The 1,094,906-nt window shown below is 42.5% G+C and overlaps 4 protein-coding genes, 3 non-coding genes and 4 pseudogenes across 7 annotated transcripts; 7 read left to right on the top strand and 4 right to left on the bottom strand.

Annotated features, from left to right (window-relative positions):
• The first annotated feature begins 22,261 nt into the window (after window positions 1-22,261).
• Window positions 22,262-22,977, top strand: LOC114099288 (protein dpy-30 homolog pseudogene; annotated as a pseudogene).
• Window positions 22,978-26,217: 3,240 nt separating this feature from the next.
• Window positions 26,218-45,511, top strand: Glo1 (glyoxalase I). Its single transcript, XM_027943720.2, has 6 exons — window positions 26,218-26,407; window positions 33,599-33,681; window positions 36,399-36,539; window positions 38,028-38,095; window positions 38,776-38,865; window positions 43,246-45,511. The coding sequence occupies exons 1-6, from the start codon at window positions 26,327-26,329 to the stop codon at window positions 43,338-43,340; spliced, it is 558 nt and encodes a 185-aa protein (XP_027799521.1). The 5' UTR covers window positions 26,218-26,326; the 3' UTR covers window positions 43,341-45,511.
• LOC114099432 (U6 spliceosomal RNA) lies at window positions 42,458-42,560 on the bottom strand. Its single transcript, XR_003583893.2, has one exon. It is a non-coding gene; the product is annotated as a U6 spliceosomal RNA (small nuclear RNA).
• A 30,943-nt stretch (window positions 45,512-76,454) lies between the features above and the next one.
• On the top strand, window positions 76,455-479,193 carry Btbd9 (BTB domain containing 9). Its single transcript, XM_027943588.2, has 11 exons — window positions 76,455-76,624; window positions 119,180-119,391; window positions 122,700-123,063; window positions 124,313-124,577; window positions 133,410-133,629; window positions 136,052-136,171; window positions 339,189-339,298; window positions 378,138-378,327; window positions 403,910-404,017; window positions 462,133-462,211; window positions 478,329-479,193. The coding sequence occupies exons 2-11, from the start codon at window positions 119,207-119,209 to the stop codon at window positions 478,524-478,526; spliced, it is 1,839 nt and encodes a 612-aa protein (XP_027799389.2). The 5' UTR covers window positions 76,455-76,624; window positions 119,180-119,206; the 3' UTR covers window positions 478,527-479,193.
• On the bottom strand, window positions 306,345-306,446 carry LOC114099431 (small nucleolar RNA U3; annotated as a pseudogene).
• A 13,383-nt stretch (window positions 479,194-492,576) lies between the features above and the next one.
• Window positions 492,577-806,111, bottom strand: Zfand3 (zinc finger AN1-type containing 3). The gene is made up of 6 exons (XM_027943576.2): window positions 805,943-806,111; window positions 713,633-713,673; window positions 582,430-582,612; window positions 557,786-557,851; window positions 525,660-525,827; window positions 492,577-494,930 (listed from the first exon to the last, which is right to left on the bottom strand). The coding sequence occupies exons 1-6, from the start codon at window positions 806,011-806,013 to the stop codon at window positions 494,776-494,778; spliced, it is 684 nt and encodes a 227-aa protein (XP_027799377.1). The 5' UTR covers window positions 806,014-806,111; the 3' UTR covers window positions 492,577-494,775.
• On the top strand, window positions 564,764-564,834 carry Trnav-cac (transfer RNA valine (anticodon CAC)). Its single transcript has one exon. It is a non-coding gene; the product is annotated as a tRNA-Val (tRNA).
• LOC114099434 (U6 spliceosomal RNA) lies at window positions 663,746-663,850 on the bottom strand. The gene has a single exon (XR_003583895.1). It is a non-coding gene; the product is annotated as a U6 spliceosomal RNA (small nuclear RNA).
• On the top strand, window positions 689,211-689,311 carry LOC114099438 (U6 spliceosomal RNA; annotated as a pseudogene).
• Window positions 774,315-775,888, top strand: LOC114099321 (dual specificity protein phosphatase 10 pseudogene; annotated as a pseudogene).
• A 106,194-nt stretch (window positions 806,112-912,305) lies between the features above and the next one.
• Window positions 912,306-964,560, top strand: Mdga1 (MAM domain containing glycosylphosphatidylinositol anchor 1). The gene is made up of 17 exons (XM_027943731.2): window positions 912,306-912,378; window positions 940,385-940,524; window positions 944,805-944,979; window positions 946,250-946,446; window positions 947,207-947,339; window positions 947,550-947,819; window positions 950,178-950,507; window positions 953,610-953,906; window positions 954,662-954,946; window positions 956,420-956,571; window positions 957,382-957,559; window positions 957,807-957,830; window positions 958,743-958,895; window positions 959,223-959,357; window positions 963,337-963,467; window positions 963,672-963,780; window positions 964,420-964,560. Exons 1-17 carry the CDS (start codon window positions 912,312-912,314, stop codon window positions 964,509-964,511), a joined length of 2,868 nt encoding a protein of 955 aa, XP_027799532.1. The 5' UTR covers window positions 912,306-912,311; the 3' UTR covers window positions 964,512-964,560.
• Window positions 964,561-1,094,906: the final 130,346 nt, after the last annotated feature.

The raw sequence follows: 1,094,906 nt of genomic DNA on the forward strand, positions 1-1,094,906 counted from the left end.
TCTCTCTCCCTCTCTCTTTTTTTTTTTTTGTATCAAGGATTGAACCCATGGGCATTTAACCACTGAGCCACATCCCCAGCCTTTTTTAAGTTTTTTTAGAGACAGGGCATTGCTAAGTTGCTAAGGCCTTGCTAAATTGCTAAGGCTGGTGTTGAACTTGAGATCCTCCTGCCTGAGCCTGCTGAGCTGCTTGATTACAAGCATGTGCTCATATACTAGGTTTTTTACACCACACCACAGAAAACCATGACACTCCTTGTTCCTTCTTCCATCTTCTTATTCATTTCTTATTCACCTTGATGCCAATTTATCATATGTCCCCACCTCATCCCTTCAACTAAATAACCACTCGGATCTCAGAGTTTGACTTCTACCCTTGCTTTGCTAACTTCTCTCTACCATGGCTTTGTACACTCACAAACAACTCTTAAGGGAAACACATTTTCTAGCTGGTTCTTCTCTTAATGCCTATATTTCCCTTTCCTTGGACCCAAAGTTCAAGACATAGTCCAAAATGGCAGATGGAAGGGTTTGCAAGCACATGACATGTCTACTTCCTGACTATCCTCCTACTTAGTGAGAAAGACTTCCTCTAAATAGAGAACACCAGCCCAGAAAGCCAGATGGCAAATATTTAAGGTAGGAGTACCAGACCTGCAGGTACCTTCCTCCTCCACTTAGATCTGGCAGTTGTCTTCTTTTGAAGGCAATGGCCAGGCCCCAGTATCTATGCCTATACCATTTGCAGAGCTGCTGGGATTCCATTGTGGATGTAGCCAAGTGTATGGCCTAGCAATTTTCTGGCTTGATTACCCATCTAGTTTTCTCCCTAAACAGATGCAGAATGGTCCTCAGGACAGGAAGCCTATTGAGAAACACTTTTTGAGAAATCAGTTTCTCCTTCATCTCATTTCCATTATCTCAGGGATGTGTATAAAATTGTTTTGCACTGATCATTTCTACTTAAAGATCAAGCAGACAAAAGAACTAAAATAATCATCAGAGAAGGGGAGCCATTAAAACAAACAAACACAACTTGAGAATAGCAAAGAAAATCCTCTTACTACATTCTGGTATCATCCACAGTCTGGACCAGCTACAGGATGTGTAGTCCCAGTGCAAAATGAAAGGCAGGACCACCTGTTTTAGAATTTAAAGATGACCGGGCACAAGCCTGTAATCCCAGTGGCTCACATGGCTGAGGCAGGGATTGCAAGTTCAAAGCCATCCTCAGCAAAAGCAAGGCACTAAGCAACTCAGTGAGAACCTGTCTCTAAATAAAATGCCAAATGGTCTGGAGATATGGCTCAGTGATTTAGAACCCCTGGGTTCAATCCCTAGTAACAAAAAAAAATTTTTTTTTTTTTAAAGATGAGCCAGGCCCCTTGGCCCACACCTGTAATTCCAGTGACTCAGGAGGCTGAGGCAGGAGGATCACAGTTCAAAGCCAGCATCAGCAACTTAGTGATACCCTAAGTAACTTAGTGAGAACCTGTCTCTAAATAAAATATTAAAAGGGCTGGGGATGTGGCTCAGTGGTTAAGTGCCCCTGGGTTCAATTCCCAGTACAAAAAAAAAAAAACATTCAAAATGGCAGCAAAAGATTGTTAAACCAAGCACAGGGTTCTGTGTGACTACACAGACCACATGCCCACGAAGATAGCCTTGACTACAGTGGCACATTCTAGTGGGGAATTTTGGTGATCTAGGAAACCATACCCTGTTTCCAATCGCTTGCTAGGGTACTTCTTGTGTTATGTATATATCTCCATGGATTCTCTGTCCTTGGTCATTATAGCTTAGAGCTATTGATGTCTTTGCATCAATCATATCACCATCTTACTGTTAGAACCACACACTAAGGGAGCAGGAAAATGAGCAATCCCATTCATACTGTCAGGGGACTGCCAGAAATAAGCTTTCATAAAGGTTCAAGAAGAGATAAAGAACAAACAAGATAGTAGAACACACACATCACTAAAGGAAGAAGCTCTTTCAAGCACCATTCCACAAAATCTTGGCTCCACAGGAAGCTAATGAGTTTTGCCCAAGTTTGCTAACCACTGTAAAAACAGAGGATGTGGTCCCTATGTGACAACTCACCATAACCCCACCGCACCTCAACTCTTTCACTAGTGTGCTCAGTGGGACAATCAGATCACCACAGTCTGTATCTGCTCATCAGTATGACTATGATTCCCGCCTCCTAGAGTTGAGAAAAGCCCAAGCAGCTCAGTTATATTGAAAATTGAATATGGAGCTAGCAGGACGGAAAGTATGACACAGGTTTATTGTACATTATAATAATTAGGATGACCATATAAATTTATCTTCTACAACTGGGACATTTCTAGGAGTGAAAGGAGGTACTGCTAATAATTATTCCGGGAAACCAGACACCATCCAGACATGATAACTGATCTGTCATCACCGCATCTTTTCTACTATCTTCATACCATAGGCACTGTGCCCTAGCTCATTTTGGTAGTTTGTTTTTCTATACAATTGACTTGCATATATAGTTCATATAACTTCACTTATAAAATGCTCTACTGGTGCTTATAATATAGAAAAGTTACATGAAGTCATTCTGAAGTCATTTTGAGTTACAGTTTTAGCCCAAACCAAGGTAGAATTTTAGCCTCAATTCTTGTTGCTGGCTTCTTTTTTCTTCCTCCACAGTAGCAGGCCTGACTAGAAATATCACGCAACGTAAAACAAAACTTTCTTCTCTAGTCCATAAAATTCCAACCTAATTTTATGTTTTATGGTGCATGTTGATGCTTTCAGTTTTTTTTTAAATCAACCGCTTCTCAAAGAGCAACTAGAAAATAATGAAGGCGGATGTGGCTCAGGGTTGGAGAACCAGCTTAGAATGCGGGAGGCCCTGGGGTTCCATCCCAAGTCCCAAAAATAACAAGGATCCCAAAGAATGAGAAGACTTCAACTTACCGACGGGCAGTCCAAAATTAGTTCTTCAACAGTTACTAGGTCCAGGCCAAGTTTTGCTGACAGAATTTCAAATATATATCTGTAGGTTGGATCAACTTTTGATTTTCGGTTTTCCCTGGCATCTCTAAACCTTGCCTAAAGAAGGACAAACACTGAATAAGAGCTGTGGTCATCAAGAAGACCCACCAAAATGTGTCATTTAAAGTAAAAGCATTATCCATGAAAAAAAATCTCCTTGGAAGCCAACCTGTTTCTCTTTCAGCGTTTCCTGCAGGTTCGGAATGCCGCTCATACTTCGGCGGTACTTGGACGAACGCGGGGAAGACTGGGGGAGCGCCTCGGAAATCCCCGACTGGGCGGGTCGCGGGGCAGCCCGGGGCCGAACCCGCTGCTGCTGGTGCTCCTCATCCTCTTCGTCGGAAGGAATGAGGTCCCGATAGTCGCTCACCTTGCTCACCGAGGGAGCAACGCCCTCCGCCATCAGGTCAAAGTCGTCTTCGGGATTCTCCTCCGTCGGAGGGGGCGGGGCCTCATCTCCCGAGGGCGGGGCAGTGCCCTCTGAAGAAGGGGCGCCTGGCTCTCCCACGGGGAGGCTACCTTCTTCTTCACTGCTCATGGTGTCTGTCCTGGCCGCCAGCCGAATATCTAGAATCAGAAAACGTTTTCGTCTAAAATTGTACCATAAATTGAGTGGTCTGTATTTCTATGACTCCTCTTGAAGCTAGCTAGGTAGCAAGATCATCTATTCTTCCCCCACCACATTATCAGAAGAAGCTAAGATTACGAGGCTAGAGAGGTGATTCTTTTTTTTTTCCTTAAAAAGGGAACTGTATGTGAGCGAGAACGCGCATGCGCATGCACACCCCCTCCAACACCTGGTGTTTTCAAGTTGTACTTCTAGTGATTATGATATGACCATAAGAAACTGTCCCTTTGCACATATCTCATCCCTGAGATGGTAACCACCCCAGCTGATGGGAAGGCACCTATCTGTCCTTGAGTGTCTTAGGGCTGAAAAAAAACTGAAAGCCGGACTCGACTGTAGGTCAATGCCAGCATGCTAACCAGGCAAGAGACCAAGCAAAGAATTACAGGGACTTGAAATGTGACTTGCTTCAAGAAACTCTGTGATATAATACAGTTCCTCAGACAGACACCCAACTGTCCAGCCATCGCATTTATAGAAGCATAACCAAAACTCAAAAACATAAAACATCCTCTTAGCACTCAGAATCCCAAGTCCAAACACAAAGTTCATGGTGAAAGGTGACTGTGACTTTTTAGTGACACAATGGTAACTATATATAAAGAATAAATCCAACCTACCCAATCACAAAAGCTCTAATTACAAAAGTGTGTAGAAGTTAATCAGGAACATATAACCATGAAAATAGGGCATACCAGTAGAGTGGGAGAAAATGTCAAACAAAAAATCATACTGTAGTACAGTAATGAAGCCTCCATCAAAATAAGTTTTCAGGATATGGTTAAAACCTAGAAACCAGAATAACAGTAAATGCTTGGAGAACAAAAAGATAAGTTCCTAAGCAGACAAGACAGAGAAAGATGCTTTCTAGTGAGAAATTCTGAGGAGGACACAGTGCAGACCTGGCCTAAATAAGCCAAAGCATCTAATGGCAGGACACCAGGGCATGACACAGAGTCAGCCTGTTAGCTATGTCCCACAACCTTCCCAAATTTTCCAGAGAACTTATAAGCAGCTGAAATTGTTTTCTTGGATACCCTTGGTTAGCTTACTCAAGGACAGAAATACCCAAACCAATCCAACTTTCAGTTTTTATTGTTACATACTCATACATGCACACAATATAACAATATAATTTGGCCAATATCATTCCCCAGTGTTTCTCCTTTCCCTCCCTTCCCTCCTCCTCCTTGTCCCTTTCCTCTGCTCTACTGATCTCTCTCTGATTTTCATGAGACTCCCCCTCCCCCACCTTTCTTTTCCTTTTTCCCCTCTCGCTTCCAACATATGAGAGAAAACATATGACCCTTGAGCTTCTGAGTTCAGCTTATTTATCTTAATATAATGTTCTCAAGTCCCATCCATTTTCCTAAGTGTATGTTTTTTAATCTTGCAAAACAGTTCACTTGAATCATTAAGAAAATCTTTTTATCTTTTCTCAAAGGATACTGATAGGCATAATTGTCAAGTTTTTGGTAACCAGTGCAACATTTAATTTAAGTATAGTGATAAACATATGTGCTGGTTGAATGTTTTTTGATTGGTTGGTTATCTATCTATCTATCTATCTATTTATTTATTTATTTATTTTTGGTACCAGGGATTGAACCGAGGGGTGCTTTACCACTGAGCCACATCCCCAGTCCTTTTTGTATTTTAATTAGAGACAGGGTGTGGGAGACCAACCTTACAGGTGACTGGGTTACACTCCCTAGCTGGGTGCTGAGGCACTCAGTTGCAGAAATGTGGCAGAGCTTTCCCCACCCTTCTTGGGTGCGAGGGTTGCTGTCTCGTGCATGGGTGTGTCTTGCTATAGCCCCATGGGTGAAGCTACGCTCACCTGTTCCTTTGTAATATAACCCCTTGCCCTGTTTAGGATAGAATCTTCCATGGAAGTACCTTGTGTGTGTCCTCTTCTCTTACTGTGCCCTTGGGTGTGGCCTACCCAGATGTCAGTCAACCTGCTGACAGTGGACATCATGAAGATACTCAGCCCCCTGAAACCTGACCCCTTGTCTCATTTGAATAGCTTCCCTCAATAAAAGGGGTCAGCGCATGCTCTCTATCTCTTTCTGCGGACCCTTAAGGTCAGAGGAGCCGTCACAGCGACCCCAAAGAAAAAGGTATTTGTGTCTCTTGCGTAGTTATTTCATGCAGCCCAGTTAGCCCAGTTTAACTGGAGTGACCCCTGAGCCTTTTAGTCAAGAGATCAGAAACCAGGCAACAGGGTCTCTCTAAGTTGCTTAGGACCTCCGTAAATTGCTGAGGCTGGCTTTGAACTCACAATCCTCCTGCCTCAGTCTCTTGAGTCACTGGAATTACAGGTATGCACCACTGGTCCTGGTTGAGTTTTATAGGGCTATGGTGCTTCCCTATAGGTAACTGGTGCTTCTTACAGAGCCACACAACTTTTAAATAATAGTGACCACTGTTAGTTAAGCCATCAAAGAAAGGTTAACATTGAATCATAATACTTTGATTCAATCAGGGAAGTATGCAATAACTCTCAACTTTGCATCTTAAAAGGGGTACTGTAATTTTTATAAGTAAAGGTACGCAGTAAATGTCATTACCCATCATTTATGGTATAGATATGAGGTGTCCCCCCAAAGTTCCTGTGTCAATGCAAGAATGTTTGCAGGTGAAATGATTGGATTGTGAGAGCTGTAACCTAATCATTCCATCCTACTTTAAATGGATATTCCATCCTACTTTAAATGGCAGTAACTGTAAGCAGATGGGGATGTGACTAGAGGAGACAGGTCACTGAGGGCACTGGAAGGATTCATCATCCCTGTGGCCCCCTTTACCCTGGCTCCAATGAACGGAGCAGCAGTCCTCTACCATGCCCTTCCTCCATGATATTCTACCTTACCCTGAGCCCAAGCAATGGAGTCAGCCCACCATTGACTAAACCTCTGAACTGTGAGTGAAAATAAACTTCTTCTCTTCTAGGTTGTTCTTGTCTGGTATTGTGGTCTCAGCAATGCAAACATGACTAACTCACTAACACAATGTATTCCCTAATGATTCCAGGTAGTTAAGACTCATGGGCATATAATTTCAGAAATAGGGGGAAAGAACTTAGGAATCATCTAGTTTACATCTCTCACTTTAATGGTAGTGAAATTTCAGAGAAATCACAGGTCTTTTCCTATTGGGTACATGGATAATAATCATCTTTCTAAACTTCAGACTAATCATTTCACTTCCCTATTTAAAATTCTATGCCCATCAACTATAAATTCTTGTGTCCTCCAGGACATTCCTGATTGATCCCATTTCTCTCTTCCCCTTCTCTATCTCACCCACCCTAATCTCAGAGGAAGCAAGATTAACATTCTTCTCTTCCTAGGTCAAATTATGGGGTTTTCAGCTCACTGACCACAGGAATGAAGAAATCCAGACTTGGGAGCTGGTACCTGGGGATCAAAGAAATAGCTAGCTATCCCTCAAGGCTACCACTTGGATGTGAATTTTGACTCCTGCTAGGCACAGGAACATGTTCCCTCTTTAAGAGCCTATGGCAGTTAGAATCACAGTCTCTGAAACTGGAGTCTCTTGAGTGTTGTCATTTGCTTAAAAAAAACAATAAAAAAAAAAAAACACTTCTTTTTCTCCAAAATTTCGTTCTCATTGTTGGGTCAGCAACAGAGACAAAGACCAAGTTTCAGTATCAATCCTTAGTCACACCTAGGAATGTGAGCAAGGTGTATACTAGTGTGCTACATCTTTTCTCTGATACCATTCTCTGTAGCCCTATCCCTTCCAGTATTAGTTCATTACTGATTTTTGTGCTTGGCTGTGTAGCTAGCATTAGATTAAGGAGCCTTTCCGAAGCAGAATGTCCAAAGTGGGAATACAGTCTGTTAAATACAGCACAGGGTGGTTGATGTCAATAAAAGGTGAATTAACAAAGGGATGATTAGAACTTCTGAAGGGGAAAGTGACACAGAGCTGTCAAGAGAGAATGGGAAAATGGGAGGGCTGGGATTGTGGCTCAGGGGCAAAGGCTTGCCTCGCATGAATCAAACCTCAGGGTTTGATTCTCAGCACCGCTTATAAATAAATAAAATAAAGATAAAAAATCCATTGACAACTTAAAAATAAAAATAAAAGGGAAAATAAAAAAAGGAAGGGAACAGGAAAGGAGACTTCAGGGCTCTAGAGGGGTGTGGAAGGTAAAGGAACAGAAAATAAGTCTGGATGGACTGATATTTTGCCGATTTACCGGGGGACGCAACCCAGGCCTGTGCATCTGTGCCTGCCAAGCAGGTGCTCTACCCCTGGAGCCTCACCACCCGCCCCTTATTTTTTAATTTTCAAACAGGAAATAGGGCGTGAGGTCACTTTCATACCCAAGGAAGAGGCTGGGAATTAGAGGGCACAGTGACTTGGCTGGGGTTTTGTAGCAGGGTGTCCCCTGGCTCCCACCAATAGGTTTAAGGTACTGGATTTTAGCATGAATTCCAATCCCCAAAAAGGGAACCCAGGGTGGGGCTGGAGGCTGCCTGGGGCTGGGCGCTGCGCCCAGCGCCCGCAGACCACGCACTCACCGCCGTGCCCCCGGCTCCCAACGCTGCCAGCACCCGCAGACCTCGAAGTCAAGCCCGGGAAGGCTGCGCTGCCCGAGGGAAGCTGCTCCCGGTCCCCTGGGCCACCGCGGCTCGGCGGTTGGGAGTCGAGAGTGGCTCGCGCAAGGCGCTGCTGCCCGCGGGTTGCCCGACTGCGGGGCGCGACTGGAGCCCCAGCATCCCAGGCGCTGCCCAGGGAAGAATCCACCTCCCCAGACTGAGAAGTGAAACACTGTTCAGGAGGTCCTGGGCAGGTAGGGCAGCTCCCTAGGACAGAAATTGGGAGCTGGACCACCGTGCTAGGACCTTGGCTGGATTCCAAGGTACGGTTTGAGGACATTGGCATGGAATGTGTAAATATATAAAATAACGTTTCCTATGGCCTTGCCAGTTTCTGAAGTTACTTGGTGTTTCACTTTAATATGAAATGTTTCCTGTTGAGTTTGTTCAAAAACCTATGGAAAGACTGAAGGAACCAAATTCTCAAAATCAACCTCTCGTTGGGCTGGGGTTGTGGCTCAGCGGTAGAGTGCTCGCCTCGCATGTGCGAGACCCTGGGTTCCATCCTCAGCACCACATAAAAATAAATAAGTGAAATAAAGGTGTTGTGTCCAACTACAACTAAAAAATAAATATATATATTTTTAAATCGACCTCTTCTTTTCTGTGCGTTTCTGCTTTTCCTGTCATTCCCCGACCCTGTCTGAGTAGGGTCAAACTTGGAATGCAGAACGAGGACTGTGAGGTTCACCTTTAAAAATAAATAAATAAAAAACAAAAAAAGAGACAAAGAAAATGAAAAAAAAAAAAAAAAACACACAATGAATATAAGACTTATAAGCCAGGGGCACCCTTCATGGAGAGATCCTCTACAGTGATGGGCAGGGGCAGTTCCATCCTCTACAGTGAACATACGATGTGATTTGATGGGCAGGGGCGGTTCCAGCGCATTCTTGTCAGTGCTGCCTCTATATATTCTGATATAGTAAGACACAAATTACAGGGCTGGGGGTGTGGCTCAGTGGTAGAGAGCTTATCTAGCACCTGGGAGGCCCTGGGATCCGATCCTCAGCACCACATAAAAATAAATAAATAAATAAAGGTGTTGTGTCCAACTACTTCTAAAAAAAAGAAAAAAAGAAACATGGGCTGGGGATGTGGCTCAAGCGGTAGCACACTCTCCTGGCATGCGTGCGGCCCAGGTTCCATCCTCAGCACCACATACAAACAAAGATGCTGTGTCCACCAAGAACTAAAAAATAAATATTAAAATTCTCTCTCTCAAAAAAAAAAAAAAAAAAGAAAAGAAAAAGAAAAAAGAAACAAATTACAGAATATCATATCCCTTAAAGAGCCTTAAATATATTCTTATGCCTTAACTGACAAATTCCTCTTTTGAAAATAGATTATAAAGAAATAAGGCTACATAGAAACAGAGCTTTAGTTTTAAAGATGTGTAAAGCTGAATTATGTTTGTAGCACCATGATCCACTCAATAGTTTCATTAAGTCTGGCAGAAGACTCAGTTCATGGAACACTGCCAAAAGGTAGCACTCCTGAGAAATACTGAGATATTGGAAAACTATACCTTCCACAGAGTTCTCTTGAGGCTTAAAGAAGATAAACACCATGTAGCACATATGTGACATTAAGTGCCCAAGACTTTGAGAATGAAATGTCCCTGAAAATACAAGGGGATATATGTAAAAACACTTAATACAGTAGCAGATGGAAATGGCTTAGTCAATACTAGCTGATATTAGTAGTGTTTAGTATGAACATATGTAGTGAAAGAAATCACTGAACAGGTAATCAGGAAACTGAGATTTAGTGCTACCCAGTAAATAACTAATTAGTTGAATAATCCTTAGGTTGTAAAATTGCTCTAGTCTTGGGTGTCCCCCTCTGATAGAATTAAAAGAAGAAAATGAAATAATTTCTAAGTTCCCTTCCAGTTCAAAAAATCTATAGCTCCATGATGAGTTTGGTTTTAAGCCTCATCAATTGAGTAAAAGATAATAAAATAAAAAATGTCAAAACAACCAAGTGAAAATGTCTAGATGTTATAGGGAATACACAGATTATTAGTATTTGTTATAATTGTCCTAACATAGCCAGCCACATGATCATATTATCAGATAACAATTTAAGTAATCAGCCATTGAAATATAATATATGTAAATATTGAATAACTATCCACAACTCATTCCTTTGAGCTTTTCTTCCAAGATTATCAGTTTATGGCTGTTACAGCACATTTAAAGCCTGTTTAGTTGTCCATTCTGCTAAAAAAGAAAAAGAAAACGTGTCAATGCAGAAATCCAAACACCTAACAAAACAGGTGGTAGTATAACAACCTCAAACACCTAAAAGAAGATGATGTTCATTAAGGAAAATAATTGTAATCATAAAAGCATTTTATTCATACACAGATTAGATCTCCTAAACTTGACTTTTGCTAACAAAAAAGAAAAACCATGGGTATGCCCCTTGTAATGGGTTGAATTGTATCCCCCACCCCACCCCACCCCCCAAAATTATGTCCAAGTCTTAACCCCAGTGCCTGTGAACATGACCTAACTTGAAAATAGTGTCTTGGCAGATGTAATTAAGTTAAAAATCTCAAAGTAAGATGATCCCAATAAAGGGCAAATGCTAAATTCTATGACTTATGCTCTTTAAGAGAAATAGGAGGGGGATTACAGACACAGAGACATGAAGAAGCTCATGTGAAAACAGAAGCAGAAATTGGTGTAATGTTTGAAACTCTAGGACCCACCAAAGCTGGAAGGAACAAGGAAAGATTTCCTCATAGTGCTTTTGGAGGGAGCATAATTTCACTTCAGTGAAACCTTCGGGGTTGTGATGATTTGTCATGTCAGCCCTAGGAAAACTAGCACAACCTTTACAATACCAAAAACTTGGTTCTTATTCCCACTGCCAATCCAATAACAGACAAGAGGTTGTAAATCTAATTGCCAGGGGGAGCAGTGGGGTCTTAAAGAGGGGATACAAAAACTACCACATATGCCTACCAGGAGTCATAATCCACGTCCACATGACAGCCCTTTCTTAGCTCCCAAGTCTGGATTTCTTCATTCCTGTTGTCAGTAGTCAGTGATTGGAAGGACAGATAACTTAGCCTAGGAAGGGAAGAAAATTTTTCTTATGCTGAGGTTAGGGAGGGTGAGAGAGAGAAGGAGAAGGGGCAAATGCTAGTTTTAAAATAAGCCACCCATGGTTGAGCAGCGGTTTATATTTAAAGCCTGAAGTGGGCCCCTGTTACACTTCTATCAAAAATGGAAACTCTATCTAAACTTTTTGGTATTAATCTTCTCAAATAGGGACCATTTCTAAACTACTTCTTCCCTGCAATTGCTGTCTTCCCCGGTCCCGCCCTTTTAAAACAATTTGGTCTTTATTATTTTTTAATTTTAAAAATATATATAAAATCTTTAAGATATACAGAGAGGTATAAAGAATAATACAATGAGCATTGATTTGCCCACCAGCCACCTAAAAATATGAAACACTATTGACAATTAAACCCCGGAAGTTCCCTCCCCTATTCCTTCCTCTACTGCCCCTTAGAGGAAATCATGTTCTTGAATTTGGAGTTGTTTATTCCTAGGCACTTCCTGATAACCTTACTAGATGTACATTTAGCTATAAACAGTGCATTATATCATTTTGCATGTTTTAAAACTGCAAAATGATATAATGCCATGTGTATTTTTCTACAACTCATAATTACTTAATTTCTATTGTGAGATTTTATCCATGTTGGAATAAGTGCCTCTGGTTCATTCATTATTACTTATGTATAGTTATTCACTTAATGAAAATAACAGCTTCACTGGATACTGTCAAATTATTTTCCAAAGTGTTTTTTAAGCCAGGCACAATGGCACATGCATGTAGTCCCAGGTACTCAAGAGGCTGAGGCGAGAGGATCACTTTAGCCCAGGAATTCAAGGCCAGCCTGGGCAACAAAGTGGGACCCTGTCTCAAAACAATCAAACAACAATAGGAGAGAGAGAAATGAACACAAGTGTTTCTAAAAATTTAGGTTTCCATAGGCAAATGCCTATGAATTTCAGTTGCTACACACTGATACTTGATACTGAAAGATTTTTTTTTTTTCAGTTGTAGATGGACACAATGTGTTTATTTATTTATTTTGATGTGATGCTGGGAATCGAACCCAGTGCCTCATGGGTGCCAGGCAAGCACTCTACTACTGAGCCACACCCCAGCCCGATACTGAAAGATTTTTAACTTCTCAATTTTTGTCAATCTGAAAGGCAATTCCCTATTAACATAGGTTTTTCACATGCAGTTTGTGATCCCTCTTTTGTAAACTGCCTGTTCTCCTCTTTTACCATTTTTATTGTTATCTTTTGTTGTTGTTGTTGATTGGTAGGAGATTTTACATATTCTGTATGCTGAACTTTTGTTGGCTATGTGTATTTGCATATTTACCCATACCTTCTCCCAGACTGTGGTTTATCTTTTTATGGTATGTTTTAGTTTTCTTTATAATTTGTGCTTTTGCATATCACTAAGTGTAATTAAAAACAACCAAAATGAGGGCTGGGGTTGTAGCTCAGTGGTAGACTGCTTGCCTCACATGTGTGAAGCACTGGGTTCAATTCTCAGCACCGCATATAAATAAACGAATAAAATAAAGGTCCATCAACATTAAGAAATATTTTATTTATTTTTTAATTTTTATTGTTGGTTGTTCAAAACATTACATAGTTCTTGATATATCATATTTCACACATTTGATTCAAGTGGGTTATGAACTCCCATTTTTACCCCGTATACAGATTGCAGAATCACATCGGTTACACATCCACTGTTTTACATATTGCCATACTAGTGTCTGTTGTATTCTGCTGCCTTTCCTATCCTCTACTATCCCCCCTCCCGTCCCCTCCCCTCCCATCTTCTCTCTCTACCCCATCTACTATAATTCATTTCTCCCCCTTGTTTTTTTCCCTTTCCCCTCACTTCCTCTTGTATGTAATTTTGTATAACAATGAGGTTCTCCTTCCATTTCCATGCAATTACCCTTCTCTCTCCCTTTCCCTCCCACCTCTCATCCCTGTTTAATGTTAATCTTCTTCTCATGCTCTTCCTCCCTACTCTGTTTTTAGTTGCTCTCCTTATATCAAAAAAGACATTTGGCATTTGTTTTTTAGGGATTGTCTAGCTTCACTTAGCATAATCTGCTCTAATGCCATCCATTTCCCTGCAAATTCCATGATTTTGTCATTTTTTAATGCAGAGTAATATTCCATTGTATATAAATGCCACATTTTTTTATCCATTCATCTATTGAAGGGCATCTAGGTTGGTTCCACAGTCTAGCTATTGTGAAATGTGCTGCTATGAACATCAATGTAGCAGTGTCCCTGTAGTATGCTCTTTTTAGGTCTTTAGGGAATAGACCGAGAAGGGGAATAGCTGGGTCAAATGGTGGTTCCATTCCCAGCTTTCCAAGAAATCTCCATACTGCTTTCCAAATTGGCTGCACCAATTTGCAGTCCCACCAGCAATGTACAAGTGTACCCTTTTCCCCACATCCTCGCCAGCACTTCTTGTTGTTTGACTTCATAATGGCTGCCAATCTTACTGGAGTGAGATGGTATCTTAGGGTGGTTTTGATTTGCATTTCTCTGACTGCTAGAGATGGTGAGCATTTTTTCATGTACTTGTTGATTGATTGTATGTCCTCCTCTGAGAAGTGTCTGTTCAGGTCCTTGGCCCATTTGTTGATTGGGTTGTTTGTTATCTTATTGTCTAATTTTTGGAGTTCTTTGTATACTCTGGATATTAGGGCTCTATCTGAAGTGTGAGGAGTAAAGATTTGTTCCCAGGATGTAGGCTCTCTATTTACCTCTCTTATTGTTTCTTTAGCTGAGAAAAAACTTTTTAGTTTGAGTAAGTCCCATTTGTTGATTCTAGTTATTAACTCTTGTGCTATGGGTGTCCTATTAAGGAATTTGGAGCCCAACCCCACAATATGTAGATCGGAGCCAACTTTTTCTTCTATCAGGCGCAGTGTCTCTAATTTGATATCAAGCTCCTAGATCCATTTTGAGTTAACTTTTGTGCATGGCGAGAGAAAGGGATTCAGTTTCATTTTGTTGCATATGGATTTCCAGTTTTCCCAGCAGCATTTGTTGAAGATGCTATCCTTCCTCCATTGCATGCTTTTAGCCCCTTTATCAAATATAAGATAGTTGTAATTTTGTGGATTGATCTCCGTGTCCTCTATTCTGTACCATTGGTCCACCCGCCTGTTTTGGTACCAGTACCATGCTGTTTTTGTTACTATTGCTCTGTAGTATTGTTTGAAGTCTGGTATCGCTATACCGCCTGATTCACACTTCCTGCTTAAAATTGTTTTTGCTATTCTGGGTCTTTTATTTTTCCATATGAATTTCATGATTGCTTTCTCTATTTCTACAAGAAATGCCGTTGGGATTTTGATTGGCATTGCATTAAACCTATAGAGAACTTTTGGTAATATCGCCATTTTGATGATGTTAGTTCTGCCTATCCATGAACAGGGTATATTTTTACATCTTCTAAGATCTTCTTCTATTTCTCTCTTTAAGGTTCTGTAGTTTTCATTGTATAAGTCTTTCACCTCTTTTGTTAGGTTGATTCCCAAGTATTTTATTCTTTTTGAGGATATTGTGAATGGAGTGGTTGTCCTCATTTCCATTTCAGAAGATTTGTCGCTGATATACAGGAATGCCTTTGATTTATGCGTGTTGATTTTATATCCTGCCACTTTGCTGAATTCATTTATTAGCTCTAGTAGTTTCTTTGTAGACCCTTTTGGGTCTGCTAGGTATAGAATCATGTCATCTGCAAATAGTGATAATTTAAGTTCTTCTTTTCCTATTTTTATGCCTTTAATTTCTTTCATCTGTCTAATTGCTCTGGCCAGTGTTTCGAGAACTATGTTGAACAGAAGTGGTGAGAGAGGGCATCCCTGTCTTGTTCCATATTTTAGAGGGAATGCCTTCAATTTTTCTCCATTCAGAATGATGCTATCCTGAGGCTTAGCATAGATAGCTTTTACAATATTGAGGTATGTTCCTGTTATCCCTAGTTTTCTAGAGTTTTGAACATAAAGGGATGCTGTACTTTGTCTAATGGTTTTTCTGCATCTATCGAGATGATCATATGGTTCTTATCTTTAAGTCTATTGATGTGGTGAATAACATTTATTGATTTCAGTATATTGAACCAGCCTTGCATCCCAGGGATGAATCCTACTTGATCATGGTGCACAATTTTTTTGATATGTTTTTGTATCCGATTTGCCAGAATTTTATTGAGGATTTTTGCATCTAGGTTCATTAGAGATATTGGTCTGTAGTTTTCTTTCTTTGAAGTGTCTTTGTCTGGTTTAGGAATCAGGGTGATGTTGGCCTCATAGAATGAATTTGGAAGTTCTCCCTCTTTTTCTATTTCCTGAAATAGCTTGAAAAGTATTGGTATTAGTTTTTCTTTAAAGGTTTTGTAAAACTCTGCTGTATACCCATCTGGTCCTGGGCTTTTCATAGTTGGTAGTCTTTTGATGGCTTCTTCTATTTCCTCAATTGATATTGGTCTGTTTAGGTTGTCTATATCCTCCTGACTCAATCTGGGCAGATCATATGACTTAAGAAATTTATCGATGCCTTCACTATCTTCTATTTTATTGGAGTATAAGGATTCAAAATAATTTCTAATTATCTTCTGTATTTCTGAAGTGTCTGTTGTGATATTGCCTTTTTCATCCCGTATGCTAGTAATTTGAGTTCTCTCTCTTCTTCTCTTCGTTAGCATGGCTAAGGGTCTGTCGATCTTATTTATTTTTTCAAAGAACCAACTTTTAGTTTTGTCAATTTTTTCAATTGTTTCTTTTGTTTCGATTTCATTGATTTCAGCTCTGATTTTAATTATTTCTTGCCTTCTACTTCTTTTGCTGTTGTTTTGCTCTTCTTTTTCAAGGATTTTGAGATGAAGTGTGAGACAATTTATTTGTTGGTTTTTTCTTTTTTTAAGGAATGAACTCCAGGCAATGAATTTTCCTCTTAGAACTGCTTTCATTGTGTCCCATAGATTCCGATATGTTGTGTCTGTGTTTTCATTTATCTCTAAGAATTTTTTAATTTCCTCCTTGATGTCTTCTATAACCCATTGATCATTCAGTAACCTATTGTTCATTCTCCAAGTGATGCATGATTTTTCCTTCCTTCTTTTATCATTGATTTCCAGTTTCATTCCATTATGATCAGATAAGATGCATGGTATTATCTCTACTCCTTTATAATGTCTAAGAGTTGCCCTGTGACATAATATATGATCTATTTTTGAGAAGGATCCATGTGCTGCTGAGAAAAAAGTGTAACTGCTTGATGTTGGGTGGTATATTCTATATATGTCAATTAAGTCTAGGTTATTAATTGTATTATTGAGATCTATAGATTCTTTATTCAACTTTTGTTTGGAAGATCTGTCCAGTGGTGAGAGAGGTGTGTTAAAGTCTCCCATAATTATTGTATGGTGGTCTATTAGACTCTTGAACTTGAGAAGAGTTTGTTTGATGAACATAGCTGCACCATTGTTTGGGGCATATATATTTATGATTGTTATGTCTTATTGGTGTATGGTTTCCTTGAGCAGTATGTAGTATCCCTCTTTATCCCTTTTGATTAACTTTGGCTTGAAATCTATTTTATTTGATATGAGTATGGACACTCCTGCTTGTTTCCGAAGTCCATATAAGTGATATGATTTTTCCCAACCTTTCACCTTCAGTCTATGTATGTCTTTTCCTATCAAGTGCGTCTCCTGTAGGCAGCATATTGTTGGATCTTTTTTTTTTTTAATCCATTCTACTAGCCTGTGTCTCTTAATTGGTGAGTTTAAGCCATTAACATTTAGGGTTATTATTGAGATATGGGTTGTTCTTCCAGCCATATTTGTTTATTTATGTTACTAAACATGGTTTGTTTTTCCTCTTTGATTATTTTTTCCCTTTACTGTCCTACCTCCCACTGTTGGTTTTCATTGTTATTTTCCATTTCCTCTTCCTGTAATGTTTTGCCGAAGATGTTTTGAAGAGATGGTTTTCTAGTTGCAAATTCTTTTAACTTTTGTTTATTGTGGAAGATTTTAATTTCATCTTCCATCCTGAAGCTTAGTTTCGCTGGACACACAATTCTTGGTTGGAACCCATTTTCTTTAAATGTTTGAAATATGTTGTTCCAGGATCTTCTAGCTTTCAGAGTCTGTGTTGAAAGATCAGCTGTTATCCTGATTGGTTTACCCCTAAATGTAATCTGCTTCCTTTCTCTTGTAGCTTTTAAAATTCTCTCCCTATTCTGTATGTTGGGCATCTTCATTATAATGTGTCTAGGTGTGGATCTCTTATGATTTTGCACATTCGGCGTCCTGTAGGCTTCTAGGATTTGGGATTCTGTCTCATTCTTCAAGTCTGGGAAGTTTTCTCGTATTATTTTATTGAACAGATTGCTCATTCCTTTGGTTTGGACCTCTATACCTTCCTGTATCCCAATGACTCTTAAGTTTGGTCTCTTTATGTTATCCCATATTTCTAGGATGTTCTGCTCATGGTTTTTTAACAGTCTCGCTGAGCTGTCTATGTTCTTTTCAAGTTGAAATACTTTGTACTCATTGTCTGATGTTCTATCTTCTAAGTGTTCTACTCTGCTGGTAGTACTCTCATTTGAGTTTTTAATTTGGTTTATTGTTTCCTGCATTTCTCGGATTTCTGTTTGTTTGTTTGTTTTTTATAACCTCTATCTCCCTGTATAGTTGATCTTTTGCTTCTTGGATTTGTTTATGTAATTCATTGTCGAAGTGATCTTTCATTGTCTGATTTTGCTGTCTAATGTCTTCCTTGAGACTCCAGATCATCTGAAGCATGTATATCCTGAATTCTTTATCTGACATTCCATCTGCTGCAGATATTACCTCTTCTAAAGTTGAATTGACCTGCATTGCTTGTGGTCCTTTCTTTCCTTGTCTTTTCATACTGCTCGAGTTTCTTTCTGCTTGGTGAAACTGTTGTGTTATTGAATTTTCCCCCTATATATTTATATTGCTCTTGTATAATTGCAAAGTCTCCCTTTTGTGGAGAAAGACAATGTTAACAGATCTCAATATCAATAGTACATCATCTAAGCACATGTTTTCCTTATTACTACATTTATAGCTAGACTTTATGTCTACAAATGTTGGTTTCGATTATCGTTTACAAATATAGTCATTAGTTTCATGAAAGGCATACCGTTTCTGGTAGCTTGAAGAAAACTGAATTTCAGGTGTAGGATGTTATGTTTATGGGGAAAGGAGTGAGTGTATGGGGTTAATCTAACTTAGTAACTTTGGAGAGCTCTAACCAATAGATGGGTAATTTATGGAAGAATGTATAGATTCAAATTCCTATCTGTATTTATAAGATTACCCTACTTATGAATAGTAAAATTTAGGGGGTTGCAAGTGGGATAGAGGGAGTAAGAGGGAGGAAAACAAATAACTAGGAAAGGAAGAGAAAAAAGAGAGTGGGAAAAAGAAAATACGAGAAAAAAGAAAAGAAATAAAAAGAGAGAAGGGAGGTGGGGCATATGCAATTCCTCTATAGTATATTATTCTGGTGATTCAGTCGTTAAAGACCTTTTTCGTGCACTTTTTGGTTTCACATATGTTGAGGTTGCGAAGACCTGAGGGGGAAGGGTAGAGGAGACTGGGTGAATGGCTGAAAAGAGAGAGAGAAGAGAGAAAAAGAAAGAAAAAAAGAAAAAAACAATGTCTCTCAGAACTCTGTTTTCATTTCTTCCAGTTGGTGGCGTTGTCTATTCCTAGCTTGAGTCTCTGGGTTCAGGATGGTGGTGGTAGTCAGTGTGAGAGGACTTGAGCTTCCACCTGTGGCATCTCTACTCTTATTTTCTGAGATGTAAACCAGGTGCCTGATGCACTGCAGAACCGCACTGGTAGCCACACCAGCCAACCGGTTGGTGGGTTTTAAGGGTTGGTGGGATTTTCCAAGATGAGTTCCATCAGTTTTTCTCATAAGGTGTTTGATGAGGTGGGGGTCTTGGGGAAACCTTATGTTTGTCAAGAGCTCGGTCAGATGACTGCACGGGCGGGTGGCAGGGCCCCTCCTCCAGTTGGAATGGTCTGTCTACCTCACAGGCGGGAGGCTGGGCTCCTCCAACTGGGGAGGTCTGTCTACTGCGCAGGCGAACCGCTGGGCCTGTTCTCCAGGTCGCAGGTTTCCCTACCGTGCAGGCGCGGGCGGCGGCTGGGCCATTCCTCCAATTGGGGTTATCTGTCTACCACGCCGGCAGGCCGCTGGGCCCCTTCTCCAGGACGTGCGGTCTGCCTACCTTGCAGGCGGCGGCTGGGCCCCTCTTCCAATAGGGGTGATCTGTCTACCACAGTGGCGGGCCGCTGGGCCTGTTCTCCAGGTCACAGGTCTCTAAGAAATATTTTTTTAAAAAATGAGCAGGAGTAGTAGTGCACGCCTGTAATCCCTGTGGCTCTAGAGGCTGAGGCAGGAGGATCGCAAGTTCAAAGCCAGCCTCAGTAACAGCAAGGCACTAAGCAACTCAGTGAGAGTCTGTCTCTAAAAAAAAAAATGACCAAATTGGTTTTGGCACCGTTATAGAAGCACAAATAATTGGAACGGAAGCAGACCTCAAATCGATTAGCATGCTTTCCTTTATTCTGCAGTAGAGTCAATCAATCAGGCACTGAAGGGCTCACTTTCTGGGTAGAAAATGGCCGCCAGTTATAGATGGACTAGTGAAGCCGGATGTGTCGGTTTGGACAGTCAAGAAAAAAGGCCTAAAATGTTCAAAACTTGGGGCTGGGGTTGTGGCTCAGTGGCAGAGCGCTTGCCTGGCATGCACAAGGCACTGGATTCGATCCTCAGCACTACATAAATGTAAAATAACGATATTGTGTCCACCTAAAACTAAAAAAATAAATACTAAAAAAAAGTTCAAAACTTATTGTTACTGGGAAGGGATGAAAGTTCAGAACTCAACCAAAGTTCACTGTTTATCTTCTTCCTCTGGGACCCAGAGCTTCACTGTTTGTTTTTCTCCTTCCAGGACTTACCAGCAATGGGAAAGGGTAAAAGTCCAGGACCCAACATTTCAGTATCTACCACTTCAGGGCCCATTGTTGTTGGGAAGGGATGAATGTTTGCTTTTGATGGAGATGCTGGGGATCAAATGCAGAAAAGAATGAAAGTTTGCTTTTTTTCTCCTCAGGGCCCATTGTTACTGGGAAAGGATTAATGTTTGACTTCCTCCTCTCTCTTCCTTCAGGTCAGATGGTTTTGGGAGGTTGTCATTTCCCTGTCCTAGGGGTTGTCATTTTCATGTCCTTCACTAAGAAATCACTATCATACATTCATTCATAAAGATATTGGCATTTAATTCTTCAGTGTTTTTATGTTTCTTATTTTTTGTTATTTTTGTTGCTCTTGTTTGTTTTTATTTTATTGAACCCAGGGCCTCACACATGCTAGGCAAGTGCTCTACCACTGAGATACATCCCCAGCTCTTTTTAAAATTTAATTTTGAAACAGACTCTCCCTAAATTGTCCAGGTTGGCCTTGAACTTTTGATTCTTTTGTCTCCAGAGTAGCTGGCACCACAGGCATGTGCCACTGTACCCAGTTCATTCTCTAGGCTTTGGGGGCTGGGGATATAGCTCAGTTGGTAGAGTGCTTGCCTCACATGCACAAGGCCCTGGGTTCAATCTTTAGTACTACCAAAAAAATATGATTACAAATGAGCATTCTCTAGGCTTTTAAGTTTTGCCTTTTGACATTTATATCTTTAATCCACTTGCTCTTCTGTTTTCCTTTAAAGCATGCAATAGAAAACCACCCTTACTTTTGCATATAGATGACCATTGTCCTGGCACTATTTATTGAAAAATTCATCTCTTCTCCCACTATCTGCAGTGCTCCCTCTGACATATATCAAGTTTTGTATGTTGTCTATTGCTGCACAACAAATTACCCCAAAATTTAGTAGCTGAAAATAACACACATTATTTCACAGACCAGATAGAAAGGTCTAGCTGGGGTGTCTTTCAAGGCCAAAATTAAGGGGCCAACAGAAGCAACAGTCTTCTCGAAGCTCTCTTGGGGAGGACCCACTTCCATGTTCACTGGTGGCTGCTGGCAGGACGGTCCTCACTGGCCATTGACTAGAGACATCAGTCCCTGCCACAGGATCTCTCCACAGCATTGCTCACAAAGTGGTCACTTGCTTATCCTTTGGGTGATATAACAGAAAAACAAAGAGAGCACCTAACACAAGAATCACAGCCTTTTAAAATCTCAGAAGTGGCATACCATCTCTTCTGTCATATTATTCTATATAAGAAGTGAGTCACTAAATCCCATTCATACTCAAGCTGAGGGAATTAAACAAAAGCCTGAATATCAAGAGGTGAAGATTCTCAGCTGTCTACTACAATTTCCATGTATTTGGCTATAACAGTGTCCTTACCATACTGTCTTAATTACTATAGCTTTATACTAACTCTTGTTATCTGGTACTGTGTGTTTCCCTACTTAATTATTCTTCAGTACTCCTTGCCTAGTTTGAACTTTAAAAATAGAATCTAGACCAGATTATTTCAGTTTAATGAAAAATTCTTTCAGGATGTTTATTGGAATTGTATTACATTAATGGATTAATTTGTAAATTGATATTTATGATATGGAGTCTTCCTATCCATTTATATGTGTTATCCCTCACATATTCTGAGAAGGTCACTAAAGGAGTTAGAGGGGAAAAAATTTGAGGTGTTTTTACAATAATTGGGTGGTAATGCACAGTGTATGGAGGGTTTGTGTATTGCCTCAATTCCTGAGACTAATAGATTCCAGACCTATCTCCATGTTGAAGTTCTTTAGTCCTGCTCCACTGAGTTTTGATGAAATATACTCAGTAATTTAATAGTAGGCATGCACCGAATTTCTGTTGAAGTTCTTATCCTGCCCATCTTTTTGCCATGGACGGTTTCTGAGCCAGTCAGTCCTAATCCAGGTTGCCAATAACAGTTCCTTCATCACAGAAGTAATCACAGGGCCTCGGCCAGATCAATCCTGCTCCTTCTTGGATGTTATTAAACTGGAATTCAGGGAAGAGGTTCACTTGCTCTCCCACTGAGAGGCTGCGAGTTGCCTGATTTGTGGAGATAGTGTGTCTTGAAAAAAATCAAGTTGAGAGTCATGCGACATTCGACATTTGTCACTTACGGCTGGAGTGGTTCATGCTGGTAGTTGGTGGTGCAGTGCAGACCTTTTAGGAACCAACAGCTTGAGCTCTTTGCAGGGTCCACCACAGAGCCAGAGCAGATGCTGGAAGGACAGATGCAGGTTGCAGAAAACCCTCACTCTGTGTATGGTCTGACCGACAATGTTGAGATGATAGTAGGAAACGAGAAGATGAAGGCAGAAGTCATCAAAACAGAAGGTGGATTTACAGTCTTTGCCAACTCGTGCCTACCTGGATCAGAAGGTTGTGCCTATCTTATTACAGGGACTTGCTGTGCTTGCAAAGACCACCAAATCCCATTGAATTTCTAGCATCCTATCTTTTAAAAAACAAGGCATAATTTGAAGAACTGACTTATTGGGAAAAGCAGAAAAATATGGTTGCTACTGTAGATTTTACATGATTAAGAGGCAGCTTTAATTGCCATGATTTCTCCCTTTTGTGGAAGTATAAGAATCTTCAGGACAACAGAATTTATTTCCAGAGTTATGGAAGAAAACATATGTCCCTTATTTTGATTTAATCACCATACTTATTTAATGAGTGTATTCTGTGCAATGTTTTCTCAGATTGTCTTTAACTTTGTTTAAAAAATGACCTTCAAAATAAACTGTCATAATGCAAAAAAAGAAAGAAAGAAAAAAATGAAGTTGAGAAGCAGAAAGAAGATGAGAAATGAAAATATGTTGGTGGCGGTCAGGTGACTAGTGTCATATGCATCACTGCCCTTCTTAACTTTGGTTATGTAAGCAAATAAATTCCCATTTTGCCCAGCGCTTTGCAACCAAAATCTTGACATCCATCTATATTCTTACATATTTACATAGATCCTCTTATTCATATAAAATCTGTCAAAGCTTATTCTTCATTCACCTATTGCTATAAAGCCCTTTTTCTGCATTACATTTATACCAATTGTTACCATTTAGTCTTTTAGCAAGTAGAAATACTTATTGAACATCTATTATGAGCCAAAGTGTGGAAGACAAGGAGAAGACTAAGGCTTCCAGTGAGCACAATCAATATATATGTCTTAGCTGGGAGTGATGGCTAGCAGATGTAACTCCAACTGCTTGGGAGGCTAAGGAGAGAGGATTCCTTGAGCCCAGGATTTGGAGGCAAGCCTGGGCAACATGGAGAGACTTGTCTCAAAAAAGAAGAAAAAAATACATTATATAATGTGTGTTAGCAAAATTAATGTAAAAAGCATTGCAGGTTATGGAAATTTGGATTAAAAGAAGGTGTGGGGAAGTTTAAAACTTATTCTTTTTTTCTAAAGTTTCTATCATTGAAATATATGAAATAAATTGACAATAGATTAATAGGAAAAAGAACATGTATGTTTATTAATGTTCACAGAAAAATCTTAGCATGGGAGTCACACACAAAATATGAGTCTCCAAGAAGAGCTTGGAAATGTAAGTTTCTAAGATAAAAACAAAGAAATGGGGAATAGGGACATGGGTTCTGGTGGGAAGTAAAGAGGTGACAAAGTATGAAAAGTGGAGGGGAGGAGATACACAGGGAACAAGAGCTGTTTTGTTATGTAGAAGTCTGCCAGCAATAGCCACCTATTAGAAATTTGTATCTGGGCTGATGTCAGACTCCAGTCTCTGACTGTGAAAAGATCTTTCTATGGAGAAAAGGGGGTATCAGATAGACAATCGTGTTCGTCTGCTGACAGTTTGTCATTAATTTAGATTTTCTTTACTGACATAATTTCTCCTATGAAAGGGGAGCCTTTCAAAGCCATGCCTGTATTCCAGAAGTATACAGTTTCTCTGACATACTCAAAATATGCCAAACAAATATATTTCAGGGTCCTGTTGTACCTGGATGAGGTAGGGCACCAAAGATAGCAGGAAACAGTTTTATTTGGCTGCAGCCAGGTTCAGAGGGTACAGCTTTTGCTGTAACCATTTAATCCCTGAATCTGGAGTTCAGGTAGTTTCAAAATTTTATACCCAGCATTGAGGGGAGGGGCTCAGAAGTTCACAGACTGCAGAAGTTCACATAAAAGCAGCTTTCTTTCACTGTTCTGGGCAAGTGGTTAGATGCAGGGCAGGCTGAACGAATATTAGCTGCAGGATAACCCGGGCACTCAAACCCTCCTCTGTCTTGTTCTCAAGGCTGAACACTCAAACCTGCCCCCCCCCAAAGGCTGAACACTTAGCCCCCCTTATGCCAACAAGGCAGCTTGTAAACCCATAGACCCTATTAGATTTAGGCAGCACAGCAGAAGGACTATAAAAACTTTCTCCTGCTGGGCTCTTTCTCTCTCTCTCTCCTCTTCTTTCTCACTGCTGCAATAAAGATCTCTTGGTCCCTCCAAGAGTGTTGTGGTCACTTTCCTTTCACAAGGTAACCCTTCAAGGACAACACCTGAGGAGGGGACAGCTTCTTCTCCCTTTTCTCTCCTCCCCCTGCCAGCTACTACCATGGAGCCGAACTGGAAACTTCTTGAAATGTAGATAGCTCTGTGAAGCTCCAGCTCAAGGCCAGAGGCCTCGTAAAAATAGAGCAACAGGAAAATAGGAATACATTGAACTCTTTTGTACAGACTCTTTTGCTGGTAGTCTTAAAATCAATTATGGTAAAGATTTCTGGAGAAGCTTAAATAAGATTTTTCTTTGGAGGAGGGGGTGCCACTGCAGTCCCACATAGTCAAATCATGACTCCTCTATCTCATTTAATTCTCATCAAATCCTTCAGGATATAACAGGAGTCTAATAATACTTAAAATATAAATCTTGCTGTTCAACCACTGACAGCTTATTTTAAAAAACTGACACCCCAATACACACCTTTTCTCCTCCCTTTCCCCTCCCTAGCCTCTGGGGAAGATAGACATTCTTTTCTTCAGCCAAGTTACAGCTTACTGTCCACAGGAATGAAGAAATCCTGAGTTGGGAGTTGGCACCAACAAATCTATAAAACTGCTTTCTCACATACTTTATATATATAAAGATATGAAAAATTGTGCACTGTATGTGTAATAAGAATTGTAATGCATTCCGCTGTCGTGTATTCAAAAAAATAAAATCAATTAAAAAAAAAAAAACTGCTCTCTCAAAGCTACCACTTGGATGTGAATTGACTCCTGGCACAAGTGGAGTTTGGCATTTGTACCCCCTATTTAAAAGCTCATGGCTTTCAGTATCAGGAGGCTCAGGGAGGATCAATAATTATTACAAGCTTCTAGAACTAAAATAGAATGGGACCAAAACTTGAACATGGGTTTTTCCACTAAACCAGAGTGGTTTTACTTATCCTGGTCTGCTTAAATTGAGAAAATAAACTTCTGATCTTTACAATTTAAAAAGAATAACTCCCAATTCTCACTTTACATCAGATCCCTATTTTCTATAAAATTGCCGCCCTGACGTAGAGAGGGTTACCCAACTTTCTTAACTAAACAGAAGCAAAATTAGGTCATTGGTAATACAATCGCTGCCTCCCAGCAGTAGATTTCCCTCCAACCCCCGCCTTAAGAGAGGGCCTTCGTCCTGCGCACTGCACCTTGGGAGTTGTAGTCTCTAGGCACAGAGCCCTGTGGTCGGAGGCGCTGACTCACAGAGACCCAATCAGAAGATAGCCCACAGCTCTCCGCGTGGCGATTGGCTGAAGTCTGCGACCACCTCCCAGCGGCGCCGTCGCGCTGTCTCTAGCGGAGGCTGCATAGAGGCTGGGTAAGAGGGTGCTGGTGGCCCTCGGTTCCTGGGTTTCATCGTCGGTGATATTGCAGCGCAGCCATGGCAGAACCGCAGCCCGCGACCGGCCTCACTGACGAGGTCGCCCTCAGTTGCTGTTCCGACCCGGATCCTAGCACCAAGGTGGGCACTGGGCCTCCTCGCGCGTCCGGGCCCGGGGGAGCGGATCCCGGGACTCCGCAAGGCATTTGAACCCCTTTCGGCCGGCCCTGCGCGGACGAGGCGTGTGCTGGGAAGAGGGATAATGGAGTCCAATCCCAGGGACCCTGAGATCGGCTAAGAATGGAGGGGATCCCTTACATCAGTTTGTTTCAAAAACCTGCGACCCTGCTTCATTAACTTGTTTATTTTGGGACGGCATTTAGAAGCCAAGCCAAACGAGGGTCAGGTTCCTTGTCCATGGGTGTGACTGTTCCCCAAGTCAGTCGCCATGGCTGATAGAGGAGCAGTTTCAAACTTGTAGTCATAGGTTCAAAGGTGTGTCTATGCTGGGACCTTGTGGCTGCGATCATTTTCTGTATTCACTCCCAACTCCAGCTTCACTCTTGTTTTACAGTTGTGACCCAGTGAGAAAAATGACCTGTTGCAGATTTAGGCTTTCACTTACTTAACATACTATTCTGAGTCAGTGTAACTCACTCAGGTGTGGTGCCTCCTGCATTGCCAAGCTAGACACGTCATCTGCTTGGGAAAATTTTTTCCTGTGGTTATCAATGTCAGTAAATGTCTATGTGTTCATTTAATTGCATCACTTAAAAGTTTCTTGAAGAGTGAATATGGGGGGGCTGGGGTTATGGCTCAGTGGTAGAACACTTGCCTCGCACATGTGAGGCACTGGGTTTGCTCCTAAGCACCACATAAATAAAGATATTGTGTCCATCTACAACTAAAAAAAAAAAAAAAATTGAGAGGCTGGGATTGTGTCTCAGTGGTAAAGAGCTCACCTAGCACGGGAGGAACCCGGGTTGGATCCTCAGCACCACATAAAAATAAAGGCATTGTGTTGTGTCCATCTATACCTAAAAAATAAATATTAAAAAAAAGAAAAGAAAAAAATTGAAAAAAAAGTTAGTAAAAGAAGAATGAATATGGGCATTACGCAGATCTCTAAGAGAGGCCCATAGATTGCCAATGACTTGGGTCCCTACTTGTCCTTTGCCTTCAGGGCAGTCACATACCTCTGATTACTAAAGCCTTTAACTAACTTTTGGTCCCCACATAGGAAAAAAGTGTTAATCACTGCAAAATTAAGGGGGAAGGAAAAAAAGTGTGTGTGTGTGTGTGTGTGTGTGTGTACCCTCTCACACCCCTCTCACTTATGTATCACTTAATACCTAGTTATTTTATAATATAGATCGAGTTATTCCCAGATAACTGAGCATTTTATGTGCTGGGTTATTACAAATAAACACACACCAACAAACAGATTTAAGGGATGGTTTAGTACTGGGCTATTTAAAACAAAAAAATATTCCAGTGGCTGCAAGTCTAGCTCAGTGGTAGAGAGCATTCTAAGCATGCATGAGGCCTTGTGTGCAATCCTTGGCATAAATAAATAAATTCTGGGGAGTCTTTATAAATATATTAAATATGCTTCCTTGCATCTTAAGTTACATTCCTTATTAGCTAAATTTCTCTTGATGATTTGGAGTAATCGTTTTTTTTTTTTTTGATCAGTAACTTTTGGCCTTTGAAGTACCATGGACATAAAATGGAATACATTATACTAATACTAAAGTACTATAAGAAAAAATGGAATACATAATATTTTTTAAATATTTTTTTTAGTCATAGACAGACACAATACCTTTATTTTATTTATTTGTTTTTATGTTGTGCTAAGGATTGAACCCAGTGCCTCACACATGCAAGACAAATGCTCTACCAACTGAGCCACTACCCCAGCCCTGGAATACATAATATTAATACTATTTGTATGTATTAAGTGTGTGAAGCCTTGGATTGGTGGCTTAAGTACATTACTTAATTTAGTCCTCATAACAGCCTTTATAGGAATGCATAATTATCTCCATTTTAAAAATATTTTTTAGTTGTAAACACATCTTTAATTTGTTTATTTATATGAGGTGCTGAGGATTGAACCCAGGGCCTCACACATGCCAGGCAAGTGCTATACCACTGAGCCACAATTCCAGCCCCTAATTATCTGCATTTTACAGATGAGGAGACTTAGAGAAGTGTTGAGTGGCTTGCCCAGGAAAGAGCCCACATTCCCAACCCCTACCTTATCTGCTTCTGGAATACTGACTCCAGAAATAATTTTGGAATATTCCATGAAGGAGGGGGGAAAAACCCTTAATAAATGCATTTTGGACAGACTAGGAGGATAGGCAAGGTGAGGTCTCCTCCCTTTACCAAACATACACCAACTCTAAAGTAAGATGGACCTGGGTGGGCATTCTAGGGGAAGGGAGCATTTTGGCAAGAATGTGGTAGGATGACAGATGCAATGAAGAGCATGTCCTAAAGAGTTAATTAAATATTTTTGGTTGAAATTCAGGTTATCCAGGCAACAGTGGAGAAGGCCAGCATGGTAGATTGGAGATAGAACATGAAGAGAACCTTGAATGTCACGCATAAGAGAGTTTGTGTAGGTAGGGAGAATGATCCAGGACTTTGTAGGGTAGGTTAGAAGGATCCAAGAAGTCTGGATGTGATGAGGTCATTTAAGCTCTTCCAGAAGGTGAGGTAAGTGATGCAGGTCTGGTTTGGGAAGCAGAGAGCAGCAAGGGCAGAAAGTCAACTAGTTTACTGAACATTTGCGGCATCTTCATCTTGAGGGCACATCAAAGAATACACAGCAGCACCACATCTTGCTGGTCTTATTTGGCTCAAGAGACCTAATTTCTCTTTGCAAATGGTGATCCCTGATGACCATTTTTTTATTATTTCCATCAGAGTGCTTTGATAGAATACACAATGTCTTCAATGTTGCAATTATGTCTTCAGTTGTACTACCAATGTCAACTTCACATCATTCTGTAGATATATCTCACACGTACATGGCTCTCTCTCTCTCTCTCTCTCTATATATATATATATAATTATTATTATTATTATTTTTAATGTGTCTCATCTGATTGGTAGGGCATGGTATCCAAGGAAATGTTCACTGTTGGTGACACTTGAACTAAGTTTTGTTAATTAAGGAGGTAACCAGGTAGAGTTGGATGCAGAGTAATGAACAGGAAGAAGAAAGAGGGACAATGGCAGGATAGATGGCTGACTGTTCTAGACTCAGTATATATAAAAACACAATGACATCAGTGAACTGAGGCAGAGAATGAAGTTTTAGGTAGTGGGAGTTGAAGTATACAAAATACTCACTTGGGAGATGCAAAGAAAAATTGAGGATTCTTAATATGTTTCCTTGTTTTCTCACCTATAAAAATTTCTACTTGGCAAATAGTGTGTATTATTATATATTTATATTATATATATATATTTATATCTTATATTTATTTATATGCTGTATATTATATATTTTTTTGTTTTTAGGACCTTATGTGTGCTAAGCATATGCTCTGATGCTTATCCACACTCCAACCCAGTGTCATACTGGGATATTCATGTTGGTATATTAGACAAGTATGTAATTAAAATAAATACACATTTATTGGGGGTACACCCATTTTTTAAGTGATAAGGTATGAAATTGTAAATGCTTGAGATAAAAGATGAGGTTAAAGACGTATACAGTAACCATATGTGCTGCTTTTTCCCGAAGTGTTGAAAAACTACTGAAGGATTGATTTATTTGTGGATGGCGGGGTATTGGGTATTGAACACAGGGCTTTACACACTAGGCAAGTACCTATCACAGAGCTAGGTCCCTAGCCTGAAGGATTGTCTTTTTTTAACCCAGAAATGACAGAAATGGGTTTTTCTTGTAGAAGGATCACTCTGAATTACATTTAAGTAAGCCTATAAGAAACAGTTGATTGTCCAGGTAGGAACTTGTAAGTACCTGAGCAAGGTAATGGTCATTAGGGAGCCCAGGAGGAGAAAGATTCCAAGAGAGATTAAGCAGACAGGTAAATAGAGTGCTTGGTTTGGGGAAGGAATGTTGAGGGAGGAATCAGGGAGAATTCAAGTGTCTGACTTGGGCTAACAAGGGGTAGTTGAGACGTTGACTCTTGGCAGTATAGGAAGAAGTGTTTGTTTGGGCTGTAATGAATTTGAAGTTCTAACCCAAGTGGAAATGATGAGTAGGTGCAGGATGTGTAAGTTCATAGCTGAAGATAGAGGTATGGGCTGGAGAATACAGATTTGGGGAATCAATAGCAATAGTCAGTAGTGGATACTCTGCGTGTCTGTTTTATAATAACAGCAGCGGCAAGACACATAGTAAGCAGAGTAGCTAAGTGTTATGCTAAGCACTTTCATGCATTATTCCCTTTACATTTCAGCTCAAACATAACAGCTAGAAACTGTAATGATCCTCATTCTAAAGATGTGGAAGCAGGTTCAAGGAAAGTATTGATTTACTCAAGGTTTCAGTTGTAAAGCCAGCATTTAACCATATTGCCTCTCAAAAATAATTCTTCTCACATTTGTGTATTTTTTTTCCTTTTCTTTGCAAGAGAAATGAAAGAAACCTCATGATACTAAAGAAAAGCCCAATAATATTGGATGCAGCTTGGTGAGAAGTATATTATCTCATAGCTCTGTAGGTTAGAAGTTTGACATGGGTCATACTCGCTTAAACTGAAGGTATTGACAGGGCTGTGTTCCTTATTAGAGGCTCAAAAGAATCTGCTTCCAAACTCAGATTGTTCCCCGGATTCAATTCCTTTTCAGTTGTAGGGTGAGGTCCCGAGTTCCTTGTGGGCTTTCAGTTGTTGGAGTGGGGAGGAAGGAGATCTGTCTTTAATTGCTTCTATCTGTACCCCTGCATCTCACAGCCAGCACCTGTAGGTCAGTGCCTCACCTTGGCATCTCTCTGGCTTCCCCTGCTGCCCGCCTCTCTTCTGCTGCCTTTTCATATGTCTCTTCTGTCTTTTCATACGTCTTGCCTCTCTCCTCTGTTTTTAAGTTCTCATGTGATTACATGGAACCTATCTAGATAATCTAGGCCAATCTCCGTTTTAAAGCCAACTCACTAATAACCTTAATTCCATCTGCAATGCCCTTGACAGTTAATGTTTGATAGAATAATCAGAGACCTCTTTAGGATTTCGTCCTTGCCTGCAACTCCCTGGCCAAGTGCCAAGTCTAGCCGGGGAGGACAGCTTGCCCCTAGGAGGCCTGCCAAATAGACCCTTTGAACTCACCTCTGGTCTGGCCTGAAAAAGCACACAGCTTTTTCTAGAGTTGTCCTCCTCCAGCAAACATTGTAATTGACAGGGAAGCAGCAGTCACTCGCATTACTTGGGAGGGGAGAAGTTTTTGTACTGTTCTCAGTGCCTTGTTTTAATCTATACTTAGACAACCATAAATTCTGTTTTTGTCTCTTCATTGCAGCCACAGAATGACTCTGTAGGTGTTTTTTTGTGGCTGGGTGAGGAGGGAACCAAGGCCTAGCTAGTGCCCAGACACTGGGAGCCATTTTTCTCTTTCTCAACTATACACTAAACATGAGGCCTCTAGGAGGCCAGCTCCTGACTGAGAAAAGCAACTGAATGCTCTGGAAACATGGAACCTCAGAGCCAGCTCACTTGTATGTGATTATATGCTATGAATAAATAATTTAATTCTTATATCAATTTAAGGTTGGTTTTAATAAGATATAGTAGTTTTCAAGCTAGTTTTGTCTTAAATGAGAATTTTTTTAGTTGTAGATGGACACAATATCTTTATTTTATTTATTTATTTATTTTTTATATGGTGCTGAGGATCGAACCCAGGACCTCACACATGCTAGGCAAGCACTCTAACACTGAGCCACAACCTCAACTGTAACACTTACATATATATATATTTTAATTTTGTAGTTGTAGGTGGACAGCATGCCTTTATGGTGCTAAGAATCTAACCCAATGTCACACACATGCTAGGCAAGCGTTCTGCTACTGAACTAAAGCCCCAGCCCCTACATTTGTATTTTATGTAATGAGTTACAGGAGAGAGATGATGGTAACTGCAAAGAGAGTAGTGAGAATTTTCAGACCCGTTTTGTCACATCCATGGGTACAGCAGAATAAAACTATTGGGGAACACTGACAAGGTTGACACATGGGCTTGGAAGGTACCTATGGTAAAAAGAGACCTGAACTTAAAAATCGGGAGGCTGGAACAATTAATTTGATCATTTGGAATCAGCCTTGCATCTATAAAACTGGGACGAGTTTTTACAAAGACAAACCCCTAAGCCAAATGTTACTGTTAATGCTAATAATAATCTTATTTCCATCAGTTTATATGCACTATAATTTTATCAGTCAAGCCTTCTGTTTCCTGATGTGGAAATTATAGTTTCACAAAGGTGTTAGAGACAGTAGCTTTTTACCTTTTAGTTATTTTGGAGTATAGGGTCATGTGACTTTTTGCTAATTTATATAGTTACCTGTAAATGGTTCAGGAAACACATTTCTCATGCATTCACTCAACAAGTATTATAGCAATTGTATTCTTTATTTATAACATCAAATAAAGTCTTGGTTCAGGGGGCTGGGGACGTGGCTCAAGTGGTAGCGTGCTTGCCTGGCATGCGCATGGCACTGGGTTTGATCCTCAGCACCATATACAAATAAAGATGTTGTGTCCGCCAAAAACTAAAAAAATAAATATTAAAAATTCTCTCTCTCTCTCTCTCTCTCTCTTTCTTTAAAAAAAAAGTCTTGGTTCAGCTTGTGGAAAGGTAGCCTAGAATAAAGGTTGTAAGTAGTTTCTTTGGGAGGTGGTCATAGAAAGCTCTGTGGTTTGGGGAAGGGTGGCCTACAGTAAGTAGTGTTTGCTTGTGATCACTGTGGGCACCTGGGATTCCATTCCTCTGAGGAACTGTATGGAGCATGCCTCAGAATTGTCCCACCAAGGAGCAAGAAAGCCACATCTTTGCTATACCCTTGGTTGAGGGTAATCCTGGAGATACAAACTTCTTGGCACTTCAAGGCTGCTACACTGGGACCTGCACAAGAAAGCACTGCTGGGCGGAGCCACAGGAGCTTGTGGGTGATAGGAACTGTTTCCACGCAGTTTTCGTAGTAGGCTGAAGGGACAAAGGTGTTTTCTTTCTTTCTTTCTTTCATTGTATTACAATGGTGGACTGTCTGTATCTTGTTATAAAAAACACAATTAATGTTGGTAATGCATAGTAAAAATTAAAGGTTTTTAGTATATTCTGTTTTTCTTTAGGATTTTCTGTTGCAACAGACCATGCTGCGAATTAAGGATCCTAAGAAGTCATTGGATTTTTATACTAGAGTCCTTGGAATGACGTAAGACCATTTATTGGAACCTTATTGTTTAAATACATAGCTTTGCCAATATAGGTAATGCTTTCAGGCCCATTTAAAAATTGTAGTTTGTTTCAAAAGTAACAAAAGTTCTTTAGGTAAGGAGTCTGTAAGGAGGTCTGAATAAATGGGGTTTAGATTAACTTCCCTTTCTTTATTCCAGCCTGGCTTAGTGGCAACAAAAGGCACAAATACTTTCATTTTCTCCAAATTCTTTTCTCTTTGAGAGCTGCCTGCTAAATCCTTAATAATATTCACACCCTTTTTGATGTTCTGACCACTTTTAGCCTATTGTTAACTTCAGAAAACATATATATAAGGACTTTTTACTCAGAAAACGAATGGTTTTACTTAAAATTGGCCCTCTTCCAATTTTATAGATTACATTCTATTTTACTGAACAGGTAAAAGCCACTCCTCTTTTAATCCTTAAAGCATATTTACTTATTTACACCAACTCTCCAACTTTATTGTGGTATAATTGATAGTTTTATTTTTTTTTCCTTGATTTCTTTTTCCCCTAAGTAACATGAATTTTTTGTTTTTGATACTATAGATACATAAAGAATAAAATTAGGGCTGGGGTTGTAGCTCAGTGGTAGAGCACTTGCCTAGCACATGTGAGGAACTGGGTTCAATCCTTAGCACCACGTAAAAATAAATAAACAACAAAAAAGGTATTGTGTCCATCTACAACTAAAAAAAAAATTATGAAAAGAATAAAATTAAATGATCTTTAATTTACTGCCTAGATGCTCTCTACCAACATTGAGAGAAAAATTTAAGTAATATAGTAGGTTTGTTTAGAAAATCCAACTAGTTTAGAAAAACATAAGATGAAAAATGATAAGTTTCCTTCCCCTGGTCCTCCCTAAAGATAACTGGTCTTACAGTTTCTTTGATTTTGTCCGGCATGTGTTTATGGCATATTTAAAGGGCATAATGAACACAAATTTATTGGATACTTGCTATTTGCCAGGCACTTCTCCCATTATTTCCTCTAGTCTTTACGGTAGGTCTTTGAGCAGCTCATATCCCCATTTTTGCAGGTGAAAAAAGCAAAGCTTAAAGATGGAAGTTGCTGTCCCAAATCCCACAGTTGGCACATGGCAGAGCTGGAAATTGAATCTATGTCCAGTTGACTCCAGTGTTGACCTTATTTTTATTTATTTTTTATTTTTTTTCAGTCCTTGATGGACCTTTATTTTATTTGTTTATTAATATGTGGTGCTGAGAATCGAACCCAGTGCTTCACACATGCTAGGCAGGTGCTCTACCACTGAGCCACAACCCCAGCCCCAGCGTGGACCTTATTTTTAAAAAGCCCCCAAATAGGATGCAACTTGACAATGACCTAAAGATATCCTCCTCTGGGGAAAATCAAGTTGCATCAGGTACATTTGTTTCAATTGCCAACTGATTGGTGGGTAAGGCTTGTGCAATCGACTTTAGGAGGTGCAGAGGTAGTTTATCATGATTAGACCGTTTGAGGTGTCTGATACTTTATTATAAGCATATTGGAGTAAATCTTACTTGTGATAAGTCTGTAATGGATCTGATTGGACCAAAGCATGTACCTAGCAGTGATAATCAAATGAAAGATTTGGAGCAAAACTCTAGCAACTTCCCTTTTGATGTGCTTCAACCATCTGTACTTGTTGATTATGAACCAGGTCATCTTTGAGCATTTAATCCTCAGTAATTGAAAGAAAATGGTATTACATACATTCTCATTCTATTCTGCTCCTTGCAAAATAATCCTACATTCTTTAAACTCACTTTATAAGCTGTAACTTCAGTTATCTTTTTTAAAACCTCAGAATTCGCTCTTTCTCTCATATCAAGTGTCTCCATCCCGACTGACTCTTTCCTTTCATCCTACAAACATGCTTAAGCCTTCTAGAAGGACTGTTGCCCTGCTTTCTTGCCTCATAGAGAGACCATGCTTGCTGCTGTTTTACCTGCTCACCGCCCCTGTCTCTCCCAAGTCCAGTGAGATCTATACTGTTGAAAACTGCTCTCACAGGACCTTGCTGTATTCCTTGACCTTCTCTTAGTCTCACTTCTGTTTCACCCTTTTGCAGTATTTGCTACTGTTAGCTGCTTTATCTTATTGTTGATGTTCACATCTTCTGTGATATTAATTTGTCATTTTTCCTGCTCTCATACCACCTGTCCTCAATTTTATTTCCTAGAAATTCTGGCATAGTAAGAACTCACTAAATGTATATATTTAAATATCTATAGCACATATCTCAAAGAATAGAATAATGCATTGTATCGTTCACTAAAAAGAGACAAAATTATCTCTTTCCATTTATAAACAAGTACTACAATTCCAATTAAATTTCATTAAATTTGAAGATTGATGAATTAGAAAAATTTTCTTTTATTTTTGTATTTCCTTGATATTTACAGACCAAAGGGTGATGGTCCTTTTTTGTTTGTTTTGTTTTTGTGGTGCTGGGGATTGAGCCCAGGGCCTTGCACATGTTAGGCAAGCACTCTACCACTGAGTTCCATCCCCAGCCCCAATTAGGTGTTTTTAAATAAGATTTTTTTTCCCTCTTGCTTTTTCCGTTTAGATAGTTTTCCTATATACATAGCTCTTATTTATAGAACTTGAGTATGGGGTTATGTTGATTTTAGTATGAATCAACCTTTCCTTCATGAATTAGTCTTGTTTTATTTAATTTCAGGCTAATTCAAAAATTAGATTTTCCTACTATGAATTTTTCACTCTATTTCTTGGCTTATGAGGATAAAAATGACTTCCCTAAAGATAAAAATGAAAAAATGGCATGGGTATTCTCCAGAAAAGCTACACTTGAACTGACACAGTGAGTATATTTTTATCTTTTTATGTATTCTAGATTTTAAGTTTTTTTCTTTTTTTTTTTTTGCTTATTTATCAGTTTAATTCAATTTGTAACAACATGTTTGAGTGTTTTTATATGGATCTTCTGGTCTGGTCTTTGTTTTATGGTATAAATAGGGTAAATGTCTTTCAGAGAATTTAAGACCCTGAAATAGTAAGATATTTGCCAAACTGTAATTAACTAATGTTTAGAGACTACAACTAAAATCATCCAACATTCAAAATTTTGTTCTTTTGTAGTTTTGCTATATTTTTGATCCTGAAATATTATATAATATGTTCCCTTAAGAAGTCATCAAACCATTTTTGTAACAATTAACATTAAAATTTTAAGATAGTTTGCCAGGCCCTGTGGCACATGCCTGTAATTCCCACAATGAAGGAGGCTGAGGCAGGAGGATTGCAGGTTCAAGCACAGCCTCAGCAACCTAGTGAGGCCCTAAGCAACATAGCAAGACTTTGTCTCAACATAAAAAATAAAACGGGCTGGAAGGTATTTTTATAATTTTAACACTTAAAAAATGTAGGAAGAAGGGCTGGGGATATAGCTCAGTTGGTAGAGTGCTTGCCTTGCATGCACAAGGCCCTGGGTTCAATCCCCAGCACCATACACATACACACATTAAAGAAAAAAAACACTAGAAAGAAAGAGGTATTCCCCCCTTTTTCCTTATTATTTTTTTAACTTTGTTTTTATGTACTCTTTAACAGAAGAAAAAAAAAAGAGTGTTTGTTTCAAGATGTGTGATTTAATGTCTATCTGATTTAAAACAAAGTTTTTCTATCAGACAGGCCTAGATATGGGTCTTAAGTACTAACACTAATTCTATGACCCTGAAAAATTCCCTAAAGTGGCAGTCTCATTCATAAAATAGAACTATTCAAGTCTGGGCCATGGAGCTGTTTTGAGGGTTAAATGAAATATAAAGTACTGAGGATAATAAATAATAGTTGCTGTTATTATTGTTATTGTTCGTATTCAGATGCCTGATTTTACAATCTTCTTAATCTAATTAAAATCATAAAATCATACTTTAATGATTACTCTCTGCAGTTGAAAATGTGATATTTGTAGTAGCAGGGGATAGGCCAAGTATGTAGAGTAGCATATACACATGGCAAGAGTTTAAAGACAGGATTTCTTCTCAGAATATCAGTTCTATAACCTGGTGCAGTGGTGCACGCATGTAATCCCCTTGGGAAGCTGAGGCAGGAGGATTGTAAGTTCAAGACCAGCCTCAGCAACTTAGTGAGGCCCTAAGCAACTTAGTAAGACCTGTCTCAAAATAAAAAATAAAAAGGGCTGGGGATGTGGTCAAGCACCCCTGGGTTCAATCCCCCATAGGAAAAAAAAAAAAAAAAAAAAAAAAAAAAATATATATATATATATATATATATATATTTTTTTTATAGAACAGAACTATAAGTTATATTTTCCCTTCTTTTGTAGCAATTGGGGTACTGAAAATGATGAGACTCAGAGTTACCACAATGGCAATTCAGACCCTCGGGGATTTGGTATGTTTGTCTGTTTATATGTAACGTGGATTTGTTGATTTTACATGAGATCCATACTTAAAATTATAGTAAACCTAAAACATCACGGCCTAATTAACAAATAAAATCAATTTATTAGAGTTATGTTTTATTTCCACAAATCTTATTAGGAATTATATAATTTCACAGTAAATATACTCACAACAGTTTTACTTTTAAGTCTCCATATTTTATTTTCAGTTGACTTTTTAATTAAAAAAAAACTATGGTTATTAGAATCTCAATTTCTGTTAGTGTGCACTTCTGTCTTGATTTAAAATTTGTCAATTCAAGATGACAGGATAACAGACTTCAGTTGGCTACTGTATAGTTAATGCCAACAACCTACCTACTAAGCATGATTCTTTTTTGTATAGATTATTCTTAACAGAACTATATGTGAGGTAGTAGTGGTTTATTTTAAGTAATGTATCATTTATAGTAACTAATTATTCCATTATACCCAGCTAGTCAGTCTATATTTGTTCTTTATGAGATTTTGAACCTAGTTGACTCAGTTTGCTTTCAAATGTTATGTTTTTGAAATACACAAGTTTCAGAAGCCACCAAGGCACTTGGAAACCCTGGTATAATTATTTCTTCCTTCTCTGTATTTTTCGTTTTTCTTTTTTTGGTGTGTGTGTGTGGGGGTGTCATCTAAGGTCACATTGGAATTGCTGTTCCTGATGTATATGGAGCTTGTAAAAGATTTGAAGAACTGGGAGTTAAATTTGTGAAGAAACCTGATGATGGTGAGTCTAGTACTTACTGATTTTAATGCCTTTCTTTAATTAAATAATATATATAAGCATCCACAGAGGGCACAGTTCCAATAAAATCCTTTTGGCTACAGGTAATAGAGGTTGACATCAGTCAACTTAAGGCAAGACGGAAAATTATTAGAATACCTTGTTATCTTAGGGAAATGGAAGACAGGGTGGCTTCACAAGGGACTAGACACAGGATCTAGAGAGCCATCAAAAACCTAGGCTCTTTTTCCCACCCTATAACCCTATCGCATTCTCTCTTTGGCCACCACCTTTCACTCTCTCAGGGTTTAACTGGTCGTCCAAAAATAAGTTTAAGCTGGGGGCAGTGGTACACACCTGTAATCCCAGCGGCGCAGGAGGCTGAGGCAAGAGGAGAATTGCCAGTTCAAAGTCATCCCCAGCAACTTAGTGAGGCCCTAAGAAAGGCAATGAGACCCTGTCTATAAATAAAATACAAAATAGGGCTGGGGATGTGGTTCAGTGGTTAAGTGCCCCTAGGTTCAATCCCCAGTACCGCCCCCCCAAAAAAACCAAAAATGAGTTTGTTTTATTTGATATTAACATAACAATACCAGGTCTCTTTAGTTAATAATTGTCTAGTATTTCTTTTTTAGTACTTTACAATCTTTGTATGTACTTATATTTTAGGTATGTCTCTTGAAATAGTATATATTTGGATTTTGTTTGATTTGCATGTATTATGATTATTTTATTTGGGATCATTTCTGCCATCCAAATTTATTATTTTAAGTTAAAATGTTCATTATTTTATTTTAACCTTTTTTTAAATTAAAGTATTTAACATACATATCTCTTCCCCAATAAGAAAATAACTTATTCCCCTCAACCCCCATCATGTCACCATTACATAGACTGGGATATTATTGATTCATATTTTCTTTTTCTTTGGTTGTGGTATTTTTAAAAATAGCATTAAATACATTAAGGTATTTTGAAAATCTTTTCTGCATATATCTTTTGTATTGAATTTCTCTGTCCATATATATATATATATGCATATATATTATATCTATATCTATATCCCATATATATACTTTAGTTATAGATGGACACAATACCTTTATTTTATTTATTTATTTTTATGTGGTGCTGAGGATCAAACCCATATGTTAGGCAAGCACAGTACTACTGAGCTACAGCCTCAGCCCCTTTTGTCCCTTTTTATGAGTACCTCAACCAAAACTATTTTCCAAAGGTATTTGAGGCAAAACTTTTGAGACTTTGTATGCCCAAGAATCATATTTTTATATGAATGACAGTTTTGTTGAAAATCCTAGGTTTGTTTTCTTTCAATCTTGAAATACTACTCCATTGCTGGTTTGCATAGTTTTACAGTTCAAAAATATACTGTCAATCTGTTTGGGTTCCTTTATATAGTGTATTCTGTGTTATTCTGGAAGTTTTTATATTCTTCATTACTGTGCCTTCTTTCTAGAGATATTTTCTCAAACTGATATACCAGCTAACTAATTATTCCCCAAATGTATCTGTTCTGCTATTTAATTCAACTGTTGTGTTTTTAATCTATTATTTTTTTGGTCCCTTAGTTTTGCTTGGTTCCTTTAATATTTTCTTGTTCTTGTTTCATGTTGGTGATATTATTTCATATTGTCCATCAATTTTGCATGTTTTAATAATTTTTGGTCCATATTGTCCTAATATTTCATCTTGTTGGGAGACAAGGTTTTGCTGAGTTGCTGAGGGCCTTACTAAATTGCTGAGACTGGCTTTGAACTTGCAATCTTCCTGCCTCATCCTCCTGAGCTGCTGGGATAATAGGCATGTGCCACCATGCTCAGCTATAATTTTATATAAAAATACACACACACACACACATTCAATTGTTATGTTCTTTAAATTCTTGTTATTTTGACCTCTAAACTTACAAACACAGACACACACACACACCTGCAGTTGTTTGCTATTTCAGTCCGTCGTATAGCGTGAATAGAAGAAGTCCTCTCCTTAACAACCAGAATGATGTTAAAAAAATGGGCAGGGTAAGCCAGGGCTGAAATTCCTTGGAACCTGGAAATGAGTCAAACTCTTTACACTCCCCACAACAACTCTTTCCAACTTTGTCCCTAAGGGAAAAGCAGTATTAGTAGGAAACACTTCTGAGATTGTCATTCCCTAGCCCTGGGCATGTGGAAGTGGGTTGGGAGATGAGGTAGTCCCTTTCTCACGTCCTCATAAGCATAAGTTTTCTGTGCCATCCTTATTTAATTCTGAGGACATCTGTTAACCAATGCTTTGAGCCCCCAAGTGTAAGGGCAGGTGCCGATGCCCCCGGTGCTGAGGGGAGCAAAAGCAAAACTCCTGCTTATTCTCCCACAATTGTAATGTACTTCCTTCTGGTCTGACCCACAGAGACTAGGTTAAAATAGCCACTCTACCCGGCTTCCACCTGTTCTTCTCATCCACCCCCCTGAGATCTTCACTTTTCCCCCCAATGTTTTCCATTTGTATCCTTTTGGGTTAGCCTTGGAGAAAGCATCCAGGGAAAGGAGTCAAATCAATTCAGCATCTTGGTCCCAAAATAAATTTCTCAGGTTACATTTTTACATGTAAGCAAACAACTCTGACCTGTTAGCCTTTCCATCCCAGTTATGAATTTCTGGGAGAAAGAATCTGATTGTCAGATTTATGTGACTCAAGTCTGTAGATATTTTGTAGGTAGGACACACTATCTGTTCTCTTAAGCACCTTCCTATTTTCTTCTTTAAAATAATATGGGGCTGGTGCATTTCTGTAATCCCAGCTGCTTAGCAGGCTGAGACAGGAGGATCGTGAGTTCAAAGTCAGCCTCAGCAGCTAAGCAAGGCCTTAAGTACCTCAGCAAGACCCTGTCTCTAAATAAAATACAAAAAAAAAAAGTGCTATGGATGTGGTTCAGTGGTAAACACCCCTGGGTTCACTCCTGGGTACATAAAAATAAAAATAAATGGCACTTGCACAATGGTGCATACCTGTAATCCCAGCATATTGGGAGGCTGAAGCAGGAGGATCACAATTTCAAAGCCAGCCTCAGCAATTTAGCAAGGACCTGAGCAACTTAGCAAGACCCTATCTCAAAACAACAACAACAACAAACAGGCTGGGGATGTGGCTCAGTAGTTAAGCACCTCTTGGTTCAATCCCTGGTACCCCAAAATAATACTAACATTATTATTATTTGTGACTGCTGAATTGGTGTTATGAACTGTATCATGAAGATGAGGTAAACACTTGATACCTAACAGATGTTTCAGTCCCATGGTTTATTTTAGGAGAGCTTGTTTTCAGCTGTGTGTGGAAAATAACATTTTAGTTATTATGAAAAACATAAATTTGGGCAACACTGACAAGATAGAATTTTGTTTTTCTATGCTATTGGGGATTAAACACAGGAGTGCTCTACAAATGAGCTACATTCATAGCCCTTTTAATTTTTTATTTTGAGGCAGGGTCTCACTAAGTTGCCCAGGCTAGCCTCAAACTTGTGATCCTCCTGCCTCAGCCTCCTGAGTTGCTGGGATTACAGGTGGTCCAGCACAATATAGAATTTCTTTTAAAAAATAAATAATAGTTCACAAATTTACATATCAATCCTGTGCAGGGGCTATGCTAATCTCTATCATTCTAATTTTTAGTATATGTACTGCCAAAGTGAGCACACAATATAGAATTTTTTTTTTTTTTTTTTTTTTTGGTGCTGGGGATGGAACCCAGGGCCTTGTACATGTGAGGCAGGCACTCTACCAACTGAGCTGTATCCTCAGCCCCAGAATATAGAATTTTTTAAAAGTATAAAACTACAGGGGCTGGGGCTGTAGCTCGGTGGTAGAATGCTTGCCTTGCAGGTGTGAGGCCCTGGGTTCGATTCTCAGCACCACATAAAAATAAATAAACAAAGATATTGTGTCCATCTACAACTTAAAAAAAAATTAAAACTACAAATATGGTTGTGGTTGTGGTTCAGTGGTAGATTACTTGCCTAGCATGTGTGAGGCACTGGGTTCGATTCTCAGCACCATATATAAATAAATAAAAACAAAGGTCCATTGACAACTAAAAAAAATTTTTTTTAAAACCTACAGACAAAATAGTGTATTTTAAAATGTAAATTAAAATTTGAATTAATAAAACTATTTTAAAAAATTTTTTTTTAGTTGTCAGTGTACCTTTATTTTATTTATATGTGGTGCTGAGAATCTAACCCAGTGCCTCACACATGCTAGGCAAGCTCTCTACCACTGAACCACAACCCCAGTGTGATAAAACTATTTTTAATTTACAAGGCTTTTGTTTGTTTGATTGTTTTTTTGAGTTTTTCCAGTAATGAAAAATTTTAATTTACAGGTAAAATGAAAGGTCTGGCATTTATTCAAGATCCTGATGGTTACTGGATTGAAATTTTGAATCCAAACAAAATAGCAGCAACTATTAGTTCATGAGAATGCTCCTTTTACGATGTCAGTGAAGATGGTGATAAGGAAGGAAACAATATGACTCAAGATATCAGATACCAGAAGCATCTAGAACTGATGGATCATTGTTCCAGTTCAAATTATTCTTTAGTCTATTTCGCTTTCCTTTTTCAGCTGTTTTTTCCACCTAAATGATCATTCTAGTTTTAAAGTAGTGCTTTATCTTATGACCTTGAATGTAGTTCTATAACTTTACTTTTTAGGCAATAATTATAACAATTCCCTTTAGAGGCTGCATTTGCTGCCTTCTGTCTCCTAAATATTACTTTTCTTCAGGTCTGCCTTTGAATCATCATCTTTTGAAAACGAAACATTTATCATTTTTTTGTGGTGGTTATCTTCTGGGGTTTCAATTCCTCAGAAATAACTTTTCACAATGGAAAGTAAAGAACACTGAACAAAAATGAATCTTCATGTGTACTTCAAACAGTATAAAATGTTTATTTTACAAAAGAGAAGTTACTCTTGAGAGCAATTCAGAATCATGCTGACAGGGATACTGATAGAAAAACTAATTTCTTTTTTATTTAAAATACTTTTAAGGTTCAAGGACTAACCTCATTTATTTGGGATTGGGGAGGAGGGAGGGAATAATATTTACTAGGTACCCATGCCTCAGACTAAGCTGTAATATACTGTACATCACTTAATACTCTAGTATTAAGGCTAGACATGTTGTTTTAGTTAACATTCTTGCTGCTATGACTAAAAGACACGACAACAATTTTAGAGGAGGAAAAGTTTTATTTGGTGCTCATGGTTTCAGAGGTCTCAGTCCATAGATGACCAACTTCATTGCCCTGGGCCCAACGTGAGATAGAACATCATGACCAAAAGGTGTGGAAGATGAAAGCAGCTCAGGCCCGCAATCAGGAAGCAGAGAGAGCTCTGCTCACCAGCAACAAAAGACAAACCCCAAAGGAACATCTCCTCCCTCTTCCAGACACATCTTACCTGCCTACAGTTACCACCCACTTAATCTATATCAATGAATTATTAATACGCTGATTAGGTTAAGGCTCTACAGTCATTTCACCTCTAAACTTTCTTGCATTGTCTCACACATGAGCTTTTGGGGGACACCTCATATCTAAACTATAACACATGTAAAATATAATGAATTGAAGGCAATATGAATAGGCTCAAGTACTCAAGATCTCATTATTATTTTTACTATTTAGATTATGCCTCAAAATTCCTCACCATGCCTCCTGCACTAGTATCTTAGTGCAAAACCTTCAGTGAGTTTGCACACTGTGCTCTTAACTCTTGGGCCTGAGTACCGCAATGAGGGTGGAAGCTTAGAAGTCTATAAGACAGGCTACCCTACACACAATTACTCCTGCACCGGTGATACCCAACTCACAAGGAGTCTTCCCTACCCCATGGTCTTTATGCTTCTAGTAATCACATTATACTCACTGGTAGCATAACTTAGTTACTCAGAAATCAGCTTTGCAGTCTTCCCTCCTATGATTGATGGTTTGCTAGATTTCAAAAAATCATGGTGATTTTGAAAATGTCTTATGGCCTGAGAATTAAAAACATCCAGTTTGTGGTTTAGGTTTTTCTGTAGACTGTAGTGGAAGACCTTTGGATAGGCCATGCCAATTATTCTTGCACTGCTAGAAACACTTTACATTTCCTTTTTAGATGAAATGTAATTTGTTTGAGCAATTTAAACAAATAACTGAAATAAAATTTTAGATAAGACCGTTTAATTTGTAAACTTCTTTCAATCAAGTTCTTTCTTCCAAAAGGCTGTCCTTAGTACTGAAAGGATTTGAAATGGCTTGCAAGGTCATTCTGAACTGGGAGTAGTCACAATTGTATACAGCCTGTTAACCAGGTAGTTTGTATAGGCAAAGAAGGTGGGAATTACAAGAATAAGATCATAAAAAAAAGAAGGGTGGGAAGAGGAAAGGATAAGGAATAAAGGATTGTGGCAGGAAAGTACACAGAGAAGAAAAATCAGATATCAAATTGTGAGTCATAGAAACTTAAGAAAACCAGTTTCAGTGTTGAATGCTACAATTGTCAAATGGAAGCCCTCTTAGATCCATAAATTCAATAACTTCAAACCTTATTTCCAGGAAAAGAAGATTTCTCTACTTGCTAAATAAATCTTGCCAAAGACAGTTCTTGTTTATTTCTTAATTTCATTCCTATATGCATTGAAAAAAAATATTGTATAAGCAGGCCTTCCTAGGGATTAGAACAATTCACCTCCAAATTAACTTGCCTGACAAGTGGTGACAGGAAAAAGCAAACCAGAGGACAAGAAGTTTTCTTCTATGATTAGACAGTGGTACTGTGGCTTAAGGTCAGTGTGGAGTCATGGCCCATGAGCCCTACAGGGCTGAGACTGGGACTCCATTATTATACAGGTGGTTTGAATATCGAGCTGATGGTTGAACAGTAATCATTTGTGGTCTCCCCACACAGTATTTTGACTAGTATTTGCTTATCACTGTGTTTTAGGTCATGCTGCTATCACAAAAATACCATGGACTAGAAGGCTTAAACAACAAACATTTATTTCTCACAGTTTAGGAGGCTGAGAGGTCCATGATAAAGCACCAGCAAGCAGACCCAGGGCTAGGTGAGGATCCCTTTCCTGGCTTGTAGATAGGCAACTTCTTGCTGTGTCTTCACACTGCCAAGAGAAATCTCTTATGACTTTTAAAAGAACACTATTCCTGGGCTGGGGTTGTGGCTAGCCTAGACTGCGAGGGCCTGGGTTCGATCCTCAGCACCACATAAAAATAAATAAATAAAATAAAGGTATTGTGTCAACTGCAACCAAAAAATATTTAAAAACAAGAACACTATTCCCTTTGGCTTGGGATGTGGAGGCAAGGGGATTATGAGTTCAAAGCCAGTCTCAGCAACCAGCGAGGCGCTAAGCAACTCAGATCATGTCTCTAAAATAAAATGCAAAATAGGGCTGGGAATGTGGCTCAGTGGTTGAGTGCCCCTGAGTTCAATCCCCAGTAACAAAACACCATTCAGGAAGGCTCTGCCCTCATAGCCTAATTACCTCCCCAAAGCCCCAAAGAATTTGGGGGGAAGTTATGGATGAGGTGATGCTTGTTAAGTTTCTCCAACACATCCATCTCCTTTCTGTACTCTTTGAAAGGAAGCCCACACGTATGGGGGAATTGTACTTCAACTCCTTGAGAAGAAGAAATAGGGTTGTGTTGTTTTCTGTATTCAATGGGACTTCCCAAGACTGTGCAGGCCATTGCTGGATGTCCAAAATCCCTGCTCACAATTCACCAGAAACCAGTAGTGAAATCAACTGAAAATGTCCAAGTTTCCATAATAACCCCTAGGGGTCAGTACTGCCCTATTGAGAACCACTGATAGAAGATTTCCAATTCTGGTCTCTCTCTCTCTCAATATTTTTTAGTTGTAGGTGGACACAACACCTTTATTTTTACCTTTTATATTTTAACCCTTTATTTTTTTGTGGTGCTGAAGATCAAACCCAGTGCCTCATGCATGCTAGGTGAGCGCTTTACCTCTGAGCCACAACCCCAGCCCCCAAATCTGGTTTCTTTAAAGTGGAGCATAAATTTAAAGCATTTACAAAGGATTCTGAGTGCCGAATCCATACTGTTATGCTTTCCTCCTGATTTACATATGATTTTCACATCTAACTCAGCAGCAATTTATATGAGCCATTTGTCTTGGAGAGTTCTGTAAAATGTTCAACTTTCTTTTCATATGAACTTGTTTGAGGACTAGGAGTGTAGCTCAGTAGTAGAGTGCTTACTTAGCATAGGTGGGGCCCTGGATTTGATCCCCAGCCCCGCAAAGCGGGGGGGAACCCTTAAGTTCATTTTTAATGTTTTATATAACATTAAATTGTATACTTAAATTTTTTTTAGTTGTAATTGGACACAATACCTTTATTTAATTTATTTATTCATATGTGGTGCTGAGGATCGAACCCAGGGCCTCTCACATGCTAGGTGAGTGCTCTACTGCTGAGCCCCAATCGCAGCCCCTAAATTATATACTTCTATAATGACAAAGATAACTGGATTGAATATGTTTGTATGGACACAGTTGACAACTCATCCACAAATCAGAGATGGAGCTATCCAGAGAGGACAACCAGTTACATTAACTCAGCCTTTCAATTCTCAGTTCTTTACTGAAGAAATGGTGAAGCAGATTAGTAATTGGATAAGTGGAAATTAATTGATAGAATTTATACTATAAATGCACAGGTTTGAGTCCCACAATATTATAGAAGGTTTTTTTTTTTTTTTTTTATGCCAATACCCAGGTCTGCTGTAGAGGTAATGGAATAGGCACTTTCATAGACTTCAAACTGTTTACACATTTCATTTTGCAGTAGGTTTCAAGAGTTTAAAGACTAAAATGTCCAGATCCTTTTACTGGGTAATATTGTGATATTCTGGGAATTCTGTTTCCTAGAAAATAGTCAGATTTCAATGTCTAAAATATATACAATGTGTTGCTTGTGTTATTTTCTAGCAACAAAAAATTAGAAATAAAAGCCCCAAATGGAGAAATAGTTAACATTCATAGTACCCATAATAATAGAATATCATCTATTCTAACATGACTTAAGCACTTTGTGCTTGATTTAAACACTATTTAAAACTATTTAAACACCTGTGCCTTCAAAGAACACTTAAAAACATAGTAAACTGCACCTGAGACAGTAAATGAAAAAAAAGCAGGATGTACACATTGTACCCTTAATCTCAGCGGCTCAGGAGGCTGAGGCAGGAGAATGGCGAGCTCAAAGCTAGCCTCGGCAATTTAGCGAGACCCTAAGCAACTTAGTGAGACCCTATAAGTAAAATATTTTTTTAAAAGGGCTGGGGGTGTATCTCAGTGATTAAGCATCCCTGGCTTCAATCCCTAGTACCAAAAAAAAAAAAATACTTGGAGGGAAAATACCAAGTTGTTGTGGTTAACCCTGGCTGCTGAGATTACCAAAGATTTCTTTCTTTCCTGGTATTTTTCTGTATTTTCCAAATTCTTTAAAATGGTCAAGTATCATTTTTATAATCTGAAAAATTGATAAGAAATATTGTTTAATATGCTAACATTTATATTATTTACCTTTTAATTTAAATTATATATGTTAACAAATATGCGTTTTGTCTGCCACTCACATGTCTGTTCAGGATGATAATATTAAAAATTGGAAGATACATTTATATTAAGGTATTCAAAAACTCTTACGAGACTTACAATTCTCATGACCAAGTTCAATTGACATTCAAAATTTGTTTAATGATTTAAACAATGTTTAAGTATTACAAAAGTTGAATGAAACATGTAAAACCCATAAAGTTGGCATTATATGTATATAATATTTATTTTTTAACTGTAGTTGGACACAATACCTTTATTTCACTTATATTTATTTTTACGTGGTGCTGAGGATCAAACCCCCTTGCATGCAAGGCGAATGCTCTACCGCTGAGCCACAACTCCAGCCCCAGCATTATATTTTTTCCACATTTCCAGCTCTTAGTTGACTGATTCTGAAGAAACTTTCTTTTGTTACAATTTGGTAGCCACCACCCTACCAAACTATATTTTGTTTAAGAAAATGTAGCTAACATATATCAAAAACCTACATAACATAGTCATCTTACCAGTATTTTAGACAGCCTCCCTACTTCAAGGTAGCTGCTGTACCAGTAGCATCAGCATCACCTTGGAACTGATTGAAAATTAAGAATTTCAGTTTTCACCTCTACCTTACTGAATCAGAAATCTGTATTTTTCATAGAATCTCCAGGTGATAGATATGGACAATAAAGTTTGAGAAGCACTATTTTACAGACTCCTATCACCGGCATCAGCAAAAATGTTTACCTCCAAAAATACAAATTTGTTTCTCCCAGTATTACATAGTGAAACATATTATTTGTAGCAATGAATTACAGGTGGTGTGTCTAATCCACAAACACAAGAGTGTAAGAAGCAGGAATTTTCTTTATTCTAATCATACATAAAGCTCCCTATTTTTTGAGGGTTAAAAACCAAGTTTCAGTAAATACAGGATCTCTCCTGCTACTTTCCTCTGGGGGAAAATCTTAAATTCTTGAAGGTGGAGGAAGGTAAGCATGTAGTCTTCCTAGGTGAACCATCCCACTGGCATTTGCTAAAATGACAGTCAGGGGCTCCATGAAAGACAGGACCTCCTTTAGGAGTGAGGGGTAAAACCTTTCAGGGGAAGTAATACAGCCAAGCTAGCTCTCAGTTTTACAGGGTTAACAGCTGTACCAGAGAATTAGGAGTTAGGGGTGCATCAGTCTCCAAGTTCATGGGAATGATAATGCCAGGAGATGGAAGGCTGGGAGGTTATGTGGTCAGCAGAAATGCCAGGTCTGAATAAAATAATATTAAAAACCTCAGATGAAAAGGTCAATTCAGGTAGTGAGGGGCAAACCCATGTGTAGACTCTCACCAAAGTAACCCAATAACCTTCACCTTATTAGCATAGTAAAATGCACAGCCCTAGGTGGAGATTTAAGATGGTAAGGAGACAGACAACACATGAAGAAGCACGATGAAGAGGTGCGCAGGCGCCACTCAAGTCCCACCTCTACATGTGATGGCATCAAGAGACTAAGTTCCTGCCTACCAGTAGATATGACAGGAAAGCCACTTCCCTTTGCTATTTGCTTGTTTTCTGATTTCTGTCCCCCATATGTGGTTTCCCTCCTGGCTTGATACCATCGTTAACTATTATTACTGACTCCTTATTGCTGGCACCTCCCTTCTGCTTCACTATTTCCATGCCATGTTGGCCTTTAAAGAGATCTTTGTGGCTAAGACTTCTCCACAACCCTTTGCAATTCCATGGGAAATTAATTCTATGAGATTTATATAAGGTCCTATCTCACAGATATTTCTTTAGCCATTGCTTCTCAGGGGTCTTGCTGACTCCAGGAGGTATACCTGGGAGGCCAAATACAAGCCCCCTCTCCTTCTAGATCCCCAGATACCTTTATCTAAGGATTTTGTGGTTTATCTTAATCACTAAGTGAGAGAAAGGTGAGGCCTCTTCACAGGGACTCACTGAAGAGCCCTCTGTCCTGACTCCCCTTCCCACAAGCCAAAGAATATCAAGGTTCAGAGTTTTGAAAGTCAAGAGCCTTTTTTTCTATTATACCATCCCTGGGCCCAGGGTCTAGCTGCCTGATGGGGATGGGGCCATGGGTTACAAAGAAATGCAGGGAGGTAAATTAATATTTTTAAATACCATGTCACATGAGTTATAGGATATAAGGATTTAACACACAGTCATGTTAAATGTCCTTTTAGAACAAGAAGGCTAAAAATATGAGATAGATCCTTTATCAAGAAAAATTAGAATTTTTGGAGGCAAACTGCACAAAACAGCTAGAAAACAAGAAGCAGAATACCTACAGGAGTAAAGTAGGTTTAATAGCACCCTTTTGACAGGGCTCATTGGTGCATACCTGTAATCCCAGCAGCTGGGGAGGCTGAGACAGGAGGATCATGAATTCAAAGTCATCCTCAGCAACAGCGTGTTACTAAGCAACTCAGTGAGACCCTGTCTCTAAATAAAATACAAAATAGGGCTGGGGATGTTGCTCAATGGTTGAGTGCCCCTGAGTTCAATCCCTGGTATTGGACCACCCCCCTAAAAAAGTAAAGCACTCTATTTGGGAGCTATTAGTGGTAAGTCAGAGCATTTGATGGAATAATTTGAAGCATTCACCTCTAAATCTGTGGTTCTCAAAACAGAATATGCCACAGTCTGGCTGGGCACAAATGCCGCAGTCTGGCTGGGCACACAATCACGAGCCACCACACAGCTTGTAGATTCAAACAGCAACTCTTTATTCCTGAACTCACACCAGCCGTCTCTGCCCAAATCCACCTCCACTGGGCTTCTATCTCCAAAATATACTGTCTGAATCCCGTGAGAACTCAAGGCGAACTCAGGCAGCAGGATACGCCCTATTCCCAGCAGGAATAATCTTAAACCTTAAACCTGGAACCTAAACCGGGAACGCCCTAATCCGCCTTGGTCCTTGAGCAAGGTCACCTACATTCAATGTCACTGCAACATGGGGTACGCTGGCAAGGAAATTGTCATACCTACTTGGCTAATGGCTCCCAGCATCTCCCCCCTTCTGATTAATTAAACAACAAGCAGTGTGGCTTAAGGACCGTGCCTGGTAGGTTGTCCAATTCAACATATGGTTCTTACCGTCATCGGAAAACTGACCTTTAGGCGTCAGCCTCCTGTCTTAGGTTGATACCACTGCAATTGGATCATACCCGTCACTGACTACCGGTCCAGCATAAGCCATTGGCCCCCAAATTTTAGACCATCACTAGCAGAAGGGAGGATACAGAAATGCCACGACACCAAGCCAATTGACGGCTCCTTGGGAAAAATTGCATCACTGGTGACACCATCAGCAAAGATATGTCAGCACTACCACAATTAACATGGGGTGCGCTGGCAAGGAAATAAAAATTGCATCACTAGTGACACCATCAGCAAAGATATGCCAGCATTACCACAATTCGCTGCACCAAACGATAGTTACATAGTCCAGGCAAGTTCTGCAAGCAGTTCAAAGCGGAGGAATCTATCAATATGTCCATTTCCTCCCAAAATCCGTTTCCTCCCAAAGTAAGTTAACTCCTTGATTGAGCATTACTTGTTGAGTTATATTCATTGATGCATCAGTTTATACAGTTTACTGTGATAGCTATCATAGAAGCTGTAGTCTGGTTGTATCTTTGTCTTCACTGGCACTGGGATGAAGATAGGAATTCTGGCAATGATGCTAAAGAGACATTATCCTGAAAAGAATTATTAAATATAATGAAAAAGAAAGGTGAAAGTAAACAAACAGATCTGTTAACCTACTTTAAAAACAATCCTTAACAGCTGTTTACCTAATTTAAATTAAACCATTTAAATCACGTGAATAAAAAAAAATAATAATAATTCGGATCCATTTTTTCATGAGCGCTCCTCATATAAGAAATATGGACATACGCACATACAGACATACAACACAAAACACAAGAGTGTACACAAACGTACAACACATAAGAAAATAGTAAAGGCCTTGTAGCTTTACCTAGGTGAAATCTCCATTGCAATGTTTAAAAACTCCACAGTCAAAAAATAAAACTGATCAGAAAAACATTAACCTAGGTTTGTATGAGCTCAAAAAATAAAAATAGAACCTTATGATGTGGAGAAATGCAATAATAAAATAACTATTGAAAAAAGCGTCCTGGTTAATCACTGTCGCAGATGTAAGAATGGCCAAGCTGGAGTTCTGGATATCAGCTGTTATGGATTTGAGTCAAATCATCTTCTTTTCGATCTGTAGAAATTGTTTTAGTTAATCTCTCTGGAATCCAAATCGGCTGCTGTTCTCCCTGTGGAAAAACACAAACAGACCCCCGACTCCAGACAATCACTGTGTCAGGACCTTTCCATTGTCCTGTTAGAATATCTTTCCAAAGTACCTTAGGCTTATGTACATTTTTTGGATACATATGTCTTTCCGCAGCACTAAGTCCTGATGAATCCAAATTTAAAAAGTTTAGAGTAAAAAGCGTTATTTTAAGTTTATCTTTGGGGGATATATACCCCCTTCCAATTCCCTCTTTTTGCTTTAATAAGTATGTTTTAATAGTTTGATGAGCTCTTTCAACTATGCCTTGTCCCTGTGGATTGTATGGGATTCCTGTTATATGAGTAATACCAAATGATGAGCAAAATTGTTTAAAAGAGGTAGAGGTATAGCCAGGACCATTTTCGGTTTTTAACTGTTTAGGAACGCCCACAGTGGCAAAATTTTGTAAGCAATGAGCTATAACATCTTTAGTTTTTTCTCCGGCATGAAGGGAGCCCATCAAAAATCCGGAAGAAGTATCAACTGTAACGTGTAAATATTTTAATTTTCCAAATTCTGGCAAGTGTGTGATGTCCATCTGCCAAATATGGTTAGGTATCAGTCCTCTAGGATTGACTCCAAGATTAACTTGTGGTAAAAATGTCACACAATTTTGACATTGTTTTATTATATGTCTGGCTTGTTCCTTAGTTATTTTAAAACGCTTTTGTAAAGTATTAGCATTAACATGAAACCTTTTATGAAAATTTGTAGCTTCTTCAAATGTAGAGAAAATATGTATGTCATGTGTAGTTTTATCTGCTAAATCATTGCCTAAACTAAGGGCTCCAGGCAATCCTGTATGTGCCCTAATATGTCCTATGAAGAATGGATCTTTTCTGTCCCAGATTAGACTTTGTATAGTGGAAAACAAAGAGAAAACAGTAGAAGAAGGGGAAATCCTACCAGCATCTTCAAGAGATACTATAGCATTAACTACATACTGACTATCAGAAAATAAATTAAATACAGAATCTTTAAACATCAAAAAAGCTTGTAAAACTGCATTAAGCTCTACCTTTTGAGCTGATTGTTTCAGTACTAAAAATGTAAAAGTTTGATCTGGGGTAACTACTGCTGCTGTACCATTATTAGACCCATCAGTGAATATATTTGGAGCATTCATGATAGGTGTTTTTCTTGTCATTTTAGGAAAAACTACAGGATGCTTAGACCAAAAAGACAACAAAGGATTAGATGGTAAATGACTATCAAATGTAACATTAGATTTACACATGATTATTGCCCAAGTATTTAACTCATTAGCTAACTCATCAATTTGATCCATAGTATATGGAGTAATAATTTTATTGGGAGAAATTCCAAACACTCCCTTCGCTGCTTTTATTCCTTTGAGTATTAATTGTCCTACAGCCTCAGGATACCTAGTAAGAATAGTGTTAGGAGAATAAGATAAATGTATCCACAATAATGGACCTTCTTGCCAAAATACTCCTGTAGGAATATTTTTTGTTGGTAGTACAATAAATAATAAAGGCAAACTTATATCAATTCTATCCAAATGTATATTTTCCATATATGTTTCAATAATTTTTAATGCCTTTCTTGCTTTAGGAGTTAACATGCGGGGTGAATTTGGATCTGATGGACCTTTTAGAATATCAAATAAAGGTCCCAACTCTCCTGTTGGTATACCTAGATAAGGCCTTATCCAATTTATGTCTCCCAATAACTTTTGAAGGTTGTTAAGTGATTTGAGTTGATCTACTCGTATTTGAATTTTTGGTGGACGGACCATGGTTGAGGATAATAGAACTCCTAAATAATTAATTGGAAAATTTAATTGTACTTTATCTATTGCTATCTCTAGATTATAATTTTTTAATAAGTTTGTAAGTGTGGCATAACATTCCAGCAATATGTTTTTATCTTTATGTGCCAATAATACATCATCCATATAGTGAAATATTTGTAGTTCAGGATTTTGATTTCTAAGTGGCTGGATTGCTTTGTTAACATATATTTGACACATAGTTGGACTGTTAGCCATGCCTTGAGGGAGTACTTTCCATTCATATCTCTGATCAGGACCTTCATGATTTAATGCAGGGATAGTAAATGCAAAACGTGGACTATCCTCGGGATGAATTGGAATTGAAAAAAAAACAATCTTTAATATCTATAGCTAAAACATGCCAGGTTTTTGGCAAAGCAGACAATTGAGGAATCCCTGATTGAGCAGGTCCCATAATAACCATCTCATTATTAATGGCTCTTAAATCTTGCAATAATCTCCATTTACCAGATTTCTTTTTGATGACAAAAATGGGAGTATTATGGGGAGATATGGAAGGTTGTATATGTCCTTCCGCTAATTGTTGTTTGACCAGATCATGGGCTACTTGTATCTTTTCTTTAGTCAGGGGCCACTGAGGAACCCACACTGGTCTTTCTGATTTCCAAGTAATTTTGATTGTCTCAGTGGCCCTTTCTGAAAATCCAACCCATGTCTGTCTGTTCCTTGATCTATTTGTATTGGTGCTGCTATACCTTACCCTTGTTTTCCTAATCTTTTTTCTTTCCTAAAGCCTTGTCTAGCCCTAGTAGTGGGCGCATTAGGATTGATGTTATTTGTTAACGTCAAACCTAATTGATCTAGGACATCTCGTCCCCATAAATTTATAGGAAGATGATCCAATACATATGGCTGTATAGTTCCTTCACATCCTTCAGGATCCTTCCAATCTAATATCATAGAACTTCTATGGGGATTAGTCGCCACTCCTAGGCCACGAAGCGTTTGAGTGGCTTGTTGTAATGGCCAATGTTTTGGTCATTCTTGACGAGATATGATGCTAAGGTCAGCTCCTGTGTCCAGTAGCCCATTAAACTCATGACCTTGAATATTTAGTTTTAGCATTGGGCGAGAATCTAAATTTAGAGACAACATAGCCCAATCTACACCTGTGGAGCCTAATCCCCTGGAACCTCTTTCTACACTATGACTAGGAAATTTATTATGTAGGCTGGGTATTATTAACAACTGTGCTATTCTATCTCCAGGTGAAATTACTGATATACCTCTTGGAGAACTAGCTATAATTTTTATTTCACCTACATAATCAGGATCAATTACCCCAGGACTTATCATAAGTCCTTTTAATGTAGATGAACTACGTCCCAATAATAAGCCTACTGTTCCTTGGGGAAGAGGTCCTTTTACTCCTGTGGGAATGATTTGAACTCCCATCTCTGGAGTTAATACTGCTCTGGCAGAGGCGCAGAATGTCCAACCCTGCGCTCCCTCGGGTTTGTCTGATGAGGGATTTAATGGACAATGTGTCCTGGGCACTACCCTGATGGTGTTGCTGGGTTCCTCCACTGCCCCGTATATTTGTGGTTGTGGGCCCCGGAGCATTGGGCCCCCCTGTCCGTTTTTTGGCAATGGAGCCTGATGCCTTTCTCCACGATATCGTGGATAAATACCTGGTCTTTGTCCGTTTTTTGATAAGGGAGTACCCTCTATGGTGGTTTGAGAACGTCATTCATTAGCCCAATGTCTCCCTCTACGGCATCGTGGGCAAATACCCGGTATTCTATTCCTTTGATACCTACTTTTGTTAAACCCTCCTCCTATGAGGCAATTCCTTTTAAAATGTCCTGTTTGTTCACAATCATAGCATGTTTTTGGCCTGGCATCTAAAGCCTGTTGTACTGCAGCTGCCAAGACTTGCCCTTGTTCATTAATATCTCTACATAATTTAATATATGTGTTTAAATCTTCATGTCTCCATGGTCTAATAACCTCTCTGCAGCAACGATTTGCTTGGTCATAAGCCAGTTGTTTTATTAATGGCATTGCTTGTTCTGTATCCCCAAAAATTTTGGCAGCCATTTGAATTAGCCTATCTACAAAGTCAGCGTAAGGTTCATTAGCTCTCTGTATTACCTTAGATAGCTGACCTTGTAAATCTCCATGTCCTTGTAAAGTCTTCCATGCCCTAACTGCGTCTGCAGCAATTTGTGCATATATAGCAGGATCATATTCAATTTGTTGCCGTTGACCCTCATAAGGTCCTTTTCCTAACAACATATCTAGATTTCTTTGAGGGTAACCGGCTGCTGCATTTCGCCTAGCTGTCTCCGTGCAAAATTCCTCATTGGCAACCTTCCATAACAAATATTGTCCTCCATTTAGTACAGATTTACACATGCTAGCCCAATCTGCTGGCGTCATGTCCAAGTTAGTAATGGACTCGACCATGCTTACCGTGAAGGGAGCTTGGGGACCATAGGTTGTTACAGCCTCCTTTAACTGCTTCACTGTTTTAAAATCTAAAGCATGGTGAATTCGCTGTCCTCCTGCCTGTTCAAGTACAGGGCATGCTAATCTTTGAGGTCCTGTCTCAGGATCCCATTTATCAACTACGGGGTTTGAGGGCCACTCAGCTGTCTCCATCGGTGGGGCTGTTGGTTGAATTACGCCCTCTTGTGATAAAACGGAGTTAGTAACAGCCTTCTGTTGTGGCCTTTTTCCTAACAACCCCTTTTCCTTTAAATTTTCTTCCTCTGTCTGACTAGCTCGAGAGACCTTCTCTTTTGCTTGATCTAAAATGTCTTTCTCCATGGTCTGAACCTCTAACAATTTACTTAACATCTTTTCGGTTTGTTTTTTACTAATTTCTAATCTACTATAAAGATAACGCAACCCAATAAGATAACACAAAACAAAACCGAAACTGAATGAAACAAAAACGGAATAAAAAATCATTGTATCAGTTTTCTCTTCCTCAGGGCTGACAAACTTCAAACCTTTAGTCAACCATTTTTTCCAGTTTGCCTGAGAAATTTCTAGGGATAGGCAGCTTGAAACAAAAACAAGATAAATCAAAACAATAACACATTGATTTTTGAATTGGTCACCCATTCTTTCGCTCTTCCTCAGGGGCAAGCAATTTCACTTACCTCCAAGCTTTAGACGTTCCCCGTACGGGCCACCAAATGCCACAGTCTGGCTGGGCACAAATGCCACAGTCTGGCTGGGCACACAATCACGAGCCACCACACAGCTTGTAGATTCAAACAGCAACTCTTTATTCCCGAACTCACACCAGCCGTCTCTGCCCAAATCCATCTCCACTGGGCTTCTATCTCCAAAATATACTGTCTGAATCCCGTGAGAACTCAAGGCGAACTCAGGCAGCAGGATACGCCCTATTCCCAGCAGGAATAATCTTAAACCTTAAACCTGGAACCTAAACCGGGAACGCCCTAATCCACCTTGGTCCTTGAGCAAGGTCACCTACATTCAATGTCACTGCAACATGGGGTACGCTGGCAAGGAAATTGTCATACCTACTTGGCTAATGGCTCCCAGCAAGAATATGCATCAGAATCACCTGGAGACACTTGTCAAAACAAGTGTCTGGGCCCTACTCTGATTCAATATGTCTGGGGTAGGTTCTATGGTGAGCATTTCTAACAAGTTCCCTGGTGATGCTATTGCTACCACTGGACCACACTTTGAGAACCACTGTACGAAGTATCAGTGTTCTTCTTGGTTTTGTGTATAAACAGAGCCTGGAGCTGTTGCAACAGGAAGTACCAAAGTCCCAAGTGGGTAACTGGGAGCAGTGTATGGTTACCCTAGCAAGAGAATATCGTCCCTCCAGGGAAGACCTGGAGGAGATCATTACTGATTTGCTTTGCTGTGGTGTCATTCTTCCTGGAAACCCAATCTCAGTGGATTCTGGGTGTGAAAAACAAGTTCAGGTGTGGAAATTGGGCAGAGACTTGTGGTTTTTTAAAAATTATTGGATCAATGGTACTCAGCTTTTTCACTATCCAACTTTGATTTCTTTTGATAGCATAGATTGAGCAGTACGCTTGTTGGCTGCTCATCTACTGACCTTGGGGAGTGCAGGTTTTATTAATCTCCTCTACAGTTCTCTCCAGATGAGCCTCTCCCCTCACTGACTGACACCCCAACCTTACACCCACCTTGTTTCTGAAGGTTAAGGGTATGGCCTCTATTGTGTTGGGCCCTTTCATCCCCGTTACTATCAGGCAGTTTAGTTCTATAACAGCATCTCCTAATGTCAGCTCTAGAGAATACAGAGCTAATGTGGAGATTTCGATGTTCTTATCATTGGCACTCTTTATTGTTTGGGTTGAGTGTCTTAGAGGCCTTCCTGTGGGATGTAGTCAGTTGGTGGGTTTTCTGTAAGATCAGGCAAGGCGGGCAGAGACCAAAGGAGGCAGATTTAAAAAGGCCGCCCAACGAGGCTTTATTGAGATATCACTCCCGGGTGGAACTAGATCAGACCCACAGAGTGGACAGGAGAAGGTTCTGAGGAGAAACCGCGTAGGAGCTCGACGGAGCTTAGAGTCCCTTGTCCCTTTGGAGTTGGTCAGGGGTGCTGGCTGAACTCCAGGATTGGCCAGGGAGTCCTGCTGATTGACAGGTGTTAGTCAGGAGATCCCGCTGATTGACAGGCTTTTCCTTGGCGCCTGATTGATATTTCTTTCCCTCCCTGGCTGCTTTGTTCTAAGTTGCCACCACTGACCTGACATTCTGATCATACATAAGCTGTATATCCACTCTATCATGCTTACTTCTCAAAATAATCAACTATATTAAAAGTCAGGAAAACAGTTATTTGGGGCACAAGGGAAAGATAATAATTGGAGGAAGCATAGGGGGTTTCTGGGATGCTGGCAATGTGTTTTTTGACCTGGGCACATTGTGTGAAAATTCAACAAGCTGTATGCTTATTTGTCTGATAGACTTAAATTAAAAACAGAAAAAAAATTTAAAGTTAACTACAGAAATGGGAAAATAGTGACTAGAGGAACACTTTGTAGGCTAAAACCAAGGCAAAACATGTTTTCCTAGGTTGTTCATGTTGACAGCTCTTTACTGCAAAGTATGGCTGGCAGTAACGCACCCTGCTCATTAAAAGACTGTTTTTCAATTCAAGGGAGCAAGTAAGATTGGCCTCCTTGAAACACTCCTCCCTTTGTTTCCATGAAACTGTTCTCAACTATTTTTTTTGTGTGTGTGGGGGTGGGGGGTTGGGGGAATGGGGGGGTACTTGTGGGGGCAGGTACCAGGGATTGATCCTAGGGCCACTTAACTACTGAGCCACATCCTTAGCCCTTTCCATTTTTTAAGTTTAGAGACAGGGTCTCTCTGAGTTGCTGTGGTTGGCTTTGAACTTGGTATCCTCTGCTTCAGCCTCCCAAGCTGCTGGAATTACAGATGTAGCCACCTTACCTGGCTCCTTACCTTGTTCTAATCCTACATTCCTGACTATTTCTTTTGTCTCCATTTTCTCTTTTATATATAGCTGAGAAAGACTGAGTAAAGAAGAAAAGGAGCTGCCTCAGGGCAGAAGATCAACCTCCAAACCTTGGCTCAAGCACTGAGTGGGCATTAGCACAGTGACACTCACTTTACTTCCTCCCAGGGTTACTGGTGGACTGGGGGGGGGGGGGGGGGAAGAATGTGAACTATTTTGCACACTGTGCTGGAAGGAAAGACCTCCCCCTCTATATTCTGCTCTTTTCTTTCTATAGAGACTCTTCCTCCTTTGGTAATGTCACCTATTTTCATGGCCTTAATTATCATCTCTTCGATAAAATTATTTGAGGAGATAAAAAGATTAAAGCAGAGGCAACATAGAAATATAGAGTACGGTTATACCTGGTTTCAGTGTCAGTCTTCTTAGACTTTGGGAACAAGATTGGTAGCTTACTTCCCCACAAGGAAAAAACTACCTTTCACTGTTTGCTGTTTATGTTCTCCTGGTCTCATTTGTTTTCTCTCATCATCTGGGCATTCTTCTTTATACCCTTGACTTTTCACACTCTTTCTGACTTTGTCTTTTCCATTTCTACCCTAAAGCAGCAGTTTTCAGACATCAGCATATCAGAATCCTCGGAGGAACACATGGTGCTTAGTGAGGGAAGCCGGTCCTAAAGGACTGCATACTGTATGCTTCCATTTCTAGGAACCGTCAGGAAGAGCAAATCCATGGAGGGGAAAGCAGATGAGTTGTTGCCTGGGGCTGGGATGACAGCATGGGGAACGAGGAGTGACTGAGAATGGGAACAGATTTCTTTTCGTTGTGATGAAAATAGAATGTGGTGGTATCTGCATAACTCTGTGGGCACACTAAAACCACTAAACGGTGCACTTTGAATAAGAGACATATCAAATAAAGCAGTTAGGAAACAAAGAAGACTCCCATGGAGGGCTTGTAAAATACAGACTTCTGGGCCTTATCCCCAGAGTTTCTGATTCAGTAGTTCTGATTCAATAGGTATCTGACTTGGAATTTCTGATTTATTAGAAACTTGCATTTCTAACAAATTCCTAAGTGCTGCTGCTGCTAATGGTCCAGGACACTGTGACAACCACTGCACCAGAGTAGTGGTGTCCAACAGAAATAGAATATAAGCCACATGTGTAATTAAACATTTTTATTTTTTAAATATTTATTTTTTAGTTGTAGTTGGACACAATACCTTTATTTTACTTATTTATTTTTATGTGGTACTGAGGATCGAACCCAGGGCCATGCACATGTTAGGCGAGCGCTCTACAGCTGAGCCACAACCCCAGCCCTAATTAAACATCTTTAGAAGCCACATAAATGAGTTAATTTTCATCACATGCCTTAATACCATATATGCAAAATATTCTCAATAGACAATCAATATAGTATACTCATCAATGAGGCGTTTTATATTCCTTTATTTGTATAAAGCCTTTGGCACCTGGCGTGCCCAACACTACATGCACACCACATCTCAAGTGTTTGATGGCCCTAGGTGCCTACTGTAATGGACAGCACAGCCCTGGAATATTCTCTTGTTTTCTTTTTGAAATGGCCTAGGGTTAAGCCTCATCTGTATAAGGATGACAACAGCATTCCATACCTTGTGGGATCTTTGTAAAAATGCTTAGAACACTTTCATCCAGGTAATAAGCAGTCAGTGTTAACTATTATTATTTCTCTAATAATAATCATCAAGTGAAAGAAAAGAATGTCAGGCTCAGTCAATTTTGAACTTTTGAAATGCTAGCCATTTCAAGTTCTAACCTAAATCATTGAAATGAAACAGTGGTAGATTTTAACCTGTTTGTATCAGATAGAATTCTTCTGGTGGGAAGAAAAGAAAATTCAATTTAAGCAGATTTAAATAATGAGGAAATTAAAGTCTCATCTACCTGGGGTACAGAAGCAAATACAGTTCAGTTTCAGTTAATATAATCCAAACAACATCATCAAAGGGTCTCAGCTGCTTTCTGTCTCTTCACTCTGAACTCCAATATTGTTTTTATCCTACAACTGGTATCCCTCTTAGTTTGGGGATGGCTGCTAGTAACAATTTAGGGTTAGATGCTTTTTGATTTATCTCTGGCAGAGAGTGCGACTCCTTCCTAACCACTGAATAAAAGTCTCTTCCCTACAGTATAATCGTGGGGTGGTGGTGTCTGGTGTGCTAGTGACATTCTATTTCTTGACCTGGGTTTGCTTTGTGAAAATCCAAAATGCTGCATAATAGTTATTTGTACACTTTAGGGCTGGGGCTGTAGCTCAGTTGGCAGAGTACTTGCCTAGCCTGTGTGAGGCATGAGGTTTCATCCTTAGCACCATAAAAAATAAACAAATAAAATAAAGGCATTCTGTCCACCTACAACTACTAAAAATTTTAAAAAAGCCAAACCTCTTGCAACATTGATGGGAAAATAAAGGAAATACTTCATATGTGTTAGACCTCAAACAAAAACAAAAGGCTTTTTTTTTTTTTTATACCAAGGAGATGATCTTAAGGTGGAAAAAATAAGTAAGAAAACGCTTTAGGTTCATGTCAAAATGAAGTATATTCTCTTAGCAATATATAGTATTGTTTGGATTTAAAATTCATAATATAAGAATCATATATAGCTTGCTTTTTAATTCAACATTATATTGTAAGGTTAATCCATGTTGACACATATTCCATCTTGTGCAGTGTTTATTCATTTTTCTGTTACTAGATGTTGAAGAGTTTTCCTATTTTTCTTATTAGAGGTTACACTACTATGAATGTTTTGTACACATGTCCATGGGACAGACTTTTCTAGGGTTATATCTAGGTATTACACCTACAAGTAAAATTTCTGGATCTTGGCATATGCCATATTCAGCTCATTATGTAATGCTAAATTATTTCCCAAAGTGATTTTATCTTTTAGAACTGGATTTAGTTGCAAGTGATACTAAGTTCAAAATAACAGTGGCTTAAAAAATAGCAACACAGTTGGGCATGGGGCTACATACCTCTTATCCCAGCTGAAGAGAAGCTGAGGCAGGAGGATTGCAAGTTTGAGGTCAGCCTGGGCAAACATAGTGAGATCCTGTCTCAAAATAAAATTTAAAAACATGGCCCTATGGGCATATATGATTACATGACCTGTGAAACTCTATATCATATACCACCCAGAAGAATGAGAAGTTACACTCCACTTGTGTATGATGTGTCAAAATGCATTCTACTGTCATGTATAACTAATTAGAACAAATAAAAAAATTGAAAATAAAACATGGGCTGCAGCCGTAGCTCAGAGGTGGAGTGCGTGCCTAACATGTGCGAGGCTCTAGGTACTATCCCCAGTACCATGAAAGGGGGAGAAAAAAGAATGAAAAAAAGAATAAAGCAGCACACTTCTTTCTCATATCATTCTGGAGGAAGCAGGCAGGGACCATTCTCAGCAAGGCATCTTTCATCTCCCTTTGCAGTATGGCTTCACCATCATGGACACATTGGCCCGAATGGTATTACATTTAGCTGCAGGAGAATCTTTATTCTGGGTGACAACACAAATCATACCTAGTGAATCCTACTGGGAAGAAAGGGAGAACAGTTCTTGGAAATAATAAGCAGCCTCTGCAAGCGGTTACACTATGCAGTGTACATGTCTACCAACTGTGTTTAAAAGTTCAAGTTCCACAAACGTATCAACAACAGAAAAGATCAAGCTTTACATCTTTGCCATCAGATTGGTATGAACTGGTTTCTTTTTTTATCACATCTTTTTAGTTATGTATAACAGAATCCATTTTGATATAATTATTTATTCACTAATAAGCTTTTAATTAGGGTCTACTATGTGCTGGTTACTCTTAAAAGGGCTGGGGACATGGCAGTGGATAAAATAGTCCCAAATTCACAAATCTTATATTCCAGTGAAGAAGACAATAAATAGGTAAATTAGTGTGTGTATGTGACATATTGACAAGTGCTGCTGTGGAGAAAAATGGAATGCAAGTAGTGTGCTATTGGCTATATGTTGGTGAGACAAGTGACACTGAAGCAGTAACCTGAAGAAAGTGAGGTAGTAAGCCATGGGAATGAATATATTGAGGAAAAGCATTCTGCAGAGGGAGTAATCAAGGGCCAAAATGATTACAGTGGAGAGAGGAGGAGAGTGGTGGGGTTTGATGAGGGCAGGTGTGGCCTGTGCAGAGACGGGATGTGAAACAGGGCTTGTGCTCTGTGCTGATGCCATCACCACCTGAACAACATGCTCCCTGATCCGCTGCCCTTCCTGCCTGGGCTCTAGAATGCACAATGGCCTCTTGTTGCATGCTACTGAGATTTTGTTATGCAGCATTTTGTGGCTATAACTGACTGGTACACTTCTACATTTTCCCTTCCCTCCCAATTTCTTAGTTTATCTTGGTTTTCTTTTTCTTCCTAACTTTTAGTGGAATGATGAATTCAATTATTTATAATATTTATCTCAAAAGTACATGTAAACATTCTTGTCTGAGAACTGTTTTGATCACATAAGACAGTTTCTTTTCTTTGCAGTACTAGGGATTGAATCCAAGGCCTCACACATGCTAGTCAAGTGCTCTACCACTGAGCTATATCCCAAGCCCTTTTCACTTTGAGTCAGGGTCTTGCTAAATTGTCCAGGTTGGCCTTGAACTTTCCATCCTCCTAGCTCAGCTTTCTGTGCCACCATACCTGGCATAAGACAGCTTTTGTATGTAAGGCACCCACGACTCTTCTTTTATAAGTTCAATTTTTATTTCCTCATTAGCTTAAAAAGATGAATTTTATTTTGCTTTTTTGCTTGGTGAGGAGTGGTAGGGATTGAACGCATGCATACTGTTTCTAGTGTACCAATGAGCTATATCCCTCCAGTTCTTGGTAGCTTTTAAACTATTAATTCTAGTTTTATTGCCTTGTGGCTAGAAAACATAAACTGTATCTTTTTTTTTGGACTGAGGATTGAACCCAGAGGTACTTAACCACTGAGCCACATTCCCAGCCCTTCTTTGTATTTTATTTGATGCTGGGAGCCATTAGCCAAGTAGGTATGACAATTTCCTTGCCAGCGTACCCCATGTTGCTGACATGTTGCAGCGACATTGAATGTAGGTGACCTTGCTCAAGGACCAAGGCAGATTAGGGTGTTCCCGGTTTTAAGATAATCCTGTTTAGGGCGTTCCCAGTTTAGGTTCCAGGTTTAAGGTTTAAGATTATTCCTCCCGGGAATAGGGCGTATCCTGCTGTCTGAGTTCCCCTTGAGTTCTCACGGGATTCAGACAGTATATTTTGGAGATAGAAGCCCAGAGAAGGTGGATTTGGGCAGAGAACGTGGATTTGGGCAGAGAACGTGGATTTCCCCAGAACGTGATTGTAGACGGCTGGTGTGAGTTCGGGAATAAAGAGTTGCTGTTTGAATCTACAAGCTGTGTGGTGGCTCGTGATTGTGTGCCCAGCCAGACTGCGGCATTTGTGCCCAGCCAGACTGCGGCATTGTAAGGCTCTGCTATAAACAATGTGAGCTTAATAGTTCTTTGCTGATGTGAATTGAATCTGACCAGGACTACTTGAGCTTAGAGGTAAGTGAAATTTCTCACCCTTGAGGAAGAGAGAAAGAATGGGTGACCAATTCAAAAAACAATGTGTTCTCGTTTTGATTTATTTTGTTTTTATTTCAAGTTGCCTGTTCCTAGAACTTTCTCAGGCAAACTGGGAAAAATTGTTGACTCAAGGTTTGAAGTTGTTCGCCTCTGAGCAAGAGAAATTGTTAGAGGAAGAAGGCACCACAGTGAGACCAAGAACAATTAGGGCATATGTTGATACAATACAAAAATGGGCCAATGGCTTATGCTGGACCGGTAGTCAGTGACGGGTATGATCCAATTGCAGTGGTATCAACCTAAGACAGGAGGCTGACGCCTAAAGGTCAGTTTTCCGATGACGGGTAAGAACCATATGTTGAATTGGACAACCTACCAGGCACGGTCCATAAGCCACATTAAATTTGGGGGCCACTTGTTGTTTAATTAATCAGAAGGGGGGAGATGCCGCAGTCTGGCTGGGCACACAATCACGAGCCACCACACAGCTTGTAGATTCAAACAGCAACTCTTTATTCCCGAACTCACACCAGCCGTCTACAATCACGTTCTGGGGAAATCCACGTTCTCTGCCCAAATCCACCTTCTCTGGGCTTCTATCTCCAAAATATACTGTCTGAATCCCGTGAGAACTCAAGGGGAACTCAGGCAGCAGGATACGCCCTATTCCCGGGAGGAATAATCTTAAACCTTAAACCTGGAACCTAAACTGGGAACGCCCTAAACAGGATTATCTTAAAACCGGGAACACCCTAATCTGCCTTGGTCCTTGAGCAAGGTCACCTACATTCAATGTCGCTGCAACATGTCAGCAACATGGGGTACGCTGGCAAGGAAATTGTCATACCTACTTGGCTAATGGCTCCCAGCAATTTAGAGACATGGTTTTGCTGAGTTGCTTAGGGACTTGCTAAATTGCTGAGGCTGACTTTGAACTCACGATCCTCTCGTCTCAGTCTCCCAAGCTTCTGGGATTACAGGTGTGCACCACCACACTAAGCAAACTGTATTTTTTCTTCTTTTTGAAATTTTCTTTGTGAACAGTATATGACTGATTTTTGTGAATTTTTCTTGAACAAGTATGTTACTTTGTTATTAAATCAAGTTCATTGAAGGTTTAACTAAAATCCACCAACTTGATATTATTATTAGTCTATCTGGCACATCCAATTCTAAGAAACATATGTCATCTTGGATTCCACTATACCTGAAATTAATATTACCACCTTTGCTTCTTTATTTGTATTTACCTGAAAATTTTGCTCTTCTTTTACTTCTACTTTGTTATATCATTTTTGGTGGTGCTGTGTATCAAACACAGAGCCTTCCACATGGTAAGCAAGCACTCTACCAATGAACTACATTTCCAGCCCCAGAAGTTTTTTGTACTAGGGATTGATCCTAGAGGTGCTTAACCACTGAGCCACATCCCCAGCCCATTTTATTTTTTTGCAATAGGGTCTTACTAGTTGTGTAGGACCTTGCTAGGCTGGTTTTGAACTTGGGATTCTCCTGCCTCAGCCTCCTGAGCTGCTGGGCTTACAGGCATGCGCCACCATGTCTCGCCCCACAACTTTATTTTTAATAAATCAAAGTACATACTAAAAAAAAAAGTTAATTTCTTCTCCACCTTAAAGAAACTAATGCTAACAATTTGGTATCCTTTGACATTATTCTTAAGTTTACAAACATGTTGTGGTAGGCTGAAAAATGGTCCCCAAAGACATCCAGATCCTAATGTCTGGAACCTGTGAATGTTGTCTTATATGCATAAAGGATCACTGCTGATGTAACTAATGAGTGTGACATGGGAGATAATCCTGGTGGATACTAATGCAAATCATAAGTGTCCTCTTGTAAGGAAGAGGTAGAGAACAATTTGACACAGAATAGGAAAAGGTGATATGATGACAAATGCAGAGATGAGTGATATGACCACAAGTCAAGGGATGCTGGCAGAAACCAGAAGCTGGAAGAGGCAGGGAATGGATTCTCCCCATAACCTGTGGAGAGAGGGTGGCCTTACTTTGATTTTGGCCCAGCAAATCTGGGACTTTGGGTTTCTAGTCATTTATAACTGCAAGAGAATAAATATGTTTAGTTTTGGGCCATGAAGCACATGGCAGTTTGTTATGGTAATCATAGGAAACAAACATATTTTCCTTTATTTTTTTCTACAAAGATGACATCATGCTTTTCTACTCTTAGTAATTTATCACATTACATCATTACAGGTCAATATTTATAGATGTCATTCTTTCAAATAACTAATATATTACATGTTATGGATGTTTCATAATTCATTCTTCATTCCCCTATTATGTTTCTAATTTTTTACTGCAAATAGTGCTACATTAAATGTCCTTACATGTATGTGTTTTGCATGCTGGGATTTTTTTTTTTTTTTTTTGTGAAGAAAGGAGAATACACTCTTTGGAAGATCTATGAGTAAGTGCATTTTTAATTATAGGAGATGGCAACAGATTACTTTCCAAGAAAGGTGTGAAAACTCACTCCGCCATTTGATTTGGGTTTTCCTCAGGACAAGTAAAACTGTCATATTTTTAAGCAATTTGTATTTTCCAGTTTATGTAAGGCTTGTTTAGTTCCTTGCCCATTTTTTCTTTTGGATTATTTGCCTTACCCCTTTTTCTGTCAAAGGTTTTAGAAACCCTTCTCTAGTCTTTCAGTTGGTCTTTGATTTTACTTTCCTTCCATCAAACTAGAATAGAACTTCTCCTTCCTATTCCCATATAAACAAACCTGAGAACCCAAAATACCTTTCCACTTACCTGACCTTGATTTTTTCAAGTAGCCCACATACCTCCTCCATCAAAATATGGGATGTTTGTTAAAAATATAGACTCCCGTGCCACCCAGGAAATGAGGCTCTCTGGCAGTAGGCATCAACATGCCCAAAGTCATTCTTCTGCACACTTTATACATGATTTTTCTCCATCTGAATTTATTTTGCTCTACCATATGATTCTCACATGGCCTTGGACTAGGGCAATCCAACAGCACTTTTCTGCAATGAGAGAAGTGTTCTATACATGCATTGTTTAACACAGTAGCTATTGTGGCTACTGAGTTCATGAAATGTGTTTAGTATGGCTGAGGAACTGAATTTTTAACTTAATTTTATATAGCCACATGTGGGGGCTAGGGTTGTGACTTAGCAGTAGAGCGTCCGCTTAGCACGAGCAAGGTCCTGGGTTCGATCCTCAGCACCACATAAAAACAAATAAATACATACATAAAATGAAGGTTTTGTGTCCAACTACAACTAAAAATAAATAAATAGATATTTAAATAGCCAAATGTGGACAGAGGCTAACATGGGACAGTGAAGTTCAGACTGTTAGTTCCTTTAGTACAAAAACTGATCTTTATATAATCTCCTCAGTGCCTAGATCAAAGTGACCCAGTAAATGAAAACCGAAATAGGAAACAAGTGTAGGCTATTTCCATTTTTTACGTTCTTGGCATATCACGAAATGAAGAAGTGGGGGCTGGGGATGTGGCTCAAGTGGTAGCGCACTCACCTAGCATGTGTGAGGCACTGGATTTGTTTCTCAGCACCACATAAAAATAAAATAAAGATATTGTGTTCACCTAAAACTAAAAAATATTTAAAAAAAAGGAAAAAAAAAATGAAGAAATGCCCAAACAGGATTACAGGAAATTGTGAAATATTTTAATGTTTACCTTACATTTACAAAGCAGCTTTATTGTCTTATTCTCAAGTAATAACAGAATTAAAATAATAAATCATAGATTGGCATATGATGATGATGTGTAAAAATGGTCATCACATTCAATTAACTTTCAGCCATCAGATACCCAAATATAAAAGATGTATTAAGACAACAATGAACACTGCCTTTAGCCCTTCCATGTACCTTCAGTTAAAGTGTGTATGTGAAAAAAAAAAATAAAGTGTACATGTGGACATATACTAGCAAATACAATGGGATAACTAATATGTGAGGTAGAAAGGAGGTTAAAACAAAGAATATGACTTAAATTATACAGAGGCTAATTCTTTAAATCCAGGCCTACCAGAAGAGAATATTGAAAGAACTGAGAAAATTATATGATTAAAGAACTTGGGACCTGAAGTTTCCAACTTAAGCTTGTCAATCATTATTTCACCCATCCATCTCCCTCCAAAGGGGGAAAAATATCAAAGTTAAAGAATGACATTCTTCAGAGTTGCAACAACATTAAGAATCCTTTGAAAGTAATTCATTGTTCTCTTATTTATCTCTTATAAACCCTGGAGAACTCATAAAGAAACATTTTTGTCAGCATGGAAGAGTGTTTAACTCCTGCCTGAACGGAGGGCAAACAATTAGGCATAAGAAAGTTATAGGCATATTTACCATTCATTTCCCAGCTTTTTCTATAATTTGAGATGACCAGTGCAATTTCACACAGAATTTTAAAATAATAGATAAATCAGAGCAAGAGATACCCCAAATTTAAACAGAAAATTCAGACCAGGGAACAGATTAGAATGCAGATATGTAGGCACAGGTTCTACCCAGGAACTGAAGTTGAGCTACAAATTTAGGTCAGAGTTTTGTGGTAGCCAAGGTGAAAAGGGAAACAAATTCAGTTACACATTCACTTGTCTGTAAGGAATATACATCAGTTACACAAGGATAACCAGGCATTTCATAATACTTGGCTCTGAAAAAAAATTCTCTTGTGGCATTTCTGATAAGCAACATAAAGTGATCAAGTGCAGAGAAACACCTTTACAGGAAAGGTACTAGTGGGTTTTGTGAAACTGTTCCTTCCTTCTACAATTTCTTAATATAAGCAGAAGAAGCCAAGACTCAAACAAGTCAACAGAACACTCTAGAAAGGGGATGAGAAGGTTTCTGAATATGTGAACTCAGGACAATATGGCTAAGTATGCAGTTTTCTGATGGACTGGTTCCTATTGTGTGGCTGAAGGCAGATACATATTGCTCAGACTTCAGTAATGAGATCAGCAGATGGTAGGGTGTTCACTGCCTTTTGTGAAGAGTGAGTCACCTCATTAAGACTGTCCTCTTAATAGGAACATATGGTAGAAGATAGAGGGAGCTAGCTCCTCCTCTCCCAGGTAATCCAGGATTTTCCTTTAAAATCAACTCTTTTTGCAAATAAGAATAAAGCAAATGTTGAAGACCATTAAGTTCTAATCCATAAAGCAGTAAGCCTGCAAACTCAAACTTTTTTTTTCTTTTTTCAAGTTTACATAAGTTACCAATATTTAGAGATCAACTGATTTCAAGTCTGGCATCCATGGGTGCTTCCTCCTCCTCCTCTTCTTTCTCTCCTTCTCCTTCTTCTTTTAGTTGTAGATGGACACAATACCTTTATTTTATTTATTTTTATGTGGTATTTAACCCAGTGCCTCACATGTGTTAGGCAAGTGCTCTACCACTGAGTTACAACTGCAGCAGCTGGAAGCTTCTATTATTATATGACACAGCAACAATGAGTACAGAGCACTTGCCCACCGGCCTGGGCTGCTGGACATTCAAATGCCCTGTTGAAGAATGATGAGAATGTGCACTAAAATATTTTCAAAGAAGAAATTTTTAGTTTCTCATTCCGACTATAGAAAAACCTGAATAGTGCTGTCCTGAAATATATGGCTTTTATCAAAACAACTGCCAGTAAATCTACCTGAAGAATTACTTGCAAAACATACCATTAAGTAAAGAACTTAACCTGGGTTTTAGTTATTGGATCTGAGTCAATTAAATCCAAGGACATGTTAATAGTTTTAGTTTTGGAACAGGTCTTAATTCATTCTTTCTGATAAACAGTAAGCAATAAGATCAACTATATTCATCACAATATTATTCATCATAATAAAATATCACCAGCATATAGAAGATAATGGACCTTCTTATCTCTAAAGTATGTGTACAAATAACCCAAAAGTGGTTTCAAATTATTTAGATATAAGTAAAAAACTAGAAGTGCCACAATTAGGCTATTTTATGCTATTTGAAATACTTTCTGATCTGTCTGGCCAACAATTCAGTTAATCTGGACTTTCAAGGTCATGCAGTAGTCTTGTTTTTTAAGAACTGAGATTTTATATTTAACACATTCAATTTAACCTTAAACTAGTTTTTATTCAGAATCAAAACATGAAAAAATCAAAGTTGCACATATCCTTTTTAAAACAAGGCTTATGTTTGCTACTTTTAAAATAAGAAAAATGTAGGGGCTGGGGAGGTGGCTCAAGCGGTAGCGCGATTGCCTGGCATGCGTGTGGCCCGGGTTCGATGTTGTGTCCACCGATAACTGAAAAATAAATATTAAAAAATTCTATCTCTCTGTTTAAAAAAATAAAAAAATGAAATAAGAAAAGTTTAGATTATTATTTTCAACTATTTATTTTGAGAAATTTCAAACCAATTGCTGTAGTTTGGATCTTGAATGTCCCCTGAAGGCCCATGTACTAAAGTTTTGGTCCCCAGGGTGGCACTTTTGGTAGATGTAGAACCCTTAGGAGGGGGGCTGTGTGGAAAGTCTTTAGGTCACTGAAAGCATGCCTTTGAAGGGCGTTGGGGAACCCTGATGCCTTCCTTGTTCTCTTTTTGCTTCCTGGTCATGAGGCAAGTGGTTTAGCTCCACCACACACCCCTGCCATATATACTGCCTCAGTCTAGGCCCCAAACAATAGCGCCAATTGATCATTGGTTGAAACTGTGAGCCAAAATAAATATTTTCTCTTTATAAGATGATAAGCTCAGATATTTTGTTATAGCAATGGAAGGCTGAGTAATAGAAAAAGAGAACACAGTATGCAGAACAAGCCACTCAGTTACAAACACTGAGTCAACACATTTATGCAGAGCTTCTTAGCAAAGCAAAAAGGGAAGAACAGCCTGTTATATAATCCTATTGCTTATGAAGAGAAAGAACATCTATTACTCAAGAGTAGCCAAATATTTCATGACTTTTTACTCAGAAAAAATTCTCTTGCATTCATAGAAGGACCACAGAGAAATATCACATACAACATCCCTACAGTAAATACATCAGTAAGTTCTGTGAGCTGTTTTCTAGAATCCCTCATGTAAGCAGAGGATACATGGTCTACAGGTAGCAGAATGGAGGTTAAGAGCATAGATTCTAGCATCTAACTATCTAGATCTGAATCTGGCTCCACCACTTATTAATTCTGCAGTGACTCTGAGTGACTATTTAGCCTTTCCTCTTTTTTTTTCTTTTTTTGGTCCTGGTGCTGGGGATCGAACCCAGGGCCTTAAACATGCCAGGCAAGTGCTCTCCCACTGAGCCACATCCTAAGCCCTTCATTTATAAAATACTGTGATAAACAGTAGGGTTGTTGTATATGCTATCACTCTGTGGTCTTTCTATATGGTGCTTCTAAGGGCTGTTATAAAGTTTAAATGAGTGAATGCCCATAGCACATTTAAACTCAGGTAACAGAACAGGTACAGGAATTATGTACTTGGCACACAGCAAGCATCACTGTTACTGAAGTAAATGCCACAGTGAAAATACATTATGCTCATAGTCAGAGGACAGGCACTTAAATCAACTAAGGATTCAAGGGAAGGCTTTCTGGAGAGAGGATACCTGTGCTAGGTCTAAATTTCAGTCTGCTACTTAACAGTTTTGACCTTGGCCAAATAACTTAAATTTTACTTTCCATTTGCTAATACTGAGCTATGTCAATGGCTGATATAATAAGCTAATGCTTGAGAAATTAAATGTGACAATATATAAAGATTAGATAAGCAAAATACCAAAACATGGCATTTATAACCATGAATGTTTCCTCTTGGAGCTTATGAAAAAATAAAGTACTCTTGCATTCAACTCTTATTTGTGGCCATTTTCTCAATTAAAAAAATTAAGTTTAAAATTTTTTTTTTTAAATTAAACATTCAGATTACAACCAAACTACTTGGAAGGAATGTTAAGTGATATCACTGGCTTAGCACAGCTCTCCTGGCTTTTTTCATACTCATGCTTTCATATATTCTTGTCCATTTTTGAGGTGTCCTGTGTCCACCTGACAGTGTAGGAAATTCGTTCAATATCCTGACTTCACTAGGCAGACCGAAATGGTCCCTTTCTGAATCACTTTATACAACCCTCATTTTGCCTTGTCCATATTCTATTATAGCACCTGGTATACTGCATTATAGTTATATTTATACTTGATTTTTAAAAGAAAAATAACTATGGCAACTATTATACATATGTGTTTCTCTCCAAAATCTGAGTTTCTATGACCGTGTGACAGTCATAGAATCTGGACAGAAGTTGGCATATCAATATATTGACTTTCAAGGTTTTTGAAATGATCTGAGAGGGATTTGATGTGTGCTCTTATAAGCAAATGAATCTAATACAATTTTATATTTTCTCCCTGATTCATCTCATCAATGCCTATGGATTAACTGAACAATTATAAGTTCATGTTCTCCACATCTGGTTTACTTTAACCCGAGTTCTTTCATAATTCATAGACCTGAAGAATTTGTTTATTGGACATTTCCCTCTAAAATGTGGAGGTTGCCTCCCTCAGGTCACATTCACACTATTACAGTTCATAGGGGGCCCTTAATAAATTGTACCCTTCTTTTCTAGATGAAACCAATTGCCATCTTCATTACTGCTAGCTTCCCACTGTTTTAACATATGACTACAAACTTAGAGGCTTAAAACCATATAAATTTATTATCTTAAAGTTCTAGAGGTCAGAAGTCCTAAAATCAAAGTGTTGACAGGACTGTACTCCTTCTGGGAACTCCAGGGAAGACTACATTTCCTTGCCTTTTCAGGGGGATGTCTGTATACCTTGGATATCCCTACCCCCCTGCACCTGAGAATCAAAACCAGGTCCTTGCGCTTGGGTGAGGCAAGCACTCTACCACTGAGCTACACTCCTAGCCCTCCTTGGATCTATCTTGGAGGTAGACAGTGAAGCATTTTCAAATCTGTTTCTCTGACCTTTGCTTCCTTCTCCTTTTCTGACATTTCTGCCTGTAGCCCAGCCATTCATTCAGTATAATCTCCCTGTATTTGAAGACTTTTCGCCACACAAGGTGACATATTCACAGGTTCTGGAGATTAGGACGCAGTCACCATTGTGGGCCCATTTTTCTGTATAACAGAATTGACAAAGCAGATATCTGATATCACCTGTGGACAGTTTCCTTATGTTATACTCTGGCTTACTTGCTTTGTAGCTCTGGCCTAGAAAACTTTACCACTAGCCCTTGCCCCTGCAGAAGAGAGAAGAGAACACAAGAACAGTTCCCTGAAGGCAACTCTTTTCTTTAATTTTTGTTTTAGTATAGGTGGACACAATAATCTTAATTTATTTATTTATTTATTTATTTTTATGTGGTGCGGAGGATGAACTCAGTGCCTCACATGTGCTAGGCTAGTGCTCTAGCTGAACCACAACCCCAGCCCAAGACAACTCTCTTTTGAGAGAACTGTTTCTCCTTTTAAGTTCATCAATCAGGAAATCACTTTTCCAGGGAGGAGTGAGTTGGGGATCCAGGCAGGGAGAAGCCAGAAGTATTATACTAATGGATGCTACTCCCTACGGAAGGAGAGTGGAATAAGTGTTTCCAAAACAAACAAATCTACATCTGAACTCATCATCCTATTTCACAGGTCATCTCACTATGTAGTATATTAGACACATGTGGATAATACAGACTCATCTTTCTTCCCATCTTGCTAACTATTACCACTATCTACTCCAGCACCTACACTAGAATTATCCATTTATCCTCTACCCAGTGCTGGCAATTGTACCACCTAAACAGTGTTCCCTTCCTCTGCATTCCCACTGCCAATGCCTTAGTTAAGGTTCTCAACACTTCTTGTCTGAAGGACTGCAATGGCCTCAAACTGGGTATCCCTGGCCCAAGCCTTGGTTTTCCCGACTATTTTCACTTCCTGCATTTACTCCTTTCCCTGGAATTAAGTCTTCCCTAATTAGTCTCCCCAGATCCCTGCACCTCGGCCCCCACCATGCCCAGAAGGAAGTAACTTCCAAGGGGAACTGATTCTCCAATATCAGCCAGGCTCAGATCTAATTTGCTTTCAGATTTCAGTGAATGCAAAGTCCACACTCCCCACTTCTCTTGCGCTACTGTCTTCTCATGAGAAAGTAAAGTGAAGTGGGTTTCATCCTTTACATAGTATCTCTGCATACACTATTCCGTTTTAGCCTCAAAACTTTCTAGTGTGGGCAGGACGGATATTATAATTCCCACTTACAGAACGAGGACTCTGAGGCATGGCAATTCAAGGCTCGGGCCATCACACCCTGCTGCTAAGTTAACGAATGTCACTCAGCCCCTTCGGGTCCCACTCTTGGAGAACTTTCCAGCATCTGGAAGAACTTGCCGATCCGGTCCGCGCCGGTCCGGACGAGGCCACTGCTCCGTCCACAGGTGCCCTGGACCTTCCCCTCCGCAGTGACGCGCACCGGTGACGCTATACAGTGACGTGTGGTGACGTGACTTACCCGGAGCCAGGTGCCCGCAGGGTAGCCACACCCTGGGGGGCCCTGCTCAGCCGGGGCAGCGGGTCTGGGCGGTGGAGGAAAGCCGCAGAGCCCGCCCGAGGCCCCTGGGGGTCTAAACCCCGGCGGTTAGCCCACCCGAGAACGGTCGGTTTCTAAGTGACGCCAGCGCGCAGAGGCGCGTGCGCGGCCACGGCGGTGTGCGTGAAATCGGACGCGCGCCGCGGCGGCGGCGGCGGCAGCGAGGACGGCACCGAGGACGGCAGCGACGGCAGCGACTTAGGGGGCGGTGGCTGCGAGGCGGGCGCGCAGCTAGCGGAAGAGGCGTCTGTGAGGGCGACTAGGTCGCAGAGGAACATCGTTGGGGTGAGTAGCCAGGGCTCCGCAGGGGAGGTGGGGCCTGGCCGCACCTGCTGCGCGGGCCCGGGGCGCGGGAACGCGCGCCCCCACCGTACCCGCGCGCGCCGCTCCCCGCCCTCTGCCGCTTTTTTCCGGGGGCGGGGAAGGAGCGCGGACGGGGGCTGACTAGGGTCAGTTCCGGGACCCCGGCTCCCGGGAAGCGGTAGCAGGAGGTCGGGGGAAACTCCTAGTCCTGGAAGGTGTAGTGGGGAGTAGGTGTCTGGGTTTCAAGGTGGCTCGGTCTGGCTTCCAAACTGAGGAGTTCGAATTAGAAGCCCAGGTTCCCCAGCAGCCTCGCATCCTGCCTTAGGAGCGGTGGCGCGAGACCCTCGGGAGGCGACACCCGAGGCCCCCAGGGTTGGGGCTGGGAAAGTCTGGGACTGCTGGGGCCTGCATCTCCGAGTGGGAGCCGGTTGTTATGGAGAGAGTTGTGAATCAGTGCCTGCGTGAGCGTCAGACACACCCACGACCTGGGGAAGGCGACCTGTCAGTGTAGATACCTAAGGCCAACCTGTTGCCTGCACTTTCCAACCTCACGTGTGTGTCCACGTGCTTCCCTGGCATTTTATCTAGGTGTTGTTACAGATTTTGAGGCCAAGGGGCTGAAACGCATCCTCAGTTGTTACTTCCTTTCCATGGACTCAAATCTGCTGTTACTTTTCCCAGACCCATGTGTGCTTTTGTCATTATTAAGGCCAAGAAAGTATGGAGGCATTATTTTTGTTGTTATTTTTCCTCAAAGAAGTACAGGCTTGCTCAAAGAAGTACCAGGTGGAAAACAGATTCTGTTCAACGTGTGGGCTTGATTGGAGAAGCTGGAGTGTAGAGGTGCAGCGGATCATCAGCCCAGTGCTCTCTTCTCAGTGGGCCTAACACCTTCGTAGGTAGTTGTGTGGTGGATGTAGTTGCCATCCTTAGGAAGAGGGAGCATTGAAGATAGAAAAGAAGTCAGTTTTTTTCTGTAACTAAGGCATTGCCTATAATCTGTAAAAGATAGTCTACTGAAATTTAATCAATATTTGTGCAAGAAATTTGGGGAATATTAAATTTTCACTAAAATTTTGCAATTAAGTTTCATAACACAGGATCTGTAAAGTTATGTTACCCGAGATTCTTACGTCTTGGAACCAGTAAACCTTGTTTGGTAATACTTAAAAGTACTCTGAATTAAAACTTTCCTCTCTGAACTCCAGTACCTTTTAGAACAGGAATTGCCTGTTTTCTTCTTTGCCGTATCTCCAGCACATAGACAAGTACTTGCCACAGAGTAGGCACATATTTGTTATGTATCACACTCTGCCTAAGTGGTTTATCTATACAGAAAACATTTTGTGCAGTCCTTTGTGTCCATGTGCCCTGTCTCTCCAGTGTTATGCTAGCTATGGGAGGAAGATTGTGGGGTTGCAAATAATATGAAGACCTGGCACTTTTCCTTCAAGAGCAAACAGTCCAGCTAGTAAAAGAAAGCAGGTATATAAAAAAGAATTATGAACCCAAACGAGGTACTATGTAAACTGTGATGTGAGAACTATAAGTACAGTGAAGATTTAGAAAAGATAAAACATGTGGTCTGATTTACAGAACTCTTTGGAAGAAGTAAGATTTGAGCTGGTCTTTGTTATTTATTTATTTATTTTTGGTATTGGGGATTGAACCCAGGGGTCTTAGCCACCAAGCCACATCCCCAATCCTTTACATTTTTAAATTTGAGACAGGGTCTCCCTATATTGCTTTGGGTATCACTAAGTTGTTGGGGCTGTTCTGGAACTTGCAATACTCCTGCCTCAGCCTTTCCAGTCACTGGGATTACAGGTGTGCACCACCATACACCAAAGCTGATCTTTGAAAGAAGTGTAAAAATTTGAATTAGAAAAGAGATCCAAAATCATATGCTGAGAAGTTGATGTGAATTTGGTTATTGGGAGAATATATTGAGGAGACTTATATGACTAGAGCAGAAGTTCTCAGGGGACTAATGTAGAGATAAGGTTCAACAGGGTGGGAAGGGAAAGTGTTAAAGATAAGGCAGTCTTATCAATATCCCATTGAATAACAAGATAGAGCCTGCATGCAAGATGGAGTGGGGGTTGTATTAGAGTAAAGTTAAGATAAAAATAAGTGTTATTCTTAAAGGATATTCTACTCAAAGTAGTATCAGGTTGTTATATGTAGTTTAGATTTTGATTACTAATTGGAATAAAGGCTCACTAATGCGCATGTATTTTAGGTAGTCACCAGCACATGTCCCTGTTTCTAAAACCTACCTGATTGTACTTACGCTTCTATTGTAAATTTACTGAAATGATGTACCCAAAGTAGTTATCCAGCCATACTTAGGGACACAGTTTCACTTGGGATTATATCTCACAGTGGCCTGCAAGGCTTGTAGTTACTGCTGATCCTACAAAAACAGACAACAACAACAATAACAACAAATATTATTGGGAAAGGAGTCAATCTGAAGAAGGATACTCAAAAATATTGATAAAAAGATTTGACAATAAAGATGCTTCTGCTGAATATTGAACCTTTAGTTTTTATTTATGCCATTTTTTGTTATTGAAAATTCTTTTGAGTAGTGTGTAAACTTGCAATTGAATTGCTAACCAAGATGTGTAAAGTTTCACAGCAAATGTTGAATTATTTAATGACTCAGCAAATATTTATTGGGTGCTGGGTATGATTCGCCATGCTGTTGGGCATTGGGAAGATATAGATGAATAAGACATAGTATTCCCCCTGACGTGCAAGTGTTCATCAGAGATCCATCACTAGTCATCCATGTTGTGATTAGTTAAACAGTTTTGGAATGAATAAAGTGCTGGGGGAATAGATAGATCATTTGGGGATAATAATTGATAGTCAGGGAAAGCTTTAATAAAGAGAAGAGGATGAAGGTTAAGTAGAATTTTGCCACATGTAAAGGGAAAGACAACATTCCAGGCAGAGGGGTCAGCACAGTGTTGCTGAAGATCAAAATCGAATGGTTTATTTTTTGAAATATCCTGAGTTGTTTCTTGTAGGCTTGATGTATGACAGTAATGATACTACTAAAAGTTATGAAAGAAAGTAAAGATATGTTTTTGCAGTCAAGTTATGGGGGGAATTTTCAACTCCATCCTGAAAGTCTAGGGATTGGCCCCTCTCTCCCATTTAATTGGCACAGAGAGCCATGGAAAGAATAGTAGATCAGAAAGTTAATTGACACTTGGGAGAAGATTGCATTAGAGTCGTCGGGGAGGGCATTTACAGGGTAAGTGAGCTATGTTGGTAGCCCACAGAAGGAGAATGGGAATGGATAGATTGCAGAGATATGTTGGATGTTAAATCTTTAAATTTTATGACATCTAGGGTGAGGCAGAGGGAGAAGTCAAAGATGACATGTCTACTTTGAACAATTGGGTGATTATGATGACATTAAATTAAAAAATACAGGAGAAGAAATAGGTTTACATTGGAGTGAAGAAATGAAGTCATGTTAATTTAAAAGTGTCTGTGAGGAGTTAAGAGAGATCCACTAGGTAATTGGGGGTTCTAGGTAATTGGAGTTTACAAGATTACAAACAGTTGTAATGTAAGTGACAACTGAGGCTGTGGGAGTAGCAACCTTCTAGAAAGCATATTGTGTAGTAGTTAACTTCATGGCTTTTGAAGTTAAGACCTCAGGTCAAATCTCTTAGATCATTCTTGTCTAGATCAGTTGTTAGTCTGTTTTGTATTTCGATCACAGAATACCAGAGACTAGATAATTTATAAAGAACAGACATTTATTTCTTCACATTTCTGGAGGCAGGGTTGGGGAGAGTTTACAATAAGATAGATGAAATGGGAAAAACCCAGTGGAAAGAAACGGGAAGAAGTGTAATTACAGAAATGTGGATGTAGAGGAATCCGAATTTAAGGATTGTCTGCTTGAGTCTTACCCATCACATATACTGAGGACTGCTGGCAAATATTAGCTCTGTTCTCTAATAGAAAGTTGTAAGGGAATTTCACTATAGAAGGAAATCAAATAGTGGTTGTGCAAATTTACAAACACATTTGTAAAGAGATTTTAGGAGTTAAATTGAAGCTTCTTGACAAGCACCACCATGTTTCCTAGGTGCTTGTTCTTTCTCATTTATTTTCTCAGCTAGTATTCATTAAGCATTTACTATTTCCCTAGAAATTGTGTGAAATGCTGAGCACAGAGAAATGATAATTGCTCTGGGCACCTGAGACTACCTTTAGTTGGGAGAAATGTGTGTTCCCATGTATATTTTGTTAGGAGAAGATGCCTCACTTTATAAACTTAAGACTATAATGATATGAATAGATATTGAGGGCTTGAAGTTAAATTCATTCAGTGTTATGTGTACAAGAGGCCATCTTCATGGTGATTATAGTGATATATAGATTTTTTTGCAATCAAATTTATAATTTCATAGAAGAGAAAACATTTGGAGTGCTATAAAGAATATGATAAGTCTATATAAGTGTTGACTAGGTACTTAATACTTGTGGAGTGGCTAGGTGGGTTGTTTTGATTTCAACTTGTAAGCCATTTGATGTTTTAGAAATTATAACAAGTTATAATTCCACTTTAACCTCCTGGCTGCCTTTTGCGTCTGAATATAAGAGGCAAAAATATTCTGATGGTATATGTCCTTGTTTTCTTGATCTGGGAGGTATACTCACCATGCATTTTTTTAGCCAATGTTCTATTACTATAACAGATACCTGAGGTTAATCAACTTAAGAAAAAGTTTGTTTGGGCTAACAGTTTTAGAAGTTCCAAATTGGGTAGACCCATTACTTTTTTTCCAATGGAGGGGGCAGCACATCATGGATAGACAGAGACTAGGGTCCCAAAGTCCCTTTTATAGTAGGCTCCCAGTGACATAAAGCTTCCCATGAGGCTCCACCGCCTCCCAATAGTACCACAGATGGGAAACCAAGCCTTTAACACATGGACCTTTGGGTAATATTTGAAATCCAAACTATAGCATGCATATAGGCAAAAGAGTTGTTATAGTTTGGATTTTAAATATCCAGATATCCCCCCAAAGGCCTATACGCTAAAAGCTTGGTCACCAGCCTGTGGCATTATTAGAAGGTTGTCGAACTTTTAGGAGATGGGGCTACTAGAAGGAAGTATGTCATTCAGGCCATGCCCTCAAAGGGGATATTGGGATCCTGGCCCCTTCCTGTTTGGTCTTAGCTTCCTGGCCACCATGAGGTGTGAGCAGCATTGGTCTACTACTTAATCCCTGCTGTGATATCGGGTCACCACAGCCTGCCATGGACTATAAAAACCACGTGAAACCATGAACCACAGTAAATCTTTCTTGCTTTTAATTTTTTCAGGTATTTTGTCACAGTGATGGAAAGCTGACTGACACAAGAGACATTAATGGCTAGCAGTCACTGAGTATTTCCATTATATGAAGGCTTTTTTTTTTTTTTTTTTAAATAATCCTTTTGTTTTGTTTTTTGGTACAGGGACTGAACCAAGGGGAGTTTTACCACTGAGCTTCATCCCTGGTCCTTTTAATTTTTTTTTTTTTTGAGGCTAGGCTTGAACTTGTGATCCTTTTGCTTTTGCCTCATGAGTAACTGGATTACAGTCAGCACCATGATGCTTGACTATGTATTACTTAATGTTAAATTTACAAGGTTATTATAAGAATTATCTCCATTGTACTGATAAAGCAACTCAGTTCCAGAATGGGGAGAACAGTTTATCTGTAGTTTCTGGCCAGTGAGAGATGGCACTGGGCTGCATCCCCAAACTTGGACTCTGGAGCCAGTTCTCTTTCTACTTCATGTCAATTCTTGGTATCAGCATGGGGTTCTAGCATGCGAATGTCTTGATGGAGAAATATAATCTCATTTCTGCTGATTTATAGAACATTTGTGGAGGAAGTTAGGATTTTAGTAATTGCTCAAATGGTCAAAGATAATAACTAGGGATAGAAGGGAAAGGGAGCTAGACAATTAAAGGCCCCAAAGCTGATTTTCCTGTAAAGAGATGCACAGCATTTTTAGTTGACTGTCAGGCAATTCTAAATAAACTACTTCTTTATAGACAAGTACAAAAGCTTCTAGAGAAGGAACTGTAGTTTTCAAGCTAATGACATTTAAAATAAATGCAGAATTTTTTAATCCCTTAAAACCTCACCCCAAATAATGTAATACTTGAGATTTCCCAGCTAATCTCCCTCTGTCCACACCACTGTTTCTTCCATTAAAATGTTTATTTTTAAATCTATTCATAAAATAAATGTTTTCTATTTATGGTCTACTATAGTTATTCTGGTTTGATTCATTCCTTGCACTTTGATCCTGTTTTCTACATTCCTGGTAATATGGACTGTGATTATCTCATAAATAACAGTCAATTTTATATAATTCTACACCAAATATTTCTACAAAATTATAATTCTGCAAATGGAATATCTCTTAAATACTGTATTTATTATCTTTGCTAACAAGTTATCCTCAGACTTGCTTGTTTACAACCAATAGTTTTTATTTGACAATTTTTATGGGTGAGGAATTCAGAAGCTGTTTATCCAGGTAGTTCTGGCTCAGAGTGATGGATGAGTTATAGTCAAACTTTTGACCAGTGCTGCAGCTGTCATCTGAAAGCTTCATTGGGCTGAAGGATGTGCTCCTGAGAGGGTCTATTTAGATGACTGTTGGCATGAGACCTCAATTCCTTGCTGGCTGTCAACAGTGGCCTCACGTCTTTCTTAGGGTTGCTTAAATGTCCTCACAACATGTCTGCCGTCTTTATACAGAGCAGTGATTTAAGAGAGAGCAGGAGTTTCATATGCTTTTTATGCTCTATTTTGAATACATACATTTTTACTTCTGCTATATTCTCTTTGTTGTGAGTCACTAAGTCTAGTCTATATTCAAGATGAGGCAGTTAGAGACTCCACATTTTTGGAGGATAGATTGAAGAATTTGTGGATTTTAAATAATTATGTGGACATATTTTTAGATAACCATAAATTTTTATTCATATGAAATTATTTTATCAGCTAATATTGTTTCTTATAGCACATGCTTGAATTTTTCTGGAAAAATACAAAATATTGTATCCACAATATTTCCTGGAAATGCTCTTAAGATTATGAGTTAGCCAGGTGTGGTGGTACACACCTGTAATCCCAGTGGCTTGGAAGGCTGAGGCAGAAGGATCTCAAATTCAAAGCTAGCCTGGGAACTTAGTGAGACTTTGTTTGAAAATAAAAAAAAATTTTAAAAAGGGCCGTGGCTGTATTTCAGTGTTCAATCCTCAGTATCTCCCCCTGCCCCAAATTGATGGTTTTTAAAATATAAAGCAAGTTTTCATAAATTTGTTGTGGATTCCTTGAAGTTTTATATCTATAACATTAGCTTTAGTACTGATATAACTAGAATGCTTTCATTTTTATTCTATTGTATAATATTTATAAAATTTTATTTATACTTAATAGTTTTAATAATTAATGTGAAACATAACTAAACATTCTAGGTAAGGTGATCTACCATTCAAACTTCTAGAAAAAAAGTACTTGCACAACCACTGTCTGAAAGCACACATTTCAATTTCACAGTGACTTTGGGTTGTAGGGTTCATTGAATCCGTTTAATTTATATTTAAGTCCTTTGGGTACTTCACAATTTTTTTTCTTGAGTAACATCCTAAGTAAGATGTATCATATTCCAAATCTTGTTTTCCTTAGAAGGTGTATATAGAACATAATTGGTTTCATCAGGAGAGTTGGGTTTATATTTTGATAATTCTTGGATGTTAATCAGATCTTAACTTCACTACCTCTACCCACAGCTAGTATCAGTTGTCTGCTTACTTTTTTAAAAAAAATTTAACCTAATATTATCTATATAGAAAAGTTGCAAGAATAGTAAAAAGAATTTTCTTATAACCTTCACCACATCTCTCCTAATGTTAAATTTTATCACAGTTATTTTATCTTTTTCTGTTTCCCCTGAACTGTTTTAAGTTGCAACTGTAAATATCCAATCCTTCAGTGCGCATTTTCTAAAAACAAGAAGATTCTTTTACCACATTATAATCATCAAATACTACTACTATGTGACCTACAGGCCTTAATCATGTTTCATCAGTTGTCCCAATTGATATATCCATGAATATTATTTGTAGAAACAAAAACAACAGAAACCTGTCATGCAAAACAAACAAGGGGAAAAAGATGCATTCATCTGCTTTCATTTGGTCTCCTTTAGTCTGGGACAGTTCTTTACCTTGAAAATGTCTTTACCTGACATTTTATGTAGGTCCTTTTTTTTTCTTTAATTAAAAAAAATTTTTTTAAAGATTGTTGTAATTTTAAAAATACCTTTACTTTATTTATTTTTTTATGTGTTGCTGAGGATCGAACCCAGCGCCTTGCACATACTAGGCAAACGTTCTACCACTGAGCCGCAGCCCCAGCACCCTGCCCCCTGTTTTGTTTTGTTTTGATACAGTGTCTCTCATTTGAGGTTTGCTGGTCATCCTTGGACCCATATTATGCATTTTTGGCAGGAACACTATAGATGTGAAGTTTTGTGTTTTTCTGTTTCATGTCAAGAGGCTGATGATGTTATTTGTCTCATTAGGGATGTTCACTTGGATCATTTAAGATGGTGTGCCTGATTTCTCCACTGTAATCACTAGTTTTTCCTTTGTTAGTAATATCTTCTGGGGATATACTTGGAGACTATGTAAATCTCCTGTTATTTCTTGAATTTGTACCTGTTAATTTTAGCATCCATTGACTCTTTCCTGAATTATTGTCATGATCGTTGCCAAATTTTCTAATCTCATCATTTCCTTTACATTTATTGATTGGCTTTCCCTGTTAATTAATTGACTAGTTAATTATTAGCTCGTCAGTGTCATAGATGGATTCCCACGTTTTCAGTGGGTTTAATTCTTATGTCTGTTTACTCAAATTACCCCAGGTTTGCCCAATGGGAACCCTTTAAAGGTGGCTTTGTATCTTTGTGACATATTTCCATTATTCTTTTACTATTTTCTTATTTTCTGATACAAGATAGTCTATATTCTTTTTAGTTATTTCTGAAAGGAGTCCTTGGTGGAAAAGTATATGTATTTAGAAACAAGATCTCAGTGTTAGATGTGTCCATAGCTACCCTTATAATTGCTTCTAGGCCCTTTTAACACAGAGCTACTGTGTGTGTGTGTGTGTGTGTGTGTCCATCCCACACATTTCTATATTTTGTAATTGCTAACTATAAAAACCACCAGTTCATGCTGACACCTCCTATTCCAGGCCTACACTATAGGGTTTATTCTGTCCATTCTCCTTTACTTATTTGTAACTCTTTTCTCTAGCAAGGAGAACCTAGCTCCCTTTATCAGCATATTTATTTGCAACTTCTAATGGACCCAGAAATTAGATTCAAAATTGCTAACCCATTCCTCTGTGAAAAAGAAATCCATTAGCTAGAGTTCAGTGTTCTTTTTTAATGTTAGCCTGTAGTTCAGGTGGTGTGTTCCAAGGTTACAGGGATTATTTATCCCCTACCTTCATTCAGTATTGTTGTTATTCATCTGAAATACAATTTGGTTCATATGATTTTGTTTGTATTTCATGTTAGACTTCCCTTCCTCCATTTTTGTTAAAATTTTTTGTTGTCCTTTTTTGGTCTGCGAAATATTAACATGGTTCCACAATCAAAAAGGTTTTTTGCAGAAGCATCACCCCTGTTTCTTCTGTCCTTTCTACTCTCTCCCTATACATTCCCCTGTTGATATATGTATTTATCTACTGAAAATCTCTGGCCTTCTTGTGAGCACACCTTGCTGTAGGTGTGTATGATAGAATTCCTGAGCTATATGGTATGCAGATCTTCAAATTTAGCACATAGTAGTAAAGTATTTTGGAAAGTGTTTTGGAAAGCAGTTAAACCAATTGCATGTTTCTGTTTATTTTGAGTCTTATATTAACAGCCTGAACATCACTTATGTAAGGCCTGCTGATATTTATGCTATAGTTTTGGTACCTTGCCGAAGTTTAAAATTGAAACAATCAGATGGAGAAATTCCCTTTGTAATATCTCATCTACTGTGAACTCATTACCTTTTTTAAAATTACTTTTTAAGGAGGTAATATATGAATACGGTACAAAATTTAAAAATACATAAGAGATACTGCATCTTGCTCTTCTTGATATCATGGAGGCTATTCCATATCAGTACATTACTGCCTACAGAGTACATGGCATGATGTTCTTAATACTAACTTATCCTAAAATAGGCAAATTTGGATTGTGAGAATTTAAATTTGCTAGTGTTTTTTTTTTTTAAACTCCTAATTTGGCTCATCACCTTACTAATGTGCACCAACATTACTCAAGATTTCCTGGCCTGCATTAAAAGCACCACTATGGAGCCATCTCTTCATTTACATACATATTTGGTGGCTTGGGGGAATTTCTCTCTGATAATTGGTTTGGTGTTTTGTAGGAGTAATAATCTCGTGTGCCTTTGCACCGTTTTCACTGATTCCTTGGCTCTCTGTAGTTCTGTCACCCTCAATTCAATGTTTAATTATCTAAATATAAAAATATGTATACTTTGTTAACTATTGAAGTAATTATGTGCCATTTCTTTCAGTGATAATGTAATTCCTTTGACATTGAGAAATCACCCCATGAGAGTTTGTCAGTTCTCCTAAGGCTAGAGAAACTGTTTTTTGCTACCTCTTGTCAGTGTTTCTCTAGGGCCTTCAATTAATTCTTTGTTGCCTGCATTTATTTGTCAGTGATTGAGAAACTTCTGAAATCACTCATGCATTCTGTTTCAGGCTGGATTACATCTAGGAGCACATAGGCATGAAGTGGGCTGCTGAGTAGCTCCCACTCTAACTTCTTTTCTTTTTTTAAAAGTTTTTTTTAGTTGTAGATGGATACATACTTTATTGTAATTTTTTTTTTTAATGTGGTGCTAAGGATTGAACCCAGGCCCATGTGCTGTCCCACCTCAGCCCCACTCTAGCTTCTACTTCCACATAAGTAGTTGTATTAGAGTCTGGTGTGGCTTTAAGGTAAAAAATTAATCTCAGGTGGAATTGGGGAGTAGTGGTCCAGGCAGTTTCTCTTTCATTTAAGATATGTGTGTAGACCTCTTGCTAGGTTATAATAGGTATAGTGGGTACAAAGGAGAATGTTTCATGGTCTGTTCCCTCAAAGAATTTGTAATCTTAGAGGGAGAGACAGTTTTAAAGTTAGATGTTTATAGTGTAAAATGGTAAAAGCTGTGATCGAAATATATCCAGAAGACTATTAGAATTTATGTGCTAAGATACTTAGCTAATGATTTGAGGAGAAAACTTAATAAGCTCTGGTGCTTAGAGAAGGTGTCTTGGTGAAGGTGACACTTCACTAGGCTTACAAAATAAGGTCTTCCCTATTTAGTGGGTGAGGGGAGAATGTTTGTTAGAGAGATGGGGAGGTATGTAAGGCTAAGTAACCATAACTAGCTTCCTGTTTCTGGAGCAGAATGTGAGAGGCAGCGTGTCCTCAGAAGGGGCCTAGAGCAGTGAGCAAGGTTGGTTTAAAGAGGGCCCCTTCTGCCCTGGCAATGAACTTGTGTACTAGCCCAATAATGTGATCATTGTTGACTCTCATTTGTTAAGCAGCTTAATAGTATATGCCAGGAACTGTACTAAGTGCTTTATAGGTATTCTCTCATTCAATCCTGTGGGACATCCACAAGGGAAAATATAGAGGTTGAGAGATATGTTCCAGGCCATGCCTAATGGGTGTAGAGAGTGGTCTAACCTGAGAACTCTTTAGTTGGAGAATCATTAGAAAAGTGTTAAGCAGGGGAGTAGCATGATTACATTTTCATTTTAGATTACTTCTGCAGACAAAGTGGAGGTGGAATTAAGGGGGACAAAATAGGAGGCAGGGAAATAGTTGTGAAGCTCTTGATGTAATTACCCCCAGGTGAGGGGTAATTGAAACTGGATCTAGAAGCTTTTAGGTGTAGGAGTGATGAATTTGAGGAATATCCAGGAGGTGAAATCAGAGCTAATTAGATATGGTGGGGTCCAGGAGAAGGAGTCAAGGGAGACTTTCAGGTCTAGCATGGATTATTGTGTGGTGGTGTCACTTTTAAGACAAAGGACTCTGGAATGAGAGAGAGAGAGAGAGAGAGAGAGAGAGAGAGAGAGAGAGAGAGAGAGAGAGATATGATTAGGCTGTGGAGGCTTCTCCTTTCACACAGCATTTAATTAGCTTTCCCTTGTTCCTCTGCCACAGGGGGACATACTGCTTCTCTCCTCTGGAGGACACACCCGTCACCAGACAACTGAAAGTGCTAACTCCTTGACTTTATACTTCCCAGCCTCCAGAACTATGATCAAGTAAATTTCTGTTCTCCATAAATTACCCGGTCTCAGGTATTTTTTTAAAGCAAACAAATGATAAAGGAGGGCTGGGCTTGAGGCACTAGGTTCGATTCTCAGCACTGCATATAAATAAATAAGAATAAAAGTCCATTGACAACTGAAAAAATTATTAAAGAGAAAAAAACAATAAAGGACAGCGGAGGCAGATATGCACAAAGACACAGGACACCAGGGCATTCAATAGGAAGCAGAGTTTGTTTGTGCTGTCACAGGCTCAGGCGATTCTTATCCGAAGGCTAAGCATTTAGTGTAGGGAGGCTTAGCCTTATGTACTCTTGTTTGCTTTTACACATTGGTACTTTGTTTCCCAAATGAGGTAATACATATCTGATTAGGCATTCTATTTCTATACTACAGAGTGGCAATAATGTTACAACTGAGTTGTGGAAGGTTGATACTGATGGCATTCTGTTACCTTTTTCTGTGCTCTTCAGAAAATCTCTACCAGAGAAGGATAAGTTCGGTAGTTGAGCTGAGGAGCCAGTGGGGACATTCAGTGGCATCATACCTCAGGCATATGAGTCTGAAACTCAGAAGAGAGATTTGGGCTAGAGTTGGAGATTTGGAAATTGTTAAGTGGCAGTTGATATCCAGAGGATTGGTAACTAAACACAGCTGGAAGGCATCACCCTGGAGAATGGAACTCTTCTTAAGGAGGCAGTAGTGAAAGAAGAGACCAAGAGGTAAAAGGAGAACAGTGGAGTGTTACAGAGGCCAGGGGAGTAGAGAGCTTCAAGAAGACCCTGGCGGAAGGTGTCATATGCTACAGAGTGACATAGGAAGGTAAGGATGGAAAAGTGGCTTGATTGTTTTAGTTCAGAAGTCATAGTTAGCCTTGTGAGAGTAGTTTCAGTGGAGTGATGGGCTGGTTGTGGGACTTCCATAGATTCAGGAATGAAGTGGAGTTTGGAAAGAGGAGACCAGGACGATAGATAATCTTGGAGAAAGTTGGAATAAAAACTAGACAGGGGATTAGAGAGTGTATGTGGAACATGAGGTTGAAAAGCTAACTGTAAACTTGGAAGCTGGTTTGGGCTCAGTCCAGTGAGTTGAAAGTTCTTGAAACTTTTGAAGAGTAGAGACTTAACTAATGGGAGTTAGGATCAGGTGCTTGCTTCCTCTGGAGCCTCTCAGGTGAGGGTTTATCTGTTCCTGAATGGAGTCTAATTTACTTTATCTGTTGTGAATGCAGTATACATGTTAGAAAATCATCACCAGAGTGCATCATCCTAAATTATATTTTATAACAACAATAACAAAAGATGGGGATATTGAGGGAGGAAACTCTGGGAAGGAAAATGACTGTTAAATGTCAGGCATTGGGCTGGGGTTGTGGCTCAGTGGTAGAGTGCTCGCATGAGTGAGTGAGGCACTGGGTTCGATCCTCAGCACCACATAAAAATAAATAAATAAAATAAGGGTATTGTGTCCAACTGCAACTAAAAAAAATTTAAAAAAATAAAAATAAAGGCATTGTGTTCACCTACAACTGAAAAAAAAAAAATATCTGACATTATACTCTTTACTTCGGGCATTTTATTTTATCCTCCTTGGCACCCCATAGGGATAGTGAGGACTTTGAGATCCCAGTGCCTTATCTTTCCTTATTTATCCCAGGTTCTACCCCTGAACGGCTGTGGCCTTCAACAAGTCTCTCAGTTTTCTCGTTCGTAAAAAGCCATGGTTATGATTCTTAAGTTCTTCCCATCTCTAGTTTCTAGGTATCTGTGAATATTCACTAACAGTGTTCTTATTTGGGCACGAAGAAAAGGCTAATAAGGGAATTTCCCCCCTCTCAGTGAAGTAATAACTTCATAGTAGCACTGTCAGGTTGTTCAGACTAAATAATTTATTTTCCCATCACAAAGTGAGGACCCATTATGTATGTGGCCTTAGAAGGCTAGTGTAAAATAAATCAAGTAAATAGGCTTGGTGACAGGCCTTCCATCAATTGTTACTGGCCCTGGGCACATGGGCAAATAGCTACCTGCAAGATTGTGTGATAATTTTAAAGTGTGTTATAGGTTAAGTGCTAAATATTTTTATTAATTTAGGAATTACTTTGGCACGTGGTCTTTAAAAATAACGTTATTATATTGTCATAAATCTTGATTAAGGCAACAAAACATATTTACTATGGCCAGCTTCACAGCTGGGGTGAAATATTTTATAGCATGTATAATGAGCCACAAGATGATGATTATTCTCTGTTCATATCTGAAAAATGAGAGTTGGGAAATGAATTAGAAGCTTTAAAGGTCTATTTAATTGTGAAAATTAATTTCAAGGAATGGCATCGTGTGCCCAGTGAGTACTTAATAATTGAGGAGGTCAGTGAAAAGGAAGTTATAAGGCTTTCAGACCTCCTCAAGTCCATTTTGGGAAAGGCTATAATAAAAATACAGTGCTAGTGTGACTATCACAAACTTGCTTTAGAACATGATGTGAAAAGAAACAAAATTAGCAAATACTAAGCATTTTAAGTTGAACCGTTCATCCAAATTGGAGTCCATGTAGTTATTCCAGGTACACTAATGATCTGGTGTGAAAGGAGACGTGGACATCTCAGAACAGCTGTCAGCTGTGCATCCCTGGCTTTTACTGTAGCTCAACAAGTGAGAGGGCCTGGCACTAGCACAATCAGTGCTTATGTTGGATGTTTTTATGGTGTTGGCATTCTGTATAGTCATTCTTGTCCTGTGGTCCTGTTTGGGATGAGGGGAGAAGAATATATAGGTGCAGTGGACTTAGAAAACTTTTAGCCCTTCTTGTTTACAAGTGAGGTTAACAAAAGCCAAAGAGGAGAGCTGACTTGGCTAGTAAGAGAGTCAGGGCCCAGGTCCTACAGAGCCTGGGCTGAGGTTCTTTACCCTGCTGTAGAAACACCAGCCAGGGCCCCTTATCTGTGTATTCCCATGCTTTCTCTAAACATTTTTATCTAGTAAAATGGAGATGTTATTTCATAAGTTTACCCCCAGGGCTTTGAAAAGAGACTTTTCTATGAATTGCCTTGATTCTATGAAACAAAGAAATCTTTCTCCGTCTTTCTACCTACTTATATCTTTGTCTTTTTCTTCATTATGTACTATTAGTGAATAGTAGTAGTAGTTGTTGCTGTAGAAGTGTAGTAATGGTAAATATTTATTGAGTAGTGTTTATGTTAGGCCCCTAGTAATTGCTTTACTTTACCTCATTTAATTTTACCAATAGTTCTCTGAGATGGCATTTTATTATTACCCACATTTTCCAGAAGAGAAAGATGTTAAGTAGTATATCAAAGGTTAGATTTTATAGAAGAGAAAGATGTTAAGTAGTGCATCACAGGTTACATGGTAGTAAGTGGTGGTGCTCAGATTTGAATTCAGGCAGTGTGACTGGATACTTTTTACTGCCCTTCCAAGACAATCTGTAAAGAAGTGCTGTCCACCAGAAGTGTGAGCTACAATATATGTTACATACATAATTAAAAAATTTCCAGTGGGAATGCTGAAGAAAAAAAAGCAAAAAGAATCAGGTAAAATTAATTTGTGCAACCTAATGAATTTTATAGTGCCTAATGTACCTAAAATATGATTTCAGTATGAACTCAGTAAAATAAAATGAAATTTACTAAGTCTCTGAAATATAATGTATATTTTAAACTTACAGCTTATCAATTTTGACTAACCATGTTTTTAAGTGCTTGGTAGCCACATGTGGAAAAGGGCCACTCTTGTGGCCGCTGCTGCTTCAAAGTGACGGGAGAGTTGGTAAAATGTCTGATGCTGTGTTCTACTGAGGAGTGAACCAAGAAAGTGAAACCCCATGGAAAACCAGCAGATGAGACCATTGAAAGGGAAGAAGGCAGAATAGGAATACCTGGTGGGACCCAGTGACTTCCACCCCTCATCCCCTCAGCCCTGACTGGGAGCATGAGGAGGATGGAAAAGAATTTGCTGCCTATTTCCCTGGAGCGGATGCCCTTCTTTTTTCTTCCCAAATAGATCTCATTTCCCCAGGTTGTTACTCATCTGGTTAGTTTCCATAGCACTCATTCCTTAAGGCACCTTGGGAATAAATAGGCATTTGTGGGCTGGCCACCACATATTGCACCATCGTTTCTATGGAAAAGACTTAAGAATGCTAAGACTTATAAATAACTTGGTTTTGCAGTATCTTTTGTTAATTGTGGGGGAAGTAAGACCAGGGAAGAAATGATAGTTGTCATTTGTTTTGTAATCTCTAGGTTAGGGCATAGGTTAAGTAAGAGTGGTGAACTTTTAGTTGGTATTTAGGGGTCATATTTATCACCTCCTCTCTCTTCCTTTGTGATTCTGCTGGGCTGCCCTCCAAGTAAGCCGTCTCCAGTTGTTGACTAGAATATTAGTTGAGAAGAGATCTTCTTGGAACTGAGCAGTGTGAACGGTTTCCTTTCAGAATTTCCATTTTTAAACACATTCTTCCCATAGATTCTCTTGCTTATAGAAAGCAGTAGAGGTTATGCTAATAAGGCAAATAACGCTGAAGTGTCTAAAAAAACGAAGGGTCCTAGGCTTCCTCTGTTCCAAAAATGCAAACCTGTGTATTGTGTAAAAATGCCAGAATAAGAATTTTGTATTTTTCTGAATTAAAAGGTAAAATAGTGAGATTTTTAAATACTGAGTACTCTCAGAATTATACTGTGGTTAAGATTTGTTTACATTCCACTGAAAGTATTTATAAAATTGAAAAGAACCTCAATCACTAGAGACTTTGAGAGAGAACACCAAGAAATGTACTGCATAATAAAGTGATTTTGTAATTTTAAAAATATTTGAAAAGAAATGAGAAATGTGGAAAATGTGATAAGGGAATATAATCTTGGTTAGTAAAGCAGAAATGAGGTAACCAAATACCTGCAGACTATTAGGGGAAGGGAGAACTTAGTGAAAATATTTGATTTAAATAGTCAAGAGATTTTTAAGATGGGCATATATGTTTCTATAACTGATTGCTAAGACTGGCATGGGGTCCCACATTTGTGTCTCTAGCCTAGGCTAAGATTATTTCAGCTCATTGAATTTATTGATGCTTCCTGTGGGACACCAGGAAGAAAGGCCTATTCACTCCCCATCCAAGATTTGCATTTGGGCAGATGTTTAGCTAATTCTTAAAAATTTTGTGTTGAAATTCTGTCTGCTTCAGTGTTCACTCATTTCTCATTGCATCGTTTCTCTGTAAGGTACAAGTCAGAGGTCAAATGCATTTAAACAATGCATCCTTTTAATAAAATTTTTTTTATTAAAAAATTTTTTTGGGGGGCTGAGGTTATGGCTCAGTGGTAGAGCACTTGCCTTGCATGCGTGAGGTACTGTGTTTGATCCTCAGCACCACATATAAATAAATAAAGGTATTATGTCCATCTACAACTTAAAAACAAATAATTTACTTTTTAAAATTGTAGATAGACACAATACCTTTATTTTAATTCATTTTATTATTTTTATGTGGTGCTGTGGATCAAACCTAATACTTCACACATGCCAGGCACAACCCCAGCCCCAACAATGCATCCTTTTGACAAACTTTATCACTTTTCTAATGTTATACTTTAAAATTTTTTGAAATTTCATTTATATGAAAGACTTTATATATTTTTTTTAAAAGAAGGAAATATTTCAGAAGTACACTGAGTTTGAACATAAAACTTTCCATTTATTTTTAATCTTCCCTCACTCCCACCCTCGTCCCTGGGGGTTGCTGTGTTAATAGTGTATGCTTGAAATTCCTTTTTCCTATGTCTACATTTATTTAATTTAGTTCAATAAATATGCAGGTGCCTTCTAAGTGCCAGATGTGTACATATACATATATGTACATAGACACACTTATATACATACATATATTTACATAAATGGATCCTATAGTACTGAGACTTGCTCATGTCACTGTCCTTTGGAATTCAGGTCAAAACTGCAGCTCTACTTTATTCTTTTCAATGGCTACATTGTTTGAATGCATTACAGTTTATTTTCCGCTCACTGTATTGATGGACATTTAGTACCTCCAGCTTTCTGAAATTATAAACAATGCTGTAATCTGCAATACTTTATGTATTTAAAATTTTGATGAGTCAAACTATCCAAAAAGCTGAACCAATTTATACATCCAGTAGTATATGAAGCATCGTTTTCTACATATATTATTTAGTTACAGAACTTGAAGGATCACAGAATACAGCCTAACTCCCTACTCCAACCTTTTCCAAGGTAGAAACTCAGTCTTGGGGGCTTGAAATGATTTGCACAGGTCTTACCCAGCAGAACTATGAACACTTCCCAGTTTCTGATCTTTGTTTCCTTGAAAAACATCTTGATTTAGACACATTTTATATCACAAGGTTCCACCAGTGTTTATCTGTTCCTTTCTTTTCTGTTTTTACTGAAAACAAACATCCTTTTAAGTCTCACATTTTTCGCTTTGTGTTACTAAGTCTCCTGCCCTTGCCATGTTGTCTGCATGGAGCATCCTTCATTCATCTTTAAAAAGCCACCTTATCCACAGGGTGTATGGGTTACTTTAGATTTACTCATGGGTACAGTAAAGAGAATGTTTTTATGAATTTTGTTTTCATCATCATTAGATTCCACCATTCCAAATAAAACATATGCATCTTCGTTTATAAACTCTGAGAATGAAATAGACGACAGGCATTTGTCTATTACAGAATTTTTACTACACTTGATGGTTTTATGTTTGTCAAATAATGTGATGCCATTTCAGTGAAATGAAGTCCAACTTAACATTTAAAAAATTTATTAACCACAGTTTACTTTTTCTTTTAGAAATGACATTCAAAGGAAATTCTGCTTAGACAGTATAAATAGTTGCTCTTCTTCTGTGTCAATATATTTATTCCTAAGGTGCCTTCATTGTAGGCGCTCTTCCAAAGGCATGGCCCTAGTCTTGTCTTTTTTGATGGGCTCTGAGAATCTGTGTCAGTGGCATTCCAACTTGGTGCTGTAGCTGAGCTGGTCACATATCAAGATTATGACTTAAGGTAAAGAATCAACTGATGAAATTCTAAGAAACAGATCAGCCTTGTTGCATATTTTGTTCACAATAAAGGAGATAGAATTCAATATTAGATGTGAATTAAGTTTGGTCCATGAATGTTGTTCAAAATTGAGAGCAGCAGTCTAATCATAAGCTCATCAATTATTCAATAATGTCTTGGGGGGATTAGTGCACAGAATACAGACGACCCATCCCCTATCCTTTAGAGTTTTTGTTCCAAAACAGTAGGAAAAAAAATACATTATTCTTCCCCTTTTTATGGGCTTTATTGTCCCACAGTATTAAGTGAAATATATATATATATATATATATATATATATATATATATATATATATATGCACCAGAAAAGGTGAAAGGAAGATCACGTATTTGCTTATTCATGGGGACTATGGAAGTTTGGGAGTAAGATTAAGTTTGAAACATGAAAGAGTAACAGTTTTATAGAAAAAAACCATTTTGCTAATCTTAAGAGACATGGAGTTTTTGCACGTAAACTTTTTTTAAAAAATATTTTTAGTTGTAGATGGACACAATACCTTTATTTTATGTATTTATGTAGTGCTGAGGATCAAACCCTGTGCCTCAGACTTGCTAGGCAAGTGCTGTACCACTGAGATACAACCCCAGTCCCAGACATGAACTTTTCTAAAATGCAGGTAATTGATTTGAGCTTGTTTGTTCCCTTATTCTTATGAAAGCACTATAGATTTGGATTTGGGAAGAGTTCTTGGTTGACTCAGTGACCCCTTATTTTTTGTTAGTCAGTGGCTGTAGTTTTAAATAATAACTTCTAGACTACCTGGGAATACTTTCTTTCTTTTTTCTTTTCTTTTTTGAGAGAGAGAAATTTTTAATATTTATTTTTTAGTTTTTGGTGGACACAACATCTTTGTATGTGGTGTTGAGGATCGAACCCGGGCCGCACCATGCCAGGTGAGTGCGCTACCGCTTGAGCCACATCTCCAGCCCCCTGGGAATACTTTCTCCTCTGTTTTGTCTATTGTTTTTTTATTGTGGTAGAGAATGGTATGTTAGAATAAAGATAAGCCTCATGAAACTAAAGAGGAAGAGATTATTTAGGAGAAAAAGAACAAAGACTAATATGATTTGTGAATATTTTCTTTGCATTTTGTTCTAGAATGGCACAAATAAACTTATAAATCAAGATTGTAGTTTGAACTAATTTTTCAGAGTTAACTTTTTTTTTTTAGTTTCACAGAAAATAGCCAAGATGTTTAACAAACTGTAGTCAAAGCATGCATAGTAGAAGGTTTTTATAACATTCTACAAATGAAAAGCCAGTTTCCTTTATACAGACAGTAATGCAGATGTTCACAGTAGCTTTGCTACAAAGAAATTAGATTGCTGCAATTGATGATTCCACTGCTTTAATGGGAGTTCATGCTATAATAACATCTATTAATTCAGAAAATATATCATTTAAATCTGGGCAAGAATATTGTAGACCTGTAAGTTGCCACTGAAGAAATCAAATGGAAGTGGCTTGTCCTGTATTTTCAAATATTATTACAACTAATAACCTCTGCACCTATCATGATTTTTCATTGTTGTTTTGGCTCTAAGTGCATATATTTTTTGCTGTCAGCGTACTGTTCATGTAGTTTTCAGCGGACTTGGGACCAGTACAGCTGAGTACAAAAAAGAATAGTTATGTAAAACCGAGATGTATGAATGAGCTACTCATAGAGTTCAGCCTGTGGCTTGCCTTTCACCTTCTGGAGGACTGCCTTATACAAAGTCACACGTGGAGCAAGTGAGAGCTGCAACTTAGGAGGGTTGATGACCGGGTGAGATAGGTCTTGGGTAAGCTTTCAGAACTTGGGTTAGGAAAATCTCTTAAGTCTTTGTACCTGACCCCTTTCTGAAGCATAAATTGAAGAATGTAGTTGGTAGGGAGAAAGAAACAGCAAGCTTCTGTATTTGGGGGAAACTTTAACCCATAATATGTATGTATGACATATCAAAATACATTCTACTGTCATGTATAACTAAAAAGAATAAAAAATTCAAAAAAACCTACAATAGGGTGAAGCTCATTTGGGTCATTTGATATTTACTTTGTTCAGGAATGCCCTATTTGAATGCATTTGTTTGTATGTTTGCAGGTACTTGGGAAAGGTTGCTTTAATTAGAGATTGGGCCCTGAGAGACTGAGGCTTGAATTGAATAGAAAATAAAAATAATACTGTGGATTAGAAATTGGGCCTTTATTTTTCTTTTTTTGCCTTGGGAGTCTTAGATATTTTGTAATTGAATAATAAAGCAGTCCCTTCTCCTAGACACCACAGAATTAGTTACATTGCCAAAGCAAGCCTGGAGCATTGCCTAGTTTAAAAGAACATTTTCCAAAGATGGTCCAAAGCCACTGATGGGCCCTGATAAAAAATATTGGCAAATAACAGGCAAACTCAAAGTCTCTCATTTATATATATCCTTTGGCAGCCTACTAATAACTAATCAAATGAAGCACTAAGGGTATGCAAATTGTGGCATTCATAAACTCACATTAGCATAATACAGAGTTTATGAAGGATACTGATTATTCTAAGTCTGGCTTCCATGCAATGTGTAGCAACACATGTCACGAACATGCGTGGGTTAGAGTTATTTTACATTTCTGGAAAGACATATCATCAGCATATGTCAAATTGAGTTTTCCAGTTGTTTCTATTGTTTTTTTCTTGTAAGTTACTGTTTAGCCTTCTCATCATGAAATTTAGTTTTAGGTTGCTCAGTTAACCCAGTAGTGTATTTTGATGCATATTTGTATCAATAGCATTCTTGTTCTGTAACTTTAAAAAATATATATTTATTTATTTTCATGTGGTGCTGAGGATCAAATCCATGTGAAGCAAGTGCTCTACCACTGAGCTACAGCCCCAGTGCTTGTTCTGTAATTTTTTAGTGACTCTACATTGCACTTTGAATATGAAATATTCTTATATTAGTAAGACAAATAGATATGTAATCCCTCAAAAGAAGGCCTGAAAAATGGCCCTTCATTGTTAGACCAATGGAATGTATTTTACTTGGTTTGAATAGGGTATGTTAAGATTCAAGAACTGCTGCCTGGAGGGTCTGTCAGTGTCAGATCATTTCTTTCCTTCACTATAGCAGACGTCTTGTAAGTTCAGGACTTTGACAGACCTTGGTTTTTGAATTCTCTATTGATTGTGTCCTTGGAGAAGTTAACTTAATCTTGTGTGTAACTCAATTTCCTATCTGTAAAGTGGGAAATTAAAAAGTATCCACTTAATACAGTTCTTTGAATATTAAATAAGATGATATATGAAAAGTGCTTAGGGGGGCTGGGGTTGTGGCTCAGTGGTAGAGTGCTTGCCTCACATGTGTGAGGCACTGGGTTCAATTCTTAACACCACATATAAATAAATGAATAAAATAAAGGTCCATTAACACTAAAAAATATTTTTTTGAAAAAGTGCTTAGGACTGCCTTAACAGATAGAAGCATTCTTTATTATTATTATTATTTTGATATGTGGTGTCACTATGTGCTGTGTGACTCAGACTCACTTTGAACTCTGGTCTCAAGCTATCTACCCACCTCAGTTTCCTAAGTAGCTGGAACTACAGTTTTGTGGTCCTGGGGAGTCCAACCCAGGGCTTTCATGTTTTCACATGCTGGGCAGGTGCTCCACTACAGAGTTACATCCCAGCCCTTAGCCATTTTTATTAAGTGAGAAGTACTTTCTATGTCCCTACTACAAGATGGTTAATTTACTAGCAGATTGTAATTTTGTTTAAGCTTGTTTCAGGTTAAAACAGTCAACAAATAGTTATTCAGCAAATATTTTAATGTCATTTGTTTGCAGGTTCAGGTTCATTGATAATTATAGTTTATGTTTCAAATGATCTTCTTGGTTATTCAAATTTTGGTGTCATTTTGTAAAATCTGATTACTTAGGAGTAGAGTTGTCGTGTTGCTGTTTTCTTATTTACCCGTGATGGGAGTGTTATATTGCCTTCAATCAGTTGTCTTCTTGTAGGAACCCTTTTTTTAAAAAATTATTTTTTAATTGTTGATAGACACAATATCTATATTTTTATGTGGTGCTGAGGATCGAGCTCAGTGTCTCACATATTTGAGGCAAACACTCTACCACTGAGCTACAACCACAGCCCTTATAGGAACTTTCTTAATTCACTTGTCATTTTGTGAGCAGCAATTTAATTAAAACTAGACCACGTTTGGAAAATTCACTGAAGTAGGCACATGTAAACTTAGTACTCCCCATAAACAAGGAAGAGCACTGCCTCAGGCCTGCCTCTTTGTGGAATTCCCATTCTTAAGACACCTGTTTATCTTATGAGACAATCAGCTGTTTTTTTTTTTTTTTTTTAAAGAGTGAGAGAGAGTGAGAAAGAGGGAGAGAGAGAGAGAATTTTTTTAATATTTATTTTTTAGTATTTGGCGGACACAACATCTTTGTCTGTATGTGGTGCTGAGGATCGAACCCCGGCTGCACGCATGCCAGGCGAGCACGCTACCGCTTGAGCCACATCCCTAGCCCCCAATCAGCTGTTTTTTAAAAATATTTTTTAGTTGTTGATGGACCTTTATTTTATTTATTTGATTGTGGTGCTGAGAATCGAACCCAGTGCCTCATGTGTGCTAGGCAAGCACTCTACCACTGAGCCATAACCCCAGCCCCAAACGGCTGTTTTTGACATGTTGATCACAGGAGGGAGGCAGTGTCCACCCACATATTAAATGTTAGTAAAGCTTGATATTTTTGTAGATTAAAAATAAATATCAAGAGAAGTGTTAATATTTTCTTCCCAAATCCTTATGTATTGTGCTGTCCCTGGGAACTGCGCACCCAGTTTTGGAGAACCAGTAGCCAATTATTTGAATATTAATTCTTATTCTGATACAAGAATATGATTTGCTGATATATAACTCATAAATATTGTATTTAGCATCTTTGTGGTTATTTTTGTATGATATTTGTGGAAATAGTTGACTTCTAGCATTGACATTCTTTGTCATCTAATACTGCCTTTCCCAGGGAAACCTCACAGAGGTTTTGTTAATCTTTGTTTTTCTGTCACCTCTCACTGGGCCTGTATTAAAAAGAGAGTTCAATAAATCTTTTTTTTTTTTTTTTTTTTTTGGTGCTGGGGATTGAACCCAGGGCCTTATGCATGTGAGGCAAGCACTCTACCAACTGAGCTGTATTCCCAGCCTTCAATAAATCTCTTATCAAATGACTTACATGCATATTCAGAAACTAGTTTGTCCTTGGCAAAGAAGTAGAGAATCAAGGTAGTAATTGGCACATGGAGTTGCATGTCCTCTCAATAAAATAATTTTGTCATATAGTTTTGTTATGAGGCAGTTTCTTAGTGTTAAAGCTGAACATATCTATAAACACTTACTTACAAGCATATAAAAATCACAGAATGGGGCTGGGTTGTGGCTCAGTGCTAGCACTTGCCTAGCATGTGTGAGGCACATGCTGGGTTCAATCCTCAGCACCACATCAAAAATAAATAAAGGTATGTGTCCATCTATAGCTAAAAAAAATAATAATTAAAAAACAAAAACAGAATGACAAGACTTCGAAGCTGGACTGGATGTGACTTTGTCTTTCCCAGAGAAAAAGTTATCAGGAATCCTGTCATGTGAATCTCAGTCATGCCTCACTGTAGCAATTTACTGCCCTGGTGAGAGTTCTCTTCTCCAAGTTTACAGAATATCAGAATCAAGGTTATGCCTACCAGTATGGTCAGTCTTCACCTCTTTATTTATATGCTTGGATGACAAGCACAGAGTATATATCAAAAGAAGTGGAGTGCCCTTCCCATGAGATAGTGATATGTGATTTTTTTTAAAGAGTGTTTAAAATGCAGACAGGACTTCATTTATCTCCCCAAGCGATATTAATTTAAAGTTTAAGGAATACTACTTCAAATTACACACCACATGGGTACCAAGAGCAGAAAGAAATTGCTAAACCATATGCTTGTAAATGCCATCTCTTCTCTCAAGAGAAAGATCATTTATATTTTGCAATTAAAGAGCAGAAGGTCCTTTCCCCCATAAAGGACTTTCAGTCAGGAAAAGTGCGGGGTGGAGAGGGCTTCCCAGGGGAGATTCAAACAGCAGCATTCAAGGACTCATTGGCATCTCCACCTTGTGGAACTCTGTTCCTCAAGCATTTCCTGATTAAACCCTGGAGAATAAGCTTTAATTCTGAAAAATGTAGTTAGCTCTTGTTATGGTAAAGTTTGTAAATGGTTCTGTTGAAAGTGAGCCTCAAGTAAAGAAATTGATGTTTGAGTCAACTTGGTTTTCTCCTCCCCAGCAGGCAGTTATGACATTGCAGTGTATGAGCTACATATGGTGCTCTCACTTTATCGACGGACATTGTTTATTATTTTGGTTAGAACAAATGGGTATGAGTTTCTAATTGCATAATAAACAGGCAGTAACCCTCAGGATTTAAGTACTGCTTCTTTAGTAATTTTTTAAATGTTTGGTGCATTTGAATCAATTAAAATGAATTAATCAAGAAAAATAATGTAGTTTCTTTATTATTCCTGGTAAATAAAAACATATGAGGTCTTATTGTACCTCCAACTAATAATTGTATGTGATACCATGAAAGGTACCATTTTCTGGTGGTGGATATATTTCTGTCCTCTCTTATACTAAGTCCTTGTTTCCCTGACCTCTTATTCTTTCCACCCACCTTGCAGGGACAGTTTGAAGGGAACATATTACCCTTGCCTTATCTTGTAGCTATAAGCAAGTTTAGACTTCAGGACTGTAACAAGAGTAAATCTCAGAACTCTTTGCTTGTTAGAAAATTCCACCTTAGATCTGGAAAAAGTCAGTTTGAAATCTCTTAGGTGAAAATCTTAAATTGGGATAGATCAGATACTGTCCTTCTTAGAAGGACGTGCTACCTAGGTATCTGTTATACCTGTCTTAGTGTAATGGACCTTTTTGAGGGAGGAGGGGCTGTGTTAGTGTAATGAATTTTTTGTCCTTGCCTTCAAGTTGTAATTAATTTTTATCTGTAATATATAGTCCCTCTGTTTGTCATTTCTGTCTTAGTCACTAAATCAGGTACTACTGGTTGTGGCAAATTAAAACACTTGTTCTCTGTTACATCAGCCAATTTATTTTGTAATTTTAACAGCCAAACTTATTGAAACATTTGTTTCTAGTTTTATTACAAATATAACATAATTATTATAAACTGTTTAAAACATCATGGAAACAAATGGCACACTATATAAAATTTTTCTACAACCTCAATCTATTGAATTACCCCTTATTAACAACTTAATATATATATTTCTGCATTTTCAGTGTCTATATTTTATTTTTTATTTTATGAGACAGGTTTTCCTATGTTGCCTAGGCTGGCCTTGAACTCAGAATCTTTTTGCCTCCATCTCCTGAAATAACTGGGATTACAGGCATGTGCCACCACACTCAATTTATATTGTATTTGATTTGTTTAAATAAAATAAGAGTTTACTATAGTAAAATAATTTCTTAGTATGTTTTTTGCATGTAAATACATATATTTAAGATTTTTTCAAGGTCATATATCTAACTTTATTCTAAATTTATTTTTAATTATTCATAATATTTCACTATATTGATGTATCATTATTTGACCATTTCCTTTAAATGGACATTAAGGGGGTTTTTTCTTTCTTTCTTTTTGTTTACAGAAAGTGCTGATGCTGACATTCATGTTTTTTTAATTTTGCACTCTTGTGTGAATATCCAGGTTATTTTTTGAAGAGAGCCAGTCAACATTTTTAAAAAAATAAATCCATATTTTTCTCCCATTGAATTGAAAAGCTACATTTATATAAATGACAAATTCCTTCATATATGTTTGTTTATTTCAGACTAATATGTTCTCAGGAGCTGTCCTTCTAATGTGACATTGTTTTGCTCTGATTTACAATTTTTTTTTTTTAGTCTAGTAAGCTGGCCCTTTCTTTGCCTTTTTTTTCTTTTTTCAGAATATATTCCAACTCACATATTTGTTCTTTCATTTGAACTCTCTTATGTCAGTTAACTTTAAAAATTCTTTTGTGATTTTGCCCTAGATTATTATTATTATTTTGGACAGAATGTCTTTATTTATTTTTATGTGGTGCTAAGGATTGAACCCCAGTGCCTCACACATGCGAGGCAAGTGCTCCACTACTGAGCTAGAGCTTTAGCCTTAAGATTATTTTTAATTCCTGGATTAATTAGAATTTTGTTTCTCTTCATTTTAGAATACTTCTTGATAAGGGTGGATGTAGCTCAGTGTTACAGCACTTGCTTGCCATTCATGAAGCCCTGTGTTCAGTTTTCCAGCACTACAAACAGAAAAACCTGCAAACTTATTAATAAATACAAAATTCTTAGGGATAGGGTTGTAGCTCAGTGGTAAAGCGCTTGCATAGCATGTGTGAGGCACTGGGCTCAATCCTCAGCACCACATAAAAATAAACAAATAAAGGCATTGTATCCATCCATAACTAAAAGTATTAAAAAAAAATTCTCTTAAGTTTTTAGCTTGAACAGGTATTTTTTAAAACTGTGTATCACGACCAAAGGCATTTTGTTGAATTTCATTTTCTAGAGATTCATTACAATAACATTTCTGTTCACAATATAAAGTATAATAAAACATCAAGTATCCGTTTTTCATGTGGTGATTTAAGAATGATTGATCTCTTTATGATATTGAGTCTTTTTATTCCAAAACAATGTATGTTTCCTTATTTATTTTTCTTAAATTCTTCAGTAGAGCCTGCACCTCCACTTTAGGTTGGTTATTTTTCCCATATTTTTAATTGATACATTATAATCATATGTAATGACAGGATTTGTTGTTATACATTCCTGCATGCACACAATATAACAATATAATTTGGCCAATAGCATTCCCCAGTATTTCCTTTCCCCCGTTCCTCACCCCATTCCTTTTCTTTGACTTTTCATCCTCTACCTGCCTGCCTTTTTCTTTTTCCTCTCTAGCTTCCATATATGAGAGAAAACATGACCCTTGAGATTGGCTTATTTTGCTTAACACAATGGTCTCAAATTCCATCCATTTTCCTGCAAATGACAAAATTTCATTTTTCTTTATGATCAAATAAAACTCCATTATGTGTGCATATCACATTTTCTTTATCCATTCATTTATTGATGGACGCCTAGACTGGTTCCATAATTTGGCTATTATGAATTGTGCTGCTATAAACATGGGTATGTTGAATTATGTAGGATAAATACTGAGGAGTGGTATAACTGGGTCATATGGTGGATGGACAGCATGTCTTTATTTTATTTTGTTTTATGTAGTGCTGAGGATTAAACCCAGTGCCTTACACATGCTAGCCAAGTGCTCTGCCACTAAGCTACAGCCCAGCCCCATTCCTAGTCTTTTGAGGAACCGATTTCCAAAGTGGTTGTACTAATTTCAGTCCTACCAACAGTTTAAAAGTGTTCCTTTTTATCTGCATCCTCTCCAGCATTTATTATTGTTTGTATTCTTTTTTTAAGTGTGCTTTAAAAAAATTCATTTGTTCATTTTTATGTGGTGCTAAGGATTGAACCCAGTGCCTCACACATGCTAGGCAAGCACTTTATCACTGGGCTACAACCCCAGCCCTCTTTCTATTCTTGATGTTTGCCATTCTGGCTAGAGTAAGATGAAATCTCAGTGTAGTTTTGATTTGCATTTCCCTAACTGCTATAATGTTGAACATTTTAAAATATATTTCTTCTTTTGAGAAGTGTCTGTTTAGTTCATTTGCCACTGATTATTATTTTTCTTACGTTTTATCTATTCTGGATATTATTCCTCTGTCAGAAGAGTAGCTAGCAAAGATTTCTCTCCCATTCTATAAGTTCTCTCTTCACATTCTTAATTGTTTCTTTTGCTGCACAGAAGCTTTTAAATTTGATGTCATCTCATTTGTTAACTCTTGGCATTATTTCCTGAGCTTTTGGGGTTTGACTGAGAAAGTCATTGCCTCTGTCTGTGTGCTGGAGTGTTGATCCTATGTTTTCTTTTAGGAGTTGCACAGTTTCTAGTCTAATTCCTAAGTCTTTGATCCCCTTTTGTTCAGCGTGAGAGACAAAGGTCTCGTCTCATTTCTTCTACATATGATAATCAGTTTTCCTTTGTTAAAAAGGCTGTCTTTTTCTGCAAAGTTTCTGGCACCTTTGTCAGGAATCAAATGATTTAATCCGAGTTGGTTTGTCTCTGTCTTTTATTTTGTACTATTGGTGTATGTTTCTGTTTTTATGCCAGTACCATGCAGTTTTTATTACTATAGCTCTGTCGAAAAATTTGAGGTCAGGTATTATGATGCCTCCAGCATTGCTTTTTTGGCTTAGAATTGCTTTGGCTATTCAGGGCTTTTTGTTCAAATGAGTTCATTTTAGCACTGTTTTTTTTCCCCCCCCCAGTTCTGTGAAGAATGTCATTGGTATTTTGATAGGAGTTGCACTGAATCTGTATATGGCTTTTGATAGTATGGTCATTTAAACAATATTCATTCTGCCTATCCATGAACATGGGAGGTCTTTCCATCTTCTAATGTCATCTTTAGTTTCTTTTTTCAGTGTTCTATAGTTTTCACTGTAGAGGGCTTTCATCTCCTTGGTTAGATTTATTCCTAGGTATTTTATTTGAGACCTTTGTGAATAGGATTGTCAGCCTGATTTTTTAGTCAGCAGATTCATTATTGGTATATAGGAAAGCTATTGATTTTTCTATGCTGATTTTGTAACCTGTTACATTGCTGAATTTACTAACTTTACCATTTCGGTGGAGAGCTTTTTTTTTTTTAATATTTATTTTTTAGGTGTTGATGGACACACAAAACACAATGCCTTTATTTTTTTAATATGGTGCTGAGGATCGAACCCAGATCCCGCCTGTGCTAAGTGAGCACTCTACCGCTGAGCCACAATCCCAGCCCCTTGGTGGAGCTTTTTGGTTCTTGTTAAGTATAAGATCATCATATCATTTGAAAACAGTGATGGTTTTACTTCTTTCTTTCCTATTTTTATCCATTTCCTTTTCTTGCTTAATTGCTTTGGCTAGAATTTCTAGTGCTATATTAAACAAATAGGAGTGGTAAGATTGGGCATCCTTGTCTTTTTCCAGATTTTAAAGGAAGTGCTTTCAGTTTTTCCCTGTTCACTTTGTTGTTGGCTTTGGGTTTTTCAGATATGTAGCCTTTGTGATGTTGAGGTAGGTTCCTTCTATCCCTAGTTTCTTCAGTGTTTTTGTCAGGAATGGGTGCTGAAATTTTGTCTGTATCTACTGAGATGACTAGGTGATTTTTGTCTTTAATTCTATTTATGTGATTAATTACATTTATTGATTTGCATATGTTAAATTATCCTTATATCCTCGGGATAAAACTCATTTGATCATAACGTACAATATTCTCTCTCTCTCTCTCTTTTTTTTGGTACTAGGGATTGAACCTAGGACACCTTAACCACTGAGCCACACCCCCAGCCCTTTTAATTCTTTTTATTTGGAGACAGGGTCTCACTAAGTGGCTTAGGGCCTTGCTAAGTTGCTGAGGCTGGCTTTAAACTCTGATCCTCCTGCCTCAACCTCCTGAGTGCTGGCACCACCATGCCCAGTGACAATATTCTTAATATGTTGTTAAACACAAATTGCTATTATTGGATCAAGAATTTTGCATATAAGTTCATCAGGGATATTTATCTGTAGTTTATTTCCTTGATGTATCCTTATCTGGTTTTGGTATGAATGTGAATTTGGAAGTGTTCATTCCCTTTCTATTTCATGGAATAATTTGAGGAGCCTTGACATTAGTTCTTTAAAGGACTGGTAGAACCTGTAGTAGAGTTTTATATTTCCTTTACATGTCCTGTGAATGTATTCCTAGATGTTGCATGTATTTAATAGTTATAAATTATGAATTATTTTACTTATATTTTCTAGCTGGTTTATTTTGCATGGAACAATATTATATATTTTCATATAGTTATTTGATGTGGTCATCTTAGTGAACTTCCCTTATTTTCTTTAATATTTTTTGGTTGATTTCTATGGTTTTTTCATGAGGTAGTTATCATCTACAAATAATGACTCTTTGCCCCTTTGTTTCCTCATCTGTTTATGTTTGATTTGGTTAATTGCATTATCTTTTGTTCCTAAAAAATCTTAATAGTGATAAGAGTAGTCATATCTCAATGTTTCTTGTCTTTTATTAACCTAAAGCTTACATCTTTTAGGCTATATGTATGTGTGTATCAAATTAATGAAGTAAACTTTTATTCCCGGTCAAAACATTTTATAAAGTTGATAATATTTACAAAGGTATTTAAACTTTTACAGATCTAATTATATTTTTTTCTCCTTTAATCTTTTTTTTTTTAAATTTTTTATTGTTGGTTGTTCAAAAACATTACATAGTTCTTGATATATCATATTTCACACTTTGATTCAAGTGGGTTATGAGCTCCCATTTTTACCCCATATCCTTTAATCTTTTTTTTTTTTTTAATTTGTAGTTGTATATGGACAGCATGCCTTGATTTGTTTTATTTAAAAAATGTTTTTTAGTTGTAGATGGATACAATATCTTTATTTTCTTACAGTGCTGAGGATCTCTAACTCGGTGCCTCACATGTGCAAGGCAAGTGCTCTACCACTGAGCTACCGCTCTAGCCTCTATTTGTTTATTTTTATGCTGTGCTAAGGATCAAACACAGTGCCTCACACATCCTAGGCAAACATTCTGCCACTGACCTACACCCCACCCCTCCTTTAAGCTTTTAACCTGAAGATGCTTTAAAGAAGATTGAGTATCCTTTGAGACTTTTTATAGTACCTGAAGTTCTTTTATCACACGAAGTTCAGCTACCTTTCAAACCATACAAATCCCACTCTTAGAAAAAGGGATGAGAAATGTGACATTAAAGAAAAGTGAAGGAATGAGTACTGCTCAGTTTCTCATTGTAGGTTGTGTCTTTGTATGTAAAGTAAAACTTCTATACAGTTTTCAGTCTCATGGGAGATTTTCTCCTGAGCTAGAATACTGCTCTCTGAAGTGGTTATGCTAATTTTCAGTCCTACCAACAGTGTATAAGTATACCTTTTCCCCCACATCCTCACCAGGAATTATTGTTATTTGTGTTCTTGGTGGTTGCTATTCTGATTGGAGTGGGGTGAAATCTCATTATAGTTTTGATTTGCATTTCCCTAATTGCTAAAGTTGTTGAACATTTTTTTTTCATTTATTTTTTTGGCCATGTTTATTTATTTGAGAAATGTCTGATTAGATCATTTTCCAATTTATTGATTGGGTTTTTTTGTGATAAGTTTTTTGAGTTCTTTATATATTCTGGGTATTAATCTCTTGTTGGAAGTAGCTGACAAAGATTCTCTCCCATTCGATAGGCTCTCCCTTCATGCTCTTCTTTCCTTTATAGTTCAGAAGCTTTTCAATTTGATGCCATCTCACTTGTTGATTTTTTTTTTTATTTTATTTTTTGAGCTTCAGGAGTCTTATTAAGGAAGTTGGTACCAGTGCCAATATGCTGGAGTGTCTACTCTGTTTTTCTTCTAGCAGGTATAGTATTTCTGGTCTAATTCCTAGATCTTTGATCCACTTAGAATTGGTTTTTGTGCAGGGTAAGAAATAGGGTTCTAGTTTCATTCTTCTACAATATGGATGTCCAGTTTTCCCAGCACCAATTGTTGGAAAGGTTATCTTTTCTCCAACATGTTTTTTGAGTCTTTCTCATTGCTGTGCCTGTGTGGGTTGTCTCTGTGCCTTCTGTTACGTTGGTCCCTACATCTGTTTTTGTACCAGTACTATGCTCTTTTTGTTTCTATAGCTCTGTAGTATAATTTGAAATCGAGTATTTTTACCTCCAGCATGGCTCCTTTTGCTCAGAGTTGCTTTGATTTTCTGGGTTTTAAATTCTTCCATATGAATTTTAGGACTTTTTTGTAGCTCTATGAAGAGTATCATTGGTATTTTGATGGGGATTGCATGGGATCTGTAGGTCACTTTTGGTAATTTGGACATTTTAGCAATATCAATCCTGCCTATCCAAGAACATGGGAAAGCTTCCCATCTTCTAGTGTCATCTTTAATTTTCTTTCTTCAGCGTTCAATAATTTTTATTATAGAGGTCTTTCACCTCATTGGATAGATTTATTCCTAGGTATTTCATTTTTTGAAACTATTGGAATGGAAGTGTTTTCCTGATTTCTTTTTCAGTGAATTCATTATTGGTTTAAATAAAAGCTATTGATTTTTGTGTGCTGGCTTTGTATCCTGATACTTTGCTGAATGTGTTTATCATTTCTAGATGTCCTATGGTGAATTTTTTTTTTTTTAAGGCAAGAGTAAATAGAGTAGGATTTATTTAAGTGAGAGGAGAAGAGAGAACTCTTACAATGCAGGAGTGGACCTGGCAGCAGGAAAAACCCCTCTGGTGGAGTTTTTTAATCTTCTCGATATAGGATCATAATCTGCAGTGATAGTTTGAATTCTTCCTTTCTTATTTGTATTCCTTTTATTTCCTCCAGTTGCCTAATTGCCCTGCCTAAAATTTCAAGTACTGTATTGAATAGGAGTGTTGAGAGTGGACATTCTTGTCTTGTTTCTGATTTTTGGAGAAAATGCTTTCAGTTTTTACTTATTCAATATGAGATCAGCTTTGGATTTCTTGTATATAGTCTTCATGATGTTGAGTTAAGCTCCTTCTGTCCCTAGTTTCTTCAGTGTTCTTTTTTTTTTTTGGAATTTTGCCAAAGGCTTTTCTGCACCTGTTGATATGATCATGGATATTTTGTTGTTAATTTTATTTATCTTGTGAGTTACATTTGTTCATTTGCACCTGTTGAGCCATCCTTGCATCCTTGGAATGAAACCAACTTGATCTTGATGTACAATCCTGTTAGTGTGCTGTTGAATAGGATTTGCTGTTTTTTTCATTGGTTCTTTTTAATTGTACATGTCAGTAGATTCCATTTTGATATAATTATACAAGCATGGGTGGATTTGCTAATAGTTTTATTAAGGAGTTTTGCATCTGTTCATCTGGGATATTGGTCTGTAGTTTCCTTTTCTTGATATGTTCTTATCTGGTTTTGGTATCGGGTGGTACTCGCTTTATAAAATGAATTTAGAAGTGTCCCCTTTTTCTATTTTATGGAATGATTTGAGGAGCACTTGGCATTAGTTCTTCATTAAAGGTCTGGTGGGGTCCAGCTGCGAATCCATCTGGGTCTGGGCTTTTCTTTGTGGGGAGATTTTATTACTGCTTCAATGTTTTTCCTTGTTATTGGTCTGTTTAGGTTTTCTACATCCTCTTGGTTCAATTTTGATAGGTTGTATGTGTCTAGAAATTTGTTCCAATTTTTTGGAATATGGAATATGTTTTCAAAATAGATACTACTGATCCTCTGGATTTCACTGATGACTGTGATATCTCCTCTTTCATTTTTAGTTTTATTAATTTGGGGTTTCTATTTCTTTTGGTTAGTTTGGCTAAGGGTTTTAGCAGTCTTTATCTTTAAAAAAAAAAATCTCTTTGTTACACTGATCCTTTATATTTTTCATTCTCTATTTCATTTATTTCTGCTCTGATCTTAATTATTTTCTTCCTTCTACTATTTTTTTTAGATTATAAAAACTTCTTCTTTAATCAAGGCTTTTAACATGGAACAGATTTCTCCAATAAAATGGAAAATTTCCAATACATTAAGACATAGTACATCCTAAGTCATAGTACATACAACACCCAGTAGGAAAAAACCAAAAACAGCAAGTTCACACAATCCCTATAACAGCCGTGCTCTGATTCCCAGATGCTCCCTCCATCTGCCAAGTGTGTTCAGCTGGATACAGAGCACCCTGTGGCTCCTGGGGTCACACCCAGCTAAGGCTCTGTGGTCCACAGAGCACTCATTGGCAGGGCGGCAGTGGCTCTATTCCACAGGCAAAGCAGTTACCAGCACATTCAAACAGGGTATTGAAATCCTTTAAATATCAAAGTGGAAAACAAGAAGGCAACATAATCATGTTACTAGAAAGATGTCAGAAAGTAAGGACAGCTGTGTAAAGCTCGAGGCTGAAAAGTGGCTCTCCAGCTTCACTTCTTTGGCTTCTTGGGTAGTGGCCGCGGGAACAGCAAGATGTGAGGTTCTGGTTCATGGATCATATAATGAACCATCCCTGACTGCTGAATGCCAAGATTGCTCCATTCATATTCAGATATCAGTGGGTCTTAGGTACTAGTTTGGCTATGTCCTTGGGCAACATAACTTGCCTGTCCATGACTCGATAGGCCCATGGATTTGTTGGTGTGTGCCTGTGGGCCTGACAGGAGCGAAAGGTTTCTACCACCAGGAGATGGTGGTTTGGAGCCCATTGTGGTGATTAGTGTCTATTTTTAAGGGACCCCTCAGTTCCCCTTCTCTGGGTCTTCCCCTCCCCCTGGGCAAAGCTGTTGTCTGGGCATTAGGTTTTGGTCCCGGTCCTTTTTGCCCTTCCTTCTACTAGTTTTGGAAGTGTGTGTGTGTGGGTGTGTGTGTGTGTGTTTTCCTAGGACCTTGCAGTGTATTATTAGGTTATTTTTTTGGGATCTCTGATTTTTATATGTAGGCACTCACAGCTATAAACATTCCTCTTAGCACCATCTTTATAGTGTCAGAGATTCTGGATGTTATATCTCTAATCTTGTTTGAGTCTTAAGAATTTTAAAATTTCTCCCTTGCTTTCTTTTGTGGCCCATTCATTATTCAACAGTGCATTGTTAAGTCTCTGTGTGTTTCTGTAGTTTTTCTTGTTGAAATATAATTTCATTCCATTATGATTTGGCAACAGTCAAGGAATTCATATATGTACATATATATGAATACAATTGTATATTTTTAATACAAATATAAACATGTATAATTAAAAATATTTTCCAAGACTTCATGTATTTGCTGACTTACTTCATGGTCTGTTTTGGAGAAAATTCCACAAGCAGCTGAGATGAAAGTGATTTTTTTAGTATGAAGTGTCTTTACTTGTTTTATGTCTGGATGACTTATCTATTAGTGAGAGAACTGTTAAAATCACCCAGTATTATTGTACTGGGGTTTGTCTGAGCCTTTATGTTGAGTAGTGTTTGTTTTATGTGGTTAGGTGCTCTGACATTTGGGGCATAGTTATTTACTATTGTTATATTTTCTTACTGAATTATTCCCTTTAGCAGTATAATGTGGCTTTCTTTATCTCTTTCCTTCTCCCATTGAGCCACCATGCTCCTTGCCTGCCACTTTGCATTCCTTTTATTAATTTTCTTCCTATTCTGGCATCCAGTTTGGTTTTTGCTTGGTTGCTAGCTCTCTGAGATGCCTACAGCTGTTTTTTCTACAGCCTTCCTACCTCAATATGCCGCTGCAAACTGTTGTTTTAATTCAGTCTTGGAGATCTGCTATAATATTGTGGATTCCTCTAATTTGCCATTTCTTCCTCCAGATAAAGATTTATGCATCTAGTATAGGTGATAAGATGCCTGCATGTTTGAGAAGAAATCTCAATATTTCACATTGCATAATAATAAAAAAAAAAAAACCATACATCATAGTGGAAGTTCAGAGCCAGTCCCAGTGGCATTATCTACCTCTCTGTAAAGCATGTGTCTTTCTTAATGGTCTCTCAGGTTTCTTCTCTCAATAAATATTTAAAATGAATGAACACAAAAAACTAATTTCAGTTACAAATTATTCTTTGATGATGTACCTTGGAGTTTTGTTTTGTTTTCTTCCCTCTATATAGGTGATAAAGCTGACTCTTAAGCTTCTTGTGTACCAATTTTGAAATTTCTACAATTGCAGTATTCATAAAATAAATGAAATACTTTTCACATAATAATTCTTTAACTATTGCTACGTAATTTAAAGCTTTCTAAAATTAATGGCTTAAGTGGATAATGATTTTATATTTAATACAGTTTTGTGGATCAGGAATTTGAATAGGGCCCAGCTGGGTTGGTGTGTGTCTGTACCACATGATGTCTGCTGAAGGTAGAACATCTTCACGTATCTATGCCCTTGACTAGAGGGGCTCTGATGACAGTGAGCAGGTTGTAATGACTTGACTGGGATCATATGTCTGGAGACTTGGTTTTCATTTCACCCAGGGTTCTTTGGTTCTTCCTTGGGCAGTATCAAGGCCTCTCATTTTCCATCTGACTTCTCCACATGATCAAGGTAACTCAGGATTCTCAATGGGCAAAAGCAGAAGCTGCCCAACTTTCTCAAGGCACAGTCCTGGAACCTCACTTCTGTGATCCCAGGACCATCCAAGATTCAGGGAGAATGGAAATGGAATCCGCTTCTCAGTAGGCAGATGGTATGTTTGTATAGGGAAGGGAAGAGAATTGAAAGCAGCCATTTTGGGGACTATCTATCCCAATAATAATGTATTTGTATGAACTTTTCGAAATTTCCATTCCTCCACATAAATTTTGATTCTCATGTTATATTCTGGTTTTATAGCTTAATTATCCTGATTTTATATCCAAGCTAAAACAAATTAAAAGACAATGTGGCAGAGTTATAAAATGTAACTTAAAAAACTATCTTCTAAATCTATGCCATTACAGGTGTGAAAATAGTCTCATAGAAGTTAAAATGTTTGTCAAAGGTCACATGTATAAGTAATGGCAGAATAACTTATAAAACTGAAGAAGTAAGTCAATACAGTTTCACTTTTTAGACTTTAAAAATATTTTTCCAGGGGCTGGGGCTATAGCTCAGTGGTAGAATGCTTGCCTCACACACGTGAGGCACTAGGTTTAATCCTTAGCACCACATAAGAATAAAATTAAATAAACATAAAAAAAATTTTAAAAAGTTGAAAAAATATTTTTTCCAATTCGAATGCTTATCAAAACAATTTGTGGCTTAAAAATTAACTTTATTCATGTGTGGTTTCAAAAAATATGCATTTAAGAAAGTTCATGTGTAAAAGCAGGTAGACCCCAACTACCAGGTTGTAAATAAGCTAGCCCAACTTTTTCCATTTAAGCCACGAATTGATAACTTTGTTAGCATCATTTACCCCTTTGTAAATAATACAATACATCAATGCCGCAGTCTGGCTGGGCACAATCAGGAGCCACTTGTCAAAAGAAACTAACTTTATTTTTAGAACCACTCAGGCCAAACAAAACAGCCTCTCAGGAAAAATCCTCAGAGCCCCAACTGCCACCACCGGCTTTCCACAAGCCTCTCTCTCCCACACTAGCTTCTCTCCACCTCCCACAATCCTCCTGCTCTTGAGGCCGATTGGCTGGGTCACGTGGGCGGAGCCAAAAAAGTCCCCCAATGAGCAGCTCCGTGGTCTGAAAGGGCAGGGAAACAGCCCAATGAGCATCACTGCAGAGGAGCCAATCAGCTAGATGTTGCTGGGGCCGCTGTGAGCCAATCATCAGCCGGCAGCTGGAAGTTTGCTGGGGCCCCTTGGGCTGTGGCTCTCAACAACCTTTGTAAATAATATTCATAATAGAATTATATCCTAAATGAATTTCTCGGTGGATATTTTGTGAACTTGTGGTCTAAGGGATGTAAACTATAATAGCCACCTTTACATTACTATAATTAAGTATCTGAAGCAGGCTCACTATAAAGGAGAGAGGTTTGTTTAGCTCACAGTTTTAGAGGTTCAAGGGTATAGCACTGGCTTTGGCTGAGGACCTCATGCCAACATTGTTGAGAATGCATGTTGACAAAAGAAATCACATCTTGAAACAGGGAAGCCAGAGAGCTGCTAGGTGATTCCAGGCTTGTTCTTTTTATAGCAGTCCTCTAGAGAGAACTGTCTATTGGTCTCTTCAGAACTACTTTAGTCCTGTCCCAGGGCAATGCCCTCAGTGACCCAAGGACTTCCCACTAGGCCCCACCTCTTAAAGGTTACATATCATTCCCACCACCATCATCCTCAGGACCAACCCTCCAACACATGGGCCCCTGGGGAAAAACAACATCCAAACCATAGTGTGTACCTACAACAACTGTTTAAATCAGTGGCTCTTCTCCAGCCTGCTCATTAGAATCACTTCAGAGTGATGATTCCAATGCCTGGGCTCCATTCCAGACTCATTCAATAAGAATCTCTCAGGGATGGGGCTCGAGCATTTTCCCCCCCTCTTTTTAAGTTCCCCATATAGTTGCTATGTGTGGCAACTCACTGAGAATCACTGGTCTAATTAAAATTATTTCTATTTGCTAATAAAAATTCTGTTTATTCCACACTAAGTGGCTATTTTCCATACCCAGCAATATTCTCTTTATGTCTCCACGTGAAAAAACATAATTAAAATGTAAATTTAGCAAATGAAATTATATGTATTGAGAAATGAAGAGCTGGAGAAACCTATTAAGATAGATATTTACATATGTACTATTAATGTTTATGATATATCAGTTGAAGAATTGTAAATTTCCCTTTTGAGCTAGTTAACCAAAAATCAGTCATTGTTTGGCAAGAGTTATTCTGTCAATAATTTGAGTCTTGGCCATGACCTAGACAAAATGTTAAGAGATTCATACCAGAGTGTGTTCACTAGGACTATGCATTGCATCCTTTCACCCAGACCGTGTTTGTACCTTCATCGGAATAATGGATAGTAATGTGAGCAGTCCTGGTAACAAGAATAGGATTCTGGAGTGAGTTTCTAGTAGCTTTCAGAATTTCCTAGCTAACATAAGAAATGAACATGTTATTTTGAACATCAGTTGGGTAACCCAGCAGAAAAAATGAAAAAAACCTCATCTGATCCTTTGTCTAGAGCATAGTCAGTTCTTGATCACACATTAGGGAGGGAGGGATTGGCAAAATGGCCTGTTGACCAAATCCAGGTCTTTTTTTTTTTTTTTTTTTTGGTATTGGGGATTGAACCCAGGGGCACTCAACCACTGAGCCATATCCTCAGCCCTTTTTTGTCTTTTATTTAGAGACAGGGTCTCACTGAGTTGCTTGGGGCCTCACAAGTTGCTGAGGCTGGCTTTGAACTTTCGATCCTCCTGCCTTAGCCTCCTAAACCACTGGGATTACATGTGTGTGCCGCAGTGCCCAGCTAAAGTTTTTTTTTTTTTTAATTTTAGTTGTAGGTGGACACAATACCTTTATTTTATTTTTATGTGGTGCTGATGATCGAACCCAGTGCCTTCCACAAGTGGGGCGAGCACTTTATCACTGAGCTATGACCCCAGCTCTCCAGTTCTTTTTTTTCTAATAAATAGTTTTTACTGAAACAGCCTTGTTCTGTGAGGCTATTTGTTGTCTATGGCTGCATTTAGGCTCCCATGGCAGAGTCGTATGGTTGTGACAAAGGCTGTATAGTGAACAAAACCTAAAATACTTTCTATCTGATCCTTTGCAGAAAGTTTGCCCTCCTTCTTATTGGGCCGTTGTCTTACACATTAGACTACGGTAGCACACATTACCTGCTATGCTCCTAAACAGAGTCTTTGAAGCTGAATTTGGTCCTTCATACACAAGTGACTTAGAGACATTTCAGTTTTGAGGCTGCACTGGAAGGAGAGGGATTTGTCCTGGCAATAACAGGAGGATGCTGCTAGTCCTCTGACGCTCCTACCTATTATAAGGAGACCAGGAGCTCTCTCACTTACCTGAGTGGATGTCTCTTTGCTAGCTGGTCCTTCCCTGTTCTCCTACATCACAGTCCTTGCTGTTGATTCCTTTGTTGGGGGCAGGCGTGTGATAGTAGGTAGCTTCAGGAACTTGGTCTGTGAAGCTCTTCATTGTAGTTGTAGGACAGAAAGGCTGTTTTTACCTTGCAAATAATGGATCTGGATATGGAAGTTTTAAAGCCTTGATTCTGGTCCAAGTAGAGAGTTCATGAAGGTATAGATGGCCACTGGGGAAAACATCCGGCTCAATTCCCCTAGTGTCTGGTGCAACAGAGGAGTAGCTGAGTCACCTCTGGGCAACCAGATCTCTCTCCACCGGGGGCACTGAATGCTAGTAAAGTCTCCATATAATAATGGAAGAGAAGTACCTGCAAATACATTAGGGGCTTAAAATATAAGTATTTTTAGCTTTCTAAAATCATAAATCCCCTTTCTAACATGTAAAACTATTCATCAACCTATAACCTTTGATTTTCAGTTACTTTGTAGAAAGACATTGCGTATAAAAGCAAGGAAGTGCCTATAAGTGAAATAAAATGTAGTGAGGTTCTGGTAAACACTAGTAACCTAATCATCAGAGCTACAAGATTGAGATGGAAATTAGTCTTTATTTTTTTTAGTTGTAGATGGACACAATACCTTTATTTTATTTATTTACTTACTTTTATGTGGTGCTAGGGATTGAACCCAGGGCCTCACATCTGCAAAGCAAGAGCTCTACCACTGAGCCACAACCCCAGCCCGGAAATTATAGTCTTGAGAAAAATTCTGGAGTTCTTCTTTTTTGGGAGGGGCTTGGATACTACTGTAGACTTTCATTAATGTCAAGTTATTTTTGTGATTTCAGAAGATTACTTTTTGGAGAGTATTTAAGATGGTTTTACACCAAAGTATCTTCTGTGAAATCTGATAATTTTATTTATTCTGTTTGTTAATTGAGGCCTAGATCTATGCCTGGGTGTATCTGGGTATAGTTATGCTAAACCATACAAATAAATGTATGTAAAATAATGTTGATTTTTTTTTCTTTTTCCTGCGGGTACAATAAGGAATGTGGGACCTGTACTTGGCTCAGTTTTCTAGAATGTGATGGTTTTAATTGCCTGAATGTTTGAAGATCCTGGCATTTTGCTTTTCCACTGTGACAAGGCCTGAAAGTAGGTTGAGTGTTTCTCAGAATAAATCAGTTAATAAAGCAACCATTGATGAGTGCTCTCTCATGTTAATTTTTTGAGCACTTTGAACTTTTGCTTAGTTGTGTTATCAGGTGGCTTTCTGAGTGCACTGTCTTCCATGCTAACTCTTACCCCTTCTTTGTGTGCTAGATCAGTGACTACCGTCTGTTCTACAAGATGAGTAACAGCCACCCTCTTCGCCCCTTTACTGCAGTGGGGGAAATTGATCATGTGCACATTTTGTCTGAGCACATCGGTGCCTTGTTGATTGGGGAAGAATATGGTGATGTCACATTTGTCGTGGAAAAGAAACGTTTTCCTGCCCACAGGGTAATTTTAGCAGCCAGATGCCAATATTTTCGGTAAGTGTGTAATGTTTTCTTGAAAATTTAAGTTGTGTGTAGAAAACACTGGTATTTTCTATTCTGAAAAATATGCACCTAAGCAAACTAGCAAATTGTAGCAAACTTTTAATTCAGCCTCTCTAAGAATTTCATCTTGGTAGACTTTTTAAAATTATTATTAGTTTTTAGAATCACCTTTTCCTTTAGGAACCATCTTAGAGTTAAGGAGTTTGAAGGCTTCCCAGGCCAGACAGTACCCATTGACTATTTTTTAAGATCTGAAGAATATTTCTTAGACTGAGTCTTTTCCCCCCACTACATGGGATGACATTTATTGTATTCAAATATGTACATGCATTTTTGCTTTAACATTTGTGACCAATAGTGTATAAGAACAATGCTAGTGGCCTTAGCTTCTCTACTGGGACCTGCACACAGCAGGAGTTAGGTGTTTATATAATTTTTATTTGATTTTCAAATTAATAGAATTATAAAATAATTTAGTGAACCTGAATAATATTCATGCAAAATACAAAAGGATATAGATGATTTCATTGTAGTCTGTATTTCTGCAATTTTATATTCAAAACAGTAAATGAACTTTTTTTTTTAAACAGAATTCCTTTAATTTTGGATTGTATGCCTTTCACATCACTGATTGGCAGATAGACTTCTTGTAATTTAGGTAATACTCAGCTTCCAACCTGCTAATGAACATGTATGCCTCTTGGATTCGGACTGCTGAGGCCTAGGACCTGTAGGTAACTTGAGAGATCTGTAAGATGAGTAAACTTTTAAACTCAGTTAAAAGAAACAAATAGGGATGGAGACTAAGTTTCATAGTTATATTAGAACTAAGACTAAACAAAATATATACTTAATTAATGTAAAAATCCCACATAAATACAGCTATTGTTTTTATTAGATCCTTTATTTTCAGATTATACTGATCTCTTAATTACCCTTCATTTTACTTATATTAGTTATAAGGGAATTGTCTCTGAATTATTGACTGAGTGATAATGTATCTCTGATAATGGACCTTATTTATTTACAAATAACAAATGGTCCATAGAATTATAGATTTTTCCTAAGAAGCTGATCTAAAAATGGAGAGAGGCCCATGCCTCTAAAATTTTAGTTGCCTTCTAGCGAAAATGGCACATTAGCTTTTATAAGATCTGTCTTGACTCTTTCCTGAGGTACAGGAGGTGAGTAAGGAAGGTTCCATATTTACTGTGAAAAGTTCCCTTTTATACAGTTAACTTGTCCTTTACTGGGAATTGACAGACTCTTGTGACAGCAATTGTGAAGGTGCTTAGGCCTCTCCCAACTGCTGAGGGTTAACTGTTTTGCATAAGACAAACTAAGATGGCAAAACAGCAACACCCAGATTCACACATGTTGTAATAAAGTGTGTCTCTTGGAAATATGTGTTCTAGCTAGAACTGCTAGAGTCCCTTATGAACATTTTCAACACTTCCATCTTGTTGAAATAAAATACTACTATAGATGAAATCAGGAGCTTAGAAAAGACGGGAGGAGTTTTGTTACAGATTCCTGTTAACATTCTCCTTTTCAGTTTCCTTGATACCTTAGCCAACTCATCTGACCTTGACCAGGTCATTATTTGTTATCAGCCTCTGACCTCTGCACATTTTTCCTTTTGTGTATCTTTAAGTTTTCTTACTTTTGGTCCACTTACTACTATTAAAGTGTTTTTTTTTTTAAATTTTTTTTTGTAGTTGTAGATGGACAGAATGCCTTTACTTTATTTGTTTATTTTTATATGATGCTGAGGATCGAAACCAGTGCCTCATGCATGCTAGGCCAGCGCTCTACCACTGAGCTATAGCCCCAGTCCCTATTAAAGTGTTTTTTAAGAGTCTCCTCCTGCCGGGCATCATGGCACACACCTATAATCCCAGCAGCTAGGGAGGCTGAGGCAGAAGGATCTCAAGTTTAAAGCCAGCCTCAGCAATTTTGCAAGGACCTGAGCAACTTAGGGAGACCCTGTCTCTAAATAAAATATAAAAAAAAGGTCTGGGAGTGTGGCTCAGTGGTTAAGTGTCTCTGGGTTCAATCCCCAGTGGGGGGAGAAAAAAAGGTCTACTCTTCATTAAGTCAGAATTTTTCAGCTTTATGTTTAATATTTTTGAATATGTATACCTTGCAGTTTACAGTATTCAAAAATAATTGGAACTAACTGTGGGTATCTTTGGGGTTATCAGTATATTCTTAAACTCAAATACTTTTTAAAAATTGGGAGGTCATATTGAGTGAATGCAGTGTACTTCCCTCACTTTTTCTTAATGTCTCTCTGAATATCGAACCTTTGTAATATTTGATGACTCATTGGCTAAACTCAGAGCTGTTACCAAGACTTTCTTGGATAGATTCTCATTGAAAACTATTCTTGTGCAAAATAAACCAAACTATCAGCAGTCAGGAGAGGCCTAACCGCTGTCACAAAAGCCTATCAATTCCCAGGTAAGGACAACCTAACTATACAAGAGTAACTTTTCACAGTAAGCATGGAACCTTCCTTACTTGTCCGCTATATCTTGGGAGAGAACCAAGATAGATCTTTCCAAGACAGTACTTATCAGTCTCCATTGGTCTTTGTAATGGCTGCATAGAATGTTATGTCATCATTTTTCAGCCATATTCAACCATGTTCCTATTGAGGTTTCCCCAGTGTTTCAGTATATATTCTTTTGTATTTACCTTTACTGTGTTATTTCTCTATAGTTGATTCTTGAGAGAGAGATTACTGACTTGAATGGTATACACATTTCAGATTTCAATTACTAAATTACTTTCTGAAAATGGAGGCCCATTTTTATATACTCTCAAAGCAGTGCAGGAAAGAACCTTCTTATTGCTTTCGAAGCTCTGGATATTAACCAGCTTTCTAATTTCTACCAGTCTGACAGGGGAGAATCACATCTGATTGTTGTTTTTAATTTGATCTGGTTACATCTTTTCATATAGAGATTTAGTTTTTAAACTGCCTATTGATTTTTAGCATCTTTATATTGATTTCATTGTTCTTCTTAAAGGATGACTTCCAATTTCCTGTTTAATCTTAAGCTCTCAGGATAACTCATTAGTTCAGTTGTTTATGAAATTAATTCAAATGGTTTTTAAATTCTTCTTCTTCTTGCTTTAACAAATCATTTAAAATATTACTTTTCATTTTTTCACCTGGATCTTTGTGCCATTAAACAAATGTATGTTTGTATAACACTGATAACTATTATTTCACATATTTTGTAGCAAATCTTACTGAGGCTTTCTTCCTGTGTTTCTTCTCTGATGTGTAGAGCGTTGCTGTATGGTGGAATGCGGGAGTCTCAGCCTGAAGCAGAAATCCCTCTTCAAGACACCACTGCAGAAGCATTCACAATGCTACTCAAATACATCTACACTGGGCGGGCGACACTGACAGATGAGAAGGAGGAGGTGCTGCTGGACTTTTTGAGCCTGGCTCATAAATATGGATTTCCAGAGCTGGAGGATTCTACCTCTGAGTATCTCTGCACCATACTTAACATTCAGAATGTCTGTATGACTTTTGATGTCGCCAGTCTCTACTCACTTCCCAAGTTAACTTGTATGTGCTGCATGTTCATGGACAGAAATGCTCAGGAGGTGCTCTCAAGTGAAGGTTTCCTCTCCCTTTCCAAGGTGTGTTGTTGTTTGCAAGTAGTTTGTAGGCATGCATTGTTTTATTTATATGGGTACAGTGGCAATACAATAATGAACTAAAAACAAAAAATATAGAACCTCTTTGATACCAATGATATCTGTCTAGCCACTTGCCTCTGCTTGCTGGGACTGTAGATCAGAGAAGAAGAGAAGCTAATTGATTCTGTTTTCTTTTAAGAGTCTTCTGGCAAGTTTTATGTGCAAAAGAGACTGTGCTGTTGGGTGATTATTTTCAGGATGATGACAGCCAAATAGGGTCCTTTGTGGTACTGCATACTACTTCTTGGTTTTGTATTTCTCTGACGGAGAGTGCAACTAATCATTCTTTGTAAAAAATAATAATAATAATAATATATATATATATATATATATATATATATGTATATATTTTAGTTGTAGTTGGACACAATACTTTTATTTTATTTATTTATTTTTATGTGATGCTGAGGATCGAACCCAGGGCCTCACATGTGCTGGGCAAGCACTCCACAGTTGAGCCATGACCATAGCCCTTAATCATTTTTTTAGCAAGAGGGAAAATTGATGTATTTAAAACACTGCTTTTTTTTTTTGGCTGGCTCAAAATTCACTATCATAGGTAGAGTAAAACTATTTTGCTCAAGTCTTTCTCTGAACCCTCGGTAATGGTTGTCTCTCCTAGGACTTAAATATCTCTAATGAAAAGAAAAAAAAAAACCTTCAAAAAGCTGCATATCTTGGTTTGAGTGTAAACTATGATTTTTATAATCTTACTTAATTTTAAAGGCAGGGATGTTTGAGGGTTACGCCGGTGTTGGTAGAGATTAGTTTGGAGATCCAAGAATCAAAAATATGGTAGTGCAGTGATACTAAGATTAAAAGATTTTAATTTTCAAATGCCAGATGTATCTTATTGATTTACAAGTGTATGTTCTCCTAAAGAACTTGTTATGTTTTGAGAGCTCTTCACTTGGTCACTTTTCTTCCTGCTATTTTAAAAAAGACAGGTACAGATGTATTGGAGAGACCATCTAGTAGTACAAGGTACCTGGGCAGGAAGGAAAGGTGCTACCATCCTTTCTTATTATTAAGGCAGCCATAATAAGCAAGTGGCATAAGGAAAGATGAAGGTCAGAAGGAATTATCTAAATATAAGTGATATCTGCAGTTCTGTAAAGCCTAGGCTGATTGATTGTACACATGGTTGGTCTCTATCATAACTGGATTTTTCCTTTTTTATCATTTTCAGACAGCACTTTTAAACATTGTGTTAAGAGATTCATTTGCGGCTCCTGAAAAAGATATTTTCTTAGCCTTGTTAAACTGGTGTAAGCACAACTCAAAGGAGAATCATGTGGAAATCATGCAGGCTGTGCGTTTACCTTTGATGAGCCTCACTGAACTTCTCAATGTTGTGAGGCCCTCGGGACTGTTGTCTCCGGATGCCATTCTGGATGCTATTAAAGTACGGTCGGAGAGCCGGGATATGGACCTCAATTATAGAGGCATGCTCAGTAAGTACCTGGTTATCCTAAATTCACCAGAAGTTTTATTTGCATCTTTTGCCATTTGTAGCTACTCACTACAAAACCATAGTGCAGGTATAAATGGTATATGTAGGGCTAAACATCTCTAGTTCCTATGGAATATCTTTCCTGTTATTATCTATGAATTCTTCCTGAGATTTATTAGACCCCCACATGAATATTTCTAGTTATTCCTGGACAAATTTCATCTATTCCCCAGAATATTAGAAATCATTTTTCTGAAAAGCTGCTTTGCATCCTAAGACCTTTCTTCACTTCCACCATCAGAGAAGTACTTAGTACATGCTGTGTATATATTTTGGTATTACAGTCATGGAGATTCTAAATAACAGCCCTGATATTTAACATTGATACGGCATTTTCAATACTTATGTGGTAAATTTTTTTATTAGTGAAAATAATAGTAATTAACACTTATCAAATGCTTACTGTGCAGTGAGAACAGGTCCTTCCAACCTGACCATTTAGATTTCATAGCTCTTTGTGAGGTAGTTCTTATGTTTAACTAATTTTACAAATGAGGAAGCACAGAGACATTAGTAACTTGCCCAAGGTCACACAGAAAAACAAGGAGCGAAGAATCAAACCTATGTAGTTTGACTTCAGAGTCTGTGTAAGTAACCACTAAATTATGCTGCATAAGTGTAAAAAAACAGTCTCTACCTTTGATCCTTTTAATTTCATTGTGATATAAGATATAACTTGCAGGGAAACTTAAATACAGTGTCCAAGAGGGTACATGCTATGCCATTTCAGAGAGTGGCTTAGAATGAGGGAGATTTCATGGAGCTTATGAAGCTCAAGTTTGATTTGAATGGCATCAGTTTTGGGTGAATTTCAGGTGGGAATACCAGTGAGGCTAATTAGATAGAGGTTAGAGCATTTGAGGGGCCACATCTAGAAGAGCCTGATTAGAATAGAAGGCTTATGGGGCTAGAGTTGTGGCTCAGTGGGTGGTAGAACACTTGCCTAGCATATGTGAGGCACTGGGTTCTATCCTCAGCACCACATAAAAATAAGTAAATAAAATAAAAGTATTATCTATCTATAACTAAAAAATAATAAAAAAGAATAGAAGGCTTATGTTGATTAATAATAAATTATGTATAGGTCATTTCAAGCCAAATCATGGAAGTCTTTGAAACTGCTTGGAATGTCCTTGTTATGCATGGGGAGCGCAGAGGGACAGCAGCAGGTGCACAGTTGAGGTCTGGGCAGATTGATCTGTGGTGCTGTCCTTGATGATTTGGAATAGGGAGTAACTGAATTTAGGAAGACCAGTGAGGTCTTCCTAATCTTAATCTGTACACAATTGATAACAGTGTTATACCAGGTGATGTCAGAAAAATGGAAGATAATGGATGTATAAGAGGGATATTATGGAAAAAATCAGATTTTAGTGATTCAAGGGATTTAAAGTTGGGTACCAAATTTAGGATAAAGTTAACATATTTTTTCAAATTGAAGAAGCCAGAAATTCTGAGGCATTATTATTTTATGTACCACCAAGAAAGAAAAGAATACTGCCAATTAAATCATGGCACTCTATGATATCCTAATTTCAGAATTGTTGAAATTTGAAAGACATTCCTTAGAGTTAATGAAATATAGGCTGAGCTTGGTTTTTGATTTATTGCATTTGAGGGTTTCTGGGACATTTAAGCTGTAAATTCTGTCTAATGTTAGTCATTTCTCTGAGTGATCTCTTCCTTGACCATGGTGTTAGACATGCTTGAAATACTGATTGATCTTAAACAGGTATCCTTAGCCTGGATTCATCTCCTGACTCATCAGATCTAGATTTCTTTTCACTAGGCATAGACAAAAAGTATTGATTTTTTTGAGGCCAGACAAACTTTATTTCTAATCCTGAATAAGTCATTTACCAGTTATATGATCTGGTAATAGAAGAGTTTTACTTTTGTATCTTCTACTACTGTTACAAGAATTAATTGAAATAAAGTGTACAAATAATGTGCAAAAATAATGTGTGTATAGAAAGCTCAATATAGAAAGCCATTGTTGTAGTATTGATATGTTCTTCCTCATCTCGACATCTGTGTGGGAGTTGTCCCATTGATCACATTATTTTAAACATATTTGTTTACTTGTCTTGATCCTTGAAGGCAGAGATGATCTTTGTAGATCTCATTGATCTTTGTGTCATTACCATTTAACACACTGAATAGCATATAGCAGACTCTTGGTAACTGAATTAAAAAGAAATATCTGATAGGAAGTGGAAACACATTACTGTTGTTTAGGAAGCAGTCAAAGCTGATGATAAAAAGAATTGAAACTGGACTAGAATATAGAGAAAGAAATAAAAATCAAAGTCTGAGACATGGTGAAGACCTATGGCTAGGGGCCATAAGGTAGAGAAGGAAGGGTTGGAGAGATGGAGAGACCACTGAGACAGAGGACTGCCACAGAGACTGAGGGGAGAGCTTTTATATGAAGGGCGTGGTTTATGGCATCTTGTGATGCTAGGAGGTCAAGGCCAGTAAGAATTGAGAGGAGGCTTTGGCTGTAAAGTTGTGAGTTGGTAAGTAGTCTGCACGGAAGCCTGGCTACACAGGGAATTAGGCCATGAATGTTTGAACAGACAGCAGATAGGATGTGTCAGCTATCTGATATGTGGGGTAAAAGGTAGTAGAGAAATACTGTGGTAGTGGCAGAAAACAGGTTGGGAGGGTCCAGGAAGAGGTGCTGGCTGAGGATCAGCCTTGGATGAAGTGTGGGTGGATGGAGGGTGGGGTAGTAGTTAATTTTAGACTTTGTAAATCCTTGTTGTTGTCTTCTTTCTTGTGGAAACTCCCTGCCATCCCTTCTTGTTCTAGATTTGATCTGAGCTGCTGATAGGACCTTGGAAATGGATTTGTTAAGGGGACAGGCTTAGGACATGGCTGCAGGAATGAGGCGGTACTTTGGACATTTCACATAGTTACTGGTAGCTTGGATTTGCTCAGCTGGTACAAATATGTATAAGATCTGGGTTGTAATAAACCCATGAGATTACCTGTGAAAGGCATAATCAGCCAGGAGAGGCACTCGGTTATAGAATGATGCACTTACTATGATTATTGTTCATCAATGTTCAATTCTTCATGTTGGAGTAATTCAGAGAGGGGAGCTCCAGGAACAGATAATGTAAATGTTTGGTAATCTTTTATCTAGCTTCTAAACTTGAATAATGATTAAATAGCAAGCTGTTTTTTTCCCTGACTTTTCAAGTGTTTGAATAGTAAAATCAATAATATAAATACTAAGGAGGCATAGCATAAAGATGTTAATTATTTTCTAAGTCGTTATCCAAAATCCACATCATCGTTGTTGATGTTGTTATTATTATTTAAATTTATTTTTTAGTTATAGGTAGATAAAATATTTATTTTTATGTGGTGCTATGGATCGAATCCAGTGCCTCATGCATGGTAGGTGAGTGCTCTACCTCAGAGCCACAACCCAGCCCTAGCATTATTATTACTTTTTAAAATATTTAGTTTTTAGTTGTAGTTGGACACAATACCTTTATTTATTTTTTATGTGGTGCTAAGGATCAAACCCAGGGCCTCGCACGTGCTAGGTGAGTGCTCAACTGCTGAGCCATAACCCCAGACCCCCTAGCATTATTTTCTATCAAATTTCTTCAATTAGGAGAAAAGTTCTAAAGTTTCAGAATTGTTTCTGATGATTTGAAAAGATAGGTATACTTACTTTGGAATTATTGACAGAATTTATTTGTTTGGTTTGCTCCTCCCTGGCCCTATGTTTTGTGTCTTTAGGGACTTTTTATGAAATGGAAGGAGGTCCTACCTTGGGGACAGGAGCATGGACTCTAATGCTTTTTCTCTGAATTCATTATATTTGATTAGTACAAGGTTTAATTCTTAAAGCTGCATGTCCTGAAGCTTTTATAAAATTAAAGAGATATTTTTTCCTCCTTAAAAAAAGAAGATCCAGGGGATATTTTTAACTTACCAGTGATGACTGGTCTTTCTGGAAAGTAGTTTAGACTAGTTTTATGCATATATAATGATGAGCATTTATCTATACAGCTGGGAGAGAGAAATTAACTTTTTAATGAAATTATTTTTTTTCCTTAGGCTATTTGAAATACTTGTAACATCTCAACATTTGGTTTTATCTTGGCTATGGAGAGATTTCTGTCTTGAAAGTTAGTGCTTTTTCTATTAAGGCTGAGCTACTTTGTTTTGTATATATCAGGCTTTACACTTTGGGAAAGAGAACAGTAATTTCTTGTTTCTGCCTGTTTATAACAGGGAGCTTCATCACAAATTCTATTCTCAAGATTTTTGTATTGGGCAAAAGTCAATTTATTGGTGTGTGTGTGTTTAAATTTGTCCGTTCACCCTGTGCCTGTTTCCATAGTTCTAGTCATCAGATGGGGAGCTTTGCTACTGTGATATTCTAGTTGTTTACTTGCCTAGGCTCCTATTGGACTGAAATTCCTAAGGACTTAATTACGTCTTTTTTTTTTTTTTTTTTTTTGCATTTTTCCAGCACCTAGCATAATCCCTGAATATAGACTTTTAAAATAAATAAATGAATCCTTTCCTGATTTCTAAACTAGAATTTGCATCATCATCACAGAAAGATAGTGCATATTGAACCTTTCATGCTTTTAAAGCTCTTGGACTTTTGTTGCTCTTGTATCTTCCCAGCTGTAGTTTGTTGTGATGCGGAAATCCTGTCAACTAGGGATTCGTGAATTATCTCTAATGAGCCTGTCTCTGCAGAGGTATTTAGTGTGCATAGTTGTGCTCTTGTCTCATGAGATGGTGAGCTCCAGAGGGCTGGGTCCAGGACAGCAGGCACATAGTAGGCAGCTCAGGTCTTGTTGTTTTTTTGTTGTTTAAATAAACAGAATGAAGTTCACATTTAGTTCTAGAATCTTTCTAGGTAACTATCCAAAGTTACCAAGTAAAGTCAGTGCCTAAGCTAAAATAAAAGTGCTGGACTTCTGCCTGCTGAGGCCAGTACTCTTCCTTAGATTCTCCTGCTGGGGGTCTTTTAAATTTCCACTTTGTGGTGTGTTCGAGTACTAGTATTGGTGAATGTGGAAAGGAGGCCTGTAGAGAGTGGGGATAATGGAGAAAACTAAGGTAAGACAGGAGTTGTTAAGAAAGTCATTTGTAATGCTGTGTTTGTTATGGGGAGTATCCAGGGAGGAGGATTTACACATTCTTTAGGGAAATCAGGATGGGGAGTAGAAGATGATTTAGGTGACAGAATTGGGTAAGGAGATTCCAGTGAGTAGAGAACTAAGTCTGGATCCATATAATCTATTTTGAAGCTACATGTAATAGAGAGTCCAATAAAAGATGATGAAGAACAAAAAGATATTAAACACACAGGATACTACTCCAGCACCACTCCGATTTTGGCACTATGTAGCTAGGGACAGGTCCTGCCCCATTTTTCCTTTCTAACAGTTGATTTGTTTCTACTAGTATAGGGTTTCAGTAATTTTTTAAATATTTATAAAATTCATTAAAATTACAAGTATAAAGAAAATCATGACTTCTCTCTACTATCTTATTTGTTCCCTACCAGCTTGTATTTTTTGAGAACTCTTTTCTCTACCAATAGAGGTTACTAAGAAAATTCATGGTTTGGATTTTTTATGATTTGAATTTTTTTCATAATCACTTTTCCTACTGAATTCATTATTTAACTGTAGATTTTTCATAAAATACTGGGAGTTATATTTTTTCCAGAAAGCTACTCAGTCTAGTTACCATGAGAGAATTTCCACTTGTATAAGTGTTCTCCATTTTGAAGCAAAAGATACTGTCAGAGAATGAATCTATCAAGAATGGCTAGAAAAGTTCTCAAGTACTTTTGAAATGAACTTCAAAAAAAGAACTGTACTTGTGAAAGACATTTCATTTCTATTTAGACTTTGAGTTACAGTCATTTGAAACTCTTGTGCCTAGTATATTATTCCTAGCTTGATAAATTTTACTGCTGAAGAACCTTATGTTAAGAGAAAATCAAAGGTGGCAACAGTCTCTAAATCTGAAAGCTTGATGTTCCCCTCTTTGGCTTAAATTTATCTCCTGGTGGTGTCAGAACTAGAGGAGATGGTTCCAGTGGTCAGCAACCACAGATTTTGTGCCTCCACATTTTATTCCCAGCAAGGAGGGACAAAGTGGTTAATGATTGATATATATATATATATAATTTTTTTTAACCAAGTGGTTAATGATATTGAAAAGCACAAATTTGAAGCCTTGTTTGCTTGCTTATAAAGTACTTCATCTCTAGATTGGAGGGGTCAGAAGGACCCATCTTGGTCTGATTCACCAAGTCACTCCCAGTGCTGCTTTTACAGTACCTGGTATCAAATGAGTTCTCATAAATATCTTTTTCTTTTTTCTTTTTTTTTTTTTTAACTTTTTTTAGTTGTAGGTGGACACAATACCTTTATTTATTTTTACTTGGTGCTAAGGATTGAACCCAGTGCCTCACACATACTAGGTAGGTGCTCTACCACTGAGCCACAACCCCAGCCCCTCATAAACTTCTTGACTGAAATGAAGCCTATGTACTTACACAGTACTTTAGCATATGTTGCTTGTAGTATAATTTTGTTTTTACAGCGACCCTAGGAGATGGGTTAGAAAAAGCATTATTTATTATTTTTAGATAAGAAAACACATTTATCTGGGTATGTTGACAAATACCTAGAATCTCAGTGATGGTGGAAGCCAAGACCAGCCTTAGCAACTTAGTGAGACCCTATCTCAAAAATTAAAAAGGATGGGGATGTAGCTCAGTGGTAAAGTAACCCTGGTTCAACCAAGAAAACAGATTTAGAGAGACTAAGAAGCCTCACTGAAGGACAGTGAATAATAGGGCCTGAATCTCAAATCTAGATTTTTTTTTTTCATTTTAAAATTCCACTTCTTGGGCTGGGATCATGGCTCAGTGGTAGAGCACTCGCATAGCATGTGTGAGGCACTGGGTTTGATTCTCAGCACTTCATCTACAACTACAAAAAAATATTTTAAAAAATCCCAATTCCCATTTTTATTTTTTTAAAAATCTGTATCAGATTGTTTCTTTCCTCTGGGTCTTAAGCAATCTTGGAGGGAAGTGGGGGTTAGAAAGAGAAAAGGTGTGGCCATGCCATCAGAAACCTCACAGGGAGGCAGCACAGCACTGTGTTAAATGTGGGGCCCTGCAGACAGAGTGCCTGGATTCTGACCTCAGCTTTGCTACTTGCTGGTTGTATGACCTTGGGCAAGCAAGTGCATCTAACTTTTCTCTGCCTCCATTTCTCATCTGCAAAATGGATGTGTTAGAAGTACTGTTTCTAAGGATTTGGTGTTTGTCAAGTGCTTAGAACAGTGTGTAGCACCTAGTATATGCATTACACGAGGTTTGTTAAATGAACAGGAAGAACGTTCATGATTATTGTAAGCTAACAGACCTTAGAAAGTCATCAGTCTGTGCCACTCAGCTTCTGATGGCAAGCGGCTGAGAGTGACTGCAGTTGTGGTTGCTGAGTCTCCTCAGTCTCTGGCTAGTTGCTTAGATCTTCTCCACCCTCCACTTTTCAGCTGTATTTATTGTCCTCTTCTGGAGCCACTCTTTTTACTGGTCCCCATTCTAAATGTTTTGAAAAACCAATTTTCCAAGAAATGTGCAGTGGTGAATTACTTACCATCTTTCCCCTAACACTTTGATTATAGCTCACACTTTACCTTTCTTCAAATCACACAGCCAAGACATACGCGTGCCATGAGGATTTGGTGTTTACTTACAGTCTATAAACTTGTATAGTTGGCTTATTGTGTGTTTTTATATATATGTTTAATAATAGTAATGGCAGTTTTTGAGAGCATACTATCTGCTTTACAAGCATCACCTCATTCAATCCTTAAACAGACAGGGTAGTATTATCCTCTTAAGAAAGTGAAGTTTGAGAGGGTATCTTCCCTGAAGTGACATACGTGGTTAAAGGTGGAGCCATGTCTAAACTGTGCCTCCTCAGCCTCTTAACGTGCAGCCTCTTTTCTTTTTATGAGAGTGTCAGTTTTAGAATGTTAGTATCTGGGAGACAGGTTCCAGAGCTGTGGAACATAATTTGCATAGTAAACTTTGAAGTCCCAGGCACAATAGATGTTTAATAAATCTGATATTGGAGAAGGGAGAGAGGGATTAATAATAATCATAATACTGATTTTGATGACAGACTGAATTTTCATTTAAAAAATTCTCAAGTGAGGTGAAATATATTTTCTTCTAGACGTAGTCTTGGTTTTTAGCTAGATGAAGTGATCCAACATGTCCATGTGTGTCTCTCAGCTATGCTACATTGGAACCCTTCTTTCTCTCCTCTTATCAGATGTCTGACCTGTTTGCTTTGCGTTTGTATGTTGCTCTTAGTCCAGATGGCAGTACAGGTCATTCTACGTGCTATCTTTGTCCTGTAAATCTTAAATTAAAGCTACTAACAGAATGAATTCAGCAGAGCTGATTGGTTTATCCCAGTACATGCCTTTTCTAATATTATTAACTTTTTCTTAAAAAGATTTAGTTCCAGGCACATCGTGGGTGTGATAGTGACATTTCATTAGAACTTTGGATATTGTCTTAATCCTTACAGATCTTCTGTATCTTCTACCCTCATAGACTTGTCTATGCCATTTTAAAATTAAATGCAGATAAGAGAATCATTTAAAACCTAGAATTTTGTCTTTCCCCCCCAAAATATAGAATTATTTAATAAGTAACCTTTAACCTTGCTTTCTCTATTTTTAATTGAAGTTCCAGAAGAAAACATCGCAACTATGAAGTATGGAGCCCAAGTTGTAAAAGGGGAGCTGAAGTCTGCCTTATTAGATGGTGATACTCAAAATTATGATTTGGATCACGGATTTTCTAGGCACCCAATTGATGATGACTGCCGTTCAGGCATTGAGATTAAGCTAGGCCAACCGTCCATCATCAATCACATACGGATACTCCTGTGGGACCGGGACAGCCGGTGAGTCATTAGAGAGAAACGGATATTTATGTTTGATGGAGGTAACCTAACTTTGTGGCCATCTACTTTGGTTTTACAGATTTTAATGATTCATTTTAGTCATCATTCTGATGTTTATCTTAAAGCTAGTTCTGTGGGAGGAGTTAATGGTTATATTCCTTTAAAAACATGGGTTTTTTTTCCTACTTAAAAAAGTAGTGAATATGTGTTTATTGTGGAAAATATCAAGAAGTACTCAGAAGAAAATAAAAATTGCTAGTAATCTTTTCACCCATTATTCAGTTTTGCATGTATTTAACTAGTGTGTTTAAATCATGCCTAGACACACACACACACACACACACACACACACACACTCATAACACCTGCATATATAGTGTTACAAAATAAAGATAAAGATAGGATTTACAAAAGTTAACTTCACTTTTTAATTAATACATTTTAAACATTCTACCCTTTTGAGGATAGTCCTCTAAAATGTTACTTTCAATGGTAGTCTTATATTGTACCTTTTAGGTTAACATTATTCACTCAATTCCTTACTTTTGGATATTATAACAACATTTTGCATGCATTTTATCCTATGGATGAAGAAATTGTCTTTTAATATGTGGATAAATATCCTCCTCAAAACAAAAGAAATTTGTGAAAAAATTTGTTGTGCTCCAGCCTGGGACCCACGTTCCTCAGTGGTTTCAGGATTCTGCCTTCCAGCCACTGGGATACTTTCACCCACAGTGACTTCTAGGGTCCATCCATGATGGCAGAAGTACCAGAACTGAATTGTCTTGCTGCTACTTATCATTGACCTAAACCCTCCCTCCCAGGAACGGGGCCCTATTTTTGCCTTTTTGGCCTGGTCATGAAGGGCTTAGTATTAATGGTGATGATGCCCTGAAAGCCTCATGGAGCATAGTGCGTTTCTCCTGCGCGGCCACTGCCCTCGCCTCTTGGGCTATTTGAGTCATGTATGAGGGAATCTCTCTGAGATGAGCCGGGATTTCGCAGGTGTGTGGATGGACAAGGTCCCTGGGTTATCACTTTTGGTTTCCTTTTTATTAATATATATCTTGACATGTGTCTTGGTGGATATGATTTGATGTTTAATTGTAAAAGTGGAGCTAGCTTACATCTCATTTCCAAGAGTCTCTGATTAATAATAACAATATAATGATAATATTTATATGAAACTTTTCATTACTTTTATGTGGTAGGCATAGTTCTAAAAGCTTGAACATTTGCTCATCTAATTAATGATGAAATTAGTACAAAAGTGCAAATTAATAAGAGAAATGGTTTGTGTATTTGAAACACAGAGTACTTATCATTGTTTTCATAATATTAAATATAGGCCACTTTGTTTTAATATCTGTGTTATATTCACTGGGGCTTAACTTTACCATGGAACTGTTCTTTTCTCACAAAAATTGTTATCATTATAAGCAGAGGTGAAAAATTCAAAATCTTAAGCCAAAAAGATTTTGACATGTTGTAAAATTATATCCTGGATTACTGATAACCCAGAGAGGTTCAATAAAAGGTTATAACCAGTTTGAGACTGAGTGATAAAATGAATGGGAGGTGAGGGTACAGCAGAAAATCAGGGGATGACACAAAATAAGCTGACCTTTTCTGGTCACAACTGTAGGTTGCAGGCTGACATTTATGGTCACCTAAATCTTCCAAGATTGTTCCTGTTGATATTACAGTACAAGTAATAACTGCACCGCAAATTTAAATTTGGCTTTATGACAAGGAATATAGATTTGTCGAGTATGGGACCAGCATGTAATGGTGCAGGGTAGCTGACTTGGGGAGGATGATGGGCTATTTTCATTACTGCCAGGTTATTAGCTGGCTAGGTTTAAGTTGTATCCAAAGGAAACACTCATTATCTCTTCACCCATATCATTTATTTTTTTGCAGGCTGCTTGTGTGTGCTGGATGGTAGGAGACAGAGAGGCGGCGGATATATACTAGCCTCTGTGGGGAACCATTCCAAGTTGGCTTTCCCCCAAGAGGGGAGGGCTAAGCACTAGGCCAGGGACTTAGTGCTTCTCTGTTTTCTTTTTCCTCCCCTCTCTTCTTCCTATCAGCTCTATTAATCTGCTATTATGGTGTGACCAAGACATCCTGGCCATATTTGAAAAGGAACAAATGTCTTGCTTGCTTTTGATATTTACTGAGCTGTGGTCCTTGTTCTTAAGCAGTTTGTGATTTGATGAGGCAGACAGACGAGCTGAGAGAGAATTCTAATACACTGTGGTAAATGATACAAAAGAGGGATATACGTAATTTTCATTGTTATAAAAATTTGTTGTACAGAAAATATAATTAGTTAATTCTATATTTTTGGTACTTTTTAACATTTAAGTATAGCTTAGTATTGTTGTTTTAATGTCTTTTCCCTTTTGATTCATAGGTCTTATTCCTACTTTATTGAAGTGTCAATGGATGAACTTGATTGGATCAGAGTGATAGATCATTCGCAATATCTATGTCGGTCTTGGCAAAAGTTGTATTTTCCAGCTCGTGTCTGCAGGTTAGTTCTCATGGTTAATAAGTGATTTTGATTTTTATTTAAGGAGATTTGAGCTTTGAGATGGAGACTGCATTTTTCTGTGTTGTGGAAGAAGTTTTTCAGGGTATCAACTACCAAATACAACCCAAGGGAGAAAAAACTTAGGGAAAATATGGAAAATTATGCACCTTAATATTTAGAATGCAATATAGAACTATTCAACATGCCTTTTACCATATTTATGTGCAAAAATGTGAAGAATGAGAAGGGACAGGGAACACTTGAGAAGTGGAGATACCTTTGAAACTCCCTGCTGTACATGGAAAGCAGACTCGGTTAGGGGCGTGTTCTTCCCACGGAAGCCAGGAGAGACTTCTGGAGGTTTTTCTGGCAATGCTTGGGCCAGTAGGAGGTTTTTGGATAGCGGGTGCATGTGTTCTGTCCTCTATGTCCGTGGCTAGATGGGTTTGACAGAACAGGTGTTTTAGGTGGGATTGGGTCTGGGGCCCGGGATACTCGCTGCAGGACTCCATACCCACACCCTCCCTCCCACCATAGCACCTCAGCTTCTGTTATTGTTAAGGTACTGCTGCCTCAGGTGAGATTGTTTTTTAAAATATTCTTTTTAGATGTTGGATGTAGATGGGCCTTTATTTTGCTCATTTATTTATATGTGGTGCTGAGAATTAAACCCAATGCCTCACATATGCAAGGCAAGCGCTCTACCACTGAGCCACAACCCCAGCTCCAAGATTGTTTTTAAAAAGCCACTGTTCTAATATTTTGTATTCTCCCTTTAGGTTTAAATCATTATTTAAAATAACTTTCTGAAATTCTACAAAACTTACAAAATTCAATTGGAAATGGAGAAAGTGCTTAAAGGCCTCTGAAATTCTGTAGTTTTATTCTTTTGTTGTTTTCATGATGAAATTGCTCTCAAACATTTCTTTAAATTTTTTTTATAGTTGTATATGGACAGAATGCCTTTATTTGTTTTATTTTTATGTGGGTGGTAAGGATCAAACCCAGTGCCTCACACATGCTAGCTAGATGCTCTGCCACTGAGCTATAGCCCCAGCCCTCAGATATTCTTCACATTCAAGTAAAAGATCAGAGGCAGAAAACCCTTGATTCATTTAATCAGCTGTGACAGGGAGAGAGGGGAAAGGATATGACTGGAGTAACTAGAGAGAATGTGGAGCTGGTTCTTCCCCTATTCCCTTCCCCAACTCCCCTGCAACCCCAGCTGACTTCCACTGTGACTGAGAGGATGTTCCACAGCACTTCATCTCCTGGTCAGAAGTCGCTGTCATACTTGTTACACTTACAGGCTAATGGCATAAGGCTGAACTCTTCAGCCTGAGAACTCCACAAAACCTTTCAGCCTCTAGTACTGCAAAGAATGTTGCCTACTTTTTTTTTTTTTTTTTAATGGGTAAGACTGGATATAATATTGTTCCTCAGGGACAATATATTGGATATATTGGATATATAATATTGGATATAATATTGTTCTATCCTCTTGTGTGAAAATGAAAAACATCAATTTTATTTCCCCAAAGAGGGACTAAAGTGACTGAGGTCTGGCATTTCTTTTATCACAGAAGTTTTGAATGGATTAAAATAAGAGGGACAAGAAATTGAGTGAAGATGCCATATCTCTGAGCTGTCTAGGCATTTGTGGAAAGTGAAAGAGGGGACCCAACGTGGAGGAGGAGATCAAGTCTACATTGACTTGGCTTATTATGGTCTTATCGGATTAAAAAATAAGCAGGATAACAGTCAAACCATCTGATATATGGAGTGAATTTGATTTGAAATCCTAAGAATATGAATCCCAGAACAAATCATCATGGCTATAATACCAGCCAGGACAGTGTATGTGCTCTACCCACCTCCCAGCCCCAGTTACTAGGAGGGAGCCGTGTGCCTGTAGTCACGATCTCTGCCTTTTAGAAAACATACTTTCCTTTCTGTATTAATGGGTATTATTTATCCTTCTCTTCTTTTGTCTCTCCTGTCTGGCCTTGACTTTGGTAGTATAGTTTTTATGTGTTTAGACCTTGATTGCATTTATGATGCTAGCTTTTGTCTTGGTATAACAGCTCCCTGCTCTGAAAAAAATTGAGCCAAGGTGTTATTCAAGATGGTGGTAATAAGAAAAGGAAGGAGTTTTGATACCCACATTACTGAGAAATATTTTTTAAAAACCTTATCACTCTATTAACAGCTACATATTTCATAAACTAAGCCTTTGGTAATTTTTAGAGTTTTGATAGTATTTTTAAATGAATCTAAGAATAAGTTTCTATTGATTATCTAAGAAGGTCTTGGTGTTTCTAACAATCATTTATGGACTGTCTAAACAGTGATCAACACACACTTCTTTCAGGAGTTTCACTTGGCAAATAAAGACTTTATTTCCTTAGCATGTTAAATGTTCAGTTTACATTATGTTAATTTGTGTGTGTGTGTGTGTGTGCGTGTGCGTGTGTGAGACCTTTTCTCTTCAGTGTCCTTTGCAAGTTTGTCTTCTGATACTAAAATTACAAGCGTTTAGAGGCAAGAAGTATAGATTCTAATCTTTTAGCATTTTGCATAGTACTTAGACTGTTTCCTTGTGTGCAGTAGATATTCTGTAAACCTGTACTTTTCAGTACAGGTTTCATGGTGTCAAGGCACCATGTAAGGAAGAGAAAGTAACATGAATATGTATATATGTTCTTTGGTAGATTTTATCAGTGTATTCACTAAGGCGAGTATGAATCCTGGAAGACTACCTAGAAGAGTAAATGGTTCTATACTGTTTGCAAAGGTCACTTTCCTTCTGTTCTTCAGGAAAGTGAATTTGAGGTTAATCTTGAAGGATATAACTGTAATGTATTGATGAAAGATTTTGTTCATTGCATGCACAGAAGAGATACTCCATGAATTGGGGAAAGGGAGATTACTCAGTCCTCTTTCTAAGTCCAGTAAAAACTGATTAGAAATCATCATTGTAATATAAAAGCTATGGGCTGTGGAGTCAGAACCTCTCTCAGATCCTGATCTCATCTCTTGCTGATATTGTGATGGAGTTGTGTCTCTGAGCCCTGGTATCTGCAAGGAACAGAAGCAACACCCTCTTTAGGGAGAGTTACATGGCAGCATATTTACAAGTACTGAGCACAGTACAGTGCTTGATTAGAAACAGAGGCTCAGTAAGTAACAGTTATTTTTATTATTTTTTCTAATTTCTGAGACTATCAACTGGTGTTTGATCTTCGGAGGAGAATCATCTTGCCATTTTCTTTGGCCATGCTGACTTTCACTCAGAGGACACTGTTCCTTATTTCAGGAGCCATGTCTTTTCGGCATTTAATTTCGTCAGTCTGTATGTAGCAGTCCAAAACAAGTCTTAAAATAGTTCTCTTTATCTTAACAATCTGCCCATTTTTGTGTGTTTCCAGCAGTTTTTATATATTTTGTTTTTGATAAAACATTTTAAAAAGTTTTTGTAAAATACATAGTATAACATAAAATTTGGCATTCATATATCTTGGGCAGTGTAATTCAGTCAGGATTTACCTTGCTAAGATAGTGGATGTTATCTAATAGCAGTAAGGATAATGTCAGGCATCAAAGCTAGTGATTGCTCCAACCATGATAGTGAGTGGAGGGAAATGATTTACTCTTTGTCAGCTCTTTTTAGGGATCTTTGTGGGTTAAGTGGAAGCTGTTCTATGTAGCCCAAAACTTAGACCAATCATCCCCTTTAGTTCCTAGCTGAAGATGAAAGGGGCTTATCAATTCATGTGCAATCTTTTATGTGCTCTCAGAACTGTATTATGTTTTGTCAGCTGTTTCTTTCTCAGGAAGGCAATTTATGCTTTACCCTGATCTGCAAGCTTCATATTGCCATCTTGGTATCTAGTGAGCTCTCTCCTGGTCCTTTCCATAGTGTTTGTACATTGTGGAGACTAGGACTGAAGAGAAAATAACAGTAAGGAGTGGCAAATATTGTGTACCTTGGGGATTTTTTAAAAATAATATCTAGCTGTTTCTCAACTTGCTGTTAATTTATCAGCCAAATAATATTGCTGAAATATAAGAAGACTTGATAACACCGTTGCTGTAACAAAACATCTGAGCCTGGGTACTTTGTAAATAAAAGAGGCATTTGGCTTACAATTCTTGTTGCTAGAAAGTCTGTGCAACCTGGTGCCAGCCATCTAGCAAGGGCCTCCATGACTATGTCAAAACATGGTGGGAAAGTGGAAAGAGAAATGGCCATGTGCAGAAAAGGCCAATCACATGGAGGGCCATTACGTCAGAACAATCCACTCTTGTGAGAATCAGCCTGATCCTGTGAGAACTACATTAATCCCTTCCAGGGTGGTGTCCCATGACCTAATCACCTTCCAGTAGGCCTCACCTCTTAAAACTCCACCCCCTGGAAACTGTTAGACTGGGGACCAAGCTTCTAGCACATAAACCTTTGGGAGACACTCAGAACATGTCCAGACCATAGTAGCTTCTATGACTGGTGGCTGGAATTGCACATGTGATTTTGGGGTAAAACCTGAGAGCTGAGGGAGAAGAATAGTAGAGCTAAAAGCAAAGTTCTCAAAGAGATGAGAATGGATGGCAGAGGTACTTACCTACAAGGGCTGGTCAGAGAGACGAGGAGAATTGGAGGAGGGAAGTTTACTGAAGCCAAGGCAGATGGGCTTGAGAAAGGTACAGCTTGACCACATGGCACGGCAGGGTGAACCTGGTTAACGCAAAACATGGTTTCTTTCTTATGTTTTTAATTGTCAGATGGAAATGTCTTTCATTATAATATTATCATGTAGCATATATTTTAAATATTGATAAAACTTGTCCTGTGGAAAGGCTTTATCCAGTTTTTTTCCAATTGCATGTGAAAATACCTCTTCCTCATCAATGCAGGCATTGTTAACTTTGTGCCAGTGTAATTAATTATGGTTTGTAAGATCTGCCTTTTTGTTTTGTTTTTTTACTTTTTTTTTGACTTTGACAGTGAGTTAAAGTAATTTTGTTACTTATTTAGAAAAAAAATTTTCTTGTGCATATTTTTTATGGATGATTGTCTTTCTTTTTTGCTGTGAGAACTGTGCATAGATACATTGATACATCTATGTGTATATATCATAGGAATTATCTTTTTGCCTATCATGTATGGTGCAATTTTTATTAGTTTTTAGTATTTTATTCATATTTTCTGCCATATTGAACGTTTTAAAAATTTTCACTTTTAAAATTTACTCAAATCTGTCTTTTTAAATGATTTCTTGTTATACAGCATGTTTAGAAAAGTGTTCCTTACTCCATCATTAAAGAATGCTATATATCTCATATATTTCTTCTACCACTTAATTTTTTTTCTCTCTACATTAAATGTATCCAGAATATTTTATGCATGTATTTTCAGGTAAGACCAGTCAGTTGACGAAGACCATTCATTTAATAATGATTTCTTACCACATTTCTTAGTGTGAGTGGCTCTGTTTATCGTGTGCTGAATTCCAGCCTATGTACTTCTGTGTTCCATTGATTTCTTTGACTATCGTAGAATGTTTTAATTATTGTAGTTTCCCTTCACTCCATTTTCCTCTTTTTTTTTACAATGAGAAATTACAATGTGCCAAATGTGTTGTAGAAAAAAGAAAGGGTGTTACAGATGCCAGCCTGTCTTCTGGTCTCGGGGGGTTACATTAGAGGCCGTAGTGATGATAAACATCTCACTGGAATGGTTCTGTTTTCACTTACAACAAGAAATTTAGGCATGCTTCACCAGCCAAGGAAATAGATTTCTCCTCATTTATCCATCTGTTTATTCACTCACTTATTCAACGAATAGGTGCCTACTTTGTGCTGTACTTTGTGCTCAGTACTGAGGTCATAACACTGAAGAAGACCCCTGGGGTTTCTGCACTCATGGAATTTGGGAGAAACAGATATAAACAACATCAGAACACAAGTATTAGGAAGATGGCATTGGATAGTGACAGGGTGAAGGGAGGGAGGTTGTATTTTAGGGAGGGTAGTCAGGGAAGGCCAGAGAGGGGAGTGAGTGTTTTAAGGGAGATGAAGGGAGTGACATTTCTGGTGGTTATTTTGACCCTTAGGCTTTCCCGGGTGTACATGGAATGGTATTTGGAGTGGCTGGTCTACTGTGGGAGGCCTCATTAGATGTGTACTAAAACTGTTCTGTTTTTTGCATAAGGTACTTTCATCTCCTTTATTGTTACCATACATTCCAGGTTTCCCCCTCATCCCTGCCATCATTAGATGCAGCATAACTTTTTTCACCCATTCTGATTAGATTCTAGTACCTACCTATACACTGTTCTGCAGAGCTAGGAGACTTAAACAAATGAGAAAATAAGCATGCTATTTATGGAAGCGTCCTCCCTCTGCCATATTAACAGTGTATCAAATCCTGTCTGTCTTCTTTCTTTTCTCTTTTGTTGCCTGTGGCTCCCTAACTGGGTGTTGATACATTTATTTACTTTTAAAGGTAGGCACCTTCACAGTATTTAGTGGTTCACCAGGAGGGCTTAGAATCCTAGCAAAAGTTATGCTGAGCCTTTACTTTCTTTATGTATTTGGAGAGCTTCACAATTTAAGAAATGCCTTATTCAGATGTAAAAGAAGCAGGAATAGTTTTACCTTGAAAAAATGGTTTGAGTTCAATCCAGTTTCAGTTTTTCCTCTACCAAGAACTTGAATATCATAATTGAACTAGCATAGAGCAACCCTACTTACAGAGGAACATTTTCTTCTAAGAATGCAAAGCAAAATGTAGCCACATGGTGTCGCTAAATTATAACAATTTTACTTACAGCCAAAGAGAATTTGAATTTTTTTTTAATAAAATCATATTTAAATATAAATTGTTCTGAAGCCTATGATTTGTGAAATAACATGTGAAACTATTTGTACTATTTAAGTCTTCCTACTGATGTGGAGCATTAATTATGCCCCGAGTCCGTAAATGTACATTCAGGTGCTGGCTAGCCCTGGAGTCGTCATCTGCAAAGCATAGTCTGTGGGCTTCTGTGGTACCGTTGTTCAGTTCATATAAATACGTTTTTTAACCTTCTTTTGGAATTTTAAAATAAATAGAAGAGTAACTTAAAAGGAAATATATTCACTAAATATTTATGAGGAATCAGAAAAGAGAAGAAAGGAGGAATGAAGATAAGGAGAGACAGGGTTGCAGGACCTCAGGGGTGGGCAAGAGGGGAGCAGTCAAACATTTTTATTGAACATTTGCCACGGGTCAGGCAAATGCCATTCTCCTAATAGCCTTATGAGAGAAAAACCACTATCTTAACGGTACAAATGAAGAAACTGAGCCCTGGAAAAGCTGAATTTATAACCAGATCTCTCTGGCTCCACAGTTGTCCCTTGCCACTGCTGGATGTAAGGTAAAGAAATAGCTGGGCTTGGCTGGGGGTGTGGCTCAGTGACAGCACCTTACCCTGCACCAAGCCCTGGGCTCAGTCCCCAGCACCAAATGAATAAAAGGGAGGGAGGAATAGCTCTGTTTTGGCACAGGAGACCTAGAGCCCAGAAGAAGGCTTGCTGCCTCTTTAGGAGGAGCGGCTTCCAGGAATGCTGGGAGAGAGGGCAGCCGTGACCACACTCTGGTGCTGGTCACAGGCACCCAGACTGTAAGCGCACACATACTAATAATGATGAACAATTGAGGAAGTTTCCTTTTTAAAAATTCTCCAAAGAGAGTGTGGCAATCCTTTATCTAGATGTGTTTTGTCAGTTTGTCAATAGAGCTTTGAATTTTCCTGCCCCTTTGTTCCCCTTAAGATCATTTTAGACTTTGTTATTACAGAGTGAACCTGATGTTCTTTACTCCTGGTTTGTTGTGCTTTGGCTGTTTATAAACAAATTTCATATATTATGATTGAATTGCAGTTTTTTTTTAGTTGAGAAATTATCTGTTATTTTTACCTAGAATCTTCTTATTTTCTTATTAAGAAAAGAAAAAAAAAAACCCACAACAAAAACCCCACTGTGTTTTATATTCAGTAAGACCTTTGAGAAATGGCTGTTTGTGCATAAGTTATTCAATTGAATCCAGGCTTTTTTGTTTTATTTTGTTTAAAGGATAATAACATGTTGAGATCCTTTTGTGTGTAGTGGGGCGATTGGAACAGGAGAAAATAGATCAGGGTTGTCCTTTTCTTTTTGCATTTTGTTTTACAATTTTAGAATATAAATTAGTGTCTTAATAAGCCCATAGCATGAGATGATGTTAATGACACTAATAACCCATTATTATTATCATAAACAGCCGTTGTCTGATTTTCGTTCTAGAAGGATACAAACTATATTTGGTTCTGCGAACAGTTGCTTCCCAAGCAGTTAGGCCCAGGATTAAGTTCAAATTGAACCTCCCTAGTGAATCATTAAACATCCTTTTTTTTTTTTTTATATTGTCCCTCAATACCACTTTATTACTGATAAGAGTTATTTATTCAGACATTCACCTGACAGGCATTTATTGAATACCTGCTGTACTTCAGGGATCTGGTTTAGGTACCAAGACACAGTCCCTCTCAAGAATTTAATAATATAGTGGGGATGACAACTTTCTAAAAACCGATAGAGTAAAATATGATAGGAGTGATAATAGAGATATACAAGGATGCACTGGAGCATAATTATGGGTGGTCCTACTGCAGAGAGGATTTGAACTGAGTTTTAAAGGACCTAGATATCATTCAGGCAAATAAGGGAGAAAGGGTCTTCTGTATTCAGGACAGTTGTCATAGGCAGACCCTGCATTGGATTTGGCCAAATCTAAACCCTTCACTCAGAGCTCGCCACCATTGGGTCCTCTCCTTCCCTACCTTTGTCTTTCTTTCTTATGGAAAATGCCCCCTTTTGTGCCACTTATCAAAATGGGCTATTTACCATTTGCCCACTCATACCTTGTCCCTATGTCCCTAAGCTCAGAGAATATACATGAATAACAGTCTCCTCTGTGTTACCTTTGATAAATGTGTCAGATATCTGGGATTTACTTGGTTTTAGTTAAAGTTATATTTTTAAAATCTTCTTTGAATAAGATTAAGACTCCCTGCAAAGAACTCTTACTTGGGGTATTGTCACAGAGAACAGTGAAAATTCCTAAGAAGGGAAGAAAAGTCCCCTTTTGGAGACATGATTTGAGCTAGTGTCTCTTTTGCTAAGCAAAATAATACATTCTTTAGGTTCTTCACTGTGGGGCATATGCTGCATGTGAGGAAGTGAATATTCATGTATGAGTGTTCATATTCCAGATCTCCTTTTGGAATTTGTTTTGGTACTACTGTTCTCCCAACATTTATTAATGAAACTTAGGAAACAACGATGACATATACTGAACTATTAGGCCTGAGATGGTGGGTCTGTCAGGTAGAACGCAAGGAAAAGAATAGAAAGCAAAGCCACCAAGAACCTTGGGCTCCTAAGTGTAAGCCAGGGCCTCTGGCATAGGGAATAGACACAAGTGAGCCATAGAACTGGGAATAGGACCTAGGAATTAATGAAACCTTGGGGAATAGTTTCTAGGATCTCCCATCCACCTTCTAGAGGGGATAAGAGTGTTCTCAATGAAACAAACTTCATTGACTTCAGTTTTTATGAGACAAAGAAGATAGAAGGACAGCTAGATCTTGGAGGTAAAAAACCAAACTTGGACTCAGATTTAGTGTGAATTACATAGTCATTTTCCAGTCCTGTTTCCTTTGGAAATGGTAATCCAAGGAAGATAATGGTTTCAGTAGTTAATACATTTATTGGTGAAGAGTTGGGCCTAGGTACATTCAGATTTCACCCCACTCTGCCTTGCAGTGATTGCTCTGACCTTTCATAACATTTATAGCTTGAACTATCTAATTTAGCCATTAATTATATATATCTTGTGTACTTCTCTAATGATTTTGTGGTCCATGGACCTTGCTCTTATATTCCTTTGGTAGAAGTTCATCAGATCTCTTTTTGGGTCTCTTTAGATCTCTTAACATCCCTGAATGCAGTTGCCTGGATAGTAATCAATTTTTCTGGAAAAAATCCTTTTAACGCTGCTGTTTTTTTTTTTTTTTCCCTAGTGTTAGAAAGAGATACCAGGAAACAAGATTTTAGAATATTTCACTCCACAGAAATATGTTTAAAGAGAACTGCACGTACAAGTCCCATGGTTAATAAAATCATCAGAGCTTTCTCGGTGATCATTATAAATGGTACAAGTTCCCTAGATCAGGGTGCTCTCTGTGGATAGGAAGTTAGCTCAGGGGAGAGTGGACCAGAAGTAAAACCAGATTGCCTGTCAGCTGCCAGAAATTCTGGGCAGAGTGCCAGGCTTGGTTCACCTTCTAAAAATTCATCTCCCAGTATGAAAATAGAGGGCTCGATCCCTGCAGGGAATGGTGGTAGCATGAACACTTGGACTTCCTTCAGCCAGAGTGCTTTATTGATGCAAAAAAAGGGGTGGGGGAGCTGGACAATGTGGACTGGTGGCTTTGACCTCATTTAGGAGCTGTAATATTTTCTTTAGCAGCCTTACTTCATTATGTTTCAAATTATAATTTTATAAGTTAATAATTGTTCTTCCAAATAATGTGGGTCATATATACCCATGAATATGTGCTGCCTGTTAGGAAGCTATAGGTTTAATTTCTAATAGTCATAGAAATTCTGTGCACATTATAAAGCTATTAGGATGTAACAGCTGTTTTAGTTCATTTCACCCTGCAAAAGAAATGTGATGCAGACTGAAATGATCAGTAATTATGTATTTTGAAAGCTAAACCTCCAGTTATAGAAAGAGCTAATTTACACATTAGATACTGATAAAACTACAGTATGCTGTGAGTTTCAAAGTTACTGTTATCTCCTGCCTAAGACTATGAAAGCGAATCAGTGCCAAAAGACATTTTTCTTTCTTTGAAATCCTCTTTTGCATTGCCCATTGTAATTTTGGAGTTGCAAATCAACAGTAACGAAAAACTGCTTGATATTTTTCTAAAGAAAAAATTAGAAAGACTGTTAGAAGGAGTAGGATTTAGAAGGGTTTTATTTTATGTCTGTTGATCAGTGACTACCATCTGCCTTCCATTTAATGTTGTAGGAGCTTGCATGCGTTTCCCAGTTCTGAACAGATGATGTGCATGGTTTGTTGAGATATATGTGTATTCTAGATGTGTGTGTGTGTATATATACCTACAGTGCTTAAAATCACACTTGAAGTGTAAAACAGATAATGAGTCTCCATTTTGGGCTAATTTGCATATTCATCTCTTGTACATAAAACAAAAGACTACAATGACACTGATTTTCTTCTCTACTTCAGAATCAGCACTAACCAGCTGTCAACAAATATTTTGATTAAACACTTTTCTTTATTGGGGGAACTTTGGGGCATATTCTTTGTGTATAAACATATTGTTTTCTTTGATTTCAAGGGACATATTTTCAGTATGATTCATGAATACATCACACCGGTAAGCTGTCACATACACAAATATATTTTTCTCTGTAAACTTCCATTTGCCATTAATTTCTCTGGGGCAAAAATATGGTTAAGAACAATATTCCAACTCAGGATATTTTCTTGAAATCAAGGTGGTGAATGTATAAACCTGCTTTAAGTGAACTAAAAAAAAATTAAGATATGGATTAGAAAGTTGATTTTTTTCATGAGAGTTTTAAAGAAGAGTTAACAATTCCACTAATGCATTTAAATACAATTTGACAAATATGACATATGTTCACTAGAATATAGGATGCATATTTTAGTGTTTTAAATATAATCATACTTAAACATGTTATTTACAAAAGTAGTTTTCAGATAGTACATGCTATTTTGAAACCTTGCATGTATACCTTTATATTTAGTGTGGCTGTCATTCTTTGTTAGTACATTAAAATATGATTTTTCCTTTTTAAAAATAGCAGGTACTGTTGTTCACAACCATCTCCCCATTGAGGAATCTTTAGGATGATTCCGGCTTGCGGTGTTTGCCTACTTATTTGATTATTTGTAAGCCAGAAGAGTCAAAGGATTACAATCATATTAAATTGTGAAACATCCTGTTTTGGTGGCTAATGCCTATAATCCCAGTTACTTGGGAGGCTGAGACAGGAGGATTGCAAGTTTGAGACCAGCCTCAGCAACTTAACAAGACCCCATCTCAAAATATTACCTTTATATTCAGCGTGGTTGTCATTCTATGTTAGTACATAAAAATATGATTTTTTTTAAAGTAGCAGATTTTACATGTTGATACTGATAAAACTACAGTATGCTGTAGCTGAGGGTATAGCTCAGTGGTAGAGCAAGTCCTCAGTATCACAAACAAAACAAAACAGATGAAACATATTACCACATGCCATCCAAGAGCATTGTACCAGTTTACTCCTACCACTTATTTATCTTCTTCCTTATTAACAATGAGTATTATTAGTTTTAATCTTTGTCACACTGATAAGAGACCAGTTGGGAAACACCCCTTGTAGTGCGAGAGTGGTATTGGTTGTTTGTGTAAAAATGGTAACAGTGGAGTTAGAGGCAAGTGGACTTGGGACATGATCTTCAGCTTGTGAGACTTCTGAGGAGCATTAATAGATATACCACAGACTTGGAGCTGAAAAAGGAGGTGTGGATTCTCGAAGCTATAGAAGTTAATTAGAGAGAGTGAGTGAGAGAGAGAGAGAAATGTAGAGGAAAAAGAAAAGAGCTGGACCTGAGCTCAAGTAGAAGAGGAGAAGTTGTCAAAGAAAATGAGGAAGGGACGGCAGCAAGAGAAGAACAAGTAGGACAGTGTGGTTTCAAGAAGGTGGAAGAGGCCAGGGATGCCCGACGTTGCTGAGGGATCAAATGGATCAGGAATGGCAAGGGTCCGCTGGCCCTGGCAACACAGGCCATGCTGTTTGCCTGGGCAATACCAATTTTACTAATGTAGCAGTGATTAACGAAGTCTACTTTATAGAAAAATCTAACATGGATATGCCCATTGAGCTGCAGCTTCCTGTTGGTAAAATTCAAAGAAAATATCTATGTGAAAATTTCTATAGCAGCATTGTTTGTAGCATCAAAAATTGAAAACTACTAAAATGTATATCAATAAGGGAATTAATTAAAATGGAAATACAGCTGAGCGGTAAAGCATGTCTGGGTTCAATCCCTGGTACAAAAAAAAAGAAAAAAAACAAGAAGTATAGAGATAGTTTAACTAAATTAAAATAACTGTATCCATACGAATTCCTGGAGGAATGTCCATAATATTGTTAGGTGAAAAACACTATCATTATAGATATTGATTATGATGCTGCTTTTGTCAACAGTCTGTGTATAGAAATGTTTAAGTGGATTTATAAAAGCATATTGAACATACTTTAATATCGATAACTTTAGGAAAGTGAAGATGAGGTGAGAAAAGGAAGAAGGCTTTTTTTTATACTTTTTTTTTTTTTTAGCTGAAGAATTTACTTTTATTCTTGCAGTCTTATAGTAGGAAGGAAGTCAACATTTAATAATCCATTGTTCACAATTTATTTATAGAAAATTTTTTAATCCTTAAATTGTACATTAATATCCTATGACTCCAAGTTTTATCACTCTCCTTCAGGTCTGAAGAAAATGATTAATTTATTAAGTTCCACAGACAGCACAGTCCACTGACATAACATATAATCTGATGGTCCTACACTCATGAAAATTAAGAATAGCCAGTTTCAAACTGGCCTGAAACCTGATTGTATTCCTGGCTCAGGATACCTGCAGTAAATCTATAAATCCACATGAAGACACAAAATTAAACTAGGGCACGTATCTTATAAAAAAAAAATTTTTATACTTTTTAAAAAAAATATTTATTTTTTAGTTGTAGATGAACACAATATCTTTACTTCATTTTTATATGGTGCTGAGAATCGAACCCAGTACCTCATGCATGCTAGGCGAGCGCACTCGCTACCACTTGAGCCACATCCCCAGCCCCTTCTTTTAACACTTTCTATGACATCTTTTCTTTTTAGTTTAAAAAAGGGTTGAATTTTTTGAAAGTTCTGGAAGTTGAGGAAATGGAGTAAGAGAGTCAGAACTTTCTGAGAAATTTTGCTGTGAAGGTAAGTCAAGAGATGGGCTTTGTCAAGAGGAAAGGTACTAACATGTGTTCAGATGCTGATTAAAAGGATCAAGGAGGGAGGTTGAAGAGGCAGAGAGTCAGTGGAATGAGAGACACCTTCATTCTGTAGAACAGGAGGAAAGAAAGAAGACAAATATAGTTCCAGACTGTGAGGGCCAGTGAGACAGCTTCTGATTTCTAAGACACGTGAAACAGGGTTGCCAGTTGAGTGATAGAAGGTGGAGGTTTGGTAAAGTTGGGGAATGTAGGAAATAGTTGTTGCAGATAGAGGAAGAGTGAATTGACTAGGGTAATTGTGGAAGGCCGAGCAGGGTTGAGCATCCATTTGAGATTGAATCACTATAGAGCTGTGCTTTCCAATCTGCCCTGTGTGGTTTTTTTTTTTTTTTTTTTTTTCCCATTGAAGTTTAGTTGTTCAGGTTAATGCTCAAAGAAGTAAGTGTTTTGGTTCATCTAGGATGGGAATCAACTAGTTCAGTGCAACACAAGGTGGGAAAGGCAGCAAAGTATCTGCAAAGACTCAAAAAGCAAAGTCTAAGGTGGGTACATTGGCACATGCCTGCAATCCTGGTGACTCGTAAGGCTGAGGAAGAAGGATTGCAGGTTTGAGGCCAGCCTCAATAACTTAACAAGGCCTTAAGCAACTTAGTAAGACCATGTCTCAAAGTAAGAATAATAATAAAGAGGGCTGGAAATACAGCTGAGTGGTAAAGCATGTCTGGGTTCAATCCCTGGTACAAAAAAAAAAAAAAAACAAAAACAAACAAAAAAATGAAGTATAGGGATAGTTTAACTAATTACTGCTTACTGTGACAATAATAATCCCTTCACATCTGGATCCTCTCCTACCTTGTTTTCGTCTTTTCTGTTGACACTGCACTGCTACCAATTCCATTTTCAAATAAACAACTCTAGGGCTGTGGGTGTGGCTCAGGGGTAGAATGCTTGCCTGGCATGTGTGAGGCCCTGAGTTCCATCCCCAGCACCACAAAAAACAAAACCAAAACCCCACAACCAAACAATACACCCATCTCTGAGGACTATTAAGTATGAACAGGCATGGTTATTTCTTGGTTTTCTTATATTTATGGAAACCTATGTGTATGACAACTTACTTTCTGGAAAGAAAGCCAAAAAACAAAATAAAACTCCACAATGACAAGAACAAAAATCCCACCAAAACTAATAGGCTTAGTTGAAACTGAGAATATGGCCCAGATGGTACTCATTGTCACTGTCCACATTACACCTAGAAGAATGACAGGTTTGCAAACTTTTCAATTTCTTGATCAATTGGGAAAGTATTTGGATCATTGCCATTGAATAGTAATCATTATTTGATCATTATAACATTGATTTTATCAGTTTGTCATTTATGTTGTCATCTTAGAAGAGATATGGCCGGGAGATCTCTCATCTTTGGAACAACTTGGGAGCGTATATTATTGCTGTCATAATATGTTTTAAAATATTACCTACAGAATCTAGGTCTGAAGGAGTCAGACTCATCTTGATCTTGAAGGTTTGGGGCTTCTATTTTTTTAACTTAATTTTTTTTTTTTTTTACTACTACTTGTACTTATATAAGTTATCTTTTTTCAATTCTTAAAATGACCCTTGGCATTAGGTTTTATTATTTTCTCTTTACACTGCCTGGAGATAAATATCATTGTCTATTTGTGTATTTCACCAATAAGGAAACTGAGACTTAGCATAATGAATTTATAACCATTCAGCTAGAACACCATAGCTGGGATTGAAACTCAGGTCTGTCGGACTCTAAAGGTCTTTTTAAACACACAATGCTGTCTTTTTCATCTCTGTTTTTCATCCTATGGCATTATCCTTGCTTTTAGTGAGGCTTCAAAGATAAAATTGTTTATCCTGGACTTCAGGATTTTGAAGTAATAACTGTCAGCGCAGAATGGTCAAACTCCCTCCTCTCTTCCTCCCTCTGGCCTCCTGCCCTTATAGGGCAAGTATGATATCCATTGCTATATATCTTTTAATTTTCTAAAAGCATTTCATATCCTCAGTAGGTCTAAATTCTGGCAGTTGCCAGATATGCATTTGGATGTTTAAATTAATAAGTCAAAATTTTAATTTTGCTACTATGATTAGTGAATGGTGCCAGATTAAAATCCTTTCCATTATCAAAGAGTGAGATGTATACTAGGTATCATTTTGTTCAGTGTATTTGTACCATGATGATAAGGCATGCAGACAGGCAATATTAAAATGTAGAATTTGAGGATGTGCTTCTGGGATATGCTTCTAGTCTCCTGAGAAACTTATCTGGTTCAAGAAGACAGAAGCATTTCTGTGATGTCTGTGGCCTTTCATATATGGGTGCCCTTGCTATCTGAATATTCATTATCTCATGCCTTGCAGTCTCCAAGGTTGCACAGGGAGGCAGAAGTCATCATAATATAAAAATGTTCACTAATGAACTGTCCACGTGTAAAATTAGTTCCACTCAAACATTCATCCCTGATGAATACTATCCCTTCCCATCCCATTAGTTATAGTGTTTCACTGATTGTTGGGAAGATGTAAAATTGGTGTACTCAATTGAAAAATTCAATGGCAGATTTTGCAAAAATTCAGGACATAAACATTGCATGAAATCAAGAAAAGTAAGGCTGCAGAAGTGCCAGGCTCATATGCAAAAAGCCATTGGCAAATGAAATTTTGGCAGTGTTGGACCAGTGAACCACTGAAAAGGAGAAAAATCCACCAAGATGGCGACACGGTACATGTTTCAGGAGAGGAATCCGACTATTAAAAATTAACAGAATGTTAGTGTGCTAGATATTTTTGAAGGAATATCCCTCACTATAATTGTGCTGGGAAAGTTAGGAAAGGTTAGAAAAACTATACTGAAAGGTTATCTAATGATCATATCTTACTAGTATTACTGTTTCATTTAACACATAATTGCACTTAATAAATTTTGTTAAATAGACGATAAAATATACCACCTTGATCTCAGTTTTACTTAATGAAACCCTTTTCCTACATTCACTATGAAAGTTTGGTTCCTATTTTAAGTAAGTTCACTTCCAATGTCCTTTTTAAGATATCTATTGTCTTGGAATAATGAGAACCTCCCATAATGAGTTATATTATTGTCTTTATGTATCAGTCTATCTTTCCTCTTTGAGTTTTGCAGGTAATGAACAGCAGCAACAAATACTGGTGTGGTGTGTTTAGAGATGGGGGTGACTCATCCTGAGTAAAATGGTCTTTTCACCAGTGAGGCAAAGAACAGAGCCTTGATGAGCAATAGTCTCTTTTAGAAGAATGGCTAGCCAGCAGATTATACTTTTATCTTGGAGAAAGGACTTCAGGTCACTCATTAAATGAAAAGGCATTACATAAATAAAAATTTCCAGTTTGAGGGTAGTTGAGGGAAATATAGCTGTATTGTTTTTGAAGTCTTTGTTTCTATTCAGTACTGTTGCCCATAGCTTTGATGTTACTCAAGACTCCAAGATGAATACATTTTGGAGCCGACTAATCCATTTGAAAAGAAAAACGTGTTTGTGACTTTACCAGCCTTAATTTGGCCCGATGGTGGACTTGGCAGGCTCAGCTGCAACAGCAAGAGTGGAACTTAATGTACCCTGTTGGCTGCTTTTACTAGAGCCAAGGTTCTGGAAGCCCATTAGTCCTAGAGAGGACATTAGCTTTTGGCTTTTTTTTTTTTTTTTTTCTTTTTTAAGGTCTTAGAGTCTGTGGAATACACCAGGGTTGTAGTGGTGTCAGAGAATTTAATATTTTTGGGGTCTTGAAATATGTGTAAGGAACATACTTTGGTTGAAACTAAAACACATAGTTGATTTTCTGGTATCTTCCAACAACATGTAAGCTGTGTTCTGACAAAATAAAAAAAAAATTTATTAAGACATGAAAAACTAAATGTATACCTTAGCCATTCTCCAAATGGAGTTCATTCATTATAACCCACATTTACATTCATGCTTCCCTTGAACTTGGGCCAGAATATTTGTCTGTACAATTTAAGTGGCAACTATGTTAGTTAAGTGTTTGATTTAAAGTAGCTGGCATTTCAGTTTATTTTTCTTTTATTGGAAAAGTTCATCCCTCTGAAAAGGTTTGAATTAGTCATTGTGTAGTTTAGATAAGTCGCTTGGTCTGGGGACAAAACATTTACAGGATTTGTGGAGCTGTCTATAGCACCTATGTGACAGACACATCATGAATCTCTTAATAGTTGTGAGATTGCTTTTCACTGAAAAGCATGACATGTGACTGACTCCTTTGCCTATATTTTATGGCAAATCATGTAGCTCGTACATCATACTAACCATAAATCTTAATTTATGCTGTCCAAGGAATTTACTCCAAAATTCACCTTCCAAGTAGAAACTGAAAAGGTTCAATACCATATGGTTTCTTCTATTAGTAGGATCAAGAATGTATTTTCATCAAAATATACCATCTGTTTGTTAAGAAAAGTATAAATGCATTAGCATATTTACTTTATTTTTTCCCTTTTTAACCTCCATCTAATTAGCTCCATCTAGTAGATTAGATTAATTAAAAAATAAAAAAAAATATGTGAAGCAATAAGCTCCTTAAGAGCAAGAATGTCACACACATAGGAAAATTTCATAAAACTTGTTGAAATTATCTGTAACTGTGGTGTTTTATGTTACGGTGTAAAACTGCAGAAATGTATTATCTGGTTGGAATTACATTTAGCTAATGCTGTGAAAAAAGAGGCATGACCGTCTTGAGAACATTTAATGGAGAGCTTTGACCTTACTCTCACTTCGGGGTGGAGGTGGGTAAAGATTAAAAGGAATTATCTTGTCAGGGAGGGCGTAGGGGTAAGGGTATGAGAGGCAGAGGCATCTCTAGAATCTTCACAATGCTGCTGTCTATATTTTCCTCTGCGCCCCCGTGTCTCCCAGCACCTGATCCTGTTGGTTGCCTGCATCTCCAGATCTCCCCCTTGGAATGGCCAAGTTCTTCCCTCCTCATTAGGCATAATAGTTCTGCTATCTCTGGTCCTAAACTCAGATAAATTTTTATAAAAAATTCCATGCTCTTGCCAAAATTTCACACCCTGATCAAGGAACCTATTCTAAATCACACATTGACATCATTCATTCATTTTTTTAATTCATTAAACAAATATTTACTTGGCACTTATTTTCTATCATTTGCCTTCTAGGGGGCTAAGGCTTTGACCCTTAAGGAATTTGTAGAAAATACTGGAATTTATGGGTCCAGACCTCACATTTCAACAAAATAAAGTATACTCAGTTAGCCATCTATAGTAGATATTTGAGTTTATGAAGAACAAAACATTCTTTTGTGACATGTGAAACCATTATGTGTGTACCATAGATGCCTCAGAATGAAACACACCAAAAACTGACTTTCAACTAGACAGATCCTTGTTATTTATTTTATTGTAAAAATTAAAAAAATAAGGTTGCATATGGGTTAATTTTATATACCAACCAACAAACTTATTAGGTATAAATCTTTTTTTGCTATATGTATAATTATTTTAAAATAGACTTGCCTAATGGTGGTGGTGGTGACCTGTCATTTTTGCCCAACTGATTTCTAAAGGAAATAATGCCAGCTATGTGGGTGATTTTGTTATAATTGGAAGGATATTTTGCATTTTTCTTTTCTCAGAGTCTATAGTAAATTCAACCCTCCCCTTGCACTTTGGTATTATGTATTTTTTTTAAGACAGGTGGGCTGTATTATAGTCATTTAACTTTCTGTAACTGAAAGACAGGCTTCTTTGATAAGACTAATGAGCTTATCGAGAGGACTCTTTTGATGTGAGAGGTGGGGTGGGGTAGGCAGAAAAGTTGACTTTATGACCAAACCAGTAAGCAGTATATTTTGTTGAATGTCTTCCATGTGCCCAATATTAAAAGCTAGAAATCCACTGGACCTAGAATTTCTTCCCACGGGTTTAGTAATTGGTCTTAGAGCTATTTTCTTTTGTTGTTGTTGTTTGCAGTGCTGGGCATTGAACACATGCTAGGCAAATGCTCTTCCACTGAGATGCACCCCCTAGCCCTGGGCTTAGATCTTTTAAGTTGTATTTAGCTAAATTACTAATGGGAATAATGCCATGATCTCTGATTTTTCTTGAGTAGAAGGATTATTTCTGTTTTTTTTTTTTATGACATACAATATCCTATAGTATTTAGATATTCTCTCTCTCTCTCTCTCTCTCTCTCTCTCTCTCTCTCTCTCTCTCTCTCAGATTCTCCTTAAAAGACTTTGCTCTTGATTTTTTAGAAAGGCCATATGTGTGTCCCAATCCTCACCTGATATTAGGGACTTTGGGTAAGGTCTGTCTAGTTTTTTGTTTTCTAGTATTCAGAATGTGAATGTGAAAGCTGCTGGGATTCAAGTGAAGCTGGCCAAGGTGACAGCTTTGTTCTTGGACCTGTTTCAGTGACAAGCTGCCCCCTCCAAATCCAATCAATATCAAGTGAAAATTACAGTTGCTCACCACTGTCTTGGATTAATTTTACTTTCAGATTGGCCCACCATGGAGTGGTGATCCTGTTTATCTTTTGCCTCCTTCATTTTCTTCAGCCCTTAGTGTCTGGCTTTTTCTAATATAGTAACAATATACTAATCTAATTGGGCAAAGTCCAGGACATTAATCAGGCCATGTTTACCAGAGAGTAAGGTTTTTGGTTATTAAATAATCATGCAGCCATAGAGTCTGCTTTTTGATTTTCTTTATCTTTGGGGTTGGGCCTACTTTGCCATCATGGTTTTCCGCTGAAGTCTCCTGCCTCCAGGATGGCTCTGCCATTCCTTTATCTGTCTGGATTACTTTTATCCTTCCTCCTTCCATATAGTCATGTGACTTCCACCAGAACACCTCATGCTATGTGGGTTCATCCCATCATACTTGTTCTCATTCTTTCTGTTCTTAAGTGTGCTGGACCCACTTTTGGTTCCTGTACTGGGTGCTTGGCTTGAAGATGGAGAAAATCCCAAGCTGTAGAACTGGTCATAAGGAAAGATAGAGGCCCTTAAGTGATTCTAAGTCAAATGCTCGAATCCAGCTTTATTAGATTCCTGCTTTAGGGTATTTGGTTATTGACCCAGTTCATGATGCGGTGATGCTTTTATTTGCTTTCAGTTTATTGTTCTTTCTTTTAAAAAATGTAAATACCTGAAGACAACGGCAAAAGGCAGAACAGAAACTCCTGGGTCTTCAGTCACCACATTATTAAAGCTCTAAAACTTTCCGCTTCCTGTTTTTTTCTCAAAACTGTCCTCCCTTCTTCCTGCTCCTTGCCTTTAACATCTCTAGCTTGGACCTTGGTGGTATCTGCCCCTGATCTGTCCATTCTCTACATTTCTGTCTTCCTAAAATTCAAACTACCATATCATTCCTCAGTGTAAAACCCTTCAGTGGATCTTCTGTATCTGTACCATGAGCCTCGAGATCCTTGGCCCAGAGGCAGTAAAGTATAATGGTTAACAATATGGCTCTAGAGTCAATCCGGGCTTAAATTTGGCTTTTATTTAATGGTTAAGTGATTTTGGCCAAGTCACTTAGCCTCTCTATCCCCAGTTTGCATAGCTGTATAATGGAGATAGCAGTAGTGGCTTCTTAGTAGAAGAAAGGGTACTATAGTGATTAAATAGTTTTAATTCCTTTATGCTGGCTTCATACAATGTCTGGGATACAGTGCTTTGCTATAACGGTCAGACCTCTGCTTTCATTGCTGGTCTCAGTTGCTACTAAAACTTCAGGCTCCAGCCAAACTAAACTGCTTATAAATTCCAGATGCACACTCTACTAGTTCATTATTCTGTATCTGTAAACACAATATAACCTTTGCCCAGAATGAACCTTGCCTGCCTGATGCCTGAGCATTGCCTTTTCTATGAAGATTTTTCAAACTAGTCTGGACAACCTGAGTCACGTAGGCATTGAGGATTCAGCAAAATATAGATTGCACAAAAATGCCTGTTTTTATGGAAATTATGTTCTAATGGGGAGAGACAGACAATAAGCAAAATAAAAAAGTAAAGCAGGGAAGAGGGACTAGGGTATTTATGGCATGGGGTTTGCAATTTCAAATAGGCAAGGCCTCGTTATGAAGGTGACATCTGAGTAAAGAGCTGAAGATTAAGAAACAAGCCAATGTGGCAAAGAAGGTTCCACGCTGAGGGGACGGCAATCAGCCCTGACATAGGAACATCCCTGGTCTGCTCTTGGAATGGAAAGATGGCTGCTCGGGTTGGAGAAGGGAAAGCAGTGTTAGACAATGTCAGAAAGGAAATGGGGCCACATGGTGCAGGGCTGAGGTGAGGGAGCTGGGGATCCAGTGGAGGGTACTGAGCAGGGGAATCCTGTGATTGTTGGAACCGCTGGGTGGAACACATGCTGGATAGGAGCAAGGGTGGACACATCCTAACATGAAGGATTTAGGCAAAAGATGGTGGTGGCTTGGATGAGGGTATAGGCAGTGAAGGTAGAGAAAAGTGCTTTAAGTTCTGATATATTTAGAAGGTAGAGCCAGTGGCATCAGCTGATAGACTTGATATGGAGTGTGAAAGAGAAAGAAATCAAGGCTGAATCCATGGTTTTTGACCTGAACAACTGAAAGAATGGATTGTTGTAGACTGAGATAAGGAGGACTGAGGCAGTTGAATATATAGATCTGAAGTCCAAGGGAGAAGTCTGACCCAAATACATAAATCTAGGAGTGATCAGCTCAAGACGCTTCTTAAAGCTGTGAGACTGGATGAGATCACCAGTGTTGAGAGGTTGCGGAACAGGGGGAGCATTGGTGAGGCAGGGGAAAAGTGGTACTCGGCAAGGTTGGTGTCTTGGAAGCCAAGGAAGGAAGTGTTTCCATAGGACCTAGCGATCAGCTGATTGGGCTGCCCAAAGGTGATGCAAGATGAGAACTGAGAATCAAGAGAATATTTGGCAACCGGGGATCCTCATACCCTTGAGAAGTGGTTGTAAAGAGGTGGGAGAAAAATCTGACTGGAGGAGGTGAGAGGAAGAGAAGGATTGGGAACAGCACATGCACGCAATTCTTTGGGGGAAGCAAACCTATGAAAAACAGGAAGCTTTTGGGTGGTGGTACCCACTGTGGAAGCTTAGCTATACAGTCACTTCTGGAATCAACTGCCTGGGGAAAGTTGGTTTTGCAGAAACTTGGTCATTAACCATTAAGGTTTTCCCTCTACTGACAGCTGTCATTTTGGGTTGCTTTCCTCCTTTACTCTGATTGTGCCCAAGTTAGGACCTACTGAAATCTCACTTTCTTTCTGATTCTCAAACAGGGTGCGAAAATATTGAGCCAACATGTTTGGTTGGAGTCAGAGCCTGCCCTCCAAAGCGGGCTACCAGCACTGTCAGTTTGCAGACATGACATTTCTGTAGACCTGGGGTGATGCCATGTGGCGAGGAGGGAGAGCTGACATTGAGTGCTGCTTCTGTGCCAGCAGTGTTTTGTGTTTTCCATCCATTATCCATTTCACCATTACAGCTACTTGGGGTGACAGAGCTTTATAAAGGGAATGTTACACGTAGAGGTCTGAGATTTGTGACAGCTCTCTTAGCAGGATCCTGCTTCATCTTTTGAACTTCAATAGTTCATTGGCGTGTCCACGGATGTTTCATGACTGTCTCCAAAGTACCAGACACATTAATGGAACTGGTAATTTAAAGGAGTCACACCATAGGTTACTTTTTAAAAACATTAGAAACTCCTGGTTAAGAAGGTAGCTTTCACTTTCATAAACAGAGAGGCTAGATTTGGGGAAAAACATTCCAATCCAATGAAAACCCTCCCCAAAGATCTTAAATCCTTAGAACTACAGGTCCCTTTCTCCATGAGTCCTGTTGTCCCTTTCTGCAGTTATTGATTTTTTCCTGGTGCCTTTTCTATAATATCTGCCTGGCTGTATCCACTTTCTTATGGATTTATTGCTCATCTTTTTACCCTGCTGTCTTTAGAGGAATACTATGTCAAACTTTTATTCCTTCCATCAAGTTACAACAATTTAAAGGTAGATTGTGCTCCTGGCCTAAACATGTTGACAATGACCCTTAACAGTTTATGAATTATAGTGTGGTTTTCAGGTAAACATCTGAGAGCGATGTTTTCTCTTTATGTCTAGATCTCACTTCTTTACTTATTTACATATCTCTAGGGAGAGATGAATGCCTGGAATGGGCAAAAAGGAAATTCTGCTCTGAAATTGCTCTATTCTTTTTTTTAAGGTGGCATCTAGGAATGCACTATTTTAAAATTTTGAACTTTGTAAGCACATTTTTATTTTAAAAGAAGAGGAAAATGACTCTTAAAAATGTGTTGGCAAAATCTGAAAAGAAAGCTCTAAAAAAAGGACTCTAGCCTGACAAGAGAATAGGAAGCAATGATTACTGATGATTTCAATTTCCAGTAAATTACAAAGCATACGTAATAGGCTTCCAAGAGAATGATTCCTATGGCATCCTTCATGCTGCCTTCACAGATAAGTGTGTAAATTAAAGGGAAATGAATTGGTTCAGCCTGGCAAATCTGTACCATTTTGGTAGAGTAAAAATGAGTGAAATTGAAGTAATTCTATCACTCCTTACTGAAAATAAAACATATAAATGTTTTTGATGTGTTTCTAGAGAATAGTGTACGTATAGATTTGCTACAAAGAAACAATTTTGAATCAGAGGTAACTGAGTATAAAAAATAAGGGTATGATAGTGTTTTACATAATTTATACTGCAAAATTTGAAATTTGGAAATACTTTGTGATTAGGATTTTTTTTAAAGAACAATCTAGAACTTAGTTTTTTTATTTATTTATGACAGCGGAATGCATTGCAATTCTTATTACACGTATACAGCACAGTTTTTCATATCTCTGGTTGTATACGAAGTATATTCACACTACTTCATGTCTTCATACCTGTACTTTGGATAATAATGATCATCACATTCCACCATCTTTCTAACCCCATGGCCCCTCCCTTCCCCTCCAACCCCTTTGATATATCTAGAGTTTGTCTATTCCTCCCATGCTTCCTCACCCAATCCCACTATGAATCAGCCTCCTTATATCAAAGAAGATATTCGGCATTTGGTTATTTGGGATTGGCTAGATCACTTAGCATTATCTTCTCTAACTCCATCCATTTACCTGCAAATGCCATGATTTTATTCTTTTTTATTGCTGAGTAATATTCCATTATTTTTCACAATAGGAAAGAACTTCATGTATTTATTTAACACATATTTATTGAAAGCCTACAGTGTCCCATGTAATATTAATAGGATAGACATTTCCTGCCATTCAGGAGCTTGTAAGCTAGAGGAGACAGTGAACAATCACATATCAAATTCCATGATTTCACTTACCGTGTGGTAGGTGCTGCACAGGAGACGTTTGGAATTTTTTTGAGACATCCCTCCTGAGGAAGACAGGAGGTAACCAGCTGAAGGGGAGGGAGGAAGAACAGGTGTGTACAGAGACCTTTTGATGAGTACAGAGGCCTGCAAGCAGGACAGAAGCAGAGCGCTGGGCAGCGAGCAGGGAGCAGATGGGCCGGATCTCCTGGGGCCAGGCGGGTTGTGTTGGGGATCTTGATCTTTATTCTGATAGTAAGGAGAACTATTAAAGGATTTTTAGAGATAAGAAGTGAAGATCTTGAATAGACAGCTCTCCAAAGAAGATATACAAATGGCCAATAAACACAGGAAAAGATGAGCCTTATCATTAGTCATTAGAGACATGCAAATAAACACCACAGTGAGATAGTGCTCCACATGATTAGAATGGCTGTTCTCATTCCACTGTCATTTATTTTTTAAAAAAATAATAAAAAAAAAAACACTGGGTTGCAGTGGTGCACTCCTATCATCCAGCAACTTGGGAAGCTGAGGCAGGAAGATTGAAAGTTCAAGGCCAGCCTCAGCAACTTAGTGAGATTGTTTTAAAATAAAAAATAAGAAGGTCTGGGGATGTAGTTCAGTGGTAAAGCGACCCTGGGTTCAATCCCACTGCCAAAAACGAAAAAGAAAATAACAAGTTTTGTCAAGGATGTGGAGAAATTGGAACCCTTTTGCATTGTCAGTAGGAATATGAAATGGTACATCCCCTGTGGAAAAGAGTTTGCCAGTTCCTAAAAAGGTTAAATGTAGAATTATCAAATGACCCAGCAATTTCACTCCTAAGTTTACCCCAAAGAATTGAGAGCAGGGTCTCAAAACAAAAGCTTGTGTATCAGAGTTTATAGCGGCATTATTCACAGTAGCCAAAATGTGGGAATGTCCATCACCAGATGAATGGATAAACAAATATGGTTTGTACATATAGTGGAATATTATTAAGCCTTAAAAAGGAGTGAAATTCTGTTACATGCTATAACCTAAGTGAGTTTTGAAAACATTATGCCAAGTGAAATAAGCCAGATACAGACAAATATTTTATGATTTCTTTTATATGAGGTCCCTAAAATAGGCAAATTCCTAGAGACTGAAAATATACTCCACGTTACCAGAAGCTGGGGTGGTGGTGCATTGGGAGTTATGTTTAATGGGTATAGATTTTCTGTTTGGGGTGATTAACATGTTCTGGAAGTGGACGTTGGTGAAGATGAATGTACTTATATGCCACTGAATTGTACACTTATGAATGTTAAAATGATGTAAAAACAGTATAAAAATCACCGTTTATATCAGCTGGGAATGCATTTAGTACAAGTCACAGGAAATTTTGGCTTAAATAATTGGGATGCTGATTTTTCTTAGATTAGAAATCTGGAGGTTGGCGGTCTGGAGCTCAGCAGTGCCGTTAGGAGCCAGCTGTTTCTGTCTTTCCACTTTGATATCCTTAGTATGTTGGCATTCGTCCTCATGGTCGTCTCTGTAGGTCACCAAACGTCTGCTCTACCTCTGGGCCCTTGTCAGTACAGTATTCCAGGCAGGAGGGAGGAGGAGGACCAGCAGGGATGACGACATCTGTATCAAGAAAGTAAAAGTTAGGTGCTTAGGTACTTGGTGTAATCCTATGTTCTTTTTTCCCCTCATGTTTCACATCTAATTCGTGAGTGAATTCTGCTGTCCCTACCTCAACATTTATCTGGAATTAGAACCACGTCCCCCGTATCCACTGCTGCTTCTCTGATCTAAGCCATCACTGTCTCTCCCATAGATCATTTTGTGCTCTAATCTTGTGTGCCTGCCTGTTTCTAATCTTGCACTCCTGTGATTTGTTCTCAATCCCTGGAATATTTTGTGTTTTTAAAAATTATTGATATAATTCACATACCATAAAATTCAACTTTTAATAATGTGCAATTTAGTATATTTGAAGGTCTGTGCAACCACCACTAAACCATCTAAACCCACAGATTGTTCCCTTTTAAACACACGTTAAAAGCTCCATAAAACCTGCCAATCATCTTCATTTCACTCAAGGTAAAAAACAAATTTTCTGAATAGTCTGCAAGGCCCTACATGATGTGGCTGCCCCTTACCTCCTGGACTTCATAAAAATACTGTGGGCCAAACAGAATAGCCCTGTAGATAGGGCTACAGGATTGGGGATGGCAGTTTCAAGACTGGGGGGATGGCAGTGGAAATGCAGAAAAGCAGATGAGATTGAGATATATTTTGAAGGTGGTAACAATAAACGTGATGATAAAGTGGGTGTGTGGAATGCAGGAGAGGGGGAGGGCAGGGAGGTCTCATCTTTGACTACTGGATTTCTGACATGGACAACTCAATCAGTGGTAGAACTGTCTACTGAAATAGGGAAATTTGGAAGAAACGCCATCATGGATGTGGGAAGATGGAATATTTAGTATTGGTACTTACCAAGTCTGAGATGTATGTGGGCTACCCAAATGGAGATTTTCAGAGAGAGTTGGATACGTAGGGCTTGATTGGAGGTAAAAATTGGGGTTTACTGTTGTGCAGTTTGGTTGAAGCTTTGGGGGTAAATTAGGTCAACTGTAGAGAGAGTAGAGAAGATGGCCATGTGTCCCTGTAAGGGTTTTAACTGTACTTTCTAGATGGCCGTCTTAGCTCCCTCCTCTCCACAAATTCTTCCTAATTAAACTTATGGGTTAACATGTACTTACATTTATATAAGTTTCCTACATAAGAAAGTAAATACTTAAAAAAAAATTTAATAAGCATGACAACAATCCTGGGTGCCTTGGGGTTCTACTCATATGCAACTAGAAGAAATGACTGGCTTTTTAATTAAGCTTTCTAGAAGCAGAGGAAGAAAGCAGGGCTTTGACTAATTCTTGATAGAGGTTTTAGGGTGTGGTCAATCCCCAAATGAAAATTTTATAATTGGCTTCTGTGTTCATGCTGTGGTTATAAGATTCTTTCTTTTTTGAATTACCCCCTCTTTCCAATGCTCCTCTCTTGCCCTCTTCCTGTCTCCTCACATACAAGTACTTACCATGTGCAAGACATTGTGCAAGCATAGGAAATGTAAGAGACCAAACCAAACCATGAAGCTTATTGTCTGTTTTCAGTAATAGTGTGTGTCCAAATATTCTATTATCTGACATTAATTTTTCATGCTTTTTATATGGGAGAAATGGGAGGCCAAAAAACCCCACAAAAATTAGTATATATATTTCACTTTAGGAGTCTTTCATCTGGGAATATCAGAAACATTGTTCTTAAGTTTCTGTTTACCATTTCTCCTTTGTCTGGCATCAAGACGGCTATTGTGTTCCCTTGACTTGCTGTCCTTTTCAAGCCGTGACTGTGTAGGAGAGAGGCGCCTGCCCAGTACAGAGCGCAGGGAGGTGCTGCTGGGTGGAGAGCGTTGCCACTTTGCTACTTGGCATCACAGAACACGGCATGGGACGCCTCACAGCTCTGCTTTGCTTTGGAGTTAAATTTCGAGTAGTGGTTTTATTTTAGTTTTTACATTTAAACTTAAGCCTTTAGGTATCTTAACACTTGCTTCCAGGGAGGCACCACTGTAGCTCTCCTGCTAGTTGGCTCCGAGTCTTTGGTGTCCATGGATAGCAGCGTTTTCTTGAGGTAGACTTTTCATTTTATAAATCTTTATAAAGTTAGCCCTTTGGGTTGACCTTCAGGTATAAGACGTACTGCTTTTGTTTAGTACTTTAAAAAGAGCAAAAAATAAATCTGAACACAGCCAGGCTTTTCTTTTTGTTAGAATTTTGTATCTGCTTTTATACCCTATGAGTGTCCAGAGGCATCTTAAGATGGACATGATTTTATAAATCTTAAATAAAAAAATAAATGCTTTATAGGTTTGGGATTTGTAAGTGCATATATGCTGGAAGTCAGTGAATCTGTTGTAATACAATAAAGTTTATTGTAACATAAACCTATTTATCAAAAATATGGCTCACGGATTACTAGCCTAATCCATAAAATGGGCCCCACTGTGGAGCATTTCATTTTAATTTATGATACCTCCAATGTGTATTATTACTTAGTATTATTAACCACCAGCAGTTTCTTCGGTACTGAACAAAACCAAGAGATGAAACTTGACCCAGGCCAAAAAGTTGTTTGACACTTGGGCATAGGAGCAAGATGCAGAAAAAAAATTCCTGCTTTTCTCTGTGTCCTTTTCTAGTGTCTGTGCTCTTAGTATACATTTGATTCCTAAACTGTTTCAATCCATCTCAGAATTTGGAGTGCCTATAGAAATGCATCTCTTTCATGTATTATTAATTACAGGTGTGAATGGAGATCTTAACTTTTAAGGAGGAGGCATGAATCACATCAACAGCCCTGCCCTTCATCCTGTGAGAAACCGATTGTTGAGCCAACCACCTAGTGATTTCTAGAAGTATCTCTGAGCTTGTGAATGCTGAGAGCACAGTTTTTCTTTGGTTACATATCTATGAGCCTGTTCCACATAGAGCCTAGTACAGATTCATGTTTCAAAATACCTTATTTTTAATACCTAGAGTCGAATCTCATTTGTCTCTTATAATTGTGCTATGTTCCTTTTTATTTGTGGTGGGTTTTTACAATTAAGTTCAGTTGGTTCAACTACCAGTTTTGCTTCCATAATTTGGTTTGTACCCAGAGAATGCAAGTCATTTCTTATATTACTCTGAGAATAAGGTAATCAAATGAACCTCTTTAAAAATTAATAGACATTTCAAGGCTAACGAAAATGGATTTGTGAGTTGTTCTTGATCTCTGTCTTTGTTTAACATAAATAATCAACAGTTGGCTGTGGCATAACATTCTTGAACAGGGCAGTGGTTATCTAGCTATAAATACTTGAAATACCAGCCATCCACTCAGGCACCGGAGTGTCGGATTCTTTCCTTCACTTTTACTCACTTGAACGTTAGTGTTAAATTTACGTTCCCTAGGTTGGAGGAATAAATATACTTCAATAAGACTGATTTTGGTAGTATTGGATTGAACTGAGATACGAATATTAATCTTAAGTTAGTTGTTGACATTAGTTAAACATGATACAGTGTTTAAAAAGTTATTAAAGGCTATCGATTTAGTAAATTTAGATAAAAACTGATATAGATAATAATTCTGGATATCAAAATTAGTTTATATATAAGAAGTGTTGAAAAAGAAAGTTGTGTAGGTAATACCTATTATGCCTAGAATGTCCTTGGATTTAAAGCACAATGAATACTTTTATCATTTCTCCCACTCCTCCCACTCCCATTTGCCTTTTGTTGCTAGTGTAGAAACCCTTTAATTTCCCCAAAGTAATTTGCAGTTTTGTCTCTTGGGTTTACTATGGACTCAACCATTATTTATTTATTTAATCTTAAGCAGCTAATAAAGTCCTAGGCATCAAGTTCTAGAAATAGATTCATACTGTACTGGGGAAAAATTTTTTTTTCCTGCCAAATTGGTACCTCAGCACTATGAATTTGCAGAGAGTGATGGTGGATTCTAATATGTAATTTTGATGTTTAATTTTATCAGCATCAGTATTAGTAAGGGTGTAGATTAAGCTATTGTGACAGAGAGACTCAATGACTTTGATAAAACAAGAATGGTACTTTTCTCTCGCTGAACGGTGTGGGGCTAGCAGGCAGGCTTTCCTTGATGGTGTTACAGGATGCTGGCTGGTAAGGGGGCCCAGCCATCCTTCAGATGGGACTTCTATGGTTACTCTGATGGATTCTGATAGCAGTGGAGTACAGGCCCCATGATGTAAAGCCAAAGCTTGGAAGCATTGCATCACTCTACTCACATTCCATTGGTGAGAACTTAGCTATTGGCCACACCTACTGGCAAGGGAGGGTGGGTAATGTAGTCTTAAGTTTGGTAGCCATGTGCCAGCTAAAGTTTGCTGTAGAAAAGGGGAGAACAAATTTTGAAGGCCTGCTATTCTATAATATACCTAATGTTTTCTTTGTGTGTAACAGATCCATTGCCATGTTGTCAGTTTTTTGGAGCCAAAGTGAATTACTTTCTGTAACTCTCCCCCATTCTCGCATCTGAAAAATAAAACAAAAACTAAAGAGAGATACTTGCTTATGTGTAAAAATGAAGAATTGATTACCTTGGTACATTAGATCTGCACACTAGGCTGAAATTGACAAATTGTTCCTTGTCCTACAAGGAGTCTTTGATAATCTGTGTGTATTTACATATCCACACAGATATGTCAGTCAGAAAGTTGTGAGTCATTTGTGGAGGATAATAAAGATAAATTTACTGAAGGTAAATTCTAGGAGAGCATGTTCAGGCGCTTCACAGGGGAGTGCTGTTTCCCGTGTCTATAGTAGCCTAGAGCCTTTGTTCCTTTGGATCATCTTAACTGTCTTTTGAAGTACCAACTCATCAGGTATCCTCCTGATTCCTCTGTACACTAAGAATGTTCACCAGTCATAGGCTCTGTAAATATTTTTGAGTTATTTCTCATAAAAAAATAAGTTATCGAGAATCGTAGTGATATATTCTTCTCTAGAAAATCAGTTTCTGGTTATTCTGATTTCTACTGAAGTGGTTTAACTAATAAGAGATAGAATATGCTGATCATGCCAGCATATGTACTTTCACCCATGTGACAAAATATCATTATAAATTAATAAATCATTCTAGTGCCTGTGTCAACCTTAAATGAAGTTTATTGTTTATTATCATCTGTGTGGGCTTGATCACCCAGACACTGTACAGAAAGCCAGATTTAGCTGACTTTCCCTTGTCGGACACGCCTCTCCCACGGATGCAGAGAGTGAGAGAGGGAGGGAATGAGGAAGGGAAGAAAGAAGGGAGGTGATAAATTATTTTGATCTCTGTTAACTCCTTCATCACGAGCCTTAAAAACTTAGCTAGAGGGCAGAGATCAACACTGTGGGTTTATTTTAGAGTGTTTATCTAGCAAGGATGGCTTTACGAAGTAAATGAATTTGTTACCCCAATAGGGCCCAAATGGAAATCGGCTATGCCAAAACTAAAACAAGTTTCTGAATGGACAGAACTAAATTACCCTGTGTTATTTAGTCAAGGTACATTTCCAGAAGACTTTTAATGTTGGACTTTTTGAAATATAGTTCTGCATAAAAATGTGTTCTGCAGGATACAACTTAGATAATTTTTGTGGTCAAGGTAGCTCATTTATTTATTAAACAAACATTGATTTAATTCTTGCGATGTGCTCACTGTCTAATCCTAATCTATTTCTATACTTTCAGGTAAGACTATTCAATTTTTCCTTACAATTTTTTATTTGTAAGTCTCCTAGGGGGAAGAAATTTTCTGAGGTCATCTTATATTTAATATGTAATCATTAAAAGTTTTTTTTTTTTTTCCCAGATACTGTTCTATCATTCAGAAATGGAAACTCAGCAAATGGCCTGCTTTCCTTTAATAAACCTTCTATACTAAAATGGTGGGACGTTACCTCCCAGACTTAAAAATCTTGGCCAATTACTCTGTGTATGTCACTTTCTTATTTTTAAATTTAATATAAAAATATTAATTTTGATATATTTAGTTTAAAAAATTTGAAATAGTTGAAAGTTCAGTCCCTTCTTTTTAAGAAATTAATCTGGTTGGGGGAGAAAACAAGCATGCCAGATACGGTGGGGATGCCTGTAATCCCAGCAACTTGAGAGGCTGAGGCAGGAGGACCACAAGTTCGAGGCCATCTTCATCAACTTAGCAAGACCCTGTCTCAAAATAAAAGGTAAAATGGGCTGGGGAATGTGACTCAGTGGTATAACAACCCTGGGTTCAGTCCCTAGTACAACAAAACCATGAGCATATCTTGTGGTCTTCTAATAATGGAAGACATTTCTCAAAGCAGTTTATTTACAAAACAACAATTTAGCCAGCAATGCTCAAGGATTCTAGATAAGCAGCAGAACACAGTGGCTAGGAGCACAGACTTTGGAGTCACGCTGCCTGAGTGGGAATCGTGAATCTGCCGTTCATTAGCAGCTGGATGTCTAATCAGCTGCTTTGCTTCTCTGTGCCTCAGTTTCCCCATCTGTTAAATATAAAAACAAGAGGACTCACCTTATAGCATTATTCTGATATATAAATTAGTTAATAGGTATAAAGTGCTTAGAATAGTGTTTGTTACATAATAAGTATGATTTTAAAGTAGTAGCAATAGTGATGGTGAAAAGTACTATAGGCTTGGCTTTCAAAGTCAGACAGAAATTTGGGATAATCTTAGAGGAGGGGAGGGACTGGCCCAGGCAAGGTTGGGAGGCCACAAGATGTGCAGAGGCATTGAATCCCCTGGTGTGGTTGAGTCAGAGATGTCTGAAAGAGGAAAATTTGAAGGTGGGGCAGAAAGATGACTTTGGCCCAACTCTCATACTTTCAGTGTCTCTGAGTATCAGGAGTTTGGATTTAATCTTTGTAAGTAGTAAGGTATGAGCAGCATTTAGATTTTGATATGAGATTAGTTTGTGAGGTTGGTGAAGACAGAGGTAAGAGTGGTGGCGGGGTAACCAGTTAGGATGTTCTGGCGTGGACTGGGCCTGGACTTGCACGGTACAGTAAAACCAGAGGGCAAGAGATGTCTGCAGGCAGCGTCATTGTGGGAAACGCAGAGGGTCTGCTTGCTGGACTTGGTGCAGTTTTCTCCTGTCTAGTGTGCACTCTCCTTCACTTGGGGAAGTCAGAATAGGGAGCCGTCTGTGGGTGGAATATCAGGCCTGAAGGGTACCCTTAGATTAGAAGGCCAGTTGGAAATGCCTGGCAGGAAGTTGGATACGAAGGGCTAAAGCTTCAGGAAGAGGTTGGAAACAGAAAAGCCAGGGCTGCTGTTAGAAATGTGGCAGTCATCTCCTTAAAGCTGATGTTTTAAGCCACAGGAAGCATCAAGATCATGAAGAGACAAAATAGCAAGAGCTGGACCTATTCCTGGAGGGACATTTGCCTTAAGGGAATGTGACAAAGCAGCCAAGAATTGGGAGAAGACTAAGGTGGTAATGACTTATGTTAAAGAAGTGCTCGCAAACAGCACGAAGTCAGCAGTGTCAGAGGCTGCAAAACAGAGGAGGCTTGGAACAGTTATTAGATCTGGCAATAAGGAGGTCATTAAAAATCTTGGTAGATGAATTTTCAGTAGAGGAAACCAGGTTTTGGGGCTTTTAATTTGACAGCTCTGGATGTGAACAGAAGAAAAAATATAGGATAGCTCTAGTTGGTTCAAGTTAAGACTTAAAAAAAAAAAAAGTGGACAATGTGTGTCTGTGGACAATGTGTGTATTTTCAGGCAGAGAGAGAAAAGCCAGTGGTGGTTGGAGAGGTTAACAGTTTGAAAGATGAAGGTGGAACGAACTATCAAGGAGCTGGAGCAGATGGGAAGGATAACACAGAGCCTGCAGGCTTTGCTTCAGAAAGTGGGCAACCCAGGCTCTTGGACATTGGAGTGGCGTCGGTCGTGAGCCTGAAACAATGCTGGACACCTGGCAGGTGTTTGGAAACACAGGTGTGACTGAAAGGAGGGAGTTGGGATAGGTGTAAAATGATGTTTAGAAGTAGAGAGGAGGTGAAAATGAGCGTGGTAATAATGCCTTTGGAGTTAAATTCTATTATTAAGGTACAAAATGAGATCATTAGACAAGGTATTCATGAAGATGATAACAATGATGTTTAACATCTGCATATCAAGCATCATACTAAGTGTTATCTCATTTATTTCTCAAACACAAGAGGTATTTCCGTATTTTGTAGGTGGATAAATTAAAACAAAATAGATTAACTGTCTTGTCCAAAACCTACGTTTGGTAAAGGTCAGGGGGGGATTTGAACGTAGGTAATATGATGTCACAGGTCATGTTGCTGCTTCCCAGCCCCTGGAAAATGGATGGAAGATTTAAGACATTTATAAACATTTAGATAATTAATGGTGGGCTAGTAAGCCATAAAATATATTCTTTTTCTTTCTTTTTTTCTTTTTTTGTGCTGGGGATTAAACTCAGGGCCTCACACATATTAAGCATGTATTCTATCACTGAGCTATACCTCCAGCTCCAATATATACTTTTAAATCTTTAATAGAAGTAGATTTTAAAAATTTGTTGTAATTAGTTATACTTGACAGTTGAATACATTTTGACACATCATATATAGATACATAACTTCTCATTCATCTGATTGTACATGATGTAGAAATACACCAGTCGTGTAATCATATATGTATAGAGGGTAATAATGTCTGATTTAGTTTACTATTCTTCCTACCCCATTACCCCCTCCTCTCTTCACTCCCCTCTTTCTAATCCAAAGTACATCTCTTCTTCCCAACACCCCCCTTATTGTGAATTAGCATCCTCATATCAGAGAGAACATTCAGCCTTTGGGTTTTTGGAATTGGCTTATTTTGCTTAGCATGGTATTCTCCAGCTCCATCCAGGTACCAGCAAATGCCACAATTTCATTCTTCTTTAAAACTGGGCAGTATTCCATTGTGTATATATACCACATTTTCTTTACCCATTCATCTGTCGCAGGGTACCTAGTTGGTTCCATAGTTTAGCTATTGATGTGGCTGTATCACTGTACTATACTGATTTTAAGTCCTTTGGGTATAAACCGAAGAGTGGGATAACTGGGTCAAATGGTGGTTCCATTCCACGTTTTCTGAAAAATCTCTGTACTGCTTTCCATCGTGGTTGTATCAATTTGCAGTCCTACCAGCAATGTATGAGTGTGCCTTTTCCCGCATCTTTGCCAACATTTATTATTACTTGTGTTCTTCATAATTGCCTTTAAAAAATTTCTTTTCTTGATTTTTCTATAATTAATAATATTTACTTATTGAAGAAAACTTAGAAAATAAAGAAAAGTATGAATTTGAACAAAATCATCTTAGTCCCAGAGATAAACAAAGTTGATAGTTTTGTGTATTTTTATGTAATTTTTTCTTTGTATGAAATGGAATCATAATGTAAATGTATGTTTGTGTTTGTATATATACACGTGTGTGAGAGCAGTTTTGTAGAATTTTCATTTAAAATTTTATTCAGAATATTATTTAATGTCATCAAATAGCATAAAAGTTTCACCATTTTTCTTTTGTTGTATAAGCCGGTCATTTCTGTATTCTGTTCTTAGAAATAATGCTGCAGTGGCCATCTTTCTTTGTCTACAATTCTTATCGTTACCTTAGGCTATATGTTAGTCAGAACTGTGGTTGCAAGCAGCAGAAATGCACCTCAGACTGACTTAGGTTCTGCTTATGCGGCTGCTGAAATGGCAGGGATGCACCTGGGCCTCAAGGATAGCTGGAACTACAAGAAGACTCAGTCACCTCAAAACCCCTCCACTCCTTGTTCCTGGCTCTTTCTGCCTGTTTGTTTATTGAAACAAGTTACCTCCAGAACCTAGGAGACATGACACTGGTAGTTCCTAAGCCATGCTGATAGCCTTGTCAGCAAAGTGGGACTGCAGCTTGCTCCCCCACCCCCAAATTTTATAATGAAAAATTTCAAACAAAAAAGCAAAGTTGAAAGAATTTTAAGTTGACACTTTACTATACAAGTAGGTATAAATACAGATATACTTGCTTTATCACATATCTATCAATCCCTCTCTTCATCAGTGCATCTTTAAAAAATACACTTCAAAATAAGTTGTGGATATCAGTATACTTTATCCTAAATACTTCCATGTGCATATCATATATTTAGAGTTCAGTGTTTTCTTACATTTTACTTTTGATGTAAAAATTTCTTGCAAAGAAGTGTACAAGTCTTAAGTGTTTATATATTCACTGACTTTTTGACAAATTCAAATAACTTTTGTAACCCCAACTCTTATGATCCTAAGTTACAAAAAAAAAAAAAAAATCCCTAAGAAATGGCTCTCCCTACCCCACTTTTGGTCTGATACTCATATAGAGTAAAGGAAGCAGCATATTGCATATGCAAGAGGTTGCTGTGGTGGGCAGATAGAACTACAGATATCTGCAGTGGAGCTTCCTGGAAGTTGAATTACACTAATTGAATTTAGTGCTGTACAAAAAGCCTACATAGGAATTCATCTGCCTGATTTCCTCCCATCTCCTGTTTTTAGTTGATGGAGGCTTACTCCATGGGAAGCTAACTCGTTTGTACTCCCAGGCATGCACATGTAGGCCCTTTGGTTACTTAGGATGCTGTATCCCAGGCTCCATTAGAAAAATGCTTTTCATGCCCAGCAATGATTATTTTATTATCTTATGTACCTGAACTTTACTTTTTTTTTCTGGAATTGATAAATCACTTTTTTTCTCAACTTGTTGTAGATGTCTTTAAAAAATAGATTGTAAGCTTTTGAAGCAAAGACCAATTCTTTTCAAATCTAGTATTATTTCTTGCATAATGGCACATATTCAAATGCTTCCCCAGCCAACCAAATGCTTTATGCAATCAAGAATCTGCAAGAAGAGAAAACTAAAAAGGCTTAAATAATGAGGTACGCATCCTTATGTAAAAGTACCGACATTGGCAAGCTTTAGGGTTGCTTAATTTTGTGGCTTAATATTGTCAAGGACCTAGGATTTTTTCCATGCTTGGACTCTGCCACCATTATGATATAAGCTTTGCCCTCAAACTAGATCTTTTTATGATCACAAGGTGACTGATACAGCCCCAGGCATCATGACCAGAACAGTAATATCTCTTCCTTTCATGGCTCAAAAGAGCAAAGAAACCTTTCCCAGGAGTCCCCTTGAGACCCTCATATATCATTGGCTAAAACTAGTTGAAATTACCAACCCTGCATCAGTTGCTAGGGAAGATAATGGAACCATGATAGTTCCTGTTCAAGGTTTATGCTTGGAAAGGGGTGGCATACCTCATTTGTTTCATGTGAGTTGGAATAGTTAGAACTCTGTAAGAGTTCTACAGTTAAAACTCTGTAAGAGAGAAGGAAGGAAAATTTTTATAAGCAACAGATAGCATCCATCCCATAGCATCATTCCTTAATGAAAATGCCTGATTGTGACCTCTGAAGTTAGAGGTAGTGGGGCACCTTAAAAATAAATTTATATTCAATTCTTGTAGCTACCGAAATGCTTTCTCTTTGGTGACACTGAATACTGAATTGGCCCTGGCTTTTTAGGTGATTAATGTCTATTTTTTACTTCTTCTGAAGATGTATTGGTCTTTGACTCAATGTATTTTGAAAATGCGTCTTTTAATAATTTCTTCTTAATTTCATCTGGAATCAGTGCCTATGTACCTAGTGTCTCAGCCTTGGTTCTCTGGAATACAATCTGAATCAAAGATTCAGGAGTTGATGCTTTGAGAGGTGCAGGTCTAGGTCTGCAAGGAAAGAGGCAAAGAAGTGGATTTGACATGTTATAAAGCTACCTTTTGCTTCATACCAGCTATGAAGAGACTTAGCAGGCATGGTCATCACCCTTCCCAGCAGGACTTCTCTGAAAGGGTTGCAAAGAGGAACTGCACTTAGAGGGGTCTTTGAAAAGAGAAAGACTGAGGAGTTTACTAGTGTCTCCTGTTCTGATTGGTGGAGGTTCACTCCTTAGGGAGCGTCCTCCTTTGTTCTCCTAACTGCCTCACTTAGACCCCCTGTGGTGACTCAGGATGCCAGATTTTGGCACTGTGGTTATTTCTTACAAATACAAAGTTACCTGAATAGGTCACCGGCTAAGAGAGGTAGGGCAAGAGGGGAAGCCAAAGGGGGAGAAAAAAGCAATTGGGCCAAAGATCTGAGAAGATGCATAAGGTTTGTGTCTCGGTACTTAAAAAAGGTTGAAGTAAAACCGTTGTTGTTGTTTGTTTGTTTTGCCAAAGCATTACTTTGCTATTTAATACTAGGAAACATATTAGTTTCTCAAAATAAGTTACCTACTACTTTGGTTACTCAAAGCTCTAAATAATCACCTTACAATCTGGTTTACTTTTCTTTGGTCTGTGAATCTCTTACAAGAAGTGTTGGCAGTGTTTCAGAGCTCACAAATAATACTGGTTGTGGATCTAGGTCAACATCGACTTCTTCTAGTCATTCTGAAATATGACTGAGACCAAGTAGAGTGGCTCTGGGCATCCTTAGAATGTCCAGTCTCTCCAGGTTTATCAGGATTGATGGGCTCTTTGGAGCTCTAGCCACTTGGGGATCCTCTGAGTGTTGGCCTTGAATTCTGAGAGTTCTTACAAGGCCAACTTCTTTTCAAAGAGAGCAATTTTTGCTTTTTTATTCAGAGTGTAGTGAGAAAATTGTATTGAGTTGGTGGCAGAAAAGGTACATTCTGATGGAATGAAGGCAAGAATGGCTGTTCTAGGTTGGTGTGGCCTTTGTATTCCTCATATATGTCTCTCATTTTCTTTGGTTAAACATCTTTTTGTTTTTTCCATTAATGTACTTTACTCAGATCACTATGACTGCTTAATAGATATTACAGAGTAATGGTAGCTGGTTTTGTGTGGGAGATTAAAGGATGAGCTTGTCAGAGATGAATGTTAATTGGGTGCATCTAATAAGCCTAAGGAGACTTCCTGCTTCTGTGGCATAATAGGAACGGAGGCAGAGCATTTGGATGGACATTGCCAGCATGCCAATAGCTGAACGCTTTTGACCGCTTCTGAATTGCCTGTAGTGGGTGGTGCTGGCATGGAGGAGGTGGGGCCAGGTAGCCCTTTGAGCTGTGTTGGAGGCACAAGGATTATTATGGCTTGGATATGAAGTGTCCAAACAAAAGCTCCTGTATTGACACAGTGATGGAGAGGTGAAATGATTGGACTGTGAAGCTGTAACCTAGTCAGCCCATCCTCATTAGAATGTAGGCAGGGGGCATGACTGGAGGAGATAGGTCACTGGGGGCATTGCCTGGAAGGGTCATCTTCCCTGCAATTCCTCTCCCCTTTCTCTGCTTCTTGGCCACTATGAGTGATGCAGCTTTCCTCTGCCATGCCCTCTGCCTCGTCTTGGGCTGAGAGCAAGGGATTTGGCCAACCATGGACTGAATCTCTGCAACTGTGAGCCAGAATAAACTTTCCCTCCTCCAACTTGTTCTTGTCATGTGTTTTGGTCATAGTGACAAAAACCTGACTAATACAGGGATCTTTTGCTAGTCCCTGGTTTGCGCTATCCAGATTTTTGGATATGTTCTGAAAGGATCTATGTTCTTTCACCTGACTTTAGTGACTGTATTAACCTAGGAACATAAGGTCACGTTAAGTCTGTTGGTGTTGAAACACACAATTACACATGTCATCTGGTTTATTGAACCCTTCTTCCATTGAAAAAATACTAAATTCATGGAATTTCTGAGTTTTGTTTATTTAATGTAACCTTGAAAATAAAATTTTCCTCCCACCCCTGCCAGCATCCTTTTTCTAGCCCTCTGAAGATGATTACCTTTTTCTTTTGCTTGCCTCGCTCGCTTGGGTACTTGTTTTCTGCCCTGAGGTATGAGGCTACAGCTGATTTAAGGTGAGATTTTTTATCCTTCTTTTTGAGGCTGTACTTATGAGTTAGAATCATAAAAATTCAAGGATTGTGCCAAATTTTCTTTTGTTGATGACTGTGATTTAGTCTGTTATGTAACTGTAATGTATAATTTACACATCCTGGAGATCATCCGTCTCTGTACAGAGTGACTATATTTAACCCTCACTTCTTTGGAAAAAGAGAACATTACCAATTATCTTTGAAACTATATTTGTGAGACAAAGACAATGCACATTGATCCACCCTCTGTCTTCATTTAAAATTTTTGGTACATCATGTAGTACTTTATGATTTCTTCTATGCTTTTCATGTATAAAGGCTCAGAGGAGAAAGAGCTTAGTAGCTGATGACTCTATTTTGAGGCCTCCCATGGCTTATATTGTCTAAACCAGGAGTAACAGACGTGATGTCTCTATCATCTCTATTAATATGCAGGCCTGAGAGAACAAAAGGACAAATCTCTTCCCACTGTTATCTTTTAGTTGCGGAAGGCAAATGTGGAAAGAGGATACTGAGATAAATTTTTAAATGGCGAACAGTTCTGTGCTTAGTAGAAGAAAATAACACTTCTTTTTCTAAATCATGATAGCATTAATTACTGTGCGATTCAAAGAGTTTTGAGAAAGAAAATGGTTAATGTCTGTCTCCTCGTACCTTAGACTTGTAAGGTCCAATCCAGTTCCAGGCTCCAGTCCCGGACTGTGTTTGTAAACAGACGTGTTTATCTGCCACCTCGCATTTGCCTCCTTGCCCTGCTGCAGGCTCTGTTCCTGTGAAGTTGTCACGTCAGAGGAAACGTTGACTGCTTTCACATATGACCATGCTCCCCTAAAAAGAAAGCGTTGAATGAGAAAATGACGTTCTCATTAAGTCGGCTCTTTGAGAGTAGGTGGGAGGAATTGCCATCGATCTAATGGATTTAATAGTTCGTATACAAAGTCTGTGGAATAGAAGTAATATTCTGCAGCTGAGTAACTGTAGATTAATCCATCTTCAGACAGCATTCTGGAAGCATCTGTAAAACTAGAAAATTACTTTTTCTTTCCTTTTTTCAGGCACAACTGGACTAAATGTATTTCCCAAATACTTTAAAATTAAATTATATCCACATAAGTAGGTCTACTAAAAATTATATGACAAATTGAAATAAAATCATAAAATGTAAAAGTTAGGTTTTACTTGGCTGCATTTACTCTATCTAGTACCAGTCTGTTTGGAAGGACTGCAGTGTTGAAGGGTACCCAGAGGTCACTCATAGGAATTTTTTTCTTTGTTAGAAGGTTTCCTAACAGCTACTGGTAGTCCATTTTAGTTTCCAGTTAGATGAAGTAGAGTAGTTCTTTTAGAGTGGGTGGTAAACCCGACAGTAAGCTTATCTCCAGACTTTCCCTCTGACCCCTTTAAAGCCTTTTTCTTTTATTCCACCCACTGAAAGCACATCACCAAGCCCTCCTCTTAGGTCAGGAAAGGCCAGCCATCCCCCTTCCCCTTCATGCCCTAACCTTTAATGAGTGCTTGATTCTATGAAGATAGGGGAACTCTCAGGACATGTGAGAATTTTAATAGGTTTGAGTGACATTCTGAAGACAGGTTTGTAAGACACGAAGGGGGGTGCTTTATTCATGTTTCATTCTCATTTAAATTACATATTCCATTCCTGTGTTGTCTATGAGATATTTAATTGGGGCAGCATATACTGTTTGAATGTTCTCAAGGGAAAACAGTAAAATAAGGAACTAATGTTAACAATTACAGTTGTTTATTGGAAAAGAAAAAAATGCAGAAGGAATTGGGACTTTTTATAAACATGCAACTGAAGCAGAGTAAGACGCGTAATGGGAACCACAGCAGTCCCTGTGTTTCTCTAGAGCACTGCCATTTACAAAGCACTTCTCACATACTTCATCTGAGTTTAGTGGCCTTATGTGATGGCAGGGGGGTGGATTGGTTGGACTCCCATGGTTTCTTTCGCCTTAAGATCTCTGGATCTAATCCTCACGCCAGCAGTTTTAATTGGCATTCTCGCTGTACTGTATTATTAGACTGGCTGAATAGTCAGATAGTCTGCTGTTGGTGGCAGCTGTTCTTCTTCATGTTTAATCTTTTCCGTCCACTGCTTCTCTCATCACTGTCACTTTCCAGTTTGAAAACTAGAGCATATGTAGCCATCTTTATTTACTTTTGTTCTGTGCTAGCATTTGCCTTTTACTAAATGAGGTTGTCCTTTACGAGACAGCTGGCACTTTGTTTCTATAGTCAAGACTCATATAGTGAGTCTTTGGAACCTGGGCTATGTAAGTAAGGCCACAAAAATAAAAATGTTCATCTGACTGAGCATGGTAACTGGTGCTGGTGAGCTGTTAGACAGCCTTCCTGCGTGTGTGTCTGTAGATGGCGTTGGTGCTTTTGCTTGTCCACCCTAGCTCTCCTGATAGTCATAGAATCAATGGTAGGCTGCGAGAATAGCTATAAATAGATGTGTGTGTGTGTGTGTGTGTGTGTTTGTGTCTTCATATTGATCTTTTTCTCCGAAGGAGAAACATTCCTTGGATTCATTTTATGAGCAGTGCACTAATTTGATTTTAATATTAGTCCAAGTAACATTTTTTCTCTTCCATTTACATTGGAGTTGTTGAAAGTGTCATGGAACATTTTAGGCAAAATGTGAGTATTTCTTAAAAATGTGTACTTTTTTAATTCAGTGAACCTTGTAAGAACTTTTTAATAAAGGTCCTTTGGGCTCTACTAGGTTCCATTGTAAGAACTTTTTAATAAAGGTCCTTTGGGCTCTAATAGGTTCCATGGTCAAACTCTTGGTAAAAAGGGCACCATGAATGCCTTGAAATTTATACTTGGTTAGGAATCATTGCACTTGTTAGCAAGAGCTTTTTGACTGGGTTCTTGTTATAACTTTGTTAATTTTGAAATTTTTAAACTATGCAGATTTTAACAACTTATTTTGACATTACGTGAATTATAATGTTAAACTTTCACATTAGGCTGCATGGAAATACTTAGGTCTTAACCACAAAGTTCTATCAGTATTGTAGTTATTCGAACATACTAATGTAAAGAATGGTTTATAATAATATGAATTCATTTTTAAAAACGGTTCCATTAGAGTTAAAAGCTCACTTCGTAGAGGTGAAGATATTTCCTGAAACTTATTAAACTCTTAATGACTGCCCTAATAGAAGTCTTGTGTGTGTGAAGGGTCAGACGAAGTAGCTTACTGCTCAGCAGTACAATCTGCTGTGTTACGGAAGCTGGTAAAGATTTTGCAGAGCATTCTACATAAAGGTGTTAAAAGAAGTCAGTTCATTTCAGTAAAGACACTTCCACCCATTTCTTGGCACTGGAGATATAGTGGTGAATAAGCCCACATCCTTATTCTTAAACAGCTCACAGCATACTGGAAGAATGAATTTACATGGGTCATCTCAGTTGATGACACCATATGGTGTTTGAGATGCACATGTTCCGTGAGTACTCTGTGATTAAATGGGTGATGCAAACCATTCTGTCCCCTTTGTTCTTTAAACTTTAGTGCTAGGATTTTTTTTTTTCCCCTTCAATTGCCCAGAAGATCAAGATCAAAGTCCCCACTCTGAGATTTGGAGAGTTCCCCAAACCATTTAATTTCCCTTTCTTTTGCTTCTGCACATTTAAGGTTAAGTCCTTCCCAGACTTGCACATCATGTTTGAAATACCTTTCTGTCACCTGTCCAAGCAAATTTTTATTCTTTGCTTTTCTGTGTGAAACTTTTCCATATTTTTTAGAATAAAACCCAAATGTCTGATTTCCTCTTTTATTTTGAATTGTGCCTAATGAATATGCAGTTAATCATCATAATTGAGCTAGGATTCAGGCTACACTAAAGATATTTACAAAATACTGTGGGAGCAGAACACAGAGGAGGAAGTGATTAATTGTTTCTGGGGAATTCAGAAAATATAAGGAAGTTAATCTTCATCTAGGTCTTAAAGAAAAATCAGGAATTTTCAGGTGGGAAGGGTATTTTAGGCAGAGGGAATAGTGTGTCTGAAAAGTTAACGGCATCATGAAAGAACATGGCATGTTTAAGGAAGGTGGCCCACACATTTATTTGGTGGTGCTGGTGCTGGGAGGCAGTGCCATTGTAGGGAACAGACAGATGTGAATGGTGGGAACACGAGGTTAAGAGAATGAGTCTATTAAATAGGCCTACTGTGCTGACCCCCAGATGCCCTCTTTTCCAAGAAGCAATTTACCTGCAGCCCTGCCTGGCCTAAGTGAACAGCCTGTGTCACATTCCTCAGCAAACTACCTATTATCTGCAGGAGAAATGCAGGCCCAAAATAATGTTCATGGGAGAAACCCAGGAGACTTGTGAAAGATCTTGAAACTCAGAGAGATGAGCATGATTCCTCTTAACAATGAAATCTATAAGAATGTATGGTTAGGAACCCAATTAGAACTGGCCAGCATAGGCCAAGGTAGCCTAGAGTTGCCATGGCAGTGGGTACTTGAAGTCTGATGTGATCTTGCTATCAGTCAAAAAGTCAAGAGATGGATGTGGGTGGGACTCTCTGGAAACTTCGCTGGGTTCTCCAGGAAAACTGGAGGGCAGTAGAGGCACATTGTTCCTCTTCTCTCTGAGAGTATCCACTCTCTTCCTTGAGAGTGCCCTCTTTCCCTTTTCCCATCCCTTCAATACACTCATTGCTATAACTCTGAACAACATGTTTGAAATCTTTTTGACTTGATCACAAGAATTGGGGTTTGAATGAAGGGGTCTTCATGCTGCCTCAGTTTCTTGTATAGTAATCTCTGATATAAAACCAAGCTGATATAGTTCTCTTAGTATGCTGTGTACTAACATGTTACCAGGTAGGTTTAGGCATGCTAAATATTTTTTGTGATGAAACATAAAGCTAAGGGTAACTGGCTCTTTGATCGGGCTAGAAAATGTGAGTAGTCCTTTAAGAGCCATATTTATTCATTCATCAGGCATTCATTCAGCAAATATGTACCGAGGCTGCTGCATTCAGGGCAACAAGGGAAATATAAAGATGTTTCTGCCCTATTTGTGCAGTGCCTCTTCCCCAAATTCAGGGTTTTATTAGATTTTTATTTTGAGAAGTGTTAATTCTGTGCCATTTTATTATGTTTTATGCATGCTCACTACTAAAGTACTGTGTAGTTACTGCTCTTTCTGAAAGGTTCAGAGCCACTTTAGCCCACTCTACCGCTTTATTTCAGTAGTTCTCTCTGAGCATTTTGAGGAGAGACAGGTGCTTGAATGGCTGGCATTTTTCTGTATAGTGTGCTTTTCTAGTCAGTATTTATAAGATCAGGGAGGCGGAGCATGAAGAGTTACAGATGTGAAAACTGGTTTGTACTGAGCCTTTTAGGCCTAACATAGTTTAGCTGCCATTCTTTACTTATAGTTGATGCAGAGAGAGCATAGTTTAGCTGTAGCAAAGAAACACTGAATAACACTAAAAGCAAAACAGAAACTTCATTCTTAGAGATTGCATCCTGGCAATATGTCCTTTTACCCATGTGTGGAAGGGCATTCAAACCTATTGTATTCTGGAGGATTGCTTAAATTTATATTGGCGCACGCGTGTGTGTGTGTGTGTGTGTGTGTGTGATGGATTATAAATAGAAGCAGGGAGATCAGTTAGTGGCTGCTTAGATTAGGTTCATGGCAATAGAGGCAGAGTGAAGAGAGTGGCTAGTGAAATAGTTTGTGTGGAATCAACATGATTTGGCCGATGTGTGAGGGGAGGGGTCAAGAAGGGAGGGAATGCTTTGGTATCTGATTTTATTATTCACTTGATCTTGCAGTGCTAGGGATCAAACCCAGAGCCTTGTACATTCTAGGCAAGTGCGGTTCCACTGGGTTATACCTAGAAAGCCCTTCTTGGTGTCTGATTTTAGTGCGTGCATATATGGTGACACCATTTACTGAGGTGGGAAAAACTGAGAGGAACCCAAATTTCTAGTGCAGATTGGGGCTGGGGAGACATGCAGAATTAAGATTCTTACGTAATGTGTGCTAAAATTCAGTTGCATAGATTTTTTTTTAAGTTTGGTAAATGAATATATATGGAGGATAGAGAAGTTTGGTTTATGGATAGATGTTTACAATATGTATAGATGTGTGTGTGTGTGTGTGTGTGTGTGTGTGTGTTGATGAGCATTGAACCCAAGGCCCCATGCATGCTGGATAAGCACTCTTACCACTGAGCTATAACCCCATCCTTCAGACATATATCATATTTATAAGTTGGCATATGTAAGTGTTTAAGACCACAAGAATGAATGAGATCACCTCAGAAGAGGATGCAGCCCTGGAGAGTACCAGTAGTTAGAGGTCAGATAGGAGACAGAATTTGCAAAGAAAACTGAGAAGACAGCTAATAAAATAGGAAGAAACTCAGGAGAAGATGGTGTCATGAAAGTGGACAGAGGGGTGTTTCAAGAATGAGGGGAGTAAACAGCTCTGTTGAATGGTTCTAATGGGGTCAGAAAAGTGTCTATGGATTTGGCGTCATCTAGATTAATGGTTACCAATACGAAACCATTTTATTGTGGGGACAGAAGACAAGGAAAGGAAGCAAGGTGGTGGAGTTCTGCCAGTTGCATGAGTATAGATCTGGTTCATTCTTTTAAGGGCTGTTTGATAGTCCATGGATAACGTTACCATAATTTATTCAAGCTTTCATACAGATGAGCATTTATTTGTATTCCTTTTTGTTACCAAAAATGATGCTGTAATAGACATTCTTGTCTCTGTTTCTCTCTGTATCCATCCTTACATAATGGCAAATTTGTTTATAGAGGACAGACTCCAGAAGTCGGCTTATTGGGTGGATTGGGTGGAAGGTTATATGTTTGTAATTTCAGCCAGTATTGCTAATTATTTTCCCAAAAGGCTCTGACAGTTCACATTTTCACCAATAGAGATTGATGATGCAAGACAGAAGGGATCTAACTGGAGGTACAGAGTCCTTGAATAGGTAAGAGGAGATGTGGTCCTCTCACAGGTGGAAAGATTGAATTTTTCTAGGGAAGGGGAGGAGGAGGAAGAGTTCATATTCTCATAGCTATTGCTATCAAGTGCTACAGAACCGTTGTTTGTAAAGGAAGGATGGACATAGGGGCTGGGAGTGCAGCTCAGTGGTAGAGCATGTACAAGGCGCTGGGTTCAATCCCCAGGATCTACCCCTGCTCCACCCCCCCCCCCCCAAAAAAAAAGGGAAAGAAAGAAAATAACAGGAGGGAAAGGAGAATTGGAAAACTGAAAGTACAGCTGGGTGCAGAGGCCAACGCCTCTAATCCTAGTGGCTTAGGAGGGAGAGGCAGGGGGATCACAAGTTCAAAGCCCACTTCAGCAACTTAGTGAAGCCTAAGCAATTTAGCAAGTCCCTGTCTCAAAATAAAAAGGGCTGGGGGATGTGGTTCCATGGTTAAGCATTGCTGGTTGGCCCTCTCCTGCAAAAGAAGACAACAACTCAGAGTACAAATTGGTTCCTTGAACGTAGAAAAGGGGATATGATAGAATTCCTGGGCGTTGCTGAATTTGAAATGAAGTCTGATCGTGTGTTTTTTTCCTATCTGTATGCGATTCCTGGTCTTATGCTGACAGAACGGGGACACTTGAGGTCATTTAGGGCTGTAGTTTGCCTGACAATCATGATGGAGAAGGAGAGGCACAGGGAAGGGAGAGTGCGCTGCAAGGGAGTGACTGTACATAGACCAGGATCTCAGCTGAGCAGAGGGAAGAAAGGGGTTTTGAGTCTGTTGTGGGACCATGAATTAGAAAGTTCGGGGGGCGGGTAGCAATGGGGATACTAAAGCAAATGAATGGGAATGAGTATTAGAGCATGGGATATTTGAATTCAGGATTTTGACAGGGCTCTGCTTGCTTTTAAAGAGTTGCATGTGGGTTTGGGTCACTAAAGTATAGTAGAAAGGAGCCCTGGACATGAGGATGTTAAGGCCCCAGGAGGCCATGATGTCATTTGCACACTGTGCAGTGTTGTTGACCCATGATGTCAGGAATGGGAGTGGAGAAGTGAACCAGGAGTGTGTTTTCAGTTGGTGCTGAGCATGGAGTTGGGGGATACTGTTCACAGGAGCAGGGCGGGCCTGAGGGCGGAAGGGGAAGGGAGAATTGTAAGAATTTCAAAAAGGGCAGAAGTGGTTTGGAAGTAGTAACCAGAAACGGAGGAGCAAGGATAGGTGCCTCTCCTGTCTCCTGTCCCTGGGAATTATGGGACTTTGAGAGGGAAAAAAAGGTCCCCTCTCGAGAGGACTGCTAGGAAAGCACGTTTAAATGCTGGTGATTAGAAGTCAGGCGGGAGAGGTTGGGGAGCAGAGGTTCCTGAGAGGGGAAAATAGATGGACGTGCTGGAGAGTCTTAGTGAAGAGATTAGCCTTGGCCTTCTCCTGGAGGGCAGGGGAAGGCAGCAGGCCCATGGGGTGGGTAGCCAGAGGCCAGTGCTTTTGTTTTTTCTCTGCATGAGGCAGCAAGAACCACTGCTAAGAGCAGGGATATCGAGGATGAGGATCGTAGGGGATATGGGAGGAATGTAGAGGTGTGAAATAGCAGCTGTGGACAAGAGAAGAATGGATGTGACACACAGAACAGTCATTGGAGATGGAGAGGGCTCAGCTTTCAGGAACTGTGCTGAACCCTAACTCAGACCATGAATTAGGCACAGCTTCTCACTTCCCCCCTTCCTATTACATGTGTATTGTCTATTTTTTTCTGTTCCCACCAAATTGAATTGCTTTTTCTTCTGTGTTTCACAGAACGGGGCACCTACTTTTCTATCACTTCTGCATTGCGTTAGAAGGTCTGGCTGTTTCCCTTTTAGAACGTGAGTTGTTGGATGGTGCACACTCATGTCTCATTTATCCTCTCTCCATGGTCGCCTAGACTAATGACTGGAACATAACAGGCACTCAGTTAACGTTCATTGAATTGAATCGAATTACACAAGTATGGTCTTTTAATTTTTCTAATAGTTCTTTTCCTTCATGGAGCTGATGCCATGTATTCTAAACAACTTACTGGTTTCTGCGGGCACGGTATGCTCATTAAGGATAAGCCATCTTATTTCCATGCTGTGAGAGCAAGACCTGTGCAGAAAATTAAGATATCCTACTTGTCTCTACAAGTTTGTATTTGCCCTGGGGATTTCTGTCAGCAGAATTTTGTTTGCCTTGTTATTGACCTTGCCACTTGGCCATAAGCACATCTTTGAAAATATGGCAAGTGGCTATTTTCCTCTGAGCCCTCTTCCCCTATTCTCATTTCCTTTCCATGTGAGGGTACCAGGCTATGTGATATGAAAGTTGTAGAACACTAGACATGAAGGAAATCATCTTGCTTCCACAATGTTGGAAATATTGTACTGACATCAAGACCATAGAACCATGGAAAAAATATTAATTTGCCCATTAATGTGCTCATATTGTTTTGTGGATAGTAAAATGAAGGTACATTAAATATTATTCATATTCCATGTTAATAGCCACATCTCTGAAAGGTTTCCTTTGTTTCCTTGAAGACAGAATTATACAATCTTGTTTTAGAAGGAAGCATCGAGAGCAGTCAGTCCAGCCTCCCAGTCCCTTTGAATCCTCTTTTCATCATCCCTGTCAGCGAGGGTTCCATCCTGTGATTATGAACCTCTAGGGTCCTGAGAACAGAACCCAGGTTCTGCATTGGCAGTGGACGTCACAGATTGCAGTCTCTGCACCTGTAGTTCTCAAAGTTTCTACTTGTAAAAATTATGGAGGATCCTCAAAACTTTGTTCATGCAGGATATGTCTATTATATTTATTTGTTAACTTTAAAATATAATAAACCTATTACATATCAATGTAAATAACATTTTTAGTGAAGAATAGCTATATTTTCCAAAATGTAATAAATTTAGTGAGGAGAGTAGCCTTGCAAATCTCATTAATGTCTGGTATAATAAATAGAAGACAGATTCTCAATCTGTTGTGATATCACAGGCCGTGGAGCCTACGGAAGGTGCAACTGTATGTGCATGGAAGGCGAGTAACTCCTTAGGGTTAAGAAGTTTCCACCTTATGGATCTCCCCAAAGAATCTCAGGGACCCCTGGAGTGCCCGGGCCATACTTTGAGAACTGCTGCTTTCCAAGATATGGAGAGGGGATGAATTAATGAAGTAAACTGGTAGGGGATACAATGAAAGAAAAAATAGATGCCACAGGGTGCTCACCCCTGTGGTCAGCAAGTATTGAGCGCCTACCATGAGCACAAGTGCAAAGCACTAAACATTAACACTCAAATCGGTTGCTTTCTGTCTTTTCAATAAAAAGATACATTTTGTTATTGAAACATATCTCAGGACTATAAGTTAACCCTTTTTCTCTTGGCATGCATTGATTGAGAAAATGGCAAGCTGCTGTAAACTTAGTTCTGGTTTTTAATACATTTGTTTTATTAATCATAGCAGTGTCTGTGGACATTAGAAAATGAATACTGCATAGTTTCATACATTATACATTTGGTCTGTAGGCAGTGCTTGGTGCTCAGGGGGATTTGCAGAACTCTTGCAAATAACCCTGTGCCTGGCCTTTGTCACTGCACCACTACATAGGGCCCACAGGTTGGGAACTGAAGTCGTTCATCAGTTTTTGACACCAGTGTTGTATGTGCTAAATGATGGATTTGTTTAGAGGTTGTTTTTAAGCCATTAAGACTTTTGATGCCTTTAATCAGGATGACCAGATATCACAAAGAAAAGCCAGAGCAATGTGAGCTTCCAGTCCTTTCCCTAGTCCTTCTCTTACTAAAGACGAGGGATGGACTCTTGGAGACCACAACCTGCCCTGTGAGATGTTGCTGAGAGCTGATGGAGAGGATTGTGTTGAGAGTTAATACCGAGTTAGAGAAAAGTGGAAGTGTGGTAATAGTGCAAGGGGAGGAGTGAGGAATTAAATGGTATCTTTTTAGAAGTCTGCCTTATTGCAGTCTGCATTGCTCCTTGGGGATTTTTCTACTGAGTACAAGAAAATCAGCAAGCACTTCTTGAAAAACCCAGATGAAATTACTGCCATAAATTTTTTTTTTTCATGGTATAAAACCCTTAATTTAGATGGGGAGGGTTTATTACCAGTGTTTTCTTGGCATGGCTAAGTTCAATTAATTTCAGATGACAAGCTCCATCCCCCCCATCCCCACCATATATGGAAAGTACAATTTGTTATTGGTTTGCCTTTGGCTCTGGAGGCCTCATTAAGGGCCTGAGAAGGGGATTCTCTCTTTTTTTCTTTGACACCTTTCTGTTTTCTGCTGGATTCAGGCCATTTGCATTGTCACATGGAAAGTGTATGTGGTGTGTGTAAGGAGAAGGTGTGCAGACAAAATTAGTAATATTTATACCTTTTAAATATTGATTTCAGATAACTCTTGCAAATTAAGAAATTGTTGCCACAGTGTTCAGCTAAGATATGCAGCTTAAGATGAGGTCTCTAAAAAGAGTATGGGCACATTTAGACAGGAAAACTCATTTAGCTGCTCTTGACAATTCATATGGAAGATACCTGGTTGTTTGAAAGCAGAAACAAGATGTCAACAGAATAGCGTATTTACTCACACTGCTGAGGCATAGCATGCTGTACCTTCAAGTTGTTGTTCCTTTCAGAATACTGTGAGCATCTCTTGCAAACAAGGGAAATAATCTATGGTGTTTTGTTTTGTTTTTCTCTGCATGGTAATATAGAATCTATTGTAGTGTGAATAAAAGGAGCCACAAGAGATTCATTACTGTTTGTGAAGTGTACTGTCTGTATCTTTCTGCATGTGATTCTTTATTTTACTTACAAAGCAAATATAAAAATTAGAATTGAGGTGATAGAGACTATATATTGCATAAATAAGCAATTCAAACAAAAGCTTTACCATTATAACAAATAAATACCCTGCTTCAGAGGTTGGAGATTAGAATCCTGTTACATTAAATGCTTGACAATTAATTAGCTATTGTCTATAAAGTTCCCAAGATGACAAGTTACTTAAATACTATTATTAGGAATAGCTGGATTAGTAATAATAATGTTCAAGTGCCATTGGCAACAATGAGGAGATTTTAAAAATAAAGATAAATGCGTGTGATCACAGCGAAAGTGATTTGTGTGCTGAATGCAGAGCGGGCGGTCCCCAAGCGCAGCGTTCCCTGAGACTGCAGCAGGATGTGCAGTGCTTGGCACAATATTCTGAGGAGGATGAGACAAAAGTGCTTAATTTGTTAATATTTTTTCCTCCACTTTTTGTGCATTGCTTAACCCCTTGTCAAAATAGTGTTCACTTAGCAAAATTAAAGAGAAAATAAGAGAGCTGACAGAAAACAGGCTTGGCAAAAGGCCAAGTGTGAAAGATGACCCTCTAGCAGTTACTGACAGGCATTGTTTAGACTCCAGATACACTAGATCATTCATTAGTGTGTTTTTTTGGGGAAAAAAATGGTACACAATTGATATGGATAAAATGTTTGGGGATTTAATTTCACTGTAGAGGTTTTTGTTCTGTGGAATGTATCCCTGGAAAGTCCCATTTGTTTTGGATATAGTTTTGTGAGAAAATCAACATGGAGCCACGAACCAGCCCAGTATCAATAAAGGGGAAAGCTACCCAAGTCAAGGCTACACCTGATTCCTTATTTTGGAAAGTGAAGCTTATCAGAGTAGTATGGGGCTTCTTGAATTTTAGAACCGAATAATTTTTAAATTGGAAAGTATGTAGAAGTAGTATTGCTCATTAAATATTCCCTACATCTCCTGCAGTACCCAGTCTCCGTTGTTGCTGGGTTTGGACTGTGTAACTTGCACAGGGATTGAGCTGTAAGAGGAAGGGATGGAGGGCACTTCCAGACTGAGGCATTGAAAGCCATTCTGCTTCTTCCAACCCTTTCTGGGCTGCTCTTGCTCTGTGAGGTTTTTTTTTTTTTTTTTTTTTTTTTTTTTTTTTTTTTTTTTAGTACTAGATAAACCACAGGGATAAAGAGAGAACCACAGGGCTGGGGATGTAGCTCAGTGGCAGAACATTTGTCTTAACATGCGGAAGGCCTTAGGTATAATCCCCAGCACTACACAGGTGCGTGCGCATGCACACAAAAGAACTACAGAAATTTTGAAAAGTATATGTGCCTCTAAATAATGAAAGAAAATGAGCTTATGTTACATACAGCTGTTTAACACAATCTGCTGTTTAGAAGTATGGCGAGCATCCCTTGTTCATGAATATGGAATGTGGACGACAGACTAGTTCTCTCTTTGTGACTTGTCCTTGATACCTCATGAGAGTCCTGGAAAAACCTCATTGTGGGGAAAAAAAGAGGGGTTGAATTTAGTTCTAGGTGTTATAGATGGGTCCCAGGCAGCCCAATTCATATAGTAAACAACTTTACAAGTGACCACAATTGTCTCTGATAAATTTATTGGGAATCACTTGAATGTTGGTTGCTAGAGATTTTTATTTCTGTGGAAGTGACTTTATAGTTAGTGTTTCCAGAAAGCCAACAAGGTTCAAACAAAGCAGTGTTGAGCAAAGGGGCACCTTAGCATTAAATCCATTTGTTTCAGCACACTAACACTTATACTCTTATTGAATGCCTCCATCTATAAACCTGGCTGTTGCTGCCTTGGTTGGTTGCTTGCGTTGTGACTCTTGCCAAGCTTGCTTAATTAAGACTTGAAGTAATACTTCAGATCTGCCTTTGCTTGCTATAATGGTCACATAGTAGTTGGTTGGAGTTTTGTAGCCACAAGGTTTGGAAATTCTCAGTGATTTTCATTGTTGATAGGTGAGTTGTGAGACTGGTCATCTACATTGATGGTGTTATTTTTGCCGATTACTTTACTCTTTGCACTTTTCTTCTTCTCTCTCTTAATCCTCTTTACTGTCTCTTTTCCTCAACTTCCCTCCCTCTTTTTCCATATAATGAACTGGTAAATTTGCAGAAAGGGACTCCATACTGCTGCCCCAGGGTTTTATGAAAGATCCAGAATCCTGATCATTTTGAGGAGCTAGCTGGTTCTGACACTAAGGAAATATTTACTAAATGTAACATCTTTTGTGATGAGTAAAATGATATAAGAGAAAATACAGTGTGGGGGGTGAAGCATATTTTGGGGACTTGCATTAGGGAACATAAATCAGAGATCAATATAAATTTCAGGCAAGACTATCCAGCAGTTGTATGTGACAGCAATAGGGGTGGGAAAAATTTCATCCATGTGTACATTTTGAGAAATAGTGTTTTTATTTGGTACAGTTGCATATTCATTTCTAACAGACTGCATCCTAAAAGAATTGGACTTTTATAGATTGTATGAATATTCAGAGAGTCACCAGAACCAATTCTGTCCTTTACCTTATGTGTCTAGACCCATCTGTCATTTGCTTGCTAGATGGTTCTAGTTCTGTATTGTGGCAATTGCCTCCTGAGAAAAAGGCATTTCCTGTGTTGATGAGGGGGACATGCTGGTACCTTTGTTGTCCTGCTTGAAAGTTTCTGCCCTCTTGGAGGGTGTTAGCATGAATGTGTGTGTGTGTGTGGGGGGGAGGTCCTGCCTGATGTGGGGCACTGTTTGGGACTCTGATGCAGCAAGGGAAGGCATGATGGCTGTTGCCACTGGTAAGTCATCAGGGAACTTGGCAAGCTGTTGAAAGCTAGAAGCCTTATCCATTTGCATTTTAATTGGCATGACCATTAGCCTAAAGCCGGAATTTTAAAAGTCGTCCCATGAGCCCTTTCTCCTTTACTCTAATTTTCCTCAAGCTGATTTGCATCTTTAAAAAAAGACATGTTTCTCAATATTTCTTATGCCCATTATGATAAACTTAGAAATCTTACACCTCCTTTAATATTATTTAAGCTATCAATTAAAAGTAAGAATTATAAGAAAAGAATCCAGGCAATGACAGTCCTAGCAGAATTCCTCTTTTTGTCCTAAAGTCATAGGAGATCAGGGTGAAAGTGAGACCTGCTTGCTTGCCACAGGTGTTTTTCCTGTTATTGCTAGTGACAGAGCATAGTATAGGTCACTTTCACACCAAGCTGTTCAACTGCTTTGCTTTCATGGTCACAGAGGGCAGAGAGCCTGCTTTGCAAATACAGTATGTTTTATTATAGTTCAAAAAGTGATTTTAAGATTTATACATGTGCCCCCCCAAGATTTTGATACAGCTCTCATATCATCTCATACCACCACACTACTTTAAATACTTTACATATGAAGAAACAGATGAAAGTAATTAAGATGGGATAAGTAAGACATTCTTATTCATGAGCATGTCTCCAGCTCTGCCACCATTCCCATGGCACCATGGTGTTACTCCTTCTCTGCCCTGTCTTTGCCATTCCAGACCCACTTGCTGTCAGTGGAGCCCTGTCCTCAAGTCTCATCTGGACAAGAGTAAGCCAGCCTCACTGATTTCCTATATAGGCACCTGCTCAGTTTTTGGAGGCCTGTGGAACCTTAAGTGATAAGATCATTAGTATAGACAGGCTGGGTGTGCTAAGTAGCACATGAAGCTTCTACAAATGCTGGTTCTCATCCTTTTCGTCCTCTTTGAAGGGTTCAGTGACTTTACTTCAGCATCATCTTTGGGTCTTCTAATATATGATAGCAAAGAACAGGGTTTTCACAGATGAAAATCTGAGTGGGTTCGTTGATTCATCTGTGTGACTCCGTGTCTGCTAAATCTGATTCCAGTTCTCTTTGCAGTGAATCTAGGTTTTCTGCATTCTTTCACTAGTAAAAATGTATGAAGAAGAGAACTAACATTCTTTGAAAGATATCCTATGTGAGTTCCAGGCAGTGGGAGCTGTAATCTTCACAATATTCCCATGAGGTGGGAAAGATTATCTCCATGTCACAGATGAAAAAACTAAGCACAGCAGTGTCGTTTGACTAGCTTGACCTATAGTAATAGAGTCAAGATCCCAACCCAGCACTGTTGCTCTTTATATTACAGAGTTACTTCATTGGTTCTAGTGAGAGGAATGATCTTTTCAGATATGTTAAATTTTCCTATTCTTTCGATAGGCAAAAAAGGAAAATAATAGATAATCAATATTCTTTTGAAAACAAGCTACCTCATTCTACTTAGTAACTATTTGGTGTAAGATCTGGGGCAGTGCTTTCATGCCTTACAGTTCTTATTGAGTAGAAAACCAAGAATATTATAACTAATTTACTCTACTTTAGTTCTTATTATAAATAGAATTATGATCTTTTTATATGAAAAGTCAGTGTATTTTCAAGAATAGAATTATTAGGTTGGCTTTAAAAATTTGTTTGGTTTTTGTAACTTCTAAAGGTAATCAAAGGGTCATCTTTTACTATCTCTTAAGAAAAAAATACTTGGAATTATAATAATGAAATAAATAATGTGTATACAATGAATCTTTTATGCTACTATTAAAAACTGGAAATGCTCACGTTCAGCAAAGTGGATAAAAGACACCTCTGTAATATTAACTTATCATATATACTTACTATATATTAGATAAAATAGAGTTCTATAATTTTTGAAATTTTGCTTAAAAGTTTAGGTTTGAATACTGAAGAATTAGTTATCAACATTTGAGTGTTGGCATCTCAGCCATTATCCTGGTCTTATAAAGGATTTACTCATCATTGCAACTGGTTGCATTCATGTAAGGTTTTCTTTTGTTTTTCATTGGTTTCTTTTTTTTAAATATTTTTTAAGTTGTTGATATTTATTTATTTATTTATTCATTCATTCATTTATTTATTCATTCATTCATTCATGGCGCTGAGAATTGAACCCAGTGCCTCACACATGCTAGGCAAGTGCACTACCGCTGAGCCACAGTCCTAGCTAGCCCTCATTGGTTTTTTTTTTTTTTATCTTCCAGAACATGTCTTAGGAGGAACAAATTCTTGGGTGGGTGGGTGGGGGGGGAGGGATTAAATTTGGTGAGGGAAATTTGACAGTGGGAAGATGATCTGATATTGGAAATCTATGCTGAGTTAGATAATTGTATTTTTAAAAGAAGAGAAAGGAGTTTGTTATCAGTTGTTACCGTTAACTGTTAAATATGAAAAGATTTGCCAATGAACTTTGGCCTTTGAGAATTGCACTTTGAACATTTGACCACTGGAGAGCGCTGTGCTACAGCAAACCACTTAAGTCAGAAGTCATCAAATCTCTTCATTTTTCCTTCTCACTAAAAAGATAAAGGATTTATATTCTTGTAATGCCAGATCAGTTCATACTTAACATTCAGCCTTTAGCTGTGGAAACTTGTTTGAATGACAGTAATGGCTTCATTTCAAGTTATTTAAATGTTTAATGCTGTGTAATTTACTCAAATGTGTGTAATCCTTTATTTAACTAGATGAAAATAATATACTGTTAACATTGTTTTTAGCATTAATTAATGTGACTAATTGCAGCTAAAAACACTAAAACCAATTTCCCTGTTTGTTGCATGATCAGACCAGAGGGTTTCCCTATGGCCCTGGTTGGCCTTTCCCCTCAGTGCTGCTCTCTGCCCCATGCATGCTGTCCCTCCTCCCTGTTTTCTTAGCAGTTAATTTGATTCCAGTATAACAGAAGCCACTCTTGGTGGCAAAATGATCTCTGTAGGTCCTTTTCCTCCCAAGACTTGGTCTTGCAGTGAAACGAACTTCGTCACAGTATTTTGTTTTTCCAAATGAATGTAACCATGGTCAAAACCACTCGATTACTATCAGCACTTAAAAAGAGAGAAGAGGAATGTGTTGGTGTCACTAGTACTGGCACCTATGAGATGAGTGAGAACTCATTTTCAATAGGGAATCATAGAACCTCAGTATTGCTGCCTGCAGACCCTGTCAGCTCAGCTGTTGCTGCCATTGACTCTCAATAAAAAGGAAAAACAAAACCAAAAGCCCCTGCTGTTTTCAAAGCTTTCATCTGGTTTTGGAAATCAGATGAGTAAAAGTCAAAACCAGGTAGCAGGTTTCTGGCAGCCTGCTTGTACTGCTGTGATGTGTTCTCCTGAAACTGCCCGTTTGTCCTCTGCTGGTGGGCATAAATAGTTCTTCCTCATTAAACACACTCCTCCGGGGTGCTGGAGAAAGGAACATTTTTTACCCATTGTAATTGTTGGTAAATATCTTTTACTCAAAGTAATTGTCAGATCACAACAAGCTTTCTTATTATTCCTGTACTGTATGGAAATTTCGTTCAAAGTCTGGACAATTTTTTTAAGGGTTAAAAATACAGAAGTATCTCAGTATTTTTAGACTAAATTCTGGATTAGAATTGCTGTCTGTGTTAAAAATACCTGTAAAAAGAATTTGTTAACTCCTCATAGATTTTATATCATCGTGTATTTATTATATGCAGTGGTACTGTTTTGTTAATAGAATCCTAAATTGAAAGCTTAAATTTAATTTCATAAGAGAAATGCACTCTTATTATTCAACACATTGACTGAGGTTTATTTGTTTATCAACAGTTTTCAAGAGAATTTATATATTTTTGCCACATTAAATTTTTCTTACCGTAATTTTAAATATTAGTTTACACACACACACATGCACATGCATATCCCATTCACCCCCCATACATCCTGCCACACGCACACTAGTTCTCAGTTGGGCAAAGACAAATAATTGAAAATATAAAGTTATACTAATTCTTACATGTAAAGTACCACACAGTACTTTTAGGAGATGAGATTATATTTTCATGAATGAAAGAATGATGCAAGGGCTGGGGATGTGGCTCAAGCAGTAGCGCGCTCGCCTGCCATGCGTGCGGCCTGGGTTCGATCCTCAGCACCACATACAAATAAAGATGTTGTGTCTGCCGAAAATTAAAAAAATAAAAAATAAAAAAAAAAAGAAAGAATGATGCAAGTTTAAGAGTCATTATTTTAGTTGTTTTATTCTTCTTTTTTAAACCCCTGGATAACACACAAGCTCAGCACTGCCAGAACCCTTCCTCCCACTTGATCTGCTCATGCCCACTGTAGGAGGTAGCGTCAACATTATCTCCATTTTATAAGGAAGGAAATGGAGGCCCAGGAAGGTGAAAAGCCCTTTCCCAAGGTCATAGCGAATGAGAAAACGCTGGGACTGAAGTCCAGTTCCTGCTCTCAGTATGTGCTCCATCTTCTACACTTTCTCTTTTAAAAACTTGGGGTGCAGTCCTGGAGGGTGCTGTTTGACTCCAAATGGAGGCTGTGAACAGCATGTGAATGGGAAGGGGGGCCTTTGTTTCACTGTGCTGTCGTAGATTGTCTAAGGACATTTCTGTGTGCCCATTTTCTCATCTTTAAAATGGGATCTGGTTATTTTTTTTCCTTTTTATCCAAGACAGAATAAACCATAAAAGAGTTTTAATAAATTGAGAACCTGAAGCCTAAGGATAAAAGCTATTTGCAGTGTAGTTTTTACCATCTTTGTTTTTTGGAAGGGGAAAGTGGCTCTTTCTTTTTCTTTACATGAAAGACAGTAAACAACTTGGAAAAGATAGTATTGGAAGGGAACAGATGGATGAGGCATCCTCCATTATAAAAGCACCAAGAAGTATTATTCGATTCTTCCTAATATTCCCTTTGGGTCAGGTAGGGATTGGGATTTGGTTTTCTTCCTTCATTGCCTCTTTGCTTTGCAGTTTCTTCTCACTTGAGAATGGAATTTCCTTTTAAAAATATATTTCTGGTATCTGATAATAGATAGGCTGGTTTCCTTAACAGAAGCGACATTATCAGTGACTGCTAAGATTAAATTAAACTATAAATTAGGATATAACATTTCCTAAAGACATTTTATGTTTTAATCAGTGCTAAGATGGAAAAGATAAATAACTACTAAAGTAGCAATAAAGAGAAAAAAGCGAACAGGTGTTACTAATATTATGCCAAAACCCCACAATCACTTGTTAATACACATAAATAAATGCTAGTTAGTTAGCTATGCCAGGGTAAGGCTTTAGCTCATTAATGTGGTGTCAGGGCCTGTCATGTGACTAACACTTTGCCCTCTCTCCAGCACCCTAAGACCTCACAGCATGTATTATCATTTCCCGACAGTGTGTTTGCAGGCTCTTCTAGAGACGAGACATGGCTTTGATGTGTACCACAGCCCTGCCAGCATTGCTCAAGCCCATGTCTTCTCCTGGGCTTGAGATCCATTGTCTTTCGCCATTTTTAGTGTCTGTGATGTAATTCATACCTGCCTTGCAAGAGCGCTCTCAATGTGTTGAGCCCCAACAGCTTTTCCCCTTTACCTCAAAACTTGCACCGCTGTTTCTCATGTAGTACTCATTTTGGATCTTTTTTATTCTGACTTCTGTACCCACATCCAGCATCCCTACTACCTCCACTGACTCAGAGGATGTCACAGGAAGACCACCCCTTAACTTCTCTGGGAAAAATCTGTGCACTGGTGTTGAGCCCTTTGTTGGCTTTAGTTCTCTCCTGCCTTTGATCCTCCAGATCACACCAGCTTATTTGAAATGAATTCTATAACCTACGTGTCAAAAGGACTATGCATTCCCTCCTGTCAGACCCTCGCTCTAGCTGTCTCTCAACTTCTTCATTCTTCTCATTGACAGGTCTCTCTGGGTTGTGAATCATGTAGTACTGATTTTCTTTTCACATGTTGGGAAGGGATGAGCCTCAGAACTGGAATGGGGTAGCATGTAGTGCCTGCACTTTTCATTTGGTCAGGGAGGATGCGTTGCCCAGGGAGGTTCTGGGATTTGCATAAGGATGTGTAACAGACAAGCAGCAAGTCCCCTAGAATCCAAGCATCCCGACTCTTAGTCCATCTGGTAGTATCTCTGCTGCACATTCCTTCCATCTGGCCACCAGCGAATGGGACCTCTTCAGGCTGTGCAGATTCAGAGGACTTAGGCTGTCTGGTTTAACAGACTAGTAGATCATTAGCCAGCTCCACAAGATCATCCCTTATACGCTCCACATCAGCATTAGACTATTGCTGATCTCTATCGAAAAAAGGACAAAAGGATTACAAAGGATTTGATTAGACAGAAACGCTACATTTCTGGAATTAAAAACAACAAATTAAAAAGACAAAAAAGGCTAAGTGGCAAAATGGGGAAATACAGTATTTACGAATGGGGGAAAAGATTAAATCTTTGTTATTTGACTTTTATAATCAAAAAGAGAAAGATGAACATCTCAAAAACAATGATAATAGGATAAGAACATTGGGATTAGACTCTCTGCAAAGAAAGGTATTAAATACAGTTGGCCCTCAGTGTCTGTGGGTGTAAAACCCATAGAATCAGCTAGCTGCAGAACAGAAATATTAGAAAAAAGAAACCGTGTCTGTATTGAACAGGTACAGATATATTTTCTCCTCACTATTCCCTAAACAGTATAGTATAACAACTATTTACAGAGCATTTGCATTGTATTAGATATTATAAGTAATCTAGAGATGATTTGAACTCTACTGGAGGCTGTGTGTGGGTTATATGCAAATACTATGCCATTTTATTTGAGTATCTTCAAGTTTTGGGATCAAGGTGTCCTGGAACCCAGTCTCCTGGCAGAGAGAGAGAACTGACTAAATGGTCATGTGAAGAAAGAATCAACCTTATTGTGAAACAAAGAGAAACCATTTTGTGCTTATCAAGTGGAATGGTGTTTTGAATAATGCTCATAGTCAGTATTGGGGAGGGCAAAGTAAAACATTCTCTGTATCTGAGTCCTGGAAGATCAGTGATAGAAATTATGATACATAAACCATGGAATTGTACAGCCATTAAAAATGTTAAGAAAGTTTGTATGACACAGAAATACAAGTTAAGTAAAAGAAAATGCTAAAATAATATTCCCGTTTTAAAAATGACATATGTGTATATACATTATTTAAAAAGCTGTAAGGAAATACACCAAATGTTAAAAAGCATTTTATCATTGAATGGCAATGATTATTCTCTTTAAATTTTTTTTTAAGTTTTCCATAAAGAAAGTGTACTACAATTGCAATTAAAAAAAAGCATGACAAAACAAGAAAGATGGTGGGGCTTCACCTTCAGATCAGACATTCTTTGTGGAGCTGCTGGGTTTTGTCTGACCTTTTAAAAGGCTGTCTACCTGTCCCTCCGTTTGCAGAGCATGTCTCAGTGGTAAGGTAAAGGCCACGTGGCACAGTGAGAGCAGACTTAGCAGGAGCCTGGAGATGGGACTGCACTGTGCTGAGGTCACTGCAAGTCCCTGGGGTATTTCTTCATTTACAGAGAGAGAGCAGTGGTTCATAGTTTCCATAAGGCCCCTGGCAGTTGTGTAATTGGGTAATTCTGAGTCTTCTCCAAGTCCTTTGGCTCCTCTGCTCCTTTTTATGTCTACTAATATCATCTCACCAAACCTAAGTTGGGAGGCCAGATTTACTTGAAAATCTGACTCTGGGAAGTTTTGTTGTAGATGGTTAAAAAATATAGATATATAAAATTTTATTTAAAATATATTACACATGTATATATTTTAACCATCTGTCATCTCTCTTGGATACTTTTGTAAACTTTCAGAGAGTTACTTTATTTTAATTGACTTTTTTCTCTATTATAAACACTTCATTCTTTCTGTATCCATTTTAAAGGTTTAGACCAGGTCAACAGAATTGATAAAGAACCTGATAGTAAATATGTCAGGCTCTGTGGGCAGCATGAAGTCTCTGTTGCATGTTCTTCTTTATTTCAATAATCCATTTACACTGTAAAAGCTGTTCTTGGTTCACAGGCCATAAGGAGGGCCTAGTTTGCTGTCCTCTGTTCAAAACCTTAGAGGAAACAATTATTTTGTCATAGCCGGTGGTACTTGCAAACTTGATTCTCTTTCCCCACATTTCTACAACATGTCTATGGACCATAGATAAAATAATCCTTCAGGATGACAGAGGAGAATTTATATGATGGGTAACAAAAGGCACATGATTTTGACCACTTCCTCAAATGTCTGTATGGTCAAAAACTAGAAGGCAGAACCTACATCATTAGGACAGTTTCAAGTTGTTCATATCATGTCCTTTCTGTTGCTTCTGGAAATATCTCAGAACCTTGATTTGGGTGGACTCTCCAGTTGACCCCGTGTTGTTAGCTTGACTGCATCCAGGGCTTCCAAGCCTCCCTTCAAAACATGGGTAAGAGCAGATTTCAGACTAAGCTTGGGCCCCTTGGCCATTTATCAACTAAGTGGCCTTTATAAGTCAGCCATGCTAAGACTCCATCTCCTCATTTCTCAAATGAAGGCAGTGATAGTCCCTGTCTCATAGCATGGCCGCAAATGTCAAAGGAGATCAGGCTTGTAAAACGGCCTTGGCACAGGGAGGCATGCAATCAATACAGATTTTTTTTCTCATCTCTTTTTTGTTTTAAAGGATATTCAGGACTCTTCTTCACAATCTCAAATAATAGCCAATCCCAGTAAGGGTTGGTAACTCTAACTCCCATGCTCTGGAACTTACACCCATTCTACTGCACCTGCAGCTCATTTCTTTTTATTTAATCCCCATTAGACTTGAACTACTAGTGATGACCTGGAGAATGGAGATAAAACACTTGCTCGGCAGTCTAGTTGTAGTTACTTTGTTCTTCCTCCTGCACATGTGTTCTTTCGTGTCTCCCTTTCCCTTCCCTGTGCTCCTCTGCAGTTGAAGAGCAAAGAGCTGAATGCAGGATCCTAAACAAAGGTTTTACCATCATTTTACTCATCCATCCAGTAAGTATTTACAGAGCACCTACAATATGCTAAGTGCCTTCTGGAGCCAGAAGTACAACCACGGGAGAGACTAAGCCTCTGCATTGTGTAGCTTATGTTCTAGTAGGACAGGTAGACAAGTGAGATGTGAAGAAATAAATATGGGGCTTGTAGTGTTTTGAAGAAACTGAAATGGGGTCATGAGTCATTAGATGGCTGAGTCTGGGCAAGGGACACTTGAACAGGATAGGCAGGGAAGGCCTCTGAGGAAGTCAGTTGAGCCAAGACTCTAAGTGTAAGGTGTTGGCTGAGCAGAGAGCCAGGGGAAGAGTGTTCCAGGCTGGTGAGCAGCAAGGGCAAAGGCTGCGAACTGGGTCCCAGCTCTGTGTATGAGGAACAGAAAGGAGACCCTGGGTATCTGAAATCTGGTGGGGAGTCTGTACAGTGTTGGGGAAAGGTGTGGTTAGAAATGAGGGCAAAGGCGTAGACAGGAGGCCGCCAGGTACGTCAGGGCCTTGGTGTGCAGAGTATCTTCTAATGATGGAAAGCCACTGGAGAGGTCAAGCCAGTGATGCCATAACATGGCTTATATTTTTGAAAGGTCAACTCAGAGTGATCTGGTTTGAGAATAGACAGTGGGAGTGAGGGGTCAGGAAGTCGGGCAGATGGGGGAAGGGGGCAGAGGAGAGTGGGGAGGAACTGCCAGTGAAGCGTAGGGAGAAATGAGGAGAGGATTTTCAGGGAAACCTAAAGGAGATGGTCTTTCCATGCTAGCAGCAGGGTGGATGGGTGTGGGCAGTAGGTGCTACAGAAGACAGCATGGATCTAGCAAGGTGGGGCTTCTTGTTGACCTCGGGAACCATTTCAGTGGAGTTGTATGAGGAATGAATGGAGGCTGAGGAAACAGAGGTAGCAGTAAATGTAGAAGATGAAAGGAGTGTCACCAGGAAGGGAAGCAGAGAAAGGATGAGGCTGGGGGAACTTGGGGTCCAGAGAATGATGTCAGGGCAGGCACGTTTGTATTTGAGTTCAAATGATACCACAGGGAGGATGCAGTAATGCAAGAGAGGGATGTCTGCAGAACCTGTGTCCCTGCTACCGGACAGCAGCTGAGATGCTGAGCTCGGAAAGCTGAGTTATGTGTGCAATTTAGCTTCTTTTCCCCATCCAGGCTGTGTATCTCAGATACAGATCTGTTTACACGTCTGTCTCTCCCACTAAACTGGCGTCTCTTCAACAAGAGCGGTTATCTTTGTATCTCCAGACACAGCTCCGTGTGTGTTTGGCAAGAACTGAGTTGAAGGAATGACAGCTACATCGGTACAAAGGACTCATATAACAGCTACACAAACATGCGCTACAAAGGGAAGTGACTTGAGAGCATGGATAAAATTGTTTTACATTACTTAGAAAAAATAATATGATTTTCCTTTTTTAAGTTGAATAAATTATCACCAATCAGCAAAGTTGAAGAGTAGCTAAAGGTTTAAAACTGACCCCTCAGGACCTCTTGGGAGGAGGTGGGGTTTCAGGAGGGATGATCAGGTATCTGGCATGTGCAGTCAGGAGCGCGATCCCAGGTTCAGAAGGTGAGAACCAGATGTGTTTGTGTGGGAAAGCAGATCCCAGCCTGCTTGTGGGGATCTTGGAGCAGCAAGAGAAGTGCAGTGTTTGAGGCCAGGGTGAGTGTTGAGAGAGTTGGCCGAAGCAGATTTGTGCCCAAAAAGGTGGGAACAGCTTTGCAGAAAGTTTCAGTTTTGCTCAATATAGCTCCTTCCAGATGTTTTCTGCTTGGCTTGGGTGAGGCAGGGGACCACAACAAAACAAAGTAGCTACTTTCCCCTTCAATATTTTACAGCATATCCTAAATGAAACATGACTCTGAGTTACAAGCTGCCCCTGGCAGAGAGGCTGGTTGTAAGAGCATAATCTCAATGCACGCCCTGAAATTAATGTTCCATGGGCGCTCCAGATTTGTGTGACGCACTGTAAGTTATATCCAACCCAACTGTTCTTTTAAACGCTTGCATTAAGTATCATGAAATGAGTTGCCCTGAAAGGAACCATCTGAATAAAGAAGCTTTTATGCCTTTATAACTTCTTACTGCATGACCCCAGGTCACTGCTGTTGATATTGGGAGCTTTATCTCCCACTTTTCACTCTCTTGCCCTTAATGGATAGGAGGTCTCCAAACCAGGCTTTCTCTTTTGCTCTCTCTTGGCTGCCAGGTGCCATCAAATGGTGTTGCCAGCCCTATGGGGGGGGGGGGGTGGAGGCAGGAATGGCCTCTCCATCAGGCATCTCCCCTTCCCAGAGGCCCTGGGGTACCAGCCAAAGGAAGATCATATCACAGTTCCACCCCTCCGAGTCTGTTTTCTCCAGCTTCATTACAACACTGCCTTCATCATTCCCCTGGATTTTTACTTTTCAAAACACTTTAGGATGTGTGGCCTCATTTTATTTTATATTAAACTGACAACCTAACATCTCATCAAGTACCAGCTGGGAATACAGTTCTGCACTCACTGCACTGTGCCATTTGCCAAGTTCTGTCTTTGTTACCCAGCTCTCATTCAGAAAGGAATTAATTTAAAGTACACGATGCTGTGATTGTCTCCTTGAAGAGAGCTAGGTTCTTGCATACCTTAGGGAAGCACCTGAGGACGTACTTGAGTCTTCCAGGTTATGTGCCTCTCCTCTTCTCTCTCCTTTTCCTTTCATGTCATCCTGGGTCCCCTGATTTGGAATCGTATCTCCCTGTTTTGCTTTGCCCTACTCAGTAGGATTTTTAGTTGCCCTTTGCTTTTGTCTTCATTTTCTTTTACCTGATAGACGCTAGTACAGAGGAAAGGCATTTTTGAGTCCAAATACAAAGCTCTATGTTTAGAGAGCATTTTAAGAGAAGGAACACCTTCAAGAGATCTTTCATTGTTGGAGGTGCCTGGGTGTTGGTGTGCTTCCCAGAGCACACACACACATACCAGTTATCTCTTCCTGCCCAGCCTGTGTGATGGCTGCACAGCACCTGCCAGTAGGATGACCTGTTCAGAAGGGTCATGTCTTGCTTGGGCACTGGATCAAAACTGATACTGGAATTGTCTATGAAAGGAAAAAGATATTTATGACAGTGGAGAGTAAAACAGGCAAGTTATCAGGCTTCTGTTCACATGGACATCAGATGATATCAGAGTTTGATGCAGTTACCGGATGTTCTCTACATGAACTGAAAGCAAAATGAGAGCTTCTCACCTTCATGCCAGTTTTCTTGGTCAGTCTCAGGGTCCCAGTTACTACTGATAGCCTGAAAAAAACTTGTGTGCCTACCCACAGTGAGTTTAAATTGGAAGCTAAAGCACAGTGCCCATGAGACATGACTTTTGCCTGGACAAAGGTCAGCACTCTTAAGTGTTGGATACATGCTGTCTCTCAACCCACAAGAGCTTAGGAAGGAAGGCATCGCTCCCTTGTCTGTAGATGAGGACGCCCAATATCGGAAAGCATGCCCAGAGTCACACAGCTGGTGAGGAGCTGGGCAGGTGTTCAGACTGTTCTATCTGAGTCTGAGGAATGTGCTCTTTCCCTTATTTTAACTGGTGCTTTTCAGATAAGTCTTACGTATTTGCTTGTTTTCTCTTCTATTTTTCTTAACAGTCTATAAAAAAGAACATTTATTTAAGGATTTCAGTACCCCTTACTTGAGGCTTGAATTCTGAAATGGAAATTTTCGTTACAGCGTGTGATTGAGCAGTAATGGCAACATTCGTCAGTGTGGCTTGGTGGCCCTGTCACACAGATGTGGTCTAGAAAGGGAGTGTTACCTTGTGCACAGTAATTCAAGCCCTGGACTTCAAAATGTTGGAAAATATTGAAGAAATAAGATTTTTCTTCTCCAAAGATTGTAATAACTTTGTCATAGACTATTAGCTTAATCATTAATCACTTTTCTGGTGTAACGAATATATTTCTCTACTAATGATAACAGCATTCTTTTTATTCTTTCCCCTTCTGTCTTTCCATTTTCCCCATCTGCCCTGTGTGGATTATCAAATAAACCTAACCAGAAAGGTCAATGGTAGGTCAGCCAAGTTTGGATAGCTCTGTGTGAGTGGGAGGCCGACCGGGGGAGCTGGATGGGTCATGCATCTGAACTCCTGTCACTGTGCTGTGACCTGCACTGGGCGCCCATCGGCTCCCACTCACCATCCATCGTGTACTTGGGAACTGCCTCATGGCCAGAGCAAACCCAGGGAAATCTCCATTCTGACAGTTTGGGTTGTTTGCTTGTAGTTTCCATTTGATAACAACATAGTTTACAGAGAACTTCTCGAGGCCTTTGAGGACTCCTGAGGCTCCTGTTTTGTCTTCATCTGCAGCCAAGGTAATTGAAGCATTGTCAGTCTATTTCCGCAGCCCTTCTTCAGTTGGTTGCACTGCTGTCTGGGATGTTCAGATAGACCAAAAGGGACACACTTGTGGCTCCTCCTGGAGCTGTGATTCTGTTCTGTATGTGATGACAGTGAGATGGGACGTTAGCCCACAGCATACCAAGGTAGCTTAGTCATTATGCAGTAGCAGTCTTCCTGTAATTTCCAGTCTCCTCTGATTCTCAGTCTGGTGAGTTTTCAGTCCCTTCTTCAAGGAAAACAGGATTCCTCAGCCCTTCCCTGTGGTTGCTACAGTGGATTCGCCCCAACTTTGAAGGCACATGAAGTGGGTCAGAGTCCATGCAGAAGCCAAAACCCACGTTTCTTCCCTACTTCACTCTTCTGCTTCATCAGCCTGTCCGTGTTCCTCTTGGTGGAGAGGGGGCCGAAGGTGGTCTTCTGAGGACAGCATGGGAAGAGGCAAGTTCAGTGACGCAGCACAGGGAGGGTTGGTAGAGGAATGATGAGGTTGACGCCATCCTTGCTGCTGGCCATGTGGTTCTCTAAAACACCTGGAGAGAGGATAGAGACCGTCCAATCATGCTAATAGCCTATTTTTTAAGCATCTACATGCCCAGAGACACCACCTCAAAGACCAGAAAATAAATGTGCCAGTTGATATATGTAGGCACACTAATATAGTATTCAAATCAATAAAGTAAAAGCAAAAATATTTTAAAGGTAGAAAAACTCATTAGAGTACAGTACTCACAAAAGCCTTTGAAGGAATAGAGAGGAAATAGCATTATTTAGCACCCACATATACTTTTGTGTCACTTAATACTGTACCCAAACTGTAAACTATACAGATAAAGAAATTGTACAACCTTTAGGAGTTCTAATTTTTTTAAAAAAAGTGATGGGACCAGAATTCAAAAAAACAGGTTTAGTTGGGGGTGTGTGCGCATTCCCATAGTCTCACCTCCTAGGGAGGCTGAGGGAGAAGGATTGCTTGAGCCCAGGAGTTTACAATCAGCCTGTTCAGTATAGCAACACCCATCTCAGACAGACAAACAAATAAACAAAAAACAGGTTTGCCTGGCTCCAAAGACTTTGTGTAGAATCTCTTTCCACCAAGCCACACTGCCTCCCCAAAGAGCTGCTGCTGTTTTCGCTTGATGTGTACATACCTTCTGTGCTCCATTTGAGTCAAGTTAGTAATTCTTAAATGACTCTAGGATAAGAAGACCTCCTGTGGAGGCTTCACAGAAAACAAATATCCCCAGTTAGTATTGTTTTCATTCTCACTTTCTTATCTATAATCAGCATTGATTCTTTCTTATTCCCTGATAGCATTAAGTTATGATAACATTAGGGTGACAGAAAATAAAATCAGCAAATATAGATACTGCTCAGTAGATCAGTAAAATGTGAGAATTGGCAACGGTTAAAGTAGGTCTTATCTAAAAAGTATGGACATAAATACAAAGCACAGGCTTTGGAAACATTTCAGATAAAGATAACTTCGTTTGCTAAACAAGACACCCCTCCCCCTTGGGTATAAAGGAAAAGACAGTCTTGCTTCTGAGCATCTTGTTAGACGCATGATCTTATAGACCAGAGTTTGCTCTTATAAAATAAGCAATGCCTATTTGACGTTATTCAGATATTATATCTAGCGCAGATTAGCTATTAGGTAAGGGTTAATTGAAGTGAATCACTCTGTCTCTAGCAAAACATCTTTTAATCTCAGTACTCCCTCCCCCCTTTATCTCTGGTTTCACTTTCTGTACTTTCCGTGACTTGAGGTCAACCATGGTCTGAAAATATTAAATGGAACATTCTAGAAATAAACAATTCCTAAGTTTTAAATAACTTTTATTACAGTATATTATTATAATTTTTCTGTTTTATTAGTTATTGTTTTAAATCTGCTGTGCCTAATTTATGAATTAAACTTTATCATAGTTGTGCATGAGAAAAGAACATAGTCTATATAAGGTTTGGTACTATCTGCAGTTTCAGACATGCACCGTGGGGGTCTTGGAACCTATCCCCCAAGGATAAAGGAGCCTTCTGTCCTTCATTTTTCTTCCATTGCCTTTTAAGCTGTCCCTGCCCCTACCCCTTGGTGGTACCCAGGATCAAACCCAGTACCTTGAGCGTGCTGGGCCTGCACTCTATTGCTGAGCTACTCCCTAGCCCTCCCTTTTCCATCTGGATTGCTTTATTCTCTAACTTGGACTGTCATCCCCAGTGATTAGAGAAAGAAAGCACAGATGAGGGTTTCTCTTCTCCTTTCCTCGACTTCCTCGGTGGAATTCATGCCATTTCAGGAGCTCTTCCATTTTAGGAGAGCCATCTGTCTTTGTCATGACTGCCTGGTTCCTCAGCCCTTATTAATCATCTTGAAAACCCCACCCATTGCAGGTGTCACCTCACTTAAGCCTGGATGTCATTGAAAGGCCCCCTCATGGTGGTGGTGCTGTCCTTGTTCCCTGTGCATATTTTAAAAATTAGTTGACAAAAGTTTCTATTTAAAAGCTCCAAGGGAAAATTAGGTAGAGTAATAACATTTTCATGTGATTATTTGCCATATTGGCATTGAGGCAGAGAAATCTGCTAGAAAAACTGTTTGCTCTTTTCCCATGTGTCCATATTGAATATGTGAGTTGGATGTGCTGTCTCTATTCTGAAGCTGTCATGTGTTATAATAACTGGGTTGACACTTATTATCTTTTTTAATGCAAAGAGGAAATTGTCAGAGTTCACAACAGTAAAATAGATCCTTTGTTATTTGTATTATTTTCACTTGAAAGTATTTTTTACCTTCTTTGCCTTGATAAAACTGAAGCTTATGTGGTAAAAAGACGATGGCATGACATGAAATGCCAGAATCTGGACAGTATCAGAGCAGAGCAGGATTCAAATGAATCATTAATTGGTATTTTTTAGAACCAATGTTTATAAGCAAAGCTGTCAACTCAAATCACAGCCCAGCCTCATAGGATCTTAGTACTCTATCAGCATAATTTCTCATCAGTGACTTTAATGTGTCTTCTTGGAGTATGTAAAAGCCTACTTCCACACCAGTTCATAAGCACACATCACACATTCTGGCGTCACGCCGGCCTTCATTCATTCAGTCCAAGGGTGTAAGGAGGAAGGATGTAGCTTTACAAGTACACTGAATCGTGCTTTATATCCTATATCTCTGGGACAAATTTGCAATCAGATTATCCTGCCTTTGTGCTGTGCTGGCTTGAAAATAATTTTTAAAGTGCCTAATGGTTATACTTAAAAATAGGTACTTTCAGTGAACCTTTGATATGCAGTCGTTATATTATGCAAAGTGAAAAGGACAATGGCAATACCAAATTAATTTTCTCAAGGCTGCCAAATGGACATTCAGGAAATCAAATGGACATTTCCAAAATTACTTGCTTTAGACAGATAGGGAGAAGGGCTGTCTGAGTCAGCTCAGTAGGAAGGGCTTGAATAAGACCACCGAGTCTAGAGCCATAGTGTTTCCAGGGCAGGCTCCACCACCGCTGCTGCATCTACCTGGGACCTCTGAGAGGGTTCTGGGGTGGAGCAAGACCCTACCTCAGTTGTCTTCCTTCCCCTAACTGTCTGTGATTCAAAGTGGAAAACACGACAGCAGCTTTTAAGCCCATGGGATTGTGGCTGTGCTCTTCTCAGAACTAAATATAGTGGCCCCTGTGTCAGAATAACATTTTCATTCTGTATAACCAACACGTATTCAATGCCTGTACAGAGGTGCTGCGCTCGATGCTGTGGGGCAGGACAGAAAAAAACAAAAAATGGATAATGAATTTGACAATGAGAGCTAAAGGCACAGAAGGAAGTTGATGAATCAAGGCAGCATGTTGTGTGAGCTGAGTGCCTTGGAGAATGGATGTTGAGAGCAGGAATTGTTTTGAGGGAGGCCCCCAGACCCACGGCTGCAGAGCAGGGTGCTCTGTACAGGCAATGGCAGAAGCAGATCCACAGGAAACAGGACCTCAGTTTGGAACACAGACTGGGAGAGCAGTGTGGAGGAGGCTGAAGTTTTTTCTTTTAGATGTAAACACTACTGGAAGATTTTTTTTTTCTTAGAATAAAAGTCTTACTACTATAGAAAATTTGAAAAGGAGAAAAACATACTGAGAAAGTAAAAATCACCAATTACCTCAGAGTTCATATATTGCAACTTTGATAAACCTATGTGTTTTTGTCATGTGTATGTGTATTCTTTTTAAAAACTGAACTTCAGATCATATTATATATGTTTTAATTTTTGCTTTTATTGTTTAACACTGTTTTACTTTTCCTCAAATTATTAAATATTCTCTTAAATATTTTTGAGGACTGTATAATATTTTGTTATATAAAGGCACCATAATTTGACCTTTTCTACATTGAGGCATATGTTGATTGTTTCTACTTTTCTATTAAAAATAATGCTGTAATGAACTTTCTTGTATATAAATTTCTACTTATTTATATGACAGTGTTTAAAATTATGCTCCTAATTTCATACAGAATTGAAAGTGGCAGTTGAGGAGTTAAAATTTAAATTTTAAGCATTAGATGTCATCTAATTTTTTATCATAATGTTGACTAAAAATTTGGCACTAGAAAATCACAGGCTTACATGCATCTAAGAGACTGGAGGGAGGATGCTGGCACAGTTGGAAGTATCATGAAGAAAAGAGCTGTGAGAACCGAGGCTGATGTCTATTTATTGATTCATTCATTTAGACAAGCCCCAGGCATGAAGATGGCTTGTGTTACTTCAGGGCACTCTCAGCTCTTTCTAGAACTAGCCTCCTGACTAGTTCCCTGTTTCCACTCTTGCTTCCCCTCCATTTTCTACCCAGAATTTAGGGTGTTAAAGACGTCAGTCAGATCACATGCATAACCCTTCAGTAAGCTTCCCGTGGGATAAAGCCCTACTCCTACTAGGGCCTAGGGGGCCACTGCCCATTTATCACCTCCAGCTTTACTGCCTTTTTTGCATTTCCTAAGATGTGCTGAGCTCTTTCTCCCCTGGTCTTCCTACCCATTGCCTCTTTTCCTTGAATATTCCTCACCTAGTGATCTTATAACTGACTCTTGAGTCTCACCTTAAGTTTCATACCTCAGAGGAGTCCCTTGAGCCTCAACACCCCTTATCTTAATTGTCTCCTCATACTTACTTTCCTAGAAACCAAGTATTTTTCTTTAAAGCACCAGTCACAATTCATAATTAGCCTTCATTTAATGTATGTCTCCCTCGCAAGATTATAATCTCCATGACGGCAGGGATCACGACTGTCTTGTTCTCTTTTACCCAGTTCCTGTCATGTGGGAGAGGTGAAAGAATAAATAAAAAGTGAGTAAGACAGACAGGATCCAGGCTTCTCAGGATCTGCTCTCTTCTTGAGCTTTCCATATTGGCTCTGAAGATGAGAGAAGAGGAGGAATCAGAAATGATGAACGAGGGCTTTAGTTTAGATGGGTGGTAGGATAAAGATGTCACTGACAGAAATGGTTAGGCTAAGAGATAAGTCAGATCAGGAGAGAAACGATGAATTCAATCTTAGGTATGTGAAATTTAAAGATGAAAGTTGAATAATCTACTGGAAAAATTCAGCATGCCAGTGCCAGTCTCTGCCTAAATAAAACAAAGTCCTGTTCATTTCTTATTTTGGAGCATTTTTTATGGATCAGGGAATTATTATTTTATTAATTAATTATATATAATTATCAATGATAATTATAATAATTATTATTTCTGGTTAATGAATAAATGTCCCAAAATGATAATTATTATTTCTGTGACTGTCCTACCTGTTGCCTCTCTTCCTAGAAAGCTCCTTACCTAGTGGCAATTATTATTATTACCCTATAGCCTTTTTTTTTTTTTGGTGTGTGTGTGTGTGTGTGTGTGTGTGTGTGTGGTGCTGGGGATTGAACCCAGGGCCTATGTGCACGTGAGGCAAGCACTCTACCACTGAGCTAGATCCCCAGCCCACTCTATAGCTTGTTTTTGAAGGACATTGCTTTTGTCCTTCTGAAAATCAGGTAAATAAATAGAATAAGTCCATAATTTTATTTTTTCTTGAAGACCTGACATTTTGCTATCTCCGTTACTAACACCCTGCCACCTCCATGCTCTGTTTGGAGGAGAAACACAAGGTGGGACTTACCTTCTTTAACTCACCTCTCCAGCAACCCTCACTTCCCATCAACCTTCAATCCCATTATTTTGGGAAAATATCTAAATGATAAGCTTGAGGAGCTTCTATAGCATTTTCACATACTTAGTGGATCCAACCACGGAATCAAGTTTGCAAATTAGATTTTGAATATAGTGTTTAAAGTCTTGGTATTTTTGCAGAATCACAAAGATAAATTGACTCTGGGAGCTGATTTTTTCCCCAAGAAATAATAGCAATATCTTTTGTTCTGTGAAATGTGAGTAATGCAAGAATAGGCTTGATTATGACTTAAGCAGGGTTATGGATCTTAGAAAGCCAAATGGAGACACGAGCTCATCTGTTCATATTACAGGCCTAGCATGTTTTTAGAAAATGAAGAAAAAATATGAACCAAAAATCTCACCTCATAGAGGTATCTTTTGGCTTTGTTATAAGAGTTATAAAATTTTATCAGTAGATGTGTTTGTTTTTTATATGTTTTCTGATTTAGGCTAACTTTGACATGTTAGTAAGGTAGGATCTGGAGGCCAGACTTAATTTTTCAAAGTTCTGTAAAAAACCAAGGAGTTGTCTTTTGTTGCTTGGGCACCTTTGTATGACAGTGCCCAACTCTCCTTTTCAATAACCAACTCAGCCTGACAACAGTTGCACTTGCTGCTTAACGCTCTGTAAAATGTTATTTAAATATTTCTAACTTATTGTTTCATGCTGAGTTTTATGGTACATAAATTTCTATTTAGGCCACTAATTTACAGTAGAAGTTTGTTACTAATATCACTGCAGGCTCCATCCATCTAAAAATATTGCTCATAACCTACGCTAAAAATATGTTATATATTTGCACTGTATGTAAACAGTGCTGTATTTTATTGGCGTGCAGTGCTGTGTCTATGGAAATGCTGGTATTGCAGCATATATTTAGAGGGGGTAGGAATACAAGTATGGAGGCAGGAGCATAGAAATATGAAATCCCTGCAGGATGGAATTTATGGAATTTTGAAAGCACTTTAGCAGAAAATCTACATACAATACTCACAATTTCTACAAAGACAAAGTGGAATCTTTCAGAATGTTCAGAGAATCTCTGTTATTTCCTGTTTTGTCCATAATTCTAACTGGTTTATAGAGGATTAAAACCACAAATATGTTCAGCCCCAAAGAGGCAGTCATTACTGCTTTAATGGCCATGTTTTTACCTTCAAAAATATTTGTTAAATGGGCCAGAAATAATGCAAGTTGTATCTTCTTTTTAGTAATGAAGAAACAATTTCAGGGAATGACATTTTGATTTCTTTCTCCCGTCTGTCTTTAACTGGAAGGACAATGGTTTGGAGGATGGAAGGTTTAAGGCTTTGAAAGAGTTTCTCTGGATTGTTTGGAGAAACCTTGAGCTCTGGAAGTTACTGGCCCTTGTGTTCAATTCTAAGCTCTAATCTTGCCCTTCACTATTAAAAATGAGGGGAAAAAGTAGATGAAAATTGTGAGTTGATTCTAGTCACACATGTTGGTTTTGTTCCTGCGGTTCTAATGGGTCTGGTTTCCTGGGTAAAGCAAACTGTGCTGACCTTATCATGGTGACAGAAGTATCACTGCTGGGTAACAACTGACAAACTGAGGGTTGCTAATTGTTGACCAGTTGAAAAGACTATTGTGCTTCAAAATCATACTGACAGAAGTCGCCAACAAAGCTCTATGGAACTGGGCTTTTATCACTTTTCAGGGTATATTGAGATTTGATAACCATGTTCATCAATGCAAAATCTTAACAACTTTTTGAAAAATACCTTTGCTGAAAATTAAGGCCATTGGTTCTGCCTCTAAAATAGTGATGCTCTGGTAAGTTTACCATCCTGTATTTACATGGTTCCCCAGAGCACCAAAACCACCATTTATGATGAAGATTTTTTACAAACAACTCCCAAAAATTTTAATGTAGCAAATGAATCTTGGAAAACTGCTCTTTTTCTAATTTAGTGCCTCGTTCCATGAATGTTAAAGAAGAAGCAGTGACTCATATAATTAAATGTGATTCTTAAGACCTCCGAGGTGGCACTTTCCAGTTGATACTTGTTGGCATTTTGCTTGGCCTGCTGGGCTGAGCAGGGGGTCTTCCAGCACTGCTGTGATCTGCAGGTGTGAAGGTGCTTTCTTAGCTGATGCTGAGTGTCTGTCTTGAGATGCTCCTCAGCCGTCGTCTCCTTCCCTGCATAGGCATACCATGTCCCAGCTCTTCTTTCAGTGGTTATTTTGCTTAGAAATACTTCACAGATGTTCATATTAAGAAGATAAAATATTTTCTAAAATCAAATCACTAGATCATTAGGACAAATAGAAGAGAGTCTGTGTGATACAGGTTTTCTAAAAGGGCCTTTTCTCTAAATTAAAAATAAAACCAGCATTCCCTAATCAACATTTATAGTCACAGACAGGGCCTTATGTGCAGCTCCCTGATCTGTAACCTACCCCATCTTAAAACCTATGTTGCCGTTTTCAAGACCCAAACATCCGTTGGTTAGATGGAGGTTCTGTGGATCATGGTTGCTCTTTCCCTAAGCTTGGCTCAACATGGCACAGGCCTGCACCGGGCAGGGTGATGAATGTGCAGATTGAACTGCATTTCATGGCCAGGTTCTTACTTTGTTCTTCTTTTTCCTCCTCTGTTTATTTTTTCTGTTCTTATATAAAGGAGAACAAAGCCCGTTTAACAACTGCAAAGCATGCGGTCTGCAGAGACCTTAACGATTACTGGCAACAAAATATATTTATGTCTTTAATAAGGAATTGAAATTTACTACTTATGAAATAAATTTTCCCTCTCCTTGGAAATTGTTGGTGTTGGGTGAAGCAGTTTGGTCTAAAGTATATTTCATTGGTGTCTTTTGTTTCTTGAGGAAATATTTTACAGTATTTCCTGCCTAATAATAAAATTTTTAGGTAATCCTAAATTATTATGTATGTGGACAGTTTTTTGTTAAATATTCAAATATTTTGTATGGTATTCAAATATCTTAAGATTAAAAGAATAGAGGGCATGTAATGAATGAAAGTAGCTGAGAGTTTATTGTATGGGCAAAGATATGGCTATGGAATAGAGGTGATATATTTCAAGGTGAAAATTGATCATTTGTACAGTCCAGTTAAAATCACTTAGATGTAATGATCATGCTATCTGTGTAATGTTCCTCTGACAAAGTCTGTCTTAAAAGATGAGGAGATTATGATGCCACAAGTCACACAGGGTAGTTAAGAGTGGGCTCCTGAAAATACCCTGATCTCCCTTTTCCTTATTAGGAGGATGCAAGGATAAGCAGGTCTCAGAGACCATTTGGAGAATGGGAGATCAGGCAGTACTATGGAAAGTGAGTGGCATGGGATGGGCTTCATTCTGAATACTGTTGGTCATTCACACATTTCCTTTTTTCTTTATTTCTTTTTGTTACTCAAGTTTGAACCCAGAGGCACTTTACCACTGAGCTACATTCCTGGCCCTTTTGTTATTTTATATTTTGAGAAAGGGTCTCATTAAGTTGCTTAGGGCCTTGCTAAATTGTTGAGGTTGGCATTGAACTTGGCTATCCTCCTGCCTCAGCCTCCTGAGTAGCTGGGATTATAGTCATGTGCCACTGTGCCCAGCTCATTCACACATTTCTGACTTAGCTTTTTTTTTTTTTCTTTTTGGATACAACTTTAGATTTTTACAAACATGCAAATGAGAATAGTAGACCTGTCAAATTGATATTTTATGTCCTTATTAAGGAATGGGATTATTTTCTTCCCTTCCTTCTGCCTCTCTATTTTCTTTCCCTTCTCTCCCTCCCTCCCTTCCTTCCTTCCTTCCTTTCTTTTATTTTATGAATCCCAATATATCTTCTTGGGATATCACCTATATAGTGAGACAAAGTTACATATTATGGATTGGGAGTGAGGCAGAGGAAAGCTTAGCTTAAAGAGAGGTAGTCAAATACTCTTTGATTAGAGGTATAGAAATTATATTTCTATAGAAAAAGCAGTCATAAAATTCCATTGGAAAAATAAGAGGCCCAGAACACCCAAAGCAGTTCTCAGTAAGAAAAGTGAAGCAGGAGGTATCACAAGACCTTAAATTATTCTATGGAGTTATAGTAGCAAAAACAGCATGGTATTGACATCAAAACAGACATGAAGACCAATGGTACAGAATAGAAGACAGAGACAAACCCATAAAAATACAGTTATCTTATCCTAGACAAAGGTGCTATAAACATACATTAGAGAAAAGATAGCCTCTTCAACAAATAGTGCTGGGAAAACTGGAAATCCATATGTAGCAAAATGAAATTAGACCCCTAACTCTCACTATGCACAAAACTCAACTCAAAATTGCTCAAGGACCTAGGCATTGGACCAGAGAAGACCCTGTGCCTACTAGAAGAAAAAGTAGGCCCAGTCTCCATCATGTTGGCTTAGGAACTGAATTCCTCAACAAGACTCCTAAAGTATAAGAAGTAAAGTCAACAATCAATAAATGAACTGGTATCAAACTAAAAAGCTTCTTCATAGCAAAGAAAACAGTCAAGAACATGAGCAGAGAGCCTACAGAATGTGAGAAAAATCTTTGCCCCCTGCATATCAAAGCACTAATCTTCAGGATATATAAAGAACTAAAAAAACTTAACCACCCCTCCCTTAAAAAAAAAAAAAAACAATAACAATAAAAACAAATAACCTAATCAAGAAATGGGCTAAAGAACTGAACACACTTCACAGAAGAAGAAATACAAATGGTCAAAACTATATGAAAAATACTCAACATCTATAATAATTAGAGAAATACAAATTAAAACTACACTGAAATTTCATCTCACTCTAGTCAGAATGGCAAATATTAAGAATACAAGTAATAATAAATATTGACAAGGATATGGGAGAAAAGGTGCACTTATACATTGCTGATGGGACTGCAAATTGGTGCAACAATTCTGGAAAGCAGTATGGAGATTCCTCAGAACACTTCGAATGGAACCACCATTTGACCCAGCTATCCTTCTCCTCAGTCTATACCCAAAGGACTTAATCAGCACACTACAGTGAGGCAGTCATATCCATGTTTATAGCAATTTACAATAGCTAAGTTATGGAACCAGCCTAAGTCCGCTTCAACAGATGAATGGATAAAGAAACTGTGCTACATATACGCAATGGAATATTACTCAGCCATAAGGAAGAATAGAAACTATGGCATTTGCCAATAAGTGGATGGAACTAGAGACTTCGATGCTAAGTGAAATAAGCCAATCCCAAAAAACCAAAGGCCAAATGTTCTCTCTGATATGTGAATGATAACACACAATAAGGGGGTGGTGGTGAGATAGAAGTTCATTGGATTAGACAGAGGGAAATAAAGGGAAGGGAGAGGAGATGGGAATAGAAAGAAAAGACAGTAGAATGAATCAGACATAACTTTCCTATGTTCATATATGAATACATACATGACCAGTATAACTCCACATCATGTATAACCACAAGAATGGAAAGTTATACTCCATATATGTATAATATGTCAAAATATACTCTACTGTCAAATATAACTAAAAAGAATAAATAAAAATTAAAAATTTCAGTGAATACACACACAAAGAAATTTTATGTCTACTTATAAATGCTCTTTTTATTAAGAAAGTTTTATATGCTGAGGTTGTGATATGTGATATTCATTCATTGGTTCATTGACCAAATCCTTGAATATCTTTTCTGAACCCTCAGTGGTATACTATAATAGAGTGTGTAGTCTCCTCTGAGTTGAATTTTAATACACTATCCTAAGGAAACTTGAGAGCTACTAAGGAGAATAAAACATGATTCCTAACTTCAAGGGGCTTACAGTTTGATAGAGGTAAATAACTCTAATATGATCATGTGCCTTGAGATAACGGAAGTACAAAATGCTCTGAGTCTAGTGGAATGAAGCCTGTGTTTGTAGGGTTGATCATGGAGGGCTTATAAAAATACATCAATGCTAGGCCTTGGAAGATACCCAAGAATTTTTTAGACAGAAAGAGCAAAGAAATGTACTTCTGGCAAAAGTTAATGAGTGGGAAAGGACATATTTAGGGAATGGCAAGTACTTTTGTTTGGCTAAAATATAAGGTGGATGTAGGAGCAATTGGAAAAAAGATTGATATACAGGTTGAGGTCAGACTGTAGGGTTTGACTGTGCCAAGCAGGTGGAAGTTGAGTTTAAAAAACAGCTGATCACAAGGCTTGAAAGCTAAGAAGTTATCCACCCATAATGGTGCTTTAGAAGAATGTTCTGGAAGCCATGAGTAAAGTACATTGGAAGGAGAAGTAGAGGGTGCAGAAAGATTAGAATTCAGAAAGCCTATTTGGAATTTACTGTTACAAACTAAAGCAGATAGGTCCACTTTAAATATATGCAGTACATTATATGCCAGTTATGCCTAAATATTGCTGTTTAAAGTGTGTGTGCACACGTGGGGGCGGGGGCAAGATCTGATAATGAGGGCCTGGATGTGGAAATGTGAAAGAAAGGTCAGATTGGAAAGGCATCTTTGAATAGAATCTATAGACGTGGCAATTATGACTAAGTAGAGGAAGATGGAAAGAGAGAACTAGGAGTCAAAGATGATCAAGGTTTTAAGCTTTGATTATTTAGGAAAACCATGAAGCCCGAATGGGAATGGAGAAGTCAACAGGAGAGGGAGGGGCTGGGGCTGTGACTCAGTGGCAGAGCGCTTGCCTAGCAAGTGTGAGGAACTGGGTTCGATCATTTGCACCACAAAAATAAACACATAAAATGAAGGCATTCTGTCCATCTACAAAAAAAGAGGAGATTCTTTTTTAAAAAAATATTCATTTTTTAGTTGTATTTGGACACAATACCTTTATTTGTTTTTTTACTGAACCCAGGGCCTCTTGCTTGCTAAGCGAGCACACTACCACTGAGCCACAAAGTCAGCCCCAAGAGGAGATTCTTTTTGATGAATTGATGAATCTCTTGGACAGACATATTTAACCTGAAATATCAGCAAGATATCAAAGTGGCTTTGTCTAGAATAGAGGTGAAAATGTAGGGTGGTGTGTTGTGTGAGTAGGCTGGGTTTTCAGCTAAACCTGAACAAAGTGAAGTATGGGTACAAGAAATTGCTTTACAATTTTTAAAAAAGTTTCTGTTGCCTGAGTTAAACTGTCCTTAAAATATATATAATCTCCAGGGATTGAATTTACGGGCACTTAACCACTGAGCCACATCCCCAGTCCTTTTTCATATTTTATTTAAAGACAGGGTCTCACTGATTTGCTTAGGGCTTCACTAAATTGCTGAGATTTGCTTTGAACTTGCAATCCTCCTGCCTCAGCCTCCTGAGCCACTGGGAATATTCTTTATTAATATCTTAATTGGCATTATGGCCTTATATGAGCAGAAATAATTTCTGTGATTTTTACATTGGATTTATTACTGAGATATTTCATATACAGAGAGGTTGACAGCATAATTCAAAACAAATAAATACTTTTGTGTTTGTTAATTGAAAATGATAGGCATCCTCCTTCCTAAGTGTAGAGTGAGGAAATGAACAGCCTGACAATTTCTGGAATGGCTAAAAGGGATAAAAAATAGGATAAGATCCTTTTGTATAGAACTTCCTGTGGTTTAGGGAAACTAAATAATTTCTTATTCTGTGACTCTTCTTTTTTTTTTTTAAATTCAGGATCACAAATAGGAAAATCTGTCATTTGTATTTTATTTCAATCAACTCTCACTAGTGCATTCTGATGTATTAAAACTTAATGGCTTCTGTATGTTGGTTTGACTATACATAGACTTTTTGTTGATTTTACTCTTGAATTTTGATGTTTTAAATTTATCAAATGGATTGGGGGAAAGGGAGAAGGGTTGGGGGAAAAGACAATAGAATGAATCCGACATAACTTTCCTATGTTTATATATGAATACATGACCACTGTAATTCCACATCATATAGAACCACAAGAATGGGAAGTTTATTTCATGTAAGTATGATATGTCAAAATACATTCTACTGTCATGTATAACTAAAAAGAATATAAGCTCCTCTGGGCTTAAAGGATATTCTAGATATTCTAGTATTCTTAAAATTATAATTGAAAGAAGCTGTATTTTAAAACGAGCCACAGATACTCATTTCTAATTCTGTTCATTCAGGGAAATCATTCATTCTTTGTGTGTTAGAACTGCCATGCCCTACACATTTATCTTTTTTGACTTTTCTACCTTGATTTTATTATTTTAAATATATTAAGCCATTTCCAGATAAAGCATGTATTCAAAATAAATACTTAATTCAGTTGTCTTATGACTGAATTGTACAATTTGTATGGGCAAAATTTTGCCCATAAAAATACTTTTCAGTTTTAGTGTACTACCACGAACAATCCAACAACAACAAAAATCTCTTTTTCCTCTTTAAGAAGGAAAAGGATGTGGAAAGCTTAAGAGTCTCAATCAACTTTAAAGAGGTTGACATCACTATAGAATATAAAGATATTTATAGAATAAAGACTATTATGAACAACTGCTTGATAATAAATTAGATAACTTAGTTGTTATGGACAAATTTATTAATAGAAAAAGCCACCTAAATCTATCAGGAAGAAATAAATAATTAGGATAGCCACATATCTATTAAAGAAACAGAATTTAAGGCTAAAAGCTTTCCCACATGGAAAGTTTAGATGGCTTTACTGGCAAATACTGCTAAATATTTAAAGAAGAAATACCACCAATTCTACACAAACTCTTCTAGAAAATTTGAATAAAGAGTCATATTTCCCTGCAAATTAAAATTATATTGAGATTCCATCTCACTCTAGTGAGAATGGCAATATCAAGAATACAAGTAACAATCAATGTTGGCAAGTATGTGGGGGAAAAGGTACACTCATACATTGCTGATGGGACTGCAGATTGGTGCAACAACTCTGGAAGGCAGTATGGAGATTCCTCAGAATACTTGGAATGGAACCACCATTTGACCCAGTTATGCCACTCCTTGGTTTATACCCAAAGGACTTAAAATTAGCATACTGTAGTGATGGGGCTACATCAATATTTATAGCAGCTCAATTCACAATAGCTGAGGAATGGAACCAGCCTAGGTGTCCTTTAATAGATGAATGGATTAAGAAACTGTGGTATGTTTACACAATGGGATATTACTCAGCCATAAATAAGAATGAAATTATGGCATTTGATGGTAAATGTATAGAACGGGAAGCTATCATACTAAGTGAATTAAGCCAATCCCCCCAAACAAAAGGCTGAATGTTCTCTCTGATGCTGACTCATAATGGGGGTGGGTGGGTGGGTGGGACAGGTGTTCACCTGATTGGACAGAGTGGATTGGGGGAAAGGGAGGAGGGTTGGGAGTGGAAAAGACAATAGAATGAATCCGACATAACTTTCCTGTGTTTATATATGAATACATGACCAGCGTAACTCCATATCATATAGAACCACAAGAATGGGAAGTTTATTCCATGTATGTATGATATGTCAAAATACATTCTACTGTCATGTATAACTAAAGAGAATAAAAAAGGAGTCATATTTCCAAATTTATTCTGAGTCCAGAATTATTCTACTACTAAAATTAGAAGAAGATAATAGACCAAAAAATTATAGACCAAACATCCTGCAAGGAATGTAGATTAATAAAATTTTAGCAAATGGGATCCAATAATCTATAAAAAGGACAACGTATCATAAATCGAGTGGATTTTTTTTTATCCCTAGAATGCAAGGCTGGTTTAACATTAAAAAATCATTCAATGTAATGTACTATCTTAACAAATTCCTAGTTTGCTAGGGCTGTCATAACAATGTAGCATAGACTAGGGGCTTAAATAACAGAAATTTATTTTCTCACGATTCTGAAGGCTGTAAGTCCAAGATTAATGGGTTAATAATTTTTTTTGCCCCCTGAGGTCTCTTTCCTTGACCTCTGTCTTCTTCCTGTGTATGGCTCTCTCTGTTCTGATCACCTCTTTTTATAATAACACTGATCACGTGGATTTGGGTTCACCCTAATGACCCAATTTTTTTTTAAATGTTATTAGTTGTTGATGGACCTTTATCTATTTATTTATATGTGGTGCTGAGAATGAAGCCTAGTGTCTCACACCTGCTAGGCAAGTGCTTTACCATTGAGCCACAATCCCAACCCCTAATGACCCAATTTTAACTTAAAGGTTCTGTCACCAAATGCAATCACATGCTAAAATACTCGGGTCTAGGACTACAAAATATAAATTTGGTAGGGGGCACAATTACATCCATAACAAACTAATGATCATATGATTATTGCACTAGAGGCAGAAAAAGAATTTTGTAAATTCTAACACCCATTCCCAAGAATTAATATCAGCAAACGAGAAATAACTCTTTATTAGTTTTAGGAAGTTTTCTTCTATCTGTAAAAAAATGAACAGCTAACTTAAAACTTGATGGCAAAAGACTGTATCCTTTCCCCAAACATCAGAAATATGTCAGGAACATCCATTCTGCACTCAGTGCTGTATTGGAAGTTCTAGCTAGTGCAGTAAGGCAAGGAAGAGGACTGGAGGATGCCTAAATGACAACGAAGAAGCAACACTGCTTTGTTCCCAGGCATCATTCTCTATGTAGAATATCTAATGAAATCTACAAAAAGGCTACTTAAGTAAATTTAGCAAGTTTGTAGAATATGAATTATTGTACAAGAATCATTGTGTTTCTGTATGTTATCTACAAAAGTCAACCATTGAAATTAAAAGAATACCATTTATGACAGCATAAAAAATTGAAATTCTTGGAGAAGAAAATGGCAAAGTATGTGCAAGAAACTTAAAACTACAAAAAAAAATGCTAAGAGAAGTTAAAGACTTAAATAAATGGAGAGAGATATACCACGTTTATTGGTTAAAAGATTCAATATTTTGCCATTTGTAGTGGTGCACACCTGTGATCCCAGCTACTCAGGAGGCTGAAGCAGGAGGTTCACCAGTTGAGGCCATCCTGGCAGTTTAAGGAGACCCTGCCTCAAAGGGTTGGGGGTATAGCTTAGTGGTAAAGCTCTTGCCTAGCATGTGTGAGGTCCAGGGTTTAATCCCCAGTACAATTAAAAAAAAAAAAGAAAAAGATTCAATATCATTAGAATGTCAGTTCTCTCTAAATTTATCTGTGGATTCAACACAATCCCAATTAAAATCCCAGCAGGCACTTTTGAAGAAAAGGACAAGCTGATGTTAAAATTCATATGCAAATGCAAAGAAGCTTAGATTAGTCAAAACAACTTTGAAAAAGAATAAAATTGGAGGCCTAACATTATCTGACTTTAAGATTTATTATAAAGCTACTTTTAATCAAAATAATGTAGTATTGTTATAAAAGATAATGGAACAGAATAGAGGGTCTAAAAGTAGACCCACACAGTTATGGACAATTTATTTTTAAGAGAGGTGCAAAGACAGTTCAGTGGAGAGAGGAAAGCTTTTCTCAACAAATGGATATCCATATATAAAAATGAACTTCAATCCATACCTTTTTCCATAGGCCAGAATTAACTTAAAATGGACCATTGATCTAAATGTAAAATCTAAAATTATAAAACTTGTATAGGAAAGAATAAAATATAAGACCTTGACTTAGTTGAAATTTTTTAGCTATAGCACCAAAAGCATAATTCATAAATGGAAAAAAATTGACAAATTAGACTTCATCAAATATAAAACCTTTTGCTCCTCTGAAGATGCTTTTTAAATAAAACGGTAAGTCACAGTCTAGGGGAAAATATTTGCAAATCAAAGATCAGATAAATTAACTTGATTTTAAAATATATTTTAAAAAATGTATACAACTCAATTAAAACAAAACCTCCCTCATTGGGAAAAGGGAGTAAGGTTTGATCTGAAACTTCACCAGAAAGGATATATAAATGGCAAATACACATGTGAAAAGATTATTCAGCATCATTAGTTATTAGGAAATGCAAATTAAAACCAAAATAAAATATCTACTATAGCAAGACTGAGCATACCTAATGTTGACCAGGACGTAAAGGAATGATAACTCTCCTACTCTGCTGGTAAGAATGTAAAATGTAGGGGCCGGAGTTGTTGCTTAGTGGTGGAGAGCTTGCCTAGCATGTGTGAGGCACTGAGTTCGATTCCCGGTACCACATAAAAATGAACAAATAATATAGAGGTATTGTGTCCATCTACAACTTAAAAAAATGTAACATGTATAACCATATTGGAAAACAGTTTGGCAGTTTCCTAAAAAGTAAAATATGTGTGCACATATGATTCAGCTATTCTACTCCTAGGTATTATTCAGGAAAATGAAAGTTTGCCTCCATATAAAGACACACACAAGTGTTCATAGCAGCTTTATTTTTAATATCCTGAACTGGGAACAATACAAATGTCTAAGCATAGACAAATGGAGAAACAGAGCGAAACAAATTACATGCAGTAGGTTACAGATTGAGCATCTTTTATAGGACAGTCCAAAATGTGAAATCCACAACTGTTTGAGCACGGACAAAATGTTGAAAAACCTTCATATTTGGGTGTATTTTTATTTTTGGATTAGGGATTCTTAACCATGAAGGTCTATGCAGATATTCAAATATCTGAAAAACTTCACAATTTGAAACACTTCTGGTTCCAAGCATTTCAGATAAGGAATATTCAACCTGCAGTATATAGCAATAAAAAGAATGAACTACTGATAACATAGAACAACCTGGATGAACTTCAGAATAATTATGTTGAGTGAAATAAGCCGAACCAAAGAATATATGCTGTATGGTTAATTTATATAAAATTTTGGAAACCTTAAAATAATCTGTAGTGTCAGGAGGCCCTACAGATAGGAATAGGGATGAGGAGTGGGGAGGTACAGCAGGGAATCGTTACAAAGGGTACCAAGGAAACTTTTGGGGTGATGGATGTATTCTTTATCTCAGTTGTAATGAAGCTTTTGTTTATAAAAATATTGCCAGGTCGACTGGGCATTGTGGCACACACCTGTAATCCCAGCTATACAGGAGGCTGAGGCAGTAGGATTGCAAGTTTGAGGCCAGGTTAGGCAACTTAGTAAGACTCTGTCTTAAAATTAAAAAAAAAAATACGGTCTGAGGATGTAGCTCAGTGACAGAGTACTCCTGGATTCAGTCCCCAGCACCTCCACCACAAATAATCAGGTTGTACACTTCAAATAAGTGCAATTTATTTCAATGAAACTTCAATAAATCCGTTAAAAAATCTCTACTTTCTTTAAGAAGGGAATCTAGAAAAGATTGTTAGGAATCCAGGTTAGGTCTGACTCGCCTGAGGAATTCACACTGGAGACATCAAGGTCTGAGCTATAAACCTTTCTGTATCCTTCGCTTTGCTTCTAGAAGGGGAACAGAGTTAAGTAAAGACTGCACTTGATCATGAAGTGTAGTCTCACTCAAGACTAGGGAGGTGAATTCTGAAGCACAAAATTTCATTACTTTCTCAGTTGACAAAAATTAAAGATTTCATCAATTATTATGTATTTTTTATTAAAAAAAAAAAAGCCTTGACTCGGAAATGATAGTAACAAATTCTACCAGTTGGCCAAGTGTCTATATGGTATATGACGAAGCGTTTCTTTTTGTTTATTATAAATTCACTAGCTATTAGAGTATCCTATTGTTCTTATATTACACTAGTAAATTCTTTTTCCTTTTCTCTTGGAAGAGGAAATAAATATACAACTGCAGCATGCATAATGATGTTTAGACTAATGTTGTTACTGGCCAAAAAACAAATAGCAATGTGTTGTCAGCTTCCTGGGTAGAAATGACATAAGGGGCAGACTGGTTTTATCATCTCTCAGATCCAACTGGTAGGTGATTGCTGTGATATTACTAAGTTGGAAAGGAAGAAAACACAATGTAAATACATGGAGAAACTCATGTAGAAATAAGATAGTTTGTGTTTTTTTTTTTTTACTGTGGAAGATCTAGATGCAGATCCTTAGAAGATCAGTGTTGTTACAGAGAAGTCTGCAAAGATTCCTCTCTGAAAAAAACATTATTACATTTATTCCCCATTGTATTAAATAGACTTTTGTGTTAATTGCTATAGAATAGAATATCAGTTGATATAGATATTATAAGTTAGCTTGAGATGATCCCCTAAAGATGATGAAACAACCTAAAGCTAAGGCTATGTATGTAGTGCTGCCAATCATAATAGATAAATCAATTCAGGAAGTAACAATAAGAAATAAAACGGTTCTTTTAAAAATCAAAGACTACATGTGACCTCTACTTAAAAAAAATTGGTCTTTGCAAACAATTATACTTGCAAATTAAATATTCATCTGTGCAGTGTGAAATGGGTCCTTTTGCCAGAATTAGTCTTTAAACTTAGCGCCTTCATATTACCCATTATTATGAATGTGATTTTCAACTGTGAACATATATTGGTAAGGGATAGGCTAAGTTATGTTCTAATAACTTAGCATGACAAAAGTCTATTGAGTGTAATAAGCCTGTTGACACTAGTCATGTACTGGAGATCAGGGATTCTGTTCCACACAGTCCCTCAGGGACATAGGCTGATGGAAACTCCATTACCCTATAGTTTGGTATACCATCTAGAGGAGCCTCTTTGATCGCAGAGGAATCCAGAGTTGGAGGGATGTGCAGTAGCCTTTAAATTCTTCAGCATAAGAGTGACATTCCTTCACTCATATCTCACTATCCAGGACCAACAACCTAGCTCCCCCTAACTACAAGTTAGCTGGAGGATTGTAGGGAGCTTATGAATATGCAGTGATAAATGTCTTTGCTGTAGAAGAATGGTCAAATTTTTACATAACATGAACTCTGTTTTGCCTGGCATTTATGAAATAATGTGTTAAATAGAAAATTTAGTGTCATATAATTAGTATTTAACTGGTAAAGATACTTATAAAATTTCCTTTTATGTCACACTTAAGATTTTTTTGTGTATTCTCAATTGTTAATAAGGAGAAGAGAAAGAGAATCAATATATTCTTCAGTTTACCATTATGTCTTTAAATGGTAAATTGCTTGCCAGTTTCCATTTTCCAAATAATCAAAACGACCTTGCTTATGACCTTAAAATGAAGAGGTGTGTGTGTGTGTGTGTGTGTGTGTGTGTGTGAGAGAGAGAGAGAGACAGAGACAGACAGACACTGTATAGAGATATGTTACTATAGTGAAAACTCAGTTTTGAAAATTGTTAAAATGATTTCAGTTATCTTTGGGTAGGATGTTTCTCCTGTTAGGTATCTCTTGATCCGATGTTTTGCTGAGTTATATTACATTTACTTTCCAATAAAGTTGAGAAGGAGAATCTTACATCCTGATAGAATTGTCTTGGGCTTTTGTTTAAGCCGTTTCCTGAGTCTTTGGTAGAACCAATCAAATGTGAAAGGAATCCGGGTACAGTGGCAGGGATTGTTGGTTCCTCTGCATCCTCAGGAACTTCAGGGGGCTATTTGCACTTGGATCATCAAGTCCAAAGATAATCAGTCTCAATTTAGGCCAGTCATCTTGACCTGTTACCTTGTAAACTCTCAATAAAAGGAAGGAACTCATTTTGTAGATAGAAAATGAAAATAAGTAGAAAAGAGAATCCTTAGAATGGTTCTAGGTAAAAAGTGATTCACTTGGAGACAAGCACTTCATTGTGCCCCCATTTGCTTGAGATGCTAATTGCCCATCATGGACATTCTAAAACGTGACCCTGAAAGCTTCTACTGAGACTGCAGTCTACTTAGGGTGCCTCGGCCTTACCTGTCCTTGCATGCTGTGTTCATTCCCATGTCATCTCCACTCACATACCGTCTATGCGAATCCACAATGCTTGTGAAGTGTCAGCCACTGGGATTTGTTAAATATAGACTTGAAAAGACTTATGTGTGCACTTGAAGAGTTACAGGCTGGTTGGTGGATGTGGGGAGAGAAACGGGCAAAATTACAGTTCAGTATAACGTTGGGGTGCTTAGAGCGTGTTCTGAACTCCCCTGTTTTTTCTGTCTCCTTTCTTAGACATGTTTGAGCTTTTAGAGCTCAAGTTTATCTCTGGTCCAGGCCTCTCCTTTGTGTTCCAGCTATTGACTTGGAGTCTCTACTGGGATATCTTCTAGGCATTACAAATTTGACATGTCCCAGTGGAAGTCTTGAATTTTCAGTCCTCCCAGTGAATGTCACTGTTAGCCTTCCTGTTCTTTCATCCCCAACACTAGGAATTGGGCTTGATCCTTCCATTTTTCCTACTCTCCCTGTCAAGGCTCGCTGGTTTTAACTCTGAAACGCATCTCAAATCCCTCTGCTGCAGCTCTCGCACTGCCTCTGCTTCAGGTGTCTTGCCTGGCTGGTGGCAGCCTTCCAGCTGGTCTTCCTGCTGGCCGCTTCTTGTGGTCCCCAGACAAACTTGAAGTTAAAGAAGATCAGGTTATTCTCTTTGCTTAAAACCCTTCTGTGATCTTGCCTTCAAACTCCTCCCAGGCCTTTTAAGACCTGACATGGTTTCGCCCTTTCCCCTGTTTCCTCCGCATCTCACACCGCATTCCACCTCCCTCACTGAGCTGCAGCCGGTGGTATCTTCCTTCTCCTCCTAGAGCTTGCCCAGCATTTTCCACCTCAGGGTTTTGCTTTGCTCTTCTCTCTCTAGCTGGGTATTCTTCTCTCTGGCTTTTTATTGTTTGGGGCGCAACTTAAGTATCACTTTTTCAGAGGACCTTTCCTGATAGCCCTGGCCTTGTCATGTCACTGTTCTTGTCCTTCAAAGTGCTTATTATACTGCTAGCCACATAATTTTATGAAAGTGTCTGGCAAATGATTTATCATTTTTTAAATGAATTAATGATTTTTTTAAAGTTGATATTTGAGAAGATGTGTAAGAAAGACAATGAAGGGGAGAAAATATTTGCAAATCACATGGCACAGAATTTATATGTCAAATATATAAAGAACTTTCGAAATATAATAATAAATAAACCCATTTCCTTAAAAAGGCCAAAGGTTTTATTATATAGACTTCTTCAGAGATGATTCAGTTGACAACTAAGCACGAAAAGATGCCCAGCATAATTAGTCACTGAGGAAATGCAAATTAAAACCATAATGAGATAACAAAAACTATGTTAAGATACTACTTCACACCTGTTAGAAAAACTTTTTTTTTTTTTTTTTTTTTGTAGTTGATAGGCTACTCTCACACGCGTTATTGTGCACCACAAGCCTGTTTTTTGTTGTTGTTGGTGGTGGTGGTGGGTTTTTTGTTTTTTTTTTTTACTTGTATGTGGACTCAATGCCTTTGTTTTTTTTGTTTTTTTTTTAAAGATATAGAGACAGAGAGAGACAGTTTTTTTAATATTCATTTTAGCTTTTGGCGGACACAACATCTTTGTTGGTATGTGGTGCTGAGGATCAAACCCGGGCCGCATGCATGCCAGGCAAGCGCGCTACCGCTTGAGCCACATCCCCAGCCCTTTAGAAAAACTTTTAAAACAGCCTGTGATACCAGGTCTTGGCAAGGATGGGAATCATTGGAATTCTCACATAATACGGTACAGACGCAAAATGATACAGCCATTTTAAAAAGCAACTTGACAGTTTCTTATGAAGTAAACATACACTTACATATGATCCAGCTGTTCTATTCCTTAGACAAATGCAAACTTCAGTTCATTCAGAAACCTGAAAAGCGTGTTCATAATAATGTTATTAATAGTTGACAAAAAGTGGGTATAACCTGGGTATCTCTTCGGTTGGTAGATGAATGAACAAACTGTGGTATATCCTTATTATGGAATACTACTCAGCAATGAGAAGGAATGAACTACTGAGAAACAGAGCAGCATGGACAAATCCCAGATGCTTCATACCAAGTGAAAGAAGCAAGATTCAAAAGGTTACAACATGCTGTCAGATTCTATTTACATGTCATTCTGTAAAAAAGCAAAGCCATAACAATAGGAGACAGATCAGTGTTTTCCAGGGATGGAGTTGGTGAGAATTTACTACAAAATGATAATTCAAGGGCATGTTTTGGGGTGATGGAATGATTTTGTGGGTTGTTGTAGCAAGTATTTGAGTCTATAGGTTTCTTTTTTTAAATGTATAGAACAGTACACTAAAAGGGTAAATTTAACTGTCTATAAATTTTAATATAAAAGTAAAAAGTCAAGATCATGGACAATACTCTGTAAGTCCTGGGCAAACCTTGACTTTGTCTGTTTTATAATAATGATTGCTTTGCTGCCAGACCAACAGAGTTTTTATTCTTAAGAAAAGATGTGTCTGGTTATATGGAGTGTTGGTTTCTCTTGGGCAGTCCAGGTGGCAGTGACATTCTTTAAGCTAATATTGTTGTATTGAGTCTCATTTTTAAAATTAGCTTTTGTTAAATGAGTTAGGTTTAATATTATTTCCAGAATAATTTTATAGTAATGATACTTTTTTCAAAAAAAATTTAAAATATTTTTTAGATGTAGATAGACATAGTATCTTTATTTATTTTTATGTGGTGCTGAGGATCAAACCCAGTGCTTCACACGTGCGGGGCAAGCTATACCACTGAGCAACAACCCCCAGCCCAGTAATACTTTTTTAAAACCACTGTGTAAAGATTTTTAACTCAAATTTCCCTAAGAAAAAGGCGATTTCCATGCTTTATAACTCACCATTCCATATGTGAACTTTAAAAACTTTCACCTCAAAAATAATTAGACTAATAAGGTATATAATAAAGTGTTTCTTCTATTTTTTAATACTTTGTGCTCATCTCTAATATCTGTACACCAGGACATGAACACTGAGTTAACATTTATCAGACAGTGTTTTATATTTTAACTTCATTATATTTCATAGCAATCCATTGTGTAAGTGTTGGGTTAATTACTTGAGACCCAGACCTCCTTGCTTGAAGAACTTTCATTTTGAAGTACATCAGAGTCATTATTCACTGCACCTTTTGATCACCTTTGAAGAACTTCTCAGTAGTTATTTTTGTGGTATCTCCCTCAGCAAAAGGGAACCATGTTTCATCTTGCCAAAGCATGACCTGATAATACAGGCCTGCAGTATATAGAGTGCAGGATACATCCTCAACATGCTTGCATCATTCAAAATCTATCCCATTTTAAAAATTGGTTCCTTTAATTATACATGACAATAGAATTCATATTTGATAAAATTATACAAGCATGAAATATGTCTTACTCTAATTAGGACCCCATGCTTGTGGGTATACTGATGGTAGGATTCACTTTTAGGTATTTTTATATATGTACATAGGAAAATTATGTTAGATTCATTCTACTATCTTTCCTATTCCTATTTTCCCCTCTCTTCCCTTCAGTTCCCTTTGTTGAATCTACCGAACTTTTCTTCTCTCCTTCAACTCCTTAGTGTGGGGTAACTTCCACAAATTGGCAAAAACATTTGACCTTTGGGTTTTTTTTTTGGGGGGAGGGGGGGCAGGGGGATTGGCTTATTTCAGTTAGTATGATAGTCTCCAGATTCATTCATTAACTGGCAAATGTCATAAAGTCATTCTTCTTTATGGCTCAGTAATATTCCAATGTGTATATATACCACAATTTCTTTATCCATTTATCTCTTGAAGGGCACCTAAGTTGGCTCCATAGCTTAGCTATTGTGAATTGTGCTGCTATAAACATTGATGTGAAACATGTCCCATTTTCTGATGTCTTCTTCCAAAATAACAGCTTGATTTATTTATATAGCAGTTATTGTAGTTGTAGAATTTAATTCCCTCTATCATCTTCTCTCCCATTTGGGATGATATGCAGGAGGACATTTGATGTTCCAGTGAATAACATCAGAGAATGTGGAAGAATGAAGGAGGGAACATTCTTCATACTGAATCTACCCAGTTGTCAGGCTGTCCTCAGTCCGAGGGGTGATACCGCAGCTACACTCTCATCTACATCATATTAGTTCTTTTAAAACTTGTCATTTAAATACTATAAAACCAAATATTTAAAAGCACTCTGGGTGTTTACTTGGCTGAGCTGTACTGTTGATTTTGTTGTTTTATGGTATGCTGTGAGGAGTCCATTGTTAATCACGTCCTAACCCTATAAAATATGTAACAAGCTGCTGAACAGAATGATGACAGCCGACAGAGAACGGAATCTCATTTGGATTCATGCAAATGCAGAGGTTTCCCAGAAAGCCATTTTTAAAGTATAAGCCACATTTTGAAAATAAAACAAAGAATAATGCCTTGGAGTAGAAATCTGTAATGAAACCCATAATAGCTGAAAGAGTACAATAAATTCTGTGGGGAGAGCTTTCCATTTTCTGTTCCTTTTCAAATTCTAATACTAAACTCTATTAGTAGTCTGTATAAAATGATGAGACATGAAGCCCTGCTGGTGTAAAACTATTACTAATCTGTTACTTTGCATAAATTTTCACTCAAACGATTGTCTGTGGTCTTCTTATGAAGGACCTGTTATACGCTTTCCAGCTAAACAGATGAGACCTGTTAACTGTCTTCTAGGAATTGGATGGTATTGGAATTTGCAAGCGTTGCATTTTTTACAAGTTGGGAAAAGAAAGATGCCACATCTGGGGAACACAAGGGTATTTACTCAGGTCAGAGACCTCTGTTCTCATGGGAATCGATATTGTTTTTCCATCATTTTCGGAATCAGATTAAGGAAAGACAGGCATTTTCACTCTTCTTTTAAAGATAAGTGTGTTCTAAAATGGTCACCTTCCTACATCTAGGTCACCTCATTGTTTTACTTTCAATAATTATAACAAGAAATTTATCACTTCCTCCTCCATAAACTGTCTTCCCCTTTTTGGCTCATGCTACCTTTTCTGTTTCTTGGTCACACAGACTTATAATTAAAATCAGCTTCGATTCTTTTCCTCTTCCTTCATATGTTTAAGCCGTCGCCAAGTTCTTTTGATTAATCTTTTACAATTTCTCTTCTATCCATCTCTCTTCCTATTCCCATTGCCGGGCATCCTAGTGCGGACCATTATGGCCTCGTGCCTAAATTATTACATCTTTAATTGGTTTGCCAAGCTCCAGTTAATTCCCTTCCAATCCATCCTGAATACCACCACTAGATTTATCTTACTAAAACATGGCTTTCTTAAACATAGCAATTTGAAAGTTTGCAAGTGATTGCAAAAATAATTGAAGCTATTAGTGTTATTAAGAGACAGCATAGTGTCCTAATATGTTGGCTTTGGAACCAAATAGTCATGGGTTAGAATCCCAGATTAATCCCTTAGTAGTAGTTTGACCTTAGGAAATGAGTCTTGACCTTCCTGGGCTTCAGGGTCCTCATTTGAAAATTGGGAGAATGATACTATAGTTATGAAGAATAACCACACTATGTAGAATACATAGTGGGCTTCATTAGTGATGTTATTGCCAATAGAAGTATTGGTGCTGTTACCTGCAGGACAAAATGGAGAAAGGGAACAGACAGAAGAGACGGAACCAGGGGAATACCTCCTGTCAGAAAGCATCAGGGCGCCTTTCCACATCAGTAAATGCTTCGGAAAGAATAAGCATCTTTAAAATTTCATATTTTTTATAATCTTTACATTTTTAAATGCATCTAGGTCTTTTTCCCCTCAAATCAACTACATACAGTATTTTTCAGGTACATGACGTAAAACTTAAAACTCCTTTGCAAGACCAAGGATTGTAGACCATTAGTAATTGTTGTTTTTTTTAATATTTTTTTAGTTGTTGATGGACCTTTATTATCTATTTGTTTATTTATTTATTTATATGCAGTGCTGAGCATTGAACTCAGTGCCTCACACATGCCAGGCAAGCGCTCTACCACTGAGCCCCAGCCCCAGACTTGTTAGTTTTGACAATTAGAAATTTAATGCTGCTTTCCAGATTGCAGTTTCACCTAGAGTGGTCAATGCCAGAAAGGAATGAAAAAGAAGGATGGCACGAGAGAGGTGCTGGAGGATGAAGCAAGGGTACCTGGCAGCAAATGCTGGAGGCTGAGAAAATTGTGGTCAAAAGTGGAGACAAAAGGTGGTGGACTTTTCACCCAGAAGCTCAGGGTGAAAAAGGAATAAAATAGAGTGCTAGAAAGGGGGCCCTAGGGCAAGGGAAGGCCTACTCCCCACGGGTGGGACAGTCTAGAGAAGAGGAAGGGGAGGTGTTGAGGGTGGGTGTGGAAACAAGGACCCCTGATTGGAGGACAAGACACTGTTTTATTTTTCATGGGCCTTGGGCACTGTCTCTTGGGTACTGTTGTTATTGTCATGGGTGGTCACCATGCTTGTGTCAGAGAAAAGAAATGGAGTTGTTGCTTTTTCACAACTCTGGATCATTAGGATCTTTGAGGCATCTCAAAGTGTTTGCCACTTGCAAAACAGTTTTGAGGTATACATTGGAAACTAGTGGGAGTTTTGAGAGTTGACAGCAGACACTATTTGATCCATCTGTTTGCAAAAATGTTTTACAGGTCTGAAAACCCAAAAGGAAAGGGGCAGGTATTCATCAGTGAGTTTGATTCAAGGTTTCTCAAAATTTTGGTGTATTTAATTAAGCACTGTGCTAGAGCTGGGACCACAGTGACTCCAGATAACACTGCTTCTAAAAACCTAGACTTAAGTAAGCACAAAATATCCACCGCCTAAGGCACTTTGCATTCAGCAAATACTTGTTGGGTTATGTTTATAACACAGTGTTTACCAACTTCTGGGCTAGGCAATGAGGATAATGGAGAATGAGACAGAAACCCTTCCCTCAGAGCATTTCTGGTATATGGGTACCTGGTGTTAACTCCATTGTGCAGGAACAGGTTCTGCTGGTGGGCTACAAAATAGCAGTTGGGGGGTTTGGAGTAAACAGGGATCACATGTGATAGGAAGATCAGAAATTATTTATCATTCCTTTAAACTGATCTTTACGGAGTGGATAGACTTTCAGTAAACAAAGAGAAGGGGTTAGTGGAACTTGAGTGAGGGGTGTTTTCTGATAGAAGCAACAAAATGGTGGAAGCTGGGAAACTGGGCAGCTTAGTGATGGTAGAGGATAAGGGCTAGATGAAGCTCCTCTGTCACCTGGTCTAGTTGTGCATTAGCACCACCTGGAGAGCTTATGTGCTTTTGAAATGCAGTTCCTGGGTACTTGCCCCTCTGAGTCAGTGACCCCTGAGCAGTGCTCTGGGAGCCATTATTTTCTGAACTTCTCTTAATTATTTTCAGAACTTAAATTGTCAATCTGAATTTTAGATGGCTCTAATTCAGTTTGTCCTTGGACTAAGAGAAACAATGACCTGTTCCCAAACCTTCAGCCAGTACTTAATCCCCTTTCTAAGCACCTCTGCTAAGTGTTCGTCCACCCTTGGTTTGACCTGGGATGTCTTCTGAGGCAGCCTATTCTGTATTTGAATAGATCTCCTGGTTAGAATTTTTTTTTTCCCCTCTTACTGAGCTGAAATTTCTCTGTCTATTCTACCCATGATTTTAGCTCTACCCCCTGGAGGGCCACACACAAAAAAATAATAGGCCCTTTCCCTTGTGAGAGCCCTTCAGGTATTAGAAGGCCTCTCTTCTGCAAGCAGAACACATCCAGGTCCTCACTTGTTTTACTCCTGAGTCCTTTTCCTGTCCTAGACACATGCCTCTGAATGCATTTCAGTTTTCCTGTGACCTTTGTAAAGTGTAGCACCCAGAACTAAACACTGTTACTGTATGGTCTCTGAATTGGGAGTGAATAGTACCCAGATGGGCCATGTGGTTATATCAATTATTTCCTCATATGGTCCTCATAAATATTGTAATGGAAACTTGGGGACAAAGGGTTGATTGGAATAACCTTTATTAAGAGATTATATGCCAGCACAAAAAGAAAGGGACGGGAACTGGCTTGTAGTGTGCTTAGTAATTGTCAGCTACTAAATTTTGGAATGGAATATAATGAGATAGAACACTGTCCTTGTCCCTTTTTAATTTTACTATATATCTTGGCTTCTGAAAATATTCATTTTCCATCTCCATCTTCCTTGTTATGTTTTTCTTTCTCCCCTTCTTTCTTTTTCCTTTCCTTTCCTTATGTGTTAAGGGTTTTTTTTTTTCCAAGGTGAGTTTATCTTTTATGTCTTAAGGATTTTGCATATGTCAGGTTAGAGAGGTTATCTGTGCCTTCCCCTCACTCCAGGTGCTCTGCTGGGGAGAGTGTTGGTAAAACAAAACAAAACAAATACAGTTCTGAAGAATGTGGATGGCAGAGGAGAGGCTCTGTTTGGGATGGAGCAAGCTCACTATTTCCATCCTGTTCTTCCTCCTGTGTGACCCTTGACTCACTGGACTGCTGTAGGAAGGCTTGGGCTTGGGGGTTAAGTTAACCCGAGCTGTAGCTGAACAGCCTGAATTTAAATCATAAATTGCCTTTTGGAGTGTTATGTAAATGTAGGTCTCTAGGTCTGTTTTAAAGCTGTTGAACCAGGACCAAAGAATGTTCATGCATTCTTCCTGCAGGCTTTATTTACCCTGTAGTTACAATTTTAATTCAGATTTTTGCCTCCCACCAACTTTTTGATTTTACCCTCAAAAAGCTTAAATATCAACTGTGTCAGATGAGGTGTTTTCCAGCATGATAAACTGTATCATACATCCCTCTTCACAAAAAGAGGCTGTTGGGTAGGAAAAAAGAGGGGGGAGGGTTCAGGGCTTTTTTTGGTTCCTGAGGCAGGTCTATAATCTTTTTTTCTTGCTTTGTAATCTTAATTATTAAGAAAACAGGTCTACTAATTTGCTGTGACTGGGCAAAGCCTGTGCTGTAACATCTTCGAATTTTTCCACTTTCTTGCCCTTTAGCAACCTACTAAGATTGTGGATGACTGTGGGCGCTCTTGTTTCTTCTCCCACTGGTATTTTCCTTTAGAATGGGGATGCCAGCAGGTTTTTCAGCAACTCAGTCACAGTTTTCAAGTATTGCTAACATTTGAGGTTTTTTTTTTTTTTTTTTTTTTTTACTTTGCTGAATTAGTCCTAGCATCTTTTGTTTGCTGCTTGTTATGCTGGGTGATTAAAAAGTCCCTTGGGCCTCTTCCTATATTTCTGACCCCAAAATTGACAGCTGAGTTGTAATAAATTGCTATATACACTGACCCAAATTCTGTATCTCTAATTGATGGGTCTTCCAAATTTTTATGAGTGTTGACAAAGTGGGAGGATTTTTCTGAATTTCCACTCCTCTGCAGCATTTTGCTTCAGTGCTGTCAACTTTGAAGTTCTTGATATGTTTTAATTTATTGAGAAAGAGAAAGGAAGGGAGGAATGAAAGAATGAAGGAAGGAAGGAAACTGCAGTTCAGTTCTCTTAGCAAAAATTGAAGCAATGACAGTTCTTTTGATGATTTATAAAATTTCCAGTAATAAAGAAGAAAAATATGAATGGCACAGAAAAGAATTATTATTATTGATAAAATTTTTTTTCTTTTATGCTGGGTGATTGAAAAGTCCCTTGGGCCTCTTCCTATATTTCTGACCCCCCCCCCCATTTTTTATTTAACCAGAGTTTTTTTTTTCTTTGAACCAGAGTTTTGAGGATTATTTAATTTCTAGTTAGCTAGATATATAGGAATTTTGCCTGCCCTGGTTTAATTTGTCAAGATGTATGTGCAGGGTGTGGCTTTAGGACTTCGAAACATGTGCCAAACAGGTTGATTCCATTGCCTAGGTATTTAGCGTAGTGTAGTGAGCATTTGCTTTGGCATCTAACAGAACTGGGTTCAAGTTCAAGTGTATGACCTTGGGCAAGATACTTTTCTAAACCTTTCTGCTTATCTGTAATATATGACTAATGCTAGACCCTATCTTGTAGTTCTTGACAAGATTAAAAGAACTTGTAAATATAAAGATGTATCAGTAGAGTTTGGGGTAGAGTTAACACTCAATAAATGGTAGAATCAGTGATGAAAAAGACTGTTCCCCAAATCTGTAGAATCTGTCTGAGAGTATACTGGTACAGATGGATACCAAACAAATCCTTATTAAAATAGTTGTTTATACACAGTGGAATATTACTCAGCTTTAAAGAAGAATTAAATGATGGCATTTGCCAATAAATGGATGGAACAGTAAATGGATGGACTATCATGGTAAGCAAAATAAGCCAGTCCCAAAGAACAAAAGGCCAAATGTTTTCTCTGATATGTGGATGCTAATTCACAATAAGGGGGCGGGGAAAATAGAGGTATTTTGGACTAGACAGAGGGGAGTGAAGGGTGGGGAGGGCCATGGGGGTAGGAATGATAGGGTAACAATGTTTAATTCATTCTATTAAGTGCATTTATGATTACATGACCTATGTACCTCTACATCATGTACAACCAGATGAGTGAGAAATTATATTCTATTTATGTATGATGTGTCAAAATGCATTCTACTGTCATGTATAACTAATTAGAACAAATTAAAAAAAGAAAATAATTGTTTAATTCTGATCGCCTTTGCCACAGGGCACAAGTACAGAGTGATTCTGTGGCTGGGCCCTGTGATGATGGACCAAGTATGCTGTGTCTTCTGCTAGGCACTTTGCTGCTAGAAAGAGGGCAAGTCCCCAGTTATGTGAGCTGTATGAGTGAGCCCTCACCACTCAGATGTCTTGCTTTTTTGCTTTACTCTCATGTTTTACCCTTGGGTTCAATGAAGACGTCTCAGAGGACTAGCAAGACCTCTGTATCAGGGATAGGAATTGCATTACAGACATTGAATATATTCTTTTTTTAAAATTTATTTTCTTTTAGTTGTCAATGGACCTTTATTTATATGCTGTGCTAAGAATTGAACCCAGTGCCTCACACATGCTAGGCAAGCATTCTACCACCGAGCTACAACCTCAGCCCCTGAATATATTCTTTAACTACCATCTACATTATGTGCATCTAGAACTGAGTTTTCTAATTTTTTTCTTTTCTGAAGTAATTGGCGTAATTCCATATTTAGGCTCTCAATAACTAATTTATATTAACTTAGTTACCTTATATTAAAAACAAGCATATGGTCTTTGTTCTTCCCACTGTACCCATCTTGCCAGACTATGATATGGTAACATATCAATATAAATGTCCTCTGGAATTGTACATTCCATACACTAATTTCTTTTTGGGGGTGGGGGTACTAGGGATTGAACTGGATCTAGATATCAGTGAGTAGGAATACTGATGACAGTTATGAATAAATGAATGAATCTTCTAGTTAGTGGAAAGGTAACCATTGGTGTGTATGGGGCTTGTGGGGCTAGCCTTTTACCACAGGGTCTGATAACCCAGACTGTTTCCAAAAAGCTGTTTTAACATATAAACTGTGGCATACATACAATATAAAATCTAGTGACTAACAGCAACATAACATTCTGTTTTCGGCCCTGTTCTCAGCATTTTATGTATTTCTGTTCATTTAATCCTCACATAGGCGATGAAAAATGGCATGGGTTTTGTTCCCATTTTATAGATGTGGAATCTGAAGCACAGAGAGGTTAAATAGAAAGCCCAAGTCTCATGACTAATAAATCACAAAACCAGGATTTTCACTCAAGTAGTTTAGCTCTAGAGTCCAGGTGCTAGTCATTAGAATATGGCACCTTAAAAATATCACAGCAGATCATTTCTTTTATCATTATTTCTTAAATAATCATTCATTTCCTGTAATGGAGAGTCCATTTTTCTAGAGGGGAGAATTATGACATTAACAGGGAGATAGATTAGGTGACCAAGAGATTTCTTTCCAGCCATATGATTCTATTATGATTCTGGATTAAGTTCATAAAATATTTATTATGTGTGTCAGGCACCATGGTAGGCTCTGGGACTTATGTCACAGAATTTTGTTCACCTGGAGTAGACATTCATTGAAGAAAAGCACAGAAAATCCAGGGAAGGCATATGGCTGGGGGTGGTGTGGGGTGGGTGGCCTTTTCCTGATAGTTGAAGCTCCTTGTCATTGGAGCTGAGGCAGACAAGGAGGGAGGAAGGTCTATGTGAAGAACAGAGCTTAGTGAGGAACTGGAAGAAGACTGCTGTGAATGCAGCACGGACCCCAGAGTCAGGAGGTCGCGTGGCTGCAGGCCCAAAGAGGCAGGAAATTATTTATTTTTATTTTTTATTTTTTTAATTCTAATTAGTTATACATAACAGCAGAATGCATTTAGATCCATTGTACACAAATGGAGCACAACTTTTCATTTCTCTGGTTGTAGAGTCGCACCATATGAGCAGTCATACATGTACCTGGGGTAATGACATCTCATTCCACCATCTGTCCTGCCCCCACGCCCTCTCTCTTTCCCTCTGTCCCTTTTGCCCAATCAAACTTCCTTCATTCTCCCCATGCCCCACCCCCATTATGGATCAGCGTCCACTTATCAGAGAGAATATTCAGCCTTTGGTTTGGGGGGATTGGCTTTTTTCACTTAGTATGATAGCCTCCGGTTCTGTACATTTACCAGCAATGCCATAATTTCATTCTTATTTATGGCTGAGTAATATTAATAATATATATATAAAATCTCACAGTTTCTTTATCCATTCATCTATTGAAGGACACCTAGGTTGGTTCCATAGTTTAGCTATTGTGAATTGAGTTGCTATAAACATTGATGTGGCATGTTACTCTAGTATGCTGATTTTAAGTCCTTTGGTTATAGACCGAGGAGTGGCACAGGTGGGTCAAATGGTGGTTCCATTCCAGGTTTTCTGAGAAATCTCCATACTGCTTTCCAGAGTGGTTGTTTAAGCAGCTGAGTGACAGGAGCAGAAGTGTGAGTTTAAAAACCAATCTGAGCCAAAGGAGGCGTGGTGTGGATTAGAGGGGAACCAAAGAAGAAGCCTGTTACAGCTACTGGGGGGGAGGTGTAGAGGGCCAGAGGTGGGAAGTGTAAATAGATTTGAGAGACTTAGAAGGGAGACAGTTGAGGACATGGAGAAAGAGAGAGAGAGAGAGAGGTGCGCCACTGCTCTGATTTCTGGCTTGAGCAGCTGAATGCTCGCTAATCCCTACAGTGAGCGGAGGAGCTCTTTGGAGAGGAAGATGAGGGGGTGTCACTGTATGCCCTCTGCAGCTCTGAAGTGCCAAGACACAGGGAGAGTAAGACGGGGACAGCGTGCTTTGTGAAATAAACGTGAAAGCACATCAAAGAAACAAGTGAACAGTTAGGTGGTGACACATCTCTGAGGACTGAGGTGCCAGAAGTTGAGCCAGGGAAAAACACATTTGCACCCCTTCACCCAGAAGCAGGATCAACCTGCGCTAATCTAGAGTGTGTTGTGTTTGCTTTTCTATTCATAGAGGACACTTGTCTGTCATGACATGGGTTCAGTTCCTGTTGATGTCCCTCGCAGCACTTAAAGCGTTTCTTCTTTGATCACATTAGTAGAGAGGTACTGTCTAGTTTCATATGGGAAATTGTCCACGTGGCCCTTTGTGTCACAAGATCATACCACTAGAAAGCTTGGCAAAGCAGGAATCAGAATCATTCTGTCCAACTTGAGTTCCTTAAGTGTTTAAAAAAGCAAAGCCTTGATTCTTCCATATTTGATATCACAACTGAGATAATTGCATGCCTTCCTCCACCTGTGCTTCTTCATGGGAAAGGGGCATCTGTTGCTGAGCAGAGCAGATACGGTGCAGCTCCTGGTAGCATCACATTGGCATCTTTGGGCGCATTCTTCCTCTCTAGTACTCTGCACTTCTGTTTTTATTTTCAGTGTAGCTGTACGAATTCAGATTATGGACTAAGTGTTGCCCCAGAAAGTTAACAGTGGAGTCTCACGAAAGCCTGCTTTCTAACTCCAGCTTCAGGAAGGCACTGCCATTCTGTGACTTGTCTTTCTCTGCCTTCTGGTACCAGGAAGCTATTCTCTCTTGCTGTGGTTTTTCCTGCTCCCTTAAAAACAGAACTTTTGCCCTCTCTGAGGAATTTTGAGATGGGCTTCCTACTTGGGGGAGTGGCTCTGGAACAGGCTAGGTTCTTTCCCAGCTCTGTGCATCCTGACTGTGTAACTTCAGGCTGTGTGACTGTACGGTTTTACCTTCTGTCCATACCATATATAAAATTGGACTATTGATCTATTTCATAAGTTCTTGTCTGGAATAATGTGGTAATATATATAATACACTTAGAATAGTATCTAGCAGATAGTAAAAGCTCAATAAATATTAGCTCTCATTGCCTTTGTTGTATTTCCCAGGATGAGGTGGTAGGTTTCCTCTTTGTAACTCTTCATTGCATCCGATACTGGAATCTGTAATTCCAAAACTTCCTGCAACGCCACCTCACTCCAGAAATGGTAGAAAGAAACTGGGAAGGAGTAGGCCTGTCAAAAGGATTCTACCATCCAATAGAAATGGATACCCTCCTTTCCACTGGCCCTTTTGGGCTTCTATGGCTGCAGTCCCACAGCACACTGGGCCTGGGGTTGGGTCATCCTGTGTTCTGTGCTGCTAAGGAGTTTAGTTTTCTTTTACCTTCGTGTTAGCTCTCAGTTCTGAAGAACTATGATATTTACCCTTGGGGTTATGATTCTCTTTATTGCCTTCATAGACAGTCACCCAGCGTCTCTACTTTTCCAAAGGGTGTTTCTGAGAAGCACATAATAAAATGGATTGTATTTCCTTATAGGAAAAATATAAGTTTAAATACTTTGCTAACTTAGAAATTCAATATAAAAAATATTGTAGATTTGGCCAATACAAAATTGGAAAACCTAGATCTTCTAGTTCTCTGACCAGCATTGTACCGGCTATAGCTTCTTATCTCTCCTTTAAAAGTTTTATAAAATATACATAAATATTTAATTAGTGTATGTTGGACAGAAGACCCTAATGCACTATAAAGTAGACATTCAACACATTAAAATTTGACTTAGGCCATAAATTTGACATACCTAAAAGTAATATGGTAAACTGTAATGTGCACTAAACATTTAATTAACATTAATGTTGCTTGCCTTTTTATGATTTGGAAGGGACCTGATGGAGCAAGCTAGGAACGTTTGACACTTTGCAGATATATGAAAAAATTTGTCTAGAAATTCTTATTGTTTCTTAAACTCATTCCAAACAGGCTCCCCTCAAACTCCCCTTGTCAAGGTTGCCAGTCATTGCTACAATGCTGAGTCCGTGCTCTGCACGGAGTCCTTCTCTTGCTCCAGCTCTCAGCAGCGTGATTCAGGTGAACACGCCCTGCCCCTCCAAACACACCATTTACTTGACACCGCTCTCCCTGTTTTCCTCCTGCCCCACTGACTTCTCCTCCTTCTCTCAGACCTCTGAGCCAAAAGTGCCCTGGACTTTGTCCGTGCTCTTCTCTTTTCCTAGTGCGCTCTAGCTCCCGTTCTTGGTGATCTCATCCTGCCTCAAGGGCTTTAAGCCACTTTTGTGCTGAACACTCCCAACTCCATATATCCAGCCCAGACTTCTCCCTTGAACTCCATAAATTAAGCTGCCTCCTTGACACTTTTACTTTAATAGGTGTCTGAAACTTAATGCAAACAAAGCCACACTCCTGAGGCCCCGCCCGCCCTTGGGTCTCTAGCAGTTTATTGACTGGCAACTCCATTCTTTTACTCAGGCTGTCTTTCTGTCATAGCCCTCACTTTGTCTGAAAGTCCTGTTAGCCTGGCCTTCAGAATGTTTCTACAACATGATCTTTTCTTAATATTTTAGCAGCACCCATCCTTAATCAACCCCTCTCTAATCTCCTGCCTGGATTATTACTATAGCCCAGTGATAAGTAATAAGCTTCCACCCTCGTCCCCTGGCATCTTCTCTCAACAAAATAGGGCCTTAAAGTGTCAGATCATGGCAGCACACCTAGCATCTCTCACAGTGATTTTCTGCCCTACCCAAGTTAAAAGTTAGTATGCCTTACAGTGGCCTACACAGCCCCCATTATCTAGTGCTCCATTTCCTCTTAGGAGTTCTTTCTACACTTTTCTTTCTTTTCTTCACTGAGCGCACTCTTTGCTATCCTTGAACACTCAAGGTATACTCTTTCCTCAGGACCTTTGAACTTGCTGTTCCCTCAGTTGGAAGTGGTTCTCCTGATACTGCATGGCTCATTTCCTCACCTCCTTCAGGTTTCACTTCTTTGTCATTTTCTCAGTAAGGCCTCAGTAATGCCAGATGCCTGTCTTCCTTGTTTTATTTTTCTCCATATTATCCCTCTCCACATACCAGATATATTTTACTAATTCATTTTGTCTTGTATAGTCTGTTTTGTCTCTTTGTCCTCTAAAGCAGACCTCCCTCCACGCAGCGCTGCACTGTGATACATACCAGGTGCTCAGTAAGTATACTTGTAAGATGGGAGGAATGAACTTTTGTTCTTCTTTTGTTTCAAAGGAAAATAATCAGTTCATCTAATTGAGACCTGAGTGACCAAAAAGTGCATTTCCTAGGAGTGTTCATATTTGCAGATGTGTTGTTGGAGGCACATCAGTGCTGCTTCTGGAGGGTGCTTTTCATTTTCTTCCCCTCTGAACTCACAACTTCCCCTTCTTCCCAAGCCCCTGCCAGAAGAATCAGTTACCTTCTTGCCTTTACCCCTGAAATACTGTTACCCATAGTCTGCGCCTTGTATGGTGATCACCATTTCTCCATGTCCCCTGTTTTTCAGCTGCCTAACCTTATGTTGAGGGTGAAGTATGGGAAAGTAGTTATCATATACTAAATTGCTGTAAGCTGTAAGAAAGTAGAAGCATTCCTGAAGCTAGATATACATTCCTCAAGCTATACATATTTCAGAACTTCATATTCAGTGCTATCAATCTGGATGTAAATGTCCTCTCTTCTCTGTCCCCAAAGATCACTGGGCTTTGGATCCAGGTGGGCTTTGTAAAGTCACATTTCCAGCTTGCAACACTCACCCAGCTGTGTGACCTTGAAAAGGTTGTTTGAAATACAAGACTGGGTCTGACACCATTCAATACAGGTTGCTTCCCTTTGCCTTTCCTGTCCCTCATCCTTTTCTCTTCCCACCCCCAACAAGGATGGAGACTGGACCACTGGACTTTCCAAGCCCTATTACAGAGATCCTATTTAAATACGTCCCCTGCTTAAAAATTGTATTCTGGGTTAATCTTGAACATTTCAGTCGGCTCTTTCTCCCTTAATTATTATTAATGAAACCGTCTTCTCTACATGAACTATGTACTGAGCAGTAAGCTTGGAATCTTCACTTTGCAAGCATTGTAAAGTAAGACAGATATGTCTTGGACATAAGATTAAAGATGATTGCATTAGAAAACGTGAGGAAAGGGCATTACAGTTTTCACAGCCCTTCTCAAGATGTCTTTCTTTTACCAAAAAAAAAAAAAAATCAATGCAGAAAAAGCAGAGACTTTCACACTTCTTTTCAGTGAATAGAAGTAAAAATTAATAATAATGTAAAAAAGAACAGGAATGCAGATAAGGTATTTGCATCTCCCTGTATTTTTTCTTCCTCAGACTTTTGAGAGCTGACAAATCCTACAGTTTGATAAACCTCAGAACCATGGGGGCCCAGGGACAAGGTACTGCCTAGAACCGCCCCCCCCCCCCCAAAGTCTACCCTGAGGCCCTAGGACATATGCAAAAGAGTGTTCCTGTTCTTCTTCATTCTTCGGGTCACCTTAACCTTTCAACACCAAGCATATACTAGTGGTCATAATCAACTCTGTGTTAAGTATTTATATTCTTTAAGCTTGGAAATTATTGTAATTTGTGTCAGTTAAATGTTTAACATACATTATCACCAATCCAGCTCTCTTGAATGACCATGTTTGTTTTGCCTATTTAGGAACATAAGGAGAAACTGGCCTGCTTTATAAAACATCACAGGAGAAGTTAGCCAATCCCAAAATACCAAATGCCGAATGTTTTCTCTGATATAAGGAGGGTGATTCATAGTGGGGTTGGGAGGGGGAGCATGGGAGGAATAGATGAACTCTAGTTAGGGCAGAGGGGTGGGAGGGTAAGGGAGGTGCATAGGGTAAAAAAGATGGTGGAATGAGATAGACATCATTACCCTAAGTACATGTATGAAGACACGAATGGTGTGAATATACTTTGTATACAACCAGAGACATGACAAAATGTGTTATTTGTAATATGAATTTTAATGCATTCTGTGGTCATATATAACAAATTAGAATAAAAAATTTTAAAAAGTAAATAATAAAATCACAGAGAAACAGGGAAAGAGCTGAGTGACTGGCGTGGCATACATATGCCTGTTCTATGACTGCAGCCGTCGCTGTGTGGACTCCTCATTTAGAGCTCTTCATGAGTATAGATAGCAAGAGAGGCTTGCTCCACTATTTCAGTAATGCTGAGAGCCAGGCGATTCTGGTTCTCACAGCTAGGAAACCTGGGCAAGGCATCCAAATCTGCCCCGCTGCTTCTTTTTATGAAAAGCTTTGTGAATGAGAATGTTGATGTTAACATGCACGCAAATTAGAGAATTTGGGTAGATATTATTGCTTCATTAGTTTCATTTTGGGAAGATTTTCTGGCATTTCGATGTTGGATAATAAAGTATTTAGGGGAGAGTGAGTTGGAGATTTAGATTTCAGATGGGGAATTAGAAGGTGTCTTTTTGGATGTTCTTCATTCTGTTGCTTACATTAACTCTGGGCAGGAATCTGTGCCTCAGCCTCATTTTTCACATTTAGTAAAATGGTGCTTTCTATTTATCTACTTGTCAGTAAAAGGCAGAAATTCTATATAGCTTCCAGTTTCAAGATACTTAAGAAATTTATGACATTTAATGATTTTGCTTCAAATTGTTAAGTTTGTACTCAGAATGTTAATATTGAAAATTCCTGCAGACCTGTAGCTATACTAAAATACTCCTAGGCTTCAGTCTACAATCAGAAAGAGAACTTTGTAGGGTTCTTCATTCTAAAGGTTTTTCATTGGTGTGATGTAGAATTTTTTTCAGAACAAAACTTTAGTCATGCTTTCTCTAAGGTTCAATTTAACAGTCTTTAGTGTCTCGTTCTTATGAAAGGCTGAGAGGAAAATCACATGTTCAGCACGAGATTGGTAGCATTATTTTGGCTAAGAGAGAGCTAGAACATATCCCCCTAGCTGTGAGAAAACAAGCCAAGCCAACACTGAACACTGGTTATGTTTCTAGGACTTTTCAGCTACAGAAGAAATAAACGCATATTTCCTGTTCTCTAAAAATTTCTATGGAGAGACAATGTAGACATATATCTTTCTAATCCACATGAAACAACTAAAACAAAAGTTAATGTATAATCACATATTTTGTGAATGGCAGACTGCTATTGGGTGAGTATTCAACAAAATGGGATTTGAATTTCAGTTAACTCTTTCAACAAAAGGAGAATGAATGTCAGGCACAGCCTAGTCACTAGGAATATAGCAGTGGACTCGACAGGACAAGGTCCCTGTTGTAGAATGTACATTTATGGCAGATGAAGGCAGTACAATAAATAGTCAAATATGCATGGAAGTTTCAGATATGATGAATACTAGATGGAAATAAAACATGGTAGAGTGTTGAGCAACTTTGTTTTGGGTCATCAAAGAAGGTAAAATTGGAGCTGAATTTTAAACGACAGAATGAAATCAGGCAAGTAAAAATCTCAGGGAGAAGTGTTCTGGGCAGAAGGGTTACTCTGCAGAAGTCACAAGATTGGACCGAGCTTGGTCTGCTCCAGGACCAGGAGGAATGTGTGTGTTCAAGAGTTCATTGACATAAATGGTAACACAAGAGGCTGAAGATGTGGCTAGGGGCCTGATCACAGATGCACTGTAAGTCACGTCCAGGAGTTGGGTTTTTCTCCCTCCCTCCCTCCCTCCCTCCCTCCTTCCTTCCTTCCTTCCTTCCAATATTTTAGTTGTAGTTGGACACAATACCTTCATTTTATTTATTTATTTTTAAATGTTTATTTAGTTGTAGATGAACACACAGTATCTTTATTTATTTTTATGTGGTGCTGAGAATCAAACCCAGGGCCTCACGCTAGGCAAGTGCTCTAGCACTGAGCCACATCCTAGCCCCTAGAGAGTTTTGGGTTTTTTGTTTGTTTGTTTGTTTGTTTTCAAGTGAGATGAATGCCATTACGCCATTTAGAATATTTTAAGCAACTGTATAAAAACTATAAAAGAAAAAAGTTTTATTCTTGCTGTAATGGAAATATAGACAAGAATAGAAGCACAGAGACCAGGAAAGAGGTGGATTATTCCTCTGTTACTTCTAAAGGAGTTGTGATGGGGCTGGACCTTGCGAGCTAATAGGGGAAATAAAGAGCTGTGATCAAAGGCAAACAAAAAGGGGAAATAGTGGAGAGTGATATTGCCCAGATTATGTTGTTGTGTGCATGTACGATGTACAACGACAAATCCCAGCTTTCTGTACAACTATAAGGTACTAATAAAAAATATGGAACAGGGGCTGGTATTGTGGCCCAGTGGTAGAGTGCTTCCTTGCATGTGTGAGGCACTGGGTTCCGTCCCCAGCACCACATTAAAAAAATAAATAAATAAAAATAAAGATATTGTGTCCATATAAAGCTAAAAATATATGGAACAAACAAAAAAAAAGAGCTATGATAAGATTGAACATATGTTCCAAATTTGCTGATGAAGTAATGCAGAGAGAATAGGAAATTTTTTATTTGAGCATGTGAATGGGGAAGAGCAAGCTGAGGGATGGAAATTGAGATTTTTTTTTTTTTTTGGCCGTGTTATGCCGCCTCCTTTGGTACTGTGGATTGAACCCAGGGGCACACTACCACCAAGCTACACACCCAACCCCTTTATTTATTTATTTAGTAAGTTAGTAAGTTACTTTTGGTACTGAGAATTGAATCCCCAGTCCTTTTTATTTTTTATTTTGAAACACAGTCTCACTCAGTTGCTTAGGGCCTTGCTAAATTGTTGAGGCAGACTTTGAACATGCAATTCTTCTGCCTCAGCCTGCCAAGCCACTGGGATTACAGGCATGTGCAACCGTGCCTGGCTAGCCCTTTGATTGATTTATTATTTATGTATGTATGTATGTATGTATGTATATATGTATGTATGTATGTAACAGGGATTGAACTCAGGGCCACTGGACCACTGAGCCACAATCTCCAGCCCTATTTGTATTTAATTTAGAGACAGTGTCTCACTGAGTTGCTTTGCTCCTTGCTGTTGCTGAGGCTGGCTTTGAACTCAGATCCTCCTGTCTCAGCCTCTCGAACCTCTGGGATTTTAGGCATTCACCACCATGCCCAGCACCCTTTGATTTTTTTGAGACAAGGTCTTGCTAAGTTCTGACGCTGGCCTCAAACTTGTGATCCTCCTCCCTTAGCTTCTAGAGTCTCTGGGATTATAGCAGTGTACCACCACACCTGGCTGGCCATGTTAATTTTGAATTGCATAGTTCTGATATTTATTCCCTGTATAATATTGAACAATTATTTTAGTTTTCTTGTCTATGAAATGGGGATGGTAATAGTACCTATCCAATTGTTTGTTATGAAAATAAAATGAATTAATACTCTTGAAACACTTAAAACATAATTGGACACCTTGTAAACTCTCAGTAGATGTTAGCTATTGCTACTGTTGTTGTTACTATTATTACAGTTATCCATAGTTGTAGTAGTATATCTCCAAATGAAATATTGAATAGACTATAGGATATGTGAGTCTGGAGCTCCAGAAAGAAGTCAGGCCTGGAGAAAAGACATAATTCCATTCTATCAAATAATGCTGAGAAGTGAGAGTTTGAAGACAGAACAGAATTGTGACTCCTATCCTACTTCTATTTTCTTCAGTAAGGAGTTTGAAGGAAGGAATTGAAGCTAAGTGAGTAAGAGGTTCAAAGGGGGAATAGGAGTGAGTGGGTGCCTGCGGCTTTAAGTTAGTGCTAATCTCTAGGTTCAGCTAAGGTATTCCCCAGGGGACTTAGGGCACTTTCATATCTGCTTTTGGAGTTTTCTTCACCATAATTTCTATAAGGAGGGCTAATACTTCACAGAACCACCCCACCCCCAACCCCAGGAGAAATTCTATATACAGAGAGCAATAGGCTGGCTTTTATCCCTGACGAAATTCTGGAACCAGTGATTAGCCTGATGGTTTATGAGCATTTGAGAAAAAATTGCATAGCACTAGTAACCAATCTGATTTGTCTAAAAATAAGTTGTTCCCTGGGGACAGGGGTGTAGCTCAGTGGTAGAGGGTTTGCCTAGGATGTGTGAGACCCTGTGTCAATCTTCAGCACTGAAAGGGAGGAAAAGAAAACAAACAAACAAACAAACTTATGTAAAAGTAAGTTATTCCCAAATAAGCAGTTTTTCTCTTAGGGTTTTGTTGGAAAACTAGAGCTATAGGAGCAGCAGATCTAGGTTCAACCAAGGGTTTGATGGAGCATCTCGTGCCATTTTGTAGGTTAAGAGGACTTAGAGCGCTGCCTTTGCTAAGGCAATGACTCTCTGGCCTTCAGGTGCCCAGTGGACAACTACAAGCAGGATAGATTTTGGTCTGTATCTTCATTTTTGACCTGTCTCCCTTATTACCTTTGTGACCTGCTCAGCTCTGCACATAGACATGTTAATTATTTAAGGAACATTCACCTAGCAACACAAGGTTTATTAGTCCTAAATTTACTACCCTATCTGCCCCTCTTCAAGACTGAGGCAAAGTTTTTGGGGACTTACAGTATACTGTTTCAGACCCCTGGAGTGTCATGTACAAGTCCCCAGTCATTGTCCTGCACCTTCCAGGTAGAGAGGAGTTTTGCAGGTGCACCACCCCATGATGAGACTGCCCCCTTCCAAGGCCACAGGTGGTGGTGGTGGTGGTTTGTTTTTGTTTGTGGTCCTAGGGATTGAACTCAGGGCCTTGTGCATGCTAGGCAAGCACTCTACCAACTGAGCTATATCCCCAGTCAGACCACAGGTTTGACAGATAAATATTCTGATCAGCAAGTAAAAGTTGCCCCCTTAAGTTATAAGGACTTCTCTGTAGCCACCTTGCAGAAACAGAATGGAAATAATGATCAATCAGATTAGTTTGACCCAGACTGTTTGATTATGCATAAGTCTCACCCCCTGCCCCAGTGCGCCCTCTCTTAAACTTAAAGCTTATGTTAGCATGCTGAAGACAGGGCTAAGGAGGTAGGTTCTCTTGCTTTCTCATGTAGCTGGTTTGCTGGAACCCCTGGAGTTAGGCCTCTGGCCATAGGAGGAAGGATAAGCTACCATTGAAGTACCTGTCTGGGCCAGGTGCTTGATAAGATGGTAAAATTACATTCAGAGCACTGGTTCAGTGATGCCCATAAAATTCTTTAGTGGGGTATCACAGGATTCTATTCTTGGTTGTGTCCTGAACAAAAAACTGAGAGGGAAACATTGAGATGGAAAGAGAATGAGTAAAGTAGAGATAATAGACAATTATCTTAATGACTAGTTAAGCTTTATTATTTAACACTCACTTGAGAACCTTTCGTTCATTCATTTATTCTTTTTTTTTTTTTTTTTTGAGACCACCGTATCAAATACTGTGCTTGGTGTTGAGAATACATGGGAAAACAAAGAGAAATAATTTGTAGTTTCTTCCTTCAAGGACCTTCTAGATATTGCTGATAGAACAGGCATTAACATAGAGGTATGAACAAAGTTCTCTCGAAGCCTAAAGATGGGAATTATCAGTTCATCCAAAGCACTACTCTGTGAAGTGCTCCTTTTTCTTCCAGATGCCTGTCTCTTTTTTAAAAAATATTTATTTTTTAGTTATAGGTGCACACAATATCTTTATTTTTATGTGGTATTGAGGATCGAACCCGGTGCCTCATGCATGGTAGGGGAGTGCTCTACCACTGGGCCACAACCCCAGCCCAAGATGCCTGTCTCTTTTGAAGAGAGTTATTACTTTAAGATTCTCTGCCTTTGTAGATAGTCCTTATATTGTTCTATTTTCTGCTGCTATAATGGAATGCCATAGGTTGGGTACTTTATGAAGAAAAGTAAATTTTACCCCACAGTTTTGAAGGTTGGGAAGTCTAATATCAAGAAGGAAGCACCTGGTGAGGGCCTTCTGGCTGTGTCACAACATGGCAGAGAGTATCACATGACGGGTGGGGAGAGGGGGCATGCACACTCGTGAGAACTCCCGAGTGTGTGCTCTTAACCACTCTCAAGTTAAACAGCCCACTGTGGAGATAAAGGCATTACTCTATTTAGGAGGGCAGAGCCTCCCAGACCTAAGGACTTCCTAAAGGCCGGGCCTCTCAGCACCTCAAATTGGCAGTTAAATTTCAACAGAAGGTTTAGTGGGAACATTCTAACCATACCAGTCTTCCTGGAGGGACCTTTTGATGGTTAAATGCCAGGGATCTATCTCATTAATCTCTACATCCTGTTTTGGTGACCCTCCCACTCCTAGCTCACAAGCACCCTCCCTGCACCTCCAACCTTGAAATGAGCTGCTCTTTGTTCCTCACTCCTTTGAAGGGGCCTAGTTACCTCCTTTTATGCAAATATAGAAAAGTACCTTCACTTATGCAAATGTTGAACATTAACACTGGTAGTGCCCAGGAGCAATGTTCCCTCAAACATTCCTCTGTTCAGGAGTAACAAACTATGAAGGTTAAGCTACAGGAGCAGTTTAATCTTGTAATCAAATAAGCCTTACTCCATCTAACAGCACACATAACTACCTCATTGTTACTGTGCTGCATTATAATTAGCCAAGTAGAGAATGGTTGACCTAAGAGAATGCAATTAGTATTTCTTTTATACAGTGAAAATAGATCTTTGTGGGTTTTCTCTTCTTTTTGTTAGTTCTCCATTACCTATAATTATCTTTACTATTGACGGTTTTTCTTGAGACCGCTATAATTTAATCTTTCTTGTATACTCATAAACACACAGCTCCTATGACACACAGGTTAGAAAGCCAAAACTCTGGCTAGTACTCCCATCTGCAGGATCTATTCTTTTCCCTGTTAGAGAGGCATCTTTTCTGGACTTGTTAACAGATGCAGTGTGTGGTGTGTGGACCTGTCTTAACTCCAGTCATGCTGGAATCATTTGAGGAACTTTGACAGAACCCACGTGCCTAGATCCTGTCACTGGAGGAGGTCTAAGGATTTCCCAGAAAGGAGGAGCCTCAACTCAAGATGAATGGGGTTCTTGGCACATGTCACAGAAATTAATTTAAGGACATGTCAATCAGAGGCACAGAAAATTTAGGAAAGCAAGTAGTGCACATTCAAGTGCACTACTTGAGAGTGAGAGACACTTGGGATTCTCAGGCTCATCATTTTAAAGGAAACCTGGTGAGGCACGGGCACAAGAAATTTTGTGTCATCAGTCAGTCTGTTGACCACAAGATGGTTTATGGTGGCCTGGCAATTCTCAGGGTCCTTGGGCTGACATGGTCGCCATTATCTGATCAGGAGATGATGTTGATGTCCTCTAAACCATAGGTTTTTTATTGGATCTCTCTTTGCTTAACCTGTTTATTATGTGGTCTGGACAACAGTGCCCAAGGTAATTTTCATACATGAGTGAATTTATGGTAATTCTAAAATTAACAGATTTTCCACCAATTTGGAAATGAGAGGCTCAAGAGAGAGAACTGGCTTGGAGAGTGGCAGGCCTGAGAGGAACACTGACTTCAGGAGGGAAGGCAAGAGGAGCTTTAGCATGAGGCTTTTAGATGAAAGTTATAGTTTTTGTTTTTTCTTTTGTCTGCTTTCTATCTAATCTTTTATATTTCTTCTATCTCAAGTCCTTCTTATAGAGAGTCAGACTGGTTTGGGGTGGGTCTGCCATCAGTATTTTTTATTTTATTTTGAAGTTCCTCAGATGGTATTGATATGCAGTTGCAGCTGAACACCATTGCCTGTAGAGGGACAGAGGTACAGCATGATGATCTGTCCAGGGAGGAGCAGTGTGAATATCACAGTTCTATAGAGGGCAGAGAGATCCTCCTGGCCTGGGAGGTAACATATAGAGTGTAGAGAGATTCGACCTAGCAATCTAGGGGACCAGAAACTGAGGCTTCATTCAGTTATTTGGAGGAGGTATTGGACGCTGGATGGTCTGTCTTCTGGTCCAGAGGTGGCACCACATTAAACACCTTCAGTATTGACCACAACCCATGGGAATAGGCGTAGAGCACTCTAGATAGCCCCTCCTCATCTTGGATGTCCATCCTGATCCTCTCTGTTTTATACAGAACCAAGAATTGAATCAGATTTAGCTTTTGAGCTAGACTTACCACTAAACACCAAGTGATGGCAAGCGCCAACTGGAATGTCCTCTCCCTCCCATCTCCTTAGATGTAGCTTACACATAGACACATTGAAAGCAATCCTAAGTTGTCCCTCTCATTATAGACGAGCAAGTAAAACCTGCAGATGTTAAATGTGCTGGTTAATGTTACACTAGTGCTTTAAGTATTAGAACCAAAATAAAGAAACACTTTTCTTGGCTGTAAGTTCATTACTTTTTCTAGTATATCACACTGCCATCTAGTATATTCTCCTATTTCCAGTAGAATAAAGACTTCCATATTCTGAGGAGAGGTTAACTTTTGGGAACTTCTGCAGCTCAGTCAGATTTATGCTTAGTAGGAGAGATCTATCTAATATTTGTGCTCCATAATTGACTGAAAATTTACACTGAGCTGGAGCATTGTTATCAAGCCAGTTGTTGGGCAATGTGACACTTTTTCTGTGTTGCAGAGAATTTTCAATCACTTCAAAATTTCTTGCTTATAAACTGAAAGGGCAGTATGACCTTGTGGGATGAATTTTGAATGGACTATACCATTGGTTTGCTGATGCCTGAAATTTCTTTAAAGGAGGCAGAGATTTTCATTCCACAAATAGAAGTGAAAGCTTCAAGATGCAAATGCCTTAGGGACATAGTCCATGTGAACTCATTCACTTGTTCACAAGTTGTAGTCAGTGAGTGAGTATCAAAATGACATTAATAGCTACCACTTATTTAGTTCCTCTTAGGTACCTAGCTCCTAGACGCCTTGAATACTTATCTCCAGTCATTCATACAGAAAATAGAGCCCGGCAAAGTGGCCTGCACCTGTCCTCCCATCTTCCACCAGGGGGAATCACTTGATCCCAGGAGTTTAAGGCCAGCCTGGGAAACACGGCAAAATGTCCATCTCAAAACAAACAAACAAAAAATAAAGCAAAACCAAAAGGAATTGCCAGTATTATTTCCATTTTGCAATAAGGAAACCAAATTTCTGAAAGGTCAGGTAACTTGCCTAAGATCATGTAGCCAGTGAGTGAAAGAGCTGTACGTGGCATGAATCCTGTCATAAACTATTTTAAAATATAATCATTTATCCATCTAAGACCAAAGGCATGAACTGAATTTATAAGATTACAAATACATTCTTTTAATCCATTGTATCTGATTTATTGTTTTTAATTATATGATTTAACTATAGAATCCCAACACTAACTTTTATTCTTTGATCTAATACATTACAGTTTTGTTAACCATTGTTATGCTTTGGGTGTGAGGTGTCCCTGGAAAGCTCATGTGTAAAACAATGCAGGAATGTGAAATGATTAGATTATGAAATCTGTAGCCTAATCAGTGGTTAGTCCATTTGAATTATTAATAATTTGAATAGATTACTGGGTGGTAACTGTAGGTAGGTGGGCCAGAGTAAGAGGAAGTAGGTCACTGGGGACATGATTTGGGTTATATATTTTGTCCCTGGCTCCTGGACTCTCTATCTGCTTCCCATCTGTCATGAACTGGGCATCTTTCTTCTGCCACAATGTTCTGCCTCCTCTCAGGCCTCGTGCAGTGGAGCTCGCTGACCATGGACAGAACCTCTGAAACCATTGTCTTCAAATAAACTTTCTCACCTAAGTCATTACTGTCAGGTATTTTGGTCCCCACAACACAAACCATTTTGGCTCTGATTCCCAAACAAAAACGAGGGATTTATTTATAATGACCTGCTTGGCATTAGTATGTGTTCTTTGGTCATTTTATTATAGTTTATGAAAGAATTAATGGATTTTAATCAATGACATCAAGAAGTATCTATGCCTAAAAAAACCCTGTATAAAATCATAAGGTGGCCAAATCATGACATCTGAGAAAGGTTTTCGAATGGAGATAATCTCAGTGATCATCTCTAGAGAGCTTCATTTGTCACGTGAGGCCTAGTTTCAGAATATTAGATCCATGTTCTACAGGGGAAGATTCCATGTATTTATTTCACTGAGAATATTGGTTATTATCCCTATCAGGCCCAACATGCCCTTTTTAAAAGAAATATTATGCAGTGCTCCTTACCAACCTGAAATAAAATTTGTAGAAAATATAACCTACCCACACACATAAATTCTTCTCAAGAAATCAATATAAACCTCAACTGGTTTTTTAGTGGAATTTAATATGGTGATTCTAAAATTTATAAAGAAACATAAAGGGTCAAAAATAGCCAAGACACTTATGGAAGAGAACAGGGTGGGAAAACTTGATTTATGAGCTATCCGGATTTATCAGGAAGGGGCACCTGAGGGCTTCTGAGGTGCTGGGTGGGAGTACACTTTACAACAGTTGAGGTATGCCTTTGTATTTTATTTTTGTGTATATTGGTTATATCACAATGAAAAGGGAGTTTGAATAAATCAATATTATGTTCTTGCTGTGCCATAAAGGAGAAATGAAAGGAATGAATTAGTCTGGAAGACAGACTCCAGCAGATTCCACAGTGCCCCCTGGGTGGTCCTACACCCCATCGAAAGCCTCCGGGTTGGAAAATTTCTTGTTATGGAGTTTTTCCAATTGTGTTTGGTGCACTGTTTTTGTTTGTTTGTTTAAGCAATTGAAGAGCTATTTTAAAATATATAATTTATTTATATGTATGTGTATATATGTATAAATCTTTTACATATATATGTACATATAATCTGTAGCTATGGGGAATTGAATGAATCCAGGGGTGCTCTAGCACTGAACTATATCTACCCACCCCTTTTTAAAATCTTTTATTTTGAGACAGGGTCTTACTAAGTTGCCCAGGTTGGCCTTGAACTTGCAATCCTCCTGCCTCAGCGTCCCGAGTCACTGAGATTGCAGGCATGTATCATCACACTGGCTATATTTTTATTTTAAATTTGTATGTAGTAATTGTACACATTTGTGTGGACATTGTGATATTTCAGTGCATGTATTTAATGTGTAATGATAAGATTAGGTTAAATGACATGCTTGTCACCTCAGACATTATTTCTTTGTGCTGTGAATATTCAAAATTCTCTCTAGTGTCTATTTTGAAATACTGAATTAATCTTGTCAACCATAGTTATCTTATTGGCTGTAGAATATTAGAAGTCTTTTCTCCAGTCCATGTGCACCTCTGTACCCATTAACCATCCTCTCTTTATCCCTCCCTCCCCCACACCCTTCTCAGGCTCTATTTCATATTCTCTCTCTCTCTCTCTCTCTCTCTAATTTTAATTGTAGATAGACACAATACCTTTATTTATTTATTTATTTTTATGTGGGGCTAAGGATCGAACCCAGGACCTCATACATGCTAGGCATGTGCTCTACCACTGAACCACAACCTCAGCCCCTACTCTGTACTTCTTTGAGATCAACTTTTAGCTTTCACATACATGTGAGAGTATGAAGTGTTCATATTTCTGTGCCTGATTTATTTCACTTAATGTACTCTGGGTCCATCCATGCTGCTATAAATGATAGGATATCGTCCTTTTTGTGGTTAAAGAATATTCCATTGTGTTTATATACCACAAGAATAGTTATATCTTGGCTATCCCAGATCCCTTGTGCCTGCATTCTGTGCCCATGATGACTGATCCGTAATGGAAACTGAGAGCAACTGATCGTTATTTTCAGTGACAGTCATTGATGCCTCTGGCCAAGCTTTCAGCATTTTCGTATTTGTACTCCCAATTTTCTTTCTTTATTCCTTTTGCATTATTGATGTACTCTGTACTTGTCATTAATGAACTTTTAATTATTTATTCCATTGATAATAGAAGTTCTGACCAAAGTTAAATTATCTGGCTAATGCCTTACTGTTTGATGTCATCCCAGAATTCAGTTGAATCTACTTTTTATCTGTTTATCTGGTCATGGATGAAAATATTAGGTAAGCAATCATGGTTATGACTAGTCATTTTATCATGAAGCACTAAAATTCTGTGTTCCATGTGCCTTTGTCCTAAGGCCAGGGCATAGAAGGAGACATGTTTGAGATGGACTGTCCCATTTATAAAGTAGCCTAGGACATGTATGTAAAAGGAATACTGAAGTCAGGCTCAAAAATCAATAAATTATTCATAAATAAAACCAAAACATATTTTCAGAAACAAAAACAATTCTGCCTATATAGATTTACCTATTCTGGATGTTTTATGTAAATAGAAACATATAATATGTGGCCTTTTGGTTTTCATTTTTGGGTGTGTGTATGTATACATATGGGATTGAACCTAGGGCCTCTCGCATGCTAAGCATATGTTCTATCATTATGTTGGACTTTGTATTAATCCATTTTCTGTTACTATAATAAAACACCTGAGACTTGGTATTTTATTAAAAAAAGATACATACTTAGTTTCTAGTTTTGGAGACTGAAAGTCTGAACAGTATCGCATAATCTCTGGTGAGGGCCCTTCTAGCTGTGTTACCTCATGATGGATGACATCATCACGAAGGGCAGCAAATGTGTGAGGGAGAGGTAGGACAGGAAACTATAGTGGTTGGGGAATGAGCTTGAATATGAACTCCTCTGTGTATCATGAGGAACAGTTCTAATCTACACCGAGGAGGACCTCACCCTAGGTAAGACCTAAGGACCTTTCACTAGCCCCGCCTCTTAAAGGTCCCATTGCCTCTTCACCACACTGGAGAATCAAGCATCCAGCACAGGAGCCTTTAGAGGACAAACCACATTCAAATCATATGAGTCTTATTTCTCTTAGCATGACATTTTCATGGTTCATCCATGTTGCAGCACGTATCATGACTTCATTACTTTTTTATGACTAATAGTTCATTATGTCAATATACCACATCAGTTGAAATTGGAATTATTCAAGAGCTTAAAATATATGACCCTAGGACCGATGCTTAACTTGGCAGTAGGAGTGAATGATATTTCCCCCCCTATAACCAGCCTTAAAAAGAATAACCAGTAAATGAAAAAAGGTGTTCTCAACCCCTTTATATAGCCTTTCCTGAGATCAGAGATTGCAGGTTTAAAAAAAAAACAAAAACTTCCTCAGAACCTCCCTAGAACAAAATCCCCATCGGGCCATCAGGATAGGGGGAGAGGGAACAGAGGACGTAGGACACTATTAGATTGAATCTTAACTAGTCATAATCTCTATAGAACTTGAGTAAAGAGACAGGATCCATACTTAAAAAGATAAAAAAAAAATACATTAATAGAGCAACTTGCCCATATTCCTAAGTAACAGTAAATCCCATACTCAGATTTCACCCATTATTTCTTTAAATACAAGGTTACAACTGTTTTCTAAGAATGGGTTTGTATCTGCTTTACTTAAGAACAGAGCCTGGGCTGGGCATGGTGGTGCATGCCTGTAATCCCAGGCTGAAGCAGGAGGATCACAAGTTCAAGGCCAGCTTCAGCAACTTAGCGAGGCTCTTAGCAACCCTGTCTCTACATAAAAATATAAATAGAGCTGGGGCTATGGTTCAGTGGTTAATCCTGCTTGGTGGTTAAACCTGGGTTCAATCCCCAGCACCAAAACAAAACAAAACAAACAAAAAAACCCGGTGGCTATCATATTCATATACACTAGACCAGAATTTTCTTGGGGCTGAAAAGAACTTACTCCTTTTCCTCCCTTCCTCCCTCCCTCCCTCCCTCCCTCCCTCCCTCCCTTCCTTCCTTCTCCTAGCCTTGTCCCTATTAAGCAAGTGCTTTAACAGCCTAGGGCTTTCTTTTCTAGGTAGAATACAAATATACCTACAGTGTGCATACGGACACACAGTACAGTTGTGGTACTCAGATTTCATAGGGGTGGGGAACAACTAGGCAAAAACGTCTTTAAAAACTCCTAAGGGGCAATAATGAAAAAATAGAATGGGAAGTCTTGCCATAAGGAGGAAAAACCTTTACTCTGAGGGACCTGGAAAATTTCAGGTCCATTTCTCTACATCTTTCCCCCACCATCTTTCTGTTTGGTTGGAGGTCAGGGAGCAGGGTAGAAGTGGTAGAGATGAAGAGGAGAAATGGAGCAGGATACACTTGAGTTCAGACTGCCTGATTTGTTGTAAATGGACAACCTTATACACAATTAGACCAATTTCTGCATCTGAGCTGTAACATTTACATGGTCTTTCTGCAAGCCTAAACATATTTCTCCCTATACTTAGAGTCAGAAAGAGTGATTTTGTGTAATTTATTTCCCTTGGAAAGCTCATCTCATACCAATAGTTTTGTTTCATCAAGATCCTTTATATTTTTCCCTTAAATTTCCAATGCAGTTAAGTCTGACTCTTTATGGGCCATAAGCAAAGACATAAATGATAATAGAAAAAAACATTCTTCAATTATAGAAGGCAAGGGTTCTAGGGTACATTGTTCAGCTGCTTTCTTGGCCCATGCTACCATGACAAAGCTGATAAATGACTTTTAAAAGGTTTTCCTTTTTTTTTTTTTTTTTTTGTTTTGTTTTAATTTTTACCTTTGGGAAGAAGTGGACTGGGATGATTGGTTATCCAAAACATATGCTACTTCAAATTGTGGGGAAAATGGAAGGTGAACTAGAAATAATATTCATATAAGCATGTGAATAATTTTTATTTATTCCGAAAATGGTAGTTATATGTCAATATTTTATGTGATGTTGGGGAATGGGGAAATAAGAAAAAGCCTCTCCCCCTCTAGGAGATTACATTCTAGGCAGAGGGTATAGATTAAAAACCAATCAAGCCTTACATCCGCCATAAGGTAAATAAGAGAGGGGCCATGATAGAGAGCTCTCCTAGCAGCCTAGGACGAGCACACAGGGCAAAACGAGAAGCCGGTGAGGCTCTTAAGTAACTCCTGTGTGTAAGGGACAGAATAAAGAAAGAGAACCACACATAAAAAAGAAAGGTACTGATGAAGAGCATAGGAAGAGGCAGGAAGAAAAAAAGGAACGAATAGTGTCACAGAAGAATGGGGTAGTCAGTCACATTAAGAGTGCACAGTAGTCAGCAGGACTGAAAAATATCTGAACAGACCCAGTGGAGTGGTGGGGGCAGAAGACCAATGGCAGCATGCTGAGGAATAAATGGAAAGAAAGAAAGTGGAGATTGATGTGAAGGAAAGAAAGAGAAAGGGCTGTAGCCAGAGGGAGGATAGAGGGTAGAGAAAAGCTCTTTTTCTTTTTAAATCACATATGGTTGGGGGAGATGATGAATTCAAATCAGCATGGCCCTGTGACTTGCATCTTCCATTATTCAAAGAATTAGTAAAATTTATTGGTAGACCCACTATTAGCTATTGTTTTCAAGGTGCTGTGGAACACAAAAGACAGCTGTAAAAACTGGAGAATAGCTTCTGAATGACCCCGGTAATTATGGATGTCTTCGTGTTCCAGATAGCAGGGAGGGTATTACAACATGCCATCAAACAATCCACTTAAAATAAGCACCTTGACAAGCATGAGGCACTGAATAGCAATAACTGTGTTTTTGCTAACAGTGAATTCTGTCAGTTGTTAAGTCTTTTTAAGCGATTGGCAGTCTATGAACATAAATTGCAGATAATCAACCTAACGCTTAAACTTTGGTGAAACTTTTGGGCTACTCTGAACTGCCGATGTTAAGTGGGCCAGAAGCTGGCATAATAGCTACAGTAACACCACCACTCATTTTGGTAAGTGCTATCTGTGTGCTAGGCATTGTGCAGAACCCTTTTCACAGATCACTTGGACTTCATAATGACAAAGACACTTTATCATTCACATATTTTATTATCAGATACTTCATTATTCACATTTTTATGAATGGAGAACTTTTTGAAAGTTACACATGAGGTCAGTGGAATGGGAGGGCTGAAGCAGGCATCAAAGGAACAGGTTTCTAATCTGAATCGTGTTTTTTTTTAAAAAAAAAAAGCATCTGTGTGATTGTGGCAAGATCCAGCATTCTAAGAGTGAGGTCTTAGAATGCTTACACACATAGTGACATGTAAAACTAAAGTGTCATGTTGTGTGCCATTTTGAGAAAATTATGGCTGTCTTTGAGAAGTGTGAAAAGTGAAGAGTAACTGGCTGGTCTAGGCAGAGCAACCCAGATGACCAATTGATTTAAAAAAAAAAAAAAAGCCCCCCTGAGGAACGACTTAAAACAGGCCTTACACAGTAGAGGTCTAAACAATGGCATTTTTGTTTGGCCCATACTGTGTAAAGAATCTGAATCAGGTGCCAGCCATTAAAAAATAGGCAATTTTCTATTAAAATACACAAATTACCAGCTGCCCTTGAAAAATAGGAAGCATGTGGCTGGGAATGTGGCTCAGTGGTAGAGTGCTTGCCTAGCATGCATGAGACCCTGGGTTAGATCCCCAATACCACCACCAAAAAAACCAGGAAACAGGTACAACCACATCCAACTCTCCACACTGGCCTACTGAGTCTGTGCAGTTCAGCATCCGCCCCCCCCCCCCACACTGCATTCCAATGTGCCTTTCCTTGTCTAGGCCATGAGACTGGAGAGGAGTCTAACTTTGGGAAAGGATGCTTTTTTTGGAAGAGAGGTATTATTTCTTCTAGAAGGAATAGTTAAGAAAAAGGAGGGAAGGACGCACTGGCAGGAGTGTGGAGGGGAGAGGGGCGGGAGCGGGAAGGAAGAAACTGAATCAAAGCATCAGTTTGTTGGGTAGGCATGGTTTCCTAAGGTTTAGGCTGGTGGAGCATACTGAACCGTTCCAGGAGCACCACTTTATATAGTGCGTGTGAAAGTCGCCCTTGGCCTTGCACCCACACATTATACACGATATGCTGTTGGCTGGATTGGAAATTACTAAGGCAGTTTACAGAATTTCCAACTGTGAAATGTTTTTATGTAGCCCAAATGGCTGCTGGCTCCTCAGTACACTGTCAAATAGAAGTGAGACCTGAGCCTCTCCAACGCCCCCGCTTTCCTACCCGCAGTGTGTGAGGGCCTGATTCCCACAGCCTTGCCAACAGTCTGGTTCTTGGAGTCTGGAGGTCTGGTTGGTGAGAGCTCTTCATTTCTCTTATCAGGAGGGAGGTGGAACATATTCATGGTTTGGGGATACTTGACAATTCTTTTTTCTGCGTACTCTGTTCAAGTATGTCTGCCAATTTTCTATTACAGGCTTTAGTCCTTCATTTTTAGGAGTTCTTTTTATATAAGAAATATTAACCTCCAGGTGTGATAGAAGTTATGAATATTTTTTCTCCATTTGCTGTTTGTACTTTTGCTTATGGCGTTTTGTGGGTTTTTTTTTTTTTATTTGCTGTGTTGAATTCTTTTCTATTTCCTCAGATTGACTGGTCTTTTTCCTTTTGCTTCTGGGTGTCAAGTCACATAGGAAATGTTGTCCTAACTCCCAGAATGAATTTACTACTTATTTGTTTTTCAAGTTTTATATTTGAATCTCTGATCCATTTGGAACTTATCCTCATGCTTGGTATGAAGAATGGTCTAATTTTATCTTTTTCTGTATGGCTATCTAGTTAACCCAAGGGCACTTATCCGAGACGTCACATGTATTATATAGTGTACATGTATTTTCATATGCATTTTGTTTCTATATTTTTTATTTTCTTCTCCATTCCAGTGAGCTCTCTATTCATATGCTAGTGCCACACTGTTTTATTTATAGAAGCTTTTTAACATGTTTTAGTATCTGTTTTTCTTATTCAGAGTTTTTCTAGCCATTCTTGCTTGATTGCTGTACTAAATTAGCCTTATTGTTTAGTTCTGGGTGGAGGAGGATTATCATATTTCTATTCAACTGTTATTAAGTTTAGGTTAAGGGAGTAGTGACATTCTGTAATCTTGAGTCTTCCTCTGAGTACATAGTATGTCTGTTTGTTCAAATCTACTGGGTTTTTTTTTTTTTTTTTTTTTGGCATTACTGGGGATTGAGCCCAGTGGTGCTGTATCATTAAGCTACATCCTCAACTCTTTTCAGTTTTTATTTTGAGTTGTATCTTGCTACATTGCCCAGGCTGGCTTGTGATCCTCCTGGCCCAGTCTCCTGGGCCACTGGGAGTACAGGAGTGTAACCACTACACCTAGCTGTTCAAGTATACTTTTATGCCATGTTCTTTCTTAGGCATGCTCCCCGTAAATTTGAACCAGATTAAATTTGAAGAGACGGTAAGAATATCCAAGGTGAACTGCCTGGCCAGTAGTCAAAATATAAGGCAGGAGCTTACAAGAGAAAGAGGTCAGGCTCAAGATACATGCTGGGAACCACTTTCATTAATATGATTTCATGAAATAACATTTTCCTTGTTACAGCTTTAAGTTAGTCATTCTAACATTCTCTAAGGAACTTACTCACTGAAGACATTTAATTCATGGGAGATGTATGAGCAGGTAGTGTTTTCATATCAATGAAAGTTACACAGCTATTTTTTTAAAAATTTCTAAACCACAGTTATTCAGTTTAATAAATAAAAATGTTTATGCTTTTTAGGTTATTTCATTAAATAAATTTTTGTTTCTAATCAAGATGAGAAAGTACATGTTTTAGATTTAATCGACTACATAAATATTTAAATAAGAATCTTTGGTATTATTTACATCATTAATTTCTTGGAACAAATGAAGTGATGATGTTTTTTAAGAAAAACTTATTGATGTGCTACAGCCCAGAAAACAGAATGGCTTAGTGTCAGAACTTAATAATTATAGAATTGGGTTTACAGTCTGGGGATGTAGCTGAGTTGGTAGAGTGCTTGCCTTGCATGCCCAAGACCCTGGGTTCAATCCCCAGCAACACACACACACACACACACACACACACACACACACAAACACAAAAGAATTGGGTTTACCATAGGAGATTACTAGATGAATTTATTTAAATTATTCCTTGATTTTAGTTTTATATTTGGAAAATCACATACACATAAGCCACCCATAAGGTTACATATTCTAGAGTTAGTCTGTTCAAGGAATTTTTAATCAGAAAAGTAAACAGAAGTTTCTGCATGATTTTCTGTTACTTTTAGGACTATTTTTACAGATTAAGAATTTAAAAACAATTGCTGACTGCTACACTATGTTATATATTATTTTCCATTTCAAAACTAGTTAACATCAGTTAAACCCTCATAGACCATCTCAGAAAAGCAATGCCATGGTGTTGCAGATTAAGCTTGCTTAAGGAATTGATATAAGTCACATTGCATTGTAGACCACAACAGTTTCCCCACTGGATAGATGTCTAGTTGTCTATTTTTCCATAGTAACCACACCTGAAGCAATAGAATTTCATATATAACTCTTCCTTTTACTACTTACTTTAGGCTTGGGGTGTGCTGAGGATAGAATGAGATGTGATGGTAGAAATGCCACTCCCTTTAGCTTTATTTCAGAGAAAAGAGGGCTAAACACAAAATTTGGAAGCCTTTTGTCAGCAGGCTTAGGAAATAATATAACATGTTGTCTGTTCTTTGCATACATCTCTCTTTTCTGTCGATTCTACATAGCAGCTGTTTTCTTTAGAGTATTTATAGTTTGTGTTGAATGATTTTCAGGGATTTGTTTGGGCCAATATGGGAATATTATGACCCTCATGGCTATATCTCTTGACACAAGGCTAAGATGTCAATGAAGTAGTCTTAGAATTATTTCAACCCAGGCATAAGAAAAACAAACTGGTATGTCCCATCTCACTATCCATATCACAAAGATTTGGATTTTTCAGCCGTCAATGGATTTAATCTTTGGGCATTAGAGTAAGTGTGCCAAAGGAATAATAGAGTGTCAGATGTTAAAAAAAAATTGGAAAAAGATATGACATTGAAGTGTTTGTTACTCAGACTACATCATGACTTCCTACTAAACAGTATCATGGCAGGGACAGCCTTTGGAGAACAAGATTCCTGGGAGTCAGGGACAGTTGGCTGTTCCTCTTATCTTGAGGGCCACTACAGAGAAGCGTTCTTACTAACTAGTTGCCATGATTTTAAATCGTGTCCTTCAAGTGTGAATAAGTAAAACCCTTTTAGGTCATATTTCTCTGGGATTCCATTTCTGGGGGGGAAAATCAGTGATCTGTAGGAAGAAAGCAGATAACGGCTTTCCTTTGGTCATATATCTGATCGTACATCAAGTTGGCTATGCAGATCCTTGAATGCAAGGATTCTTGAATTGATCTGCATCATGGATTCTGTTAGTCTCCTAATTGAATCCAGAATTATTAAGTATTTGCATAGTTTTTTCAGGATTTCCTATTCAATATCTTGTGGCCATAAACATAGGAAAGCCTTGTGAAAATACCTTGGGAAAATTAAATATTAAAAAATATTTTAAACAATCAATCTCTTAGCTGATTTTTCCCTGTATGTTTCTCCACACTTAAACTTTACCTACCCAGGACCTGACTCCCTTTTTCTCAGAACTGAAGGAAGTCTAGCACACTGGGAAATAACTTTAAACACATGCCTGGAATTCTTTAAAACCTCAGCCAGATTCTGCAAGGGCTGATAGAAGTTGCATTTAGGAATTACTGACTGGTCTGCTCTTTGTCCTGATCCAGGCACGGCCAGGTTGTTTTCAGGCATCAGAGAGGGTAAACAATCTGAAAATTAATTGGTCTTGAACATAAAATTTCAGGGAACCAGAATTCAAAATTGATTCACAACTGGAAGAGCTTCCTCTCTTATTGCTCTGAAATGATCTTTCAATTTGGTCTCATTCTGAAAGCTGCCATTTGAATTGGACTGGGAACAAATGTTGGAATTTACAGAAAACAATTCATTGCTTAATCTCTGGCAATTTCATTTTATTATGTGATCAAAAGATGTATTACAAGTTGGATTCAAAAGGAAAATAAAGTTTGAACAGTTAAAGTGTGATCATCAAATCATTTTCCCACCCGGAAATAAAATAAAATCCATTCGAGAAATACTTGAATGCAACACCTTTTTTTTTTTTTGTGTGTGTGTGTGTGTGTGTGTGTGTTTGTATGTGCATGCATGCCTGTGTGTGCTGGGAATGGAACCCAGGGCCATGCTAAGCACATGCTCCACCACTGAGCTGCACCCCCAGCCCTATAACACGTATTTTTCTGCTCTTTCCGGTTCACTCTCATCTGCTTGGTTTTTGTTTTGTTCATTTACATAAGGCAATCAGGGTAGAATAGAAAAGGGAATTTGTACTCTGACTGCTTCAATTCAGGACCTGGTTCTGCTATTTGCTAGCCGTGTGAATCCTTTTCAGACTGGTCTTTGAGTGTCCTGAGCAAGGTGATAAAAGTACCTGTCCTACCTCCCTCACCAAGGCAAGTCTTGATTTCAGATGATAAGATTCCAATGGACAGTTTAATTTCTCCCACTGTGATTCTTCTTATTGAGATCACACATCGAGGACCAGTCCTTTAATCTTATAACACTCTTTTTGAGGGCCAGGGAATCAGAAAACTATTTTCCCAAATCCTTTCACTACCATTGAACTCTCTGGAATTGAGAATACTAAGTCCTTCCTGTAAATGAAATTGTAATTCCCTAATCTAAGAGCTCTTTCCAGGTACCAGTTCGAACAAGAAATCTAATGGAATGGTAATGTATGTATATTCCTATACAGTGTGATGTGAAGCTTGCTTAAACTTGCTGATAGTAGAATTTATAGATATATATATATATATAAAAAATCAATTCTGAAGCTGTAGATCACAATCCCAGTAGCACTTGCAGCTTTGGCAAAGAATTTTGCCTTTGGCCTGTGCTGATGCTCTTAGTTACTCTTCTCCAAGACTCTAAAATGTTCTGTACAAACCAATGATTTGTAAGAAGGTGCTAGGTCCTCCTCCCACCAAGTTGCAAAGAAATTCTTTCCTTATCTTCCCTTGCCCATTACCTAAGGACCTGTGAACATGTGCTGGATATAAGCTCATGTTTTGGATCAAAGGCCCAAAATTTTAACTCACTTAAAGGGTAGCTTAGCAGCACATCTCTCTGCTGTTTTCATAGCCCACTGACATTCTCTCTACTATTGTTGATCCCTGAAACTCCCACATTTTACCCACCCCCCAATATCTTCACAGCTCTACCTCCCTCAAATTCTTTTTCAAAGTTTAATTTGTGGCTATTGCACAGTCCTGACATTGAGAAGTATTTTAGGTACTAAATTATTTAGCATCTTAAAGACCACCAGAATATTTGTGATTGATATGGAGACTTTGGTGGGCTTTGTGTCTACTTTTCCTGATTGTATTGACTTCTGTTTATTTGAGAGTATTTTTTTTTTTTTTGGCTTTTAACAATTATAGAATAAATCTGGATTAAATAACTTGAGGGGCTAGGGTTGTAGCTCAGTGGTAGAGTGCTTGTCTAGCATGTGTGAGGTACTGGGTTCGATCCTCAGCACCACATAAAAATAAATAAAATTTAAATAATAATAATAATTTGGAGGTTTTTCAGTTATAAACAAGATATCATTTGTACTGGGCATGCAACACTGTGTGTCCATGGGTGTGTGTCTGCGTATGTGTTTTACAACAGAACCAATAAAATGATTAATACATAATTTTGTAAGAATTTGATTCTCATTATAACTTCAGTATTGGAGCTGAGATTAAGTTTCTGAATTTGAATCTGATTTTTTCAGACTTCCAACTCCCTATAAGTTTTTATGTGCTGATGCAGGGTTGCTGTTTTTAGGTCACAGCTATTTGGCTTTTCTAGAAGCTGTTCTTTCTCTAAGTGACTGACAGGAATCATTACTCTCTATGGCAAGAAACGAGAAGTTGGCAGGAGCCCTACAATGACTGTCCAGCTGGATTTATTTTTTTTTAACTATTGTGCCAATTTCCAAATTATCTTCAGTTATAGGGCATCTGCTTTCTTAAAAAGGTTCAAAGTGGGTGATACACATGTAGTCACAGCCCTGCCCAGGTTAGTCGTGAGAGAACCGGATGTCCTTCTGTAGATAGGCTTTTTATTTAGCACTCTGGAAAGAAGCCAGAGATCAGCATGTATTCCTAGAATTTCCCAAGTGAAAGCCACAACCATCAGGCAATTTCTGTATTTGTTCCTGAAATTCTCACTTTGTGACTTTGATTCCTTCTGATTGTTTAGAGGTCTGAATCAGACAAGGATTACTTTGTAAGGATTGACAGTAAGCACTCACGGCCTCAGTAATGATAGCAATATTTCCTTTCTCAGCCTCTTCCCAGTATGAATTTAAAAACACTAAAAAGAAAAGGGCCAGGGCCTTAACCTGAAGAGATTTCTGAATTTCCCTCTTGTGTTAGAGAATTAATTGAGGGAAAAAGTATTTGGAGTGGGAGTCGCTCTGGAGCTGAGCTCTGCCATTTCACCTGGAGTTAAACATGCCCACTTTTTATCACCTGCTTTGCTGGCCAGGGCCAATTTGATAATAACAAGCTCAGAACAAAACACATCTGTTTGTTTTCCCTTATCTGCATTAACTACTAGAAATGCTTTTGCTCATTTGAGCTTTGCCCTCCCTAGAATCTTGATGTTTGTTTTGAATTTGTTTTTTGGCAGAGTGAGAGCCCATGCATGCCAGGCAGGCTCAGGGATGTGTATTTAGTAGTTTGAGATTTTGTTTTCTTTTTTTATTGACTTGCTTTGGGCTGCAGCTTTTAGTGTTTAAATGTCCGATTCTTCCATTGTCCTAGCTGTGCTCTCAGTAATGAATGCATCTTCTGTTTTGGAACTGTGCTGGATAAGATGCAAATGTGTCTGTCCTCTGCTTTTACCTAGTGAGTTCACCCAACTGGGTTTGCTGCTGTTTGAAGATATTAAGAACCCACCACAGTCGTGCTATGGTAAATACAGGGTACCTGCTCTTTAGTCTGCTGAGGGAAAACAATGGGCTAGTGCTCTAAAGGAATGGGTATATATTGACTCTGTTTTTTAATTTTTTAAATTAAGACATAATTTTCAAACCACAAATGCACCACTTTAAAGTATAAAATTAAGTGGGTTTTAGTTTATTCCGAAGATTGTGCAGCTGTCGCCACTATCCAATCTAACATTTTTGCTCCTCAAAGAAGCCCTATCCCCGTAAGCAGTCATTTCCCTCCCCTCTCTCCGTAGCTTCTGGCAGCCACTGATCTGCTCTCTATGGATTTATCTATTCTGGACATTTCATATAAATGAAGTCACATATGTGGCATTTAGTGGCTGGCTTCTTTTACTTTGCATGATCTTCTCAGGATTCATCTAGGTCATAGCAAGTGTCAGTACTCTGTTTCTGTTCATGGCTTAATAATGTTCTATCGTATGAGTATAAAACATTTTACTTATCCAATTATCACTTGATGGATATTTGAGTTACTCTAATCTTTTGGCTTTTATGAATAATGCTGCTTTGAACATTCATGGGCAGTAAATTTTCCGTTCTCGTGGTTATATACCTGGGAGTCGACTTGCTGTCTCAGGGCAGCTCTGTATGTAGCCTTCCGAGGAACTGCCAGACGGTTTCCATCCGAGCTGCACTGTCTCCCGTTCCCAGCGGCAGTGTGGGTTGGTTCTGATAGCCCAGCATCCTCATCAGCACATACTGTTATCAGACTTATCGATTACTGATCCTAAAATTTACATGTGTTCTACCAGTAAGCCACACCCACAGCTCTACTTTCTTGGTAATGTCCTTTGACATACAAAAGTTTTAAATTTAGGTTTCATATTTAAGAAAATTTTCTTCTAGAAGAGCTTAAGAGCTTTAACTCTTATGTTTAGGTCTTTGTTGCATTATGACTTAATTTTTATATGTGGTGTGAGGCAGGAGTCTAAATATTCTGGTACCATTTGTTGAAAAGATTATTCTTTCTCCCATTGAATTAATTTGGCACCCTTGTAAAAAATCAATTGGCCATAGATGTGTAGGTTTATTTCTAGACTTTCAGTTTTATTCTATTGATCTGTATGTCGATCTTTTTGCCAATACCACACTCTCTTTATTACTGTAGTTTATAGTAAATTTTAAAGTCAGGAAGTGGGAATCATTCAAAATTTAAAAAAGAAGTTAGTGGAAGGCAGTTGTTCTCATTCTGGAGTCTTTCTATATAAATTTTAGCATCAGATGGTCAATTTGTCAGATTGTATAAGGAAGCTAGCTTGAATTTTGAAAGGGATTACATAGAATTTGTAGATCATGTTAGGGAGTCCTACCACCTAAACTATGTTAAACTTTCAATCCATGAACACATTATGTCTTCCCATTTATTTAGGTTGTCTTTCATTTATTTCAACAGTATGTCATGATTTTCAGTGTATGTCTCACACTGTTTGCTAAACTTATTTCCAAAAATAAAAATAAAAATTAGCACTGGGGATTAAACCCAGAGCTTTGACGTGCTACATAACTGCTCTGTCATTAAGCTGTATCTCAGTGTATTATTCTTTCATATGTGGGTGCTATTGTAAGTGGAATTGTTTTCTTAACTCCATTTTCCTATTATTATTGTTTGTTCATAGAAATTTAACTATTTTATATGTCATTTATAGTAACCATTAGATAAAACATCTTCCTATTAGAATTTTAAATATTGGAACCAATTTATAAAGCCATTTAATTTTTCTTGGGATTACTTTAGGGAAGAGACTATAGATGGTTAACATTTATTAATTATTCTGATTTAATGCTAACTTCTGTCTTCATTTTACGATGAGGATTTTTTTGCCAATGGTCTTGTAATAAATAAGTGGCATGGCTACAATTTGAAATATGGGACTTTCATGATCTACCACTATGCAACCTCTCCTGTTCCATTCCTCATACTCTGTGTTTCAATAGTACCAAATTCCTGCCCCTTCCATGAATTTATCAGGCCGTTTACAACTCTACCTTTGCACTTGGTATTGCTTCTACAAAAAATGCTCTCTGTTTCTCCAGGGTATTTCCTAGATCCCACTTCCTTTATCCACAGGCATAAATTGCCCCAAAATTTGTGTTCTTAACTACTTGACTATTCTGCCTTTTGGGAATAATTCATAATAGCTCTACCCTGGAATGTAGGCAGTAGATTAAGTGACATAGAAATGTTTTCAGATCTCTAATTCTTGTCTCTCATCAGGGTTGATCATTTCACATTTGTACATGATTCTCTCCCTCTTTGATGGAATTTTAATTTCAAAGAGATTCTTCAGTGAGAATGGATGAGCTGAGCTGTTATTGAGCCTGGAAGCAGGAGTTTCTCTCTATAGGCAGGGGATGATTAAGGAGAGTACAGAAGGTGAGATAAGGGTATGGCTTTAAGAGGCATTTTGAAAGTAGAATCAAACCAATTATATGGAATGAAAAAGAGAAAGAAATGAAAGTAAATGATGGTGACATCACCTGGATGGTAGATGACTCAGGTGGCAGAGGATGGTGGGTTCCCTAGAATACTTGAGGGAAGCTGGTATTGTAAAGGTTAGAATATTGGAGTATAGTAAAAAGCAACCTGGTTCTAATCCCATCCCACCACTTACATGTTATTTAATTTGTATATTCAACAATATGCTGCTGATTGTGTAATAGTAAAAAAAGTAGACATGGTCCCCTATCTTCATGAAAGAGTCTACTGAAGGAGTCAGATAAAGTAAACCAAGGAAGATAAATACCAAATGCACATACATGTATTGTGGAGAGAAAGAACAGGTGACGTAATAGAGGTCCCCATTGGGAAAAGGGGGTCATGGAGGGCAGTGACTACTGAGCTGTGCCCTCCCTGAAATATGGTAGAAAGTAGTCCAGTATCAGGTCAGGAAGGGGCATTGCAGGCAGAAGGAATAGATGTCTGCCTCATAGGATTATGGCAAGCATTAAGAAAGCAACACATATAAGAACATCTAGCCCTGGCACAGAGTAGGTGCTTTAAAAAACAAAATGAGCTTGAATAATCAGAAAGCAAAATAAGCCTTTTTGTTTAAAAGTAGTGGAAACTGAGGGAGAGACTAAACTTGCCTGCTTTTCTCCCATTCCCCTTCCATGTTCAGGGGTGGTATCCAAGGGAATGACTACTGGGGTGGATTAAAGAAGACAGGGGCCTGAAAGAGCCTGGGGAGGAGTGACCAGACAGGCGGTAGAACCTGGGGACAGCCTTGGGAAAGGAGCCAGGGAAGGCTTTGGAGCAGGTGGCCAACCAGGCTGGCTGCTCGCAGGCTGTCTAGTGGGATGAAGACTGAGGGGCCAGCAAAGGTGGGGGCAGATGGCCATTAGGAGCATGTTGGGTGATCTTTCAGATCAGCTTTCATAGAACAATGAGGAAAAGGAGACTGAGGAAATGGAAAGAGGTTATCCGAACTATGGGTTCAAGAGGTTCCACGAGAAAGGGAAGGACAGAAGGAATGATTGCTGGAGTGTGTGATGTGTAAGGATCTGTGCTGAAAGGAAGTACTAGTGGGGAGAGAGCCGTGGATAGTACTAGAGAGGAGGAATATGATGGGGTAGATGGGGGAAGGAACTGGTGAAGGCAGGATGGGGCCAGGAACACAGGAGGAGAGATGTGCTGGAAAGAAAGAGTGACAGGAAAGGGAAAAAATATTTAGAAGATCTGATCATAGTAAAATGGCCACTCCTAGATGCAGGGTGGTTTGGGAAATGTAGGTTTTAGTCAGGCAGCTCTGTGCCCAGCTTTTTAAAAATCAAGGTTGTTTTACTAAGGAAGAAGAGGAGAATAAATTCCTGGGTAGGCCACTCACTGACTGCCCCAGATCATCCAACCCATCTAGGGTGGTTGGTGCATCTATAGGGAATTAAATTCTTTACTCCTCACCAGTAGCCTCTTTTTCCTGATAGATAAACAGAACTCAAGACAGCTAAGTAAGTTCCCACAGGGCATAGGCAGGCAGCAGGGCCACCACCTTCCCTGTCCAAGTCCAGCCTCCTCTGTTGCCTGTTGCCTTTCGTGTGAGTCTGTGCGTAGTTCAACTAACAGACAATTTTAAGAATTAGGGCTGTACTTGCAGATATTCTAAATATTCCAAATCTATGTAGTATTGAGTGCATTATATTAAAGTCTAGAAAGATTAAGAAGTCAGTGGGATTTAGATGTGGTCCATTGAAAAGCCTTTTATAATGGATTTAATTTAGTTTTTGTTCAGAAACTCATTTGGCTTCTGAGACACAGTCATTTCTCAGTGTTTTGGAAAGTGTTTGCAAATTCTTCCCACCGTAGGACCTGCTATTATATCATAAGGAACACTCATGAAAGCTGTTCCTGAACACCATTTATTTTAAAAACAAACCTTTTTCTAGTAGAAACAAATGTTTGCACATCTTAGGGACACAGACTGTGTTTCATCTCAGAAAACCCATGAAGGAATGATAGTAGTGCAATGGCAAAAGGCTCTAACAGAGGGGTAGGAATTATGAAGCCCCAGAAGTCACTTCTCCCAGACATAAAGTTAAACAATTACATGAAAAAAAAAAGGATATAACCTAGGGATAAAAGTAAGGGTTTAAACTTGTAAAGACGAAATAAATAGATTATGTTAAACTCTGTTTCAGTCATTAGTTTGAAGTTTCTTCTCCTTTATTGTCATAGTGAACTTGTTTGAGAATTTCCTTCATTTCCACACCGTGCGTCTATGAAGGGAGGCTGGTGGGCACTGCGTCATTGAGAGCTGGGAACAGGAGGAAGGAGGAGAATGGCTGGGCCTGGAGGAGGCCACTGATCGATAACCAGACTGTGACTTTTCTTTCTTTTTCATCCGAATGGCCCAGTGACAACCTCAAGAGGGTGTTTACTTCCTTCATCCCATAGATTTTGCCTGTGTGATACATAAAGTGAGCAGTGGTCCCTTGGGAGGGCCTCATAGTCCTAGGTTTCTGGCCTGCCGTGCCTGTAGATACCTGAGAGCTAACCACAGGGAGGATGGGAGAGTGGAGAAGGGGACTTTAAAAACTGGCACAGATGCAGTTTTTTATTTTTCTTACCATTCCTTCCACCATAGACTGTTTAGGTTTTTAAGCCTAGAGAAGCAATTTAGGCCAGTGGTTTTCAAGTTGTGGTCCATGGAACCCAGTGATATTTCAGGACCAAGTGCTTCGTGGAGTTGGAATCATTCACCTTGAAGAAAGTTGTCAAGATCAAATGAGGTCATGTCACTCCTCTACTTAAAACTCCCAAGAATTCCTCTTCATCTGTGGCTAAAGTTCAAGATCAGTAGCTTAAAATGCAAAGTCCTTCATGATCAGCCCACTCCACGCTCACGCAGTTTTTGCTGTTTCATTCTTCACACTCTGTACTCCAATAGTGCCAGGCCCCTGCCTGCTACTGTGAACTTATCAGGCTAGCCACAACTGCCTGCAGATGCACTTGATGTTTCTTCTACAAAGAATGCTCTCTCTCTGAGGCAGGAGGATTGCAAGTTCGAGGCCAGTTTGGGCAACTTAGTGAGGCCCTATCTCAAAATTAAAAAATTTAAACAGGGCTGAGATGTAGCTCAGTGGTAGAGCACTTACCTGGCTTACACGAGGCCCTGAGTTTCCTCTCCAGTACCATAAAAAAGGGATGGGGGAGAATGTTCTTTCTCTTTGTTTGTCTAGGATGTTTCCTTGCTCTGGTCTGTTTTTCCTGACCCTATATAACCACCCCCTTATCACATCCCACCCAAACACTGTCTTCTGACTGCTCTACTTTCTGTATGGTATCTACCACAATCTAGAATGATACCCTCAATGTATTTTTTTAAATATATATATTTTTAGATGTTGATGAACCTTTGTTTTATTAATTTATTTATATGTGGTGCTGAGAATCAAACCCAGTGTCACACATACGCAAGGCAAGTGCTCTACCACTGAGCCACAACCCAGCCCGTCAGTGTATTTTTAAAATATATATATATATATATATATATATATATATATATATATATATATATATATATATATATTTTAGTTGTAGATGGACACAGTACCTTTAATTATTTATATGTGGTGCTGAGGATCAAACCCAGTGCCTTACACATGCTAGGAAAGCACTCCACCGCTGAGCCATAACCCCAGCCCATCAATGTATTTTTTGTGTCCTCTGCTTTTCTGGCTCTGCACAGTCTCCCTGAGCAATCTCATGGGCTCATGTGGCATCAGTTAATAGCAGATTTTCATCTTCTGCCTAGATCTTTCTCCAGTGCTTGCAGCCAGCTCACTGAAATATGGCCACTGCATAGCTTCACTAGAGTGACACACAGGCATCTCAGATTCACAACTGGATGCTTCAGGCTAACTAATCTCACCCTCCAGAATATTCCTCTGGCTGTGTGCTCATCTCAGTGAGTCGCCCTCTCTGCAGAAGCTGAGTATCGTCCTTCGCTCCTGCCTCTTCCACAGTCATGTCATTTTGATTGTTCTATCCTCAAGTTTCTTCCTAGTCCGTCCTCTTCTCTGCATTTCCACCACAACAGTCAGTTGCCTTTTTTTTTTTTTTGCTTAAATTATGTACTGATTCTAAGTCCTTTAGAACGATACTGTCCAATAGGAACATATTCTTTTAAATTTTCTAATAATCACATTAAAAAATAAAAATAAGTAACATTAACTTTAAGAATGTATTTTATTTAAACCTATATCTATATCTATCTATCTATAAAATCTGATCAGTTCAACATTTGATCATTATAAAAATTAGTGAGTTATTTTAAATTATTTTAAAAATACTAAATCTTTCAAATCCAACATGTGTTTTATGCTTATAGGACATCTAAATTTGGATTAGCCACTTTTCTACCTTTATGTAGGTAACTACAGTTAGTGCCTCCTGCATTTGCCATTGCAGCTGTAGAATGTAGAGGAATGTAAAGCCTGAAGCAGGGATTAGAGTGCTGACATTTTCTTTGGTAGGTTCCAGCCCAAAGTGGTGAGAGTAAAGGATAAGGAAAATTAAGCAAGCAAAGGTGTGGTGATGTACCCTGCTGACCACCACCTCACAGCCAGGGCAAGATACAGCAGGCTGTCAGCAGACACCCACCTCCATCCTCTGTTCCACTGGCTTCTTCCAACCCCTTGGAAACTTCTCAGAAAGTAGTATGACATTGGATCCAAGACCATGAGTGGAAGGGCGACTCGTGTGAGTTGAAGAGGTTGGAGCAGGTGGAGGGACACTAGGCAGAGGCACGCTAGGTTTTGTCCAGTACTCTGGCTGAGCTGTTTGACTCAGGTTTTGTCTTTCTGCAGTTTGTTTTCTATAGCCAAATGTTCTTGCTAAATACAGACTTGTCACTCTCATTGCCTTCTTTCAAAACCTCCAAAAACTCCCCCATTATTTTCAGGATAAAGTCCAGTGTGCCTTTTGTTCAATGTTTTATTTGATCTGCCCCAGCTTCCCTTCCTAGCTTCTTATCTCAGTCACCTCCTCTCATCTTGAATGTTATATATATTTGCAGAAAGCATTTATTTTCTCAGTTTCTGTGGGTTAGAAGTTGGAAAGGTACTTAGCTGGATGGTTCTTGCTTGAAGTCTCTGTCTTACTCCATTCAGGCTGTTTAACAACTCTCATAAGCTGGATAGCTTATAAATAAACAACAGAAACTTATTTTTCACAGTAAGTCCAAGGTCAAGACTCCAGTTTGTTTGGTGTCTGGTGTAAGACGCCGCACTGCACTACGAATGGAAGACACCACACGACACAAATCACCAGAGAGGTTCCGCTTTATTACAAAAGGCTGTGGGTTTATATAGATCTAAGGAGAGGTAGCAGGGCTGAGATAGATACCGGGTCACCCATTTATTGGCAAGCTTTTCCATATGTCAGTTCCGGAGCCCAAGAAGTTAATTCTTATTGGGGCTAAGGTTTCCCACCCGCAGGATTTGAACATTGGCGCCGGTGGGAACGTTTCGCACCAGTGAAAGAAAAAAGAGGAGAAAGAGGGTGCCATGTTGGGGTTTTTCTCTGGGGTGCTGCTGCCGTTTTATATCTTTCCCAACATTCCTCCCTGGAACTGGGACGTCGTTGGTCAGGTCCGGCTGCTTCCTGCTGTGCGGGGGTGGCGTGGGGCCTAGAAAGGGAAGTGAAGGAATGTTCAGGGGGCGGGTCTGGGGATATCATGGCAGCCAGAAATAAAACCCAGTGGCTATAGACAGCTACTTCCATAGGGGTGAAGTCTATGAAAGTTCCCTGAAACCACAAGTCTTCGATGGCATCGAACCAGTCCTGGATAGAGGAGATAGTTGATATCAGCCACTGGTCCTGAAGCAGAGACTCTAGGAAATACTGGAAGCGTTGCCTTGACATGGCATCACCAGCACCTGAAGAAGATCAGAGCGAACAAAAATAGGATGAAGATAAAAATTAAAGCAAATGTCAGTTTTTGGCAGAAGTTCCATGTTGGGGGATTGACAGAGAAGAGGCCAAGGGCCATGAGGAGGTTTAAAAGGACGTAAAGGCTTAAGAATCCAGGATGGCAGATTAAGAGGTTCTCCAGGCTCGTTGTCTCCCACTGTCCGATGTCTGTTGCATTCCATTGTGCCTGGTAGTGAGCTTCAGCAATGAGTGAGCTGTTCTCTTGAAGATGTTGGTGGTTCATCAGTCATCAGAGGCTGGTAGTACTTAAGCAGAAGCTGGTTGAAAGTTTGGTTAGAGATCTTCCGTAATTGGCCCTGAAGGAAGCGAAGCAGACAGGGCAGGAACAGACATATCAGGAAAAGGAGACATATGGGCCCTAAATGAGGCAACAGCCACGATTGGAAGTTGGCTAAAAAGAAGGTGGCAAATGGGTTTTGGTTTGGTGGATTTTTCAAAGAGGTAGCCAAGTCAGTGAGCTTGACTACATTAGTTTCCACAAGGCCTGATTCATTGATGTAGTAACAGCATTCTTCCCTCAAGAAGAGACAGGTTCCACCTTTTTCTGCTGTGAGTAAGTCTATAGCTCGTCGATTTTGAAGAGTAACTTGAGCCAAGGATGTGACCTGCCTTTGTAAAGATGCTAGAGATTCTGCGGTAGAAGTGAGTGCTTGTTCAAGTTTAGAACTTAAGTCCTGTACAGCCCATAAGGAGTGTCCTAGAGCTCCAACAGAAATTCCTGCTCCCGCCACAGATGCAGCCAGTGAGAGACCCACCAGTATTGGAAGGAAAGCAGCCCGCTTATTCCACACTTGGGGAGACAAGAGGGCCTGCACTTCAGCTGGGGTATAGAGAGTCAGTTGCGGGACAAGCGTCACCAGTATACATGGGGTAGAGGTATTGGTGAATAAGATAGTGATGAGAGAACCATTACACCAGAAGAATGAGCCAGGTGGTGCATAGAGGGTGAAGTTAAAGGTGATGTTAGAGTGGCAAAACTGACTGGGAGACACCCAAGCCCAGGAGGCAGCGCCGGGGAATCACAGTATGGTTAGACTCCTCGGGCTCCCATAATGGAGCGTCAGGTGAAAGGGTTTGGAGAGAACGTCGGCAGATGGAGTGGAGAAATTTGAGAGGTCAGAAGCCGGGAAGTTCAAGGGAACTGCTGCAAGCAAAGGTCGAATCAGAGAGGCGCATAAGTAGCAATCAGTTGGTGTAATGGCAGGGAGGGTTAGATTTAAGAAGGTTACAGTTTCAGTAAGTAGTCGTAGCCATGAATACTGTGGTGGACTCCCGACATTAGGCTCATATGGATCCTGTATGGAGTCTAACAACTGCTGTTTGGAATGCTTTATGTCAGTAGAGATTATAGCTACTGAGGGCTGGGTGGGTTGAAGCCCTCGGGAGATGGAGATGGAGCCACAGGGGGTGGAAGAGGATATGTCACAGTAGAAGGAAGCATTTACCCTAGAGGTCCAGCATGGATGGTTAGGGTCAGTGATAGCCAATTGATAGCCCCCCGAGATCAATCTGAAATTTCCAACGCAGGAATCCCCGATGCATGCACGTGGGTTATGAACGTTGCATGACCAGTAGGGGCACCCCCCATAGGTTTCGGGCCACCATTTGCAGTAATCCTCTGTCTGATCATATAAGAAGCAAAGGTAAGGCCTAGTGGCTATTTTTAAAAGTTCAGAATTCTGGGAGGAGAGGGGAAGGAAGATAGATACATTACATCCCGTAGGGGCACAATCAACCGAAGAAACTAGGCGAGTGTAACAAGTGCAACGAGTGCTGCCTTGGACATATGTCTTCTGACTTTAAATCTCCAAGTATAAGAGGAGGATGATGATGTCCCCGGGAGAAGGGTGATGACTGTGAAAATACCACTTGGAAGAGTAGGAGTCATGGTGGAGTATGGGCGGTTACGCGAGACAGGCGAAGCTTTAGAGGATAGTTAGGATGTGGAGAGCAGGAGTAAAGGGGAGGTCTAGGAGGTGACTCTTGAGGCTCCTCTGGGGTAGTCTTGTCGTCAGCAGATGGGGCCTCCTGGTAATATGGCTTCAACCTAGAAATGTGAATCCAGGGGGTGAGACGGTTGCCTGGTAAGGAAAGTTTGGCGGCGGTGGGGGTACAGAGAATGACAGGATAGGGGCCTTCCCATTTTTGGGCAAGAGTCCCTTTTTCCTCTGGGATGTTTAATAGACTAAACTCCCAGGTGTTAAGGGAGGAGTGTTTGGAGAGGAGTCTGGGTCCAGAAGAAGCCAGTCTTGATATTTCCAGAGTTCCAAGCCGAGATGAAATAAGAGAGGTAAAGACAAATCTCGTGTGAGAGGTCCTTGTGAAATGACCAACCCAGGGGGTATAAGAGGTCTTCCATACATTATCTCAAAGGGAGACAGTAAAGATGGTTTCTTAGGGAGAGCTCTGATCTGAAGCAAAGCCAAGGGAAGGAGTTTGACCCAGTCTAAGTTTAATTCCATTGTCAATTTGGTAAGGACTTCCTTCAGAGTCTGATTTACCCTTTCCACTTTCCCTGAAGCCTGGGGGCGATATGGACAGTGGAAATGCCACTTGAAGGAGAGGGCTTGAGAGACCTTTTATGTGATCCTAGAAATAAACTCAGGGCCATTGTCGGATTGTAGGGAAGTGGGCATACCAAACCTGGGGATGATGTCTGTCAGTAAGATTGAAGCTACAGTGGAAGCCTTTTTATTAGAAGTGGGAAATGCCTCAACCCAACCAGAGAAAGTGTCCACAAAGACAAGGAGGTATTTAGTGCGCCGTACTGCAGGCATGTTGGTGAAGTCTACCTGCCAGTCAGCAGCAGGAAAGTGTCCCCGGGCTTGGTGGGAGGGAAATGGTTTAGGCCTTAAATGAGTATGAGGGTTGGTCCGCTGACAGATCTGAGAATTAGAGGCTATATTCTGTAGCATGGCTTTGTCAGAGGGGGTGAGGGAGAAGAAGCTCTGTAAAAAGAGGGTAAAAGACTGAGAATTGGAATGTAATAGAGTATGGAGGAACTCAAAAAGATCCTTGTTTTTACTGGAAGAAGTAGGGGCTTCAGATGGACAGTCTAAAGCGGCCATTATATGTCCCCCAGGGGGGTCATAATTGGAAGTGATAGCAGCCATTCATGCCACCAGGTTAGCTTTGGCGTTGCCCTCAGTGATAAGAGAGCCGTCCTTCTGATGGGACCTACAATGGACAACTCCCAACTGGGTGGGTAAGTGGGAGGCCTCTATCAAATTGGTTATAAGAGCCGAATTAGTGATCGCATTACCTTTAGTGGTAAGTAGGCCTCTCTCCTTCCATATTGCAGCATGGGATAATAGAATATGGAAGACATATTTTGAGTCAGTATAAAGGGTGAGGGATTTGCCCCGTGCTAGGAGGCAGGCACAAGTGGCCACTACAAGTTCGGCCTGCTGGTTGGTAGTTCCTGAAGGCAGAGCTTTGGCCTCTATAATCTCAGTGGCCGAAACTATGGCATATCCAGAGTAATGAGTGCCGTTCTGCCTAAAGGAATTGCCATCAGTGAACCAGATAAGGTCAGGCTTGGTGAGTGGTCTCTCAGAAATGGAAGAATGACAGGGGAGGAAATCATCCACGGTTTCCAAGCAGTTATGAGCTGGTGTGTCAGATGTGGGGGTAGTTGGGAGCAGTGAAGCAGGGTTCAGTGCAGAGCAGGGGAGGAACGTAATATTAGGGTTTTCCAGAAAGGAAGTGAGGAATGACAGGACTCTGGATGGAGGAAGGGTTTGAAGGCCCTTATAAGCTAAAAGATCCTTCAAGTGATGTGGGGAGTGGATAGTTAAAGGGGCCCCGAAAGTCAGCTTAGAGGCTTCTTTGTGTAAAATTTGTCCAGCAGCCAGAGCTCTTAAGCAAGGGGCCCACCCACAGATGATAGGGTCTAATTGTTTGGACAAATATGCCACAGGTACAAATGTAGGCCCATAATTTTGACCCAGGACCCCAAGTGCTTGCCCCCCTTTTTCATGGACATGTAGATGAAACGGTCTTGAAAGATCGAGAAGGTGAAGGGTGGGTGCCTTTAAGAGGAGTTGCTGAAGTCTGCGAAAGTGGTAGTGGAGGGAGGAGGCAAGAGATTCACCAGGAGGTCCCTTTGCTAGGTCATACAGGGATTTGGCTAGAAGAGAGTAATTTGGGATCCAGGCCCTAAAATAACCTGCTAGTCCTAGGAATGATAGTATTTCGGCTTTCGTATGAGGCACCGGAAGATTAGAGAGGAGTTGCCTCCTATCTAGTGTTATTTCCGTTTTTCCCGGTGCAAGGCGAAAACCAAGAAGACTGGGAAACCTGGGCCTTGTGGGGAGACACCCTATATACCTTATCTGCTAGGAAATTGAGAAGCTGGGCGGTGTGGGATTGAGAATGTTCCCAAGAGGGACTACATAGAAGAAGGTCATCGACATATTGAAGGAGAGTAGAGTCAGGGCAGGTGGGGTGAAAGGATGTGAGGTCCTGGGCAAGAACTTGGCCAAAGAAATGGGGATTGTCCCTGAATCCCTGCGGGAGGATGGTCCAGGTAAGCTGACGAGAATGGCAGGTGTGAGGGTCAGTCCACGTAAAAGCAAAGATATCCTGAGATTCTGAGGACAAGGGAATAGAAAAGAAGGCATCTTTTAAATCTAGGACCAAGAAGTGGGTGGTAGTAGCAGGGATCTGAGAGAGGAGGGTGTAGGGGTTGGGCACTAGCGGGTGGATGGGGACCACAGAGGAGTTGACAAGGCGAAGGTCTTGAACCAGCCTTTAGGACCCATTAGGTTTCTTAACTGCCAGAATGGGGATGTTGAAAGGAGAGTGTGTAGGCCTAAGATACCCCTTCCGTAATAAATCCTGGATGATGGGTTCTAATCCGAGGAGAGCTGTGGTTGTGAGTGGATATTGTGGTTGACTAATATATCTTGAAGGGTCCCGTAAGACAATATGAATAGGACTGCATTTAGCCACAGAGGGTGTAGTTGTGTCCCAAACCTCAGGATTAACTAGTTTAGATAGTTGTGGGAGAGTGCATGATGGAGGTGTATCTGTCCCTAGGATCATCATGAGGAAATGAGAGGCGTGGGAGGTGGGGGATGATATGTGAATGGTGACCTTCAATAATGAGAGTATGTCCCTTCCCAGAAGGGGAATGGGGCAATGGCTCATAACGAGGAAGGAGTGTGTGAAGGACAAAGGGATCTCTACATATAACATGATAAGGGGGGTGTTTTTCGAGGGAAAATCTGTTTACCTCCTACCCTGACAATAGGAGTTTTTGAGGGTGTGGTAGGACCCCAGTACTCCCTCAAGACCGAAAATGTGGCACCAGTGTCTAAGAGGAAGGTAATGAAGCGTCCATCCACTAGAAATGTGACCCTAGGCTCTTGCTTCTTGATGGTAATAGTTGGGAGGGAAGGCCCAGGGCTCTGTCAGTCCTCCTCTGCCAAGCCCAGGAGAGACTGGGGTTGTGGAGCGGCTGGGTTGTTGGGCAGTCTACCCCCCAGTGTCCCCTTTGGTGGCATTTTGGGCAGGGGGTGGAGGGTATTCTTGGCGAAGGACAATCCCTGGCCCAGTGTCCCTCCTTACCACATTTGAAGCAAGCTCCAGGGGGTGTCTTATTGGGACAGCGTGGTGATGACCTTCTCTGAATGACCTGGGCCAACATTTGGAATTTGGCGTTTTCAGCCCTCTGCCTACGACATTCGCTTTCATCCTCTCTACTATGGAACACCTTGAAAGCAACCGCAAGGATTTCGGTCTGAGGAGTAGCAGGGCCCTGTTCAAGCTTCTTAAGCTTGGCTTTAATGTCAGGGTAGCTTTGGGCCAGGAAATATGTCATTAAGACATGACGGCCATCAGGGCTTTCTGGGTCGAGGTTTGTGTGCTGCTGGAGGGCCTTGGTTATTCTATCCAGGAATTCTGAAGGTGTTTCTTTCTTCTTTTGAATGACCTCCTGCACCTTTTGAAAATTAACGGCCTTCCGGGTGGGCTTTTTTAGGCCCGCTAAGAGGCAGGATGCAAAAAGGTCACGAGACTGTAAGCCTCCAGGGGTATTGTAATCCCATAGAGGATCCTGCTCTGGGACAGCATGAGGGCCTGTGGGGTGGTTGGGATTGGCCTGTGATTTTCATCAGCATGGGCTTGGGCTAGTTCCCAGACCCGTCGCCTTTCCTCAGGGAGAAGTGTATTGGCCAGGAGCATGTAGATGTCGTGATGGATAAGGCTGTATGCCTGCAGGACCCATTGGAACTCCCGAATGTAAGTGGTAGGATCAGTGGTGAATGAGCCTAACTTCCTCTCTAACTGAGTAGTGTCCGACATGGAGAAAGGCACATGTACTCTAATAACACCCTCAGGACCAGCTACCTCACGATGGGGTGCAATCGTCATGGGAGTAGGAGGGGGTCCCTTAGACCTGGTGACAGGAGGACTGAAAGAGGCAGTCGGCGGCAGACAGGAAGGAGAGGGAGGGGAAGGGGATGTCGCAGCGGAGGAGGAGATGGGACCAGAAGCGGAGGGTGTAGCGGGAAAGGAGGGGCGGATGGGGCTGGGGGATAAGGTGGAGGTTCATCTGCTGGGTCAAATGAGGAAGAATCTGCAGAGTCAGGGGAAGAAGTAGGGGAAGGGAAGGGTTTACAAGCAAGGAGGACCTAAGAGGGAGAGCAGGAAGTGCAGAGGGCGGGGTGTTGGGCGAGAAGGCTAAAACCTGCAACGTATGGGACCTCTCTCCATTTTTTTAGGTGCAGGCAGTAGTTAAGAAGATCCTGAAGAAGGTTTGGATCTAACAAGCCTTCTGGAGGCCAATGATTGTCATTATCTAACAGATATGCGAGCCAATCTTGGGTACAGAATCTGATAAGAATTTTGGGCTTGAGATCCGGGGAAAGAGAGAGAGTAGCCAAATTCTTAAGGAGACACTTAAGTGGTGAGGTTTCGGGTATAGACGAGGAAGCGCTCATAGTTAAAGAGTGAAGGAAGGGGCAGCAAAGGGAGAAAAAGAATTAACCCAGGCCGTAGGAGCTTCCTGGAAGCGTAGAGCAGATGGAGGATCACGTGGGCATCCCTGAAGTGACCAGTCCACTGCGAGTAGGCACAGAGGGCACAGCTCGGTCGTCACAGACGAAGTGCAGTTTGTGTGACCCTTTAGGGTCGAGGCCACGGGCAACCTGACACCAGGAAAGTTTTTCGACCGGAACGAGAGAAAGTCAAGAAAGAAAGGGACAGAGCCCCAGCAGAATGCAGCTCTGGGCCGGAAGTTCAGCTCCGGGCTGAACACAGCTCCGGCGGGGCGAGTTCCAGCAGGACGCGGCTTCCGCGGAGGAGGAAGAGACCAGGGAGCCTCTCGTGTAAACCCAGAAGCCTCACGCCCCAAAGGGAAGCGGTTCGCCAGAGGGTCCACTGTGACCAGTGAAGGTCTTAGTGGGGTGCATTCCCTCCTCCCTACTGGGCGTCAGGAGCGTGCCGGACGATCACGGTCGCGTTTCCTGCTGCTAGCCCGAAGGGAGTTGGCAAGCCGGGGAGGGGGAACTTACCTAAACCCGATCAGTGGTGAGTGCAGGGAGCCAGCGCCCAAAACGACAGACAAGGGCGAAATGTGTCGTTGGTGACGGCGGTGGCGGAGACAGGGCTTGGTTTGTTGAGCACACCATCTCCCGTGTCTCAGCACCACTGTAAGACGCCGCACCGCACTACGAATGGAAGACACTACATGACACAAATCACCGGAAAGGTTCCACTTTATTACAAAAGGCTGTGGGTTTATATAGATCTAAGGAGAGGTAGCAGGGCTGAGGTAGATAACGGGTCACCCATTTATTGGCAAGCTCTTCCATATGTCAGTTCCAGAGCCCAAGAAGTTAATTCGTATTGGGGCTAAGGTTTCCTACCTGCAGGATTTGAACATTGGCGCTGGTGGGAACGTTTCGCGCCAGTGAAAGTAAAAAGAGGAGAAAGAGGGTCGTTAGGCGCCGTGTTGGGGTTTTTCTCTGGGGTGCTGCTGCCGTTTTATATCTTTCCCAACATCTGGTAAAGATACATTTACTGATTCATAGGTGGTACCTTCTGTCAGTGGCCTCACATGGTGGAAAGGGCAAACAAGATCCCTCAGGCTTCTTTTACAAGGGCATTAATCCGGTACACAAGAACTCCTGTCTCATGACCCAAGCACCCCACCCACCCCAACCATTGGAACAGGGGTTAGGATTTCAACATATGAATTTGGGGGGGAAACAAATATTCAGTCCATAACAGTCTCTTATAGAATTATAGTCAAGCTGTCAGCCAGGGTTGTAGTCATTTAAAGTCATGACTGGGCTTGAAAGAGTCACTTGAAAAGGTGGCCACTTGTGTGGTGGGCAAGTAGACATTGGCTGTTGGTTAATGTGTTCTCTCCTCTGGAGGGCTGCTGGAGCGTCCTCACATCATGGTGACTCTTCTCCCAGACAAAGTGATCCAGGAGAGATCAAGGCCAAATCCACAGCATATGTTCTGTGTTAACCTAGCCCCAGAAGTTGCATAGCATCACACCGCAGTATCCTTGCTTATAAGGTCTGGCCTTTGTGCTGATGTCAGAAGGAGGTTGTGAAGACAACCATGGGGGCTAGATTGGAGGTTGGCCACCACTGTATGACCCATCTATAGAGTTGCTATAAGCCTCTCTGGCATGCCCTGATTTTCTCCTGGACATCCTACATATTGTTCTTTCTTATGAGAAAAGACTTTTCTTCTGTTTCTCTTCTCTTCATTTGCCCTTCTAGCTCCTGTTTATCCTTCTAAGTTCCAGTTTTGATGTCTCTTACTGCAAGAAGAATTCTTCCTATCAAGGCAATCTCCATCCCACCACCACTACCACTAACGGCCCCTTTCCTCCATGCACCCGGAGGGCTCGGTCTGACTCTTCATAGCACTCATTACATTTTATTATGTGTCACCTACTTCCTGGCTTGTCTTTCACACTGGACTCTGAGTTCATGAGGGCAGGGACCACAGCTTACTGGTTCCTGCCCAGCACAGTACTCAGCAACACATCATAGGGCCTCAGTAAATAGTTGTTGGTTGAAAAGCTGAAGAAAGGGATGGGCGAATGGATGGATGAGGGACTGACCAGACATCCTGGCTTTTCCACTTGACTCTAAATTCTTAGAGAACAGTGCCCTGGTCTTTTCAGTTCCACATCCCCATGGTATTATCTGGTGCCATGAACATAATAGGCCCCTAAAAACATGCCTCTCTTTCTTCTCTTTCTCTCTATTCTTTTTAATGGAATAAAGTTTTTGAGAGAATCCATGTCGCTGAGCCTGTCATTAGTGATAAATCTGATTATTTACAAAAAATTCATTTCTTAATTATTTCTTATTATTGAATATTGCTGACATTCATCTGTAAGTCAACATTGTAATAAGATTTTAGGTAATTTACATTTGTGATGAGGTTTAATAACCTTGGCAGTGTTCATTCAGGCTTAAGTGTTGATCAGAGAAGGTGTTTTATGAATGATTGAATAAATTCAACATTGATAAGTCCTTTTTTATTGAATATAGGGAGTGTTCAGATTGTAGGAGAAGGAACAGTTTTATTAACACAAGGAATCACTGAATAAGTTGAATAAGTTGTTTCTGTTTCTGGATTTCACATTCAGGAGAAAATTGACCTACTTCTGTAGCTTAATTACTCATGGCCAGTTTTCTCCAACTGTTCTGCTGGTTATGCAGAGGGTGGCAGTTGAAAGGGAGACTCTCAGTGTTGTTCCTGCTTCCTCCCCTCAGACTGTGCAGAAGCTGGAGGTCAGGTGCCAAGAAACCTCTGGCGTGAATGCCTTGACCTTACACAGGGCCATGTGTTCCTTCCATTATTCCCCTTTTCTTTAAAATCTATTGTTTTATATTTTTATTTTTATGTATTATAAGTTGATTCTATATTTATTTTTGTTTTCAAATTCTCTCCTAGGGGTTCATTAAAAGAACATGAGCTTTGAAATTAACCAGAAGTATATTCAAGTTCTGATTGCTACTTCTTCCTGGAAGTTGTTGGTTGGAAAGATGGGTAGATGAAGGATTGCTGGGACATTCCTTAGGATATGTTGGACAAGTTACTTCGTATTTCTGAACCTTATTATTTTATTGTGTAAAATGAGGACAAAATTGGCCTCTTTGTAAGATTGTCATCAGGCTCAGTAAGATTAATTTCAAATGTGGTCTTTGGCAAATAAAAGATGCTCAGTCAAGATTGAGTAATACCCCCTTCCCTAGACAGTTTGACTAGCTTGCAAAGGAATTTGCTGTGTCTCTGTAGTGTCTAGTTGCCCCAGTAAAAGTGACCCATCCATCCTGGCAAGGTGGTCTTTTGCTAGACCATCAAACACAACTCCTAATCTGCTCTCTTCCTTAGTTCCCTTTCCAGCCCACAGTACAGTCTGAAGGTATTGTGCTTTTCCTGGTGTGTCTGCTTTTTGTGGTGTTTCCCCTTTGACTTGGTTTTCTTCTCCCTCCATTTGATGATGGTTCATATTTTTAGATCCCCACTTATTTGCTTCTGCCAGTGTCACCAAGACTAGGTCCCTACTTGCCTTTGTCACACCATACAACCCAGATCCTGGGAGTAGGTCCCTACTCCTGGGAAGCCTTTGCTCCAAAAACCCACCTGGGTCAGCCTCTTGGCTTTACTTGGCGCCACGCCATGCCATGGTTGGGTTGACGTGTCCTCATTTTTCTCCATCTGATCTTCAGAGTGATCTGTCTGGGAAGAATGTGATGGGCCCACAAATAGACTGTTTGGGGTATCCAGATCTTGAGTTGAGTGGCCTGTTAAAACAGGTCTGTGTCAAAAGTGATGAATAGTTTTTGTGGATTTTGAGCAAGTTGCCAATCGATCAGCTCCTGTCTAATGAGAGAGGCCCTGTAAGAGGAGCCGAAGCCCAGCTGCCTGCTCGAGCCACCTGCCTTTTCTCTTTACTTCATTTTCTTGCTAATGAAGGAACCAATTGGTTTAGAGCGATCAATGCTGACCTATTAGGATCAGACATTGTTTTGGCATTGCCAAGGCAATTAAATTCAGCAGGGTGAGGATTAGAGAGAGAAAGCCTGTGAAAAAAGAGAAACAAGGGACTTTTTATTCAGAAACAACCTTTCTGGTGTTAGAGGTATAAAAAGGATTAGTTCAAAATGAATTAATCATTAGAGCATTTTCTTTCTTGGTAAAATAATCAGAAGATTTGTTGATGTTAGTTCTTAAATTTAGGGCAACAGGAAACACCATTTCACGGACCTGACTTGAGGTACATACTTTTATTATTGCCTTCTTTTCTGTTTAAAACTGTGTCTCCTCCAAAAAGGCTTCTCTAAGAGACCAGGTATGGAGGAATAGGCACTATGACCTATTCCTATGACTAGATTTTCTAAAGCGGCTCTGATTTAAAATAGTCTAGCCTCTTGTCATTCTATTAACAGATGACATGATCCAGAAATTGTTAGCCTGTCTATCACTGAAGAACTGATAAAGAGCATAACATGTAAGACCCTGGGAGCCGGATTCCTGAGCTTGATGGTCTTGGCACACCCTCCTCCCCCTGATCTCTTGGCCCCTAGCATGGCATCTTACACTAAAATGCTCTGTAAATATGTGAATAAACTGACAGTTACCGACTGAGTGAAATAATAAGCATTTAAAGATGGCCAGGAGTTGAAGATCTGGTTCCCTAGGGTTAATGAAACAAAAAGAACAGGCAGGTGAAAGCCGAGTGATGAAGTCACTCACAGACAATGCCATTTCCAAAAGTGATTTTGCTAAGTAAAGATGTAGTTCCATAATTCCAAAATGACATAATTTTGGCAAAAAGGGGAGAACAGTTCTTTAAGTTGCTTACATTTTACTACACCAAAAAGTCGATGGGGTTCTTTCTGTCCTCTAGTAAGGAGATCTGTCTGCACAGACATAGGCGTTGGCTTCCACGGGTGTGGTCCTTGCAGAGCATCTCCTTTAGAATTGTCCCTGAGGTGCCTCTCATGGACTGCTGGTGGTTTGCCAAGGAAGTGATTGAGGTATCACTGTCACCCCCTCTTTGTAATGAGAGCAGAGCCAGGAGTCAGTGTAAGCAGTGGTGACAGTTTCCACGAGTCAAAGCTTTTGGACTTCCTTGATTTAGAGGTGGTAGCTAGACCTCTGTCTGCTCAATCTTGAACCATCGATGCTTTTCTGTGCCTTTTGTCTTGATTTGTATCAAGACACAAATGAGGGTTTCTTGTCCATGAAGATTTAAATGTCTTGAACAGGAGTTATTATTATTTTTTCCCCGAAAACTTCCTCTCTGGGGGTTTCATTGAATAACTGCCCCTGAAATTGCCAGGGAACTTTAAACCAATGGTATTTCAACTTTTTTTTTTTTTTTTTGATCATGCACCTATTAGTAAAAACAAACAAATAAACAAGAAAACTTTGCACATGAAAAGATGATCAACTTGAGTGTGGATCTCAAGGTGAAATCAGGGAAAAGCAAATCAAATTGCACTGAGATCCCACCTCACACTCACAAGAATGGCTAGAATCCAAAAGTCTGATAACTTGGTTTTGGGTTTGTTCCCCCTGCTTTGAACAGTTTACAAACCTGTGCTTTGCTTTCCTGTAAAAATACAGTTTCACTGCAAGTCACGTGCAAGGTAAGACTTTCTAGTAGCCACATTAAAAAGTTTTAGTTGCTACCATGTTGGATAAAGCAGTTCTGTGGAATGATTTCCTAGGTGAGTTGAATAGCAAGTGTATTTTTGACATTAATGTATGATGCCAGATTGCTTTTTGGAGAAATATGTTGTCTTAATTTTTAACGTGCTTTGGTGCGATCTTTGTAATGTGTCTTATATATCTACCTCCATGTGTATGATTTTAAAAAAAATACAACATGTTTGCATTTTAAAAGTTTGGTAACATGTTGTGACAAAATATTAAGAAATTGGAGCTGGGCATGGCAGCATGCCTGTAATCCCAGCAGTTTGGGAGGCAGAGGCAGAAGGATTATAAACTCAAGGCCAGCCTTAGCCATTTAGCAAGACCCTGTCTCAAAATTTTAAAAAATTTTAAAAAGTCTGGGGTTATAACTCCATGGCAGAGTATTCCTGGGTTCACTCTCTAGTAACACACACACACACACACACACACACACACACACACAAGCAAGAAATTGGAACCCTTATAAACTACAGTAAGAATGTAAAAATGCTATAGCTTTTAAATAGTCTATTCCTCAAAAAGTTTTGTTTAGTTACTGTTTAACTCTGTAATTCCACCTCTAGGTCTGTACTCAAGAGAAATTAAAACATGTACACATATAAACGTGAACATAAATGTTCACAGCAGCATTAATCATAATAACATCTGGATTGTTTTTACCTTTGTGTTATCAGCTGACAAACAGATGAACAGAATGTGGTGTATCCATGCTATGAAATATTATTCAGTCATTAAAAGGAATGAAATACTGATACATGATTTGATACAAATAAACCTTGAAACATTATATTAAGTGAAAAGAAGGCCTGCAGTTGTAGCTCAGGGATAGAGCACTTGCCTAGCATGTGTAAGGGACTGGCTTCGATCCTCAGCACCACATAAAAATAAATAAAAATGAAAGTATTAAAAATTAAAAGAATCATGTCAAAACGAAGCCAATATTTAAAAAAAGCAAAAAGAAATACATTATATGACTCCATTTATATGAAAGAAACATCCAGCCAGAATAGGTAAATCCATAGAGACAGAAGATTAGTGGTTGCTTAGGACTGAGGGAATGGTGAGGTGATAGCAAAAGGTTACTTTCTGCGGTGATGAATCGTGATGATGGTGGAACAACTCGGTGAATAGACCACAAACCCTCACACCCACATCTGTAGCTCTTTTTCATTTATTTATTTTTTAAATTTTGAGATGGGGTCTTGCTAAGTTGCTGAGGCTGACCTCAAATTTGGGAGGTCCTGCCTCAGCCTCCCAAGTCACTGGGATTATAGGGGTGTGCCATTGCTCTTGGCTAGCATTTCCTTTTTGAAACCAGTGAGCCACAATCTTACAGACCCTTCGAGTGTATACATCCACTTTAGAAATCTTTCTTTTTGACCACATGATAGAGAATGTGTGTGAGGTGAGCCCACGTGGGAAGAATAGGCCTGCTGAGACCCAAGAGCCCGATGTGCTTGTACTGGGAAGGTCTCTGGCGCTGTCGCCACATCTCAAGGAGAATGAAAACCTTCTGTGCTCTGGTAGCCCAGCATGTGCTGAAATAGGTGACAGCACCACCCAAAGGGTATTTCCAGTCACTTCATGGTACAATGAGAGAGACGTTTGAGTGGCATATGATTACAATCAATGACGACCCTGTAACATCCCATTTCATAATTATTACTAAAATCTATTCAATTTGTATGTGGGTCTGTACAGAAGGAGAAAGGAAAAATCCTATTCCCAGCTGCATGACATAAAGCTGTATTTTTATTAAGAGCTTTGACTGACGATGAAAGTCATAAATCACCAACATTGAAGCTTGAAGCACTAGAAGCCAAAGAGAAAATATAACCTGCAAAATGTACTATTGTGATCTAGTTTAATATTCATAGTTTCTAGGATTTTAAAGCAATTATATTCCAAATTATAGAATCTAATTTTTTTATGCACTACTTTCTTTTTTCTGGCACATCTTCTTGATCCTTTATGCCATTTCTTTATCTTGTCAGCTGGCAACTATCAGTTTGGATATTCATGCATTTGAGTGATTGGCTCTTGAGAACGGTGGTGAATAATTATAGCACATATAAAGCATAGTTAGTTTGAATGAATGTGTACACACAACAGCATCCAAAATGGGGCTGTGAGTGTGGCACAGTTGGTTCATACATGTTCCTATGTCGTGATGTTGAAGAGTTAAAAGAATATTTTGAATTTCCTGTTCTGTTTAAATGTACAAAGAACATGGTATTACATTTTTTTTGGTGCAGTAATGCATCATTAACAATTTATTGTGGTATATCAAGCCATGAAACAAATCACGTCTTGAGCATATTTCTCTGGCAGATAAAGGTGCAGATTTTATGTATTGGGTTAGAGGAAATGAAATTTTCCCAGCAAGGGTAAGTAGAAAGAAATTTGGCTGTGGATATAATATATGTCTTTAAAATGTGGTGAAAATAAGTTTAAAAGATTCCTTATTAAATCCTCACTTCTATTAATTAGTTCTATACTATAAATTATCATAGATTTCCTGCCAGTTAAAGACAGTTAAAAGATCAAGTGAAGAGTTTAGTACATTGCATAGTCCTAAAATAAATTATTATTATTATACTATTTTCATTTCCCCCCTTTGTTTAAAGAGTTACTTTGCTATTATAAAACCTGTGGTCTAACACAACTCAGATTTCTTTCTTGAGAAAGGATGACAATACATCATAAAACACAATTTATTAATGCCTTTAAAAATGTAGCTTCATGATGACATTTTAATATTTCAAAAGTCATGAAGTTTTAACTAAGTTTCAGTTTAAATGATCCTCAGGTTTTGGGTATTAGTATTTATTAGAAACAGAGTCATTTCAAGGTTGAAATGTAGAAACAGCATAGATGTGTTTATACAGATATGAAACATTGGCCAAAGGATTGGGGGACCCTGCTTTTTTTCAACATACTTCATTTGAAAAGGACCATTCTGAATCTGTGAACACACTGAATTGAGTTGATATGTTTCCTTTCAGTCAATATGAACTCTGGCAACACCATAGAGAGACAGGAAAACCTATTATACCATGTGCTGAAAATATACAAATAGCTCAGAATCCTAAAGCATCTTTTCCCCCCTCTTTTCAGTGAGAAAAATAAAGCTGTAAAACAAACCATTTTTATAAAAGTCTCAAGTAGACAGTAATCCTAACAGCTAATACAGGTACTAAGTTGTATTCTTTCTTTCTTTTTTTTTTTAACAAAACAAAAAAGCCCATAATGTTGGAGCATTGCTGCTGCTGTCTAGGAGTCAAATAGGGGAGGGGGCCTAGTTACTGACAACACGGCCAGGCTCCAGCCAATTAAACTGTGAACCTCAAAGCTGTTTTACTAAGGCAAACTTTTTGTCAGGGGCAATTATACTGGAAGCATTTTCTTGGCACAAAGTGCACATCTGAACATTTAAATCCAGATATGCTAACAGATGTCTCTTGAGCAAGAGCATCATAAAACCAGATTTCACTTGAGTGAGGAAAATACTTTTTCCATCATTTTTTATTTTTCACTTGGAGATTACATTTCACTTTAGACGACAGCCTCATGGACTGTGATTAGAAAGGGTATCTGAGAAGGTAGAATTGGTACATCCTATCAGTGTGAGGTGAGCACATGCATTTCAAATGAAAGGGTGCTACCTACTTCTGAGAACATGGAATGCTAATGAAACGGGCCATTATTTTTCTCTCCTGGTTTTCAGGCCTCTTTCCCACAAATGCCTGACACGCTGTGAATTCACTCTTCTCCTTTATGATTCTGTGTGAATGTATTTGGCAACTGGGCAAGTCCTTTTCCCAGGAATTTAGTGGAATAGCTTATCTATTGGCTGATTGCTCTTCTGGGCACAGATGGAACAAAATAAATAATTTACTTTTAGAAGCTTCTCTCAAATTCATATGTTATTTTTTATAGCCATTACTCATAATCACTGTCATTCTGACCACTTACCAATTGGCTGAATTAATGCTTATTGGATACATGATTCCTTCATTTGCCTTGTTTCTTTTAATTTCTAGATTTAATATTGTCTTCCCTACAACAAACAAATATGTAAAGATTTTCATTCAGAAACATAATAATAGTTGATAAAGAAATGTGATTTCTTTAATTTGAAGTTTCTAGGAAGGTGAATGTTTAAGAGTGAATTCTTAAATGTTTTCATGCCAGGTGTGGTGGTGCATACCTGTAATCCTAGCAACTTGGGAGGCTGAGGCAGAAGGAATGCAGGTTCGAGGCCAGCTTGAGCAATTTAGCAGGACCCCGTGTCAAATTAAAAAATAAAAAGAGGTAGGGATACAGCTCAGTAGTAGAGCACTTCTGGGTTCAATCCCTGCTACCCCGCCCCCTCTGCAAGAAAAGGTCACATTAGAGGTACATCAAATTCAGTTGTCCCTTGGTATCCTAGAGGGATTGATTCCAGGATGGCCCACAAACACCAAAATCCAGGAATGTTCAAGCTTCTGATATATATTAAGGCATACTATTTGCATTTAATCTGTTGCATCTTCCTGGATAAGTCACCTCTAGATTACTTATAATACCTAAATACAATGTAAATCCTCTATAAATCACTATTGTGTTAGTCAGCCTTCTGTTGCTGTGACAAGATACCTAAGAAAATCAACTTAAATGAGGATTTATTTTGGTTCACAGTTTCAGAGATTTCAGTCAGTAGTCACTTGGCCCCATTGTTTCTGGGCCTGTGGTAGGCAGAGCATCATTGTGAAAGCATGTGGTACTGCACACCGGCAGCCAGGAAGGAGGGAGAGCAAGAGAGGAGAAAGAACTGAGGACAGCACTCCCCCTGTGACCTGCTCCCTCCATCCAGGCCCCACCTCCTGCAGTTGCCACACCCTCATTAGCCCATTTAGCTATGAATTCACCCATGGATTAGCCCACTGATGAGGTTAGCACCCTCATGACCCAGGGGAACCTCTGAACACTGCTGCACTGGGGACCAACCCTTCAACAATAGAAGCTCTTCAGGGGAAATTTCAGATCCAAACCACAATAATATATTGTTAGGGAATAATGACAGGAGGGAAAAAAAAGTCTGTACATTTTCAGTACAGATGCAATTTTTTTCCTTGAATATTTTCAATCTGAGGTGTCGAATTCATGAATGTGGAACCCATAGATGTGGAAGGCTGGCTACGGATTTTGGCAACATAAAAAAAACTAGTGCAAAAATATTACCAACATAGGGTGGACTTTCTGAGAAAAGAGTAATTCAAAACACATATCCCAAATATAAATATTATTATTATTTTATTATATGTACACTACTCAGAATAGAATTTTAAAATGTGACCTTGTAATGTAGGAGCCAGAATTCTCAGCACTATCACCTGTTAAATTGATCCTGTGAGCATTATATTCCATACATGTAAACGTCCACTTTCAACTGAAATCTGAGGAGGAGCAATATATTTGGAGGTAATTCCTAGTTCTGTAATTCTGTATTAATGTCTTCTTTTTATGTTTATTATAATAAATTAAATATATTTACTGTGAATATTGTTATGTTGCTTTGGAATTTTCTGTTTTCTTTTCTTTTCTTTTTTTTTTTTTTTGGTGAATCTGGGGTGGAACCCAAGACCTCATGCTTGCTAGGCAAGTGCTTTATCACTGAATTACATCTCTTACTGATGAAAGTTTGAAGTGGCAAAGTTGACATTCTTAGATTTATCCTTACATGACACAAACAAGTTTCTTGAAACTTGTCACCTTAATGGAATGAAACAACTAGTATAAAATTGAAGATCTTTTTTAACGTTATGAATAATAGTTTACAAAATAACATTACAAAGATTAGAATTATGGTATTATCTAATCACTAATAATCTTGTTTTAAAAAATTTCATAGGAATATATTCATTCAAGAAACATTCTTCCTAAACATATCTAGCAAATTTTTTATTTCCTAATATTTGTACTGTTAACATGTTTGCACATTTATTTTCAGTTTTTAATAATTCATTTTGTACACAAAATTAATAATTTTATGCAGCCATTTTTTTATAATTTTAGTTGTAGATGGACACAATACCTTTATTGTATTTATTTATTTTTTATGTGATGCTAAGGATCAAACCCCCAGTGCCTCACACATGCTAGGCAAGCGCTCTACCACTGAGTGACAACCCCAGCCCAGTCACCATTATTATTATAGCATTTTATTCCTGGAATAATAAATACATCACAGTTGTGTGTACTGTCAAGATTTTAATCAAAAGTTCATAATGAGATTTTTCACACCAACTTGCATTTAGAATACTTAACCTTTACTTGAAAGTGAGTAGTCAGCTAGGGACATCAAGTCTACAGCCAGAGCAATGGCACGTGCCTGCAGTCCCAGCTGCCTGTGAGGCTGAGGCAGGGTGATCATCACTGAGGTTATTATTGTGATTTAGAGTTGCTGGGAACCCATTTGATCACATGGTCACTGATCACAAATACATTCAGGAATGTCACAATTGACTCTAAAGCAGACCTTAAGCTCCTAACACCCTTCCAAAGGCTGAGGTCAAAGCCAGATAGCGTAGAGCTGTAAAGGCCCAACTTGAGCACATTCCTACACTAACATTGCACAGAACTTGGCTTCCCTTGCATTTTGTGTGCATGCTAAGAGACTCTTGAACATTTAGGTCTGATGTTAGGCAAGGTATTTTTGTCATTTTATTCCAGGAGAGATGAGACAGATTTCCCCTGAAACTTGGAGGTGTTTTATTCTGGGAGTGTCTTTCTATTGAACTATTTAAGCATTGTCTTCTTGTGAAATTTTAGGTCATTCAGGAGTTACCATGTATCAACTTTTTTTCAGGTCTTCTGGGGCCTGGAAGCACTGTGATTTTCCTTATCAATTATGTGACTATTTGTGAGGACCTTCTAATATGTATCTTATGGAGGTGGGTTATTTTAGTTTGTAAATGCTAAATGATCTAACTTCTATATGAGCTAAGCAGGCTTTTGTTGGTAGATATGTTTTGCATATCCAAAAAACCCATTTGCCAAAGGCCTCAGAGGAAGATAAAAAGGGATTTATATCTGACAGCAATCTTTGTCTCTTTTAATACCTTTTTATTGAATTCTTCATAAGGTGAAAACTACTCAGTCAGTCTAAAGATATACAAATTAGGTCTAAAAATCAAGCACATTCGATGTTATAGCAGTGAAGCAGTAAAACTTTATATAATGCAGTGTGCTTTATTTTTATATAGCCTAATTCACAGGATCACAAGACACTTTATAGAAAGAATCAATTGCAGGCTTAAAAGAAAAAGGAAACTTTTAAGGTGAGATTTAAGGACAAAATATACTCTCATTTGGCACTTATCTTGCAACTGAGTCAGAATCACTGTGCCTTATGTGCTCTCATTATTAACATTAGACTTAAAGTTTTCCCCTGTAACTAAGCCCTAAAGTGCTAGCCTGCCAAAGGGAGGAGAGTCTTGTGTTCCCATGCAACTTGCCAGTTGTCCAATACAAAAGGCACTAACTGTCTCTGCCACAGCTGCTCAATCATCCCTGGACTTGGCACAATTCTAACAAAAGCCATGACTCTTATTTCTCAGTCATTAACATTAGCGTGCAGTAGGAAATCAACATCTTTGCCATCATACCTTCTACTTTTAACAGCCCTACTTGCTATCATTAATTGTGTGTCGTGTGTGCCTGTATGTGTCTATGTATGCATTTTTTTCCTGGTTTTTGCGATCATCTTGTAGGATTTTGAATTAGTCTGTTTTGAGCTACTATAACAGGACACAGTAGACTGAGTAATATATAAATAATAGAAAACCACTTCCTACAGTTCTGAAAGCGTGGATTCCAGGATGAAGGTGCTGACAGGTTTGGTGGCTTTCTGCTTCTAAGATGGCCTCTTGCTGCTCCTTGCTCCAGAGAGTAGGAATGCAGTGTCCTTGCACTGAGGAAGGCAGAAGGGCAGGGTAGCAGAAAATGCTGTGGGGCCTCTTTCATTAAGACCTTAGTCTCATTCATGAGAGAGGAGCCCTCATGAACTGACCCCCTCTTAAAGGCCCCAGCTTTTAGTACCATCATGTTGGCATGTAAGTCCCCTGAAATTTGGAGGGGACACACTTAAACTATAGCAAAGCGGAATAAATTTTGAATTTTATTTAAAACAAACAAGAATGAATAAACAACAAAAAAAGCTCTTCAAGAATATCATGGTGGTGCATACCTATAACCCCAGCAGCTCAGGAGGCTGAGTCAGGAGGATTATGAGTTAAAAGCCAGCCTCAGCAATTTAGCGAGGCCCCAGAGGCCCTAGGCAATGCAGCAAGACCCTGTCTCTAATAAAAATAAAGGGGCTGGCTGGGAATGTGGCTCAGTGGTTAAGTGCCCCTGGATTTAATCCCTGGTACCAAAACAAACAAACAAAAGAAACTCCCTTTTAATTTTTCTTAAAAATATTGTTATCCAGATTTAAATCATTTTTGAAATGTACAAAAAGTGTGTGTGTGTGTGTGTCTGTGTGTGTCTGTGTGTGTGTATAGTGTTCATCAGTTTGAAAATGGGTGTTAGTTTGATATTAAACAATATCATAAACTCTTATGTTAAATATTAAACAATATCGTAAACTGGGTGGCTTATAAATAACAGAAATTTATTTTTCATAATTTGGAGTTGAAAAGTTCCAAACTGGGTACATTGGCCTATAATTCCAGCTATTCAGGAGGCTAAGGCGGGAGGATTACAAGTTTGAGACTAGTCTGGGCTAAAATTTAGTGAGACCTTGAATAAAAATAAAAAATAAAAAGGGCTGGGGATGTAGTTCAGTGTTTTCTTAGTATGTGCGAGGTTACAGGTTCAGTCCCCAGCAAACCCCCCACCTCCCAAATACACACACACACAGGAGTAAAGTTCTTCCAGATCCAGGAGGCTCCACTGTATTTCGTGTGTGGGAGGGCCTATTTCTTCCTTCCTTTCTCCCTTCCCTTTTCTCCCACCTCCTCCCTTCCCTTCTTTCTTTTGCAGCATCTTTTTTTTTTAGGCTAATTTGTTATACATGACAACAGAATGCAACTCAACTCATAGTAAACATAAATAAAGCACAATTTTCCATGTCTCTGGTTGTGCACAAAGTAGAGTCACACCATTCGTGTCTTCATACGTGTACTTGGGGCAATGATGTCCATCTCATTTCCAGGCATGCATCCACCTCCGTGCATCTTTTTAGTGTGTCTCCTTCCCCTGGTGAAGGACACAGTTAGCTCTCTGGACCCTCTCTCGCTAGTCTCACTTATTTTAGGGCTCCTTCTTCATGACCCACTCGCTCCAAAGACCTGAATTTTTAACACATTACCTTGGGGGTTAGGATTTTAATCATGAATTTTAGGACAACACAAGTGTGAAGTCTATAACATGAATTTTAATAAAATGAAGATCTGTTACTTGCAACCTTACTTAGGACATGGAACATTACTGGTTTCTTTTGGCATTTTTACAATATTCGGTCCTTTTATCCACGGCCAGGATGTGTCTCCCGGTTTATTTTGGTCGTCTTTACTGCAGTCCTTTTCTCTGCATCTTCTACATCTTTTGTTAGGTCTATTCCTAGGTAGGATGTTTTTGTCATTATTGTGTCCAGTATCTTTTAATTAAATACATTCTTCCCAACTACTACTAAATGTGTAGAAATGCAGTTGAACAGAGAACAATGATGGTCATCCTTTTTATGTTTGTTTCTTTTTCATTGTACCACTACAAAATGACATTTGCCATAGGATTTTGATAGATGCTCTCTTGCAAGTTAAGGAAATTGCCTTATACTCCTGGTTTGCTAAGTGTTTTTAAAATTTCTGAATAGTGGTTAAATTTATCAAATACTTTTTCTGGAAATATTGCGACAGTCATATTGTTTTTCTCATTTTAAGTTAATGTAGAGAATTACATTATAAGGTTTTTTTTTAATGTCAAAAATACTGCCATTCCTGGAATAAACCTAATTTGGTCATGATGAATTACCTATTTGTACATTATTGCATTTGTTTTGCTAAATTTCTGTTTAGGATCTTGCATTTGTGTTTATGAGTGAACTCAATTAGAATTTTTCTGTATTTATCTGATTTTGTTTTTAGGTTATAGGAGCTTCCTAAAATATGTTGAAGGGTATTGCGTCTTTTTCTTTCCCTATGAAAGAATTTGTACAATGTTGAAATCGTCTGTTTCTTCAATTTTGGTAGAATTCACCTGTAAACTTTCTTTAACCACATTAAATATTTTAAAGTTTAGAGGACAATTCTGGTTCTATCTTTCTTGTAGACTCGATTTTGGTAATCAGAGTTTCTAGAAATTTGTCCATTTCAATCAGGTTCTTCAAATTTATTGGCTTAACAGTTATTTTTAGTTATTTTTTAATTTTTAAAAAATTTTTTAGATGTTGATGAACCTTTGTTTTATTCATTTATTTATATGCGGTGCTGAGAATCGAACCCAGTGCCTCACACGTGCGTGCTAGGCAAGTGCTCTGCCACTAAGCCACAACCTCAGCCCCTATTTTTAGTGTTTTAAAATGTTTAAAAAAACATATGGATGGACATAATATCTTTGTTTTATTTATTTATTCTTTTATGCAGTGCTGAGGATTGAACCCAGTGCCTCACATGTTCCAGGCAAGCACTCTACCACTGAGCTAACCCCAACCCCTTAAAATCTCAAAGTATGCTACCTCTCCTTTCATGCCCAGGATTGATTATTTGTCCCTCTTCTCTGTTATTCTTCATTCATTATGCTTGAATTTTGTCAGCCTTTCCAAAGAACCATCTTTGGCTTTTTTGATTCTCTGTATTTTATCTTTGTTTTTTGCCCTTGTCCAGGATTTCTTCCACTTTGTACTGTCATTGTTTCTCTAAGAACAATTTTAACAATAAGTTAATTAGTTGAATGTCTCATGTTTTTTATTTTCTAATATTTTGAGACTTTTCCCACCTAGGACTACATTAAGTGTAGCCTGCAAATTTTAAAGTCTTTGTCTAGTAAGTCCAATGCCCAGGCTTCCTCTTGAAGTTTCTATTGCTTTCTCCCTTTCTTTTTCCCCCATGTGAATGGACCATGTTTTCTGTTTTCTTCACAAGTTTCATAATTTTTTCTTGAAAAGTAGACTCTTTGAATATTATGATGATGTTACTTGGGAATCGGGTTCGCCTCCCTCTGCAGGGTTTGTTTTTGCTGTTTGTAGTAGGTTGTTGCTTCTTTGATGACTTTCTAAACTTACTTTTGTAATGATTGTATTTTTTAAAATATTTTTATTCTAATTAGTTATACATGATAGTAGGGTGCATTTTGACACATCACATATAAATGGAATATAACTTCCCTTTCATCTGGTGGCACTTGATGTAGAGTTACTCAGGTCATGTAATCATATTCACACATAGGGTAAAAATGTCCAGTTCATTCTACTATCATTCATTCTTTCATTCATGAATTAGCATCTGCATATCAGAGAAAACATCGGGCCTTAAGTTCTTTGGGATTAATTTATTTTGCTTAGCGTAATATTCTCCAGTTCCATCCATTTACTAGCAAATGCCATGATTTCATTCTTCTTTAAGGCTGAGTAATAGTCCATTGTGTATATATACCAGTTTCTTTATCCATTCATTTATTGAAGGGTACCTAGGTTGGTTCCATAGTTGAGCTATTGTGAATTGAGCTGTTTTAAATATTGATGTGGCAGTGTCATTGTAGTATTCTGTATGCTGTAATATGCTGATTTTAAGTCCTTTGGGTATAAACCTAGGAGTGGGATGACTGGGTCAAATGGTGGTTCCATTCCAAGTTTTCTGAGGAATCTCCATACTGCTTTCCAGAGTGGTCATACCAATTTGCAGTTCCACCAGCAATGTATGAGTGTGCCTTTCCCCCCAACATCCTCACCAGTGTTTATTATTGTTTGCATTCTTGATGATTGCCAGTCTGACTGAAAGGATTGTATTTTTGTTATAGATGGCGTCTAAAGTCTGTGTCTCATTAGCTTATTGGACAGTTAATATTTTGGCAGAATTTCCTTAACACTAGGATCCCAAAACAACAAGAACTCCGCTGGTCTTTATAGATTATTTCTGTTGAGGCCACTTCAGTACTGAGCCAGGGCCTGCTTAGCCTGTTCTGCCTGTTGTCATAGAATCTGAAGACCAGTTAGAGAATGCTTAGTAGCTTCTGGGGACATGCGCTCAGTGCCAGGGGTGTACCTGGCCTTCCTTCTCTGTCCCCTGTACTCACAGAGCTTTACAAGGGCCCTGTGTGTATCTGTCTCCTTTTCCAACCTCTTCTTTCCCCTGCTTCTCAGTCTATTAGTGTTTACTGCATAGTCATCACAGGTTTTTTATGCCAATTTTTTTTTTTGCAAAAAAATGGGATATGACCATTATGTGAAGCTTTTCTGATTTTTTTTTTTTGCCAGTGTTACTTAAAAATCATTTATTACTAAACTATCTTTGGTGCAAGATTAGGATGCACAGTATATTTGTGAATATTCCTTAAAATTGAATACTCCAAATCAACTCATGTCATTTCTTTGTGACAGTTTAGCAAACATTTTTCAGTCTAAAAAAACAAAAAGGTTAGCACATCAGCTGTTATTGATCTCTGCATTGTAGTTGAAATATTACACTTGAGATAAGTTACCACAATGTTGGGAGGTATGGACTTATCAAATTTAATCTGTGTCCACAGATTTTGTGTCATTATCATTGGTTTCCTTATCTGGCACATGGTCCTCAGTGCCATTCCTGTAACATGTGTTTACTGTTAATTCTGCAGCATTCTAAACAAACCACACAACACACACAAGTTCCCTGTATTTCCCAATGGAAATACATTGACAAATGCCCATGCGCTGAGAATCCCAGGCCCACAGCTGGGTTCACAAGCCTGCAAGAAGACAAACGCCCATCCCGGTGCCTCTGATGAATACATTGCTACTCAGTTTACCTTTTAAGGGGCATAGCGAACAATTATGCAATTATGCAATGGAAGGTTATAACCCAATTTTTGTACTAAAGCAACAGTGTGTGTCTATTACATGGTGGCAACAGTTCTGTGGTGAAATATGGTATCTACTGCTTCTCTCATCTGTTGTCCCTTGCCTAAGCCTGCTATGGCCAGTACTTACACCTTCAAATGCATGTGGTGAAAGCCACCTGGGAAGCCACCCAGCCTTGGGAAGGGTCTGAGTCAGACAAAACAAAGGCAAACCCTTGAGCCGTCCTTAAGGAAGCCTCCTGATAGGTCAAAATTCTTTGAGAATGGGATCATATTGCTTCTTCTGGAACTGAAGAGTTGCAGCAGGAGTGTGGGTTGTGGTCCTCACAGCTGCCACTTACCTGAGACGTAGGGACACTGGCGGGCAGTTTATAACACCCTAGTATTGGCCACTACATCCTCTTTCTTCACCACACTTTGTCCCAGAATTCTGCAAAAGTTGATTTGACAGGTTTTACACCAGTTTCTTTTTCTTTTTTCTTTTCTTTTCTTTCTTTTTTTTTTTTTTTTAATGATGGAGCCCTGGAGTTTTTTCACTATTTTCAGTGGCTTCTGGGGCCTTTTGGGGGCATGCACCCCCCCTACCCCCAGCCAAACCAAGTGTTTACTAAGTGTTACCCACTTTCTGCAACCTTGCATATCTGAAAATGCCTTTATTCTACCTTCACATTGCTGTACACATTAGCTATAGAGAGAATCATAGGTTGGAAATTATCTTATAGGTTTAGAAATTGAACTGCAATTCTCCATCACTTTTCTGGCCTTAATGTTGTTGAGAAATCTAAAATTGTTCTGCTACCTGATCGTTTGTGTGTGATCTCCCTCTGTCCTCCCAACTTTATCTTCTCTGTCCTACTGACTGTCCTTTTGTCTTTCAGCTCTACATTCTGGGATATTTTCTCCTCCCCGCCCCCTGCTCCTGCTCCTTTTCCTCCTCCATCTCCTCCGTGCTTGTGCAAACCAGGCCAGCACTCACCACTAAGCTACATCTCCAACTCATATTTCCTCTGCTTAATTAGCTGACTTTTATTCCCTTTTATTTAAATTTCTGTTGTCTTTTTATATTTTCAAGAACTTACTTTACTCTTTAAAAATTGTCTTAAATTTTATTTAGAATTTGTTTCCTCCATTTTTTGTTTTGATTTTAGCTCTTCTGTTTTAGAGCTTACCTCAGCTCTGTAGCCCTCTTGTTTTTAACAGTGGAAGGAAGCTTTGAGTATAACTTTGAGCTTTGCTATTGGGCAGCAGTTCTTAATCATGGCTGAACATTAGAATCATTTAGGGAGCTTTTAAAAATCTCTATCTCTGGGCCACCACGTCAGAGATTAAATAGAACCTCAAGTGTGAAGCTTGGGTGTCACTTTTTCTTTTTCCTTTTTTTTTAATTTTTTTTTTCATTTTTAGAGCTTTACAGGTGATATCAGTGAGCAGCTAAATCTGCTAAACCAGTTGGCGTAGAATCCCAGGTGTCAATGTTTTCGAATCCCCACCCTGTGCACCCACACACTAATAGCTTCCTCAGAGGAAAAACAACTACACACAGGGTGAAGGCTGACAGTATTTCGGGAGCCGAATAGAGAAAGAACTATCTCAACATTCCTTGGCCAGTAAGTATGGTCACTTTACCCCAATTCCAACAAGATACTCTTATGATCAGCTGCCTAGGTCAATTTCAATCCAAAGATTGTTTTATACTCTGCCAAGTTTTTTTTCTGCAGAAATGCAATGTGGCCTTACTCATCAGCTTGTAATAGGGAGGGGTCCTAGATATTTAACTTTTATGCTTAATAGTTAGATCTTTCCCCCATCCTCACCACTCTTTCTCCCCAAGTTCCAGAGACATTGATGGCTACTGATTTATCAGACTTTCTGTAGCTTGACATAAGTTGCTTCCCATCTGCCCACTCCTACTGAGAAGCAGCTTGCTTAGGTCTGTTAAGCCAGTTTCCAGCCTTCAGAATTTTGTTGTCTTTTTTTCTCTTTTTCTTCCTACCTCTTGTCTTTTGGAAAAGTCTTATTGAAGTTTTAAGGGATTTGAGTAGGATTGAACTTTGACCAATGGTAATTTTCCTCTCAGCTCCTTGATATTATCCTCCTGTCCTTTGTCACTCTTGCTCAGGCTTATGATCGCCTCTGGATATGATCTGTCTTTTACTTCTGGCTACTTTCCAGGTCTATATTTTGGCTTTTATGTTCTGCACTTTTGCTTCTGTGTGTTTAGTTATGGATATCTTTTTATATATCCTACTTAGGGTTTTTTGTAATTGTTTTGTCTCTCAGTAGTTCTGGAAAGTGCTCATCTATTACTACATTAAATATTGTCTTATTCTTTGTATTCACTCTTTCTAGATCTTGGTTAGATTAGATGTTAGATTTCCTTACTTCATATCTTTTTTTTAAAGTTGTAGATGGACACAATACCTTTATTTTATTTATTTTTTATGTGATGCTAAGGATTGAACCTGGTGCCTCACACATGCTAGGCAAGCGCTTTACCTCTGAGCCACAACCCTAGCCTCTACTTTGTATCTTTGATATTTTTCATTTCTTGTGTCTCTGTCTAGCATTCTGAGTAATTTCTTTAGTTTCGTCTTCTAGTTTGTTAATTCTCTCAGCTACCTTTGATCTTAGTAACATACTGTAGAAATGATCCCTGAAAGTATAGTCTTTACCTTTGATCTTATGCTAAATCATCTATTAGATACCAATTTAAATCATATTTTTTATTTCCGTGAATAGTATGTGGTTTTTCCCCCCTTAATTATGCTTTGTCAACTTTGATAAGTCTTGTCTTGCATTATACTAACAATTTTAAACACACACACAGCACAATCATTTATATTCTGTGTCTGATCATTCTGGTAGCTGCAGTATGTTCTAGTGTGGGTGTGCCAGTTGTTATTTCTGCTCTTTAACTGAGGCTTATTTCTCATATTTTTAGTGACTCTTTTTATTATAAGCTGATATTTCTTTGACTTTTTCTGTATATGTGTGAATTTAAAAAAAATTCAGTTGTAGGTGGACACAATATCTTTATTTTATTTATTTTTATGTGGCTCTGAGGATCAAACCCAGCACCCCACACATGCTAGGCAAGCCCTCTACTGCTGAGCCCCAGCCCCAGCCCTTTATGTGAATTGTCTGAGACTTGCAGTTGTGTTTCTCTAGGTATGATTAGATTAGCTTCTTTCCAGCACCTAAGGCAGATAACCAACCAATGAGTATTGGAAACTTAATTTTTAATTTTGGGTTCTCAGGCTACCCAGATAGTATGGATAATGGCCTAAAACCTAATGGAGAGCAAACTTGTGCTTAGGAATTCTCAGAGGATTTTTCTTTTTTCTTTCTCAGGCATACATATTTTTTCCCTGTTCTATTCAGAGTCAAACTCCAATTAAGTCTGTCTTCTTTTACAAGATGAGTTTCTTTTCCATCTTTGTCTTTATTGTGTCTTCTTTCTTCTTCTCTTCTCCTCTTCCTCCTCCTCTTCTTTTTAATTTTAATTTTTAAAATGTTAACCACATTTAGGAAATTATTTTTTTCCCAGGGGTCCCTAGTTCAATATCTCTCCATGTTTAGACCTCAGGCTTTGTCTCCTTACCCTATGCATGTATGTGACCCGTTAAAATCCACACTGCTACCAGGGATCAGCAAATGATCTTGCAGGTGGGGTCATTGTATGTCTTGGTATGTCTGAAAATGTATGTATTTTTTGCAGCTTAGTCAGTGATGTTCAAAAATGTCCTAGTTTGGGCAGGAACCAATATGGTCACCCTACTATCAGCTCTAAGACTTACTTTCTCATCCCTAGGAAATGGTTCTTCTTCAAAGATTCTTGCTTACAAACACTGCTGAATAACTTAATCATGCTATTAAAATAATTCAAGAATGTTTTTTCCAATATTTTTAGGTACTCTTCTTGAGAAGGGCTTTCTTCACAGTCAGCTGTGTTGCTGGATGTGAAAGTCCTGCTTATTTTTTTTTCTTTTTGAGTAATTGGGGATGGAACCCAGGGCCTCATACATGCTAAGCAAGAGCTCTACCACTGAGCTACATCTCTGGCCCTGCCTATATCTTTTATAGAATCTTAGAAAGAATGTAAAGATTTCTTTTTTAGGAAGATCTTATTGTATTCCTTCCTTAAACCAGCCTATTTATGATACAACACCTCATAGATTAGGAAAATTAGTATATTATTCCCATTTTAATAATTACTATATAGATAAGTAATGTTTGGGGTAAATGATTACAAAAACAGAATTACATCTTGATTAAAAATTAACCTCCTTGCCAAGTGTGGTGGTGCATGCCTATAACCCCAGCAGCTTGGGAGGCTGAGAATCATGAGTTCAAAGCCAGCCTCAGCAACTGTGAGGCACTAAGCAACTCAATGAGATCCTGTCTCTAAATAAAATACAAAATAGGGCTAGGGATGTAGCTCAGTGGTTGAGTGCCCCTGAGTTCAATCTTCAGTACCCCCCCCCACAAAAAAAATTAACCTCCTTAAATATGACTGAAAGCTCCAAGGAGGGCCTGGAATCATTAAAGCAAGTGAGATATAGTTCGGGATAAATCTAATAGAAGGTATGTGTAAATGGTATGAGTTTGTGTGGTGTGGGTTTGTACATGTGCATAATTTTTTAGGAACCCAAGAATGAAATGCACAGAAAATTGTGAAACAAAGTCAAAGTAAAGGTTAAATCTTTTTTCTCATGTTTGTATAATAGATTGCAATTCTTAACAGAGGAGGCCAACGCGTACTGTCATTGGTTTCTGATGTTCTGAAAAGTACCCTGGTAAATAATATCTGTCCCTTTACACCTAAATAAAGAGGATGATTTCATTCCATGGTGAGTAATTACTTCCATCAGCAACACCCAGCCCTTGCCCCAGAGTAGCTTTCTTGATGTGCCTGACATGGTTACTTCTGAGAATGAATTAGTTGTATACTAAAATATGAGTTCCACAAAGCAGTAAGAAAGCATTATGTAAAGTTTTTACTTTTCACTTATCTGCACATCAAATTTGACTGGTAACAAGTTCAACCGAAAATGTATATACTTTCTGAGCAGAATAGGATGGTTATAGAAGAGAAATACTTTAGGTTTACACAAGGGAACCCATGAAATATTGGAGACCTCATCCATCACCTCAAGAAATTGGTTGAGGTAAGCCTAACTTTGCTTAAGGAACTTATCTCTGACTGAGAGCAGTCTGTAGCATCAGGCCAGGAAGGAGGCGTGTGTGTCACCAAGCAGGATAATGCACTTACAGGAAATTATGACACAGTATATTCAGATGGCAGTCATTGTAATTCTAATTATCCAGTCTATTCAAGATACTGGATAGCTTTTTATGATTATAACCACTCCAAGAAGGACAAATATAAAGTAATAAGCATACAAAGCTCTTGAGCACCCAGAGTGCAGGGACTAGGTAAAATGAATGATATCAGAATACATCAGCTTGTCTTCAATTTTCTTTGTACACAATGGCAATAAAATTTGATGTGCGTTTCAGGATGTCAGGAGGTTTCTTAGTGGTTAATGATTTACGTAATGATTTCCCTTTTATCAGAGAGTTAACACAGCTCTTGTTCCTAGGTTTAGAATAATTTTGTAACAGCCTTCACTGTGTTGAACTTAAATGTCTATCTGTATACAAACCTTCATCGTTTGAGATGCATGTATCTTTTGTATTAACCTCCTTCTGTGATATGTGTATTGTATAGATTGTGGGGAAAGTTCTGGCATTTAGGATAAAATTTCCTTCTTTCCTATTTCAATATCCTGTTTTCTGCTACTCTAACAAAATATTACTAAAAAATATTTTTTTTATTCTTGGAATACCCTTCAACATTATTTGTAGAAAGCAGATCCTTAATTAGTCAGCCCTTAGCCAAGTGATACATGCTTAATTTTTGCAATTTTTCTGCTTAAATCATTCCCTCTGAGACCTTCTTCACATGTATTGCTTTCCCTAAATTTTATTTATTTTGTTTCGCATCTTTCTTTGTGGAGCATTAAAAAAAAAAAAAAAAAAAAAGCTACACGGAGAACTTTTCCTTTGTGGCTTCTCATGCTCATTAAGCACCAAAGAATAATTTGGAGGGTTTGGGGATTTAGCTCAGTGTCAGAGCACTTATCTAAGCATGCGCAAGGCCTTGAGATTGGTCCTCAGCCTCAAAAAACAGGGGTGGGGGGTGGGGGCAGATGACAATTTGGAGTTTCCAGATTTGGGGTATGGTTTATGGTTGGAATTTTGAATAAGACATATATTATGAGACTGCAGATGTGTGGCTCTCTTTTCCTGTCATAGTTATCCCTCTACCTTTTTTTTTTCTTGGCTCAAGGTTAATTACTTTTGAGAATTTTTTAGCTAAATCCAAATTTACATTTTTAGTTTGGTAATAACTGACGTTCCATTTTAAAGGAACTTGAGTTGCACAGAGTGCGGTGTTTGTGTTCATCCCTAGCAACCCAACCAAGGTTGGACTTATTTTCCAACATGCCCTTTCTCATAGACCTTGTCTTTCTTGAAGAAGTCTGTTCAATAATTAAGATAGTTAAATTCCTCTGAGCAAGAAAAGGTCTGATAGTGTTGCCAGAGTTCAAATATCTGGTAACCTTCCGTGCTGTGGTTAGCAGTGAAAGACAACAATCTGGAAGATGTTCTTGGCCCCCACTCTCTGACTGTGGGTGCTTGCTGACCCCTGTCCTTTGTTATTACTAGATGCAGTGACTATCATTCAGTTCTGCTTGGGCTTGCACAGAAGATTCCAAGCACCTTGAGGGCACAGACTTTCTAACTCTCATAAAAACTTCTTAATACCAAGCCCCTAGCACAGTAGTATGCATCTTGTGTTTTGTTCAGTAAATATTTGGTGCTAATAAAAAGCAGGATGCACAATTTAGTTGTCCAAATAAACCATTCCACTGTTTCTGTTGAACATGATTTGGACCAAATTTATGTTTCATTATGGCAGGGACTGTCAGTGCTCTACATTTTGAGAAAGCTCCTGCCAACAGCTCAATGACATTTCTTCCATTAACTTTCCCTGCACTTATCTAGTCGGGTATACCTTGCCTCCTGACTCCTTCAATTCTGGTTTTATCAAGGGACTTAGAATTTCATAGATGAAGGAATATTGAGTGACTGAGTCTGAACTCTTGCCTTAAAGGAGAGAACCTATGAAAGACAAAGATAAGTCTCTTCCCCCCATCAAATCTCCAGAGTGATGGCTATCACCTCTCAGTTGCTCCAGAGACTGCCTTGTGGTTTTTGGACATTGTGTTCCAAAGATCACTAAAATGTCGCTGCTGACTCTGAATCTCTTTCCTGTCACTGTAGTCAGGGGGAAAAAAGCCAATGACACTTTTCTAAGACACAGTAGGTGTATCCATAGGTCTATCAGTGCTTTCAGGGCTACATAAAAGGTATTGATTTCATGCTGATTTCTATGCAGGGTTAGTTCTCTCAGTAGCTCTCTATTGTGTGCATGGAGAGGTGGGATTTGGCTGAATGCATGCAGAACTTTCTTAAAATTTTGTTTGAAGTTGAAAGCATTTTCATTAATTAATTTATTCTGTTGATTAGGCAAGAATTGAGAAGTCTTAAAGAGATAGCTCTTTTTTAGGATATAGTAAGTTAAAATTATATATTTAATTTTTAAATAGTAATATTATGAGTAATCAGAAATTTGAGTATTAATAAATCTAGCTCTAGGAAGTTTATAGAGTGTAACTTTTCTGTGCTATCTCCCCTTACTCTGTACAGTGTGTTGATACTTAAAAATTATTTTTGTAAAAGGTGCTAAGCATGGAAGCACCTTACCTTAATATCTATATTTTTCTTTTTCAGTTTTGATTTTAATGATATCAGCTTATAAGCCTGAAATTTAAACTAATATTAACGAGTTTATGTGTACCTTACAACACTAAGTGTAGCAGAAATGCTTTCTGAAGTGCATATTTTATGGTTTCATTAAAAGGAAACTGTCATAATAAATTTCCTTCAACATATATTGGGTACTTAAGTAATATACTAATAATGTAGAAAATACAGAGATGACTTTATCATATCCTGTATTCAGTGAACTTAAAATCTTAATTCTGGTCCAATAGAGAGAAATAAATCAGTGCACAGAATAATTTGTTCCAAACAACATACTGGCAGGTAGTCTTTCAGTAATTGTATATAATATCACCTAAAATATACAGTCTGTCTCCTAATCAGCTTAATGAGGAATTTTTCTGACTCCTCAGTTATTTTTAGTGGTGTCCAGAGAATCACTAGAAATAGCAAAATGACTCTTGATATCTTGTGGATAGATAGAGGCCTCTGGAGGGGAATAACCACCAAGGACCACAGTTCTTATTCATTGACAGTCCTTATGTTCTTGGTGCTGGTTGCTACACAGAGCCAGGAGCCCTCAAACTGCAGAAAAAAACAATAAGAAGACCTAACTTCACTCTTCCCCAGTAGAAAAAGAAAATGTCTGTTCATGTTGCTTGCACAGCTTGCAAAGAAACCCAGAGGAGGGCGACAGGGGAGACATGGAGAAAGACACAGGTGGAATAGGAAGAGGCCCAACATGTTTTCATAGACTCTGGTAGACCGTTGCTGTACTTGTTTCATGGAATATATAAGGCCCTTATGTCTGGAGGAGAGGGCATTAAGGTATGTCAGAGGTAGAGAATGGTAGAAGTTCTATCTGGTTTAGGAAAATTCTTTCAATGAAGATTGGAAAGAGGCTCATGTGGTCTCAGTGGAGGGTACTGAGGAAAAGACAGGGAATCCAAACAGCCTTTCTAGGACCTTCTGGCACAAGATGAGGTGGTCATGGTCTCAGCCAAGAATATATCCCTTAAATAGGGAAAATATAAACACAGAAAAATATAAATTGGTTGTTTCCAAAAATATGGATGAAAAGGGTTTTATTTTGTTCTATTTCACTCTCTAAGTGGGTTTTTTTGTTTGTTTGCTTTTTCTTTTTCTTTTTTGTGAAAGATCTGTGGATTGATGGAGTAGGATTTTTCTTCTAGCCACTATAGCAATATGTTTGATTTTTAGAAAATGGGTTATGTCAGTCCACACCAAGCCACTAAAACTCCAACTCACAGCTGCAGAAATAGCCTGAGGAAGTGACAAATTAGTATACCTCATCATACTGTGATTAGGCTTAGCGTCTTTTAATAATGAGTGTGACTCTGCATGGTAAGAGAATAACCGGCAATTTTTACAAAAATATAATCTCCCAGGAATTTTGATGATATTTAAATTTTAATCACTTTAGACTTTGGGTTATGAGGGAAGCTGAAGGTATGGCTAAAAATTCTGTCACTCATGGCCCAGGAGACATTTGTTTCATTGTTGACACATGCAACTGATGATCCAAGGGATAGGGAACTGTGTACAGTATGTGACTCCTGTGGGGCGTGGGGGCATCTAACTGCACCTGCTTATTTTACATTGATGGGTTGTGATTTGTTGCTGGTGGCAGTCTGTGGGTAAGATCATCTTCTTTTCTTTCATTTGTGTTGTGCAAAAGTTATACAAACTTTCCTTCAGTTTTCCAAGAATTAGAAATAGATATTGAGGCTCTACAAGGTACAAGATCTTTTAAATTTTGTTGATTTTTCTCAATTGCAATCACAGTTTAGATACTGATGTAAACAGTTTGGAGACATTAAAGAACAGCCACACCATATTTATTGGATTCACTGTGGGTACATACCTTATTTTGTGAGCTAACCTTGTTTACATTATTTTCAATGTGCTGGTGTGCAGATTACAGAAAGATTGGGAAGCTGCGAGATTTATTATTTACAGAAGGTGAACAGTAGAGTCTATTGCTTTAGGAAAACACACTCAGAGCAGCAGCAGCCCGTCCAACATTAATGAATCATGGCGATGGCAGTGACCTTGAGAAGTCATCCATCTCTCTCACCCGAAGCTTCTGCGCGGGTCTCTCTCTCACAAACATCCCTGGGCAGAACGGGCCTGTCTGTCATGCGCCTGCTGAGATCCTGAGACAGAGGGCCCACAGTCTCTCCTGGTCCTCCCAGCCCGTGGTCATCTGGTATCTTAAGTGTGCTTAGCATCTATAACAATTACACCAAGCTGGCTTTATTTATTGCTGTCTGATTGTTGGACACTTTGAGAGTTTAAATTTTTCTGTCTTTTGGAGAGCGAGCCAAAGTTAAACTCTTGCAAAATAAAAGGTCTCATCTGTGCACAATACACAGAATAGTAAATTGTCCCAGGCGGACTGGATTGTCTTTCAGTAAACTAATACTGCTGAGATCCATTAAAGCCATGGGGTGCTGCCAAGTACTCACATCCTAGACTCATCAACTTGGTTTTTTTGCTGACCACTCAGTCAGTCAGCAAGAGCAATGTGATAAGTCTTGGATGATAAACATGGTTCTGTTGCAGAGACAAAATGGATCACAGCAGAGAAGAAAAAATGTTTCAGATGAGGCAAATAAATGCCAGGAGCAAGGTCCTTTTGGATTAGAGCAAGTCCTTTCAGATCCAAGAGAGTCTTATTTCCCATGTGGGAACTGGAAGGGAAAAAAAAAGTTCCACCCCAGGCCCTCAGCCTCTGACACCTGCAAGTGTGCAAACAGCTCCAGGGAAACCCTTGACTCCAAGGCATGCTAAGGGCAAATTTCAGTACTCTCTTAATAGAGTAGAGACATTTGTTGCAGTGAAATGCAGATCTGCTGTTAGTGTGAATTTATTGTGCTGCTATAGCATCTTTATTATTTCCTATAAAATACAATCTGATTTAAAAATAACTGGTCCTATGACACTTACAAGGTTGAATCTGATGGGATGTCCATTGCAGATGAATAGCCCTGTAAATAATTTATGTCTTCCGTCGCTTGCATGTGGATTCTCTTAGACCTACAGTAATTAGCAATAAGTTCTAGGGTAAACTAGAGAGTGAGAGTACCAGAAAGTCATGTAGGTTAGTGAGTGCTATTGATTCTTTAAAATAATTCTATAGTAATGACCATGGGAAGGAAGCCAGTGTTTTTCCAAGTCTGATTAATAGCTGATTTAATTCATAAGCCTTAAAGCCCAAAGCAAAGATTCATTTGTTTTCAATTCTGTTTTATGTTTTTTGGAGCATTGAAGCTTGGGTAGTTTATTTAAATGAGGTACATTTATGACTTTTAATATGATTGCCCTCCCATTTACACAGAAAGTAATATATTATATTCAAAGAGGCAGGTTGAGAGAGTGATACTGGCCATGAAACGAAAGAAGGCAATGTGGATTCCACCCTGGATGTCACTTCTCTACCACCCAGACATAATCAAGTCTCCTACATTGCAAGTAGCAGAAATTTGCTTAGACTGACTAAAACAAACTGGAATCTACCATCAGGGTACAGGGAAAATTAGTGGGGCTGAAGAAGGAAGGAAGTGCAGTCAAGCCTCGTTAGAGACGAGGATAGAGACTGGAATGTGGTCACGAGCAGTGGTTATTTTGGTTACTTCCAGGGCTGAACATCCTCTTGTTTCTTGCAACTGCTTTACCTGCAGATCGTTTTTCTCTTTTTCAGTGAGAATATGTGGTAGTTTTCTTCATATCACATTTATATCACTTCTCAATGAAAGCAGCCAGCCAATTAGGTAGCAAATATTTTTGGTGATTGCTTTAAATATTTTTTTTAGTTGTAGGTGGACACACTATTTTATTTGTTTGTTTGTTTATTTTTTATGTGATGCTAAGGATCAGACACAGGGCCCCACACATGCCAGACGAGTGCTATACCATTGAGCCACAGCCTCAGCCCTTTTGGTGATGTTAATTATAATGTGATTATAATTAACATGAAGAAAGTGCTGGAGATATCTCAGGTAGAGGAAATCGCAGGAGCACAGAGTGAGGTCTGTTCAACTGATACTAGTAGAACCTCAGGTATGGAGTGGGGGTAGCATAAATGTGAGACTGCCGGCTGGTGAGCTGGGGATTCTGTTTGGGTCTAGGGGTGTATCCTGAAGGCCATTGGTATATTTGTTTTTTGTTTTTTTTCAGGGAGTTGATCGTTAAAGGGCTTTGACCAGAAACTGATAGATCTTGTATTCTCAGAAGTTTTCTTGGGCAGAAGTTTGAAGAATGGGTTGGAGGGAGGCAGGCAAGAGAACAGGCAGATGTATCGTTTGAGTGTCTCAGGTGGGAGAAGATGAGGCCCTGAACCAGGGCAGAATGCTAGGAGTAGGGAAATTTTGAGAAATAGCATTGATTGATTAACTTTTAAGTAAGGATAGAAGAATTAAAGATAATCCAGGTTTCTACTTGGTAAACTGGGAAGATATGGTGGCATGAATTAAGTTGGAAGCCAGAAGCAGGTTTGAGAGGAAGACAGTGAGTTCAGAGTTAGACAGTTGAGGTTGAAGTACAGGTTGAAGCATATCAAACAGTTGTCTGTCAGCCTGAACACCTGAGTCTGACACAGAGGTCAGTGTTCAGACTAGAAATTAGAATTCAGGACTCCCCAGTGGTAGGCAGAGAGGTTCGTCATCCTTGGGGAGCATTTGGAGCAGGATTCTTTTAACTTGGAGTCCAAACATAGGCTCCAGAGGATATAGTGAAGGCTCTGATCACGTATGAAAAGTCTGAACATGGTTTGGGGGGGGGGGGGGGTTGTGATGGGGATAGAGGACAGGAAAAAGTCCATGACCTTCATTCAAATTCTCAAAGGGATCCATAAATCAAAAAGAGTATAAGGAACTCTGGTGTAGAGCATACCTTCTTAAAGGGGGCAGTTTTTCCCCCAAAGTGATAGCTTAGATCCACAGAGAACCAATTTCTATCTTAACCTTTATGTGTGAGGTACAGATATACAGTATATTTGTGTTGTTAAAATTTCAAGATGAGGGCCGGAGCTGTGGCTCAGTGGTAGAGCACTTGCCTAGCAGATGTGGGGCACTGGATTCAATCCACATAAAAATAGATAAATTAAGATATTGTGTCCATCTACAAGTAAAAAATATTTTTTGAAAATTCAAGATGAATCTCTTTAGGTGAGTTAAAGCAAATTTCCTACTCTTGTTTTTGTTGCTGGAGACAAAATCCAGGGCCTTGTGCAGCTAAGTTTTACACTCCACCTCCAAGCTTTACCCCTAGCCCAAACTTTGTACCTTTTGTGAGAAGCATAGGGCCACAGGAATGTTGCTGAACTCCAGGTGGAGAATGGAAGGGTTATGCCTTCCATGTGGTGGGAACAACAAATAAGGTTCCTCTGTGAAGCAGGGTGTCGTAACCTATAACTGTGTTCACCTGCTACTGAGTATGGGGCAAATCTGTTCAAGGTTGCAGTGTGGATGCCAATCTTAGCATTTCAACTTGGTTATTTTTAAAAAGCAAAAGTAGAAAGGGTTATTCCTAGACTCTTAGTAGAGTACCTCCTTACCTAGTCCCCAAAAGAGCTAGCAGAATCTACACACTTTTCAGTCTCTCTAAAGAAGATGAGATCCACTGGGCATGGTAGCACACGCCTATAATCCCAACAACTTGGGAGGCTGAGGCAGTAGGATCACAAACTGGAGGACAGCCTCAGCAACTTCTCAAGGCCCTAAGTGACTTAGGGCCTTGTATTAAAATGAAAAATTAAAAGGGCTGGGGATGTGGCTCGGTGGGTAAGCATACCTGGTTTCAATCCCTGGCAAATAAGAAATAAGATTATGTCCACAAATATGTTGTGAGAAAGCCTTTTAGAGGAAGAAGATGGGAGGGCTGGGATGTAGCTTAGCGGTAGGGCACTTGTTTAGCATGCATGAGGCCCTGAGTTCCATCCCTATCCCTAGCACCACAATCAAACAAAACAAAATGAAGGAGGTAAGAAACAACGCAGGACCAAAGCACTCAAGATTCAGCATCTTTCTCCTCCATGTGTCCTGCAACACAAAAGCTGGCATATGGCTCTGAAGAAGAGTATACTTAGAAGAATAAGAAAGAGGGTGCAGAATGTACTAAACTTTGGCCAAAACAATGAAGGAGACCAGAAAAACCCCCAACAGGAACAGATTTCCAAGAGATGCAAACTGTTTCCTTTAGAGCTTCTACTTCCAAATCTGAGTCCAGTTAAAAATAAGAATTTTTAAGAATAACAAATGAATAAGCTGGGGGGAGGGACGTTTAAGGTGGGGAAGGATTAAAAATGTGTCCTAAAAGGCTCCTTAGGGAATGATAATGAAGAAAAGGGTGCAGAATATTGGTGTGGAATGAGAGGAGCAGAGGGTCTCATTCATTTTACTCTCAGCATCTTTAAGTGTGGAGGATAAACAAATCTCCAGTGTTTATTGTTGACAGCAGTATCACCATACCACACGTTTTCCTCCTTTCTATTATCGCATCTACCATTGGCTCCACACACCTGTCTACATACAAACCATCTGAAGAGTCTATTACAGTGAACTGAGGGTAGTAAGAGTATAGGGAATAAAGGGAAAACATGGTATTTTTGAAGAAGGGGTTGTATATTTTTCTCCGCTCTTTCAAGATGATGTACAGAATGACTGTTTTGAATATCCAGAGTTAGAAGCACATTTTAAATTCAATCTTGCACATTAATAGAGATGTCTAGTTATCCTAAGTGCTGACTGATAAGCAAGCACCATTTGTGGGTGAGCTGAAAGATCCCACGAATTGCACTTTTGCACTTCTTCTCTACCTCCTCTTCCTTCTATAGCTGACTGCTTTCCCCACTGAGTATTTATCAGACGCTCACTGCATACCTGACACCAGATCTAAATGTTGAGTAGTGTACAGAAGTCAGAGGACCTGATCCTGTCCCGGAGGAGCTTCTCTTCCCCACAGAAGTGAAGAGAGCAGTTCACTTCAGAGGCGACTGCTGCCCTGGAGAAACTGTGAGAAACCAAGTTCTGAGTCCTCCTCAGGAAGACCCAAGTCACCATAAAGTATCAGGAGGCCGCCACTTCACTGTGGGATGTGTTGTGTGCATTCCTGATCTTAATTATTTTATGAGTTGCTTATGAAAAAAGATGGCTACATTAACCAAATTTCACTAATCCTCCCATTATTCTATTTTAATGTAAGTTACTAGCCACCCTTGGGGCCAGAGCTGAGAGCAGCAAATCTTGGAAGGGGAAAGCAACATCAGCAGGTTTCTGGCCACTGTGGTTCATTAAATCAGAAATCGTTTATCTGCATTAACTCTTGTTCTGAAGTGTTCACATTTTTAAACACATGTGAGTGAGGGTTTTCATAGGGCAAGGGTCTACTTTGTGTACTTCAAAAAAACAACTGGACCCTTTGAACTTAATTCGTCTTGAAGCCTTGTTACCCAAAATGGAGCTGTTATCAGGCCTTCAGTCAGGGCGCCTGGGGTGTGCTTTTGTGCGCTTACCTTAACTAATGAGAGACCAGAGTTAGCAAAATTGTGATAGCAGAAATACAAGAGTGCTAGAAGAAACTGAGCATTTATCATTTGAAGGAAAGATCATTCCTCTTTCCATTCCTTGTGAGTGGTCATAAAACTGAAAGTCATCTTTTTTTCATTCTTCCAAAAAGACTCCATAAGACTGATCACCATTACATTTATCATACTTTTCTCCTTTCCTTCTTAGGATCAGTCACTGTTGTGTGCTTGAAACTAGGAGCATTTCAATATTTAGCAAATTAAATCTGATGTTAAGCATGTCTTCTAGTCTTAATTTATAAACCAACAATTCTCTTTTGTTAAGGGTACATCAGGCCTCCAGTTAACATGAGCTTTTTGGTCCTGTCCTGGGATGAAAGGTAGGGTGTCATGCTATATATGGTGTGCTTTGGGGACAGCCTTTCTTTTCAGAACCTGCTTCTGGTGTCAGCTGTCTAGCACCCTCGGTGCTGGGAAAATGGAATGGTTCCTCAGCAACTTAGCCATCAGAATTAATCTGTCTGCACAGGAAGAGAGTGCCCTGAAAGAAGCTAGAGGAAGCTGCAGAGCAAGGCCTGTGCCGCGTTGTAAGGAGAAGCTTAGGTGATGGCCGGGCAAGGTCGGGGTGCTTCTTTTGTAAATTTTAATTGTGACCTTCTTTTCGGGACAAATGAAAATCAGATTCAGTGAGTTTTTAAAAAATATTTAACTCATAAGTTCTTTACTTTCTAATAAGCTAAACATATCCACTTATGAGTAAGTGATGGCCTCCTTTTAATTCTGAAAAGCAAAGCTTTTTTCCATCCTGAACCTGAAGGAAGCCAAGATGAGAGCCAACTTGGGGTGCTTTCTTCCTCTGAGTAAGCAGTAGCAATGAATGTGGACATGAAAATCTGTTTTCTGCTGTTTCGTCTGAACCTAGTTTCTGAAAGCCAGCCATTACCTAATTCATGACAGTCTTTCCTTCAGTTTTTTTTTTCTTTTAACTTAATTTTTTGTGGTGGTGGGGATTTAGTGGCTAGGCAAGTGCTCTACCACTGAGCGACACCCCAGCCCTCCTTCCATTTTTTTTAAAAATATTTTTCTTTAGTTGTAGGTAGACACAATACCTTTATTTTGTTTATTTTCATTTATTTATTTATTTTTTTGCTGAGGTTCAAACCTAGTGTCTCACACGTGCAAGGCAAGCGCTCTACCACTGAGCCACAACCCCGGCACCTCCTCCTTCCATTTTTTAAATACAAAAATTATTTTTCCATAACTTGTCTTTGTATTATTCATTATGGATCACACATAAATGTTATTTATGGGTTAACTATAAGGGATTCTGTCACCAATTGTAAGTAGCCTGTGACCCTTCCTTTCCTCCTTCCTTCCTCTTATCCTTCTTTCCTTCTTTCCTTTTCTTTCTTCAGCACCGGGATTGAATTCATTGGTGCCCTACCACTGAGCTACACCACCCCCAGCCCTTTTTATTTTATTTTGAGACAGGGTCTAGCTAAATTGCCCAGTGTGGCCTTGAACTTGGAATCCTCCGGCCTCAGCCTCTCAAGTTACTGGGGTTACTGAAGTGTGCCATCATACCTTCCTGTGGCCTGTTTTTTTTTTTTTTTGCTAGTGGTAATGGCATTATTATATGTCTTGTTTTTACTTCTCTTTTCAGTTCACTTCTCATAGCCATGCAAATTAAGTCCCAGGTCCAAGGCCAGGGACTTTCACTCAAATGCAAATACAAGTTGAAGTTAAAAAAAAAAAAGCTGGATGTGGCATATGCTTATAATATCGGCTTCTCAGGAGCTGAGGCAAGAGAATTGCTTGAGCCCAGGAGTTAGGGTCTTGCAATATAGCCCATGCTAGTCTTAATCTCCAAAAAAATAAATAAATAAAACTATATAACTCTCCAGCCCTTGCTGTTCTGCATAGGCCAAGCAGTTTTAATGATCCGAAATGAACCTTTCTGTTCAGCCGAGCTCAAGGCATACCTCTTCACTTCCAAGCAATGGGCTAGTAATAGTGCCAACCTCACAAGTTATGAGGGTTTAATGTGATGAAACAGGTGAAATATTTAGATAGTATCTGGCATACACTAAGCATTCAATAAATCTTAAGTACTTTTCTAGCTTTTCATAGTTAATCCATTATTATAAACCATTCAACATTAGCCTTGATATTAAAGGTGTTATAGGTTAGCCCAATTCTGAAATCACCCTTTGAAGACTAGATTATTCAACAGTCCCCCAAGTGCTTTGGAATTTCTCTTGTCATAGGATCCTGACATTTTCGAGCTTGATTCATGCACACAAAACCAGTGCCTTGCTGAACGGTTTTGACAGGATGTTGCTTTATCCATCAGCCTATTTGGTGGTTTTTCTTCAGTCTATGATATGTCAGGTTTTTCCATTTTATTCTGTTGTTTGAGCTGAAAAAGTATGTGGATATGGGATTTACTCTAGGATACCTGGGCTTGGTAGCAAAACTAGGCACAAAACCATAGAACTTCTACTTGTGAATGTTGAGTTGTTACATAGAACCTTTCCACAGCTCAGGTAACATATCATATTTAGCTTCCAAGGTCAGACAAGGAGTGCTGCAGTTTTTTATCTCATGGATTGAATTGCTTAAGTGTTAATTCTAGATGCTTTATCATAAATATTTAAAGCAAATAACCAATTTCCACTTAATCATAAAGCACAACTCTTGTTAGTCTGAAAGCATTTGCATGGAAAATTACACATCACTTTAATGTATTTTCTGTCTGTTTTTGTGCCCATATAAAAATAACAAACTGCAGATGCATGATGACATCATCATCACTGAACCAAAGAAGGAAGCAAAGAAAATCATTTTGTAAGCTAAGGATTTAAACTGACCCCACCAGCTCGGTAGAGCTTTTCTTAATATTTTTAGGAGGGAGTTCCTGTGTGTAGAGTGGGCTGCAAGATCAAGGATAGTTCACACTCATTCCTACAAAATGAGCCCTAAATTTAAACACAGTGTCCTCCAAATGTCCCTTGGCACCAATGAATATGATTTTTTAAAAAATGCTACATTAGGTTCTGTAGTCCAACCCACTCAGCTCCAGTGCATTTTCTCTAATGTTGTGTCCAATTTTAAATGACTTGAATGATGGGCCTTCTATCTTCTGCCTGGCCAGTGTAACCCCCGAGTACCCAGGACTCGCAGGCCTTGTTCCCTGTGGTGGCCATACTGCCGCAGACCTGCGGAAAGGGTGGCAGAGCTCTCAAGGCTTTAATTGCTGCCTAATCGGCTATAGCAACCTGAACATTTTATTAAGAGGGCATTTAAAATTAGCATTATTATTCCAGAAAATGCTTTCATACTGCAGTAAAAATCATGCTGAGAGAATGTCTGATATGTAACCTAATTTTACCACTTTCTTAATTTCTTCCCATTACTCCTAGTAATATACCTCTCAAGCCATTTTATATTCTTCTCTTTGTACTTCTCTGATTATATAAATAATTTTATCTCCTCCCTTTCTATTTTTCCCAGAGTATTCATGATAAGCATAACCCTGCCAATAGAATTGGAGTGTATTATAAGCAGAGTTTCAGAACTGGAGTAACTTTTTTAAAAGCAGAGGCTGATGAATCCCACAGGAGCAGGTGATATGCCCTTCCCATAGCAATAATCAGGGTAGTTTTGATTTTTAAAAATTTTCCTTCATTTTCTTCTCTTAGATCATTCAGTTCTGTCATTTCTGGGCCACTCTCTCCTATTACTAAGACTCCCATGAGTGAAAGCCAGATTTCAATAACATCATCCTTCTAGAAGGGAATTTTTATCTCTCCTCGGTGATGATATCTGAGCATATACCTGCCATCATACCTGGTTATTTGATTCTATTGTATTTATAAGCAATTCTCTAACCTGCTGACGGTTGTCACTTAGGAGCCTTACTGGTGGTTTTCCTTCCTTCTGCTACACTCATCAAATTCTGCCTCATTCCTGCCACTGTATGTGGTGGTGGTGTCCCCTGGCATATGGCTAGCCTACAGAAAGGATTTTTGAAAAAAAAGAAACACTGTCTGATTGAGATTTATGTATACGGGACCTTGAGCATCAAGTTTCATACTCTCTGCACCAATGGGATAACTAATTGTCCTTTGTTCTTTGGGAATAATTTATACTTTTCTAAGAAGTAATTTTATTAAATATTATGTTGTTTTTATTGTTTTAACCAGTGACTGAACCCAGCGGTGCTTAACCGTTGAGCCATGTCCCTAAACAAATCCCTTTATTTATTTTGAGAAGGATCTCACTAAGTTGTTTAGGGCCTCACTGAGTTGCAGAGGCTGGCCTTGAATTAACAATCCTCACCCCCCCACACACACCCCCACACCCCCACCCCCGCACAGCTTAAATATTATTTGCTTTTGATGAATTTTAATAATTTTAAAACATCTTTATAATCTTAAATGCAGTTCTTAAAATGATTACCTTTTGTTTATATTTAAAGTATCCATTCATTTAGCTAACATCAGTGTGTTCTAGTGGACACTGCCCTGGGTGCCTTCAAAAGGAAAATGAACCAAGAAGAGTCTCTGACAAAGATCAGAGTTCAGTAGGGTGGCCAAAAAATGAACATTCACCTCTTAAACAGTGTGAAACATGCAGAAGTAGAAGTTAAATGAATGCCGATAAGAGGAAAATTGAATGCTTCTTGAGATGAATCAGGCCTCTTGGGGCATCATATTCGGTGTCGTGTCCCTGGAGCTGGGCTTTAGAGACGTTAAGTTTCACGTAGGGAGAAGGAGAGAGAGGAATGCCAAGGGCAGAAACCTTCAGCACAAGGCAGAGACACCTGAAGGACTTTGGGGAACAGCCTGGGATTCAGATATAGGGCAGGGGACAGACATACAGCCAGCAAAGCAGCAGTGCTCTGAAGGGGGACCAGCCGTCTAGCGATCTAGAGGAGCCAAACCCCAAAGTGATTATTCTTTGCTTTTGCAACGTGTGTTTTTAATGTGTGACTTGGTGTTCATGGTGAGTTAGACCAAGAGTCCACCCTGAACTACTCTTTAGATTTTCGGCCCCATTTCAGTGAAGTCCCAGTCTCTGATTCACAACCTGGCTCAAGACCCTCTGACTCAGACCCCTCAACATGTGGACAGGTTCATGGAGGTTCCCAAGGAGATGCTGTGAAACTGGAAAGGGGAACCCTCAGAGTCCGTTTTCCCCTTACACCGGGCAGGACGCGCCAAGCTCTGTTGCTCTTCTCATCCCCCCTCAAGACCACCCCAGCAGCATTTAAAGTTGCTCGAGTCACTCCTGCATGCTGATGAATCCCTCAGCTTCCTCTCCTGGCTCTATACTTTCCCTGTGGCCACCATCCTGACTTTCAGGCCTGGTGTTCTTCTGCCCACAGCCACACCCTGCTTTTCTGCTCTTGCTCCTTCCCATTTAGCTTAGACTCAGCCCCACTGCACTGCCTGGCCTTCCCTGCCTCCCAGGGTCTCGCCTTCCCTGACTTTGCACATGCTTCTCTTTTTTCTGAATTTTCCTTCCCCACCTACTTCTCTAGCATTCCCCTCACCCCAGCCTGTTATTACAAAGTGCTCACATCTGGGAAGTTTTTCATGCTTTTCTCTGTCTGGATTAGAAGCCATTCCCATGTGCTACCATGCTATTTGTATAGAATTTGTACAACACTTATTAATTTGTATTGTCTGCATTAAAACAGTGGGCCTTTTAGGAATTGACTTCATTAGTTTCTTATCTAGTACATATAGTGCCTAACAGTGCTCATAGTATAGTAGTTGCTCAATAAAATGCTAAATAAGTTGTTAAATATACTGATTTAACATTTTGGAACACCTGTAATATGCTACCTTCCATTTACTGAGCATTCAGTATGTGGCTGGGTCCCACAAGTTCCCCCAGTTAGGTAGTGTTATTTTCTCTTTAATAGATGAAGCAACTGAGGCTTTGAGAAGTTGAGAGAATAATCAACCCTTAATTGATCTTTCAGATGTCTTTGAAATTGATATTTCACATTTAGTCTGAATCAGGCCTGCATGCTCCAGGAAGTCCAAGAATATTCTGTGTTCTTTCTTTAATTTAGGCTGTAAAAATTTTAAAGTATAAGCATATAATCACTCAATTATATTTATCTTATAAAATACTAGCATTATCAGTTATCTCTAGTGTTTGTCAAGGATTTTTTAAAATGCTGTTAAAATAGTAATTTTTTTCCTAACTTGTATAATTTTGCTAGCCCTCCAATTAAAATAGAAGCCCAACAATTCAGCCTATTTGAGAATTAGGAGAGACCCAATGATTAAAATCAACAGATTGTGCTACAAACCCCAACTCCTGATCTTCTCTCCCCGCTGAAGAACCTCTTGAGCCAATAGTTTGAATATCCTCCCTAGGAAACCTGCTTATAAATGGAAAAATTGGCTGATTCGACTTTCCCCACCCACCCGCTGCCTCCTCCCCGCTGATGAGCGGTGAAGTGGCCTAATGACTAGGTCCAGAGGAGAAGAAGGCAGAGCAGAAAGCTTGAATAATGCCCACACGGAATTATCAGCCCCTGTGTGATGGAGTTTTCTTGGGCAGCTTCTTTTTGGAGTTCAGCAAGTTAAAGACCTGGACGGATGCACTGTCTCTGGGCACCCAGAGGAGCCCGGTTTCCAGTGTCTGCTAGGACCTTTGGATGCAGTGGTGTGGGCTGGATGGCTTGTGCTTCTGACAGGGACTCCAGAAAAGGAGCTGGGAGAGAGAGCTCACAATGACACAGTTCCCTTTTCTGCTGAGAGTCAAGCAGGCAATGGCCTTTCAGTGCCCTTGTCTGTTACACTGAACGTGATACAGGCTGAAAGGCGCGTGTGTGGCAGGGGTGGCCCTGGAAGATAAGCGCGGCGCTGAGTGGAATATGAAGCAGCCTGGCTTCCGTAGGTCCCACAGGGGAATGGTGTTGATGGCCCTGGGTGAGCTACCGTCCTGTTTTGCCCAGGACTGAGCAGTGTCTTGGGCTGTGAGACTTTTCCCTGCCAAAACCAGGACAGTTGTGGGCAAACCTGGATGATTGGCCATCCTGTGTGTTTAACCCAACTTTCCTGAGCTTAACAAAAGGGCACAGTTGGTGGAAACCATTTCCTATTGTCTTGATGTCTGTCTGACTCATTGAGTGACTGAGGGAAACAAAGAGTGCAGAATATTCTTGGACTTCCTGGAGCACGCAGGACCCTGAATGGACCCTTGTTGGTGCTCTCATCTGCCCCACCTGCGTCTTGCTCCCACTTGTCTGGTAGCGCCTTGGCCTGCTCCCCAGCCAGGCCCATGAGGTATTTCTTTGTTCTCCGGGTTCTGCCCCACCCCCTCCCCCTTTGCTGCTGCTGTAATAACTGCAAGGATTAAAGAGGATGTACAGTATGTACTTTCTCCTACTTTGGCACTCGCTTCCCATGGCTCTGCTTAGATGCAGCTGGCTGAGCTGGGGCATTAGGAAGCCTCCAGGGGACCCACAGCTGAATCTATCAGGTCCCCCACAGCAGCTGTTATCTGAAGTGACAGCAGCAAAGGAAGGGTGCAGCTCGGATGTGCAGGAAGAACACCAGACAAGCCCGTCTCTGCTCCAGAGGGTCTAAATCAGCCCATCTGCATGTGGAGCCTGGTGATTGTGCTGGAGAGTGCGGGAAGGGGAGGAGATGGTGCTTTTCCACAGTTATCAAGATAAACAGAGCAGCCAATGCTGTCTGTGCAGCTGTTTCAGTGTGAGGATGAGCTGAATTAGTTTATTTTCACTCAGTGGGAATTAACACATCCCCTTTTTCTTTTGGGGGGGAGAGACGCTGTGGATCTTAAAACCACTCGACGATTTGAATCTTTCTGCAGAATGGTGATGATTTATGGAATTGTCCAGACATATCCTTGCTTGGATATTTAATTAGTGAAAAACTAGTCCAAGAGATAAAATAGCTAAGTCATCTGAGATGACTGTTTGTAGACCTGGTAGAAGGACTGGGACAAGAGGGGGTGGAGGAGAAAATAGGATTTCAAGACAAGTGGGAAGAAGGAGTTATAGCCCTCAGGCTGAAGATGGGGAAGGAAATGAGGAGACATGGTTGGTATGTTCTGTGTTACTGTCCTAAGTACCAGACTGTTTCAGTGGTTGTACCTTGGTGGCCATGGCAACTTGGAACACCCAGTGTCTCTGTCTTGGTGAGTCCAGCAAAAGTCCCTTCTTGGACCCTTGCCTTTACAGGAATAACCAACAGGATGGACCTGCTCTTGTGCAGAACTGTTAAGGTTGCGGGTGATGATGGCAGGTTGATTCAGATCAGTTTTTGCTCTTTTTCCCAATAAAACTCATTTAAAATAACAGTAAAGGGAATTTCTTTTAGGTGTAAACCCACAAATACAAAGAAAACGGTAAGAGGAGGTTGTCGAGTAGATGAGCAAGTACCTAATGATTTAATAGGCCCAAGGGGCCTTGAATCATAGGCTGTGGACCCAAAGGCATAGGAGCTAATGGTCCCAGCCACTTTGAAGCTGCCATGGCAAGGTGGGCAGGAAGAGCTGCCAGGAGCAGGACGAGGAGCTCTGCGCCCTCCCCCGCCTCATAGAGCTTTGGCTGCTTCTGCCCAGCCCTGATGGAAAAAATCAATTCTGGCTTGAGAATAAAATAGAGGTTCTCTATACCAGGTAAGGTAGCTGCACAGTTGAGAAAGGCTATACCATAGCAGGATTGAGTTGGCCATATGCTGAGATCCCCTCTAGGTAACACGCCCATCACCCACAAATACTCCCAGCATGTTTCACCACTTAGCTTATTGGAGTGCAGTAGTCAGACCTGCATCTTCCATGCAGGGGGTCAGAAACATCTTCCTAAATAATCTCACCAGCCCAAGAGGGAAGAGCTAACAAATCCAGAAGGTGGGGTTTTCCTGACAGTTGACCTAGTTAAGTAATTCTAAAGTAAAACTAAAAATCCATAAGCCTCAGTATAGTCTCAAAATTTCCTGTTCTATTTCTAGTTTCCTACCTCACAACCTGCTTGAAAACCAGACATCTTCAGAAAACTAATATGAAACATACTAGAACAACAGGAAAACATTATAGGGAGATGAAAACTTAAACAATTCCCTACTCTCCTTAGAGAATTAAGGTACATATGGCAACCCTAGACCAAATAGAAGGTGCATAAAAAAAGGAACATTTAGAGAATATGAAGTATGGTTAGAAATTTAAAATATTAAAACAAAAATGGAAAACTCAATAAATAGCCTAGATGAAGAAGATGAAGAACTCTCCCAGGAAGTAGAACAGAACAACCCAGTTTTGGCATAAGAGAAGACATAACTGCAGTTCAAGACTAGGAGGCCCCAAAGTCCAAAACTAAGAGTCTCATAAAAATTAGAACAAATCCAGAGGAAGAAATGAATAGCAGTAATTCAAGGAAATTTACTTACATAGAAGTCTGTGGGTTTCTAGATGGCAGGGCCCCTCTGAATGCCCACCACATTAGAAGAAAATAAATTTTTATAAAGGCATAGCATCATGAAATTTCCCAATACTAGGGATGTGGAGACAATCGACATGCTTCCAGAGCAAGACATGGTTTAAAAAAGAAACAGAAAGAAACCAGGTCACATATCATAATGTCTTTTCAGTAACTGAACTAGAAGCTTGACAGGCAGGAAAACAGTACAAAGTTTGAAGGAAAACTATTTTCAACTTAAAATTCTGTTCCCAGCCAAACTACCAATCGGGTCTGAAGGCATGCTAGAGATATGTTCAAACAAAGTCTTAAAATTTTCATTTTTCAAGAAGCTTTTGGTAGACGCATTCTACCAAAATGACAGAATAAACCAAGAAGGAAGAAAGCAGGAGCTACAGGGTGCAGGCTGGTAACCTGTGAGAGAGATCAGAGCCATCCCCAGAAGGATGACAAAGGCAGACCCTAGACAACAGCTCGTGTCAGGCGTTGAGGTCACCTAGACTTGACTGAAACTGGTCAGAAGGCCGGGGAAGATGTCCTGGAAAAGAAGGTATATCTAGAAATGCCTGATGCATCAGAATGTCTTGAGAGGAGTGTAGTCAATGAAGGGAGACTCATCGGAAGGAGGTGAATTCATGTTGAGTGCATACAGAACTAAGTAAAATAAAAATCAGCTATTTTTAATTCTAACAGGGAAAAAAATGTGCAGAAAAGGCAAGTACTCCATGTAGTAGTCCTGGAGTGACATCTATACATTCACAGTGCAAACACTGTCTCTTGATCCAACTGAAGTTACAATACAGTATAAACTAGGTGTAGACAGGGACGTATGGAGAGGGTGAAGCTAAACCCCCATCTTATGTCACAGTAGATTGATCAGTACAGCCTAAAACCAGGATCATCAAGAAATAGCACTGGAAGCATGTTAATTATAGATGTAAGATAAACCCTAAAATAATAAATTAAAACAGGTAATGGTGTCTGCCTTGGGGGAGGGGGGGAAATGGAGCATGGAAGGAGATTTTTCATAGTAAACCTTGTCAGCTATTTGACTTTTTAAACTCTATGCATGTATAACCGTACTTAACAACAACAACAACAAAAAAAAAGGTAAAAAAGAAAAGCAGTTCAGCTGGCCTTGTTTTGTTTTAATAAAGAGGCCAAGCCCCACAACAGTAGCAGTGACTATTAGTAATGGAATAGAAGCTTACTATTTATTTTTAAAAATATACATGCTACTTGATGTTCATTACACTCATAGGTTTTTCTTTTCTTGAATTTCTTAAACACGTGGAAGGACTGACATTTCCTTTCTGATCACTGTCTTAGCACTAATGCTGTACCAGTAGAGTCTAGGTCATGAATGATTGAATTCTCAAGAAGCTTTGGGGAGGAAATTTTTTTTTTTTTTTTTTGCCAAACTTTTCCACCTTCCAACCTGCTTGCTAATCCACCAGAAATATGGATTGGGGGCAGGCTTCAAATTGAGCTTCAGCAGCGCATAGGATTCCTAACACCAAGCGTGAATATGGTGAAAGTTCTTTTAAGATGACTGGGCCCGACAGTGGGATTTGAATCTGTGGTGTCTGCTCAGCCCCTGCTGTAAGCAACAAATTCTGTAGAGTCCCAGAATAGTGCCACTTGGAGGGTCTTGCTCTTTTCTATTTTGTGTGTGTTAAAATTCTAACGTATTGACACATTTTAGCAGAACATCTCTAATACCAGGAGTCCTGGAATTAGTTCAGTAATCCTTCATGCTATTTGGAAACTGGAGTACAGGCTTCCACAGCAAAATCAGTCATACACTTCAACTTCAACAATCCCTGAGATGGTGCATTGTACATATCCATATCAGTTTTGGCGTCCAGGACAAAAGATACTTGTATGCAGCTATCCCTCCTGTTCATGTTTGTGTGTTCTGCCTGTTGGTGATGCACATTCTTTTCCAGTTTTCTCTAATATTTTATCTGCTTTAACTTCTCCACCTCTTGTTAATAGCTTTCTGCAGAATTATACTGATGCTTGAATTCCATGCTAAGAAAATCTATGAATCTTTTTATTCTTGTTTTCTCTTTCTTTCCTATTCTTTTCTCTTAAATAGAGGTACAGAATTTCCTAAGTGGGAAAGGAGGTTCCTTGAAGTTTTCTGTGAAGAGTCTAGGTATCCCTAGTGGGACTTGGAGTTGGGCTTATTTCTGAGTGCACTTCAGTTAAGTTCTCTGAGGAACTGTTGCCTGAACATGGGTTTCTTTATATAATTGCAAAGAACACAGAGGTTTCTAGGACCATTATATTCTGTTGCTCTTTGAAATCTCTAGCCTGAAGATGAACTTGTATTACTGCTATATGTAAGACTGTATGTCAATGCAATATACATACAGTATCTGATCTTGAATTACAGTGTGTGCAGTTTGGGTTTTCCATGGAAGAAACAGCATGCAAAAGTTGCACATGGGATATGTTCAGAGTTGTTAGCTTTTGTTTTAATTCCAGTGCTAATTTCTCAGGAGTCTGAAATGAAGATTTGCGATTTCCTCGCTCCTGTGCTTTCTTTATTACTCTTAGTTATGACAATTAGTTTTTGCTTCTGTTTTTTTTTTTTTTTTTTTTTTGGCAATTCTTATTTCTCAGGGTGATCAATGTGTATATTCTTAGATTCGCCTCCTTGGAGAGAAGCAAATTCTTTTTCCTTCTATTTTCCTTCCTTTCTCCTTTATTTAATCCTGTATTCTAAAGGAAAGAAGAAAAGAAAAACGATTCCTTCAGCCCTTAAAATGTTGTTGCAATGAATGGCATACACCGTAGTCTTAAGTTAAAGAAAAGAAAAACTTTCCTCACCACCATGATCCCAAAGCAAGAATGTTACAGGTCATAGTCACCAAATGGGTTCTTACAGATTCATAAAGAAACTAACAAATTTAATTTTCTTCCACGTTTTCTCTAGTGCACAGTTCCATGAGTCTCATTTGTCTACATTCGTGGAAATGTGCAGCTAATTGGATAAGCTGAAAAAGATAATGCAACCATTTTAAAGATAAAACCAGTGAAATTCTTTCCCCCGCCCCCAGCATCATGGGCTAGGGGAAAAGTTAATGAAAAAATGCAAATGTTGAACTTTTGGTAATTTAGTTCTGTTTCTTAAAATATACTTTGTGTTCGTTTCAAATGTTTTATTGAGTAATAAAATTGGTTAACATTATTCCCACATAAGAATTTGTTCACATTAGCATGTAACAGAGACAGAAGAAAGGACTGGTTTATTTATATTTATTTCTTCTATGCCTCTCTCTCTCTCTCTCTCTCTCTCTCTCTCTCTCTGTTCTCTCCCTTTTTCCTCCCCTCTTTCTCACTCCTTTCTTCCCTCCTTCTTTCCTTTATTCATTTTTCATTTTATGTACACTACCTCCCATTTTCTCTTTATAATAACCTTGAAAATTACAATCTGAGAAAAAACGGAAAGATGAAAAGCAAAGTAAACCATGAAATAAATATTTCTTCCCATGAAATTCAAATCAGTCCCCTTTTTAGATCATAAGAAGCCTACATAATTAGTTTTTTTTTTTTACTATACCCTGCTAAATACCCATGATAAGTGTACTATGTCCAGACCTCAGACTCATTTCCATTAGAGCCGTGCTTTTCCACAGGGCTAGGTGTGCCTTCCCATTCAACCTGTCTTTTATTCTGGCAGGTAGAGGTTGTATAACTGTCTGCACTTCCTGTTGATGGAGTTTGCTTTTAAAGTTCTGTGCTGAACAGATCACCTACCAAATAGTGGATAATTTCTAATTTTTTAATTTGTTGTTTGTCTCCTAATATTAAAGGTAAATTACATAGAGAGGGATTTGTCTGTTATCCAGTCCTGTAACCCAGACCTAATATCAGCAGATGACACATAGTAAATGTTCAGTTAATACTTGTTGGATGGGTCATTGATCATGGGGTCACGGGGGAGAAGGGGTTTATTTCTCCTTAGCCACATTTGTATTGTTTTGATCTTTGAGTAGGGACTTCCCAGGAAGGCCTTTTGAAGTTCATGCTGCTAGATTCAGGGTTTTAAGATTAAGCTACCATAAGTGAATTGATAATAAGCTCTGCTCTCCTCTCTACCACTACTGCCAGTGCAGAGCCTGAGACTGAGAGGAATTAAGGAATCTACCTCAAATTTTATATTTGAGCTAACATTACAAAGCTCTGATTAGAACCCAGGTCTTTCTCAGGGCTTTGTGTCCAAAATCATAGAGTTTGACATAGTTTAGTCTTGCCTTCCGAACTGTACTGCAAACTTCAGATCCAGGTTTATGCCCTATCTTTCTAGCCTGTTCCTCGCAGGGCTGAGCATAATTTATTATACCTAATAGATGTTTAGTGAATCTTGATTAATAGTAGATTTACCTAGGATACCTATAAAGGGCTATTGAGTGGTTAATGTAAAAGCAGAAAATTTAAATGAATTAAATAAATTTTAGCACTTATGTCATTGTCATATGATTTCTATAAATACTGTAATTAAGTTTTATGAGATTAATTTCAAATATAATTTTATAAGTTGAAGGCATATTATAACAGGTATTAGACTCTATTGGTGGGGCATGGCAGTGCAAACTATTCAAAATTCATGTTTCCCCAATAAAAACAACAAATATTAATCTCTAGTGTTGGAGTGGCTTTCTGTTTTGAGAAGCACTGGGTTATGATGTATTAGTAATTATTCTTACCCATCTTATTCCTCCATACGCTTGATTCTATATAGCATCAATTCTCTCTGGAGACAAGATGACTTCTTGTTTCATTTGCCCTTCAGGTTGAGCAGTGCAGGTGCTGAAACATGATTGCTCCCTCTGCAGGGCTGATGGCCAGACAGCAGTGGTCAGGGCTGCTCAAGACGGCAGCTCTGCTTAGGCTAACTGCACCCAGTGTTTAACCTTTCCATAATTCTTCTCTCCCAAATAAGCAAATGCTGCAGGGGCCCTTTGCTGAAGTCAGTAGAGGAGAATCTATAGCTCCACAGATCAGCCAGAGGGAAGGTTTTCTAAGAGCAACAAATCTTTTCTGTTGCAACATGCTTTTTCTAGAAGCTTTTTGTCATTCTGGCAGCAAACTGTTTTCCACTTGCTGCCTTAGCAACAAGAGCTGAAGTCACTCCCCCTCTAGTCTGTGGTTTGATTATAAGAGCACTAACATTATACCCAGAACTAGGAGAAAATACTATATTGGAGAAACCTGCTGGCATTAGCTGCTTCTTGGTTTAGAGAATTATTTATGTACATTCTTAGTATCTCTTTGAAGGGAAAGGTCAAATAGAAGGACTTGGAAATGGTGACTCCAAACCCCAGGCGGTCCCCAATCTCTAGTAAATGCTGTATTCTGGCCACAGCATAGAATGTTTTTTTTTTTCCCCTCAGAGTTCTCCATAGCTACTTGGGGGAAAGACCAAAATGTTAAGGATCCCTCCTTGTGTACCAGTCTGAGGCCAATTAGTTTTCAGTATTCTTTGTTTAACCCAAAAATGTAAAGTTCAATTGGAGAATAAAACTTTGTTAACCAAAGAATAGAATTCTGATGGATTTTGACTTTAGTTGATCCCTTGAGAGCTCATTTAAATATCTCTAACCAAATTCAATTTTATCTTGTAATAGAACATGCCCAGTACAGACCAGTACATGACTGGAGTAAAGGTCAGGGGTCAGCTATGACCACAGATGGGCTGTGGCCCACCAGGGTGGGGCTAGAGAATCCTGGGGCTAAGGTGGGAGTGTGCCAGATGCTGTTTACTCTGTTGACACCCTATTGTGTTTGACTTAGACTTTGACTAGAAGCATTCTGACAAGAAATGATAGAAAGGTAAATATAATGTAGGGATTTATACTTTTTCAAGACAGGTAGGGAATGCATTGAAATCTCCAAAGCAAAGTGTCTCCAGGTCACAGTATTTTGGTTTCTCTCTGTAAGGAAATGCTCCCCCCCCCCTTTAATAAATTGAAACTCCCAATGTCTTGGGTTTGCACATGAAAGAGTCCCTTCAATGGGTGTGGGTAGCTGGGCCACGTGGCCCTGATCAGCCTCCCTGGACTTCACCTTCCCTGCCAAAGAGGGATGCTTGGGGAGGTGAGCAGTGAGGTTCAAATTCTAAGCCTAAATATGGTTAAAAGATTCTTCCCTTGCTTCCTCACACACAGCTGAGGCAATTTTTTTTTTTTTTTTTTTTTTTTTTTTTTTTAAGACTAGGGGATCAGAGCAGAAAATATCATGGAGTCAGGAAATCTACATTCTGAATGACGCTTGCTTCTGTGGCCCATAGTGCCCATACTGAGCGACCCTAAGAGAAGAGGGACAAGACCCCACTTGAGTTGGTGAAGTCCGCTCCTTGACCTGAGTCTTTATGGATGTGCCACTTTAGCATCCACAGTCAGGAGTCTCTAGGTCACTGTGATGTCACTTTGAGAGGAAATGCTATTTTTTCCTTTGTAAGTTAAAATTCCTAACTTTTGGGGTTTGGGAGTTACTCTTCTAGACAATCAGTATGCTCCAAACCTAGAAATTCGGCCTCTAATAATCTACTCTTAAATTTTCTCACTTAGCTGGGCAAGGTGGCTCACGATTGTAATCCCAGCAGCTCAGTAAGCTGAGACAGGAGGATTGTTAAGTTCAAAGCCAGCCTCAGCAACTGCGAGGTGCTAAGCAACTCAGTGAAACCCTGTCTCTAAATAAAATTCAAAAAAGGTCTGAAGATGTGGCTCAGTGGTCGAGTGCCCCTGAATTCAATCCCTGGTACCAAAGATAAATAATAAATAAATTCCCTCACTTAAGTAACCTATAAAGTTCTCTTATTGACCTATTTTTATACAGAAGGAAACTGAAGTTCAAAAAGGGTTTAAAAACATTTATTTTCCTCCAAGTGACACTCCTAATTGTGTGGTGGGACTAGGCTGCAACCCTGTTCTGTTGGACTCTAAAGCCCATGCCATTGTAAAACTCTACAGTACCCTTCAGTTTTAGCATGTTGTCCTTGGAGGGCTTAGGCTTCATTTTATTAAAGAAGACAGAATCTCTTTCACCCTCAGCCTCACAGCTCCAAGAGACTTTGGTATTGAAACATCCTGTTCTGAACTGTGTTCCGGGTCCAGGCCCTGTCAGCCACTTTAAGACAGCTAACATAGGGAAGGGAGGAGAGTGTTAGAAACAGACTGTTACAGTGGGGCTCATGCGGACAGCACTCGTCCTCCTCGAACTGGCCAATCTGTTCCTCTCTGCCTTCCCCAGCACCATTTAAGTTTTAATTACCTTCCAACTGTCTGAGCTGCTGTTGAGGACTTCAGAGAGAACAAAGGATACCTGTTACAGTTTTCAGCAGAACACCTCTCTACACACTGATGAAGTCACTAGCTGCCACTGCCCTTATTACCAGGTTAAATCAGAGTCTGACTGCACTGGAGAGAAGGAGGTGAAAAGGAAAGAAAATAAAATAAGCCTTAGGCTTTACCTGTTTGTTATTCAGGATTTTTTGTAACAGATAAAATGTGGTACCTACTTCTGTTTGGGTGTTATGACCAGGTTTTGCTTTATTTCTCAAAAAAGTAAAAAGAGGAATCTCTTCTATCCCTAGTCATTGGGTTTTCAGTGACTCAGATGGTAGTAACTCCTCTTCAACCTTCAGGATGCTCCATTCTGAACCCCATTAAGGTAATATGCTCACAATCAAGGACAGTGCCTGTGCTGCCTACCCAAGCCTGTCATTCCCCAGGATTCAGGGCACTTCCCCAAGCTGGACAGGGCCTCTGCATGCTTAATGTAGAGCTCTCGACTGTCTCCACCAGCCATTGAAGTTAGGCCGTTAGTTGAAGTGATTTGCAGTTTCTAGTCTAGAACATGAGTGTAGGAAAAGGTCCAGGATATTTACAACTTCTTCCTTGAGGAAAAGGAGCATGACTGTCTATATGCCTCTCCCTGAGTGTCCAGCTGCCTGCCCCGCCCCCCACCTCCTCTCCTCTCCTTCCTTGCTTCCTACCTGGGGATCGAACCCAGGGCCTTGCAAATGCTAGGCAGTATGCAACCACCAAGCTGTATCCCCAGCCCTGAAGCGTGACTTCTTTCTTTCAACGGTTACTATTTTTTAAATGTGTATTTTTATAAGATTATGCCATTTTAATAAATTATGCTATAATTTGTAGAAACTTAGAAAGTATTGTAGAACTAGAATAATCAAACTTGTTAGGAGCATTACATATAGTGGGCTAATCAAGAAGTGTGATGTACAGCGGTGAATTGCTAATTTGACCTCAGAATTATGCAGCAGAGATAACATTATCTTCTTTATAGAACTTTTTTTTATCAGGAGGCATCTCTTAGTGCTTTTCCAACCATATGTATTATTTTGTTTATTATCACAAACACTATCATGAAGGCTGTAAAATGCATTCCATTACCACTTTTTATTTTCAATTACTTTTAACTGTGGGAGTGGAGGTGGTGAGTTAGGGGAAGGTTGCATATTCTCTCCCATTCCTGACATTTGTACCAGGGTAAAATTTGGGAAATGACTGTTAACTAAACTTGGAAAGACTGATTCCATACAGTGAAAGAAAGGAAAGAAAGAAAGGAGAGGGAAGGGAGCTTTGTAGCATCCCCTTAGGTCAGTATGGGCTGTATTTGACCTTAGAACACCAAGGAGGGAAAGGCCCCGCTCTTCACTGTTGACCACTTCCTGGCTTACTACTCTGCACGGTAGGAGAGCTGTCTCTCCTTGGGAGGACGCCAGACCTAGGGAAGAGGAAAATGATCTGATCCATTTCCACCAAACCACATTCCCTGCAAGGTCTCAGACAGCAGCACTCAGGCTGTCAGGGCCTGTGCGGTTGAAAATGCTATGCTGGTTGAGTTGCTGTGGGTTTAAGGAAATGGACAAAATTAGATTCAGGTCCAGGTGCCAGGTTTAACACACCCCTTCCCTTCCAGAAAGCAACCAGGGAGATTGTTGCTGCCAGTAGTAGATGACTCCACAATCTTTCCTGCTCATACCATTAAGAACATATTTTAAATGAACCCACCTACTAAACCCAGTAAAATCAACACCTATCTGCCTTAAGGACTGAAGAGCGGAGATCAGGGACAACCTCCTGCTTAATCAGAGAGCTCTGATTCTTGGTGCAGAAAGAGTGGTGTCTCCCTGCTGTAAGTCTGAGCACACTGAACAGCCAGTCTAGGAGATAACATTAATATCAGTTATGAAGATGAGCGATCAGCTTGTGTCAAGGAGCAGATGGCTAAATGAGGTGCATAGGGAATGCCCAAGATTCGGGCCTGAAGAAACAGGAGGGAAAATAGCCCTTGATACAAAAACTCTAAATATAGTCTTCTTAATGTGAATTTTAAAAATCAGCTTTTACATTATACAGTTAACCCGGAGTGATGAGAAATGTAAGAAAATTACCAAATTAGTGAACAGTGATTAACTCAGAAGTAAAATTTTATCATCTAAATCGAAGGTTGTTTTACACACAGAGGGAAGAAATTACTAAAACCTTGCCCAGTCTGTCATATCCTAATTGAAATCTGTTCCTTTAATATGCCCCATCCTTCTGAGTGCATAGTTCGTAATTTGGAAGAGCATTATCAGTTAATCTAGTTATTTTTCCTGGTTCTTCCTTTGAATTCCGTAAGACAGTGTGTGCACATTCCCTGTGGAATTGTGTGACACTCAGAAGAGTTTGTCTGTTCATTAACCTGTGAACTATCAGTCCCTTTGGAGAGTGAAGGGAGCAAGTCACTCCAAGGTTAATGCTTGTTTGTCGAAGATGAAGCCTCTTGGGAGATAGCGAAGGGTGAACAGGCCAAGATGCTCAAGACCTGCCCGGTGAAACCCTGCACCATGTGTAGATGCCAGATGTGTGTGGTCAGGAGGGAGGCTGCAGAGCAGGCTGGGCCACCTCTGCTGATCACTTCCTCTGGTCAGGAGAAGGCTTCCCAGCAGTCAGGTGGGTGGGCCTGGCGTAAGTATATGGGGTTAACTTCCTACTAGGAGCAGTACTAAAATAAGACACTGGGAAGGGTTTTCGGTAGTTTATTTGCATTTCTCCTTTTAAACAGGAAAGCAATATTGATTTCATGCATTTGTCTCCAATGGATGAAATCTTCGATTGAGTTGGAAGGCATTTGATTTTGACTATATTTGTGCACATGTGCGCAGATACATTCCTAAGCCTGGGCCAAGTAGAAGCTATTTGCTATTCTCCAATGTAAATGTTTCGTGGACATACACGAGTACTGACATTCAAGGCTTGAGCTGAACAGTACCTGGCATGATTTTCTAGGTAAATCTAAGTTTTACTTAATTCTCTGGGAAGTGACATCACTTTGACTTTGCTATAATTATTTTAGGCTTAGTTAGAGCCAGCTGAGGAGGAAATTCAGGATCTGAAGTCAAGTTCAAAGTCTCCTTTAGTTCATATCCTGGTACACTATGTGTTTAAATGAAGGACCTTATCCTGTTTATCCTTGGATTATGATGGAGTTCATTTTCAACATATTTTCTTTTCTTTTTACCCTTAGGTATATTCGAATAGTTGGGACTCACAATACAGTAAACAAGATCTTTCACATTGTGGCTTTTGAATGTATGTTTACAAACAAAATCTTCACTCTGGAGAAGGGTCTGATCGGTAAGTATTATAATACTTTTGTTATGTATACTAAGATATTTTGTTATTCCTTTAACTCATTATAATCAGATCTAAGGACTCTGGCTTAATGACAGGAGATGGCTTACATTTTTAGAAGCAGTCAAAATAGTAATTCCAGTTACCTTAAAGGAAAAGAATATAAATATTGTACTAGTAGTTAAGAATTTAAAATATTCTAGTGATTCATTCAGAATTGCAATATAGAGAATGCTCTTGATAGCCGGGCAAAGGCTTTCATACCAAAGGCTTTTCTATATTTTAATGGCAGTTGAGATTGGGGAGGAAGTCGGTCTGATATTGATCGGATGCTCATACTTTCTAGGCCTAAGACAGTATGTTGGCTTTTGATTTGGTATGAATGGTGTGCTCAGCTGTGGGAGTATCTTCCTTTCACAAATGTGTCAGGCCATATTTACGCTGCTTAGCCAAGTTCACCTCAGGAAAGTGCCTGCCTATAATTTCAATGAGACCCGAGTGATTGAACTGTCATTGCAAAAGTCAGGTTGATGGGAAATACTGCCTGACCCATCTTTTGAAAGGTATTTTGAATTTTGGATTAGTTGTTTCCTTGTTTTCTGATGTGCTTGTCTTTGGTTTGTTGTTAGGTAGTGCTTAGCTGGGCACTGTGTACAGTCAATCCCGGATTGATGGATCACAGTGTATCATGAGTGGCTTTTCTCATTCAAACTACCTATCCCTCTTCTCTTTTTCCCATACTCACATGTCTTTACTTCCCTCCTGCAAAGATCATTGTTAAACTAAAAAGATCTTTGAAAATGTGTCTCTACTCCCTATGTTCAGAGGTAGTAGGAGGTTGAGATGCTCCTGCCTCACAGCACCAAAACAGAATTGTGTGTCTTTTCCAACGGACTTGGTTCTCTAGACCATCTCAGTCCTGTCACTATTGGGACCCATGTCCATATCAATACATGTCCTGAAAACTTGGTAATGATTAGAATGGGAAAGAGGAGTGTAACTCACGGATGTTCACCAGTTCTTTGAATGGTCACAGCCTAAATTGTCCTAATACCTGTTGTGTCCTGTTAATCCTTTACTTATGGCAATTTGGGAGAATAATATTAATAAAGTAGCAGGAGTTAAAAATTTCCAATGTATAGAGAACTTTTAGAGCTCAACTAAAACCATTGTTTTAGTTTTAACTTTGTTATGGATATAACTTTTAATATTAAATATCAAAGTTGACTTCTGTATTTTTAAGTAACTTTGAAAGTTAACAAGTTTGAAGCATTACCTGGTGTTACTGTTTTTTAACTCTGTAGGCTGTATAGGTTTGAGGAAGGGCCCTTCTTTTCCTCCTTTTCACCCAGGTTCTTCTGTAGACTATAGGCCTCACTGTGTGAGTGACCGTGCAATCTGGAGAGTCCTCACTAACCAAGGTCCTGCTTATTCACAACATGGGTAGCATCAGGCTACTCGCAGCCCCAGGTGCTGCATTTTTTAACATTCTCCACAGAAGGTGCCATCTACTTAAATCAGTCCTACTACAGTGTTGGAGGACACTGTAATTATTAAAGAAACAGGCCCATCTGATGTGAGAGGCCATTACAAGAGTGAAACTCAGGATGAGTTGTAATAAGGGATGCTGTTGTTGGTGTGAGTGTTTTGTCCTAGCTGAACCACTTGGTACCGTCAGAAGCAGTGACAGTCGCAGGCATGTCAGGCTCTGAAAGAAGATTGCAGAAATGCAAGAAGTGTTTTTGGAGTCTGGTTGAACACTTTTCTTTGAGCCCTTTTCTATGATGGTCACCAGCTTGACTACAAAAAGCACTGCAATCATCCTCCTGTCATCGTCCCTCAACCAAATGGGAGCAGTGGTGCAGGCAGGCAGCTGTATGTGTACACTTGCCAGCAGATGGCCTGCAGTGGGATCCCCTCTGGCCCTTCCTGGGACGTCTTCCCAGCTCAGAGCTGCCTGTGCTGGGCAGACAGGGAGGTGGCGTGAGTGTGAAGAAGTACAGGGGGATCTCATTATCCTCTGTCTGACATTGCAGCTTTGCTTCACTTGGAGAGGTGTTTGAAATAGTAATGGCCAGCTTTCCATGTTGATTATCTCAGGTGCATTTAGCAGCCCACAGATCCCAGCCAGCTACCCTGCAGGAACCTCCCAGAAAGGAGTGGTACTCTAGTGTGGACACTGGTGTGTCAGATTCACCAGGAGTTTTAATTTTAATTTATTTATTAATTTTGAGACAGAGCCTCACTGTGTTGCCCAGACTGGCTTCCAACTCCTAGGCTCAAGCAGTCCTCCTGCCTTAGCCTCCCAAGTAGCTGGGAACATAGGCGTGCACTGCCATACCCAGCTCAAAGTTGTTTTTAAGTCACAGATGCATGCATGCTTCTTATTTCTTCCTATGTCCTGTGAAATATGCTATCAACCGTTAAGAACCACTGATATCAACCCTGCATTTTCATGGCAGGAAAAAACATATTAAAACTAAAATAATATCATGAATAACTAAACAGTATCAAAACTTACTTTTATGTTTCTAGGTTCAGAACTTCCTTTTTTTACGATTCCTGGTCATCCTTTCATAATTTGAGACTCCACTAATCATTTTTCTATAGGCCTTAAAAAATGACTTTAAAAGTATTTGCATTTTTATCTGATTTTAATGTTTCTGCTTAAAATATGTAATGATGCCAGAAGATAATACAAGTAAAAATAACCGCATTAGCCACCAGGCATGGTGGTGCACACCTGTAATTCCAGTGGCTCGGGAGACTAAGGCAGGAGGATTGCAGGTTCAAAGCTAGCCTCAGCTACTTAGTGAGGCTGTAAGCAACCTAGTGAGACCCTTTCTCAAAATAAAAAATAAATAAAAAGGGATGGCGATGTGACTCAGTGATTAAGCACCCTGGGTTTAATTCCTGGTACACAAACAAACAAACAAAAACAAGGTATCAACTGCATAAGATTTTAGTCTTCTTTTCCTACCAAAGATTTTCTTTTCTGTGTTTGATGACAACATGTCTCTCCTCAATGCTACTTTACTTGCACAGTTTCATGGGGAAGCTTGAGGTTCTCTAGGGTCTTATCCTTGGGACTGCCTCTGAGCTCTACCAAACTGTCCATCTTAGTTGTTGCCACTACAACCCCTTCTCATTTTGTGGCTGCTTCTGGATCTTGCTGGGATGTATTCTGTCCTGGGAGAGTAGGCCCATGATGACTGCTCCTCTGTTAGGAGGCATTTGTAGAAAACTGTAAGCTATCTTAGCAGTGAGGCATGGAAGAAAAATTAGAATAGAATTGGCTACTTTTTATAAGTTTTTTATCCCACAATGTGTTGGAGTCAGATTTTCATTGCTGTGGCCAAAAGACCTGACAAGAGGAGTTAGAGCAAGAATAATTTATTTGGTTCACAGTTTCAGAAGTTCAGTTCATGGTTGGCTAACTCTATATCTCTGGGCCTGAGGTTACAGAATATCATGGTGGTTAAGAGTGGTGAAGGAAAGCAGCTCAGGACATGGCAGCCATGAAACAAAGAGAGTTCTGCTCACCAAGGACACAACATAAACTCTAGCATCACCCCCCCCACCCCCGTGACATACTTCCTTCCACCATAACCTCCCTGACTACAGTCACCACCCAGTTAATCCACTGTGAATTGATTTACTGATTAGGTCACCCTTGTCATAATCTAATCATTTCATCTGAATATTCTTGCATTGTCTTATACATGAGCTTTTGGGAGACCTAACATTCCACCCCTGGTCCCCAAAAGTTCATGCCCATCTCACAATGCAAAATACATTTAGTTCATTATCAGTAGTTCCCAAAGTTTCCCAAGATTAAGAGCAAACTCTCAGTATGAACTGCTATAAAAAATCAAAATTAAGTTATATATATCCACTATGTAATGGCATACAGTAAATATTTCCATTCCACAAGGGAGAAATATGGGCATATAAAGAAGAGATGGAACAAAAGCAAGACCAAAATCCAGCTGGGCAAACAAGTTCTGTAGCTCCACATCCAACATCTGGGGCACATTGCATTGTGATGTTCCCTCTGAAGGGTTTGTGTAGCTCCACCACTGTGGCTTGCTAGTTGCAGTCTGGCTTGTCTCTACTCCTGCAGCTTTCTCAGCAGTAGACATTCCATGTTACTGGCATCTCTTAATCTCAGGGGGTCTTCACCACAACTTTTGCTTCCTTTCTACTTCTTCGCTCATCACCCTCTCAGTGGCAGCCCACAGGGACTTTAAACCGCTCACGTTTTTCCTGGCTTTTTAGGCCTTCCTTTGAAATTACAGTGGAAGCCTCCATAACCCCCTAATTTCATCATCCAACAATCTTGTAGAACTAGTACCACATGGTTGAAGCCAAGCTCTGCCAACATTTTGAGAGGTAACCAAGCTTCCGGGCACCACAAATGCAGCAGCCTCTGAGTTACTGGGCAACTGAGCATGGTGAAAGAACTTCCTAGACTGCTGTGTGCAAGTAGGGTGCCCAAGTGTTCTTTTATGAAAAAAAATTTTTTTACTTTACACCCTTCATCCTGAGATGGATGTGGTCTTGCCAATTTCTGAGATGCCCTCAGGCTGTTTTTCCTATTGTGTCTGGGTAAAGTACTCAGTGAATCTTTAGTGGCTATAATCTCACCCAGTTTTACTTGTACTTTTTTGGACAAACTGCAATTTTTCAAATCTTTCTGCTGTTTCCTGCTCCTTATTATCACAGTTAATTTGGCTCAAATCTACCAGTAATATCCATGCTGCCACTTGAGTGCTGTGCTGCCTTGAAATTTCCTCTGCCAAATTAATTAGGCCATCACCTCTAATTTCAGCCTCACAGTAAGTCTCAGGACATGAGCAAGATGTAAATAGTTTTTTGTTGTTGTTTTGTTTTTCCAGAATGTAATATGAACGGCCTCTAGTCCAATTCCCATAGAGTTCTTTCTCTCTTTTGAAACCTCATAAGCCAAGTCTTTACTGTCCACAGGCCTATTGGCATTCTGGTTTTCTGTGCTTCCTCCAAAATTGACCATTAAACTTAGAACATTCTAAAACTTTTCCAGCTTGCATCTCTAAACTTTTCAAAATTCCTCTCCAAAACTCCAAAAGCTCTAGAACCACGTGGTTAATTTAGTAACAGAAACAGCCCCGTTTCTCAGTATCAATTCTGGTTTTTTTCCCCCTCTGTGACCAATCTTCCTTTTCATTGCATCTTGCCCTTACATTCACACAGAAAAAATAGTCCCCATTACCTGTCTTCAAGAACTATCAACTCACAGCCAGCCTAGTTTAACTCTCTGTGACTTCTTCCTCCATCAGATTATTTTAGAGTCAATCCCAGACATCTTATTATTTCATCCATAAATATTTCATTACATTTCTCTAAAAATAAGGCCTTATTTTTGTAGCCATAATCATAACACTATCATAGTTTCCCAAAATTGAATAGTAATTCCTTAAAAAGCATTAAATATCCAGTCAGTGTTGAAATTTTCCTAATTGTTTCAAAATCTGGAGTGAGGGTGTTTGTGTTTTAGGAGTTGTTAAAATCAGAATTTATTAAAAAAAAAAAAAAAAAAAAAAGCAGGGCTAAGATTGTGGTTTAGTGGTTGAGTGCTTTCCTAGCATATACAAGACCCTGGGTTTGATCCCTAGTGCCATCAATAAATTCAGATAAGGTCCACCTTATGCCAATAGCTGTTATGACTTAAATATCTTTAAATCTACAGGTTTCCTTTCATTTATCTTGTCTCTTGTCTTTCTTTCTTTCTTCTGCTCCTCCCCCATTAAAATTTGTTGAAGAAATTAGATTTGTCTTGTAGTTTCTAACAGCCTAGATTTTGGTCACTGAATCCCCATGGTAATGTTTAGCATGTTATCCATCGCTTTTCTGCTTGTCTCCCTCCCTCCCTCCCTCCCTCCCTCTCTTTCATACTAGGGAGTGAACCCAGGGGTGCTTAATCACTGAGCCATATACCAGCACTTTTTATATTTTATTTTGAGACAGTGTCTCCCCAAGTTGCTCAGGATCTTGCTAAGATGCTGAGGCTGGCATTGAACTCATGATCCTCTTGCCTTAGCCTCCTGAACCACTGGAATTACAGGCATGCTCTACCATGCCCGGCCATTCCATTTCTAATAACTCAGTAATTAGAGACTAAGTCAGATTCAACTATTATTATTGATGATGTTGTTGTGTTGTTGTTGTTGTTGTTGTTAGTAGTATTAGATAGCAGTGCTCCATAGTAGTGTTAAGTGTGTCTATCAAGCACGGAAAAGCTCTGGTTGTTTCTCTTTAAGATGTTCACATCCATTGATAATTATTTCCTAGATCCATTACTTCATAAACTTGGTATTGCAAAGTGGTTATAGTCTGTCATTCCTTCTTCATTTAGTAGCTAGAAAGAGATGAATTCCCTGAAAACTTGCTTGGTAATCCTAAGATACAGTTTGCATAGGGAGAGAAGTCTAAATATTATAGTTTTTCCTTTTATTTACCAGTCTTTAAAATGAAGAAGTGTTCCCTAGCATCCTCAAAAGGTGACCAAAGAGCTTTGATTGTGGGAATTATTAGGGGGTAACAGGTACATATCATTTTGAGATTATGGAATTAAACACATTTGGCATCTTTTAAACAATTGCAGTTATTATTATTGATCTTCACATTATTATCTTTAGCCTCTTTGAATTTGTTCTGGAGCCCTTTTGACACATCTTCAATAGTCCTCAATAGTTCTTTGATTTGTGGCTTGACAAGATGTACCAGGTTTATCTTGTACATTTTGCCTTTGATCTGGAATCAGCCATTTCTTCAAGAAACCTTGGTTCTGTTTAGTGTGAAATGACATCTGGAAACCTCAGTGTAGGCACAGTAGATGATCTTTGTATTGTGTCACTATTTCCAGGCCTTCAGTAGGCAGAGTAGAACATACCTGCACATATTCTTAAATATTTGTATATCACATATTTAACACATAAAATAGATCATGAATACATCTGACACTTCAAATTCGATATTCCGAGATTGTTATTTAACCTCTCAATCTGTCTTTCATCATCTATTATCCATATTGAAAATCTTGGTCACCAGTGACACAGTTCAATATCCCCAGTACATACAAAGTAGCTATTGAATAACAGTACAAAAACTCATATGAGACATATTATTACTGAAAATAGTTTAAGATTTTTACAATTATTTTTGTGTCCTCGGAACATATTGCACTGGAAATATCCCCCCAAGTTACCGTATTTTTAAATTACTTGAAATAATTTTGTGTGGCTCACTATTTCAGTATACTGTTAGTTCTTCTATTCTATTTTGCTTTCATTATGTAGGGGTTGCCTTTAAAGCATTTTTTGCTTTAGCTCTTTCATCTCTGTGGTAGAAGCCAGTTGACAAAGGAAACATCATTGTTTGGAAAGCATCATAGTAGGACACACATGTCATACTGCTGTGCTCCAGGCCTGCCACCTCTAGAAGTTGACCTGTGGCAAATGTGGCTACTGTACTAAGCGCAAAATAAAGTATACTGAAGTGTCCAGGCCTCAAAATAAAATTCCACCAGAACTGGTCGAAGGAGGCATCTAAAAGTTGTGTATCGCACAGTCAAGCATGGACTCTGCGAAGGAGCAACCCTTAACCCAGAGAGCAACTGTTGGGGCATCCCGTTCAGCTTGAGAATTTTAGTAATTAGTCACCAGTGAATATTCTGGTTTTATTTTATTTTTTTTAATTTTTTATTATTGGTTATTCAAAACATTACATAGTTCTTCTGGTTTTAAAACAAAACAAAAAAAATAATAAATTTTGTTTTATAACTGTGAAATACATGGTTTTAAAATCAGGTCTACAAAGAAAAGCTATAGTCTCGAGAAATCAAGCTTCTTTTTTTGTTCCCTCTACCCCATATGTAATCTCTTTTCCCTCTTTTTTATCCTATTTAATAAATGTTTGGTATATATAAATATATGTTAATATATTTTGTATTCCTCACTGTTTCGAGTAATTGGCAGCATACTTTTTCTTCACCTTTTCTGTATTTAATGTTTACTCTGGTGCTAGCTACATAGAAAGATATCATTTGTTCCTGTTTGTAGCTTCATGGCTCTTGATGTAGAAATGTTGTAGTTTATTCAAAATCTGTTCTCTTTTGATGAACAATTTGGATTGTTTTTAGTCTTCTGCTACTAGAAATAGTAGCATAGACTTGTGCATAGATCTTTCCCCATTTTTGCTAATCTATCTTTAAATAGATTCCTAGAGAATAGGGATTGCATGATCAAAGGGTAAATGCACAGAGGGTTTTGTTAGACATTGGTAAATTCACTTTCATAGAGATGGTGCCATTTTAAAATTCACACTGGCATTATATGATTCAAACTACTTCCCCACAGTCTAACCAATGGATTTTAGCCAGTTTGATAGGTAAGAAATGGTATCTCAGAGCAGTTTTAAGTGCATTTCTCTTATGAGAGAAATTGAGCATCATTTCATAGGTTTAAGGGCCATTTACATTTCTTCATTAAATAGCTCTTCTCTTCCTCTGAGTCTTCTAGATGAATAGAGAATGTTTTTAGTAAGACCTGGGGGAGCAGTAAACACTACATTGATATTGGAATGTGATATTCAGCATTACAGAAATCTAGTTTTCCTTCTTAAAGTCTCCTGGATCTTCTGGAAAATATAAGCTCTCTGCTTAAAATATACTAACTAGAACATGGAGTTCTAGGCTCAAAAATTCAGGATTCTTTAACCTGTTCAAAGAATAGGAAGAAAATCCTTTTATCAGCTTTAGGCTATTATGTATTTCCTATGTATCTACCAGGATGGGTCCAGAAAGACTGGTGGCTTTTTTAAATTCTAGTTTCTAGTTAGTAGTTGGCCTAAGGCAACCAAAATAGGTAGCATAAGCACAGGAACTCTGTGGCAGAAGCTGTCAGGCCTTCCTGTCTCTCGCCACCCTGTTTGAACAGGAGCACTGGTGCCCCTGACCAGCTGCCCTGTCATCATCACCACCAGAGGCAGGTGGAACAGAGCGTGCCTTCTTCCTCGGAGCGACTTCCAGTCTCCCACCAGTTTCCCCTGTTGGCAGAACCAAAAGCCAGGCTAGTAAGGGAAGTCTTGAACTGCAGTTTGCAAAGGTTTAGCCTTCGAGGTGCAGGCTAGAGCCAGGGAAGGCGAGGAGCTCAAAGGCTGAAAGCAGCATGAACGGGGCTCCTTGCAGGGGGAACCCGCCCTCTGAGTCAGCGCAGCCTGACATGGTGAGGCTGGAAACATGTGCCGTGGAGGATAGCAAAGGCACAAGCAGTGAGAAAGGTTAAATATTTAGTTGGGATATAAAGAAAACCTTGGTTTTTTCTTGCCTAATAAGATAAGGCTTCACGAAGAGCTGCATGTTGAGCTGAGCCTTGAAGAATTTGGTAAATTTTACAGAGCGCAACAAAAGTGCTAATTTACATAGCAACAAAAGTAGGTGACACTTATTTCCCTCCCAGGAGCTGAAGGCAGGAAATAGAAATAGTGGTCTAGAGTTGCAACTCTCATTTAGAAGTAGTTTAAGATTGTAACAGTGTGTTCAGAATTGCTGTAAAATTTCTCAGAAAGTAAACAGAGTTGGAAAGCTGCATGGTGACGGGCTTTGAAGCCACTGAACTAGAGCTACATTATGCCTTGGGTACTTCACAACTCCATATAGAAAAATAAGTGTCCCCCGCGGCAGAAACAGAGATTTGGGAGAAGGGAGTTCATTAGTGTAGGAAGGCGTTAGAATGTGGCAAGAAGCACCCTGCCCAGCCTGACCCGGGGCCCCCACGCCCCATGCAGGCAGTTCCCTGGCGAGTCTGGAAAAGGCTAGAGACTGTTTCTTTCCCAGCTGATTCTTCTCACAGGTTTAATGCTGATTCTGATTGTCAGTGAAACTTAACTTCTTTAGCTACTATAAATGACTTGGCATTAAGCAGACACTTATTAAGAGGCTGCCAAGTGTACCTTGGGCACTGGGGAGAGAGAGAGACACAGGTGTAGTTTCTGCCTTGAGAATCATGTGAGCGAATGGAGGAGGAATTAAAAGGTGACAACACAGTAAAATAAGTGGTGTATTGGGGTATTCAGCAGATATGGTGGCGTCACTGAACAGGAGCAGAAGCCTGAGCTGAGGGAACGGCACCAGGGAAGAGCTCCCGCCAGAGGGGTCATTGGCTCAATCCTAAAGCGGAAGCTCCAGAGAATCACAATGGTCATCCTGTGAAAGGCTGTATCTGACCACTCCACAGCCAGAGTCCCTTCCCGTGGACACCTGGCATTGGGTGGGGCATGGGAGAAGAAGAGCGACAGTGACGTGTGTAGTTCACTTTTCCCCTGCAGAAGATAAAGTGAAATTCTCTCATAAGAGATTTGGTTTTACAAAAATCTCAGAGAAGTAAAGGCCCCACAATAATGCATGATGTCTGTCTCTTTTTGCTTCCACAGAGCCTGTGTTCCCCAAAAGGAATGGGATGCAGTTCTTCTTGGGGAATAGTATGGGGTGATGGTTAGAAAATGACTTCCTACATTTAAGAATCTCAATTTAGAGTGTGGTCAGTTGGGTGCATACGTGTCCTTTCATTAGTCTCTCCACTTTTTATTTTTTAAATAAAGGCTGCCTGAAAAAAGATTTTACAGCTCTTGTTTTGTAGGGTTTATTCCTGGGTGCGTGCGCAGGCACACCCAGGTAATATAAATGTGTACAACTTGTTCTTAAATGGGACATTTCAGAGTATGTATTTAATATCACATGGGAATATTGCTTCTCACAAACCATGATTCTGCCTCAGACTGGCATTATGAATGGTGAGATTACAATAGGCAAGATGTTTCTCTGGCATTGACCGTGCAAGATATTGTGGTGGTCAGGGGAACCTAAGATCTAATTTTGTTGGCTTAGTCCTAACCCAGTAGACCAGTCCTAAATCTCCAAACCTAGGAACTTTTAAAATTAATGTTTTGAATAGGTATTACACATAGATATTCTTATTTCTTCCCTTTTTATTAGAAAAGGTGGCACATATTCACATACTTTTTTCAGTTAACAGTGTTCTTGGAGGTCTTTCTTTACCAGTACCTGTAGAGTTTTCTCATTTGTTTTACACCTGTACAGTACCCACTGGTGAAGGTGCTATAATTTATTTAACCAGTCTCCTTTGATAGATAGACTTGTGGGTGTTTTTGTCTTTTAGTGCCAATAAGAATTCTGTAATCACCCACTGTAAAAACAGTGAGTTTGATCAGTTTAGGCAAGTCTAATAAAGCCTAAAATAAAGAAGTAGCCATTCCCAGTACCACACACAAAGAAAATATACCTATTGTGACCTTAGAACCAGTGACATAATTTGTATGGCACAGTACCAAATGAAAGCATGGGACCCTATGTTCAGAAGCTGGAAAAAAGTGTCATTAAAGGCTTTTAAAAATGTTTTTTCCTTTCTTTAGTCTCTCTTAACTTGGCATGACTTTTTTTAAGGGGGAACAAGGATTGAATCCAGGGGTGCTTAACCACTGAAACACACTCCCAGCCTTTTTATTTTTTATTTTGAGACAGAGTCTCATTAAGTTACTTAGGGTCTTTTTGAGGCTAACTTCGAACTTGTGATCCCTCTGTCTGAGCCTACTGAGCCACTGGGATTATAGGTGTGTGCCACTGTACCTGGTTACTGTTTTTATATTATACAATGACAATTTTAGATACAAATATAAGATCGTTTATATCATATGCAGAATCACCAAAATTGCATAGTTCTTACTTGGTAGTTTATACATGTTATGAATTTAGTTGTTACCAGAACAGTGAAAATGCTGTACAAAACTAATAGAACTGATTTTACTTCACTTATTGATACATGCACATTCTATAAACACTTTCTACTTTTAGTTTGTTAATAAGTAAGGAAGGACTTAAAGAATCTATAGAGGCAGGCATGATGGTTCAACCTATAGTCCCAATTACTTGGACCCTGAGGCAGGAGGATCACAAGTTGGAGGCCAGCCTGGGCAATTTAGTTAGCAAGGCAGTGTCTGAATAGGCTGGGCTAGTCTAGGCTGGACTGGATAGGGCTACCGATGGAGCTTAGTGGTAGAGCTCTGGTCTAACATATGCAGAGCCCTAGGTTCAATCCCCAGTGCTGATCCCGCCAACCCCTGTCAAAACAAACAAACAAATAAACAAATAAATGACTGGGTTCTGTTCCTTTTCATTCTGTGTCATGATTTTCAGCATGTGTATTTGGCTAACACAGAGTACTAATGAGAGTAAAGAAGGATATGACAGAGTTCCTTGGTCATCAGTGCTCCTTTGAATGCCTTTACCTTTTTATTTTAAACAAATTTGAGTTTGAAGGGAAAGTGTCAGCAGCCCTGCTCAAATTGGTTGTGAACATGTCAGGTTTCCCCAGCATTTGACTGTAGTCTCACAACCTACAGGCAGGGAGAGTCCACAGCCTGTCCGTGCTTTGTGGGACATCATGAACACCATACACAAATTGGACAAGCAGAGAATGTTGCGAGTGCACATTTTGCACATCTCCTCTGCTTGTGAGCATTTTCATTACACTTGGACCTTTAAAAACGTAAGTTCGAAGATGAGATTATTAAGAAAAAAAACAGGGATAGTGGATTATCAAACTAAGTGAGGGTCTTCTCTGGGTGTAGCAAGCTGTCTGTAGAGGTCACGTGCCCACAAAGCTGGCCCTGATCACTGCTTCTATTTGACATTGCTGTGGTTTTCTTTAGTATATACAGTAACCAGTAAGATGTATAATGTGGGGGAGAATCCACTTCATAAAAACTGAAAGGTAACTGGTAACAACCCGAGAGCTACATTCCTGATTTATACCTAGTTTATCCGTGGGCACCCATTCCTGACTCATTTGCCATTAGAGATGAGGACTGGGTCAGGGACAAAGGTGGGAGCTGGTAGGATGCTGTGTGCCCACAGACAGTGTGGCCAGGAGGTGCTGATGCCAGAGAGGTCTGCGCAAATGGCCAGCTTTTTTTCCTCTCTCAAACTCCTACGTGGAAACATAAGAAACTATAAATCTTTAAGAAGAACTGAGTAATGGAATCTCACATTCCTGCTTGAGAAAATAAAGTAAACATGTTGGTTCTTTCCATCTTAATCTACAGATTTAATCCAAGACTGCTCAGAACCTCATCTCTTCTTTAAAGTTTATTTTTCAGATTTCCAAGAGAATAAGTAAGTGAAAATATTTTACTCCCTCACAAAAAACAAAACCCTGAAGAAGTAAAAATTTAAAAAAAAAATTAGAAATCTCATGTCATCATATACTAATATTAGTATTGCACACTAAACAAATTATGACATTATTGTGAGAATAAGCTGGTAGATAAATTAAGCAACTATCCAAACTCTGAATTAGAATCCTAGTAGTTTTAAGAATACAGTGCAAGATAAAGATGACATTTCCCATCTGTTAAGAATGGAAGGGTTACACAGCAAGTGATGCTGAGACAGTTGACAATTGAAAACAGTTATGTGAAATTCTTCCTCATAGAGTATACCAAAATAGTTGTCTGTTCAAGAGTTAGATTTTATATTGTTGCTCCAAAGGAACTGTAGGGAGCCATTAATAAGTTTTTCTGATTTCAAGGTAGGGAACAACTTCCTCAGCATAAAAGCAAAGGAAGAAACCATAAACAGAATTCAAAGGTGTTTGACAAACTGAGAAAAAAAATAATTGCAACATACATGACAACAAGTTATGATTTTTAATTTAAAAGAAATACATAAGTAAGAATGAACCCCAAAAAGAAAGTTTATATAAACAATTTATTTTTTTTTAAAAAAAGCATATGAAACAGAATAGTCAATAAACTTGAAAGAGTTTAGCCCACTAATAATTGAAGAAATGACTATTGATATTCCATTTTTTTGGTTTAATTGCAAATATTTTTACATTTGTATTTATGTAAGTAGCACATTCACCATTTCTCATCAAAAACATAGAAATCTTTAGCTATTGGGTAAGAGGAAGAAATAAAGTATATTCCAAATAAGAAGGGAAAAATGACATTGTCACCATTTGCTGAAAACATAATCTTATATACAGAAATGCCTACAGACTTCAGACTATAGACTCCACGAAAAAGCTTTTAGAACTAGTAAATGCAGTAAAGTCACAGGATACAAAGTCCATACAGTAAACTATCTGAATGGGAAATCAAGAAAATAATACCATTTACAATAGTTACAAACATAAGATAAAATACTTAGAAATAAATTTAACCAACAAGATGAAAGATCCATATACTGAAAACCACAAAACATTGATGAAAAAATTTGAAGAAGACAGACATATACTGTATTCATAGATTGAAAGAATGAATGTTATTAAAAATGTCTGTTACCCAAAGCATCTACAGATTCAGTGCAGTCCTTTTGAAAACTGTAATGTCATTTTTCATAGAATTTTATTTAATCCTAAAATTCATATGGAACCATAAAAACCTCAGTATGAAGCTTGGAGGTATCCCATTACCTCATTTTGAAATATAGTACAAAGCTGTGGTAATTAAAACAGCGTGGAACTGGGCAAAAAAAGAAACACATTGACCAATGGAAGAGAATAAAGAGCCCAGAAATGATCCTGTACATGCAGAAATGATTTTCACCCAAGGGGCTAAGTACATGCAACGGGAAAAGGATAAAAGAGCCTCTTTAATAAATGGTGCTGGGAAAACTAAATATTCTCATACAGAAGAATGAAAATGGATCCTTATCTCATGCTATATAAAAAAAACTCAAAATAGATTAAAGACTTAAATATAAGATCAGAAACAGTAGAACTACCAAAGAAAATGAGGAAAACTATCCTACATTGGTCTGGAAAATGATTTTTTGGATTCAACTTCCAAAGCACAGGCAAGAAAAGTAAAAACAGACAAATGGAATTACATCAAACTAAAAAGCTTCTGTACAGCAAAGGAAACACTTACAGTGAGCAGAGACAACCAACAGATTGGGAGAAAGGATTGCAAGCCATACATCTGATAAGGGATTAATATCAGAGAGTGCGCACTCAGTGGCAAGAAAACAAGAACAAAAACCAACTGAGAAAATGAACAAAGGACCTAAGTAGACATTCCCCAAAAGAAGACACACAAATGTCCAATAGACAGAAGAAAAAAAAGGCTCACAATCACTAAGCATTAGGGAAATGCAAATTAAAAGCACACTAAGATATCATCTCACACCTGCCAGAATAGCTTTTATCAATAAGACAAAAGGTAACAAGTGTTGGCAGGGATGGGAGGAAAGGGAACCCTTGCACACTGTGGGTGAGAATGTAAATTAGTATAACCATTTTGGAAAACAGTATGGTGGTTCCTCACAAAGTTAATATTAAAATTACCATATGATCCAGCAATCCCACTTCTTGGAATTTACCCCCAGAGTTTTAAATCAATTTATTGAAGAGAGATTTGTACTCCCATCTTCATTGCTGAACTATTCATAGTGGCTGAGTTATAGAATCAACTGTCCATCAACAGATGAATGGATGGAAGGAAATGTGGTATATATACTCAGTGGAATACTGTTCAGCCTTTAAAAAGAAGGATATCCTGTCATTTGTGGTAATGTGAATTAATGTGAATGGAATTGGAAATCATCATACTAAGTGAAATAAACCAGGCACAGAAAGACAGATGTCACAGGTTCTTATTTGAGTGTGGAATCTCAAACAGTTAAACTCATAGAAGCAGAGTAGAATGGTGGCCGCTGCGGCTGGGGGTGGAGAGAGTGAGGACAGAATGGTCAGGGGTACAAAATCTCAAGAGGAAGAGGTTTTGTTTTTGTTTTTTATGTTGCATAGCATAGTGAAGGCAAATAGAGTATTATATATTTTTAAACTGCTAAGAGCAAATTTCATTTGTTCTTAGCATAAAAACGTTAAGTATTTGAGGAGAAGGATATGTTAACTAGCTTGATTTAATTATTCCACATTGTATTCAAGAATCATAACATCGCTGGGTACTCCATAAATTCATATAATTATAAATTATCAACCTATAGTTAAAATCCCAAACAATGTAGAAGTACACTCAGTAAATAAACCATTTCTACATTTTAACTTATCAGACTAGTTATTTTTAGAATTATTATTTTGTGTGTCTTGGCCATTCCTGTTTTTTGTGAATTGTGAATATTCATATGAAGTGTGAATGTTCTTTTCCAACTTTTCTATTTGACTGCTTGTTTATTGTTAATTTTGTATATATAGATATGCATTCTTTGCCTTTTGTACACATTGCAAATATCTTTTTCCAAACTGTGAGTTATCTTTTAATGGGTTTTTTTGGTACAGAAGTTTTGAACTTTGAGTTGATCGTGTCTGTTAGTTCTTTTTTTTTTTTTTTCTTGTTTTCTTTCTGCTTTTGGTTTTTGTGACTTAGTTAGAGACTCTGTCCCCAGCCCAAAATAAAAGTGTATGTTTTTTTAAGTGAGGTTCTGTGGCACATATATATAATCCCACCAGGAGGAGGCTGAGGCAGGAAGATTGCAGGATTGAGGCTAGCCTCAGCAACTTAGTGAAAACTAAAATTAAAAGGCTGGGAATGTAGCTCAGATGTAGGCTGCTCTGGGGTTCGACTCCCCACCACCACACGATGCATACACAAAATGCTTTTCTGCAGAGGTTATTGGTAGTTGGTTGCTTTTTCCTATTGTTAAAGTGTATGTATATGCTTGCATTTTGCTTTTTAGTCTATTTAAAATTACATTTGCATTTGATCTGAGGTGTAAAGATTTAACTCTTCTTTCTAAAATATGTGACTATTTTGTGAAATTCCTTTTGATTATTTCATCTTTCCTTTCATTGATTTAAAATAGCATATATCATGGATTTATATATCTATTGTAGCTTCTGTGCTTTATAATCTATTTTGCTATCTCATACTTCAAATATACATTCCTAGTTATTCTTTTTCTAAAATTTTTAGGCTATTTCAAATTTTCTTTTTCAATGAACTTGAAAATCAGCTTGTCAAATTTCATTTTAAAATCCTGTTGGCAATGATGTTTTAAATGAAAAGACTTAGTGAGAATGTTGAGAAATGGGCAGTCATGTGCCACTCAGATATGAATGTTACACGTTTTCTAGACGACAGTTTGGCAGTATTTGTTAAGAGTCTTGAAAATACTACCCTTTGATCTGCCTTTAGTAATTTATCCTAAAGAAATACTCAGGAACAACATTTCTTCTGTAAAAAATGTTCAGCACAGTGTTATTTATGGTAACCAACGAAAGGGGAAAGACTACAAATGTCCAACAATAAGGACATGATGAAATAAATTATTACACAGGTATCCATTAGAATTTCTACATAGCCATTCATAACATAGGTCAGTGCCCATAATGAAAAATAGAAGTAGGATCCATCTTATAGCCAGATGGATGCTAGTATTTTTAAATTAAATATATGTGCATGTATTAATTTACAGAGACAACTATAAAGATAATACATGCAGAGTGGCTCTAATGACTGAGATTTATTTTCTCACAGTTCTGGAGCCCAGAAGTCTAAGCTCAAGGTATTGGCAGTTTGGTTTCCTAAGGCCTTTCTCCTTGGTGCAGAGAGATACCTTCTCACCGTGGCCTTCATTGCCTTTTCTCTGTCCAGTTGCATCCCTGGTGATTTTTCCTCCTCTTATAAGGACACCATTCATTGGATTAAGGCCTCACCCTATGGCTGCATTGAACTGAATTACCTCTTTAAAGGCCCGACTTCGGATACATTCACATTGCAGTGTGAGAACTTCATCGTGTAAATTGTAGGGTTCACAGTTCACTCATAATAGTGCATTAGAGGGAACATGAGGAAGAGCATCAGAATGTTAACAGGGTTTTTAGATGGTGGGCTCACAGGACATTTTTATTATATTTTTCTGCATATATCTTTTTTTTTTCTTTAGTGAAGATATGACACTTTAATATCATGGGGGAAAATAATATTTCTCAGTAGAGCTATTTGCATGCTGTCCCAGGTAAGGGCAAGGCAGACTGCCGGGCCAACCCCATGCCCTCCATGTGCCTTAGCACCCTGTACACACTAGAGACAGCACACTACTGTAAGAACAGCCTCTTTATTGGTGAGATAAGGGAGTTTCTTCATGAAGTATAATGGTTGACCTGATGAATCTAATGAATAAACCAAGAGTCCTTAAGAATCTGGATGAGATGCTGGGGTTGTGGCTAAGCAATAGAGCACTTGCCTAGCACTTGCGAGGCGCTGGGTTCCATCCTTAGCACCACATAAAAATAAATATAAAATAAAGGTATCATGTCCAACTACAACTAAAAAAATATTTAAAAAAAAGAATCTGGATGAGAGATGCTAAATTTTAAAAAAGGAGTATATACTTTGTGAGTCCATCCATGTCCAGTTCTGGATAATGACCATTAGTCTGCAGCAGCAGAAATGAGATCCGTGGATGTTGAGGCTGGTGGGGGTGGGGCTGATTCCCAAGGGTCAGGGAGGGAACAGGTTGGAGCAGGCTTTGTGTCTTGATTGTGCTGACAGTTTCCCAGCATCTACATAAATCCAAACTCTTCAGGGCAGTGGGGGCTGGGGCTCAGTGGTAGAACACTTGTGAGGCACTGGGTTGTATCCTCAGCACCACAAAGAAATAAATAAAGCTATTGTGTCCATCTACAGCTAAAAAAAAAAAAAAAAAAAATTAAAAAATATTTTTAAAAACTCATCAAATTGCACGTATTTACATGCAATTCATTGTATGTCAAGAAAGATGTTTAAAATGGGAGGGAGGATCTGGGAAAAAATATTTCAGGGCCTTTTGGACATTACAGTGTTACTTATTTCTTAAAATTGTAACTCAAGGCTGTGCTTCGAACCAAAAGAAACCTTTAGGATTAGGGGGTGTTGTAGCTGGGTGAAATGTTTGGCAGCCCCCTCCCACCCCATCACCCCACGTGGCAGGGTTGGGTGTGACAGGGAATTGAGTGAAATGACAGGACCCTGGGAGAGGAGGATGGTGGGAGAGTCAGACTGGGGCGCAGCAATCTTTTTGAGTTTATTGGCTCATTAATATTGTGAAGATGGGTATGTTTCTTTTATAGCTGCATTAGATACTTATCTTTTAAGGACAGGAATCGGTATAGTGCTACAAGGAGAAAATGTACTTAAAAATCACAACATTACCTATGGTAAAATTACCATAAAAACTACCTAGTGCTCAAGCAGGGGATTACTGCAATTCTGCCCCCATAATGACAGGAAATGGTCGTTGGTGAAGTTGTTTTCCATGAAGCTGTGATGAAATCAACTAAAATGGTAATAAAGCGGTGTGTAAAAGAGAGGGACTCGAGTGAGATATAAAAGTGCAGAAGGTGTTAGAGTGTTGGAATTGGAATCTTCAGGAAATGATTCTGTAAAATATCAATATGAATTGAGTTCTTGGTTCAGAGTCGGCAGCAGTGCAGGAAGGTCCCATGGCTGCAGGGGAAACAGAGAGATGCTGTCCCAGCCCCAGCCCTGACCAGGCAGCTGCCATTCCCCCGGTGGTCAGAGGAGCTGAGGCAGAGCAAGGTCTTTGGTAGCAGATGACTGATGAAAGCCCAGTTTCCTTCCTGCTGGCCCAGAGACCCAGTCACTCCGGGAGCATTCACATACTCTTTGCCAGTGATTCTTTGATGAGTTAATGTTCAGTAGATGTCTCTTATAAAAACTTGGAAGCACATCTCAATAAAACCTCAGTGAGCTGTGGAAGCACACTAAATACACATGGTGAGAAATATTTTATGTTATAGAAGTCACTTTTATATTGATATCATATTCCAAGTGACAGACCTGTCTCCTTGTCACCACTGCTACTGCCATCCTAGTGCACGCTGCCACCATCTTTGTCCTTGCTTGCTGGGCTCCCTGCATCTTCTCTAGTCCCTCTATTGATCCCCACTCCAACAGGACTTGTCTTGTCAGAACACTGCTTTGCTCACAATCACTCAAACACTTTATCCATTACCTTTAGGTAAGGTTCAGAATCTTCACCCTGGCTCTCAAGGCCCTGCATGATCTGATGCCTGTGCATTTGCTTCATCTTGTATAAATCTCCATCTGGCTTTCCATGTTCAGGGCAGGGCCTTCTTTCTGTCTCTGGAGACCACAGGGCGTTTGCATTTGCTATTTTCTCTGGAATGCTGCTTATGCCATCTTCGTCCTGACCCTAATTCATCAAACCCCACCCCTTATACTCAGGTAGCCTTCTATTAGTCTTTATATTTCGTCTAATATTACTTGTTCAGAAAAGCCTTCTCTGATTCTCTACTGCCAGAATAGGTGAAGTTTTTTCATCTAATGCTCATAGATCTGAGATTTTTTTTTTTTCAGAGCACCTACTTTCATTGGTAAGTATACATTTTTTTCTCATGGTTTGATTGTGTCTGTTTTGTGCACTGCTGTATTTCCAACACTTGGAATCTTGATCTTAATAAATGTTGAATGAATGAATGAATGATGAATGGAGTGATGTGTTTCCAACCCAGATCCGCATTCTCACTCTTCTACTGTTGTACTGTGTGATAAATAAGACACGGTTTCTCAAGGCCTCAGCTATCTCAGATATCTCAACCATAAAATAAAAAACAAAATTAGCCTAGCCGGGTGTGGTGGCTCATGCCTGTAATCCCAGTGACTCACAAGGCTGAGATAGGAGGATTGTGAGTTCAAAGCCAGCCTCAGCAACTTAGCAAAAACCCTAATCAACTCAGCGAGACCCCATCTCTAGATATAAAAATACCAAAAAAGGGAGGGTGTGGGGGGTGGCTCAGTGGTTAAATGCCCCTGGTTCAATCCCCAGTCCAAAAAAAGAAAACCCAGCCTAATGACCTTTTTTCTTTGTTTTTAATTTTTGTGTTTGTTATTTTTACCTGTAGTAGGACACAATACCTTTGTTATATAGTTACTTTATTTTTATGCGGTGCTGAGGATTGAACTCATTGCCTCACATGTGCTAGGCAGACATTCTACCACTGAGTCACAACCCCAGGCCCTCTTTATTTTTAAACACCTATCCTGTTGCTGTATGGAATCATGATAATCACACGCCTCAGGTCTTAATGCACCAGGCGCAGTGGTCCATGCAAGGCCTTCTCTTGATATTTTTACTCTGTCCCCAGTGATTCACCGTTTATGACACTATGTCTCTACTGTGTTTGATTATTTCCTTCATATTCAGACGTTCTTATAAAATCTTTAATACTGTAGGTTTTTGAATGTTTTAATTTTCAGAAAATTTTTGTGTTATGAATTCTTTATGTGCTTTTCTCATCCAATGTTGTGTTAAGTTCTACATATCATTGCGTCTTAATATTACCTGGCACTCATCATAATCGTAAATGTATTATTAGCAAATTTATATAGTCCTACTATGTGCCGGACACTGTAGTAAGCACTTCACATGAAATAATTGAACCTTCACAACAGTCCAGCAAAGTTGGTGCTGTTATTGTCCTCGTCCGCCTGGTGCTGGGTCCTTAGTAGTCTCCAGTTTCCCACTCCCCAAAACAAAGCTGCAATGAATGTTCTTGAGTCTGTGTCCTCCCCGGGCCCTGTGTACAAGAGTGAAACTCCTGAGTATCGGTGCAAACACGTTGCCTTCTGCCCTGCATCCCAGCTTGACTCCTGCACATGCCCTTCACCAGGAGCACACGAGGGCCCTGTCCTCCCATGTCCTCACCCTCATGGACATGTGTGCTTGCTACTCTTCACCAGCACGGGGGCCATAAAGTAGTTTATCACTGTGGTTTTAATTTGCTTTTCTCTGATTCCTGTTTCATACTGTGGCTGCAGCCACACTGATACAAGCCACCAGCCCTCTCCTTGCTGTCACCGCAGGCTGTCTACCTGGCAGCCCCACATCCCCTCTAGTCCTTCTTATTGTGCTTCTCACTCCAGCCAGAATCACCTTGGGAACTCACGGTGCTCAGTCACTGGCTCCCCTTTAGCCCCCATAAGGATAGGAGTTCTATGTACCCCACACTCGCATCCCTAGGACACATGCCCCCTGGACCTGAGGTATTGGCTAAATAATTATTGGACTTGGATGGCCAATATTTGTTTTAGAACTTTGCACCTGTTTCCTTAAATAAAATGGACCTGTAATATTTTCTTGGATTATCTCTATCTTACAAAGTTATGTTGAAACAACGAGTTCCTCCCCCCTTTTTAAAAATATTTTGTGGATCTGTGTGTGATAAGATAAATTTTGTGATTGGTGAGCTCCCACATCTGTGGTTTTGTTTTGTTTTGTTTTTAACTAGCGTTTCACGGAATGTGTGGATTAGTCAAGCAAATTCATATATATCCAAGACCACAGTGATGCCAGAGTTCACCTGCCATAGGCTCCCAGTGGTGTTTTCCCTCATGCAGGGTGGATGGCTGTGAACCATGTCCTTGGTCAGGTGGTTTCTACAGTCATCCATTCATTTGTCCTAATATTTTTTTGAATTTTTTAATATTTATTTTTTAGTTTTTGGCAGACATAACATCTTTGTTTGTATGTGGTGCTGAGGATCGAACCCAGGCTGCACGCATGCCAGGCGAGCGCACTACCGCTTGAGCCACATCCCCAACCCAAGTCCTAATATTTTTTAACTACAAAAATTCTTATATAGAAGTTGTGTCTAATAGAATATTAAGGAGCCTTCAGACCTCACCCTCACCTCCCTGATTTCCTGGACCCTCCTGTCCTTCCCCATAGAAATACTTTGTTTTCCTCCTACTTCATCCCTTCTTTCCCTCTGAATTCTCCCCTCTTGTCTGCCTGATTTTTATGGCTCCAGAGGAAAATTGAGTTATTTGAGCTTAAAAACAAGATTGCCAGAGGCGTAGCTTTGGCAAGATTAGAGTGGTGGGCAGCAGAGGAAGGGGAGTGATCCCTGTACATTTGCCAGGTGGTAGGAAACAGATTCTCCTGTCGGTGCATAGTTTATGACTCAGAGATTTGAGGGCAGAAACATGATGTTAGTGTCAACACAGAGGGGCTTGAGAAGATTTGGCAGCGCACACCCAGTCTTGTTAGTTTAAACTACTTTGAGTCTCTGAATCTCAGTCTCAGCTAGAATGAAAATCACAGCACGTGACATTGCTGTTCAGACATCCCCCATTCTTCTGAAGGCATATTACTTTAAACCATAATAGTAATTTTCATATCATGTTATTTTTATTTTTCAATTGGCTGAAGACACAGTACATGCAGAGAATATTACTCATCAGACAGTCACTGCCAGCACGCACAGTTGACATAATGGCCATCAAGCTGATGCAGAGCCTGACAAGCAGGCTGGAAGAGCTAAAAGGCAGGATTCCTTGTGGTAGATCAGTTAGAACAATTTTATATCTCAGTGTTTTACATAGGTGACATTTTGTATGATAAACAATTAACTGCCTGCTTTTGACATTTCAGAGTTAATGTGGAGAGTTATAAAACCGACACTGTAAACGTCACCTCCAAAGTGAAGTGGTAAACAGCTCTCAGCCTCCGGGAGGGCGAGACCTAATTATTCCTCACTGTGCACTCTGTACCTTTTTACTACCAATTGGTGTTTCATTGTCTTTGATAAACAAGATAATTGATATAAATGAATGTGATCCTGTAAAATGGTTCCCCAATTGCAGGTTTTCATGCTGGGGTATAATTTTCCTTATGGCACATTACTGTTAATCTTTAAGTGGATAGATTAGTTAATCAGCCTTCCACACGAAGACATTAGGTGAGTCACCCCTTATCAGAGCTGACAAAAACACTGGGTGTAAATAGGGCACAGGAAAAAATGACTTATGGTCCCTTAGTGAGCAAGAGTGAGTGGAGTTCTGAGCGGGAGGCTTAGAATTGGGAGCTCCCTGTCAGGAATATGTCTTGGCAATGGCCAGGAGGTGCGACCTCCTCAGGAACAGGGTAGAGGCAGCGAGTGCTGAAGAGGCACACAGCCCAGCCTTCTCCTCTCCCTGCTCCTCCCGAGCTCTTATCAGCCAGAACAATGATTTTGCACCACTTAATGACTTGCAGGCGGAGAATCTTAAATTTGAAAGTGCTTGCTTGCTTCTTATTTTTTGGAAAAGGGCTAGGGCTTTGCAGAACTACCATTTTGTATCATAAATTAGCACTTAGCCTTCTCAGTCCTCTGTTGGAAGGCTCTCTTCAGGAAATGTCAAGGAGCAAGGTAGCAAAGGACCCACATAAGTTTGCACCTAGTTGGGAAGTCTGGGATGAAAGATCCTCTGCTCTAAAAAACCTGTTCCTCTCTCTCCCAAATAGAGAAAAAAGTGGGTGAACACTTAGGACAAAATGGCACATCTGTGGCTTCCATTAGGGGAATGTAGTCACCTTATCCTTTGGAGTCATGTTGTTTTCAAAAGTAATAATTAATACGCACTTACATGACTAGGGCCTTCTAATACTTAAAAACTAATTCACACTCACGGCAAGGCAAGCCGGAGTGAGACAGAGCCTCCCAGGACAGCTGTCTGGCAGGGCTATCGCATAGCCTTTCACAGATCCAGCGCGCCAAGGGTGGTTTGCTGTCCAGTTTAATGTCATCTCTTCACCGAGCGGATGGGCTGCCTCCCTCCCCCTCTCCCACTCTTGAAAGGTTAGCCTTTCTCCAGAATAGAACAGGTTTCTCCTGCAACATCTGTCAGCTTGGCAACGAGCACACCCTAAGGAAATTATGAACATTTGAAGACCATCTAAATACTGCAGGGAACCTTTTCTCTCCCTCTCCCTCTTCTCTCCCTGCTGTCTTCCCCCAAGAAAGTGGGACAGCCACATGGCATTTTCAGTTTCAGTCTCACTAATAAATTATAAGCCCATTTGTGTCTGTGGTTTTTTAAAAATGTGTTTTGATTTGCTCCTTCCATTGTGATAGCTCTTGAAACCTCGAAGCGGCGGCTGTCCTAGAAGGCAGCTGTGAGCAGACCCTTTTGTTTAAGGAAAAGAGACCCCCTAGCCACTGCACTGTTAGCACAAAGAAGCTTCTTTGGTCTAATGACTCAGATGATCTTGATCTGATTCAGTAGGTCAGAAATTGCTGTCCCCAGCAAATATCGACCAGAAAGGAACTGCTTTCTCGGTTATTCTCAAAACTGCCAGCTGCATATTACACTAGCAGGTGCTAATAGTTTTTTGCAGGTCAGTAGAATTGTTATTGGCTCTTCCTTCCTTTGCCCCTATCCTTGTTCAATGACAAGGTGGCTCATGAGAATAAAAGTCTCCCTTCTTGTGCTGCACCCAGATTTTTGAAATGCTGGACCCACCTACCCGTTCTACATGGGAAACCTGGCTCTCCATGGCTGGGCAAGTGCCAAGCTTGGGTCTTGTTTCTCTGAAACTCCCAAAATTCTTTTGTAAACCTTGTCCAATTTAGTTCTCTGTGTTCAGAGGAAGGTAGGGAGCAGAAGGGATTGCTCTGTTTTGTAGGTAGAGAAATTGAGTTAGGGTAGCTCAGAGGCTTCCTGGTGATTGCTTAGGAAACTGTTCCATGGGGCCGACTCTGCTCTCTGGGGCCTGCTTTCCCGGCCCGTTGCCTTGTCCAGTGACTCCAGAGCAAAAGAGGCAGGGGAACAGCTGCCCTGTCCCCCTCTGACTTACAGCACAGAGATGCGATGGCAGGAGGGCTAGAATGTATAATGAGACACTTCCTAACAGGCAGATATGAAAACGAGTGTCTTTTAAAATAGCATGATTCTATTTCCTCCATCTAGATTAACCTTGGCCTCCAGGATGTCATGTAAACTGCGTGTTTCACCAGGCTGTGTTTCTGGTAACTACTTGAGAAGTGTGAGTGGAGTTGTTCAGAACACTCCAGGCTCTGGCTGCCTTCCCAGCTGGGAGGTCAGATTCCCCCAGGTCCCAGGTCTCCCCTGGGGAGGCTTCACCTCAGTCACATCCAGGATTGCCCAGCTCACCCACAGCCCTGAGCTCCAGCCAGCTGAAGCCGAGTGCCCCGGAAGCCAGCTGTTCCCTCAGGCATCCTGTGTGGTTTGATCAAGGTCTCTCAGTTTTAAGCCCTGTGTTCAGAAGTTGCAGCCATCTTTACCCATGTTTCTTCTAAATTCCATCCTGTTCTCCAGAGATGCTTTCATACTACTCAATCCAGGATGGTGTGTGGGGCTAAGACCTCAGAATTTCCCTTTATCACCAATCTTTTTCCCCCTACCTCCAAAGGCTGTGATAGGAAGACTCTGCTAAAGTGGAATTAGAGGGGCATATTTGCTACAGATTTTGGGGGGGCATTGTCTCTGTGGCATCCATAACCTGATTTAGTGTTTTAATACCTCACTATTAAACTACGTTTTGTAAAAACTCAAATTTTATCATCATTGATGCAATTTAAAGAATTCAACGTCTTAAGATTCAAAGGGTATCCCTAATCCCAAAACCAGTCTGATTTAAATTGTTAACGTTTGAACGAAGCCTCCAGTTTTAAAAAAGAAAAGCTACTCCTTTATTAAAGGGATAGTTTTTTTAAAAAGTATTAAATAAACTACCATTTATTCTGTCGGACTTTTTCTTTTTTAGAGAGAGAGAGAATTTTAATATTTATTTTTTAGTTTTCGGCGGACACAACATCTTTGTTTGCATGTGGTGCTGAGGATCGAACCCGGGCCACACGCATACCAGGCGAGCATGCTACCGCTTGAGTCGCATCCCCAGCCCCCTCTGTCGGACTTTTAACAATTTTTTTTTATTGGTCCTTTGTTCTTTGCACAAAGTGAATGAGAAATATTCTCCAACCTATGGTGACAGCTCTGCTCTTGGGTCACAAAATTGTTTTTGACCTGATAAGACCTTTAAACCAGTAGTAGTGTGGAACAAAAAATAAGCCTGTTGAGTTGGACCTCTTTTAGGACATAAGAAAAAATAAATCCATGTAAAACCCTAACAATGCTGCTCATAAAAAAAGATACCCCTTATACTAAAATTTTTCCAAAAATGTTGAGAAAGTTTCCAAAACTTGCAAAACCATTTTCAATGATTATTTGATGTTGGGTATTTGACTTACCACATGAATAAATTCTCAGTGTGTTTAGGGAAAGGATGTGGAATCTCTTTCTCTAACAGATTATGTCCAGAGGGGAAAAAAAAAAAACACCCAATCAGATATTGCCTATTAGTTCAAACATAGAATTAGGTTTTAGGACATCTTTTTTCTTACACCTGGAAATGCCTTTGTCCTCAATTTCAAGGCTCTCCTACAGAGCGAATCCCTCTTTGATACACTACAGTAGTTACTGCTGCTAAAAATCTGATGCTTGATTCTTTAAGGCTTTTTTAAATTGAAGATTTTCTCAGCTAAAACCTCCAGCATTTAAGCTGCAGGATTGTTGAACTACAGAGAAGAGAATAAACTATATAGTTAGTTTTGGAAAGTCCTTTCCATTAGAGGCCCCAGAGAGAAATGACAGAATGCAGTGGTCCTCGTGAACCTGCACATTCAAGATCCACTGTCCGTCCCCCATCTCACCTCTGCCCCTGAGGATCACCCCCTCTGATATCTCATCTTCTCCAGAGTGGGCTGCTTCCCCTGAAGGGTTTAGAGTTATAACTGTATTAAGTTTGCATATGTTTGAGGAGTTGTGGGAGCACATTTGAAGTTTAGAAGTGTCACCTCCTCCTTCTGGTCTATTTCACCAGCATAACAGGTGAAGTATAATCTTAAGACATGGTTTGAACAAACTTGATGATATGAAAATTGAACTAGTACAGGAATAATCAGAATGCAGAGTTAAATGCTAATTAAAACAGCTGAAAATGAATGGAGTAGGAATAGGGCCTCAGGGGAAGGGGACCCCAGCGTTGGAAAAACTGTGGCCTGTCTTCTTCCCCTGCAGGTTTGGAGAGGTGGCCATGACTGAGTCCTGTGGGATCATGCTTGGGCAGCCTTCTCACAGAGGGACTGAGGAGCACTTAGGGAAAGGAAGCTTAAAAATTGTATGCCACGAAAAGTCAATTTTATTTTTGGAGATGTGATGTAATCTATGATTGAAAAGTGATAGAAAAAACTAGGAGCCTGTGTTGAAGGGAGTGTTTTTGTAGCTTTTTGATGGCTTCTAGGAAAGATGGGCTTGTTCTCTAATTAGCTATTGTTCTTTTACAGCTGTTAAGACATAACAGCTGTGGGTATTTTTTTCCTTATGAATTTACTCCACAGAAGTTTGGGCTGCATCGTGTTGGAAGGCTGCCTGATCAGCAACAAGTTCCTGTGTGGACCTGGGCTAGGCTCTGAGGGTGCTAAGCCTTAAAGAAAAGTAGTTCTGTGGGGGATATGGAGGAGTGACCTGGAGCTAACAACAGCTGTAGTTGTCTTGTTGGCCAGAAATGTTTGGTGTCTAAATCTTAGCAATGGAGAAAAATCTGCTCTGAGCCTATTAAGTACTTGTTTGCCGAGTGAGCCGCTGCACTGTTAGAAAGCAATTTTGTAATGAAAGCAGCCAGGGAAGCATTGAATGAAGTCCACCACAAGTACAGTTTTTGAAGATAAAGTCCTCTGGAAGTGCTAAATGTTATTTCATTTTCAAAAAGCTGCTTCAGATGCGTTTTTTCCCCCCACCTCTCAAAGGTGATCTCTGGAGACAGTTAAATAACATGTCAGTCTTATCTTTAAATATAGCTGGTACAGGTGGCCCTCAGGTCATGTCCTAGTGAAGTAATACTGCCTTTTTAAAAATTTATTACTCCTGAATTAAATTTACTGGCAGGCTTTTGGCCACCCCGGGTGCTGTGCAAGAACGGGCAGCAGTAAAGTGGTTTTCAGCTCACTTTCTCCGCTGTTCCCCACAGTGTGCGTCATTCCGATATCCACACACGGGCAGAAGGTATGCACTTTGTTAACATGCAACTTTTGCATTCAGAAGCAGCAAATTAAATTTGTCTGAGCAGAATTGCCGTGTGCATGGAGGGGGAAAAGTAATTTCTGCCCAGGCGGCTCCCCTTTGCCTTCTGCTCACAGCACAAGCTATTGTAATAGGTGCAGGGCTGGAGGATGGCAGAGGAGACCCAGGAAGAGACAGACGCAAGATGCTGGGTGTTGGCAGGTATGGGTTTGTAAACAAAGTGACACAAATTGGGGCAGAAATTCCAGTGGGACAAAGGAGGAGCCTGGAAGCTTGGAAATACAGCACAAAGCCGAGTCCTGTCCAGATGGTGTTTTTAATAAATTTATCAGACGCATATGAAAGACGGTAATGAACATTCAGAGCGGGGAGTGGCCCAGTCCCTCTGGGAAGAAGAACAGCCCAGCACCTTCTGTGTGTTGCAGTCAGGTAGAGTCACACTCTAATTTCTCCCAGCACAAAGACCACAGAACATATTCAGACCATTAAATATTGGACAGCCAGCCAGGCATGCAGAAGCGTATGTTTCTAGAAAGAATAATTAATGGTAGGATTATTTCCTGCTGAAATGGAGGAAAGGGAGTCTATGTTAGTAAACCCAGTGGTGACATTCAGGATAAATCTCTTCTGTCAGAACACCTATAATATAACTAAAGTGCAACACTAAAAAACCTTTTATATTCATTAAAAACCACATTGTAATCTACAGTCCTCTTTCCCTCCAAAATGGTTTCTCCATCGAAAATATTTTGGTCTACCTCAAGTGAGCAAACTTTCTGTATGTGGGACAAACTTTTAGGGAGGACTTGACGGGGGAGGGGTGTGTGATGCTTACATAGCAACTCTTCTGCCATAGGTATATTTGTTTTCTTTTTTAATGTTTAGGTCAAGACCCAGAAATTGATCATACTTACTTTTCTAAGAAAACTTTCACTGAGAATGCATTTTTTTTCTGCTTTATTTAGTAACTTTTAGATTTTCTTAACTTTTGGTCAGGAACTGTATTAAGCAAGATGAAGTGCCACGATCTTACATGGGCATTATTTTCCAACTCTAATTCATTCATTCAGCAAACATTTATTGAGAATCTACTCTGTGCCACACAGTGCTTCTTCACAACGGGAATGTAGAAGTAAAAGAAACAGAAGTCCCTGCCCTTGTGAAACTCACATTCTAATTCTCTTAATTATCAGGTTAGGTCAGATTGACAAAGTGATTTGGATATTAAGATTTGGTACAGTGCTGGAATGATTATCTCATCTTGGTGACTTGTCAGAAGGTCATCATCATCTGGGAGTTTGTGCCCAGATCCCTGTCCTCCTCTTTCCACTTGGTGGCATTATTTTGTCATAATAGTGTTAATTTGACTCATTATCAAAAAAGTAGGAATGATAATTAAGAAATATGCTAAGCTTTTGATGTTGCAACCCAATGAAGTAGAGTTGATTATTATGTTGCTAGTTCAGTGTGTGTGTGTGTGTGTGTGTGTGTGTGTGTGTGTGTTTTAAAGAAGTGTGGGGTCTTCTGTTATAGTACTGGGGTAAAGCACTCGCATAGCATGTGTGAGGCACTGGGCTCCATCCTCAGCACCACTTATAAAAATAAATAAATAAAGGTATTATGTCCATCTACAACTAAAAATATATATATATTTTAAAAAATTGTGGGACTGCCAGGCGCTGTGGTGCACAACTGTAATCCCAGCAGCTCTGTGGGCTGAGGTAGGAGGAGTGCAAGTTCAAAGCCATCCTTAGCAATTTAGGGAGGCCCTAAGCAATTTAGTAAGACCCCATCTCAAAAAAATAAAAAACGCTGGGGGATGTGGTTCAGTGGTTAAGTGCCCCTGGATTCTATTCCTGGTACCAGAAAAAGAAAAAAGAAAGAAACAAAAGAAAGAGTGGTAGGACTTAGGGGGCTGGTGTTGTGGCTCAAGTGGTAGAATACTCGCCTAACCTGTGTGAGGCACTGGGTTCGATCCTCAGCATAAAAATAAAATAAGGATATTTTATCCACCTAAAACTAAAAAAAAAAAAACATTTAAAAAAAAAGAAAGAGTGGGACTTAGGGTAGATTTCAGTGAGGTGGGTCAATTTCTATGTCTATATGTATGGAGCGTCTGTGTGTTTCTGTGTTAGGCTCCTTTTATAGGTACAGACTTTGACTAATTAACATTAGTGAATAATTATGTCGAGGTCATGATAGAAACCATGGTATATGCTTCTCCAGCACAGAGATGTAAGATTCCTTGTAAAATTCTTTACAGTAAAATTTTTTACTGAAGCATATATGTTAGACCACCACCAGTTCCCAGAGTGCCAGAGGGTGGTAGTACTGGAGCAGTTTTGCTTAGAGAAAGTGTTAGAGACTGAACAGATCTTCTTTAATAAGACCATTTATAAATATGGCTATGGAGAAGGAATTGGAAATGCTTGTACGAGCCTTTCTGCTCAAAGAGCTTGAAGCTACATCCATAATGATTTTGCGATCATCTCTGATGTTGATGTACTAATTGAATCAGATTGTCTAGGGATAAAATTGTGAAGCAGTAAAGTATAGCGTAGGTGGAAATTAACAAACTGAGAGTCGAGAAAGACCACTGGTGAGACCTCGTTGTGTCTGCAGAGGATATCAGCATTTGAAATAATTGTCAAGGGTTTTATCCTTTCAGAGGCTTGCTGTCTTTCTGATTTTCATAAAAATGGTGTTAAGATATGTGGAATTTAAAATAAGGTTCCCTGTGTGCAAAAGAATACTACATGTGTGAGGTTCGGAGAGCAGGAACAGTCAGATATTCGTCACCCAACTTAGGAGACAGAGCATCACCAAACCTTTGAAGCCCCTCATGTGTGCCTCCTCCAGGATCATCTCCAGTGTCCTCCTACCTAGAATCTGAATTTTACTGTATACCATTCCCTAGCTTTCCATGACAATTTCATCAATATAAGTTGAATTATACTCTGTGTTTTTCCTGTCACTTATGTTAACAACTTTCCTGTGTGAGATTGACCCCTGTTGATAAAGGGAAAAGTGAAAAAAGAAAAAGAAAAGAAAACCCTTTTTCTTCTCTTACACAGACAACACTAATGTGTGAGGGTTTTTCTCGACACACCACAGCAGTTCTCCAGCAGTGTCCTCAGTTCAGTTCTGACACAACAGAAGTTAGTGCAGACACCATAGGACACCAGTCACAAGTAGTAGGTCCCCCGGTTTCCCAGAACTTCTGTCCAGCTTGGTTATAGACCAGAGGTTCCCACAGTCCCCTTCTTGGATTTGACATTTCTTGAACTCTGGGAAACACTTATATTTGCTGGTTTGCTGTAAAGGAGACAGATGACCAACCAAAGAAGAGGTGCATATGGCTAGAATGTGGGAAGGGGAGCAGGGCTTCCATGCCCTCCACAAGTGGACCCTCACCCCAGCACATTCGCATGTTCAGCAACCCAGACTCTCTCCCAACCCCATAGTTGAGCCATAGGCACTATCACTTATGAACTCAATCTGCAGCCCCTCTTCCCTTTCCAGAGGATGAGGAAAGGGCCTAAAAGTTCCAGCCTTCTAATCATGCCTGGTCTTTCTGGTGACCAGTCCCCATCTAGGTGCTCACAAAGTCACCTCATTAGAATAAAAGACACTCCTATCACCCTGGAAGTTGCAAGGGATTAGAAGCTTATGCCAAGAACCAGAATCAAAGATTGCATATTAGAACAAAAGATTCTTTTAATATCCCTGTCACAAGGTTTTGGAGTTCTGTCTCAGGAATCTTGGGCAGAGACCAATACATACGTAGTATATTTACATAATATTTATTATATATACATATTCATATAAAGTACATAGAAATAAAAAGAATTACACATAGCTCATTTTATTTTCATTTTTAGTTCACTAGTGAAATTGTAACTAGTAGACAAGCTGAACAGAGATTAGACATAAGTAAAGAGAACCAGTGAATACAATCGACTAAGAAATTGCCTAGAATGCTTCAAGGAATGTAAAAAAATGCAAGGAAAGTTAAGAAGCAGGGAGGGTGCAATGAGAAGTTCAACATAGACCTGATAGGAGTCTAAGAAGAACGGAAAACAGGAAATGAGGGAACCTCAGTATACACTAAAATAAGGGCCCCAAATTTCCAAAACCAGTGGAAACCTTGTGGTGGTGAATTTGGGGTGGGGATGTGGCAGGGTTAAGGGCGAAGCACTATCGCTGAGTGCTTCTGGGGGGTTTCCAGAAGACACTGGCATTTGAATTAGTGGGCTGAGGAAGACAAGTCTGCCCTTACCCAGTGTGAGTAGGCACCATCCACTCAGTTGAGGACCCGGGTAGAACACAGAGGCAGAGCAAAGGCAAATCTGCTCTCTCCCCCAAAGCTGGGGCATCAATCTTCCGGCTTTTGGTCTTCAGAACTTTGGGTTCTCAGGCTTTTAGACTTAGACTGAGTTAAGCCACTGGCTCCCTCCTTTTTCTAGCTTGCAGGCAGCATGTTCTGAGTCTTCTCAGCCTCCATAACATGAGTCAATTCCCATAAGAAGTCCCTTTTTTCATGTGTCTGTCTCTTTCTGTGTATAGCTTATCTGTTCTGTTTCTCTATAAAACCCTCAATAATATAGCTATAATGTTCATATTTAGTCCACAGCAGGATCAATTAACACATGGGTACAACATAGTATAATTGCAAAACACCAAAACCAAGGAGAAAAAGCCTTAAAATTAATAGGAGAAAAAAAGAAATTGCTAGAGTTTGGGGGATAGCTGACTGTAGTGGACAAAACAGTAGAGGCCAGAGATTATGGAATAATATCATCATAGTACTAAAGAAAAAGAGCTTATATCCAATTAAACTATTTTGAAGAGTGGTGGCAAAATGTACTGTTTCAGCTTTTTCGTTGCTGTGATCAAAAGACCTGACAAGAACAAAATTTTAGAGGAGAAAAAGTTTATTTGGCACTCATGGTTTCAGAGGTCACCCATGGCTGCTGCTGCCTTTGCTCTGGGCCCCAGTGTGGCGGAACACCATGGTGGAAGGGCGTGGCGGAGGGAAGCAGGACATGGCGGTCAGCAAGCAGAGAGCTCTGCTCACCACGGACAAAGTGTATACCCAAAAGGCACAGTGCCAGGAAGCTACCTCCTCCAGCCACACCCTGCCTGCCTGTAGCTACCACCCAGTTAATCTGTGTGGGTGGGTCAATGCACTGATTAGATTAAGGCTGTCTAGCCCAATCATTTCACCTGGGAACATTCTTGTATTGTCTCACACATGAGTGTTTGGGGAACACCTCCTGTCCAAACTATAACATACACCTTCAAACAAAAACTTGGCCGAATACTAATAGATATGCCATCAGTTGAAGAAAGTTGAACCAAAAGGAGGGGGGATATTTAAAAAGTAATAGCGAACAAATTGGTGAATGTGGATAAACTGAGCCATAACCCCAGCCCCTAGTAATGACTAATTTAGAGAATATAAAACAGAGTAGAATTAAAATGTTAGATAATAATGACAAGCCACTAAGCGATTGGTATTAAAAAATATTTAAGGTCTTCTGTATTGTTCAGGAGAAGGGACTATGCAGTTTTCAGCTTTAGGCATTGTTAAGTCTGATATGATTATCTAAAAATAACTAGCAAAATCGTAGAATGGAATGTACAACTTCCAAACCAAATCAATAGAGAGAACTGGTGAGGAAAATAAAGGAAACCATCAAATTGTTAGCTTTATGTCCACTCTGCTCCAATTTTCTAAGGAAAGCAGCAAAGAAGAAACTTGTAAATAAATCTGCCCATTAAAAAACACAGAACACTGAGCTTATTTTAAAACTATTGTATGTTATTTACAAGAGACTAGGAAATTAAAAAGTAGTGTGATACTAAGAAAATAGTACCCAAAGTAAAGACATCAGATAATGTAGACTTCAGGGTAAAGCCATTATTAGGAGTAAGAGCAACAGTATGTAATGGGAAAGGTCTAGTCCTCCAGGAAGCTTTAATAATTCTAAAATGATGTGTATGAAATGATGTGATCCCAGAATATATAAAACAAAATTGAAAGAATTATAAGGAGAAACCTGACAAGACTACAGTCATAGCAGGAGATTTTTAACAAATGTCTCTGAAAAACTAGTAAGTATGTAAATGATTTTAATAACAATTAACAAGTTTGATTTAGTAGACATATATAGAACTCCACAGCCCTCAAATTAGAGAATACACACTTATTTTCAGATACACATGAAATATTAAGAATTAATCACATACTGTGCCACAGAGCATGCTCATTACTGCACAGACCACACCTTTTGTCTACCTTGCAATGGAATTAAAAATTAGCAATGAAAAGATGACATGAAAAATTATATTTGGAAAGCTAAACACATACTCTGAATGAACAAAGAAAAATTATAATGAAAATTCGAAAACATTTGAAAGTAGTCAGCTTTTGAAGTATCAGACAAATGCAGGTTGAGGGACATTCTACATAATACCTGACCAGTGCTCTTTTAAACACTGTGTAGTATGTTAAAACTTGAAGATAAAGGTGAAAACAGGAGTTTGAAGTAAAATGTTAGCTTTAAATACTTTTGTAAGAAAAAAAAAGATTAATGAGCGAAGTGCTCATGAGATGGGATGTGGTTCAGCGGCAGAGGACTTGCCTAGCACGTGTAAGGCCCTGGGTCCACCCTCAGCACTGCAAAAAGGGAAGAAAAGAAGAAAGGGGTTAAGCGTTCACTTCAAGTAGTGGGTGGTTGGGGTGAGAGGGAGTGAATCCAAAGGAGCAGAAGGCAGAAAATAATGAAGAGAAGAACTTAGTGAAATAGGATAAAAAAGAAAAATTAAGTGTTGGTTCTTTGAAAGCCTAGATAAAGTAAGAAAACAAGTACAGGACTGATCAAAAAAGAAAGAAATATACATAAATGATATTTGAAATGAAAAAGAGGGTATAAAGCAACTTAGCAAGACTGGCTCAAAATGAAACATAAAAAGGGTTGGGGATGTGACTTAGTGGTTAAGTGCCCCTGGGTTTAATTGTTGGTACCCCCCCCAAAAAAAAAGAGAGAGAGGGTATGCTGTGGAAAATTACGTCAGTGTATTTAGAAACTGAAAATGTAAAAATTAACTGAAAGGACTAAAATATCTAAAACAGTTGTGAAGAAAAAGAAGGGAAAGATGAGGAGGAGAAGCACTACTATTAGGAGACTGTAAGATTACTGTAAAATTATAGTAACCAAGACAGCATGGTGGAGGCACAAAGCTGGGCAAAGCAATCCATGAAACAGGATAGAGATCTTAAAGAGAGGTGCCGGCACATAGGAAAACTTTATACATGACTACAGTAGCATAAATTAGTGGGGAGAAGGACGGACTGTTCATTAAATGGTGCTGGGGAAATTGGCCATCCTTATGAATAAAAGATGAGAATAATTCCTATCTCACAGCATTCCAAAAATAAATTCTAAGCAGATTAAAATGTGAAAAGGAAAATCTGAACACTTTTAGGAGAAAATACAGGAAAATATCTTTATGGATTGGGTATAGAAAATAATTTACAAACCAGAAAGGGAGAGCTCAAATCACAAATGAAAGATTAAATATTTCTACTCAGTATTAACCTACAAAAGATTGTCATCCTGCACATCAATTATAGAAGGATAATAGAAAAATAGGCAAAAGGTTAAAAAAAATAGGCAATTTACAGAGGAGAGGTAGAAAAAAAGGTTCAACTTCATCTAAGAAAAAGGGTGAAGAACTAAAACCACACTGATGTATAATTTCGTACTCTCTGTCCAGTATTACCAAGAGTTACTTTTAGTGAGTTGAAAGTAAATGTTTATAACTGCTTTGGTGAGTAATTTGGCAATATTCAGGGAAGTTGAAGAGAAACATGGGTATGAGTATAATTCTTTTCTATTGTTTCTATTAATTATCTTCTATTATTCTATACAGCAAGTATATATTCCTTTAAGGAAATTCTTAGCCAGGAACACAAGGACACACTTCTGTTTGTAATGAAGAAGAAAATAATGGTAACGGTCTAAATACCCTTTAGTGGGAAGCTAGATGTATACATTTTGGAATTTATACATTGAAATACTTTATAGACTTTAAACAAATGATCGTATTTATGTTTCTATTGAATGTTCCTTTGTCCTGATAAGATAGATGTTAATATTGTTCACTTAATATCTATTTTTTCCTCTTAGTACCTCTCCTGTGCACACAGCAGAATGGCTCTTTCTGTCCTGCCTAACCTTTTAAAGCCATGTGACTTGCCTTGGCCAATGAAATGTGAGCATAATGGCATATTGCTTTGGGGAAATATTTTAAGAGCCAGTGTCCAGATCATTCTCTTCCCTGCTGCTGTGATTGTCAATATAAAACTCTGTCATTGGGATCTCTTGTGATATCATGAGCAGAGCCACCTGGCTGATTAAGTACAAAATGTGAACTGTGAAAAATAAACGTGCTACATGAAGCCACTAGGGGACTGGAGGACTGTCTGTCATTGCAGCATAGCCTGCGCTAGAGTGCTGTTTCAGAGCTCAGCTCCATTCACTGTGCGTCTTGTGCCACTTCTGGAAGTCCTCCCTTCTCATTAGGGAATGCTACCTCTTTTCCTGAAGATGGAAATGTCAGGACTTGCCCTCTGAAGATACTTCTTTACCTTTGTTTTGTTCTAAAGTCATGGGGAGCTTGTCTTTGGACCCCTTTTCTGCCATGAAATTTTCTTCACTGGTGGTTTCACCAGTGTTTTGCTTGTTTCTTTGGAGTTAAACTTCAGAGTCAAAGAATTCGTCACCAGAAAACCATCTTGTCTCTCTCCCTCCTTCCCTTCATTCCTTCCTACTCTGTGGCCATTCTCATTTTCAAAAAGCAAAGCAATTAGTAAAGTATGTGAGATGAAGTGTTAAGTCCAACTTTGGAAAATAAATGCATTGCTCAGATGATACGTGTAGGATTATTTACTTCACATCATTATAAAGTTAGGAGTGTTTTGGCACGATGATAGTATTGCTCATTCTCTGTATTTTCAGAGAGTATAATATACTGAAAAATATAGCAAGTTGACATTGTCGATTTTGGTCTAAAATGTCTAAAGAAAATTGCAGATTTTGGTAGAAACCCTGTAGAAAAGGCCCAGGGACTTAAAATGCCCTTATCTTGTATTGCTCTCGCCTCAGTATTTAGAGAATCTTTATCATACTGGGCAGCCATCATTTTGTAGAAGCTCTTGACTTTTATAAATGAGCAGGTTGATATGGACTTGGAGTATATAGAGAGACTGAGAATCAAAACACAGCTGGGTTTTCAAGATACAGTGGTTCATGAACAAAGGAAAGAGCAAATGTGTTGCAGTGACAGAATAGTAAACAAGAAAAGGAAATGAATCACGGCTGAGGCCAACTGTACTTTCTGAGAAGCGATTGGTAACATGTCCTCGATCACTTTCCTGCTTTGTGAATTCTAAAATACAGAATTTTATGAATTTCCCACTTAACATATGTATATATTTATAGCTCGTTAATCTCATTTGTTGGGCCAGGGATGTAGCTCAGGGTTACAGCACCTGCTTAGCGCGTGCAAGGCCTTGGGTCTGTTCCCCAGCACCACACACACACCAATCTCAATTTCTATAGTTTCTCTTTGTGATAATATTTTATGGTATATATATATCCACTCTGTATTTAATATGTTATTGTGTTCCTTCATAATAAAATACTATAGGATTAATTGCTACATATGGTTTGGTTTGTTCTAACCTTAAGTTCAACTTTTTAAAAATTATTTGGCATGGAAAATTCTTGTATTAAGATAATCAAGATGTTCTAATTTCCCTGTTATTGTTGATTTGAGATAGTAATTAATTAATTTTCTTCTGCTCATGCTTTTGGAATCTATTTGACTTCTCTTATCCTAATGCCAAATCTTGGGTTTGCATTCACAGTTCCCATGGAGAATGTTGCAACAATTGCTGATTGTGCCAGTGTGATCGAAGGAGTCAGTCGGAGCCGAAATGCCTTGCTGAATGGGGACACAAAAAATTATGATTGGGATTCTGGCTACACGTGTCACCAGCTAGGAAGTGGTGCGATTGTGGTTCAGCTGGCACAACCATACATGATTGGATCAATACGGTAAGATTATTTCTGCTCATTAATTAGTTTTTAAATGTAACTATTTTTATGAAAATTATATTTTGATAAAATGATGACCTCAATAACTTCAGTGATGAAATTCTGCTGTTCTCTGATCTGAACATGCAGAAGGGGGTAGGAGTGGAAGGCTGGGGCAGTAAAATTCCAGATGTACATTTGGATTTCTGGTGGGGAGAGGCACCGACATCAGGCATGGGGGACTAGAGAAGAGGCCCACCTGGGCCGGGTTCACTCCCTCCCAAGTCTTCATTTGCATTGGCTAGAGACAGGGTAACATGTCAAAAGAGGTCTTACATAGAATGAAAAATTGTTTTCAGTGTTAATAAATGACTGCATATGAACCAAACAGATATGACTATGAAACCTGGTTCTAAAATCTTGTTAGTAACTTTGTGTCTGGGTTGTTTTTCATTATCCCTTTTTTGTTTTAAGAAAGGCACTTTAACTTTGCTTGATTTGTAGGAATATGTAATTTTTAAGTGGAGACTAGTATTGCCCCTTGACAGAATACTTTTAGTTGAAGAAGGCCATCTGGATCTTGAGTAGGCTTCCCTGCCCTGCCCTGCCCTTTCCAGAAGACCTCCAAAGTCCTCCTGTAAAAAATGTCTTTCTATGAATCTTTCTCAGTCTGCCTGGGGTGTAGGTGTTGGAGGCTCGTGACTGCCTCCTCCACCCCATCGTGTGCCACATTTGCTGTGTCGTTTCCTGTTCTCTTCTTTAAGACAGTGTATTGAAAGAGAGAACTAACAAAAATAAGGCAGTAGGAGTGTGACAGGCACAGATTTGTCAAGGGGCTAATAACCCCAGAGGTTTCCCAAGCACCCTGAGGACTTGGTGCTGGATTTCTTGGCAAATTCAGACTATTTCTTCATTAAATTGGCAACCCCTTTTCATCAAGGGCCATGTCACAAGCCTAGTACCATAAAGAAGCAAATCAGAGAAGCCTTTAGTTTAGACTGAAGGCCAGATCACTCACTTAGGCTTAGGGAGGGGTACAAGACCGGCCACAACCAGTCTAGACAGGCTACCAGTACAAATAAAAACTGTCACACTGCAAACAACACCCCCCTTCCTTTCATTAGCTGCATGGATTAACTAAAGTACTCATCAGCCACCTACTTAATAAGCTGTTTGAGAATTTTTGTCACAGATTATGTGAAACTTGCTTGTATATTTTCCATTATAATCTATTCTTCTTCACTTTAAAAATCTGGGAAACAGTTGTCCTTCTTTTGTCTTCTGGCACTCCTTATAGTCCCCACAATTTCTTAAAGATTACCAGTCGTGTCTCTGAGATTACATCTGCAATTTCTTTCAGCAGGCTTGGGGTGTAACTCATCTGAGCCAGGAGACTTGAAATCATTTAAATTGACTGGATACTCTCTTTTCTTTCACTTCACCTATTTGGGACTTCAATTTTCTCTTTATTATGTTTGTTCTGCCATTTCTAATTTGAAGGCCAGTCTTCTTGCCAATGAAGATTGAAGCAAACGGGCAGCTTAGTAGCTGTACCTGCTCTCTTGTGATATTTTCTTTATTCCATTCGTTTCCTTGGTACTTTGTGCCCCCTCCCCACCTCTGCCACCATGTGACGGTGTTCCATGTGATCTCAAATCAAGATATCTAAAGTGAAGTTCTTCTGTCCTCCACCTTCTTCTCAAGTTACCTTGTGGCGTGACTCCCTGTCTCAGTCAGCAGCACCCATTCCCTCCAATTTATCTGTTGCCTGAGCCAAAAACATGAGGCTATTCTAAATCTCGACCTCTCCTGTTCCTCCCCCTCCTACCAGCCAGCCCTGAAGTCCTGGCAGTACCGCCTATTTAACAATGTTCTGCCTTGTCTGTACAGCCTCTTCTCTCAGCCTCCACCTTGCCATGCAGCCTCTACATCAGCACCTCAGCCTGTCTTGCTGTTTAGTTGTTAGCATTTATGGTGCCTGCCCTTTCTTACTCCCTGCCTTCCAATCTCTGATCATCCTGTTCTCACTGCTTACACCTCTTACCACCTTCTCGTTCCCTTCTCTTACCTGTCTTTCTTATTCCCCTTTATTGTTATTTCTTATCCCCTCTTATTTCTTATTCACCCCTTAGGGAGTGCTTCTGTAACCTTCTGTCATCTCCTGGGCTTATTGAGACACCCTCTTCTGCCATCCCATGCGTTTGGTCTAGAGTTCCTGTCACAGCATTTGTATTATGATTATTTACTTGCTGGCTCCCCCTGCCCACCTGGCATGTAAACCTATGGCAACTCCAAATAAGCTTCTCTTGACAGGTTAAATGTGCATGAGGCGGGCTGTCATATAGAGGGGGAATTGTAGCAGGTACAGTAGGAAATCTATAATTTTAGATTCGGCAGGAACCTGATATGGTTGTTGCCAGGGTGACAATTGAAGACAAACAGGCTCTTCATGGGACAAGGCCACCTTGGCCTCTGCCTCTACCAGAGAATCAGAGATGTTGAATCTGACTCCAGGAAAATGTGTCATTGGTGCAGGAGAGAGCAGTGCCCACTTGGTTTTCTTTAAATGTGGAATGAAAATTATTCCCCCCCCCCGCCAAAATTCTTCTTTTCCTGACTCAGAGGGAGGATGATGAGCAGGAGCACAACCAGAGGCAGAATTGTGTATCTCAGCACAGTATGAAGCCTCCAACTTCCATAAGCCCAAGTATTGTTTTTTCAGTAAGAAGATCCATGCAATTGAAGCTCTGTATAACTAGCTGAGCGCCCAAAGAGACACGTCTCGGTGAAACCAACATTATGTTGTGAGGAACTGCATTTGCCTCTTCTGTGACATTATTAAGAGGAAAGGGAGAGAGATTTCCTAGCCACCAATGCCTGTGGACGGTGCTGGATATCTTGGCAGGCTGCAGTTACAGCGGCTGATGTGCCCAGATAGACATTTATTGATAGGAAACTAGATCAGTGGCACCTCTTCATGGAGATAGGTAATTGACCAATGACGGGTTGATTAGTCAGTGACATTTGACCCATAGCTTCTATTGCTCGTGATGACTAACTTACTTTCCTAGTCACTGTATCTGCTGCAGCCCATGTTCTGCATCAACCCCTAGAGAGTGGGAGCTGCAGAGCTCAGGCTGGGAGGGTGGAGAGCTGGGACGCCTGGACATACGGTTCCCCACTGTGCGAGGTAGGGCCCAGTCATATGTCCTTAATCTTTGGAAATTCGAGTTTCTTTGTAGTTGGTGACTTCAGAGGCAAAGTTCTCAAGCATGGTTTATTTTGATCACTTCATTCTTTATTCCTAAGAGAAGATATAATTGTTTTATGGATAAGAGTTCTTTTGTTTGAGTGTTTTCATCCACAGAAACCACTGTTTCCTTCCCTGAGAGGATGCCCTGTGACTGGAGAGGCAAGCAGAGCCTTCTTTTCTGACAGAAAATGGTCAGCAGGAGCCAGTCCTCCTAGCATGTGTGGCATCAGTCCCCTGTGGTTTCCTGGAGAGGGGAGCATGAAACAGCATCTCCGGCCATCTTTCTAGCCCTTCTTTTCTTTCGTTCATTCAACATTCACTAAACACTTTACTCTGTGACAGGCACTGTAGTCGACACAGCCCTGAATAAACAGAATAACACCGCTGCTCTCCCGGAGCTCCTGTCTAGTGCATGGGGGACCTAGACAGCAGACAGACACTATGTGCAATATGTCAGACGTTGACAGGTGCTACAGGAAGTCAGCTCATGAGCTCTGCAGCTCCCACTCTCTAGGAGGAGGAGATGTGGAGATGGTGCTGTTTTAGGCTGGGTGGTCTGGAAAGGTTCACTGAGAGGGGACATTGAGCAGAACCTGGAAATCCAGGTCGGACACCATGGACATAGTGCCAAGACTCTGAGGTGGGAACATACCTGGCACCCTCTGAGAGCAGAGGGAGGGAGGGGAAAGTAACAGGAGGGCTAGGGAGGAAGGAGTTGGAGAAGTGACAGTCTAGGATGTTTTTTCACTGCCTGTGTACACAACACCAACTCCTAAAACCATCACCCCCAGCCCACCCCACTCCCATTCCCATCCAGTGTTTCATGAGCACCAGGAGAAGAGAGGAGGGTCAGAAATGGGAGGCCCTCGTGCCTTAACAAGCATGGCGCCTTCTCTGCTCTTTGCTTCCTTGCCACACCAACTCCTAAAGAAGCAACAACAGGAGGTGACCTAGGTGGGTTGGTTGATTCGTTGGTTATTTATTTATTATTTTCACATGAGGTTCTCTCTGAGTTGCCCAGGCTGGCCTCAAACTTGCTATCCTCCTGCCTCAGCCTCCCAAGTAATTGGGATTACAGACTCTCAAGTAGCTGGGATTCCCAAGTGCCACCATTTCTCAACAGAGGCATCCTAGTCTCGACTCATATGACTCAAATGAGTCAAAACTCTCTCTCCTCTTTTGCTTCTCTCACTTTTGCAAGGCAACATAACTGGGAAATAAAGGAGTTTGTGTTGTTGCTAGGTTTATAGACATAGCAAAATTTACTCATTTTATTTTAGAGAAAAAGAAATTACCTGGAATGTACCTTAAAAGCAGGTAATTGAGTAGTAATTATATCATTTCCATGCCATTTTAAAAACATTAAAATTTAAATAACAGCAAATCTTCAGAGGGCTGACCACATAAAAAGACCAGGGTAGAGTCATAATAACCAACCAAATCTGCCTAATGTCTTAGTTTATAGGCCCTCTGTCGCCTTAGTTTAAGACTTATTATCTTTCTACTTGCTAATCAAGATATCCTTTTAAGTGTTTTCAGGCTAGGATGAGAAATCAAATATGCTATGCATTAAATACACCTATCACCCAGTCTTTTTCAGCTAATAAATGACAGCACTTTGTTGAAACCCTAATTATAGGATAGTCAATTAAATTAACAATTTTTACATTAGTCTGAAAATAATGGTTTTGTAATTGATATGTGAGTAGTGTAAGTAAAATACCCATAATGTGTTAAGTAACAAACCTAATTGCAAGTAGACAGGATGTCCAAAGATGATGCCAGGCCAGCAGAAGCAGCCAAATGTGCCTGCAGCCCCTCTTGGTGTTGTGAGGATCAAGGAGTTAATGACAACAATATTTTGAAGTCCTCAGTTGGGATGTACATAAATGCAGTATGTTAGGGAAAAAATGGGTCTAGCCCCAAGTGTGTTCTTGATGGATATCCATAGTCTCTTTATTCTGTGGGATGAAGCAGCCCTACCACTTACGGAACAATAACACAGAAGGTCTACACCACAAATCAGTTTATGTCTTTTAGTTATTAAACCTAGATTAAAAAGAAGAAATAGCAAGTTGATTCTTTAAAAAAGTTAATTGTCTATGCCACTGTAGTGCTTATTTGTCCTAACCTGTTTTTCTTTCTCTCTGAACTGCCAAGCCCATGCCAGTTTCAGTTGCCTACTGGGTGGCTACAACCAACTCTAGATTATCTATTCAGTTTGTAGATTACCAAAATTCCTTTTAGACTGCTAGTTTTCCTCCTTCCTACTGCTTACCATCCTGCCAAACTGCTGCACATTCGCTTCTCTCTCAAAGGATAGGCACAGAAAAAAAGGAGAGGAATCAGATCATTCCATTTTGTTTCCTATTTAATAGCTTCACATGAGGGCTGGGTCGTAAGGGTGGGGAGAGGAATGGAAGCTAATGGCTCAAATAATAATTGTAATTGAGTATTTTCTGCATTTGTGCTGCCTTCAATCTCTAGTAGGACCATAGATAATCTCAAATTGAAGATAGTGATTTTTAAATATTGTGATGTTCTTGGATCTTTGCAGCAGATTCCAAGCACCTACTTTCATGGCTCTGTGTGCTGCGAGTACTCAATAAACACTCATTGACTGAACTGACAGCACAGTGTGTTAGTGCCACTAAAGGGACTTCTATCTATCAACTAAATTGGACATCATATTTGCTCAGTGTTGTCTGATCTAAGTGTATGTGAGGAAACTGCTAAAGATCTGGCACCCCCAGCAAATGACTGAGATTAAGCTCTGGAGTTGGGCGCTGGCATTAACGCAGGTGAGGACGCTAGCCTCCCTCGTTGTGTTCTGCTCCCATTTCATTCTGCCCGAGTGCTGCACCAGCGAGCAGTACATCTATTTACATTATTAAGACAGCCTTCTTTGCAACCTAGAGAGCTAGAAATTTCCTTTTTATAGTCTGAAGAATCCAACAAACATCTAAATATATGACTCCTCTGACTTGGATTAAGATTGCCTATAATTCTAGTCGAAATTGGAAAGATATTTTACAAAATTTATTTCATATCAGTCACACTGAGTGTCGTCTGTCACAGCCCTGAACCAAGGGACTCTTCCTTGTCTCTCTGATCCATGATTTATTTACTAAGTGGTGTTCCTCTGTGCCTATCTGCATCACACTGAAGTCTTCTCTCATCACTCTCAAATCTCAGAGCTCTGGTTCCCAGAAAGATCGTTGAAGAAGGAATTATATGTATGGTTCTCAGTCGATGCTGGAGTCTAAACTGTGTGAACACTTCAGGGCACTAGAAATGCTGGAGCCTAGACACAGCAGAATTTGGGGGCATGGTAAATAGGCCTTAGCCAGTTTCATCCTAGAGAAATTTCAAGAGCAGAAAGTATTGCTATGGCAACTAAGTTGTGTGTGAAAAATACAGGAGGGGCACTAGAATTCAGATGTTGTTTGGAAAAGCAAGAAAGGTTAAATGCCAAAAAAATGTATTTTTGTGTGTGTGTGTGATTTACCTCACATGTCAACCATTTATCTCCCTTGAGTGATTGGGGAACTTGACAACTAGTCATCATAAAATATAGCTGGATACATGAAAGGAAAAATCCTTTTAGTTTTCAAAGATTAACCCATCAAGAAGACATCTTTACCGAGGTTTCAGCCCCGTTGGGACCCAGTATTTCATGCACAGTACATGTTTAGTAATTGTCCAGAATTATTCTTTAAGAAACCTCTAAAACAAATACTCACTTCTCAGTCATCTTAAACACCAGAATCATTCTTCTTGGAAGGTGTCCTCCTCTGGCTTTGCTTAGACAGATGCTGTACAAGCTGCTGCCCTGGGACAGGTTATGCAGGGCCACAGAAGTGTGGCTGCTGTCCGGCAGTAGAGGACTTTTAGCTGATTGACTGAAATTCCCACAAATTTAATACATCAAATTGCTTTAATATATATTTTAAGTTTTAAGTGAATAAAGCTATTCTGAATGCTGATTAAGGGTGACATCACTTAAAATTAAATCTTTAAATTAATCCAAAGAAGTAATCTACCTTTGAAAATCTTCATATTCCCCAAGTACCTTTAACTCAGAGACTTCCCCACCCAGGAGCCCAATTTTATCACCTCATTAAGGTGTTTGGGATATATCTTAGTAGCTCCTGATGTTTGTCTATTTCTTTCTTTCTCTCCTTTTTATGCTTAACCATTAGCCCTTTGTAAACTAGTGACCACAGAGGCACTTGACCAAAACATTCTGGTCTATCTAGTTAAGAAACTCCAAGACCTTGAAGAGGTCTTCCACTACCTCCTCTTGACTCACCCGGCTCTCCACCCCCATTTCTGCATCCTTCTCCTAGGAATAACTTCCATGGTGATGGGCAGCTGCCCCTCAAGGACTCCTTTCAGCAATTCTCTGAGGCCCTTAGGGGCTTCACAGATGCTGAGGAATCATATTTTTTCTGCTGCGTTGCCTCTTTCAACGATGTATCAGATTCAATATAAGGGGTATTGCTTATGTAGATAAATGCAGAGTGTGCTCTTACTTCTTTCTGGATTTTCTTTCTTTGCTGCCCTTAAAACCTAATGGTGAGGATCCTCTTTCTTCCCTCTACCTGATGAAACCTAAAACCAGGTCCCTTGATGATTATGACATTACCAGCCTTGCCACATGATTGTTTTACTGTAACCAAACACCACCCAGGATGGTTTAGGTTTTCCGTAGTTTAACATTTAGAAATGGCTAATGGTTCTCTTGGTTGCTGTGTCTGACAGTAGTTCTTGAGTGTTAGCTGCTCTCACTGTCTTCATTAAGAAGACGAAGAAACCGAAGTGTAGTTTGGGGTCCTTCTTCTTTGCACTGTGAGCATGGCAAGACAACTCATGCTAAAACTTCGTCTCCCAAGATTCCAGTTTGTCGCTCAGTGCTACCAACTCCTGTGGCCTAACAAGAAGCAAGGGAAGGCAGCTCATTTTCTGGTTCAGCTCACTGGTTTCCTATGGCTGTGAATTATAGAAACTTCCATTAGATGTTACAACTAAGACCTGACAACATTTGTTTTTTTTTTGGTGGTGGTGGTGGTTTTTTTTTTTTTTTTTTTAGTTGTAGATGGACTCAGTACGTTTATTTTGTTTTTATGTGGTGCTGAGGATGGAACCCAGTGCCTCACACGTGCTAGACAAGTGCCTACCACTGAGCTACAACCCCAACTCCACATTTGTTTTTGTTTCTAGCACTCACTGCTCCAAGGAAGCTTGCACATGGGTCGCATTTGGCTGCAAACAACAGAAAATCTCACTGAGAACAACTTATAAAATGCTTTTTAAATTTTATTTTTGTTTTGTTTTGCTTTTGACTGTTTGGGGCTCATACAACAAGTCCATAGGGGTGTGGTTTTGCAGTTCAGTGAACTCTGCATTTTTCTTGGTCTTTCCCACATGTATTTTTGCCCCAGAGAAATAAACTGCTACAGTTTTAAATACCGTGTCTGTGTTGAGGCAGGAAGTAGCAGGGTGAAGGGAAAAAAGTACAACAAGCCCTACCAGCCAAATCTTGTCCCTTTCCATTAGGAAAAGCCAAAGCTATATTTGAAGCCCGACTCTGCTGACTCCAACTTGCAGTTTTCAGGTAGAACTGTGTTATGTGGTCAGCCCTAGCAAGATTGGTTAAGAAATCAATTGGCCATGGTAAGGAGTTAGGCTCACCTAGCCAACAGCTCTGCCTTGGAATACTGCCTTTTGCATGACATTTTACTTCTGCTTTGGAATTTTTTTTACATATCTTCACATTTCATGTGTCCTGTTTATTTTTTAAAAAACAGTTTTTTAAAGATGTAATTCACATACCATACAACTCACCCATTTAAAGTATATAATGCAGTGGGGACCCCCCCACACACACCATTTATTTTATTTTTCAGAATGCTTTTTTTGTTGTTGTTGTTTATTTTTTATTGGTAGTGCTGGGGGTTGAACCCAGGGCTTTATGCTTGTTAGAAAAGTCCTTCACCACTGAGCAACAAAAGTGCTTCCCCAGCCCTTTTTCTTTTATTTTTATTTTGAGACTGGATCTCACTAAATTGCCCAGGCTGGCCTCAAAAACCTGCGATCCTCCTTCCTCAGCCTCCCAAGTAGCTGGGATAACAGGCGTATGCCACTATGCCCAGCCCTCCATTATTTTTAAAAGCAACCCTTTGAACCCACAACTTCTGGATGTATCTTAAAAAGTACTGTAATAATTATATTTTGTATTTTTTTCAACTTCAAAAATGCTCTATAAATTTTTTTAAAACCTGTCTTCTTACTATCTAGTTTGGATCCAAAACGAGAGGTATTACTGATTACATATGTTTAATTTCTTATTCATAAAATTTGCTTGGGAAAAAAAAAAAAAAACACCTAGGTTTCCATGACAAACATTTAATCTGGTTTTCTGTAACTGGTCTCGTACTTTACCAGCATAGTCCTAACTCATGCACATAAGGAAATTTGGGGGACAGGGCAAGGTCCCAAGTACTTTTTCTCATTGATCAAAATAGGGGTTGGGCAGACAGCTTAGTGGGATAGTGTTTGCCCAGCATGTGTCAGGCCCTGAGCTCAATCCCAGCCCAGGAAAAGAGGGGGAAAGGGGGGCGGTCAAGTGTGTGGTTTTAATATTGTCAAGTTGATTTTCTCATACCTGAATTCGTTTTTAAATTGACAACCCATATGGAATTTGTTAACTAGAAGTATTTGGTTAAATAATGCATCTGTTTACCTAACCAGATTATAGAGAGTTGACTCTTCTTCTGTACACAGAAAATTATTCCAATATTAGAAACTTCACTGCATATCCATGTTATCTTGTGGTAGCAAATTATGTCAAAAGTCCCTCTGGAAATAACATTTTCTGTGTTTGATATCTGAAGTTTAAAAACTCATGTCCACCTGCCCTGGAAGAAACCACACAAAAGACCTGTGACTTTCGAAAGGGAAATGGGCAGTGACCGTAATGCTGCCTCCAATCTCTTCTTCCTCGTAATCTTCTTGGATAATGTGCTTTTTTGTTGGTGGTGGTTTGTTTGTATTGTTTTCTGTGGGGTTGCAGTGAGTGTTTTTGGCTTTGGAAATGAGAAGTACACTCAGTGGGAAGATAATGAGAGCAGTACTGGGATCTTAAATCTTAGAAGAAATTCAGATATCCTCTGGGTTTTTTTTGTTTGTTTGTTTGTTTGTTTTGTTTTTTCCCCACAGTTTCTTCGTGTCTTCCTCTACAGCCATTTTTACTCCTCCCTAAAATGTGAGTTGTGGTCAGGGGTTTAGCTGCTTTCCAACAGAGATGCCAATCAGAGTGTGAGTCTGCAAGCCTGAAAGAGTGAGCCACAGTTCAGTGGAGTCACTTCATGTCTCTCTGTCTTCCTGCTGGGCCTTAAGTGGCCTGGGACAGAACCACTCCTGCCTTGGAGGAGGCCCCGCCTTGCTTCTTTATTCCTTCCTCTCCCTCCTCTCTCCTCTCCCTTCTCCTCTTTTCTGTCTTCATAACAAGGTGGTGAGCAGCCCCATCCTTCTCTGGCCCTGGAAAGTCTTACTTCCTCTTTTTTAGAGCAGCCAGGCTAAGGCTACTGGCTCAGCCCAGGGAGGACTCAGTGCTGGGCAGGGGGAAGGGGCAGCCTCTCTCCCATACTCCCCCTGGGTTTGGTACTGGAATGTGTATTGTATTGATGACCCTTAAGTTCTAGAGGTCAGAACCAGAGTGCTGAGTTTTGAAGGGGGAGCAGCCTCCTGACTTGTTTTGGTTTGAAACTGTTCAGGCACACCCAGCTCCAAAATAGGTAGTTTCCCATGTTCTGTGCCTTTTGCTTTAGGGTTTTTAGCCAAAAATTCTGTTAGCAGTAGTGTTCCTTTGCTTCTTATTTGCTGGATCTTTCCTTGTCATATACTTAAGAACTTTGTGGGTAGGGGTAATTGGAGTCTAGTGTGATAGATCTAAGTTCCTAAGTCCCCTAGGCATTTACCATTTAATTGTTCCCTAATGTCTGAGTCTGATGCAAACCCTTGTCCATTATTTTCCTGAAAACTAGCCATTCTGTGTTCATTTCATCTCTGAGATTAAAAATATAATAAATCACATATAATAAATTACTATCTTTATGAGAAAGTCCACAGTAACCCTTTTAGAAATAGATAAAGCAGGGAAAGAAGGAAAGGAAAGGAGCAGGCGGGTATGACAGACAGATGGACATCATCACCCCAAGTACATGTATGAAGACATGAATGGTGTGACTCTACTCTGTGTACAACCAGAGACATGAAAAATTGTGCTCTATATGTGCACTATGAATTGAAATGCATTCTGCTGTCATGTATAACAAATTAGAATGAATGAATAAATAAATCAATAAAAAATAGATAAAGCAAAGCTAAGGATATAGCTCACTGGTAGTGTGCTTGCCTAGCATGCACAAGGCCCTGGGTTTAATCCCCAATATTGCTTTAAAAAGGGGGAAAAAAGAGAGAGAGAAAGAGAAGGAAAAGAAATAAAATAAATAAAGTATTATCTATAGAGAATTGTTGAGAATTGCTGATAACCAGATAAATAATATTTTGTTAATAACATATTTCCTAGGAAAATAGTTTTGTCATAATTACGGTCACTACAGTAAAATCTTAGCTGTCCATTTAAAACTAAGAGACAAGCAGGGAATTCACGAAGTTTAGTTGGATCTGTTAGGGAAGAACATGTTAAACAGAGTCATCCATTTAAAAATTGGGTTCATTGAAGATTCTGAATGAGCAGTTCTGTTAAAACACCAAGTGCTGTAAGGTTTTCCCTGTTCTGTGGTCACACGCTGCCTAGGCCAGCTATCTTGTAGAGTGCCTTTTATAATCACAATAGACAGAGCTGGAGAGATGGCAAGGGAATAGCAGATCTATACAAATCCATTTTCTCCTGATGACCAACAATACCACTGTGTACTTACATGGTGGGTTTAGTCTGCAGTGCTGTCTTCCTCCATGACTGGTGTAGCATTATTTTACTGTCGTCATATTAATTGCCTTGTCAATGACTGTATGACTTTTTTTTGGCATATTGTTTATTCACTTTAAATGTCTCTGTGATTTCTTTACCCTACCCTACTGCTTCCATCCCCTTTGGTGCAGGGGTTTGGAAAGCAATGACCATTGACTGTCCTGTTTGCAAAACTCAGCTTGTGAATGCAACTCCTGGGCACTTCATCAGTTCAGGGAGTAAGATTGGGAACAGTTTTCATTTTTAATTAGAGCTTTTCCACCCATATCCTTCTAATTCTTTTAGGAAAAATACCAGAAATTTGGTGTGAAAGTCAGGCCAACATTGTCAGTACAATTGTCACAGTAACAAAGAAGGGATTGTGAGTATAGCAGGATCTAAAAACTCCATGTGGAATTTGCTACATAAAATTCTATTGAAACATGGACTAGAAGAAATTTTAGACATTTCTAGGTTAAACTGAATCCTAAACCTTACCTTTATTTCATACATTGATGCCATAACTTTTGACTGCTAGATGAGAATGGCTTTAGTCTTATGTCTATTCCTAGAGTTCTGGTAACTGGACGGCTAGTAGGTATTTCAGACTTTGGAGGCCATACAATCTCTGTTGCACTACTCTCCTGAGTGGCTGTGTCTCAATAAAACTTTACTTATAAAAATAAGCCTCTGTGGGCCATCCACTACTAATGCTTTGTCTATTCAGCTCTTGTTTGCTAACATCTGGCTTACACAGGTAAAAGTGAAGACTTGGGGGGGGGGGTGGTTTATTTGCCTTTCACGGTCTCACAAATGTGAATAGTAGTAAATCTTGTTATCTAGACATGAGTGTTGGAAGTCAGCATTTGGAGCCAAAATATACAACCAAGTGGTTTTTCCCCCTGAGATAGGAATGAGCCCTGAGGACTGCACAAGGAGAGGGAACCAATGGAGAAGTCCTGGCAGATGAGCTGAGCTGTTAAACCCCAGCTCTGACCTCAATAGAGCAGGGACTCCTTGGTTTTTTTTGGAAGTACTGGGGATGGAACTCGGGGCCTAGTGCATGCTAGGCAAGTGCTCTACCACTAAGCCATATTCCCAGCCCCTTTGCTGTACTTTCATCTGTTTTAGATATTACGGTTATTCTACGATGTTGTTTGTGAAATAATTAGTCTGCTACTAAAGAATACTTTTTAATATATTGGTTCACATTTTTTTGTAATATAGTATATTAACTTTTTTATTTTTTTAAATTATTTATATTTTGGTTGTAGTTGGACATAATATCCTTATTTTATTTATTATGTGGCGCTGAGGATTGAACCCAGGGCTTCACACATGCTAGGCAAGCGCTCTACCACTGAGCCACAACTCCAGTTCAAGTATATTACCTTTTATAATAGATATTTCAGAAAAAGGTTCCAAAGGATTTGTCATATATCACTTTGTAATTAAATGGAAGAAAATAGATTTAAAAGAACCACAAATCATCTAAATGAAAGATATATCTGTCTCCCTTTCTTTCCCTACCCCTCTTCTACCACCCATTTAACAAATTAAAATCTACACATCTATGGTTGCAAAGAAATAGAGACAAAATAGGGCTCCTGTCTCCCCTTCTGTGCCACTGTTGCTTGTGACATCACATTGCCTTAGCAGTGCTTGTTTCTATCAGAGGCTTAAGGAGATCATTAGCAACCCCACCACTTTCTTTTTACCTGCTCATGGGTTCAGAGACCCCAAGCTCCTCAGTGCTGTCAGGCTTTGGGGTGCAGCCTGTGCACTGAGTTCTGGCACTAGCTCCTTGGAGATTACCTCGGGATGTTTCCTAACCACTGGCGCTGAAACGTTGATTATCAGAACAGTCTCCTGTGACTCAGATAGGTTGCCGAATCCAGGTCCTGTTCTGCCCTCAGCATAAATCTCAGCGTCTGCTCTTTGGGATTAGATGCCAGAGTGGGAAGATCCCAAGAAGCCTGAGATCTCACCCCCTCATGCATGGTTCCTTTGCTGGCTTGCAAAAGTACCTGATATTCTCTGTCTGTACTTGGTGAATGTGAGTCAGGGCAGTGAATCGAGGGCTGTGAGGTAGTGTGTGCACATCCATCTGCACTGAGTATCTATTTGGCACCAGGACCCTGTCCTCAGGACATCCTTCCAGCCAAAATAAGAAAACAGGAGTCCAGCCCACAGGGCTGGGAGGCATAGGGGAGATAAACGTTTGTTCTTCTTGATGAGGAAGGGTGAGCCCGCTGAACAAAAGAGACAAGTTGAATTCACAGAGTGCAGTATTCTAATGAAGCCTCTTGCTGTGCTAGAGTCCACTTAGCAAGATCTAGCACAGCAGAGCCTTGGATAGGAGTGATTTATTCATCTCTGCCTTCTTCACTCAGGTTTCCTTCTTTCCATCACCGGAAAGCCCAGTTTCTGTATGGGAGTTTGCCCTGGTAGCTTGCCTGGAATACATTTGGAGGATTAGTGTTCATGGCATGGAAACTGGCCCCGGTGCCCGGTACACTCTGGTGAATATTCATGTTGGCACCTGGAAGGTTTATTTCTAAATAGGCAGCTCTTGCAGAGCACATTCCAGAGGGGCATGGCTTTTCTCCTGTCTGAGGAATCCTTCAGCCAAACAAATATGGTAGGGAGGGGCAACTACTAGGTAATTCTAGTGCACATTTGTGAGACCGATTCTGCCTCTCCACGTGTTCTGCGGCCTTGGGAAGAACTGAGATCCCTCCCACCAGTGAGCTGCTGCCTGGGCCTCCAGCTCTGGGAAGAATAGCGTAGGCGATTCCAGAGAAAGAAAATGGCAACTGCTCATTTAGCCTTTGGTACTATAGCCCACACCAGTTTAGTTTAATTACAGCTGGTTATCAGTTAGAAAAGTTAAGAGTTATTAATGTTCAGCTGAAAATGTTTGAATTAAAACTTGTGATCCCAGCTTTGAAGACCTGGATCAAGAAGACTGTACTGAGTGGCCTGTGATCAAAAGAATCTCGTTGAAAAACGTAATTAGCCATTTTTTCCTCTAGCCATTACAAAAAAAATTACATAAAATGTTGTTGTTGTTGTTTTTTTTTTTCCTGGCTTCTTACCTTTCTTCAAAAGATTTATCACACAGTTACATATTAAATTGATTCATTATCTTTTGTTTGTAAGACCTTGTAGATATAGTATGTTCACCTTTACGTACTGGTGGAGAAGATGTTACTATTAACATTCTCATTAATGTCTTTATTTTAATTGTAAGTCATATACCACATGGAGAATTATGATTTATCAGACACCTCAGACAGTATAATCTACTTTAAATGTTTATATTGTAAAACTCTTACAATTTATTATAGTTTAGTGTTTTCGTGTGCAGTTATTTTCATGTGAAAGCTTTCACTAAAAGACTTAATGAAGGAAGTTCATCATAAAATGGACTTATGGGGAGGAATTTTTAAAACCAAGAGATGAGAGAGACAGACTTTGTACAGGCCATACCATCTCACCACCAGGTTGGGTGCAGCGGGTGGAGGTGGCAGGTGGAGGAGGAAGAGTGGCAGCACAGGTGGTGCTGAAGGGGCTGAGGGTCTGGATTGCATGGGCGAGTGTTTAAAATCATTTCCAGCAAGAGTTCAGGACTTTGTAGATTGTGCCCTGTAGGGAAAAGAAGATGATTCACAGCTGGAGCAAAGGTTGAAATCCAGATCTGATTAAGGTGAAGAGGTCAGGCTGATAAGAAAGAGAGGGAGATGTGTGAAAATAGTGCAAGCTGTGTTAAGAGAGACCAAAAAAGAGGTTTGGTAAGAACAAAAATAGAGGACATCATTGAATAGAAGAGTTTTTGCCTTATAGTTCACCCCTGCTGGAATGTTCTCTTGCCTGTAATATTTGGAGTCGAACCTTCCTACCTTGTGGCCCTTCCATTCTCTCTCTTTAGCGCCAGGTTGTGAGGATACAAAGATCTGCCTATAGCTAAATTGTGTGTTCTCCCACAGAAACGCATTCCTATGAAAACGTGACCCAAGGGAATAGAAGAGAGCTGTGGAGCTTATTAAATTTCTCTTTGGCTCTGCTTCTTGGTGCTTTTTTAGGCTGTGCACATGTGGGTACCTATTAGCATGTGGTCAGAGGAGGGGCAGGAGAAGAAGCAAAGAGATGAAACAGCAGTCAGAGTTGATATTTTTCATAAATTATTTCCAGGGGAAGACTTGGCAAAATGGTGGTAGGGGCTGGGGATGGAGGACTGGTTCCATCTAAGGGAGGCAGGATATTTTCTGATTGAAACATAATGAAATGTTAAATATGTTACTGGAATGAGCTACCTGGATTTTGTGATTTATTTGTAATTCCCTCTCTCAATCACCCTTTCCTGTCCTGCTCCCAAGTCTCCATCAGTTTAACTCAGTAGAGCCTGTGATCCATAAGCCAGTGTGTTGGGGAGCATGAGGAACCCCAAGTCTATTCACCATGCACGGTCCCTGTACTCTGAAACCATGGTCAGGTGGTTCCTCCTGAATGGTCTTGGTCCTAGAGGCTGAAGGGAGAGGAACTTGGATGATGATATGCAGGGAACCTGGAGCCAGGTGACTGTGTTACCCAAACTTTTGGATGAAAGCCCTCAGCGGGTCCATTTTATTCCACAGAAGTCACATATGTTAAATAGAGGTTGAGGTGGTAAAAAAAAATCTAGTACTCAACTTGTAGCTTAGTGGTTCCTGAGCTCTTTATTGAGCCTGTCTCTTCTCACCTCCCAATAATTTCACAGAATTAAGATCAGGGAACAGAAAAGTTCACACTAATGCACATTACTTTGAGCTGTAAAAAGACACTGATTCTGGCCTTTTAAAGTCACAACAGTGACTAATAATCTTTCTAGTAAATGAAGCTGAAAGTGAGCTGAACTCAATACCCGGGAAGCTAAGCCCTGTGGTCTGGGCGGGACTTTGCCATTTCTGCCTCTTACATATACTTTTCTGATCCTGCCAGTGAGCCAAATCAGACAGGTCTCACTGATTGTGTGCATGCGCCATAAAGAGGAGGCTGCTGGGATCAAGGCAGATAGCATTGCTGCAGAAAGGGGAAATAGATAATGCCAAATTTAAACAGGGGAAGATCTGTAAAAGCTGCATACCTGCTCACTGTGTCACGGCCTGAAAGGTCTGTAACATAAAGAGACTTCACCTTTAAAATATCACAAGACCATTTGATCAGTTCCTGATACTTCTGATGCCAATGTCTTGCTTAAGAAATGGCTGTATTTGGAAAGTCACCTTCAGAAATGTAAGAAAACTGCTTTTATTCTCAAGGACTGTTTGGCCTGAACAAAATTTTCTCACATATCCACAAGCATAAAATGAAAGAATTTTCTTCAAATTGAACTGTGTAGTATGAAATCTAGATCATTAGCCTAGACTTAAACTTATTTGTTAAATAAGGGTTTGCTAAGTGATTGACTAGTCTGTAAACAGTGACTTGGGCAGTGTTTTGCCCATGTAAGAAAATTAACCCAGGAACTTAAAAAAATAGATTTGCACTGGAAGCAGGACATGTATTGATTATAATTTTTCCAAATATAATCCAAAAACATTTTGAAACTGGTGAGATCTGTGTGTGTGTGAGACTGGATGATGCTTAGTCCTTCACCGTTCATTCCACACTTGGCATTTGCTGAAAATCTCAGCTGCAGCCATGCTGTTGGATAGTACACGGATAGTTTTTATGTTGTCACCTAAACCTTAAAATACAAAATTTAATATCCCACCAAGGAGTAAAAAGATGGTCTCAAGTAGCCGTTAAGAGTTGATAGCTTCATATTGTCTCAAGGTTTTGGAAAGCTCTGCCTCATCTAGCTACACACAGCTATATCCTGCTGGCATCTCTCCATTAATATCTCTCTACTTTTAAGTAACTTACCTGGATTACCCAACCCCTCCTTTTATTCTGCCTCCTCCCAGTGAGGCAGTCTGCACAGGAGCCCAAGTAAACACTTTCTTCACTTCATTTTAGTCCTGGAGCATCAGGGTCTAAACACAGAAACTACACATCCAGACAACCTAGAGCCTGTGCCTGCCTTTTTTCTGGCCAGTGCCATCATTTTTTACTTTCTTAGAGAAATTACCCTCCACATCTGTTATAGTTTGGATCTGGAATGTCCCCTAAAGCCCCCACGTTAAAGGCTTGGTCCCCAGTTCTTGGCGCTATTGAGTGGAATCTTTAAGAGGTAGGACCTAGTTGGAGGAAGAGAGCCACTGAGAGTGTCCCTTGGTGGCGATACTGTGCCCCGACCCCTTCCTGGCTCTTTCGTTTTGCTTCTAGTTGCCATGAGATGAGCAGCTTTCTCTGCTATAAACACGCTTCTGCCACGATTCACCTCCTTGCCACAGGCCCCAAAGCAAAACTACCAAACAACAGGGACCGAAACCTCCAAAATCATGAACCAAAATAAACTCTTCCTTTTAAGTTGATTATCTTAGGTATCTTATCACAGTTACATAAAGCTGACTAATGCAACATCCCAGTTTTGAATAATTAAACTATCAGATAATACCTAGACTCTGATGTCCTCCAACTAACGTAGTTCCCAAGAACCCTTTCCATCTGGGGAACAATCTGTATTTCCCTCCTTCTGCTGTTGGAGGAAGACAGGTATCCCCTTTGCCCTGAAAGGTCGTGGTCCACTTAGAGGCAGGGCTCCTGTGGCGACAGCTCCTCAGGAGTCCTCCTGTCTGGAATCTGCAGGGCAGCCACCTGATCTCCTTCGCACACTTCTGATAAAGCATTGTTGCTTGACTCTGGTCTCCTGCTGAGAATCTCATTTTGGACTTGCAGTCCTCCAGCAGCTCTTCTCAGCTGGACCTTGCTCCCTACCTGAGGATGATGCTACCTAATCGAACCTTGTGACAGCTGACAGTAAGGATCCCTTTCATGTTTGGTAAAATCCCGTTTCTCGCAGGTAGAGTTGCTTCTCTGAAGCTGTATTGAATCCTCTGGCAGTTGTTACCTGCTACCTCTCCTGCCTTGCAGAAGCAGGGGGTAGAATGGTGCCCCTCACATGTTATCTTTCTGCTTCTCTATTAGAAGAGTGAGATCTGGGCTCTGCTGGATGAAGCGGAAGTGCTGGCGTTTCCCTGTGTCACCAGAGCTTGTTACCTTTCTCCCTCGCCATCACGTCTGTGGACTCTGTTCTTCTACATTGTGAACTCTAGGTCCTCCCTTCTGAAAGGTTGTCCACCCCGCTCCCCAACCCAGAAATAGTCAGAAATCCTCCTGGTCCTTCATTCCTTGACCCTGATCCGGTTCCTCTGGCCCCATGCCCTTGTGAGGAGAGTGATGAACTCTGGGGACTATCCCACCTCTGCAAGACCTTCTCCCTGTGGCCCTGCTGACCCAGCGAGTACTGTAGGGCCCACTCTGCAGTGCGCCACTCCCCTTCTCCCCCTTCTCCAAAGCACCTTCTTTCACACTTGAGTGAAAAAACTGCCCCCCGCAGGGAGTCCTCCCGCCACCCGTTCTTTACCTCCTTACTGTTAGCTGTCACAAGGTTCGATTAGGTAGCATCATCCTCAGGTAGGGAGCAAGGTCCAGCTGAGAAGAGCCGCTGGAGGACTGCAAGTCCAAAATGAGATTCCCCGTGGTCCTGTCGCCTTCCAGGTGTCGCCGCCATTCTCGTTGGCATAGCATCTGCTCTTTGCTGAGTACCTTTGCTTTCCAGTACACTCTGCTAGGAGCTTATCTTAGGCCCTTTCAGTTCTAAGTGACAAAAACCAAGTAAAATGGCTTAAGCTAAAAGTAATGACATTATTTAAGTGAATATGATTTCCCATGGAATACTAGGGCAGAGACTCTGAAGGCCATCATAGGGATCGAGGGCAGACCTGGGGATCTGTCCAAGGTCCAGGCCGCCCTCCCTGAGCTGCACTGTCTTCACTGCTTCTCACTCAGGTGGCTTTCTTTGCTTCCTTGAGCCTGTGATAGGAGAGGGCCACCCCAGAATGCCTGTGTTCTCATTATCTTGTTTAAGGGAGCAGGACTAATTAAGCTAAAATCCTACATAATTCACAAATTATGAGAAAGGAAGTCTGATGAGCCCAGCATGGGTCATGTGGCTTCCCAGCATGCAGTCAGGTCTGCAGGACAGGCTGAGCTCAGGAACTCCCCTCATCTACTTTGAAGTTGGGCTGGAAACTGTTCCCAAGGAGAAGAGCTACTCTGTAATGTACAGACACACCAAAAAAAATCTCTACTGCTCATGTGATGGCAAAGGATCATAAACCGTTAGAACTGCAACAGCCTGGGAAACCAGATCCAGACACTAAAGGTCACCAAGAATGAAACCGAAGTAAGTAGCTTAACTAAGTTAAGTGACTTGTCTGAGTGTTACGTAGTCGGTACTTAGTAAATAATTCTTGGACAATGATTCTTGGACTGTTGAATGGAAAACAGTAATTTCTCAAGAATTCAAGGGATCTTTAACAAAGAGTCTTCTGCATATTTTATTCATTTATTTATTTTTATGTGGTGCTGAGGATGAAACCCAGTGCCTCACATACCCCAGACAAGTACGCTACAGCTGAGCTACAACCCCACCCCCTTCTGCATATTTTTTGGAGTATCTTTAACTTTGACTGAAATATTAGAAATGGATTTGATGATGCTATTACAGCATTACCAACAGCCTGGTAGTTGATCTTTCTTTGGTGTTTTTTTGTTTTGTTTTGTTTTTTGTTTTTGTTTTTCACCCAAAGGAAAAAACTATTCACAACAGGATTAGTGTTGGCCCCAGGGCTTTCAGTGGAGTCTCCCACAAATGATGGACAATTAGAAACAAGCAAAACAGGCCCTGGCTCCTGGTCTGAGAGGCCCCAATTCATTGGAGAAGCTGTTGATCTCAACCATTAGGCTTCAGCCATTGTTCACAATCTGGCATAGAATTAATCCCTTAAGAAAGGACGGAAAAATGCCATTCAGCACAACATAGTTTGTCATCGCATGCATAATGCAGGCTTTCCAATTAGAATGCTACAATTTGGAAACTTTCTTCACACACTGATGAGAGAGCAATTATTTTAAGAAGGGAAAACTCAGTCCACTGGGTTTGCCTCGAGTCACTTCTGACTCAAGCCGCAAAGACAAGAGTTTTGAAATCATATTCACTATTGAATTTTGTATCAAAACACCAGCAAGGAGAGCAATTAGTTGCTGTAAACTGAACCCCTACTAATCAATGATATGCAGCCAGCCAGAGCATTTATGGAGGATGTAAGCAAAATCACATCTGCTAATCAATTTTAAAAAACCTAGCACTTCACTGCTTTTAGGGAAACACCACAGTAAGAAAGAGGAAAGATGGAGGAGATGGTGTTTAGTATCACCAGGTAGTTCATGCAGTGCTCACTCTGTAGAGAGGTTTGTGGCCCTAGCTAAACACTCTTCATCAGCTTCAACAGTTCTTGGCCAGTGGTGTCCATTATTCAGCTCCTTTTGGAAATGGCTTCTGCTGAACGGTGGAGGTGTGTGGATGTGTGTGAGAGATGGGGCCTTTTAAAGAGCTCACACATACATACACACACATCATCAAGGTGTCTGTCCTGGGCAAGCTCCCTGCAGACATTCCCGGTTGGATACAGGTCAGCAGTGTCTCTTTGTCCTGCAAGTACAAAGGCATAAGAACAGTGACTCTGCGCTGCTGGCAGGAGAAGAAGTGGAGGTTGTCGGTGGGCCTTCCACTTGTGCCTTATCAGAACCAAATTCCTATCCATGGAGAAAGAGATGGAGTCAGTTTTCCTTGAGTGTTCTTAAACTGTACCTGCTTTTTTGTTTGAATCAACCAGGAGATTTTTATTCTCTGTGAAGCCTAAATTCCAAGCAAATATGCATTCTGACATATGAATTAGAATCTCACAAAAAAACCCCACTGTGTAGGTGAGTCTGAGCCATGGTCTTGATAACCTGAGATCCATCAGTGTCCCTTTTCCACTTAGGAGTCACCATGACCCCCCCATTCCCAGCCCCTAGGGACTCCTAATAGAGGAATAGAGAACAAGATTTCCACCAATATGTGCACTTGGCTGCTGTTCAGAAAAAAAGAATTTAGACCAGGAGAAATTATTGAGGTAAAGATCGATAGTCCAGGCTAATAAAAATTAATATCTTCAGCATGCAAACTATGCTAGGCAGTGGATTAATATCCTTTAGATATAGAGGACATTTTGTAAGTCATTAACAAAAGGATAAATGTAAGTAGGAAATGGGTAAAATGTTCAAGTTCAATGATAAGTAAAAAATTGCAAATTAGCTAAATATATTTCATCTATCAAATTGGCAGTATTTATAAACCTAACCACAATATTGGTGATGATACATGGGCATTTGTTACACACTGGTGGTGATGTGAGTACAACTTGTTAAAGATTTTTGTTTTGGATGGGGGAGAAGAAAGATATACAGCTATTTTATGATACATACCAAAGCTTCAAAATGTTTGTATGCCCTACTCTAGGAGTTTTGTTTACAGAAACTTTCAAAGGCAGTGATCATGTATTTAGCTAAGAATGTTCATCACAGAATTTTTTTTAAGTATTTATTTTTTAGTTTTTTAGGTGGATACAATATCTTTATTTTATTTTTATGTGGTGCTGAGGATCAAACCCAGTGCCTCACACGTGCTAGGCGAGCACTCTACCACTGAGCCACAACCCCAGCCCTCATCATAGAATTTTCATACCAGTAAAATAATATCAGCTACCTAAGTGCCTAATAATAAGAGACTGATTAAATAAATTGAGATGTCCAAAAAATAAAATACTACAAAGTCAGCATATGTGATGTATAAGAATATTCAATATACGAAAAGATGTTCATAATAGATTGTTAAGCAAAATAAGCAAGTTACAAATAATAGGCACTTTGTATTTGTGTTTACAGTATTCTTAGAATTACAGATGATCTTCATTTTAAAATAACGATTTGCCTTAAAACAAAATGGAGGACTTTATAGAATAGGCCACTTAAAAATTCTTCTAGTGTGCTATCCTTTCAAGATTCTCTACTGGAATGTTTATGATACTCATAATTGGTCATCCTTTTTTATCTTTTCTATAGCCCATATCCTCAAGGCAGTCTTTTTCAATGAAATATTTTGAGGTCTGGTTAGATTCTATTCCTAAAGGGACTGATTGTTTTTGTTTGGATACTCTGTAGCAGAACTAACTCTTGATTATCTGAAAGGTTGACAAATCTGGCTGTCCATAAGTAATCCAGAATCCCAATGAGAAAATGTCTCAACATTGTCTCCCAGCAAACCTGTTACCAGAGCTATTAATGAAGAGAATGATTAATCAGTCTGAAGTCCTTTCCTAATTTCAGTAACAAACATATATTACTTGATAGCAAACAGCATTACAATTGAAAACAAAGAACTAATGGGAGAGGGGAACATGGGCAGTCCTAATCCTCAATAATAGCTATGTAGGGGACACTAAACTGAACTTTTGCAAAGCCTTTTCATTGATCATAATTATAAATTAAAGGAATGTAATACAAACTACTTTTATAAACTGATAGGTTGCAGGTTGAAAATTCTGACTGGGAATAAAGAAAACATTTGGCAGCATAATAACAGAACTGGGCTTTGATTCAGGATACCAGGTTGGAATCCTTATCAATCACTCAGCAACCATGAGTTTAGACAAGTTGTTTGATAGCATTAAGCCTTTTTCACCATCTGTATAATTTGACAGGAATAATAGTACTCACTAAGAGGATATTTGGAAGGACTTAATAAGACAAATTGTGTAACACTTAACATAGGGACTGAAACACAGTAAGCATTAAGGAAGTACTGTCTTTCATGGTCATCATTACTGTTGTTGGCAGGAATGTATTTGCCCAGACATTGGTTGAGCATAAGCTCTGTGTGAGACACTGGGCCAGGTACTAGGAAGCGAGAACTCAGTGTGCCATATACGCTGCCTTCAGGGTGCTCGCTGTTCTAGCTGGTGAAGGAAGCAAATGCCCGTGACCAACTTATAAAGCAATAAGATACTGTGTGAATTTTGCATAGGAAGGACTTTTAAGGCTGGAATCATAAAAAACATAGATGATAGAAATCATAGATCTCCTTGCAGAACTGTCAGAAGCAAAATGTAGATCCCATATTGCTTTTTTTATTCTTACTTTTTAATTGAAGAATAATACAGAGTGCACAAATAATTTAGGTGTAGCTTAATGAATATTTACATGTCTATACTCAGGTACTACTACCCACATCAAAATTAAAATACTTCTGGCGTTCTAGAAGGTTCTTTCATGCCATTTCCCAATCAATACCTTCCCCAGAGGTAACCACAGTTCTGAAATCAATAGATAAATTTTGTCATCTTTGAGCTTAACAACAGTGGAATAATATTGTCAATGCTCAAGTTCTTGTCTGGGTAGAAAAGTGGGATAAGAAGAAAAGGACCCAAATAATAACTTCCTAAATAATATTTAAGGAAGTTTTGCTAGTGAATATATGTTTGCCTATGTAGAAGATCCTCCATATGTGTGGGTTTGCAACAAATATGTACAGACTTTTTTCTTGTCACTATTCCCTAGAAAATACAATGCAACAACTATTTGCGTTGAACTCACTTTGTATTAGGTATTATGAGTAACCTAGAGATAATTTAAAGTGTACAGGAGGATGTGTGTATGTTATACACAAATACTATGGCACTTTGTGTGTGTGTGTGTGTGGTGGTGGTGCTGGGGGTTGAACCTAGGGCCTTCTGCAAGCTAGGCAAGCACTCTGCCAACTGAGCTGTATCCCCAGCCCCCACTATTTTTTTTTAAAGTAGTTTGAGCATCTGCAGGTTTGGGAAGATCCTGGAACAACCCTGCTATGGGTCCTTTGGGATTACTAGATCTCCAAATCAGTTAATCTTACCAAAGTTAGGCACATATACAGGTGAGAATGAGAAGAAACCTAAAACATGATAAATAAAGGTCATGGGGCATGCTAGTTATCATCAATTAGAAAGCAGATTCCTCCATGAGCAGTGGTCTCCAGGATGTTACGTTTAGTCAGCCCTGCCAAGTGGTGAATAAGGAAGGAGGACATGGAGACATCTCCCTCCAGAGCCAGTCTGAAGAACCATGCCAGTTAAGTGGACAGAGACTACCCCAAATTAGGGGATTTGTGAAATGAACTCCTACTGAAGAGACGAGCTGCAGACTGTTCTGTTCGTACCTTTGGGAAATTCACTTTCTTTCCCCAGTTCTGGAATTGTGATGTGCAGAGGAGGCAGGTTAGAAGGATGAGGTAGACATAGATTGTCCCATGCCTATGTCTCCATGCCAGTGAGAACATTTACAGCAATCTTGTTTTTCTCTTTGTTTAGATTGTTACTTTGGGACTGTGATGACCGAAGCTACAGTTACTATGTTGAGGTTTCTACCAACCAGCAACAGTGGACCATGGTGGCTGATAGAACAAAAGTCTCCTGCAAGTAAGTTGCCTCCTTTCAGTAATTTATTCCAATTGCAAGAGCAGTCTTTCTGATGGAGTCAGCAGTTCCAAGTATGTATTACTGGGACCACTGAATTATATTCTTCTTTTGAGGTTGAAAATGTATTACATCGGCTGGGGTTGTAGCTCAGTGGTAAAATGCTTACCCAGCACATGTGGGGGGCCCTGGGTTGGATTTTCAGTACCACATAAAAATAAATAAATAAAACAAAGGTATTGTGTCCACCTACAACTAAAAAATAAGTATATAAGAAAAGAAAATGTATCACAATAATCCTTTACCATAGTTTGATTATTAAGTACATATGGGAATTTACTTGATAGGACCAAATAAGCTTTCTGTTGAGATTTGAACTTGACTCACACTTTCGAAAATAATGTATATATCTAAGTAGGAAAAAGAAAGATACTTTCCTTATGCAATCCTCTCTCAGATCTTTCCCACATCCCACACTATTCCTTTAAGATATTTTTTTTCTTCCTTAGAGAATTTTGCTGACGTGATACATACTTCAAAAATTATTCTGGGGCTCTATCTTACTCCCCACCCTCATACCAGTCTCAGAGTTAGCTAAAAATTTATCTCATCTCCGTGTTAGCTAGTTGTTACCAGAACTAAGGTAAGCCTTGTGCCTTAGGCTCTTCATGGGCAGAGGCATTTAATGCACTTAGCACGGGAGCTCTGAGCTTACCTAGTTGCAGGAACAGCTGGCAGGAAGGATTCTGCGGGTTCTGACCAGCCTAGAATCAGTATGTGAAGAGAGCCTTTTTGTACAGCCAGATTCTCTGGGAGACAAGACAGCAAATGGCTGCTTTTTCTTTCTTTCTTTTTTCTTTTTTTCTTTCTGTTTTTTTTTTTTTTTTTTTTTTTTTTGTGGTACTGGGGATTGAACCCAGGGGTGCTTAACCACTGAGCCACATCCCCAGCCCTTCTTCTCTTTTTTTAAATAATGTATTTTTTTATACCTTTATTTTATTTATTTATATGTGGTGCTAAGGCTTGAACCCAGTGCCTGCCTCACATATGCTAGGCAAGTGCTCTACCACTGAGCTACAGCCCCAGCCCCCAAGCCCTTTTTTTATGTTTTATTTAGAGACAGGGTCTTACTAAGTTGCTGAGGCTGGCTTTGAACACATGATCTTCCTGCCTCAGCCTCCTGAGCTGCTGGGTGCGCTACCACACCCAGCTCTTTTTTAAATTGCATTATTGTTCTGTGTTAGTCCAATTTCTATTGCTGTGTTAAAATACCTGGAAAATCAACTTATAGGGAGGAAAAGTTTGTATAGGTTCTTGGTTTCAGTCCATGGTCACTTGCTCTTGTTGCTTTGGGCCTGTGGTGACACAGTAGAGCAATCAGGGCAGGAACATATGACTGAGGAGGCCTGTTCACCTCATGGCAGCTGAGAAGCAGAGAAGGAGGAAGGAGATGGGGTCCTAATATTCCCTTCACGTCCTTGCCCCCAGTGACCTAACTTCCTTCCACCTAACCCACCTCCCAGTAGCAACCATAGACTGACAACCAGATCTTTACCACAGTTGCCTTTGGAGGACATTTTCAGTCCAAACTTTGACAGATTCACATACTATAAATTCACCCCTTATAAAGTTTATGATTCAGTGCTTTTTAGTATACTCACAGAGTTGTGCAGCCATCACTTCCAACGTTCTAGAACATCTTCATCACTCCAAAATGAAGCCTTCTCTTCATTAACAGTCACCCACCCCCATTTCTTTTCAACTCCTGCAATCCAGCAGCCAGCAATCTACTTTCTCTCTCTCTGGATTTTCATATAATAGACATCTCATATAAATGAAATCTTATATGACCTTGTGTTCCTTACTTCTACTTAATGTGATGTTTTCCAGGTTAATTCATGATTGTAACATATATCAGAGTTTCATTTCTTTTTAAGAATAAATAGTATTCCATTGTATAACCAAATTTTTTTATCCATTCATCAGTTGGTAAATATCTGAATTATTTCCACTTTTTATTATTATGAATAATGCTGCTATGAATAGTATATATATAAGTTTTCATATGAACATATTCAGTTTTCTTGGGTATAAACCTAGAAATAGCCATTGAGTCCTGTGGTAACTGTGTTTGACTTTTTGAAGAACTTCCAAGCATTTATATAGCAGTTAACACCATTTACTGTTCCTACCAGCGGCGTATGAGGCATTCTAATTTTCCACAAGCACTTGTTGTTGTCCATCTTTTTGATCACAGAATGTGGAGGTGAAGTGGCATATCATTGTGGCTTCAATTTGCAATTACCTAATGGCTAATGATGTTGAACATCTTTTCAGGTGCTTACTTGACCAAGATTTCTAAATAGCATTAACAATGGCTTGTCTGAGGGCATGTTTGACACCATCACCATTACTATTATATTATCACAAAGCACATGTATGTTGGTTAAGGTAGCACTTGCTGCTGTAACAAATAATTTTCAGTATTTCAGTGACTTAACACAATAGTGTATTTCTCAGTCATCTAACAGTCACTGTGGGTGTTCTGTTGTCAAGTGGCCGTTCTCCACAGATGAATGAGGAACCCACGCATCTCCCTTCTTATAGTTCCACCATCATTTAGAGCCTCCTCAGCATCACATACATCTAGCTGGTAGACAGGAAAAGCTAATGTGGATGTAGTCCATTCCTGGCTAGGCAGGAAATTCCCATTGAAGCACAGATTTTGTGGGCATTTCTGCCACAGCTTAAGAAAACTAACAATTATATCCTAATTAATATTCCAGTACCTGCATTATTTTATCTCTTTTTGTCTGAATACAAAATGCTTGTGGGGTATTGTCCTTATTTTATAGAAGAGGAAATGAAGCTCAGAGAGAGTATCTTTTCCAAGGAGTGGAGCTAAGATTTAAACCCAGGGCTCTTTCCAGTCTACCGCATTGCTTCCTAGTACCAAAGCGTTACCTGAGGGCCAAGCCAGGCTAAATGATGGAAAAGGGCAGATGAAATGGTTAACTTTTCCCAAGCTCCTGGGACCCTCTTTATGAAACTAGAGGGTCTCTGAGGCCCATGAGCAACCAGCCATCCATTTGTCTTTCCAGAGTGTCTGCTCATTGAGTGTGTAGCTCCGGGACCAGATCTGTGCTTCCTCAAAACTTGTCATCTTTGATGTTTATCCATCCCTTATGACATTTTGTATGTTATAAAATATATTCCTCATCTCTCTCTCTCTTTTATTTTCCTCTGCCAAAGGTGCTATACCAGGTGTCTTTTTAACAAGATCTGGTTGACTGTTGACCAGGTACATGTTATAATGATGTTGTATTTAGTGAAAAATTTTTTTAAATTAAAAAACACATTCACTAATAACTCCTCTCATGTAACTTTGCATTAAGTCATCAATATCTTTGTTTGCTTCCATTACTTGATGGATTTAAATAATTTATGTTTTTAACTTTGTATTTTAGCACTTAGATGCTCCAGCAGTGTTTTACATATTAATAAATAAATAATACAGTAGAAGAACAAGAGTAGTGAAAAGACAAGTATCTTTTAACCCTATAAGGATCAATGGAACCCAGGGTTATGATTTTACATTTACAGGCATATTCTGAATTTACTGTGCTTCCTATTTTCAAGTTAGGCCTTAAGAAACTGAGAATATATATAAATGATTTTTTTTAAAAAAGAAAAGACTTCTTACCTAACATACTCCAGAGCAGACCTCAAGAGAGGATTCTATTAGCTTTAAGAATTGTAGCGTGTTCTTATTGAAATAGAATGTGAGTCATGTTATAAATAAAATTACATGGAATATTTAAAGATCATAGCTCTGCCTCTTGATAGCATTTTTCCTTGTCAAGAGATGAGAGCTCAGATTTCTGCTGTCCTCAGAGAAATCGCTCAGAATGAATGGCTCCCTGTCTTTGAGCTCTGGGATTGGTATTTTCCTTTCTAGTTCTCAGGTCCTTTCTGCTAGACTTGATGCTTCTCTTGTTTTCATTCAGGCTGGGGTCATCTTCTGCTGTAGATAACCTTGCTTTTGTATTAACTTTTTTTTGGGGGGTGGGTGGGTTCTGTGGATTGAACCCCAGGTGTTGTGCATACTAGATAAGCACTCTACTGCTGACCCACATCCCCAGCCCTGTACTAATTTTTTTAAATTAATTTTTACCCCTCTTTCCTTACCTAATATAATAATGTACACTTTAGCCTTATTTTGCTTTTCCAAGCATTGATTTCTTTTCTCTGCTGTCCTTTAAGTTGTTGAACAATTGATCTGTTTATTCAGCTCTTAAATTATGAACACAAACACACACATGGAAATTAATTTAAGTAATGCAGAGATCATTTTGTAAAAAGTAAAATTTTACCTTCCCATCTTCTGTTCCACTCCTTGGAGGTAACTACTTCTGACTTTTTTTTTCTGTTTTTAGTTTTTGTAACTTCTTGATTTTAATATTTTGAACCTCTAATAATTAAATTATCAGCTTTACTAACTTTTGCTATAATTCACTTCAGCACTCTTCATTTTTGTTAGTTATGATTTTCACTTTAGTTCTATTATTTGCCTTTTAAAATTAAATGATATACTTAAACCTCTATTTTTTTCATCTATCAATTGTGGACAGTAGTTTCTGGTTTCCTACTATGTTGATGAAGAAACTATTCCCCTCTATTTCCGTTTGTCTTTCTTCTTCCTACTTCCCATCCTCTGTAAGCTGTCCAACCGCACTGACCTTATAAAGGTTTATGATGTGGGGGCTGGGGCTGGGGCTCAGTGGTGGAGCACTTGCCTTGTGCGTGTGAGATACTGGGTTCGATCCTTAGCACCACATAAAAATAAATAAATAAATAAATAAATAAAGATATCGTACCAACTACAACTAAAAAATTTTGAAAAAATGTTTATGATGTGTACATTTTGTTCTGTAACCTATGCTGAAGTTCTCCATGTGTTAACTATAAAATAATCCTGAGAAGGGAAAACAACTGAGAGCTCATTATAATATTCTGATTATATAATATTGTTTGTTCACAACATATCTAGTAATTGGATATGCAGTGAGAGAAATATTCTATGTCACTAAGCATGCGCCCCTCTGGGAAGAATTGTACCCTGTTCAGATCTAATAGATCAGATTTTCTTATGAGTGTCAGAATTATTCCACATGTTGAATAGCTTTTTGTTTTCCTGAAGTTCCTAATTGCCTCTTTTTCCTGTTATAGAGCTTTTAAAACATACTGTTTATTCATTGGTTAATTTTGAGAAGATTGCTTCCTACACCTACTCTACAGCTGTGGTCCTAAACTTCCTTTCTCTTTCCTCTCTAGATTGGCAATATTGTTTCTTGGATTTTTTTTCCTTTTTTTGTTTCTTCCTTCCTTTTTTTTTTTATATTTGTGTGTGTGTGTGTGTGTATTGTGGAATGTAGTAAAGGCTTAACAGGATCCTTTTCCATTTGCATGACATACTGACCTTGGGTCCCCTTACTTTCTAGATCCATTTCCCTGAAAATCTAATAGAAGTGGAACGTTAGCTGTTATTCAGTAGCACTGCTTATGATAAAAATTGCCCTGGTCACTAATTGCATCTATCCTGGGAAGACTGTAAATATCTGATCAAGAGACAGCTTTGGGCTTTCCTGAGTGTGAAAACTTTTGTAAATTCAAATGTTCCATGCGATTCTGGGATCTGTGCTCATGGAATGATTACAAGGGATATTGGTTTCTATTTGGAATGTGAGGCTTCTAAACCATAGTGTCTCCACACCTGCCCATTATTGAATCTTATCCACTGTTACCTGATTATCACCTGCAGGGCAAAAAGAGTAGCTCCTAGGACAATTATGTAGACTGCTAGAAAGACTCCCACTGGGAAGAAATGCCTGAAGCTGCCCTGGTGGTGGCTGCCATGTTTCCATTCTCTTTCCTGGGTGAACCTGCAGCCAAGTGTGGTTTGTTGGGTCTTTTGAGTCTGATCATTTAGTTAAGAAAAGATCATTCCTGGCCATTGCACTGTGTAAATATGTAGGTTTTGTTTTGTTTTCTTCCAGAAAAGGTATATGGAAAGCAAATTTTCAGAATTCTTGCATATCTTGATCATAATTTGCGTATGGTGTTCAGAAGTTTGAAATCTTGGACTTATTACCATCTAGCATCTAATGTTGCTGATGAGAATCTGATATCAGTCTAATACTTAGTCCTTATAGTAATTTACTTTTCTCTATAGAAGCCGCTAAAACCATCTCTTTATCTCTGGTGGTCTTGAAGTTCACAGTGCTACGCCTGGCTGTCAGTTTTCCTCCATCCTGCTCAGCTTGCTTCACTGTGGAAGTCTGCCCGGTTGTCAATTTATGAATGAGTGATACTTCATTTGCCTGCCACCTTCTAGAAATTACTAAAAATCTTTGATGGCTTCCCTTCCAGTTTGCAGTACCTTTACAAATGTATTCGTTTGTATCTCTTTGAAGGCAGGCAGTGGTTTTCAGGAAGCGGGAGAGAGAGAGGTAGATGTGCCCACAGTATAGGCCATCTTGCACTCGAATTTCCAAAAGTTATACTGTGTGGACTGACTTATAGTCAGCTATTGATAATCCTGAGTGCCTGGCTGTACCTCTGCCACATTAGATAGTTGTCTTGTTTCATTCCAAAGTGTACTTCCTCACATATTGACATCATTTGTGTTCACATTTTTAATCATTTTGTCCCTTTGCCATGGTCCTGTTGGATAATGTTTGCCAAAGTGTGAGTTTCCTCAGCCATCATCCCTCCCAGACTGTGTCCTTGGCAAACATTTTGGCAAATGTAAATGATTAGGTACGAAGACTTGGGTAATCATGAGGGCTGGGGTTGTGGTAGAGCGCTTGCCGAGCATGCTTGAGGCACTGGGCTCGATCCCGGCACCCCATAAAAATTAACAAAATAAAGGCATTGTGTCCATCTACAATTTAAAAAAATTAAAAAAGAATTGGGTAATAATGAAAATTTGACTTTTCCACTTGAGAGTTCTTTGGTCATAATCTACAACTACCTAGTTTCTCTAGCTATTAACTTCTAATTTTCTCACAAATGTTCTGTCTGCCTGCCAGATTTACCACCCAGATTCCCTTCTGAATAGTTTTTTTCTTCAAATAAGTGTTCATTAAAAATGATGTTGTAAAGACTTTTTAATAACTCAAGAAAAATACTTACATAATGAGATTTTTTTAAACAGGGTACAAAATTATAGAAGTATTATCAAAAGTAGAGGAAAATGATGAAAGAAGAAAACCAAAAGGAAATTTGCCAAAATAGGACTAATGGTTGCCTTTGTGGAGCAGGATTATGGAACTTATTTCTAATTTTATACATTTTTTACTAATTTACATATATTTATTTTAAAGTCTAAAAATCATATTTGAAGAAAAATTTTTCTTTGCTGTAGCTGTTGACGTTTTGTGGATGTCTGTCCTTGTCATTACTTGAGTAGCATATGCCAGCAGAGTGGCACACTTTATTCACTGCCAGCAGTAAATCAAAGAAATTAAATAAGTGCTGTACATGGCAGGAGCCCAGTAGCTCTTCAGGACCTTGATGCCACTTACCCCCGGCACAGGCTGTGCTTCCCTGAAAAGGACACTTGAACCGCATTCTGCTCATGCTTCTCCCAGGAGGGTCCCCAGGGCCACTTCTCCTGGAGCACTTCTTTCTTTGCCTTTCCCCTGGACTCCAGAAACCCATTTCCATCCGAGTGTCCCTTCACCAAGGGGCCTGGTCTGGGGGAGGTGGGGGCACCCCATGGGAGCACGCAGTTTCTACAGCATCCTGACTTAGGAAGTGTCTCCCCTCTGCCCTCCCTAAGAGACCTGCAGGTGGGGCCAGCTCGTCTGCTGTCCAGGCGTCAGCATGATTGTGTTCATATCTGAGCCTTCTTGCTGACTGTGCTGTCCCTTACAGTCAGTAAGTGGCCTGGGGAAGGGCAGCACTGTGGGTCCTGATTCTGTAGGTAGTGCTAGTTATTCACCTGGGAACCTTTGAAAGAGGAATCATGTTTCTTCTCAGTGCTGAAGTGGCTGAGGACAACAGGATAAATTCAAGGTGGAGAGTTAGAGGCTCAGTAAACCCTTCTGTAGAGCAGCAAGATTGAAAAATGGCACATTGAAACCTAGACAATTGATTCTGAATGCTGTTTTCTGCATCTTCTTTCCCGTTTTTGGTGACAGTTGAGAAAGCTTTCTTTCTACCCGTTTGTTTCTTAGCCTGACACTCAACAGCACAAAGCCATTGGGCCTGTTCCAGGAGGTCCCTGGTAGCCATGTGATTGGAGGTCATATGTAGAGGGCTTGGTGTCACTAACGGGATGCATGAGAGACCCCGTGGGTTTGAGAGGAGGAAACGCCATCACTGTCGACACTGCTGACGAGAAGTTCACAGTCAGTGTCAGGTTTAGTTTCCAGGAAGGGATTGAAGCTCGTGACTGTCACATAGATCCTGTGCTGAAATATCACTGTTTTCTTGTGAGTTTCTGCTGTGGTAATTTCTCAGCTTTCTCATTCCTGCAGGGCTGGAGGAGTGTGTTTACTTGTTCCTTCTGGAAGTGTGAGCCAATTAATAGACTCTGGTTGTGTAATTGTCACTTTTAAACTGCTCGATGGAGATTTTATTTCTCTCTTTCCATGCTTAATTCCATTTTTCTACACAGCATTTGACAATAATGAAAAAACAGTCATGTTCTTTCTTGAATTTTATTTAAAGGGCAAACATTGGTGTTAATTTTGTCAAGACTTTTAGAATTTGAGCATTAAAAAACATGTCCCTATAAGACGAATGGAAAAAAAAAAGAAGAAGAAGAAAGAAAGAGAAGGAAAAAAATTCAGATAACACACTCATAGAGGTCAGTTTTAGTACTTGGCAGATCCCTGTGTTAGTGACAAGATATCAGAGCCTGCCCTGTGGAAGGCATCTGTATGTGTGACCAGGCTTGGAGACACCTGTTAATCAAACTTTTGTTCATGAACTATGAACTGCCTTGAGCAGATGAATATTTTGTTTATGTATTTATTTAGCAATGTTGGGGATCACTTCCAGGGCCTTGTGCATGCTAGGCAAACACTCTACCATTGAGCCACATCCTCAACCTAGAAGACTGTGTTAGAGTAGGAAACATTAATAGAGAGTCTGTCATTTGTACTTCAACCTTTAGAGGGGACTTATCTTTTGTATTTCAGAAGGTTTTTTGTTTGTTTGTTTGTTTTGTTGTACTAGGGTTTGAACCCAGGGCTTTATACATGTTTGGCAAACACTGTACACCTGAGCTACATCCTTAGACTTTTTTATTTTTTATTTCTTAGTTTGAGACAGGGTCTTGCTGTGTTATCTAGGCTGGCCTCAAACTTGTGATCCTCCTTTCTCAGCCTCCCAAGTAGCTGGGATTACAGGTGTGAACCACTGTGTTAGTCAAGTTTCCATCGCTGTGACAAAATACCTGAGAATATCAGCTGGAGGAGAAAGATTGGTTTGGGATCACAGTTTCAGCCCACTTCAGCTGGCACCATTGCTGTGGTCCTGTGGTGGAGAGGGCTTGGTGAACAGAGCTGTTCATCTCATGGCGACTGGGAAGCAGAGAGGAAATAATGGGGTCAAAATATAGTTCCTAAGGGCATGCCCCCAGACACCCTCTTCCTCTAGCCGTGTTTCACCTCCTACGGTCTCTACACCTCCTAGTCCATTCAGCTATGAGCTGGAGACCTCATGATCTGCTCACTTCCCCAAATCCCCGCCTCTGAACATTGCTGCATTGGGCACCCTGCCTTCAACACATGAGTCTTTGAGGGACAGTTCATATCCTAACCATAACAACCCCCATACCCATACTTTGGAACATGTATGGAAAATGGATTTTGATGCTAATATGTGAACTTCCTGAGTTCTAAATTTAGAGCTATCTGCAGGTCCTGTGGACCCCCAGGGGGAGGCTCCCCCCACCCAGAACACTTGATAGGTGAAGAATCTGGAAGGCATGAAGTCCTCTTGGGTAGCAAATGAGGAGCAAGGAGAATCTGAGAGCTCTCGTTTCCCTCTTCCTTACTTAACCAGGAACCATGTTATTCTGTAAGTGTAGTATTTTTTTCCATGCCTATTATAAAAAAAAAATGAAACACACCTCAATTCTTAGTGAACTGTGTGAGCACCCTTAAAATGTACATGGTCAGGAAGATTCTTCTTTTATTATAGACATAATTTTCATATTAATATCATATTCCAAATGACAAAAACACATCGGGTCACACTAGTCCATCCACCATCACTTCTCTTCCGCTGTTCCCCACTCGAGCAGCCTCCCCCCTGCTCCCCGCACCTCCCTCAAGTTGTCTTCACTCACTACAGCGAGAGGAAACTTCTCCAGCGCAACTTTGCCTCACCCTGCTTAGGATCGTTCACTGTCTGCATCGCTCCCTGGATCAAGATCAGAATTCTTCACGTGCCTTCAGTGCCTCCCCTGCCTCTCCAGGCTCACCACCCCACTCTCCCTATTTTCCACGTTCCCGTCTCCCGGGTTCTTTTCCCTTCCCCACCACAGACAGAGGCTTTACCCTTGTCATGGTGGCCTCTGTCTGGGGCCCACGCACCTGCCCTTTGTCTGGTTAACCTCCATTATCCTTTCTCAGCTCAAGGGCCACTTTCTGAGGAAAGTGTGCTCCTTCTACTCATCCCCATCAGACCACTTTGTTGCTCTGTCTCATAGATCTGAACTTCTTTCCGTCACAGCCCATACTGTAGCTTGCAGTGACCATTTCTTTTCCTGGTGGTTAAGCTCCTGTTGTTCTTCCCCCTAGAAGGTCAGCTGCATGAGAGCAGGGGTTTGGTGTCTCTACCTCCTCTCTTATCCATGGCAGCCTGGTGAGGACCTAGCACTTACAGGGGTCAGTGTATATTTGTCTGAACTTATGGCTGCCCGAGTGCCATCATGGTATCCGTTCATGCTGACCCGCTGGTTTTGTTTATCTGGTTACAGTCTGGACATCCTGTAAGTGGTTTTTGTCACAGAAGTCTGTACATCTGGGTTCAGATGTGATCACATGGAGCAAGGAAGGGTTTGTGTGAGAACATACACGTTTCCCTACCTAGTCTTTGTAGACTATGAATGTGTCTTCCCCTCTTTATTAATCCATCATTGATCTGTCATCCTTGATTCACTTACAGCCTTATTCCACAGATTTTAATTCAATCGTTGCCAGAGGTTCAGTTTTCTCTGGTCTCCACATCTCTCCTTGCCCCTCAAGTTAATGACTTGGATCCCCAGTAACAGTTTATCATTTGAGGTTGGTTATTGGCTAGATGTCCATTACCTTTATTTTTAACCACTCTTAGGAGAGAAAAGTTCTACTTTATGGAGGGGCCAAGTGCTTTTAGAACTGTTTGCCAGCTGTGTCCCTTTCACTTTGGAAATTGATTTGCTTTAAAATCCCAAGTTTGTCAGGTTAATATGTTTCAATTGCTTCTCTGAATTTTCAGAGTAAAAGGTTAAAAAATAAGAGCTGACCTTAAACTCTGGAGAGGGACTCAAAAATCTCTTGCCAAGGCAGTCCAGTCCCTCATCCAGCGTGGTAGGAGTCTGAGGCACATAAGAGACGTTGCTCTGAACTCCTGGAGAGCTCTCCTGTCTCCTCTGGTCTCAGGATGGCTGTAGAAGGTTCCAGTCCCAGCACCAGGTGCCCAGTCAGCACCCCTTACTGTGAGCCAGGCTTGATTCACCCCTTCTGTGAGGCGGCATTGCCAGTAAAGGAATGCAGACGTGGGACCTGCCCCTCAGCCCTAGTGTAGGCAAGCCAGCTGAGCACCACAGTACCTGTCAACACAGATCTTACCACATTGCCCAGGTTGGCCTTGAAGTTGTGATCCCCCTGCCTCAAACTCCCAGATAGCTGGGATTCCAGGCATGTACCACCATACCCAGCTTTGGTTTGGTCAGTACTAGGGATCAAAACCAGGCTCTGATGCATGCTAAACACATGTTCTGCCACTGAGCTACACTCCCAGCTCATACGTAAGCATCTAAAAATGAATACCAGCATCTACAGAAAAGGAAAATAGAACTCATTTGTTGATAGTAAGGAAAGGCCTTGTAGTTTAAGTGACCCACCTCTGTTTACTAAATTATAGTCAGAAATCTGCAAAAGGCTGTGTCCTGGTAATCATGCTATGATTTATGCTAGCTCAGCTCTATCCCAGAGTGCCAAGAGGTTTGTGTTTTCTTCCTGGGTAAAAAGAAAAAGGAAGAAAAGAGGAAGGGAGGAATTAAGAGGGTTGATATGAATTCAAAGATCCAGCATGTGCATAGATTAACTTTTAGAGCTGAGGCAATTGTGAATGGGGTAGTTTTCCTAATTTCTCTGTCAGAGGATTCATCATTAATATATAGAAATGCATTTGATTTATGGGTATTGATTTTATATCCTGCTGCTTTGCTGAATTCATTAATTAATTCTAGAAGTTTTCTGGTGGAGTTTTTTGGATCTTCTACGTATAGAATCATGTCGTCAGCAAATAGTGATAGTTTGAGCTCTTCTTTTCCTATTCGTATCCCTTTAATTTCTTTTACCTAATTGCTCTGGCTAGAGTTTCAAAGGACTATGTTGTATAGAAGTGGTGGAAGGGGGCATCCCTGACTTGTTCCAGTTTTTAGAGGAAATTCTTCCAATTTTTCTCCATTTCAAATGATTTTGGCCTTGAGTTTAGCATAGATAGCTTTTACAATGTTGAGGTATGTTCCTACTACCCTTAGTTTTTCTAATGTTTTGAACATGAAAGGCTGTTGCTGTATTTTGTCAAGTGCTTTCTCTGCATCAGTTGATAGAATCATATGATTCTTATCTTTAAGTCTATTGATGTGATGGATTATGTTTATTGATTTCCATATGTTGAACCAACCTTGCATCCCTGGAATGAATCCCACTTGATCATGATGCACTCTTTTTAAAATACGTTTTTGTATGCGATTTGGGAGTAAACTTAACGAAAGAGGTGAAAGACCTCTACAATGAACGCTAAAAAAATAAATAAATAAAGACCTTAGAAAATAGAAAGATCTCCCTTGTTCTTGGATAGGCAGAATTAATACTGTCAAAATAACCATACTACCAAAAGCACTATACAGACTTAATGCAATTCCAATCAAAAATCCCAGTGACATTCCTCATAGAAATAGAAAAAGCAATCATGAAATTCATCTGGAAAAATAAGAGATCCAGAATAGCCAAAGCAATCCTTAGCAAGAAGAGTGAAGCAGGAGGCATCACAATAACAGGCCTTAAACTATACTACAAAGCTATAGTAACAAAAATGGCATGGTATTGGCACCAAAATAGGCATGTAGACCAATGGTACAGAATAGAAGACACAGAGACAAACCCACATAAATACAGTTATCTCATACTAGACAAAGGTACCAAAAATATACAATGGAGAAAAGATAGCCTCTTTAACAAATGGTACTGGAAAAACTGGAAATCTACATATAGCAAAATGAAAATAAATCCCTAACTCTCACCATGCACAAAACTCAAAGTTAATCAAGGATCTAAGAATTAGACCAGACACGCTGCGCCTAATAGAGGAAAAAGTAGGCCCAAATCTTCATCATGTCGGATTAGGCCCTGACTTCCTTAACAAGACTCCTGAAGCGTAAGAAATAAAATCAAGAATTAATTAATGGGATGGACTCAAACTAAAAAGCTTCTTCTCAACAAAAGAAACAATCAGTGAGGTAAATAGAGTACTTACAGTTTGGGAGCAAATTTTGCCATACACACATCAGAGCACTAATCTCCAGGATATATAAAGAACTCAAAAAACTTAACACCAAAAAATCCCCAAAATTTTAATTGATGCAATCTAGGTGTACATAATTATTTGGCTGCCATCACTCCCTAGCCTGTCCCTCCTCCCTCTCCACCTCTAAGCAACATTTTTTTAAAAAAACCAAAACAAAATCAACCAACCCAATCAATAAATGGGCTAAGGAGCTGAACAGACACTTCTAAGAAGAAGATATGCATTCGATCAACAAATATATGAAAAAATGTTCAGCAACTCTAGTAATTAGAGAAATGCAAATCAAAACTACTCTAAAATTTCATCTCATGCCAGTCAGAATGGCAGATATTTCAAGAATACAAAGAACAATAAATGTTGGTGAGGACGTGGGGGAAAAGGCACAGTCATTCATTACTGATAGGACTGCAAATTGATGCAACCAATCTGGAAAAGCAGTATGGAGATTCCTTAGAAAACTGGGAATAGAACCACCATTTGACCCAGCTATCCCACTCCTTGGTCTATACCCAGAAGACTTAAAATCAGCCACATCAATGTTTACAGCAGCTCAGTTCACAATGGTTTAACTGTGGAAGCAACCTAGATGCCCTTCAATAGATGAATGGATAAAGAAACTGTGGTGTATATATACAATGGAATATTACTCAACATTAAAAGAGAATAAAATTATGGCATTTGCAGGTAAATGGCTAGAGTTGGAAAATATCATGCTAAGTGAAGTAAGCCAATCCCAAAAATCCAAAGACTAAATGTTTTCTCTGATAAGTGGATGCTGATCCATAATGGGAGGGACATGGGAAAAATGGAGAAACTTTGATGGGGGCAATGGGGAGGAAGGAATGGGTAGGGGGAATGGGAGTAGGAAAGATGGTGGAATGAGATGGACATCATTACCCTAGGTAATGTATGACTGCACATGTGGTGCGACGCTACATGGCTACATCGTGTACAACCAGAGAAATGTAAAGTTGTGCTGCAGTTGTGTACAGTGAATCAAAATGCATTCTGCTGTCATGTATACCTAATTAAAATTTTTAAAAAATGTTGCTTAGAGGTGGGGAGGGAGGAGGGACAGGCTAGATGGCAGCCAAATGATTACATACACCTAGATTGCATCAGCCACAGCCACTCAAAAAAAAAAAAAAAACACTTTTAGAGCTAAAGGGGACACTCTTCTTGACTCTGTCTAGTTTGTCTTGTTCTCTGGCTTCAGCTGTCTCCATTCATATTCTCTCTTGGCCCCTCTTGGGATGCTGCCTGAAACTAAAACTCATCATCTTCTCTGCCTTGGTGATCTTGGCCTGAGCCCCATCTCCCAGATGGGAAGCTGAGACAGCAGGTGCAAGTACTTTCCAGACTCTTGTCTGATGGCAGGACCAGATTAGTGCCCAGGTCTCCCGATTCTAAATCATTTTCCCCCAGAAGTTCGCACAGCCTAAAAGACTATAGTGAAAAAACTGACACAAGTAAAGGTATAGACATGATCAAAGTAAGGAATGCAGTTAGGGAGGTTTTCTGAAGAAAAAAAAAAAAAAAGGCATTTTGAGCCTTCCTACCTGCTGTGGGCCCATGTCCTATCTGAGACAACTGGCAACTTCCCAACCAAAGGACCTGTGAGCTTCAGATTTCAAAGCCATATAATGGTACAAGGCAGAAATAGACTTATCTTCAGAGGTGTGATAAAAACTATAGATTACAAAGAAGTCCACCTAGATTTTTAAAAATATTTTTTAGTTGTTACAGACTTATTATTTTATTTATTTATATGCGGTACTGAGAATTGAACCCAGGGCCTCACACATGCCAGGCAAGTGTGCTACTGCTGAGCCCCAGCCCCTCCACCTAGATTTTAATATGATTTCCTATCCTGCCATTATTAACACTTCTTCCCAGAATATTAATTTGACCAGCCTATTAGCTGTATCTTAATTCATACTTTGAAAATCGGTTTTAAAAGTATAGCCTCTACACCAGTGGTCAGGTCTAGATTATCTAGGGCTTCATTATCCAGGCTACAGAGCATATTAGCCTCTGTTTTTCTTCCTTTTTCCTTCCTATTGCCTACTTTTAAAAAAATCATTACACTGTTCATTAGGCCATTTATTAGACTATTTCCTTCCACCAAGAGAGACTTGCACGTGTGTGTGTTTTTCCTTCTGTTTTAAGCCAAGATCCATAAAGCATATTTTTCCCACAGTTGTCATTTTCTTTTCATGATCCCTTGAAATGGGATGTAAGTGAATTTCACCGTGGTGTTGTAAATTATGCACTGAGTATCAGTAATAAACATTTCTTACAAAGTTTGAAAGTGCAGTTTCAGAGTGGTGATCATCTGGAATTACACACATTTACCAGCTGCTTCAGAAGGAGTTCGTGCAGAGCCCAGAGTACAAAGCTAAACAGAGCACAAGAGTGTTTGACCTCCTGGTGCTGAGGTCAGCGGTCTTGGCCTCAGGAGTGGTCATCTTGTTCTTCCTTCTACCTCCAGGCAGCATTGCATGTTAAATTTGTCCTGGAGACCTTGTGGCTTTCCTTTGGTGAAGAAGCCTGGGTAATATCACTTGCTTACCTTAGTGTAAATTTCCTCTGGGCGGGTGAGTCTCAGGCAGAGGAGGACGGAACACACTGGTAGTGCTCCGCTAGAGGAGAGCACCGGGTTCACATTGTTCCTTTTCCCTTCCTAATTCTCTCGGGAGTTCCTGGACTATGGGATTTGGCAGTTCTGACTGCTGAGCTTTGAATACAGAGTCTTTTCTCTAGGTATTCTGGTGTGGGGGGCAGGACAAGAAGGAGGGGCTCCTAGGACCTTAGTTACAGTTTGTTTTACATTTCTGAATCTTCTGAGTTCCAACTCTGTGCTAATCTAACGTTGAGGACTCCAAAGTTTCCGTTTCCCACAGCACCATCGAGCTACCCCTCTATCACAGCCTCTGCCTGTTTCCAGGCGCTTCCAGCAGCCCAACCGAGAGCCACCATGCAGAGAGCCGCCAGAATAGTGGCAATCAAGTTTTTAAGACGTGGCCTCTACAGTTACAGTGCATTCCATTCATTTGTGGATTTCTAGTCTTATTTTCAAATTTATACCTTCACATTGCAGTCTTATGCTTAATATTAATATTAGCTAACTTTACACATTTCTGAGCAGGTGAGCAGGGAACACAGAGCCCAGTCTTCTAAGCCTCTTATATTTAGGAATGGAACAGCTGATAATTTTTAGGCACTGTTTCCTTCTTTTGAAACTTCCTATAATTATCATTCAACCATTATTGAATAATTCCCCTTCCAGGACCCCAGTCTGTGTGACACAGGCTCATGTTAGCTTTAAAAAAAATAATCTGATTTTTACCCATTTATTACCCACTGTGTTAGGTCAGGCCCTGTGCTGAGCACACCCCTCCTCTGTGGGCTTACTAGTTGAACCTTCCCAGTCTCAATTTGCTCGGGACCAGCAAGAATTAGAGGCCTCAGCTGAGCACAGTGGTTTACTCCTATAATCCCAGTGACTCTGGAGCTGAGGCAGGAGGCTCACAAGTTCAAGGGCAGGCTCAGGTAATTAGCAAGGCCCTAAGTAATTTAGCAATTCCCTGTCTCAAAATAAAAAGGCCTGAGGATGTTGCTCAGTGGTAAAGTGCCCCTGGGTTCAATCCCCAGTACCAAAAAAAAAGAAGAGGCCTCCATCCAAATGCAGATAGAAGCACTGTGGATACACACCCAGGTCTCGTCTTCTCATAGTGCATCAGTAAGGATACCATGTTTGGGAGCAAGCAGCAAGCCTAATCAGGAAGACATGCTACACAGACCAGTGGGCTTGGCTTTGGTGGATGAATAAAAATCACTCCTCCTCCATTCAGCCTGCTAGAGGGGAATTCACGCATGCCGCTGAGCTCAGATCTTCCCCTGAGATGGCAGGATTGCAGCCTCCATGTTCAGCCCATCCACTGTTCTGTTGCCTTCTGTATTGGAAACAGACCCCTCAGCCACAGGATGCTTAGTAAATTGATGGTGTCCTACTGCACTCCTGTACCAGTGCTCCAGCTGCCTTCTCTGATGATAGGTGTGATACTCAGTTTGTAATGAGCACTTGCACTTTATATAAACTGTGTAATACTATATAAAATAAGCAGTAATTTCCCACTTATTCTTGAGAACAGGAGGATTCTGCTTGGCTCTTAGTGATAGACAAAATATGGGGAGTTTTCCCCCCACCAATATGATGAATTTTCAAAGGCATCTCTTCTTTACAAGACAGATTGACAAGTTGCTTCCCGAGTTCGTCCAAAATATGTAATGGTTACTCTTGCCTTCAAAGAGCCAACGTCAAATAAAATGGTTCTGAAGTAGCCATTTATAATAAAATAACTACATAGGTTCCTAAGCTCATTTCAGTTTTCTCCTTGCTGTGCTTTTCCTCAGGGGATTGGTATCTTGAAGCTAGCCCAACAGCATGGATGATAAAACTGCCAAGTCTCGAGTTATTGTTTTAAATTTCCTATAAGAGATTATGTCTTAAGTACAAGGGGACTCACTCAGGGACTCAGAGCCTTCCCTGAGAGGAGAGTCTTTTATGCTGTGTGCTCTTCTTACCTGCTTTCAGGACAGGGTGCTTGCTCTGATTTTTATATTTTTAATCATCAGGAAATACATTCGACAAAAACTTTGCCTTGTAACCCTCACTACTTCTGATTAAAGTTATCTCCCTTACTTTACCTTAATGCTTGTAATACCATAAGATTCAGTGTTTTTCTATAATAAATGAAGATTGTTTTCTCATCCGACTGCCTTTCCCCCCTTTGAGGTATGGCTTGCATTATCTATTTGTTGGTTCATTTTTGTAGGCCCCTTGCGCCAATCAGGTGACTTGAGCAAAACCAGCAAATGTTGATATTGCGATATTGGGGAGGTCTTATGAATCACCAGGATGGGAGCCCTGGTACTTCCACAGTTGCTGGACACTGCCATTTATCTGTCACAAAGCTTGGCTTCCTGCAGATTTCTTGCCTAGCACTTCAATGTGTCTGACTTGCTAAAACCAGTATAGCACTGAATGGCGGCAGAGAGAGGCAGAAGTTGTGTGAGCTAGCCTTTCATTTAAAAGATGATTTTGCCTTTTTGGCACAGAGGTTATATTTGTTCATCAGAATGATGGATCGATCCCCTCTGTGCATGGGGCTCTGTGTGGAGTTATGAAGAAAAGGGAAGATAGACCACTTGCCTGTGGTCTGGTTCAAAACAACGTACACATCAAAACCCTCCCATCAGCTGACTCTTCCCAAGTGTCACCTAAAAAGCAAACCGGACTTGAGTGATTGTTTGCTCCCTTTGTCTGCCTAAAAATTTGTCCAAATCATAGAAGGACAAGTGAGCAGTATGAAGACAGTCTATTGGAACTAAAAGTCGCATCTTTCTAAAGCCTGGCTGCTGAGCAGTGAGGTGCATGGGCGTGTGCCTGGGCGGGGACCAGGCCTCCGTGGGGCCCCGTACTTGCATTGTCACTCAGGGAAAGTGCTTCCCATCCATCTGGCTCATCCATTCTCCCAGAGCCCTTTGTTTCCCAGATCTGAATCTGGACACATCTCAGTGATTCCGGGATTTCAGGAGCTATTGTTTTCTTCCTCCCACTGCGCCTTCCATTGAAGCTGCTCTTCTGTGTGTGGAACTGAATCCACTCTGCACATGAAATGCACTGACCCAGGTGGAAGCAGAATTCTAATCAAATGTCAATAGAACAACCATTTGCTACCCAAATCTCTGGAGTCCTGGTATTATTGGTACCCACATTTCCACTTGTTTGTCTGCAGTTTGATTTCAGCCCTGCATGTTGTCGTTGGGGTTTACTTAGGCCATTTGAGTAAAATTAGTATTCACAGCTCTTGAGGTCCTTTTATGTAGGAATTTTATATAGGAATCCCTTCTTCTAATAATCTTGTGTATTAGCAAACTGGTAATCCAAATATGGGTCTTTCCTTCAAAGCAGAGGTGGTTTGTCCTACATTTGTTTTGGGTGTCATTGTTTAGCCTCTATTAGGATGTTGGGTGTTTGGATTCCAGGTTGTTCAAAATGATGTTATAGACCCATGTTCTCATTTAGAAATGTCTGTCATATGATTTGTTGATTTTACTGCAAACAAAAAATGGTGAGAGCTATGAAAAACTCCAGATTGTGTTTTCAGAGAGCACCTAAAGTCTCTACTGATGTTGCTAATTCCTGGTTCCCATTCTGTTTGGAAAAAGGTCTGAACAGGAAAAGTGCCTAAGAAGGTGTGGGGAGGCACTGTCATGATGACTGTTACTAAGTGGAACCCTGTTTCCTGTCAGAGTCTTGGCTTGGTTTTGTTTCCTATTTAAATGGCGCTGGGTCTGGAACCCAAGGGCCTTGCACATGCTAGTCATGTGCTGTGTCCCTGAGCTACACTCCCAGCCCTTTCTCTTCTGGTTATAAAGAGATCCATAGTCTCAAGTTCCTGGCTTTGAGTCCTGTCCCAGGCAGCCCTGTCATCCCAAGTGATAAGGCCTGTCATTTCACCCCCAGGCCAGGGCTCTTGCTTTGTGGTGCACAAGTGGTCTCTAGTCACAACTGTATTTCAGTGTCACCGGTTTCCTTCTGTGTTCTATTCTTATGCATTTAAAGACATTCTGAAAAGTGTTCATAGATTCTCCAGACTTCCAGAGAAATCTACAATATGAGAAAGAAAGACCCAAGGGTCAACTGAACTTTCACATGTATACACCTTCGGGTAAAGCAGACATTTAGATAAAAATAGGAAGTGGTGGTTACAGGTATCTTTGTTTTTGTGTCCTTCCTTTACCTGATTTCTGTTGGTCTTTTGGGACCTTTTCCATCCCATGTGTACCCTAGATCTGGGCCATTTGCCACCAAGATGAGCATGTCAGGCTCATTTTTGTCACTGACCTCCCCATCTTCAACCTTGAAATGTGGTGATCTCTATTGTCAAATTTCAGCCAGTGGTTCTGAGAATCAGCTTCACAATGAAACCAAACCTTCCTGCCAGCCCAGGTTTTAGAGTCAAGATCTTTTTAGCTGCATTTGCGTATCAATCTAAAAGGTCTTTTCTGAAAGATCAGGGTTCAGAGATGTGGCCAGCCCTTGCTTGCCTTCAGCCCATACTCGCTCTCTCCAGTCCTGCCTGCTTGCTTTCAGAACTCCCTTTCTGGCAATAGGAGAATATAATGCCTACCTGCAGGAATCACTGGTGCAGATCTTTATCCATTCTTTCAGTCCTTTTTTGTGAAGTTCCTGCTGTGAGGTCTGGTATTTTGCCATGCAAAAATCTCCCTGACTGTAAAGTTTAAGATCCTGTGGGAGGGAGCTGATGCTTGCATTTTTGTCTTTCTTGAGTGAGTGGCAAGAATGCAGAGTGGAATCCCTATGGTGCAGCAGTTTACTGTGTACCTACTGAGTGCTGGACACTTAACTGGGGGAGAGCTCAGAGTCTGCCCACCCCCAAGAAAGTACAGGCTAGTAGCTGAAATAAGCATGCATGTATAAAAGTGCAAATCTGTCAAACTTATGTTTAATATACAAGTACTTCAGTCTTGGCCTTTATGTTAGTGATTATGTTCTTGGAATACTTACCAGTACCTTGCCACCAGGAAGAAAAATGTGAAATATGGCAGATTTAACTGCACATGAAAGAAGTAAAGCAAGCAAAGTAACCATCCCTGGACTAGAAATTATGGCTCTGCCACTGACCAGCTAAGTGCCCTTGGGTAGATCACTCACTCTCCCTACAACTTTCTCTCCACATCTGTAAAATCCCATTCCTAAAACAAGGCTTGGTACTTAGCTCAGAAGGCTGCTTTTATTAAAATTGTTATGTTATCAATAAAATGTATAATAGTTATGTAAAATATAACATAGAATGGATTTTCTCTAAAATTCCTTCGAATGTTTGCATATACACGTCTAAAGTGCTGGGATAGTGTGTTAGCTGGACAGATGAACGCACAGATAGCCACGTGCATGATGCTATACATGCACATGACTTGTGAACTCTGCCATGTGAGGTAGAAACAACTTTGAAAGTTGCTTCTCTCCCTCTCCTTAGCTCCTTAGAACTATCAGTAACTGGCAGGTACCTGAGTCCAGCCGCCATAGGTGATAGCTCCACCTCTACAGAAAGGCCTGTGACCTCAGATAGTCTTAAAAGCAAAAGAACAAAATGAAATGTATTAAACACCTCACTCCCTGGAGATGAAGGCTATAACAGATATAGCTGTATACCTGAAAAAACAAACAAACAAACAAACAAACAAACAAAAAACAGACTCATCTAGAACAGCAAATAAAGGTGCTGAAGCACAAGGTCAGATGGTCTTGTGTTTAAAGAAGGGCCAGGAAGTTAGTTGTTTCCTTCTAAAATCACGTTGTACATCCTCATGATTAGAAACCTTTTCCTAATGAAATATTAACACTCATTAGATGTTGGTTGTGCATTAAAAATGCCTTAACGCTTTATATTTTTAGCATGGACACAGTGGTATCGGTTAAAATAATTAGCCCTTGCCTGTAATCTAAAAGCCTTATCTCTCTTACTTTTTTGGAAGGCAGATGTTTTAAAACTGATTTGAAAATCAAATTTGCCCTTCAGTGATTTCATTTGGAAGAAACAGAGAAGTAAACATTGTAAAAAAGGCTCTGGGTGCATTATGCATGCAAATGTGGCAGCAGAACTCAGGTTCCCTGGTGGAGGTGGATGACGTCTGAGTGAGAAAGGTTGAGTTGTTTAAATGAATACAAAGGTCATCAACCCTCAGATCATGTTCTTCTGTCATCAGGTAGCAGGGCTGTTGCCTCGTGTTAAACTCCACCTGCCAAAAGGTAGGAATTGAAAGGTTCTGGCAGGCAGAGAGGCCACATTAGCAGTGCAGTGGCTGTGTTTAAAGTTCAGCCTTTTTGAGTCCTTGTTACCGCCCAGCCCTGTGCTGGGTGCAACAGAATGGGACTAGGAGGGGTCTGCTTTTCCCAGAACACCACACTGCTGGGGTTGGACATCTGGAGGCTTTGGTCACAAAAAAATTAAATATGTGTTGCAAAGAATCTCTTTGATATGCTTATGGGTTTATCTGATAGCCCCTTGAGGGTCAGGGGGCTGTGTAGTATTCAACTTCAAATCAACACAACTTGGCATAGGGCCTGACATGATTTTGTAAAAAAATGATTGAATAAACTTAGAAATGAATGAGTTGGTTATATTTTGGGTACAATTTTGTCTTTTTTTTTTTAAAGATGGAATTGCAACATAGATTTTTGTCACTTACAGTGAATTTAATAAAGGTTATCACTATGGAAGAGCAGAAAATGAGATTTAAACTAATCCAAATCAAATTCTTGCTCACTGTCCTGAAGATTAAAAATTGGAGCCCTCCTACAGATCTGGAGAGAAGAGGTCTCCCACTAAGGAAGCGTGACCACCCTGCCTAAAATTTGAATTAAAAATCCAATTGGCCCAACTCCTCAGTGAGTGGATTCTGGGAGGGGATGGTTCCCCAGGGTGAGCACAGCATCCTCTGGGCAGGGCTTTCTGGAGTGGGCGGGGCGGGGCCCCCAGCCTGGGCTTTGAGAGGAAGCCTGGCTTCTTTATATGATACTAATCCATAGTCCAGAGAGACTCATTTCAAAAGGCCTCATTAAGTGAACTGCAGCACGAAAGTCCAACGACAGGAGCCTTTGGGGAAGACTTTCTGCTGCATTACGCTCTCTTGTATCTTTTTATCTTTTTTCTGGGTGAGAATCTATCTGTCTCAGGTTTCTTGGGGAATGTGATGAAAACTTGTCTGGGCTGTTCTAGTTTCCACCCTCCCTTCCTGCTAGGAGGCTTGGCTCCAGGAGAGAGCTCTGCCAGGAGGAGCTGCTGCTCCTTCTAGCCTTGCCTTCGCCTGCACAGACAAGATCATTGCACCTCTGACCTTGAACTGCGGCCAGTGTCTGAATATTTATCTGAATACACCTAGCTAGAGCTGTTTATGTCTCTAATCCTTGACGATTCTAAAAGGGCCTTCTTTCAACAAGCATTTGCATACCTCTGCACACGAGGCAAGGTAATCAAGCACTGTGTCCACCCTTGTCCTGTCTTCTGAGTCAGGTAGAGAATTCACTGGACCCACTCCTGCACCCTGTATGTGGATTTCCTGCGTCACAGGCCTACCTGCGAAGCTTTTAGAGGCAAGATTCTCAGTAGACTGTTAACAAATGAAAAAGACAAGTTTTACAAAAGCTATAAGAGATCTGTGACTTCCATAAGAACTTAGCCATTTGGGATAGAAAAGGTATGATGTACAAACTAGGTGACCGATCAGTAGAAACCGTGCCAGCCCTGCTCTGAATGTCCCTAGTAGCATTCATTAGTTAGGATCATCCCAAAGTGGAAACAAGTCATATGTCCACCAGCTGATAAAAGGATAATTACACTGTGGTATGTCCACGGGTATTATTTGGTAATAAAACGGAATAAAGCTCCAATGCAAGCGACAACATGCACGGACCTCGCAGTTACTTTGCTGAGTCAAAGGAGCCAGTCACAGAAGGCACAGCATGGAACCGAGGCAGATACACAGAGACAGAGCGCGCCACTGGTCTCCAGGGACTGGGGAAGTTTGGGTGGGAATGTGGAATGACTGGCTGCTGAAGGTGCAGGGTTGCTTTTGTCATGATGTAAACTTCTAAAACTGATTGTGGGGATGGTAGCACAACTCTGTGAAGATACTAAAACCATCAAATTATACTCTTTAAAAGGGTGGATTTTATGGTTTGTGAATTATATTGCAATAAAGCTATTTTTTTTTAAAGGAAAGGACAAAGAGACTGTGGGACATTCCAGACCTGGGCTGAAACTGCCTGCAGGAGACTTCTCAGTGTTGGGGAGCAGGGCGCCTATGTGGGGAAGGAAGGCCACATTTTGTCCCACTTTGTTTTGTTGACATGAGTACTCTGGATTATAGGGTGCCCACCAGTCCCCAGCTTTCAGCTCACAGAAGGGCCACATGCTATTGGTGGGGCTGGGGCTGTTGAAGAAGGAAGCTGGACTGGAATGCAGCAGAGACGCTGCCGGTCCCTTTGAGAAGGAGGAAGAAAGGTTAGGGTGACAGACCCACTCTGCCTTCTCTCCCGCTTCTGCTCGACTCCCTCCCCTCCTTGTTTCTCAGGGTTCTCTCTCCACAACTGTGTGCAGTACTTAAAGGCATTTGATTTACATATTCAAATCCATAGCTTTCCTGGTGCAGCCTTTGGGTGAGTGGAGGGTGCAACACAGGCCCTAGTGTGCCCATCATGTGGCTAGGCCATGCTATAGCAGACCACCAGGAGCCAGCAGAGGCTTCAGGGGAGTTGGCTCTGTGGCATTGGGGTAGGTGAGCTGCCCGACTCTGGATGAGTCATCCCAGCCCCTTTTACAGCCCACATTATGTGCTGGCCGCTAGGTCAACGGTTTGAGTTCCTACTGTAGACAGAGTCTTATGATGACATTGTAATGGGATTCCAAGTCAATAAAACTCAGGCTTTAAAATCAGAATGGGCCTCGCCCTTCATCTTATATTGGACATACGTATATATAAATGCAAGAGTTAGCGACATTTGCATGAACTTGACCTGCCTGAGCAGCAGCTCTCATAAATGGCTCTTTTGATATGAAAACAATCTAATCCTGTAGCCACAGAACTACACCGGCAATGTAGAGGTCTCTCATAGTGCGTGGTTTTTAAGTAGCCTGTCTGTATTATCCCACATAATGCATTTTACTACCAATTATTGTCTGACCTAACTCAGTGCTGGTAATTCAATTTGATTCTTTGATGGCATCATAAAATATTGATGACAAAGTAGATACTAATAATGGTGTAACAGTGGAACCAAGAACACTTTTATTAACGCAAGTGAAGTCATAGCAGGTACATTAGGTTTTTCTTGATTCTCTAATTCTCACCACAATACATTCATTCAACAAATAATTATTAAATCAGCACTTAAGTATTAGGACCTACAAGATCCCGACTTCCCTCAGGTTTGCATCCTGTGTGTGTGTGTGTTGGGGGGTGGGAGTGGGATAACGGATAGATGAGAAAGTTTCAACTACTGCAAGTGCTAGGAAGCCAAGGCAGCCACAGGGGAGGGCGTGATTAGGCTGTGACAGGCAAAAAGCAGCTACTGTAGGCCAGAAAGGCCTCTGAGAAAGTGTCACTTGAGAAAAGATAAGTGCTAGTTAGAAGTCAACCTTCTAAAGGCCTAGGGAAACAGAATTTCGGGAATGGTGAAGACCCTCGGGGGGATGATCTTGGGGGGAATGAACTTGGCACGAGTTCAGTGCAGAAAGGCAAGTAGCATAGTGAGGTGGGGTGGGGGAGGCAAGGGGGCCAGGAGCGCTCTGATTGTGTGTGACCTCGGGTCTTGGTATGGAGTGCGCATCTTGTTCAAAGTGCAGTGGGGAGTTATTGGAGGGTTTTAAACAAGGAAATGGTAAGAACATATTTCTGGTTTTTAAATTATTATTATTATTGCTGGGGATTGAACCCAGTGAGGCATGTACTTTACCACTGAGCTGAACTCCCAGTCCTATTTTTTCTTTTTAAAGTTCACTCTGGCTGTTATGTGGAGAATGAATTGGAAGGAGGTAAACATGGAACTGGGAGACCAGGAAGGAGGTTGTTGTTGTAACACAGATAAGAGATGACAGAGATTTGGACAGGGTGGTGAGAAGTGTTGGACTGTGGGAAAATGGCCCATGGAGTGGGCTGGGGGTCCAGGCTTGGACCAGAAGGGGAAAGAGTACTTTCCTGCTCTGTCCTTGGTCCTGAACATTTTATCATTCCCCCCCCCCCCATTCCCTAAAAGGCATGCTTCTCAAGCTTCTGTATGAGACAAAGCTGGGAGGGATGACTGATGTGATAGATGACAGATGTGAGATTCAAAATGATCTCTCCAAGCCCTAATGTGGGACCAAACCAACAGGATGGGATTTAATGGGGATAAATGTGATGCCCTCCATTTAGGTTCAGAAAATCAATTGCATAAGTACAGGATGGAGGCAGTTAAGCCTGAGAGAAGTTTATGGGAAAAATATCTGTGGTTTTAGTTGGCCACAAACTCAATATGAGCTAATAGTTGATGTGGGGCTGCTACAAAGCTGAGGACGTCTTCGTCTACACTGCTGCGTGATGCCTGTGTGCCCAAACAACTTTCCTGTTGGTGCTCTGAGTTGGTTAGGACATATATGTCCACTCTTTAAAAAAAAAACAAACACTTTTTTGTTATAAATAGACATAATATCTTTATTTTATTAATTTATTTTTCTGTGGTGCTGAGGATCGAACCCAGTGCCTCACATGCACTAGGCAAGTGCTCTACCACTGAGCCACAACCCAGCCCTGTATGTTCACTCTTAAAGAGGCACATGGAGCTGGGCACAATGGTACATGCCTGTCACCCCAACAACTCTGGAGACTCAGGCAGGAGGATCTCAAGTTTGAGGGCAGCATCAGCAATTTAGTGAGGTCCTGTCTCAAAAAATAAAAGGGACTGGGAATGTGGCTCAGTGGTACAGTGCCCCTGGGTTCAATAACTAGGACCAGAAATTAATTTACCTATTAATTAATTTTTTTAAAGAAAGAGGTACATGGAAGGTACCAGATGATGAGAGGTCAAGAAGTTATTTCATAGGGGGACCAATCCAAGGAACTAGGGATAAAACAAGATCCAGATAAATCATCAGAGGGATCATGGAGTCATGATAATTATCTGTAAAAAATGTGTACAGCTATCCTGGGGGTTGGAGACCCTCATTCTGTGTAACTCCAAAGGCTGGCACTCAATACATTTTTTACTTATACCTTAACACATTCTTAGTGAGCATCCCTCTATTCTTTACTAATTACTATTTTTTCATATCTCAAATGAAATGCCTGATTGATATGTTTTTTTGTTTCTTTAGAGACTATTTATTTGTTTATTTATGGTACTGGAGATTGAACCCAGGAATACTTTACTTCTGAGTTGAATCTCCAGTCCTTTTTATTTATTTTTTAAATTTTGAGACAGGATCTCACTAAGTTGCTTAGGGCTTTGCTGAGGTTGGCCTCAAACTTGGCAATCCTCTTGCCTTGGCCTCCCAAGTCACTGGAATTACAGGCATGAGACACCACACCCAGCTTTTTTAGAGCAGTTTTAGGTTCACAGCAAAATTGAAAGGTGGGTATAGAGATTTCCGATGTCCCCTCTGCCCACCACAAACAGCTCTTCAATGTCAACATCCCCTACCAGAGTGGCATACATATTACTTTTGATGAACCAATATTGCAAGTAAAATATCACCCAGTGTCTACTGTAGGATTCACTCTTGGTGTTGTGTAATTCTGTGTGTTTAAACAAATGTCTAATAATGTAGCCACTATTATAATATCATAGAGTATTTTCATAGCTCTAAAGATTCTCTCTGCTCTTCCTGTGTATACCTCTCTCCCCCTAATCCCTGGCAACCACTGGACATCTTTACTTTCTAGAGTTTTACGTATTGTTGGGATTACATAGCCCATAGCAAGTTACTACTTTTAGAAGGAAAAAGGTCCCTGAACTTACGGCCCTCACTTATGATCCAGAGACACATATATAAAAATAAGTGCAATGAACTATTCCAGATGCCCTGTGGAAGTGTTCATTGAGGACCAAGGGAACGAAGTGGCGGGAGTGGCCAGCCTCCCAAGATGGGTTGAGCAGGTTCTGTTGATGGGAGCATCACTCATGCTGAGCCTTAAACAGTGGGCGTGCACAGGCCGGCAGTGCAGAGTGTTGGTGGAGACACTCGGGGAACTTCTTCTGGCAGAGGGAGCAGCCTATGCAGAGGTGTGGGGCAGGAAGTAGCCTGGTGCTTCCAGATAGCCAAGTGTGGTTTGCCATGAGTGCAGAGCTGGTGAGAGGTGCAGGGTGAGGAGGATTTGCCCAGGTGCCCTAAGGTCAAAGGGCTGGAGAGAAAACTGGCAGGGCCAATAACACCAGAATATGGAAGCCCTGGATGCAGTCAGGAAGTTCAGCCTTATTCTTTAGGTGGTGGAAAGGTGTGATGAAGCTGGGATTCATCTATCAGACTGTTCTGGCAGTGCCAAAGTAGAATGGATGGTAGCAAGAGAGACTAGAGTCAGGAAAACCAACGAACAACTCTTGTAAAGAGGTAATCACAGTCCAAACTAAAGCTACGGCAGTCAAGATAGAAAGTATATCAGGAGAGACGCTGAGGGGGGCTTTTACAGAGGGCAGGAAATTCACTTTGTAACTCTGTGCCCTGGTTGCGTGAGGTAGAAGGTGGGCAGAGTTGGGGCATCCAGTCAGCGGGCTGAACAGCAGAGGGCAAATTGTCAGAGGCAGGAAGACTTCTTCAGAGAAAAGCACCACACATCATTCCAGAAGTGCCAGCTGCAACAGAACCCACTGTTCTCAAGTCTGTCTGCTAATCAGCACAAGGTGCCCGAGTTCTCTGCTGGAGAGACTGTAGGCCCCACACCGCCTTCTCCATTACGCTCTTGCTCAGAGCTCCGCCAGCAGTCAGAGCTGCAGGCACAAAGGAAAGCGATCCCTCATTTGTTCCTGGATGTGGAGCTGTGACCTTCTGCAGGCATCTCTGTGGCCTCTGGGAAGCACTCTAGACGCTGCTCAACAGCTAACGCAGCCCGCCCTGTGGCCAGCTCTGCTGCTGGATCACTTTTTCTTTCCCTGCTGCATCAGAGCAGAGGGGACAAGGACAGTAACTGGTGTGTTTGAGGATCTGTAGCATTCGGCCAAATGTCCTTCTTGTCCAGCTTTATTTGAAAAGCTCATTGTTTTTGGCCTTCAAGAATCTTTAGATTAGAAAATGAGGAATTAGAGACTGAGCTTTAGAGGATGGAGAGCAGGAGTGAATTGCCCAATAAATATGTGTACCTAAACAACACTAAGTGGCACCTCTAATGACTGCAGCCAAGACTTCAAAGTGCAAACCCCCAAAGTGGTCTCATTTGGAGAGAAAATCAGAATCCCAGAATTCTCAAAGAACTTGAAAGGAAATTCTGCCCTGCCTCTCTAAACAATGTGCCGCATCTCCTTGCAGTAAGGCGTGTGGTTTCCCTCTTCAGTGGCTTTGCACTTGGGAGACTTGAACACAAGCTGGATGAGAGCGCCACTCCAGGACACGCTTGTTAAGTGGTGACCCTGCTCCTGCCCTAACCTGTGCTTGTCTCAGCTGTAAAATCCTGGGTCAAACTGTGGTTGCAAAGTCGATTGCTTCCAAGCAAACCTGCTGTCTTTGAGTCTTTGTTTTATTCGGCTGCTCTGTCAGCTGCAGGCCTGCCTTTGATAGGCCTCAGCAGTGTTTTTCATGTCTAACTAGTGTTTTAATGTTTGTGAGAGACTGTGGTTAATTGGATCCCCATGGTACCACAAATGGTTTTAGAAGCCTTTTATGTCAGGGGAGATAATTCTGTGACTCTGTGTGTGTGTGTGTGTGTTTGTGTGTCCTCCACCTGAGCAAGATTTAAGTGTTCTTGACTCTAGTCTCAGGTTTGAGGGCTTTGTTTTTAATCGATACACCATAATTGTACATATTTACAGGGTGCAATACAGTGTTGTGTAATAATCATATCTGGGTGTTTAGCATATCTATCCCCTCATTTATTATTTCTTCATGGTGTCAACATTCAGAATCCTCTCTCCTCCCGATGTCTGGAAACACTTGATACAATATTATTAACAGAGTTACCCTCCTGTGCTATAGAACACCAGAACCTCTTCCTCATGTCCAACTGTCCCTTGGTACCTCTTGGCCAATCTCTCCCTGTCCCCTCCACCCTCCCTCCCCAGTGTGGTAACCATGCTTCTACTCTACCTCTATGAGATTACCTTCTTTAGGTGCCATGTATAAGTGAAATTGTACAGCATTTGTTTTTCTGAGCCTGGCTGAGTTCACTTAACGTAGTATCCTCCAGGTTCATCCGAGTTACTGCTAAAGACAGGATTTCATCCTTTTTTAAGACCGAATAGCATTCCAGTGAATGTGTATGTTACTATATTTGTTCTTCCAGAGTTAAAAACCTTGATATTGCTGGGCCACAGTGGTATACACCCGTAATCCCAGCAGCTTGGGAGGCCGAGGCAGGAGGACCATGAATTCAAAGCCAGCCTCAGCAAAAGTGAGGCACTATCAACTCAGTGAGACCCTGTCTCTAAATAAAATACAGATTAGGGCTGGGGATGTGGCTCAGTGGTCAAGTGCCCCTGAGTTCAATTCCCATTATCCCCCCCAAAATATTAAATTAAATTTAAAATAATAAAGTACTAAAAAGGGCTGAGGATGGGGCTCAGTGTTTAAGTGTCCCTGCATTCAGTCACTGGTACAAGAAAAAAGAGAGAGAAAAAGAAATCTCTCAACATCACTCCTGGCTCCTTAACCGTCCTGCGCTCCCACATGGTTGTGTGGCACTGCCCAGCTAGACTCCTCCTGGTCCGTGTCTGATCTGCATCCCAGCTCTGTTGTGACCTCTGCCATCTGGCTGACTGCTGTGTGTCACCCAGTTCCAGTTTCCTGAGTTCTGCAGAGTTACAGCAACAGCCAGGACCCCACTCTCTCATCTCCAGAGTGCTCTGCCTGCCAACTGGCCCTGCTCTGTCCTGCGAAGGCTCCCATGGGCAGTGTGCACAGGTTGCCCTGCTTTGATTTGTGCAGCCCCTTAAGCAGGGACTGGCATCTTAGCATGTCTCCACTAAGGAGATGATTCACACTCCCAGCCCCTCCCTGAAATCCCAGGCTACCTATTCCTAGTAACCTGAAGGAGCTTAATAGCTAGCATTTCTATGTGCTGGAGCAGAGAGCTGGAGACGACAGGGTCAGGTGGGTGTCCTTATAAGGAGCCAGGCACAGCAAGAGTTAATCCTAAAGCAGAACAGACTGGTGTGCCTCAGGGTTTGGGACCTCTGTGCGGGACAGGAGCTAATCTGCCGCTGGCCTCAGGCACCATCCTAGGTGATGGATCCTGCCCACTCATTGAGCACTGGTGTTATTAATCTTTTTATTTGTGTGTCAAGCCACCTTCAATGAATTGGTGCATGTGGAAGTGATCTCTGAGCAGTAGAAATCTGTGTAACATAGGATAGAAATGGTTCTCTTCAGCTAGCCTTGAAGTTCAAGGTTGCCCCTGATGCTTCTTGGCACTGTCAGAGCAAGTCCTTGGTATCTCTGCTCTTTGCCTGGCTGGGTTGGGGACCCTTTCCAGGCAAGCTAGAGTTGGTCTCTCCTGTGATTCTCTTTCACAGCACTGCGTTCTTTTCCTTCATAACACCTGTCACAATTTGTAATTTTATGTTATTTATAATTTACTTTTTTATGTATGTCTTTCCCACTAGGCTTCAAGTTACCTGAAAATGGAGACTTCGTCTGTTTTGTTCTTATTGACATTCACAGCACCTATATAACACCTGAAACATACTAACATTTTTAGTTTGAAGGAATTTAGGGCTGGAGAGTAGCCCTGTTCTCCTAGCTCTTACCAGCTGGGGAAGTCTTTACTTTTGGTTTCTGTTGCGCTGGCTTCTATTGTCCCCTGAGCACTTTCCCCTTCTCATTACCTCTGAATTTAACTACTGGTGGCCAAGTGAATCTCAAAGCCTCTAGGACAGACTAGTGGGCAAGAGGTGGCAGGCACCTACACTGATCTGTTCCTGCTCTACTTGTCCATGGTGTTGTAGGAAATGGGATGGTGGTGTTAGGGCCCAAATGCAGAGAGGTAGGTAAGTGGACTTCTGATCAAGCATTTCCACTCTTTTAAATTTTGGTACAGATGCAAAGGCTGCAAGGGGGCACCCAGAGAGAGAGAGCATGTTCTTTCATGACCTCCTGTCCAAGGGAATGACATGTACCCCTCATAGGAACCCATTAAAGCATACATTCACCATATGCCAGCAAGAATTCAATCAAAAGCTGTTATTTTAAACTACATTTGACTCTCTGACCCACGTTTATGGATTTACCCTAATTAGATTGTGGACTTGCAGCATGATATTTCATTATTACCTTGAAATTACAATTTTGTTCTGGTGACCAAGCCTCGTAAACAATATAAGTACCACCTGACACACACACTCTGGAACAAGCTCAGTGCTAAGCTGAACGTTTAATGGGTGATGATTGGATAACCCCAATTAAACGTCAGAAATGGGGAGAAAGCTGTGTGCTTGAATGCATTATGTACTGGTCTTGGGTTCGGTGATGGAGCACCCTGTCTCTTGAGGGTCTTGGGCTTACACAGGCTTTTTCTTTTCCATTTTACCTTTCTTTTCTGGCACTCCCTTACCCTGATTCAGACCTTCCAATAGACAGAGCTTCTCCATTTCTGCTTTTTATACATTGAGTGTACTTTGGCTGGTAATCTCTAAAAAGCCATTGTATGAGGTTTTTAAATATTTTTCTTCCAACATTGGTTTTGCCCCAAGGATCCTTCCCCCAAGCAGTGGCCCGGGATTTGGACAGTCCTTTTCTTTCCTCATAATGAGATGGCCCTCATCCAGAAGCATGCTCATAGCCATGTCTGAGATTAGGGATGCTGCTCAGAAGGCCAGGGGCTTGCCTGCTGAGCCAGGCAGACAGATAAATCCAAGAAGAGAAATGACAGTGTAGAAAAGGAGCTTGGGCAGGCCACAAGACTCAAATCTTACTGCTGAATTATCCATACCTCATAATTTTAATGAGTTTCTAGCTACTTTAAAAGACTGTATCTGAAGAAGTAAACCCAGGACAAGGATTTCCAAAGCAGGATGAGAGTTGATAATGTTTTAACCAGTTGGAGCTGGATAAAACCAATTTGAAAAAATGGGATAAAGGCAAATGTTTGAGGGCTGGGGTTGTGGCTCAGGTCGAGCACTCGCCTGGCATGCGTGAGGCACTGGGTTCCATCCTCAGCACTACATACAATAAAATAAAGATATTGTGTCCACCTATAACTAAAAAGTAAATATTAAAAAATGTTTGGTAAAATTGAGTAGGTGTGGTATGACACGGGGGGCAGACCTGTAGCTGGAGAGGCACTGGGCAGGGAAAAAGGTACTCGATACCTAAATTCTGGATTCCTGCGCAGGGCTAAGTTCCTGGTTTAGAAAGGTGGGCATTGGCCTCCAGTCACTTGTGATGATCCACAAATCTTCCCCATCTCAGGATCAGAACTTCATTTCTGTGGACTTGCCCACGTGGATTTTTTTTTTTTTTAAGTAAAACAAGCAGGGGGCGAACGCTGCACTGGGATGTCAGGTAGAACACATCTGGCCGCACAGCTGCTTACATGGGGTGAGGTGAATTTAGCCCACGTGAATGTTTTACATGTCTGTCTACCTTGCATTTGACATACGTGGGTGTTCTGTTTCTGAGAAACAGAGATGAGTGTTATATTCTTCAACTAAAACCTTTACATTCTTGGTGCCCCCCACAGTATTATATAATACATCTCATTTTGTCTATTACTAAAAATCAAGGTTCTTTTGTTCAATAAATAAACTGAGTGAGTTATCAGTACTAATTTAGCCCTCTCTTTCTTCATCAGTGTGATTTTTAAGCATTTTTATTAAAAGTGTTACATTTGAGTGACTAAGAGCCCTGTTATTTAAGGCCAATGTTATATTGCGCTGTCAGATGTGTCTGATTCATGATGAGTGCTTAGACCAGTCTCTTCCTTCTCGGGGCTCTATTTCTTCTTCTGAATGATGGTGAGTAATTATTCCAGCTCCTCCTTCTGTGTAGGGATATTTGGAAGGTAAATGAATTCGTACCTCTGACAGCACTGCCTGCTTCAGAGGAAGTCTTTTGTCATTAGGTCATTATTATTGCTCTCTTCCAAGCTGCACCCCACATAATGTTGGTGGCACCCACAATCTGGCTTGGCTCTTCCTGGCACGTGCTTTTGGTGCGGGGGCTTATGACGAGACTGCACTCAGGGCTTACTGGTGACGTTCTGTGGATGGACGTTCAGTAGTGCTCCGTGGTGTGTGTGTTCATCCGGGTGTTAGGGTGTCTGAGACTGAAGGGAAGATGTGGTGATGGCGTCCTCTGAGGGGGCTCTGGGTAGGAGGTGGCTGGATGATTACAGGAAGACAGGTGCTGATTTACCTGTTTGCCAGTTTATTTTCTTTGGGGAGGTAGTGTTTCAATTTACTGCATTCCTTGGAGGTTTGACATATCAATTAGATGTTATCGACAGTAATAGAGGGGCAGTTGCTGTAAATGTGAAGTTTTTACTGGTAGGCTATGAAATGACACCCCAAGGGACTGTAACAGAGTGGCGTGATAAATATCGTGTTACCTGCATATGGGCAGAGGGACTGATTAATCGGAGAGGATGATTCTATCTCCTGCAGTAAATGATATTTATTCATTTGCTGTCAATCAAACCTTCTGTTCTAATTGGCTGAAAGGTTAAATCATCAAGATCTGCTCATAAACCAGGTGAAGGTAGGAAGGAAAGCAGTGCTAAATCATAATCAGTAGCTTGTTTATTTACTGCATTATTGCATCTGTGTGACCTTGGAGAGCCTTCCTCTACCCTCTAGTTACAGTAACAGCTCTCAGAAGGGACTCCTGCCTGGGTAGAAGGAGCTGGAAAGGAAGAGATGGTGGCCACACCTGGTGGTGCAGCCAGAGTCTAAAGAAGGCTTGGTTCTAAGTTGCCTCAGCATAATTAGACCTCTGCTCCTCTTTCTGCTGCATTTTTAATGTATGGTTCTTGTATTGCACAACACTTGTAAAAGGAATAATTACTTTCGAAAAGACAAATATATTTCCACACTAACAGTTTTATAAAGATGTCAGTGAATAAGTATAGGCACCATTAAATCACATTTTAAAGGCAGGCTTCTCGTTGTGATAAATCTGCATTATCAAGTCTCATTTCTGAAATGAATCAAACATTGTAAAACTTTATGAGAGTTGAGTAAGAGATCCCTTGTTGGCCAGTACAAGTGTATATTGTCAAACTGCAGGAAGTACAGCATCAGATACCAGTGAAAACACTGATAGGGTTGCACCCTTTTCTTAGAAGCAGTGTTTCGAGCACTATCGACTTTGGGGTGGTAAGGAGATTTCCTCACTGCCAAAGTAACTTGTTCAAAGAAACCAAGAATAAACTCCCATTTAAAAGGAGTCTACACAGTCCCGAGCTGGAGAACACAGCTTTCTCTTCAGAAGGGCTGCAAAGGTTGGAATCCAGGAACCACAGCATGGAGAAAGGTGGGGCCAGGTCCTGATGGGTACACCCCCCGTCCAGGGCTCCCCAGCACACCTGCCAGTCACCACAGCATCCTGGGCCTTCTGCTCATCTGCGCCAATAGAGTCCACCAACCCAAGGAGCAGAATACTTCAGCTGAAGAAGTGAACTGTTCTTTCATTATCTTGATAGTCAACAAATTCGTGTCTGTGCTTGGTTGAGTATTTTAAGTACAGCCACATCAACTCATGCATTTTATATACCTTATTACCATATCAAATTACATGGGAAATCCTATTGATATGCCATATTAAAAATACATTGAACAAAGAGAGCCTAATTTGTCAGCTTTTTGGAGAGCATCTATGGGAGAGATGGCAGGGGTAGAAATGTCTCCCTGCAGTGTTTAAAAAGATGTATATTCATGCATGTACCTTAGATGGCTGTGTCGTAGAAGGTTGAAGCAAATGTTTACTGGTGACTGGCATGGCAGAACCAGTCCACACTGACTACTGTCTCGCTCTTTTAGTGACTCTTTTAGTCATTCCTATGTTCATTGCAGGAACACACACCCATCTTAAAACTATCTGGCTTTATTTAAGTTCTTAGTGAATTACAAAGCTTGGATGTTGCTTCATTACACCGTAAGTTCACAGGTGAGGTGTATGGCCACCAAACTCCTGGATGAGATGAAAAAAATAAAAAAGTTTGAAGTTAGAGAGCTAATCAGAAAGATTAAAGTTGAAATATAGTCTCAGGTGGCTACTTCAGTAAAGAGGAGATTCCTCAGTCTAAAGAAAATAAAATGATAAGGTGATGACTAAGTATGTCCCCTTCAGTCTGCTTCTGGAGAAGTAGACTGAGCAGCACTGGATGACCAAAACTCCCCAGAAGCCCAAGAATTCATCAGTCGCCTATAGCCGTGGGCATGGCCAGACCTGGGGCTCAGTCTGGGTGGGCACTGACAACAAAAGTGCTTCCAAGTGATCCGTCCAAGGCACAGAGGGATAGTTCTCCCAGATCAGAGTAAACATCTGTGTAACCAGAAACTACCACTAAATTTTTGTGCTTGAAAAACATTCTATTGATCAATTTGGATTTCAGAATAAAGAAAATTATGTCAAATGACCAGCCCAGACTTTCTGCAAGGCCTCAGCCATGGCTTCAGTGGGACTGTTCTTATGAACTTCTGGTGCTGCTTTCCACCCCAGCCTGAGGGTTAGAGCCCAGGTACACACACCAGGAGAGTCTGGGCCTGACCATAGGCCTCCCTCCCGGCATGGGACAGAGTACTGGGGAAGGCGGCTACAGGAGAAGGGGGTGAAAGTTGGGATTAGCAGTTCTGAGGGGATGCCTGCCAGGGCTGGGGCTCTTCTGGACATGGACAGTAGCACAGCTAAGAAGTTGGCAAATTGTAGCAGGGACACAGCCTTGGAAACTGAAGCTCAGAAACAAACTGCAGCCCAAGGAGGGCAGAAGAGGTGATGGCAGGACTTTAGACCTTCTGGGATGTTCAGAGTTAGATGGAGCAGGGTTCGGGGCCAGAGTTGACCATGGTTTCCTTTTTTACAGCTCATGAACTGAGAGTGTTTTTCTTTTCTTTTTAAAAAAATTTTGAAAGGATTATAAAAGATGAAAATTGTGTGACAAAAATCCATGTAGCCTACAGGGATTATTAAAATATTTACTGTCTGGCCCTTTAAAGGAACCGTTGCTGACCTGGGGGTAGGCATGGACTGGAGTATAGACTATTGCAGCCAGGGCCGCCATGTACGTCTGAGGAGTGAGGGCCACATCTCGAGACCCAAGGACACAACCAGAGCAGGGTGCAGGGCAAGGCTCACCTGACTGCTGAGCCACTGCTGTGTCCCCACTTGATGGAGGGAGAGGACTGCATGCAGAGCCGGTAGAGCTTGTAGGTACGGGAGGTCCATGGAGGACACAGGTGGGGTGGCAGTTGTGCCTTGCGTTGGTAGTGACAACATACCTGTGCCCTCCCAGCCTCTTTCTGTGTCACTTTCACCACCCCCTGCAGGAAGGAATTTTCCAGGTGTGACAACAAAGTCTAGTCTAGAGATCAGATGCTTCACTCAGGACCATGCTGCTAGCCAGAGACCAGCCCTAAGCCAAACCCTGGATGCTGTGACTCCCAGTGTGGTGGACTTCCTGCTCCTCTGCAGCCCCTCTCCTGGGGTGGTGATGGGGGCGGTCGGACCTCCCCAGCAGCGTGCCTGTGGAGTAGTGCTTCCAAAAGCTACATTTGGAGCCCTCCTGCCCTCAGTGCCAGCTCCATACTGGTCCCTCATCCTCACTGCCACTAAAATTACCTTCCTAAGGTTTGCAGATGCCTTTATCCTGAAGCCTCCGTGGTTTTTCCAGGCTGTTGCTTTTCCCTGGTGGGGGCTGGCCATGTTGTTTTGTTGTAGAATACAATAGTGGTTCTCAAAGTGAGGCCCCTAGGTCATCACAATCCCCTGTCTCCACTCTATGTCTCCTTCTACAAAATCACCCTTTTTAGCTTCCACATATGAGTGAGAACAGAGGGAATTTGGATAATGGGTATAAAAATGCAGTTAGGAAGAATTTTTTAAAAGAAAAAGAAATTCAGTTTCTTGGGAGCCAGCCACTCCTGCCGAATTTGAAACTCCAAGGAAGGGGCCAGCCATCTGTGTCTAGCATACCCTCCAGGACAGGTGGAGCCCCTTCAGTTTGAGACACACACCCCTCCCCCAGCATAGCATCAAATGTGCATCGATAGATGTACCCTACACCTGCACACACCTGTGGGGAGCCCTAGACTCTGGCACCACAATGTTCTCTCTAGAAGTGGCTGCTGTGTCCCTCACTTACCATGAGGGTCTGTGACAGCTGCAGCACAGTTCACTGTTCTGTGGTGCTGTTACAACATCACTGAGGATTTCACTGCCACGCGGACTCTTCAGATGCTGCCCCAGCTGCTAAGCACTTTTGTTGGGGGGGTTGCTAGAGTTTAGAGTGTGGGACATAAATCTACTGTGAAACATGCAGAAACCCTCTTCTCCAGGGACCCAGACTGGAGAGCTCCAACACTTCAGGCCTTCAGAGGGAGCCCGTGTTTCCCAAATGCTTGCACTGACATAGAATGCACAGGAGGGCATGCAACAAGACTCCCTTGGCTACCACGGTCCTTGCCAGGGCTGTCGGGAGTCTGCTGTTTTCCAGATCTGTCTGCAAACAGAGCACGACCCAAGGTTATGATCTCTCCTGCAAAGGTTATAAAATCGAAGATTGGAAATGAAAATCATAGAAACCAAGATGAATATGCGAAAGGCACAGCCGTGGCTCAGTGGGAGTGAGGCCTAAGGATGTGCTCCCAGTTAGCAGCTGTATGGCAGCAGGCTTACATTCTTAATTCAGCGTGGGCCCTTCCATGATATTTGTCACACCAAGAAGAAATGGTCCAAAACAGCCCTGGAGCCTGGACTGTTTACTAAGCCAGCCCAGAGGCCGACCGGAAGCCTGCCCACTGGTCTCGCCACTGAGGGCTTGTTATGTTCTCTTCTCCAGGTGCCCCGAGGTGTAGAGTAGAGCAGTGGCTCTTCACAAGGACAGAAGGGTGACAATACAGATATCCTGCCCAGAATCTTCAAATGATATTGAGTGCCTTCTCCTTCATGTTCATCTTTTGGTTTATTGGTTGTTGTTTTTTGGGTTTTTTTCCCTAGATTTTGTTTAGTTTTTAGTTAATTTCTAATTGAAAGCCTCCTCAGTACAGAATTTCAGATACAGAGTTCTGCTGACTTAATGGGAGGAAAAAACAGCTGAAGGAGAGTGCGTCTGAAATTTCCTCCTTCTCTGCCCCTCATGCCCAGGCCTCAGGACTGCCCGCAGGGCACCAGTGTGATCCTGATGGCTTGGAGCCATCACCAAGGGAGTGATGGGTAAATCACTGGGCAACTTCAGAAAAATCTACTTTGTGCTTTCACACACTTGGTTGAACTTTTCAAAAATATTGACTAAACAACTTGCCAGCTGATCACCACAGCTCTATTTGACGATCTCTGACAGAAAGCCAGTGGGCACGTGCGACGTCATCTAGCACTAACAGGCCCTTCATTAGCAGGTTTTGAGGGGATGAGTGCTCTCCTGGCCCTGCAAGAGTGATTGCTGTCCCCTGGTGCTGTTCGCTGGAGCATCAGCAAACTGTTTGCTTAGCGAGCCCCGAGGCAGACAAGAAGCCTGCCTGTACGTCTCCATCACTCCGAGGGCTTTTTATGTTCTGATCTCCAGGAACACAAATAATATTCTTTCTAAGCTGCTCCAAAATACAAGTGATAGAAAATATCATGGAAAAGGTGAATTGCCAGACAGTAAGCCCTCATGACTGAGAGCTTATTCATAAAATGATGACAAATTTATTGCACATATTCACTGCTGGCTTTCAAAGATTAATAGCTGATCTATCTGATTTTAAAGCCTGACAATAGAATCAAAAAGAGTTACTGGTCAGTTTTCTCACCCATCCCCTTCACCCAGCAGCTCTTCTCCCCAAGAAATAATACAGAAAAATAAGCTGATTTAGCTTCAGCAGCAGCCTTGCAGTATTTTATTGCAGGAGATTTCCATGTGCCAAGGATAACTTTTAACCTTGTTGAGCACAATTTGACTTCTTGGCATCTGCCTTCAACTCTGCCAGCCCTCAGGGCAAGAGACTAGCATGGTGAATAACTGGGGGTAGATTGAAGCACAGCCTGAAAGGAAGCCATATTTCTTGTGTGCCCGATGGCTGCTTGTTTACTATGAAGTAGTAAAGAAGTCATTTTCTGGTGTCTTAGCCTTGGGGGCATCAACAAAATTCAATGCAGGTGTGAAGAAATACCGGGCATTAAATCTTAGGTGCTCGTGTTTGCACACAGGTGTGTATGTGTGAACACGTGGAGCCTAGCTTTGCAAAAATATGGGGAGGGAATCTCCAGGGTTGCAGGTAGGAGGGGAATCGGGGTTCTCACAAAGAGCAAGGCCTCCCATGCAGGCTCTTCCTGTTTTTGTTCTGATAGCCAATTATAATGATCCCACGATTCCCCCTGGCCTGCCAGACCTCCATCTCTCTCAGTACTCAGTTAAATCCCCCTACCTGTCTTAGCATCTGATTTTATGTCATAAATTATTTTAACTATTTAATGTATGTATTTAAAACACGCCCTGTCGTCACCTGTCCTGTCTTGATGTCCAGCTGTTCTGTGAAGCCCTGGATCACTGGCAGGTCGCTTCAGCCCTCTGCACCACAGCAGTCTGCCTGCTGGGACGCCCTTCTCAGCTGAATCTAGACCACTGCACAGCAGGACCTCAGGAAGAGGCCACTGACCAGTGACCCTGGAGAGCCCTTAGGTGGATGTGCACCTTTTATAAATCTAAGGGAGGTCTAGGCCAGCAAAGACTGGACCCAGATAGTCATTGACACCAAAATAAGGAATGTGGCAGTGTTTTTCTTTGCTTTTAGAAAGTGTTTGAAAAGAAAGAGAAACAATTTCTTAAAATTCAACATTTTTGTTGACAGTAACTGCCCCAGAAGATGGTTTCGGGCTCAGGACTGCCTCACCCCAGCTTGCGGATGGTTCAATGTCCTGAGTGTTCACTAGGATGCAGCTTTACTTGTGTTGACTGTGGTACTTGGTGCAAATTCTGAAAGGACCCCTTCCAGGCTTCCTGGAAGATTGTCACCTTTTTCTTACAGCACTCATATTCAAGATTCCAGTGTGCTACATGGCCCCGGGCTAATCGTGGGCGGTTCTGTACTAAGAGCAATAGTTTTCATCATAGAGAAACGTTTTTCAGACTCTCAAGATTTTTTTAAGCTCTCCCCAGTGTCCCCAATTTCTGTTGAGCTGCAAATATCAGGTCCTTAATGGCTGAAAGGGGGAGTCTATTTTTAAAGTTTTTATGGACTATCTTCCCAGTGTTAGGTGCTGAATGACTTTGGCGTGTCATCAGATCTGAAATACCCGCAGGGCTTAGTGTAATTTTTAGGTATGAAATTGATCAGGTGTGATTCTGAGAATGTCTGGAGATCCTTCTAGAAGGCCACTTGCTTGCTTAGTTGTTTATACTGTGGTGTTCTGAATTCAGGGCTGGATTTTGTTTGTGTGGGCTTTTGGCCTAAATTTCCATAAAAATAGCCTTTTTTTTTTTAATAAACCTGAATTCAGGGTGCATTTAGTCCTCCTCATTGTGCTCTAAATCCCTGTGGTATTGAAAACACTAGGAAACGAAATTGCCAGATTCTTAACATTTGAAACTTGGCTGCTGCCCATGCCTAGTCCTCGCATTCCCAGCACGTGTCTTGGAGGGAGTGCGCTGTGGGGACGGACTGTATGGGATGGTGACAGAGCGGAGCCCAGGAGGAGGAGGTGCTGCTCTCCTTGGAGACAGCAGCATCTTTCAGAGTAGGCCTGAACCTCACAGGCTGAAAGGAGCCACTTACGTCACGAAATCAATAACTTTGTTGAACATTGTTTGCTGGGGACAGGAAGTCCTGTGGGCAGAGCAGACTGAATTTGTCCTCTCCCCTTGCCAGCCTCCAGAGAGGCCTGCTGGCAGAATTGGGGTTGAGCTGCTGGCTTTGCCATTGCCAGTCAGTGGAGACTTCAGGCAAATTTCAGCAAAATTCCTAAGCTCTTAAGCTAGGCACCAAGAGATCGAAAGTAAGCATATCCCATCGAACAGCCTGGAGTAATCAAGGTAGTTGGAGCCTGTGCAGGACCATGTCTCATGCTTCTACCTCGCCCTTTCTCCAGCCCACTGACACCCAGCACAGGCCTGGCTTAAAGTAGGCCCATCTGGTTTGGTTAGGGACTTCACACGGCCCAGGTGGGCCCTTCAGCATGGACATGTCCAGATCTTCCTGCCCAGCTGCCAGGCTGAGGAAGGAGAGGCATTAGCCCAGAACCTAGGCCACAGTTCAAGAGTCCTCACTCTGAAGGAGTCCTATCCAGGTCCTCCCACTGTCTTCCAGGGAGGACTAACCCATGGGCAGGACTCTACAGCCTCTCTTGGTCACTGCCTCAAGTGCTTTCTGATTTCTCTGTGGGCCTAGAGGTGACTACAAGTCATTGTCTGCAAGTCACTGATTTCCTTTCTGCCCAATAGAAGATAGGGAGCCAGGCTTAACAAGGTGGTGGCAAGATGCTGGTCTGGACACTGCGTGTTTCCTGAAGTTTCGTCTGAGTATTTCCAGGGTCAGCTAGAAATTTGGCCTCCCAAATGAGTGGCAACAAGGTCCCTCTATCTGTTTGTTGCACAGACACACCCCTGCTCAACCTCTGTCCACCAGGCACAGTCTACTTGGTAGTGTTTGTTCTTTAGAAGGCAGAGAAAGGGTCTTTTGTCTCTCTTGGCTTAGAACCTTATGAGTAATCAATTTATTTTGAAGACAACGACTGATCTGTAGCTAATGGATAATCCTTCAGTATCGGACACAGTTGACCCAAAGTGAATGTTTTATACAAAATCCATGCTTTGGGAGCCTTCAAGAGCTTCAAGGACATGAACAGAGCCTGGAGAATTTGGGGGAGAGGACTCCCCAACCTCCCATCTGCACACTGTATCTTGTGAGTTGGTTCATTTGAGGTTCTTTCAGGCTCATCTTGATCCCTACATCTGAGCAAGATTAGCTTGAATAATAGCTATATCTGAACTCATTTCTTATTCCTTTATTTGCTCAAAATCTTAAAGGTTTGAATTTGCAGCATAACATCTTCGTACCTAAAGACTTTGGGTATAATGCCTCACCTAGAATCCCAGCAACTTGGGAGCCTGAGGGAGGCAGGAGGATTGCAAGTTTGAGGCCAGCCTCAGCAACTTGGTGAAACTTTCTGTCTCAAAAAATAAAAAGGGCTGGGGATATAGTTCAGAGGTAGAGCACCCCTGGGTTCAATCCCCAGTATCAAAGGAAAGAAAAAAGAGCAAAGACTCCTGTGGAGTCGCTTTTGCCCTGAGGGGGAGGGAAGGGCAGCTCTGAGACAAGGAAACTCCGATGTGCTGGGATGCCCCTCGGTGTGTGGGGGGCCCTGGGACTCTGACCCATGTGTAGCAGTGTGTTCAAGACATGCTGTCCCTGAAGAATCCCAGGTCTCTCCCTCATACCCGATGGTCTCTTGGAGAGTGCAGATAATAGGCCAGGGTAAAGGTCATTAATTATAAGATCCAAGTGTGACAGAAACTCTATTAGGAAGAACACTTCTCTTCAAAAGACCAGACATTTAAAACTGTTTCATAGAGTTTAAATTTGTGAGGAAAACCATTAAACCTTATAAGAAAGAAATGCCAGACCAAGAGGGTGCTCTGTAGACACTAATCTGATTGACAAAACCCCGTTTCTGTACCACACCAAGGCTCTGGCCCAGACACGTCTCTCTCTCTCTCTCTCTCTCTCTCTCTCTCTCTCTCTCTCTCTCTCTCTCACACACACACACACACACACACATACACATACACATACACATTCTCTCTCTTCCCCGCCCTCCCATCACCAGTTGTGTACAGACACGAATCCAAAGACAGGAGGAAACAGGAATTGCTCCTGCATGATATTCCAAACCATTGCGCTTCCAGCACAGCTGTGGCTGCAGGAGAGAGAAAAGCACTTGGCCCCAGAGTCTGTTTATGTGTTTGAGCCGAGAAAGTGATTTTTGTTGCAAGGAGCTCTAAGTGAGACAGACAGAGTCAGAGAATAAGAGAGAGAGAGAGATAATTATCTAAATTATGTTCGTGCTATTATCGAAGACGAATATAGTTAAAATGTAATTAAATATGACGGGCTAGCAGGATGTAAGCCAAGCTTTGGAATGCTAATCATCAATTACTGCATCCCCTTAGGGGACTCAAGGAGCGTTGTATGGCAGAGTGTGGGAGCGGGGAGCTTGGGGGTGGGGTCTGAGTGAGATGGAGAGTGTGAAAACAGTCCCCCCTAAACCCTCCATGTATGTCCCTGGGACACTTACCTTTCTGTAGCTGTCACAGGGGTGAGAAGCTTTCAGCTCAGCTCATGTGAAGAGCTGGCGGGAGGGTCCTGACCTCCTCTTTGAGAAGAAACTCCTCTAAAAGGGAAAATTATGCTCTGAGCAGAGCAGGTAAAGCCAAGATCAGCTTATATTAGAGCAGAAAATGCAAGTGCATTTGCCAGAGAGTAGGCTGCAGCCCCCCGCCCCCCAAAAAAAATCCCAGGAGGGAAGTCGGGGGAGAAGGATGAGATGGACTGTAATTGGGGCAGGAGATACAATTGTCCATTCTCGCAAGCTTCTGCCCCTCCTTCCCTTTCTCCCTCTCTCCCTCTCTCTCCCTCTCTCTTTTATTTTATTTTATTTAGTACTTGGGATTGAATTCAGGGGCACTTGACCACTGAGCCATATCCCCAGCCCTATTTTGTATTTTATTTAGAGACGGGGTCTCACTGAATTGCTTAGCGCCTCGCTTTTGCTGAGGCTGGCTTTGAACTCGTGATCCTCCAGCCTCACTCAGCCTCCTGAGCCTCTGGGATTATAGGCATATGCTACCATGCCCGGATTCTGCCCACCTCTCTGTCACCAACTGGGCCTAGAGCCCCTGCACACTTGGGTGCACATTGAATCACCTGAGGAGTTTAAAAGCACTGGAGCAGGACCCACCTGCCACTGGCCTGGGGAGTTGTTTAGAGGCTCCGCAGGTGCTCCTGATGCACAGCCAGGGTGTAGAGCCGCCAGTCCAGCAAGAACCAGACTTCTCAGCTCAGCCCAGAGGAAGGCAGGCAGCAGGGACTGGAAGCCACCTCCATTATGTGCCTCCACCATCCTCATTGTACCCGTCTCAAGGCCAAGAACACAACAGTGTAAGGAGATTGATTCAGATGTATATGAAGACCTATATGAGGATATTTATTCATTTAAAAAATGCTGAAACATAATTTGTTATGGTGCTAGATTCCCAAAGAATTTTGAAATTGGTGAGATTCCTGTACAAGAGTTAAAATTTCAAACCATTCCTATATTTATTTATTTATTTTCTATACTGGAGATTGATTAAACCTTAGGGACACTTTATCTCTCAGCTACATCATCCCCAGCCTTTTTTATTTTGAGATAGGGTCTTGCTAAACTGCTGAGGCTGGCCTTGAACTTGGATTCTGTTTTCACTGCCAGAATAGCTGGAATTACAGGCCTGCACCACCACACCCAGCTCAGACCATCCCATTTTAATGCTTCCTGAGCTCTGTAGAATGCTGAAGTGGAAACCTGACCACCTTCTTGGGCCAGGCAGGGACAGGAGTAGGAGGAGCAGCCAGAGCTGCCTCCAGGAATGAGGAGGGCCACCAGGAGCCAGAGGGCTTAAGTTTGTCACACTTCTCCTAGCTCCTGCCAGACCTTCCAGTTTTCAAGAAAAACTGGACATCTATATTTTTTATTTAAAAGCTAACACAACTTTTAAAAATACCCAGTAAACTAGCAAAATATGTCTTATAAACCTCTGTGGACAGCTTTTGATCTCAGTGAGCCTTATGCCTGCGACTCCTAACACAGTTTTCCTGCTACCTCAGGTCAATAGTCAGGTTGGTCCCATTTTTCCTAGGCCTGGCATGCAGGGGGTTCTGAATAAGTAGTTGTTGAATGGACAAAGAGGGTAAATGGAGGAGCCCAGAACTCCCACTAAGTCTCTGTGCCGTGAGGTGCTATAAAATCCAATTAAGCATCATACAGAATAACTTATTCCTGGGTACAGAAGCCTGCACACTGAGGCATCTTTTTAGATCCGCATCAGACATCTGGGCCAGGGAGCTCTCTGGAAGGGGAGACACAGGATGTGGGCTGACGTGGTGTCCCTGCTGCATAGGACATCCTCTCTAGCTCTGCCTCGGAAAGCCAGCGGGCAGACATGTGGCCCAATGTAAGGTGTTAAAACACAGTCATTCCCACCTCACCCAGTGTCGTGGGAGTGCTTTCTCCGTCACACGCCAGTCCATAGATCATCTTCAGATATGATTTCAGAGATGAATGTGGTCCTTGGCCATCACAACAATGGCAGACAATAAGAGCAGTGTGTGCGGAGGGCCAGCAGGCAGCTGTGGGGTCAGCACGGGAGGGACCCTCATAAAGAGGTGTCTTCCAGCGAGTCCCCATGCTCAGTGCGGCTTTTAATACCCGTCACGTCTCAGTGCCACCGACTAGAGAGGGCGTCGCCGCAGGAAGCTCAGTTGGCAGGGGACAGCCTTTATTATTTCCTCCCTCCTTGAGAATCTTTTCCAAAGGTGCATGTTTGCCTTCCAGCCCTGCTCCCCATGGTTGTAAATAAATCTGTTCCCACAGAACCTTTCCATGGCTCGCCAGTCTCTCCCCTTCTTGGCTCTACATGCTGGGTTTTTTAAACTTAAAAAAATTAATTTTTATCAAATATATACATGTACATAATTTAAACAGTCCAGTAGAGCCGCAAGAAAAAGCAGCAGTGCCCGCCTCACCCCTCCCTACCCCAGCTCCCACTCCCCCAAAGCAGTCGCTTTCTTTTTTCCTATTTAATAAAATTCAGTATTCAAATGTTTTCAGATAGTGAAGTATATTCAAAGAAAACACATTTAATATGGCTTCAAAGTGACACACCATAGGTAGTGAAATGTCTCCTTCTCACTCATCTTCCAGAGATAGTTTAAAACAAATGTGTGTGGGCTCCTTTTTTTTTTTCATTTTTTAAAATTTTAATTTGTTAGATATGACAACAAAATGTACTACAATTCATAGTATACATATAGAGCTCAATTTTTCATATCTCTGGTTGTACACAAAGTAGGGTCACACCAATCGTGTCTTCATACATGTACTTAGAGCAATGATGTCCATCTCATTCCACCCTCTTTCCTACCCCCATGTTCTCTCTCTTCCCCTCCCTCCCCTTTTCCCCTTTGCCCTATCTAGAGTTCATCTAATTCTCCCATGCTCCCCTACCACATTATGAATCAGCATCCTTAAATCAGAGAAAACATTCTGCATTTGGTTTTTTGGGATTGGCTAACTTTATAGAGCATTATATTCTCTAACTCCATCCATTTACTTGCAATGCCATGATTTTATTCTCTTTTAATGCTGAGTAATATTCCATTGTATGTATATATACCACAGTTTCTTTATTCATTCATCTATTGAAGGGCATCTGGGTTGCTTCCACAGTTTAGCTCTTATGAATTGGGGTGCTATAAACATTGATGTGGCTGTGTCCCTGTAGTATACTGTTTTTTAAGTCCTTTAGGTATAGACCTAGGAGTGGGATAGCTGGGTCAAATGGTAGTTCCATTTGACCATACTGCTTTCCAAGGAATCTCCATACCGCTTTCCAGGTTAGTTGAACCAATTTGCAGTCCCACCAGCAATGTATGAGTGTGCCTTTCCCCCCACATCCTTGCCAACATTTATTGTGTTTGTATTCTTAATAGCTGTCGTTCTGACTGGAGTGAGATGAAATCTTAGAGTAGTTTTGATTTGCATTTCTCTAATTGCTAGAGATGTTGAGCATTTTTTGATATATTTGTTGATTGATTGTATATCTTCTTCTGAGAAGGGTCTGTTCAGTTCCTTGGCCCATTTATTGATTGGGTTATTTGTGGGGGTTTTGTTGTTGTTGTTTTTTGTTTTTGTTTGTGTGTGTGTGTGTGTTAAGATTTTTTAGTTCTTTATATATCCTAGAGATTAGTGCTCTATCTGACATGGGTGTGGTAAATTGTAGGCTCTCTATTCACCTCACTGATTGTTTCTTTTGCTGAAAAGAAGCTCTTTATTTTGAATTCATCCCATTTATTGATTTCCTGATATTAATTCTAGCACTATAGGAGTCTTATTAAGGAAGTTGGGGCCTAAACCGACATGATGGAGATTTGGGCCTAATTTTTGTTCTAAAAGACACAGTGTCTCTGGTTTAATTCATAGGTCCTTGATCCACTTTGAGTTGAGTTTTGTGCATGGTAAGAGATAAGGGTTTAGTTTTGTTTTGTTGCATATGGATTTCCAGTTTTCCCAGCACCACTTGTTGAAGGGGCTCTCTTTTCTCCATGTATGGTTTGGGCATGTGGGCTCCTTTTTTTTTTTTTTTTGGTACCAGGGACTGAATTCAGGGGTGTTTAACCACTGAGCAACATCCCCAGCCCTTTTTGTATCTTACTTAGAGGCAGGGTCTTGCTGAGTTGCTTAGGGCCTTGCTAAATTGCTGAAGCTGGCTTTGAACTCTTAGTTCTTCTGTCTCAGCCTCCTGAGTCACTGGGATTACAGGCATATGCTACTGTTCCTGGCTTCCTTTTTTCTTTCTTTAATACAAAGGTTTCTCTACCTTGAAGGTCCTTTGTCTTTCCCTCTGACTCCCCCTCCTGCTGCATAGTCTTTATGGTGTGGACAGCAGGGATGTGCCATCTTCTACTTAACCAGTCACCAGTGACAAGCATTTAGATTGTTTCTGTTCTGCTGTTCAAACAGGGCTGCAGTGCCATCCCTGTCCTGCTGACGGGGCACACTGGGAGCCACACGGCAGAAACTGAGGCCAGGTGAGGAGCTGGCTCTGAGGGACTATGCATTTCACATTTTGCTACTGGGGAGTCTGTCAGTTCACACTTCCTCTGGCAAATGGGTCAAAGTGCCTGTGTCCCCTGTTCTTTGTCCAGCATAACAACTGATCAGACTGGAAGATTGTCAGGCAAATATTATAGACCTTTTTTATCTGTATTTTCATATTTCTAAACTGTATACTTGTGTCTGCTATGTCTTAATTTCATTACCAAAATCATCTGTTGTCTTGCTACTTTGGAAGACCTCTGGCAAGCATACACCAGCTCTTCTGTCCCCTTGCCCTTGTTTACACCTTTTGTTTGTATCAAATCAGGGTGGGCATTAGGGTGGCATCTTACTATAGTTCAGAGCCATGCCATGCGCTACACTGTGATCACCTTCCTTTTTTTTCTTTTTCTTAGAGGAAAAAATTTAGCTTCATTTTCTGTATGCCTGTTATTTGTTGATTTTCTACGTACTTATTGCTGGTTCTTCCACCTGTCTTTTGTTAGAGGAGCATAGTTTCTCTGGATTTGGTCCGATGCACATGGTGAATCAGTTCTTTCGTCCCTGGAGTCCTCAGTCCTGTAGGGAACCTGGTCACTCCCTAGCCCTGCACTGCTCTCCTCCTGGGGCTTCCCATCCCAGCACCTGAGGAGTTCTCCTTCCTCTGCTCCATGCCTGGATTTCTTATCTTTCCTTTGCCTTGGTTTAGTGCTTTGCTTTGGCGAGGCACTTTTTCTGGTAGTTTCCTAGGAATGCTTTGGAGGTAAATTTTTAGAGATTCATGCTTAAATGAGAGTTTCTTCATTCTGTCCCACACCTAACTGGTACTTTACTGGGAATAGCTCTCTGGCAAGGAACTAATTTTTCCCTCAGCATTTGGAAGGAAATGTTCCATTATCTTCTAACTCCCAGCCTTGCTTTTGGAGACTCTCCCATGAATCTGATCCTTGGGTCTCTGTGCTCGCCTGCTTTCTCCCTTCCTGAAGCACATAAGGTCTTCTTCTTCTTTTTTTTTAATATTTATTTTTTAGTTGTAGTTAGACTCAATACCTTTATTTAATTTATTTATTTTTTATGTGATGCCGAGGATCGAACCCAGGGCCTCGCCCATGCTAGGTGAGCGTGCTACCGCGGAGCCCCAGCCCCAGCCCCAGCCCCAGCCCCAGCCCCACTTAAGGTCTTCTGAAATGCCTCAGTTCCACAACAGGCTTCTCTCTGGATCATTTCTCCTTCATCATGGTGGCTACTTGGCGCACTCTGTAACTTGGAACCTTAAGTCCTTCGTATCTGGGAAGCTTTCTCACGTGCCTTTGGCACTTTCTTAGCTCATATTTTCTCTGCTCTTTCTTACTGGAACATCTCATTTGAGAGGTGGGTCTCCTAGTTTGAGCTTCTCCTTCTTTCTCCTGTTTTCTTTGTCATTTTGACATGTTGGTAAAGTTCTTCCACCTAGGTAGGTGTGTGTGTGTGTGTGTGTGTGTGTGTGTACTGGACCACTGAACTGCATCCCCAGCCCTTGTTATTTTGTGACAGGGTGTCACTAAGTTGCCAGGCTGGCCTTGAACTTACCATCCTCCTGACTCAGCCTCCTGAGTAGCTGGGCTTACAGGCGTGCACCACTACAACCAGCCTCCACTTAAGCTTTCTAACCCTTTTGTTGAATTATTTATTTCAGCTCATAGTTTTAATTTACAGGAGCCCTTTCTTATTTTCAAAATGTTCCTTTTTTTGTATCATTTTATTCTCATTTCAAAGGTACAATGATCCTTTCTTTTATCTTTCAGAGGATAGCAGGTTTTTTTCTAAAGTTTTATTCTGCCTACTAAATCATATCTGTGTTCTGGAATAGTCTTATTCTGTTTACTTTCCGTCTTCCTCTTTCATGTAGAGTCTTTCTTTGATGATCCTTGGTGAGCTGTTCACCTTTGAACCTTAGACTTTGACAAAGCTGGCTGGAAGCTTCGTGGTTGGGATGTGGACTTTCCTGAGGGTTATTAGGCAGGGATGGGGTGTCACTGGGGGACCCCATCACGCAGGTCAGCACCCCCTGGCTTTCGATCCTCCTTACTGAAGTGCTCTTGGAGCTCTGCCTGGCCAGCTCCTCCACTGGCTTCAGGTCTCCGCTCAGATGCCACTTTCTAGAGACCGTCCTTGGGTCTGTTACACCAACAGCGTTGCTCTCCCTGCTCACGCACTTTCCGCTTCCCTGTAGCATCTTTAAGTGCTCAGCCTGTCTCCCTCCACTGGCATGTAGGCTCCTGGGGGCAGGGACTTTGCTCTCTGCTCTGTCCCCACAGCCAATTTCCAGTGAGCACCCAGTCAGCATTTACCTGTGGAAGGAGGGCAGGGCGAAGAGCTGGAACGGGGGCCAGCACCTTTAGGTCTTTCCTCCAGTCTCCTGCCAGGGTCTGAGTCTGGGTCTTGGGGCCTAAAGGGGGAGGGAGGGATGGGGCCTGAGAGTCTCCCCACCTGGGATGGTCACTCAGTGTAACTTCTCTGCTCAGCTGCCGCAGGGCCCCAGCCTCCGCTGTGCCTACGGTCCCTGGAGTCCAGCCTTTCTCTGTCCAAGGCCTTCAGAGTGAAATGTCTCTCTTGCCAAGGCAGAGGGGGGCTCACCCCATTGTGCAGGAAGTAGGTGGTGGGGGAGTGCATCTGCTCCTTTGACCAGCCTTTAGCCAGTCCTCCAGGTGCTGCCCCTGCTCACCCACCTGTGCAGCCAGCTAGGGACTCAAGGGCCTGAACTTCCCCAGGGTCTGCAGTGAGTCCCCACTCTGTGCACAGCCTTCTCCACAAGGTGTCAGCCAGATGGTTGGATTTCCTCATCCTTCCTCTTTGTTTTGTGTGGTGTGTGTGTGTGTGTGTGTGTGTGTGTGTGTGTGTGTGTGTGAAGCATGCATATTTGATGTGAATGGTACATTAAACTTCTTCACCACCTATTCAGTGGAGGGGACAAAGATTAAGCCATGGGTTTACTTAACCATGTTTAACTGCCAGTCTGGCTTCGGGCACACAGATACTTCCTGTCTCTCTCTTCCCAGGGTTGCTCAGGTATTCCACAGAAGGCTCTGGCGTTTGCATTCTCTCAGAGCATATACAGCAGAGTCACTAAGTTTCCAGACCCTTTGGCACAGGTCCCACAGGAGGAAGCAGAATGGGGCTTAGAGAGCCACGCTGGGCGAGCTCTGGCCTGTGTGGTCAGCATTGGGCCACTGGGGCGGACTCTGGGGCCTCACGGATGGCAAGTGCAGGTCCTCCCCCATCTGAGGACTCCCCCGTCCTCTGCTTCCTCAGACAAAGGTGCAGCTGTCTCTAGCCAGCAGTGCCACCTGGAAAATCCACAGCCCTACCGGAGGACCAGCTCCACTTTCCCCAGATTTTTATAATTGCAGTTTGGTTAATTCTACCTCTGGCAAGTTCCTTCACACACAAACACAGAAACTGTTTTGATCTCTTTCTTCTCTCCTCCCCCTCTTTATTTCAAGAGCTATTTAAAATACATAAGGAATAAAAAGTGATATAACATTCAGTCATGTCCTCATCCCCAGAATTGACCGTAGTTAGTATTTTTCACATACACTTCAAGTCATATTATTTTAATCAAAGCAATGAGACATTCCAGTTAGTGCTGAAGTCTCCTTTGTTCCCTTCCCTCCCTCTCCTCTGAGACCACCGCTGTCACAAATTGAGCACATACACTTCCAGAATATTTAAGAATATTTAACAATCATGTACATTTCGTGGAGAATGTGTAGCTTTGAGTGTGCCATCCCACATTTGCTCGGGGTCCTGGACCTCGCTTCTCAGTGCAGCCTCTGTGTTAGGATCCGTCTCCCCGGACTCACCTCTCTGTGGAGGAGCACCTGCCATGCAGGTCCCCACAGGAGAGGACATAAAGACATGCTAGTGGGGCTGTGTGAGGGCCTGGGTTTCATCTCCAGCACCATTGAGGAAAAGAAAAAAAGACATACTGGTGCTCGCCAGCAGACACTGTGCTTTCCCCATGAGCAGTGTTCCTGTGTGTCTTGGGGAATCCATCTGACCCTGTGCAGTAAGAGCCGTCACTGTAATCTCCCCAGGAACCATACAGGAAATGAGACTCCAGGGGCCAGTCACTGGCCTGTGGTTGGCTTGTGATCCACTTGTGTGGGGTCCCCATGGTTCTGGCCACTGTCATCCCCAGCCCTGGAGTTGTGACCCACCTGTGAGTGAGGCATCACTAATACTCTAGGGCCCAGGAGAATAAAACCCAGGGGATGGGGATGGGGCTCGGGCTCGGTGGCAGAGCTCTTGCCTAGCACGTGTGAGGCACTAGGTTTGATCCTCAGCACCACATAAAAATAAATACATAAAAGGTATTGTGTCTATATACAACCAAAAAAATGTTAAAAAAAAAAAAAAAACCCAGGGGACAGTGAGTAGTCAGTGGCCCCCAACTCCCAGCCACATTATCTGAAAGTTCTTCATTGTTCTTTGGTGGAAAGAACACAAACTAACAGACACTAAATCCTGCTTCTGTCTCGACTGTACACCTGGCTGCTCTGGGATGCTGCGCAGATGGCCCATCTTCTCTGCCTGGTGCCTCACCTCTGGGCGGGGCTCCTGCTGGCTGCCCACCTACCCTACAGCTTGTCTAGGGACCCAGACATGGTCTGCGTGGTCTGACTCGCTGGGCCCCTTCCCTCACCTTCAGCAGCCACCTGCTGTGTTCCCACTGTGTCCCCGTGACTTTACGTGCATGACAGCATTTAATCCTCATTCCTCAAGCAGGGGCTTTGAGAAGATTGCTTTCAATCCCTTGTTTTTCTGATGTGCTTGATTACTACTATGGCAACAACATAATTTTATTTTCTTTTTTTAAACTTGATATATATAATATTTCAGCCTTATTATGTGTTAAATTGAGATTTGTGGGTGGGCCTGGGAACCCCATCAAAATTTATAGCTCTATTTCTTTGGAAAAATTGCTTTCAGGCATCACACAACCAATTACAAGGGAAGTTTGGAACTCCACCAGTTAGTAAGTTGGGTCCACTGTCCTGTTTGCATTGTTCCCTAATTAGTTTGTGGAGGGATAGTTAATCTCCCTGGTGAGACAATAAATTTCTTAAGGGCAGGCAGTACATCTCGCACGGATCCCCCATCACACCCAGCAGGTGCCCAGCTCAAGAATATATCAACACATTCTTGTTTCTCCAGATTTCTCCAAAACCCAACTGCCTGTCTGCCTCAAAGAAATGGGTGCTGATGGCAGTCACCTGGGGTGCCCCTGGTGGTCATTGACTCATATACTGTCAAACTTGATGACTCCTAAATGAGGCCCAGGTTCGTCTGTTCCAGGTTCATTAATTTTTTCTAGAACTTAGTGTATGTTAACACTGTGCTGGGTGTTTTACATTTGTTAATGTATTTAACCTTCATAGAAATATTTTAAGGGGCTGGGGGCAGTAGCTGAGTGGCAGAGTGCTTGCCTAGCATGTGTGAGGCACTGGTTCGATCCTCAGCACCACATTAAAAACAAAACAAAAAAAAATCATAAATTAATAAAAAAAAGATATTGTGTGTTCCTCTACAAATAAAAAAAAATTAAAAGAAATATTTTATTTTCAGTATTCTCATTCTTCAGATGACCAGAGAGGTTAAGCAATTTGCCTAAGGTCATAGAACTGTTGAAAGTTTAAACTGAGATTCAAACTCAGGCAGCCTGGCTCCAGGACCCGAGCTCTCAACCATTGCACCCTTGTCTGTGAAAGACTAGGATAAAACCTTTCCTGTCACCTGGAAATGCTCTCCATAAGGGCACAGCACTGCATTTTCACCAGCTTCATACCGTGTGATCTGTGTCAAATCCTTGGGCAACAGACAAGGTAGATACATTTTTTAGCACATACTAAATATTCTACCAAATTCAAACAGTATGGAAAAGTCAAAAAATAAAGTAAATGATTCTCAAAGTTCTTCCATCAAAGTTAAGATCTTGGTTGACATATTGGATTCTATGGACGCTCCTCCATGAGTACACGTGTACGTTGGGTGACATGGGAACTCCTTCCAGATGCATTGACAAGTGAGGAAACCACACCTTAGGAAATTGTATGCTTTGTCCTCTACAGAGCTAACAGGTTCAGGGTTGGGATTTTGGTCCTGTTTGGAATTTTCAGTTTATGGTAAACTCTGAAAGTAAAGCGCACATTTATCTTTTGACCCCGTTCCTCCTATTTAGACACTTTCCTCCCAGGATCCAGTCCTAGTGCTGAGCTGAGAGGGCTGCCACAGCCAAGGCTGTGTTAACTTTCCTGGAAATTGTGCCTACTGAAGAAGAGACTCCGGGTGCGTGGTGGGTTGGGGTACTTATGCAGATGTCAGTAAAGCTCACTAAAAGCCGCTGTTGAGCTTCTACTTGGACCAAGTCCCCTGGCCCTGTGAAATCTCAGCTGAGGTGGTGTCCTTTGAGGAAGCACAGTGATTACAAATGCAGCTCAGTTGTGGTGATGCTGTTCCAAAGCCACCTTGTCTTTTCCTGTTGAGCAGCATCTCCAGTTGTCTTAAAGAAGTCCAGGGGAAATGGAATCTAGTGGCTGGGGAGAGAGGCGCTCATTACCTCCCCCCAGCCAGCTTCCTTCCTGCAGATACTTTGGTCTTAGGATTGGTATCTACTTCTGCTGAAAATGAAATCATATATTCAACTCTCAGGCTGTGTTAGTGAAAATGAACTCTAATGTGATTAGATATTAATGCAGCGTAATGGAGGATCGGTAGTAAATTGAGACCTTCTGATCTTATTACTCCACAAATGCTCCCTCCTACTCAGGCTGCTGCCCTGCCCAGAGCCCTGAACCCCAGCAAGCCTGGGGCAGGGAGAAAAGAGCTGCGGGAGGGGAGAAGGTGAGAAGCGGGGGCTGGGAGCCAGGCTGCTCTGAGGCCCTAACCACGACAGCCAGCCTCACTTCTCCCTGAGCCCCTTCCTCTCTGCACTGCACAGGGGGAGGGCGGCCCCACCTGTGGAGGACCTAGAGTTCCCAAATGTAAAGTCTTACCTTAAATCCTGCATCACTAGGAGATAGACAGGCATAGGGCTGGAAAGCCAAGAACAAGATCTCCATGCGGTCTACTCTGCTCCTACCCGCCACCCCATAATCCTCTCTTGAAATGATGACTTAAACCCAGTAACAGTGGCTGTAACTTGTGTTGGTTGTTCCCTTTCCTGGTCTGGGAGGCAGGTGGGTGCCATCAGCTTCCTTTAGGGAGAGGGATGGGACACTTAGTTCAAAGTGGCAGCCAGGCCTGTGGAACCCCAGGACCTCGCACACCTCCCGGCCCGCAGGCTTGTCAGAGTCTCCTGCCAAGAAATGGGCAAGAACGCAAGCTCTGGGGATGTCAGGTGGCATCACCTTCGTGTATGAATAATGGTGTTTTCACAAGGAGAGCGATTTTTCTTACTCTGTTTTTAGAAAACTGCTTTCAGAGGCGCAGCCTTTGCACACAGGATGGTAACGACTTTTTAATGACCTTAAGAGGACTGGTGTCCAGGCAGCAGTGAATCAATCTCAGTGGGAGGCTGGTAGTGAGAGGGAAGATGGAACACCTGAAACAAGAGGGGAAAACAAACTGCAAATACATATATTTCCTTTGCTAGCGTTCCTTGGTAATTAGACAATTACAGGAAACAGCTTCGCGGCAGCTGGCATTTCCACTGTGTGAACGGAGGAGGGATGGCAACGACTGTGAACTCCTCACGTTTATTATAGAAAATATTATTGGAGTTTACGGTCGTGGGTGCCTCGTGTTCCTCCAGCGCATTCTGATGAGCTGCTGGGCACTAGCCAGAGCCAAGTTCCTCCTCTCCGAGTTTGTTTGGGGCCTGCTCCGCTAGCTTTTAAAGGAGTGGCCCTGCCCAGGCTGATCAGAGCAGAGTTGCCTTTAAAATACTGGGTTTGCTTCTGAGAGCTCCCAGAGCCAGGCCAGGCTTTGGAAATGGGAAAGCTGCAGGCCTGGGGAGCCCCGCCTTCCCCCAGGTGCCCTCTATGGCACCATAGTGAGTGGTCTGCTGCTCCAAGCCCAAGTTCTGGGCTTGCCCACCCCTGCTCTGCTGCCCTGCTGTGCAACTCTCCTCCTGGAACCTTGAGGACCTGCCCCCACACACACACATCCGATGAGTTGCCCTGGTCATTCTGCCCACAGCCCTCTGGGTCACCATCCCATCCTATTTTATGGATGAGGAAATGTATTTTATGAGCTCCCGTCACCCTAATTGTGTTTATATTTTGCTATACTCTTGTCCCATCAGACATGGCCTACACTTGGTGTTCATTTTTAGAGGGCTTTATAAAAATCCTAAGTGCCAATCTCAGGATATGGGGTGCCCTCTTTGATGAGATGTTGGTCTGAGTGGGGCACTGTATGTTCCTGCCTCTCGACTGCCACCCTTCCTACAACCCCCACCCTTCCTACTGCACAAGCACCCAGGCTGGGAGGCCCCCCTCATGGACAGGGCCACCAGCATGGGTCAGTTGCACCGTGTAACCAGGCCGACGGTTGTGTCTGCTCTCGCAGGTCCTGGCAGTCGGTGACTTTTGAAAGGCAGCCTGCCTCCTTCATCCGAATCGTTGGAACACACAACACAGCAAATGAGGTAAGGGCCTCTTTCCATGAGCAGCGTCGTGCCCTCTTGTGATGTCCGGTAAGTGGTGCACCGAGCTGAGGGGAACCATTGGCTTTGCCTGCTAATGGCCTGCTGTCCCCACAGCTCGGTGCAGAAGAAAGCCCCGCTCTGGCCCACGGGGCTGTTGTGATCGCGCCTAGCTGTGCCTTCACTAGCAAACGAAGCCAGCACCTACTGCTCTGCTTATTCCTCCCGCCCCCATGCAGAACCCACCATCACAGAGCCCTGGAGAGGTCAGGCGGCCTGTCCCTCCTCTCAGAGTCCTCAGCCCTGCAGATGATGGGGTTCGTAGGGGCCCTTAGCAGTCTTGAGTGTGGTGTCCAGAATATGGATGTGCTGTTCGCATCATGTGCTTATTTCTCACTTTGAAGTCCTCGTCCCACATGTGGTGTGCCCCACTGAAGGGACTGCTGGTCAAAGACGTGACATGTAAGGGGTAGCAATGTGGAAATTCAGGAGGTAAATGAGAAAGAAGCACGAAAGTGGGAATGATCCTAGTTTCCCTCTATTGTGCACCTTTCTCAGTCTCAGTTCTGGTGGCTTCGTGGGTGTCCACCAGAGCAGTGGCCTGGGGCCCCATGCCTGGGCCTGGTGCTCCATGCCTGGGCCTGGTGCTCTGCAGCACCACCTTAAAGTCTTCGTTGTTTTGACCTTTGAGTCCTGTTTTGTGGAGCCCTAGAGGTCAGTGGAGCGAGCGCCCAGGGCTCTCCTACTCCACCTCCTGCCACTTCTCGCCTTCCCAGGCCTGGCTCTCAGCCACAAGCTCCCTGGGCCCTGGCATGGGTGCTGGAGGGCTGGGGTCTGGTGATTCCTAGTGCTAGTCACTGGATAGGGCCCTGGACACCTCGAGGGGCTGCGATGGTCTGAGGGCGTTCCCGCGGAGCAAGTAGCAAATACAAGGATGGCAGGGTAATCGAGGCTGGAAGAGGGTGGTCACTTTTCCTGCCTTTTGAACACAAGGCTCTACATTTTCTTCTTGCAACTGGCCCTGCCTGTTTACAGAGCTGGCCTAGCTCATGCATTGTGTTTGTGGAATCAGGATTTTCCCAGAGCTTGTTTACAGGCTCCTCTCTGCAGGAAACACACTGTGGCTATGGATCATTTTTATTAAAAAAAAGTGGGGGGGGGCACCAAAATTAACCTAAACTATTGCATTATATTTATTTATTTATTTATTTATTTGGGTACTGGGGTTTGAACCCAGGAGCTCTTAACCATTGAGCTATATACCTCCCCAGTCCTTTTTATTTTTTTATTTTGAGACACAGTCTAGCTAAGTAGCCAAAGCTGGCCTCAGAACTTGCAATCCTCCTGACTAAGCCTCCTGAGTTTCTTGGAGTACAGGACACGTTTCCTACAGTTAAAATATACTGGCTTTTAAGAATGCTTTGAAGTGCCAGACACACCTCAGGTTTTTTTCTCTTTAAAACAAACCTGAAAATTATAGTAGTAAACTAATTGTTATTTTTAAAAGCAAAAATCAAAAATTCTAAACATCAAGTCATAAAAGCACTTTTTCTTACTTTGTGATGTAACAAAAGTAAATTTTTAATCTACATTTTAATATAAATTTGATTCCTAACCAATAATATTGTAATAATTCTGCCAATAAATTTCCAGTTTTTCTTACTATTTAAGCTACATTAATTATGTGTTACTTACTAAATTTGAGAAAAACTGAAATTTATTTTTACAGGTAACATATTGAACTATTAAAATTAAAATTAAATATTTTTCATTTGCAATCTTTACTTTTAGTATAATACACTTTATAATACACATAATTCACTTTATGGCCTAGCCAGGGCCTCTTCCAGGCCTGAACTCAGTCCCAGCCTCATCACCTCTGGGACCAAAGGAATGAAAAAAGAACCTTGAACATTTTATTTCAAAGCTGTTCTTGATGGAGAATATCTTCCTAGACAAGGCTCTAAAGTTGGCATGCAAAACCTCTTTTCCATGAGGAATTTCCCAAAAATATCCAGGACCCTGGTCCCTTGGGTGAAGATGATGCCAATCAGTTTACATGGCTGGCCAGCAGGCACTAGTGACATGGCGGTCCGTCTCATAAGGCTGATGAGTAACTTGCTCATTGCCTTATTGAATCAGTTATTGATCAGGAAAATAAAGCCTCAACATGGTGTTTCCAACTGGAAATCATAAAATATATGATGAACAGGACCATAAGAGAAGATCCATAAGCTGCACCATCCTCAGAGCACACAGGAGGACACAAGGTCCACACCGTCCTCAGAGTACACAGGAGGACATGATAAAGTTGGTTTCCCAGGGTGTCAGGGATGTAGCTATCTGTAGCTGTTCCGAGGTTCTGGGACATCCTTTGGAAGAAGCAGTGTCACCTGCCTTAGAGAAGCAGCAGCCCAGAGGTAGAAGGGATGGGCTGCTTCCTGCGAAGGAGGATGCGTCTGGCAGGCTGGGCAGGACTCCTGGGAAACAGTGCTAGAGGAAAACTGAGATGCCCGACAGGAAGGTGCTCACTGCCGCATGGGCACAGCCAGGGAAAGGACACTAGGGTGTGAGTCCAGTACAGTCCCGATGTGTAGTTCCATGGGAGCAGAACTGTGCCATCAGAAATAGGGGTCCAAGCACCTCTTTCTCACTGCGGGGGGTGGCCTGGAGGGCAGGGTTGCGGGCTTTCCGCAGTCTGTCTCCACTTGGTTGCCAGGCGATGCCAGTGGCTCTTAGCCCGGGCCGCGGGAGCAGAACATGTCAGCGGGGCCTGAGCAGCAGATGTTCGTTTCTCCCAGCTCCACCGGCTGGAAGTGTGAGGTCAGAGTGTCGGCAAGGTCTGGCACTTCAAGGGGGTCCTCTTCCTGTCCCCACCCTCACTGGCCTTCCTTGGCGAAGGTACTCAGAGTATGATGAATTCCCACCGCCCTTTTCCTTCATGTAAGGACACTGGTTCCATCAAGGGGCTCCACCCTCGTCATCTCATCTAAACCTGACCACCCCAAAGTTTCTGCCTTCTACTACCAGTCCACTGGGGATTAGGGTTTCAGCGGTGTGTCTGGGGGACCCAGAAACGCAGTCAGTTGTTGCGGCTGTCATTTCAGGCAGAGCCAGGACTTGTTCCCTTTTAGCTACTGGGTGTTTGTGAACCCAGAGGCTTCGTGCAAATTGCCAGGAATATAGAGGGAGTTGAGAGGTGAAACTGTGTGTAAAAGACGAGCCGTTTGCCACGTCCCCAGGTAGGTCTGCTTGCTGCAGACACTGTAGTGGTGGGGTGGTGCGGGGAGCCCTGCGTGGAGTGCTTCTGGGAGTGGAAGAGCTTTCAAGGAGGTGGGAGCTGTTTCCACAAAAGGTAGAAAGTGGCCCAGAGAGAGTGTCAATGGCCAGAGCTGCCTGCTCTTCAGAGAGACCATGGCCAGGAGCCCAGGGAGTTGACCTCCGTGACCTCCCGCCATCCGGGTGCTATTGGAGTAGCAGAGGGCACATGCCCAGCCATGAGTGGAACCGGCTTCCGAGCCCAGACGGCCTGGGCTCTTGCCCACCATGGGTCGTGCCCGTCTTGCTCTGGTGGGCCAGGCCTCCTGCCTCCAGAGGGGCTGGCATCTGTGGGCTCCACGGTTTTCCCCTTTTCCCTTCATCAGCTGGCTCTCGGGCATCAGCAAGCGGCCTGGCGGGCTGTGGAGGCCCAGGCTTCTCCATCACCTGTTTCGCAGGCTCTGATTCCTGCAGCTTCCCGGCCTCTCCTCTGGGAAGCGCGCGTCTGCTGCTGGCATCTGTCTCTCATCTTCTGTCGTGAGCACCACAGCAATGAGTTCATTAGGTTTTTTAGCTTCGTTTATGACTTCTGTCAATAGAGTCCCTAATGCTGGCCTCTGAAGACGCCCACCCCCCTGCTCCCGTGTGCTTGGCGCTGCCCTCGTCATTTACTCAGCTCTCACACCTCTTGCCTGTCATCTCCCGCCAGTGTGTCTTCCTGTCTCTTTGCCCTGCAGTCTCCTGCATGGGGCTGGTTCTCATGTGCCTGCTGCTCCTCTCTTTGGCCTTGCATGGTCTCTCCACATCTTCTCTGCCCACTCTCGGGGCTGCCCTTGTCTCCCCTGTGCCTGGCACTAGATGGCAGACCTGTCAGCTTGTCCTCGAGCTCATCCACGGTCCCCTTCAGTTGGTCACCTGATTCCCCAGTGCCTGCTGCTACCAAGCTCACTCCTGGCTATTCCTTGGCCACTTTTTGGTGGTCTCAGTGGCTACTTCAGCAAGCTTGTGTGCATTCGTGGTCATCCCCTTGCCTCCATGGCTGATTGTCTCTGAGCTGCCTGTGGGAGGCAGACATCACTCCCCTTCCTAAACCTCTCTTGTCTGGAAAAGGTCAGACACTGGGCCTTGTCACTTTCCCTGCAGCATCAGGGCAGACCTCAGTTCCAGCTGGCGAGTGCGACAGAGCAGGCCTGGCATCTCCCATCATCCACTCCCCCTCATCTGGTGACCTTAGCACATAACGGAGGTGCACACCTGCATCCTCGAATCCACGGAATTCAAACAAGATCCAGTCTGGGGCCTTGTGAAGATGGTCAGTGGTATTAAAAGTGATAGAAGTGGCGTCTGTTTCTTGTTATGGCTTTATGAAGCCCTGAGTTTGAGAGAAAGTTTCAGAGTGATTTTTCAGTAGACAGGGAGCTGAGGGTTGACAGGACCACAGGAAGAGCGAGCTCTGTGGCACAGAAACGGGCTCCTGCCACAGGACCGCGGGAAGGCGTCCGCCAAGTCAGTAGCAGAAACTGAGGAAGGCATTGATGGGTTGCACCGGCTCTCTCAGTTCCCCTGTGCTCATTGGACTCATGTGGCAAGAGGAAAGCTGTGTCAAGGTCACCTTTGCATCTTCCACAGCTAGCATGGTGCCCGGCATGTGTAAGAGTAGAGTACCTGTGAGCCATGCAAACGGAATAATCTGTTCAGCCATCTCTGCTCCACCCAGTCAGTCAAACAGGAAAAAAGGGAAAGATTTAGTAAAATAACTAGTCGTTACCAAGTGGCCATGGCATTCCAAGACAGCCTTCGTGATCATACTGAAGATTTCCTGAACCCAGAAACCAAAAACTTCTATAAATGAAAAAATGTGAGTCCCAAGCATTCAGCATCTCTTAGGTTAGGACCCTTATCATAAAATAATAATGACCTGAAACGACAGTACCGGTGGCTAGCGTTGACTGAGCACTGATCTCAGGCCAGGCCCTGCTCCATGCCCTGTGTCCTCATCACATTATTTAACACTCACATGTTCAGGAGGTTCTGCCCAGCCTCCTCCTAAAGGTGAGAAAGCTCCGGGGAGCAGCGGGCAGCTGTCACCCGTCCAGGAGTGTGGCTAGGCCCAGACCTCTTGAGAGGTTTGGTGTGCCCAATATACCTGAACAAACGTGTGTCACCTTCTGAATACAGGCCTGAGCACTTCCACTCCTGTGCGTCCTCTGAACGAATTCTCGCGCAGGTCAGGTTACAAATGAGTACACCACAGCAGGGTTCACAGCAGACCCTGGGGCACCTCCCAGTCATCCGTCCACAGAAGAAGGGGAAAATAAAGCACAGTGCGTCCCACAGTGGATGATGACCCAAGTGGGTGAATGGCAGACCGTCTGGAAGGACAGCGGAGAACGTGAATAGTCAGATCACATTCATCTGGGTGTGGTGGTGCCCACCTGTAATCCCAGCAGTGCCAGAGGCTGAGGCAGGAGGATCACAAGTTTAAGTGCAGACTCAGCAATTCACTGAGACCCTGCCTCTAAAACAAAAAATAAATAAAAATGGCTGTGGATGTGGTCCAGTGGTTAAGCACCCCAGGGTTCAATCCCTGTTAACAAAAACAAAAAGAGGTTATATTATAGAAACTTCCAAACCCGTCCCTGTTAACCCGCGCGTTTGCACATGGGGAACTGCTAAGAAGAAAAGACAAGGGGGGCCCCTGGCTCAGGCAGAATGGCAGCTCCCTCGGGTGGGGCTTGCAACTGGGGCACGTGGAGGCCCTGCTTCTTGACCCGGGTGGTGTTTGTGTCAGTGTTCATGGCATAATCGTTCAACAAACTTTCAGTGTAGAGTTTTCACAGTGAAAAATTTTGGTTTTAAGCAAAAAAGAAACCTTGATTAGGAAACTGAAGCTGAGAAATGCTAACTAATCTGTGCAAGGGCACCTGCCATTGAGTGTCAGAACCAGGATTCAAATCCAGGCAGGCTGGCTCTCAACACCCCGGCTGCTGCGTCTCCCAGGAAAGCCTGGAAAAGAACAGGGGCAGAAGTGTGCCCTGCTGTGCCCTGGCCCACAACTCAGCCGCAGACTTGGCGAGTAGGGAGCTCCCTGGGCTCACACTGCACAGGAGCCCATTTTAGGTCAGAGGGGACACTGGGAACCGAACCGCCCTTCCCACAGGGATTGCAGCCTCACTCCCTGGTGGACGTCACCTCCAGGAGGTGACATCTCAAATGGCTGTGCCCAGTTGATGGTGAGGGGTGAAGTGCGTGGGGTGAGCTGCAGCCACCACAGCTCCTTCAGGTGCAGGCTGGCCCCAAAGCAGGGGGTCTGTAAAATGCATCCAGGGGACATGGCCCTTGGGGTTGGGTCTACATGAATGAGACCAGGTTGTGGAGGGTCCAGGAGGGTGGGATGCAGATGACATTGCAGCTTGCTGCCTGCCATGTGAGGAATGGTAATGGACCTGTGAGCTTGTCGCAGGAGGCCTGCGCGAGGAGCACCGGCAGGACAGAAAGTCTGTGAGTGGCTGCTGGAGCTGCCCTCCAGGACCACTCAGCTCAGAGCCTCTGAGTGAAGCAGGATTTATTTACAGGCTTCTGTCAGGCCAGTGAGTGGCTCTGGGCTCCCAGTGCCATCCTCGTTCCCATAGCAACATGTGGCTCTGATGGAAAAAAAAAAAATAGGGAAACAGATTCCGTTTAAAAAAAAAAAAACCTAAACTAAATGCTCCTTCCTGGCCTGGTGGTGATTCTCGTCCAGACCCTCTCCCAGAGCTGACCTCGCCCACCTGGCTCCCCAGGACTTCGCCTGGAGTCTCCTCCAGAGGGCATTGATCTAGGCCCAGAAGGTGCCTCAGGGCACCCACTTGCTCCCCAGGCCAGAGCTCCCAGAGGGGCAGCAGCAGGGGTGAAGCAGACAGCCCAGTGGCTGAGCTGCAGAGAGAAGCAGCCCAACCCTGAGACCGCTGGTCTGCAGCGGGGACGGCCCAGTCTTGAGGCTCCACTGCTGCCCAGGGGAGCACCTGGCCCTCCATAGTGTCCTGTCCAGGGGCTAGGGAAGAGCTGCGCATGGGGAAACCTGCTCGGGCACAGGAATAACCCAGACACACCCAGGCTGGAGATGGCACTGTGGACCGCCTGTGCTTATGTGCCAGAACAGGGTGCAGGGCCAGAGAAGGTGACACAGGAATGCCTGCAGGGAGCAGGGCATGGGGACTGTTGGGCCCAGTGGTAGACCCCTGTGAGCTTGCGTGATAGTCCCAGCAGGAGGTTCTGACTGGGTCCCACACCACATGACAGCATTTTTTGCAGGGGTTGGGGGGAAGACTAGGGCATTGATCCAGGGTGCTCTACCACTATATCCCCAGCCCTTTTTATTTTTATAAAAAGGGTCTCGCTAAGTTGCCCAGACTGGCCTCCAACTTGCAACCCTCCTGCTTCTGCCTCATCAAGTCCCTGGGGTGACCAGTGTGTGCTCCCATGCCCAGCTATACTGCAGTGCTAGAGGGCAGAGACTGTGTTGTGGCATCTTTGTGTCTCTAACACCTACCCCAAGGCCTGGCACACAGTTGCCCCTTCACGCATCAGACCAGGGCCAGAGCTTTGGTGCAGGATTCTGTATAAAGTAAGCCCTGGGGAATCACCCGTGGCCACCCAGAGCTGGAGGACAGGGAGAGCTGAAGGAGGTTGCACCAAAGCTGTTCCTCTGTCCTTGGAGAACTGAATGTGGAGTTGGTGAGAAAGTCGGAAGCTTTAGTTGCATGAAAATATAGGGCAGGGGAGGAGCCTTGGGATGAGTGATCCAAACCAAAACACGGATTTAAGGATTACACAGGCTGGTAGTGATCAAGGCCAGGTGGCTCAGAGAGTCCGAAGGGAGGGCCTGGAAGGGAGCTCTGCACAGGGGGAGGGGGCTGGTGAGGTGGGAGGAGAAGGGAGGGAGCCACTGCAGCGGCTGCCAGCCCTCAGGGTGCCAGCCTCTGCTCCCACCCATGCCACCAGGTCACTTCACCTCCCTGCCTCACAGGACACTTGCCTTTAAGGACAATGAACTGGATGTTAGAGGTTCCCTCTTGGTGATTTAGGAAGAAGAACAGAAAAATATTTCATTTCTTTCACAATTTTAAAAGAAGACCTTTTTTATGGGCATAGTTCTGCTTAAGCTTCTCTTATGAAAGAGTTTATCGGGGAAATAGGAAACGTGGTGACACTGAACACATGTCATTGTTTCAAAGGCTGCACAATTTGTGGATGTGTCATGTGGGGCAGTTTCATTCTGCATGCTCCACAGCCTGGAAGGAAGTGTCCACAGACCTGGGCAAGTGAGTGCCAGGAGCCATAAAGCCATGGGATAAATGGAAACTTCCAGCTCCTGAGGATGACCACAAACAGTGTCCCCATGCTGAGCCGGCAGTTTGGAGAGAGGACAGAAATCTCCAGGCAGCTGGAGCTCTTTGAGACAAAAGGCACCTGTGGAGCATGGTCAGCTGAGGTGAAGAACTGCCTGGGGTGGGGCCCCATGACCTGAGCTGTCACTGGGGTGAGAACAGGGCCACAGCTGGGCCTTCTTGGTGCCTGTTCAGTGGGAAGGAGCCTTGGCAAGGCCACATCTGCCAAGTGGGTTATTCAGGTCTCCCAGAAACCAGGGAACAAGACTTTCTTTGTTTCTTAGTAGAGTTTTTCATTTTGTTTTGTTGTGTTGTTTAATAAAAAAAATAGAAAAATACCTCTACCACCTTGTGGGCAAATTAATTAAGATAAAAGAGCGACTCACTCTCCCTGGAACAAAGGAGTGCACAGGCATTTAAAACCACACGCCGAAATACAGGCTACCTAGGGAAGGCTTGTCCCCAGAACTTTATCTGTGGATATGGGAAAGTGGCATGGAAGGAAACTATTGTCATGTATGAGCTTTGTCACCCAGAAATTCACTTCCACACCTAGTAGGGATAAGTACTTGAGCAAAAATATTTGGGTTCCATTAATAATACAGGAAGGTTTTGCTCCTGGTTTGAAAATGTCTTCTCATGAAATGATTCCTTAACTAGAAACAGGGTGTGGGGCTCCTCAGATGCACATGTAAAACCAAGGCTTATAAAAAGAGATGCTTTGTTGGGAGGGCTTGGTCTTCCTCTAAAAAGGAACAAAAATAAAACATCTATGCAGTCTGAGTCTGGACGGGTTTCTAACTCTTTCATAAGAGAAGCTTAAGCAGAACTATGTCCATCCCAGCCTCTGCCCTGGGATGAGGAGAGGCCCCGGTAGTTGTCTTCACGAGTCTGGTAAATGGCTGCTCTGATGCCACCACCCGAGCCTCATGGAGGGAACCAGTCTTCAGGGAATGGATGTCGGAAGCTGTGGCCTTGTGTCTGACTTATGGGCAACCATTGAGAGGTAGGTATCTATTTTATAAAGACATGTTGCCTTATAAATGTAAGCTGAAAGCTTGGTTCAGAAATCCTATTTGTATTGGTTGGCATGAAAGCAGGCTACGGCAGTTCCTCAGGAGAGACCTGGGAAGCAAGGCAGAGTCATTGATCAACATTTATTAAATTTTCCCAATTTCTGCTACAGTTCACAGTACTCTTAGGCCAATTTGGGAAAATTAGCAGATGCTTCTTCTCCTAAAAACCTTGAAGATATGTCAAGCAGATAGTGTTTGGGGATTCCCTCTAATGAAAGGCGACAGGCAGTAGCCAGCTGAGGAATGAGCCTGATGGCCAGGAAGGGGCCGGGCATTTGCATACATCCTGGCCGGGGTTTGTGGAGAAAAGAACACCCTGGACTGTTTCCACACGTCCAGGATTACAGCTCCCAGAGAGCAGGGCAAAGTGATAATAAACAGCAGCTACCAAAGGACGCCCAGATTGTGACTAAGGCTGTGTCAGATTCATACACACGACTACATTGCAAATTAGCCGGCTCCTCTCAGGGGATAGATCCAGAGGCCATTGAAGATGGTTCAGCGAAGGTGCCCCTTTGTGAGCAGCGGCAATCAAACAGGCTAATGGGATGCATGATTGCCGAAAAGGGGAGCGAAAATGATGCGGCGGCCGCAGTAATGGCTTTGCATAAATCAGAAGCGCGTCTCTGCCCTGTATGCCTCATTCACTTTTGGTCACATCCTTTCCAAGGGGTATTGCAGTCTCGGGAAGGTTCAGAAGGAAGAAATTGAACCACACGAGCTTCTGAGTGGAAAGAGGCCTGGGACCCAGCTGATTGGCCCACAGGGAGGCCCATGGGAACCTGTGGGAAGAAGGGCTGAGGAGCGCGGGGTGGGGCATGATTCCAGGTCCCCTCCCTCCCCAAGGTAATGACAGTCTGCTCAGGCCATCAGTGCCCTCCTCCAGCCTCCAAGAAAAGAGCAGAGGCATCAGGACTCCTTCCTTTCTGCACCTCTGTGTGGGGCAGGAGCAGCCTGGGCCCAGCTGGGATAGCCCAGCCTCCCATGAAGGAGCTAGCTCCCTACCACAAGCCCGCTGGTCACTCCCACTCCAAGAGAAGAGGGCCCAGACCACCCCCCAGTCCTCCTCTGGTGGCCAGTTGTGAATCTCATGGTCCCAGGGGAAGGAGGCCCTGTCCTGCACAGGACACCGAGGAAGAAGGATACCACAGTGTCCACTGAGCATCTGCTGCGGTCAGCCCTGGCTGGCGTTGACCACACTGTTGCCGCATGTGGCTCCAGACGATGGACTTCATTAGCAACAGAGATGACTGAGCCAGGCGCACCTCCACGGGGGTGGCAGAGAGCCGTGCTGAGCCCCCATTGTGGCCTGGAAGCCCCTCTTTGCCCTCTGTCTAGAAGGCCACTCCCTCCTGTCTGCTCGCAGCTCCTCAGGCCCAGGCTGGGCCCTCCTCTAGGCTTTCCGAGCCTCCCTTCCAGGCAGAGTCTGCCCGTCTACCTGTGCTGTCAGAATGGTGGTGGGAGGCAGGGTTGATGCTGTGGAAAGTTCCAGGCTTTGGTGCTGCCCAGCCCTGAGGGTGAATGAATCCCAGCTTCCCGCTGTAGGCAGAAGAGCTAATGCGCTGGCACAGAGGTGCCTCTGCCGGCCCTGCCCGTGTCCCTAAGATCCTGACCTTGGGCTCATGTGTTGGACACGCCTGGTTAGAGCTGGTGCCCAGCAAGGTCACTGGAGGGTAAAACAGCAAATCCAGCGAAGGGTGGAGGACCCTGAGTGACCGCAGTGTGGCGGCCGCCACATCTTCCCCAGCAGCCGCCAATCCCTGGTCCCTGTGGACCCTTTTCCTTCCTTTATCAGTCCTTAGTGAGTCTGTTATCAAGTTCTGTGTTGTTTTTCTTTAAAAATGACTCCTTCCTCCTGGTTGTAAGCTGTGCTTCACTTCAGGGGATTTCAGAGTGTAAAGGTCTGTCATCTACTTTCTTTAAACACTTGTATTATTTGAATTTGTCACCACAATCGTGCATTTCTTTTGCAGTTTTTTTAAATGTGAGAAATGGTGCTTCTCCAGAGCCCTTGAGCTGGCTCCTGCCTGTTCTGGGCTGTGCCCTTCCCCTCCTGTCCATCCCCTGCCCCCTCCTGTCCATCCCCTGCCCCCTCCTGTCCATCCTCACCTCCCGCGCCCTCTGCTCCGGAGCCCTCTGTCATTGTCCTTTGGCTCAAGAGCCCAGAGTGGCTCATCTGCACCAAAGGCAGTGGGGGTTGCAGGTCACAGACTGGAATGCAGCTCTGATGCCCAATGGCTGTACCTGGGCCACAGCACGCAGGGGACTGTTGGGGCCAGTATGGCCTGGGACTTTCCAGGGTACCCTTAACTTGGATGGAAGATCCTGTCATGAGCTTGTGGTGTCTGAAAGACGAATAGTTGTGATTTCTGTGGAAGAAGGACCTGCAGGAACACACAGAACCAGCTGTGGGGGCTCCCGTCGTTGTTCCCAGGTATATTGGGAATCGGCACCATTTGCATTATTATTTGAAGACGGGTTGTTGGAGGGCTCAACACAGGGTGCGGTTCGCAGCACTCAACAGTAGATGAGAGGAATTTGTCTGGAAATGGGGATAACAGTGGGACGAGAGTAATGACCAGAACCAGGCCATCGGCCTCTTTCAGGTCTCCCCCCGGGCAGCTGGTCTCCCCAGGCCCTCCCCAGCATGAGTGGAGCAGGCACCCGCCCTGCGTGATGTATGGGGACCGTCCTTGGAAAAGAAGCACATTGTACAGGATAAGCCACCAGGCCATCCTGAGACCTTTTTATTTCTCAGTGCAGGGTTTTTATTGATTTGTTTATTCCTGGGCAAGACCCTGAGCTGCAGCGTGGACAATGAAGCTTGGTCCTTGAGGGTGATGGGAAGTGACAGATCAGGGGCCAGAGGCTGGAGAGGGGCGGCCACGGGCAGGAGGCACCTGGATGCTTGGGGCGTCTGGGGAAGAGCTCACCTGGCTCATCTGGACAGTCACAGTCCTGGAGAGGAGGCAAGAGCGAGAGGAGAGGGGACCATTCAGCAGGAGAGGGCACAGAGAAGAGGTGACAAGGAGGAGGCCCATGTATGTCAACTCAGGGATCAGTGTCAGCAGCACAGCGGCACAGCCTCCAGAGGTGTTGACAGGACTGAGCGTGCGGATTACACAGCAGGACGGGCTGGACGGAGTGCCCCCCTGGCGAGGGGCCGCAGTCCAGGCAGCCCTTCTGGAACCCTCCTTCACGGGCGCTGGGCTCAGGGGGTGCCTGGTCGTCTTGCAGAAGGGAATGGGGTATGCATCCAGCTTGGAAGCTGTAGTGTGCGGCGAGGATGCTCCTCAGAGCCTGCCCCGTCCCCTGCCTGGCAGAGGTGTGTTCCTAAAGCAGGAGGGACTAAGAGTCAACCCAGAGACCCTCCTTTTCTGCAGAAGCTTAAGAACGCAAAGCTGGTAGAGGAGGACAGGTCAGTCCTGGCCACCCAGAGGGAGGTCTTCAGATTCCCCCTGCTCAGCCCAGGCAGTGCTGTGCCCCAGAGAGCCTGCAGATCTCCACGTAGGCCCCCGGCTGACCCTGGCCCTGCTGGCACTTGACAGATGTGGGCCCACAGCTGGACCAGAAGTGGACTTTTGCACCAAGGGAAGGGAGGAAGGGGAGAAAAGGTGCTAACCGGATGCGGCCACCAGCACTGGGGAGCAGTAAGGGTCCTCAGGAGGCCCTCTGTCCTCGTGACCAGCCTTTAAGGAGAGGAAGCAGTTCACCTAGGAGAGGACAGCCGCTGCCAGAGGGAGAGGGCGGACCCGGAAATGCGCAGGCTCAGGGAGGCTTCGTGGCCGAGCCTGGAATGTGAAATTCAGAACAGTGGTCACTAAATGAGTTGAAGCCAGAGTGTGCAAAAGCCAGTTGATTTGGGAAGGAAAGCACAGCATTTACATCCTCACATAGTTCCACAGCAGACAGCATGCGTGTCTCCCTCTGTGGACATGGCTCTCCAGCAGAAGGGCGCACATGTTCCGGCTCCCGCTGGGCAGGACTGGCGCTCCCCTGGGAGAGCACCGCCAGCCCTGCCCACCAGGCTCCTCCCGAGCCCCTTGTCTGCACCTCTTCAGGAGCATGGGGGTGTCCAGCCGGCCCTATCCTGCCCCTGTGTGGGCTCTTACCACAAGCACAGTCACCAACCACCAGCAAATCCAGAGCCCCGGGAAGCAGGCCCTGGGAAGGGAATGGAGATGAAGCTGCTGGGTGGGCTGGGGAGGCCCAGCAGTGTGGCCCGCCGCACGGCTCCATGGGACCTGTTGCTCGTGGCTGTCCACGTAGGCGCCCACCTGCCAGGCCTCCATGCACATCTCCACAGCCAGCTGCCCACCTGCCCTGGCCTTGGCATTTGCACCCAGAATCAGTGACAGTTTGCAAGTCACATCTCCCCCACCGCGTTAGGCCCTCTTCACTGTCCCCGACCCCTGTCTCCTCACTTTGTTGGTTAGATCTCCTCAGACACCACTCAGAGATCTGAGGTCTCCTCCCCGAGGCCTCTGTCCCTCTCCAGACCCTCCCCTCATGTGGACTCTTCTCAGCCCGAGTCCTCTACTTCCCTCCAGGTCCTGCCTGGACGTTTAAGAAGAACTACACCCGCGGCCGAGCTGCTCCCGAGTGCTGTGGGGCTATGGCCTCAGACACAGTGTCTGCACGGCCCCCAGGAGAGCTTGGAAGAAAGTATGACATGTTGAGCGTGTTAGATTGAGATGTAGATTAAGTGTTTCACCACAGGTTTAAAAATAGTTTTGTAAGTATGAGAAAAATAAACATAAGATGGAAGATGTGGATTGACTAAATATCAGGAACTATTTGAAGACATGATTTGATAAAATAGATTTAAAGTAAGTTGAATAAAGCACACAAAAATCTGATAGTAATTATGGAAAAGTTTTATCCGTGGATTTTAGCCAGTGAATCCTGAGAATATTTTCATAATTCTGGAAAAATTCCAGCTGCATTAAAATAATTCACTCATGTGGACCCTTCAGAGGCTCTGAATTCAGAGCTCTAAGCCAGGCCACCTATGGGGTTCCAGGACACCTCAGAGCCCAGTGACATGACAGGCTGTACCTCATCCCATGCCTGAGCTGGCAAGAGGGAGCCTGGGTGCCTGGGTGGCGCTCCTGGGTGAGTGGGCACGCAGGGCTGCCTTCGCAGGGTAGCAGAGACGCCCAGACTGTGAATTCAGGTGCGCCCTCAGCAGGTTCAGAAAACACACCTTTGAAATTGATTCCCTTAAGACTGCAGCCTGCACCCTGGGTGGTCGATCTGACCACCACAACTGAAGAGGGTGGGATTCCTGCCCCTCAGAGCTCGATGGGCACTGGGAAGTGGAGCCCAGAAAGATCCGGCTGATGGACAGCAGAGAGGATTTTCCGTGCGAGGCTGGGCTGGGGGCAGCCTTCCTGGCTAGGCCTCTGATGGGGCTCCTCGACTCCCCCCAGCCCACCCTTCAGCGGTCACTGCCTGTTCAGTGCCAGGCATGTCGGGGTCTCTCTGGAGCCAGGGGCCGGGGCTCCCCACTCGCCCAGCATGTTCAGCGTGTGCCGTGTGCACAGGGGCCAGCAGCACTGACCCGGGGCTCCATGGTGCTTCCAGTCAGACCCACTGCAGGTGGGCAGCCTTTTCCTGGCTTCTGGAGGGGGTCACCTACCCTCAACCAGGTGGCCTGCTCCTCGGTGAGGCATTTGTGCCAGGCCAGGCCAGGCCAGGCAGGGTCGGAGTCCATCCCTAGCACAGCTGCCCGCGGGCCTCGCTCAGCCCTTGTAGGCCTTGCCAGGGTTCCCAGGTCCTCTCCAGGGGTGATCCCTGCTGGCTCTCTTGTTACCACAGCCTGTGGGGGGAGATTTCCCATCCATGCTGCTCACCCTGCAAAAAGTGTGCCCTCAGTGTGTTCAAAGTCGTGTGGTCACCACCACAATCCACACCTGCTGACTGGACCCGGCCACCACCTCAATGGTAAATTAATTAAAAGGGAGAAAAAGCCAGGCGCAGTGGCACACGCCTGTAATCCCAGCCTTAGAGGCTGAGGCAGGAGGATCTCGAGTTCAAACCCAGCCTCAGCAATTTAGCGAGGCCCTAAGCAACTCAGTGAGGCCCTGTCTAAATGAGACAAAAAGAAGCGGTGCAGTCTGGGGATGTGTGTGGCTCAGTGGCAAGTTGCCCTGGGTTAACTCCCTAGCACCCCCCCAAATTAAAAATAAACAAAAGGAGAAAGAGCCCATGAGACAAAAACCACCCAAACGTGGTCATCCTGTGAGAACATTCTGCAGGAACCTGGGTCACAGTGTCCATGACTTTGGTACCTGACTGGTCAGGTGCGTCCAGGGTCTCCTAGTTGCTGCTTGGTGTCTGTGCAGGACTGCCCCTGGCAGCCCGGGGTCCCCGGCCAACCCCTCACTCACCAACTCCTTTCCTCTCCTCACCCAGGTGTTCCACTGTGTCCACTTTGAGTGTCCGGAGCAGCAGAGCATCCAGAAGGAGGAAGGCAGCGAAGAATCAGGGACAACGGATGACAGCCTGGCCAGTCAACAGCTTGACCCTCACGCCCTGCGAGCCCCCAGTGGCGGCTCGCTGCCCCCCAGCCCAGGCTCCAGCTCGCGCTCACCCAACCGGCAGCACCAATAAAGGAGGCAGCAGACATGGTGTGACTGGGTGGGCCTGGGCGGCAAAGGAGGTGTCCCCCGGGCACGGTGTTTGTGGACTGCCCTCTCCACGTCCAGGGAGGAGCAGGCTTGGCTGCAAACTCGGACACAGAACAGGCTTCCTCCCAAGGACAGCAGGGCCCGCTTTGTTCTCCTCAATTTGTCCAAATCAGGCTAGTCTCCAGGGGGAGAAATGGGTCTTCAATCTTCATCAAGTCCACCATTAAAACCCTACCTCTCTAATCTAACCCAGGCAGAGGGACAGAAGGAAGTGACACTCAGGCCCCAGCCCACTGCAGAAACGGCAGCGGACCGGAACAGAAGAGAAGGCACTAGGCCCTGCTGGCCCAGAGCGCCCTGTAGGATTGGGTCCCCTGGGACACCGGCCCTGGAGGCTGGTGTGCCCTCTAGCTCCTCTCCTCCGCTGACTCCTAGCTTTCCTCATCTCTGTGAGGCGCTCCAACAGCAGATGGCTTTTCTGATCCCTCTACAGTCATTTCCCTCCCTTGGTTTTGAACGGTTTCGGGGCAGGGCAGAGACTGTTGTCCGTCCGTCTCCTGAATGAGATGCAGAGGCATCTCGTGGTGACACCTGGTCTCACAAGGTAAAGCCTCTGAAGACGTTCAACAAAATACACAGTGAGCACATCAGTCTGTGGACATTCGAGTCAATAATCGTTCAGGTTGCTCAGTTATTAACCTGTCATTCCTGAAATGTATCCTGCCTTTAAGCTTCGGCGGCTGACGAGGAAATAGTTACTATGCCAGCTGCTAATTTAACACTCAGAAGTCTGTGGACAAACATGCCAATTTCTGGTGGGCTTGGCTCGGGTGGCCGAGCATCGGGAGCACAGACCTGCGTCTCTGCAGCCTCGTTGTGCTGCTGTGTTTTCCCCACACTACAGCACATTGGGCATTGGAAAAGGTATTTCTCAGAAACTTCTCTCCTAATCGTCCCGGGAGGATCTCATACGACTACGACAGCTCCATCTGGCTTTCTGTCACCAGTGGTTTCCTTTCCAGTGCTGGTGACCCCTGGTGATGTACACAGATGATCATCTGCAGTTCCGCTTCTCTCCAGATGCTCTGCGTCCGGGCTGTCAGCTCTGGCCTGAGAGCCTCCCTGGCAGTGTGGCGAGCCACTGAGCTGCCCGGTGGTCCCCAGGTGCCCAGCACACCCTGGGAGCCTGCTTAGAGGAGTGGGGCAGGCCTGAGGGCTTCCTTTCCAGTGTCTGAAAGACATTTGGGGTGTAGAAAGGCTGAAAGGGTCAGCGCCTGTTCCTCCCGTTCAGCTTGGTTCTGAGTCCACACTGAATGGTGAGGTAGTGTCCAAGTGCAGGGCTGGGATGAGGTCATCTTTCTGTGGGAACACAGGCCAGCAGGAAACAGAGGGTCATCTAGGTGGGAGAGGTGGTCCTGGGGGAGAGGCGCCCGTCAGCAGATCTCTGCCTGCTTCTCCGCTCCGCTGTGGGCCGAGTGGGACCCCCTCCGGGTGCCCAGCATGTCCATGTGACAGGCTCCTTGGAGGGGTGCCCGCCATGGTGGGGCGCTGCCACCTCTGTCAGCATCCAGCCTGCAGTGGCCAGTTGGCACCCAAGCCCCCGCCCGCCCAGCAGTCCTTCCACGCTGTTTGTCCCCTGCCCCCTGGGACAGAGGGGCCAGGTCAGTCCGAGGGGCGCAGAGGCACATGTCTCAGGTAGAAGGGGCCCCAGGTGACTGGGCTAGTGACAGCTGAGAACCCACCACTGCCAAGTGTCTCCCCTGCAGGTGCCAGCAGCTCCCGCCACATCCTAGAGGCCACACCTGTGGTTTCCCAGGCCATGGCTGGCCTCTGTCCTCTCTGCTGGGACTTCCTCGCCTGCCAGAGCTCTTCCCGCCTCCCCCAGCACCTTAGGTGCCTCCTTTACCAGGGCTGAGGGGAGGACGGGGTGGCACTGGCAACAGGTGGCCAGAGTGCTCTGCGGGCGACTCTCCTACCCTGGCCCCATCTGTGGCCCTGGAAAGCCTCCTCGGGTGCCAGGAGGACACTGGCCTCAGCAGGCTGGAGGAGCCCTCCGTCCCTCGAAGGTCTTCTGATTGGAGCAGGAGGTTCTCCTCATATCCATCTGGCCCAGGGGCCACAGTCGAGGTGTGTCACACCACACAGGCCTGCGGCGTCTCCCGTCCAGGGACGAGGGAGCAGCCAGGAAGGAGTCTGGCCTGGACATCTCCAGGGCTTGGCGGGCCCCAGGGAGAGCTTGTCTCTGCCGCCACCTGGGTCAAAACGGCCAAACCTTGGAGCCAGGTGTGCTGCTGGGCTGAGGCAGGGACGTCTGCCCAGCAGGGCCCTGGGCCGCCTCCAGGAGCCTGTGCCAGCGGGGATCTCAGCCAAGCACGGGGGGCAGCACAGCAGATGAGGTTCCGAGGCCCCCCACACCTGGGAGCCTCAAGGCAACCGAGCAACGTTAGTGCAGCCAGGTGGGATCTGGTTAGAGGAGTGGCCAGGGAGACAGACACCTGGTGGCCACGACCTCTGCCCTGTACCATGATGCTTCTCGGGATCACGCAAGGACACCTCTGCCCCTCTCAAGAGATGAGTCACTGCCAAAACCCCCTGCCCTCCTCCTCCTCTTTTTTTTTTTTTTATGTTTTCGGGGAAAGTAGAAAGAAACCTTCATCGGAGCTTTGGGAAGAAGCCTTCAGGTCACCTCCCGGCAGCTGCTAGGGGGTCGGCTGGGCAGGCAGAGCCCCCCCACGAGGATTGTGCAGCTCAAACCCCTCACGCACCCGCAATTCCCTGCGCCCTGGGTCCTGTTTCTCTCCTGATTCTAGTTAGAACCCTGAGCCCGTGATGGGTGCGGGGCGCTTCTCAATGCTCTTTAAATTGTCGCTTTTTAAATCTTATTAAATGAAGTGTCGATTCCTGACAAATACATTAAAAGTGTCTCATTCCTAGAAGAGTTGGGAAGAGAGATTTTCAGCAAGAGTGGGATGTGTTTGTTAGACTGATTCCTTGGCCAAAAAAAAAAAAAAAAAAAGAGTTTTGAATTGTGCGAAAATTGCTCAGTAGTTAGCCATCGCCCCAGATGCCCGCTGCTGTGCCCGCCAGCCTCACCTTCTTTCTAATTTAGAAGATAACAAAATTGTGGCCACTGAGATTTTCTGGAGTCAGCGGGAATAAAGGAGAGTGTGATCCACAGGAAGAAGCAGAGGCCACTTGGTGATAGAGATGGAGAGTCCCCATCACAGACCGCCCTTGAGCACCCCCTTGGGACAGGGAGGAGGGCGCCAAAGAGGGGAAGAGCATCCAGGGCAGCTCTTCGGGGCCTCTCCTCGCTGGCTGCACTCTTGCCTTTGGTGTCACCAGTGCTCCTGGCGCTCGAGGTCCTGGGCACAGCAGCTGCAGGGTGGACTTGCCCTCCACCGGGCGGGGTGGCAGGCACAGGCCGGGCTCAGGTTCCATTTGTTTGGCGGCTGTGGCCATCGACTCTGGTGTCCATCCTGACGACAGCTCCAGCAGGACTCGGCGCTCATTAGTGGCCCTGGGACTTTAAGCTGCCGTCTGCGGCTCTGCGCCACCACGGGTGTCGTCATTATGATATTAAATTACAAGTCTTCCTGGTGCCCGCTGTGGCTCAGGAGTTGCTGGTGGAGGGGTCTCGGCGGCCTGCAGGGCCACTGGTCATCCCACCTCCCTGGAGTGGGCCCCATCATGCCTGGCGCTGGGTGGATTCAGAGGCCCCCGTTGTATGAGAGCGTGGGAAGTTTGGGGGGCCACAGTGTTCCCCAGGAAGTGAGGCTGAGGGGGGAGGGGAGGGAGGGTGGGTCTTCGTGGTGGGTCCCTGGTGTCCCTTGGATTCCTCCTCCGTGGCTCCGGCTGCCCGTCCAACCCCACACCGAGGCCCACACTCCCGCTTCCTGGGCTCAGGGCAGCTGGACCCCGCATGCTCCCTGGCCAGGCCTCTCTCCAGGGCTAAAGCAGGGGCCGGGGCAGGCCCACAGAAAGCCCGAGGAGGGCCCTCCCCATCTTCATCACTCAGGTCCTAAAATTATACAGACCTGCCCGGGGAATAGGGTCAGCCTGGGAAGGGGCGAGGGCACCCGTCCCCCAGCTGTCACTCCTGCCCTGGGCCTGGGTCGTCTGCTCCCCCACTACCAGGCCCCACCTGCTCAGCGCAGTCACTTCAGGCCTGCTGTTCCCCGCTAGCAGCAGGCCGGGCAGCCATTGCCAGCTCTGGTTAGTTTGTCCCTTTTTTTTTTTTTTTTTTTTTTGGAGACCTAAAATATTCCCTGAGGCCTGAAGACTCACAATCATCCACCTGTAATTTATGATAAATGTCGCAGAGCACTTACTATTTGCATGCGTATTTATAGCCCTGAGCAGGGAAGGCGGCTGAGAGCCCAACACCTGTCTCCACTGTTGTCCCTCAGCCTTCTCCCCAGGGCCACTGCTTGGCATCCCTGTCCCACCAGGAGGTGCCAAAGGAGGGTCCTGCACTCGCTGCAGGCAGCATGGTGAGAGGCAGAGGGGCTGAGAGGCCCTCAGGTTGGGGTCTGTGCCCTGGGACACTGGGGACATTGTCCATCCGTGAGCTCCAGAGGTCTATGGCCTTGCTCCATGAGAGAACCCTCCAGATCAGCTGCACCACCTGGTCCTCCTGGGCTGGGCTCTGCTGCTGCCCTGCGCTGCCCCTGGCCCCACATGCCCGGTGTGCGCCCAGGCCCCTCTCCTTCCACCGCAGTTCTACATGGGCAGCACATGACATGGGGCTCCAAGACCTCGAGGCCACAGGGTCTGCCTAGGCCCCTCCATCAGCTGCCCCAGGTTTACGAGATCAGGCGCTTCAGGTGAGGGCCACAGGGGCCACAGGGCCAGGCTGGCCAGAGCTAGGACTGCTCGGGACTTGGGGCTAGACAGCTTTCTAGTGCCCTGGGGCCTGGCCTCTTCCCAAAGTGGCTCTTCCCACCCTGACAGATGGCCAGGGATCTCCCCATCACAGACTCTCCCAGTCCTGAGGCCACCCACTCCCACCCCCAGAGCCTGGAAAAGCAAGAGGGAAGTGCCCGTGGCTGTGCCTTGGAACAAATGACAGGAGAGGTGACGATCCTCCGGGTAACCATGGACTGGGCCCTCGTGCTATTTTTGCCAAACCTGTTACAACCCGAATGCACCAGAGACCGTGAGCCACCTCCTGCTGGGCCAGGAGGGTTGTGGGTGCCAGCCCCATGCCGCTCCCAGGCCTCTTGGAGGCGGGACAGGGACCTTGCTAGGCCTGGGTCTTCTCTACTTGGTTCAGAAGTCTGAAGCAGCCCAAAGGGCACTGTCGCCGTTCACAGTGTGTCCTGTTGTGAGCACGATGCGGCTTCCTCCCTCTGCACACCCTCTGAAGTGGGCACGCACAAACCGTACGTGTATGTTGACTCCAATCCCCAAAATCCCTGCTTGTGAAATGCTGCTGTGGGTTTTGCTGTAGAAATAAAGTGTGACTTCTTGTGCATGTGTCCGTGTCGTCACTCTCCCAGCCACTCCTCAGCCCATCCCCTGCCTGTGGGGCTGATGGTGCAGGCCTGTCCTCGGGGCTCTCCAGCTGCCCTCGCTCTGCCTCTAGCGGGGAGGCAGACAGCGTCCCCTTGGCTTCCCCCTGGGCCCCTGCTGCTGTCTGGGCAGAACCCATTTTGTGTTCAGCAGCCCAGAGGCCGGATCTGGACCCTGCGTGACCGCCGCCAGCGCCAGCGCCTTCATCACAGGGCCAGGCCCTCCCTTCCTTCCCTGGGCACCTTCTTCACCTGCCCTCTGGCCCTATTGGTGCCATTTTTGGTGGAAAGAAAAATCCTGTCACCCCGAACACAGGTCCTCTTCCCATGTCATTGTCCTGAGCCCTACCGCAGCTGCCACCTCTCTCCTTCGTCATGACAAATCCGAGTGTGTGGACGTGGTGTCCCGACCCCAGCTTCCTCCCGTTTTGCGCCCCCTCCTCTGCCTGTGGCCCCACAGCTGTGCACAGGCCTCCCGGGTCTGCAGTGGGGCCCAGATCTTGAGGGGCTGGACTTGAGGATGCACTTGGACACCTCGGGCCTCAGCTTCACAGTTGTCACAGGAACCAGGTGTTTGCTCCCATGCAATGAGATTTGTTTTGGGAACCTAAGCGGAGGGCTTGGTGTTTGCTGACTTAGATCTGGAGGTTTTAGCCGGCAGTGAGCAGGGCTCACAGGCCCAGGGAGGTGTCCAGAGGGGACAGCTGTGCAAGATCCTGAGGGCTGGGGACCATTACTGGTGACTATTTGGGTGGGAGCAGCAGGGGCTAGTTAGGGCTGGGCAGTGGGGACGGGGGTCTCCTGGGTCATAGTGGACACTGGGCTCATCTCTGAGATGGGAGTCAGCTGGGTCCTGAGTACTGGAGGGACGCACCAGGCCCACACTGGCTGCTGCCTGGAGAGTTCACCGCAGGGGACACTGAGGGGCCAGGTGGGAGGTGGTAGATCCAGGGGAGGGCAGCTGTCTGGACCCTTGTGGTGGAGGAGGGGAGGGGTCTGTGGGCGAGGAGCAGGGAAGGGGAGGCTGCGGAGCTGGGTGGGTGGCGGCTGCGGAAGTGCTGGGTTTACCAGATGCCTGCGGCAGGACCCCCGGGCGCTGGCTCACCAGACAGAACCCAGCAAGAATTTAAAGGAAAATCACACCAACTTCACGAGGTGGTCAATTTCCTAGTGACTTGTGATGGAAACACAGCGACTTCCTCACATCCTAACCCAAAAGATCCGCCTCAGCTTCGTAGCCAGGCCACCCAGCGCCAGGCCTTCCTCCTGTGGGGAGTGGCCAAGATTTTGCTCCGCAGCCAGGACAGTCGCGACAGCCTGCTTGGTATACTTTGGTCTTGGTTTGCTCAGGGTGTAAATTGTGTTCTGTGCTGTTTTTCTGTGGGAAATGCATGTTGCCACCACAAAGCGCCAGTTTTGTTTCTGCAGGTTGAGTGGCTGTGGTTCGGGGGTTCTCAGGCTCCGCAGAGGGAGAACCACCCGGGAGCACCATGAAATGACATCCACACCTGCTCCCAGGGCTTCCGGTCCCCGGGGTGGCCCACGTCCTTACTGCTGCTGCTGGTTCTGGTCACCAGAAGAGGCTAACAGGACACTGCACCCTGAGCCTGCCGGAAGGGGAGAGCCTGGCCAGGGGAAGAGCGGGGTTGCCAGGGGATATGGCCTTGAGAGCCTGGAAGAGGGGTCCCCGCCTGAGCCCTGTGTGCCCCAAAGAGCCCATCTGGCCATGCCTGAACCCCAGCACCCTAAACACCGCTGGCCCCGTCAGGCCACGGAATGGGGGGACTCATTGCGGCAGCTGAAGGTCAGTGGTTTGCCCAGGGCCTTGCCCACCCAGAAAGGCAGGGCTGGGCTATGAGCCCTCAGCCCCTGGGGGAGCACCATACGGGAGCACCACCCCGGCGCCTGCAGAGGCTTAGTGGGGTTGGATGGAAAGCGTATGTGAGGAGGTGCACTCGGCACCCCTGCTGTTTTGACCCTCGTGACCCTTGTGAGTGTCTCCGTGCATGCACACACCAGGTGACCTCAGATCGGATGGCGCGTCCACTGCGTAACCACTGATCATTTTTTTGTGATGAGAACACGCACAGCCCAGCTATTTTGAGACAGACCCTAAGTTATTGCTGAGTAGAGTCATCCTACCCTGCACCAGGACACGGGGGACACACTCCTCCCACCCACCTTTGTGCCCATCAGTCACCACTTCCTGCAAACCCTCCAGCTTCCGGTGGTGGCTCTTCTCTCTCAGCTTTTTTCTTCCCTGTGTTTTATTTGTGCCTGTGGTAGTGCCCAGCGGTGGGACTTGTTGTTACCTATCCCCACGTGCACACAGTGTGACATTTCACCCCTCCCCCTCCGTCCCCGTCCCTTTCCTCTGTTCTCCTGACCCTCCGTTGGTCTTCACGAGGCGCCCCACACTCCCCCTTCCTCTCTAGCTCCCACATGTCTTCTCCCAACTCCTAGAGGTCAACCCTAGGTCCGCTGGAGAGAGAGCATGGACATCGGGTCCTCCAGATGCACTGATGTGACCACAAATGCCAGGACTCCCTCCTTCTTTATGAACGAACAGAGGGTCCCATAATGCAGTCACCCCACGTTTCCCCTATCCACCCAGCCGCCGGTGGACACCCGGGCCCATTCCATCTCTTGGCCACTGTGAGCAGTGCTGCAGTCAACACAGGAGCACCAGTGTCACCTAGTAGGTGATGTCACTCTCTCTGGATGCAGACCCAGTGGTGGGATCGCTGGATCAGACGGTGAAAGGCGCTGTCCTCCACGCTGGCTGTGCCGACGGACATTCCCACCAGCCCTGTGAAGAAGGGCCGCCTCCCGTGCTCGCTGGCGCTCCTGCATAAAGTCATTGGACTGGAGGGGAGGACCTGTCACAGTTTTTTATTTGCATTTTTCTGACGACTGGGAATGTTGAGCATTGTATTATAGACCTGTTAGTCTTTCTTTCATTGTCTTTTGAGAAATATCAGGCCTTTTGACCATTTTTAACTTTTAAGAATTTAAATTTGTCTCAACTGTTACATAAAAACATACAAAGATTGTCTACATTTATGGGCACCGAGTGATGTGCTGATACAAACATACATTGTGCAACGTTTCAATCTGGGTGAACATACCTGTCTCCTCAAAGGAGTTTTTGAGTTCCTTACAAATTTTAGATACTGACCCTTTCTTAGATGGTTATTTGCAAATATTTCCTCCCGCTATTTCCTCCTGTGCAGCAGCAGCTTTTTAGCTCCTTGCAGCCCCGTGTGTCTACTTTGTGTCTGTGGCCTGTGCATTTGAGATCTTATTAAAAAAAAAAAAAAAATCTTTGCCCAAACCAAGGTCATGAAGCATCCCATTTTTTTTGTTTTTTCTTACTGTGTATTGAGCCCAGGGGTGCTTACCCACTGAGCCACATCCCAGCCCTTTTTAAATATTTTATTTAGAGAGAGGATCTCACTGAGTTGCCTAGGGCCTCACTAAGTAGCTGAGGCTGGCTTTGAACTTGCGTCCTCCTGCCTCAGCCTCCTGAGCTGCAGGGATTATAGGCGTGTGCCACTGGGTCCAACTTCTGGGTTTTTTGTTTTGTTTTGTTTTTGATTTTTTAGTAGTAGTTTCATTCCTTAAATTTAAGCCATTTTGATTGATGTTTGTACATGGTGAGAGACAAAGGTCTCCCATCATCGGTGCATATTTTCCCAGCACCATTTGTCCAAGAGAGACCGTCCTTCTCCAGTGTGAGTGTTCTTGGCACCTTTGTCAAGAATCCGCAGCGAAGCACGTGGGTTTGCTCTGGGTCCTCCACGCTGTTGCCCGGCCGGTGTCTGTTTTCAGGCTCTCCTCTGCCCTTTTGTCACTGTAGCTTCATCAACTACTTTGAGATCAGGTGTTGTGATGCCTCCAACTTTGTTCCTTTGGCTCAAGATTGCTTTGGCTATTTGAAGTCTTGTCATTCCACATGAATTTTAGGGTCCTATTTCTGTAAAGAATGCCACTGGGATTTTGATGGCAATTGCCCTGGTACCTGGTACCTTTTTAACCTGCAAATGGGAGAAGGGGCTGTTGGCTGGGTATGGCAGTTTGGCAATTAGTGTCTTCGTGGGTGCACAGGTCTGTGCCCTTGTGCCCTTCTGCAGCTGGGCAGCAGTGATGTTGCATTAGAGCGGTGGCCTCAAACCAGCTGTACCCTGGGATGGCCTGAGCTTTGTGAAAAGCCACCCACCCGAAGCTGAGCACAGAAGTCTTCTGAAGAGTTCTAGGTGATTCTGAAGTCGGCGTGACCGAGGGCCACCTGGTAATGCAGGATGGTGGAATTTCCATATTCTCCAGCCAGGACCAGCCCAGAGCAGGTGAGGGCCTCTTCATGGGTGTCCCACCTGGGAAGGGCTGAGCTGGGCTGGAACTGCATTCTGACTCCCAGGCCAGGGCTCCCTCCCCGAAACTGGAGCTGACCAAGTGCAGGGACCACAAGTGCTGGGAGGGTAGGTCACCTTGCAAGGGCCTCATTGAAGGTGCCAGAGCCCTCTCCACCTGCCAGCCACTGCCTGTCTACATCTGTCAGGATGGCTGCCACCACACACTGTGTTCCTGGTGGCCCTCTCCTGAGCCACGGGTTCTCCTGCAGCTTTCCAGGACCAGCCCTCCCCTGTGAGACCCCCTCCACCTCCAGGAACTTGCAGAGCCCCGCCTCAGCCTGTAGCTGCTACCGGAGCTCCCTGCAGTCCGTGGACACCTCCTGTTTGGGTCTTATTGCTACAGAACTGCCACCCTGGGAGTTAGTGTGGTCAGGGATGGGTGGGGCAGCTCATCTCTGCTCCGCCTGGGTCACTGGGTCAGCCAAAGATGGGACTAGGTCACTCGAAGACCCTCCCTGTGTCTGGTTTGTGCCTGCAGAGACTGGCAGCTGGATGTGGGGCCTTTCCCTTGGTCGTCCTTCCACATGGTCTCTCCAGAATGGTGGCTTCAGAGCAGCAAGACTTTGAGGTGATATTCACAGAACGTCAAATTCACCATTAAAATGAACAAGTTGGGCTGGGGATGCAGCTCAGTTGGTAGAGTGCTTGCCTCACATACAAAGGCCCTGGGTTCAATCCCCAGCTCCACAAAAACAAAACAAAATGAACAAGTCATGGCATTTGGTACCTTCAGTGTCACACACCAACTGCCTTGTCTAGTTCCAAAATACCTGCATCACCCCAAAGAAAACTCCTCACCCAGTGAGCAGCTGCTCCCATTGTCTCCTCCCATCTGTTGTGGTGGCCAGTCTGCTGTCTCTGCGAATGTCCCTGTCCTGGCTACTTCATGTACCTGCCGTCGCACACAGTACTTGTGTGTGGCCTCTTTTGTGAGGCATGATGTTGCACAGATCAGCATTTTCTCTTTATGGCTCACCCATGACTGTTCCACATTTTGCTCATCTTCCCTTGATGGACAGTGAATTGCTTCTACCTTTGGGCCACTGTGAAGAGCGCTGTGCTGCTGTGTGGGCGGGAACTTGAGGCTGGGGCTTTGTCTCTCTCTCTTTTTTTCCCCCCATTTTTGTCTGTTTGTATATAAGTATGTTGACACCAATTCGTGTCTTCATACATGAACTTAGGGCAATGCTGTCCATCACATTCCACCTCCTTGCTAATCCCTGCCCCCTCCCTTCCCCTCCCACCCCTCTGCCCTGTCTAGAGTTCATCTATTCCTCCCCTGCTCCCTCTCCCCACCCCACTAAGAGTCAGCCTCCTTATATCAGAGAAAACATTCGGCATTTGGTTTTTTGGGATTGGTAACTTCACTTCGCCTTATCTTCTCCAACTCCATCCATTTACCTGCAGATGCCATGATTTTATTCTCTTTATTGCTGAGTGATAGAGTGGACCTGCTGGGCTCTGCGCTAACACTGTTTGAACTTCTTGAGACCAGCCAACTTTCCCAGGCCCCACACCATTTTACATTCCAAACAGCCACACCAGAGTTCCAGTTTTCCATGCCTCAGCCACAACTTGTTATTTCCGATTTTCTATCATCATCCTCATCCTAGTGGATGTGAACCCCAGACTCCATGCATGTCGGCCCCGGGTTCCCAAGGTGTGTGGCCTGAGTGCGCCGGAAGCGGCCTTGGAGCCAGGAGGCTAGCCAGCTCTCCTGCTTCCTCCCCCTGCCCCCCACCTTCTTATTTTTTTGAGACAGATTTCACTGTCACCCAAGCTGGCCTTGAACTCCCGGGCTCAAAGGATCCTTCTGTCTCAGCCTCCTGAGTAGCTGGGACTACAGGTGGGCACCCCGGTGACTGTCTTAGGAGCATCACTTCTGCCATATGCTGTTCATTAGAAGCAGATAACCAAAGTTGGTCCCTATCCAAGAGGAGGGGTTCTATTATTTGGTGGGAAAAGTGTCCAATAATCGAGGGAAGGGAATTGTTTTAAAATCTCGGCCTCTCCATGAAACTTTTCATCAGTTCTTTGGTGAGGTGCTCAAAGTGGCAGCTTGTGACAGAGAGCATAGAGTCTTCCTCTTCCTAGTCCACACATTGCCACTAGAAAGTTTGCCACACACCAGCTTCTGGCGCCAGGCATTCCACGCCTTGTCCCTCTCTCTGGCCAGCTCCATGGAGCTGGGAGCTGAGTCTTTAAGAACCTGCTCTGCACGTCCCACAAGCGGGTTTCTGGGCACCAGGTCTCTGAGATGTGAGGTAGGATGTTGGTACCAGTCAGATGCCTTGGGAGCATCACAACACACAGCACCACGTAGATGGTCCTGGGAAGGTGGCTCGGCCGTGGTCCCGTCACCCAGAGCCTCTTCAGCACACCTGGGAAGAAGCCCTGCCTTCAGCCCCCAGCTGTGCGCCGAGCACTGAAAAACTGCCTCAGAGCAGCTTGGATGTTCCGGACCACACGGCCTCGTGGTGTGAGGTCCAGCGACCCAGACACCTGGCTGAGGGTGGTTGGCAGACACTTGGAACTGCAGCTCCCAGGTGCCCACGACTCCAGGGAAGGGTCTTTGCTATCAATCACTGGCGGGGGGAGGGGGTCGGTCCAAGAGCAAAAGGGCTGGAGATAGGGCAGGGCAACAACCAGTGTGTGCTGGCAAGAGGACCAGGTTCCACCCTGGGGACACGACCGACCCATTGTCACGGGTTGGGGCAGGCACTGGCCTAGGAGATGAAACCAAGGGCCTCCCATCTCCCAGGGAGAGCTGGTCCCATCCATCATTCCTTCTGAGTTTTCCTCTCAATGTCACAAGGGCAGGCTGGGAGTAGTGAAGCAGCTGGGGTCCCCCTCCCCGACCCTGAGCCACAGAACTTAGCCTCTCCTTCCACATTTCTAAGCAGGCTGTGGGGCCCTCTGGAGCTGTGGCTGTGCCTTGCGGACTGCTGACTGTCGATGAGGAATGCGTAGCTCTGGACTCTGAGCACACACACGCAGACAGCTCTCCCCCTCCAACAGAGCTCCACCATGAAGTTTCACCAAAGCAGCGTTCATTATTTCTGCATGTGTTTACATTATTTGTAAATATTACCCACAGCCAAGTCATGCAGCAGGTCAGCAGTTCCTTTCTTAATATTTTTGCTCGGCATTCACAAATTCTTCTTATTTGCTTAACAGTCTACGTGCACCTGAGGACTGACTGCCCAGACAGACACCTTCAGGCTCGTGGGTCCCCAGGAGGCCAATGAGTCCTCCTCAGCCCCACCTGGTTCCCTCCCTCAGAAGCCTGAGCCCGAGCCCGGCTGCAGAGGAGATACACCTTTCCGAGGCCCCTACACACCCTACTTGGGTATTTTTTGCTATTGTGCCCATCTGGGGTCTCTCTCTTGGTGACCACCTTCTTGAGGCAAGGGGGCTGCTTACAGCTCCCTGAAGACCACTGCTGCCCACCAGGAAGCTTTCCCCTCCCCTCCCCTCCCCTCCCCTCGTCTGTCTGTCTGCTGATTTCTATTGGCCTAAGTAAAGGCCTCACTGAAGCCATTAGGAAGAGGGTGCTAGGGAGGCCCCTGCTCCCCACCAGCTTGGCTAAGCAGGGAGGCCACAGACTGGCTTCTGCTCCTGCCCACCTGCTGTTCCCTCTGGATCATCTCTGAGGTCTTGACATCACCCGCATGGCAACTGTTACTCCCTCTGTCCTAACAGCAGTGGGATGAGCACCCGCCCTCTGCCTTGGCACCACCGGTGTATCCAGCAACACGTGCTCCTCCTAGAGCCTTCCCCATTCACCCCACAGGGGTCTAGGACCCAGCACCCAGGCCACACCTTGGGCGGGGGGCGCCTCAGGGCTGCTTCTCACCACACCCCCAACCGTCACCTCCTTGGTGGTGGCAGAGGCTGCGGACACATCTTCACTCCAGTGCCAACAGACAGAGCTACCCAAGAGACGCCAGGGCAACAGCTGTTCAGCCTGAGCAGCCACCTCCAGAGTGTGCAGTGGGACTCAGTACCAAGAGCCACCATCTCCTTCCCAGCCCTGGCCAGACACATTCTACTGCTCAGGCTATTCAGGGGGCATTTAGGAAAACCGGCGAAATAGAGAACTCCAAACTTTCATATGATTTGTTTAATTTTTTTCAGCAGGAGAAAAAAAGAATAAAGTTACAGATTCTTTTAATAGTTTCACAATGTTAAAACTAAAACTGAGCTCTAGGCTATGTGTGTAAGTAAATCTAGAACACAAAAGGGTTAAATAAGATTTTCTCTTTAAAGATACAAGAATTTAAGCTTTCCTTACATTTAACAAACTTCACAGAACAGATACTGCAGGGGAACAAGCCCTTCCTCCCCCACCCGGCTCTACTGTCAGGAAGTGAACGTGGGCCACGGGCCCTGTGTGCAGTGGCACCCAGAGCACCTCCTGCCCACTGCTGCCTCCAAGCAGCAGCTGCTGGGGCCTGAGGAGGGCCAGGAAGGGCACACACCTGCGGCCTCTTCGGGATAGAGCTTGGCGGGGGGCCTAGGCGGGCGCCTCACTGAGGATGGCCATGTAGTGGCCAGAGGGCCGTGGCTTGACAACAGTGGTAAACGCTGGGCAGACCTGGCCCCTCTGCCCTGGGCTGCCCTAGAGCAAGACACCGGTCTGGGTCCTGAAGCAATAATTAAGGCTGGAGATTCTGCAGCGGATTCCACTCGGGTGGGGGTGGGGATGGAGGTGGGGTGGGGGCAGGAGATTGGGAAGAGCATGATTTCCTATTTCATTATTTTGGGTTGAAAAACATTTGCAGCTGCAGGTGTTCCACTGACAATTTGCAGACAGAGTAGTTGAACTGTGTGGTGTGGGATACAAGGAAACTGCTGGGTTAAACTGTTCCATCAGTAGCCTGTGTGTGGGCAGACCACGGTGCCTCGGCAGAAGCCTCCTGCCCTCTCTGACTGGGACCATAAGGGGGGGGGGGGCACTGGCACAACCACCACCTGATTGGGGCCTCCAAGGGAATCCTGGTCCTGACTCCCCAGCCAGACCCTCAGCTGACTGGTAACGATTTCCTAACAAGGCAACCAGGCCCACCACTCCTCTTCCCCACTGGCTGAGCAACTGTGGCTACTGAACCTCTCTGCCCACACAGAGGAATGGGTGGGAGACCTGCCCTCCCCACCTCCTGCCACAGCCACAGCCACTGCTCTAGAGGTGCCAACCCACACTCTGGTGAGGCAGGCTGCCTTCCCTTCCCAAGCCTGCCATGTGGCAGAGGCGGACAGCTGTCCTTCAACTATGGACCGCACGGGAAGGAGCGGGGGCCACGGCACCATCCTCTTAGCCCCAGAAGGGCAAGTGGGCTCTGGGTGGAAGGGACCAAGGCTGTGGCAGCAGCATCCCCAGCTGCTCCCCAACACTACTACTGATTCCTGGTGGCTATGAAATGTCTTTTTTAAAAACTCCCAATATGAAATCTGGCTGCAGAAGCCAGTTTGTAGACCCCAGCCACAGTGCTGTGCTGCCACGGGCCTTTGATCAACTGCCAGATCCCTGCGGTTAGCAAATGGCAACCAGAGCCACTGGGGTCAGGGTACACTCTGGCTGGGTGCTTCTCATGACTGCGGATCCTGTGTAGAAAAGGTGGGTTTCGTGCATGAACTAGTCTTGAGTGGAGCTAATTTTCGAGGTGAGGTTATTGTTTCTCTTCGGTGTGATGAGTTTCATAGCAAGTCAGGTAAAAAAATTTCCATAAGAATCTGTCCCCTGCCCCCCATTTCCAGCTGTGTGGGAGAGCGAGGCCACCACCCAGCCCAGCCACGTGGCCATCAGCAGCCTCCCATGGCCAAGGCACGCGTGGCCATCAGGTATCCTGGCTCCTGGGACTAAGGGTAAGTGAAGAGGTGAAAGGCCAAACATTAAACAGAGTTTCTGGCAAAGCCATGTGCGTCGTGGAACTGTAACACCAGCTTCTACTCCTCTACAACTCAGAGTCTCCGTCTGGAACACTTTCCGCTTAAGGCTTTTTATAAGTTTGACTCCAGCAGTGACAGGTATGTGTTGTTTTAAATCCACTAGCCATGCTCAAAAAAAAATATTGTTCATGTTTTAATTTTATACAATGGCTAGCAGGCACCTTAGTAACCAGCCAGAAATCAATTTCAACCACCATCAACCCCTAAACTACAGTACCAGGATGGCTGGCTAAAGAAAGGAAACGGACTGGCTGTAGTCTGACGCGTGCCCAGTACAAGGTGTCTGGCTGACTTTGTCCTAAATAAGGCTAACATTAGTGAACTAAGAACAGCGTCATGTGGTGGCCATGCCTGGCCTTCAGGAGCACCCCTCCCCGATGCGCTGGCAGGAGCGCCCCACTTTCCGGTCCAGTTTCACCATTTTCATGATGGCTTCCTCTCGGCCGCGGCCCATGTGGTCGAATGTGCAGTCATGCTGCTCGGGGAGGCGATGTAACATACAGAACACGTAACCTGCAGGGTGGGAGAGGCAGAGGACAGCAACTGTTAGAGCAGGGCATCTGGAGGCCACCCTAACTCAGAGGGTGGGGGGGGCATCTGGGTGGGGGATGGTGATAACAGCAAGGCCTCCTGCTGCTGAACAGTTGATGACCACGCTCCACATTCCACAGCCTCCCAAGCCAGTCTGAAGTCCTCAGAACTCCCACTGTGGCTACCCAAAGGCTGTCCCCCTGGACCCAAGAAGGGTGGGACCCCACGCTGACTGCTGCGGTGAGACACTGTCTTTTCCCATGGAACCGAGTGGGCTGACTTCCCCACCCCCAGTCACGTGCAGGAGGAGAGCACCTAGTTGCCAGCTCAGCACTGTCCCTGGCGCAGGCACACCGTGACCTCCACCACACTGTTTTTAGGTGGCAGAGAGGGAGGAGAAACGATGATGGCTTCGCTTACAGTCCACCTTCTGAATAGCTAGGGCTTGTGGGGAGGGCAGGAGTGTCAAACCATGCCCTTAAGCCATGGGGGCTCTCAGGAAAACAGACCGCTCCAAGTCTTGGAAAAGGTAACAAAAATAGAGGGGAAAGGAGAGGTTGTGCTCTGCCATCTCTAAGGAACTTGATGCTTCAACTCCCCCGGGCAGGTGGGAGGCTGAGGTCCCCACTCAGGGCCTCCCGCTTGCCCTTCCCTCCCAGATGTGGAGGCGGCTGTGGTCCTTAGCTTTTTGTTGTTGTTTCATTTTTGAGCAGAGGACTCCAAGGGAGACACTGGTCGGGGGCAAATAAGAGAAACGGCCTTCCTGGTGAAAGTAGCAGATCCAGAGACTCAGAGGCCAGACAGCAAGGAAGTGATGCAGAGTCCCTCTGGGTGGCCACAATGAAGAGGACTTCAGGGGTCAGCAAAGAGGCCAGGACAAAGGCACACACAGAGGTGCACTACGGTGTAGCCTGCTCCTGCGAGCGTTCCAGTCAACCTCTAGAAGGGCTAACGGTGTGTGTGGCGTAGACGCCCAGTGTCTGCTGGGTTCATCTGGCCCTCTCCTCTCCCGCCCCCAGCGCTCTAGGGGCTGAGCTCTGGGCCTCCACACGCTAGCTAAGCACGCCTCTCCACAGGGAGGGTGTGGAGAAGATCCAGGCAGAAGATGCCTGCCAGCACTGGCTGCTCCTCACCACCCTCATCCCGTGGGTGGTCTGCGGCAGGTACGAAGAGCAAGCCTCCACACGAAGCCAGTGCTTCCTGAACTTGCTCTCCGTAGCAGCCAGTGCCCCACAGAAGCCCACCCAGCCTGTCTTCCCTCACTTATTCTCCAGGCCAAAAACATTCCTCCCCAGGTTGTCTTATTTTAAGCCCAGATCCTGAAAACACAGAATGGATGGATAATAGCACTCTGGCAAACAGACTCACCCCACAGCCTCAATTTCTTTCCAGTGATGTGGAGGCTGTGACAGATGTTGAAGAAAGGAACAAGTGGCTAGGATGGACGATTTAAGATTCAGATTCAGTGAACTTAGGTTTTTTTTTTTTTTTTTTTTTGTACTAGGTTTGTCTTTGTGTCTCTGTTCTGTAGCGCTGGTGTGTGTGTGTCTGTTTTTATGCCAATTCCACGCAGTTTTTATTACTACAGCTCTGTAGTGTAATTTGAAGTCACATATTGTGAAGCCTCCGGCATTTATCTCTTTGACTTAGAATTGCTTGGCTATTCTAGATCTTTTATTTTTCAAAATGAATTTTCAAATGTTTTCTTTCTTTCTTGAGACAGGGTCTCACTAAGTTGCTGAGGCTGGCCTCAAACTTATGATCTTCCTGCCTCAGCCTCCTGAGTCCTTGGGATTATAGGCCTGCACCATTACACCAGGATCAATGGCTTAGCTTTTAAGATTAACTTCACCTAGACACCATTCATCAGTTTGAGGAAACAACGTGTGTGTGTGTGTGTGTGTGTGTGTGTGTATGGTCTTAAATGTCCTCAAAGACCAAGTTGACACTCACACCCTACTTGGAAGCCCTGAGTTCAGACCATGTGCCTGGGCATGTGCATGCAGCCTGGAGGTCCTGAGCGACCTGAGCCATCTATTGTTCAAGAAAACATATTATTAACTGCTTCCCAGGGAGAGCAGGGCAATATGTTTGACTCTAAATTGGGATTGGGTTTAAGGAAAAGAACAGAGATGAAATTTTTGTCTCCCGAGAAGCTGAACTCCCACTTGGTCCAAAAGCAAAGTTAAGATTAATGAGCTCATGTGTTATAGTTACTGATAAGTTCATTACTCGAAGATATTGGATACCAGTTGTCTTTCTCCTAAAGGATTTCACAGCAGAAGCGTGCATGGCCTCAATATGCATCCTCCATCTAACAAGAAAATCATCTTTCCGAGGCACAGCCCAGCTGGTAAGGGGGAACTTGTAGCCACGCTGGGGAACCAACAGGATGGCATCAGGGTATGTCTGTCACCAAGTCCTGACATATTTCTGGACCTGCAATATCTATAATAAGGGACGGGGACATCCCTACTGCCCCTTCCCTTCCTTCAAGATACTGGGATGATTCAGGACAAAGTCCCAGGGGCTCTTCTATCCTTCTGATGAATGCTGCTGGCTGAATAAAAGCAGCAGTAAATGGAATCAACCCAGCTCCTGGCTCAGCTGAATACCTCATCAAAGGCAGACTCCGGTGGAGGGAAGAGGCTTCAGTTTGGTCATCACCCCAATTTGCTTTACCTGCCTTCTGCCAGCTAGGGGGCAGCCAGTTGTGGAAAAGGAAACAAAGTGAGTGATAACCCTAACAACTCTCCCAGGTGTTCTCTCTGTCCACCCCAAGGATTCTTCATTCAGCCCAAATACCCAAGTTCTGTGCCTGATACATACACCTTGACACTTGGCCTTGATTTTTGAAAAGTGAGAACTACTCAGTAGCAACTACATTTTGGGGAGCGTGGCATCGGTAACAATTGTAATATATGGCGGTAACAATTGTAATATATGGCACTACATAATTCACTGGGGAGAAGTCTGCGGGAAAATTCTGGAAGGCTAACTTTCCAAGTTGCTACACTGAGCTTATTAGATAACATAAATTAAGTTTAACTCCCTCTCCTGTCACGATCATTCACTAGGAGGAAGTTACATGCTGGAATTTGTCCCAAGTGCTGAGTAGGTATTATCCACTGACAGCGAACGATGGCTAACTGCCTTCTGGTGTCAGTATCAGAAGAGTACTGTGTTGGGTACAGAGGATGGTGGGTAGGGATGGGTGGGAACCGATCTTTATTCATTTTTTTTCTTGGTACTCAAAGATCTGTTTCCAGATGACACTGTGAGTGTCATGAACTTTTTATTATCCTCTGGACCAAAATAGACATGGACAGAGATGAGTCCAGGCTCGTTCGCGCTGTGTGTGTGTGCGTGTGTGTGTATGTTCTGTAAGACTGTCTTTAATTTCAAAGACAAACACAATCTTAAAACACACAAGCATTAACTCCAACCTGTCTGGGCTGCCCTCAGTACTTCCTCTGTATCTTTCATTAGAAACCAAATGGGGCCTTTTGAGAGAGGGCCAAAGAAGACTGGCATCCAGAAGGCACAAAACACAAAGGACACAGAGCTGATGAAGTGAACCATAACAATGTCTCTTGCACCTCCACCCAGGGAACCTTGCAATTGTTTTTTTCCCCCAATTTAAAAAGGTATCGATGAAAACCTAATTGCTCACTTGTATACACACACCCCAATTCTACACTCGCTCATGATCCCATTGTTCAGCAGCATGTAATTTTAAAAACAATTTCAACATACTTTTGTTTATCACAGCTACACAATTTACAGTACTTTGGAGGAATAATGAGAGGTAAGCGGTGGGCAAATATGGTTAAGGACACTTACCCCAAGAGAAAGAAAAACAGCCAGGGATTTTTTTGAAAACATGAAATGCCTGCCAAATGTGCTTTTTAACCTAGTCCTCTCCCCTGCAGTCATGTGATTGGCTGTCCTGCTCCTGGAGCACTGGGTTACTGGATTTCATGAACAGTGGTCCAGGAGAAGGCTGTGGAGCTCCTTTAAGGCTGCTGAGCTGTTTTCAGTAAATCTGCACAAAATGCTCAAAAACTTGTGTGGGCAACTCTTTGCTTGTTGGCACTGAAGAGCAATTTGGGACGAGTCCTTGATTAAAAAGGGAGGGTGAAGAGGCAGCTCTCCAAGTGCACTGTTCCATGGTCCCACCCTGCCTCTCTGGACTGTCGCTTTCTCCCTGACATGGGCAAAGGGAGAAGAGCAGTAGGGTGGCTGCCTGACTTCGACAGGTGATCTGGGCTGGAAGGTCTCCCTATGGGCTCCATCAGCTCCACCCTCAGTTTGAGAAGAACACCTTGAACTGAGGAGGCAGCATCAGGAGGGGCCATGTGGACATGAAGTGGGAAGCATCCAGGGCACTGCCCACACCTGTGGCTGTGGACAGAAAGAGACGAAGTTCTGGGGAAGCAGCAGCTTTCCTGACCACTGCTACCAGACACATAAGATTTCAGTACACAAACCTCAGTCCCGAGAGAAGCCCACATGAATGAGGAATGCAGACAGGCCCCGGGGCAGGGGAGAAGGTATGCTTCTCTGGAGAGGGGAGGCGGTTCACAGGTGTTAAACGAACACATCTGGACTCAGCCCTCCTAAGGCAGTCAACGGACCATGGGCCACATTAGACATGAAGATGCCCAATGTGGAAGGGCCTGGAAGCACATTCCCAGCAGAAAACTGAAGAGAAGCACATTCTCCAAGACTTGTAAGTTCTAAAAATGCTCATTTAATGGGAGCCAAACACCTGATTTTACCTGACAGTTTTTAAGGCTCACATAGAAAACTCACACAATTCATTTGGATGCTCTCTTTCACAGCTCACTTTCACCTTTGTCTACACAAGGGAGGGGGGTGTGGATGTTTTGAGACCAAATCTACATTACTGAGAGCAATTTGCACAAATGCCATCAGTAGGCAAAAACGTCATAACACCCAACACCTTGCTCTAAAGTACTAGGGAAGTTCTAACAATATTTCCATTTTACTCCTATACAAAAATCAACAACGACCACTGCCCAAGAGGAATACCCCAAGGAGGATACTCCCAGGAGTCCTCCAACCCAGTGCTGGAGGAAATAGGGCCCATGTCTCTGCGGTGTTGGCAGGCAGGGAGCCAGAGGCAGCTGAAGCAAGCCAAGCATCTGCCAGTTCCTTTCTTTTCACTGTCCCTTTCCCCTAAGCTACAGGGAGGGTCTACTGTGAGGGGAACAGGGAACATGGGTGGAGCAGGAGCTGGAGGCCAGAGAGAAGAAGCCCGCCTCACACTTGAGCCCACTTTACGTTCTGCCCGAGCAGACTCCTTCTGTTGCCTGAGGGGGCCCGTGTATCCCTCCATGCCCTTACAAGTGGGCAATGGTCAGAACTATTGTTTTTCATGTAATACCCCAAGGGAGACCAAGAAAGTGATGACAAAATTCACAAAATTTGACATTTTCATTTAATCCCTACAAGGCAGAAATGTTGCTTACCTCATCTTGGAGTATAAAGGCACCATTTAAAGTTGGCAAAACTGGGCAGCTCTGGACACTTTGGGACTTCAATAAAACATTTGCTTTCGTGCAGATCCCCAAATTGGAGGCACCCGAGTGGCTGTTTTATTAAAGCCTCAGACCAGGGTAGACCTCAGCTCCAGCTGCTTGGTATTTTTACCTCACTTGCACAAAATGTTTTACACTTTCTTGCTCATTTGAATTTCAAATTGTCAAAGGTTCAAGCAGAACCTAAAAATACCGACAGGCCTCAGGGACTGGGGTACTGTTAAAATACTCTGCTGTGCAGTGTGTGGTGGCAGTGCACATGCTGTCTGCACAAAGCACCTGCTTAGGAGCCCCCAGCCCCTGCTGGATGCTGCATGGTGAAGTGACTAGGCCTGGGCAGCTATGTCCAGTCCTGAGGCAAATCAAACTATTGCTGCCGATGCACAGGCGCTCCAACAAACAGAATCTACCCAAGAGCTTCCTAAGGGTGGCCACCCCAAATCTCAACTCAGTAATTAGGTATCATATGGTTTCTAAAATGTCTTTTTAAGAAAGAAACAACAAATGTGCCTCGTTTGTGCAGCTGAAATGACCAGGCAAGCTCATTAAAAAAAAAAAAAAAAAAAAAGTCCATTTTTTTCCCAGCAAGGTAAAAGTTTCTTAAAGCTTAGGACAGCTCACTGACCTCATAGCTCATTTGTAAGTACGTGTTAGGAACAGCAGGTGGTTACAGGAAAGCCTGCTGCAAAGCATTAGCCATTTATACTCCCACCAGTAGCAATCCCTAGATTATACCACATCCGCTGACCCAATGCCCAAGGCAGAATTTGTAGCACAGAAACGTATTAAAGGATCTTAATGCATTTTATTTCATCAGGCCCATGGCACAGGCAAAGCAGTTGCAGGTGTTTCAGGAATGGAAGTGTCTGTTTTACATTCTTCTCCATTCCTGGCTTTGCAAGGTGGAGGGAAAATCATTATGCTCCAAAAACCAGAACTGGATCCCAGCTCACTGAGCTGGCTGATACAGTGCTCTGCTGAGTTGGAGAAGAGAACCAGTGATGAGCAGAGGTCAGATGCCCAGGGCACTGGAACCAAAGCCAGAGTCAATCACTAAGCTGGGCATCTTTCAAAGGGAAGGAAAACTTGCAATTTAGAGAAGCATACCCTACTCCTTAATAAACACCACTAAATCGCACTGAGATAACTCTAAAACAGAAGCAATCATCTAGTTTTCCCCAAATCAATTAAAATATCAGCTACATACAACAAGCTACATGTTACACCAAACAGCCGTGTAACAGAGGGCAAAGATACAAGAGCCCTGTGCAGCACAGAACTCAAAGTAGCTGCTGCACTCGGCACTGCTGGAGCCCTCCCTCAGCAGGCTTGCACTTTGCTCTAAGAGAGCAGTCAGCAGCGGAGGAAAGAAAACTGTCATGGTCCGTCTGAATGAAACTCCTGGTGCAATCTGTATACACACAGCTTTAAAACTATAAAAAGCTTCCACTACTGTTGACATCCTTTATTACTGTTTCTTTCCATACAGTCTAATTCTTGATAAAACCTCTAATTTACCCCTTCTTCTGTGGGGAATGCTCACTCTATCCCAGCAAAGTCTTCTTTATCACCCACTCAAGCACAGCCCTTACAGAGAACAAACCTCCCACAGTTCACTCTTACTCTGCCTAGGCAAAACCTATTTTGTCACCTAGGGGCACAGGATAACACAAAGGACACTGTGATTTGTGAGAATGTTTCTTCCAGCAAGCTCTTTAATCCTCAGAGAACAAGAAGGGGGCTGGCTGTTGGCTCCTATTATGCTAAGCTGTGGCTCATGGCTGAAATCCCAGGGACTATGGAGGCTGAAACAAAAGGATCACAAGTTCAAGGTTAGCCTGGGAAACTTAGTGATACCCTTCTCAAAATAAAGAAGAAAAAAAAAAGGGGGGCTGGAGATGTAGCTCTGTGGTGAAGTACCCTTAGGTTCAATCCCTAGTACCAAAACAAAAACAAACAAAAGCCCCCCAAAACAAAAAACCTACCCCTAAGACAAAATAGCTTAAGGCAGTTTTTGCCACAGGAATAATGACTTGCTCTGTCAAACCTCATTTCAGTAATTAAAAGCAGGCAGCATTAACCTCTTGATATCAGGTTGTTTTTTTGGGTCCATAATCCTCAAGGAGGTGCCTACACTCCTGGCCCCTTCGCTGTCCAGACTCCAGCCACATTTGGGCTCTAAGGAAAGCAATGCTGTGCTGTCAAGAAACTTCTGGTTTGGGGAAGTCCTTACCCTTCTATCAGTCGGCTCCTGGTTTGTTTTATCTTCTCAAATGGAGGGGTAGTCTCTAATAAAACCAGCCCCAAAGCTACGGTGGAGGTGACAAAAAGCGACTACATTCATTCCATCTTGGAGGGCATAGGGTAGGCTCATGAGGTAACTCAATAGCCAGGCTCCTGCCACACGGCTTACCCTGGGACTGCAGGCTGTTTAGCCATCCCCCAAAGCACACCGCATTCCATCTAAGTCATGGAATGTCCACATGGCAGTGTAATCAGAGGGCATCAGACTGAAAATGCAACACCTCTCTCTCCAAAGCAACACCTAGAAAAGAAAGGATCATTTCTTTGATGCCTGTTCCTGGGTGACTCCTCATGGTGGCATGGTCCCTCTCACTTTAAAGCTAGCACACCTGGCTCCTCAGCTCTGGCCTCCCTCCAGACATGCCTGTGCCTTCCTTCTCCACTCACATAACTTGCCTCTGCCCACCTGCCTTTACCTCTCAGTCTAGACTCAGGCTACCTTCTCCTTCGAGAAGTCCCTGCTGCCAAGGGAGAATGAATGTGGAAATCTTGCTCCCAATGCGTGATGTACAAGTTTCCTCTCCCCTCTCCACAAACCTGTTTTTATAGACTATAAATACATGCTAAGTGACAAGAACTCAGTAAAGACTTCGGTGGAAGATATGCAAATTTTGGAGATATCTGATTTAAATACATGAAGACTACACAAGGCAGCCCGGAAAGCACTCAGTGTTTTGGGACACTTTTGAAGGGACATGAAAACTTTTCAAGGACAACAGAGAGCAGCTTCTCTGCCCTTGTTGGGCATCTCCACAGGTACAGCTGAGAATTCTGCAAGCCTCTCTCACAAGCAGAGGCAGAGCACGTGTGTTTCCAAGTTTGCTCACGTACTGGCAGTGTGTCTGTTTCCCTGAGACTGTCAGGCGGGGAGCTGCAGTGGAAGGATGAGGGAGAGGAAGGAAGGGGCTATAGACACTCTGCAACAGCCTGTCCCACCCAAGCCGCACCAGCATTGCACGCGCTTGTTTTATGTGCTTCGTTTAAGATTGAAGCCTTTCTACATGCTTTTTGTTTTCACTGTAGTAACTCAAAAAGGTCATTCTGAAGAGCTTAAGAATATAAGCATGCCCTTTTCTATTTTCACAAAATCTGAGCTTTAAAGTTACAGGTCCCACAATGTCTGCCGTCCACTGTAGGTGGTGGTGGGGTTGGGCAGAGGAGCTGGCTTCTTGAGTCTCTATATTTAAAGTTAATTTAGGTTCATTCAATGGCAGAATGTTTTAGCTACAGACATAAGTTCAAATTTGAGGTCAGACTGCAAACTCTACTTAAAACCCCCAATGAGTTGATGACCCACATCTCTAGACTTTTTTGGGACAGAGTTTGGTCAAGTCTGAGGCTGGCCTCGAATTTGTGATCCTCCTGCCTCAGCTTGAGTCAGTGAGTGTGCTACCCTGCTCCACCAGTCCACTGTTTGATCCTACAAACTTACTGCATGGAAGAACCTAACCCCCATAGCCCAATCCCATCTCACCCAGGGTGGGAGTAGGAGAGACTCAGATACTAGAACTTAACAAAATGGGTGCAATCTAGGTATAAACATACCCCATGAATGAAGGCTAAAAATGGCTAAGTCCAACTTGAGCATCTAGAACAGCTGGCTACTCCTGCAGAGTCAATGAGGGCTCTTTGTTTCATTGACATTCTTGTCCAAGGTTTGAAATTCTAACTCATATGCTAATAATTCTGAAACTTATTCTCTCTGCCCTAGACACCTTTGTAGAGCTCCATGCTTCTGTATTCAGTTGTCTACTTAGTGTCTTGATTATGTCAGAGTTTTGCAGGGGGGTCTAAAATGGGACACTTGCTACTTACCCACAAATCTGTTTTTCCTCTAGCGTCTCCATTCTGAGAGAACAAGGCCACAACAGCTCATGACGCAAACCTGGTCATCAGTGTTGTCTTCCTTACTCTTCACACTAAATTACAAACTTCTATGAATCCATTTTAAAAAATCAAATTCATTCTCTTTTTTCCATTTCTATTGCCACCATCTAGAAGTCACCAGTATCTTTTCCCATGGCAGCTGCGATACCTCCTCTAGGTGTTCACCCCACCTCAAACCCACCTTCCTCGGAGCAGCAAAGGAGTATGATAGCCACTCCTTGAGAGTTAAACCTTTGAACACTTTCCTACTGACTATAATTAAAATGTCACCACTGTAGCACAATCACATCCCTGCCATCTGTTGTTCCCCTGGTGCCATTCACCCCTGGCACTCTGTTCTAGACACACTGACTCCTGACTGACTTCTCACATACAGGCCTCAGTCTGAGCTCGGGAGGCTCTCAGGCCAGCCTAGGGCCCCACACATGCTTTCATGGCACCCTGCACTTCTTCAATTACTTGTCATAATTGAAATTTTAGGATCATTTGTGCAACTTTTTTATGTAACTTGTTTAATTTGACTAGATTTTATGAAATCTAGGACCATGTTTCTGTAACTTATCACACACATCTTACAACAGTGCTTGATTCACTCAAAATATGTTGGTCGAATGGAATGAACAAGTTAGTTGCAGGTACACTGTGTTCTCTGGATCTTAAGGGACAAGAAAGGTTAATCAATAGCTCAGGTAGCCAAGTCCAATATCCCAATCCCTAACCTCTCACAGCACATTCCTCTCTGTTTCCTAACAGCTTTTCTCTCTCACCCTCTGTGATACCACACTCCTGACTTTCTTGCCATTTCACTAACTACTGCTCCTTAAAAACTTTTACTGGTTTCTCTAAAAATCACTCCAGAATTAAGTCCTCCTGCATTTTTCACCCTTTACATTCACTTATTTACATAGCTCATTCACATTTCCATCCAGGAATTCTTCCCCAAACTCCTATATTATCAAACTGCCTATTTGAGAAACACCTTAAACGAAGTTGTCTAATAGAAATCTCAACTATATATGTTCAAAACAGAAATTAATCCTCTTGACCCCTACATTAGTTTATCTCCTAATCATCCCTGCTCCAGTCAAAACCCAGAACTCATGATTTCTCTTTCCCTTACTACTCACACTGTCTTTATTTGTGGCCTCATTAGACTTACTCTAAATGATGTCTCGAATCTGCCATTCTCTCCCATCACACGCAGAGGTCCGGTGGCAGGAATAAGTTCAGCATGCTTGAGGAACAGAAGGAATGCCAGCAGGGCTACGATGCAGGGAGGCCCTGACTCCACCTGTGGCCTGCTCATGCCCTGATGTTGCTCTTGCTGCCTTCCAAGCCTCCCTCCTCAGAGCATTTTGAGGGACTTTAGGGGGCTTACTTTTAGGATAATTGACCCGAGATGTACTGTTTCGTATTTGTTAACTCTTCTTTGAATAATGGAATATATGAATATAATAAAATTTAAATTGTATAAAGCAACATTCAGCAAAAAGTAGGTCTCTCATCTCATTTTCTCAGTCACCCTCCCGAGAGGCCAAGCAACCACTGCCACCAGTTTTATGTATTCTTGAGAGTCTATGCATACACAAGCATTTCTGCTTCTCTCCCAGAGGGATATTTTAAAAATGTAAATCAGATCATGTCACTCCTTTGCTTAAAACCCTTCAATGCCTTCCTACTATGTTTAGAATAATAATCAACCCCCTTTCAAAGGCCTGTAAGTTCCCCACTGTCCGTCTGCCCCTCCACTCTCTTCTCACACTCTGCTTTAGCAATGCTGGATGGCTTTTTGCTCTCAGATATGTCAAATTTGTCCCCCCCACCCCAAGACCTATGCTCTCTCTGCCTGGGACACTTTTCTCCTAGCTTGCTGGTCTCAGCTTTGCTCCCAGATTTGCCCTACCATCCCTACTGTGGTTCCCTGTGCTTACTCCTACCAGATATCATCTTGAGGACCTGTTCCCTTGTTTACTGTCTCTCTCCCCTAAAGAATAAAAGCACCAAGAGATTACACACTTGGGTTTTATTTCCTGCTTTACTTCTAGAACTCAATAAAGATCAGTAGAATGAAAAAAATAATTTTAGTTGACAGATGACTCATTAAAAACAGAAGAAAATTAATTCTAGCAATAAAAGAATGTGTAATGCTAATAACTATCCTCTTATCCCACTCCAAGAGTCCACCACCACATGGTCTACTTACCTGGGCAAATGGGTTCAGCAGGGACAGCTGAAAAACTGTTATTTTGGATATATCCCAGTGTTTGCACTAGCAGGTTTACTTTCCTAATTATGCTTTTTCTACTGCTATAATTAATATGAGTCGCTATTTGCTAAGCTCACTCTGAGAGGCAACCCAGAAATGTCCAAGATGGCATTAGATGCTCTCTTGGAATTGAAACTTAGCCATAAAATGAGCTAAATAGCTAATGAAGAACTGAGCATAGTCACACAGGCTCCCAATGACATTCACTTCTCTACCCTGGTATTCTGGTCAGTTACTCCAGATTCTATGGAAAATTAACCCCAGGGTAACAGTTCAGCTCAAGGGAAAAATACCCTTTAACTTGAAAATCTAGAATTCTCCCTTTCTGGTGTATCTGTAGCATGGACAGATGGATAGCACAGTGATGGGGAGTACATGTATGTCATCCTGTATGTTAATCACAAGAAGGAGCAAGCTCTCTTGTGTGCTGACTCACAGATTCCATCTTCCAGGGGCTGATGGACTGACAGAGTTCAAGAAGGAAGAATATCAGAATGTGTGGAGAGTACAGCATGTGTCCTGACTGTCCTCTGAGGAGGAGGCCCATGAAGTTCTGCAAGGCTCAGGTGGTAGCTGTCATACTCTCTGGGGTTCACAAGGCCTGTCTTCAACCACACTGTAGCCACTGCCTGCCACCTCCCTAACAGCCTAGAAACACCCTTCTCCTGGGTGGCAAAAGCAAATATCTTCATTAACACTTAAGAGAAAATTTTGGTTGGAGGAGAGCATCTAACACTGCCCTGGTACTCTTGCCCCTAGATCCCCTGGAGCCTCAAAATGCTTTTCTGGGAGATTCATCAGACTGAATGCAGCAGGCCTTCCTCGGATCCTGTAAGGCAGGGGCTGCTGTGGAAGATTCTAGGAGGTGGACTTCCCACAGGCTAGTGTCACCTATCTCCCAGTCACCCTCCTGGGCACTTACACTTTAGCATACATGGCAGTTGGTGAAGCCGTGAACAAAGGGTTACCCAAAGCAAAGAGGGGCATTCCTCATCATCACCTCCTTCCACTGTGTCCCAGAACTGTTAGGAGTACAGCAATGAATTAGGCAACATAGGTGGTTTTACCTCCCAATGCCACAGGTGACAACAAAGAAAGACAACATCCTTCAAATCTCAGAGAAAAGTAGTGACCCCATCCAGGCTGCTCAGGGACTGGTAGTGTGACAAATCACCATTCCTTTAGTAAGTGCCACTGGACCCCCCCATGCCTCATTATTATCCTCTAAAAACATCCCTTCCATTTCCTCACGGTTTTAGTACTTCTCCATTTTGTTCCCTTCTCCTTTCTCTCCAACACCTTGATTTCCCTTTACTTTTTTGTTTCACAAGCTGCCTCAGTGGCTAGGCTGCCTTAACTCCTGATCCACAGAGACAGGGTCCTCTGGACTACAGGTGTGAGGACAGGTCAGGGCAGGGATGCTGCTCATTACACATACCAAGCAGCTGTTATAGGTGCACCTCTGTCCGAAGCCCCTGGGAGATGTGTTCATTCCCTACAGAGCTCTGTCTAACCCTGAATAGCGATGGGAATAATATCTGTACAAACAAATAGGTGGTAGAAAGGTGAGCAATTCCTAGAAAAGTCAGCTGACCCAATTATTTTAGGCACTTCTTCAATGAAATACAGGGCTAAAACATTCACTCTTTTCAGTTTTCTGTCCATGAACTTTGTTCATATGTGTCACAATTAGTCTCAGCTATTCAGATATGAATTCTGGTAGCTCTTTTCCTTCTAGCTAGGATAGTGTTACTTCTCAGACTATCCAGGATTTGCTGCTTTTGAATCTCTGGGAACAGACTGCTTGCTATGCCTCTCTCTCGTGGGTCCTGTCACAGGGACCTAGCTTCCTAGCAGAATGGCTTTGAATCTCAGAGACTAAACAGTTCTAGTGCCCCATGACACCATGCACCGTGGGTGAGCCACAACCTGGGAACACTGAATGGGTGCTGGCTAGTGGGCCTTCTCCACATTTGCTTTCTAAAAGATAGTGATCTTCACTGCAAACACCTTTTCTGTTATACTGACTATAGTACAGACCAACACCACAGAGTTTCTGTTGTTCTTGTCATAGAATCTTATTTAGCCTCCTTGCTGGCAGCCAGATAGCAAGATTTGAGGTAGCAAGGCTTCGTGGAGTCTGTATCTGCAGGCCCCAGCAGTTGAGGGGTAAAGGCTGTCATGTGATCTTATTCAGAAGCAGAAACAAACTTCATTGATATTGATCTTCTCAAAGGGAAGGTGCTATAGAAATCTCATCTAATAAATAAAGGATTCAGGCTCCAGTGTAGGGCTGTCAGTCCGGCAAGAGAAAGAAGCTATCAGGCTCAAGGAGTCAAAAGTATTTATTGGTCATCTGTGCACTGTTTAGAGAGCTCTATTCTAGGGGCTGGGTGGAGGAAAAGAGGAGAGAGAGGGAAAGGGGGAGAGGGGGAGCCGGGGGTGGGGGGAGATAGGTGTGTGTGTCACTAGTTCCTGATTTTAAAGATAGCTGGAGACACACAGAGAGGAAAACAAGCTGAAGGTCACAAGAAGCAAAGCAAGAAATCAACTGCAAATAAAATCAATACAATTCAGCAATGTGTAATAAATCGGGGGCACCAAGGAGAGGTCAACTGCATAAGGTATCCTGGAGGAGGTAAGTTTTCATGAACAATGAGGACATGAATTAGTCCTCTGGAGAAAACAGAATGTATAAGGTCAATAAGAATTAAATGCTATTGTGTCTCATATTACCCAGGTACGTGGACCCTGTCCTCCAGGAGTATCTCATCTACAGGAGGTGACAGGTGGCATATACCTGTAGTTCCAGTGAACTGGAAGGCTGAGGCAAGAGGATCACAAGTCTGAGGCCAACCTCAGAAACTTAACAAGATCCTATCTCAAAATACTTTTTTTCAAAAGGGGGAGGGAGCTGGGGACTCAGCTTAGTGGTAGAATGCCCCTGGGCTCAATCCCCAGTACTGCTACAAAAGCAAACAACAACAAATAACAGTGCATGAGGGGCTGGGGTGGTGGCTCAGTTGGTACAGTGCTTGCCTAGCATGTGTGAGGCACTGGGCTCAATCCTCAGCACCACATTAAAATAAATAAATAAACAAACAAATAAATAAAGTAAGTTAAAAAACTGTTTCTGTTAAAAAAATCAATTGTAAAAACAAAACAAAACAAAAAACAGTGCACAAGGAAGAATGGATAACAAACACCACCTTGAGTGATCCCTACACAGTAGGTCACACACATTTTTACTATTTAATGTTCAATAAAAAGCATCCCTGAATTGGGAAAGAGGTTAAGGAATGGGCTAAATTCTACATGGCTGATATACATGGGCAGCCAAGGCTGTAGTCATCTCCTCATTGTTTAGGGCACCCAATGGGTCAGCTCTGGGACATTTTGAAAAGGCAGTGGGATTTTGGGAGATCAACATACCTGGGCTCAAAACTCAGGTATTTCCTTAGTATTTCTGAGTTACTTCAAAGTTTGAGTTTTCCTCTCTGTGAAAATGGAGGTACCATTTGTTCAGCAATGTTTTTTAAGGGTCAAATGATATAACACAAATGCAGGCACCCAATACACAAGAAAATGCCCAAAGAAACAATTCTTTTTTCCTTCACCAGAGGATCATAACTGCGATAGTATGGGTTTGCCCAATCTACTCACAGGTTGACTAAGCATCACTGTACAGCAAGTATTGCAGCTAGAGCTGAGAACTAGAGAAAAATACTGCACAGTCCCTACCTCGCAATGCTCATGATCCAGGAGGAAGGATTCATGTGTAGACAGTTTTAATATGTTCTGAGAAATAGACCAACAGAAGCCAAGCATGAATTCCACAAAAGAGAAGTCTTTTGAGCAGTTTCAGGAAAAGACCAGATGAAGAAGGGTTTTCTTCACAAAGCTACCCAGATTTTGTAAGGACCCCCAATGAAGAAAACATGGAGACAAACACTGAGCCAAATCTGGCATTCCCATATGCAACTCTGTCCTTAATGTTATGAAACAGTTCTCTGGTCCCAGGGGATGGACTTGCTACTGGAGGAATTAGGGATTTGGAAAGCCTGTTCTGCTCAGGTATGTGAAAGGCAGCTTGCAGAAGAGGAGGAGGATATGTGCTGGTTGCTCTGAAGGACAGACTGAGGAGAAGCACTGTGTTACAGGAGGCTAGTTTTAGTTTAGTGGAGCAGAACCAGTTAGTTTCCACTGCCTGCAATAGGAGATGCCATTCTCCCTCTGTCTGGAGGTATACCCAGTGGCTGGGTTACCCTCCAGTGCACTGCTGATATGGTATTTGCAACTTCAGTTTAGGGGGCTGGCCTGGCACCAGAGGGAAGACTTCTAAGTTCTATTAGTAGTTTCATTCTACATCAAAGATGAGTAGGTTTGTCAAGCTATAGTGCAAGAACACTGTAGTCACACATAGCAGATCTGTGACCATGTAGCCTTTGTGATCTCTAAAGAACCTCTGTTAATGTCTGAGATGAAGCACAGGTTTTATTTATGCAAATACACCTTTCTCCAAAGTTGAATATTTAATTTAAACCACAGGCATTATCAAATAATTAATTAAATCATGCAAGCAATGCTATCCTGATAGTATGTTTTAATTTTTTTCTTTCTACCAATAAAAATCCAAGTCAGAGAAAAGTATGTAAAAATAAAAAATGTTAATGTCCTCTATCTAGATCTTATTTCCTTAGACAAATATTCCATGAGGAAACTCTTGTACACTTGTACCTCAAGCGTCAATGTACAGGCAAAGTGGACCAGACATTCTCCCATTTCCCTGTGCAAGTAGGCCTACCTTCACACACTACTCCAGAGGGGCCTTCTCCTAATGATAATCAGCAGCTCACCACCGCAACACCTAATCCTTTTAAATTTTTTTCTTGTATATTACTAGTTAACATTAACTAGTTATTCATCAGGGGCCACATATTCCAACAGGGACTGGAAGTTATAAAACACCACAAGGTTTTGGCCCCTGAGAATTTTGGAGTCTTTCAGGGGAAAGATCATCAAGGGGGAAGAGGCATGTGTTAAACCAACACTCAAAAGGTGTAACTCTTTAACTGAAATAGAATGGAGTTAACCAGTCTCTCAAAAACTCATGTATTAGACACTCAATTTCCAAATTCATGTGTTAATGGTATTTGGAGGTGAGGCCATTGGGAGGTAATTAGGATCTGATGAGGCCACGAGAGTAGTCCTTCATGATGACATTAGTGGCTTTATAAGGAGACTCAAGCTAGCTCACTTGCCCTGTCTTGCTTTAACCCTGCAATGTTATGATGCAGCAGAAGGCCTTAAGCAGATGTTGGCACCATGTTCTCCGCAGTCTCCAGAACCACAGGCCAAATAAACTTTGATTATTCTAAATCACCCAGTCTCAGGTACTTTGTTATAGCAACAGAAAATGACTAAAACAATTAGGACTGAACTAGAAACTAAAACCTCACTGGTGTGAATCCTACTCATTTGCAATTTGCAATAATTCTCTCTGGTTTTAAATTACCTTTGTGTGTTCTATGATAAAATGACAGTATATTAAACTTTGGAGTACATTTGAATTACCTAAAGAAGCATTCCCTCTACCCAGGGACTTTGAAATGCTGATTTAAGGGCCACACTTTCAGAAGCACATTTTACGAGGGGATTCACAGTAAGAATCTATTAGGAAGACTGATAATCATGCTTAATATTCTAAACACAAATTAGTTTTAACTATATATTATAGGCCCCAGAAAAGACATCTCTTAGGTCAAAACTTCAAGAGCAACTTGTGATTAATTTGAAAAAAAAAAAAAAAATTTGAAAATCCCATTATTTTGACAAATACTACTTTGTGTACGTGTGCGCGCGCACAGGCATTATTACCATAACTGGTCCTACTTGGTGATGTTTTGTTGCAAAGGTTCCAGAGAGAACCAAAGCAAAATTTTGAAGGCTGAACTAATGACTAAGAGGAGATTGGGAAGTCAGGTATTTTAATGTGAAAAGACCAACAACAACAAAAAAATATGGGTAACTTTAGAAAAGATATGCAGATTTCTGTAGAGATGATGGGGCAGAAAATGTATTAGGAAAGTGCAGTTAGCGGGGCTGCACTTACACTGGAAGGAGGAGTAGGCACTGCCATACCAGGCACACATCAGCTAGAAACTCCTCAGAGCAAGCTGTGAATTTTAGGTCAAAGCTTCTGGAATACAACTTCTTAGTATATGGCTGTGATCTGAAGGAATGACCACCTTTCTAGTCCCAGTTTCTTCATTTATTTAAAAAAAAAAAAAAAAAAGGCTGGGATAGCTCAGTGGCAGAGTGCTTACCTAGCATGTTCAAGGCCCTGGGTTCAATCCCCAGCAGAAACAATAAGGAGTTGAATTAAATGATTGCTAAGGCTCCTTCTAAGTCTGCTATTATGTGATTCTACCTACCCACATACTTTTGTGATTTTGCATTTAATTCAAACAAAACTTTTCTCATTATGGTTTGCTTTCATCATCTCCAGATGAAAGCTGTCAGAACAGCCAGGACAGCATCTTGGGTTTCTGTTAGGATGCTGATTTGAAGCGAAGAAAGCACTCTCAAGTTGTAGGCGTTCCCCACTTTAGCTAAACAGACATGAGACACAGGACTATGAAGAAAATGCTTCAACTGTAAACAGAAATGCACTGACGGAATAGTAAAACTCTTTAAAATAGTTCTGTCGACTTTATAAAGACCACATGGTAGCTTACCACAGGCTAAATCATCCATTTGTGAAGAACATATTTGAACATTCTCAAGTTTTTCTTAGAATATTTCCTTCAACTATAGCTATTAAAATCTGGTAAGGTGTTATAGAAGGGTACAACTGTGAAAAACCTACCACTAAATCATCTTTAATGGCGAAAGACAACCTTGCTGGGCAAAGAAACAACCAAAACTATTTACCACTGAAACAAATTTAAAAGCATATTTTATTTCACTTCACAATAATCCATTTTTCCCCATAAAAATACTGTAAGCAAGGTAACCTATTCAAATATTTGATAAAATATAGTGTGGCTGTCATTGGTCAAACTGAACTGCAAAAGCAGGTGCAATTCTGAAATTGAGATGGAAACTATTTCACTTCATGGGACAGTAGAAGAGGGGTGGTCTATAACATAGGCTGCAGCAGAGAGTTCTGCACATTCTGTATTTTAGGAGCTTCGCCTTTGATGCTCCTTTGCTTGGGGGTGAGGGGACTCTCCATGTTTCTGTCATGTCTTTACAGACCTGTCAAAGCCCTGTCAATGACATACAGTAGGCTGGATTTCTAAGACTGCTCTAATGGGCTAAGTACATGGGAGTTCATGTTCAGTAAAAGGTTTGTTTTGCTCTAACACCTCAACTTGAAATTATAGACAGGCAGCAGAGGAACTAATCTATTTGGTTTTAGTCTAGGACACTTACACATTAAAGATTAAATGGGGAAAATAAGCATCATACTCATGTTTAGATAAAAATACAGTGAGAATAAAAGGAAAAAAATAGTAAAGGGAGAAATTTTCTCAGAATTTGCCTCAAGATTTCCAATTACCCTGGGGTCTCTCACATTCAACAACTCCTATCACAGGATTTCTTGTTGCTGTTGTTTTTATTTGGTTTGCTTTTTCTTGCACCTCAGGAAGCATACAAACCTAGCTGCTATCTAAGAAGTATGGGAGAAATTTGAGCCTTTCATCAGCATGCTCAGCATAAAAAACGGAGCTGTTAAGGATGTTGAACATTTTTTCATATACTTGTTGGTCATTTGTGTTTCTTTTTTTGAGCAACGTCTGTTTAGCGCCCCCCCTCCCCCCTTTATTGATTGGGTTGTTTTTTGTTTGTTTGGTGTTAAGATTTTTTTCTTTATATATTCTGATTATTCATCCTTGTCAGAGAACAGCTGGCAAAGATTTTCTCCCATTCTGTAGGCTCTCTCTTCACACTCTTGTTTCCTTTGCTGTACAGAAGCTTTTTAATTTGACAGCATCCCATTTATTGATTCTTGATTTTATTTCTTGAACTTTAGGTGTCTAGTTCAGAAAGTTGGTGGCTGTACCTATCTGATATAGTATTGACCCTATGTATTCTAGCAGTTGTAAAATTTCTTTGACTTTTGTGTAGGGCAATAGACAGGGATCTAGTTTTATTCTTCTACATAGGAAATCCAGTTTTCAAGCACCATTTGTTAAAAAAGGCCAACTTTTCTCCAACATATATTTTCTAGCAACTTTATTAGAGAATTCTAACTAAGTGGCTTTGTCCCTGTGTTTTCTATTCTACTGGTATTGATGTCTATTTTGATGCCAATACCATGCTGTTTTTGTTACACCAAAATTTCATCTCATTCCAGTCAGAGTGTTGTTAATAATCAACAATACAAATAATATTAAATTCTGGTGAGGATGTGGGGGAAAAGGTATACTCATACATTATTGGTGAGACTGCAAATTAGTACAACCACCCAGCAAAGCAGTCTGGAAATTCCTCAAAAAACTAGAAATGAAACCACCATATGATCCAGTTATCCCACTCCTTGATACTTACATAAAAGAACTAAAATTATCATACTACAGTGATACAGCCAAATCAATGTTTACAGCAGCCCAATTCACAATAACCAAGTTATGGATCCAGTCCAGGTGACCATTAAATAGATGAACATATTAAGAAAATGTGGTATACATACACAATACATACACAAAGTTTCATTTAGCCATAAAAAATGAAATTATCACATTTACTGGTAAATAGATGGAACTGGAGAACATCATGCTAAGTGAAATAAGCGTCAATATTTTTTCTTGGGGCTGGGGATGTGGCTCAAGCAGTAGCGCGCTCGCCTGGCATGCGTGCGGCCCGGGTTCGATCCCTCAGCACCACATACAAACAAAGATGTTGTGTCCGCCGAAAACTAAAAAATAAATATTAAAAAAATATATTTTTTCTCATATGCAGAAGCTAGAGCAAAGTAAGAGGATAAAAAGGCAGGTGGAGGGGGCTGGGGGTGTGGCTCAACAGTAGAGCGCTCGCCTAGCACGCGCGAGGTGCTGGGTTCAATCCTAAGTACCACATAAAAATGAACAAGTAGAGTAGAGGTATTGTATCCAACTATAACTAAAAAGAATATTTTTTTAAAAAGGCAGGTGGTGTCAGATATCATAAAGACAGAGGGGAAATCATGGAGAATAAGAAGGAGATTGAAGGGGAGACAGGAAAGACAGGAAAGTGGAGGAAATGTGGTATGAACAAAATAATGTTATGTGCATGTATAAATATATGACAGTGAATTCTATCTTTATATCTATAAAGCACCAATTAAAATAAGTAAATAAGTAAATAAACCAATCAATAAGTAGAAGGAAGATCAGCAGAGAAAGAGGAATGAGGGGAGAGAGGAGGGAAGGGAAACTGAGGGGTCACCCACTGGGGAATGAAATAAAGTAAATTTCATGCAAATATGATTATGTAAAAATTAACCCAACTATTATGTATAACTATAATGCACTAATAAAAGTATTTAAACAAGTAAAATAAATAAATACATAAATTGTCTGCAACACAGAAATGCCATAAGTTCTCACTCATTTGTGAAAACTAACAAGTCAATCTCATAGAATACAGTGGGATAATGGTCACTACAGACTAGGAAGAGCCAGAGAGTAGGTACTGAATGAAGTTAGATACAGGGTATCGAAATACAGAGAAGAGGAATGCGTTTGGGTTTTCTATAGCACAGTAGGGTCATTACCAATTACAACAATCTGTGACATATTTTGAGTTAAGCAGAAGAGTATAAAAGTTCCCAGAACATAAAAAAGATTAATGTTTAAGATGAAAGTGCTTATTAACCTCATTTGATCATTACACATGGTATCCACATATCAAATTATCATACTGTACCCCATAAAGATGTGCAAGTATTGTATCTCCATTTAAAAAAAAAAATGAATAAACAAGAAAGATGCAGGAGCTCCTAAAGGGCTGGGTCTTATAACCACATTATCTCCGTACAACCCAAGGCAAACCAGAGACTTTACACTCCATGGCAACTGTGACAACACCCAGCAGCCAAACCAGTTTGGGTCATGATAAAGGATCTTAGGTATTTCCCTGTGTGGCAAAGTTTTCTAATGATTCAGGATAGAACTCTATACAGCATAAGGATTTTTCCTAAGAACACAGGACCTCACTTTATTTTAGAGACATAAGATAGAATGCCAAACATTCCTGACAGGTTCACACTTGGAAAGGAATTAAAATAAAAGTACAGGGCTGGGGATGTGGCTCAAGCGGTAGCGCGCTCGCCTGGCATGCGTGCGGCCCGGGTTCGATCCTCAACACCACATACAAACAAAGATGTTGTGTCATTAAAAAAAAATTCTCTCTCTCAAAAAAAAAAAAAAAAAAAGAGGAAGAGTGAAAGACAATGCAAGAAAGTCAGGAGGAGAGAAATTTAAAAAAAAAAAAAAAAAAGAAACTTAAATAAATAAATAAAATAAAATAAAAGTACAGAAACATGGGCTGATTTTTGAGCCTTGTGAAATGGATGAACTTGGTAGTTTCATATCCCTACATACTTACTAATCACTACAGTTCCTTGCCCCACTCTGGATCTTAGGACATCACTATTTGTTCATTCAGTGTGCAGGCCCCTATAGTGGCAGTGACAGCTGTGACATATAATATACCTTTTCACTACAGTCAGCTTGTATTAATCCCAATAACTATTCAATAGCCTCGTTGACTTTCCTGTGTGCTTAGTTTAAAAAAAAAAAAAAAAAAAAGTTGACCATATCCAAACCACTAATGGCTTCTCACTGTAAACCAACATCCACATTCCTCAGCCTGGAACCTAGAACCTTTTCCTCCTTTTCTAGTAGTCCCTCCTCACTTGATGCCAAGGCCCCATGTGGCTGCACATAGGTCATTTCTGGTCACCAGTTTTGCCCAAGCATTTGCTTTTTACTACATTGAAGTCACACCATTCTTCTTTTAAAGCCACAACTGTAGAAGCCTGTTTAGGGTCTTCCAGTTGGAATTAATCTGTCCCTCCCCATATTCTTTTTTTTGAATTCTGTTGATGGACACAATACCATTATTTATTTATTTTTATGTCTTACTATTGATTGAACCCAGTGCCTCTCACATGCTAGGTGAGCATTCTACTGCTGAGCCACATCCCCAGTCCTCCCTTCTCATATTCCTATAATATATGGCTTGTACCTTAGTAAAAGTCTTATGATAGATAGGTTGCCCTGAATGCCAGTTATTTTATGTATGTGTGTGTGCCTTCCTCTCAGGCACAGCAAATCTCTACTTGAGAGCATATTAAAATCATCTTAGGGATCCTTGGAGAAGTGGTTAATTCCAAGATTGAAAAAAAGTAAATACAAGAGGTACCCGTAATATACTTCTTATGCAAGAGAGGTAGAAATTGCTCCCCACATGCCCCCCCACCAAAAGAGGAGTATGTCACAAGAACACAGGAACTAGCTTGATGGAACTTCAACTTGGCTAAATCTGGGTAATGAGAACACCAAAATAATTTAGTACTGAAAAAGGTAAGAGGTGATACCAGTAAAAAATAAATGAGGGAAGGGAAACAACTTTACTTTCGTAAGAATATGATAACTGTAGAAGGAATACAACAGTAAGCAAATCATCATTCTGCAAAATATCATAGTAAGATTGGTTTAAGCAAGAATCATCAACAGATGCTGAATCAGAGGAAATTTTTGCTGATAGGAGAGCATTTACATATCCATACCATGTTTCCCACAGACTGCTTATTAGGCACAAGGGGAAAACCAGTAGAAAAATAGGATAATACCTTGACTGGGTGGCTGAATCAGAGTTAACATCAACAATGAGGAGCTGATGGACATCTGTGTCTCCCAATGTAAGGCCCTCAGAAGAACACATATCACTTATATAGTTCTGTGGTTGGCTGAGAATATGTAACCTGAATCTAGTAATGAAGAAACATACAACAAACCCCAAAATATGAGGAATGCTCTATTAAAAAAAAACAAACAGTGTGGAAAGGTATATGTGAGAGGGATAGAGGGCTATGTTCTTTTAAAATGCCAGTATCATTAAACATAGAATGGCCATGAAAATGTTCTAGATTAAGAGTCCAAAAACATGTGACAATTAAATATAACACTGATCATGGCCTGGATCCTAAAACTGAAGGGAGGAAAATGTTTTATAAAGGACACTGTTAGATCCACCGATAAAACTGGAATACAGATGAAAGATTTGGAAAAAGTATTATATCAGTTATCAATTTACTAAAGTTAATAACTATGCTGCTGTGGTTTTATAAAATAATATCCCTATTCTTAGGAAACATTTACTGAAGTTTATAGAGATAAAGGGCCATGATGTTTGCAACTAACTCTCAAATGGTACATGGGGAAAAGATTTATTTCCAAATAAAAAGTTGAAAACAATGCCTGAGGACCTTTTTTGACTTAACAGAGTAGGGCTCATTTACTTAAAAATAGAAGGGAAAAAAAAAAAAAAAACTTTCAAGAAGTGAGAACTGCCTAAAACCATAGTTTTCAAAGTATGATCCTCAGACCAGCATTATGAGCATAACTTTGAACTTGCTCTACTGAATCAGTACCTCTGAGAGTGAGGCCCAGCAATGTATGTTCTAACACATCCTCTAGGTGAAGCAGAGAGCTCTAGAACTTCCTCATGCTGAGAATGAAACCTGAAAGAACTAACTCCTGACTTTGACACTGAAACGTTCTATAGCTAGCACAGCCTAGCTAAATCTAGGTATGTGTACATCTCCTGGCTTTTGTGTTTTACAAACTGTACGCGCTTCTGTAGAGCTGGTAGAGAAACAATCTAGCTGCTTCACTCCAGTTTGATCAAACTGTATAAAATTAATTTTTCCTTTGGACATCATTTCTTACGTGGGCAGGCAGTTAAATCCAGCCAGCGAGGACCCAGGCAGGTTCCCTGGCTTGGATGCCCATCAAGTTTAACCTAGACTGTGAGCTCCTAGATTCTGTATTTTTAGCTCCTGTATTTCCTATAAAACTTAGAAAAATGTTTTATGCATAGTCATTGCAATAAATGCTTTCTGAATTGGTTTAACAGTGAACCACAGGCCAGAAATGACCACTGAAGCATTTGAAGACAATACACTAGGTTAGAGGCCCCAGCTATAAGAATCACTGGGTTTCTAAAGTGAATAGAAAACTTACTTTGAAGATTAAGAATGAATAAATGAGATGGATTCAAACTAAAAAGTTTCTTCTCAGCAAAAGAAACAATCTGGGGGCTGGGGATGTGGCTCAAGTGGTAGCGCGCTTGCCTAGCATGCATGGGGCACTGGGTTCGTTTCTCAGCACCACATAGAAACAAAATAAAGATATTATGTTCGCCTAAAACTAAAAAAAAAAAAAAAAATTGTTTAAAAAAAAAAAAAAGAAACAATCTGTGAAGTGAATAGAGAGCCTACATTATGGGAGCAAATTTTTACCCCTCACACATCAGATAGAGCATTAATCTCCAGGGTATATAAAGAACTCAAAAAGCTAAACACCTAGTCTGGGGCTGGGGCTCAGTGGAAGCACACTTGCCTGGCATGTGTGAGGCACTGGGTTCAATTCTCAGCACCATGTAAAAATGAATGGATGAATAACTGTCTATCAACAACTTCCAAAAAAAAAAAAAAAGCTAAACACCAAAAAAAATCCCAAATAACCCAATCAATAAATGGGCCAAGGAACTGAACAGACACTTCTCCGAAGAGGATATACAATCAATCAACAAATATATGAAAAAATGTTCATCGCCTCTAGCAATTAGAGAAATGCAAATCAAAACTACTATAAGATTTCATCTCATTCCTGTCAGAATGGCAGCTATTATGATGACAAACAACATTAAGTATTGGTGAGGATGTGGGGGAAAAGGCACACTCATACATTGCTGGTGGGACTACAAATTGGTGCAGTCAATATGGAAAGCAGTATGGAGATTGCTTGGAAAACTGGGAATAGAACCACCATTTGACCCAGCTATCCCTCTCCTCAGTCTATACCCAAAGGACTTAAAAACAGCATACTATAGGGACACAGCCTCATCAATATTTATAGCAGCACAATTCACAATAGCTAAAGTGTGGAACCAACCCAGATGCCCTTCAGTAGGTGAATGGATTAAAAAAACGTAGCATATATACACAATGGAATATTATTCAGCAATAAAAGAGAATAAATTCATGGCATTTGCAGGTAAATGGATGGCGCTGGAGAAGATAACGCTAAGTGAATTTAAGCAATCCCCAAAAAACAAATGCCGAATGTTTTCTCTGATATAAGGAGGCTGATTCATAGTGGGATAGGGAGAGGGAGCATGATGGTGGAATGTGATGAACATCATTATCTGAAGTACATGTATGAAGACACAAATTGGTGTGAATGTACTTCATATACAACCAGAGATATGAAAAATGTGCTCTATATGTGTAATATGAATTATAATGCATTCCACTGTCATAAAAAATCAGTTAAAAAAACTTACTTTGCAAACAATAAAGTCAGATTACTCATGAGGTTAGTAAAAGCACTATGCCTCAAAGGAAAACATATCCACTTACAGTTTGTTAAGTCACTACCAGTTGAAAATATGTAAAAACTTATGCAAGCTCTTAGACTGGTATTTAAAAATTAACAGTGTGCTTCTGAGAAGCAATGCACAGAGATTAAAAGCCATGCTGTGTATCACACAAGATCTGCTTAGAGAAGACAGCATTCACGTGGCTGTGATGTGGCCCAGATCTGATAAAGATGGCCAGGTTTCAGAATAACATCCTGTATGTGGCATTTCAGGAGACAAGACTCTTGCAACAAGAATGAGCTGATCAGTTTGCCTACTGAGTAGAAAATGAAACAAGTAAATCCATTTGATGCAACTGTTTTCTATCTTGAGAAGTTAAACCAATGAAGATGCTCTAGGATGCAGACTATCATCCCAGCCTCACCACATGCCTTTTCTAATTGGCACCCTGAAAGATTTCACAGGAAAAGGGTGTTACTTTGGTGTTGTTGATTTAAAGGTTATCTAGTCACAGCGAAGCAGAGGAGAATTCATCTTCAGAATTCACCTTCTTACTGAAAGCCCATGGAGTGCCTTGGCAATTAAAAATTCCTATCACCTATAGCCGTTCCCTATGTGAGAAGGCTCAGAACTCGCCTTACAAATTGCTCTTTTGAAGATCAAAGGCAAGCTGAATGTGTCTGTGTGTGCTCTCGATGAGACTGTAATTTAATGGAATTTTTAGAGAAGGTTTCACTGGCAGTGTTTGGATGACAGCCCTGGGGCGGAGGATTCAGGGGAGCTTGGCCACTCTTCCCTTTGGAGCATCTTCCCTGCCTTTAATTGGCACCTCATTAGAAATTAATGAAAATGACATCCTCTGTTCTTCCTGCTCTAGGCATGGAATGCTACAAAAAGGCCCATCACAATTCATAACACATTCAATTTATATAGCAATGGCTCTTAAGCATTATTTATGAGATGTGAATTTCTTGTCAGCAGTTAATAACCTGTACAGAGTGGAAAGGGAATGGAAGAAAAGATTGCGAATATATATAAAAAAAAAGATTTTCTGCAGTGAAGAAGTGTTCTGTTTGAGTTCAAACTACCTTTCTGAGTCTTCAATTTCAGTAGTAAATTACTGTGTTTCCCCCCCCTCCAAAACCTTTCAGGGCAGTTAAACATCTCTCCAACACTCCATGCATCCCCAAGGAAATAACCAAACAACTCACCTTTTCCTAGAGAGATCCAAGCAGGCAGACAAGAGGAACACAAAAGCTATTTGTCAAAGACAGTTGTGTATGTTCCCATCTTTGTCCTTCATCATTTAACATACGGCAGCTGACTCAGTCATTTTTCTGGGTACACAGTATATGGTTCTTGGTAGACCAAACTCAACTTTCAGCTTCCTCTAGAAAGGGTCTATCTAAAGGGACTGTAGAAAGCTCTGGTTTTATTACCTCAACAAAAAAGTCAAATCTACCCCAAAAGGAGGATCTCAGAATTGTGCAAAGATAAGGGACTATAAAGTTAGATAACAACAACAACAACAAAAAAGAATGGAAGCCCAGGGCAAACCCAGTAGGCACTAGAGACTCAATCTCCTGCCCAGAAGGGTGAAAAGCATAACAGATAGGTGTTTCTTGCCCCCAGTGAAGCCAACCTAACAGCTGTTTCTGGATTTTCTTCAGCTAGGTATTAATAAGACCTTAGGAAATTAGGTAGTTTTATCAAAACTGAAGGGGAAACTGGGAGACTTGAATCTATCTCTGAATCTCATCACTAAATTGTGAATTCTACCAATTCTACCAGCTGCCTGACAAGAGGAAACATTAGCACACAGAAGACAAGACAATGTGTCTGAGTGACTAATTGCTTGATCTGCTATGGCAAATTCAGTTACTTTCAAGAAGGAAACAAGAGCATTTCTATAATCCCTGTTACTTAGGAGGTTGAGGCTGGAGGACTACAAATTCAAAACCAGCCAGGGCAACTTAGAAAGACCCTGTCTCAAAATAAAAAATTTTAAAAAAGGGTTAGGGATGTAGACCAGTGAGTAGCAGAGTGCTTCCTAGCATGTGCAAGGCTCTGGGTTTAATCTCCAGCACTGCCTACCCATCCCACCCCCCACCAAAAAAAGAGGGAAGAAAGAGCAGTTGGTGGAGGAGGAAGGAGAGAACATAAGGTTCAGGAGAAATCCACAATTCTAACTGAAGAACAACCAAAGGCCTATGTTATAAAGGCAACAGGCAAAATGGCCAGGTAGGCTTCACCATATTGCTAATAGTGAATTGCAGAAACTTTCCAATGGTTCACATGAACACAGAAACAAGAATCTGCAAACCTTAAAGAATTAGACAGACTGTTCAGCATGGGACAAAGTTGATTAGCCATCAGACCCCAAAGCTTCTTTGGTTAATCACAGTATCCCTGATCTATGAATTTAACATTACCTGGAAGAGCTGACCCACACATAGCCATGAATAAGATTCTGATCTCACCTGGACCATACCAAATGCATAAACACAATGAAGCCTAGAAACTCTGCAACAGGCTCTGCCCCCACCACCTATCTTTTTTTTTTTTTTTAATATGTATTTTTTAGCTGTAGCTGGACACAATACCTTTATTCCATTCATTTATTTTTATGTGGTGGTGAGGAGCAAACTCAAGGGCCCCCACCACATGTGCTAGGCAAGCGTTCTACCGCTAAGCTACAATCTCAGCTCCACCCCCATCTTAACCCTCTTTTTTATACTATTTAATAAACTTTTAATTACACACTGAATATCCTTTAAAAAAAAAAACTTCTCTGGATCTTTCATAATTGTTCCCTGCTCCTGCAACTGAATATATACTTAACAGAGTATGTAACAAACAGAGTAGATGTACAAACAATTTTCATGAGAAGCTAATACACCTCCTGCCCGTGCATTTCCAAAAGGGCAGATAATTGAGAAATAGGAATAGAAAAGACTATCTTCAGAAGATAGAAAAACTTCCAGGTGACACCACGTTATAATTGCTGAGTGAACTACGACCTAGTCCTCACTACCAGCAATAATACTTGTAGGCTATCTATGGCTATTCCAGAGGTGAAGGGGGGAATTCCAAAGTTAACTTCTTGGGATGAAATATATTCTCAGAAGCTACAACAAGGCTGGAAGTCTGCCTGATGATAGCTCTGTTCCATAGGCCAATACCAATACTATATATATATATACACACACACACATACATACATATATATATATATATATATATACATACATATATATATATATATATATATATATATATATATATATGATAATACTATACTTTTAAGATCAGGAAATAAAAACAGGGATAAGCTAGCCTAGAATAATTCAGCTACACAATTTTAACTTCATGTCACATGATGTATGTGATTAAGAGAAGATGAAAAATTGGTCTAAGTTTTGTTCCACTGTGAGTAAATACAAAGTTTCAAAAAATGCATCCCTGTACAGCAATCCTAAGAGATGGTATTACACTGGAGAATTAAAAAGCAAAGTTTACTTTCGGGCTACTTCAAGGTGTTAATTTGCTGAATGAACTAAGGTTCAAAAAAAAAATTTTTTTTATAATCAAATCTTGATATAAAAGGAATATTGGAGGGAAAGAGGAAGTACTCGGGACTGAAGTGGAGCAAATTATATTCCTTGCATGTATGATTATGTCAAAATGAGCCCCAATATTATGGGTAACTATAATGTACTAATAAAAACATTTTAAAAAGGGATATGGAAAGAGATTTCTCCATTTATCAAAAATAGTAACACACTCATTCAAATTTTATGGTACAAATCCCAGACTTCTGCTCGTTAGGTTAATTTCTAAAGTCACGAATGGGAAGGAACCAGTGTTAAGTGGTGAGGAGAAGTTGAAAGCACTGAGCAGTGAAAATGTAACTCAATATGTCTAAGAATAGTTGGAGATGCTTTTGTCTTCTTTGTATGCATGAGATGAAATGAAGGACATTTAGAAGCCAGAACCCTGCACTGATTTCTCAAGCTCTACCCCTACAGCTTGCAGAGAGGTACTTCAGCCTCTTAGGGTAATTGGTCTCTATCATGCTACTGGGGGAGATCTTACCACAGCGACACGATCCCAATTCTTGCTGTACCAGCTCCAGTTTGGTTTGGCACTGGAAGCACCGGCGTCGGCTCTTCTGTTTAGATCGGCTGGTTTCCTCAGACCGTTCAGTACTGTCCAGTAGTCGTGGCCGTTTCACTGGTGAAGCCTCATTCTCAGACTGTGAATCTGACCAAAACAACACATATTTGGGGATCAGGATTAGTGCTTGTCCTGGCAAGCACAACTGATAACTGTACTGCCAAGCACTCTTTAGATCAGACTTCTACCCCTGTCCAGGAAGGAACTGGACCTGTGTGAACAAGAGAGCCAATTTTACTTGCCTGGTTTATACTGTACAAACCAAGACAAGCCTGTACCTTTGGGGCTGACTTCTAACAAACCAGGCTTGAGTTGAAGAGGGTGGTAGGGGTGGCTCAACAAAAATCAGTTCTACATTGCTGCTATTGTTTAAAATAGCTAAGCTTTCATGATAAGACTATTCTAGCTAGAAATGGGATCCTCTCTTTATACCCTCTTCAATTGCAGCCCACATGGTTATTACTTGTATAAGTGGTTTACCTCTTCTTGTATTTATTTGGTGGTGGTAGTACTGGGAATTGGACCCAAAAGCATTCTATTATTGAGTTACATCCCCCACCCAACCATTTTTTAAAAAATTTAATTAATTTATTTATTTGGTACTGGGATTGAACCCAGGGACACTTAACCACTGAGCCACATCCCCAGCCTTATTTTATATTTTATTTAGAGAAAAGCCTCGCTAAACTGTGGAGGCTGGCGTTTAATCTGCAGTCCTTCGCCTCAGCCTTCCGAGTAGCTGGTATTACAGGGTGTGCAGTGTGTCTTGGGTTCTAATGTATCTTTATATCCCTATACTTAGCATAATTCCATACTGAAAGTCAGTGTTTAATGGGAGATTTAATCTTTTCTAGTAAAGTTTCTTCACATTTCTATTCCTAAACACGTAAGAATTTGGCTCTAATACCAAAAATAAGTCCAATTAATAATCAGAGTAAAAAAGTACCTATTCACAAACAAGCTATCCCATGGCTTCCACTGTGGGTGGTTACAGAAGGCAGCACTTGGCACCATAACCTTAGGGCCTGTGCCAAAATGAAAGGTGAGAGAGGTATAGTGTATGACAATTTGTATCTTATGCAATCTCAAAAAAGTAACTAAAATACAATAAAGTTCATGTCACAGGCAAGCTGTAAATAACTCTTGATTTCAAAAGGGGGTGGGGGGCAGCACTTGGGGCTCTGTACTCCTACAATAGTTGCTGGTGCATACTGAGGATGCACCTCTTGCCAAGGATCCAAAGTGGTTTGGAAGGGATTCTCCTAAATGGTTTTCTTCAAAACAATCCATATCCCACTACTTCTTACCTCTCCATCACCCTACCATGGTCTAAGTCATCACTATCTTGTCCAGCCTAAAACAACAGTGTCTTAACTGATCTCCCTGCTCATCCCTTTAAGCTCCCAAAGTCTACTTCCCACATAGCAGCCAAGTGATCTTAGTTTAGAATCACAACACTTCCCTGCTCAAAACCCTCTAATAGCTCCCCTCCTCAGAGTCCAAGTCCAACAAATACTTGCCATGATTCTCAAAAGGCCCCGCATGATTTACCTGTCCATCTCTCTCACTTCATCTCTTGCTGCTTTTTCCCTTTGTTACATCTACATTCCTCTTCTGACTATTACCTATCTCTGGATCTTTACACCTTTTGTTCCCTCTGTGGAGAACATGCTTCACTCAGGTGTATAGAGGATCTCATCTCCTTTAAGCCTTTGCTTCAAAGTCACATTTTCAATAAAGATTTCCTCCTGGATCATCCCATCTTGATTATCCTGTTCCCCTTCCCTAGCACTTAATCTCCTCCCTTTTCCTGACTTATGTTCCCCCACAGCACTTATCCTTTAACATGATCTCCTAGGAGAATGGAAACTCTTGGAAAAAAACAAGAAATTTCACCTACTTTGCTGTGTGCCCTCCATGCCTACAACTCAACAAGCATTTCTTGAATGACTGAATCTTCTCCTAGGCAGTTCTGATCTTCTATTTAAAGTGGTTCAAGTGAGGAGTTGCAGTATGTTGGATGTATTTCAGTGAAGGCCATCAGTATGCCTTTCCCCAGCCTCCTTCTGTGTGAGAAGGATGTTGCACTTCATCCAAGATCATCTGCTGGCTCTGACAGAAATAGGGTACAGTGTGCTCACAGCCCCAGCTCTACCACCTGGTGACTTGCATACAAAGGCCCTGCACCATTCTAAGCAACTGCAAACTTCATTTTTCATCTCATTTAATTCTTCCAGCCCTACATGACATTTTCCCCCAATACAAACCAACTAAATAAGGCATTTGATGAAAACAATTGAAAGCAAGTTCAGCCTATTTCCCAGCTCTGCTGAGCGAAGCTGTCCAGACCCAGTCAGTGTGGTGACTGAGGCAGTCAGACATGCCAGGCCCCTCCCATGCTTCTAGAAGAGCAACAAACAACAATCTAAATGTAAATCATTACAAAGCAGCCAGACAAAAGGAATTCACCTTGTATGTGCCACATTGTTCTCGTGGGGGTACTTCTTCACAAGCCAGAAATGGCACTATTTGTATTAATAGCCTTATTTAGATATACTTATTTGGGGGAGGAGGTAACAAGATGAAAAATTCTAGAGTAAAAAACCCTCCAAACAACAAAAAGGTGAATTCTAAGACAGACCTAAATTTGAAGCATCCTTGTAAGAAATTATCCTCCAACCTGGGTGAGGGTACACATAAGGAAAAGGCCGTTGAAAACTTTTCATTATAATATTATTAAAATCTGGAGGGCTGTAGCATGATGCCAGCATGCCTATAACATAAGAGGACTACTCAGACCTTGAGACTCTCATTCATCCTTCTGATAGAAATGAGTGTGTGTTCAGAAATGCAAAGTTCACATTCCAAATTCTTTCCAAGAGTCTAGCCCAAACTGTCAAATGTGTTGTCTACCTGAAGAGCACCCATTCCCATTTCTAAAGGAAATCTCTGTACCAAAAAGATGACGACTTAATTTCAGGTGATAATAAAGCAGGGGTGGGGAATTAAAAAAAGAAAAGGAATAAAACCCTACACTGCTGGCAATGTTATCCAAAGCTAATGATTTTTTAAATAAGGATATGTGAAAAAAATTACTGTTTGATTCCTATGACTGGGACACAGAATTCATATTTATGTAATCATAATCACCACTGAACACTCTGCTTTGATGGAATCCCCAAGAGTTAAGAGGCCTGTCCAGTCTTAAGTTCCTACTTTATCTGATCCAACAAATTATCAACAACAATGCTAAGGAATACATCCACATGATTTTTTGCCAAAATTTTCCTTTATCCATCCCATATTAATATAAAGAGTACTGAATTACTGTTCTGGTAGGCAATACACATGGGAAATTCCTGAAATAATGGGTCCTAAGGGAGGTTTCTGATGCTGCTTACAGTTTCTGGTTGCACTGTACTGGCTGTCCTAAAGGAACACTATTGAGCCCTAGTTGGTCCTTATTGAGCCCTAGTTGGTCCTCTGAGTCAGTTTCCTGGCATATGTTTAAGTCTACAATCAAAGGCATGTAAACAATGTCTGAGCTGTGAGAAGCAGTCCTCAACAATTCTAGACCAAGACAGACAAAATGTCTAACACAACATGTTTTTGTTTTTAAAGAATCAGGAAACTCTTTCCAGACGTTAGGAGATCTTCAACTCTTATATGCCCACTTATCCTTCCCTCACAGTTGACAGGTCTATTAGACAGGAAGAAATCCTTCTGACCTCTAGTGCTCCCTAAACACAAGATGGAGGGGAATGAAGTTCCTCAAACTGTTTATTACTCTCAAAATGCAGCCATCTGGGATGGTGACTGCATTATATATAACTTTTTGGTGAAGCAACCCATTCTTTTACATTTTATCACAAATCAACTTAATGTTTTAATAGAAGCCAATGAAATAAATAGTAGTCTACAGAATCATCATCATCTTATCTGCAGAAGAAACTTGCATATCCTTGGCTAATTACTTAATGAAACCTTGTGCAATGGGATGAGCTGCTTAAATAGAAGAAACAGATGTCCAGGGCAGGAATTCTAATTATATAATAATGAGCTACAAAATTCAACTATTCAATTATAAATTTTATATGAATTAGAAAGACTATCAGAATAGATCTAAATATGGTTAACATTAAAGGAACCATCTACTATCCATATCGGAATAAATTACACCTTGATTACCTACTTTTTGCTCACAAATATTATTCCTATTACCTTGAAGCATTTTCAGTTTCCTGAACAATGACAGAGAACACCTAATTAGCCTACTTGCATACTTTGAACTTGGCCAGTAAGGGTTAAATGTGGAGAGAAAGGTGAACAGAAATAACTCTTACATACAGCTTTAACTGTCAGAAGAAGCGAATCCTTGCAAGGAGCATGCTCATTAGCAGAAGGAGGATCTGTAGTGGTAAGCTAGAAACTGTTTCCACCCCGGAGTTAAGAGTGACTTCTAATTAAGGTCCTTCATAAAAAGCCAACAAAGCATCCCCCCCACCCCCTGCCACCCCTATGCTTGCTCTTGAGAACATAATCTAGTCTGGGAATACCCATGCAGAGCTGCCTCATTCCCATGCCAGGCTCATAGCCCTTGGTGTTCACCAACCCCGCACCCCCTGCCTTTTTTTCTTGCCAATGTTTAATGAAATGACAAAGATACCATATCAGATCTTCTAGTTGATCGAGATCATGTGATAAAATTAGGTAGGCAAATCTTATGAAAAAATAGTTTACCTATCAGCTTCTTTGATCCTAAGATAATCACTGCTTAATTGGTGACAGAAAGGAGAACAATCATTTTTTAAATATATGAACTTTTGATGAGAGAAATTCTTCTAATTGTGCTTTCCTAGTCAATTGTAGAAAGCAGTGTTAAGACTTTCAATTTAGGAACACATTTTAACTGGAAAGCTTGACTGAAGACAACAAACACAGCTACTTCTTTTAAAATTCTGTTTTGTCTCTGACAGAAATTCACATTTGTTCCTTACTGTCACTGTTCTTGTCTTTATTACTCATGTTCTCTCCTGAAAATTTCCAAATAAATTGTGTCAAGCCTGTCAAAAGTTGAATCCCAATCTCTCCTAATCTCCTGTCACTGTGCATCTGGCAGCGTGCATACACCCTGGGCCACTAACCATGGCTGTAGCCTGCTGACATCTCAAGGAGGATCCTAGCCCTCTGTACAAGTCAATACTCAATATAAAACAGGAGAGTGAGAGAAGCAAAGAGGCAACAAAAAGAAGAAAGTCTTCTTCTATTTCCTTCACTCACACCTTTTCTTAATTTCACGAAAGATGAATCTATTTAATCTCAGGCTATATGACAGCTTTTGAGGTACTCAATCAGTTTTTTTAGAACCTATCACAGAATCTTGACAGATTGACATTTGTGATCCCAACAGCCTGTGCAAACATCAGTAAGAGCAATAATTAATGAACCTTCACACATCAATCCAGTCTCTCCCTTTGACCATTTAAAAGGAGCTTAAGCTCCTACAACCTCTGTCCGTAAAAAGCATCACCCGATCTCTCACTAGAAAAACTGGTGAAAGAGACGAAAAAGTCTGTCGTATACTGAGTTTTTCTTTGTGTTTCTCCTCATGCTTTGCTTTCAGAGTGTATGCAGGGATTAGATTCATTCTCTCCTGGCAATTTTACTCTTTGTCTGCCACAAAAGACTTCAAAGACAGAAAAATCCCTCATTATCCATTAAAATAATTTTTCCTACTTTCCTTGACTGGGATTGCAAGGAAATTACCTTCCTAATAGCCCTAGAATAATTGTGGAATAACAAGTCTGTTAAGAAAAGCATTACATGGATAGAGAATGAGGTTTTAGAAGTCAAATATTAAAATTTTGTATAGAATGCCATCTTCATTTGAATGGAGATGGATCTAACTTGAAATATATGTAGGGTGCTAAGTCCTAGATCATAACCATTTGTTAGTTGTTCACAACCTGCTGGGCAGTACAATTCTTTTCTTCTCATCCAACCTCATTCCCCAACCTCCAAATTATTTTTGATGGTTCTCACCATTCATATTAGAGAGATGAGGGCACGCTCAATTCTCCCCCATAATCTCTGCCTTGGAGACTGAAAGCAGACCTTTGACTCTTCTCCCTAATGGGAATACAAGGCGGGAAGATGGAGGCCTAGTCAGTAGTTCTATTGAGAGTGCACCTGAATTTGTGGGCTCTCTGCCTTTCTCTGTAGGCTCAAAAAAACTCAAGGCACCAGAAATAATCTTTGGGGTAACTAGTATCATCTGATTTAGATCTTCATGACAGCAATGCAGAAGTTCCTTCTAACAGAGCCTTTTCTGAGTGGAAGTCAGCTTGAAGAGCAGCAGAACACACAGAAGTCACGGGTCACAATAATTTATGCCCTTCAGGACACAAGTACCCCATGTGCCCCAAAGGCATATTTTAAAGGCTGGGATTAGATTTCTCACTTCCTCACAGCCCAGCTTCCCTTCTGGTTCCTGTTATACAGGAATTCATCAAAGGTTCAAGTAGGAAAACCTGAATAGGAGCATCAGAGAGGAGTCCTTGCCTTGTTGCAAGCCTTAGCATCCTCCCAATCCTTCAATCTTTAATCAACTTTGTTTGTTTTGTTTTTGGTACTGGGAATTGAATGCATGGGTTCTACCACTGAGCTACATCCCCAGCCCTTTTTATTTTGAGACAGGGTCCACCCTAAGTTGCCTAGGCTGACCTTAAACTTGTGATCCTCCTGCCTCAGCCTCCCAAGCAGTGGAATTACAGGCCTGGGCCAAGGCCCTTTTTTTTTTTTATTTTGAAAAATTTCAAACATACAGAATAATAAACACCTATGTACACTCCATCCACATTCAATAATTATTAATGTTTTGCCACATTCCTTACATTCTCTCCCCCATAGTTACATATTTTTTCCCTTGTGAACCATCTGAAAATAGTTGCAAACACCAAAATATTTCATTCTGGAATACATACACATGTAATTTAACAGGATCATTTCCCTAAAAGACTAAAATATCACACTTAAGAAAATTAAGAGTAATGCTCCAACATCATCTAATAATCAAACTAATATTCAGTCCATATTCAAATTATCCCACTGTTTTCAAAGGTATATGCTATCAAGTTTCATTGTTATACTTGGCTCTTATGTCTTTACAGGCCTCTTTTAGTCTGGAACAGTATGTCTCCATCCATCCATCCACCCACCCACCCACCCACCTACCCATCCAATTCAAAAAATGTGGGCTTTTTTTTTTTTTTTTTTTTTAAATAGTCTTGGTTAGTTATCCTGTGGGATGTACCAAATCCCGTATTCAATATATTTATTAATAATATTGTTCAACTTTAAAGAAAGGAGATCTTTAATCATACATCAGAACTGTAAAACTTTCAGTGGGTATACAATAAGCCCACATGCCACAACTACAGGCAGGTGAAGAAGGGCAGGTACTGTGTAATCAATCCAGTTCCTACAATATCTTGGTAGGGAGGGAAAGAATACTCTTCCTCCAACTGCCTCCACTGCATATCTGACACATATGGGACATCAGGAAAGGTTTTTCTGTGACTTGATCTGTGGATACACTTAGGCAAATATTAGGAGATGAGCTAACTTCTATTATTTTAACTCATGAGTTCTTTCTTTTAGTCTGATGGCATTCTCTGTAACTAAACTGATTTTAAAGGGTCATGCAAGTAACTCCTCTAATTATTTTCTTTCCAATGGCCTCCTGGACTTTTTCTGATAACCCTTCTCCTCTGGCTGATTGTATTCTGTTGTTAATAGTTGCTAAAAGACATCTTTTCATTGATAAACTTCTCAACTCTTTCGAATTCTTGTTTCAAATCTAAGGGAAAATTTCATCAGATTAAAAAACACACCAGAAAAGCCCACATTTGCAAAAAGAATCAAAATCTCATTCAATACAATAACATTCCAAGTTTATTTGCTCTGTTTCATTTTTACAGGCCTCTAGATTAATGACCACTACATCCAGGGCCATAGAACATTTCATTAACTATTTCTCATGTGCCTACTCTGTGCTAGGCACTGAGTTTTTGAAGTGGCAAGTCAAAACTGAATAAGGCAGTGTTGAAGATATAGCTCGGTGGTAACACTTGCCTAACACACCTGAGGCCCTGGGTTCCATCCCCTGAAACACACACACACACACCAAACAACAACAACAAAAAACTGAGTAAGGCAGTGATCTCTCCCCTCAATGAGACCAATCCAGAACACAAATATTCCTACAGCACAGTATGTGCAATGTCAATGTACAAAAGGAATGCTATAAACATAAAAAATGAAAATGCTAAATTCTAGGGAGGAGGGGTAATTAAGAAGTAGAAGAGTAGAAGAGGGACAGGTTAAAAAATGTACCCTCTGAACTTAAGACCTAATACACACACACACACACACTTATTTATTTATTTATTTTAGTTGTTGATGGATCCTTATTTATTTATATGTGGTGCTGAGAATCGAACCCAGTGCCTCATACATGCTAGGCAAGTGCTCTACCACTGAGCTACAACCTCAGCCCAAGACTTATAATATTATATAGGTCAACAGATGACATTTAGCTCACATTTGTCATCCCCATGATTTTTTTTCTATTAGGCCCACCATCTGTATGTAAGTATTTACTCATTCACCTTCTTCTCTTTATCCCCCCCCCCCCCAAAAAAAATCATCAAGTAAATAGAGCATTTCACAGTCTGTGGAGCATAGGCTCTTGGAGAACACCAGTTTGATGGGTTTTTATGGAAATAAAGGTGCTAATTATCTTTCCCCTCTCTGACCTCAGCTGGTTCAATTTTCCCCCTCTAGGGGTCATAGATAGCTTGTAAAATATCAATTGTTGGCTCAATTTTCCTCCCATATTGGTTTGTCTATTCAGACACACACATGGTTTTCATTGCCAAATTCTCTCTACAAGGAGTCTTCCCAGCTCATTTTCTTTTTATTATTAAATGATTTATTTTGAGGTTCATATGTAATTATAAGAAACAATAATGATCTGATGCACCCTTCCTTCACCCAGTTTTCCAATGATAACATTTCACAAAACTCTAGTACAATATATCACAACCAGGAAACTGATATAGATGTGTCAAGATATGCAACATTTCCAACATGAGAAGGCTCCTTCAAATTGACCTTTTACAGCCATAACCACCACTTCCCTCCTTCTTTCTTGGTCCCTGGCAATCCTGTCAATCAGTGATCTTTCCTCTATTTCTATAATTTTGTCATTTCAATAACATCATATATATGGACATATATACAGTACTATAAGTGGAATCATACCACATGTAATATTTTGTCCAAACTCAGTTTTAAGCAGGTGGATATGACAAAAGAGATTCCTTAAGCTGTAATCATTACAATAATGAATGTTAACACACAGCATTACTCTGTGCCCATACTTCATAAATACTTTTAGATATATTAACTAATTTAGTTAATAGAGATATTAGTACCTGCATTCCACAAATGAGAAAACTGAGGCACAGGTTAAGAGAACTAACCAAGGTCACATAGCTAGTAAGTAGAACAGTTGGAATTTGAATCTAAGGCCCTGGACTAGATACCTCACTATTAATCATTATGCTATCCCATCTCCAATGATTGTTAAACTTAAAAGATTCTACCTGACTATTATGACAAGTTTCTGCTACTTTCTATCTATACAAATACTCAACTGTCTCTGGAATGAGGATAGAGGACAGATTCCGGACCAAGTATTGGAATGAAAACAAGCTCTTCTCTCTGTTCCAAAAAGAATCTTCTTGTGCAAATATGATCACCAGTTTCTCTGGGATACATCTCGGTTGAATAACTCCACTTGTCCCCTGTTTTTAGAATACAATTTATATGACACTTGTCATATCACTTTCTTCTCACTCCTGCTAACTCTAAGGAGGAGTTCTATAGATTGTAGTTTTTAATTTACATAAAATCAGTTTTATTCTTGATATTAATTTCGGATGTGCTAACTTTGTGCCATCTAACATATATTGAGTTTAATCTTGGATTTCAATATTCTCATACTATGGAAAAAGAATCCATCTACAATTTCTTTACTGATTATTCACAGGATAATGCAACAAAGTACATACCCCTACCACCACCATCACCACACAATAGCATAAAAAAAGCCAGATATCTCCATTTGAAATTTTCTTCTAATAAGCAGAAAAAGCAAAACATGTATTCACAGTTTTAAATGGGTCCAACAGGCAGAAGACAAAGCTTCCTCTTCCTAACCACCCTGAGAGCCTCCTACGGCTCATATACCAGTTAGAGCTTATAAATCACTCCTGGGTTCATCTGAAAAATTGTAGTCACCATCCCTGTTTGTAAAGTGCCACTTCTATTGCACTATTTACTGAAAGGACATCACCAGAAGCTAAATTCCAAGAAGTGGCTGGTCAGCAGAACCTGTCAGTCCAGCAGTAAATACAGTAGTGTTTCTTAGTAGCTGATACTTGGCCTAGCACCACCACTTCCTTGTTTTAGCTTCTCCATTAGCAACACCTGTCCTGCCTGCCCAATTAAATATTACTTTTCCCCATAGGTTTTTCAGTTCTCAATGAAACTGACAAAAAACCCTCAACAGATAATCTTTTCTAACATGCTTGGGTATTTTAGAGTTCAACAACAGAATAATACATTGATTTTTTAAAAAAATACTACTATTATAGTATCAGTAGTAAACAGTATAAAATAAGGGAACACTATTCAAGGTAAGACAAATCAGAATGAAAATCAAGATTAAGAAACCCATGTCTAAATCTCCTAATTTCTGTTCCTTGGCTACAAATCATTCAGAACCATGGGTGTTCAAAGACTCTTACAGTGATAAGTCTAGTCTTAAACTTTTATTCTACTATCTTTCCCAATATTATCAGAAAAGGAATATAAGTTATGATTTATTTTTCATCTCTTCAAGCAAAGAAAACATTTAAAAGGTCATAAAGTATCTATATATTCAGATTTATTTTCAAATAATTGTGTATAAGATGGGCAATACTATTTTCATTTAGTTTATCAGAACATTCATTTAGAAGTTAAACTTTGTAAAAATACAGAATGCTTTCTTCCTATTCTGTGGTTTCCTGAAGCCTAGGTTTTCACATTATGCCTTATCAAATTACAAAACTATTTTGAGCAGTTGGGTAGTACCTGTGACTGGCTGCTTCCTCCTACTGTTAACTTATATTTGATGAGGCTTGGAGGAAAGGGATATGCCAGAAGTCTTCAAATAATATTATACCCCAATACCTTGATTTTTCAAAGCACTGATGAACTTGTCCAGGGAGGGGTTAATCTGATCTGGCTCCAGGTCCTTTTTACCAGGAAGACTGAAAATAGGCGTCCTTTATAGAGAAACCCTGACTATAGGAGTAGAGTGGGGAAATGGATAAAGATGAATGAGATACCCCGTATGTACATAACATTACAAATTACAATCTTCATGTTTATCTAAAAAGAATAAAGGGGGGGGGGAAGATGAATGAGACACTAATTCAAGTAATTTTTCTGAATTACTGTTAAAAACAGATATAAAAAGTCAAATCATGCAAATAATCTCACTCCTATGAAGCTTAACTACCATCCCAGTGGATATTTTTAATCTTCCAATTATTCTGCCTGTTTTGTAATGCAAGATTCTAGGGTAAGGGCAGAATCAGCTATGTTTAATACTCGGCTTATGCTCAACAATAAAATAATAATATTAATAAAGGAGGAGGGGGGTAAAGACAAAGATCTCTGTAATAGAACAAGTTTCTAATGATGGTAATCTTGCCATAAGAGATTATCATCCTCTGGGATATGTGCTCCAGGTTTAATGTAAGGGGAAAATGTTTGAATGTTTGTATTTTGCTGTTTTAAAAAAAATCAGCTATTTAAATGCATAACTGTGTAGATGTTAAAATATCTGATTTGTTTTTTAAACTATTTTTTTCTAATTTAGCATCAGCTTAATTCAGCTCCTCTTTCTACCCATCACTTATAGTTTCTTCTACCCGAAATCTAGCCTTTTAACTCATTATTCTCGAAGCAAATTCTTAAGTAACTTATACTATGCTTCATTTTAAATCCCCTGATATAAAGCTAAATGGACCTAAATTTAGGCATATTCTAAATTGCCCAGAGAAAGGCCTTTTATTACCCTGAATGAATGCCGCAGGTGTTCCTTCCTCAAGACTATCTGTGTTGAGTTAGTACTACCAAGAGTTAGTACTAGAAAGTTTAGGATGGCTGAAGAAAGCTGCCTTAAGGTTTATAAAGGAAGAAGAAATAATCCCATTTGTAAAATGAGCTGCTGGAAAATCAGAGGCAAGGAATTCTGAATAAAAATTATTATCATGAAAATTGTATTTAATCCATATTTGAAACATGAGAAACAAGTACTTAACATTTTAACCTCAATTCAACTGATTCTACTCAACTCTGATGAGAGAACTGCTATTTATCAAATAGCAGTTCAGATTATGAACAGCCATACTAAAAATAAACTATATATCACATTAATGTTAAATTCCCAATTTTGATAATATTGGGAATTATTATCATATAGAATAATTTATTGATTTTTAAGAATTACACACTGAAGTTTTTAGTATAAAAGAATATTGGGTCTGCAACTTACTCAAATGGTTAGGCATGTGACAAATATACAGAGATAAGAGCCAATGTGGTAAATGTTAACACTGGAGAAGCTGGGTGAGTGATACCTGAAAATTTTATACAGCACTCCTATGACTTTTCTGTAACCCTGAAATTGTGTTTTTTAAAAAAGCACAATTGTATTCTAGAGTAGCCACACTTAGAGGTGACTGGCTAGAGTGCCTACTGATTCTTTTCCACAAGTGTGGCACTGCTGAAGTCTGCTGGAGGAGCACATGAAAAATGGCTGCAGTAGACAGTCAGCAGTAAAGTCAAAGCTCAGGCTTCTTTGTACCTGCAGTAAAGCCAGCACTGACCTATAATATACTTTAATGACTAGTCACAGACTTTACATGTCACTCTGTTACAATCTATAATTTTTTAACTTTTTATAGAAACAAAGCAGCAGCAGCTAGAACATCTTTTCAAGTAAATATGTACTCTGGCCCACATTCAAGGTAAAAACCTCAAAGAGTGTCTGCTATAGTCTCTATCTCTTGCTAAAGGAACAAAAAAAAAAAAAAAAGGACAAAATCTAATTTTCTTACACACACACACACTTTTAATAAGTTTTCAAAGGGCAGATGAATGTGGGAAATGCATATAATATAACTAACTCCCCCATCCATTGCCCTAACAGAGATGCAGTTTATTTAAATTTCTGAGTTGTGATTCTGCTAATAGGGAATGGATTTCTAAAATTCTGTGGGTGGATACTGCTAATGAAACAGAGAATTCAGAACGGCGGGGAGCATAGGCCAAATAAGCTTTTATAGCAGATTGTGTGTGTGCACCAAAAATAATTATACATATATAGTGGGAGGCTGCTTAACTGAGCCCACAGAGGCACTTGGCTGTTCAGATAACTAATCACAATATGAAGTCCCCCATGACAAAGATGCCTCCAAGGTTAAACTGTCTGATTTTTAATCATAAACAAGTGAATTTATGGGCTAAAGTATCTCCTCATGTTGTTGGTTTAGATGTAAGCGCCAGTCTTTTTTAACCAAGATTTTAACCACACACACACACACACACACAAAACAAACAAACAAACAAAAAACCCCAAACCCAAAACAAACTGATAATGCTTTGTGGCCTCTAAGTTGTGATGTACCCCAGAAAAAAAAAAAGGAATACTTAATTACAACTTAAAAAAACAAAAACAATACAAAACTCAGAGAAGAGCTCAGGAAATAAGAGTTTTTTTTTCTTTTCTTTTTTTTTTTTTTTTGGTGTATGTGTGTGTGCGTGTGTGTTTTAAGAAAGCAAGCTTGTGAAATCGCTGTAAAGATTACTTTCCACCAATGCATACAATAAAATTTAACTTTTAAAACAGGACTTAGAAAAAAGGCAAAATAAAACAAAAAATGTTTGATTTTACCAGTTCTAATTCCCAATTTTCTTAAGAAAGGACAAAATACTTTCTGAAATTTTTTTTGTCATTCATAGCCATGACCTGTTCAAACACAGGCTGCCAAATGCCTTTCTTCTTTTCAAGACTTCACTACGGGCTGAGGTTGTGGCTCAGTGGTAGAGCGCTTGCCTTGCATGTGTGAGGCACTGGGTTCAACCCTCAGCACCACATAAAAATAAAGATATTGTCTCTATTTATAACTAAAAATAATTTTAAAAAAGACTTCACTGACCTCCTCCTTTCCAAGTGTGCATTCTCCAGTCTGACTAGCCTAGAGTCCTTATGACCAGCTTCTGATTCCATCTCTTTTTTCCAATCACAAAGTCTGTGTAAGTTCTTCCTTACTTTCCTCTATACTCCTTTTGTTTCAGGTATATTTTGTCTATATTCTCTATTGAGCATTTACCAGGTATCTTTTTATGTGCTTTTAAATATATTATTTCCTAACTTTAAATATTCATTCTATTTTACAGAGAAGAAAACCGAGATCTGTGGAGAGGTCCAACAATTCTTCCAGTTATGTGACTGGCAAACAGGGGCACTGGCATGTAAGCCCACGCAGTCTGCATGTAGAGCCCATAGTCTCAACCAACACTCGCTACTTCCTTCTCTTTAGGGACAGGGACTTTAACTTGGGTACATTCTTGCCCCCCCACCCCAATTCCTAAGAATCACAGCATTCCACTGAGTCTACCCTCTCCTCTTCTGCCAATGATTACATAAGAAACCATAGTCCTGATTTTGTCCCAGATAACTTTTAGTTCAAGAAAGCAGACTAAACATTTTCCCCTGATTCTTCCCATAGACCTAACTGAAATAAAAGCACAAAACAACATGAAAAATGAACAGAAGTTTTCTGTTTAACTCAATCAATAAACAAAAGATTTCAAACAAAGTTCTAGAAGCTGATATCTGGATTGAAGTGGGCTTATGGTGAAACCTGGGGCAGCTGCAGGCCACTATGTGCAAGGAAAATCTTAAGAGGCCTCAGAAGCAGCTGGAATGGGGAGAAGCAGAATGTTCAATAGGGCAGACAGCAGGGGGATCCACTCAAAGTACATCTATAGAACAACTGTACTAGTTTGCGTCTCCCATCCTTGACAGCCAGCCCCCTCTGCCTGGTAAAAATCTTGACATCTCTTCTCTAAAGGAATGGTGTTTGTCTAAGCAAAGCTACATCTGCAGTCCCTTCAAAGTCAGATTCTCCTTCTAAATTTGAAAGCCTGACAGTAGGTTCTCAACTTGCTTATAACTAATGCTGCGAGTTAATGCCTCTACCCCACTGTCCCACATAGAAACTCTAGTTAAAATCAAAAACAAAAACAAAAACAAAACACCCAAGAAAGAGAATTGGTTGAAAACATTCCTACTCTTCCAGCCACAACACTGCAAGCCATAGAGCTGCATTTCCAAACACACGGCCCAACACCACTGCCTGACCCCACATGACCGGAAACCCCATCTCTGAAAGCAGCTGCCTCCATCTTGGGACGTCTTTGTTGCCAACTTTAGTTGGGGCAACTCCCAGCTTGGGATACCAGCTGGGGCCTAGAAGCAATATCAAGGTAACTATAGTCCACAACTCCTCCTTCTCCCACAGCCACTAACCCGGCATAGTGCTTGTAGCCAATCCATAGCTCACAAAGCCTGGTCCTGAACTGCCAAATACAAACAGCTCTTGGCAACAGATGCATAGCCCCCAGAGCGCAGTCCACAAGACCTCCCAAGAGACAGGTTCCTGATTGGGAAGTAGAAAGGGGGGAGGTGAGTGAGATACATTTTTGAGACTAAATAAGAGACCAGGAATTTTGAGGCCCATGGGCGATATAAGGAGATAAGACCAGGCACCCACATCACAAGAGCAGGCCCCAAATGAGATCCTTGGGTGCAGTCTTCCATGGGGACCGGCAAGTGTTATACCCCACACCTCCAGGAGCTCCACTCCCAAGACTAACCCTATTACCCTAATAGCCTTCACCATTCTGGGGGTTGAGACACGAGAAAACAACAGACAACCCCATCTATTAGATGAGAGGAGAAGCAGGAAAGATACTGATCGCCAACAAAACCAATTCTTTTCTCTCTTTTTTCCCTTTTCTCTCTCTCTCTTCTCCTGCCCTCACACTCCCAACATTTGGGAAACCAAGTACTTTTCATGGATTAGGCTACTGAGGACTGGGATGTCTGAATAGTAAATTACAGTTGTGTTGTATATTCTTTTATCTCCTATTTTTACATTTTTTATTTTTCTTAATTTTTATGTTTGTTTGCTTTTTGTACTCTCTATTATCTTCTCACTTACTTGTCTCCTCAAAATCACTTTCTCTCTTTTCTCCTGTTACTAGCCAACTTCTTTAGATTCCTCTTTCACTCTTCCTAAGATCTAATAAACTCTATATCCTCACCTCCTACCTCCTTAAAATCTTATTCTATACCCCACCGCTTGTTCTCTCTTTGTCCACATTAAGAAACTGTAGACTCTTTTGCAAATCTACTGACTATATTATACATAATAACTGAACTCACCATTTCTGTATATTGTGACTAAACCATAAACATCTTAATGGAAGCTATTTGGTTTAAGGCTGCGTATTATTTGTATTGGGATCTGTTAATATTAATCTGCCCATTAAAAGAGAGGTACTGGAACCTTGCAGGGACACTATAAGTCTATAGGGTAAAAATTTGTACACCTCGGGATCCTCAGTGCTAGAAGGGAAGACACACAAACATCATGAAAAAACAAGGGAAGAAAGTGCCCCCCCCAAATCAAGATACTACCTTTTAGAATCCGCGGCCAGCAGAACAGAAGAAATGAAAAAGTTCAGGATGTACATAATTAAAATGTTCTGTGAATTAAAGGATGATATAAGAGAGCAAATACAGGCAGCAAAAGAACATAAGCAAATAAAGAAAGCAAAAGATTACTTCAATAAGGAGATAGAGGTCCTGAAAAAAAAGAAAAACAGAAAACCTTGAAATGAAAGAAACAATAAACCAAATTAAAAACACAATAGAAAGCGTCACCAACAGATTAGATGGCTTGGAAGACAGAACCCCAGACATTCTCTTGAAAAGAATGTTGACCACACAGTGAAGATGGTAAAAAACCATGAGCAAAACATTCAAGAATTATGGGATAACATAAAAATACCAAATTTAAGAATTACTGAGATACAGGAAGGCATAAAGTTACAAACCAAAGGAATAAACAATCTATTCAATGAAATACTATCAGAAAAAATTTCCAAATACGAATAATGAATTGCAGAATCAACTACAAAAGGCTTACAGGACACCAAATGTACAAAATCACAACAGATTACACCAAGGCACATTATAATGAAAATGCCTAGTATACAGAATATAAGGAGAGAATTTTTAAAGAGAAGAAATCAGATAGAGGGAAACCAGTAGTATCTCTGCAGATTTCTCAACCCAGACCCTGAAAGCTAGAAGATCCTGGATAACATATACCAAGCTCTGAAAGAAAATGGATGCCAACTAAGAATCTTATATCCAGCAAAATTACACTTCAGATTTGATGACAAAATAAAAACCCTCCAGGATAAACAAAAAAGGTAAAAAGAGTTTACAGCTAGAAAGCCTGCACTACCAAACATTCTCAGCAAAATATTCCAAGAGGAGGAAATGAAAAACAACAATGAAAATCAGCAAAAGGAGGTATTACACTATGCTGCCTCCAAGAGACCCATCTCATAGGAAAAGATATCAACAGACCTGAAGGTGAAAGGTTGGGGAAAAACACACCACTCACATGGACTGTGGAAACAACCAGGGATTTCCATCCTCATATCAAATAAAGTAGACTTCAAACCAAAGTTAATCAAAAGGGATAAAGAAGGACATTTCATACTGCTTCAGGGAACCACACATCAACAAGACATACCAACTTTAAATATATATGCCCCAAACAATGGAGAATCTGCATTGATCAAATTCTTCTCAAGTTCAAGAGTCAAGTACACCCAAATACAATGATTCTGGATGACTCTAACACACCTCTTTCATCACTGGATAAATCTTCCAAACAAAGAAACTATGGAACTCAATAATACAATCAATGACTTAGACTTAATAGACTTATATAGAATATTTCATCCATCAACCAGTGAATACACTTTCTTCTCAGTAGAACATGGATCCTTCTCTAAAACAGACCATATATTATGCCACAAAGCAACTCTTAGCAAACAAAAAAGTAGAGATACTACCCTGCATTATATCAGATCATAATGGAATGAAATTAGAAATCAATGATAAAATAAAAAATAGAAGCTACTCCAACACCTGGAAACTAAATAATATGCTACTGAATGAATAATAAATAGCAGAAGACATCAGAGAGGATATTAAAAAATTCTTAGAGATAATTGAGAACACTGATATAATATATAAAAAATCTCTGGGAAACTATGAAGGCAGTACCAAGAGGAAAGTTCATAACATGGAGTTCATTCCTTAAAAGAAGAAAAAAATCAACAAATAAATGACCTAACATTACATCTCAAAGTCCTAGAAAAAGAAGAACAAATCAACACCAAAAGCAGTAGAAGACAGGAAATAATTAATTCAGAGCTGAAATCAATGAAACAAATCAAATTGGCAAAACAAAAAGTTGGTTCTTTGAAAAAATAAATAATACTGATAAACCCTTCGCCATGCCTACAAAAAGGAGAGAGAAAACTCAAATTACTGAAATCTGAGATGAAAAAAAAATATCACGAAGGACACCACAGAGGTACAGAAGATAATTAGAAATTATTTTGAAAATTTGTACTCCAATAAAATAGAAAATATCAAAGATACTGACAAATTTTAAGATCATATGATGCATCCAAACTGAATCAGAACGATATACACAAGTTAAACAGATCAATTTCAAGCAATGGAGTTGAAGATGCCCATCAGAAGCCTAACAACCAAGAAAAGCCCAGGACCGAATGGATACACAGCTGAGTTCTACAAGTTCTTCAAAGAACTAATATCAATACTCCTCAAATCATTCTATGAGATAGAAAAGGAGGGAACACTTCCAAACTCATTCTATGAGGCCAATATCATCCTGATAACAAAACCAGACAAAGATATCAAAGAAAGAAAACTTCCGAACAATATCTCTAACATAGATGCAAAAATTCTCAATAAAATTCTGGCAAATCAAATACAAAAACATATTAAAAAGACAGTGCACCACAATCAAGTAGGGGCTCATCCCAGGTAATTCATTATATCAATAGACTTAAAGATAAGAATCATATGATTATCTCAATAGAAGCAGAAAAAGCATTCAACAAAACACAGCACCCTTTCATGTTCAAAACCTAGAAAAACTAGGGACAGTAAGAACAAACCTCAACAAGGTAAAAGCTATCTATGCTAAACCCAAAGCCAACATCATTCTAAATGGAGAAAAATTGGAAGCATTCCCTCTAAAAATTGAAACAAGACAAAGATGCCCTCTTTCACCACTTCTATTTAACATTGTTCTTGAAACTCCAGCCAGAGCAATTTGATGAAAGAAAGTAAAGGGATACAAATAGGAAAAGAAGAACTCAGACTCCCAACCACTATGTGCTGATGACATTTTGATTTTATACTTAGAGGACCACCCCCCCAAAAAAAACCAACCCTACCAGAAAAATTCAAGAACTAATTAATGAATTCAGCAAAATAGCAGGATATAAAACCAATACCCATAAATCAAAGGCATTTCTGTACATCAGTGACAAATCCTCTGAAAGAGAAACTAGGAAAACCATCCCATTTACAATAGCCTCAAAAAAAAAAAAAAAAAAAAAAAAACACAAAAAAACTTGGGAATAAACGCAAGAAGTGAAAGACCACTACAATGAAAACTATAGCTTGCTAAAGAAAGAAATTAAAGAACACCTTAGAAAATGGAAAGATCTCCCTTGTTCTTGAATGGGCAGAATTAATATTGTCAAAATGACCATACTACTGAAAGCATTATACAGATTGAATGCAATTCCAATCAAAATCCCAATGACATTCCTCACAGAAATAGAAAAAGCAATAATGAAATTCATCTGGAAAATAAGAATAGCCAAAGCAATCCTTAGCAAGAAGAGTAAAGCAATCCTTAGAGCAAGAAGAGTGAAGCAGGAGGCATCACTATACTAGACCTTAAACTATACTACAGAGCAACAGTGACAAAAATGGCATGGTACTGGCACCAAAATAGATTTGTAGACCAATGGTACAGAATAGAGGACTCAGAGACAAACCCACATAAATACAGTTACCTCATATCATACAAAGGCACCAAACACTATATTGGAGAAAAGATAGCCTCCTCAACAAATGGTGCTGGGAAAGCTAGAAATCCATATGCAGCAAAATGAAATTAAGCCCCTATCTCTCACCATGCACAAAACTCAACTCAAAATGGATAAGGACCTAGGAATTAGACCAGCGACCCTGCGCCTGATAGAGGAAAAAGTAGGTCCAAATCTTCATCATGTGGGATTAGGCCTTGGCTTCTTATGGCACAAGTATCAATAAATGGGAGGGTTAAAACTGAAAAGCTTCTTCTCAGCAAAAGAAAGGATCAGTGAGGTGAAGAGAGCACCTACAAAATAGGAGAAAATTTTTACCACATGCACAGAGGGAGCACTAACCTCTAGGATATATAAAGAAATCAAAAAACTTAATAACAATAAAACAAACAACCCAATCCACAAATGGGCTAAGGAACTGAATAGACACTTCTAGGAAGATGATACACAATCAATCAACAAATATATGAAAAAATGTTCAGCATCTCTAATAATTAGAGAAGTGCAAATCAAAACTACTCTTAAGATTTCCTCTCACACCAGTCACAATGGCAGTTATCAATAATACAAGCAACAATAAGTGTTAGGGAGGATGTGGGGAAAAAGGCACACTTATACATCGTGGGTGGGACTGCAAACTGGTACAACCAACCTGGAAAGCAGTGTGGAGATTCTTTGGAAAACTTGGAATGAAACCACCTTTTGACCCAGCTATCTCACTCCTCAGTTTATACCCAAAGGACATAAAAACAGCATACTACATTGATACAGCCACATCAATGTTCACTGCAGCACAATTCACAATAGTTAAATTATGGAACCAACCTAGATGCCCTTCAATAGATGAATGAATAAAAGAAAAGAAAATAATGGCATTTGGAGGTAAATGGATGAAGTTGAAGAATATCATGCTAAGTGAAGTAAGCCAATCCCAAAAAACTAAAGGATGAATGTTTTCTTTGATATGTACATGCTGATCCATAATGGGGTGGGCTGGGGGTGGGGAATGGGTGGAATGGAGGGACTCTGGATAGGGCAAAGGGGAGGGAGGGGAAGGGAGGGAACATGGGGGTAGGAAAGATGATGGAATAAGATGGGCATCATTACCCTAGGTACACACATGAAGACACAAATGTGTGACTCTACTTTGTGTACAACCGGAGAAATGAAAAATTGTGCTGTATGTGTACTATGAATTGGAATGTATTCTGCTGTCATGTGTAACAAACTAGAATAAATAATTTTTTTTAAAAGGAGAATACTACTAACCATGGGGATGAGAAATAATATGAACTAAATCTTCATATTTCATACCAGTTGAATCTCAAAGAGTAGGATTTTAAGCTTTCCCCCCATCCCACAGTTACAAATCAACCTACAGAATTATAGTATTGAGAGAAACTGTCCAGAAAAAAAAGCTGGCCAGTTTTGTGGAGTAGGATCACACACTCGTTTTCTTCTTTTCTAAATTATTCTGTGGTATGATGTACTACCATGTCTTACTTTTTCCCTCCTCAGTCCACAGAATTTTCAGGTGATGTTATTATTATCTGTCTTTATTCAGAAAAGAGGAAACGTCTAGTCCATCTTGTTTCAGCTAACCAAAAGAATTAAGAGGAAATCTCTGTCTCCTTCCTAATACTCTTGGAGGGAAGTAATACTTCTAGGTTTCTGCTACCAACAAATCTTACTCGTATACTTTTTCTAATATTTTCTATTTTTTTCTCTTTCTGGTTCCTTTTTCTCTTTGTATTTTAGCAAGGATTAAATATTTCCCAATCTTACCATCTCCACTTAAAAAAAAAAAAATGTGTGACCCTGTCTTTCCTTCCAACCATCAGTATCTATTGGTTTTTTAATAGTACAACTAACACCATAATGAATGATTCTGTTGGCTGCCTTTAGTTCCCTGTTACTAAGAGCCTCTTTAGTGATCCTGGGCTTTATACAAACTTCTTTCAGTTTTGCCAATGGTCTTTTGAGAGCCACTCAATAGCTTTCCCTAGTTCTCCTATTTCCTGATCCCTCTTCACGTGCATCTTTCACGATTCTATAGGAAGCTTTCTCCTTTCTTTAGCTTTCTTAATTAAATGGCTTCTCTTTCTTTCCTGACCCGACATATAGTCCTTAAGTCTCTTATTCTTCTGAATTCTTTTCCTTACTTATTTACACAGTGTTAATCTTTACTAGTTGGATAACTTCCAAAACAGGCCCATATTTTTTCTACAGAACTGTCTAAAAATCTGAACTTGAGCTCATCAGAGACCAGAAATTGTTTCAACCAGTATTCCTTTGCCTTTTTTCCTTTCCAGTCAAGTCTTTCTTTCTTAAGTTCCTCGTGTTTATACTTTGCATTCTTTATTCTGCTAACTCTAATCTGATGATAAAACCTGTCAATTATTTTTTTTCTAAAACATTTTTCTCAGATTCATCTCTCTTCTTTATTCCATTGGACACTACCCATAGAACATACTCTGCATGAATAAGGATGAATTGATTTTTTTTTTTTGGTTAAACACTTTTTTTAACATGCAAAATGGAAAAAAATCTATTTAAATCAATGGCAAGGCATTTTATAACCTGAAGGACACTTCTATAACATTAATTCTTAGTTTTTCTAGTTTTCGATATTGAGATTATCTTATATTAGCCTTCTTTAAAACAAGATATACCTACGCATATCTTAGGGCATCAGAGAAAAACAATTTTTCTAACAGCAGGATATTATAGATATATAATATCTCTATATAAACTATTCTGATGGTTTAGTTTTGAAGACACTGCCTAAAGGTGTGTTCACTTAAAGGCACAAGTGACAAACAGAACTACCAGAGCTCATAAACTCCTAGATTAAGTGGTAAGCCCTTCTAAAAAATACCTCTTTGTGCCTGTGCTACAGATTTTTCCTATCTCAGAAAGTCTAATCACTGTGATTTAGTGAAGCTGAGTGATTAAAGTTGAACACAGTTGTATCTTGATTTTAGCAAATATTAGATGCTTATGTGCTACTCAAAATAAGTCAAGTCATATTTGAAGTTTTCTATTCACTAGAAAACATAGACCTAGTGCTAACTAGACTTTCCCTTCACATTCCAATATCCCTTTATCATTTCAATGACTCTAAGGAACTAAGTTTTATGCATTTCTCTAGGAAGGTAATTCTTTAAAAGAAAAAAGATTACATTGGTATTATGTTTGCTCCTAATGACTGCCAGAATCCTCCCCATTGTCATTTTTTGAATAAATATGTTATGTCTGTTGCTTTCTAAAGGTGGAATTAGTTGTATTTATTTCTGTGCTTTTTAAAAATCTCTCTATGGTATAAGCTCCCAGGGGGAAGATGTACATTTATCACTTCTTTTGCTTATTGCACAGAATCAACTACAGGACTCTGTCTGTGGTCTTTAATAAAGTGCTAGCCTGGTTGACTAACCTGTTTCTCAGCTGGTCCTATATTCCACAGAAACAACCATTTCTGAAGATCTGATCTATAACCATGACAACAGGCGATACAGTAAGATTATGGCTTTAATCGGCCGTGATTATGAAGTATTTCTGAAGACCCTTCATGAAGGGGATGCCTTGGAAGCAGACACAGCTATGAGGGATAAGTGCCAGTCCACCTGCTGGCAGAAGAAGCAATGGGACTGTCTCTCTTCAGACAAATGAACAAGCAGGAAAACAGATAACACAACTTGTCTTGAAAGCAAGCTGCAAGATGAGGCAGTAAAAATCCATCAGCATACACCATGCTATCATGGCTTAGTGTCATTCTCAGCTTCTATTTGCCACCACTGCATCAGCGCAAGTCCCCGACACTTTATCCTGTTTATAATTGCTGATGAGCAGTAATAAGGCCTCCATGCCTCAGCTCCGTCCGTTCCACTTCGGCACCCACCTATTAGGTAATAACTTTTATTTACAGCCTTGCCTGATGTGCTGTTCTATTAGTACAGCCAGGAACCGAATAGGGTGCCAAAAAAAAAAAAAAAAGTCTCCTTAATGGCCAGTATCATTGCAAGGTTCTGATGATTTATAATGCAGCTTTGTGACTGTTCTATCATGCTCCTTCTGGTAAGATTGCTGTTTTGGTCGGGAAAGCTACATTTTTAACATGCTGCCCTCTAACAGGCACACACATGCCACTGAATAGTACCTGAAGAGCACTCCCCAGATTCATCTCCCCCACCAAAAGAAAAGTCAAAAGAGGAAAAAAGTATTAAAGCCCCTTGACAAGTCTTTTAAAATAGTGTTGGCTCACGCATTTAGTCCCAGAGGAGCAATAGAACAGTTAATTAATCTAAATGCAGGGCTCTTTCTCCTTGGTAAGAGTACAAGGTATGATTAAAAATAAATGACCACTAAAAACCAAACATTAACAAAACACCACCACCCAGTCCCAGCTGCACTCATGAATCCAAGCAAACAAGTCTGAACTAAGCATGTGGAGCATAAGAGGTTCAACACCAAAACTTAAGTTTTTCACATACGTGCCTCCAAAAAGTGACAAGCTATGAGGAATAAATGCCAGCCCACCTGCTGGAAGAAGACGCAATGGGGCTGCTGCCCTTTCCGTTTTATGCAGGAGTATGTTTTTATTTTTCAAGTGCAAAAATTCCTCTTGAAGAAACTGGCACCCTGGCTTGATATTCACTTCTATCACCGTCTTTGTTTTTGTTTTTTTTTTCCCAGAAGGGGAGCCTTCTCCTTAGTAGAACCCAAACAGGGCTTGTGACCCAGTTCCTGACCTCAAGTACAGCAAGCTTTAAATGCCGAACATACTAAACACAGGGGTTGGTGGCAAGGGCACCTAACTCTCATTTGAAGGTACTAAGTTTTCCCTTGCATTTTTAAAAAATCTATACATTTTTTGAGATGAACAGAATTACTCCTACTTTCTATTCTTCAACATAAATAAATGAGGTAGACTGGTTAAAATTATTATAGGAAAAGAGACAGAAAGATGGACAGACAAATCATTTAGATGATTTCCCTCTCCAGCCACTTCTCAATGATCAAAATCACTTTTTGTCTGTGAACAGTCAACTACGGCATACATGATAATCATTGGTGAGAACTGTTTAGAACATAGCAAAATAGGACCTTTTTGATTAGAGAAATTTTTTGCAATCTTGCCAAATATTTAGTATTCATTTTGTCCCTCTCTCCAGGAATCAAATGAACCCCTTTTTTCAAGACCCAAGATGATGAGTGCACAGGTAAAACATTTTTTTAAAATACTTTTTTCCTTGCCATGACAGATTTACTGTTTTGATCTTTCTTCAATAGTTACATTAAATGCTAATAAAAATGAAAGGTTTATATCTTTTCTAATATCCTCCTGATGGAAACTTGCATATTACCTAAGTAGGTCAAATTTCTAATTTTCTGCCTCAAGTGCTAGTACTGAAGACTTGAGGGAAGAGCTATATCTGAAGGATAAGAAAGAAAGAAAAAAACGAATTACCCAGATGAACTCACACCTTAAGCCACCTTCCTTTAAAACTCCACGAGTAGAGGGAGACATGAAGTCATCTTCAGAAGAGCCACCTACAGTGTGTAATACAGATTGTAGCTACTGATTCAACTCTTTAGGATTAAATATCCTAGCTGAAATGTTTCCATGAATTCTATTCAGGAAATTCCTATACAACTGCAGGTATTTCTAAGATTTACAGGGCCACCTCTGACTTAACACCACCACCCTTTGGCTTCTGAATCAATTTAAAAGACCTCATATAAACCTCTTGGTAACATAACAGCAATGGAACATTTTCCTTTAACTGGTTTCTGAACATTGATGTGGAAAGTGTTTAGCACATCAATCTTCTCTTAACTCCAGGCGAAAGTGGGTTTCTTCTCTTGTCTTTGTAAGAACAGACAATATCATAAGCCGGCTGCCTAAGATAAGTGAGTCAAGAAAAGATTTGGGGAGGGACAAAAAGGAAAGCAATAAACAATACAAGGCTATTGTAGTTCATGTCACTGTTCATCACATTAAAAGGAAAACAGGTGACCCAAAAGAATAAACATGTGCAGAAAGGAAGGAAGAAAACAGGGAGGGAGAAAATGTAACTGGAAAGGATATACATTAAACTGAACATGCTTCTTAAAGAATGGAAAGGTTCTTTTGGAAAAACTGCTTTGATGTTTAATGGGACAGTTTCTAGTCCCATTTGCTTTAATCTTGGGCAATACTACAGTTCCCTTATGGCTCTACAATCGGTTATTTTGCTTGATACTCTATCATCATCCTGTTTTTAACATATACACAGCATTTTTTAACCATTATTTTTCAAGTATATCATAGAGAATATTATCTATCCAACATATGTATAAAGAGTAAAAACGAATACAGATATAGTAGAGCAGAAGTTTGTTGACGGCCTGGTGTGGTAGCACACACCTTTAATCCCAGTGACACAAGAGGCTGAGGCAGACAGATCACAAGTTGGAAGCCAGTCTCAGTAACTTAAAATAAAATAAAAAATAAAAAGGGGCTTGGGGTATAGCTCAATAGTAGCATGCTACAGGTTCAATCCCCAGGACTGAAGAAAAAGAAAAAAGAAAGTCGGTTGACAGTATCAAATAGTCTTATCTATGAATTTTTAAAATTTAACTTCAGAAATAAAGGGACTATAATATGAAAAGATACGACAATGCCTTCTGAGTTATAGAGAGAGGAATACCCCCACTCCACCCCCTGGCATGTGCTAAATGTCTACCCTGGATATATTCAGCTTTGGGCTAAGAGGTAGTTAATGCCCCACCAGCATGGTGTTGACCTCACCCTGCACTGGAGGAGCCAGACCAGTAGTAGAATCCTTGGGCTACTTATTGTTCAAGGATCCTGCTAGACCGAAGCTACTTCTCCAAGTACATTTAAAACCAGACATGATTCTACCTGTCTGTCCTTTATAGCTTTAAGATTCATCAATAACAAACTCCACTAAAGAAAATACAAAATAACTTCTTTGGTTGTAGCTCTGCAAATAAGTCTTTAAATAAGAAAGCCTAATAAAAAAGATACAAACTTCTCTCTTTTTCCAAAGGTACTTTAACCACAAAAATATGAGCTCACTAATACATTCACATAAGTATCCAAATACCTTCCAATACAGTTGTTAAAGGAGATGATCACAGCTCAGATTACAATGTTTTCACTGATGGTAAAATTTGATGATTAGAAAAGATGAAGGACAAAAGGGAATCCTCTGGTGATCTGTTGCCAAGCTAGGCAAACTTTTTTCTTCACAATATACTTATCCTTGGCAAGAATGTTATGAGAATTAACAAGGGAACATGTGGAAAATATTCAGGGTTCTTTGAAGAGACAAACTCTCTCTAATAATCTGAAGGTGTGATAGGCTTTAACTCTCACTTTCTAACCAACAGTAGCCTGGGACCTGGCAGCATTTTTCAACTCTTTGCTGACTGTAGACATCTCAGGGCTCTACAAAGGGAACAGGGGTTGGGTGGAATGGAAACAACTCATATATCTTCACTTTATTTTTTTCTGCCTAAATATCAAGATGAAAATAATGATGCTTGTTTTCATCTAAAAATTATACTGAGGGGCTGGGGGATGTGGCTCAAGTGGTAGCACACTTGACTGGCATGTGCGAGGCACTGGGTTCGATTCTCAACACTACATAAAAATAAAATAAAGATATTGTGTCCACCTAAAACTAAAAAATAATTTTTTTTTTTTTAATTACACTGACTGTCTTTTCAAAACAAATACTATCTCTCAAAGTTAAGAAAGTGTTTAAGTGTTTAATAGTTCTGCGTGGCTAAAAGCCAGTGTCTAAAGTTTTTACCATCTTGCTCACAAATACAAACTGATCTTTCAATTGTTACTACAGCTACTTTTTGCAATCTGCTTCTTGAGAGTCACAGTTATTACAAAGCAGTATCTTAAAAAGAATTCTCTCTCTCACTTTGATGATTGAAGACCAAAACACTCTACAGTGTTTTCCTCCTCTAAATTACAAAATTCTACCAGATGAACACTTTGAGTTACTTAAAATATAAATGGAGATCAAATAACTATCCACTCAGGTCCCTATTTACTAAACCACATAATAATGGGTCTATTGCTAATCTTTAGATTTAATTCTCAACATACTTTAAAAAATGACTTTCTCACTAAAAAAGAGGTCAGTAACTGTTTTTTTGTTTTTAAGTTGTTGAAGGGTATTTATTTATTTATTGATTGATTGATTGTCCTGGGGATGAATTCTGTGCCTCATACATGCTAGGCAAGTGCTCTACCACTGACTTACAACCAGAGCCCTAAGGTCACTAACTTTTACTGCACACTCCTACTTAAAATATTGAGTCATGTGCATTTAATATGTATACATTTGTGTATACATAACTGTAAATTACACATATGGATATTTATTCATAAATGAATTTGAAAAATAGAAATTTTTAAAAGGCTGAGATACAGGCTCTCATTAATAAATCTTATCTCACAAAATACAGATTTTGTGCCCTTATTCAGAGGCTGCTGACTTAAAAAATCATTTTGTTCAAGCTTAAGTATCCTTTCTCTAACGTACATCATTACTAAGCTGAAGGCTGCTTTAGGTACAACCTTGAATGGATGGGTTGACTGAAAGGGGGTCAATAAAATTACACTTAGATCTCACAGTATGGCTCCTAAGAAATTAGACCACTATAAGGTAATTATTCACTGACCATGTATGCTTGAAGGCCCATGAAGGATCAATCTGGAAGATCCTTGGGAGAAGCATGGCAGAAGCACCACAGTGCACATGTTAGAGGCATGAATATTACTCTTGAAGAACCTATACATAAAGACTACAAGGAATATTTCAACAACGTAATAACAACAACTAGTGATTCAGAAGAAAACTCATCAAAACCCCCACTATGGACAACCTACTGATTGTAAGAAAGAAAGATGGGGCAAAGACACTCAACCTGGGCTTTTCAAAACAAATACTCTCTCAAAGTTAGGAAAGTGTTTAAGGCTAAGGTGGTCCGGCTAGCCTTAACAGCTTTCAGGGGCAAAAAACACGGTTCTTTAAAAAAGAAGTACAGTAGGCTTAACCTGATAATCTTTAATATCAATGCTTAGAAATCTCAACTTTCCTTCAGGCTTTTTACAAGATAACTTGGATACTGCATCCATTTCCTTCCACACCAGAAATTCTCAATGTTTCTAGTTAATCCACTATATTCACCTAAATGAAGGTTTTGAAATGTGTGACCGAGAGATCAATGCCTCTTTTATCATTTCATGTATGTACACTTAAAAATATTACCCTCAGTTCCTATTATAATACTAGCATGCAAGAGAAAATGAGGTCAACATAAATTCAGTCAATGAAATTGGATATGGCCATGAGTGTTAGTACTTCTAGTTTAGTCTTCTTTCCATCTACAATATCTACTGATATGTTTTACCAACACCATTTACATATACATGATCTTTATGATGAGATTATAATAGCAGCTACCAATTGATGAAAGTCTACTACGTGAACTTTGTATTTCTTTTCAAATTAATGAGACAGTTAGTTATAATCCCATTTTACAGATGAAGAACACATTTTTAAATGTGTCAATTTATTTACTTTAAAATCAGTTTGTAAGTGGTTAAAGCCATATGAAACCAGGCAGGTCTCATTTTAGAACTTGTATTTTTAACTTATTATTTTTTTGTAGTGCTGGGGGTTGAACTCAGGGCCTAGGCAAGTGCTCTACCGCTGAGCTACACCCTCAGACCCCTAGAATTCACATTTTACAACTACTTCACCAGATGCTGTTTCCACATCTGCTCCTACCCAATTTCTTTCAATGATATGGTTTTCCACTGTTTGTTAAATAAAAAATAATTACTATATAATAAAATGTGAAAAGAAGTAACATGATGTAGTGGAAACAACACAGTCTTTAGTATCTAAAAGATACTAAAGATCTATGTTCAAATCCTGGCTCCACTACTCATTAGTAATATTACCTCAGAAAATACACTTAACTTTCTGAGTGCCTGTTTTTACATGTATAGGAGGAATAATGATTAAGTATCCTGCAGGTGTTCTGAAGACTGAGCATGCATACTGAATGGTGCCTGGCAATGCAGTAAGCATGCAATAAATGCTATTATTATTTTTAGATACACAAAGTAGTGTGGGGAGTAGAGAGAAGGCAACAGATCTAGAAGACGTGAACATCAAGTACATGATATTCTGGGGAAGTTCCTGCTAGTTTCAGTATCTAAACTCTGTATACCAATCTTTCCCAAACCTCTGACGATGACCCAATGTGCTCATGGTTCACTCCTTGACACTACTTGAACATGCTGATAGTGCTAAAAGTAAACCCTGTCCTGAGGGCCAAGACTAGAAGGAAAGAAAAAAGACTAAATGTACACAGCACATGTGAAATGTTAGACCTAAATCAAAGGGCTCTGAATGTTTAAGCTTATGGCTAGAGTGGGTAGGCAGGTGGCTCTACAACTTCCCACTAGCTAATAAGGATGATCTGTCTTATGCCAGGGCACAATTCTTTTACATCAATCAGTAGAGAAATCCACTCTATTTATTGGAGCTTGCTGACTAGGCTCAAGAGAGCATACCAGGACTATCTCACTCAACCCTGCTTAAAAGCTTGTCACTTAGAGAAGTAAAATTAAGTTGTGTAGAGCTCAATGCCAGGATGCTACTCTAAAACTATGCAAAGACAGTTCTGTTTGAAGTTTAATATCAAAGCCTATAAAGGAGCTGAGCTTTCAGTATAAGTCATACATGGAAATAGTTTGCACTATTTCTATTGGAGAGTTACAAGGACTTTTTAAGTACGAAAACATTTTGACTGTGACCTTTAGAAAAACAATATAATAATTTTTTTTATAATTATTTTTTACTCTTCTAAATATAATCCTTGAGATATTTTAAATAGCAGGCAGTATTATTAGAAAAGGCAAATATTGTTTAAGATAAATTAAGCTATAGGCTAAGAGAGCAATGGGCATTATGACTGTTCTTTAGAGAGCTGTAAGATTCATGTCTTCACGTTTAATAAAAATGTCACAGATGCACAAAAGATGTTTTTGCGACTCCAAGCATCTGAAAAGAATGATCTCAGCACATTCCGTGGCTTTAAGATGAATAAGAGAGAGTAATTTTCCAAAACTAAGATACTATGATAGTCAAGTTAAAACACCAATTTTTTACATTAAAACTTCTGTTGCTCTCTGTTCTCTAGTATTTAAACAATGTATGTTTGTTTTTGATAGGTCCAAGACTTGGACAAATTAGCCACATGCTAAAAACTGGGAAATGATCTGCATTTTTATGTTATGTTTCATGTCCTAATAACAATCTTCAGATATTAGGAGATAAACTTTGATGTCCATCTTCTTGGATCTACCTGACAACATTACCCAGTCAATCTGACCCCCAAGAACACCACTCTGATTTCTGCTCACATGCCATACCCAATACAGAGCATAGAATATATCATTTCACAATTCATAAAAGAAATCAGAGACTACCCTGGTAAGCACACCAAGTTAGAACCAGTGGCTCATTTCTATTAGGAATTCAGGTAAGGATGAATTCACATAAGAATGATGTACATACCTGTACCACAGGATCTTTTGGTTGGTGTGATTAACGAGACATGAGCTGTGTCTGTGCATGGCCCACCTAGAAACAGAAAGGCAGGCACATCAGTCAGAACATATCCTCCACATGCCCATAGTTGCTACCTTGAAGAAAGAAACCTAAAGAGGAAAGGATCAACCTGCAAATATGTACGAGGAGGGTAGTAGGAAATAGTGGTGAGTTAATTCTAAAGACCTAATTTTAGTTCAGCAATTGTCTTCTCTAGAGATCCATAGCCTCTCACCTTAAAACATGCTTTTCACAAAATAGTCACATAATTTTAAGAAGTTAAAGATAAAAATTTAATTAGAATTCGGATCTAGGTGAGAAGAAATTACCAGTAAGTTTGGGGAGATGAGTTTTTCCATAAAGCAATAAGCAGGAATATTCCCTCTTTTGATCTCAGTGGTCACTCTATCTTTGAATTTACTGTAAAACTATCCATATTTAAAGGAAAGAACCCCCCAAGGAATAACAAATTGCTTGTCAGAAGAAGTAAGGATCATTCTAAAACATAAGGAAGGCCCTGCTGACCAAGAAAGAACATTTAGTTTTATTATAAGAACTCTGATTGATATGAAGCAGAAGCATTAGACACACCTGTAACCTCCCACAACTTGAGAGGCTGAAGCAGAAGAATGGCAAGTTCAAGATAAGCCTGAGCAACTTAGTGAGACCCTGTTTCAAAAATAAATAAACAAACAAAAAGGGCTGGGGATGTAGCTCAGTGGTACAGCCCCCCTAGGTTCAATATCCAGTATTCATAAACAAAGGAAAGGAAGAAGTATGATGAAGAGAACTGTCAAATAATCTTGGTGGGCTCAGAGAGCTGATTCATAGCCATAAACTGAGAGTGTGCAAAAGATATAGTCATTCAGAGGATGAAGGTTTGAAAAGCAGTAATTTCATTCTGTAAGATCAGGACCATCAAAACATTCTGAAGTTGACATTGATACACACCCCAGCATCCTCCCCCACTGACCATGCCCTACCTTCTGAACAGAAAGTTACTATATAAATATGAAGGCCAGTGGTTCTTGACTTATCCTTGGAAGGGCAGTGGTGATAATCAGAAAGGAACTGAACACAAAAGGTAAATGTTAAAAATCTATTTTGAAAAAGCTTCCCAAGTGACTATGACTAGCAAATGGGAAACACAGTTACTTGGCATAGTTGTATATCATCTAAGACAAGACTTAGTATCACTGAAGTTACTCAATGTAAAGGAAGGAACCTGATAGAACTCTGAGACCTGTTCTAGTTTATGATACCAAGATGCAAGGGTTTAAGAAGCTGGAGATTCCACTTATGGAACTTAAGCATTTCTGTACCAAGATCAACTCTTTCCTATACTTAGGTCATATAATAACAGTAACCCTTCATAGACATAAGAAGGCACAGAGGGGAAATTCTTAAAGGTAGCAAAACAGAATAAGTTCACTGTTAACTTCAAAGAGCTTATCATGTTATTAGGAAGGTAAAAATATATGTACCAGAGTAAAGAACAAGAAATGAACAACAATAACAATAAAATGGCTGGACAAAAAATGACCAAGTACCATAGTACAGAACAGGTAATAAATGTTATATGTAATGAGGAAGAAGAATGTTCATCAGTGGCCAAAAAAAAAAAAATGTGGAAATGCAACAATTTGAAAATGAGGCAAGAATAAGTTAAAAAATTTAGGAAGACCAGAGAGCAGGGTACTTCAACTGAATGTTTTTCTATAAATGTTACACTCGCCAGAGAAAGCTTAATATACTAAAATTCCATAGGTTCAAATGGGGCAACTGTGGCTTGAAAACATGCAATATGAAGAGTTAATGAGCCACATATAAACCTAACACCAAACCCACCTCCTTAAGAATCCTCTAGGCACTGGCTTTTTATGACTCTGCAAAATGCTGTAGTTTCTATTTCCATGTTTTGTTGGCATTCTTACTTCTGGGACACTACAGGCTTTTATGGAAGACACAGTTTAGGTCCATGATGTAACTATTCCTAACTTGCTGAATAATCCTGGGTAAGTGGTCCTTAGGTTCTTTAACCAAACAAAAAAAAAAGGAGGGGGGATAATAGAATTGCCAGTAAGTCAGAGAGTTAATGGATTATCTACTACATTTATAAACTCTAAAACTTTATATTACATATCATCACTTTCTTTTCCATCACATTTTATGTTCCCAAGAATTAAGACTTATTGTTATCTGGTCATGGATCATGACTATGTAGACAGTAGGTGCTTAACAATGTTCATTAAGTGACAACCACCAGCTGTTTGACTTAATCAGGAAAGTAAAGCACATTTTTAAAGAACTTTTTAATGGGGGTATAACACGAGAAGAATAAAATATAGGTATCCTATATTTCCTATATATCCAAAAAACTTAGGACCAGTACACTGTATACCCTTTATATATAAGTTTGAAAGTAATTTTACACAATATTTTTGTTGGGCCTTTCTTTTGACTGTGATCCATGACGTGTGTGCAGGCATGGAATTTTCTATTTGTGGTATCATGTTGGGGCTCAAAACCTTTTTGATTTTGAAACATTTTGGATTAGGAATACTCAACCTAAATTAGAATAAATTACCCAAATCCTAAATGTATGTCCTGAGGGATTTTAACATAAACATGCACAGGTTAAGACCGATATAAAAATATTAGAACATTTTCTACATCTACAAAAATATAGATTCCCAGGTCTTGGGTCTGGAAATTTTGATGCAATAGGGAAGAATGAGCATAGGAGGCCATTAGTGCATATTTCTAAACCAGCTGAACACTAAAATATTAACAGCCCAGTTAGTTCTAGCATCTGATAACAATTTCTTCACACATAAGCTCAATATCTGGCCATGATCACTGGGTTACCACAACATAAAGCTGCACAAAGCACAAAAGCCAATGACAGCATAACTATCAGAGTACTTTATTTTAAAAGGTATAAGATAATTCATCCGGTAAAATTACAAAAGAAGGGAAGTCATCAAAACACCTAAAGAAATTTAGCTGTGTAACATTTCATATTTACAAATGTCTTAGATAATTATCAAATAAGAGAATCTTCACCTCATTTGTAGACTGAGAGTTTATCCTTTAAAAAAAAGACTCTAGTGAATGACTTTCTGTAGGTTTTGGCAAATATGCAAATAACTTTATGGCTACCAAGCATATCTCAACATGAATCATCATGAGAGTGTTCTCTAGAGAGCTTGTTAAACTAACAACCCAATCCAATGTATTCACTACATTACAGTAAAGTACAAATAGAACCAGAGTTGAGCCAAGACAAATTGACAGCAAGAGTAACTGGCAGTGATAATATATTCCAGCTTTGATAATTGGGCAATATTATAAAGAGAGCTTGGAATTAAGTTTGGTTTGGCAGACCATAACCTATGAAGCACTTTAAAACCAGAGCAGAGGCACGTGAGCACCTCACATATATCCTACACTAATTGTGCTGTCATCCCAAACTCCTATACTCTCAAATAAAAGGAGCAACCCCAGGAGATGACAGTATCTAACCTTACAAAATTAATTCCAAATCAACTCTTAAAATGCATGCAGGAAATCATGGGCAACTCAAGGGAAACCTTTTTAAGTTTCTATCCACAACAAGAAAAACATAACATGGTTACCATGTGGTTACAATAAACAAAATAGTTCCGATAACTGATGGTCAAGGTCAAAGTGAGGGCCTCTGCTCCATTAAAAAAAAAAAAAAAAAAAAAAAAAAAAAGGCTTTGACTTTTTCCTTTCTGGCCTTTCCTGTTGAGAGCCACAGCCGAAGGGGCCCCAGCAAACTTCCAGCTGCCGGCTGATGATTGGCTCACAGCAGCCCCAGCAACATCTAGCTGATTGGCTCCTCTGCGGTGATGCTCATTGGGCTGTTTCCCTGCCCTTTCAGACCTCGGAGCTGCTCATTGGGGGACTTTTTTGGCTCCGCCCATGTGACCCAGCCAATTGGCCTCAAGAGCAGGAGGATTGTGGGAGGTGGAGAGAAGCTTGTGTGGGGAGAGAGAGGCTTGTGGGAAGCCGGTGGTGGCAGTTGGGCTCTGAGGGTTTTTCCTGAGGAGCTGTGTGGTTTGGTGTGTGGTTCTAAAAATAAAGTTAGTTTCTTTTGACAAGTGGCTCCTGATTGTGCCCAGCCAGACTGCGGCACTTTCCAATGCCTGAGGGCCTGGCATATGTCCACATAAGTCACTGTAAACTCTACTCCCATTTTTAGCTAGCTGTCTTCTTTCCAAGCAGCAGGACTGAACACAGCTAGTTAAGAAGAACAAGATACGGAAATCTCTTCATGACTATAGGTTCTCTAGGTGAATGGGAAGTGAGATGGAAGGGGAAAGTATGTTTGGTGGAACTCAGGCTGGGAAAATAAATATATTTCTTAACACAGAGCAATTCAAACCATTATCTATGTCATCCAAAGAGGCTCAATCTATGAAGCCTAAAAGGCATTTATTTTAGGACTGCAATTCAGGGGAGCTGAGATTCCAGTAGAGGCTAGAATGTGTCCCATTAGAGGAGTTTAGAGTATCCTTTTAAGGGTAAAAAGGAAGTTCATTGGTCTTCTATACAGACCATATCATTGTTCTAGGAAAGAATTCAGTTTATATACTCTTCAGAATATTCATGCTTGGCAAATAATTTTCTTTTGGCATGTTAGCAAGTTCACAGAGTGGTCATCATGGCACAAGATGAAGTCTGCATCATAAAATGGAGTCACTTTTTATGACTGGAGGGGTTGGATTACTGGGGATTGTACCCAGGGGCCCTCCACTACTTAATTACATCCCAGCCCTTTATGTTTTTAAATTTTGAGACAGAGTCTCATTAAGTTGCCCTGGCTGGCCTTGAACTTGAGATTCTTCTGTCTCAGCGTCCCAAGAGGAGGAGATTATAGGCATATGCCACCAGTGCCTGGCTATCAATTCTCTATTTTCTAGCCTACATTAGTGGCAACTGGGTTTAGAAAAATAAGTGGGGTTTTTAAAATGTTTTGTTTATGTTTTTTCAAATCATGAGGTTCCTTGCTTAATCATGGCAGAATCTCTGGGATCTCCAAAGTAGTTAATATCAAGATTACCAACTTGAACTAACTTTTAGTCAATTATTATTAGTGTTTTAAAAAAAAATTGGGGGGATAAAACTAAATTAAAGAAGCTTTTTCAAGCTTCTTCATTGTCTGAAGATATTTAATAAAACTCTAGAATTTTGCCTTTGATATTACATTCAGAGGACTTTTTTTTTAAATGTCAAGTTTAAACAATGTAGTTTAGAATATGCAAGTGAATAATGTCTGTAGGTAGCCTGTGATTTATGACAAGAGAAGTCTGAATAACTTTTCTTTTAGGGATGTTTCTATCTTGTTTTAAATACATATATTGCATTTGCAATTTCACATGAAATGATATTTTTCAGCTGTATTCCCAATAAGTAGAAACACAGCATTCCAATAGGGCAGTGAATTTTCCTGGGGAAAGTACTGATTTCAGCCCTCTAAAGTTGAAGACCTGGGTCAAATTTGCACATTCACTTCACTGTAATCAGCAAAACAGGGCCATATAAAGGTCTCCCATTAACTATCAATACTCATAAATGAAATAGTAGAATAAATTTTTTCAGCCTTCCATAGTTATCAAACATATCAAAAGCAAACAGCCTCCTCCACAAAATAATCAAAACAAAACACAAAACTGAGCTATCCATGTAGTAGTCAATCCCAAAGGTTACCAGAAAATAGTGATTCAAGAAGGAAGTAGAGAATACTGATTTGGAGGATACCTGCATTTATCCAAGGCTGAGTAAATAGAGAAAAAGAGCATTTCTCCTTAACCTTAAACAGAGATCAACAATCTCCTTAAATAGAGATCAACAATCTATTCTGAAAAGTTTTGTAAAAACAGCTGTGATGATTGGTTATTTTTGGCTTCTGTTTCCACTAGCCCTCATTGGTTGCAGTTAAACTATGTGCTAAAACACATCAATTAGGAAAAATGGACTGTCAAGGAGTCAGCTAAAAATAGCCAGAAGCTCAATAATCAAACAAATATTCTACTAGCAGCCCTTTCATGGTAACCGCAAAACATTAATACACAAAAATAGCCATTCCTTTTGCAGATTTATAACACTTCAATTTTCTTGCTTAATTAACATGACATTTACATAACAGTATCTAATTAATTTCCAAGGAAAGGCACTGTAGGCTAATTAGGAATGCATCATCCTTTTTAAACCAGCTTGTCAATTTCACTCTTTTATAATCCATACATTGTTTACCTTTGTGGCATCTTTTCCAAACCTGTGGTTTTACCAAGAGCTACAATTTTCCCCCTTCTCAGAACATCTTATGGAGAGTTTCTTGGAGGGGAGGAGAAGGGATGGGGACAAAAAAAAACCCCACTTTTCTACTGGAGATATAAACTCTGCCATCTCCTAATGTGACCATACAAACTTAGGCCTGGGGATGTGGCTCAAGTGGTAGTGTGCCTGCCTGGCATGCACAGGGCGCTGGGTTCGATCCTCAACACCACATAAAAATAAATATATTGTGACCACCTAAAACTAAAAAATAAATATATTTTTTTAATATTTATTTTTTAGTTTTCGGCGGACACAACATCTTTGTTTGTATGTGGTGCTGAGGATCGAACCCGGGCCGCACGCATGCCAGGCGAGCGTGCTACCGCTTCAGCCACACCCCCAGCCCCCAAAATAAATATTTTTTAAAAAAGAATACAAACTTAGTTAAAAATATTCAAATCTATATTTCAAATATTCAATCTATATTTCTTCAGCAATGAAATTGTTCTTCTTTAAAAATCTTCAACATATATGTGAAGATTTAAAATAGTTAAGAATTGATGGCAACAAATGAGTATCAGGGACAGATGAGAACACACAAGAAAGTAAGTCACCTCTTTAGAAAAGAAAACCCAAGGCTGGGGTTGTGGCTCAGTGGTAGAGCGCATGCCTCACATGCATGAGGCCCTGGGTTCAATTCTCAGCCCCAAATAAAAATAAATAAATAAATAAATAAATAATGAAGATATTGTGTCTATCTACAACTTAAAAAAAAAAAAAGAAAGAAAGAAAAAGAAAACCCCACCCTCCAACCTCACCCTAAACCTGCAATTCACAAACTGTTTTAATCAGAAAGGACACATCTAATCTGTCTATATAATTAAGTTTGAAAAGCTCCATTGATTAAAAATAAGGATATATAAAGATATAATGAGCAGAATCTAAGTTTACAGGAAATCAGCACAGAGACTAGCCCTCCCATTTCTTCTAATGAAACTTCCAAATTAAACCATTTATTAAGCTTGTTACAGAATTTAAGTGTTAATCTCCCTGTCAGAAGTTCTAATCCTAACCCAATGCATGATCTCACACTATTTAGACCTAAATTAGGGATTTATGAAAAAGGGATTTTCAAAGTGGGTCAGAACTTGCTATTGGTGGTTTATCTATTTTGCTTGAAAAGGGTTTCTCAACAAAATTTCATTACCAGTCCACCCTAATTCCCCTGAATAACTGTATGCTGGTCATCTGCAAATATTAGGGGTGTATATGCATAATTATTAGCCTATCTGCTCAATAGAAATAAAGTTAAAATTCTCCTACACTATTTTCCTCATGCAATAGTGCTAAGAGCAAACCTAAATCAGGAGTGCTTTGCATGTGCCCAATACTGACAGGCTCTTAGGGTCGAGGTAGATCTCCATGGTTAGACCTGGAGATGTTTTAGAAGAAAGGCTTTCTCCTGACCAAGAAACAGCATGCATTAATAAAATGAGCCTCAAGGGCAGAGACAGTTTCACTCACGCTAGTGATCTAGTACAGTAATTGTTCAAAATATGTTTTTCACTATTAAGTGACGATAATCCAAGACAAAAGCAATTACTGGATATAACTAGGTATTCAGAAGGGAAGCACAATTATTAAATAAAAAAGTTGATTTCCATAATATGTATATGTTAATTTAGCAAAGCAGTTCACAAAAGTTTTGGTCTTGAGATAAACTTTTTACCTTTAAAAATTTTGAACTTTTCTTTATGTATGTTACATATTTATTTATATTTACCCTATCTGAAATTTTAATGACAAAATTTAAAAATGTTTTCATTTCAAATTAACAAAGAAAATTATGTTTCAACAAAAAAAATCATTTTTATAAAATATAATTACAATTTTAAAAAACAAAGTAAACTGGCTTAAAGACAGACACTTAAATTTTAAATCTGATCTGCATGCAATCTATTGCAATATTTATATGAAGCATCTGAAGGAAACCTGCCTTTCTACAGATAAATAGTTGGCAAAGGAAAGACTTCAAGACCCCTGAGTGGGTCTTGGGAACTGTATAAGATGCTCAGGCTACACTCTGAGAACAGAGCAGATCAATGAATCTAAAGATTAATGTATTTTTCAATTTCTCCCTACGCCTTACATGCCAAATGGCTTTGAGTCCTGCAAATGAAGTGTTGAATGCAAATAATAATAATAAATTTGCCCATTCTCAAAAAAAAAAAAGTTAACATTTAAGAAAATAAAGGCATGTGAGTGGAATAAACTTTACAGTCATAATTTTGAACCAGGACATTCTATTCCTGCTACTTACGTAGGAAGAGTAAAAAGTAGGTGAATTTACTCAATATCAGTTTTTCAGATGTGATAATGTGACAAAGCCCAACAACACTTAACAGTGAGCTTCTAAGACATTATCATCCTGGAAGTAAAAACCAGAATTCATTTTTGGGAGGCTAAAATATCTCTCACCTGGCTAATAGAATCAGTTCTAATTTTAGACACCATATTATCTCTTGTGACAAAGCATATTTAATATGGATATGAAATTAGGGGCTGTCACCTCTCTAATTTAGGCTTCAGTTTTGACTATTTACAGGCTTAAATAAGGCCTAACTCAGATTCCTAAATTTGCATTTTATCATCAACACAAGCATGCTTTTCATAACATTAATGGAGATACCTCTTGGCTTTGGAAGAACCTTTTTTCTTTCGTTTCTTTTTTTTTTTTTTTTTATAGTTCAGCTAACAAAAGTGTTCTATAAATGCTGGGTTGCATCAAGAACTGAAAGATGGCTGGAATGCCTTCCTCAGAAAAGGAAGTAACTTGTGCATGTTCTTCACAGGGGGCTTCAGGAAGAATGAAAATAAGCCATCAATTCAGGCCACAGGTACTACCCAATGGACTTTAAAAAGGAATTTAGGAAACAGGTGTCCTCCTTCTCTGTCTCTTTGCTGAGTTCCTCCCACAGTACCACTACTGGCAGTGTATTCAGAGTGACAGTGAATAAAAGGTACTGATAGTCAACCTTCTTGCTTTATAGACAGAAGTGATCATTGAAGAGCATACTAACAGGACCTCTCTTTGCCACTAGTACTTGAAAATGTCATAGTATGAATTATGTAGTGAGGGGGTTATACTGATATTTCAGAATTTTAAAAACTGCTTACTTAACTGGCATCCTGTTGTCTTTATTAAATCTGATTTAATTATCTTTTTGATAGATTAAGAAGTGAGATGGCTTATGAAGTAACAGAAGACATGAACATAAAATGCAAAGTTACACAGTCATTTTTTGGTACTGGCAACCCTCAATTTCAGAGAGAATTTCACAAACACAAAATATATGTAAGGTTAAAATGACTACATTTAACACATTCAAATGGATTTTCCTAGTATAATAAGTTTTTTTTTTTCAGCCAAACTTTTTGTCATAAGTAAAGCTTAAAATCAGAATAGTGTCACCCATTCTCTGTACCTACACAAAATATAAAAACAATATGACAACTAGAAAAGTCGAAGCTGCGTGAAGTGTGGTTATTCACTGTGACCTTTATTTTTAGAGAAAAACATAGAGCATTTAATTTAATAAAAACATTTTTAAAAAATCAATATGTGCGAGGGTGTGTGTGTGCAGTGATGATGTTACTCAAAAACCTAGTCTAAATATCAATATCTGTATAATCTTACAGGTGCCTGAGGAAATCTTTATGGGAAACTAACCTTTCAGATTTGCAGACTTCTTAAGGGACCTTAGAAAATGAAAATTAAAGTTTGCTAGTCTTCTCTCTTGCAAAGAGGAATCTTGAAAGGGGAAATTCAGATGATAGAAGAAATAGCCATGAACAAAAAGACTTATTTCACAATAGGCAGGGTGCCATTTTTCTAAGAGAGGTAGGGGGAGAGAAGAAGTGAGAGGGGGACAGATGGGCAGAGAGAGACAGACACTAATTTCCAATGTTCCAAAGTCTGAGATGAATTGTCACCACTCAAATCTCCAAATGTGATAGTGACCCTGGCTTTTGAATTGTTTATTTCTATTCCGAATGGTAGAAAGCAATGAGAAGCTTTTTTTTTTTTTTTTATGTATCAAACACATAAAAGTAGGCTTTAAAAGGTAAAGAAAAATTAAAAATAAAAGTTTCCTAAATATTTAAATCCTTAAGTATTTACTGAGTCTATTAGAAGCAAGAACAGTATGGAGATTATGGTCATAATAAAAGTACAACATTACTACTCTTGCATTTTGGGGCCATTATTAAGTAAAATAAGGGTTAAACATAAGCATTGTGATTCTCCAACAGTGGGTCTGACAACTTAGCCACTGGTAGCCAAGGTGCAAGTAGCATATACACAGCATGGATAAGGTAGACAAAGGGATGTCTGACAACCTGGGCATGAAGGAGCAGGATGACACAAGATTTTATCATGCTACTCAGACCAGTATAAAATTTAAAACTCATGAAAAGACATACTACATAGCATCAGAATTTAAGAACAGAAGCCACAAATGAGCAAGGACTTCATATATCATCTTATCCAAGCCCTGATGTTACTGAGAAGAAAACATCACTCAAGGAAGTGACTTGCCTGAGATAACCCAGGTCATTAGGGACAAACCTAAGACCAGTAACCTTTACAGAACATCTTAAGATGAGAGCATAACCCAGAAAATAACCTGTCAATCCAAGACTGTAAGGGTTAAGAGAGAACGCTTAACCGAAATTGGCTATGCCACTTAGTAGCTTAGCTGTGCAATTTAGAGTAAATTACTTAATCTCAAAAAAATTAAAGAAGAAAAGTTGCTTATATGTAATAATAAAATACAGCAATTATAACAATGTAATAATGATAGAGGGAAAGGAGAGAATATAGAAACAGATGAAAAGTTTTCTCTGAGACTAATGGAATACCCAAACTAGATGGGAACAACATGTCCACATGCAACCACACATACACACAAAATTAACTCTGACTTATACAAAAGATAACATTTCAAATAAAATTACTATTGAGTTCAATAGTATACTGAAAGAGTATTTCAAAGAATGCAAAGATGGCTTAACACTAGAAGTACATTAAAAATTAAGACATTACATATTAAAGGATAAAAACCATGTGAAAAATCTCAAATGATGCTTAAAAAGCATTTTATAAAATTCCAACACCCAACTCTAATTTAAAACGGGGAGGGGTTTCTTTAACCTTAAAAATATATATCTACAAGAAATCTACAACCAACATTCTATTTGTGAAATACTGCTAGAAAAATTAATGTAGTTCCATTAGAGTGAATAATAAGAAAAACAAAATTATAAAGTTCAAAGAAGAAATTCTAGCAAGAACTGTCCTATTTTCAGAACATGACTCTTTGTTCAAGAATATATAAGAAGGTTTTAATGAAGATAAACTATATTCCTATATTAGAAGGTCCCAATAGTTTTATACAAAAGTCAATTATTCTTAAATCTACATATTCAATATAATCCTTTCAAAACAAACTAATTTTTAAAGAGAACTTGACAAGCTGAATATAAAATTCATTAAAAAGAAAATTACAAAATAGCCAACAAAATTTTAGGAAAAGAAAAACTAAGGAGGACTAAAATTCCATCAGATATTAATACATACCACTAAAGTTATATTCCAGTTTTAAGATTACACAAAGTAGACCCATGGAACAAAATAGAGAGACTAGAAACCAATGTATACTTATATAATATTAATGGCATTTCAAACCAAGACTATTCACATGAATGGTTTTGGGATAACTGGTTAACCATCTGCAAAAATAAATACTTACATACAAATCCCTATACCTCATATCATATACAAAATAAATTGTGGACTGGTTCAATGGCTAAATGTAGAAAAAGATAAACTATGAAAAGTATGAACAACATAAAAATCTTTTTATAACCCTATTATTCAGAAAGCCTTAAGAAAGATGCAAACCTAGAAGACAAAAGATAAACATATCTAAATTAAAAAAGTATTTTCTAATGAACTATGAGGTGCCCAAATCACAATTAAAAGACCAGTAACATACCAGAAGAAAGAAATTTTAATATTAAGTAAAAGGGCAAGTTAAAAGTACTATGTGTTATATGTTCTTATTTATATAAAAATAAGCAAAACCTACATAGTATATACCTGTGACAAAAAAAAAATACCTTCTAAAATGAATAAACATGGTTATTTCTGGAAAGAGTGAGTATTTGATGGTGGAGGGGGTGGAGGCATTAAAAGAGTATTTTCACTTTCTATTCAATATAAACCTAAATCTTTGTAATTCAAAAGATAAGAATGTAGTCATTCTTACTTAGAAGCAGGATTAAAAGTTTAGAAAAAGAGAAAAAAGCCAGCAAATGAGTACTTTAAAAATCATGATTCTGCTTTAATTTGGTTCTTATTTTCATCACAAGTTGGAGGACAGATGACCATAAGCTGAAGTACTTGAACAAGTTCTGCCCAGAAAACATTATGAAACAAAATAATACCTATAAGAAAACACTGCTAACTACTCAAGTCTTTCTGCATTTTGATGAGCATTAAGTTAATGATTCTGTACACTGATTCCTGGTGAATTGCAGACATTCAATTCAATATAGCCTGTAACAGTACATTATCAAATGATACTACAAAGTATCAATTGTTTTAGAACAGTGTCCTAATAACAGCAGCATGCTTTACAGAACCAGCTTCAGGATTAATAAATAAATGCACAAGGAAAAAAATCCCTTAAATTAAAATCAAAAGAGACACTTAAAGTTTGGGCATTCTTCATTATGGAAAAGAATCTTCTACTTTGAGACTATTATATATCAGAAAAGCTCCATCTGTTGTATAATTATCTCTGATAAATGGCCTGATGCTTTGAGCTTCATTAAAGAAAAGCACACAGAGAGAACTGTAAATAAATCTCCCCACCATATTTCACTTAAAACCAGTCCAGCAGGAAGTCATAAAATATTTTTAATAGGTAATATTTCCCAAATGCTTTACTAGAAAAAAAAAAAGCCAGCCTATTTTACCCAATATCTGTCCTGTGGAAGAAGACAATCTGGAAAAGGGAAAACTGATTTCATTTAGAGATTATGAGAAATGTTAGTAAAAACAAACAAGTTTAGCCACTTGGTGGCAGTGACATGAATTTTTCAGAGGAAAGATATGGCTTTGTCAGATTCAGAGGCAATCTAGTAAGGACATCTGCTAAAAGGCACTACCATTTTTTCCTCCCCCAGCCCTCCCTAATCCCTGGGGGGAATAGGTATCACCAGAAACCCGTTTCCAAGGAAACAATTAGAATCTCCCTCAACAAAAATCAATTTAACCACAGGTAAAAAATGTTTTAAATTTCTATTTTGGAAATTAGTATCACATTAGAGAAAGTCCAGACAGTATATGGAAATAAAACTTTGATCAGTAAAAATTTTCCCTATCTTTCTGGTTAATATGGTTTTTACTTTTTAAGTGTATTTTCTTTAGGTTACCATAAAAGCATCTCTTGGGTAGATGCAGTAAAGAAAAGAGAAAAAAGCATAACACAGGGACTGGGGTTGTGGCTCAGTGGTAGAGCACTCGCCTCGCACCTGGGAGACGCTGGGTTTGAACCTCAGCACCACATAAAAATAAATAAACAAAATAAAGATATTATGTCTATGTAAAACTAAAAAAAAAAAAAAAAAAAAGCACAATACACAGGTCCAGATTTGAGCTGTGGCCTAGTCTTTGGCCTTGCTGTGTAACTCAAAGTATATCACCATTCAAACCTCCTTCTTCTCATTTGCGGACTAGGAAGGGAACTATCTGCCCTACCTGTGCTAAGCGCTGTCAGAAAAAACCCATGAACATAATGTCTGTCAAAGTGCTTTGAAAATGGGTATGCAACCTTCTTCTATAAAAGGTCACTGAATCTCTACAGCAACTATGGATTCTGCTGTTGTCCACAGCAGCAGCCATAGACAGTATATAAATGAACAAGCGGTGCTGTTCCAATACAACTTCATTAATTTCCACACTTTACAAATTCAATTCTTTTGGTTTTCTTCAACCATTTTAAAAATGTGAAAATCATTCTTTGCATACAGGTGGTACAAGAACAGGTGATGGGTTAGGTATGGTCCATATGTTGTAGTTTACAAGCCCTGTTGCAAACTATAATTTTATAAATGGGTTGGTAACTATTTAATTCTTTTTTTAAAGTTTATTTTTCTATTTACTTATTTTTATGTGGTGCTAAGGATCAAACCTGGTGTTTCTTAAGTGATAGGCAAGCCCTCTACCAGTGCTGGGGATTGAACTCAGGATCTCTCACATGCTAAGAAGTGCTTTACCACTGAACTACATCCCCAGCCCTAATTCTAAATATGTGCCTCTAGAGCTTAAAAGAATATTCTCTATAAGGTAAATCCTAACTCAGAATGAAGAATATCTGAAAACAGGCCTATTTCTTGACAATAATATCTTCTTTACTAGCAGGCAGTTTACCAACTCTCTTCCTCTCCTAAAAAGAAACAGACTAGCTAAGGCTCCTCCAATACTTCCATCTTATGCTTACAGGACTACACCCCAAACCCAGGTGGATGCGCACACTGTGAAGCTGTCAAACAGGCCAGAAGTAGCGATGCCCAGGCCTTTAAGACAACAGAAAGTTGATCTGCAGAACTGATGAAGGAAACATTTTCTCATCTTTTAAGTCTAATCTACTAAGACTGATTTAAGATGGGCCATCATCTCCCTATTACTTAAGAATAACAAAATAACAACTGATTTCAGTGTTCTAACAACCTGACATTATCCTTTCCAATCTGTGTGTGCGAATGCTGAGGACTGAACCCAAGACCTGAGGCATAAAGGCGAATGCTCTACACTGAGCTATATCCCCAGTCCTTGATATTATCCTTTCTTTCTACAAAAGTTGGATCAAGAAAAAAACTAAAGATGACATTAGCAAGATGGCTGAACAAAGAGCTACTTACTGCTTGTTGTCCCCACAAAGAGAGTTAACAACAAAGAATAAACAATTATATTCCAACCAGAATGAGTGAGGAAGTACAATGAAGATTAACCAGGTAAAGCCAGGATTCCTGTTGAGTACAAAAAACCAGGTAGCACTACAGAGACATGAGCAGGGCACCATGGCTCTGCAACCAGCTCAGAGCCAAGACAGACTTCTCCTTAGAAGGAAAAGATAAGCTGGAGACTGCACCACCATCAATAATTCCATCACTACTGCAAACTTCAGCAATCACAGGAGATCTTTCACCACCTTCAAAGGTATCAAACAGTTTATGGAGAGTTAAGAATTCAAATGACTATAATGTCCTAGCTGTAATATAGGACCCCATATTGAAGCACCCCATTCCCTGTGACCGAAGTTACTACAACTCTGTGCCATTTTGAAACTGGGCCAGCTGCTAGAGTGTATCCCATTCTGAATGCTAATAGACACAACATACCTTGATTTTTGAGATTCTGCCGTCATTCTACCATACTCATGTGTGGTTGCAGAACCTCAGCCATGGTTACTCTAGGCATCTAATCTAGGCACAGCAGAAAGGTCAAGACCTTGGCTTTCTGATCCATACAGCACCCCATGCCCTAAGGAACAAGAGGACTTGCACAGAGAGGAAGCTAATATACAGACAGTCGAATGACGAAGTCCATATGTGCCAACAGTCATCGAACAGCTGGCCAGGTGTTGGGGATACAATTAACTGAGCAGCAGTGTCACCTAAGCTGGATTCATCAACCAGCCAGGCAGTAGCCCCACCCATCAGAAAGCCTTCTACACAGTCAGCCAGCCCATAATGTCTGAGCCTAGCCTGACAGCCTTCACCAGAATGACTGTATCACACACTGCAGTCACAAGTACTAGTGGCTTAAGTTACGATAGAACAGCAAACATCTCTGATAAGGATAATAGCTGAAGAAACTTCACTGATAACAGATTCTGGATTCTGCTAAGAAACAAAGCTAACACACTCTACTCAATGAACACCCTAGCATCCATCCACAGGAAGAAATCTCTTTCTACTCTCCCATCCCCCCCAAATCACCATAAAATGGGAAAAGGTAACTGTTTGATGAGATGCTCAGATATTAACACATAGCACAAAAAACATGACAAGCAATGAAACACGGCACACACATGGAGACACAATAATTCTTCAGTAACAGACACCAAAGAAAAGGAACTTTATGAAATGCCTTTATGAAAAGAAATTTAAAATAATGATCTTGAGGAAGGCTTGATGAGATGTAAGGGAATACAAACAATTCAATGGAATCAGCATCCTCTTGGTAGGCAAAAGTATTCTATAAAATTCAACATCATTAGCCAAGTACAGTGTTGCACACATATAATCCCAACAACTTTGGAGACTGAAGCAGGAGGATCACAAGTTTGAGGTCAGTCTAAGCAACTCAGTAAGATCCTGTCTCAAACTTAAAAATAAAATGACTAGAGATGTAGCTCAATGGTAAAGCACTCCTGGGTTCAATCTTCAGTACTAAAACAAAACAAACAAACAAAATGTCTTCAGGAAAATAACTCTCTATGATTAAGGTCACATATGAAAAAAAAAAAAAAACAGCTAACATGATACTAAATGGGGAAAAAAATCAAAAACATTTCCTCTAAGGTGTAGAATAAGACATGGATGCCCACCTCCCATTATTATTCAGCATAGCTAACAATAGCAATTAGGCAAGGGAAAGAAATAAAGGGCATCTAAATTGGAAAGGAGGATATAAAATTATCTTTGTTTGTAGATGACACAATCTTACATACATAAAAACCTAAAGATGCCACCATAAAACTCTTTCACTCCAATAACAAAATAGCTGAGAAAGAAATCAAAAAAGCAATCCTGTTCAATAGCTACAAAAAACATGCTGGGAATAAATTTAAGTAAGGAAATAAATGATCTCTATAATAAAATCTACAAATAATGATGAAAGAGATTTAACAGTGGGTGGCTATATGGTTGGTTGGTGTCTCTCTCTCTCTCTCTCTCTCACACACACACACACACACACACACACACACACACGGATATCCCATTAGTGGACTGGAAGAGCTAGTACTATGAAAATTTCCATACAACTCAAAACAATCTACAGATTCAGTGATTCCTTTTATTTCAACAGGGAAAGTATCTTCACAAAAATAGAAAGTACAACCCTAAAATTCATATGGAATTTATAAAAGACCCTAAGCCAAAGCAAACCTGAACAAAAAGAACAAAGTTGAAGGTATCATGATACCTAACTTGAAAGCATATTACAAAGCTATAGTAACCATAAGACCATGGTATTGGCACAGACACAGGGACCAATGGAATAGAATAGAGAATCCAAAAAAGAAATCCATGCAACTAGAGCCAACTGATTTTCAACAAATGTGGCAAGAACATATGCACTGGAGAAAGGTAACTTTCTTCAAAAATGATAGTGGGAAAAAGGGATTATGCAATGGAATGAAACTAGACCCCCTATCTCCTACTCTATACAAAAATGGTTCAAAGACTTATATGTAAGAGCCAAAACTATGAAACTACTATAAGAAAACATACTGGAAGCACTTTGGGATATTGGTCTGGGAAAGATTTTTTTTTGGATACAATCCCAGAAAGATAGGTGACAAAAGCAAAAACTGACAAATGGAATTTGTCATATTAAGAAACTTCTGCATAGCAAAGGAAACAATATAGTTAAGAGACAACCAATAAATGGGAGAAAATATGTGCTGAATATTAACTTAACAAGAGATTAATATCCAGAAAAATAAAGGATTCAACAGCAAAACTCCCCAAATAATCCAATTTAAAAGGGGAAAATTTCAAGAAATGACAAATAAACGGCCAAACAAGTTTATGAAAAACTACTCAACATTACTAATCATCAGGGAAATGTAAATCAAAATAATGAGATCATAATATCTCAGAAAGGCCATTATCAAAATGACAAAAAATGGCAAATGCTGACATGGATTGGAGAAAGGCGAACTCTCATACACTGTGAGAATGCGACTGCTACAACCATTGTGGAAAAGAGTATAGAGGTTTCTCCATAAATAAGAACTAGAACATCTAATCTAGTAATTTCAGTACTATTGTATATATCTCCAAAGGAAGAAAATTGGTGTGCTGAAGATAAACATGCACTTCTCTGTTTATTGCAGCATTATTTATAAAAGCCAAGGTATGGATCAACGTAGGTGTTTATCAATGGATAAATGCATAAAGAAAATGTGGTACGTATACATAATGGAATATTATTTAGCTATAAATAAGAAAAAGAAAGTCCTGCCATTTGTAGCAATACGGATGAGACTGGAGGACATTATATTAAATGAAGTAAATCAAGTACAAAAAGATAAATACCACACTCTCACTTATACATACATGGAAGTTTAAGAAAGTTGGTCTTACAAAAGTAGAGAAGAGCATAGTGGTCAACAGAGACTGAGAAAAGTGTGACAGGGAGGTAGGGATGAAGAGTAGATGGTTAACAGGTACAGGGTGCAATTAGGACTCCTATAGTATAGTAGGCTATCTATGGTTGACAACAATTAATTATATATTTCAAAACAGCTTTGGGGTTTTGAATGTTCCCAAAACACAAAAATGGTAAATGTTTGGGGTGACAGATATACCAATTACCCTGATCTGATCATTATATTTTGTATACATATATTGAAACATCACACTGTAACTTCTGAGTATGTACGGTTATTATGTCAATTATAAACAAAATAAAAAGAGACATTCAAATCACATTTTACCTCCCTTAAGAAAAACCTGGAAAGAACAATAAATAGGTAGTAGCAAAAGTAGAAAGAAGAATTTTATTGTTTTTTCAGTATCTAATACCCCCTTCCTCCATAGAGCCAACAATTGTATGCAATGTTCTTTAGACTATAAAGCACTCTAGAGATAGGCAGCTATGCTGTGGTGATAGGTCAGTAGAGCTAGACTGCTCTGTGATAGTTAGCAAGGTACTGAATTACACAGCGCCTGTTTCCACATCTGTGATATGGGTATAATAAAAGTACCTACTTTACAGAGTAATTATTGAAATGAAGTACTCTAACACCTGTAACATACTCAGAACAGTACCTAGTACTTGGTAATCACTTAATGTTAGCTGTCAGCATTATAATAGCACCTAACTGCTGTGAAAAAGTTACTATTTGAATTTTGCTTACACCATTTTGAAAGATTTCTAACAGCCAATGTTCTGTGTACTCTTCTACAGTCAAACACTGTGAAGGAGAGGTATGTGTGCTCTGACAGAGAAGTAGCACTTAGAACTTTTAGGTAACTGCTTTATTTGACCTTTAGTCAGTTGCTTTACAAAACTCTTGGTTAAAAATCTGTCCCAGAATTCTCTACTTTACTCAATTTTGTCAACAGCTGTTCAGTCTTTTCAAAATGAAATATACCAAACTCACCCACTTTCTGATGTTATATTCATTTAACAGTAAGAGGTTGAAAGGAGATTTAAGCAATACTCATTCTCTTGATTATTAAGGGAAAAAAATTTAAAACTTCCAACAAACTCCAACGAAAGTACAGCATTTCCAGATCAACACGATAGCAAAGATCTATACCTACTAAATATTAAAGATTATTCAGTACTGATAGCAACTCCTATACCCTACACTTTTCCATACATCTGCAGGGGAAGCCAAGAAGGACCGACACATAAAATTGTGGTAGCTATGAATAGCAAGATAGGTAATTCCCAGCTGCCTCTTTCTCCTTCTCCCAAGTAGGTCACAGATGAAGAAATATGAAAGGTTTGGCATATCTAATCTCACATGGTCATCACTGCTACTTGACAATCACTTTAATTACCTCACCTTGACTTATAAAGCATTCACCCTGACAGCTTTAACAAACTGGCATACATCTTCCTTACTCTAGCACAGTTGCCTTCAACTTAGAAGGTGTAGTAAAGCCCAAATGGGAAAGCTTTTGCAAATGACATGTCTGTTAATCACTGCTGGCATCTGCCTTCATTATACCACAATATTATTATGTGCCTATTTGGGATAAAAAGCCAGAATCTCTATTTGAAAAGGTGACTTCCCTGTGGGTAGATATCTAATCTTATTCATTTCTGTAATAGCACTAAACCTAGTGCCTAACATATAGCAGGCACTGAGTGAAGACTGCTAAATGAAAGTACAAATAGTTGAAATAGTTTATTAAGGTAACCAGTTTCATAATCACCAAATCCAAATGCCTCTTGTCAGTTTATAACTTCTGCAGAATTTTCACAACATTTAGGCAATATGCTAGAGTGTTTGAAAGGAAAGACTACGGATCTAAATTAGTGTGTTAGAATATGGGATCCTCTGCCAAACAGAAGCCCTTTACCTTTAGGCAGAAGTTACTGGACCTCTTTGTGCTTCAACTTTCTCATCTATAAAAATAGGCATAATAAAAAGTTCTCCCCTCATAGGCTTTATTGACAATCAAATGTCAATATCTATAAAAAGCTAAGAAGAGTGCTTACAATAGAGCAAGCACTTCATAAATATGAAGTACACATTTTGTTATCATTATTATTAAACCCCACACTCAATAACATGTTGCTTGGTTTTTGTGACCTTGTCCACCATCATTATTCTCCTCTTTGACATCTTCAGTTGCCTCTTATCACTTTTGTTCTCTAAATGTGGGGGTTTCACTCAAAGTCTATCCTCACTGATTTTTGTAGGTCTCATCTTTGGCATTTAACCCCTAAAGCTTAAACTACTGTTATTACATAGAACCTACACTGTGTTCTCCAGAGTGCCAACTCAACCTTCTCAGTTGAACACAATATAAACTTAAGTCAATATCATATCTCAAACTGGCAAATCTCCTCATTTCCCCCAGATATGTGAAAACCTGAGGAATTAGGAAATGTGATGACCTTCAAAGAGTATAACTCTAAGATGAGCACAAGGCAGTCCCCAGAAAGAGAGAGAATGGATCTAATGTTAGTAGAACTAAACATCCTTATCAGACTTCAGGTATTTATATATCAGAAGAAAATGCATGGCATTCTACAATGGTCTAGGCAAGTAAACTATGAAAATATAGAAAGAATTGTATCCCAGAGGCTCTAGAATTCAAGGAAGGTCTAAGTCCAGGCAGCAGAAGGGGAAATGGTCTGAAGATGGAATCTTACAGTGAAGTAAGACTTACTCCATATGTTCTTAGGGCATACCAGACATTCAGAGTGTTTTGCTTTAAAATTCACTTAATTTAACTCTACTTGTTCTGAACCCATAATTTGCTATATAAATTTTTGTTATGGGTCAGCTTCCCATGAAGGTCTCCCTCCAAAGAAAATGTTTTAATCATATGAATATGTTTATTTCTAATTCCTGTTTTGCTTTTTCAAGATGAATTAAAGTAACTTTTAGTTATGATTTGGGTTTCCACAGACCTTGATTATAGGCAGAGCAAGCACTGACTTTGCCAATATGAATATTCTCTGCAATAAGTATATTTTATATTGTGAATTAAATGATTAAAAGCATGAACTCAAGCCAAATGCCTGAATCTGAATCCTGGTCCTGGTATCTATTAGTTTGTGACCACAGGCATATTGTATGATCTCTTTATGCCTGTTTCATAATCTTCAGAATGGGGATAATGAGAAGACCCACTTCACTGGGTTGTCATGAGGAATAAAAGAAAATATGCAAAACAAGTAGAATCTGTCTTGCACATAAAGTGCTCAGTCAAAGGCAGCTATTATTATCTCAGTCTTACCTACATTTTGGCTGACTGAAATTGGTTTGTGGTAGTGTATTCCTGGTATGTACAGCTCCAATCCAGGTTCCATCAGATGAGATCCTTACCAGCTCCAACTTTTCCCTTACACTATTAAGTTCTTGACCTTAGGGCTTATAATGAACTTTATAATTTTGTGGAAAACTGCACACAAATGAATGGTGTGTATTTTTTTTTAAGACAGGGGACCAAAGCTTTGATCAGCTCCACAGTTAAATACATGACACCGAACTGATTTTCACAAAACAAAACCTACTGCCTTAGCATTACCACTACCATCCGTTTTATCTCCTCTTAAATGATTCCTACTGTCTGCCCTGGTTCCACTCAACAAATCATAATATTAAAAATTATCTCTCTATAATGTTATTCCATTATAGTACTTCCAATTTTCAATACTATCAGATTACTTCTTAAAAATAACTGTAATGCTATTACTTTCTCTACTTATCATGGCCCAAATAGCTTAGCTGGGCATTGAAGCTTCTACAGCTTCATCATAATTTACTTTTCCAGCCTTGTTCTCCATTCTCCTCCACAAATGTCTCTAAAGGAGTCACTAGACAATGAAGAATGCCATGAAGCTTTATTCCACAGCTCATGTTACTGTGTGGAGAATATCTTTTCACTACCTTCTATCCATCTTCAATATCACTTCCTCCAGGAGCCCAATGCCTTTCTTCGACAGTCCCTATTTTCAACATGTAAGGTCCATTAACATTGGTGCATACAACTATGTATCAAGGTTTCTAAACTTCAGCAATACTGACATGTCTGGTTGGATAACTCTTGGTTGTGGAGGGAAAGATGTCCTATGCAACCCAGGACGTTCAGCAATATTTCTGGCTTTCAGACATTATCAAATGATGTGGGGGTGGAGTCACTTCTGGTTAATAAACTCTGATACAACATAACAAATACATTTAATTTCTCCTGCTTAATAATAAATTCTTTGAAAACTGTCTTTTATATTCTAAATATATCTGAATATGAACGATTTGGATAAATCTTTGTTTTCTCCTAACTTTTCTAAAATTAGTGAACAGAACATCTGTTATGCTTTGGTTGTGAGATGTCCCCCAAAAGCTCACATGTGAGACAATGCTAGAAGTTTGAAGAAGAAATGATTGAGTTATAACCTCAACCTAATCAGTGAGTTAATTCCTATGGGATTACAGGGATTAATTCAGTGGTAACTGGAGGCAGGTAGTATGGCTAAAGGAAGTGGTTCATTGGGGGGTGTGGCTTTGGGGTACATCTTTGTATCTGGCAAGTGGAGACCTCTCTCTGCTTTCTGATCACCATGTGAGCTGCTTCCCTCTGCCACACTCTTCTGCCATGATGTCCTGCCTCACCTTGAACTGTGAGGAATGGAGACGGCTGTTTATGGAGTCAGACCTCTTAAACTGTGAGCCCTCTAATAAACTGTTCCTCCTCTAAGATTGCTCAGGTCAAGACTTTCAGTCACAACAGCAAAAAAACTGACTAAAACAACTTCCTGAACTATCACATTTATGGATATTCATGAAACTTGAAACACTAAATTCCAACCTTATAAAGTAAAGCTTTTAAAAGGCAAAAACTGCTGTGCCATCAACAAGTACTATTAGTTAGTTGTGTCCCAAAAGAGAGCATTATAAAGACAATAAACTTCCATATCACATGTATAATAGTATTCATTACTGAAGGACATATAGAAGAAGAGTAAACAAAATAAACTACTCCCTTGTGTTCTATATATAGTTTTATTACCCAAGTTAAATGCTTAGTAACAGTCAAGATCTAGTTAATGACAGGGTTAAGTTCCCCAGACCAGTGGCTCTAAATTCTTGCTGCATATTAGAATCCTCTGCAGAGCTTGAGAGAGAGAGAGAGAGAAGATAGATATTTTAGGGCCTCCATGTAGACCAATTAAGTTAGAATCAAAAGTGGAGCTAACGATTAAAATTATTTTAAAAGTCCCCAGTATATAGCCAGGTGTGGTGATGCACACTTGTAATCGCAGTAACTGAGGAGGCTGAGGCAGGAAGATACCAAGTTCAAAGCCAGCCTCAGCAACTTAGCAAGACCCTGTCTCAAAATAAAACAAAAAGGTCTGGGGATGTGGTTCAGTGGATAAGTGCCCCTGAGTCCAATCCCCAATACCACCACCCCACTCTCCCGCCTGCTGCCGCCAAAAAAATTTCCCAGTAGAATCTAATGTGCAACTAGAACTGAGAGTCACTGCTATATACTGGCTTTAAAACTTTGTGTACTTCGACAATTAATGTAAAAATCTATCATCCAAGAAAAACTTTCACTTTATGGAATGGCTGAAAATTATTATCTAACTTGCTGAACATGGGTTCTATGTGTGAATACTTACCTTGAATTTAAAGAACTGCTGCCCACTCCACCCCCCTCCCCACCCCACCCTTGAGCATGAGGCATTACCAAGAAGCTCATAATACATTTCTTAGGCTGCTCTCTCTACCACCTCTCAAAATCCAGGCACTTACATTCCTCTTTACTCGGTGAATTTACATTCAGTTCTGTCGGAAGCGGCTGCTGGCTGGGACTAAGAGTTGGCGTGGTTATCGAGGTATTATCGTTGTCACTGGTGGTCTCTTCAGAAAACAAATCTGATTGGCTGTTACTTGTACTTGGAGCGGAATCATCGTCTGGTTGTTTCTTTTGAAAATCTTTAAAAAAAAGTGAGAATATCCACTTAATTAAGGAATTCACAATCTGAGTATCAGAAAACAACATAAGTTAACATAAAAATTAAATGTAACAATACCAATTAATAAAGTCTAATTTGGGTAACTAAAAAAATGGAAATAAAATACTGATCAAAACCATTGGTGGAGGGTGATTAGAATTAGTTTTCCAATGTCTTTATTGTTGAGAAGAATGGTAGACACTGATTTCAACGTTAGATTTTGCAAAGTGAAAGATGCATGTTGTTGTTAATCATGAAGGATGATCAACAGAAGGAAAAAGAGGAATAAAGAGAAATTAAGTTGCTCTAACCAATAGAGAGCAGATCATAAAGAAAACGGTATCACAAAATAGTAAGGTAAACAGAAAACAGATAATACGGTAGAAGTAAGTTCAAATATATCAGTAATGATACTAATATAAACAGACTAAACTTACCAGCAAACACAAAAAATTCAGATTAAATAAACAAAGTCCAATTATGTTTATAAGAGACATATTAAAAACATTGGGAGGACAGCCTTCTAGCAATTTTTTATTTCTTAAGCTGGTAGTGGATACACAAATGTGATTATTATGTATATTCTCCTTATGTTTCATTTCAAAACATCTAATGATACTCTAAGAAGTACAGATTATACTTTATCAATTCAGAGAAGTAAAAGATGATCCTTACAACTACACATAAATTATATTTTGAGTCACAGATAAGCCCCGGTTATCATGCTCTATAACTTCACCAGAATCAATGTTTTGACATATTCTGAGCATAAGAATTTCTAGCATTCATGATACATTGTCCATATGCCAGGCATTGAAATAAATGGATATGTGTATACATATACCTAAGTGTGTGTGTGTGTGTGTGTGTGTGTGACTAACCTTGCACGTGACTAAGTCACACTCCCCGGCTGGGTGCTGAGGCGCTCAGTCACAGAAATGTGACAGAGCTTTCTCCATCCTTCTTGGGTTCTAGGGTCGGTGTCTCGTGCATGGGTGTGTCTTGCTACAGCCCATGGGTGAGGCTACACTCACCTGTTCCTTTGTAATATAACCCTTTGCCCTGTTAGGATAGAATCTTCCATGGAAGTGCCTTGTGTGTGTCCCCTTCTCTTACTGTGCCCTTGGGTGTGGCCTACCCAGGTGTCAGTCAACCTGCTGACAGTGGACATCATGAAGATAGACTCAGCCCAATGAAACCTGACCCCTTGCCTCATTTGAATAGCTTCTCCTCAATAAAAGGGGTCAGCAAGTGCTCTTGCTCTCTCTCTTCCTGAGGACCCTTAAGGTCAGAGGCGCCATCACAGCAACCCCAAAGAAAAGGTATTCATGTCTCTTGTGTGGTTATTTTGCGCAGCCCAGTCAGCCCAGTTCAACTGGAGTGACCCCTGAGCCTTTTAGTCGCGAAAACAGAAACCCAGCATGTGTGTGTATGTGTGTGTGTGTGTGTGTGTAATTTACATTAATTCTTAGGAAAACTCAAGTCAGGTATTAACGATACCAAATTCTGTTCATAAAGTAACTGACTTTAGAACGTTTGGGAAATTTGCTCCAAGTTAACAGCTAACAAGTAAAAGGGGTAGGTCCATTTGACAACAAAGCTCACGGCCCTCAATCACAAACACAGGGTACAGAATGGTAAGCAGTAGACCAGCCGCAAAAGGGGCTTCCATGTCAAGCTTCCACCCATTCCAACACCACTGGTGAGTGCAATAAATTTGGCCCAAGTCTCCAACCTGCTATACCAAGGAGGAATCTAAGTGTCTACTGCTTCTTTTCTGGATATTTACTTCTCCTAATTATTTTTTTATACTTCAATATTTTGACATGTAAAATAATTAATTCTCTCAATGTTATCTGTATAACATCATTAAGAAAGATACTGTACAAATGGAATAAATAATGCAACAATGACACTTCTTTATGTTAGGCCATTGCATTAGCTCTCTTATGTCAATAGTCATTGTGTTTCTCTCTCATAGCCACCTATCACTTAACTGGAAATGTCTTAAGGCCCTAAAAAAAATGAAACTGAGTCATCATTGTATTGTCTAGCACCATCCCCAAAGAAAGATGGTGAGACAGGCAGAAACATAAACAAACAGAAACTCACTTAGGCATAATAACCTTATGAAGTTGGTGTCTAAAGACATTGCCAGGTCCTACCCACAAAATCGTCAGCCCACGTTTGCCATGTTCCTTGGATGCTCAGGTGCTTTTCTTTAAAAATGTACCTTCTTTTAACCCATTCTCCTGATATGCCTTTTTCACACCTCCACAGGGTGATGGTGTCAGAAACAAACAGTATTCATTACAAACCAAACTAGCTGTCCATAAAGAGAGCTGATAGATAATCTATACATTCTATGCTTAAATTGAATCATTTTATTTCAGAAATGACTAAGAGTCACCTCAATAGTTTCTTCTTACAGGAAAAGCAAACAAGAGATAAGAAAATTTATGTAACTCATCAGAAATTTGGAGTTAGTCCTAAGAGTCTTCTAACTCCCCTGCCAAAGTTATCAGTTTATGCAATACAAAGAATGTTACCATTTGACAGACCTGGATTCAAATCCTGACTTTTCAGGGCATAAAGCTAAAAGCAACCTTTTAATCTTTGAGGGTCTTGTCTGTAAAACAAAGGGAGGGTAGTTATTCATACCTCTCAGGATAATGATAACTAAATAACAAAACATGCCTAAAGTATTTGGCACATGGACGTTCAATAATATGACAGCAATTGAAAATGAAAGGTATGTTTCTACTTTTTGAATTTATTCTAATTAGTTATGCATGATAGCAGAATGCATTTCAATTCATTGTACACAAATGGAGCACATTTCTCTGGTTGTGCCCGATGTAGAGTCACACCTACATGTGCAGTCACACATGTACCCAAGGTAATGATGTTCATCTCATTCTACCATCTTTCCTTTCCCTCATACCCCCTTAACATTCTCCATCTCCTCTTTGCCCAGTCAAACTTCCTCCATTCTCCCCACAACCCTCCCATTATGGGTCAGCATCCAGTTATCAGAGAGAACATTCTGCATCTGTTTTGGGGGGATTGGCCTACTTAGCCTGATATTCTTTGACTCCATCCATTTACCTGCAAATGCCATAATTTTATTCTCCTTTTATGCACTCAGTAATATTCCATTGTGTATAGTTACCACAGTTTTTTTTATCCAGTCATCTATTGAAGGGCATATAGGTGGGTTCCACAGTTTTAACAATTGTGAAATGTGCTGCTATAAACATTGAAGTGGCTGTGACCCTGTATTATGCTGTTTTTAAATCCTTTGGGTATAGACCAAGGATCGGGATAGCTGGGACAAATGGTTTTTCCATTCCAAGTTTTCTAAGGAATTTCAACACTGCTTTCCAGAGTGGTTGCACCAATTTGCAGTCCCATGCAATGTATAAGTGTACCTTTTTTCCCATATCCTCGCCAACATTTATTGTTGCTTGTATTATTGATAACTGCCATTCTGACTGGTGTGAGTGGAAATCTTAAGAGTAATTTTGATTTGCATTTCTCTAATTACTAGAGATGCTGAACATTTTTTCATATATTTGTTGAACGAATGGATATCTTCTGAGAAGTATCTGTTCAGCTCCTTAGCCCATTTATTGATTGGGTTGTTTGTTTTTCTGGTGTTTAGTCTTCTGAGTTCTTTACATATCCTGGAGATTAGTGTTCTATCTAATGTGCGTGTGGCAAAAATTTGCTCCCAAAATGTAGGCTCTCTCTTCACCTCATTCATTGATTGTTTTGCTGAGAAGAAGCATTTTAGTTTTAATCCATCCCATTTATTGATCCTTGATTTTATTTCTTGTGCTTTAGGAGTCTTGTTAAGAAAGCTGGGGCCTAATCCGACATGATGAAGATTTGAGACTACTATTTCTTCTATTAGACGCAGGGTCTCTGGTCTAATTCCTAGATCCTTGATGCACTTTGAATTTTGTGCATGGTGAGAGATAAGGGGTTTAGTTTCTACTTTAAAGAAAGGATCAGTAAAAAAGAATGGTTTCTTCTTTTGACCCTGGAATTTGCAACCTTACTCTCTTGTGCCTTTCCTTCATCCAGCATCCAACTTTTGACCACTGCCAAAAAGAAGGGATGGATGAGGCAAGGAATTGTACACTGGAAAGCAACATAGATGAAAAGTCCAGAAACAACCACTTTATCTGATCCTGACACAGTACAGATCTTTTCACTTATTACACAATTTTCATATAAAAGGGAAAACTAGAAAGCCCCAAGATAGTCCTTTTCTATAAATGAGAAAAATATGGGAATAGTCATCTATTTTATACATTGGTGCTGTTTAAAGGTATATCCAAAGGTGTAAGTTCATTCTTGAATAGAGCTGTGAATTAGAGAGGTTTATGAGAAGTCTTTTAAAACAAACCTGTTTGTAAAACTTGAGCAAAAACTTTTGCCCTTAATAAGACTGTTGTTCAAAAGCAAACAGCCAGGACTTTGTCAGCTTACTTTATTATTAACTAGGAGGAAAAATAATTTTATCAAAAAAGATACTTTTAAAATTGCTTTCTAGAAATGGGAGGTTTCCACAAGATGGAGATAAGTTACTTAAGGATGATGGCTAAGGAAAAACAGCCAGTGGATTCCCTGGGTTTGCCTACCCACATACTTGTTGGACATCTTTTCCTCCATGTTTTCAGAATGACTTTTCACAGGCCAATCTTCTTACTATAAAATTTCCCTCTAAAAACTGGGAGCATTGTGAAAGCACTTTGCCCTGTGCTGCTAATAAGCCCATTCACCTGGACAACTTTTCTGGAACTGTATCTTGCTCACCTTTGATGTGCATGTTGTTTCTCTCTTGGATATACTATATTTGGATTTGGCAAAATGCTTAGTTGGCTTACACGCCCATCCTCTACCAAATTATGACAATAATATATATATTTTAAAATGATTTTTTTCAAAGTAACCTGGAAAAACTTTCAGTGATTTCAAGAAATGAATTTTCTTACAAAATAAATTAATTTTTCTTTCTAACCATTTTGGTAGCCTATTTTTTTCTCTTTGCAATGTGTAATGAATTTTTTTTGTTTGTCAAATGCATATCTGTGTGACCAATGAGTATTTTCCATTTATTAATACATCAATTAAACCAATTAACTATTGTTATACATTTTCCATTGTCAATTTTTTACTATTACAATCAAGATTTCATTAAACTTCCTTAGGTTATATTGCTAGAAGTATATAAATCAGTAAGAGAAGATGCACATTTTTAAAACACTGATACAAGCTGTTAAATTCTCTTGGCACAACATCCTGTGATTTCCCGCAGCCCAAGATGCACTATTGTGTGTAAAAATCACCTGTCCACTTGTCAGTCTCATGCATTATACAGGACGTAGAACAAAGTGTTCTGTAAATGTTAACTGAAAAAGTGGCCAGATGTTTTCTGAATTATCTTTCAATTGTTCCTTTAAACCATTCATAAACTATTTTGTATGCCTTCAAGGGCACTCCAAGATTCATGTGAATTTCTTTTTTCATAATCAAAAGAGAGAAACCCAACTATACTTCTAACTCACTCATTAAGACTATGTGGCTCACTACTAAGGCTTATAGTTCATTACTGCAGACACTAAAACTGGGTATAAAGAAAATAAAATGAAAGGAGATTGAGGAACTAAGAATTAAGAGGCTACCATAAGCTAAGCATTGTGACACGGGCTTTACATTCATTTTCTCATTTAATCTTCAAAATTTACAGGACAGTAGATGTAATCCCTACATTTCAGCAGAGGACAGTGGGGGGGGGCATGGCAAACTTGGGTAATTTTCCCCTCCCAAGCAAGTGCTAGACAGGGGTTTGAGACCCAGGTTAATTTGACGATCATCCTATTGAAGAGTGTACCATGAAGCAAACATTTTCCCAGCTTGCATGGGTACAAGGCACTTTGCCAGTTCACATATTCCCATTCTTGAAACCCCATCTCATTTTATATCACAAATTATATCTCCATGTTTCCACTGGAAGCTTCTGTGCATCAGTGACAAATCCTCTGAAAGAGAAACTAGGAAAACCACCCCATTTACAATTAGCCTAAAAAAAAAAAAATACTTGGGAATAAACTTAACGCAAGAAGTGAAAGACCTCTACAATGAAAACTACAGCATGCTAAAGAAAGAAAATAAAGAACACCTTATAAGATGGAAAGATCTATCTTGTTCTTGGATAGGCAGAATTAATATTGTAAAAATGAACATACTACCAAAAGAACTATACAGATTCAATGCAATCCCAACCAAAATCTCAATGACATTCCTCACGGAAATAGAAAAAGCAATCATGAAATTCATCTGGAAAAATAAGAGACCCAGAAAAGCCAAAGCAATCCTTAGCAAGAAGGGTAAAGCTGGTGGCATTACTATTCCAGACCTTAAACTATACTAAAGAGCAAAAGTAACAAAAACAGCATAGTATTGGCACCAAAACAGACCTGTAGAGCAATGGTACAAAATAGAGGACACAGAGACTAATCCACATAACTACAGTTATCTTATATTGGACAAAGGCACCAAAAACATACACTGGAGAAAAGATAGCCTCTTCAACAAATGGTGCTGGGAAAACTGAAAATCCAGATGTAACAAAATGAAATTAAACCTCTCTCATCATGCACAAAACTCAACTCAAAGTGGATCAAAGACCTAGGAATAAAACCAGAGACCTCGCACCTCAAGGAAGAAAAAGTAGGCCCAAATCTCTATAATGTTGGATTAGACCCCAACTTCTTTAATAAGACTCCTATAACTCAAGAATTAAAACCAAGAATCAACAAATGGGATGGATTCAAACTAAAAAGCTTCTTCTCAGCAAAAGAAACAATCTGTGAGGTGAATAGAGAGCCTACAAAATGGGAGCAAATCTTCACCACAAGCACATCAGATAGAGCACTAATCTCTAGGATATATATATATATATATAAAGTACTCAAAAACCTTAACACCAAAAAAACCAAATAATCCAATCAATAAATGGGCCAAGGAACTGAACAGATACTTCTCCAAAGAGAATATATAATCAATCAATAAACATGTGAAAAAATGTTCAACATCTCTAGTAATTTAAAGAAATGCAAATCAAAACTACCATAAGATTTCATCTCACTCCAGTCAGAATGGCAGCTTTCAAGAATACGAACAATAAAAAGTGTTGGCAAGGATGTAGGGGAAAAGGCACACTCATGGACTGCAAATTGGTCCTGCCAATATGGAAAGCAGTAAACTGGGAATGGAAATACCATTTGACCCAGCTATCCCACTCCTTGGTTTATACCCAAAGACTTAAAAATAGCAAAACAGCATACTACATAGAAACAGGCACTTCAATGTTTATAGCAGCACAATTCACAATAGCTAAATTGTGGAACACACCCAGATGCCCTTCAATAGATGAATGGATAGGGAAACTTTGGTGTGTATGTATGTGTGTGTGTGTGTGTGTGTGTGTATATATATATATATATACACACACACACACACACACACACACACACACAATGGAACAATTCTCAGCATTAAAAGAGAATAAAATCATGGCATTTGCAGGTAAATGGATGGAGCTGGAGAATATAATGCTCAGTGAAGTATGCCAATCCCAAAAAAAACAAAGGTCAATGTTTTCTTTGATATGAGGATGCTGACTCATAATGGGGGGGGTGTTGAAAAGCATGGGAGGAATGGAGGAACTTGAGATAAAGCAAAGGGGAGGAAGGGGAGGGGGAGGGCAAGGGGATAGGAATGGTGGTGAAATGAGATAAACATCATTACCCTAAGTACATGTATTGAAGACACAAATGGTGTGAAAATACTTTGTTGTGTAATCAGTGTAATATGAAAAGAATTACATTCTGCCATCATGTATAATAAATTAGAATTAAAAAGTAATTTTTTAAAAATCTCCTTTAACAGAACAACATTTTGGTCTTCCTTCCCTCTCTTTCCAATTTATGTCCACAACAGGCTATGTAGCCTCTTGACAAGTACCGTTCTAGGTTTCTAAGTTGCACAGCCCCCAAAGTTAGGTGTCTTATTTTGAAAAGCTACAAAGCCATTAGCAGTAGCCAGACAATTCATAAACTAGACTTTCAGCCCTCTGATTAAAATCTTAATAACATTTCAGTAGTTTGATGTTAATCTGGACTAATAGTCTCAGCTCTTAAGAACAAACTGGTTTAAACTAGAGTTAGCAAGAACCAAAGGATCCAGGTGTCATCTTGGGTCCTTAGTTTATGGGAAAACTATGATATATTCAATGTGGCCAGACTTATTTAAACTAAATTCCATGGATAATCTCCTCTAGTTTCTAAAAGAGCTAGAAGCTTTTCTAACTTCTTTAAAAGACAAAATCAAAAAACCTTTACTCTAACAGATTTTTACCCTCTCATGATGATTACTTCTCTTTAAAATTTACTGACTTTAGGATTAATAGACTGATACTGTTTTGCTTTTGTATGCCTTCAGAAAAGTTAAAAATACATACATTACACCCACACCCCACATACATATAGCCTAATTATGACAAGTGACTCTTAGTCTGTGTATTCTGTTTATGTCAATGCACACATCATCTGAGGGAATATCTCCAAAATTAAGATAGATCCTATATTCTGCCCTTCCTCCCATCTCATGGAACTGGCAACAACATTTAACTAGAATCTGAAGTCAGAAGCCAGAGAATCATCTTAAGACTCTACATCTCCCTCCCTTAATTCTTCATAGAAGAAACCACCCAAGCCTACTCATTTACAACTCCTAAATATCTCCTGAATCTATCTACTTCTCCATTACCGTTCTAGTCTAAGCCATCAACGTCTTTCAATGGTATCTTTTTAAAATTTGTTATTTTTAATTATACATGACAGTAGAGTATATATTGACATCTTTATACAAATGCGAAGTACATCTTATTCTAATCAGAATCCCAGCCTTGTGGTTGTACATGATGTGGGATTCACCACAATGTATTTATATGCGTACATAGGAAAATTAAGTCAGATTCATTCCACTGTCTTTCCTATTCCTGTTCCCCTGCCTTCCTTTCATTTCCCTTTGTCTAATCTATTAATATTCTATTCTTCCCCTCCCCTCCTTGTGTGTTAGCATCCACATATCAGAGAACTGACCTTTGATTTTTGGGGGGATTGACTTATTTCATTTAGCATAATAATCTCCACATCCATCCATTTATCAGCAAATGTCATAAAGTCATTTTTTATGGCTGAGTGATATTTCACTTTCTAAAATCATTTTGTCCCACATTTTCTTTATCCATTCATCTGCTAAAGGCACCTAGTTTGGTTCCATAGTTTAGCTACTGTGAGTTGAGCTGCTATATTGATGTGGCTGCATCACTGTAATATATTTAGCAGACTTTAAAAAAGCCACTAGAAAACTTCTAGAACTCAAATGAATTCAGCAAAGTAGCAGGATTTAAAATCAACACCCATAAATCAATTGTGTTCCTATACACCAATAATGAATCAGCTGAAGGAGAAAGTGGGAAAATTATCTCATTCATAATAGCCTCAAAAACAAACAAACAAAAAACCAAAACCAGGCATCAATCTAACAAATGAGGTAGAAGATCCCTTCAATGAAAACTACAGAATGCTAAAGAAAGAAACTGAAGAAGACCTTAGAAGATGGAAAGATCACCTATGTTCTTGGCTAGGTAGAATTAATATTATCAAAATGGCCAGACTACCAAAATGCTACACAGTTATAATGCAATTCCTATTAAAATTCCAATGATTTTATTCATAGAAATTAAAAAAGCAATCATGAAATTCATTTGGGAAAAACAAGAGGCCCAGAATAGCCAAAGAAATAGTGAGAAAAGTAAAATTGGAAGCCATCACAATACCAGGCCTTAAATTATACTACAGAGCTGTAATAAACAAAATGGCATGGTTTTGGCACCAAAACAGGATTGAAGACCAGGGATACAGAATAGAAAAACAGAGACAAACCCACATAAATATAGTTATCTCATACTAGGCAAAGGCACCAGAAATATCCATTGGAGAAAAGATAGCCTCTTCAACAAATTGTGTTGGGAAAACTGAAAATCCATAAGTAGAACAATGAAATTTAACCCCTATCTGTCACCCTGCACAAAACTCAAAGTCGATCAAAGACCTAGGCATAAGACCAGAAACCCTATGTTTACAAAAGAAAATGTAGGCCCAAATCTCCATCGAGTCAGCTTAGAAACTGACTTCCTCAATAAGACTCTTAAACTACAAGAAATAAAATCAAGAATCAATAAACAGGGTGGTATCAAACTAAAAGCTTTTTTGCAGCAAAGGAAACAATTCAAGAAATATGAAGAGAGAGCCTACAAAATGGGAGAAAATCTTTCCTTGCCTGCACCTCAGAGAAAAGTGAAACAGGAGGCATCACAATACCAGACCTTAAATTATATTACAGAGCTATAATAACAAAACCAGCATGGTATTGGTACCAAGGCAGACATGAAGACCAATGAGCAAAATAGAAGACACAGAGAGAGCGGCGGGGCGAGTCAAGGGAGCGACCGGAGCCCCGGACTTGTCCAGGTGGAAGCAGGCTAAGCCGCGCTGGTGAAAGAAATGATGGGAGGATCCAACATGGCGGCCGGCAAGGAAGCAGCACTTTCAGTATCTCCACATTAACCGGATCAGAAACACCCATTAAAACAGCTACATTCTACCTACTGAGGAACGTCTAGCAAAATTCCGCTGAAAGGAGACCTGCCAGGAATTAGTAAGTTTATTAGAGGTGACAGTTTGCCCCAGACAAGTGAATCTTGTCCGGCCACGCGGGCGCAGAGGTCCAATCCCGCAGCCACCACCCGACCGGCTCTGCAAGCGGCCCCCAGCGGCCCGGGGCAGCGAGAAGGGTCCCCGCCTGGCCCGGCAGACGGCCCTCGCCATCCCGGCTCTCCTGGCGGCCCCGCTCGCTCTGTGATCGGCCACCCCGCCCGCCCGGCTCTTAGCCACGAGGCCGCTGCCTACCCGGTTCTACAAGCGGCCCCCGGCGGCCAGCGCAGCGAGAAGGGTCCCCGCCTGGCCTGGCAAACGGCCCCCCCCCGCCCTCCCGGCTCTGCTGGCGGCCCTGCCCCCAGCCAGCGAAGGCCCCGCTCTGCAGGCGGCCCCCAGCGGCCCGCACAGCGAGAAGGGTCCCCGCCTGGCCCGGCAGAGGGCCTGTGCCCTCCCGGCTCTGCTAACGCCCCGCCCGCACGGCTAATGGCCCCCTGCCCGCCCGGCTCTGCAAACGGCCCCGCCCACCCGGCAAACGCCTCCCCCCCAGGCTCTGCTTGCGCCCCGCCCGCGGCCAGCGCCGGCCCAGCTCTGCAGGTGGCCCCCGGTGGCCCCGCGCAGCGAGAAGGGTCCCCGCCTGGCCCGGCAGACGGTCCGTGCCCTCCCAGCTCTGCGAACGGCCCCGCCCACCCGGCAAACGGCTCCCCCCCTCCCCTCCCAGACGACATGAAGGGAATCTAACCAAGCCTTTATGAAATAGCAAACTGGGAACTAAAACCAGAGATTGTGTCAGACCAGAGACAAGCCAGTTCCACCCCTCCCTTCGGACACTCCAGCAAGGAGGCAGGGGCCCGCCATAGCAGAGAGGGGAAGTCACCAAAGTTCGGCCAAAGAGATTCCTTCCCAGCGGAATCTACTTTAGCAGGTGTGTGACTCCCACCCGCATCAGATACAAACAACCGGGAAACTTCAAAATCTCTCCGTGGGCGTGACCGTAAGGGCCAAAGGACTCTCGACCCCCAACTCCCAATACTGCCAGTGACGTGGGCGTGACTGTAGGGGTGGAGGGAAGCAGAGAAGACTCCCCACCCCCAACTCCCCCAACCGCCAACTGAGAGGGCGTGACGGTAGGGGCGGAGGGAAACAGAGGACACTCCAGACCCCCAACTCCTCCTACCGCCAGCAGAGTGGTCGTGATTGTAGGGGCTGAGGGAAGCAGAGGGGATCCTCGACCCCCAACTCCCATTATCACCAGTGGCGACACCAATGGTCTTAGCCGCCAGATTCCCAGGGTGTGCCCACCAAAGGGGTCTGGAAAAATTAAACTACTGACTCCCAGAACACAGCTCCACAGCACTGGGGCTTAGATGAATGACAGAGAGAGTGCTCAGTCGTTAGGGAAATAGAGCACTCAGAGGGGCTGAAAGTGTAACCAAATCCTTGGAGAACCTCCTCCGGTGCACAGGACCTGGCTGGCTGGCAGGAGGAAGGGGAGGAGGGGCCATAGAAGTGAAACAGCTCTGGACCAACAGGATTGAGAGGCTCCCAGGAGCCGCCTTACAGGGATTGCTGTTGACACATTGAGGGCAAATCTCTGCCCGGAGGGCACAGCTTTGCCTACGGGAAGAGAAGAAAATGGATCTCTAAGACCTAATTTTATTTTATTTTTTCTCTCCCTTTTCCCCTCTTTCTCTCCCCTTCCAAGTTTTATTGTTCTTTCCATTCTCCTCTATGCTATCTAACTCCCCCTCCTTCTTTCTTTTCAAGAGCACCTTCCTTCCCCTTCCCCCCAACTTTCATCCCAAGCATTACGTCCTCCATTTCGTGTAACTGTCTAAATGCAAACAGGTGAATGTTTCGAGGCCGTCTATAGTGCTCCTAAATACCTAGCTACTACCAACACCCTGATCCAATTGACGGTTAGCATCCCCCTTCAGTAGAGCAATCTTCTAAAGTAGCCAAGACATACTAACCCTTATACCTTCATAGCACCTAACCTAAAGTCCTAAGAACAAAAAACAAATCACTATATGCATACAAAATCCGGAAGCCCTTTATAAATTGAATGAATCAGCTCTAAAGTACAGTAAAGCCCAACATCTATAGGCATAATCTCCCACCACAAAGGAGAGACAACAGAGATAAACAAAGCCAAAACAAATGTATAGGAGAAAGCAGTTACAAAGCAGTCAAACAGAGCTGGAAAGTAACGTGAACAACATGAAAAAAACAGGGAAAAAAGGAGTACAGATAATGCAGGACAACTTAAATCTACAGGAGGACCTAGAAGCATCAGAAACATGGACAGGGAAAGAAATCAAGGCATACCTAACTCAGATGGAACGGAATTTTAGAGAAGACATGAGACAGCAAATCCAAGAATTGAAAGTATATTTTGAAAACCAACTAAACAAACAAATTCAAACTGCAAAGAACGAGCTTTACCAGGAGATAGAGATCTTTAAAAAAAACCAAACAGTGATTTTAGAAATGCAAGAAACCATAAACCAGATTAAAAATGCTAACGAGAATATTACAAATAGACTAGATCAAGTACAAGTCAGAACATCAGATAATGAAGACAAAGTTTATCAACTTGAAAAGAATATAGTCAATACTGAAAAGATGCTTAAATCTCACGAGCAATCTATCCAAGAGATATGGGATCTCATCAAAAAACCAAATTTGAGAGTCATTGGGATAGAAGAAGGCACAGAGGTTCAAGCCAAAGGAATGGACAACCTATTGAATGAAATAATCCTAGAAAACTTCCCAGAGATGAAAGATGGAATGGATTGCCAAATCCTGGAAGCCTACAGGACCCTAAACATCCAAAACTGTAATAGGCAAACTCCAAGACATATAATTATGAAGATAGCCAACATACAGAACAAGGAGAGAATATTAAAAGCTACGAGGGAAAGGAGGCAGATTACATTCAGGGGTAAACCAATTAGGTTAACGGCTGATTTTTCATCACAGACTTTGAAAGCGAGAAGATCCTGGAACAATGTATTTCAAACGCTGAAAAATAATGGATTCCAACCAAGAATACTGTATCCAGCAAAATTAAGCTTCAGATTTGACAATGAAATTAAAATCTTTCACGATAAACAAAAGCTAAAAGATTTTGTAGCCAGAAAACCAGCACTGCAAAGCATTTTGGGCAAAATTCTACAAGAAGAGGAATGGAAAAACAGTGCCCAAAACCAAAAGCGGGAGGTATCTCAGTAAAGGGGGAGGAAAACAACCAAAAAGTGAAAACTAGCCAAACTAAAATAAATAAATAAATAAACAAACATGACTGGAAGTACAAATCATATTTCAATTGTAACCTTAAATGTTAATGGACTAAACTCACCAATCAAGAGACACAGGCTGGTAACCTGGATCAAAAAAACAAATCCAACAATATGCTGCCTTCAGGAGACTCATATGATAGGAAAAGACATACACAGGCTGAAGGTGAAAGGTTGGGAAAAATCATACCACTTACATGGCCCTCAGAAGCAAGGAGGAGTGGCCATACTCATATCGAATAAAATCAACTTCAAACCTAAGTTAATCAAAAGGGATAAAGAAGGACACTATATCCTGTTAAAAGGAACTATTCACCAACAAGACATAACAATTATAAATTTATATGCACCAAATAATGGTGCAGCAACGTTCATAAAACAAACTCTCCTCAAGTTCAAGAGTCAAATTGACCACAACACAATAATTATGGGTGACTTCAACACACCGCTCTCGCCATTAGACAGATCCTCCAGACAAAAGCTGAATAAAGAAACTATAGAACTCAATGACACAATCAATAACCTAGACTTAACAGACATATATAGAATATATCAACCATCATCAAGTGGATACACGTTCTTCTCAGCAGCACATGGATTTTACTCAAAGATAGACCATATATTATGCCATAGGGCAACTCTTAGTAAATATAAAGGAGTGGAGATAATACCATGCACCATATCTGATCATAATGGAATGAAACTGGAAATCAATGAAAAAAGAAGGAAGGAAAAATCCTGCATCACATGGAAAATAAACAATATGTTACTGAATGATCAATGGGTTACAGAAGACATAAAGGAGGAAATCAAAAAATTCTTAGAGATAAACGACAATTCAGACACAACATACCGGAATCTATGGGACACAATGAAAGCAGTTTTAAGAGGGAAATTCATTTCCTGGAGTTCATTCCTCAAAAAAAGAAAAAACCAACAAATAAACGAACTCACACTACATCTCAAAACCCTAGAAAAGGAAGAGCAAAACAACAGCAAATATAGCAGAAGACAAGAAATAATTAAAATCAGAGCGGAAATCAACGAAATTGAAACAAAAAAAACCATTGAAAAAATTGATAAAACTAAAAGTTGGTTCTTTGAAAAAATAAATAAGATTGACAGACCCTTAGCCATGCTAACGAAGAGAAGAAGAGAGAAAACTCAAATCACTAACATACGGGATGAAAAAGGCAACATCACAACAGACACTACAGAAATACAGAAGATAATTAGAAAGTATTTTGAAACGCTATATTCTAATAAAATAGAAGACAGTGAAGACATCGATAAATTTCTTAAGTCATATGAGCTGCCCAGATTGAGTCAGGAAGACACACACAATTTAAACAGACCAATAACAAAGGAAGAAATAGAAGAAGCCATCAAAAGACTACCAACCAAGAAAAGCCCTGGACCAGATGGGTATACAGCGGAGTTTTACAAAACCTTCAAAGAAGAATTAATACCAATACTTTTCAAGCTATTTCAAGAAATAGAAAAAGAAGGAGCTCTTCCAAATTCATTCTATGAGGCCAACATCACCCTGATCCCGAAACCAGACAAAGACACTTCAAAGAAAGAAAACTACAGACCAATATCTCTAATGAACATAGATGCAAAAATTCTCAATAAAATCCTGGCGAATCGAATACAAAAAGCATATCAAAAAAATTGTGCACCATGATCAAGTAGGATTCATCCCTGGGATGCAAGGTTGGTTCAATATACGGAAATCAATAAATATTATTCACCACATCAATAGACTTAAAGATAAGAACCATATGATCGTCTCGATAGATGCAGAAAAAGCATTCGACAAAGTACAGCATCCTTTTATGTTCAAAACACTAGAAAAACTGGGGATAACAGGAACTTACCTCAACATTGTAAAAGCTATATATGCTAAGCCTCAGGCTAGCATCATTCTAAATGGAGAAAAACTGAAGGCATTCCCGCTAAAATCTGGAACAAGACAGGGATGCCCTCTCTCACCACTTCTATTTAATTTAGTCCTTGAAATACTAGCCAGAGCAATTAGACAGACAAAAGAAATTAAAGGCATAAAAATAGGAAAAGAAGAACTTAAAATATCACTATTTGCGGACGATATGATCCTATACTTAGAAGACCCAAAAGGGTCTACAAAGAAACTATTAGAACTAATAAATGAATTCAGCAAAGTGGCAGGATATAAAATCAACACGCATAAATCAAAGGCATTCCTGTATATCAGTAACAAAACTTCTGAAATGGAAATGAGGAAAACCACCCCATTCACAATATCCTCAAAAAAAAAAATAAAATACTTGGGAATCAACCTAAAAGAGGTGAAAGATTTATACAATGAAAACTACAGAACCCTAAAGAGAGAGATAGAAGAAGATCTTAGAAGATGGAAAAATGTACCCTGTTCATAGATAGGCAGAACCAACATCATCAAAATGGCGATATTACCCAAAGTTCTCTACAGGTTCAACGCAATGCCAATCATAATCCCAACGGCATTTCTTGTAGAAATAGATAAAGCTATCATGAAATTCATATGGAAAAACAAAAGACCCAGAATAGCAAAAGCAATTCTAAGCAGGAAGTGTGAATCAGGAGGTATAGCGATACCAGATTTCAAACTGTACTACAGAGCAATAGTAACAAAAACAGCATGGTACTGGTACCAAAACAGGCAGGTGGACCAATGGTACAGAATAGAGGACACAGAGACCAATCCACAAAATTACAACTTTCTTATATTTGATAAAGGCGCTAAAAGCATGCAATGGAGAAAGGATAGCATCTTCAACAAATGGTGCTGGGAAAACTGGAAATCCATATGCAACAAAATGAAGCTGAACCCCTTTCTCTCGCCATGCACAAAAGTTAATTCAAAATGGATCAAGGAGCTAGATATCAAATCAGAGACTCTGCACCTGATAGAAGAAAAAGTTGGCTCCGATCTACACATTGTGGGGTCGGGCTCCAAATTCCTTAATAGGACACCCATAGCACAAAAGTTAATAACTAGAATCAACAAATGGGACTTACTCAAACTAAAAAGTTTTTTCTCAGCAACAGAAACAATAAGAGAGGTAAATAGGGAACCTACATCCTGGGAACAAATTTTTACTCCTCACACTTCAGATAGAGCCCTAATATCCAGAATATACAAAGAACTCAAAAAATTAAACAACAAGATAACAAACAACCCTATCAACAAATGGGCCAAGGACCTGAACAGACACTTCTCAGAGGAGGACATACAATCTATCAATAAGTACATGAAAAATGCTCACCATCTCTAGCAGTCAGAGAAATGCAAATCAAAACCACCCTAAGATACCATCTCACTCCAGTAAGATTGGCAGCCATTATGAAGTCAAGCAACAATAAGTGCTGGCGAGGATGTGGGGAAAAGGGTACACTTGTACATTGCTGGTGGAACTGCAAACTGGTGCGGCCAATATGGAAAGCAGTATGGAGATTCCTAGGAAAGCTGGGAATGGAACCACCATTTGACCCAGCTATCGCCCTTCTCGGTCTATTCCCTGAGGACCTTAAAAGAGCATACTATAGGGATACTGCCACATCAATGATCATGGCAGCACAATTCACAATAGCTAGACTTTGGAATCAGCCTAGATGCCCTTCAATAGATGAATGGATTAAAAAACTGTGGCATTTATACACAATAGAGTATTACGCAGCACTAAAAAATGACAAAATCATGGATTTTGCAGGGAAATGGATGGCATTAGAGCAGATTATGCTAAGTGAAGCTAGCCAATCCTTAAAAAACAAATGCCAAATGTCTTCTTTGATATAAAGAGAGCAACTAAGATCAGAACAGGGAAGAAGAGCATGAGGAAAAGATTAACATTAAACAGAGACGAGTGGGGGGAGAGAAAGGGAGAGAGAAGGGAAACTATGGAAATGGAAGGAGACCCTCATTGTTACACAAAATTACATATAAGAGTTTGTGAGGGGAAAGGGGGAAAAAAAAAACAAGGGAGAGAATTAAACAACAGCAGATGGGGTAGAGTGGGAAGATGAGAGGGAAGGGGAGGGGGGATAGTAGGGGATAGGAAAGGTAGCAGAATACAACAGTCATTAATATGGTATTATGTAAAAATGTGGATGTGTAACCGATGTGATTCTGCAACTTGTATTTGGGGTAAAAAATGGGAGTTCATAACCCACTTGAATCAAATGTATGGAAGATGATATGTCATGAGCTTTGTAATGTTTTGAACAACCAATAAAAAAAAAAAAGACACAGAGACAGGATATATGAAGAACACAAAAAACTTCTCTCTCTCTCACACGCCAACAAATAACCCAATCAATAAATGGACAAAAGAATGAACAGACTCTTCACAGAAGACATATGAAAAGTCAATATGTGAAAATATGTTCAATATCTCTGGCAATTAGAGAAAAGCAAATTATTATGCTGAAATTTCATCTCACTCCAGTCAGAATGGCAACAATCAAGAATACAAGTAACAGTTAATGTTGGCAAGGATGTGGGGAAAAGGGTATACTCATACATGGCTGGAGGGACTGCAAATTGGTGCAACCATTCTGGAAAGCAGTATGAAGATTCCTCAGAAAACATGCAATGGAACTACCATTTGACCCAGACATCCCACTCCTTAGTATATACATAAGGACTTAAAAATTCTGACAATGTCACTTCCTTTCCTAAACACTTGAGTGGTCCCCTCTTGCCATTATAATTATTGTAGTTAGCATTTTTGCTACTGTAACTAAAAGACTTGCCCAGAAAAATTACAGAGGAAGAAAGGTTTATTTTATCTTAAGCCATACTCCTTCTTTCCTGTTCCTGTAGAGCATTCTTTATCTCTCAGTTTTTCAAATATCCCAGCCTAACTCAACATGGAGTAGAATGATCATAGCATATGAGAAACTGTTCCATGGTATATTTCCTCAGAAATGCCTAGTCATCTCTGAACTCAATATAAGCACTACTTCCTCAAGGAAATCCTTTAGATTACCCATACAAGGCATTTAATAAATACTTGTTCAATAAATGAATGTCTTATTCGCTGTATACCACAGCCACTAACAAAATGCCTGCCACATAATACACAATTTGGATTCGTTGAATTTAACTTAATGGATATTGATGAACATACGAAATTTAAGAATATTAGTTTTCTTAGGCATTAATGGATTTAAAATTGCTATAACATCTATTTATGGGAAGCAAGAGTGATTCCATGCACAGTAGAAACATTAAGCACCTCTGTCAATACACAGATATTTGAATTTTACAAACTATCCCAGAAGATAGATAAATTTTCATCCTTACTCATGATTTTACCTGGTCCTGACAGGACTCTAAAAGGCCTCTCAAATCATATTTCCTGCTCAGAACACAAAATTGCAAACTTTTATTTGCAGAGATAACATTGGTTTGACTCCCCAAAGCACATTCTCAAAAGCTTTTTGTAAAAACAAGAGGAGAATACATGAAGCTGACAAAGTTTGTTATCAGTAATTAAGTACTTTTTAAAATATTCTTTTAGATGTGATGCTAACGATAAAACCTGGTGCCTTACAAGTGCTAGGCAAGTACTCTACCGCTGAGCTACAACCCCAGCCCTAATTAAGTTTATTTTATAATTTGGCTTATCACTGAAATTACACAGGAACTAGATTCTTCACACCTATGGGAGTGACTGTTCACAAGTGTGAACTAGCAACAAAGTTATTTGGAGAGAGGCTTGTTTCTTATACTACATTTATACAGTATTCCCAGTAATGGTGTCTCATAGTCACTTACAGGGCATAGATTAACATGTTAACATTACAGCAAATTAGTACAATACTAGTACAATAATATGTATGAGACACATTTATCTGTTTCAAACTAATCATAAAATGTCAATTTTTAAAAAAAAATTGACAAAACAAGTTTTCTGAATAGTAAAGCATTATCTTAGCTCCAACAAAATGCTCATGGGATAGTGTATCTGCATGCTATTTGGCCATTAAAATTGTCAACAGGGTAGGTATATTGTGGAAAACTTAGTTAAAACTATCAAAATAGGTAAGTAAGAACCTAAAAACAAATCCCAAATTTTCTTTTGTTTAGAACTTGGATGTGGCTCAGTGGTAAAGTGGTTTCTGAGCACGGGCAAGGCCCTAAGTTGAATCCCTAGCCCCACCCCACACACACAGATTATTTACAGATGATTTGTGATACCATCTAAATACTTCCCCCCTCAAGCCTAAAATCTAGAGACTTTACCACAATGGTTGTTGGGTATGCTTACACTATAGATCTGCTAAGGGTAGAGCAGCTCTATTCCATGTGTCTTCATTCCAGGGACCCAGAATGAAGAAGTGATTCTAATTATTGAAAATCTGCTTATCTCATGGCAGAGGAAAAAGACAAATAAAGACTACTACATCTCTTAAGGTTTCTGGTCATCAGTGGCATGTGAATTTTTCATTTATACTTTATTGGTTAAAAGAAGTTACAGGATCAAGCATGATGATGAAGACAGGAGAGAATTATCCTATTGGAAGGCATGACAAATAAGTGGAAGCAATATTTGAATCATGGGTTAATAATGTGTGCATAGAAAATTTTGTATATAATTTTCATGATCTTATTTCTATGTAATATTGTATATGTTTACAGGCATATTTTTCCCTTCAGAAAAAAGAGCATAGATAGTATCACAGTTGATTTTCCTAGCTGATGATTACTGGGCAATGTAGATTGGCAAAATAATCTGAACTTTCTATCAGGCTATATTAAATTCTCTCTTTCCCTATAAAAATTTGAGAATGTGAATATAGTAAACCCACATTAAGCAGATACAACTGTGATTTCTAAGCAATGAAGATTATATTCTTTATAAATACCATACAATCTGACCCTACTTCAAAAATTTGTGTTTAAATTAATGAGACCATGCTATGTTGACTCTATTTTACCTTCTTAATGATCATAGCTCAGACTCATTCCTGATTCTCAAACAGACACAAGCTACTAAATCAATTAAAACATTAATTTGAGAGCTCCCTATCAAATAAAGAAAATAAAATTATTAGAACGGCTCTTGGGAACCAACTGCCTCAGACCTAACTAGATAACTAGTTAAGTTTTTAAGACAAGTAAAATTTGGTTAAACTAATACATGTAAAAATATTTTGCATTCAGGAATATGCTTTTAATTTCAATTCCAAGTGTTGGAAAATATATATTTTGAAGATGATGGTTAAGGAATGAAAATTATTCATACTAAAATTATCTTTCAAATATTTCAAATAGTACAGGCAGGCTCCTCTTACTGAACAAATTAAGTGATAATGTTTTATATAGGTACAACTCTCATTATCTCTTATTCTACATAGCTCAATAAGAAGCCTTACCAATCAAAATTCTTTATAACTTCTTCTACTTTAGGCAGTTCAATGGGCTTTAAATCTTGTATTAGTCTGAGAGATGGTTCTTTACCATTAATTCTGACCAATGAGGGGGGGAAATGAGGTATTTTAGTCCTCATCATCAGTGTACATCTTTCATAAGGCCAGTAACTTCTAAAGAAGAATGTTACCAAAAAAAAAAAAAAAAAAAAAAAAACATGTGAAAACAAACTTTTTTCTCTTTTCTCTTTTTTATAAACCAGGAATTGAACCCAGGGACGCTTAACCACTAAGGCACATCCCCAGCTCTTTTTATATCTTATTTAGAGACAGGGTCTAAGTTGCTCAGGTAGGGCTGTTACTGAAAGCACTGTTCACTACTCTCACTACTAAGTTAGGACTCATAAGATGGTGATTGTTAAATTATCATGTTTCCATTTTTACTTTGAACTCTAGGAATTGAGGTTCCTATATTTTTAACTATTATACAGATGTTTATGGTATAAATTTCTGTGTTCAAATTCCTTGTCTTCACCCTATCTGAATTTTCCCTTTCCCCTGATTTCTTCATTTAAAAGGAAAAAGCTATTGTTCTTTATATTTTACTTTTGTAAAATCACTTTTAAAAAAGAGAGAGACTGATAATGAAATATTCACTTTTATATGGAGAATTTTAGAAAGATGAACATTTGAAATAATCTACATTTTATATCTACACTTATATGAAAGCTGTTGGTAAAACCCAAAAGAAGGAAAAATCAATAAAAAAGGACAAGTATACCGAATTAGCAATAAAATATTACATGAACTGCACTGGAATATCTATACGAGAGAACACAGTTATATATTTTATCTCATTTTCTCTTTCAGAGTAGAGAATGCATGCAGAAATATCAATTAACATTAGAATTTCTATGAGGAAACCATAGTTAAGGGTTTTTCTTTTTTCATTTCACATTTCAGAGCAAAGAATGAAAGCAAAAGAAATACTAACTAAGTAGAACTGAACAGGTATTAAGGAAAGACATGCCAAGTCTAAGTAAGAGATCTGAAAACGTGCTGAAAAATAATGAGCAAACAAAAATGATCATAGGAAGTTTAGCAGGCTAGCTACAATACTACAGAAGCAATACAATTTCCCTTATATTTTACACTTTAATCGTCTCAGTACAAATCATAACAAATCTGAAAAGATCAGCTCAGAAAAGAGTAATTTCTTTTGCATCTTCAACTGTACTTTATCAAGAGAAAAAAAAATCTCCCCAATACAACCAGCCTCAAAGCTATCAGTTAATGTAAGTGATTCACAATTTCACCTGGCTTTGTATGTTTAATAACACAGTTATGAAAACTCAAGGGAAAGAGCTAGTATGACAAGGAAGGCTATAATGCAGCCCCAATTTCTACCTTAATTTTGTGTTTATCAATTTGATATATTCAAATAATCTTTTTTTCCTAAAAACTAAAACTGAAACTGACAAGGAAAATTACAGTCTCTTCAGCAAAGTTCTTGCAGAGACATTAAAGATACCTAGTAAAGAGTAAACCAAGCTGTAATACTCAGGAGCTTAAGTTCTCCTAAAAGATGGTCAAAGGATAAAAACTATTCAGTTCAGATAGGGAAAAAAATGTTTATCCTACAAATCTAAAAAAAGTACGAGCGCTGGCCAGTCTTACATACAGCCAAATTAAAATCCTGCAATAAGTTTTTAAAGTAAATCAAGCTCAGATAAAATAACTATATGCTAAGTAGTAATTATAAGGTATTGCTGTGGGTTCAAAGAAAATAATAGAAAAGGTCAGTTTAAAGAGGAAAAAATAGGGCAGTAGCACATTTTGTCTAGTGTGAGGCTTGGGTGCATTCTCCAGCATGGCAAAAAAAAAAAAAAAATGGGGTGGGGAATTAAAATATACAAAATTAATAATTACTAATAATGGTAGTATATAATCAGAGAAACAGATTAAAGACTTTGGAGTGGATTTTTATTGGATTGACATTTGCTGGGTTGGCCACAACTAGCTACATGAGAGAAAATATTCTTTGTGAACTGCTCTCTTGACAGACCAAATAATTTCACAGGATATATTCATGCTAATTTGGAGCTGAAGTGGTTTTAGAAATGATTTACTACATTTTTTTAAAATCTAAAAACAATGTTAAGGGTATCATCAGCATTTTAACCAAGATAGAAAACATCAAGTACACTGCACATAGTATCTAAGGTTGTTTTGCTTTATAAAACTTTTGACTTACTCTGGTGTTGAGAGCCAGAACTTGTCTGGACTATGTATCACTTCTATGCATTATGAACTCACTTGTATGCATTGTGAACTATCTGTTGGTGCAGCGATTTGTGGTAGTGTTGGGGTATTTTTGCTGATGGTGTCATCGGTGGTACAATTTTTCCAAAAGGAGCCATCACTGAACTGCTTGCAGAACTTGCCTGGACTATGTTTCACTTGTATGCATTGTGAACTGTCTGTTGGTGCAGAGACTTGTGGTAGTGTTTGGGTATTTTTGCTGATGGTGTCATCGGTGGTACAATTTTTCCAAAAGGAGCCGTCAATTGGCTTGGTGTATCTTCCTCCCTTCTGCTTGTGATGGTTGTTCAGCTAAAATTTGGGGGCCAAAAGAGGTGAGGCAAAGAACCTCACCCCCTGCTGGTACAAAGACCTATCCACAGGTGTGGCTGTATGCTGGACCGGTAGTCAATGACGGGTAAGATCCAATTGCAATGGTACTAACCTAAGACAGGAGGCTGACGCCTTGAGGTCAGCTCAAACGATGATGGGTAAACACCATATGTAGTATTGGACAACCTAAGGCAGGCATGGTCCCTAAGACACATGCTTGTTGTTTAGACAGAGAGGGGGAGACGTTAAGAGCCACAGCCGAAGGGGCCCCAGCAAACTTCCAGCAGCCAGCTGATGATTGGCTCACAGCGGCCTCAGCAAACTTCTAGCTGCCAACTGATTGGCTCCTCTGCTATGATGCTCATTGGGCTGTTTCCCCGCCCTTTCAGACCACGGAGCTGCTCATTGGGGGACTTTTTTTGGCTCCGCCCACACGACCCAGCCAATCGGCCTCAAGAGCAGGAGGAGTAGGGAGAGGTTGAGAGGCTTGCGGGAAGCCGCTGGTGGCAGTTGGGCTCTGAGGGAATTCCTGAAGAGCTGTGTGGTGCGGTGTGTGTGTTCTAAAAATAAAGTTCATTTCTTTTTAACAAGTGGCTCCTGAATTGTGCCCAGCCAGACTGTGGCACTCTGGGCATAATGGCTCATGCTGATAATCCCAGTGACTTAGGAAGCTGAGGCAGGAGGACCACAAATTCAGGGCCAGCCTGGGTATTAGTGAGAACCTATCTCAAAATAAAAAATTAAAAAGAGCTGGGCCCCAATTGGAGTAGGGGCAGAGCAGAGCCGCCGGCGCGCCCGCAAGGTAGGCAGACCTGCGACCGACCTTTAATAATTTTAAAATTATTAAAAGTAATTTTAAAAATTCACTTGGGGGAATTTGCAGGGAAATGGATGGCATTAGAGCAGATTATGCTAAATGAAGCTAGCCAATCCCTAAAAAACAAATGCCAAATGTCTTCTTTGATATAAGGAGAGTAACTAAGAACAGAGTAGGGACGAAGAGCATGAGAAGAAGATTAACATTAAACAGGGATGAGAGGTGGGAGGGAAAGGGAGAGAGAAGGGAAATTGCATGGAAATGGAAGGAGACCCTCAGGGTTTTACAAAATTACATACAAAAGGAAGTGAGGGGAAAGGGGAAAAAAAGGGGGAGAAACGAACTACAGTAGATGGGGTAGAGAGAGAAGAGGGGAGAGGAGGGGAGGGGAGGGGAGGGGGGAGAGTAGAGGATAGGAAAGGCAGCAGAATATAACAGACACTAGTACGGCAATAGGTAAATCAATGGATGTGTAACCGATGTGATTCTGCAATCTGTATACGGGGTAAAAATGGGAGTTCATAACCCACTTGAATCAAAGTGTGAAATATGATATATCAAGAACTATGTAATGTTTTGAACAACCAACAATAAAAATTAAAAAAAAAAAAAAAGAGCTGGGGATATACAAGTCCCTGGGTTCTATACCCAGCACTACAAAATCAAATGAAACTAAAAATTTTTTATTTCAATTACTTATTATGGAACATACATATATTGTATCACAAAGTAAAATGTATTTCCTATTGTAGGTTGTACCCCAAAGTTTGCAATACTAATGATCTAACACAGCATTTTATATGTGAGGAAACTGAGGTACAGAGAAGGGAAGAAACCAACCAGTTCTGTGCTCTTAATCACTGTGGAAGGTCACTAACAAACATATAAAAATATCTATTCTAAAAGAAAAATGTCTACCACCATGAATTCACCACGAAGCTTGAGGGGCTGGGGTTGTGGCTCAGCAGTAGAGCACTCGCCTAGCACATGAAAGGCTGTGAGTTCGATCCTCAGCACCACATAAAAATAAATCAAATAAAGCCATTGTGTCCAACTACAACTAAAAAATAGATACTTTAAAAAAAGCAGCTTGAGATTAAAATTAACTAGTTAAAATGTGTAGGCTTTTCCTCCCTCAAATTGGGCAAAGGTGTGCTTTAATTTATATCTGAAATGTGCATAGTAATCTAGTAATTCCAATTTCATAAAAATTATTTTAAGAAAAACAAAATAAATACCAAAACACGACATTAAAAAAAATCAGAGGCTATGGTTATAGCTTAGTGGTAGAGCACCTGCTTAGCATGTATGTATGAGGCACTGGATTCAATCCTCAGCACCACATAAAAATGAATAAAACAAAGGTACTGTGTCCACCTACAACTAAAAAAATATTTTAAAAAATCAAAAAGGACAGAGATATATTTAAGGATAAAAGGGCACAACTTCAACTTATGCTCAAATGGTTCAAGAAAGATGCATGTGATGTTTGTATTCAAATATCAACACATATAAAGGATGATAAAACGAGGCATAAACAACCAGAAAGGATAAATTGGGGTTCTTTGTAATTTTTTGTTGTTGCTTTAAGTTTGAAATTGTACCCAAATAAGTAGTTTTTAAAAGGTGTGTTCATGTGCAATTCAAGCATTCTTTGACAAGTGAATAGATAAGCAAAATGTGGTGCATACATACCATAGAATGTTGGACAACTTTAAAAAAGAAAAAAAATTCTGTCTGGTGCTATATAATATGAATAAACTTTGTTTAAGAACATTATATTGAGCAATATAAGCCAGTTAAAAAAAAAAAGACAAATAGTGTCTATTTACATGAGGTACCTAGAGTAGTGAAATTCACAGTGTCAAAAAGTAGAATGGTGGTTGACAGGCTGTTGGGAAGACAGTGTAAAACTGTTATTTAATGGGTTCAGGTTTTAAGTTGTGCAAGATGAAGAGACATCTGGAGATAAGTGGCACATGAATGCAAATGTACAGACCATCACAGAACTGTACACTTATTCATTATTAAAATGGTAAATCTCATGTTAAGTGAATTTTGCCACAATGAGAAAATTTAAAAAACATATATAACGAATTAACTTTTAAAAAAAGATGCGAATCCAAAAATAATTACTGCGATCATTGTCATGGTAACCTTTCCTGTAACAATGTTATATCAAGATGTCCTTTTAGAGATATGTATAATGAAAAAAAAAAGTGAAAAAAATAAAAACGGGGAGGCCTATAAAGCACTATGCTTAATACACTTTGTGTGTGTATAAAAGCTCTTTAGAGTTCTTTCTTTGTAGAATTTTCCCCCATTCTCTCCCAGAAGTCTCAACAGAGACATCATAAATTTAAGAGTACTAATAATATCCAGGGATAAGAGAATTAGGAAGAATATTGTTTTCTATGCTTATATTATAACTAGCTTTTAAAACAGTTTGCATGTATTTTTTAAAATATTGAAAGCTGAGGACAGAAAATATGACAAATACCCATCTGTCCCATCACCTAGAAATTAACTAATTTTAGTACTTCTCATATTCACAAATATATACCCAAAAAAAAGTATTATTAGTAAAGCTGTCTCTTCCCCACCATTTCAAATCTATGATAATGGTTTTACTACTATTTTCATGAATTTGGAGTATCTTCTTGTAGGTAATACATTCATACTTGTATTACCCATGCACTACAGAATATTGGTTTTTAAAATTTACATTAATTGTATTGTACTGCTTTTCCTCAATGTTGTTTCTGCAAACACCCATGTTAATACACATGCATCTCATTTATTCATTTTACATTGGTGAATACTGTTCCATTTTATGAATATATCAGGCTTCTTCCTTCTGAGGCAAATACCTGGAAAAATTCAATAAATCCGTAACAAAGCTAGAATTAAAATATGTAAGGAGAAGGTTAAAGAGGGAAAGGGTGGCCATTTAGGTCATTCAATAATCACATGTATATTTTGAAGCTGATTATGGACAATTTTGACCTTCAAGTTGCTACAAATTGTTGACATCAGACAAAGCCCTGAGATTCTATGTTAGATCATGTCACTCTTTCCAAATAATCTTTTAAGCCTGTCCTTTGGTAAGGAAGCATATTTTAGGAGGGATAAGAAAAATCCCATACTTTTAAACAAAAATTAACAAAATACTAAAACAACACATACACAACCTGAGAAGATAATTGACAAACTCCTTTGATGTCGAGTTTCTCAAACCTGGGCAATTTCAGAATGTTGGCAATATGGCTTATTGATCCCTGATTTTAAAAATCTGATGTCTATTTCTAACCTATCTTATATTTAAAACAAAACCTACTCACTTTTACCTGTGTGGTTTTACTTATACTTAAAAGCGAAACAGTCAGATTTTTGTTGGCTTGAACCTCAAACCAACCAAATTTTAACCAGGATGTTGTGACCCAACAGTTTTGGAGATAATGCTGCCTCAAGAAGAGTACAGAGGAGTACATTCAGCTCTTTTTTGGTGTGCTTTGCTTTTAAGAACTCTGCACGTTCAGTAACACTTAAACATGTGAGACAAATTACTTGGCAAAGACAAATGACTATGAAGGTCTACTGACATTGAAGATGTATAGGTGACAATTCTAAATCCTCCAAGTAATGCTAGAAACTCTCTTTCCTTCTCTTAAAAAAACTAAAAACTAAAGCAACAGGTGGGGGAATGATTTTCAGTTGACTTCTCTCAAATGGGTATCTTTAGACACACTGTCTCATAATATCCTCTCAAAAAAGCCTCAGGTGAACCCTGCTATTCGAAAACATCCCCTTGTATAAACATTTTCTCTTATACATTTTTTCCAAACCAAATTAATATGGTATATTTGATTCCATTTCAGTTGGTTAAACTCATTTAAAGTTCACAAATAATGTATCTCTGTATCAAAAAAAAGTCATGGCCCTTTCAAACAGCTGATGGACCAAAACACTAAGCTGAATCACCTACTCGACTGCAATCAAAGAGCCGCACTGCATGACAACACTTCAGCCTTCACCATATGGGAGGAAGCAAAATGTGCCATCAATAGCTAAAGGGACATAAAGCTCTCTAGGAGAGCTAATTCTATTCTTGGGGTCTTCAAAACAGCAACGGCAGAGTAAAGGACAAGACAAGATGCAAAAAACAACAACAAAAAAAAACAGAGAACTTGGGTCCATAAAGACCTCTTTAGTTGGGTTACAGAGCAACACTGCAAGTACTCCCCCATGTGGACTACCAAGAAGAAGCAGGATGTGCTTTGCTTTGCTCTTTAAACATTCTTCTGCACCTGTATTAATCAGATCATCCCCTTCCGTACACTATCTTCACTTGTAAAATCATGTGGAGGAAGCCATTCCCTGAAATAAAGGATTAAGGATGTACTACCTGGGAAATTAATCTTCTACTCACCCATCTTTGTAGTAACTATTCACGAATATGCTGGGGTTAGCTGGGTGTAATAGTGAACACCTGTAATCCCAGCTACCCAGGAGGCTGAGACAGGAGGACCACAAGTTTAATTCAAGTCAGCCTCAGCAATTTGGTGAGACTCTGTCTCAAAATAAAAAATAAAGTCAGACTGGGGTATACCTCAATGATACAGTGCCTCTGGGTTAAATCCACAATACCAAACAACAATAACAGCAAAACACTGGGGTTATCAATTATTTGTACTTGGTGAATAGGCAGTCATTTGGCTGGTATGGAGAACAGCTGGAAGGGAACATTAGCACACAACCTATAAATCCATCCCTCAGAAGAATGATAAAAATGAAATTCTTAAAGGGCCCAAGGAGTCCTCATCCTAATATTTAAAAGAGTATCAGCAGTGGCTATATGCCCTTTGTGGTAACCTTTTGCATTCCTATCTCAGTGGAAGTACTGTGTTCCCTGCTTTGGACATGGATAAGTTATTTCCTTTATATTAAAGCACATGTACCCTTTACCCATCAGCTGATGCCCTACAATCAATTATATTATCAACATTACCCTGTTTCTTGGTCAATCTGATCATGAAAAATTTTTTATCAAAAAATTATCCAAGGGCTGGGACTGTAGCTCAGCAGCAGAGCACTTGCTTAGCATGCTTGAGGCACTGGGTTTGTTCTTCAGCATCGAATAAAAATAAAAAATAAAATAAATGCATTCTGTCCATCTACAACCATTAAAAAAAATTTAAAATAAAAAAGTTATTCAATTATCCATCTTTAAAATGGTGATGGGTGGGTGGTTACAACACTTGTTAAACAAGTAACACCATATTCCTCTTAACACGAAAAAATCTGACATAAATTTATAACCTCATAAATTCTACTGTGTATAACTGCAATATACTCTAAACTCTTGGGGACAAATGAATATTGAGCCAGCTTGAAAATTTAAGTTTTTATACAGAAATTTAAGGATGAAAATGTTTGACACAATTTATGCAGAATACCAGGACATATGAGGAGAAAAGATCTTCAAATCCTTTTTATAAATTATTCCTGCACTATGGATATGCTTGTCTTTTTTTTTTTTTTTTTTTTAATTAGCTGGAGCATGCCAACCACACTTATCCCGCTTAGACTGTTACTTCACCATTTTAAAACCTGGCATGAGAATAATGGTTTAGAAGCAAAATATGTTAACTGACATCCAGGGAGGTGAACTGCACCCAACTACCCTTACTAAATATTCTGCTAAGCCCCAGATCACTATCCTGTGTCAGACATCAGGAAGACCACAAACAGGGGGCTATGCTGATGTTGGTTATCAGATAACACTAAAAACACTTTCTACTATTTTCCTGATATTTTATGTTGCGTGTATTTACCCATTATACGTTTCCTTTTAAATTAAAAATGAACACCAAATACCTAGTCTCTGTTCACTAAAGGACTGAGTAGCTTTAAAAAAATATATAAATATACATACATACATACATACATACAGTGAGCAGAATATCACATGGCCAGAATTTAGATCCTACTCTTAGGTAAGAACCACATTTCATTTTTATAAGCTCTTGGATGTGCTATAAAATAAGCAGAATTAACTGGGGGAAAAAAATGTTCTCAAGAGAGAGAAAAGTAAATATTATATAGACAATGAACTCTGATTTTATAGTTTCTGGATATCTCAGGAGATCATTTACCTTTTAAAATGCATTCATATATTTATATTTTCATGTTAAAAGTTTAGCTTCTTAAGTCTAGAATTTCTATTTGGTAAATTTGTATGATCTCTTTATTGACATTCTCTATTTGATGAATCACTGTAACTAACCCCTGTTTAAAACTTATTTATAATTAATATTTTTGAAACATTTAAAATCTAATTCCAATATCTGTACCCCCTTCAAAGGCAATTTCTATTATCTGTTTCTTCTGAACCCCAGGCATATGGTCACATTTTCCAGTTTATGTGCATGACTTATAACATTTTGCAGAAAACTGGACATTTTATATAATACAATGTATCAAATATGGTTACTAACCTTTTTCTATCCTCCCCTACCGTTGGCTCTGAGCTTGTTTAGTGGCTTGGCTGCATTAATTCTATGAAGTCTATTTATTCTATAGTACTCAGATTTTCTTCTTCATTGTTATTGTTGGTTTTAAGCTTGGCTTCCCTAGGGCTTGTTCCTGCTTAAGCCTCCTTTGCCAGTTAAGATTTTTCAGCCTTTAATGTTAAAAGTGTGCGTGTGTGGCTTGGAAACTGATATTACATTTCAAGGAATTTATGGTTTTGTCCTGTGCTTAGTGAAAGAGGAGCTTGGAGGTTTTCTTTCTGGTTATTATTGAGAGGATGCAACCTTGTGTATGTGTACAGTCTTCCCCACTATCAGATATGAATGTGATATTATTTTTAAGACTAGCTTCCTAGGCACTTCCCCAATCATCCACCCACCTAGGTCAGAGTAGGTCATTGTTTGTTCACAGACTGTGCTTTAATTCAATCAATAAGACTACCGTGCGTGTTGATGGATCTGCATGTGGCATCACAGAATGTTTTCGGGTCTTTTCCACATTCTTCTCTGACTGATCCTGAGTGAGTACAATCTAGTACACACATATAGCCTTCCAAACAATAATGCCCCATGCAGCAATATATTCACTGATGGGTCAAATAATGGTACATCAACAATAGTTACACCTGATCAAACTTTTACATTTTTAGTACCCAAACAATCAGCTCAAAAGGTAGAGCTTAATGCAGTATTACAAGCTTTTGTGATGTTTAAAGATTCTGTATTTAATTTATTTTCCAATAGTCAGTATATAGTTAATGCTATAGTATCCCTTCAAGATGCTGGTAGGATTTCCCCTTCCTCTACTGTTTTCTCTTTGCTTTCCACTATACAAAGTCTAATCTGGGACAGAAAAGATTCATTCTTTATAGGACATATCTGGGCACAATTCAGGAGCCACTTGTCAAAAGAAACGAACTTTATTTTTAGAACACACACACCACACCACACAGCGCCTCAGGAAAAACCCTCAGAGCCCAACTGCCACCACCAGCTTCCCACAAGCCTCTCAACCTCCCCCACTCCTCCTCTCTTGAGGCCAATTGGCTGGGTCCTGTGGGCGGAGCCAAAAAAAGCCCCCCAATGAGCAGCTCCATGGTCTGAAAGGGCGGAAACAGCCCAATGAGCATCACAGCAGAGGAGCCAATCAGTTGGCAGCTAGAAGTTTGCTGGGGCCGCTGTGAGCCAATCATCAGCTGGCAGCTGGAAGTTTGCTGGGGCCCCTTCCAGCCATCTCTAGACGGTTCCAAATAAAGTCAATATTTTTGGACAAAGCAGTGGATATCTCCCAATCCCTGCCAATGCAGAACATTTACCCATACTGAGGGTGAGGACAATGGTTTGAGTTCTCTCAGAATGACACCCAGGTTCATCCTGGCTTGTCCATTCTGGCTTACCCCAACTGGTGTGGAATCTCTGCCCTATGAACAAGCTGGGGCAGAAGCCCAGCATTTCAGCCTGTTTTATCTGACACAAAGTCTTTGTCGTATAACCGGGAATTGGTTCAGGGAACAAAGTCCCGAGACCTCTTGGCAATGACTCTGAACCTGTCCAGAATAGTGCTTCTGTAATATGAGGCTAAAGACAAGAGATACTGGCAGTTTACTCTTCTGGGGTGGAAACTATACCCAACATTCAAGAATACAGGGTAGGAGCCTTAATATTTTTGGCTGCAATCATCTGGACTAGACCATCAGTAACTTGCAGCTGAAAGAGGGAGTGGTTGACAGCAGGCTGTCGCTCAAATGACACAGGTTCTGGCTGCTCTTACCAAGATTTAGTAGATGTTCTTGAAAAAGTATTTTTTTTCCATTTGCCATCTGTTCTTAGGACAATTTTCAGAGACTTTATTTGTAATAATTTTCATTAAATGTTTGTTTTATTGGGGAGAAAATCCACCCAGTTTCACACAGAACCCTTTCAGAAATTCTCACACTGAACTCTGTTTCTAGAAAATTAAAACATGGATATGTGATGACAGAACCTGCACTTCTCTAGATTATTTGCTGTGTTCTTGAATAACTCAAACACTGCTTATCCAACAGTTTCTATTACCAAAAAAAAAAAAATGCAGAAATTTTTACAATAAGAAAATTATGTTAATGAGGAAATCTCATATACTAAAATTTAGCAACATAAGTTTAATATTTTGTCTGTATGCCTAAATGTACGTATTATTGTTCTGTTTTGTTTTTTTTTTTAAGTTGTAGATGGGCACGATATCTTTATTTTTATTTATTTTTTTTTTATGTGATGCTGGGGATTGAACCCAGGGTCTCATGCATGCGAGGCAAGCGTTCTACCACTGAGCTAAAACCCCAGCCCACGTATTATTGTTAATTCAGAATGTGGGCACATAAAAAAATATAGTGCCCGACCTCTTTTTGAAGATTGCTTTTAAGGGTTTCAAAGCTGAAATACACAATCACTTAAACATTGAATATACATGCCCAGTCATGTATCACCTTGGTTGCTTAGAAACCATGAGGCATGGCCTGAATAAGGAAAATTAGAGTAGCAGAAGGAATCTTTTGTTAAAAACAGATTTAGAATAAAATGCCTTGACTATGATTTAATATATTTTGAAAATGAGACTGCAGAATAAACAAACATAGTGGAATGTTTAGGATGTCACATGTAAAGATGTCTTTTTAAGCAAAAGCATTTTAATTTATTGCCCTTGAGTTAAATTTGCTCACTCACTTAAATTTCACCAAAGAATTCTAATGCATCCAAAAATTTTTCATATCCCTATGCATCAAAGTGTAAAAAAAATAAAAAGAAAAACTGACCTATGTTTATAAACCTCCAAAGGTCAACATGAAATGAACTTTTTATCAGGCTTAGAAAGTATAAAAACTTAATTTCCACTCAATTCTATTAAACAGCATTCATCAATGTAAGGCAACCATCAATAATCCCATACATATAGTAGAGAATTTCACACCTGATTAAAAATGATAAAAGAAGACCCACAGAGAACATAGTGGTCTGGTATTTCAGAAAACATTTACCTGTATTGTTTATGATTTGTATTATCCATGAAATATTCTACCATGATTTATGTTTGATTATAATTAAGCAGAAAGTGATCTTTGGTAATTAAGTGCATTCCAATTCTGACTGTTGGTAGTCACTCTGAATCATTATCCTCTCTGAAGACATAAGTACATATGGGTTTTAGTGTTCAACCACCTCTAAAATAAAAATAATAAACTGCAAGAGCAAGTGGCCAAAGTAAGAATTTCCCACTATTTTCTGTTCTACTCATTTTTAAAAGGAAAGGGGTAAAATAATTTTTTAGGTTGGCAATGGCTGTAGTACCTGTAGGGGATAGCAAAATTATTTTAGAAAGCAGTAAGAGGTATCATATAAAATTCAAAAATTCTTAAACACAGTCTGAGACAATGTCTCTGAGACATTTGTGGTTCATTTGTTTGTGAGCTATAAATCTTGGGAGACTTATATAATTTGCAAACAGGGATATTTTCCTGGCTGTACAGAGTTCAAATAAAAGAAGGGAAGGAAAGACTAACCACACAAAAAGGGTAGTGCACCCCATTACACGTTTTGAAGGTGAGAAGAGGGACCTGAATGCTTCTTTGTTGATAATTGGGTAATGTTGAGACAAAGCTATTAACACTTCTTGGTCATTTCTTGAAGTACATGAACTGTAGAAATTCTTGAGAAAATGGACTATTTCTCTAAATATATTCTCCTCTAGATAAGTTTTATTTAGTCTGAACTGACTTTCTAGTGAGTAAAAACAGGCACACAGAAGAGTGAGAAGTATATAGTAAACCAAATAAGTGAGAGCTGCTACCCTCATCCTTATCTGCAAGACCACCTCTTGGACACAGAAGTCATGAAGGCTTTCACCTAATTTCTAATGATACTGTTCTCCATTCCACTTCAGCTAACAATTCCTAAGGTAAAGATTTGACTTTTAGAACCCTAAATGACCCATTTCAGAAATCTTACACTCAGTACTCAACACACTTTCCCACTACAGTCTGTACTTCTTTATTCCCAATTATTTTTGCTTTTCTTTCTCAGTTCCCCTAAAGTGATTGGCATCTTGATGGTCTTATTTCCTTACCCTATACCTGGCCTAAATTCCCATAATCCCTTCTTTTGGAGTACTGTCACCAATTCTCAACTCACGTTCCATAGGCTCTACACAATGCTCCAACTCTGAATTATCTATAATCTGATTCTAATCTTGATTGTCACATTCTATTTAAACAACTGAGTGGACTACTGCCACTTCAAGTCAACCAGCTCCTTACCCACTCTCCCTATGTCCTGGTTCTTTACCCTCAATATATGTGCTAAAATGTATTCCAATGAAACGTTAAAAACCAAACAAAAAAAAAAACCTCTCTGACTCTTGACCCCATAGCAACAATTTCTTTCTCTTCTCATTTAAGATTTTCTTACTTAATTTAAGCTAAGGGAGAGCTGTAAGCAGTAATAACATCAGAGAAAGTACTGTCTATATGATAGGATTGACAACACAAATCACCATCACCACCTGTTCAATGATTGTTTAATTACTGAAGCTCAAACACTTAGTGGCTTTTCTCATTTTGATGAAGGGTTCCTGAAGATAAGGAAACTGAGGCTGGAGGAGATTCAGTTATTTATCTTCAGTAATATAGCTAACAAGTGGTGGAAAAAACTAGGACATATCCCCAGAAAGCAAATATAGATTGAAATAAATAATTATATTCTAATTTGATTTCCTTGAAGCATTTATAAGGTCCCCAGAAGGTTGAAATCCTCAATGTGAGAAACTGGTTTGGTAGCACTGATAAAGAGAGGTAAACAAGTCAGCACCAAACTTAAATGATATGTTTTCAGCCAATGTAGCAATAAATATGAAGTTCTATTATTGCAGTTATTGTCCTTTAAAATTTCAAGATTCTGAAATTATAATGTTTTGCTAATTTCTCCTCTTTACACTGTGATATATAGTTTTACCTTAAATTCAGAAATACCAGTTTATTACTATGCAATAATTTAAAAAAACTTTTTAGGGGGTGACATAAAAACAATTTTATTTACCAAATTAAATGTTATAAATGTAAATAAATACTATTCCATTAATAAGCTATAATTCTTATTGGTTATTCAACCCATTTCCTCCTTTAGAAGTGTCTATATAAATTTTAAAAATGCCTAGGGGAGCCATTCTCTTTTAAGAATCACTCTTTAGAAGTGATTTTCTTTTGTATACCTGGAGTCCCCATTTGTGTAGAAGATCAATTATCAGCTTTTGACAACACCCTCCCGTCCTCGCAAAAAAGTCTTTTTAATCTTTTTCTTCTGGTTTTATCCTGTATCAATTTCTAAACCACACTAGAGAAATTATCTTGTTTATTTTTAGTTACTTTAGCCAAGACTCTAAAAATAAACTGCACACATATGTTTAAAGACAACCCAGCAAATACATAATGTGCTGCCTTCTGCAAGCTTTGCAGAAGTTCCTCCTTAAGATATTCCTTACACCTTGAATCAGAATGCAAAACACTTTTAATTGGGCAGGGGCAAGGGGTACTGTGGATTGAACCCAGAGCCTCACACAAGCCAGGCAGTGCTCTACCACTGGGCTATATCCACAGTCTCCTTCCTTTGCCATTTTGTTTTTGAGACAAGGTCTCACTAAGTTGCCCAGGCTGCCCTTGAACTTGTGATGCTCCTGCCTCAGCCTCCTGAGTAACCGGGATTATAGGCACAGACTACCATGCCCAGCCACAACATACATCTAAAAAACTAAAATAGCTACAGAAGGCTAGTATATTCCTTTATAATATATGGGGTAGCATCTGAATTAGGCAGATTTAGCAAGGATCAATTGGATCAATCACAGTGAACTTTCTCCCTCCCTTCTTATCTCAGGTTGTTTCTTATATTTTAAAAACTTCTATTTCTCACATAGGCTAGGATGAAGGTAAAAGCTTCATATAAAGAAAACAAGAGGAAACTAAATAAAAGCATTTAAGTATGAAATTTGGCACATTTGGGTTCACATAAAAGAGAAAGTTGAATGTAAATGCTAAATGTAAAACACAAAGGATAAATTCAAATCTATAATAAAAAGAAGAGAAAAAGTCCTGAGGAAATCACTGTTTTAATTAATACAAAGCTCCCACTTTGTATTAATGCTTTTCCAAGTCCCAAAATGGACAAAAATGTTAGAAAACTGACGTACAAGGTAGACTATTCTTCCACTAGAAGCTATACTTTTAAAGTCTTAAAATTTTCACTCACAAAATAATACTGTGAAACATTTTTAAAAAATCATTTTAAACACACTTTAATTCTGCTTATTTAAATATCAAAGCTATTAATGGTGTTTTGTTTTGTCAAGTACCATTAGGTGAATGTCACAAGAGTTGTTACAGAGATGTCTCATGATTGAGTCATCCTGAAAAGCTTCCAGGGAGGACATAAAAATCTACCTGCTTCTTTGCTAATAATGAAATGAAAGACTTTTCACTCAACACTGACTTTGCACCCAAGGCACAGTTGCTAATTGTAACAATTACCATAGAAAACAGACTAGATTGCTATGTAAAATTCAATATTAACAGAGAAATGTGAATAAATGGAAGAAGGGTGAATAATTTTTCCAGATAGAACAGGTTTACTTTTAAATTACTAGCTGTCTCCCACATGCTGTTCTGGTTAAAGCAGCCTGAAGACCACACCTGTGAGCCCCATACAAATGACTAGCTTGATTTTAGAGTCCGGTAACATAAATACATGTTTCCTTAACTAGATCAGCTGGAACAAGGACAACACTAGTTAGAAAATATTTCAACTTGACACAGATACAGATCAATTTTTTCATCTTTGTTTTTAAATAATGAAGATTGGTAATGTTGGATTAATATTTTCTAACTTATCTCTAAATTCTATGTCCCTTTTCACTACAGATGGGAGTCCATATTATATGATGTTTAGTTTTCATAAAGAGTAATGAAAGCCAAGACCTTTCCCATCCGAGAGCAGATCTAAATTAATTATTTCAAACTTAGCTCTCAGTAATTTAGCTCTTAGATAATAAGAGTTTATTGCTGTCATTTTAGCTAATGTGTTGGAATTTTTCAGCCAGCAGTCTTCTCTGTCTTTTCAAATAAACTTAATGGTTTTATATCCAAGGATACATCTTTGTATCAATGAAGTCAACAAAGAAGCACCTGGATTAGCATTTTTTCCCTCCAGCCCTCTAGTTTTTTAATCCATGTTCAATTTAAAAAAAACAGATTATAAGTATGTACAATACGATCTCATTCTTATAAAAATGAAAAAAAAATGTATACTCAAATATTAACAGATGTTAATTCATGTATTAGCATTTTGAAATGACAACCAAGGCTGAGGTGTTAACATAAAGTAGCAACCCGGGCTCTGCACAGTAAATTCACAAGCACAAATCCAAGACTGATCTTTAGTTTCTAGTGACAATATTGAATGAATAACAGTACTTTGATTCAGAATATACCTCTCAAATCAATGAATAGATGATTATAAACAAAGAAGTCTGCTTGGTTCTATGTTAGGTCAAGTACACTTGAGCTGGGACAAAAGTTTAGGTCCTTCTTTAGTCTTTGATTTCTCTTCCAGAGTTTTTAGATAAAACTTTTCTCGGTTGGCCTTAATACCAGCTTTTAAACCAGATGCAAATGTTTATCCAGTGCCTTTTGAAAGCAACACAGATTACCTACTGACCTAGGAAACTGCCTCAATATTTTCAAAGGAATGTGTGTGCTCAGAGTTTTGTTCTCTTTAGGGTAATGAGGTTCATTATCTTCCTATAACATGTTCTGAAAAATTAAGGCCTTTCCCATCATACCTCCATGATCATTGAGCAGAGCCCAAATACATTTCTCATATATAACTTAACTGTCTCAAAGACTTCTTGACAAATTCTTTTTTTTTTAAGGTGGACACAATATCTTTATTTTATGTTTATGTGGTGTTGAGGATCCAACCCAGCGCCCCACGCATGCCAGGCGAGTGCACTACCGCTTGAGCCACATCCCCAGCCCATCTTGACAAATTCATATTAAATTTTTCTATTGGTAAAATTTTCAAACAAGCGATAAACTCAATGCCAAAAGATTAAATGAGGAGCTATGGTTGTATATAGCTCAGTGGTAAGAGCAGCTGCCTAGCACATGTGAGGCACTGGGTTCAATCCTCAGCAGTGCAGATAAACAAACAAACAAACAAATGTATTGTATCCATCTGCAATTTTAAAAAAAATTTTTTAAATGAGCCAGGTGTGGTGGCATACGCCTGTAATCCCAGTTTGGGAGACTGAGGAAGGAGGATCATACATTCAAACCTAGCCCTAGCAACTTGAGACCTTATCTCAAAATTTAAAAATAAAATAAAAAAGGACCCAGGAGTGGCTCAATGGTTAAATGCCCCTGGGTTCAATCCCTGGTACCAAACAAACAACCAAAAGATTAAATGATATAAAATGCCCATTTAGCCAGGATACTTATATCAAGAACATCTTCAAAGGTAATTATCTATGGTTTTATAAAATATAATTATTACAATGATTACAACATAATCAGAATTATTGGCATTATTATAGTCCACATGTGAAATTCATCACAATCAAAAAAAAGGATACAAAAATATAAGGGTCCCAATGATGCAAAATACATACGCATAAAAAGGAGAAAGAGTAAAAATGTGTTTAAAATGTCTAGGTGGGATTCTACTGAGCAACTAAGTCTACCTCGATTAACCCACAACCTTTTGAGGTAGTTATAATTGTCTTCACTTCTGGCTAGAGAAACTAAGGCTCCAACTACAGGAGGCACATTCACAGGTAGAGCTTGAACTGAAGACAGGACTGACTCAAAGATCTAAAGGGAGTCTGTTGTTTCTAGAAGGGCAAGATAAGAAAAGGAGGGCTGAGTATAGTGTAAAAGTTTAGGGTTAAGGCATAAAATACAGAACTACTGAAGAGAAAGGGGAATGGCTTGATGTGAACAGCAGTTATAGAAGATGAACATTAAACTCTATAGTATTGAGGTGGTGAGGCAGGAGGTGAGCAAAACTTGTAGTAAAATCCAGGCATATGGTTAAGGAGTAATTATTATTTTTACTTAAAGGGAGGAACAAACAAGATGTAAACAATGGTATCAAAATGGAAGAAATAAAACAAAACAAAACTCTAAGGAGTGAAAAAAGCAACTTGGACATGGAAAGACCTGGGTTTTATCCTGGCTCTATATCCTTGGGGAAGACACCTCCTCCACCGGTTGTATTCTTGATCTATCAAGATCTTACTTAAATGATCACATTTTACCTCATCTCAGGCACTTCACAAACTTTTGCTCCATTTACTGTCCTCTTTTCTTTATATTATTGTTGTCATCCATTTTGGTTCTATGACTTTTAAACTCCAGAAGACACTAAATTTGTTAAGTTTCCACAGTTAAGGTTCGTTATAAACTTTATTTCATCCTGTTCTTCATTCCTTCTAATCAGATTGTCTAGCATCACTCTCTCACCCCACATCTGAAATTTTTGTTTGTTGGTTTCCCTTTTTTGTCTTTTAAAAAAAAGTTTTTGGCAGTACTAGGGATTGAAGTACTGTGGGCACTTTGCCATTGGGAAATAACCTCACCCTGTTTATTTTTGAGATAAGATCTCACTAAGTTGCTGCTGTGGTTTTGGCCTAAAACTTACAATCCCCCTTGATTAAGCTTGCTAAGATTAAGGCATGTGCCACCATACCCAGCTTTTGTACTTCTTTTAATACAGATATACAAGTGATAGGCTACCTTGACTGTTTGAAAATGCCTTTCCTTTTATTTCCAAAGAATAATTTCCCTGTTTGCATTATAACTTTAAAATCATCTTCTTTCTTCCCTTTTAAAGATGGCAACTCACTTTCTGGATTTTGCTGTTTCTGTTGAACAGTCACTTACAGGTCTCATTATTGCTTCTTTAAATAAAAAGTGTCCTTTTCTTTGAATACTTTGGTTATTATGACTGTTCACAAATTCTCTGCATTTCCACACAGTGTTACTATGATAAGTGCCGATGTATGTGATAATAGACCTCCAGAAATTACCCAAAATGAATCATAAGAACAAAAACATTAAACATTAATGAGAGCTTTCAAAGGCAGATGAATGTACAATCTTACATATGTGTAATTATAATACCCAGAAGGATAAGAGAGAATTGGAACAGAAATAATACTTGAAGAAATGAATTTTCCAGGCTGGGGTTGTGGCTCAGCGGCAGAACACTTGTCTAGTGCGTGCGAGGCTGTGGGTTCTACCCTCAGCACTACATAAAAATAAATAAATAAAACAAAGGTGTGTGTCCAACTACAACTAAAAAATAAATATTAAAAAAAAGAAATGAATTTTCCAAAATGACTAAAAGAAAATAAATGCCACACCAAGAAGCTCAGAGGATACACAGCAAGCACCAACATAGACAGATGGACACCACAGGCACACAAACATTCTAGGCATGTTCTATTTAAAGGCTGAAGACCTGGGGGTGGTGCACGCCGGGATGGACTTGACAGCTAGAAAGAAAAAAAGGATGCTGAAGAGTAAGCTAAGACTTACAGCAGACTTCTCATCAGAAATTATGAAAGTTAGAAGAAAATGGAGAGACATGCCTGAAGAATTGAAAAGGGGATGGGAAACAATCCAAACATGTCAACTTTATAATTCTATACTTAGAGAAAAAGTAGTTATATGTTTTAAATGTAGAAGTTCAGATAAAACTGAAATAGCTATGCAGACCCAATAACAAAAATATGAGTCCTACTGACTTTATATTTCCTCAACTAGCTATTAAGGTTCAATAATCAAGATAATCAAGAGGAAAAATATATGTGAATTTTCAAGCTCACTGAAAACACATCTAATCAGAAGTTACTAAAAACAGTCCCTTCCAAAAAGAAAATAACTTGATTTAGAATGGGCTATTCTATTCCTACTTTTTTCATAAAGAAAGGAAAAAGCTAATACACCTAGTTTAGACTCCATATTGGAATTCTAAATGTGATATATGAAATCTGTCCATTATAAACTAGAAGCCAGAATAAGATTCAACAGCATACTTCAAGACAAGGTGAAAAAGTCACAACTTGGAATTTACGCACAAGCACATTAACTTTATTTTATTACCATACTGCAAAGGAAAGATGGTCAGTAAAGTGAATTCTTTACTTCAAATAGTACCTTAGGTCAAACAGAGTTTAGCTCCAAGGAGATATCACCCTCTGCACCTATGGAGCAGATCTGCAGTTGCATAAGGAAACTTCAAACATTTAGTAAAAGGACTACTACACAGTCATTTAGGTCCTATAAATGCTCCTCAATATTTACAATGGAAGCTAGAAGCCTATGCTTTCCAATTCACAAATTTCATTATCTTGAACAAGTTTGCATGTAAACTGTGTGTTCTTAAGTCTTAATTTCAAAATAAGGCGCAAACTGCAGAATAGAGAATAGGAAAAGAAGTACCTCAGTCTAAGGATTGATAATCTTTCTGGGATACTAGTTAAAGGGAGACTTACAAGCTGTTGATAATCTTTCTGGGATACTAGTTAAAGGGAGACTTACACGCTGCTGTAAAATAAGGAATTGAAGATAAGTTCTAAACATTTTGGTAGCAAATGTGCTCCCCTAAATGGAGTGACAACTTAGGGAACATAAACAATGTCTTGAAGACTTTTGGCTTAACCACCTTTAAATCCCAGTCTTAAAAAAAAAAAAAAAAAAAGGCAGTCTTCCCAGTCCCAAGAGGCCCTAATCAATTACAGAGAAAACAAAAAAGCAAGGCACCACAGCAGGAGCATTTAGCTCAAATACAATCAGCAGTGCTCCACCATGAACTCTGGCTGAGGGCTCTCTGAGAAGTTCTGCTGAGTCAATGTCTTCTACTCACTCTATTCTCCTGCCCTCCTAAAATATCCAGATGGGTTTCAAAGCCTGTGCTGAGAGCATCAGCCTTTTGTACAAATATTAATATTTTATACTGACCAAGGCAGCCAGCCTGAAGAACAGTTTTCTTCAAAATTTTGCTTTGATTCCTTACTACTCTCTCAAACCTACAGAAAGCTGGATAAGTTACACACACTGCTGGGTTTTTCAAGCCTTAGTACATTCATTAATATTTTATAGACTTAATTCCAAGGCAGCTAAACAGTATATTCTATTAAAAAAAAGAGAGAGAGAGATGCCTTTAGAAGAGCAAGCTATAGCCTAAAATATACTTCCAAAAGGAAAAGTTAACCTTGAAAAATGGGTATCTCCATGTGCTATTCAAAGCTCTTGTTCTTTTGAAAAGGACCTTAAAGATTCCATAAATCTAGCATGGGGTTTCTGAATGAGAATTGAATGGGGGGGGGGGGAGATTACTTATCAAGCAAAATGAAGCATTTTTAAAAAAACTTGCTGAATTAATATTGGAAGAAACATTCAAAAAAGCAGGAAGTAGAATAACATCGAAGAAAATCAAAACAATCTACTCTCCAAACTATCTTGAAAGACTAACTGTAAGGGACAAACAGATGTTTAGACCCGCATGTGGATCATCCCTAAAGACAAGTAAGAAATCATTGTCCCTGAATGACCCCTTTCTGTTCCTTGTCAAAGACCCAGCCAAAGGGAAAAATAAGAGCAAGTCTGGGACACAAAGTCCAGATACATATTATCTTGAAGGGCACTGGCTTTCTCCTGTACACAAAGGATACTAGGGCAAGTTTGTATTATCTGTAGAAAGCTACTTTCTTGCATGCACCCCAGGAAATTTGGTTCTTGAGATGATGGTCATACAAGCAAACTCAGCAAGCTAATGAGGACAACTGCAGAACTGAGGGCATTGTGGAAAGGATATGTTTCACTCATTTGGCTAGCCACCTCTAGACAAAATGCTGTGAGAGAGAGGCAGCACTGTTTAGTGGAGTACCTTGAGGGATGGAGAGGTGTGTTCAGTCTATCACCAATGAACTCTTCTTGGAGCAGTCGCTGATCTCTATTATTTCTTGAGGAAATTTATGATCTCCATAAATTTCCTCAAGAAATAATATGTCTCTCATGCTATCTCTTCTCTGGACACTTTCTAGGGTTTTCCTGCAATCTATCTCACTGCACTAGCAAAACAGGGCTGTGGACATGACACTATTTTGCTATTCTGCTTAACCTAAGGGCTTTTATCCATCACTAAAACCCATGTTCCTAGAGCCCTGCAGACTCTTGAAGACAACTTTCTTGCTGAACTGAGAAAATATGAAAGATAATATGAACTTACTTAGTTCTAAAATAAAAAGTCAGTAAATGTATTCCTTATTTATATTTAGTAAACACTAACCATTAAAAAACTTGGACCTAGAATTCTACCTGGAATGAACCAGATAATGTACAGGCAGGAACAGCTAAAGCTGTTTGCTTCCCAAACAGTGTGTCCACATCCTGAGGGAAATTGCTAGTCTTAAACTACACACACAAAATTAGGTTATTTTATTACAATGCAAAAAAAACATAATGTCTACAATATATGATAGATGTCCATTATCTAATTTTAAGTTCATCTAAAATAATACAAATAATACTAAATTTCTATGGTGGGTAAAAAGATTAATTAAATGAGGTATACAATGAGAAAAATACAAATAATAAATGCTAGCAAAATCCTTAATATGGTACAGAACTTCAAGGCTGAAAGAAACATTCTTCGAGTCCTTATATATAATTACCAGCATTTCCCGATGTCTTCTCTGGGTAAACAAAACCCTTGATCACAAAGCCACAAGAGGGAACAAATGAAGAAATAGTCCCAGGAGCTGGGACTTCAGAATTGGAATTCATTAGTAAATAATCAATAAACAATGTATTAAATATTAAATAACCCAGAATAAATTAGATGAATGGGTGTTTGAGAAGCTGAGAAATTAAGAAGTTTTTCACTGAGTCAGGCATGGTAGTACACACCCAAAATCCCAGTGACTTGGGAGACTAAGGCAGGAAGTTCACAAGTTTGAGGCCAACCTCAGCAACTTAGTGAGACCCTGTCTCACTGGGGATATAGCTCAGTGGTAAAGCACTCCTGGGTTCAATCCCAGAAACCCCCAGCTGCAAAAAAGGTGCTTTTTTGAAGAACTGGGTTTTGAGATGGATCTTGAAAAGGATTTAGTTTACATAATAGGTTCCTTTTTAATAGCTTTATTGAGATAAAATTCATAAAGTTTACCCATTTAAATTGTACAATTATATGATTCAATAGTGTTTGGGGGGGATGGGGGAATATCGGGGACTAAATTCAAGGGAACTTGACCACTGAGTCACATTCCCCAGCCCTATTTTGTATTTTATTTAGAGACAGGGTCTCACTGAGTTGCTTAGCACCCCACTTTTGCTAAGGCCAGCTTTGAACTCATGATCCTCCTGCCTCAACCTCCCAAGCCACTGGAATTACAGGCATGAGCCACCACGCCTGGCTAAATGATTCAATAGTTTTAAGAACTTTGACAGTTGTTCAACCACCACAACAACCAATTTTAAAACATTAACACCACCTTAAAAATAAACCCTGTATCCTTAAAGGGGGACCCCTCATTCTTCTCCCTCCAGTCCTAGGCAAACATCCATTCTACATTGTTTCTGCAGATTTTTCTCTTCTGGATATGTTACATCAATGAAATTATATAATCTTCTGTGTGGGTTTCCTTCATATACCATGTTTTCAAATATCTACATTGTAGCATGTATCATTAATTCATTCCTGTTTATGGCTGAATAATATTCTATTGTATTACCATTTTACTATTTTCTTAACCATTCATCCATCAATGGACATATGGGCTGATGTCATCATTTGCTTATTATGAATATATATGGATGTATTTAAGTACCTGTTATCAATTCTTTGGGTGTATATTCCTAGTAATGTAATAACTGGTGTTGAACAATATATTTTTGAAGAAAGAAACACTGAACACAGTGGTTTCTACAATTAGCAAGTATCATTAACGTGCTTTCTAAAATTATCTTTTCCCCTAATAATAGAGTATTTAAAACAGTGATAGAAAGTCTTAGAGACCAAACTGACTAAAAGTAACTATGTGTACTACTAAAATTATCTGAAATCTTTTTAAAAAGCTATTCTTTTATTGAATCATTCTGATTTTTCCAGACAAGACATTTTTCTTGTGTATTTATAAAACTGCTGTTACTTTCAGATATTTTCTTCTTGTGAAAATGTATTCTTTTCTCCTTGTCTATGCCCAAAAGATCACAGGCAGCACATTCTAGATTCTAAAACTTTCAAATCTTCTTCTCCTCTTTAATGTAAATTGACAAAACTGCACATATTTATGATATACAATACATGGCTTTAAAATACATACATACTCTATAAGGATTAAATTGAGGTAACTAACAGGTGCGTTACTTCATCTACCTATTTTTTAAAATACCTCAAACGATCTTTTCAGAATACATGTTCCGTACTGTAAGTAAAATATATAATAACTGTTAGCAGTAAAACCTCAACCAGAGCAACCATGTTGAGTGAAAAGAGGAATGTCAGCTGGGTGTGGTGGTGCACGCCTGTAAATCCATGGCAGAAGGATCCCAAGTTTAAGACCAGCCTCAGCAATATAGCAAGGCAGTAAACAACTTAGAACCAGTCTCAAAAAATAAAAAGGGCCAAGGATGTAGCTCAGTGGTTAAGTGACCCTGGATTTAACCTCTGCTACCAAAAAAAAAAAAAAAGGAATGATTACCTTTGAAGTATTTTTTAAAAGAAATATTTATTTTTAAGTAGATACAATATTTTTATGTGGTGCAAAGGATCGAACCCAGCACCTCATGCATGCCAGGCAAGCACTGTACCACTGAGCCACAACTCCAGCTCCAAATTTTTTTTTTTTTAATATTAGTCGTAGATGGACAAAATATCTTTATTTTATTTATTTTTATGCGGTGCTGAGAATCCAACCCAGTGCCTCACGCATGCAAGGCAAGCGCTCTACACCACTGAGCTACAACCCAGCCCTTAAAAATTCATTTTACACCAAAGTAGTCCTTCTTGAGAAGTTTTCTGAATAAAAACTGTCAGAAAGATTAAACTTCCCTTCAATTCAGTATCTAGCTAGTGTGCCTCTGAAAAGCTCCTTCTGGTCTTACTGACTCATGATTACAGTTTGTTGAAAAGTTTTGAAAAACCTCCTTTTCTCCAAGTAAATTATAAGTTGAGGAATTCACAAAGGACAGTACATCCTAGTAACAAATACAACTTTATGAATTTGCAAAGAAAATGCAGATTATTTGTCCTTAAATCTAACTACCACCACCCCCCAACACAAATACCTGCTCCCTAAGGTCACAAAGGAAAGAGAGACCAACAAAAGTAGACAAACTGAGACAGTGACAAAACTATACTATAATCATTATCTGCCAAATTTCAGTCTAAGTTTGTTCCAATCAAGTTGTAGTTGTCTTACAGATCAAAATAATGATAATTAAAAAGTTAAATATTACAGGGATTACTAAAAATTATACATTTTACCTACCTGCTCTTAGATAAATTGTGACCAAATTGCAGAGGACAGAAAAACACACTGACTGAAGACTTTGGATTCAAACAAATCAAGCCTGAATTCCATTAGGAACTTAGGAACTATGTAACCTGAGCAAGTCCCTCTTAAGATCTTTGGGTCTATTTCCTCATTCGAAAAAAAGAAGGGAGAAGGAGGGCGAGTAAGGATTAAATCAAAGACCTTTATAAACTTAGCATAGTGCCTGGAACACAGCAAACTCTCAATAAATGGCAGTTGTTATTAAAAGACATGTAAAGCAAATGGTTGACTTATTTCTGTTGCAAAGATCAGGAAGAAATAATGGCATTCATAAATAGTATTTCAAGAAGATGCAGAAACATAGCACCAAACAACTTGGCATTGCAATGACATTAAAATCATAATCAGTCTTCCTGTTGGTGAAATAAAAGGCATTTTCTTTCTTTTTCAAAGGCCTTCTTGCTTACTTTAGAAAAAAAATTAGGGAAAAAAAAGAGAAGAAAGTTGGAGTAGATGCTGATTTCAAAAAATCAGCTGTCTTACTGCAGAGCTTCTCAAACTTTAATGTTATTTCAAATAACTTGGGGACTTGTTAAAATGCAAATGATTTAGTATTTGGTAGATATGGGGCAGGACCTGAGACTTTGCATTTCTACAAGATCCCAGCAATACCGATGCTGCCGGTATGGAGAAAACACATTTAATGACAAGAATTTACAGGACTCCGGGTTCAAAAAATAAAACAAAAACTTAACTGGTTTTGATACCAAACACTTGATTTCCAAATCACAGGATTAAAATGGTGTTGATACCATCATTGAGTCTGCTATCATATGTAGACCGACATGTGAGTACTGATGGTTATTAAATACTCATCAAAGCCAATCTTTCTCTATCAGGACACTAATGCACACAATGATGCTTGTGCCATCCTCCCTGCCTCCCCCTGAATGTCTCATTAAACAGAGGTACTTATGATACTGGGAAGAAGAAAACTATGCCAAGGATAGGAAGACACACATGAAAACCACTATCTAAAGAAGTATTTTTCCTAAGCCCTCCTTCTTTTAGGATCTACCTTACTGTTCTCCCCTCCCCTAGTCAATGAAAAATTGCATTAATACCTGGTCTTTAGGGACACAACTGGAATTGAAAGTTTCCTTGATTTTTATCAATGGAAAAAAGCTAGGGAATTACTAGTTCATATAAAGAAGCATATAACTATGAAAAGCATAGTCCTGTCTTCCTTCCTACCCTTTTTCACCTCAACCTTTTAAAACAGGGCACAGTACCAGACTTAATGCTGCTGACTGGCTTTCACAGACAAATCATTAATCTCCTCCACATTACTTATCACCACAGCTAGGATAATGTTTGCTCTGATCTAACAGATTTTCATTTCAAAACCAATTGTAAAGCTCAGCAGGGTGCTATATACAACTTTAATGAGAGAGTCTTACCCAACACTCCTCCAATACATGCTTGGTTCAGAACTATTAGTTTATTTTTTTAATTTTTGAGGTTTTTGAAAGAAAAAAGGGAAAGGGTAACCAAGAAACAGATTTTTTAAAAAAATTCAATTCTTTTCGTGTCTTTTCTATTCATATAAGACATTAATAAATTTGACCCAACTGATGACAGGATTTATCTCCTGTGAAGTCAGTTGTATGTAACTCCTTCATAGACCATTTTATATTGCATCCCTTGGCTTCCTCCAATTAATGCAGAGCAAGGTAGTAGCTCTGTAAATCTGCTGACAGCTGTTTAATGGGAGAGGTGAAAAGTAGTGGACATATCCTGGCAGTGTGGTTAATGGATACACAAACACCAGAGTCGTCAGCCTGAAGTGATTCTGGCAGAAAATTAACTTAGAGATACAAAACTCATTTCATGAGAAGACCCACAGCAATCTGGACAATATCAGATTGTATAATGGGTAAAAGGGAAAAATAAGAAGAGGTATTTTCTAAACTCTCTTTTTACAAAGAAGCATTTTTTAAAAATTTTCTTTCACATGCCACTGTGTAGCTTTCTTGTTACCTCCTCTTTGGAAAGCAAATGTCACTACTTAATCATAAGTGATGCAAAGGACAAAGTTATGTCAGAGATTTGTTAATACCAAATGTCCCTTAAGTACCATATTTTATAAGATAATTTGGAACATGTTTTTATCATCAACTGATTCTACTTTCTAAATTGTTTTCCTTGTCTCTGAGACACCAAAGTCAGAGGAAGAAAGAGAACTAATAGGTATTGGATTATAAATTATGATGCCTTGATCTAAAAATAAAATATATTTTCTTCCTATTTTCCTAACTACCCTGGAGGAAGGTACAATTATCCTCATTTTACAACCAGGTACATACATCATCTGCCCATCTCACACAACAGTTAGGTAGCAAAGGTATGGTCTGACCATTAATAAACTACTTTATCTGGATCTACAATCTATGCCACAGAGACCACCCAACAATTAGTAGCAAAAGTATGGTATTAAAGTTTGAGATGTCTTTTATCAACACAGATGAACTTATTTAAAACATGAAAAGCAAGAAAACAACAACAACAAAAAAAAATTAAGAAAATACGAATTTTTCTTTTTAATACCAGACAGTGTTCAAATCTGACACAAGTGGGGTCTGGGGCTATAGCTCAGTTGGTAGAGTGCTTGCCTTGCATGCACAAGGCCCTGGGTTCAATCCCCAGCACCACAAAATAATAAAATAAAAATTAAAAAGTCTTCTTAAAAAAAAATCTGACACAAAACCCAAAAGCCATAAAAATAAAATAAAATAAAAATAAAATTTCCTGGTCTCTCTCTCTGGACAGGGTCCACATTCTTCCTTGAATATGTATTCTTTGCTTTACCCCAAAACCTTCTCACTCTCGAGACAGCCCACATTCACTTGTCTCTGCTTTCCTAAACAAACCTTTGTTAGTGTATGGGGGGGGGGGGGGGAGAACAACAACAAAAACCTTTCTATATTTTAACATATGCCATAAATGATTCAATGACAAATACTTGGAAAAAATATTTACAACACATAGTAACAAAAAATATTTACAATACATAGTAACAAAAATTCCATGGTACCTCATAAAAATACACATGGAGAAAAGATAGCCTTTTAATAAAATATAAAAGAGTTCCCACAAGTTAAACAAAACAAAACCTAAAGCCTAATAGAACAATGGATAAATGAATGAATTCATATTTCATTATGAATGAATAAATATATAATTACAAATATTATAATAGACATTATAAGAATGAATGAATGAATATATAATATAATTTACACAAAAGAAATCAAAATCACTCTAAATATATGAAAAAATGTTCAACCTCAGGACATACAAACTAAATCAAAATAAAGCGACATTTTAAAAGTTTATTAAATTGACAAACATCACAGGAGAATGGACTAAAGAGATTCTCAAACATTGCTAGTTGGAGTTGAATTTGTAACCTCTTGGAGAATAATCTAGCAATAACAAAATTTAAAATGTACATGACACTTTGACATGTAAATGGAGTCTAGGAATTCATCTTACAGGTATACTCTCACGTGTACAAAGTACCATAAGTAGAGAGAGAATAAGTGCAAAGTTGTTTGAGTAAAAGCCAGTGGACAGGGTCCAAATATTCAAGAGAAAACATCTGATGAAATTCAGTATAATGTAAAACTATGCAGCCATTAAAAAAGAATGAGTCAACTCCAACTCTATGATGATATGAAAAATGATTCTGAGGACATCTGAGTAGAAATCAAAAGGTACAACAGAGCTGGGTACAGTGAGTGATGCACACCTGTAATGCCAGTATCTTGGGAGATCCAGCCTCAATAACTTATGGAATCCCTAAGTAACTTAGTGAGGCTATCTCAAAACAGGAAGTGGGGGGGGGGGGGGCGCGTGCCTCAAGTAAATTAGTTCTGGGAATATGCTTCAGCCGTTAAGTGCCTCTGGGTTTAATCCCTGGTACAAAAAGTAAAAGATACAATACATAGTAACAAAAATTCCATGGTACCTCATAAAAATACACATGGAGAAAAGATAGCCTTTTAATAAATGGTGCTTGGAAAACTGGTAATCCACATGTACAAGAATGAAACTACACTCTTAACTCTCACCTTGAGAAACAATCAATTCAAAATGGATCAAAGCCCTAGGAATTAGATCAGAAACTATCTAACTCCTAGAAGAAAATATAGGGTTAACAAGTCAACATATAGGCACAGGCAATAACTTTTTCAAAAGGACCCCTAAAGTTCAGGAAATGATGCCAAGAGTTATTAATAAATGGTATATGGTATCAAATTAAAAAGCTTCTGCATAGCAAAGAAAACAATTAAGAAAGTGAAGAGAGAACCTACAGAAAGGGAGAAAAATCTTTGCTAAGTACTCTTCTGACAGAGTATTAATATCCAGAATATATAAAGAACTCAAAAACTTAACACCAAAAAAAAAAAAAAATCCCAATCAATAAATAGGCAAATGAATATTATTAGCCACAAAAAAGAAAGGCTTGAGCTGGGGCTGTCACTCAGTGGTAGAGTGCTTGCCTAGTATGTGTGAGGCACTGGGTTTGATCCTTAGCACCATATACAAATAAAAACAAAGACATTCTGTCCATCTGCAACTATCATTAAAAAAAAAAAGAATGGCTTTATGATGTTTGCCAGTAAATGGATGGATCTGGAGACTATTATGCTATATGAGATAAGCCAAACAACAAAAGGTCAAATGTTCTTTCTGAAACGTAGATGCTAACACACAATAAGGGAGGGGGATAGAAGCTCAAAGATTAGACAAAGGGGAATAAAGGGTAAGGAGAGGGGACAGGAATCGGAAAGACAGCGGAATGAATCTGACTTAACTTTTCACCTATTAATATGAAAAGAAATTAAATAATTATGTAATGTCAAGGGATCCCTTTTATAACAAAAACTATGGACAGCAAGGCTAACAGTCATTTTAAAGACTGTCATACTGTTTTAATTAGTTTAGAAATAGGTTACAAGTGACATTACCTGACCCATTTTATTTTGAAAACCAAATTTAAACAAGGTAAATTAATATATTAAGATATAACTGGCCCCTTAGCTGTAACAGTGTTAATGTCTTGGCCCTTCAACAAGTGCAAAAGGAAGTTAATCCTCAAAGTCTGCAAAAGGAAGGAAGATATGTCATTTTCTAAGACAAAATGTTAAAAAACAGCACTACTGAGAAGAACAGAATAGACTCTTATTTGGGGGATGAGATAACTCAAAACTAGAGATCCAAGATCTGCTGAAATGAATAGTATTTTCTGTGATTTGAGAAAATATAGTTAACACCTATTTCTATAAAACAAAGAGGCCAATATATATGTCTGGAAGGTAAAACATAAAGGGACCTCCCCTGGGAAGACAGAAACATACATATAGAGGTATATGGTTCTTTTCTTATGGGAGGCGGGACATCCCTTTCCAGAGAGACCTGATGTTTGTGTGTCTCTCCCCACTCTTGAAATATCAAACACAGAAGTTCTAAAAATCTGGGGCTAGGGTTGTGGCTCAGTGGTAGAGTGCTTGCCTAGCATGTGTGAGGTACTGGGTTAGATTCTCATTCCTGCATACAAGTAAATAAAATAAAGGTCTATCAACAACTAATTTTAAAATTAAAAAAAGAAATTCTAAAGATATATATTCATTCTGAGAATATCATTTACTGTACAGTTTAGTATTCACAAAATGAAAAGACAGGTTCTGCTAAAATGCCTTCAGAAAATATATGAACAGTGGTTTGGTGGAACTAAGCAGATCAAGCTTTCAGACTTTATTTTAAAAACACTGAGCTACCTCAGGAATGTATGGCTCACTGAGCACACTAATAACTAGCTTCAAATACCAGTTGAAGTCACTGTGGAATGAAAAGGTGGTGCACCTAACTGAATGCCAAATAGCCCCTGCCCAGACTTCCTTGTGCTGGTTCTTCCTCCTATGCTTTATTCCAAACCTTCCTTTCCCCTCCGTAAGTTGTGATCTGAACTGGCATTTGAATCAATCCATTAGGAAAGATTGAATGTGGAAGCTGTTCCATTTCCACCATATGGCAGGGCTCAAATACTATTCCCTTGTTCTCCTTGGCTGTGGGCACCTGCCAAACATCCATAACTAAACCGGGGAGTAATTTAAAGTGTTATCTTCCCAGGTATCAATGTACCCACACACACACACACACATACCAATTTGGTGGATCTGACCAGAAGGTAAGCAATACCAGGTTGAAAAAGGGAAGTTTAAGACAAGAGAGGAAAAAATAAAACACAACAACAAACGTCCTACTTCCCTCCCTCTTCAACACATACTAAGAAAGGACCTATAACTAGATTTCTGAGTCTGAGTTTCAAATACAAGGCTTCAAAGAGATTCCCAAAGCTAGTTCTCAAAGACAGTAGAAAATGTATTAACCCACCCCTATATTGAAAATCAAGTGAAAGATTACCAAAATATCATCTTCACAAAAAAATATTTTTTTTCCTTCTGTCCATGATATACCATTTCATTTGTTGAACCTATACCAATCTTCAGATACCCATACCTGTTCTTGTTCATAATTTTCACTGGGCCATCTTAAAAACGGGGAGGGGGTGTTTTGTGAGGAAAGCATAATAACAGTTAATCTGAATTAGGTTTCTTGGTAGAATTCAGAATATAGAATACAACTCTAATGTGTCTTCTGGGTTTGAGCATGGATTTTGTTAATTTAGAAACTTTCAACTATTCTAGTCATACATAGTACAAATAAGCAATACTATATAAGAAATAACACATGGTGTCTACATGACCATGGTTCTCTACTGAAGATTGGTCCTTGAAATTAGAATTATTTAATGTAGGTGATTATAGGCTAAGTGAAGCCATCATATATTGAGTGCTACATGTGGCATAACATTTTTTCCCTACGAAGTTACACTGATTGCTACTTTATGAGTAAGCATACTAAGCCCAAAATCAGATGGCTAACAAGTAAGTGCATAAGACAGGATTTCAACCAAGATAAAAATGACTCCAAAACCTAAGATCTGAACCACTGCCTTAGGCCTCGGGGTTATATGCATGAGATGATCTGCTGTTCTACATTCCTATTAATAATGGAATTTGTGGCCCCTTATAAACATATTACCCTAATGTAGATCATAATATATTTTATAATACACAAAAAGTTATAGTGACTAACACAACTGCACCTGCTAGTCATCTTTATCTAATCTTAAATTTCACTATGCTTGATTCCACATCTTAAAGAGAAAGAATACATGACAGACCAGATTGAAGGTCTGTATATACTCTCCCCCAATCCCATTCCCTTCTCCAAACATAATCACCATTCTAAATTTTGTTCAGGACTAGTTCCAATATATGTTCTTACACTATTTCTACTAATAAGCACCTACAAATAGTCATCCACAAATAACATGGTTTTGTATGTTTTCCAACTACATAATGGTATCATGCATATGCACCACTCAAACTTTTAAAACAGCCATGTTGTTGAGAATATTCCATATTGACAGCTGCAAGGTGATCAGCACATGAACAAACGATGATCTATTCATCTGCTGTTGAACAATGAGGGTTTTTTTTTTTTTTTTTCCTATTTTTTCACTACCTACTGTAAACACATTCTTGTACCTGGTCTTATTTGCACAAACATTTCCAGAGTAAAGGATTTGGAAATGAAGGCCAAAAGGAATTCTAACTTTACCAAATGTTGTTTAATTGCTCATGAGAGTGGTAATCAATTCATACTCCTACCAATACCAGAACTGACACATTTGCACTAACATTTAGTATTGCCAGACATTTTAAATATTGCCAATACAATGGTTTGAAATAATATCACTTTTGTTCTCAGTTGCATTTTCCTGATTAGTAATGAGATGAGGCAAGTTTTCGTAATTACTAGCAACCTTTAAAAAGAAACCATAACAGCAGAGTTACTCATCAAAGCACAAATGTAATATAAAATGAATACAATACAAAAGTTTTTCCTTAAAGAAATAATGTGACATTTTAGATAGTAAAAGAAACAGTAAAATATACATATTCTCCCACCCTCAACTCCTGGTATAATTCAACCCATTAAGTTCCAGCCAGATTTTCAATTCTGCAAACATAATAGTCAAATATTATTTCAAAGTTTTCCCTGAGTGCTGTATTTGTTGTTCAATATAATTTTTTATAAGTGTTCCACATCTGGGATCATGGGAACATGGGTTTAAATAAATTAAGTTTATATGTAACACTCTTAGTCACTGTATTAGTACAAAGCAGGAGACAAAATTACTTAAGGTACCTTCCAACTAAAATATATATATATAGTTTAAAATAATTGAGCCCTTCTATGGTAAAATTATATAACTTGATAAGAACAAATAAATGAAACAGACACCCACAAAAAAATTCCTTTTTGCTTAGAAAACCTCAATAATTATTTTCTGAATTTACAGAATTGTACCTGTTATCACTTTTAAGAACCTTAGAGGAAACAGTACCCTGTGCCTATGAAGACGAAAGAAAAAAAAAAGAAGAAATCAGCTGATGCTTAACTAAATACATCTTATTATACTCTAGACATGAAACAAACAAACAAAAATGCCTTCTTCCTTTAGAAAATAGGGCTCCAGGAAGAAGTGACTAACAAATGGCAAAATGAAAGAAGAGATAACTTAGGACAAATGTGCTCTATGAACCCCGGTGTTTTAAAAAATTAAAAACAAAAATCTTTATATTACCAATTAGAGATTCAAGTTAAACTTTTTTTGGTCAACAGAACTTTTAAAACATTTTACAAACTTTTACAGAAAAATTGCAAGATTAATACCAAGAATCCCCACATACATAAAGTCCTAAATACTCTTACAGAATTCAAAACTGTTTATATTTTGCCCCACTGGAATTCTCATTCTCATCCAACACCCCAATATTTTGGGGGAGTAGTTGTGCGAGTAAGTTGGGCAAATACCTCCTTTGCCAGCACATATTTAGGTGTTAAGCCTATTAGATAACTGTAAGTCTTAAGTCATAAAAACCCCATGCACCTAGCTTAGAAAAGGTATTTTTCCCATTTAAAAAACCAAAGTTTTAAAAGGCAGGACTTTAACTTTAGTACCTATGCCTTATAGATTAATAGGACATTTGTTTATAAACTTTTTTTTTTGCACACTGGGATCACATGGGAATCTAAAAAAAAAAATACCAATGCCGGGTTCGTATTGCAACTACTTTTATTTTAGTGGTACGGCATGTAACCTAGGCAGCAGAAACTTTTAAAACTCTCCGGTTTTAAAATGTGTGGCAACTTTGGGGCTGGGGCTGGGGCTCAGAGGTGGCGCACTTGCCTAGCATGTGTGAGGCACTGGGTTCAATTCTCAGCACCATATATAAATTAAAAAAATAAAGGTCTATCAACAACTTAAAAATATATACATATAAAAATGTGCGGCAACTTCTTTTTTTTTTTAACAGATTGCAGAATCACATCGGTTATGTGTGGCAACTTCTTAAGAGCAATATTTTAGGGCCTAGGTATTTACATACCGCTTGAAATACTAGTTCTAAGTATTTCAAGTTATAAGTAACTGACTAAAATAAGACAAATGCCATCACATTGCAAACTGAGGATGGCAAAAGCTTTCAATATATAGTTCTAGGCATAAACTTGTATGCTTTCTATGTGCTATTCTGGAGCAGTTGGATAGAAAGAGCTACAGCAAAATAAAGAAGCAGGCAACAACAACACAATAACAGAAAGCAATAAGCACTGTACTGAAAATATTTCAAGACTAATCAATCAAAGAATATATTTACTCTGAAGGTTCACAGGAATGGTGAATGGTCAGGGAAAATGTTGACATTTGAGATATTCATTAAAGGAGAAAGAAGATTTCACTGAATAAGATTGAAATAGAGTGAAAGAACATTCTGGAAAACAGCATCACGAAGAACTTTGCCACAGAAATGTTAGATAATAATCAGTATTCTGCTAAAACTCCAAATGGGGTTGAATGAAAACCAGGACACAGTTGATATATTTTTTAATAGATGAATCTTAATATGATTCAAAACTGTATTTTAAGGATTAAGAATGATTGTGTGTGTGTATCTATCTCATACACAGGTTATCAGTAAGTGAAATTTCTTGCTCCTGAGCCGTTTTACTTCTCTGGCTTAAGTCAAAACAAAGAGCTTACTGAACAAAATTTGGAAAATATAGAGAACTAACATTATGAAAATAAAGTCCCTAACAATCATATTACCTAGATAACCAAAGTTGATTGTAGGTAACGCCTTACTAAAATTTATTCATCCAGAATTATTATTACAATATTTTACAAAATAGAATTCTACAGAAATGAATCCCTCACACATTAACCCTCCTGATGGATAATGGGAGGATCAGCAGAAGTTGCAATATGGCCACAGCGGCCACTAGAGGGTGGCCAAGGCTGATGCATCCATCACCCTCACCTACTTTGTCTCAAAGGCCCTTAAATTTACATTCAAGATTTCTGGACCCTAATACCTTACTTTACATAAGATCAAAAATTACTACCAAGGGGAATAGGGATATAGCTACTGGTAGAGCTCTTGCCTATTGTGGACAAGGTCCTGGGTTTGATCTTCAGCACCGCCCTCTCTACCACCAACAACATGGGGGAAAAATATTATTAAAAAGAAGAGAGCCCTTCTGTTCTTCAGGGCAACGAAATATTAACAGTTGGAATGAAGAATCTGGATGCTCAGATATTTTACCAAATATCTCACACTACTTCTTGAAAAAAAGATGCAATTTCTTCAATAGGGATGAGGATGCTTGAAAAGTGCTACTACTACAAAGTGCCTCAAATACTATCTGTATCCAACTACTGTATGTCAAACTTAAGTATATCTTCTCATTTACATTTTAAACTTTCATATTATAGGTTTACCCCAAAATTAAAATAACTGATGAAATATAGCTATGTAAGATTTACCTTAAGGTTTTCTTTCCCCAGAATCCTAACTAATTAGATATGATTACAAACAATGATACAATTGTTTACAGTATTTGGTCACATTTTAAGTGTAATGGATTTCTGACAACCCAGAAAACCAAGTATTATAAAAATAATTGTACTACTTAATGTGGAGAACCAAATAAATGTTCTAAGAACATAAAAGTCACAAAAAGATGGTAAAAATCTGAAGGAAAAAAAAACAATCAAGCTTTTTCTTACTTGGTGCTTCTGATACAAATATTAGAAGTAGAAATCCACATTTGTTAAAAACCAATACCTTAAAAATGCAAATAAAACCACCATAATGTAGCACTGAATACTGGAATAACTAAAAACTTTAAGACTGACAATATCAAGTGTTAACAAGGATGTGAAGCAACTAGAACTCTCATACATTATTGATGGGAATGAAAAATCGGATCAACACTTTGGAAGAAAACAGTTTGGCAGTTTCTTATAAAGTTAATCATACACTTGCTGTATTTTATTTTACAACCCAAAATTCGACTGTGTGTTTATTCATGAAAATAAAAGCATATGTCAATGCAAAGACCTATATCTGAATATCCATAGCAGCTTAACTCAAGATTCCAAAACTGGAATCAGCCTAAATATGCATCAGTTTAACTGTGGTAAATCCATGCTAAGGAAAACAATAACATAAATGTCCTAAAAGTATTATGGAAACTAAAAGAAACCAGTTATAGGACTATATCCTGTACACTCTTATTGAGATCAATTTTTAGAGAATGCAAAATTATAGTTACAGGGACTGGGGTAAGGGAAAGAGATGAGTTCAAAGTGGTATGAAGAAATTTTCAGGGGTTATGGGTAAAAATACACAAATACACACACACGCACATGATTATGGTATATAACTGTGTATAAAAACTCAATGGATTATACTACTAGAGTTAATTTGATTTATATAAATTATCTAAAAAAAGATATCTTGAAATGCCATTTAAAACATATTCAAAAAGCGATTTAAATAATAGGTCAAGACTGAATAAATTAATAAGAGGAATGAAAATGGAGGCATACATATAGGGAAGTAATTTTTACCTCTGGATCTTAAGAAGGACCCTAATGAATGCTTCTAGGTTCTTACATGAAAATATATACCCATGCTAGACATTTTCACAGGTTATTGAAAATTTATTGTCCTCAATATGGAGAAGCACTAAGTTTGGAACATGTCTCTGTATCACTGTGCCCATATGGTCATCAATAATATAGACTAGTCATCAAACCCTCAGAAACAAGCCCAGCTAAATACAGAAACCTCTGGGTCCTTATAAAGGCAAGAACTGCCCAAATTATGGAGTTGGGCAGCACAGTATGTAAAGCACCAAAATGACCTACACACGAAACATAATGCCCCCCACGTCCCATTAGACTAACTCTTTTGAGTTATTAAATGGCCTCTGAAAGGTCTTCAATTATTGAAAAAATAGGTAGTTAGGAATTCATATTGGATATGATCAAATCAATAGAGCTGATGGATATAGAATTTCTTTTTGGACAGATGAAAATGTTCTGAAATTAGTTTGTCGTGATAAAGTATCCACAGAATTGAACAGTGTAAATTTTATGGACTGTGAGTATTTCTCAATAAAGCTATTTTTTTTAAATCAACAGTTTATCGTGTTAGTTTAGAACTTGACTAGGAACCAGAAAAATGTTAATGCAGCCTCGAGGTACAGGTAAGAGGGTAATGTGTTAACCACTGAGAGAAAAGACAGATGACACAGCCTTAGTGACCACTGAGATAGGAATGCAGAGGGTCAGAAAGGAGAGCATACGTACTGAATCTCTTTTGGGAGAGTAAACTTAGGAAGGAATGTTATAAGGATGCCTAAAGACACTCCAGGGCTAGTCTTGAATATCTATTATTCTTAATATAAATTTGTTTTTCTACAAACTATTATTAACATTAATGCGGTTTCCTTTCTCCCCTTTCTAATTTCATGATTTTCATCAGTTTTATTTTTTTCCAATCACCAACTAAAAGTATCTTAGCCAATTTACCTCTTGATCTATGAAATTGGTTTCAACCATATAAAATTAAACACCAAAAATATCTTAGATAACACTGCCAACTTTTCTATTATTTTTATTTTTTTAAGTTGTCAACGGACCTTTATTTTATTTACTGATATGTGGTGCTGAGAATCGTACCTCACACATGTAGGCAAGCACTCTGCCACTGAGCCACAACCCCAGACCAACTTTTTTATCTTTAGAAAAGAAAAATACTAGTGCACATAAGTAACTTTGACTTGCCAAGGTTATGAGCTAAAAATATAGTGAACAAGATATTTTTAATCCAGTATACCACTATACATCACCTACCTCAGAATTCACAAAGGGTTAGAAATCATATAATCATGTACATATGTATATAATTTATGCTTTTGTAATCTACCCCAAAGGAATTCTAAATTAGCCAAATATGATCTGAGGCATACCCAATATACCACTGTTGTCATTCACAATTCAATGGACAGAGGAAGACTTTGCTATCAACTTGCAGATTTTACCTTAGTCCAGCAATAAATGAAAGGTTCATGTTCTTTCCAGGGTTCTAAGACAATCACATGTCCATGGGAACATCTATCTTAAAATGCAATTAATTAAGCTTTCACCAGCTATTTTTTGTATTGTGCATACAAAAACTTATAGAAATGTTCACATAAATTAAAAAACAGAATGCAAAAAGTTAGAGCTTTTCACAATGTGTCATTAGTATATTCCTACTAAGTCCTAACAAAGGTTTGAAAAGACTAACAGCTGCAGACAAAAGCAAAGGCACACCACCTAACCTGAATTAATCTATTCAAATTATGAGATTTTATAGTACAAACTCAAAAACTAGTTAAAGTCCTTTAGGGAGGCTTAATTAGGCCTCCAAAGCAATCTCTATCTTTCTGGCCTGTTATCTGATAAAAATGAAACAAAACTCCCTCCCCTCCCAATATTCTCATTTCATCAGAAGTACCCAAACAAATGACAAGACATAAATTTCAAATTTCAGAAGGCAATATAGCTGTATCCTATTTATTATCCAGGCAACTTATTACATACTGTTTGTAACTTAAAAGGCAATAATAACTACCATTCATAATATCTGCATTCTTAAAATGTCCAGATTGAAGCAAAGAGAAATCTCTATGTTGGTGTGTAAATACAAAACAAAGGAGACCTAGTCTGGCCCAGGAATTTCATAGAAAATCCCCTAAAAGAAATTAAATCATATCTACTTCCAAAACAAAATCTGGGTGGTAGCAATGTATTATAGGTTATGTCAGGACCCTGTAACAGTTCAGAATACAGTTTTGGCAAGCTGTTGCAGATTAATACATGAATGAGAAAAATTTGAACGATCTGATATAACCACTTTAAGACATTTATACTAAGGACTGCAGGGTGAGATATAAACACTGGCTCATTTATAGTTTGATATTGAATATTTGGAAATTATCTGCTGCTGGGGTGAGCAAATCCAAGATGTCAGTGGGAAATGAGGCCAAAAGCATTTATCCCTTATAAAATGCACCCAAACCAAACCTAGTATTTTCTTCCCTTTCACAAAACAGTACCTGGCATCAAAGATCACACACTCATAATCAGGGTGGTTAAATTTTTTAAAAATTTTTTATTATTTATTTGAAAAAACTCTAATTCATAGGGCTTCAAAATTCAAAAGGCACAAAAAGGTATACAATATGAAGACTCTCCCTCTGGCTCCTTAGAATAATTTAGTTCTCCTCCCTCAAGACAATTCAGGTATTTAATAATGATCAGTAAAGTGTGAAAGGGAACCAGTTTTAGTACAGGAAGAGCTGGTCTTTGAACAATATGCTTGCAGGCAACGGTCAACGGAATTCTTAATTACCAGTGGACCAAAACCTCTAAATTCCAGATGCAAGCAAAAAGAAATGATTATATATTTAAATATCTATTAGTAAAAATTCCAGTGATGTTTTTTATAGGACATATCACACACATCTGTGCCTTAAAAGTGAGTCCTGAGAAGCTTAGTATTTTTCTACTCGTCAAACAGTCTAGGCTGGATATGGGGGAAAGGAGGAGAAAGGAAAAAATACGAGAGGAGGCCAGGAGAAGAAGGGAGAGAGGATCTCTGTAGCTACAATGTCCATAGGAGTTCTCCAGTTCAAAATTCTCACTCTAGATAAAGCCCTCAAACTGGCTGGGGCAGCATGGAGTAGATGGCTTCTAAGGTGGGTTCCAACTTTGTTTTTATTTTTATGTCAAAAATCTATCACTTTTAACTATTTAATCCAAAAAGTGTGACATAAATATCTTCCTACTTAAAAATGTTCCTGCTTGTGATTTTTGCCTGAGTTTCCCTAAGTATAAAACCAAGCCTGGAAAAGATAAACAATAACAAAAAAAAAAAAAAAAAAAAAAAAAGATAACATTAACAGTTTTCAAGTCCTTTAGATATACCAATTAAAGTCATATTGTCATTGATGTAGGTTTCGAGGCCTGTTACATTTTTAGGTAGTCTTAGTTGCTGTTTTAAACAACTTATTTTTTCCAATAATGATTGTAGTTTTGGAACATTCATTAACTAAATAAGCTATGTGAACGGTTACCTTGTTTCAGAAAGGTCCCCTAAATAAGTATCTCAAATCTGATACATATAGGACTCACCTGGGGATCTTATGAAAAAGCAGATTCTGATTTAGCAGATTTGGGCTGGGGGTGGTAGTGGTGGTGGTGATTACAACATTTGAACATATGTGATGAAACAGTTAAGTCCTTAGAACTTGGAAACCTGTGATTTCAAGAATCCACACTTTTCTCTCTCCTTCCTTTTTGAACAATCCAGAGCTTAAGCCAAAACCAGTCAAAAAATAACCCCCACGCCCTCTCCTCCCCCCAAAAAAACTTCCTGTGCTCTGTAGGCCAGGCACCTATCAGTGTTATGCAGAAGTTTTATGCTCTGTGGAAAGCATGTGTATGAATTTTACACCCCATGTGATTCATGACAGAGAAAAGTTATGCTTTAGCTCAGTGCAGGCAACTCCTCTTGTATTAACGGCAAAAATCTCTTGCATTAGTGGGAATAAAAGCACTCTCAACAGTTGAGTTACATGAAAGCCAAATTTATATAGTTTATTTAGAAAGGGCAGCCTCTTAGATTTCATATGAAAAAGAAGCCATTAGAATTATGTAGTGAAATATAATTGGTTGTGAAATTATTCACCACCCCACATTCTATTACGGTAAAAGTAAAGACATACAACAGCTGGTCAATGTAATTTACATCTTCTGTTATTAATTGTTACCCTCAAGTTGATTAAACTGACTTTCTCTCCCAACTGTTCCCTTCTTCTGGAGACCACATATATATACATTCATGAAACATGATGCATGTTGAAGCTTTCACTACAGACAACCAAAGTAAAAGTAACCCATATTATAAATCTCAGATGTAAGTGTCAGGGCTATACGTGCAAGGGAGAGTTGCTGAAACTAGCTGACTCTGCCTTCATTTGAGTTCAACCAAGTATACCATGAGAAGGATCTTCTGACTCATGATTTGTGATTTACCTAATTAATAACTTGTTTAAGGGACTTCCAAAGTCCAAAATCATAGGCTTAATAAATCTGCCAAATATTCACAAATGTGCACATGTACCCTGAACTGTATGTTTTGTTTAGAACAGACTGATACCAACACCCATCTACTTTAACTCATATACAGAAAAGAACTATAACACCACAGTAGTATTTTTAATCCTATTTTTAAATGTTCTAGAAATCTGATCAAATTAAGAATTTTTTTAGCTGTAATAGTCTCGTAGCAAGCCACATTTTATTAACTGTGCAGAATGTAATAACTGTATAATAAAAGATTGTTTAAATCCATCATTGCAAGTAAAATGATTGTTTAATTTAACATATTCAGATTCTTGTACAACACTGTAATAAATAAAATGCTATTTGTCATAACTGGCAAAAGAAGCAAAATTACTCTGATTTCAATAGTGTTTTTAAAAAGGTAGGTTTTGTCAACACTGTCTCATACTTTTTACAATAAATAATTCTACTACATATGGCGAAAATATACATGATTGTGATTTGTTTGAAGCCAGGTAAAAAGACATGCAGTTCTTACTAGATTCTACATATTAACCCTAAAATGGTCCAGTCTTAAGAAACACCCAGCATCAGAGAGCAGAGAACCAGACAGGATCAGATTTAATCAAACTGTGTCTGTTAAAATATAGGATATACCTGTGACTTCAGTGACTTTGTTACAAATATCCTTCCAGAAACCAGTTTTAAATGCCTTTGTTTGAAAGGGGTATGTAATAATGCTGTAAAACTAGCTTTTTAATTCTTCCTTTTCTTTCTTTTCCTTCTCTCTTCCATTCTTTTTATCTTGAGAAAAAGAAAATGAGGAGCACATGACTCATTCTGAACAAACGAACAAACCAGAATCAGTATGATGTATCTACATTGTTCAGGAGACAGTCCTGAAACTGGAACTTGCTAGCTATGTGAGTACTTCTCAGTTTCACTCATTCTAAAAGTAAATTGTATAAACTGTTTCAGGAATAACTTTAAACTACTGGAGTTTGTCTCTCCTAAATCATAAAATAACCATGTGAAAGTACTCTGGACAGTATTCATTAAATGTTATTTTCAAAGTGTTTTAATATATATTGAACCATTTTATTCTCACAAGAATTCCACAATATAGATAGAATAAACAAGAGTATTACCATTCTACAAAAAAGTAAGTCATCTCTCAGTGAAATTACTTGCCCAAGACCTCATAAATGAGAGAGAGACTCGTCAACCTTGTTTATAAGCTCATTCTACAACATTATGTGATTCTCATCTAGGACTATCAGGTGGTATTAAAAGTATATTTTTAACTATCAACAGTTAGTTCTTATTGGCAATGTAATAATGCACATCTATATTCATTGTACACAATGACACCATAAATCAAGATTTGAACATACCAAGTGTGGAGGCACACACCTATAATCCCAGCGCATCAAGAGGCTGAGGCAGGAGGATCACAAGTTCAAAGCCAGTCTAAGCAATTTAATGAGGCTCTAAGCAACTTATCTAGACCTGTCTCAAAATAAAAAATAAAAAGTGCTGGGGATGTGGCTTGGTGGTTAAGCGCCCCTGGGTTCAATCCCTGATACTACCATCCCCAAATAAAAAGATTTGATTGCAAACAATAATCCTTAGAAACCATCTGTCAACATTTGCCATCTTTAGATATTAAAGCCCATCTTTTAAAACTTCAGTTATCTTTTATAAAATATACTTTAGGTCTTAGTACAAAATATACTATACAGTATGAGTAGATATACAGAACATGTCTATACAGAGCCCAAAATAAAACCCTCCCATGTGGTGCTCCTGAGATTTGAAATGGCACTAAAGAAATTTATCAGAAATACTCTGCAAATCTGTTCCAAAAACTCTCATATTCAATCTTGCTTATTTAAAAACTTTAAATCCACTGCTCTTTCAGAAGTTTATTATATAGCTGAAGGTTGTCCATCACTTCAGTTACAAGTTAAGCAATTCATTTATTCACACGTACCTCCACAAATTTTTGATGTCAATAAAATCATCAACTTTTAGAGTTACAGGGACCCTAAAGATGATCTAAGACCTATACTTTGTAGGGTTTGTAAGCCATGAATGAGTACTGACTGAACATCCCCCAAAGAAACAGCCCCTTTTCAAGGTCTGCATACCTTTACCACATAAAGATGATCTGTTATACTGCTGGACATTTTAATGGAAGGGACAAAGATTTTAACTTTAAATGGTGAAAAAATAAAGGCTGGAAATTATCTCTAGATTTTACTTTTTATATCATTACTATTCTAAATACTATCTTAATTACAGTTGGTCTAAAATTTCACATTTGACAGTTATATATTTCTATTTTACACAAATGCTCAAAATTTAGAAAGTAAAGGATCAAAAGTAAAATGAAAAAAATTGTTTTATTTAATATTGTTCAGTTCCATCTAATGAACTCCTATTTGAGAGACAGAGTGTGTCTTTCTCCCTGATAAAGGTTATTGGGGTCTTAAATTCAGCCTCAACAAATACAACAACGGGAAAGGGAAGAAATAAAAATCTTACAAAGGAAGAATACTGATCAAATCTCCAATGTAGGTAGGTAATGTGATACAAAAAGCTGATGTGCTAGAAATTAGATTTCTTCTTCACTAAAATCTACCAAGTACGTATAGTTAGTCCCTTTACTCAGTTTCATTGTCCTATGGTTTCAGTTGTCCACAGGAAACTGCTGTTTTAAATGGAAATTTACAAGTAATGAACAACTTGTAAGTTCTAAATTGTGCACAATTCTAAGTGACATGAAATATCATGTCATCCTTCTCTGTTATGAATCATACATTTGTTTGGCACATCAACAATGTACAATTAGTTATTTCCTTCCATATCCACAGATTCCATATCCACAAATTCAACCAACAATGGATCAATGTATTTTTAAAAATATAATTTCTCTGTTGAACACAGATTTTTCTTGTCATTATTCCACAAATAATACAGAGTAACAATAATTTACATAGCATTTACATTGTATTAGGTACTAGTTATTGCAAGTTAACTACAGATTATTTAAACTACACGGGTATAAAGTACAGAAGTAATATGCAAATACTATACCATTTTAAATATGGGACTCAATCATTTGCAGATTTTGGCATCCCTGAGGGTCTTAGAACCCACTCTCCATGGATAACAAGAGACGATTATATAGCTACTCGCCCCATTATTCACTTAGTAATCTTCTTGGTTATCAGACTGACTGGTCAGAGCATAGTTCTTATGTTCAAGTAATCCTTACACAGTAAGCCTAACTCTATATTCACAATGCCCATATCATTCACTCCACTTCATATGTTGGCCCTGTATCAGATCATCACAAGAAAGATGTCTATAGTACAATATTTGAGAGAAAACATGTTCAAATAACTTTTTTAAATATATATTTTTTAGTTGTAGATGGTGACAGCATCTTCATTTTATTCATTTATTTTTATATGGTACTGAGGATCAAACCCAGGGCCTCACACATGCTAGGCAAGCGCTCTACTACTGAGCTACAAACCCAGCCCTCAAATAAGTTTTATTACAATACATTGCTACAGTTGTTATTGTATAGGAAAAAAATGTGCGTGTGTATTCAGATACTAATCACAGTTTCAGGTGTTCAGGGGTGGCAGGGGGGTATCTTGGAACATATTCCCTGAGAATAAGGGGAGATCACTCTACTAACAGAAATCAAGTTAAAAAAAAAAAAAAAAAAACTTTCTGTAATCAGAAGATTTCAAGCTAAATATATATCTAAGTTCAAAGACATTAATCTGAAGTCATGTCATAGCCTCTCTCTAACTTCTATACCCAGTTCTCAATATCATCATATGTTTAAAACACAAGACAAAATTTCTCCAAGGAACCACTATAAAACACAGAAAGCTGACCCTGGATGATGAGTCTGGGCCATCCTTCGGTCTGATGAAAAATATAACAAAATTAATGGGAAAAGCTAAGGGGAAGAAAAAGTTGCCAAATAATATTTAGAGTTCAAAGTTTTAAAATGTGTTTTGATTCCTATAAAGGAGAGGACAGTGGCCTATTGAGAACCCACACTAACAGCAGAAACTAAGGAATGCCCTGAGGTCAGGAGGAAAAAATACAAAAGAAGAGTGTTAAGATTCTGCTTTTGATATGTTGTATTGGGGGGGGGCAGGTTACTGGGGTTTGGACCCAGGAATGTTAACCACTGAGCTACAACCTCAGCCCCCTCTCCCTTTTTAAAATTTGATATTCTGAGACAAGATTTAGCTCTTAATAAAGTTCAGCTAGGCCCTATAGTACATGCCTGTAATCCCAGCTACTTGGGAAACTGAAGCAAAAGGATCATAAGTTCTAGACTAGCCTGGGCAACTTAGAATGACACCTTTAGATATATTACAATCTAGTCAGTCTAATATCATCGAATTATTTCCTTTTGTTCAAATAAATCACATGAGCTTTAAATAAGTCTTGTTTTCACTTAAATATGTCAATGATTTTAAACACAGTAAGGGAAATAACAGAAGTCCAGTACAACGTTAGCCACTTTAAACAAAATGTAAAGATTCAGAATTATTCTTTACTCCTAAAAACTTCAGTGAGTTTGTGAGTTATTTTTCCACATTTCAAATGAGAAAATTAAAATGGAGGAGGGGTGGAGAAAGGCAAACATAAAGGCAGCACAGGATGTTAAATTCAGCACTCACCTAACATCACTACTTAGTCTACAAGAAAAGGTATGGAAAGAACTCTGACCAATAGCCACAATGCATTCATTGTGTGCAACTACCTTTTATTACTGAGGACAAAGAAGCTACCATCGCCTTTGTTCCCCCAACTTTCTCTACAGTGCTGGTTGGGAGATATGTGAACACTCAAATATATGTTTATCCATGTTCTGAAAAAGGTTTTCTAAAAACTGGACAAACCAACTATATCATACATATTTAGGATATTTACATATGAATGAATAAATGGCTGAAAAATAAACATCAATTTTATGGAGTAAAAAGTCATTCTACACTCTTTAAAATCTATAGCTTTGAACTGCTGGCCAAAAGCCCACTAAAAGGTAACATTTTAATACAGTTTATGTTGGTCTACTCAGTGGAAAGATCCCAAGAACACAAAATAAATTGTGTTAGCAACAGAACACAGATTGTCTCACAAGCTACATTTACATTGGCCCTTCAGTTCAGATCCAACACATTATAGGGGCAACCCTGAGCCTTCCAGAAGGCTCGCTAGTAGAAATGGGACTTGTGAAGAAGGAAGTCGAGAACCAGTTTCAGAAACAAATGAACTTTGTTTCTAGGGAGATAAAGAATATTATTCAACTTTGCAGTTGGTACCAGCCTACTCTAGGTCAAAAAAGTGTGATTTATTTAAGAATGAATGAATGAAAGTGAGTTAGCAATGCTTTCTACACTAAGGGTAAAATACAGATTTAAAAAATCCTGGGCTGGGGTTGTGGCTCAGAGGTAGAGCGCTCACCTAGCATGAGTGAGGCACTGGTTCGATCCTCAACACCACATAAAAATAAAATAAAGGTATTGTGTCCACCTACAACTAAAAAATAAACCTTTAAAAAAATCCCCTTTACAAAAGGATATGCAACAATGCTGCATTTCTAAATTATCCTGCATTCTTCAACCTGTTTTCCTTTCAAGTATAATTAGAGCAAACCTTTTGAGTTTTATTCCAATGCATTAGAGGACAGTTCAGTTCCCACATATTTTTTTTCTTTCTTTTTTCTTTTTTTTCATTTATGGATACTTTTACTGACATATTAAAAGAAAGAAAGAAGCATTAAGTAAAAGGTAAACATAAGATGCATAGTCAGGACCTACAGATTTTTTTGTTCCTTCATAAATTCTGTTTGAAGAGGACATAAAAAACATTTCTATTTTCTAAATTTCAAAATTAGATAGAAAAACTTATAATCAATTAATTAAAGGTACTTAGGTATTATAAGTGATGAATACGAGAACTGAGATGACTCATATTGGAACCTCTCAGGAGAATCACGGAAAGCTTTTTAGCTTGTTCAGTATCTGCATCTGCTTTTATTTTTTAAAAAATGGTTAGCCCCATATAAGGATAAATATAAACTGCATTTTTTTAGAACAGTTTTAGATTTACAGAAAAGTTGCTAAGATAGAATTCCCATATACCTAGGAGTCAATTTCCCCTATCATTAACATCAGTATACTAGTATGGTACATTTATTACAATTAATGAGCCAATATTGAAACAATATTAACAAAGCCCATATTCCATTCATATTCCTTAGTTTTTATTGAATTTCTTTTTTCTATTCCAGGATCTAAGCCAGGAAACCACATTGTATTTAACCATCATGTTTCCTTCCTTAGGTTCCTCTTAGCTATGACATTTCCTCAGACATCCCTTGTTATGGACAACCTTGATGTTCATGAAGAATATTGGCCAGGTGTTTTGTACAATATCATCAATTTGGGTTTATCTGATGTTTTTTCTCATGGTTAGGCTAGGTTTACAGTTTGTGGTCTTTAAAGACCACAAAGGTAAAGTACCATTCTCAGCACAGTTTATTGAGGGTATACTTTCAAAACAAATGCTGATGCTAATCTTTGTCAACCAGCTGAGATGTTTGTCACATTTCTCCATTTGAAAGTCAACCCCCCCCCCACCTCCTATGCATGCCCCTCCCCTTTTCCATACTGTATGCTTTGGAAGGGAGTCATAGCACACAGTCCACAATTAAAAGGTAGAAAATGAGGTTCCTCTCCTCCTGAAGGGCAGAATATTTACATAAATTATTTGGAATTCTACATGGCAAATTTGTCTCTTGTCCCCTCTTTTATTTAACCAATCACTAATTATATCAGTATGGCATATGTTCTACACTTTTAGTTACAACCTGCTATACTTAATTTTGTTGCTCAACTTATTCCAGCTTTGGCCCTTAGGAGCTCTTTCAATGGCCCTTCTGTCCCTTCTTTGAAACGCATCTACCATTGAGCAATTTTTTAATAAAAGTACTTCCTTACTTACTGGTTCTACAATATGCTCCAAGGTCATCTTGTATTATTTCTTGCCCTACTCCCAGACAGAGCCACTTCTCCAAGAGTTATGGTTCCTTCTATTACAGAATGAAATTAGAAACAAAGATCTGAGTGCTGTATATGATCCCTGCTCCTAGGCTGTCATTAGTTCTAGGCTCTCTTAACTGACAAAGCAAGGAAATATATATGTGCATACTAACCTGTCACATACTCATATCTATAAATATATCTCTGTGTAGTCATCTGTATCTATATTAAACTGGAGTTCTTATTGATGTGTCTGTCTCTAATGTGTTACTACACAGACAAGGCATTCTAACCTCCTCCCCTTATCTGTGAACTCACATAACAATAGTGAGAAACTTGGTTTCCACTATCTTCCATGCACTCATTTAATTGTCCAATTCCAGTATACACGTAGAGCAGTATCAGAATATTAAGCTTGTATCCCCATCCCCATGGAAAACAATTTTATCAACCAGAGTACAGTACTATGTGCAGGTGTCCTGCCTTTTAGTTTTACAGATTCCACTACTCCAAAGTTACTTATTTAGTTCAGCACTTTTTTCTCTTATCCCACCACCCCCTTAAGATTGTTTCATACATAGAGTAAGCCTGCACTGTCACATTCTGCATTCTATCTGGGGAGGTCCCAATTTCCTAAGTGAGAATTTTTTAAAATTTGCATACACTAGGGTTCATTCTTTTTATCCTAAAGTTCTATATGTTTCAACAAATGCCATGTATCAGCCACTCCAGTGTCATACTGAATAGCTTCATCAACCCCAAAACTCCCCCACTCTTCACCTATTCAACTCTATTCCTCATCTCCTGGTAATCACTGATTTCTGCACTATCACTTTAGTTTTCCATTTTCCACAATGTCATTTAAATGAAATGATACAATGCAGCCTTTTCAAATCAGCTTCTTTCATTTTGAAGGTTGAATTTAAAATTCATATATATCCTAATTTCTTTGTATCAACAAATAACATTCCATTTTATAGATGTATTGCAGTTTGTTTTTTCACACAACCTGTGAAGGATTTGGCTGCTTCCACATTTTGAAGATTATAATACAACTACTATAGACATTCAAATGTAGGTTTTTCTAAGGATCTGCATTTTCAAATGGAGTTTCAATACAGCAGTCAACATAATCTTTTCTTCCTGAACAATCTTCCAATTTTATCAGTCAAGAACCAAAGTAAACTCCCCATCAACTTGACACCTCTGCCCCAAGAAGCCTTTAGTTACCTGGTATGATATTCACTGCACATCTACTAAACACTCTATTCAAAGCTCACTTTTTAATTCAATGCATTGAATAAACATTTACAAAGGACCCCCCATGTTCCTCCAGGTACTGTACCAGTATTCAAAGGATGAACCAAACCCTGGCCTTGGTCCTCAATGAAGGAAATAAAGCATTTCAAATTAGTTCATCTAGAACATGAGGCACCACAGGAGTGAATCCCAATGCACTGAAGACTGCCCCAGGAACCACCCCTCCCTGCAGTGGCTGTCTTAACCTCATGCTGGCTTGGGATCCCTAGGGACATGAACTTCATTTGTTTTCCTTTTGGACTCTCCTCTTGTCCCACCACTATGTAATGAGCTGACAGAATTTCTAGCTTACTATAGGTACAGATGCCTAGCTGAATTCCTGGCTTTCTGATGGCATAAATGTTAAATAAAACCATTATCATTCTGCTAGGTGTGGTAGTTCATGCCTGTAATCTCAGCCACTCTGGAGACTGAGGCAGAAGAATCCCAAGTTCCAGTCCAGTCTCAGCAACTTAGCAAGTCCCTTAGCAACTTAGTGAGATTCTGTATCAAAATAAAAACAGGATTGGGGATGTAGCTCTATGGTAAAGCACCCGTGGGTTCAATCACCAGTAACCCTCACCCCCATCAGTTTTCCCATCAAAACCAATAGGCATTCCGGAACCCTCTTCATATTAATTACAATATATTTATTCCTCTGTCCCCATTCTCCTTATAGGGCTTAGAGTCACACAGCAGATATATTCCTGAAATATAAGAACTGAAAGACTATTCCAAAGAATAAAATTTAGATGTTAAAGCACTTCTGGTTTAATATATATATCTTTTCTAAGCACAAACTCACATGAGCTTCAGGAATTTACCCTACAAAGATAATTCAAAAGGAAAAAAAATCTATGCAGAAAAATGTTCATTACAACATTATGAACAATAAAGAAAACTGAAAACAATTAACACAATCCCAAAGTAAGGAAAGAGATGAGCAAATGTGAACTGATTAGGTCAAGGGCATGATACACAGTGATTAAAAATAATTTGAAAACAAAACAAATATGGGATATGTCTGATATAGGAGAATACAAGGTAATAAATCTATTTATATACCTTAAAAATATGTATGTATATAAAAATAAACTGAGAAGAAATATATAGAAAATGGTTTAGGTAGTGAAATAAATTTTTTCTTTATAAGTTTTATCTTAAATAAAATTTTGAAGAAAAATAATTTTAGATAGTTTTATGGATTCTTCCAAACCACACTCAACAGAAAAACAAAACTAGGGGAGAGAGAGTTGTAGTTGAACCCAGGAAATAAAGATCCTACCGACTAGTTTGAATCCAGGTTTTGCTAGCAGAGCTCTTGCAACTGTGGAATATTCACTAATCTCTATGAGTTCCCTTTGTATTGGAGACACTTACCCTTAAATTTTTGTGATAATCAGAAAGAAATAAACATACAACAAGTGTAAGATAAATGTTAAGCAGTTGTTATTCCATTTATATGTGTTGATCAGATAATAGTGTTGAAAAGAAATACTGAGAAGAATACCATTATAATCTTAAAGCAGTACATATTTCATGTGACTGGTGTTGTTGGCAAAACTTTTCGAAAATCTGTTCTTAAAATTCATTATTTTTCTAGAAGAGCCCTAATATTTAAAAAAAAACCAAACTTTTAATTTAGGAAAGTTTGATAAATTATAAAGAACTATTGATTTTTGACATTTCAATTATATTTTCACTTATCAATTTTGTTTCTTTTACTTTCTGTGCTCATTAGAAAACTTCAAAAAAAATTTTTTCATTTAAGGAGGAAATCCTGCTTTCTTCATCTTTGTGTTTCTAGCATAGTACACACCATACATATTCCACAAATTAAAAATATTTATCAATATTTATAAATATTTATAATAAATATTTATCAACTTTCTTTTTTTAATCCCATCTGCAGAATTAAACTACAGCAATGTGGTTAAGGGATAATTATCACCGCACATTTTGGGGTTTTTTAATTGTTGTTGTAGATGGACGGAATGCTTTTATTTTATGTGGTGCTAAGGCTCACACACGCTATGCAAGTGCTCTGACACTGAGCTACAGCCCCAGCGCCAGCCCAAGAACCAAAACAATGTACACAAAAAAAACAGTCAAATGGGCTATCTAGAATTCACTGCATTAGGACTGACTGGGAGTGTGGATGGGTGGTAGAAAGCTTTACCTGGCATGCATGCGCATATCCATGAGGCCCTGGGTTCATCTCTAATTGGCGGGGGGGGGGGGGGGGGGGGCACACTGCATTAATATGTATCTTGGGTTGCTCAAATCAACTCAGGTTGAGAACTTAATACTTCAAAACAATTATGTTTTCCTAAATGCCTGCCATTCAAATTACGAATGGGATTGACAGCCGAGATAGAAATTTTCCTCAGTTTAAGAGGTTATCTTACTAAATGTCTACTAAGATCACCTCAAAAGGAGAAAAAAGAAATGTGGTTAACAGGATCTACCAGAGGTCAATAGCTGCCTTTCTGCCTTTGATGCAGCATAGTGCATACGATGTTGTCACTGTTCTGTTTCTACCTTCCCCATTTCCTCTCCATTCATTCATTGCCTGAATCAAAGGAACTGTTCAACTGCTAACCACTGCTGGCAACAAAGGCAGTTAGAACCAAGTTATCAGCCGGAGATCACATTCTAGAACACAATCATGAGGATCCACTCCTTCCTCTGATATAAGAATGTCTGAGTTGACCTCTACTGTATATCAGAAAGCTGGGGGAACCCACCTTACATCTGGTCACTAAAGATGCTTAAAAGGCAATAGCACCTCTACAAAATTCTGGCTCTGTAATGTTGGTAAACCTTATTCTAGTGAGCCACAAGATGTAATATACTATTTAATCCTGCCTGATTTGTAGCTAAATAGCTTGCTTAGTTGATGGACACTGTATGGCAAGAGTTACAAATAACATATTTAATATTATAAAGGCATCTACATAGTATTTGATAAATATAGACAACCTGAAGAAGTAAAGAAGTATCTACACCTTGCCAAGCACTCTGTCAAAACATTGAAAAATGTAAAAACTCCAGCTCAAAATTAGTCATTCTACTGCTAGGATTCTGGCGGCAGGCAACTTCTAGGGGAAAAGTAATGTCTGAACTTGGAATAAGCAGTCTCTATTGAAGAAGTGGACACTTAAGAACTGCTTCAGCCTGCTTATAAATGTTCCTATTCACAGACAGACACCAGATGTTCCACCTAATCTGATGAAGAGTACAAGCCCCTGTAAGAAAAATAAAACTCAGTTCCTTCTTCCACTATGGGAAACAAAGTAAGCTAACTGGCCTCTGAAGGCACAAGATTTTTCCTTCAATAACTTTAAATTCCATCTTTGAATGACAGCATCCTAACATAACATCTTTGCTTCATCTTGGAATCATAACATAAGTCATTACATAACATAAAAGTATTTTTTTCTAACAGGAGCCAAAACACACAAGAACTTGTTCTCTCAACCATAAACACACAAAGCTAGTAAGTACATGTAAAAACACAAAATGCCAGAAATCCAATTATTTCTAGTCCTATGACCCATCCTGTTTAGTAGTTCAATAATTATTTTCCTTACTGAGGACATTCCCTTTTAAAGGAGAATTTCGGTATCTTTGCAACAAGTTAAAATATCACTATAAGTCAAAAGAATTCAAGTACATGCCAAATTTTTAAGACTATCATACTGTGCTGCAAAATAACTATGTTTAAATCAATTATTACTTCATGACAATTTTGATTTGGATAGGATAAAGACAAGCAATTAAATATTTCAGAGAAATACTATGTTTATATATGAATACACAACCGGTGAAACTCCACACCATGTAGACTGCAGGAATGGAATCCTAATTTGAATAAGTTATATTCCACGTCTGTATAATACATCAAAATAGGGCACAGTGGTACATGCCTGTAATCCCAGCAGCTCAGGAGGCTGAAGCACAAGGATCGCAAGTTCAAAGGGAGCCTCAGCAAAAGCGAAGCGCTAAGCAACTAAGATATATTCATGACAAAAAGAAAGAAAACGCTTCAGCTCATTTTAATCATGAAGGCACCAATTAAATGAATCCAGAATGTTGAACACTATAAAATTTAGACTTTATCCAAGACTTAGGACTCTTCAAAAGTCAATGTCCAGGAAAACAACCAAAAAAGACTGATCACTATATATTAAAATAAAACAGACATAATCAAATGCTTGAACTCTGATTGGATCTTTAATTAAACACAAAATTTTAACTAATAAAAAGACATCTGGGGGACAATTAGAGAAATTTAAATATGATGTACTAGATATTATGAAATCATTCATATTTTTCTTAAGTGTGATGAAGATAATAATGGTTATGTAAAATAATATCCTTGTTCTTGGGAAGTATATGCTCAGGACTTAAGGGAAAAGTGCCTGCAACCAGCAACATGAAGCAAAAAAAAAAAAAAGAGGGAGAAAAAGAGAGGGAAAGCATGTGTTACAAAATGCTGACAACTGGTCAGTCTAAGCAAAGAGCATATAGAGGTTCATTGTTCTCATGCTTCAACTTTTCTGTAGGCTTAATAAATTCAGTCACATAAAGGAGACAAAATAATGTGTGGTAGGCTAATAAACAAACAGGGTTTTTTACCCCCAGATTGAAAAGACATTTCTTCATCATATAATATTTAATCTAAATAAGTCTGAACACCAAAGATTACTTAGTAAACTATAAGCTAGGAAAGGGGGAAAATGGTTGCAAGAGCTCCACTCTTCTCATATTTACTTGTAATGTTGTGTTCTGTTTCATCAGATGATAAATTAAATGCTGTTATATGACAGGCAGCACATACATAAAATTCTTTTTTTCCTCCTAAGCTCAGGAAATAACTGCCTAGAAGTACAAATTCAAAAGAGAACCCTTCGAGGGTGAAGGAAATTTAAAACTTAAGTAAAAAAAAAAAAAACACAATTCCCCTACCTTTATTACATAAGTTTAAAGAAAAGTCCTGATTAACTTAAAGAAAGCCAATCAGGAAGAGTAGTTATGATTTTCAAAAATGGCAAACCATATCGCTCATTCATAAACTAAAAGAGGTTATCAAACATGATATATCACCATTAGCAAGAGAATATTAACATTTCATATGTTTATCTCTAAACTGGCTAAATGCAAAAAAGAACGCTGAATTGATTATATCAATTTCAATAACAGCAAGGTTTGGTGGCACATTCCGGTAATCTCAGTAACTCTGGAGGCTAAGGCAGGAAGATCACTACTTTGAGGTCAGCCTCAGCATCTCAGCAAGGTCCTAAGCAACTTTTAGAAATGCTATCTCAAAAAAAATAATAAAGTAAAGGGCTGGGGGCATAGCTCAGTAGGAGAGCTCTAGATTCAATCCCCAGCTCCACCACCCCAAAACTCAATAACCAGAAATCTTTCTAGGAGTTCATTAAACTCCAAGACAGTATGAATGAAAGAATACTTTAAAACATTAATAATTTTATATTGATTACATAATGAAGTAACAGTTCATATACATCGAGCTAAAGTTAATTTAATCTTGGTTTGTTTTTTTTTTTTTTTCAGTGTAGCTGGTAAAAAAAAATTTAAAAGAGAGAGAGAATTTCTTAATATTTATTTTTCAGTTTTCGGTGGACACAACATCTTTATTTTATTTTATGTGGTGCTAAGGATAGAACCCAGCGCCCCGCGAATGCCAGGCAAGCGCGTTACCGCTTGAGCCACATCACTTGGGGGAAATTATCGCTTAAGGGAGAAAGAGACAGGGGAAGAGGGTGGAACTCACACAAAAAAATACCCCAAATTATAGTGCTAGTAAGTACAAAAACAGAGACTTGAAAGCAAACCTTCTAATTCTAGAGCTTAAGTCCAAAACCCCAAAGCCAATGGTTCTCAGTGTTGTCTAGAACTCTCAGCATCACTGGGAATTTGTTACAATCAATCAAACTCTAAGGTGGGGCTTTAGTTAGTTGTAGTCTAGATTTTTAGCAAGCCCTCCAATGATTCTGAACTAAAGATTGAGAACTGTTGCTCTGACCTAAACTGGTAAAAGCCAATAAAACCTTCTCAGAGGAGGATAACTATTAGAAACCTGAGAAAAGGTTAGTCCTTGCTACTGTTATCTTTTGGTGAAGCTCTTCAAGAGACCTTCATTATGAGATCTGGCAAAGACTGAGGCTCTGTACTTACATCCTGGACTTTGCACAGTATCTCTTCAATGAGTCCCTCACCTAGAACAGCAACTCATTTAATATAACATCCAGATAGATTAGCAATTTAAGTGCAAATAAAATCACAAAAGTAAAAATGGGAAAAAATTAATGATTTAGGTAGATGATTAAATGAGACAAAACCTGGCACTGAAAAAAAGATTAATAAATTCAATAATACACACACAAAAAAAATCCTGAAATGCACAAAAATGTCACAAAGAGGATTTTCAAAAAAATTAAAAACCAGCTAGGATGGTATGCAACAAGTATCACAAAAGGCTAATTTCTTAATTTACAAAAATAACACCTATAAATTAAAGACCACCCAAGAAAAGACCTCCTTCAATTAATTAAAACAGATGATCACATAAAGAAATGCAAATATTCCATTTCACTCATATTAAGAGAAATGAAAATCGCCCCAACACACTCACCGCAACCATCTTTTCAAAGATCAAAAAGTCTACATATCTAAACTTAAGCTTCTGGGCTGGGGAGGTAGCTCAGTAGTATTTACCCAGCATGCACAAGGCCCTAGGTTCACCCCCAGCACTGCCAAGTGAGCAAGTGAATAAAATAAGTAAGTGCCAAGCTTCCACTATTCTTGTCCCCACCCTCACATCTTCTGCAATTCACTTTGCAAAAATGCCATTCAGGGATTGTTCAGGTCAAAAATTTTGATGACTGTACTTGATTTGATTACAACTTATGTGCCAGCAAATCTGGACAGCTCCAGCTTCAAATAAGATTCAGAATTCAACTATTTTTTCATTGCCATCATTCTGATCCGAGTCATTGTGAACTCTCAACCGCATTATTATAATAATCTCCTAACTGGCCTTGCCCTTGTCCCCCACCGCATTTCTTCGCACAAAATTATCACTCTGGCTCTTAAAATGTGAATCAGATCCTATCACCATTCTGCTGAAAATCCTCCAATGGATTTTCATCTCATTCTGTAAAGGGTGAAGTCTATACCATAATCCAAAAGCCCTTACACATGATAAGCCACTTTATCCCTAGGTCTCATCTACTACAACTCACCCTGTGTTCTCTCTGCTGCATTCAAACTGTTCTTAAAAGGAACATTTCTATCCCCACAATCTTTGCATCAGTGTTCCTCCTGCCTGGAATTTTCATTTACACACACACATGCACGCCCTCACACATGCTTCAAATTTAAATTTAAAAGACATCTGGTCACCCTACCAAAAATTTTACTCTCCAGTCCTGGCACTTCATACACTGCTTCACTGATTCATAGCATGCAACGTGCTAATAAAGTTTGGTTATTTAATTCTTGTTCTATAGGGAAGCTATGGAAAAAAAATTTTGGAAGCTTTTTTTTTTCTTTAAGTCTACTGCATTATGAAATTTTATCAGGAGGTTTAAGGTCTTACCTTGTGTATCTTGTTATTTGGTGTTGGCACAATAAAGATTTCAGTTTTGTGTGATGTGTGTGTGTGTGTGTGTGTGTGTGTGTGTGTGTGTGTATGTGTGTTTGGTTGTTTTTTGTTTGTTTTGTGTTTGTTTTGCTTTTTGGCACCAGGGATTGAATTCAGAGGCACTCAACCACTGAGCCACATCCCCAGCCCTATTTTGTATTTTTATTTAGAGACAGGGTCTCACTTGAGTTGCTTAGTGCCTCATCATTGCTGAGGCTGGCTTTGAACTTGTATTTCTCCTGCCTCGAGCTGCTTGAATTACAGGTGTGCGCCAACGTGCCTGGCTCTGTTTTTAACACTGGAAATTTTCTTTCATCATACTTTGCTCCTACTTTTTTTTTCTTTTCTTTATGGAATGCTTTTCAAATTTGTGCGTCACTTTTGCATGGGGTCCATTTTAATCTTCTCTGCATTGTTCCAATTTTAGCGTATGTAATGCCAAAGCAAGCAACCCACTCCCATTTTGTTTTTCCTGCTCTCTCATTTAGGAACTTCTGCTAGACAAAGTTTTTGAGGCAAAATTTTTTGAATCTAGATCTTCATATACTCAAACCACATTCTCTCCAAAGAATAAAATACAAGTTTTCAAACATGGAGACATTCTCAAAGTTATCACTGATTACAATACCAGAGAACATTCTGCAACAAAAAGTAAATCTCAGAAAGAAGATAATATACAAAGTTACAAACAAAAAGTCCTGTTACATCTAAATAATAGTTGCTAATAACAACATATCTAAATAATAGATATAACTCCTGGTTATATCTAAATAATAATTGCTACATAGGAAATAATTTATAGAGTGTTACTGGCGTTGTTGGGGGTTTTTGTCTGTTTTTTAACCAAGACAAAGCCAACAACAAAGAAATTATCAAAGGTTTTTAGGTTACTTTATCTCCAACCTAATGGCATCTTAAACTTAACATGTTTCAAAACCTAACTTCCTCATTTTCCCATCCAAAATGCTACTCTAGCTGCCTTCTTCATTTCAATAAAAGACAATTCTATCCTTCTAATTGCTTAGGCCAAAATCTTGGGAGTCCTCCTTGATTCTTTTTATCATCTCATCAATTAATAAATCCTGTTAGGTCTATCTCCAAGGTATATCAAAAATCCTAACAATTCTTCCCAACTATAGCCCTTGCCCAAGCCATTATAATCAAGATCTTGAATTACTATAATAATCTCCTAAATGGTCTTTCTGTATCCTCCTTTGCCCCCATATACCAGAGGTTAAGTAAAACTTTCAAATTTAAGTCTGATCACATTACTATTTTGATGAGATCAAATAAATGCTCATCCAGAGTAAAAACTAAAGTTCTTACCAAGGCCTATGATGACCTAAATGACCCAAATTTCTTTTTACTTCTGACTACATCTTACCAGTATTTTAGTCTTTCACTCTGCACCACATAATAGTGGCTTCTATTATTCCTGGAATATACCTTGGAACACTCTCCAATCTCAGGATCTCTATATTTGTTGTCACCTTTGCCTGACATTCCTTCTCCAGATGTTCTGGTGGTTCAGTCTTTATCTACTGCCAAGGACTAAGTATTTGTCTCCACACCCCACCTATACCCTGTCAAATTTTTGCATTGAAGTCTCAATCCCTGATATGATCATATTAGGAAGTGAGGCCTTTTGAAGATGGAGCCCTTATAAATGGATCTGCTGCCCTTATTTAAAAAAAAAAAAAGACACATAACAGAATATCTAATATATAAGGAATTCAGGCAAGAAGGTATCTGCAAATCAGGAAGAGGGCCCTCACCAAAATGGTCTATACCTTCATCTTGGATGACTTAGCCTTCAGTACTGTGAGGAGTAAATTTCTTGTTTAAGTCATCAGTCCCTGGCATTTTTGTTACAGCATCCTGTATTAAGTCATCTACTGACCTCTGTACATACAATAAGAAACCTACATATTTACACTACCTTCCTAAGCACCATCTCTCCTATTAACTATGCTAATCTTTCTCCACATCACTCATCATCATCTATTGTTCTACACATTTACATATTATATAGTTTTTTTTTACCTCTCCTCTCACAGTATAAGGTAGGACCTTAAAGGTAGAGACTTTGCCACTTTCATTTGTTATATTCCCAGTGCTAGGATAGTTCATAATATACATTATGTGTTCAGCTAAATTATCTGTAGGATGAATAAAAACAAGGCATTTTTTAAAAAATGCTAACATGTACACCACTCAAGAAGCTGCTCCTTACTCCATATACAGAGCAGAAAAGAGTCACTGACACAGAGCAGATATTCAGTAAATGTGCGAGAGAGTACAGGGAAGGGGAAGTAACAATCTAAGTTGAGGCCATGTCCTTATGAACAGAATGTTAGAAGATGAACAAGAGTTAGAAGAACTAGAAAAGCAAATCAGTGTTGAATAACTGTTTAATTCAGAATGAGGGCTGGCTTCAAAGGAGACATGGAGCTACTACCCATTTGATCCATTTAAGAAGCAGTATATTTTAATTTTGCAAAACAATAAAAACACTAAAATTATAGATAAAACTATATAGAAAGAAAATGAACAGCTTGAACCACATGGAGGAAAAAGTAGAATGTTAAGAATGGAGAGATGAAATGACAAAATAAACATACTTTAGAGCAGTGACATTTCTAGCAGAGGGTGGGGGGATAGGGAAGAGTTTGCAACAGCTGTAGCAAGAAGGAAGTTTGGCAGGAATAAAAGCATAAAGGTCAAAATGGAGATACACATTGAGACCGCATATTTACACTGCTTATTTGGAAACCAGCATTAAAGTTCATACCCAGTGATACAAAAAGAATCCTATGTGCTCCTAAGGTTATAGGAAAAAGCATTAATCACACAGTCCAATAGGGTAACAATGCAGCTATGTGAGGGCAAAGATAACGTTACTATGGGAACTTTGCTTCTAGTTTTTATTTTCTAATTATGGGTTGGAAAAAATAATATTTTCTTCTAATGTAGCATAAAAGTTTTTATAAAAAATTTTATGCAGTGTTTTCTTCTACCTCCAATAACTTTTAAAAAAAAAAAAGAAGAAGCAATTCTCAAAGCATGCTTTATATTAAGGCTATAAGTGATTAAAGAGTTCTAGTGTTGCCTGAGATACTAGAATTTCTCCCCAGTAAATAATAATCTATTTAAAGGGCATTATTTTAAAGAGGATGTTTCATCTTGAAGGTTATGTCCAACAGTAATAATACTCCTTTTTAAAGAAAGGGCAGTGAAGACCAAAGCAAATCATGACTAAGGGCTGCTATATCTTTGCCAATTTCCAGTAAGAAAAGAGTCCAAATGTCACCCAAACAGGCTGAACTATCTATAGCTCTTGCTCCTCTCTCCTCTCTGTCTTGATTCAAGAAGACAAACAGTCTCAAATGTTCTTCATCAGAACAGCAGAGCTTACATAAGGGTTAAGGATTAGATTCAGTAAGCCTAGTGCAGCACCTAAGGTATTTAAGTTTACTTAGATTCTACAGGTGATCTGGAGCTGCTATTTTAAAAGGGACACCTTCTTCAATGAGATACATTTTTTTTAACATTTATACTGTTGAGATTTCTAGTCCCACTACCACACATGAACATTCAAGTATCTTTATCTTTATTAGAAGAATGTACTATAAAATGAACTGTTTTTTCTACTACCGATTTGACGGGAACTTTTTTGGCAATAGTCACCAACAGAAAGGAAGCCTAGATAACTGTCAGAGGATTTCTAAAACAAATTAAAAACCACGAACCATTTATTCAACATCTAGAAACATACTCCTCTGTACATCACCACTGGAAGCCTCTGACTCATCATACCACAAAATGAATTTCTTTCATGCTTGGAAACCCACTTCTGATTCCTCTCCTTAGTTCTGCAAATCTGCAGTTTCTTCTAAACTGGGATTAAATTTCAAACTTCATAGAAGGTATCACAACCTGATTCAAAGACAAATCCCACCCCCTAGCCTAAATATTCTTGAATGTTTTCAAGGTCACTGATTCTCAAAGCTAAATCAACCCTATACTTAGGAAATCAAAGTTTTAAAACTGAAAAACATAGGCTCTCTGAGACCATATCTTTATTTATTTTTGAATTCTCTGTGCCTTGAACAATTAGTAAACATTCTGAAATTTTTTCACAGACATAGTTATGACAAGCCTTTTAACAAAATAAATATGAAACAAAGTTCATTTTAACTATTATTCATTAAAGGAATAAAGAACAAGGAGGAACGCATAACATCTAAGCCTCCATTTCAACCCTTTTTCTGTCACATTTTCTTGATCCATTTATCTACTGATGGGCATCGGGGCTGATTCCATAATTTGTTGTGAATCATACTACTGTAAACATTGAAGTGAATGTACTGCTATTATATGCTGATTTTAGCTCTTTTGTATAAATACCAAGAAGCAGGATGGCTGTTATATGGTGGTTCCATTTCTAGTTTTTTGAGGAACTGCCATGCCATACTGCTTTCCAGAGAGGTCATGCTCATCTGAGTCCCACCAATGTATCAGTGTACCTTTTCCCTCCACGTTCTTGCTAGCATTTATTATTATCTGTGTTCTTGAGATAAAAAGATAAAATCTTAGAGTAGTTTTGATTTGCATTTCCCTGATTGCTAGAGATGTTGAACTTGTTTTGTTGGGTTTTTTGTTTTGTTTTTTAATGTTGGCCATTTTTCCTTCTTCATTTGAGACATTTCCATTTAGTTCTTTTGCCCATTTACTGACTGGGTTATTTTATTTTGTGGTTTTTGAGGGGGCAGCATTGAGCTTTTTAAGTTATTTATATATTCTGGATGTTAATCCCCTGTCAGAGGAATGGCTGGCAAAGATCTTTCTTCCAATTCTGCAGGCTCTCCCTTTGTGCTCTTAATCATTTTCTTTATAGTGCAGAACCGTTTTAATTTGATGGCATCCCACTTGTTGATTCTTGGTTTTATTTCTTGAGCTTTAGGGGCCTTGTTGAGAAAGTCTGACGTAGGCTGATAAAAGTCCCGATTAACCCTGTTTTCTCTAGCAGTTCCAAGTTTTCTGATCTAATTCCTAAGTCTTTGATTCATTTGATTTGACTTTCGTGCAGGGTGATTAACAGGGATTTAATTTTATTCTTCTACACAGGATATCCAATTTTCCCAGAATCATTTGTTTAAAAGTATGTCTTTTCACCAACACTTTCTGGCACCTCTGTGAAGAATCAGAAGGCTGCAAGCATGTTGGTTTGTTTCTGTATCTTCTATTCTATTCCACTGGTCTTCATGTGTATTATAATACCAATACCATACAATTTTGCTACTGTAACTCTATAGCATAATTTGAAACTGGGTATTCAATTTCTAGATAGGTGATGCCTCCTGTATCACTTTTCTTGCTCCAAATTGCTTTGGCTAACTGTGGATCTCTTATTCTTCCAAATGAATTTAAGGACTTTTTTCCAGTTCATTGGTAACTGGATGAAATATGAAATACTGGATGATATATATGAATATATGGAATATATATGGATGATGATATATGGAATATTGAATCCATCTATTACTTTAGGTAGTATGGTCATTCTGACAATATAAATTCTGCCTACCCAAGAACATGAAAGGTCTTTCTGTCTTCTGATGTCTTCAATTTCTTTCTTCAGTGATCTACAGTTTTCACTCTAGCAATCTTTCACCTCCTTGGTTAGATTAATTCCACTTTTTGATTTGTTTTGTTTGAGGTTATTGTGAAAGTGGTGGTTTTGCTGAATTCTTTCTCAGCTGAATCACTGTTGGAGTATAGGAAATCTATTGATTTATGAATGTTGATCATGTATCTCTGCTATTTTACTGAATTCATTTATCAGCTCTAGAAGTCTTCTGGTGAAATTTTTGGAGTCTTCTATATATAGGATCATGTCATCAACAAACAGATATTTTGAATTCCTCTTTTCCTATTTGTATCCCTTTAATTTCCTTCTCTTGTCTGACTGTTCTGGCTATAGAGTTTCTAGAACTATGTTGAATAAAAGTAGTGAGAGAAAGGATATCTTTGTCTTGTTCCTGATTTTCAATGAAAAGCTTTCAGGTTTTTTCCATTCAGTATGATGTTCTTTGGGTTTATCACGTACATCTTTGTAATGCTGAGGTAAGTTCCTTCTATCCCTAGTTTTTCCATCGTTGTTAACATGAATGGTTGATGTATTTTTATCAAAAGCCATTTCTGTGTCTATTGAGATGATCTTATGATTTTTGTTCTTTAGTCTACTTAAGTGATGAACTATATTTATTGATTTGCATATGTTGAAACAACCTTACATCCCTGTGATGAAGCCTATTTGATCATGGTATATTATCTTAATGTGTTTTTGAATGTGGTTTGCTAATGTTTTATTAAAGATTTTTGCATCTATGTTCATCAGCGATATTGATCTGTAGTTTTCTTTCCTGATGTGTCTTTTTTCGCTTTTCATAATCAGGGTTATACTGGTTTCATAGAATGTATTTAGGGGTATTCCCTTCCTTTCAATTTTATGGAATAATTTGAGAAGACTGGTGTTAGTTCTTCTTTAAGTTGGAAGAACTCATCAAAGAATCCTGGGCTTTTCTTAAAAAGCTTTTAATTGTTTTTTTCAATTTCATTACTTGATATTGGTCTGTTTAGGTTTTCTATATCTTCCTGGATCAATTCAGGCAAACACTATGTGTCCAGAAATTTCTCAATGTCATCTAGATTTTCTTGTTTACTAGTATAAATTTTTAAAATAGTTTCTAATGATCCTCTGAATTTCAGAAGTGTCTGTGATGATATCTTCTTTTTCTTCTCTAATTTTGCTGATTTGGCTCTTCTCTCTCTCTCTCTCTCTTTTTTTTGGTTAGGTTATCAATTTTCAAAGAACCAACTCTATTGAGTTGATCCTGTATATTCTTTTTCTATCCTCAATTTCATTAATTTTTGCTCTGATCTTTATTATTTTCTGTCTTCTACTGATTCCACAGAGAAAATTTAAAACATAAAATTTCTTCACTATTACCACTATCCAGAGTCAAACACTATACATTTTGGTGTTTCACATTTTTAAAAAAAAAAAAAAAAAACTCTACATATAGTATACAGATACCTATTTCACAAAACTAAAACAGTACAGCAATTTATTTCAGTTTGTTTCTTTCATTCAAAAATATACTTGATAGAAAAATTATAATTATATAAACTTATTAAAATTTTATAATTCTAAAATTAGCATTCTAGAGAACCTACCTAACCATAACTAGAAATCATTAGAATATCTTGAAGTGCAATTACAGAAATCACAGATAGGAGACTGATATTGGTTCGCAATTAGGTAAAACTTTCAAACAGAATACCAAGGGATTGGGAGCGTGACTCATGTAGAACACTTGCTTAGCATGTAGGAAGCCTTGGTTCAATTCCTAGCAACTCACATGCCACCAAAAAATAAAGAAAGAATATCAAAGAAAAGCCCTCATCTTTGTAATTTTGAAGTAATGATTACAACTCTCATATTATTCTAGATTATGATTATGATATTGCTCTGATTTATAAGTGCTGGTCTCATCATGATGTAGTTTTTGTTTAAGTGTTCCTAATTTCTCAGAATATAAGTTATGTTTATGAATAAAATAGGATCCTAAAACAGACCAAATTCTCCTATCACCACCAGCCTATCTAACATCCTCTAGGCTAAAAGTACCAGCTAGGTACAGGTGCTCCTCAAGTCAATGATTTTTATTATTATTTTAAGAAAATCTTGTACTTTAAATCTATTCCTTGTCCCCTTGCTATGTTTTCCTGGTGCCTTTAGAAGTATATTTCAATGGGGGGGGGGGGGTGGTTTAAATGTGTGTATGAAACCATGCATTAGAAATAAGTCAAGAGGCTCGGGTTGTGGCTCAATGGTAGAGCGTTTGCCTCACATGCATGAGGCCCTGGGTTCAATTCTCAGCACCGCATATAAATAAATGAATAAAATAAAGGTCCATCAACAACTTAAAAAAAAAAAAAAAAAAAGTCAAAAGCAGAGAAAATAAATTCCCATGATTCTCCAGGAGGGCTCTACTTCACCAAGCAAGGTGCTGCTTAACCTAACAATTAATTTTAATATTGTAGCAGGAAATACTTTTTCCTTTACTTTTTAATCTGGGAACAAGAACAAATCGAGTAATAGAATGTCAACATTAATTTAAGGGGAGACCAAAAAAAATGACTTAATAACACTGCAGCAGGATTAATATTGTACAATAGATCATGCAGCCATAAAACTCTTGACAAATTCATTTTTGTATCACTGTATATTTCTACTAATAGGGCAGGGCATATCTAAAAGGCTATTAATACTACTGCACAATGTCGATCAAATTACACTGAAGGAGAAGCATTTAGCAGGCGATAGGAAAAGAAAGAGAACTGTCCTCACCCATCTGCAGCTTGCATTTAAATACAGCATAGAGAATAAGGCTGAGTGATTTGAAACAGAAGGCTAACACTTAATTGAAATCAAATGGTACAACTCAGAATATGGGTTGATGGTCACCAAGAAATCTGCTTCTATTTTAAGACAAGGAATTAAGACTGAAAAATAGCAATGATAGGGAGAGATTCTACTGCAATAGATTGAAACAAGGTACCAAATCAGTAGACCAAATAGAGGGATTCTAGTCTAGTCTAAATCAAAAGAAGATACCTGGACCTTACACAAAATGTACAATAAAAATAACTTCTGTTTCCAGGCTTTAAGGGACAACATTTATTCTCCTGCCTGAAACAACCAAATAACCCAGACAAAAGTGCATGAATTTTTAAATCTCTGGACATCTGGGGGAAAAAAGGACAGTGATCCCAGAAAGATGGAAAACAAAGAAAACCAATCCTATAACTGTCTCTCCATGAAGAGTTTTCAGGTTGAGGGGAAGGGAAGGGAATAGGAGATGGAGCTCAACAGTAGTCCTAGCTTTGTGGGCAAGGAAACTACATGCAGCTACAGTTCAGGTGGGTCCTATTACCTGGCTTAATGCTCTGCTCTTGCCATAGTAAAACTCTTAATTTTTGAGAAAAGAGCCTACAATTTCATTTTACACTGGGCTCTACAAATTATATGGCTGGTCCTGCCCAGCAGATGCCCTGAGCTGAGGAAATGACTGAGTCTGGTGAGAACAAAACAGCTAGAGTTCATAGAACAGAATAAGAAGCAAGAGCTGTCTATGGGTAGAATATTTAGCAGAGTACAGATCAATACATTCATATGAAAAAACTTCAGAGGTCAGGAAAAGACCCATCTGAAAGACTTAACAGGAACAATGTCTCAACAGAGCCTGCTCTCAAAGATCAGACTAAAAATACCTGTAATTCAGGGGCTCTGGGTAGAGTACTCAAAAAGGTCTTACCAGAGAAATAAGAGAATAACTAACCCTAGACTAAAAATCACTTCAAATTCAACTTAAAAAACAACAACAACAAAAAAAAATAACACAAGAAAAATCCCCAAAGTAGGACTTCAAAAGATCAATTTGTTTCCAAGAACAACAGTCCTCTCCTATCTGCAGTTTTGCTTTCTGCAACTTTAGTTTCCAGAGGCTAACCATCATTAAAAAGTATTAAACAGAAAATTCCAGAAATAAACAATTTCATATTCATATAATTTTATCACAGTATATTGTTATAAGTATCTTATTTTATTACTATTGTTAATCTATTACTTTGCCTAATTCATAAATTCACTTTTATCATAAGCATGTCTATATAGGGAGAAAATACAGTATATGAATGGTTTGAATCTATCCATGGCTACAGAAAACCACTAAGGGTCTTAGAATACAAAAGGAGATGATGCTGCAACTTAACTGTATCCCAGAACAAAGCTCAATAAGATATAGGTAATAAAGTAACATTTAGCAACCAAGAAGGTAAAATTCACAAGACCTGGTATTCAAAGATGGCCAGCAATACACAGAAGAATAAGCATAATGAGCCCTACAATAAAAGGCAACCAACCAAGAACAGACACAGATATTAGAATTAGCAGAAGTAGATATTAAAACAACAGAGAAGAAATTTGCAGGTTACCAATAAAGCAGAACTTAGGTGAAAATTTATAAATTTCGTTGGAAAATAAGGTATCAGCAGGGCACAGTGATGTTTGCTGTAATCCCATCAAACTCGGGAGGCTGAGGCAGGATCCCAAGTTTGAGATCAGCCTGAGCAATTTGTGAAACCCTGCCTCAAAATGAAATATAAAATTAAGGACTGGAGATACAGCTCTCTGGTAGAGTGTCCCTGGGTTCAACCACTAATCCTGAAACATGAAAGAGAAAGGGACAGGAATATGGATTAAGGGTAGGGAAAACAGAAAGGGGATCATCAATAAATTCAGCTTGCACCTTAAGAAACTAGAAAATGAAGAACAAATTAAACTAAGAGCAAGAAGAAGAAAGGAAATGATAAAGATTAAAGTGAAAATTCCATGAAATAGAAAGCACAAAAATAAGAAAAGCTGGTTCCTGGAGATGGACTAGTTCTGTAGATAAACTTTTAGCCCAAGTGACTAGGGGAAAAAAATAGAAAAGGTACATACACATTGTCAAAAATATCAGATATCAGAGGTAACTTCATTATAGTCTGGAGATAGTAAAAACATAAAGAAGTATTATGAACTTCATGCCTTAAAAGGATAATGGATCACAACCAAATGGGAATTATCTCCAAAATGCAGAACTGATTTAAAGTTCATAAATCAGTGTAATTAAATTACCATATTAACAAATTCAGAAAAACCATATGATCATCCAAGACATATAAAAAAGCATTTACAAAATTCAATATTCAGTCTTGATTTAAAAATAAAACTCTCAATAAAATAGAAATAGAAGGGAATTTTCCACAACCTAATCAAGCACATCTATGAAAACCTATAGCTAGCCTCACATTTACCAGGTATCTGACTAGACATGAAAAAGTGATACTGCCTTATTTTTATTGTTAAAACTTATTTTAACTTATTTTTATAGGCATCATAATAGAACATTCAAGGAATCAGCAATAAAGCTACTAGAACTAATATTAAGCTTACTCAGGTGCCAGGATACAAAAACAATGTAGTAGCCAAACAGAAACAGGAAAATCTTAAATTCCCTTTAAAAATAGCACCAAATATATTAAATGCTTAGAAATATGATGACAAATGTGAAAGACCAATACAACAAAGACTACAAAATATTGTTGAGAAAGAGGTTTAAATAAATGAAGAAAGATCTCTTGACCACAGATTGAAAGACTCAGCATTGTTAAGGTGCCACTCTACTGAGCTGACATACAGATTCACAGCAATCCCTATCATCAACCCAGCAAACTTCTTTGTAGAAACTGACAAACTAATTTGAAAACTCATAATGAAATGGAAAGAACCTAGAATAGCCCAAATAATTCTAGAAAAAAAAGATGAATAAGTTGAAATAAATAATTATTGATGCCTGATTTTAAGAATTATTATAAAACTTCAGTAATCAAGAGAGAATGGTATTGGCGTAATGACAGACAAAAAGAGTAATGTAACGTATCAAAAAATGCAGTCCAGAAACAAACCCCACATATACAGGAACAACTCGTTTTTGGACAAAGACATAAAACTATAAAACTTCTTAAAGAAAACATAGGAGAAAATCTTTAAAAGTATATTCTTAAAAAAAAAAAAAAAGATACACTGAACTTCACTGGAATTAAGCTTCAAGCTTCCATTCTTTGAAAGTCATCATTAAGAGAAATATCAACCAAAGAGTGTTGCAAAAATCTTTGCAAACATGGGGGGGTGTTATCCAGAATATTCAAAAATTACTTTAAAATGTCATTAATAATAAAATGAACAACCCAATTTTAAAATGGGCAAAAAAAGATTGACAGTCCACCAAAAAAGATACATGAATAGCATATAAGTGCATGAAAAGCTACTCGATATTATTAGAAGAATGCAAATTATGACCACAATGAGGCACCAAAACATACATACTACAAGACATAAAATTAAGGAGAATGACACCAAGCCAAACTGTGGGGAAGATACAGAGGAAGTGGAACTCCTATATACTGCTCATAGGAGCATTTCACAGTATAACCACTTTGGAAAAGAGTGGCAGTTTGTATAAGCTAGTCATTCCATTTCTAGGCATTTACCCAAAAGAAAATGACTATCATATAAAGACTTGCATGTGAGTGTTCACAGTAGCTTTATTTGAAATAGCCAAAACCTGAAAACAATCAAAAGGCCCATCAACAGATAAATAAGCAACCTATGGTAATATTCACACAACGGATGCTACTGTATTAATCCATTTTCTGTTACTATAACTGATGTTAATAAAAGAAAATGAGGTTTACTTAGCTTACAGTTCTGGAGGTTGAAAGCCAAGATGAGGTGACCCCCCATCTATTGGGTCTCTGGTCAAAGTTGGGTAGCAGCATACCACATAGCAGATAACATCATGTGGGAAAGGAGTGAAAGGGACAAGTGAGTAAATATATATATAGTCAAAAGATTCAGGGGAGATGGCAGGCTCTCTTATAGGAACCTATTCTCATGGAAACAAATCCACTCCTCAAGACCAGCATTAATCTATTCCAAGGGTGGAGCCCAGGGGACCTAATTACCTTTCACTAGGTCTATCTCTAAAGGTTCTACCACCTTAACACTGACAAGCTGGAATCAAGCCTCTAGCAACAGCGGACACACTATCCATTTTCAGACTGTAACAACTACTTACCAATAGGAAGGAATGAACTTCTGATATAGGCAGCAATATAGATGAAATCTATATTGACAGAAGCCAGACTCCCCCAAAGAAGAGTATATGCTGTGTAATTCTATTTATTTAAAAGCATAGAAAATGCAAATTAATTTATAGTAACAAAAAGCAGATCACCTTGATTGCCTGAGAGGAAAGTAAAGCAAGGGTGGCAAGAGAGAGATTATAAAGGGCTGAGAGAAAATACAGATGATGAATATGCTCACCATCGAAATCTGATAATTTCACAGGTGTATATAAAAGCAATTCTTGAATAAACACAGTATCCTTCAAAAATCTCCCTTGTGTTTCTGCATTACAACTACAAATGCTTTTATATTCAATGAAATGTTCTGGTCAGTCCCTCTGCCAAGTTTATCTTCCTATAAGCCTATTTATCAGTTGTGGATTAATCTAGGTTATATAGAGAATAAGGGTACTGGTGCTATAGGTAAGACCCTATTTATAAAAGGCCAAATTAGCCTTCACTTCACAGCACCTGCTAAAAAACACTTTTCTGATTCACAAAATGAATCTGAATGAAACAGTCATTTCTCTTCATTACTTAGACTTCACAAAAATAAGATTTCCTGCTGTGATAGTGCAAGCAGGAAATTGAGGCAGCTTATAATGACGTCCATGGAAATGTGAGGCAACTGTCCATTAGTTCATGGCTAACTGGCCAGGGTCTTGGGCAAAGTATGCCTCATTTCACCCAATGTTATTTTTTGGGTACACTAATTTATTTTCCTCTTGATCATTATTAGTTAACCTTTTGATTAAATTTCAATTGACAACCTGAATTAACTTAATGATAATGACAAACTTTTGAGGTGACAGAGAGGAGCCTGTAAAACTATCTTACAAAATAAGGACACTACTTTAGCAATGACATTAACTCCCTAATTCACCTACATATGAAATTTTCTTAAAGCACAGCATATTTGTGGGAAAAAAACTTTACAGAGAAAACAAGTTAAAAATGTAAAAGTAATAGGGTATGGGGAGTAGCCAAAAGACTAACTATATGTTGAGAAAAGGCAAAAGCTGCTACCTCTCCTTCAAGTTCAGCAATTCTAAATAAAGCAAAAGTTGATTATTTTCATGCAAACAGTAGGCAATAAACTCTCAGGTCACTAAAACTCTCTCTCTGAGATAGAGAACTAATCTAACCTATAACACAATATACTGGTAACTGTATTACTCATCTAAGGATACAGTAAATTCTTCCTAAGTAGATGAAAAATAACATTGCAGAATTTTCCCAGATGTAAAACTAAGAAGGAATAGAGGGCAGTTCTTAAATTATTGCACAGAAAAGTCAAGAAGACTGATTAAAAAAAAAAAAAAATCTGAATCTATGCAGTATTTAACCTTCAGCTTTAAAAAATATCACAAAACACAACCTTCAGAACATCTAGCTTAGTACTCAGTATAAAGCAGAAGAGGTGTGCTGGGTTTTTTTTTTTTTTTTTTTTTTTTTTTTTGGGGGGGGGGGTACGTCATCACATGCAGCTATTTAGATTAATTAAAATGAAATAAAATGCAAAAGCCATTTCTTCAGTCACACTAGCCACATTTAAAGCTCTCAATAATTACATAGGGCTGGTAGCTACAATACTGTATAGCACAGATTTTATATATATATTTCTATCATCACAGAAAATTTATTAGAGATACTCAAGTTTAAAATATGATGGTGGCTCTCTTTCACAAACTTTCATCCTTAAGCTATTTTCATAAATGAGAAATGTAATATAGTTTTGTGAACCCAAGCTTTTCAAAGTTTAAATTCTGAGGCCACCATGAAATGAAATTAGCTTCAAACACCATTAACCTAGAAGAGAGTGCAGAATTTTTTCATCCTATAAAATTTTCTTTATCTTAGGGGTATTTAACTATCTGAAAACTACCATCAATAATCTATGGTACTCAAAGTTGTTATACCCCCTTTGAAACATTTGAAGACTTACAGAAAACCATGAGAGTTTCACCAAATTAGCAAATGAGAGAAATATGAAAAAGCAAAAATAATATATATAGTGACATGGTATCTGATAATTTTGACAAATGAACTCAGGCAAGGAAATGCCAACAAAATTAAGTGCAAAGTTTTTTTCCAAAATAATTTATCACTTTATTAATAGATGTAAATGTTGAACTGCATTAATAATTCAGATAAGCAGAATCTTCACTGAAGCTGTACATTACTGACTTCACAGAACTTGTCTTTAGTTGACTTGTAACAATACTGCTCTAATCCTAGATTACAGTCAATAGTAGAGATGAATATTATTTGTCACCTGCCTCTTTTACTTAAGTCTCTGCCTGCCAAAATAAAATCTTGCCCTGTTTATCATATATAATAAGGCCAAAAACCTTAAAATGAAAGGGCAAAAGTATAACATCTGGTCTAATTATCAATGTACTAATAATATAATCCCATTCAAAAAAAATAATAGCTATTATGACTCTTAAATGTTTCAAATCATACTTGGTATGTCCTAACACTTTACAAAGTCTCAAAATAAACACTCTTGAAATTCATATACCTGCAAAAGTCCAAAAATGTTGGGCAGCCACATCTGTTATTTCAATACCATATCTAATGTTTATCATACATCTGGAGATGTATTTTTATTAAGAAAAGAGTCATCGATTATTCCTGGAACCTCATAAAGGCAAAGACAAACACAGAATGGCTGACAAAATAGAAAGATCAGCATGATGAATGGATATTGTTAAAGAGAGGTTTATGTGCTAAACCCAGCTTTATTGTGGGTCCTCTGTGTGCAGCTGGAGAAACAGCTGGTGCCTCAGTCATCTTAAAAAAGAAAAGAAGGATACTGTCCCTCGTGTGGTAAAACAGCTTGATCCTATCAAACCTAGCAAATTGCCATTAGGTTAAAAACAGGAGGGAGGCTGAGTTCAAAGGAAGGCGGGGGGTGGGGGGTGTACACTACTCAACTTTGGTCTTCCATTTTTTCCTTGAGAGGCAACTATTTAATAAGGAAAAATTAGAAGAGTGAAGCAAATGCCATATGAAACTCTGTTTCTGCCATGAAGCCAGAGGGAAAACAATGCAATATGGGAAACAAATATTGTTACTTCAGGAAAAAAGTAAGTAAATTTCAGAAATAAACATGAGATGATGACTAAAATGAATCAAGAAACTGGTCCACTTTAGAATAACTTGACAACATGAGGAAGTATGCCCGAAAACTTCAACCACCCATCAATAACAAACTTGAAAGTGTTCACCTTGCTACTCTGCAGTCAAATCAACGAGTATCAAAACCAAATGTTTAGTCTCAACTTGTGAGATATTCCCACACACAAATACACAGAACAGCATTTCATTCATCTACAAATTGTGCTTGAGTGTATACAGTGAGAGAGCTGTTCATTAACTGCAGTTAGGCTGAGATGCTGGACGGCTGGGGGGGAGGGGGAGGCAGAAATCACATAACCTGAGTTGTAGATTACAGGTTCAATAAGAACTACAAAAGTATTCTACTCAACATAAAGTAATAGTGAAGTGAGTGAAGATTAAAAGTTAAACTCAAGTGAAACATAAAGATATTCCTGATATTAGCATCATTCAGATCTATATGTAAAACACACACACGTTTATCAAAAAACACAAATTACAACATAAATCCAAACTTTCAATGCACATTATCAAGAAAGACTGAAGAAGAATCGGAGTCTTAGAACAGGGAATTTATGAGGTCCTTTATGAGGTCCCAGGAATAATCGATGACTCTTTTCTTAATAAAAATATATCTCCAGATGTATTCTAATCCTTTTCCAAATCTTCTATTTCCTATTCTGAAATTTATGTAAAGACCTCTGACCTACTGGGTCCTAGTCCTTAGCAATAATATACTAGGTAATACTTGCCATAGAATCAAATCCTAATATACAGTTACTGGTATGGTTTCCTCTGGACTCACAAGACCAGAATAAATAGGACAGAGCCTTAGTATGCAAAATCTTTTATGACTTTCAACTTTTACATAAATTCAAACTTTCCAAAACTGTAATAATAATGCAGAGAACTTCTGTGTGCCATTTTAACTGGATTTACAAATGGTTCTCATTTTCTTATTAAGGAAAATTTGACACTTGGGTAGTTTTTGGTTTTTGGTTTCTTTGTGGCACTGGGTATGCTAAACTAAGCAAGTGCTATACCATTAAGGTACATCCCCATCCCAGAAAATCTGGCACATTTTTGATTCCTGACCTATATGTTTTTCTTCAGGAAATGACTTCACATTCTAACAAGTCCTCTAATTTCTTTGACTCTAATTATACTATATTTATTCAATAATTACAAGGGGATTTGATGTTTCCTGAGAAAACCTCAAATTCTAATTTACTAAATGAAGTTTCCATCAAAGAAGTGATTTCTCTTAGATATTCAGCGTGCAAATTAACTCCCAAATGACTGAATTAAGATACAGGACAAAAAAATTATATAATATATGAATTAATCACCCTTCTTTCTCAATATTGTGAGTTATTCTGCACAACTCACTTGATTACCCAGTAAATCTTTACCTTGTTTGAAACAAAAAACTTCAAATAGCATATAGTTTAACTGAACTGAATTACATCATTAAACATTTTAGGAGTAGGATGTCCTGATAGCTCCAAATTACTGGTTATAGTCTAGGGGTATTTCAAAAACAGAGCTAGAATAAATTTTTTTATCAATTTTTTATCAATCTTTTATCAAGAAAAGAAAATAGAAAAGAAGAAGAGAAAAGAAAAGAAGAAGAAAGGGTAAAAAGGAAAGAGGGAGAGAAAGCAAGTAAGTAGTCTTGAGCATGTGTATGTGTTTTCCCACTGTGAAGAGATTTCAAACCTCCCTCATAGGTATATATTAACCATCTTTCCCATGTACTTTTCCCCTGGAGCAGCACATACCAAATGTAACTATTCCCCATCCCCATCATATCTCCTTAGCTTCAGGCCTCCTACTGATTTCCTGTCAGATGGTCTGCTTTTTTAAACCCTTCCAAAGAGAAGTCTTTGTATCTAGTATGCCCCACCCAACTCTTCACCTAGTTTCCCTTGTTGACTATCTAATAACCTACCATAGTGAGGCCTAGTTCAATTAGTCCTTGCAGTTAATTTTTTTTCCTCATTTTTCCCCCTTTACTCACTGCCTACATACTTCATTCTACATCCTCTGCAAAACAGTAAGACTTGTTTTTCTTTTAAATCTCTAATGAGACTTCTAAAGACAACCCATTAAGTCCCAATTTCTTGTCAAAGGAACGATTATAGCTCTGAAATCATTTATACAATTCAAATTTTGACCCAGACTAATCCCAGGAAATGTTTTTCACTCCCATTTAGATATTCTAGTTGGCACTCTTTGTTTAGAAAACTCTTAATCTTTATGTTGCAGTTTACATAGCAGCAAAAAAACATCAAAATAAGGAGTTCGAGGGGCTGAGATTGTGGCTCAGGGTAGAGCGCTTGCCTAGCATGTGCAAGGCCCTGGGTTCGATCCTCAGCAGCACATTAAAATAAATAAATAAAGATATTGTGTCCAACTACAACTAAAAAAAAAATTAAAAAGGAGTTGGAGATGTGGCTCAGTGGTACAACACTTGCCTGGTTAGCATGAGGTCCTGAACCCCATAGTGGATGTGGAAAAGGAAAAGGAAAGGGAAAGGAAAAGGAGAGAAGAGAAGAAAAAAGAAGGAGAAAAGAAGAAGAAGGAGAAAGGAATAAAAGAAAGAGGGAGAGAGAGGATTGTGCCAGTATAATAAAGTAATTTTAAAAATTCACTTGGGGGAATTTGCAGGGAAATGGATGGCATTAGAGCAGATTATGCTAAGTGAAGCTAGCCAATCCCTAAAAAACAAATGCCAAATGTCTTCTTTGATATAAGGAGAGTAACTGGGAACAGAGTAGGGATGAAGAGCATGAGAAGAAGATTAACATTAAACAGGGATGAGAGGTGGGAGGGAAAGGGAGAGAAAAGGGAAATTGCATGGATATGGAAGGAGACCCTCAGGGTTATACAAAATTACATACAAGAGGGAGTGAGGGGAAAGGGGAAAATAATACAAGGGGGAGAAATGAATGACAGTAGAGGGGGGTAGAGAGAGAAGAGGGGAGGGGAGGGGAGGGGAGGGGAGGGGAGGGGAGGGGAGGGGAGGGGAGGGGAGGGGGGATAGTAGAGGATAGGAAAGGCAGCAGAATACAACAGACACTAGTATGGCAACATGTAAATCAATGGATGTGTAACTGATATGATTCTGCAATCTGTATACGGGGTAAAAATGGGAGTTCATAACCCACTTGAATCAAAGTGTGAAATATGATATGCCAAGAACTATGTAATGTTTTGAACAACCAACAATAAAAAATTAAAAAAAAAAATTCACTTGGGATCCCATGTGTTCTTAGGAGAAGGGTCTCTAAATTGAAAGAAAGAGAAACTATTATCTGGAATGGGAAGCCCAAGTTAAAGAAGGAAAAACAGGGCATTTTCTCTCTCCTCCCCTCCCCCCCCTGCGCTTTCTGATCATTATGCAAACTGTTTCCCTCTGCCACACTCTTCCTTCACAATGTTCTGCCACACCTCAAGCCCTGAGGAATGGAGCCAGTCTTTTATGGACTAAGACTTTTGAAACCCTGGGCCTTCAAATAAACTTTTCTTCCCTAAATTTGTTCTGGTCGGGTCCTTTAGTCACAACAGCAAAAAAGCTGACTAAAACACAAATAGACACAAAACGAATAAATATCCCTACCCCTATACAGAGATGAGATATTAAGTTTTAAACCACCTTCCCATAAACATTTATTAAAAAAAGAAAGAGCTGGGCATAGTGGCACATGCCTATAACCCTAGCTACTCAAGGAGGCTGGAGGTAAGAGGATTCCAAGTTTGAGGTCAGCCTGGGCAACTTAGTAAGATCCTGTCTCAAAATTAAAATAACTGGGAAGGTAGCTCAGTGGTGGAGCACCCCTGGGTTAGATCCCCAGTACTGGGGAAAGGAGGGAGTGGGGAGGGGAAATAACTTTATAGAAATGAAAGCCAGAAGATTTCATCTAAAAAAAATGAAAAATGTGGCCATCATTAGTAATGAGTCAAACCGAAATTGTGTTATAAGATTCAATAAGAACATCAGTTATGTTGTTCTCCAAAGGAACATAATAAATCATAAGGAAATAACAGATAAAACCAAAATAAAAGAAAATTCTACAAAATTACTTACTTGTAATCCTCAAAAGCACCAAATTCATGAAAATCAAGAAAAAATTAAGGAACTGTTCCAGAAGGAAAGAGATTAATATTATAAGGTCATATGCTATAAAATACATACTGGGCTAACTGAAAAAAAAACTGAATAGGGTATAAAGATTAGACGGTAACAAAATCTTGTTAATTTCCCAAGATTTTGACCACTGCACTGGGGGGTCCTGGGGAGGGGAGTGTCAGGGATTGAACCTAGAGGCACCTAACCACTGAGCCACTTCCCAGCCCTTATTATTTTTTATTTTGAGATGGGGTCTCAACAAGTTGCTTAGGTTGGCTTTGAATTTGCAGTCCTCCTGCCTCAGCATTGCCCTTTTGCATGATGTTCTACCTCATCTTGGGTCCAGAGCAGAGGAGTGGGCTATTTATGGATTGAGACCTCTGAAACCATGAGATCCAAATAAACTTTTCCTCCTCTACATTGTTCTTGTCAGGTCTTTTGATCAAAGCAATGAAAAAAAAGCTGACTAAAAAAGGGAATGATGGAGCATATGGTTGGCAACCTACTCTCAAAAATGATTCCATAAAAAAAGTTTTTTGTGGGCTGGGTTGTATCGCAGTGGCAGAGCACTTGCCTAGCACATGTGAGGCACTGGATTCAATCCTCAGCACCGCATAAAAATAAATATATAAAATAAAGGTATTGTGTTTTAAAAAAAATTATTTGGGATTTTTTTTTGGGGGGGGGAAGTATTGGAGATTGAAACCCGGGGTACTTTACCACTGAGTTATATCCCTAGTTCTTCAAATTTTTTATTTTGAGATGGGGTCTTGTTAAGTTGCTGGGGCTGGCCTTGAACTTGCAGCCTTCCTGTTTCAGCCTCCTGGATTGTTAGAATTACTGGTATGTATCACTGTAACCAGCCGTGGGTTTTTTTGTTTTTGTTCTTTTAAAGATGAAAAAAAGAAATCAACTTAGGAGTCTGGAAAACCTAGATTCAAAATCAGGTTCAGCCTCTTACAAGTATAAAGCCTTGAAGAGAATATTAATCCCTCTAAACAAAGCTCTGTTTGTTCCATTAAGTAATGGGGATCAATCTGTGGTGAGTTAGGTGATGTTTTATAAGACACCTCAGCACAATGCTTAGCATTAATATATGCTTTTTAACTGAAAGTTATAATTTTTCTGAAGACAAAATCAGATGTTTCATTTCCACTAAAATACTTGAAAGAAAATACCCAATCCTGTCCACAAGAGGCATTATAGACTTTCAGCGATCAAGTACAACTCCCATTTCTAAATCCTACTGTGAACAATTCTATACCACAGATTCATGGTCTGTTTCTGCTTTTGCACAGAAGGAAATTCCAAAGGCCAAGCTCCACTGTCTATGTTTCCCCTTCATCTACAACCACACAGTCTAATTACAACCACACAGTCTAATTTAAAGTTATGTTTTAGTCATCCTTAAAGTTATTCTGGCCACAATGCTTCACCTTAGTCCACAAGGTAGTATAGTAGTACTTAGAATCCCACTCTCGTAATACTTTAAAAAACTGATTCACATCCAAGGCAATGCATGCTTATATGGCCTTCAGGGAGTAGAGTTTTCTTATTTCCAAACTGAAAGCAATGAGGAAAGAACTGCACAACACAAAGGAAAAGAATGATTTTTATCACCAGTAAGCAACAGAATGACAATCACATAAGGAAGGCATTTAGAAGCCTCAAATGACCCTCGTACACCTCCCAGAATCAAGAAATGGATTTGAAATGTTGTTACTTAATATAAATGTTATTGGAATAGTTCTGTTTTATTTCCCAACTATATTTTGCCTTGTACATATACATTAAAATAGTGTAACTCAAGTTCAGTCCACATATCAGTGCCACCCTGCAAACTGTCACTATAATAAGAGAAGTAGAGAAATCAAGGGTAAAAATTTACAAAATTTTATAATAACCTAAAAGAATACCTATGTTCAATATAATATAATAATTAAAGAATAGGATTTATATTTTATGCCTTTATTGTTACCGATTCTTAATCTGGTAATATGCTTGATACACAGTATCTTATTAAATCCTCATAGCAAGCCAAGTCCTGCTACTATTCTCATTCTCCAGATGAGGAAACTAAGGCTCTGAAATGTCATATAACTTACCCAAATTTCAGAGTAAATGATATGCCTGACTTCTGAATCAAAGCCCTTAATCATCAAGCCACAGGATCTTGAAAACTACATAAAATAGGAAGAGAAAACTGTCAACTTACTTAGAACTTACAGGAAAAAGAATTTTTGAATGCATGATGAATCAGATGCTGTTCAATGAATATGGGTATTTGGTTTGGTTCTATGGTATGTAAGACAGAAAGTAATAAAGATGGCTAGCTATCTCTTAGGGACTGTGCAGTCATCCATACTGTTCATGCTTCTGCTTTGTTCTTTCTGGCAAGGTTTTCCTCTGCTTCAAACTACACACAAGCACAGAAGACCCAGCCAAAACATACCTGTGTATTACCAGTTTAAATTTCCCTCTATGTCTATTAAAAGTGCACATTTCTCCAAAGTACCACAGAGATTATGGGTAAGCTACCTCATGAGTCAGGCACCTCAGAGAACCTACCTACAAAAGTTAGAAGTCATACTACCTGATTCTTGAGAAGATGGTAATAGTGTATATAAGGTTTGAGTAAAGAGTTGACTCAAGGGTTTTGTTTTACAGGAGTTAATGAAAAAGAAGAATAGAACAAAAACTGTGGGGAAAGGGAATGGAACAGAAGGAAAAACATAACTGTAACAGAACAAACAAAAAATGGAAGGATTTTAATGTATGGAACACCGGCTGAAGCCAAAACTTTTTGACAATTCTTCTAGGAAAGTAGGATTTAGAAAGTAAGAGACTTTGGGGCCAGAGGTGTGGCTCAGCGGTGGAGCACTCGCCTAGCACACGCGAAGCCCTGGGTTCGATCCTCAGCACCATATAACAATAAATAAATAAAATAAAGGTATTGTGTCCAACTACAACTAAAAAAAATAAATATTTTAAAAAAAAGAAAGAGAGTTTGTAACTGAGATCTTGGCAATACTATGGGAAGATAAGCACTTAACAGCTACCTTGTATACCCTGCATTACTCACTTGTCTTGTAGTATAGAAGAATTCTATATCCAATAAAGAGATCTCAGAAAGATTTGACAGATCAACAGGGAAACTTTATTAAATTCTACATTCAGGGAGAAAACAGCAGAACGTCAAAGAAAAGGACTTTGGAATGAAGGAGGCTATCCATTCAGAAGCAGAGTAGCAAACATTATAGGGGAAACTTTTAGAATTGTCAGTGAGGCAGGAGGGAAGCCTAAAAACTAGAAATAAGTGATAAGTTTAATTTTGAAGATGGAGGTGAGTGAAAAAGAACTCTTAGGATAGATGATTAGCATATAACTTGGAACTCAGTAAAAACCTAGATAAGAGAATTTTGTGCACCTAGAATGAAGCAAGTAAGAGAATATGGCAGCCTTTCCCAAACTTTTAGGTAAAAGGAAAGGCATGCACATGGGAAGACAGCTTCAAGGTTCAGAGATAGTTGTTTGAATGTCAGCAGAGTACATGCTAAGAGGATATAATTCATGAAGAGTGAGCAATTCTGCAAAAGGAAGGAAGTTACAAGCACAAGTAAACATCCACAGAGCAGAAGGTATATGTGAATGTGTGCTGGCAACAAAGACCTGAAACACTCGTCTCATTAAACATTTGGCATTCGAGGATTTGACATTTGGGGTTTCAGGGTTCACTGCATATAATAAATGATTTTGCTAAATATGAATTTGAATTGTCTTTATTGCAGGACAGCTGTGCCAGCTTGAGTTCCTAGGCTGGTAAGTGAGCCTAAGAAAACCAGCTTAGTATAGTTTCATGGTTTTTATTTAACACAGAACCTCAACATGTACAGTAGTACTGTCCCCATTTTAAGCTAAGAAAACTGAGAAAAATAGATGCTACTCTAATATCTTGAAGGTTTCAAAACACATCTCCTACAAATTTCAAGGATTTACTGTACAGTTATTTCAATATTTATGCCTATCTCCCAATTAGACTTTAAAAGGTTCTGTGAGTAGGGAATAAATATTTACTTTCCCTACAGTACTTATTGTAAGGCAATAAGAATAGTAGACATTTAAGAAAATTATCTTTAAACAAATGCAATTTATGTTCATAAAGCACTCATTCTCAAGTTTCAGATGCCCAGGTTTAAGTGACCTCAAGAAGAAAATAGATTAAATTAGAAGACTGAAGAACTTGCGTCTATTTAGTCTCAATTTAATTCTAGGTCTAGTCTCAACTTAGTAGAAAAACTCAAAATACAGGCACAACAAGAAAGCAGCTCCAGAAAATGTTTTCTATGAATCAAAGGTTCACATTTATATTTATGTATTTCACCATTTCCATGAAATTACATCCATTTCTACCCATAATATGTATCCATATCATTCAAAATGACATTATTTGAATGGTGAAACAACATAGATGAACTACTACAACCAATAGAAAATACATGATTACGGGTAGGGATGTGGCTCAGTGATGAAGCACTTGCTTGACATGCGTGAGGCCCTGGGTTCAATCCCCAGCATTGGGGGGAAAAAAAGAAAAGAAAAAAAAAAAACATGGTATGTTAACTACTTTAAAAATGTTTAAAGTAAAACTTAGTTTTTAACACTGCATATATAACAACAGCAAGATAGAATTCCGGGACTTGTGGCCATCTATGAGATTCCAAGCTAACATTCCTATTCTGATGAGGTCAGACTAAATGCCTTTGCAGAGACCCATCACTACTATGGAGAAACTGCATTAATAATAATGTTCAAACATTTTATATTGCTACACATGAATGTCACAGGACTAAACAGAAGCTTGATTTGTGGACTGCTGTATTGTGTTAGGCTATGCTGCATCACATTGGTTAAAACTGCAGCACAAAAGCAAAGTCTGGCATTTAAGAGAATTCTGAAAGTAAAATGGGAATGCTACATCTTGGTACTCATTATTCCATTCTACTCAGGAAGGACTTAGCTCTTTAATTCTTCACAAAGTAACCCTTTCACTAACACCTTTAACCCTTGGCACTAATTTGTTTAGTGCCAACAAATTAGCACTAAACCTGAGTAAAAAATTGATCTTAGAACAGAAGGAAAGATATGGGATTCTGCAGCCCTTTAACCCTGCTTGTACCTTAAAGCTAAGGTTCAGGGTTTACCTTTGAGGATAAAATTATGGAAACCAGCCATCTTAAGGCTTGGAAAATACCTTGGGTAGGGGGGAGCTTTGAAGAGAAATTTCACCATAATTCACATCTACCCATACGGAAATTCACCTTTGTTAAACGTGAAATAAATATAAGGTACATTCACCTATCTGGGGGTCTTTAAAAGCCAAACAAGGCATCTTACAAGTGTGGAAGAAACTCTAATTTATATTTAACCAAAACTTCATTGTTAGAACTATGTCAGATCAATTTTGTTTCTAAGTAAAAATCAATTCTAATTCTATCTTAAGTCAAATATTTAGCTCCCAGGATTGATAATTAGAGAGATAGTGATATAGCATGATTTTTAAATTTTTTTCATTTAATATTTCTCAGTAGACCTAAATGAGCAATTTTTCAAAACTCCTATCTATACTGAAACTTTACCAGTCTAAAAACACATGACTAAAAAAAGACTAACATTAAAAAAAAATTCTGTGACACCTTTTCTGCTCATAATTCTAAATTCTTCGCTCCAAGAAAAAAAAAATCAAAAATTTAATTTTGGTGCTCACTTTGGCAGCACATATACTAAAATTGGAAAGATACAGTGAAGATTAGCATGGCCCCCGAGCAAGGATTACACACAAATTCATAAAGCGATTTTTGAAAGACAATGGAATGAATCTGACATAACTCTCCTATGTACATATATGGATACACCATAGTGAATTTCAACATCATATACATCCACAAGACTGGGACCCTAATTAGAATAAGATATACTCCATATTTGTATAAATATGTCAAAATAGACTCTACTGTCATTGTATAACTAAAAAGAATAAAAACTTTTTTTAAAAATCTAATTCTGAATTCCACTGATTCAGTTTCCCTATTTGATTTGTATACAAGATTTCTGGACTGACTATAAGGAAACAAATCATACAGTATAATGCCCTATATGTCCAATACATAGAATATTTAAATTTTCTCCAAAGGCACAAGCATAAAATATCCCACTAGGAATATGTACCAGGATTGTGCTACCTTTCCTTATAATTTCAACCTATATACAATTTGCATATGAATAAAGTACTGACAAGTTTCCTACATCTTATCAACAACTAGGATATAGGTTCTACTACATTTATTAGGTAAAAAGCAGGTAGCAACTCTATTTGCATTCTATTCATTTACTTCAAACACATGCAACAATTTTCCCAAATCATTTCAGAATACTACAGCCAAGTTTTCTGCTTGAGTGAAAAACAAATCTAGACCACCTATTGCAGTCTGGATTTTAAATGTCCCCCAAGGGTCCACAGGCTCAAGGCTTGGTCACCAATTTCAAGGCTTGGCACTGTTAGGAAGTGAGGCCTATTAGAAGAAAGACTACTGGGGGGCATGCCATTGAAGGGAATACTGGGACCTGGCCACATCCTGTTCTTTCTGCTTCCTGACCACCATGAAGTAAGCAGCTCTGCTCCACTATGCATTCTTTGCCATAATGCTCTGCCTTCACCACAGGCCTAAAGTAACAGGGCCAAGTGAACCATAGACTGAACACTCTAAAACCAAAAACCAAAATAAACGTTTACTCCTTATTAACTGATTTTCTCAGGTATTCTGTCATAGTAACAAAAAGCTAACAAACCACCCAGGATTGTTTACCAACTGCTTCTATTATTAGACTGTGCATATTAAGAAGAAATAATGTAAATGCCTACAGGTTCATACTTTACCTAATGCCTCACAAAATTATTTGATCCTCACAGATCTCCTGTTATCATCATCCTCACCAAACAAAACAACAATCTGAGAATTTTAAGCCATTTGACCAAGGTCACAATAATGAACAAAAGGAGGGCTAGAATTCAACAAATTAAAAAAAAAAAAAAAAAGGTATCTAGTCCAGAGCATTACAACAAAGGTATAATATATGGCAAAACATTTCCCCTAGAATTGGCAAGTGATGAAAAAAATAATTTGTTCTAGAGGGGTTAAAAATGTGTTTTTCCTGAAAGATGGAGGAAACTTGCTCAATACATAACAGAAAGACTATAATATCATCTCAAACATAGTCATCAGTTCTAACCACATCAGACCAAGATAGCAACAGAGGGATAAGTGGCCAGGAAAGCCATAGGCCATTTTGTTTTTCTGAAATGAGAAAGATCTTCAGGTAAAGAAATTCCACAATCATTTGTTTACTCCCAGCAAATACTATGATCTTTAAGGACTGTCCGTTCTTATCTACAATTGCTTCCTTCCTCCCCACTCTCCATCTTAAGGTCTGGTTTCCACACCAACTATTCTTAATGAAACTATCCTAAAGCATAATTCTTGATTTGAAAGCTAAAGCCTCAATGAAATATATTAAACCACCTTGAAAATGTGTATAAAATTATAAGCATTTTCACATTCTGATAAAGTCACAGATTTCCTCAAATTTTGAAATGTTGGGACTCAAAAGATAAATACTGTTCTCTAAAGTTACAAATGACAATATTAATTATTAAATATGATGATCATTATTCATTTATTTTAATATCTCTATCTCACTTGATACCATTTAACACTCAAGCTTCGAATCTTAAAATAACTCCTTTCTAAAATCTAGGTTACTGGTATCATCTAGCAACTGACAGTCACACCTCTGTGACTTGATATATCTACTTTTCTTTCCCTCTAGAACCTGAGCATTCCTTATGCTCCTATATTACTTGCCTACATCAGTAATTCTCAAAGAGTGGTCCCCAGACCAAAACAGCACTTGGGAACTTGTTAGACATGCAAATAGCTCTGGCCCCACTCCATGCTGACTACATTTTAAACTCCAGGGAATGGGCCCCAGCAATATGTGCTGTAACAGGATCTCCAGTTATGTGGGTATTTTAGAACTACTGCATAATGAGCCTAATTCTATTTTGCCTTTCAAACATTTAATGAACACCGAGTATGTGAAGGATCTCATTTTAACATGGAAATTTCAAAAACTGATTTTAGACCTTTCACGCCGTTCCAAATTCTAAGTACACCACAGAACATATACAGTTCCTACATTACCCAAACCAAAGTCATCAATACTTCTTCACCCCCAAACCATGCTCCCACCACAAATCAATATTCTTATCTGTTCAGCAGCTGAAAACCCTACAGTCCCATTTACTTCTTCCTCTTTTTTTGCATGTGACTTTCAATGAGAACCCAAAGACTCTTATCCCAGTATAATTTAGATTTCACCCCTTGTTCCCCGTTCCCATAAGAACATCCTAATCTGGGATTTTATGATATCTACTGCACAAATCTAATTGTTAATTTCTCCAGAGACAAGTGGCAGAGCCAGAAATGAACCCAGAGGCTACATGATTCCAGAATCCAAGCTCTCACCTATTAAGTTACATTGTTTCCTTGGAGTATACTAAAGCACTGACATCATTTAACTCACTAATTTTTTAAAAAATATTTTGTTTTCTAGTTGCAGTTGGACACAATACCTTTATTTTATTTACTTATTTTTTATGTGGTGCTGAGGATCAATCGAATCCAGCACCTGGCACGCGCTATGCCAGCACTCTACTGCTCAGCCATAATCGCAGCCCCTTAACTCCCTATTTAACACATTAAATGGCTTAAAATCGGTTATTAGTCCACAACAGAACTTATTACTTTGGGTGAAAAAAAATGACCCAAATAAGAGGGTCAATCAAAACTGATCCAGAACAAACAAACATCAGAATTAGCAGGCAAGGACATTAAAACATAGTGAATAACTATTCTGCCATGTTCAAAAAGTTGAACAGGAGATATAAAAGATATAAAGACTCAATGTGAACCTCTAGAGATGAAACCTGTAACTTCCAAACTAAAAAATCCCCAGGAAATTACAAATTACCGGACTGGTAAACATGAAGATGTAACAAAAGAAACTACCAAAAACAACACAGAGAAACAAGAGGAGGATATAACAGCCTCAGTTAACTATATATAGGATAATTTCAAGTGACCCAATATGTGTGGAGGAGATTATTAAATGTGAAGAAATAACAACTGTAAGGTTTTCATATTCAATGAAATGTATAAGAATAGCACCCCAAGAATTTCTATGAACTGCAAGTATGAGACAGGCAGAAAATTACACCAAGGTATATCATAATTAAATCACCTGAAATCTGTCATAGAGAACACATTAAAGCACTCAGGGAAAAACATACCTTTTAAATACAGAAGAAGAAAAATAAGGACAATAGATTACTCATCATAAACAATTCAAAAAAAGATAATGGACAACATCGTTTAAAATACCCTGGGGGGGAAAGACCAACTTATAACTGTATACCCAATGCAAATATTTTCAAAACAAAGGCTACAGGCCAAGCACAGTGATGACATCTTTAATCCCAGTGACTTGGGAGGCTGAGGCAGGGGGATCATAAGCTGGAGGCCAGTCTTAGCAATTTGGCAAGATCCTCCCCAAAATAAAAAATGAAAGGGCTAACGATGTAGGCCAGTAGTAGAGTACCCCTCGGTTCAATCCCCAGTACCATCAAAAAAAAAGCAAAGCTAAATGAAAACTTCTTCAAAGTTTTAAAAACAATTTATCACCAGTGGTGTTCCATGATAAAAAATGATAAAGGAAATTCTTCGATAGAATGAAAAATGATTATCCAATAGGAAGAGCAGTAGACAGTTATTACAGTTAACTATAAGACTTTTTTCTTAATTCTCTTTAAAATATAATTGACTACTGAAACAAAAAATAGTAACAAGGTAGTAAAAGTTTCATAAAATATACAAAAGCAAAATGTATGACCATTGGGTATGTGGGAGACTCCCCGCTGAAGTTAAGTTTCCATCTCCCGAGAATATCATGTAATCCCTTACCCCTCCTCTCCAAAGGATGCCAAGCCAAACAGCGCCAAATTCAAAGGTTTTCTCAACCAATCCCCGTGGAACACAGTGTCCTCTTGCTGTTCTTGAGTCACCCTGCCAACTGGCACCCGTCACATGGCCTACACAACCCTTCTTAAGCCGAAGCTTGCAAGCTCACAGCTCTCTGCCCTCTTCCTCTCTGCTCTTTGCCCTCTTTCTCTGTGCCCTCTTCCCTCTTCCTCTTCTTTCTCTCCTCTCTGCCCTATACTATAACCATTATTTGGATCCATAGAAAGGATTCTTTATATGGCAAACATGGTAAAGGATTATAAAGGATTCTTTATATGGATCCAAATAATGCAAAAGGTTATCAGATTTAAAAAAAAAAAAAGTGAGATCCAACATGCTTCCTAATAAGAAAAGCATTTTTAAAATAAATTTATTTGTTAATTTATTTGGTAATGAGGATTGAACTCAGGGGTGCTTTACACAGAGCTACATTCCCAATCCTTTTTTAAAAATTTCAAACAAGGCCTTGCTAAGTTGGTGAAGCTAAGGCTGGCCTGGAACTTATGATTCACCTACCTCTTCCTCCCATGTACCCAGTATTATAGGCATGTGCTACCACACTGGGCTAAAATTTATTTATTTTTAATAGAACATATTTACAGGGCACACTGTGATAATTCCATACCATCTTAACAAGTAATGATCTAATCAGGATATTTCAATTTTCTTAAACATTTATCATCTTTGTGTTGGGAACCTTCAAACTCCTTTCTTACATGATTATTTGTTGTAAATTATAGTCATCCTCTTGTGCTGTAGAACATTACAACTTATTTATCCTACATTTTGGTACCCATAATCTCACCTCCCTTATTCCCTAGCCCACCATTTCTAGTCTCTAGTGACCACTATTTGAAATCAATTTTTTAGGTTCCACATGAGTGAGAACATGTTCTATTTCTCTGCCTTATTTAACTCACTATCCTCCAACCACCCATGTTGCCACAAATGACAGAATTTCATTCCTTTTTATTCATGTACCACATTTTCTTTATCCATCTGCCTGCCCATGGATGAACACCTCAGGTGATGCCATTATCTCTGCTATTGTGAATAGTACTACAATAAACATGGGAGTACACGTATCTCTTTGGTATACTGATTTCCCTTCCTTTGGATATTTATCCAGTAGCTGGATGCCTAGATCACAAGCTAACAATGACAATTCACAAAATCCTGAGTCATAACGATAGCTTATAAATCAGAAGTGAAAGTGTCTCATTCAGTCACACAGAGCTCAAGTATTCCTACATAAAAACTGACCTTTACAACATATTTTAAAAAGGTTCCCTTGGTTGCAGGTTTAAATAAAAAATAAAAATAAAGCTTGTGTGCCTTAATTTCCCCCATCATTCTCCCACTCTCAATCTCTGCACAGAACACCTTGTATTTATTTTCATCTAAAACACACACATAGAACCCAGGCAGGCTTTCAATAGTGTTACTAAACAAAGCATATCAACCCTTTGAGACACCAAAAATACCACTCCTATATTAGGCTGGTTCTCTAAACTTATAACAAAACTAGAGTAAAACTGAACAAGAACAGGGAATTAAACAGCAATGCCTTGGGTGCCCACATATCTCAGTGAAAAGCAGTACAAAAAAAAAAGACTACGTCTTCCTTAGCTCAGCATATTAACTCCAAAAAAAAGACTGCTTAAAATAAAGTCATATATTTAACTATTATAAAACAGTATTTGAGATATTAATTTTTGTTTTACAAATATACCATTTGGTGTGTCCAAAAAGTAAGTGATTTCCACTAATAAGTCTATGTCAATGATGTTCCCATGCAAATTTTTCTGTTGCCCCGAATTACCTGCTTCCACTATATGGTTTACCTGTAACAGGGGTCTTTTTGATTTGTCCTTCTCTGTCCCCTCTCTTTTGCTCTTCTTCCCCTCATTAATCCCTTGGCTTAATCTTTACTTTAGATTCACCTAACCCAGAATATCTGGTGCCCTTGTAATGCCCCTCCTTAGTCTTTAGTTAACTGGCCACAGAGGGTATTTCTGACACAGATAAAAGGACACATGCCCATTGATGACAAAGATGCCAATGAACACACAGCCTTCCTGCCCTACTCTTTTCCCCAAAAAAGCCCCCTGTGGCTGGGCATGGTGTCACACACCTGTAATCCCAGCAGTTTAGAAAGCTGAGGCAGGAGGATCTCAAGTTTGAGGACAGCTTCAGCAACTTAGCAAGGCCCTAAGCAACTTAGCAAAACCCTGTCCCAAAATAAAATAAAAATAAAAAGGAGGGCTGGGGTTATGGCTCAGTGGTAGAGTGGTTGCCAAGCATGCATGAGGCACTGGGTTCGATCCCGGTACCACATAAAAATGAAATAAAGGTATGATGTCCATCAACAACTAAAAAAATAAAATAAAAAGGACTGGAGATATAATTCAGTGGGGAAAGTGCTTCTGGATTCAATCATCACCAGTGTACTTCCCCCACTTTAAAAAAAAAGGCTCTTTGATCCCCTAAGATGAAGCTTTGAGGAGCTAACCCCTCCATCTTCTTCAGGGTCACCTTTGATTAAACCTGATTCTTTCCTACCAACTACTGAGGCAGTACCAGGCTAGACATTCCAGTAAACATCCCCAGCCAAAAAAGTAACCAGACTGTCCTTATCTAAGCTCCTAAACTGCTATCCAAACTATAAGAGGCAACATCTCTAAAACATAATACCTCAGTCATCACATTTACAAGTTTTGACTTTTAATGAAGACACACTGGGCCTAAGGGAAGGACACAAAGTTTGTTCTCATTTGTGTTCCCTCCCCACCCGTGTGTGTGTGTGTGTGTGTGTGTGTGTGTGTGTGTGCGCGCGCACATTCTTTATATATTAAATTAGAGACAGATTTCACTGAGTAGCTGAGCACCTCGCTTTTGCTGAGGCTGGCTTTGAACTTGCGATCCTACTGCCTCTGCCTCCTGAGCCACTGTGATTACAGATATGTGCCACCTTGCCTGGCTTGATGTCTTTATTTCAAAGCTTTACATTCAATCCTATTTTTTCTTCAAAGTAAGTGGTATGAAAAATAGAAAGCATATTCTATGCTTTCCTTGTGTCAATCCTAAATTCTAGAGTTTACTTGACATATCAAATAAAAACAGAATTACAATATTTTTACAGTAGATGGAAATACAATACCAGAATCAATTTATGGAGCTAACTAATAAACAATTAGTCTATGGAGGTCTAATCAGAAACACCTGTATTTGAGTGAAAAGTGCAGCTAAACTTCAAAACAGTCTTAAGCCATTGGTGGCTAAAATATTATTATCACCTTAAAACAAAACAACATTCACATAAGATTACAAAACTTTACATTGTTCTTCATGATTTCCAAGACTCTTTGGGGAGGAAGTGTCCCTATTATGTTGAAAATTTGGCTTTCCATATTAGAAAATCAGAGTCTAACATGGACTTCCTAAACATGAACAGCTCAAAACTCAAAAAAATGCAGCAGCCACTGGTTAAATTTGGAGAATTTTGCTAACACATATCTCAAATGATCATGAAGGAAAAAAAATAGATTAAAAAAAAAAGACAACTTTTAAAATTTAGTCACACAAAGGAATTTAGAAAATCATTTTGTGAAGGTAACCTTTACTATTCTTTCTTCCAAAAGGTGCTAATCTTTCATAAGGGATCTTGTTTGTAAGTAAAAGAGTTAAAACCCTATCTTCTTATTCCCAAATGAGTATCAGTCCCACTCAGAAGTGCCATGTTTTATTTAAAACATATTCTTTCTCAGTAACCACTCTGTTCTAATTGGCAAGACAAAGCCAGGTCCCTGAAGCACATAGCTCATTACATTCAGTTTGGATTACAAAAAACACAATGAAACAAACTGCATCGAAATGTACAAATTAACAGTTCAGGAGTATGGAACTGGATGGTGGAATTAGATTGTAATTTGGAACAAAATCCACAGGGAGTCTGGGGAACAAATCACTAGTGTCTCTATAAACTATACAAGGTTTCTAAATGAGCAAATACCCGATGCAGAGGACAGGCTTTTCCATAACTCAACCAAATTGCTAAATAAGGGTACAAGAGTTTTTTTCAACACTATTATGCACATATGTATGCGAGAATGGAAATACCAACAACAAGGTTTAACAAATGAAATCCACAGGTTGTACTATCTAAATATGAAAACTCATCTTTGCCTTCCCACTGAAAATACACAGACCTACAATTAAATCATACTTCTAAATTCTTTTTTTTTAATCTTCTGAGAAGTTAAACACAGAAAACTAAATAAGAAATGGTTCTTCATAAGCAGTGCAGAGAGCAAGGTTAATGAGCTAAAAGTTATATGAACAACAAGAAAGATGTTAACAAATTAAAATTTCACCACCAAAAGAGAAAATGTGTTAGACAAAAACACTGGCATCACACATGCATACCTTCTAGCACTGTTTCTCCCTTGATTTTCCCATGAGGTCTAGAGACAAACTGTATCTGAACCAAAAGAAAAAAGCTCAGGAAAAGCCTGTACTCCTAATCTACATACAAATGCAAAAAAAAAAAAAAAAAACAATATTACTGGATCTTCATATTACAATCCCATGTAAATCTACATCTGAGTTTTTACAATATATTCCCTCTAAATCTACTATCTTCATTCCCGGTAACATCAGAGAGTAGAGAAGATTAGCACTGGAGACTAAACATCTAAAGTCAATCTCAGTTCTTCACCTTAAAATTCATTTAATTTTGGAATGTGACAATCCATTTCAGCTGCAGTTTGCTTATATGTAAAATCATTAGCATTCTGTGGATCAAATGAGATGATACTGTATAAAAGGACATCATAAGATAAATAGCCTATGGCAATCTTAGTTACTATTGCAATTATTTCATTTCAGAATTTCATTGCCTATTGAAAGACAAAAATGTAATTGTCCATACCGTTCCTTCACCTTTTTCACATATAATAATTCATTTTTTTTAATACCAAGGATTGAACTCAGAGCGCTTAAGCACTGATCCACATTCCCAGCTCTTCGTCACTTTTAACTTTGAGACAGGATCTTGCTAAGTTGCTGAGGCTGGCTTTTAACTTGCAATCCTTCAACCTAAGCCTCCCAAGTCACTAAGATTACAGTAGTGTATCATCATATCAGGCTTCACATATAATAATTTTTGTTCTAAGTATCAACCTTGATACTTTTTGATTATGTACCATTTTTCATTTTCCCGAAACCACAAGTCTTATTTTTTTCAAATCTGAACTCTTAAGGTTGTTTTTGGTTTTCCTCCCATACTGGATTGAACCTGGGGCTCAAGTATGTGAGGCAAGTCAACTACTGAACTACATCCAGCCTGACCCCCTCCCCACTTATTTATTTGTACTCTATTTCATTTTGAGAAAATGTCTAAGCTATCCAAGAGTACTTCAAGCTTATAATATTTGCTTCCACCTTACAAATAGCTGGGATTTCATTGTGTGTACCACCACCGCAGACTTAAGGTATTTTTTCTCCTCTGAATCTAAAATTTACTCTAAAAGAAAACTAAGATATTTAAAATAAACTTTTGACAATAGTTAAGATTTTTAATATATAATTAGATCTACTAAACACTGTACAAAATTAACTAGGCATGAGACTTTTAAATGATATAAAATATTGTACAGGTAAAGATCATTTTATTCAGATCAGAGCCTGAAAATAATATTTTACCTTTTATTCATCATTCCTTTTATGGATAAAAATTTAAATTGAAGGGGGTTATAATCAGGTAAAGTGTCCAAAATGTTCACACACAAAGGAAACAACAAGAACAAGAATTACTCTAAAGGAGGACTCAAGGTGGCAGGCTAAAGGAAGCCTGCATTCCTAGTTGCTTCATGGCTCAGGATTCAAGCAGCAGGAGTGCGGCTTCTCTGCAAGGCAGGTAGGTTAAAGAGAGATTTCACTAAAACTCAATACTCAAGGTATCTTAAAGACTCAGAAATTTGGGTTCATTCAACAAAGAAAGACTACATTGGAGCCAATTCAGAAGCCGCAGCAGCGCTGGTTCAACATAGGCGGAGGGGGAACACAGAGAGAAACGCAATGGACAGATTTAGTACAGAAAACCTGAGGTCAGAAAAGCAGCTTGCCCTTAGCTGATCCAGAGACTGCACTGTGCAAGGTGCTCGAAAATTTTCCCAGGTTTCCCAACTGGCCATGAAGAGCTGAGGTAGGAGCCACCTTGAGATGGCCACACTACAGCTGCAGCTTAGAGTTGAAGGTTTGAACAAACATGGTTACAATGTCCTGGGTCAAGCACCTTCCACATATTGTAGGGTGTACCTAGCGGAACAGGAGTAAAACATGCACAAAGAATATTTTACCCAAGGAGATTCAAGTCAGAAAAGCAAAAGGGAAGCCCAACTCACTTCCCCCTTGAGTTTATCAGCTGACTTGACCAGATGAAGCAGGTCGAGAATCTGAAGATGAGGTTGTGAATACACTCAGGGACTAAGCCTGGGACGGTGGAAAGACTGTGTTTATGGGCATCAGAAGGATTGTCTCCCCTGCTCTATGAGTAGAATCCTTCCAAGGCTCCAGAGATCTAAAGCTTTCAAAGGCTCCCAGCAAAGATCAGCAACTGCCAAGACCTCGGGTGTGTTGATCTAATCTCTCCAGAGCAGAAACCACCTAGCAAAGACCGAAGACCTGATCAGATCTAAGCCCCACCTGCTGGAATTCCACTCATAAAACTCTGCAGCATCCCCATCCTGGGAGTACATCAGTCTGATCTGTGAAGACAAAACCCCAAATGACAATACTTCACATCCCACTCTATCTCATACTGTAGAGAAGAAAAGCTGAGAATTACCTGAATCAGCTTCAGACTTAGGCCACTCCAAATCGCAACATGAATGAGATGGACATCCAGAGACAGTATCATTCAGAAATCCAAAGTAGACCAGATTAAAAAAAGAACCTTCCCACAACACATTATAATTAAAATGCCTAACGTACAGAAGAGAAAACCACCAGGTCACATTAGAGGCAAGCTGATCAGAATCACTTCTGATTTCTCAGCACAAACTCTACAAGCCAGAAGGGCTTGGAATGATGTGTTCCAAGTCCTAGGAAAAAAAATTACTGTCAACCAAGAATGCTATATTAAGCAAAGCTATCAAATTCAAAATTAAAAATGAAATAAAAACCTTCCCAAATAAGCAGAAACTATTCCTGGGTACTAAACTGGCACCTCAAAACTTAAATATTGCACGCAGAAGAAAATGGGGGGAGGGCCTCAGAGCACACAAAAAGAACAAATCTCATTTGAAAAGTAGTTAAGCAAATGAGAAACATGACCAAATTTAACATGAGAAATAAATCAAAATGGCAAGAATAAACATCTCTATAATAACATTGAATGCAAATGGCCTCGACTCTCCAATTAAAAGACACAGGCTGGCAGAATGGTTGAAAAACCAAAATCCAATTATATGTTGTTTGTAAGAGACACACCTTGCAGTCAAAGACAGGCTTAAAGGGAATGGATAGAAATTGATATACCATGAGAAAGGAGCCAGAAATTAAGCAGGAGTAGCTACTCTTATATCTGACAAGCAGGTTTTATACCAAAATTAATCATAAGAGACAAACAAGATCACTTCATATTGGAAAAGGGAACAATCCAACAAGAAGACATAATAGTAATAAATATTTATGCTCCAAATGTGGGTGTACCTAATTACATAAAAGAGATACTATTCAAAATTAAGCCTCACACAGGCCCCAGTACAATAATACTGGACAATTTCAACAGACCTCTCTCACCATTAGGTCATCCAGACATAAACTCACTAAAGACTCTTCGGACCTGAAAAATATTATAAATCAAACGGACATATCAGACATCTATACAATACTTCATTCAACAACACCTGAATACACTTTCTTCTCAGTGATTCATGGAACCTTCTCCAAAACAGACCATATTTTAGGCTGCAATGCAACGCTTAGCAAATACAAAACAACTGATATAATTCCTTGCATCTTATCAGATCACAGTGGAATGAAATTAGAAATTAACATGAATAAACCCTACAGAACCTATATAAATAAATGGAGATTCAATAATATTCCTTTGAGTGATGAATGTGTGATAAAATAAATCAAAAGATAAATTTAAAAATAATATTAAGACTCAAATGAGAATAATGATATAATATACCAGAACCTCTGGGACAGACTGAAGGCAGTTCTAAGAGGAAGTTTATAGGTATGAGTGCCTACATAAGAAAATCCAAAAAAATTCCAAATAAACAAGCTAAAGGCCCTTGAAAAAGAAGAACACATCAATTCCAAAACCTCCAGAAGGAAGGGAATAATTAAGATTACAGCTGAAATCAATGAACTTCACAATAAAAAACAATTCAAGGCTTGATGAAACATAGTTGGTTCTTTAAAAAGATAAATAAGATTGATAAGCCCATAGCCAAACTAACCAAAAGGGAGAAAATCACAAATTAATGAAATTAGAGATGAAAAAGGAGAAATAACAGACATTTCAGAAATCCAGATTAGTAGAGAGTATTTTGAAAATGTATGCTCCAATAAAATGGAAAACCAAGAAGAACACATTTCTAGACAAACATCATCTGCCAAAACTGAATCAAGAGGCACAGAAAATCTAAACGAACCAATAACTTGTAATGATAGAGAAACAATAATAAAAAGCTTTCCAAAAAAGGAAAATACAGGACCAGATGGATGCTCAGCTGAATCTGACCAAGCCTTTAAAGAAGAACTAATGCCAATAATTATTCAAATTATTCCCTGAAATACGGAGGGAACGCTTCCAAATTCATTTATAAAGCCAGTATCACACTCATACCAAAACCAGATAAGGACACATCAAGAAAACTATTGACCAATATCCCTGATGAACTCAAATAAACGTATACTTAAGAAAATATTAGCAAATTGTGTTCAACAACATATTAAGAAGGCTGTACACCACATTGAAGTTGGTTTTATTCCAGAGAGGCAGAAATGGCTTAATATACACAAATCAATAAATGTAATTCATCACTTTAACAGAATTAAGGACAAAAATCACTTAGTAATCTCAATAGATGCAAATAAGGTCTTTGACAAAATTCAGCACCCATTCAAAATAAAAACACTGGAAAAAATAGGGATTAAAAGGAACCTACCTCAACATCATAAAGACTATATATGAAAAAACCAAAGCCAACCTCACAGTAAATGGGGGAAAAAACAAAAAGCCATTTCCTTTTAAATCTGGGACAAGACAAGGATGTCCATGTGCCCCACTCCTATTTAATACAGTGCTAGAAATTCTAGCAGAGCAATTGACAAGAGAAGGAAACAAAAGGGACAAAAATAGGAAAGAAAGAAGTCAGATTATCACTGTTTGAAGATCATATAATTCTATACCTAGAAGATTCCAAAACAAAAACCTCCCCCAAAACACTGCTAAAGATAATAAACAAATGTGGCAAAGTATAATAAAAAAATGTGGCAGGTTACAAAACCAACATTTTAAAAAAATAGTTTTTATATACTAACAACGCGTCTGCTGAGAAAGAAATCAGAAAACAATTCCATTCACAATAGGCTCAAAGAAAATCTAGGAATAAATCTAAGCAAGAACATGAAAGAACTCTACAATGAAAACAATAGAACACTGAAGAAAGAAATTGAGGAAGACCTCAGAAGATGCAAAGACCTTCCAATTTCATGGAAAGCAGAATCAATACTATTAAAATGATCATGCTACAAAAAAGCAATATACAGATTCAATGTAATTCCCATCAAAATACCAATGACACTCTTCAAAGAACTTTAGAAAAAACAGTCCTAAAATTAATTTGGAAGAATAAAAGACCCAAAATAGCCAATGCAATTCTAAGCCAAAAAAGCAATGCTGAAGGCATCACAATACCTGACTTCAAATTATATTACAGAGCTGTAGTAACAGAAACTGCATGATACTGATATAAAAACAGACACACAGACCAATGTTACAGAACAGAAGAAACAGAGACAAACCCACATAGATGGTGTCACCTGATCCTTGAAAAAGGAGCCAAAAACATACATGAGGGAAAATCCAAACCTTTTTAATAAATGGTGCTAGGAAAACTGGTTATCCACACGTACAAGAATGAAACTACACTCTTATCTCTCAATTTGTGCAACAATCAATTCAAAATGGATCAAAGGCCTGACCCAGGAATTAGAACAGAAACTATGCAACACCTAGCATAGGTGTTGACCCTTGGGTAGGGTTGTTGTGCAGGCAACAACTTTCTCAAGAGGATTCCTAGTGCTCAGGAAATAATGCCAAGAGTTAATAAATGGGATGCTATCAAATTTAAAAGTTTCTGCACAGCAAAGGAAAAAATTAGGAATGTGAGGAAAGAACCTATAGAATGGGAGAAAATCTTTGCTACTACTCTTCTGACAAAGGGATAATATCGAGAATTTGTAAAAAAAAAAAAAAAAAAATCAATTAACCCAATTAATAAATGGGAAAAGAATTATACAGACACTTATCTGAAGAAGAAATACAAATGCCAACAAATATATGAAAAAGTGTACAACATCATTGGCAATTAGGGAAATACAAATCAAAACTACGATGAGATTTCATCTCACACCATTAAAATTGGCAGTCATCCAAGAATACAAACAATAATAAATGCTGAAGAGGATGTGGAGAAAAAGGAACACTTTTACACTGATAGTAGGATTATAAACTAGTACAACCACTATGGAAATTAGTATGGAGGCTCCTCAAAAGACTAGGCATGCAACTACCACATGACCCAGTATACCTCTTCTCAGTATTTATCCTAAAGAATTGAAATCATCTTTACTATAGTGATACATGCATACCCATGTTTATAACAGCACTATTCACAATAGCCAAATTATAGTACCAGAGTAGGTGTCCATCAATGGATGAATGGATAAAGAAAATGCATTTTAAATATATAAAAATATATATATGTATATGTGTATATATATGTACATATTACAATGCAGTTTTATTCAGTCATAAAGAAAAATGAAATTATGGTATATGCAGGAAAATGAATGGAACTGGAGACCATCATATTACACAAAATCTGAGTCTTAACTCAGAAGATTAAGGGTCATATGTTTTCTCTCATGTGCAAAAGACAGAAAGGAAAACAAAGGTGGGGGTAGATCTCCTAAAAATCAAAGGGAGATCAGTAGAGGAAAGGGACCAGAAGGTAGAAGGTGGGAAGGGAGAGGGGAAATGCTGGGAAGTGATTCTGGTCAAATTATGATGTTATATTGTGTGCATGTATGAATATGTAACAACAAATTTAATCAATATATACAACCATGATACACCAAAATACCAATATGCAGGGGGGAAAGGAATTACTCTAAGTCTCTATTTTAGGTAGAACCACAGCCACAGAAACATACACACAAAAAAATCTAACAGTGCTTTCCTAAGTCTATCATTCATTTGTCCATATTCCTGTCAAGCCTAATTCTGATGTAGTATTAGTCTACTGAGAATACAAAACACAAAAAGTATTAGCATTTAATTATTATATTGCTTTTCACATCACAGAGGATTTTCTAATTATATAAAAGAAGACCAACCACACCCAACTCAAACTGTTCACACAATTAAATCTCCAACTTCTCTGATAAAACTGAAGCACGTTTCTTACATATTTCTTTCTTTCAAAAAAATAGCTACATATTTGAGCAATAGATTGAATGGTGCACTCCATCTCCAAACTATGTCTACCCAGAATCTGTGAACATGATTTTATTTGGAAAAGAATTTTTGCAGATGTAATTAAGGATTTCTAGATGAGATAATCCAGGATAAGGATAAGCCCAAACTTCAATGACAACTGTCCTCAGAAGAGACCAGAGATGAACAGAGAGACAGACACAGGGAAGGTTGCTAGGTGATAATGAAGGCAATGACTAGAATGATAAATATATAAGCCAAGGAATGCCAAGGACTACTGGCAAAACACGGAACAGATTCTGTCTCAGATGTTCTAGGAAACCAACCCTGCTGACTGATTGATTTCAGACTTCTGACCTTCAAAACTGAGAGAATAAACTTCTGTTGATTCAAGTCACCAAGTATGTGGCAATTTGTTATGGCAACACTAGAAAACTAAGAAAGATCATGTACACTATAAAAATCAATAAATACTTTAAAAACTAGAAAAATAAATATAAGCAGACATTCAAATATTTATAAGTAGACACTCTAACACTGTAATATGCCCCCATTGGTTAATTAATCCTGTGTATCACTATGGCGAACAGAGCTATAGATCATCATATGGGCAGAAATTAAGCCAACTGACAGAACAAACTGTCATCAAAGACTCGGTAACTATTGGCACGTGTGAGGTCCTGGGTTTGAGTCAAAGTACGGAAAAAAAAGAAAAAAGAAGGAATAAAACTAAGTAAGTAAACCATATGTGCTGGCACATACCTGTCATCCTGAGGTGGCAGGAAAATTGCAAATTCCAGGCCAGTCTTTGCAACTGAGAGACCATCCTTCTCAAATTAACAAATAAAAAGGACTGGGGATGTACCCTCAGTGGAAAAGAACCCCTGGATTCAATCCCCAGTACCAAAAAACAAAACAAAATAGTAACTACTAAACTTCTTCTACTTTTCCTATAATATTCTGACACCTGGTCACAATTTTTCTACTTAGGCCTAAAAGCATTTTGTCTGCCATTAGAAATTCTACAATTATTTCTGACATAATTTCTATAACATCATAATCTTCAACATGGTGCTTCATTTATTTTGACTAGCACAATAATTAGCCATATAATTTAAGAATGCTTTTTAGTAAAATAGCAGAAAGGGCTACTGAAGTCCCTCACTGCTAATCATTTAGAAACTTCCTGATCCAGTCTTGTCTTCATTTGAGAGCAGAGAAGCTACCCGACAAACAACAGGGTTTCTAATACAGAAAGCAATCTTAAAAATATACAAGTAACTGTTTAAAAAACAGAAAATGAAGGCTCACAACTGTGGTATGAAAACAACTTAAATGCCCATCCATAGGGAACTAGATTAAAATTTTCGAGTACATTATAATGAAGTTACTTGGTGAGGCCCTAAGCAACTTAGAGAGAACCTGTCTTAAATAAAATATAAAAAGGTCTAGGGATGTGGCTCGTGGTTAAGTACCCCTGGGTTCAATCCCTGATACCAAAATATCAAATAACAAACAAATAAATAAGAAGAGCTGCAATTGCCATTCTTTTGGGAAAGAGTGTTTTGAAAAATCAGAAAAGTCTGACAAGTCTATAGATTCCATAATCCTGCCAAAATCTCACTCACTGGAGTAGGTAATTTGTTTTTTAGTAATATTACTGATGGGTGCAGGGTTCTTGCGATTTCCAAAGAAAGCATACATAACAACAGGAGCTTAACATTTTTTCAAACTGTTTCTCTTACTGTAGATGCTCTAAATTCAGCTGTAACCTACAACTCTTCCCTTTCAGAAGTGATGGTATCAGAGCACTTCTACTCCAGTCTTATAACAGGGAATGGAAGCAGAAAAGAGATTAGTGTATAACTCCAAGCATTAAGAGATGCATATTCATGAGGAAGTTTTAATTTAGATGCTATGAAACAGGAATCTGTTACCATCTTCTGAAAATTACTAAGAAACTCAAGCCAATTAGAAGAAAATGTTTGCATTTTGGTTTACTTACATTTCACCGTATGCCCAGCACTGCTTTATCACTTTATACCTTGGATGTCAACATTTGATTTCCTATGCACCAAGCTACCATTAACTTTATTTTGATTATTCCAGAAAGAAACTAACCATTTCAAGAATATGTCAAACTTAAATACTCCACCTATACTTTACCTTTTAAAATTTTACAATCTGTACAATAACATTGATAATCCTTAAGCCTAAAAATAGAGACAAAACTAAAATATACATCTCCTTAATTATTCCTATCCTGAGACTATCAAAATTAAGTTTTTCCTGTAGTATCTTCCAACTTTACATCATTGTAGTACATGCACATGCATGCATGCTCACTCTCTCTATATATAACATACACACACACACACACACACACACACACACTATATGTAGTCTAATAAAAACGTGGTGCTAGACATGCGCGGTGTCACACACACCTATAATCTCAGCTGTTCGATTCGGGAGGCTGAGGCTAGGAAGATCACAAGATTAAGGTTAGTCTCAGCGACAGCAAAACCCTGTCTCAAAATAAAAAAATCAAAGGTGCTGGGGTGTAGTCAGTGGTAGAGCACTCAAGTTCAATCCCCAGTACTGAAGGAAAAACAGAAACAAAAAAAAAAAAAATACATGATGCTATACATACTGCTTTGCCATCTTCTTAATCAGCATTTAATTCACGTCCCTATGTTATTTTTTAAGGGGGGGGGGGGGGTCTCTAAACTAATGATATGTTAAGAGCATAAATTATGGAACCCTCTTTGCAATAGTCTCTTTTAGAGAGAAAATTTGAGAGCAACAAACAAACTTGGTAATTTCTAGACTGTATACAAAGTATGTAGCAATAGGAAAAATGAACCCCCACTTTTTATACCACTTTTGTCATCCCTTAAGCCTTCCCCCAAAGTCCAATTTTAATTTAAAACAGTAATTATGTGACAATATTAAAAAATAATAAGTGAAAATGAAAATAACTACACAGAACTTATAGTTCTGCCCCAGTTAGCAAAGGCTAGTAGACAAAATAAGTGAATTCTAGCAACAGTTTCTCCAAAGTTAAATATCAGAATCTTGCGTCTAAGACTGATCATTTTAATAAGTACCTGAGAACAGATTTCTAAAAAAAATAAGTATCCAACTGATTCTAGAGTCATACTAGAATATGCTTTCTTATGACATGTAGTGTTTTTTTTTACTGTAGAATGTTTTATAAGTAATGAGACACAAAGATTATTTATCTTCCCACTGAAAAAAATATACATATGAAGTTATACTAAAACTAATTTTCAGAAAATTATACTTCACTATTAGCTTACAACTTAAGAGATGTTTTATCTGTATTTTTAATGGATACATAGGATTTTTAGTTGTAGATGGACACAATATCTTTATTTATTTATTTATTTATTTATTTTTATGTGGTGCTGAGGATCAAACCCAGTGCCTCACACGTGTTAGGCAAGTGCTCTACCACTGAACTACAATCCCAGCCTTTATCTGCAGTTTTAATCAATCAACTAACTGATAATAGACCTCTTAGACCTTAGTTCTTCTAACCATATACTTTACAGTAAAATCAACAGTGATGTATAAAAGCATTTCTTTTTAAAGGAACCCATAAAAGAAATGGCCTGCTTTGGTTTTTTAATAAAGTACTTTTGTCTTAATCTATCAATGTTAGTATAAGCTTTTTAAATAAATTATGAAAATTGTTTAAAATTAAGCACATACAGAAGTCCAAAGGACCAAATAACACTTTGTACATTAATCATATACTAACTGTCATATGATAAGCATCTGTCATAAGCGCTATTCAAAGAATCTTTCCTTCCTTGGGACATATCTTTAGGCTCACACTCCTGAAATATAAGATTATAGCTACTTTTAGTCACTATGCTCTTCTGTCCCCCATAATAAGCATCTCTAAGGATAGGTAGCCAGTAGAGATAACACCATATTTCTGCAGGAATTACTTCAGTTAGTTCTTAAAAAGTTTCAGTCTTTCCCACTTAAAATCATCCTGTTTAGTGTTTGGCCATTAATACTTTTATTCAGAAGGTCAGTCAAGCCATTCAGTGAAAACCACTGCTTTACTGATTACTGGGCTTTGGGGTGGTACTAGGAGATAATTCTGAACTGGGTACTAAATATCCCTAAATGTCAAAGACTAGTTAGTACTAAAACTGACAAATTCACAAACTAAGTTTTTACCAAACTGGAAATAATGCTATGAAATTGTCGTTTCTACCTGTGGAAGAGTCAAGAGTACCCTTTAGATGACAAGCTTGAATTTCACATGTATTGCAACACAGAAGTAGGCTATCAGGAACTTTCACATAGAAATACAAATTCAAACTAGTTCTGGGTGCAGAACTGACAAAGATCACAAGAAATCAACTGGTTAACCCCTTATCTGAATTTAGAAAGGATATATTCTCTATTTTACCACAAAGAAAACAAGATCCCAAGATTTCCCATAGCCTTCCTTCTACAATTCAGTGGTTTTCCAATTTTTTGAATAATAGTAACACATACATATTTACATCACAAACCCTTACATGTGCTATTTTCATTTACATATATGTGAATTTGCTTCACAATTAAAATAATTTATTCCCTTACTCTTTGCAATGCACTGATATTTGCTATTCAACTTTTTGAGCAGCTAAGCATGAAACATTAAATTGATTTCTCTACCCATTAAGGAGTGACAATACCCAGTTTAAAAAACTGTATCAGAAGGTAGAGTTTCAACAATTAAATTGTATTCACCATAACTATAAATACCACTGTGTTGCCTTTCTACTGCATACATTTACTGATTCTTAATGTTATACACAAAACAACACAAAAATACTTAAAGAAAAAAAAGGATAGTATGACAAGTAGAATCAAGGAACAGAAAAGCCAAAACTAGGCCAAAAGAGAACCTCAGGCTAGCTTTAATAATCAGAAAGATCTGTGGTAAGATCAACTGATAACACACTGAAGAATGTTTAAATGCTACCATTTTCAAAAATTCCATCAAATATACTGTATTCATCAAATAAACTGTAAATCTGTTAAGTAAATCTTTTCTTTAGTAATAATATAAAAATAATTAACACTCTCAGCTAGGAAGAATAATATATCAACTTAAAGGTATGAGACCTTACCGAAATTGCAGGTGTTTCTGGTTTCTCCTCATACAATCATCTTAACCTTGAGAGAGATATACCCACATTTCTAAACTAATGTTGCAAAAACATTGTCATATAAGGAAGGAAAATACAGAAAATACAGGACAATGAGGAAGTTTGAAAAATAGCAAACAGGAATTCCTAAAGAAATTGGGAAAAAAATAATATGGTAAAATTAACTCTTCTCTTTCCCTCCTCTCCCCATCTTTTTGTAAAAGACTAACAGTATCAGGAAAAAAAAAAAAAAAAAAAGAATACAGAGCATTTTAAATCTATTTTCCTCAAATCATAACGCTCTTCCCTAGTGTTCACCAAGAATACTGCCTTTAAAATCCTAGAGATCCTGGCATAGAAAATCTTGAAAAAGTCTAGAGTTGAGGGAACTTTAAGAAACAGGAATACTATGCATTTATGATCAAACTAACTTTAAATGATTTTATCCTTTAAATGTTAACAGGGGCCACACCAGGGTTCAAGTTAAGTACGTCAAACAATGAAAGTAAAAATAATACCCTCTCATTTCAAAGAGAGGAATTTTAGTTGAGCTGTGACCCTTTAGCAACTTTATCCTGGTTGAACTCTTCTACATGTATAAAAATGTCTAACACAGTCACATCTCATTCTAGCAATATTAAGAAAACACTATTATTTGATATAAAATTTGCAGTGGATTTTTTTTTAAGGAAGTCTAGTTCTCTGTATACTAATTTCACTTTCCTTACTCCCTTCTTCTAAACTCACACAAGCCCAGGAATCTTTTATAAAGAAAATAGAAAAATATCAAAGTGAAGATGGTCAATGAGAGACATGTGTCCATTATTTGGCAGCATATCTCATATAACAGTGATTAGCTGATCATACACTAACACCCAGATCTTAACCCACAACTTTCTATCAACAAAACTTTAGACATGTAGCTTCTTCTCATTTCACTCAACTTTATGTAAACATGATAATAAACTCATTTTTCACCATACAGACTTATTTTGAAAAGAAGTCTTGAAAAAGTTGTTTAATTGGCATATTGACTAGTATTAAAAAGCCATTTTTAAAGGGATTTTCCATCTTTTAAAATATACTGCACATTTTATAATATACTTTTTTAAAAGCATTTAAGATCACAGCGGCTTTGGCCAAAGCTATCTTCTTGTTGTCTTGCCCACATCTCATTATTTTCTACAATAATGCATTCACTACACTCTTGCTATCTGTACGATAAGACAACATCCACAGATGTATTTTTAAAATTTCATCTCTTTTCTTTTAAATTTCAAAAAGAACAAAAAATGATGCTTCAGCAAACAGGATATTCCCAGTCATTCCTTGTAATTGCTGTTGGGGGGAGAAGGAGTAAAGAAATAAAGAAAAAAGATGTGAGACACCTTCTTCAAAGATGCCTAGCTAGCCTTCTCCTCCCAAAGTTAAGGTTTACTAAATTATATTAGAGATCTCTTTATGAAGATACAATCTACTATACATTTTGACTGTTACTTTCATACTTACTGTAAAGTTAAACTCTTATCAGTGAGGAAGCATTTCTTCTGACCTGTAATGCTTTGATAAAATCCAAAACTTACCAATATTACTTTAAAAGAAAAAAAACTGTTTGACAAATTCCAAACTGAACAAATGAAATTGCTAGCTTCCCCAACCCTCCCAACTTCTTTCTACCTATCCCCTAGCTAGGCACAAAAGGTCAAAAAATTCTTATGATTATTTCTTTGCTCAAAGAACATAATCAAGAGAATATGAAAACTGTTTCTCTTTTTTGTTAAACTACTCTGAGTCCTCCTCAACTAGGCTTCAGTCTGGACCTATAAAAACTAAATAAAGATTCAAATACAAATTAATTCATCCACCCTTGCCCCTACATTAAAAGACTTTAGTAAGCACTAACATACTAACAGCCAAAAGTTGCATCCTTAGGATGACTCTAGGCCTCCCTTAACATGTCTACCCCTTTGTAAGCTCAAGGTTGCCAAAAGAATTTACTGTTTGTTCTAGTCAAAACTTGAAGACAGGTCCTTCTTAGAGCTTTAACTGAAAGGGGTTTACAACTGTGAATCCTTCCTCTGTCAGTCTGAGATACATGTTTCTCCTCCTACAAAACTGAAGTGTCTTTCTCAATGGCCTGAAAGCTACTATTTTAAAAAGGATAAGGTTTCTTTATCTCCCAGTCTCTATAGGAAAACAATATCTTAACTTTGGTATCTACCTAACAGCTAATAGACACAAATGGCATGACCAGCATATTTTACCAACTCTTTGCAATTTTTTCACTTCTCTGAGTCTACCAACGCTCAATTCATCTCCTCCCTACTCTCATTCTCCCTTTAGAAGGCCTATCACTTCTGTGCAAATTGAAATTCAGTTCAGTTCATGTTAGATTCTTCTCTATTACAACAGTGTGTCACTGATTAAAATCTATCTTTACCATTTTAGTGTCTAATTTTGCTTACCTTTGACAAAATGAATAAAGAAGGAAAGTTAAAAATAATTAGTAAAAATTTGACTATTTTATATAAAATCACTAGATAAAAAGTTCTTTTAAAAAAAAAAAAACACTAGAAGAGGATCATAATTCAAGGAATCAATCAATCAGTTTTTGGGGGCTAGAAAAGGTCCCCAGCAAAAATCAAGCTCCAGTCTCTCATTCTACAAATGATGAAACTAAGGTCCAATAAGATTGACTTACCAAAGGTGATTTCAATGAGGGATTTGATTTTAGAAGGGGCTAACTCAGCATGATTCTCTGACTCCAACTTGAAAATATTCTTCCTCTTGTATTCTCATTGATAAAGCAACATTCACCATTAATCATTCAAATCAAGATCAGAGATGAATATATATTATCTGCCTAAAACACACACATTTTTATAATTCCACTGTACACCAACAATAAACATGAAATTCCATTTCACTCAGGAAAGACTATTTCAACAGTCCTAGGCAAATATATGAACCGCCTTGATGAGGAAAAACTGCTTTTACACACAAGTTTAGAAAACAAACTCCCATGCATAAATACGAAGAGTGCCAAATGATTTAGATAGTCTTAAAAATATTTGCCAAAAGAAGAAAAATAAAAATAAATTTTAAAAACCCTTTTCTGCACTTACCAGCAAAGCATTTGGAACAGAGATTCATAGTCTTGCTGGACCTGGGGCAAAAAAAAAAAAAAAAAAGAAAAGAAAGAAAGAAGAGCTAAAAATTCTGTATCAATCTAATTAAAACATAAGATGTTTGAAATGTAGGCAAAGAATTTCCTGGCCAGACAGGAAACTAATAAATGAGTAACAAGTTCCTGACTAGCCACCCCTCCCCGCAAAACAAACAAACAAACAAAACAACAAAAAGTAAATATACCATATGGTTTTCATTTTTTACCTGTGAGTTAACCAATGCTTTACTTCATTTGCTGTAACTAACAGCTCGGGCAGCAATAACTTTGGAAATAATATAATATGCCCAAAAGATAGCACAGGATTCAATGTGTCCCACCTACCCTCTATTCATACTCATTTGATTTCTGTAACATTATTAGAACTTTTTTTATTTTGGGTGGGGGTGCTGGGGGTTGAACCCATAGGCACCTTATCATTGAGGTATATCCACAGCCTTTTCAATTTTTTTTTTCCAAACTCTAAGTTGCTTAGGACCTCACTAAAGGCATGTACCACTGCACCTGGTATATTACTTGAACTTTTATCTCTTTTTTCTCTCATTCAATTTCAGTTTCTAGTCACATTACAACCCTGTAGTTTAAAACTCTTCTTTAGATGTTCTCAAATTATTTTTCATGCCCTTTCATCTTTTAACATTAACTACAATTCATTGACTACCACCTTGAATGGGCATTTAACATACATTATATTATTAATCTTCCCAAGAGATGAGTATTACCATATTGCGTTTCTTCTAAAATGCATTTTTTGTTTTGTTTTGGCACTAGAGATTTAACCTAGAATCACTAGCACTAATCTACTTCCCCAGCCCTTTTTATTTTTTCTTTTAATAGGGTCTTACTAAGTTACTGAGGCTGGCCTCAAACTTGTTATTCTCCTGTCTTGGTCTCCCAAGAGGCTGGATTACAGGCATGTGCCACCACAGCTGGCTCTAAAAAAATTTTTTTTAATCACATTACCATTTCTGTAACTAGAAAATACTTTACAGTTGGCTACATTATGAATAATTTAACAAGGGAATGTTACCCCTATCTCCTCCAAGGTGTTATATTAAGCTGAAGAGTCTTAGAAATCAAGAACATACAACCTGAGAGGTTACCATCTTGTCCGACATAATATAGCTGGATAATTGCAGAGGGATATCTGGCCTGGAGTTTGAGCTACCTCCAAAGGCCATCCAGTCTATTCATAACACACCTGACACCACACAGCAGACCAGGGACTACAAGCCAGGTTGTCAATAAGGACTCATCTGTTGAGTTCATCTCCCTGCTATTTCCTTTCTTGATACTTTACCAAGTGGACCCATTCTTACAGCTCCTTCTTCTAAACACATCTTTAAAAAAAAGGATCTTACTGAGCTGATTAGAGCCTCTGTTAAGTTGCTAAGTCTAGCCTTGAACTCGTGACCCTCCTGCCTGAGCCTCCCAAATTGTCAGCATTACAGGTGTTGTACCACCACAGCTGGCCCAAAAACCTCTTAGAACCCTCCATGGTGAACAAGCTGACCTATTTGCAGGTTCACTCCTCAGCAACTCCACTCCCAATAACTGAGCCTTCAAGGAGAGTTGTACCTCCTTGCTATTTCCTTTCTTGATACTTTACCAAGTGGACCCATTCTTACAGAAGAGTCAACCTTCTTACAGAAAGTCAACTTTCTTCTTGCCTATGTACTAAATTTTATAATTATAGAAAGTCTCCTTCAGGAAGTATTTCCTGATGACTATAATTGTTTTCCAACATAATGAAATCCAAAATCTAACCGTCACTGTCACAGAGTGGCAAGATGGGGTGGGGGAAATCTATTTCTCTTTCTCGGAGGAAATGCTATGTCAAAAAGTGAATTTTTTTTTTAGAATTCTGTTTAATATATATGAAGGGCAATGAAGAAAATCAAGTATCAATAAATGGATAAAAATGAATAAACAGATAAAGAGATGTGTTAATGGTAGCAAGTAACATTTGTTAGATGATTACTATATGGTAGGCATACTACCAGATGCCTTCAACTGTTTTACCAAGGAGGAAACAGAAGTTCCTAGAGAGTATATAAATTACAAAGATTACAGAAACAGTAAATGAACAAATCTGGTCTAATTCCAAGCCCATAAGCTTCTTTTCACCATGCAAAACACAGGCCTCTGCCCCAATATAGAAGCTGGTAGACACACAAATCCCAAACTAATAGGTTTTGAGAATGGTCCCACAGTTAAAAGATTTGACCTAATCAAGTTAGCTCCCTGAGATAGGAAAACCTCTCATCTGGCAGAAGCACAACCCCCATCCTCCCTTACTTACTTACACACACACACACCTACACTCACAATCATTTCAGTTCTAACACAAGGAAGAACTAGGGTTGAAGGAATTCCTTTGTTAACTAGAACTCCCCCTCAGAGAAGCAGAGTCCTATATGATATTTTACTATCTCTAGTCCATGTAGCGTCCCAAAGAGCCAGAGGTAATTGGTACAACACCTTTGCTGCTACCTACTGTGCAGCAGGAATCATGGAAAGCCTGCAAAAAAACAACTGAGGGCAGCTCAGATCCAAGTGTGCCAGTTTTAACCTGGTTTCAATCCCTGGTAACAAAAAAATAAAAAATTTAAAAATTGTGTTTCACAAAGCTGTTAAGAAAAAAAAAAATAGCAAAATAGCATTTTTTTACTCTCCTTGATCTCTTTTCAGATAATGTATTTAAAATACCCACTACTTATATAAATGACATTCGTTTCATATTCTGAACAGGAAACTTTCAGTAACATACTGATCAACTGGGTTATAAAAGAACTAATATAGCAGATGTTATTAATCAAAATATGCTTTAAATCTGAAATAAACCAGATTTTGGCTATAAAAATAATGGTCATTGCTGAACAATGCCAATTTGGATCACAGGGATCAACAACAATGAAACCAAAATAACTGGCAGAAACTTCTGAAAACTTTGCTCCTTTCTCATGTTGTACATGTGAAACCTGAAGCTAACCTCAGGCATCCAACTACTGATTACCTACATAAAAGTAGTATGAACAATCTGCATAGTCGTGGGACAGAAAACAGTGCTTTCTATATGAAAGCAAGCATGAAAGAGAGATGTGATTCTTCTTTGTTCCCACCACTACAATGAAACTACTCTTGAGATCTCCAATAGCTTCTATGTTCTAACACCAATGTGTAACAGGTTGAATAATGACTACACAAAGACATCAAATCCTAATTCCCTGAAATTTGTCATCCCTAGAAGTTACCTTATCTAGAACAAAGGTCTTTATAGATGAATTAAGAATTTTGAATGAGGAGATTGCCCTGGATTATCCATGTGAGCTCTAAATGACATCATTATGTGTTCTTATAAAAGTGGCAAGAATGTTCTTGTGAGTTGAGAGATATGCACAGGAGAGGTGATGTTAAGATAGATGGAAACAGACTGAGATGGAAACAGACTGAAATGATAAAAATCACAAATTCAGGAATACTGGGGATAGCTAGCAGAGGCAAGAAATGGATTTTCCCTTAGAGTCCCAAAGACAGCCCTAACAGATTTTGTAGCCTGCAGAACTTTGAGAATAAATTTATTTTGTTTTATGCCACTAAATTTGCAATGATTTGTTATAGCAGCCTCAGAAAATTAATACACAGAGTTCTCTGATCTCATCTTATTTTTTCTCGGCAGCACTTCACAAACCTTATTCTTCTTTCTAAAACACGCTCTTCTTATTTTTATTTTAAAGTTGTTGTTATGGTTTGGATATGAGGTGTTCCCCCCAGAAGCTCATGTGTGAAACAATGCAAGAAGGTTCAGAGAAGAAATGACTGGGTTACAAGAGCCTTAACCCAATCAGTGAATTAATCACCTGATAGGGATTAACTGAGTGGTAACTGAAGACAGATGGGGTGTGGCTGGAGTAGGTAAGGCACTGGGGGGGCAAGGCTTTGGGGTGTATATTTGTATCTGGCAAGTGGAGATCTTTCTCTCTGCTTCCTGATCATCATGTGAGATGCTGCCATACTCTCATGCCAAAATGTTTTGCCATGAGGTACTGCTTCACCTTAAACCCCCAAAAATGGAACCATCTGTCTGTGGATTGAGACCTCTGAAACCAAGAGCCTCCAAATAAACTTTTCCTCCTCTATAGTTGTTCTGGTTGGGTCTTCTTCATCACAATGGCCAAAAAACTGACTAAAATAGTTGTAGATGAACACAATACCTTTATTTATTCATCTTTCTTTGTGGTGCTGAGGATCAAACCCAGGGCCTCACAGGTGCTAGGCAAGTACCCTTCCACTGAGCCACAACCCCAGCCCCAAACACACTCTTCTTTTATCTTCTTGTCACTTGGGTCCTAAATCAAATTTACCCTCCCTGCTACCTAATTTTCTTCCCACCTCGCTGTCCCCTTTCAGCCTCCCTTACTGGTTCCTCCCCCACTGCCAAGACATTTATCTGGGAGTCCCATGATTCATTCCTCATAAGCTCTACTTCTCATCTGGTGATCTCATGCAATCCCATGGCATTATATATTGTATCTTTAGACTAAAAATTTACATATGTTTACCTTCGATCCCAAACTTCTTCACCTTGCTGCAAACTCACATATGTGCCTATTTGACATGCCAACATGCAACATGAGGGCAAACACAGAATTTCAAATTAGAATTCTCAAACTCTCTTCCAAGTTTCACACATTTTCTTATACACCTTTATAAATGCTAACACCTTCTTCCTCCCAAGCCGCTCAAATCAAACTCCTCTGATTCCCTTCTTTCCTTCAGTTTCCCATGTACAACACAGCAAGATCCACTCTTCTTGCAAAAAGACTTGAAACCTATGCACTTCCTCTTCTTCTCAGTACTTCTACTCTGGCCACTACTAACTCTCTCCTATGTCATAGTTAATGACTTTTAACTGGTCTCCCCATTCCCATTCTTGACCTTCAACAATGGATTTTCCATACAATAGCCAGGATAATCTTGTAAAAACAACTTAGATCTTAACACTATCCAACAATTTCCTGTGGCATTTAGTGTAAAGCTCAAACTTTTTACCAAAGACTAGAAGTCCCCTTGTGGTGTGACTCTGCCAACCCTATTCCTTTCCACTGTTAACCATCATTTTGTCCTGTTTACTCTCCACATTCCAACCAAACTGGTCTTTTTTCTGTTCCTAGAATGTGCCACAGAGCTTCTGTCCATGCTGTGGCACATTCTCCATCTCCAAATCATTGTTAAGGCAGTCTCTTTTTGTAATTCAGGTTCTAGTTCAAACCTCTTCCTTCCCCTGACCCAATTTAAATCAGTCCCTCTTCTTTTCTCTCACAGCACATCATTCTTTGATATCTCACCATTTGACTCTTTGCTAGCTGACTTCCTTTCACAACTAGAAGATGAGCTCAAAAACCCTCTTGGTTACTCTTATTTTGTACTTAATAGGCATATCTGCTAAATAAAGAAAATAATCTTTTTTTCAGAGATATGGATCACAAAAATACAAGTAAATTTTTAAATGTATTTTGTAGAGATCATTTAAACACCAGCTAAATGATAGGATATCCACAAGTCCTATGGCTGTCAACTTATCATCACTCAGGAGCTCCATCACAATGCATTTCATAATTAGTAGATTTGTATATCTTGACATGATTTATCATTCAGGAGATAACAGGTGGCAGACATTGTAGAAAGTTAAAAACCAGTTTAATTTGTTTATCCTCTCAATAATTAATGCTATTTGCAAATACATACTCCTTATATAGAATATAGAAAAAGAACAAAAACATTTAAGCATTAACTGAAGATCACTTACGATTCTACCTACCCAAAATAAGAACTGATAACATTTTGAAATATTTACTCATTTTTATAAATAAATATGCATAACTCAGCATTTATTATATTTAACAGTATTGGTGAAAATGTGTGGTATTTCACAGGTATTCATTTTATTATGCTTTGTATTATACATTATATGGTCATATATTTTCTTTTGTATATCAAAAATTAAAAGAAATGCACGATAAAAATATTTTTTTAATTTTAAATTTACACTTAATTTTCTTGTGCCATTCTTCAAGAACGTTTTGTTGCTCTAGAATAATTATATAATAAATAACATAACAGATATAAATAATAATAATCTAGTACATATTAATACTTTATTTTTGTTGCAAGCTTATATTGGATATATAATCTTTTCCCTGAGTATTTATTTTTCTTAATATATGTTGCTACAGTCAGCATTTATAGACAAAAATCATGGTCATAAATGTGTCTGAATGATTATCCTTAAAACTGATTTGAAGAGTAAAATTTACTAGAGGAAATGTATGATTTTGTTAAGTATGGCTAAATTTTGAAAAGTTCACACATGTTTTCCTATACACCCTTACCAACATTCAGTATTTTCACTTTCAAATCTTTGGTGGTAAAAATTGTTATTCTGTTTAATGGTGTGTCTTCTTGTTTTAAAAAAAGTTCAATTTCACTCATTTTTAATAATGAATAAAATTCATCACGAGGAATTTCCATTCTTAATTTCTTAGAATTCTAGAAAAGTCCTATTAAAATATTTTTCTAACATAAACAAGACTATTATCTATACCTACCCATGGAAACACATGCATGCCAAACCCACAGAGAAGCTGTTTTAATATAAATATAGAAATTAAAAAATAATCCTGTCATCCTATCAATGTTCCTCAACATACACTCTTTTTTTTCCCCTGGGCAGTAGAGGAAGAACCTAGGGCATAAGAATACTAAAGGAGAATAAAAAAGAAAAATCAGTACCAACACATAAACATGCCAACTCTTCCATTTGGTTTCTTCTCTAGATTAGACATGGACCTTTAAAAAAAAAAAACCTAGACAATGAGATTTACTCCTTCAAAATCCTGTGTTTCTTTTTAAAAATTCTAATTTCTATAAAAGCAAACTAATCACAGTTCTTAAATTCCTTTACTAATTCAGGAGGAGGGAAGAAGAAAACAGGATAAATCAATAGAAGGAAGGAGAAAGGGAAGGAATTAGGGGTAAAGGGAGAGTTGCAAAAAAACAAACAAACTAGAATGCATCCTTCACTCTAAAACCATTTCAGTTGCCTTAGAGGTAAAATTACAAGACTAAAGACCAGGAACAATCTGCCTGACACCTAACACATTTACAGTCAGAAAATCTAAATCCCTACACAAGCTAGGACACAGCAAACAGCTCTGCTAAATATCATTCTCTGCTCACCCCAAGCAAACAAGAAAAGGGCCAGTTCAAATAGATGACATCCTAGCTGAGAATGACAAAGGAGGCTTTCAACAGTGCAACCAGCTTGTCAGAACTATTTCACATCACTCTAAATCACTCAGACAATGTCTGCAAAGTTTTTGTTTTTAAGGGAATATTAAAAAGGAAAAGACTTGTTAATAAGAGGGACTCATTTTTAGAATGTACTAAATAATAGGTTCTAGAGTGTAGCAGTATGAATCACTTTAAAACTGCTTATTTCAAAAGTAATTTCACCATAAAAATTTAGATTCCAGGTGGGGTATTGTGATTAGAATTTCTTTAATACTGTACACCCAAATCAAGGAGGGCAGACCACAGGATATGCCTCTGGTTTTATGTATTTTTAAGTTCTTACACTAAAAATATAGAAATGTAAAACAAGTCGGATCATCTGTGGTTCTATACACATTACTAAAAGCTTAGTTCAGCACCATCCAACAATTATAAACAAGATGAAGCATGATCATCAATAGTCAAAAGAAATTAGGATTTTTAGCATTTGAAATCGTTTGTGTAAAGGGAGGGAGGGAAGGAGGGAATACAATGAACTGAACATATTTCAAATATTTTCAAAATGCTTTTTCCACAAGAGAAACTTAATGACACTATCAATTCTAGCATACCATGTATATGCAATGGTTATGACCATCTTACCAGTTATGCCCAAACATAATAGATTTTCATTCCCAAAATTATCAGCAATTGCTTTACAATGAATCATTACTTTACAATGGACTCCTTTAAGCAAGCACTAATTTATGCTAAATATGAACACAAATGGGGGAGGCCTTCAAAAAACTGAAAGTAAAAAAATCAGGCATGTAGTCATGCCCACAGAGATGGTATTTGGGGTTTCAAAAAAGGACGACAAAATCAGAGGAATCACTATCCTAAGATCATCTATTCAGATAAGGTCTGTGAAAGGTCTGTGAAAGACCTGAGATGGCAAAGTTCAGAAACACTGAAGTCTGGAAGGACATCAAGCAACACCAGTGTTGGATGTGTTGTCAAAGGCATTACACCAAACAAATCTTAAAAGGAGAGAGGAGAGAGTTTTAACATAGACAGATACAGTGTAGATATAGATATAAATAGATACAGTTTAAACATAGATTTAATGTTTATTTCTGGAGAGTAATCTCACCAATGCCATCAATGGCTCCTTTGAAGATCATCTAGAAAGCAATGGAATAAAAGCTTTTGAATGTTGTCAGAAGATCATAAATGACATCAAAATTATGACCACTCTCCTAAGGTTACATGAACGGATACTTATGGTTTAGGATAAAATTTCAAGTGACAGCAACATTTACAGATTTTAAAGGTTCAAAATCTATTCTTTATCTTAGAAAATGTGCAAGTTGAAACAATAAGTGAATATGGGATCTTTTTAAAAAACATGGTCAATGACTTTAAAAGTGATTTTTAGCAAAAAGTAAAAAGTGATGTCTACAAAGATGTGGAATGTCTGAATAAATCTGTTCGTAAATATAGAAAAAGTAGTATTTTAAAATTTTTATGAGGAACATGTACAAATACTTCTATAATCAGTGATGTTAAACATGCAGTTACCATTGGGATAAACTGGGTGAACAACTGTATGTGAAATCTGTATGTGAACTGCACACATGTGAGCTATATGTTGATGAAATTTAACTATTTAAAAGTTTCTATATTCAACTTAATGATACTATCAATTCTAGCATACCATGTATATACAATGGTTATGACCATCTTACCAGTTATGCCCAAACATAATAGATTTCTCAATAAGAACATTTTGTTCTTATTGAGAAAACAAAGACTGCCTTACATTTTGTTATCATATGTAAATGCATGATCGTTTAGGAAACTCAAACTCTGTATTACAGTAAAACTAATTAATGCATAGCAGAATTCACGTTTATAGCAGAGAAAACAGGAGGGGAAAAAAGTTCATTGCTATCAGATATAACTAAAGAAATCAAAATATACAGTTGATAAATGTAGTTTCATTTATTCCCATCCACTTTATAAAAATATTTTTTCAGAATTCTTTATCAATGGAGGGCACTTTCTGCACTGAGGAAAATTTTCTGTATCTTGATCTGGGTGATGATTACATAGGTATATACATTTGTCAAAATTAATTTACACATTTAAGATCATACTACACATAAAATACAGTTCAATCACATACTTTTGGTACAAAACTACCCTGAAAAAAATTTCTACAGTACTTTAGATAGCACTATTCCAAAGGCATTCTTCATGTTTCTATGAAAATACGTACAAGATTACCAACCACTCAGTATGAGAGCATAAACCTAAGAATAAACTGAGACAAAACACATATGAGAAATAGCTTGAGGTATTCCCTAGCCTTGTTTTTCTTATGGCTAGTCATGCTGCTTCTGCAAATGGATGGGGTTAGGTGGTTACTACATTTATGGAGATCAGAATGCTTTTCTCAAAATAGGGGTCAAAATAATTAAATGGCCATGAAACATTTGCAATGGATTAGATACACTGAAAAACCACTTCTTCTACAGCAAAGCAGAGCTCTTTGCATTTTCCATCATTTTTACAATAATGATTACACAAAAATTTTTCAACAACTAAATACACACTTGCCCTACCCAGGTGAAAAATATTTTGGCTTCATCCTGATGAAATGTGCATTTATGTACTTTTCTTATTAAGATAATTCAGGCTTTGTGAAAGAGACATTCACTTATCCATACTTATGCAAAATCAGATCAAAGGCAGAATAATTTTAATAAAAGATGAAAAGTAAGCCTAAAGTATTGTTATTAGATTTTTCTTTGTCAGAAAATGAGTCATAAGCCTGGAAAATGATAGACTTATAAGCGGTTCAAACCACAGGGTTAAATAGTTGTATGGCTGAGAAAAAGCAGCACTCGGTACTTTCAAGCAACTGGAAAACATTCAAGGAAAATGGTATCTTACATGATGTGACATTTTCATTTGTTTCATTCAGGTAAAATACAAGTGCCAACAGAACATCTACTAAATATGAAGGCCAAAGCAATAGATACCAATATACAAACAAAAGAAGATTTTAAATGTAAAGGTAATGTCACTGACATTAAAAATAAATGTCATTTAAACTTCCAACAGGACTTTTCATTTGCTCAAATTCCAAACATTTAAACATTAGATAAGTCTACTAGGGCATTCTTAGGAAGACTGTGAAAGGATTGAGAGGATATCCACCTTGGAACATGGTTGAAAAATGATAGGAGAGGAGAAACTGCTTTTCTTATTCCCACTCCAATGCTCACTGACATATAAATAACTAAAATTCAAAGTTCAAAACTTCCATTTCCCGACTAGCTTAATCATTCATCACAAATAGAAGATTGGCTAAAATTTGCAAAAGAAAATTCTCCATGTCATCAATCTGAACTATTAAACTTAGAGCAAGAAATGAGAACCAGAATTAAACTCAAGAGTATATCTTTTTTAATCCCCTTGTTTCACAATCACCAGAGATTCTACTGGGGTTTTTTTTGTATATTTCAGTGCTTACAATCCTGAATTTCTAATTTCTTACTTATACCACTCCCATTGTTGTAGGCTCTTTTATAATTCTGTCATCAGTCTAAAAACACAGGCAGCTACAGGGGTAGTGGTAATTGCAACAGCCTGAGAGTTTGTAAAAGCGTGGCTTGAAACGTGTAATCCTGGCTCTGGGGTTAAAATAAAGTGAATTACTTAGATGAGTGACCTCTAACATTCTATGAATCTATGATCACACAATAACATAATCATATATAATTTATTAAGAGAACTACTAACTCTCCTTTGTTATTTCTAGGCTAAGTATCTGCAAAAATGGTCTGGCACAGTTCTACTTTCTAGTTTTTCAAACTGCTCACTCTGGAATATTTTTCTGAGATATTCCTCATATTTGGACTGTGAAGGTCTAATACTAAATATGGTAAAATAATGACTTTGTGATTTCTGTAAGCACCATTTTAATTATGATTAAAAATGCAAAGTCATTATCTCCTATACCAAATTTCTACAGCTGGTTACTTTCTTTAAGATGATTATCTTGTCCTGATCCAACTGCATGTCATACTGTGTATATTCACCAACTTTCTAAACTATCTGATATTCTAAATTTCAATCCTGTTTTCTATTGATGATATTCACAAACTTATGAGCATTCTCTGTGCCACCATGTAAGACTCTGTGGAAATATTAAAAAGCATAAGGCTCCAGACCCATCTGACAGAATTCAACTTAAGAGTATATGGTTCCGGGCTGGGGATGTGGCTCAAGCGGTAGCGTGCTCGTCTGGCATGCGTGCGGCCTGGGTTCGATCCTCAGCACCAAATACAAACAAAGATGCTGTGTCCGCCAAATACTAAAAAAAATAAATATTAAAAATTCTTTTAAAAAAAAAGAGTATATGGTTCCATTCCCCAAGGCTGAGGGCTAGTACTGAACCATGGCTAATTACTTTAAAAGGACTCATACTGTTGGGCCAGTCTATTTTCATAGCCAGAGAACTTGCCACCTTTCACAAACATATGGTACCTAAACCATCACAAGAAAAATAAGATAAAAGGCTATATAAGCTGGCAGAACACAGACCCAAGACCAGAACCTATAGTAAGGTGATGTCTATAGCATCATCCTCTTTTTAGAAAGAACACAGAGAGAAGAAAAAAAATACTTAAGTTTTCTTGACAACCTCACTCAATTGACTACATTAACCTATGCTCATGAAAACGGACTGACATAACCAAAGCTTGGCAAACAATCTCTCAGACAGCAGAGCTATTTTCCAATCTGCAGGCTCATTTCTACTTCCACCTGTTAAGTGAATGTCTATCAAAATCCAGGGGTTTTTTTTGTCCCCAAATATTTCTTTGCCATAACTAATTATGTCTATTTGGTTTTTACTGTAATTAGTTTAATCCGCTACAACTTAAACCAATAAATGCAAAAAGAAAGCATTATTTCTATGAAATTCATGTTCATTACTTTGAAGAGATTAAAAGATGTGTTGTTATTAAAAAAAAAAAAAAGATGCTGGCAGACAGGCATGGCCAAAACAACTTAATGACTAAGGAATATATCGTAAAAATCTAGAAAGATTATGCACAGCAAAGGAAACAATCAAAAGAGAAAAAAAACAAATAATGGAAGAAAATATTTTCAAACCATACATAGGATAAGAAGTTAATATCCAAAATATGTATGAATCACAACAACTCAATAGCAAGACAACAACCAGATTTTAAAATGGGCAAACTTAAAAAGGCATTTCTCAAAATGTCCAATGAGTATAGGAAAAAATGTCCAACATCACTCATTATCCAAGAAACGCAAATCACTTTATACCTGTTAAGATGGCTATTATTAAAAAGTCAAGAGATAAATGATAAAGTGTTGGTAAGGATGTAAAAAAAAAATGAAACTCTTGTATACATTGATAGGAATGTAAATGTGACCATAGCTAGTGTGGAAAACAATGGTGAGGTAATGAATTTGTTAATTAGCTTACTTTAATCATTTCATAATGTATACATGTGTCAAAATATCAAGTAGTATTCAATATATTTAAGACTGAATACTATATATATTAATAAATACAATATATTTATCACATTAAACAAATATTTTACAATTTTAAAATTTCTCGAAAATATAGGAAACATACTCTCAGATTGATTCACAGATGGTTTTAGTCTCTAAGATAATAAGACCCAAGAAAGTAGCCAAACCACTTTTTTAAATAAAGTCTGAAGTTTCTCTTTAAAAAAAAAAAAAAAAGTCTTCAGTCTCATAATTGAACCTAAACTGGACATTAATTAATTTATACTTAGGTACCTATGTGCCAGTTATAGAGCATGATTAAATGAGTTAACCATTTTAAACTACTATGTGTTTCATAGTTACTGACTCAATGCTATTATTATTGTCTGCACTTAACAAAGGGAAACTGAGGCACTTAACGTTAACTCATCTAAGTTCTCTGCTAGTAAGAAGCAGAAAGTAAGGGTTCCAGCCTGGTCCTAGAGGCCATAATCATACCTACTGCTAAGCTATCACAGATGTTGTGTATTAATTGTGTGACTTATGAGGAAACAAGTGTATGGCTATCAAATCATTTCACTGATATGCAAATAAAAGGTCTTAGGCCTCATTTTAAAATGCAAATCATGTACATTTATGTTGTAAATTTAAAAATCCAAGTTATTTTTAGGACTCCATGCTTTAACACATTTTTTCACTTTCCCATCAATCTCATCAATCTGAGTAACAGACTTCCACTACATATTTCCCATGTTCTGGAACAGGCCAGTCATAAACACAATGACCGTGCAAATAACTTTACATCAATTACTGATATAATTGACATACCATATTCTCATTTCCCAAGGAAGGAAAGAGAAGTATTTACAGACTTAGTGTAACATCCTGAGATTCTACTACCCCTGACAGAACAGTACCATAGTATGAGCAGTTTCAGAAACACAGAGAAAAAACAGGCAACATCAAAGCTTTAAAAAAAAAAAAAACCCACAAAGTAGTGAATTGTAAGTGAAATTTGTTAACTTTCAGAAGTAATTAAATCTGCTTTAGGGGAGTGAATTAACTGATATATGAGATTGGTTATTGTTGAGAAAGTCTTCTGAGTAGATTCTATTACTTTCTCCACCATTTTTATATGCACTAAACTGCAATCAAATATCACTTTAAAATCAAAAGCAACTTCTAAAACAAAATTTACCTCCACAACCCTTGCATACTACCCACAATAAATTCAAATTAAATTCCTCTCTGAAGCCTATCAAGTCAAGGAAGGTATGGGATGGATACATTTAGAAGGCAGAGAAACCTAAGGAAGACAATGCAGATTAAATGCAGAGGCACTTTACCACTGAGCCACATCCGCAGCCCTCCCCCCACTTTTGGGGGGCGGGGGGGATGGACCTAGTCTCCCTAAATTACTGAGGCTGGCCTCAAACTTGTGATCCTCCAGCCTCAGCCTCCAGAATTGCTGGGATTACAGGCATGCACCTTTTCAACTATATAATTTTCAAAATATTCTATGCATCCCTGATGTAGCAAGAGAATACTGAAACACTTATAAAATATTACTGAAGAACAAGACATTATAATCTCAAACTTTCATTCTACAAATTACTTACCAAATTCAAAAGTTATACCTTTACAATGTGGCTTCAATACCTTAATCAAATTATCAAACTTTGCTATACAAAGTAGGGGACAACCTGACATTATATTCACTCTGATGCAATCTACATGTTTTATACTATAATAAAGCACATTAGGGATTTTTATATTTTTTCCTAGGTGTTTTTATGATTCCACGCTTTGATTTGCTTTTTCACTTTATCACTGATATATTTAAAATTTTTCAACCTCCCATTAATGCTGTTTCCTTACCAAAACTGTATAACCCAAAATAAATCATGAGAAAGCAAAGAGGTAAATCTAAAATGTAAGATAAGGCCACTTCCAAACCTCAATGACAAGAAAAATTTAAAAAGGCAGAGGACTTGTTCTAGATTGAAAGAAACTAAGAGAAGTAACAACCAAAGGCAATCCATAAATCATTTTCATCTTATAAAAGTAGGGAGGAAGCACTAATAGAAGTCTTTAGGGGACAAATGGGTAAATTTCAATGTAGCCTACAAAACATTAATATTATGAAATTTTTCTAATTTTCTAAGTGTGATAAGTAATACTATAGTTGAGAATGTTCTCATTCTAAAACACATAATAGGCAAAGTATCATGGCATCTACAAATGGCTTGAAAGGGAGTGTATTCATTTTAAAAGACAAAGCATGGGTAGCAAATGCTGATCAGTGAACCTAGGTGAAGAGAATATGGGAACAGGGCGCCAGGGTGGGCACCATGGTGCACACCTGTAATCCCAACAGCTCCAGAGGCTGAGGCAGGAGGATTTCAAGCTCAAAGCCAGCCTCAGAAACAGTGAGGCTCTAAGCAACTCAGTAAAACCCTAACTTTAAATAAAATACAAAATAGGGCTGGGATGTGGCTTAGTGGTCAAATGTCCCTGAGTTCAATAGCCGGTACCATCACCACCATCCCCCAAAAAAAGAGTATATAGGAGTTCATTATGCTAACTCGACTTTTCTGTGATGTTGAAATTTTTCAAATAAAAAATTGGAGAAAGATGCAAACACGAAAAAAACTTGTACATGAATATTCACTATGAATAATAACCAAAAACGAAAAAAATTGTCTACCAGCTGAAAAAAGAAGTGTCATATGATTACACTTCTGTGAAACATTCAGAAAAGGCAAATCAACAGAAATAAAGCAGATTAGTGGTCACCTGAAGTATGAGAAGAAACTGTCTGCCAGTACTGGTATGGGTATGATGATAGCTGTACAACTCAATAAATTTGCTAAAATTCATCCAACTCCAGAGTTACAAAACAATGACAATTTGGAAAGAAATTCCATCATCTGCCAGTACAGACTGGAAGCAGAGAGTGAGACATCAAGTTAAACTATAAAACTAAATGAGTTACATTTCAAGAAACTCTGATAAAAATGAAATAGTCAAAAAAATTTTGGTACAAGAGTGAACTGCAATCCCTTATTTTATATTCCAAAATCTATTTTATATTCCCCAACAGGGGCCCCAAAGAATAAGTTAATTTTCATGATCATAATACTCTGCCTTCAACAAAAACACAATCCAATTAAATAATAAACAAAAGATTTGCTAATAAATCTTCATTTTCCAAAGAAGATATATAAATGGTTAAGAAAGATATAAAAGATGTCTAATGTTCTTACTTATCAGAAAAACGCAGATCAAAACCATGAGACACACTTCACACTTGGTAGTATGGGCATCATCAAAAAACAAAAAATAAATAAATGTTCATCACTATATGAAGAAATTAGAACCTTTACACACTGTTAGTGGGATATAAAATATGTAGACACTGTAGGAAACAGTCTGGCAGGTCCTCAAACAGTTAAGCACAAAATTACCATATGGCCCAGCAATTCCATTCTTAGATATATGACCAAAGAACTGAAAGCAGGTATTCAAATAAAACCTGCACGTGTTACATTTGTGGTAGCAATACTCACACAGCCAAAAGATGAAAAGAACCCAAATGTTCACCAACAATTTGATATTTACATACAATGAAGTATTATTTAGATATGAAGAATGAAGTAATGATACATACTACAACATGAACCTTGAAAACTCTATACAAATGAAGAAAACAGTCACATGTTGTATGGTTCTATTCATAATAAATATACAGAATAGGCAAATCCAAAGAGACAGAGGCAGATTAGTGATTCCAAGGAGATAAGGAAAGGGATGAATAGGAGCAACTACTCAATGAGGATGAGTTTTCTTCATGAGGTGATGAAAATATTCTGGAACTAGACAGTAGTAAAGTTGCAGAACACTGTGGTTGTACTAAATGCCACTGAAATGTTTAAAGTATTAAAAGGATATATTTTACCTGTATTATACTACAATCTAAAATTAAAACAATAAACTGCATATGTATAGAGCATTTTTAACTTGAACCTAAATATTACAATTTTTCTACTTCTTTTGGCTTTTAAATATATCATAGATCCATCATATTATAGTTAACATTAATTGATCACTTGCTACACTGCTACAAGCAAGATACATGCTAGGCATTTTTTCTTATTTGTTTTAATTAGTTACACATGACAGTACAATGATCTTGATATATCATACATTTGAATCAGATGGGATATAATTTCTCATTTTTCTAAGTGTACCGGTTGCCGAATTGCATTGGTTATGCAGTCACGTATATACCCACAGCAATAATAATGACTATTTTATTCTGCTGTCCTTCCATTCCCCCCTTCCCCTTCCCTCCCCCCTCTCATCACTTCTCTCTTCCCAATCTAATGTGACCCACTTCTTTTTTTTTCCCCCTCACATCTTCATACCTGTATTCTGTATAACAAAGGGGTCTCCTCCCATCTTCCATGCAATTCCCATTCCCCCTCCCTTTCCCTCCCACCTCTCTTCCCTATCTAGAGGTAATTTTCTTCTCATGCTCTTCCTCCCTACCCCATTTTGAGTCACCTCCCTTATATCACAGAGAAGACATTCGGCATTTGTTTTTTTGGAGGGGATTGGCTAACTTCACGTATGCTAAGCATTTTTTATGTACTTCAGTTAATTATTAAAATCCCATAAGGAAAAAAAATTCTGTAGGGACTGGGGTTGTAACTCAAGTGGTAGAGCGCTTGCCTAGCATGTGTGAGGCACTGGGTTCAATCCTCAGCACTGCATATAAATAAATAAAATAAAGATTTATTAACCACTAAAAAATACTTTTGTATTTCCTGTAAAGAGCCAGGCACAGTGCTCGCATCTGTAATCCCAGTATCAGGAAGTGGAGGTGGGAGGATGGAGGCAGCCAGTCTAAGCAAGATAACAAAACCCATCCCCATCTCAAAACAAAACAAAACAAATCCCCTAACAAGGTAGGTGGGCAGGCATCATAAACCTTACTTTATGTATAAGAAATGAAGCCTCAGAGAAATGAGACAACTTATTAAGAGGTACAGCTGGGATTCAAATTCTTATTCCAAGATTAACTCAAATATAAAAGGAGGGAAATAAAACTTGTACATGAATATTCTAAATGATTTCTAAATGAATAAACTAAATAATTTCTAAGACACCTTTCAGCATCACAATTCTATGAATAGCTATGAAAAGAAAATTGTATCCTACCCCAAACTGTCCTAACAATAGCTTTCCAGTGAAATATATGGACAGAAGTTGTATATGCTAGCATTACTTTCCTCCCACCAGGAAATGACTTAATTATTTAATATTGTGCTAGCCAGAAAACCCAAGAGTCTAAAGATAACTGTCACCACTCATTTCAAAGTAAACCATGAAAGGCAAAGGGGAGGGAGGAGGCAGAAGGAATAGAAAAGACAAGTGGAATGAGATGGACAACATTATCTCAAGTACATGTATGAAGACATGAATGGTGTGACTTTGTGTACAACCAGAGACATGAAAAATTGTACTCTATATGTGTAATGAATCGAAATGCATTCTGCTGTCATATATAACAAATTAGAATAAATAAATTTTTTAAAAAAGCAAATCATAAAAGGGGATAAAGGGGACCAGAGTAGGGAGGGTAGGCCCAAAGTGGCCATACATAAACATTAGAAAAAGAAATTTTTAAAAATATACACATTCCTCAACCCCACCCAAACACAGTGAATCAAAATCTATGGGGCTAATGTCCAGGAATCTTTACATGTTCTTAAGAGGTGATCAGTCTTATTTAAGATGACCACTGGGAAGGTTTTTTTGTTTTAATATTTTGAGTCAAACAGAACAGTTAAGTTATAATTAGCACTGATTTTTTTTTAATACAGGAGTACAGAATTTAAAATCTAGTTACGATGTCAGGCCTTTTTATTTACAAGTCCATGAACATGATTCTAGCCACAATGTACTTTTGTGTTTACAAGAATTCATGACACTCTGCATTGTACCTACACTGCCTTTAAGAAATCTTTTATGGGGGCTGGGGTTGTGGCTCGGAGGTAGAGCGCTCACCTAGCAAGAGTGGGGTACTGGGTTCCATCCTCAGTACCACATAAAAAATAAAGATATTGTGTCCACCTAAAACTAAAAAATAAATATTTAAAGAAAAAAGAAATCATTTATGGATTAATACCAACTGCTTATTTACATAGACAATATTACATTGAATACAAACACACATGAGGAACACTACTCAACATTTAGCACAGTGCCTGAAACCTAGACCCCGTAGTTTTCCAATGAACAAACATGTAAACCAAAAATATTTACTAGCATCCATATAATGTGCCAAGAACCGTGCTAGATTATGTGACTAAAGCCAATAATAAGACATACTCTCACAATATATATTATTAGCCGGGATATCAGTCATTAAGCAGGCTGGTATAGAAGAATACACCTTCTTTCGTTATTTTCCTTCTTTTACTTTTGGATATGAACATTCAGCTTTATCCTTCTCTGGAGCATTACAGTATTCTCACTTTGTCATATCAATCCCTTTAAATTCCACTTTTCATTTTACATGGGGAAAATGTACACCCAGGTAGCCTCCATTACTATTTCAAAGCAATTGGAAAATCCCAGAATCCACATTTCCATTGGGTTGAGACTTTCCAATATGCCTAATAATGATACTTTATGACCTAGAAGTTCCAATGAATTGGTAGTAAGAAAACATTGATCTGCTTCAGTGGCACTGTAATTGGAATGGTGATTAAATGCATCATGTTAAATTTACCCTGGGCCTTTTCCAGTGTGGCAAATATAAAATGAGCTATCAGCACCAGCAGAGCCTAAACTACTCTTTCCTTCTAAAATTATACTTCTTCTGCATGTCATAGGTGATATGTCTGAGCTTCCCCATTAATAATTAGGTGGCATAACATGACAAACTGTATACACCAATACTGGCTTCCACAGGATGTACACTGCCCAATGTAGTTTATTGTATTTAGCAACTTGGGACAACCTCGTGTATGTCAGAGCTGTGTATTTGCACCACTGTAGTTAATGGTCTGTCAGCATTTTCATTATAAACCAATTTTCAAAGGTTTATTGCTCTGCTGAAGAATTTCTCTGAGCTGAAATCTGGCATCCCAGAAAGGTAAAAACTGTAGTCTGTAGTTGTTTATTCCCTTCCAAGTATGCCAAGCAGTTTGTTGGAGTGGAGGTGGGGGTGTTTGGTTTTTGTTCGTTTTTTTTTTTTTTTTTTAAGTTAATCTGCCCTTTATTTCAGAATTTTCTCATAAAGTCCTATGAGAATGTCCACAAAAACAAAATCTCACATTTCACAATGGGACTATTGTTTAGTAATAGCAGTTAACAATTGGCAAGGTACAGAATATAAACTCCAACTTATTTATAAAAAACATTTTTTAAAATGCAAAACTATTTTTGATGAACTCCAAGTTTTAAAAGGTTTTCACCAGTTCTACCAAGTTATGACCCATGCTATTAGAGTATTCTGCTATATTAAAGTATTCTGCTGTTGATATTAAAATCAGTAGATAACTAAAAATGTTCTCAACTGTAAAAACCTTCTTTTATCCTTCCCACTTAAGAACCATAACTAATGATGTAATGCTATGTAATGAATGTTACCTGCTCTCAATTTCATCTTACTCTACTACTTTTTTTTAATATTTTTATTACTTGCTGATGATATGTGGTGCCAAGAATCGAACCCAGTGCCTCACACATGCTAGGCAAGCGCTCTACCACTGAGCCACAATCCCAGACCCTTTACTCTGCTTACTTAAAGGGGTTAAAGGCTATGAGTAAATGCTAGGTAGCAAGAAAGGTTAATAATAAGAGAGGGTCTGAAAGTAATTCATTAAATTCAGAAAATGGATGACCAGTTCTAAAGCTAATAAAAAAAATAATTGTGATAATCTAGAACACTGGCATATTAGTGGAAAACTAATAGTTTTATTCAATCTATGGAAATTCTTCTACTAGTCTGAAAGCTGGCCAGAATATTTCATGGAGTGAACAAGGAAAACATCAACTATTCCAGTATTTTTTTTAGTTTCTTGTTATTGAATCTATATTGAAAGCTTAAATATTTACACTTTAAATTACAGAGTTTTTCAAATATACAGCTAATTCTGATACAACACTATCCAATGAATAAAGGAGTTGCAAGCTTAAGCGTAAGTTTTAAAGCTTAAAAATGCTTATAATATACAAGATATATATATATATAAGATATAAAGATCCTCTAAAACTTAGGAGATTGCTGGCCAGAGATTCATCCTAAATTAATGCAACTACAGCTTGATAAGCTTTGCCAATTTTCTAATTTTACATTACTCTGAAATTATTTACACCATGTATGAAACTACTTCCAAACTAAATAATACAGAATTTTTGTAAAAGGTTAAACAGGATCTCATTTATGATTACACTGAAAATATGGGTATGACATAGACAAGGACTAGAAGGACTAGAAGGATCTAACAAATATTAAAACAGATGGATAATTTTTTTTACAAATTTTCTTGATGTCATGTAATATAAACATTTTATATTTTGATTCCAAATTATTCCTACCTTTACCTTTGACAGGTATTATACACACTATACAAATTCACAAATATAAAAGCTAAAATCAAATCCAGATTTACCAGACTCTCAACAAACAGAATACTCAAGAGTAATTCTCAGTAGCTATAAGAGTTAAAGATAACTGATTTAAAGTGTAGTTAAAGATAATTGATTTTTTAGTTATAGATGACACAATACCTTTATTTTTTATTTATTTATTTTTATGTGGTGCTGAGGATCAAACCCAGTGCCTGAGGCAAGCATTCTGCCACTGAGCCACAATCCCAGCCCCATCTTTTACGATTTTTAAAGGATCCAGCTAACAGGCTCCACAAGTACTTAAGCTGAGAACCTGGGAATCCTTCTGGATTTTTCAACAGAAATCTCAAGTAAGCCTAATCTGGTGGTTCAGATGCAGGTAACCGACACAACAACCCAGCACATACCAGAAAACATTAAACTTTTAGTCTCATTTTTACTCAAAAAGTTGAAGCTTCACTATAAAGCTAACTGAAAAACCCTGGAAGTTATTATTGAAAAGACAAATCACCTTGCTAATGGTTTAAAATAACTACAAAGGTTTTACCAGCTTTTGTAATAGCTTTTCATCCCCTACCCATTTGCCACTCAAATCTCCCTTACTTTTTCCCAGAAAACTGTTTTCATTAATACACTATTTGTAAGAAAATACAACTACAGAACCATGTATTTGTTTTTAAATAAAGAAGGCCTTATCCATGGTGAAAGGACCAGAAGGGGAGGCTCTCTGCTCCCACCTCTAAAGAACACAGTAGACTTTCAATAGAATTAAATTTATTGTTTATAAATGAAACAAATACTTAAAAATGTAATAGGTATAAAAAAGTATTAAAGAAAAGTGTGCCTCACTTCCACTCTTTTGTCTGTAAAACACCCATAGCCCTCCATTAGAAACCACAGCAAGTTTCTTGTTGATTCTTCCATGAGGCACATCATATTTAAAACTGTAGCTCCTATCCTCCAAATCTCAGCACTTCTTAGCCTGCCTGCATGCTCTATTTTTCCTTCTAGCACTGATCAATTAATTAGCTTAGCATTATGTATTATTTATGATTAAGCCAATTATTTTATTCTTGTCCCATCCCCACCTACAAATAGAATAAAAGCCCATGAAAAACTCAGTTCACTGCTATATTCCCATATAATGAAACACTGTATCCGGAACATCATGAATCCTTAACAATAATTATTTGTTAAAGGAGTTAACAATAATCACGTTATTACAAATGCTAAGTAATACATGCAAGTTATCTACTCTTACAAAATCGTGATGCCTTTCCAAAAAGGGGAGGGGACCTCCACATAAATAGTGTACTCAAATAGTCAAATCAAATTAACTATTGCAATCACTCTATATTAACTGTTATTTGAAATTATAAATTTTACTCTGAATTTTTACCAAAGGAAACCTGCTCAAACACCGCTTGTAAGATTACTTTCCTCTGAGATTTTTCTTGAAAGTGAAATGTCTTCTGTTACTACAATGTCTGTCCATTGGAGAAACAAATTAAATGATAATTTCCAACCTCAGGAGTAATGAAAAGGTAGTTTGCTATGCAATTTTTTCATAACAAGGTTAGCTAAGTTATAAATAAAAACAGAAATCCCCACACATTTATGCAGAAAGACATATATTACAAAGCTTTATGCCACACTGTTTAAAATAGTTACCTAACTAAATGATAATTACAGTAAGACTGCCAACAATATGAGTACCCATAAAAAGATTAATTAGAGAGAGTATGCTGAAATCTACAGGGTACATGAAGCTTCTAGAAAGATTAATTAATCTACATATTCTGGTAGGAAACAATCTATAAAACATCAAAAGAAGCTGAGGAGTATCTAGAGTACATACCCAAAGGTGTATTGTTTAAATGTGTAATTGCTAAGCACAGGTATGAAAGGATACCCTCCACTAAAAAAACCTGGTAAAAGCAGTTGCCTCAGAAAAAAAGGAACTATAAACTGTGATAAAAGATTTACTTTTCACTGTAAACTATTTTGAATTGTTTAAATTTTTACCACGTGCACATATTTTTTCAAAATAGAGAAATCACAAAATTACAAAGTTATTTTATATGAAACACAAAGATAATAATAAAAATCTCTTGTGAATCTCATTTAAATGATGCTATTTCGAGTATTAATTTACATACACAATTTAAATTCAAATATATCTCTAAATTGGCCAGATGAACCATAGTTTTGGATCATTAAGTAATTCATGTCACTTCAGAAAAATCACACTATAAAAATAAGTATTAACACAATATTACTTAAATAACTATATTAAAAGACTGACAATAACATGCTAACATTACATTTAATGCTTTTCTCCTAATGCCAGAAAAAATGTAAGGATATATATATACTACCATATCTATTCAACATTAAACTAAAGACACTAGTGAAAGTAAGCAAGAAAAGTCAAATAAGAATCTTTATGAGAAGTAAATCTGTAATTATTTATATATGACATGACTGAATGTATAAATCATACAAAGAAATCTATAAACTATTAGAATCTGCAAATTAACTTGGCAAGGTAATTGACCATAAGGTCGACAAAAATTAATTTTATTTCTACATTCAAAGCAATAAAACAAGTAAGAGAGAGAGAGAGAAAGAGAGAAATTTAAATCATAAAATTTACCATGGAACCAAAAGACATCAAATACCAAGGGAAAAAATCTAAAAGATGCATAGGGCTACTACGGTGAAAATTATAAAATAGTGCCAAAAGAAATTAAAGAAGACTTATATTAAGTTTATACACTATGCTTATGGTTGGAAGATAATATTATAAACTGACAGTTCTCCCCAAATTCACCTATAGAGTCAACAGAATTTCAACCAAAATCTCAGTAACTGTTTCTAATTAAAACTGACAAGCTGACTCTAAAATTTATACAAAAATGCAAAGGATACAGACTAGCTAAGACAAAACTGAAGCTAGAGGACCTACACTAACAAATATCAAGACTTATCTGATAGTTACAACATTAAGGACCAAGTGTTATTGGTGCAGAAATAAGCAAACAGACCCATAGAATAGATTAAAGAGACTAGGAAAAGACCCATACTTATTTGGACAAATACCACCATATCAAATCATTGGAGGAAAATGATCTAGTCAATAAATACTGCTAGGTCAACTTGATATCCTTATGAAAAAAATAAACTTTTGACCACTTACTTAACAGTATTGGTAAATGTACACAGTAGACACAAATGTGAAATGTAAAACAATAAAGCTAAAAGAATTAAATATGGCGAAACTTTTTTTTAAACCGGAATCCAGGTTATTTATAAGGTAAAACTTAAACACAAAGAACACTAACCACCTAATACATTGATAAACTGTACTTCATTAAAATAAAGAACTGTTCATCAAAAGATAAAACCAAGGAAAGAAAAAAAGCAAAGCACATTTGGGAGAAGATAGCTATAATATGTATCTATGATGTGTGCGCAAAATATATAAAGAATTATTATTAACCACTAAGACCAGCACTTTATTTTAAAGTGGACAAAAGACATAAAGAGGAATTTCAAAAATGTGGACACTCAGCTGGGAATGTAGTGCAATGATGGAGTGCTTAGCATGATATGAGGCCGCAGATTCAATCCCCAGAAATGCCAACAAATTTACTTTAAAAAGTGGACATCTCTGGGGCTGGGGCTGGGGCTGGGGCTTAGCATGTGCAAGGTGCTGGATTCGATCCTCAGCATCACATAAAAATAAATAAGTAAAATAAAACACATCAAGGGGCTGGGGATGTAGCTCAAGCAGTAGCGCGCTCGCCTGGCATGCAGGGGGCGCTAGGTTTGATCCTCAGCATCACATACAAATAAAGATGTTGTGTCCACCGAAAACTGAAAAATAAATATTTTAAAAAAAATTCTCTCTCTTTAAAAAAAAAACACACACATCAATCTTTTAAAAAAAAAGGCATCTCTGTGATCAAAAAGGCAACTGCACAAGAGCTCTACACCATTCAACATCAGAGAATGTAAATTAAAATCATAATGTGAGGCTGGAATGTAGCTCAGTAGCAGAACACTTGTCTAGCATATATGAGGCCCTGGTTTCAACACACAGCAACACATACACAGTCATACCAAAAAAAGTAACTGAATTTAAAAAGACTGAAAGTAACTGTTGGCAAAGATTGGTACAATGGAATATCTATACCATTATGCTGGGACAATAAGCTGATGATCACTATGGCAAAAGATAAGTATACATAACCTAAGACCATTCCCTCCTATGTGTATACTCATGAGACATGAGACTATAAAGATGTACCAAGAAATAATGTAAATCAATATTCACAACTGCATTATTCCTAACAGAGACTGAAAACATGTCCACAAGCAAGAGACTTTGTTTTGTATTAACAAGATTTGTTCTGTATTAACAAATGAAATAAGTACTACCACAAGCAACAACAAAGATGAGCCTTACAGATATAATGCTGAACAAAAGAAACCAGACACAAAGAAATACCTATGATTCTAGTTAAGTTTAACTAAGTGTTTAAAATAAGTAAAACTAAATCTGTGGTGACAGAGATCAAAATAATGATTATCTATAGAGGGGACTTTACGAAAGGGCAAGAAAGAGCCTATAGAGTGACAGAAATATTCTTTATCTGGATCTCACTGGTAATTACATGGATATACTGAATATATATAAATATATATATATACTGACATATAGAAACAGAAATATGCATTTATAAAAATTCATCACCCTGTAAATTTAACATCATATATATTCTACATAAATCATATATAAATTCATGAAGAAGACATTATGATCACCATGCCAAAATATTTAAAATGTAAATGTCTAGGGGGAAAAAAACAATTTACCAAAATTGAGACTAGAAAAATCAATGAAGAATAATTCATAATGAAAAAGCCAAACCTCGAAACCAACCTAGATGTCTGTTAATGTATGAATAGATACAGAAAATGTGATACACACACAGGCAAATAGAGTTTTATTCACCTATAAAGAAGAATGAAATTATGTTATTTGCTGGAAAATGAGTGGAACTTGGGAACACTATGTTAAAAGAAATAAGCCAAAATGAGAAAGTCAAGGGTTGCAGGTATACTTTCTTTCATATAAAGAAGTTACAGACAAAAGGGGGGAGGGGGATGGTAGAGGGGGAGGGTGGTAGGGTGGGATCTCATAAAAATTGAAGGAAAATTGAGTAGATGAAACAAGAATTTCAAATCAGAAACAACTGTTATCTATCTATATGTATTCAATGTTGTACAAGGCAGCTAATACAGTGGAAAAGAGTAATAATGAGAAAGTACAAAAATTCTAAAAGGTAGAAAATAAACTAATTCAAAAAGTATACAAAATTGTGAAAACAGAAAATCAAAACTCCCTATAAAATTATTAGAGTTAAAAAGTAAGCCAGATGCAATGGTGCATGCCTGTAAATCCCAACGGCTCAGGAAGCTGATGCAGCAAGAATGCAAGTTCAAAGCCAGCCTCAGCAAAAGCAAGGCTCTAAGCAACTCAGTGAGGCCCTGTCTTAAATAAAATACAAAATAGGGATGGAGATGTGGCTCAATGTTCGAGTTCCCCAGAGTTCAATCCCTGGTACCAAAAAAAAAAAAAAAAAGTGAATTAAGGGCTGAGGTTATAGCTCAGTGGTGGAGCGCTTACCTCGCACATGTGAAGCACTGGGTTCAATCCTCAGCACCACATAAAAATAAATTAAAAATAAAGGTATCGTGTCCATCTACAACCAAAAGTGGTTTTTTTTTTAAGTGAACTGAGCAAGATTGCTTGATTCAAAACCAGTATGCAAAACTCCATTGTATTCTATATACCAATGTCAAATGCATTTGGCAATGCTATGGCATTACTGATAATTATCTTAAGTGTGATAATGGTATTAATGTTATGTCTAGAGAACAAAATCTTTGCTTTAGGTATGTTTTCTCTCGTATGTGGAAGTTACAAATGAAAAGGGGGGAAGGTAGAGTGGAATCTCATGAAAATTGAAGAGAAAACAATAGAGGAAAAGGAACAGGGGGAAGGGATAAATTGTAAAATTACATACTGAATTATTTTTGGATGAAATGATATGGTGGCTGACATTTGCTGCAAAATGGTGATGTACAAGTGAAACAAAATTAAATACAATAAATGGCTGAAGCCCTTCAAAATAAAAAGCCTCTCAGCAAAAGCAAGGTGCTAAGCAACTCAGTGAGGCCCTGTCTTAAATAAAATACAAAATAGGGCTGGGGATGTGGCTCAGTGGTAGCAGGGTAATTCACAATTCTGTCTGCATTGTTTCATAATAAAAAGTCAAAATATCAAAAGAAAATATGTGCAAAAGATATTTCTGATGGACTGTTATCCAAAATATACAAATAATACTCAACAAAAAAATAAAACCCTTATTTAAAAATGGACAAAAGAGAGGATGGCTGGGGTTATGGCTCAGTGGTAGAGTACTTGTCTAGCATGTGTGAGGCACTGGGTTCGATTCTCAATACCACATATAAATGAATAAATAAATAAAGGTCCATCAATAACTAATAATTTTTTTAAAAAATGGACCAAAGACCTGAAAAGACATCTCATATACAAAAGGCAAATAAGCATATGAAAAAAAATGTTCAACATGTTACGCCAAATGCTGGCAAGAGTGTGGCGCAACAGGAACTCTCATTCACTATTGGTGGGAATGTAAAATGGTACTGTGAAGACAATCTAGCAGTTTCTTAGGAATCTAAACATTCTCATACACTCCAGCGATCATGCTCCTTGGTATTTAACCAAATGAAATGAAAACATACCAAAAGAACAATATGGCACACCAATATATGTGTCAGCTTTATTCATTCAATGGCCAAAACTTGAAAGCAACCAAGATATCCATCAGTAGGTAATGAATAAACTGTGTTATAGCTAAACAATGGACTATTAGTACTAAAAATAAATTAGCTATCAAGATATAAAAGGACACACAAGAAACTTAAATGCATATTAGTAAGTGAAAGAAGTCAATCTGAAAAGGCCACATACTGTATGATCCTCACTGTATGACATTCTGGAAAAGGAAAAACTATGAAGACAGTAAAACAACCAGTAGGGGCAGGCATAGTGGCGTTGTCCTACAATCTCAGCAACTCTGAAGGCTTAGGCAGGAGGATTGCAAGTTCAAGGCCAGTCTCAGCAATTTAGGGAGGCCCTACAGAAAAAAAAATTTAAAAATAAAAGTAAAAAAGAACTGGGATGCAGCTCAGTGGTAAAGTTCCCCAGAGTTCAATCCCAAAACAAAACAAAAATAATCAGTAAATGCCAGAGCTTAAGTGAGACGGAGGGATGAATAGTAGAGCATAGAGAATTTTCAGACTAGTAAAACTATTCTTACGTGATACTATGATATGTATCAGTCATTAAATATTTGTCCAAACCCATGGAATGTACAACACCAACAATGAACCCTAATGTAAATGATGGACTCTGAGTGATGATATGTAAGTATAAGCTCATTCAAATGTACAGCTCTAGTACAGGATATTGACAGTAAGGGAGGCTGTGCAAAAGTAAGGACAGGTGTATGGGATTCCTTGTACCTTCTGCTCAATTCTGTTGTAAGCCTAACACTGCTCTTTAAAAATAAAAATTAAAATTAAAAAATTGGCAAACTTACTCTCAGATATCTGTAGTTGTAAACTGTAAAGCTACAATATAACTAAACAGTTTGTACTGGAATGAATATAGACAAATTAAAGTACTAGAATAGAAAAACCCAAATCAGACCATATGCATGGACATTTGTTTTACAAGAATGGTGTTATTGCAAAGCACTGGAAGAAAGAAGGTCTTCTCAATAAATAAATGGTGTTGGCCCACTGAACACCCATAATTAACCTTTTCCCTACATCTCACATAACAATTAATTCCAGGAAGAATGTATATCTAACTATGGAAAGCAAAAGAATATACCTACTAAATATCAAAGAGGAAAAATGTATTATAAAACACAGTTTAGATTTCTTAGTCGAAATACATAAAATGCATAAAGTATAGATCATACAAAATTGCTATACTGAACTACACCAAAATTAAGAACATCACTTCACTGAAGGACATAATTAATGGAGTGAAAAAGTAAACCACCATAGATTATGAAAAAAAAAAAGTCTGTTAACACCTAAGTGCTAATATCCTTAATATATCCTAACTGCAACAAATCTATGAGAAAATAAACAACCAAAAGAAAAAAGGCAAAGATTTTAAATAAATCACGAGAATATTTTAAACATACAGAAAAAAATAATCAGGAAAATATAAATCAAAATGGTAATATAATATGATGCCATCAAGGAAATTATTAATATTAAAAAGATCTACAATATGAAGGACAGGCAAGAAAGTGAAACAAGTAGAATTCATAAGTACAATTTTGGAAATCAGTTCATCATCTATTAAACTAGGTGATAGAGAAACTTATGACTTATTATCCCTAGTTACACACCCAACAAAACATGGCACTCACATACATGAATGTTCACAGTATATAATACAGATGCCCAGCAATAATAAAACGAAAAAACAAACTGGTATATTCCTAGAATGGGGCAGATAAATAGCAATGGAAATACATTAAATATAGCTGTATTCAACAATGTGAATAATCTCACAATATTAATTAAAAGAAGTCAGACTTGGGCCAGGCGTGGTGGCACACGCCTGTAATCCCAGCAGTTTGGGGGGGTTGGGGGGTGGTTTGCAACTTCAAAGCCAGCCTCAGCAATGGTGAGGTGCTAAGCAACTCTGTGAGGCCCTGTCTCTAAATAAAATACAAAATAGGGCTGGGGATGTGGCTCAGTGCCCCTGAGTTCAACCCCCGGAACCCCACTCCACCCCCTGCCCCAAAAAAGTCACACTTGGGAGAGTATAAAACAGTGGGCTTTGACAATGCATATTATATTCAATTTTATGTTCTGAGCAATGGTTACATAAGAATTAAATTTATGATAGTTCATTGAAACATATATACTCACAGGTATATAATTTTCTAAAGCATGCTATTTAATTTCACACAAAAAAATGAAATATAAGGACATCCAAGTTCAACTACCATGGATAACAATAAACCGGATTTACTCTACTATCTCAAACAAAAATGTCAAAAATCAACAAAATATATGGGAAATATATTTTGTTCAAACTACTGAACAACAGAAAATGAAGGTCACTGATCAATAAGATAGCAAACAATAAAGGAGACTTATGATTTCCCCACTTTACTAAGAATATCCAGGGCACAGCACCAACAGGCAGATCCAATGAAGCCAATCTCTCCTATAGGTTGAAGAAGAGTTAAGAGGACAAGGAGGTCAAAACAGCTAGAGTTTGCAAGGCAGTTAGAGGACGTGAGAAAGCAACACAAAGAACTCTGGTGATCCACAGAGAGCCCTCTATACATGTTCAGGTCAGCAATTATTAGTGTGCACATGTGAGGAAGGTCAAAGAACTACTGGAGAGATCTACAAGGAACACCATTATTCACACAGAGCCTAGAATAGTGCCTGCTCCTATCAACTGGATTGAAAAACCTCATAATCCATAGGACCCTGGGTAGAGGACTCAGAAAAGAACTGCCTCAGTACTAGAATAAAAGAACCCTAGACTGAATACTGATCTGGTACAGTCTAACAAAATGAAGACATGAAATGGCTGAACCCTTTCAGAAAAACTTACCTATCAAAATAAAGCTCAGAAATATTTATATGAACACAAAAATATCCATCACCCAAAACGGTAAAATTCACAATGTCTAATAGATACTCAAAAATTTTAACAGGAATGCAAAGAAACAGGAAAATATGATCCAGAATGATAAGAAAAATCAAATCAGTCACAACTAATCTGGAAGTGATAGGACAGTAATCAAAGACATTAAATTATTTTAACTATTCCATATGTTCAAAAAGTTAAATGTGGGGATTGGGGGGAGGGGGTGGCGCTGCTGGGGTTGTGGCTCAGTGACAGAGCACTTGCCTAGCAAGTGTAAGGCACTGGGTTCAATCCTCAGCACCACATAAAAATAAATAAAATGAAAGTATTGTGTCCAACTAAACTAAAAAAATTAAAAATACAAAAAAAGTTAAGTAGACTTGGAAGATATCCAAAAAATCAAATAGGAGTAGGCAAAATATATCTCATGGAAATATGAACCTACAAAGAGTGATAAGCACTGGGAAAAGGGTGACTATGTGAATAAACAAACTTTTCTAATTACACACACCCTTTCAAAGATGACTGCTGAAAGCAAAACTAATAACAATATAATAGGGGTTTTATAACACATGGAAAGGCAAAAGTACATTACGACATAAGAGTTAGAGATATTGAAAGAGAAGATAATCACATGATACATGAAATTCTATAAATCACCGGAAGGCAGACCGTCGTAAAATAACAGTAATCACAAAAATTTATACCCAGACACCTTTTATCACACTGAGGAAGTTTCCTTCTACTCCTACTTTGTTGGGTGTTTTTATCATGAAATGGTGTTGAATTTTTATCATAAACTTTGCGTCTACTGAGATAATCATATGATTTGGGGTTTATATTCTTTTGATAAGATGTACTACAATAATTTACTTTTGGATATTAAACAACTTTAGACACCTGGGATAATCCCATCTAGTCATGATTACAATTCTTTTTATATATTGCTTATTTGGTTTACTAACATTTTGTTGGTAATTTTTGCATCCATATCCCAGAAAGATGGATTTGTATGTAGTTTCTTTTGGTATCTGTCTGGTCTTGGTAATTGAGATACATGAGTTGGGAAGTGCTTCTGCTTCATGGTTTTATGTATGTATGTATGTATGTATGTGGTGCTGAGGATCGAACCCAGTGCCTCACACATGCAAGGCAAGCACTCTGCCGCTGAGCCACAACCCCAGCCCCAAAAGGCCACATATTCTTATGATTTCTGAATTGTCCAGAAGAGGGAAATTCAGAGACAGAAAGTAGTCACAGGAACTGGAGGGTTGAAGAGTGAGTCTAGGGAAGTGATAGCTAAAGTACAGAGGATTATTGTTTGTTTCTGTTTTGTGGTGATGAAAATGTTTGACTAGCTGTTGTTATAACCCTCTTGACTATTTTTCCAGAATTCTGACAAAAGTTGATTATGACAGTTTCTGCTTGTTATTCAATGCTTTTATGGAAATACTAATGTAATGGTTGGAGATGCCAGCTCTGTCATTTGACTGAAGCCATTCCTGGGGTGATCTTTCAGATATTGGAAAGCAGGATAAACCATTAAGATATGGTTTCAAAATAAAAACTGAATTTAGAAGAATCTGCTATTCCATATGTTGATAATCAAATTCTCAGGAACTACACAATACCAGGACTTATCTTAAAAAGAAGCTGATATAATGACATTACTTTGTAAATTAGCAAAAATTATAACAAACCTCATGGTGTTAGTTTGGACATACTTCAGATGCTTTGTATCTGCTTACTTCATAAAACTTTGATGACAGTAATACATATCAATGTAGTTGATATTTGAAATCTTTTAAGAGTATCCCACAATTTAGGGCTAAGGATGCAGCTCAGTTGTAGAGCACTTGCCTAGTATGTACAAGGCCCTAGGTTTGACCCCTCGTATCACTAAAAAAAAGATTAACCACAACTTAATTCTATCCACAAAGTAATACAGTGAGGAAGAATAATAACTCGTTACAGAAAGACCACTATATCTCAAATGGGGAAGGGCCTTCTTCATAGCCATTCAGGTATTCAATAACAGAGTCAGAATGAGAAAGCTAAAGGCTCCTGGATCTCAAACTTTTTATGCTCTTTCCATTCACATTTTACTCCTTCTCAATAAAGACCCGAAAATCCACGTATCAGCAAGGAGGGATTACTAATTTAAGTATCTCAAAGAGTTAACTAAGTAGGGATTCAAACTGAGGTGCTACTTACTTAAAAACTAAAGTGCACATTCATTAAACAAATTGTTAACTGGGAAAGGATAATAAATGTACATGTGTGAATTCTCACTGAAAATTATCAATTTCAGAATGATTCCAACAAAGCAATGCTTGTATGTGTTGCCAGCTGGGATATAAATACAAAAAAAAACTAAAATGATTCTTGCTATTATAAGCAGCTACTCATATATATTTTTTTTACCTTCCCATTTTCTTCCTGTCTAAAAGTAAGAATTGAGTGCTAAATGCAAGCAGTCACATAACAAGATGCAAGGCCTAGTTGTTCAAATGAATTATCATGAGAAATACCCTGAAGATGATTGATAGAACATGTCCTAACATGCCAAATAATTTTCCTGGTCTAATACCGATGCAAAAGTAATCAGGGAGAAAAAAAATAAAAATAAATCACTGCTTAAAATATATACTGTGTAGTTCATAAAAAATTAAATATACATCTGAAAGTAGTATATATATATATATATATATATATATATATATATATATATATATATCACACAATAAAAGTTATATATCAACAAAGAATAATAATTTTCAATCTTTTCAAACTAATTGAAGCCTGGCTAATTATTAAATCATGATTCGAATCTTAAAAACACTCTAACTGTAGTCAAGCACTATATAGCATCAATGCCCAAGGCAAATTCCAGATTCACCAACAGGAATCCACAGTCCAATAACAAGGACATTAGGTCTCACAGGATAATGCATTTACTGTTTTCTTCTCACCTTCTTATGCCTTTCAAAATTATAACACAATGAGTTATTAAATTCAACATCTGAAATGCTCAAAATGACCCTCACTTCTCAGTGTAGCAGACACTATTGGTAACATACCCAGTCACTCTCCTTCCTCCTCACTAACAAAATCCCTATTTTCTTTTGGAGGCCCTAGGCACAGATCCAGGGGAGATATTAATCCCATTATTCCTCTTTGCCAACAATATATGTAAATGTGGCTACATGACCCAGTTCTGAAAAATAAATTGAAGTTTTCTAAAGATGTGAAGGGGCAGAAGAATTACTGGGGAGAGCTTTATTCCTTAATGATATAGAAAACTGAGAAAAGAGAAAGATCCCTTTTTTCCCTCCTTCTGCTTCAGATGGGGGTGCAGGGGTTTGGAAAACTGCAGCCCTATGGGAAGGGCAAGCAAAGTACAAATTATAGAACTACTGAACCCACCCTAGAACTGCCAAATTCAGACTTCTTGTGAAGTGAAATAATAAATGTCTATATGGCTTAAGCTCATGCTATTCAAAAGGGTAGTCCATGGAGTTCGGCCAGTCCGCAAAATGTTACCCATCTACAATGAGGTTAAGTACAAAAAAAAAAAAAAAAAAACAAACAAAGAACAAGTATTCAGAAACTTTATGTTAATTTTACATTGCTCATAGCATTTTTATTCTATTTTATAAACTGTAAGCCTGCAATGAATTAAAATTTCTTCTTAAAAAGAAGACCATTGCATAGTAGAAAAGGATTTGTTTAGATAATTTTTAGGTGGTTCTAAGTCACTTATAGCCAAAACAACCAGGGACTCAGCAACATCTAAGAGAACACAGTATATACAAGTCCTCTTACATCCTTACCTATTTTAAAGGTAACCTTTCCTGCAAATAATAAGACATACCAGGTGAAATTTAATTGAAGTAAAAACTAATCTGGAGAATTGCATTTTGATTTCCTAATTATGAAATTCCAAGGATCCCAGAGCACTATGGAAAAAGAAAAAGAGAAGTCTAACAGGAAAATTCAATCCAAATGACAAGGAAAAATTAAACTCTAAAAGAATAAAGCATAAATGATTGAAGCATTATGCATTCCAACTGATAATGCCATACTTATACAACTACATTTCAGATGCTAATTTTCTTTAGAATACAATATTATCTGACTTCATTAAACTAGTTTGGAGCTCAGTAGAGCTGATCTATTACAGTATCAGAGATTAAGCTATGTCATTCAAACTTGCAAGTCTGGCTTTGAAGAAATTTAAACAATGTACAATGGGATACTATTTTTTATTTTTTTAATTTGTTCTTTTTAGCTATAAATAACAGTATAGTATATTCTGAGATATTATACATACATGGAGTATAATATTCTAATTATGATCCCATTCTTGTGGTTGAACATGATGTGGAGTTACACTGATCGTGTATTCATATATAAATAATGAAAAGTTATTATATTCATTCTACTGTCTTTCCTAATCCCATTCCCCCTCCCTTCCCTTCATTACCCTGTTAATCCAATGAATTTCTATCCCCCTACCAATAATACACTATTTTTAAATCCATCAATAAAAACCTCTTTTTCTGGGGCTGGGGTTGTGGCTCAGTGGTAGAGAGAGCACTCACCTAGCACATGTGAGGCCCTGGGTTCGATCCTCAGCACCACATATAAATAGATAAATGTATTGTGTCCATGTACAAATAAAAAAATATATTCTTTTTTTAAAAAAAAAACCTTTTTCTATCACAATCTGTAAAAATTTTTAACCATACTCTTAATATATGAGAGCTGAAACTACAAGTAAATTATATTTTACCAGGAATATATAACACAATTAAGACCTTATAGTTTCACTTTATTGTTTTTTTTTTCTTTTCAGTAAATTAAGAATACATACAGGAAGAAGAGTTTACAAATGCTTTCTTAGTACTGTACATAGATAGATGAGAACATACAAGTAGAAATATCAACATAATAAGAAGCACAGCTGCAATTGAATAGCACAACTTTATAAATGTGTTTGTCAAAACCATTTGTTTTCCAAAAGCCTATACATTAATTGCTTAAAAAATAATCCAGATTCCATAATCCACTTCTTCCAACAGTAGCAAAATGAACTTGTCCAAAAAATATAGTTGGTATTCCAACAAATATCTTCACAGTCTAATTAGATTAACTCACTGATTAAACAGCTAACCACTAAATAAAGAGATCACATTTTTTTAAACAGCTAAGAGCATACATGGTATACTTATGGGAGCTTCATCAAGCACCAAGTAGAGTTCCCCAATCTAAATAAAAAAACAAACTAAAATACAATTTTACTGGTATTGGGGTAGCCTTGACAAGACTCTTCCCATTAAGGAATACCATCATAAGACAGGTTTGGTTTGTTTGGGCTTTTTCCCCTTTTTATCACAAGATCATCCCAACATATTTAGTTCCAGTTTGTTTGAACTTTTTTCATAATATACATTAAGGTTAGCTTATTTAAAATACATTTCTTTAATAATCCTGATGTAAAGTGAATGCTTTAGATAAGAAAGTCATGATGATTACATATTTAATACAAATGTTCAAAATGCCAAGAATAAAAAATACATTTCTTTTAAACTGAGAATAGTTCTTGCTCACTCTTACAAGAGAATTACTTCCATTACTCTGAAATTTCACTGCTTTCAAATCCAAGAACAAAACGAATACCAAGAATGACATTTAAAAGAAAAGCCAAAGCACTTTTTCCACATTGCCACATTCCTACTTCATTAAAACACAATTTATGCTTTATAATTTTCACTGATTAAATAATATGTTACCAGATTAAGGAATAGAAGCATAATATACAATCAACAGCTCTTGACTTTAATATACAAAACATGGAATTCTCACTTTTAGCATATGTATGTGAAGCCAGAATTAGTCAGTATAGATAGGTAAATCGAGTCAGGTTGGAGAAGGCCAATTTTGGGCCGCATTGAAATGTTAATTCCTTCAAAGCTCTTCCTTCACCCTCATCAAGGACCTCCCCCTGCTCAGACCAGTTATTAAGATAACCTGTCCCAGGAATTGCCCCTCCCCACAAGAAGCTACAAGGCTGTTAATTAATGTGTCCTTGGCTACTCCATCCTGCCCTTCCCCCTTTCAGCCCACCTATTTCCCACCTTTTGGCCCTCCCACAGAGCATTTCCTAGGCCTAGTCAAATGCCTAGTCAGTTAAGCAGTAAGGAGAAAGATAAGGGGAAAAGGGCAGGAGAACAAAGGAAGCCTAGGACATACATATAAAAACACCTTGATTCTTGGGATACCAGGATACTAGCTATGGCCCCCTTCTCCCTCCAGGGGGAAGTCTCTGTTACCCCTTTTTAAAAACCCTGCTATATATGCTTGCCTAGGCGTGCTTCTCTAATATTCAAACTTCAACACGTGAGGAAGCAGAACTCATCACCGGTGGTATCATATGGACACTTATATGTATGTGTACTAAATTGCTTTCTTAAATTTTTAAAAGGTAATATGGCTTTTCTGAGCAAAAGTGTGCTGAAGCGATCAATGCAGAATGTGGAAGATCTCTACTGAACAGAAATCACTTGTCCTGCCCAAACAACTAATACTATTTTAGGATTCAGCCATTCAAACAATTAGGCTGTGTTCTAACACATCAAGTTTAACCTTCTAACTATACAGACAGGGAAGTGAAGTCCAGAGCTATTTAAGTGATTTCTCTAAGATCACATTACTCATCAGTTTAAACCTAGCACTGGTTTCCCTGTCATCTAGTTAGCTTGGTTGCAATAGTTAAGGCTGAATATCGACACATTCTTTAAACATCTGTTCAGTTGCTTTGCTCAGAATTATAACTTATTTTTCTTCCTTTCTTTTTTTTTTAAATAAACTATGCACAATTTAATTTGTTTTTAAAAAGTAATCTTAAGAAAGTTATTCTGGAAATAAAGACCATTACTCAAAATTAAGGTTGGAATTCTTCAAAATTGTCTTCAGATCAACATTTATAAATTGTTAAGGAATTAGCATATATATGACAGTGACCCAAGCGCTGAAGTCTCTACTGATTTTTCCTATCAATTTTTTAGATAGATAAGACTTTTGGTTTCATATATGAGGAAAACAAAGTCATACAAGTCTTACAAGTACACAGTCTTTGGACACACCACTGGCTCTTTTCATTTTTCTACAGTTACCTTTGTATAGACCTTAAGTATTCTTTAAATTGATGACCACCTAACATTTCTTCCCTTAATCTTGTCTCAAAAAAACATATTAGTCATTTTTCCCACCCAAAGGCATATCCAAGCTCCAAAAGATGCCTGGTCACCAGAAAAAATAGTCTTCAGGCCCTGAATACAGACTATAAGAGTTACCCCCTCCCATACACACTTCAAGACATTTTGAGAAAAGATGGCAATGTTGGAATAATTAAAACTCAAAAGAAATAACATGAAGTCAAAATTCCTTTCCAAAAATTCACACATTATTTGGACACTATTACTACCTGGGAAAAGCTGGAATGACTGAAGCATAATAAATGTTCTCTAAGTTGAAATTGCTTGAGGAATCCACTGATTTTTTTTTTCTTCATTCACATCTCTAACAAAAGTATTCTTCAGCATGACTTCACAACATACTTGGAATGACTGAACAATCTAATTTGCTTGCTGGTAACCTTGCCTTCTCAGTTAAATGGCACAACTGAGAAACTTTGCAGACATCTTAGTCTAGAGTCCAAAGCCATAACAGAACTTTATGCCAACAATCTCTCAAAGGACACAGCAACCTTACCTACTACCAATCCTCATTTTTGTGAATTAGGACATACTTCATTTTCAATCACTTGTAAAGCTCTATTGGTCCCAAACAATAACAAAATCATTCTAAACACTCCTCCAGTTAATGTGATAAAGTCCAAAATCAATTTCTATTAGAAGAGCTACACATATTCCAAAACTCTAGATCTTTTTCTGTACACAGGAGCTTGAAAGGCCCTAGAACTCTTGGTGACCCAAGTTTTCTCTACAAAGGATGACTGTATCTTTAGAAACTCCTCCTCAAATGGTTGCAAGGCCTGGTAATCTCCTGAACATCATGAATGACTTTGGTGGATGGGAGAAGAGGTGCATTACTTAGATATAGGGTAGATTTCTAAAGACTTAACTATTTTTAAATATCTGTAAACATAACTACTTTGTGAACTGGGTACTTTCTATACTATCAACAAAGAGAGATAGATTAGGAAGAAAAGAAAAATTCAATGTTAAATTTTCTTCACAGTGACAAGTAAAACTTCTGGTACAATGAAATACAATTATACCAGAATGCACGAGCCCTCCAGATGTGCTTTGTTCACTGTTAGGTTTGGAGATATGGTGTCCAGTGTTATAATAATGTTACCTCTAAATATTCCTATATTAAAAGCTGTAACTTAATCAGTCCATTCTAGTTGAAATGAACTAACTGGGTAGCAACTGTAGGCAGGTGGAGGTGAGTCCCTGGGTCATGTGTTGAAAGGGTTTGTCTTTCCTGCTGCCCCATCCCCTTTGTTTGTTGATGTTGTTGCTCTTCTTCTTATCATTGGGCTACCAAGGGGAACAGCAATCCTTCACCACACCCTTGGGCCCAGAGCAATAAAATCGGCTGACCATGGACTAAACCTCTGACTGTGACTGTGAACCAAAAAACAACTTTTCTACTCTATATTGTTTTGGTCAGGTATTTTGGGTCACAGCAACAAAAAGCTAACACATATACTGATTGTGCTCTTTGTAACTCATATTACTGATTTATGAACCAGAACTTTAAGATGTTTGAAATATAACCATATGCTGCCCAGTGCTAATGAAACATTAAGCAATCACTGGACTGTCCTAAGCAGGAGTAAATGTTTACAAGAAAAACACGAAGAAAATTTCAAAGTCCCACATTGAACAAATACAGACACACAGCATTTCTTATCAGAAATGCCAACAGAACTGGCCAATTATTGCTCTTTTTCATCTTTACATGTGGCCCAGACCAGAAGCTGGGCTAATCTAATCCCAGCCCCCTCACCTCTCATATCAAATAGGGAGATAAAAATATAAACTCACTAGGAAACAAATGGGGGCAGTGGGATGGGTTTACAGACCAGTGAGGCTAGTGTCTTTGTTTTCCTTCTCCAGAGAAGAATAGTGTGAATGACTGACTACCACCACCCACTGCCCTACACTGCCCCACACTAATTCAGAAAAACATACTTTCCAATGCAATTCTCCTCTCAAACATCAGAGAAATCCCACCTAGCCCTAGAAGCCCTAACCTTAACAAGTATTGTGTCCATGGGCAAAGGAAGAAGGAAGAGAACGGGAAGGTTATATCAGGCTTCTGATTTGACCACTGTCCCCACCAATAAGCAGAATCTGAAGAGCCTAGGATTAAGGGCTTAATCTGGCCTGTCCCTTTACTGACACGAAAATCACTGCAACTGCAATTAGCATCCTTAACCCAAGGTCATTGTTGGTCATTTTCTTTCATAGAGGTTGGACTGCTTAAATAACACACAAAGAGTAACGCTTTCATTAACACAGTTTCTACAGTAAAATTCCACCAGCTCCCCACTACCCCTAACCTGGCCACACAACTGGCCGCTTACTTGAAAAGCACCCTAATATCACAGCTATCTTAGCACTTGCCATACTTGAAGAATATGGAGATTAAAAAAAAAGAATATGGAGAATTCAACACTGGGCATATTATGTCATAACATCAGTAGAATAAAACTGTCCTGACACAAACTACTTGTACAAACCATCAGGCAGTCTTCATGTGATTATCAAGGGGGCTTTTTAAACTCATGGTGCTTTTTACCATATATTAGCATGCAAGGGAATGTTTTTTTAAAGGAGAGAAAAAAAAATCTACAATTTTTGAAATTCTAACTAGTCTTCAAAACTACCTTTGTCCCAACCCCCATCCTTAAAATTCCTTGTTCTCTCAAAATTGCCACTGTTTTCAAACCCTATAAAGCTAGTAGCAAAAATCTCTGAAGACTTCAAAGACTAAAAACTCTTATTTTTAGTGTTCTATTACTATGTACAAAAAAATCCACATAGCAGGTACTTTCTACCCACGGAGATCTGAAAACAGTAAAGTCCCAGCAACCCAACCATATTATGTTCTAACTAGTAAAAGGGAAAGTGTGGAAGAATTAAAGAAATTAACTGGCCCAGAGCTAATAGCCTCGCTCTCTCTAGCAGCAATCCTACCTCCTATTGGCCTAAGCAGAAAAGACAGAAAAGGCCATCAAATCTAGCATTAATAATGGCATTAATAATGATTGACAGTCTTGCCAGCCACTTACCCAGCTTTTTAATTTGAAGGCCATCATAATCTCAGCCTTCCTTTGCAGACTAGTTTTTATGAGGCCTTAGCACACAAAAGTAAGGAATCTAATAATGAACTTTTTAAAACATATATAATGGAACAATAATTTATGATCCAGGACTATACTGCTTTTAAAAACTGTCCATTATTAAATATATCCTTTATGAAAGTTGTTTGTAAAGCATAAGACATACCTGAATCCAAGTTCTGAATAAATAATTTTAGACAATGTTTTCTCTAAACTTATAATATAGACAAATTTTTAACTTCTTTAAAATTTTTAGTTCACAGGAACTATCCTCCCCCTTAAGGATGTTCCAGCTTGACCTTCAGATTTCAAGCAACTTGGTGTAGTCAACGCTGGAGCACCTATAATAAAAGATTCTTACTGCACTCTCTTAACAAGTTATTCTATTGTTTGGGATTAGAACACAGTAAACTAGAACATTTCTTTTTCAGTTCCAGAACAAAGTAATTTTTAGACCAAAAAGAACTGCTCAGCATCCCAGCTGATGTAACAGGAAAAAGCAGAGGAGAAATTCACTGGTTTACACCATGTAGCTACCGGAGGGTTTACATCTAAAGCTGTGGATGTAGTTTTGAAATATGAAGCTTAAAGTAACATGGGCAGAGTATGTGTTTTGTTGCTATATTTTAAAAACTAAATCCTTTAATGGCTTTTTTCCTATTCACTTGTCTTTTATACCCAGAAAGGAGGTGAGGTATCTCATCTGAGTAAATGCTTTGTTGACCTAACTCTTACCTGCACAATCTCACAAACTCTAAAAGCTTGTGAACTATTAAGCCAAATACACAAAAAAAAGATTTTGCTTTTAATCCTAGGAATACATCCAAGTGTAGCACTAATGGTTTGTTCCCCATGCACAGCCTACTATACAGCCCCCTCAAAAGTTCTAAACCATCTTCAGATTTTCCCAACAAAAACACAATATTAGTTCAAAAAAATTAAATATCAAATATGTCTAGTTCCAAGTGTTTTCTATTATTTCATATCCAAACTCATTCTGAACGATATGTAACAGGTCAAGATTATCTTTTAATGAATTTATTATTGAGAAGAAGCATGCTCATTCATCCCAACTATTTGAATATTCTTTTAAAGTATTCACTAACTACATGCAAAACAGTACATACACTGAAGGACCTTGATTACTAAGTTAATTTAGCTGGGTGCTGATTTTATTTCTTAGAAATAAAGCAGAAAAAAAATTTCATTTTATAACCCTAAGAAGTAAGTAATTGCTCATAGTATATAAGTCCATCAGGATGTCAAGGATAATAAATACAATTCCACTCAATCTCCCTCACTTCCTAAAATCAATTCCTCCACATGCCCCCCCCCAACCCAAAAATCCACTTTTGTATTTGGAATGAAAATCAGAGGTGGAAAAGAAGACTATTCTTGCTGGACCAAAGAAATAATCTATGAAGCATCCTACCACCAAAAAATATAATTCTGAGCAACGTGGTCCCAATCTGCTCTTCTCTACTATCTTATCTCACCCATTACTAATTCCTTCAAGGTGTACTTTAAAAAAAAAAAAATAACAACAACATAAAAACAGTTACACAGGCCACATGGATTTAGATGAAGAATAGTTTACTTAAACAGTCAACTACTTATGAGCTGGGCATGAGAGGTTCCTGACTCCAGCTGTAACCAACAAGGACACTTATTTCAGGCACAAAAGGGCTGAAATCAACCCAAACACATCAAAGACTGTAGGATTAATACACAAAGATGGGAAAGGGTTTTCTGGAACAGTGGGTTGTCCTGCAGCAACAATGAGACACTTTCCAGCTACCTAAGAACTTCATCAGAAACACTATGATTGGAAGTCAATGCAGTAAAGGAAGCAAATCATGGCCCATGTTTATCTCTCACTCCATGCCTATGGTTACTGTCTCCTCTTCCTTGCCACTCTGAGAAACCCCAACCAACCAGACCAGGACAAATATTTTTCAGAAACTAATTTCCAAATCTAACAGCTTGAAGTTATTCCTTCCTCTTGACATTTCAAAATTTCAAGAAACTATCTACATACCAGGAACATAGAAAATAATTAATTTCCATAGTAATTAAATTCATATTAAATATCTACAGACTAACAAATGAGAACACTGCACTAAGGAATTCCCCCACACACAAAAGCCCAGGGAAAATACCAATGAAGTAATGCTGCTCTCCTCAAAAGAAGTGGTATGATTTGTACATACTCCGGATAAACAATACAATCACCATTATTCCCATTGGCGAATTTTCAAGAAATATCTTTTATAAATGTATATTATTGTACACCTAAACAAAACTTTCTCATACATTTAGTACTTGCACAAATATACAAATATTAATAACCAGGCAGTAATCCCTGCAAGCACAGAATTAAAACATTTCTAGAGTTTCCACAATGGAGCAGGAATACCTTCAAAGCAAAAGAATTCAGCAAATATGCATAAAAAATACACTCCTAAAATAATTAATTTCAATTAGTTTATATATGTATGTATTTAAATCTCAAAAACAAGGCAAAAAGATCATGCAATGACTATACCATTCCACACCAACAGCAACCCAGTTCTATACACTATCCAACCAACAGTACGTACAAAAGAGGCTCACTGCTCTTTCTACCACATCCTAAAATATGTTACCTCTAAATTAAATACTTTAAAACACACATACTGATTTTGCAGCTCTTCCTAGATTTTTAGAGTATCCTTTGATATGAAAGACTGAACAGAAATAAAATTACATCATTAATGCCTCAAAACACCCACATATCATTTCAATCATATGAACAATTATAAGAACTACTGTGCTGAAACATATTCCAAAAATACAGGCTTTACATACAATTAAAATAGAACTCTTCCTTTTCCCTACTTTCTTCTAAACTTAAAGTCAAGAAGTAAAAACACTTCAAATGTCTTTAAAGACATTTTAAAACCTTATGGGTTTATTGTTTGCAACAATGCTGACAGGAATGCCTTTACCTACAATTAACAGGTAGGCAAGAAGTTCTTCCACCTGTTCAGGAGCTACCAGAACTACTTAACAGCTTATTCTAAGAAATAATGAAGAAAGGTACACCTATACCAGAGTTGAAGGTCGGGAGTAAAAATCAGTGCCCCTAGGATTCAAAAAGTCGTGAGGAAAATGAAAACAAATTTTGGATAACCAGTAATATGAACTGATTTCATTTCTGTTGTGCCTTCCCAATTAACATATTAACCCAATTCAAAATAACCAATTCCCTGCCTCACCTTTTTTAGTGTTACAAACACTAAACCAGTAATTTTCCAAATTTTCAAAAACTAAACATTTTTTCATAAGAAATCATACCAAAAAACAAGGAAATAAAATTGAGAAAGTGGTTTGTATGGCAAATATATTTTCTAAATTCAAATGTAAAACATATGTATATTATTATAGAGTCAATTACTAAAGAAACAAAGCTCATTTGATAAAGTACTGAAATCAGTTTCTAGAAGAGGACCATACACAGAAATTAAACAATGCGGGGCTAGGGCTGTAGCTTAAGTAGTGAAGCGCATGCCTTGCGATGTGTGAGGCACTAGGTTCCATCCTCAGCACCACATAAAAAAATAAAGATATTGTGTGTCCATCTACAACTTAAAAAATATTTTTTAAAAAAATTAAACAATGCACAAATAAGAACATAGGGATAGTAATGAAGAAAAGCCTGGGCTGGGGTTGTAGCTCAATGGTAGAGCGCTTGTCTAGCATATGAGAGACACTAGGTTCAATTCTCAACACTGCATGTAAATAAATAAATAAATGGTCCATCAGCAACTAAAAAATATTTAAAAGAAAGAAAGAAAGAAAGAAGGAGGGAGGGAGGGAGGGAAGGAAGGAAGGAAGGAGGGAGGGAGAAAATCCTCATTCCACATTATTTGCTAATGATAGCAGATTGGTTTTTAAATAAATCAACTCCAAATCTTGGGATGTTCTTTAAAGAGAGATTGGCAGGCAGGGGGGCACTTATTTCAAAGATCATCACAAAAATGAATTAACATGGCATTCATGGTAATGCATTCATGGTAAATAAAGTTTATTTTTTAAATAAAATTCTTATTAAATATTTATGAGGGCTGGGTTGTAGCTCAGTGGTACAGTGCTCACCTAGCACATGTAAGGCACTGGGTTCAATCCTAAACACTACATGTAAATAAATAAATAAAAGAAAGGTATTGTGTCCTTCTGCAACTACTTTTCTTTTTAATTTAAAAATGATTTATGAAATTCTCACAAGCACCTCCATAGAATTCAGTAGTAACTTCAAATCACTGTTATAACCATCTTTCATACTTCATCTCCATTTGGGAAAAGGTCTATGCTTTCTAAAATTAAAAATACAAAAATGGCTATTTAAATCTGAAGTCTAAATATGTCTAAGACATAATCTTGTACTCAGTAAATCAGTATAAACTGTTGTCCCTTGATTTCAGAGATAGAACTGATGATTTTTCCTCTAGTATACCTGAAAATTTCATAAGATTATTAATCATCTCACCCAAAAATACATCTAGATAAACCTTGGGGGATGGTAAAACCTACTGGTATCATCTCTGCCCCCAGATAAGCCAAGGGATGATAAAGTACAGCCAGCTGGTCTGATCTGGTCTGCTACCTGTTTTTTAATGACCTACAGCAAAGAATGGTATTACAGATCAAACTCTCTCACTCTCCCAGCTCATAAAAAGATATGCTAGAGGGGGCTGGGGATGTGGCTCAAGCGGTAGCGCACTCGCCTGGCATGCGCGGGGCGCTGGGTTCGATCCTCAGTACCACATAAAAATAAAGATGATGTGTCCACCGAAAACTAAAAAATAAATATTAAAAAACTATCTCTCTCTCTAAAAAAAAAACAACAACAACAAAACAAAACAAAAAAAAAGATATGCTCGAGGGCTGAGGTTGTAGCTCAGTGGTTTGAGCACTTGTCTAGCATGTATGAAGCATTGGGTTCAATCCTCAGCGATGCATAAAGATAAATAAATACATAAAACAAAAGTACTGCATCCATCTGCAACCAAAAGAATAGATACACTGGAGACCTAAATCCCTACACTTCAGAATATAACTTATTTAGATACAGGGTCTTCATAGAGGTCATCAAGTTAAATTCATTAGGATAGTCCCTAACCCAATATGACTAGTGTCCTTACAAAAAGAGAAAATTAGAATTCACAGACACACACACACACACACAGAAGAATACACGAAGAGACATAAGATGATAATAACCATGTACAAGGAGAGAGGAAGGCATGGAACAAATCTTTTCCCACAACTCTACAAGAAGAAATCAAATCAACCCTGTCAACACCTTGACCTAAAACTTCAGGCCTCCAGAACTGAAAGAGGGAATAAATTTCTGTTGTTTAAACCACCCAGTTCGTGTACTTTGTTGTAGCAGCCCTAGAAAACAAATACAAATGGTTTTTACACTTCCAAGTGTCTGGGACTGGGGGATAATATTTTTGAGACACATGAAAATCATGAAATTCCAAGTTCAATGTTGATCAAATTTTACTGGTTCACAAGCCATATGTACTCCTTTACACTCTGTCTGTGACTAACTGCTTTGTTAAAATGGTAGAATAACTGAACCAAGATCATGTGGCCAACAAAGGCAATAGTATTCACTGTGGGGCCCTTTACAGAAGAGTTTGTCACTTTAAAAAAATTGTTTTGTGGGGCTGGGGATGTGGCTCAAGCAGTAGCGCGCTTGCCTGGCATGCGTGCGGCCTGGGTTCGATCCTCAGCACCACATACATACAAAGATGTTGTGTCCGCCAATAACTAAAAATAAATAAATAAATATTTTTTTTAAAAAAAAATTGTTTTGTGTTACAAAGTATCATATCTTATAGTATAGATGCACTTCCAAGAACAATGTTACCATTTTCCACCTTCTAATTGCCTTTCAGTATACCATCTTTCCTGAAAAAATTTGGGGCAATTATAGCTATATTTCACCTACTTTCCAAAGCTACTGTATATAGATCAAGTGAGATGATAAATGCAAATGCTTCATTACACTACAGCATATGGAAATTATAAAATTATACATACACACACACACACACACACCCCACAGACCGGTTGCACCAAACAACTTTAAGGGCAACAGACAACATACATGACCCCAGATCACAGACTTGATAAATCCACTAATGTAGCAGAACTTACGTAACTGAAACACCTATACATAAAATACTTCAGGCAACTATCAATGACAACTCCAAGAACAACTATAACAAATAATCCCACTAGAATTTGATAAGTACTACCAACCGGGCAAACAAGTGATTATGTATGAATTAAAGCTGCGCACACCTTCTATTATCAAAATACCACCATTTATTGACCTAACACTACAGGCTAGCATATAGAAAGAAAGAATGATAGATTGTGTTTGCATTAGCTCTTTGGTTCCAGTTTCCAAAAGGCTAAAAACTCATGTTTATAATACACACACACACACACACACACACACACACAATTAGATACCACTTACAGTCAACTGTTTCTCAGAGTTATAGAAATACACACACATGTGTACCAAAGGACAAGTAAAAGAATGGTCACAAGACATGTAAAATAATGTTCAAATAGCACTTTTCTGTATCATCCCCAAACTGGAAATAATTCAAATGCCCACCAACAGAAGGGATAAACTATTCATAGTAAATGCAAACAAAGCAGTATTTTTCAGCAATGAAAATGCAACAAACTACTCCCACACACAACTTAGACTCATCTTACAAACATCAAAGTAGAAACCAGACAAAAAGAAAAATATCAGAATTTATAAAGTTCTACAACAAGTAAAATGAATCTGTGGTACTAGAAGGTAGGAGTGTGGCTACTTTGGAGAGACATAAGGGAGTAGGGACTGGAAGGGATGTTAAAGGGGCTTCTTGAGGTATGGTAGTGTTCTATTTTTGTCCATAAATCATGTTCAATTTGTGACAAAATACTAAGCAGCCATTATGACTGATGTACTTTCTGCATATGAGTATGCATGTGTATGATCTGTCATTACTTCAATAAAAAAGCTTAACAAAAGTTCCACTCTTAAGAGCTGCTTCCTAAGATTCCCAACTGTTCCACAGATAACAACTATAGACTCGGGATATAATATTTTTTTAAAACTACCTGAAAACAACCAAAAACCATAGAAGAAATTGGCAACAGAAAAAGTGAATACCACTGAGAAAGTTTCCTAATTTTTTTTTTTTTTTGGCTCTCTTACTGAAGGGAGGCTAAATTAAGCCATGTGGGTGATAGAATCTATACTATACAGAAACAGTCTTACTGTCACAAAGAGCCAGAGGACAGAATTCAGATGAATACCACCAGGTGATAACTGAGGGGGAAACCAAGGAAAGCAAAGAGTTACAAAGGGAAGGGTCAAAAATCTAAATACAAAGTTGGTCCAGTCTCTGGCTGATCCTGAAATAACATGCATGGGACAGACCACAAGTAGTCCAGATAAAAGACTGGGGTAATGGGAGCTGGGGTTTAGATCAGTGGTAGAGAACAAAGCTGAGCAGGCGTGAGGCCCCACATTCAACACCCTGCACCACACAGACACACACACACAAAAAAAACTGGGGTGGGGAGAACCTATGGCGATGGTTATACAATCCTGATAGTTGTACAAATACAGTCATTTGTCACTTTGTGATGGATACGACAACGTATTCTGATAAATACACATTAGGCAATTTCATCATTGTATGAACATCACAGAGTCTTCTTACATAAAATAAAATGGCTCTCTCTCTAGGAAATACAATCTTATGGTACCACTTACCATCCTTGACCAAAATGTTGTTGTGTGTGGGTATGAGGGTACTAAAAAACATTGCAGCATATACTTTAAATGAATGAATTGTATGGTATATGAATTATATCTCCAGATCTGTTAAAATAAAAATACATTCAAAAATGTATTTTTACTAAAATGGAATCCTAAAAATGAATGAAATTGTACAGTATATGAACTATATCTCCAGAAATCTGTTAAAATAAAAATACATACAAGAATGTCAATAAACCAAAATGGAATCCTAAAAATGTTCAATTAACCAAAAAGAAGAGAAAAAATATGAAGAAACAGTTGTAACAAATAAACAATTTAGAGTAAATCTAAATTCAACCACATCAATAATTACATTAAATATTAATTAAACACTTCAATTAAAAGGCATATTTCAACAAAATGAATTTTAAAAGCAAGAACCAAATGTATGATGTCTATAAGAGATATACTTTAAATACAAAGACTTAAGTTGAAAATAAAAAGCTATACCAATCAAAGAATAAATTTAAAAGGCTGAGGTGACAATATTCATACCAAAGAGTAGATCTGGATTCATATGGTATTATCAAAAACAAGAGGAACATTTCATGTAGATGAAAGAATCAATTCACCAAGAATGAGAATAAAAAATGTATATGACAAAGGATCTGAACACAGAAGAAATACAAATGCTCAGTAAATACATGAAAAAATGTTCAACACCTCTAGCAATTAGAGAAATACAAATTAAAACTACACTGTGATTCCATCTCATTCCAGTCAGAATGGCAATTATCAAGAATACAAGTAACAACAAATGTTGACAAGGATGTGGGGGGAAAAGGTACACTAATATATTGCTGGTGGTACTGCAAATTGGGGCAACCACTCTGGAAAGCAGTATGGAGATTCCTCAGAAAACCTGGAATGGAACCACCATTTGAACCAGTTATGCCAATCCTCAGCATATATACCCAAGGGACTTAAAATTAGTATACTACAGTGATGCAGCCACATCAACATTTATAGCAGCTTAATTCACAAGAGCTAAGCTATTCTGCCCCAAAATTAGACAACTCACATGAAACGGACAAATTCCAAATACAACCTATCAAAACTGGCATAATATAAACCAAAAAAAAAAAAAAAAAAAATCCTAATAGTCCTAATTCTATTAACTGAATTCCTTATCAAATACATTCTCACTAGGAAAAAATCACAGTCTATGCAGTTTCACTGGCAAATTCTCTCAAACATTTAAGGAATAACTAAAGCCAACTAATAAAAACCCTATTTCAAAATAGAGAAACAATTACCAATTCATTTGTTACCAGCATAATACCTCATATCAAACTCTTGTCAGAAAAAATATAAGCGTAACAAAAACCAAAATCTAACAATGTATGAAAAATATGATTCATTCTGATCAAGTACAGTTTATCCCAGGAATATAAAGTTGTTAAATAATTCTTTATCCATACTATATCATTACAACAGAGATCTCTTTACCATAAAAATCTAGTCATAACCTTTGTTTTGCAAAAACTGTTCACAAGTCCACAAACAAGACAGAAATCTTAACATAGCACATCTAGGCTCCTTTCACACACCCATCCCTGCACAAGAACCCTATTATCGTTAATAACTAAACCTCCAATAAGCAGTCCATACAGCTGTTATGCCCCTGCTCAACATATGCTACTCCCCTCCTTCCCACCATTCACAAATTCCAAAGCTCCACCCCAGCCAAGTTTCTCTAAAAGTCTTCCTGAGTTTGTCAAATTGATTTAATTAATCATCTCTATATTTCCATAGTATCTTCTGTGACCTTCAAATATATATTCTCATTATTTCAACTATCAATCCTACAAAGCAGAGGCCAAATCTTTTCATCACATTAACAGAAGAAAACACACATGATCATTTCAACAGATGTAGAAAAACCATTTGACAAATCAATACACATTTGTGAAGGAAAAAAAATCAAGTCTCAACAATTAAAAACTGAATTTCTCCAATCTAATAAAGAGATCTAAGAAAAGTCTGAAATATTATACTTAACTTCCAAGTAGCGATAACCTCATATACAATATTTATGTGTGTGTTATTATTTATCTGTTACTGGTCCTCACAACCATCTTGTGCCCCTCCACCACCACCACAAAAAAAAAAAAAAGTAGCCAGCACAGTGGCACCCGCCTGAAATCCCAGCGACTCTGAGGCAGGAGGATCACAACTGAGGCCAGCTTGGGCAATTTAGTGAGATCCTGTCTCAAACAAAAAAAGGGCTGGGGCAGAGGATGTAGCTCAGTGTCTATGGTAGAGTGACCCCTGGGTTCAATACCCAGAATGACGGCGGGGGGGAGCGGTGGTAATTGTCCCAGTTTGTATAAAATAGCAACTCTGGGTTAGAAATGTTAAATCATACATCCAAGTAAGAAAGCCAGAACTGAAATCCAGGCTTTACCCTAGCAGTACTTTTCCACTACAATAAGCTGTCCCTTATCTTCATGTTCAAGGCACTATGGTCCCTCCCATAAAGCATACTTTGGTAGCCTAGTCAAAAGATTAGGGTACTAGCCCTAGTCAAAAGATTGGGTACTTGGCAATTTAAGTAATATTTTCTAGTAAGGACACAGGTTTCAGTGAATATAGAAAACGACTAGTAATGAGAAGTTGTGCTCCATTTGTGTTCTGTATGTCAAATGCATTCTACTGTAAAATAAATAAATAAAAAGAAAACTACTAATAAGACAATCAAATAGCTACTATTTTTTTATTAATTGACCAAATAAAGTAGGACAAGTTCTAATATGCAATGAAAGTTTCAAAAACCCCTATTAAGGGACCCATACAAGTATCTCAATGGTGTGCCACAAAAAGGAAAGGGCACAACCACCCGTCTGTAATCCCTTCTTTCACTCGTCTAAAAATGCAACAGATGCTATACAGAAACAGGTAATTCAAGACCTTATCTCTAATTCACTACCAGTCAATGCCTTAATTGAGCAGCTGTCAGCTGGAAGCTTAGGACCACAGGTCCTTAACAGAGAAAACCAGAGTGACACGGCCACTTTTGTATTTCCATTTCTGATTCATTAGAATTTTTCATGCAGGAAAATATGATATTGCTTTAACATCTTTCCATCTGTGATTCACCCATAGCAAGCAAGTTTCACAATGAGATTGAATTTGCTTCTTTACTGCACAACATGTACTTCATTTCAAAGCACACAAGGAAATACAAGTCTTTCAAGTCTATTAACAGAACTACAAAAAAAAAAAAAAAATAAATAAAAGGATAGGATTTTTCTTTTTTAAACTAGGTTTGCCATCCAGCTGCCAAGCTAATTATGTCTATGCATCTTCTTTTGTGTCCCTTAAAACTACACATTTGACTTTTCCTAGGACAAACATTAAACAATTAAGATAAACAAGCTTTCTCCATGAATGGAGTTATCTTATGTGTGAATATCCCAGATCCTTAGAAAAGCAGCAAAATGTTTCAAGTCCTTTATGGACAAGTTCCTAAATGGTTTAGTGAATTTCTTATCTGACCTTACTATTACTGAAAGTTAGTGACCACAGAGATATCTATCTCTGAGATTTATTGTGTTAAAGTAAAAATAAGGACTTCTTTTCTTTAAATGACAGAAAATTCAAAGGTCACTGGATAATACATTACCAAGTACAGTACACTAGTATCTCAGATATGTCTGTCCTCAATTGTCTGCTTTCACCAATCTCTAAGAGCGTACTACAAAAATCATTGTGTGATGACCTAAATTTTTAATCAAGAAACCAACAAAACTAGCTTTATCATGACTACTTTCTGGATAAACTGTACTATAATTTCAAACCTCTCTTTAATTCCAAGAATTCAAAAATATTTAGACATTCTAATAATTCTTGAAAATTAAGAAGGCATCTACTGGTTTAATTCTTTTCACATTACTAATTATCTAAGAAAAGGAGAGGTTATCAAGACAATTAGAATTCCCAAAAGTACAACATCACACAACAATACTGAGCAAACTACAGACCAACCCAACCTAACTTTATTATACCACTCTCAAATCTAATTTCAGAAAGAAATTTTAAAAGATTCAAAAATCAAAGAACAATAACCTCATGTAATCATTCTTTAATACATTTCTTCTAAAGCCTCCCTCTCTAGCTGAATAATTCCAACCAACTCTTCCACCATCACCTACTGCTCAGAGAGCTACTGCTCTCCCAAAGTTAAGGCAGAGTTATCATTAGAAATGTGGCTTTGGGGCACCACAGACCAAAAAAGTAAATCAGCCAGAGATTAAGGAAGAATAAAAGGTGAAAGTCCTACTCTCAGTTTCATAAATTGTAGTAAAGACAAATCACTGCAGCCAGCATTCTACCTCTAACCTGCATTAAGACCACATAGTATGACCCACTACTATCCAAAGGGCGCTCTCCATTCCCAGTGGCAATTCCCTTCTCTATTTCCTCAGTACCTATAAAGCTTTAAAACAGTTGTCCTTTTTGTTCCTAGCCTCCAGCTAAACTCTGAAATCAATTTATTTTCTCCACTTAAGCTGCTCAGGCTATATCCCAACCCATATAATTTCATTTCACATAAAAATTTGTTCAAAGATATAGCAGTACAGATATTGCAATGCATATGAATATGTACTTTCTAAATTTTCAGCAAGAGAAATTCTTCAGTTACACAGAATAACATGCTGAAGTATAAATATAGTTTAAAAGGTATAATTTCAAAAGAGAAAACATTTATATGAAATTATTTACAAGTCATATTTTATATATATTGGGGGGAGATACACACACACATATCTATATAATTTTCTAGAACTGGTCTTTACACAGTTCCCAGATCCTTAGTAAGACTACTGCCTTTCTTAAATATTCCTCCTCTTGTCCCATAGGGAAGAAGAATCTTCCAGGAAAATCTGTAATCATTCCCATGTAGAACTACAGTAATTACTATAAAATACTAGAAACCATCATTTTGTTTATCTCAGATCCTCCAGATAAGTATGAAATTATGGAGATCATCTGGTAAGAACAGAAAGGGAATTTGTCTACATATGCAAATGGAGAAAGAAAGGAAGACAGATTCAGGCCTTCAAGGCAAAACTCCATTTAATTTTTTATTTAAATTCAAAAGAAATCCAGACACGGTGGTATTACCTATCATCCTGGCAGCTTGCAAGGCTAAGACAAGTTCAAGGCCAGCCTCAGCAATTCAGCAAGGCCCTAAGCAACTTAGTGAGAAAATGCCTCGAATTTTTTTAAAAAGAGGTGGGACATAGCTCAGTGGTAAAGTCCCTAGGTTCAATCCTTAGTATCCAAAAAATAAATAAGTTCAGAAGTATAAAGTTGTCACTAATCTTAACTTGTCAAGGTACCAACCTCATAAATCTGGCAAACATTTACCCTAATGACTGCATAGAAAATAAAAATCTCCATTTAAACCCTCAATTATATAAAAAAACTTCAAACAAAATATATATTACAGGCCAATTCAACCAAAAATACAGACAATCCTTGAATTTTAATTGGCCTAAACAAACTTCATTTTTATTACATGTGAACTACTACAACTCAAAGCACCTATTATATATAAATTATGAATTGCAAACCCAATTACATTCAAATTTTTAAAACAAAAGCTGTCATAAAAACCATATATGCTATTCCAATCTGACTTTTTTTAAAAAGGAACGCCTTTTAAAAACACTATCAATTTAGTCAGTAATGTCTTAGCCAAGAGGCAAACTGCTTCTGAAAGAGAATGAAATTTTGTCTCTAATTAGTTGGTTTACAATTAATTACCACTGGAAAGAAAGGAAGCCTTCTACTGAGTACAATAAAGTAACAAAATTATATTTAAACATTCTCATTTCAAAATTAATTGTTTTAGGCATATTTTATACTGGCAAACTTATCACACCATTTTTTCCTTTTTTCCATCCACCCATCATATATTTTTGTGTTTCTATTATATCTCAAGCACTATAAATATAGTAGCAAAAAAGTTAAGACACACAGCATGCCCTGACAGTTTCACATATGTTATTAATCCAACCCATCCACATGTTTTAGACAGACACAATTTGACCTGACAGGATTCAGCAATCAGTTCAAATACTATTTGTCCTGGACTGCTTGGTCTACTTACCTTTCAAAAACAGATGACTGTCCAACGTGGTTAGGCATTTATTATATATAATCAAAGCCATGATGACTTGCTTATTTGAATATATGTTTAAGAAATTGTTTAGTTAAACTAGGATGGCAAAATCTAAAACTTTTCAACAATAACACCACAAAAGGTCATCATCAGAAATCAAAATATTAACTTAAACAAGAAACAAAATTAAAATTACACAAAATTTGTTTATGCCATTCCCTCCTTGAGCACATTCTTAAAAAATAACTCCAGAAGCTGTGGGGAAGAGGGTGTGGGTAGCTCAGTAGTAGAACCCTTGCCTAACATTTGAGAGGCCCTGGGTTTCATTCCCAGCAACACACAACTCTGAGACCATAGCCTAACCCAGCATTAGAAAGAAACATGGGATCAACTTTCCCATTCCTGGGGGTGAGAAGGGCGCTTAAAGCAGAAAAACATATACAGCGTATTTCCTCTTTTCCATACCTACCAAGTATAGCAAGCAGTTCAATAAAAGTTTAACAAGCTCTAAAAACAGTGAAACTTTGAATAAAGCTCCAGTTACAGAGTATGAAAACCATACATCATAATACCTATGCTCCATGATCCTATCAAAATCTTTCTATAGTTACAGCCACACTTCACCTACAGCCAGATAAAAGCCTATAACTCCATAACTGAAACTGAAATGCTGAGTGTTAATTCCACAAATCATACTGTGTATAACATTCATCATGCTATTTAACAAGAACTGCTCTGAATTTTACCTAACATTTCACTAGCATATAGTTAGATCCCAAGCAGAAGATAAGCTTTGAATACTCACATAGCAACATCATGTTCTATGTCTACGCCAACATCTATCAATACTCTACAGGTAATTAAATGCCATAAGAATTAATGATCAAGTGGGGCTGGGGTTGCGGCTCAGCTGTAGCACCCTTGCCTAGCACGTGCAGGCACTGGATTGGATCCTCAGCACCACATAAAAATAAATAAATAAAGGTATTGTGTCCAACTACAACTAAAAAAATAGAGTTAGAGAAGATAATGCTAAGTGAAGTCAGCCAATCTCAAAAAGCCAAATGCCGAATATTTTCTGTGATATAAGGAGGCTGATTCATAGTGGGGTTGGTGGGGGGGGGGGGAGCGCGTGGGAGAAATAGATGAACTCTAGACAGGGCATACGGATGGGAGCTAAAGGGAGGGGGCATGGGGTTAGAAATGATGGTGGAATGTGATGGACATTAATATCCAAAGTACATGTATAAAGACACAAATTGGAGTGAATATACTTTGTATACAACCAAAGGTATGAAAAATCGTGCTCTATATGTGTAATAAGAACAGTAATGCATTCTGCTGACATATATAAATTTAAAAAACTAATTAAAAAAAGAATTAATGATCAAATGAAGACACTAAATTACTGGCTGCTGTGTTGAAAAAAGAAATTGGGTAAAAATAGTAGATGTGGTGACTGGCCCCTACAGACAGAGAAGACAAATATATAATACATGCCTATCTAAAATCTAGTTTACCTTAAAAAAAAAAAAAGCTAAATTAATATTCTCTGAACATTAAATGACGTGGCAAGCAAGTCACAAACAAGGAAAGATATAAAGCAGTCACTTGCTTCTGCAAAATGCTGACACCTATAATTTTAGCCACTTTTAGAGAATATAAATTTTGACAAATATTCTCTGGATTGAATTATGATTCCACTTTTTATTAACCCATTTTGTTTCTAAAGAGTCAGCCAGCAGGGGCAGGGACAAGTTCATTAACACTATAGTACCAAATACTTTGGCTAACAAATTTTTGAAAGACTGGGTTTTTTTTTAACTTCTGAATATTGGCCTTAAGAATTACTGGAGCCAATGTGTTTTAAAATTATGGTATTTTATAAAATTATTTGTTCTTTAGCATATAAACATTCCATAAAATTCTTACTTCTTAACCAAAGTCCTTCAGGGATACAGGTATATTCCAAAAAAATATAAACATATATCGTTTTCAAAGACAGAAAAATAAATCAATATTAACCAAAATTCAACTGACAAAGGAAAAAAGCTTCTACATTCTAAAATATTACCCAAATTGACTAAGATACAAGGCCAGCCCCACTGTGCCCACAGCCATTCATCAATTTAATCCTTAACTATTACTGGCACTGAATCCTTACCCACGGCCTCAAGGCTGCTGCTATCATGGCCTTCCCCAAAAAGAAAACTTCATTTCTAATGCATGACCATAAAATATATCGGAAAATAGATGGGAACTTGCAAGTTATATATTTTGGAGTCACGATTTAATAATCAGCAGAGTTTCTATTGACAACCATAGACTACATGGCAATAAATGGTATCAAAGGTGGAGAGAACAAGGAGATCAGTAACTCAAAAAGTTTTAGTCCAAATTAGCAAACACAGACTACTCAGATAAAATTTACTCTTAAGCAAAAATGCCAGGATTGCCTTTAACAGAAATGAGAATAAATTTATATATAGATGTCCTCTGTTCAGCTTAAAAAGTATTAATATAATTAATACACATTAATATAATTAATTGATCCTTCCGAGAACTCTGCTGTAAAGCCTATTTTACAATTAATGGAATTGAGATGTGGGGAGATTGTTTTATTCGAGGTAACAAAACTAACAAGTATAGGACAACATGTTAACTTCAGCTTTATGTCTCCAAAGTCAAAATTCTTTGCATCAAAATACATTGTCTTAAGGCCAGGGATAAAATACATGTGTATTAGAAATGAGGTTGACCTGCTTCTACAAATATGTTTTTTTTTTTTTTTTCTATTTCTGTATGTGTTCATAGGGATGAAACTCCGAGCACTCTACCACTGAGCTACATCCCCCGCCCTTATTATTATTATTTTGAGACAGGATCTCAGTAAGTTGCCCTGCTGGCCTCAAACTTGCAATCTTCTACCCCAGCCTCCCAAGTAGCTGGGATTACAGGCACATGCCACCATGGAATATGGTGTGCCACCATGGGGTATTTTTTTTTTAATAATACATATATGAATAAAAAAAGTCAATGTGACATGCACAATGCTGGCCCTAGTAGTAAATTGTTCTTGATCTTCCTGTCCCAAGAAATGACAATGTAGTTACTAGTTGATGAGGTTCCCTCCAAACCTCATGTTGGAATTAAATTCCCACAGTGAGGTATTGAGAGAGTGAAAATGTAAACTGACTACGGTGTTTGGAAGTGAGGACTTTGGAAGGTAATAAGGATTATATAAGGTCATAAGAGTAGATCCCCCATGACTGAATATAGGTGGTTTTATAAGGAGAGAGAGATCAAAGAATATACATACTCCATCTCACCATGTGATCTCTCCCTCTTGCATATACTCCCACCTCTGTGATACTATTCACCATAAAGTCCTTGCCAGCACACCAAGCCAATGCCAGCACCAAAACCTTTGCTCCTCCAAACCGTCAGCTAAATAATACTTCTTTTCTTTTTCCCCACTCCCTAGGTACTGAGGATTGAACCCAGGGGAACTCTCCCCACTGACCTACATCCTTACCCTTTTTATTTTTGTTTTTTTATTCTGAGACAGTGTCCTGCTAAACTGCCCAGGCCGGTCTCAACCTTACAATCCTCCTGTCACAGCCTCCTTGGGTCACTGAGATTACACGCATGTGCCATCACACCCAACTTAAACCTATTTTCCTTATAAAGTTCTTAGCCCCAAGTATATCAGGACAGTAATGGAATATAGACTTACATACTGGCAAAATCCAAAAAGGAGATTGCAGCAGAACACCATAAACACAGAAGAGCTGATTGAGCATTATTATCTCCTTCAAGGAGTAAGTACACTGGTCTTCAAAGCACAATACAAAGAACTCTTTTAAAACAACTTAAATTTTTATAGTTTTCTTTACTTGGTTTAACAAACTAGGCTTTACTCACACTCAAAACAGAGTACTTTGCAACACATGTCCGCCATTTGTGGTCACACTAAGATAACATATATATAACAGGATGTGTTTTATAATCAATGGTCCACTTTTCAGTCACATAGATGGGAAGAGAGTATGCTGTTATATACTTGCAAATAAAAATTTTTAAGAAAAAAACTACTTCCTTCCACTGTCAGAAGCCATCCTCTTACATCTCAAAAATGACATCTCAAAGGTGTATTACTCCTCACCCTGCTCAAATTCTAGTTTGTTTTCTTTTAAATCATACACAAGCTGTTCTTTACTTCAAACTAACTCTTCTCACCAATACATGCTGGCATTCTGGTGAAGAGCCTCAATGGCCTTCAGTACCTGAGCAAACCAGCTACAATCTACCATGCTCTCCTCAGAAAAAGAGCCCCACAGTAGGGTATTCCAGCACAAAGGTACCTGTGTCTATTGGAGAAGACAATCATGCTATTCTGGTTGTGCCAGACTGAAACAGGGTTGCTGTCCCTCCCAAAGGCAAATATAGACTAACTGGACATCTAGGGTTAAACTTGGCCTAACTGGGGTGACTATACAAGGAATGGTAACAAATTTATCCACACTCTCATAAACATGGAATAGAAAGAGGGGGCCATCAGAGTTGAGGCAGTACCATGCAAGTGTTTCTAAGGTTCTCTCCATGAGAACTACTCTATATCCTAGTCTGGGAAGTTATAGGACCCAGAACAAATGCACAGATAATAAACAGACATTATCCAAAGCTACCCCTCAATAAAGCCCCATTCCTGAAGTTATATTTTTTCCTCACAATCCTAAAAAAATCTAATACAAGTGACCTACTTCTCTAGAAAGACCAACATGTTCACTCATCACACCTATCTGACCTGGTCATTTGGTATCCAAACTTTCATACAACCCATTATGCCCCACCATGGAGTCAGAAGCAGGTAAAAGTGAAGTTAAGACCCTTCCTATTTCCCAACTCCTCTTATTATAATCATCCATAATAATCCTGAGCTGCGAACTATGTTGCTGCTGGAGATCAATGAAGCCAAGTGAACGGGGGCTGAATGTGACAGTCCATAGCTGAAGCCAAGCACCAGATGGTGGAGGGCTACACTTATTTATGAAACTCTTGAGTTCTTCTTCAATTGCCAGTTTTCAGACTCCTCATGCCTCCGTCTCCTTTAGACGACAGGGTAGTAGTGGCACTATCTAGGCCCGTCCGACCTCAGGATCTCAACCTTTGTTTAGACTCTAGCTATCTTGGCTCTGCCACTCCAGGCAGCAATAGCCACTGTCCTGTCATCACCACCACAGTAGTGTCCCTCAAGGCTGCGAATCTGAAGTATATGCCCTCATCCAGTGGCTCTGCCCACTCCCTGAATTGTGGATTCAGCAGTGCCAGCTGCTGCACTGTGGCAACCTACGACAAGGACAATCAGGCCCAAACCCATGCCATCACTGCTGGCACTGCCACCACCGCCACTGGAACCTCTACCACCTGCCCTGCTAACTAGATGGTCAACAACAATGAGAATACAGGCTCTTTAATTCCATCAGGTGGAGTGGGCAGCCCTATGTCAGGAACCCCAAGCAGCTAATCAGCATCAAAATAATCTACCCCAATGACCTGGCAAAGAAGATGACTAAATGCAGCAAGAGTCACCTGCCAAGCCAGGGCCCTGTCATCATTAACTGCAGGTCCTTCATGGAATACAACGAAAGTCACATCCAAGGAGCAGTCCATATTAACTGTGCTGATAAGATCAGCCAGCAGAGACTGCAGCAAGGCAAGATCACTATTCTAGACTTGATTTCCTGTAGGGAAGGCAAGGACTCTTTCAAGAGGATCTTTTCCAAAGAAATTATAGTTTATGATGAGAATACCAATGAACCGAGCCGAGTGATGCCCTCCCCAGCCACTTCACATAGTCCTCGAGTCCCTGAAGAAAGAAGGCAAAGAACCTTTGGTGTTGAAAGGTGGACTTAGTAGTTTTAAGCAGAACCATGAAAACCTCTGTGACAACTCCCTCTAGCTTCAAGAGTGCAGGGAGGTGGGGGGCGGTGCTTCTGCGGCCTGGAGCTTGCTACCTCAGTCTGTCCCCACCACCCCTGAGGATCTGACACCCATCCTGCCCTTCCTGTTACTTGGCAATAAGCAGGACGGAGGACCTGGACACCATGCAGCGGCTGAACATCAGCTATGTCATCAACGTCATCACTCACCTTCCCCTCTACCACTACGAGAAAGGCCTCTTCAACTACAAGTGACTGCCAGCCACCCACAGCAACAAGCAGAACCTGCGGCAGTACTTTGAAGAGGCTTTTGAGTTAATTGAGGAAGGTCACCAGTGTGGGGAGGGGCTTCTCATCCACCACCAAGCCAGCGTGTCCCGCTCTGCCACCACTGTCATCACCTACTTGATGAAGCACACACGAATGACCATGACTGATGCTTACAAATTTGTCAAAGGCAAATGACCAATTATTTCTCCAAATCTTAACTTCATGGGGCAGTTGCTGGAGAGTTTGAGGAAGACCTAAACAATGGCCACCCATCCTTATGCCAAAGCTGATGGGTGTGGAGACGGTCGTGTGACAGTGATCAGGGTGGAAAAGATTGCTGCTCTCCTTTGGGGGGGCGAAAAAGGAAGGAGGATGGGTTCTGGGGGGGTTTTATTTTGGATTTTTTTTTTCTTTTTTTTTGTTGGGGGTAAAGTTTGTGAATGGAAACAAACTTGTTTAAAGACTTTATTTTTAACAAGTGTGAGAAGACTATAATTTTTGATGCCATTGAGATTTACTTCCCACAAACTGATAAAGCAGGGAGGCTAAAGAGATCTTTTTTTTTTTTTAAGCCAACAATAAAAATATAATAAAACTTGTTTCTCCCCCTTTTCCTTTTAAGCTTTTTGTAGAGTTTATGACTCAATAGTCTATGCAGGTTCATAGACCTAAGATCTATGTACCATTTAAAAAGAACCAAAAGTAAGTAGAAAAGACATTGAATCATGAAGACCTAGGAGCCCCCTGGGCCATCCATATAGGAAATAAAAATCCAACCAAACAAGCCCTGCTGTGCTCCTTGGTGCAAAGAGAAGATTAGGGGAGTCTGAGTGGTCTAAGAACCCTTCACATATTCTTTAAAGAAATAGAGAATAGTGTTTTATGCTCTGGACTTTTCTTTCCCCCTCTCTGGGTTTAAGAGACTTTTTGAAATAACAAGGAACTGATTGACCATTATACCACAGGCCTTCACTGGCTCTTGTGCAATAATATGGTGTTTTGAGTGTGCAAACAAGTTAGAGCTGGCAAATGAATGATAGACAAATAGTGCAAAGTTGCCAGCTTGGAGATAGAAAGAAATTCAACAATTACTTTCCTTCCCACCTTTTTCCGTTTTTTTTTTGTTGTTGTTGTTGTTGTTTGGGTTTGTTTTTTTTTTTTTTTGATTCTGGTTATAGTGTCATAAACCTTGTTACATATGTATATCAGAATATTAAAAAAATGACAAAAATTTATTGAAAAATATTTTTCACACAAAAAAAGCAAAAACACACAAAAACTTTGTGTGTTTCTGCTGATTGTGTAAAAATTTATTTTCATTATATAAGTGAAACTCAAAAAAATAATAATAATAATAATAATCCTGAGCTGCATGACAAGTCACTTCCTTCAAGACTTCCTTAACTGATCAAAATGACACTAAAAATACTTATTTCTCTATGACACCTCCATGTATTAATTTGTTCTATAAATCACACATTTTGATAAACTATCCACATTCAGTCCAACTTATAAGAAGACCTGCAGAAACTGCTTTGTACTTAATACTATTTCAAATTTGCTGGAGATCTAATTTTATTTTCTTTAAAAAGAGACCTTAGGGGCTAGGGTTGTGGCTCAATGGTAGAGTGTTTGCCTAGCATGCATGAGGCACTGGGTTCAATCCTCAGCTACCACATAAATATAAAATATTGTGCCCACCTAAAAATAATTTTTTTTTTAAAGAGAGCCCTTTATTCCCATATGGTCTGACTGGCATATTTTACAGTTTTTTCCAAAGTACCATGTTCTTCACATTCACTTACATATAGCACTTTTTTCCCAATACAAAGCATCTACCCCAAATTCTTCCATCTTGTGTGTTCTGTTTTCATATAGTCTAACATAGTATTTTGCCCTTACAAGTGAACAGTGTTAACAGACATATTTACCAGAATCAGATTCTGAAGGATACCTAAAAATTAGATATTATTTTATTACTCCATTATCTGAATTTTCTATTACAGTTGTATAGACATGTCAAAAGGACATTTATTACCAAAGATTTTATTTTAGCTATAGTATTCACTATGCTAATTAAAACATTAAATACAGTCTTACCAAATTATTATATATAAAAAAATAAGAGGGGCTATGTATAGCCCAATGACAGAGCATTTGTCTGATATACACCAAGGTTCAATTTCTCCTACCACAGGGGGAAAAAAGAAATGAGGGGTGATGTATTTTCATCATTTAAAAGTGGGCAGTAAAAAAAAGGCACAATATCAAGAGAACACAAACTGTGCCTTGAGGAGGTTACAATTAAAAAAAAAAAAAAAAAGACACAATCTTAGGTACATACAAAGAGTGGGAATGGAGGGGAGGGTGCCCCTAAATAAAGGGAGACAAGGGAAGACCTAAGTCAGCAGGTGTTATTCACTCCATTAAACAGGTAGAGTTCTGAGTATAATCTGAAGCAGTCAGAAAAAGATATATGCTGAACATTCAAAGAAGCAGGTATTTGGCACAGTGAGAAATGGAATTTCAGGTGAGTAGAAAGGAGAATAACATGAATCCAAGAAAAATGCTTCTATGAAGAGCCACCGCTATGGTTTAGATGTAATTTTTTTTTTAAATATTTATTTCTTTTAGTTATTGGCGGACACAACATCTTTGTTTGTATGTGGTGCTGAGGATCGAACCCGGGCCGCATGCATGCCAGGTGAGCGCGCTACCGCTTGAACCACATCCCCAGCCCGGTTTAGATGTAATTTAACCAAAGGGTTCATGTGTTAGAAGCTTGGTCCCCAGTATGGTGATATTTAGAGGAGGTAAAACCTTTAAGCAGGAGCCTTTAATGGGAGTTAGTAAGGTCATCAGGGGCACTGCACTCATAAGGGACTAAGGTAGTTCTCATGGGATCATGAGTTAGATCTCAGGAATGTGACTTGTTATAAAAGAGACTCTGTCCACACTCTTCCTGACTTGGCCCTGTGATTCCTCCTTCTTGTATGCACTCCCACCACCACGATGTCATTGACCAGATATGCCAAAGCCAAAAAGGGCTCTTACCACATCCAGAGCCAGACTGCTTAGACTTTTCAGAATCCAAAACTGTAAGCTAACTAAACCATCTTTACTCAGACTCTCATAGTCAGTTACAGTAACAGAAAATGAATTAATATATCATGCAAGACAGCTGACAATAAAAAAGAACAGGCAATAGGACTGGGGTTGTAGCTCAGTGGTAGAGCGCTTGCCTTGCATGCGTGAGGCCCTAGGGTTGATCCTCAACACCACATAAAAATAAATAAATAAAAATAAAGATATTGCGTCCTGGGCTGGGGATGTGGCTCAAGCGGTAGGGCGCTCGCCTGGCATGGGTGCGGCCCGGGTTTAATCCTCAGCACCACATACAAACAAAGATGTTATGTCCGCCGAAAACTAAAAAATAAATATTAAAATTCTCTCTCTCTCAAAAAAAAAAAAAAAAAAAAGATATTGCGTCCATCTACAACTAAAAAAAAATATTAAAAAAAAAAAGAATAGGCAATAAAGAGAACCAATATCAGGTACAAAAAAGAAGAACAAGGTTTGAAAGAGGAAGAGAAAAAAATGATAAAAGATTACATATCATACCCAAGTGTGGTATCAGCACTCAAGAAAGGTATGTGCAGGACTGGAATGTAGCTCAGTGGTAGAGGGCACACCTACTATACATGACGCCCTGGGTGCAACCCCTAATACCAAAAATAAAATGTCATTTTGTTTTGCTTTATCTTGTTTAGACTATCATACACAAGGTCCTAAGTTCAATCCCCAGCACTACCAAACGGGCTGGAGGAGATAAATGCAATATTAAGTCTGAATTATGAACATCATCATTAATTTACCAAGTTTCTATTGAGAAATAGTTAATCCTTAATGAATGAGGCAGCAATAATTACAAAGTATATTAACAAACTGTATAAATATACATTAGTTATGTGTGTACATATTACATAAAGTTTTATAGAAGCTCTATTTCAAAATGGAATCTAGATTTTACATGTATGAAGTCACTGCAGAAGAAAGAAAAGGAGAAGGGAAGAGAGAGAAAGAAGAAGAGAGAAAACTTTTCATTTGACCAATGAAATCAGAAGTATAAATAATTCTCTCTCTCATCTTCAAATTTTTACCTATTGAAGGAAGAATGCCTGGTAAGAAAAAATTCCTAACATCAAAACAAATTTCTTTCCTTTCTCATTAGACTCAAACTTTTGTCAAAGAATTAACATGCCCTCCAAAAAGCCAACAGTTGAATTCCATTATAGATACAAATTTGAACTGCCACAAAACCCAAAATTGATTTCCTCAGTGCAATCTTCCAAAAGGTAGGATTGTAGACTATTAATATCAGAAATGATCACCCAAAGAGTAAAAGGAAGAAAAGGTAATTAATAAGCACACATCATAATCCAGCGAGGTCTCAAATGAACTGTTATTTTTATCCTGTAAACCTCAAACTTCCAATAATTTTATCTTTAAACTGAGTAACTGGTGAGCTTCTGATTATCATGAAACAATTAAAAGTGATAAGATTTTGGGCCAGCCTACTTCTCACAGTCCCCACACCAAACAAGAACTTCCCCTGACTAAATTATTTTTAATGAAACTGTTTCTTTCAATCAAAACAGTCTTAAGTAATGTGTATAGGAAATAATGGAGGGGCACATACAAAACAACCAGTTATTTAGAGATACTCTATGGCATCATTAGAGAGAGCTAGGACACTGTTTAGAGAAGATACAGCTAAGAAACACCCTGTAGCCAAAAAAAGACAGGGAACTTCAAGGGGGAAAACTGAGAATTTAACAGAAGCAAGGAAATTTTGGCTAAAACAACAGTGATTTGACCTTGTACATGGCTCTGAGGCCAAAGCAAAAACCGCCAGATTTTTTCAAGGCTCTGAGAATTTAATAAAGACATTGACCTCTGCTCAATGAGAAGTGACAAAAGTTCATGGATCTAATGATTTACCTGATTTGTATGTAATTTAGACCTTAAGACTTAATCACATCATTAAAATAATTTTTGCCTTTCAACTCTGCTGTAAATACTAAAAGAACCATCGGAAATAAAAGCAACCACCCTAAATTCTAGAACTCTTGAAAACAAGACTTTTTACCTGTTCCATATCCCTGCTGACACTCTAAATGTTAACAGAAATTTACTCCCAAAGAAGTTAAACAAATAAAGCAAAAGCAAGTGAAAACTTTCAAAACTTTCAAAAAATTTTAAGGGACTGCTTTACAATCCTTTGGTGGTCTCCCAGTAACACTATCTTCCCAATGGTCTCAAATTTAACCATTCATCATGGACTTCTTTAAGGGGGCATTATTTCACTTTTAGACTATACCCCATTTTATACTTTCTGCCCTCACTAAATAACTACCACCCAGTAGATGTGTCACCCTCATGCAGACTACAGGAGGACAGGAACTTGTTCTCTGGATGCCCACTGCCTATGGCCATGTCTAATGCAAAGTAAACAGTATGTGCAGTCTGACTTCACTCCCAATCTTCTTCCCAAGCTAGGTGGTTTTTGTTTTTTTTTATACCTATATTTTGTTTTGGGGTTTTGTTTTTATTTTCATGTGGTGCTGGGGATAGAACCCAGAGCCTCATGCATGCTACACAAATGCTTTACCACTTAGCCACAACACCGGCTCCCCAAGCTAGGTTTGTAAAGGCTATTGATCGGGCTGGGGATGTGGCTCAAGCAGTAACGCGCTCGCCTGGCATGCGTGGGGCACTGGGTTCAATCCTCAACACCATATAAAAATAAAATAAAGATGCTGTGTCCACCGAAAACTAAAAAATAAATTTTTTTTTTAAAAAAGGCTATTGATCCCAATCTACCCTCCCTCGGTATTATTATACTTTGGATCTGGAATATTCCCCTAAGGCTCATATGTTGAAAGCCTGGTCCTCAATGGTGGTGTTATTGGGAATTGGGGCCTAGTTGAAGGAGGAGGTCACTGGGGGCATGTCCTTAAAGGTTATATCTTATCCCCAGCCCCTTCCTCTTTCTCTGCTTCCTGGCCACCACAAGGTGAATGGCCATGTTCTACCACATGCTCCCCACCATGATGTTTTATGCCTTATCACAGGAAGCCCCAAAAAAAGTGGAGCCAAGTGACCATGGACTGAAATCTGTGAAATCATTTGCCAAAATAAATCTTCCTTAAGTTGATTTTCTCAAGTCATCTGGTCACAGTAATAGATGGCTGACGAACACATTCAGAAAAACCTCACCTCTTCCAAAAAGCCACTTCTGACTGGCTCCAAACAGCTTCAACTGAAAGAAAACCATCTTGCTAGCTGGGTGCAGTAGCACATGCCTGTAATCCCAGCTTTCTGGCAGCTGAGACAGGATTGCAAGTTTGAAGGCAGCCTCAGCAACTTCACAAGACTGTGTCTAAAAGTAAAATAAAATATTTTTTTAAAAAATAACAAAATAGGGGCTGGGGCTGTAGCTCAATGGGAGAGCACTTGCCTCGCACATGTGAGGCACTGGGTTCAATCCTCAGCACCACATAAAAATAAAGACATTGTGTCCATAAAAAATATATATTAAAAAAAACAACATAAAATAAAATAAAAGGGCTGGGGATGCAGCTCAGAGATAAATCACTTGTCTAGCATTCACAAAGCCCAGGGTTTAATCCTCAGTACCCAAAGAGAAGAGAATCTTGCTTCTGATTATGTTTCAATCATCTATGTTTTTATTCTTATCTAGATAAGATACTCCAGGGCTGGAGCAAAATCCCACTGTAGTAGTTAAAACTCCTGGGGCTATGTTTAAGATAAATGCAATGTTCTAATGACCCACTGCTTAACCTGTTGATTACACACAACCTACCCCTTTTATAGATACCTGCCCAGGCAACAGTAGCAGCAGCAGCAAGGGCAGGAGAGGTAGCACAGAGAAAGAAATACAGCAGAGAAAGCACTCACACCTAGGTGAGACTACAAGAAAGTACAGAAGATGGTATCCCTCCATCCCTTACTCTGGACCATCATATGCCCTTTCCCAGAAGACACTTACACCAAAGTATAAGCCCATCAGCTGCCCTTTAGGACATTTTTTCAGCTATCAACACAACTCTATTTCATCTTATATAGGGTGAATTTTTAAATGAAATTAAAACACAAACACCAATTATTAAATGAGGCAATTCATCTGCGGAAGACAGGTGTTTGTAAATTACTTACCTCTCCTCCTCCCCAAAGAAAGAGTGATAGGAAAAAGATGAAAGGAAAAACATAATAGCACAAAGCAATTCCAAAGGAACTGTGGCTCTACACTATGGCACACCTGTACAACCCAAACTCCCCCATTTCTCCTACCCTCCATATTCACTCCAATTCTTTGGTCATCTGCTGCTCCTACTGACAGGCAATAGAAAAGTGGATCTGAGCTAATTCATCTCTACTTAGAAAGCAATTTAAGTACTTAAATAAGCACTATTGGGTGATATGCCTTAAGACTTCTGTCAAACCTTAAAATTGATTTTTTTTATTAACATTTCCCTTGTACAGGAAAACATGATGCTGAAGAACCTCTCTTGTCAAAACTAGATCGAAGTTATAAAAGTGCCATATAAACTAGAAATTTAAAGAAGCTGACAGCTCTCCAAACAGTTCTTTCGTCCCTGTCTACAAATGTCTTCAGCATCATATAAAACTACCAGCATGAAGACAGCAAACACAGCCCTCATTTTTATCTCAAGGATAAACTCAATCACACTGTAAGATAGCCAATTCCCTCTGCAGTTTAAAAGTTCTGCAGCTAGTTATGTCAAGATCATGTAAGCAGATCTATTTCTGCATTTCCTAACTAAAAACTTAACAGAGAAGTGATTTTTATACAAAGCCAGAAAAAAGGCTAGCAGATAGTAATTTATGAGGCTACAGAGACAAAAGAATAGTCTACACATAGGTAAAATAACCACTTTCTTTCTCCATTCAGTGCTACAGCTACAGGAATATGATTCTTCATTTATTGAAAAATGAAAATGATAATAAAATTCCCTGATGTTGACAGGTGATTTTTAACTTCACTGCTGTTTGACAAGTACCTACAGGCTTTACTTGGCCTCAATCTGTCCAGTTTGGAACTGCCAATTAGCAGCACCTCAAAAACAAACCCCAATGTATGCCATTATTTTTAAAAAGTGATTTTCAAAATGCCCGATACTATGAAAAATAAGAACAAAATAAAACCTGGATAGTCAAACCCAAGTGATGAGCAAAGAAAAGATCAAATTTTCCAAACAGATACAATATACATACTCCTCTCTTAAATAGAAAGAATATTATAGCAATCTAACCTTCACTGAAATCCTAGCCTTTCTCAATTGAGGTTCCACAGAGGAGAATTAAGCACTAATACCATAAGGCAAAGAGACTGGCAAAGAATTTCTGTAAATATTTCAGGTTTTTTTAGGTTATCTGGTCTATGTCATAACTACTCAATTGTGCCACTAGAGCACAAAAGTAGTGCTTAATAAATAAATGAATGAGCACAACCGTGCTCCAATAAAACTTTATAGACACTCAAATGTGAGTTTCATGCAATTTTCATGGAAACATTTTTTTCAGCATTTGAAAGATATAAAGTCATTCTCAATTTAAAAAAAAAAAAAGTTCCTAATTCATTTGCCAGATTTGGCCTTGAGCAGGAGTTTGCTAACCAACTGCCACATTATAGATGAACTTCCTTCCTATCCATCTAGAATGGTAATAATTAAGACTCCATATAATAGAGAATTGAGAACAATCACTCAAATCATTTTATGTGTCTATAGTGCTCTGATTGTCTAATTATCTCTCTAGTATTAAACGGCTGAGATTTTATTAGCACTGTTAGTTTGGGCAAATAACTTTATACCAGTTTTTCTTAATTCTCAAAATATAAAAAACATAAAAAGGAACTTTCACAAACAGTATTTTGCCAGAAGGTAACATAAATCGAGCATTGCAAATTAAATACCTGCTTAATGTATTGCCAGAAATAAAAATGAAAGAATTCAACTGTCACCTTGCAATCTATTTTGTATCTTCATACATACTGTTTTGTCTTAAAGCAGAACCTTCCTGAATAAAAGTCCACGTACTAATTACAGGATTAGATAACTTACATACCAGGTTTGAGTTCCAGCTTCACCTCTAACAAGATAAGTGAGCTTCAGCAAGTTCCATACTCTTTTTATTCCTCTGTTAATATTCCTCTGTTAATCTAGGGCTGTGGATATAGCTCAGTTCGAGTGTTTGCCTTGCATGCACAAGGCCCTGGGTTCAATCCCCAGCAGCACAAACCAACCAACAACAACAACAAAAATCTATAACCCTCCACAAATAATCAAAAGTATGCAGTTAAACTTATGTGAAAGATTTTATATATTATATAATGCCAGTATATATATTATATAATATCAGTTGACATCATTAGGTATTTGATGGCTTCCCTTATGACTTCATATTATAATTTTCCAATTTTTTATAATATAAATTTCTAAGGTTCAGGTTTAGAATAATGTACTTTGGAGTATACCCCATTCAACACATTTTAAACAAAATACAATGTGAGGCATTGAGAGAATAAGATGAATGAGATGGTTTCAACCCTCAGCTTACAATGAACTCAGATGTGTACACATGATAAATCAGTGCTATTCTAGGAACAAGTAAAAGACAACATTCAGTGAAAACCAATATGAGTATCCTGTGGGATCAGGAAACACTATTCAGTATTCAGGCACGACCTGGATATATAATGGGAAGCATACTGTAATAGAGCAAAGTGCAAGGGAAATATATATATTTTGAAACAAATTTACATAATTTGAAACAAATTTCAAAAGGAGAGTTTCATTTTTGAAAACTAACCAGAAAAACAAAAACTCTATTTTGAGTTTTTAGATCTCTAAAGGGTAAATATCTACAATAATAAGCTATACAGCTCATTTTAAGTTCAGAAAGTGGGAAAATTACTATCCATGATGGTTTCAACCTATTTCATCATTTCCCAAAGCACTCCTCAAACATTCCCTAAGAGGATACGTTTGGAAGGGACTGATAAAGAGAAGGAACAAGTAAAGCTTAGCAAGTTTCTGAGTGTCACAGTGTAGATCTTAAATGCACCTCCCACCCCCATGCAGAGGTCCCTGTGTTAAAAGCTTGTTCCCTAGAATGGTGTGCCTGGGAGGCTGGAGAACCTTTATAAGAGATGGGGTCTAGCTGGAGGTCTTCAGAAGATCATTTGGTATATAACACTGATGGAGATTGTGGAAATCCACCCACCCCACCCACCGCCGCGCCACACTCCTTCCTCTTCCTCTTCCTTTGCTTCCAGACCATAGAATGCAGTTTTACTCTGCCACATGCCACCACAATTATGTCTTGAAACTTCTGAAAAATATGAGCCAAATAAGGGGATTAAATGTAGTGCCTCATGCATGCCAGGGAAGCACTGTACCAATGAAATACATCCCTATCCTTTTTATTTTGAGACAGGGTCTCACTGAAGTGCCCAAGCTGACCTCAAACTTATGATCCTCTTGCCTCAGCCCCCCAAGTAACTGGGATTACAGGCATGCACCACCACTCCCAGGACCTTTACTCTTTATAAACGTATCATCTCAGGTTTAGAGCAAGAGAAGGCTGACTAACAAATTGAAGTAGTATGACCGCAAAGCTAAGTAATAAAAGGCAACAAAAGGATCATACTTGGCTGTCTTGATGACACATGCAACCTGCTTCATTTTCTTGCAGGGCATGGTGGTGCCTGCCTGTAATCCCAGTGGCTCAGGAAGCTGAGGCAGGAGGACCACTAGTTCAAAGCCACCCTCAGCAATGTAGCAAAGCTCTAAGCAACTTAACAAGACCCTGTCTCAAATTAAAATAAAGGGGGGGGGGGGGGGGGGGGCTGGGATGTGGCTCATTGATTAAGTGCCTCTAGGTTTAACCCCTGGTACGAGAAAAGGAAAAAGAAAAAAAAAGACCATTTTTCCTAAGTGTGGTGTGTGGCAAGGTATATTAAGTAAAGAGGGCTTCCAAGTCAGTTTTTGAGGACCATAAAATCATTCTCCATGGTGTCCCTCTCCCCTTGATGCCTCTAACACATCCTCAACATCAAGAAAGTTAGTAGATGAAATAAGAAAGAGAGTAAAAGCAAGTCAAGTCAGAAAGGTGCAAGGCAACAAAGAAGGATCAACTAATTCCTCCCTTCAATATCTAAGCTTTCATAAATTATTCACATCTCTTAATCTTGCTTCTTCTCATTAGACCAAATCCTTGCTCCTAAGAAACTTCATCAGGAGACAGATTTAAAAAAGAAGAAGAAGAAATTCAAAACAACTGTTTGTTTATTAACATCAAGGAAAGAACCAAACTGGGGAGTATAGAAGGAAGCAACATAGTGAAAGGCTTAAAGCTTTGAAAATTATCACAAATTTGTCTTAATGTTGAAGTGACTTCACTGTAGCTAGAAACACTTCCAAGTGCTCTTTCCAACCCTCAGTTTATCAGCACATTTCCTAACCGGATAGAAATAAAGTTCAGTAAGTTTCTATCAAAATGTCAATTATTAGAGTACTATAATCTCAGATTCATGTTTCTACCTCTACAAAGCCCTAACAGTCCAATTTAGCTTTCAACCCTCACAGAAAATTCAGATACAAAATGAACCAACAAGTCAGAAATAGGTCTACAAAAACTAAATAAACAGAAAAATATAAGCACAGTTTAGCCAATATAGATATAAAATATAAGCTGATTAGTTAAAAAATAACCAAAAACGGGCTAGGATTGTGGCTCAGAGGAAGAGCACTCACCCAGCATGCATGAGGCATTGGGTTCGATCTCAGCACCACATAAAAATAAAATATTGTGTCCACCTATAACTAAAAAATAAATATTAAAAAAAAAAGAAAAAGAACCAAAGATCACCAATACTGAATGCAATGATAATAGACACCAACTTGAAAAGCAGAACAGAATATAGAAAAACATGCAAGTTATTTTTAAGGCAATATATGAAAAGTTTAAGAAATGATCTTATTGTATTCAGCTTTGGTTAAGACATTTTTATATTAACTTTGGGGATATGTCCAAATTAGTTTTTTGTTTTGTTTTGTTGGCAGTGGGAGGGGCGGTGGAGAAACTGAAAGGATCTACAGGTGGTAGAAAATTTTCAAATGTAAGAAGAAATTCAGAGGGCTGAAATGTTGAAAAAGGAAAAGAGGTCTCTTTTACTAAAGATTGTTGGGGATATTGAAAGCTTTTAATGAGTAAACACTGAGTAATTGCAAAAACAGTCTCAAGTCACAAAATAAACACTGGCCCCCAAAAAGGAATATAGCAGACCATATAGTTTCCAAAACAAAACTCTTATAAAGAGGCAGAATTTTACAAAACTGAATCACAAGTGAGAACAGACACTTGTTTTAAAAAAAAAAAAAAAAATCTCAACAGTCAAGGCATATCGGGCTTAAAGGATTAAGATCAGGGGCTGGGATACAGCTCAGTGAGTAAAACACTTCCCTAGCATGCTCCTTGCCCTCTTGAGTTTGATCTCCAACACAACAACAACAACAAAAAAGTTTAAAAGATCAACCCTTAGTAGAGATCAATACATAATGGATGATGGATGAGATGGTTTTGAACTGGGATATCCATGGGGCCAGGGTATTTCCCGGACTGTATCTGAAACCAAACTGAGGAAACTAGAAAAGGGCAGCTAGAATATAAATTTACCTAAGAAAATTACAATCTATCTTCTTAGTCCATATCTTCATGTCAGGTAAGAATGTCTGCAGATATGTGCCTTTTGTATTGTTGCTATTATTATTTTGAAAGCAAATTAGGGTGTCTATAAAGAGAAGACAAAATGGTAGTATAGTTACATAATGATACACTATTTTTAAAATACACAATAATTAAAAGAAATTAATACATTCAACAACACTGAAGAATATAAAACATAACCTTGTGTCAAAGAAACCTTACATAAAAGAGTACTTATCATATAATCTCATTTATATGAACTTTCAAAAGAGGCGAAATTAATCTATGATGAGGGGAAAAATGAGAACAGTGGTTACCTAGGAAGCATGGGTGGGAGAAGAGGTAGAATGGCTAGGAACTGATATAAGAGAACTTTCTGGAATGAAAGAAACATACTATAGTATAACAGATTATTCCTGAGATTTCATAAGTAAATTTACTTATGTGTCTTACTATATTTGGGCTGCTGTAATACAACACCTTAGACTGAATAATCTATAAACAATAAAAATTTATTGCTCACAATTCCGGAGGCTAGGAAACCCAAGATCAAGGCACCAGCAGATTCGATGTCTGTTAGAGGGGTTATACAGTACTTACAATCTGAATGTTGGTGTCCCCCGCCCAAAATTCAGTTTGGAACCTAATACTCAATGTGATATTGTAAGAGATGGGGTCTTTTAGAGATAATTAAGTTATGAGAACTCTGCCCTTATGAATGAGATTAGTGTCTTTATAAAAGAGGCTGGAGAGTCTAGGGTTGAGGCTCAGTGGAGAGCACTTACCTAGCACATGTGAGGCACTGGGTTTAATCCTCAGCGCCACATAAAAAATAAATAAATAAAATAATAGTTGTATCCATCTCTAACTAAAAAACTGAAGAAAAAAAAAAAAGAGGCTAGAGGGAATGCCTGGTCCCTTCCAACACATTAGGATGAAACAATAAGGTGTCATCTATGAAGAATAAGTCCTCATGAGACATTATATAACAGATTAAAGCAATATAGAGACAAAATATATCTTAAAAAATTTAACCAACAGATTCCATGCTTCATTATTATGTAGTGAATCTTTACTTCATTTTTCTAAACAACTGAGTCGTTTTTCACTTGGTTTTTCTAACCAACTGATCTCATATAAATTTAATTAGCTTAAGTGCCTCCCCAAAAGGCATCTTAGGGGGGAAAATTCTCATTTTCAAAAGCAAAAGAGCAGACTTTTGCTTTCCATACAATTAAAGTGCGATCTCAGAAAATAACACAAGCCTTGTGAAGGCAGTTGTATGTGAAGCAGCCAACTGCTCCTGTTTCTGTTGTTTCGCTTTGTTGCCCAGTCTGGCCCTGAACTCCTGGGCTCAAACTACCCCTTCTGCTTTAGCATCCTAAGTAAATGGGACTACTAACATGTATGTACTAAGTCAGCTGGTTTTCAAATAAAATTCCTCCTGCCTGTAAAGGCTTCAAAGAGATACATGAGATATAAACATCAAAGCATACTGAAAAATGTCAAAGTTCTAAACAAGCATTATTATTATTATTATTATTATTATTATTATTCCATGATATTCCTTACAATCTCTCAAAACTGTTACAAAAAAAAACTGTTACCAGGGGCTGGGGATGAGCAGTAGTGCACTTGCCTGGCATGTGTGAGGCACTGGGTTCGATTCTCAGCACCACATATAAATAAATAAAATAAAGGTCTATCAACAACTAAAAATTAAAAAGACTAAAAAAATTTTTTTTAAAAACTGTTACCAGACAAATAAGAAGAAAATTATATAAACAAGTTACTACTATAAAGGAATTAAGGCCACTTAAAAGGAGCTTCCCAGTTCAAATATTTGGTCCATTATGACTAATACTGACTCATTTAGATATTCATGTTGAGTCAAGAACTACTGCTTGCTTCTAATTTACCCAGTACATCTTTTTGTTTTGCCCCAAGTACCTAAAAGAGGGAAGGATGGATACCGTCGAATGTAATGGCTCAGTGGCATCCTTATGAGAGTGCACTAAACACCTCTTGCAAATCCAAGGTTTATAATACTACTAAGCAATTTATAACATCTTGATTCAAGTATTATCAATTAAATTATCTTGACCATTTCAGACAGATCCCTAGGAAGATCACTGTCAGCACCTAAAGGCTTGCATTAAATACCTTATTCTGGTTTTGAAAGTAATTTTCTCCCCAATCCCTGTAACTAATCAGCAGATACAGCATAATTTTAAAATGATCTTAACATCATTCATTCAAATGGAAACGAGTACCAAACTGAAAAAAACAAGGTCAGCTGGAGAATGTCAACACACATGTAAGAATATTTTACAATTGCTCTTTCTCTATCCTTTTTTTTTTCTTTTTTCCTTTCTTTTTCAGGAAGGATTGAAGAAGAGGGAAAAGTTTCATTTAGAACCTGAAATTTAAAAAAAAAAAAAAAATTAAAAAGAAGAAAAGAATAGAAGAACCTGAAATTCTAGTCTCAAAGTTTGCATTCACCACACATCCTGAAGAGAATAAACTAACAAAACAATGGGGAGGAAAAGCATGATCAAAACTTATACCAAGGCTGGGTGCAGTGGGCACGCCTGTAATCCCAGCGGCTTAGGAGGCTGAGACAAGAGGATTGTGAGTTCAAAGCCAGCCTCAGCAACTGTGAGGCACTAAGCAACTCAGACCCTGTCTCTAAATAAAAAATACAAAAAATAGGGCTGGGGATATGGCTCAGTGGTCAAGTGCCCTCAAGTTCAATCTCCATGGTACACCCCCCACACAAAAAAATAAAAAAGAACTTATACCAAGACCTTCAATAGTAAGTATTTACTGATTTGTCACAAAGTACTCAGCATCATTATAAATTGTAAAGGATTAAAAAAAAAAAAAAGGTCCCCTACAGTATGGGCACTCTGGAATGACACAAAGCTTTTTTTTCCAAAAATAACTGTATACCAAAAATAAACATTTAAACACATTTTTTATACACACACAGTGACCTACTTCTCCAAATAGGTCCTACCTTCCAGTTGTCCACTCATTCAGTCATCTATGGATTAATCCACTGATGAAGTCAGAACCCTCTTGAACCAATCACTTGACAAAGCCCCACCTCTGAACACATGAGATGCGGGGGGCCATTCCAGATCTGAACCATAATATATAGCTTAGTGGAAAGAACACAAACTCCGAAGAGAGTCAGTCCTGATAATGATTTGTTGTGTAAAACCTCAAACAACTGACTAAGCCTCAGTTTCCTTGTCTCAATGGAAGAGACCCTGGGTGTGATCCCAGCATCAATAATAATAATAATAATAATAATAATAATAATAATAATAATTGTGCAAAGGACTTGAATAGACATTTCTTCAAAGAGGATACACAAATGGCCAAACCAAAGGGCACAGGAAAAATGCTCAAAAGCATTATCCATCAAGGAAATGCAAATCAAAATATAATGATACTCCATGAGGATACAATCAAAATGACAATGCTGGCAAAGATGTGGAAAAACTGAAGTCTTTGTGCATTGCTGGTGTAAAAGAGAGTCTGGCAGTTCCTCAAAAAGTTAAACATAAGAGTTATATGTTAGATGTACCCTCTTAGGAATATATCCAGGAGAATAAAAATATGTGTTCAATAACTTGCATACAATGTTCATAGCAGTATTATTCATAATGGCCAAAAAGTGGAAACAAGCCAAAATATATCAACTGATAAACAAAATATGTTAAATCCACACAATGGAATATTATTTGGCAATAAAAAAAATAAAGTCCTAATACATTCTAAAACATGGAACAACCCTGAAAACATGCTAAGTGAAAGAAGTTAGGCACAAATGGTCATGTTATTATATAATTCCAGGCAGATGAAATGTCCAGACTTGGCAACTCCATAGAAACAAAGTAGATTTATGGTTGAAATTCTGAGCTACAATTAACTTTCTAACCTTTGTAGGTTGAAATATGGCAAGATAACCAGATATGGTAGGGCATGCCTACAATCCCAGCGATTCAGGAGGCTGAGATAGAAGGATCACAAGTTTAAGGCCAGCATCAACAACTTGGGGAGGCCCTCAGCAACTTATCAGGACCCCATCTCAAAAAATAAAAAAAGGCAAGCTGTTCTTGTCTGGAAATCCAATCACTGCCCACATTGCAGCCCTGGGCTTTCCCATCAGTTCCTATATTGTAAAATGGCACAATGTCAAAATAAATTCAACTTCACTCACCTGCCCAGAGATATTCTAAAATAAAAAGATAGCAAGTTGACATCATACTTATGAAACTATTTAAATGTATCAATACAATTCTAAACAAGTTTAAAATATATTTTTGTGTTTACCATCAATTGTACATTTAACATTAATGTATTTACCATTTACATAATGGTATATAATTATACTTTAATAAGAACCTGTCTATAAATTACAATGACTTGTCTTGATTACCCAGTTCAAATGATAGGATGTTTAAAATTCCTTTAAGTCACAATGTAGTAGTCATATAGCTAAATAAACTGAAGAATGTTTATAGAAAATAACAGGCAGAAAAATGAGATTTTCAGAATATCTCAAAATGCTGCAACTTGAACGCAACACCATTTTCTCTAATAATTCTAGTATGTCCTTTATTCTTGTGTCATATTGACACATACAACTTACATCATGAACAAAACAGAATATCAGTATTAGCTAAAAAGTCCTCTCATCTTACCTCACAGCTCACCTAATTTTTCCTAAATACATATAATTGAGCTCATTTTAAAAGAAAGATATGTCATTATCTCCCTCATAATGGGCTTTCTATCCCTTCCCAATCTATGTTAGAGAGAATGAAAGAAAATGAGAATACAAATGTCTAGTGTGTTCTTAGCAACACAAATGCAATTCAAAAAGAAATAAAACATAATTGGAAGAACTTCAGAAATAAAACTAAATATTTTCAGGGATGAAAGTCCAAAATAAACAAGAGAGACATCTTCCTAGAAACACAAAAACTGGGAGAAAATTTTCTCTATATAAAATTAAGTAAAATATCAAAACAGATTACAATCTTGTCTACCAGAACATAGAAGACTATAAAGATAGACTTTCTCTTAAAACCTAAGAAGTTCCAGCTTGATTTTCTTTTTTTTTTTTTTTTAATCTACACTAAAAAGTCACAAAAATGTATTACTGGAAGAATAATAGAAGATAATAGCATGCTTACTCATGCCTCTCTGCTTTTCACAAGCTATTTCCCCTGGCTGGAAAGCCCTTCCTTACCATCTTTGTAAGGCTGAATCCTGCTCAACTTTTCATATCCAACTCAATAACCATTCTCCTGAAGAATTCCCCCTGGCCATCCTCCAGTTCCAGTGCAGATAAGAGGTACCATCAGTGTTCTTCTCACAATACCCTTTCAAAGATCTCCCATAGCACCTCCCTTGCAGTGTGTTTTATCAGTTTATTGATCTGCCTCCCCTTCTAGACTATGTGCAAATCCAGAACCAGGTATCTCACACTTAGCAGACCTCCAGACACAATACAGTGCTTAACAAAGTAACTTCTGGTTGCTAAATAAGACTGGCTCTCCTGGAAAATCGCCAAAAGCTGATCAGAAACTTTGTCAACTAACTAGGGGAGATCAGTCCGGAAATCACTATGAATACAAACTGCCCCAATGAGGCAAGATAGTTCTGGATCTATTAATCTGCCATCAATGCTCCTTCATTCAGGGTTGGCAATTAAATCTTTAATGTAATGACCATAGCCAGACATTGTGGCAAGGGTTTGACAGACATCAGAGTTCACCAAAACTCAAAGCAATGCTAAGACATTCTTGTTCAAAGATAAAGGGGCGGGGCTGGGGCTGGGACTGTAGCTCAGTGGTAGAGTGCTTGCCTACCATGCAAGAGGCACTGGGTTCCATCCTCAGCACCACATAAAAATAAAGGTACTGTGTCCAATTACAACTAAAATAAATACATGAATAAAGGGCAGAACTATGCAAATCAGTATGAAGGTTCCTCTTTAAAAGACTAGGCATGGACCCACCATATGACCCCACTATACTACTCCCTCAGTATTTATCATAAAGAATTAAAGTCATCATACTATGTGATACATGGTTACAGCAACACAATTCACAATAGCCCTACTATGGAACTAGCCTAAGTGTCCACCAACAGATGAATGGAAAAAGAAACTGTGGTATATACACAAGAGTTGTTTTGTTTTTTTGTTTGTTTGGGATTTTTTTGTTTTAGTTATTGATGGACCTTTATTTATTTGTTTATATGTGGTGCCGAGAATAAAATCCAGTGCCTCACACATGATAGGCAAGAGCTCTACCACTGAGCCACAACCCCAGCCCACGATGTAGTTTTATTCAACCATAAAATAAACTGAAACTATGTCATTTGCAGGAAAATAGATGGAAGTGAAGACCAGTATGTTAAGCAAAATAAGCCAAATTCAGAACGCCAAGGGTCAAATGTTTTTTTTCTCATGTGGATGTCAGAGAGGAAAAAGGAGAAGAAATGGGGGGGGGGGGGGGGCTGGGATCTAAATCAAAGGCAGATTAGTAGAAGAAAGGGACTGGGGAGGGAGAGGAGAAGAGTTGGGGAGTAACACTGGTCAAGTTATATTATACCACTCTGCATATATGAATATGTAAGAACAAATCCCATCATTATGTACAACTATAATGCACCAATAAAAAATGTGAAAAGAAAAAAAAGAAGGTAACAACCACTCTGTCAACTGAAGAAAAAAAGAATTAAGGGGCAGAGAGGTAAACCCAAGTCTTTGATTCCAACCCACATCTCTGATTCCAAAACACACACCTAGGGGCTGGAGTTGTGGCTCAGTTGTAGAGCACTTGCCTTGCATATGTGAGGCACTGGGTCCGATTCTCAGCACCGCATATAAATAAATGAATAAAATAAAGGTCTGTCAACAACTAAAAAGTTAAAAAAAAAAAACACCTAGCCACTGAGCTCATCTAGTTTTCTAGACATAAAAAGATTGGCATTCCCTTCATCTTTGGAAAAATGTTGAAGTACCTTGGGTTTGATGAGAGGGGTCCTTCATTAGCTTCTCAGTCAATAGGAAAGGTCCTTTACCTCAGGAAGCACAACTACTAAATTCTTTAAAATTTAATACAACTTCCCCCATATGTATTTACTGTAAAATCTTTTAAAAGAAAAGGCTTGTATGAGTTGTTTTTTTTCCAAGAACAGCAAAATAGATAATAAGTGAGACTAAAAGAAGAGAAGAAAAATCAATCCCAAGGAAGGGAAGTAGTTGTGGCGCAACACCAATGAAGGAAAAGAAGGTAGGTTGAGTCTCCATGTACAAAGACACACCACAAGCCAGGTGTAGTGGCACACACCTGTAATCCCAGCGGTTTGAGAGACTGAAGCAGGAGGATCAATTCAATGCCAGTCTCAGCAACTTAGCAAGGTAGTTAGCAACTCAACAAGATCCTGTCTCTAATAAGATATTTAAAAAGGGCTGGGGGATGTGGTAGTTAAGCACCCCTGGGTTCAATCCCCAGTGCCAAAAAAAAAAAAAAAAGACACACTACAAAACACTATCCCTTAACAGGCTGAAAAGGTACCTCTGGGTTTGACAGAAGAAAAAGCCTATGGGTTTCTAACAAATGAAATATCAATTTTGCTGAAAGCTACTGTTATGTCTGTTAAACTTTAGCATTCAATTTAGACCACAGCTCTCATCCTGTGATCTTCAGTACTTCCCTATAAGACCCCAAGGGACTCACAGCCTGCATTTCAGGATAGAAATGTTTCTTTAATCCCACCCACCACCACCTATTCACATTAGTTTCTGCAGCCATTGGAGATATGACCACCTTGTAGAAGATGGTGACCATAAAGTATTTTCATTTCTGATTACCACCACTCTATTTCCCTCCACATATCCCCATTCTCATCCTCCTTAAATTTCAGTGTCTCCCTTGACCACCTTCTGTGTTCTTATCCTTTCAACTCCCGTCCAAATCTGGTATGTCCTATACATTTCTGTCCAATTACATTTCTGTACCTAAGGTTTAAACACAAAACAAATAATATACATTCTTCCAGTCCCTAACTCCAAACAAAAACACATCTAATGTAATTATCTGATTTATTTCCAATGAAAATCATTCAGGTAAATCTAGGGGGCCTTCTAATGTCAGATGAGAATATCTAATCCTAGACAGTTTAAATCCAAGGGTAAGAAAATGTAGTCTATAGGGACATATACTTTCACAGATTAGAATTTATAGTGGTTATCATTTTCTAAATTATTCTTTACCAATATTAACATAAACTTCAGCATACACTGTACAATGCTCCACACTTACTCCAGATTGTATCTGTCATCAGCAAAGACTTTAACACTTAAGTCATGGCAACTCTTCCTTGATTAGACCCAATATGCACTAAAGAAAAAAAATCAGCCTTACAAATAAAATACATAGTTAAAACACATCTTGGAAGTGCTATAGCACCATAGGGGCAAAGAGAGTTAATTAATAGTGAAAAAAATGACCCATGGAAGCAGAGAATACAGGCCTCAGAAATTGCCTGAACTTGTTTCCTAAAATAAAAAAAAAATAATAATTTTTTTTTAAAGTTGCCATTTACAACCAGTTTTGTGGATCAACGTAAAAGAGCACTCCTCTCCATTTAAAGGTGAAGAGCACATCTTGTGTGATATTAAAAAGGAAAGACAAACTACACAAAACTGTATATAGTGGTCATACACACATAAAAGATTTTGTATATACAGACAAAGTTTCATATACAAACACATCAAGATTTGAAAAACCTGGTTTTCTGGACTTCAATGGCAACTGAAGAAGGCACAGAAATCATAAGTCAAGAAACAACACTGAAATATACCACACCTTCTCCTACCTCCAGTTTATTTTTTGTTATTTCTTGCTGGTTAATAGTTTAATAATAATTATCTTATGTGTTTCATTCATTAATACTTCCAGGAAATAATTTTGCCAGCACATATAACCACAAAGTGTACCACCGAAAGTGTAGAAATATAAAAATGCTGACATAAAATAGAAAAGAGCTTTGAAAGCACAGATGTGACAGCAAAGTTCTCTACCCACTCTATGTTCCCCTGCCTCTACTCTTCCAGTTAGATACCATAAACTACAGAAAGCTCCTTGAACCATGTTCAGAAATGCTACCTAGGCAAGCTTGTAAGACGAAAGAAATGCTTCCCCAAGAACCTGACTGCAAGAAAAGTGCTCGTGATACTCTCAAATGGTCATAATTTGAGAAATATAGCTAAGAACAATTTGGAGTATTTGGAAATATGGCTAAGAGAGATTATATATATAAATACACTTCAACTTACCAGTGTGTAAGAGTTTAAGTATATAAGACACCAACAACTAACTGTTACTCCGTACCACTCCATTTCAGAAAAATGAGGGGGGAAAAAAAAACACTCCCCAGAAGTTCCTAAGCACATCACTAACCTCATTCTTTGCCAGGTCATTATTTAAGCAGCAATAGGGTTACATAGAGCCTAACCATAACCTAGAAACACAAAACACAGCATTATCTTTCCACTGCCCTCCCCCAACCTAAGGCCAGAGCGGTAGCAAACAGCATCAATGATCTCTCCAGGATATTCTTCTGCCCTAATTCAAATTCAAGCATGCCTATGATCAAGACATCTGTACAGCTGAGGGAGCAGATATAGCTAGCTGCTATCATCCTTCCTCCAGTTAACAGATGTAGCCACAAATCCAGGTGCTGGACATGTTGTAACTGACCCCTGGCCTCACAGATAACATTTCATTCATTCTGTGACATCTCCTCAGCCCAGTCTACCACAGATCAGTTTGGTTTTGCTCACTACTGCTGAGTATTATTATACATTCCACCTTCCTTGGTATCTAGGGTCTTGAATTTACTAGAAAATCCAAAGCATTTATCCCTCATCACATATACAAAGCTGCTAGATAAGCTTTACATTTGTGGGCTGGGGATGTAGCTCAGTAGTAGAGATTTTACATATATATATGAGGCCCTAAGTTCAATCCTCAGCTTTTACATTTGTGAAAACAAGGATTATTCTCTACAAATCACAGACCTATCAAAAAAAAAGGTGAGCCTCTTCAAAATTCTTAAAAAAAAAAAAAATTTCTATTAGGTCAACACCCCTGTATAGGCTTCATATGTTGCCACTTTAATAATGCTAAGAAAAGAGCTGGGGCTGGGACTATAGCTCAGTGGTGGGGCACCTGCCTTGCATGTGTGAGGTACTGAGTTCAATCCTCAGCGCCACCTAAAAATAAATAAATAAATAAAGATATTGTACCAACTACAACTAAAAAAATTTAAAAAAAAAAGAAAATAGCCGACTGACACAAGGATTAACATGAGAAAAAAAAATGTTCAAATTATGCACTAACTTGCCCTGAAATTTTAATTCCTATAACTGATCAAAGGAGCACTTTCCAATAATCTGGATTAACAGAACTGCTTCTCCCAGTGGAAATAAAATATACTGGAATAGACACAAAACTCTCGTTTTTAGAATATTTAAAAAAAAAATGGGGGCTGGGATTGTGGATCAGCGCTTGCCCAGCATGGGCAAGGCCCTAAGATCAATCCTCAGCACCACCTAAAAATAAGTAAAATAAAAGTATTGTGTCCAACTCCAATTAAAAAATATTTTTTTAAATGATGTGAAAGATTCACAAGAAAATAGGCTGGAATATCCTGGCTACCTAATAAGTCAACATTCTAGAACAGCACTGTCAGAACTCTCTGGGAGGATAAAAATATTCTATATCTATGTTCATCAATAGGGTAGCCACTAGTTATTAAGTTACTGAGTAATGAAAATGTAGCTAGTATAATTGAGGAACTGAATTTTTTATTTAAATATAATCTGAATTGAAATTGCTAGTTGTAGATTGTGGCTACCATACTGGACAGTACATTTCTAGAATACCATCTTAGAGTCTGGTTATTAAATACTTTTAAATAAAGTCCCTTAACCTCCCTTCCAAATGTAACACACACATCAAAATTTCTTTCTTGTATCTAAATATTTCATTCAGCAATATAATCTTATTTTATTTATATATATATATCCTGCTCAGAGCAGGATCACTGGTCCTTCAAAGCCTATAGTAGAACTAAGCAGTATCAATGTCATTCACCGTTATAATGAAGGCCCTTTTTGCAAATCACTCTGATACCAAGCCCCACTACATTCAACAAGGCAGAATCTGGATAAATTTTTTTAAGTTTTCATTAAAATAACAAAAGTGGTAGGTCATGACTAATCACTTGGTTCATGTAGCTTTGCTGAACTACCAATTTTAACCTTTCTTCAAAAAAAGAATCTGTGGGGAAGTAGAGACGTAGAATTGTTTATTAGGCTTGGCTTCCAGTTTAGGGCACACAAACCCTACCCTGAGACCAAGTAACAGAAAAAAATTAATCTTGATCTGATTATTGTAGGATTTCAAAACACCACATCACTTTACATGGACACAAGCTACTTATAACCTAATAAAATTCCAAATTGAATTAGTTATCACCCTCTTAGTACTTTGCTCTGAATAAATATGTATACACTATTCATAGTTGAGATTTTAAAAAAAAGAAATTCAATTATTTCAAAAGATTCTTAGTCCTGATTCTCCCACCTAGGAAAAAGAGTTAATTTTTAAGAAACCAATGTTTTTTCTTCTTCTTGCTTGGTTTTTTAATTTTTTATTTTTTAGTTGTAGTTGGACACAATATCTCCATCTCATTTATTTTTATGTGGTGCTGAGGATCAAACCCAGGGCCTTGCACGCCCTAGGCAAGTGCTCTGCCACTGAGCCACAACCCCAGCCCAAAAAACCAATGTTAATGTTAATACCACTAAGGATTATGAAGAGATTTTTTTTTTTACTTAAAACTTGCCAGTATGACTTAAAATACTGAATTCTCTTTTTTCAGGGGATGGGTAAATAGGAGAAAAAGAGTAAATGGGGAAAGAAGATAAGAACCATTTGTCCTATATGTTAACTGAATCTAATGCTTAAAACAACTGCCTCAAACCAAAAGAAACAAAGTCCATGTTCACTTTTTTTTTAATTGTCTCCCTGTGCTTCATCATATCAAAGAGGCAAAATCACATTTTCTGAATATCCCAAATGTAATCAGGAAAAATGGGATAAGTAGATAAATGTGCTGACAGTGAACACTTAATTTAAATCATGGTGTATCTTTATATGCACACAATATTCAAAGATGCAAAGAAGACCTGCACAAACAAGCTGTTTTGTTTTGAAGGGACTGTTTAAAGGAGTTTAATAATCAAGGGCTAATTAATGGCATCACTGGCATGAACATTTTGCTGATTACCTAGTGATTCATGCTATGTTCACATGAACTTGAAATCCCCGGTTAAGCTAGCTGAAATGTGGCGACATGCTCCAATTGGGAGACTGGAATTAAAGAAACTAAAGGAATATGAGGGCCACACGCTGCTAGGAGTCAAGAACACTATACAGATGATCCACACAGTAACAGATATGATATTCTCCATTAATTTACAAATTAATACAGAATAATTAATGTGCTCAGAGAAAAAGAAAAAATACATGTGAATCAAATATATCAAAAATATATATTAATTCTATCTAAACTAAACTAGTCAATATTGTATGACTGCCAAAAATCAAGTGGAATAAAACAAATCGTGTTTTCAATCAACTCTATACTAGTAACCACTTCAAGAATGAAATTTATTTTGTGATATTACTCCCTTTTATCCCCATCTCTGCCTATCCTCATCTTCACTTAAAATGTATCTATATTTAGCAGATCTAGATTGTACACAAAACTCAATAGAATTGATCACAAAAATGAAATCCTAATAAAATGTTTCCCTAAAGAAAATGCACTCATGTAATATTTGTTTTATGATACTAGAAAATCTTCTTTTAATCTTCAAAACCATGAATAGTTTACATAGTAAACCCCACATTTAAATACTCCATTATTCCCCTAAATACCAATCAAAACATTTATGTCTACTATATTATAAGCCTATTTATGAAACATACAGAACTTCTCAAGGTTTCCACATTTTTTCATCCTGCTGGATTGTTTGGGTTGGGCATGATGGCTCATGCCTGTAATCCCAGGGAAGCTAAGACAGGAGTATCACAAGTTGGAGGCCAACCTCAGCAACTTAACCAAGCTGTAGGTAACTTAGCAAGACTAGTCTCAAAATAAAAAATGAGGGCTAGGGTTATAGCTTAGTGGCAGAGTGTTTGCCTGACACATGTGAGGCACTGGATTTGAGCCTCAGCATGACATACAAATATATAAAAATAAAATAAAGGTATTGTGTCCATCTACAACTAAATGATTTTAAAAATTAAAAATAAATAAATAAATAATATGAAAAGGGCTGGGGCTATAGTTCCATGGTAAAGTGCACCTAGGCTGAATGGGGGTGGGAGTTGGGGGGTTATCCCTGCAATTGTGAAAGCAAAATATCAACAATAGTAACTGGGTTTTATACTAATAAGTAAAATCAGGAGTAAAATATTTCCTAATTACCCTATTATTCTATAATATTATTCTATGATACATATATTCTTATTCTCTTACTCTTCTTCTTCCTGTTTTTTTCTATAACATTCTAGGTCTATTCTTTGAACAACTTTTGAAAATATTTAGGAAAAATCTTTGAGCTTCAGTATATTTTAAATGTCTAAACAATTTTAAGACTGGGGATGTAGCTCAGTGGTAGCATACTTGCCTGGCCCTAGGTTCAGTCTCCAGAGCAGAAAAATATAAACAATTTTAACTGCAGATTCAACTACTACTACTTATGTCTAAATAGTTTTAAAGTGCTTTCATGTATGTGCATATTTCAACTAAAAAATGAACAACTATTTTACTTCAAATATGACAATTATCAAAAACACAAATTTTTTGCCTGATTATTAAATGCCTAAAATGAGCCCAAAAAATCTCTTATTTTACTAAAAAGTTTAAATCCATATTACAGGAAACAAATCAGTTCAATCCTAAAAAAATTGTATATGTTATATAAATAACTTAACTTTCATAACAGTTATCTTCAACAATTTCCAAGGCAGCAAATTTTCCCAGTGGAGCAATGGTCTGTCCATAAAATAACCTAATTACCTATATGCAATTATACAATATAAGCCAGGAGGTAAAGAAATGTGTTCTAAGCACTAACATATTTGAATTATATGCTCCTCTTGGCATTCTCCTCTCTATTGTGTTCCCACAAGAAAGATCTCCAAGCTCTCCTATTTACCAAGGCCCACTGACTGGTGTCCTGAATGGACAACGCTGGGCAGCAAATCCTGCAGCCTGAGTCACTGGACAGAGCAGCAATCCTAAAGGAACCGCCTTTACTCAGCTGGTGCCAGAATATTCTGCCCAGAGGCTATTCTGCAAAGGCCTGGGTGTGGGTCTTAGCCAGCTGACTTTAAAGACCTACAGGTTCCAGAGTGCTATGCTGCAAATAAAATTTTTAGATTACGTAGTTGCCTTCATCTTCATGAAGTGAAAAGGCAACAAAGATACCTCCCTGAATGACTGCACCATCTACTTCTATTCTTCCCCACCATTACACCTCTCAAGCCACCACCACAGTTAATTTGATTTCTCCTGACAGGTGTTCTGGATTTCCAGACCTGGCAACACCCCACGAACATACACACACACCCAATCACAAAGAAAGTCAACCAATAATCTTTCAAATCAAAGGTATCACGTCAGTTCCTGCTCAAAGTTCTTTATTGGCTCCCCACTGTGCTCAGGATAAAAGTCCAAAGTCCTCAGCAATACCCCTTGGAGGCCTGTTATCACCAATTCCTCTCACCTCCTGGTCTTCATCTCCAGCTGATCATCCTTCACATCTACCAACTGACCCATTCTGTTCCTAAAATATGTAGCGTGTTCTCTCCCCCCCACCACCACCCCTCTCTCTCATTCTGGCCTTCACCTATACCATACCTTCCTGCCTGAAAGAAATACTACCATTTCCATTCTCTCCTCCTTTTATCCTTCCTATAGGATTAGGCTAAAATGTCACTTCCTCCAGGTTACCTTTCTCTACTTCCACCCCAGCTAGGGTAGGCCCCTCACATGGGCACCCTTGTCAATGTACTGCAACTGTCAGTTAATTTCTCTATGCCTTCTGTTCCAGAGGATAGGGCTAGTATCCCCCTGTCCACCAGTATATCAAAGGCACTCAAACATTTGGAGACTATACCCTTATTTAATGAACATAATCATGAATGTGGCCAATTAACAAACGGAAAATATGTTCAAAATTAATTATGACATGATGGAAAGGAGGCAACAGCTTTGTTATCTTTTGATATAAAATATAAACTACAGAGGTGTTTACAAAAACCCTTAGAAACTGTTAAAACACTCTAGAAATAATACTTTTCACAATAAAAGTATTAGCTTTGTGATCACTACTCCTGTTAATCCAACTAAAGTTTATTCAAAAGTGCCAGATTAAAAGTAGCAAAAAAGGAACGCTGATTGATTTTTTTAAGTATTACATTAGTATAACTTTTCCTGTCTGCTACTACCAAACTCTCTTGACCTTACTCAGAACCCTCCTGGCTAAAGGTTAAAAAGCTATCCCATTTCCTTAGTTTCTAAGCCTTGATAACAAGGATTCCAATCATAACAGTCCCAATGACTTAAATATGTTGCCAGGAAATAGAACTCTGATACATCCTGGGCATTACAGTAGTTACCATAGACATCTATTTACTTTTAAGCCACTATATCTAATAATGAACTACAATCTAAGGTATTGATACCAGATTTTTCCAAGGCAGTGACTGATGTCATAAATGTGAAGGTACTAGCACTCTAAAGAATGCACCAGCTCCACCCTATGCTCTGTGTGAAGGGGCAACTTATCTATACTCTCTAAGACTAGGAATAAAGAGGTAATGGCTCCTACCTCAGTCTCTTGCAAGAATTAGATTGTCCATGAAAGCACTTCACAGACAACCCAACAATTATTTTTAAATCACAATGAAAAAAATAAATAAACCTTAAGTACTTTTCACATATCCAAGATTTTTAGCAATCCCATAACTTCTTTATGATTAATGTCCTTCCACTGGAAAATTTTTGAATAAAGAAAGATAAGAAAACCAGGACCTATTTTATCATAACTTTTGTATTTGACAAATTCCACTGGAATCTATATTAAGATCCACTTTCTGGGCTAGGGATGTTAGTTCAGTAGCAGAGTGTTTGCCCAACATATATCAGGGTCTGGATCCAATCCCCAATACCATAAAAAAAAGAAAAAGAAAAAAACTTTTTAATCTTTTTCTGCACTCCTAAAATCAAATTCTTAAATTCTTTTAAAACCATTCCTAAAGTATGGAAAACAGCAAAAAGAAAATCTTTCAATACTTTTTCCCAAGATGTCCTCACCAGAAACAAATCACTTCCTTCCTGTTTCTATTTTATTTCCAAATATACAGAATCTTAAAGGGGGGAGGGGCTTTTTTTTCAATCACAAAAGTTGGCCTTCAAAGTCTCCAGTCTCCTTACTTCAGAATGAGAGTCATGTGGTATGATGAAGGCACCTGTTAAGTGAAACCCAAGTATTCCAAGGACAATTCAAACTGCTGGGTAAGGGGAGGGGGTTGATTTCCTATCTCATATTGTTTCTGTTCTAACACAAGATGGCCAAGTAATAATACATCCCCTGCCCTCTCTGAACATTTTTATCATTTTTTCCTTAAATGGGGAAAGACGAATCTGAGAGCCAACTGAGGAAATTGGCTCTCACATTCCCCAAGCCAGGTGACTTGAGGTTTTGTTGGTTTCTTGGTTGTTTTGTGTGTTTTGTTTTTGAGTCTTTGGGGTTTTGGGACATGGAAATTTTACAGACCTCCTGAAACGTGTTTTAAATAAAGGTGAGACCTCAATAATCTTCTAACTTTACCCCAGCCTGGGTCTGGAGTCGAATGTTACAAATGAGTGACATATGAACAGCTTCCTAAAAGCAAATGGGGCACTGGGATATAATTTAGGAAGTGATGATGCAAGTCTCTGGGGAACAGGGAGGAGGGGAGGTGAAAAAGTCAGAGGAAATACCCTCCTGGTGCCTGGGCACCAACTCATAGCAAAGCGGGGGAGGGTGAGCTGGCCTCGACACGCCAAGGGAAGGGAGCACCCTGCTCCACCTGGGGGTGCCAACACCGCCCCCTCACTCCCCCGTTTCCCTGCCCCCCTCACCCCTGGCCCGTCGTCCCAAACTGCAGGCCAGCGAACCCCAGAAGGTGGCAGCGCACCCCGGGCAGGGCCTTCTCTGCCCACCCCCTGCTCCCCACCCGGTAGCCCTCCCCAGGCCGCGGCCCCTGCCCCCTCCCGATAGGCCCGGCCTGGGCCCAGCTCCCAGGGTTCGGGCCTCCCCAGCCCGAGGCCGGCCCTGGCAGCCCGGACGCCCGCGCCCCTGGCCCCGGCCCCCGCCCCCACCCAGCCAGGCACTTACCCCCAGAAGCCGCAGGGACAGCGAGGCGGCAGGCTGGGCGCTTTGCTGCGCTCGCTCCCGGCGTCTCCCATGGTGCTCGGCGGCGGCTGAGTTCGGTGGAGGCAGCGGTGGCGGCTGCTGGGCCTGGGCCCCGCTCGAAGGAGGCGGCGGCGGCTGCGTCGGGGGTCTCGGGGCGGGGGGAGGGGGAGGGAGCGGGCGCGCGGGCGGGCGCGAGTCCGGGGCTCCGAGCCGGGATTCCAGGCCGGTCAGCTGGAGGCGGGCCGCACCACTCGGCCTGCAGAGACGGGGGGGCCAGGGGAGGCGCGGAGAGGAGAGGGAGGGGAGCTGAGGAGGAGGGGCGTGCGGGTGAACCGAGGACCGCGGGGGAGGAGGAAGACCCGGCGTCCTCGGCAGTTCCCACCGCCGCTCCCCAGCCAGAGCGATGTCCCGTGTGGCGGCGCGGGGAAGGACCTGAGGCCCGCGCCTGCTCTGGAGTCGCAGCGACCGCTGTGACGCCCCAGGCCCTATTCACTCCGTAACACTCTCCCCTCCCCCGGAGGCTGCGCTGACCGGACAATGGCCGCTCCGCCCCTTCCCTCCGCGTGCACCCCTCCCAAGGAGTCACAATGGTCTCGCCCGGGGGAGCCGCCGCCAAAGCCCAGCAGCTGATCAGCTGGGATCCGGGCGTGCCACTTTGTTCAGCGCCTCCGAGGCAGAGTATGGGGCTGTGGGCAGAGCCGAGAATATCGAGCGACTGGCTTCTGAGGCCTTCGTATTCGTGGAACTTTTAAAATTCGGGGCAAACTTACCTTCCCCTGTCTGAGGAAGGGGAACAGATTTCTGAGTACTTTGGGGAGCGCTGGCGGCCCCACAAAAAGGGAATGGTACGCCCCAAGCGGGTGGGGGAGGAGCAGATTAGTTGTTTAGGGTAAGTGGGGCCAGTCCCAGAGCGGCGGCGCATGCGCCTTGAGACCCTATAACCGGGTACGGGGAGGGGCCTAGAGGGAGCGTTTCCAAACCCGGAAGTGTGTTTCGGTTTCCCGGTGCTCTCGGGGTCCTCCACTGAGACCAAGTCCTCCAGGCAAGTGTTCTCGCTCCTGGGAGGTGCCAGGGAACATACGTCCCCAGGTTGCCAACCTGGTGGTAATCTCTGACTTCGCATTGCCCCGCACCCAGTCCATTCTTCCAGTTCTACCCAGTGAACTGATATCTGGGCAGTAAAGATGTCTAGGAAAGGTACTTCTCCCACCCCGCAGTCTAGTTCTTAGCTTCTCCCCACCCTCACCCTCACATGTCCACTCGCTATGCCTTAATTTGGAGAGTCTTTCTTCTTCCTGCAGTGGACAAGTTTGGATTTTGGAGGGAAAAGGGGAGATTTGCCTGAATCCATCATGGAAAATGATAAGTGACCAGAGAAATTTGAGCTACTGAAGAAGTCCTTTAGCTTTCCTCGTCCTTGATCCTGAACCCTTTTTGTTTTCCAGCCATTTGTGAGCAGGGAAGGCCATTGTTAATGGCTAATTTCATCACGGAGGTAACTTGCACCAGACCTCTTGGAGAGGTGACCTATCACTGAGGGTCCTATGAGCTAACTTCTACGTCCACGCTACTTCAGGAAGGCTTTCTGACTCTTAGGAATAGCTGCCATGTATCCATCCAGAAATATCAATCTCAGAAGATATTGCCTAAGTTAGTTTTATGACCAAATGTTACTATTTTATTTCTTTAGCTACCAGATCGCATTTCAGTTTGCATTCTCTCTGGGTTTTATTAACGTTGATGCCGTTTATCCAGAACTTCTAAAGAGCAAGGATCATATTTAGCTTCATAGCCTAATAATGCTGTTGATGGTGAAGACAACAACTGCAAGAAATCAAGCCGCCTACCCAGACATCACGTGTACACCTCTAATCCCAGCAACTCAAGAGTGTGAGGCAGGAGGATTGCAAATTTGAGACAAGCCTTGACAATTTAGCCAGACCCTGTCTCAAAATAAAAATAAAAAAGACTGGGGATGTAGCTTAGTGGCAAAATGCCCCTGGGTTCAATCCCCAGTACAAAAAAAAAAAAAAAAGTCACTTCTGATTTATTATATGTAGTATTTTTATCAATTTTGTAAACTTTCACAAGCATTTAATAAATATTTTTGTCCAAAGTGCACAGAATAGAGGAAGCCATTCAGTCTGCCTCACTCTTATGGATTCATAGTAGCCTTGAATTTTTTTTTTATTTTTTTTAATATTTATTTTTTAGTTGTAGTTGGACCCAATATCTTTATTTTTATGTGGTGCTGAGGATCAAACCCAGGGCCTCACAGGTGCTAGCCCAGCACTCTACAGCTGAGCCACAACCCCAGCCCCTATCCTTGAATCTGACATAAAATTACCACACACATGAAAGATATAACAGCCTTAGACATACAGCCTTTGAGTTTAACAAAGTAAGATTAAGTAGAACTCTATTGCCATTTTGATGACTTTCTTTTATGTATGGAAAAGGAAACCCTAAAACCCAAAGGAAAATTTAATGTACAAAGAGTGTCACCTGGCACAGTGGTGCAGGCCTGTAATCCCAGCAGCTCTGGAGACTGCAGCAGGAGGATTTCAAGTTCAAAGTCAGCCTCAGCAATTTAGGGATGTGACTCAGTGGTGAAGCCCCCTTGGGTTCAATCTTCAATCCTTAGTACCAAAAAAAAAAAAAAAAAAAGTGATTGTCTACCTCTTATTTGCCAGATATTCAATTCAACAAGCATTTATTTAGAACCCAATATGTACAAGTCATTTCCTAAATCCTCCAGAGACTAAAAGGATTAATAAAACATAGCATTCAAACTTCCTAGTGAAGATAATTTAGCTACTGTCTTCCATGTACCCTGTATATCAACTGCTAGTTGCCATTCCTTATTTTTTCACATCTCCATTTCTTTGTCCTTCCTGTTTCCCTCCTGCCCCAGCTGCCCTTCTCTCTCTTTCAGCAAACTCCTTCTACTCCTACTATAGAAGCATGTTGCCTCTTCAATGCCTCCCAAACTCTGCCCCTGCTGAGTTGTTCCTTCATTCCTCAGCCCACCTAATCTTCATGATAGGACCATCCAGGAAATTTCTATGCTCACCTCTTCTCCCAAACCTACCTCCAAAAGGACCAACATTGAAGCAAACTCCATCTATATTTGCTGAATAGAAGAATTAATCTGGTAAAATCCAATCTTAGCCAGGGGTCTTTTCTGCAAGTAAAGTCACACTTAAACAACCTTATGCAAAAAAAAAAAAAAAAGCTGGGAGGGTGTGTGTATATATAAAATCTTACAGGACCCAAGGGCACACAGTAACAAGATCACACTAGATCTCACGAAGGTGCCAGGCAAAAATAACATACCTATAATCCCAGCAACTCAGGAGACTTGAGACTGAGGCAAGAGGATCACGAGTTCAAGGTCAGCCTTGGCAATTTAGTGAGACCCTGTCTCAAAAAATAAAAAGGACCTAAAATATCAACAGGAAGCCAAGTGGCTATTCTCTCAAATTCCTTTTCTCTTTGATCATATGTTCCATTTTTGCTTTTCTCTGCAAAGCTGCTTAGTTCTTTTCTGTAGAACTGCTTTAACTGCTTCTCTGGGAACAGAATCCAAGCTTATCTCGTTTCAAGAATCAGAAGAGACTAGTGAGTGTCTATGAACCTCAATTCGCAGGAGAAAAAAAACAAACTAATTGGTCCAGTCTATGGTATATCAGACTCTTCTGGAGGAATATCTGTCACCAGTCCACTTCTTGGCACTCTTGTCACCTTTGGTCAATGGAGCAGTGAATAGTTAAGGCTCTTGTAATACAAACATGGCTGCCAGAGGACTGTTCATGTGGGCTGGGCCACTGTTCTCAAAAAAGATCAGTTGTGTTTTTGGCAGATTCCAAAAGTATTCTCCACAGACAAAAAAGGAGTATAATGCACTGAAATTTAAAAACATAAAGAATAATGGACATAGCCAGGCACCCTGTTATATACCTGTAATCCCAGTAATTTGGCATGCTGATGCAGGAAGATCACAAGTTCTAGGTCAGCCTTGGCAACTTAGACTATCTCAAATTAAAATATGGGGTTAGAGATGTAGCTCAATATAAGTGTGCCCCTGAGTTCAATCCTCATTACCACAAAAAAAAATTTTTTTTTAAAAGAACATGTTCAAGGATTTTCCAACAGACTCGTATTTAAACTATCCTGGGCCTTAATTTAAATGACTTCACTCAAAGAACCCTTCACTGATCTCCCAGTTATGTTTCCCCATTATTCTCTTACATTCCACTATTTTCCTCTGTAACACTATCATAGTTTATGATTAAATGTGTGTATATGAGTTTTCTCTCCCAGGATCATGTCTATTTTGTTCACCATGACTACATTTGGAAGACATTCAATAAATATTTGTTTTCAGAATTAAAAGGCACAATAATTTGTTAAACCAATGTGAGACCCACATATGGATTGGCAACCTGATCAGACCATCCTGGAGGACTGTCTCTGTCACCAACCCACCTGTCCTAGAGCACACTAAAACCCACTGCTCGCTTTTCGGTCATTCTGTAATTGTATAAAATGAGACCCAGTGTTGATGTTTCCTGTTATGACATCTCTAGCCGTCTAACTCTTCATTCTTAGTTCCCAAGGTCTCTATTTGAACAGTGCTTGATCAAATTCCTATAAAATGCCCACTTAGTTGGCTGAGAGCTCAGACAGGACATAACATTTCAAGGTATTATCAAATTAGGGGACCAAAGTGTGGGGGTAATTGGCAGAAATGCTTTTGTCATAATTGTCTTGACTATTTTCTATCATGGATTAACATTCCAGATGAACCTGTGATGTGACTCTTGGGAGTAGTTTGCAATCACCATTGGTCCAAAAGGAGTCGTCTACGTACTCTGCAGGGGCTAGTAAAGGAAAATATTAATGCTTCAGCAACCAGAGCGCTTGAAGCAGTAACTGAGGTTGTATGGGAAGAAGCCCACACAAGGGCAGGGACTGACACCTGGGCTGTTCAAGAGACCTTACTTAACCCTGGAGGCATGCAAAAAAGAAGGGTCCTGTAGGGACATGAGAGAAAAGAGATGGTCCTCCATTCTGATTCTTAGCCTTACCCCACAACCCTTAACTCTAGTTCAAACCCTTTCATCAATGGAATCCATTATAACCTGCTATTAGCCTCAAAATCCAACCCAAACTCTGGCCTCAATTTTAATCCTAATCTATCTGTAAAATTTAATACCAGATTTCAACCCTAAGGACAACCCTAATTCTGTGAGGTTAGCAAAGACTCCTTGCCTTGTTACTAGGTTATTTTCCCACATCCTTTTCTTGTGATACTTGACCCTGACCCACTTGTGGGAATAGAGACCCCTGTAACATCCTAGAACACTGGGGAGAATGGGACCCAGTACCAATAATCAGAAAAAGAAAAGGACCTTGATGTTCTGATTCAGATGAGGTGTCCCCCAAAAGCTCATGTGTGAGACAATGCAAGAAAGTTTAGAAGTGAAATTGTTGGGTTATGAGAGCTTTAACCAAATCAGTACATTAATTCACGGATAGGATTAACTGGGTGATAACTCTAGGCAAGCAGGGTGTGGCTGTAGGAGGTGCATACATTTGGGGTATGTATTGGGTCCTATATATTTTGTCCTTGTTAAGCAGAGTTTCTCTCTCTCTCTCTCTCTCTCTCTCTCTCTCTCTCTCTCTCTCCCCCCTCCTTCCCTCCCTTTCTCCTTCCCCCTCTCCTTCTTTCTCTTTCTCTCAGTCTCTCACTCACTCTCTCGTTTTCTCTCTGTTCCTGGTGCCATGTCCTGAGTGAGCCACTTTCCTCCACAGCATTCTTCCACAGTTTTGCCACACCTTGGGCCCAGAGCAATGCAGTTATCCATCTACAGACAAGACATCTAAAACTGTGAGCCCAAAATAAACTTTTCCTCCTGTAAAATTGTTCTTGTCAGGTCTTTTGGGCACAGTAGGGAAAAAGCTGACTTAAACATTTGGCCTGCCAGGAAAGAAAAGGCATCTCTCGCCTGAGCAGGAGGCCAAGGCTCTGTCAGTTAGATGTCCTGTTGCCTCATTCAGGTGCTGCTCAGCCAGAAAAGATGAGATCCAAGTCACCTGTGTAGACGCAGGAACTCATGGTACAGCCTACCCGGAGCAGAAGACTGAGTGAGATCCTTCTGCAAAACCGTTTGTTGCAACTGGCCGAGTGGCTTCCTGACCACATCAGAGAACAAGATCTCTTGTCTCTGCTCTCCCCTCTCATTTAGTTTGGTTTCCCAGGGATTGGGAGTGGGGTGTTCTCAAGTCATTGAACCAGACCCTCTCTAAGGTTCCTTCTGGCCCTCAAGTTTCCTGATGTGCAGTTGATTCTTTTAGTCACTCACGGTCCAGTTGGCATGATTAGACTCTCAGAGCCAAGGGAAACGAAGAGCAACCAAGCAGACTGTCTCCGGCCCTTCTCGGGAAACTAAAAATAAATTAAATAAAACAAAGAGTGTGACGGGAAGAGAAGGGAAGAGAAGAAAAAGTGCCACCAACTCACATCCCATGTTCCTCTTGCTCATGAAGCAGTTTGTGATTTCCCTGTGCTCACACCCATCTCGGTGTGAAATTTAATTTTACTGACTTTTAAGTTTATTTTAAAAAATGGAAATGTTTTCCCCATAAATACTTGACCTTTGTGGGGGGGAGGGTCAAATAACAAGGAAAAAGTCTTCCCTAATAGTACTCCCCCCCAGAGATATCCTTTGCTAACAGCTTGGTTTCCAGGCATCTTTGTATATAGTCATATAAACAAAGAGTATGCTCGTGTCAGACATATTATGATTTTTTAAAAATATGTTTTAGTTGTAGATGGACACAATACCTTTATTTATTCATTTTTATGTGGTTCTGAGGATCGAACCCAGTGTCTCACACATGCTAGGCAAGTTCTCTACCACTGAGCCACAACCCCAGCTCAGTATGATTTTTTTTAACTTTGAAATATGTAATGGGAATCATCTTGCACATCATCTTACAATAGTAGTTTTATTGCTACAGGTATTCATCAGAGTTCTCCAGAGAAACAGAACCAATGGGAATATATGTGTGTATGTATAAGTACACATATGTACACATACACATGAAAAAATTGGAGTGAAAATATATATATATATATAAAGACTGATTTATTACAAGGACTTGGCTTACATGATTATAGAGACTAAAAGGTCCAAAGATCTACAATCTGAAGGCCTGAACACCCAGAGAATCCCTGGCATAAGTTCTAGTCTTGAGTCCAAAGGCAAGAGATTGATGTCCCAACTCAAATACCTTTAGGCAAAGAGCAAATTCTGTGTTGCTCAGCCTTTTGTTCCATTCATGTCTTCAACAGGTTGGAAGAAGCATGCCCAGTCTGCTTTATTCATTCTACCAATGTGTTCTAATGCATTTGGGATGCTATAACAAAATCCCATAAATTTGGTAGTTTACAAACAGCCAAATTTATTTCTCTCAGCATTAAAGTTTGGGAAGTGCAAGATCAAGCCACCAGGAGACTTAGTCTGATGAGGGCCTACTTTCTGGTTCACAGATGGCACCTTCTTGCTGTACCCTCACATGGTAGAAGGGACAAATGAGCTCCCTTGGCCTATTCTATAAGAGCATTTGTGCTACTTCCAAGAGCTCTGCCCTCATGACTTAATTACCTCCTAAAAGTCCCACCTCCTAATGCTATCACCTTGGGGGTAAGATTTCAACATATGAATTTTTCAGAGACACAAGCATTTAGACCAATATTTTTTTTTTAAAGAGAGAGAGAGAATTTTTTTAATATTTATTTTTTAGTTATCAGCGGACACAACATCTTTGTCTGTATGTGGTGCTGAGGATCGAACCCGGGCCGCACGCATGCCAGGCGAGCGCGCTACTGCTTGAGCCACATCCCCAGCCCCGCATTTAGACCAATATTAATCTTGTCTAGAAACATCCTCATAGACACACCCATAATAAAATTTAACCAGAGCCCAGTCAAACTGACACACAAAATCGACCAAGACACTAAAATCAGTTGTTCTAAAAATCAGATTGCTTGAGTCCAAATGTAGGTTCTGCTATCTCTGAGAATGTAGGGAAGTTACTTAACCTGTCTATGCCTCAGTTTCCTCATCTGTAACAGAAGGCATGTATAATGGGCCCAGCTTTTTTGCTCCCAGTTTCTATTTGGTGGTCCCACTTCTCCCTGATCCCAGACCTTCTCAGGGCTACACATACTAACTAGTTTAATCAGAAATCCCTCCCTATCTTTCTGGCCACAAGAATTGGTATTGGCTCAGGGAGAAGCAGGTCCCTCCATGGGCTGGCTTGCTAGCTTTGTCTTCTGATATCAAGTATCTTGAAGACCACATAAGCCCAGAGCTGTTGAGAGATGCCCCATGTGAAGTCATATTGCCTGGGGATCAAGCCAAGATAGAGGAAAGAGAAGAGGTGGGGAAAGAGAGAAGGACCAACTCATCAAGACATTGTCTTAGACATTAAGTCTAGCAAAGTCTGAAGTCAGAACTACCCTCTAGACTTTTAAGTTACGTGCACCAATAAATTCCTTTCCCCACACACTAATTTGACTTAGGTACATGAGAAAGGTCCTGACTATCCCTATTAGTATATACCAATGTCATAGGTTTATTGTGATGATTAAGTCACATAATCCAGGAGAAAATCTTAGCATAGTTACATAGCATATTGTACATGCTAAATAAACATTTCTGCTATTATTTGTTATTTGTTTCTTTTGGATAGTCACTGACAACTCTAGTGTATGGGTGGACCTTTTAAGGAATTCCCCCTTGGTTCATTTATCCCATCATTCATTCATTTACATTCAATTATTTATTCAACAGGCACTTACTGAGCACCTACTATGTGTTATATACTGTTATAGTCATTAGGATACAGTTTTGAATCCTACTTTAGTACTTACTACTTATCCTCTAGTGGTAGAGACAACCCAATGATATTCTTAAAAATGTCTTGTTCCAAGAGCTGGGTATGGTGGCACACACCTTAATCCCAGGGGCTCAGGAGACTGAGATAGGAGAATTACAAATTCAAAGCCATCCTCAGCAATTTAGTGAGGCTCTAAGCAACTGAGCAAGACCCTGTCTCAAAATAAAATATAAAAAGGGCTGGGGATGTGGCTTAATGCCCCTGGGTTCAATCCCCAGTACCAAAAAACAACAACAACAAAACAAAAAGATCCAGTTTTCCATATTTATAAATAATTTTACAGTGAATATCTTTACCCATTTGTCCTATTAATGTTTTATGGTTTAGTTTTGTTTTGTTGAGACAGAGTCTTGCTGTGTTACTCGGGCTGGCTTCAAACTCCTAGGCTTATGCAATCTTCCTGCCTCCAAATAGTGGGGATTACCTGAGTGCACCATTGTGCCCAGCTCTTGGTTAGATGTTTTAGAAAAGGAATTGCAATGCTGTTTAACATTCATTATATAGGCCGAACTTCCCTCTAGAAAGGTTGTTCTAATTTACACTCCTTCCAACAATGAATGAGAAGGTAGATTTCCCCATATACCTCAGTAGCCTTAGGATATCATTACTCTTATTAATTGTTGCCAATGTTAAAATAAAAAATGGTACCTCATGGTTATTTTAATCTGCATTTTTGGGTTAATGAGATTCAGGTATACATGTACAATTTTTGATTATTTTGTGTGGCATTATCTATTTGTGTCTTTTGTCTATTTTATACAGATTTTTATTTAAATATACTAATGATGATATTAAGAATATTAACCCTTTGTCATATACATTGCAAACCATTTGTCTTTTAATTGTATCTAGGCTTTTTGCAGGCTAAAATGCAGAGGAAATATGTGGAGTATCCTTGGCTAATGTTTGAATTGCCAACAAGGATGCTTTTTTCTAAAGGCCTCTAGTTTTGGTTAAAGATAAAAAAGAGTCAGGTGCGGTGGTGCACACCTGTAATCCCAGTCACTCGGGAGACTGAGACAGGAGGATCACAAGTTCAAAGCCAGCCTCAGCAACAACGAGTCACTAAGCAACTCCATGAGCCCCTGTCTCTAAATAAAATACAAAATAGGACTGGGGATGTGGCTCAGTGGTTGAGTGCCCCTGAGTTCAATCCCCAGTATCCCATCACCACCACACACAAAAAGACTAAAAAAAGAAAAGGAGAGAATTAAAAGGGAAAGACAGGAAATTGCAGGAGGACCCAGACAAGTGGCAGAAAGAAATCCTATCCCCTCAGCTGTCTGTTGCCTTCCTCGTGTTGGGCAGTCTCAAGGAAACGGCCAACGCCTCCATGGGTCAGCCCAGCCCCTTGGGCTTGGTGCCAGCTCTGAATTCCCTGGGGTGGATCGTCCAGGATATGTGCCCCAGCCTTCCCTATTTCCTGTCTAGAGGTTTTTAAAAAGCAGCCAAAAGCTGTAGCCACATAACTGTGAGTCCCCAGAGGCTGGTCTGGAGTTTCCCGTCAAGTCCCTTGCTCCTGTCTATAGAGGTCATTTCTGGGGAGAATGGCATCACGTGTGTCCAGAAGGGCATGGGCAGGGGGATCAGGAGCAATTGGCTATGCCAAGCAGAATGAGTAGTTCAGGGAAATGGTCACGGTCGGGAAAGAGGCTCCAAATTCCAGGATGGAGTTGAAAAGATAAGGCTGGGCTCTTGATTTGGGTTGCCCTAGAAGCTGACCCTGAGACAAGGATTGGGAGGTACAAAGAACATAACTAGGGATAGCCAATGAAGGGTGCATCAATCGAGCCAGCTGTCACTGAGAGTGATGAGAGCTTAGTCCTATGGGGACAGAGCAAAATGAAACCTTAAGGTCAACATAGCTGAGGAGTGGGGGAGGTGGCAAACTGAGTATTTATACACCCGCTTCAGTCGATAGTTGACAGAGGTCAGGGAACTTCAGCCAGCTGACAAAGCAGCTTCCCTGAGAAGGCCCCGGGCCAAAGATACAGAGGGAAGTCCATGGAGTTTGATGGGATCACAAGGGACGCGGACAGGGCATTACGGTATCTGCTATAGCTGGGGACAGGGTGTGTGTGTGTGTTTGGATTTGGGACGTATGATTTTGCCAAATTATCTAGGGTTCTCTTCCTCAGGCTGATGGGTAGGGCTGGCTGTCTTCTGGGGAGGAGAGAGGCAGCAGAGTCAAGGTTGCCATGAGGCTGGAGGATCAGGGTTCTACCAAGGACACTCAGCCTCTGTTTCCCGCCCCGACTTGCACACCTCGTAGGGGGTGAGCCGGGCAGAACTGAAGCCTGGTCTGTGTCGCTCCAAGGCACACTAGAAGGCCAGAGGGCAGGACGGCCTGGTGCAGCACGCTTTCCGCAGGCTCCTTGCCGCCTGCAGCTTCCTGCCAGTAGCCAGGGAGCTGGGTGAGGCGGAGGCTGCAGCTGCCATCTGTTCTCCTGGCTCCACTGCCTGGCAACTGCCTGGCCATGTGTGCTCTCTGCTCCTGAGGAGGAGGCATTCCTCCACGGCCCATCGGGCAGGACGAGGAGCCGTGCCCTCACCAGGCCTGCGCCACATGATGGATTCAATGATTATGACTTTCTGATGTGGAGGCTGCTCAGTCATGTAGCAGACCCAGTCCCATCTGCCGTGTGTTTCTTGAAAGAGCTGATGGAAGGGGAAATCTGCACACGGCTCCCGCCTGTGGGAGCGTATACCTAGGCACACGTGTGGGTGTGTGTACACACAGCTACGGCTGTGCACACAGGTGTGAACCTGGGCATGTGGCAGTGGACATGCACACAGGTGTGGACATGAACACTGGGAATTGAACACCACTGTGATTCCCTTTCCTGCTCAGAGATCATCCAGCAAAAAAGGCATTAATAAATAATAATGCTTATATATATAAATCCACATAATACATACATATTTTTCTTTTTTCTTCTTTTGGTACTGGGGATTGGACCCAGGGGCACTTTACCACTGAGCTACATTCCGAGTCCTTTTGAGTTTTTATTTTGAGACAGGGTATTGCTAAGTATCGAGGCTGGCTTAGCACTTGTGATCTTAGTCTCTGGGAAGGCACCACCACACCCAGCTAATGCTAATATTTTTTGAACGCTTTCTACTAACTATAATAGGTCCTTTGCACACAGCAGTTACTGTAGTTCGTATAACTACAACTAGTGTGCAAGAGAAGTTTTACCTTCATCCTACCAATGGGGATACCAAAGTTCTCGAGGCTAAGGGAACTGCCCAGGGATAATTCAATTTGTAAGCACCAGAGTCTCGATTTGAGGCCATGTTTCTCATCCCTCAGTGATTGGTATTTGATTTCCATCCCCTCCTAAATCTTCCCAGAATGAGAATGAGCAAACCACGGCTACACACAACAATAGCGATGATTCACAGAAAACTAATGCTGAGCAAAAGAAGGGAATACCTGCCACACGATTCTGTTTATATGAAATTCAAGAAAAGCAGAACGAATCTACAGTGTCAAGAATGAGGAGAATAGGCTCACAAGAGAGAGGGAAAGATGGAAGGGGGTCCAGGCTGGTCCTCAGTACATTTTGCTTCTCGACCTGGGTACTGTCACATGAATGTGTCCCCTTCCATTCACTTAGCTACGCAGGAATGCCTTGTGCAATTTTCTATATGAATGCTTCACCTCAGTAGAAAGTTCAAGTTAAAAAAAAAAAAATCTTGGCAGCTACTATGAGAGATTCAGACAGAGGAGACATCACAGGGCCTGCCCTTGGGAGTTCCTGGGTGACACAGTCTGAGTCTTAGGAAGACTCCAGGCTGTGGAGTGAGGAGGTGGTTGGGGTCGGTGGACTCCAAGACGAGTACCCCAGGGAGCTGATGAGGAATGCTGAGGGTCAATAGAGATGTGTCTAGAGGCTGGGCTGCCAGGAGTGGTCAATGTGCAGTGGCCAAGAGAAGAAGGTGGCCTTTTGGAACCAAACAGACCTAGGGAGACACACGGGATCCATCCCCTACCAGCAGTGGGATGTTGAAAAAGTCATTTAACCTCTCAGAGCCTTGGTCACCTCCCTGTGCAATGGGGTCACTGATAGTAACAGATGGCTGTTAGGGTTAAATTGCATGATATAGTCAAAATACCTGGCATGGAGCATGGCACATGGCCAGAATTCAATTAAAGGTGTGATCAGAGGGTGGAAGAAAGGAGCTCTGGAATCTGAGAGCTTCCTTAATATCAGAGAATCTGGCAGGTACACAATGCCTTACACGCATACTGGGTGCCTTATGGCCAGGACAAAGGGATTTCTTACTCATGGGGCAGGGCCTGGTCCGTGATGGGGAGGCAGGCACGGTGCTGGGCTGGGCTGATTGATCTGCTCCTCAATGGAAGTTCCCCTGGGAGAGATCTTAGAAAAGGGGTCCAGGAAGACGATCCAGGCAGGGTGGGGTTCCAGGTTGGCAGCCCAGCCGGAGAGAAACTTTTGGAGACAATTATCTAATTTAATAAAGGTTTTACGAAGCAGTGGGGTAGGAGTTCTTCATCTAGGAAATCATTTGGGATTCACCCTTTTTTTCTATTCTTTACTTTTCTTTCTTTCTTTTTTCTTTTTCTTTTCTTTTCTTTTTTTTGGCAAGATACAAAGACTGGTAGAATTTGTTTTGAAAACTGGTTAAGGAAGCAAGTTTGGCCAGACTGAACCAACCCTCTAATGACACAGCTGACAGATGACTAATCTAAGGAAGAACTTTCTGACTCATCTCCTACCTCAAATGCCAACTACCCCAAGGAGCTTCCTTCCCCCATGACCCACTTAGAGTTTTGCACTTTCTTCTTTATGCTCCTGTACCTACTGACTCCTGGGAACCGAAACAGGACAGAGCCTCACATCAGTTATTTTTTTGCATTATAACATGAAAACTACCCCCTCCAAAAAAAAATAGTATCATAAACACAATAGAAGTTTATTTTGGTTTCTTTTAAAATAAATCCACACATAACAGAAGCTTTCATTTAAAAACAGCTGAATATACTTTCTTCTCAGCTGCTCATGGAACTTTCTTCAAAATAGACCATATTTTAGGTCACAAAGAAAATCCTAGCAATACAAAAAAAAGATACAATTCCTTGCATCTTTTAAAAATATTTTTTAGTTGTAGAGGGACACAGCACCTTTATTTTATTTATTTATTTTTATGTGGTGCTGAGGATTGAACCCAGGGCCTCACACTATGGGCAAACACTTTACCATTAAACCACAACCTCAGCCCAATTCCTTGCATCTTACCAGATTATAATGGAAACAAATTCAAAATCAAGAGTAAGAAAAACTACAGAAACCACACAAACACATGGAGATTGAGAATATGCTTTTGAACAATGAATGGGTCATAGAAGAAATTAAGAGAGAAATTTTAAAATGCCTAGAATCAAATGAGAACAGAGATATAATATATCAGAATCTCTAGGACACTATGAAGGCTGCTCTATGAGGAAAGTTTACAGCTATGAGTGCCCACATAAAAAGATCAGAAAAATCCCATATTAAACAATCTGATGATACATCTCAAGATCCCAGAAAAACAAGAACAAACCTATTCCAAAACCAGTAGAAAGAAGAAGATAATTAAAATCAGAGCCAAAATTAATAAAACATAGAATTAAGAAAACCCCAAAGGATCAATGTAATTAAGATTACTTTTTTTGCAAAGATAACAATATTGATAAACCCTTAGCTAAATTAACCGAAAGAAAGAGAGAGGTGCTGGGAATGTAGCTCGGTTGTAGAGGACTTATCTAGGCAGATATAAGACCCGAGGTTCAATCCCCAGCCCTGAAAAAAAAAATTGGGGTATGGCAGTCTGCACCTGCAATCCCAGCAACTTGGGAGGCTGAGGCAGGAGGATCACAAGTTACAGGCCAGCCTCAGGAACTTAGTGCAGCTTAACGCAACACAGTGAGGCCCTGTCTCGAAATAAAAACTAAAAAGGGCTAGGGATGTAGCTAAGTGGTAAAGTGCTCTTCAATATTTAGTACTCCCCCCACACAAAGAAAAAGAAAAAAGAAAAAGAAGACCCAAATTAAGAAAATTAAAGATGGAAAAGGAGACATCACCACAAATACCATTGAAATCCAGAGGCTCATTAGGGACAATTTTGAAAACTTATATTCCAAATAAATTGGAAATCTAGAAGAAACGGATAAATTTCTAGACACATATGTCCTATCAAGACTGAACGAGGAGGGGCTGGAGTTGTGGCTCAGTGGTAGAGCGCTCTCCTCGCTCGTGCCAGACCCTGGGTTCGATCCTCAGCACCACATAAAAAATAAATAAATAAATAAACAAGTGAAATAAAGGTGTTGTGTCCAACTACAACTAAAAAAAATGAATATTAAAAAAAAAAGATTGAACCAGGGGATATAGAAAATCTAAACAGACCAATATCAAGCAATGAGATTGAAGCAATATTAAAAAATCTTCCAACAAAGAAAATTCCGGGACCAGATGGAGTCTCAGCTGAATTCTATCAGACCTTTAACGAAGAACTAATGCCAGTGCTCTGAAAATTATTCCATGAAATAGAAAGGGAGGGAACACTTCCAAATTCATTCTATGAAGTCAATATCACACTGATACCTAAACCAGATAAGGGCACTTCAAGGAAAGAGAACTACAGACCAATATTCTTAATGAACACAGTTGCAAAGCTCCTTTATAAAATATTAAAGTCCTATTTAACAACACATTGAAAAGATTGTACATCAAGTTCAAGTTGGTTTCTTTCCAGGGATGCAAGGACAATGCAACATATGTGAATCAATAAATGTAACCACATAAATAGAATTAAGTACCAAAATCACAGAGATATAGAAAAGGTCTTTGACAAATTCAATACATGTTCATGATAAAGAATACTGAAAGAACTAGAGATAGAATTAACTTTCCTCTGCATCATCAAGGCTACATACAACAAACCCCAAACCAACATCATAGTGAATGGGGAAGAGCTAAAAGCATTTCCTCTAAAACCTGGAACAACACAAGGATTTCCATTCTCACCATCACTATTCAATACAGTACTTGAAATTTTAGCCAGAACAATTAGGCAAGAGAGGGAAATAAAAGGGATGCAAATAGAAAAGGAAGAAGTCAAATTATCACTGTTTGAAGATGTTATGATCCTTATACTTAGAAGATCCAAAAAGCTCCTACTCAGAAGACTTCCAGAACTAATGTAAAAATGGAGCAAAGTAGCGGGATACAAATCAATATTCAAATATCAGCAACCTTCCTAGACACCAATAATGAATCCGCTAAAAAAGAAATCAGGAAAACGATTCCATTCAAAATGGGCTCAATCTAACCAAGGAGGCAAAGTACGTCTTCATGAAAATTATAGACAGAACACTGAACAAAGAAATTGAAGACTCTAGAAGATGGAAAGACCTCCCATGTTGGTGGATAGGCAGGATTAATGTCGTTAAAATGGCCATACTACCAACAATCCCCAGCTTCAATGCAATCCCCACCCAAATACCAATGACAATCTTCATAGAAATAGAAAAAAATAATCCTAAAATTCTTGTGGAAGAAGAAAAGAATGAGAATAGCCAACGTAATACCAAGCAAGAAGAGCGATGCTGGAGGAATCCCATACTTGATATCAAATTATACTAGAGCCAGCCTCAGCCACTTAGTGAGGCGCTAAGTGACTGTCTCAGTGAGATCCTGTCTCAAAATAAAATATAAAAATGGCTGGGGGGCCGGGAGTTGTAGCTCAGTGGTAGAGCACTTGCCTGGCATGTGTGAGGCACTGGATTTGATTCTCAGCACTGCATACAAATAAATAAACTTTAAAAATAAAGATCCATTGACAACTAAAAAATATTCAAAATATTTTTTTAAAAAGGGCTAGGAATAATATTGTGCAATATTATTGCACAATATTGCACCTATTGATGAGGTGCAATAATAAAAAGAAAAACAATCCAATTTAGTGCCTCTGGGCTCAATTCCCATTACACACACACACACCTTTAGACCTTTAGTGTAAAAATAAATTAACACACAAAAATATAAATAATAAACACTGGCAAGGATGTTGGGGGAAAAGAAACACTTATACACTGTTGGTGGGATTGTAAATTAGTACAACCACTATGGAAATCAATATGAAGTTTTCTTAAAATGTTAGGAATGGAATCACCACTTGATCCACCTTGGTATACCATTCCATGGTATTCATTCTAAAGAATTAAAGCCAGCATACTATAGTAATACATGCATACCCACATTCATAGCAGCACAATTCACAACAGCCAAATTATGGAATCAGCCTAGGTATCTATCAACAGATGAATGGATAAAGAAAATGTGGTATATAAACACAATGGAGTTTTATTCAGCCATAAAGAAAATGAAATTATGTGATTTGCAGGAAGATGGATGGAATTTGCAGCATTATGCTAAGTGAAATAAGTCAGAGTCAGAAAGTCAAGGGTCAGAATGGGAATGTGGCTCAGTGACAGAGCGCTTACTTGGTATGTGTGACGAATCCTCAGCACTGGAAAACATTTTTTTAAAAAGAAAGAAAAAGAAAGTCAAAGGTCATATGTTTTTGCTTATGTGTGGAAGTTAGAGAGAAAAAAAAAAAGGAAAGAGGTCTCATGAAAATAGAAGGAAGACCAGTATATAGATGAGGAAGGAAAGGGAGGTCCTAGGCAAAGAAATTGACCATTACGATATGCACATGTACAAATTTGTCACAATGAATCACACTATTGTGTATAATTACAATGCATTGATAAAATGAAAACATACCATTGAAAGGCCTTATCTTTAGACCTTTAGTGTAAAAATAAATTAAAAGAAGTCCATGCAAACTTGTGCTTCAAAAGATACTGCCAGCAAAATGCAAAGATTTCAGGGCTGGGGTTGTGGCTCAGTGGCAGAGTCCTTGCCTAGCATGTGTGAGGCGCCAGGTTGAATTCTCGGCACCACCTATAGATAAACAAAATGGGGGTCCATTGACAACTAAAAAAATATTTTTTTTTAAAAAATGCAAAGATTTCCCACACACTGGGAGAAAATATTTGCAAATCATATGCCTGGTAAAGGATTCGTATACAAAATATGTAAGGAACTGATGAGGTGCAATAATAAAAAGAAAAACAATCCAATTAAAAATGGACAAGATGGGGTTGGGGTTGTGGCTCAGTGGTAGAGCCCTTGCCTAGCACGCAAGAGGTGCTGGGTTTGATCCTCAGCACCACATAAAAATAAATAAATAAAATAAAGATATTGTGTCCAACTAAAACTAACAGCTTTTTAAATGGACAAGAAATTTAAATTTCACTGAAGAAGATATTCGAGTAGTTAGTAAGCATATAAAAGATGCTCAGCTGGGTGTGCTGATGCATGTCTGTAATCCCAGCAATTCAGGAGGCTGAGGCAGGAGGATCGCAAGTTCAAAACCAGCTGTAGCAGTTAGTGAGGGCCTGAGCAATCTAGTGAGTCCCTGCCTCAACATAAAAAATTAAATGTGCTAGGAATGTGGCTCAGTGGTTAAGCGCCCCTGGAATCAATCCCTGGTACCAGAAAAAAAAAAAAGATGTTCAACATTATTAGTCCTTAGGGAAATGAAGAGTGAAACTACAAGGAAAGATCACTTCACATTCACTTCTTGTTGGGGAAAGTCATTCCAGTCATTAACAAGTCTTTGTGAAAAAGTAGAAAAACTGGAACCCTCATAGGGGCTGTAATATGGTAGGAATGTAAAATGACACGACCAATTTGGGACATAGTTTGGCAGTTTCTTAATAGGTCAAACATAACTTCATTATATAGCAATGCCACCCTTAGTTATCTGACCCCACAAGATACATGAAAATACATGTCTACACAATGCAACTCCTCATAGCAGCATTATTCATGATAGTCCCAAAGTGGAAACAACCCAACTATGACTTAAATGGTGAATGACAGAGCCGTGGATTAGAATATTGCTCAACAACAAAAGCCGGGAGAGCATGGATACAGGCTTCAGCAACATGAGTGCACCTCAAAAACACGCTCAGCTCAGATGAGAGAGTTCATGTCTGTGTTTCTACGAGTAGGGAATATCCGGGAAAGGAAATCTGTCGAAGCAAAAGGCACATTTGTGGTTAAAAGGGGTTGGAGGTGGGAAAGGAAATGTGAATGAGGCCAAATGGGCAGAAAGATGGTGGTGAGGATTGTACCACTCTGTAATGTTATTAAGTTACTCTTTTTGTTTCTTATTTTTTAATTTGTTTTTATTGAGGCATAACTTGCATGCCAAAAAGTACACAAATATTAAATGTACAGCTTGATTCACACACACACACACACACACACACACACAAGCTCTGGATAAACATCACTCATGTCAAGACAAGATAGTGAACATCAAGCACCTCAGAAGGTCTCTCCTGGCCTGTTCTCCACAATAGTAACCACCATGCTGACTTCTTTTCTCTCTATGTATATATATATGTTGTAGATAGACACAATATCTTTATTTTATGTATTTATTGATATGTGGTGCTGAGGATGAAACCCAGGGCCTCACACATACTAGGCAAGCGCTCTGCCACTGAGCCACAACCCCCCCACCCCCCCATGCTGATTTTCACTGTAGATGAGTGTTGCCTGTTCTTAGAAACACAGAGCAGCGTGGGGGCCACATTCTCCTCTCTCACAGGGCTCTTAACTTTTGCCCTGGGCTCCTTGGACACTGTGCTGTTTTGGGGCGTGGGGCTGGGGGTGGAAGGTGGGGCATCATGTGTGCTAAGCCTGTGCTCACTGCTTAAGCTCCACCCCCAGCCCTGGCTTCTGTCTTCCAATGGCAACACTGTGCTCCACACTGGATGTCACCTTTCTTTCCTCTTCCCCTTCAAGTGCCACTTACCCATCATGACAATATTGACTTTTATTGAAGAGTTGGGGTCAATGGGGAGTAATTACAACCCAGGGCCCCACAAATCCTACAACGGTTATTAACCATTCTCTGTATCCTTGGTGAATCCCTCCTGGGTCCTTCTGCACCCTGTGATTACCCACCCCCTTGTCCCCAGTGAGGATCACAAATTCCAAATCCTAAATGGGACAGGAAAGTAGCATACACGGCTGAACTGGGCTGAGTGGAAGGAGACTTCCACTTCACTGAAGAAATATGTGAGAAGTTAGTAAGCATATGAAAAGATGCTCAGCTGGGTGTGCTGGGCATGTCTGTAATCCCAGCAATTCAGGAGGCTGAGGCAGGAGGATCGAAAGTACAAAGCCAGCTGTAGATGTTGAACTGTAAGCACGGACCGTGAAACAAGGACCCCAGGTTCAGCTCCAGCCCAGTGTCCCTAAGGCTGGAGGAGGGGCGGATTTTTAATAAAATCATCCTGCATTGGGTTGGTTTGTACCGTCAGCACCAGGGCCTTCTGGATTTTCTCTCCTCTCCCAGGCCCAGGCCTCTATTCTCTGCACTTTGCAATGCCAAGCCATTCAGTTCTTCTTAGTTCAGGTCTCCCCAAGTGGGGCCCACAGGTCCTCCTGCTTCCCCCCAGATCATCTGCCAAGACTCATCCAGGTGTTTTCCTAGAGAAAGAGTCGTCTATTCAGGAGTTAGGAGGGACCACATCAGCATTTTTAAAATAGCTCCTTTGTTTTTCCTGCTTTAGTTCCATTTTAGAGATGAGGAAACTAAGACATCCAGAGGTTCAACTACTCACCCCGATCACAAAACTCTTAACTGGCCAAAGTGCAAGATCTGTCCCAACTTCAAAGTCCACACAGGGTGGCTTGCTCATCTCTATCCCCAGAACTCAGCCAAGGGTCAGGATGCAAGGTCAGAGTCAACTTGAACATGTCGCATTTGGATCTAATTAGAGGATGGCTTTGAGGGGAGGAAGGCTTCTCAGGCCTGGGAGGAAATCTGGAGCCGAGAAAGGACAAGCTATTTAGGGAGCGGGTAGGGGGCAGTGAAGGAAGAGGGCTGGCCCTGCCCGCTGGCCCTGCCCTCTGGCTCCGCCCAGGCTGCCCGCCTGCCTGCAGGTTCCTTTCCTCTGGCTTCTGGGGAGGCTGGTGCTCTGGGCAGAGCTGCTGCCATCCTCCATCACAGCCTTGCAGCCTGAGGAAGCTCAGGGCCCATCCTGGAGGACACTTTCAATCAACTTTTGTTCAATTTATTCCCTCTGAATGACTCTGAAATGTAAATAAAATTAAATTAATGCTACTGTATTTGTCTCTGGTTAGGGCTATAATGGGCTGCAGTAATGCTGCCCCTGAGATCAACGGTGAAGAGAGAAGCCTTGACAGACACTTTGTGGCCAGTTTTGTGCACCCCTCCAACACAGCCAGCCCTTCTGTCCTCTCTGCTCTGGAGGGACAGCCTGCACCATCCCCAGCCCCTGTTTTGGGGGCAGGGGGGTTGGGTTAACTCCACCCCTCATCTTCCACCTCATACCAAACCAACCTGCACCACCTAACTGCTTTCGGCAGACACTCCCACTGCTGCTGCCCCCCAGCTCTCAAGTTCTTAGAGCTGGAGAATGGGGCAGAATGATGATCTTCTTTGGCCACCAAGCCAAGAGCGCCCTCCCCAGAAGCCTGTCTGTGGGGACTCACCCACAAATGGCCCCCTTACCAGAACTGATCCCTGGGTCCACTTACCCACCCCCACCCTTAGGTTCCATTGCCCTGGCTCAGGGGCTCACAACCTCTTTACCATTGACACTTTGTGCTAGATGATTCTTTGTCATGAGGGAATGTCCTGTGTGTTGTAGAATGTTTAGCAGCATCTCTGGTCTCGATTCACTAGATGCCAACAGCACCCATGACCACCTCCAGTGGTGACAACTGAAAATATCTCCAGACATTATCAACTGTTCCCAGGTGGCCAAAAGCACTTTGGGTTGAGAAGCACGAGGAGGAGGGAGGAGCCAGAGAAAGAAGGAGGAGTGGAAGAGAGTGCGACAATGACAACGCGTGTCTTTCTACCCTGGTCTGGTCTATCCTCCTCCCCAGTACAGTATCTTAAAAACCTATCAAGTAATAAAGGGTCATCCAACCTTTGGACGAAGCACCAGAAACCCTGATCTCTTCTATCTAGCCTCCTCCTCCACCTTCCTCCCTGCTATCCCAGCCCAGTCTCAAGAACTGCCCCAAGAAACCAAGAAAGGAGGTTCTGTTAGGACTTCTCCCTTGACAGAGATGCCCCAGGAGAAGGAGTTCTCAGAAGACTGGGATTCTGCAAGGACAAAGAAATTTCTTGCCAAGAGGAGATTCTCAAAAGAAAGAAACTCCAGATAGGAAAGAGGTGGTTTTCCAATAGGTGTAGGCCCCTAACACTTATTTTCATGAGTTTGGGTTATTAAAATTCAAGAGGATCTTTCTAGAATTCAACTGCCCAAGTCCCTGGGTTGGGTAGATGGGGGCTGGCTGAGAGCTCTCAAGTTCTGCCCCTCCGGCCAAATGTAAAGAAAGCTGGGAAGTAGCTTCCTCTCCCAGCCTCCAGGGGTCCTGATAAAGAGGGCAGGAAGGACGGATTTGTCCCAGGCCAGGGGGAGAGGAACAAGTCCCACCCGACTGCAGCCTGTCACTTCTCACTCAGTCATCTCAATTGACAGAACAAACGGTGGGAAAACAATCCTGTGATTTTAAGTCTATTTATAAATCTCTTAAAGCTTTTATGTGGTCCAGAAGAAGGCCCGGCCAGAACATTCCAGCTTACACAGAGGAAATCAAAGAAAATGTTTATAATCACAGGACAAAGTCTGAACCCAGAAGTAGAGCAGAACTCTGGAGGCTGAGAATTCATCATCTCTGAAGAATCAGATCCCACCACCCATCCTCGCATCTCATCCTAATTTGATTCGTGTGTACATGTTTTCTGCATTTCTATCTCTTGCCAGCGTCTGTTCCTGGCAGAAGTTTCTGATTTTTGAGTCAATAAAAACCAGAGTCCAAAAGTACATTCACAATCTGGAGACTGTCCGTCAACCAGCGTTGGGTTAGTAGGATGTTGATTTGACCCCTGGTGCTGGGGTTCATTAACTTAGCATAATGTGCACATCCAGATGCAAGAGCCCTGGCGCTGAGTCTTCAGGCTAATATTTTTTTTTTCCCTGCTAATTCTGCCACGCTAGGGCACTCTAATGCAGACGGTAAAGAATCACTGACAAGAACAGATGGCTGAGCACTTCACACATCCTGACATCATCCCATTAGCATGGCACTGACTTCCAAGTGCAGCCTTCAACCCTTCCAGGTGTGCGGGAGAGCTGCCGTGCTGGCTCCTTGCTGGGTGACACTGTGCACCAAGAGTCGGCCATCATCACCCTAGGTACGTGGGTGACCTCATGTATGGTGCGATGCTACATCGTGTACAACCAGGGAAATGAAAAGTTGTGCTGTGATTGTGTACAATGGATCAAAATACATTCGGCTGTCGTATATGCCTAATTAAAATAAGTTAATTGATAATTTTAAAAAAGAACAGATGAAAAGAAGAGGGTTCAAGGGCAGTGGGAGAACCAAAGTGACACCCCAGGACTCCTCCATCTCCTCTATGGAATCGGATTCACCACTGCCCTGAACCTCGGAGTGGCACTCCCCCCAGCCAAGCCCTCTGTGGCTGTTCCAGCTTCATCCTCAGGGGCTGGGCCCTAAGGATATGATGGACTCTGAGTCTCCTCACCACGTTCCAGGAGGTGGCTGGGAATAACGACTGGAGGGTAAGGAATCCAGATGGTTCTCCAGACCCTTCTAGAGAGTTAAGGTTTACATCCATGCCTCTTTTACTTCAAAGCCCATTTTAGGACAACTAGAATTAAGACTCTCTCTGGCCCGGCACTGTGGTGCACGCCTATATTCCCAGTGACTCTGGAGACTGAAGTAGAGGATCATAAGTTCGAGGCTAGCCTGAGCAAAAGTGAGTAAAAAATAAATAAATAAAAGTGGCTGGAGATGTAGCTCATCTGGTTTCTATCCCCAGTACTGCAAAATAAAATAAAATGCTCTGCCTGCCCACTAGGGCACAGCCCTCCTTCCCTGTGTCCCCCGACCCCAGGCGTCCATGTTCCCCAGCCTCTCTCCACAGCCTCCTCCAGCATGGGGCATTGGCACTGCATGGTTGACACCACACTTGGCCCCTGAGCCAGCGCCCCCATGACTTTGATGGATGATGAATGGGAAATAAATGTGAGTGTGTGTGTGTGTGTGTGTGTGTACCCATGTGCACACACTAACCAGATGGGGGAAGATGAGGCAGACGGGACAGAAACAGGAGGCAGAATGAGAGGCCCAGAGACAAAGGATGACTGAGGAAGGATGTCAGAAAGAGATGAGTGAGGAGGAAGAAACCCCAAAATGGGATCCTAACAGAGACCTGGGTAGACCCAGAGGAGCCTGTGCCTCTGTTTCCTCATCTGTAACTCAGGGACAATGATAGTACACACCTTATAGGGGTATTATGAGGACTGAATGAGTTCACATACCTAAGAGCCCTTAAACCACACCTGGATCTTCTATTTCATGGAGTATGAATATTAGCCATTATTATCATTATTGCTTGTTCTTTATCTCTAGTTCCCAGCCCTGGAGTGCAGAGCATGATGGGGAGAAAGACAAGCCCCCGTTGGTCCCTCTGCCCCGTCCTTCTCTCGCCCGGGTCCTTTTTGCCAACCTTGCTTTCTGCTAATACTTCTTATACTCCCCTCTATCTCTGGGGACACTTTCCCCTTAAAAACTCCCTAAGTTCTCTTTTCCCTCTTTTTCTTCATCAAAAAGGAGAGTTGTTCCATTTATCTGAACTGTGTGTCTAAACAAATGGGCACATTGGTTGTATACGGTAGGAGGTAAGATTGAATAGGTATTTTGAATGTAGTGAAAAAGGACCTTGGATATTAAAATGCTGTTTGAGTTATTTATTTTTTTCCTGAAATAAATGGGGAGCCACGGATGATGTTAGGGACAGAAAATGGTGAGGTCTGGGCTAAGCTTCTGTGAGTTTGACTGTTAAGGACTATTTAGTACAGGGTAGTCATTTACATGCTTGTAAGAATGAGTTTCAAGCTTTCACGGGAGCGGGTTTGACAGGTGAGAAGGCACCAGGGTTTGGAAGGATCCAGTCTGGGATATTTGGCCTTGATTTGAGGCCTGATACAGCCCCAGGCAGCAGGGTCACACATGTTCGTCTCAGGCACTTTTCCATGATTTAGCCGTGACCAGAGCCAAACAGCGTAAGGTACACATCCAAGTTGTGCTGCATGTGCACATGCGTACAATCACATGTGGGTTGAGGCTACAGATTCTGAGACACACAGAAGAATCTCCATAACTTGGTAGTGGTGAGGTAGTGCCACGCAATGGTTACAAAGTCGTGATCTGACACCACAATGCCCGGATGCAAATCCTGGCTTCTAACAGTGAGACCTCACCTGAATTAATACACTGCTCTGTCTCAGTGTCCTCATCTGCAAAGCAGAAAGTAAATGACTAGAACAGCACCCAGCCATAGAATAACCCTCAGTATGGGACAGGCCTTATCATTGCCATTATTATTCCTATTGTTGGTAGTAGGACCCTGGACTGGGAACGAGGACACCTGGATCTCATTTTAGTCTCTGAGTTGACTCCTTCTTATTGCTCACATTTCTATGAGGCTGGTTTCCCAGTCTTCCATTGTCCCCCAAACCATCCCCACCTCCTTCCTTTTACAGGGATGGTCTCCTGGGGGCCAAGTTAGTTTGCTGTGACCTTGACCATTGGCCCCTGGGGCTGGACCGCAGTGGCAACTTCCCTGGGTTCTACCTAGGAATTTGAAATTGGGCTACAGGGTGCCTGGCTCAGACTCAACCTGAAGCTGACCCTATAGTCTGTGCTCATTTGGGGCACAGACCTTGTATGTTGGGGCTCAGCTGTGATGGTGGCTTTGGATTCCACAAATAGTCCTCAGTCTTTATTTATTTTTTATTTTTATTTTTGGCACTGGGGATTGGACCCCAGGGGTGCTTTACCACTGACACACATAGTAGCCCTTTTTAAATTGTTTGATTTTGAGACAGGGCATTGCTCAGTTGCTTAGGGCTTTGCTAAATTACTGAGTCTGACCTTGAACTTGTCATCCTCCTGCCTCAGAGTTGCTGGGATGAAGGGAATGAGTCACCATGCTTGGCTCCTCTGTCTCTAAAAATCACAAATTCCTCTTTTCTTGCTTAGGTCAGTTTCTGGTGCGTGTAAGCAGGGTATAACAAGCCCCGTCCTGCACGGGCGTGATCTTATTCTCTCTGCGTGCATGTGTGGACATGTGTCTATAGTTCTACTCCAAAACACAGGCGCATGCATTTCTTACTTCGGTCACTTGTCAGTAACCAAGGCCCGGCAGGGGTCCTGGCCCCTGTGACCTACAGAGACAGCTTATGGCAGGCAACACATCATCTCTTGCAGCTACTTCTTCCCTCTTACGCTTTAACCCTGAAGTTCCATACACACCGCTCCTGCAGCCGTGCCTGCAGGCCTTTGTTCATGGGGTCCTATACCACAGTCCTTCCCCTTGAGCTAACCTCCTCAGGGTTCCAGATTCAGCTCCAGCCTCACCTCCTCCAGAAAGCCCCACCTGGCCCTGCACCTTTCACCCAGTTGGATGGGGCACTCCGCTTCTGTGCCTTGGTGACCCTCCTCTTCTGCTAGCTGAGCACAGGCCACACTGGTTATGTTGTTTGTTTTCCCATCTGCTGCCCCATGGCACGGAGCCCCCGAGGGTATCAACTGCACCTCCTGTTTCTGTACTCTCGGTACCCAGGCAGCACTGGACAGAGCACGCGTGTGCTGAGGAGTCAGGCACGGGGTAGGGGAGCCCAGGTGTTTAGCATTCCCCATGCATGCATGTTCTTTTTGTATGTTACCCTCCTTGGTCCCCCTCAGAGCAACCTTTGGAGCAAATATCATTATCTCAATTTTACACATCAGGAAACCGAGGTTGAAAGGATGTTAGCTAGGAATAGTTTCTGTTGCAAGGAACAGAGGCCCCAAGAGTGAAATTTATTTCTCACTTATGTGAAAGTCCAGAGGTGAGCTGTCCCGGCCGGTAAGGCAGCTCTGTTGTATCAAGTCCTCAGGTGTCACTTCTCCACCATCCTTAGGATGTGACCTTTGTCATCATGGTCAAAAATGGTGGGAAGAGCTCCAAACGTCACCTATTTGTTCCAGGTAGAAGATGCACGAAGGCAGAATAAAAAAGGAGGCACATGACTGTTAAGAATGGTTCCCCAGAGCTAAATTACATGGTCACCAAGATTCCAGGGATCTGGGAAATGTCCTCTGGGTGGCTGTGTGCTGGAGCTAAAATTTGGAGGTTCTACTGCTGTGGAAGAAGAGAGGTGACACTCTCAGTCTTTGCCACAGAGAGCTCAAGTAACCTACCCAAGGTCACACAGGGGAGAAGTTCCCAGAGCTGAGACTCCAGACCATCTCAGTAAGACACCAGAGCCAGGTGTAAACCAAGCTGCTGCCTATAATCTGGAGGATAAGGTGACGTGTTTACAGAGAGTTCTGAGGTCAAGAAAATCTGCACCAAAACGCAGGCTCTGCATCAGGTCCCACAGGGACGGAGGGTCTGGCAAAAATTCAAGATGCCACTGGCCATGGAGGCCAAGGGTCCTAAAAGGACTGGGGGGTCACTTCTTATGTCATAGCCACCAAAGGACAGAATCTTGCAGCCCAAGCTCAGACATGGCCCCAGGGAGGACGTGGGAGGGGGAGGAGTCCCGCAAGACACTTTGCAGCACACCAGGGTGGCCAAGTGCTGGGCTATGGAGAGGGATTATCAGCTACTAATAGGAAATTGCTCGATTTCGCTCCTAGAATTAAGCCTCAATCACTTCTCAAGTAAAGGCTTGCAGGCTTAAGCCTTTTGGGATTGGACATGGTTCTGCTCACCCAGGGGGTCCTCCAGTCAAGGTGAGGCACTCTGGCACCAGCAGGGGTGGAGAGGAGGGGTGTGCAGATGTGGTGGGCATCTTGGAAGTGCTCCCTGCAGGGGGTGGCTGTGCTGGGAGGTGGGAGTGTGGGAACAGCTGGAAGGCTGCTGAGCGAGAGGTTAGGTTCCAACATGCTGGGTCCTCTTTCCAGCTCCCCTACCATGCTTGGCTTCCAAAAGCATAACCAGTGCTATTTCTAGCTACGGGCACATCGCTTCTTATCTCTGAGCCTCAGTATCCTCATCCACGTAATGGGCAAAAATGCTGTTTTGATGGGAATAGAGGTTACCCATAGAGGGTATAAACTGGGACAAAGCATAGAGGACCTTGGAAATGTCTTCTCTTGATCTGGTCACACAGGTGTACATGTATGTAAAGATTCACTGGGCTGCATGTGCACCCCCCACACACTATTTGGTACTGAGGATTGAACACTGGGCTACAGACCTAATGTTTTTTAAAGATTTTATATTTTATTCTGAGACAGGGTGTTCCTAAGTTGCTAAGCTGGCCTCAAATTTGCCATCCTCCTGCCTCAGTCTCCTAAATTGCTGGGATCATAGGTGTGTACACCCCACCTGGCTGCATGTGCACCTCTGATTAGGATATTCCACTGCATGGAAGTTATAGCTCAGGGCAAAAGTAAACAAAGAGGAAAGATGCCCCTTGCACACAAACATCCTAAAGGCTGTTGGTGAGGATTAATAGAGAGGGCGAAAGCAAAGCATTTTGCACTTTGCATGGGGCACCTGGCACCGCCATGCCCTTGCCTCCCCCTATCCCCACCCTTGATAGGTTTGAAAGACATAATCTCAAGGAAAGTAGCTGCCCTAAGTCTTTCCTGGGGAACAAAACAAGAGTATGATTAACTGTATAGATCCACCAGGAAAACTTCTCTGCCTTAGGGAAATTGAGGCACAAGCTCAAAGGACAGAGACACGCACAGATTTTAGGCAGGAGAGGAATCATTAGCCCCATTTTGAAGCTAATGGAGGCACAGAGATGGCCAGCATGTAGGCGGCCCAGGAAGGACTAGTGCCCAGGCCCGCTGACTCCCTGTCTAGTGCTCTTCCCTGCACCAGAATCGCCCTGATGGCAGGGACGCCAGCCTGGCTCCTCCTCGCCCCCTTGTGGCCATCCAGAGAACACCGCAGGAGCAATGCTGCCTGGAGAGTCTGTGCGCAGATGGACCCGGCCAGGCGGCCCTTCCTGTCTGGAACCCTCAGCATTCGATGACACCTCAGCGTTGAGTCACCCCAAGCAGGAAGGAGCTGTTGAACAAACCCAGCATCCTGGAGGCGGGGGCAGGAATCCCAGAGGGGATGCCCTGCTCGGCTGCTGCACAAGCTTTGCAAACTTGCTGCTTGCTCAACCCCTGGGTTTACGGGGAGAGATGGAGGTGGCGCAGCCTGTTCTCTCCCCAGTGCCCTGGCTGACCTCTTTACCCAGCTCCATCCACCCCGAGTCCTTGCGGGATGTCCCGGTGAGAATTCCATTCATTGCCCAGCCCCTTCCACAGCCTCCCTTAAGCTCCTGCCCTGAGACTTCTTTCTCTTCCTGCAGCCCCCCTCTCCCTGTTCCCTGCCATGCACTCTGGGCTCAGGTAAGATCTTGTCAGTGGATCCTGTTTTATCGACACCCAGAAACCTTGTGGTCCCTCCCAGCTGGTTTCTCCATCTCACTTGGTAACCATTCTAAAACATGGTTAAAGAGCAACTGACTGTGAATCTCTGGACCTATTTGTTCATTTCTCCAATCGGCTACTTAGTGCACGTTTTCAAGTGCCAGCTGTACGCTGGGTATTAGCGGAGTATCGGGAACACCAAGGTATAAAACAGTGCCACGTTTCCTGATCTGGCAACTCCAGAATGTTTCTTTTCACTCTGTGCCTTCCAGGAGCTGTTTCGGAGTGTTTCTGCTTACTAGCTCTGTGACCTTGAGCAGAAAACAAACAAGGGAAAACCAACATTGTTATAGATGCCAAGCGCTAGGCGAGGTGATTTACATCTGTTATGTAAGTCTCCTGACAACCCTATGAGGTAAACATTATTATTGCCATTTTTCTAGGTAAGGAAATGAACTTGAGAGGCTCGGATGGCTTGAGCTAGCAAAGAGCAGAGCCACGAATTGAACCCAGATGGCTCTTATCATTCTATTTGTAAAATAGAATCTGTGCCATTCATAAAATCTGGGCCAGCCAGAGCCAAGCAATTTTTAAGAAACTTTTCTGATTTTCTCTACCCCTACATTCAAGGTACAGAGCTTGGCCAAGACCTCAGCTGTGCCAGGAGTGACACAAAGACCCAAGGCTGTGGTTGGAGGCTTGGGGGGCTCATCAGGGCCCTAAATCGGCCCTTTTATCCCTCAGACAGGCCGTGGCATGGAGTAATCTCATCTCAGCATGGCACAGCCCAGTAGGAGAAGGTAAAAAGTGGTCCATTGTTGTTGAGTTTAAAAGTCAAGTGTGTGTCTCGAAATAATGCTAATGGATTCATCAAAAGGCAGATAACAAGGATGTTCATAGCAGCTTCATTAATAAAGGCTAAGAACTGCAAACAATTCAAATGTCCACCAACAAGAAGTTGAAAAAATACATTGTGAATAAATAAAATAAATAAAAGTTGAATAAATAAATATAATTATATTTTATATATATAAATATATATTTATATTCTATAATGAAATACTACTGGGTAAGGAAAACCAATCCCTATATAATGACATGCAGTCACATGGATGGATCTCAAAGATGCAATGTTGGGTGAAAGGAACCAGGTCAAACAACATCACATTCTCTATGGTTTCATTTATATGAAGTTCGAGAAGAGGCAATCTTAATTTGTGGCAATAGCAATCACAATTGTGGTTACCATTGGAGGGGTACATATTTTGAGTTGCTGATAAAGTGACAATGTCCTATATTTTGATGTGGCTGGTCATTACATGAGTGTATACATATGTAAGAATTGTGTTGTACACCGCAGCCTGCTACAGTTTACTGCATATATGTTGTATCTCAGTAAAAATACATATATATAATGGTGATGTCTCCCTGGGGTACTACTCATGCCCCACCCTCCCCCAAATCCCCTGAGCACACCCTCAGCAACAGCTTCCTCAAGCAGGATGGATAAGAGAAAGCTCTGCTTAAGGGAGGGGTGGAAGGATCAAGGTCTCTTTCAAAGAAGGCAGGACGGAGCAGGTGAGTGACTGTCCCCCAAGTTACCTGGGAGGGGGGTTGCTCTTGGTGTGTGGGATTGTGCCCTCAGGTTTTCCCTAGACACTGAGCAAATGGCACCAACCCTTCCCAGATCCAAAGAATAATTTGCTGTATTTCTTTATATATATATTTATGTTTATTAGAACTTTATACATAGTAGTTGGGTTCATCTCGACAAAATCATACATGCATGGAATTCGATTTCAGTTTATGGCCCCCCCTTTGCCTCCCCCTTTTCCCTCCTTTCCTCTCCCGGCCCTCCTCTTCTCTTTCCTCTGTTCTGCCAGATTTCCTTTCACTTCTCTATTTATTTATATTTGATTGGTTCTTTTTGCTGTATTTCTTTTGAGAACAGGCAATGTTCAAAGCCCTGGAAGGTGCTTTGCCTGCTTCAGACCTCCAGGGTTTGCAGTATTTTCCTGCTGAGGAACAAGCCCTGAACCTGGAGGAGCTTGGGAAAGGTGTCCTTCAGAGTCCGCAAGGGAGCAGGGTGGAGCCGCCCTCCACTGGGGGTGCCTGAGGTTGGGTTGGGATGCTGGGCTGTGGGGGGAGGGCCAGGTTTGCTCTTTGAGGGAGGGTTGGGGGATGGGGCTTCCCAACTAACATGGTGACCAAAGCTGGGGCACCTCAGAGTGGTCACCTGCAAATGGAAAGGCAAGTGTGTGTAGTCGCTAGGCAGGTTACGGGATGTGTGGGGTCCTTTGAAAGCTTGGACCTTCCCTCCACCCAGCCAAGGGAGCAGAGAGATGAAGCTTTCCTTCTTTTCTGCATCCATGACACCCCCTCTCTCTTCCCCCACTCCCTAGGTCTCTCTTGGGCCCTTCAGTATGCTGGGTAATATAGTTTGCTTTAAGAGGATTTCCTGTGCTTATTGGCTGGTTGATGGTGCAGAGTGGATGGTAGCTCAGGGGAGAGGTAAGAGGCAGGGGAGCAAGGCGGGTGGGCCCCTCCAGAACTACTCACTGGTCCTGGTTCAAGGGGAGGAGCACACAGTTCATCTATTGCAGGAGAGAGATGAATAGGGAGCCTCTGCTCTTTAGCCAGCCCCGGGGGTCCTAGGAGGATAGATGACAAAGAGATGATAGCTCAGTTCCTTTCTTCTGGGAAGTTCTCTCTGCTATCTAACTAATATTCTTCCTAATAGAGTATCTTCTCAGTTCTGTCCTTGGTGGAAGTGGAGAGGCTGAAGGCCACGGGTCAGTAGGTCTGTAGAGCAGGGACAGGACCCAGGGAGCTCCACCCACATCCGGCCTTTCCCCTGAGCTGCTGTGGTCCTGAGGGGTCTTGCCCATGCCTTGCCCACTTCCTTGCACTCTGCACTGGCACTTTGGTCCCTCTCTGGGTTTGGGATGGAACCTGACACAACTTCCTCAAGAGCAATTGGTGAGTGGAAATGCCTGGGGGAACAGGTGACAGTAGCAAGTTGCTCTAGCCAAACCCTCACATTCCACACTCCAGGCCACCCATTTGATTAGTCAGTATTCCCCTCGTAGTTTTAATTGTGTATTTTTTTCTTTACTGGTTAGGTTACTATACTTCATGGAGTCCAAAATCACAGAGCCACAAACTGCCCCCTTGGTGTCCCCGCATACCCAGTTCTCCCCAGAGACAATGGCCTGCTTCCCCTTCTTGAGTCGGCTTCTGCAGATGTCTTACAGAGACCCAGAAAGACTGGTCTTGGGTTCCCTTGGTTAGGGGGTTGCCACAACCAGCAAGCTCAAGTCCCTTCGCTCAGGGGAGACAAAGATCAGAATGCGGACAAGTACCTTTGTGGCGTACTGAATGATCAGTTTTGCAATGAGAGACCAGGAAAGCCGGTGGGGGGCGGGGTTGCTGGGAGGCTCCTAGGACCGGGACAGCCACGGGGAGCCCCGCGACAGGCCGCCGGGCGGGGGCGCTCCTGGGAGGGGAGCCTTGGAAGCCCAGGGAGGTCCTTGCATCACGGCGGGCCTGAGACTTCGGGCACTTGGCGATTCCACCTGGGGGCGCGTGGGGTGCGGTGGGGCCAGCCCTGTCAGCCGTGAAGGACTTTAGACTTGATCTGTACAGTGGGGAGCATCCAGGGGACTCAAGCGTGACTGACAGGATCGGGCTTGTGTTTTGGAAAGATCCCGGTGGCTGCTGTGTGTTAGGAAGATGGATGGGATGAGGGGCCGCGGGAGCAGCAGGCAGGCCAGCTGGGTCCTCGCTCCCTCCTCCAGGCTCGGCCGCGCTCGCAGGCTCAGCCCGCGCCCCGCCGCCCCCGCGTGGACTCTGCGTAACCGCAGCCTTCCCGGCCTCGCGCCCCTGCCTCCGGCGCAAAGCGGGCGGCGGCGGGTGAGCCCCGCCCCTCCTGTGACTTCAGCCTCCCGCAGAGTAATCCGACTCCAGATTCCTCCTCCAGCCGCCTCTCTCCCCCACTCTCTTTCCTGCCTAGATACTGCGATGTGAACTGTGCTCTCACCAACTCCGACTCATTTCTTCTCAACTGTCAGTGCGTGGTACCTGGTACTTCTCAGTTGGCAGCTTATCTTCCTCCCTCCTGCAATCTCCTCACCCCCCAGTACTGGCGATTGAACCCAGGGGAGCTTTACTGTTGAGCCACACCCCCAGACCTTTAATTATTATTATTATTATTATTATTTTGAGATAGGATCTCACTAAGTTTGAGGCTGGCCTCAAACTTGTGATCCTCCTGCCTCAGCCTCCAGAGTCCCTGGGATACAGGCGAGTACCTGGCTCCAGGCCTCCCTCCTGCAATCTTGCATGCTGATAGCAGAGTTCTCCAGGACACACTGCTCTCCTGCTTGGTAATTCAGCCACTCCTTTGGGTTCCTGTTTTGTCGAGGTTTCTTTGGCTTCCTGATCAATGCCTGGGTGCAAGGACACCTAACTTGTGTCTCCTCATTAGACGGGAACTGGCGGCTCTGCCATCACACAGGAATTTGGTTAAAAGACTAGGGGTTCTTCCTTCTTCCCTCCAAACCACACAGTTTGGGTCTTGTACCGCCCTTTCTATTTTGGGCTGTTTCGTTTTCTCAAAGCCCCCGTGTGAACTCCTCACCGGGGAGGTTGGTCTCTTTCCCGTTCAGGTTCACTTTCCACCTCCTCCACTGTTTTGTGCAGGGAAAGGAAGGCCGGCCTCTACAGCTGCCTTCTTGGACATGCGCCTGCTCTCTGGCTTCTAGTTGGGTGCCTCCGATGGGAGGTGTTGGCAAAGGATCTGAGGGTGGGAGGAGGGAAAGGCCTGGGTGTTGGTGCCACCTGGCCCTCTGCCAGGCTGCCGTTAGCGGAGGCTGCGTTTCCCTCCAAGGCTCGGCGAGGCTCCCTGTTGGGTGGACCACCCGCACCCCCAGCTCCAGCTCAGGCCAGTCTCTGTGCCTGAGGTGGCAACCAGCCCTAAGGTGCCATCATCTCACTCCTTTCCTTGAAGTTGCTCACCCCTCTGTAAAGCGTTTCTTCATTTATTCTCTTTCAATTAAGCCTAGGAATGCACCCCAGGTCTGCTGCTCAGACTGACAGACGCGCTGCTCAGCTCCCCCCACGTGGCTCAGGCTCCGCCCTCTTGCTGGGGGCGGGGAGGCTCAGTTTATCTCCCCCTGTCTTTGGTGATTTGTCCCCTGACCTCGGACGAGTTCCTCCGTGCTCGGTGGGTAGGCAGACTTCCTTCCTAGGGGGGTCGCAAGGAATCCCCGTGCGCTCTGGGCCTCGCCCAGTGCCTGGCACACTGTAGATCCCGGGTAACCCTCAGACCCCTTTCCCTTTGGGGAATGGTTTTCTCCCCACATCTTCCTCCACCTGGCCAGGGGAATAATATCCATTGCCACCCAGAGAGGAATCTAGGGACTGGAGGGAGTGCACCCAATGACAAATCCCGTCTCTGACCCTAATCGGTGACGCCCTAACCCAGAGAGTGCCTTTCAGTACTTCATTTGCCTTCTAAATGGAGTGTGGGTGGGACGGGGGGGGGCGGCTGGAAGGACCAGGAGAGCCCCATCGCCCTCCCACCGCCACCAGCGCTGCCCGGCCAGGAGCTGCTCTTGCGCCATTAGCCTTCAGGAATAAAAAGAACGGTTTCTTAAGTCAAGAATAATTATTTCAACCAGCTTTCCTCCTCAGCTCGCCGCTGTGCCGGCTGGGCCGCGTGTGCTGGCTGACAAATTAATTTCTATTATTTATATTGAGCTAGAGAGGAAGCACAAGCCCAGGGAACCCGGAGGGGGAGGCGGGGGAAGGAGGGGTCGTGGAAGAAGTGATGGGAGATGGAGATGCAGAGACAGGGACAGACAGTGGAAAGAGCCCAGGGAGGGGACACAGAGACAGAGCATCGGAAATAGAGACAGAAGAGAGTTGGTAGTTGAATGGAAAGAAACCGAGCAGGATGAAGGAGGCAGAGAGAGGGAGGGCAGGGGTGGAAGCCAGGCTGGGCCCTGGGGTGCGGGCACTGGCTCTGCTACCTGCACCTGCAGGGGAGACTAGGTCTGGGTAACCGGCAGCAATCTGCGCCCCCCGTGAAGATCTGCCAGGGAGCTGCTTTCTCTGTGCTTCCCATCTGGGACATGCACTGGCATATCATTGAGCTCTCAGGCAACTGCTCCTCATGACCCATCAAAATGCACAGAAATGAATCTGCCTCCTCCAGCCTCCCAGGTGCCTCCAGCCCCATGACTCTTCCTGGGGAGCCCAAGAAGGCCTCATTAAATTTATCCCACCCAGATCAGGACCACTAGAAGCTTGGAGGCAATGTGTCCCTTCCCACCCCTGTCCGTCACCCTCTCCTCTATTTTCCCTTCTCCTTCCCCTCCTAGGATGGCTTGGCAAGCACCTTCCCCTGGAGGAGAGATGGGGGACCCAGGATGTGGACCCATTATAAGCAGGATATGAGGCTGGCGATTAGAAGCATAACACTCTCCTTCTTTGCAATGACTGGGAACCGCTTCCCACTCCCAGAGTGGGCAAGGTGGGCCTTCTGTCCCCTCGTCCTGCCAGGATGCAAAGCCGGACTTACCTGCTCTGGCCCTGCACCTTTTAAAACTTTACATCTTGCTAGGCTCAGTGGTGCACGCCTGTAATCCCAGCAGCTAGGGAGGCTGAGGCAGGAGGATCACAAGTTGGAAGCCAGCCTCAGCAACTTAGTGAGGCCCTTAGCAACTCAGTGAGACTCCATCTCTAAATAAAACATAGAAAGGGGTGGATGTGGCTCAGTGGTAAAGTGACCCTGGGCTCAATCCCAGGTGCCAAATAAATAAATAAATAAAAGGATACATATTATACAATCCTTCACTTCCTTTCTTAAAGTAGTGCTGGGAATGGAACCCAGGGCCTGTAGCTGCTAGGCAAGGGCTCTACCCCTGAGCTACATGCCCAGCCCTTATCAAAGAAAACCTTAAAGGTACAGCTCTTTGAGTTTTGGCATGTGTTACATACACACACCCTTGTAACCACTAAGCACTTAAATGATGACAGAAAACACTCCCAGCACCCCGAGACATCCCCTTTGTGCTGCAGTCTCAGTCTATGCTTACCCTGCCCCTGCTCTGTGAGGTAGCTATGATTCTGACCACTCTCACCACAGAGTAATTTTTCTTGTTAATGAACTTCATATATAAAGAATCATGCAGAAGATGCCCCTTGCTGCCCGGCTTCTTTTGTTTATTGTCCATGTTGCAGTTCGTAGCAGCGACTCATTATTTTTCATTGCTCTAGAGCATGGCATTATATGAATATATAAAAATTCATTAATCCATTCTCCTGTAGATAGATAGATGGGCTGTTTACAGGTTTTGGCTATTGTGAATAAAGCTTCATGAACGTTCTTACACCTGTTTCGCTCTGCACATTAAGGGCAGTGTGACGATGGGCAAGCTACCAAATTTCTCTGAGTCCCAAGTTCTTCACCTCTAAATGGAAAGGAAGAATAATGTTAACTATCAAATGGAAGTAATGATGCGGATTAAATGAGATAATACATGCAAAGTGTCCAACACAGTGCCTGGCATACAGTAAGCACTTAATAAATACCATTTCCTTTATCCCATCATCTTTGGGGGGCTTGGAAACGAGGTTGCTCTATATAATTTCCAGCCTGGGACTCTGTGGTTAGAAAGCCAATTCAATAGCAGACACCACGGCAGCAGAATAATCATTTTCATATGCTCACGACCATTTTCTGAGTATTCAAGGGCAGGTTTTACTGTCATTTCTATCATCACCCATTGGCTGCTCTCTGTGGCCTTTTGGCTTCCTAGTGCATCAGGATCTGCTGCCCATTTAACCGATGGGAAAACTGAAACCCAGAATAACTTCAAAGATTTGCCCCAAATCACTTATCCATTTTTATGAGTCATTTGCTGAGAGTAAAACATGTCCCTTTCATCTCTGTGCCTTTTGGTCCCTGACATAGGGATGGGAGCTCCTGTTTGTGGAATAGATAGAACCTGCAGCCCCTTCTGGGCCCAGTGCTTCCCCATGGGCTGCCTTTATTAGGAACAGATGGCTGTGGCCCCCTCTACCCCTCTGCACATGATTTCTTTCCTGGGGAGGCCTCCTTTGCCTTAAATGGACTGGTCATAAGCAATGGAGAGCTTTGTACCTTGTCCTGAAAGTGAAATGGGTCTGCCCAGTGCACATCCTGAGTGGATAGAGAGCTCCCAGGGTTCGTCACATTTGGCCTCTGGCCTGGGGGTCAGTTCTAAGTAGGTCGGTGGCCTGCTTGGAGAGGGGGCTGCTTTCCCAGTGCCCAGCAGCCCTGAGGCCAACGGCAGTTCAGCTTGCCTCACTGGTGAGGCGGGATGGCCCTGGCAAGTCGTCTGCTACCTGGGCCCGGCTTGCCTTGTGTTGGACAGGTCCCCTCCAGCTGGAATGTGTACTTGGGAAAGAGGCAGACACTGTCTCTGTGTGTGGGGAGCTGGGGCTGGGGGCTGCACTGCTCTGCCGAGGGGCCTCGGGCCTCAGAGACCCATGGAGCTCTCCTTCCCTCTGCAGAGGAGGGGCCGCTAATTGCAGGTGGAGGACTACTAATGAGCCTGCTAAGGACCTGGGAGACAGCTCTGATGGCGCTAAAGGGCTTCCCCGAGTTTCCTTAAAAGCCCTGGTGGCAGAGAAGCCTCCATTAGCAGGAGGATTAATCACCACACAGATCTCGACCACCCCCTTCCCAGGTGCCTCCAACTGCCCTGCTGCCCCCTCAAATCAGAAATGATGGGGTTTGGAGTTTAGAGATACCCCCACCCTTGACCCGCTCTGTCTGATCCTAGGCAAGAGCGCAGGGCAGACAGGTGGGGGTCTGTGAGGCTCTACCTGGAGAAGGTGGGTGACAGAGGGATGGGGGACAGAGCCCTGAGAGGCAGGGGTGGGGTCTCTAGGGAGAGATTCCCGAGACCCTCAGGAGAATGCAAATGATATGCAAATTATGCCAACCATTAGTGATTAGTTGTGGGTCAACAGCTCAGGTCCCCTGGGTAATAAGCTGGCAGCTCTACATTCTAAGCCTCTGATTGGACTCAGGGGAGGCGACAGAGGCTTGGCCCTGGTGGGCCTCAGCTAGAACCTCTGGCCCCTCGGGTCTCTAGCCCCAGGGGGCGCTGTTCTAGCCTCCCCTCTCTCCAGCAGTGAGGGGTTCAGGCAGCTGGGGGCCCAGAGAAGCTCCTGTTCATGCGCCTCCCCAGCTGCAGAGCCAGCTCAGCCCTCTCTCCTGAGGTGACTGTCCCAGGCTCAGCAGCTTAGCTCTAGAGTCCACTCTTCTCCCTCTCCCCTCTCCTCCCTTCCCTCTGGGGCCTCCTCTCTGTGAGAACAGCTCTCTCCCCTCCTCCCTCTCTCCTTCTGTTGGTGATGCCCTGTGACCTTGCCTCAGTGCCCTTGATGGACAGCTTACCAACTTCACTGCCTTGCGCCTCTGTCACTTCATTTGGACCTGGTTCTCATTTGACACATTCAGAGGGACCAGCCAGCCTTGGAGGGTTGGAGAAGGGGGACCTGCTATATCATTTCAAATTACTGAGAAAACTTGAAGCTGCCCATCTTGCCAGCCCTGGGGGGCAGGGAGAGGGGACTCTGAGAGGGCACCTTGTCCCCCTGTCTTGCTCCAGGTCATGTTGGACATGTGGAGAGGGCTTTCTGTGCCGCCAGGAAACTCTGCTGCCTTCTGAATGCCTGGGCCTGCTCCCAGCACCCCGGTGGGAGAAGATTCTTCCTGGAGTCTCTGCCCCAGCAGGAGGGGAGAGAAGTGGATTTAATTAATATTTGCCAAGTCCCTGCTGTGTGCCTGCAGCATTTTAGGGTCCATAAGATGAAGTCTGTGTGGAGCAGGAGGGAGGAGTGGGCAGGATGTGTTCAGAAATGTGTTTCAGAAATCCCCTTTCTTAACTCACCGTGGCAAGCCAGGTCAGCTGGGTTGGGTGGTCTGGAGGGCCTGAATGGAGCTCTGTCTCTAGGGCTTTCTCTGAAATGAGAGGCCTCTGAAGCAGAGCTGGGAAGCAGAGGGTAGGGAGAGGAGGCCCTGGCCCAAACCTTCATCCTTGGGGCAGGGGGTTGTAGGGGCCTGAGACCAGCCACCAGAAACCAGGGTCTAACCTTCTATAGTGGTGGGTATGGGTACCAAGGGGGACTGGGCAGTTCTGAGCAGTGCCAAGTGGAGGAAAGCAGGCATGGACCCCCTAAAGCTCCCCTTCTCCTCTCTCCTGTTTGGCTCCCCCAACCTCCCAGCTCCTAGCCAGCCTCATGGGGGACCTGAGCTTGGCTTTTCTCTGCTTAGCAATACTTATGGAGAGGCAGTGGTGTTGGCCCAGGGTGCCCCTTCTCTGTTCCCAGTTTCCTCCATCACTCTCCCCTCCCCTCCTGGAAGAGAAGCCAGGAGGCAAAGAGGGGGCTCTCTGGACTGGTGAAAGGTGGGCGTTCCTGCCTGGAGCTCCCTCGTCTGTACAATGGGGATTCTCCGGCCCGCTCCCAGGGTTGGGGTGAAACCCGATGAGAGTGTTTGGGGGTTCCTGGAGATGAGATGTACGTTCTGGGGTTTGCTCGGCCTGCCCTCCTGCTCCCTGCCGGGTTCTGAGAGCCCCAGCACACGTGGCCTCGCAGCAGCAGGTTGTTGAGCCCCCCTCCCCTCACAGTCTCGCGGTGGAGACCCTCTTCTCGGGGTCCTTTTCTCCCTTCCCCATCCAATACCCACCCCCCGCCCCGCCCAGCAGTCTCCTGTGTGACATTGCTGGAAAGGCTGGGAACCCGACCCTCCTCCCAGGGGCCTCTCCAGTGTTCCAGCAGCACCAGCTTCCAGCCTCCCCCCTTGCGGTGGCCAGGCGCCCGCTGGCTGCCCGTGACCTTCAAGCAGTTGTAGGATCCTCTTTCAACTCTCCTCCCTGGCTCCTCCCAGCCCTAGACATCCCTCTGCTGCCAGCCTGTAAAGCTACTATCCCTGCAGCCACCAGGGGAGGATCAGGTGTGCAGGCGCTGGGCCGGCTCCTCCCTGGGGCCAGCTGAACAGCTTCTCCTCCCAGCCTCGACCTGAGCCCCCAGCTCTGAAGCTGCAGCAGAGAAGCGCAGGGCTGGGAAAGGGCTGCGGTACCGGCTGCTCTGGGCCGCCTGAGGCCCAGGATGCTTGCTGGGCTGGGCTTGAGCCTGGGAGGGGTGGGCCAAGGGGGAAGTACAGCTGAGGGCCTAGAGTAGGTCCCACACTCACCTCAGGTGTGGAGTTCTAAGGATGTGTGGGAAAAAAGAGAACAAAAAGAACTCAGTGATGAAGAAATAATATTTTAATGAAATATTTAAATTTTTTAAAAGTTGCAGTTGGACACCACGATACTTTTATTTATTTTTAAATATTTTTTAAGTTGTTGATAGACCTTACTTATTTATATGTGGTGCTGAGAATGGAACCCAGTGCCTCACACATGCCAGGCAAGTGCGTTACCGCTGAGCCTCAGCCCCAGCCCCATACCTTTATTTTATTCATTTATTTTTATGTAGTGCTTAGGATTGAACCCAGCACCTCCAACATGCTAGGCGAGCGCTCTACTGCTGAATCACAACCCCAGCCCCTTAAATATTTTAAAAAATAATATAAAACAAGCCGGCTGTGGTGGCGCACTTTTGTAATCCCAGCAGCTTGGGAGGCTAAGGTAGAAGGATTGTGAGTTCAAAGCCAGCTTCAGCAAAAGCAAGGCACTAAGCAACTCAGTGAGACCCTGTCTCTAAATAAAAATATACAAAATAGGGCTGTTGGTATGTTGCTCAGTGGTCAAGTACCCCTGAATCTAATCCCTGGAACCCCACTCTCCCCCCAAAATAATGTAAAACAAAATCCATGACTGTGGTAGGAAGAGAGATGTACCTCCCCAGACCTCTAAGTCCTTATGGCAAAGGGGAATTAGGGCTTCGTTAGAACTAAGAGTGTTATCATGTGACCTTCAGACTGGGAGAGGAGCCTGGATTGTCCACATAGGACCATGGTCATCACCAGGGTCCTTAAAGGGAAAGAAGGAACAGATGGGCTAGGATCTTTCAGGGAAGGAGATGTAATGGGAGAGCCAGGGGTAGAATGATGTGGTGCACCGTGTGGAGAGGATGTGAGGGATACACACGGAGGAATGTGAGCAGCCCCTAGATGCTGGGAAAGGCTCCTGGAGCCTCCAGAGAGGAATGAAGTCCTGCTGACACCTTGGTTCTAGTTTAGGGACACTGGCATCAGACTCCAATTTACACAACTGTACATAATACATTTGTACTGTTTTAAGGCCCTAAGTTTGTGGTATTTTGTCACATAAACAATAAGAAACCAATGTAACAATGAACCAAATTTAGTTGCTCTTGGAATTGGTACCAGGACTCCACGCTGAGAACAACATCTGGGCATGCTCACGTCTTGTCCACAGAATGGTGCATATTTGCATATAACCATACACATCCTCCTGTATACTTTAACCATCTCCAGATTACTTATTATACCTGATACAATGTAAATGTTGAGTAAATAGTTGTTTTACTGTTGTTTAGGGAATAATGATAAGAAAATAAAAGTTGGCAAATGCAATTTAGAATTTTTTTTTTTCACAGATGATTGAACCCATGGATGCTGAACCTGCAGATACAGATAGTCAACTGTACCAATATTTAAATGAAGACAGTATCAGGAGAGTCTAGGATCCTGGCAGAGGGACTAGAGCCCTTGAACTATGGGGGAGAGTGAGGGCGAGTGAAGGACCAGATAGAGCTGGTGAAGGGGGACACTGTGGCAACTCCTGAGACTCATTTTGGTTGGAAGGCACATGATCTTAGGGTGTGTGTGGCAGATGAGGGTGGGGTGGGTAGGAGAGAAGAGATGGCAAGAGGTAGAGGAACAAAGGACCTTAAGGTTCAGCTAGAGAGCCACACAGAAGAGACCCAGAGGGGTCAGGAGATTTCGTGAATTTCTGTTTGGCCAGCTTATTCGTATTTTATTAACATTATTACTGTTTATGAGTCAAAGAATACATGCACACTGCTTAAAAGTGAAAAACTGAAAGGCTCTTGACGAAATAGCTATTTTCACCCTGACCTTTCCCACCCCCTCCTCCTACTCTTGAGACAGAAACTTTTAACTGTTTTTGTTTTTTTAGTGTTTACTTCAGATTTCTACAAAAAATCTTATTCTTCTACTTATTTTTCAGTTTTAAGTATTTATTATTGATTTCAGAGAAGATGAAAAATTAAATTTACTAACCCCACCCTCTATTTTTTCCTCCCCTAGTATAATCTTACCATTTTTTAATAAATTCATATTTCATGTTTATTAAGATTTGACAAAATTATTTGTAGTTGAGCCAAATAGTGGGCTCTGACTATATATTTTTAATTGTATTACCTCCCCTCCCATGGAGTTAATTATCACATTTATTTATTTATTTATTCATTCATTTGGTACCAGGGATTGAACCCAGGGGTGCCTAACCACTGAGTCACATCCCCAGGCCTTTTTTATTTTTTATTTTGAGACAGGGTCTCACTGAGTTGCTAAGACTGCTGAGCCTCACTAAGTTGCTGAGGCTGGCTTTGAACCTGTGATCCACCTGCTTCAGCCTCTGAAGATACTGGGATTACAGGTGTGTGCCACGTGCCTGGCTATTGCTTCTATTTTTGTTTTTCAAACAATTCATTTAGCACATTGGGCAATCTAGCCTTTTTTTCTCCTCCTCCTCCTCCTCCTTTTTTTTTTTTAATGGTACTGGGGATTGAACTCAGGAACATCTAATCACTGAGCCACATCCCCAGCCCTTTTTCATTTTTTATTTTGAGACAAGGTCTTGCTAAGTTGCTTAGGTTGGCTTTGAAATTTTGATCCTCCTGCCTCAGCCTGGAGTTGCTGGGATTACAGGTGTGTGCCAACACACCTGGGCTTCTTTTCTTTTCCTTAGTGATATCTTCCAGAAGTCCTCTGTGCCTTACTGCCATTGGGTGAGGCTTCTGTGGGACGGCTGTCTAGCTCTCATTGGGAGAGTTCCCTTTACATTCATCTGGTAAATGTCCTCTGCATTTCTCTTTGTTGCAATCCTTCTCTCCTAAATAAGACTTCTCCAGTTCTTGATTGACTCCCTCCTTTTGGTGAAGTATATTTTCTAAGACATACTTGAGAATGGGTCTATAGGAGCTATATATGTTGAGAACTTGCATGTCTGAAAACGTCTTTATTCTACCTGCCCTTTACTGGATAGACTAGTCTAGGCAGAAAACCAAATCCCACAGGACATAGAATACATTATCTGTTGTCTTCCAGCTTCCCTTTTATGGATAAAAAAATTTAAGCTCATTTTGATTCCCCTTTCTTTGCAAATTATCTATTTTTGTTTTCTCTCTGGAAGCTTTTAGGCTTTTTAAAAAATCACTATTGTTTTGAAATTTCACAATGATGTTGCTTTGTAGAGATCTTTTTCTGTTTATCATTCTGAATGATCTCAAGTATGTCTTTTAGTGCTAGAAATTTTTCTTGTATTATTTCTTTGCTTATTTTTAATTTTTATTGTATTTGTTTTTCCCTTCCATAGATTTTGTTTTTCTTTTTCTCTCTTTCCTTTTTATTTTTTATTTTGAGTCAAGTTTCACTATATTGCCCAGGATGGTCTTGAACTCACGATCTTCCTGCCTCAGCCTCCCAATTAGCTAGGATTTTAGCATGCACCACAGTGCCCAGTTCTATTTTTTCTAATAATCTTATTAGTTATATGTTGGAACTTATCAACTGATCTTTATTTAAATTTTGTTGTGTGTGTGTGTGTGTGTGTGTGTACAACAGGGTCTCACTAAACTGCCCAGGCTGGCCTTGAACTTGTGATTCTCCTGCTTCAGTTTCCTGAGTCTCTGGGACTACAGGTGTGTGCCACCATGCCTGGATTTAATTGATCTTTGAGTTTTCTTTTCTGTCTCCCTTCTCCACTTAGTTTTCTTGTTCAATTTTATGGGAGATTTCCACAACTTGATCTTTCAACGCTCATATTGAATTTGAGTAGTTATCCTTTTAAATTATTATTATTTTTTACTTCTAAAGTCACTGGTTTTCTGAATATTTCCCTTTATAGTATTTTATTTTTACTTTGTGGATCCAACACAGTCTCATAAAATAATTCTTATGCTGCTTTTCATTTTGTTAGTTTTTACTTCCTGCATGGTTTCTGTTTTCTCATATTTCCATTTATTTTCCTGTTTGTTTTGGTCTCTGTCTTTCAGGTTACATATTTTCTATACACATATGGTGATCCCTGCTGTCTGTTCATATTTAAAAGCGGGTTACTAGGAAATCATTTGACAGCTACATGGGGAATCTGTCAAGTACTTGGGCTTCATGAAAGGATGATCAGGTGGAGGTTTGGATGCTTCCTTGGTAGATGCCTAGTGTGTGCAGAATCTCTTCTTGGAGAAATTGGCTCAAGGGAAAAGTCTATATGCACAGACTTTCACTTTATCACTTTTTCTGGCAAATTACCTATAGTGGCTTGAATGGTGCCCCCACTCCACCCCCCCCCCCCCGCCACACACACACACACACACACACACACACACACACGATATGCCCATGTTGTAAACCCTGGCGGCACCTAGGAAACTTCCAATGTGAACTTATTTGAGAAAAGAATCTTTGTAGATATAAAGTTAAGGATCTTGAATGAGGTCATTCTGGATTACCCGAAGGGGCTCTAAATCCAATGACAAGTGTCCCATAAGCAATACACTGAGAAAAGAAGATGAGCCAGAGATTGGAATGCTGCTGCCATAAGTCAAGGACAACCTGGAGCTGCTAGAAACCAGAGGCAAGACTGGAGCTCCCTCCCTCAGAGCCTCTGCAGGGGCGTGGCCTCTGGCCCAGGGCTGTGGGAGCATACTTTTCTATTGTTTTAAGCCACCCAGTGTGTGCTAATTTGTCCTGTCAGCCCTACACAGCACACAGCACCTCCCCTCCAGCCAGCGGGTCTGTTTTTCCTGATATGGAGGCCCTTCGGCTCCATCTCTCCTGGGAGGGAGCCTCTAGTCTTTTGCTGGGTGGGGGCAGGGTAGTGGATTAGCTGTGGTAGGAGGGGAGAGGTGAGGGTCTAACCCCAACCCTAACTTTCGCCAAGATTCCTGTTCTCAGCCTCAGCCCTCACTCCCACCATTTTGGTGGCGCTGGTTCTTTAGTACCTGACCCTTGCTGAGATTCTGTGCGAATTCCCTGGCTTCTTCTTCTTCTTCTTTTTTTTAATATTTATTTTTTAGTTTTAGGTGGACACAATATCTTTATTTTACATGTATGTGGTGCTGAGGATTGAAACCAATTCCTCATGCATGCCAGGCAAGCGCTCTACCACTGAGCCACAACCCCAGCCCTCCTTGGCTTCTTTTTAGCTCCTGCCCACTTCTCTTTAGCTCCTGGGCTTAAGATTCTCCTTTTTATGTAGTTTAAAAAATCCATGACCAAGTCTATTAATCAGGGTTCTCCAGAGAATCAGAAGAGAGATACCTAAGAGAAGATTTATCATGGAGTTGGCTCATGCAATTTTGGAGGAATGAGAAATCCCATGATACGTCATCACAAACCGAAGGAGGAGGACAGCTAGTGAGATGCTCCAGCGTGAGGCCACAGGCCTGAGGCCCAGGGAGCAGACAGTGTCACTCCTAGTGCATCAGAGGCCTGAAGACTGGCAGGGGTGGGGTCTGCCCGTGTGAGTGCTGGAGCCTGACAGCCTGAGGAACAAGAGCTCTGATGTCCAGAGACAGAAGACAGAGGTCTCAGGTGGAGAAGGGACAGTGGATTCACCTACCCTTTTGCTCCTTTAAGACCCTCAAGGGTTTGGATGAGGCCCACACACATTGGTGAATGTGGATCTTCCCTCCTGTTCTATCAATTCAAATGTTCGTCTCTTCCCGAAACACCTTTACAGACACACCCAAAATAACGTTTTACCAGGTATCTGGGCATCCCTTAGCCCAGACAAGTTAAAAATGAACCACCACCCTACCTACCCACTGCTTTTCCAACTTCTGAAATCTTAATAGCTCTCAACCACTATCAATCTTTTTTCATTATCTTTCTTTTTGTGAATTTTTTCTTTTCTTTCTCTCTCTCTCTCTTTTTCTTTCTTTCTTTCTCTTTCATATTGGGTATTGAACACAGGGGTTCTGTATGCCCGTCAAGTGCCCTGAGTTACATCCCTAGTCCTTTTTACTTGGAGACAGAGTCTCACTGAGTTCCCCAGGCTGTCCTCAAACATGTGATCCCTTCCTCAGCCTCCCAAGTCATTGAGAGTACAGGCATGGGCCACCATGCCGGGATATCTTTTTTAACTTTTAATTTTTATTTTTTGTACTGCTGGGATTGAACCCAGGGCTTCAAGCCTGCTAAGCATTCATTCTACCATGAAGTTGTACTTCCAGCCCTTGCCTTTTTCAAACATATTTTTGTCATTTAGTAGGGTTTTAGGAAGGAAAAAGAGTACATTCCATTACTTTGTTTACTTAGAAGATTCCTGTTCTTAATTGTAGTTATAGATTTTGATGTCTGTAAGGAAGGTCCCAGTACTCTGTAATTTGCCACAGGCCTCACCACTCCCTACAGTACTATACCAGTCTTGTTTGCACGTTCACGTTTTCTACCTGGCTTCCTCCTGTGGACATCTATATTTATTATCACTCCTTCAAGTACCCTCCAGAGATCAGAACTCCAGAGAACCGTGATGAAGAGGGTATTTCGTAAAACAACTTCTGTTGAATTCCTTCCACTTAAAATATACCAGAACAGGGCTAGAGACAGAATAAAATCAGAGTTAGAGAATTGGGGCAGAAGAGGAGGGAATTAAAGGTAGCTCAGCTGAGCTTGGTTGACTTTATAATTCCTTGGTTATAACCTAGGGAAAAAAATATATGTATATCTCCTGTTTCTCCCCCTGCCTCAGTCTTCCCATTTGGCCAAGAGGCATAATCATCTACTTTTGGCAGAGTGAGTCAAGATGGCAGAAGCCTCAACAGAAGGAAACTTGGACGCTTTGCTATTTTCACTTCTATCTGTAGTGATGAACGTGATCTTGATTGGCGTTGAATCCAACTGCTCAAATGTATCTGCTCTTTTCCATTAGAACTCTCTGGCTGGCCCCGCTGGCCTGGAACACCATCAGAAGGAGAGATCTTGTTACCGAGAGTCCTGCTACTAGAATTGGTACTCGCCAGATCGGAGACATTCAGAGACTACCACCCTCTGAGCACCATCCTCTACCCATCTGCCTCCAACATCCAGAGGGGGAGGGGTCTTTCTGCCAAGGAAAGGTCAAAGGGCAGTAAGAGGGATTCTGGGAAGAGTTGGAGATGCCGAGGTAGTTGAGGCTCTAAGTAAAATGGTGACCGTTGTTCTAGATTGAGCCCTACAGTAAGCCGCCAAAGTCCAGCCCAAACCCAAATGGAGTCAGCGGTGCCTAAATGCCTCATCATCCAACTGAAACTCTAAGAGGCAGATAGATCGGCTTTTCCTGAACACAGGAGATTCTAGTCCACTTGAGCTGATATAAGAAAGACCCCTCTACTTCCAAAAAATGACCTGAAGTGGCCTGCTGTTCACCGACCAGGGTTCCTTCTACTGTTCTGTTTCCACGTTCTTGTCTTACAGCGGGACGCTTCTGCTCCTGCCCAGTGGGAGACACCATTCCATTCTGTAGACCAGAGGCTGCCCTGGTTCATGAACCACAAATAAAAGCCAATTAGATCTATAACTAAGCCTGTCTTAATGTGGTGTTTTGACAGACGACGGTCCTAGCTCCTTTCTCTCTGGCAGAGGGACTTGAAAGGGAGCTTTGAGGCTGCTGAGCAGTTGCAAGGGGGGAGGGAAGTGGAATGGGCTGGGATTCTCAGGCAGGCCAGGGAAGCGCTTGGCAAGTGACTGGGCATTTCCTCCTCCGTCTCCCCTTCTCCCTGCAGCCCCCAGCCAGGGAGCACTGGGTCTTCCCACAGCGCAGGGACGCCGTCCACTGCTGGTGTTGGTTGCATTGAGTGGCATGGCAGCACCCAGCACTCTCTGTCCTCCCTCCCGGGGGATGGGGTCCAGTAATGCAGGCTGCAGCTGTCCTGGCTGCAGCTGCCCAGGACACCCCCTCCTCCTTAACCACAGGTGCTAATGCCCAGACATGGGGGATCTGGAGAGGAGAGCCAAAGGGAAAAGCAGAATCTGACAGCCCCAAGACCCTGACCTCTTCCTTTATTCTCCCCCTCCCGCTCCCCTGCCCTGCCCTCTGTCAGCCCCCAGGAAGCAGCAGACACAATCAGCAACTTTCATTTAAAAAAAAAAAAAATAGAAAGGCACTTTAGGGCTTTTATAGAGGAGGCTGAGGCCCATTAAGACACAAATTAAATCTTTGTGAAAACAGCAGAGTGCGGAGTCCCTGCGTGAGGAAGGCCCCTCACTGGCACTGCTGCCCCCAGCCCTCTGCCACTGGCCTTGGGCCCCGCCTCCCTCCTCTCTACCCCCAGGATTAAAGTGCATCTTGGCAGCCAGAGGGGAAATTAATCAGTCTCTGCATTAAGTAGGTGAGAGGGCTGGGCTGGCATGGGGTGGGAGAGAGAAAGAAGCAGGTGAGGGAGGGGAGCACCCAGGCCAGGATGGAGGTGGGGGCCCTTTGCCAGACACCACACACTGTTTGATTCAACCCTGTCACCAAGCTTAGGAGGGAATTGCTGTTGCCAACCCCCATTTTACAGACCCGGAAAACTGAGGGTCCACTGAATTAAGTGATGTGAATTGTCATGCTGCTAACGTCATGGGGATTTGAATCTCCTTTTAGAGGACAACAGGAAGAGAAAGACTGTTCCTCTCTCTTTCCTCCCTCCACTCATCCCAGAGCACCTCTCTACAGCTGATTCAGGAGCCAGGAGGTCCTACCTGCATTTTCCTGCGACTGGTCACTCTTGAGAGTCCTGCAGAGAAGGTGTGGCTTTATCTGGGTCTGGAACCCCCCAGAGCTGGGTGAGTAGGGCGGGAGGAGCCCTTAGCCTGTGTGGTTTGGACAAAGGAGTGGGGGCGGGACAGGCTGTGGCCAGGCAGGCTGCAGGGTTCAGGAGGGGCCTCCTGGAGGACCAGCTCCCTGGAAGGCTGGCACGTGTCACTCATCCTTCCTTCTGCAAGTGTTTGCTCAGCACCTGCCGCGCAGCTGGTGGGGGACTAAGTGCTTCAGTTAGGGAGCAATGAGAATGAGAATCGTGCCGTGTTTCTTCTTTCTCAGAAGCACATTTCTCCCGCAATCCTAACATTTCTGAACTCAGGATTTGTCTTACGAGCAGTGAGCGTTAGTTATTTTCTGCCAGTGTTTGATTTTTCTTGGAGGTACAGACAACCAAGTGTGTCCCAACCAGGAAGCTTAGATGCAGTAGAATTTGGTAATCACCTTGCTTATCTCCCTTCCTAGGTGCTGGGCACTGTTCTGACTGGGTATTGTTAACTCCTTGGGTCCTCCTCATTGTCCTGGGATGGGAACGAGTGCTGCCCCCATTTGAGAGGTGGGAAACTGAGGCACAGGGAGGTGAATCTCATCTCTCCATCAAAGAGCGCACAGCCTCCTGGGCTGCCTGGCTGACGTCAGCTGCTGTGGGGCTGTGAACAGGGCAGCAGAGAGAAGGCCGGAGCAGGGGCTGCCCTGGGAAGTGGGCAGTGGCCTCCCAGCCCGTTTCTCCAGCTCCACTCGCTCCAGCCCAGGTGGGGGGGAAGGGGAGGTTGGGATGGCCCAGGGCCGAGGAGCCATGGAGACTCTCTGGGAACTTCAAGTGGAGAGCCTCATCCTTCCTGGCCCCTCCCAGAGCAGACACGTGGACATTCATTGGGGTTTAGAGCCCTCTCTTCTCCTGGTCTGTGGAAGGCTGGGAGGGACCTGCTGATGGGAAGGCTTACAATAGGGTGGAGAGAACTGGAAAGAAGTTACTAGAAGTCGCACCCCGTCCAAAGAGGGCCCCGGACATGTCTCTCCTCCCTGCCAAACCTGGGATCCTAGGCAAGTCACCAGGCCTCAGTTTCTCAATCCCGATAGTGGGACGAATTCTCCACAAGGAGACCCTGGATAGGAGCCTAAGAAATATGGGCTCCTCACACCTTTGTCCCCACCCTCTGTGTCCTTTCTGTCCCTAACCACCTCTCCCTCCCCAGCCAGTCCTTTCCCTTCCCCAGGCAGACTCCGCCAAGCGCTGGGAAATGAAGACCTCACCTGCCAAGAAGAGCTGGGAGGGGCGCCGGGGGCCCTCCCGCACGCAGCCTGGAGCTGTCAGGCTGGTGGTAATTAATTAATCAATCCGTCCAGGGCCCGGGGCCGTCATCAGCAGCTTCTCCTGGATGCAGCGCAGCAGCAAGGACGGTAGCTTCTCCCAAGAGGTCAAGGCCAGGGAGGCCCAGCCAATTTCAGCCACGTGGACCTTGGTCCTCAGCCTGAGACCTGGTGGGGGAGCTGAAAGGAGGGGCTTGTCTTCCCAAGCCTGGTGTCTCTCACTTGTTTATTCATTCGACAATCCCTATTGAGCACCTGCTGGGTGTCTTATGACAGGTCCGTTGGAGACGGAACTTGGGTCAGGATGCCGGCCCACTGGCTTGCTCTTTAGAAACCTCTCGGAGAGGAGCAAGGAGGTGGCCTGATCTTCAGGGGGCTCAAGCACAGCCAAGTCATCCCCCCCTTTGACAGGAAGGCCAGCCCTTTCTGCCACCTCCTCAGTTGGTCGTTGGTTGTGGGCTATGGGGGGTGGGCAACTTCCAAGACTTCAGCAGAGGGTGATGCCACAGCAAGGGCACAGCTGGGAGCCATTAGCAGCCAATAGCCATAGCAGCTGAGGGATGGATCCACCTGGGTGGGTGTAGGGGCCCTGCGCACGTATCAGCAGGTTCTATTACACCAGCGATTCTCCAAGTATGACCTCTGGACCAGAAGGACCAGTATCATCTGGGATGTTACAAAATTTAAGCCCTGTCCCAGAGACTGGATCTGAAACTGTGGGGTGGGGCCCAGCAAGCTCTGTTGTAAGGAGCCCTCCTGGGGACTCTGCTTACACAGGAGAACAGTGAACCCCATGGTACAAGGGTGAGAGATCCAGTCACAGTGCTAGTGCTTCAGGACCCAGAGTGTAGTGTGGCTGAGTGACAGGGTCCCCCGGGGTCTATTTGTAGGTTTGTGGACTAAGGTCTGTGGTTGGTATCTCAACTGCTTTGACCAGTTTCCATCATTCTCCTACAAACCTTCATCTAGGAAGTCATCCAGAGTCTACGACCCCCTTCAGTTCACCTTCAGTACAATAGTACAGCACCTTTCCCTCAACACCTCACCTCCTCTTGGTGCCAGTCAGAGGGGAGATATTCCCACAAGGGCATGCGCATCCCCAGCGTAGGTTGGGTCTCTTCTAGCTCTTTTCCTGTTTCTCTTGGTGTGAGGGATTGAACCTGCCTCTCCCACTGAGCTACATACACCTCCATCCCTTCTCATTATTTTTCATCTTGAGGCAGGGCCTCTCTCTAAGCTGTCCAGGTTGGCCTTGCATTTGTGATCCTACTGCCTCTGTCTCCTGAGAAGCTGGGGTTACACCATGCCCAGCTTATTGGGCTCTTTCTTAGAAGCTATTTGGTTGGCACCTGCCTGCAGTGGCTTCTCTGGTATAGACATGAGCGAGTTGGAAAGAAGAGGGGGGAACTCAGGTCTTTTGAGTCCAAGCTCTGAGAGTATCTGCAATAAACAACTTTGGCAGAAGCAGCATTGTGATTCCCACAGATAGGGCGGGACAGGGACTCAGGAGCTTTCTGGGGCACTGGAAGGGCCATATCTTGGTCCAAGGGTGATAAAACACATGTAGAAATAGATTAAAAAGTGATTGAGCTCTGCATTTAAGACTCAGGCATTTATTGTTTGTAAATCATCCCTCTTTTTCAGATTGCCAAAAAAAGCTCTAACAGTCAAAAAAGACAAATATTGTATGATATCACGCATTGGAGACATCAAGAGTGGTCAGAGCCACAGAAGTAGAAAGTAGAATACTGAAGAGTGGCTGCCAGGGGCTGGGGGAAGCAGGAAATGGGGAGTTGTTCATGGATACAGTCTCAGTGTTGCAAGATGACAAAGTTCTGGAGATTGGTTGCTCAGCAATGTGAGTTCCTTAATCCTACTGAGCTATACACTTAAAAATGGCTATCATGGTAAATTTTATGTTATCAAATTTATGCTTTGGGTATTTTAATCACAATTTTAAAAATTGTTTTGAAAAATGCCCCTGGCCCCTCCTGCATCTCTTTGGGATGCTCCATGAGGTCCAGAGGCTCTGGAGAAGTGGCTACCCCGTGATAGCACTGACCAGGGTTGACCTCTCTGGAGAACCAGCTAGGGCTTTAGAATTGGGGGGCTAGGGAAAGCACAGCTGCTCTCCTATGACATCCCCACAAGGTGGTTTCCAGGCTGGGCTGAGACACCTTCTAGTGAAAGGGATCAATCCTGCCCACACTTGAAGGTGAGGCATGGGAATGCAGGTTGCTTAGGAGAACCTCTCCTCTGCAGAGCTCTCCTAGAAAGTCTATACTTGTCTGAAGTCCCACATCCCCAGCCCTATTTTGTATTTTATTTAAAGACAGGGTCTCCCTGGGTTGCTTAGCACCTCACTATTGCTGAGGCTGTCTTTGAACTCACAATCCTCCTGCCTCAGCCTCCTGAGCCACTGTGATCACAGGTGTGTGTCACGGTGCCTGACTGGGTTTGATTTTGTTCTGATTAGATTTGGGGCTCCATACATTTGAAATTTTCTTTGCCACTGTCCACATGGGTCCAGCACCAGGCACACAGGGAACATTCATATGGTGATCCGACCTCTACCCTGCACCTTTGTGTCCCATTTCTGAATGAGTCCACCTGCCGGACAGTTAGGAACATTCCTGATTGTCAGTCCTACGTCAGGACGGCTGGTGGTAACACATGGAAGTGGCTGAGAATCAAATACACATATCCACTAAGGCCAGTCTCAATGGGTCATTAACTCGGTTTCTCCTGAGCTGGATCCCACAAATGCGGCCAGGCACTCAGCACCTCTCTGCGCAAAGGAACATAGATGAAGAGAAATACAGGGTGGGAGGAGCCTGGGATTTTAACTCATTATCGACACATTGCAAATTTTACAAAGCCATACCCATGTTACCTATTTGCTAAAGACCCTCTGAGGGTCTTGGGAGGGGCCTATGTCAATGAGTGGCCTTGAAATAGAAACTGCATTGGGCACATGGAGAAGTCATCTCTTTCTGTGAGTTCCCAGAGGACAGGGAACTCTTCACTCTTCTCTTTTACTGGATAAACATGTGCCTTTCCCAGTTCCTGGCTTCTCTGACCCGGTGGCGGTTTGTTTACAACCCTTTAGTTGGGCCCAGAACTGAGTAACAGCCGGCTGGTCCCACCAGCCAGAGCAGGACATCCAATTCAATGTATCCATTGATCCCTTCAAATGGCCTTGGGGCCTGTGTGTCACCAGTGGGCCCTGCCTATCTTTCTTTCATGGACTGAATTGGCAACTATTTCTGAGGGTTTCATCTGGGCCAGACCCTGAGGTAGGCCCTGGGGATCTAGAGGCCCAACAGGGGGCTTGTGCTGTGGAGTTTACAGCCTTCCTGCTCAGAGCTGCGGCTATAAGCTCTTAACTGTCACCCTGTCCGGTCCCCACAGTCAGCTTTCAGTCTCAGTCTCAGGGCCTTCCACAGATCCTCCACTCAATTTCATCTTATTAGATTTGCTCCACTTGGCCATTCTGCCAAAATCATTTTGGATCTTCTGTGTGCCCTGTCTTCCCGTTCCCTCTGGCTCCGTGTCACTGGTGAATGTGATAAGCTGCCTGTTATGTCTTCATTGCGGTCCCTGATAACAGCCTTCGACTGCCTGGGCCGAGAACGAGCCTGGAGGCGCTAGAAGTTTCCCTCCGGGTGGACACCGATTCCTTAATCAGTACCCTTTGGGGACAGTGGTTCAATGCACCTCATTACATGGTCACCCAGCCATGTGTGTCCATTAGTTCTCAAGGACATCCTAAGTGGCCTTGTCACATTCCTCAGTGAAGTCCAGACTCACCACCTCTGACACAGCTTCCCTCTGTCAGTCTAGCAACCCTGGGGAGGAAGAAGAGAAGGTTTTTGTTCTCCAGTCACCAATGTCCCCCCCCACACTTTTTAAAACTTTTTATTTAATCATGCATTCAGAAAAGTTCCCAGATCACTGATAGCTCAAGGACTTTTCACAAAGTGACACATCATGTAATCAGCACCCAGATCAAGGAAAAGAGTCTTCCCACCCCCACCCCAACTGAAGTCTCATCATTTCTCTCTCACCATCCCACGTCGAGTCACCCTCTTGGGACTTCTGACACCATAGATGAGCTTCTGCCATTTTTGAATTTTGTATAAATGGAGATATACAGGATAGAGTCTTTTGTGTTTTTTTTTTTTTTTTGCTTCACATTATATGTGACAATTATCTGTATGGTATGTCACTGTAGATGTTGAATCTCATGAATGCATAATATTCCACTATATGAATATAGCACGATTTATTTGTCCATTCTACTGAAGATGATTAGAGTGCCTTCCAGTTTGGGACTATTATGGGTAGTGCTGCCATGAAATTCTGTTATTTATAATGCAGCGTGCATATGGACCCACATATTGGGTCTGTGCCTAGGAGCGGAATGTCTGGGTCATGATATGTGCATTTTGTAGATTTGCTAAAACAGTTTTGGAAAGTAGTTGCGCCATTTTATACTCCCACCAGCAATATAAAAACATCCTCGCCAACATTTGGTATTGTTGGTCTTTTTAATTTTATCCCTTCTGTGGGTGTGAAAGTGGCAGCTTGTTGAATTTGCATTTCCCTGGTGACTAAGGACGTGGAGCACTTTTTCATGTGCTTATTGGCCATTTGGATAGCCTCTTGGGTGAAGTGTCTGTTTAAATCTTTTGCTCATTTTTCTATTGGGTTGTCTGCCTTTTACTTATTGATTTGTTGTGGCTCCTTTTTTATATTCTGACTGTGCACCGACTCTACTTTTAACCTCAGCTAATTATTTTTGCAAATGAGTGTATTTGATCCCAGGAGGTAGCTGGGAGGGAATGAGCATCCACTTGGTGAAAAGCTAGAATATGAAGGAGCTTTTGATTTTTGGTTGTCATTGTTTGTAATCAGGCCGCCATGTTTTTTCTGGAAAAGTGGTGAGGGTGTGTGGAAGGTGAAATGATGCAGAAAAGATGTGTTGAGGGGAACAGGGCAAAAGGGCAACCCAAGAGTCTTGGTGGGGCAGGATGGCAGGAGGGCATCACAGCATTTTCAGGGACTTTGAGGTTAGGCACTGGCCTCGTCACTTCTGGACCTATGATCTTGGATTTGTCCCTTCTCTTCTCTAAATATCTACACCCTCCTTTGGGAATCAAAGATAAATACCCATCTCACAAGGTTTCTGAGGTTAAATAAAAAGGGCAGCTTATAAAATATAATATTTATGCAAATATCATATATCTCTTAAAATTGGGACAAACCCATAGGTGTCGCTTAATATAGTAGCTGCTCAATAAATGTGCATTGTTGAGTATCTAATGTGTACCAGGTAGGCAATCTAGTATTAAAGAGACTCCGATGTCAGCTTGCCTGAGTTCACATGCCTGTTCTACCAATTACCATCTGTATCTCCTTGGGAAAATAGTGTCTTTGTGCTTGTTTTCTCGACTGTAAAACAGGGAGAGTGCACCTAACCACACACAGGATGGATGTGAAACTTAATGAGATAATTTATGTAAAGACCTATACCGGCTCATAGAAGGCCCACGATGTTAGGAGACAGGTTAAGCAAATTGCCAAGTTCATATGACCTGCAAGAACCAGAGCTGGGCTTTGAACCTAGGCCTCTGTGGGTATGTTGCAGTCAATGCATCTAATTTCCCTGCTGTCTGGCTCATATTTGTCCCCTCTATTTCCAGGAATATCAGGAAAGCCTTTGTCAAATGTCCCACTGTATTTCTCAGGGGGTGAGAGGTCTGCACCCCTGGATGCAGATACAGGGTGGATGCAGCAAGCCCGTCCTGGAACGTGAGGAGGGGCAGAGACTGGTGCATCCCTGAGCACCGAGTTGCAGATCCAGCAGGAGCCCCAGATTGACTCTCCCGAGTGCCAGGCCCTGCAGCCTGGGATGGCCCCGGAGCTTTCTGTAATGAGCCTGCCATATGGCTGGACAGAGACTTATGACTTCTGGTGGCTGGGCCGCCTCCTCCCGCTTGTCCTCCCTGGTTATTTATCACATTTGTCCCTCTAGAGAGTCAGGGCCATCGCTTACACTGTCCAGAACAGGGAATGCAATAAAGCCAGTTCTACAGGAGGCCCAAGCCCTGCCCCCTTCACTCAGGGCGCTCCTAGGGGGGATGGGGCAGGCCCCCTCCCCCACAGCAATGCCAGCCTGAGCCAGTTTCCCAGGAGGTCTCTAGCAGCATCAGTAAGACAAACACTTGTCACTGATGACACCACCTCATCCCACCACTCCCATCACTGTCACCCTCCACAGGAAGGTGATTACAGAAGGAGCATCCCCTCACCTGGAAACCCGATAGTCCAAAGGCTCCAAAATCTGAAACTTTTTGAGTGCTGACACGATGCGACGAGTGGAAAATTCCACACCTGACCTCACGTGACAGGTTGCAGTCAAAATTCTGGCACGCTAAAAATATTGTATAAAATTACCTTCAGGCTCTGTGTCTGAGGTGCAGGTGAAATATAAATGAGTTTCATGTTCTGACTTGGGCTCCATTCCCAAAGATGACTCATTCTAAATATGCAAGCATTTCAAAATCCGAAAATATCTGAAATCCGAGACAAGCCTGTTCTGAAGCATTTTGTGTGAAGGGCTGCTCCACGTGTCCCAGGCCCGCCTCATTACTCACTTGAACGGGGCCTAGAGCAACAAGGGGATCGGACTTTTCACAGCTGTTTCTGTCTCTGCTCCAGACTTTTTCTATCTCTCTGATGGGCCCTACAGAAAGCAGTGGCCTTGTCTGGCTTCCCCTGGTTCCATGGAGGTGAACTGGAGTCACAAGAAGAGCTTGGCTCTAGACAGACCTGACCTTGGGCCTGTCTGTACCACTGACCAGATGAGAGGCCCAGAGTCACACCCTCCCTGCCCCAGTCACACCTTCACGGCCTTCAGTAGTCTTGTCTGTAGGGTGGGAGACAGTAAGAGTCACCCCACTGGGTTACTGTAGGGAAAGGCATTAAGGGTCTGGTACATAGTAGGTGCTTACTAAGTAGAACAACAAATGATCACCATCATTATCATCACTCCCAAGTGAAACCGCTCTCCTTCCAGAACACCCTTTCAGGAACAGGAACCTCCTTTCCTCTGCCCAGAGAATTTTCGGGGCTTCCCACTGTCCTGGTCACCTAGCCCAGGATAGCAGCTTCTCTCCCCGTCTCCTGCTACCTGACCCAGTTTCTGTGAACACCCAAGTTCCTCATGGAGCAGAGACGGCAGAGTCACATCTCCAGGTCTCATCGTCCTGTTAGGACAACATCAGTGTAAACATTAGTTATTCACAGACCCAATTACATTTTGATTGCTCTGACCCAAGTGAGATTGGGGTTACTCTCAATCCACATTTATTTTTTGGCACAAGCTTCCTAAGGCGTGGGGAAGGGAAAACAACCTCTCTCCCCCTCCACTGTCCCTGGGCAGGAAGCTTCTCTGGGGTACCATCATTTCTTCTCCTCTCCTGGTCCCCAACACAGCCACACCCGGACTCGCTGCCATTCAATGGAGAGACTGGACCAGGGAGAGAGGATTTTGGTTAGAATGAAAGGAAAACTTTCACCAGGGAAAGGGTAAGGGATGGCAAGGGGGGGAGCCGAGCATCTCTGCCTACTGGGGAGACTCTCAGGGAAGCCCCTGATGGGGATGGTGGGCTGACACAGTGCCCCCACGTTCCAGACTGTGCCTTTGGTTAAAAAGTCGATTCTCCCAAGGTCTTCCCCAGCCCACTAGATCTTCCCAGTGGCTCGGGCCAAAAATCTTAGAGTTATCCACAATCCCTTTCTTTCTTTCTCTCCAGTCTATCAGTACATCCTTTGGCTCTACTTCAAAGACGTTTCTCTGCCAGGCGCAGTGGCACACGCCTGTAGTCCCAGCAGCTCGGGAGGGTGAGGCAGAAGGATCGCAAGTTCAAAGCCAGCCTCAGCAACAGCGAAGCACTAAGCAACTCCGTGAGACCCTGTCTCTAAATAAAATACAAAATAGGGCTGTGGATGTGGCTCAGTGGTCGAGTGTTTCTGAGTTCAATCCCCAGTATGAAAGACGTTTCTCACCACTTCCTCTACTCCCACCTTGCCCCAGCCACTGTCTCTTGCCTGTGTGTCTGCCATGGATCCCTAAGTGGGCTCCCCCTTCCCTTATGGTCCACTCTTGACACAGCCACCAGAGTGACCAGGTCACTTCCTGCTCAAAAGGACACATGATGTTCCTGTTTCTCTCAGAATAAAAGATAAAGTCCTTAAAATGCCCTACCTGGTATGGCCTGCTGCCTTCTCTCTGCCCCTGCCCCTAGGCTCTCCCCCTCGCTCACTCTGTTTCGTCCACAGGGAGACCATGGACAGCCCCGTCTTGGTACTGAGGGAGACTTTCTTCCCAAATATCTGAGTGGCTTGTTCCCGTACCTCCTTCACACTTCTGCTCAACTGTCACCTTATCCAGAGAACATTTAGGCCCTCTACTTGCCAGGTCCCAGCAGAAAACAGATGGCACGTTCCAATTGAGATCCTCTGAGGGGAGTCCATGAAGGCGTGGGCAGGGCGCTTGGAAGCCACAGGGCCCAGGCTTCACAGTGGCGTTGTGGGGTGAGCTGTGCCCATCCAAGGGGCAGAGGTCACAGAATCCAAGAGACAGAACGGGCTACACGAAGAGGGTGACCTGGTAGGGGCTGAGCGGTTTGGCCAAGGGACGCAACCAGCCCAGTCGCTCTCTGTTCTCTGGTCCCCTGTGGGACTCCCCTTTGAAGGAATTCCAAAGAAGCCAGAGGTCAGGGGCCCCACTGACGTAGTTCCCTTCCCTCCCTGGGCATGGAGTCAGGTGGTGAAGGGTGGAGAGTGGGTCTGGAGGGGCAAAGGCAGGGGGTCCAGGTCATCACCCCTGACCACACTACTCGACCATCACTGCCACCTGTCCCCACATCCATCCCTCGTCTAAAATACACATGTTTGTCCACTGGGTTGTAACCTCCATGAGGAAAGGGATTTCGTCTGTTTTGTTCGCAGACACATCCCTGACGCCCAGAACAGTGCCTGACATGTCATAGGTGCTCGATGACCCTGAGATGGAGTGAAAGAATGGCCAAAGGGGAGTAGTGGGGGAAGGGCCAGGTGAGGGCTAACATGGCCTGAGGTCTCTTCCCATAGCCAAGCTCTCTGGGTTTGGCCTTGGAAATTGCCATCTGTAATGGAGAAAGAATGCCTTCGTTGTTCAGGTAATTGGTAGTAACTGATGGTAATTTCAAGTAATTAAACACTAATTAATTCAATGAGTCAGTAATGTATTTATTTATGGTATCTGTATTTATTCCTTTATAAATATTGGTATTACTTTTGTCAGGCAATTAAAATCCACTGGAGAAGTCGCTCTGGTCCCAGGAGGTTATGGAAGCTGCTCTGCCCAGAGCCAAGAATGAGCAGGGTTGTGTGAAGGCTGGGGTCAGAGCACCCACGGGGAGGGGACACACCCAGTGGACACTGGTGAGGGTTTTGCGTGTGTCTGGCTGGTTTGGAGTTGGGACTTCAGACTCTCAATCCCAAATCCTCTCCAACTCCTCCACTTTCTCTTTTATTCCTCTCCCCAGTTCCAAGGGATTCTTTTGGGGTTGTAATACATGAGGTCTGTGGGGACACAGGGTATGGGAGGGCCTCCCCTCCTTGACTTCTTTTCCAAGAGAACTGCAGTGGCTGAGCCCTTGGACCTCTGCCTTGAGGCCTCGTCCCCTTGACACATGAGCAGCCAGTTCTGGGATAGAGAGCGGCTGGAGAAAGAGGGAGAAGAGAACCCGGAAGGAGTTAGCTCAGGACCTGAGGGGCTCAGAGGGTCTATGGAGGGCGGGGAGCTGGGGAAGGCCTGGGGGCAGGAAAGGTGAGCCCCAGGCTTTGAGGGCCTTGTTGACTTTGGGCTGCGTGGATGTTAAATATTCAGGTCTCATAGATGGACTGGTACAGAAGGCAGAGCAGTGTCCCCCATAGAAGGCACTGCCCTGATCTTCCTAGATTCCTGGTACCCGTTCCCAAATCGCTAAAGCCTTCCGACCTATCAGCCGGTGTGGTGCATAACGGGTCTCCTCTCTTCACTAGTCCTCTAGAGCTGCAGCTTCCCCTCCCTCGGTGGCCCTTCCCCCTGTAGTAGCACTGGGAGACACCCCATGTCACCGGTCTCCAGAGCCTGTGTCTGGATCAGATCCTGGGTGTGATGTATTATCGGGCAAGTTACTTGACATCTCTGAGCTTTGGTTCTCTCATCTGTGAAATGGGAATGATAAGCGTCCCCGTCTCACAGAGTTGGTTGAGAGCCTTAATATGCTGACACCATCGGGCCCTGTAGTCTGATAGGAAGTGATTAGTCCACATCAGTTTAGAATGACTTCCGAGCTCTCTGTAATTTCTCCCCCTCCAGACTGGAGGTGGCATTTTCTTGGTGGCACACCTTCACTGTTGGACCCCAAATGTTGAAAGAGAGTCCTCTTTCCTGTGCTCCTGTCCTCACCTGCTGCCCGGCCTCTGGGCAGGTCCAGCTGCACCGTGACCTCCAACTTCAGGCCTCTGACCACGTCCTTGTGTCTCTGACCCTGCTCCATCTCTCTCGTCTCCCCACCCCCCTCCCCCTCTGTTCCTTCTGTCTCCCTTAATTAGCCACACTCTGGAGCCGAAGTGTTTTTATTATGTTTTATTTATTGAATGCCTTTACGTTTCCTGTTCTTAATTTAAAAGGCAGATCGATAAAATGCTTTATATTCCTTGCTTAAAACAAAACCGAGCAAAGTTAAGTTGTTCTTTGTTCATGAGGGCTCTTCCTTGCTTCTTTCTTTCTCTGTAGGAAAAATGAGGTTCCTCATCCATATTCTCTCAGTGGACAAGAGCACTTCATTCACCCAGGCGAGTTCACTCAGTTAATTATGCAGCCAACAGTGATGGAGTCTCACGCGTGTGCCAGGCTCTGTGCTGGACTCAGGGAACACAGAACTAATGCAAAGCCATGTTCCCGCCCTCTGGGTACCCATATGTGCCAATGTGGACCGCACTGCAGGTGGCCCAGGGAGGGAGTGGGGGAGTTTTCCTGGGTGGGAGGCAAGTGGGGCCGAGAATTCAAAGAGGAGCTGATGTTCTGATTCTGGTTCACCCAGAGCAGACCCTAAGACAAGGCGAGTGTGAGTAGTTGATCTGAAAGGACCAGAGGGAGCGCTTTCCGGGGGAAGGCAGAAGAGAGGTGATCTGCCAAGACAGAAGTCAACACAGGGCGCATCAGATGAGCAGGTTACCACTGAGCATCTGGGGCTCAGCCCTGGGGAGACTGGGTGGAGCATGCCTCAGAGTTACAGCGAGGGGCCGGGGGACGCAGACTCTTGTCAGCTGCCATCATTCATCAGCCAGGCGGCCCCTGGGAGGCACTGATGCCCAGTTCTCTTGGCCTCTGCACGGGTGGCTGGAGGGAGCCTCCAAGCAAAGAAATACAGGTGGTGGCAGTTGGAAGTCAGGTGTGTCCACTGAAGTGGCAGGATGAAGGAGCACCAGTGGGACACCGACATCATCTCCTGCTGCAGGTGTTGGGGGAGGGGAAGGGTGTCCCAGACAGGTGGCCAGCTCGAGCAAGGGCACAAAGGCGCAGGCCGCTGGGGCCCAAACATAGTTTCAAGTGGTTCCAAAATCTCAAGTCTAGAAAATCTGGCTTTGCCTCGCCTGGGCCTCCGCTTCCTCCTTCATGGAAAAGTGATTAAAACAAACCAACCCAACAGCCCTTCCCTCGCCATCCCAGACGATTTGCACACCGCCCCCCCACCCCGTTGGACCTTGCCGAACAGACTCCAGCTCAGCCCTTTCTCTGAATTCCTCTTCCACACTCCTGCCAGCCCGCCAGGCCCTGGGCATGCGAGGCTATTTATGATGTCCTGTCAATATCTGTCTTGGCGGAGGAGCGTGCAGGGGACGGATGGAGCCTGGGGTCCTATCCATCAGTCACTTGGCTGCAATCTCTAAAGAGATTTTAATTGTGAGCTCAGATTTACTCCGGTCATCAGCATGGCCCGCCCGCCTCTTTACCAGCCCAGAGTGGGGCCCGCAGGCCCGCTGTGGTTTGCCAAATGCACGTCTTGTAGCAACGCTGAGGAAATATTTGCTGCAGTGAAACAATGCGCCTGGCGGAAAGCAATAGCCCTAAATCGCCCCCTGACAGCCCACCAGCTTCACCGGGCACTCCTTCCACTCCCTACCTCCTTCCCAGACACACTCCGACTACCTGCCCGGGGAACAGAAGTAGTGGCCTCAAACCTGAATTGGAGGAAAACTGAGGCAGGGGATACCCCTGCCCCTCTTCTGCACCATGTAGTAGAGGGGACAGTAAGATAACTAAGTGGCAGGGGTAGAGGGTGGCATGAGAGAGGGACTCCTGGGTCAGGCAGACCTGAGCCAGGCCCACCCTGAGCAAAATGTACAGTGGAGTTTAGTCCCATTTATAGCTGAGGACACAGGGGCTGAGGGAAGGGGCCAGCCTGTGAGCTTTGGTCTTCTGGGGCCCTCAGCATCCTTTTCTAAACTCTCCTTCCTATGCCTGTTTAGGGGACCAGGGTCCATTTGCTACCAGGATTTGCTCTGGAGAAATGGTCTGCTTCCTAGGGCACCTTCCCTTTGACCCAGCAGGACCTGTCTTTGTGGGATTTATCCAACAGAAAAAGACAAACTGAAACCACCGGCATACAGGAATCAGGTACTTGATATCTATTGTCACACTGCTGGTGATAACACAGAAAACCCTGGGAATGTGAGTATCCATGAATAGGGGCACTCATTCCCTGGTTTGGCCACGCTGGAAAGAGATGTCATCCTGAACCCTGGGGAGGGGACACCGTTCAGAGGAGCCGGAGGGGAGGAGGGAGATTCAGGTCTGAGTATGGGGACCCTGCAAATCCAGGCTGTGGATGGGCCTAAATAGGTTTCCTTGTAAACACAGACAGGACAGCAGTGGCTCTGAGGAACTCCCCCGAGAGGTCAGAGGACATGGAGCTCCTGTGTCCTCCCCAGTTATAACCCAGGTGGAGAAGGACCCTGGGCATGGGTTCTGCTTTGTCCAGAGTCAGCCTCTCATTCTGCGATGACTTCTGACCTGGGGCAGGGGGCAGTCAGGACGCGTGGGAGGCAGGCTCTGACTTTGGACAGGCTCACTAAACACACATGAGGAGAGGCACGCCGGTGACAAGGGCAGCCAGTGAGCACCAAGGATTCTGGAAGCTTCCGCCGGGTCTCTCCTCGGCAGCTGGGAAATCTGGGAGAAGAGCTGGAGTTCATTCTCCTCTCCACCCCTCCCTGGAGGTGGCCAGAGGGGCCAGTGGGCAGAGGTGGGTGATTCTTCACTGGGCTGACCGGGTGACCCTCTCAGGTGGGCCAGACTGGGCTTGGTGTAGAACTGCAGCCCCCTGTTCCCAGACTGGGACCTCCCAAAGGCCAGAGCCCACGTCCTCCTGCAGACTGAGAACCCAGCAAAGGTGGGAGAGGACACCTCCTCTGTCACCCTGGATGGACCCTGCCTTCCTCCACAAGCTGGATATTCAGCTCTGACCTCAGGGGACACTCTCGGGACGGGGAGTGGACAGGAAGAGGTCTCCTGTCTCTGTCCTCTGTCCCCATCCCAAATTGCCTCCTTCACCTTTGCCAGGTTGTGTTTACCTTGGCCTCCCCCTGTCCTGTTCTCCCAGCCGATCTGATTGCTGTAATTAGTTAATCAGTAACTGGCATAATTTCCCCTGATTAATGCAGGAATAATCACCCGCCAGGGCTGCCAGCAATTTGCTTATCAGAGTCACTTTGAAACAGCTTTGAAAATGAACGATTGGCACCTTCCTCGGGGTTAAAATTAGAGCCCAAGGAGGCCGCCCTCTGCTGAGGGAGTCTGGGAGTGGCAGGAGGGGCCAGCAGGGGAGCCCCCCCCCCCCCCCGCACTTGTCTGGGGCCCTCAGCGAGCAGAGCGTGGTGGTTCCAGCTTCGGGCTGGCTCCAAAAATGTTTGTTGAACTCGAGGAAGACAGAAGGGCTCCTGCTCCCGGTGTGCTGGCGGCGCTCCAGACAGCCAGGGAGGCAGGTGGAGGAGCTGGGCCTCCTTCTGGGATGGAGCTGGCAGGTGGAAGCCAGCACAGGTGGCTGGTGGGGCAGGAGGGGTGGCCTTGGTGTAGGGGCGGGGCGCTGAGGGGCCTGCTCTAGGCCATTCACCTGGGACAGAGTGGAGGAGCTGCAGCCATTCTTTATAGACATTATCTCATTTAATCCTTAGGAGATGATGATAAACTCGTAATGAGCACACACTATGTGCCAGGGCTGCTTTTTTATTTTTGTAATTTTACTTTTAATTATGGAAATTTTCACACATATGTGGAGAGAATTGTAATAATGAACTCCTATGAACTCAATGCCCAGCCTCTACAAGTCATCCATATTTTTTTCGAATCTTGTTCTGTCTATTCGTTTTTTTGCGGGATGTGGGGAGTACTTAGGATTGAGCTCAGGGGTGCTGTACCACTGAGCTGTATCCCAGCCCCCTTCCTCCCTTCCTCCTCCCTCTTCCTCCCTCCCTCCCCCCACTTCCTCCCTCCCTCCCCCCTTCCACCCTCCCTCCCCCCCCTTCCTCCCTCCCTTCCTTCCTCCCTCCTTCCTTTCCTTCCTTCCTTTTTTTTCTCCCCGGGGTACTGGACATTTAACCTGGGGGCTCTCTGCCGCTGAGCTACACCTCCAGTCCTTTTTTATTTTTATTCACTTTTGGGGTATGGGGGAGTGAACCCAGGGGTGCTCTACCACTGAGCTACATCCCCAGCCCTTCTATTTTTTATTTTGAGACAGGGTGTCACTAAGTTGCTGAGGGTGGCCTTGAACTTGTGATCCTCCTGCCTCAGCCTCCAGAGTCACTGGAGTGTAGACCTGTGCCACCGCGCCCGGCCCACTCTCCACTCTTGATCCTGTTGTTATCTAGGTATTTTAAAACCAGATCCATATATAATGTCATTTCCTCCGTCAAATGAGGTGCAGGTAATAGGAGCACGTGCCCCTGGGGTTGCTGCGAGGGTTTAATGAGCTTGTGTGGTCAGGCTTGGGACACAGACAGACTCCGTGGACACTGGTTATTGTTATTACAGAAGTGGGGGATGTTTCCTTGTTAGGTCTGCAGGGTGGAGAGAAGAAGCAGGGAGTGAGGTGGCTTCGCTGTGCTGCTCTCCTGCCCAAGGCTGGTAGGACGGAGGAGCATTGGCACGTGCACCACGTTACACCGACAGGTGCGTCACCCGCAGGTAGGCAGCAAGGGCAGCAGAAGCCTCGGGTGTCTGGTAAGCTGGTCCCCCAAGGCTCAGGAAAGCTGTGGTGGGGACAGTCTGGTCGAGAGATGCCCGACTCGCAGCACAGAGAAGGGACCCCAGAAAGCAGCCTGCGCAGGGTTTTACACCCCGGGCGCCGTATGACTTGCTGGGCTGAGTGTTCACGGAGGCCTGTTTCTAGGAAGGACTGGACAGGAGCCCACTGGAGGCCAGTCCCTCCTGAGGTCAGCACGTCCTGCTGTCCTTCTTGAGAATGACAAGGAAGGAACGAGGGAGAACCGATGGATCCCTGGCTGCTTGGTGACCACACTGCACAGGTGTGGGAGACTGTCCAGGTGTCAGCACACCTTACACAGGCAGGTGTGCGGGAATGGGGGTGGAGAAGACGTCGTGATTTTTGTTTTGTTGGGATGCTGGGGACTGAACCCAGGGCCTCATGCATGCTAAGCACGTGTTCTACTGGTGAGCCACATCCCGGCCCCTGATGTCATTAATATTTCCTGTGTGTCTGAGTCACCTGTGGAGCTACACTTGGGGACCAAGGGAATGTTCACAGGGGATGCTGCGGGTTCACAGCCAAGCTGTGTCCCCAGAGTGATCTTCTGATTTTCTCATGCAATGTGTGCCCTTTTCTCCAGTTCCCATCCATCACTGGAAGAGCCAAGGGATGGGCCGGCTGCAGGAGCGCAGGCCTGTAATCCCAGTGGCTCTGGAGACTGAGGCAGGAGGATCGCAAGTTCAAAGCCAGCCTCAGCAACTTAATGAGGCTACAAGCAATGTAGTGAGACCGTGTGTCCAAATAAAAAATAAAAAGGGCTGGAGTTATGGCTCAGTGATTAAGTGTCCTTGGGTTCAATCCCTGGTATAAAATAAATAAATAAATGAGGTGAGGGACAAGGGACAAGCAGGTTATTGGGAACATGGGCGGAATAATTCTAATTCTCTCAGAAGAATCATAGTGGCATCACGTCAGGGGAAATCTGAGAAGTCCCTTGAGTAGCTCTCTGCACTGGGGTGCCGGAGGTACTGGGGTGCTGTGTTGGTGGTCTGCTCCTGGGGGCACTGCTAGGCCATGAGGGACACCAGAAAGAGCTGATGGCGCTCCTGATCACCGGAACCCACAGACAGCCTGGGCGGACACCATGAGCTAAGCAATGCTCTCTAACAAGACAATCCCTGCCAAGCGCTGGTGTACGCATGTCCACATCAGCTCCCGAGCCTGGCTTGCTGGGGTCCTGACCCTGAGCACGTGCGTGCCTGCGTGTGCATGTGTGTGTGCATGCACACACGTGGACTCACACTCCTGACTTGCAAATGAGCTGTCCTGTGCACACATTGTCAAGGAACACCTGTCACCGAGCAGCCTTTGTGAGGGTGAGAAATAATGAGAAGTTAATTTAGAAACATTTCTCTGTCAAATAGGTGAGACTGGATGACTAGCTGCATTGAAAAAAAAAAAAAAAACTTAAACTCCACAAAAGAATTTCAAAATGGACCTCATGTTAAAAGAATTGAGCTGTTCGTGCTGAGGCAGCTCCCGGGGGCCAATTGACAGGGCGGAGATTAGGCCCCAGGTGGGTCTCGCTGTCCTTGGGCCCAGTTGGCTTGCCCACTCCCTTCCTTCCCACACTCCTACCCTCTCCACTTTGCAGAGGCTGGACTCACCACTTCTGTCTCTGGGGCGTCTCCTCCCTTGTGTCCCTTGCCAGTCCCTTGTAGCCTCGGAGACTCTATCTTTAGCAGAATTCAGGTGTGGCATGACAGGCCCCGGGCGTGATTTTTTAATCCTCTCCATTTCAAGTCTTTCTTTCTTTCGCCACCAAGCAGACAACTCCCAAATAAATAAATCCCGGTCCCTTGTCCTGATCTCCCTCCAAGGACGCCAGCCGCCTCTTCCCCTCGTGTCCTGGACGCTTCCACCAGGCTCTCCTCTGGAAACTCGAATTCAATTTGTCTCTATCAATTTGTCAGAATCGTCCTCTGCAAATTAAATTATCCTTCTGCGATCCCTGAGCCTTCAATTGGCATCGCTGCCCTTCTGTCCCTCAGTTCAGAAATGTGGGGGTCACACCCGGCTCCCACTCTTTCCTTCTGGATCTCGGGGGTCCTACTCTTGAAAATTTCTTCCTTTCTGCCCCTGTCACCATCCCCACTGACCCCCCTGCTGGCTGGAGCCTCAGCTCTCCTGGGGACTCTGCTTCTCACGGTGTCCCCCTCCCGCCTACCCTCCAAGCCCTAACAGGATGTGGAGTCCTGAGGCTCAGGAAGGCAGGTGTGAGCCCTGGGAGCTCCCACCCACCCTTCCTCCTCGTCTGCCTCCTCCACTTCCTCTCCCGGGACCCTTTCCTTAAGCACCACACTAAGTGTCCCTGCAGCCCCCGGGGGTCCTGCCTACCCCATGCCCACTCAGTGCTGGGATGGAACCCAGAGCCTCACCCACGCTAGGCGATCACTCTGCCCCTGAGCTGCACCCCAAGCCCCTCCCCGATTTTATTAGTTAGCATTAGGTTCAGCTGCAAGAACAAAGACCCAAATAGGAGTAATTTCAGATCCATGTTAATTCTCTTTTATGTAAAAGTCCAGATGGAGCCTGCTCCATGAAGTCCCATAAGAACCCAGGCTCATTCTAACGTATTAGTCTATTGACCCTCATGATTCAAGATGGTGGTTGGAGCTCCCTCCCTTACTCTAAGCATCAATGGGGACAAGGATTCTTGTGGCTGCTTTGAAGGAGGTCTGAAGGTACACGCTGCATGTCCACATACATCCCATTGGCCAGCTGCAAGGGAGGGATATGGAAGGTATTCTTTATTTTGAACTATATATCTGATTTAAAATTTTGATCCAAACAAATAACCCAGTCAATAAATGGGCTAAGGAACCAAACAGACACATCCCAGGTGATACACAGTTGGGGTCTGGGGTTGTAGCTCAGTGGTAGAGTACTTGCCTTGCACGTGTGAGCACTGGGTTGGACCCTCAGCAACACATAAAAATAAATAAATAAAGATACTGTGTCCACCTACAACTAAAAAAATTTTAAAAAGAAGATATACAATCAATCCACAAATGTATAAGAAATGTTCAACATCTTTAGTAATTAGAGAAATGCAAATCGAAACTAATCTTAAGATTTCATCTCACTTTAGTCAGAATGGCAGTTATCAAGAATACAAACAACAATAAGTGTTGGCGAGGATGTGGGGGAAAAGGCACACTCATACATGGCTGGTGGGACTGCAGATTGCTGCAACCACTCTGGAAAGCTGTGTGGAGATGCCTCAGAAAACTTGGAGTGGAACCAAAATTTGACCCACTTATCCCACTCCTCGGCATATACCCAAAGAACTTAAAATCAGTATACTACAGTAACACAGCCACATCAATGTTTATAGCAGCTCAATTCACAATAGCTAAACTATAGAACCAACCTAGGGGCTCTTCAACAGATAAATGGATAATTTATATATAAATATATATGATGGGATATTTCTCAGCCTTAAAGAAGAAAGAAATTTTGGAATTTGCCAGTAAATTCATGGAGCTAGAGAATATCATGCTAAGCAAAATAAGCCAGTCTCCAAAAACCCAAAGCCAAATGTTTCTCTGATGCGTGGGTGCTAACTCACAATGGGCGGGGGTGGATGGGGCGGGGGTGGGGGTGGGGGTGGGGAAGAATAGGGTTACTTTAGATTAGGTTGAAGGGAGGGGAGGGGGTCTGAGGGTAGGAGGGGTGGCACTAGAATGGATCAGACATTGTCACCTTATGTCCATATACAACCACACGACCAGTGATTCTACCTCATATACAACCAGAAGAATGAGAAGTTATACTCCGTTGTATGTGATGTATCAAAGTGCAGTCTACTGTCATGTGTAACTAATTAGATCAAGTTTTTAAAAAAATTGGACCCGAGGTTGTGTCACTGTGAAAGAGGGGGAGAGAGGATATCGGGAACGTGTCTGTGATGTGACCTGACAACCCCCTCCAAATGCCTCTTCGTCCAGGTGCCTTTCAGATCCCGAATCGTCACTTATTTCTTGTCCGCGGTGTCTGCTGGACCTTCTCTCTGTTGGCCCTGCAGTGGGCACTGGAGTGGGTCTCCCCTTCCAGACCCTCAGCCCCTGTGAGGTAGAGGTGGTGTCTTCTGTGAGGTCGAGTCTCCTCGTGGGCAGACACACAGGGAGCAAGAGAAGGTGCTGGGTGATGTCTGTGGCCAGATTGACCTGGCCCTGGAGCATCCCAGGTCCTGCCTGGATAGGGACCAGGGTGGAGGGTGGAGATACCTGGTTGTTGCCAGGCTCGCACTCTAGGCTGGTGCGCCCGTGGACATATGCTGTGTTTATGGTTTATTTGATTTTATTTAGCAGCACTTTGTTGAGGAATAACACACATCTTAAATTTCCCTAGTCATGTCTACGTTCAATAACTTTATACAAATGACATGTTTTACCATCACCCCTCTGAGAAAGAGATGGAATATTTCTAGCACCTCAAAAGGTGCTCTTATGCCCCTTCCTAGGAATAGTGCCTGCAGTGGTAACCATTGTCTGTATTTTGTGTCTGGCTTGTGTTATCTGTAGGCAACAATTAGCTGCTTGGTGGCTGTGAAGCAAACAGGAGCCTGGATGGGGAGTCATCTATCTTTTCAGCTTCAAGTCTTCTCAATGTGCTAATAAAACTAGTCTGTAAGTCCCTTTAACTCATTCAGCTGTCTCTGGCCCCAGGGCCTTTACATATGCCATTTTCTCTTCCTGAAGCACTCTTGTTCCACCTGTGGCCTATTGAATTCCTCTGTGACCTTCATGTCTCAGCTCAAACATCACAGCTTCACGAAACTGTTTGTAACCCCCCACTTAGGCTGGGTTTCTCATTCCCATGGAACCTTGAACTTTTTTTCCTGACACAGTCATTGCTCCTGTAATTCCCTAATTACTGTTATGGTAGACACACCTTAAAGTGACCCCAATGAGTCATGCTTTTATATAATCCCATAAGTACTGGTGGGACTTGTCAGTTGCTTCTTGTCACAAGACTCTGTCAAGAGTGAAGGGAGTAGCCCCGCCAGGTGGTGCACACCTGTAATTCCAGCAGCTCAGGAAGCTGAGGCAGGAGGTTTGTGAGTTCAAAGCCAGCCTCAGCAACTTAAGGAGGCCCTGAGTAACTCAGCTAGATCCTGTCTCTAGATACAAATAAAAAGCTGGGGAAGCGGCTCATGGTTAATTGCTCCTGGGTTCAATCCCTGGTACCAAAAAAAAAAAAGAAAAAAGTGAAGGGACTTAGCCTTTCCAAATCAGTTGATTTTGAGTTAATAAAATAATAAAAAAAGGGATATTTTTCCTGGGGGAACCTGACTTAATCAGGGGCCAGGTCCTAAAGAGGAACTGAGACCCTCGTTGAAGTCAAACACTTTCCTGCTGACCTTAAGCAAGCCACCAGGCAAGAAAATCGATTCTGCCAAGGGTCTGTGTGGACCTGGGGGCAGATCTCTCTCCACCAGCCTCTGCTGGGATCGCAACCCCCGGACGCCTTGCTGCGCCTCATGGGACCACGAAGAGAGGACTGACGTCTATGTGAGACTCGGATGCCCGACCCACGGAAGCTGAGATGAAGGACGTTACTGTTTTAAGCAGGTGAGCAGGTGGAGTTCATTAAATAGCAATAGGTAACCAACGCGCATGCCCCAACCTTGAGGGTAAGAGCGCCTTAGGCAGAAACCTTGTCCTATGCCCCACTGTGGGTGTCCCCTTCTCTAACATAGAGGTTCCCAAACTGCCTTTATTCACAGCACTCTCTGTGTCTTATTATTAATTTTTTTTCCTGATTCTCCTAGAACAACAGAAATACCTTTCATTTGTTGAGTAGCTACATCCAAAGAACTGACCAGGCACTTAGGTCCCGGCTGGGCGTGGCTCAGTGCTAGGGCGCTTGCCTGGCAGGCGTCAGGCCCTGCGGTCCATTCCAAGGACCACAAAGCACAGGAGCAAACAAAAACAGGTATTTGTATCTTAAACTCAGTAGAACCTGAAATAAATAATACACATAAATTGAAAGACAAATGATATTTTTATTTCATTTTTAACTGCAATTACAGCAGTCCCCCTCTATCCTAGGGGATATGTTTTGAGACGTTCAGTGGATGCTCGAAACCGAAGATGGCAACAAAACTATGTTTTTCCCTATACATGCCTGACTGTGATAAAGTTTAGTTTATAGATTAAGTACAATAAGAGGTTAACAAAAATAATTAAAAATAATACAGGACAATTATAATAACATAATAAAAGTTACTTAAAACTTATGAATTGTTGGGCTGGGGTTTTAGCTCAATGGAAGAGCACTTGCCTGGCATGTGTGAGGCACTGGGTTCGATTCTCAGCACCACATACAAATAAGTAAAATAAAGGTCCATCAACAACTAAAAATATTTTTTGAAAAACTTATGAATTGTTTATTCCTAGAATTTTCTATTTAATATTTGTGGGACACAATTGATCAAGAATAACTGAAGCACCGTTGAGGATCACGAGTTCAAAGCCAGCCTCAGCAAAAGCAAGGCCCTAAGCAACTCAGTGAGGCCCTGTCTCTAAATAAAATACAAAATAGGGCTGGGGAGGGGGCTCAGTGGTCGAGTGCCCCTGAGTTCAATCCTTGGTAACAACAACAACAATAACAACAATAAAAAAAAAAAAGAAGGGGTGGGGTGACTACTAACTTGAGGAGTGTGTCAGGCACTGCATGGTTTCTCAAACTTGGAATCCTACTCTCATGCTTAGTTCCGGTTCCACTTTGATTCTCACATGGAAGAACCTCATCTTCACAAAGATATGACACCACCAAAAAGAATACAGAGCAATCTAGTGTTTAGTCTTGAGGTAAAGGTGCGCTACCTCCGTCTTGTGTGGTATTGCTGTGTTTTCTTTGAAATTTTAAAATACTCCGTGGTGCCCCTGAGAGGTACCTTGGCACACAGTTTGGGAAGCATGAACCTTGTTCTGAAAGATGTTCGTTTGCTGAATGAATGGACGAGTGGACTGTGGTGGGCAGGGAGCCCAGAGAGGAAAAGAGAGGGCTTTGGAGTGAAAATGCCCCTTTCTCCACCTCCACACAGTGGTTCTAGAGGTTTATCAGTGAGAATCCAAACAGGAAGTGGAGGCCACCCCAGGTGCCTCAACCGGAGGAACATAATGCAGGGAACTGGTTTCTCAAGTGCTGGAAGAGCACAGAGGCCAAAGGGGGTCAGCGAGGTAGCTCAGAAATTAGCTGGCACCTTTCGCCTGTGAGGGCATCGGTCCTGGAAACTGCAGCGGGCCGAGAGCCACCTCGGAGCTGCTGCTGATGCCAACTGGGTAGAGGGCGCGGGAGAAGAGCCCTGGCTTTTCCCTTCTTTCCAGTCTCTCACTAGCGCCCCCTACTGTCACACCCGCAGGACACCAGCTGGCACACAGCTGTTCAGTGTCGCCTGCAGGGCCATCCCTGTCACCGAGCAGCTTGGCGGGAGGGTGAGAAATGGATCTGAAAACAACAGGCCCCAGGCTGCTCAGGAGGGCTTGAAGGAACTGGCATGGGTCACAGCCAGGGCAGGGGAAGGGACTGCGCCTCAAGGCCCCTTGCCTGGCCTGGGACCACACAGGCATCGTTCTGAGAAGGGTCAGCTTGTCCAGGACAGGGCTAAAGAGGACACCCTGTGTGGCCCTGGCCACCAGGACAGCCCTTTCTTCCAAGCTGGCACTGAGACCAAACCCAGCTTACAGAGGCTTGGCTGGCCCTGGCGGCGTGATTTCCATCTGGGAATGTTTCTGGTCGTCTCCCACAAGGGCTGGCAGAGGCCATGCCTGTGGATCCCTCCTGTCCTTGGCACCCTTCGGTGCATGATGAAACCAGACACTGAAGGTGGAAGATCAGGAGGGCAACAGCGAGCGGGGGAGGGGAAGGGGAGGCAAGAAGGCTGGGCCATTCCACCATCCTACCTGGAAACAGTCTGCAGGTGGCCTGTGCTGACCCTCAGACTTGGATTGGTAGGATGGGGTGGCCTTGTCTTCCTGGAGGCATCACCCGGGGCCAGCTTTCTCTGGAGGGAGAGGAGACCAGGACAGTCTACCCCACGGCTGCTTTTCTTGCAGGGTGGAGAGAGCTTAGCACCCGAGAGAAGGGATCATCCTACTCCAGAGGCCTGGGGCCGTGATCTCAAGGAGGGAGCAGAGGCTGGCATACAGATTCGAGGGACCCTAAAACATCGAAGCAGGTCTGGGAGGCGTGAGCTGGACCAGAACTCAGAAAGTGACACACAGATCTGGAGAATGTCAGACCTGGAATATACCTATCACCCATCCCAGGCCGGTGACCATCCTGAAGGCCAGCAAGGGAAAGCTGTGCACTTAGGGCTCCTGATCTGCTGCCGGCCAGCCTCCTGCCTCCCAGCCTGGTCCTCTCCTGAGCTACACCCGCCTCCCACATCACACCCAGCTCAGAACCAACACGTTCCGTGCCCCATTCTCCAAGGGCCGTGCTTTGGATTATCTGTTGCCCCCCCAAAGTGAACTTGAGAAGTGGCTTGTCATTAAAATGTGGATTTAATATGTGTTCCTATTAGAATGTCCCCCTACAAAGACAAGGCGGAGGTTTCCTGTTCTGGGTCCCACTGTCCCCAGCCCCCATGGCAGTGCCTGGCATGTTGCGGGAGCTCCATCAACGATGCCCCTCAGAAGTCAGCAGATGTTGAAGGAGAGATTCTGGACACAAAGTGCGTCAAGGGGTAAGTTCAGGTTTGGGGTGGGAGCTATTTGGGCCCCTCTCCCACCAAATCAGAACTGTGCTCCCCTTGCCAACCCGAACACTCGCCCCAGGGAGGCCGCGCTAACCTGGAAAGGCCTCCTTCACTGTTCTCAGGATTTCTCTGTTCTACCACGGCCTGTCTCCTGTCTTTTGTACCCTCTTCCCGCCATTCTGACCCCCTTGGGGAGCCCTGTGCAGGAGATGAGGAGCAGCACCCAAGCCCCTCCCCGGCCTCCTGGTCACAGCCTGGCCCTTGCTTCCCTTTAGAAACCAACAGTTCTTTCTGAAGACGTCCTTTTCAAGGTCCAAGCCACATTCTCAAATGCTTATTAGGCATCTCCTTCTGGATGATGTGGGTTGAATTCTGTCACCCCAAAGATATGCTGAGAGGGCTGGGGATATAGCCAGTTGGTAGGGGGCCTGTCGAGCCTGCACAAGGCCCTGGGTTCAATCCCTAACACCACCAAAAAAAAAAAAAAAAAAATCCTAAAAAATGCTGAGGAGACCCAGGAATGTGCCCTTATTTGGTCAAGTTAAAATGAGATCATAACTGGGTTAGAATGAGCCCTGATCCAAAGACAGGTGTCCTCATTTATTATTTTTTCTTTTTCTTTTTGCAGTACTGGGGGTGAACCCAGGGCCTCATGCATGCTAGACAAGTGCTCCATCACTGAGCCACATCCCCAGCTCTAGGCGTCCTTATTAGAGAAGAAAATGTGGTCACAGACAAAGGGAGAGCCCCATGTGTCTAGAAAAGCAGAGATGGAAGTTTTGCATCTGCAAACCAAGGAGCCCCACATGGTTAGATCTGGAAAGCTCCAGAAGGTAGGAAGAGACAAGGAAGGATCCTTCCTTAGAACGTGACCCTTGGTGATGTTAGGGGACAGGCCGATGTGAATGGTGGGAAAATGAGGTTAAGAGAATAATTCTATGAAATGGGCCCCTGGGCTGATCCCCACATGCTTTCTTTTCCAAGAAGCAATTTACCTGTCGCTCTGCCGGGCCTCAGTGACAACATATGTCACATTCCTTGGCAAACTACCTGTTTACTGCAGGAGAAACACAGGCCCCTAGATAATGTTGATGGGAGGAACCTGGAGACTTTTGTGACTAGATCCTGAAATTCTGGGAGATAAGAATATTTCCTCCTAACCACAAAATCTGAAAAATGTATGATTAAAGATCCAATTAGAACTGGTCAGCATGGGCCAAGGTGCCTAGAGTTGCCATGGCAGTGGGTACTTGAAAGTCTGATGTCGTCTTGCTGTCAGTCAAAAGTTCAGAGGTGGATCTGGGTGAGACTGTCTGGAAACTTCTCTGGGATTCCCAATAAAACTGGAGTGCAAGAGAGGCGCATTGTCCCTCTCCTCTCTGAGAGGACCCACTTTCTTCCTTGAGAGTGTCCCCTCTCCTCTTTCCTATCCCTTCGATAAACTCATTCCTATTACTCTGCGCAGAATGTTAGAAATCTTTCTGACTTGATCGCAAGAATCCAGGTTTGAAACAACCCAATAAAAAATGGGCTAAGTAGATGAACAAACACTTCTCAGAAAAAGATATACAATTAATCAACCAATATATTAAAAAAAGTTCAACATCTCTAGTAATTAGGGAAATGCAAATTAAAACTGCTCTAAGATTTCATCTCACTTCAGTCAGAATGGCAGTTATCAAGAGTACAAGAAACAATAAGTGTTGGCAACGATGTAGGGGAAAGGCACACTCATACATTGCTGGTGGGACTGCAAATTGGTGTGACCAATCTGGAACACAGTATGGAGATTTCTTAGAAAACTTGGAATGGAATCACCATTTGACCCAGCTATCCCACTCCTCAGTTTATACCCAATGGACTTAAAAATCAGCATACTACAGGGACACAGCCACATCAATGTTTATAGCAGCTCAATTCACAATAGCTAAACTGTGGAAGTAACTTAGATGCCCTTCAGTGGATGAATGGATAAAGAAACTGTAGTATATATACACAATGGAATATTACTCAGCACTAAAAGAGAATAAAAAATTATGGCATTTGCAGGTAAATGGATGGAGTTGGAGAATATCATGCTAAGCAAAATAAGCCAATCTCAAAAAACCAGGGGCCAAAAGTTTTCTCTGATAAGTAGATACTAATCCATATGGTGGGGAGCATGGGATGAGTGGAGGAATTTTGGATGGGGCAAAGGGGAGGAGGGAGAGGGCAAAGGGGTAGGAAAGACTGTGGAATGAGACAGACATCATTACCCTAGGTACATGTATGATTGCATGAATGGTGTGAGTCTACTTCATGCACAACCAGAGAAGCGAAAAATTCTGCTCCATTTGTGTACAATGACTCGAAGAGCTTTCCACTGTCATGTATAACTGATTAGAACTAATAAATAAATAAAAGAGTCCAGGTATGAAGCGGGGGTCTTCACATTGCCTCAGTTTCTCAGAAGTCCCCAGCTCCATAAGAGTGACACCTTGATTTTGGACTGTAGCCTCCAGAACTGAGAGAGGACAAATTTCCTCAAACTGATATTCGTGGTCACTACATGGTCTGTGGGGACCTCAGTGCCTGACAGCTTCCTCCCCCCTGCCCGCTGCAGGGGCGCTGATTGGCAGCTGCCTGGCCCTCACCTGGGCTTGAAAAGACGGAATCCCTTGTGTTCGTTTCTCAGCAAGACCTTGCCCAGTGTTGTTCTTTGCCTCAATCATCTGTGGCTCGTCTCCTTCTCCCCTGCCGCTTTCCTCCTTTAGACCTTCATTCTGGAGTCTTCTAACCCCTGCTCCTATAACGCCCCAATGTCGTCGTCATCCCCCCTCCCCCAAGACAAAACACACCACCTTGGTAGGGCCTTGCCATGGCCGCTGGGTCCCTTACCTGGCAGTGTGCTCGTCGCCCAGCTGCCGTGGGTGCTGCGGCTCACCCATACCTGCTGACTCTGGAGCATTGTCCCAGCCTTGTCCAGGAAGCTCTGCTCCCCCTCGGGGGAGGCCCAGCCAATGGGTGCTGAAGGCCAGCCCTCTCGCCTCACCGCAGTTGCACCCCTGGTGCTGCCCAGGGTCCAGAGCTGCTCGAGGGACCGGCCAGAGCCAGACCCATGGAGACCAAATGGCCCCCATCCTCACGTGGCCCCTGCAGCCCGCCCCGGCTCCCTCCTCCCTTCCTCCTGGGGGTTCCTCCTAGCACAGGAGCACCTACCCCAGGCTCTGCTTTTAGGGGGGCCGGCCTTTCACCTCGCTGTAGGCCACCAGAGAGATTGGGAGGCTGAGGAAGACCAGGTTAGAGGACGGGCACTGTTGGTGCACCAAGTCTGATCCTTCCATGTCCAGAGGGTGAGATCTGGTGGCCAGGTTTGGGACTTGGCCCTGGGAAACCTCAAGGGTCAGGGGCTGTACTTAGTCACCTGCTTTATTTTTTTAGGAACCAGGGATTGAATCCAAGGGTGCTTAACCACTGAGCCACGTCTCCACCCCTTTGTATTTTGTTTTGTTTTGTTTTTGAGACCAGGTCTCACTAAGTTGCCTAGGGACTCACTAAGTTGCTGAGGTTGGCCTTGAACTTGTAATCCTCCTGCCTCTTCCTCCCAGGCCACCAGGATTACAGGTGTGTGCCACCACACCCAATTGATCCACCTGCTTTGTTGGCAGATGTGTCAGCATTTTTAGGGTCAGAGGACCCTGAGGATTTCCCATAGAGCCTCCAGGAAAGGCTCAGTCTTTGGGCTTGGCGGGGGCTGGCTTGTTCTCCTTCCAAAAGGATTGAACCAGCAAATGCCCAGAGATTGAGGGCAGTGAAATGACAGCAGAATTGTGCCGCGCCTACATCAGGGACAATGAGAGGTGAGAAAGCTCAGCAACGGGCTGGGAGGAGTGTCTCCAAAGAACCCAGGAAGTGCATCGCGGTGTCCCACCCAGTGAGAGGACAAAGGAGTGGCATGCTGAGCCCCCGGGTCCAGGCAGTGCTCCCCACCTCCTGGAGCAGACCTGGAGGGGCAGCAGTGGCCTGGAGTCGGGGAGGGGAAGGGAGTGCCATTGCCTTCCCAAAGCAAGACCTGGATGGAGCTGGCCCCACCAGGGGTGTGCGGTCAGGGAGACCTTCGAATTAATAGGAAGGTGCCACTTGGGCAATACACAGACTCAACTTAAAACAGACAAGTTTTATTGTGGAAATTTTCAAACATATCCCCGGGTAAAGAGAATACTGTACTGGACTCCTGTGTGCCTTGCTCAGTTTCGATGGCTATCATCTCGGGGCCAGGCTTGCCTTCTCGGCACCCCTACCCTTTCCCCTTCTCTCTAATGGGCAGGAATTTTTAATTACCAAATGAAACACATTTTTTTATGTGAGCAAACATGGCTTTTTGCCGCCTGAGAATACTTTTAGCTGTGTGGCCTTGGAGTAGTGGTTTCCCTCTCTGTGCTTTGGTAAATGCGACCAAATATGTCTTTGTGACGTCACATAAGATACTGACCATGGATGTCCTCTGGGAATGGCCACACACTGGGTGGATGGGTGAGATGGTGGCAATAACGATGATTTCCAGGATCAGAGAGGAAACACCTAGCGTGTGTGGTGTGTGGTGGGCATGTGGGCATCCCACGATGGGTGTAGGTGGCATGTGGGTGGTGTGTGGTGCTGCGTTGGTGGCGTGGAGGTGTGTGAAATGGAGCCGTGTGCTGGCATGCAGCGGGCCTGTCGATGGTGGCTGGGGGTGCTGGCTGGCTCGCTGGGCCCGGTGCTCCCTCCTGGAGGCAGCCGGCTGCCTCTCATACATACCAAGGCTCTTCTCACATCAAGAATTCATAATCATCCCAAAATATTCAATGGGGATATGAAATATTTACACACGAGGCACCAGACGGTGAAATGAGCCTGTCCCCAGACCCTGGCAGAACCTCTCTCCTGCAGGGAATGGGGCTGAGAGGAGCCTGGGGGAGCGCTGGTCCTCAGAGCACACACTAGGTGTCCTGGAATGGAGGGGATGATGAGCCCTCAGCCTGCTCCCTGCCCCAGTGCGGCATCCCCTCCCTCCCCCTCCCCCAGGCAAGGGGCCTGGCGTGGCAGGGGAGGGAGTGGCTCACATCCTGGGAACGCAGAATCTTGAAAGCAATCTCAGAGGTACCCACCCCTCTTTCCCCAGAATGATGCAGGATCCTCATTTCTACCTGCTTGCTGAACCCCAGCCACGGGGAGCTCGCGCCTGTCACTTAACAGCTGGTATCCAGGGTGAGAAGCTCATCCTTGGGCTAAAATGGCTACAAGCTCTACTCACGCCAGCCTCCTTATCCGACACCGTCAGCTCCCTCTGAGGAGTCACCTTGCCCGTCCCCCTGCCAGTCTGGGTCCTCGGTGTCTTGAGGCCCCCAGCTCTGTCAGCACCCTGGATAAACCCACCGGAGCACAGATGGGCCCCTGAGCAGCCGTAATGGCCTCGTCTGTTCAATTAGCATGCAATTAGCCTGATGCATATTTTAACATCACATCAGACTTGCTCATCCATCATTCACAGCTGGGGACAGACAGACAGACAGATCGTCCGTCTGCAGAGCCAGAAGGAAGAAGGTCTTGTTGGCACACTTTTCAGAGGGTCACAGAGCGGGCTGGCGCCCTGCGCCCTGTCTCCAGCTGCCTGAGCGGGAGAGTGAGGCCGGGGTGTGAGGCCAGGACCTCAGTGTCCCCAGGCAGCCTCACCCCCAGCCCCCGCTTGGACCAGCAGAGTTGCCTGGGGTTTCCTGCTTGTAATATCAACTCCCCAAAGATGCCATCTCTCCTGTCTGACTGGAAATCCTTGGAGGACGGAACCCCGTTCTTTCTTCTATATTTTCCCATTGCACCCAGAATTCCCAGTTACGGACTATGATTCCAAACAGAAAGAACACTGGACCGAAGTCACTGAGTGCTTGTGTTCACTGAGCCACTTCTTCTGGCAGAATGTGTTTTAACCACTTGGAGTGGAAAGGTCAGACGCTTGCAAGCTAGATCTATGATCCATTTCTGCTCCACAACAGGCTGTCTGGGTGACCTCGGAAACATCTGAACTTCTCTGAGCTCCCTTTCCTCTAATGAAAATGGGTGCTAATAATATCTACCTTAAGAGGTTGGTGGAGAATTAAAATAAGTTACCCGTGTGTCGTTGTTTATAGGCACCCAGGACACAGGGTTCCCCTTCCTCCTATTTCAGACTGTCTTGAATTCACAGGCTTTTTTTCATAGACTCTGGCCACTTGCTAGTGGGGAGATTCCTAAGGGGCAAAAGACCTTTATGGTCAGGGCTGGGTGGAGCTCTGAGTGGGGAGAGAGGGGCCCTGTGTGGAGAGGTGGGGTGGGACCACGGGCAGGTGCAGCTGAGCGTTCCTGATGGGCACATCTTCCATGAGGATAGACTGGAACGTGACACTGTTACTGGCAGCCCCTGAGCGGCGGAACACAGAGAAGCCTAAATATTTCATGGTCAAATTCATCAATAATGAAGACTGAGACTAAATTACATAACTGTCACCTTTCTGTTAAATAATATTTTCTGCAGGGGGATTGGAGGGGCCAGGGAGGCCTTTATTACACGTCATGAATGATTTAAGCCAGCAAATAAAGGGGATCAGGAAGAGGAGAGGAGAGGGGGATTTTCTGGGATCATCTAACATCTCCTGCTGTCTGGGGATGGCCAAAGAGAACCTGAACGGTGTGAGGGTCTTGGGGGAGAGGGTGTTGGGTGTATCCATAGGGAGTATGCTAGCCAGCTTTTTGTTACTATAACAAAATGCCTGACATCAATCAACTTTAAGAGGAAAGATTAGCTGGCATGGTGGCCCACACCTGTAATCCCAGCAACTCTGGAGACTGAGAGAGGAGGATGGCAAGTTTAAATCCATCCTGGGCAAGTTAGCAAGACCCTGTCTCAAAAAATATGTTTTTTTTTAGTTCAGCAGCAGAGTGGCACAGTGTCCCTCTGGTGGGTTGTCCCCAGTGTTTTTGGGCCTGTTGCAAAGCAGTACCTCGTGGAGGAGCATACAGCCGAGGGGGCTGCTGACCCCACAGCAGCTGGGAAACAGTGAGGGAGAGGAAGGTGATGGACCCCACCAATGTCTCCACGGTTGGACCCCAGCTATCCGAGACCTCCTGCTCGGCCTCCACCTTCTGACGGTGCCAAGCTGAGGACTAAACCTCTAAATGGGCCTTCGGGGGATAATCCAGATCCAGATCACAGCAGGGGCCTTGGGGGACACCCCTTCAGTGCGGCAGGGTGCAGTGATTGACACGCCAGGCCTGAGTCTCTCTATCTAGGCATTTGCTCTACTCAGAGGTGAACGGAGAGAAACTCCGAGAAACTAGAAATCGGGGGCTGTCTCATCAGAGCACCCAGAGCAGGGTGCTCTGGAGGGGCCTGTCACCCCCATCAGACCAAAGGCTTCCTGGGGCAGGAAGTGTGTCTCCTCCACCTGTATTGGGGTCCCTATAGACAGGAGCTGTGTCTTCCCCCATTCAACTGGGGACTTCCAAGACCAGGATCTGTGCCTCCTTCATCCGGGAGCTCCCAGAGGACACCAGAGCTCCCTCTCCATCAGATTTGGGAGCCCTTCAGGACAGGGGCTGTGCCTTCTCCTGCAGGTCTGAGGATCCCCAAGACTGTGCCATGAGCTGACGTCTGCTCCATCAGATCAGGGGGTCCTGGATGGCGTCTGTCCCCCCAATCAGAGTGGGGCTCCGGAGGGCAGGCACTGAGTATCCTCCACAGACTGGGGGCTTCTTGAGGTGCTGGCCTCTACCTTCCCCATCAGACCTGAGAGGGCAGAGGCTGGGTCTCCCTGCAAGGCCTAGGCCTCCTCTGCCTCCTTTACCTGCTGGTCACAGCGGCAGGCAGGCCCTCCCTTCCCAGGGAGCAGCCTCAGGGTGTGTGTGCGAACTCACCGTGCCCTGTCAGCCCGCCGTGGGAAGGGTGAGGGCTGGGAGCACGCCGTGCCCGCTAAGTGTATAATTACACAGTACTTGGGGGTAATTTTCCTCTTCCTCAAGAAGCGCACGTTGGCCCTGATTTTTCTATCTGCAGATTGTAAGCTCGTAATTAGCAGCAAATTACCCACACAAGTGACAAATTTTTGTGCTTTCAAGTAAACAGACAAAATACCCATGGTTCATAAATTGCCTCTCGGTGCAGCAGGCACCTGGCTCCTGGCAATGCCCGGCCTGCCCACACGTGGCAGGGAAGGGGGGCGGTGAACTCGTGGAGGGCCAGGCTGCAGCCCGAGGGATGAAGGGTAGACGGGCTGATAGATCCTTCCTGTTTGCCAACCAGCACCAGCAGCTTAGAATCCTTGGTCAAGGACAGTTTTGTGGTCACTGGAGTGGACATGGAGCACTAAGATGGCAGGACCAGCCTCTATGATAATAAGGGGACACTCACTTCCCATCGGTCACCCAGCAGAGCTCATTGAATCAGGTCCTGGGTCTTCCCTCAGCCAATACCACCTCTCTGGGTAGCACAGGCGAGCAGAACACTGCCTCTTCCTTGCCTTTGAACATGATTGTTTTGTTGTTGTTGCACCAGGGATTGAACCCAGAGGTGCTTAACCACGGAGCCTCATCCCCAGCCCTTTTAAATATTTTATTTAGAGACAGGGTCTCACCAAGTTACTGAGGGCCTCACTGAGTTGCTGAGGCTGGCTTTGAACTCGTGATCCTCTTGCCTCAGCCTCCCAAGCCGCTGGGATACAGGCATGTGACACCACACCTGGCTGAACATGATTCATAACCTATTTTATGTCATGGACCTTTGGCAGTCTGCTCCCCCTTCTCAAAATATTTCAAATACATAAAATAAAACAAGGGGATTAAATGTGTTTAGGGCAGTTCCAACCTTAGACCCAGGATTGGGTCTGCCCTAGAGCAACTTCTAGCTCTAGTTCTAGAGGCACGCACTAACAAGAACCCTAAGCTTCAGCTCCTGGTAGATTTCAGTTCAAATGCTGACCCTGCGTGAGTCAGGTAATTTCTCTGTGCCTGTTTCCTTATAGGTAAAACAGAAACCATAATAGAGCCTCCCACAAAGGGTTGTAAGGATTGAATGAGATAACCCATATAAATTCCTTCAGAGTCTCTTGCACATAGTAAGTGCTCAATCAATGTTAAGTATGGTGAGTCCAGTTCTTACTTGCCTAAACCTTGGTCTGTGTGTTCATTCTTGACATTCAACACCACATGACCAGATTTGACCAGCTGTCATTTAATAAGAATTGATTTCCTGTGCTCGGGATGCCCTAGAGTTCCTTAACACCACCTGATAACTGCAGCCCGGAGGGGAGACCCAGCTACTGGAGGCAAATAGGATCTAAGGCTGACACATGCTCAGCGGCTGGGCCTGACCTCAGGGTCCTCATTTTAAAAATGAGATTTAATAACACTGACTTCATCTGGATGAAATGGGGTAATATTTGCCAAGTGCCTGGTTGGCACAGTGTCACTGTACCTGTGATGAATGTTAGTGTCCCTGGTAATCTGTTTCTTGGTGGCCTCTGATGAAGCACACCTTCTACTCTTCGCACCTCTGAGTGCTCCCTCCTCATGTGACTCTGGGCTGGCCTTGGGCCCTGCCTTAACCAATGAATGTGGTCAAAGTGATGCACTGTCCTGGCCTGGGCCTCCAGAGCCTGGCGGCCGGTGGGCTGGAGTGCTGGCACCTGCCTGCAAGAGCTGACTGTCACATCTTAAGGAATTGTTTGAGCTGATTGACATCAAGTTGGTAGCTTGGAATTAATTTGGGGGGAAGAATTCACACCACAGAAATTTGCAGATAATACAAATCAAGGGCTTGCATTTCTCTCTCTCTCTCTCTCTCTCTCTCTCTCTCTCTCTCTCTCTACCTTCCCACTCTCTCTTTCCGTCCTCTTTTCTTTTTCCTATAGAGCCAATTCCTGGACCCTGAACCACTTCGGTAAAGACCACATTGAGAGGAGAAGGCCCGAGACTCTGTGGAACCCAGACATGTGACCCACTCAAGCCACTGCAGTCCCCTCACTTTTTTGGCCCCCAGCTGGGTTGCCCAACCTGGCCCTGAAGAAGCCAAGGACATTCCAGCCCAGACATCCCAGGATCACAGGTGAGCTGTTCCTGCTGTGACCTGTCTGAATTCCTGACCCACAGAATTATGACCCAGAGGCTGGGGATATGGCTCAAGCGGTAGCACGCTCGCCTGGCATGCATGCGGCCTGGGTTCAATCCTCAGCACCACATACAAACAAAGATGTTATGTCTGCCAAAAACTAAAAAATAAATATTAAAATTCTCTAAAAAAAAAAAAAAGAATTATGACCCAATAAGACAGGCGTTGTTTTAAACCGTGGAGTTGTTTTTGTTTGTTTGTTTTGTTTTGTTTTTTAAAAATACATGTATTTAAATGTTGATGGACATTTATTGATTTATTTATTTGTGGTGCTGAGAACCGAACCCAGTGCCTCACATATGCTGGGCAAGCGCTCTACCCCTGAGCCCCAGCCCCAGCCCTGAACCGTGGAGTTCTGGGGTGCTTTACTATGCAGTGGCAGATAATGGAGCTGCCTCCTCTCCCCCAGGCCAAGAACCAGCAGCCCCATGTCCCCTCCCAGGGACTCTGCATTATGGGATTTCTCACCCTGTTTGCATTTCCTGGGTTCCAGGAAGCCCAAAGACGAGGTGCCCCAAACAGGAGTCCTTCATCCCAACCTGGGCAGCTTCACTAGGCCCCGAACCACCTTGATGGCACAGGGATCCCAGACAATGTCCCCAGGTGCACCCCTCCCCACCCCACACGAGCAGTCAGGGAGTTGTGGAGTGTGGGACCTTTCTGGGAAGCTGGCGCACAGCTGAGAGAGGAACAGAGTCCCCTCCCTTCCCTGTTGACATTTGAAGAGGACTAAGTTAGAGAAAGGTAAATGCTATTCTTCTCTCCTCCCAGGACTAGGGAAGGGGGGGTAGACTCCTGGGATTCTGATTGGTCCAATTTTGGCAAGGGTGCTGGGTGCAGGTGTGAGGTCACTTCAGGGTGAGGAGTGGCTGCAAGAGGGCTGTAGGTCAGCGGGGGCTGGAGTGGGCACAACCGCCCTCTCCGTCTCACACCAGCGTCCCTGCTCCTGACTAAAGCCCGTGGTCCCAACCGGAGCGAGAGGCCACTGGTCTGCACAGCATTTCCAGATTCCTGACAGATTTGGGAATGAGAAACTGGAATTCTCGAGAATTCTTAGAAATGTCTGAATCATAAATTATTCTTTATTTTCCAAAACCCTATCTTACATGTGTCAAGTAATAATGAATAAATAATAAACAGCGAATCATTTTTCAATGATAGGGTTATATCTGATGTTTAAAAATGGTCTTTTGTTTAAAAAAGATATAATTGCAAGGACTATTGTTACTATGAAAATATTTCAGTAATTTTATATAATTTAATAACATGTAAATTTATTCCCTACCTGAAGTAGACATTTGATAAGCAAAAATATTAAAATAAGGGAACACTAATGCCAAAGAAATCATTTAAAAATCGAGGGCTAACACGAATATTTAATGTTAAAAATTTTTATTCTTAAAACACTTTTTTTTTTTTTTAATGCTGGGAATTGGACCCAGGGGTTCTTTAACACCGAGTGACATCCCTAACCCTTTCCATTTTATTTTGAAACAGAGTCTTGCTAAGTGGTCCATACGGGCCTCAGACTCCTGGTCCTCCTGCCTTAGGTTCCCAAGTAGCTGGAATGACAGGCCTGCGCCACCACACCCAGCAAAATGAAAATGTTAAAGGACACCAAGCATTCATTAATTAACCTGACAGACTTCATCTTTCTTTTGCAACAAATATTCCAGACTTCGGGAGAAAAATCCTTCGGGCTGACATTCCTTGAGTCGTCAAGCACGTGTCCAAAGGCATCTTTAATTTGAGATGGAGGACATGTGTTGCTTCTATAAGCTCTTTTTTTTTTAAAAAACAATGGAAGTACTGTCTGCTTGCCCTGATTTTCTTTTTGCTGCTGAAATTGATATGCCGTTGCTCATTCAGATTTTGAATCAGTTTCTGATTTTGTGTCTGAGAATTCCACTACATTCCCATCTTCCTCTCTCTCTGCATTTCTTCGATGGTGAATATTCAAACACGGGACAATGCCAGTAACCGTGACTGGATAGTATTTGAAGAACGTAACATTCAAATTTCCTAGCAAGGTTAACATTACCGTGCATACAAAAATTGCCAATTTAAGGGCTTATTTTGCTTCCAAAACTTATTGCTTGAAATATTGCCCACATAAAGTAGGACTATGCATATAAACTTATTAATATTTATTTTATTTATAAGATTGACTCACCATCGGCAGCAGACAGAGCCACAAGCATACATTGATATAATGACAACAACTTATAAGGAAGACTGACTGATTAGATGGTGATATTCTTGTCTGCGAGCGCCTGTCCCAGCTTCCAGAAACGTACATGTTAACCTTCAACTCTGTGTATCAGGGTTTCTGGGTCTTGTTTTCAACTTGACGTCTGAAGATTCCTTCAAATCAGTAACATACATTACTATGTTGATTAGGAAGCTTTAATTCTCACAGGAGGATTATAATACTTCCAACCCCCACCCTTTTTTTACCTGATGTCTTGGGATTTTAAATGTGTGAAAAGATGGGAAGGTCTCGCAGCATGTGGGTCTCTAGCATGGCTTCAAGGACGTGAGCTTCCTTCAAGGACAGGAACCCTCTGCATGCCTACCTCTGGACAGATGGGATGCTGTTGCCTGGGCTCAGGAAGGTCAGTTAAGAGACTGCTGGGCTCAGGTAGAAAAGCCACCCCATTTCACTGGCTCCTGGTATTCCTCACTTCCCCTCTGGGCTCTGGCAAGATGTCACCCACATGGGACCTGCTCTTAGCTCTCTTGTCTTAGAGCCTCTTGGTGATCCCTGGAGCACCTCGTCCTTCATCTTGGTTTTCCTGCACTGGGAAAACTCACAGTCAAGGCGCCAGGCGGCCCCTCTCCTACTCTTTTACCTGAAGACCCTCCTGCAAGTCTTCTCCTTCCTAGCCACGTGACTCCAGGAGAGAAGGAATAAAATATAGGTGGAATGGAGGGCTGGGGCTCGGCTCAGTGGAAGATTTTAATTCACAAGTTCTGCATACGTGTCCAGGCCTGTTGCTTCCAAATCCCTGGAAAATATATAGCTCTACCTGTGCACTGTTAATTAACCCTCAATAAGTAGATTAAATAGACACACAATATTTTTTTTTAAAGAAAGAGTGTGAGAGTGAGAGACAGAGAGAATTTTTAATATTTATTTATTTATTTAGTTCTTGGCGGACACAACATCTTTGTTTGTATGTGGTGCTGAGGATCGAACCCGGGCCTCACGCATGCCAGGCGAGCGTGCTACCACTTGAGCCACATCCCCAGCCCAAACACACAATATTTTAAGAAACCTATAATTTTGGGAACTTTCCAGTGCTATCTACTGATCAGATAATGAAGACCACGTTAGCCTGAGGATCCTGAGAGTGATCGGACCATTAGAAACCATCCTGAGATCTCCAATGTCATTCCTACACACATCTCCAAACCCACTGCCCCCCAAGGTTCCTTTAAAAGAGGCGCTGGGAACCCCGAAACTGTCTCTCACACTGGAGATGGGCTGCAATCTCCCTTGAGTATGTATTTACTTTCCTAAATAAGCCTCTTTTGTCTCTGATGGGTGCGTGCTGAAATTTTTTTTTCCATCATATAAGCCAAAAAATCCACTGTTCTTAGAGTCCCCGCGTCTCTAGAAGAACTCTGAATTTTTTTTTTTTTTTTTGGAGACACCTCCACTAGGCCTTTTGGTTTCTTATGCAAAAAGAGGGATTATAGCCAGGTGAGGTTGTGCAGGCCTGTAATCCCAGTGGCTCAGGAGGCTGAGGCAGGAGGATTACAAATTCAAAGCCAGCCTCAGCAACTTAGCGAGGCCCTAAGAAATTTAGCAAGACTCTGTCTCAAAACAAAAAAATAAATTAAAAAAAAAAAGGCTGGGGATGTGGCTTTAGTGGTTAAGCACCCTCAGGTTCAATACCTGGTACCAAAAAAGTGTGGGCGGGGGGGGGCATTATAGCATTGCCTGGGACAATTGACCATAATTATAGACAGGAAACAGTGGGGATAGGGAAGTGTACAGGTCACCTCCTAGTACTTCTAGGTCCAGTGGTAAAAGTTAACGGAAGACCAAACAGGCGACAGCATCCGAGGCTCAGCCGTCCACAGAAGAAAGGTTAAATTGACCCACCAGATAGAGAACTCCAACCAGCTGAGGTGCTTACGGAGATAAATGGGACATCGGATGAAATGACAGATACCACCTACGGCCCTGTGACTAGTTACAGAACAACAACTCTACTGTCCACCCCTGTGGCTCTGTTCTGGATCTCTTGATCTGTTTGAACAAAATTTCCTTTTTTCCCCTCTGATCCCCATTGCCCATTATTTTTACACAGGAATGTTTTTGATGATTCTATTTGCAATTTATTGCATAGATTAGAGAATATGAGGTGGGATCAGGGTGGAATTAGGCAGAGAATGAACTTCCCCAGTTATCCTGGTGTAATTACTGGTATGAATTTGGATGGCTTCCCTTTGGGGAAAAGGAGGCGTGAGTGTTCATGGGGAGGAATAATCACAGCATGCGAGGTAGGAGCGGGTTTTGGTGGTGCTCATCTTGAGAGGCAAGTTTAAGAAGGGAAGGAGGGTGTATATCCATGTGGACTGGAGTGGACATTGGTCACTCTTGGCTGCCCAGGGCTTTGGGTCCTCTGTGTTTCATGCGCCTGCCTTTGAGAAGCTCGTTTTCGGAGGCTCCTCTTTTATACCACTAAACAGATGGACCAGGAAAATCTGTACAGAAGCCTGGCATCCGTTTGGTGACTGGAGCTAGCTGACAGCCTCGAGCAGTCCCCCTTACCTGGGTGAGAGGGTCCCCGCTCTGGGATCTGTGTTTCAGAGTGTCTTTCTCTGGTCCTTTTTCAGCCAGCTCCTCCCGGCGGGGCCAGGCATCTGCCCACCCAAGGGGCACGTCTACCCACCTCTCCATCCTGATGCAAGGACCAGGACCAAATTCCCTGTTCCCATGGCCCAGTCCCCCTTCCAGGGCCCACACAGGGCTCCTTCCTGCTCTCTCCTGAGGGTGGATCATGCTGCTGTCCTGGACCCTAGAGCAGCCACGGGCTGAGAGTTTGGGGATGGAGCTTGGGCCGTGGGCAGGAGCGCCCACCCACCAGCAGTGCAGGATGGGCCTGGGGTGAGGAAGAAGGGGGGGGACAGGGGGCCAGAGGTCCGCTCCTTGCCCCTGGTGTTACAGCTGGTTTTGAGGAGTTGGGGATCCCAGCTGTGCACCCCGCCCTCCCTGTAGTTACCGAGGCACACTTGTCAAGGTAGGAGAGCACAAGGGGATGGTGTTTTCCAGAAAGGCTGGCAGGGTGTCTCCACGGCTCACTGGCTCTTTCAGACCTTTGCTATTCTTTGCAGAGCCCACGTCCCCTCCCCAGGGCTGGGCAGGACTTTGCCACTGCTTCTGATGAATAGCATGTGGCGGAGGCCATGGCCTGTGACTTGGGGGCGCTGGGTCAAGAAGGGCAATTCAGCTCTGTTGGGGTCACTTTCTTAGATAATGTCCACCCTCCATGCTGTGAGGAAGCCCAAAGTGGCCCACGCAAGGAGACACATGGAGAGGAGCTGAGGCCTCCAGCCAGCGCTGGACACGTGAGTAGACTAGGTGGACTAGGTCCCCGCCTCTCCACCTCCCTGTGGAGGCCTCCCACCTCATGGACAGAGACCAGCATTCAGGACCTGGCTTCCTGGTCCACAGACTGTTCTGTTAACTAAAGCATTAACAGTGCTTCTATAGTTCCAGAAGGTTCTCTAGGAGAACAGAAGTGTTTTATGCCAAACAAACTTATTTTGGCATTGTAATTGGAACAGCCTCGAGTACATTTCATTTCATAGATTATTGACTCTATAACTTTTAAATATTTGGGTATGTAGTATGTTGGGCCTTCATTCTTTTGCTCTGGGTCCCGCAAGTGTCAGGGACCATCTCTCGGGTTCAGTGCCCAGTGTCACTAGGGTCTGTGCTTGGTCTGGGTGGAGAGAGATGTCCAGCACAGCATGACCAGGTTGTCATTTGGACACCATTTCAGGCTGCGTGTTTTCCACTCTTGCCTTCTGAGAGCACCTAACCTCCTGTGTAAAGTCCGCTTCTTCCCAAAGCAGCCAGAGGGGTTTCTGTTGCTTGCAACTTAGAAATTCTGATCCAAACGAAACCGGTTCCCTGTTATTTCACTTTGAGTCAGTTCAGCAGACATTGATTATTTGCCACATCACTGGTCCTATTATGGGCACTAGTGATACACAGATGGGTAAGATAGACTTGAGTTATACCAGACACTGTATTAACTACTTAATGTGATAGGTATTATTATCATTAGTCTCGAATTGGAGACAAGGAAACTGAGTCTCAGAGAAGTTAAGTAACTTGACCAAAGTCACACAGCTAGTAAACGGTGGAGCTAGAATTAGAATCTGCAGTCATCTGATTGCAAAGAGACTGTGTTTAACCATCTGCCTCCAGGTGACATCTGTGCTTGGTGGGAGAACACAAGATAGTGTCATTATAATTTCCATTAAAGGTGTACCTCTAGGAACTTGGAGGAGGAACACTTCGTGGAAATCCAGGAAGACTTGTCCACTTGTCACCTGCACTGGGTCACTAGGGATTGGGGAATGTGTTGGACCAAGGGGGATGGGCAGGGCACTGAAGACTGTGGGAACTGCATGTGCAAAGGCTGGGAAATGCACGGGCATGAGTGGTCATATTGTGAGTGTGGCTGGGGAGGAGGGGTGGGACGGCGGGGTCCCAAGAGCACTGAGAACCAAGCATTGGCTGCCAAGCTGAAGAGTCTGAACTTGATCCTGGAGTCTATAGAACCACAGAGGTCTTTTCAGGGAATGTGCTATTTGGAAATCTCTGGCAGAGCGGGGGAGGTCTGCAGGACACGTGGGATGGAGGAGGAAGCTAATGGGACACCTTTGCACAATCCAGGTGAGACATGGCTCCCCACCGGAGCCATGCTGATGGAGGAGGAGATGGATGGAGGGATGGATACGGGGAGGCAGACGCTGCAGGACTCCAATGTGCATATTAACAGGAAAGGAAGGGCTCAGGGTTGGATCCCAGGAGTCTGCTGGGTGGTGGAACGGTGAGCATTCGGGGAGCTAAGGGATGCAGGGGGAAGAGTGGCTGCGTTTTAAGCAGAGAGCTGAGCAGCCAGGCAGTAATGATGGCTACCGATCGCCAAGCCACACGAGAGCAGGGGCTGACCTCGTGGGGATGCAGGGAGATTAAATGAGTTAGTACACACAATGGGCCTCGAAAAGGGCCTCTCACAAGGTGGGCGGCTGGAGGGACTTGCTCTTCATTTTACTGTCGTTAGCCTTGTTTGACAGACTAGGAAACTGTTGTGCAGAGAGCTGCTGGAACTTGCCAGGTCACACATCCAGGAAGCCAGACTTAGAGGCGGTGTTCCTTGGCCACACCACGCTGTCTGAGGTCACCCGAGTGTGGGTGGTGGTCAGAGACCTGGAGTGGTTGGGCTCACACCGGGGGAAGGTCAAGGGGATGGATGTGGGGGTCCAGAGTTGAAGCCCAGGGAACACTGGTAGTGCTGACCCCAAATCCTTGCCAACACTGCACCCTCTGGGCTCCCTGGCGCCCCAAGTCCAGCATGCGGAGAGCCTTGAAGCAATGGATTCCCGACATCACTGTGTCCTGCCCAAGAGCCTCTGCTTCAGTTTTTCTGGAAGGGTCTCGGTCCTGTGCTCACCTCCAGAGTTCCTGGAGCTCACGGTGAGCTGCCTCGGCCCAGGAGATGCTGAGTGTCCCTGCCGACACGTGGGGATGAGAGTGGAACCACCTGCAGGGCTGTGGCGGGGATTAGGTGAGGTAAGCTGCATGGCTGCTCCGCGAAGCTCAGTTGGAACTTCCAGGGTTTAGCCCAATGTCCAGGACCTCAGTTCCTGGGGAATAAACGCCCGAAACAGAACACATTGGCTCTCAAGTCCCTCAGAACCTCGGTTTCCTCATCTGTACGTCAGACAGCCAATCCGTCCCCATCTCACAGGTCCCGGTGATTTAAGGAGCCAATGCAGGAGTGCTCTTGGGGGACAGCTGTGTGCTCCACCACTGAAGTCACGGTCCCTGAAGGCAGCTGGGGACAGACTGGGGAAGGAGGTGGGAAGCAGCCTTGAACTGTGGGCCGCTCAGCTCCTTGTGGGAAACACAGGGCAGGGTCGGGTGGCAGGGAGGAGGGGAAGCCGCAGCCTCGCTTGCTGGCCAGGCCCGGGAGTCGCTGTGGAAGCTGATGGACTGTGACCTCCTCTCCACTGTCGTCGGCTCCTGCTTGGCACATGTGTGCGGGCCTCTGCCCATCTGGGCTCCTGTGTGTGTGGACATCACACTCGGTGGGCCCCAGCTGTCGGGGATACTTTTTGAGGGGGGGGTCCTTCCTGACATCTGCAAGCCAAGCACCTCCTGGGTGTCCCTGGGCTGTGCAGCAATGCCAACGAGCCACACCGGGAAGGATGACCGGCTGGCAGGGATGCTGGCTTTTTCCGTGGGTGACAATACTGTGGGTGACAGTGGTGGAGTGGTGGGTGGGATGGCCTCTTGGCTGCTTCTTCCATAGGTGGCAGCCACCTTACCTGTACTTCAGACACCCAATTTCCTAGAGAAGGAATGTGTGAGGGGGAGGCTGGGAGGGGAGGCTGGGGGAAGGCTGTCCTCCACTCTCAGCTCCTCCCTATCTGTGTTTCCTTCAGGAGCAGCTCACTTTGGCGGGTGACAGGGGACATGGTAAGTGGGAAAACTCCCTGCTGTGACATTTAGAGTCAGGGGGGCGAACGCATGTGACTAGCCTCCCCCAGACCTTTGCTCAAACTGCCTCCCCCCACAGGACACCCTCCAGCTGGACACGCCCTGTCCTTAAAGCTCAGCCCGATGGCCTCCTCTGTGACACCTTGGGCGTGGCACAGTGGCATTGCAGTCTCCGTCCTTGGTGTGCGCCTAGCTCGCGAGGACAGCGGTACAGCAGCCCCCTGGTGCTCTGGGAGGGCCATGGTGACACCTGCCAGTGGGCCCTCTCTGTTTTGGATGGTGAATTCCTGGAGTTCCACTTGGTGTGGCCAGGACCCAGGGCCTGCGGGCACAGTGGTGTGTTGGCAAGTTTAACAGCCAGCTCTGGGGGGGACCCCATGTGGCAGCCACAACGGAACCCAGAGGAGACGCCCCCCGCTTGCCAGGCTGGTTCGCCCCCAGTGGCTGGTTCACCTCCATGAATCCTCAGTGTGGGCAAGCACACAGTAGGCCCTCGGTGTATGGACGATGGATGGATAAAGAGCCACCGGCTGGGAGTGGAGTCCAGAGGCTGGAGCAGTGGAGGCCAGGCTGGCTTTGGGTGGGGGAAGGCCGAGCCGCCCTTGGCAGCCCCCAATGGGCTGCTCTGCATTCGCTCATAAATAACCTGTGAGGCGCTGAACGCGATTTTCTTGTTGGGGCTTTTGTTTCTTCAATCTCAACAAAAGCCGCACTAATGAGTTATTGGAAAATCCAAGCCCTGCTCCAGGCCAGAGAGGCTGTGAGCACAGAGGGGGAGGTGCTGGGAGGCCGAGCGCTGCTCTGAAGAGCTGCACAGAAGGGAATAAAAAAGCCCTAAAAGCTCAGGTGTGCAGGTCTTTGCAGTTCACATGGACTAGCTCAAGGAATCCTTCACAACCTGACCCGGAGGGAGTCTTCACTTCTGCTGTTAGGGATGTTTCCACCTCAGGGCCTTTGCACTTGCGGTTTTCCCTGCCTAGAACAACCTCTCTTCCAGAGAGTCCCTCTCATTTCACTCAGATCCTTGATTGAATGCCTTCCCTGAAGATCCTGCCTCAAGTGACATCACTCCTCATTCTCCACCCCCTGGCCTTAGTTTAATTTTGGTTCCACAGCAACCATCACAACCCAATGTCTTAGGTTGGATTTTCCCAGTAGCTGACTCCAAAGCGAAGATTTGAGAACAGGTGGTATTTCATGACTTGAAATCTCCATAAGAGATGGGGAAATAGGGGGGCATCGGATAAAGGGTGTGTTGTTTATCAGTTACCACTGTCACTGGGGAGCTGTGGGGGACAGCCTTCTCAGATCCAGCCCGAGGAGGAAGAGGACTGAGATATGCAGTTCCTTGGGTGTCAGCGGCTGAGGCTGGGAGGCCCTGGTCTTCTGGCCATGACATCAGCAGGCCAGGTGGCCTTGGGCAACGGCCAGCAGGAGAGGCAGTTAAAAGTTGGTGAGGGGCCTGGAGCAATGCACGTCTATAATCCCAGCAGCTCGGGAGGCTGAGGCAGGAGGATCTCAGGCTCAAAGGCAGCCTCAGCAAAAGTGAAACGCTAAGCAACTCAGTGAGACCATGTCTCTAAATAAAATACAGAATAGGGCTGGGATGGGGCTCAGTGGTTGAGCGCCCTTGGGTTCAATCCCTGGTACAAAAAAAAAATGTGAAAAGTCCTTGAGGGCACTGAAGTAAGGGCGAGGGAAGACTCCATACGGTACAACAACTTCATGGACTCTCCTGCTAAACTGGAACTTTCAAGATGTTGGTTGGGTTTGGTGTTGTGTCCTCTACGCCTGCAGCAGGTAATTAAGAAATAGTGCTTGAATGAGCAGATGCCTATTTTCCAGATGAAGACAGCGAGGCTCAGAGTTGGAAAGGGCTGTGCCCAAGATCTGATTCAAGCCAGGTGTGATGGCACACACCTGTAATCCCAGCGGCTTGGGAGGCTGAGGCAGGAGGATTTTGAGTTCAAAGCCAGCCTCAGCAACTTAGCAAAGCTCTAAACAATTCAGTGAGACCCTGTCTCTAAATAAAAAACAAAAAGATCTGGGCATGGGGCTCAGCGGTTAAGTGATTTTGGGTTCAACCCCTGGGAACAACAACAACAAAAAAGGATTTGTGCCTACAGGAAGTACTTACTGAGCACCTACTTTGGGCCCAGCCCTTCCGGTCTCAGGTTCCGAACCTGGGTTTCCTCCCGTCACTCCCCTCCCAGGGCGGGGATGTGGGACGTGCCTGACTTCACTCTACCCCCACATGAGGCTCCTCTGGGTCCTGCCTGAGCTGGTGGAGTGAGAAGCTTTGTTTTGTCAGGCATGAGCTGTGCCACCCGGCTCTGTGCTGCAGTGCCATGCTTCTGTGTCCCCAGGAGTAATGGGGACCTTCCACTCACCCTTCCATGGAAGGAGCCACGGTCAGGGAGGGTCTGAGTCTCCAGGAGCTTTGGGTGTTGTCAAAGCAGCAGGGATGTCCCGCCTGCTGGGTGCTGGGTTCAGGAGGTCAAGGTCTCCTGATGGGGAGGGGGGCGGGGCCTCCCCAGCCTGAGAAGCCTCAGAGACTCCACACCGGGCCTTGGTTTGTGCCTGCAGTGCCCGATGGGGCTGTGGGCAGAGACTGGGCACCAAGTGCTGAGGCCCCGGGGTCTCCAGGCCACTAGCGGCCATCAGAGGGCTGCTATGGGGACCTCTCAGAGTGTGTCCAGGGCCGAGGGGCCTGACAGGCCTGGCCCAGTGTGCGGGAACCACAGTGATCAGAGTCAATTACCATGGCAACCACAAGGCGAGGCCTCTTTTCCTGAACCCTGGATCCTTCTGTGACCCGGGAGGATCCCCCCAAATATAACTAAGGCTGATTTTTCTGCACCGTGGCAACTGGAGACTTGGGATTAGAATTTATTTGACTTGAAAAAATAAGAGTATGACATTTATTGCATGCGGATGTTGCAGAGTGACTTCAGGCCCCCTCCAGAGCAGAGGGACCCCAGGCCTCTAGCTGAAGGCCACACACAGGCCTCCCGCCTACCAGAGGCCTGGCCAGAGGATGCCAAGGCCCAGGTCAGCCTCCAACAGCCCAGAGGGCCCCGAAGGCTGCCGAGGAAAGGACAGAGGAAATGAAGTTAAAAAAAAAGAAAACTGAAAATAACATTCATTTATTTCTGATTGTAAAAATAATACAGGCTGCTTATAGAAAACTGGGGAGAAACAAATATATAAAGACAGAAATGCAAATCACCCCTCATTCCATCACCCACGATAATCATTAAAATGGTATTACTGTTATCCAGCTTTCACATCTTTATTCTATACACAGCTTTTTCCATAATCGAGGCCACATTGATATTATTTATATAATTCATGTTCTATCAATAGAGGACCACGGGTTCCTGACCTCTGCATGGTAAACGACGGAGCCGCTGCGCAGACACTTTCCCTACACAGTCACACGTTAATGTGCACAGCGGAGAAGAATGGTACCAAACAGCCTCAGGATCCTGGAGAACTTGCTTCACCCTCTCTCTGCCTCAGTTTCGTCATCTGTAAAATGGGGCTATGAAACCTTAGTTCACCACCTCGCAGCATGTTGAGGGCCACCTGGGAAAGTTCTTTCACAACTGTGATGGTATGGTGAGGCCATGTGGTGCAGCAACATGAATCAGGAGTCCCGCTTTTAGGATTCAATTTGCTGTGTGGCTTTGAGGCAGTTTCTTGGTTCCTCTGATCCTTAGCTGTCCACTTTGTTAAATGAAGGACTAGATTATGGATTCTAATGATAAAACTAGTAATTGTTAGAATGCTTAGTACCTGCCAAGCACTTCTTGTGCATCTTCTCAATCAATCTAACAACCGTGAGGTGGGCAGTCTTCTTTGGATGAGGAAACTGATACTGAAAGTTGAGTGACTTGCCCTGGTTGCTCAGCTGGTAAGCAGAAGACCTAGGATTAATATTGAGACTCCAGATCACTGCTGTCCAATGGAAAACTCCTAGGATGACAGACATGTTCTATACCTGCGCTGTCCAACACAGCAGCCACTAGCCACATGGGACTTGTTGAGCACTTGAAAAGTGGCCAGTGGGACCGAGAACTCAATTTTAAAGTTAATTTATTTAAACTTAAATAGCTACTAGAAGTTATGTCAGCCAGTGCAGTTCTAGGACGTCAGATTTTGGACAAATCAAATGTCTCTCCATGTGAGAGGGAGCATTAAGTGGTGAAAAGCATAGACTTTATAGACTGAAGCCAGATTTTCAGGTTTGAATGCCAGCTTTGTCACTTACTAGCTGTGTGGCCCTAGGGGAGTGACTAACTCTCTCTGTTCCTCAATCCTCTCCTCTTCAATATGAAGATGATAAAGGTGGTTGGGAAGGCAAATGGTCTTTAGGCTGCGCATTTTATGGTTATGAAAATCACACACACACACACACACACACACACACACACACACACACACTCCTTCAGATAAGCCCTAGGTTAGGGGATGAAAAGAGCAAGTGACACATGGCTGGACCATCCTCAGGGGTGGGGTGGGCAGGCTCCAGCCGGCATGAATCCTGAGGCTCCGCTTCCCCTGGGGCTAGTAGGCGTGGAGGGTCCCAGGAGAACCGGATAATGAGACGAGTTAATCAAAAGGGCAGCGAGTCCCCAGGGCTCACGGCGTGTCCCGAGAGCGCGCGCGGGGGCGGGCGGGGACCGCGGCTCTGGGGCCGCTCTCCCAGCAGTGGCGGGAGCATCCTGCGAGGTGGGGACCCTGCGGGGAGTGACCGGGAGACGAGGGGCGCAGATAGGAGCCGGGGGCGGAGGTGGGGAGAAGGAGCGGAGGCGGTGACGCCAGCTCGTCCTGAGGTCAGGTCGCACGAGGGGGGGGGGGGGCGGCAGCCTGGCCACCACGTGGCGCCGGGCGGGAGGTGGGCGCGATTCCTGTCGCAGTCTATGTGATGGCGCCCCCTGCAGTTTATGCCGCTCAGCAGCCTCGTGTGTGTGTGTGTGTGTGTGTGTGTGTGTGTGTGTGTGAGAGAGAGAGAGAGAGAGAGAGAGGGAGGAGAGTCGCACGCCCCCAGCCCACTCCTTATTTCCTCCCTGTCCCCTTTCCTGGGATCAAAAAGGGGTCCTGAAGGAAGGCGAGCTGCCCGGGAGGTTCACAGAAAGAGCCAGGGCGACTGCAGGCCCTGTCCCTGGGGCAACCTGACCCCTCCCCCCTGTCACCTCCCCTCCCTGTCCCCCTTCCCCTCCCAGCCCCGCCAGCCCTTTCGAGCTGGGGAACATTTGATCCTGCTTCTCCGAGAGCCGCAGGGGACGCGGCGAGAAAGGCCAGCTCAGCAAAACCCGACGCCACCCCTGGGGCGGCTGGGCAGGGCGGAGGCAGGACAAGTCCCCGTCACCCCCGCCACCCGCAGCCGCACACTCTCTGCCCTCCAGTCGCCAAGGCCCCCCTGCACCCCGGGTTTCCTAGGGCCCTGCCCTCGCCTGTCCCTTCCGCTCCCCGAGGGTCCACTTGGGTGGCTGCCCCTGGGCAAACATTTCTTCCCATGTCGTCACCACTGGTATTCGTCCCCATCTCCATATTGCCTGGGTGATTCGGTCCTCCCCACGCCCATCAGTCGGGTCTTGCCGGAAGCCTACTTTTGCTTGAGTCACTCGGTGTCACCTACTCAGTTCATTTTAATGAGCAAAAATCAAATGACAACTGTGTGCCCAGTGGGCACTGCCACTGTGTTTCCAAAGTGAGCGACACCCACCCTGCTCTTGAGCTCCCAGGACAGAGGCTGGAGTACAGGTGGGGTTTTCAGAGAGCACCCCATCTCAGGCCGCTCTGCCTCCCCAGTGGCCAGAAGTGCATCCAGGAGAGGCCCATGAGGGAGGCCAGGACCTGGCTTCTCGCTGGGGTGGGGCCTTGGCCCCGAGAGAGCAGCTCATCTTCCCTGTGGGCGCTGCCTGCTGCCAGCTTCTCAGTCTTGCCTTCAAACAGGCCTCATTCCCAGGGGCCCAGAGAGGCATTTGCATTAGGAGAAAAACCCAAATAAAACACCAGGCCTCCCCTGGGCTGGCTGAGCCTGGAGGGCCGCAGGACCAGGCTGGACCTGTGGGAACAGCCTTACAGAGAATCCCAGCAGCCAGCCTGGCCTTCCTGGCGCTCCATCCTTTTGTCCCCTACCCTGAAGGGGACACTTCCTTACCAGGATGGTGTCTGTCTAGACCTGGCTCCAGTTTTACACCAGGATCCAGAACCCTCTTCTGGCTGTCTCCACCCTGGGGCTGGGTTGTGTCCCTGCCTCAGACTAGGACGCCCTGAGAACAGCGCTGTCTTTACTTGCTGGATGGAACCAGCACAGGGGGTGCTCAGCACGGCCTAGGATAATGGCCGACTCGATCAACATTTATAAAATGAATGACAGTCAAGAGAAGCATCTGCCCCCTTCCCAGACCCACCCAGGGGCAAAGCAGAGCCTGGTGGACCGGGTGCCCTCCGCCGGCTCAGAGTGGGAAGACCGTATATTTTTTTGAAGTCAGTGTTCAAATTGCTTGGGATCCACAGAAACATCAGTTCAAAATCAGTTAAAGGAAACTTCCCCTGTCCCAACATTGGTGTGGACAAAGGGAGCCTGCGCTCTTGAGCTTAGGTGACCCTCACTTGGGAAATGGTGGCATTCAGAACTCAGGCCTCGCATGCAGGTCACAGGTGTTGGAGGCTGGTGCTGGAGGTGATCTGAGAAGTAGTGTCTGCACACACTGTCATTGTGGAAATAAGAATATGGAGCCCTGAGGGAGGATCACATGGTTGAGGCAGGGTGCAATTGTAATGTGGCAGCTGGAGAGGGGAGGGATTCCTCTGTATCTTTGTCCTTTTTCTCCCCCTACCCGAAATCACCCTAGAGTTGGTCTCTGGTTGCTCACTGCTCAGCCCGTCAGTGAATGTCTCTTTGCCTCAGTTTTCACATCTGTAAAATGGAAGAGCCACATGTTTTAATTTACCTCACAGGGACAAGTGAAGGACCCAGTAGGATAGTAGATATGGAATTCCTTGGAAAGTTCAAATGCTCGGGCACCATTGCTGATGATTGAAAGTAATTCACAAGAGAATCCAACTAAATCAACCTTTCAAGCATGGGCCAGGTTCTCAGGCTCACAGTCTAGCCCCATCAGAATTCATTCATCAATTTATATGATGAGCATTTATTGAGCACCCACTGAATGGTGGGATACTGTGGTTCCCCCTTTAATTTACTACCCATGCAGTGGCCATAGTGTGCCTGTTAAAAAGTCAGATCCCTCCTTGGTTCTACTCAAGACCACATGGCTGCCATCTCACTCAGAGTAAAATCCAATGTACTGTAATAACCCCAAGGCACAAATGACTGGCTCCCTAAACCTCTTTGATCCCAGCCCTACTCTTCCCTCACCTGCTCAGCTGCAGCCAGGCGATCCTCCAGCTGAGGTCCTCCTCACTACCACAGGAACTTTGCACTTGCTGTCTCCTCTCCCTGCAGATGTTGGCCTGGCTCCATCCCTCACCTCTTTAAGGTCATGACTCAAATGTTAGCATAGTCTTCTCTGGATGTCCTCTCTAACATTTTAGCTCTCGCATTTTCTATTTCTCTTCCTAGCTTTAATAGTCTCCTTGACTCATTATCTAAGTACTATTTTCTTTCCTTTCTTGTGAAGTCTGTTGTCTGTCTCTTCATTAAACTGTAACCTCTGTGAAGCAGGGATCTTGTCTATTATTCACATCGAATTCACAGTTCCTAGAGCAGTGCCTAGCACATAGTAGGTGCTCATTAAATAGTAGTTCAATGAATGAATGGTGAACTTATGGACAAAGTCCCTGTAACCCAAGAAGCTGGCAAGAGGGCTGCCTGTGTATGGGACAGGAGTGCATGGTGGGGGACACAGACCCCAGGTGATAGAAGGCCACAGGTGTGGGGGTGGGTTTCAAGGGTATCATTGCAGGATTTGGTTTCACTATTCTTAAGCTGCACAATTTATAACAGGACTTAACTGCTTACTAATTAGCAGCTGGAGCCATTAATTGGCTATTTGTTAGAGCCCGAATTAATAAACTAGTCTTTCAGTGGGGTCATAACTCTCCCGGTTCCTCATCCCCAGGCAGCCCTCCCCGCTGGCCAGAAAGTGTCTTGCTCTGCGATTGAATCAATACCTGCCACTGTATGATTTTCAGAGACAATCTCCCTCGCAAGGCCCCGACAGCATCACGGCAAAGACTTCCTCTCTCCCTCTCTCCTCTTCCAGGCTGACTCACCGAGAAGAGAAGAGCAAGCTGCAGGAGAGGGGAGGACGCTCTAGTAACATTTTTATAACAAAACCCTGCAGCTGCCCTGCTTGGCCAGGGTCTGGGGCTCGGGCTCCCTGGCCCATCCCTCAATCCCTCAGCTTGCAGCTAGTTCCTGACCCCTTCTGGCGCCCAAGCGCTGGGCTTCCTCTGAGGCAAAAGGATGGTGTTTTCCTTCGGTGGGAAGTGGCGGTACAGCGTGCTGAATGCACAGCGTTGCAGCCGTCTGGTTGCTGACCCTGAGCCTCCAAGCGTCGTGCTCAGGAAGCCCCCTCAAGAGCTCCTGCGATCTCAGGGTCCAGCTCTTGTGCCCCACTCTCTTCTTAACAGCCCCATTTGGGATCCAGAGGATTGCTCCAGTGTGTGAAGGTACTCCTAAGTCCCTGGGCCCTCACCTCTCTTGGGCACAGGACAATGGGAAAGAGCAAGGTCATCCAGCCAAGCCACCGAGGTCAAAGCCCAGTCTGGCCACTTAGCAGCTGGGTGAGTCATGAGGATTAAACAGCGGATACACATGACCTGCGGTGTCAGCTGTGGGTACCCTCCCCTCCCTCAACCACATCTGGAGGTTGGCATCCTAACTACCGGAGGACCTACCACGGGGGGAAACTGAGGCCTAGAGAGGCCAGGACAGGAACGCAGGGCTTCTGGCTTCCATGCTAGTGTGTTCCCTTCTCTAGGGCTCCCCACCATTGTCCCACACATGGCTCTCTCTGCAGCAGCAGGCAGGGCACACCTGGGGGAGGAGATAGCGGAGTCTTCACGGCCCCCACCAACAGGCTGCAGGTAGTTGCCCTGCATACCATTAGCCGCAGAGTGCTCCCAAGTGGATCACTACAGCACACATTCAGTCCCAGCCTGCCTTGAATTTGGACTTCTGCCCCTGCCCTCCCCAGCCCTCCTCCCGGCCAGCAGGTGTTCAGAGAGGGCAAACTTAAGAGAACGTCAGCAGGGTCTTTAAACTCAGAATAGGCAAGGCCAGAAAAGCCAGCGTCACCACCGTTACTCCCTAAGAGTTTCCCTGAGGAGGTAGGGATTTCTAGAAACCTTCTAATAATGAGAAGATGATAATAAATGAAGCCACTCCTTGTCACACCCTCAACTGGTGGGTGCCACTTCCTTTTCAGACGGAGTGGGGGAGGTGGGTGGGAAGATGCATGATGGCTTTCTATCTCTGGAGAGCAGAAAATGAATGGGTTTTTTCCTTTGGGGTAATGGGAGGTGGAGAGAAGGAAGGATGGTTACATTGAGGGGAACCCAGTTCTGTGGTTTCTGGCTTGTGATGGACATCATTCATTAATCCATTTAACGAACCTTGCGTTGGCCTTCTCTGGGTGAACAGCACTGAGCTTTCTTTTTGGACCCTCGTATTCAGCCTCTGACCTATGGAAAGGGACAGAAGAGGGGAGAGAGGATGAAGGAGACCAAACAAGCTAGGGTGCCTGGGGGGCGGTGTCTTCAAGTGTCCTCGGACTTCCTGAGATAGACAGAAGAGGGGCTGAGGTGTCCAGCGATGGCGCCCCTCCCCATGCCACAAGGCATGTCCCCACACCTTCTCCTTCCTCCTGAGCAGTGGGGGTAACTCCTGGAGGGTCAGAGGAGAAGGGACCCAGCAGGAACAGACCTGGGGAAGGAGTGGTTTATTAAGATTTTTAATTTTATGTTTTGATTTACACGCAGAAGAATTAACACTTTTTTTTTTTTTTTTTTTGTGGCGTACGGGTCTTTGAGTTTTGACAAATGCACAGAGTCGCGGAATCACCATCGCAATCCACATACCCAACAGTTCCGCCGGGTGAGCGGGAGGAGGGTTTGTAATTGCCCGGTTGTTGTAGCTGCCGCGGCTGTCCGCGCTCCCACGGGCCACTCTGCCACAATTCCCGCGCCCACGCCGAGATAAATAACGGCGACAGGTGGAGCAGGTGAGATGAGCAGGACTGGGCTGGGGGACCGGGATCCGAGGCAGAGGAGGCCGCCCGCCCGGCCAGCCTGCCTACGCCCCTCCCCGAGGGCGTTTGGGAGGAGCGCTGTCCCCGCCGCTGCTCCGGGAGGGCTGGGTTGAGGCAGCGGAGACCCGGAGTGCCGGACTCGGGCGGCTGGAGCGGCGCCCCGGCTTGGCTACCGGAAGGGCGTGCGCCCCTGGGGCGCTTGGGGGCGCCTGAGGTCCCGAGGGGAGACAGGATGGGGAGAGGGGTGAACCGAGACTAGGCGGTGGCCTGGGGAGCTCCGGCAGAGGGGTCCTGCGGGCAAACCTGTTGGCAACCTGTGGGCCGCGGCAAGGGCATGAGCTCTAAGCGCGCCCTCTCCACCCGCGGTTCCGCCAGCTGCTCTGGCAGCGGCCCCCGCTCCTGGCTCCGGACGCGAGCCGAGGCCTGGGAAGGGGCTAGGGCTGGCCGAGGGTGGAGGGCACTCCCGAGCCGAGCGCACAGCCCTGCAGCCCTACAGCAGGCTGCCGGCTCTCGCGCCTGAAGGACCCTAGTGGCCGCAGAAACCCGGCCTTTCCCTCGGATCCCCCGGTTTCATTCCCGCCTCCCAAAAGTGCAAAACATTTATGAAGTGTGCAGTGTCCTGCTGGCTCGGGTCCCCGGAGCGAGCGGCCGTGCTTGCCCGCGAGCGTGCCGAGATCGCAGCATCCGGCTTGGGCAGCCAGGCTGGGTGTGCAAGGGCGGGCGAAGAGCGAGTGTGCGAGCGCGCGGCTGCAGAGCCCGCGCCGAAACCCACGTCCCTCCGCCACTGTCCTCGGGATAGATGGATCCATTTCTGCTTTCTGACATTTTCCTGCCGGGGGCTGGGGGGAAAGGGGCGGGGGGAGGGGGAGGGGAGAGAGAGAGAGAGAGAGAGAGAGAGAGAGAGAGAGAGAGAGAGAGAGAGAGAGAGAGAGAGAGAAGCAGGCAGTCTGCTTCCCCCAGCCCTGTTTTGTTTTCTCTAATTGGTCCTGGGGGAGGCGAGGAAATTGGACAGAGGCTGGGCCGGGCGAGCTGGGCTGCCTTTAATTGGCTCCTTTTTTTAACTGGAGGGGAATCAAACAGGAGAGCGAGCGACAAAGGGTGGGAGAGCGAGAGACCGAACGAGGAGACGCGGGGAGGAGGGAGGAGAGGGAGGGAGGGCGGGAGAGAGGGAGGCGGGGGGAGCGCGGAATGAAAAGCTCGGAGGGGCGAAAAAGCAGCACAGCGAAGCCCAAGTTGCCGAGCGAGCGGAGCGCTCCCGCGGCCCGGAGCCGAGCGGCCGCCGCGCCCCGCAGCCCGGCCCGGCCCCGCCCGATCAAGGCCCCCGCTGGCCGAGGCTGCCGGGCGGGGGCGGGGACGACCAACTTGGGGCGCGGCGCAGCCCCGCTCTCCCGAGAGCGCGGAGCCGGGGAGCGCCACCGACGCGGCCAGACGGCGGGAGCGGAGCGCGGCGAGCGGAGGCGGCCAGCTGCGCCCGCGCCGCAGCCCCGGCCTCGGCGAGGGCGCGAATATTTTTTCAAACGACTCAAACTTTCCTTCCTTCCCTGCTTTCTGGGGTCCCTCTTGCCTGGAATTGCTCTCCAGATTCCCGCGGGGCGCCTGGGCGCGATTCCTCCCTCGGGTGCCTCGGCGGCTCGGCTAACTTCGCGGACCCCAGGAGCCGAGTCGCTCTGCCAGTGGCCGAACCCAGCCCGCGCTGCTACCCCGCTCAAGAGGGCCAGGACTGAGGTTCCTTTGCAGCTGGCAGGTGCGCAGCCTGCCCCCTCAGGTCGGGCTGCTGAGCTCTCAGCACCGGGTGCAGGACTGGAGACAGCGAATTAAGCCCAGAGGAACCCGGGTCTCCCTGCCCCCGCTCCGCGGAGGGGCGTCCCCTGGGCGGGGAAACGACAAGTTTGTCAGTCGTCGGTGGCCTGTTGGAGCCAAGCGCCGCCGCAGCAGCGGAGAGGTCTTTGGAGCCCAGCACCCCCAGCGGACAGCCCTGGGGACCCGGGGCGGCTCGGCGACCCGGCTTCTTGGGCCGGGGCGCTGGCTGCTGCCCGGGCGCGCCAAGACACCCGGGGCTGGGCCAGCGCCCCCTGCGTCCCCATCAGTGCAGCGGCCCCACCGGAGAAACCCGGGTCGCCGCCGCCGTCACCGCCTACTCTTCAGTCCCCTGGTCGCCGCCCTCTCGGTCGCCTCTCAGGGAAAGAGGGGGACATAGGGGGTGTCGCGGGGCCCCGGCGGATGCGCCCCCCGCTGCCTCTCGGGCTGCGCCGCCTCGCGGGGATGAAGCACCGGCCGTGAAGATGGAGGTGACCTGCCTTCTACTTCTGGCGCTGATCCCCTTCCACTGCCGGGGACAAGGAGTCTACGGTAAGAGCCCGTGTCCCACTCCACGCTGGCTGAGCCCCGCGCGGAAACTTTGCAGGAGGCGCAAAGTGCGCGCTGCCGGGGTTTGGTGGAGACCTAGGCTCGGACTCTGGAGTGGATGCCCGCGTCTCCGCCCTCTCCTGGGCGCGAGGAGACCGAGCTAGCTGCTTTGGAGCATTGGGAATGGTCGTAGGGTCTGGCGTGAAGCTGGGGATGCCAGGAGGAAGTACTCACTTTCCCAAACCCTGCTAGGGGCGGGAGTGACTTGTGAACCCTTGAGAGAATCCAAAGGGCTCTGGAGACCCGAACAGACAGGGCTGGGGCGGCGACTTACACTGAGCCTCATCCTCTCCTGGCTCGGCTTCCTAAGTGGAAACGAGCGATGCAGGATCCGGAGTTGCGCGCTGCTTGCGGGCGAGCTGCTTGCCAGCGCCGCGGCCGGGCGGCGAGCTCGCCGCCTTCCCCGCAATCGCTGCGGCTTCGCTGCTTCTACTCGCTTCTTCCAGTCTGAGCGGATGCCGGCATCCCCTGCCTCTGGCGTCTACGGCCCTGGCATCCCTTCTCAGACCTCTCCTGAGCCAGTTCGGTCCCTGGCTTCCAGGAACAAAACCCCAGCCGCACCTTCCTTCCTCCTGCGAGCACACACAGACACATTCAGCCACCGTCCCCAGGAAACGCAAACACGGCACGCACCCATCAGGCGACGTGTCCAAACTCTGCCTCCTGTCACTCAGATTTGTTCTAGCGTACCCACGCCACGCTCAGAGAAGCAAGGGGAACTCCAGTTACCCCTTCTCCATTCCATATCGAGGGCTTTCCCAGGGAAGGCCCCAGGCTTGGGCATCACCCGTTCAGGGGTCTCCAGCCTGGAAAGTCCGTTTCCAGGGGCCATGGAGCTTTCTTGCCTTCTCCCGACTGTAGAAGGTCACTTTTTAATGATGTGTAGCTGGAGTGGGCAACATTCTCTCTTGTTCCGGGGCCCAGGGCCTAATTATTCCTGTTTAGATCTGGAGGAGTTTGACCTGTCCTGAGAAGGGTGGCAGGGGCAGTGTCCCCTAGATGCCAGCTTCAGGTGTTGGTGCTAAGTACTTCCTTCTGAAGTGGCCCTGCTCCATCTGCCTGTGCCTGTCAAGAGGAAGGGGTGTCCAGGAGATGGCATGCTCTTGGCCCTCCACAGAGTGCTGGCCTGGGCTTAATTCCTGGATGAGGCTGGGCCAGGCATCTGGCCAAACTCTGCTTCTTAATCAGTTTGTGTTTCCCTACTGCCCCCCCCCCCCCCCACCAAGGCTAGGAAAGGCAGGAGGGAGGAGGAAGGTTGCAGGGCCTGGGAGAGGCTGGGTATGCAGAGGAGGCTGCTGAGCAGGTCCTGAAGGCTTTGGCCTCCCTAGAATAGAGGAAGACACCAGTGGTCTAGGGGTTCCTCTTTCTTCTTTCTTCCCAAAGATTCCCTACAGCTCTACTGCCATCTTTGAGGTGCCCTAGGAAGGATGCTGCTGAGGCCTTTCCTTCCTCCTGTTCATATCCAGGCACTCAGGAATGTGCTGGAAAACCCTTCCTGGGTGCCGCTGTGCTCCACCCTGCCCCTCTGTGTGCCCTTGAGCAGACCTGCCACGTCCATCTCAGGGCCATTGTTCTCCTCCACCCTCTCCATCTTCTCCAACTTTCTCCAGGGCTGAACAAGGGCTCATCTTGAGGAGGCTCTTTGGGGCCTCAATCAAAAACCCCAGCAGTGGGGATTGGAGAACAAGGCAGTGGTCTCCGTAGACCCTTATTTCAGAGGACTTTGGGGCCAGCATTCGGCCACACGGTTACTGTCTCCTTTTCTCTCTTTATTTTCTCCTCTCCTTCATGTGCCCAGGTCCCAACTGCTCTCAGCAAAAATCAGAAAGAGGAGTGGGTGAGCTCGAGCCAACCAGGCTTCCCCACCTCTCCTGGGAGAACTGGGCTCTGGGGAAGGCTTGGCCGGCTGGGGAGTCACAGGGCGGAAAGTCTTCATTAGGTGGATGGAGACAGGGAAAGATGGAACAGGAGCCGGAGAGGGCAGCGAGACTCTGGGGTCCTGGTGGTGCCAGGAGCGCCCGCCAGGTGTGGCAGAAACATGCCCCTTTGAAGGGCTGGGACTGCTCTGAGAAGTAGATGGACAGGTGGGGTTCACTCCTCTGCCCCACTCCAGTTTGTCTCTACCCTCAAAGCAGATGAAGTGCTTCCGAAAGAGCCAGGGGAGCACATTGGGCCAGGGGTGGTACCTCCGGGGCCACCACTGCATCCAGTCCAGCGTGGGGCCTCGCGCACCGCAGGAGCTCCTTGGATATTTGTTGAATGAATGAATGAAGGGGCCGTGACTGGAGGAGATGGAAGAAATGCTTCTTGAAATGCTTGCTCCCCCAAAAGTCTGTCCAGGGCTTGGTTTCCCACAGGGCAGTGGGACTCATGTTGAGTCCTTAAGGCCTCGGAGTCCTAGGCTGGCAGTCGCAGAGGAGAGGAGACAATGGAAGCCCAGGGTTGCCTTGGCAGTGGGGAGGGAGGCAGGAGAAAAGTGTATACCTTGGGGAGGGAGCCCCAATCCCTGCCCTTCTGCCCCTAGGCCCGCGTGACTGGGGAAAGGACAGATTAATATGGAGGCTAAACTCTGGAGAGGAGGGTGAAGTAGCGCATGGGTAAACCAGCCTTTGGCCTGGGCTGTGGGTCTCCCTGCTGACACCAGCGGTAGGCAGGTGTCCAGGGCCCTAGGCCCTGTGCCTGCTGAGGTCCACCCACCTACTCCAAGGTCTGCTGTCTGCAGGGCTGGGGAGGCACTCTCAGCATGGCTAGGTGGCTTCACTCTTCTTTGGGACACAGATGCTACAGCAGTGCTGGGCCAGATGGTCCATTTGGAGCTGGTCCCCCTCCCTCCTCGCTTCCCAAGCTACTGGCCCAGTTTGTTGTCCTCGGTGGTGGATCCTGTAATCTGCTTTCTGGCAGGCCAGGGGGCTGGGCTGGCCGGGAGGCCCAGTTCTGGGGCAAAGACAGCAGCCAAGTGATGGGGAGGCCGGTCCTGTGCGTGGATAGTGTCAGAGAACACCCCCTTTTCTGTTCCGGCTTCTCCTCCTCCTCTCACAGGACACAGACTTCCAGCCAGGGGCAGGTCGGTGGGATTCCTCTCCCTTACAAAAACATAACAAACCCCTGGATTATTTAATATGCAGGAGTGGGAATTGACATTATCCTTAAGACAGGTTGTTTGCAACTTACTGGTGGAAGTCAAAATATTTCACCAAAGGTGTCATCAGAAACTACTATCCTATGCTAATTTTTGTGGGAACATGAAGACAGATGTTGAATAATTTGACAAGAGCAACATAGCTCACAGAATTATCACCAAGTCAGGTTTTTTCCCCTCCTCTGGGGAGTGTGGTGCAGGAATTTCAGGAAGTGAGCCTCCCCGGGCTGTCTTCTGGGAGCCCATCTGGGTGTGGGTACTTGGGATCTTTCACTAGTTTCTGCCCCCTGTCTCCCTCTCTGACTCTGCCCTAGAGAAAGCACCAAATCAGAAAGCTGGCAGATGAAGGCTCTGTGCTCCTGATGGACACTGCATGAGGGAGAGAAAGAATCTTGTGCGCAAATCCAGGCGGTTCTGTTTGCTTTGTGGGCTTTACCTGCCCTCCCCTTCCAAGTTGATGCCGCTTGGAGCCAGCCTGAGGGGTCCCCAGGCCGGGTGGTATCAGGCCAGAGAACCCCCCCACAGGCTCAAGATCAGCCGCATGTCCCTCCCTACAGAGCCGCCTGGGCATCTGTGCCTCCCTGACGTGCAGCGGCTCTAGGTGAGGAAGAGGAGGGTTCCAAGGGGTTTTTTAGGCAGGGGCCACGCTGGGGATATCCAAGGGCCTACGTGTAATTGGCCAGGCCTGGCTGTAAGCTGCTGGGGCCAGGGTGGCAAAGCCTCATTTAGAGCCTGGTATTAGCTCTGCTTTGCTGGAACATGGAGGAGCGGGCGGGGGGCTCCGTAGGGAGAGTGGAGGGAGCTAATCACAGCCACCAGGCCTGGCAAATGAATGATGCAGGAAATCAATACCTGGGGGCGGGAGTGGAAATCCGGGCAGTGGTAGCAGCCCTGGCTTCTCCCGCTGCCCAGGAGGCAGGGACAGGTCCGAGACGAGCGAGACAGGGACTGGAACGCGGAGGGGTTCCCGCGCAATAGGCACCCCGCCCCACTCCTGACTCTCACCTCCTGTTGCTGGGCTCAGGAAGGTTGGCCAGGGAGATACCCCACCCGGCGGGGGCGGGAGGCCTGGCGGTGGCACCTGTGCCTCCCAGGCCTGGAAGAGCCTCACCCCGCTCCCACCTGCCTCTAGACTCCCGAGAGCCTGAGTAGGTTCCCTGTGTGGGTGTGAGTGGAGAGTGGGTGCTGCCAGGGGCTCTGCCCTGGGCGGCGGGCGCTGCTGCTCCACATGTGGCCAGCAGGGGGCGGGCTTGGCCACCACATTGCTTCTGCCTTCCCTGGGCTCCTGTGGGCCTCACCCTCTCAGAGGCACCAGAGTTATTCTAATTCCACAGTCTGGGGCTTTAGGCGACTCCTTAGGACCTTCTAGAGCTCCAGGCCTTCCCCCAGCTCCCACACATTCACTCGAGTGTCCCAGGGCACCCGCCCATGACCAAAGCCACACTCCCTGCATTCTCAAATGGCCCGAGTGTTCCATGGGCCTGAACAGAGGTCTGTGGTGGGGCTCAGCCCAGCTTGGTGGGCTCTGCCCCAGTGAGGCTGGGTGTGCTTGGGGAACCGCATGACTTGTGCCCTCACAGAGCTGCCTCTTTAGGATCCTGAGGTATGGCCTGTCTTCTGCATCTTTGTCCCTAAATGTCACAAGACCCTGCTTTGCAGGTATGTGTCTGTGAGGAGCCCCTGTGGCATTTAAATGCTGATGTGGGAGGCGAGAGCCACACTTAGTTCAAAGGAGTGAATCTTTTTTTTTTTTCTTTTTTCAAACAATGAACTCTCCCTTTTTCTTAAGTCTATGAATAACACATGTTCTTTGCAAAACAATCAAAGAATACCAAAAAAGTATAAGAAAGTAAAGCTCATTGACATGCCACCAAGCATTCGTGATGATTCTTTTGGTCATCTTTTAGTGCTCAGAGGAAGGAACCTTTGGGGGAAGATCACTTGTTATGATAATTCCTTACCGTATGGAAGTACCTCCCGCCAAGCATTGTCTCAGCCTTTTGCCTTTGGTTCCAATGGCATTCTGAGAGGTCAGCACAGGGCGTCCTATTGTCTCCAGGTGAGGAAACTGAGATTCCAAGAATTTAAGTGAGCATGTGGTGTGGTGGCTCCAGCTTGTAATTCAAGCTACTTGGGAAGATGAGGCAGGAGGATTGCAAGTTTGGAGCCAGTTTTGAGGACTTAGCAACACCTTGTCTGAAAATGAACAAAAGTGCAGGACGGGCTAAAGCATTCAATCCCAAGTATTGCAACCATGAAAAAAAAAAATTAAGTGACCTGATCAAGATTAGTATTAGTAAGAAGTGGTCCCAAGACTGATCCCACTGGATCTCTGATTTGGGGGTCAGGAAAGCCACGCACTGTTCCTCTCACTCGCCCTTCATTAATATTTACTGAGTCCCTCCCTGAGCAAGACCCAGTTCTGGGCACTGTAGAGCTACTGAGATGAGTCGAGTGGGCCACAGGAGAATGTGGCCCCCAAAAGATCTTGGTAAATGCAGGTGGCAAGGGCAGTAGGGACTGAGGGAACCAGAAAGATAAAGAGTTCACCTCAAAGACCTTGGCAAACAGAAGTAAGGGCTGCAGAGCGCATCCCGGCTGGGGGGCACAGTGTGGCACCACATGGAGGCTAAAGACCCTGGGTGTGTGGAAGGATGGTCTCTCATTTGGGCTAGAGCCCAAGTTGAAATGGAATCAGGGCAGTTAGACTGGAAAAGAAAGGAAACCATCATCACCACCATCACCACCATCACCACCACCATCATCACCATCACCACCACTATCACCACCATCACCACATCATCATCACCACCACCATCATCACCATCATTACCACCATCGCCACCATTCCCATCACCACCATCACCATCATCATCACCATCGCCACCATCACCACCATCACCATCACCACCATCACCATTATCATCACCACCACCACCATCATCACCATCACCATCATCATCACCATCATCACCACCATCACCATCACCACCATCACCACCACCATCACCACCACTATCATCACTGCCATCATCACCACCATCATCACCGTCATCATCATCCTGCTGACAGTTCCTACAGCCTGAGGTGGTGAGCAAGCATGTGCTCTTTCAGTCCTCATTACAACCTCTTGAGGGGTTGGTTCATCAGTCCATTTTATAGATGAGAAAACTGAGGGCTCATAGAGATGGAGTCACTTGTCCACGTGGCAGACCCAGACCTGAGCCCAGAGCTAATGACAGCAAAGTCCATGCTTGGGGGGAAGGGTCTGGGATCCGGGGTTTGGGAGGAGCTGCCGGGCGGGTCAGCCGCAGGGAAACGTGGATGCAAGCCATATTTTGGGATGCAGAGCCACAGAGATGTGTGTTGGAGGAGGCTGTGCAGAAGACTGGCCAGGAGGCCTTGGGGCTGTTCAGACTGAGAGCTTGAGTCAGGGTAGTGGCTGATAATGGACACGAGGAGAGGGTTCAGGAACCACAGTCATCCCTTAAGGCACTGAGTTTCCTAGTGAGAGGGTCAGGCTTTACTCTCCTGGAGTTTCATTCCAGTTGAGGGGAGACAGGCAGGACTCACGTCAGTGAACAGGATATGTGTCTTATGGTAATGAGCACTTTGGACAAAGAAGTGGCAAACTGTGGTTTGAGTTTGTAAACCGCGGTCAGTGGCCTCCCTGAGGAGGTGCCACCAAAACAGAGATCTGAAGATACTAAGAGAAGAAGCCTCGTGGATGTCTCCAGAAGTATGTTCCGGTAGGAGAATAGCTGATGCAAAGGCCCTGGGATAGGAGCATGCCTGGCCTGTTTGAGTGGTAGTAAGGGGGCCAGAGCAGTTGGAGCAAGAGAGTGAGGGGGTGGGGAATTAGCAGGGCCAAGATGTCTGAATCCTCCAAGGCTATGTGAGGACTTTGGGCTTTATTTTAAGTGAGATGGATGCCCCAGGAAGGTTTTGAGCCAAAGAGGGACCTAAGTGAACACCTTCTTAGTAGAATTCCTCTGGCTGCCACACAGAGAATGGGCTGTCGAGGGCGAGGAAGGGAGCCCGTTAGGAGCTGCTGCGATGGACGAGAAAGGAGTTTGAACAATCCCGACGCCCTAGACCCTAGACGTGGTGGGAAAGCGCTCTCACAGTGGGAAGAGGTAGAACAAAGCCACCAAGTGGAGGGGTTGGGGGCAGTGATGCCCACGAGAGCCTGGACTTCCGGGTGGGGACTGATCCCAGCTCTGCCCTGCGCCAGCCGCGAGGGCCAGAGAGGTCACATCTGCTTTCCGGGCTGTGGCTTCTCCTTCGGTCAGAGGGGGTGGCCCTCCTGCCCCCTGGATTTCTGGGAAGCCTCCAGGGAGCCCGAGCGCAGAGCCCCGAGCTTAGCGCTTAGCGAGGCCTCCATAAGCACCTTCAATGAGAGCAAGTTGAATTGCGGGATTGTGGCCCTGGGACGTCGCAGGGAGCGTGGGCAGGTCAGGTGTGCGGGAGTGTCGGCTCAGGAGACAGAGGGACTGGATTTGCACATCTGGAGTCCTGTCCACAGAACACTGTGGTGGAGACCATGGGGTGGAGTGAAGTTGCCAGGGAAGGGGGTGGGGAGTGGGGGGGCCGAGGCCAGAGCCCTGGGGCACCAACATTGAGGGGGTGGGGGAGACAGAGTAGGTGGCATCAGGAGGAAAGAGGAGACCAGAGCAGGGACCCCAGAGTCGGGGCGGGGGGGGGGGGGTAGTGCATTGGAGGAAGGTGTGTCTGAGGGAGGGGAGGGGAGATGGATAAGAGAAGGTCAGCGGAGGTGATCCCAGTGGCTTGCAGGAGGCTGAGAAGGGAGGATGGAGAGTTCAAAGCCAGCCTCAGCAAAGGCAAGGTGCTCAGCAACTCAGGGAGGCCCTGTCTCTAAATAAAATACAAAAGAGGGCTGGGGGTGTGGTCAGTGGTTGAGCGCCCCTGAGTTCAATCCTGTACCCTCACACACACACACACACACACACACACACACAAAGAGAGGAGGTCAGCTAGGACAGGACGGGGGAGGGGGACATCAGAGTGGGGGAGGGGGCTCCTCACCGTTTCCCACATGGGCAGGAGTCCCCTGGATCTCATGAAAATGCAGATTGCGATTCAGTGGGGCTGGGGCCAGCACATTTCTTACCAAGTCCTGCTGCTGCCCTGGGTCGGCGCGGCCTGGCCAGGGTCTGAGGAGCGCAGGCTGCACTCAAGCTGCTTCTTGCCCAGGGCCTCCTCTCCAGGGCCCCGGATTCCCTCTGGCAATCAGCTGCAGGCGCGCCCACCTCCGGGAGAAGCCTGTGAGTGACACAGAGCACTTTGTAAACTCCGAGGTGAACCGTGGGGACTGTCTCACAGAGCAGAGGAGGCGGCAGGCAGATGGCAGGGAACCCTGGGTGTGGGTGGCACATAGGCGCAGGCAGGACTGGCTGCGCTTTGGGGGAACCTGGTGGTCCTGGGGGGGGGCGGGAGGGCAGAGCCCCCAGCTCTTGCCTGGGGGTGCGGGGCTGCAGGAGTGGGCGACCTCGTCAGGGGCCTGGCCTGGGCAGCTGGAGGGCGCTGCTTGGCTGGCTTTGAAGACGCCACCCCAGGCTCTTTTCCCGGTTCCCTTCTGCTCCCAGACACTCAGGCGAGATCCTTTGATTTTCTGGAGGACGGGAGGCTGTGCTGAGTGGCCCTCAGCCCTGGGTCTGCCGGGACCACCTGGAGAGCTTCTCCCACAACACAGCCCCCCGCCCACCCTCCTCATTCAGGCTCTGCAGGTGGCACCCAGGCAGCTGTGCAGGGGCACAGCTGGGGCACAGCCGGGCAGGTGGAGTGAGTCAGGCCACAGCTCCGTCTCCCTCCCTGGGCCATCTGAGGGCATGTCTGGGTTTTCCAGGTCACTGCTCAAGTTCAGATTCCAACCAAGCTCATCAGGACCCTGGGGTCTTTAAAAACCCACCTGTTGTCTAAACCCTGGGCGGAGAGACTTCCGACTCTAATGGTGTTCACCGGAAGCCCCAGGCCAGGGAGCTCAGGGGGAAGCCCCTGTCCCTGCTTTGAACTAAGGGACCTCGGTCCCAAACCTAGAGCGATTGGGAGATACCGCTGGGCGCAGGGCTTCCAAAGATTTTATTTTCTTGTTTATTTAATTGGGGGTGGAACCTAGAGGGGCTCTGCCACTCAGCTCACTGGAGCCTTTCCTTTTTGGGGGAGTGTGTGGCGCTGGGGGTTGAACCCAGGGCCTTGTGCCCGTGGCACTCTAGCAGCTGAGCTAGGTCCCCAACCCTGTAGCGTTTTTTCATGTTTTCTTTTGAGACAGGGTCTCGCCAAATTCTAAGACAGGCCTGGAGCTTGTGACCCTCCTGCCTCAGTCTCCTGAGTAGCTGGGTGACAGTTGTGTGCTGCCGCCCGGGCTCCCATTGATTTTCTTTCTTTTCTTTTTTTTGGTACTGGGGATAGAACCCAGGGGCGGTTAAGCACCGAGCCCCACCCCCAGCCCTTTTTACTACTTTATTTACAGACAGGGCCTCCCTGAGTTGCTTAGTGCCTCTCCGTTGCTGAGGCTGGCTTTGAACTCGAGATCCTCCTGCCTCAGCCTCCCAAGCCCCTGGGATTACGGCCTGTGCCGCCGCGTCTGGCTCCATTGATTTTTTAATAGGTCAATTCTGTTACCTTTCTGAAATGTGGCCCTTTTGTTTATTCTCTTTCCCGTCTGGTTGGGGATAAAGTGGAAATTTCAGAACTGATGCGTGCAGTAGCAATTCAGTGTATGTCAAGCAAATATGTATGAAATGTCTCCTGCGTATCTGGAAAGGTGGTAGGTGCCGGCGGCCGAGGTGATCACAGGTGAGGGCATTGCAGGTGGCCAGGAGGATGCAGGCTTTTCCCAAGTCCTCGCTGTCCAGGTGGAGACACCTCGGCTCAGGGCAAATGACTTGCCCCATTCCCTGCAGTTGGCAGGTGGTGGAACCAGGATTTGAGCTCAGCCTGCCCAGCACCAAGCCCGGCACCACACATTGCCCCAGTGTGAGGCTCCCGAGGACCCTGCCTGGCTGGTTTTTGTTCTCCAGATTGTGCTGTGGGGGATGAGTCAGCCCTTGGGTCCAGCATTCCCCAGGAATGACCTTCTGTGGCTGGAAGCAGAGGCCTGAGGCTAGAGGCTGAAACAATGTCAGCTGCCCTCCACTGCCCAGGGGTGGGCTAGCCCGGCTCCTCTCATCTTGCAGCCCCCCTTCCTGAGGCAGCGGTTCTCAAACCTGCCCACACATTAGAGTAATCTGGGAAGCACTAAAAAGTTGCCATGCCCAGATTGTACCTTATGCAATTATTTCGGAATGTTTAGGACAGGCAATCAGATACCAGCATTTTTTTTTTTTTAAGATAAAAAATCTCCAGGTGATTTCAGTGTGTAGCAAAGCTAGGCAAATCTTGCCTGAGAGCATTTTTTTCCCAAAGTCATTAAAGGGCTGCTGGGGCTCAGCCCTCAAGCCACATTCCAGGCAGGAAGAAGGGAGGAGCATTTAAAAGGATGGGCATTACTAAATAAGTTGGTTTCCTTTAAAGAGCTTTCTCAGAAGCCTCCTCCAGTGACTTCTGCTCACATCTCAATGGCCATTCTTGACTGGAAGGAGACTGAGAAATTGGTTTATACTTATATTTTTATTGATTGTTTTATGGCTTGAACCTGGGGACTTGTGGACAGATTTACATCCTCTTTTTTTGAGACAGGGTTTCACTAACTTGTGACCCTCCTGCCTCCGCCTCGCAAGAGCTGGCATTATAGGCATGTGCCACTGTGCCCCGCTAAATAGACTTTCATATGGGAGATTCTTGCCTAAGAAAAATATTGGGTTTCCTTTTTTTTTTTTTTGTCTTGGTACCAGGGATTGGATCCAGCAGTGCTTTACCACTGAGCCCCATCCCCAGCCCTTTTTATTTTTAATTTGAGACAAAGTCTTGCTAAGTTGCTGAGGCTGGCCTTGAACTTGTGATCCTCCTTCCTCAACCTCCGAGTCACTGGGATCAGAGCTGTGTGCCACCGTGCCTGGCTGATGCCTAGTTGGTAGGAAGGAGCGAGTGGTTTAGGAAGGTAAGGAGCGGACTGCCACAAACCCCCAGGCAGAGAGGGTGGCATTTTCCAAGGGGGAGGGATTTAGGGATATGAATGACGGTGGCCTCCCCCTCCTCCCACTTGGACAGTTTGGATCAGGTGGGGGTGGGGCTCTGGCTTCCCTGAAAATGGCCAGAAAGACCACTGGGGAGACTGAGTCCTGGAATGGGGAAGTGACTTGCTGTGGTCACCCAGATGTCCACCCTTAGCTGCCTGTCACCCGCTGGTTCTGACCCTGCTCTCCCTGCACCCCACTGCTGAGCTCACTTACGTGGCACTGGGTTCCACTGATGGGCACCTCTCTCCACTGGCCAGTGTCTCCCTCAGTACTAGCAGCAGCAGAACTCTGTGGACTGGGGAAAAGCAGGTCTTTTGGGAAGTTCTTCTCATAGTCTGACTTTATTTCAACTTGCTGTAACATAACCTCTTATCAAAAAGTTTCAGGAGCTGAGGCCCCCGAGCCAAACTTGAATATCTCCTTGACCCTGAGACTTTCTCCATCTTGGCGAAGACACTTCCTCAGCTATGAGAGGGATACTGGGAGGGTAAAGTGGGAAGGAAGCAGGATTCCAGTGGCCTTCTCTATTCGGGTTGGTTCTGGTGTTCAGTGAAATGCAGGGGGACCTTGGGGAGGTCAGCTTACCTTCTGCCAAAACGCATTAGCACACCGGGCAAGCTGGAGTCCTGTGCTGTGGCGAGGCCTGGCTCCTCTCCTTTCTGGAAGACCACAGGGTCGATGCAGAGAAGGCCGAGAAGGGAGGCTGTCCGCAGGTCAGCCAGGGGAAGCTCGCGTCCCAGTGGGTTGCTCTGAGGCCCTTCTCCCCGGGGCCCAGGCTGTTGATGGAAGAGTGGGCTCTCGGATCGCAGGTTCCAGGCAGGGAGGCTTCTGGGGCTGCTGGGTGGAGGAGGTGGAGCCGCACAGGGTACTTGACATGCCTGGGGGAGGTTGCGGGCATCCGTGGGCTCTGATTTGTGGCCTTGTGAGGTTGAGCAGTGCCCACCAGGGACACTCCCAATGCACTTGGATCGTGGTCTCAGCAGCATCCCCTGAGCTGGGAAGTGGAGTACACGGGGTTTATTTGGGAGATAAATCCAGAAAGCGTGGAGGAGGAGCAGGGAGAGAGGGGGGGAGCTGAGGGAACCCACTAAAGGTGCCTGTCAAGCCAGTGACTGCCACGTCCCCTGGGGAGCTCCGGGACACTGAAACACACACTTGGGTGGCATCCCGGGTGGGCGAGGCACTGGCTGCGGGCTGTTCCTGGGAGGTCAGTCCCCCACCCCCCTAGTCCTTTGCACACTAGGAACATAAGCTCCAGTGGCCAGAGGTGGCCCCTGGTGGTTGAGGTGGGCAGTGGCCCTGCAGGGCTCGGGGAGGGGCGCCAACAGCCCTGCTCTCTCTGGAGGAGCCTCTGAGGCCCTGTCGGCAGGCCCAGGCGGCCTGGCCGGGTTCTTTCTTCCTTAGGTTTTCTGGGTTGTGTGTGTTGACCCGAATTTCCAGCTGAGAACCCTCCCCTGTGGCCACCCGACCCGTAAGCTGCTCATTTACTTCCTGTGACCAGAGCCCCCGCCTGTCGATGTCCCCAAGACTTTCCTGATAGAAGTCCAGATCTCTGAAGGATTGAGGGGCCTCGTGGTGGCAGAAGGCAAGGCTGGGGATCAATGAGGACAGACCAGCACTCTGAGGGTCCTCGAGGAATTCCCAGCCAGGGTGGAGGCGGGCACAGTCTCTGGCCCTGGGAGACCAGGCCTCCTCTCTGCAGAGCCTGAGGGGGGGCGGGGGCGGGTAAGAGGAGAGTAATGAGGTCGCTGCAGCTGTCCCGTCCCTCTCCAGGGACCAAGCCTTGCCCCATGGGCCATGACGGGGCTAGTCTGCACCTCTAAATGTCCATGGGCCTGTGAGTCCATCTCGAGTCGCACCTTCATCTGTTTATTTTTGGTACCAGGGATGGAGCCACGGAGCCACATCCCAGCCCTGTTTACGTTTTATCTGAAACAGGGTCTCGCTAAGTTGCTGAGGGCCTTGCTAAGTTGCTGAGGCTGGCTTTGAACTCAGATCCTCCTGCCGGAAGGAGCTCACTGCTGTGGGATGTCCTGGTGTCCTGGGAGCACCGACACCCCGTTGCTGGCTCCCCCCCACCCCGTGCTTTCTGGGGGCCCAGGGAGCAGGACTGCGAGTCCAGCGAGGGCTGGTCGGCTGCACCGTTCCCTCCTTCTGCTGGAGGGTGGGTGCGGGGTGGTGGGGGAGACCCTTGGCGTGACATAAACTGCTCTCAGGGGTACCTCTGTCCCTGTGGGTCTCTTTGGGGGCTTCTCTGGTCCACCTTCATCCCACTGCCCCTCCACCCAGCTCCTGGTTGCTGTTGCCTTAGTTCCTGGGCGGGGGGCGGGGCACAGGCCTCCAGCACCCTGGGGACGGGGGTGTCCCTCGGTCAGTCCAGTGCTTATGTCCAGTCTGGGGGTGGCTGCCCTCCAGCCCTTGCAGGAGACCTGAAGTGGGGGGCAGGGGCAGGCCGAGGCTGGCCTGGAGCTCTGGCTAATTTCCCGGGCCTCGATCGATCCCGCAGCTTCTCCTGAGTCTATTAGCAGTCGGCAAGTGAAAATATCCCCCATCGCGAGCCCTGACCTGAGACAGGGAGGAATCCATAGCAATTTGTTCAAACAGAGGAGAGCGTTTCCCTCTGATTTGTATTCCAATTTATTCCAGGCAGGAAGGGGGTCAGGGTGGGAGGGCAGATCCTGGCGTGGCCAGAGCCGGGCTCGGGCCGCCCCCTCAGCCCTCCGTGCCAGCCAGGGTGGCAGCTGGTGCTGCCATGGTTCCTGGGGGGCCAGGAGGGGCGGCGGGGGGCCGGGGAGCCTGCCAGCCTTCCCAGCAGGCTCTGCTTGGCTGGGGAGCTCAGTTGTGGATTTGATCTTCACAAAACACAAAGCCACCCGCTCGGGGCCTCTCTCCCGGGCACTGGGCCTGTGCCAGGCGTGCGCTCACCCGCGGTGACTGTGCCAGGCGGGGGGCTGGGCCCGGGGTGGCAGTGGCCCCAGCTGGGCCCAGGTCGGGTGCTCACTCTCCTGAGGCCCTCCCTGACGGGTCCAGCAGGAACGAAGCTCTGGGCTCCGAGGGGAGGGGCCGCCTCTGAGAAGCCCAGGTGCCTCTTCCCGGGACTCGCGGGGCCCTCTCCAGCAAGCCCTTTCCAGAACCCCTACAATAAGGCTGCTCCGGGTGACACTTATTAAGTACCTACTGTTTCCTGGGCACTGGGCTGGTGCTGCCAATGGGGTTTCTGCAGGGTCCTGGCCTCCTCCTCTGCCTCCGTTTCCTCATCTGTGCTCCCCTCCCCCCTGCGCCCCCCCCATGCCTCTGCTCAGTTCTCATTTCTTCCTGGGGGCCTCCTGGTCATCGAGGGTCCCAGGGCTGGTGCCTCTGAAGCCCCCAAACTTCCTCTGGCCCCATCACGCCCCAGGGCCCGGGTCTCCCAGGGGTGGTGCCCTGGCAACCAGGGAGGAGGACCCTGGGGTCCTGCCCAGCCCCCACGTCCGGGCCTCCACTGTTCCCTCCCCTCTGCGTCAGGGGAGGGACCCGAGAAGCTCTTCACACCCAGCGAGGTGCCAGCGGCTGGCAGCTCCGAGGTCAGCTGCCGCACATGACTCCCAGGCCCATGACACCCCGAGTCTAACTGCAGAATCACGTAGCTAACTATATCCGAGTCGGGGCTTCATCACTGTGTCGCTGGGGTCGGGGTGGGGCGGGGGGCGCAGGTCTGAGTTCGAGTTCTGCCCCAGCACATGCTGGCTGTGTGGCCTGGGCAGGTTCAGGCCTGTGCCACCAGGGGACAGGGCTCATGGTCGCGCCTTCCCCAGAGGGCTCTGGTGCAAAGGGGCGAAGGGGCGAGTGGGTCCTGCTCCCAGCCCAGGGCCTGCTGTCGGAGGACCCTGCTATGCCGCACCAGCCAGGGTGTGGGTAGCTGTCGCTATTGCTGCAGTCACATAGGCTCCCACCAGGACAGTGGCGTGGGAGGCTCTGTGTACAGGCAAGGGACACAATATTGGGAGGAAGAGGCGATGAGATGAGGCCCAGGCTCCGGCCAGGAGAAGGCGTGGGAAGCCAGAGTGCTCCCTGCTGGCTCCGTCCTCACCCACCCTCCACTGCCACCCCCTCGGCCCACTCTAGACCTCACTGTCCTCCCAAGAGGCAGCAGCCTCCTCCTGGTCCAAAGCCTCCCTCCTCCAGAGGCCTCTGACCCGGGAGCCTCCTAAGGGCCATGACTTTGCTGTCCCTGGCTGTGATGGGACTCCCATCCCCTGGCCTCCCCCGACCCACGCCCTTCACTTTTCTCCCTGGCCTCCCGGATCTCAAGTCGCTGACCAATTGTTCAGCATTATAGTCGGATCCCATGGTGCAGGCCACTCGTGTGGGTTTAAAATTTTAACCAAAAAAGGAGAGGAAACCCTTCAGTGATGGAGGGAAAAACAAGAGAGCGAGAGAGTGAGAGAGCGAGAGAGAGAGAGAGAATGCTTTAGCAGGAGGACAGGTACTGCATCTCCTGTTTATAAATATACCTGATGCTAAGAGAAAATATATTCCCAAAGTTCCTAAACTGATTCTTGGAAAAAAATTGTTCTTCCCTTTCCAGGATTTAACATATTCTCCCTCCCGGGGGCGTCTCTATTTGAAGGGACACAGAAAGAGAATGAAAACAACTAATGTTCATGAGCGTTATGGACGCCCAGAGCAGAGGAGGGATTGAGAACAACAGAGGTGGGCACAGGTGGGCTGTCTGAAGTGGGGTGGCCAAGGGAAGGCAGAAGGGAAGGAGGGGACAAGCTCTGGAGAGCTGGAGAGAGCCGTCCAGGCAGGAGAGCTGCCGGTGCAAAGGCCCTGAGGTAGGCTTGGCCTGCTTAAAGGAGGGCAAAGAGAGGAGTGTGGTTGGAGGGGGAGGGCAGCAGAGGGCAGAGGCAGGACAGGCTATTTATTTTATTTTTTAGTTGTCGTTGGACACAATACCTTTATTTTATTTATTTATTTTTATGTGGTGCTGAGGATCGAACCCAGCGCCTTGCATGGGCCAAGTGTGTGCTCTACCGCTGAGCTGCAACCCCAGTCCCCCTGGACAGGCTAGTTAAAAAGTGTCGGTGTTGACTCCAAGTCAGACGGGAGCCACAGCACGGTTTTGTGCCCAGAAGAGGAGGACCAGACCTGGTGTTGGGATCCTTCTGCCTCTGCCTGTCAGGCTGTACCAGGCCAGGCAGGAAGCAGGGTAGGATTCTCAAGAGCTGCAGGAGGTGACCAAGACAGGGTGGCCTTGCAATGGGGGGACTGGGGCTCAGTCCTGAAGGTAAAGCTGACAGGCCTCGCTGGAAAAGAGGACATGGGGTGTGGGAGGGGAGGACGTGGGGAGGGAGTCCCAGATTTCTGCTCACCGCTGGTGTGTGGGGGTGAGGGGTGGCTCCAGGGACTTAGGGGGCAGGAAGGGCGGTTGCCAGAGGTCAATGGATAGAGGGGAGCATAAAGCTAATCGGGGTCTTACATTTCCACTGCCTGGGTTTGAAACCTCAGAGCTACCCTCCTGCCGCCCCTGGGTTGGGTTGAAGATCCGGCTTGCAGGATCCTGCGGGACCCTGTGGGACCCTGTGGGACCCGTGGCCCTCCATCTGCAGAGCAGCCTTAAGAAGATTCTGGCCGCCAGGTTGCCGTACCCCCAAGCCCACCCCACAGCTGGTGGGGTGCTTCCCGGAGCTGTAGCCGGGCTCGGGAACCCATAGTCACCTGGGGCAGGGGGATTGGAGTGACGCTGGCCGTGGGAGACCCCCCTGAAATGCTGTCTGTCCCGTCCTCTTCCATCCTGGGTCAAAGTCCCCGCCTGGTCCCAACTGCGAGATTCATTTTGCCTTCAGGGTGGATGTTGTTATTATAATCCACTTAAACAACTTCACGGGAAAAAAAATCAACCTGAGGGTCCCCAAATGTTGACCATTCACCCTCAGCCCCCTGCCGGGCGGCCCATGTATATTTTCATAGCAGTGAGCAGTGGTCCCTTCTGCTCCCAGGGCTGGCTTTATCTCCTATCATGTCTCCGCCCATTGACCGAGTCCTCAGACCTGTCCCTTTAAGGGCCACGGGACACCCCTTCACTGGTGTTTGGGCCACCATTCCTCTGTGGCTGGGCATCTGGGTAGGGGCCAGTTCCCTTTCATTTAAATAGCTTGGTGGCAAATATCCTGGTGTGAGTGACTGTTTTCTTTTAAATTATTTCCTTGGGGCCGATTCCCCAAAGTGACATTGCCTGATAGGCCACGGGATGGGGCTGTTTTACGGTCCTCATTTTGTGCTACAGGGTGGTGCCCCCAGGAGTGTGAGCGGGCTTGGCACCAGCCCAGCCACAGGGCGTTGATCGTAAGTTTGCACTGGTTTCAGGGGAGCGTGCTGATTCACTTCTTTTACCGTTTTTTTTTTTTTTTTTTGGTACTGGGGATGAACTCAGGGGCACTCGACCACTGAGCCACATCCCAGCCCTATTTTTGTATTTTATTTAGAGACAGGGGCTCACTGAGTTGCTTAGGGCCTCCCTAAGTTGCTGAGGCTGGCTTTGAACTCAAGATCCTCCTGTCTCAGCCTCCAGAGCTGCTGGGATTACAAGTGTGCGCCACTGCGCCTGGCAGTGATTCACTTTTTAATTTCTAATTTTCACTTCCTGAAGCCACAACTGTGTCTTTCAGCACCTAATCAGATGACTTTATCTGTGCAGAACTGGATGGTGTACGGGACACTTTCTTACATGTCCTCCCACCCAAGAGGACATGGTGAGCCACTATCATTGGCCTCCATGTTATATGGGGAAATGGAGTTTAGTCAAGTCCACAGCTGGAGTGGAGCCTCCGCTGCATAGAAAGGACTCCCACCCACCTACCACCATCCTGCTCCTCTTTTTAAAATATCTTTTTAGATATACATGACAGTAGAACGTATGTTGACACATTATACACGCATGGAGGTAACTGCCCATTCTTGTAGCTGTACGTGATGTGGAGTTACACATATGAACACAGGAAGGTTACATCCCAGTCATTCTCCTGTCTTTCCCGTCCCCATCCTCTCCCTCTTCCCCCAACTCTGCCCTGTCCCATCCGGGGAACATCCCCTCCTCCCTCCCCAATGCTTACCGTGAGTCAGCATCCACGTATCAGAGAGAACATTCGGCCTTTGGCTTTTGGGGACTGGCTTATTTCACTTAGCATGATAGTCTGCAGATCCATCCATTTACCAGCAAATGCCATGATTTCATTCTTCTTTATGGCTGAGTAATAGGCCATTGTGTATTTGTACCACATTTTCTTTATCCACTCAACTGCTGAAGGGCACCTGGGTTGGTTCCATAGCTTAGCTGTTGTGAACTGAGATGCTGTGAACATTGACACCATCCGGTTCTTATCTGAGGGCTCGAGATCCCCTCATGCCCGCATTTGCCCCAGTCTAGTGTCCAGACCACATTGTCCCCCCATGGAGGCCCGAGCCTGGAACCTGGCTTGGGCCTCAACTCCATTGGGCTTCAACAGAACTGTGTTTTATCACTTTGCTGCCCTGGGTTTGGGGTTGTGGCCGGGGGCTTCAGGGGCTCCTGGCTTCAGTAAAGCCACTGCTCCCTCACTCTCTGGCCCAGGACTGGCCCAGGCTGTGCACTTGAGGCTGGAGGGGTCCTAGGGCAGGGTCACTCACGGGGCTGTCAGGCTCTACTTTGGACTGGGTGGACCTTCTTGGTTCAGGCGTACCTGGAGGTTTGAGTCTGGCTGTTCCTCCCTCTGTCTGCAGGTCTGGAGTCGCGCTGGGCAGCTTGCACTGTGCCCATCACCACCCCATTCTCAGTGTGTGGAGCACACAATAGGGAGCCCTCCTGTGCCCATTTTACAGTCAGGAAACTGAGGCTCCAGACTAAAGGGTAAATGATTTGCCCCAGGTCACATAGCAATGGCTGCCTGGAGGAGCACCCTGCACTAGTGCCCGTCACCTGCAGTCCTGCGCCTCCCGCGGGCTTGGTTCATCCCAGCCCAGCCGCTGCGGATTCTATCATTTTAATGTATTTGCACGGGCTCAGATTTATATTTGTCTAGAGGCCACACAGTGATGGACAGGCTGCTGGGGCTGGTGGCCTGGACCCAGGCGAGACAATTTTAGGAGTGTCTCTGTCTATGGGCCCCGCATCCCTGGGTTCAGGTCCTGGGTTCCTGCCCCGATGGGTGGTGGCCTCTCTGTCCCACTGTCAACTTTCCTTCCAGTGATTTCCACCTCATGCTGGCTCTGGGGACTCTACCCTTTGGGCGTCCTTCCAAAGCAGGCTTTGTTTCCAACCTGTCCTCTTGTTGGACTTTGAACAGGTTCCCAAAGGGCCCCGGGCTCTATTATCAAGTGGAAGTGGGACTGGAACGTACAGAGCCCCGCCAGGCGCTCAGCAGAGTGTCCTGCACCCCACCTGCCGCACCTTGTTCACTCCTACAGCAACGGGGGAGTCGTTCCCAGCAGAGCGGATGCAGGCTGTCCCCGTCTGGCAGCTGAAGGAGGTCGAACAGTTTGCCCAAGGCCCCGGGGCCCTTCAGCAGGAGGCAGTGTCCTCCCTCCTGCCTCCTCGCCACACCCCCCAGCTGCCCTCCGTCTTCGAGGCGCAGCCTTCCATCTGCCTTTTCGCTCTCTCCCCGTGAGCGTCCCCTCTGTACCGCCTACAGCTGCCATTGTCCCCCCATTGAGAGTTTGATCCTGGTGTCCCCCCGCCCACCAGAGAGAAAGTCCCTTTATACTTTTCCTCGGGGGACCTCCAAGCCCTCATTTAAGGGCTTTCCTGGTGGCCTGTCTGGACACCCCAGGCTCCAAAGCAGGTGTGCAGATGAGCCTGGCGCTGACCCTCTGAGATCCTGAGCCTCACCTGGCACCTCTGTCCCTGGGTGTCCTCCGCTGAGGCCAGGGGTGGGCGTGGCCTCCACTGCCAGCCTAGCCGGGATGTCAAGGTGCTGGCTGCTTCCGGAAGCTTCGGGCTCTGCAGCCGTCAGTTCTGCAGACAGAACCAGGCCCTGCAAGCCGCAGCGGGCGGCCCCTGACGGTGGGAGCGGCGCTGGTTTTTATGCTCCGTGATGGCGACGGGTGGCAGCCTGCGCACTGATCCTTTCATCTGTGGCTGCTTGCCACGCTCAGTGACAGCGCCCTCGTGCCCAGAGGTCAGAGATACATGTACTTGGGTTGCGGACAGATTTTTTTTTTTCTTTTTTGCAGCCAAAAGGGAGGTCGGCTGCATATGGGTTTGGTTTGATCAGCAAAAAAAAGTCCTTGTCGCACCGTGGGGACGTTAGCCTGGTCTGCAGCCGGGGAGGGCGGAGGCTGCTCATGGAGGATGGCTGTGTCTCCTCGGCTCTGCGTCCTAACACCGAGCACAGGAGATTTCGCATACTAGGTGCTCAGGAAATGGTAGAGAACAAATCAATGAATCAATGGCAGATTAAGAGGTGATTGTGTGAGGCCCTGAAGGCCTGGGAAGGCAGGAAGGCAAAGAGTGGCCTGGTCATGGGTCTGACCACCTGGAAGTGATCAACCAGAGGCCAAAAGTCGGCTGCTCCTGCCCCTCAAGGTGACCTGCACTGGGCGAGGCCGGAGGAGAGGGTGTGGGCCGGTGGGGCTGCTTCCCTTGGCCTCCACACAGAGGCTGGAAGCCTCCCCAGACCCTGAGGGCTCCTGAGAAGTCCCTGGCCCACTCCTGGCCGGAGACAGAACAGTGTCAGGCAGGCAGCTCTGGGGGACATCTGGGCTGCACAAAGGGCAGAGTGACCCTCTGCAGAGAGCCCAGGAGGGCAGGGTAACTTCCCCCAGGGGCCCAGGATCCAGGACCTGTGGGCCTCAGGAGAGGCTGGAGCCTCACTCCTGGCAGGAGGCCCAGGCTGAGCAGGCCCAGCGCCTGCCTGGGAAAGCCTCCTCCCAAGCCCCCGGCCGCCATTCTCTGAGCAGCTAATTAAAACAGAAAAAGCCTGTTAATATTTCAGCACTGTTAACTCCGCTAAATTATTAAGTGTCCATTTGCATTTCACGCATAAAAGGATCGATCAACATGTGCGTACCAGAGCTGGGAGGGTAGGAGGTGTCCCCAAGAGGGACGGTGCATGCTGCCTGGGACCGGCCCCAGGTGGAGATGTGGCCTGAGCCCTGAGCCCTGAGCCCTCTGTCCTCAGCACTGGGTGGGGCACTGGGCACATGCAGATGCACGGGGTGGGGTTAGTGTGGAAGTTGGGAAGTGAGATGGACTCTGGCTCAGGGGGTGTCCTAGGACAGCTTCCTTAACCTCGCAGAGCCACAGCTTCTCCTTTGAAAAATGGAATCAATACCAGGCTTGTTATGGGCGATAATGAGATAATAGGTACAAAGTGCTCAGTCCAATGCTGGAACAGAGTAAATGCTCAGTAAACAGTAGTAGTTATGGCCATTGTCATATTATGGGACTGGGGTATGGGTGACCAACCCAGGTCTCTGGCTCACAGTGAACCCGTATGCCTCTCAGTAGGCCATTATGTTTTGGTGCTGGGGACCAAACCCAGGACCTCACGCAGGCCAAGCCTGTGCTGCACCTTGAGCCACAGCCCGGCCCTTCAGCGGGGCTGTATAGGTTTCATTCTCATCCAGCTCTTCTAGACTATGCCTCCTTGGCACAGGGCCCGAGTGCCACAGCCCCCTGTTACCTGGGCAGCAGGGTTGGCAGGTTTGTTGAATGACTATCTGATGGAAGCCAGGACCAAGATACAGACCCTGGTTCTGTACTGCCTTGCCCAGAACACGCTCGACACATGGGGAGGTGGTTGGGTTGTCGGCACCTGCTCTGCCCTCTGTGGGCGGGAGGAACCAGCTCAGGTAGAGAGGTCTCGCCTGTGTGCATCCTGAGGGTCCGTGGTTCCCCTCTGGGCCTGTGGGTGTGGGCAGACCCCACCCCGCTCACACATTTGGGGTGCGTACATATCTGGAGGGGAAGGAGTGAGCTGATAGGCCAGAGGCACCCTACCTTGGCTGTTCTCGCTATGACACTGCCCCATGGTGACATCTCTCTTGCCACTTAACAAGAAGGATGTCCCACAGAAGGAGCAGGTTACACAACCCCAAATTAGTTTTTGGTTTTTGGTGTTATTTTTGATACAAGGGATTGAACCCAGGGATGCTTAACCACCGAGCTACATCCTCAGCCCTTTTTTATATTTTATTAGAGGCAGGGTCTCACTGAGTTGCTTAGGGCCTTGCTGGCGTTGAACTCAGGGTCCTCCTGCCTCAGCCTCCTGAGCCGCTGGGATTACAGGTGTGCACCACGGTGCCTGGCCCAAAGTAGTTTTGTAGGAAGCCTTAGATCTGCATCTTTTCACTTGTTTTCCCTCTGTCTCTCTAGATGTCAAGAGATATTCTGTGAAGAAAGGGTTTATGGTCAAATAAAAAAACAAATTTGGAAAGCATTGGATGGATAAAACTGAGTTCTTTGGGTGTATTTACTGCAGAACTTATCAAAGCCTTTAACCATAAAGTCTCTCTGGCAGAGAGAGACAGACAGATAGGCAGACAACATTTAGCATCTTTATTTGGCAGTGAAAATCTTCTGCTATGGGTTATCAAGGAATGCTGTAGGGGACACACTTTTCTTTTTCATGGAAGTTTGTCCACACAGCTCAGGAGAGCGGGGTAGCAAAGTCTTACAGACCAGAGGCAGGGGAATATACCTGGTTCCAAAGTCCCATTCAATTTTCTCTCCTCCAATGTGTGGGCAGAGATCAAATCCAACCCTGCCTTGAAATTCCTGGGGAGCTTCTTCCAGATTCAAACCCTGGGCGCCCACCATGAGCCAGGGCCTGGGAATCTGCAGTTTAACAGCTCCCTGGGGTCAGGGGACTGGGGCAGTCAGCAGAGCCCCGGGCTTCAAGGTGGAAGGCCTGGGTTCAAGTTCAGCTCTGTTATGGCCACCGTGAGTGACTTGGACAGGGCCTTTCCTCCTTGGCTGAGGAGACTCAATATCACTGGCCCTTTGTGCCCCTCAGAACTGAAGGAGGAGCTTGGGAATATGCAGGAGACCCCAGGACCCTGCGGCCCTGCAGCATCTGGGGCAGACAAAGCACGGGCCTGTAGGCTCCCGGGGAGGCGGGCTCTGGCAGGGAGCTCGGGTTCATCCAGAGAATGATGTCTCAACTCTGTTCTGGAAAGTTCACATGAGTTTACTTCTGTGTTCTTCCTGACAGCCCCCGAGAAATGGGAAAACTTGGGGTGTGTTTACTGCAGGACTTATCAGAGCCTTTAACAATATCCTCTGTGGGCCGAGTCTGTCTGCAGAGAGAACATTTAACATCTTTATTTTGCAATGAAAATCTTCTGCAGTGGGTCATCAGGGAATGTTTTAGGGTACCTCTTTAAGGCAGAAGCAGCTTGCTGAAAGCCACACATTAAGTGTGAAAGAGAGGGGCTGCTCAGGAGAGGGATTTGCTGCTCCCCACCCATTTTTCAGCCCCTGCGAAGCTCTCCTTGCCCTCAGCATGCACTTTGAGTGCATTCAAAACCATCCCTACAGTCCAATGCCTGCTCTGAGCATCTCCACCCTGGGATGGAAGGAGGCCATCGCAGGCTGCCTCCTGTCCCCATCTCTTGCTCCTTCTTAACCCCTTTTGGGGGCTGTCACTTAGGAAGGGACACAGACTGTTTGGCCCAATGTTTTACGCAGATTGCATTAAGCCCTCACACCAGCCCTGGGAGAAGCCACCGTTGTTCTCAGTTTACAAATGAAGAGGCTGAGGCTCAGAGAGGTTAAGGACCTTGCCCAGTGCCATCCAGCTAGTGGGCCGCAGAGCTGGAAATGAGTCCTGGGTTCTCCGCCTCCATAACTCGGCGTCCTCTGTTTTTCTAAAGCAGACTTGGCTCCCCGCTGTTTCTTGCCACATCCTCCCGTTTTAGAGTTGTCACCGCGCTCTCTGAAACCGTCCCTTGGTCTCTCCAGCAATGTCTTTTGAGCACGGTCCCCGTGTGCTTCTCACGACCGTGTCTCGGCGCCCAGCGCAGCGTGCAACGCCGGCCCCGAAGCATTTGTTGTTTGACAGACTGAATATGAGGATCCTGTCACCGTGCATCACGACCCAGGTGTCGCCTTTTGAATCGAGGCTGCTGTTGGCAGAGGCTCCCCGGGGCGTGCGGCTGCGGCTGGGGGAGGCCGGGGCTGAGCGGGGTCGGGGAGGCGACCACCCACGGGAGCCCGGGGCCCCGACGGGCAGCGGGGACGCTGCGGCCAAGGGCAGGGCTGTTTGGCACCAGGGGCTCCTCGCTGGGGAAGGAAATCTACGCCAGGAGCCGGTCAGTGCCGGGAAGGGGAAGCGGGTGGCCAGGGGTCTCCCGGGGGTCTCCCTGGTGAATGTCGTGGGCAGCGGGGGGGAGGGGTGTGTCAATGAAGGTTCAGCTGACACGTCCAGGGCAGTGTCCAGCGTCCCCACGCCCAGCTTCACTCCAAACGGGACCCCACCTTCTCCCAGGAGGTCCCCGTGCCCTCCCCAGCACGCGCTACCCACCCACCCAGGGCAGCCCCCTCAACCCCCTGTCACCCCAGGGCTCACTGTTCCACGGCTCAGGGTGTGGCTGGGTGGTAGAGCTCAGCCCACTGTGTGAGGCCCTCCCTGGCTGGTCCCCTGGGTCCCCTCCCCTGGGCTCCATCCCCAGCAACGTGCAGAACATCAGTTTTCCTGGTTTGGATTTTGAATAAATGAAATGATACAAGATGGAGCTCCTGGTCTGGGTTTCAAACCGGGTGTCGGTGGGGCCATGTCGGCTCTATCCAAAGTTTTTTTTTTCCACTTATGATGGTTTCCGGTCCATTGTACCAAGCTTTCAGAGATCCTTTACTCAGACTATTATTTAAAAAAAAAAAAAAATATATATATATATATATATATATATATATGTGTGTGTGTGTGTGTATATATATATATATATATATATATATATATATATATATATATATATATATATCTCCTTAGTTGTAGATGGAACAATACCTTTATTTTGTTTATTTAGTGTTATGTGATGCTGGGGTTCAAACCCAGGGTCTCGTACATGCTAGGCAAGTGCTCCACACTGAGCCTCAACCCCAGCCCCACACTCAGACTGTTCTTTATTTATTTTCTGGCACTGGGGATTGAACCCAGGGGCACACAACCACTGAGCCCCCTCCCCAGCCCTTCTTTGTATTTTATTTAGAGACAGGGTCTGGCTGAGTTGCTTAGGGCCTTACTGGTTTCTGAGGCTGGCTTTGAACTCATGATCCTCCTGCCTCAGCCTCCCAAGCTGCTGGGATTACAGGCATGTGCCACTGTGACCAGCTACTCACACTATTCTGGATGGCCAATGGGTTGCTTCTGGTTTTCAGGTATTATGAGTAAAGAGGCATGAATATTCCTGTACCCTCGTGTGGTTGTCATAAGTGCTATTTCCATTGGGAACATCCCCAGGGGTGGCTTGCTGCCTCCTGGGGCATGTATTTCTTTAGCTGGTGGAGGGATGGCCAAATCTCTTCCAAGTGGCTCTACCACCAGTCTTAAAAGTTACTGTCGTCAGGGCTGGGACATAGCTCAGCTGGTAGAGTGCTCGCCTTGCATGCACAAGGCCCTGGGTTCAATCCCCAGCACCACAAAAAAAGAAAAAATAAATAAAAAGCTACTGTCCTCAGAGGGAGTCAGATCATCTTAACAGTGTCCCCCACGATGCCCACTTAGGGCCCCATCTCCAGTGAGGACACAAACCTGTCTGGTGACCAGAGGCCCCATGTCTCCTGGCCAGATCCCGACTTCCCCATCTGCTGGCTATGCCCTGGGACAGTCCAGCACTCCAGCTCCTCTTCAGTGTCCCTTATTGTCACCAAAGCTTCTGTCGTGACAACACCACCCCGCTATGAGCTGGCCACAGAGCCCAGGGTTACAGCCCATCTTCCCCAGGAGCCTGTCCAGTGCGTGTCTTCCTGTGGAGAGGCACCCAGGCTCTGGCGGTGACCACGGGGCCTCCAGGGCTCACCAGCAACCCGTGTGCCCTTCACCTTTTGGCAGGTTGTTCCCTGATGAGATTTCCTGGGGACCTTGGCCACAGAGGGCTACCTCCCCATGTATAGTGACACTTATGCATTTTCATGGCAAAGGGTGACCGTGTTAGGCTCAGTCCCCAGAGTCCAGTGCGTATCTTATATAGGATCTATGCGCCAATTCCAAAATTCATAGAAATGCAATTTGGAAGAGACCTCAGATCGTCTCGTCCACTTCCCTCCTGTAGGTGGGGGATCAGGCTCAGAGAGGTGGCTTGAGTTGTCCAAGGTCACACAGCTTGTTTCCTGAAGAGGAGCCTGGGATTGATTCCTCCAGGTCCGCCAGGCAGACAGGATGGTCACCTGGATGCTCAGGCTCTGGGTGGGCGCCACCGCCACTCTTAGCAGAGCCTGCTGCGGTTCAGCATGGTTGAGCACGGCCTGCGTCCCTCCCGGCTGGGGCCCCACGTCCTTCGACATGTGCCAGGCTGCATCTGTGACGGCCTCTGTGATTAGTTCACGTCTGTCCCCTTGGCATGGTGGACGGTCCTGCTGTGGCATCGGCAGGACCCATTACAATCTCCCAAGCACCTTTTGTTTATCCTCCGCCTCCAGCTCTGTGGCTGCTTAGGGTTGGGAGCACCTCTCCTCTTCAGAGGACGAAGGTCCCAGAGCTCACTAGAGGCTTCCCCTGGTGCTGCAGGGTGTGGGCTCCGTCCACTCAACCAGCACTCAGCCTTTGTGGTCTCTGAAGCCCCAAGCTGCCTCTCCCATGGAGCCTCTGTGTCCTTCTCAGGGGGCCTCCTCCCCTCCTGCCTCCTGGGCTCTCTGTGTCCCCAGCAGGTGGCCTTGCCAGTTCATCCACCAACACTCACTGGGTGCCTGCCACGCTGGGGATCCCGAGATGCGGCTTAGACTGGCCGCCTGAGCACACGGGTCCTGAATCTGAGGCACCCACGGTCTGCTCTGTCCTTGTGCCTGGGGGTGCAGACCTGGAGGCCTTCCTGGAGGAGGTGACGTTTTATGTGCAGGTTTTATCTTTTGGGTGCCGTCGTACCTCCTCGTGGTCCTCGTGCAGGTGTCAGGTCCCCACCTCTGTTCTTCCCACTGCGCACTGTGGGCAGGCAGCTGGGAAGCGGGAGTCCTCTGCCTCCTTCCCAGAGCCCGGGCACCTGTGGCTGGGGGACAGTGTGGCGAGACGCTGAGGGAGGGGCTGTGACCATGGCACTTTAGTTATTTCCCCGCTGACCCCTCGCCGTCTCCTAGGCTTGGTCCCCCTGCCCTGAGCTCGGGACAGAGAGGCCGTGGGGAGCCACAGTCCTTCCAGAGCCCCCAGTCCCCGTGGGGACCTCAGCCCCTTGGAGAAGCGGCTGAGCCCAGGCTCAGGAACAAGGAGGAAACCCATCAGGGTCCTGGGTCACTGGGTCACACTCTCTAAAGCAGATCCCAGGTGGCTGGGCTGGTGGGGACTGTTCGGTTTGGGTGAATGTGATTGGCTGAGAAAATGCTCTCGGGAGAGGCTGGGGGATGAGGAAAGCCGCGGGGCCAGGCTGTGGCCTCAGCGCGTCCCCTGGGGGCCTCTGCGGAATGGACTGGGAGGTGGAGGCTGGCCTCTCCCCCGGCCTCTCAGGAGGCAGCTCTGGCCCTCTAGCCTCCGCATCTTACCTAAACCTGCTGCACCCTCTCTTGCAGCTCCAGCCCAGGCCCAGATCGTGCACGCGGGCCAGGCGTGTGTGGTGAAGGAGGACAACGTCAGCGAGCGCGTCTACACCATCCGGGAGGGGGACACCCTCGTGCTGCAGTGCCTGGTCACCGGGCACCCCCGGCCCCAGGTGAGCCCCACCTTGCAGGCTGTCGGAGGCAGACCAGGTGCCAGCACCAGGCGAGCTCCTTTCCCCAGCGTTTACTCTTGGAATCCTCAAGGCCATGCTGTGAGGAAGCCCCAAATGGCCCCAGCTAAGGGAATTGAGGCTCAGAGAGGTTGGGTAAACTCCCCAGGTCACCCAGCTCCGGTGAGGCTGGAGGCAGAATTTGAATCTAGAGCCAGAGTTCTCTGGAGCTTGGCGCGTTCCTCCCAGCGTGTCCTCTGTTGCGTTGGGGGCTCCAGGAGTGACACGCAACACAGAAAATAATCTCTATTTCAGGAGGCTTCTGGCAGGCTAGCTCCCCACTCTGGAGGTTCAAAGACCCAAAGCAATTAGAAGGGAACAGAAGACAAGTATCTGGAAATGCCAGATGCATTTTGTCACCGATCAAGTGTGTGGTTCAGGAGGGAGGCTTGGCCGCTGTGGCTGAGAGCGCCTGAGAGCGCCCGGGAGGAGGCAGGAGGAGGAGGAGGCCTGGGGGCTGGGTGGAGTCTGCGGGTGAGCTGCGTGGCCTTGAATAGCAGCACAAAGGTGGCAGTTGATCCTAGGGAGGACAGAGAATATGGAATCCTTTTTTTTCTGGGTAATTGTGGGAACGTGGTGCCTTTAATAGGTTTGACCTTGGGACAAGCAGATGCACCAGGAATCCCCGAAGGCTCTTTCAGCCTCAATCTATTATCACTGTTTGCTGCTTCTCAAAGGTTTGTTTAGAAGTGAAAATAATGTCACTGGATTTAGGGTGGTGTTTGTGTGACTGTTAGGTTGGGGACGCCTTCCCTAACAGCCTGGGAGTGGGGACCTGGGGCCGTCTCTCGCTAAGGCTGCACTGGCCATCGGCGTGTCCCTTCATGCTTTCCTGTCTGAGTCATGTCCATGCATCTGTTTCTCTCTCTCTCTCTCTCTCTCTCTTTCTTTCTTTCCAGGGATTGAACCCAGGGGCTCTTTACCGCTGAGCCACATCCCAGCCCTTTTTAATATTTTCTTTAGAGACAGGGTCTTGCTGACTTGACCAGGGCCTTGCTAAATTGCTGAGGCTGGCCTTGAACTCGAGATCCTCCTGTCTCAGCCTCCAGAGCTGCTGGGATTACAGGGGTGCACCACGGTGCTGGGCTGTTTTTCTGTTTTCATCGGTGGTTTTGCTCTTTGATGAACTTTCGGGTTCACACCTGGGGCTCATTTTGACTCTGCCCCCCCCCCCCCCCCCCCCCCCGCTCCCGTCACTCCTGTATCTATCCAGATTCCAAGTCTTTTATTTCTGTGGCCCGGCCAGGGGTCTCTCCCCCTTCCTCATCCTCCCCCTTCCTCATCACCTCTCTAAGACAGGTCTTCAGTCCTGCTGCCTGGACCCCCGCAGTGAACTGTCCCCTGACCTCCCAGCCTCTCGCCTTTCTCCCCCAAGCCATTCCTACACTCTGCTCCTAGAGCCATCACCCCCAAACCTGCCACCCATGTCGCCCCCTGCTCAGTGACCTTCCAAGGTCCCCGTTGATTACTCACCAGAGCCACTCAAGCTCCGAGGGGTGGAACTCCAGACTTTCTACCGTCTGGTCCCCACCTCTGTCCTTGTCACACCTGTGCTCCTGCCCGACCTGCCTTCCCATCCTCCCCCCGCATGACCGCCTCTGCCCCCGCTGCTGACCTCCCCTGAAATGCCTCCTCTTTATTTTTTGCTCATTTAATTGCAACAGATATTCATGGAGCACCTGCCGGGTTCCACCCCCAGGAGGTGAGGACACGGCTGTAGCTTCTGTTCTAATGGAGCATCCAGCCTGACGGGGGCTGGGAAGTGTCTCATGGCCCACTTCGTGGTCAGGATGGAGGGTGGAGTGGGCTTGGAAGTCCTCACAGTGGGACCATCTGGGAGTCAGAAATAGAGAGAGACTCCACAGCCATGACAGGGAGCAGCGGCGGACAGGCCTGGTCTAGAGACGGCGACTGCGCCACAAAGTCACGTTAATACACATGAGGGGTGGGAGTTGAGGCCGCAGGTCCATGGCTGGAGGCCGGAACTGGATTCTACTTAATAGAGTTCAATAAAGTGATACCACCTATGAATGGGGACAGAAGAGCTGTCTCAGCCCAGAATCACAAGCGGGAATCGACTCTCTACTTTGGGGTGTTGGCACAAACAGAACCAACTATGAGCAAGCGCAGCCCTAAACCTATCCGTGTCCTGCACTATCCTCATGGTGAAGAAACTTACATAGAAACTGGCTGGTATCAGGAATCCCTCATCGTGGACACTGGCAACCATAAAACTACCCTCAGACAGGCCGGACGGCCCCATCTATGGAGGATGATCCCATTGAATTCAAGCCTGTGCAGTCAAAATTTAAAGCATATTTAAAATGTAGTACTATGATCTGGAAAGCCAGATCATAGACCTAGCAAATAGAACAATTTATATCTGAGTAACTAGAAGAAAAAGGAGCAATCCCCAAAGATCTTCAAAACAAATATGTTTAAAATATTGGAAGATAGGATGGAAGAAATAGAATTTATAAGATAGGAGATTTTAAAAATCCTCTTCAATTAGATAGGAATAAAATCAAATAGAGACCCTAGAAATAAAAATAATGTAGTCTTTCCCCCCCCCCCCAAAAAATGGCCTCCATACCCTAGAGACAGTTAAAGAGAAAATTAGGGAATTGTATGATAGATCTGAGGAAATAAGTCATAATGCAGTGTGGGGAAGAGAAAGAGAAAATGTGAAAAAGAAGTAAAAAGACCTGGAGGATAGGAGGAGAAGCTACGATATAAATTTAGGCGTTGTGGAAGGAGAATGGAGAATCAAGAGAGGAGGCAAACTTAAGGAAACCAAAGCTGAGAATTTTGAGAACTGAAGAAAGGTAGGAGACTGCAGACGCGAGATCAAACCAAGTCGTGAGCAGTATGTAAATCAAACCCACCTCGGAAAATCACCAAGTCCAAAAATAGGAGAAAGGTTCTGTCTTCAAAGTGCCCTCTGATCTAAGTATGGGTTTCCTTAGAGTCCCCCCAGGTTTTAGTACCTCTAGGTCCATGGGGAGTGGGGTGGGAATAGGAACTGCTGCTCCCTGTGATGAAGGCCACCCTTTCCCCCTTCTCCTCGGCCTCTGTCGAACTATGGCCTGACCTAGTCACCAGAGTTGGGGTCCTCACCTTCCTCCATAATAAGTAATCCTCCCCAGATTCAAGACTTCCACGCTCCCCTCCCCATCCTTAGACTTAATTATCTGGAACTGACCAGTCTTTGCTAAATATCCGGCACCTTGAGGGAGTAGCTCATACGATTATTGATATTTTCCCATAATCTATGGCAATATTAATAAGAGAAATGTGCTGATTGACTAATGTAGGCCGGATACTGTGTTGAGTTGTTTGTTCTGTGTACTTTCTAAACCTCATCATGCCTTTGTAAAGTGGGCATTATGCTATTAGTTATTGTTGCATAACACTCTGAAATTCAGGGGCTTAATACAACACGGTCACAGGGTCCCTATGGGGCAGGAATCCAGGAGCAGCTGAGTGGGCTGGTTCTGGCACAGGGTCTCTTGCTGGCTGCAGTGTGGTGTCATCCAGGGCTGCAGTCATGCGTGGGTGGCCGTGCTGGGGACTCCACTTACAAGCTGACTCACAGGAGCTGGAGGCTTTAGCTCCTCCCCAAGCAGGCCTCTCCTTAGTGACAGCCGAGCCGGCTTTCTCCAGAGCTGACCAAGATGGAAATCAGACTTTTCAACCTCATCTGTATCCTATTGGTCACCAAGCTTGTACAAAGTGGGAGGGGGCTACTGAAGGGTGGGAAGACCAGGAGGACATCTTAGACACAGTTCCCCCTGGACCCTTTGCACACAGAAATCTGAGGCTGAGAGAGAAGTTAACTACAGGGGGTCACGAAGTCAGTAAGTGGAATAATACAGAAATTTTGATCAAATTCTTAGACATACAGGCACAAAGTATGTATTCATTTAATCCTCCCAGTAACTCTAGGAAGGGATAATATTCTCCATTTTACAGATGAGGAAGGAAAGGCAGGAGAGGGTAGCAACAGCCACAAATCCACGTGGTCCACATGGTCCACAGCACCATGCCTCTGCCTTAAGCCTCCTCCGTCTGATCCTGGATTCCCAGGCTCGACACCCCGTGGTGTCCCGCCAGACTGAGTTAGCCCTAAACGTGCCTCCGGTGCGACTGTGCCAACAGCAGGGTGTTCGGTCCCAGCCCCCGCCTCGCTGCTGGGTCTGACTGCCCAATCCGGCCTCATCCAGGTGCGGTGGACCAAGACCGCGGGCAGCGCGTCCGATAAGTTCCAGGAGACGTCAGTGTTCAACGAGACCCTGCGCATAGAGCGCATCGCGCGCACGCAGGGTGGTCGCTACTACTGCAAGGCGGAGAACGGCGTCGGCGTGCCGGCCATCAAGTCCATCCGCGTGGATGTGCAGTGTGAGTACATGTCCTCGGCTCCCTGTGCCCTGGCCGCCCCACCCTGGACCAGGTGGGGAAGGAGACAGGATGGAGAAGTGGCACCTCGGTGGGGGGAGATGGTAGAGACTTTCTGTCTTGGGGACTAGAGTTGTTTCTGTTGTCCCTCTGCCCCGTGTGTCCCTGTACCTTTTACACTTGCCCTTCTGTCATCCCATATGAGTTTTGCAACATCCCTGCAAAGTGGGCAGGACAGGTTGAAATTCTACCCCTTCCTCGGCTGAGAAAACTGAGGTACCCAAGCCACGTAATGTGCCACGGGCATAGAGTAGGACAATGTCTATCTGAATGGAGAACCTAGGGGCCTCCCCCGTGATCCGGTGCTCTTCCCACAGTATCTCATGTCTCCGATTCTGCCCCAGGGGCAGCTGAGGCTCCCCAAATACCTCTAAGACCCTGCACCCACCCACACATGACCCAGTCAACAACCCGGGCTGGACATGAGGCTCTTTCAGGCATCTTTAAAAAAAATAATTCCAGAGGTTCTGATAGAAGTGATAAAAAATGTGGCCTGACATCAGGATTAAAAACAACAAGGACAACAACTTATTTAGAGCATTGATCTACATCTAATAGAATGCACTGATCTTAAGCTATCAGTTCAATCCTTTCTTATGTAGCACTTGTATGTGCAAACACTCTCCATCTCAAGATGTAGAGCATTTTCAGAAGCCTAGAAAGTTCCCTCTTCCAGCCAGCAATGCCCCCAGAGGCCATCGCTGTTCTGACACCATCACTGAGCAGGGCGGGGGGGGGGGGGGGGGGGGGGCGGGGGGCAGGATTAGGAAGAAGCCCATCCTGTGGGTCTGTTGTGCACCAGGGTGGAAAGCCACCAGGCGAGTCAGATTCACCAGTGAGGAAACTGAGGCCCAGAGAGAGGGGACTTTGGCAGGTTTCACGATAAATTCACAGACGAACGGGGAGTCGAACCAGGGTTCCCTAATTCCTGGTCTGTAGCTCCTTCCTCTATCCCATGGTGGGCGGGCATGCGTCTGGACTGTGTCTTGACCCCCATGCTGGTCCCTGAGGAGGAGCAGCTAGGAGGGAGTCTGGGAAGCCATCAGCCCCAGTCTCCTGCCTCTAATTGGTGGGTCAAGCTTAAAGGGCTGGCGGAGCACCTGGCTTTCTGGAAGCATCCTTTGAGCTTCCAGCAAAGGAGCTTCTCAGAGAAAGCTGAGCCGCTCGCCTTGGGGACATTCCTTCCTGACTCCGTGAGGACTGTGTGCTGCAGACCTGGATGAGCCAGTGCTGACGGTGCATCAGACCGTGAGTGACGTGCGAGGCAACTTCTACCAGGAGAAGACGGTGTTCCTGCGCTGCACGGTCAACTCCAACCCACCCGCCCGCTTCATCTGGAAGCGGGGCTCAGACACCCTGTCCCACAGCCAGGACAACGGGGTGGACATCTATGAGCCCCTCTACACCCAGGTCAGGAGGGGCAGCTGGCTCAGCCCACACTCCTCCCCCTCAGCCCCCAAGGAGAGTGGATCAGGCCCCCTGATGTGGACTTCTCCAGGTGGCCTGGCCTCCCTAGCTGGCTTCCTGGATTAGAAGCGAGGATGCTGATTGTAGCTTGATGGCCTGGGGCTGGCGGAGTCACAGCAGAAAGGTCAGGGAGCAGCGGTGAGGACAGGGGTCCCTCCAAGGCAACATGCTCTCCAGAAGTGCCAGTTAGAAGGTCCCAGAGGGACAGGCTAGCTCCTGCCTGCTGCCCACTGACAGTATCAGAAACCCATGGTGGGTGCTATAGGCGTTGGGGGCAGGGAGATGTCTCCCAAGGGCCCTCTGGGGTCCCAGGAGGTGGTGCTGAGGCCATCCTGCTAGGGAGGGCTTTTGGAGGTAGCTTCCAGAGCCCTCTGTGTGGCCTGTGGGCCAGCCCCATGTGGGTTGTGAGAGGGAACAGGACGCTCGTCCCACCCCTCCATTTCCCAGAATAGGAAAACTGAGGTCCTGGCCAGTGTGTGCCAGCGCAGCCTCAGAGCCAGAGGAGCCGGTGCAGAGGCGTTGCTGGGGGCAGGCAGAGCAGCCCCACCCAGGCTCAGGGTCCCTGGGCTGAGTGTGTGGGTGGGGGCTGGGAAGATGGGGATTTGGAGAGGAATTTGCTGCTGCCTGTGGGCTGGGTCAAGGAGGGTGGGGGTCCCTGGAGAGCCAAGCAGGATCCTCACGCCAGCGGTTCACTGCTGCCCAGGGGGAGACCAAGGTCCTGAAGCTGAAGAACCTGCGGCCCCAGGACTATGCCAGCTACACCTGCCAGGTGTCTGTACGTAACGTGTGTGGCATCCCAGACAAGGCCATCACCTTCCGGCTCACCAACACCACGGGTACAGGCGCTTCCCGGCCCACGCCCCTTGCCCGCCTGGGCCAAGTCCCCAGCCAGGAGACAGTGCCCCCCTCCGCGTCCAGTCCCCTCCCCTCTGCCTGCTCCCGTCTCCCCTCTCATTACCCGCCCCCGCCCAGGTTTCCCCAGCCCCTTCATCTCATCCTCGTCTAGTCACCCCGGTCCTCTAAGACCCCACCTCCTGTCCCCTTAGCACCGCCAGCCCTCAAGTTGTCTGTGAATGAAACTCTGGTGGTGAACCCTGGGGAGAACGTGACGGTGCAGTGTCTGCTGACAGGCGGGGACCCCCTGCCCCAGCTGCAGTGGTCCCACGGGCCTGGCCCACTGCCCCTGGGTGCTCTGGCCCAGGGTGGCACCCTCAGCATCCCGTCAGCACAGGCCCGGGACTCGGGCTACTACAACTGCACAGCCACCAACAACGTGGGCAACCCTGCCAAGAAGACCGTCAACCTGCTGGTGCGATGTACGTGGCCCCAGGAGGGGTGGGAGGGAGACTTCGAGGCAGACAGGGCCCCTGTCCTCCAGGAGCTACCAGTGAACTGGGCAAGGGGCCTGGGGCTTCCCCTGGGCAGGTGAGGTATGTTGAGGAGGCACTTCCCAAGGGCTTCGATTTCCCTGCAATTCAGTCATCTGCCAGCAGATGGCAGAAGGACTAACATTTGTCCTTTAGTTAGAATATACATGCGTTTGCCAGATACAATCTCAGCAATCCAAGAAGGTGCATGGGCTGGTATTGATCACCTACAGTTTGTTTGTTTAGATTGGGGTGTGGATGCTGCAAAAAGCTAACTGTGGACACTCCAGAAATTTCCTGGCTTCCTCCCTTTACAGTGGTTTCTACATGATTAATTGGATTTAAGTGAAAATAACACATTTCCATATGCTTTATATGCAAATCCTAATAGCAAATCATTTCTGTGACTCTGAAGATAATTACTGAGGGTGAAAATGATACAAAAATTGGAGCGCGGTATAAGGAAGCCCAGACCTTTCCTCCCTAACCCTCGGCCTCAGTAGTTCCACCAATGACTGTTCACCATGGTCTCGCTTTTGCTATTCTGATTTAAGCAGAAACTTCAAATTCTTCTATTTGTACAGATTTAGGTGGTTTTGTTTTTAAGATCCAGGCTTATTCCTGGCTCATTTTTTTTTTTTTTTTGGTGGGTGCCAGGGATTGAACTCAGGGGCACTCGACCACTAGGCCACAATCCCCAGCCTTATTTTGTATTTTCTTTAGAGACAGGGTCTCACTGAGTTGCTTAGCACCTTGCTCTTGCTGAGGCTGGCTTTGAACTTGCAATCCTCCTGCCTCAGCCTCCTATGCTGAGGATTACAGGGATTACAGGCGTGGGCCACCTCGCCTGGCCTCATTCTTAGCTCTTTAGCCAAAGTACAACTGCTACCAAATTTCGTTGAGAGTCTGATGACATGGGCTCTGTTCGTGTGTCACTGACCAGTTAGTTTTTTCCGATTCTCCTCACAGAAAGAAGTTAGCTCTCTCTGGACTTGCACTTAGTCAGATTGAGAAAGAAATAGGTGGATGTGGTAGCATGTGCCTGTAATCCTAACGACTAAGGAGGCTGAGGCAGGAGGATCACAAGTTCAAGGCCAGCCTCAGCAATTTAGTGAAACCCGTCTCCCAAACAACAACAACAATAACAAAAAGTAGTGGCTGATGACTACTTTTTCCTTTGACAGAACTTTTCCTATCAGAAGATTATTTTCCTCCACCTGATTCCATTTGGACTTTAAAACCTGAGTTGATGAGATCTCAATTTACATTGGCACTATGATCGCCTCTCAGGGTGACTCCGTTGCTTGTTTTCCCCGGGCCAGTCCTGAATTGTGGCTGTTGTACTAGCGTCCTTTCCAATTAACACCCAACCTATTAAGAACTCCAGCTCTTGGCTTCAAACAAGATTCACATTTTTAAAAGGCCAGACTCTTTTCTTTCTAACTCTGTATTTTAATGTAATTGCATGGAAGATGATTGTTTTGGTCTTTTATTATAAAATCACACAGAGTTGTTGCAAAGAGTCAACCAGCACAAAAGGGAAAAAATGTACAAATTAATTGCCCTTCCATTTCCCTAAGTTCTACTCTTTAGATGGAAACACGAGTACAAGGTGCCCTCTTCCAGGTTGGGATTTTGCATATTCAAGACTTAATACAAAACTAGCTGGGTGTGGTGCACGCTTGGAATCCCAGCATTCGGGAGGCCGAGGCAGGAGGATCTCAAGTTCAAAGCCAGCCTCGGCAACTTAGCGAGGCCCTGAGCAACTCAGTAAGACCCTGTTCCTAAATAAAATACAAAAAGGGCTGGGGATGTGGCTCAGTGGTCAAGTATTCCTGAGGTCAATCCCTAGTACCCAAAAATAAAACAATTAAAAAAAAAACAGAGAGAAAAGGATTTAATGCAAAATTAAAAATACAGCAGTGTAGTGGTCCAGTTAGCTAAACTGCCTAAACCCCATCTTTGTGAAATGGGGACAATAAAGCAGCCCCCACAAGACTGTGAGATGGGTTGAATGAGTGAACCCCTATGAAGTGCCTAGGACAGTGCCCCTCGCTGGGAGCGCGTCCATTGGCAGTGGCTGTGGGGTTGCCAGACTCGCTGTCCTGCAGGGAGCTTTATGGACTTTTGGAAGCCATCGAGTGAGCAGAATAGCTTCCAAGCAGAGAAAAGCGATGGCCTCTCCTGGGGGTGGGTTGCAGCCCCCAACCTCCATGAGGACCTGTTTCGGGGGAGGCCGGGTTGGGTGGGGCTGGGACCCCGGCTCTGGGCCAGGCCCCGTCACCCTTCCCTCCCGCCCCCCTGCAGCCATGAAGAACGCCACCTTCCAGATCACCCCCGACGTGATCAAGGAGAGCGAGAACATCCAGCTGGGACAGGACCTGAAGCTGTCCTGCCACGTGGATGCAGTGCCCCAGGAGAAGGTGACCTACCAGTGGTTCAAGAATGGCAAGCCAGCACGCATGTCCAAGAGGCTGCTGGTGACCCGCAATGACCCCGAGTTGCCTGCCGTCACCAGCAGCCTGGAGCTCATCGACCTGCACTTCAGCGACTATGGCACCTACCTGTGCATGGCTTCCTTCCCAGGGGCGCCGGTGCCCGACCTCAGCGTTGAGGTCAACATCTCCTCCGAGACAGGTGGGCAGCTGGAGGGGCATCGGGGAGATGTGGGGGAGCCGGAGAGGCCCAGGATGGGGAGGTGGGGGCTGTAGCTTGGGAAAGTGAGCCGAGTGCCATCTGTTCACGCTGCACACTTTATGGAGTCCCTGTTATATGCCAGGCACTGGGCTAGGCCCTGGAGTACAGTGGTGGGAGAAACAGGCTCTGTCCTCATTGAGCTTCGTAGGAAGGCAAACATTTTTTCAGATAGCCTCATAAATAAATAGATTATTGAGAACTGTGATACAGGAGAGTCTAGGGAGTTTCCTGGGATGGGATATTTGAGAGAGGGTCAGGATTTTACTAGGCAAAGGACAGCAAGGGAAGTTTAGAAAACAGCAATGCCAGCCCCAAGGAATCAGCATGTGCAAAGGCACTGAGGCATCTGGAGAACTGAAGGGAGGGGGTGTGTGGCTGGGAGAATGGAGTGAGATGAACTGGGAGAGGTCAGCCAGGTTAGATTATGTCCAGTCTTGTAGCTGGGTTAGCTTGCTTAGGTTGCCATAGCACAGTACCATAGATGGCAGCTTCAGTAGCTGAAATGTGTTTCTCATGGTTCTAGAGGATAAGTCTGAGATCAAGGTATCAGCAGGGCTGGATTCCTCTGAGGCTTCTCTTCTTGGCTTGTAGATGGCCACCATCTCCCTGTGTCTTCACAGGGTCTTCCTTCTGTGCATGTCTATGTCCTAATGTTGGACACTAGTCCTGGATGTGGGAGCACCCTTCTGACTTCATGTAACTAGGATTACTTCTCTTGTCCCCCTCCCAAGTATACACACATTCTGAGGCAGTACTGGTTTTTTTGACTTTAACAGATCAATTTGGTAGGGGGAGCACAATTCAGCTCATAACAGGTCATGGGAAGGATTTGGGTCTTTACTGCTAGAACAACAATAATAAATAATAATGAAATGAAAATGGCTAACATTTACTCTTTACTGTGTGTTCTGATGATTTTATGTTTTTCTTGTTCACTTTGTGATTTACCTAGTGGTCTAATCTCTCAGTAGTAGTTTATCTTATCATTTTTACAGTTGGAGAAACTTAGGCTCAGAAAGTTCAAGAAACTTAGCTAAGGTTTTACTACAGTCAGTGGTGCAGTGGGCAGAGCCAGGCAGCCTGGCTTCAGGGCCTCCCCTCAGGCCCCACTGCAGGGTCTGCACTGAGAACAACAGGCTGTTGGAAGGGAGCTCTTGAGACCCCCCCAGAATGCCTCTATCCCAGGCACCTTGTATGGGGGAGCAGGCTGGCTTTGGGCAGCTATTCACGTGATCCTGGAGAGGTCAGGAAAGGCTTCTCCTTCAGAATCCCACAGACGCCGCAGATCCAATGCACGTCCTCTGTGCCAGGTCTCCTTGGGAAGCTGGGGATCCAGAAGTGAATGTCACAGCTCCTTCCTCGGAGCTCTCTGCCTGGCCAAGGGGGGATAGGCATGTTGGGGAGGCAGTTAGCAAGGCAGGAAATGGCAGGGAAAACTCTGGAATTGAGACGTGGAGGTGAAGGAGGTGTCTTGGGTCAATCTGGGGGCACTGAGAAGCTGTACCAGGCTGCCTGGGGAAGTCAGAGAAAGCTTCTCAGAGGAGGGGTCCTCCCTGTGAGCCTTGGAAGATATGTTGGGATTTGCCAGGCAGAGGGACAAGCCCAGACAGAATGGGGGTGTTCCCCAACTGCAGGAGATTTGCCGTGTCCGGGGAGTGTTTCTTACAAGTGACTCCTGCACGTGGGATATAAGATGAAAGACGGGAGATGAGGCGGGGCAGCAGGGGCTGGAGCCTAGGCCTTGTTTGCAGCGCTGAGGTGTTTGAGCTCTAAGGTGGCTGCCCGGACAGGGAGAGCAGGTCTTTAGCCCGTGGGGATGGAGAGGGTTGGGAGCTGGGATGTTTTACAAGTAAGCAAGGGGCCCAGGGCTGTTTCTCCATTGGCTTATAGATCTGGTGCCTAGGGCATGGCAGATTTTTAAGAGTCCTTGGAAATGATTTAGACCTAGAAAAATAAATGAACTAGCTTCAAAATACAAAGAGAAAAACTGCAAAAATAAAGGCAATAAATGTCTCAATGTTTATAAGATATAAATGATGTTTATAGATATCTGGACCTTAGCTTGCCTGGTAGAGTTATTTACAAATAATAATTTGCCATTTAATTCTATTTAATGTTAAATACTTAAATTTTCATGATAAAATGCATGGGTGCATTTTAATTTGTTTGATGTGGTTTATGGGATGGGACCCAGGGAAGTCTTCAAAAGACTCTTCATTTGTGCCATGTGTTGGTTTGGATTAGATTCAGCTGTGAATAACAGAATTCTAATTAATGGTGGCTTAGGGGCTTCGGGGTAGCTCAGTGCTAGAACCTTGCCCAGCCCACTCAGGCTCTGGGTTTGATCCCCAGCAGCACCACCACCACTACCAAAAAAAAAAAAAAAAAGGTGCCCTGGACAATGTAGGTGTGCATTGATTCTTCAGGCAGATATCTGCTGCGGAGCAGTGTGCCTTTGTGCAGGGCCCCAGGTTCCATCTACCTTGCTGTTCCATCATCCTTAGCATGGGTCACCTTGTCTGGAATGGCACAGTCTCTTCTTTTTAAAAAGACCTTTATTTTTCCTCATCATCCATTGGCCAGAATTAATTTATGTGGCCACAACTACTCATGGCTGTGCGCCCTGCTAAAGGCATTTATTACTCTGGAAGAAAAGGTAGGGTTGTCGGGGGACTAGAGGCTGTAATAATACTCCAGAAGAGAAAAGATAAAGGTTTTAACTGAGGCAGGGCCAGGGTTAGGAGAGAGGGACTTGAGAGAGGAGAGATTTAGAAATGCACAAAAGGTGGAATCCCCAGTGCTTAGTTGTGTTGGAGAAGAAGAAACAGGCCAGGCGGACTCCAGGTCTCTTGGAATAGGGGGACCCTGATGTAGCGATGTAGGAAGGAGGTGGTACTGTCAGGGAGGGTGGGTTTTGCTTTGGGGGTTCTGATGGTCCCAGGGGAATCTGGGGTAGGGGAAGGAAGCACCTAAGAGGGAGGAGAGCCGGAGGCCTGGGCCGAGCCCTAATTTCCTGCCTGCTGTCGCCTGCTCCTCCTGCAGTGCCGCCCACCATCAGCGTGCCCAAGGGCAGGGCAGTGGTGACCGTGCGCGAGGGCTCCCCCGCGGAGCTCCAATGCGAGGTGCGAGGCAAGCCCCGGCCGCCCGTGCTCTGGTCCCGCGTGGACAAGGAGGCTGCCCTGCTGCCCTCGGGGCTGCCCCTGGAGGAGACCGCCGATGGGAAGCTGCGGCTGGAGCGCGTGAGCCGAGACATGAGCGGGACCTACCGCTGCCAGACGGCTCGCTACAATGGCTTCAATGTGCGCCCTCGCGAGGCCCAGGTGCAGCTGAACGTGCAGTGTGAGTCTCCCCCACCCACCAGACTACCTGGCGCTTCTCCACCATCACCCCCCCAGCCCAACCAAACCCCTCCACTACTGCCCGCCTCAAATCTCCTTGACCTGGGATCTGTGTCCCTTGCCGCAATTCCCCTTCAAATGTCTCATCCTCGTTTTCAGTGACCTGTGAACATAGAAATAACTTGATTTTTGACAGATCAAAATGGGGTTTTAAAGGAGGAGGAAGGATCCTCAAGGGGAACGCAGTATGATAACAAAACGGTGAAAACTCACTAATGCCCAACATTAACCGGTTTAACCCCCACAGTCCTATGACTAGATTCTATTATGCCTCCCTTTTCACAAATAGGGGACCCGAGGCACAGAGAAGTCAAGTGACTTGTCTAAATTCTCACAGCTAGATGACAGCAGGGCTGAGACTTGAACCTAGCCATCTGGCTCTAGAGATAGTGCCGTAAACCCCGACATTACATGGGGTGTGATGGTGAGGGCCTCACTTAAGGCACAACTAGAGGTCCACCTGGGCAGCGCGGCTGGACGGAACGGGCAGGAGGGAGTGAGTATCCGCGGGCCAGGGAGGTATGAGCGTGGCTCTTGTATGACCGTGTGGTGAGTTCGAATCCTCCATGAGATCCTTCGGGGCAGAGAGGGTCACAGGACTAGGAGGGAGTGCGTCGCCTCCCCTCGGGGCCGCTGCTCAGTCCCCACTCGGTGGGGAGAAGCCCAGCTAACTGCTGTCCCCACCGCCGCCCCCAGTCCCCCCGGAGGTGGAGCCCACTTCCCAGGATGTGCGCCAGGCACTGGGCCGACCCGTGCTCCTGCGCTGCTCGCTACTTCGAGGCAGCCCCCAGCGCATCGCCTCGGCCGTGTGGCGCTTCAAAGGGCAGCTGCTGCCGCCGCCGGCCGTGCTCCCCGCCGCCGCGGAGGCCCCGGACCACGCGGAGCTGCGCCTTGATGCCGTAACCCGTGAAAGCAGCGGCAGCTACGAGTGCAGCGTCTCCAACGACGTGGGTTCGGCGGCCTGCCTCTTCCAGGTCTCGGGTGAGCATCCCGTCGGCCCCACCCCGCCCACACCCTCACCGACCTGGGGCAAGGCCCCTTCCCCGTCTCGGACCCTGCCATCCCTGACTGGGCCGGTTCCTTTAAAGTCCGCCTGCACCAGTCATGAATCCAAGCTTTTCCAAGACCCGCCCAAGCCAGGTGCAGAGCCCGCCTGATGCCACCCAGACCCAATTTTTGAGGTCCTCTTACAGCGCTGCCCACTCCAGACAGCGAGCTAGGTCCCCTCCACTCACGCCCTCTCTAGATCTAGGCCTTCTGCTTTCAAGGGCCACTCATACCTGTCCTAAGCCCCGCCCACTATAGCTCAGTCCCTCTCCTTGGCCTCTTACAGCCACGCCCCTTTCAAACCCAGCTTTCACCAAGCTTAGGCTCTTGGGGTTAAAGACCCACCTGCGCAGCGTCTAGGCCCCACCTACATGACGCATAGGCTCCACCCCCTATAGCCTTGTCCAATCCCAGCTCTGTGCTTCCAGCCTATAGCCCCGCCCACACTCAATCCTGGGCCCTTGCCATCATGGTTCTCACTCCTGCTTGGCCCCAGAGCCGGCAGATGGACCTGACTGTAGCGTAGAGGGGAGAAAACGCTCCTCAGCAGCTTCTCTGGAGTGTCAGGGCTGGTGCCCAGAAATTCCCGTCAGCTCCAACTCTACACCAAGGCATTCCCTGGCGGTGGAAGGTCAGAAAGGCACGGAGGTCATGGAGAAAGTCCAGGGGGACAAAGAGGCGCTGCTTGGTTTGCCACTAACCCCTCCTTTCTCCTTCATTGGGAAGTGCCGCCTTCCTGCCTGGGCCTCTGGGCCCTGGAGGAGAGTTGCAGGCCACCCGTCCTCCATTCCACCACATTCAGTTTTTCCAACAGCCCCTAAATGCCTGGGTGTCCCTTCAACTCTTGTTCTGGTTCCCCCCACTTGACAGCCGGGGGCTAGGCCTGCAGGCCGCTGGCCACCTTCCCAGCCCCTTCCCCACCCACTCAGCCCTGCTAGTCAGAGGCCCCTGTGACATTTCCCACCTCCTTCCCTTCTCCCCTGTTCTCCCACACTCTCCCTGGCTCCCCACCTTTTGGCCTGTATCCATTTCCTCTCTTCCTTTCCTCTCAATATCCCTGACCCTTCTTTGTGTCTTTCCCCCAATTCTCCCTAATATCCCTTCCCTGTTTCCAAATTTCCAAATTTCCCCTTTCCCTTTTTCTTCCATGACCTTTCCTCTTTGTTCTCACTAATCTCATCTCTTGGGACCTGCAATCTCCCTTCTCTCCATCTCCACCGCCCCTCCTCCCCACCCTCATCCTCCCTTTCTCCTCTTCTTCCAACATCACCTCTCCTCACATGGCTTCCTTTCTCTTTGTCTCCCTCCCATGTTCCCCCTCCTGTCTCCCTTTCCCACGCCTCCTTTCTCTGTCTCTCCCATCCCCCACCCTTCCATGGCCCCGTGCCCCCCTCCCTGCCCTCTCAGCCAAAGCCTACAGCCCGGAGTTTTACTTCGACACCCCCAACCCCACCCGCAGCCACAAGCTGTCCAAGAACTACTCCTACGTACTGCAGTGGACGCAGAGGGAGCCGGACGCTGTGGACCCTGTGCTCAACTACAGACTCAGTGTCCGCCAGGTGGGCCAAGGGGGAGCAGGGCCCTGAAGCAGGTGGGGAGTGGTGTGACTGGTCCTGGAAATGTTCCTCAAGGACAGAGGAAGGGTCTGGAGACAGGGACTCGGAAGCTTTGACCCTCTTATAAAAAACTCTTCAGAGGCAGAGAAAAAGTGTTCTAGAAGTAGCAGCAGGAACTGGAAACCTTTGGGCACCTATCTTCCCTGGGCACAGACCTGAGAGGTGGGCAAGAGATAGCTGGGTTCATGGGGGGCCAGCATGGGGGGCCTGTGAGCAGGACATACAATCTACTCGTGGGTGTGGAGGCTGGAGCGGGGCCTCTGCGATGCAGGCAGAGTCTGCGTGCGCTGTCCTGTCTGCCCTAATTCCATGTGGTTCTCCCAGCCGGGAGGCAGGGGTGTGGAGGGTCAGAGTGTGGCTCTGGGGGACACTGCTGAGGCTAGAGTTCAGCTTCGTATGAGCTTGGGCCAGCTTATGTCTTGTTTCACTTACTGATCTTAAAATGGAGGTTAGTTTAATATTCTATCTCATTTGAGGATTCAGTGAGTTCATTAATGGCAAAGCATTTAGAACTGCGTCCAACCCACACTAACTGTTCCATACCTGGCAGCCCTGGGTAGAGAACCTGCAAGGGGCAACTAACTGTCCCTTCTAATAGATGAGGAAACCAAGGGCCCAATGTCCTAGGCCTTTATTCTTTCTGCTTTCCCAAGCGCCAGCCCCCAACTCCCACCAGGTCACCCCAGGCTCTAGGCTGGTGCTCCAGTGGAGGGCGTGGCCTGCCGGGCATCTGGGAACTCCCTGTATCTACAGTTGAACCAGCACAATGCCATGGTCAAGGCCATCCCTGTGCGGCGTGTGGAGAAGGGGCAGCTGCTGGAATATCTCCTGACTGATCTCCGTGTGCCCCACAGCTATGAAGTCCGCCTCACGCCCTATACCACCTTTGGGGCTGGTGACATGGCTTCCCGCATCATCCACTACACAGAGCGTAGGTGACGGTGGTAGGGGGTGGGGAAGGGTGGGCCCAGCTCCTGTCCAGGGGCTCCCTCTACTCTCCCTGTGTAGTTCCTGAACTCGGAGCTCCCCACTGTGTGCTCTCTTACCCTGTCACTGTAGGCCAGGCTTGCTGGTCCCCAGTCCTGGCTCTGAGGACCTGTTCCCTCACCCCAAGCCCCGGCATCCTCTGCACAGCCCCACACTTGGTTTTGACCTGGTTTCCTTGCTTGCTTTCTCAGCCATCAACTCTCCGAACCTTTCAGGTAAGACCTCTGCACCCCATGTCGTCCGCTTCCCTTTAGGGACACAAAGGCTCTCCTGGTAGTGGGAGGGATTTTGAGAGATACACAGAAAGTGACTTCTCCCTGTCATGGGGTCAGGGCCAACCACCTGAGGCCTGGGATGGAGCCGTTTGCATCCAGGATATATTCCGGGGCTTAAAAGCTGGTTGTTATTAGTGGTGGGGTGTCCACTGTCCCCAAAGGGAAAAAGAAGGCAGGTTAATCCATACCCTCTGTTCCCCGGAGCAGGGCTCCCTAATCTGTGACCCACGAACCCCCAAGAGATCTGTGCATAGAATTCAAGGGATACATGAACCTGGGGAGGGGCATATAGTTATTTCCCTAACTTCTAGAAGATTTCAACATTCCCTTCAATAATGAATATGCAACAAACCACAGGCAACAAATCAGGACCCGTGATTTTGTCATCAGTGGAAATCCAGTGTTTTCCCATCATCTTACAGTTGTTGCAGACAGCTCTAAATATCATTTACATTCATTAGTATTTCAAAACTATAGTCATGATTAGACCTAACATGAGATTTTGTGATTTAATTAGACAATAAAGCAGCCCAGTTATTACATAACAAATTATAAAAATATCTTGACAACTTTACTTCAATATAATTGATTTCCTTTGTAATTCTGTACATTTCATTTAATGTGTCTAAGATCGTTATTCTGAGACGGGATCCTTAAGCTTCACTGCATGTTGAAAGGGTCTGGGGCACAAAGCCTTGCTCTGGGAACAAGTGTGTCCTGGGCCCCGTGGCCGGGTCTCTTGGGCCCTGAGATCCTGGGCCTATTGCTTAGATCCGTGGGAGCTGCCTCAGGTGGCGGTGGAGGCCGAGGCTGAGCCTCTTCCTCTCTGCGGCTCCTCATGCGCTAATGCAGATAACACCTGCCACTTCGAGGACGAGAAGATCTGTGGCTACACCCAGGACCTGACAGACAACTTCGACTGGACGCGGCAGAACGCTCTCACCCAGAACCCCAAGCGCTCCCCCAATACCGGCCCCCCCACTGACATCAGTGGCACCCCTGAGGGTAAGGCCATTACCTGTGGCTAGGAATGGCAGGGAAGGGGCTAGGCCCATGCAGCCCTGTTCTGAGGGTGGAGGACCACAAGTCCTGGTCTCAGGGATCCCCTGTCTGAGAAGGCACAGCCCTGTCCTCAGAGGGAGGACAGAACTCCATCCTGACTGAGGATCAGGAAAAAGAGACATTAGCAATGGCGTTCAGAACGCACAGCCTCTGCCCAGAGCCCTGGGCTGCACTGTGAGGGCTGTGGGGAGGGCAGGGTGAGGTCAGGAGGCCGTCAGAGGCCAGGGGGCGCGAGGAGGAGCCTGGTGGCACATCTCCCCCTCCCTGCAGGCTACTACATGTTCATTGAGACATCAAGACCCCGGGAGCTGGGGGACCGTGCGAGGCTGGTGAGTCCCCTCTACAATGCCAGTGCCAAGTTCTACTGCGTGTCTTTCTTCTACCACATGTACGGGAAGCACATCGGTGAGTCTGGGACGGAGAGTCTGCCCGAGAGCATGCCGGGTGGAGGGAAGAGGGGCCACAGGAGGTTGGGGGCTGGCCCACGCAAGGCCCGAGCTTCCCCACTTGGCTAAACCACAGGTCCTTGAAGGGACCTGGCAGAAGATTGGCCAGGGGAGAAGACAACCTCAGCTGTCTGAGGTTTTGAGATGATCACAGCTTCCTGAGTGCAAATAAAAAGGGTCTAACAGGAGGAGGTGGAAGTTGTGCAGGGGATGGAGGAACAACCGCGCATTGGCATATACCGCAGGCCTGCCAGATGCCAGGGATGTCCGTACAACTCAGAGAAGTTAAGCATTTGCCCAGGACCACACGGCACAGCCCCCCATGTGGGACTGACTTCCCCAAGTCCTAAACTTGGGATTGGAAGGGTGCTTCTTTATGAGACCTGAGAGGAAGTCTTGCTTCCTGAGCGTGAGAGTAAACTTAAGGAACGCTGTTCGGGAAGAGATGGCATTAATAGGGGTGTCACTTTAATCCATGAGCTCATCAGTTCAGCCAATGCTGGCTCTGTGGGTATCAGGTGCTACCGGGCAGGAGATGGATGAGTTTCCTGTCTTCTTGTCACCTACAGCCCAGGGGGGGGAGAGAGAGAGAGAGACTGACATCAAACAACTAATGGCATCAGAGAGAAGTTAGGGACCACCGTTGCAGTGGACCCAGTGGGGCCAATTCAGCTTGGTCACAGGGACACCTGACCCATCTTGGGGCTTGGCCCTTAGAGGTTCTGCTGAGGAAATGATGATTGTTAAAATTTTGTTTAGGTCTGGGAAAGGGCATGTATTTCCCCCAGGTCAAACGATTCAAAAAGGGTACATAATGAAGATGTCCCTCCCAGTCCTCTGCCACCCAGAGCCCTTCCCCAGAGACAATCATTATGCCTTAAGAAGGCAGCATGCGCGCGCACACACACACACACACACACACCCACACCCCTTCCCCTTCTGTGCACTGCCCTGTGCTCACCTGCTCTTGGTGATCACTCTTTATCAGTCCACAGAGAGCTTCTAGTCGTTTTCCTCTGCTCTTAGTAGAGGAATGACTTTGAGCAAGCATAGACCTCCAGGGTGGAGCCATGGGTCAAGGGGGGCTGATGAAGCAGAATGGGTGGGGTGGGAGGTTCTGCACTCACAGGGGGCCCCGGGTCACCCACACAAACCAGTTTGCCCACGGATGAGTGTGAACTTTGGGGGAAGTTTTCTCTGGAGTAGTGAGGTGGGGGACCAGGATGGCTCAGCCCTGCCTGCCCAGCCCTCTGGTCTCAATTCGGCTTCCACAGTTAGAGGTGCCAGTTCATTCTGGCTTGCCCCGGCCCCTCCCAGTTCCATCCTCACATCCCCTCTGTGTCGGGTCTACTGGGACACTTGGTCACTGTCCACTCAGGAGGGGCAGACCAGCACCAGGAGGAGTGTGTTTGGTCCAGTAAGGGTCTGGAGGATCTGGTCTTATGAACAGGGAGACAGAAAGCCTGAAGGGACAGTCTGTGTGACAGACAGATCTTGCTAAAGCTTCCAAGAGGCAGATTTGAGTCCCACCAAAGGAGGACCTTAGAAGCATCCGCTCTGCCCAGCCAAGGAGTGTGCTCTCTTGGGGAGATGCTGCTGTCTTGAGCGGCCGGTCCCTGGACAGGAGAGCTGTCCTGAAGGGATGCTGTGGAGGGGACTGCTGTCCTAAATCACGTTACTCCCTGCTCAGGACCCTCTGAAACTTCCCCACATCTTCTCCAGATCTTCCACGGCTGCTCCAGCCCCTGCCTGCTCCTCTGACCTTATTTGCTGCACTTGGCTCTGGCACAGGGGGCTCCCTGCTTTTCTTTACAAACTTGAGGCACCTTCCTGGTTTGGAGGCCTTTGCTCGTGATGCCCCACCCCCGAGTCTGCAACACTGTTCCCTCCCTTCACTCGGGTGTCCTCAAAGAGGTCCTGGACTGTCCCACCTAAAAGAGCTCTCCTTTTCCCTATGTTATTTCCCTGTTTACCATCAGGAGAACATGAGGTCCACGAGAGCAGGGATCTTTGTCTTGTTCTAGTGCCTGGAACATTCTCTGGCACATGCAAGTGCTCAGTGAGTTAAATGAATGAATGAATGACAGTGAGGCTGGGGCTTGGTGAGACCCCGGGTGACTTCCAACCCTGAGATCCTATGAAAACCCTGATGACAGTCATGGAAATTCTTCATTCAACATTTAATTACTGAGCACTGATAGGCATTTGGCCCCGACCACATTCCCTCAAGGACTTGGATAGGGAAGAGGCCCTGGCTCCCCAGGATTGCCATCTCACAGAGTGGACAGTGGCCTGCGTGGGGAGCCGTGGTTGATGGACTCAGGGTTTATGGGTAGGATCGTAGGCTCCCAGCTGAAGCCTAGGAAGACTTCCTGGAGGAAGAGGCATTTCAGAGACATCTTGCAGACAGATCAAGAAGGATTTGGTCAGGGGGACCTGGTGGGGGAGGGCATCTTAAGCAGAGGGAAAGGCCAGGATGGGCAAGCCGGAGTGTACCCTGACTCAGCATGTTATGACTCTGGAGGTGGCGAGGAAGACAGGGAGGAAGGTACGAGCAATTCACTCGTAAGAGAGGTGGAGGGTCTTGGGCTCTGGCTGACCCCTGTGAGGGGATGTCAGGAAGCCCCTGCACAGAGCAGACCTTGTTCCTGATGGAGCGCACAGAGAAGGGGACAGAAATTTGTTTTGTTTTTTTGTTTAAGCAGTGAAAAAGCAGCCTTCCCCTTCAGGTCCCTGGGTGCCCGTGGTGGAGGAGGAAGGAGAGCAAGGGGATTGTCTTCGGACCCCAGGGGGTAGGGACAGATGTCTAAGCAGGGAAGACGGAGTGGTCCCTTTGGGGCTAGTAAGGACCCTAAAGGACATTGGGCCTTGAGTCCTGCCAATGTCAGCATGACACCCTTCCTGCTGGGTGCTCCTCGGGCCTGACTCTCCTGCTGGGGAGGGGTGTTTCTCACTGTCTTGGTCTCTCCCCTCCCCGCCCCCCCTTCCATAGTGCCTGGCAGCTCTGGGCACCAGCTGTCCCCAGACCTTGTGTCTCGCCGGCACTCCTTGGTCCCAGCCAACTCTTTTCAATCCAGGCAGGTAACATTTGGTGGCTCCCCCCACTGGGGGGTAGGTCTATCTGGTGTCACAGATGGTGTGGCTTTGTCTGTGGGTAGTGCCATGGAAATGCCAGCCACCAGGCTCCATCTAAGATTGATTCCTCTTCCCTCAGAGCCAGGTCTTTCATGTCATTGGGGGCTCGAGGTGGGCTACAAAGAGACGGGAGAGGACATTGGCATTGCCTGAGTGCTCTGAGCCCAGCCGTGACCCCTCCTTCTCTCTAGCGCCCCTCAGCACCCCTAGGATTGCAGATCCCTGAGACTGTGGGCAGATGGCTCAGCGCCTCCCGGCTAATGCCTCCGAGATCTCACTCTCAGTTATCACTATGAAGCGTGGGACCTAATATTTTTCTTTAGATCAATGTTTGCTTTAAACCTTTGCTCCAAGCAGGCGTCAGCATTAGAGAAGTCATGGTTTGGAAGGGCCATCTTTATTCACCATGTACAAATATTTTTAAATCAGTATTAAAAAGTTTAAGTGCCCTGCTCCATGTTCAGAATCGCGTATGGCTGTGGTGTGCGACTGTGCTGTTGGGAAGGTCTGCTCTGTGCTAAGACAGAGGTCCCGCTGCCCGGGACCGCTCCTGTCTAGAGGGGACGGGTGGTGTGTGTGGTCAGGTTGGTTGATTGACAGGGAAGGAGAGATACGAACTGCCACCGTCCTCTCTTCTGGCTGTGGTGCCCTGCTCACCATGGCAATGACAAGTTGCACCAGGTGTGGGGACAGGGAGAAGGTCCCATCCCTCAGGGGCAGCCGTGTGGGTGGCTTGGTGAGTGCAGGCAGGTAAGGATGTCCTTGCTGACCCCACTGACCCCCTCTCTTGTCACCCGCCACAGGCTCCCTCAACCTTCTTGTGAGATCCCGGAACAAAGGGGCTCTGGACACACACGCCTGGTCCCTCAGTGGCAATAAGGGCAACGTGTGGCAGCAGGCACATGTGCCCATCAACCCCAGTGGGCCCTTCCAGGTGAGTCCATGGGGCCCAGAGGCTCTCCCAGGCTTGGGGTCGCCTGGACAGGAAGCACTCAGGTTGTCCTGGTGCTCGGTCCTGGGGCTCCAAGGAGGAAAGCAGGCAGGCTGTGGGGCTGCCCTTGAGGGGAAGGAGTCGGGCGGGGGTCCCTGGGGCCTAGAAGATCCCCATCTCCTGTTCTCTGCTCTCTAATCCCCCCAGATTATTTTTGAGGGGGTTCGAGGCTCCGGCTACCTGGGGGATATTGCCATAGACGATGTCACACTGAAGAAAGGAGAGTGTCCCCGGAAGCAAATGGATCCCAATAAAGGTGCACGATGGGAAGGGGGCGGGGGAGCTGAGGCTGTGGGTGCCGTCGGGGGGCATCCATCTGCTGGGGGAGGGTGTTGGTCTGAATGGAGTTCAGTGTGCCGGTGTGCAGGTGCACCCATCTTGGCCCCCCTTGACTTGGGCTGGAAGCCCTGGGTCCTGCCCTCCTTGGAACTTACTGAATTCCTTACTGTATCAGATACCTCCGGTGCCTGGGTCTGAGCCCCAGAGTACTGTGGCTCCAGGTGTGACCTGTGCCTTCTGGGGGCCAGGTGTTGCCAATTCTAACAGTTCCAGTTGATTGAGGGATTACTATGTACCAGGCGAGGTACAGAAACCCATGTGTGCATGTTCCACTTAAACCTCACAGCCACACTTGAACTTGGAGGCCCATTTTACAGATAAGGAAACTGAGGCCACTGAGGTGTGGTAAATTGCTCTGTGTCTTGGTGAGCATGAGCCCGCAAGCTGTGCACCCTTGAGCCATGCCACCTCACATCTGCATTGAGTGCCCACCCTCAGGGCCTCCAAAGAGATGGGGAAGGGCTGTGGCGCCCTCCCTCAGCCAGCCTGTCTCCTCTCCTGCCCTTGCCGGAGCTGACGGGAGCTCCTGGCCTGTCTCCTCTGTCTCCTGTCACAGTGGTGGTGATGCCGGGCAGCAGAGCTCCCTACCGGTCCAGCCCACAGCTCTGGGGGCCCGTGGTCATCTTCCTGTTGGCGATGCAGAGATGATGAGAGCTGCGTGGCCCCCCACCCCGCCCCCGGCACACCAAAGTGTCCACATCGTACCAAAGACTGACCCCCGCCCGCCGGGGTGCCCAGGGGCAGGGCCGGCTCGCCAGGGAGGGGGCCTGCGTTGGCTGCGAGGACGAACAGAAAACAAGGACCTGAAGCCCGGCGCTGAGGCCCTGGAGACGGCTGTTCGACACACGCACACACTCACCCGTTCACACTCACACACAGAGATCTATTAAAGCACAAGTTTCTATCAGACCTGCCAGCACCTTCTCTATGTGGAGACAGGGGACTTGCCCAAATGGCGTCCGCCACCCCAGGGACCGTGGCGCGACGCTGGCCTTGTCCTGGCTGCACTTGTGGTGTATTTCTGACCCTCCCTGCTGTCCCCCAACTCAAGGCCAGACTCCAACCTGGTGGCTTTGCCAGAAGAGTGGGCAGACAGGGAGCCCTGCCCTTGGCCAGACTCTGGGACTCCTCAGGACGGAGGAGGCAGGGGTCAGAGGAGGGCCAGGTGGGACTTTGTGAGCTCCGTGACTGTCCTTTGCCTAGAAGATGACAGAGAAAGTGGGGCACCTGCTGCCCGCAGCTGTTCTCAGAGTGGGGGCTGGAAGGGGGAGACCCCAGTCACCCCAGGTCCTGACCTGTTTCTGGGACGTCATATCCCCTCCTCACTGTGCCCCCATGGAAGGGACCCAGCAGAGGGTCTTGGGCCTGCGCAGTGTGGAGACTGACACCTTCCCCACCCACTCCATCCCCACCCCCACCAGCAACTGGACTCCTGAGAGCACAGTCCCCACCTAACCTCAGCCCCAGCTGGGACTCAGACGGGGGCGCGGCAGAGGAGAAGCCTGCCTCGGTGGTTCCGTGGCCCCCTCGAGGCCACCGAAAGTGGGAGCAGAGCCTCGTCTCTGATGTGTTTGGTCTGATAGGGTGCCACGGCCAGGGGCGGGCGTGAAGGGCAAAGCCCTACAAAGCCCTGTCCAGTGGGCCATGCCCCCCTCCCCACAGGGTCAGCGAAGGACGATAAGTTTGTAGGGGTGGGGGTGAGATGGGTGGGGTAATTCCAGTCCCTTTGTCCCCTGGGAGCTGTGAAAGGAATTCCTGTCCCTAGGTCCTGGATTGGAGCTTGAGATGGACAGAACAGTTTCTAGATCTCTCCTCCCCAACACCACCCTGAGCTGCCCACCCAGCCCTCCACGGGAGAGAGGAGCCCCAGCCCCTTCCAGGATGAGTCGTGTGTGTCCGTGCTTGTGTGTGTGTGCGTGTGTGTGTGTGTGTGTGCGTGCACATGTCTGGGCAGGAGTATATGCAGAAGGAGTCTGTGTGTGCGGTTTTCTAGGCTGGGTCTGGCCTGTCTCTGAGTGTCGGTGCACGTCAGCCCGGTGACATGTATGTTTGTGGGCACGAGCCATCTCCCCTGCTTCCAGTCCTATCGATAGTCTAGAGCGGCTATTGCCACAGCCCCAAACCCCACCTTTCCCTCCTATGGATGATGGAGCTTCCCAGGTGACCCTAGTGAATGCGAGCACCTTCGGTGGGGGTGTCACAAGCTGCTCCTGGAGCATTTGGTGGGGACAGCTGCGAAGAGAGAGCCTGGATCCTGGGCAGCACTGCCGTGCCAGGAGCAGGCGGGGACCATGGCCAATGCTGCTGGGCTCCGGCTCCGTCAGGCCTTTGTTATCATCATCACCAACAGCTGGTGGGTGGCCCGGCCAGGCTGCAGCGGGGCCTCCTGATGCCCGACCAGCGCGGCTGCCTTCCTCGCCCGCCCAAGGCCTGGGTCTGAAGTGAGCCGTTCCAGGTTCCCAGCACACGCTTCCATCACGTCTGCCGGGTATTGTTCCTTAATTGTCCCATCTGTGCAGAATCTGTCGCCCCGACTAGACTGTGAGCTCCTCCTCTGAGCCTCCTGACCCTCTCCCCACCCCTGCTCCTGCCTGGCACAAGCCAGCCCGGGATGGGAAGCACTTCCACAGGGTCTGCCTGGCGCAATGGAGTCCACCAACCCTGGCGCCCAGCCCTGGCTGCAGCGTAACCACCAGAGGGTCTTTTCAAATGCTCTGGTGCTTAGGTCCCAGCCCAGAGGTTCTGATTTAATGGAGCTGGAGGGCACCTGGCACCAGAGAACCCAAGAGAGGGAACTGTGGGCCTCTCACCTTCCAGATGCTTCCTCAGTGCCCTTGCTGGGACCCATGCTGGAGCCCCAAGAGTTTCCTCCTGGAATCCCCGTGAGCCCCAGGCCTGTCCCCCTCAGCCTTGTTCCCTGCCCTGGCTGCTCCATGATGTGGACCTCTGTATCCATAGAGCCCGATACAGACAAGCTGCTGGCGGGCTTTGGCTGCATCGCCACTGTCCTGGTCTGTTTGGAGAGAGGGGACCTTCTCAGAAGGTGGGGTAGCCCTGTCTGGAGGGTGCCCCACCTGGGGTTACCCAGCCCATCTGCTGAGACACCCAGGTCCTCGGGTGATCGGGTGAGGCTGACGTGTGTCTGTGTGCACAGGCCAGCAGGTGCCAGCAGGTGCGGGCAGTGGGTGGTGGTGTGTGCTCGCCGTGCCTGAGTCCAGGAGCGTGCCAGTCTGTGTGTGCTGGTGAATCTGCAAAGAATGAGTGTTTTTGTGTGTCTCTGGGTGTATCTCTGGGTGACTTGTGTGTCAGTGTTTGTGTGTCTGTGTGAAGTGGATCTGTATAAATGTCACTTATGCTGTGTGTCTGTGAATCTGTGTGTCCGTGTCATGGTAGGTGGCCCAGGAATACCCCGGGCCCTGGGGAGACCAGGCTGGCTGGGTCCAGTGCCTCTCGCCAGGGGCAGCCTCGCCCTCTGGGTCAGGGTGACTGAGGCATATTGTGGCCTTAAAGTGGGGACTCCAGAGTCAACCCTCAGGGTGTTGGGACTTCCTCCCCTCTCCCCTCCAGGTTGGTGTCTAGAGGAGAAAGGGACTCCCAGGACAAGGTGCCGAGGGACAGTGGATGGAGAGTCTTGCCTGGCTGTCCCGCTGCTGGGACCACAGACAGCTCCTGGGGTGCTGCTTAGCGCACCCAGACTGCTCCTGGAACGCTCCTGTCCCCTTTGCCCTCTGGGACGGTCCGGCACCACTTTCCCATTCATTCTCTTTCCCCTGTGCTCTGAAAGCCACCGCTCAGGCCACAGAGCCAGACGGGCCTCCGAAGTCCAAGCCCCTCAGGGCACAAATGAAGAAGCTGAAGCCCAGAGAGGGGCCTGAGGTCAAACAGCCAGTCTGGGTAGAGCCAACCTTGGAAACCAGGGACTAAGTCCTGGGTGTCACCATCCGGGCATTGCTGCTGCTGGGACTTCCTGTCCGGATAGCTCTGGGGAGCTGGGACTAATGGCCCTGTCTCTAGAGTGCCACAGATGTCCCCAGCCCTGTTACAGAGTTGCTGGACTCCTGCTGTGGCCATAGCCCCTCCCCCTCCCGCATCATGGAAGGCCTGGTGCCTGGGGGAGACTGGCATCCTTTGCTCACAGAGGCCATTGCTGCTGGCCTCCTCCAGGCTCCCCAATAGAAGAGTCTCTGTTTCCCCTTCCCTCCCTTTGTCTTCACCAGAGCCTGGGCTAGGACAAAGGTCAGCATGTTCTCATGTCCTCATCCTCTTGACTTCCCCCTAAAGATCTGGAGGGCAGGATTCCTGGGGTTTCCTCTCCCTGGACAGCTCAAGGAGGCTGGAGGGGAGGGTGTTTCAGGGTCTGTTCCAGGAACCTGAGGGTGGACCTGCTGTGGACAGTCCCTGTAGGAACATTGGTTCTGGGTTCAGGGGAGCCCTCCCTGCTTCCAGACGCAGGGAAGCCCCTCTTCTCTTTTGTCTGTATGCATGTGCGTGCATGTGTGCGTGTGTGCGTGTGTATGTGTGTGTGTTAGGGCGGGACCACTCTTTCCTGGGGTACCCCTGACCCTTAGAACTGGGAGAGATCTTAGTGATCCAGTAGTGATCCAATAACCCATTGTACAGGCGAGACGCCGAGATCCAGAGGGATGGCATTTGCCTGTGCCCACCGGTTCCCCCAGGTTGCCTGTGTTAACTTCCCAGGACCCACCGGGAAAGACCCCCTTCCTCCACCTCCCCTCCCTCCACCTCCCCTCCCTCCTCCCAGCTGCCCACATAATCCCCATCTCAGCCCAACTCTGCTGGCCCCTCTGCTCCAGTGGTCTCCAAGCATCCTACCTGTCCCAGGATGGCCAGCTCACCAAGGCCCTTATCCCCATTCCGGAAGGGACAAGGAAGGAAGAGACTGCTCCAACCCTGAGGCCTCAAAGACTTGGGAGAAAAGCCAAAACCCCTCATGCCCAGGCCCAAGCGTCTGACCCCCAGCCCACCCTCACACCAAGGTAAAAGCACAACAGGAGACCCCTTATCCACGGGTGAAATGTATTGGGGTTGTTTTTTTAGTCACACGACCCCGTCCTCACCCCTTTGCCTTGCTCTCCGTCTCCACCCCAGCCTCTGTTCTCCATTTGCCCCTCTTTGACCCCCGAGCCCCCCAATGTAACCTCTAGTTGCGGACGCGGTTGTTTCAATCAATAAAGCTGCAGTGTTCCAACGCTAGGTCTCCATCTGGCTGGGGGGGCATGGCAGGGGGCGTGGCGTGGCAGGGGCGTAGGGGCGTGGCAGGGGCGAGGGGGCGTGGCGTAGGGGCGTGGCGTAGGGGCGTGGCGTAGGGGCGTGGCGTAGGGGCGTGGCGTAGGGGCGTGGCGTAGGGGCGTGGCGTAGGGGCGTGGCGTAGGGGCGTGGCGTCGGGGCGTGGCGTCGGGGCGTGGCGTCGGGGCGTGGCGTCGGGGCGTGGCGTCGGGGCGTGGCGTCGGGGCGTGGCGTCGGGGCGTGGCGTCGGGGCGTGGCGTAGGGGCGTGGCGTAGGGGCGTGGCGTAGGGGCGTGGCGTAGGGGCGTGGCGTGGGAAGAGCCGGCGGGACGCGAGAAGAGCCGGCGGGACGCGGGAAGAGCCGGCGGGACGCGGAGCTGGGGGCTCCTTTCCTGGTGGCATCCTTTCTTTGGCACTTGCCATTGTGGATCCTGCTCTGTGGCTTGAAGAGTGGGGACGGCACCCTGGTTTGCTTGCAATGAATTTCGTGCCCTTATTCATTTATTCATTCCACAAATACCAACCCTAGACAGCCATCGTGGAATCTCTTGTTAGTAGGAGAGATGGATATTAAATTGATAATTATACCAAGAAATATATAAATATGAATGTAATTAGGACTGTGAAAAAGGGTTCTTACTTGGGCTGGGGCTTCAGGGAAGACATTGCTAAGAGAAATATTTAGGGGAGATCTAAAGAAGGATGGGAGTCACCGGTAGGGGAGAGGGAGTCTTCCAAATAGAGGGAATGGGATATGCAAAGTCCTGGAGGAATGGAAAAACCTAGAAGGCTCAGGAAGGGGAAGGATAGAGGAGGACTAAGGTTGGCATGAGTGGTTGAAATGCCACTCACACCCCCACCTGCTGACCTACCCCCTGCTCTCCTCAAAATCTCTGTTCTGGCCCCATAAGCCCCACTCTGCACTCTACCTGGGTGCAGGTAGCCACCTGTCTACTTGCCCCCAAATCATTTTCTGCCACCTTTCCCTTTATCCTAGACCTCTCAGGATTCTAGAATGGCAGAGCTGGGAGGTCCTTAGGGTCGGCCTTCTACTCTATGTTTCTGTTCAGAGAAATGGGATCACCAGGGTCCTGGGGGCCAGTGGTGAGGAGGGAAATCCACTCTTCTGTGAGCATTTGCAGAGTGACCCAAATCAAGGGGTGTTATGGGTGTTATCTTATGAACTACGGGGAGACCAGGAAATGACAGGGAGACAGCCTTTCTAGTTACTTAGTGGCAGTGACTTAGGTCGATAGAGCAGATAGTTTTACACCCTGTTTCAGATGGGGAAACTGAGGTTCAGAAAGGTGAAAAACTGGGACTGTCAACTCCTGAGCCTTATCAGCTCTCATGTAGACAGATTCTTCCTGCCACACCTGAGATACGTGGTCTGTGTGTCTGGAGTCCACTGCTGCTGCGGGTTGGCTTGCTGGATGCAGGAAAAGACCCACCCGAGCTCACTGCAGTCTAGGAGTTCCTGGGTGGATACATGTACTGAGGGGGGCAGGCTCTCTGAAACCCAAATGGGAGTTGCAACAGATGGTTTTCCTGGGTTCACAGTAGCTACAAGAGTTGGCATGGGATATAATGAAGTAATTGCTGGAAGGTTGTTTGAGGCCCCAGAGGTGGGGGGTAATTTGTTGGTGAGCAACAGCTGACCACCTGGTGTGACTCAGCCCTTCCCCTCACTGGCATCTTTTCGCCCACACAGTTCCTCTCCAGACTCATGATGACACTCGCTCATGACTTCAGCTTGCCAGGTTTCACGACCCCTCAGCTCCAACTCTCCCTTGGGACCTTCGGTGGCAGCCGCCAGCATCCACTGACTCAACCTCTCTAGAGAAGGGGCTGACGGGATTGTCCCACCATTCTGTATCTAGCCACACACACATCATTGAGTCACCTGTTGATTGACAGCTCTTGAGTCAGGTGTCACCCTTGATCCAATCGGCTGAGCTAGAGGAAGGAGTCATGGTTATAAGACATAGCTACCTGGGGACTGTGCCATTTCTAGAGAGTTTGTGGGTGGGTCTGCTTCACAGAGGCAGGGGCCTGGGAGTCTCCATAAATGTACCATCTTGCATCTTCCTTCCTCTGTCTCTCCCCTAAGTCCTCCAGTGGACCCTGTCCAAGGGTAGGTCCCAAAGAAAGCTATCTAGGTAGGCCAGGTAATTTTTAGAAACAGTCCTTGTGTGATTTATGACTCAGACATTTTAATTTCCATATTACAGAGGAGGAAACTGAGGCTCAGAAAATGATGTGGTCACCCTAGCTCGTAAAATTCAGAAGGGGTAGGACTTGGAGGCAACTCTGAAGTGCAGTGTTCATTCACATCAGCAGATTCGCTCCTCTTTGTCCCCCTTTTGGAGGTTGTGCTGCTTTTCCTACCAGCTCGTCTTCAGGGGGCTGGGAGAAGCAGGGTCCTTTCCTTTGGGGCTCCGGCTTCAGTCCTCTGCTTCAGATGGAAATCGTCCCTGGTCCTGCTTTTCTATTTCTAGCTGCCTGACCTTTTTGCATATGTCCTTTGTTGAAAGCTACTGTAACACCTTTTCAGAAAGAGGCTGGGTATAAATAAATCCAAGGAAAAAGTCAAAGCTGTTCTCCTTGAAGTCACCCCAAGCCTGGGCGGAGGCCTCCCTCCACACAGTTTTCCCAACCCCCTGCTCCCAAATCCATCTTCCTGGGCACCCAGCATGGCTTCCTGCTCTGAGGTCCACTTGGCACGTTCCCCAAATGCTGATCCTACCACTGAGTCCATCACCCTGACTCTTCGGTTGTTTAGGTTTTTATTTAAAATTGTTGTGAGCTTCCTGCTTCTTTCAGGTCCCCCAAGGCCAACCAAACTCAGCTGAGGACTCCACACTTTGAGAGTCTCAGTCCATCTATACACACTCTAAGCAGAGCCCTGCTCTCCCAGGAACCTTGTGCCAATTCACTCCTATCTAAGAGGAGGGGAGAAGGGGGGTAAAACATGAATTGGAGGCTGAGGTGCCATAGTGGGGAGTCTGCTGCCATTTGAAGATGTCCATAATATACAGTTGAGAGAGAGAGTGGCAGGTTAGAAAGGAACATGCCTAACACCATCTCATTTTTTTTTATTTTAAATGTTATGACTTTATTTTTTTTTATTTTTTTTAGAGAGAGAGAGAGAGAGAGAATTTTTTAATATTTATTTTTTTTTAGTTCTCGGCAGACACAACATCCTTGTGTGTGGTGTTGAGGATCGAACCCGGGCCGCACGCATGCCAGGCGAGTGAGCTACCGCTTGAGCCACATCCCCAGCCCCGCCATCTCACTTTTTGTATAAAACATCTGTGTGTATGTGTGTACTTTTAAGTCTAAAGACTATTCAATGGGATGTGAAATTTCAGATGGTGAAATTTCAGCCTCCTGACTCACATCTTTAGGTTTTCTGTTTTGTTTGAATATTTTTGCATGAAACTGTATTATTTTTAATAACCAGGAAAAAAATCTATTTTCTTGAGAAAAGAAAAGCCAGAAGTCATCCAAGACTATGGATTAGAAATAAAGGTCACTTTCTGTTATTAACATTATTTTTATAACTATACATCACAGAGTTTGGGAAAGGACTTTGAATTTGCAATATTTTCCTGCTGATTTATTCAAATAAAAATACTCTGACAATTGGGAGGGAAGGGAGAAGAATCGGGTTGGGTTGACCAGGGATGGGGAGGTTGAGATGTCAAGCCAGGTTTTGAATAGGAGGATTCCTAAGGAGAATAATACCTCTCCCAGGAACAAAAGCTAACATTCACTGTGATGCTCAAAACCCTGCACATGCATGTGAGAAAGAGAGAGACTGTACCATATGTGTGCATGTGTATGCACGTTTGCACACGTGTGAGGATATCTCGTGCTCACTTGTCTAAGCCTGTGACACCCTCAATCATTCAGTCAGCTGCAGGCAAGGGGCTAATTGAAATGCCCTGGGTCAGTGATTGACAAATCAGAGAAGACAAGGCCCAAAGATGTGGAAGGGACACTTCCCTACACTTTACCTTCCGGGTCAGCCTCTTTTCCTTGCCCACTCTCAGGGTCGAGGGAGAGAAATTAAGGTATCCAGGGCTTTTTTTTTTTTTTGGTACTGGAGATAAACCCAGGGGTGCTTTACCATTGAGCCACATCCCCAGCCCATTTTACTTTTTATTTTGAGACGAGGTCTAGCTAAGTTTCTTAGAATCTTATTAAATTGCTGAGACTGCCCTTGAACTTGTGATCCTCCTGCCTCAGCCTCCCACGCCACTGGGCAGGGCTCTTCTTGATGTTAAAAGTTCTCCAGAGAAGATGGAGAAATTTCCAGAACTTTCCAGATTTCCACACTGTTTTGTGTTGTCTCACTCCTGGGCAGACTGGGGCAAAGGACAGGTAATTATCAAAGAAAAGGAGATGAGTGATAGGGCTCCCGTCACCTGGTTGCTAATGACCTCCTTCGGGGGAGGGAGAGGATCACATTTTCCAACACAAGCAATCACCCCCTGGACAGCTCTCTTTCTGCCCTTCTGGTCACCACATAGGGTAGAAGGAGGGGGCATGAGAAGAAAGGAAACCTGGAATCTATAAAAGGGGCAGGATACCCCCACTCCCTCAGGCACCAGCTCTGGACTCCCTCTTCTCTGGAGGAGTCTCCCTCCCTGTTCTATCCTTTAAATAAAACTTTTTGTTCTTGCCTTGGCATTTCCTGGGTGTTCAGTCTTCAACACCAGGAGAACAGGGACCCAGTCCTGATTTTCAACAGCAGTTTCCCTGGTAGGAAGTTCTTAAAAAAAAAAAATCTAATGCCTTCTATTACATCTGACCAGATATTAGTAAGGTAAGCTCCCCCAGCAGCCCACCTGCCCAGCTCCCCCCCCACACACCACTGGGGAGAGAGGCTGCCAGCTTCTCAGCCCTGTGTAGGTCCTCCAAGGTCCCACATGAGCCCAGCACTGGCCTTACATATAGCAAGCTCAATGCATGGACAATGGCCTCTGCTGGTCTCTGCTTGGAGACCAAGGTCAAAGAGACTTTTGCTTCCTAGAGAGGGGGATGGAGGAGAGGTGGAGAGAAACAGACTGAGCCCAGAGAGGGTAAAGCATTCTGTGAGCAGGGGTGGCTGGGCCCCAGGTCTGGCTTGTGAAGCCCAATGGGCTGGGCCTCTCTGGGCCTCAGTCTCCCTGTAAATGGGGAAAGGGACTGGGAAATTTGAACTTGAAGGTGGGTCCGGCCCTGGGATTCAGTGACAGGAAGGAGTGGGGTGTTCCTAAGCAATACCGAGAAAAGGGCCCCCACAAAAGGTTAAATGGAAACTCGGGCGACACAGCCTTGTTTCTGTTTGTAGGACTGAGCATTGGTCTCTGTCCCCTCCCTAACCCCTGGGGACCCGTTACCCAGGCCTAGGTGGAAAGCGCCCCCTTCCCATCCCCAGTCCCTGACCCAGCTCCACGGCCGCCAACGGGAAGGCAGGTGGCGGGAGCTGGGGACGAGCCTGAGCCCTGGCTGGGCGCCCGGGGGCGTGGCGCCTGCCGAGGCCGAGGCCGTGGAGCGGAGCCGGGCTGGGGCGGGCGGGCGAGCTGGGCGCAGTGCCCGGGGGGCGGGCAGCCTGCTCCCACCCGCGCCTGGCTGAGTCCCGGGTGTTTGGCGAGGTGAGAGGGGCCCTGGCGGGGTAGGTTGGTGTCAGGAACACTGGAGAACTGAGCCAAAGTCAGAGGAAGGACAGGGGACAACGTGCAGGGTGCGGGGACCTGCTGGGACTGGGGTTGGGGGATGGGGTGGAGTTGGGCAAAACTCCCTCTGAAAAGCCCTGTCCCACGGGATGGACCCTCCACCCTAGTACTGAGCTGGTCCAGTCAATCCAGGTGGTTCCCTGGAGGTGGGTGGCCTTGCCCTGGGAGGTGGGTGTCCCTCCATCCTTTCTCCCTGGGTCAGAGATGGGACCAGGATGGCCTGCCAGGTGGATGGAAAGTCCCACTTCTTCTCCCTGAAGGATCGGAATCTGAGATCTTGATCCAAACTGTAAGAAGCAGAGAAGGGCTGGTTCTGGTGGAACAGGTCTGTAATCCCAGCCACGGGGGAGGTTGAAGCAGGAGTATTGCAAGTTCAAGGTCAGCCTCAGCAAATTAGCAAATTCTCAAAACAAAAAAATAAAAGGGTTGGGGATGTGGCTCAGTGGTAGAGCACCCCTGGGTTCAGTCCCAGTGTGTGTGTGTGTGTGGGGGGGGGGGTGGAGCGAGGGGGGTGGTGGCAGAGAAGGGTCCTGGATGGTTTAATCAATCCCTCACCCCACAAACCCACAGGACACTTCTCCCCTGGGGAGTCCTGTGGAGAGAGCAGTGTGGGAAGAGGTGTGTGTCCAGCGTCCTGTTGACCTCTGCCTGAGGGTGGGAGGGGATGGGAGACCCCTCACCTCTGGGAAGTGGGCGTGTCTCTGAGGAAGTTCTCCCCCTCCCCTGCCAGCTTGGAGCACCCCTTGCCCAGAGCCTGCAGGCAAGGGTCTCCCCACATCTTCTTGTCACTTTCCCACCCCCTGCCTCCATGGAAGAGTGGCAGGGGGCAGGGACAGGGTCCCTGAGTCTGGGTTCTGGTCCAGGCTCTGTCGTGGCCTTGGTCTTGTTTCAGTCTCTGGTCTCAGTCTCCCATCCTACACGATGGCAGGATTGGGGTTGGGTGGTCTCCTTAGAGCCCTCAAGGCCCTGATCTCCCGGGTTCTGTTTTATCTGCCACTGGGGTAAGGATTGGCCACAGGAGCCATCGCCAGTAGTAGCCCCAGACAGCGTTTTGTCTGTGTCTCTGGGTTAGCAGAGATGGAGACCCACACTCATTCAATCCAGGGGCCACTGCCCACACTGGGGCCCAGCACCCCTGTCTGTCCCCAGGCACTGCTTGAGTTCTTAGGCTCCGCTGGCTCCCGTTCCCTTTCCAGCCGGCACCCTCCTCCGTCATAGGTGGTCACCCTCCTCTTGCTCTCCGGTGCTGCAGGAGTTACCCTCACCCAGCCCCAGGTGCCTGTCCTCCCTGGATCCCTCCCTCCCTCTCCACCCTGCTGACCCTGGACTCACCCTCCACCCTCCCTCCTGCCTTGAAACCCTGGCGGTTCCCCTTCCCCTCCACGGCCTGCTTTTCTATTCCAGGAACTTTTCTGTTCCAGTTCCCTCTTTTTACCACACAGGTTTGTTCATTCCTTGACCTGCTTGGTCACTGTGGCAGCCATTTCCCCCACCACCATCTTTTTTTTTCTCTCTCCTTATAGATCTTGAAAAAAAACTAAGTTACTCTTTTCCCAGCCTCCCTTATAACTAGAGGTGTTGATGTGACCCAGTTATGGCCAATGACATATAAGGGGAAGCTCTGGCTGGAGCATTTGGAAAAAATTTTCCCCCTGTTAAAAAGAGTTTCAGGAAGATAATCCTATCTTGTCACCTGAGCCTGCCCCTGCTTCCTGCCCATGGCATGATTAAGTGAGGTTGTAATGTCCGGAACCAAGGTAGCCATCTGTGACCATGAGGCACCAAGCTCAAGGGTAAAGATCAACACTGTGAAAACGGTGGTGCACAGAGATAGAATGAACCTGGGGTCCTTGATGACTGACTTATTGGCAGACCATTAAAGCTCTATACATGACACATTTTTTTTCTGTCACCCCAACAGTAGCCATTAGGCATTCACTAAGTCAGTCATTACTTCTGAATTCACTCGTGCATGCATTCACCTTCTAGATGCTCTCACAGAGGCTGAATTAAATAGAAATTTATTTTTCTCCCTCACAATAGTCTGGGTGTAAGTAGTCAAGGTCTAGCATGGCAGCTCGAGGATATCAGGAACCAGGGTCCTTCTAGATGGTCACTCTGCCATCCCTGGAGTGCTCTCCTGTCCACATGGTCCAAGATGTCTCCTCATCCTATCACAGTTCAGCTGGGGGGCGGAGGGAAGGCAAAGGGAGGGCCTGGTTCCCCCTCTTAAAGCTCCACTCCCACCCTGTGTTCACATCTCAAAACTTAGTGAGATGGCCACTTCCAGCTGCAAGGGACAGGGAGAGGCAGGCTGCTCTAGGTTGCCGGGTGTCTAGCTAGGAATCTGCTTTGCTGTCAAAGGTGGGAACAGATATTGATGAGGGGTGACCCCTGACAGTCTTGTGGCTGTTTTCCACTCATTCATTCATTCATTTATTCATTCAAAGAACACGTGTCGAGCACACACTAAATGCAAAGCAGTGGGTCAGGTGCCAGCGCCCCAGATCCCCGGTTCCTCTTGTCCGGTGGGAGGATAAGGCAAGTCTGGATGCTCTCATCCAACAAACCTGCACCCAAGCCAAAAAACAGAGAGCACCGATGACGACGTGAGATTTTGGGCCATTCATCGTCCTCTTTGCCACCTGCCTCTTTGTGTCCCCCCCCCCAGTGAGCCCGAGGATGTGGAGGAGGGGGCCAGTGACACTCAGAGAATGCATCTCAGAGCAGTTCCTTGCCTAGGAAAAGCCTTCTTCAGTTCTAGTTAAAATCCTCCATGCTGAAAGGTGGCCTCTCATTTTGTTCTTGGGCGCGATATATGTGTTAGAACTGGCCTCTCCCAGGCAGTGGGAATGGCGCACACCTGTAATCCCAGCAGCTCAGGAGGCTGAGGCAGGAGGATTGCCAATTCAAAGCCAGCCCTCTGCAACTTAGTGAGGTCCTGTGTCTAAATAACATAGCCAAAAGGACTGGGGGTGTAGCTCAGTGGTTAAGCACCCCTGGGTTCAATCCTAGTGCCAAAGAGAAAAAGAACTGGCCTTTCACCTGGGGCTTCTTCAGTGGAGAGAGCACTGGAGAAGACACAGATCTCACGGGTGCCATAGGTGGAATGAGGAGTCAAAGGATGTACAGTCATTTTCATTTTGCAGTATGGGTCCCAGAAGCATTTCTAGCTCAATTTTGCTGGTATGACCTGGCAACTCCTCAAGGAAAAGTGGATCTATTCTCTCCTCTTGCAATCAAGCAGGTCTGTGACTGTCTCCATCAACAGAATACCGCAGAAGTGACTCCACGTGACTTGTGAGGCTAGGTCAGGGAAGGTGACCCAGCTCTGCCCAGGTCTGTCGGTTTCTCTCCGCCCTCTCTGGATGCTCACCCTTGGAACCTAGTCGCCCTGGTGGAACAAGGCAGAGGCCACCTGGTGAGACCACATGTAGAGGTTCTGGGTGACATCCCCCCACGGGGTCTCAGCCAATAGCCAAGGTCAGCCCCTGACGGGAGCAAATGAGCTTTGGATCATTTCAGCCCTTCTCCTGCCAGCCAGTCCACCTGGTGAGGAGTGAAGGAGAGAGCTCTGACCCCCTCCCCGCAATTCTGCACCAAGTGAAGATTCCCAAACAAAAGAGATGTCCTCGTTTTGGGACACTAAGAGTTTTGGTGGTTTGTTAAGCAGCAATAGCTAAGAAAGAATAACTTGACAGATTTCAAATGGCCATGAAGTCTCTGTACCTCCTCTCCTGGAGAGATGGAGCCTGGGGCTGGGGTTGTGGCTCAGCGGTAGAGCGCTCGTCTGGCACGTGTGAGGCCCTGGGTTCTATCCTCAGCACTGAAAAAATAAATAAATAAATAATTTAATTAATTAATAATAATAGTAAAGAAATAAAATAAAGTTATTGTGTCCAACTATAACTAAAAAATAAGTAGAGCAAGATGGAGCCTGTTCCTGCTTCTTGAGTCTGGGCTGGCTTTGACCAGAGAGGCGATATATAGCACAGTGATAACGCCCAACTTCTGAGCCTAACCTGCAGGGCCTGCAGCTTCCCGTCTGGCTTTCTTGATGCCCTGAAATCCACGTGAAGGAAGGAGCCCGCGATTCGATTCTTGTCCTCCAGGGAGCTGTCTAGTTGCACCCGAGGGAAAGTCAAATCTCACACGGGAACACATTGTCCCCTGGCCACCCCACCTGTTCCCCTGGGTCATGGTGATGGCTGTGGAGCCCACAGCTGCCCAGCTGCGCCTGTTTAGAAGTCTTAGGGATATCAAGTGACCATGTAGCTAAGTTCTCTCTCGTGGAATGTGGGAGAAGGTGACACAGGTAACTCAAGCCTGAGCCGTAGGAGAATGGAGCTCCCATCCCCCTGGTGGGGGGACGGACACAGGTTGGAAAAAGCCGCCGATGTCTCCCCGTGGCTCACACCCTAGAGGTGGTGAACTGCTCTCCTCCAAAGAGTAGGGGCTTGAAACATTTTTGGTGGTGGACCCATCACCAAAGGATGAGCCGGCAGGAGTCTAGCCTCTTAAGGTCTGGGGTTTCCTATGGATGTGGCTCAGTTCTCCAAACTCGGGCGTTTCCTAGAGCACAGGTTTGTCCTTCTCCTGTGGCCTGGGTGCCCTGGGGTCAGGGCTGTGTTCCCCAGGCTGGGGCTCCGTGAGGAAAAGCTGGTATCTCCTGCTTCGACTGGGCCTCCCTGTGGGCAGGGCCGTTCTTGCCTTGGCCGTGTCTACCCTCCAACTGTGGAGTCCCGGGAATTGGGCTTTCTGCCTCCTACCGGGGCCCCCTGAGGATTGTCTCTTCCTTCACACGGCCTCTCCCTAGGGCCAGTCTGTCTCCCCTCAGACCTGGGCTCTCTAAGGGCAGTGTCTGCCCTCCGCCTGGGGTTCCCTAATGACCAGCCGCACCTCCCAGCTGCCGGGTTCCCTGAGGACGGGCTGTGTCACTTCACTCAGGCTCCCTGATTGCAGGGCTGTGTCCCCCTTCAGCTGTAGTCCCCTCAGCCTGGGGCTCCTTGAGGTCAGAGCTGTGTCCACCTTCGACCGGGGCTCCTGAGGACAGGGCTGTGTCTGCCCAGGCTGGAGCTCCCTGCATGAGGTCCCCTCTCTGCTTTCTGATTTAGAACAGTCTATGGGCTCCTGCGCCCAACGCAGGGTGACTCTTGTCCTCACCTTCCCCTGATCTTAGCTGGATCCCCTGTGATGGGGACAGTGACGGTGGCAGGGGCTGAGATGGCATCCATGATGTTTGAGGGGGTTTAAGCACCCTGGGGATGAAGTTTAGCCTCATTACAGCTCGTTTGAGAGAAGAGCCAATTAGAGAGGCAATTTACCTGAGCAGCCTGAAGAATATGTTGAAATGGGAGCCCATCAGCCGGGAGCGGAAGGGCAGCCCCCCACCTCTGCTGGCTGAGGAAGACCCCATCTGTCCCTCACTTCCTGGCCTCTCCCAGCCTCCTGGATGGGGGCCAGGGGTAGAGAAGGACCTTGGGGCGCCACGGAAGCCCTTGGGTCTTCATGACTGGCCCTCAGCCCCTGGTGACACTCCCTAGCTGGACAGCGGCTTGGTGGGCCTTGTCCCTGGCTGTTGGGAAATCCTTCTTCATCACGGACCGCCTTCTCTGGAGTGAAGTTTCTCTCTATTATATTCTTTATAAAGAAGGAAACCAGAAAGCACCCCTAGAAGGGAGCCCAGAGGCCCCTCAACTTCCCTTTCCCATCCAGGAAGCCTGTGCTTCCTGTCACCAGAGCGTACAGAAAAGATGGCTTTCTGGGGGGGTCTGTGTTGGCCAGGATTTGATGGGAAGCAAACGAAAGAAACTGGCTCAAGTGACTGAACCAAGTTAAAAAAACGTGGGGAGGTATTTATGGGAGGGAGACCCTGGCAGGCAGGAGAGCCTCGGAGCAGCTGGACTCAAGCCTGCAAGGACTCCCCCATTCTTCCTCGGTCTCTGCCTACTGATGCGTGGGTCCCCCAGGCCCTCCCCCTGTGGCTGGAACTCCTTCTCCCGGAAGGAGCTGAACCCCTCCCAGCTCCAGTCTGAAAAATCCCAAGGAAGCGTTCTGATTGGCCCAGGTTTAAGCACTGGCCCAATCAGATCACTCAGCCGATCTCTAATGGCCAAGGGGAGGAAACATGGGATAAACACCCTCACCTAGAATCAGAGGGACCTGTGGGGTCAGTTCCCCCAAGAGAAGGGGAAAGGCAAACCCAGGAGGGAGGACACTGGGAAGACTGTATAGAGGGCATCAACTATAAGGACAACCTGTATTCGACACTACTCTGTGTCTGGCATCCCCGTCAAATAAGTTATCTATCTCATCTCCTTTATTTCTTGAAGCAAGCATGAGAAAGGTTTCTATGATCGCCACCATGTAAGGAAACCAGGGCTCAGAGAGATTAAATAACTTGGCCCAGGTCACACAGCTGTTAAATGAGAGCCAGGACTTGAACCCAAGACCTTGGGCAGCAGGAGTACAGCCCTTTAATCTTATCAATCTATCTGATAAGGTAAAGCTTGGACGTGTAAAGCAGCATTCTTGATACCAGGAAGTCTGTGCCAAGCACCTCAAGCAGAATGCAGAGATCAGAAGGCAGCCAGACAGTGGAGTGGGCTCCAGCAATCAGGGGAGGCTTCCTAGAAGAGGGGGTGTTTGTAAGCAACCCCTGGGACAGGGGCTGCTCTGGAGAGAGTGATTGGGCAGAGATGCACGGGTGCTGGCAGTTGGGATTTGGGCTGGTGACAGGTGGCCTCCACAGCATCTGATTCAGTGACCAGGTCACAAGGGTGTGAATCCAGGTCAGAGCGCTGGGCTGTGGAGATGGTGAGCAGAGTTGGACTTCACCCTGCTGGTCCTGGGACATTGCGGATTTTTAAATAGAAGCATTGACAGGTGAGAAACAGCACTTGTGGAGGGTGAGTCTCAAGTACTTCTTGGAGGACAACAGCCCGCAGCCTGGGTAGAGGAAGGGACACAGCAGAAGGAGTCAGGTTCTGCCCACCCTGCACCCCTCCTGAGGCAAGGGAGGGCTCAGACTTGGTAGCTGTGTCTCCTCTGGGGAGCAGTATGCAGCACAGTAGCAGGTGCATAGTAGGATACTTTGTTGAGTATCCCTCAACAAAGAGGGATAGCAATGAGACAGCCTGGGCAGTGCTCGCAGTGCAGGATGCCTGGCAGCCTGAATGTGCCATGAGGCTGTGGGAAAGGATACTCTTGACTACTGAGTACCCACTGTGTGTCCCTAGAAGGTGTGTCTGTGGGAGCAGTGACGTCAGTCTGGATCCCTGCTCTATCTCCACAATCCTACACATAGTAGGATCTTACTACAGTTTTGGTGAATCTGCGAGGTAGGCCTCACAATCCCATTTTACAAGTCAGGAAACCAAGGCTCAGAGAACTAAAGAGACTTGTTCACACTCACAAAGCCAGAAAGTGAGGAAACGGGTTCTGCTGATTTCCAAAGCCAATATTCCCAACCGGCACCGCTGCCAGCTCCCTGAGGATGGGTGGGCCCCAGGCAGAGGCGAGGGGTGATTCTGCCTCCCGCCTCTGACTCCCTGAGGAGAGGTCTGGTCCCCTTTCCTAACCCTGGGGGGCCCTGCTCAAACCCTTCAGTCCTGGCTGGGGACCTGGAGAGGGCCCTGCCAGGCCTGGGTGCTCCCTGCAGCCTGAGTCTCCACCGAGGCCTGCTCATTAGGACTGTCGTTATGACTCGCGACTCGGCAATGCCATTTCCTCGACTTGGGGTTGGGGTGGGAGTGGAGATGGCACACACAGTTGTTTTTAATTACATTTGGTTTGCTAATTTCTGATAGAAAATAAATATTTACCGGGAGCCATATTTCTTCATTTCACGCCAGCTGACTCCAGAGTTTATCGGGAGCCCGAACAGGCACCACCCGCCCACCCCCCAGTCCCCACCCCCTCGTTGGAGTCTCCCACGGGGCCTGGAGGAGGGGTAGAAGCCAGAGATGGAGGGAGATGGAGAGGCAGAGGAGGCCAGGCCTGGCTTCTGTGGGTGGAAGGCCAAGTCCAGGTGTGGACATGGAGAAGCTCCTCGCTGGTCCTCGCTGTGGAGGCTCATTGCGGAGGCCCAGCACAGTTGGGAGGCTGGAGGCCAGGACTGCCCCAGCCATGCCCCACCCAGCCAGGGTCAAGCCCTCCCGTTCCTGTGCCTGTTCCCACCTATCAGGGTGATCTCTAGGGGAACTCCTGCCATCTGCACCTTAGGATGTGGTGACTCTGGTCCTCCAAAGGATCCCTCCAAGGACTGGCATTGGAGGCCCTTTTGAGTGAAGGGGATGGGCAGGGAGACCCTCATGTCCACTCCTCAGCTTGCAGAGAAGAAGAAAGGATGGGGAAGGGGAGAAGGAATGGGCAGGAGTGGAAGGAAGTGAAGGCTAGTGTCCCTGGCAGGGAGGCAGGAAGTAGGGCGTGTCTCCCTGGAGGTAAGGACAGCGGTTCACAGGGGTTTACAGGACACACACACACACACACACGTCTTCCTCTGGCTGATGGCTGGGCACTCGGATGGTGGAGAGCTGCAGCTGAGCAGGGTTTCTTAATCTCAGCACCATCGAGTCAGGGGCTGCACAGTGCTTCGTTGTGGGGGGCTGTCCTGAGCACTGTGCTTAGCAGCACCCCGGCCTCTGCCTGCTAGATGCGGGTGGCACCCATCCTCCCCCACAGTCATGCCAACCACCCACACGCAGCCCGCGGAGGGTGAGGCGCTGCTTGGAATGGCCCAGTGAGAAGGGGGGGGAGCCCGGGAAGATGTGGGGACTCTGGGCCCTGGGGCCCCTGGAGGATGGGGGAGAGATAAGGAGATTTGGAGGCAGGAGAGCGGGGAGGCCCCTGCCCCGAGCCTGGTTTCTAAATCCATGTTAAGCCACGACTGTTTTTTTTTTTTTTCCAATTACATTTCAATTTAGCTCAATTACTTTTCCATTATTGTTCAAGCGACTCGGTTTTAATTGAAGCTGCTGCCTCTTATCTCCCTCATTCCCCCACACAGAGGGGAGGAGGAGGAGGAGGCTGGGGTCACAGGGGGCTGGGGAAGGTCTAGGGGCGGCAGGTACCTTCAGCAAAGAGAAAGATGGAGGCCTCGGGAGGTGGGGCTCCCCTGGGAGTCCTCTGGGTCCCCCGGAGTGGCCGGTCATTCTGCAGGGGGAGGGGAGAAGGGAAAGCTGCTGTGGGGACTCACCCAGCGCCGCGGCCCCCTCTCAGCCATGGATTTGCTTTCGGTGGCTTTGGTGAGATGTGGCCTAAAAATGTTAATATTTGTCTTGGTTCTTTCAAGAGGGAAAGATCATGTTCACATAAACTTTTATTCCAGTAAATTGTTATAATTGTTCTATTTCATTAAGAGTTATTCATCTCTTTCTGTACAAATTTTTAAGTTAAACTTCATTGTATGGATGTGTAGGAACAACCAGTGTGTGAGTGTGAGTGTGTGTGTGAGTGTGAGTGTGTGTATGAGTGTGAGTGTGTGTGTGAGTGTGAGTGTGTGTGTGTGTGAGTGTGTGTGTGTGTGAGTGTGAATGTGTGTGTGTGTGTGTGAGTGTGTGTGAGTGTGTATCTGTCCTCAGTTTCAGGCGTCCCCAGGGTCTTGGGCTACATCTGGTGGTCAGGGAGGACTATTGTACCAGACATCGTTGTAGCCAAGGTTCATTTACTCCTTGGCCGAATCCTATCAGGTGTTTGCTGGTATTTTACAGAAACAGAACCTGAGGCCCAGAGAAGAAATTTGTCCTGATTACAGCAGAGTTGGGAGGAGTCAGCCTTCGTGTTTGGGTGCTAAACCCCAGGCCTCGCTGCTTCTCCCTCCCCCTATGTCCACTGGTCCCTCCCAGCCCCAGTCCTGCTCCCTGACAAATCCCTGCTTCCTCCCAAGCCCTGAGGCCCTGACTCAGTTCTTTCTACTGCACTGGGCTTTCCACCCATCTCTTCCTCTCCAGCCAGCAAAGCCTGGCCCAGCCTCCTCCTCCAGGAAGTCTTTCCTGGTTGCCCCTGCACTAGAGCCCTGAACTGCCCATCTACACACCCATGTTACCAGTTGCTGTAGGAATTGGGCCAGAGCAGAGAATGGGGGACTCAGAAAGGCACTGCCTGGGAGCTGGACAGATCTGAAGTAAGTCACCTATAAGCTCTATGATTTAATCTCAGTGAGTCTCCAGGTCCTTGTGAACGGTCTTAACAACAGCTGCCTCCTGGGGGTGGGTGTTCTGAGGCCTAAAGGAAATGAGATGACGTATGTCCACCAGGGGACAGGCCTCAGCAGGCTCAGGGGTTTCTCTGCCCACCCTCAGGCCAACCCTGAGATGCAGGTACAGCAGGATCTATCTCCCCACTTCACAGATCACATGACTGAGCCCAGGGAGGTGCTCAGATGCTGTAGGGAGGTGGGGGGTGGGGCAGAGGCTGGGCCTGGGATCACCTCTTAACCCTGTATGTCATCAACCCTGTGGGAGGAGAGGCAGAGCAGCAGTGAACTTCCGAAGCCATGGGGGTGAGGGGCCCTGTTCTCTTCTCCGTCTCCCTGTTCTGCCTGGGAGTCAGAGAGGGCCACCCTGTGACTCCGAGGGTGGGTGAGAGATAAAGGTAAGAAGAGTCGAGCCCATCAGGCGGTTGTGCTGCATGTGGGTTTTGTCAGTTGGGAGATGCCTTCTACTAGAAATAAGAGAATATTATTCTCCAAATGGCTTTAACTGGTTTTTGTTGTGTGTTTTTTTTTAAATGTTTTTATTCTCAAACAAGTTTTTCTCAAGCAGCAAAGGCTCTGGGAGCAGGTGCTTCTTTAGTTGGTCAGTGATTCAGGCTCCTCACAGATCCCTCTGCTTTGTAAGCTACAGTGCCTTCACAGTGTCCACCTCATGCTCACAAGACGGCTGCCAGAGCACTACATTGCAGCCTTATAAGACAGCATTCTAGCCAGGTGCTGTGGTGCACACCTGTAACCCCAGAAACTCAGGCGGCTGAGGCAGAAGGAGAGCAAGTTCCAGGCAAACTTGGGCAACTTAACAAGACCCTGTCTCAAAATTTAAAAATAATAATAATAAAAAGAACTGGGATGTAGCTCAGTGCTAAGTGACCCTGGTTTAATCTCCAGCATAAAAAAAAAGGGGGGGGAGGTTTGTAGCTCAGTGGTAGAGCGTTTGACTAGCATGTGTGAGGCACTGGATCCAATCCTCAGCAACACACTAAAAAATAAATACATAAAATAAAGGTATTGTATCCATCTACAACTAAAAATATTTTTTAAGGATTTTTTTTAAAGGCAGCAAGCCCTCCACATGGCTTCTCTTCCCCCCGGGAGAAAGGTCTTCCAGAAACTGCGGCGACTTCTGGGTCTCCTTGGCCAGGGTCATGCAGTCACCTTAGTTGCAAAGGAGTCTGGGAAAGCCAGTTCCTGGCACCCTTTCCTCCACGGAGCACCCTGTGAGCACCTTCCAGTGGGATGTGGCAGGGTCTCCTGGAAGACGCCCACCTCGGCCTTGGTGGGCCTTGGCTTCTGTCCCTTTCCCCGCGCGTCTTCTCTGAGGCGGAACCTGTGTGGGCACTGTTTGCAAATAACCTCAGGGTGGACAGCCCTGGCGGTCACCTCTCCGGTTACAAGCTTTTGTCCCCCTATGAGCCTGGCAGTTCTTATGCCTTTAGATCTTTTTGAAGCATGTAAGTTTATTTCTTTAAAAATATTCTGTTCTGTGCTCTTATTTGTAGGAGAAGTGTTGATCTAAAGACCTAGCTCATCATGCCCTGGTCCCCAGACCCAGGATTTAGAGAGGAGTGGGATGTTATATGAGCCCTAGAGCAGCGACTCACCCTCCCAACGGGGTGCACTGCAAATCAGGGTCTCCCGAGAGGAGGCGGGAAGTGGCTGCAGTGTAGACAACAGTATTCTGATTGCCAAAACCACTGGACACAGCCACAGGGGTGACGGGAGCCGGGAGGCCTGCCTGGGAAATGTGCCTTTCTACCTGTGCTTTGAGATTTATTGACATTTCCCTCCAACAGGCATTTTTTATTATTATTATTTTGAAACAACAAACTCACAGGAGAATTGTAAGCACGGTACCAAGAACTTGTATTTTCTGAACCATTCAAAATAAGTTGAAAATTGAATGCCCTGTGACCCCGAGTCCTTGAGTGTGCATTTCCTGCACACAAGGGTGGTGTCCTGCACCGCTGCCCTCGGATCCTAGACCCCATTCAAGTTCTGGCGGTTGCTCCTGTCACGTCTTTTCTAGCAGAGGACTCGGGCTGGAATCACACGTTGCCTTCAGTTGACACCTCTCTTCAGTTTCCTCCTCTAGGAAACAGTTCTTTGATCTCTCCTTGACTTTGGTGACTTCACCATGTTTCAAGATTACAAGCGAGTTACTTTGTAGACGGTCCTCAATTTGGATCTGTGGAGTGCTTCCTCCTGATCATTTTCAAGTTCTCCTCTTTGGGGTGAACATTGCAGCGTGGTGTCATGTTCTCATTGCCCTATCGTGTCTGGTTTCTGATGCTGCTCACTTGCAACAAGTGCATTTTGGGGCACATGTGTAGAAGCCATGGTCTTTGACGTCTCAGAGTGTCCTGCAGCTGAGCTTCAGATGCAAACACTAAATAAAGAAATCGAGGCTATGGAACCCTGTGGCAGATGGCTTGTTCCAGGCAATTCCATGGCTTTATTCACTCGGGGGACAGAGCTATCAGGAAGGGCTTCAAAGGAAAGACCAAGATTGAGTGTGTCCTCCAGGAACAGGGAGGATGAGGCAGGGTATTCCAAAAGGTGGAGAAAGAGTATAGGCAGAGACTCAGAGCAAGAGTAAGGCATGCGTGGTAGAGACTATGCCAAGTCCTCAACAGAGCGATGGCATTTCTCCTGGACAAACACAATAAAGACTACATTTCCCAGATTCCCTTGCGGTTCACTCAGGCCAGTGACTGGGTTCTGGACCCAATGTGGAGGAAAGCAATGGACACTGGTTTTCTGACTTCCCATAAATCCATGTGCGTGATCCTCCACACTCTCCCCGTCAGAAACCTTGGAAATTGAAACTTGAAGATGTCAGTATCACCAGAAGGAGAGCCTGGATCCCTGAATGTGTGGGACTGAATCCCACCCCTTCCCCACTGCCAACTACACGGGATTGTGACATGGGGGGCACTTAACCTTGGTTGGGATAAGGCACTGACATTTCAGAGTTCTTTGTTAAGCAGCCAGCACTCAAAATAGTATGTGAGGGAGACATCAGGGAAAGCAGTCTACTTGGCACGGAGTCCTGTGGAGCATGTGAGGCCAGATGAAGCTAGGTGACAGCGTGGCCTCGAATGTCAAGCTAATGTGTTTGGAATTATTTTCAGTAGGAAAAAGAGAGCCATGCAAGGTTTGTGATTTGGGGGGAAAAATAAAACAAGAAAAACGTAGTGTTTAAAGATGAGGTGACATCTGGTTGGGATGGTAGAAGCAGGGACACTCTTGTGGTCATCCAAATAAGGGTGTCCAGATAAGGGTATGTTCAGATGGGCTGAAAACCCCAAACAACCGCGTTAATCAAATGAACATTGATCTCTTTAACATTAATGAAGTCTGCGGTGTCGGTCCAGGGTTGATATCTAGGGCCCCTCCGACTTATAGCTTTGCCGTCCCCCATATGTGGCTTCTGCGTTGGCCCAAGACGGTTGCTTGGACTCCAACAATGAGTGGCAGCACCTTGTCCCTTTAGGGCTCCTCCACAGAAGTCGCACATATTGATTTTACTTACATCGTTGTCACATATAGCTAGAAGAGACTAATATTTTAGTCTTTATTTTTAGATGACCCCAGACGAAGGCAAAAACTGTCAATATGAAAATGGATTTTGAGGCCTAATTAACAGTCTCTGCCTCAGGGGTGGCACTGAGATTGGAGAAGTGAGGAGAGACCAAGGAATGATGGACAACTGCGGCCAACAGCCCAGGGTTCAAATCCTGGCTCCCACTTTATTAACTATGTGACTTGGGTTCTTTAATCTTGGTGTTTTCATTAAAAAGGAAATGATACTACCTCCCCCACTGACAGACTGGATGAGATTAACTCTTAAGTGTCTGTCATATAGGACAAAAAATGGTAACTTAGCCCCCAGAGGAGCAAGAAAACAGGAGTGGGGGAGGAGCAAGAAAACAGGAGTGGGGGAGGAGCAAGAAAACAGGAGTGGGGCAGGAGGGGCCGGAAAAGGACTAGATCCTGCCCGTTCAGCCTCCCTTTATGACACACAGGCACGGTGCTGGACTCTGGAGCAACTCAAGGAACAAGGCTTTTTGAGGAAGCCCCCAGATGTCGAGACAGAACAAACAAGCAATTAAAATACGACAAAATGGGGTTGAGGGTGTAGCTTGGTGGTAGAGCCCTTGCCTAGCATGTGTAAAGTCTGGGTTTGATAAGAAGAGACAGACAGACAGACAGACACAAACAAACATGGCAGGGTGGAAAGTCCTGCAGGCTCTGCGTGAATTGAGCTTGGTCCCCATCCCTCCCCAGGACAGGAGCCCCCCAAGGTGTTGTCTTGCACCAACCAGCTGCGCTGGCCCTCCCAGCCACCAGGGGGAGGTGCGAGACACCACAGAGAAGGCTTTGTCTCAAGGACTCTGAAGGAGGCAGGTGCCTACGGGGAGGGGAGACCTTCCCTTTGAATACCCAGAGGGTGGAGAGGGAGAGGGCAGAGCGACGGCCTCAGGGTGTGTCGTGAGAGCCGGGCCTTGGGGGGTCGCTGGATGACTTGACAGGCCCTGTCCTCCTGCGATGTGGGCCAGCAAGGTGGCCGCCATGGCCGTGGGGTTCCCTGTGATGGAATCTCAGACATCAGCCAAAGACGTTGGATTTTCCTCTTTTTAAGGGTTTGGGTTCTGGTTCTGATGACAGGGAAAGCATGTCCCACCCTGTGCCACTGCGTGAAATCATGAATCCCGAGTTGGGGGGTGTGTATCAGGGGACCCTGAAAAAGACGGCAGGTGGATTCAGGAAGACGGGGAGCTTTGCCCTCTTGTATTGCCCTGGACTCCAGGCGGCCTGCAGCCTGCGAGTGCACACAGAAGGCTCCGGAAGACGCTCTCTGTTTCTGGTCCAAGGAGGGGGGCCTGCAGGAGTGGAGAAACCCCTTCTTGTTTTTGTTTCTTCTTTCCCCTCTGTTTTCTGGCTCAGGCTCAGAAAACACGTGGTAGCCCTGGTGACGGCTGCACAGGGTGGCAGATCTAGGTGGCTGGGCAGGTGTCTGAGCCTCCAAGGGAGGGAAGCTCTCACCATGATCAAAGCCCTGTGATCCCAGGAACCCCCAGTGGTTATTTCTCCCTCCCTTCCTTCCTTCTTTCCTTCATTCATCTTTCCATCTCTTGACCCTGGAGATAGGCACAGTACTGCAGCACAGTGAGCACACGGAATTCCTAGATTTCCGGCTGGAATACTGGGAAAGAGGCTCCAGGGATCTCTAGAGTGAGTGGTGGATCATGGAGGAGAGGGCGCTGCAGAGAGTAATCTCATAAAGATGTAAGCGAATTCTAAGCTTCACCTCTGAGCTGTGTCCTGGATATGATCCTAAGCAGCTTATCGCAGGACTTAAGAACTGAGCTCCAGAGCAGATCATCTCCAGTCCGAGACTGGCCTCTAAGTGTTGTACAGATGGACTGACTCTTGGAGCGCTGTAAACACGGGAAGCTAAAGGACACTGGAAACAGCCCATATGGCTGGTCAGAGCTTGCAGCCTAGGCCTAAATAGGTTGAATGCCTGCTGACAAAAATAACCCAATATACTTATCAGGATTGAAATAAGACCCACATCTGGTTGAGGTGGTCCAGGCCTAATCCCAGTGGCTCAGGAGGCTGAGGCAGGAGGATCTCGAGTTCAAAGCCAGCCTCAGCAACTTAGTGAGGCCCTAAGCAGCTCAGCAAGAACCTGTCTCTAAATAAAATACAAAAAAAAAAAAAAAAAAAGGCTGGAGATGATCCACAATCACTTAACATAATGTTTAAAATGTCCTAGATAAAAATCCAAAATTGCTTGACATGTGAAGAACCAGGAATCTTAAAATGAAAAGAAAGAAAGTCAACAAATGCCAATCCAAGACGGCACAGGTGTTGGGGAAAGCAGTTATGATAACCACGAAAATATGGAAAGTCTCAGCAAAGAAATGGAGGATACAAGGAAGAACCGAACAGAAATTTAAGAACTGAAAAATATAAGGAATGAAAGAAAACTTCTGCTCAATAGTGAAGTGGAAATGCCAAAGAGTCAATAAGCTTGGATGATTAATAGTTACTTTGAATAACAGAGAAAACATTTTTTAAAATAAGGGTTCAGAAATCTAAGGGGTATTACCAAAAATTGAGCATTATGCTAACAAATTTAAAAGAATTGAAATTCAAAGTATGTCTTCTGATCATAATGAATTAAATGAAAAATCAATAACAGAAAGATAACTGAAAAAAATCTCCAGAATGCTTGGAAGTTAAACAACAAACTTTTAAGTAATCCATGGGTCAGAAAGGAAATTTTAAAGAGAAAATGTTTTGAACTGAGTGAAAATATGAAATTTTGTGGTATACAGTTCAAGCAGTGGAGAAATTTCTAAAATTATTATACTAATAAAAAAAGAAAATTCTCAAACCAACAATCTAAACTTATTTATTAAGAAACTAGTAGAGCCAGGCATGGTAGTGCATGCCTATAATTCCAGCAGCTCGGGAGGCTGAGATAGGAGGATCACAAGTTCAAGGACAGCCTCAGCAATTTAGTGAGGTCCTAAGCAACTTAGCAAGACCCTGTCTCTAAATAAAATATAAAAAAGAGCTGGGCATGTGGCTCCATGGTGAAGCATCACTGGATTTAATTCCTGGCATAAAAAATAAAGAAAAAAAGAAAAGAAACTAGTAGAAAGTCAGAGATGAAATCAATGAAATTGACAACAGAAAAGCAATCGAGAAGAATTAATTAAGCTCAAAAATGCTCCATGAAAAGATCAACAAAATTGACAAACCGATATCTAGATTGACAAAGAAGAAAGGCACAAATGACCAATATTAGGAATGAAAAAGGGAATATCACTACAGACCCCACAGGCAAACATTAAAATCATAATGAGATATTGCAACAACACCGCATCCATAAATCTGACAATTTAGATCTTGGATCAGCCGATTATGGCCCATAGGCCAAATCTGATTCACTATTATTTTTAAAAATTAGTTACTGGAACACAGATGGACTAAGTTGAATAGCACCCCTCAAAGTTCATGTCCATGTAGAACCTCAGAATATGATCTTGTTTGGAAATTGCAATTTTGCAATTGTAATTAGTTAAGATGAGATCAGATTCTATTAGGATGGACCCTAAGCTGAAAATGACTTAGGCCATCTAAGTCAAGGGTCATTGAACTTCTTTATAAAAAGGGGAGATGGAGGGACGGGGGTTGTGGCTCAGTGGCAGAGCGCTTGCCTGGCATATGTGAGGCCCTGGGTTCCATCCTCAGCCCCACAGAGAAATAAACAAATAAAATAAAGGTATTGTGTCCATCTACAACTAAAAATATATTTTTTTAAAGGAGATGAAGATTTGGATAGAGGCCTACAGAGAGACCCCCAGGGACGGAGGCCGAGTGAAGGCTGAAGATGTCGTGTTTCCAAGAGCCCAAGGAGGCCCGGGGTGCAAGAGGCCAGGGAGGATTCTTCCCGGAGCCTTCAGAGGGAGCATGGCCCCATGACACTTTGATTCCAGACTTCTGGCCTCCTGAGCCGTGAGAGAATGTATTCCTGTTGTTTCAGGCGTCCCGATTAGCAAGGATTTGTTATGGCAGATAAATCCCGGGGAAACTCGGATCTGCTCCTTCACTTTGCATCGTCTGTGGCTGTTTTCAGGCTGTAGTGACAGTTAATAGCAGCGGAGCCTGCCCGCCCTTGAAGACTGGAATATCATCTATCTGTCCCATCACAGAGGAAATTCAACGACCCTTGACTTGGATGGCCTAGAGCAAGTCCTTAAAAACCACAAACCACCAAAATAGACTCGAGAAGAAATAAATAACCAGAACAATCCTGCATCTACTAAGGAAATGAAATTCTTCAAAAAAAAAAAAAACCCTGTTTTGGATGGTTTCTCTGGTGAATTCCACCAAATGTTTAAAGAAGAAAAAGCACCCATTCTCCACGATCTCCTCCAGAAAACAGGTGCGGGGGCAATACGCTCCATTCACTGTGCACAGCCCAGGCCAGACTCACACCCGAGCCAGGTGAAGACGAGAAGAAACCCGCAGACCTCTGTCCTCACCAACACGGCAACAGCTGTCCTGGGGAGACACTAGAAAGGCGAATGTGGCAACACGTAGCTTTAAAAAAAATAATACATGCGACCAAAGGAAGTTTATCCATGGAACGTCAGGCTGCTTCAATATTCGGAAATCAGTCAAGGTGATCCGCCATATCAACAGATAAGGAAGGTGTGTCGCTGCAAGCTGCTGCGCTGTGTGGCACCTGGAGGCTCAGCCACAGACAGCAGCGCCACACAGCTGGAGCCCCCCCCCTCCGCTCCCCACCCCTTCCACTCATCCTGAGGTGACCACTGGCCTCCATGAAAGTCTTTCCGTGTGTCCCTTGGCACTCTCACTCCGTCAGCATGTTCCTGGATCCCGTACACATTGACAGCATGTTCAGCCACAGAAGGGGGTCAGGATCCTAATGGGCTGTGCTCCACGTAAGTAGAATGTTTCAGAAAACACCTACTGTCACGTATGTCTAAAGACAACAAATAAAAAGCCATACGTAGCATACTTTATATGTTTCAAAAGCTGATATTATTGTATCCGCCCTATAAGCAATTCTCATACTTATTATTTTTCTTTTTTTAAATTTTTTTATTAGGTGAGGATGGATCTTTATTCATTTATTTATTTATGTGGTGCTGAGGATCGAACCCAGTGCCTCACAACACATGCCAGGCAAGCGCTCTACCATGGAGCCACAACCCCAGCCCCTATTTTTCTCTTAATACAGTACCCTAAAATACTCCCATGTCCTGGGTGTAGAACTTGCTCATTCATCCAGTGCCCAAGGATGCTCAGATTCTCTGAGATGCTGCACACACTCACACACACACTTACACACACACACACACCACACTCACACACACACATTCGCACACACATTCACACCTGTATGCTTGTATGAAAGAAGCACAGAGGATGAGAATATGGGCCCTGTGCTGACCCCCTCTCCATACTCCTGGGAAGAAATGGGGGGCACCCCACCTGGGTGGCACCCCAACTGGGTGGCCTGGCTAAGGGTGCAAACAAGCACTTGCTGGTAGGGCTGTGGCCCCCCAAAATGTTGGGAGCCCTGCTGGGGCTGAGGGGCCCCTCCTACTCCAGAACAGGCGGGTCTGGGCCCTGCACACAGGACACCTTATCAGGGCACCTGAACTGGAGCAGGGAGGGAGGGAGCCCTAGGGATGGCCTTTGGGCTCCCAAGGCCCCCGTCCTAGTGCAGTCTCAGTCCACCTACGATAGGCAAGAGGGAGGGAGGGGACCCTCACGCCCCCCATAGTTGGATCCCCGGGGCGACCTCCCTCCATTCCTCCTTGGCTCTGCTGCCCCGTCGTGATCCGATGCTTCGCTAGGGAAAAACTGCAAGGAGCCCAGAGCCCAAAACAACACTGAGACCATATTTGGTTCAAAGAGCAAGATAGTAAGATGGACTTCCCACCCACGAGAAATGAAGGCAGTAGTCTAAGTGGGCTTAGTGCCTGGAAGGCTGAGCCCAAGGGGTGGCACCTCTCCCACTCGGGTGGATGCGCATCCCTTGAGATTCAGGTGACACCCAGGATGGAGCTGGGCTGTTGGCAGGGGTGAGGGTGGGAGGTGGTGGTGATGGGGCCAGGCCACCTTGGGATGGGCTGTCCTTGAGAATGACAGATAGGGCCTAGCAAGAACCCCTGCTCAGGTGCTTCGGAAAAATAGAACCTTCCCCGCCGCCCCTTCCCCACCCCCCCCCCCCGGGAGTCCTCATCAACTGAACCCTTAACCGACGTGTTCTTCTGAATAGCCAAGGACCAGCTTCAGAAGACCAGCTAGAGTCCGGGGGGCCCCGTACCCACAGATCTCGGGTGGCCTCTCCAGGCGGACTGTGGGGCCTGCAGAAGCCACGCCAACCCGCCTGCTCAGCCCTCTCTCCAGGCCTAGGAGCGGACAGCCTAGAACACTAAGTACCAGCTAGTCACTGTTCCTCTCTAAAAAACACAACTCTATTAAAATAACAGCATGATTTAGTTAATTATTCTCCATAGTGACTGAGTAACTGTAGGGTACGATCCTTCCAGCTCCCCACTGTCTCCTGAGTTTCTCAAAACCCAGCTTCACACTCCGCTGCCCCAACCTACCCCCAGAGCTTTTTCTAGGAGAAAGCCAAGTCCAAGGTCTGAGGCTTTGGGACCTCCACCATGCACACCTCGCTGAACCCCCTCCTCACCACGATGGCCCGATTTTATACTCTCTGCAGACTGGGCTGGCCATGCCGTGTCCTTGCCTCTGTCTCCTACAGCTGAGCTCCTGTAGACTCTGGTGGTATCCAGCCAGTGTCCTCCAGGCGAAGGCTTCTTGGATGGCTTGGGTCACACATGCATGGGGGAGGGGGCACCAGAGGCTGACGCAGCCTCGCCCAGACCTCTTGCTCACAGTGCCAGGAGGGTCTGGGGATGCGCTCATTCAGCCACCCCATGTGCAGCCCCAGTCCTTGGTAACCAGCTGTCCTGCTCTGAATCTCTGGAGCGCTCGGCCTGGGCCTCTCACCTAGACACGCTGGAAGACTCCCCAGGGCCCTCTCCCTCCAAAACACCCAGATCCCTAAACCTCATTTCATGAGGTAGGTTTGGGAGAAGTCAGGGAAATCCTCAGGAGTGCCCGGCGGGAACGCGCCCAGATCAGTTCTACAGGGGATTACAACAGAGAAACAGGAACGGACCTGAGATTTCTGCCTGGGGGTTTCAAGTGGCTGGTGTCCCCTGGCTTCCAGGACAACTATTACAAATCCCTCTAGAGGAACATCTTCCAACTTAGTCCCTCAGAGTCAGGTTAAACAAAAACAAACTCATGATCAAGGTTCACCAAATATTTTTGAAAATAAGCCACTGTGAGTGACAGCCATCAGCGAACACACAACAGAGGCCAACTCCTAAGGAAGCCCAGGGTTATCAAATACTGATTACAAAATAATTATACATAAAACATTTAAAGAAAAAATAGTTTTTGCAGTACTGGGGCCTTCTGCTAATCAGATAAGAGCTTCACTACTGAGCTACATTCCCAGTCCTTTTTGAATTTTTACTTTGAGACAGGATCTTGCTAAGGTCTCAAACTTGTAATCCTCCTGCTTCAGCCTCCTAAGTTGCTGGGATTACAGTTGTGTGCCCCCGTGCCCAGCTAAAGAAATACTTTCAAAAGCTATTGAATTCTTTAAAAGATGGAAGAGCATAGATGATTATATGACAAAAGATTCTCAATGACAAGGTTACAGGAGGCCGAGGCAGGAGGATTCCAAGTTTGAGGCCAGCCTGGACAACTTAGAAAGACCCTGTCTCAAAATAAAAAATAAAAAGAGTTGGGGCCGTAGCTCAGTGGTAAAGCATCCCTGGATTCAATCCCCCCTTAATTTTTTAAAAAAATATTTTTTCAGTTGTAAATGGACACAATACCTTTATTTAATTTATTTATTTTTATGTGGTGCTGAGGATGGAACCCAGTGCTTCACACATGTGAGGCGCACGCTCTACCCCTAAGCCATGATTCCACCCCAAAATTTTTTTAAAAAACTAAAAAAATGACATGGCATCCCAGCTACACAGGAGGCTGAGGCAGGAGGATCACTCAAGCCCAGAAGTTTGAGACCAGAGTGAACAGCAATACAGTGAGAGCTTGTCTTTAAATCTTCTTTTTTTTTCAACAACAAAAAAATTGACAAGACAGATTTTAAAGCACCAAACAGAACTTACGATGAAAATGAACTCCATAGATAGTTCAGACGGATTAGAAGTATCTCAAGAATCACTGACATGGGAAGCAGAGTCCGAGGCCCCACTTTTGATTGTAATAGCACAACAAGTCAAGGCAATGAGAGGGGCTGAGAAAAGGATGGATGAAGACAGGGACTGGAGAGGAGGAAATATCTGGAAAGGCAAAGGCTGGAGACGTCCAGTTCTCATTAACCTTGTGGAGTCACAGAGGGGCTGGGCTCGTGGCTCCGTGGTAGAGCACTTGCCTAGCACGTGTGGGGCACTGGGCTCGATTCTCAGCATCGCATACAAATAAATAAATAAAATAAAGGTCCATTGACAACTAAACTATATTTTTTTAAAATGTGGAGTGACAGAGTCAGGAAGCACAGCGAAAAGCAGGATTAAAAAAAAATCTCATCCAGACCCTCTGACATGGCTTCCTGACTGTTGTGGGCTAACTGGGTTCTGAAGAGGGGCTGCTAAGAGAAACTCATGGGGCTGAACCCAGACAAAGAGAGAAAATCCCACAAAGCAGTCGGAGGAAGGCACAGATGTGTTGCCACGCCTCCTTCCAGGTCTGTTTCCCACAGACGAGCTGGCCAGCGTCTCCAGCCAGATCAAAGTCCCCGAACGCCCAGCCACCACCGTCTGCGTGCCCCCAGACACACACATTATTAAACCCCGAGTCTCAGGTTTTCATCAGTGAGGAGGCTGAGGGGCATGCAGCCAGAGGGTGGAGGAGAGCGCAGGTTGGCTTCGGAGTGGGGAGGGGGCACACTCTGGCTCCTACTCAGCCGCTGGGGTCACCGGCCTCTGTGTTTCTGTTAACATTAATAAGAAGAAAGAGCAAACACCCTTGTAAGAATTCTGACTATTGCTGGGCAGGGTGATAGGCGCCCGTCATCCCAGCGGCTCAGGAGGCTGAGGCAGGAGGATCATGAGTTCAAAGCCAGCCTCAGCAGTTTAGTGAGGCCCTAAGCCACTTAGCAAGACTGGGTCTCAAAATAAAAAGGGCTGGGGATGTGGCTCAGTGGTGAAGTGCCTCTGGGTTCAATTCCTAGTACAAAAAAAAGAAGAAGAAGAATTCTGATTGTTTAAATATTTACCCAAGCCCCACTCTACACCCAGGTGTCCCTGGGGCATTCTCCTGTGAGCCTTGTGACACCCATAGGTGGTCTTCACTTGGGGAGGGAACCTCAGCTGTCAAGACCTGAGAGCATCTCCCTGCTCAGCTACTGGTGTGTCCCCTAGGCCTGTGCACGGCGCCTTCTTCCTTACTCTCCTCTGCCTCAGCCCTGACCCCCACCCCCTCTCCCTGACCAGAGCAGTGCCATCTTGATCCGCGTCCTCACGTGCCTCACCTTGCTAAGCACGAGGTGCTAGTTTGCATGAGAGTGTGTTCCCGGTTTTCAGAAATGAAACTGCTGTGGACCGGAATTCTCTTTTTTTCCCCCTACTCAATGGTATATATTCGCTGTCTGTCCCTAGGTCTGTTTGTACCTCTCTGCTGTTGGCATCCCATCGTGTGCACAGGATCCCTACCTCACAGGTGAGATGACAAGGCTCAGAGAGTCTAGATGACCTTGCTCAGGGACACACAGCCTGCGGAGGTTGGGCATTAGTTAGAGACGTCAGAGACTCAGAGAGAGCCGCTCCTGGGCTTCTTCCTGCCCAGCCACCCACTCCTGTCCCTCCGGGGGCTGCACAAGCCTCCAAAATATGCAGGCTCCCCCAAGGCCCCGAGACCGTCTCCTACACCTCTTCAGTGGACGTCTCGGACACCGTTTAGTCCAGCATGTTTAATTAGGCAATATGCTTTGATTTATTAAAATAAGCAATACAATTGCAGGACTCAATATTCAGAAATATGAAAGGGTAGAGAGAGGGAAGTCCCCCTGTTCTCTGTCCCTCGGCCACCCAGTTCTCCAACCTGAAAACAGTCGCTGTGGCCCGTATTTATGAATCCTACTGGAAATACTTCAACCATATATAAAAAAATATGTCTCCATGATGTCCTTATCTCCATTTTAATGCAAATGTTAGCATGCTTGTTTTTAATTTATTTTTATTGGTACATTATAATTATACATAACAGTGGGATTGATTATGCACATATTTGTAGATGCACATAGCAGTTTGATCAGTCTCTTCCCCAGTCCCTCCCCTGTTCCTCCCCTCCTTCCTCCTCCTGATCTGCTTGCTCTACCCTCTGACTTTCCTTCTGTCATTAGTAGTAATAGTACCAGGGATTGACCCCAGGGCCACTTAACCATGGAGCCACATCCCCAGCCCTTTCTTTTGAGACAGGGTCTCACTAAGTTGCTTAGGGCTTTACTAAGGTGCTGAGGCTGGCCTCGAACCTGCAGTCCTCCTGCCTCAGCCTCCCACTCTGCTGTGATTACAGGCATGTGCCACTGCACCCCGCTTATTATTATTATTGTAATTAGTGCATTATAATTGTGTGTGTGTGTGCAGGATTCACTGTGGCAGACATGTCTGTGGACATAGCATGATTTGGTAGATCCACACATGATCCCCATGCCCCTCCTTCCTCCCTCCCTCTCCACCCCTCTCTCCGCTCTCTTGGTCTCCCTTCTATTTCTGTGAGATCCCCCTTTCTAAAATTCTTTTTCTCCCTCTCTCTACTTCCACAAATGACAGAAAGCATTTGGCCCTTGACCTTCTGCGTGGCTCCTGTCACTGGGCATGGTGTCCCCGACTCCAGCACACTGTTCTGGACTTGGGGGGGGGCCTCTTCCGTGGGTCCCCATGGTTCTCTAGCAGCTTCCCCGTGAGACTGCTCACAGTCCCCTGTATGGCCGTGGCACCAGCGGTCCCACCAGGTCCCTACTGAGGAACAGCAGAGTGTCCGGCCTTTTCCTTTTTAAATGCTGCGGCGACATCCACATGTGAATGTCCTTTCCCCGCAGGCCGGTGGAGCAGGTGCCATCCCGCCCGGCTCAGACCCCATAGACATCCCAACAGAGCACACAGGTCGCTCACAGAAGCAGACTCTTCCAGAACCGCCCCCCTCTGACCCCCAGTCAAAGTCACATCCCTCCTGGGGCCTGAGGACCCACCGAGTGGTCCTCCAGGCCCCTGACATCCCTGCAGGGTCAGCCTGGCCAGAGCTCTGGTGGGATCCATTCCCGCCCCGTCACCCCCTACGGGGGTCATTTGGAGAACATTCCCCAGCAACCCCCCCCCCCCGGCCCCCGGCATGGGAACCTCCTCCTTGTGACGGTTCCCAGGGAAGTCCAGCAAAGTCAAAGGACCATGTTCCTATGTGCTTGTGTCCGGGTGGACTGCAAGGTCTATTTGAGGGGTAGCGCAAAAGGAGAGGTATGCAGCCGGCATGAAATAACTGCAAAGGGGATGCCCTCCACGTGGCCCAGGTTAGAGGTGATTTGTGCAGATGGTCACATAGGATCTTCCAGGACCCCTGACTGGCAGGCGGGACGGGGTCTTGCCGAGTTTCAGGGGGAGCTGGGCTGCCAGCCTCACCCAGGGGCGGGAAGGGAGGGGTTTTGCCAGAAAAATGCACCTGACAGAAGGTGGCCCCGGGGCTTCCTCTTTATGAGTCGCCTCACAGGGACAGGGACCTAAAAGTGTCACAACTTCCTCTCCTTCCTGCGCTCTGGGCCCTCCGGGTTCTCCAAGGAGCTGAACTCAGGAGGTCGCTGAAGGACATGGCCCCAATGGTGGGGTGGGAATAGGACACTCCCTTCTCTCCTTCCCCACAAAGGGGTTCTCTCAGTCCCCCCCAGGGTGCCACCCAACGGCAGATCTAGGCCCAGAAATGGACCGTGCTGTCCCAGCCGGCCCCCTGCGAGGGCCGCCTCATTCTACAGCTGTGCCCACGGGCCACCCGGGACATCAAGCCACCTAACCAATGGCACTAGCACATTAGCCACAGAGACACGGTTCCACCGGCTCTCCTGACTCAACGTGAGCCCCCTGGTGTGATGGAGCCCCCACAGTGGAGGGGCCTGGGGCTGGGGCAGCCCGGGAGACTGTCCGGGCTCCTGTCCACCTCTGCAGCCGGGGAGGAGTGGGGCATGAGGGGACAGCAGAGTGCTGCCCTTCAGCCCGGGCCACCCAGCCCCAGGCCACCATCTTCTTCCCACGGGGCCCTCCCCCTACCCCAAACTCTCAAGGCCATCTAAGCTCAGACTCAGACTGAGGCAAAGCTGCTCCCCTGGCCACCTGATTTTCAGACTGCACAAAAATAACTCGATGCACTAAAATAACCCTCTGAACAGCCCCAACTTACTTCTGATCCCCAGCAGCTAGGTCTGGTGGCGCTTTGAGGGCTGGGAGGGAAAAGCTCCTGGGGCCTCTCGCCGGGCTGCTGGGTGCCAGCAGTGCACCCCATCCCCCACTCCTGGCCTCCAGATGGGGAAGGGTATTTCTGTTGTTGAAGTCACCCAGTCTGTGGCACTTTGTTGCAATCTCCTTAGCAAACTAGGGTGCTCAGCACGTGCTCTGTGTATGCTGGCGGGTGCTGAGCTGCCCGCGAGGGGAAGCGGCTGCATTCTGGGGGTGCCAGGGCATCTGCCACCCTCGTTCACACACCGGGAAACTGAGGCTCGGGGCTGGTCAAATGGCAGAGCCAAAACTGGGACTCAGGCTGCGTTCTTTTTGGCGGGGAGGGGGGTACAGGAATTGAACTCAGGGGCACTTGACCACCGAGCCACACCCCCAGCCCTCTTTTGTATTTTATTTAGAGTCAGGGTCTCACTGAGTTGCTTAGGGCCTCGCTTTTGCTGAGGCTGGCTTTGAACTCTCAATCCTCCTGCCTCAGCCTCCCAAGCCATTGGAATTACAGGCGTGCGCCACCACGCCCAGTGAGAGTCTGTGTCCTTAACCACTAGCTTCTATGTCCTCATGTAATTAATAACAATAACTGTCCGTATACAAGTCATGATGATCATTATTATTGTTATTGAATAAACACCTACAGAGTCACTCCAGGTGCTGGACTCCGTGCTGGACGATCCCCAGGGCACCATGAGGGAGGAAGAAAGCCTCCCAGCCCCGGGTCCTTGCCCAGGCTCCCAGCCACTGAGGCCAAGTCAGGACTTAATTCAGGCCTGCTGGCCCTGGACAGACGGCCCCCTGACGTCCTGGTCCTTGTGCACATCGTCTCCTGGCCCGGCTGTGCACCCCCTGACGGGGCAGGATTGGGTCTCCAGGTTACAGTGTCCCAGGGCCCAGCAGGTGTGCAGCACACAGCAAGAGCTCCTTAAATGCAGGTGGCAACGGAGTCCCGGGCGCTTCGCCGTAGCCTAGCAGCCCCTGGGACAGCTCCACACACAGTCCCCGTATCGACGGAATCCTCAGCTCAGCCTGCTAACTGCCTGCCTAATTTTCCACTCTATTGACGGACTCCATTTCCCTTAACTGGCCCCTATTGTGCAGCAATTGGATGGTCTCTGGTCCCCCCTAAACTAGGGGGAGGCGCCAGGGATGCCCGCGCCGTGCAGCAGCGCCAAGGCTTCTGGAAGGAGCCACACAGACCCCTTCTGTGGCACAGCAGCAGCAGGCTGGGGACAGGCCCAGGCCCCTCCTGAGGCCCAGTAGGCGGCACCGTGTCCCCAGACACCCTCTGGTCCTGACATCAGTTCCTCCCTGTCTTTGCTGACCCACCGAGGGAACAAGGGGCAGAGCTCCCCCACGGCCACCTCCCCAGCCCCTCCTCTATTTCTCCATGTTAATCCCTCTCTGAGCAGCATCCCCGAATTCTTTGAGGAATACTTACCAAGCACCTACCTGGTGCCCGGCACTGAGCTAGATGCTGAGGATCCAGCAGATAAGAGACAGCATCCCCACACACAGAGATGACGCTCCCCGGCGGAGAGAGCCGATGCAATACACAGCAGTCTGTCTAGCAGGTGGTAACTGAGGAGGAGGGCAGACAGTTGAAGTGGCGTGGTCCAGGAAGGCCTCCCTGGAGAGGCAAGCAGGGAACTGAACAAAGAGGAGTGAACCGTGTGAACATGTGCAGGAAGAACTTTCTAGGCTAAGAGAACAGCAGGTGCAAAGGTCCTGAGGCAGGGGAGGCAGGCATGTGCCATCCACAGCAATGAGGCCAGCATGGCTGGAGTGGGTGACGCAATGGCGGCCATGTGGCTCAGGGCTTCTGGAACTGCCTTGCAGCTTTCGCTTTTATCCAGGGTGAGATGAAAGGTTTACACAGATGTGGAGCATGAACTGGCTTGTTCTAAAGGATCCCTCCGGCTTCTCTGAAAATAGACTATGGTGGGGGGCGGGAGTGGAAGCAGATGTAATAATGCAGACAAGAGACGGTGATGGCCTGGGTCAGGGTGTTGGCGACGGAGGCCACGTAGACAGACACACACACACACACACACACACACACACACACACACCTCATCCAGAACTAGTTTGAAATCAGGACTGACGGCAATATCAGATCTAGAAGGACCTCTAGAGAGAGTTTCCCAACTCCATTATGTAGACTCCAAAACTGAGGCCCAGGATGACCCATCCCCGCCACTCAGGAAGCTGGGGACCACACCTGGAATCCGCGGGCTCCTCCCCGCGCTCCCTCCCCGCCTCCCCTGAGGCGGCTCACTGTGGCCTGTCTGTCCCCTCCTGCCCCTCGGCTCCAAGCCTCTTCTCTGCATCTCTGCGTTTACTCCCCCTCTTCCCAGGCCCAACTTGGAACGTTAATTAGTGATGAATTAGCAACGTAAATCCCAGCAGTGGCCGCCGCCCGGCTCGTGGGCTCTGGGAAGGGACCTTGCGAATCTGATCTTGGTCCCTGTCTCCTCCTCTCGCAGGGCAATTACTTCTCACATCATTTGTCTGCGGAGGCTGTGGCCACCCCCTCCCTCCCAGCCGGCGGAGGACAACAGGTTCATCTTTGTCAATTAATTATTGAACGGTTTATTTCGCACTGGGAGGTGATAAGGGAAGGGAAAGCCGCGTGTTGGGAAATCATCACCGTAATTATACAGACTGTGCCAGCGCCCAGCGGGGCCATGCCAGGGGCCACGGGGGCGGGGTAAAGGGCAGAGGCCCTGGGGGATGGGAGGCTGGACTGTGTGGCCTTAGGACAGCCCCCAGCCCCTCTGGACACACTCATACTGGGCTGTCAGAGTCCAGCTTCAAGTGGGGAGGGGGATATGGAGAACTAAGCAGGGTCCCAAGTGACCCAGGTGACAAGGTCCTGCTTCTTCATCAGGAGGATCAGAGCGTGGGAAGGCTAAGGATGTCTTTGTAGTCCTTCCCACCTGAGCTCAGGATGGCCCGCCAACCCCAGAGCACCCCACTACACACCCACTCACCCCGTTACCTCTCACTTCATCGACACTTGCTCTCCTTTGGCTCATTCCAGTCCAGTCACACGGGTCCCCTTGCTGCTTGCACAGCTCAGGAACACCCTGGGCCACAGGGCCTTTGCATGTGCTTCCTAGGGAGTGCTCTTTCCTCAGAAATCTGCATGGCTCACCCCATCTCCTCCTGCAGTTCATTATCAAACATCACCTTTCACCAAGACCCTTCCTTATTTGAAATTGGTAACCCCCCTCCCAACACAGTTTCTAGCTCTCTTCCTGCTTTCCTTTTCTCCAGGACATTTCATTATATTTAAAATGATGAATTTTACTTATATGTTTGTTTGTTTTCTCTCCCCCCACCAAAGAGTAAGCTCCACAAAGGATGGGATTTTTGTCTGTTTCCAAATGCTCCACCCACTCCCCCAAGGCAGGCCCGTGTCCCCAGCGCTGAGAACTAACCACCTGGCAGGAAATAAACACACCATTGTTCAGTGACTGAATGAGCAGAGGAAGGGGCGAAGGAGTGGACGCCTTCCGTGGGGCAGCAGGTCTGGGTGTGGAAAGAAGAGAAGTGAGCTCCTTTTCCCAGAAGAGCCACTCAAGTGCCAGGAATTTGGGGAGATTCTTGGCAGAGATCGGGGACCCCATCCAGGGAGGAAAACTGCGGGAAAAGTCATTTTCGAGGCGACGTTGGGTTGGTTTCCTGTCTGTGCTCGCCTGGGGCCGGCGTGTCTGATGCTGCCTCTCCAGCGGTCAAAGGCAGCCTGGTCCTCACCCTCTCCACTCTCCCCGGGGAGGGGACAGGAACATGAGAAGTCGCAGACACTTTGATTAACTCCCCAGCAAGAGTCCCCATGCCTGTGTCCCCTCCTCCCCCAAGGCTGCATCGGACTGTGAGCAGAGGCCGGCTGCCACGGAGGGGGAGGGCGCTGAGGATCTAAGGGAGAGGAAGACGGGGCTTGGGTCCCCATGGGGGAGGGGGGAGGGGGAGGGGGAGGGGAGGGGGAGGGGGAGGGGAGGGGGAGGGGGGCCTTCTGTGGTGTGTGGGGACAGCACAGCAGACCTCTTTCTGGGGCAGGAGGGGCAGACAGAGCACAAGGTGGGTGGGGGGAGCTGGTAGGGGAGGGATGGGGGCCTCGCCCAGGACCCTGTCCCCGGAGGCTCCTCTCTCTCCTCCAAGCTACCTTGTCCCTCCCCACCCCCCAAACGAAGATGGTGATTTTTTAGAGTCAGTTTTTCCCCAAATCTCTGGAGATGCTTGAGCTGCTGTTTCCATGGAAACCTTCCTGCCAACCTGGAGGAAGGAGGAGCTGGGCAGCCGCCCCCGCCCGCCATCCCCACAAGGCCCCCAGCTCCAGCCTGCGGGGGGCCACGTTGAGAATAATCCCCCTCCCCCAGATGCTCCCAGAGGGCTCCAGGCGGCTGGTGCGGTCCCTGGCCTCGTGGGGACGGTGGGGACCACGGAGACCCAGACGGGGGGGGGTGGGGGTGGGGGGTGGGGGGGGCGAGTGGTATGGAGCTGCTGGAGGGGGTGCTGGGCAAGCCCTAGTTCTGACAGCACCCTCTTCAAATGACCCCTCAAATGACGGCCAAGGGGACAGTCCCCAGGGAGTGACCCAGAGGCAGGTCCGTCCTTCCCAGGACGTCCCCCAGCTCCCTTTCTCCCCGGCCGTGTTCACGTCCATTTCCTGCCCTTAGCCCCTGCCCACCTGGTGCATCCGGGTTCAGGGCTTGGGAATGTAAAAAAAAACCAGGAAAGCTGTGCCCAGCTCCAGGAAGAGGGGACCGTGGGGCAGGGCGGGGACCGGGTTCTGTAAAGTAGGCCCGGGAATGGCCTGGAATTGACCTGAAGGCCAAGAAGCAGGCTGGGGAAGTGGCCAGAAGGCAGCAAGGAGGGACGCCCAGGGGGCCCAGCTAGGGCACGCTGACCCGCCAGCTCTGGGCACCGTCCAGTGTGAAGGATGGGTCAGTCCCCACTTCTCTGTATTGTTCCCTGCAGGTCAGGATCCTGGGCAAAGAAAGGGATAGTGAAGGGGGACTTGGGGTGACAAAGTGCTTCACTGTCCTAATTGTTACAGCTTGACTATGAGGTGTCCCCTGAGGGCGGCTGTGTGACACCAGGCAGGGATGTGCAGAGGTGACCCGACCAGGACAGCTGTGACCTGATCCGACCTTTAATCCATTAGGTGGGTAATAACTCCAAAGGACCGCTGGGGGGGGTGGGGGGTGGGGGGCCTGGGTCCTGCCCTTGGGGTTGGTTTCCCCTGGTGAATAGGGCTTGTGTTCTCTCTCTCTCTCTCTCCCTCCCTCCCTCCCTCCCACCCTCCTTCCTGGGTTCCTGAGCCGGAGCAGCTTTCCTCCCACACCCTTCCTTCCACCATGATGCTCTCCTGACCTCGGGCCTGACCTTGGCGCCGGCCAACCGTGGACTGAACCTCTGAAACTGGGAACATGATCAACTTTCCCTCTTCTGGGCTGGGGATGTGGCTCAAGCGGTAGCGCGTTCGCCTGGCATGCCCGGGTTTGATCCTCAGCACCACATACAAACAAAGATGTTGTGTCCACCAAAAAATAAAACTAAAAAATAAATATTAAAAAAAAAAATTCTCTTTCAAAAAAAAATTGGAAAAAAAAAAAACAACAAACTTTCCCTCTTCTGACTTCTCACTGTTGTCAGGGTTTTTGGTCACAGGGTTACAACACTCACTAAAACACTGACTGTGGTAGTGGTGACATAAACCTGTGTACCAGGAAAGTCGTCAACTTTACCACGTTAGTGTAAGAGAGAAAATCCCGGGCAAAAGCACGGTACTGGCCGAGAGGGCCTGTGTGCCTGGGCCCAGCTGCGAGGTCAGGGAAGGGGCCCATCTGCACCCCTCTGCTCTCCAGCCGGGCTGTCACTGTGCCTCCTGGCCGGAGTCACATACAGGAGATTCTGCTCAGAGGTCAGGAGTCTGGATGTGGGGTGGCCAGCAGGTGGGCTGATGTCCACTTCGTAGGAGGAGCGTTTGGGCACTGGGGGGTTCTGATGCAATGCCCTCCCGCCGTGGAGACCCCCACTCTAGTCAACAGCTCCTGGAGGAGTAGAGACAGCTGATTCAGACTCAGTGGACACGGGAGGGGGGACCACCAGCCACTGGGATGAGCCACAGACTGCAGAGCACCGGGCGAGTGCCCCTGCTCCGGTTCCAACACGTTCATGAAGCCCCAGTGGCCGGTTTGCTCATCTGGAGGCCTAGGCTGTGTCTGGACCTTGGCCCTAGGTAACTGCATGGTCCCCTTGTGCCAGGCTGTCCGCTCTGAGCAATGGGGGACTTCTGGACAGCGCTGAGCACGGAGGATCTAGGATGAGTGGAACCAGAGCTCAGGAAGCCTGAGTTAAGTCCCCACCACCGTCCTGGGCTGCAGCAGAGCAGAGCGAGTGGCCGCACGACCCCTGGGAAGCCGCTAAGGTGCGTCCCTCCAGCCAGAGTGCAGCCTACTAGCCAGGCTCTGGGGTGCCCTGGGGCTGGGGTGGGGTGGGAGTGGCTTACCCAGGCCTGCACCAAGGTAGACTGTGTCCCTGAGGCCCTGCTGGAGGGTACAGAGGGTCTTTTTTTAAAGGCACCCAAAAAATTGAACCTAGGGGTGCTTCACCACTGAGCCCCAGCCCCAGCCCTTAAAACCTACAATCCTCTCGCCTCAGCCTCCCAAGCCACTGAAATTACAGGGTGCACCACAGCGCCTGGCCAGGAGGGTCTTTAATACGGGCTTAGAGCAGCCCAGCCCTGGGCTGCACCCACCCCCAACTCCCTTTCTCAGGGAACAGGCAAGGGAGCTCCCATCCTGTTCCTTACATTTATCCTCTGGTGCCCACACTAACCCCCTCAGATTCTGCCTGCGGGCGGGGGGAAGGGGGGGCTCCCTCTGGTTCTGTCCAATCAGGAGCTTCCCAAAGGCTTGTGGATGCTGCCTGTGACCATGTTTCCCAGGGCTCAGGGATGGAACCCAGGGTTCTTGACCACTGAGGCATCACCCCCAACCCTTCTTTGTATTTTATTTGGAGACAAGGTCTCACTAAGTTCCTGAGGCTGGCCTCAAACTTGTAATCCTCCTGCCTCAGCCTCCAGGGTAGTGCGATTACAGGTGTGCACCACCACACACAGCAGGGCTCCCCCCTCCCCAGAAAGACAACTTCTAAACATCATTTCACAAATGTTTATGCTATTAAATTCTGTTCATCTGCATCTGTGGTTGTCATTAGTGCAACTGAAGCCAAGTTTCCCCTTCTGGGACAGTGGTAGGATTGCACCTGTCCTCCTCCACGTGGGCAGGGTGTCCTAGAGCTGGGTCTGGTCAGTGAGCTGCCAGCAGAAAAAGAGTGCATTCCAGGTGAGAGCTTTGAACTCCTGACTCCAGTCTCTTCCCTCTGGCCTAGCTTCTCTGTCCTCCTGATGGCCCGTTGACTAGGATGACCTCCTTCCTGCCCACTCACAATGAACACGAAGAGTGAGCGGGAGTGGAGTTGTTTTAAACCCCTGAGATTAAGGAGTTACTCGTCACCTCAGCACAACATACCCTGTTCTGACTGATTCAGCTCCTAAACTGATTTACTGGGGAAAATCCAATCGACGGCATCCCTGTGTCACCGATGATTCTCCACCTGGCCACAATTGTTCTTCCAACATATAGCTCACCTAACTGTAATCCATGAAGAATAAGAAAACACGTTTGTGTTTTCCGCTGAACATTTTCTCCCTGTGTGTTTGTATCACTTAGACTTGGATATAACCATTAATAGCAGAAAACTCAAATTAACAATGACATAAACACCCCAGGTTACTAGGCCATCTGGAGCCAAAGCAATGATCCCGCGAGAACAAAGAAACACAGGCTTCTTCTTGTGTGTCACTCTGCCAATCTCAACGGGCAGCTTCCCCACAATGGCCCAGGATGGCTGCTGAAACTCAAACTATGACATGTGCATTCCAGGTAGCTGAAAGAAAGAGGGGATCAGGAGGGGCATACTCTCTCTCTCTCTCTCTCTCTCTGTAATGTATGTTACCTATGAATTGTTTTGTCACATATGACTTTTCTGTTTATAGTCCATTAACTAAAACTTGGTCACAAGGCCACACTATTGCAAAGGATGCTGGGACCTGGAATATCTATCTGTGGCCACCATGTAACCTGCTGAGGTTCTTGTTAAGGCAGAAAGAGAGATGCATCCAGGGAGTGGCTCCTGCTATCGTATGGGAGGCTAGTCCTTCATCTGTGAGTGGAATGACTGAATGACCGCTTTGGATTTTTTCTAATTTTTTTGTGCATCCCAGATAACCATATTAGTGCAAATTGATTTTCTCCATTTGTGCTTTCATTGAGATTGATTTGCAAATGTTCGAGAACTGACCAGGTTGAAGGGTGTGTCTCGTTCTGCCAGTGGCTGCTGGACTGAGCTCCGCCAGCTAACCCAGATGGCAGAGCTGCGGAATTGAGGAGCCTGCGTTCCTGCTCCCCCCACCCCTCCGGCGACCTTGGCTTGGGCTGCGTTGATTTCTCTTGCGCTGTTGAAAGATTTTTTCTCATTCGTTGGCAGCTGCTGAGATCCGGGTCTGGGCGGGCTTACAATCTGTATGTTCTCAGGTGTTAACTGGTTTCGTTTCCAATTAGAACGAAATTTTAAAAGTCCATTTTAGAGCTAAGGAAACTGAGGCCCTGAGGATGAAGTCACAGGACACTTATAGCAGAGCCACGGGGTCCCCGGCTCGGTGTTCCTATAAACAGGAGTAGGACAGATGCTCAGTGCAGCGGGAACCGCTGGATGGGGAGGGGTGGGCCTCCCTAAACGAGGCTGGTCTCAAGAAACTCCTTGGCCTTCTTAAGCTGCTGATTTTCTCTGGGCCTCAGTTTCCCCATATGTAAAGAGGAAAGACCGGGCAGAGCCCCTCTAAGACACCTTACAGTTCTTTTTTGGGGGGAGTTGTCAGCACTGGGGATTGAACTCAGGGGCACTCGACCACTGAGCCCCATGCCCAGCCCTATTTGTATTCTATTTAGAGACAGGGTCTCACTGAGCTGTTTAGGGCCTCGCTGTTGCTGAGGCTGGCTTTGAACTTATGATCCTCCTGCCTCATCCTCCCAAGCTGCTGGAATTACAGGTGTGTGTCCAGCTCCTTCCAGTGATGGAAAGGACAGTAGTAGATGTTGGGGCAGCTTAGAGGGATGGGGGAGGGGCAGAGCAGACAGGGAAGCTCCCTGGAGCCCGAGGCTCGAGGCTCGGGACAGCAGCAGGCTGCAGCAGGGTCAACTGTGGGCGCCCCGTGTGGCCCAGTTTGTCTTGAGACTTGAGCCTGGGCCAAGGGTAAACATGCCCAAGCCTACTTTGGATGTTCAGATGAGGACTGAGTATTGGAATCTGGCACTGTCATCGTTACCCCACCTCCAGGAAGGTGGGTAGGAACTTGGGGGTGCGTCTTCTAAAGGGCTGGAGAGAGGGGTGGAGTCTGGGCCCTCAGAAGGGGTGTACCCCCAGGTGGTTAGAAGAGGGTCAGGAGTGAGCTGAAGGTCGGACCCTGGCTTGTTGTCCAACCAGCCTCTGGTGATCTGTGGCTCCACATAGTAGGGATCTTCCCAGTGCTCCCACGGCCAGTTCTCAACACCGAGGCCACAGAGATTCTTTGAAAACATGGTTAGGTCATCTCTCTCCTCTGCTGGAAGTGCTGCTCATTTCACCTCAGGTAAACGTGCAAGCCCCCCCACGAGGCTGCCAGCTCTGTGCAACCTGGCCCTTCCCTGCCTCTCCTGGTTCTCTCCATTTCAGCTGCCCTGGCCTCCAACACAAGGGTGATCTCCAACCACAGGGCCTTTGCACTGTCTGTTCCCCCTGGCAAGCTCTCCCCGCCCCACCTGGTATCTACAGAGCTCACTCACCTCCTTCAATGTCACTCTCTGGGAATCCTATTTAAAATTGTAAACTTGGCCCCAATCCAGCTTTTCCTACCCCCTCTTATTCTGTATTGCTTTTTAAGGCATTTATATGATTTAATAGATAACTTAATTATTTCTTTAGTCTCTATCAGCTTTTCACACTAAAATGTGAGCTCTGTGAGGCAGGGATCCTTGTCTCTTTTGTTCCTTGAAGTCTCCCCAGCACCGGGAGGATACCTGGGATGCTCTAAGTGCACAGGGCGTGGTCACTGAATGAACGAACCAAGGAATCTAGTCCAATCCCCCATTTCAAAGGGGACCGCAGAGCCCTTGGATTGCACAGAGGAAATCAATGGCAGGACCCAGGGTCTGACCAGGCACCTCTGGACTCACAGCTCAGTCCCCCTCTCTGTTTAAACAAAAAGCATGTGGCTTAGGGACCGTGCCTGCCTTAGGTTGTCCAATAGTACATATGGTCCTTACCCGTTAGGTTGGTACCATTGCAATTGGATCTTACCCATCACTGACTACCGGTCCAGTATACAGCCACACCTGTGGAGAGGTCTTTGTACCAGTGGGGGGGTGAGGTTCTTTGCCTCACCTCTGTTGGCCCCCAAATTTTAGCTGGACGATCATGACAAGCAGAAGGGAGGAAGATACACCAAGCCAATTGACGGCTCCTTTTGGAAAAATTGTACCACCAATGACATCATCAGCAAAAATACCCCAACACTACCACAAGTCGCTGCACCAACAGATAGTTCACAATGCATACAGGTGAGCTCACAATGTGTCCAGGCAAGTTCTGCAAGTAGTTCAGTGATGGCTATCGCAGAAGCTGTCGATTGGTTTTATCTTTGACTTCACCAGCACTGGGATGAAGATAGGAATTCTGGCAATAATGGCTAAAGAAAAAATTATGTAACATTCCAGAAGGCACTAAAAGAAAACAATTTTCTTAACAATTTATATTATCTTTAAGAGAATTATTAAATATAATGAAAAGGAAAGGTAAAAGTAAACAAACAGATCTGTTAACCTCCTTTTTTGTTCACATATTAAAACAATCCTCAACAGTTGTTTACCCAATTTAAATTAAACCATTTAAATCACGTGAATATAAAAAAAAATTGGATCCATTTTTTCATGAGCGCTAATCATATATGATATATGGACATACGTACATTCAAACATATAACACAAAACACAAGTGTGCACACATATAATACATACAACACATAACCTAATAGTAAAGGCCTTATAACTTTATACAGGTGAAATCTCCATTGCAATGTTTAAAAACTCTGTAGTCAAAAAATAGAACTGATCAACAAAACATTAACTTAGGTCTCTATGAGCTCAAAAAACAAAATAGAATGTGGGAAAGGGCAATAATAAAATTGATATTGAAAAAAGCATCCTGGTTCTATCACAGATGTAAGGATAGCCAAACTGGAGTTTTGGATATCAGCTGTTATGGACTTGAGTCAAATCATCTTCTTTTTGGTCTGTAGAAATCGCTTTAGTTAATCTCTCTGGAATCCAAATCGGCTGCTGTTCTCCCTGTGGAAACACACAAACAGGCCCCCGACTCCAGACAATCACTGGGTCAGGACCTTGGTTAATCTCTCTGGAATCCAAATCGGCTGCTGTTCTCCCTGTGGAAACACACAAACAGACCCCCGACTCCAGACAATCACTGGGTCAGGACCTTTCCATTGTCCTGTTAGAATATCCTTCCAAAGTACCTTGGGCTTATGCACATTTTTTGGACACATATGCCTTTCCGCAGCACTAAGTCCTGATGAATCCAAATTTTAAAAGTTTAGAGTAAAAAGGGTTATTTTAAGTTTATCTTTGGGAAATACATACCCCTTCCCAATTCTGTATTTTTGCTTTAATAAGTACATTTTAATAGTTTGATGAGCTCTTTCAACTATGCCTTGTCCCTGTGGATTGTATGGGATTCCTGTTATATGAGTAATGCCAAATGATGAGCAAAATTGTTTAAAAGAGGTAGAAGTATAACCAGGGGCATTATCTGTTTTTAACTGTTTTGGAACACCCACAGTGGCAAAATTTTGTAAGCAATGAGCTATAACATCTTTAGTTTTTTCTCCGGCATGAAAGGAGCCCATCAAAAATCCAGAAGAAGTATCAACTGTAACATGGAAATATTTTAATTTTCCAAATTCTGACAAGTGTGTCACATCCATCTGCCAAATATGGTTAGGTATCAATCCTCTAGGATTGACTCCAAGATTAACTTGTGGTAAAAAGGTCACACAATTTTGACATTGTTTTATTATTTGTCTAGCTTGTTCCTTAGTTATTTTAAAATGCTTTTGTAAAGTATTAGCATTGACAAGGAACTTTTTATGAAAATTTGTAGCTTCTTCTAGTGTAGAGAAAATATGTATGTCATGTGTAGTTTTATCTGCTAAATCATTGCCCAAACTAAGGGCTCCAGGCAATCCTGTATGTGCCCTGATATGTCCTATAAAGAATGGATCTTTTCTGTCCCAGATTAGACTTTGTATAGTGGAAAGCAAAGAGAAAACAGTAGAGGAAGGGGAAATCCTACCAGCATTTTCAAGGGATACTATAGCGTTAACTATATACTGACTATCAGAAAATAAATTAAATACAGAATCTTTAAACATCACAAAAGCTTGTAAAACTGCATTAAGCTCTACCTTTTGAGCTGATTGTTTGGGTACTAAAAATGTAAAAGTTTGATCAGGTGTAACTATTGCTGCTGTACCATTATTTGACCCATCAGTGAATATATTTGGAGCATTCATGATAGGTGTTTTTCTTATCATTTTTGGAAAAATTACAGGATGCGATGACCAAAAAGACAATAAAGGATTAGATGGTAAGTGGTTATCAAATGAAACATTAGATTTGCACATGATTATTGCCCAAGTATTTAACTCATTAGCTAACTCATCAATTTGATTCATAGTATATGGAGTAATAATTTTATTGGGAGAAATTCCAAACACTCCCTTTGCTGCTTTTATTCCTTTGAGTATTAATTGTCCTACAGCCTCAGGATACCTAGTAAGAATAGTGTTAGGAGAATAAGATAAATGTATCCATAATAATGGACCTTCTTGCCAAAATACTCCTGTAGGAATATTTTTTGTTGGTAGTACAATAAATAATAAAGGCAAACTTCTATCCAAATGCATATTTTCCATATATGTTTCAATGATTTTTAATGCCTTTCTTGCTTCAGGCGTTAACATTCGGGGTGAATTTGGATCTGATGGACCTTTTAGGATATCAAATAAAGGTCCCAACTCTCCTGTTGGTATCCCTAAATAAGGCCTTATCCAATTTATGTCTCCTAATAACTTTTGAAAGTCATTAAGTGATTTGAGTTGATCTACTCGTATTTGAATTTTTGGTGGACGGACCATGGTTGAGGATAATAGAACTCCTAAATAATTAATTGGAAAATTTAATTGTACTTTATCTATTGCTATCTCTAGATTATAATTTTTTAATAAGTTTGTAAGTGTGGCATAACATTCTAGCAATGTGTTTTTATCTTTGTGTGCTAATAATACATCATCCATATAGTGAAATATTTGTAGTTCAGGATTTTGATTTCTAAATGGCTGGATTACTTTGTTAACATAGATTTGACACATAGTTGGGCTGTTAGCCATCCCTTGAGGGAGTACTTTCCATTCATATCTCTGATCAGGACCTTCATGATTCAGTGCAGGGATAGTAAATGCAAAACGTGGACTATCCTCAGGATGAATTGGAATTGAAAAAAAACAATCTTTAAAATCTATAACTAAAACATACCAGGTTTTTGGCAAAGCAGACAACTGAGGAATCCCCGATTGAGCAGGTCCCATAATAACCATCTCATTATTAATGGCTCTTAAATCTTGCAATAATCTCCATTTACCAGATTTCTTTTTGATGACAAAAATGGGAGTATTATGGGGAGATACAGAAGGTTGTATATGTCCTTCCGCTAATTGTTGTTTGACCAGGTCATGGGCTGCTTGTATCTTTTCTTTAGTCAGGGGCCACTGAGGAACCCATACTGGTCTTTCTGATTTCCAAGTAATTTTTATTGTCTCAGTGGCCCTTTCTGAAAACCCAACCCATGTCTGTCTGTTCCTTGATCTATTTGTATTCGTGCTGCTATACCTTGTTCTTGTTTTTCTAATCTTTTTCCTTTCCTAAAACCTTGTGTAGTCATAATAGTGGGTTCATTTTGGTTGATGTTATTTGTTAATGTCAAACCTAATTGATCTAGGACATCTCGTCCCCATAAATTTACAGGAAGATGATCCAATACATATGGCTGTATAGTTCCTTCACATCCTTCAGGATCCTTCCAATCTAATACCATTGCACTTCTATGGGGATTAGTCGCCACTCCTAGGCCTCGAAGCGTTTGAGTGGCTTGTTGTAATGGCCAAAGTTTTGGCCATTCTTGACGAGAGATGATGCTAAGGTCTGCACCTGTATCCAGTAGTCCATTAAATTCATGTCCCTGAATATTTAGTTTTAGCATGGGGCGAGAATCTAAATTTAAAGAAAGCATAGCCCAATCTACACCTGTGGAGCCTAATCCCTTGGAACCTCTTTCTACAGTACGACTGGAAAATTTATCATGTAGGCTGGGTATTATTAGTAACTGTGCTATTCTATCTCCTGGTGAAATTACTGATATACCCTTTGGAGAACTGGCTATAATTTTTATTTCACCTTCATAATCGGGATCAATTACCCCAGGACTTATCATAAGTCCTTTTAGAGTAGAAGAGCTGCGTCCCAATAATAAGCCTACTGTTCCTTTGGGAAGAGGTCCTTTCACCCCTGTGGGAATGATTTGAACTCCCATCTCTGGAGTTAGTACTGCTCTGGCGGAGGCGCAGATGTCCAACCCTGAGCTCCCTCTGGTTTGTCTGATGAGGGATCTGATGGACAATGTGTCCTGGGCACTACCCTGATGGGGTTGCTGGGTTCCTCCAGTGCTCCGTATATTTGTGGTTTTGGGCCCCGGAGCATTGGGCCCCCCTGTCCATTTTTTGGCAATGGAGCCCGATGCCTTTCTCCACGATATCGTGGATAAACACCTGGTCCTTGTTCGTTTTTTGATAATGGAGTACCCTCTATGGTGGTTTGAGAACGGCATTCATTAGCCCAATGTCTCCCTCTATGGCATCGTGGGCAAATACCTGGTATTCTATTCCTTTGATACCTAGTTTTGTTAAACCCTCCTCCAATGGGGGCAATTCCTTTTAAAATGTCCTGTTTGTTCACAATTGTAGCATGTTCTTGGCCTGGCATCTAAAGCCTGTTTTACTGCAGCTGCCACGACTTGCTCTTGTTCATTAATGTCTCTACATAATTTAATATATGTGTTTAAATCTTCATGTTTCCATGGTCTAATGATACCTCTGCACCAATGATTCTCTTGCTCATAAGCCAGTTGTTTTAGTAATGGCATTGCTTGTTCTGTATTCCCAAAAACTCTGGTAGCTGTTTGAATAAGCCTATCTACAAATTCAGAATAAGGTTCATTAACTCCTTGTATTACCTTAGATAATTGACCTTGTAAACCTCCATGTCCTTGTAAAGTCTTCCATGCCTTAATTGCATCTACAGCAATTTGTGCATATACACCAGGATCATATGCAATTTGTTGCTGCTGATCCTCATAAGGTCCCTTTTCTAACAACATATCTAGATTTCTCTGAGGATAACCAGCTGCTGCATTTCGCCTAGCCGTCTCCTTGCAAAATTCCTCATTGGCAACCTTCCATAACAGGTATTGTCCTCCATTTAGCACAGCTTTACACATATTAGCCCAATCTGCTGGCGTCATGTTCAAGTTGTTAATGGATTCGACCATGCTTACAGTGAAGGGTGCTTGAGGACCATAGGTTGTTACAGCCTCTTTTAGCTGCTTCATTGTTTTGAAATTTAAAACATGGTAAACTCACTGCCCTCCTGCCTCAAATACAGGTCATGTTAATATTTGAGATCTTGTCTCAGGATCCCAACTATCAACTGCGGGGGTTGGGGACCTCCCAGCATATGGAGGTGGCCTTGTTAGTTGGACATTTACGTCCTCTGGTGATAGAAAGGTGTTAGTAGCAGTCTCCTGTAGAGGTGGTGCTGTTGGTTGGACACTTACACCCTCTGGTGATAGAAAGGTGTTAGTAGCAGTCTCCTGTTGTAACTTTCCCCCGATGGCTTTTTCTGTTTTACACTTTCTTTCTCTGTCTGACTAGCTCGAGAGACCTTCTCTTTTACTTGAATCTTTTCCTCTCTCTGACTAACTTGAGAGACCTTCTCTTTTACTTGAATCAATATGTCTTCTCCTTCCTCTACCATTGTCTGAACTGAAGGCTTTGGACTAAGCAAACAAGATACGAACGTCCACAATGGCAATGTGCCAACTGGCAGAGTCCCTGGGCTTTTCTTTTCTATTCTTTTTAAATCTTCACCATGATGGTTCCATTGTGATATATTTAACAACTCCTCCTTAAAAAGCCATGGGCTACATTTTTGTATTGTATCAACATATGCCCTGACTGCTCTTGATTTTACTGGGATGCCTCCTTCCTCTAACAATTTACTTAACACTCTTTCGGTTTGTTTTTTACTAATTTCTGATCCCATATTTCTACTATAATACAACCCAACAAGATAACACCAAACAAAACTGAGATAGAATGAAATAAAAATGGAACAACAAAAAATCATTATAACCTTTCTCCCTATCTGTTCCTCAGACGTAAATAGTTTTTCCTCAGATGTGAGCGTTTTTTCTTCCGTCTCACTCATCTCCAGGGACAGGCAACTTAAAACAAAAGTGAAGCCAAACAAAAGAGGAATCTTAAAATGGCTACCCATCCTCTCGCCCTGCCCTCAGGGGCGAGCAGTTTACCTTATCACTTACCCTCAGTCGCTCCCCGTACTAGCCACCAAATGCCACAGTGTGGCTGGGCACAATCAGGAGCCACTTGTCAAAAGAAACTAACTTTATTTTTAGAACCACACACGCCAAACAAAACGGCCTCTCAGGAAAAACCCTCAGAGCCCCAAATGCCACCACCGGCTTCCCACAAGCCTCTCTCTCCCACACAAGCCTCTCTCCACCTCCCACAATCCTCCTGCTCTTGAGGCCGATTGGCTGGGTCACATGGGCGGAGCCAAAAAAGTCCCCCAATGAGCAGCTCCGTGGTCTGAAAGGGCAGGGAAACAGCCCAATGAGCATCACCGCAGAGGAGCCAATCAGCTAGATGTTGCTGGGGCCGCTGTGAGCCAATCATCAGCCGGCAGCTGAAAGTTTGCTGGCAGCTGGAAATTTGCTGGGGCCCCTTCGGCTGTGGCTCTCAACAGCTCAGTGCTCCTTCTGCCCCTCCAGGGAGATCTCCTTGGACCCTTTTAACCGCTCTGTGTGCTCCTCCCCACCTCCAGAGCTCTGTGGCTGACTGCTGGCCCCAGGACCCATCCCAGCATAGGGGCCACCTCATCATAGGGAGGGCTGGAAGCACTGAGATTTTGCATTCCTTTCCCCCCACACGCCCCCAGGTGACTGTAAAGGGCCAGCAGCCTGGGCCCCAAGCAGGAGCCACCGGAGGTGTCTTTTCAACCTGGACTTCCCAGCAGCCTCGGCTGCAGCCAGGGCCTTGCCCGGATGCCCCCCTTGATGGCTTCCTTCTTTGGGCCCACCCTGACTCACCCGCTGTCTTGCTGGATTCTGAAGTGAGCATTTCCTTCATGTATCACCTGCAAATGAATCCTCATGGCAAGGACCGGCTCTTAGAAGAGCCCAGTTGAAGACTGGGCTTCTGTGCTCATCTGGGGTGGACTCATGGACCAGCAGGGCATAGGAGAAAGACCCCAAGTTCCACAGTGAGCTCAGCCCCAGGCTTGCTGGGAGACTTGGCGAAAGCCCTCCATTCTCAGTCCAACTTCCCCTCCATGAGAAATGATGTGAATTTTCTCTTTCTACAGAATTGCTTTGAGGATTAAGAAAGATGAAATAGGAGTGTGTTCTGCACTGGCCGGCACATAGTAGTTGCACAATAAACACCAGCTCCTTCTAAGTCTCCTTCCATAGTCTGTTTGTGACCCCCCCCCCACTTGCTGGTCTGGATGTGGTTGGGGTCTCAAGATTTCTCTCCAGCTGTTGAGCAGATGCATAGCTTGGAGGGTGATGATTGACACTTTTTCAGGGAGTACCTGGAATCACTAGTCTCTCTCCCAGAGATGACAGGCTTCAGGTGTCTGGGAAGAAGGGCAGGAACCTTACCACCCACCCCCCCACACACACACACGCACACTCCCTGGGTTCCCACACAGCCCATGCCATCACCAGGTGGTACCTCCAGACCAGGACACATTGACCACCAATTCCAGATTGTAAAACCTGGTCCTCAGCTGGGTAGGCAGCCTGGTGTGCCTGACGGAGCCCCGAGGTGCTGTAAGTCGCTGGGGAGTTGATTCCGTTTTTTGTCCAGTCCCTTCTTCAGGCTCAGCCCAGCCCTGCTCAGCACCTCCCCTGTTCTGATCCCCACATACACTGGCCACCCCAGAGCTGAGACCCAAAAAACAACAAGATGGGCCAAGGGGGAGGGAGCGGCCACAGTTGCCAACAGACCTAATCCTGGCCACCTTTCATCCCTTGGAGCCATGACATCATGGCACCAACAGCGGACAGTGGTGAGGTCCCCGGAGCTCTGGAAGCCCAGGAGCGCTGCAGGCTCCTCCACTGTGAACACGCTCCCTCCCCCAAGCTGAGGCCATTCCGCCCACTCTGCCCTTGTACCTGCAGCCCCGTCCCCACAGCCCCTCTCCTGCCCATATCGGTGTCCAGGCTTTCTTATAAGCCCAGTCACCCTCTGGAAGCAAGGGTCACGTTTATCTTTATTCCTTTTTAATTCTATTTTAGAGCTCAAATTGTCACTCTTCACAACCAACCCTTCCCCGATGGTTTGCAAATATGACGACAGAAGGTCGCAGGGGGAGAGTGGCTTTCTTGGGGTCCCGTGATGGTTGGTGACTGAGCCAGAACTGAGTCCTGGCTGCTGTGTATTTTGCTTCGCTACCACCTGTGATGCCTCACCTGCCCAGGGGGAGCAAGTGGGCGTGGCCGGTGAGCAGATGGGCGGGGTCAAGGAGCAAGTGGGCGGGGCTGCTGGCCACACGGAGCTGCCTCCCTCCTGTTTGGGGTTTATTGGTGACGGTGACTGGAGGAAGCCTCAGGGAAGAAGAGAGATGGGCCCTGAGTGGCCCTCCAATAGAGGTGAAATCCCCAAATCAGATGGAACACACAGAATTTGCCAAGGACAAGTTCAAGAACCAGTTTCATAGCTCAAGCACTCTCAGCCAAGCCGAAGGGACAAAGAGGAAAGAGGAGACTGGTGGAAAGATGGCATTGGAGAGAGCTTTGGTATGCTGCAGGACTCATTTCACAGCCACTAGGCTGGCTGTGGCCAAAAGACAGCCAGTGAGAGGGGGTGGGGAGGATGTGGCGCAATTGGAACCTGAGGACACCTCAGCTGCAGGCGTCAGAGAGTGCAGACGCTCGGGAAACAATCTGAGCCCGCAGGAGAAGCTGGGGTTACAGTTGACCCCGGAATCCTGCTCCTAGAGACATACCCAAGAGAAATGAAGACGTGTGTCCACACAAAGGCTAAATGCCCATAGCAATATTCTAATATCCCCAGACAGAGACAACCTAAGTGTCCATCACTGATGAGTGGACCAACAATGGATCACGTGGCCCTGAGAAGAAATGAAATCTTTTTTTTTTTTTAACTACCCGACAGCAGTGGAAAGCATTACAATTCTTCATATCTCTGAATATAAAGTAAGAAATGAAATCTTGATACATGCCACAACATGGGACTTTACAGATACTATGCATCATAATGAAACTCAAGTGAATAAGCTAGACACACAGGTCAGCATAGGGTATGATTTCATGCATATGGAAATGTCCAGAGTATGCAAATCTAAAGACAGAAAACAGATCATAATGATCACCCAGAACTGGGGAGTGGAGTTTTCATTTGGGTCAGGGGAATAAATTTGAAAGAGACTGTGGGGCACATTTTCCCCTAATGGTGGTATCAGTTCATGGTACCACTCAGACACACGGCGTTCTGTGTGAGGGGACCTGTCCCGCCTGCTGGCGACTCAGAGCCGACCAAGGCCAGTTTTGAAAATCCAGAGTCCAGCTTTGACAGCTGAAGTACAAGAGAGAGGACGAAAACTTGGGGGAAGTCATCTTGCATTAATATCTGCATCCATTCAGAGGAGGGGGAGGGTGTGGGATGGAATGGAAGTGTGGGGGAAAGATCTGGTTGAGTTAACCATAAATTCAATTGTTGCTGACCCTCTGATAGGGTGTCACCTTAGGTTACATTAAAAGACAGAACGCCCGGGTCAAAGCAGGGGCTAGTCCTCTGTGGGAGAGCCCAGCTCTTCTGTTCTGGGCGGCACTGATACACTGCCAACATTAACCAGCACGGAAGAAAGTGGCCAGAGATGGAAGAGCCCAGAAACCATGTCAGATGACGCAGCAAAAACATCGGGGATATTGAATCTGGACACATAAGACACAGCGGGGCCCTCGGAGCCGTCACACGGGAGGCTGCACTCTCGCACTCTGCCACGCTTCCAGGATGGGCAAGGACCAGGGTGTGAGTTACAGAAGTGGGGGGTTGGCTTTGACCTAGGAGGTGAACTGGAGCTGACTGCTGTGGAGAGAGATGGCCTCAGAAGGAAGTCACGCAAGTCCAGTTTATTGGAAAATAAATGAAAGGCACTCGTTTTTATATGCTTATTTTGGATTGGTAATAGATTCACATGGCTTAAAAAGCAAAAAAAATATGGAAAGGTTTACAGTGAAAAGTCCTGTCCCAAGTTCCTGTCTCTGTGTCCCAGCTTCATGCCTACAGGAACCATGTTTTATCTTTCCAAAGCTTCCACGGGTAAATGAAAACATATTTCCATGTCCTGCTGCTTACAGAAAGGGTGACATGAGACACGTACCTGTCTTGGCTGCAGGCTGGGTATTTTCTTTTCTTTTTTGGTACCAGGGATTGAACCCAGAGACATTTAACCACTGAGCCATGTCCCTGACCCTTTTTAATATTTTATTTAGAGACAGGGTCTCACTGAGTTGCTTAGGACCTCGCTTTTGCTGAGGCTGGCTTCGGACTTGCGATCCTTCTCAGGCTGGGTCCTTTCTAGTGACCTGTCACGATCCTCTTTTCCGTGGTACCTGATCTTGGATTGAACCCACTTATTGAATTCTTAATTTCACTTATTTTGTGGTTCGGTTCTACAATTTCCATTTGATTCTTTTTATAGACTTTAATTCTCCGATGAAATCTTCCTTTTTTAAATGTTTTCACTTTTTTTTTTCTGGTTTCTTGAACATATTAACCATAGCTATTTTAATGTCCTTAAACTCTGGATTGCTTGTGGGGCTGTTTCTATTGTCTATTTTTTTCCTCATGACTTAAGTCATCTATTCCTGTCTCAGGGCATGCCTAGAAATTTTTGACTGAATGCTAGACATTTTTAACTTAAGCTTCCCAGTATGTCCTATGCGTCTTTCCTTTGATGTATTGAAATATATGTACTGATACATGGAAAAATTAATTTTTCCCTCTAAATAAGCTTCTTTTTTTTTTTTTTTGGAGGGGAGGGTATGGGGCATTGAACTCAGGGGCACTCGACCACTGAGTCACATCCCCAGCCCTATTTTGTATTTTATTTAGAGACAGGGTCTCACTGAGTTGCTCAGGGCCTCGCTTTTGCTGAGGCTGGCTTTGAACTTGTGATTCTCTTGCCTCAGCCTCCTGAGCTGCTGGGATTACAAGCATGCACCACCACGCCTGGCTAGATAGGCTTTTTATAAGTAGTATCTCCAAAACATACAGCAATTCTGTAACACATGTATTTTATGCCTATTTTACTACTAATAAATATGGGATTCAGAGAGAAAATGACTTACCCACAGAAAGTCTCACAGCTAAAATCCAGTAAGGATGGGATTCATGACCAAGTTTGTCTACCTCCAAGTTTGTCTACCTCCAAGTTTGTCTACCACCCCCTGAACCTGTGAACATCCATCAGAGGGACCAGTGGAGCCCAGAGGGCCAGCTATGACGGAGCTCCAGCCAGGCTCTACTGGGACTGAGACTGGACTCAAGTCAGCTTGATTCTAATGACCATATCCATTAAGACCAGTGTGTTCGTCAAGATCTCAACTGGATGTAGGCAGCATACCCTCTCAGTTCATTTTCTGTGGCTGTAATTGAATACCACAGACTGGGAAATTTATAAAGAATAAAGGTTTATTTAGCTCATGGTTCCAGAAGCCAAGTCCAATGTCAAGGTGCCAGCATCTGGTGAGGGCCTTCTTGATGGGGAGCACCACCTGACAAGGCAGAGCAAGGGTGTTAGCTAAGGTTTCCCTTCCTCTTATAGAGAGGCAAATACTGCCAGGAAGCTCCACCCTTATGACCTCACCTAATTCTAGCTACTTCCAAAGGACCCACCTCTAAATACTACCCATGTTAAGTGGGGGGTTGAATTTCCAGACCTTGAATGTGGGAGAACACTCAGGAAAACTCAGGAGGGTTTGGTTACAAAGGGATTAATTACCAAGGATGGAGAGTCAGGGAGACCAGAGGACAGGAACGGAGCCCAGCATTCACAGCATTGGCACCGTTACCACCCTGTCACTCAAAGGGAGGGGAGGGAGAGGTTACCCCAACCCAGAGAAGAGAGGATCTTGCACCGTAGGCTACCTTGGAAGGGCCGTGTCCTTCTGTCAGCCCATAGTGACCTTGTGGGTAGAGAGCCAGGTAATAAATACCAGCAATGTCACCAACTCCCTCTTTCTAGGCTTTTGCTCTGGCTCCCTGTTGGTCAAACACAACCAGAAGCCTCCTGGGGCAAAGAAGAGGATGGAGAAGCAACCTTAAAGTAGATCCATAGGAAAGGTATCTGGCACAGACTACACACACTCAACAGAGGCCTCAGTTGTAGACATGTATGGTGGCACACGTGAAAAGTCTTGGTAGGCAGTCCCAGGCTCATTTAGGGGCTCGGTGATGTCATTAAGGACTCAGGTTTTCTCTATCTTTTCACCTCACTGCCCTCAGGATGGATGTGTTTTAATCCTTAGGCTTGTTGCCTTGTGGTCACAAAATAACCGCCACAGCTCCAGTCATTTCACCCTTACTCATCTGCACTAGTAGTAAGAAGAGGCTGGCTTCCTCACATACCTCCTTTGATCAGTGAATACAGTCATTCGCAGAAGTCTTCCTCCTGCATCTCATTGGCCAGAACTGGGTCATATGGCCACCCTTGACCTCATCTAGTAAAGGTAGACAGGATTACTGTGGTTGGTTTGGACCAATCCTATTTTATCTCCTGGGGCCACTTCCTTGCGCATTTTGCTCCCTCCCAACAAAATCAGGGCTCTCCTGCCCTAGGAAGAAGGAAGAGGTGTTGGGGGTAATCAGCCATGTCGGCCACGGGGCTGTTTTTCTTCTCCCTCGGAAGCTCAGAAACCTCACGGGAAGCAACGGCTGCCTGCAGTTGCCCTCGGCCCGGGAGCAGCTAAGGCTCCGACTGGAGACCGCTGCTCCAGAACTGCGCAGTTTCCTCTCGGGCCAGGCCGGGCACCTGTGCCCCTCTCTGCAGATTCCTCTGCCTGCTCCTGGCACCTCCTTCCCAAAGCCGTCGCCCTCCCCGCCCCTCTCAGGTGTTTCAGGGCACAGCCTCCATCCCTGGCCTCCCTCTGCAATCCTTCGTTCATACCCTCAGACAGGAAATCCAGCTGGCCCTCTACGTGTTGAGCTCTCGGGTCTCTGGTCAGCCTGCGAGTTGGCCGTCTTGGGGTGAGAAGCCACCCTTCCTCTGGTAGCCGAGTGGGACGATGGGGACGGATGGTCCCAGGACATCAGGGGCTGCTTGGGCTCAGAGGACCAGGGCAGAGGCCAGCGCAGGGCCAATGAAGCCCGGTGATGGAATGTGATAGAATTTGCCCAGATCTGAATAAATGCATCAGGAAACCAGGCTGCTGTGGCCTGAATACTTGTGTCCCCCACCCCCAAATTCAACCTTCAAAGGTAGCCCCCAACGTGATCTTATTAAAATACGGGGCCTGGGCGAGGTGATGTGGCATGAGGTCATGAAGGGGACTTGTGTCCCTATGAAAAAGAGACTCCAGAGAGCTGGCTCACCCTCTGCAGTTAGGAGGTGTCAACTCCGTGGAAGAAGACCTTCCCCAGACACCAGACCTGCCGGTGCCTGATGGTGGCCTCCCGGCTTAAAAACTGTGAGAGGGATCTCTGTTATTTCCGTGCTGAGCGGTTTGTGGGATCCAGTCCAGGCAGCCCCAGACACCGCGCTCACGGATGTGAAAGATGGTGATTCAGTGTGAATTAAGATGAAAACTCTCCTGAGTGACTCTCTGTGGTGCCCCCCAGGCTGGCACCTGGGGACAAGTGTCCCTTTTGTTCTCCCTTCCCCACATCTCTGGGACAGATTCGGAAACTATGACTAGGGGAGGCACAGGGTGTGGGGGGGTGAAAGCTGCTGGGGACTGCCCACTTCTGTCCCGTTCGCAGGGCCACACATGGGGCCCAGCCGCTAACAGCTCACAGCTCCCCCTGTTCTAGGAAACTGCTCCCAGCCCCCTGCCTGGGAGGCACCTACCCCAGGCCTCTCACAGCAATGATTGCCTGATGAGAGGGAGTGGCCCAAAGCTGGTCCCGTGCCTCCAGGGGCCAACTCTGCCTGCTGGCCAGGCTCCAGATGTCCCCTGGGGTCGGCCTCAGCCTCGCCTGGCTTCCGCCCTCCCTGCCCTGCCCCCAGGCTCCCCTGCACCCACCCCTCCTCCTCCCCCAGTAAGTCACTAGCCAGGACTCCCCAGGACAGGCTCTGCTCACAGGGAGAAGCCAAGCAAGGTGACCCCAAGGCTGTCCACCCTGAGACCCCGGGTGGGGCCCAGCTTCTCTTCCACCTCTCTGGGGCTCCCCAGGGGCAGCTCCTCCCACCCCTCCGGTCCCTCTGCAGACCCTCAGTAGTCACTGTGCGCTGGACTCCGTAAAGATGGAAGAGACAAAAGCCCAGTCAGGGGTTTAGGTGGGACATGTTTGTGACAAGGAATCAGCAAATGCCAAGACCCAACCGTTGTCAAGGGGCCGAGGGAGGGGCTGTGCCGAGGTCCTGGGTGAGTGCCAGGAGCATGGAGCCTCAGGGAGGGTGATCTCGGCTCCAGGGACCCAGAGCCCAGGCCACCTGCCACGTGGAACCCTGCAGAGAAGCCAGGTCCAGGTGGCCTGTAGGAGAACCAGGGGCCAAGAGGAGACTAAGGTGCAGGGACGGAGTGGAGGAGGGCAGATGGAGGGCAGCAGGCACACGCAGGACGCTGTCTGTCTGTCCACTCCCCATCCCCGCTTGCTCCAAAGGCCTCACATGGAGCTGGGCGCACAGTAGGTGTTTTGTATTTGCGGAGCAACAGCTGGGCAGTGGGAAGGAGGGGCCGGCGGGGCCTGACCTGGTCCCCAAAGGATCAGGACGAGACTGTCCTCCCCTCCGTCCAGCAGGAAATTAATTAGGAAGGTAATTAGTGGACCTGGAGGGAGAGGTGGGGGCGCAGGAGCTTGTGAGCTGAGACCAGGTCAGGCTTGTCTTCCGCAGGGAGTGCCCTGGGGACAGGCGGCTGTGGGGGACAACTGCCAGGACCTGTGCTGGCCTGGCCCGGTCCCCTCCACCAGGATGGCAGAGCAGGCCCCCAGGGGCGCACACACACGCACACACACACACATTCCCACAGACTTTCACATACAACCACATTGGCCGCCGAACCCCTCACCATGTGCTCAGTCACACCCACACTCACGGGGCGTTCCCACACACACATGTTCACACTCACCTGTTCACACATGAGCCCACATGCACACACACTGACGTCCACGCCCAGGTGCAGGGAGCGCTCTTGGACGTCCACAGCTCCACCCTCAACCCCAGGCCATGAGCAGAGCCTGTCCTCTGTGCCATACGAACTCCAGTCCCCAGCCCTCACACCCAGTCCCCTCTGTCCCTCGCCTTTTTCGAAAGGAAAAGAAACTCTGAAGGCACATCCAGCCGCCTGGCTCCTGTGGCCGTCGAGGCCTCGTGTGAGGAAGGTCTTTCTTCTGGTGACCATCAACCCTCTGCAGAATCAGCCAGTCCTGTTCCCCAGGGTGGAGACACCCTCACCTGACAGGACAGCACAGGTCCCCACAGAGCCCGCAGCCACCCTCGGGGGCTCTATTACATAACAGCTGGGGCTTGGAGCTAGACTCAAGAACTCTAGCCAAGCTCTGAGTGGCCTTGGACAGTCACCAAGCCTCTCTGGGCCTTGGTCTTCCTCTTCATAAAATGAACATAGCTCAGGTTTCTGGTCGTGGGAGGAGGAAGTGGAATTACACACCTAACGTGCGAGCAGAGTCCGGCGTGTAGTTATGTGCTCAGTAAGTTTGCCGCCACCCATCCCGGGGGGCCAAGACCAGGGCTCCCTGGCCAGGGCTCAGTTTGGCCCTCTGGGCCTGGTTGCCTCTCGCTTCTGCCTTCTCTGTCTCGGAAGAAGAAGACAGGTTATTAGTACAAATTTGATCAAAATGACACGTGGATTAGCATGTACGCTTCGAAGTCTAATTCTGTTTACCGTTCTAGGGGAGCATGCAATTATTACAGGAGCTGGGACAGAGTGTTTTTAATAACATTTCTTGTTAAGATTTAATTACAGGAAATTGTATTTTCTTAATCACTGAAAACTCAACTGGCTAGGAAAAGAATCGTGATAATTTTGTTTGCAGTTTATTAAATCCTTAGGATATTCTTTCTCTTACATTTTCTTTTATTATGTGCTGCCGCTAAGTGCTTTTTAACCCTTGGGGCTGTGAGGAGGCAGGACTGTGGGAGGCCACCCCCTGCCTCCCCCACCCCAGGGCCTCCACTCCTGGCAAAATCAGGTGCCAAGGAGCCTGTGGAACGAAGCAACTTAGGAAGCTGAGCTGTTTGGATGTCTGCCTGTGCAAAGGGCAGGTGTGTTCTTCTCGTCTGAAGTCGGTGGGCTGCAAAGCCAGCCTCAGCGGACCCAGCCCTCACGCCTCCATTGGAAACCCAGGGGTACCTCCATTACCGCCACGCCATGCCCCCCCGCAGAAGATTGCAAAGGGTGCTGTCACTCACAGGCCCGCCGCGGGAACCCAGAGCAAGGCCCTGCTGCAGCCCCTGCCCCTGCCCCACCTCTTCAGATAGGGCAGACTGTGGGGAGGTTTCCTTTTGCACCTGGCCTTGGAGGAGACCTCAGCCCGGGTCTCTGTTGTGCTAAGAAACAGGAATGGCAGGTCCTGCCCAGGGTCCCCGATGCTCCTGCACCCCTTTCTGCAGCCTCTGTGTTTGTCCGAGGAGCACAGGGAGGTGGGGCCGCCCATGGGCTGGTGCCACCGGGGCCGAGGGAGACCTCTCCGACATGGATCCTGTGACCCCACGAGTGTGTGTGTGCGTGCACATGTGCAGCGTGTGTGAGCACATGGGTGTGCTGGGACACCTCTCGGCCTCAGTTCCGTCTCCATCTCGACCTAAGCCAGGGCCATCTCCTGCAGGTGCTGTGGCCACGGTAGCCTTTCCTCCAGAGAATGCCACCTTTACATCAACAGTCTCACTGGTGTCTAGCCTCAGGCTCGCCTGCTGCAAATCAAACCTGGGTCCTCTTGATCTCTTGGGAGGAGGCGGAGGAGGGGGGATCGTGGAACAACGATGACTGCCGTTCTGGGCAGAACAGCCCGGTCAGGCACGTCTCTGGGTCCTTTCAGTCTCCTCTAAACTTGAGCCCCCGGCTCTCTGAACCACCCTCACGTGGCATCTGTGTTCCCCTGGGTCTCTTTGTTCTCTGGGGCCAGGGAAAGCAGCCCTGACAGCGTTAACCCGCGGGGGGCCAAGTGCGGGACATCAAAGAGGCTGCGAGAGGGGCATGGATAATAGATGGCGGGAGCATGAATGATACATATGCAGATGGAGGGTGGGTAATGGGGCCTGTGTGGCGCCCAGGTGGCCGCCTGTGGACGGAGGGAGGGAGAGGATGATCCAGAGACCACAGACACAGGGGCCGTGGGGAGGACTGATTCCGAATTCCTGATAGACGCCTTGATACAGCTAGGCAGGAAGACAAGCAGGAGGACCGGCACCTAGTGAAGCAAGACAGAGGGACACGCACAGAGAGGGGCTCCTGGGCACAGGACTAGAGAAAAGACCACATGCAGACCATGGACAGACCTCCAGGGCCTTCCGCTTGACAGTCCCTGGGTGCTGGGTGTCGACCGTGCTGGGGGGCAGAATGGAGGAGTGAACTCAGGGGCCCCAGGGAATGGATGGTTGATGGATGTGATCAGAGATGACAAGTGGCCGGGCGGGCGGGCAATTGATCAGGACGATCCTCGCTTGTGCCCCGGCCTCCCTCTGCCCCGGGTGTCCATCATGGGAGGGGGCTGCAGCTGGCTGATGGCCGGAGTTTGTTTCCATGACGCCTGGCTCACGTGACCCCTCCCTGCTCCTCCCCTTCATAAATAATGTCACTGGATGAAACTGCTCCCCAAGGAAGGTCAGAGAAAGGCTTCTTGCTGGCCGGTGCGAGGCCCAGCCTCCGAGTGAGCCTTTGAAGCGGCCTGCCTGCCGGGGCTGCCCGTGGGCTCCGTCCCTCCCTCTGCTGGTCCTCAGCCCTGTTTCAAACCCTTGTCCTCTCGCCTCCCTGACTCGTCCTCCCACCACCCCCGGGTCTCCCTGGCCCCGCCAGCTGGACGGCAGCGCAGAGAGGGACTTGCCCGGCCTATCCCCCTCCCCACAAAGGGTAGGGAGTGGCTGCATCCAGGATGCGCAGCTCCGGGGACCCTCCCTGTGTCCGGCTCAGCTGCAGAGGGGGAGACAGAGGAGCACAGACTCAGGAGGGGTGGCCGCAGAAGGCTGGTCCTGGAGCGAAGTCATCACTGGAAACAAGACACCTACGTAAGCCCACGGGCTCAAGGTGCCCACCGGAAGTCAGGGGCACAGGTGGAGCCCTCTAGAGGAGACCATCTCTGCTGCCCCAGAGGCCTGCACTCAGCTGTCCTCAGCAACCACATCACCTACCCCAGGGCCTCTGGAAACAGAACCTTCCACAGAGAGGCCAGCCAGCAGGGCCCAGAGAGGTTAAGTGACTAGCTCAGCCCAACACAGCCTGGCAGGGAATTCTCAGTCCCCAAGAGTAGGAAATCAGCCAGGAGGGAAGAATGTGGGACTTTGTGGAGAAAGCAGTCAAAAGCATGGGTGGGGCGTTGGGCAGCACTGGCTTCCCGCCCAAACCATGGCTTTTATCCCCTCCTCCACTTCATGGCTAGTTGATTTCCTTTGAGATTTAAAAAAATAATAATAATAACCTGGCTGCTTTGCCTCTGCCTGGAGAAATAACACCAAAACGGACTTTAAGGTGCAGTTAAGGTGGTGTAGGGCTGGCCAGAGGCCCGAGGGGGCACAGGGCCATCTCCAGGCAGAAGGCAGAGGGGCCTGGCCTAGGAGGACACCCTGCATTCCCAGGGAGGGGCAGCTGCAGGGCTCAGATCACAGACAGTCTGTTTGTCACCGAGAAAGCTCACGATAGGGAGCCAGGAAGGTTTCTGACCAGGAGCAGCATTCAGATCTGTAATACAGAGGGAGGGTTGGGGGGTTGGAGACTGGGAGGCCTGCTAGGAGGTTTCTGCAACAGTCCAGGGCAGGCGAGCGAAGGATGGGGTGTTGGAGAGCCACGTCCACTCAGTGAGCGCGGGCTGGGGAGAGAGCCAAGAAGTAGCTTGGGAGGTCCAGATGTCCATCACGTCAGCTTAGGGACCGACTTCCTCAACAAGACTCCCAATGCACAAGAAGCAAAATCAAGAATCAATAAATGGGATGGTACCGAACTAAAAAGCTTCTTCACAGCAAAAACAATCAGAATGTGAAGAGCGAGCCCACAGAGTGGGAGAAGATCTTTGCCACTGCACCTTAGATATAGCAGTAATCTCCAGGACACACAAAGAACTCAAAAAACTTAACACCAAAAAAAAACCCCAAAACACAAATAACCCAACCATTAAATGGGCTAAAGAACTGAAGAGTCACTTCACAGAAGAAATACCATCAGTCAACAAATACATGAAAAAGTGTTCAACATCACCAGCAATTAGAGAAATGCAGATTAAAACCACACTGAGATTTCATCTCACTCCAGTCAGAATGGCAATTATCAAGAATATAAACAACAATAAATGTTGGCGAGGATGTAGGGATAAAGGTTCACTCATACGCTGCTGGTGGGACTGTAAAGTGGTGCAACCACTATGGAAAGCTGTATGAAGATTCCGCAGAAAACTTGGAATAGAACCACCATTTGTCCCAGTTATCCCACTTCTCAGCATATACTCAGAGGACTTAAAATCAGCATACTATAGTGACATGGCCACATCAATGTTTATAGCAGCTCAATTCACCATAGCTAAGCTATGGAACCAACCTAGGTGCCCTTCAACAGATGAACGGATAAAGAAAATGTGGTATATCTATACAATGGAATATTACTCAGCCATAAAGAAGAATGAAATTATGGCATTTGTAGGTAAATGGATGGAACTGGAGACTATCGTGCTAAGAGAAATAAGCTAATCCCAAAAAGCCAAAAGCCAAATAGGGGTCTGGGGAACGAAGGGAGGATGGGAATAGGAAAGACAGTAGAATGAATGGGACAGAACTTTCCTATGTTCATATATGAGTACTCCACCCGCGTAACCCCACATTATGTACAACCACAGAATGGGAAGTTGTACTCCGTGTATGTGTGATATGTCAAAATGCACTTCACTGTTGGGTATAACTAAAAAGAATGAGTAAAGATTAAAAATAAAGAAATATTTTGGAGCTTCAAGCAACAGGACCCAAGAGGATGGACCCAGAATAAACAAAATGGGAGTCGAGGCAGACAACTGGTTGGTGGGAACTGCAGCGCCACCCCAGGCCACACGGGAGGACCAGCAGGCCTAGGGGAAGAAGTCCCGTTTGGAACCTGCAAAGTTTGAGGTACCTTGGGTGTCCCAGACCGGCTTCCAGGGGTGGCCGGACATTCTGGCCTGAGCCATGTGCAGAGGCTGGACTCGCCAAGCCCAGTGGCTGGAAGGCCAAGGGTGGGGTGGGGCGGGGCCAGAGCAGGAGCCTGGGTCAGAAGAGCAGGGAAGGCAGCTGGTGGAGTGCTGTGCTGGGGACAGAGCAGGACAGAGGGGCTGGGGGTGGGGGGACGTGGCTGCAGCAGGTCAGATGCAGCGGAAAGCGCCAGTGAGAAAGGCCCAGGGCGCCCTGCGGATTGGGCACTGGGCATCTCGTTAATAATCCAGGTGTGCAGGAAGCTCAGGGAGTGTCCCAACTGAGCAATCCAGTGAGCTGAAGGAAGGTGGGGCGGTGCAAAGGTGTGGGTAGCCTTGAAAGCCGGCACGGCATGGCATGCCGGAGCCCAGGGCTGGTCCCAGGGGAGCTAGGCTCAGAGGGACAAAGCACAGAGAGACGGCTGTAGCCCGGGGAGGGACACTGCCATCCTGCTGCAGCTCCAGGGGAACAGCTTATGGGAATAAAGACCTCAGGCTCTGCTCCCTATCTCCCCCCTGGCTCTCCGGGGGCTGGCCACTGGTGGATCCAACCCCAAGGCAGAGGGCAGGGAACCTGGCCACCAGGCCAGCGGCAGCCCTGGAGCACAGCAGGGCAGGCTCTGGAGGAGGAGAGCCGCCTGGCATTGGTGGTCTCTGGGGAGCAAGTTCAGGGCTGGGAGCCCACAGAAGCTCTGCTGCTGAGAACAGTGGGAGAAAGAGACGCAGGGACCCTGGAAGGAGGGACAGGAAAGACTTGGAGAGGAGGAGGAGGAGGAAACCCAGGCCCACTCCACCCAATCCCAAAGCCCCAGAGAGGGGGGTCTTTAGGGTCAGCAGCGGAGTGTCTCTCCACCAAGGACCAGGGGCAAAACTCCCAGGTGGACTTTCAGAGTACAGAGGGACACGGCCCAGCCTGGGCCTGGACAGGAGCTGGGGGCTGGCCACAGAGAAAGCTTCACACTTAGAAGATGCAGAAGCAGTTTCTGGAGAGGATTGGAACGCCCATGATTGAGGTCCACACAGATCTCCCCCATCTAAAGTGAGAGACTTCCTGCAGCAAGTCCAGATGATTTAACAACCACAATCCCGTCAGGGGTGTGTGCCCGGGACCCAGGCTTTCCACAGATTATGGTCATCTCATGGGTAGGCACCACCATTAGTTCCTTCTTGTGGATTAAAACGCGGAGGCTGTGCAAGGTCATGTGTTCATGGGGTCCCACAGCTGGTCAGAGGAAGAGTCAGGACTGCCCCAGGCCTGCCTGACCCCCAGGTCCCTCCTGGGACCATCCCAGGGGATGTCCTCCTGGGACAGGGGAGGAGCTGGCCTGGGCCCGGAACATTCTCACTGGCGCGTTCTGTAGTTGCTCCCGCCAGACAGACACCAGGATGCCGTCTTGCTGCCCTCTGTCGTAGCTCCCTCTTGAAAAATAAGACTGGCCAGACACCTAAAGGGATTTCTCTTCGTGTTTCTGAGCCAGGAGAAAAAGGAAAAGTAGGGAAACCAGATCTTCTTTGCAGCATCAGATTGGGAAGGGAGAATTCTAATGATAATCAGGGTCATTTTCATGGCCACTCACCCCAGTTTGGCAAGCGGTCAGGGCTGGTCTCAGCTGCTCACGTCACATCAGCGCTGTCCTGAGCATTCATGGGAACCCACTGGGTCCTCAGGGTGATGCCAGCGCTCCGTCACTGTCACTGCACAGAGGAAACAGAGACATGGAGAGAAATAATGAGCCCACAGCACTTAGCTAGGAAGTGGCCAGGCTAAGATGGAGCCCAGCCAGCTGGGCCCCCGTGTCCCCTACGTGATGAGCAGGTGGGTGAACACCCAGACCCGTGCCGTCGGGGGACTGGAACAGGGCCTCCGGTTCCCTTCTCATTTTGCTTCTTTCTGTCTGCCCACTCAGTCCTCCGTGGCAAGGACAGTCACTCCCTGTGTCTATCACCCTGAAGGGAAGAGGCATCCTCCCCCACGGCCAGCTCCAGCAGCACATTCCCCAAGGTGGCTGTGACCTGGCCCAGGTCACATGACCATCCCGACTCAGTCACCTGCCTTGGGTGTGGGAAAATAGAAACTGGCTGGGTAGGCAGGAGCAATCGCCACCCCAGGGACACTCAGGGAAGAGGGTGGCAGCTGCTGGGACCGGAAGATTCGTAGGTTTAAAGCTGTGTACGTGATCAGGAGGCAAGATGGCACCAAGATGATGCGGCCCTTTGTGTTTTGACAAAAACAGGAAGCAAGAAGGGAGCAGAGGGAAACTCACCTTCTTTGATTAATGCTGGTGTATGTGACAACTATACAGAGATTTGTACTCACAAATGCCATAAACGCACATGCACATATATACATAGGTAGACACATAAGCACTCTTAAAAAACATATCTGCTCACCCTACACTCACAGATAGACATATATGCAATCAAACGTATACAGGGAGAGAAAGAGAGAGAAACAGACATACTGTATCAGTCAGGATAGGCAAAGTCATGCTCCATTAACAAACAGCTCCAAGATCTCAATGATTTAAAACACAAAGTCTTAATTCTTGCTCATCCTATGTGATATCACAGACTCTGCTCATGGTAGTGTCTCCAGGACTCACAGATGCAGAAGCCATTATCTCAAAACTTGCTGGTCTCTGTGTTAAAAGGAAAGAGAGAGCTCTGGAAGATTAGACAATTAAATTCTTCTGCCCAAAAATGTTGTTAGCCAGAACTGCTCATATAGCCCATCCAATTATGAGGGGGTCATAAACAATAATCATGTGGAAGCTGGGAGACCCTGAACTATTTAGCAAAGAGCAATAATGACTAGCACACGTGACACAAGTGTGTTCCCAAATACACATACTCACCGCTCTCCCGTGACTTCCTTATTCTATCCTTTGTGTCTTGGATCCTTACCTACTACCTGTCCCCAGCAATTAGGGTCCAAAGTCCTCTGGTACCCAGGCATGGTGGGGCACCCCTGTAATCCCAGTGGCATGGGAGGCTGAGACAGGAGGATCGCAAGTTCAAAGCCAGCCTCAGTAACTTAGCAAGACCCTAAGCAACTCAGCAAGACCCTGTCTCTAAATAAGAAATAAAAAAGGGCTGGGGAGGTGGCTCAGTGGTTCAGTGCCCTGGGTTCAATTTCTGGTACCAAAAATAAGAGTCCCCTGCTAGGAGCTGGAGGTTATGGAGACTGGCATCCCCGGTATTTCTGTAACCTCTGTCTCTGGGGGGTGGAGGGAATGCCATCTTTCTCCCTTCCACGCCCATTCTCCTGAGCCTCCCCTGCCCTGCTCTTGCCTCCTGCCAAGAAGAGATAAAAGGGACAGCTATGTGTGCATTCAGTGCCACCTCACTGCTGCCCCTCCACTAGCAAGCTCCCTGCTAGAGTCCCCTCCCTTCTTCTTCCTAAGATGGCCTCAAGAGCTCAATAAGTAGGAGCTAGTGACACCTGGAGAGGCGGCTGCTGTGGAGCTGGAGAAGGTGTGGTCCAGAGGACCCTGGGCGTGAAGGGAGAGCAGGCAGGCGCAAAGGAAGAGGATCCCCGATGTGGAGGGACAGTCAGAAAAGAGACCTAAACTGCAGCAGAGAGGGCAGAGACCAGCCAGTGAGAGGCAGATGGAAAGAGACAGAGAGTGACAGAGACAGAGAGTGACAGAGATAGGTGGAAACACAGCAGAGGCGGGCAAGAGGGAGGAAAGAACACAAAAAAGGAGCAAAGAGACAGAAAAGACGGTTGCACTCAAGGGTGGAAGTGGGGGTGCGGCCAGAGAGAGCAAGCGAGTGTGTGTGCACGCTCTGATCTTCAAGGCAAGCTGTCTCTTGTTGAAACGGACTCATGAAAGCAGGCATCAAAATACATTTTTTTTTAAAAAAAATCATGATTCCAGGTGCCATGGTGAATGCGTGTAATCCCAATGGCTTGGGAGGCTGAGGCAGGAGGATCACAAGTTGGAGGTCAGCCTCAACAATTTAGTGAGGCCTTAAGAAAATTAGCGAGACCCTGTCTCAAATATTTAAAGATATTTTTGAAAAAGGGTATGGTTAAGTGCCTCTGGGTTCAACCTCTGGTACCAAAGTTAAAAAAAAAATGTATTGGTGGTGCATTATAATCATGCATCATAGAAGGATTCATTGTGATATATTCATACATGCACATAACAGGATTTGGTCAATTTCACTCCCCAGTACCTCCCTTTCCCTCCCTCCTCCTCCCCAGTCTCCTTCCTCAATTTACACATCTTCTTTTTCTTTTCATGAGGTTCCCCCGGCCTCCTTTTTCCTCTCTAGCCTCCACATATGAGGGAAAACATATGACCCTTATTGACTTTCCGAGTCTGGCTTATTTCAGTAACATGATGTTTTCCAGTTCCATCCATTTTCTTATAAATGACATCATTTCTCCTTTACGGTGACTAAAACTCCATAGTGTATATAGACTCCATTTTCTTTATCAACTCATCTGTTACAGATACGTAGGCTGATTCCTCATCTTTCAAGATGAATTCCATGCTGATTTCCATGGAGGTATACTAACTTACAAACCCACCAACAGTTTACAAATGTTCCTTTCCCCCCTCATCCTCCCCATTTATTATTTGTATTATCTTCTTTCTTTTTCTTTTTTTCTTTCTTTTTTTTTTTTTTTTGTACCAGGAATTGAACTCAGGGGCACTTAACCACTGAGCCACATCTCCAGCCCTTTTTGTGTTTTTATTTAGAGACAGGGTCTTGCTGAGTTGCTCAGGGCCTCACTAAGTTGCTGAGGCTGGCTTTGAACTTGTGATCCTCCTGCCTCAGCCTCTGGAGCACTGGGATGACTGGCCTGCACCTCTGTGCTGGTGCTTGTTATTTGTATTCTTGATGACTGCCATTCTAACTGGAGTGAGATGAAATAGTGGAGTTTTGATTTGCATTTTTCTAATTACTGAAGAGGTTGAACATTTTTTTCCATACATTTCTTTGCCATTTGTAGTCTTCTTTTTTTTTTGTTGTTGTTGTTGTTAAAATTTTTTAGCTGTAGATGGACACTATATCTTTATGTGGTGCTGAGGGTCGAACCCAGCGCCTCACATATGTGAGACAAACACTGCACCACTGAGCTGCAGCCCCAGCCCTAAATATTTCTATTTTTAAGAAACGTCTGTTTAGTTCATTTGCTCGTTTATTAATTTTTCTGGCATTAAGATTTTTGCATTATTTATTTATTCTGGATATAACCCCCCGGTTGGAACAGCTGGCAAAGATCTTCTCCCATTCTGTGGGCTCTCTCCTCACACTCTAATAATTGTTTCCTCGACTTGTGGAAGCTTTTTAATTGGACGCCTTTCTTGGTATGATTTCCTGAGTCCTAGGCGTCCTATTGGGGAGGTCATTGCTGCACTCTGCTGAATGTCGGCCCTACCTTTTCTTCTAGAAGCTGCAGAGTTTCTGATAGAATTCCTAGGTCTTTGATCCACTTTGAGTTGACGTTTGTGCAGGATGAGAGATAGGACCTGGTTTCATTCTTCTGCAGGATATCCAGTTTTCCAAGTATAATTTTTTAAGAAGGCCATCTCTCTTGGGCTGGGGTTGTGGCTCAGGGGTAGAGTGCTCACCTAGCATGTGTGAGACCCTGGGTTCGATCCTCAGCACCACATAAATATAAGTAAATAAAGGTATTGTGTTCATCTACAACTAAAAAATATTTTTTAAAAAAGGATGTCTGTTTCTCTAACATATGTTTTTGATACCTTTGTCAATGATGAAATGAGTGTGTTGGATGGATTTTCCTATGTCTTTTTCCTATTCCAGTGTTTTGTGTGTCTGTTTTTATGCCAGTGCCGTGCTGGCTTTGTTACTATAGCTCTCTAGTATAATTTAAAATCAGTTATTATAATGCTTGTAGCATTGCCCCCCACCCCCCAAATGACTTTGACTATTCTGGGTCTTTTATTCTTCCGTGTGAATTTTAGGACTATTTTAGTTCTACTAAGACTGACATTGGCATTTTAATGGGGATTGTACTGAATCTGCAGATCCCTTTTGGTAATGTGACCATTTTAAAAACATTAATTCTGCCTATCCAAGAACAAGAGATGTCTATCTTCTAGTGTCTTCTTCAATTTTTTTTCAGTGTTATAATTTTCACTGCAGAGGGTTTTTTCCCTCCAAATTTGTTCTTTTTAGTTATACATGACAGTAGAATGTATTTTGACATATTATATATCAAAGCAGCGCGGGCTGCTTTGTTCTACCGACCTAACAATATATACATGTAGTATAACGTCCGATTCTTGTGGTTGTACATGATGAGGAGTTACACCGGTCGTGTAATCATAGAAGAACAAAGGAAAGTTCTGTCCCATTCATTCTACTGTCTTTCCTATTCCCATCCCCCCTTCCCCTCATCCCCCTTTGTCTAATCCAAAATTCTTCTATTCTTCCCTACTCCCCACCCCCCACCTTACTGTGAGTCAGCATCTGCATATCAGAGGGAACATTTAGCCTTTGATTTTGGGGGATTGGCTTATTTCACTTAGTATGATAGTCTGTAGTTCCATCCATTTACCTGCAAATGCCATAATTTCATTTCTCTTTATGGCTAAGTAATATTCCTTTGTGTATATACGCCACATTTTTCTTTTTCTTTTTCTTTTTTTTACAAAACAAAATTCTGCCAAAAAACTTGAATTTTATTCTTATGTGAATTTTATTCTATGTAGAGCTTTGAATCTTAGTTGCTTTATTGTAAATATATGTAACATATGTGTGTGCATTTAAATATATGTGTGTATGTATACCTGTATAACTACTGTGTGGCACACTCTATTTTTGATTCTTTTTTTTTTATTATTAGTTGTTCAAAACATTACAAAGCTCTTGACATATCATATTTCATACATTTGATTCAAGCAGATTATGCACTCCCATTTTTACCCCGTATACATATTGCAGATTCACATCGGTTCCACATCCACTTTTTTACATATTGCCATACTAGTGTCTGTTGTATTCTGCTGCCTTTCCTATCCTCTACTATCCCCCATCCCCTCCCCTCCCCTCTCCTTCCATCTTCTCTCTCTACCCCATCTACTGTAATTCATTTCTCTCTCTTGTTTTTTCCCCTTTCCCCTCACTTCCTCTTATATGTAATTTTGTATAACAATGAGGGTCTCCTTCCTTTACCATGCAATTTCCCTTCTCTCTCTATTTCCCTCCCCGCTCTCGACCCTGTTTAATGGTGATCTTCTTCTCATGCTCTTCCTCCCTATTCTGTTCTTAGTTGCTCACCTTATATCAAAGATGACATTTGGCATTTGTTTTTTAGGGATTGGCTAGCTTCACTTAGCATAATCTGCTCTAATGCCATCCATTTCCCTGCAAATTCCATGATTTTGTCATTTTTTAGTGCAGAGTAATACTCCATTGTGTATAAATGCCACATTTTTTTTATCCATTCATCTATTGAAGGGCATCTAGGTTGGTTCCACAGTTTAGCTATTGTGAATTGTGCTGCTATGAACATCGATGTAGCAGTATCCCTATAGTACGCTCTTTTAAGGTCTTCAGGGAATAGTCCAAGAAGGGCAATAGCTGGGTCAAATGGTGGTTCCATCCCCAGCTTTCCCAGGAATCTCCATACTGCTTTCCAAATTGGCCGCACCAATTTGCAGTCCCACCAGCAATGTACAAGTGTACCCTTTTCCCCACATCCTTGCCAGTACTTGTTGTTGTTTGACTTCATAATGGCTGCCAATCTTACTGGAGTGAGATGGTATCTTAGGGTGGTTTTGATTTGCATTTCTCTGACTGCTAGAGATGGTGAGCATTTTTTCATGTACTTGTTGATTGATTGTATGTCCTCCTCTGAGAAGTGTCTATTCAAGTCCTTGGCCCATTTGTTGATTGGGTTATTTGTTTTCTTATTGTTTAATTTTTTTAGTTCTTTGTATACTCTGGATATTAGGGCTCTATCTGAAGTGTGAGGAGTAAAAATTTGTTCCCAGGATGCAGGCTCCCTATTTACCTCTCTTATTGTTTCTCTTGCTAAGAGAAAACTTTTTAGTTTAAGTAAGTCCCATTTGTTGATTCTTGTTATTAACTCTTGTGCTATGGGTGTCCTATTAAGGAATTTGGAGCCCGACCCCACAATATGTAGATCGGAGCCAACTTTTTCTTCTATCAGACTCAGAGTCTCTGATTTGATATCAAGCTCCTTGATCCATTTTGAGTTAACTTTTGTGCATGGCAAGAGAAGGGGATTCAGTTTCATTTTGTTTCATATGGATTTCCAGTTTTCCCAGCACCATTTGTTGAAGATGCTATCCTTCCTCCATTGCATGCTTTTAGCCCCTTTATCAAATATAAGATAGTTGTAACTTTGTGGATTAGTCTCTGTGTCCTCTATTCTGTACCATTGGTCCACCCGCCTGTTTTGGTACCAGTACCATGCTGTTTTTGTTACTATTGCTCTGTAGTAAAGTTTGAAATCTGGTATCGCTATGCCACCTGATTCACCCTTCCTGCTTAGAGTTGCTTTTGCTATTCTGGGTCTTTTATTTTTCCATATGAATTTCATGATTGCTTTATCTATTTCTACAAGAAATGCCATTGGGATTTTGATTGGCATTGCATTAAACCTATAGAGAACTTTGGGTAATATCGCCATTTTGATGATGTTAGTTCTGCCTATCCATGAACAGGGTATATTTTTCCATCTTCTAAGATCTTCTTCTATTTCTCTCTTTAGGGTTCTGTAGTTTTCACTGTATAAATCTTTCACCTCTTTTGTTAGGTTGATTCCCAAGTATTTTATTTTTTATTACGCCACATTTTTCTTATCCATTCATCTGTCGAAGGGCACCTAGGTTGGTTCCATAGTTGAGCTATTGTGAATTGAGCTTCTCTAAACATTGATTGGAAACATCACTACAGTATGCTGATTTTAAGTCCTTTGGGTAAATACCAAGGAGTGGGATAACTGGGACAAATGGTGGTTCCATTCCAAGTTTTCTGAGGAATTGTAGAGGTTTTTCACCTCTTTGGTTAAATGGATTACTTTTTTTTAAAGGTTATTATGAATGGAATTGTTTTCCTGATTTATTTCCCAGCAGATTCATTAATGGTATATAGAAAAGCTATTAATTTTTATATGTTGATTTTTGTATCCTGCTACTTTGCTGAATTTATCAGCTCTATAAATCTCATGGAGTTTTTTGGCATCATCTAAGTATAGGATCATATCATCTGCAAACTGCTAAGATATCTTTAAAGACGGGGAGATGAGGTGGTCCTTTTCAAGCAAGAGACAGGGATTTGAACTAATCCGTAAGCTCAGGGATGCGTGTGGGGTTCCTGAGGGTTTCCACAGCACCGGCTCTGTCAAGGGAATCTGTGGTGTCTGAGCTAGGAATACCTCCCCTCTGCTGCCTGCTCCAACTCCTGGCTCAGACGTGGCAGACTGGGCCTCCCTAAGGTGCCCCCAGGCTGGCCTTGAATTTGTGTTCCTCCTGCCTCAGCCTCCTGAGTCACTGGGATTACAGTCACTGTGCCTGGCTTTATGTCGGGTATTTGTTACAGCAATGATTTACACCCCCCCATCTCCTCCCCACCTGCCATTCCTCTTGGCGGGGTCAGAGTCCCCTCCAGGCCTTGGTACATGCTGTCCCCTGCTGTCCCCGCTGTCTGAAGCACCTCTGAATCTTTCTCCTCCACTGGCATCCACTGCTCCCAGGCATCCTGCAAGATTCAACACCAGCCTCCCTTCTCCTGGGAAATCTTGACTGCACCTGGCCCCTCTTTGATAAGATGGACCCCTCCCCCTGTGGGCATCTCAGGACGGGGCGTCCCAGAACATTCCTCTGCTTCCTAGATGAAAGCAGAGGCCGTGGACTCAGAATCCCCAGGTGAATCCCAGCTGCGCTCAGGTAGCTGATGGGAGGCAGAGGGGGTGTTCCAGTTTCCACGCCCCCAGTGTCACCTGAGGGTCATCAGAGCTGAGCCCTCAGCTTGTAGGAAACAGACGGGGAACCAGAGGCTGGGAGGTTAGGCTAAGAAAAGTTTCATAGCAATGAATACGGATGAAGTTCAGCAGGAAAGGCGGGGTCACGGTTGGTGGTGGGGTTGGGGTCATGGTGGTGATGAGGCGTGGTCATGGTTGGTGGTGGACAGGGTCATGGTTGGTGGTGGGCAGGGTCCTGGTTGGTGGTGGGCAGGGTCCTGGTTGGTGGTGGGGCTCTGAGCTGGGAGGAAGAAAGTTGTGCTGATAAAACTCTAGATCATTAAGACAGGGATTTGGCAAGAAGGTCAGGGAGGGCAGCTCCTGCCCACGCTGCTCTCAGGGAGTCAGTGGACATGACTCAGGGCACAGTCTATCTGGGAGGCCAGTGTGAAAGTCCTAATCCCAGGAAAGCGAATCTGCCACAGAGAGATTTTTATCCAATTTGCCACCATCGCCCTCCCGGGGCTTTGAGTGCTGCCAAGGCAGAGGCAAAGAGAAAGCCGGTCCCCCTGGAGATGACCTCTCCCAGCTCCGGCTGCGCTTCTTTTCTGAGGAGGACACGGGCGTCTGTGCCACCGCATCCTCTTGGGGGTACTCGGGCGTGGGCAGCCAGGGACAGGGCAGAGGCATTGAGGAGAGGGGGCAGAGGTCAGAGAAGAGAGCAGGGGTTGAGGGAGCCTGGGGAGAAGACGGAAGTTTCATGAAAAAGTGTGGAAATGCAGGAGCCTCCTCCTCCACCCCCCACCCTCAGAAGCAGCGCAAGTCAGGCTCACAGACAGAGCCTGTCCACTGAGCGCTTAACCACTGAGCCATGTCCTTAGCCCTTTTTTGTATTTTACTTTATTTAGAGACAGGGTCTCGCTGAGTTGTTGAGGCTGGCTTTGAACTCGAGATCCTCCTGTCTCAGCCTCCGGAGCCGCTGGGATTACCAGAGTGCCCCACCGTGCCCAGTTTCTTAAGTCCAGTGTGGTGTTGGTCCTCACGTCAGTCCCTAGAGGACCACACAACTAAGCAAGATCTGTGAACCACCACACAGCCTGTTGGCACCCACTGACGCGGAGACAGTACCTGGCACTTGGAAAGAAGGCCCCAGTCTGCCCTGGACCTGAAGGCCAGCAGGACCACATTCAGCCTCCATGGATGCCAGGGCAACTTGGAAGACTGTGGGTCGGAGATCTGAATGGGAGGAAATGGGCAGAGAATAGACTCACTCCCGACCGTGGGGCACGGACAGGAAGTAAGGCAGGGGCTGCACAGGGATGGGAAAAGGACCAGACAGTGCCTGCCGCTGTAACAAGTGAGCCCTCCATTGCAGTGGCTGAACCTACAAAAGTTCATTTCTTGCTCAGTCGTAGACCAAAGCCGGTGTTGCTCTGAGGACAGCTTTCTGTGTGGCTGTTTAGGGCCCAGGCTCCTCTCCCTCGTGTTCTGTCCCCTTCAAGAACTCCAGCTCCTCTCTGTGCTGCCAGCAGGCAGGGAAGGACACCAATTTTGGTCCTTTCTGCCTGGAAGTAACATACCACACCTTGCACACCTCCCCTTGGTGAGAACTAGAAATGTGACCTCCCCTAGATATAGGGGGTCTGAAAAATGGGGCAGCTACTTCTTAGCCGTAAACGCCATGCCACAGAAAGGGGTCCTGAGTTCACAGTGCGCTGGTGGCCAGCTCTGCCTCCATGACCAGCGTGCACTGGCTGTCTATTCTGAACCAGGCCTCCCATGGAATGTGAGTTATTTTGGTCTTTATGACAACCACTGGAGCTGAAAACGACTAGACCCACTTTGTACACAAGAAACAGAAGCTCAGAGCTGTTAAGGGACTCAGCTCGAGGTGGAGAAGCCTGGACTTGAACTTGCCTGCCAGGTTCTTGCATGCCAAGGCCCACGGCGTCCCCTTGTCCCAGCCCATCGGTTTATTTCTCAGAAAATGGCCCAGAGATGGAGACAGAAAGGAGGAAGTACAGGGCATGGTGGTGCATAACTATAATCCTAGCAGCTGAAGCAGGAGGATCGTGAGTTCAAAGCCAGCCTCAGAAACAGCAAGGCGCTAAGCAACTCAGTGAGACCCTGTCTCTAAATAACATACAAAATAGGGCTGGGGTGTGGCTCAGTGGTGACCTTGAGTTCAATCCCTGATACCAACAGAGAGAGGAGAGAGAGAGAGAATGAATCAGAGGCTTCCACAGAGGGCTGGCCAGCAAGTAGCCAAGCTTGAGATGAGAGCTAGAAGGAGGACCCAGGAACCCACAGGCCCTGGGAGGGAGGTCCCTCCCTCGCCCTCCCACCTCCTCCTGCAGGATGGGCTGTTCTCACAGAGAGGGCCCAGGCTCCTCCCCTGTGGCACTCTGCTGGCTCCGCGGCCAGCCCAGGGTCCTGTCCTCTGTGGTCTTCCCTGCTTGGCCTGACTTCTCTGTGGGAAGAACCTGGCTCTCCGCGGCCCAGCAGCCCTGGGTTCAAATGCTGCCCTGGCTTTACTAGCAACAGAACCTGAGCCACCGAAGGGCTCGGGGAGTGGGTGGTAGCTGGATGAAAGCTCTTTGGAAACACAAGTGAGAGATGGTTCCAGATGGTTCCAGATGGTTCCAGGTGCCTGCTCTGAAGGGCAAGACGGGAGCAGCCCTGCTCAGCTGGGGAGCTGGGGCAGCAACTCAAAGCCCACAGGCTTCCGCCCTGGGCAGCGCTGCAGGGAGGGAGGGACGGAAACCAGACTTTTCAAGGCCCCCAGTTGCCCGAGGCAGAGCCGCTTTCCAGACAGGGGGGCTGCGTGGGAAATGAAAAGGGAATAGGGTGTAAATGTTTCCCTTCCCTGTCACTGTCCTTGGGAGGCTTTAATGAGGGGCCATGTATCACCTGTCCCCTCGCCCCAGCAGATGACAAAGGGTGACGCCCCCTGCCCCCGCCAGGCCCCAGCACAGCCCTCGGGTGAAGGGCTTGTAAATTGTTATGGCTCAGTGAAGAGCTTGCCCTTAAATGTCACTCACCGGGAATTAAGGGGAAGACGGGCAGGGGGACCTGCCACTGGCACAGCTCAAAGCGGGGCTGGCAGCGGGGTCGGGCTCCTGGGGAGGGCAGTCGGTACAGACACGGGGTCCGGAAAGTGCCCCCTGTCCCCTGAGTGATCATTATCTCCAGTAATTGTCCCTGCTCCTGGGGAGAGGGCCAAAGGACCCCCTGAGGACCTGGCATTAGAGAGGACTGGCTGGAAGACAGAGCTGGGTGGGTGGCAGGCTGGGGTCCCAGCCTCTCGTCCCCTCCCTGTGGGACTCTCTCCTGCAGCCGCCGGCACAGGTGGGTGGACAGGGTGAGCAGGAACCTTAATGGGCCGGCCTCCCTCCAGCCTGCTTCCCCAGGCCAGGGCTCAAGGGGAGGTTGGCTTCCTCTCCCCTGGAGACCTCCCTACAAGCAGGTAAGGCTCCAGGCTCTCCCAGGAGGCAGGTGAGCTTCCAGGGCCCCGGGTGGCCTCCCCTCCTTCCTGGCCAGCCTCCCTCCTCCCCACACCGTGACCTTTTCTTATTGTAAAATAAATCTCACGTCCAGAAAAGGTTATGAAACAAATGTTCCATTAACAAATTATTTTAAAGCAAACACCAGGGTGAACACCTCTGCAGTCAAGGGCTGGAACGTGCTCGAACCCGGCAGCCCAGGGCCACATCCCTAGGGGACACCCCCTCCCCTGTGGCTGTGGCCACGCCTCCTGCTCTCCCTGTGTGGTCACCTGCTCCTGCCCCCCAATCGCTCAGTTCCCCAAGTTTTTGAACTTTAGAGGAATAGGAGCAGGTGTCATATGTTCTTTCCTGGGACCGGCGACCTGGCCGTGTTTGGGGGACCCATGCGTAGGGTTGGCACAGTCACAGTCCGTTCATTCTCAGCGTCCTGGGGACTCGTCCCTGTCTGTATGCTGTGGCCCCCATCGTCCGTCTCCCCAGCCCTCATACCACCAGCTACAGCAACCTAGAGCTGCAGGCCACCTGCAGGATAGGGATGTGTCTGGTCCTTCTTACCAGGAAGTTCCCCTGAGGTCTAACCTCCATCCCCCACACTGCTGGATTGCTGTCTCTGGTGAAGGTGGGAGAAGAGGGAATGTAAAAATAATACCCCAACTGCACTGGGTACTCTCAATGTAGGAAGCACGTCCTAATAAACTAATTGAGTGAGATGGTTATGATCATCCTGTTCTCAGTGTTTCACATCTTTAACTCCTTCCGTCCGCACACCCACCCCTGAAGCAAGTCCTCTTATGGCCCCCATTTCATAGGCCCGGCAACTGAGAAGTTAAGACACTTGTTCAATACAGGGCTGCCAGATAAAATCCAGAATGAGCAACTGAATTTGAATTTCAGATAAGCAAGCAATTTTTGAAAGTATGAATATATCCCAAATGTTGCATATTAAATTCAAATGGGCATCGTGTGTTTTTAATATCCTATTCACAGCAACCCCGGTCCAAGGTCGCGTGGCATGTCACCGCAGAGTCCAGAGTGGAACCCCAGCCCCACTCCGCAGCCTGTGCCACTAGCCGCTGCCCTCCTGCTACGGCGGGACCTGCGCTGAGGTCCTGGCAGCCGAGGAGACAGCAGATGGATTGGGGACTGTTTAGTAAATCAAACCAGCAAGGCGAGGAGACACATTTTATATGGAAACTGAAGGAAAGGGAGGAAGTTAGGAAGGAAGCTCAGGCTGGGAGTCGGGGCACAGGCCGGTCCTCCCAGCAACTTGGGAGGCTGAGGCAGGAGGATCCCAAGTTCAAAGCCAGCCTCAGCAACTGAGCGAGATCCTGCCTCCAAATAAAAAATAAAAAGGGCTGGGGGTGCAGCTCTGTGGTAAAGCAGCTCTGGGTTCAGTCCCCAGTACCAAAAAAAAAGAAAGAAAGAAAGAAAAGATCCAGGCTTCAGTAGATAAGATCAGGCGAGGAGCCTCCTGGTTGGGGATCACTCAGCTCAGCGGAGGCCATAGCTCCCCACCTGTCACCGAGGTGCTTGCTCAGCCCCGCCTGCTCTCCCAAGACCCCAATATACAGCCTCAAAACCCACAAACAAGCCACCTCATCCAACATCCAGGACCTCCCCTACCTGCCCTGGGACCTCCGCCCAGCCCTCTGCCCGGGCTCCCGGCAGGCTTCCCAACAGCAAAACACTGCAAAAACACAAAACAACAAAAAATGAACCGGATGGTGTCAGAGGCTGCGAATATGGATGCTGCTTTTATTTTGCAGAGAATAACGCATTTAATTACTTCTTGGAGGGGGTGCTGCTTGGCAGACAGCAGAGGCGATGCTAATAATAGCACCTTGCACCGGGGGCCTCACACACGGGGAGGGAACCATGAAAGGGGCTCATTGCTGTTCCCAACAACTTGAAAGCTCCTGCGAATACGCGCGCCTCCTTCCTCAAGGGGCAGAGGGAACTGTGCAGAAAATGCTGTGGGTTCTCACTTTTAACTTGCTGTTTTGATCCTCTGTAGCCACGAGGATGCAGGACCCCAGAGAGATGGGGGGTGCGTCGTCTGGTGGAAGCGGAGGGTGGAGGGGGCCCCTCTCCTCCCTCCTCCTGCCCTTCCCAACCGGTGGGACCCGAGGGAGCCCTTCAGGAGATGCCTGCCTGGGCTGGCAGGGCTGGGCAGAGCCCCTGGGTGACCAGATAGGAAAAGGATTGAGGTCCTGACCTCTGGCCCCAGATAACCTGACCTTGGCCAGCCTGAGACTCAGTGTTACACAAAGAGTGTTGAACAGCGAAGTCGGGCCAGTAATGCTCTGTGTCTGGGCCGTGGTCCTGCTCATGGGAACTGGGCAAGTTCTTTCACTGGCCTGGCTTCGGGTTCCTCATCTGTGAAGTGGGCTCCTACCGAAGCCTGCTGCAGAGGCAGGTGGTGAGGGAGTGATGGATCCATTTACATAAATGAACAGCCTCTGACAGGAGGGAGAGAGAGCTGGGTAAATTCAGCCCTAACGACAATAATAATTGTTATCCATTTCTGAGAGATAACAGGTTTGGACCAGATCAGTACCCAAGGAGGTAAGTGTGTGCAGCCACCTGGGTGAGACTGTGGGGAGTGGAGTGGCCCAGAGGCGACAGCCCACGCAGACAAGTTCAAGTGTAAGTTAAGACACAGCGAGCAGGGTGTGGTGGTGCAGGCCTGTAGTACCAGCAGCTATGGAGGCTGAGGCAGGAGGATCACAGGTTCAAGGCCAGCCTCAGCAACTTAGTGAGTCTGTAAGCAACCTAGTGAGACCCTGTCTCAAAATAAAAAATAAAAAGGGCCGGAGATCAGTGGTCAAGTGCCCTGGAGTCCACTCCCTGGCATCAAAAAAAAAAAAAAAGACACTGCCAGCAAAGTGGGTCCACAGGCCACTTGCAGCTCTGGGACCACCAGTTTCAGCTGGCAGAGATTTACGGTCCCTCCTGCCATTAAACATCTCTGGTTTAAATTCAAGCTCCACCACTCAAATACAGACCAGATACCCGGGAGCCCCTCGAGTCTCACCAAGGCCTTCACCCATTTTTCAAATGGAGAACTGAGAGCCAGAGAGAAGTGGCTTGTGAATGGGTTTGGGCTGGGACTCCGACCCTGGCTGTCACTGTCTGTCACCCGTGCAAGGCACCATCCATACATTCTGCGGGCCTGCTCGCTGTGTGCTCTTGGGGAAGTCACTGTACCTCTCCAGGTTTGGTTTTGCCTTCCCTGTAGAATGAAGGGCTGGGACCGATGCAGCCCAGTGTGGTGTGGGTATGAGCTTAGACGGTCCTTAGAGAGGACGGCCAGGTGTGTGGCGCACACCTGCAATCCCAGTAATTTGGGAGGCTGAGGCAGGAGGATCCCAAGTTCGAGGGCAGCCTCAGCAACCAAGGCAGGCTCTAAGCAACTTAGTGAGACTCTGACCCAAAATATAAAGTAAAAAGGGGGCTGTGGGAGCTGGGGTTGTGGCTCAGTGGTAGAGCACTCGCCTAGCATGCACGAGGCACAGGGTTCCATCCTCAGCACCACATAAATGTAAAATAAAGATATTGTGTCCACCTACAACTAAAAAATAAATATATTTTTTAAAAAAGTAAAAAGGGCTGGGGACGTGGCTCAGTGGTAAAGTACCTCTGGGTTCAATCCCCAGCACGAGAAAGGAGGAGGAGGAGGAGGAGGAGACGAAGATGGCCGAGAAGGCTAGAATCAAACCCCAAATCCCAGCTATGTGAACTGGGTAACTTCAGCCCCTGGACTTCGCCCACCTGTCCCCTCCTGCCACCACCCTCACACAAAACCCTCTGTAGGGTTCGCTATGGAGACAGCATTTACAACCACCCTGAGAGGGGAGTCCAATTTTTTTTTTTTTTTGGTGGAGGAAGGGGTGGAGGGGTCCTAGGGATTGAACCCAGAGGTTTACCACCTGAACTACAGCCCCAGTTCTTTTAGTTATTATTACTTTTTAAATTTTTGAGACAGAGTCTCACTAAGTTGTTTAGGGCCTCACTAAGGTACTGAGACTGATCCTCCTGCTTCAGCCTCCCAAGTCATTGGGATTACAGGCGAGCACCACCACTCCCAGCCCCAATCCTTTTGTAATTTTGAGACAGGGTCTTGCTAAATTGTAGAGACTAGCCTCAAACTCATGATCCTCCTGCCTCAGCCTCCTGAGTCCCTGGGAATCTAGGTATATGCCACGGTGCCTAACATGACAACTATCACGATCCCTAACTTAGAGATAAGACAACGGAGACCCACAGAGGTTGAGTAACGAGCCAAGGTCCTGCCCCTCTTACGGTCACCTCTGGATAGGAGTCATTGTCCAGTGCAGCCCAGCACCAGGCATGCATTGGGCTGAGCACTCTGGAAGCATCTGCCCCACGTGCCACCACGCCACCCCTGGGCATCAGTACCGTCCAGGACTGCGTCCTCGCAGCCAGTGCTCCCAGGAGCTGGGAGACCTTTTTCGGGCCCTATGGCTGTGGAATTAATAATGTGCTATAACCGAGGATTGGAAAGGAGACCAGGGGACTCGGTTCCTGGAGTGGAACTATGAATAGAGAAAGAGCCGCTCAGCTCTGCTATCGAGCACGGGAACGAGGCCCAGGCCTCCTCTTAGATGCCGGGCAAACACCGGGCAGGGCCTCCCTAACCAGCTCAATGCATCTGCCGTTGGCCGTAAAGAGGGGCTTAGTGGCACTCCAGTGCCGCGAGGACCAAGGAGCATGGAAACAGCTCCTCTGGAGGGACAAGGAGGAGGCTTACTGCCTTCAGCAAGGAGGGCCGGGCCGAGCCAGCCTCTCCCCTAGGCGGAGGCTGAGCCCACCCTGGCAGCCGGGGAGGCCACTCCACAGCCTCTGGGCGCAGGAGGGAGAGGCCGGGCTCCACAGGCGGACATGCTTCCTGCCCTCTGATGTCCTGAGTCTCGGCCGCCCAGGCCGACTGCTCACCTCCCTGTCTGCACCAACTGATGGCCCAAGGTCCACTGCAGCTCTGGCCTGTCCTTCCTGGGCCCCGTGCCAACGTCTGTCCAGTGGGAATGATACCAAGAGCAGCCACCTCATGGGGTTGGTGCAGGGATCACAGAGGCCTCGTCAAGTGTCCAGCCAGTGAGACTCAAGGACCAGGCACAGGCACCTGAGGAGGAAATCCCTAAGGGTACGTGATGGGGGTCAGGGCCCCGCCTCAGAGCTGTTTCCACAGAAAGCTGGAGGCTTTCAGAAAAAAATCTGCACTGTGTGGACTGGCTCAATAAGAGGGCAGATGTGGAGGAGGTCAGTGCTAGGCCCAAAGGCTCTGGTTCTGGAGCTAGGGGCTGTGTGACCTTAGGCAAGTGACTTAACCTCTCTGAACCTGTAGCAAGACCAAGATGACAACTGTCTCACCACACCCTCTGTGGTGCTTCAGATGGGGACTGGGTGCCTACCCAGGGAGCTGCCTAAGGAGGGCCGGCCACTCCTCCTGGCCCAACCTGAAGCCTGCAGAACTCCCTTCCCTAAGAATGGAGCAGGAGCAGCCCCGTCCCGAGGAGGAGAGGCAGTGAGTTCCTTCCTTCCCAAGGACACACCAGTCAAGCCACACAGAGGCAAGACCTGCTTCCCTGATTCCATCTGTCAGAGCCACGGTGGCCTCACGCCTGAACCAGCCTCTGGCGCACTTTCAGGGAGGGGCAGAACAGTGAGCAGGGGAAGGGGCTCTGCAGCCAGTGGGTTCAACCTCCAGTGCTCTGCAACCTTGGGTATGCCACTTAGCCTCTCTGTGCCTCTATTTCCTCAACTAGAAAATGGATCTGATAATGGAAGCCAGCTTCTAGTGCTGCTGTTAGGATTCAGTAATCTCATGGGTAAGGGTGTCAAGTGACCCTCGCCATCAGCAACGGGTAAATGCTCCATTGTCCCTGCGGCTGCTGGACCTGCCTGCTCGGGCCCTGGGGGTGGGGTCTAGAGATAAAAGGGAAAGAGGTGGCCTCAAGGGCCAAGGGGTCACTGGGGATGGGGGAACCTGGTGTTTAACGGGTCAAGAGTAGAAGGGCTGTGTGGTGGTGGGGGACAGGGGCTCCCTGAGGGGCAGCAGCAGTGGCCCCTGGGTTGCCGGGGGCTCCCCTCCCTTTCTGCCCCACCCCCCGGGGACAGAGCAACATGGAGAGAAGTCACCTGCCTTGTCAGGCTGCGTCTTCCCACGGGGGCTGCCACTGGCCATTGCTTAGGGCCCCCACCATGGTGGATGGGTGGCTAGGACTGCCCGCGGGCCTGTGGTCACTGTTCTAAAGGACACAGCCTCGTCTCCCTCGGGCTGGGCTTCCCAGGTGACCACCCTTATCGCCTGCGACTAGACTTTGGCTTCGCGGGTGCTCTAGGTGGGGACGGACACTTGCTCTGTTTAATGCGCCGGGTGGATGGGCAGCATGGTGCAGCATCGAGTTCTGCATGGAAACGGAAGGTTCTGGAGGGCACGGTGGCACCGTGTGAGGAAGGCAGCCTGCCGGGGCCTGCTCCCAGCTCCTTCCCACACCCGTGCCTGGCCTGGCCAGCCGGCTCCCCAGCGCCCAGGCCCCTCCGTGGCCCCCGAGGGACCCTCCAGGCTGAGGAGCCAGAACACCCATCTCTGCCCGGAGCCGCAGGATGCTGGGGCTTGAGTCAGGCCTGGCCCCAAACTCCCAGGCCAATTATTCCCAGCCCTCACATTGCCCACCTCCTTCTCTCCAAATCCTCCAGAGCTGCTGTGTCCCCAGCCCAGCCACATCCTGCAGACTTCTCTGATCCCCTGTTCACCCAAGCGTGGGTCTTGCCTCCCGCCCCCAACCTCAGGACCTACCGTTGGCCTCACCAGCAGCCGTGCCTGGCTGCACCCCTAGAGTCTAGCTCCGTTGGCTGGGGCAGGGGGATGTTGAGTCTTCTCGATCCCCGGGTGGAGCTAACCTGCAGCCAAAGATGAGAACCAAGAACCAGGCTTTGCCTCTAAATCCTAGGGCCCAGCACTGGGCGTGGCTTGTAACAAGTGCTCCATAAAGGTTTGTTAATTGATGACTACCTGACGGCAGGGCTGGTCCACGTTCCAGAAGTGCATGAGACTGACATGAGCTGTTCTTCCTCCCAGGAGGTGAGGCAGTGACCAAATTCATCTCTGTTGACTGACACATCGGGTTCAAATTTTGCTCTCTCCTAGGCCTTGGGCAAGTTGAACCTCAGTTTCTGTAAACGAGGTCCCTACGTCTCCTACCCTACAGTTGCTTTGAGGAAGGACAGCATTTCCGTAAGGGCTCAGCTCTGCTACGTGCTGACCTGGATCCTAGCAGGGCACAGATGGTCCCTTCAAACCACAGGGTTTCCACCAAAGGGTTGTTTGCAGAGAGACGAGCAGAAGTGGGAAAAATCACCATGGATGGTAGGAAGCCCGGGTGGCCCCCTGGGGAGCTACCACCCCTGCGCCTGGAGGGGAAGGGGAGGGAACAGTCGCAGGAACCAGAGGCAGAGCCCGGCTGTGGGAGAAGGACCAGTCCTACCTCCATCTCTCTCCCTTCCTCCCGGTTCCTCCTGGCGCCTGGCTTGGGGCCAGGGGATGTGCTCCACAGAGGCCAGCCTCCCTGGAGGCACAGCCCAGGGAGGAGGAGCGCAGAGAGGAGCCGACTGCAGAGTCCCGACACCCCACACTCTGGCCAACGTGGACTGAATAGCGTCACTACTGCAGCTCCTGTGGCCCGCATGGCCCCCAGGTGGTGTCTGATCTTCACACTGGACTGTGTCACCCGCCCACCCGGGGTCTCCCTAGCACAGCAGACAGCCCAGGGGCAGGTCCATGGGGCCCCGTCCGCTGGTGCCCCGTGCACACTGCAGGGAGGAGAGACGGTGCCGTGGTGCGACACCCGGTGATCAGCCACGCAGTGAGTGTGTGTGACAAGCCATCAGAAGGGCTTTGCTACAGCGAGCTTCATTAAAATGGAAACACATCGCTGGAGTATGCAGATGGGGCCACTTTATTACTTTTTAATTTGTTTACAGAAAGCCCTTGTTTGGTGTACACCATCTTTGCAAATAGTAACAAATGGGCATGTTTGTCGCCGCCAAAGCGGGGGCGTCCCTGGATAAATAGGTGGCAACCGTGTTTGTTGGAACGCTGCGCCTGGTTCTCCTAATAGAATCTGACGCGTTGGAAACCGTGCAGGGGGCTGGAGGGAGGGAGCCACGGAGGTGCGGTGCGGTTCTCTGTCCCTCTCCACACTCAGCTACCCGGGCCGAATCGTCCCACTCCATGACCTCGCGGTTTCTCTGCTTTTCCCGCCAGTTTTCACGCAGAACCTGCAACCTCCCTGGCCCACCAGCTTCTTGGCTCCCCAGGGCAGCCCCCGGCCCTAAAATAAGGTAAACCCCCACAGACGGCCAAGTGCACTGTGACAATGGGTCAAACTGAATGACTATGACTCAGCGGAGTGTGATTGTTCAGGTGACAATTCAAACCCCCAACAGCGATGACATTCACAGATGGGTCAGGAGCCTCCGGTCTCAGGTCCTTCCTGATCAGCCTTTCTGAGCCTCAGTCTCCTCATCTGTAAAGTGGGAATAATGAAGATCCCTGGGCCTGGGGATGTAGCTCACGGGAGAGCACACGCCCCCCCCCCCCCCCCCCCCCGGGTTCCATCCAGCACCGAAAGATCAATAAGTCATTAACTATAATGACACCCTCATCCTGGGGTTTCCATGGGGATTGGATTCTTTGTAATTAGCACGTGGCCCCAGCCAGTGTCACTGGTTGTCAACTCACATGGTGACGACTGTGGCAGTGGCAGTGTCTCCACTGCAGAGACAGCTCTGTGATCTTACAGAGAGTCACTGGTCTAGCAGTATCTGTCCTGTCCTGCCCCTGTCTGCCATCCCCCCCACCGTGGTACTCACTGCCATCTCAACGCCACCCCCAACCTCACGGGGCCCCTCGAGGGCAGGGACCACCTCGGCCACCTGGCTGTCTCTCCGGAGCCCAGGACAGCCTTTGGCTGGGTCCCCATAATACTTGTCAAATGAAGGAACATCCAGGTCCCCAGAGCCCAGGTGTGTGAACCGGGTGTGAGGACGTGCTCTGGGAATCCAGGCGGTTGTCTCCGCGGCAGTGTCAAGTCAGACCCGTGTCACGTTCAGGCCGCTGCGTGTTCTGTTTGTGCACAACCAGCCTCTCAGGCCCTGGCCCTGGGGAGGGTCCATCACTAGGTGTTTGTTTTAACACTTAGAATGAAACAAGGCCAGAGAAGGACAGCGACAGGACACTGCCCTCTAATCCTGGGGGAGCCCAGGCCCAGCACCGTCCCCTGGGGTCCCTGCAGGTGCCTGGGCTCAGGTCACTTGTCCTGCGATGGATGCCCAGGTGCAGAGCCTCCATGGGGAGTTCCAGGTGACTCTGCAGCCCCTGGTGTCCCCTCATGAGAAGGGGAAGCCGCCCTCCCTCTGGTGTGACTCCCCCATTTCATAGACGTGGATGCCCAGGGGAGAGGCGCACAGGGGGGGCTCCCAAGCCTTCCACCTGCCTCCAGGGCTCTGTTTCACACCCCACTGCCTCGTCAGGAAGGGACATTAACAACCCTGCTGACTGGAGCAGGAAACCAGATCTGTGCATTTCAAATAAATCTCCAACTACAAGAGAAGGAAACCAAACAGCAAGGGCCTGTCCGTCATCGAGGGTGCTCCATTAACCAGAAACGCGCCGCCCCTCGCTAACCAGGAGTGCACCTTGAAGGTCACCCCTCGGTGAGCCCATGGGATTTCAGACATTATATGTCTCTCTAATTGATCACTCTAGCAAAGACCTGTGGCTGGCATGGTGAAAACAGAGACCCTGCCTTTTTCTTTCTTTTTTTTTCGGGGGGGGGGGGGGACTGGGGATTGAACCCAGGGGGCGCTTAACCACTGAGCCACATCCCCAGCCTTCTTAAATATTTTATTTAGACACAGGGTCTCACTGAGTTGCTTTTAGGGCCTTGCTAAGTTCCTGAGGCTGGCTTTGAACCCGCGATCCTCCTGCCTCAGCCTCCAGAGCCACTGGGATCACAGGCCAGCACCACCATGCCCGGCTAGAGCCCACCTTTGCTGAGAAGCTGCCCAGGAATTGTGCTTAAGTTGTGGTCCAGCTAACAGTACTCAGTGGTCACCGCATTTGCATGGAGCAGGCACCAGACACTGGTCTAAGCCCTTCAAGTCACCATGGTCTTGTGATGTATTATTCTAACTTTACAGATGGGGAAACTGAGGCACGGGAAAGTGAAGGAACAGGCCCCTGGTCACATGGCTGGTGCAGGGTGGAGCCGGGAATCAAAGGCAGGAAGTCAGATTCCCACACTCCACACTTTTCCCTCCTGTTGACTCACCAAGCGGGGGAAAAAGTCTCAGGACAGTTTAAAGCAGAAAGATCCAGAGTATTGGTAGCAATCGATTTTATTGCTAAAGTTTTAAGTCTCAAAGACCACTGCTGGTGGTGAAAGATCACAGCTACCCCCATTGGGTGTGAAACAGCATCATCAGCAAAAAAGGTTGGTGGGGGACAGTGCATCACTTGGACTGGTGGCCATGAGGGAGAGTGTATTTGGGTCACAATTATAAAATACTGTGTCCCTCCTGGTCACTCATTTTACATAGAAAATACCTGAAGCCCAGAGAAGCTAGGTGATTTGCCAGAGGTCACACAGCACGTTATCAGGCAACCTAACCTACTCAATTCAGTAAATGTTCAATAGGACATCCACCAAGACACTGAAGTAGGTTCTTTGCCCTAGATGTCAGAGAGGAAGCCAACCACGGGGCTGAACCAGCTCCTCCCACAGCTCCAGTCACAGTCCAGGGCTATTTTCTCCCTAAGTGCAGCTGCTGCTGTGGGATAGTCACTTAAAGGTCTTAGCCCCTGGTTCTCCTCAGGAGAGGAAAAAGGAAAGGCCAGTCGCCTACGGATCCTTTTGTTTGGGGGGCCAATGAATCTCTTTCACCTCTCAGAAACTTCCAAATAATCCTCTCCCTTCCAGTAATTCTAGGAAAAGGAAAATCGACTCCCACCTGCCTCCCCTACCACCATTTAAGCTAATGGCTCAGGGAGGGGGCCGGGGTGGCTTCTTTGTGCGCCCACCCCCTCCTCCTCACAGGCCCCAATAATGACCCTGGCAGTGATGTCACTGGACAGGGTGGGGAGGAAGTCACGGCCCTGCAGGACAGATCTCCAGCCAGGTGACCAGGAGAGGGGGGGCGTGGAGGAAGGGGCAGGAGCCCCCCGAGGGTCTGCGTTGGAGGCTTTCCGGGAGGCGACAGCGGCTTATTACAGCTAATTTCCTTCCCCTTGCTGCAACTGGAAATCCACAGGGTTTTCACAGCATATTTGTGTATCTGGCACTCTCGGCTCACCTCCCCTTGGGGACCATAAGAGATGCCGAGGAGAGAAACAACACGGTCCTCCATAATTTCAAAGTCAGTTTCAGAGTTAACAATAAATTAAGAGCTGGGGGCGGGGAGGGGGAGGGCTGTGTGCGGAGGGAGTCCTCCAGGAACACCTTCTGGGAGTCAGGAGAAACTCTGGGTGCTGGGGACAGAAGGCCTTGGGGTGCTGCCCGAGGTGGAGGCCTTCCCCGGGGCCCATCTGTGGTCTCAAGCCTGCGGGGGCCACCCCCAGGATGGCCAGGGACGCGCGGGGAGAACTGAAGAGCCTCATCCCTCTTGCACCTCTGTCTCCCAGTCAGGGCAGGAGGGGACACCAGGGCAGGACACCAGGTCCCCCGCGGGGCACCCAGACCCTGCACACTCTGAGGAAGGGCAGGATGGCTGCTTCAGAGAGACCTGGAAGACGCCTCTCCCTGGAAGAGTTGGCAGAACCCCTTCCCTCTGAAGAGGTTTCCTGACTGGCAGCCATGCCCGTTGGAACCCAGCAGGCCCAAGGTCTGTGTGATGTGCTACTCTCCCCAGGCTCCGAGACTGGGGGCGCCCTGAGGGCTCTAAAGCCCAGTCGGTTCCTGTCAGAGCCAAGATCAGGAGAGAACTCAGAAGCAGCCAGTGAGGAACCCGGGGCAGATTTAGCCCAAGACGACGGTGGCATGTGGACAAGAGGGCTGCCCTGGAACCCCCAAAGGGACCCACCCCTGTGTCCTGCTCCCAAGAAGAAGAGCTAGGATTCGTGAGAGAGGATCCAGGAGACCCGACTCTGGTTCTGGACGATGATGAACTTGCCCAGGGAGGGTCAGTGAGAGGTGGGGAGAAGGGAGCTTCTGCCGAGGGGCCCAGGGCCCAAGGTGGCCACTGAACGGGGATGGCCACCGAGATCCTTTCCCAGCCCAAGGGTCGGTGAGTAACGGGTGGATGCTCCGTCTCGGCCACTCCCCACCTGGGCTACCTTCCTGATAAGCACAGGGAGGGAGCAGGTGCCAGGAACAGAGGCAGCCAGGGAGCCACCAAGCAAACCATCAGGCCAACAGCCACAGACAGAGGAGGAGCAGGTGGACGGTGCGGCTCTGCCTCCCGCCCACCACGGTGGACACAGCCCCCTGGTCGGCCAGCTGAACCAAGTAGGGAAGTCCATCTTCTTGTGGACCAGCATGGACCAGCGTGGTGTTCTGTCCTGAGCGCTGCAGGACAGCCAGGCCCAGCTGGCTCTGTGCACTGCAGGGGACCCGCTTGTTCTTCCCCAGGGAATAGGCAGGGTGACAGGACCACAGTCACACTGCCCATAAAGGGAGGGGCGGGGCAGGGCAAAGACTCAGACTCCTCCCTGTCCTCGGCCGCCCCAGGGCACCATCTGCCCCTATGGCAACCTCCTGAATAACGTCTCAGACAAGTCCCCAGGAGGACAGAGGTGACATGTCTGTTCTTTGCCAGCTCAGGAAGAGCGGGCAGAAGGAGCTCCTGACATTTCTGGGATACCAGGGAATGTGTCACTCTGGTCTCCATGTCTGCTGTCCCCACCATTCTGTCCTCAACCACTGGGAAGCGCCAGGCAGCTCTCAGCCCCCGCCTTCCTGTGCCCTTCCCCACTGTGAACCCCCCCCCCCCCCCCCCCCCCCCGCACAGCACGGAGGTGTGAGGCTACTGCTGATGGATGGGCTGGTGAACTCCTCTCCTGGAAGGCTTCGAGGCTCCTGTGGCCCCTCCAAGGACAATTTACAGTTTTAAGACACACTAAAGAGAAGGCTTCATCCAGAATCCAGACCCCCTGCATTGAAAATGTTTAGGGGTGATAGGGACACGAGGGTGGAGTGTCAGAGATGCCCCCCAGGCGCCTCCCTGCTCCCTGATAGAAAAGGAGGGCTGGGTTGGGTATAAGAAAAGTGGGGCCCTGAATATGGTGCACATTGCTGAAGAGTTAGGGGCAGTTTAGGATTGTCCCCAGCCAGGTGTGTCCTGCAGGGATCAATCACCTCTCCCTATTTGATAGAAAGTTCTGGAGAACAAGAACAAGCGCTGGAGGAATCCACCTTTAGGCACAGCCACCCAGGTCACCCTCCTTCACCCACCAAAACAGCCCCATCTCCTGGAGCCCCCTCCTCAGGCTCTCTACCTCACATTGTCTGGTAGCCAGAGACTGAATGCAGTGACCTCTAAGAAATTTCTAGCTGGATCAACCCAAGGAGCAGGAGACACAGGGTGGATTCCCCAGCAGGGATTCTAGGAATACCAACCAAAGCACACCAACTATCGCATACCAACCAGAGCAAGCTGCTTGTTCTCAGGCTCAGAGCAGGGCAAGAGGCTCCGGTCCCCTCCCCCGCGACCCCTCCTCCCAGACCCAGGGCAATTTCCCCAGAAGTGTGCTCACGCTGCGCCCTCCGAGCCTCTGAGCCAATTGACTGGATTTCAATCAGAAATCCATCTCCCTTAAGGACCGCTTTGGATAAAAGCAGAAGTAACCTGCAATCTAGATGCTGATGCCAAGCCATAATGGGGGCAGCTGGGGAGAGGCCGGCTGCCCAACTTCGCCCACAGCCCCCGACCCCCAGCCTCAGCCAAGGCAAAACTGGGCATCCGCTGAGGCAAATGCAGCTACTAGATATCCAGCAAAAGAATCCCTGAGGCTGGCCGCTGGGTTAACCCGCTGCTAGCAGTTGGCAAGGAGCCGCAAGCCGGGAGCCGGCCGTGCGCTCCAGGGCGCGCTCTCCTTGCGGTTCCAGGGGTGTGTGCGCGCGCGACCAAGGCCCTTATTTGCCGGCTAAGGAGGGTCAGGGGTGTTCTTAAGAGCCAGAAGGAGCTGCGGGCTCAGCATTTCTCTCCACCCACCCACCTTCACTCTCATGGCCAGCTGCCACGTTGGCCACTCTCTGGGCCTATATTGCGGTCAGAAAAGGGTCACTGCAAAAGAAAGGGGCTGCTCCTGTCCTGCCCGCACTGCCGCTCAAGACCTGGCACAGCGGGCAGAGGAGGGCTGCAGGGACAAGAGGGACCCCGCAGAGCGCCAGCGGCTCTAGTGCGCTGCGCATGCAGCCTCCCTGGTAAATAATGCACGCCTCCCGGGCCGGGCTGCAGCAAGTAGTGTATCAAAGTAATATCGCGCCGCGAATTGCAGTGTAATCGCCATAATTTAGTGCCCCGTGGGTGAGCCCGTTTCGGAAAGGCTGTGCGCGCGGACAGACAAGGTGACTGGAGCGTCTGCGCCGGCTTTGACCTCTGGATTTCCTCCAAGCTAATAAAAAATTCAGAAGCCCAGGCTGTCTCCCAGCAAATGGGGTGTGGGCAGAGAGATTGTATTATCTATCCAGACCCAGCGAGATGGATGCCCCGGCCGGGAGAAAGGCGCTGATGCTGAGCTCACACGGCCCCGCGCTTGGGGTGTCCGCGCGCTGCGCCCATCCTCTCCCAGGAGAAGCCGGGCGGTGCGTCGGGGGCGCCCTGCCAGCAGCGAGGAGATGTTTTCATTAGGATTTGGGCGGCTCCTGCCGAGGGCTGGCGGATCTGGGCCTCCGGCGGCGCGCGGCGCAGCGACCCTTCTCCCAGGCCCTCCCCGGACCCGGCTGGGCCGTGCCTCCCTCCCCCTGCGCTGGAAAGTCGGGGCATTAATATTCCTGCCCAGGTCCTCCGGAGGGGCCTGCTGCCCGCCTCCCCTCCCCCAGCCCCGCCAGGGAAAGTCATTCGGGAGAAGAGAGATGATAACAGGAAATGTATTTTCAGGCTCCCTTCTAACTTCTTGATGGGAGCCAGCTGGAAGCGCCCGAGCTGTGTTGTCCCTCTGCGCTCTGTTCCTGGTGACCTAGAAGGTGATAATCATGAGTTTCTCTCAGGAAAGACAAAGAAATGAAAAAAAAAACTTATCAGGCACTGCAGCCCTGTCACATTGCATTAGCAGAAAACCTAGTGTCTGCGGCCCCACCCTGATGGGGGGAGCTATTTTGTGCATCTTTAGAAGCCCCCTGAGCACCTAATTATCCGGGCCTAGAAGTTCCTGTCTCCTCCTTACCCTTCTCCAAATCATTTTATGGCTCTCTATGAAGAGATTCGACAGACACCAAGCTTTCCTGGGTCGACGAGGAGCTGATATTCCCCAGCCCCAACCCCTCCCTCCCTTCCCCTCCCCCTCCCCCCTCCAGCCCTTTCTCTTTGCCTGGACGGTAGGCTTGAGAGCTAGCGGGGGGCCTTAGAAACAGGCAGCATTGAGTAAACAAGCCAAGGTGCATCCTTAAGGCAGAACATTCTGCAGCAACCAGAATGGGAAAGATTTATGCGTGTGTGGACATGGAAAGATGTCCGGGATATATTGTTCAACAGAAAAGGCAAGTTGCAGAATAGCGTGTAAAGTACAATCTCATTTGTGTTACATTTTAAATAAAGGCTATATATACTCCCACAGCTTGCATATGCATAGGAAATTTTCTGGGAAGATAAAAAAAAAATAGAGGCTGTTAACAATGGTTGTCCCATGGGAAGAGAGGGGGACTCTCACCTCTCACTCGTAAATTATTGTACTGTTAAATTTCTTTCAACAAATAATCGCATTTATTTTCATAATTTAAACATAACTCTCTCTTTAAAATAAAATCTCCCTTTAAAAAATAAAAATAAAAATCTCCCAGTCCAATCTCTACATAAGGCCCAGAGAGGGGGGGGGGGGGGAAAGACTTTCCTAAATTGCACAGCATTCATATCCTAGCCTCAGCCCTGGTCCTGCATCAGCCCCACACCAGGCACATGGCCTGACCAGCCAGACCAACCAGGCCCACAGGGAATCCCAGACACCCCTTCCCAGAGCAGGAAAGGTCCCTGACAGAAGTGTGACTTGATTCGAGGAAGCAGTCAGATAAGGGTGATATCCAAAAACAAGAACTGGAAACAAATTTAGAAACAGAGACAGATAGACTGCTCTTGTCACAACCCTGACCTCGTCCAGGTCCCAACTGACCCTGAAACAGCTGACCTCTCCCGTCTGGGGTTAGCCATTGTGGGGAAGGAAGGGCCTCTTCTAGGATAACCAACCGTCTTGATTTTTGTCCAGGGTTCCCAGGATGTGGATGTTCAGTGCCAAAACTAGGATAGAACCAGGTGAAGCCGGGTAAGCAGGTAAGCTCTCTTGCCAGACATGTCTGCAACAGACCACGGAGGCTTTGGCCAAGACATGAGCTCTTGGCAACTTGAGGATGAAGATTCTAGAATGTTGCCTCCGGGTAACGATAACCATCCCCTGCTCTGGATTTTCTGTGAAGTATGAAGCTTCCAAAGTTAATTTACATCTTTTTCAGTTGTACTTTCTCCTCAGTTCAAGCGTAAGTGTGAGCCAGCACGCGCGCGCACACACACACACACACACACACATGCGCACACCCACCCCCCCCCTTAGTCTCCCTTAGACCACTGAGGGGCATGACAGGCAGCACCCAGCTCTGCCACCCATAGCCTACAGAGTCTCTAAGCAACATAATCCTCCAGAAATTCTGGAGCCTTTAATTATACACAGGGTGCATCGCAATTTCTCATCTCTCCCTCCCCACCCCAGGAGACAAAAAGGAAATTTCACACCCTAGTGAACTCAGCTCCTCTTTTCCTCTTTGATGACAGCCTGGGGTTAAAAAGCAGGGACAGGCGACACAGGCGTCCTCTGGGTCCTGATTCCTTTGCTGATGTTGAGATTCGAAGCATGCATCTTAAGATCATAATCTGATTGTGTCTTGCCCGCCTTCCCAGCCGATTAATGGCCCTGTGGCTTCCGCACTGCAGCTCCCAGCCGCTGCAGAAAGCCACCACCTGTGTCTGGTAACCGGGAGCAGAAAAGGCAGGGCAGGGGCCTGCCAGAGAGGGAGGGAGTCCGGTTCCTGGTCCTGCCACAGCTTGCAGGGGGACCTTACATTGCTCTCCTTCTCTGGTCTTCAGTTTCCCGATCCATCAGTGAAGGGTTGGCCTGGGTGGTGTCTAAGGCCCTTCAGACCTAACAAGCCAGACTTGCCCTGTTAGAATCCTGGCTCTCCTCCTAACAGGATGAACTTGAGCAAGTTACTCCCCCCTCCACACCCCTGAGTCTTCATTTACTCATTGTGGTTAGCGGAACACAATGCACGAGTTAATATTTGTAAATGGCTCATAAATGGCACCCGGCACACCTTAAAACACTTGTGACAGATATTGGTGCTGCACTCATGGGCCCTCAGCACTTGCAGGTCTCCTGCATGGCACCTGTGGTTCTCCGCCTGATGGATTCTTTTATTTGTACTGGAGATTGAACCCAGGGGCACTTAACCACTGAGCCACATCCCCAGTCCTTTTTATATTTAAATTTTATTTAGAGACAGGGTCTCACTGAGTTCCTTAGGGCCTCACTAAATTGCTGAGGCTGGCTTGAATTCGCAATCCTCCTGCCTCGGCCTCCTGAGCTGCTGGGGTTATAGGCCACCACCCCTGACTTCTGATGGGATTTTTTGATGATCCCCATCACTCCAAGCCTGCTTGCTTTCCACTTGTGGGGAAGGCAAGCGGTTAGGGTAGCCCTCCCTGATGATGGTAGGGAGTTGGTGTATCAATGTCCCTCTGTTCAGTTAACTCTGAGGTGTGTTCTGCATAGTCTGCCAGGGGTACTGGAGGATTGAGCACTGAACCTAGCACGGCAACTGCTCATTAATACACCTTGTATTTGTTTCCCTCCGGGCCCTGCCCCCTCATTCATTGCTGCCCTAGATCACTCTCCAAATATATCACTTGCACCCCCAAGTCATTGCCTTTGTTATCACTATTACTGTTTGGTCGTGCTAAGGATGGAACCCAAGTCCTTGAGTGTGCTAGGCAAGTGCTCTACGGAGCTACCCCGGCCCCTTCCCTCAGTTATTACTTTGTGCTAATGCACTTTGCAAACATGACCTGCTCTTCACAATAACCTGTGAAGTGGATGTGTGATTGTTCCCATCTCACAGATGTGGAAACCAGGGACTACAGAGCTTAAATGCTTTGCCCAGGACCCCAGGGCAGTGAGTGGCCCAGCCAGGAACTGAACCCAAGCATGTCTGACCCACGGGCTCTGCACCCCCACCCACCTCCCTCTTCCCTGGGAGGCTCCAGCATGGACACCTCTCTCCTCAGACCTGCTTCATCCCGTGCTACAGCCGCAGCCTCTTTGCTCCAGGCAGGAAGAAGGGGCTCAGGGTTAGGGCCATCTGTGAAATGTTCTCCTTTTCCAATCACACAGACACCTCAGAACCCTTGAGGGGCATGCTCCCGGGCAGAGCAATCAGGCATTTGGCACCACAGCCTCCAAACTGCGGGGGCCTCTTGGGAAGAAAGTGGCCTCCCAAGGTGCTGGGGATGGCCTGAGCGGCTGCCTGCCCTGAGGGGGCACAGCACCCCTGGGCCCCGGCCAACCCCGACTTGGATCCTGGCAGTGTGTGCTGATGATGATAGCGACGGGCCATCTGCCAGAGATGCGGGGAGCCAGGCCCCATGCCATCCCCAGCACGGAGATCTCGCTTCAGACTTGCGCTCAGTACTGCTCTGGGTGAGATGCTGGGTTTTATACATATCAATAGCTTTTATATCCATTTGGTTCCAAATTCCCACAAGCCTTCCTCTCTTCCCTGTACCCTCCCTGAAGGTAGCAGCCACTGTTGCTGATCCCTGTGAATCCTTCCAGAGCCTTCTAGGGCAGTACTGCCCATGGACACTGCCATTCCAGACAGAACCTCCTTTTTCTCTGGTCCAGTCTGTCTTAGAGATCTTTTCATGGGGTACATGAAAACTCCCTTGTTCCTTTCTATAGTTGTATAGTATTCTAATGTATCTATGCCCCACCATTGATATAACTGACCACAATTGGACAGATAATTAGAGTTCTTTCTTTTCTTTTCTTTCTGCTAATTCAAGTCTTGTAAATAAGTTATTTGCACACCTGTATTTATAGGAAAATTAGCCAAAGACAGAATTGCTGGGACAGGGGCATGTGCTCTTGTAATTTTGAAAAATACTGCTAAACTGGCAGTGATTCATTTATAGTCCCCCCTATCATGTAGCACACTGAGGGACAACTGCATGCTGGCTTTGGCCTCACAACATCCCTGAGCACTTTTATTCTTATTTAGTGAGAAAATTGAGATTTAATCTTTACCCAGATGACCCAATAAATCTTGTATTGAATATGTCATTACAAGCCAAGCTCAGTGCTGTGTGCTTTACGTTTATCCTTTTTTTGGAGGGGGAGAAGATACTGGGGATTGAACCCAGCAGCACTTAACCACTGAGCCACATCTCCAGCCCTCTTTATTTATTTATTTTTAAAAAATTTTGAGATAGAGTCTTGCAAAGTTGCTGAGGCTGGCTTTGAACTCATAATCCTCCTGCCTCAGCTTCCCGAACCACTGGGATTACCAGTGAGAGACACTGTGCATGGCACATTTATTCTTATTTAACCTTCACAATAACTCTATGAACTGTTCAGAGTTGCTTGGGTTCAGATCCTGGTTCAGATCCACACTCATCACTGTTGCCCATTTTACAAATGAACCAAGTTTTGGAGCTCTGAGAAATTAAGTAGCTTTCCTGGCATCACACAGATGATGTGTGGCACAGCCAGGTGTGAAATTTCTCAGTGTAGCTACAGAACCTGGGACACACCTGCTCCCCAGTGACTTATAGTTTGCTGCCTGTATGCACCCCAAACTTCTGTAGCAACTGTGGGGAAATGTACAAAGCAGAGTCTCCTTGATGTATTAGACATAACTAAGGAGTCAGAGATTGGTAGATCAGAGCTGGAAAGGATCAGGAAAATGCTTTTCAAACCACACTCCTACCCTGAGGCATGAAGGGAGGGATTGGAAACATGAAGGGGCGGTTCTGCTAGCTGCTGGGGTTCTCAAATGCTTGGACGGTCACATTCAACAGAGTTGTTTCTCCCCAAAGGCCCATAGCGCCCCCTGCCGAGAAACTCCAGAACCATTTCATTTTGCCGATGAGGAAATAGAGGGAGGAGCTCTTTGGGGAAGGTTCCCATAGAAAGCGTCTTGGAGGGCAAGCCAGGACTAGACACAGCTCTGCTGACTCCCAGACCACGCCCTGAACTCTGCCTGGCAGTTGCTTCCTCCACACGCTTGAGACAAAGAGAACCAGACTGAGCAGCCTTGAGTGTGTGGCAGGGCGGAGGTGCTCCTTCATTAAACACCTGGCTATTTGTGTGTCAGCCAGCTTTTTTGTTGCTGTGACAAAATGCCTGAGAAAATAAACTTTAAGGAAGAAAGAAAATAAAATTGAAGGCTCATGGTCGGCTGGACACAAGATATAGTCCCAAGGGCACGCTCCCTTCAATCAAGTCCTACCTCCTACAGAGTCATCCCACTATGATGGACTCATCCACTGATGAAGTTGCAGCCCTCATGATCTGATCACTTCCCCAAATCCCCCCAAAACCTCTGGATGTTGCTGTACTGGAGACCAAGCCTTCAACACAGGAGCCTTTGAGGGACACTCCAGCTCCCACACAGCAACATGCATCGTCTTGTAAGTTCCACTGATGATCCTATCCTTTTGCAGAAGAGGAGAGGGCTTCACTCCAAGTACCTAGCTGCAGGTGGGGCTTGAGTTGGTGAATCTGGAGTAAGTAAGTGGCCACAGATTGGGAAGAAACTGAAACCCAAGCAGAAGGACTTTAAATCGTGTGCAACATGAACCATAGTGAGCTCACAGGGCTGTTACAGTTTCTTGCGCCAAAACACAATTGGCATGACTTGGTCAAATTTGTGTTTCAGGAAACTAATTCTGGTCCCAGTGCTTTGCACCTACTGTCCCCTTGCCTGGAATGACTTTCCCAGGCTTGTGCACCCGGAGACCTGCCACTCAGATCTCTATGCGAAGCTTTCGCTCTCACCCTGGGATCTTGAGCAGGTGCATCCATGCCCCTCTATCAATAGGGGAGGCAGGGGCTGGGCCTCATATTTACATCCCCAAGCTCTTATCTAGGGTCAGACACATATGTGGGTGTTCAGCAATCATTTGTGGAATAGATGGAGGAATGGATCAATGGAGCAATGAAGGTATGGAAGAGGAAGAAGAAGGAAACTGAAGGCCAAGATGGGCGGGACCTCTTGACTGCTAGAGGCCCTAATAATAGCTTATTCTTACACAGTACCTACCTTAGACCCGCCTCCATAAGGATGTGCTATTTATTATCCCCATTTGACAGAGGAGGAAACTAAGGCACAGAGAGATCACACAGCTGGGTGTGATGGAAGGTCTGGCCCAGGATCTGTGCTCTGCATTCGATATAACTTACTAGGACTGAAAGGGGTGAGTAAAGTCAGAACCACCCTCCCTGGGAAGCAATGATGTAGAGGCCCAGAGGTCCAGACCGAGTCTGCCACCTTGTCCCTCTCCGTCCTCCTCCTCCTCCCGTTCATCACCTCCTAGATGGCTCAGCCCAACACTCCATCAGGACCCCAGCCTTGGTCCCCACAGAAGGCGCGTCCTGGACAGGGGGGACCGTGTGCTCTGGAGTCGTGCAGAAGCGGGGCTGGGCAGGGGTGGGGTGCGCAGGGCCCCGAGACCCCCCTCTGGCGCTGACCCTCCCAGGGCTCGGCCGGGAGCCAGGCCGCCGTGGGGCGCTCTCCCGGTTGCGCCTCCTTCCTCACCCCGTCACACTCCACATGCTCAGGCTCCTTTGTAGTGGGTGTTTTGATTAATTTTATTCTAATTAATGCAGTAATCTCAAGCTGTTTGCAAATCTGCACCGAGCGCGGCTCCGTGGTGGATCTGCAGAGGGGCTGCCGACCCGGGCCCGCGGCGCTATATATAGCCTCGGCTGGGGGGGCGGGGGCTGGCGGCGTGTCACTGCCGGTTCCGACCCTGGGTGCGCGGGCTGGGCCTGCCCTCCGTGTGCACCGCTCGGTTGAAGGACAAAGACCCCGAAGGTTTTCTTGTAAGCGGGCGCCAGGCTTGATGGCAGGGCGTGGAGCCCTAACTTTCCCTCTCTCTTGGAGCCTCGCCCACTTCAGCACCTCGCCTAGAAACAGACGTGGACACCTGCACGGGCCACTCCATGGGCCTCGGAACTAGCTAGAATAAGACACGGACCCGGGCGACTAAAGAACTGTGGAAAGAGGGGCTCAGCGGTAGAGAGCGTGCTTAGCACGAGTGAGGCACCGGGCTCCATCCTCAGCACCGCATAAAAATGAAATAAAGGCATTGTGTCCACCTCCAACTAAAAACATGTTTAAAAAGAAAGAAACAGGACACGACTGACCTCATTATTGCAGAGGTAGTAAAGAGGGCCAGTTTAGATTCCAGCCAGATTTCCTGGGAGTGGATTCTGCCCCAACCTCTTACTTGCCGGGAGCCTTAGAGAAGTTACTGCACCGCCCCAAGTCTCAGTTTTCATTCTGTGAAATGGGGGTGATAATAGCCCTCAGCTCACAGCTTCTTTTTATTTATTTATTTTAGTTCCCAGGATTCAACCCAAAGGTACTTAACCACTGAGCCACATCATCAGCCCTTTTTCTTTAGAGACAGGGTCTTGCTGAGTTGCTTAGTGCCTTACTAAGTTGCTGAGGCTGGCTTCTAACCTGAGATCCTCCCGCCTCAGCCTCCTGAGTAACTGGGAGTACAGGCCTGCACCACCATGGACAGCACCTCATAGGCTCTGATAAGATGAGCAAAGCTTTTAGAACAGTGCTTGGTGTGGAGTGAGCACTTTGCAGAACAATGTACAGTTTTCTTAGAAGACTTCGTCCCTTTATAATTTTTCCAGTTCCAACACAAGTGTCCTCACCGATGAACCAAAATGTAACTTGTACCCCAATCCCAAAGCACCCATCTCTCCCTCATTTCTCTGGATGTGCTAGAGTCTTGGGTCTCAATCTCTGCTTCCTCCCTGCATGGCCCATTTTTATTCCTGCTCAGTGGAACACTCCAGGCTACAGAGCCCACCTTGCCCTATGAATTGGGATTAAAGGGCTTGGTCCATGGCTGTTCCAGAAGTTCCATCCAAAGGACTTGGGCAATAGGATGGGTAGAGGGGAACTCATCCTAAAGCTGGATTTGCGAATTACACAGAGTATTCTTATTTAAAACCTATATTCATACAGGAAGCTTTTTAAAATTTGAGGCAATGTCAATAGGCTATATGAAGGGTTATTTTTTGTTTATATGGAGAGATGTATGGAAATGGGAGGGGCATCCTTCCCAATTCATCTTTGGATATGTACTAGTGCCAGGAGGGGAAAATCAAATGCCAACCAGCAAGGTAATGGCACAAGGTGGGAGGGGATGTGCCCAGGGAGCCAGAGCGAGTCCCTCCCAGGAGGCACCATTACAGCCAGGCCCTGAGTGATGGGAAGAAGCCCACCAAGGCTTGAGGTGGGAATGAGCTTGGGGTGTGTGGAGCCGCGGCTGAGGGGGACCACGGGATGAATCAGGGTGGTGGGGCCATGAGGTCTAAACCCAAGTGCCTTGAAGGCCACGGCCTACAGTGAAGGACTGGACTTCATCCTAAATACACTGGTGACCGTGGGAGGGTTTTAAGCAAGAAAATACCTGACCACATTTGTGGGTTTGGGGTATTTTTTGTTGTTGTTAGTTCCTTTTGTTTTGCACCTCTCACATACTTGAAGAAGGCTCTACCACTAAGCTACACTTTAGCCCCTTGTTTGGGTCTTTTTTGGCGGGGGGGTAGTGTTGGGGATTGAACCCAGGGCCTCATGCATGCCAGGCAAGCGCTCTACCAACTGAGCTGTATCCCCAGCCCTTGTTTGGGGTCTTGAAAAGACACTTTGGCTGCCTCTCTAGCATTCATCCACCCATCTCTGCATCTGCTCATTACACAAATTTGCTGTGTGCCTACTGTGTGCCAGGGTCTGTGCCAGGCATGGTTGAGCAGGGCATTGCCCTCCCTCATGGATCTCAGCACTGATGAGAAACAAATGTCTAGTGCTTTCAGAAACAGGAGGTGGGTGCGGTCCCAGAGCTGCGTGCAGGCCGTGTACTAGAGGGAAGGATAGGGCCTGGAACTGGGAGCTATTGAACAATAGCTATTGAACAAGCTATTGAAAACAGTGGTTCTCCAAATTGAGGGGCATCAGGATCCCTCAGAGGGCTTGTTAAAAACAAATTGCTGTTGTGCATCCCCTTCCCACACAGATTCTGCCTCTGTAAATCTAGGTGGGGCCCAGGAATTTGCATTTTTAGCAAATGTCTAGGTAGTGATGATACTGCTGGTCCAGGGACCACACTTTGAGAACCACTGGGTAGGAAGACTGCCAGCTGCCGAGGACCAGAAAGAGCTGTCTCCCATAGTCGATCTCAGCACCTAGGGCTGGACAGCTCCCTGGCTCCCTTCTGTTATTATGCACCACCCCTGCCGAGCTCAGCCGCCTGGGACAGCATTTCCCTGCCATCTCTCCCCAGCCCCCCCACTTGCCTTCTCCTCCCCAAACTGCCCACAACTGAAAGAGCAATTTCACTCTCAGTTGCCCTCATTGATTCCCTTCAGGATGCAGAAGACTTCAGTTACCACTACATCTGGCCCCTGGCCAGCCGACAGCCCCCATCTGTCCCTTTCCCCAAACTGTGTCCTGACCTTGGGGACCTGGAACCAATGCCAGCTCTCTCCACAGGCCTAATTCACGTCACATGCAAGTGGTCAGATATCTTGCCTGTCCTCCTCCTGTCCCCTTCTCTCCCTGTCACATTCCCAGCCCTCCCCCCTGTTCCCCCTCCCCCACACCTTGCTCATCCCATCTGTGCCAAATTTGACAAGTTCTCCCAGAAAAAAACGAACTTACTGCAGTTCCTGGTCACGTCGGGTCTGAGTTCCCTGAAGAGACAGGGCTGAAGTTTCTAAGATGAACTAGAACCTGGATTTTAAAACTGATTTTTAAAAAATCCTCCAATTTGGGGTTCCCGCAGCTATCCTGCAAGACCAGGATTTTTCAGTGGGAAGCTGAGCTTGAACCTCTCTCTCCCACCAGATTGTAAAACCCCCCAAAGCAAGGGGCTCAGCTGCTCCAGCCTGAGACCCTACCCAGCCTCTAGTAGGTGCTCAGTAAACAGCCAGTTGATTATTAATACCATCATGACTGGCTCTCTGTCACCGCTGTTTCAACCCCCTCTCCTTGTGCCCTGCCAGTCCCTGACATATGGTGGGGTCTCAGCACATTCCTCCTGGTGCACGGATAACTGAATGCTAGTTGTCATTCCACCTCATTGGTCCTTTGCTTCTACTGCCTCATTCTCCTATAGCGGGTTCTCCCTCACCTCGCCCCACCCTCTTACCTGCTGCCATCTCTGAGCCGGAGCAGGGGGGCCATTGTGGTGCAATAATTCCCCACTCCCACTCCAGACCCTGGCGGCCCAGGAGATCAGTGTCAGGAGATTTGGTGGATAATGGGACCAGCCGTCGGAAACGGTCCCCCTTACAGGGATATAATGACACAGGTTACACTTCCCGGGGCTCGGACACAGATCTCGGGGGTCCCAGTTGGTGCAGGTGGAGCGCAGGGCCCCATTCTGTGGAATATTCTCCACTTGCTATAAAGCTGTTGACAAATATATGTGAAACAAGATGGTTTTCTTTCGTCCTCTTTTTTTTTTCCTTTTCTTTGTTAGCCAAACACTGCAGGCCCTCGTGAGTCACAAAAGTTTTGAGATATTACTCAGGAATATAGGAGGAAAACTCCATATTTTCCCTTGTCAAAGGTTCGGTTTTCTTATTTATTTACTAGCGTGCCACTGGGTAAATTGAACCCTGAACAACATTAAAAGGAAATCAACATACCTCTCGGCTGCTCACGGACCCGGCGCTCACCAGGGAGCTGGTTGGCAGCAGGCCCTGCCTGGCAGCCTGCAGGAGGGGTGGGGGCAAAGCGGGGGGCCCGCGGCTCCCCACTCCCCACCGCCAGCCTGCGGGACCCACGGCTGACACACGCGTCCACGTGGTGTCCACAGCAGCTCCCAGGCGGTGGAGTAGGAGTGGGACCCTCATTCCCCGCCCCCACAATCTCACACACGCACACGCACACACACATGCACACGCACACGTACACCAGCCGTGACTAACGGACCCAGACCACAGGAGGGAGGTCGTCTCAGAGTCCCGTCTGCAGGGCTGTCAACCGAGGGTGGGATGCTTGACAGCGTTCTCATGACATTCTATGATGCTCACCGTCACCGAGAATCAATACTCACTTTTGGGAAAGAAAAAAATAGATATTTAAAACAAAATAGACACAAATAGACACGTAGACGTCTACGGTGGATGGATGGATCCCGCTCACCCTGAAAACCATGACAGATGAGTTTTCTTGGGGCCTTTATGCATTTTAAAGGTGCATTGAAACTCGCTGAATGAGAATCTGGCTCCGTGGCAGTGCCTCCCCAGCCCTGGGTCCCCTCTCTGCCTCCGCAGGGCGCAGCCCACCAGGTCCTTGCTCAGAATTCCATCTCTCCTCAGAGGCGTGGCTGCTTCTCGGTCTGTACCCAGTTTCTGTGATGAGGGAAGCTGGGCTCTCACCCTGGGGGACAAGCCTGGATTCTGTGGGTTTATAGGGGGAAGGCAGAGGCCCTGCTGCCCCACGGTCCTTAGAGGGAACTATCATCATCCTGTAGCTCAGCTCCAATGGGATCAGGGCAAGGAGTCCATCCGGGCTTCAGAAATACAAAAACCTATCTGTCATTCTCTTGCTCAAGAACCTGCAGTGGCTCCCAATTACCCAGAGCAACTAAGTTCCCTCTCAACTGCAAACCATAGGCAGGGGCTGCTGAGGGCTGAGTTGAAAACCTCTCTCAAAGCTGTGTGGGTTCAGCAGAGCCTCAGACGAAGGAGGGGAGGGTGGAGGCACCCACATAGATTGTATGTCCTCCCTGCGTCCAAATGCCTCTGCTGCTCCACCAACTCTCCACCGTCCGGCCCTCATTTCTTACCCAGTGTCATTACCCACTCCCCCCCAAAAGGCCACCTGGACCAACTGTGCTTCCCTCCCCTCCTGCTACATCTCCTCCCGCCTGTTGGAGTTAATTCCTACTTCTTTGTTTTGGGTTCTTTGTTGCTTGGTTTGGTTTGGTTTTGGTTTTTTGGTACCAGGAATTGAACCCAGGGGCACTTAATCGAACCCCGGACAACATCCCCAGTCCTTTTTTATATTTTATTTAGAGACAGGGTCTTGGTAAGTTGTTTGAGTGCCTCACTAAGTTGCTGAGGCTGGCCTCAAACTTGTGATCCTCCTCCCTCAGCCTCCCAAGTGTGCCACTGTGCCCAACTCCCTACTAACTCTTAAGGTCCAGCTCAGACCCTCCCCTTCCATGGAGCTCCCTCAACTGCTCCAACTCGTGCACCTCTGAGTCCTATCCCCAGCACCACGGAAAGTGCTGCAGGGGGGCAAAGGAGAGGACGCACCTCTTCCTCTCCTTTGCCCCCCTGCAGCACTTCCCGCAGTACTGGCTGGGAACCCGTGGCCACAGGAATTTGCTGAGCTCGATGCCCTCTAGGGGTTCCACCCTGTGCCTTGAGATTCCCGGGAGGGACAGCGAGTCCGAAGGCCCCACGCTGGTCTGAGAGTGCAACCCGTGCCCTGATGGTAGGAGTCCCTTAATTAAATGTCCAGGCCTCGATGTGTCCATCGGCAAAATGGGCAGTTGCTCTCTGCCCATTCATAGGGGCAGAACCTCAGTCTCTCTCTACCCTGTTGCTGCAGGGAGCCAGGATCCAGCCCTCCTGGAGCCCCTCCGTCACATGCAGTGCTCTTGGTAGGAACTGGTGGCAGGCAGGGCTTTGGCCCTGCTCCTCTGAGACACGGCAGGGGGCTGGGGAAGAGGTGAGAAAGGGAGGTGGCAGGTGGGGCAGGAGCACCTGCATGTGCAGGAAGAGCTCCCGATGTCACCCCAGAGAGGTGCTGTGGAGCTTGGGCCACGCTGCCTCTCAGTAGCTGTGTGATGTCAGCAAGGTGCTGGACCTTTCTTCTGTACCTCAGCTTCCTCTGCAGAACAGCGACGGTGGATGTCGGTCCCCAGAAGCCCCTAGAACATTTCTGAGGCTATGCTGAACCCACATTGCAGCTCATCATGTAGAAGCCTGGGACAGGGCCCAGAGGTCACAGACCTCCATCTCTGCCTCCTCTGCTGTGTCCCTAAACAGAAGGACGTCCAGCACACAGGACACACAGACATTTGTTGAGTGAGTGAATGAGGGGAGGGGGCGGGGGTCACCCGCTCTGGTCAGGGGCCCACACCGCCAGCTGTGCCTTTCTCCTCACAAAGATGGAGCACTTGCTAGATGCCCAGCTAGGTGCAGGGATGGCAGGGGCACAGCGCAGAGAGATTGCAGAGACTATCAGTTGTCCCCATTCCACTCCCCACTCTCTAGTCATGGAATTTGGGCCAGCCCCGTGGCCATGCAGAATAAAGACTATTTCTTACCCTCCCGTTCAGCTAGACATAGTCCTATAATTAAATTCTGACCAAGGCAGTATGAAGGGAATTGTCAAATGCTGGCTTCTGAGACTCTGCTTAAGAGATGGTTGGCTCTTACTCTTCCCCCAGGTGATTGGAAAGTGGATGAAATGGCTGGCACTGAAGCAACCATGCTGGACTATCAGGGGATGTTGGACATGGAAATCACTCATCACAGCAATAAGCTAGTGAGAGGCTGGGTCTCAGAGGACCAGAGGAAACAGAGCCTAATATCAGCCCTGGACTGTAGACTTACAAAAGAAAATGAAAGAAAAGTTCTAAATTGCAAAGGGCAATCTTTGGGGGCTTGCTACTTGTTACCTGCAGCCCATGCAAGTCATAACTAGTACCGACCCATCATGAGAACCTCAGAGCGTAGGCAGGCAAGGCGACAGGCACAGGTGGCCTGGGAGGGCAGGGAGGGGTGGAAGTCCTCTGGCAGGGATCTTGCCATATCCAGGATAGAATTCTGCTCAGAAGCTGTGGCCGTCTCCCGGTCCCTCCCCACCTCCCACCCAGCTGCCGCAATCTGTAGTCAACATATGCCTCAAAGAGGCGACCAAGCCACAGATGTCCTCAGAGGTTTTTAGAAATGTAGTATTATCGTGCAAAAGCTGAGCAAACTCTTGCTAGAAACACCCCTTGCCTTACTTGATCCTGGCAGGAACCAACCTAAAACAGGAGTCTGAGTGCCTTCGGGCTCCCAAGACCTTGGCCCCTGCTCTGAGGAGGGCCTCCTGCAGGCAGGCTGGGCCCGGCTGGGCAGAGAAGGGCCCTCCAGAGCTGGGTGAGGAGGTGTGTGCTCCCTGCTGGGGACCCCCAGGTCAGGAGTGCAGGTGGCACACTGTTCCCACCGCATGCAGGGTGTCCCTGGAGGGCGCCACCAGCCACCTTCCCCACCGACTGCCCGCAGCCCCTCAGCTCCAGCCACATGGCCCAGCCAGGCCATCCTTTGGGACCCTGGCCTTGTGGCATCTCAAACCCAGGCTGAGTGTGACTGACGGCTGCAAGCTGGGCGGCCCACTCGCCTGGAGTCCTTCCCGGGAGAAGCCCCAAATACAGCCCAGTAAATCAATAAACAAATTAATAAGCAAATAGTGCTGTCTGCTGAGCCGGGCTGGGGCTCCCAGGCGAACAGACTTAAAATCAACAACAGACGGCCGCGGGGCAGGCTGGGAGGCCGGGCAGTTTCTGGGTGGGATGTTCAAAGCCCCAGCTGTTCCCAGGACTAGCGACAAAGTTGGTGGGGGGCCTTCCAGGCGGGGTGGGCGGGAGCCGCAGGGGACAAGGCTGCTGTCCTGGGCTGTCTTTTATCCTCCCTGGTTCCAGCCGGCTGTCTCCTGCCAAGACAGGGCCTGGTGCACAACTGGCAGGACCTTTGATCCCCATCTCACCCACGATGACGCGGTGACAAAGGAACCCAAATCACAAGAGGCACTAATTAAAGGAGCTGGTGGTTTGTTACAGACTCCCAGCCACAGGGCCACCGCATCTGTGCACTTGTCAGTAGGGCTGCCAGGGCAGGGGGAGGGAGGCCGGGGACACAGATGGCTGGGGCAGGGGACTGATGCCCCATTTGTGAGCGAGCAGGTGAATGGGGGCGGGGGCCGGGCCTGGCAAGGCCACTGCTGGGCTCTGGGCGGCTGGCATCAGGCCTTGTGTGTGGGGAGGTCCTGGCAGAAACCACAGGCGACAGCCACCCCCCTGCAGGGACTCCCCCGCAGGCCCGGGAGGCCGGGGTCAGCATGCCAACAGAAATGCCCTGGCTGCCCAAAATAGACTCCCTCCGACCCCGGAGGATCTCCAGCCAGGAGGCCTGCGGTGCCCTTCTCTGAAAGGGCCTCGCTGAATGGCCGCGGAGTCTCTTTTGTGCTCACAAATGCCACCCAATCACGGGAGGCCGCCGGAGCTGAATAACAAGGCCCAGAGTGTGCCCCCGGCGCTGGCCTCCGGGCTGTGTGCCAGGGCTGTCAGGCGCCCAGACTTCACTACCCAAGGAGTCAGCGACAAGAACACAGCTCCTGAAGGCCGGGAAGCAGGGAGGGAGGTGACCTGTCTTGTGAGGGGACAGAGTTCCAGCCTCACGGGGCCTTCTGACACGAGGCTGTCTGTTGCGAGGCCCGTGCCTGCCGGCTGTCCCCCACCAGGTGGGCACTAATGATGCCTGGCAGCCGGCCTTGTGCGCGCTGCCCTGTCTGGCTGCCCTAGTCCTCAGGTTGCTAATGAGCCAGGGCCCACCCTTCTTTCCCAGCCAGCAGGGAGCGGAGAAGTCAGGCTGCTAAGAACTTTCTGAAAAAGAGGGAAGATGCCAGCCCCAACACCTGGGGACACCTGGAGACGTTTGATCAGGAAGCACGCGGTCTGTGACCCCCACTTGGCCCACGGAACACAGGATATCAAAACCCTTGTGAATATCCAGCTTTTCCCTCTTTGAGTCTGACGTTGACTGATACCTGCTACATCCCAGAGCACCACTGGGGAAGGTGGGTGGGGACAGAAGGGAAACAGGTGAGGCTCCTGCCCTGCCTGAGCTTGCAGGGGGGACGGGGAGGCACCTCCCAGATTTAGAAGTTGGACAGAGAGGGCAGGACACTCTTTGAGGGACAGTGGAATTCACTAGCTTGGAAGACCAGGAAGTGTCTGGGCAAGAGCCCGAGCCCACTGCAGGGGGAGGAAGGAAGATGGACGCCAAGGGCCAAGGTCAGCAGAGGTCGGTCAGCCAAGCAGAGAGAGGAGGAGACAAACCAGCCGAAGGATGCCCGGTCAGTACTACTGTCCCTCTTCCAGGCTGGCGCTGCTCCTGCCTCCCTGGCCACCTTCTCTAGGGTGCTGCTTATTACCCAGTAGCCACAGAGAGGAAAAGACATGGGATTTGGGTAAAATAAGAGAAAAAAAGCAATTGGCTTGGACAGAGACGAGTTCCCAAATGCAGTTTCATCGCTCGCTGTCCACAGGGACGGCCCGTGGAGCTGCCTGGCTGTGGGTCGGAGCACAGCCCCAGGGGCCAAGCCTCAGCCCTGCCCTGACTGGCTGCAGGACCTGGTGAGCATTCCCCTCCCTGAGCCTCAGTTTCCTAGTGTGGAAATGAAGGTAAAAATGATGCTGTTCGTGGGGCGTCATGGGGATCGAGTGAATTAATACACACTTAGTGTCTAAAGCTGCTCCCAGTGTAAGAGCTAAATAAAGAGACTCGTGATGACCCCGAGAGGTCAAGGGGCTGGGCCTCCCTGTTGCCATGGAGGTACCTGAGCCTCACCCCTCCAGCGGTGCAGAGGTGGGAGAAGTGAGAGGGGCAGCCCTGGAATGCCGGGCTGCTCCAGATTCCTAGATAGCAGTGGAAGTAAAGAGGGAACCCCACCCCCTGCCCTGTGTGTCCGTGTGTCCGTGTGGGTGTGTGTGCATGTGTGTGATTTACCTACAGGCATTGATCTTTTTTGGGGGGGAGGGGTAGCAGGGATTAAACCCAGGGATTCTCAACCACTGAACTCTATCCCCAGGCCTTTTTATGTTTTATTTAGAGACGGGGTCTCGCTGAGTTGCTTAGGGTCTCGCTAAATTGCTGAGGCTGGCTTTGAACTTATGGTCCTCCTGCTTCAGCCTCCTGAGCCGACAGTGTGATCTTAAGTGCACAGCTTGGTCAATTTTTACATGTGTGTGCATTCCTATAACCACCCTGAGTGATTCTTGAGGGGCAATGGCCTTTTGACAGTGTTCATTGAGGCAGAGAAAACATACCCCAAGGGGGCACGAGAGAACCGATTAGGTGCCAGACAAACTTAATAGGGCTTCCACTTCTCTGTTATTTCCTCCTTCTCAAGGCCCCTCTCTATGTCGGCTTCTCAATGTGCGTGATGTATTAGTCGTGCACATCTAGAACTTGCTCATGGCCATGCAAACCACTCTGAGGACCCCTTGCCTGCCCGGCAGACCTCCCTGCCTCCTCTCCCTGTTGGCTCAGCAGGACTCAGGGAGGATTTGGACTATGGGAGGCACTGGGAGGAGAGCAAAGGACAGGTGGACAGTGCAGTGTGTCCCTGTCCCTGGGGACCACCTGGGGCGCCCCTTGCCTGGGAGACTCCTTGCTGGCCATCTCTCTCTTTCCAAGGGTGATAAGCACTCCCTCCACTCCCTTTGGACAACCCCTGCCTAGTCACTGCCCCTGGTGGTTCCCTGACCCCCACACCTGTACAGAGTCCCTTGTAAATAACTCTGGCATTGCCCCCACTTTAAATGTGGCATCTGTTTCCTGCTGAGAGCCTGACAGGTCCTCAAAGTGACATCCTCACAAACATTCTAACCACCGGGTATATGAGCAAAATCACCCAGTGGAGAAGGCTGTCATTGCCCTGGGCGGCACCCTGTGGAGGTGGGTGTAGTGGGTGCCCTGGAACCTTGACTTGGTGTGCGTGGCCCCCCTGCCCAGGGAGGAATGAAGGAGCGCTTCTCGGGGTCTGGCTCCCTCAGCCGGGCAGCCAGACAGTCCCTGGGGTTGATGAGCCTCCTGTGACTTTCCATTCCTGGAGATGATGCGGGGCCTGGCGATGGTAGCCCCTCCCTGCAGGCCTGGGTCTTGGTCCTGTTTCCTGCCCTGGGAGCTCAGCTCTTTTTCAAGTGGCAGACGGTGGTTCATGCAGGGTCTTGATAGCAGATGAACCTCACCCTGGGTGGCATGGGAGGGTTTAAAAAGTGGTTTTCACCAAAGGGGAGGCAGGGTTCGGGCTCTATGGACAATGACCAGACAGACTCCATTTGCCCTGAGACTCCTCCACCTTATGTAAGAACTGCTTCTCCCTTGGGAAAGCTACCACCCACCGTAGTTAGCATAGCTTGTTGGGCAACACAGAATGGCAACTATACAAATTCTTATACAATGCAAAATTTTTCTCTCTTTGGTTCCCATTTTTCCTGGAAACTGTACCCTGTCAGAGATTGATTGTCTAGAGGTTAGTGACTGTTCTTTATTTACTCAACTAGGGACCTTTTGACCCACTCCCCCTTCTGCTTATAATTTTAGATCTCATGACATTTGTTTATGGTTTTGAGTCATAGCAACAGTCACTTATGATGAATGTGGTTTTGGACTTTAAAAGGTGGACTCAAACCCCAGGAGGGGGTCGAAGGGTGTAGACTTGCAGCCCACCCCTTGGCCCACGAGCTGGTGGATCCAGATCACCAACTGGTGAATAAAGTTTCTGTCTCCTGCTTTAAGATCAACGGGGTGCCAAGCGCTGTGGAGCACACCTATAATCCCAGCGGCTTGGAAGGCTGAGACAGGAAGATGGCAAGTTCAAAGCCAGCCTCAGCAAAAGCAAGGAGCTAAGCAACTCAGTGAGCCCGTGTCTCTAAATAAAATACAAAATAGGGCTGGGGATGTGGCTCAATGCTCGAGTGCCCCTGAGTTCAATCCCTGGCACCCAAATAAATAAATGAAAGATCGACTTGGTGATTTACTGCAATCTCACCATAACAGTAGCATCCTAGGGCTACCCAGAGTGGGGAGCCCCATGCCACCCCTCTGCCCGCAGATGGCTGCCTGACAGTATCCTGTGACTGTGGGCCAAGTGACACAGCCAACCCCTGGTGACATTGCAGGGAAGAAACTGGAGTAATAAATTCCCTATGCTTACCAAACCACCCTCCAAACCCAGCTAGAAGCCAGAGGGCAAGGGAACCCTTCTCTGCCAACCAGAGAGGGTGGCCTTCCAGGCCAGGAAGCAGGGTGACAAAAGGCAGGCGGGGATCAGAAAGGAAAGGCTTCCTGCACAGCAAGCGATGACCTGGCCCCTACCCACAGGGCTTGCTCCTCGTCCCTCGGGCCCTCACAGCTGACCATGTCCCTCCTCCGCACAGCCCTGCAGGACAGTGGTGGCAGGGAGTGCTGGTGAGAAAGGGGGGCTGGAGTAGGGGGCTGGGGTCCTACAAAACTGCTTCCAACCTCCGAGGAAGGGGGCTGAGCCTCCAGGCGGAGCAGGGGTCTGGCTGCAGCCCGGCTGAGCCTGCCACCCAGACCCCAGGAGGCCAGGCAGGTTGGAGAGGAGCAGGAGGAGAGCTCTCACCCCCTCCTGCCTTCCCTCGCTGCTGTTCCTTACCAAGCTCAGAGACGGGAACAGGAGGACGGGACAGGCGGCCACAAACACCAGCCCCCTGAGCCTCTGGTCCCTGCCACAGGCCGCTCCGAGGCCCCGCTCCCCTCCAGGGCCCAGTGGTGGTGGCCCAGGCTGGAACCTGGGGAGGAGGTGCTGGTGGAGGCGGGACCTGCTCCTCAGCCTCAGAACCGGCTGTGGCTGGCTCTGCAGCTTCCAGCCCTGGGCTCCAGGAGGCTTCCCGCGTTTCTCTGGGCCACCACTGTGTCCTCGTCTGGAAAATGGCAGTAAAGGCCCACCACCTCCCAGGGCTCTAGGAGGACTGAGCGCGACAGCAGTGTGAGAGCAGATGTCTTTCACCCGAGGAAACAGAGGGTGGTCGGCGAGTGCCACTTTCCCGGAAACCCAAAAGGAAAACTTGTCTTGAAAAGTGTCTGGTGGAAATGACAAGGACTTCCGCCCCCGTCAGGGCCTCCTGAGGGGCGCCATGGACCTCCCCGGGCCTCTGCCTCGTGTGCCGCTGGCAGGCAGACAGGTGGCTGCCGACAAGACAAGGGAGGGTGTGAGGCCACCACAGGCAGCCCTCATCCTCAGGCTGCAGGGAACAGTGCCACATTCCCAGAAGGGGACACAGGAATGCGGGCCCAGAGGCAGGGCGTGTGGCTGCGGGGAGGGCAGGCTGGAAGGTGAGAATTCCACAAGAAAGTTTAGGGGGGAAATGATCAATGATCGGGGAGTGAGGGCCTTGACCTATGAGAGCACTAGGCCCCCATAGGGGTGACCTGGGTGGTACCTGCGGGCAGGTGGGTGCTGCTGGAGGAGGCGGTGGCTGGAGGCTCACCTTTGAGGTTTATATTTTATTCCGGTGATTGGAGAGCTCTCTCTCTCTCTCTCTCTCTCTCTCTCTCTCCCTGCTTCCTGACTACCAAACCCTGAGCACTTTCCTCAGACACACCCTTCCGCCATGACTCTGGGCCAAGGAGAAGTTCTGCCTCACCTGGGGCCCAGAGGAATGGAGCCAGGTGTTTTGGTGACAGCAATGAAAAAGCTGAGTAAAACACGGGGTGACTCAGACAAAAGGGGGACCTGGGAGGGGGCCAGGTTCTCTGTGCCAGGAGAGCTGGTGGGAAGGGCTGGCTTGGATTCTGGAGCCCTGCTCTCTTTTTTTGGTACTTAACCACTGAGCCACACCCCTAGCCGGTTTTTTGTTTGTTTGTTTGTTTGTTTGTTTTTGTATTTTACTTAGAGACAGGGTCTTGCTGAGTTGCTTAGGGCCCTACGAAGTAGCTGAGGCTGGTTTTGAACTCATGATCCTCCTGTCTCAGCCTCCCGAGCCACTGGAATTACAAGCGTGTGCCCAGCACCATCCCCAGCAGAGCCAAGCCCGTAAACACCGTGGTGTGCCCTGCTAAACGTGGACATGGAGACCAGACCCCCAGCAGCCCCTTGAAGCCTTGCCCCTCTAGTGGACTCTCTTTTACCTGCTGGGAGCACAACCCCGTGCCCAAGTGAGCCTGGCCATCTGCTCTTCTTCTCTAGGCCACTGGGGTCAGCGACTTTCCTGTTGAGCCCGATGTGCCTACGGATTCACTCACTCATTCAACAAATACCTAGTGAACATCCACTATTACCATCCGCTCTGCTAGGCCCCGGGGATGCATCAGTGAACACAGGGGAGCTACATTCTAGGGAGACAATAAACAAATAAGCAAAATATATCGTAAAAGCTGTTGAGGAGAAGGAAGGAGGATAAGGGAAGTTCAGGGGGTTCCATTTACAGAGAGAGCAGCTCTGAGGAAGGCAGCTTTGAAGTACAGGGGATGAGAGAGGGAGAGCATTCCAGGTGAGAGGAGATGGGGACACCAGGTGCAGAGGCCCCAAGTGGGAGTGAGCCTGACAGTCTGAGCAGCAGCCCGAGGTCAGTTTAGCTGGTGGAGTGAGCAAGGGAGGGCCATAGAGGGGGACATCAGAGAGGAGGCAGGGGGACCGAGGGGGACCTCGTTGTGGAGGGCCTCATTGGCCACCGAAAGTTCTCTTCCTCAACTGGGCCCCAACACTGCATTTGGTTTCTTTCAAGCCACGTTTTAATTATTTCAAATTTCAAATCATTAGAGTGCTTTTGACTACAACAGAAAAACCGATTAGTGGTAGCCTAAACCAAAAGAACATATATTATGTATTGGACAAGTGTCCAAATGTAGTGGGTCTCAGAATAAGTTTAACAGGTCACCAATATCATCAGGGACCTAGGCTCTTCCTGTCTCCTTTTTTTGGGGGCGGGGGGGTACAACGGATTGAACTCAGGGGCACTTGACCACTGAGCCACATCCCCAGCCTATTTTGTATTTTATTTAGAGCAGGGTCTCACTGAGTTGTTTAGCATCTTGCTTTTGCTGAGGCTGGCTTTGAACTCACGATCCTCCTCCTCAGTCTCCCCAGACACTGGGATTACAAGAGTGCACCACCATGCCCAGTTTATCCTGTCTTTCAGTTCCATCTTCAATGTGTCTCCTCATGGTGACAACATGGTTGCTGCAGCTCCAACCAAGCTTTATACCCCTTCCCAACTTCTTCACAAGTAGAAATGAAGGGATCGGGGAGAAAAAAAAAATGTATGTGCAGAGTAAGGAAATCGCAAGAATTTCTCATAACTATCTCACAGAAGAAAAGACTTTCCCATAAGACCTAGCAGACTATCTTTTCTATATCATTGGCCAGAAGGGGGACACATGTTGACTCCTAAGCCAGGCAGAGGGAATGGATTAGTATAATTGACTTGTACCAGTGATTCATCTTGGGGCTGTACCTTCAGGACAGAGCTCCATAAACTTTGTCCCCACCCACCTACCTTCCCACCCGACTCTGATTGGTCCAGGTGCAGCTGGAGCCCTGGGGCACCCTCCAACACAGCTCTTGTTTGGATCGCCTTCTGCAGCATCACTGACCACCCTTGTTTGGCGCAAAGCAGCAGCCATGTTGTCTGCTCACAGAGAGAGTCTAGCAGGTTCCAGCAAGGATGGCTTTTCTCTGCCCCACGATGCCAGGGTCCAAAAGACTTGACGCTCTGGAAGTGACTCAAACAGTCCAGCCCTGAATCTGCTGGAGGGTCCTCCTTCCCACTCAGGTGTCTGGGCAGGGATGTCTCAGAGGCCTGCTCACTGGGACTGGCAGCCAAGTGCCCCCACTGGCCTGTCCACTGACTTGCGTGTCTCCCAGCCTGGCATCGGCTCTCCAGGAAGTGCCCTGAGACCAAGCACCTGGCGGAGGGTCCCCAGGGATCCAGGCGAAAGCCAGATGGCTCTTTCCAGCCAAGCAGAAAGGCCTCACTTCTGTCACATTCCATCGATGACAAGTGGGTCAAAACCCCTGTCCAAAGAGGCGGGGAGGGGACTCAGGCCCTCCTCTCCGCAGGGAAGAGGCGACATCACATTGGAAGCAAAGGTGGGGTGGGAGATACTCTTGCAGCCATTCTCAAAAATAAAATAAAAAATGCAACTGGCTCTCCTCAGCCGCCCACGCCTCAGTCTCTCTCACCATCTCCCCCTCAACAGGAAGCCAAGTGAACCTCCCTGCTCTCTCCGACCCTCCCCACCTGGAGCCCCTCGCAGACTCCTGCGTGCCCCTGAGCCACGGTCTTCTCGCTTCCATTCCTCTCAGAGCCAGGCTTCTGGAACAAATGATCCGTGCTTGCAACCGAATTTCTTTTCCAACCCCCCCCCCCCGACTGGCTCCCTCCCCTCTGTGGCTGGTCCTGCCCCCACCGCAGTCCTCCTGTGGTCAGGAGCCCGAGTCTGATATAGCCCTGACTCCCTGGAAGTCCGCAGCGCCTGACCCCAGCCACCACTGCCTCCCTAGAACCCTGCCCTGTGGCTTCCCAGAGGCCAGGAGCTCTGGTGGCCCTCCCAGCTCTCAGGCTCCTCCTGATCCCCTGCTGGACTCCAGGGAGCCTGAAGCTGACCCGGGTGCTGGCGATGGCAGCCCCACCCATGGGGCTTTCTAGACCCCGCCCCTTTCTAGACCCGACTCCGCCCCTCCGCCCCTCTGGAAGCCACGCCTCCTTTCCACGCCCACTGTGACCGCTGAGCTCCAGCCGTGGACCCACACCGCAGGCTCTTAACCAGGTCCCTGCCCAGGTCCCTGCCCAGGGTCCACCTGCTTTCCAACCAGGGCTGGGAGGAGGGTAACCCCCAGGGCCAGGTTTAAGGAGGCGCCCTCTCCAGGGCTCTTGTTCCCGCCCTGCTCCCCACGGTCCCACCTGCTGCCCGAGTGTGGCCCTTCTGAAGCTCAAATCTAACCGCAAATCTGGCCACTCAAGCTCGGGCCTTCCAGGGGCTCCCCACTCCCCGGGGGCCGCCTTGGTATGAACCGAACTCCTTAGAATGTTCCGCACACCCCACCTGTCTCCCCGGCCTCCACTTCTCTGTCTTCTGTCTTCCCTCCACCCACATCTCACGCCTCTGCCGTTCTAGTCCACAAAGGCTTCGTCCTGCCCGGGCCTCTATCCATATATGGGGACACCTGTCCCCTCCTCCTTGCCCCTAGCTTTTATTGTTTTTCTATTATGAAATATTTAGGAGTTGCCTAAAAGGTATGAATTGCAGTGAAATCAACACCCGTGGACTAGCAGCATCCTCCCAGCCCAAGAATTAAAATCTTACCAATGCAGCAGAAGCCACTGGGTGCCCAACCCAGTCACATCCCCCCCCCCCCCAGTTACTGACATCCACATGGTCCTGTTTTTCGTGTGTACCACTCCCGCAACCTATGTTGGGTTAGCGCAGCAGTTTCTGATGTCGTTTTGAGTATTGTGAATGTCTTCAAACTTTAGGTAAATGTTGTCATCTGGTTTACATTCCTCTACAGCTCGATTTTCATGCAACGTTATGTTTGTGAAATGTATCCCTGTTGCTAGGTGTAGATGGGAAGTCCAAAAGTTCTGCAAGAGACGGGGAGTCAATATTTGAAATATTTGAAGCTTAGTAGGCCCAACAGTCTGTTGAAGTGCTCCACCCTGCCAGTTTACTGCAAGAGTAGACAGAGTACAAAATGAGGGAGTGTGGCTGTGTACCGGTGCAACCTTGTTTACAAACTTGGCTCACAGGCCCTGGCGTGCTGATCTAGACCATTCGGTTTCATTGCTGTGCAATATTTCATTGTATAACTGTGCCATAACTTATTGATCTATTCTTTATTGCTGCTATGGTTGATTGAATTTCATTCACAATTATTTCTTTTCTTTTTCTTCCTTCCTTCCTTCCTTCCTTCCTTCCTGGGGATTGAACCCAGGAGTGCTTAAGCACCGAGCCACATCCCCTGCCCTTTTTATATTTTATTTTAAGACAGGGTCTCACTAAGTTACTTAGGGCCTGGCTAAGTTGCTGAGGCTGGCTTTGAACTTGTGATCCTCCTACCTCAGCCTCTAGAGTTGGAGGATTACAGGTGTGTGCCACCATGCCCAACATCATTCCCATCTATAATCTGAGACTCTATACATTTCCCTACCCTTTGACATTTGGAGTACTTGGAGAATACATCCCTGCCCCATTAATTTATGTTTGGCCCAAAGGAATTAAACCAGCCAAATGCTAAAGAATGGGACACAAACATAGTTTTAAATGCATTTGTATGCTAGCTTGGCCTCTTGCTGTCCTCTCATTTGCTATGAGACACACATGCTTCCGTCAGAATCTGAGTTCTTAAATGAGAGTTGCAGGAAGCCAATGTGCAGAAATATCCCAGTTCACTTGCAGTCTGGTGAGCAAGAAGTAGATGTTGTTGTAAATCACTGAAATTTTTTAGGATTATTTGTTACACAGCATTATTGTAGCAGTAACTAACTAATACAACAGACATTTTGCTGTACTTTGTTGCAATAACAAAGACCCAGAAATACGTTTGTACATATCAACTGATGTCCAAGCACATCTTCAACATTTTAATGCAACTTATTTTCCAAATTTTTTTTTTACCAATTTACACTCCACCAGCAATGTCTCAGATTTTTTCAGTGTTCCACATCCTTGTCAACACTTGGCTTTGTCAGATGTCTGTGATCTGATGGGTGTGAAATTACATTGCCCATCTGACTCTCACTTATGTGTCTCTCCCTCTGGGCTTCCTTCCCCAGGGCCCCAACCTGAACTAGGTCTATACTCACTGCACCCTCGCTCCTGTGTTTCCTCTCTCACAAAAACATAGCATAGCATTGATCTGTAAGATTGTCCCTGTCTCCCAGCCCCAGTACAGAGCTCAGCACATAGTACACACTTAGTAAGTAGTTGCTGAATGAAGGTGTGATCAGAAACTTCAGTGGGGCTGGCCAACCCACTCTAGAGGAGCATGGGGGCTGAGACAACGCCTATCACAGGCACAACACACAGATCAAGGTTTGTCAAAGGGCAGAGACACAGCTTTTCATGTGACTGCTCCACATAGACTGAACAACTTGTTTTTATGCTAAAAATGTGATCAGTCCAAGGTGATTCTCAGGGGACTTGGAGTAGCTAGAGAAATGTAAGGGAGGGCTGGGGATGTGGCTCAAGTGGTAGCGCACTCCCCTGGCATGCATGCGGCCCGGGTTCGATCCTCAGCACCACATACAAACAAAGATATTGTGTCCACCAAATACTAAAAAATAAATATTAAAAAAAAAAATTCTCCCTCTCTCTAAAAAAAAAAAAAAAAAAAAGAGAGAGAGAGAAATGTAAGGGAGAGCTAAACCCTGAGGGCCTTTTGCTGGCAAATTGCATCTTCACAAAAAGCAGGTTACTCACACGGCAAACAGCATCTGTCTCACACTGTTCCAGGCACTTCGTCCATCTAGGAAGCCCGGGGCACACGCCTGGGGAGTGGAGGGCCCGGAACGTCGGGGCTCGGGCAACCTGGCAGCAGGGCCTGTACTTTTAGCCACCATCTCGGGTGTTTTCTAGAAACCATCACACACATCCTTGAAACGATTGGTTTGGAGGCTAAGGAAGTTGGCACCTCCCAGAGATCTCTTCCTTGAAGTGTCAAGAACCCCTTAGGATAACATGGTGCATCCAAGGTTGTAACCAAGAGTCGGAGTTCTAAGAGATCCTGGGGAGGCCATCTTTGCTGCCAGTCAGCATGGTGGGGAAACATGGGTCTTGGAGCCTGCGGACTGGGATTTAACCCAAGCCCGATCACAGTCTTAACTTAGATTATTTTTGTTGCATGTTAAAAACAAAACAAAACAAAAAAACCTGATAACTTCAAAACCTCCAAAATGAAGAGGAGAGATGAATTGTAAGGCATGGGTGGTGCTGGAGGGACACCCAAGGGCTGCAACCAACAAGGGATCATCAGTGGAACTAGGCAGTCACTCTGTCTCCTCCCTCTCTGGGCTAAAACCAGCATCTCCTTCCAGGTTCAGATTCCCGGCATGTGAACTCTGATTGGCCCAGCTTCAGCCAGATACTTTCCTCTGGTCCAATGAGCTGTCACCAGGAAGGCGAGATCCCATATGCCTGAAGAAAGGGAGGCCATTTTAAGAGACCAATGCTCTCTAGAAGTCACCAGTTCACCATGGCGTTCAGGGAGGCCATGTTCCTTCCTGGGACTTGCTGTTGTAAAATGAGAGATTTGATCTGTGTCTGTTTAGCCATTACATTTACTATGCCTGGTGCATGATGGGTGTTTAATAAGTGCATGATGGATGGATGAGTAGACTAGAGTGAACTCTATATTCTGGTTCTGGCAGCCTGTTTTCTAGAATTCTTCTAGGTGAGACGTGTGAGTTCTGGGAGTTGGAAGAAAAGAAGGAGGGAGGCTAGACACTGGAGGAGGGTGCCCAGGATGTCACTTAGGCAGTCTTTGCTCTGGGCATCTTTCCAGTGCTCCTCCTCTGTCTTCACCAAGCAGCCTTCTGGCCAGAATTTGGCTTCTCTAATGGACTCTGTCCCTAGAGGAATAGTGCCCTTTGTAAGCTGTTAAATTGGCTTCCTAACAAAAGCCAGCCAGTGTCATTTGGGAAATATAGTCCACAGGAGAAGACCCTGGATTTGATTCCAATGTCCCAAATCTAGGCTCTTTCACTTATTATGTGATTTGGGTGGGTCACTTGGCCCTGCCGAACACCACAGTTTTCTTTGGTCAGATAGAGATGAGAACATTTGTTCTGGGCTGGGATTGTGGCTCAGTGGTAAAGTGCTCGCCTTGCGCGGGCGGGACCCGGGTTCGATCCTTAGCACCACATAAAAATAAAGGCATTGTGTTGTGTCCATATACACCTAAGAAATAAATATATATATTAAAAAAAGAACATTTGTTCTGCCTCATTCATAGGAGTGTTTAAGGGGTACTGCACCTACAATTATTCAAGATAATTGAACTACCTCTGAACAGCTCAGGAAAAAAAATAATTGAACTACACGTGTGGTATACTAACCAGGTGCCAGGTGCAATGCTATGTGCTGAAATAAATTATTTTGTATAATCCTAACGGGAACCTTATGAAGTAACTACTATTATTACTCCCATTTTACAGATGAGGAGACCGAGGCTTAGTGTTTAAATAACTTGCCCAAGGTCACACAGCTGATGGACAATAGAGTCAGATGCCACACTCTGAACCTCTGGGTTCTGCTACCCTATGCACAGTCCAGTCCTAGACAGACCCATTGTCATTATTCGTTTCCAAAGCCTAAGCCATCTTGGATAAACTGAGGACTAAGGGTCCAGGCTCATGGAGCTCAGAGACCAACACTTGGATTCCAGAGAAGCATAATTTCTGTGTTTCTTCCTTCTGAAAAACAAAACATAAAAACCCCCTTCAGTCTAAAATCTGCACTAATCAAGAAGTCTCTGGGCTGCAAAAAAATGAGAGAGAACTCAAGTTAACTTACTCAAACAAGGGAATTTATTGGCCTGCATTCTAGGAGGGGCAACGGTGAGACTTGGGCACTGGAGCCCAAGTTTCAAATATCACTGGGGCACCCTCTCTCATCTCTTGACATAGCTGCTGCCCTGGGCACGCTGCCTGTCTTCTCTCGAGCTTTGTCATGGATGGAAGCCCAGCTGCCAGCAGTTCCCGGATCCCATGTCAGCAGAGGTAGGGTTTCCTTTCCCAACTACAGATGGAAAAATCTCAGGGAAGGACTCTCATTGGTCCAGGTCCTGTGTCCTCCCTCTGAACCAATCACCATGGCCTGGAGCGTGTGGTTCTGTGATTGGCTGCCCAGCTTGTGTCACATGTCACCCATGTGACCATTGGGGTGGGTCTGTTATCAGAAAAGCAGGGGGAGGAGGAATCAATGTGCATGTGGACCCTGGCCCGAAGCCACAGTCACCCCAATTTGTACCCTCTCCAACTGGCAATACCAAACCTGCTTTCTTCCTTCCTCCACCAACACCAAGTCCCCTAACAGGTTGTTCCTTTCACATTCTTTTCTTCAGAGGGGTCTGCGTGGTCTTCAAATTAGAAGGGGGAGTGGGGTCTGTCATTTTTTTGCAAGCCAGTTTACTCGTGGAGGTATTTCAACTTCCTTGACTGCCAAATGGGGACCACGGAGCCTACTCACAGAGGCCTGTGGAGGCCCACAGAGCTAATGGATACAGAAATCACTTTAGAAAGAACAAAGTGCCATATTTACAAACACAGGATGTATTTATCGATTTATTTATGTTCCTTTGTGTTCCAAAAAAAGGATTTGAGGTAGCTTACAAAAATGCACACAGTACAGTAGGATAAAAATAGATACAAGTGATCCAGCCCAAGGAACAACAAGGGTGGGAAAATGAAATAAAGCCAGGAAAATGCTCCTACATGGAAACTTAGGCTCCAAATCCCTGAACAGGTTCAGAGCAGAGCTTCGTCAGGAACAAAGGAGAGTGGGGAATGTGATCAGTTATGAAAGGTGGCCCCAAGAGAAGAGCATATTAGCACGTCAGGAAAGGCCACAAGGCTTACCTCGGGGCCAATGTCCGCAAGAAATTTTTTTCTGATTAAGAGGATTCTGTGGGATCCAGTGTCTGCCTTGTCAACAATATTTGGATCTGTTTTTATCATATCACCTGACACCTACTTCACAGTCTCATCTGGATCTTGTTTATTTGATTTCTTTTAACTAAAAACTGGACACAGAATAGCAAGTAAGAGCATTCATTTCTTCTGTCTTGTTTTCATTTGTTTATATGGTAAAGTGAGGCTGGGTGCAAGGTATATATAAGTTTTCCCCAGCAAAGTACATGGGCAAAAAAGTTCTCGCATCCTGGCTTAGCTGAAACATAAAAATCACTAAGACATAAAACTGATCCAAGCAGACCATAAAGACACTGCTGCTTTTGCCTCAGAACTTGGGCTATAATCTGCTGCCCTGGAACAAAATTCAAACATAAATCAGCTTCCACTGTATTTTTAACCACCTAGGAAATTCTTCATTTCCTGCCTGAAATGCTTCTGTCGGTGAACGATGCCACTCTCCCTCACCCCTGCTCTGAAAAGGCTCCCTTGGGGCAGTGATGGGGACCCGAGTCTGGATCCTGGTTCAGGAAAGCACAGGATGTGATAACAGACAGAAGAAACGGCCTCCAGGATAAATAGGATCGGGTAGGGACTCGCCTATACAGTGCTTTTGTGCCAAGTTGAAAAGGGCGTGCCTTTGGCAGGAAGAAGTCCCCTGGGTTCCTACCCGGGATGCCCCTTTCCCTCTGCCCACACTGTCTCCTCTGTCCTCTGAGACCCAGAGCCTCCACCCCCGAAACAGCATTTTCTTCTCTTTTTTCTCCTTCTTTTTATTTGTTCTTGTTAGTTGCACGTGACAGCAGAATGTATTTTGACATATTGTACATATAAGGCGAATGACTTGCCATTCTCTGGTTGTACATGGTGCACAGCATTCTCTTCTGAGTTTCAAATGCATCAACAGTAAGCACCAGACAGCTGGCATTTAATTATATGATGTCTGGCATTCCGTATTTCATGCTGTCAGTCTGTCTCTCTAACTAGATTAAAGATATCTTGAGGATAGTGATTAGTTCTTATTTTATATGTCTACCTTACAGCTAACAAGTATACCTTATGTCTGGGCCTCTTAAAAATAACAGGATCATAAAAAAACAGAGCCCCGGAGTGTCTAAGATGCCTAGTTTATCCTTGCTGTGCCCATTTTGCAGACAAGGAAATTTAAAACCAAAGAGGAGCCCTGATCTGTCCAAGGTCACAGAACAAGAACTTGGCAGGAACAGCCCCAGGGCTCCTGCCTGCCAGGGCAGGGCTCTATTTCCCCTAAACACTTAGCTCTAAAAACCTACAAATTAGGTCTTTTAGAACCACAGCTCACTGGGGAACAAAGACAGACACACAGACAGCCGGCCCACAGCAGTACATCTGCTCGTGGGCAGAAGTGTCAGCACAGAGCCGGCCAAGCTGAGGAAGACCCCGCCAACAGCCCTGTGGGAATCACACTGGGCCTTGGTAAGTGCCAGGGGGATGAAAGGACCTTGGTGGGCTCCCTGAGGTGCCCGCAGCCTCCCCTACACCCTGGAGGTCCCCACTGTGGGTCCTGGCTGCACACATGAAACTGATTGATGGGCAGTAAGGGAGGGGGTGAGGCCTTGCCCCCTGTGCAGGCTGGGCCACCATCTGCAGTGAACTACGTGAGAGCAGAAAACCATACATGTACTTGCCCCAAACGCATAACAAATACTCTACAGTAACGTTAAAGCCAAGAGAAACCAGAATCCAAACACCAAAAAACATCAACAGCAACACTCAGCAAAACCCTGTAATGAGAAGCTGGCAGCAGCCTCATCAGTCCTGTTCTCTCTCCCCGTCTCTCCCAAGCGGCAGCTCTGACTTCTCAGTCATTTCACAGTGACCCTGCAACCCCTGCCATGGTGAGTTCATTGGATAGGTATGGAGGCCGGCGCAGTGGTGCACACCTATAATCCCCGCAGCTCTAGAGGCTGAGGCAGGAGGATCGCAAGTTTGAGGCCAGCCTCAGCAACTTAGCAAGGCCCTAAGCCACTCAGAGAGACCCAGTCTCTAAATAAAATATTAAAAAGGGCTGGGGATGTGGCTCAGGGGTTAAGCACCATTGGGTTCAATCCTTGGTACCAAAAAAAAAAAAAGGTGTAGAAACTGAGGCTGAGCAAGCTGGACTGTCTTGCACCACCCCTCATAGCTGCTAAGTGGCAGAACTGGGATCAGAATTTAGGTTGGTCTCTCAAAAATCTCTCCCCACCCCCACTATCCACTACAACCCACAGAGACTCCCGTTCTAGCTCCACGTCAAGTGTTTTGTCCCATCCTCAGACCCGGGTGACAAGACTTGGTTGGGACAATGCAAGGCTCTAGCGGGAGAACAGCTTGCCCCTTAGGGAACTGGAGAAAGAGCCGGGCCTGGCAGGAGGCACACCCGGATCTCCGTGGCTTTTTCTTGGTGCCAAACAAACGCAGAAGGAGCCACTTCTAAAAGAACACAGTGTTTTTCCTCCTCTTCTCACCTCCCCTGGGCCGGTGCCTGTGATAATTGGGAAGCACAGAGTCTGGTTTTTCTGGGACTGGAACCAACGCTGTGAAGAGTGTTCTGACAATAATGTTGTTGATTGACAGCTGATGGACAGTGTTCCTGAGTGTGTTTTGCCTGTGCCGAGCATTAGGCTGAGAACCACACTCAACAACTGCTCAACAGCCGGCGTCCTGTCCTGACAGAATTTACTGCACTTTCCCTCTGTGGGCTGCAGTCGGGCGGCCAAGTGAGATGCTATCTCAGGTCCTTCCAGCTCCATCACTCCACAGCTCTACCAAGGGGACAACACAGATCTGAAAACATTTCTTCCCCCAAACAATGAGTTGAGGTTATAATTCACACAGTAACACAGACTCCAGCAGAGAGAGAACTGGTCAGGAAAGAAGGTTCTCCGATTCTGGCCTCTTAATCTTTGACCCACTAATTCCACTTTTGTGAATTTCTCTTAAAGAATACAGAAGGACAGAGCTCTGGGTACAAAGATGTTTGCTTAAATGCTATTTGGAGGTTCTGTCCTATAATAATAATGTCCAATACAGGAAGGCAATGGGGCTGAGGTGTCGCTCAGGGGTAGAATACTTGCCTAGCATATGTGCAGTGCTGGGTTCAATCCCCAGTACTGGTGGGGGAAAAAAAAAGAAGGGGGGATGTATTCACCTGGTGGCATCATCAAAATGATAATTCTGAAGATGTGAGAAAATGTCTATAATGCTGTTTTTCAATTTGTACTTTGTCCTCCATTAGTGGATACCAATTTGTTAAGTCTCCTGTTACTAATTTTTTTTTAATTAAACAGACTATAGTAGAAAATATTACAGTGCATCACAGATGGTAAATATACTTATCGATAAAATTTGGTTTCTGTTATTCAAGTAACTGGGCCATGATATAAAATATATTTTTTTTATTGTGGGGTCACAGTTGAAACATTTCAAGGGCCATGGGTCTAGAATGTACTAACCAAGAGTATAAAACCCTATATGTGAGTCCTGGCTTGGAAGGGAACACACTAAAACAAAGGTAGGAGTTGGTTAGATTGGCACAATAAAGGCTGCTGCTTCTCATTTACAAGTTTTCTTTGACTTTTTGTAAACTGTTCTTGTCCTACAATAAAAGAGAGAGAGAGAAATGAGTAAGAATACAAGACAAAAAGGAAGGCTAGCATTAGAAGCTCATCATCAGATCCCAAAGTGCAGAGGGCTCAAGGAGGTCTTCCTGTAGGAAAAGTGCTACAGGTTAGGCCTTAATTTTTTTTTCTTTATTTTTATGTGGTGCTGAGGATGGAACCCAGTGCCTCACGCATGCTAGGTGAGCACGCCACCACTCGAGCCACATCCCCAGACCCTGGGCCTTAATTTGAGTGGAAGAGGGAAAGGTTGGCCTAAAACTGGGTAGGGTTGTAGCTCAAGGATGAGGGGTACAGGAGATGGGGTTAGAAACAGCGGCTCTCAGCCTGGCGCAGTGGCCATGCCTGTAATCCCAGCAACCTGGGTGGCTGAGGTAGGAGGACTGCAAGTTGGAGACCAGCCTGGGCAACCTAGCTGTGACCCTGTCTCAAAATAAAAAATAAAAAGGGGGAGCAGGGAACCGTAACCCACACCTGTAATCCCAGCGCTCGGGAAGCCAAGGCAGGAAGATCGTGAGTTCAAAGCCAGCCTCAGCAAAAATGAGGCACTAAGCAACTCAGTGAGATCCTGTCTCTAAATAGAATACCAAAAAAAGGAGCTGGGGACATGGCTCAGTGGTTGTGTGCCCCTGAGTTCAATCCCGGGTACTCCCAAAATAAATAAATAAATAAATAAGATTTTTAAAAGGTGGTATGTA

This window comes from Marmota flaviventris, chromosome 6 (assembly GCF_047511675.1).
Source record: "Marmota flaviventris isolate mMarFla1 chromosome 6, mMarFla1.hap1, whole genome shotgun sequence".
NCBI classification, from domain to species: domain Eukaryota; kingdom Metazoa; phylum Chordata; class Mammalia; order Rodentia; family Sciuridae; genus Marmota; species Marmota flaviventris.

Bases quoted from the DNA above. Each gene is read 5' to 3' on its own strand.
- Glo1 (XM_027943720.2), top strand. From the start codon at position 26,327: ATGGCAGAACCGCAGCCCGCGACCGGCCTCACTGACGAGGTCGCCCTC. The intron at 26,408-33,598 runs GTGGGCACTGGG...GTTTTTCTTTAG, and splicing joins ACCCGGATCCTAGCACCAAG to GATTTTCTGTTGCAACAGAC. The intron at 38,866-43,245 runs GTGAGTCTAGTA...TTTAATTTACAG, and splicing joins TGTGAAGAAACCTGATGATG to GTAAAATGAAAGGTCTGGCA.
- Btbd9 (XM_027943588.2), top strand. From the start codon at position 119,207: ATGAGTAACAGCCACCCTCTTCGCCCCTTTACTGCAGTGGGGGAAATT. The intron at 124,578-133,409 runs GTAAGTACCTGG...TTTTAATTGAAG, and splicing joins CAATTATAGAGGCATGCTCA to TTCCAGAAGAAAACATCGCA. The intron at 133,630-136,051 runs GTGAGTCATTAG...TTTGATTCATAG, and splicing joins CTGTGGGACCGGGACAGCCG to GTCTTATTCCTACTTTATTG.
- Zfand3 (XM_027943576.2), bottom strand. From the start codon at position 806,013: ATGGGAGACGCCGGGAGCGAGCGCAGCAAAGCGCCCAGCCTGCCGCCT. The intron at 713,674-805,942 runs GTAAGTGCCTGG...TTTTTGCCCCAG, and splicing joins TGTCCCTGCGGCTTCTGGGG to GTCCAGCAAGACTATGAATC. The intron at 582,613-713,632 runs GTAAGTGCAGAA...TTTTTTTTAAAG, and splicing joins CTGTTCCAAATGCTTTGCTG to ATTTTCAAAAGAAACAACCA.
- Mdga1 (XM_027943731.2), top strand. From the start codon at position 912,312: ATGGAGGTGACCTGCCTTCTACTTCTGGCGCTGATCCCCTTCCACTGC. The intron at 946,447-947,206 runs GTCAGGAGGGGC...ACTGCTGCCCAG, and splicing joins ATGAGCCCCTCTACACCCAG to GGGGAGACCAAGGTCCTGAA. The intron at 947,820-950,177 runs GTACGTGGCCCC...GCCCCCCTGCAG, and splicing joins CGTCAACCTGCTGGTGCGAT to CCATGAAGAACGCCACCTTC.